Source organism: Homo sapiens, chromosome 6, assembly GCF_000001405.40.
Source record: "Homo sapiens chromosome 6, GRCh38.p14 Primary Assembly".
NCBI classification, from domain to species: Eukaryota; Metazoa; Chordata; class Mammalia; order Primates; family Hominidae; genus Homo; species Homo sapiens.
In genome coordinates this window covers 16,036,298-17,189,730 of record NC_000006.12, presented here as the reverse complement: position 1 = coordinate 17,189,730, position 1,153,433 = coordinate 16,036,298, and the positions used below count along the sequence as shown (strand labels likewise).

The 1,153,433-nt window shown below is 41.8% G+C and overlaps 5 protein-coding genes, 6 long non-coding RNA genes, 1 other non-coding gene and 5 pseudogenes across 39 annotated transcripts, besides 66 other annotated features; 6 read left to right on the top strand and 11 right to left on the bottom strand.

Moving 5' to 3' along the window:
- Nucleotides 9,690–10,889: an enhancer, noted in NCBI's record as "CDK7 strongly-dependent group 2 enhancer chr6:17179073-17180272 (GRCh37/hg19 assembly coordinates)". NCBI's record gives its function as "activates an origin of replication core promoter dependent on BRD2, BRD4, P300/CBP, MED14 and CDK7 cofactors, with strong dependence on CDK7, by STARR-seq in HCT116 cells {active_cell/tissue: HCT116}" and the evidence as "EXISTENCE:reporter gene assay evidence [ECO:0000049][PMID:35650434]".
- On the bottom strand, nt 58,353–87,681 carry STMND1 (stathmin domain containing 1). Its single transcript, NM_001190766.2, has 5 exons — nt 87,393–87,681; nt 74,592–74,769; nt 68,973–69,124; nt 60,488–60,619; nt 58,353–59,137 (listed from the first exon to the last, which is right to left on the bottom strand). Exons 1-5 carry the CDS (start codon nt 87,471–87,473, stop codon nt 58,850–58,852), a joined length of 831 nt encoding a protein of 276 aa, NP_001177695.1. The 5' UTR covers nt 87,474–87,681; the 3' UTR covers nt 58,353–58,849.
- On the top strand, nt 81,585–97,015 carry LOC101928463 (uncharacterized). Its single transcript, XR_241983.4, has 3 exons — nt 81,585–82,187; nt 95,441–95,585; nt 96,567–97,015. It is a non-coding gene; the product is annotated as an uncharacterized LOC101928463 (long non-coding RNA).
- An 18,512-nt stretch (nt 97,016–115,527) lies between these two features.
- LOC124901269 (uncharacterized) lies at nt 115,528–129,444 on the top strand. Its single transcript, XR_007059481.1, has 2 exons — nt 115,528–115,565; nt 128,897–129,444. It is a non-coding gene; the product is annotated as an uncharacterized LOC124901269 (long non-coding RNA).
- A 26,061-nt stretch (nt 129,445–155,505) lies between these two features.
- On the bottom strand, nt 155,506–173,914 carry LOC105374951 (uncharacterized). The gene is made up of 3 exons (XR_926534.3): nt 173,806–173,914; nt 171,454–171,607; nt 155,506–155,892 (listed from the first exon to the last, which is right to left on the bottom strand). It is a non-coding gene; the product is annotated as an uncharacterized LOC105374951 (long non-coding RNA).
- Nucleotides 173,915–231,379: 57,465 nt separating this feature from the next.
- On the top strand, nt 231,380–241,216 carry LOC107986573 (uncharacterized). Its single transcript, XR_001744006.2, has 4 exons — nt 231,380–231,461; nt 232,735–232,883; nt 235,585–237,213; nt 240,139–241,216. It is a non-coding gene; the product is annotated as an uncharacterized LOC107986573 (long non-coding RNA).
- Nucleotides 298,078–298,645: an enhancer, noted in NCBI's record as "OCT4-NANOG hESC enhancer chr6:16891317-16891884 (GRCh37/hg19 assembly coordinates)". NCBI's record gives its function as "activates a minimal SCP1, AML or CMV promoter by ChIP-STARR-seq in naive H9 embryonic stem cells {active_cell/tissue: H9 hESC(naive)}" and the evidence as "EXISTENCE:reporter gene assay evidence [ECO:0000049][PMID:30033119]".
- Nucleotides 299,327–299,527: a silencer, noted in NCBI's record as "peak5695 fragment used in MPRA reporter construct". NCBI's record gives its function as "represses an SCP1 promoter by STARR-seq MPRAs in K562 erythroleukemia cells {active_cell/tissue: K562}" and the evidence as "EXISTENCE:reporter gene assay evidence [ECO:0000049][PMID:32103011]".
- Nucleotides 386,099–386,393: a silencer, noted in NCBI's record as "tiled region #6041; K562 Repressive non-DNase unmatched - State 21:Repr". NCBI's record gives its function as "represses a minimal TATA promoter and a strong SV40 promoter by Sharpr-MPRA in K562 cells {active_cell/tissue: K562}" and the evidence as "EXISTENCE:reporter gene assay evidence [ECO:0000049][PMID:27701403]".
- Nucleotides 386,099–386,433: a biological region, named in NCBI's record as "Sharpr-MPRA regulatory regions 2171 and 6041".
- Nucleotides 386,139–386,433: an enhancer, noted in NCBI's record as "tiled region #2171; K562 Activating non-DNase unmatched - State 21:Repr". NCBI's record gives its function as "activates a minimal TATA promoter and a strong SV40 promoter by Sharpr-MPRA in K562 cells {active_cell/tissue: K562}" and the evidence as "EXISTENCE:reporter gene assay evidence [ECO:0000049][PMID:27701403]".
- Nucleotides 414,743–422,587, bottom strand: LOC124901268 (uncharacterized). The gene is made up of 2 exons (XR_007059480.1): nt 416,237–422,587; nt 414,743–415,134 (listed from the first exon to the last, which is right to left on the bottom strand). It is a non-coding gene; the product is annotated as an uncharacterized LOC124901268 (long non-coding RNA).
- Nucleotides 420,319–420,613: an enhancer, noted in NCBI's record as "tiled region #6173; K562 Activating DNase unmatched - State 8:EnhW". NCBI's record gives its function as "activates a minimal TATA promoter and a strong SV40 promoter by Sharpr-MPRA in K562 cells {active_cell/tissue: K562}" and the evidence as "EXISTENCE:reporter gene assay evidence [ECO:0000049][PMID:27701403]".
- A 260-nt stretch (nt 422,588–422,847) lies between the features above and the next one.
- ATXN1-AS1 (ATXN1 antisense RNA 1) lies at nt 422,848–428,593 on the bottom strand. Its single transcript, NR_136240.1, has 3 exons — nt 428,565–428,593; nt 427,452–427,612; nt 422,848–427,379 (listed from the first exon to the last, which is right to left on the bottom strand). It is a non-coding gene; the product is annotated as an ATXN1 antisense RNA 1 (long non-coding RNA).
- Nucleotides 426,618–427,817: an enhancer, noted in NCBI's record as "BRD4-independent group 4 enhancer chr6:16762145-16763344 (GRCh37/hg19 assembly coordinates)". NCBI's record gives its function as "activates an origin of replication core promoter dependent on BRD2, P300/CBP, MED14 and CDK7 cofactors, and independent of BRD4, by STARR-seq in HCT116 cells {active_cell/tissue: HCT116}" and the evidence as "EXISTENCE:reporter gene assay evidence [ECO:0000049][PMID:35650434]".
- Nucleotides 427,818–428,137: a silencer, noted in NCBI's record as "silent region_16963". NCBI's record gives its function as "represses an Ori minimal core promoter by ATAC-STARR-seq in GM12878 lymphoblastoid cells {active_cell/tissue: GM12878}" and the evidence as "EXISTENCE:reporter gene assay evidence [ECO:0000049][PMID:35858748]".
- Nucleotides 427,818–428,170: a biological region, named in NCBI's record as "ReSE screen-validated silencer GRCh37_chr6:16761792-16762007".
- Nucleotides 427,955–428,170: a silencer, noted in NCBI's record as "fragment chr6:16761792-16762007 (GRCh37/hg19 assembly coordinates)". NCBI's record gives its function as "represses an EF-1alpha promoter that drives an FKBP-Casp9 reporter gene in an ReSE screen in K562 erythroleukemia cells {active_cell/tissue: K562}" and the evidence as "EXISTENCE:reporter gene assay evidence [ECO:0000049][PMID:32094911]".
- Nucleotides 428,178–428,337: a silencer, noted in NCBI's record as "silent region_16962". NCBI's record gives its function as "represses an Ori minimal core promoter by ATAC-STARR-seq in GM12878 lymphoblastoid cells {active_cell/tissue: GM12878}" and the evidence as "EXISTENCE:reporter gene assay evidence [ECO:0000049][PMID:35858748]".
- Nucleotides 428,271–890,619, top strand: ATXN1 (ataxin 1). 7 transcript variants are annotated; one of them, NM_001357857.2, is made up of 9 exons: nt 428,271–428,433; nt 435,640–435,688; nt 436,384–436,498; nt 531,830–531,955; nt 603,824–603,951; nt 667,043–667,104; nt 703,622–703,759; nt 861,261–863,337; nt 882,872–890,619. In NM_001357857.2, exon 8 carries the CDS (start codon nt 861,450–861,452, stop codon nt 862,005–862,007), a length of 558 nt encoding a protein of 185 aa, NP_001344786.1. In that variant the 5' UTR covers nt 428,271–428,433; nt 435,640–435,688; nt 436,384–436,498; nt 531,830–531,955; nt 603,824–603,951; nt 667,043–667,104; nt 703,622–703,759; nt 861,261–861,449; the 3' UTR covers nt 862,008–863,337; nt 882,872–890,619. The 7 variants fall into 6 exon arrangements, 3 of the variants coding, with proteins under 3 accessions (NP_001344786.1, NP_000323.2, NP_001121636.1); NM_001128164.2 differs by lacking the exon at nt 435,640–435,688; NR_152114.3 differs by lacking the exons at nt 428,271–428,433; nt 531,830–531,955; nt 603,824–603,951; ... (2 more) ...; nt 861,261–863,337; nt 882,872–890,619 and adding exons at nt 429,547–429,674; nt 449,813–454,784.
- Nucleotides 428,814–428,943: a silencer, noted in NCBI's record as "silent region_16961". NCBI's record gives its function as "represses an Ori minimal core promoter by ATAC-STARR-seq in GM12878 lymphoblastoid cells {active_cell/tissue: GM12878}" and the evidence as "EXISTENCE:reporter gene assay evidence [ECO:0000049][PMID:35858748]".
- Nucleotides 429,014–429,493: a silencer, noted in NCBI's record as "silent region_16960". NCBI's record gives its function as "represses an Ori minimal core promoter by ATAC-STARR-seq in GM12878 lymphoblastoid cells {active_cell/tissue: GM12878}" and the evidence as "EXISTENCE:reporter gene assay evidence [ECO:0000049][PMID:35858748]".
- Nucleotides 429,504–429,863: a silencer, noted in NCBI's record as "silent region_16959". NCBI's record gives its function as "represses an Ori minimal core promoter by ATAC-STARR-seq in GM12878 lymphoblastoid cells {active_cell/tissue: GM12878}" and the evidence as "EXISTENCE:reporter gene assay evidence [ECO:0000049][PMID:35858748]".
- Nucleotides 442,416–442,560: an enhancer, noted in NCBI's record as "145 bp enhancer 207 fragment used in the MPRA reporter construct; PK_construct_125". NCBI's record gives its function as "activates an SV40 promoter by MPRA in HepG2 cells {active_cell/tissue: HepG2}" and the evidence as "EXISTENCE:reporter gene assay evidence [ECO:0000049][PMID:23512712]".
- Nucleotides 442,481–442,494: a transcriptional cis regulatory region, noted in NCBI's record as "HNF1 motif; enhancer activity is reduced when this motif is scrambled". NCBI's record gives its function as "necessary for full MPRA enhancer 207 activity {active_cell/tissue: HepG2}" and the evidence as "EXISTENCE:site-directed mutagenesis evidence [ECO:0005528][PMID:23512712]".
- Nucleotides 465,376–465,988: an enhancer, noted in NCBI's record as "OCT4-NANOG-H3K27ac hESC enhancer chr6:16723974-16724586 (GRCh37/hg19 assembly coordinates)". NCBI's record gives its function as "activates a minimal SCP1, AML or CMV promoter by ChIP-STARR-seq in naive H9 embryonic stem cells {active_cell/tissue: H9 hESC(naive)}" and the evidence as "EXISTENCE:reporter gene assay evidence [ECO:0000049][PMID:30033119]".
- Nucleotides 516,920–517,421: an enhancer, noted in NCBI's record as "H3K4me1 hESC enhancer chr6:16672541-16673042 (GRCh37/hg19 assembly coordinates)". NCBI's record gives its function as "activates a minimal SCP1, AML or CMV promoter by ChIP-STARR-seq in primed H9 embryonic stem cells {active_cell/tissue: H9 hESC(primed)}" and the evidence as "EXISTENCE:reporter gene assay evidence [ECO:0000049][PMID:30033119]".
- Nucleotides 518,956–519,035: a silencer, noted in NCBI's record as "silent region_16958". NCBI's record gives its function as "represses an Ori minimal core promoter by ATAC-STARR-seq in GM12878 lymphoblastoid cells {active_cell/tissue: GM12878}" and the evidence as "EXISTENCE:reporter gene assay evidence [ECO:0000049][PMID:35858748]".
- Nucleotides 534,645–534,734: an enhancer, noted in NCBI's record as "active region_24113". NCBI's record gives its function as "activates an Ori minimal core promoter by ATAC-STARR-seq in GM12878 lymphoblastoid cells {active_cell/tissue: GM12878}" and the evidence as "EXISTENCE:reporter gene assay evidence [ECO:0000049][PMID:35858748]".
- Nucleotides 553,354–553,523: an enhancer, noted in NCBI's record as "active region_24112". NCBI's record gives its function as "activates an Ori minimal core promoter by ATAC-STARR-seq in GM12878 lymphoblastoid cells {active_cell/tissue: GM12878}" and the evidence as "EXISTENCE:reporter gene assay evidence [ECO:0000049][PMID:35858748]".
- Nucleotides 586,276–586,461: a silencer, noted in NCBI's record as "fragment chr6:16603501-16603686 (GRCh37/hg19 assembly coordinates)". NCBI's record gives its function as "represses an EF-1alpha promoter that drives an FKBP-Casp9 reporter gene in an ReSE screen in HepG2 liver carcinoma cells {active_cell/tissue: HepG2}" and the evidence as "EXISTENCE:reporter gene assay evidence [ECO:0000049][PMID:32094911]".
- Nucleotides 680,998–681,047: an enhancer, noted in NCBI's record as "active region_24111". NCBI's record gives its function as "activates an Ori minimal core promoter by ATAC-STARR-seq in GM12878 lymphoblastoid cells {active_cell/tissue: GM12878}" and the evidence as "EXISTENCE:reporter gene assay evidence [ECO:0000049][PMID:35858748]".
- Nucleotides 695,644–695,703: an enhancer, noted in NCBI's record as "active region_24110". NCBI's record gives its function as "activates an Ori minimal core promoter by ATAC-STARR-seq in GM12878 lymphoblastoid cells {active_cell/tissue: GM12878}" and the evidence as "EXISTENCE:reporter gene assay evidence [ECO:0000049][PMID:35858748]".
- Nucleotides 696,362–696,471: an enhancer, noted in NCBI's record as "active region_24109". NCBI's record gives its function as "activates an Ori minimal core promoter by ATAC-STARR-seq in GM12878 lymphoblastoid cells {active_cell/tissue: GM12878}" and the evidence as "EXISTENCE:reporter gene assay evidence [ECO:0000049][PMID:35858748]".
- Nucleotides 714,566–714,735: an enhancer, noted in NCBI's record as "active region_24108". NCBI's record gives its function as "activates an Ori minimal core promoter by ATAC-STARR-seq in GM12878 lymphoblastoid cells {active_cell/tissue: GM12878}" and the evidence as "EXISTENCE:reporter gene assay evidence [ECO:0000049][PMID:35858748]".
- Nucleotides 714,756–714,805: an enhancer, noted in NCBI's record as "active region_24107". NCBI's record gives its function as "activates an Ori minimal core promoter by ATAC-STARR-seq in GM12878 lymphoblastoid cells {active_cell/tissue: GM12878}" and the evidence as "EXISTENCE:reporter gene assay evidence [ECO:0000049][PMID:35858748]".
- Nucleotides 716,476–716,555: an enhancer, noted in NCBI's record as "active region_24106". NCBI's record gives its function as "activates an Ori minimal core promoter by ATAC-STARR-seq in GM12878 lymphoblastoid cells {active_cell/tissue: GM12878}" and the evidence as "EXISTENCE:reporter gene assay evidence [ECO:0000049][PMID:35858748]".
- Nucleotides 757,102–757,161: an enhancer, noted in NCBI's record as "active region_24105". NCBI's record gives its function as "activates an Ori minimal core promoter by ATAC-STARR-seq in GM12878 lymphoblastoid cells {active_cell/tissue: GM12878}" and the evidence as "EXISTENCE:reporter gene assay evidence [ECO:0000049][PMID:35858748]".
- Nucleotides 768,478–768,527: an enhancer, noted in NCBI's record as "active region_24104". NCBI's record gives its function as "activates an Ori minimal core promoter by ATAC-STARR-seq in GM12878 lymphoblastoid cells {active_cell/tissue: GM12878}" and the evidence as "EXISTENCE:reporter gene assay evidence [ECO:0000049][PMID:35858748]".
- Nucleotides 775,428–775,617: an enhancer, noted in NCBI's record as "active region_24103". NCBI's record gives its function as "activates an Ori minimal core promoter by ATAC-STARR-seq in GM12878 lymphoblastoid cells {active_cell/tissue: GM12878}" and the evidence as "EXISTENCE:reporter gene assay evidence [ECO:0000049][PMID:35858748]".
- Nucleotides 802,415–802,628: a silencer, noted in NCBI's record as "fragment chr6:16387334-16387547 (GRCh37/hg19 assembly coordinates)". NCBI's record gives its function as "represses an EF-1alpha promoter that drives an FKBP-Casp9 reporter gene in an ReSE screen in HepG2 liver carcinoma cells {active_cell/tissue: HepG2}" and the evidence as "EXISTENCE:reporter gene assay evidence [ECO:0000049][PMID:32094911]".
- Nucleotides 857,339–857,633: an enhancer, noted in NCBI's record as "tiled region #3581; HepG2 Activating DNase matched - State 12:CtcfO". NCBI's record gives its function as "activates a minimal TATA promoter and a strong SV40 promoter by Sharpr-MPRA in HepG2 cells {active_cell/tissue: HepG2}" and the evidence as "EXISTENCE:reporter gene assay evidence [ECO:0000049][PMID:27701403]".
- Nucleotides 857,339–857,633: a silencer, noted in NCBI's record as "tiled region #3581; K562 Repressive DNase unmatched - State 4:PromP". NCBI's record gives its function as "represses a minimal TATA promoter and a strong SV40 promoter by Sharpr-MPRA in K562 cells {active_cell/tissue: K562}" and the evidence as "EXISTENCE:reporter gene assay evidence [ECO:0000049][PMID:27701403]".
- LOC127903862 (uncharacterized) lies at nt 861,300–861,389 on the top strand. Its single transcript, NM_001414722.1, has one exon. The coding sequence runs from the start codon at nt 861,300–861,302 to the stop codon at nt 861,387–861,389; it is 90 nt and encodes a 29-aa protein (NP_001401651.1).
- Nucleotides 861,796–862,356: an enhancer, noted in NCBI's record as "H3K27ac-H3K4me1 hESC enhancer chr6:16327606-16328166 (GRCh37/hg19 assembly coordinates)". NCBI's record gives its function as "activates a minimal SCP1, AML or CMV promoter by ChIP-STARR-seq in primed H9 embryonic stem cells {active_cell/tissue: H9 hESC(primed)}" and the evidence as "EXISTENCE:reporter gene assay evidence [ECO:0000049][PMID:30033119]".
- Nucleotides 862,007–862,097: a tandem repeat, named in NCBI's record as "ataxin 1 repeat instability region".
- Nucleotides 862,009–862,095: a repeat instability region, noted in NCBI's record as "repeat instability region; expansion of the (CAG)n trinucleotide repeat (CTG relative to the plus strand of the reference genome) is associated with spinocerebellar ataxia type 1". NCBI's record gives the evidence for it as "EXISTENCE:polymerase chain reaction evidence [ECO:0000082][PMID:8358429]" and "EXISTENCE:Southern hybridization evidence [ECO:0000078][PMID:8358429]".
- Nucleotides 866,991–867,050: an enhancer, noted in NCBI's record as "active region_24102". NCBI's record gives its function as "activates an Ori minimal core promoter by ATAC-STARR-seq in GM12878 lymphoblastoid cells {active_cell/tissue: GM12878}" and the evidence as "EXISTENCE:reporter gene assay evidence [ECO:0000049][PMID:35858748]".
- Nucleotides 868,528–869,361: an enhancer, noted in NCBI's record as "H3K27ac-H3K4me1 hESC enhancer chr6:16320601-16321434 (GRCh37/hg19 assembly coordinates)". NCBI's record gives its function as "activates a minimal SCP1, AML or CMV promoter by ChIP-STARR-seq in primed H9 embryonic stem cells {active_cell/tissue: H9 hESC(primed)}" and the evidence as "EXISTENCE:reporter gene assay evidence [ECO:0000049][PMID:30033119]".
- Nucleotides 868,528–869,393: a biological region, named in NCBI's record as "H3K27ac-H3K4me1 hESC enhancer GRCh37_chr6:16320601-16321434".
- Nucleotides 869,274–869,393: an enhancer, noted in NCBI's record as "active region_24101". NCBI's record gives its function as "activates an Ori minimal core promoter by ATAC-STARR-seq in GM12878 lymphoblastoid cells {active_cell/tissue: GM12878}" and the evidence as "EXISTENCE:reporter gene assay evidence [ECO:0000049][PMID:35858748]".
- Nucleotides 879,603–879,811: a silencer, noted in NCBI's record as "fragment chr6:16310151-16310359 (GRCh37/hg19 assembly coordinates)". NCBI's record gives its function as "represses an EF-1alpha promoter that drives an FKBP-Casp9 reporter gene in an ReSE screen in K562 erythroleukemia cells {active_cell/tissue: K562}" and the evidence as "EXISTENCE:reporter gene assay evidence [ECO:0000049][PMID:32094911]".
- Nucleotides 884,032–884,151: an enhancer, noted in NCBI's record as "active region_24100". NCBI's record gives its function as "activates an Ori minimal core promoter by ATAC-STARR-seq in GM12878 lymphoblastoid cells {active_cell/tissue: GM12878}" and the evidence as "EXISTENCE:reporter gene assay evidence [ECO:0000049][PMID:35858748]".
- Nucleotides 886,060–886,639: an enhancer, noted in NCBI's record as "H3K27ac-H3K4me1 hESC enhancer chr6:16303323-16303902 (GRCh37/hg19 assembly coordinates)". NCBI's record gives its function as "activates a minimal SCP1, AML or CMV promoter by ChIP-STARR-seq in primed H9 embryonic stem cells {active_cell/tissue: H9 hESC(primed)}" and the evidence as "EXISTENCE:reporter gene assay evidence [ECO:0000049][PMID:30033119]".
- Nucleotides 894,182–951,144, bottom strand: GMPR (guanosine monophosphate reductase). Of its 2 annotated transcripts, none has more exons than NM_006877.4 (9): nt 950,951–951,144; nt 942,770–942,889; nt 939,364–939,447; nt 934,996–935,169; nt 915,235–915,316; nt 910,841–910,947; nt 903,896–903,938; nt 899,110–899,269; nt 894,182–894,725 (listed from the first exon to the last, which is right to left on the bottom strand). In NM_006877.4, exons 1-9 carry the CDS (start codon nt 951,035–951,037, stop codon nt 894,545–894,547), a joined length of 1,038 nt encoding a protein of 345 aa, NP_006868.3. In that variant the 5' UTR covers nt 951,038–951,144; the 3' UTR covers nt 894,182–894,544. The 2 variants fall into 2 exon arrangements, with proteins under 2 accessions (NP_006868.3, XP_047274612.1); XM_047418656.1 differs by lacking the exon at nt 894,182–894,725 and adding an exon at nt 900,163–900,305 and having other exon boundaries at nt 899,115–899,269.
- Nucleotides 903,559–903,688: an enhancer, noted in NCBI's record as "active region_24099". NCBI's record gives its function as "activates an Ori minimal core promoter by ATAC-STARR-seq in GM12878 lymphoblastoid cells {active_cell/tissue: GM12878}" and the evidence as "EXISTENCE:reporter gene assay evidence [ECO:0000049][PMID:35858748]".
- Nucleotides 912,119–912,413: an enhancer, noted in NCBI's record as "tiled region #9524; HepG2 Activating non-DNase unmatched - State 12:CtcfO". NCBI's record gives its function as "activates a minimal TATA promoter and a strong SV40 promoter by Sharpr-MPRA in HepG2 cells {active_cell/tissue: HepG2}" and the evidence as "EXISTENCE:reporter gene assay evidence [ECO:0000049][PMID:27701403]".
- Nucleotides 924,702–925,271: an enhancer, noted in NCBI's record as "OCT4-NANOG-H3K27ac hESC enhancer chr6:16264691-16265260 (GRCh37/hg19 assembly coordinates)". NCBI's record gives its function as "activates a minimal SCP1, AML or CMV promoter by ChIP-STARR-seq in naive H9 embryonic stem cells {active_cell/tissue: H9 hESC(naive)}" and the evidence as "EXISTENCE:reporter gene assay evidence [ECO:0000049][PMID:30033119]".
- Nucleotides 925,272–925,842: an enhancer, noted in NCBI's record as "H3K27ac hESC enhancer chr6:16264120-16264690 (GRCh37/hg19 assembly coordinates)". NCBI's record gives its function as "activates a minimal SCP1, AML or CMV promoter by ChIP-STARR-seq in naive H9 embryonic stem cells {active_cell/tissue: H9 hESC(naive)}" and the evidence as "EXISTENCE:reporter gene assay evidence [ECO:0000049][PMID:30033119]".
- Nucleotides 926,882–927,381: an enhancer, noted in NCBI's record as "H3K4me1 hESC enhancer chr6:16262581-16263080 (GRCh37/hg19 assembly coordinates)". NCBI's record gives its function as "activates a minimal SCP1, AML or CMV promoter by ChIP-STARR-seq in primed H9 embryonic stem cells {active_cell/tissue: H9 hESC(primed)}" and the evidence as "EXISTENCE:reporter gene assay evidence [ECO:0000049][PMID:30033119]".
- Nucleotides 930,139–930,693: an enhancer, noted in NCBI's record as "NANOG hESC enhancer chr6:16259269-16259823 (GRCh37/hg19 assembly coordinates)". NCBI's record gives its function as "activates a minimal SCP1, AML or CMV promoter by ChIP-STARR-seq in naive H9 embryonic stem cells {active_cell/tissue: H9 hESC(naive)}" and the evidence as "EXISTENCE:reporter gene assay evidence [ECO:0000049][PMID:30033119]".
- Nucleotides 951,042–951,141: a silencer, noted in NCBI's record as "silent region_16957". NCBI's record gives its function as "represses an Ori minimal core promoter by ATAC-STARR-seq in GM12878 lymphoblastoid cells {active_cell/tissue: GM12878}" and the evidence as "EXISTENCE:reporter gene assay evidence [ECO:0000049][PMID:35858748]".
- Nucleotides 951,262–951,361: a silencer, noted in NCBI's record as "silent region_16956". NCBI's record gives its function as "represses an Ori minimal core promoter by ATAC-STARR-seq in GM12878 lymphoblastoid cells {active_cell/tissue: GM12878}" and the evidence as "EXISTENCE:reporter gene assay evidence [ECO:0000049][PMID:35858748]".
- Nucleotides 964,926–965,294: a transcriptional cis regulatory region, noted in NCBI's record as "candidate enhancer chr6.848 targeted for multiplex CRISPR interference". NCBI's record gives its function as "positively regulates GMPR gene expression with high confidence in K562 cells {active_cell/tissue: K562}" and the evidence as "EXISTENCE:mutant phenotype evidence [ECO:0000015][PMID:30612741]".
- Nucleotides 972,018–972,240: a silencer, noted in NCBI's record as "fragment chr6:16217722-16217944 (GRCh37/hg19 assembly coordinates)". NCBI's record gives its function as "represses an EF-1alpha promoter that drives an FKBP-Casp9 reporter gene in an ReSE screen in phorbol 12-myristate 13-acetate-treated (for megakaryocytic differentiation) K562 erythroleukemia cells {active_cell/tissue: K562(+PMA)}" and the evidence as "EXISTENCE:reporter gene assay evidence [ECO:0000049][PMID:32094911]".
- Nucleotides 973,788–974,474: a transcriptional cis regulatory region, noted in NCBI's record as "candidate enhancer chr6.847 targeted for multiplex CRISPR interference". NCBI's record gives its function as "positively regulates GMPR gene expression with high confidence in K562 cells {active_cell/tissue: K562}" and the evidence as "EXISTENCE:mutant phenotype evidence [ECO:0000015][PMID:30612741]".
- Nucleotides 974,699–974,875: a silencer, noted in NCBI's record as "fragment chr6:16215087-16215263 (GRCh37/hg19 assembly coordinates)". NCBI's record gives its function as "represses an EF-1alpha promoter that drives an FKBP-Casp9 reporter gene in an ReSE screen in K562 erythroleukemia cells {active_cell/tissue: K562}" and the evidence as "EXISTENCE:reporter gene assay evidence [ECO:0000049][PMID:32094911]".
- Nucleotides 983,697–983,906: an enhancer, noted in NCBI's record as "active region_24098". NCBI's record gives its function as "activates an Ori minimal core promoter by ATAC-STARR-seq in GM12878 lymphoblastoid cells {active_cell/tissue: GM12878}" and the evidence as "EXISTENCE:reporter gene assay evidence [ECO:0000049][PMID:35858748]".
- Nucleotides 984,117–984,206: an enhancer, noted in NCBI's record as "active region_24097". NCBI's record gives its function as "activates an Ori minimal core promoter by ATAC-STARR-seq in GM12878 lymphoblastoid cells {active_cell/tissue: GM12878}" and the evidence as "EXISTENCE:reporter gene assay evidence [ECO:0000049][PMID:35858748]".
- Nucleotides 984,611–984,717, bottom strand: RNU6-1114P (RNA, U6 small nuclear 1114, pseudogene; annotated as a pseudogene).
- MRPL42P2 (mitochondrial ribosomal protein L42 pseudogene 2) lies at nt 1,017,572–1,018,264 on the bottom strand (annotated as a pseudogene).
- On the bottom strand, nt 1,025,844–1,060,645 carry MYLIP (myosin regulatory light chain interacting protein). Of its 21 annotated transcripts, none has more exons than XR_007059243.1 (11): nt 1,060,322–1,060,645; nt 1,058,984–1,059,174; nt 1,047,921–1,048,106; nt 1,046,514–1,046,711; nt 1,045,868–1,046,032; nt 1,044,414–1,044,834; nt 1,038,715–1,038,857; nt 1,036,931–1,037,032; nt 1,036,562–1,036,618; nt 1,035,430–1,035,564; nt 1,033,355–1,035,283 (listed from the first exon to the last, which is right to left on the bottom strand). XR_007059243.1 is itself a non-coding variant. In XM_017010789.2 (7 exons), exons 1-7 carry the CDS (start codon nt 1,060,406–1,060,408, stop codon nt 1,038,807–1,038,809), a joined length of 1,299 nt encoding a protein of 432 aa, XP_016866278.1. In that variant the 5' UTR covers nt 1,060,409–1,060,645; the 3' UTR covers nt 1,033,355–1,038,806. The 21 variants fall into 21 exon arrangements, 5 of the variants coding, with proteins under 5 accessions (XP_016866278.1, XP_047274639.1, NP_037394.2 ...); XR_007059246.1 differs by lacking the exon at nt 1,036,562–1,036,618 and having other exon boundaries at nt 1,033,355–1,033,780; nt 1,034,241–1,035,283; XR_007059248.1 differs by lacking the exon at nt 1,036,562–1,036,618 and having other exon boundaries at nt 1,033,355–1,033,780; nt 1,034,241–1,034,347.
- Nucleotides 1,027,064–1,028,797, bottom strand: PERPP3 (PERP pseudogene 3; annotated as a pseudogene).
- LOC124901514 (uncharacterized) lies at nt 1,041,286–1,041,366 on the top strand (annotated as a pseudogene).
- On the bottom strand, nt 1,048,107–1,048,175 carry MIR4639 (microRNA 4639). Its single transcript, NR_039782.2, has one exon. It is a non-coding gene; the product is annotated as a microRNA 4639 (primary transcript).
- Nucleotides 1,056,529–1,056,688: an enhancer, noted in NCBI's record as "active region_24096". NCBI's record gives its function as "activates an Ori minimal core promoter by ATAC-STARR-seq in GM12878 lymphoblastoid cells {active_cell/tissue: GM12878}" and the evidence as "EXISTENCE:reporter gene assay evidence [ECO:0000049][PMID:35858748]".
- Nucleotides 1,059,964–1,060,963: a silencer, noted in NCBI's record as "silent region_16955". NCBI's record gives its function as "represses an Ori minimal core promoter by ATAC-STARR-seq in GM12878 lymphoblastoid cells {active_cell/tissue: GM12878}" and the evidence as "EXISTENCE:reporter gene assay evidence [ECO:0000049][PMID:35858748]".
- MDH1P2 (MDH1 pseudogene 2) lies at nt 1,080,940–1,081,938 on the bottom strand (annotated as a pseudogene).
- Nucleotides 1,117,639–1,117,933: a silencer, noted in NCBI's record as "tiled region #5392; HepG2 Repressive non-DNase unmatched - State 21:Repr, and K562 Repressive DNase matched - State 10:DNaseD". NCBI's record gives its function as "represses a minimal TATA promoter and a strong SV40 promoter by Sharpr-MPRA in HepG2 and K562 cells {active_cell/tissue: HepG2 | K562}" and the evidence as "EXISTENCE:reporter gene assay evidence [ECO:0000049][PMID:27701403]".
- Nucleotides 1,123,707–1,124,447: an enhancer, noted in NCBI's record as "NANOG-H3K4me1 hESC enhancer chr6:16065515-16066255 (GRCh37/hg19 assembly coordinates)". NCBI's record gives its function as "activates a minimal SCP1, AML or CMV promoter by ChIP-STARR-seq in naive H9 embryonic stem cells {active_cell/tissue: H9 hESC(naive)}" and the evidence as "EXISTENCE:reporter gene assay evidence [ECO:0000049][PMID:30033119]".
- Nucleotides 1,124,448–1,125,189: an enhancer, noted in NCBI's record as "OCT4-NANOG-H3K4me1 hESC enhancer chr6:16064773-16065514 (GRCh37/hg19 assembly coordinates)". NCBI's record gives its function as "activates a minimal SCP1, AML or CMV promoter by ChIP-STARR-seq in naive and primed H9 embryonic stem cells {active_cell/tissue: H9 hESC(naive and primed)}" and the evidence as "EXISTENCE:reporter gene assay evidence [ECO:0000049][PMID:30033119]".
- Nucleotides 1,141,995–1,142,185: a transcriptional cis regulatory region, noted in NCBI's record as "candidate enhancer chr6.836 targeted for multiplex CRISPR interference". NCBI's record gives its function as "positively regulates MYLIP gene expression with high confidence in K562 cells {active_cell/tissue: K562}" and the evidence as "EXISTENCE:mutant phenotype evidence [ECO:0000015][PMID:30612741]".
- Nucleotides 1,146,418–1,146,477: a silencer, noted in NCBI's record as "silent region_16954". NCBI's record gives its function as "represses an Ori minimal core promoter by ATAC-STARR-seq in GM12878 lymphoblastoid cells {active_cell/tissue: GM12878}" and the evidence as "EXISTENCE:reporter gene assay evidence [ECO:0000049][PMID:35858748]".

The following is a 1,153,433-nucleotide window of genomic DNA, read 5'->3' as shown; positions in this document are numbered from 1 at the left end:
GCAAGCTCCCCCTCCCGGATTCACGCCATTCTCCTGCCTCAGCCTCACAAGTAGCTGGGACTACAGGCACCCACCACCATGCCTGGACAATTTTTTGTATTTTTAGTAGAGACGGGGTTTCACCGTGTTAGCCAGGATGTTCTTGATCTCCTGACCTCATGATCCACCTACCTCGGCCTCCTAAAGTGCTGGGATTAAAGGTGTGAGCCACTGCACCTGGCCTCCTCTTCTTATTTCTATGTACACATACTTCCTTGGCAATATCATCATTACCATTAATTTAAAAATACCATCTATATGCCAAGAACTCCCAAATTTCTACCTCTAGTCTGGACTTTTCTCCCAATTTCCAGATTCAACTGCCTGGTTGATAGCTCTACCTGGCTTCATGACAGAAACCTCAAACTCAACACATACCAAAAGGAACTTTGGATTTCATCTGCCAAACCATTCTTCTAGCCACACATGTAAAACAAAAATAGAGTTGGTTTTAATTCCTCTTTTATTTCCTCCTCACACCACACATCCAATTCATCAGGAAATTCTGTTGTCTTAGTCTTCAAATATATCCAGATTTTAACCATTACTCACCACTTCCACTGTTTACCTTACCTGAACCACTATTATCTTGCACCTGGATTATTGTAATAGCTTCGTAATTGGTCCTGCTCTTTTCATGTCTGCCTTCCTATAATCTATTCTCAACAAGGCTTTAAGAGCGGTCCCTTTAAGGTGAAAATCATGTCATGCCATACTTCTGCTCAAAACCCTGCAGTACCCCATTTCACAATTCCTTCAGTGGTCTACAAGTCCCCATATGATCTAGCCCTTTAGCTCCTCTGACCACCTCACCTATTGGTCCTCTCATTGCTCACTCCAGACTAGCTACACTGGCCTCTTTGCACATATTCTTGTTATCCACATGGCTAATGCCCTTATCTCTTTTTTCTTTTCCTTTGAGACAGAGTCTCGCTCTGTCGCCCAGGCAGGAGTACAGTGGCACGATCTTCGCTCACTGCAAGCTCCGTCTCCCAGGTTCACGCCATTCTCCTGCCTCAGCCTCCCGAATAGCTGGGACTACAGGCGCCCACCACCACGCCCAGCTAATTTTTTGTATTTTTTAGTAGAGGCAGGGTTTCACCGTGTTAGCCAGGATGGTCTCGATCTCCTGACCTCATGATCCGCCTGCCTCGCCCTCCCAAAGTGCTGGATTACAGGCCTGAGCCACCGCGCCCGGCCGCCCTTATCTCTTTAAAATATTTTCTTAGCTGTTACTTTTCGATAAGACCTTCTCTTACCACATTATTCCACTGTACCTTCCCAAATTATCCCTGGATCTCCCTATCCCCCTTTCTGTTCCATTTAAAAAATTCCATAGTACTTTTCACTTTCTAATACCTGGAATAAGACTTGTGAATTGTATTTAATTATACCTTCTGTCTCTTGTTGACAGAATTTTATCTCCACAATGGCAAGGACTCTGGTTTGTTTTGTTGATGTGGAAATGTGCCTAGCACACTGTATGTGATCAATAAACATTTGTTAAGAGGATGAATGAATGAAATATACAAATCCTTACAAAAATCAAGACCATATATATTTTATAAAGGGCAACACATCATGACCAAGTTAGGTTTGTTCTAGGAATGCAAGATGGTTTAACATCAGAAAAATCAATGGATGTAATCCACCACATTCAATCTTTTTTTTTTTTCTTTGAGACGGAGTCTTGCTCTGTCACCCAGGATGGAGTGCAGTGGCGCAATCTCGGCTCATTGCAACCTCCGCCTCCCGGGTTCAAGCAATTCTCTGCCTCAGCCTCCCGAGTAGCTGGGACTACAAGTGAGTGCCACCACACCCCGCTAATTTTTGTATTTTTAGTAGAGACTGGGTTTTACTATGTTGGCCAGGCTGGTCTTGAACTCCTGACCTCGTGATCCACCCGCCTTGGCCTCCCAAAGTGACATTCAATCTTTACAGAAGGTACACCACATTATTTTCTTGATAGATTAAAACAAACGACATGTTTGATGAAATTCCACATCAATTTATAAGAATTTAGAAAATACTTTCAGCAAGCTAATAATAAATGAAACTTTCTTATGTTTATCAGGACATCTAACAAATCTATAGCAAATGTTATACTTAGCAATGAAAAATAAAAACTTTCCCTTTGGTCAGAATGAGACAAGGACATCTACTATCACCACTTCTGTTGTACCAGAGGTTCAAGCTGGAACATTAGGACAGGAAAAATAAATAAAAAGTATTAAGATTGGTAAGGAAGAAACAAAACTGTAGCTCTTTGTAAATAATATAATAATTTACATAGAAAATGCAAATGACTTATAGAGAAGTTATTAGAATGAATTAAAGAGTTTAGCAATTTTGCCGAATACAAATTTAATGAGCAATATTTACATTTTGTGTGGTAGCTACAAACAATGAGAAAATGAAAGAAAAAGGATATTTTTAACATGAACATTTAAACATACCTAGAAATTAATGGTTTTAAAAATGTGTAGGAGACCTTTATAGAGAAAATAATAAAACTTTATTGAGCATCTAAGAAAATAAAGAAATGAAGAGATATACCATGTTCATGGATTAGAAGATTTAGTATTACTTAAGCATACCAATTTTCTCTAAATTGAACTACACGTTCCTTTCAATCCTGATATAAGTTACAGCAGATTATGTATTGAAATTGATTCACTACTTCTAAAATATATGAAAATACAAATGAAAATGCAAAAACAAACCCACTAAAAACATTAAGTATAGCATTTGCTGTTATACTTCTGAAGAAAAGTATAAGAAAAGTATATGATATAAACTGTGGCATTTACATAGCATGGCATTGATACAGGGAGAGATAAACAGACTGATGGAATGGAGACCCCAGAAATAAATATGCTTATTTAGAAAATTTTTGTGATGAGGGTCACTTTGTATATCAGTGGGGGAAAATGGGCTTTTCGAATGATAGTTCTGGGACTAGTAGACATCCATATGGAAAAAGGTAAAAGTTGAGGCTTACCTCATATCATACATAAAAATCAATTCTAGGAGGCTAAGAGAGCTAAATGTGAAAAGTAAAATTATACGTCCCATAGAAGATAGAAAGACTTCAATGACCCAAGAGCAGGGAAGAATTTCTTAATCATGTAGGAAAAAAGTTGACAAACATAACATTATAATAAAATGAAAAATTTCGTTTATGAAACAGCATCATAAAGAGAGTAAAAAGGCAAAACACAGAGTAGAAGAAAATAGTTGCAACATGTATTACCACAAAAGGCTAGTATCTTGACTATGTTAAAAATTCCTACAAATCAATAAGGCAAGAACTGAGAATCCATAGAAAAAAATGAGAAAACCCCTACATAAATGAGGCACTTCACACAAAAGGAAATAAAAATGTCAATAGACACATGAAAAAGTGCTCAACATAATTGGTGGTGACAACCAAAATGAGCAATTGAGGCATAAGTTTCAAATCATCGAGGGTTATTAAGCCAGCTTGATGGTGTCCCCTGGAAAAACACAAGTCATTGAAGTGTCTGTGGCTGTTTCTTCCAAAAAGATTCTTAAGAGGTTCAATATTTATTCACTTTCCTTAAAAAGGGTGGGGGGGATGGCAGTGAGACAACTGATTGCATACTTGTGAAACTTCGATGAGTGTCCAGAAAATCTACATTTTACATAACATAAGGTGAACATTTGAAGAAAAAGGGAATAGAAGAAGCAGATGGCTCAGGGAGGAGTAAAAGAACGATTAATCTCATCTATCTCAGGGAGAGGTGAAGGAATGATTAATCTAATCTTTGTTCTTTATCTGGGAAAATAAGTTAGTAGTCTTTTGAAAAAGCTGGTTTTTATTTAGCCGTTAGAGAAGAAAACCCATGACTGTTATCAACGGAGGGGATATAATGAAGCACGTTCGATTTCCCATGCCATCATGGCTGTGAATTTAGCCTCCAAAATTTCTCTGGGGGTATCCTTGGCCAAGAGTGGATCCATTCAGTAAGTTGGGGGGCTCAGAATTTTATTTTTGTTTCTCAGTGGTCAAGGGAATGTGCTTAAAAGCCGCAAATAGAATCTATATTCTGAGGACTAAACTCTGATTTTTTTTTTTTTGTCTTGCCCAAATTCCTATCTAAGGTGTCTGGGAAGTCATGCCCTACAAATCATAAATTCTCATCAGATGGGTTTTATTTAACCCTATATATTGACTTACTTTCCAACCTGACTCTGGCATACATTATGAGGCAAGGAAAAAAATCAAAATATTTTACCCCAAAACATGTTTCTTTGCTATATTTTGAAATGGCCCTGCAAAGCTGTTCTTTGTGGGGGAAAAGTTGCATCTGTAAAGAATCTTTATTAATATAGCTAGATCGTTTTCTTCCAGACCCTCCCAATCCTAAAGAGATTAACTAAGATCTGAATAGGCAACATTTGTCATCTATTGCCTCTAAGGGCAGCCATATAAGACTTCAGAAGAACTTTGATTCTCCACAATCTTTATCTTAACCTGAACGTTTCCTTTCTAAGAATCCCAGGTCTTTAGACAAACTCAACCAATTGTCAACCAGAAAATGTTTAAATTCACCTATAGCCTGGAGGTGCCCCACCCCGGCCCCACCCTGCTTTGAGTTGTCCTGCCTTTCTAGACCAAACCAATGTATGTATTTTCTTTTTCTTTCTTTTTTTTTTTGAGATGGAGTTTCACTCTTGTCGCCCAGGTTGCAGTGCAGTGGCACGATCTTGGCTCACTGCAACCTCTACCTCCTGGGTTCAAGTCATTCTTCTGCCTCAGCCTCCCGAGTAGCTGGGATTACAGGCACCTGTCACCATGCCCGGCTAATTTTTTTGTATTTTTAATAGAGACGGGGTTTCATCATGTTGACCAGGCTGGTCTTAAACTGCTGACCTAAGGTGATCCACCTGCCTCGGCCTCACAAAGTGCAGGGATTACAGGCATGAGCCACCATGCCCAGCCAACCAAAGTATTTCTTAATGTGTTTGATTGATGTCTTGTGCCTCTCCAAAATATATTAAACCAAGCTGCCCCCCGACCACCTTGGGCACATGTTCTCAGGACGACCTGAGAGCTGTGTCATAGGCCATGGTCACTTATATTTGGCTCAGAATAAATCTCTTCAAATATTTTACAGAGTTCGACTCTTTTCATTGACAATTCTATTTGATTTATTTTATTTTTATTTTTAATTTTATTTAATTTTATTTTATTTCGAGACAGGGTCTTGCTCTGTCGCCCAGACTGGAGTGTAGCAGTGTGATCTCAGCTCACTGCAACCTTCCCCTCCCAGGCTCAAGCAATCCTCCTGCCTCAGCCTCCCAAGTAGCTGAGACCACAAGTGTGTGCCATCACACCCAGCTAATTTTTTGTATTTTTGGTAGAGATGGGGTTTCACCATGTTCCCCAGGTTGGTCTGGAACTTCTGAACTCAAGTGATCCACTGGCCTATGTCTCCCAAAATGCTAGGATTACAGACATGAGCCATTGTGCCTGGCCAGAATCTACATTCTACATAAGTTCTTTAGGAAAAATTTTTTTCATTTTAAAGTTTAAGAACTATCTTTCAGTCCATGAATTGTTAAAATCTTCGTGGCATAAGTGTTTTTTCCTTCTTTGCCTAATTTACATATAAATGATCAGAAATGAAATTACTGCATCAAAGGTATAGAAACATTTTTAATAAATCTGAGAGGCAGCATTGGCATAGCTGAACATGGGGTGAGATGATAGGGAAATGAGGAGTTAGAGGGTGTAAATGAAGGAAGCGGCAGGATTTTAAGTTGGATGTGAGTGCATCTGATTCTCCTGGAAGGAATATGGTCCTTCTTTAGACAGGTCCTTTACCTCCGTTCTGGCTTGGCCTTCCTCAGACCTCTCAGATCTACACTCTGTACATTCTGGAAGATGTGAAGAATAGTTCACATGACAGAGAACTATTCTAAGAGACTTTAAAAACAATAATTTGATTATACATTCTAGTGGGATATATCTTAAGGACAAATATAATGGGAGGAAATTTAAAATGGTTATAGTATTCATATCATTGGCGAGTGCTGGCATTCCTTCTCTAAGACAGCTGTGCTATTCTAATGTAATTGTCCAGTGGGTTCCTCCTGCCTGCTGCACAGACAAAATCAATCCACCGAGACTGTGGCATCGCAGCAAAGAGTTTAACTGACCTGAGGCCAGCCACGAGGGAGACAGAGTTATTACTCAAATCAATCTCCTTGAAGGCTGGGAGGTTAGAATTTGTCAAGGATAGTTTGGTGGGACAGGGGATGGGTGCTGCTGATTGGTTGGGGATGCCATCTTAGGGCTGTGGAAAATGGTCCTCGTGTGCTGTGTCTGCCTCTAGATGGGGGCCACGGGACCCCACAGCAGAGTCATGAGTCACAAGTCCAGGTGGGGTTAGTTGGTTGCCAGAATGCACATGTCTAAAATACATCTCAAAAGACCAATCTTAGGTTCTTCAATAGTGATGTTATTTATAGGGAGCAAGTAGGGAAGTCATAAATCTTGTGATCTCTGACCACATGACTCCTGAGCCCTGAGCACTAAGGGATTATAGAAATTATGCCTATATTTTAGCAGAATTCAGGCCCCTCCCATGATCCTAATCTTGTGACCTTTCATTAGTCTTACAAAGTAGTTTTTAATCCCTGAGCAAGGTAGGGGTTAGTTTTAGGAAGGGACTATTATCTTCCTTGCTTTCAAACTTAAACTATAAACTACATTTTTCCCCAAATTAACTTGGCCTACCCCCAGGAATGACCAAGGGCAATTTGGAGATTAGAAGCAAGATGGAGTCAACCATGTCAGATTTCTCTTAGTGTCATAGTTTTGCAAAGGTGTTTTCACTAATTGTATTTTTCTCTGTCACTGACAGTCAGTTTTACTGGTATGGGAGAAAGGACATATTTAAGATAGAAAAGTTTAAATAAACCCTTCACTTCTGAATTTGAATTGGAAGTATCAATATGTTCTCATGACATTTTACGTAAAAAAAAAACAGAACAGTTTTCTAGTTCTGTCTGTGGAAATACTGAGAAAATAATGATCAAGCTCATAGCAATAAATATCCCCAGCAACTAAACTGTGATAGTGCAATTTCATTTCCCACTAAAAGGAAACAAAGTTACTTGAAGAAATGACTGATTCCAGGTCTGGGTCAGGAACTGTACTGGAAGAGCCTGAATGTCTTTCTGGATCAGAGAGCAAAGATGAAAGGAAGAGATCAAAGATTACCAAGTCATGTTAAAAGGACCCCAGGAAACAACCTGAAGAAGCTTCCCTTGGCTAAAGTTTAGACAATTTTAACATTATTAAGAGGCTGGGTGCAGTGGCTCACGCCTGTAATCCCAGCACTTTGGGAGGCCCAGGTGGGCGGATCACCTGAGATCAGGAGTTCAAGACCAGCCTGGCCAACATGGCAAAACCCCATCTCTACTAAAAATACAAAAATTAGCCAGGCATGGTGGCATGCACCTGTAGTCCCAGCTACTCAGGAGGCTGAGGCAGGAGAATCGCTTGAACCCGGGAGGCGGAGGTTGCAGTGAGCCGAGATCGCACCACTGCACTCCAGCCTGGGTGACAGAGTGAGACACCATCTCAAAAAAAAAAAAAAAAAAAAAAGAAATTATTAAGGATAGTAACTGCAATGGATTGAAACACATAAAATATCTTAAAATCCACAAGTTCATAATAATACAGAAAAAAGGCAACTTGAACTATTGTCCATTGGTCTCCCTTAGAGAATGCTAGTGAACCAGCTCATTAATGTAAAAACCAATAAACAAAGGAAAATAATCAAGAATTTATCTGATGGTCCTATATGAGCTGTACCACTGGGTAACTAAATGGTAGTTGAGGGGAATTCTATAGACCAAATATTTGTGTTCCCCCAAAATTCTTATGTTGAAATCCTAACCCCCAGTGAAATGGCCCTTGGTAGGGGATTTGGTCTGGAAGGGGGTCATGAGTGGGATTAGCGTCCTTATAAAAGAAGCTCTAGAGAGCTCATTCACCCACCTGTGTCATGTGAGGACTCACTGAGATGAAGGCCATCTATAAGCCAGAAAGTGGGCCCTCATCAGTCATTGAATCGCTGGCACCTTGATCTATGAATTTCCAGCCTCCAGAACTGTAAGAAATAAATTTCTCTTGTTGATAAGCCACCCAATCGGTGGTATTTTTGTTTTAATAGCCCAAGCTAAGACAGACAAATTTCTCTTTATAGAATTACTCCAGCTAATACATGGAAATAATTGATACAATATTATCACTTTGCATCTCTTAATGCATTAAAGGGTCTGTGTATTTATCATCAGTGCCTGCCAACATCACACAAAGAGAAATGACTTGATGTTATATTCTTCTGATGGAAGCACATATCACCACTTACGAAGCACTCTTGAAAAAATTCATCCTCTTTGTGATCAAGCCCCTAGATCCAACCTATCCTTCACAAGAAATTACAAAAAAAAATAAAGAGTAACATGTTAAAACACCATGGAGAGCCAGGCGCGGTGGCTCATGCCTGTAATCCCAGCACTTTGGGGGGCCAAGGAGGGTGGATCGTCTGAGGTCAGGAGTTTGAGACCATCCTGGCCAATATGGTGAAACCCCGTCTCTACTAAAAATACAAAAATTAGCCAGGCGTGGTGGCACATGCCTGTAATTCCAGCTACTTGAGAGGCTGAGGCAGGAGAATCACTTGAACCTGGGAGGCGGAGGTTGCAGTGGGCAGAGATCGCGCCACTGCACTCCAGCCTGGGCGACAAGAGTGAAACTCTGTCTCAAAAACAAACAAACAGAAAACAAAAACAAGCAAACAAACAAAAAACACCATGGGGATATAATGAGAACATCCAAACTGGGAAACTCTATATGGTACATCACCCTGTTTTCTTCATCAACAACAACAGAAATTCAATGAAATAAAATGATGAAAGAGGATCCTATAGATTATAAGAGACTTAGAGACATCATAACCAATTGGCATTGGTGAGCCTTATTTGGAACCTGATTCAAATAAACAATGTGTAAAAATGAAAATGCACACATTAATGCATTATGAAATAATTAGAAGTAGGAACACATACTAGATAGTTGATGATATTGTGGAATTCAGTTTTGAACGATGTTATAATAATGGTTATTTTTAAGAGTATTGTTAAGAGATACATACTAAAAATTTTATGGTTAAAATGTAAAGAGAAAATCATCCTAGAAATAAATAAATCACCACAAATATGAAAGAGGTATCATTTATTTCAGCAAAATTTTGTTCCCTCCTGAAACTGCCTTCGCAAAAATTATAACAGTGAGAAAAATGTAACCTAACTGACTCCATCTTGCATCTAGCCTCACAGTCTGGCTCTCTGCTCATTCCTGGGCATAGGCCAAGTTAACCATGGGAGGAATTTAGTTTATAGTTTAACTTTGAAGCAAGGAGGATAATAGTCCCTCCCTAATACTGACTCCCTCCTTGTTTAGGGACTGAAACTGCCTTTGTAAAACTAATGAAAGGCCATGAGATTAGGATTATGATAGAGGCCTAATTTCTGTTAAGATCTATGCATAGCTGAATGGTAACTAGTCATTGTTTACTGTTCAGCAGTTGTGTAGGGGTGGTCACAAGATTCATAACTTCCCTAATTGACCCTATAGATAACATTGCTCTTGTAGAACCTAAGATTGGTCTTTTCAGATGTTTTTCAGACTTTTGCATTCTGGTGACTGACTGACTACCTGGACTCATGACTCATGAGTCAACTGCTATTCCCGTGGCTTCCACCCAGAGGCTGACTCTGCCCAAGGACTGTTTTTCACACCCTATGATTGCATCCCCAACCAATCAGCGCTCACCATGCCGTAGCCCCCTGCCTACCAAACTATCCTTGTAAAACTCTAGCCTCCAAGATTTCAGGGAGGGTGGTTTGACTAATTACTCCCATCTAAACAAGTAGAAACTTGTTTAGCCTTGCGATAATTAAGCTCTTTCTCTACAGCAATGCCCGTGTCTCAGTGAATTGGTTTTGTCTGTGCAGTGGACAAGATGAACCCACCAGGTGACTATACTCCCCATCCCCACCACCACCCCACCCAGAAGCCAGAGTTTACTCTATTGATTCACAGATGAACAAGCTGAGTCCACTTAGGTGGATGGAGCTTCAACTACAAAAGCTGGGAGGAGGCTGGGTAGGGAATTGTTCCATGTTGTTTTAGTCATCACTTTGTGCTCACATCATGCCCTGTATGAGTCAGCTTGGTCAGCAATAACAAAATACCATAGGCTGCATGACTTAGCCAATAGAAACTAATTTCCACACTATTATGGGGGCTGAGAAGTCCAAGATCAAGGTGCCAGCAGATTCAGTCTCTTTTGAGGGCTCTTTTTGCTGGCTTGCAGATGGCTACCTTCTTGTGGTGCTCTCACATGGCAGAGGAGAGAGAGAGAGATCTTTTTCTTCCTCTTTTTATAAGGCCACAGTACTACCAAATTACAGCCCCACCCTGATGACATCATTTAACCTTAATTATCTCCTAAAAACCCTATCTCCAAATATAGTCACATTGAGGGTTAGGGCTTCAACATATGGATTTTGGACAAATGCAATTCAGTCCACAGCAGCCCCCATGCAGGACACTCCAGCTCAGTGCTGGGTCCAAGCCAGATCTCTGTGTCGATAGCCAAGTACCTGAGAGGTTCCAGCTACATGAATATTTGCTGGGCTTCATGACAGCCCATATGGCTTTGCACTGTCTGCCAGAGCTTGGCTGAATTAATTAGATCAAATCAAAGAAGAGAGCCTGATAGGATATTGCATTTTGCTAGTCCTTTCCATCACAAGACCAAATACTGAGTGCAATTAATCAGTCACATGACAGAAATGGGGAAGGTTGTTTTTGTGTGTGTGTCATTTAGTTTAGTTTAATTTTGTAAAAGCTTTTTCTATGAAGGCAGTGTACAAACATTTAACTCACCTGCTTTTAAAAGTGACAAAAATAAACATGGAAACAAATCTAATGAAAGAGCAGATTCTAGCAGGAATGCTTCAACATTAGGAGTGGTTGAAAGGCAGGGGGAGGAGGAAAGGGGCAAGAAAGACAAAACAAATAAAGAGAAAAGGAACAATAACAAAAGAGGAGGCACAGGGCCAGCCTGGAAGAAAAGGGAGGGAATTGCATGAGGAAGGAGATCCAGCGAGCTCCATGGAGAAAGAGCAGACACAAGATTCAAGAATAGAACCAACAATCCAGGGAGGCAGGCTGGGAGAGAATGGCTCCAGAGCCTCTGAGATGGGTGTTTCTTAAAATAAGCAACTCTTGTTTCTCTCCGAGAGCATAAAAGATAAAATCATCTTTCCTAATTGTTAGATTGGTTAAATATTGTTCCCACTTAGTTCTTCCTTAGCTCCGAATAATCAGGTAGTCTATTTTAAGTAGAAAAGCTACATGTCTTAAGTGAATGAATTAGTTTTGGACTTTTAGAACCATGTCAACCCAAATAGAGAACAAAATCAAATAAAGGACCCAAATGCCTTTATCCCTGCAGAGCGAGTGTTTTGATTTGTGAGGCAGACACGCTGGTTGCCCACCCCCATGCCCACTTCCCAACTATTCTTTCTGCTTGTTTGCTAATGGAGCGGTGGTTTTGATTGAATGACGATGTGCCTCACCAAAGAGGGGATAAATTACTATGGGCTTCACCAGTTTGGGCAATCCTGCTCTCCATTGGCAGTGACTGGACTAGGGGTGGGTAGTGAGTTGTAAGGGGAAACCTGCTCAGAGACTGATGGGAAAGATTTTCTTACTAATAACAGAGTTCGTTCCTGCTCTGGATGCTGTTGTGTGAGAGTGTGCTGCTGCAGCCAGATTGTGACCAGGAGTGGCAGTTCTGGAGAACCCCAGAGGTGCTGTCCTTGTGTCCTGGTGCTGCTGAACCATGGAACACATTCTGAAACTCCCTACCTCAAGACATCTTATAATGGAGGACAATGAAACGTCTTATGGCTCAAATCTCCACTGGCCTGGTATTCTGTTACTTGCAACTAAACATGCTTAACTGAGCACATTAAGTACAAACAGAACTAAAGGATGTTAGTAGGATTAGGTTCAACCATGATGTACAGAAATCCCAAAACAGCAGTGTGTCAAAGGAGATAGAAGTTTGTTTCTCTCTCATATGAGAGTCTGGAAGCAAATCCAGTTGATGTAGTCATCAAATGCTCATTCTAGCTTGTTAATCAGCAGCCCGTGGCCTCTTTCTCCAAGGTCACCTGTAGTCTATGTTGGTTGCTCCAGTTCTAGCCACCATCTTTTTTTTCATTCATCAAGAAGGAACAAAGGGAAGAAGGGGCACAGGCATGTGGCTTACGTCAACATGTCCAAGAAATAAAGGTCTTCAGGGATCAGACCCAGATATCTGGTGTATCTACAGGTTTCTGCATAAGGTATTGAAGGAGGTTCTCCCCACTTCAGAGGCACCCATGGTGTGTCCTTTTGGGAGTACTGACCAGAGGCAGTGTCTGCCTGGCAGGTTGGTACGTGGTGGGAGCCACAGCAAGAAGCTCAGTCCCCTCATTTCTCATGCAAGCAGGGTCAGTAGAGTGTGGATGTGAATAAGTGCTGGTGAAATACCCTAGGGTGGAGGCTTGATGTGGGAAAGGGGAGCAGGAGGCCCCAGAGGGAAGCGACTGCAGAATCACGATCATCAGTGTGGCTTCTTTATGCCTCCAGGTCAGCATGAACTGGGAAATGGAGGCCACGCAACTATGTGGTCTGAGTTATAATTGATAAAGACCAGGCCAGGCATGGTCGCTCATGCCTGTAATCCCAGCACTTTGGGAGGCTGAGGCGGGTGGATCAGTTGAGGTCAGGAGTTCAATACCAGCCTAGCCAAGATGTCAACACCCTTCTCTACTAAAAATACAAAAATTAGCCTGGTAGTGTGCACCTGTAATCCCAGCTACTGGGGAAGTTGAGGCATGAGAATCACTTGAACCCAGGAGGCAGAGGTTTCAGTGAGCTAATATCACACCACTGCACTCCAGCCTGGGCAAGACAGTGAGACCCTGTCTCAAAAAATGAATGATAAAGATGGAGGAATGAGGACAGGAACACAAAGAGGTAGTGAAAGACATGAGCACTGTCAACTTTCCAGCTGCTCTGAGCTCACCCTACTTCCAAAATTAACCCCAATTCTTAGAGGGGTCCTGACAAGGGCGTGGCTGAGGCTGAGATGGTTTCCCTGGTCACTAGAAGATAGCTAAGGAAGCAGAGGCCTAGGGCCAAACTCTCTGGACTGTTACAGTTCAACTCCCTGAGCAGATGAGACATAGCAGACAAAAACAGAGCCCGGTTTGAAGCTGGCCCTTTGGTTCCTTAGTTCTTTGGTCAAGTTACTTAACCTCACTCCACTTCAGAGGAGCACCTCTCTGTGGCAGAACGGGGTTTTCTTTTGCCCTCCCAATTCTTCTCCCCTCTCCTTGACCATCTTCAGTCTAGGTGCTGAATGGGTGCACAAGAAGACAGAGAAAAGACCAAAGCTTTGTTTGGATAACCGATTGAAGTTTTGCTGTGAACGGTGGTTATGTTAGCAAGAGGAGGTTTTTTCCTGTAGATGCTCCATGCTGGGGATGCTTCTTCTTGGACCCAATAAAGGCTTGGCAAGGCCTTCTCAGGACATACAGAACTGACACTCAGAACACTGAGGATCTCACGGTGCCCCTCCTGTCTACAAGGGGCAACCAACTCCCATGGGGGGAGAACATAGGGGAGAAAGGGCCAGAAGGATCCTGAGTGAGGGGGCCAGAGGATGAGACCAGAAAGAGAAGGATCACTCAGATGCATCTTAGCCGACAAGCTGAAAGGTTCTCAATCGGAAAAGAAATGTTTTGCATCATCTTCTTGCCATCTTTTTTCTTTTTTGGTAGTGGACTATTCTTGTACATTCTTGCATATGTTTGTGAATTTAACGAAGGGTTTGCATATCTCAGAGGGAACTGAATGAGCTAATGTATCCAAAGCACTAAGCACAGTGCCTGGCACATGGTGAGCAACCAACAAGTGTCAGTTACTGTATTTCTTTCTTTCTTTCTCTTTTTGAGGCAGATTCTCTCCCTGTCACCCAGGATGGAGTGCAGTAGCACGATCTCGATTCACTGCAGCTTCTGCCTCCTGGGTTCAAGCGATTCTCATGCCTCAGCCTCCTGAGTAGCTGGAATTACAAGCACATGACACCATGCCCAGCTAAGTTACTGTATCTGGAGTGGAAGAGATCATGGTTCTCATCTCAGTCCTGTGAACTACATGGCCTCAATGCTTATCTGGGACTTTGTTTCCTTACCTGTATACTGAGGACTTTGAGTGAGGGGATCTCTAAGGTCTGTTTTAGCTCTCATGGCTTTGTGTGATTGGGATGCAGGGCTAGGAAGATGGTGGGGGAATATATACAGCCAAGATGAGGAAAGCATTTTTGACATGATCTTGCCTGATGGGAATCAGTTGGGTGGGTTGGTGGCAGGAGCTCTCGGGGGAACTGAGTTCTTGCTCTGAAGTCCCTCTAAAGGCACCCAAATCCTAACCTGGAGAATCCCAGGGTGAATGTTTCTTCTTGTTCAGAAGGGAAGCTGTGTCTAGTCCTCAAATATTCCCCCCATATAGGACATTCTACCAACTGAGGATTTGTTTTTAAGGATCCTCTTTAAAAATGGAAATGTTTTGGGGAAATGGTGGTATCATCCTTTTTTTTTTTTTTTTTTTTTTTTGCCTCGGCCACCTGAGTAGGTGGGATTACCGGCATGCGCTACTACGCCCAGGTAATTTTTGTATTTTTAGTAGAGATGAGGTTTCACCATGTTGGCCAGGATGGTCTTGGTCTCCTGACCTCATGATCTGCCCGCCTTGGCCTCCCAAAGTGCTGGAATTACAGGCGTAAGCCACCCCGCTGGCGTTTTTTTTTTTTTTTTTTTTTTTTTTTTTTGAGATGGAGTTTTGCTCTTGTTGCCTAGGCTGGAGTGCAGTGGCAGATATCAGCTCACTGCAGCCTCCGCTTCCTGGGTTCAATCGATTCTCGTGCCTCAGCCTCCCGAGTAGCTGGGATTACAAGCACGTGTCACCACGCCTGGCTAATTTTGTATTTTCAGTAGAGCCGGGATTTCTCCACGTTGGTCAGGCTGGTCTCGGACTCCCGACCTCAGGTGATCCGCCTGCCTCAGCCTCCCAGAGTGCTGGGATTACAGATGTGAGCCACCGCACCCGGTCACTATCATCTTTTCTAATAAGAACTGGTTCAGGCTGGGCGCAGTGGCTCACGCCTGTAATCCCAGCACTTTGGAAGGCTGTGGTGGGTGGATCACCAGGTCAGGAGTTTGAGATCAGCCTGGCTAACATGGCGAAAACTAGTCTCTACTAAAACTACAAAAATTAGCCGGGTGTGGTGGCAGGCTCCTGTGATCCCAGCTGCTCGGGAGGCTGAGGCAGGAGAATCGCTTGAACCCGGGAGGCAGAGATTGTAGTGAGCCGAGATCGCACCATTGCACTCCAGCCTGGGCGACAGAGCGAGACTCTGTCTCAAAAAAACAAAAACAAAAACAGAAACAAAACAGACGTTTATTCTCTCACAGTTCTGGAGGCTAGAACTCCAAAATTAAGGTGTCAGCAGAGCCAAGCTCCCCATGAAGGCTTTAGAGAAGAATCCTTCTTTGCCTCTTCCTAGCTTCTGGTGGCCCCAGCACTCCGCAACTTGTGGCAGCCTCCCTCTGATCTCTGCCTTTCTCTTCGCATGGCTTCCTTCGCTGTCCATGTCTGTCTGTGTCTTCTTCTCTTGTAATAAGCACATCAGTCATTAGATTTACAGCCTACCCTAAATCCAGGATAATTTAATCTCGAGGTTCTAGCAAATGCATCTGCAAAGACCCTATTTCCAAACAAGGGCACTTCTGAGGCTCTGGTTGGACGTGAACGGGGGGTGGGACATGATTCAACCCACTATCAGGAGGACCTGGGAAGTGGTGCTGAATGGGGGATGGAACATGCCATCAAGTTAAAGGTTTTCTCTAGAACTGGTCTTCCTCCTCTTCTCTTGCCAGGTAGGGTGTGGCTCCTCCTTTCAGAATATCAGGCTTCAGGGGGCAGGACTGGCACCCGCAGATGTTGACCTAGGGAGCTAAGGTCACTTTCATTGCGTGGAGCTGGAACCAGCGAGCAGGCTCTCCTCCTGGCCCCCTCCCCTGCCCCTTCCCCTTCTCCCTTGCCTGCTTGCTTCCCCTGCAGAGGCACCTGATTCTAAGGAGCTTGTGAAGGCTTCATAGGAATTGGGCCATAGAATGTTTTGAATGTGACAGCCTGGTGTTTGAAGCTTCTGTCTAGGAAAAAAATTACTGGTGGGATTCACTCATGTAAATGGCATTCTTGAATTGTCTAAAAGTTATTGTGAATCACTGACATGACTTGTATGTGATTGGCTCATATACGACCTCTCTACTGAATACTATCTTGAAGATTCTATCTCGATATTCAAAGGCTCAGGTCTCACGGGCACATTAGTGCATCCCCTTTATGGGTAGCTCAGCAAGCCCAGGGGAAGGGTATGAGATTCTTATTAGCATCTGTCCTCAGCCAGGCAGTGTGCTCCTATGCAGATGTGCTGGGTGCTTTCCTTTTATGTAAATGTCTGATCCACAACAGGGCTATCCTCTGACTGCTTTCATCTCCCTCAGATCTTGCAGAGCCCTTTTAAGGTAGGGATCATTTGGCAGCTCTATCAAAGGATTTGGCCTCCTTATATCAAGAACGAAAAATCCTGACATAGCCCTGAAATTCCTTGAGACAAATAGTTCATATATTTTCAGTTCAATGGTGCATTAATCATGAGTTGCTTTTTTTTTCTTTGAATGTGATAAAAGATCAACTCAAATTAGCTTAAGCATATGAAGGGATTTAATAGGATACTGGATTTTCTTATATAATCAAAGGAGGGGTTGAACAAACAACCAGATACCAAGAAGGGTAAGGATGCGGCTCTATCAAGGAAAGACTTTAATGAGAGATGAACGTCATAAGGAAAAGCTTTGTTTTGCTTTTCTCCACCTGAGGACCCCATTGTCACTACAGACTGGCCCAGTTTTTACATCTTGCTGTTCCCACAGTCGAAACAGGACTGACTCACTCTCCCTCTGGTCCCAAGGTAAAATAAAATGCCAGGAAGGGGTGTGATTGGTTCAACCCAGTCAAGGAATTACACTTCTTGATCCAAACACCCTCACATATCAGGAGAAGTTGTTTCTTTTGAACATTTATCAAATTATGTTGAGATCTTTGAGTCTAAGTTATAACCTCTTTTGTCTAATGCAAATCTTGATGATTTTGCTATGTACATGTCTTTTTTTTTCTTTTTTCTTTCTTTTTCTTTTCTTTTTATTTTTTTTTGAGATGGAGTCTCACTCTGTCACCCAGGCTGGAGTGGAGTGGCACGATCTGGGCTCACTACAACCTCTGCCTCCCGTGTTCAAGTTATTTTCCCATCTCAGCCTCCTGAGTAGCTGGGACTACAGGTGTGCACCACCATGCCTGGCTAATTTTTGTATTTTTTGGTATAGACAGGATTTCACCATATTGGTGAAACTCCTGACCTCAAGTGATCCGCCTACCTCAGCTTCTCAAAATGCTGAGATTACAGGAGTGAATCACTGTGCACAGCCTATGTCTTTTTTGAGAAGATCGATGCTTTGAATGTGATGTTGGCTTCCTTTGATAGAACCATCTCAGCAAAAAAAGTCTTCTATTCCAAGTTTGTTAAAATGGGTCACATATTCTGCTTAAAATTCTGTGATAAGTGCTATTTGTAGAGCGTAGTTGGTGTTAGAGATAATCTATAGATTTAGTAAAAACTATAATATTGTGTCTAGCATGAAGAACTATTCTATTGTAAATATACCTTTTATTTGTTGAGGAGCTACAGCTAAGGTTTTAGGGAGGAAAGTTGATAAAAGTAGCTCTGGGCTATATCCTCATATTGTGAAAAATAAGAGTGAGCTGATAGAGTTTGGATGTTGTCCCCTCTAAATCTCATGTTGAATTGTTGTCCCCAGTATTGGAGGAGGAGCCTGGTGGGAGGTGTTTAGGTCATGGGGGAGGTTCCCTCATGGTTTGGTGCTGCTGTGCGTATGATAGTGAGTGAGTTCATGCCTGCTCCCTCTTCACCTTCCACCATGAGTAAAAGCTCCCTGAGGCCTCTCCAGAAGCTGAGCAGAGGCCATTGCCATGTTTGTATGGCCCAGAAAACCACGAACCAATTAAATCTCTTTCCTTTTCTTTCTTTCTTTCTTTTTTTTTTTTTTTTTGAGACAGAGTCTCGCTCTGTTGTCTAGGCTGGAGTGTGGTGGTGTGATCTTGGCTCACCGCAACCTCTGCCTCCTGGGTTCAAGTGATTCTCCTGCCTCAGCCTCCCAAGTAGCTGGGATTACAGGCACCCACCATCATGCTGGGTAATTTTTGTATTTTTAGTAGAGATGGGGTTTCACCGTGTTCACCAGGCTGGTCTCGAACTCCTGATCTCAGGTGATCCACCCACCTTGGCCTCCCAAAGTGTTGAGATTACAGGCGTGAGCCACCGCGCCCGGCCTAAACCTCTTTTCTTTATAAATTACCCAGTCTCGAGTGTTTCTTTATAGCAGTTCAAGAACGGTGTAACACATGAGCATCGAAGCCTGTGTCCTCCTTCAAGAACACAAATGTTGGTTGCAACAGAAAATCGGATCAAATTCTACCATCAAGTTTAGCTTTGTTGCACTTAATCATTATTTAATAGATCAAAATTATTTCCTTATCCTTCTCATTCTCCATTCCTGGTTCCCTAAGGGAGCTAACACTTCATTCAAGAATATTTATTTGCCTCCTTTGAAGGACAAAGACAAAAGCAGGTAAATTAAGCAGGAAACCTAGATCTCTTGCTGGGCTACAGGGCAGTGTGTGAGGCTTAGAGGCAGACAGGCCTGGATTCAAATGAGACTTGGCTACTTAATGTGAGATGCTGAATACAACACTCAACAATGTAAAATTTTAATTTTTTCATTTGCAAAATTGGGATGATAATATCACATGGAATTGTCTGAGTATTAAAGGAGATCAGCCATGTAAAGTGTTTGGCAGGGCATTACTTGCTGAGGGTCCTATTGAGGTCCAACTATAGTCTGACCTCATTCCCTTTTCTGGGTCATCCAAGTTTCTCTTCTTGGTTCCCTTCACTCCCTCAGCACAGGGAGAGACACCCCACACCCAGGTTAGCTACTAGAAGTAAGGCTAACGCCACTTAACCTGCAGCTTCCCTTCTCTCTGTTGTTCTTAGGGGAATAGGAAGTCCTTTTAGCTTGGCTGACCTCATGCAGGGAGAGCTATGAGACAGGGAGAGTCTACCTGTCTAATGTGCCCAGATTATCCTTCAAGGAGAGGTGTTGGTCTTGAGCATTATATTCTCCTTTAAGAGCTAGGACTTGGTAGGTGTCCATTTCTCCTTTCTCTCACCTTCCATATTTAATTGTGTGTTCATTCCAAGTACCTTATTTTCTTTGGCGAATGTTTCTTAGGAAGAGGAAAGAGTGTTCATGTCAGAGCACCAGCACAGATTGGGGGCACTACTCTTTGGAATGAGGGGCTGGCTAATCCCATCCATGGCTGGCTCAGCCCCTAGAGGGTGGCAGGAAAGAGAATCAGCTGGAATCATGTAAACACTCAGGCGCCAATCGCCTCATCCAAGAAACTGCTATGAATGTCAAGTGCATCATATTTGCTGAGGCAGGATCAGAGACCAGCCAAACTCTAGGCCATGCCAGCGGAAGGATGAAATAATACTGTTGTTTCCCCTGCTCATTAACATCTGGTTTTTCTGAGGTGACATTTGTCTTAGTGATCGAGGGAAATAAATATGTCTTTGGCCTTCTCTGGCGCTTCATATCAAGCTTGGTTTTACAACAGAAGAGCCCAGAGTTATTCTAATAGAGTATCTATATCAACATAGATGCCAGAAACAAAAATTCATGAGTCAGGGCCTGCGGTTATGTGAGCATGAACACTGGGTCCTATTTGGCATCTGGGCCTCCAGCATGGTCAAGAATCCTGCCCTTTCCAGGATAGCTGAAGGAATGGCCGTGACCAGCTGCCTCTTGGAAATTCTGATCTAGCTTCCTGAGAATTTGCACAGCCGCTAGGGCAGCAATTTTACCCTGGGACACGCTTCTGAGCTCAACTGTCTTTTTTTTGAATACAGTATATGATTCTAGCTGAGGACTCAACCACCAGGCCCAGGGCCAGCGATGATCCTATTTCCGTTAGGAAGAGTCAGGAACACTTTGCCTTTAATCCTGTCTCAGATAACATTCAAATGCTTTAACCCATAAAAATAAATTCAATTCTTTGAGGTCTAATGTGTGTCTGTGTGTTTATATATAGACGATTGGAGCTATATTTCATTATTGGCCTTAGTAGAAAAAGCAAGGGCTAAATGTCTGTAAGATGAAGCCTATAAAGCCGTTTTACTCATTTATTTATTTTCACTTTTTTTTTTTTTTTTTTTAGAGACAGGGTCAGTCTTGCTCTGTGACCCAGGCTGGAGTGCAGTAGCGTGATCATAGCTCACTGCAGCCTCAAACTCCTGGACTCAAGCCATTTCCCACTTTAACTTCTCTGTAGCTAGGACTACAGGGGTGCACCACCATGCCTGGCTAATTTTTATTTTTAATTTTAGTAGAGACAGGGCCCCCTTGTGTTGCCCAGGCTGGTCTCAAACTCCCAGACTCAAGCAATCCTCCCGCCTCCACCTCCCAAAGCGCTGGGATTTACAGGCATGAGCCACGGCACCCAGCTTCATTTTAAAACCTATAATTATCTTGATAATTTGGGGGGAAATGCATTAAGATTCAGTAAAATAATGAGATAGATTTTTAAAATTCTAAAGACAGTATTTGGATTTATAATTATAAATACCATTCAAGCAGGCCTAACATTCTCAATTAGCAAAACGTAAGAAAACAATTTCTGATGCTTTTGATCCAGATCTTGAATGAAGAGACTTGTCTTCCACAGAATGGGGCTTGGGTTTGTCAGAAGAGATGTTGTAGGGACATTGACTATGGCAAAGCCCATAATTTACGAATTTGTCCAAAGCACCACGTGGTGAATAGGTAAATACTGCTCCAGTACCCCCAGGGAGAAATAATGCAATGAGTTAAATTTCTTAAGAGAAGTCAAGCGAAAACCCTTTTTATCTCTAGTTTTTAAATGGTTTTTCTAATCTGCATGCATATATATATATATATATATATATATATATATATATATATATTTTGTGCCTTAGTAAATATAGCATAGTGAACATAAGCAACCATTTCTTAGGCAAGCCAGAATCTGAAAGTGTTTTAAGGTCATCCTTTAAAAAAAATCAGCGCCCGTATGTGGAAAATCAACCTTGTAGGTTAGTAGTGGCTGAAAGTTCAGAGATATTCACAAACTCAGCGTTTGTTACCTGTGTGTTTTTAACAAGTCTCTGTTTTTATATAGCTTACCCCTTAATGATAAAAACTGCGTGCACAAAAATTTCCTTAAGTTGATGGTACTGGTTGATCAAGTTATAGTTAATAAAAGTAAATGTATACATATATTTATTTAAATAACTATATTTTACTTTTTATAAATATATGTACTATTTAATTATAAATATATATGTTTATATACTTATTTATTTATGATTACTCCCTTTTATAACATTCAGAGTGTGCTTTGTCATTCAAACCTTTTTCTGTCCCCACCACGGGGGTTGTGAGCTGCCCGAGGGCAGCAGTGAACTTGCACAGGGCTTTGTATCCTGAATGCCTAGTTGGGTGCTCCTTATGACTGTGGATTTAAAGCTGTGGTTCTCAACCTTGGCTGCACCTTGGAATCCTCAATCGAGCTTTCACAAACACTGATGCCAAGAAAGCTGGTTTAATTGGTGTATAGAAAGTTCTGGGTATTGGGAATTTTAAGAGTTCCCCAGATGATTCTAATATGCAATCAATGTCGGGAACCACGGATTTCAGGAATCAAGTATCCAGCCGCAGAAGTGGCAGCATCACCTCTCTGAGACGCCAGAGGGCAGACAGGCAGCCAGAAGAAGGCAGTGGGTAACACAAAGGCACTTCTGGATTGGCCTGAAACCACATGGGACGTGCTCACTCCCAGCAGAGCGGCCTGGTGTGATAATAGTGTCATGGGAATTTTTCTGGCCTGCTAGTCACAGGTAGTTGAGATGTGTGAAAGGAAGTGTTTGAAGGTATTAGAAAGCTTCAGAACTTAACTTCTTCTCTGCCATTGGTTTCCAAACTATCACATAAATAATTCACAAAAAGAGACATAAATGAATAAGGAATATATGGAAAATGTTTAGCTTTAGTAGTAATCATTTCAGTGCAAATCAACATTAAAATTATTTTAATGATATTGAGGGTTCACAGGGATAGAGTGAAATTGGTCTTCAATTGACAGAATCCATTGGGCAGCATGGATCAAGAACTATAAAAATGTTCTTATCCTTTGACTCCATAATTCCTTTCTGAGAGTCTATTATAAGGAAACAATTCACAATATGGGAAAACCTACTTGGAAAAAGATGTTCATCATGGTTATTGCTAACAGTGCAATATCAGAAGCAGTCAAAGTATTAAACAACATGAGAAAAATTAAAAAAAATTATATATATATATATATATATATATATATATACACACACATACATATATACACGTATTTTGAGACAGAGTCTTGCTCTGTCACCCAGGCTGGAAGTGCAGTGGTGCATTCTTGGCTCACTGCAACCTCTGCCTCCCAGACTCAAGCAATCCTCCTGCCTTAGCCTCCCAAGTAACTGGAACTACAGGTGTGTGCCACCATGCCTGGCTAATTTTTGTATCTTTTATGTACAGATGGGGTTTCTCCATGCTGCCCAGGCTGATCTTGAACTCCTGGGCTCCAGTGATCCGCCTGCCTCAGCCTCCCAAAGTGTTGGGATTACAGGCATGAGCCATCACACCCAGCCTAAAAATATACATTATATCCATTGGGTGGAATATTATGCAGCAATTATGACAATAGATAGAAATGAAAATTGTGTTATTCACAGAAATGTTTATGCTCATTATGATACAGTGCTGTTTGTAAACTATTACTTCAATTGGGTTTTTGAAAAGGCCACTTGAGATATCTTCAATCCCAAAGTACTCCTCTCCTGGAAGGAATGCTGTTACGGTGCACCACACATTTGCTTTCTTTTTTTTTTTTTTTTTTTTGAGACGGAGTCTCGCTCTGTCGCCCAGGCTGGAGTGCAGTGGCGGGATCTCGGCTCACTGCAAGCTCCGCCTCCCGGGTTCACGCCATTCTCCTGCCTCAGCCTCCCAAGTAGCTGGGACTACAGGCGCCCGCCACTACGCCCGGCTAATTTTTTGTATTTTTTTAAGTAGAGACGGGGTTTCACCGTTTTAGCCGGGATGGTCTCGATCTCCTGACCTCGTGATCCGCCCGCCTCGGCCTCCCAAAGTGCTGGGATTACAGGCGTGAGCCACCGCGCCCGGCCCACACATTTGCTTTCTATGTTGGCTGGCCTCTCATAGCTTCAGGTCTTTCATCTAAAGCACCTATCCTTGGAAATAGCTGCTGGTCCTTTTCATCAGAGGTTGCCATGGGTACAGACATTTTTTCTTTTTTAACTAACTATCTTGCACGCCTTTAAAGAGCCAGATATCAATGAGAGGGAAAGGCAATTAAATACAGTGAAAATTCTTTCTGTATATTGCACACAGGAGAAATGAGAAGCCCATTCCATTCATCTTTTAGGTGATCTATTCCTGGGGTTTCATCCCCTTAATTTGAGATTTCTGGATGTTCTTAAAGAGCCTTGCTGACTACCTTAACGAGCAAGTTGAGGGTAGAGCTTGTTACCGACAGATCAGAATCTCCAGCTTGAGTAATGCTAAAAATAATCAAACAGGAAATGGGTGTACAGAGGGGGAATTGCTACAAAATGAATAAGAATTATCTTGAAAATTCATCTGTGAGAATTCCAGGACTTGTATGGATACTGGAGCTTTGGGGTTTCTTCCAAACAGTTATGCATGAGAAAGCAAATCTGTTGCTCAATACAGAGGCTGCGGTTCATTTTCCTGCTAGTGAACATAGGCAATGCCTTTGGATTCTACAGCGAGCTGTGCCACAACCAGGTAATTAACACAGAGTGATATAAATACGGATTAAGTTGTGGTATAGTACTTGTCATCTATTAGTAACTTATGATGAAAAGTTATTAAACCATTATTTTTAAATGATGTAGTCCAAGTTATTTTCTACAATGTGGCCTCAGCATATGGTCAAAGTCAGGCTGGATCCAATAGGATTCCTTTCCATCAGAGAGGATGGAAATCACCTTGAACAGATGAGTTGCCACCATCAGAGTGAGGTGACAAAAGTGGCTATTTGAACCTTAAGACTTTCTATTTTATTTATTTACATATTTATTTTTAATTATGGTAAAAAGCATATAACATAAAATTTACCATCTTAGCCATTTTAAGTGTACGGTCGTGTTCAGTATGTTCACATTGCTGTGCAAAGGATCTCCAGAACCCTTTTCATCTTGCAAAATGAAACTTTGTACCATTAAACAACTCCCCATTTCCCCCTCCCCAGCCCCTGGCAATCCTCCTTCTACTTTCTGTCTCTATTAATTTGACTACTCAGGGTACTTTAGATCAGTGGAATCATATGATGTTTGTCTTTTTGTGACTGGCTTGTTTCACTTAGCACAATGTCTTCAAGGTTCATCCAGGTAGTGACATGTGTCAGAATTTCCTTTTTTTTTTTTTTAAGAATAATAGACATAAGACTGTTTCTGACACTTATTTTCTCTCTCCTACAAATATGCTCAATGATTCCGTCTTGTGATTAAAAAAATAACAAAAATAATAATAATCCCCTCTTTTTCTCAGACAAGCAGCTCTCCAACTTCTGTTTTCCTTTTTATTCATCCTGCGTAAGCCCTACCTTTACTCTTTGGGATCTGTTTTTCTTTTTCTTTTATTTCTTTCTTTCTTTTTTTTTTTTTTTGAAATTGAAGCAGAGTCTTGCTCTGTCACCCAGGCTGGAGTGCAGTGGCATGATCTTGGCTCACTGTAGCCTCCATTTCCTGGGCTTAAGCGATTCTCCCACTTCAGCCTCCCAAGTAGCTGGGACCACAGGTGTGCATCACCACGCCCAGCTAATTTTTTGTATTTCTGGTGGAGATGGGGTTTCATCATGTTGGCCAGGCTGGTCTTGTACTCCTGGCCTCATGTGATCTGCCCACCTTGGCCTCCCAAAGTGCTGGGATTACAGGTGTGAACTACCACGCCTAGCCTGGGATCTGGTTTCTGTCTCACCACCCCTCCAAATCTCTTTCCTCCAAGAGTGTTAGACTTTTCTGGAATAAAACAATTATTTTTTGAAATAAAGTGCCCCTGTTGCATGATGCATGCACAGGAAATTATTTCTTGATTATGTTTTCTTCCAGATGTGGTTCTTTGTCTACCTTTTGCATGCTCTCTTCTTTTCACCTTTAATTTTCTTTTCGCTTAGTTTTCTTTTTGGCCTTAGAATCCCTGTAGAGCAGACAGAAATTACTCATAAATAGACAGCTCTGCTCAGATGTCTAATTGCTGTCATGTAGCATAATGCATTCTTCTTGACATATTCCCTACTGTATTTTGAGACTGGTTAGTTTATTGTGTGTTTCCAGTTTTAAGGCTAGGTGTTGCTTTTAGTTTATTTTTATGTGAAGCCAAGCTGGGGCTAATGTCTGAGCCTGGAGGATGTGAGTTCTGAAAGATCTTTGAGGCCAGGCACAGTAGCTCATGCCTATAATCCCAGTACTTTGGAAGGACAAGGCAGAGGAGGACCACTTGAGGCCAGGAATATGAGACCAGCCTGGGCAAATAGTGAGACCCCATCTCTACAAAAAAATACATACATAAATAAGGAAAAGAAAGTTCTTGGAAATTATGTCAAATTCAAAGGGCCCACTTGATTCAGCAAGTTGCGTGAGGTTAGGCTCATTACCCCAGCCCAGCATGGTGTCTTGGAGGGTGGGAAACCTTGGTGTCCTTTCTAGCATTTTTCAAAGTTCCCTAGGGAGAGAAGGGCTTCTAATCTGAGGGGCCTATCTATATTTTTTCACAGGGATGCTGTGTTTGTCCATTTGTGTTGCTGTAAAGGAACACCTGAGACTGGGTAATTTATTAAAAAAGAAAAGAGGTTTATTTGGCTCATGGTTCTACAGGCTGTATAAGCATGGCACTCAAATCTCGGATTCTGGTGAGGCCTCAGGAAGCTTTTAGTTATGGCAGAAGGAAAGGAGAGCCAGTGTGTCACGTGGCAAGAGAAGGGGCAAGAGAGACACCAGGCTCTTTTCTTTCTTTCTTTTTCTTTTGCATTTGTTGAGAGAGTCTCACTGTGTCACCCAGGCTGGAATGTAGTGGCTGTTCTTGGCTCACTGCAACCTCTGCCTCCTGGGTTCAAGCAGAATGGCAAAACATCTCAAACCATATGAGATGCCAATCCTCCCTTGGTCTACTTCTCCGGAAATTGGCAGGTATTATGAGTGAGATGGCTCAAGATTTTATTGACTAACCTTCTTCCATCGTGGTGTTTCTGGGGAGGAGAAAGCAGGCAGAAGCCACACCATATTGTACCACTTCAGAATCTTTCGGTTTTTCCCTTGATGCTTCTCTCTCTTTCTTTTCTTTCTCTCTTTCTCCCTCCCTTCCTTCCTTCCTTCCTCCCTTTCTCTCTCTCGCTTTCTTTCTTTTTTGTCTCACTCTCCCTTGATGCTTCTCTGTTCCTTCCTTCCTCCCTCCCTCCCTCCTTTCTTTTCTTTCTTTCTTTCCTTCCTTCCTTCCTTCCTTTTTTTTTTTTGTCTTGCTCTGTCACCCAGGCTGAGTGCAGTGGTACGATCTCAGCTCACTGCAACCTCCACCTCCTGGGTTCAAGCAATTCTCCTGCCTTAGCCTCCTGTGTAGCTGCGATTACAGACACGTGCCACCACATCCAGCTATTTTTTGTATTTTTAGTAGAGATGGGGTTTCGCCATGTTGGCCAGGATGGTCTCCAGCTCCTGACCTCAGATGATCCACCCACCTTGGCCTCCCAAAGTGCTGGGATTACAGGCATGAGCCACTGCACCTGGCCGATGCTTCTTTTTCAAAATATATAATAAGAAGTTGTTCCTTTTTCCTTGTTAAATTGCAACTGGGAAATTTTTATTGTTTCCTTTTGGCTTTTGTGTTTGTTCACGGTATTTTGTTCGTTGTCTTGGCTAGTGGTGAGAGAGTCTATGAGCTGGCTTTGTTCTGTTGTTTGTGCCTGGAAGTCCAACAGTATCATCCTCATTACTAAATTTAATGACCTTTTCTTGGTACTCTTCCTTCTCCACTTTAAGCATTTTAATACAGTTGACTGTGCCCTTATTTGACCCAAATTACATGATACACTCCTCCTCCTTGCCCCTGGCATCTCTCTTTTTCTGACTTCTTCGTCTCACTAAAATGAAGATGTTGGACTGGTTTGCAGTTCTCAGTGCTAGTTGCATGCTAGAATCACCTAGAGAGCGTTTTAGAAGCACTTCACTCCCAGGAATTCTAATTTCTTCAGTTTGAGGTTGAGCCTGAGCATCAGTATTTTTTTTTTAACTCTCCATGGGATTTAGTGAGTGTCCACAATGAAGAGCCACGGGCCTCTGTGTAGTGACAGCTGCTCCCTGATCTGAGGCTCCCAGGTTGTATCCTTCTATAAAGAAGGCAGGTGGGAGTCACCAGAAATCACCAAAAAGAGCAACGGGGTGAACAACTTTAGCAAGAAGAAAGATTCCATGCACAAAAGCCACAAAGTTCAAAGAAGACATAAGAACAGCTGAGGAAGAGGAGTCCCAAACAGATGTGCTGATACTGCTTAGTAAGCTTCGTAACTTCTTGATGGGACCCAGAAGTTATATTTTTAAACAATCACCTGGATAATTTTGGTACTCAATGAGATTTCAGAACTGATGCTCTAGATATTTTTTGCTTGTCTCCTGCCAAACATGAGCTTTCAGAAAGGTCGCTCTAATCCACCCTGTCCTGACCAAAATCATGTGCCTGGCTCTCCCTGCCCTCTAGGTCTGAGCTATTTGGAACAATCTACAGAGCTTCAATCTGCCTTTAACCCATCTCATCTTTAAGCAGTTACTGGAGTAGTGGTTCTCAAGCTTGAGTGTGCATCAGAATCATCCAGATGCCTTGTTACAAACAGATTTCCAGACCCCATGCCTAGAATTTTAAACTCTGAAGACTGGGGTTGGGGCCAAGAATTTAAATTTCTATCAAGCTCTTTGGTGATGCTGCTGCTGCTGGCCCACAGCCACACTTTCAGAGGAACTGGACTAGAGGGATCATCCCAAAACAGATCAGTGCATTCGTCCATTGCTGAACACCCTTGAATGTTTCAGATTAATTCCCACTCACTGAGCCAGGTACACAGGCGCTTGAGCTCAGGCAGCCACATCTCCTTCACTCCACACCTCTGGTTCAGGCACACAGACATTTCCCTGTCCTATCACCATACCATGTTTGTTCACACCTTCAGTCTTTGCATATACAATTCTCCCCCTGGAGTCTTTTTCTCCTATTTCTATGTTGGGTAGACTCCCACTCATCAGTCAAGATTCTGCTAAAATGTCACTTTCTCCATGAAACCTTCACAGAACCTTTCAGCAATATAGTTTCTTTCTCCTCTCCTCTGTACACTAATTTAGAACACATTTCAATGCATTTTGATGACTTGTTTGCACATTTCTCTCCTTCCCTAATAGATCTGATTCCTTATAAATAAAGCTAAGTTTTACTCATGTTTTCCCTGTATTCTCTGCATCCTTAAGACCTAGCATGGTGTCCAGCACAGAATATGTGCAAAAGAAACATTTATCGCATGCAAGACAGGATGGTCAAGAACCAACTCTATAAGCAAGAGTTGCTTGACTTTTTCCTTAAAGCATAAAATACTTAGAGTGAAAAGGTAGCATAACTCTTTAGATGGGGGTTAAGCCTATTCATTTAGCTGGACCTGGAAACTGATTTCAAAGCTGGACACTATGGAAAAGATGCAGATTTCCAAAAGGAATTTTCCTACACCACTATGCTCTCTACACAGGAATTAATGCCATTTTCCACATTCCCTACAAAACCCCACAAGCAGGGTTTAGCATTTTAAATCCCATTGGTACAAAAAAAGTTTGGCTGTGGTCTCATTATTCTGAACAAATAAACTGCAAATTATTTCACCTGATATATTAGTCCGTTCTCACACTGCTATAACAAATTGCCTGAGACTGGGTAATTATAGACAAAGGAGGTTTAACTGACTCGTAGTTCTGCATGGCTGGAGAGGCCTCAGGAAACTTACAGTCATGGTGGAAGGCCCGTTCTTCACAAGGTGGCAGGAGAGAGAAGAACCTGCAGGAGAGAGCAGGGAAAACTGCCTTGAGAAACCATCAAATCTCGTGAGAACTCACTATCACAGAAACAGCATGGGGGAAAGCCTCCCATGATCCAATCACCTCCCACCAGATCTCTCCCTCGATACCTAGGCCTTACAATTCAAGATGAGATTTGGGTGGGGACACAAGGCATAACCATATCACCTGACAAAAAGCAAAACATGACTTAAACTCTTTACATTTAAAATGTAGGACATGCTGTCATCTGGAGGATGGAGACCCAAGGTCCTTCTTTTTTATTAAGATGAATGCAAGTATTTACATTTAAGTGATCAAAGGAGAAATTTAGCATAGTTCCAAAAAATAAATTACAGTCGTCCATTCTCAAGTATCTAAAACACTGGGTAGGCTGGGGAATACCTACATTTATAGATAATTCTGGAGGTAAGGGTGTTTTTATGTCCTCAGCTGGGTATTTTTATAAAACATGCCATTGTGTTCAGCCTTGTAGAATTTATGCCATTAAGTGTTGTACATTCAGATAAAAGCTGGCCCAAGGAAAGGAAATTGTTGGTAGAACATATTTTGGTAAATGATTTACAAAAGCATGAGAGCCGGTTTGTTCTGAGTTTTAAACTTACCTTTCAATAAAACATTGACCAAGGACTTGGAGCTCTGCCTGTGCTTGTACTTAGGAAGGGCAACACACTGTATGTCAGGAATGAAAGATTATGTTTGTGCACAATAAATATTGTGCAAGTCAACTGCTGATCCAATGCAGAGGAATCACTCATTTATTCATTCACTCGACGAGTCTGTATCGAGGATCAATCATGTACCAGGCACCCTCCTTGGCTCTGAGGACACAGCAGGGAACAAAACAACACAGGTTGCTGCCCACGTAGATCTTATGCTCTAGGTGGGGAAAGATAGGCAATAAACCAATACACATCACTATGGAGAAAAATAAAGCTAGAAGCAGGTTACAGAATGATGGGTGGGGTGAGAATGTGGTTTTAAACAGGTGGTCTAGGAACAGGAATGGTGCCTCACACCTGTAATCCCAGCACTTTGGGAGGCTGAGGTGAAAGGATTCCTTGAGGCCAAGAGTTTGAGACCAGCAGGGGCAACACAGTGAGACTCCATCTCTACAAAAAATAAAAAAATTAGCCAGGCATGATGGCACGCAGCTGTAGTCCCAGATGCTTGGGAGACTGAGGCAGGAGGATCTCTTGAGCTTAGGAGTTCGAGGTTGCAGTGAACTCTGATGATGCCACTGCACTCCAACCTGAGTGAAAGAGGGAGGATCCTGTCTAAAATAAAATAAAATGGCCGGGCGCAATGGCTCATGCCTGTAATCCCAGCACTTTGGGAGGCCAAGGCAGGTGGATCACGAGGTCAGGAGTTCAAGACCAGCCTGGCCAACATGGTGAAACCCCATCCCTACTAAAAATACAAAAAATTAGCCGGGCATGGGGGCACGTGACTGTAATCCCAGCTACTCGGGAGGCTGAGACAGAAGAATTGCTTGAACCTGGGAGGCGGAGGTTGCAGTGAGCCAAGATAGCGCCACTGTACTCCAGCCTGGGCGACAGAGCAAGACTCTGTCTCAGAAAAAAAAAAAAATAAATAAATAATAAATAAAGTAAAGTAAAATGAAATGAAACAATACTTGAATAAGCCAGGTGATCAGAGAAGAGCTCACTGGACTGAAAGAGGAGGAAGAGTGACCCAGGCAGTCATTGGGCAGAGCAAATGAGAGGGACGAAAGCTCTGAGGTGGGACCCATGCCTGCCATATTTGAGGAACAGAGTGGGCTGGTGTGCTGGAGTGAGTGAGTGGGGGGAAGAGTAGTTGAAGATGAAGCCCAGAACCGAAGGCTGTTGTTATGATTCTGGCTTACTTGGTGTGAGGTGGGAGACCTTTGTGATGTTGATTAGACAAGTGATTAGGTCGACATCATTTTATAACAGGACCTCCCTCGCTACTGTCTTCAGAGTAGACAGAAAAGAGACAAGGGCAGAGTTGAAAGATGAACTAGAAGGCTATTTCAATAATCCAGTGAGAGACAGATGTGGTTTGGACAAGATTTTAGTGCTTAGGTAGTGAGAAGTGGTTGGACTCTGATATATTTTGAAAGAAGGGCTGACAGGATCTATTAAGAGACTGGGTAAAACGTATGAAAGAGAGGAGTCAAGGATGGCTTTAAGGTTTCTGGCCTGAACTATGGGGAGGATGCAGTTGGCATTCACGGAGATAGAAAAGGCTCTAAGAGAAGCAGAGAAAGCTCCATCTGGGACATAATGAGTTGGGATGCTGTGGAATACTACTCAGCCATAAAAAAGAGCAAAGTAATGTGTTTTGTAGCAACTTGGATGGAGCTGAAGGGTATTGTTCTAAGTGAAATAACTCAGGAGTAGAAAACCAAATACCACATGTTCTCAGTTTTAAGCAGGAGCTAACCTATGGATACACAAAGCATACAGAATGTTATTGTGGACTCTGAAGACTCAGAAGCAGGAAGACAGGAGGGGGGTGAGGAATGAAAAATGACATATTGGGTACAATGTGCACTGGTGATGGAAGTATGAAAATCTCAGATTTCACCAGTATACAATTCATCTATGTAATGAAAAACCACTTGTACCCCTAAAGCTATTGAAATAAAAAAGTGTGTGTGTGTGTGTGTGTGTGTGTGTGTATAATTGTAAAAAATGAGTTTGGAGGCTGATGATACATCCAAGTGGAGCCTGGACTTAAGGAAGATGTTTTCATTGGATGTAAAATTTGGGGGTTTTCTGCATATGAATGGTGTTTTATCCATCAGACTGAATGTGACCATCGAAGATGAATATGTAGTTAGAAAAGAGATGACGTCCAAAGGAAAATGTTCTATGCTCTCCGATGTGTAGAGATCGGAGCAATGAGGAGGAACTCACGAGGGAAACAGAAGGAGCAGCCAATGAGGCGGGAGGAAGCCCAGGAGACCGTGGCGTTCTGGAGGGCAGGTGAAGGGAGTGTGTGAGGAGGAGGGAACAATCAACCATGTCAAATCCTGTGACAGATCAAGTACAATAAGACTTGAGAGTTGTCCAATAGAGTCAGTGAGCCTTGACCTTAACAAGAACAGTTTGAGTGGAATGGTGGGGGTGATGCTATTACTAAAATGGGTTAAAAGGAGAATAAGCAGGAGAAAAAAAATGAGTATAGACAACTTTTTTCTTCCTTTTACTTGACTGTAAAAGGAAGGAAAGAAATGGGGAGGAGGAGGGGTGGTTCCTGGAGTGGGAAGTGTGGATAAGAAGGAAACCAGGTGTTAAGGGGCCTCCAGGTATTCACAAAGAAAGAAGAACACAATTACATGAAGCTGGGAAAGTTTCTGTAGAGGAGATGTTGATAACATGAGAGATCTGTAGGACTGACATCCTTGAGTAGCTGAGATAGGATGGGCTTTAGCTGGGGGCATGGATAGGTCCTCCACATCCAAGAAGGCAGGTGCGGATTCCTGGCCTCATTAAGAGCCGCTGCCTGGATATTAGTAACCATGAATTTACTGTGAGATCAGTTGCACAGGGTGGCACTTTAGAGATCACTAGAGGAGAAGATGTCAAGGAACTCAGAGAGAAGGACTTGGGAAGCATTACCCACATGGATATTAACATCACCAAAAATTAGGACAAGAGATGTGTTGAAGAATGTAACAGTGATCCAGGAGCTAAAATATTCAGTGGATAGACTAAGCAAAGTTTTGATCATTATGCAATCAAGTAGAAAGACTCAAAGTGCCATAAACCCCCACAAATTTTGAGTCTATTCACCATCAAGATGCTTACTGATTTCTATTCACTATCCTTTGGTGCCACCTGCTGGACACAGACCAAAGCAATACCGTAAGATGGATGAAGCCTCTTAAGGAAAAATCTTTGTCCTGGTTTTAATAAATTTCATGGCAGGTGGGGAAAAATAGTTCCTAGTGAACTGTGATTAATTAGAAAACTCACCGTGAAATTTCATCAGAGGTAATCAATTTTACAAAAAAAAAGAAGCAGAGGGGATGAAAGAAAAGGAAGGAGGAATGAGATGGCAGAATTGTCTATTCTGTCATTTATCTTTTGAGAAATATACTGTCAATTTCGTTATTTTTTCACATGTACATATGTTTTTCCCCTCCCACCTTAAACATTACTTGTGTTCTGCCCACCCTACCACTGTATCTTGTATACAGGGCAAGATGAAGAGTAAATGCGGTGTATTTACCAAAGATTGGAGCAATTAAGAGTAAAGATAGTTTCACAGCAATGTGAATATACTTAACACTACTGAACCGTACACTTACAAATGGTAAAATGGTAAATTTTATGTGTTTTTAAAGCACAATAAAAGATAAAAAATAATTTTAAAAGGGCAACACGAGTGATCCTTGTGGTGATGGAAATGTTCTATCTCTTGACTGAGTCGAGGTCAATATCCTTGTGATTTTTGTTAATACAGTTTTGCAAATGTTGCCACTGGGGAAAGTGGGTAAAGGAAACATGAGATCTCTCGTTTTTATTTCTTATGACTGCAAAATCAAATTTATGGAAAGGAATACGGATATAATAAAATATCACTTGATATTAAAAATAAGCGGATCAAAGACTGGAAGCATGAATAAATAATATTGGTAGAATTGAAAAGACGATCTAAAGCTCATCAGTAAAGCTTTCTCAAATTCAGCAAAGTTGAAAACAAATTATTTGAATCCCCTGTAAATTAAGAGTTGGCAAGAGCAATATCAGGAGACTCTCAGACCCAAATCTAGCAGCTTGGGAGAAGGATGGGCTGCATACTTTTAAGTCTCTGGTAGAAAATTCCTGCGAGATTTTCTTATGAGAAATGATCATCATGAAGAAAACCATATACCAGTGATGCAAAATTCAAAATAAGAAGTTAGCAGTCTGGCGTGGTGGCTCACGCCTGTAATCCCAGGACTTTCAGAGGCCGAGGTGGGTGGATCACCTGAGGTCAGGAGTTCAACAGCAGCCTGGCCAACATGGTGAAACCCCATCTCTACTAAAAATACAAAACTTAGCTGGGCATGGTGGCAGATGCCTGTAATCCCAGCTACTCAGGAGGCTGAGGTAGGAGAATGGCTTGAACCCGGGAGGCGGAGGTTGCAGTGAGCCGAGATGGCGCCATTGCACTCCAGCCTGGGTGACAAGGGTGAAACTCCATCTCAAAAAAAAAAAAAAAAAAAAAAAGCCAGGTGCGGTGGCTCACACCTGTAATCCCAGCACTTTGGGAGGCCGAGGCATGTGGATGTCCTGAGGTCAGGAATTCAAGACCAGTCTGACCAACATGGAAAAACCCCATCTCTACTAAACACACACACACACACACACACACACGTTAGTAAAGTGAATCCAGGATGGTGATTGTGGTTTACATTGGTGCTTGCCTGTTCATCATTCCTTTGCCTTTCTCCCTTCTGAGTGGAAGTCAGTTTGATTCCAGAATCCACCCCTTACCCGCTTGCTTCAGGGAAAGCCTTCCGGTCCCTCACTCCAAAGGGAGATTTGATTGGCCTATGGATAATTTCCACTGCCTAGATAGTGACTGGTTTAGGAATTGGCATGGACACAATCTGGGCATAAGGAATGCAAGGAGCCACTTTCATAGTCCCTTAGGAAATGTCCTTTTTGCTTTGATGGGAAAGCTTCCTGAAATGACCATCTTCTGCTAGAAGTAAGGGAGGAACCATATAGCTCCAGCTGCTACTGAAAGCCATCCTATGACTACAAGGAATTTGCACCTTAGGACAAAGCTGATGTTGAGGTCACAGGAGCCTGTTAAGCCCTGGAACAACCAGTCATGAACCTGCCTTACTTTTTGTGTTCTAGTTAAATACATCGATATATTTCTTTATTGTTTCAATTGATGTGAGTTGGGCTTTTCATTATTTTTAGGTGAAAGCATCCTGACTGATAAAATGACTTGGTTGGGGTTTATTCCAGGAGTGGCAGTATTGTTCTGTATCAGCAAAAATGCTGATACAATTCATTCCATCAATAGGTTGGAGGAAAAAAACCAATACAGTCATTCAGATATGGAAAAATCCAAGATAATTCGTAGGTTACAGTTTTTCTCTTATTAAACGATGAATAGAAGAGTATTTTTAAGTCCTCTCAGAGAAAGCAGAAGCGTTTGGGGGATGTAGCCATCTATCTGAATGTGGCCCTCTCCTCTCCTTTACTCCCACGTCCAATCCATATGGATCTCTTGAGCCAAAAAGCTGCTGAGGTCTATAGAAAGCTGGATGAAAGCAACATCCTAGGTTTAATTGAACCAGCATAGGACTTTCTCTCCCAGGGGTTATATGAGTGCCTGGAGACGAGTTTCAGGGAGCTCAGGACTGACAATGGTGGATATTGGGAAGAAGGTAGTATTCAGAAACAAAAGGAGCCCCTGGGGAAAATCACTACCTGCCCTGACAAATGGGCCTGGTTACTGGGCTTCTAGGAAGGCAAGAAGCAGCTAAATGGGCCAGCTAAGACCTCTCTGCCCAAACATTGAACAGCAACAACAAATCCCACCTAATGACATTCAGCAGTCAAAGGCAGGATGATCAGTTATAACAAACAGAATATATAATCAATAGAATGAAGCTGCTGGAGGAGACAGACAACAATTTAGTGAGGAAAAAAAGATCAAATAAGGAGGGTCACTGGCAGCACAGAACAGAATTTCTGAAGTTAAAAATCATAATTTTCCAATTAAGCAATGTCAAAAATAAGTAGAAGAGAAATGTACTGTCAAGACACAACTTAGTTGCCAGGAAGAGCAAGTCCAAAAAATATCCCAATGACCTGAGGGGAAAAAAAGTATATCAAGAGAGATGATGAAACTTGGAGAATAGGCCTGAAAGTCTAATTCTATAATAAAGCTTCTGAAGGAAAAGAGGCAGTCCTTTAAAAAATAATAAAAGAAAAGTTGAATCGATATTGGTGGCCTGTAGACAGAAACAGTATACTGATTTCCAGGCCACATCGATGAGAAAAGACTCATATCCAGGCAAATCCCAATAGAATTCCTGAATAAAAAAAAATAAAGAGAAAATCATAAAATCTTTAGGCAAAAAGGAAAAATCACTTCTCAAAGAAAAAGATTCTGACTGGCATTGTTACATTCCATCACATGCAAAGACAGAAGCTAGTGGAATTGAATCTGCAGACTTCTGAGAGCTGTAGACTTCTGAGAGATAAGAAATGAAAGCCACAATTCTATACCCAGCCAAGATATCACATCTCATGTGGTAATGAAAGAAATTTGAGAGTATATAAGAATTCAGAGATTATAAACCTAAGTGTTCCCAAATGAGGGATTTTCTTGAGCACATACTCTAACCAAACTACAAGCAAATCCAAGCAGACATTATGATAGTGTAAGAAGATGAGAAGAAATGAGCATGAGCAATGAAACTTGAGATACTTATATTCATCATCTATTCATATCTATCTATCTACCTAAATGACTAAGGGTAGACTGTCAATGAATCTGTAATATAAGTGCAAATATAGACTCTAGAAATAAAACGGCATACTTTATAGGTAATTTAACAATTTGAAAACAAAAATACTAAATTATCTCAGAAAAACTAGGAACTGGAGTGAAGAAGTGGTAACTAAAATCATTCCCAAACTTTGACTTCAGACCATGGGAAGAAGAAGACAAAAATGTATTGAAAATATTCACTGATCTTGTTGAGATGATGTGGGGATAGGGGAAAACAGTTAATTGGCAGCCAACTCTGGAAGGGCTCAAGTTGATTGATTGTTAGATTTCAGAGGGCACCTCAAGGGTCCTGGTGTCCCTCATTGACAGCCCAAGCTTTTCTTCCTCTCCCTACTGTCCTCACCCTTGTCTGAGGGGACAGCGTGTGCTGGCCATGCAGAACCCACAATGCTCCTATATCATACCTGAAATAGCAGGTTTTTATGAGACTGAATGAAATGAAATTACCAACAATTGTGTAATGTAATATTTAACCAAGCCAATAGTCCAAGGCCATCTTCCAACAACGTTACTTTTTTCCTTTGCTGTACATTGTGTTGTGCTAGAGATGTTAGTTTTTCTAGCAGCTGTTTGCAGACCAGCAATTGTTCACCTTGGACTGAGGACGCAAGTCAAAATGAATTTCTCTATATCAGCTGCAACTGGGATTACTTGTTTGTTTCTTTTGTTTGTTTGTTTGTTTGTAAATTTCCAGCATTCAAGCTGCACAGATTTTAGCAAGCTTGGAGGGACAAAGGACTAAACAGACCCTCCTTGGAACATTAAAACAAATGGTTCCAAGTTGTTTGGACTAATTAAGCAGTCGCTGGATGTCACAATATTTCTGTGGAAATGGCAATTCCCTGGCATTTGCCAACTTCCTTGTAATGTTACATACAAGATCCAAAATGGAATTTTTCATTTTATTTAACTTGTGAGATTAAATTTAAGACTAACTTAATAAACCAGCCTATTTATGTGGACAATAGAATTATTTACAATAACTCCTAATACTAATAAATTAAAAATAAATAAACTTCCAACAACAGGGATCAGCTAAATAAATAATAGCAATGTCTTCTAACTTTTTTAGAATTGCAAACCCCTGAAGTGGTTTTAAAAATATCACCAATTTTGAATGGCGACAGGGGACAGGGAGTGCTGGCCATGTAGAACCCACAATGCTCCTATATCATACCTGAAATAGCAGGTTTTATGAGACTGAATGAAATGAAATTACTAACAATTGTGTAATGTAATATTTAACCAAGCCAATAGTCTAAGGCTATCTTCCAAGAACATTACTTTTTCCTTTGCTGTACATTGTGTTGTGCTGGAGATGTTAGTTTTTCTAGCAACTGTTTGCAGACCACCAAACGGTTTTTCTTTTCTTTTTTCAGACAGAGTCTCACTCTGTCTCCCAGGCTGGAGCGCAATGATGCAATCTTGGCTCACTGCAACTCCCGCCTCCTGGGTTCAAGTGATTCTCGTGTCTCAGCCTCCTGAGTAGCTGGGACTATAGGGGCGTGCCACAATGCCCGGCTAATTTTTGTATTATTAGTAGAGATGGGGTTTCGTCATGTTAGCCTAGCTGGGCTCGAACTCCTGACCTCAAGTGATCCACCTGCCTCGGCCTCCCAAAGTGCTGGGATTACGGGTGTGAGCCACAGTGCCCGGCCAAGAACGGATTATTCAATAAAAATATTTTTGGCCAGGTGCAGTGGCTCACGCCTATAATCCCAGCACTTTGGGAGGCTGAGGCAGGTGGATCACGAGGTCAGGAGATCGAGACCATCCTGGCTAACACCGTGAAACCCCATCTCTACTAAAAATACAAAAAATTAGCCAGGCGTGGTGGTGGGTTCCTGTAGTCCCAGCTACTTGGAAGGCTGAGGCAGGAGAATGGCATGAACCCGGGAGGCGGAACTTGCAGTGAGCGGAGATCGCACCACTGCACTCCAGCCTGGGCGGCAGAGCGAGACTCCGTCTCAAAAAAAAAAAAAAGTATATATATATATTTTAAATTTTTATCAATATATTAAAGATTGTGTTATAAAGTTTCCTTAAAATACAATAGCTGCAATTGGGTTTGAGAAGTTATTAGTTAATACAAATAGTTATGAAATAGTAAGCTATATACATGTTGGTCTCTGCTCCCAGTCCTGGGCACACAGCTTCTAAAACCCTTGTAATTTCCTGAGTGATGGGGTGCTAGGAAAATCTTTTGTTCTAATGTTTGGTCTCTGCCCCAGTTTCTGACAGAGTGGTCTTCCATCTGTTGAGATTTCCTGGGTGATAGCAGTGTCTTTTGTCCTAATGAGGTGACTCTTGATGGGCTCCTGGCTGGGGGCTGGTCACCAGATAGACCAAGCCAGGATTAGAAGCTTGGAGCTTTCAGCACCGTCTCTTATTCTCTGGAGAGGGGAGAAGGGCTGGAAATGGAATTAATAATCCGTCATGCCTGTGTGAGGACAGTGCCATAAAAATCCCTCAACTATGAGGTTCAGAGAGCTTCTGGGTTGGCAAACACATCCCTATGCTGTGAGCATGGCCCTCCACCAACTCCACAGGGACAGAAGCTCCTGCCCTTGGGACCTTTCTTTCACACCTTGCCCTATGCATCTCTTCCATCTGGCTATTCATCTGTAGCCTTTGTAATTTCCTTTATAATAAATGGGTAAATGTAAGGAAAGTGTTTCCCTGTATTTTGTGAGCCACTCTAGCAAATTAATTGAACCTGAGAAGGGGGCTGTGGGATCCCTGATTTATAGCCAGAAGGTTGGGAATACTTAACAACCTACTGCTTGTGATTGGCAGCTGAAGTGGGAGGCAGTCTTGTGGGACTGAGCCCTTAGCCTGTGGGATCTGACGCTTTCTCCAGGTAGATTGTGTCCTAATTGAATTGGATTAGAGAACACACAGCTGGTGTCTGCTAGAGACCTGCTTGATTGTTGGTGGAGAGAAAACCTCACCCATTTTGGTGACCAGCGTTGAAGTGTTCTGTGTTGTATTGAGTGCATGAGAGTAGGAAAAGCACTTTGGTTTTTCCTAATAAAAGTTGATTAAGGAGTCTTAAGAAACAATGTATATAAATCTTAAATATTTTAACTTAAAACATTTATATATACTTTCATTTGAAAACACTTTGATGTGACATCAATGTATGATTACAATTCTTGTATAATATAAACCATATCCATAATGTATTACCTATAGTTATAATTTTAGTCACCTTAAATTAGAGGATGAAGTTTGGAAATTTACAGTATGATGTGAGTGTAGAATCATCCTTTGAAGATTTTTTGGCAAATTTGCTATTCCTTTTCTAACTCCATTTTTTTTTTTTGGAGATGGCGTCTGGCTCTGTCGCCCAGGTTGGAGTGCAATGGCGTGAGCTTGGCTCACTGCAACCTCCACCTCCCGGGTTCAAGCGATTCTCCTGCCTCAGCCTCCTGAGTAGCTGGGACTACAGGTGCCCGCCAACACACCCAGCTAATTTTTATATTTTTAATAGAGACGGGGTTTCACCATGTTGGCCAGGATGGTCTCGATCTCTTGACCTCGTGATCTGCCCGCCTCGGCCTCCCTAACTCCCTGGGATTACATGTGTGAGCCACTGCGCCCGGCCCTAACTCCACTGTAAAAGAAGCTATTCAAAATTAAATATAACAGCTGGTAAAAATAGCATTAATAGGCCTTAGAATAGTTGTTAGTGGCTCTTGGTAAGTATTCCACTTGACTCTTGTGGACAGGGTATACTCAGGCGTGCTGGAAAGTTGTCTCCTAGTCTGGAATGTGCATCTTATTGTGGGCATTGCTCAGTGTGTTTACAGACTAAATGGCAAGCATAGAGCAAACTCGAGCGTGCCTCAAAATCACTGGGAGGGGCCGGGTGCAGTGGCTCATGCCTGTAATCCCAGCACTTTGGGAGGCTGAGGCAGGTGGATCGCTTGAGCTCGGGAGTTCAAAACCCCCCTGGGCAACATAGTGAAACCCTGTCTCTACCAAAAATACAAAAAATTTGTCAGGTGTGGTAGCATGCACCTGTGGTCGCAGCTACTTGGGAGGCTAAGGTGGGAGGATTGCTTGAGTCCAGAAGGCAGAGGTGGCAGTGAGCCAAGATTTTGCCACTGCACTCCAGCCTGGGCAAAAGAGTGAGACCCCATCTCAAAAAATGAAAATCACCTGGAGGCCTGGTTAAAATCCAGATCGCTGGGCCCCATGATCTGATACAGATGGCCTGGGGTGGGGCCTGAGAACTTGCATTTATAACAACTTCCCGGGTGATGCTGATGCAGCTGGTTAGGAATCACATTTTGCGATCAACTGGCATAGGCCACATATGCAAAAGATTAAAACTAGACCCCTTCCTTACACTATATACAAAAATTAACTCAACACGGATTAAAGACTTAAATGTAAAAAAACCAAAACTATAAAAACCCTTTAAGACAACCTAGGTAATACCATTCTGGACACAGGCACGGGCAAAGATTTCATGATGAAGATGCCAAAAGCAATTGCTGCTAAATCAAAAATTAACAAATGAGACCTAATTAAACCAAACAGTTTCTGCATGGCAAGATAAACTAGCAACAGAGTAAACAGGCAACCTATAGAATGGAAGAAAATTTTTGCAAACTATACATCTGACAAAGGTCTAATATCCAGCATCTGTAAGGAATGCAAACAACTTTATAAGAAGAACACAAGCAACCCCATTAAAAAGTGGGCAAAATACATGAACAGACAGTTTTCAAAAGAAGACGTACATGCAGCCAACAATCATATGAAAAAAAAGCTCAACATCACTGATCACTAGAGAAATGCAAATCCAAACCAACATGAAATACCATCTCACACCAGTGAGAATGACTATTATTAAAAAGTAAAAACAAACAAACAGCAAAAAACAGATGCTAGTGAAGTTTTGGAGAAAAAGAAACACTTTTACACTGTTGGTGGGAGTATAATTAGTTCCACCATTGTGGAAGATGGTGTGGTGATTCCAAACACCTAGAGACCATTTGACCCAGCAATTCCATTACTGGGTTATACTCAAAGGAATATAAATCATACTATTATAAAGACACACGCACACATATGTTCATTGTATCACTATTCACAATAGCAAAGCCATGGAATCAACCCAAATGCCCATCAATGATAGACTGGATTAAAAAAACGTGGTACATATACACCATTGAATATTATGCAGCCATAAAAAGGAATGAGATACTGTCCTTTGCGGGAACATGGATGGAACTGAAGGCCATTATCCTGAGCAAACTAATGCATGAACAGAAAACCAAATACTGCATGTTCTTACTTATAAGTGGGAGCTAAATGATGAGAACACATGGACACACAGAGGGGAACAACAGACATTGGGGCCTACTGGAGGGCAGAGACTGGGAAAAGGTAGAGGATCCAGAAAAATAACTAATGGGTAATAAGCTTAATACCTGGGTAATGAAATAATCTGTACAACAAACCCCCATGACACAAGCTTACCTATGTAACAAACCTACATGTGTACCTACCCCTGAACTTAAAAATTAAGAAAAAAAAAAGAGATCCACTGGCATAGGCTGATCGAGCAAACTGGTAAGTGGAGGTCAGTTAAGTGATAACCTCTGTACAGTCTTTCTCTCATTTAACAAACGAGCATTGCTGTTTATTTTAAATTAAGCAAGAAAAAGCATAAATTGTTGTCATATACATTTTTCGATGATACGTTGTGTTTGGCTTAGAGATTGAACTGCATTAATATAGAGAGAAAGTTTATATATTAATTACTGGAAGTTACCAGGAAGTGAATTACTGCTTTCATGACCTGGATGTTTAGAATGATTTCATTTTGTGCTTAAAAATAGCCAATCATTTGATTTTCATGACTCACTTATTGTTTATAAATGACAAGAGAAAAAGTTTCAGACCCTTATCTGCAAACACTTCTCTGCCAATAACACTTTGAAAATGTGGCTAGTCTTTATTCCTATCAATGAAAAGCCAACTCGGATATATATAAATAACACTCATTTTTTTTCTCTTTATCACATGGACTTCTAAAAATCAAGCATACTTGAAGTCTCAGTGTGCTGAACTAAAATTGTCATGAGATGAATTCAACTTCCTGAACAGGAGAAGAGTCTGGAGGTGAATTTGCAAAACTGGTTGCATCAAGCTTCAGTGTTCGTTTGCGTTCGTTGTCTTTGAGCTAAGAGCCCTGATCAGGAACAAAAACAATGGAAAGGGGTAATTGGGCAAAGTGAGAATAGCAGCTTCTGCTCCCTTCTGCTTTGATGGGGGAAATGTTCAAATTATTTTACTTTTCACCTATTCTCAAAACAGAAATGGAAACATACGTTTTTGACTATCATTAACTATGGGAACCCTTAGAAACACAATGGGAGAGACTAATCAATATTAAGAGAGACCGTAATAGGAGAGACAAGAACAGACATGAACAGACAGTTCATTAAGAATGATACTGTGGAAGCAGATTTATTTATATGGGGAGATGTTGTATTCTTTAGTGAAAAAAGCAAGATACCAAGCAGCTCATGTAGGATAAGTCTATTTTTGCAAGGAGAAAGTATTGAAGTAGGTATAATACAATGTGGCAAGATCAAGAGAAATGGCAGATGGAGGCAAGACTAACTTGCAGCTCCCACTTGGACAGACAGAGCAGTGTGTGGGGACTCACACTGTGAACTTTTGCTCCAAGAACTACCGTAGGAACATACCAGGAAAGCCAAGAGAATCCACAGATCCTCTGAAGGAAGCGGCCTGCCACTGCAGGCTCCGTAAGACAGCTGAAAAACTGTGAGTGTCCAAAGTGTGAAAGAGGAAATGTCTGCCCCCAAATGTACATCCTCACTGGGGAACCTGAAGGGCCATATCATGGGAGAAGGATTTGACCTTACCTGGAGCTGAGATGAATTTAGAGAGCCAAGTGAAATATAGGGGTAGAGGAAGCAGTGGGAAGAGCCTTGTGGGCACTCTTGGTCCCCAGGGAAGCCATTTCTGACTTTGTCTCACAGGGGTCCTTGGGAAGGGCTGCCAGTGGAACTGGGACCACAGGGAGAAGGAAACTTCCAGCTAAACTTTGTAACTATTTTGACCAAACACAAAGTTTCCTGGACAGAATCGGGGGGGAGGAGGAAATCTGGGAGTGCAGATAGGAGCACAGAAGCCATGGCAGGTGTGGAGGGTTGAAACCTGAAAGCCCTGCTTGCTTTCTCAGTGGGGAGGCTTGTAGCCTGGGGCAAGATCTCAGCCCTGCTCACTGGCTGCCTGGGAATAAACTTGGTGCTGTCGAGGGGACACAGTTGGAGTGAGAATGGCCTTGCTGGCTGCGTGGAAGCTGGGTGAGGCCTGTCACTACCAGCTTTTCCCCACTCCCCGGGAGACCTGCATGATGCAGTAGAGGCAGCCATAACCCCACTGGAAACATAACTCCATCAGCCTGAGAACCACAACCCAACCCCCACAGCAGCCCGAGAAGAGTCTGAGCTCAGACATGCCTAGCCCTGCCCAACATGATGGTCTTTCTCTACCCACCCTGGTAGCCAAAGACAAAGGTCATAATCTCTTGGGAGCTCTGTGGCCCCGCCCACCACCTGAGAAACCTCAATACTTATCCAGGCAACTTTAGGGCAAGCTTTATCCTCCCTACACTACTGCAGCTGATGCTCTCTTAAAAGTGCCACCTCTTGGCTGGAGGTCAACCAACACTAAGGCAACACACTAAACAAAACTACAACCAAGGACTCTCACAGAGTCCACTTCACTCCCCTGCTACCTCCACTGGAGCAGATGCTGATATTCATGGCTGAGAGACCTAAAGACAGACACAGTACTCTTTACGGATGTTCCCCAGTACCAGCCCGGAGCCTGGTAACTCTGCTGGGTAGCTAGACCCAGAAGAGAAACAACAATCAGTGCAGATTGGCTCTCAGGAAGCCCCATCCCTAGAGGAAGGAGGGAGAACACCACATCAAGGGAGCACCCTATGGGACAAAAGAATCTGAACAACAGCTCTTGAGTCCCAGATCTTCCCTCTGACATAGTCTACCTAAATGAGAAGGAACCAGAAAAACAATTCTGGTAATATGACAAAACAAGGTTCTTTAACACCCCCAAAGATCACACTAGCTCACCAGCAATGGATCCAAACCAAGAAGAAATCTCTGAATTGCCAGAAGAAGAATTCAGAAGGTCAATTATTAAGCTATTCAAGGAGGCACCACAGAAAGGTGAATACCGACTTAAAGAAAATTTAAAAAAAGTTAGAGAATATGGATGAAAACATTTCCAGAGAAATACATAGCATAAATAATAAGCAATCACAACTTCTGGAAATGAAGGACACACTTAAAGAAATGCAAAATACACTAGAAAGTCTCAACAACAGAATCAAACAAGCAGAAGACAGAATTTCAGAGCTTGAAGACAAGGTTTTCAAATTAACCCAATCCAACAAAGACAAAGAAAAGAGAACAAAAAAAGAAGAAAGCCTCCAAGAAGGTTGAGATTATGTTAAATGACCAAACCTAAGAATGATTGGTGTTCCTGAGGAAGAGAAATCTAAAAGTTTGGAAAACATGTTTGAAGGAATAATCAATGAAAACTTCCCTGGCCTTGCTAGAAATTTAGACATCCAAATACAAGAAGCTAAAAGGACACCTGGGAAATTCACTGCAAAAAGATCATTGCCTTGGTACATAGTCATCAGGTTATCTAAAGTCAGGACAAAGGAAAGAATCTTAAGAGCTGTGAGGCAAAAGCACCAGGTAACTTATAAAGGAAAACCTATCAGATTAACAGCAGATCTCTCAGCAGAAACCCTACAAGCCAGAACAGATGCGGGTCCAATATTTAGCCTCCTTAAACCAAATATTTATCAGCCAAGAATTTTTTATCCAGTGAAACTAAGCTTCATAAATGAAGGAAAGATACAGTCTTTTTCAGACAAACAAATGCTGAGAGAATTTGCCACTACCTAGCCAACACTACAAGATCTGCTAACAGGAGCTCTAAATCTTGAAACAAATCCTTGAAATACACCAAAATAGAATCTCCTTAAAGCACAAATCTCACAGGACCTATAAAACAATAACACAATGAAAAAAAAAACAAGGTATTCAGGCAACAACTAGTATGATGAATAGAATAATACCTCACATCTCAATACTAATGTTGAATGTAAATGGCCTAAATGCTCTACTTAAAAAATACAATGGCAGAATGGACAAGAATTTTCCAACCAAATATCTGTTGTCTTCAAGAGACTCACCTAACACATAAGGACTCACATAAGGTAAAGGGGTGGAAAAAGATGTTCCATGCAAATGGACACCAAAGAAGGAGCAGGGGTAACTATTTTTATTTCAGATGAAACAGAATTTAGGGCTGGGTGCAGTGGCTCATGCCTGTAATCCTAGAGCTTTGGGAGGCCAAGGCAGGCGGATCACGAGGTCAGGAGTTCGAGACCAGCCTGGCCAACATTGTGAAACCCCGTCTCTACTAAAAATACAAAAAATTAGCCAGACCTTGTGGCGGGCACCTGTAATCCCAGCTACCTGGGAGTCTGACGCAAGAGAATCACTTGAACTCAGGAGGCGGAGGTTGCAGTAAGCCAAGACCGCACCACTGCACTCCAGCCTGGGCAACAGAGCGAGACTCCATCTCAAACAAAACAAAACAAAACAAAACAAAACAAAACAAAAAAACAAACAAAAAAACCCAGACTTTAAAAAAGACAAAGAGGGACACTATATGATAATGCCCCTTATCATTATATGATAAAAGGACTAGTCCAACAGGAATGAAGAAGAATAAAACTGGATCCTCATATCTCACCTTATACAAAAATCAACTCAAGATGGATCAAAGACTTAAATCTAAGATCCGAAACCATAAAAATTCTAGAAGATAATATCAGAAAAACCCTCCTGGACATTGGCTTAGGCAAAGACTTCATGACCAAGAACCTAAAAGCAAATGCAACAAAAACAAAGATAAACAGATGGGACTTGATTAAACTAAAAAACTTCTGCACAGCAAAAGAAATAATCAGCAGAGTAAACAGACAACCCACAGAGTGGGAGAAAATCTTTGCAAACTATGTATCCAATGAAGGACTAATATCCAGAATCTACAAGTAACTGAAACAAATCAGCAGGAAAAAACCAAACAGTCCCATCAAAAAGTGGGCTAAGGAGATGAATAGACAGTTCTCAAAAGAAGATATACAAATGGTCAACCAATGAAAAAATGCTCCACATAACTAATTATCATGGAAATGTAAATCAAAACCACAACGTGATACCACCTTACTCCTCCAAGAATGGCCATAATCAAAAAATGAAAAAAATAGATGTTGGTGTGGATAAGGTGAAAAGGAACACTTTTAGACTGCTGGTGAGACTGTAAACTAGTACAACCACTATGGAAAACAGTGTGGAGATTTCTTAAATAACTAAAAGTAGATCTACCATTTGATCCAGCAATCCCACTCCTGAGTATCTACCCAGAGAAAAGAAGTCATTATACGTAAAAGATACTTGAATTAATAGCAATTCACAATTGCAAAAATATGGAATCAGCCCAAATGCCAATTAATCAATGAATGGATAAGGAAAAATGTGAGAGAGATATATATATACACAGCCATAAAAAGGAATGAAAGAATGTTCACAGCAACCTGGGTCAATTTGGAGACCATTATTCTAAGTGAAGTAACTCAGGAACAGATAACCAAACGTCATATGTTCTCACTCATAAGTCGGAGCTAAGCCATGAGGACACAAAAGTATAAGAATGACAGAATGGACTTTGGGGTCTCAAGGGAAAGGGTGGGAGATGGGTGAGGGATAAAAGAGTACATATTGGGTGCAGTGTACACTGGCTTGGGTGGTGAGTGCACAAAAACCTCAGAAATTGCCACTAAAGAAACCTATCCATGAAATCAAATACCACCTGTTCCCCAAAAACTATTGAAATACAAAAATGTTGCTGCAGTTATTTTAAGGGGAGGGGAAAGTGTTTGATTCTTGGTGTCGTTTGCTTCTGATGGTTTTTTTTTTGTTTTTGGATGGAGTCTCGCTCTGTCACCCAGGCTGGAGTGCCATGGTGCGACCTCGGCTCACTGCAAGCTCCGCCTCCCAGGTTCATGCCATTCTCCTGCCTCAGCCTCCCAAGCAGCTGGGACTACAGGCACCTGCCACCACGCCTGGCTAATTTTTTGTATTTTTAGTAGAGACGGGGTTTCACTGTGTTAGCCAAGATGGTCTCGATCTCCTGACCTTGTGATCCACCCTTCTCGGCCTCCCAAAGTGCTGGGATTACAGGTGTGAGCCACCGAGCCCTGCCACGGTTTCAAATATTTCCTATTACATATTATTCATGTAATTTTTAAAAACCAAAGAGGCAGCTATTATTTTTAAAAAGCAGATACAAGCGACACAAAGAGAATATAACTGTCAGGTCTCACAGTTTATTTTACAATAATGCCCTTTACTGAGCTGTCTGAGATACAGGCTCCACTCTGCCCTACATGAAGGTTTTGTGTATACAGATTATGTGGATGCAAAAGTGATGTATACACTGACACAACTGAGCATTACACATCTTTAGAATATAGTACTTACTGTATAAACACTTCTTCAAATACTAGCTATTTACTGATAATGAAATAACAAACACAGAAATAGGCACAGTCATAGATTTCTGGTAGTCACTATAGCAACACTGTGATAAATCTGATTTTATCCCTGTGATTACAAAATTACTTTTGCAAACCAAGTATCTCACAATGTGAGTTATTTCAAATATATGTGAAATATTTAAAAATACACCTCAAATATTATTTTAAATATATTACCTTAAATATGAGTTATCCATAAGTATTTTTTCCCACCTAAAATTAAAGAATTGCTAAGTATCAAAGTACATTCTGTTAGACACAGCAAGGTCCCCTTACACAAGGAAAACTATACAGGCATTTTTCAGTTGCTACCAATTCAGATGATTATAAAGATTTACCTAATGATGTGTTCCCTGCCTCATAACTACCTGAAGGTTGTGGTTTGATTTTAGTTGAAATACCCTGGCGGCTGTTCAAATATTTAGCTTTTAAGCATTAGAAAACCAACATTATTTTGATACAAAAAATTGACGTTATTCCAGAGGCTCTGTTATAGATATCTCAATCTTTCTTTTAGATTACTCAGCAGTACAAATCATCCTTTAAGAAGAAAGAAAAGAAAGATGATCAGGGAAAAAGCCACATATACATTTGAAGTTTTTAAAAAATATTGGAGTAACGGAATTGATAGCATTTTGAAGGCAGAGTAGTATTCAAATACAAACTCCCTCCCTGGATGATGGTAATGGCTCTGTGAGGGTGGGAAGTTGCTCAGAGTCTCTGATCTCTGTTTCCTCATCTCCAAACCCTGAGATGGTTTTTGTGAGTAGTAATGCACTTGGAACTTTAGAGACGTTTCTGGGATACAGGCATTCTGCAGTCTAATAATCACTCTTCCCATCCTGTGAAAATGATATCACTAAGTAAATATACAAAGTAATACAAAGTAATTTCTATTTTATAAATATATAACAAATGATAATCTGTATATTTTCCTAGTGATATAATTATATAAATGATATCATCATATAAATGATGATATATATCATTTATATATATAAGTCACTAAGAAAATATACAGATTATCAGTTAGGATGGGTTTGTCTTTTGCATATGTAACTCTACATATGTAGAGAGGTTTTCAAGTCAGGATATCAATGATAATGTTCACATTTATACCATATAGATTTTTTTTTTTTTTTTTTGGCAGAGTCTTACTCTATCACCCAGGCTGGAGTGCAGTGGTGCGATCTTGGCTCACTGAAACCTCTGCCTCCTGGGTTCATGCCATTCTCCTGCCTCAGCCTCCCGAGTAGCTGGGACTACAGGTGCCCGCCACCATGCCCGGCTAATTTTTTGTATCTTTAGTAGAGACAGGGTTTCACTGTGTTAGCCAGGATGGTCTCGATCTCCTGACATCATGGTCTGCCTGCCTTGGCCTCCCAAAGTGCTGGGATTACAGGTGTGAGCCACTGCGCCTGGCCTACCATATAGATTTTAATGAAATGAACATGTCATCTGAGCCGCTATAAATAACATAGGCAAGAGCATAAGATTTCAAGAGAAAATATTATTTCAGTATTTGTCAAATTTGGGAATTTAATTTGGAAGTACTATAAATTTGTGTTGAACATATTTTGTGGTCATTTAAATTTTATTATTTGCAGAGATGTGAATGATACCCAAATCTTTTTAAAATTGTCCTTGTACAATTATTTTAGCAACTCTAATATTTTATAAGATTGACACATGCCACCATATGAACCCTTCCATAGAAAAACCTCAGGATGGATGGAAAACATCATGTTGCTTACACAGAATTTTAGATAACTTACATGACATAAAAATAGTGGCATATTCTAGTTTATATGATACTTTTATTATTTATTTATGTTTTAAATCTGACATAGTTTTTTTTAAGTTTTAAATTTTACTTATTTTTTTCAGCTTTTATTTTAGATTTAGGGGGCACATGCACAGGTTTGTTACATGGGTATATTGCATGATGCTGAGGTTTGGGCTATGAGGGATTTCATCACCTAGATACTGAGAACAGTACCCAATAGTTAGTTTTTCAATCCTTGCTTCCTTCCCTTCTTCCCCCATCTAGTGGTCCTTAGTTTCTATTGCCATCTTTATGTACATGAGTACCCAATGTTTAGCTCCCCCTTATAAGTGAGAACATGTGGTATTTGGTGTTCTGTTCCTGTGTTAACTCATTTAGGATAATGGCCTCCAGTTCCCTCCATGTTGCTGCAAAGGATATGATTTCCTTCTTTTTTATGGCTACATAGTATTCCACAGTGTATACATACCATATTGTCTTTATGCAGTCCACCATTGATGGGCACCTAGGTTGACTCCATGTCTTCTCTATTGTGAAGAGTGCTGCAATGAACATACGAGTCCATGTGTCATTTTGGTAGAAAGATTTGTTTCTTTTGGACATACACTCAGTGATGAGATTGCTGGGTCAAATGGTAGTTCTGTTTTCAGTTCTTTGAGAAATCTCCAAACTGCTTTCCATAGTGTCTGAACTAATTTGCATTCCACCAAGTGTATAAACATTCTTCTGCACAAACCTTGCCAGCATCTGTTGTTTTTTGACTTTTTGATCGTAGCTATTCTGCCTGGTGTGAGATGGTATCTCACTGTGGTTAGGATTTGCATTTCTCTGATGATTAGTGATGTGGAGCATTTTTTTTTCGTGTTGACCACTTGTGTGTCCTCATTTGAGAAGTGTCTGTTCATGTGTTTTGCCCATTTTTAATGGAGTTGTTTGTTTTTTGCTTGTTCTATTGTTTAAATTCCTTATAGATTCTGGAGATTAGACTTTTGTCAGATGCATAAATATTTTCTCTCAATTTGTAAGTTGTCTGTTTACTTTGATTATAGTTATTTTGCAGTGTAGAAGTTCTTTAGTTTAATTAGCTCCCACTTGTCAATTTTTGCTTTTGTTGCAGTTGCTTTTGAGGGTTTTGTCTTAAATTGTTTCCCAAGGCTGATGTCCAGCATGGTGTTTCCTAGGTTTTCTTCTAGGATTCTTATAGCTTGAAGTCTTATCTTTAACTCTTTGATCCATCTTGAGTTAATTTTTGTCAATGGTGAAAGGTAGGAGTCCAGTTTCATTCTTCTGCATATGGATAGCGAGCTATCCCAGCACCATTTATTGAATAGGGAGTCCTTTCCCTCATTGGTTATTTTTGTCAACTTTGTCAAAGGTCAGATGGTTGTAAGTGTGCAGCTTTATTTCTGGGTTCTGTATTCTGTTCTATTGGTCTATGTCTCTGTTTTTCTACTAGTCCCATGCTGTTCTGGTTATTGTAGCCTCTAGTATAGTTTGAAGTCAGGTAGTGTGATGCCTTCTGCTTTGTTCTTCTTGCTTGGGATTGCTTTGGCTATTCAGGCTCTTTTTTGGTTCCATATGAATTTTAGAATAGTTTTTTTCTAGTTCTATGGAATTTAGGATACTTTTTCTAGTTGATAGTTGTGATAGGAATAGGGTTGAATCCGTAAATTGCTTTGGGCAGTATTGCTTTTTTAACAATATTGATTCTTCCAATCCATGAGCATGGAATGTTTTTCCTTTTGTTTGTGTCATCTATAATTTCTTTCAGCAGTGTTTTATAGTTCTCCTTGTAGAAATCTTTCACCTCTTTGGTTAGATGTATTCCTAGGTATTTTGTTTTTGTGAATGGTAATTGTAAATGGGATTGTGTTCTTGATGTGGCTCTCAGCATGAACGTTATTGGTGTATAGAAATGCCACTGAAATTTTTTTTTTTTTTTTTTGAGATGCAGTCTCGCTCTGTCACCCAGGCTGGAGTGCAGTGGCACGATCTCGGCTCACTGCAAGCTCTGCCTCCCGGGCTCATGCCATTCTCCTGCCTCAGCCTCTGGAGTAGCTGGGACTACAGGTGCCCACCACAATGCCCAGACAATTTTTTGTATTTTTAGTAGAGACGGGGTTTCACCGTGTTAGCCAGGACAGTCTCGATCTCCTGACCTCGTGATCCACCCACCTTGGCCTCCCAAAGTGCTGGGATTACAGGCATAAGCTACCACGCCCGGCCAAAATGCTACTAATTTTTATACATTGATTTTGCATCCTGAAACCTTACTGAAGTCATTTATTAGTTCCAGTAACTTCTTGGTGGAGTCTTTTTAGGCTTTTCTAGGTGTAGAATCTTAACATCTGTGAAGAGAGATGGTTTGACTTCTTTTCTTTTCTTTTTTTTTTTTCTATTTAGATGCCTTTTATTTCCTTCTCTAGCCTGCTTGCTCTGGCTAGCACTTCCAGTACTATATTGGATAGGAGTGGTGAGAGTGGGCATCCTTGCCTTGTTCCAATTCTCAGGGGGAAATGCTTCCAGTTTTTGCCCATTCAGCATGATGTTCACTGTGGGTTTGTCATAGATGGCTCTTATTAGTTTGAGGTATGTTCCTTTGATGCTTAGTTTCTTGAGGGTTTTTATCATGAAGAGATGTTAGATTTATGAAAAGCTTTCTCCATGCCTGTTGAGATGATCATATGGTTTTTGTTTTTAATCTGTTAATGTGGTGAATAACTGTTATTGATTTGCATATGTTGAAGCAATCTTGCATCCTAGGAATGAAGCCTACTTGATCTTGATGAGTTAACTTTTTGATATGCTGTTGGATTTGGTTTTCTAGTATTTTGTTGAGGATTTTCATGTCTATTTTCATCAGGAATATTGGCCTATAGTTTTCTTTTTTAATTGTTGACTTTGTAGAATGAGTTAGATTTTTGCTGGCTTTGTAGAATGAGTTAGGAAGCAGTCCCTCCTCCTCATTTTTTTTGGAATAGTTTCAGTGGAATTGGTACCAGCTCTTCTTTGTATATCTGGAGAATTCCACTGTGAATCCATCTAGTCTGGGGCTTTATTTGGTTGGTAGGTTTTTAAAATTATTATTATTGATTCAATTTTGGAACTAGATATTGGTCTGTTCAAGGTTTCAATTTCTTCCTGATTCAATTTTGGAAGATCGTGTGTTTCTAGGAATTTATCCATTTCCTCTAAATTTTCTAGTTTTTGGGCACAGCGTTGTTCATAATAGTCTCTGAGGATCTTTTGTATTTCTGTGGGATCAGTTGTAATGTCACCTTTGTTGTTTCTGAGTTTGCTTATTTGGATCTTTTCTTCTTTGTTAATGTAGCTATCCATATATTGATCTTGCTTATTCTTTCTGAAAATTACCTTTTGGTTTCATTGATTCTTTGTATGGATTTTTGGGTCTCAATTTCGTTCAGTTCCATTCTGATTTATTTCTTTTCTTCTGCTAGCTTTGGGGTTAGTTGTTTCTTGTTTCTCTAGTTCTACTAGGTGTGATGTGAGATCATTTTTGAGATATTTCTAACTTTTTGAGGTAGGCATTTAATGCTTTAAATTTACCTCTTAACACTGCTTTTGCTGCAATCCCACACATTTTGGTATGTTGTGTCTCTGTTTTCATTTATTTCAAATAATTTCTGCATTAATTTTGTGTTTACCCAAAAGCAATTCAGGAACAAGTTGTTTAATTTCCATGTAATTGTGTGATTTTGAGAGGTATTCTTGATATCTATTTCTATTTTTATGCCACTGTAGTCCAAGAGTATGGTTGGTATAATTTCAATTTTTTAAAAACGTATTGAGACTTGCTTTATGGTTGATAATGTGGTCAATCGTGGAGTCTGTTCTATGTGCAGATGAGAAGAATGTATATTCTGTGGTTAATGGGTGATGTATTCATTCTGTAGATATCTATTAGGTCCAATTGATTAAGTGTTGAGTGTAAGTCCAGAATTTCTTTGTTAGTGTTTTGCCTCAATAATGTGTCTAATGCTGTCAGTGGGGTGTTGAAATCCCCTGCTATTATTGTGTGGCTGTCTAACTCTTTTCATAGGTCTAGAAGTACTTGCTTTATAAATCTGGGTGCTCCAATATTGGGTGCATATGCATTTAGGATAGTTAAGTCTTCTTATTGAATTAAACCCTATGTCATTATGCAATGTCCTTCTATGTCCTTTTTTACTATTGTTGGTTTAAAGTCTATTTTATCTGATATAAGAATAGTGACCCCTGCTCTTTTTTTTATCTTCTGTTTTTGTGGTAGATCTTTCCCCAACTCTTTACTTTGAGCCTGTGGGTGTCATTACGTGTGAGATGGGTCTTTTGAGACAGCAGATAGATGGGTCTTGTGTCTTGTTATTTTATCCATTTGCTTCTCTGTGCCTTTTAAATGGAAGGTTTAAACCATTTACATTTAAGGTTAATATTGATATGTGAGGTTTTGATTCTATCATGAAGTTGTTAGCTGGTTGCTTTGCAGTTTCTATTGTGTAGTTATAAGGTCTGTGTCAACTTAAGTGCATTTTTTTGGTAGTAGGTATTGTTCTTTTATTTCCATGTTTAGAATTCCAGTACAAATCTCCTGTAAGGCTGGTCTAGTGGTAACAGATTCCCTTAGTGCTTGCTCATCTGGAAAAGATTTTATTTCTCCTATGCATATGAAGCTTAGTTTGGCAGGATATGGAATTCTTATTTGGATTTTCTTTTCTTTCAGAATTGTGAAAATAGGCCCCCAATTTCTCCTGGCTTGTAATATTTCTGCTGAGAAGTCTGCTATTAGCCTCATGGGGTTCCCTTTGTACATGATCTGACATTTTTCTCTAGCTGCCTTTAAGTTTTTTTTTGTTTGTTTGTTTTTTAAATATTGACTTGGACAATCTGGTGACCAAATGCCTTGGTGATCATTTTGTATAGTATCATGCAGGTGTTCTCTGGATTTCTTGTATCTGGATATTTACCTATCTAGCAAGATCAGAGAAAATTTCTTGAATTATTCCCTTACATATGTTTTCCAGGTTTTTTGCTGTTTCCCTTTTTCTCTCAGGAATACCAGTAACTCATAGGTTTTGCCATTTTACATAATCCCATATTTCTCAAATACTTTGTTCATTTTTAAAATTTATTTTTTCTTTATTTTAGTCTGACTGGGTTGATTTGAAAGACCAACCTTTAAAGTCTGAAATTCTTTCTTCTGCTTTGTTCAGTTTATTGATAAAGCTTTCAGTTGTATTTGAAATTCTTTGAGTTTTTCAATTTCAGAAGCTCTGATTGATTTCTTTTAAGATGTTCATCACTTCCTTTATTTTCTGGATTGCTTTAGAAGTTTCTTTGTACCACTTTTCAATCTTGTCCTGTATCTCATTGAGCTTCCTTGCAATCCATGCTTTGAATTCTTTATCTGTATTTCTGAGTTTCCGTTTTATTTAGAAACCATTGCTGGAGAGCTAGTGCAATCCTTTGGTTTGTCACTATATTCAGATTTTTCATGGCACAGAATCTTTGTGCTGGTTCCTTCTCATCTGGAGATACTGGCACTTCTAATTTGTGTTATTATTTTCCTGAAGATAGGGTTTTTTCTTTTTCTTTGTTTTCCTATAATATTGTGTTTTTTTCTTTCCATTTCCTTCCCCCCTTCTCCCTGTACAGTTCCTGTTACTGTAGAGGAACTGTACTGTACCCCAACAGGGTAGGGTCTTTTGGCTTTGCTTCTATATAGCCCTATGCATTTCTTTCAGCAGGTTTTATATTGGGCTGTGCAGTTTGACCTACAAGCCCTTAGATGGCACTTATAGGTAGGAGCCAGCCAATATGGCTGTGTATATACTTGATCTTTGTTTGTTGCAGAAGCTCTCTGTTGCCTTAGGCAATGGGGTGATTTGTGGAATTCACAGTGGTCTGAGCTCCCCTATGCAGCCCTGGAGGGGGCAGGGGCAGGGGCCATGATGGGTGGGGCCAGACCAGGCAGGTTTGCCTGCACATTCCCTAGTGGCAGACACAAGCACAAGCTCTGAGGGATAATCTAGTGGGTGGCCACCAAGCATCCAGAGTTGTGCCTAGGTGTGGAGCTGGGAAACCTCCTCAGTCCCAAGTTTTCTGCACAGGGATGGGAGTTAGCCCAAATTCCTAATGCAGGAGATTAGGTGCCCCAGATGCCTGAAGATCTGCCTGGGAGTAGAGCAGAGAGGGCCCCTCTGCACCAAGATCTCTGCACAGGAAGGGTGGGGTGATTCAGGCTGCTGTTCCAGGTGAGTGGGTGTTCCGAATGCCTGGAGAGCTGTCTGGGCATGGAGTGGACAGGGCACCCCTGAATCAAGATATCTGCATAGAAGGGGTGGGACAACTCAGTCTGCTGAACCAGGCAAGCAGTTACACAGTATCTTTAAACACATTATTTCATCTGATTCAACTCTGTGACAGTGGCTATCCCAAATTAACATGTAAGGTAATTGAGACACAGAGAGCCTGCATGCCTCAGGGTCACATTGTAAGAAGTAGACTGACTCTAAAGGTTTCGGCTTTCCAGTGAGTTTTGAAGAAGCCCCTCAACCCCCTTCTGCCACCACCATCATACCTCACTGGCTGTAGGTGTTTGAAGTCCTATAGGCTATACAAACACATACAACAGAGGTCCCCAACCTTTTTGGCACCAGGGACTGGTTTCGTGGAAGACAATTTTCCCATGAATGTCGGGGAGGGGGTGTGGATAGTTTCAAGATGATTCCAGTGCATTACATTTATTGTGCACTTTATTTCTCTTCTTATTACACTGTTATATATAATGAGATAATTATACAACTCACCATAATGTAGAATCAGTGGGAGCCCTGAGCTTGTTTTCCTGCAACTAGATGGTCCCATCTGAGGTGATGGGAGACAGTGACATCTGAAATGCGTTGCTTATGTCCAGTCTACTCCATAATCTCATTTTGTTTGCTGTCACTGCAGAAAACCCTGCTGCACAAAGATGGGATGCTAGAAATGGAAGCAGGCTTTTCAGTGCTTTTGTGGCGATGTCAGGATATTCCGCCTGGACTTTAATTCAGAACATATGGAGATTTGAAGTTGCCTCAAACATACTTTTAAGGCCACCAGATGCAGCTGTACGATTCAAGAACATCAACTCACTTGCCACTCTAAAGCCTGCCACCAGATACAGCTTCATTGTCACTTGCCACTCACTGATTTTTGATATGTGTTTGCAAGCAAATGAGGTGGGTGGATTGCTTGAGCTCAGAAGTTTGAGACCAGCCTGGGCAACATGACGAAACCCCGTCTCTATAAAAAATTAGCCAGGTGTGGTGATGCATGCCTGTAGTCCTAGCTATTTGAGGATCTGAGGTGGGAGGATCGCTTGAGCCCCAGGAGGTCAAGGCTGCAGTGAGCCAAGATCATGTCACTGTACTCCAGCCTGGGTGACAAAGTGAGACCCTGTCTCCAAAAAAAAAAAAAAGCATCTAGAATCATAAGACCAGATAATTGATTGGATGTGAGTGGTAAGGGAGGGAAGAACCAAGGTATAATTCAATAAGATGAGGACCAGCAGCTTCTCAGCTCAGCATGTCTGCAGGGAAGACAGACACTGGTAGCAGGGCTGACTCCCAGTCTACCCGCACCCTCACAACTTCCTTCCATCCCTAGCCTCAACTGAAGTTCTTCTGTTTTCACAAGAAGAAAACTCTATGTAATTCTGAGAATTAGATATTGCTAACTTAAACTATGTGGATAAAACTGTAATTCAGCCAACTTCAAGACATTGCTTTATTCCTTCACAACACAGAGAAAAAAATTATAAAACCATAGACATACAGCATAAAAAACATATAAGCCATTAAAATACTTAATACAAATCCATGCAATTTGTTTTAAAGGAGCAGCAGAGGATGGACCCCGCCACAAGGCAGGAGTAAACAGGAAGGATTTCATTTGGCACGAACTTATTAATGTAAACTGAAGGCACTTATAAATGAATTAAAGACATCTCCATAATGTTTGAAGCCACACAAAGGAGAGTGCCAAATATCTATGCTGGTCAAGTCTCCCCCTCGCTCTTTTTTTAAAAGCTAGCATAGCTACTTAATTTACTCAACTAACCTTCAGCCTGTGCAGCCCACACAATCATCCTTAAGCCCAAGGCAGAAATCCCAGTGGAATGAGGTCAGTCAGTCAAAGAATATGAGACATACTACAAATGTCACAAATGGGGAGAATGAATGCTTTCTTATGAAATTCACAAAAAATGGCTTAGTAGACTATGTCATCTGCTTGGTTGTAGGACATGTCTGACTCCACGACCCCAAAACTTTCATCACTTTCGTTTCTATCAATCAAGGTTGCATCACATTTACTCTTCTTCCTCTTCAATGGTTTTCCTCCCTGCAGGTCAGATGGTTCAAATCCAGCAGACCTCACCCTTTGAAGTCCTTTGGCAAATGCAACCTCGGCCCCATCTAATTCAGCTGAATCTGAGTGATTGGCTGAAGGCAAAAGTCGGTCACTCCGTAGCCTTTTTCTTATTTCTTCTTCTTTAGTCTGAAATGCAGTATTAAAGAATGAAAAAGAGCGTGAATAACTTTCTCCAAGTTGTGATTAATGTTGCTTGTATTGAACATTCATGGCTTCTCTATGTCATCATTCAGTCAAATAACAGACATTTGTTGAGAAACTCTTGTTGAAGAAGGCAGACACGGGGCCTGCCCTCATGGAGCTTGGAGTCTGGTCCTTGCTCTCTGATAGGCCAATTAGAGAGCTGGGAAATGAAGGCTGTCAGACCCAGCTGTGAAGGCTGGGTCTGGCCAAGGGCGCGTGGAGGGCTGTGGGGGCCCTTGGTGAAAATGCAGCAGGAGTAATGCAGCCTGATGCTCTGCAGCAGCTTCTCTCAGTTTAACGCCGCACCTCAACCCTGCCTTTACTCCTGCCCCCAGCCTCAACTGAAGTTTCTCTTTTTCCATATGAAGAACACTCCGTACTTCATTTAATTCCAAGAACTGGATGTTGCTTACTTAGGCTATATGGATGAAACCGTAGTTTTCACCCAACCTGCTTTATTCCTTTACAACAGAAAGGAAATTTTTAAGAAAAACCACGAAACATATAGCATATAATAAAAAGCATAAAGATCGTTAAAATCCTAGCTACAGGCCAGGCACAGAGGCTGATGTCTGTAATCCCAACACTTTGGGAGACCAAGGCAGGAGAATCATTTGAGGCCAGAAATTTAAGACCAGCCTGGGCTACATAATGAGACCCCATCTCTAAACAATTTTTTTTTTCTTTTTTTTGGAGACGGGGTCTCATTCTGTCACCCAGGCTGGGGTGCAGTGGCACAATCTCGGCTCACGGCAAGCTCTGCCTCCCGGGTTCACGCCATTCTCCTGCCTCAGCCTCCCGAGTAGCTGGGACTACAGGCGCCCGCCACCACGCCCGGCTAATTTTTTGTATTTTTAGTAGAGACGGGGTTTCACCGTGTTAGCCAGGATGGTCTCAATCTCCTGACCTCGTGATCCGCCTGCCTCGGCCTCCCAAAGTGCTGGGATTACAGGCGTGAGCCACCGCGCCTGGCCAACAATTTTTTTTTTTTTTTTAAATCAGCCTCATGTAGTGGTATGGGCCTGTAGTCCTAGCTACTCAGGAGGCGGAGACAGGGGGACCGCTTGAGCCCAAAAGTTCAAGATTGCAGTGAGCTCTGAGCATGCCACTGTACTCCAGCCTGGGCAACATAGTGAGACTTTGTCTTTTAAAAAAATTAGTAAAATAATAAAAAAAATACTGATTATAGATCCATGCAGTTTGTCTTAAAACTGCTGATAGGAAAGCTCTGGGGTGAGATCATTTTAACAGACAGCGAACTCCTCAAGCCTAGAGCATCTGAGAGCTCACTACCTTCCTGCGCTCCTCGGCAGCCTCCATCTTCTCCTCGATGTCCTTCATTGTGAAATCCTTCACTTGCTTTTTGATCTTGAGTTTTTTCAGTCTGGAAGGTGGCTTTCTCAATGGCTTCTCAGTCGTAGTCAACTGGAATAAAACATCTTTTTACATGAAGAAACAATCATATTCACTGGCAGAAGAGAAGGGCAAAAGAGTTAGAATAAACAGTTTAAAATGTAAATTCTAGTCTGGGTGCAGTGGCTCATGCCTGTAATCCCGGCACTTTGGGAGGCCAAGGTGGGAAGACTGCTTGAGCTCCGGAGTTTGAGGCCAGCCTGGGCAACATAGTGAAACCTTGTCTCTACAAAAATACAAAAAATTAGCCAGGCATGGTGGTGTGTGCCCGTAGTCCCAGCTACTTGGGAGGCTGAGGGTGGAGGATCGCTTGAGCCCAGGAGGTGGAGGTTGCAGTGAGCCAAGATCGTTCCACTGCACTCCAGCCTTGGCAACAGAGCGAGACCCTGTCTCTAAATAAATAAATAAATAAATGAATAAAGTAAATTCTAAAAATCTAACTTTCCAGGCGCAGATTAAAAAAACCAACGTGAAAGTTGATAACAACAGAATTATAACGATAAGATCTTTTAGATGCCTTAAAAGCACCAGGCTATTACAAAAAGGCCCTATGAATGCAGGTGTTCTCAGACTGCATAGAAGATGAACCCTTAGAAGGAAAAAATCTTGAGAATGAATATAAGATGAAAAGCAGTGGAGAATGGGGGTGAATTTGTAGTTTAAGGTGAAGAGTTCAACCTGATGATTTTATAATATTCCACAAGCTACAAGTTACTTTCATCTGGGATAGAGATTAGTTCTCATTGCTTCTGGTTTTGTGGTAGAAAGAGATAATTAACGATTACTGAACAACAACTCTGTTCTGGGCTTTGCTGGAGGAACTTGACAAACATTTTCATGACAGCGGGGGAAAAATCCCACTTCATATGATCAACTACCCTTTCAACAGTTCAAAGCAGTAATGATGACTTTCTAATTATAATTTCTAGTTCCAAAATAAGTAAAATTGTCATAAAGTATTTATGAAGAAAGTTTTAAGGTGTTTTGTTTTAAAAATTAGTTTTAAGATAATATAGATTGATTATAAAAAATATAACTGATACATAAATCATCTCCTTATCCTCTATTTAACCACATGGCCCCCAATCCCAGTCCTTAGCATGAACCTTTGTAAAGAGTTCAGTGTGTGTCTTCCCAGATATCTACTCTGCACATATATATGTTAAGGATATCTGTAATGTTAAACAAAACCTAAATGGAGTTATACTATATACACTGCTCTGCAATTAACTTTCTTCAATTAACTTAATATGGACATCTTTCTATATAAATATAGATTTATTACAACTGGGTGGGGGTAGTTAACTCCAAGGCTGCATTACAAAATGAACTGAATATTGTTCCAGATAATTTCTCTAAAGACTTTTTTTAAAGACAAAGGAGCTATTAATATTCATTGTAATTTCTAAAAGACTGTTTCTCCAGACTATAATGCTATAGGTACCAAGAAAATAAATCAAAGAGAGGCAGTTTAGCAGAGTAAAACAAGGCACCAGACGGAGACTTAGTCAGCCCTGGGTTTGAATCCTGGCTGGGCTATGGAATGACGGGTTTTTTTGTTTTTGTTTTTTGTTGAGACCTAGTCTTGCCCTGTCACCCAGGCTGGAGTGCATTGACACGATCTTGGCTCACTGCAACCTCCGCCTCCCGGGTTCAAGCGATTCACCTGCCTCAGCCTCCCAAGTAGCTGGGATTACAGGTGTGTGCCACCACGCCCAGCTAATTTTTGTATTTTTAGTAGAGACGGGGTTTCACCATGTTGGCCAGGCTGGTCTTGAACTCCTGACCTCAGGTGTTCCACCTGCCTCAGCCTCCCAAAGTGCTGGGATTACAGGCGTGAGCCTCCACGCCCAGCGTGTGCATTGACTCTCTATGATTCCTTAAACTCTGCAAGCTATGGTTTCCTCATTTGTAAAATAAGTTTAATAACATATATTTTGGGATTGGTTTTAAAAAAGAAAGAAAAGGATAAAGTAGCCACTCTGCAAATGATAGCTACTTTTCATTCAGTCAAAGCAGTGACTTCTTCCAAAGGCAGAACACAAACTCATAACCAGGACAAAGCGGAAAGGGGCGAAAGCACAGAGGGGAGGAAGGAGAGCCTACAGCCGGGGGGATCATCAGGCAGCAGGCATGAGCTTCAACTCTGGGGCGGCAGGAATGCCCAGCACATAGTGGAGACCCAGGCAGCTCTTCTCTTTGGACTCAATTTTCTCAACTGTGAAGCAGCAAGGGGCAAGAGGCCTGTGAAGCTTCCTTTCAGCTTTAAAATCTATGATTCTCAGGAAGTCTCCTAAAGAAAAAACATTTATTGACATTTTGGCTCCTTTAGAACCATTGGACGGTTTATGGGGTGCAAAGTTTTTCACTGCTTGAAAACCGTGGAATGTTTGTCAAAGGAAGTTCCCTCTCCCATCATCATTTTGTATTATTTTTATGACAATTGGCTCCTAAGTTTCCTGCTGGCAAAGACCACCCGCTGAAAAGAGGGAAATACTTGCTACGGTGGCTCAACTAGAGATACTGTGAAATTAGCAAGAAAATGATTTTTTAGGGATGTTCATGCGTAGAAGGCTAAAAGAAAATTAAGTAGTAATCCAAGATCCACTAAAGAAATGCCAGATTAGGCTATACATAGGAGCCTGAACCTTGACTAAAATTCTGAGATCAGTAGTTCTGAGAGAGCTTGGATTTTTCTGTTTTGGTCACCTCTTCCCGTGGCTTAATCTTAAAATGATCCTCCCCACAGAGGAAGTTAATCCTACCTGTGCAAGCCATGTTCTTTCTTGAGTTCCATATTTTAAGTAAAAAAATAAAAAACCTGTAGAAAGATATCTGTATTCTTTACAACTGAATTTTATGAAGTCAGAATTTATCAAATGTTGGAACTTAAAAACGTTAACAATGAGCTGGGCGCAGTGGCTCACGCTGTAATCCCAGCACTTTGGGAGGCCAAGGCAGGTGGATCACTTGAGTTCAGAAATTCAAGACCAGCCTGGGCAATGTAGTCAGACCCTGTCTCTTTAAAAAAAAAAAAAAAAAAAAAAAAAAAATATATATATATATATATATATATATATATATATATAAAACAATGATCACCTTATGCTTAGAGAGGTGTTACCAGTGGAAACAACAACACATTGACAACAACAAAATCAACCTACAGAAGTTACCAGTTCAATCATTTTCTTAAAGAATACTTTCAGAGGACTGCCAAGTTCAAAATGCTGCAATTAGATTAGAGTCCTGTTTCTAGCTACTAACTTGTATATTTTACTTCTTACATACACTGTGTATTCCTCAGAGCTTTCTTAATTAACTATTGACCTACGGATGAACCTGTCTTCATTTTGTTTCCTTAAAGGAGTCTTGTGGATAGAATAGGCCAATCCTGCAAAACAGCCCTTCATTCTTGTTTTATCACTGTTAGACCTCCTGGGGAAGGTCACTCCGATCATTAGCTGGCGTTATTGAGTCCTAACTCAGTCAACTTCCTCCTCCTTAAAAAATTCTCCAGGAGGTTCAACAAATAATGGTAGAGACTCTTATGCAATGTGAACAAACTCTCCAAGTACACTTCAGGTTCCCAAGTATAGAAGTCACACAGAGAAGGGAATAAACTTTGACCAGACACAGAGGTCAATAGTGAATTCACAGAGCCTCAGGTAGGGAGACCCAGGATGTGCTAAGTGGCGGGGAGAAATGAATTTGGGATAAAAGACGAACTCAATAATACCTATGTGGATAAATGAGAGCCAATCACATCTCTCTAAAGAGGTCTATACCTATCCATATACATATCGACATGTGTACGTAAAACCAATGTTTGTTTACAATATAGTCAGTTAAGTCTAATTAGAATGTTTAAAAATACACTGAAAGATTCCCTCAACAATCTGATACTTACCTTCTTAATCTTATATTTCTTACATATCACTTTAACTCTTAATTTTTTTTTTTTTTTTTTGTAGAAATGGCATCTTACCATGTTGCCCAGGCTGGTCTTGAACACCTGGCCTCAAGGGACGCTCCCAGCTGAGCCTCGTAAAGCCCTAGGATTACAAATGTGAGCCACCATGCCTAGCACATTTAACTTTTTTTTTTTTTAATTGGGTTTTTTGTTTGACAGGGTCTCGCTGTTTCACCCAGGCTGGAGTGCAGTGGTATAATCAAGGCTTATTGCAGCCTCGAACTTCCAGGCTCAAGTGATCCTCCAACCTCAGCCTCCTAAGTAGCTGTAACTACAGGTGCACACCACCATGCCCAGCTAATTTTTTTTTTTTTTGGTAGAGATGGGGTTTTACCATGTTGCCCAGGGTGATCTCAAACTCCTGGGCTCAAGCCATCTGCCTGTCTTGGTCTCCCAAAGTGCTGGGATTACAGGCATAAGCCATCTTGCCCAGCCTGATTTTAACTCTTAAGTAAACATAAAATATTCTCGCATAAACATCTCGAAAGCTGGTTATCCAGAGAGTACTATGGAATTACTGTGGTATTCACCAGCAAGATTATGATGAAAATTAAGAAAAAAGACAAAGGGGCCTCTGTGGTGGACACAGATCCTCCCCTTACCTCTAGGGAGATACTGGCTTATGGGGGATGCCCCCGATTCGGAAGAGGGACCTTCATGAGGGACCTTCATGAAGGTGAACCCTCAATTTTCAACATCCTTTATTCAATTTCACTCTAAATAACTCAATGAAAGATAATGACCTGGCTAAGAAGCAGCCAGATCTAAGTCTGAAATGCCCTTGTATGTAAATATACTATTGGCCCACATAAGAAGTCTTATTTTTAAACTATTCTCTTTGGCTGCTTGGCTAGTTCTGCTGGTAGAGCATGAGACTCAAAGTATTTTCACATTTATTCTATTTTTCCCATAATATTTTATTTAAAAGAATGTTATTCCCTAGAGCAGTGAAGAAATAATATTTACATGTCTGTTAAGATTTACCACATTGTAGTAACTGCTGACATAATAATATCTTTGTTTTGACTATCCCTTTTTTGTTTCCCTTGACTTCTTGTTTTGTTTTTAGCCAGTTTGATCAGTCTGGGTTTGAAAAAACTTATTAAACATTAGATATTCAAAGTATTAATATTATTAATGATTAATATTATCTAATAATATTTCCATTCTTAATATGGTTCCCCTCTCAGTCCTTCAATATTCATTCTCATCTTTTTACATTGGCCTCATAACTCTTCCCAAAATATGCAAGACACCTGGTGTCTGACACACATATGTTCTCAGCTACCTCTGAATTGAAAGAAGTTTTATCCGTGACACAGAAACTGCATCTCTTTTATTTCCTTAGGCTTCCTGAGTATAATCTTAGTTCCTATTCCTGAAATGGTATATTTTCAGGAATATTTCAGAATTCTCTTTCACAATGAATAGGGAATCAAGAATGATTTCAAAAGCTTTAACCCTTCCCAGCTTTGGTAATGGATTTGAGAGCGTTGTGTAGAGTTTTGGTGAAACTTCACGGCAGTAGTTCTCAACCGGGCTGCCCATGGGAATCACCTGGGAGCTTTCAGAAGTGTGAAAGCAGGGCCACACGCCCAGGCTGTGTGGTCGGAAGTGGTACCTAGGCACTGGGATGTTTGAAATATCCCCAGGTGACTCCAATGTACCGGCGGGTTAAGGACCACTGGATTAGGCGATGAAACAAGAGAGCTGTGTGTTGCTGCCTGGTCTGTTGCAAGCCTGGCTTATGTTGGGATATCTTGGCCTAATACCAAAGCCAAAAAAACAAAATTGTGCTATTCCTGAAGGCTGTCACATTTAAATCCTTTTGAGAACGTTCCCAACAACCATTCTATATGCCTACATAGTATGAAAAATAGTCTTCATCTTTGGTTCACTTAATGATGTTATTAAAAGTCCAGCCCACAGTTATTATTTTTTTAAAGGTGCATCTCTTTCACAAGGTAGTTTATATTAATTAACCTTGCAGGCTCCATTGCAAAGTCTAAGTCAGAACTCATTCATCTCTGGCAATTGAATCACGGAGAATGTTTTAATGTGATTCCTACTGGTGTATGTATGTAGACATCGAAGTGTCTATAGCATTTCCCTTAAGAAGACATTGCTTAGCTACTGAATGTTTCCACAATCTATCTGCCTCCTCTCAGACTTGCTTTCCTTTTTCTTTTGACATGCCTTCTTTTTTCCTGACCCCTACAGACTCACCTACAGCTAGAAAAAAATCTTTCCTCTCCCCTTTGATATTAAAAACCCATCCCTTCTTCTAGCACTTTCAAATAAGATAAGGCACTCCAAAATGCCTTGTATCATGCTAGCGTTGTGCAAATGTAAATTGTCATTATGTTGGCATTATCTTTTCCATTATATAATCCATTTTTACCTTCCTTTCCATCCTCCCCCCGCCCCCCGACATCCTCTTATTATTGGCAGCCTGATAATGTTATTCACAAGGTTTGGCAATCTCCTTTCCTTTCCCCCAAATACTTTCTGCAGGATTTATTTTCCTTTTTCAAAAGAAAATGCCACTTTGGCTTTTATTCATGAGTTCTCAACATTCCCCATACACAAAGAAGGAAATTAACTTTATTCAAACATTAAGTGACTCAGTCTAGGTGGCAAATTTGATTTAAATAATGAGTTTTTAATTCCGAATGGACTGTTTTCCCTACAACACAGGGATAGACAACCATTAAGTAGCCTTTGGGGTAATTTCTGGTCTCTATTTCCACCGTTTCCTTTTCTTTCTTTTCTTTTTCATTCATTTATTCTCTGGCTTCTTTTCATTGTTATTTCTTTTTTTTTCGCTTTCTCTCTTCTGCCTGTACTTCAAGGACTACTGGTAGTGCTTGGGAGCATTGGCTTAAAAAAAAACCCAAACAAACAAGAAAACAAAACAAAATAACAGCAACACCTAAGTCTGCTATCTTCTTCACAGGTTTATGCAGAATTTATTTAAAAATTTAGAACTCGGTCAGATGCAGTGGCTCACACCTGTAATCCCAAAACTTTGGGAGGCTGAGGCAGGTGGATTACGAGGTCAGGAGTTCAACACCATCCTGGTCAAGATGGTGAAATCCTGTCTCTACTAAAAATACAAAAATTAGCTGGACTTGATGGTGGGCACCTGTAACCCCAGCTGCCTAGGAGGCTGAGGCAGGAGAATCGCTTGAACCCAGGAGGCAGAGGTTGCAGTGAGCCAGGATCGTGCCACTGCACTCTAGCCTGGGTGACAAAGCAAGACTCCATCTCAAAAAAAAAAAAAAAAATTTAGAACTCTAGACTTTAGCCAAGCTAGTTAAAACCAGAGTAAAAATATTATTCACGCTGAAGAAAAACTATGACAGATTAATCAGGATAAATTAACAAAGAAAAATAATAGTACAGCAATTTCTGAAATTCTATTTAATTCCTCATGTTTGATTTTGGGGTGTGCATATGGATAAATGTATAGCCATATTTGTTTTAGCTTTGGCATTTAGTCCTATTTATTTTCTTTTTTAAAGTTTTACTTTATTTTTAATGGACACATAATTGTATATATTTATAGGGCACAGTATGATGTTTTGATACATGCGTAATGATCAAGTCAGGGTAATTAGCATATCCATCACCTCAAACACTTGTCAGGCCTATTTTCTTACTGAATAAATCAGATTCAGTTTTACATTTCTAATGCCCTGTACAATGCCTATTACATAGGTAGTGCTCAAGAAAAATTGTCAAAAGAATGAAAGTATGTTATTCAGTGGGGCCTATTGTTTCTCAAATTTAGTGAAACCCAATACGTGTTTTACTGGATCAATTAATCATTAATAATTGGAGCAATTTCTGAGTCCACAAAGAAGGGTGGTGTATTAGTCTGTTCTCACATTTCTATAAGGAAATACCTGAGACTGGGTAATTTATAAAGAAAAGAGGTTTAATTGATTCAGAGTTCTACATGGCTGGGAAGGCCTCAGGAAACTTACAATCATGGTGGAAGGCACCTCTTCACAAGGTGGTAGGAGAGAGAATGAGTGCAAGCAGGGAAAATGCCAGACACTTATAAAACCATCAGATTTTGTGAGACTCACTCACTATCATGTGAACAGCATAGGGGAAACCACCTCCATGATTCAATTACCTCCACCTGGTCCCGCCCTTGACACCTGAGGATTACAATTCAAGGTGAGATTTGGGTGGGAGCACAGAACCAAACCATATGAGATGGTGTGCAGAGATGTGGGGGGAATTTAAGGGAGAAAAATCTGACTTAAATAAATGCTGTTATCTGTATTGTAACTTGCATATGCTGGAAATAATGACTCATGATCAATCATATTCTATTGCTAATTTTAACTATAAGCTAATGTTAATTACAAAATTACTTGCCGTGACATCATATGATTCTCCATTTCTAAATACTTTGCTGTGGCTTTGTATAATTCCTTGAACAATTAGTTCCTCCAGGATATCTGATGACTTCTGTCGCTCTCGACTCTCTAGGGATTGGGGTTTATTGATTAATCCATTGGTCACTAGGTCTTCCAAAAAAGAAGAAAAGAAAAAAGAAAGCAAAATTTAAGAATGAAGATTTTTTCAATCAAATGCTAAACGGATGCCTTCTAAACCATGCTACTTAATTAGATCTTAGTTTCAACACTTAATATATTTCTATTATAAGTCTTTGTGATCCTTTGAAGTTCAAATTATTCATTTTCTTACAGAGGATACACATCAACATAATATACTGTTTACTTAGCAGATCACATATTAAGATAACAAAAAGCCTTTCTGTGTGCTGCTGTGGACTGCCTTTTTATTGTAACAACACTTATACACTTGGGTACGACAACGTTGGTTTGCTCGACCAATTATGAAGCTAAACCACAGCTAAGAATCAGATACTCTTGGTGATTCTTTGAGTTGTGGTTTGGTTTCCATGCTTTGTATACAAAGGATAAACAGCGTGATGTTGCCAAGAGACTTCTAGTTCTGCAACCCTAAGTTTATAATTACGCCATCTGCTAAGTCTACATAAGTAAAAGTACGCCTTTTTGAAAAGAGTCTTTGAACCAAATCAGAATTGCAGTTAGAGTGATATCAGCTAAATTTTTATTCATGATTCTAAAAATGAGCACTGAAACAGTTTATGGGGGAGTCTTTATAAGCTGCACTAATGAGAGAGGCTCCCCCATTACAAATCATCCAATTATATAAATACACAAATAAGCAGCCGAGTTTATGCCATCACATTATAAAATAAACGGCGCTGGCCTGTTGGGCCAAAGACAGTTTTGCTTTTCCTGTCAGTAACAGCGCAATGGGAAGTCCTGAGAAATGAGCTATCTTCTATGCTGACATCATCAGGAAGTCCTGATAGTAACCAAGTCCATTCCATTTAATGGATGGCATCTTCCCATAAAAATTTCTTTTCTTTTTTTTTTTTTGAGATGAGGTTTCACTCTTGTCACTCGGGCTGGAGTGCAATGGCGAGATCTCATCTCACTGCAACCTCCTCCTCCCAGGTTCAAGTGATTCTCCTGCCTCAGCCACCCAAGTAGCTGGGATTACAGGTGTGTGCCACCATGCCTAACTTTTATATTTTTAGTAGAGATGGGATTTCACCATGTTGGACAGGCTGGTCTCGAACTCCTGACCTCAGGTGATCTGCCTGTCTCGGCCTCCCGAAGTGCTGGGATTACAGGCATGAGCCACCTTGCCTGGTGAAAATTTCCAATCTCAATGGTTAGCAGTGAGACCTTTCATGAATTTGTGCTGGGAAGATAGAAAACATACACACAGACGCACACACACACACACTAATCAGATGCCTCTCACTTCAGCATATTAACCTCTCCAGTATAGGAGATTTATAGGATTGGCCACTGCAAGTAACTCCAACAGTTTTCCTCCTATCTTAGTATCTGTCCAGTGCTGTTTTTTCTACTCTTGCAAGTGTTTGTAATAGAGCCACTTTTCATTTTAAAGCGCTCTGTACAGATTTTGGCATGGGGTAGTAAAACATGTCATACGGGGAGGTCAACTAGAAACTTGAAACAATGGAGAAGATTTCAATGAAAAGGTCAGAGGTGAATCCCCTTCAAGGAATTGGAGTGATTTTTTGGTTAGAAGGTGGCCTTGTCTGGAAGGGTCAAAATAATAATAATGATCATTTACTAAGCACTTAGGCACCTGCACTATACTGAGTACTTGATACGCTGTATGACGTCAAATGCAAACATCAACTCTGAGAGTGCTGTTATTATCCCTATTTTAGAAATAAACACTGATGTGAGAGAAGCTAATTAACTTACTCAAGGTGACACAGGTAGCATGTGTGTTATCCAGGGCTACATCCAAGTCTGTTTGGCTCCAACACTCATACTCTCAACTGTCCCACTGTTCTCCTCCCAAATAGGTCATGTAAGCAGTTCCACTGTCAGTGGTTCATTTCTCTCCCAGGATGTTTCTAAAAGGAATGTCATGTTTGACATCTGTCGCTAACATAATAAAATTATTGTAACCATTCTGATCCATTCTTTTTGGAGTTCTCTAAAGTGTTTGGCTTGATATTTACAGCAGCTAACTTATACAGAGATTCCTGGAATATGTCAGTCATTTCAACTAATTTTCATGTTTTCTTGGGACATTGGAGAATATTGGGGATTGTTTAAAAACCATGTTGTGCTTCTTTTTGATTATAAAAGTGATAGTTACTGTAGTAAATTTAGAAAATACAGAAACTAGTAAAAGATTAAAAAAACGCCCATGCTTTCACCACCCAGAGATTACCATTGTTAATATACAAAATTTTATTTTTATAAGTTTGACATCATACTGAACATACAGTTTCATTTCCTATCTAGCTAACATTTATGTTAGCATTTTCTGATGTCATTGGAAACTCTTCATAAGCATAAGTGTAAAAAGTGAAATTATACAAGAAAACACGGGTGAATTTATCTTTAACCTTGGTGTAGGGAAAGACTTTCTAACTGTGACTCAAAATCCAAACTGAATTTTAAACATTTATAAATGTTACTAGATTAAAAATAAACTTTTGCATAGCAAAAACCCCATAAACATAATGAGTTGAATATAGATATAATGTACCTCCTAATTTGATGTATTAAGAAAGACACAATATCATTTTTGGTATTCTTGCTAAAATTGTGTAACCCTGGCTCATGCCTATAATCCCAGCACTTTGGGAGGCCAAGGCAGGTGGATCACCTGAGGTCAGGAGTTCAAGACCAGCCTGGCCAACATGGTGAAACTCCGTCTCTACTAAAAAAAAAAAAAAGCCAAGTGTGGTGGCAGGCACCTGTAATCCCAGCTAGTCGAGAGGCTGAGGCAGACAGAATTGCTTGCTTGAATCTGGGAGGCGGAGGTTGCAGTGAGCTGAGACTGCACCACTGCAATCCAGCTTGGGTGACAGAACAAGACTCTGTCTCCAAAAAAAAAAAAAAAAAAAAAAAAAGCGTAACCCAAATCCAATCAGGAGGAAAGCTCAAACAAACCCAAATTGATAAACATTCTGCAAAATAAATGTTTTCTGCTTTCCAAATATAGCAAGGTCATAAAAGACTAAGAAAAGCTGAGGAGTTGTTCAGATTAAAGAAGACTAAAGACCATAGATGACTAAATTAAACATGTGATCCTGGATTAGACAGATCCTGAATCAGAAATTCATTTATAAAGAGCAGTTGTGAGACAATTGACAAAATTTGAATATGATCTATAGATGAGATAATAGTACTACATCAGAGGTAATTTCCTGGCCGGGCATGGTGGCTCACACCTGTAATCCCAGCACTTTGAGAGGCCAAGGCGGGAGGAGCACCTGAAGTCAGGAGTTCGAGGCCAGACTGACCAATATGATGAAACCCCATCTCTGCTAAAAATACAAAAATTAGCCAGGCATGGTGGTGGGCGCCTGTAATCCCAGCTACTCAGGAGGCGGAGGCAGGAGAATTGCTTGAACCCAGGAGGCGGAGGTTGCAGTGAGTCGAGATGGCATCATTGCACTCCAGCCTGGGCAACAAGAGAAAAACTCCGTCTCAAAAAAAACAAACAAAAAAAAGGTAATTTCCCAATTTTGATCCTTGTATAGTGATTATGCAAAGAGTATCCTTGTTTTTAGGAAATACACACTGGAGTATGTGAAAGCGAAGTGGCATTATGTCTGTAACTTATTAACAGAAAAAAATCTGCTTGCATAAGGGGGGATATGATAATGCAATGTGGCAGAAGGTTAACATTTGGGGAATCTGAGTGAAATAATATAGGTGTTCTTTGTTTTTTGCACCTTTTCTTGACTCTGAAATTATACAAAATAAAAAGTTTTTTAAACAAGGAAACACTTGGGGAATGTTAGTGTGAAACTTGATAGTCTTAAGAAATATACTCTGCAGGTGCAGTGACTCATGCCTGTAATCTCAACACTTTGGGAGGCTGAGGCAGGTGGATCACTTGAGGTCAGGAGTTCGAGACCGGCCTGGCCAACATGGTGAAACCCCGTCTCTATTAAAAATACAAAAATTAGCTGGACATGGTGGCGCATGCCTGTAATCCCAGCTACTCAGAGGGCTGAGGCAGGAGTACTGCTTGAACCTGGGAGGCGGAGGTTGCAGTGAGCGGAGATTGCACCATTGCACTCCAGCCTGGGTGACAGAGCAAAACTCTGTCTCAAAAAAAAAAGAGGTATACTCTGCAGATTTGAAGAGCAGAGACACAAAAAGGAGGATGCCAAGGGCTGAGACATAGAGAGAAAACTGGGCAGAGGACAAATAGAAAGTTCAGGGTACTAGGTCCTACTCACTCTGTGGTAAGATGCTTCCTGAGGACTCCTTGACGCTGCATTTTAGGAACATCTGCTTTGGTGGCTGACTTCCTCCCTAGCTGTTCTCTCTCAACACCCTTCTGCTTACCTGTCACCCTCTTCATACCACCTTTAACATTGTACACACAGCTGGCAGCACTGACTGTTCTGGGTCACCAGGTCCCTGTCTGCCTGACGCTCTGCAGTCTGTGACCAACACTGATATTTAGCATTCATGTTGCTGTCTAGAGGGAAGTTGCATCAACAAAATTATTGGAAAGAAAAAAAATGTATTTGTCAACCTAACACATAGAAGGGAGGGAGAGTCCATTCCTGTGCTGCATTCCTCAACCTCCTAGTCATTCTCTGAGGTCACGCTGACTACAGCAAGGGGAGGGCGAATAGAAAATCTGTGATAACCTGAGTGTGCCAGGAAAGTTCAAGAAATAGAATCACATGTATGAACCCATCTGTTTTCCAATCCCAACTTGTACCTAGAGAAGAAATAACAGTGATGGGGAGCAAAAGTCTTCCCCCCTGAAATAAAAAGAGTACTTTTCCTTGAGGGCTGTGAAGTTCAATATGTTTCAAAGGCTGACCGAATATAAATAAGATGACTTAAATGGACACCAGGCGGTAACTCAAGTCAAGGGAAAACACACCATAGGAAAACCCACAAATAGTTTCTAAATAGCACAAGTAAATCATAACTACCTCTTTCACATTTCTGAAAGATTCTTTTGTTGTATATTTGCTGATACTTTGGATGGGAAAAGACAGGGAAAACAGTTTATTGTAGGTTTTATTTATTTTTGTAAATGTAGAACTTATCCTTGGAAAGATGTTATCATCGTGGGAGTTTAAATTCCTTTGAACTGTGCAAGTCCCATTCCTAAAGTCTGGCCTTAATTCCCAATAATGCCTCTTAGTTCTTTTTTTTTTTTTTTTTTTTTTAAAGATGGTCCTAATTACTTCATTGACAAGAAGATTAATGCTTAGCATTATTTACTCACATAATGAAGGCCTAAGGCTAAATTCTAATGTTTCAGAGACAAAAACACTGCCATTTAATGTACTTCATGGCCCAGAAAGCAATGATAAAAGGACCACCAAAGAAACCTTGTAAACGTATTTAGAGAAACAGTATTTTGTGAAGATCTACGTGAATGGGGGCAGAGGGAGGTTACCTGAATTTACTCGTCTGTTTCTTTCACTAGGAGATGGAGAATTTTCTGAAATGGTTCCAGGTAAGCTTCCCATCTGGACTTGTTCCAGGCCTTCTGCAATGTCCACAGTATTCTTGGTCAGAGCAGCTTCCATCCGGGGGCTGCAATTTTCCCCAGTATGAGGCACACTGACATCAGCCTGTGAAAAGGGAACAGTTTTGTTAGAGTCAAGATTTCTTGGTAAATAAAAACAATGTTGCAGGGTCTGCTTTGTGAATATTTAGCCAGCTAGTATCTGTGGTGGGCTGTATAGTAACCAGAAAGCCATAGATCGGGGTCCCCAACCCCCTGGGCCACATACCAGTACTGGTCCGTGGCCTGTTAGGAACTGGGCTGCAGAGCGGGAGGTGAGGAGTGGGCTAGCCAGCGAAGCTTCATCTTTATTTACAGCTGCTCCTCATCACTCACATTACCCCCAGAGCTCCGCCTCCTGTCAGATCAGCAGTGACATTAGATTCTCATAGGAGCACAAAACCTATTGTGCACTGCACATGCGAGGGATCTAGGTTGCGTACTCCTTGTAAGAATCTAATGTGGCCGGGCGCAGTGGCTCACGCCTGTAATCCCAGCACTTTGGGAGGCTGAGGCGGGTGGATCACCTGAGGTCAGGAGTTCAAGACCAGCCTGCCCAACATGGTGAAACCCCATCTCTACTAAAAATACAAAAAATTAGCCAGGCATGGTGGCGGGTGCCTGTAATCTGAGCTACTCGGGAGGCTGAGGCAGGAGAATCGCTTGAACCCAGGGGGCAGAGGTTGCAGTGAGCCGAGATCATGCCACTGCACTTCAGCTTGTGCCACAAGGGTGAAACTCTGTCTCAAAAAAAAAAAAAAAAGAGAATCTAATGCCTGATAATCTGTCACTGTTTTCCATCACCCCTAGATAGGATTGTCTAGTTGCAGGAAGACAAGCTCAAGGCTCCCACTGATTCTACATTATGATGAGTTGTATAATTATTTCATTATATATTACAATGTAATAATAATAGAAATAAAGTACACAATAGATGTAATGCTGTAGAGTCATCCTGAAACCATCCCCACAACCCTAGTCCATGGAAAAACTGTCTTCCACAAAACTGGTCCCTGGTGCCAAAAAGGTTGGTGACTGCTGTTTGAAGCCACTAAATTTGTGTGAATTGGCTATAGCAGCAGTAGAAAACTAATATAGTATCTAATAGGCATCTACCAGGTAAAAGCTACTACGCTGAGCATTCTGGAGGATACCAAGATAGACAAGCTCAGCACTGAGTGTGAGAGTAGAGGTACTATGGTATTAAAACAATTTATAATAACGAAGCTATATTGTTTTTGCTGATTAAAAAAGTAATACAGGCTGGATGTGGTGGCTCATGCCTGTAACCCCAGAACTTTGGGAGGCTGGGGAGGGAGGATCTCTGGAGCCCAGGAGTTCGAGACCAGCCTGGGCAAGGTGGCGAAACCCCATCTCAAAAAAAAAAAAAAAAAGTGATGCAGACTTATTGTAAAAAATAATTACATAATATAAAAGAGAATTGCAATGATCAGTTTTATGTGTCAGCTGGGCTAGGCTATAGTAGCCAGTTATTCTGTCAAACACAAATCTTGGTGTTACTGTAAATGTAGTTTGTAGATGTGGTTAATATAAATAATGAATTGACTTTAAGTAAAGGAGATTACCCTTGATAATCTGGGTAGGTCTCATCCAGTCAATTGAAAGGCTTCAAGAGTAGAACTGAGGTCTTCCTGAGGAAGAGGAGATTTGCCTGTGAACGGCAGCTTCAACTCCAGTCTGTTCTTTTCGACTGCCTGCCCTATCCTATGGATTTTGATTTTCCTAGCCAGCCTTCATGACTGTATCAGCCAATTCCTTACAATTTACCTATCTACCTATCTATCCATCTGTCTATCCTACTGGTTCTTTCCCTCTGGTAGAACGTTGATTGATAGAGAAACACAGTAGAAAATAAGAAATTATATCTTCTAGACAGAAGCACTACTAACATTTTAGTATATCATTGCCCAGATGTGTTTGCTCACATAACCTTTAAAAATAAATTGGAACTGGCCAATAAGCACACAAGAAGATGTTCAATATTATTAATCAGTAGGGGAATGCAAATCAAAACTACAGTGAGATACCACTTCATATACCCTAGGATAACTATAATGAAAACGACACACAATAACAAGTGTTGGTGAGGATGTGGAGAAATTGGAACCCTCATATATTGCTGGGCAAATGTGAAATGGTGCAGCTCTTTAGAAAACACTTTGAAAGCTCTTCAAAAATTAAACATAGAGTTAACCATGTGACCCAGAAATTTCTTTTTCTCTTTTTTTTTTGAGACGGAGTCTCCCTCTGTCGCCCAGGCTGGAGTACAGTGGCGCAATCTCGGCTCACTGCAAGCTCTGCCTCCCGGGTTCACGCCATTCTCCTGCCTCAGCCTCCTGAGTAGCTGGGACTACAGGCACCTGCCACCACGTCTGGCTAATTTTTTGTATTTTTAGTAGAGACGGAGTTTCACCGTGTTAGCCAGGATGGTCTCAATCTGCTGACCTTGTGATCCACCCGCCTCGGCCTCTCAAAGTGCTGGGATTACAGGCGTGAGCCATCATGCCTGGCCCAGAAATTTCACCCCTAAGTATGTACCCAAGCAAAATAAAAACATCTGTTCTTGCAAAAAAACTGCACACAAATATTCACAATTATTATTTATAATACCCCAAAAGTGGAAATAATCCAAGTGTCCATCAGATGATGAATGTATAAATAAAATGTGGTACAGTCATCCAAAGGAATATTATTTGGCAAGAAAAAGAAATTAAACACTGACATACGTTGCAACATAGATGATACTTGGAAATATTATGCTAAGTGAAAAAAGCCAATCACAAAGGCCATTCATATTGAGAATAGGCAAATTTATAGAAACAGAAGATAGATTTATTGATTGCTTAGGGTGGGGGAACGAGGATTGACTATCAATGGGTAGCCATTTCTTTGAAGAGGGCAAAATTGTTCTAAAATTACATTGTGGTAATGGCTGTCAATTGTACATTTTAAATGGATGCTATGATTTGAATGTGTCCCTTTCAAATTCAGGTGTTACCAATGTGATAATATTAACAGGTAGGACCTTTGAGAGTTGATTAGGCCATGCGGGATACTCCCTCATTAATGGGATTAAGGTGTTTATAAACAGAAGCTTCACACAGCTTCAGCTAACTTGCTCTGCTTTTCTGCCATGTGAGGACACAGAAGGGCAGCCCTCACCAGATAATCAAACCTTCCATTGCCTTGATCTTGGACTTCCTATGAGAAAGAAATTTCTGTATTTTAAAATTTACCCCTTCCATGGTATTCTGTTGTAGCAGCACAAACAGACTAAGACAGTAGGTGAATCATGTGAATTATATTTTAATAAAGCTGTTTTAAAAATAATAAAAAGAATTACATACTAAATTATATTATATTTCTGTAACCTGCTTAACAATATATAAGAAACACTTACCTATGTCAACATACATAGGTCTACCTCGCTCTATTTAGTGATAAGGAGTAGCTACTTATCTGATGATGGCATTGGAGCTCATTATGTAACTATGCCACAATGTATTTAACCAAGTCCTACTGAAGGACATGTAGGTGTTTCTAACTTTTCAATATTATAAACTGTGTTGGAATAATATCTGTGAATATACATCACTGTGAACCCGTGAACCCATCCAATCATTCCATGAGAATACATTCCTGGATGTGGATATGCTGGGTCTAAGGATATGCACATTTTATATTAATATGTGTTTCCAGAAGGCCCTCGATAAATACTGCACTAATTTATAATCCCACCTTCTCCTTTCAAGGGAGTCTGTTTCTTCAAACCACAGTTCCATTGCTTGTAAATAGGTCAAAACAAAGCATAAAAATGGCCTCTAGGTGATTTAGTAAACCACTGACGACAAAATGCTGGTCCGTGTTAAATTTTTCACAGTTCCATAGCAAAACAAGAACAATGTAATGAGTTTTTCACAAAGCTGAATTAATTCAATTTAAAGAACTGTCATTTATTTTTAGAGTAAGTAAATTTTAAATGCTAATGTGTTCAGAAAAACTTTTATCGTATCTCCCCTGACTACCATGTCTTCTCTCTCCAGGTGCTGGCCCTCTTTCATTGCAAGTTTCCCACTTCTCATTTCAATGGATGCTATCAAGGTCTTCTCCATCTAAGACACACATACCACAGGAAGTCTCCTCAGTGTCTCCAGAAGAGATAAGAACACAAAGAACACGTGCATCTTCCACTCGGTAATGTCTTCCCAGGATTCTTTTAATGTCTATTTTTTATTTTTTTGAGACAGAGTCTTGCTCTGTCACCCAGGCTTGAGTGCAGTGGTGCGATCTCGGCTCACTGCAACCTCTGCCTCTCGGGTTCAAGTGATTCTCCTGCCTCAGCCTTCTGAGTAGCTGAGGTTACAGGAGCGCACCACCACGCCCGGCTAATTTTTGTATTTTTAGTAGAGACGGGGTTTCACCATGTTGGCCAGGCTGGTCTCGAATTCTTGACCTCGTGATCTGCCCACCTCGGCCTCCCAAAGTGTTGGGATTACAGACGTGCGCCACCGCGACTGGACTCATTTAATGTCTATTGATTTGACTTTTTGGCCCAAGGGGCACTTTTCTTTCCTGCCGAGTCTTTGAAGGGCCTCAGGACTCTGCCCTCCACTTGCCACTCTTTTTTTTAGAGACAGGGTCTCCATATGTTGCCCAGGCTGGGGAGCAGGGGCTATTCACAGGCACAGTCAAAGTGCATGGATTCAAGCAATCCTCCTGCCTTGGTCTCTCCAGTAGCTAGGACTACAGGCACGTGACGCCATGCCTAACCTCCCACTCTCTGCAGCAAAGCCTTGCTGTACTGTGATAAAAGTTTGTATCTTGTTGGAGGGAGCAAAAGGTATGAAAGAAGAAAAAAATGCCTGAATTGGTTCTTGATAAATGAGCTTCCAGTGGACAAGGAGAAAAGGACATTCTAGGCAGGTGGAAAAGCATACACAAGACAGGGAGATGGAATCATATTGTGTGTCCAGGAACATGAATTCTTCCAGTGTAGCAGAAACAGATTGGGGTAGACAGTGGAAGGCACTGAAGTGAAAAAGGGAAGTATTTTGTGACAAGCAAAGGAGATTGATTCTATTTTGAATGCGACAGGAATCCTGTGTAGGATTTTTATCCATGGAAATAAATGAAAATCATCAGGAGGGTTTTCTAGAAAAATCACTTTTGGGTTCCTGCAAGTGACAGGAGTGGACGGAAGGAACAGAACATGGTGATCAGTTGCAATTATTGCAGTTGTCAAGGTGAGAAGTGATTAAACATGAGCAAAGATGGTGGCAGCAAGAATGGGGGAAAGAAGTGGGTCCAGAAATATTAGAAAGTGTACTGTGAGAAGCAACCTCTCAGAGCTTCAGTTTGAAGACAGGAGGTCCTCTGGCTCTAAAATTATGACTCTAGGCAGGAAACATTTTCTTTAAGAAAAATGAATTAAAAATAAGGCCTTGTCATGAAACTCTTGGTACTTTCACAGTAAAAGTCATACAAATTTAAAAAATATATACAAGCATGTGTTAACCACTTTCTGGAATTACTCTAACGTTTGAAGTTCCTCAGAGGCTAAGTAGAGATCACAATGGCTAGGTTATGGTGGTGTCTGTCACGATCAGGTTTTCATAATTCAGTTAGGGATTCTTGCATGCTTGTAGTGGGAGTTACATAGCTCCTTATCACTGTGTTTATGCAAAATGGTAACTCCAGCTAAACCAATATCAGTTCATTGTGTTGAGGGTTAATTAGTTCTGTGTCTCAGGGCTACATGAGAAATAATGAAAAACCAACCAAACAAACAAGAAAGTCATCAAAAACTCAGTGGATATGAAATGGGAATTGGCACAAAGAGAAAGCCTAAAAGCAACGATGTGCTTTTCTCTGTCTCCGTCCATCTGTCCTTCTTCATGGACACAGTTACTGCCCATCTTGTCCCTGTAGAGTAAGCAGAACCAAGAAAGGAGTCTTTACATACAACATATTACATGTAACATATGTGCATATGTTATATATATGTGTGTGTTTTATATGTATATAAAATATATAACAAAAGAAAAGGAAATTGGGAGGCCAAGGCAGGCAGATCACCTGAGGTCAGGAATTCGAGACTAGCCTGGCCAACATGGCAAAACCCCATCTCCAATAAAAATACAAAAATTAGCTGGGTGTGGCTGTAGGCACCTGTAATCCCAGCTACTCAGGAAGCTGAGGCAGGAGAATCACTTGAACTCGAGAGGCGGAGGTTGCAGTGAGCCGAGATTACACCACTGCACTCCAGTCTGGGCCACAGCAAGACTCCATCTCCATCTCAAAAAAAAAAAAAAGAAAAAGAAAAAGAACAGGAAGGAGACCCTATCTGATGCTCACAGTTCATGCTAAAGGTAAAGATGCACATCACGTAAGTCATGTTGAACACTGTTTTCCTTCTTTCCAAATAAACTACTAAAAGCCAATATCTACAGTGACGGTAAGACAAGTATTTTCACAAGTTTATTTTGGTTTGCAGATCCATCATTTTTTGATCCTAGAGAAGCACTGAGTTACAAACAGGGTCCAGTTTCGTCATTTAACATTTCCAAGTGGAGACTCTTGAAAGACTCTTGGGCTTTTTCCAAATGGAAAAATTTAATGATTTAACGATAGTAACAACAACAACAATAGCAAAATGCCCACGGGAATTGAGAGCGAATTTGAATATTTTCAGTCTAAACGATGGCTTTTCACAAAGACTTTCTGTACATTACAACTTGGCATAGATTTAAATACCACAACCTCAGTGACCTCACAATTGAGTTATCAAAGCTACTATAACTACTTGGATTTGGAATCCAGGCCTTAGCAAGGATCTCTACCCATCTGTTCTTACTTAGAGACAGTCTGCCTTTGAGCTCTGCTGGTGACCAAAACCTAAATTGTAGCAGACAAAACACAGTCTTTTATCATGAAACAACATAAACCAGAGCAGAAATTTAAGGTTCTTCTCTTTTGAAAACTCAGAATGTCTTTCAAATATCTTACCCATGTGTAACACATTCTGGAAATTTTAACCCAATTTCATAATGAGTGTAGACTTGAGAACAGACATAGTTTAAAGACCAGACATACTTATAAGTTAATTAGATCTATGCCTCTCAGGGATATAGCAGTGTTCTTATTCTACATATACATGAAGAATTTATATTTTCACACCAGTAGGAAGTATACCTACATTAAGCCTTGGCAACATGGCCAAACTCATCTCTACAAAATATCAAAAATTAGCCGGGCATGATGGCTCATACTTGTATTCCCAGCTACTCAGCAGGCTGAGGTGAAAGGATCTCTTGAGCCAGGGGAGGTTGAGGCTGCAGAAAGCCGTGATTGTACCACTGCACTTCAACTTGGGTGACAGAGTGAGACCCTGTCTCAGAAGAAGAAGAAAGAGGAAAGAAGAAAGAAGGAAGAAGAAGAAAAGAAGTATACCTGCATATTATATAGGTAATGATACTTGGGGAGGGGATGGAATGGTGAGTAGAATGTTCTATTTTTTCCTCGGGGGTACGGATTCAGTGTGTTTCTACATTTTATGAACTTTTTTTATACCTCAGTGTCTTGGGGATAAATTTTTTTATCAATTTTAGGTAGAATTTAAAAGTTGTGAATTATAAGCTAACAGCTATGCACAGAAATCATTAGCATTCCAAATAAGGTATTGCTTTTAAATACGGACAGGTGTTGTTTGTTTGTTGTGTGTTTTTGTTTATTTGTTTTTTGGTATGGATGTACTACATTTGTTCTATAGCTTTTGGGAAACATATTTACCAAACAGCTTGAAGGGAATAATTTGTCAAGGCATCCTTGAGTTAAAACCTTCTTAAGTCAATTTATTAGCAGATATATTTTGTGAATATATTTGTCTATAGACATATAAGAAGAATTTCTTCAAAATTTGATTTTTAAGAAGTAATTTACTCCCCTTTACTGACAATCAACTAGAATTTTCTTATCAGGTATTAGGAAAAAATTGTGCAGGGTCCTTGGAGACCATCTATTCCAATCCAGCCTCTCCTCTTTTATAACAGGCAAGGAATTTTGAGTTATTCTCATAGAAGAAAAACATTTCTCCAACTAAGAAGTTTTCCATGCTTTTCTTATTATTATGCATTATTTTATTACTGTATCTTCTCACCACGATAAACTAAAGTAAAAGTGAAGGGAAAGTCTGTATATAGGTCTCAAGAAATTTGATTTAGAATATTTTAAAGTCATGTTACTAAGAAACATAAATATTTCATGCAAGCAAACACGTTCATTTCATTTTAAAGATCCTGCTGAACTACTGAACCCTAAGCCTTATGCATTTATGAAAGCTGTGAAAGAAATTATTATTATTCCAATAGTTATAGAGTGTTTAATTAATAATAATCATACCTTTCCCAGATCAGATTTCCAAAGTCAAGTGCTTGGGGCTAGGAAAGAAGGTCGACTCTCAGTCTATTTTCAGGTTATTTTAAAATTGAATTTCCTCCTTGCAGACTGTCATTAGTCTAGTTAGGCTACTAGGAGACAAGAAGACATTAAGGAATCTTGGAACCAGGAGGGACATGCATTTGCTCAAGAAAGATTCATTAGTGCCTGATCAGTATCAGGCAGTGTAGTAAGAATTGGAGATACAAAGATTAAAAAACAGTGCCTGTCCTCAAGGAGGTAACCGCACAGGATGAAAGGCAAATATAGAAACAAACACATATAATAAAATGCTTTGAAATATGATAGTAGAAGGTATAAGATCAACCCTGCCAGCATGGTGGCAGAGGTTGGGGATGGGAGGTCATGAAGAGCTTCAGGAGGAGTGACCTCGAGTGTCTTGTAAAATGGGTACACATTTATCATGTGACCCCGGAGAGGGAGAAGGAAAAGTCTGGAAAGAGAGGAAACAGTAGGTGCAAAGGCATGGAGCTAGGGACAGAATGGGCCTGGGGAACAAGTCCTAAGGTTTGTCTACGGTGTGAGTGTGGGGAGAGACAAGACTGGAGGAGTTAGCAGAGGTCAGCTCCAGGATGGGCCAGGACAGCATGCTAAGTAAGGATTTAGGATTTTATTTTTATTTTATTTTTGAGACAGAGTCTGGCTCTTTTGCCCAGGCTGGAGTGCAGTGGCGCCATCTTGGCTCACTGCAAGTTCCGCCTCCCAGGTTCATGCCATTCTCCTGCCTCAGCCTCCGGAGTAGCTGGGACTACAGAAGCCCGCCATCACGCCCGGCTAATTTTTCTATTTTTAGTAGAGACGGGGTTTCCCCGTGTTAGCCAGGATGGTCTCGATCTCCTGACCTTGTGATCTGCCCGCCTCAGCCTCCCAAAGTGCTGGGATTACAGGTATTTTATTTTATTTTTTGAGACAGGGTTTTGTTCTTGTTGCCCAGGCTGGAGTGCAGTGGCATGATCTCAGCTCACCCCGCAATCTCCGCCTCCCAGGTTCAAGCTATTCTCCTGCCTCAGCCCCCCAAATAGGTGGGATTACAGGCATGTGCCATCACGCCCGGCTAATTTTTTATTTTTAGTAGAGACAGGGTTTCTCCATGTTGGTCAGGTTGGTCTCAAACCCCTGACCTCAGGTGATCCGCCCCCTTCAGCCTCCCAAAGTGCTGGGATTACAGGCAGGAGCCACCACACCCGGCCAGGATTTTATCTTATAATAATAATTGAAATAATTTACATCATGCACTTATTCTGCGTCAGGCATTGGTATGAGCACTTGACTTATACTGAGTTTATTTAACCCTCACAACAACTCTACAAAATAAGTACAGTCATCGCCAGCATTAGTGGGGGATTGGTTCCAGGACCTCCCTCGGATACCAAAACCCATGGATGTTCAAGTCCTTTATAGAAAATGGTGTAGTATTTGCATATAATCTATGCACATCCTTCTGTATACTTTAAACATCTGTAGATTATTCATAAATACCTAAAACAATGTTAATGCTATGTAAATAGTTGTTGTACTGTATGTTTAAGGCACAATAACAAAAAAAAGTCTATACATGTTCAGTACAGTTTTTTTTTAAAAAGAATATTTTCCAGCCATGCTTCTTGTATCCCTGAATGTGGAACCCACAGATAGAGAGGCCCCACTATGTGTATTATTACTGCCCTCATTTTACAAATAAGAAAACTGGGGCACAGGGAGGTTAAATAACTTGAAAAAGGTCACACAACAAATAAATAATAAATCTAGAAATCAAACCTAGCTTGTCATACTCTTGACCATGGGTTTATGTGTCCTACCTAATGGGTTGGTGACTTCTTTTCAAAAGAGGACTGAGATAATCAGATTTTATTTGAGAAAGATCCTTCTGGAGGTCATGTGGATGATTAGAGGAGGAGGTCAGGTGTAGCAGGAAGTAGAAAAAGGATCCAGGGAGAGCAATTAGGAGACTTGCACAAAAATCCAAGCGAGAAGTGATAATTATCTTACCCAAGAAATGTAGGTAGAAACCCAGGAACCCTCCTGGGCCTTGGAATGGCTTGGCCCAGAAGACATCTTGTATTTGACGCTTGGAGAGGATTGGTTTTTAGCATCCCCTCCTATGCTGTGCAACGAAATTAGTTTTAGCAGTAACCATGAAATGGAACAAATGATAACGGCGAGAAAAGAAACCCATTTCTTTCTGTTGAAGTCTTATATGTAATCAGGCCAGCAAAATAAATAAAAAATAAAAGAAAGATTTTTGTATGAAAAGGGCGACAAGAACAATGGATTAGCACTTTTAAGTGACATTAATGTATTTTTGAAAAATGGGAGAAAAAAGTATTTCTACGTATTAGTCCAAAGTGATCATGAGTTCACCAGGCCAATAGGAGAGGGTCCCAGGGAGGGCATCTCAGGAAGAGGGAATGGCACAGGTAAAGGCATGGAGGTGTGAGATGCCTGGAAGAACTGAGCCCTGAGAGTCATTTGGTTTAGCAGATCCAAGAGCCCATGAGTGACAGGCACTGGCAGAAGACAAGAGAAGAGGATGACATTAGAGGGACAGGATAGATTATAAACTAAAGGGTTTTGCACACGAAGAGAAATTTTTCCCTTGGCAAGATAGGTGGCAGTGTGGAGGAGAAACTTGTTAGGATCCTGTCAGGAGAGGCAGAAATACCCCATAAAAGGTAATGGGTCCTAGCAGGGTGCGGTGAGTTACACCTGTAATCCCAGCACTTTGGGAGGCTGGGGCGGGTGGATCACGAGGTCAGGAGTTCGAGACCAGCCTGACCAACATGAAGAAACTCTGTCTCTAATAAAAATACAAAAATTAGCTGGGCGTGGTGGCGCACGCCTGTCATCCCAGCTACTCAGGAGGCTGAGGCAGGAGAATTGCTTGAACCCGGGGGATGGAGGTTGCAGTGAGCTGAGATCGTGCCATTGCACTCCAGCCTGGGTGACAGAGCAAGACTCCGTCTCAAAAAAAAAAAAAAAAAAAAAAAGGTAATGGGTCCCTATACAGAGACAGTGGCAGTTTCAGGATGGAAAGCAGAAAATAGTGTTAAGATGGGTGGCCATTTGGGCACAGGCTTCCCCCAGGGCACCAGGTACTAAATGTGGAGTCAGCCTTCACTAGATTCTGGTTTGCTTGTTTCAAAATGTACTCCAAGAGCCCAAGAGATGTGCCCCACATGAAGTAGGTGCTGCAGCTGGCACTTAATAGTGTCTTGCACAGTGCCTGCTGAGACCAAGTGTGTGCTCTTTGAACAGTAGCTCCAAAAATGACCCTTCGGAAAGGTGGCCATAAGTCCCAGTTTGCTGTGCTTCAGCCAGGGTCTTTGGGAAAATGTATTAATAGGGTTTCCTTTCACTCTTAAAAGCATAATTTTGATGATAAATTATATGTTAGCCTTATCTTTCGGTGTAACCCCTCTTAGGTGGACCCTTGAGGGTTGCTAGCGCTGTCTGTGGAATCTGGAGGGTGGTAAGGATGCAAAGAAATCATGGACCTCATTTCTGCTCAGCCAACTCATCCCTCTAGGTCTCGCTCTGGAAAAAATTCCCCATAATGTCTCTAGAAGAATTACAGTGCATGCAACTTTGAGGAATTAGGGAAAAGAGTATTGGAACGAAACTCTTGAAAACTAAATTCTACCTTCGCTGTGCCCCCAAATTAGCTGTGCAGCCTCGGACAAGTCGCCTATCTCTCTGGGCCTCATGATTCTCATCTATGAATCGAGAGGACGCAACCAGATAGGTTCTGAGATCTCTCCCAGCTTTAAGAAACGACCAAAGGGCCTATTTTTCAGAAGCCAATAATATATGGCAGTTCCTACGGACTCTAACCTTCCCTCGAGAATCACGGTCAACACTAGCTCTGTGCAGAACATGCTGCTCATCCGGTTATTCCTTGCCTGTGCCCTGGGGTGTGACCACCTTCGTAATCTCTTTAAACACCAAAGGCTCTCAAAATTGATCTTATAGCCATATATCTGTATCTATACTCTCTATCGATATAGATAGATATATTTTGATATTTATGCATCCGTCTAGTCCCGGTTAAGACAGCAGTTAAACACCGGCAGAATAAAGTTGCTCCCACCTGTTAACTAGCCTCGACCGACCCTGCTCCAGCCAACTCTTGTCGCCCCCAAGCGTGGGAATCGCGAGACCTCCCAGGCAAAAGGCTTTCTGTCTGTTTGTTTGTTTGTTTGTTTGTTTGTTTATTACCTTGAATTCCTCTTTCCAGCCCTTCTTGGGCGCGCGTACACGTCTCCGGTCTTCAGCAGGTTGGGAAGGTCCACAGCCCATGCTGCGCGCGCGCGCTCCTCCTCCGCGGGCTTGGCTGCTGTGCGCCCCCGCGAGCGCTCCCTGCCGCGCTCCGGCGCCGGTGGTCCCGCGCTCCTGCGCCCTGCGCCCTACGCCCCTGCTACTGCGCTCGGGCGCCACCCGCCTCTCCCACTTCCCGCGCTTAAACCCCGGGCAGGACGCACTGAGTTTCTGGGCAGTCGCCAGGAATGGTTGCCACAATAAATTACGTCATGCAGACCTGGGACCTGGGCGGAGATGGGACTCTTGTAACTGAAAACTAGAAGGTTGGAGGTGTCTAAATCACAGCTAGGATGCAAATGGCAGCCCTATCCAGAGCGAGGGGCCGGGGGAAAGCCCGCTGCCTGGCTGCGTTACTTTGAAAAGTACCAGAGTCGCAAGCATCTTGCGGGAACCTCTTATTTTTCCTCTTTGTAAGACACGGTGTGTGTGACACGCCCCTACCCCTGGTGCCTGGACCACATCCTTGTTTTTAGACACTGTCTGTAGTGAAGGTGATCGTGTGGCATGCGAGGCAGGTGTCCAGTCGCAGAGACGGCTGTTGAGGGCCGGAGGACGGTGTGGAGGCGGCCCCGACAGCACCAGAAGGCAGTGGCACAAAAGCGACCTCAGAAAGACGGTCGCACGAACAGAAACCAACACGATGAAGAAAAGCAGATAGTCAGGACCATAAACAGCTCAGCAGCCGCCAAATGGGTCACGCAAATCATTTTAATGGCAGGTGCATTTTACGAGCTGTTAGGCTGTATGGAAAGAGCATGGCTATGCATATTTCTAGCAGAGAATTAAATCAAGGTGTTATCCGTCCAAAAAGGCAGACCAGGAAGACTGCTCCAATGAGGATCAAGTTTGTCTTTCCCGGATATTTTCTTTTAATCTTAATTTTTATTTTTTTTTAAAGAATTAAAACGAACTAAAAGGAATCTTAGAGGTCTCCTATCAACTCTTTTTTTTTAGTTTTGCAGAAGTTGAGTGACTTTCCCAAGGTCAACGGGAAGCTAGTTAATGAAGGTAGGATGAGGAACTAGGTGGCCTGACTCAGTTTCTCTCTGTCTCCACAATACCAGGAAAGTACAACTGAGGATTCTTAGAGGTGTAAAAATCCTGGGTCCTTCCAAGGAAACTAATGCTCAGCTCTGTGATAGGAAGCTGATTACTTACAGCATTTAAACTCATTTCACTGTTATTGGATATTGCTGTCAATTTTCCTTCTACTAAAATTGAGGAAGAGGAAAGATGAGGAAATGAAACTCAACTCAAAGTATTATAATTATGGAGCAAGAAACATTGAAGATTTATTGAATGAAGAGTTGAAACAAAGCTAAAATGGTGTTGGGGGAACAGCTCTGATAGTATTAACTCATGGGTGTCATAAGACACATGTAATGCCCCAACTGGAAACTGGGGGAAATTCTCGATTAGAATATTCCAACACAAAGGACACCAATAAAATGTTCTTGAGCAAGTTGAATGGATGTTTGTATAACTGTAAGGGTAAGATACTGCACACAACTTTTTTTTTTTCTTTTAAGGCTCTCTGTGAACAGAGATTTGCTGAGAACGAGTAGGTGGTACCCAAGTGTGTTGTGCAGGTGTTGTTTGCAGCATCCTAGGACTACAGTGTGTAAACTAAAATAAAATCCTAAGCCCACCATAGACTGAACAGACCCCTTCTGAGCCAAGGGGACCCAAGAACAACTTAAAAACCAAGTTCCTGGTTATGACGGAATGAGAGGTGAGACATGCCTTTTTTTTTTTTTTATACCGCCTTGGTTTAGACACAACAACTGATCAGCATTAATGTTAAAATAGAGACCAGAAGATTGGCAGAACAGGCGGTGGCTCACGCCTGTAATCCCAGCCCTTCGGGAGGCCAAGGCAGGTGGATCACCTTAGGTCAGGAGTTCAAGACCAACCTGGCCAACCTGGCGAATCACCGTCTCTACTAAAATTACAAAAATTAGCGGGTGTGGTGGCGGGTGTCTGTAATCCCAGATACTTGGGAGGCTGAGGCAGGGAGAATTGCTTGAACCCGGAAGGTGGAGAGTGCAGTGAACCGAGATGGCACCATTGCACTCCAGCCTGGGTGACAGAGCGAGACTCCATCTCAAAAAGAAAAAAAAAAAAAGAAGATTGACAGAACTTTCGTGGCAGTAACATACCAAATTATAAATAGGACCTAAGGCAATGGTTAAGTCATACACCTCTACATTTAAAGAAGAAACTATGTTCTAATCTTGCTATGAAGTTTTTCTTTCTCTTTAGCAGCTAAACAAGCACTGGCCAGAAATAAGCAATATTGAAACAATTACAGCTTATCCAGCTCACAGGCTCTAACTGACCTCCTGCGACACCAGCCCTAACTACAGCTTTGATTGGACAAGAGATCAATTTCAGTAACTTTCTCCTGATAAGAAGACCAGCGACCATGGACTGTTTCTGGCCAGTTGACAGAGGTTATGCACTTGCATGCTTCATGTCCTCAAAAGACCTTTTGATATATAGGACTTACTTGTAATACATTCAAATGTTAAATCACCCCAAAGTGAACATGGGGTGATATGTTAACATGCATGTTTGTTTAATACATATGCATCCGAACTACCTTTATGAATATTCATAGCTCCTCCTACAACCTGTTGAATATGTATGTTTAGCCAGCCGGTTCAGGATAAAGCTGTTACCCCAACCCCTACTCCTTTGAAGCCCCTGTCTCTGGTCTTTGCACGAGGCAAGCTTCTCAGCCTGAAGGATGGCCACCTTGCAGGCTGTAACCCTTTATAAGAAATGAAGTTTTCTCTCCTTTCCACATTTCTAGATACTGTGTGTGTTTTTTAAGTTAACATATCCAAAGGTGTGAAAATGCCCTTTTTCTGGGGGTCTGTTAGGGCCAGTTTTTACTGGCTGATGAGAGCTGATTAACAGGAAATTTGGCCCCAGTTGTTAAATACAGCTGTTATTAAAATTAAATTATATAAACTTACAATTCAACTAGCTATGCTAAAAAAACCATAGGTAATAAATACAACCAGACTTTGAGTAGCAAGGGTGTAGAACACCTCTGAATATTAAATCATTACTGCAAGAACAGAAAATAGAAAAGAAAAATGGAAGACAGGAGAAAGAAGTGAGGAGGAAAATGAAGGAGAAGAATCAAGACAAAGTCCATTAGACAATCAAGTATGAAGAAAAGAAACACTGGCCTCATTTTATCAAGGAATTTTCAGTCTAGGAAGATCATTATGCGTAAAATTACAACTAGGAGCCCTGATGTTACACCAGCTGCTTATTTCTCTTCCCTGGTAGAGAAAGGATCTTTGTATTTAGTGGATCAGGGTGAAGGAGAAAAGAAAATCCTCGCCTGCCATCACCCAACCTAGGAGTTGGTTTTCTCTCTGTTCTGGTAGAAACTGAACCCACATGGGACGCAGGATAAACCAGAGAGCAGCCTTGTCTCCCTGCAGCACTCTCAGCAATAGCGTATTAGGGCAAGGTATTAGGGCAGGGTGAGTCATAGGCAGCCCAGAGGCTTCAGATTCCACGGTGGAAGCTTTCTGATATCAGTTCCAACTCCAAGCTTTTCTAAGAAGTAGAAAGTCACATGGAGAAATCAGTTCTAATCCCAATACCACATTTACTGAGTTTACTGGCATCTTTCCATAAATAGAAAAATTATGTACTGATTTTCATTCCCAAACATGTCTCAATGGACTAATTATTACAATAATAGCTAATATTTTGAGTGCTTGTTGAGGATTAGGTAAATGAGGGCAGCTAGTGGCTAATGTTGGCATTTCTACTTTATCAGCCTACTATTAGTCTAAAGCAAAGACTAGAAAACCCACCGACCAAATCTTGCCCACTCTGTCTTTATAGGACATATGAGCTAAGAATGGATTTTGTGTTTTAAGTGGCTGAAAAAAAAATGAAGGAGAGTACGATTTAGTGATTTGTGAAAATTATATGAAATTCAAATGTCAGTGTTTGTAAATAAAGTTTTATTGGAACACAGACATTCCCATTTGTTTACATATTATCACCCAACAGCTGCTTTTCTGGCAGAGTTGAGTAGTTATGGCAGAGATCATATGGTCTGCAAAGCCTAAAATCTTTATTATCCAGCCTCTTATGGAACATGTTTGCTGATCCCAGATTTAAAATGATAAAGTAACTCCCACAAACTTATTAAATCACTACAAGGAACCCGAGCAGCCAGAAAGAGTTTGTGCTACTTTCAGAAGGGCAAAAAACTCCGAGGGTATAAATGCCACACAAGGGAATTTATCTCATTAAATAACAGAATTCCCAGGCCTTTAAAACATGTTAAGTGGCTTCATTCAGCTGATAAGCCCTCCCATGCTTCGCTGAAGCACTCTGTTCAACAGGAGGGCTATAGGGTGGGAACGACACTTCACTGTGTTGCATCTGAGATGTACTGCAGGGAGCACTGTGGCTTCTGGAAAAAGACAAGAGGGCACCAGCTTGTAGGAGACAGGTGGCATTTTGAGTGTCATCTTGAATTCAAGATCAAATTTTATTTTTAAATTAAATTAAAAATTTTTTTTGAGATGGAGTTTTGCTCTTGTTGCCCAGGCTGGAGTGCAGTGGCGCTATCTCGGCTCACTGCAACCTCCGCCTCCTTTGTCCAAGTGATTATCCTGCCTCAGCCTCCCAAGTAGCTGGGATCACAGGCGCCCGCCACCACACCCAGCTAATTTTTGTATTTTAGTAGAGACAGGATTTCACCATGTTGACAAGGCTGGTCTCGAACTCCTGACCTCAGGTGATCCTGCCTTGGCCTCCCAAAGTGCTGGGCTTATAGGCATGAGCCACCGCGCCTGGTGTAAGATCTAATTTTAAAATCCCATGTTGTTCTGGTTCTTCACATCCCTTTGCCAGACATTTCAACCCAAACATTCCATTACTTGAAAACAGTCACCCCTCATCCCTCATATACATTGTGTTGCTCAGTTATAAGGGGTCTCTGAAGTTTCTGGCTTCTGAATCTGCTGGGGCAGGTTGCCTCAGTTACTGTACCAAGCACATTTAGGAAGCTCACAAATCTGTCTGTGAACAGTTGTGTGATAAAGAAAACTGCTATTACTAAAGGAAATTTGAATCAGAATATTGTCATTAAAAACACACACACACGACAACACATTTGCATAATCAAGATTTTTGCAATTCATTTGCCAACACTTGCAGTAACACCAGTAATGAATGAATGGTGTTGCCCCAAAATACAGAGTCCAGGCATATTTTAGGTATCCCTTTAAGAGAGTTGGTTTGACAGATTCTTGCAGAGAACAACCAGAAATAAATAAATAAGCCCACAAACAGGGGAACAATTGTTTGTTGAACCTTGGCATTAAGCCAATAATCTTGATGTTTGCTCATTCAACACAAACTGGGTAAATACAGAGAGTAAAACACCAATCTCAGGGTAATAACTCAGAGAACGGCAGTGTAACAGTAAATTTAGCTATAATAATCTCATAGAATTATAAGACTTCCATTTACATCTATGTTAAGAAGCAGTTCTGAACTGCATTTAGATATTGTATAGGTCTAATACTGTGCTGAGAATTTAATGGGGATGTGTAAAATGAGAAACAATACTTGCTGAATGGCAGTTGGAAAAGGCAAGCTTGCTTTTTAGAAAGCTGTAACAACTCTTAAGGTTACACATGGCAATTTTCACACACTGATATTCTCACAATTAAAGAAAAGTAATATTTAAATGATTTTCACTGCTTCCAATTTTGGCAGTACATGGGCAAAAAGCACTGAGACTTTTCGAATTAGTGGTGTGATTTTTCCGTGCTGGCCTTGAACATATTGTTTGACGCTCCAGGGGAGTTTGGCTGCTTGAAGAACTGAAAAAATGAGGGGAAGAACAAAGCTCTCTCAGAAACTTGATTTTTTTCTCCACTGGAATGTGGTGGAAAGAATGCTGGGCCGGCTGGGTCCCTTCTGATCCCAGCCCTGTTCTGTTACGGAGCAGCCTTGAGGAAGCCATTTAATCTCTGGGGGCTGGACTAGGAGGTACTGGATGTTTAATAGTTCCTGGAGCTCTGGTTCTCAAAGCGAGGCACTACAGCATCTGTTTTAGAATAGCCTCTGCTGCTTGTCATCAATGCATATTCCCAGCAACAAGAACAAGGGTGCTGGATTGGAACCTGCAGGACTGGTGCCTCGGAATCTGTGTTTTCAACAAGTACCTCAGGTTATTCACATGTGCAGGGATGACTGACACATTGCAGAGAGCAGAGCAGAGAAGAGAAGAACTTGGGCTTCCGAGGGAGACTGACCAGGTTTCACCTTTGACCTTGGGACGTTATTTCACCTTCCTAAGTCCTAGTTTACTCTTCTTTAAGAAAGGAGATAGTAGGCCAGGTGCAGTGGCTCATGGCTGTAATTCCAGCACTTTGGGAGGCTGAGGCGGGCAGATCACCTGAGATAAGGAGTTCGAGACCACCCTGGCCAACATGGTGAAACCCCGTCTCTACTCTAAATACAAAAAATCAGCCGGGCATGGTGGCGCGTATCTGTAGTCCCAGCTGCTTGGGAGGCTGAGGCAGGAGAATTGCTTGAACCTGGGAGGCAGAGGCTGCAGTCAGCCAAGATTGCGCCACTGCACTCCAGCCTGGGCAACAGAGTGAGACTCTGTATCAAAAAAAAAAAAAAAAAAAAAAAAAAAAAAGAAGCTAGTAATAATACCTATCTTCTTTCTAGGGTTATTGGGAAAATTAAATTAGAAAAAAAAAGGCCTGAAAAGTGCTTCCTTCACAATATTCCTGCACAATAGTTATGCAATATATGGCAATTGAGATGATCTACAAATTTGTCATTTAGGGTAGATGTATTTTTTATTGTAAAGTAGATAAAATTATAAATTCTAGCTGAAATTCACAAATTTATCAAATTAGCTTTACTGCAAGTGAAGAAAAAGTTTTTTATCAAATAATCTGGTTTTTCTTTTCTTTGTTTTTTGAGACGGAGTCTCGCTCTCACCTAGGCTGGAGTGCAGTGGCGCAATCTCGGCTCACTGCAAGCTCTGCCTCCCGGGTTCACGCCATTCTCCTGCCTCAGCCTCCTGAGTAGCTGGGACTACAGGCGCCCACCACCATGCCCAGCTAATTTTTTGTATTTTTTAGTAGAGACGGGGTTTTACCGTGTTAGCCAGGATGGTCTCGATCTCCTGACCTTATGATCCGCCCGCCTCGGCCTCCCAAAGTGCTGGGATTACAGGAGTGAGCCACCTCGCCTGGCCAAATAATCTGGTTTTAAACAGGACTTTTTTTTTAAACCATGAGTTTGACTACATCTCATTTTTAGACCAACATAATTCAACTGATATATCAAGCCACAAAGCTTTAGGAAAATCAGGGCTGGGTGTGGTGGCTCATGCCTGCCATCACAGCGCTTTGGGAGGCTGAGGCAGATTAACTGAGCCCAGGAGTTCGAGACCAGCCTGGGCAACATGGCGAAACTCTGTCTCTACAAAAAATACAAAAAATTGGCTGGGAGTGGTGGCATATAGTCCCAGCCACCTGGTCAGCTGAGGTGGGAGAATCACCTGACCCTGGGAGGTTGAGGCTGTAGTGAGCTGAGATCGCACCACTGCACTGTAGCCTGTACTCCAGCCTGGGTGACAGAGTAAGACCCTGTCTCAAAATAAAAATAAAAAGTAACAAAAAAAGGAAAATCAGAAAAGTGTGCAAGTACTGTGTGGCATATATCACCAACTAGACTCAAGCATTACCGTCGTCGCAGTGGCTGTCCCCGCTGTTCCTCTAGGGAAGCTCCCTCCTGAGCATGGATGGGGTTTGCATAAGTCCCATGATTCTCGCTTCTTTTGCTCACACCCTCCTTCCCTCTGTCTTCTCTCATTTGGCTCTGCAATTATAGCAGCTACAGAGAGCTGCCTGTTCTCTATTCTTTTTCAGAACAAGCTGCAGTGAGGACCTGATAGTCAAAATTACTTGGAGGAAAATCACAGCTCTTCTCCCCTAGAAAGTCTGCTGAGTCTCACCAGGAGAATCTCACAGGGAGGCTGCCACGAATTCTCTCTGCAAGGACTGTGAAACTCAGGTACAAGCCTAGTAGGGTGGGAGTTGGGTGGGGAAGCAAGGAAGGGGCAGGGGGAGGCGGGGGAGAGAGAGAGAGAGAGAGAGAGAGAGATGGATTGAGAAAGGTTTGGGACACCTTTCCCAAACAGATGATGGATTGAGAAAGGTTTGGGACACCTTTCCCAAACAGATGAGTGTGCTGGGGACCAGCCTCCACTGGTAAAGAGAAATTCCATTCTTCAACCTTCCTCTGCCTGAAGGGGCTTCATCCTCACACCAGGTGGCACCAGCGTCATTGCTTGCAGAAGTGGCTCTGCCACTTTTAATTTCTGAAACGTGTATTATGCACCTATTAAGTGCTCAGCTGGGCCCTCCTGTTGGCCCACCTTTCAGCTGTGAGTCGGCAGATGGAATCCTTGTAATGACAACCATTAAGCCAGTAGAGGAGCCCCGGTGAGACTGATGCACTGCGAATATGAAAATGTCATTTATTCTTAAAAAAAATAAAATAACAAAGTCGGTGCCATCTTGGAAGGGGAATGTGCCAGTGGAAAGCTCTAGCTCAGTTTGTAAATGGTCCTGTGCAGCTACTGTTCAGGCCAGTTTTTAAATGTGGTTACTTACCTTGCCACCACACTTCCAGGTGCTAATATTAAGTAAGAGTGTCGGTCAAAAAAAGGTTATGCTGTTTCACATTCCACAGGGTACACAGTTGGCCCTTGGTATCTGGGTATCTGGGTATCTGGTGTCTGCAGGTTCCGCATCCACAGATTCAGCCACCACAGGTTAAAAATTTATAAAATAAGAATACAACAATAAAAAATAATGCTAATCAAAAACAATACAGTATAACAAGTACTTATATAGCATTTACACTGTATTAGGTATTGTAAATAATCTAGAGAGGATTTAAGGCATATGGGAGGATGTGTGTAGTTTGTATGCAAATGATATGTCAGTTTATATAAGGGACTTGAGCATCCATGGATTTTGGTGTCTGCAGGGTCCTGGAACCTGGGGAGATCGAGGGACAACTGTACATCAGCCTGCTGAGAAATGTTTTGCAGGATTCATGATTGGGATCTTCGTACTAAGCCTTTCTTGAGGGAGTGTCTCAGACTCAACCAGCCTCAATTTTCCCATGAATCCTTCTTCATTGCCTTCCTAGATTGCTACTCCGCATCTCAGCTGACCCCATACAAACAAACTCCAATAGTGTCTCCAATCGCGTGCTGTGTTAAATTTTAACTTTATAACCAACCATCATTTGCTACTTCCATCTAACCAAGCCAGTTTCCTTATGATGCACACACTTGTGTTTAGCTCACAATTTGTTCTACATGCTTGCTTATTTATTCATTCAGCAAGTATTTATTGAGCCCCAACTGTGCACTAGCTGCTGTCTCAGGTGCTGGGGAGACAGGAAGATCAAAATAAAACCCCTGCCTTCAAGTGCCTTATTGTTTAAGGGTCAACAGAATAAACACATAAGTGAATATATATCATGTGAGGTGGTAAAAAGGGCTGGGCAGAAAATAAAGGTTGGAAAAGGATGGAAAGTACTGGAGGGTGGTGTGATTTTAGGCTGGAGCGTCAGGAAAAGCAGAGAAGAAATGACTGTTACAGATGGAAGTGAGTGGAATGCTCCAAGCAGAGGGAACAGCAAGTGAAAGCGCCCTGTGGTAGAAGCATATTTGGCACATGTGAGGGACTGCATAAAGGCCAATGTGGCTGCATGGGGGTTTGGGAGATGTAGGGACAAGGTCAGAGAGGTAGCCAATGTCAGCATCATTGCTGTTAGGACTGGGTGGGACCCCAAAAGAAGTATTAAATAGTACCATCTAGTTTTTGTTCTTGAGGAGGTCACGTGTTAATATACTGATTGTTTGAGGTACAACAGAGTCAAAAAGGGGATAATTTATCGAGGTACAAGCCTAGGATATGGGTTGCTCCTGTTGCCCCTAAGTCTACCACGCCTGCACAGATCCTGCTAGTTCTTTCTTTTTTTTTTTGAGACGGAGTCTCGCTCTGTCGCCCAGGCTGGAGTACAGTGGTGCGATGGCGGCTCACTGCAAGCTCCGCCTTCCGGGTTCACGCCATTCTCCTGCCTCAGCCTCCCAAGTAGCTGGGACTACAGGCGCCCGCCACCACGCCCGGCTAATTTTTTTTGTATTTTTAGTAGAGATGGGGTTTCACCATGTTAGCCAGGATGGTCTCGATCTCCTGACCTCATGATCCACCCGCCTTGGCCTCCCAAAGTGCTGGGATTACAGGCCTGAGCTACTGCGCCCGGCCAGATCCTGCTAGTTCTTATTCCATTTGTAGAATTTCTCTGGCACTCAGCAGAGGATGATACCATATTGCATGACAAAATGCCTTCGTTTTTTCTTTTTTTCCAAATATAGTTTACTTTACAACCAGGTGGTGTTCTTAGTGATGGGGATGTTGCTCAGACATTGATGTAACTTCAGCAAACACTGCAGCAGGGAACATTCTTCTCCCCTGACAGGTTTTATAGCTAACAGCATCATCAGTCCTTTTTAGCGCAGTCTCTGAAAACTTAAAAGGAGTAATTGAAGAATTCTCCACAATGGGAGGGCCTAAAACTTTCCTGCTGAGTTTATTCTTGTTCCCCTTTAGAGTTAATCCCAACTGACTATTAATTAGACTGAATATTTACCAGATAAATGCAGAACGGACAACAGTGATAGATATTTGCAGTGATCTTAGCAAGGATGTTCGCCTAGCAGGGAGAATCTTAATTTCAAAGGATTCTACATAATGTAGTAAGATTGTACTTTCAATGGCTCAGAGCAGATGTGGTATCACCTCAAACCACTAGAGGGAAAAATTCAGCTTGTTATCTTCTTAGACTTTTGGCTTGCTTTGAGTTAAAGTCACCAATAATTTTAGAATTCTTTTATTTCTCATTCTGTTAGGAAAACAAGTTTAAAAATATTTATAAATTCCTGCAAGAGAAAAATAGATGCATCTGACCTGTTCCCTTTTCTCAGTCTATTATGTAAAAAAAAAACCGGGAGTAAAACAGAAAAACTATCTCAATTGTATGATTATCATATATCTAGACAGCTTCTAGAAATTCAATAGAATGATGACTCTCACCTTCTGCCCTTTCTTCTGATGCAACATGGTTCAGATAGACTTCTGCTTCCAGTCAAGATAGAGTAACAAACACTAGATTTACCCTCTCAAGGAAAAAAAATTAATAAAAAATCCAAAATATATAAAACAATGGTTGTCAAGACATTGGACATCAGGCGATGAAGGACAGTGATCCTTGAGAGATGGAAAGCTGAGAGGGTGAGCTCTATGATTAATCCCAGCTAACTACCTTGAAGACGTTTATAGATGGTAGTGCAGGGAGAGGAAACCCCAGCGGAGCCCTGTGGATTGCCTGAATTGAGGAGAAGGAGCTGAGAATCAAGGAAGGAAAAAGTGGCTAGAGTTTGCACGGCAAAGTAGCTGATAGGAGATAGAGGGAGAATTCCGGAGAGCTGCAGAGGATCCCCTTGAATATTCCATAGAGGACTGGTCAATACATGCATATGAGAAAGCTGCCTGAGGTTGGGGAAATAACTACAGAAAGGCCTAGAGGCTATAATAATCAGAGCTCTCACAGTGCTTGTTCTTACCAACCAGACCAGAAAACTCACGAGGGTTTGGCCTTGCTAGTGGGGAAAAATTAGCCCTACACTAAACATTGCTATGGTCCCACCTAACACATTGCAAAAGCAAGGACTGAACTAATGGAACTGCCTCTCAAAACAACGTTCAGGAATATTTATAGGAACACAAAACTATGTGGCACCCATAAGGTAAAACTGATAATGTCGGACATCTAATACAAAACTTAGCAGGCATGCAAAGAAGCAGGAAAATGTGACCCACAATTAGGAGAAAAATAAACTGATCAAAATCGACCCAGAGCTGATGTTCAAATTAGCAGATGAGGGCATTAAAACTTATTATTACTGTATTCCATATGTTCAAAGAGCTACAGGAAATATTAAATACAATGTATTTAAATAAATACACTGAGTAGAATTAATGATCAGTTAGACTTTGCGTAAGAAAAGATTAATGAACTTGAAGGCATAGCAAGAGAAACTATCCGAAATCAAACCTACAGAGAAAAAAGACTAAGAACAAAAATGAACACAGTGAAAGTGAACTGAAGAAAAACGTCACACAACTGAATATACATGTAATTGGAGTCCCCAAAGGAGAGAAGATAAGGTGGGGGCAAGGGCAGGAGGTGGGAACAGAAAAAATTTTGAAAAAATAATGGGCATCAAATTCCAAATTTGATGAAAATGATAAAATCACAAATCCAAGATACCCAAGGAACCCTTGGCACAAGAAACATTAAAAAAAAAAAACTATATCAAGGAACATCTTTATCAAATTTCTCAAAACCAGTGATAAAAAGAAAAATCTTAAAAGCAGACAGAGAAATAAAACATGCTATGTGCCAAGGTACTTTAAAGTACTAAGCATTGTAAAATATTGAAAGAAAAATGTGGCAACCTATACTTTTATACCCTGTGAAGATATCTCTTCAAAACAAAGGCTAAATGAATACGTTTTTAGGCATACAAAAACTGAAAGAACTCATCACCAGCAGACCCATATATAAGAAATGTTAAGTCCTTCAAGTGGAAGGAAAATGATACCAAATGGAACTATGGATTTATACAAAGGAATGAAAAACACTGGAAATGGTAACTACATGTGTAAATATGAGTTTTTCTTATTTCTTAGTTTTCTTTAAAGAGAATTCATTGTTTAAAGATCAATAATAACAATACAGTGTGGAGTTCATGGCATATGTGAATGTACAATATGTGATGACGATGACAGAACAGAGACCAGGAAGGGAGAAATGGAAACATACTGGAAGTATAATGTAAAAACCAGTAACGTGATCTCTGGATGAGCTCCCAACTATTTGGAAACTAAAAATATTCTATAAATAACCCACAAGTCAAAGAAGCAATCAAATACTGGGATAAGAGTCTTGACATCTGGGCTCTTTTCCTAGTTCTTTGTGAAATTAAACACCAGTGAATACCATGTTAATATTTTTCGAGGTATTGGAGTGTATTCGTTTTCTATACCTGCATAACAAATTTCCACAAATTCAGTGGCTTAAAACCACACATATTTATTTTCTCACAGTTTCATGGTCAGGAGTCCAGGCATGACTTCGTTGGGTCTTCTGCTCAGGGCCTCATGAGCTGCAATCAAGATGTTGGCTGGGGTCTCATCTGGGACTTGAGATCCTTTTCCAAGCTCATGTGATTATGGGCAGAATTCATTTCCTTGCAGCTGTGGAACTCACAGCAACTTGCTTCTTCAAGGCCAGCAAGAGAGAGCTCTGCTTCTCCTGTCTCCAACCTCTAGAGCCTCCTTTAAAGGGCTCAGGCCGGGTGCAGTGGCTCACACCTGTAATCTTAGCACTTTGGGAGGCTGAGGCGGGCAGACTGCCTGAGCTCAGGAGTTTGAGACCAGCCTGGGCAAGATGTTGAAACTCTGTCTCTACTAAAATACAAAAAATTAGCTGGGCGTGGTGGTGCGTGCCTGTAGTCCCAGCTACTACAGGAGGCTGGGGAGGCTGAGGCAAGATAATTGTTTGAACCCGGAGAGTGGAGGCTGCAGTGAGCCGAGATCACACCACTGCACTCTAGCTTGGGCAACAGAGCTAGACTCTGTCTCAAAATAAATAAATAAATAAATAAATAAATAAATAAATAAATAAATAAATAAATAAAATAAAAATTAAGGGCTCACCTGATTTGGTCAGGCCCACCCAGGATAATATCTCCTTCAATGAACTCAAAAATCAACTGATGTGAAACCCTAATTATATCTGCAGAATGCCTTCCCCTTTACCATACAGTGTAACCTGTTCATGAGTGTGACATTCCATCATAATCACAGGCTCTACCCACATCCAAAGAAAAGGGATTATTCAGGGTCATATACCAGGGGCCTGGAATTTTAGGGTCCATTTGAGAATTCCACCTGCCACAGAGAGACAGAAAAAGAGGGCAGGGGAAGGATATCATTTGTCAGTTGTTACTCACAATGTCTTCTAAGTAACTAAATATTGTTCTCCAATGCAAACAATGAGCTTTGACTGGCTTTTTGTTATTTTCTTCCTTGAGATCAACCATAAGGTCTTGAATAACTATAAGAATAATTACGGTAATGATGACAGCTACTGCCTCTTGAATGGTTAATACGTGCCTGGCATAAGTTCTTTACAACAAACATATAAGGTAGGTATTATTATACCCATTTTATGGATATAAAGGGAAGATCCCGAGGCTCAGAAATCCTTGAATAACTTGCCTTACACAGCTAGTAACAAAGGGATCAAGAATCAGAGCCAGTTGCTGTCTGATTCTTAATTCAGTGCTAGAGAGAAAAAAATGGGAATGCAGGCAGCAAGGAACCCTGGGTTCCACGCCAAGTTCTGCTTTGTGAACGACCATTTAACTGAATTGCTTTCATTATGGATAAAAGCAACTACCTCTGGCTTTTTGGAAATGCTTCTCTCTGTTGGAAAGAACATATAGCAAAAACTGCTATATATATATATTTTCAACTTGGCCAAAGCATTTTCTATCGATTAGACACAAAATTCCCCATATCCACCTTCTCCTATTTCATCTTAAAGGCTAGAACCAGGCTGTACAATTTTGAGTGGCTGAATTGTGTCTTGTGGGTAAGTTTCTGATTTGAAGAGTGAGTATGCATTTGGAAACATGAAACCGAAGTGCACAGGTGACACTTCCTAAGAGTGCACAGTAATTATCATAGGTAACTTCACCTGGCTGATGACTGGCAGTGCTTCTGTGATTTCATACATTTGAAACTTTTTTGCTGCCTGAAAGCCTAAGGCCATGGAAATGCTGCCTATCAGGTTGAACTACAGGTGTTCTCAAAACTGGGGATCGCCAACTGTTGTTCTTGGAGACCACATGGCTTCATGACTCTAGCTGTTTGCCAGACTGAATGATGCCTAAGAAGAGACAGAAAAGTCTAGGGGAAGGGGAGTAAAGGGTTGGAGTGGGTCACCCTAAAGACAAAGGTGTGGGTGGGGTTGACATAGAGACTTTCATTAAAAAAAATGCTCTCATGCCCTTTTTGTCTCTAGTTTTTGGTTTTTTTCTTATTCTTCTTGAAATAGAGCCTCACTCTGTCACCCAGGTTGGAGTACAGTGGCATGATCTTGGCTCACTGCAATCTCCCCCTCCCGGTTCAAGCGATTCCCTTGCCTCAGGCTCCTAAGTAACCAGGATTACAGGTGTGCGCCCCGGCTAATTGTTGCATTTTGAGTAGAGACAGGGTTTCACCATGTTGGCCAGGTTGGTCTCGAACTCCTGACCTCAAGTGATTCACCCACCTTGGCCTTCCAAAGTGTTGGGATTACAGGCGTGAGCCACCGCGCCCGGATTGTCTCTAGGTTTGTTTGGAGAGAAGCAAGTACCACAATCCTCCGGGAACATCCCGGCTGCTGTTTGAAGAGCAATAGCTCCCAGTCGGTCAGGGCTAAGTAATTAGCATAGCCACCAGGGGGCAATAATACCACAGCGATGATGAAATAGTAATAAGCTTGACTTTATTGTGTCCAAATCACCTACAAGAATAATCTTAGGTGAATGGATTTTGTGCTACTAATAGACTACTATACAATTAAGTACTAATACACTAATTACATTTCCGATTTAAAGTAACAATAATAATCAGTGTACACAGCCTGTACAGTCAGGCAGTCTTCTGTGGGGAAAATTTATCTGCTTCTGCTGTCTGCTCCCTTATAAAGAAATCCTAGCCCCAAAAGGGAGTGTAGTGGGAATTATGGGGCAGGGGATGTAAACAGGAGCAGGGAAAGGGGAAGCTTCCGGATAAGGAAGATGAAGCCCAGGCAGGGGGCAGTGGCTCACTCCTGTAATCCCAGCACTTTAATTGGGAGGCTGAGGCGGGTGGATCACCTGAGGTCAGGAGTTCAAGACTACCCTGGCCAACATGGTGAAACTCCGTCTCTACAAAAACACAAAAATTAGCAGGGTGTGGTGGTGCGTGCCTGTAATCCCAGCTACTTGGGAGGCTGAGGCAGGAGAGTGGCTTGAACCCAGAAGGCAGAGGCTGCAGTGAACTGACATCTCGCCACTGCACTCCAGCCTGGGTGACAAAGCAAGACTCTGTCTCAGAAAAAAAAAAAAAGGAAGATGAAGTCATGAGGAGTGAATTCCCCAGCATCATCTTCCTGGAAACAGGAATGCAGCCCCAAGACTCTGAGTCTCAGCTGCTAGGAACTCTGCGAGATTATGAGTCTTCTCAGTGAAGAGAGGGGCATTGCCTTCTCCATGTGCCCTCGGTGTTTAACAGGGCTTATTGGGTTCCCAACATGAGTAGGCACTGTTCTAGGCCCAGGGTGTATGGGAGAAATAATAATAATAATGCAGACATGGTTCTTGCCCCCAGGAAGTCAGGATCTAGTGGGGATACAGAAAATAAGTTAATTTTCAGACAAACATCTAATCACAAATCATATTAGATGATATAAAGGAAAGTCAAGTTACTACGAGATCATATAACAGAGGGGAGGACACTTAACCTGAAGCTTGAGGGAAGAGAGACACAAACAAACAAAAAAACAAATGGGGAAAGAGTGTTGTAAGTTGACCTTAAGGTATACTGGATTATATATAAAGAGGCTGGTGTCATTTGATGTAAGGTATCCTCTAGCCCACATAAAGGATTTGGGATTTTTATCCTAACTGCAATAATAAGTTTTGAAGGGTTTTATATGGATGATTGACATGGATCCAATTATATTTTTGTGAGATCATTCTGGCTTTCATCTGGGAAAAAAATTGGAGGCAACAAGAGTTAAAGCAGGGGGAATGATTAGGAGTCATTGGGTGATAATGAATGCTTGGTAGTGAGCATAGAGAGAGGTGTACAGATTTCAGATGCCTTTTAGTGAGACTCAGTAAGACTCGCTATTGTGCTGGATGTTGAGGGAGATGTCAAGGAAGACCTCAGCAGATATTTGGTATATGTCAGGGTGGATGTGGGTGACATTTATGGAATTGGGAAAGGCAGATCAAGGGTTCAGTTTTAGGCATAATAATTTTGGATGCCAAGAGACATCCATAAGGGGTTACAAGGCTGGAGCTCAGGAGGAAGGTATAGGCTAGAGATTCAATGTTAAGGATCATCAGCACAAAGCCCTTAGAATGGACGAGATTGCCTGGAAAAACAGCATAGAAAGAGAAGAAGAGAGGGCCAGCTACTCGGGAGACTGAGGCAGGAGAACTGCTTGAACCTGGGAGGTCAAGAAGGGAACAGAGACATGCAAAGGTGAAGGAGCTGCCTGATGTGTAAAAGAAAAACTAGGAGAATGTGGTTTCATGGAAGCCAAGAACAGATCTTTCACAAAGGAGGAGTCGTCGTCTGTGTCAAAAGTTGCTGAGTGATTATCTAAGATAAGGCCTGGAAAGGAGAATTGAATAAAGCAATGTAGAAGCCATTGGTTACCTTCCCAAGAGCACTTTCAGTTATGTGGTGGAAGTGGGAGCCAGATGAGAGGGTTCGAAGAGGAAATAGGCACACAGTACTCAAAAATAAATCACAGGTGGATTCAGGACTTATTTACAAATAAATGGAAGAATGTTTTCATGATTTTAGAGTAAGAAACAACTTCTGAATACATAAGAAAAGGACAAATCATAAAGCTAAGACTGATGAATTTGCCTACTTTTATATTAAGAATTTTGGTTTCTATTCAGTAGCACAATAGGGTGACTATAGTTAACAATAATTTGGCTGGGTGTGGTGACTCATGTGTAATCTCAGCACTTTGGGAGGCCGAGGTGGGCAGATCACTTGAGGTCAGGAGTTCGAGACGAGCCTGGCCCACCTGGGGAAACCTCATCTCTACAAAAACTGCAAAAATTACCTGGGCATGGTGGCATGCACCTGTAGTCCCAGCTACTTGGGAGACTGAGGCAGGAGGATCACTTGAGCCCAGGAGGTGGTGGTTGCAGTGAGCTGAGATCATGCTACTGCACTCCAGCCTGGATGACAGAGTGAGACCCTGTCTCAAAATAATAATAATAATAATAACTTCTCTATATTTAAAAATAACTAAAAGAGTAAAATTGGAATATTCCTAACACAAAGAAATGAAAAATGTTTGAGGAGATAGATACCCCAATTACTTCGATTTGATCCTTACATGTCGTACGCCTGCATCAAAATATCACATGTACCCCATAAATATATACAACTATTATGTACCCATAGTAATTAAAACTTTAAAAATAAAATTTTAAAGAAAGAATTTCTTTTTTATAAAGAAAGTGAAACACACAAGTTGATAATATGTATATTGGTGATCCTGCTATTCTACATCTCAGGATGGAAAGAAAATCTTGCCTGTATTCCTTGGAGACATGTATAAGGACGTTCATAGTAAATTGCTTAGAATGGCAAAAATGTAGAAAGAGTTCAAGTGACCAATCTCGAGAATTGATATGTAAATTGTGGTATAATTATTGAACCAAATGTTACGCAACAACACAACATGTAATTAAAGTAAATGAACCACATGGCTGCCTCTTACACATATAACATTGAACAAAAAATTCAATGTGCAGAAGATTACATGCTGTGTGTTCAGTTCCATAGAGTCCAAGAATATTATTTTAAAATATGACCATAAATATCCAAAGAGAAAGCTAAAAAAATGGAAAGTATTTGCCCTTGGTCAGCAGACTTGGACTTAGAGAGTAAGTAAGGGGACTATATTTTCAATAAATACTTTGTAGTAATATTTGAATTTTAAAAAATATATACATGGATTTTTAAAATACAAATGTGTGTATATATATGTATATATATATGTGTGTATATATATGTATATATATATGTGTGTGTGTGTGTATATATATATTTTGATTGTTTGTTTGAGGCAGGGTCTCACTGTTGCCCAGACTGGAGTGCAGTGGTACCATCACAGCTCACTGCAGACTCAAACTCCTGGGCTCAAGTTATCCTGCCTCAGACTTCCTTGTAGCTGGGATTATTGGTATGTACCACCACACTCGGCTAATTGTTAATGTTTTTGTAGAGATGGGGTCTTACTCTGTTGCCCAGGCTGGTCTTGAACTCAGCCTCAAGTGATCCTCCTCCTCAGCCTCCCGAAGTGTTGGGATTACAGGCGTGAGCCACTGTGCTTGGCCAGAAATAATTTTAAAAGTGAAGGGAGGTGAGGAAATGGAGGCTACATGAGGGACAGCTCTGAACAACTTTTAAAAATTTTAGATGACAATAATGAATTTTAAACATTTTTATTTAGAAACCAAGAATACATATAAAAGGGATTCAACCACAAAGGTCAAATAGATTTTTACAGTAAATCAGAATATTTTCAACGGGGGATGTTCTGATGACAAGATGTGGTTCCAGGATCTCCCCCAAATTCCTGGGCAAGCAACCTGTTTGCTCCTTTTTGCAGAGAGGGATACCCATGTGACAAAGTTTGGGAACTAATGACTTAGGCTATGGTGGGTGTGAGACTCACAAAGAAACCAAGCAGAGAATAGGAACCACATTTTTGGACTCCAAAGCATGTGATTTTTCTACCTTCCCACATAACATCTAACTCTTAAAGATTGCTCATTTCTGTGTTAGAATGTTCTATTAAAGCTACACTGTAAATGGTGTATACAATAATCAGGTATTTATTTTATCTAACAGACAATGGTGAATATGGCTCCGGAATTCTGACTATAAATAGAATCTTATTAAAGCCCGTGGCAATCTCTGCTCACCATTTGGCTGGTGGACTACTCCACTATTTTAGTCCTTTCTTTTGGTAAAATGCAGAGCTGTATAAATTGGACTGAAAATTGTACTAATTCTGGATTCTGTTTAGGGAAATACATTTGCATCTATATCATCCTTTCTGTTTGACAGATGAGTAAAAGGAGTCACAGAGGTGTTGCTTGCTCGAGATCCTAAAACTCACAAGCAGAAGCTGCTAGTTTCCTATTCTGTCAGAGTAAATGGTGCTACTATTTTTGGTTCAGTGTTCTTTTCCATTTCTGGTTATCGTGATCAGAGAGAGACAAATTCTACTTTGTTTCTAAGATACTCTCTGATCTCTTTCAGGCAACTCGCAAGCCACATATTGTCACAGGAACTCCCACATAGTAGGTTCCTTTGGTGGTGGTGACAGGTGGGGGGATTATATGATAAGGCCCCATGTAACAAAATAAATATAAAATATTACTCCAGACTCTGTGTGAGAAAATACAATGAAATCTGTGGACTTAACCCTTCTTTAATAACTTGTCAAAATCTGTTATCTCCTCAATGCTCTGCCCTTTGAAAAGAACCAGAGGGGAACGAATCTCATGGTAATGAGTAACATTCATTGAAAAAGCATTTAAAGGGTGTTTAAAGGGATAAAGATTATCTGAAGCATTTAGAAAAAACTAAAAATTCCATCTATATGCTAAAAAGGGTAATATGAAAATAGAGTCTAATAACAAAGTAGTAATCAGATTAGGGAGGAATTTGCCATTGACAGGAAATAAGAGACTTGGAGCTGGTGCTATTGCCATCCTAGGAAGGGGTTGGGTTTCACGGGTACAAAGGAGGTGCACGAAACCCCTGCAGTGACTCAGAAGACAAAAAGCAATTTGGGAGACAGTTATAGATAGATCCAGAGTTTTACATTGTATTTTTCAACTGAAGGGGAGTATTTTATAATGCAGGGAATATGCGTAGAATGTTACCAATTTACTCTTCTCCGCATCACCTACCACTGATCTGTTACTAACTATCCCTAAGTGCGAATAAAAGAAAATGAGCAATAAACAGGATCTTCAGAATAGGATCTATCTTCACTTTATAAGTGCTTGAATTCAGCATGCTCTTTTATGCATCCCCATCTTCATCCAGCCATCTCCTCTGCCGCCAACATCCATCCTTTATCCTTCTCCAACTGGCCGACTCTTATTTGTCTTGCAAAAGTCAGCCATGACACTTTCTCCCTGAAACTTTCTTGAATAGTCAGGCTTTTCCTGTCAGTGCTTTTTTTTTTTTGGCACCTTTTGTCCTATTTTCAGGGTCACTGTATTGCCATTGATCATGTAAGTGTCTGAGTGTTCCCTAGACTGTGAACCCCTTGAGGGCAGGGGCTGTTCTTCATCTATTTTCCCAGAGCCTCCACCCAAACATGTTTCAATATTAATATCTGCCAGTGGAGTCAACAGTGTCTGGAAGAGGAAGACTCAGGACATGCCTCTGTGAATGTGCCAAGGATTTACAAACACACCCTGGTCAACCTCATCATGAAAATTTAAGTAAGCAAAAGATTTCCCAGCTTGTGCTGGTACCTTACCAATTTTGAGAACACCCTCATTGTGGTTCATTGCATTTCAGCATAGACAAAAGACCTTAGAAACTGGGATAATTTGTTGCCAGGAAATTTTATTTCAATGAAAAGAAATGAGTCCAGAGTCGCTAAGGTACTGCCCTGCATTGCAACCCTTCCTACGCTGTTACCCCACTTTGCATCCATCCTTGCTGCTCCACTTCCTCATCTCTCCTCACACCATTGTTATCCTTTCTTCTGTTGTTCAACTCTCTCCAGCCATGGCCTCCACAGTAGGCTCTGGAATCACTGTTGGGGTCTCTAGATAGTCAAGGTGGCTTCCTTACCCTTGCTGATACTCCAGTGAAATTGTCGTCTGTGGACACCTCCTGCACAGCACCTTTTGCAACATTTCTATCTGGGAGAGACTTTTGCTGTCTCTTCCTTTGATTGGCGATGCCAAGCAGTTGCACAGTATCCCAGTGGTGCACTGGGGGATTGTATTATAGCTTGGAGGTTAAGTGTAAGGTCTCCAGTTAGACTGTCTTTATTTAAATCTACTACTTCCATTCACTAGCTGTGATACCTTGGATAAGCTAATTGTCTTAGATAGAGTTGCTATCTAAGTGGCTTGAACTTAGCTGCTACCTAAGTGGGTGGCTTGAACAATAGATATTTATTTAGCACAGTTCTGGCGTCTGGAAGTCCAATATCAAGGTGCCAGTTGATTTAGTTCCTGGTGCGAGATCTCTTTCTGGCTTGTGGACAGCTGTCCTGTCAATGTATCCTCACATGGCAGAGAGAGATCATCTGTCTTGTGTCTCTTTTTCTTCTTTTTTTTTAAGTTATACTTTAAGTTCTGGGATACATGTGCAGAACATGCAGGTTTGTTACATAGGTATGCATGTGCCATGGTGGTTTGCTGCACCCATCAACCCGTCATCTACATTAGGTATTTCTCCTAATGCTATCCCTCCCCTTGCCCCCCCACCCCTCAACAGGCCCCAGTGTGTGACGTTCCCCTCCCTGTGTCCACATGTTCTTGTTGTTCAACTCCCCCTTATGAGGGAGAACATGCGGTGTTTGGTTTTCTGTTCTTGTGTTAGTTTGCTGAGAATGATGGTTTCCAGCCTCATCCATGTCGCTGCAAAGGACATGAACTCATTATTTTTTATGGCTGCATAGTTTTCCATGGTGTATATGTGCCACATTTTCTTTATCCAGTCTATCACTAATGGGCATTTGGGTTGGTTCCAAGTCTTTGCTATTGTGAATAGTACTGCAATAAACATAACGTGTGCATGTGTCTTTATAGTAGAATGATTTATAATCCTTTGGGTATATACCCAGTACTGGGATTGCTGGGTCAAATGGTATTTCTGGTTCTAGATCCTTGAGGAATCGCCACACTGTCTTCCACAATGGTTGAACTAATTTACACTCCCACCAACAGTGTAAAAGTGTTCCTATTTCTCTACATCCTCTCCAGCATCTGTTGTTTCCTGACTTTTTAATGATCACCATTCTAACTGGCATGAAATGGTATCTCATTGTCGTTCTGATCTGCATTTCTCTAATGACCAGTGACGATGAGCTCTTTTTCGTATGTTTGTTGGTTGCATAAATGTCTTCTTTTGAGAAGTGTCTCTTCATATCCTTCACCCACTTTTTGATGGGGTTGTTTGTTTTTTGCTTGTAAATTTGTTTAAGTTCCTTGTAGATTCAGGATATTAGACTTTTGTCAGATGGATAGATTGCAAAAATTTTCTCCCATTCTGTAGGTTGCCTGTTCACTCTGACGATAGTCTCTTTTGCTGTGCAGAAGCTCTTTAGTTTAATTAGATCCCATTTGTCAATTTTGGCTTTTGCTGCAATTGCTTTTGGTGTTTTAGTCATGAAGTCTTTGGCCATGCCTATTTCCTGAATGGTATTGCCTAGGTTTTCTTCTAGGGTTTTTATGGTTTTAGGTCTTACGTTTAAGTCTTTAATCCATCTTGAGTTAATTTTTGTATAAGGTGTAAGAAAGGGGTCCAGTTTCAATTTTCTGCATATGGCTAGCCAGTTTTCCCAACATCATTTATTAAATAGGGAATCCTTTCCCCATTGCTTGTTTTTGTTAGGTTTGTCAAAGATCAGATGGTTGTAGATGTGTGGTGTTATTTCTGAGGCCTCTGTTCTGTTCCGCTGGTCTATATATCTGTTTTTGTACCAGTACCATGCTGTTTTGGTTACTCTATCCTTGTAATATAGTTTGAAGTCAGGTAGCATGATGCCTCCAGCTTTGTTTCTTTTGCTTAGGATTGTCTCAGCTATATGGGCTCTTTTTTGGTTCCATATGAAATTTAAAGTAGTTTTTTCTAATTCTGTGAAGAAAGTCAATGGTAGCTTGATGGGAATAGCATTGAATCTATAAATTACTTTGGGCAGTATGGCTATTTTCATTATATTGATTCTTCCTATTCATGAGCATGGAATGTTTTTCCATTTGTTTGTGTCTTCTCTTACTTCCTTGAGCAGTGGTTTGTAGTTCTTGAAGAGGTCCGTCACATCCCTTGTAAGTTGTATTCCTAGATATTCTATTCTCTTGGTAGCAATTGTGAATGGGAGTTCACTCATGATTTGGCTGTTTGTCTATTATTGGTGTATAGGAATGCTTGTGATTTTTGCATATTGATTTTGTATCCTGAGAGTTTGCTGAAGTTGCTTATCAGCTTAAGGAGTTTTTGGGCTAAGACAATGGGGTTTTCTAAATATACAATCATGTCTTCTGCAAACAGAGGCAATTTGACTTCCTCTCTTCCTATTTGAATACCCTTTATTTCTTTCTCTTGCCTGATTGCCCTGGCCAGAACTTCCAGTACTACGTGCAATAGGAGTGGTGAGAGAGAACATCCTTGTCTTGTGCCGGTTTTCAAAGGGAATGCTTCCACCTTTTGCCCATTCACTATGATATTGGCTGTGGGTTTGTCATAAATAACTCTTATGATTTTGAGATATGTTCCATCAATACCTAGTTTATTGAGTGCTTTTAGCATGAAGGGGTGTTGAATTTTATTGAAGGCCTTTTCTGCATCTATTGAGATAATCATGTGGTTTTTGTCATTGGTTCTGTTTAAGTGATGGATTACGTTTATTAATTTGCGTATGTTGAACCAGCCTTGCATCCCAGGGATGAAGCCAACTTGATTGTGGTGGATAAGCTTTTTTATGTGCTGCTGGATTTGGTTTGCCAGTATTTTATTGAGGATTTTCACATTAATGTTCATCAGGGATATTGGCCTGAAATTTTCTTTTTTTGTTGTGTCTCTGCCAGGTTTTGGTATCAGGATGATGCTGGCCCCATAAAATGAGTGAGGGAGGAATCCCTCTTTTTGTATTTATTGGAATAGTTTCAGAAGGAATGGTACCAGCTCCTCTTTGTACCTCTGGTAGAATTCGGCTGTGAATCCATCTGGACCTGGCTTTTTTTGATTGGTAAGCTATTAATTACTGCCTCAATTTCAGAACTTGTTACTGGTCTATTCAGGGATTCAACTACTTCCTGGTTCAGTCTTGGGAAAGCATATGTGTCCAGGAATTTATTCATTTCTTCTAAATTTTCTGGTTTATTTGTGTAGAGGTGTTTATAATATTCTCTGATGGTAGTTTGTATTTCTGTGGGATCAGCGGTGATATCCCCTTTATCTTTTTTTATTGTGTCTATTTGGTTCTTCTCTCTTTTCTTTATTAGTCTGGCTAGTGGACTATCTGTTTTGTTAATCTTTTCAAAAAACCAGCTCCTGGATTCACTGATTTTTTTTGAAGGGTTTTTTGCGTCTCTGTCTCCTTCAGTTCTGTTCTGACCTTAGTTACTTCTTGTCTTCTGCTAGCTTTTGAATTTGTTTGCTCTTGCTTCTCTAGTTCTTTTAATTGTAATGTTAAGGTGTCGATTTTAGATATTTCCCACTTTCTCCTGTGGGCATTTAGTGCTATAAATTTCCCTCTAAACACTGCTTTAGCTGTGTCCCAGAGATTCTGGTACATTGTGTCTTTATTCTCATTGGTTTCAAAGAACTTACTTATTTCTACCTTAATTTCGTTATTTACCCATTCAGGAGCAGGTTGTTCGGGTTCCATGTAGTTGTGCAGTTTTGAGTGAGTTTCTCTTTTTTTTCTTTTTTCTTTTCTTTTTTTTTTTTTAGATGGAATCTCACTCTGTCTCCAGGCTGGAGAGCAATGGCATGATCATGACTCACTGCAACCTCAGCCTCCTAGGTTCAAGCAATTCTCCTGCCTCAGCCTCCCAAGTAGCTGTGACTACAGGCATGTGCCACCATGCCAAGCTAATTTTTTTTTTTTTGTATTTTTGGTAGAGACAGGGTTTCACCATACTGGCCAGGATGGTCTTGATCTCTTGACCTCGTGATCCACCTGCCTCAGCCTCCCAAAGTTCTAGGATTCCAGGCGTGAGCTGTCACACCCAGCTTCAGTGAGTTTCTTAATTCTGAGTTCTAATTTAATTGCACTGTGGTCTGAGAGACTGTTATGATTTCCGTTCCTTTACATTTGCTGAGGAGTGTTTTATTTCCAATTATGGTCAATTTTAGAATAAGTGCTATGTGGTGCTGTGAAGAATGTATATTCTGCTGATTTGGGGTGAAGAGTTCTGTAGATGTCTATTAGGTCCACTTGGTCCAGAGCTGAGTTCAAGTCCTGAATATCCTTTTTAATTTCCTGTCTCATTGATCTAATATTGACAGTGGGGTGTTAAAGTCTCCCACTATTATTGCGTGGGAGTCTAGTCTCTTTGTAGGTCTTGAAGAGCTTGCTTTATGAATCTAGCTGCTCCTATATTGGGTGCATGTGTATTTAGGATAGTTAGCTCTTCTTGTTGCATGGATCCCTTTACCATTATGTAATGCCCTTCTTTGTCTTTTTTGATCTTTGTTGATTTAAAGTCTATTTTACCAGAAACTAGGATTTCAACTCCTACTTTTTTTTTGCTTTCCATTTGCTTGATAAATATTCCTCCATCCCTTTATTTTGAGCCTATGTGCATCTTTGCATGTGAGATGGGTCTCCTGAATACAGCACACTGATGGGTCTTGACTCTTTATCCAATTTGCCAGTCTGTGCCTTTTAACTGGGGGCATTTAGCCCATTTACATTTAAGGTTAATATTGTTATGTGTAAATTTGATCCTATCATCATGATGCTAGCTGGTTATTTTGCACATTAGTTGATGTAGTTTCTTTGTAGTGTCATTGGTCTTTATATTTTGGTATGTTTTTGCAGTGGCTGGTAGCAGTTTTTCCTTTCCATATTTAGTACTTCCTTCAGGAGCTCTTGGAAGGCTGGCCTGGTGGTGACAAAATCCCTCAGCATTTGCTTGTCTGTAAAGGATTTTATTTCTCCTTTGCTTATGAAGCTTAGTTTGGCTGGAAATGAAATTCTGGGTTGAAAATTCTTTTCTTTAAGAATGTTGAATATTGGCCCCCACTCTCTTCTGGCTTGTTGGGTTTCTTCAGAGAGATCCGCTGTTAATCTGATGGGCTCCCCTTTCTGGGTAACCCGACCTTTCTCTCTGGCTGCCCTTAACATTTTTTCCTTCATTTCAACTTTGGTGAATCTGACAATTATGTGTCTTGGAGTTGCTCTTCTCGAGGAGTATCTTTGTGGCATTCTCTGTGTTTCCTGAATCTGAATGTTGGCCTGCCTTGCTAGATCGGGGAAGTTCTCCTGGATAATATCCTGAAGTATATTTTCCAACTTGGTTCCATTCTTCCTGTCACTTTCAGGTACACCAATCAATCACAGGTTTGGTCTTTTCACATAGTCCCATATTTCTTGGAGGCTTTGTTCATTCCTTTTCATTCTTTTTTCTCTAATCCTGTCTTCGTGCTTTATTTCATTAAGTTGATCTTCAATCTCTGATATCCTTTCTTCTGCTTGATCGATTTGGCTATTGATACTTGTATATGCTTCACGAAGTTCTCATGCTGTGTTTTTCAGTTCCATCAGGTCATTTATGTTCTTCTCTAAACTGGTTATTCTAGTTAGCAGTTTCTGTAACCTTTTATCAAGGTTCTTAGCTTCCTTGCGTTGACTTAGAACATGCTTCTTTAGCTCAGAGGAGTTTGTTATTACCTACCTTCTGAAGCCTACTTCTGTCAATTTGTCAAACTTATTCTCCATCCAGTTTTGTTCCCTTGCTGGTGAGGAGTTGTGATCCTTTGGAGGAGAAGAGGCATTCTGGCTTTTGGAATTTTCAGCATTTTTGTGCTGATTTTTCCTCATCTTCATGGATTTATCTACCTTTGATCTTTGATGCTGAGGACCTTTGGACTGGGTTTTTGTGTGGACGTCCTTTTTGTTGATGTTGATGTTATTGCTTTCTATTCATTAGTTTTCCTTCTAACAGTCAGGCCCCTCTTTTGCAGGTCTGCTGGAGTTTGCTGGAGGTCCATTCCAGACTCTGTTTGCCTGGGTATCAGCAGCAGAGGCTGCAGAACAGCAAAGATTGCTGCCTGCTCCTTCCTCTGGAAGCTTTGTCCCAGAGGGGCACCTGCCAGATAGATGCCAGCCGGAGCTCTGCTGTATGAGGTATCTGTTGACCCCTGCTGGGGTGTCTCCCAGTCAGGAGGCACAGGGGTCAGGGACCCACTTGAGGAGGCAGTCTGCCCCTTAGCAGAGCTCAAGCACTGTGCTGAAAGATCTGCTGCTCTCTTCAGAGCTGGCAGGCAGGAATGTTTAAGTCTGCTGAAGCTGCACCCACAGTCACCCCTTCTCCCAGGTGCTCTGTCCCAGGGAGTTGGGAGTTTTATCTATAAGCCCCTGACTGGGGCTGCTGCCTTTCTTTCAGAGGAGGAATCTAGAAAGGCAGTCTGGCTACAGTGGCTTTGCTGCGTTGCAGTAGGTTCCACACCCAGTCTGACCTTCCCAGTGGCTTTGTTTACACTGTGAAGGGAAAACCACCTACTCAAGCCTCAGTAATGGCAGATGCCCATCCCACCAAGCTCGAGTGTCCCAAGTCAACTTCAGATTCTGTGCTGGCAGCAAGAATTTCCAGCCAGTAGATCTTAGCTTGCTGGGCTCTGTGGGGGTGGGACCCATTGAGCAAGACCACTTGGCTCCCTGGCTTCAGCCCCCTTTCAGGAGAGTGAACAGTTCTGTCTCGCTGGGGTTCCAGGCACCACTGGAGTCTGGGAAAACAAACAAACAAACCCAAAAACTCCTGCAGCTTGCTCAGTGTCTGCTCAGGTGGCTGCCCAGTTTTGTGCTTGAAACCCAGGGCCCTGGTGGTGTAGGCATCCAAGGGAGTCTCCTGGTCTCAGTTGGAAATGCAGAAATCACCCTTCTTTTGCATTGGTCTCAGTGGGAGCTGTAGACTGAAGCTGTTCCTATTTGGCCATCTCCCAGAATCTCGTGTCTCTTCTTATAAAGGCACTAATCAGATGCATGAGGGCCTCCATCTTCATGACCTAATCATTTCCCAAAGGCCCCACCTCCAAATATCATCACATGTGAGTTTATGGCTTCCAATATCACCCTAATACCAAACCCAGGAAAGGACATAACCAAAAAATAAAACTACAGACCTACAGACCAATATCCCAGATGAATATAGATGCAAAAATCCTTAACAAAATACTAGCTAACCAAATCCAACAACATATCATCAAAAAGATAATCCGCCATTATCAAGTGAATTTCATACCAGGGATGCAGGGAAGGTTTAACTTATGCAAGTCAATAAATGTGATATACCACATAAACGAAATTAAAAAAAATCACATGATCATCTCAATAGGTCCAAATGCATTTGACAAAATCCAGCGTCCCTTTATGATTATAACTCTCAGCAAAATTGGCATAAAAGGGACATACTTCAATGTAATAAAAGCCATCTATGACAAACCCACAGCCAGCATAATATTAAATGGAGAAAAGTTGAAAGCATTCCCTCTGAGAACTGGAACAAGACAAGATGCCCACTCTCCCACTCTCACCACTTCTTTTCAACATAGTACTGGAAGTCCTAGCCAGAGCAATCAGACAAGAGAAAGAAATAAAGGGCATCCAAATTGGTAAAGAGGAAGTCAAACTGTTGCTGTTTGCTGATGATATGATAGTATACATAAAAAACCCCAAAGACTCCTCCAAAAAACTCCTAGAACTGATAAAACAATTCAGCAAAGTTTCCAAATAAAAATTAATGTACACAAATTAGTAGCTCTCCTATACACCAACAGTGACCAGATTGAGAATCAAATCAAGAACTCAACCCCTTTTATAATAGCTGCAAAAATACATAAAATACTTAGGAATATACCTAACCAAAGAGGTGAAAGACCTCTACAAGGAAAAAACTACAAAACACTGCTGAAAGAAATCATAGATGACACAAACAAATGGAAACACATCCCATGCTGATGGATTTGTAGAATCAATATTGTGAAAATGACCATACTGCCAAAAGCAATCTACAAATTTAATGCAATTCTCATCAAAATATCATCATCATTCTCAGAACTAGAAGAAACAATCCTAAAATTCACATGGAACCAAAAAAGAGCCCACATAGCCAAAGCAAGACTAAGCAAAAAGAACAAATCTGGAAGCATCATATTACCTGATTTCAAACTATACTATAAGGCCATAGTCACTGAAACAGCATGGTACTGGTATAAAAATGGGACATAGACCAATGGAACAGAATAGAGAACCCAGAAATAAACCCAAATACTTACAGCCAACTGATCTTTGAAAAAGCAAACAAAAACATAAAATGGGGGAAGGACACCCTATTCAACAAATGGTGTTGGGATCATTGGCAAGCCACATGTAAGAGAATGAAACTGGATCCTCATCTCTCACCTTTTACAAAAATCAACTCAAGATGGATTAAGGACTTAAACCTAAGACCTGAAACTGTAAAAATTCTGAAAGATAACATCGGAAAAACCCTTCTAGACATTGGCTTAGGCAAGGATTTCATGACCAAGAACCCAAAAGCAAATGCAACAATAACAAAGACAAATAGCTGGGACTTAATTAAACTGAAGAGCTTTTGCATGGCAAAAGGAAAAGTCAGCGGAGTAAGCAGACAACCTACAGAGTGGGAGAAAATCTTCACAATCTATACATCTGACAAAGGACTAATATCCAGGATCTACAATGAACTTAGACAAATCCACAAGAAAAAGAGCAAACAATACCATCAAAAAGTGGGCTAAGGACATGAATAGACAATTCTCAAAAGAAGATATACAAATGGCCAACAAACATAAAAAAATGTTCAACATCACTAATGATCAAGGAAATGCAAATCAAAACCACAATGCAATACCACCTTATTCCTGCAAGAATGGCCATAATCAAAAAATCAAAAAATAATAGATGTTGGCATAGATATGGTGAACAGGGAACAGTTCTCTACTGCTGGTGGGAATGTAAACTAGTACAACCGCTGTGGAAAATAGTGTGGAGATTCCTTTAAAAACTAAAAGTATGTCTATCATTTGATCCAGAAATCCCACTCCTGGGTATCTACCCAGAGGAAAATAAGTCATTACACGAAAAAGATACTTGCACACTCAAGTTTATAGCAGCACAATTCACAATTGCAAAAATGTGGAACCAAACCAAATGCCCATCAATCAAGGAGTGGATAAAGAAACTGTGACACATGATGGATATATTAGTCTGTTTTCACACTGCTGATAAAGACATACCTGAGACTGGAAAGAAAAAGAGGTTTAATCGGACTTACAGTTCCACATGGCTGGGGAGGCCTCAGAATCATGGTGGGAGGCAAAAGGCACTTCTTATGTGGTGACAGCAAGAGAAAATGAGGAAGATGCAAAAGCAGAAACCTCTGATAAAACCATCAGATCTCATGAGGCTTATTCACTACCATAAGAACAGTATGGGGGAAACTGCCCCCATGATTCAAATTATCTCCCACTGGGTCCCTCCCACAACACTTGGGAATTACGGGAGTACAGTTCAAGATAACATTTGGGTGGAGATACAGCCAAACCATATCATTCAACCCCTGACCTCCAAATCTCATGTCCTCACATTTCAAAACCAATCATGCCTTCCCAATAGTCCCCCAAAGTCCCAACCAATTTCAGCATTAACCCAAAAGTCCACAGTCCAAAGTCTCATCTGAGACAAGCCAAGTCCTTTCTGACTATGAGCCTGTAAAATCAAAAGCAAGCTAGTTACTTCCTAGATACAACGGGAGTACAGGTATTTGGTAAATACAGCCATTCCAAATGGGAGAAATTTGCCAAAACAAAGGGGTTACAAGGCCCATGCAAGTCCAAAATCCAGTGGGGCAGTCAAATTTTAAAGCTCCAAAATGATCTCCTTTTACTCCAGGTCTCACATCTAGGTCACGCTGATACAAGAGATGGGTTCCCATGGTCTTAGGCAGCTCCACCCCTGTGGCTTTGCAAAGTACAACCTCCCTCCCAGCTGCTTTCACAGGATGACATTGAATGTCTGCAGCTTCTCCAGGTGAATGGTGCAAGCTGTCGGTGGAGATACCATTCTGGGGTCTGGATGATGGTGGCCCTCTTCTCACAGCTCCACTGGCCAGTGCTCCAGCATGAACTCTGTGTGTGGGCTCCAACCCACACTTCCCTTCTGCACTGCCCTAGCAGAGGTTCTCCATGAGTGCCCCACCCCTGTAGCAAACTTCTGCCTGGACATCCAGAGGTTTCCATACATTTTCTGAAATCTATGTGGAGGTTCCCAAACTCCAGTTCTCGACTTCTGTGCACTCACAGGCTCAACATGTGGGAGCTGCCAAGGTTTAGGGCTTGCACCCTCTGAAGCCACGGCCAAAGCTCTGCATCGGCCCCTTTCAGCCAAGGCTGGAGCAATTGGGATGCAAGGCACCAAGTCCTTAGGCTGCACACAGCACAGGGACCCTGGGCCCAGCCCACAAAACCATTTTCTCCTAGGCCTCTGGGCCTGTGACTGAATGGGCTTCTGTGAAGACCTCTGACATGTCCTGGAGATATTTTCCCCCATTGTCTTGGGGATTAACATTTGGCTCCTTGTTACTTATGCAAATTTCTGCAACTGGCTTGAATTTCTCCTAAGAAAATGGGGTTTTCTTTTCAATCACATTGTCAGGCTGCAAAATTTCTGAACTTTTATGCTCTGCTTCTGTTATGACATTGAATACCTTTAACAGTATCCAACTCACCTCTTGAATGCCTTGCTGCTTAGAAATTTCTTCTGCCAGATACTGTAAATCATCTCTCTCAAGTTCAAAGCTCCACAAGTCTCCAGGGCAGGGGAAAAATGCTGCCAGTCTCTTTGCTAAAACATAACAAGAGTCGTCTTTGCTCCAGTTCCCAACAAGTTCCTCATCTCCATCTGAGACCACCTCAGCCTGGACCTTATTGTCCATATCACTATCAGGCTTTTGGCAAAAGCCATTCAACAAGTCTCTAGGAAGTTCCAAACTTCCCCACATTTTCCTGTCTTCTTCTGAGCCCTCCAAACTGTTTCAACCTCTGCCTGTTACCCAGTTCCAAAGTCACTTCCACATTTTCAGGTATCTTTTCAATAGCACCCTGCTCCTGGTATCAATTTACTGTATTAGCCCATTTTCATGCTGCTGATAAAGACATATCTGAGACTGGGAAGAAAAAGAGGTTTAGTTGGACTTACAGTTCCACATGACTGGGGAGGCCTCAGAATCATGGTGGGATGCAAAAGGCACTTCTTACATAGTGGTGGCAAGAAAAAGTGAGAAAGATGCAAAATCAGAAACCCCTGATAAAACCATCAGATCTCATGAGACTTATTCACTATCACAAGAACAGTATGGGAGAAACTGCCCCCGTGATTCAAATGATCTCCCACTGAGTCCCTCCCACAACACATGGGAATTATGGGAGTACAATTCAAGACGAGATTTGGTTGGGGACACAGCCAAAACATATCAATGGAATACTACTCTGCCATAAAAAGGGAAGAATTAATGGCATTTGCAGTAACCTAGATGAGATTGGAGACTGAGAGTTATTTCTAAGTGAAGTAACTCAGGAATGGAAAACCAAACATCGTATGTTCTCATTCATAAGTGGGAGCTAAGCTGTGAGGATGCAAAGGCATAAGAATGACATAATGGACTTTGGGGAATCAGGGGAAAATTGTTGGGAGGGGGTGAGGGATAAAGGACTACAAATTGGGTGCAGTGTATACTGCTTCGGTTATGAGTGCACCAAAAACTCACAAATCCCCACTAAAGAACTTACTCATGTATCCAAACACCACCTGTTCCCCCAAAAACCTAGGGAAATAATTTTTTTTAAAAAAGAGATTAGGGCTTCAGCATATACATTGGGGGCAGGACAGGGGGACAGAAACATTCAGTCCATATCACTGCTTCTTTTTCTTCAGTTTCCTTACCAGTAAAAATTGGTAAAATGATAATAATAGCACTTATTATATAGAATTTTTAAAGAGAGGATTAAGTATATCAATATGTTTCTAAAGCTCTTGAAATAGTCTCTGGCACATAGGAAGCACTATTTAATTTCTTGATCTTGTTGAAGATTTCAAGGTTTGCCAAAGAATAAGAATTATGTGAGAGGGGAGCCATATAAGTTCTGGCCAGGAAAATGCTAGAAAAACATCATACAGTACACATTTGATATTTTGCCATTGGGCAAATCCAGGCTACATTAAAGGAAGCAATTGATTGAGTTTTGATGCCTATTCCCCCACTTTTGCTGCCTTTTCTATTTGGGTGACAAGATAAGTCCTCTTCTTCAGATATCTCTGCATCCCAGCCTCTTCATCTCAAGGATCTTGATCATTATCCCCCATTAGCTAATGTACAGCTGTGAGACACAGTAAGTGGAACCTCCATTATTTTTCAAATGGGAAAACATGAAGCACTAAAATATATAAGACCTGGTACATGCACTTTTGCCTTCACTTGTTTAAATCCTTCTAGGTCCAGTCTTTCTTGTCAAATCTTCATTAATCATGGTAGTCCACATTAATTTCTCCTTTTTCTAAAACCTATAACACATTCATCACTCAATTATGTACTTTATATAATTATATTCTTGATATTCTGGTTCTCTGTTTCATGCATATTAGTTATATTTCAGCAAGGATATTGAACACTTACTAAGGCTTGGAACTATATCTTGCACAGTTATTTCCATTCCTCTTCTAAAACACCTGATGTTGAGCTCTGAGAGACAGGTCTTAGGGATACGGAAGGTAACGAGTGGAAGAAAATTCAGCAGTCTGTGGCACTCTCAAAAGTAGTTGGGAGCCTTTTCCTGGGGTGCAATATCAACTAAGCACATGCAGCTTCAACAGCTCTGGGCCCTGGTAAATTTTAGCATGGGAGTTTATAGTGAGCCCACCACGATAATACTGTTCCTTCCAAACTGAGCAGACCTGTCCTTTGATGAATCTTTGTCCTGATAATCATTGCCAATCTGTGGCCAATAGAAATCTGTTTTCCCTCCCAAGAAATGTTTGGTGTTCCATGCTAAAGAATGCTTTATTGCCCTAGTTCGCTCTGGCTCCATAAAAGTTAGAGCTAAATCTTCCGAAAAGCTTGCACTGTTATATTTGAAACTATAGTATTAGTCTAATGAGCTTCAACGCAGTTGGAATTGGATATGAATGTAAGCAATGATGATTATATTTTATTTTCTAACTCCTGACTGGTCCAGCAGCATGCACCATTACCTACTCATTCACACTAATGATTCATAAATAATTTATTCGTATGGAATGTACTCTATTTGGCCAATTACAGTGATTCGTGGTAGATTGCACTTTGGTTTTACTTCATCTGACGGCATATGCTTGTTTTGCAATGTAGAGCGCAGATTCAGTTCCAAATTTCCTTTCCCACCATGGTCATAATGAACTGAAGCCCACCTTACATTTATGTTTCACATACCTTTTGCGTAACTCATTTTGCCTCGTTGACCTTCACTTCAACTTTCCCTTCCTATATGAAATTAGCATTTTTAGAACAGGTGATCTCTATATTTAATCACCTCTGCTCTTGATGTTGCCCTGAGACCATAGAGTGTAGGGATTAAAAATAAAATTTCAGGTGTTGGACACTGGTTGCAGATCATGGCTCCACTGCTACATGCCTTTGGTCAAGTCATTTATCCCCTTTAAGCTCATTTGCTTCATGTATAAAAAGTAGTAATATGTCCCTCATAGGGTCATTGTGAGGATTAAAGGAATTAAAACATTTCTAGTCCTCAGTGCAGTGCCTGGGACATACCAAATGCTTGGTAAATGTCAGTTATGATTATTCACTTTTCCTCTGGTCATTGGCAGCTCTTTCCTCTGTATCTGACGACTCCACCTGCTCCCTCGCCAAACTAGCATAGTGCTAGAACAAATGGAATGTTCATCCAAGACTCATGATTGATTGTTGGTGATGTTTGTGTCATAAATGATATTAGTCCACATTTGTGTCAAAAGGAGGAATTATAATTGCCTCCACATGCCCTATGCCCACTTTCTTAGGATGCTCTGCCCTTGGTTGGTAACCTTGCTAGGAAATTCCTTGACTTGGCATCAACTTGCCTTTGTAGCCAACCTATGATTCCTGCAATCTCAAGCAATGCTAGTCTTCCTCCTCCTAGAGGCCTCCCAGGGTTGTTCATCAACACAATGTCCCCACCTTTTTAAGGATTTCCAGCATCAGTGTTGTAGCAGAGTCTATTATTTGTCCCCTAACTCCTCCAGGAAGCCTACCAGGATTTATCAGAGGAGGTGCAGTTCCTCAACATTGTTCAGGAACTCATTGTCTTAATCATCAATTATTTAATGAGTGAATGGTAAACACATGAACATTTCCACCAATCCCTAAGCAACCACTAATCTGCTTTCTATCTCTATGGATTTGCCTCTTCTGGACACTTTATATAAATGGAATCATACAAGATATGGCTTTTTGTGTCTGACTTCTTTCACTTAGCATAATACTTTCAAGGTTCATCCATGTGGTAGGATTTACTAGAATTTCATTCCTTTTTATGGACAGATAATATTTCATTACATGCATATGCCACATTTTATTTATCTTCATTAGTTGATGGACATTTGGGTTGTTTCCATTTTTTGGATATTATGAAGAATGCTGCTACGGACATTCATGCAGAAGTTTTTGTGTACACCTTGGGATTTCCTAAGTATATATTTTTAACTTCTTATTATGGGAAATTTCAAGCATATCTGAAAATTGAGGAAATAGTATAACTATGGTGTATCTATCATCTAGCTTCAAGAATAATGATTAATTCATGTCCCACCTTATTTCACTTATAACCTACTCTTTTCTCATTGCTTCCAGATTATTTTATGGCAGATTCCTGACAGCATGTTGCTTTATCCATAAATATTTCAGGAATTATTTCTAAGGGTTTTTTCAAAACCTTTATTGAGATAAAATTAAGGTATCACAAAATCCATTGGTTCAAAGTGCACAATTCAATGGTTTTAATGTATTTTCATATTTCCCTAATGACTAATAATGTTGAGTATTTTTCCTGTGATTGTCAAATTTTTGTCTATCTTCTTTGGAGAAATGTCTACTCAGATTCTTTGCTGCCTATTTTTAAATTGAGTTATTTGTCTTTTTATTATTGAGTTGTAAGTGTTTTGAATATATTCCAGATATGCATCCCATATCAGATAACTGATGTGGAATTATTTTCTCCCATTCTGTGAGTTTTCTCACTTCTTGATGGTGTTTTCTGAGGTACAAAAGTTTTTAATTTTGATGATCTCATTCATCTATTTTTCTCTTGTTGCTTATGCTTTTGGTATTATATCTAAGCTAATGTTCCCTATCCCAAGGTCATGAAGATTTGTTTCTCATTTTCTTTTAAGAATTTTATGGTTTTTAGCTCTTTCACTTAGGTCTGTGGCCCATTTGTAGTTCATTTTTGTGTACAGTATGAGAAAAAGGCCCAACTTGATTTTTTGTATGTGGATATCCAATTGCCCTAGCACCATTTGTTAAAGGGACTATTCTTTGTCCACTGAAAAAGATCTTAGGACCCCTATCTAAAATCAGCTGATTAAGGGTTTGCTTCTGGACTCTCAATTCTATTCTATTGGTCTATACATCTATTATTATGCCAGTACAAGACTCTCTCGATTACTGTAGCTTTGCAATAAGCTACAGTTTTGAAATTGGAAAATGTGAGTCCGTTAACTTTGTTTTTCTTTTTCAAGATTGTTTTTGGCTATTTTCAGTGCCTTGCAATTCCAGAGGAATTTTAGAATCAGCTTGTCAATTTCTGCAAAGAAATCAAGTGGGATTTTGATAGGGATTATCTTGATTCCATAGATTAATTTGAGAAGCATTCCCACCCTAGCAATATTAATTATTCTTATCCATGAATGTAGGTCTTTTTTCTATTTATTTAGGTCTTTAATTTCTTTCAACAATGTTTTTGTAGTTTTCAGCATAAAAGTCTTGCGCTTCTTTTGTTAAATGAATTCTGAAGTATTTTATTCTTTTTGATGCAACTATACATGAAATTATTTTCTTAATTTTATTTTCAAATTGTTCATTGTTATTGTATAGTGATAGAATTGACTTTTATATATTGATCTTGTATCCCAAAACCTTGGTGAATTTGTTCATTAGTTTAGTTTTAATCTTACCACTTTACCTTGAACTCGATTTTGGAATTGATCATCTTGCACAAGTCTCTTCCAAGATCCTGGGAGGGCCCCAGCAATCTGTTCATATGTTATAGTTCTTTTAAAATTGATGCATAATTTATGTAAAATACAATGCACTAATCTTAAATGTACAGCTTGATGAATTTTTACATATATTTACATCAATATAACTACTCCCAGATCAAGATATAAAATATTTTCATCACCCCAGTAAGTTTCCTCATGCATGCTCCTTTCCAGTTAACAAGCCACCCTCCACCAAATAATTCTTCTGACTTTCATCCACTTAAATTAGTTTTTCCTATTCTGAATTCTATATAAACGATATTATGCAATTTGGCTCCTTTGGATCTGTCTTTAATGACCCAACATAATGTTTCTAAGGCTTATGCCTGTTGTTTCATGCACCAGTAGTTTTGCCTTTTTTTTTTTCCTCAGTAGAATATCCAGAATTTGTTTATTCATTCACCTGTACATGAACATTTGGGTTCTTTTCAGATTTGGGCTATATGAATGAAGTGACTATGAACATTCTTGTATAAGACTTTTGATGGTGACTACTCATTTATTTTGGATATGTACATATTGCTAGGTCATGTTAACTTTATTAAAAATTTCTGACCATTTATTCAAATGGGCATGCCATTATACACATCTATCATTAATGTATAACAGTTCCAGTTACTCCATCTCCTGCTAACACTTCATATTGTTAGTCTTTTTTACTTTTAGCCATTCTAATGGGTATTTGGTGGCATGTTGCTTAGTTTTAGCTTGCTTTTTGCTGATGCTTAATGATGTACAACAACTTTTCATGTGTTTATTAGTCATACAGATAACTCCTTTGGTTAGTTCCTCATTGAAGTCTCTTGCCTATTTTTAATTGGGTTGTTTGTCCTTTTATTATTGATTTAAAGGAATTATTTTTATGTTCTGGATTGCAGTCCTTTATCAGATATATGTCTTATCAACATTCATTTTGTAGCTTGCTTTTCATTTTGCTAACTCTGTTTTATAATAAGCAGAAGTTCAAAATACTTCCTGATTTTCCTTTTGATTTCCTCTCTGACCCATGAGTTATTTAGTTATTTAAAAGTGTGTGATTTAGTTTCTAAGTATTTGGGGTTTTTCCAGATATCTTCTTGTTATTTATTTCTAATTTAATTTCATTGCCATAAAATATACTTTGGGTGATTTGAATACTTTTAAATTTATTGTGACTTGTTTTATGACCCAGAATATGGTCCATCTTGGTAAATATTCCATGTGCTCTTTAAAATAGTGTATATTTGGCTATTATGAAGAGGCATGTTCCATAAATGCTAGTTGGGCCAAGTTGGCTGATAGTGTTGTTCAAGTCTTCTCTGTCCTTGATGAGTTTCTGTCTACTTTTTCTGTTAATTACTGACAGTGGTTGATATCTCTGATTGTAATTGTGGATTTTTCTCTTTCTCCTTGTAATTCTATCAAACCTTTGCATCATGTATTTTGAAATTCTGTTGTTATTTGCATAAATGTTATATCTTCTTGATTAATTGACCTCTATCATTATGAAATGACCCTCTTTATCCCCAATAATATTCTTTACTCTGAATTCTCCTTTCACATGATGTTAAGATAGACATGGTGGTCTTGCTTTTCAATACAAACTGAACATTTTTGCCTTTTAAATGGGGTGTTTAGACCATTTATATTTAATATGATTATTATGGATGGACCATATCAAATTTCTAATTGCTTTATTTTTGTCCCAATCTGTTCTGTTCCTCATTTTCTGCCTTCTTTTGGGTTTATTGTATGTTTTAAAAATTATTCTATTTTATCCTTTTATCTCTATTTTCTGTTTTCTTTTGGATTTTTTCAGCCTTCCTTTATTATTTTAGTTTAGCTCCTTTGTTGCTTAATAGGTACAACATTTTGTGTTTGTGTTTTAGTGGTTGTTTTAGGACTTATGTTTTACATTTTAAAATTATCACAGTCTACATTCAAGCAATATTGTATCACTCCATCCATAGCAAAATAACCTTACTGCAGTTACTTTAATTTCTTGCCTCTGGCCTTTGTAGTATTATTGTCATGCATTTCATATAACATTATTATTTTTGCTTAAAAAATGCCTTTTCTTTTTTTGAGACAAAGCCTTTCTCTGTTGTCCAGGCCAGAGCGCAGTGTATAATCTCGGCTCACTGCAACCTCTGCCTTTTGGGTTCAAGTGATTCTCATGTTTCAGCGACCTGAGTAGCTGGGATTACAGGCATGTGCCACAACGTCAAGCTAACTTTTGTATTTTTGATAGAGATGAGGTTTTGCCATGTTGGCCAGGCTGGTCTCAAACTCCTGGTCTCAAGTGATCTGGCCGCCTTAGACTCCCAAAGTGTTGGGATCACAGGTATGAACCCCCAAGCCTGGCCTAAAAATACCTTTTTAAGAGATTAAATATGTTTAAAAACTCTTATATTTATGCATATACTTGCCATTTCTGGTGTTCCACATTCCTTTGTGTAGATCCATATTTCCATCTAGTATTATTTTTCTTCTTCCCTAGGTACTTCCTCTAATATTTCTTATAGTGTAGGTCTGATGATGATACACTCTTTTAGCAACTCACCTCTATAATCTTAGTCTCAGTGGGTTTGGAGATCCTATTATTAGCCAATGGAAGAATGCTTCCACCAGGGAACAAAGTAGTGTTTCCATTAGATTGGGTGCTGAAATTACTTACTGATCATTCAGGTCTTCACATGCCAGAGAACTAACAGCTAGGGGTCACTGTACTTTCTAGAATCACCAGTATTGATTTCCTAAAGGGAAACTGGGTTGCTGCTATGCAGTGTGGGCAAGAAACACTATGTCCGGAACCCAGTAGATATATTGGAGAGCCTTTTAGTACTTCAGTCTTGGTCAATGGAAAATTGGAGCAACCCAGTATAGACAGGACCACCAACGACTCAGATCCTATAGTAATGATGGTTGGGATCACCTCACAATGTAAAGAACTCCAACCAGATGACATGTTGGTAAAGAGTAAGAGAAACATAGAATGTACATGGAGTAAGGAAACTATGAATAACAACTTGGGCCTCGTGACCAGTTATTGAAACAAGGACTGTAGCAGCTACATTTTATGCTAATTACTTTCTCATTTTCTTCTGCTACCTTCTTTGCAGATCACTGCTGTTAAATAACTTTATCATATTATATATCTCACATAACAGAATTGCTGATGGAATTTTGTGCATCTGTCCTGTTGGAGAGAGGAATTTTTCACTGGAGAAAGCTCAAGCATGAAGGCTGAATGGTGGAAGAAGTAGGCTCTGATGGACATTACAGTTTATCCCTCCAGATCCACTTTCCTTCCCCAGGCCACGCTCCATCCTGCTCTGTGCTTCACCAAGTTGGCCTGTATGGGCTATGCTGGTGGCTTCTTTGCATTCTGTCCTTTGGTTGGGCCTAGCCAATGAGAGGCACTGGTAAGGGATGAGAGGGTGGAGAAGAATGAGGTTGCATTATATATTCTCTAAGCTCATTCTCTGGTGGCCTGCCACGAATTGGCCACCTCACTCCACCAAAAGTAGTTCTTTCTGTCAGGTAGCCCTTTCTATGAAACTACTCTCTTTGAGTTCAAGCAACTTCTTCCTCCTCTTACACTTTAGATCAAGGGGTGGTAACAGCTCCTAGCCCTTGCTAGCCTGAGATTGCTGTACAAATTTACTGGTTTTCTTGATGTCTGCCTACACATTATTAAACTCTTCTCATTATCCAAGTTTGTAAATGCCTTCTATTTCTTGCCAGGATCCCAACTGATATGGTTAGCCTGTGGATTGATTTCTTTAAACTCATGTTTTCACCCCTTGTCCCATCAGACATGGTCAGGAGCTGTAAGTTTAAATACCACAAACACAACTGAAGGCCAGCCCATGCATTTCCAGTGAAAACACTTTTATGAATAGAGGGTGTTGGCTTGACGGAGATCCCAAACTTGGCATAACATCCAGGAGACAAGTTTAGACATTATTTTCACTTTATTTTGTAATAGCCCTGAAATTACTCAGTAGTGATGAGGATGTTGTTGGTGCAGTGGCAAGGGTGTTGTAATGAGATATCCCTGGTTATCGTCCTTGGGCTGTGAGATAGTGATAGGTGAGGAGATGGGATTATTGCACTGGGAATCGGATAGATTTTCAACTACTGATGGAGACAGCTTGAAGAGGGAGAGGAAGGGATGGCAAAGAACTGAGGGGACTTCTAACTACACCTTTATTTGCTTCTCAAAGATAGAGGGTGGCCCTAAAAATTAGGTCTTAGAGTGTTGGCAGGGTCGGGGTCGGGGGTTGGTGGGGGGCAGGAGGGGCTACAGGTAGAAGCTGATTAGAACTGTTTTTACAAGAGACCCTGAGAGATGGGTAGATCTGCTTTGTTGCCAGAAAGTCAGAGTATCACCCAGTTGCCAGCCTCCCATTTTTGTGAATAATGTGGCACAGCCCTGGAACAGTCAGTATTTTGAACTGTAATAGTTAAAAGCTATCTATAAAAGTTATCTAAAGACATCAGTGCCCTGGTCATGAAATCTGCATCCCCATCCAGAGGGAACCTGTAGTGGCAGAAATGGCATGCCAGCCCCAGGAGGCAACGTGGACCATGGACATCAGCGAGGAGGGTGGGGCTGGGCACATATGAGGGGTTCTTCGTGGGCAAATGTGTGGTACCTAGGGGACTCCCGGGAGTAAGCGTGGGAGGTGGAGAGCTGGATTAGCCAAATAGTGGAGATAAACTATAAAGTCTGAATTATTTCTAGTACTATGACCTCATTCATAGCCACAGCCTGAGTGTAGGAGCATTAGGATCACACAGCCACGTGCTCCTCTGTCCTCTGGGCAATCTTAGTTCTCTGTCCAAAATTTTTTTCAGACTTCATGTTGTCATTTTGAGACTCTCTTTTCCCATCTCTTCCTTCACGTGGGACCTGGAAATTCCTGCCAATATATTTTCCCAGATTTGGTACCCCTTTATTTTATTTATTTTTACATTTCTCTTTTGTTTTTATTATTAATTTTTGTGGGTACATAGTAGCTGTATATATTTGTGGGTTATTTTGAGATATTATGAGATATTTGAGAGATTAATATATGAGTTATTTTGATACAGGCATGCGATGTATAATAATCACATCAGGGTAAATGGGGTGTCCATCCCTTTAAGCATTTAATCCTTTTTATTTCAAACAATCTGATATACTCTGTTATTTTTAAATGTGCAATTAAATGATTTTTTTACTATAGTCATTCTGTTGTGCTAGCAAATAATAGGTCTTATTCATTCTTTCTAACAACTTTTTTTGTATCTGTTAACCATCCCCACCTCTCTCCCCCACCCCACTACCCTTCCCAACCCCTAGTAACCTTCTTTCTACTCTCTATCTCTATGAGTTCAATTGTTTTAAATTTTAGCTCCCACAAATAAGGGAGAACGTGTGATCTTTTAACACCCTCTTATTAATAGCCAAGTTTTGGTGATTCATTAGTGTGCAAAGGTAGTACCTTTTCAGTTCCTACTATGTCATTTTCAGCACTGTACAATGCATGGGCTAGTGTATAAACATTTTAGGTCAGTTGAATTCTTTCTATTGTCTTTGGGTTTAGTTTTTCTCTCCTTTCAGATATTTACTTCTCCTCTGAAGAACAAGGCATAGAGTAGAAATTATTTCTACAAATATTATTATGCAAATATAAATGCTTGTATGTAATCCACTTCCAGAGGTACCTGGGTATTAGATGAATATGAATTCTCAATATTTCTAAATAGAAGCATCTTATTTGCAAGTGTAATCCCTAACAGTTCCCAAATGCTTTCTAATAAATCCTTTTTATTCCTGAATGTAAACTCATTTTCTCATAAGAAACCACCTGGAAGAGGCAAGAAGAGCCATGTCATCTTTTACACATCTCACAGTGAATCTCTACCTTGTTATTTAATCAAGGTATCAACTCAAATTTTCGTAGCTTCTAGCTTGTGTTTAAAAAGTATTATTGAGGCCGGGTGCAGTGGCTCATGCCTGTAATCCCAGCACTTTGGGAGGCTGAGGTGGGCCTATCACCTGAGGTCAGGAGTTTGAGACCAGCCTGGTCAACATGGCAAAACCCTGTCTCTACTAAAAATACAAAAATTAGCCGGGCATGGTGGTGTGTGCCAGAAATTCCAGCTACTGGGGGTGCTGGGGCAGGAGAATTTCTTGAACCCAGGAGGAGGAGGTTGCAGTGAGCCAAGACTGTGCCACTGTATTCTAGCCTGGGCGACAGAGCAAGACTCCGTCTCAAAAAAATAAAATAAAATAAAATGAAAAGTGTTGTTGATACTTACCACTGGGATATGTACATTAGAATTAACAAACTGAAGGACTGGGGCATGGAGGGGACATGTGGATCTTCTCCATTAGTCATAATTATTCTGCCTGTTCCTACCTATCTGCAAACCTCTTCAACTTCTACAGCTTCCTTTGACTCATCTCCTTCCCAAAAAGCAGATCTTTCACGTGGGAGCACTGAGCCCTGTTAAGTTTGCCAAGTTTTTTGAGCCCAATTAAGTTTATTAAGACTTGTCTATGACTCAGCAAAAAGTAAAAATAGCATCCCACCCTCTTGGGATTGTTATTAGGATTAAATTAGTGAATACACGTAAAGACTTTGAACATTACCTAACCTATCTTAAGTGTTTAGTAAGTGTTAGGTTCTATTATTGTTTTTATGATTATTATCATTTGACTCTGTGTCCTAAAGCAGCTGAGACAAGTACTAGGGAATGAGGAGTTAAATTTGACACTGGGGAAAAACATGATTTCAGAATACTAGTAATGTTTTATCAACCATTATAATTACATGTAAAATCCTATTTTTGAATAACAAATCCAATCTGTGCTCATCATATTTGTAATGATCTTACCTACACAATACCTAGTGTTCTCATATGTGTGTGTGTATATAAAAATAAGTCTATATATTTATATTATAAATTATATATAATATAAAATATATAAATATAATGTTATACACAAATCTATATATTTTTATATATATAGGTTTTATTAAGTTAGTCTATGGAGCAGAGTTCTTTCTGGAGTTCCAAATAACCCACTCTATTTATAATTGCTGGAAAATTATAACTACTCATTACTTTATTAACCAAAACTACTTATAGAGAGCATGAGATTCTTTGCATGAGATTCTTCCCCTCTAAATTCCCCATAGAACTCATTCTTCATTGGAAACGTTTTATTTTTTGGTTGACTTAGAAGAAGAAAAGCATCGGACTAACTGCTCTATTTCCAAGGAAGTTTTTGAAAGTTTGAAAAGAAAGCACTGTGGTGAAAATCTGCTTTCCTTTGTGCACCAGGAAATATAGGAATGTGGGTTTTGCCTAAAAGAAGGCAACACCTTGTTAATATTCATCAGACAAGGGTCTTAGTTTGAATACATCAAAGATTAGGCCACTATGTATTCTGCACTGGGACGGGACAGAGGAAGGTGTTGATTTACTACAGAAACCAGACTTTGAGTGTGTTGCTCTAATTTGAGACTTTGGAATAATCTTCATGGGGTGGGGATGAATGTGTTCTAGGAATTTATAAAAACATTGGGTAGCCAGGCTGGGCGCGGTGGCTCACACCTGTAATCCCAGAACTTTAGGAGGCCGAGGTGGGCAGATCACGAGGTCAGGAGATCGAGACGATCCTGGCTAACACGGAGAAACCCCATCTCTATTAAAAAAAAATACAAAAAATTAGCTGGGCGTGGTGGCGGGTGCCTGTAATCCCAGCTACTCCGGAGGCTGAGGCAGGAGAATGGCGTGAAACTGGGAGGCGGAGCTTACAGTGAGCTGAGATTGCGCCACTGCACTCCAGCCTGGGCAAAAGAGCAAGACTCCGTCTCAAAAAAACAAAAACAAAAACAAACGAACAAAAAACCCAAAAACATTGGGTAGCCAATAGGGAGAACCATGGCAGACAGCAATTGTTGCCTATCCAATATCCGTTGCCTCCTTCATTACTAATATCAGAATTCTAAGTGTTTGAAATGGCAGGTCCAGCTAAAAATATACATTCCCCAGCCTCCCTTGGAGTGACAGGTGGCCATATGAAACAGTTCTGGCAAACGAGTTATAAGTAGAAGTTGCTGGATGTGTTCCAGGCAACTTTCACCTCTTGTGGCCTGGAATGCAAACACTATCAGGTGAGGAGGCAGCCTTCTGTGACCATGAAGCAACAAGAATGAGGCTAAAAGTCACATTTTAGGGATGACCAAGAAGAAAGATAGGGCTGTGAATACCCTGATATCATTGTGGAGCTGCTGTACAAACCTTGAGCTCTTACCTCTGGAGTGTTTGATGTATAAGAACATAATATGATATTTAGTTAAACCACTGGAAATTTGGTTTTCTTTTGATTTTTTAGACCTTTTAGCTGAGATAGAATGTATAGCTGTCTATATGGAATCATTTGAGGAAGTATTAACAGATAACTTTCAGCAAAACAAAATAATCTCTTCTATTTTCTTGAGTATTCCTGAGATACTACAATAAATCTCATTTTTTTTTTTTTTTTGAGACAGGGTCTTGCTCTGTTGCCCAGGGTGGAGTGCAGTGGTGCCATCATGGCTCACTGCAGCCTCCACCTCCTGGGCCCAAGCAGTCCTCCCACCTCAGCCTCCTGAGTAGCTGGGACTACAGGTACACACCTGGCTAATTTTTATATTTTTTGTAGAGACAAGGTTTTGGCAACACATATTTTTCCTAATGGTTTCACGTTCATTTTAAAACTCAAAAACTTTTGAAAACAACTGTGTCAGCTGAAATAACAATTAACTATGCTATTTTATTTCCTGTATTCTTGATGCTCTGACATCCGGGGACTTACTGACCCTGAAGAAATTGCCCTTTCCAGGGTTAGTTAATAGCTAGAGATAGTAAATCACCTGTCTTTGAGTGTGCTTTTGATATACAAACCAACCACTCCAGAGCCCATATTTGCAACCTCCTCCTTTTAGTGGGCTCTTACACTCTGGGCCACTAGCACCCTGCCCTAATCACTCCAGGGCCTGGTAACACATGACTAGGGTCTGCTCTTATGCCTTGGGTTTGCTGAAATTATTCAAACTAGCAAATCCTAAACCTGCTTAGCCTGCTTACCTTGCCTGGATCATTCCTTCCCATGAAAACCACAGCAAAGCCTGCCACCTTCAGTCCCTCCCACTCTCTGACAGCTCATCATGCCTAAGTGTTTACCATGTGGCCCCACATGGCATGCTCTGCCTCGTCTTTCTAGAGGACTGTGACTACAGTTAAGACTTTTTCCTTCATGATGGTCATTTCCATGTCTGCATGTCTTACCATATCCGATTAAAACAAATCCCAGGTACTGGTCGGGCGCAGTGGTTCATACCTGTAATCCCAGCACTTTGGGAGGCTGATGTGGGCAGATCACCAGAGGTCGGGAGTTTGAGACCACCCTGACCAACATGGAGAAACACTTTCTCTACTAAAAATACAAAATAAGCTGGGCGGTTGGCACATGCCTGTAATCCCAGCTACTCGGGAGGCTGAGGCAGGAGAATAGCTTGAACCCAGGAGGCAGAGGTTGCAGTGAGCTGAGATCGCGCCATTGCACTCCAGCCCGGGCAAAAAGAGTGAAACTCCGTCTCAACAACAACAACAAAAACAAAAAAAAAACAAACCAAAAAACAAATCCTAGGTACCGTTGAACAGGAAACCCACTCAAAAGGGCTTAAACATGATGAGATGCATTCTTTCCCATAACAAGAAGTTACTGGATAGGGCCCAGATCCAGGTGTGGTCAGCTCAGTGGCTAAATTATGTCTTAAGCCCAGATTCTTTCTTCCTTTCTGCTGTCTTCCTCACAGGTTGACCCTTGGCTAGCCTCTACCTTGTCCCTGGCTAGCCTCCTCATGGTCAAAAGATGGTTGCTTCTGTTCAAGGTGCTATTTTCAGACACTACAAAATGGAGCAGAAGAAGAGGGATTGCTTCTTCCCACGAAAGGAAAGATTTTCCCAGAAGCCCCCCTCAGTAGATGTCTTCCCATGTCTCATTTAGCCAGAACTGAGCAACATGCACACCTTAACCTGCTACTGTCAAGAGGAATGGGACCACCATGATTGTCTGAGGCTAATCAAGATTTACTCCTGAGTCCCAAAGAGGAAGGCTGAGCACCCAAACAAAAATAAGGGTTTGCTAATAAGGGAGGTTGGACAGAGAGTCCACAGTGTCTGGAAAGTCCCTAACTTTCATAGGGACTTAGGATTTAAAGTAAAGGACATTCTTGTTTGCACAGGGAGAAAAGGTCCAAGAACATAAAACTCAGAATAAGCGGTCACTCTGCTGAGTTGAGATATCAGAGTACATTTTCAGAAACAGAAATGACCCCTCTTCTCCAATTTTGCCTGCAATGAGTCAAGTAATGCCAGGCTCCTCCTGAAGACCTCTCTGGCTCCTAAATGGCCCTCTCAGCACATTCTGCTCCAACTCTCATCTTTCGTCCGCCCTCTCTCCTCTTTCTTATCTCTCTCTTTGCTCTGCTAAAATCATGTGAATTTACTAAGCCATCTCTTTCTTCTTCCCTAAAGCTCTGCTTTCTAAGGGAATGTCATGGCTGCCCCAACTCATCCCTCTTTATTGTATTGGGATGGACAGAAGTAAGGTTTCCATTTACTACAGAAACTGAGCTTTCCATTTTTCCATTTTCTACAGAACTAAGGTTTCCATTTACTACAGAAACTGAGCAAATTATAGCTGTTGCTATAATTTGATGAGACTTTGGGGTCATCCTAATGGAGATGGGATGAATGTGTACTACAGTCATGCTTAACGACAGGGATAAGTTCTGAGAGATGCATCATGAGGTGATTTTGTCATTGCATGAAAATCAGTGTGTACTTACACAAACCTAGATGGCATAGCTACTGCACACATAGGCTAGATGGTACAGCCTATTGCTCTCATGCTACTAACCTGTACGGCATGTTACTGTACTGAATACTGTCGGCAACTGGAACACAATTGTATTTCTGCATATAAACATATCTAAACAGAAAAGGTACAGCAAAAACATGGTATAAAAGATAAAAAATGGGGCCAAGCGCGGTGGCTCATGCCTGTAATCCCACACTTTGGGAGGCCGAGGCTGGTGGATCACTTGAGGTCAAGAGTTCAAGACCGGCTTGGCCAACACGGCAAAAACTCATCTCTACTAAAATACAAAAATTAGCTGGGTGTGGTGATGGGCGCCTGTAATCCAGCTACTTGAGAGGCTGAAGCAGGAGAATCGCTTGAACTCAGGAGGGGGAGGTTGTAGTGAGCCGAGATTGCACCACTGCACTCTAGCTTGGGTGACAGAGTGAGACTTGGTCTAAAAAAAAAAAAAAAAAAAAAAAAAAAGGATAAAAAAATGGTACACTTGTATGGGGCACTTACCATGAATGGAGCTTGCAGGACTGGAAGTTGCTCTGGGTGAGTGAGTGAGTGAGTGGGTGGTGAGTGAATGTAAAGGCCTAGGACATCGCTTTACCACCTTAGACTCCATAAACACTGTACACTTAAGCTGCAGTATATTTATTTAAAATTTTTTCTTCAATAACAAATTAACCTTAGCTTACTGTTAACTTTTTTTAACTTTATAAACATCTAAATTTAAAAAAACCTGTTGACACTTTTGTAATAACACTTAGCTTAAAACACAAACACATTGACCAAGCACAGTGGCTCACACTTGTAATCCCAGAACTTTGGGAGTCCAAGGTGGGAAGATCACTTGAGCCCAGAAGTTCAAGACCAGCCTGGGTAGCATAAGGAGACCCTGTCTCTACAAAAAATTAAAAAATTGGCTGGATATGGTGGTGCACTCCTGTGGCCCCAACTACTTGGGAGACTGAGGTGGGAGGATTACTTGAGCCCAGAAGGTCCAAGAGGCAGTGAGCCATGATCATGCCACTGCACTCTAGCCTGGCCAATGGAGTGAGAGACCTTGTCTCAAAAATAAATAAATAAATAAATACACTGTATAGCTGTACAAAAATATTTTCTTTCTTTATATCCTTAGTCTATAAGCTTTTCTTCTATTTTAAAAATGTTGAATATATTTGTTACTTTTACAACTTTTTTGTTAAAGATGAAGACACACACACATTGCCTAAGCCTATACAGGGTCAGGATCATCAACATCACTGTGATATTGACATCACATTAATATCATGTGGAGACATGTTGTCCCACTGGAAGCTCTTCAGGGGCAAGAATACCTGAAGCTGTCATCTATGATAACAACACCTTCTTCCAGAATACCTATTTTATAGTTAACTTTTATTTTTTTTAGTAAATAGAAGGAGTATACTCTAAAATAATGATAAAAGGTATAATATCGTAAACACGTAAGCCAGTAACATAGTCGTTCATTATCATTTTCAAGCATTATGTGCTGTACATAATTGTATGTGCCTTACTTTTATATGACTGGTAGTGCAGTAAGTAGGTTTGAGTTCACCAGAATCACCACAAACACACTGTGCTAAGACCTTATGATGGCTACAATGTCACCAGGTGATAGGATTTTTTCAGCTCCATTATAATCTTATGGGACCACTGTCATATATGTGGTCCAGCATTGATTAGAAACATGGCTATGTGGTGGTGCATGACTGCATATGAATATATTAAAAGGCTGGTTAGTCAAAGGGGTGGACAATGGCAGACAGTCATCTGAAATCTCTTCTCAACCAAGTATTCCAAGTGTTGGCCTCTTCAATCCTAATCCTGCTAATTTCTTAACAAATGGCAACCACTGTTAGAGACAGAAGAAACCAAAGTATTTTTCCTACTCTTACAGAATCAACACACAGAGTACTTCAGACCTCTGATCACGAGAATGTGTGTGGGGATTTTTCCCTACTCCAAGCAATTTTCCATGAACACCAGCTGATTGTCCCACAATCCAATTCCGACACTGTCTGCCTGGAGATAGGATCAGATCCCACAGGTTAAGGGTTCAGTCCCAGAAGACTGCCCCCACTTCAGATACCAGTAACAAACCCCAGGTTGCAAACTGTGCTTCTGAACAGCCAGCTATAATTTGGGGTTCCCAGAGTTTGATTAGTTTGCTAGAACTCAGAGAAACACTTTATTTGCATTTGTGCATTTATTACAAAAGATATTATAAAGGCTATGGATGACCAGCCAGATGGAACAATTGTGTAGGGTCAGGCATATGGGAAGGGGCACAGAGCTTCCACGCACTTTCCCGGTGCACCACCCTCCAGGAACCTGCATATCTTCAGCAACGCAGAAGCTCTCCAGACTCTGTCCTTTTGGGTTGTTATGGAGGCTTCATTACTAATTACATGTAATGTATGACTAATTACATCGTTGGCCATTGGTGATCAAGTCAAGCTTCAGCCCCTCTCCCCTCCCTCTAGGTTGGGGGATGGGGTTGAAAGTCCCAACCTTATCCTGCCTTGGTCTTTCTGGTGACCAGCCCCCATCTGGAAGCTACCCTAAGAGCCCCCAGCTATCAGTCATCTCAGTAGCCTACAGAAGACACTCTGAGAACCCCAGAGATTTCAAGAGTTTTAGGGGCTGCGTGCCAGAGGCAGAGGAGCCAGGGGCAGAGACCAAACATGTATTTCTTACTATATATCACCCAACTATAAGGGAATTTGCCAACTATATCTCGCATGACAACATTTCCATTCTAATCACTTTATTTAGGAGGTTTGAAAATGTTGATAATCCAAATTAAAGCCAGGGGAGTAGAGAGTTGCAATTACTCCAGATTTATCCCCAGATGAGGGCCTATTAACTGTGGTGTGGGTATGACTGAAATCTACCTAGCTTCATTCAGCCATCTCTAAAGCAGATGAGGACCTCGTGATGCCAGGTGTGTGTTATCATCACATGAGATCAGAGGCGGAATCTTATCCTGGTGAAAGGAGAGGCCCTCAAGCCAGGCTTGCCTGAGTTTGAAGCCTGACATAGCTGTCACTTTAAATTTGGTCCATAATGTGTCTCACTTCAGTTTTCTCTTGTAAGTTGCAGATAACAATGGGGGGTCATTGTAAAGGGCAAACATATGTACAGCCTCTACCTATAACAGTGTCTGGTATGGAGTATGTACATAGTAAGTGGAGGTGCTACTGTTATAACGAAAGAGCGTGCAACGTAAGTCACTATGTCCTGGTCTTGATAAATTGGGTAAAAAAAAAAAAGTCTTCCTTATTTCTAAGCTTCTTCATGCTCCCCTCTGGAGAATGTGACCAGGGGACAGAATTACTGAGACTGCCTCCATCAACACTTTTCCATTTTCAGACTAATATCAGGCCCTTTCATTCAGTCTTGCATTATTTGTGAACATGGAAAAATTCCTAGCCACTTAAATAAAAATAGTAGCATCTATATTTAAAAATTCATCCATCATGGGTTAAAATATTAGAAGTGACAGCTGGAGTTAGAATGAAGTTTTGGTGATATCTTAATGGTGCTCTAAGAAAGCTCCAAAATGCTTGCTTCATCCCTACCCTCAAGCCATTAGTCACTGGAAGGATTTTTATTAATAATATATGGGTCACCATATTGGACAAATAGCAATGGTCAGCTGTCCATAATTGTTTCCTGGACAGAGAAAATATAAAGCAACCAACCAATGAAAACTGTAATCTGGGAGTATTTTATCATGGCAATATAATTTTAAGTGGAAAACTTCTATATGCCAGTTTAATACACTTTTAAAATTTGCCCTTGTTGCATCAAGGCCATTTTTGTGTTAGTCTATACCTAAACCACCTTCGCCAAGTATGGACCTCTTACAAGGAAAAGGTATTTCTATCATTCCTCATAATGTCCAGGCAAAACACTAGTAAATGTCCTAATAATAGGGACCTGGATGGTTATAGTGTGATGTAATTTTTCTCCCATTTAAGTGTGACAGAATCACAAAATGGGAGAGCAAAATGTCTGAGAGATTATAGCCACACAAACACCGTGGGATTGAAACCTTGGAAAACTTACTGTCTAGAGATGAATGCCAGATTATATTCTGTATCACGTGCAGAGAACAAGGTTGCAATCTAGGCCAATGGAATGCTTTCTTCTTATTCTAAAGCTGCTTACTGTGTGTAAAATATTGTCATAATTTTAATGTAGTTAAATATTCTTACACTGCTGCAAATATAAGTATGATAAACAGGTATATCTCTCTGCTAGTTTCTCATGAAATAATTGCAAATCAAAGTGACACAAATGGCTCAGAAAGAAATGTGAAATGAAAGGGTTCATGTATGAGAAAATAGTGGTATATATTGAGTCTGATGTGAACCTACTTTAAAACCTATATTTTTGTGTTATGTTTTCTTCTCCAAGAAAAGGTTTACAAGGTCCATCTCTAAAGGCTGTTTAAACATTATGTATCTGAATTAGAGGCTTACTTGTACCGCAACGTGACTGTTATATTTCTTTTGTTGCTGAAGGAAGCCTCTGTGGCATGTTAATTTCTTTCAATCACTGATATTTACTTTGAGCATGAGCTATGGAAGAGCTGTGATAATGATTCAGAAGATAAGCAAGTGAGAGAACAAAATAGAGCAATGTAGAAAAGTTGCTCATGTTACATGGAAGCCAGGTGTCCAAAAAAATGGAATTAATAGAAGAAGTAATTTTGTACCAGCTTGGGAAAACTTTGGACTTGGAGCCAAATCCAATCTTCCACTTCAATTTAATCCTATGCATGAAACCAACAGCAAGAGACTATATTTTCATTTATGCCTATAGTTACCCAAGCACAATGAAAACATAAAACTGACCATTGGCAACTTCTTTAAAAGCCGCCGAGTGTGGAATGGAGGCTGAGCCCAGCCCATTCTCTCTGCAGCTTTTCATTTACATAATGCAATGTTGTCAGTGTTCTCACATGATTTCCTAAGCTTCTGATTAATGAGGTAGCAGGGCGAGGTAGTCTGATGTGGTGCAAAGCGCACTGGTTTTGGAGGCACAGATCTGGATTCAAAGCCCCCGGGGTCATTTATTAGCTATTTGCTGTCTCTGAGCTTCAGTTAAGGCTCCTCTTTTGCAAAATAGCACTAGAGATATTAACTTTCTTCTAAGGTTCTGGGGATGATTAAATGGGATGATTTATGGAAAGCATTTTTTACACAATAAACAGCAGTTGGTGTTATGCTAACCCAATGCTGTTGATATCATAAGTTTTGTTTTCGAACTCATCCCTTTCAAGATGTCCATGCAATTTCTGGGGTTGGTGCAGGTCCCTCAGGCCTTACCCTCCCACCGCTGTCCTTCTGTTGTCACAGGATACTGCTGCTGACCCCTACAACGCCTGGGAGGACGTTTATCCTTCTGCACCCAGCTCTCTTCTGCTGCTGTCAATACCACTGCTATTGATACCCCTGTGGCCTCCAGGGAGAGGGCATTGCTCTCCCTGTCTACCCTGTCACCAACTTGGAATACATTCTTTCTCTTAATTCCCCACTACAGGGCAGACACCAGCCCATTTCTTGGTGAGAGTTTTCCTGGAGTTCTGAAGTGATGGACAAGAAACATAACTTGGAGAGAAATTTACTGACACAGCCTAATTCCTGTGCCATCCTCCGGGTGCCTTGCTGGGCCCCCAAAAGAAGAGCTCCAAAGTGCTCCAGATATCAGAGCTTGGGCCTGAACAGCTAGCTCCAAGTCTCAGACAGAGGAGGAGATATTCCCTCATAACCAATTTGAGGCCTGCCTCTGAGTCCTCTTTTCCTGTCCCATCATCATCTCTTCCCAGGGTGATTCTTGTAGGAATAAACTCAACCCCCACCAAGAAGAAGGTGCTCTGGTCATAGTAAAATAACAGCCCCAACAATAAATGGGTGAAGATGAGCCTCAGTCTAGGCATGTCATGGAGATACAGGACTTGTTGTGATCTGCCACTCCCTCCTCACCCCCTCACCGTCACCCACCTGCCTACCTGTCCAGCTTCCAGGTTTTCTGGGAAGTCATTTGTTAAGATTTGTTGAGCCCGTTGGGTTGCCAAGCAAATAAGCCTGGCCAGTTGGAACCCATATGTGGGTCCTGAGATTTGACTCTAAGACCCATCACATTGGTAGCAATGAGGCTGTGGCTATTCTACTTTCCTTTCACAACTGGCTCAGGAATTGGGCCAAAATGAAGCTACAGGAGGAAGGCAGAACATTGGTGGATGGCTGCAAGAGAAAGAGAGGGTAGCAACAGAAAAAACAAAGTGGGGCCAGGGAAGTGTGTTTGTCTCCTTTGACTGATTCTCTCTCCCTTTCTCGTGTGCGTGTGTGTGTAACTTATAAATATCAATGAATGGATATACACACATATTAAATATTGTATTCAATGGAATATATATTTGAAGACAGTTTATGTATTGAATAGACACAATTCAATATATGTATCCATTTGAATAGGTATACATATATGTACATATATACCTATATGCGTAAATAAGTGTGTGTATATGTATATATATTCAATTGCTCTCTTTAAACCTTTGGGTTTTACTCCATCCCTCAGAATTTTTTTTTCAACAGTATTTCCTTTCTTCTTTCTACTTGTCGCCAAATCTCCCTTTTAAACACAGCCACAATATGAAACAATAATTTTTAAATTGTTTTCTTCTAATTTGTTTTCCTGTTAACAGTTTTACATATGCAAAGTGGCTGAGACTTATATTTGATATATATATGTTTTTTACTTATGTTGCCTCTGGACATCTTTTTCCCATGATCAGTGAACCTCTACAGAAAAATGTCTCCACCCTTTTTCTAAGTAAACACTGGAATGTCCCTTGTTACAATGCTGCCTGCCCATGAAACGCCAGGCAGCAACCTCTGCCACCCAGCCATGCTGGCAGGGAAAGCAGTCAAGAGGGCTCTGTGCTGGAGCAAAGCAGCAGGTTAGCAAGATGAAGGGCAGAAGTGGTAACACAGGCAAGATCTTGCTGGCATCTATGGGATCAGTTCCTACAGCTCTAATATAACTCGAGTTAATAAAGTACATGTTGTTGCAAAGTCAAGCACTGCTAGAGCTGACTATTAAGACTGGCAATGGGGAACCGAAAGCAAAGTGCTTGGAACAAATGGATGGCTTTTCTCCAAGGCAGGCTGGGAAAACATACCCTGTTTTCATGCACACAGTTCTAATGTGTGCCTAAAACTATGTGGAAGTAACTAAGGAGAATAGAATGCTGAGAATTTTGTCTTTAGAGTTAGAAAGATTCCTGTTCAAATCCCAGCTATGCATCTGCTACTTGAGCTGTCCTTGGCAACGTTACAGAGGAGATTTCAGACACTGGATCACTTTGGTGAGAGATGTAATAAGGCAGATAAAACTTTCAGCACTTCTTAAATCAATTCCAATTTCCAGCTATATCTAAATAGGGCTAGTCCTATGTCAGGTAATGAGGCAACACATTTTACCCATGAAGACTCTACTTAGTTCCAGGTTTCTAAGTGTGCTCCAGGACTAGGGCTGAGTTACAGGGAATTTCTGGCTCCAAAATTCAAGAATCAAAGCCAGCACATCTTTACAGTCTTGCTTCCTACCTAGTGCCATATGGGAGGCGTTAGTGCCTAACAGCCTATGGTGAACATAACTAGCTCCTGACCACTGTTCCTCTCGCCATCAAACAGTGCATTCAGGGTCTTAGAAATCTGAAGCTGCAAATATTCCTTCATCTGTCCTGGGTGGTGGAAGAGAATTCCGAATTTTGATATTTAAATTATAGCTAATGTTAATTGAATATTAATATATAAAAGGCAATGTGAATTTATTTTATTAATCCTCTCCAAATCATATAATTTATTTTATTCAAATCATATAATTTATTTTATTAATATTATTAATAAAATTTATTATGTTGATTTATTATGTATTAATCCTCTCAATATAATTCAGATAACTATTTTGAAGTTATCTGAATTATATTTATTTACTTTATTATCTTGTTTATTTTATTAATCCTCTCAAAGGATGTATTATTTTATTAATCCCCTCAAAATTTTATTGTTTTATTACCCCTCTCAAAATCATATAATTCAAGATAACTATTTTGAAATAAAATAATATTTGAAATTATGTATTGAAAAGTCACACTGCATATCTCAGAATGTCAAAGTAGAATGACCAGCACTAAGACATATTCTAGTAAAATTGCTGTACCTTAAAAAATAGGAAAAATACTTTGGGGGGATCTAACCAAAAAGGATATGCAACTTAGACAGGGGAATAAATTATACTACCATTAGACTTTCAAACAACAACAGATAAAAATATAATGTGTACTATATATTCAAAGAAAAAAAAATGTGAGGCAAGGATTTTATATCCAGCAAAACTGACTTCCAAGCATAACCAGAACAGACTACTAAAGATGCAAAAACTCAGGGAATTTTGTTCACCTGAGGTCCTTCTGAGTAATCTACTCAGAATGATCTCAGACAACCAAAATAACTAGAGATGTAATGACATGAGATGAGCTGGTGAACATTAAGTGTATTGTTACTTTTAGAACTAAGACTTAATGAGGCTCAAAAGAAAGAGAGTACAGTATGTAATGGATATATGTTTTGACAAATAGACACTGGACAACAATTAAAAATGGGGAGAACATGTGAAAATTAAAAAAAAACGCTTTTAGTATGTATACTGGTAGTGGTAGCATTAGCTTGCTTTTCTGTATACTATGTGGTTTGAACAAATAGTGATGGTATATTCTAATTGTATCATCCCCAGTATCCTTTAGAGTCAGGATTCTTGGTGTGGAAGAAAGAAAATACAGTTGTAATATAGAAAAGTGTAAGTGAAACATTTGTAACCCTGTATTTAAATATAAAGTCAATACGAAATTATTTTATCTCACATATAATTTTTCTAGCTCTATCCACTAAAAATGCCTTAAAAACAATGACTAATCCAGTAGCAACAAGCATCCTAGTACCTAGGTGATGGTATTGAAACACTACTAGATTTTCCACTGAAGGATATCAAGGCTTCTTGGAGAAATGGTTGATTCCAGGTCTGGAGTAGGAAATGCACAAAATGAGCCTGGAACATCTTGTCATATCAGAGAGCAGGGAGGTTATCAAAGATGACTGGAGTCACATCAAAAGGATTCAGGAGCCAGCTTGAAGATGCTCCCAGGTCAAATATGGAACAATATGAGCTTTAATAAAGATAATAATTGGAAGGGGGGAAAGAAACAAGCATTTATCCTGACTTGTCCATAAGAACTATTCCACTGAGTAACCAAATAGTAGGTGGAGAAACGTTTCTCTTTTAAAATGTACTCCAATGAATAAGTAAAGAAGAAGTTATGGAAGTTAACATTGTCATTTTGCACCTGCTAATGAATTAATGGATTCTAGAGGTCTAGCATAGTGACTGCAGATTATAGAAAAATAGACAACAAAACATCATTTGCTTCCCAGTGGAAGAACACACAATCACCTATACTCTTGCAAAAGAGATCAAACCTGAGTTTTAATCCATGAAATCTAGAGTATGAGAAATATACTACAACTCAAATGGCCCAGCTTCTTTAACAAATATATTGTAAGGGGGGAAAGGATGGAGGGAAACTTGTAGACTAAAAGAGATCTAATGCACATGTCGAATTTGGTTTAAATGAGAAAGACCAGACTTCTGTTTTCAGTTGGTGAAGGAAGCACACACTCTGTGTCCCACTAATCACAACTAAAAACCCAGGGACAGACTAAACAAAGCAACTGTCTGAGGACTCTGAAAATAAACAATAGCAGGTAGATTGGGAAGAGAATTAAAAAACTGAAAACTGGTGAATGGCATGCAACTTTCCTATTTTTTCTTTCTGTATTTCCCTGATTAGTCTCTGGGTAGCCTGAATCCTGGAACTGCATAACAAGCACGGGCAGAAAAATCTCCAGAAAAATCCCTGTTTTTCTAAGCAGAAGATAAGGAAGGGGTGGGGCACTTCAGGACAAAGAGAGTACGGGAAATCCCCTGTTTTCTCCCTCTCCTGCCCCTCCCATGGGGCAATGCCCAGTCCTGACGATGTATTACTGCAGCCCTGTTGGTGGCAGCAGTGGTGAACAGGCAACTAAATCCCTCAGAGAGAGAAAAATCCTCTCTGAGGAAAGAAACGAGGAAAAGGATCCCTGTTATCTGAAAGGGTGGGGAGAGCCTTTTGCTTCTTTTCTCTTGCCGCTTCACCCTGGAAATGAACCATGCCATGGAAAGTGTATAACAGAATGGGGAGAATAAAATCCTGTATTTCTAACTAAGAGACCAGGAAAAGGGGACTCTGAGAGCTGGAGGACATAGAGAAATCACAGAGGAGGGAGCTTGAGAAAAGAATCCCATAAATCTCTGCATGAAATCTCAAGTCCACTCCCAGATATATCTGATTGGAAACAGAAAACAGAAGAGGGAGCACTTTCCAATTCATTTTAGGAGACCAGCATTACCCTGATACTATAATGAGACAATGTCAGCACAACAAAACAAAACTACAGAACAATATCTCCCATGTAAAGATGCCAACATTCTCAATAGAATATTAGCATATCAAATTCATCAATGTGAAAAAATAATAATATGCCACATCCACATGGATTTTATCTCAGAATGCAAGGGTGGTCCAACATTTGAAAATCAATGAGGTCCACCATATTAAAAGACTAAAGAACAAAAAGCACAGTATCATCTCAATAGAGGCAAAACAAGCATTTGAGAAAATCCAAAACACCTTCATGATACAAACACTCAGCAAACTAGAAATAGTAGGGTTTTTTTTTTGTTGTTGTTTGTTTTTGTTTTGTTTTGTTTTTAGACAGAGTTTTGCTCTTCTTACCCAGGCTGGGGTGCAATGGCACAATCTCAGCTCACTGCAACCTCCGCCCCCCAGGTTCAAGTGATTCTCCTGCCTCAGCCTCCCGAGTAGCTGGGACTACAGGTGCGCGCCACCATGCCCAGCTAATTTTTGTATTTTTAGTAGAAACGTGGTTTCGCCAGGTTGGCCAGGCTGGTCTTGAACTCCTGACCTCAGGTGATCCACCTGCCTCATCCTCCCAAAGTGCTAGGATTATAGGCATGAGCCACAGTGCCTGGCCGGGAAATTCTTTAATCTGATAAAGGACCTCAACTAACAGCCTACAACTAATATCAGACTTAATGGTAAAACACTGAATGTTGCCATTCAGTCTGAAGATCAGGAGCAGGACAAAGATGTAAATTTTCACTGTTTCTATTTCACATCATGCTGGAAGCTGTTGCTCATGCAATTAGGCAAGAAAAATAAGGCTCATACATATTAGAGAGGAAGAAATAATACAGTCTCTATTCAGAGACAACAGGATTACATAGATATATATAGATAGATAGATACTATATAGATATATAGATAGATAGATATTACATATATATATATATATAATAGATAACTATATAGAAAATACTGTTATTTAGAAGTTCCTAGAACCAACAGGTGAAATTAGTAAGGGTGCAGTATGCCAGGTGATCATACAAAAATCAGTCTTACTTCTACATATTAGCAATGAACAATTGGAAACTGTATTTTTTTTTTAAAGCACCATCTACAATAGCTTCAAAAGCTAAATATTTAGGTATAAATATAACAAAAGACATGTAGGATCTATATGCTAAAAAGTACAAAAGGTTGGCCGGGCGTGGTGGCTCACGCCTGTAATCCCAGCACTTTGGGAGGCCGAGGCGGGTGAATCACGAGGTCAGGAGTTCAAGACCAGCCTGGCCAACATGGTGAAATCCTGTCTCTACTAAAAATACAAAAATTAGCCAGGTGTGGTGGTGGGCACCTGCAATCCCAGCTACTCAGGAGGCTGAAGCAGGGTATTGCTTGAACCTGGGAGGCGGAGGTTGCAGTGAGCTGAGATGGCGCCACTGCACTCCAGCCTGGGTGACAGAGAGAGACTCCATTTCAAAAAAAAAAAAAAAAAAAAAAAGTACAAAATGTTGATGCTAGAAGTCAAAGTAGACCCCAAAAATTGAGAAACATGCTTTGTTAATGCATTGGAACACTAAATATAGTTAAGATGCCAATACTTGTCAAATTGATCTATAGATTCAAAATGATTCCAATAAAATAATCCCAGCAGAATTTTGTGGAAATACACAAACTGATTGTAAAATTTAGTGAATATTAAAGGAACTACCATAGCCAAAGCAATTTTGTGAAAGAACAGCCAGAGGACTCCCATTACTGGATTTTATGACTTATTGGTAATCTAGACAGTGATTTTTGCATAAGGATAGACACATAGCTCAATGGAATAGAAAATACAATCCAGAAATAGAGCCACACAAACATGGTCAACTTATTTTTGATAAAGGTGTAAAGACTAAATGGAGACAGGAGAGTTGTTTTAACAAATGGTCTTGGAACAATTGGTCATCTATATACCTTATACCTTATAAAAGATTTTACTTAAAATAAACTTTATACTTAAGCCTAACTTTATTTTTAATTACAAAAATTTTAGAAGAAAACAAGAGAAAATCTTTGTGGTCTTGGATTGGGCAGTTTTTGGGATCGTGTCACCAAAAACGCGATCCATAAAAGAAAAAATGATAAAGTAGACTTAAAAACTAAAAAATTTTGCTCTCTGGAGGACAATGGTAAGAGAATGAAAAAACAAGTGACAGACAGGGATAAAATATTTGCAAATCTCATATGCATCAAAGGACTGTTACCTAGAATGTATAAATAACTCTCAAAACTCAATGAACAATTTAAAAATGGAATCTGGGCTGGGCGTGGTGGCTCATGCCTGTAATCTCAGCACTTTGGGAGGGTGAGGTGGGGGGATCACGAGGTCAGGAGATCGAGACCATCCTAGCTAACACGGTGAAACCCCGTCTCAACTAAAAATACAAAAAATTAGCCAGGCGTGGTGGCGGGTGCCTGTAGTCCCAGCTACTTGGGAGGCTGAGGCAGGAGAATGGCGTGAACCCGGGAGGCGGAGCTTGCAGTGAGCCAAGATCGCGCCACTGCACTCCAGCCTGGGTGACAGAGTGAGACTCCATCTCAAAATAAATAAATAAATAAATAAATAAATAAATAAAATAACAAAATAATAAAAATAAAAATGGAATCTGAATAGACGCTGTCCAAGTAAGATAGAAGGTTGTCAAATAAGTACATGAAAAAATGCTCAACACCATTACTCAGTGGGAAAATGCAAATTAAAAGCACAATGAACTACCACTATGCATCTATTAGAATGGCTAAAACAAAAATAAATATATAAAACTTACAATCCCAAGTGATGGTGAGGAAACAAAGCAACTCGAACTTTCATACACTGCTGGTGGGACTGTGGAATGGTGCAGTCATTCTGGGAAACAGTTTGACAGTTATAAAGTAAAATACACCCTTAACGTATGATCCAGCAATCTAGGTATTTAACCTAGATACATAAAAATTCATGTTCACACAGAAACCTGTACACACATATTTACAGAAGCATTCTTCATAGTCACCCAAACCAGGAAGCAATCCAAATGTCATTCAACGGATGAATGCAGTTACAAAACTATGGTGTATCTACACAGTGGAATATTATTCAGTGATAAAATGATACCAACTATGTGGATGAATCTCAAATGCATTACGCTGACTAAGAGAAGCCAGGATCAGGGCCATGTGCTGCACTGTCTCATTTATATTACATTCTGGAAAAAGACTACCAGTAATTGACGGGGGTAAGGGTGAGGGAAGGTTTGACGACAAAAGGGTAGTATGAGGGAATTTTCAGGGGCGATAGAACTGTTCTGTATCCTGATTGTGGTGGTGATTTCATGAATTTGTGCATGTGTTAAAACTCATTGAACTGTACAACCAAAAGAGCTATTTTTACAGTATATAAATGTTAAAAACAGGCAATACTATACTTAGATTATAAAGAACTTCAAGAAAGTGACTATGGCTGGACGCAGTGGCTCACGCCAATAATTACAGCACTTTGGGAGGCTGAGGCAAGAAGATCCATTTGAGCCCAGGAGTTTGAGACCAGCCTGGGCAACGTACTGAGACTCCCATCTCTACAAAAATTTAAAAAGATAAAAAAATAAAAAAGAGCGTACTATAAAATTCAGGATAGTGGTTGCTTTTGGTGAGGTGAAGAAGTTGTGTTTGGATTGCGGAACGTGGAGGAAACTTTTAGGGTGGCTAGCAAAGTTCTGTTTTTCTTCACCTAATACTTATTCCTTAGGCTGTACATTTCAGTGGCTTTTCTGTATCTATAGTTTATCTAACAATTAAAAGCTATGTAGATATTGAGTAAATAAAGTATCAACAAAAACTTCAGTATGGTTTTACATGTCAAACTAAAGAAGAAAAACGGTAACAATGACTACAACAGCATGGGGGATTGCATTCCCAGATATCAAATATTATCACAAAGTTAAGATGATTAACATGTGGTTTTAGTTTAGGAAGATACATGACCTAATTGAGCAACAGAATAGAAGAGAGAGTTGAGAAGCACACTCATGCATATGTGGCAACTTCAGTAACACAGAGCAGACATTTAAGAGTTGAGGGAAAGGATGGATTATTTAATTACTTGTGCTAGAACAATTGATTATCCAGATTTTAACAATCTCACTGCCTCATACCATACGCAAATATAATTTCCAGTAAGGTTAGCAACTTAAATGTAAAAGATGAAAATTATAAACATTTAATATAACAGAATATCATTATGACTTCCAGGTAGGAAAGCATTTCTTAAGCTTCAAAAAGCACGAAGTCTAAAAGGAAAAATATGTAAATGGAAATTAAGGACATCTGTTTTATCAAACTCTATCATAAAACAACTGAAAAAAGTCCATAAATTAGGAGAAATTATTTTCTCAAATGATGAGTGACACAGGATTAGTATCCAGAAAATCCAAATTAGAATGAAATTGAGATGCCACTGCACACTAAAGCGACTGTCAAAAATCGAAAAGACAATACCAAGTATTGACAATGATATATATACAACATCAGGAACTTTCATCTACTGCTGGTGTGAATGTCAACTGGTACAACCACTTTGGAAAACAATTTGCACTGTCTAGCAATGTAAGAAAAGTGCAGAAATGATTAACATGAAATTTGAAGAGGGACGAAAAAGGAGAATCTGGATGGGGAATTCAGAGAAGTTCTAAGATACTGGTAACACTCTGTCTCTTAAGCTGGATGACGAGTATTGGGGCATTCGTATTATTAGTAGACTTTACACACTAGCATACATTTTGTACACTCCTTTGTGTGTGTGATCTATTTCATAGCGGAAAAACCTTCTAATGGCACATTACCAGCAGCATTTTCAAATACGCTAAACGACTACATATTATTTATTAAATGTAGGTTTTCCTAAACACCTATGTTATGCCAAGTATGTGCAAGATCTTTTGAGTTATATACGAAAAGTACTATTTGAATATTTTACATCAAGAAGGTATTTATGTATTTGTATGAAAAGCTGAATGAAAAGTCAGAAAAATACAAAGCTTGTTTCCTGCATAAAAGATTTAGAATTTTATTCAGGAGATGAGAACACACATGAGGGGGCCTTGGAGACCTTTAGACTGCTCTTCAGGAAGGGGATATGGTATGTCAAAGGTGTGCACTCTGGGGAAGAACTAACGCAGCATCACTGCACCTCAAACAACCTACATCACCCCAGTCACATGTAAGGAAAATTTCATGAGGCTTTTAAGTCCATTTGTTCCAGAATATAAAAACACTGAGCAATATATTTTAAATAGAAGTGCAACAGGCACATTGGCTATGATAAACAGAAATTTGTTTTACAGGCAGTTTCTTAGGGTTGCTCTATTCTAAATGGTGAAATACACCTACTTATGTATTTAGCATAAAGAAGCTAAAGGAAGTAAGACTCCACCTTTTTTTTTCATCCACTCCATTTTATTATAGCTCACCTGCATTTCAACTTTCCACCATAATCTTGGCACCTTGATATCCTCCTACTTCCTGCATTCTTTTTAGAAATGGATCAGTGAAAGCTTCTTAGCTTACTATTGGATTCAGAAGATCCAGTGGATTGCTCTCTGATGATCTTTTGGGGCTCACAAAATGGACTCCCATTGGGATTTCTGCATTCTCTTCTGAGTCTCACAGTTGAAGCTGAGTATAACTATCAGGCCATGGTGGACACAGTGGCTCCTGCCTATAATCCCAGCATTTTGGAAGGCTAGAGCAGGAGGATCACTTGAGACCAGGAGTTTAAGACCAGCCTGGGCAACATAGTGAGAATCTGTCTCTACAAAAATTTAAAAAGTTAGCCCAGCAAGGTGGCATGCACCTGTACTCCCAGCTACTTGGGAGGCTGAGGTGGGAGGATCACTTGAACCCAGGAGTTTGAGGATACAGTGAACTGTGATTGCACCACTGCACTCCAGCCTAGGTGACAGAGCAAGACCCTGTCTCTAAAACAAAACCAAAACCAAAACCTAGGTGGGCATATAATTTAGTATCCAAGATGGGACACTTTTGAAAATGTCATTGGTGATTACTTGAGGTAATTACTTGAGGTATATTACTTAAGTATGTAAATTAGGGCCATCCTGGACAAAGAGGGACACATGTCATCCTAGTCATTACCAAACAAGAATGCATTAAGAAACTCAATCAGGAGGGCGATGGGCACTGAAACTGGATGAGGAGTGGTGACAGGTGCCATGGATGTTTGCCCAGGTAAAGAGACGGAGACAAGGTGCCGTGATCACTTGGTGAACTGCACGCACTGGGTGTGTAGTAGAATGGGACAGCCTCTGTGAGCCTGTGCTTTATGGCTCGTGGACATACAGATTCCTATAGAACAGCACAGCACAATCAAGGTTGTGTGTGTGTTGGAGGTGACAGTGTCTCTGTTTGCAGTGTGACTGTCTGCATGTGAGGGTGTGTGGCAGAAGCGGCTTTTGTCAAAGTCCCCTTCTTTTTGCTCACTTTCTGGATATTGCTCTATTTTTACAGTGATGCTGAGTTTTACAGAGTTGGCCCACTGCCCGCCTTTCTTAAGTAGGCATAAAATCTGCATTCCTTCTACTTTTTCTTCCTGAGTCCTAACAGTTTAAGAAGTTATACCCATAGGTCATGAGTGCATGTGGAGGTGCTGGTTAGATATCTCTGCTTGAGAGAATGGACAAAATCAGAGAAGAACAGAGGGCTTTGCAAGGCACTGAGAAAATAAATGCATAATATACAGCCAAACAGAAGCAGAAAGTTCCCAGGAACAATCTTACCTTAATATACAGCAACTCTGCCCTCAACTCTTCCCCTCCGTACCTTGCTCATTAGTCTCTGCTATGCACACACCAGATGTTCTTTCATTCATTAACTAAACATAGTTACTGAGTCCCTGCTATGTGCCATTCTACATGCTGGAGATAGAGTGTTGAACAAGACAGGCAGGCTGTATGCCTTCATAGCAGTGGAGGCAGACAATAAACACACTAAAGTTGAGATGACGTCACAGAGCGCCGTGTGCCTTGTAACTGTAGAAGCTTAATTAACACTTACTGAGTGCTTACTCTGTCAGATGTTGATTTACATGATCTGTGTCTGTTATTCACATAATCCTCTCAGAAGTTTTATGCTGCAAGTGAAAATATTATCATCTCCATTTTATAGACGAGAAAACCGAGGCACAGAAAGAAGGATTAGGTCACTTTCCAAGGTCACACTGTCAATAAGTGGTAAAACTAAAAGGTAAATACGGATCATCTGATTCTTGAGTCCACATTCTTAATGATTATATCACATGAACTTCTGCACTGCTTGAAGGACAGACAACAGGCCAGCATAAAAGTAGAAAGTGCTGGGTGCTAAGAGGCAGTGTCTGGGTTGAAGAGCTTGCTTTAAATCGGGTGATCAAGGAAGACCTCTCTGAGGAGGGGGCATTTGAGTTGAAACCTAAGTAATGGGAAGTTGTTGAACATGCAAAGATGTGAGGGTAGAATTTTCCAGGCAGTGCAGTCAGCTAGTCCAAGGATGCTAAGGCAGAAAGAACCTGAATCGTTTGAGGGACAGAAAGAGGGCAAATGGGGTGGTCATGATCTTTGTGAAAAAGGGATCCAAATTTAAAAGAGAAAATTCTGGTTTACTATCTTATCAGTTTCTTCATCTATACAAAGGGATGACATGTTTCTCCAGCAACTATTTGGTTACTCAGTGGAATAGTTCTTACAGGCAAGTCAGGATAAATGCTTGATTCTTTCCCCCTTGCAATTATTATCTTTATTAAAGCTCAAATTGTTCCATATTTGACCTTACCCTCTTGTTATAGAATAAAAAGAGATCATGGTAGCCATTATTATAATCACCGTTATTAATAACACATCCATAGTAAATAAAGCCTGGCCAGCTTGCCTTTTTTCATAAGAACATGACCCTGTTCTAGTCAATGCTTAATCAGAAAGGCACTGTGTAGCGAGCACAACAGCCATGTAATTTGAAGTTATCACATCTAACTTGTAAGGTAACTATTCTTGTCATCATATAGATAAGGAAATGAAGGCTCTCAGGGGTTGAATAATATTACCAAAAACAAATATCTAATGTAAGTAATAAGACCGCAATTTTATTTTTTATTTTTTTGAGACAGGGTCTCTCTCTGTCACCCAGGCTGGAGTGCAGTGGCACGATCATGGCTCACTGTAGCCTCAATTTCCCAAGTTCGGACGATTCTCCTGCCTTAGCCTACCGAGTAGCTGGGACTACAGATGCACCACCATGCTCAGCTAATTTTTGTATTTTTTGCAGAGATGGGGGTCTCACTATGTTGCCCAGGCTAAGATTGCCATTTTAACTCAGTTTTGTCTTGCTTCAAAGCACAAAGTGTTTCTTCTATACCATACCTCTTTGCAAACTCATCCGGAGCAGGCAGGGAGCAATGGTTTTATCTATATTGTAGTATCGCCTGCAGATGCAGACACTGTGATAAATCTTTTTTAGATGGAGAATCTGATGAACATGATGATAATACCGGAATGATGATGATAAAGTAGAACAAAGTGAATTGGAGAAATGAATTGCTTCAGCCATGTTCCTGTCCTCAGGTGTTCAGCTGCTTCTGATAAAAGCACAATCTTCCACTGCAGTTAACGCTGTGTAGGCTTGGCCTGAGAGAATCAAGAATAAAGCTGATTGCAAACTTGGTGCATAACAGAGAAAATAAAGACATCATTTACTGACTGATTTGGACTAAGAAAAGATGTATTTACTTGCAGTTTATTATGTTGAATGTGACAGGCATACATTTGTGCTTTTTATTGAATGATGACTTACTACATACAGGAATTGGTGCAATTTGTAATGCAGATTATGTTTTTAAACAAAAAAGGGTGCAAATACACTGATGGCTGTCACATGACTCGCTCTGCACTTCTCAAAAAGTGGCTGGAGCGTGGGCGGAACGACAAATATACCCTAGATGCACAAATGTAATTTCCAAAGAAGAAGATTCTGGGCAGCTTCCAATTCAGTCGGGCAGATTTAGACAGAAGAAATCCATGGCTAAGAAAAGCTAAGTATCCTAAAATAGCAGGAATTGGAGTAGGATCATGTGAATCACTCCCATTAACTGCTGAGATGCCTCCAGACAGAGCAAGAAGAGCCACAGCTAAAATCAGGATGTGGCGTGAAAGCGTCCATGTTGGATCTCTGTAAGATTCCTAAAGTTAAATACCTGGGAATCCCATTTTTCTTCTAATGATGGGAGGTGGGAGCATGGGAAAGACGGAGGAATCTCCATTCTATGTGAAATGCAACGGAATGAGGGCTTGGCTCACAGCTGATTTTCTGAGTAATGAGTTTGGTGACCTCACCAGCTTCTAGGCATTGGGCCAGATCTTGTCTCGTGATGCACATTTGTACAATTCCTCGAGGATGCAGACTTGGGTTTTCCACTTGAAGTGAGTTTGTGAATTTACAAGTGGGCAGGCTTCAGTCTATTTTCCGTGATAATCAACCATCATATTTGTTTCCTTCAAAACATAACTGCAGTTAAAACATCCTAGTTTCTTTGAGATAAAGGCAAATTTTATTAATTGCTTTTCTTCATCTGACTGTTTGGGCTTTACAGCTCACTTCCTCCAGTGATCCAGCCATTAAGGAGTGTTCATTCATGCTAACAGCTTCCATTTAAACTGCTTGTGACTAATATTAGAGGGAATGGATGATTAAAGGGGCAACCCATGCAAATATTTGAAAATAAATAGAAACGTTTTTATTCCGAGGCTTTTATTTGCCTTGAGGGAAGGCAAAGCTGGGCATGACATAATTTTCAAATTATGTTTCATGGCTTTTTCATCACTTCAAATATGAGTCTCTTTTGTTTAACAGAGATGTCGTGGCCTGGGAAAAATGACACGTCAGAATGGTTTCTTCTCTTACGATCTTGGCGCTTCACAATTAGTAATAATTCTGCTATGGAGATTTTGACTCTGACCTCCCCCAGTTGGTAATTTACCATAGACAACTTTCCCTCCTAATAATCTGTAGGGCCTACCCCCTAGCTCACACCTGTTGGAAAGCCCTGGCTCTTGTGCGAGAGCCCCCCAGTGCATTTCAAAGAAAGGCTCAGCTTGCCAGCTCTTGTCAAAAGTTATCACAGACCGCGATTCCATTTAAGGCCCGGGCGCAGCATCAGAGGCCAGAACAACTCTACGTCTATACTGCAAATCCCTGCCCAGCGAATTCATGCTGCAACCAGCGCACAGCAGCGGGCCGGCGCCTGTTTTGCACGGTGGTGAGGCGGCGGGTCTATTTTTAGGCAGCTGATGGTAGATTTGCCTTCCACAGATCTGCTTTCCCCCCTCTGATTACAAAAAGAGGGCCTGCGTCTGTGCAAATGAAAATCAATGGGTGAGCCAAGGAGTGCCAGCGCGCTCTGAAGCCCTCTTTGTTCCTCAAAGGCTCCAAGCCTCTGTGCGGCGATGCCCCGCCTTGCCTCAGAAGCTGCCTTGCCTCAGAGGCTATTTGGATGCAGAGGTGTTTTGACCAAGGGCATTTGGTCTTGTTTTGTTTTGTTTTGTTTCATGTTCCAGGCAGGACATGAAATAGGAAAAAAGGAATGGAAATCGCCATTTCCACCCTCCCCACAACTTCCCTGCCATGACAACTCGCCGGCCTCGCGTGTACCTCCAGAGCCCTCTAGGACAAGCCTGGGGGCTGTGTGGGTGGCAGCAGCAGTAAGGAGAAAGAAGCGGGAAGAGAGGCACCTGCTTGTCCTCAAGTAGAAGCAAACGAGTGGCCTCAGTATCCTTTTCATTCTCCTCCTGAGCCACTGCCAGCTTGAGTGAACTTTCCTAGGACTAGTACTAGTGTCTGTGGGGAAGGGACTGCTGTAATAAAGTGCCACAGATGAGGGCTAAACAGCAGAAATGGATCTCTCACAGTTCTGCAGGCTGCAAGTCTGAGATGAAGTATCATCTGGGCTTGTTCCTTCTGAGGACTGGGAGAAAAAATCTGTCCCAGGCTTCGCCCCTGGCTTCTGGTGGTTTGCCTTCAGTCTTCAGCGTTCCTTGGCTTGCAGAAGCATCACCCCACTATCTGCCTTCATCTCCACTTGGAGGTCTCTGTGTGTGGATGTGTCTGTGTCCAAATTTCCTCTTTTTAAAAGGACACCGGTCATGTTGGATTAGGCCTGTCTTAATGACCTCATTCTAACTTGATAACCTCTATAAAGGTCATCAGAATGTGACCTTTTCCAAACAAAGTCACATTTGGAGGTTCTGGGGGTTAGGACTTCAGCATATCTGTTTTGAGAGGACACAATTCAACCCATAACAGAACCCATGTTGAATTTCTTTTATAAATTCTATCATCTGTGCAAGTGCAACCTCTAGCACATTAGTCATGATGCTCTTCCCCAATTCGGGGCTGCTGCTGTTCTTCATGGGGTGGGATGATGGGTGCTATTGGCATTCTTTGAACCTGGCATGCCAGAGAAGAGTGAGAAGTTTTCCTTGCCTCTGGCTTTATCTTTTCCACGCTTCTCTCTGAAGAGAAAAGACAATTCTGAGGCTACTAACTTGGCATTTGTGTCGAGGGTCAAGGCCCATAAGGGAAGGTAGGTTTATTCAGCCAGTGCTTGCTGTAAAGACCCACAGTAGCTGGCTGGCCCTGAAGGCAGAGCCCTCTGCTCCTACATAGGCAAAAGCAAATTGTACTGGCAGCTTCCCCTTCTCCCCAGATCTGCCACTCACACCTATGCACCCTCCTTCCACCTGCACACCAGAAAGGGTGGGGGAGTCGGCACTGTTGTGGGTGTCCCAGATCAGAACTCACTTCCTGAGTCTCAGGTTTGCAGGTGGTATTGTTTCTTACCTGCTGGACTCTGCATCTGGCCAGCCTGCCCACTGGACCAGCTCTCCAGGCTACGTAGATCAATAGGGACTACCTGATTCTTTATGTACATTTTTTTCTCAGGAATTTGATTCCTTAATTATCATAGTTACAACCAGATCCTACCTGGCAAGCAGCCTCTGGGGCTTGATCCCACCTCTACTGAGCATTTCAGTGTCCCCTCCTAGAACCTTTCTGTTTACCAGAGAGCCAACGGGGCAGTGGATGTGGAAAGAAATGGTTGTCTCGCCTTCTTCACAGGCTCATTGGCTGGAACAAAGGCTTGCTGTGACCTGTGTGATGTTTCACAAACATTAGGTGCTACTATAATCAGATAGACCTGATGACATAATATGCAATATAAACAGAACACTATATATTCTTGTCAACGTGTGGTTCTCAGGCTAGCCCAGTGCATTAGTCAGGGTTCTTCAGAGAAATGGAACCAACAGGATGTATATGTAGTAGATGGATATAAGGGGCGATTTATTATAGTAATTGGCTCATGAGATTATGGAGACTGAGAAGTCCTATAATCTGCTGTCTGTAAACTGTAGAACCAGGAAAACTGGTGGTGTAATTCCATCTGAATCCGAAGGCCTGCGAACTGGGCTAGCCAATGGTGTAACTGCCTGTTGAGTCTGCAGGCCCAAGAACTATAATAGGAGCTCTGATGTTTGAGGGCACGAGGAGATGGATGTCCAGGCTGAAGGAGAGAGTATTTGTCCTTCCTCCACCTTTCCATTCTGTGTGAGCCCTCCGTGGATTGGAGGATGCTGCCCACAGCCATCATCACTTAGTGAGTGATCTTTACTCAGTCTATTGATTCAAGTGCTAATTTCTTCTGGAAGCATCATCACAAACAACCCAGAAATAATGTTTTACCAGCTCTCTGGACATCCCTTAGCCCAGTCAAGGTGACACACAAAATTAATCATCATACCCAGTAAGCTATTGGTCATTTCCATTTACAAATGAAGAGATGTAGATAAGAATTTAAGTGAAGGTGCAGAGTCAGTAAGGGATCCAAAGTTAAGATTTTGGATTCAGAATTAGCATTCTTTCCAACGTTCCAGAAGGGATGGTCACAAAAATGTGCTGCTCAGATCTTCTGCTGTCATGAGTATATATCACCAATGGCCATGACTGCTGTACTCCAAGTCTATCTCTGTGTTCATGCCCAGGCCACATTTCCCCCAAGCTGCTACAGCCAGTGATTTTTCTGGCTCTGCAGGGTCCCAATGCAACCTTTTCCTGAGAAGGGCCAGTCTCCTCTTTCTGACATTAGCTTGAGGACTCCACAGTCACTGGATGGGGACTTTCTTGGAACTCTGCTGCAGTCTGAGATTCTCCCTGCCCCACCCTTCCTCCTCTTTTTTACAAGAGTCTTCCAGCATTGTGTTCTAAATACTGTCCCCACTTCTATGGACTCTCTCCTCTTTTTCCATCACAGACATTTACCCCAATAAATCTCTTGCATGGCTAATTCTGTCTTGTTATCTGCTTCTCAGAGGATCCAAACCAATGCACTAGGCTTCCCCTTTCTCCCTATAAAATGATGACTGCTAATGTCAATTCATTATTTCTGTAATATTTTTATGTACTCAATATTTTTAAGGATTGGATGGGTGGGAGGAAGGATAAAGAGGGCAAAGAAGTAAAGAAGCAAAAGGGAGGAATAGAAAACACTTACATGCTATGGTCTTTGCTTCCAAGACAAGACAATTGCACATGAATGAAACGTAAGGGAGACATAATATAGCTATATGATAAAGTGGCAACTTACGTGTAGAAGACTGTAGGAATAAGTGGAGATAAACAATAAGAAACCTGGAGTTTTTAAGAAAGATAAGTCACCAAGGAGATGGGTGAATGCCAAAAATTGGGCTTTGAAAGATGGGTAGGGCTGGGCACGATGGCACATGCCTATAATCTCAGCACTTTGGGAGGCCGAGGCGGGTGGATCACCTGAGGTCAGGAGTTTGAGACCAGCCTGGTCAACACGGCAAAACCCTGTCTCTACTAAAAATATTAAAAAATTAGCTGGGCGTGGTGGCGGGTTCCTGTAGTCCCAGCTACTCGGGAGGCTGAGGCAGGAGAATTGCTTGAACCTGGGAGTCGGAGGTTGTAGCGAGCAGAGATTGTGCCACTGCACTCCAGCCTGGGTGACCGAGTGGGGCTCAATCTCAAAAAAAAAAAAAAAAAGAAAAGAAAAGAAAGAAAGAAAGATGAGGATCTTTATAACTACCAGGTAGATGGGGTGGCATTTCAGGTGAGGGAAACAACATTGCAGGTAGAATAACTATGTCCCTTTCTGTCTGTCTTAGACCAGTCAGGCTGCTGTATCAGAAAACCATAAACTGGGTGGCTTACAAACAACAGAAATTTATTTTTCACAGTTCTAGGGACTGAGAAGTCCAACGTCAAGGCATTGCAGATTCGGTGACTGGTGAGGGCCCACTTCCTGGTTCATAGACTGCTGCCTTCTCATTGTGTCATCATATAGTGGAAAGGGCGGGGGAGCTCTCCAGAGCTTTTAAAAGGGCACTAATTCCATGTATAAAGACCTAATTACCTACCAAAGGTCCCGCTTCCTAAGACCATCACACTGGGGATTAGGATTTCAATATGTGAATTTTGGAGGGACAAAAACATTCAGTCCCTGGCATACAAAATACCTGGAAAATAGTGAGATGAACTCTAGGACTCTAGACATTCTGAGGTTAATAGACCAATTTGTGCCTCAGGTATCTCACGTGTAACGTGGCGGGTAATAATACTGTTTCACAGAGTTTTTAATGTGGGTTAAAGATTTAAGATTTTTTAAAGCATTTAGAACAGTTCCTGCAGCAGAGGAAGTGCGATTTAAGTGTTTGTTAAATAAATAACTGGAAATAAGTTTAAATCTGGGAGGCAGAGAGAAGGAGTTTGAGGTGAAGAATGGAAAAAGCCAGAAAACAATGCAAGGAAATGCATTCTGGCAGGAAATGTAGCAGGAAATGAGAGTCACTTATTTGCAGAGGAGAAATAGCATGATAGAGATGGCTTTAGAAAAGCTTTCTCTGGTACTGATATGAGGTAGAAATTAGAAATGGGAAACCTAAGACAAAGAAGACCATACCTCAACAAATATTTATTCTATCTTGAGAGTATATGTACATGTATCAAGGGAATGAATAAAAGAAGAGAAGTAAATATGATCCCAAACTTTAAAATGTGGATTATTGAAAGGATGTTAGTGTCATTAATAAAGACAGAAGAGAGAGGAGATGCTTGCTTGTTTGGGGAAAGAAGACAAAATTTTTGGATAGGATTGGATGGGGAAAGAGATCTGAAGTGACAATGTCTACTGAGTAATTGAAGATATGGAATTGAAGACAAAGAAAGATTTCAGGATCCAGAGTTTGGATTCACTGGCATTAGCTACTGAGATAAACCAAGAGGTGAAAAGCTCACGACTTAGCCATGAAACAGCACTGCCATGCTGGCCAGAGCAAAGTCCCCAAAACTAGCTCTAGTTTACTGCCTACTGAAGGCAAAATAGTACAATGACTCACAGACTACCGATCAGTGTGATACCTTTGTTAACATGTAAATAACCCTGAAAGTATTGAAACAACTGAGAGCTCATTTAGTTTTAAAAGTGTTCAATCTTACTAGGAATAGAGGTGAACTTCCTCAATTTGATAAAGACTATCTACAGAAAATCCATAGCCAACACTATTCTTGACGGTGAGAAACGAGAAGCTTTCTCACTAAGATCAAGAATAAGGCAAGGATGTCCCCACTCACCATTCCTTTTCAACATTATACTGGAAGTTCTAGCAATACAATAAGACCAAAAAGGAAATAAAAGGTGTACTGATTGGGAAGAAGAAATAAAACTTTTTCTATAGATGACATGACTGTCTACATAGAAAATGCAAAAGAATCAACAGAAAACTTCTGGAACTAATACACAAATATAGCAAGATTGCAGGATACCAGGTTAGTATACGAAAATCAATCACTTTCTAAGTTAGTCCATTTGCATTGCTATAAAGGAATACCTGAGGCTGGGTAATTTATAAAGAAAGGAGGCTTATATTGGCTCATGGTTCTGCAGGCTGTATGAGAAGCATGGTGCTGGCACCTGCTCCTGGTGAAGCCTCAGAAAGCTTCCAATCATGGTAGATGGCAAAAGGGGGAGCCAGTATGTGTCACATGATGAGAGAGGGTGTGAGGCAGGGGAGGTTTCAGGCTCTTTTAAACAACCAGATTTCCTGTGAATTCACAGAGTGAGAACTCACTCATTACCACAAGGACAGAACCAAGGCATTCATGAGCAATCCACCCCCTAAACCAAACGCTTTTCACTAGGCTCACCTCTAACATTGGAGGTCACATTTCAACATGAGATTTGAAGGGGAAAAAACATGCAAACCATATCATTCAGCACATGGACCCCCAAATCTCATGTTCTTCTCTCATTGTAAATACAATCATCCCTTCCCAATAGTCCCCCAAAGTCCTAACTCATTCAAACTCAGCATCATCTCAATCAAAAGTCCAAAGTCTTGTCTGAGACCCAAGGTAGGTTCCACCTATCTATGAGCCTGTAAGATAAAAAAACAAGCTATCTGCTTCCAAGATGCAGTGCTGGTACAGACAATGGGTAAAAATTCCCAGACCAAAAGGGGATAATCAGCCAAAAAAAAAGGGGCAATGGGCTCCACACAAGTCTGAAACCCAGCATGGCAGTCATTAAACCTTAAAACTCCAAAATAATATCCTTTGACTCCATGTCTTGCATCCTGGGCACACTGATTAAAGGAGTGGGATCTCAAGGCCTTGGGCAGCTGCCTGCCCCTGTGGCTTCGCAGAGTGTAGCCCCCATGGCTTCTCTCAGGTGTTGGAGTTGAGTGTCTGCAGCTTTGCCAGGCTCAATGTCTAAGCTGCTGATAGCTCTACCACTCTGGAGTCTGGAGGGTGGCAGCCCCTTTTCCACAGATCCATGAGGCAGTGTGCTGGTGGGGACTGTATGTGGGGCCTTCAACTCCATATTTCCCCTTGGCACTGCCCTAGTAGAGTCAGCGAGTGTTCCACCCCTGCGGCAGCCTTCTGCTGGGCACCCAGGCTTTCTGATACATCTTCTGAAATCTATGGAGAAGCTGACAAGCCTCCTTCATTATTGCATTCTGTGCACCTGAAGACTTAACAACACATGGAAGCCAGCAAGGCTTATGGCTTGTGCCCCCTGGAGCAGCAGTTTGAGATGCACCTGGTGCCCTTTGAGTTCTGGCTGGAAACTGGGTGGCCTGGATGCAAGAAACATTGTCCCAAGGTGGTGTAGGGCAGCAGGCCCCTGGGTCTGGCCCCCCAAGCCTTTCTTTCCTCTAGGCCTCTGGGCCTATGATGAGAGGGGCAGCCTCAAAGACTTCTGAAATGCCTTTGAGGCATTTTTCTTACTGTCTTGTCTATTAGCATCTGGCTCCCTTTCAGTCATGCAAATCTCACTAACAAATGATTACTCTACAGCCAGCTTGTATTTCTCTCCTAAAAACACTATTTCCTTCTTTACCACATGACCAGGCTGCAAATTTTCCAAACTTTTACTCTCTGCTTCCCTTTCAATTATAAGTTCCAACTTTAAGTCATTTCTTTACTCCTGTATCTGATTATAGGCTGTTAAAAGCAGCCATGCCACATCTTGAATGCTTTGCTGTTTAAAAATTTCTTCTGCCTGATACCCTAGGCCATTACTCTTAAGTTCAAACTTCTACAAATCCCTAGGACATCAACACAGTGCAGCCAAATTCTTTGCTAAGGTGTATCAAGGATGACCTTTGCTCTAGTTCCCAATAAATTCCTCATTTCCATCTGAGACCTTGTCAACTTGGCCTTCACTGTCCAAATTTCCATCAGCATTTTGGCCATAGCCACTTGATACGTCTCCAAGAAGTTCCAAACTTTCCTGTATCTTCCTATCTTTTTCTGATCCCTTCAAACTCTTTCAACCTCTGCCCATTACCCAGTTCCAAAGATGCTTCTACATTTTCAGGTATCTTTACAGCAACACCCCTCTCCTCAGTACCAGTTTTCTGTGTTAGTTCATTTGTATTGCTATAAAGAAATACCTGAGGCTGGGTAATTTATAAAGAAGAGGTTTATTTGGCTCATGGTCCTACAGGCTGTAGGAGAAGCATGTGCTGGCATCTGCTCTTGATGAGGCCTCAGGAAGCTTTCAATCATTGCAGAAGGCAAACAGGGGAGCCAGCATATCATATGTTGAGAGAGGAAGCAAGAAGAGGGAGGTGCCAGGCTCTCTTAAACAACCAGATCTCGTGTGAATTCGTAGAGCGAGAACTCACTCATTACAGCAAGGACAGCACCAAGCTGTTCATGAGGATCCATCCCCATCACTCAAACACCTCCCACTAGGCTCATTTCCAACACTGGAGGTCACATTTCAACAAGAGATTTGGAGGGGACAAAACATCCAACCATATCACTTTCCTATATGCCAACAGTGAACACATGGAATTTGAAATTAAAAATACAATACTATTTACATTAGCATCCCCCAAAATGAAATACTTAGGTATAAGTCAAAATATGTATAAAAGTATGAGAAAATTGATAAAACTTGGATGAAAGAAATTAAAAAAGAACTAAATGAATGGAAAGATATTACATATTCATCAATAGGAAGACTCAATATTGTCAGAATGTCCATTCTTCTCAATTTGATCTATAGATTCAATAGAATTCAATTCAAAATCCCAGCCAATTACTTTGTAGCTATTGACAAATGAATGCTGAAGTTTATACAAAGAGGCAATTGACTCAAATTAACCAACACAATATTGAAGAACAACAAACAAAGTTGGAGGACTGAGGCTACCTGACTTCAACTGTTACAATAAAGCTATAATAATTAAGACAATGTGGTATTGGCAAAATAATGGACAAATAGATCAATGAATAGGATAGAGAGCCTAGAAATAGAGCCATGTAAACATAGTCAATTGATCTTTGACAAAGGAGCAAAGGGAATACAATGGAGAAAAGATATTCTTTTTAATAAATGGTGTTGGAACAACTGGAAAAAAATCTAGGCACAGATCTTACACACTTCACAAGAATTAACTCAAAATGGATCACAGCCCTAAACATAAAACACAAAACTATAAAACTCCTGGAAGATAACGTAGTGGAAAATCTGAATAGTCTTGCGTTTGGTGGTAACTTTTATTTAATATACCAAAGGTACAATTCATGAAAGAAACAATTGATAAGCTGAACTTCATTAAAATTAAAAATTTCTGCTCTGTGAAAGCCACTATTAAGAGAATGAAAAGACAAGGCCACAGGCAGGGAGAAAATATTTGCAAAAGACATATACGGTAAAGGACCATTATCAAAAACATACAAAGAAATCAAACTCAACAATAAGAAAACAGCCTGATTTTAAAAGGGTCCAAAGACCTTAACAGACACGACACCAAAGAAGATACACATAAGGTACATAAGCATATGAAAAGATGCTCCACATCATATGCCTCAGGAATTCAAATTAAAACAACAGTAAAATACCACTACACACCTGTTAGAATAGCCAAAATCCAGAACACTGACAACACCACATGTTGGTGAGGACATGGAACAACAGGAATTCTCACTTACTGTTGGTGGTAATATAAAATGGTGTAGCCACTTTGGAAGACAGTTTGGTGGTTTCTTACAAAACTAATCACACTCATACCATGCAATCCAGCAATCTCACTTCTTCATATTTACCCACAGAAGTTGACAGCTATGTCTACACAAAAACCTCACATGGATATTTATAGCAGCTGTACTCATAATTGCTGAAACTTGGACGAAATCAAGATGTCCTTCAGCAGGTGAATGGGTAAATAAGCTGTGGTACATCCAGACAATGGAATTCATTCAGCACTGAAAAGATACGAGTGATCAAGCTATGAAAAGACATAGCGGAAACTTAAATGCATATTACTAAATGAAAGAAGCCAATCTGAAAAGTCTGCATGCAGTGTGATTCCAACTGTATGACATTCTGGAAAACGCAAAACTATGGAGACTATAAAAATATCAGTTGTTGCCAGGTGTTTGGGAGAGGGAGGGATGAACAGGTAGAGCACAGAGGATGTTTTGAGGGCAGTGAAACTACTCTGTATGATACTATAATGGTGGATGCATGTCACTATGCATTTGACCAAACCCCCAGAAGGTACAACATCAACAGTGAACCCTGGCTGGGCGCGGGTGACTCATGCTTGTAATCCCAGCACTTTGGGAGGCTGAGGCCGGTGGATCGCCTGAAGTCAGGAGTTCGAGATCAGCCTGGCCAAAATGGTGAAACCTTGTCTCTACTAAAAATACAAAAAAATTAGCCAAGCATGGAGGCAGGCGCCTATAATCCCAGCTACTTGGGAGGCTGAGACAGGAGAATCACTTAAACCGGTAGGTGGAGGTTGCAGTGAGCCGAGATTGTACCATTGCACTCCAGCCACTCCAGCTTGAGCAACAAGAGGGAAACTCTGTCTCAAAAAAAAGGAGTGAACCCTAATGTAAACTCTGCACTTTGTGTGATCCTGATGTGTCAATGTAGGTTCATAGCTGTGAGTCTGGTGGGGGGTGTTGATAATAGGGGAGGCTGTGCATGTAGGGGAGTAGAGGGCATATAGGATATCTTTGTATCTTCTTCTCATTTTCGCTGCAAACCTAAAACTGCTCTAGAAAAGATAAAATCTTAAAGTATTCCATCTTTATTCCACAATTCTGTTTCTCAAGCAGGGCTATATGTGGAAAATCTCCATGAGAGAAGCTGTACGCCTTAATTCATTCATATCTAGCCACACCGCAGCCTGGATTGGTTCATTACATTAGCTCACAGTCATCTGGGAAAAGCAGAAAATATTTTAAACATAATGACTAACCTGGCTTTCTGCCCTATATCCATGAGTTTCAAACCAGGAGTTTTCAAGCTTTTTTTGACAGTAACATTAAGAAATAAATTTTACATCACAACATAAGACACGTGTACCTAACGCTGAAATCCTTACGACATGCAATGCACTTTGTTATTTTCTTTTCTAGTCTATTTTATTTATTTTAAAGAGTGCTAACTGCCACCCATGAAACCAATTCCATGATCACTGGACAGGTCATGACCTGTAGTTTGAAAAACAATGGTTTGGGCTACAGGAGCATCCGCTGCAGGCTGAGCCCTACTAATCCGGCAGAAATTCAAACACAGCTGAGTAGTTTGAGGTCAAGGTTGCTGCTTGGCCAACTCTCACCTTAAGTCCTATTCTAGTAATTAAGCTCTTGCTTTGTTTCTTGTACTCCAATTCTAATACAGAATCACTATTTTGGATCCTAGAACAATAGGCTCTTCTGTGCTCTATTTCTCTTACCTTAAAGTCTTGCTTCATGTGGCTGTGTCCCCACTGCACAGTCTCAGACTTTCCCAGCTCTGGCTGCAATTGCCCAGCACCTACCACAGTACCCTGAGCAGGGGAGGCCTTCAATGGCTGCCAAATAACTCCAGGTATTGCCTTGGCTTGTTGCATAGCACTAAATCAGCACGGTGCTACCTTTCTCCTTCTTTGGACTTCCTGCTAAGTGCATGTTAGCCCTGTGGAGTCTCTCAGTTCCATCTGCAACCTACCTGGAGTTAAACCACCCCCAGCTTTGCCACTGTGGAAGGGAGTTCAGGGAGGGGTCTGGAACCCATCATAATGGAGACTCTTAAGTGAGAGGGTGCAAGCAACAGGGTGACAGGAGAGCACAGAGCATCTGAGATGGAAAGTCAGGGCACAGTGAAGGAAGAGGCCGGTGCCCAAGATAATCTTCATAGGATAAATACAGGCAGAGTAATGAGGCCCACGGACCTGGCACTTAGTACTGACTCTTCAACTTCTAGCTCTATGCCTCATTTTATGCACCTGTAAATTTGGAATCTCATTAGCACTTTTTAAGTGGGTCTGTTGTAGGGATAAGGTGAAATAATGCATTTAATGCAACTAGCAGTAATTATTTCACAATTTTGCTTGCAGCAAAGTTTGGTAACAAGAGAGTTCTTTTTTTTTTTTTTTTTTTTTTTTTTTTTTTTTTTTTTTTTTTTGAGACAGAGTCTCACTCTGTCGCCCAGGCTGGAGTGCAGTGGCGCAATCTCGGCTCACTGCAGCACTGCCTCCCGGGTTCACGCCATTCTCCTGCCTCAGCCCCCTAAGTAGCTGGGACTACAGGTGCCTGCCACCACACCTGGCTAATTTTTTGTACTTTTAGTAGAGACAGGGTTTCACCGTGTTATCCAGGATCGTCTCGATCTCCTGACCTCATGATCTGCCCACCTCGGCCCCCCAGAATGCTGGGATTACAGGCGTGAGCCACCGCGCCCGGCCACAATAGAGTTCTTAGACTGTGGCTATGGCCAGTGTTCAGCAGATTCTGGTGTCCTCTGCGTCCTTTTAATATTACCCTCCCTTCTCACCACCTACTGCCCTAAAAAGGATTCTTCAGTGGTTATTCCTGTTATGGTAGTTGGTGAGAACCCCCTTGAAAGCTACCCAGCCTGTGGGTGTTGACATTTTGAGAGAAGATGAAGACTAGAGGTCTTACAGAAATAAATGGCTCCTAATTGAACTTCGGTCATCATGATGAGAGTAAAGGGTGTTATTTTGGCTAGGAGAATCTCAGTGATTTGTGCTCCTCAAAACATTGTAATTGGGGTGGAATTTAGGTTTACAAGTTGGCACCATAACTCAAGGCATCTATTTATACACTTGGCTTTGACCCTAATGATATTAAAGCAGAAGTTAAAACATTTTCAGTTTTGCTCAAAGATCAGATATATCCACAACGTGTTTAAGATTTTTCATATTCTTAGAGAAAATCAATAAAGTCAATAACTACTCCACCATGAAACACCGGTGCATGTTTGTATTATTTCACTTAAATAATTCTAATTATTAATTGGTTTACCTCCCAAGAACTCCATCTCCCCCTCTCCCAAACTAACCCTTGCAACACTTTAATTTTTCAAGTACTATATGGGGAAAGTCTGCGTAAGGCATGTGTAATTCTAAAATGGATTAAGTACTCTTATATCACACTCTTCTGTTTACACCTCTCTCAAGATGGTGTGTATGTGTGTATTTGTGTGAGATGTGTGTGTGTATGTGTGTGTGTGTATATTATATATATGAAATCTGGATATGTTTATAATATTCAGACATATGCTTATAAATATTCATAAGGCAATTCATACATAAATGAATAATTTAAGTTCCCTAACATCACCCGATCTGTTTATAGAATTCCCTTTCTGTCCCAGTTGAGCATCACCTCATAAAGCTCTTTACAGACACCTTTTCCCAGCTAGCACTCTGTTAAGTAGGTGAGTATGTATAATGCCACTGATAAAGTCTACAGAATAGTATTAATTTCCTAGTCTTAAAACAATACAGATTATCTTACAATTCTGGAGATCAGAAGTACTAAAATCCATATGAAAGTTAGGATTTGTGTTCTATTACTGTAAAAATGACACTGGAATTTTAGTAGGGATGACATTGACTCCGTAGATCACTTTGGGTAATGGGGTCATCTTAACAATGCAGTCATGTGTCACTTAAGGACAGGAATATCTTCTGAGAAGTTCATTATTAGGCGACTTCATAATTGTGTGAAATCATAGAGTGTACTTACACAAACCTAGATGGGATAGGCTACTACACACCTAGGCTATGTGGGATAGCCTGTTGCTCCTAGGCTACAAACTGGTACATGTTACTGTACTTAATACTGTAGGTAACCGTAACACCGTGGTAAGTATTTGTGCATCTGAACATATCTAAACATAGAAAAAGTAAAAACACTGTATAAAAGATAAAAAATGGTCCACCTGTATAAGGCACTTACCGTGAATGGCGCTTGCAGGACTCAAGTTGCTCTGAGTGAGTCAGTGAGTGAGTGATGGGTGAATGTGAGGGCTTAGGACATCACTGTACACTACTACAGACTGTATAAACACTGTACACATAGGCTGCGCTAGAGTTGTAAAAAATATTTTTTCTTTAATAAAAAATTAACCTTAGCTTACTGTAACTTTTTTACTTCATCTTTAAAATTTTTTAAAACTTTTTGACTGTTTTGCAATAACACTTAGCTTAAAACACAAACACATTTTAAAGCTATACAAAAATAGCTTCTTTCCTTATATCCTTATTCTGTAACCTTTCTTCTATTTTTAAAATTTTTATATATTTTTTACTTTTTAAACTTTTTTGCTAAAAACTCAGACATAAACACGCATATTTGCCTACCTTTACACAGGTCAGGATCATCAATATTATTGTCTTCCACCTCCACATCTTGTCCCACTGGGAGGTCTTCACGGGCACAAACAGGCATGGAGCTGTCATCTCCTATGATAACAATGCCTTCTTCTGGAATCCCTCCTGAAGGACCTGCCTGAGGCTGTTTTATAGTTAATTTTTTAAAAATAAGTAGAAAGAGTACACTCTAAAATAACAGTAAAACTTATAGTATAGGAAATACATAAACTGGTCACATAGTTGTTTATTATAATCATCAAGTATTGCGCACTGCACATTATTTTATGTGCTATACTTTTTTTTTTGAGACAGAGTCTTGCTCCGTTGCCAGGCTAGAGTGCAGTGGCACAATCTCGGCTCACTACAGCCTCTGTCTCCCAGGTTCAAGCGATTCTCCTGCCTCAGCCTTCCGAGTAGCTGGGACTACTGGTGCGCGCCACCACACCCAGCTAGTTTTTGAATTTTTAGTAGAGACGGGGGTTTCACCGTATTGGGCAGGATGGTCTCGATCTCTTGACCTCGTGATCCACCCGCCTCGGCCTCCCTAAGTGCTGGGATTACAGGCGTGAGCCACTGCACCTGGCCTTTATGTGCTATACTCATATGATTGGCAATGCAGGTTTGTTTACACGAGCATCACCACAAACACGTGAGTAATGTGTTGCACTTTGCTATAACAGTGGCTATGTCACTAGTCAATAGGAATTTTTCAGTTTCATTAGAGTCTTATAGATCACCAGATATGTGGGCCAACACCGAAGTGCTGTTATGTGGTGCATGACTCTATTAATTCTTCCAAACCATGAAAATGAGAAATCTTTCCATTTATTTGTGTCTTCTTCAATTTCTTTCCTCAATGTTTTGTAGTTTTCAGTATACAGAAATTTCATCTTCTTGGTTAAATTTATTCCTATTTTATTCTCTTTGATAATATTACTAATGGGATTTTTTTTTTTTTTTATGCTTTGGGGTTTTCTTTTAGATAGCTCAGTGTTAGTATACAGACACAACACTGATTTTTTTTTTCTTTTTGAGTCAGGGTCTCACTCTGCCACCTAGGTTGGTCTCAAACTCCTGGGCTCAAGCAATCCTACCGCCCTAGCCTCCTGAATACCTTGTACTGCAAGCGTGAGCCATCATGCTCTGCTAGTTTTAAAAAACGTTTTGCAGCACTAGGTCTTGCCATGTTGCCCAGGCTGGTTTCAAACTCCTGGGCTCAAGTAATCCTCCTGCCTCGGCCTCCAAAAGTGCTGGAATTACAAGTGTGAGCCACTGCACCCAGCCTCTACTAAAAACTTAAACATTAGCTGGGTGTGGCGGTCTGTGCTTGTAGTCTTAGCTACTTATGAGACTGAGGCGGGAAGATTGCTTGAAACTAGGAGTTCAAGGTTGCAGTGAGCTATGACCGTGCCACTGCACTCTAGTCTCAGTGACAGAGCAAGACCCTGTCTCTAAAAGAAAAAAAAAAGTAGATGAATGGATAAAGAAAAAAGAGGGGAATCCTATTATTTGCGACAACATAGATAAGCCTGGAAGACATCACATTAAGTGAAATAAGCCAGACACAGAAAGACAAATACTGCATCACCTCACTTATATGAAGAATCTAAAAACAGCTGAAGTTTTAGAAGTAAAATGGTGGTTACCAGGGGCTTGGGGGTGGGGAAAACGAGAAGATGTTGGTAAAGAGTACAAACTCTCAGTTGTAAGATGAAGTTCTGGGCCTGGCGGGGTGGCTCATGCCTGTAATCCCAGCACCTTGGGAGGCCGAAACGGGCAATTCACGAGGTCTGGAGACTGAGAACATCCTGGCTAACACGGTGAAACCCTGTCTCTACTAAAAATACAAGAAATTAGCCAGGCATGGGGGCAGGCGCCTGTAGTCCCAGCTACTCCGGAGGCCGAGGCAAGAAAATGGTCTGAAACCGGGAGGCGGAGCTTGTGAGAGGTAACAGTGTGCGGGCAGCACTCCCTCTCAGCGCCTCCTCTGCTTCGGTGCCCACTCTGGCCGCGCTTGAGGAGCCCGCCGCTGCACCGTGGGAACCACTCTCTGCATTGTCTGAGACCAGACCCGGCTCCCTCTATTTGCAGAGATGTGTGGAGAAACAGGGGCGAGCGGGAACGGAAAAGGCGTGGAGACAGACGCGCAGGCGAGAACCGGCTCGCGGGCCAGCGCAAGTTCCGGGTGGGCGCGGCCTCGACAGGCCCTGCACCGGGAGGGGCGGACAAGTTTCCCACCACTGCCGGCCCGCCCGCGCCGGCCCGTCCCCGGTGTCAGCCACCTCCCGACGGGGCAGGGCTCACAACCCACCCGCCATGCCCGAGGCCTACACCCCCCACCTTGGGCTCCCCGACAGATGCTCCCTGCCCCTCGCCACAGTATAGGAGTGGTGGGCAGCTCCGCCTGCAGCCCTAAAACGATCCACTGGGGGAAGTCAGCTGGGCTCCTGAGATGAGCGGGGACTTGGAGAACTTTTATGTCTAGCTGGAGGATTGTAAATGCACCAATCAGCACTCTGTGTCTAGCTCAAGGTTTGTAAACGCACCAATCAGTACCATGTCAAAGCGGACCAATCAGCTCTCTGTAAAATGGGCCAATGGGCTCGCTGTAAAATGGGCCAATCAGCTCTCTGTAAAATGGACCAATCAGCAGGATGTGGGTGGGGCCGGATAAGGGAATAAAAGCTGGCTGCTGGAGCCAGCAGCGGCAATCTAATTGGATAGTGTTGTTTTGTGAGGAATATGTGTTTTTTTTTTTTTTTCTCCTCCAGTGTGGGCAATATATTTTGCTGTAGGTGATTGGGTGTGTAGTGCACATATGAGCTGTAACTCTCACCTTAAAAATCTGTAGTTTCACTCCTAAGGCCTTTGAAACCACAAACCCACAGGGAGAAATGAGTAACTCCAGACAAGCTGCCTTGAGAGCTGTATCATTTATCACTTAAGTCTGAAGGAAAAAACTAAACCCATCCAAACAACAAACGGAAGAAACTGGACATACTGCTTTTAACACACGTGGGGAGGGTCTGTGGTTTCATTATTGAAGTCAGTGAGACCAAGAGTCCACCAATTCTGGTCAGACCTACAGTGAGTAGAGATCGTGTCTTTGCATTCCCGTTTGGGCTATGGCGCCAGATTGTCCAGAAGGAAAAAAAAGATGTTGTGATGCTTGTAGTTGCAGTGCAGTGGGAGACTATGGCAAGCGGATTGTGAGGTCAGGAGTTTGAGCCCAGCATGGTCAATACGGTGAAACCGTGTGTCAAATGAAAATACAGAAATTAGCTGGGTGGAGTGGTATGTGCCTGTAGTCCCAACTACTTGAGAGGCAGGTGAATTGCTTGAGGTTGGGAGGTGGAGGTTGCAGTGAGCTGAGATTACCATTGCACTCCAGCCTGGGCAACAGAGTGAGACTCCGTCTCAAAAAAAAAAAAAGTGTGAAGTTCTGAGGGTTTGATGTACAGCATGAATGGTGATACATTACTTCATTTGATTGTGGCAATCCTTGCACAATGCATATATGTCAAATAATTATGTTGTACACCTTAAATATGTTCAATTTTTGACAATTTTTTTTAAGCTTTGACATTAAAGAAAAAGTATGAAAAGGTGTCATCAGGGTTGTATTCCTTCTGGAGAATCTGCTTGCTTAACTTTGCTGGCTTATAGCAGCTTCCTGCACTTCACGGCCTTTTTTTTTTTTTTTTTTTTTTTTTTTTTTTGAGATAGGATGTCACACTGTTGCCTGGGTTGGAGTGCGGAGTGGAACCATCTCAGCTCAGTGCAATCTCTGCCTTCCGGGTTCAAGCAATTCTCCCACCTCAGACTCCCAAGTAGCTGAGATTATAGGTGCATTGCACCGCAACCAGCTAAGTTTTTGTATTTTTGGTGGAGACAGTTTCACTATGTTGCTCAGGCTGGTCTCAAACTCTTGAGCTTGAACGATCTGCCTGCCTTGGCCTCCCAAAGCATTTTCTTCCATCTTCTAAGCCACCAACATGACATCTTCAAATCTCTGTTGCCATCCTCGCATTTCCTTTTCTGACTCTGACCCTCCTGCGCCCTCTTAGAGGAACTCTTGTGATTTCATTATGCCCTTGGAGAACCCAAAATCTCAAGATCCTTAATCACATTCACAAAGTACCTTTTGTGATATAAGGTAACATTCACAGGTTCTGGGGACTGGGACATGGACATCTTCGGAGGGTCATCATTGACCTTTCCGTTTGTACCATAAGTACAAAGGGAAACAGTGTCACATAATAATTTCCTGTATGGCCAACTTTTTCTTGCCAATAGAAGGAAAGGAATTTGCTGATGCTGGTGTGAGTTCTTATTCTAACTCGCTAGATGTCATTCCAAATGCCTTTATCATTTTAAATACCAAATATATATGGCATTCCGAATGATGAGTAACAGGAGACTATAAATAGGCCTCAAAGGCTGGAAAGTCTTAACAACAGAGCAGGAAAGTCTAAAATTACTTAAAAATTATTAAAGTGCAGTCCCTTTGCTTAATTTTTTAAAAGTGTTAGGCCTTAGATGCTTAGGATAAAAAGCCATCACCATCTTGATATTCTCTCTACTTAAAGGAAATCCATGTCTTTTAAAATCAATGTCTTTAAAACCACTCATTCTTCATTAAATTGTTGATTTAACCAATCAGTGTCTACTGAGCACTCACAATGTGCTAGGCACTGCAGTGGGCACTGGGCATAATATTGACCAAAATCAATATGATTTCCGCCCTTATAAGCTTACAGTCTCGTGGGAGATAGGAAAAGCAAGGAAATTATTAGCACACTGTGCAATAAGCGTGTGATAGGAATGATTCTCACTGCCGTCCAGTTATACCCCAGTCTTAGTGCTGGGCACTGTCCCTTCCATTCCACCATTTCATTCCTGGGTGTCAGGGTCCCATCACCTTCTGTTGGAGGAAAAACTTAGGAGTATTCCAAGCGCTTGATAAATGGAAGGGAGCAGCAACCCACACATTTCAATGAGAAAGCAACAATTTACGTATTATAATGGAAACTGTCAAGGAGAAGATGCACCCTTTTGGGGTACTGTGTGGTATGCCCTAGAATGGCAATGAATGGTTAGCAGGCATTGGTTGGGCTTTAACATGAATCCTGGTGTTGTTCACTATACAGTTAGCGATTCTGATGCTTGCCCCACTGCTGTGTGTTTGTCCTGCTAGGTTGGCCTCTCATTCCCACTCCCACCTCCTCTAAGGCCATGCACTTCCCTCCCCCATCACGTTCCTGCTCCTCCACCCAATCTCCACTTACACGCAGGGTAGGGAGGGGAGGCTTCATTTTCTTTCATCCTCTTTCTTCTGTTATTTTTACGGTCTAAACTCTGTTCTCTGATTCCCTCAGGACATATCTTCAGATATTCAAAATCCTGTTTAGAAGTTTTTAAAAAAAGAAACACTGAACATTGACTGTTTCCTGCTTTTTAAATTCCTGCTTTAACAATCCTCCTTCTCCTCCAGGCAAAGTAGATGCCTCTGACAACGGAAAAGTCACGCAAGCACAAGGATGCTGGGAAAAGCAAAGCACAAAGGCTTATGTTTGGAGATATTATCAGGCGCTTACTGTTATGACAGGGGAAGTTCAGGATGCAAAGGGGCCAGAGGCACCGTCTCCAATCAGATCCCACAGGGCCTTGTAAGGAATGCTAAGAGAGCTGGTCTTCGCTGCGAGAGCGGTACAGAGCCACCTAATGGTCTTGAGCAGGGAGGTGTCAGGATCAGATTTTCAAGTTAGAATATCAGTTTGGTAGCAGTGTGGAGAACAAGGAGAGAAAAGACTCAGGGTACGGAGAGCAGCAAGAACACAGATGCATACTTGAAGTGAGAAATGAGCGTGGCTTGCACTGGGATAATAGAGCGGGTTTGGAAGGGACTGGATGCTTTTGTGAGACATTTAGGAAGTCCAGTGGGCAAAGCTTAGTGGCTGGTTGAATGTGGGACATGGAGAAAGAAGAGGGGTCAAGGATGATTTCCCGGCGATTCCTTGAGAATGACTGAACTTCTTATTTATGTGAGACAAGGAGCATGGGAAGATGAGCAGGTGGGGTGGAGGAGGGGAGCCAAGAGAGTGAGTCCAGCTTGAGGCGTGTTGAATCTGGACACTCAAGTGGAGAAGTTAAATAGGCAGTTGGATATCAGATCTGGGGCTCAGAAATGAAGTTTGGGCTGAAAATAGAGACTTGGGATTCATCAGGGTAAAGCTGATAATTACAGCTACGAGCAAGATTGAGAATATTTAGGGAAATATTTTGAAAATGAGGGCATATAAGGGGACCAAGTCAGGACCTTGAAGAATATTGGTATTTTAAAGATAGAGAGGGAAACAAGTCTGCCAGGGAACCTAAAATGGAACTGTAGGCAGAGAACCAGGAGAGTGGCACGTTGCAGACTGTAAGGAAAAATGTGTGTGTGTGTGTTTGTGTCGTTTAAATGGGTATGGTAAACAACAACAAAAGCTGTGGAGAAGTCAGGAAGGAAAGAATATTATGTACCAGCAAGGTTATTAAGCAGTTTCAGAACCTTAGTGGGGCAGAAATCAAATCACGGTGGTTTACAAACTGAAGGGGATTTAAGAAAATGAGATCATTGATCATTAGAGAAATGCAAATCAAAACCGCAATAAGATACCATCTCACACCAGTCAGAATGGCTATTACTAAAAAGTAAAAAAATAACAGATGCTGGTGAGGTGTGATGGCTCATGCCTGTAATCCCAGCACTTTGGGAGACTGAGGTGGCCAGATCACTTGAGGTCAGGAGTTGGAGACCAGCCTGGCCAGCATGGTGAAAACTCGTCTCTACTGAAAATACAAAAATTAGCCAGGCATAGTGGCACATGCCTGTAGTCACAGTTACTCGGGAGGCTGAGTCAGGAGAATCGCTTGAATCCGGGAGGCGGGCATTGCAGTGAGCCAAGACTGCCTCACTGCACTCCAGCCTGGGCAACAGAACGAGACTCCATCTCAAAACAAAACAAAAACAAACAAACAAAACAGATGCTGGTGAAGTTGTGGAGAAAAGGGAAGACTTAAACACTTTTGGTGGGAATGTAAATTAGTGCAACAGTTGTGGAAAGCAATGTAAGCAGCATGGCGATTCCTCAAGGAGCTAAAAGCAGAACTAAATTCCACCCAGCAAACCTATTACTGGGTCTATACCCAGAGGAATATAAATCATTCTACCATAAAGACACATGCATGCGAACATTGATTGCAACACTTCACAAGAGCAGAGACATGAAATCAACCTAAATGTCCATCAATGACAAATTGGATAAAGAAAATGTGGTACATATATATACCATGAAATACTATACAGCCATAAAAATGAAGAAGATCATGCTTCTGTGGGAACATGGATGGAGCTGGAGGCCATTATCCTTAGCAAATTAATGCAGGAACAGAAAACCGAATACCTCATGTTCTCACTTATAAGCGGGGGCTAAATGATGAGAACGCATGAACACAAAGAAGGGAACAGCAGACACTGGCGTCTACTTGAGGGTGGAGAGTGGGAGGAGGGAGAGGAGCAGAAAAGATAACTATTAGGTACTAGATTTAGTACCTGGATGATGAAATAAACTGTACAACAAACTCCCATGACATGAGTTCACCTATGTAACAAACCTTTACATGTACCCCCCAACCTAAAAGTTTTTTTAAAAAAGAAAGAAAATGGGATCAGTGAGGGGAGACAGATTTTTCCAGAAGTATGGCTGAAAACAGAAGGCAAGAGTCGGAGGGCAGGGGTGGGGTGTATAATTTAAAGTGGAAGGAACAAATATTTCTAAATGCTATTAGAATTTGAAAAAATCAATGGGCATTTCTAAGCTAAACAAATTTCAGATTATACTTTTCCCAACTATTAAATATCCAAAATAATTTGATTCATGAGTAAATTATGTAGCTAAGTTAAATAAAACCTTTCTTTTGACTGAAATAGCCAGAAAATAAAATGAAGTTAACTATGAGGTGTTTTTTAATTGGTCTAGTAATTTTGAATATATTATGTGTTAAAAGAATGAGACAGTATCATTTCAAAGAATTCTTTCTGTTAAGATGTAATATGAAAATATCTAACATTCTTGATTTTGCTTTCTAATTGTTCTTGTATTGATATATGTATGTATATCATATGTACAACATAACATATATGTATATGTTATGACATTTGTACATACTTATGGGTTACATGTGATATTTTGTTACATACAATGTGTAGTAATCAAGGTAGAGTAATTAGCATATCCATCACCTCAAACATTTATCATTTCTTTGTGTTGGGAATATTTCTTTTTCTTCTTTTTCTTTTTTCTTTCTTTTTTTTTTTTTTTTGAGATGGAGTCTCTCTCTGTCACCCAGGCTGGAGTGCAATGGCATGATCTCAGCTCACTGCAACCTGCGCCTCTCGGGTTCAAGTGATTCTCCTGCCTCAGCCTCCTGAGTAACTGAGATTACAGGCACCCGTCACCATGCCAGGCTAATTTTTGTATTTTTAGTAGAGACGGGGTTTCACCATGTTGGCCAGGCTGGTCTTGAACTCCTGACCTCAGGTGATCCACCCGCTTCAGCATCCCAAAGTGCTGGGATTACAGGCATGAGCCACTGCACCCGGCCTGTTGGGAACATTTCAAATCTTCTTTTCTAGCTATTTTGAAATATACAATAAATTATTAACTATAGTCAACCTACTGTGCTATTGAACACTAGAACTTATTCTTTCTATCTACCTGTATGTTTGTATCTGTTAACCAAACTCTCTTCATCCCCCCAACCTCCACCACTTCCCCACACCCTTTTCAGCCTCTGGTAACTCTTGTTCTATTCTCTACCTCCACGAGATCCACTTTTTTAATTAGCTCTCACATGTGAGTGAGAAGATGTGATATTTGTCTTTCTGTACCTGGTTTATTTCACTTAACATAATGACCTCCAGTTCCATCCATGTTGCTGCAAATACAGGGTTTTATTCTGTTTTTATGGCTGAATGGTATCCCATTGTGTATTATACCATATTTTTGTATCCATTCACCCACTGATGGACACTTAAGTTGATTTCATATCTTGGCTACTTTAAATACTGCTGTAATAAACATGGGGGATGCAGGTATCCTTTTGATATACTGATTTTCTTCCCTTTAAATAAATATCCAGCAGTGGGATTGCTGGAATCTATGGTAGTTCTATTTTCAGTTTTTTTGAGAAACTTTCATTTTGTTTTTCCATAATAACTGTACTAATTTACATTTATAACAACAGTGTATGAGTTCCCTTTTCTCCGTATCCTTGCCATCATTTGTTATTTTTTTGTCATTTTGATAACAGCCATTCTTAATTTGGCTGAGGTGATATCTCATTGTGGCTTTGATGTGCATTTCACTGATGGTTAGTAATGTTAAGCATTTTTCCTATACCTGTTGGCCATTTGTATGTTTTCTCTTGATAAATGTCTGTTCAGATCCTTTACCTACTTCTTAATGGGATTTTTTTTTTCTGTTAAGTTGTCTGAGTTTCTTGTATATTCTGGATACTAGTCATGTGTCAGGTGAATAGTTTGCAAATATTTTTTATCATTCTACAGTTTGTCTCTTTGTTGATTGTTTCCTTTGCTGTGCAAAAGATTTTAGTTTAATATAATCCCATTTATCTATTTTTGGTTGCATTGCCTGTGCTTTGGAAGTTTTAGCCATAAAATCTTTGCCTAGGCCAATGTCTTGAAGTGCTTCTCCTATATTTTTTCTAGTAATATTATAGTTTTGGGTCTTACATTTAAGTTGTTAATCCATTTTGAAATTATTTTTGTATAGGGTGAGATACAGGGGTCTAGCTTCATTCTTCTGCATATAGATATCCAGTTTTTCCAGCACTCTTTATTGAAGAGGATGTACTTTCCCCAGAGTATGTTCTTGGCATTTTTGTCAAAAATCAGTTGGCTGTAAATACTGAATTTGTTTCTGGGTTCTCTATTCTGTTCCATTGGTTGATGTGTATGTTTTTATACCAATACCATGCTGTTTTGATTACTATAACTTTGTGGTATATTTTGAAGTCAGGTTGTGTGATGCCTCCAGCTTTGTTCTTTTTGCTCAGGATTGCTTTGGCTATTTGGGGTCTTTCGTTGTCACTTCTAGAATATTACCGTTCTCTCATCTTCTTTAAAAACATGCTATGGGGTTGATAATAAGCTGCTGTAACACTCTCCGCCCTTCCTTTTCCCTGATGTCAACTGAGTTCTGGGTCACATGCCCATAGTGTTTCATTTCTTCCATTCAGCCTATAGTAATTGATATTCGCTTAGGCTCTGGGTTGCTTATGCTGCTTTCCTTCTTAGTCAACCTCTCCAGGTGACTTATCATAAGATCTGGTTAAACCAGCATTGTTTTTATTTCATAAAGTGTCTCTCAAAGAGCTAGTTTTAGGAGAGGAAGAAGTTGGTTCTTGGTGCTTTATATTCAGTCTTTGGTTTCCTTACAGAAAACCTTTTAAAATACTGGTCAAAATTCAAAGACTTATTTAGTCAAAACTGGTAATATAATCTGTAAATGCTTCATGTGGGCTGAGATAAACTGCCTTTCATCATCATCTTGAGAAAATGAGAGTGGTTTCTGCTCTCAAATCTGCATTCAGGAAGCCCACTTTCTTCTCAGAATATCTTCCTATCTACACGTGACATGTGACTGTCTGATATGTGGCTCAAGCAAAGACATAGTCTCCATCATTTTCCTAACTATTAGTAGTGAATAACGTCTTTATCAAAAATTTTAGATAAATATAAGTACAACTTTATGTTAATAAAACTATAAGAAAAAATGATACACATATTGGGAATAAAGAAGTCAAATGATCTTTACTTGCAGATAACATGATGGTTTATAAAGAAAATGCCTTAAAAATTTTACAAAACAACTATAGATGTTTCTTGACTTATGGTGGGGTTACATCCTGATAAACCCATCATAAATTGAGAATACCGTTAGTCAAAAATGCATTTAATACATCTAACCAACCAAACATTATAGCTTAGCCTAGCCTACCTTAAATGTGCCAAGAATACTTATTAACCTAGAGTTGAGCAAAACCATCTAACGCAAAGCCTATTTATAAGAAAGTGTTGAGTACTTCATGTACTTTATTTAATGCTATACTGAAAATGAAAAATAGAATGGATGTATGGGTACTTGAAATACAATTTCTACTGAATGTATATTGCTTTAGCACTATTGTAAAGTCACAAAATCATAAGTCAAATCATTGTAAATTGGATATAATCTGTACTAGAATAAGTAAATTTAGCAAGGTCACAGTGAGAGTTGAAGCCAGCTGAGCTTCTGGGTCGGGTGGGGACTAGGAGAACTTTTATGTCTAGCTAAAAGATTGCACATGCACCAATCAGCACTCTGTGTCTAGCTAAAGGATTGTAAATGCACCAATCAACACTCTGTAAAAACGGACCAATCAGCACTCTGTAAAATGGACCAATCAGCAGGATGTGGGTGGGGCCAAATAAAAGAATAAAGGCTGGCCACCTGAGCCAGCAGCAGGAACCCAGTCGGGTGCCCTTCCATGTAGTGGAAGCTTTTTTCTTTTGCTCTTCACAATAAATTTTGCTGCTGCTCTGTTTTTGGGTCTGCACTACCTTTATGAGCTGTAACGCTCACCCTGAGTGTCTGCAGCTTCATTCCTCAAGTCAGCAAGACCACGAACCCACTGGGAAGAACAAAGAACCCCGGACATGCCAATTTTTTTTTTTTTTTTTTTTTTGAGGTGGAGTCTCACTCATGTTGCCCAGGCTGGAGTGCAGTGCCACGCTCTTGGCTCAGTGCAAGCTCCACATTCTGGGTTCAGGCCATTCTCCTGTCTCAGCTTCCCGAGTGGCTAGGACTATGGGCACCTGCCACCATGCCTGGCTAATTTTTTCTATTTTTAGTAGAGACGGGGTTCGGACACGTGACTTTTAAGAGCTGTAACACTCACTGCGAAGGTCTGCCACTTCATTCCTGAAGTCAGCGAGACCATGAACCCGTCAGAAGGAAGAAGCGCTGGAACATCTGAACATCTGAAGGAACAAACTCCGGCCATACCATCTTTAAGAACTGTAACACTCACCAGGAGGGTCCACGGCTTCATTCTTGAAGTCAGCGAGACCAAGAACCCACCGGAAGGAACCAATTCCGGACATAACAGGGTCCATGATCAATATGCAGGAATTAACTGCATATACATAAAATATTAGGTTGGTGCAAAAGGAAATGCAATTCTTGCCATTACTTTTAACGGAAAAAAATGCAATTACTTTTCCACCACCCTAATAACAGCAAACACTAGAAGAATGAAAAATGTTTTAAAGTAATTTGAAACAGATTTCTAAAACTGTAAAATATTAAGGGGTAAAGTCAGTGAAAGACAAGATCTCCACCCTGAAAACTACAGAACATTTATAAGAGAAATTAAAGAAATCAAAATATATACCATGTTCATAAATAAGATTCAATAGTCTTAAGATGTCAGTTATCCTCAAGCTTATCTGTGGATTTAATACAGTCTGTCAAAATCCTAAGACATTTTGTAGAAACTGAAATGCTTGACTGGATGCGGTGGCTCACCCTTTAATCCCAGCACTTTGGGAGGCCAAGGCGGGCAGATCACGAGGTCAAGAGATCAAGACCATCCTGGCTAACATGGTGAAATCCCATCTCTACTAAAAATACAAAAAATTAGCTGGGCGTAGTGGCGGGTGCCTGTAGTCCCAGCTACTCAGGAGGCTGAGGGAGGAGAATGGCGTGAACCTGGGAGGTGGAGCTTGCAGTGAGCCGAGATCGCACCACTGCACTCCAGTCTGGGTGACAGTGCGAGATTCTGTCTCAAAAAAAAAGAAGGAAACTGAAGAGCTTATTCTAAAATTTATCTGGGAATGTAAAGGGCCTTGGGTAGTCAAAATTGTCTCAGAGGAAAAAAAAAAAAGAACCAAGCTGGAACCAAGTACATAATTTAAAGGCTCATTATTAAGTTCTATAATCAAGACAGTGTGATATTGGTGTAAGGATGTACAAACAGATCAGTGGAATACAATAGAGTTCACTCATAAACCCATACATTTATGTTGAAATTATTTTCAACAAGTATGTCAGGAGAATTCAATAGGGAAAGTGAAGTTGCTTTTTTTTTTTCCAACAAAATAGTTCTGAAACAATTGAACAAATGCATGGGGTAAAATCAACTTAAACCACACCTTCTACCTCACAAAAGTTAACTTGAGATAGATCGTAGACTATATTTAAAAGCTAAAACCATAAGGATTCTAGAAGAAAACATAGAATAGTATCGTTGTGACCTTGGGACAGGGATATATTTCTTAGAAAGCACAAAGAAACACTAAAACTAACAGAAAAAATAATAATAAATTGGACTTCAGAAAAATGGTTAAAAGTCACTGTTAAGAAAATGAATCAACAAGCCACAGACTAGGAGAAGATATTTCTAGTACATATATCTGACAAATACAGGCATCCAGGATACACAAAGTTAAGACAATGTTGAGTTATCAGACCAACAGGTTCTGTGAGAACATGATAAATTTATCTGCAAATAGGTATGATGACCATCCCATGACACCCTGAGGCCAGCTCAAGGGCCCCAGTGGAGGTTTCTAGCAAGAGTATCCTTTCCCAGATACAGACATCCCAGAAAATGATTGCAACACTTTCCCAGTTCGATTTATTCACCAAAATATAGTTAGTAAAATCTTCCCAGAGAACTTTTGTAAGCCAACTTGTAACAGTGTATTTTCATGCAATATCCAGTTTAGCTAAACTCTCTGATTTTGCAACTGCAGAAAACCCTGGAGGATTTGGGAAACTGCTCCAGAAGGTTTTTGAAAATCCTATGTGTGGGTGGGTAATCAGGGCTGTGGTAATTTAATTCAATAAAGGATAATTATAGAAAGTTATCAGAGTCAAAGAATCTCAGAAGGAAACATTTATACAGTCTCTTTTCTCAGAGAGCTGTGCTTCAGAGAATTGGTTGGTGAGTCTAGTTGGAAGGTTTATATGAGTGAATTTCTGCCTTCAAGTGCACAGTTTTCTGAGGATGAAAGTAGAATGCACTATGGTGAACTAAGAGGATTATTTTAATGCTATAAATGAACATTTTAGCTAATCAAGCATTGTGCACTGGTGAGAAGAGTTTAAATTCTGAGGTCTCAATCAAAGTATTGGAAAGGCTTTCACTCTCAGATTACAGCCAAAAGAATGCCATTTTTCCTGATTATTAAAGCAATATTTGCATATTGTAGAGATTTTGTAAGGCTTTCAAAAATCCTTGCTTTATTTTTAAAGCATGACAAAATCAGAAGGAAAAAATTGCTTACAATTCCACATTCAATTTTTCTTACTCATATTATCGTAGTTTAGACCATTTTGTATGTTGCTTTTTTCTCCTAACATCATATATAAGCATTTCTCTATATTTAAAGTTCTCCACAAATGATTTTTTTCTTTATCTCCCTATTGGTGGATATTCAAGTTGTTTCCACTTTATCTTTCTTTATTCAATAATGAATCATGTTATGATGAACATCCGTGTGCATTAATATTTTATCTATTTCAGAACGTATTTTTAGTCTTCTACTCTGAAGTTGTATTACTGTGTCAATGGAAATGAAAAACTTCCAGGAGCTCAATGTTCCATCAGACTGTTTCCAAAACTGTTGTACCAAGCTTCCATTTTATGAGTGCCCTAAGATTGCCTTTTCCACTATACCTTTGTCAGCACTTGGCATTCTCAGTTTAGAATCTTTGCCAATTTCAAAGGTAAAAAACACTCTCTCTTTGGACCTATTATTTAGAAATTAGTAAATTCAATTAATTTTTGCTTATTTTAGTGGCTCATTTCCCAACTTAGGATATATTTATTCTTAGTTGAAAAAGACATGAAAAGAAAAACTTCCCTCCAATTGTCAATTGCCCCCCACCCCGCGAATCATTTCTGATCATCTTTCCTGCTCTTTCATACTAACATTCCACTTTCCTCCTCCCAATTATGAAGGCTGATTACAATGTCCACCAGATGTTGATGTGGCTGTTGGATAGGATCGTGGGGGAAGGATAGATGCAAGAAGTTGCCTTTAGCTGTTTTCATGTTTGAACCAGAAGACTGGTTCAAAACATCCCTATAACATGGATTGAATACTATCTATTTTCTAAAATTATCAGAATAGCCTGAATCTGACTTCTGAGAGCCTGTGACCTGGGGTTCAGCTTCACATCACTTCTTGTGACATTATCAGTTTACTGATTATTGACTTGGCATGGTTAGAAGACCTGGCATTCCATATCCCCAGAGGCATACTTCTTCTCCACGTTTCTTTTGGCAGACAGCTAGACCATTTTTGAGCATCTAAATCTTGAGGATACAAAAACATCAATTTCTTCCTCCCTTAAAACCTGTATTCGCTCAGGTCTCTGTAGTACAAGAAGAACAACCTAAGAATGGGGTAGGGCACACTGGCTCAGGTGACCCAATTAGTAGCAGTTATTTGGCAATAGAATTTTATTGTTTTAATAAAAGGGCTACACTACGGAGAGTAAGAGGGAAGTGGAGAAGTAGATGGATAGAGACAGAGAGAGAGAGAACCCCAAAGAGATAAACAGAACTAGAGAGAGAGAGAGAGAGAGAGAGAGAGAGAGAGAGAACAGAAAAAGACACACAGAGACAATCAGACACAATGAGAAACAGATTGTGTCTGCCTGTCTCTGAGAAACAGAGAGAAACACTAATGTGTAACAGGGGATTTAACTTTTAAATATGCAGTGCTGCTGTCCTAAAATATACCTTTGCCTGCAAGGCTGCTGCAGGTTCATTTCAGCACTTGGAAAAGCTGGCCTGATTTGCACAGTCTCTCAGAGGTTCCCCACTGGGTCTCTGCCCAGGAGTCTGTCTCCTTGTTGATGACTACCTTCAGGCAGATAACTGCTTCTAGGTGAAAGGACATGAGGCATCCAACTATTGAGCTGATGATTCCATTAGATTATTCTACAATAATTAAGTCGCAGAGTAGAACTCAGGGTGAGGAAGTAAAATCCATAGATAAGAAATGAAAAGACAGTGTTTTCGTTCTTTCTTTTTCCTTTCTCAGCATATTATGTCTCTAATATTTTCATTCTTCAGATAACTAGAAAGCCTTAGGGACTCCTAGGAAATAGTGAATAATTAATAATGAGGAATTCAGATCTTTCAGTCAATGAGTGAGACCAGAAGACTTGAAGGCTGTTCTTTGGTGGAAGGTCTCCCTAAGGTCCTCCACTGAGGTGGTCCTGTTTGCCAGCCTCTGCAGATTTCAAGATGAGACACATGTAATAATTACGTCAGATATTGCTGCTGAGCCTGTGGGTTGCAGCTTTTGGAAGAGCAGGTGGGCAGTGTACTCTGTGAAGTGCTGATGGTCCATTCTCAAGGGAAACACCTGGAAAATGTTGCAATGGAGTAGAGAAGGAAAATGAGCTCCGGGAGGATTTCATCAGAAATTCACAGTTAAATATATTTGTATTGATTTGATATAGGATTGGGGGCTGAAGATCCCAATGTGCAGTAGAAAGAAGATAGGTAAGTGTGGGAATTGCCCTAAATTCCTCCAAATTGCTAATACTCCCCATAGAAATAGACTGTGCAAGACAACAATACAACCTTTGCTTGTTGATGTTAACCTATCTCAGATGAAGGCTGACTTGCTTGGGGCTTTTGTAAAGAAGCTCTTGCAAGACTAAGTGTGTGATCATTTCCTTGTCATCACAGATTTGATCCAATCTTTTTATTGCCCTTGAGATTTGGGGACTTTAGAGTGTGCTGGTCCATGCCTTGTTCAGCAGATGGAGCTCTATAACTATGCAGGAAATGACATATCTAGGCGGGGACCCTTTTTTTAAAAAAAAATTCAAAAGAGATGATCAGACTTTGAGAGAGCTGAACACCATGGACTATGGTGGTAGAATTGTTCTTATGGAATTTTCTCAGAAGGAAGTGATTCTTGATGTGTTGCTTCTGAAAAGTGTGCAAACACAGCAAAAGTTAATGGTAAACATTTCCGTTTTACTATGATGGCTATTCTTTGCCATTATTCGAGGTCAATTAGATTTGATCTAGGGGGTTGGATTTGTTAATGTTATAAGCACATGTGGCACTGGTAATAATTACAACTTGCTAAGTAAGCAATGGGGAATTCATTGTTTAGCTTAGAACCACATCATCATTTCTCTTGATTTGTTCATTAGGTCCCAAGGTTCTAGCTCCATTAAGTTCTCAGAACTTTTATCTGTTCACTCACGTTTGCTTTCTCAAAGCAACTTAAAAAATATTTTGGCCAGGTGCCGTGGCTCACGTCTGTAATCCTAGCACTTTGAGAGACCGAGGTGGGCGGATCACGAGGTCAAGAGATCGAGACTATCCTGGCCAACATGGTGAAACCCCGTCTCTACTAAAAAAAATTTAGCTGGGTATGGTGGCATGTGCCTGTAATGCCAGCTACTTTGGAGGCTGAGGCAGGAGAATCACTTGAACCCGGGAGGCGGAGTTTGCAGTGAGCCGAGATCACGCCACTGCACCCCAGCCTGGGAGACAGAGAAAGACTCTGTCTCAAAAAAAAAAAAAAAATTCTTTCTTAAAAAGGTAACTTTCCTCAAATATGTCATATTTAATATAAACTCAGATAAAAGTGTTTGTGATCAAACAAAAATGCCAATAACAAATGTGTTAAGAAGAAAACAGACATCCATGTCATCTTCTCCACTACTCCTACTGAAATGCTGAAAATTCTATAAGAAATACTTGAAATCCATAAGACTTCAGTGCCCAGACACCATTCTGGCCATAGAGTTTATGCTTAGTTGAAGTTAGTTGATGAATGAATAGTTGTCTAGGTGAGTAGATGGACAGAAGGATGGATGAATGGTTGGACTGATGGACAGATGGATAGATGGATGGATGAATGGATGGATGGATGAACAGATGGATGGATGGACAGATGGATGGATGGATGGATGGATGGGTGGATGGATGGATGGATGAATGGTTGGCTGGCTGGCTGGCTGGCTGGTTGGATGGATGGATGAAGGAAGAAAAGAAGGGAGGGTGAGAAGGGTGGATGGATGGGTGGCTCAAGGTTTCTGTGATCTTTGCTGAAATTTGTCCATGGTGCAGGACTGTTATTGGTGCTTCCAGAAAAGTACACAATGATTACTTTATGGAGCTTGCTAAGAAAACCTAGCCAAAATAAATCTTGTTTTACTTCCCTCCATAGTTTAAAAGGTGCTATATAGCATATTTTGTCTCTAAAGTCTGCAGACTTCTAAATTAATCAGAAATAATAGACAAATAGTGCAGTAACATTTTTATTTTCTTCAGCACAGCAGAAACAAGAAAGTAAATTTTGGAACTGGTATAAACTAGTTTTTATGAATTTGAGACTTGCCTGCAGAATATTTGCCAAGAGTTGAGTAAGACTAGAATGATGAAGTGTGGTATTTGTTCAGTTCAACAAACAGTAATTGAAAACGTACCATGTGCCAGGAAGTATACTAGGCATTGGGAGACTAAAAGTGAATAAATCCATTTCTGACTCTGAGGATGACACAATCTCATGGAGCAAGTGATATAAATAGACGATTTTGGTACACCATGGTAAAGTGATGTGATTACCACTAGTATCAGAAGAGGAGGACTACATTATAATATTCTTGAAAGCAAAGATTACCTTATTAATCTTTATCCCCAAGTGCCTAGCAGAGTGTCTGGAACATGGCAGGGGCTGTATACATATTATTGAATGAATGAATGAAATCTTGGGGTTGAAAAATGTCTTGAAGGAGACAATCCCTAGAACATCAACAACAATAAACATAATGAAGATCATGAACAGTACTCATTGAAAGCTCATTATGTGCAATGCATAAAATACTAATTCATACCATCACAATAAGTCTAAGATAGATGCAATATTTAGATAGAATATCCGCATTGTACTGAGAATAAACAGATACGAATTCCCAGCTACTAAGTGTTAAGGCCAAGATCAAATCCAGCACCCTCCTGAAATATGGAGGGGCATTTAGGCACATGAAACATGAAGCACAAAGACAGAACAGTGAGACGTCAACATCTGCAGCAATGTAGTAAGGAGCTTGGATTTTATGCTGTAGGAGATCAGAAAGCACTGAATCGTTCGATCAAAGAAGTGACGTGGTTAGATATGCGTTTTAGCTAGGTCATTCCAGTTGCTGGTTGGGGGCTGGGTGTAATCCTTCAGAGTAAGATTGGAGGAGTGCTGAAGGATAAAAAGAGTTCACCTTATGAAAGATGGGGGGGCAAGGGAAGGGTTTCAGGCAAGGGGCAGAGGATGTGCAGAGGCTGGGAGATGAGAGTAGACATTCACAGTGAACCTGGAGTATTTAATCTGGCTGTAGCATAAATCCCCAGAGTAAAAAGAGATAAAGGTAATGAGAAATGATGTCAAAGAAGTAAATGGGAACCATATTGAGGAGTTTGGACTTTATCCAAGAAAAAAAGTGAGACCGCTAAAGAGTTTTTAAGCCTAAGGGTGAGATGATTATGTGTATGTTTTAGAAAGAGCCCTCTGTTCGGTGGAAAATAGACCAGAAACTGGAAAGATTGCGAACAGGAAAATGTGTTTGGAAGCCCTCACCATAATCTAAACAGGAGATGATGGCAATCTGAAATAGAGCAGCCGTGTTCAAGAGCTATTTAAAGGATGAAATCGACAGGATTTTGAGTGAGTGATCATCAAGGAAGGAAGTAATACGAGAAAGTAAGAAGCAGAGTCATCGTAGGTCCTTCTACTTAGAAGTGGAAGATATCTCACAGGGTTTTGGCTTGATCAACAGAATGGATGCCAATCACTGAGATAGGAAATGAGGGAGAATGAGCAGGTATCTGGGTGATCCAGAGTGGCGAGGATAAATTCTGGACATATTAAGTGCCTGGGATTAGAGGACAATGGGAGTCTTGAAGCTCACGTGACATGTCTGGGATAGAGATGTAGCTTTAGAAGTCATTCGTGTAAAATTAATAGTATTAGATGCAATGAACACTTTTGAGCAGCTGTTACAGATGAGGAAATGCTCTGGGACATTCTGTCTTTAGGACGAGGGGATTCGTGAACATTTGGAGCAAATCAATTAATCAAATATTTTCAGTGTGCCTACAACTGAGTAGATGAATATTTCGAGTACAGGGCTGGTTAGTGGGAAGCTTCTAAGTAGGACACATAACTGGTTGTAACTGGGGTTGCCACTGGTGCCTGGGGGCATAGGGTCATGTTACTTATAGAAGAATGTTAGACTTGGTTGCCATCATGAAGGAGATTATTGTCTAGTGAGATACAACTAACTGTCCAACTAACTATTGTCTAGTTAGTGAGATACAACTAACACAGAAGAAACAATAAAAATAATGCATTTATTTTTAAAAGGATACATTTATGTATGCTAAGTTGGCAGTACAAACTAAGGGTGTTTTAGAATTTCCAAACACGGAGGGAACACTGTGGGCTGGAATAGTGGCAGACATTTGTTAACTTGGCATTGCATTTTCCTGGAATGTTTTTGGGAACAGGAGTAGATGGGCCTGAATGAGCAGTTCGTTTGCATGGGTTGTATGAGCCCTCACACTGCTATACCCTGTTTTGCCTCATCTCTGGACAACTCAGGTGTATCAGCGTGCATATCGTTTCTCTAGCTAACAAAGTTGAAGAGATCACATGGCAAGCTTCAGAGAGGTGATGGACCTGGGCATTTTGGAATGGGCATCCCAGGCTTGGCAAACACGATGGGCAATGAGCATATGAGTGGGCTGAAAATGAGTCTGGCAAATATGAGAAGCATTGAGGAGACTGTTAAGTACCTGAAGGCTTGTGTTGAGCAACGACAAGGGGCTCTTAGCTGGAGCTCTCTTTCTGCCTCACTTAGCGAGCTCCAGCTCATCTTCAAGACCTCTCCAATTGTCACTACCTCCATAAAACTTTCTGTGATTCTTCTGGGCAGTCAGGCTGTCCTCTCTATGTGCTTCCAAGGCATTTGATTACACCTCTTATTGTAGCATCAATCACACTGCTCTGAACTTGTTCACAAGTCTGTCTCCTCCATAGACTATGAGTTCCTTCGGGGATATAAACTATGTCTCTTTTTTTTTTGCCACCCCAGGCTCCTAGTACAAGGCACTATAGAAGAATGTTGATTAATGTTAGCAGATAAAAGATTTAAATAACAGATATGGTAGGACTTAGCTCTTCTCCAAATAGGTTTACTCACTGAACTCAGAACAATCTTCTGCCCTCTTCACATTGACACTGTTCCTCTCTTAACTCCTCTCTTGAAGTCCTGTGCATTCTTCCAGGTACTGCTCAAAGCCTATAGCTTCTGTGCAGCCTTCCATGACATGGAACACACCCCCTTGTCAGCAATCTTTGGCTCCTCTAAACTCAGAGGCATACTCTCCTAGACCTCAATTCCACTATTTTATAGCTGAGAAAATGGAAACCTGCAAGTGTGGGATTGGAGTCATCCAGAAGTTACGAGAGCACAGCTCAGTGAAGCTGCCTTTCTATTGTCCAGACAAAGATGGACACAGCTGAACGACTGAAGTGATCTTGAGATCTTCACGGGGATCTTTTCTGTGCAACGGCACCCCCTGTCTCCGTAGGGTTTGGTTGTATTTCAATGTGATTGTGCATCAAGTCTTCCAGCCCAGCCTATGCTTTCCGTGTTCTGTTTTGTGATTACAGTGGGTAAACCCATGCCTAAGGGGAATATACTGACATCTTCTTTCCAGATATTGCTGACCTTCTTGCCTGGATTTCTAAGCACAGCCAAACATTAATAACGCCACTTTTTCATTAGCACGTTCTTAGCAGAGCACTACATTAGGTAAACCTGAATAAAAGTGCCAGGACAAAGAGTTCAAATGCTTCGGGGTCTCCATGTAGCTGTTCTACCTGTAGTTAAACAAAAAGGAATGATCATTGCTTTCTTCCTCTGGGGAGCTTTCACCCATTTTAAAGTGGGCCAGTAACTCCTCGAACAAAGAGGAAGCAACCCATATTTAAAGCAGTGTCTGCTTGTTTCTGTTTTAGCCATTTTGGCAAACTCCTTGAAAAATGAAATCTTTGGGCCTAAACTCAGTTAAATCTCAGATGCATTTACCGTGCCAAGATAATTCCAGTTTAGCATCACCTCACATTATTTAAAGCTGTGACTGAGGAAGTATCCATAGCGGACATTGAACAGAAATGGCTTGACATTTTGCATATTATTTGTGTTTTGTTGTTGTTGTTGTTTACTTGCAAAGGTGGGCTTGGATATCAAAATATATGGCAAATGGGGCAGAGGGAGAAAAAGTAATTCATTGGTTTATCCTTTCAACAAATATGTTCCATGCATTTTGTTCCAGATACGGTATCAAGTGCTAGAAATAAAGAGATAAGCATGACCTAATCTCTGCTCTTGATAAGCTCATGGGGATACAAAGATTTATAACCAAGACGAGAAGCCCTAAAAATATAAAGTGCTAAGTGCTATATGCAGAGGCACTGATAATGGACCACCTACACTTCTATGGGAGGAATCATTTCAGCTGGAACTTAAAACGCAAGTGAAGTTTGCTCAGGGAGAAGAGAATTCTGGGCAGAGGAAAGAGTTTGGGTGAAGATAGAGAGACAGGAAAAGGCAGGGAGTATTCTAGAAGCAAGAAGTGATCGTAGGATGTAGGATGTTAGGGAGGCATCAGGCACATAAGTTGAGTCAGACACAAAAAGTCCTGAAAAACCATAATAAGGACTTGAGATTTATCCTGTAAGCACATGGAGGTATCCCTGATATCAAACAGGCAAGAAGGTCAGCAATATCTAGAAAGAAAGTGTCAGTGTACTTCCCCCTAGACAGAGGCCTACCACTGTGATCGCATTCCCTGTTTTTGAAAGAGAACACTGGCTGCAATGTGGACAATCTCTTGAACATGAAGACCAGGAGCAAGTTTGGGAGACTATCACGAATATCAGGGGAGAGATGATGGGAGACTAGATGAATGCAGTTGGCAGTGAGGAAGGAGAGAAGGGACCATTCCAAGAGAGATTTTGATGGTAAAACTGACAGGACTTAGTCTGATTGAATTTAGTTGGAAGGTGGAGGAGGCATCAAGGATGACTCTGAATTCCCACTTGGATGACTGTGGGATGCTGATAATAGGATACAGCAGAAGCCACTTGGGCTGGAGTTGGGGGAATGAAGGGTGAGTGAAAGGAAGGTAATAAGTTTGGTTTTGAACATGTCAAGTTCGATGTGTCTACAGAGCGTGTTGGTCAGTGGGACACAAATGTATCTACCTGGTCTCCCCAGACCTGTGGACTCAGCATGTTTGGTAAACAAGAGAGTTTCAAAATGGCTCCCTAAGTAAATTTAATAAGTTCTTCCCATCTCATCATTTATGTAGGTGGTTTCTAAGGTGCCCTTAGAATAAAATCCTTGTGCTCTACCATGGTCGAAAAATCCCCATGGGACCTGGCCCCTGCTTACCTCCTGACCCACTCCACTTGAGCCCCACTGGTCTTGTTTCTGTTCCTGAAACACCTGAGAGCTCTTCCTTATCTTAGAACCTTTGCATATGTTGTTGCTGCTAACCTTCCAGATCTTTTCATTTATGACTCCTTTGTATCATCATGATCTCAGCTTAAAATGATCTTTTCAGAGAGGCCTTCTCTGTCTACCCCACCTAAACTAAATGACCCTCTTTAGATCATGACGCATAACTCTCTTTATTGCCATTACAGAACTTTTATTATAAAATTATGTTGTTTATAATTTGGGATGCTTTTGAGGGGGCTGTGTTTTATTCCCCAACCTGACCCCTCTCCATGGATTCTCCATGAGAAGAGGGGTCCTGTTATCATAGCTCTAGCACCTAAAACAGTCATCAAAACATAGTAGGTGCTCAATAAATATTTGCTGAAGGATCTAATAAAGGAAGTAAGAAGGAAGGTAGGAAGGAAAGCAAGAGGAAGGCACTATGGGAGCCCAGAGCATTGCATCTGACTCAGACCACGGGAACCAGGGAAGTCTTATGAAAGAAGTGAGGTTGGACCAAGTCATGAAAAATAAGATACCAGCTAGACTGCGAGAATGAACCACTTTAGCTGGAATGGGCAGAGATGAGGCTGAGAGATGTCCAAGGGCCGGTGGTTGGATCCTTCTAGAAAAGACCACACAGCATCCTTTAGTGGCTGAAATGTGATGTCATAGATCTGTATTCTGGCAGATCTATTACTGGTTCCTGCTTCAGCAATCTTCTGCAGATTTGACATGACATGCCTTTATGTCACTTCTTCTCATATATTTCCCATCCTGGTTTCTCCTGTTAAATTTCTGTAAACTCCATGTATGCAATTAGAAGAGGTAATTTGAAGAAAGGAAATAAGAAGGGAAGTTCCAAAAAAAATCCTTTTTTTTTTCTTTTTGTCACTGCCTCCGGGAGCCTTGTCTCTGCTGAGAGAACAGGGCTCTGAGTGCTCGGTAGTGTTGTCTGTTGTTAGAATGAGCCACTGCTGTGTGCTATTTGTGCGAGATGTTGGCAAGAAGAATGCCGAGTGACTGCTGTTTCTCCGGGCCCCTCCAGAAAATGAGATGCCTGTCTCCCCAGGCCACTCAAGAGAGCCAAATTCTAAATAAAATAGAGCTGCATCTTCATGCAGACTGTTGTGTACGCTGCATTCAAAACACTTGTTTCTGCTAGTTTCTTTAACCAGTTTTCAGAGCTTGCATGGTTTTAGAACTTTCCTTACTTGCTTCCTGTGTCCTCATCTCATCCCCCTTTTCTATCTGTTTTCCTTTAACTCCACATCAGAAATAAAAACTGCACAAATTTAAAATCATTTAGTTGTAGACATGAGGATTAAACAGACAGGCATACATTTGAGAAAATAAGAGTGAGCATTGCTCTCAGCTTTTCTCAAAACTTCAGTTATTGACATGTCAATATATTGATATATAACCAGGGTGGCCTTTTCCCTAGGCAAGTGTCAGCACCATTACTATTTTTCCTTGAATAGGCTTACTTTTTAAATTTTTACTCATGTTAAGCATAGAAAGTCATGAATAAGATGCTTTATTTATAATTGTTTAAATGCATATTAAAATAAATAATCAACTATTGAAATGAAAAATATCCATCCTTTACCAACTAAACTCATCTCAAAAAGGTTCCAGAACTGGGGAGATACTGGCCCAAGGCTAAGACCTGAGCAATTTGCATCTGCAAGGGCAGATCTCATTGCTCCTGAGAATTCAGACCCAACCCCAAGATTTCATGGGACTTCTCTAGGCATGTTTGCCCCTTTTTAATTGGGGTCCAGTTCTATAGAATTCTAAAGAGTGCTCTGCAGGTTGATCAATTAGTTAATATTCATAATCATCCTTTGCAATTTATAAGAGTCAAAGGCATGCTAAGTATCATGATTCTGAAAACACTTTCTAAGCAGCAGTCTTCCTTTATGTCTAAAAGAAGAAAGTTCTCTTTTAGACCTGTAGAAATCTGTCCCCTCCATAATGTCACCTCCCCTTCCCTTCTCCTGCTAAATGTTTTGTAGTCTCCTTGGTTTTGTGGCTTTTATCCGTGGTCTTTCTAGTTTTTCCTTTGGGGATCCACAGTGCAGCTCATAGCAGTGGAGTTTGTCATCTTGCATTTGCTCTGAAAGTGTTCTGCATGTTTTGCAACATTTGTACATATCCATATCTAGCTTTGGAAAGGAATGAGGTGTTCCATACCAACGAGTCTTTAGATAATTAAAGCTTATCTTCTGTCAGCTCCCAAATATTTTTAAAAATCCAAACCATTTTGATCAAAATCTTTCTAACTATATTACACACTTGACTGCTTTCTTATACAAACATAATATAACTTCACCCAGGGAGACAACAACATGTGTATGGTAGAAGGCACATTTTACATCAGCCTGCATCTGTTTCTACTGCTGGTTTTCTCTTTGACCCAAGAGTGACACCATTGCGTGTTAATTAGGTCAATTTTATTGTTCTGACTCCCAGTTCCTGTCTTCAAGGAGCTCATAGTTTTATTGGGGAAGAGGATATGTAAATATATCAAAGAGACAATTAGTGATAAACATCTTGAGGCTCTAACACAGAGGATCAAGGACAAGTCATGGCCTTATTTGGTCAGAGAGAATGAATGGCAAAAATAAAAGGATGCCTGAACTGCATCTTAAAAGATGAATAGAAGTCTATCTTAAGGACCAGAAAGGTAAATGTATTTCAGAAGAGGGAGCAGTAAAATCAAAGGCACAGAAGCTTGAAAGGGTGTGATACCCTGGCTGACATGTCAGTGGGTAGTTTTGTGCGGCTAAAAGGAAGGTGAACAGAAGAACCGGTGAAAAGGAGGCTGATAAAAATCTGCAGAGACCAGATCGTAAAGGGCTTTGTTTGCCAAGCCGAGTTTTAATTTTTCCTTCAGGCACTGAGGAGCCCTGAAGATTCATAAAGAGTAATGTGGTATGATCAGGTCTAGGTTTTAGTGATGGGAATATCACTCTGAAGCATTCTTGCATTTAATACCTATTTACTGAGCACCCACTGAGTGCAGAAATTGATCTAGTCATCGAATACAGGCATAAACAAAGTGGATGGACTCCTTGCTCTCATGCAGGTAGAATTGGGGGTGAAATGGGACTTAAGCCAATTAGGAGATAAATAGAATTGTCCAAGATAAAAATTTTAAGAGATTTTTACATGTAGAACTGATAGGAATTGATCCAATGTAGAAGCTGACTCTAAGAAAACTCCTGAGATTCAGACTAGTGTCATGGATTGGTGGTGGTGGGCATTGACTGGGACAAGCCAGCAGCTCTTTGAGGGGAGAGATAATCTCTTCTATCTTTGGGAGCATTCCCTGGCACTCTGACCTAATGTCACTCCTGGCCTGATTCAAATAATCATCTTCTCTTCCATGATACCACTACTTCTAGTTTTGCTTCTACTGTTGAACTTTGACTTCGATATTTGCCTGTCTTTCTCCCCTGCTGGTCTCTGAGATTTTATTTCTCTCTGCAAGCTCAGGACCAAGCACCTACACACTTGGCGCTTCAAGAAACCTTAGCTGAATTATTAGTAAGGAATGGAAGGAACTAAGGAGGAGAACAATAGAGCTGACAGATGAGTTTAACTTTGAACCTGTTGAATTAGGAGGGCCTTTGGGATGTGAATGAAGAAGAAAGACCAGAGCCTTAGGTATATATTTGAGAGTCATCAGGATGTATTTAGGTGTGCATGTGAATGATATTCTTTGGGCAGAGAGTTTCCAATGTTCTTTAAGTTAAAAAAAAAGAATAGAATTTCAAGGAGATGGGGTTGTGGGCAATACCGAATACCACAGAGCTATCAATGAAGATAAGAACTAGGAAATATTTGTTTAATTTGATAACCATGTTGGTGAGGATGGTTTCATTGTAGTGATAGGATAAAAAACTAGATTGAAGCAGGATGGTAGGGAAACCGTCCTGCTGAAAGCAGGATGTTCTTGTAAGAATCTTTAAGAAGCAAAGGAATAGAAGAGAGTGGTTGCCAAAGGCAATTGGAGCTATCATGCCAGGGAGAGGTTTTCTAACATGAGAAGGATTTAATATATTTTATACTGAAGGAAATAAGAAAAGGCTGAGGACATGAAAGAGGAGGTAATTGATAGAGTAGGTCCCTGAGAAGATTAGAAGATACAGAGTACAGGTGGAGAATTTGGCTTTATACATGTTGGGGGCACCTATTACTCCAAGACAGAAGAGGAAGATGTGTAATACTTGCAGTAAAGGCAGCATGTATTAGTCCATTTTCACATTGCTAAGAAAGACATACCTGAGACTGGGCAATTTACAAAAGAAAGAGGTTTAATTGGACTTACAGTTCCACGTGGCTGGGGAAGCCTCACAATCATGGCAGAAGGCAAGGAGGAGCAAGTCACATCTTACATGGATGGCAGCAGGCAAAGAGAGAAGGAGGAAGATGTAAAAGTGGAAACCCCTGATAAAACCATCAGATCTCGTGAGACTTGTTCACTACCATGAGAACAGCATGGGGGAAACTGCTCCCATGATTCAATTATCTCCCACCGGGTGACTCCCACAACACATAGGAATTATGAGAGTACAATTCAAGATGAGATTTGGGTGGGAACACAGAGCCAAACCATATCAGGGCAGGAGGTGGAGGTACTCCCTGGTAGAAGGACTGCATTTTCTCTGTGAAGTGAAACGCAAGGATGTACAAAGCCAAGAAGCAAGAGGGCAGAGGAGAAGGCCGGGGACCTCAAGGAAAGTCATGAAGAGTTGTAACCACATGTTGAGAAATAGAAGAAGGAATTGGTCATGAACATGTAGAAGAACACCTTAGAGGCAATTGCCCCACCCCCACACATCTTCCCAGCTGGAATTCTGTGGCTTATTCTGAGTGTCAGAATACCCTCCTGTACTGGTTCCAGGAATCAGTTGGTCTCTTGGGTCTCTACTCAAAATCTGCTAGGAGGAGCCATTTATTTCCTCCCTGTGCTTTTGGATGGGAAGGAATAGCTTCCAGCAGAGGGCTGCAAAAAACACTGCCCCTTGGAAACAAAAGACACTTTCTTTGCTGTCCCTGCCTGCCATTCCCTTTGCAGTATATCTGGCCAGTGGGGATTAAAACATTCTTTTCTTTTTTTTTTTTTTTGAGACGGAGTCTTGCTGTGTCACCAGGCTGGAGTGCAGTGGCCTGATCTAGGCTCACTGCAAACTCTGCCTTCTGGATTCCAGCGATTCTCCTGCCTCAGCCTCCCGAGTAGCTGGGATTACAGGCGCACACCACCAGGCCCAGCTAATTTTTGTATTTTCAGTAAAGACGGGGTTTCACCATGTTGGCCAGGATGGTCTCGGTCTCTTGACCTCATGATCTGCCCGCGTTGGCCTCCCAAAGTGCTGGGCTTACAGGTGTGAGCCACCACGCCTGGCCTTTAAAACATTATTTTCATGCTCATCAAAATTGTTTGCAGACTCAAAACTTTAAATGTCCACTGACTTTTCCCTTTACCACCAACTGTTTGTAGGGGTTACACTGAGTTGTTTATTCTGTGGCAAAAGGCTCTGGGAAGTGGTGCTTTTTATTGTCCTTGGAAGAGCTTTTCGTAGTTATTCTGACTGTTCCCTCATTCCATTTCCTGGTTATTATCAGAATATCTTCCTGTCATAGCCCATGTATTAGATTCCTAAGACTGTCATAACAAAGTACTAGAAACTGGTTGGCTTAAAACAATAGGCACTTATTCTCTTACAGTTCTGGAAGCTAGCTGTTCAAAATCAAGGTGTCAATCAGCAGGGCCATACCTCCTCTAAAAGCTCTAGGGAAAATCCTTCCTTGCCTCTTTCTAGCCTTTGCTGGTTGCTGGCATTCCTTGGCTTGTAGCTGCATCGTTTCAATTTCTTTCTTTGTTTTTTGAGACAGGGTCTGACCCAGGCTGGAGTGCAGTGGCACCATCATGGCTCAGTGCAACCCCTGCTTTCCAGGCTCAAGTCATCTTCCTATCTCAGCCTCCCGAGTAGCTGGGACTACAAGTGCATGCCACCATGTTTGGCTAATTTCATGTGTTTTTTCTTTTTTTTTTTTTTGATGGAGATGGGGTTTCATTATGTTGCCCAGGCTGATCTTAAACTCCTGAGCTCAAGCAATCTGCCTGCCTTGGCCACCCAAAATGCTGGGATTACAGGTGTGAGCCACTGTGCCGAGCCATCATTTCAATTTCCCCTCTGTCATCACATAGTTGCCTTTCTTCTGGGTGTGGTGGTCCATAACCATGCTTTCATGTGGCCTTCTTTATTTTTCCTTGGAGACAGGGTCTTTCTATGTTGCCCAGGCTGGAGTGCAGTGGCTACTCAGAGACATGATCACGTGGCCTTCTTATAAGGACACCAGTCATTGAATTTATGACCTCATCTTAATTACATCTGCCACAAACTTCTTTCCAAATAAGGTCATGTTCTGAGGTTCTAGATGGACATCCATTTTAGGAAAGGAACACAATTCAACCCAGTACAGTCATCTTCTAATTTCCTGTTATTGACATACTATGAGCTAGGATATCAGTTTAGTCAAGCATAGTCTGTTCTCCCTGAGCCTTCCCCAGAATCTGAGAATCAGCCTGCTGTCCTTAGTCTTCAAGCTGGCTCCAAGCCCTACTCTGTTTTCTGGTACTCTGAGGCACCAGATTTCTCAGTGAAGAAATCACTCTCTCTATTGTGAAAGAAAGATGTGGAAGGTCCAGCCATGTCTACGCTCCTCCAAGTGTAGCTCACACAAAGACGGTGGAGCACACTGGGGATTCCCAACCTGTGGCCACTCCCCACAGAGCCTCTAGACGGGGGTCTTAAGGGTTTGCCTGGAAGTAGTAACTACTAGTACCTAGAACATTTTCTAGAATCTTCATACCAAAAGAAAGCTATCCACCAAACTGAGACCCCAAAACTCTATTAAAATGACATATTAAAACTCAAGTTATTTTGGATGATAGAGTATGAGTGCTTGTTGATAAGTATATTTCATTGCTACAGATCAGAAGTTTCCTTTTACTATGTTTTCCTTTTTGGCCATGCTGAGTTGGAGTCATTTGCTGGTAATTTATCCACGAGGTATAATTTTTGTACCTTCCTGATTTCCATTTTTAATTTGCAGACTTCTACTTGACCTACTTATGAGGAAGTTAAGGCTTAAAGCTGTAGGTCTCTTGTGCCTTCCTCACCCCTGTGCAAAACCACACAGATAGATGTGACTTTTCCATGTTGAACTGCAAGGAGTGTCCCTAAGGGAAGAGGAAGGTAGACAAACTCCCATGTGCCCTCCTCAGTGACTCTGTATTCTCCATAACAAGACCTTGTCTATTGTCTACAGCTCAACTACGAAACCTTTCTCTCAGCTCTTGCTCTGATGCTGAGGGGGCATTATTAACAGGCAGGGTAGGCTGGGCACGGTGGCTCACGCCTGTAATCCCAGCACTTTGGGAGGCCGAGGCAGGCAGATCACGAGGTCAGGAGATCAAGACCATCCTGGCTAATACAGTGAAACCTCCTGTCTACCAAAAATACAAAAAATTAGCCAGGCGTGGTGGTGGGCACTTGTAGTCCCAGCTACTCGGGAGGCTGAGGCAGGAGAATGGCGTGAACCTGGGAGGCGGAGGTTGCAGTGAGCCGAGATCGCGCCACTGCACTCTAGCCTGGGTGATAGAGTGAGACTCTGTCTCAAAAAAAACAAAAACAAAAACAAAAACAAAAAACAAAAAAACAAAAAAACAGGCAGGGTAGCCATTGCTTAAGGCCTTAGTATTTTCTCTGGGGTAGGTTCCCCCCAACCCATCTTCAAATACAACAACTCCCTACCTTCAGTCAAGAACATATGGGAGTAAACATGATGTGAATCAAGAGAGTTGAAGTGGATGCCAGACAGAAAAATACAAATAAGAGTATTTATAGGATGGCAGGAAGGGAACTTGAAGCGAAATGTACAGAGAAGTAAACAGTGGGGTTTGTCCAACAAAAGATTTACCTCTCTACATTTGACTTTCATTCAGTCACTGTATTTTAGCCAATCCTTGATTTCTTCTACTTCCACAAATTCATATTATACAGCACTTCTGTTTCTTTTAGCATTGATTCTCACTTTTAATCCACCTTGGCCTTCTTTCCCCCTGCTGGAATATTTATGACTGGGTAGCTTGTAGTGATTTTGGTCATGCATTAATTTATCTCTGAACACTTTCTATTTCCTCCGTGGCTTTCTCCTCAACAGCTTTATCCTGTTTCATTTCCCTCAGCACTTTCCCCATTCTTCCAAAATTAGCTCCACTAAAATTTAATGTCTTTAGTTTCCCTTCTGCTGTGGCTTCAATCCTCCCTGGTATAAACACAACTATTATTAGCTAATCCCTTTGCTTGTGGGCAAGTTTGTGGCTACACGCCACCCTCCACTCCCCCGACCTATGCCCTTGGTCCTAAATCCAGACAAACACAGCTGAGGTTGCCTTGTGCTGATGGTTGGCATGAAGAGCTGGGCTACGTGATGCACGCACCTATTGTGTAAGTTTTCCCTGCTCTTGGAGTGCCCCAGTTTATCGTAGAGCACAGGGTGTTTGGCTAACTGCTCTTCCCCCTTCTGATACTAACCACTCTGCCTAAGCAGCTATGACAGTGCATCCCACAGTTAAAACGTAAATTCCCTTTGGACTATGAAAAGGGAATGCACTGAAGACATCCACTGACTGATTTTTTTTAATGTGCTGCATTTTCTGACACTGCTGAAACATTCACGTGGAATGTGCACGCTCTCTCTTTCAGCTTTACCACTTTCAAGATGTTCTGTCTGGGCTTGCTCTCTGCTGTGTTTAGGGTATTTTATTCAGCATTAAACTTGAAAGCCTAATTTGATGGACATGACTGAAAGATTGATGCAAAAATTGTTGCTGTTTATGCTTCCAGCCTTCTGGAATAGTGGAAAAATACTCACCTCTCCTGAACATTTGCTCCGCTATGGTTGCCAAATTATCTAACAGCCAGTCAGTATCCAATTTGACAGCATGGTATTCATTTTTTTAAAAAATTATGCATTGCGGTGTCTGTTTCTGTCTATGACAAGTTCCTTTAATTAATAATAATAATAATAATGCTTTGTCTTTACATAGTGCCTTTTAATTCAAGAATCTTCAAGTGCTTTGACTATCATTGCCTCCATGGAATCTCATGGAAAAGGAGACGAGGACAGAGGTTAAGTTATAAGAAGAGCAGAGCTGTGTCGTAGGTTTCCAGCAGCCCTCAGCTGCACACAGGAAGGTCTTTCCTCCCCAGTTCAGTGTTTTGGTGTGGCCCATTTTTTCTTTTCTCTTCTCATTCCCATGCTACCAGCCCCTGCCCGGCCCCCACTTTCTTGATTAGGAGCCACCCCACCCCTTCCAAACTCCTCTCTCTGCATTTCTCCCACTATTCACTAACTCTCTAAGGATGCTGCTGGGAACAAGTGAAGTCCCTTCACTCTGTAGGTGACATGGTGTTGAAATTCGAAGTCCCTTTTTTCTCTTTTGTTGTTTCTTGATCTCACTGGTATGGTGTGGGATAGTAACAGGTTAGCACAAGGACTGGATGAGAGATATTCTTTCTTCTCTAAAGAGAACAAAGACAACAGTTCTCCATGGTCCTTCTTATTCAATACTTCACTTGCATAGCCCTATCTAATATCTGTCACTCCTTCGCTTGTTTATGAATAAATGGAAAACATATAGATTCAGTTTATTCCCACAGATATCCTTTTTGGGGAAGATGCTGTGCTGTAGAGGTTGGGCTATAGGCACAAATATAAGGTTAAGACATGTTGCCTGCCCTTGAGGAGCTTACCGTTAACTAGAAGATGGGATTGAAATAAGTACACACACTTCTAGGAGTAATACAGACCTTGTTAAGAGAAGTAAAAAGTTTGGTACCTATTTAAAGAGGGAGGACCACACACATCCTTGGAGGACCCGAAAAATGTTTGATTAAAGAGGCAAAAGTTGAAATGGGTTATACGAGACTTGAAAGAGTTACAAGACTGAGATTGGGGAAAGAACAGTGTAAAAATACACTGAGAACAGAAACAGTCCACTTTGGCTAAAGGGCAGAGTATAAGTAGGGGGATTTGAGAGGAAAATTGCTAAACAATTGGCTGACATTTTATACCAGCAGGTCTCAGTTGTGGATGAAATGTTTCTATGTCAGGCTAAGGGTAAAGACTGGCCGCTGAACAGAGCAAAGCTGAGATCAGAGGTAATGTTAGGAAAATCAATCTGGCAATGGTGTGTAGAATAAATGAGAATAAAGAGAGTTATGCGTAGAATAAGCGGGAAATAATTTTAGAGATGAAAGAATTGAGACCCAGAAACATTGTATCCTTGGGCTCAATAGACCCGATAACTTATTTCCAAGGCCCTGAAGTCACTTATTTCCTGGTTGTCTATGCAACCAGATCAGGAGCCTCCATTGCTAACTGTGAGAATCTCAACAGCAACATCTCTTAGAGCAATGCAAGTAGCATTTGTGTCATTATGGGGTAGATACAAAGGAGTTCTTGGGGAGGGGTTATTGGAAGGACATTTCCCACATAGCTAAACTAACACTCATGTCCTCTTCCCTTGTATAGACTTAGTTTCATGAAAAAGAAAAGCTATTTTTCCAGTAAAAGATTTCTACCTAAGTTATTAAAGCTTGCATTTTAAAAAGTAAGGACTAAAAAATAGAAGAATGAGAATTGACCTGACATGCATATTTCAAAATTGTATCAAATATACTGCTGTCTGCGTAGAGAAATAAGGCCCTTTGGTTTAAGTGTGTGAATTTCATTGCCCTGTTAACAAGGATCCTGTTCTGGAGATTGCTGGAGCCCTGCTATACTATGGAAGTTGTGAAGCGTGCCCTCTGGTTAGAGTTGCATTGGCAGGGTAGGCAGGGTCACATTGTCTCTTTAAGCCTTTATATGGTAAGCAAGGGGGCTGGAATGGAAGGTTACTGCTAAGAAACCAGACCTTAAGAATGCATTTTCCTTTTGGGTACTCTGTGATTTACTACTTTTTTTGTTTTTTTTTGATCCTATTCACCAGGCTGCGGAATGCAGTGGTGTGATCATGGCTCACTGAAGTCTTGACTTCCTGGGTTCAAGTGATTCTTCTTCCTCAGCCTCCTGAGTAGCTGGGACTACAGGTGCCTGCCACCATACCAGGATAATTAAAAAAAAATTTTTTTTTGTAGGGACGGGGTCTCATTATGTTGCCCAGGTTGGTCTTGAACTCCTGGGCTCATGTGATCCTCTCACCCTGGCCTCCCAAAGTGTTGGGATTATAGGTGTGAGCCACCATGTCTGGCCTAAAATTTCTATTCTTTATTGTAATTTTTGAATTAGTCTTGGAAGTTGAATAGCTAACAAATGCTCCAATTGATGTCTGCATGCCATTTGGATTAGGATAATAGACACTGAGACAAGCAGTCTTACTCATTTTCAATTTGTAAAAAGATGAGTCTCTTATTTGAGTTCAGTGATTGTAACCTTGTGTGTGTGCATAGCATGTGTATGTGTGTGTGTCCTGGAGTTTCACATCTGCTTTCACAGCACTTTGCCAACCAACAGACCAGACTGCTTACCAAATCGACAGCTGCAACCTAAGCAGGATAAGTTGCCAGAAGTGACTGTTTTGGGGGTTAGCTCATCCTGCTGAATGGAACCTTCTCCAGGGTTTGTTAGAAGTTTTTGTTTTAATTGGACCTATGTCAAAAGCCCCCAGATACACGAAGTTGTTGTAACTTAGCCAGCCGCCTTAGAAAATCAAAAGCTGTATAATGCATCTCATTTATTCCAAGCACCATGCAGTCACTGTGCAACAGCCTTTGTGACTATAGAATGAGCCAGAGAGAAAAATATGGCCAAACATATACCATGCAAGCAAATTAAGCTTGAAATTTCATTTTTAAAAAAAACATATATTTTTCAATATCTGATGTGACACAGGTTATCCTGTTGGTTAAGATTAACTAGGAGGCCAGGCGTGGTGGCTCATGCCTGTAATCCCAGCACTTTGGGAGGCCGAGGCGGGCAGATCATGAGGTCAGGAGTTCGAGACCAGCCTGGCTAACATGGTGAAACCCCATCTCTACTAAAAATATAAAAAAATTAGCCAGGAATGGTGGCGGGTGCCTGTGATCTGAGCTACTTGGGAGGCTGAAGCAGGAGAATCACTTGAACCCGGGAGGCAGAGGTTGCAGTGAGCTGAGATTGTGCCACTGCACTCCAGCCTGGGCAACAGAGAAAGACTCCATTTCAAAAAAAAGAAAATTAACTAAGAAATCTTGGTATGTTTAAATAGCCGTTTGGCTGCTAGTAATGGTTAAGCCTGTTACTATCAGTTCAAGAACTGTTTGTAAGCCACCATGCCCAACTAATTTTTGTATTTTTTGTAGAGACGGGGTTTCCCCATGTTGCCCAGGCTGGTCTCAAACTCTTGGGCTCAACCTATCCACCTGGCTTCGCCTCCCAAATGCTGGGATTACAGGTGTGAGCTACCACTCCCAGCCTTATAATACTGTTGACCCTTGGACAGCATGGGTGTGAATTGTGCAGGTCCACTTATACACGGATTTTCTTTTGCTTTTGCCACCCTGAGACAGCAAGATCAATCCCTCCTCTTCCTCCTCCTCCTCCTCCTCAGCCTACTCAATGTATAGACAGTGAGGACGAAGACCTTTATGATGATCCACTTCCACTTAATGAATAGTAAATATAGTTTATCTTCTATATTATTTTCTTAACATTTTCTTTTCTCTAGCTCACTTTATTATAAGTATATATATAACATATATATATGTTATGTATATACCAGTAGAAATAGGTATAACATACAAAATATGTATTAACGGATGTTGTTATCTGTAAGGCTTCCAGTCAACAGTAGGCTATTAGTAATTAAGATTTGGGGAGTCAAAAGTTACACATGAATTTTTGATTGCACACAGCATCAGTGCCCCTAACCCCTGTGTTGTTCAACGGTAAATTTTATTTTGAATTTGCCCCCGAATACACAATTAAAATGAGTTTTTTTCAAAAGTTCTATATGAGCCCCTTTTGTAAATGATCATTAAAAATTCCACAACTACAAGTTTTTTTGTTTGTTAGGTTTTAAAAGTTTATTTTATATTTTTGAATATAGATATAAATCTAAGAAAGAGATGGAGAACTTATCCCTCTCCAATTCCCCAAATGAACATTTGGACCTAGAGTATGGATACAGCCAAAGAATCCTTATTTGAGAGTTACTAAAACTGAAGCACTCATCAATTTGCAAGTAAGTTGACATTTTCCCCTCTCTTAAGTGTGGAATTTTTCCCTTAAATACCATGACTTCTGCCGAGATCATATGGTTCAGTCTTTTCAGTTTCAAAGTTTAGAAGTTATTTAGAGTTAGTGACCATGTTATGTTGACTATTACCTATCTATTAGGACAAGTTGGGAGCTACTATGTCAGTTTCATATAAACAAAAGTTCTTTTGACTGTGTTTCTCCAATCTTCTGTTTTCTCATGTAGAAATGTACCAGTGATCATTTTCTCAGGTGATTGGGCTGGACACCACTTGGCTCATATGCTCACACGTCTCAGACTTGTCCTTCCTCTTCCATAGCTGTTCTTTTTCATCCACCCCACTCCTTCCTTAGCCCTCTTCTTATTCTGTGTACTTTCTCTGGGTGATTCAGTTCACCCTCTCCTTGACTCCAAGCACCCCCATGAGTCTCACACCTTCATGGTCAGCTCAGACCTCTCTCCTAAGCTCCAGATCCATAACTCCAGCCACTTCTTGGACACCTCTCTTTAATTATCTGATGGGCAGCTTTAGCACAACATTTGCAAAACTGAACTTCTATCTTCCTACGCAAGTGCACCAACTAGAAACCTGGGACTCATCCTAGATCAAATCCCATCGGTCATTATGTTCTACCTTTTCTTCTCCCCAGATCTCTCTCTGATCTATCTCTTCTTTCTATTCTCATAGCTACTCTTTGTGACTAGGCCTAGATCATCTCTCTCATGAATTATTGGCAAAGCCGCCAGTCATCCAAACTTAAGAATGGGCTTCTGCTGACCGGGACCTGCTGGAAATCTCTGTGCCTTGATTTCCTGTCTCTCTATCTTAGCCAGAGGCAGAGGCTGCTACTTTATTAGGGAGCACACACAAAGAGAGACATAGGGGCAGACAAGGAGAGAGACACGGAGGGAGGAAGAATCAATACAAGGGTGTGTTACTGCGTTGGCTATTGCTAAGTGTGACCGATTGCTTGAGCCTGGAAAACAATCTTCTGAAAAGCCACAGAAATTCATTCTCAGAACCATCCTTCTACGGTGGGGAGAAAGGGAGAACTTAACCCTGTGATGTAATAAGTTTCTGAACGTACAGATTGAGGAATTGTGAGTGCTGGGGAGGATCCTGTGATGTCCCATGCGTTGATATCAACAGGGAAACCCCATGGTGGGAAGTGAGAGGCACTTGGCCCTGGGGAGAAAAGCAGGCAACCATCAGTATGCACCTTTATTGAGTCTGCTAGAGCCCGTGTAGTGCTATCTGCCATGGCAGCAGCTGCAGCAAGAGACTGGAGACTGAAAAGATCTGAAGTGGTACATGAGAGATGCATGATCTCCCTACAGCAATGATGGACTGCTTCAATAGCCAGCTGCCCAAAGCATAGATGTCATCTTGCCCTCCTCTGCTTTAAATGATTCTTTATCACCTAAAGCAGTGGTTTTCACGCTGTGGTTGACAGAGTCCTAGGGTCTAAGGCAAGGAGAAAGTCAAGGGCAGACTTTTGATCCACCACCCCTGCTTCACTAGGGAACAAGAAATCAGCTGCAAACTACAGCTTCAAAGCCTTCACATAGAAAAGGTGGCATCCACATACCTTAACAGCTCATCCATCTATTGACTACATTGAGGTCGAACTGAGATTTGAAGGGCAAATAGGAGTTAACTAGGGAGGAGGGAAGAAAGAGCATTCAAGTTGGAGGGAGCAGCATGTGCAAAGTCCCTGTGGCAAGCAGGAGCATGGTGAGTAATGCAGACAGAGGAGGGCTGGTGAGGCTGGGGCAGAGGTTGGAGAGAATGTGGGGCCAGATGAGAGTGGGAACAGGGCAAGGGCAACCTGGGCACATTGGCTTCAGTAAGAAGCTTCATCTTAAAAGCAATGGTGAGTCATTGAATCCTCTGGGAGAAGGGATGATGAAAAAAAATCTGAGTTTTAAAAAGATTATTCTGATCATGTATCTGAAGAAAAGCTGAATTGAGTGGCATGGCTCTGCAACCAACATGCTAGGGAGAGTAAGAGGCCAACAGCTCAGGGGCTGACAGCTAAGCCTTAGAGGCTGCTTGGGAGTTCTAGATAAGCTCAGAGATTTGGAAGCCTGGGGATGGGACAAGGAGGTCATAGAGTGTGGGAACTCAATTCTAGAGGCATTTGCCAGAGCCAGAGTTATTAGCACTGGTGACAGCATGGCACCTAAAAGAACGGGTGGGTCAAGCTATTCCTTGCAGATACTGGGAAGACCCAGAGAATGTCCTTACCAATGAAATGGGGAGACATCTTGAAAGCCTGGGCAACTCTCCTAGAGATGTCTTTCAGCTAGAAGGGATGACAAGGTCATGTGTTTTCTGCCATTGGCATAAATGCAGGGTAAAGAGCAAGATGAACTTAGCAATGGAAAGTAAAGTATGTGGTATTTAAATTCAAAGTCAATACATAACCAACTGAGTCAACCCAGTAAGAAGACTCACTTAAGATCCCTTCAAAATTGATTCATCTTATACAGTTTGATATTTTTGTAGACATCAGCTTCCATTAATTAAGGGAGTTACACATTTGGAAACAACTGCTGATCTTGATCATGACTACTCCTCATGGCTCTGAAGAAGGAGAGCTTTGTTCGGATGTCATTTTTTGACTCAGTTAAATACAAGAGAATTGCAATTAGAATATTAAAACAAATATATAAAGTGCAAGTGTATAAATTGACAATAGGAAGTGAAGCTTTGGCTAGCCCAGACATTTGCACTGGCCTGAGAAGTCTCTTCTCTCCCTTTTAAGCAAGTTCTCTGGGAAGCCAGATCATTGCAGGGGGATTGGTAAGCATGGCATCAGAATTGGATTGGAATTTTTAATGGCATAGAGTCTGATAGTTGTATACATTCCCCCTCTTAGATGGGGACATACTTCCTATCACCCAGAGAGCATCTTCTCCCTTAGGCAGTGCTTGGATAGATGTTGCCAAATTTGATCTCTATGACTTTTCTTTCTCTTTGCCCCATAGTCTTTTTCATATCCTGCCATAGATTTCTCACATATTTTCCCACACAGATGAAGAACCACAGGTCACAATTTGCTATTTCTTTATATCAAGAGCTCCCCACCAAGTTTAATATAAGTGAAAATCCTGATGCTTTTTTATGATATAAGAACCAAACTCAACTACCCTCAGCCTTCGTTATAGCAAGTCCTGTTATTTAGAAGTTAACCAGTTGGAAATTCAATGCATAGCAGCCTCTGATGAATGAACACAGCCATTCCATTTATCCGATCACAAATGTGTCCTTCTTCAAAGGTGAGTAATTTCAATTTTCATGCCCCGGCTGCTGAATCTGCAGTACTTGCTCTTGTAATCACACATCATTCTGGATAAACATGGAGGCGAAGCCAAGAGAGGAGAATCAAGGGTATTATTAGCAGTTCTTTTCTTCTTATTCCTTTCCTCTCATCATATTTCCCTTCCCACCACGCCAAACCCAGCTTCCACTCCTCCCGGCCCCAGTACATATGCACAAAATTCCACTGAGATAGAAAAACAAAACTTGGGGTGGTGTGAGACCACACACTGGGCAGATAAGACAGCTTTGATGAGACTTTGTGCATTGCATGTCCATGCTTCACCTACAACCATTTCTCAGTCACTTTTCCAGATCTCCTGCCCCATCTGCTTCCTTTGCTATCCTGTCTCCCCTTTGCCTAACTTTTGGCTTCAACTCTCTCCTCCATTACTTTGCCCTTTCTTCCCCATCTGGCATCAAAGGCATGTAGGGGTGTATGTGTTGAGAGATTAAATTGGATTGGATGGGACTAGAATCCATTGAAAGCCAGGATGAAAGCCATCTACCCACACCCCAGAAACAGTCCCCTAGAAAGGATATAAAGTTGATGAGAACCCCAGGTAGAATCCCACAGCCCTATCATTTTGACTTTTGTTTTCTTTTCCAAACTGGATCTTCCCACCCTACATGACTTCTTCCCTTAAAAAAGGAAGCAGGGATGAGATGACCTCAGTGTGCTCCTGTACATTCTGCTTCCAATTACTTCAGGATCTAAAGAGATAGAGGCTTAGTACTGGCCCCACGGCGTGGCTGCTAAAGCACCATATCATGTCATTTAACCCCAGACCCTTCCTTTCACCCATTTGATGAAACAGCAGATGGTATCCTGGCCTGGGCCCTTCCTGGGCATTAAGCATTATAGAGATGGATATTGGAGAGAAGATTCATTAAGGACCCTTTGACTGACTTTTATTGGTTTCACATAACTCTGGTGACAGAATCATTTCCATTTGAGCAGCTGAGTAGACGGATACTTATCAAATAAAGACAGTCAATCATGATAAGCTAGGCACTTGATAAATAAAGATCATCCACCGTAACCACGTTGTTTTGAGGTATATTTTTGCAGTGCCTCTAGTTATACTGAAGATCCTCAAGTGTTCTTTGTGGCTGTGGACTTTGGCCTGATATGGCTCCCTCCCAGTACATTTTACAGGTACATTATTGTAGCACCTCAGTGCTCAGATATAAATGCTAAAAACAGAACGGAGGAAAAAAATTCTACTTTAAAATAATGACAGGTTGGCAGGTTGAATGGTGGGGTAATAGGAACAAGAGGAATTATCTGCTTCAATGATACTCATTCCACTGTCGCATTCACATTAACACTACAGGCATGACTGAGACAGAGTTCCTATTAACACGCCCATTCCAGTTCGCTCTGTTTCCTCTGTTCTCCTATACTGATCAGTTCCTTTAGAATGTGTCCTCAGGCTGAAATTTTCCCTGTTTGACATCAATTCAAGGTAAATTGACTGCAAAGTTTGAGGCAAATTCTAATTGTGTTCATGTGTGCTTCACAAAGTGTACAAGCCTACTCTTCCACTCAATTTTCATACTCTGGAGCCTTCTCCACAGCCCACATAGAGTCACTGACAATATTTGATAATACACTGTTGCCTGCTGCATCGCCTAGGGCTGAATTGCTTTTAATTTTGTCCATTTAAAAAAGGGAGATTAAATGTCACGACATTATTGTGTCAAGCTACATCATGTAAATATGGTAGAAATATTAGCAAAAATATTAATTGGATCTACATTTACATTACGATAAACAGATTAGAAGATAGATTAGATATAGATAGATAGATTAGAAACAGATTAGAAGATAGATATAGATAGATAGATGAGATAGATTCATGTTGGTTTCTGTTGATTTATATCATCATACCATCAGTGATAAGTTTGACAAAAAGAACAAGAATTGTACCAAAAGGCCTTTATATATTCCTTCTTGCCCCTGCAGATTAAATGGCTCATAGTCTTCTTTGGAAGAACATAGATTCTCCCTTTGGATGGCAGGAATTGCCTGTTGATTTGTGTCCAGTCTTCCTGGATGGAGAATTTTCCAAGCCACATTGGCGGGGCTCTAACCAAGGATGTCCAAAACCTGGTGGGCATGTAACCAGGAAGACGTTTTTGAAGGTTATCCCAGTTCAAAGCCATCTTGCTGCAGGGTGGCAGAATCCCAGTGGGCTGGGACACCAGTGTAGGAAGCTGGAGTGAGGGTGGTAGCAAGGCTGACCGGGATATGGGAACTCGTGAACAAGTCAGGGTGCCTGAGTTTTTGTTATGGAGTTTCCGTGAAGCTTCCCAATCGCTGGGGATGCTTCTTTGCATGATCCCAGTCCAGGATGTTCTCCTTCACTGCACTAACCTTGGATGGGGTAACCATTCCAGCCTTGCCAGGATGAAAATGTTATCATATTGTTATTCTTCATTTCCCTTCCCCAAAGAATAAAAAGGCACTTAACTAGATCTTGTAGGCAGAGAGCCCTTTCTTCCAAGTCAACATGTAAACAAAACGCACAAGAAAGAAACAAAACCACTTAGTCTTGTCACTTACTCCATTCTAGTTTCTTCATTCTATTCTTCATTTTCTCAGATATAGAAAGAGAAAGAACAAAGCCTGGATATTTTAAAAGATGTGTATATCTTCATCTAATTCGATGAATGTTATTATCCCAAACATTGGAAAGGTGTTAAGAAGAAATTGTTTATAGCTTAAACTGCCTAAAAAGCAATACTGCTTCAGTCTTGTTAAATCAATTACTCTCTGGGCTTTCGGGAGTTGGCAAGCTATTTTTGTATGCCCTCAAAAAGAGCTGAAGTTGCAGATTTATTATTTAAAACCTCTATGATTGCCACCCTCAAAAAAATATATATATATAATCCCTTCTGAAATCCAGATTGGACCATTTCAATAGCAAACACATTCATTTATTATTTCTGGCACTTCCTTAGTGTTAAGGACTTCTTTGGCCATTCAGTCAGGCCCAGCTTTCATAATGAAATCTATCCCTTAGATAAAGGAAAATAAACAGACTTGGTACCTTAGGCTAACGTGATTTTCCGACTTTCGAAGGGCAGCAGCTTGTTTATTTTTTTTTTTCAGCCTGATAAGTTTCCAAGGCAAAATGATTTATCTCTGTCCAGTTCTTCTTGGGATATTCACTGGGCAGAAAGTGGATTAAGGAAGAAGTAGAGAATGGACTGAAATAGAAAGAGAAGGAACTCTAACGGCAATACTGAAAAGAGGATGGCTTAACCTGATTACTGTGTATCCTCTAAAGAGAGCAAAAATCAAATTAAATTGGAGAAAAAGAAAGTAAAAAGAGAAGGAAATTGCAATATTTTGGTCTAAGGGAGATTGCATTGTAGAGTTAATGGAATTTAGATGGCAACATCATTTTTAAAACTAGATTGGCTCATGCCTGTAATTCCTGAATGTACTGTTCACAGGCAAGGTTTGTGTGTGTCTTTTCCTGACATGACATGAGAAAAAAAATGTTCATGAATGATAATTGCCTAGTGCCAGCAGTCACACAATTCCCTTTCAAAAGAGAACAGGGAAAAGAACTGTTGCCAAGGTAAGCTTGGAAGTGTGAAGACCCAGAGCTCTCCGTTATCTGAGCCTCCACCCACAGCTTGTCATTTCTTCCGAAAGCATCTGTCTGGCACCTGGGAAGCTCCCTTCCTGAGCCTGACTTGGAGGCACCACCCAGCTGGGATTCACCTCTCCCATTCACCATGACTGTGTGAGCTTGGGATGCTCATAGTTCTTTGGGGGAAGCGTCCAGATGTGTCACTGAAAGTTCTTGTCCTCAAGAGATAAGACATCTAGACACGTGAGTGACGTGGTAAGTCCAAGATCGAATGTAATAAATGCCAAATTAGTGTGCAGACTGGCTATTCTCAACTTCGGTATCACATCCCCATAGGTTGTCATGGTCAATGAGGAGAAAGGAGTGGAGTTAGGGCTATCATTGCTAGAATAGCGCCTGCTCCCACAGCCTGCCTTATAACAAAAAGAGGTGGCATTTGTATGGTGCTGAGAGTGCGCCAGGCATTGGGTAAGGCATTGTACCTGCCTGACAGTAATTCTCTGAGTCCATCAAATGAAAATAGTAAAGAGTACCTACCTCTTAGGTTGTGAAGGGATTAGGAGAGATTATCCATATGATGCACTTAGTGCCTGGTGAAATAGGCGGGAAATTGCATCATCTTGCTCAGTTGACAAATGAGGAAACCAACGTTGAGGGGTGGTAAGGAAATTCTAATAAGTAGTTATTGGTAGGACCTGCATTCTAACTTTGGTCTGACTCCAAAGGCCAGTGTCTTAACTTTTATGTTTTGCTGCTCTGCGGTAAATGGGCAAGTGTGTAGACTAAGGTGAGCTCTATCAATGATGTTGAAATAGACCCCCGCTAAGCGCCACAGGAGAGGATGGAGAATGAAGTTATAAGAGATGACTCCATGGAGGAAGAGAGGTGTGGGAAAATGGTTAGGGTGGGAAAGGTAGAGAGGAAGGCAGTTTAGAAGGTGGAGAGGTCAGCCTGCTTTGGGACTGGAAGACAGTGGGTAGAGCAGTCTGGCTGAAGCTGATGTTGAATCTGAGAAGCAGGACGTTAAGGAAATTAAGCTCACATTGCAATCTTGCTCTCCACCGGCTACCAGGCACGTGCAGCAAAGCCTCCTCCTCAGATACCGATTCCCCTTGTGGTCTTCTTCTCATCCTTTGAGGAAGCAACTTGATAATGCAGCTGTGTGCTTAGTCAATCCCCAAATGCAAGTGCATCATCAGACCTTGGCAGTGATCTGGTTCAACCCAGCAGAGGATCTCCTCTACAGGGGAAACATTTCCAGGGACGGGGAACTCACTGCTTCTCAAAGGAGCCCAGTTCTTTGATGGAGAGCTTTCATGAGTAGAAAGCATTTCCTCATGGCATCTCTGCTTCTTGAGCCCCTCAGGTATTTGAAGACAGTTGTCCTGTGCTGAGTTTCTTCTTGTCCAGGCCGAGTGACCCCAGTGCCCCTACTTTTTTTAAACCCTCTCCCTATACCTTTGCTTTGATGCAACTATATCTAGCTTGCAACTTCATGGAAATCACATGGCTTTGGGGAGCAGGAAATGAGTTCACATTAGCAGCCATCCTCACATATAGATCACCAGTTAAAAGGGCAGAAGGTTAGGAGAGAAAATGGGGAGGCTACCACCTACACATGTGCCGAGTAGCTATAGTGAAACTGAAGTCAGAGGCAACCTTATCCGCAAAGTGTTTCAAGAAGCTCAGCACAGCTGTGAGTTTTAATAACTTCAGAAGTCTATTTGCTAAAATCTTGCAAAACACACCCCTGAAAAATTCAATTATTTAAATTTCTATGATACTTAGTTTTATAAACTTTCAGAAATATATTTTTTATTTTTATCTTTCTTTCTTTCTTTCTTTCTTTCCCTTCCTTCCTTCCTTTCCTTCCTTCCTTCCTTCCTTCCTTCCTTCCTTCCTTCCTTCCTTCCTTCCTTCCTTCCTTCCTTCTTTCCTTCTGTCTTTCTTTCTGTCTTTCTTGTCTTTCTTTGACAGAGTCTCTCTCTGTCTCCCAGGCTGGAGGGCAGTGGTGTGACCTCGGCCCACTGCAACCTCCGCCTCCTGGGTTTCAGGGATTCTCCTGCCTCAGCCTCTTGAGTAGCTGTGATTACAGGTGCCCACCACCACGCATGGCTAATTTTTGTATTTTTAGTAGAGACAGGGTTTCACCATGTTGGCCAGGCTAGTCTTGAATTCCTGACCTCAGGCGATCCACCAGCCTTAGCCTCCCAAAGTGCTGGGATTACAGGTGTGACCCACTGCGCCTAGCCTATATATTTCTTATTATATCACAATATGACAGCTGTATCATCCTATTCCTTTATAGTTTTTGTCATAAGCATTGCTCTTAGAAAGTCTTTTCTTATACCAACACAATATAAATATTTACCTATGTTTTCTTCTGTAGTCGAATTGTAAGGTCCACAGGTGCAGTTGGTGCAGTTAATTATATTCCTCATTTCCTAAGACATTATCGGTAGTTAATCTTCCTAGGTCCCTCTTTACTTTTTAAAATCCCTTTTATCCATATTTCCTATTCCAGTCTCCCCATACAACCAGTCCAATGTGTTAAATATGTATCTTTTTGTATGCATTTGTTTTTGCTAAATATGTATTGTATAATGCTCACACATTTTAAGTGGCATAAGTGATATTGCGTTGTATATCTTATTCTGTGTCTTACATGTTTTGCTCAGGACTACATTTTTAGGGTCCCTCCTTGATGTTAGTGTGCCTCGGGTCCATTGCTACTAACTTCTGCTTGGCCCTCGGTAGTATGCATGCCCCACATTTCACCCAATAGCCCTCCCAGGAATGGACGCACTGCTCACCTCCAGCTTCCACCACTGTAAACAACAAACACTGCATTTGCTTAGGGACCTGTGTGAGAGGAAGCTCACTGCACCAACATGAAGGACTTCGACCAAGATGAACATAGACAAAGTTAGTGGATGACAAAGAGTAAAATGATCTTTGCAGACCCTAAACTAACAAGAGACCGATATCTAGAACATACAAGGAACTTTCTTACATCAACCGGAAAAATACAGAAACTCTAATAAAAATTTGGCAAAAAAATATAAACTGGCATTTTACAAAAATGCAGGGCTGGGCGAAGTGGCTCATGCCTGTAATCCCAATACTTTCAGAGGCCGAGGAGGGTAGATCATTTGAGCCCAAGAGTTCGAGACCAGCCTGGGAAACATGGTGAAACTCTGTCTCTACAAGAAATACAAAAATTAGCCCAGCGTGATGGCTTGCACCTGTAGTTTCAGCTACTGGGGAGGCTGAGGTGGGAGGATGGCTTGAGCCCAGGAGGCAGAGTTTGCAGTCAACCGAGATTATGCCACTGCACTCCAGCCTGAGTGACAGCGTGATACTCTATCTCAAAATAAAATAAAATAAAATAAAATAAAATAAAATAAAAGGAAATAGAAACTTCCCAAAATTAACAAGTGTATAAAGAGATGTTCAAATTCACTTGTAATCAGAGAAATGCATTTTAAAACACTAATGAGCTTATTAGAATGCAGAAACCAGAAACTAGACAATCTCAGATGTTGGTGTGGATTTGGAGGCACAGACCCCTTCTTGCACTTGCAATGGAAGGGTGGCAGCCATTCGGGAGAGCAATCTGGCAGTGCTTGGTGAAATTAAGTGCCTACAATGCTCCTGTCCCAGAAACTCCACTTTTTTACCAACACTTTCATAGTTTGGGTTTTTGTTTATTTTTAACACACAAATATTTCATCCATCTGGGATTTATTTTGTTGTAAAGTGTAAGTATTTAGCAATATTTATTTTCTCCAAATGTTTGGCCAGTTGACCTAACCCTTTTGAATAACACCTCCTTTCCCCCACTGTCCTGTCACTCCTAACTTCTCATAGATTCCTGGGTCTGTGTCCAAGTGTTAGATGTCTAAGTATTGTATCTCGGGGCTGCTAAGCAGTGAGCACTTGGAGAATGTTTAATCCTTCCTGTGTTTTATGCTTTGATGTCAAGAGCCACGAACTAACTACAGATCCAGAGAAAAAACTGTCACAGAAACCAAGGGCTGTTTTCCTTGGTACTTACACATTCTTGCTGGGTAGAACTTTGGTTTTAGACTGTTATTCTTAAACGAGCCCCTTCTCACACTCCTTCCCTCCTTCCTGGTTGCCCAGCCTTCTGATAGCATCTTCTTTGACTCAAGAAGTCAGATGTTTTTCTCTCTTCTCTCTCGGTTTTTCTCTCCCTTTGTCTCTCTCCTCCTCCCTCTTTCTCTCTTCCTGCTCCTCCTACTCTCTCTCTTCCCTCTATTCCATCTACCTTCCCCTCTCTTCCATCTACCCTTCCTTCCTTCCTTCCTTCCTTCCCCTCCCTCCTTCCTTCCCTCCCTCCTTTCTTTCTCCTTCCTTCTTTTTCTTTCTTTCTTTCTTTCCTTCCTTCCTTCCCCTCTCTCTTTTCTTTCCTTTCTTTCTTTCTTTTTCTTTTCTTTCTTTCTCTCTCCCTCCCTTTCTTTTCTTTCTTTTCTTTCTCTCTCTCTCCCTCCCTCTCTTTTCTTTCTCTTTCTTTCTTCCTCTTTCTCTCTTTCTTTCTTTCTCTCTCTCTCCTTCCCTCCCTCTCTTTTCTTTCTTTCTTTCCTTCTTTCTTTTTCTTTCTCTCTCTCCCTCCCCCCTCTCTTTTCTTTCTTTCTTCTTCTTCTTCTTTCTTTCTCTGTTTCTTTTCTTCTTTCTTTCTTTCTTCTCCCCCTTTCTCCCTCCCTCTTCCCTTTATCTCTCTCACTGAGTGCCACACTAATCCTGTTTCAAAAAGAAAGTTTAAAGTCCTGAACAAAGTTTGGAAATCAGAAAACCCCTCTGGAGATTAGTAATTTGGAGATTTCACTCAGCCCAAATTAAAAAAAAAAATCCTTCAGAATTGAAGTACCTCTTTGTTTCATCATAGCAGGCCTGGTGGCACTCAGGCGGGTCTTGCCTCCCTGTACAGGCTCATTCTAACTACCAGCCACAAGGCGTCTGACCACAGAGGGTTAAAAGCCTAAGAAGCAGCAAGGATGCTTGAAAACCACCTTCACATTAGGGAGAGCAAGTCACATCCAAGGCTGCAGAAAAGTGTGTCTGCTTGAAGAATGTCAGTCACTTTTGTTTTAAGAGACACAGACAGCACTTAAAGGCTGTCAATCATTTCTTATGAGAGGAGACAAGAAACTTTTAACATATGAATTGCCAATATTTTCTACAGTAAATTAGAAATATATATATATATATATATATATATATATATATATATATATATATATATTTAGTACATGTGAAAAATTATTATCTGCCAGCTTGGGCCATGTCTTTTCCATGAGACTATTTGGAGTAGCATTTACTACCTGTCAGATTTTTTTTTAAGTTTAAATAGATGTATTAAAACATAAAGAAAAGGATCTGGTCTGACCCCCCTTGACTGTAATGCTCTGTAGTCAACTTGGAAACTGACAATTTGCTAAAGTAAGAAGCTGTCCTGCTGGACAAAGTTGACGTCCAAATAGTGCTGTCTGCTACAGCAGCCACCAGATACATGGGGCCATTTAAATTTAATTAAAATTCAATAAAACGTTCGTTGCAGTCACACCAGCTTCATTTCAAGTGCTCAATAGCCCCATGTGGTTAAGTGGCTACTGTACTGAACAGCACAGATAGAACATATTTCCGTGATCACAAAAAGTTCTCTTGGACAATGATGTTTTGACTCTCGCTACTCAAAGTATGCCTTGAACCAGCAACATCAGCATTGCCTGAGAGCAGCACTGGCTTCCTGGCACATGACCTGAGCAGAGGTGTAGGGCTTTGCGCTCAGGAACTGTTTGAGACTGTTGCCCAGCCTGGTCTTGAACTCTGGGGCTCAAGCGATCTGCCTGTCTTGGCCTCCTAAAGTGCTGGGATTACAGGTGTGAGCTACTTTGCCCAGCTCTGCGTTTTCATAAAATTATAGTTTATACTTTTTGTCCAATTTCTATTGGCGTTTCTGTATTTTTCCTGTTGATTTGAGAAACCACTAAACCACTAACCACTTGCTTTAGTGCTTTGTCATCGCCATCTTGGAATTGTTAATGATTTTTGAACAAGGAGTCCTGTATTTTGCACTGGGCTCCACAAATTATGTAGCCAGTCCTACTTGAGAGCTTGCTCCAAATGCAGAGGCTCAGGCCTCACCACCCACCTACTGAATCAGAATCTACATGTAACAAGGCCACCAGCTGAATCTTCGGGACATTAAACTTTGAAAACACGATCCAGAAGTGTAGTCTTCAAACATTTTAAGTATATGTAACTTTTTCTTCAAATTGATTACGTTTCTTTTAAAATTAAATTTGCACAGAGCCAAATATATAGAATAGATTAAAATAATTATGCCTTTTAGTCAATTTATATAGTCATGGTTTGGCTATGAATAATAACTGGTTGTTTTTGGATTTGGGGGTTTGTGTGGAAGAGCTTGAATGCCACTAATCTAGATGGCACTGGCTGGAGACAGTTTATGATGTTGAGACACCCCCAATTCTATAACCACAGAGAACTGGGAAACCCCAGGTGAGCCAGCTGTCTTGGAATAAACAGACAAATCGCACCTATGATAACCATAGTATTACATAATCTTTGTATGTAACATTAGCCAACACATATTAGTGTATTCGAGAGCTCCCAGTTGGTGCTAAGCTCTTTACTACATTACCTCATTTAATCTTCACAACTCTATAAAAGAGGTTAAGATTGCCTCTTATGCAAGAGTAAGTGGAGGCTTAGACTGGCTAAGTAACTTACCCAGGCAGAGACAGCATTTGAACCCAGGATTAGGGAGGGATGAGTGAGTTACTCAATGTGGGTGTAAAATTGAAGAGAGCAGCAAAACATTTAGTAATCAAGATAAATAATATCTGAATTCAGTATTTGAAAAAATTAAGATGAATGCAAGAATACCCATAATGAGCAAACTTTCATCATTTTAAGTAAAGACGACAGGCTGCTGTCCTTGGCTTGATTTATGACGCTGTATTATTGTGCAATGGGAATCAGCCTGTCTGATGAGTCCACGGCTCCATGGCATCACATGGATATGGAGTACCCAGCCAGGTTGATGAGTGTTGACAATAGTGCATGAACAGATTGGGCAACACAGGCTTTATATATAGTCATTGATTTCTGATTGTAGAGATTTTATTAACTTTTTCCATTTTGTTCAGAATAGGGGTGGATGTTTTGATAAGTGTGTATAGGAGGCCACATTTTCCCTTTTGCCTCAGATTCCAATGTGCATTGCTGCTGCTCAGCTTTTTCAGATTCCAGAGACCGGGTCAAATGCCTACTTCTGCCCACACCATTGATTCACAATCCTGGCTGCCCATGACACTCACTGAGGGAGTCATGAAAACAGCTCCATGCCTGGGGCCCATCCCCAGAGGCCACTTCCCTTTGTCTGGGTGGTTCAGAATGGGGCCTGACATTGGGTTTGTTGCAGAACTCTCCAGTTTATTCCAATGTGTGGCCAAGGTTGACGATGACTTTGCTACATTACACTGCCTTTCTTGAAGGATCACAGGAGGCTAGCACACAAAATGCAACTCTCTCTGAGCATAAGGTAAGGTGAGGTCAGCTGGAAAGCACATGTGCTTCCAGCTCGGAATAAGAATTGTGGCATTTTAGATCTAGATGGTGCCTTAGGAGTCAGAATGTTTGAGCTAAAAGGACCTGGAATTAGATTGCCAATTTCACTGATGAGTAAACAGAAACTCAGAAAAGTTACCCCAACTTGCTAACAAGAGGCAGAGAGACAACAGGAGCAAAAGGCTCCTGACCTCAGCCCGAGCCCTTTTCAAGGAACCCATCAGAGAAAAAACACTTTCGGCTCTCACCAAAAAGAAATGAAAGCAGCCACCAGCATCCATAGCTCTCCTCCAAACATAAGAATCTACTTAATTCAGTGTTTTAAAATTTTCTTTTCCAGAATAAACCTGATTAATCCAAATCCCCATTTATAAAGTGACAATTTGCAGGCCAAATGGTTTTTCTGATCCATACTATGTTTTCAAAAGTTGATCCAGGCCGGGCGCGGTGGCTTATGCCTGTAATTCCAGCACTTTGGGAGGCCGAGGTGGGCAGATCACCTGAGGTCAGGAGTTCAAGACCAGCCTGGCCAACTTGGTGAAACCCCGTTATCTACTAAAAACACAAAAATTAGCCAGATGTGGTGATGGGCGCCTGTAATCCCAGCTACTTGGAAGGCTGAGGCAGGAGAATTGCTTGAACTGGGAGGCGGAGGTTGCAGTGACCCAAGATCTTGCCATTGCACTCCAGCCTGGGCAACAGGAGTGAAACTCTGTCTCAAAAAAAAAAAAAAAAAAAAGTCGATCCAACATTTAAACATGGGGAGATTTTCCATTACATTTTACATAATGTATATGCTTCTACTGAATACCTGGAATACTTGGCAATATCCCTGACGGTAGCACCGGCCAGAGCTGAGTCATTGCTGCCTATTGTAAAGAGGCCCAAGCCCTCCTATTTTTGTTACAGCCTCCACTACTTCCAATCCTAGTCATGACTCTAGGCTGTCTAAATGTCACCGAAAAATTTAAAATTGAAGTCGACATCTCGGAAATGCCAGAATCCCCCACCCAGTCTGTTTTATGCATTCACGTTAACTGTTAGGCCCCGGTGGCATTTGAGCTTGCAACCCTGATTTTGTCATGATAGGTCCACAACGCACCAAACGCTGGGGCAGAAAGAGCAGCCCAGGCTGCGTGGTGAGGCTATTTTTCTGCAGCGGAGACCTGAGGAGGTCTTTTACGAAGGCTTATGAGGGCAGGACCTTCTATTCCTGGTTTCCCTACCACATCGCTTGGTTTTCAGTTGCATCTATAAACCCCAAACTATTCAACATTTTTTTTTTTCATTCAAAATCTTTGTTCTATGTCATCAAGGTTTTTCTTCCTGCCTGATTTGTTTGTGCTCTTCTCCTATCCCAGAATGCCCTCCCTCTTTTTATCTGAAGTCCAATCATCCTTCTAGGCTCAGCTTCCTGGATTACTCTGATCCGTGTGGGTCTCTCCCTTCTAGGAAACTCGTATGACCTCAAGTCGATAGAGAAACCGTATGTTCCTTTTATTTCCCCAGGTCAGAGGATAAGCTCCTTAGATTTGCCTGTGTGTAATTCCTTTGAATCCTCCCTAACACCCAGGACCGGACTGGGTACACAGACCATGGTGTGACCCAGGGTCCCCTCTACTTTCCTCCAGCCGGTCGGAACAGGCGATGCAGCTCCCACTACCAGCCACGAGAGGTCGCTCATCCACACACATCTTGCCCTGCCCAGGTTCCGTGCTGCACGTAGATTACTCGAGCCTCTGGAAGTAGGGCAGGCTAATTTATCTCCTCTCCAACACAGCCTCGGGCCATCAGAGCCTCTGATGTCAGGGTCCCTGCCGTGCAAGCTGCAGAATGAAAACACTGCAAATAAGAAAGGTCACTGCATCCGCTCTGCACATTTACTTCTCACCTGAAATCTCTGCCTCGCTAGCAACATGCCAGCTCAGGCTCGGAAGATTTTCCCAACTCAGTATTCCAGCAGGAGGGAGAAGAAATCTGTGACTACTGCATGTATTATGGGTGTGCTTTTACAGATTATTGCATCAAGTCCATGGTCCAGCAATGTGCCAAGAAAGGGTTCCATGCTCTTTCTTCTGCTCCGATCCCCAGGGAGTTTCTGACCAGAGCACTGATACTCCGACTCTGTTCTGCTTTTGCTACTGCTGTTCTCCACTAATAACAACACTGACCTTTTAAAACAGGCCTTCTCGAATGAGCCAGCCTTAAAGTAGAGGTAGTGGCCAGGTGTTATTTCAGAGATTTGATGAATCCAAAGCAGCAACATGAAGGGAGCACACTAATTCCAAAAATGGGATAGATGCCACAGGAAGGTGGGAGAGCAAAAAATGTAGGTACCTAAGGTAATACCAACCACGCATGCCCAAGTACCCAGCATGGTGTCACGTTGGCATGGCAGACCAGAATGCCGACACTGGTTGAGTCTGAGTGATTGTAAAGGTTTAGCAAGGAAATGTGTCAGTCAGAGAGATTCAAATAGGTGTCCAGAGACTGGGAAGGAAGGTAGCATAGAGCTCTGCCTGGAAGCCCTGGACTCCAAAGCCCCAAGCACAGGCTTTCTGGGCTGGCTAACACGTTTCAAGACGGTCTCTAAGGAGCATTCAGACCTACTGGCAAACCTTAAAGGAAAGTCGAATTTGCCCATCGATTTCACCAGTCACTTGCACCATGATCAAAAAGATGTATTTATTAGTAGAGGCAGCACAGCGTCTGGGGAGCCGGACTCCCAAAGTGAGAATCAGAGTTCTGACATTGACTAGCCATGGCTTAAACTCTCCGAGCCTCAGTTTACACATCTGTTAAAAGGAGACTAATAACAGTACCTAAGCAAGGGTTACTATCAGGATTAAAATGCTTAGAACAGTACCCAATGCACAGCAAACACTTACGTAAATATAAGCTGTTATCACTAATGTTATTATTAATTTTGTTATCCATTCTGCACAAAACACACAGTGAATCCCCTATTTTCCAGGCCTGGCTGTGTCTGAAATAAAGAACACCAAAGAACTTTTTCAGAAATAGTGTCAATTTCATACCTAAGCAACGACAATGTCACTTTCAGTTCAGCAAGGCTCTCTCCTTTCCTATAGAGTGAAGTTGATAATTGTCTTAGAGCTACTTATTTCACTTTATCCTCCCACTCTTTAAAACAAGTCTAAAAAACTTGGGTGAGAACATATTCAACGATTCATTAATTCAACAAATATTTCCTGAGAGCCTGTTATGTGCCAAGCATTGTTTCAGGTGCTGGGATGTAGCAGCGAGGCAAATCCTCTGTCCTGCCCTAATGAGGGTTACATTCTGGTATGTGGGCACAGGCAAAAAAGGAGCAGGGAAGCAGATGAGGTAGTTCAGATAGTGTTGGATGCAATAAAGGAAATTAACAGGGTGACTTGGAGGGCCACACTGTTAATCTTACTTAAGATGGGATGATCAAGCAAAACATGTCTGGAAAATGACGTGTGAGCTAAGATCTGGAAGATGACAAGAACTAGACATGCAGACAGGCAGCCAGTGCACAGGTACAGAAAGTGGAAGGGACCCTGGGGTGAGAATGAACTTGGGCAATTCAAGGACAGAAAGAAGGCCTAGGGACAGAGTATAATGAAAAAGGGGCGTCTTTGTCCTGTAGTATTCTGCTGTAACAGAATTCAACAGACTGGATAATTTATAAAGAACTAAAATTTATTTCTTACAGTTCTGGAAGCTGGAAAGTCCAAGATGAAGGCACCAGCAGGTTTGGTGTCTGGTGAGAGCATGTCTCTGCTTCCAAGATGGTTCCTTAAACATTGAATCCTTCAGGGAGGAGGAACACTGTTCTTCATGTGGCTGACGACCAGAAGAGAGCAAACCCATAAACTCTTTTTTATAATGGCATTAATCCATTTGTGAGGGCCGAATCCTCATGACCTCAACATCTCCCATTAGGTCCCACCTCCTAACCCTGTTGTACTGGGAATTAAGCTTCCAACACATGAATTTGGAGGGGACAAAATATTCCAACCATAGCAAAAGGAGAATGGTATAGCATGAGTTTGGAGAACGAGGCAGTGGCCACATCACGTAGGGCCTTGTTCACTGGGGTAAGGTGTATAGATCTTATCCTGATGAGAAGCTATTGGTCTTGATCTATGCAGAGCAGAGTCGTGATCCAATTTATGTTTTAAAATGTGGGAGAAAGACTGGAAACAGTGAAACCATCTAGGAAATGAGAGATGATAATGGCTTGAACCAAGCTGGACATGGAGGTGATAGAGTGAAGCGGATGGATTTTAGATCAACTTTCAAGTTAAAACACAGAATTGCTGATAGTCTAACAGTGGAGGTTGAAGGAAAGGAAGAAATTAATGGTTATTTTGCAGGTTTTATACATGAGTGGGTGGTGGTGGCATTTACTAAGAAGCAAAGAAAATGAAAGAAGTAGACTGGGCTAGGGAAAGAAGGGTTTGGTTTTGCACATGATACATTTAATATGAATATTAGACATCCAAATGGAAATATCACATAGGCACTTGTCTATACAAATTTGAAGTTCAGAGAGGGGCTGGGTCTGAACATGCAAACCTGAGGGTCATCAGCAAATAGGGATCTAGAGCCAAATGCCCGACTGAGATTATTTCAGCAAGAAGGTGTTCTGGATACATTACGTAGCCATTTACCTGGGATGGGGAGTATGATTGAGCTCGCTGATAAGGAAGTCTCACAAGAGCTTCTACTAGAGTCAATTTCTTACTCCTAGCTCAGATGTGCAGACCCACACTGAAGATGAGGGAGAACCAGAGAAGAGGATTGTCTCTATTTTGTTTTTTATCCCTTCTTTTAAGCTTTTTATTCATCAGGAAAGTTTTTACTCAGTGCCAAATACACACTAATCAAACTGCTTTCCTGATTTCACACTGTGAGTATAACACTGGATAGAAATTATGGGGGGCAGATAAGATAAATAAATATGATTCCTTCCTGTCTGGAATTCAACCACACAGAAAGAAAGGAAATTACTAAGAGTCAAATAATCCAAGTAAGGCATTACATGAGTTCGGTGCAGGAAAGAGAAACCATGCTGTTTAGTTTGGGGAAAGATTGCTTTAGTAAACTAGGTGCAGAAAAAATTGTGGAAGGGCTGAAGAGTCTGCTCTCCACTGACCCTTGGAGACCACCTCCTAGAACATGATAGAACTGACCGCAAGGGAAACTAGTACCTTTGAAGCCACCACCAGATTGGTCAAGTTCAAGAGCTCATTCTGACAGCTGCTATTCAGACATCAGGTAGCTGCCAACACTGTGTGGCCGTGGAAATTGCCTTGGGGCACTCATCAGATTATAGAATGGGCCCTGGAACACCGAGACCACTCATGCCTCACCACCCTCCCACCCCTCGACTCCCCATTCACATACACACAACTCGCCCTTAGCACTCAGGAGAAGGGATGTGGAATATTGCTGCAGAAATATTTTGTATCTCTACAACTCCATTTTTGCCACTTGAGAACAGCCAAGAGTAAAGGAAGATAATCTCCACTTCAGTTTAACCTTAAAAATCCAGCACTACTTCAGCTAATTCTCAGAACCTAGTTCCTGGCCAGGATCAAGGCTGCAACAGGACCTGAGACATATAGTTCTCAGCTTTCTAGCCTCCAAGTTTCAGTGAAGTACCCTAGAAGCGGTTTTGAACTGGGGATGATTTTGCTAACACACCTCGGGTCTGTGCTACTGGCATCTGGCGAGTGGAGGCCAGGAATGCTGCTAAACATCCTACAACACACAAGACAGCCCCCACAATAAAAGATTATCTGGCCCAAAATGTCAATGGCGCTGAGGTTGAGAAATTCTGCTACAGAAAGGGTGAAATAAAGATTAACTAAGCCAATTCACTGTACCTAACAATGGCTAAGGGCTCAGATTCGTTATGTAAATAATATGTGTCTGGAGTAATTTTTTTTTTTTAAGGGAGTCAATCAGGCTGGAGCTGGAGTAGTTAGATAATTTTTAATGAATGACGTGAGACTGGAATTGCCTTTTAAAGAATATGAAGGACCGTACATGCTGAGACAATAAGGAAGATGTCAGGAGTAAGGAAGGGAAAATGGCCCATCCACAGCCTCCCCTGTAATTAACATCCCTACTAGAATGGTACCTATATTACCATCCATGAACCTACATTGGCACATCATTTTCACGCAGCGTTGGCAGTTTACATTAGGGTTCACTCTTGCTATCATACATTCTACAGGTTTGGATGTATAAGTATATAATGACAAGTATCCACCATGATAATATCATACAGAGCACTTTCCCTGCTCTAAAAATCTCTGTGCTCTGCCCATTCATCCTTCCCTCTCTCCTGACCCCTAGCAACCACCGATCTTTTACACTGTCACGATAACTTTGCCTTTTCCGTAACGTCAAGTTGAAATCATACAGCCCACTAGTGGACTTTTAAAATCTGTAATTGTCTTCAATTGTCTTTCTTCCAACACCAAATCTGCAAACATTTTAGGGAAGGGATTGTGATTTCTTTTCTTATGTATCCAAAAAGTATTCAGTAAACACTTATGGAGTGTGTGAATACATTACTAGTAATGACATTTCAATATCCCAACAATCAGAAGTGGACAATTCTTTGGGAGAGAAGAGTCCTCTCTGAAACATTGATTTATAATTGAAATCTAATGGGAAAATAAAGCAGCAGCTAACAGAGTCTGGATCCAGTATTGAGGAGCTGGGTAACCTTTTTGCAATAGTCTTGGACCATCTACAAGTCTATGACACAGTGACACAGTTTTAGAGACAGAGTCACATATAGGAATGGCTTTCTGAGTAGTAACTGCAGTTGCAAATCATGTAATAATTATGGCTTGTAAAATTTTTCCACGATTTTAGGTGATACTGTTTATTCTTCTTAAGTTACCAGGAAGGAGTAGGAACTAGGGAAAGAAGAATCATTTCCTTTACAAGAAAATGAATGATTCTTTCAAAGTACTTCAAGATTTCCCATACCATGATTATAAGATACATGTACCATTCTTTTCCCTGGAAGAATCGCCTGATTTCTGTAACATCCTTTAACAAAATTGTTTTGCCAACTGTATACTCAGTACGAGGATAAATTTGTGTTTTATTTTTAGAGGTGTTTATCAGAATCTTGAAAGAGCTAAATATGTCTTTGCTTAGTCAAAGACATTTTGATTTGGTGATGTAAACACAACAAACTAGAAAAGGCCTTTAATGTTGAAATTATGGGAGATCAAATATTTAATGTTCAACAGTGCAACAGCAGAGTAATTAATTTGCCAGGAATTTTTACAGAGGATAACTAACCTCCAAGCACCATCCTTCATGTCTAAAAAAATGCACCTATTATTTCAAGTGTCGATCAGCTCAGCCAACACTAATTATGGGATTTAGTACATGTGCATGAAGATGGGGGGTGTAAAATTGCCAACCATTTTCTACCCACAGAATTGAAAATTGCAGAAAATCAATTACAATGTTGCACAGAAAATGGAATTAAATTTTTTTTGTTTATACCTGAACAAATGTTTCTGACTTCACCTTAGATGAATTCTGGTGTGTATGTGTTTTGTTTATTTATTTTGGAGAAAGTAAGTAATAGTAATAGGTGGACAGGGCCTGTTTTGTCCTGGTTCATTCTGTGAAAGGAAAGAGGTTTGCTGGCAGTTTTGGAGAGAGGGTGGGAAGAGAGGGAACTGCTTAGCAAATAATTAAAGAATAAAGCCTTTGCCCTTCCTGAAGGCAATAAAAATTTAATAAAACATTGAGTTGAAAAATGATTATTCTCATTTTGTATTTCTCAAGTCCTACCATAAAATCTGTACAGACAGACATTCTGCAGAATTTTTATCTAATGGAGAAATGAGAAAGGAGTGAAGCTTTGAGGAGGCAAGACAAGGGGGAGGGTGTTGCAGGGAATGGTAATTGGGTGGGCAGGAGAGGTTGGCCTTTATCTATCCTCAGGCCTCTCTTCTCTTTATATCCTCTCCCATCCCCTCACCCGGGTCCTCCCTCCCTGCTTCCCTTTCTACCCCACTTCACTCTCTCGCCTCCCCTTTCGCCCATCTCCTTCCCTCTTTTTTATTTCCCCTCTTCTTTCTCTTTCTCCTACCCAACCTCTTTTTCTTATGCACTATCTCATTTCCTTGCATAGCATATACCTGAAGCATGTTTATATTTTTGTATTTATTAATCAATGTTGCGTATTTTTTACTCAGAATTTTAAAGTGAATCAAATATCTTGTATATCTTCCACCCTGGTCTCTTTTCCTATCCTCCCCGTCTTGCCACTGCTCACTCAACACCACCCCTCCCCAAGAAAAAAAACTTGGTTATTGGTTGCTTTTTTGTTTACTTGTAGTTTTCTATGCTAAGTTAGTGATTCTTAACAGGAAAAAAAAAATCCTAGCCCTGCTCAAGAAACACTAATGAAGACAAGGAAAATGTTGGAGCTATTTTAAATGGTATGCCTCTCTTTGCTATTTGATGCATGTGTTTATTCCCTGCCTTATGCTAGAAATGATTAAGAATACCTTACAAAAATATGAATAATTTAGAAAGATAAAATAAATTAATAGGTCAGAAAATGAGTAAAAGACAATATAAAGATAGAAAGTTTGAAAGAATCAGGAACAAATCATATACTAAACTTGCTGGAATCAGCTCCTCTTCTCATTTTGACTGACCAGATCTATTCTAAGAGATTGTTTTAGCAGAATATCTTTTGCAGAGGTAGGTGGGGGAGACGATTTTCTTTGGAGAAAAGCTGGTCTGGATTTCTATCAGGTTTTCTATTGAGTTGTCATATCATGGCAGTTAGCTAAGCACAAGCATCTAATCTCTGCTGGGAGAAGTCTCCTCAAGCACAAAAAAGAAGAATGAGGGTCATGAAGGGATGATGTTGAGGGTCCAAACCAGAGGCAGGTGAGAGCTTGCACCTTCTCATGACTGGAGAGAGCTTGCATGACGTGTTATGTTCTGGAAGACGGTTCAGCAAGTGCATTAATTTATTTTCCTATTTTGTTCATATATCTAAATCAAGATTTCTTAACCTCAACATTGTTGACATTTTGTCATATTGACATTTTGTGTGTGTGTGTGAGGAGATGTCCTGTGCATTGTGGGATACTGAGCAGCACCCTGGCCTCAACCCAGTAGAGGCCAAGCAAAAATGACAAGCAAAAATGCTTTTGGACATTTCCAAATGTACCCTGGGTGGCAAAATCACCCCTGGTTGAGAACTACTGATCTAAATTCATTCATTCAGTCCAGGGGTTCTGGTGATCTGGAGAGAGATGTGTTCTCCCTTCAAGGGGCTTGAAGTCTTTAGCTGGAAAATTAAATGCAAGTATTTGGACAGTAAATGAATGAAGGAAAGAAAGAATGAATGAATCCTCGAGCCTGGAGAACCTCAGTTTTCTCATCTGAAAAATAGAGATCCTCTAAAAAAAGACTTATTGAGTCCTTACTTGGTGATAAGCATCACGTTTGGTACCTGTTTCTTTAGGTTGCTGTGAGGACCAAGTGAGATGATGCATGAAAAATGTTCAGTGCAGTTTCTGATATATTGTAAGTGTTCAGTAAATGTTTAGCATTATGAATGTTTATTATTATTACCATTGTTATTATCAGCATATATTTAAAGCTTTATTGTTTTCAAAGTTATTTTTAAATGCCACCTCTCTTAATAGTCATAATGACTTAGTGAGTCGTTACTGTTTTTCTGCCGTTTCACAGATGAAGAAACTGAGACTCAGGGAAGAGATGTATCCCATCAATGCCGGTAAACGGCAGGCCCAACACTGAATCTCGTTAAATCCAACTGTTTCCACCTCCTCCATATTGTCTTCTAAAAAGAGAAGAACTGGCAGGAGAAATGCCACACGGTGGGAAATCCACGATGGGTATGGTTGGAATCAGCTGTGCACATCTGTTTGTTTTTTCTTTTCCAGACACAACTGCTTCTAGACTATTATGTTATACTACTAGAAAATGGAAATCCCCACCCAACTTGTCATGTTTGTGTTTTTTCTAAAACACTCTGATGCTTATACAAACCCACACATCCTATCCTAACCTCAGTTCAAAGAGCCTTTGTTAGCAGAGGTACTACGCTTTAAAAGCCACTTATACTTCATGTGCACTGTACACGTGGCTGGGTGCAATTCAGAGTGAAGGATTCTCTGTCTTGCTTCATAAGCACTCAGTCTTTTCCAAGAAAACCTTTGGCTCATTACAACTATGTCATGTATCATATCTAAGATCCCCTATTCAAGTATTGTGATGTGTACTTGTGCTAGTTTCTACACAAGAGGGAGGTATTTATTAGGCCATGCTGCCAACAACTCCTTGTAATATATGACTTCACTAAAATGAAGTTGATAATGTGAGATCCTTGTTTGCCAAAACTTAGTCCTCAAGATTGAGAGTTAAAAGGGACATCTGACAAAGACAGTGAAAAATGCCGTTTGAAGGTCAAAGAAGATAAATTACAATGTAAGGAAATCGTTATTTCCCCATGAAAATGTGACATAATTGTTCTGAACGTCAAAGTTGAATTTGGAAAAATACTGACATTTACCACCTGAGTATCAACAGCGTCATTTCACCCCTATACAGTTAGCTGTTCTTCCCGGGCCTTCCCACTTTATTACCACAACTTTGCCTCCCTCCACCTACACATACAGACCAAGAACACATTTACAGCTTGTGAATATTTCAACATTGTGGTTTTAAAAGGTGCATTAAATTTATGCTAGATGTTGTGTTTCTGATGTGGATAATGTTACATGATGGTATAAAGATCTCCTAAGAGCTACTCCTATTAATACATTGGCAGATGAAATATAAGAGTCGGACACCATTCTTCATTCTCAAAGAAGGAATCCTATTACAATGATAGAGCTTCTTCTAGGAGAGTACCGGGACCTCTTCTGCCTAGAAGAAACATGTTTTTCTTTTTTAAATAATTATGAGAAAGAAAAAACTAGAAAGGAAAATTAAAATTAAATGTACATTTTGGGAAGCAAATAAGTTAAAATATCATGTGAAGCCTTTAATTTGGAAAACCTGGGAGGCGTTCCTTGTTAATTTAAAATTCCCTAGATAATAAAACCCTATGCATGAATTACAAATATTGTATCATAATGTATACTATACATTTGCATAGATTATATGTCTAGCAACCATTTAATGGATGCTCCAGAACACAGTCTTAAGCCTATATGTATCCTGTCCAAGAACTTAAAACAAAAACAAAAACAAAAACAAAACATTGTTTCTGGACTCTACGTGGCCAGGAAATCACAAGATTTTCTTATTCTCTATTATCATGCAAAACCTTAAGCATACGCATATATGGAAATAAGTCACTGAAGGTTTCTAGAACAAATACTCTCCACTGGTGACTCTGCCCACATATTATCATCACTCGGGCTTCCTAGAAGAAGCTGCCTTTTTAATTGTTACTCGTGAACATTTAAGATGAATTGTACAGACTTCTTTTTCATAAAGTCAAAACTATAGCTGAACAATTTCAGTCTTAAAAGATCTTCTCAGATGTTTCCAACTGTCCAATTACAGAGGGTAATATTATATATTTCAGGGTCTGGTTGATGTAACTTAAAAAGCTCTATGAAGCAGTTTTGGTCAATTCACCTAACCTATCTGAGCTTCAAATTTCTCACCTATACAATGTCAGTGGTAATACTTGATAATGTTTATTGAATATTTACTATATTCCAGGCACTATGCTGTATGCTTTCATTAACTCACTTAATACTTCTAACAACCCCTTAAAGTAGGTTTTATTATTACTCCATTTCCCAGATACAAAACTAAGGCTTGGCGATTAAGCAAATTATTGAAGAACACACAACCAATGGGTGGTCTGGTAGGAATGCAAAACCAGGTACAGCTCATCTCAGAACATAAACCCTTAACCATTATCTATTAAGTTAAATACCCTTAAAATATTTAGCAGAGTATCTGGCAAGATAGCAATAAAGGGTAGCAATAGATTTTAAAATGAATATCTGCCTGAAGGTATCTTTGTTTATGACAGAGATTCTAAACTTTGGCGTATATTCAAATCAAAAGGATGATCTTAAAAAACAAAACAACAACAACAAAAAACCCCAAACTTTTGTCCTAATACCATCCTGTACAAATTGAATTAGTATCGCTGGGGCTGAGACCTAAATATCTGTTTTGTTTTGAATTTTTAAAGCTTTCAAAGTTCTGATTTCCAGTAAGATGGAAAAACATATTCCACCCACTCAATGAAGTTAAACACTTGAAAAGAATGCATGGAGCAGTTATTTGAGGGCTCTGAAAAGTAAAAAGTATGTGGATTGGGTAAGACCAGAATTCTAAGTACCACTAAACCATCAATGAATTTACCTTTGTTTTGTTGTAATTGTTATTGTTTGGCCTGGTCTCAGGCATCCTGAAACCCAGACGTGGCCATTGGTATAGACAGAAAGTGCTTCAGAAAAATCCTCTAGTTCAAGCACAAGAAGAAAAGGGGTCTCAACATATAGAGACAGTGTTTTTATTTCTTTATTTTCCTATTCTCTTGCTCCCCAGGTCCCAGTGGCCTATATGCATATGAAACTCTGAAAGAATGGACCTTCCTCTCAGATGGATGGAACTAGAATTTCAAGAGGGTGAGGGAGAGCCCCTGCTGTTGTCTCTCTCTATCCTCCCACTGCTTGGTTCTGGATATGGGATATGCAGGAATTACATGGCAGAATGGGCAAATAAAGTCCAGCTTTCTACCAGAAGATTAAAAAAAGGAATCTCAGAGAATTGGAATGTATCACGGAGATAGCAGAGAGGGAAAAGTTCAGGAAAGTAAACTCATAAAAGTATTTCTGAACTCCTAGTCTTATGACCTGTACAAATACAGGTTGACCTCAACCAGCATCCTATAAACTTTGAGAATTGAACTATAGGACAGATTATTGGCCAGGTCTCAGAATGGCCACTGGATGGTGCAAACCTGGGTCTGATCTGAATACCACTACAAAGCTTTGAAAATGGAATAGACATTGAAACTACAGAAGGCTGTTTGAAACTTGTGGCGTCAATCCAAACATGCTGTTCATCCAGTAAAACAAAAACTTCAAAATTCTTCATAGATTTGAATAAGACCCAGCATCTTAAAACATAATCCAAAATGTCCATGATAAAATAAAAAATTACTCAGCAAATGAAGAACCAGTAAAATCTCAAATTGCATGGAAAAGGCAGTTAACAAATGCCAATGCTGAGATGATATAGATGTTGAAATTATCTGACAAAGACTTTACAACAGCTATTATAAACACGCTCCAAGAAGTAAGAGTAAATATTTTTGAAATGAGTGGAAAGATAGAAAGTCTCATAAAAATTGAAATTATAAAGAATGACATAAAAATGTTAGAGCCAAAAAGTAGAATAACAACTCATTAGATGAGCTCAATATAATAGAAATGTCAAAGGCAAGAGTTAGTAGACTGAAGATAGATCAATAGAAATTATCCAACCTGAGCAACTGAGAGAAAAGAATACTGAAAAAAACAAACAAACAAACAAACAAAAAAACATGAATAGAGTCTCAGGGACCTGTGTGATAATCACAAAATGTGTAATATTTATATCAGTGGAGTCTCGGAAAGAGAAGAGAAAATGAAGTGCATTTTCCAAAAAACGTTAGAAAATAAATGGCTGAAAAGTTTAAGTTTTGTGAAAGACATAAACTTGCATATTCCAGAAGCTAAGGAAACTCCAAACAGAAAAAGACAAACAAATAAACAACTCCCCCACCCACAAAAAACCCAAGCCCAGATACATAATAATGAAACTGCTGAAAACTAAAGACAAAGTATTAAAAACAGCCAAAGAAAAAAATAGCACATGACTTATGGGGAGCAATGTTTCAGCTGACTGTAGATCTGTCATAAGAAGCCATGAAGACAGAACAAAGTGGTGTGACGTTTTAAAAGTCACTATAAATTTCTCATGAAAAACTATGAAGCCAGAAAGAAGTGGCATGACATTTTTTAAGTGCTGAAAGCAAAGGAATATTAACCCACAACTCTATATTCAGGAAAATATGCATGACAAATGAAGGAGAAATAAAGATATTCTCAGAAGAAGGAAAACTAAGAGAATTCTTAACCAGCAGACCTCCTTGAGAAGAACTTCTAAACATTTCTTCTAAACAGACAGAAGGTAAGTGATACTAGAAGGAAATTTAGAATATCAGGAATGATGAAATAAGTACAGAAATGTTAGATATGCAGGCAGACATAGTAGACTACTTTTCTCTTTAGTTTTTTAAAATATATTGGATGATTGAAATAAAAAATTATAACATATTGGATTAGGTTTTCAAAATATATACATACAATGCTTTAGATAGCTACAACATTAATGGGAGAGGGTAAAGGATCTTTTTTTTTTTTTTTTTTTTCAAGACAGAGTCTTACTCTGTCACCCAGGGTGGAGAGAAGTGGCATGATCTCAGCTCACTGTAACCTCTGCCTCCCAGGTGCAAGCAATTCTCCTGCCTCAGCCTCCCAAGTGGCTGGGATTACAGGTGTCTGCCACCATGCTCAGCTAATTTTTATATTTTTAGTAGAGACAGGGTTTCACCATGTTAGCCAGGCTGGTCTTGAACTTCTGACCTCAAGTGATCCACTCGCCTCAGCCTCCCAAAGTGCTGGGACTACAGGCATGATCCCACCCTGGCTGGGCTGGCAAAGGATTCTTAATAGTGATAAGATTTCTCCATTCCACCTAAAGTGATAAAATATTGATCTCTAGTCAACTGTAAAAAAATCTATGTATGTTTATTGCATTCTCTAGAACAATCACCAAAAAAACTATACAAAGAGATATAGCCAAACATACAAAAAAAAAATCACAATGGAGTGCTAAAACACGTTTAAATAATCCCGAAGAAGGCAGAGAAGGGGAAGCAGAAGGAGGAAAACAGAGGAATAAAACAGAAAACAAATAATAAAATGTGGACCTAATTCCAAGTACATCAATAGTTATCTTAAATGCAAATGGTCTAAACATGCCAATTAGAAGACAGAGATTGTTAGCTTAAAAAACAAAAACTGTGACCCAACTATATGATGTCTGCAAGAAACTCATTTCAAATATAATAAGAAAATCAACAAGGTGGAGTTGGAGAAAAGGCATCAGAGTAAAACTGGAAATAGAAACAAAAGCTTGGAATATCATAGGGAAATATCACCTACCTTGTAAGTTTTTCCATATATCTGGGTTATAAAAATAAAAGCCCACTAGTACATTCATTAGAGAATTTTTTATATAAAACTGAAGACATCTTTCAAAAATCACTTCTATTTGTTTCCCTAAAACTTGATTGACCTTAGGCAAGTCATTTCTCCTTTCTGAACCTCCTTTCCTTCATCTATAAAGTGAGGGGGAGGGACTGTCCCCATTCACCCTACTCTTCTTCCAACATGATTAGACTTTATCTAAGGTTTCTTCCAGCTCTGTGATTTTTTCCTATGCTTCTATTTTCCAGCTAATTTTTTTTTCTGTTGTTTTCAAATCACTCTGTATTGGAGCCAAATAATCTTTCCATCATTCTATTTAACTTGCAAAGAAAGTATTACAGATAAAACAGGTGGGAACCTGACTCACTGTCACTCAATCAAAAGCTGTGGTCTGGAAATCTCTCAGACACACACATCTTGAAACAAAAGCAGAAACCAATATGGAAAAAAAAAAAGAACAAGTTCCAGCTGAACATCTTGCTTTATTTTCTCCTGCCATGTAGACACAGGCTTAGGCAACATATATAGCCAACTATTATTTACGTGTATTGAAAACATGGATACATTGCATTTAGAAAGTTACTTGTTACAAACAAAACCTAACAAATTGTTTAGACTTTAATAATGTGAGAAGAAACAGAATAAATTAAAAGCTAACCACATTTTTCTCAGCTTCCTGATGGGTGTCATCCGAACAGCTTGAACAATTGCAAAATATTAGTCAGGTAATTTCCAGGCATTCTGTTATTATCATTTTAACTTGAGAAAAGTTTATTGAACATTTACTGCACCATTCTAGCTCTAGACCCTTTGGAAGACATAACGATGTAAAATATATGGTCTCTATTTTCCAGATATTGCGAAAACTTCTTAGTGGACTTACTGTAAATTCCAGGAAGGCAGAAAATGTGGATGTTTTGCTTATCACCATTTAACCAGTGACTGGCATGGGTGCTATGTGGGTGTGGTCCAGATTAGTTACTGGAAGATATGAGAAATTTATTACAGAGCTAATCATATTTAGCTCCTTACTGAGAGGATGGATCTTCATACAAAAATGGAATTATATTTATATATTTTATATATATACACACATATTTATACATATACACATTGTTAGTTTGTTATATGTGTGCATATCAGAAACAACAAGCAGATTTTTTTAGTTTTTTTTTTAACTTATGTAGACCGCAAAACACAATAAGATTGATGAAAATTTTCAGGTTCATAGCTGGTTTTCTGAGAGTCCAGTTGAGTGGCACTTGTAAAACTCAAATTCCTACACCAGTCACCTGGGGCATCTTGCTAAAATGCAGATCCTAATTCAGTAGATCTGGGGCAGGGCCTGAGATTCACATTTCTTACAAACTTCTGTTGATCGTGGTCCATGGACCACATGTTGAGTATGAGGTGCCAGATGTAAGCTGTGTCCAAGTCCAAGTAAAAGGAGCTGCAGTGACTACAATGTACAGACCTGACAGGGTAATAAAAACAGAATTTTAAACTGGGATGACTATAGAGATTATTTTGGAGAATGAAATCCTTAGACATAAGAGATTAAAAGCACATTCTTCAGTCTCTACAAATAGCTGTGGTTTTGTTCCCACTGGGATTGGGCCTTGAGGCTCCTTTTTAAACCCTCCTTTTCCTTCCACAAATTGATTGTCTAATTTGGTTAAAAAATGAAGTTTAAGAGAAGCCACTGGTATATCTATGGATGGGAAGAAGGGCATTCCCAGCAAAGACAAGAAGCATGTTCTAGGCTGTTGCCTCTGTATGAATGAGTCTTGGGTCTTTGTTTAGCAGGGCTGAGTTACCTTTTTTCTTGGAATCTCTTGCCCAGATGGCCTATGTCTGGTTCCTTCAACAGAAGAAGGAAGAAGAGGAATTTGGGAAATGAGAACAAGTGCTCAGAGATTTCCAAAAAATTATTCCTGGAGGCCTGAATCAGGATTTTTTTTTTTTTAACTCATGCCAGCTGTTTGGTGGTTATGAGTGATTTGGGTCAGGCCAGTTTAATTTCCATCATGCCAGGCCCCGAGACTGAATTTCTGGTATCACCTGGACTCTCTGTCTTCCCTAACCTTAACTTGGAAAATGTCTGATTCTAACCATTCTAACAACACTGTGTAGTGTTATGTCCTAAATAACCCCTGAGAGACTATTTTGACCTGGTTCTGTCTTCATGAGACTAGCCCATGTGGATGAGAATGAATGTATTTGAGGAAGAGAGGATGGTCATTGAAAACCTAAATGAACTCATTTTCTAACTTGCCTGGAAGTCACCAGCATTTTTCATTTATTTGGAGATTGTTTTCAAGGGGACATTCTCACGCTAACCAAGTCTAAGGACACCTACAGAATCTGAACTTTCAATCTGCAGCATGTCCATCATCATCAGATGATGAACTGTGTGTGTTGGCACATTGTGGGAGGAGGTACATGGGCAGGAAACATTAATAACAGTTTGTGCTGTGAGCTCAAGAAAATCACTGGTCTGACATCATCGCTAAATATTGGAGGGTCTTAGGAGTCTCTAGATCCCTGGATCCCTCTTGGGAGTGAGGATCACGGACTTCCTCTTCAGTGAATGGAAATCTTACAACAAGTTCGCATCAACATCTTTGAGCCATTTCCTTCAGAGAAATCAACTGCTTTTCAGAGGACTTTCTCTCTGTGAATATTCTCTTTCTTCCCACGTCCCACTGCCTCCAACCCTTCAACTGAAAGAGAAAAAGCAAAGGCAGCAAGACAAGTGTGAATCTTGAAGGTACGTTGGATGGAAAGCACATACACAGGGAGCAAACACATATGCATCTGAGTTGCAGCTGTATCAGTAACCAGCTGTATGACCTTTGGCAAGTTGCTTAATGTCTCTTGTGTTTCCATTTGTGGTTATAAAATAAAAGAGTTGGACAAGAGGATTTCAACCTACTTTTTTCAGCCTTAAATATCTAGGAGTCTACAGCTTAGCTTCCTTCTTGAGCTCATAAACCCATCCATGAGATTCTTACTTATGAAACAAAAACTCATGAATGAGAATAGTGTCCTATGATCATACGACACTGGAATTCACTTTTAAAAAAAATCAAGATTACCTGGGTGACTCGAACGTCTATTAAATCCTCACTAAAGTCAAGAGGAGATCATCGCTCAGTACGATAATTTTAAACTAATCAACTCAGTAGTTTGTGGTTGGTAGTTGATCTCCAAGTCATTTCCATCCTCTAATAAATTATTCTCTTTTCCTTATCCTCATCTTCAGTTGAGATCACTATAGCTGACACTCTGGGGTGAATCTTCAGTCAGTTACCACCACCACCAATCCTGACTCCAGGCCAAGGGATTTTAACATAGAAACACAAAACCCATCCTTGAACAACAAAACATCAATTCTCACAGGAAGTAGCTCTTGCTTTGTTTTAATAAAAAACAGTCTTAGAGCACTTACACACACACACACACACACACGCAAACCACACGTGGAAAAAATGTGTCATTTGTACCTTTGCCTAGAGGAAAATGTTGAAACTGCACCTTGGTTAATAGAAATGGAATCACCATTGAGTCTCTAAGTGATTTTTCTCAGCAAGTGGGAGAGGCACAGAGTGGAGTACTCAGAGAGTCAGAAGAAATCCGATCTGAAGTGACTTGGCATTTTGGTGCACCCAGAACTGAAGTGCTGGGAGTCAGATTTCAGGAAATAGAGGGGAGGAATTTGAACTGCATGGAAGTGATTACAAGAGAGATAATGGACAATTACATCAGAACTAACTCAAACCTGCCAAGAGGCTCAGTCGCTCTTCATTAATAATGGTGATGCTGGCAACAAATGAAATAGATGAGTGAGAGGCCTTGACTGAGCATTGCTTCAGTTTGCATTCTGCCAACAAGTTTGCATGTGGCAAGCTGTAACTTTACTACTCAGAGTCATAAAAGAGCTGGGCACCATTCCCAGAACATTGCTAACTTTTCTTCTTTCTTCTGTGGTCCACATATTATAATTGTATGATTTTTTTCCCCAAAGCCATTTTCAACTCTGGAAATGGAGGGACAATGCAATGCACATGTTACTCAAGTTTAGACCTAGTTCTCTTCTGATGAGTTCTGCACTGACGTTTAGCTCCTGGCGGAATGGTGCTGGTTTAAAAGGTACATAGGATAACCTGCCTCAGTCACAGATGAAACGATACTAGCACTGCAACTGGATTGAAGCCCATTTAAACTTCACAAGGATTTGATTAGCTAAAGATGGCTTCGTAAGTCCTGGACCCCAACCCAGCCCCCTCTTACTCTTGGCGGGTGATCTTAGTAGGATGTTAGATATCAGCCAACTCAGCTTCCTTTCTGTTCACCCCCAAAGCTCTGGGGATTAACCTCATTTTCCCCTCCCTCCCTCCATCTCAGAGAAGAAAGTATCCCTTCTCTCCTCTAAGCCACACCCACCATGTCCTGAATCCCATCTCTTCCTTCTTGAGTCTGCAATGTGATCCATGCATGCACCTGTGTGAATTCACAAACAAAATTATGGGATCTCCTTCCATAGGTTTCTCCATTCCATACTCTCTGGCCCCCAAGTGCCCCTTTACCTAGTTCTTCAGGTCAGAAAGATGGTTATTATCTGAGTTGTAGCAGCCTGCATCTTGGACTCACTTTCCCAGCTCTGTGCTTAAAGCCACCTGCAGGGCAAAGCCATGAAGAAAGAAAGAAAGAAAAAAAGACACCTGGGAAATTCATTCCCTTGCAGGTCACTACTCCATGTTTCAACTTCCCTCCACAATTTGCCTGATTTGACCTAATTTTCAGAGTCCTCTCCCGCATCATTTCCTCTCTGACTGAGGCAGATGGTTATTATTTAACTTCTCCTCTGGGTCTCTGCTCCTGGCCTTCAAGCAAGACCGCCAGCTCTTTCTAAGACATCTTTGTCTCCACCTTGCCTCCTTAGCCACACCGCATCCTGCCCTCTTCTTCCTTTTCCTTTCCAAGCTCCTTGAAAATGTACTTTCTACATGAACTTAGACTTTGTTTCTGGCATAACAGGGCAAGTCCACCACAGTTGACCTCTCCCACTGATTATAACTAAAAACTCTGGGCAAAATACAGAAACCAGCTCCCCAGGGACCCTGAAAATTAAGCCAAAGCAGGCAGGCAGATTGGGGAAGGAGGTTGAAACTTGGAGAGGCGACCTGCAAAAGAATGAATTTCTCAAGTGCGTTTTTATCCTTTTCTCATGTCTTTTCCCTGAGGGCAGCCCCAGACACAGAGCTGGGAAGGATCAGCTGGGCTGAGTGCTGAAACTTAGATGATAGCCTCAACATTCTGGATGAAAGACCTGGGAAAAGGGGCCAGAAGTGTGGAGAGGAGAGAGTTAGTGAAGGGGATCCCATAATCCTGTTTATGAACCCACACAAGTGCATGCATGGATCAGACACAAACCAGCACAGCAGAGGCTGTGAGAGCTGCACTGATATTAAAATGCAGCCCACATCACAGATTAATTTCTAAGTGGCATGTGCATGGGACACACTCAAAGCAGCATACCAAAGGTTTTAAAAGCTAACCTGAGATTAGAACCACCACAGGAAGCAAAACAGAACTTTCAGTCTGAATCTGACCAGGTTGCCTGATATCAAACAAATAAAAAGTCAACATTTTCCATTTGTTTAATACAATAGCACAACACATAATATACAAAATGTCCAAGGTACAATCCAAAATTGCAGAAACATACATTGAACTGAAAAACTGTGACAAATTCTCAAAGGAAAAGAAGCAACATATGACACACTGAGATGTCCCAGGGGTTGAAATTCTGAAGGAGAGATTTGAAAACAGCTATTTTAACTACGATCCATGAGGCTAAGGTGAAAATACTTAAAAAAAAAAAAAAGACATTCTCTGTAGAGAAATAGAAACTATAAAATAAACCAATTGAAAATTGCAAAACTGAAAAATACAATATCTGAAACTTTAAAAGTCATTGGGTAAGTTCGACAACAGAGTAGAAGTGACAGAAAGAAAAGTCTATGAACTTGAAGATAGATCAATAAAAAATTATCCAGTCTAAAGAACAGAGAGGCTGGGCATGGTGGCTCATGCCTGTAATCCCAACACTTTGGGAAGCCGAGTTGGGCAGATCACCTGAGGTCAGGAGTTCGAGACCAGCCTGGCCAACATGGTGAAACTCCGTCTCTACTAAAAATACAAAAATTACCTGGGCGTGGTGGCGCATGCCTGTAATCCCAGCTACTCAGGAGGCTGAGGCAGGAGAATCGCTTGAACCTGGAAGGTAGAGGTTGCAGTGAGCCAGGATCATGCCATTGTACTCCAGCCTAGGCAACAGAGCGAGACTCTGTCTCAAAAAAAAAAAAAAAAAAAAAGGAAAAAAAATAAAGTAAAAATAGAAACTTAACGACCCATGGAACAATATCAAAAGGCCTAACATATATGTCATTGGAATTTCAGAAAGAAAATAAAACAGATTGGCATCAAAAACTTCCACTATTGGAGAAGGACATAAATTTGTAGACTAAAGCGGCTCCATGAATCCCAAAGATGATAAACAATAAACACAAAGAAAACCACACCAGACACACCATAATCAAACTGCTGAAAACCAAAGATTAAAACAAAAACATCTTGAAAGCTGCTAGAAAAAGATGACACATTACATACAGGGGAACAATGATTCTGCTGTGAATGTGTCAGCAGAAGCCTCAGCAGCTAGAAGACAGTGAATCGATGTCTTTAAAGTGATGAAAGACCAAGAATGAGGCAGGACTTTTATATCTGAGAGAAATTAGAGTGCAGGCTGCTTACTAAATGCGGGCTCTGGTCCAGAAAATGGCACAGAAATCTAGAGATTAGAACTGCAGTGAGGCTCAGAAACAAGAAAAGACCTGGTTAACAATCAAGGCTTAACCTGAATGTCAGATCTGAGACACACACACGAGTGCACACAAACACACACACACACACACACTACATGCAGGGTCCAAGTGACCGTCATGAAGCTGGAAGCAGAGGCCAAATGGCCACAGCTGAATGAGAGAGGTCCCCTGGGGCTGTCAGATTTGGCTAGCCATTGACTCTTTTCTGTACATGTCCAAAATGCCTCACCTTTGTCCACACAATTCTCTCTGCCTTCATCTCCAACTGTCTCAACTCAAGCGGACTAATTCCTACTAGTCCTGGATGACCTGGTTCACGTGCAGCCCCATTTAACCTGCAACAAAAACTTACTGGATACTAGCTATGTAGCAGGAGCTGAACTTCTCCATAAAGCCTTCCCAGATCTTCCTACTGAAAGCAATTTCTCTCTCTCTGAGTTTTCAGATTAACTCATTGTACTCGTTTCACGCTTCTTGTTAGAGTTGGCCATACACCTGTATACTCTATATTTTCTGAGGATAGAGGTTGTATGTTACTCATCTTTGTGTTACCAATGGGGTCTATCACTGTAACTTAAACGTACTCATTGCTAAGTATTTTTAATGAACCAAATGAAGGATAGCTTTTTTCCTTCTAATCCAATTAGAACACAACCCATCATTAAGTGTAGTATGAATTGCTTACATATTTTTTTAAAAAAAAAACCTGATAAAACAATTGTCTTTACTATAATTAGCAAATGATACAAAAATTAGAAGACAAAAAGAACATTGATATTTCTTAGAATTATTTTTTTCATAATTCTTTGGCATTTCCTATGCTCATAAGAATCAGAGAATATAGGCAGACATTGTATTCTCTCGACAGGCCTGGAAGAGAACTTAAAAATAAAAGATCAAGCTCTTATTTTACAAAGTAGAAAACTGAGAGGTTAAGAGGGTGCCCCAAATCTTATGCTAATTGAACTGGACTAAAGTCCAGGTCTTCCCAACTCTCCGTCTGAGGCTCAGGCTTCCTTTAATTCAGTACTACAAGGTCTAGATGTAATGAAAGAACAGAAGAACAGAGTCTGGTTGAGTGAGGCTGGATGGTTGGCTAGCATCACTGAAGAGGCTGGTCATCTCCTCCCCCAAGAATAGGGAGCTGCTGTGAAGGTCACCTCTGCGTTCAGCTAGCTCTTCCTGTGTGTCGATGGCTGAATACAACAGCCACTTCTGCGTCACCAGCTGGTTACCCATCACTTGAAGGACCAGAGACTTCAGAAGGAGCCAGTTATGAAACAAGGGGAAGAGCATAGTTGGAAATAAAAGCTATGCATCTGATTTCATTTCTGTCAAAAACCACGTTGAGGACACTGCAAAACCCCTCATTGCTTTCGGTGCCTCAGTGTCCCCATTTGTGAAAATGATGTTGACGATGCCTATGACTCTGGAAACAGAAATGGAATGCATGTCAACTGGCCACCAAGTCAAACAGATTTTCGATGCAAATAGAAACAAAAAGCTGGGGGAAGTATGAAGAGGTTTAAGTATAAAAGAAAAACAAGAATGAAAAAGATAATCCTTTTAAGAAGTTGATTTTTTTTTCTTAGTCATTCCCAAAGTAAGACGGCTAGGGTGATGCTGCCAATGCTTAACTCCAAAATAGATAAAAGGTTAAAAAAAAAAAAAGAAGGCAGCTCTATTGGGGGAAAAAGTCCTGAAATAACCCATCACTGATGTTCAAAAGTCACAAGGTCATCATTCATCTTTATAAAAAGAGACATGGAACAAAGACAAACAAGGCAAAGGGCTTACTTTTTACATAACACCAGGACAGGTAAAAGAAATCGCTATAATTCCTCAGGCCTTGAGCATGACAGAAAAATTTAAAGCTTTAGGAAATATCCTATGAAATGCTATATTTCTGGTTTCAACAAATGCTTGGAGACATCATGAAAGTCCTTTTGATATGGACAGAAAGTTTTGTTCATCATTTCTTTTAAATTCTTTAAAAATATATATATATATTTTCAAAATCCTACAGTCTAGTCTCTGTGTTGACCTAAGATCAGTCAGAGGCAAGCAAACCACAACTTCAGAAGCTTACATCTAATTGTATTATCCTAGACTTTAACATTTATTAACTTCAACCCAGAGCAATACATTACTCTAACAAGAGTTAACATTACCGATTCCACAAGCCCTCTGTTTGGCACTTCAATATAATTGCCTTTGTAGTGTTCTTTTGAATCTGCCTGTGCACACACACAGACACACATTCTTACAAACGTGGAGTGGAAGGAAAAATTTCTGTGTTCATCCAGTGAAAACTTGACACAGACATACCACAAATTGCAGAGATAAATGTATAAGAGATCAGGGTCATAGACCAGTCGATAGCAAGAATAAAATTTCTTCAAAAGCTCCTGTTTATCTAAAAATGTATGTAAATTTCAAGTTATATACCATCATATATATAGGTTTCTTTTAATATTAAAATAATATTTTCCCCCAAATATCCTAATAGGATGGCATCCTCCAGTGTAGAAAACCTAGAAAGAAAATCTACAACACTTCGTCTAGAATTCTGCTATTTTAAGGCAAAATTGTTTTGTTTTCTCTTTTGAATTATTCACATCTCCATGCCAGTTACACACTGCAGTTTGCATAAGTGTAATACTAAGAAATCTTACAATTTTTTATTAAAAGTCCCAGAAAAGTCCACATAAAATAGTTTAAATTATTTTGCCTATGCAACCAAGATTTTCTGGGATAATTCCAATTTCATTCTTTTCAATAAATATGAATTTCTATTTCATTTGTGGGGAATCGTCCAACACATACACTCACATAGTTGATTAAAGTCTATTGTAGAAAGCAGTTCCCTGCAGCATTATGTGTAATGATAAACAGCTGAAAACAAGTTAAATGCCCCTCAGTAGGGGAATAGTTTAAGAACTGTTGATACATTTATATAATGTAACACAAAGCAGAATCAGGTATATCTCTATGTACTGAAAAATATCAAGTTACTGAACAGATGTTTAGTATACTCTCATTTGTGTCACACTTATAAAAATTCTACCATATATTTTGTGTAGGGTTGGAAAGTTTCTGGCAAGATATACCAGAAACAAATAAACAAATTGCCTCTGGGGTTAGAGTGGAGGGCTAAGGAGAGATAGGGACTTTTACTTGACACTCATATTCTAATTCCCAGTGTGTCTGCCTCACCTTGATGAATTAAACTCTTTCCTTAATTCTTGCAATCCTCATTGCTTTCCACCCTGTTTGAGATCCCATATTGTCATAACTCATACAGTCCTGGCCATAAGATATGAGCTTTGATGAGACTGAAATGAGCTGTTTGGGGAAAAAAAAGTAAATGTCACAGAACTTCACTAGCTATGGGGTTGACTGCTGAGGGTTACAGCAGATAGGTCAACAGTAGCGTTAAGATGGATGAAGTATTCCAGCTACCCAAAATATCAAGAAAGTCCTAAAGAGCAGTGCACCTAGGAGCTGCCAGGTGGAATGACACAGGAAGTCAAGCATATGGGAGCATCGTCGTTTCAAGGAGTCCAACATGCTCCTCAGCTAGTTGCAGCATTACCCAATATCTATTTTCCCTTCTTCCCTGTAACAGAATCCAAATTTTGTTTGGGGCTACAAAGTGCCCAGGTAAAAACACTTCCTTAGACTCTCGATTTTAGAGGTGGCCATGTTACCTAGTATTGGTCACCAGGGTAAAAGCAAAGGTTTTTTTGGGTGACACTTTCTAAAAATTATTATTTCTTGATGAAATAAAAAGGGACAGCATTAGCCAGCTTGTGCCCATTGCCCTGTGTATTTTAACCTGCCTGGAAATAGATTTGAGGCCTGGGAGTGGAAAAGTCATCTTGTAACCATAAAGATGAAAATCACACAATGAGATGGCAGAACAAGAAACTAGGAAAAGCCTCGGTTCTTGATGAACTCCTAAGGCATCTTCCGAAGTCATAAACAGATGCTCTCTCTGGAGCTCCTGTTATATGAGAAAAATGGCCTTCTGCTTGGCTAAGCTGGTGTAATCGGGCTTCTATGGACAAAGGTAATCCTAACCAACCCTGTGCGCCAGCCACGGTTTGGGATAGAGGAAATGAGGAGCTGTCAGGATTCCAGAGCGGGTAACAAGGGCTCTAGACAAGAGAGCTATAATTCTGTAGAGTGGAAGAGTTTGGAAAATGACCTAGGAAACTCCTGCAGCTGCCGGGCAATGGCCTGGGTAAACAGAGGGACTGCACATTGGCTGTGCTCAGGTGCCCAGGATTGGTCTGGTTGTAGGGCAGGATCATGCAGGAAGCAAACATCAGGGTGACTTCTGGCTATGATATAAAAATGCAACAGGAAGGACATTCCACAGTCTTCCCAAGATCAGCCACTTTTAGGTCCTCAGCCTGTGGGGCTAATGCTGTTCTCCAAGTGCTCTTCTAGGTCATGTTGAAATCTGTACACCATACTCTTTGCTTTCTCCGCCAGGGCTCTAACCCGAGCTTCAAGCCCCATTTGTATGCAGCTGTCCATGGGTGTCAGTAGTTGTTTGACTTAGCAGAGCCGAGAGCCCCGGGTTGGGAGTGGAGAGAAAAAAGGGAAGAGCTGCATTCCAGTCAACATGCTCCTGGAAGGACCTGACCTCTCCCGCTCACTTTTTAAAAAGGCTCCATAGTCAAGGAAAGGTGAGTGAAAAGGATATATCAGTGTTAACTGAAAGAATTTCCTTTTTATTTTTTTTTAAACGTACTCAGAAGAATGCATTATCTGTTAGTAAGTAGTGTAAGTAATTATCTTTCGCGTGGAACTGGTATATTTTAGGCAATCCCACTGAAATGGCGTAAACAACATTTCCTGTGTCAAAAGCAGAGATCCAAGTCTGTTTTAGAATGGTCCTAATCTCCATCTCTTATAATTTCCACCAATAACTTGTCTTTTTATATATGCTGGCATCTGCGTGAAAGACAGCATCCCACATTGACCAAGTCTCCATCTGGTGACAGACGGGGGAACAGGAACGTAGACTGTCACTTTATGCAGATGGATTTCTATTAATACAAACAAGTGACCCTAAAAGAGAAATTGGCTAGCTCCAGCATAACTTTAAGAAGATTGTTCTGAATTTCCTGAAAACAGGTTATTTCTAAATACATGGTGTTGCGTTTCAAACACAGATCAGGCATTTTGTCCTTCTCAGAGCTGGTTTTTCCTAGTGGGTTTGCTGTTCTGAGCCTGTGTGTTTGGAAGAGCATGGGCAGGAGATGCAAGGAAGTGGTTGCCAGGAGGGCAAGAGGTGTCCTGTGGGAAGAGCCCCAAGTCCTCCTTGTCTCTGTTCCAGGATCCATGTGTTATGAATCCTGGAGACAGCAGAGCATGGGGGCGAGGAGAACAGAGGGGAAAGGAAGTGGTTTAACCCACCATGGCTCCTGGTCTCTTGTCTCTTACATCACTGTGAGAATAGGTAGCTTTTAAATATCCTCGAGTACTTCCGTCAGGTAAATGTACTTTCTGAACTTATGTAAGTGATCCCTTAGAGGATCACTAGAAAAGCTTTAGCTGGCTACTTCCTCATCTTCAGTGACCACCCCTGGCCAGCCATGACCAGGAGGACTCCATCTGGGCTATGGAGAGACTCACCAGAGGGACAATTCTGAACCATGAACAACCCAGTAGCCCATCAGTAGAGATGGAGCAATGGTGTAACCATGAAACAAAATCCTTTGCCGTGATTCAAGAATGCATTTTGTAACAGTGTTTTTCAAACTGTAGTTATTTCAGTACCACTTCAGGGTTTTTGCCCTGCCTGTGTCCAGCTCTACTATCATGTGCTTAATATTTTTATTTAAATGGACTTGGTTTTTAAACTATGGAATCCCACATTATCTTTGTCCTAAGTGATGATATATCTATGCCACCATGAATTTGAGGTGCTAACTATATTTTTTCAATACACATTAACATAAGTAGATAACTATCAAAATTAAACATGTTTAAGTGTTAGTTAAAATCGTCCTGAGTATCCCCAGTGGTACACTTCTCACCTTCTGGAGAAACTGTGCTTTCTCCAGAAACAGTATTTGGTATCCCTGGGGGAAAGGCTATGCTCTCCTCTGAAGAAAAGCCTTGGAATGCAGTTTGATCACAATTTTGTGGAAATGATATCTGTGTGTGTGTGTGTGTGTGTGTGTGTGTGTGTATGAAAAAGTTCTGGATGTGTGTATTGTTAAGGACAGTTAGCGCTACGTAATATGGTATAAGATTGAGTTGCGGTTTGTTGGTTTGTTTTACAAGTAGCACCTTTACTTCAAAGTGACGATTAACTCATTTGTCTTTTTAAATAACAGCTTTTTTGTGATATAATTCACATATCATCACTGCTTGAGGAAAGCAACCTTGTAGCCAATGCTGATATTGGCAATACCTTTTCAGAGTATATTTATAATAATCATCAAACTTGTGTGATGTTAGTAAAACTGTTGTCTATTTGTTTAAGGTACATTGTTTCCATAGCCTATCTAAGCTTGCTTGGGGTTGGCCCACCCCCAAATTATGCCGCATTGACATAAGGATTATTTTGGGCTACAGGCAATTGAGACTCAACAGATACAGAAAAAGTTATCTACTCTGTTTTGGGTTTTATCTGCTTAAAAGTAAGGTATGGGTTGCCCTTTGAGGAAGTAGTCTGCCTTATACCAGTGAGGGAAGGGCTACCGTTGTCCTTGAATATACAGTCAACACCAATATGAGCATGCATAAAGAATTTCATAAAATGGTTCCTATTTTCCATTCACCTATATGTTTCATACTTCCTGAACAATTGAAGCCTGATGAAAATGAACAAAATTACAAAAAATTTAGTATACACATATAATTGCCTTTTTCTAGAATCATTGCAAAGTTAATTTCCTTATAGCAATAACACAGAAGGGAGTTCCTTATGCTCGCCTAGGCACTGCGTTCTGATTGGTTGCTGTGAATCTCCTGTTTTTTGGAAAACTGGCGAATTTTAAAGACAGATTATATGGCACCTCACTCCAGAAACACCATTCTGGTTTGATCATCTCAAACAATGGCCTCCCTTAAGTCCAAGCCCTTTCCCTTATTTTAGAGTACATAAGCCCCTGCATCTGACCTCTTCAATTCTAACCAACTTTTCTTTGACCCCAATGCATGTAAATATTAAAAGTTATGTGCTTTTTCCCTTGTGGAAAAAATGCACATACCAGAAAATTCACCTTTTTAAGGATAAAATTCAGTGTTTTTAGTGTATTTACAGAGTTGCACACCATCAACAATATCTAATTTTCATCAACGCAAAACAAACTCTGTATCCCTTATCAGAAATTCCCCATTCCTTCCTAAACCTAGCCCCCAGCAATCACTAATCTACTTTCCATCTTTATAATTTGCCTATTCTGGCATTTCACATAGATAAAATCATACAACATATGACCTTTTGTGACTGGCTTCTTTCTGGTAGCATAATGTTTTCAAGGTTAATCTACGTTGCAGAATTTCGGTCTTTTCTGTTGTAAAATAACATCTGATTACCTGATATACCACATTTTGTTTGTCTATTCATCAGCTGACAGATATTTCTGCTATTCCACTTTTGGACCATTATAAATAATGCTGCTATGAACATTCATGTACAAGTTTTTACGTGGACATATGCTTTCAATTTTCTTGGGTATACCCAGGAGTGGAATTGCTGAATCATATAATAACTCTATGTTAAGTTTAATGAACTATGTTAAGTTTAAGGAGTTTAAGGAACTGCCTGTGTTCGAAAGTCACTACACTATTTTACAATCCTACCAGTAGTGTATTAGGATTCCAATTTCTCCATATCCTTTCCAACATCTGTTATTGTCATTTTGACTTTAGTCATCCTAGTGGATATGAAGTGGCATCTCATTGTGGTTTTGATTTACATTTCCCTGATAACTAATGAGCTCTTTTTCATATGTTTATTAGCTATTTGTATATCTTCTTAGGACAAATGTCTATTCAGATCCTTTGCCTATTTTTCAATTAGGTAATTTGTCTTTTTATTATAGAGTTGTAAGAGTTCTTTATATATTCTAGATTCACATCTCTTATCAGATATACGATTTGCAAGTACTTTCTTCTATTTTGTGAGTTGTCTCTTCACTTTCTTGATAGTGTCCTTTGACATGCAAACGTTTTTAAGTTTTATTAAGTCCAGTTGTATTTCTTTTGTTGCTTGTGGTTTGAGTGTCATATCTAAGAATCTATTGCCTAACGAAGGTCATGAAGATTTATGACCTATGTTTTCTTCAAGGAGTTTTAGAGTTTTAGCTCTTATAATTAGGTCTGTGATCCATTTTGACTTAATTTTTGCACATTATTTGCATCAGAGGTCCCATTGTATTCTTTTCATGTGGCTCTTTGGTCATCTAAGCCCCATAGTTAAAAAGACTGTTCTTTCTCCATTGAATGGTCTTGGGAGCCTTGTTGAAAATTAGTTGAACATAAATGTAAGGGTTTATAATTCTGTACTCTCAATTCTATTCCATTGATCTATAGGTCCAGCCTTATACCAGCACTTCACTGTCTTGATTATTGTAGCTTTGTAGCAAGTCTTGAAACTAGAAAATGTGAGCTCTTTAACTTCTTTCTTTTTCAAGATGGCTTTGGCTATTCTAGGTCTCTTGAATTTCTAGTTTCTGCCCTCCAAAAGGCAGCTTGTATTCTGTCACAGATTACACTGAATCTGTAAATCAACATGGGGGGTATTACTATTTCCCATGAACAGGGGGTGTCTTTTTAATTTAGTTAGATCTCCATTAATTTATTTCACAATGTTTTGTAGCTTTCAGTACATACATCTTATACTTCTTTTGTTAAATTTATTCCTAAGTATTTTATTCTTTTTGGTGTGATTGTAAATGGATTCGGATTGAATTTTACTTTCTTTTTTATCCTTTTCTACATTTCTAAATTATTTACAATAAAGACATAATGCTCTTATAATCAGAAAAAAATATGACAAATAACCATTTCAGCCTCGTGAAGATTTGAGAATCCTAGATGTGAATTTTCTGAGGATTTGTTTTGTTTTAATGTCTGAATTTGGCTTCTAGTTTAATTCAAGCAATTCATGAAGCCTCTAATGGAGCTTGAGAAGTTGGTCTCACTCTTAACTGCATGTTTAGCATATTGTAAAGATGTAAAGTACAAATTTATTACTTGGGACATCACAGATTTTAGGTATATTGTTTAACAAAAATGAAAGACATTTTGTTGGAAGCAAGATCAATAAATGTTCACTACAAAACCTTGAGTCTGTAAAGAAAGTCAAAATAAACCACTTCATGCTCCTGTGGAGTAGAGGGGAAGGGAATGAGGGTTTCAATGAGAAGGAAAAAAATGCCTATTTGCATGATCCAAATTTTTAATGTAGCTGGCCCTGACAGAGAGATTAGCCGGATCAGCTGCCCATGCCTCTACCTCACTCCAGGCTGTAACTTACCTTTACCTTGAGGTTTATTACATTATAGCTTTTAATCAGGTCTATTAGCTAAAGCACCAGTTTCATCAGAGATCTCCACTGGACACCTTGGCCCAAGACTTCCCCTTTCAGCTTAAACCTGTCCTTTATAGGTTGTTTGTTTGTTTGATTGAGTATTTATTTTAAATCCAACAGAACTTGCTTACACTGTGTTAGTGAATACAGGACTTGTTTGGTTGTTGTGGCAGCCCCAGATAGTCAGGTCTTTCATAACAGATCTAAAAGATCCCCTTGATCATAAAGATAGTCCCCTAGGGAAGGTTAATACTGCTACATCTAAACTCACAGCTCCTGGCAAGAAAAATTATACACCAAAAAAATTCCACAAGGAGAACAAGTGCCCAGCTGCAAAGGTCGCTCAGATGAGCTCTTGGCAAAATATTGCTTTTATAACTTAGGTGTCTCAGCCCTTACCTGAAGAAAATATACACTGAAACTCAAAATGCATATGAGAGTATATATATATATATATATATATATATATATATATATATATATATATATATATGTAGTTTTTTGGCATCATTCATGTTTCCCAGTAAGCCCATGTCATGGATTGAGAAAGAAATACATGAGAATTCCCACTCAGAAAGCACTCATGAATATGAGCATTCCATGGATTTTATTTTAGAAACAAATCTGTGGTCTTCAATCTCAGAGAAACAAGAGAGGGTAGTTCACAAAGCTATTAGAATCCCTTTAACAACTGCCAGCCTTTGAAACAAAAATCCAAGTCAATTGAATCCTTTTTTCCAAAGCCCAGACTTCAAAAGTCTTGTATACTAACTTCCTTACTTGCTTCTTTCACCATGTAAAGCATCGAAAAATTGCCTAGGAATGTGGTCAGCCCCATAGCATCTTGCAGAGTAGACAAGGCTTCTCAGGAATGCCCCTCTTTACAAAAGACATATAACTTCTTTTCACAACCAGAACCTGAACAGAATTCTGCACCCCTCAGGGGACTGCAGAATTCACATCCAAGTAAGGCTAGGCTCACTTCCCAAGAAAACTGAGCCAAGGAGCCAGGTAGGAAAGAGGTTAAAGTCTTCTGTGTGTCTTCTTGAGAAGGAGGAAAAGGCTATCACACAGCTGGAAAGAGAACTGAATAAAAGGGTCAAGGCTTTCACTGAGATTCTGCTCATGAGGTGGAATCTTGTGTGAAAGCATTTTCATCAGAACTCTGCAGCAGATTGCACATCTGCTCATCTCTCCCCAGGAAGCTTAACCCCAACTCTCAGCCAATCTCTTTCTCAGCAGTCACGGAACAGTAGCCTGTTCCTCATCTGATTCACCTGCCTTGCAAGCCTCTTCCTTCTCAGATGGACTGATAGGACCCCAAATCCTCCCCATCACCGCTGTGCTTGGCCCTGATAACATAGACTTGACCAGCTTCAGGTCAGCAACGATAGAGTCGTTTAAGGCCATGTCCTCAAAGAGAAACATTGCTTTTCTTTCTGAAACTGGGAGTGTCTAAGAATGTGTCTTCTGGTGACAACTCATCTTTTCCTTAAATGAGGCAAAGGGAGAGAGCAAATACAAACATTCTGAATGCATGATGTTCTTCTGTACTTTAACATCGCCCATTTACAGAATGCTCAATATTTCAGAAAATTCTTCCTTATCCTAATTTTTGATTCTTCTTTATATTCTTCTCTAGCTTCAGGGTAGAGGAATTCCAGTAGAAGCAAAGGCTCTGGCTGGGTTGATTTTTACTGTCATTAGAGGGTCAGCTTTTGGAATATCAGTGAACAAGATATCTTTCATTCAGATAGCAAGAATGTGCTCCTCCTAATTCTTGCCCAGCTTCCTGATGGGACCAGCCTGGTCCATTGGCGCATATAAATCCTACTACTAAGAGGCGCGCAGATTCCCTTAATGTTTGGAATCACTTTGACAGTTTTCAGCATATATTAGCTTACTGAACACTTGGAGGAACATTGAATGACAGGTTTGGCAATGGTTCTGTTAAGATTTCATCCACAAAAAAATAAGAACAGGAAGATGTATTCCTATCCGTCATTTTACCATGGGTGTCTGCATGAATCAATAAGGACTAAATGAGTATTGGGATGACTTGTCAAAGGTATTTTGAGTGAGTTTATTATAAACTTTGCTTACATCTCTAACCAAGGAGCAATATTACTGACTACTAAGTAATCTTCACTTTTAGTTTTTCTCCATTCTTGAAATGGATTCTTTTTTTTTTTTTTTTTTTTGAGGCAGGATCTTCCTCTGTCACCCAGGTTAGATAGGAGAGCAGTGGCACAATCTCAGCTCACTGCAACCTCCGCCTCCTGGGCTCAGGTGATCCTCCCACCTCAGCCTCCCAAGTAGCTAGGACTACTGGCGCACACCACCATGCCTGGCTAATTTTTGCATTTCTTTTTGCAGAAAGAGGGTTCCACCATGTTGTCCAGGCTGGTCTTGAACTCTTGGGCTCCAGTGAGCCTCCTACTTTGGCCTCCCAAAGGGCTAAAATTACAGGTGTGAGCCACCATGCCCAGACTTAAAATGGATATTTTAAACTGGGTTGAAAGACACTAGTTCCCCCTTAAATCTACCCTCAAGCACTTACTAATAACTTTAAAATGTTAATTGAGTGAATAAAAGATGAATGAATGAATGTGTGAAATAAAAATGGAAAAATATTCATGGTATAATGCTAAGTAAAAATGTAGAATTTAAAATTATAGCTATGAGTTAATCATTCCACAAATGTATACATATATCAGAACATCACAATGTATGCAATAAATATATACAATGAAATAAGAAAATAAAATAAAATTACAGCTATAACATTGCTGACAATGTATAAAAGTTAAATACACATAAGGGCAACCTTAAAACATAACATGGACAAATGAAAACATTGATTTTGTTATGCAATCAGATCAAAAAATGTTTCATGTTATAATTAACATTCTTATTGCAACAAAATGATATTCTAAAAATGAATGAATCTGATCACACATAAAACTACATATGGAGGATTATGAGATAAGAAAGCTAATAATATAACAAGAGATGATCAAAAGATTTAAAGTATGCTTTCAAGATATCAACCTCAATCGACCTAACCGAAAATTGTAAATAAACTGAAATCCATCTTAACTGTCCTCTTTGGATAAGCAGACCATCCTATATTTTATTTTAATAAAAACTTTTAATAAGAAAAAGTAAAAATAAAATATTGGCAAGGTTAAAAAGAAAAAAACACACTTTCATAAAACTGTGTGATACAGACCTCAAGAGTAAGCATAAAGTTTAATTGTCAGGGCCAACAGTAACGGAAGAGGTGAAGATGCGTCTGGTGTGACTTCTGCAACAAGGGTAATAGGAGTGTCAGATTTTCTTTTTTAAAAAAACTTTTAAGTTCAGGGGTACATGTGCAGGTTTGTTACATAGGTAAACTTGTGTCATGGGGTTTTGTTGTACAGATTATTTCATCACCCAGGTATTAAGCCTAGTACCCATTAGTTATTCTTCCTGACCCTCTCCTTCCTCCTATCCTCCTCCCTCCAAAAGGCACCAGTGTGTTGTTCCCCTCTATGTGAACATGTGTTCTCATCATTCAGCTCCCACTTATAAGTGAGAACATGTGGTATTTGGTTTTCTGTTCTTGCATTAGTTTGCTAAGGATAATGGCCTCCAACTCCATACATGTCCCTGCAAAGGACATGATCTTGTTCTTTTTTATGGCTGCATAGTATTCCATGGTGTATAGGTACCACATTTTCTTTATCCAGTCTATCATTGATGGATATTTAGATTGATTCCATGCCTTTGCTATTGTGAATAGTGCTGCAATGAACTGACACATGCATGTGTCCTTATAATAGAATGATTTATCTTCCTTTGAGCATATACACAGTAATGGGATTGCTGGGTCAAATGGGATTTCTGTCTCTAGGACTTTGAGGAATTGACACACTGTCTTCCACAATGGTTAAACCAATTTACACTCCCACAACAGTATATAAGCTTTCCTTTTTCTCCACAACCTTGCCAACATGTGTTATTTTTTAACTTTTTAATAATAGCCATTCTGACCAGTGTGAAATGATATCTCATTGTGTTTTTGATTTGCATTTCTCTAATGATCAGTGATACTGAACTTTTTTTCATATGATTGTTGGCCACATATACGTCTTCTTTTGAAAAGTGATTGTTCATGTCCTTTGCCCACTTTTTAATGGGGTTGTCTTTTTTTCTTGTAAATGTGTTTGCTTCTTATAGATGCTGGATATTAGACCTTTGTCAGCTGCATAGTTTGCAGAAATTTTCTTCCATATATATATAATTATGTATATATAATTGTGACTATATATACACATAATAATTGTGATGGTACTCATCAAAACTGCAGGGTCATCAAATTGCGGACATCAAATTGGGAAAAGTATACAAGAAATCTCTATATTTTGTCTATATTTTTATATATAATATATTTATTTATTTATCTGTTTTTTGCTTTTATTGGAATTTTATTGAGATGATTGTAGATTCTCATGCAGTTGTAAGAAATAGTATAGAGATTCCTTGTATACTTTGTCCAGTTTCCCCCAATGGTAACACTGGCAAAACTGATAGCAAAACTGATATGATCTACTGATCTTATTCTGATTTCCCTAGTTGTATGTGTGTGTGTGTTTATTAAGTTCTATATCATTTTATTAATGGCTTCCAATTTTTGCCAAATTATTTGCCCTAATTTTCTCCTCAGATGTAGTTCAAATTGCAATCCACCCCACATTTAAACTGGAACATTATGCATCTGCCCCAAATTAAATATTCATTGGTTTACTATTCTTCCTTGTAATGGTCTACATCAGCTTTCTTCTTAACATTATGAAAGACAAAGTTTCTTGGACTTAAATGAGTATGAGTCATTGCTGGATTAATCTGTTCCATCTGGGTGTAGATTCCAGATTTTTCATGGTTTATTTTTTCATTCAAAAATATTTACAGTTGGTTACTGAGTCTTTTAAGTAGTATCCTAGGAGCTTAGTGTACAGTGGGAAGCAACAAACATGATTGCTGCTCTTGGGAGACTTACAGTCTCCTAGACATACAAGATTGTGCAAACATCAACAGAACTGCTGCAATCATGTAGGTGACTGTAGCCTTCTGACAGATTTGCAGAAAGGGTGGTTATGTTTTTATAGAAGTTCAATGCAATTTCTTCATTTGCCTTACCAAATAAACCTTCACTTTGCCTCCATAAGAAATAGTATAATATATTATAAAAGAACTTAAAAAAGTAATACTGAACTAATATTCAGCTTCTGACACTCAAAGGGATTATGCAGCCAAGTATAAACCAAGCAATCCAAGCTATTATCTTGAGAGAAGAGTCTCCTAATGTTTTCTTTCCCTTTAGCCTATCAATGGCCAAGCTTGAAAGACCTAGTTCACAGAGATTTTCAAACTAGAGAGAAAATCCTGTTTCTTCTACCTTTTCCAACCAGGCCAAAATTAATGCGAGGAGGTGTGGGGAAAAATCAGAAAACAAAATAAAACAAAAAGAATGGAGTTTATACCACACATCCAACTATAGCGTGAGTGAAATTTGCTATCTAGCTAATGTGCGTTAATTGAACAAAAACTATATTCACCATAGATGGTCTCCAAAATTAAAACAGAAAAATTCTAGCCTCAAGTTGACATATTCAGAATCTCAGAATATAGGCCGGGCACAGTGGCTCATGCCTGTAATCCCAGCCCTCTGGGAGGCTGAGGAGAGCGGATCACTTGAGGTCAGGAGTTTGAGATCAGCCTGGGTAATATAGTGAAAACTGTCTCTACTAAAAACACAAAAATTAGCTGGGCGTGGTGGTACATGCCTGTAGTTTCAGCTACTTGGGAGGCTGAGGCAGGAGGATTGCTTGAACCCACGAGGTAGAGGTTGTAGTGAGCCGAGATTGCACCACCGCACTCCAGCCTGGGTGACAGAGCAAGACTCCATCTAAAAAAAAAAAAGAATATATTTTGCAGCTTATTCATGTGCGTCCACCTTTCTAAGAATCCTTTTTCTACCCAGGCTCTGTTTAGATTATTTTATGGTTGAAACAGCCAAATTGTTTCACCTGTGCTTTTCTAGTCCAGAACTCTCATTCACCCTTTGGGCAAGGTTTTCCACCAAATTCTTCTTCAACTGCTTGAATTAATTCAAAGCTCTTTTTTTTCAGTAAAATTTGGCTTTGCACAGATACCCTGCTATGTCTGTTTCTCTCTGTTCTTGAAATGGATATTTTAAACTGGATTGAAAGACATTAGTTCCCCCTTAAACCTACCCTGCCGTGCACAAATAGGATAGCCCCCATCTGGGCTAGTATACAAGTCAGGATACTAAATTTGCACAACAGAATGTAGGCTTTGCCACCTGCACACCTGTTATTGAAAGCATATGGCTCTCTCTTTAATCAACAACACAAAACATAGACTCTTCAGGCACTCCTCAGAGATTTCAGGCCTGCCTCTGATCCAGCCTTTGGCAAAAGCTTACTAAAAACATCTGATATCTGAAGGAGAAACTACAAGACATGCTAACTACACATTACTTTAGCGACCTAGGTTAAAATCTTTCCCTCTGTGTATAAATATTTCAAACACAACATATCTGGACACTGTCTATGATCCCCCACAGAAGGTCTTGTACTAACACGTATTATAATGGTGGTAAATGCATATTTATTTGTAGTTTATTTTGGCATCATTTGCAATTCTGTGTCTGATGATCACATCTGAAAATCGGAGATAGAGGTGCAGAAAGCTGGAAAGAGCCTATGACCTTCACAGATGTATGGAACCACCCTACAGCCCTCAATTGCCTCTCTCTGAACTTCTTTCTTGTGAGAAATAAACTTCTAAATTATTCAAACGACTGTTATTTTGAGATTTATTCATTGTATGCAGTGAGATTTGAGCCCTGGTCAATAGTAATCTTAATAATCATTAAAATACATTACTGGATGGATGATCAGATAAAGAAAATGTGATATATACATGTGATACACACACACACACACACACACACATATATATATATACACACACACACCATGGGATACTACTCAACCATGAAAAAGAGTAAAGTCATGCCTTTTGCAGCAACATGGATGGACCTGGAGGCCATTACCCTAAGTGAAACAACTCAGAAACAAAAAATCAAATACTGTATATTCTCACTTGTAAGTGAGAACTGAAAAATAGCTACACCTGGACATACGGAGTGGAATAACAGACATTGGAAACTCAAAAAAGTTGGAAGGTGGGAGAACACTGAGTGTTGAAAAATAACCTATTGGATACAATGCTCACTATTTCAGTGATGGGTACACTAAAAGCTTAGCTTTCAACACTACACAATATATCCATGTAACAAAACCACTTGTACCCCCTAAGTCTAAAGAAATTAAAATTCAAAAAGAATATGTTATTACAGCATGTTTCTTTCTGCATTGGGCCATAAGAGGCCAAGTGGAGACACCCAGCAATAAAAGGCAAATGTAAACTAACTTTCTTTCTTTCTTTCTTTTTCCTTTCTTTCTTTCTTTTCTTTCTTTCTTTCTCTCTTTCTCTCTCTTTCTCTTTCTTTCTTTCTTTCTCTCTTTCTTCTTCCTTTCTTTCTTTCCAAATAGATATTTAACAGCTTACATGAAGAAAAGAATCCAGGCAAGGGAAATGCACCCTGTTTTGGGAATGGCAAGAGCTTTTTAAAAAATTGAAAAATAGAATATGAATACAGTAAGCGTATTTATGTGCCATTCATAACTGTAGAGTGTAATGACCAATTTTAAAGGGAACACTAATCAAACTATCAACCAGGTCAAGAAAAAGAACATTGTCAGCTGGGGGCGGTGGCTCACGCCTGTAATCCCAGCACTTTGGGAGGCCGAGGCAGGCGGATCACAAGGTCAGGAGATCAAGAACATCCTGGTTAACACGGTGAAACCCCGTCTCTACTGAAAATACAAAAAATTAGCCAGGCGTGGTGGCAGACCCCTGTAGTCCCAGCTACTCGGGAGGCTGAGACAGGAGAATGGCGTGAACCCGGGAGATGGAGCTTGTGGTGAGCCGAGATTGTGCCACTGCACTCCAGCCTGGGTGACAGAGCAAGACTCCATCTCAAAAAAAAAAAAAAAAAAGAAAAGAAAAAGAAAAAGAACATTGTCATAACCCAGAAGGCCACCACATGCCTCTTTGTGGTCATATTCCCTCTCTCACCCCAGAAGTAGCAATTATCCTAATTTTAAGGCATCAGTTGCTGGCTTTTCTTTGCAATTTTATCCTCTGTCTGTGCATCTCTAAATAATATGATTTACTTTTGTTTATTTTAGAACTTTTAAAATGGAATAATAGTATCTAATTCCTTTGTGTTTTATTTCTGTCATTCAACATTGTGATTTTAAGGTTGACACATAATCCTCTGTGTAGCCTCAATTTGTTCCTTTTCATTTGTATATAGGATTTTGTTTGCTTGTTTGTTTGTTTGTTTGTGGCAGAGTCTCACTGTGTCTCCAATGCCGGAGTGCAGTGGTGCGATCTCAGCTCACCGCAACCTCCGCCTCCCAGGTTCAAGCAATTCTCCCGCCTCAGCCTCCTGAGTAGCTGGAACTACAGGCGCCCACCATCACGCCACACTAATTTTTTTGTATTTTTAGTAGAGACAAGTTTTCGCCATGTTGGCCAGGCTGGTCTCAAACTCCTGACCTCAGGTGATCCACCTGCCTCGGCCTCCTACCCTCTCCCCCAGATTAACTTTCTGAGTATCTGCGACATAAGTTGAAATATAGATGGCCAGCTTTAGCTCTAACTCACCCGAAAGTGTAAGCACTGAAATGAGACAAACTAAATATTGTTGAATCCTAATTCCTCATTTCAGGGACAGAGTATCTGATTGTCTTAGCTTGGGCTAGTGTCTAAACTTGTCGTATTCAACTGTGACCAGGAGTAGAAGGAGCAAGACAGGGTGCCCATTACCACTCAGTGGAGTCTACATCATCAGACTTTATCAGAAAGAGGAGAGAGGAGTGGATAGTTCTCTGAGGAAGTGTGGTGATGGTAAGAAAACAACTAGTATTTCCAATACAGATCTTCTACATCTTAGGAGGAGGAACATCTGGGCTTCCTACTCAAATGAGAGAGAACAACACTAACATCAAAACTTGTCCACACCAAAGGGATGAAGTCTGAAGATACCTTATATTCTTTGTTTCAGATTTAATTCCTGCCTCTTGTCTCATGCTAAGTCACAAAAGAATTCTATTTGGGATTATATTCCCGGTACCCATATTTCCTGGGGCTGAGTCAGCTAGCTACTCAAAGAAGCATTTGTGTTCTTCTTCTGTTTTCATTTTATTTATTTATTTTTTTGAGACGGAATTTCACTCTTGTTGCCCAAGCTGGAATGTAATGGTGTGATCTCGGCTCACTGCAACTTCTGCCTCCTGCATTGCGTGTTTGTGGTGATGCTGGTGTAAAAAACCTACTGTGTTGCCCACTGTATAAAAGTATAACACATGATTATCAAGTATGTAATACTTGATAATAACAATCACTAGTTTATGTATTTACTATATTTTTAATAATTATTTTAGACTGTAATCCTCCTACTTATATTTTTTAAAAAGTTGGGTAAAATAGCCTCAGGCAGGTCCTTCAGGAGGGATTCCAGAAGAAGGCATTGTTATCATAGGAGATGACAGCTCCATGCCTGTTTGTGCCCCTGAAGACCTTCCAGTGCAACAAGATGTGAAGGTGGAAGACAGTGATATTGATGATCCTGAACCTGTGTAAGCCCAGGGTAATACGTGTGTTTGTGTCTTAGTTTTTAACAAAAGTTTAAAAAGTAAAAAACAGATTAAAAATCTTTTTTATCTTTTTTATTTTTTTAAATTATACTTTACGTTCTGGGATAAACGTGCGGAACATGCAGGTTTGTTACATAGGAATACATGTGCCATGGTGGTTTCCTACACCCATCAACCTGTCATCTACATTAGGTATTTCTCCTAATGCTATCCCTCCCCTTGCCCCCACCCCCCAACAGGCCCGGTGTGTGATGTTCCCCTCCCTGTGGCCATATGTTCTCATTGTGCAACTCCCACTTATAAGTGAGAACATGCGGTGTTTGGTTTTCTGTTCCTGTGTTAGTTTGCTGAGAATGATGGTTTCCAGCTTCATCCATGTCCCTGCAAAGGACATGAACTCATTCTTTTTAATGGCTGCATAGTATTCCATGATGTATATGTGCCACATTTTCTTTATCCAAAGTCTAACATTGATGGGCATTTGAGTTGGTTCCAAGTCTTTGCTATTGTGAATAGTGCTGCAATAAACATACCCCATCAAAAAGTGGGTGAAGGATATGAACAGACACTTTTCAAAAGAAGATATTTATGCAGCCAACAAACACACGGAAAAAAGCTCATTATCACCGGTCATCAGAGAAATGCAAATCAAAACCACAAAGAGATACCATCTCATGCCAGTTAGAATGGCGATCATTAAAAAGTCAGGAAACAACAGATGCTGGAGAGGATGTGGAGAAACAGGAACACTTTTACACTGTTGGTGGGAGTGTCAATTAGTTCAACCATTGTGGAAGACAGTGTGGTGATTCCTCAAGGATCTAGAACTAGAAATACCATTTGACCCAGCAATCCCATTACTGGGTGTATACCCAAAGGATTATAAATCATTCTACTACAAAGACACATGCACACGTATGTTTAAAAATTTTTTAATAGAAAAAAACTTATAGAATAAGGACATAAAGAAAACATTTTTGTACAGCTATATAACATGTGTGTTTTAAGCTAAGTGTTATTACAAGAGAGTCAAAAAGTTAAAAACATTAAAAAGTGTATAACGTAAAAATGTTATAGTAAGCTATGGCTAATTTATTACTGAAAAAAGAAAATTTTTTCTAAATTTAGTGTAGCCAAAGTGTACAGCATTTATAAAGTCTACTGTAGTGTACAGTGACATCCCAGGCCTTCCCATTCACTCACCACTCACTCACTGACTCACCCAGAGCAACTTCCAGTCTTGCAAGCTCCATTCATAGTAAGTGCCCTTTACAGGTGTACCATTGTTTAATCTTTTATACTGTATTTTAGTGTACTGTTTCTCTGTTTAGGTATGTTTAGATACTCAAATACTTACTATTGTGTTCCAATTGCCTACAGTATTCAGTTCAGTAATATGCTGTCTAAGTTTGTAGCATGAGAGTGATGGGCTCTACCATCTAGCTTATGTATGTAGTAGGCTCTACCATCTAGGTCTGTGTACCATCTAGGTCTATGATGTTTGCACAATGACAAAATCATCTAACAACACATTTCTCGGAGTGCATCCCTGTCGTTAAGTGATGCGTGACTGTCAAACCAAATCTTTACATATCAGTTTCATTCTCCAGCACCTCCAGATTGGGGAATTCTGTTATAGTAAATGAACTATCCAAATTATTTATTTTCTAGGCAACATCAAACCTTCACTCAAATGAGGGAGATGGGGCCTTGTTGAACAAACCTAGAGATGCGGGTGGGAGTGTCTGGAGGCCAGCAGTTTTGGAAGTGGGCCTTAATGTGCCTCTGAGCTCAGGGTGTCTGAATTCCTGTACCCTCCTAACTGGCATCATGAATTTTCATTGATGTTCATGAGCAACTGTATGAGTCTCCCAGCAGAAAACAGATGGTAAATTCAACTGTGATTTTGAGAAACTTTTTTGAAGGACTATTTACAATGATGAGAATGCAGCCAGAGAACAAACAAGGAATGCTGAGGCACCCAGAGGCTGAAAGCAGTGGGAAGCTATATCTATCTATCTGTCTGTCTATCTATCTATCTGTCTGTCTGTCAGTCTGTCTGTGTATCTATCTACCTACCTACCTCTTCATCTATAGAATGAGATTTATCATAAGGAATTGGTTAACATGAGTATGGAGATTGAGAAATCCCAAAATCTGTAGTTAGCAAGCTGGAGACCCAGGAGAATGAAGATGTAAGTTCCAGTTCAAGTCTGAGTCCAGAGGCAGAAGATTGGTGTCCCAGTGCAAGCACCCAGATGGGAGGAATTCCTTCTTACTCAATCTTTTTGTCTATTGTGACATCAATTGACTGGATGAAGCCCACCCACATTGAGGAGGGCAATCTGCTTTACTTAGTCTACCAATTCAAATGTTAATCTCATCCAGAAACATCTTCACAGACACATCCAGAAAAATGTTTGACCAATTATCTAGGCACTAGGTGGCCCAGTTGAGTTGACACATAGCATTAACCATCACGAGGGGCAAGGGATGAATGATGCTACCATAGCCTCCAGTGAGCTGAGCGGTGGGTCTCCAGACGGGACCTATAGCTGAGAGATATGCAGCTGCTCTCAGAACAGCTCCAAGGCAGGGAGGAAGAGGGGTGAAAACTCCATTCTTTCTCTCTACACTCCCCTCTCCCATCTCCTGCCACTGCCTCCCATTGGCCCAACCCAACCAGAAGCCCATGGATCATGGAACGTGAGCGGTGTAAGAGTGCAGCCAGCAGAGGTCAATGTCCTGGTGCTCAGAGCTGGCAGATAGAAGAGGAGAATATACTCAAGAAACGACAAATGAAAATAAACCACCACAGCAACCCCCAGAACTTTTCTAGAAATACTTAGCAAAGTGAACTCTGAAAAAAAAACCTGTTACTCATAGCCAGGGATGGCCTAGAGTCATTTTAGTCTCAACATTAAACAATATTAAGCATTAAGCAAAAGGGGATTTGTACCCCATATATAATATTTGGAGCATACCAATTGCATGTGAATAAATTTATTAATTAGAGATCTGTAATTCTGAGACTGTGCTTGTGTGTATATCTCTTATCTCCTCTTTGAGGATGTAAGCTATTGTAGGGCAAAGATGGTCTCAGAATTCTACAGTGCATTGAACATGGTAGATATTCCGTAAATATTTGCCGAAAAACTATTTCCACCTCTTTTCCTTAAACCTAATAGGAACTGATGAAATGCAATATAAAAAACAACAAAGGTTTTGTAAGTGTCATATGTAATCAGCCAAGGAGAGTTTTAGCACAGCAGGTAGTAAGAGTGGAACTAAATTGCTTAGTCTGACTTCTTAGAGCTAACTCATTTAACAAATGTTTATGGAGCACCTGTGCTGTGCCAAACACTGTGTTAAGCTTTTAAGATACAAAAATAATGTTTTGAAGGAAGAAATCCATTAAACATACAAACCACTCATGAACCACTCAATTTTTATGGCGTGCAACCAGCTAATTGCCACATAGCTGTTTGGATCAGTTTTACAGAGGTCTGATTCAGTTAAATCAATGAAATGAGTTGCCTAATCCACTTATTTTAGACATGCAGAAGCATGCTTCATTTTGCTGTCCACAGCCCTAGTGCAGGTTTATCCCTTGACAAAACTTGGGTTAGCTATGACGCGGACGCAATGTTATAGATTGTGACCACAAAAACTCAACAAAGCTATGTGCTGTACCACTTTCTCAAAGCTACTCCCAAGACTGGGGCCCAGTGATGAGAGGTCCTTGAAATGGAAGGATTCCAGTTAAGAACAGTAGTCACAGAACAGTTAAGCTTTCTTTAGCAATGTCAAATGCCAGCATATCCCGCAGAGGAGCATCTTTCATATCTGCAGACAAAACATTGTCCCCATCCACCCAACAATTTCAGTTAGCATTTCCTTCTAGACCCTGAGGCACAAAAAGCCACTATTTACTTGAGTGGGTTTTCTCACAGCAAAACAGCTTTGTCTTTCAACTTCCTTTTCTAGAACCAACCCTGTCTTGCTTCCATAATACTGAGAAAAGTGGATCAGAGTCTCCCGCTGTTTGTGTCAAATAGCAATTCTTTTATGTTGCTCTATTATAAATGCTGCTCAGACATTTTGAGTCAAAACTGTGAAATATCCCTTCTTGCGTCCCCATTATCCATTCTATTACGAGATTTAAGACTTGTGAATAATCCCATATGTGACCTTGGTTAGATGACTCTTTTTTTAACCAGGACAAAAACCAATTGAGTGATTTCTTCATGTAGAGTGTGCCAGTAGTTGAATATCCTACACTTGTTTAAGAGCACTATTATTTGATCTCAAAATATTCTGTAATGGGATGGGATGTATTTTCTCCAGAATTTAACCTTATGCTAATTATGTCTAGCATGGGCTCTGAGACATACATTAGAATTACTGAACTATAATGTCAATCAAAGTTTTATCTTCAGTAGTGTCAATCTGAATAGAAAATTCATCTGCTTTCTTAATATAATCACTAGTAATTTGGTGTGTGTGTGTGTGTGTGTGTGTGTGTGTGTGTGTGTGTGTGTGTGTGTGTTTTGACAGGGTCTCGATTTGTTGCCCAGGCTGGAGTGCAGTGGCATGATCATGGCTCACTATAGCCTCCACCTCCTGGGCTCAAGCGATCTTCCCACCTCAGCCTTCTGAATAGCTAGGACCACAGGCATGTATCACCACACCAGTCTAATTTTTTATTTTTATTTTTTGTAGAAAATGGGGTCTCCCTATGTTGCCAAGGCTGCCCTCAAACTCCCGGGCTCAAGGGATCCTCCTGCCTCCTGCTCCCAAAGTGCTGGGATTACAGGCGTGAACCACTGTGCCCACTAGTAATATTTTTTTTTAATTAACTTGCTAATATTCTCACTAGTTGCACTTCTGGTTGAGAAATGAGAATAATAGTTACAACAGTTCTTCCTTCTTTACTTTCAGATTTGTTAACTCAAATTACCATAGCTTTTATTTTATAGGTATTTGCTTATAAATTTGCAGATTATAAGTTTTTTGAATTGAGGGACTTTTTATACTTGTTTTTCTCCCCACAACCAGCCTTAAATATAGTAACTTCAATATAATAAATACTCCACAAATGTTTGTGGGCATTGAATCAATAAGATTTTTTTGAAAATAATAACATGCAAGGTAAATTTGAGGAAATCTCTCAGAAAGTACAATAAAAGCACAAAAATATGAAAAACATGAAAGAAAAGAAAATTAGGGGGCCTAAATGGATTAATAAAATTCTAGTAAAATAGAAAAATAGAAAAATTAAAGGGGTGATATTATCACATAAGTTATACAAGAAAAATGTCGAAAACTGAAGATCATTCATTTGCAGATTGAAAGGTTCCATTGATGGCTAAAATGAATGAAGAAAAAACTAACATTAAATAAAATATAATTGTAAAATTTCAGAACCTAAAATAAGAAATAAACCATAAAGGCTGCTGGAGAAAAGAGAAGATCAAACACCAATAATCAGTAATCATATGGAGCTGTTTTTTTGAATAGCGAAATTGGAAGCTATAAAACAACACAATGATACCTTGAAAATTATCAGGAAAAATTAGTCCAACCTAGAATTCTACATAATAAAGGTATTATTAATCAAGTATCAAAAGAAAAGACATTAGAAAACACACAAGTTCTCAAAAATCAACTTTTCACATATTCTTTCTCATGAAGCTATAGGAGGATGCATTCCATTTAAGCAAGAGAATAAAGCAATAAAGAGAAGGAGAATAAATCCAGGCAACAGGATCAGAGATTTTCCAGTGTTATGATGAAGAGAAGGCTCAGGATGAAAGCTACATTCAGATTCGGATTAAATCAGGAGGTTATGGATTCTAGGAGAGATACTGATGAGAAAAATACAGAGTAGATTCAGTTCCCTGTGTTTTGCTCATGAGAAAGTGATTTATTTTACATCTTTACAGAAGTGCTTAGGGGAAGAAAACATGGTATATAAAAAAAGTGCATGAAAACAACAGGACAACTGTAAATTCTAGAAAAAACAAAAAGTCGTTCAAAAAGAGTAAATATACTTATATCACCTTTTGTGCCTTAGCTTGAACAATTTTAACATAATTATAATCATAATTATAATAATATTGGGAAGTTGAAGAAATTGGAAGTATTATGTGTATGTGTATATAAGGGACAGGGTGTAAGAGGGTTAAATTTTTATCTCCATAAAAGAAAAAAATAATTAGTAGTTAAATTTTAAATTATGAATAGTAATATCAACTGATATGGTTTGGCTGTGTCCCCAGCCAAATCTCATCTTGAACTGTAACTCCCACGATTCCCGCGTGTCATGGGAGGAACCCGGTGGGAGGTAATTGAATCATGGAAGCAAATCCTTCCTGTGCTGTTCTCTTGATAGCAAGTCTCACGAGATCTGATGGTTTTAAAAAACGGGAGTTTCGCTGCAGAAGTTCTCTCTTTGCCTGCTGTAAGACTTCACTTGCTCCTCCTTGCCTTGTGTCATGATTGTGAGGCTTCCCCAGCCACGTGGAACTATAAGTCCATCAAACCTCTTTCTTTTGTAAAATACCCAGTCTCGGGTATGTCTTTATCAGCAGCGTGAAAACAGACAAACACATAAACCACTTATTTTTAAATGTTATTGTAAATATAAAAAAGAATGTTAAAAGGATTGAATGTGATTATCTCCTCAGGTGACTAGAACTCAGAGGTGGAGAGCAGTGGAGCTGAGGATAAAATAAAAATTAAATTAAAAATTATATAATGATTCCCCCAAATTCATGTAACTATATTTATATAATACTTATTTTGCTTGAATGAGTCATAAAATTACATCTCTTAATAAGAGAAATATTTGAAACTACCTTAATTTTATTAACCAATCTACCCCCAAATTTATTATTTTTCTTATTTTCAAAAATGATTAAGAAAGTTTAAATGTTAAAAATACATAAAACATTACTTAAACATGCATAAGGCAATTAAAAGCCATTCTGAAATACAAAGTGGCTAAGTAAGACACAGAAGCTAAGTCAGTGCTATGACTGAGCATTAAATTGTGCCCCTAGCTACCTACAGAGAGTGAGAATTATTTACTTTTTAACCTGAGGGGAGAAAAACACACAAATTAGAATGGAAAGAAATTTTTCCTGGCATTAAAGTTTTGGAAGTATTTGAGATATAGATGATTATAGAAGGAACATTTGTCTTGCATCTTTCACAGGAACTCAGGAACTAAAACCAGTCCTTCATTAGTTTTTCTTAAATATTTCCTTGTCATTGCATCCACATTGTCACTACTTTTGTTCAAGGTCTTATAATCTTTCACTTAGACTAATTTGATTGTCTCCTAATGGAATGTTAGTTATTCATTCAGAAAAGATTTAAACACCTAAAAACAGAATGAGAAAATTTCAGACCAAATACAGAAGGCAAAACCCCAGAAATATAGAAAATAAGTGTAATACTCAAAGATACTTTAGCTTTGAAGGCAGTTGCTGAGCTGGAAGAAATGGCCATGAACTTTATTTTGTGAAAGTTTCACCCACACATATAAATATATAATTAATACACACAGCAACAATAGCGTATATGTTGGGGATAAACAAATGAAACTGAAGTGTTCTAAGATTCTTGTACTTTTTAGAAAGAAGTGAAATCTACTAATTTAACATTTGATTTTGGAATATTGTGGTCCTTACTGTAATTTCTAGGGAAATATTAAAATAACAGAAAGTGATAGTTGGGAGGAAAATGAAATAATGCAGAAAATAAAATTAATCAAGTAAATAAGAAAAAAGAAAATAAAACAGGTGACACAAGTAGAAAGAACATAATAAAATGGTGAATTAAACTCAAACCAAAGTACATGAGTAATTACATTAAATGTAAATGGGGTCGGACACGGTGGCTCATGCCTGTAATCCTAACACTTTGGAAGGCCGAGGCAGGCAGATCACTCGAGGCCAGGAGGTCAAAACTAGCCTGAACAACATGGTGAAAATTTGTCTCTACTAAAAATACACAAAAATTAGCTGAGCACTGTGGCGGACACCTGTAATCCCAGCTACTTGGGAGGCTAAGGCAGGAGAATCGCTTGAACCTGGGAAGTGGAGGTTGCAGTGAGCCGAACTCTCACCACTGCCCTCCAGCCAGGGTGACAGAGAAAGACTCTGTCTCAAAAAAAAAAAAAAAAAAAAAAAAAAAAAGTAAATGGACTAAATGCTTCAATTAAGAGATTAAGAAATTGTCAGACAGGAAAAAAGTCAAAGTCAAGGATATAATCATTATAAGAGAAATATAAAACATAAAGATATAAAAAAGTAGTATGTTAAAGTATGGAAGAGGCATTAAGCAAGCAAAGGTGACCACTGTTACCAAGGCTATTCAGTGTTGTACTGGAGGTCCTGCCAATCAGTAAGGAAAAGCAAATGCTATAAGGATAGGAATGGGATAAGCAAATTATTATTTTTCACAGATGATATAATTAATTTTATATTAATGTGTATGAATATTCAAAAGAATCTTTAGATGAATTATTGGAATCAATAAGTGAGCTTAGAAATACTGGAGGATATAAAATCAAAATTGAAAAAGCAACTGTATTTCTCTATAAAAGCAACAAACAGGTAATAAAATTAATGAATATATAACGTTTATATCATCATCAGGGATATCTGTTACTTAGGAATATATTTAACAAAACAACTCTGCAGAGAAAATTTTAAAACATTTTAAAAATAAGAGTTAAATTGAAATATTTACAATGATGTACATGGGTAAGAAAACTATATATTATAAAAATGTCATTTTTCTTCATATTGATCTATAAAGCTATACAATTCCAATTAAACTCTAAAGACCACTTGCTCCCCATGTGTTTTTCTGTGTGATATTGGACAAAAAAGTAAAATAACTTTTATGGGAACATAACAAAGGCCAAGAATAACAAAACTCTCCTGGAGAAGAAAAAGATGAGAGTCTTTCTTTTCTCTACAAAATATCTAAACTTAAGAAGCTGTGTTAATTAAATGGTATCGATGCAAGACTAGTGGAACAAAAAAGAGAGCCGGGAGACAGATTGCACACATATAGACACTTGGCTGATGTCAGAAATGACACTGGAGAATAGTGAGAAAGGAGAGTCTTGACTCCCTTTACAAATATTGCCCTTTACAAATAATGCTAATTGCACAGAATTGGACCCATATCTCACATTCTTACACAAAAATCAACACAAAAAGAATTATAGATCTAAAAATAAGCAAAAGTATAATCTTCTTTTTTTTTTTTTTTGACACAGAGTCTTGCTCTATTGCCCAGGCTGGAGTGCAGTGGTGTGATCTCGGCTCACCGCAGCATCTGCCTCTCAGGTTCAAGCGATTCTCCTGTCTCAGCCTCCGGAGTAGCTATAACTACAGGCATGCGCCACCAGGCCCCGCTAATTTTTTGTATTTTAGTAGAGATGGGGTTTCACCATATTGGTCAGGCTGATCTCAAACTCCTGACCTCAAATGATCCACCCACCTAGGCCTCCCAAAGTGCTGGGATTACAGGCGTGAGCCACCGCACCTGGCCAAAAGTATAATCTTTTAAGATGGCAGTATAGATTGGAAAATATACACAGGATAGGCTAGGATAATATTTTAGAATATATAGAAAAAAATGTTGCCCAGGCATGGTGGCATGTCAGTGTAGTACCAGCCACTCAGGAGGCTGAGGCAGGAGGGTCACTTGAGTCCCAGAGTTTGAGACCAGCCTAGGCAACACAGCAATACCTTGACTCTTTTTTATAAAAATTGAATAGAATAAAATAAAAAGAAAAATATTTTAAACCAGATACATGAAGTAGAATAAAGGAAAAAACTGATAAACTTATCCATATTTAAATGAAGAACTGTTCATTAAAAAACTCTATAAAGAAAGGGAACAGAGGCCAGACGCAGTGGCTCACGCCTGTAATCCCAGCACTTTGGGAGGCCGAGGTGGGTGGATCACGAGGTCAGGAGATGGAGACCATCCTGGCTAACATGCTGAAACTCTGTCTCTACTAAAATGGAAAAATTTTGCTGGGTGTGGTGGTGGGCGCCTGTAGTTCCAGCTACTCCGGAGGCTGAGGCAGGAGAATGGCATGAACCTGGGAGGCAGAAGTTGCAGTGAGCCGAGATTGTGCCACTGTGCTCTAGCCTGGGCGACAGAGTGAGACTCTGTCTCAAAAAAAAAAAAAAAGGAAGAAAGGGAAGAGAAAAGCCAGAGAATAAGAGGTATTTGCAATACTGGATAAATAACTTGTTTCTAGGATATTTCATCAAATCAGTAAGAAAGACACAAACTCCAGTTGAAAGAGAGACATTGAAAAGGTACACTACAAAGCCCCAAAAGAAAGAGAGCTCTTGAAAAGGCACTCTACAAAAGAGGAAACATACATGCTGAAAAACAATGAAAAGGTGCTCAACCTCATTAGAAAATAATGGAATGCAAATTCAGCCCACAGGCTTCTACACATCCACCGGATTGGCAAAACTTAACAAGTCTGACAAGACTAAGTACTAGTGATGTTATGGAGTTACTAGTACAGTAAATCTCCTGAAATATTGATGGGAAATAGTTTGCCAGTATCCAGTAAACCACTTTGGTAGAACCACTTTGGAAAGCAGTTTGGCAGTATCTAGTAAAATTAAAGATACTTTCTGTGGCCAAGCAAGTCACTTCTAGATTTAACACCCTTGAAAAATTCGTGAAACCTGTGCTTTAGGATATATGTGCAATACCATTCATAACCCCAGGGTTCGCAGTGTCCCAAACTGAAAGCAACTCATCTGTCTATCAAAAGTAGAACGGAAGAACTACAGTGTATTTGTACAATAAAATCCTATATACAGGCTGGGCACAGCCTATAATCCAAGCACTTTGGGAGGGGTGGGGACTAAGGGGCCATAAAGAAACTGAGAGACACTCCTGACATTACAGCTCCTAGTTCTGTTTCTCAGGGGGAGTCACAGTTTCATGAAGTACCTTTGTGTCTTTCCAAAAAAGACAAAGTGTCTTTTTTTGTGTTGGCACGAGTTGGCTGAGTTAGTTGTTTGTAGCCAACTAAAATTAATTAACTAAAATTAATTTCTATTTGGTTGCAGAGGACTACCTCCTTGAGGACAATGATGACGATAATGGAGTCTAACTGTAAAGTCAAGCCCACTCACTGCATTTATTACTAAGTAACTGAAATAATACCCTTCTTTATATTTAAATGAATTTCTTATCTATATACTGTATTTGTGTCTCACTTTCTCATCTAGTCTGACAATCTCTGCCTTTTAATTGGAATGTTTAGGTCATTTAAGTTTAATGTAATTTTTTATTTTATTGGGTTTAAAGCTACATTTTGCTGCTTATTTTCTCTTTGTCTCATATATTTTGGTTACTTTTTTCTTTTTCCTGCCTTCTTTTGATGTGAGTATTTTTCAGGATTCCACTCAATCTCCACTATTGCTATTCTCCTTTATTTTTTAGTGCTTACTCCAAGATTTATAAGATAACATTTTTAACTTACCATAGTCTATCTTCAAATAATATACCACTTTAAGTATAATTTAAGAGCCTCGCACTAGTACTCACAATGGTACACTTTCATTTCTACCCTCCTGTCCTTTATACTACAGTTATCATGCATTTGATTTCCATATGTTATGCCCCAATATGTATTTTTTATTAATTTTGCTTTAAGCAATTATCTTTTAGAGAGACTTTAAAATAATAAAACATTGACTTTTGTACTTACCCACATATTTTTCATTTCCGGCACTTTTCATTCCTTTGTTTTTGTATATGGATCCAAATTTACATCTAATATTATTTTTCTTCTGCCTAAATAACTTTCTTTAAAATTCTATAGTGTAGCTTTTTTGGCAATGAGGTCTCTTAGCTGTTGTTTTTGTGAAAAAGCCTTTATTTTGTCTTCATTTTTGAAAGATATTTTGCACAGTGCAGAATTCTAGGCCAACAGATTTTTCTTTCCATACTTTCAAGATATTGCCTCACTATCATTTACCTTGCATTATTTTCAACAAGAAGGCTGATGTCATCCTTATCTTGCTGCTTCTGCACATAATGTGTTTTTATTCCTCTTGTTGCCTTTATTATTTTCTTTTCATAACTGGTTTTAAACAATTTGTTTATAATGTGCCCTGGTGTGGTCTTATATTTCTTGTTGGGTTCACTGAGCTTCTAGGATCTATGAGTTTATGTCTGTCATCAAGTTTTAAAAGATTTACCCAACATTCCTTAAATATTCTGCTTTTCCTTCTTTCTTCTCCTCTGGGACTCCAATTACATGTATGTCAAAATTCTTGATATTTTCCTACAGGTTACTAGTACTCTGTGCTATGGTTTGAATGTGTTCCTGAAAAGCTTATGTGTTGAAAACTTAATTGTCAATGTAACACTATTACAAAGTGGAGCCTTTAAGAGGTGATTGAGTCATGAGAGCAAACCCGTTCCTTATGAATGGATCAGTGTGGTTACTGAAAGGGTGGCTTGGCCAGCGCGGTGGCTCACACCTATAATCCCAGCACTTTAGGAGGCTGAGGTGGGTGGATCCCTTGAGGTTGGGAGTTCAAGACCAGCCTGGCCAACATGGTGAAAACCCATCACTACTAAAAATACAAAAAATTAGCTGGGCATCATGGCAGGTGCCTGTAATCCCACCTACTCAGGAGGCTGGGGCAGGAGAATTGCTTGAACCCGGGAGGCGGAGGTTGCAATGAGCCAAGATCAGGCCACCGTACTCCAGTCTGGGCAACAGAGTGAGACTCCGTCTCAAAACAAAAAAGGGTGAGTTAGTTCTAAGAGAACAGGTTTTTGTAAAAGCAAGCTCAGATTGCTCTAGTGAGCTCTTGTGCATGTGCTTGCTTGCCCTTCTGCTCTTCCATCATGTTATGTCATAGTGCGAAGCCCTCACCAGAAGCTGCCTACATGCCCTTGAATTTCTCAGCCTCCAGAACTGTGAGCCAACTAAACTTCTTTTTGTTATAAATTACCCAGTCACAGGTATTCTATTATAGCAACAAAAATGAGCCAAGACACTCTATTTTTTTCAGGCTTTAAAAATAATTTGTTTTATTTTGAGGCATTTATATTGCTACGTTTTCCAGTTCATTGCAATGTCCAATCTGCTGTTGATCCTGTTTGCTGTAGTTTTCATTTCAGGTATAGTGTTTTCCATGTTTAGAGGTTCAATTTAGTTTTTTATTTTTTAAATCTTTCATTTCTTTTCTCATTATGTTGATATCCTTGACCATAGTTTGTTGTTGTTGTTGTTGTTGTTGTTTGTTTTGGGGTTTTCTCTTTGAGACAGAGTCTCACTTTGTCACCCAGGCTGGATTGTAGTGGCACAATCATGGCTCACTGTAGCCTCAACTTCCTGGGCTCAAGCAGTCCTCTCACCTCAGCTTCCTGAGTAGCCGGGACTACAGGCACATGCCACCACGCCCAGCTAATTGTTGTATTTTTTGTAGAGACAGGGTTTTGTCACATTGCTCAGGCTGGTCTTGAACTCCTTGGCTCAAGCGATCCACCCACCTCGGCCTCCCAAAGTGCTGAGATTACAGGCATGAGCCACTGCGCCTGGCTACCATTGACCATATTTATAATAGCTGCTTTAAGGTCTTTGTCTGCTAGTTTCAGCATCTCTGTTATTTCTGAAATGTTTTCTTTCTATTGATTGTTTCTTTTGTTACAAGTTCTATATTTTCCTGCCACTTTTCATACCTGTTAATATTTTTATTGAATACTAGACATTGTGAACTTCACATTATCGGATGCTGGATTATACTGTATTCATTTAGCATGGGACTTTGTTCTGGAATGCAGTTATGTAACTTCAAATCAGTTTGATCCTATCAAAGCTTTGCTTTTAACCTTTGCTAGGACAAGGCCAGAAAAACAGTTTGTCTATGACTAATTTAGCCCCACTACTAGGGAGAGCCCTTTCTGAATTTTATACCCAATACCCATTTATTACAAACTCTCTCCTCTTTGACTGGTGGCGATGTGATCTATTTCCAGTCTCACGTGAGCTTGGGAATTTTTTCAGCCTCCATTCTGGAAGTTCTTTTCCAAAATTTTTTTTCTGCCAAAAAATCAAGGGTATCTTTCTGCACACCTATCTCTCTTTCTCTCCTCTCTTTCTCTTTCTCTCTCTCCTTCTCCATCAGTATTTGTACCATTTATTTTGGCTGCCTTATGCTTCCTGAATGTCAGTCTCTGTCTTTCTTAACTCAACACGACTGCTGGCTTATGTTTGGGTTTCCCCTCCCTGTGCTATGGCCAGGAAACTGCCTCCAGGTGAGAAACTGCAGGAATCATAGGACATGCTCATTTATTTTTCTGCTCTAGAGATCACAGTCCTGCACCCTCTGTTGTCTAATGTCTGAAAACAGTTGCTTAATTCTAGAGCAGTTATTCCTTCATAAGCAGAAGCAGAAGTTCTACTATATTTTGTGTTGTGCTGTTTATTTAGTTTTTTTATTGTGGTGATGGTTTTTCTTTTGCATGATATATCTCATTACATTCAGATGTGTAATAAAATTGGTCTGTAATTGCTCTGATCTCACAGTGCTGAAGAGCTGTGGAAGAGAGGGAGGATCAGGGAATAAATTTTATCCCAATTTGGATGAATCATTCCAATGCATCAGTTTAAATTGTCTCTGTAAGTAGCACAATTTCTGCTTAGATGAGAAAATAACATCAAGTATTTCAAAGTTCTGCCATCCTCCTAGGGTGACCAATTTATACTGGTTTTCCTAAAAGTTTTCCAGTTTTCACATTACAAGTCCTGCACACCGGAAAACCACTAAGTCCCAGACAAACTTGGACAGTTAGTCACTAAGTTCCTCCAACTTGTCTCCAAGATGATATCTGATTTGGGGGGCAATGGTGTGTGTGTCTTCCTCATCCCTGTGGTTGCAGAGGAATGATTAAGTATGAACCAAGTGACCTATGTATTCTTACTGGCCACCAGCCAGAACTAGTGAACAGAGACTCAATAGTCCCATTCCTGGCTATTTTCCTAGAGCTGAAGCAATGTGGTCTATGGAGCAATGGCTATCTCTTCTTGATGACCAGGCTTTATCTCAGTGGTCATTGGCCCAGGGAAACCCTGTGTTCTGGCTAAGACTCACTCATTCTTCCTCCAGATTGACCCATCTTCCCCACAACCTTCACGTATAGGGCCACTGCACAAAAACCCATACAGGCAAGCTCTTCAGACAACACTCTTAGCTACCTTTGACATCTCTCTGCAAGGCACACTAGAAATTCTTTATTCTGTCCACAACTTGAGCAACCCTGTGGGACTAAACCAAGATCCTTTATCTGCCTAACCATATGACGTCACTGAATTTAGTTTCATGTGTCACCTTCAGCTTGTGGGAACAGTGAATGGTCACCTTTTGCCATCGTGAAAGGGAAGTGGGTCAAGGTGATCTGCAATCAGCATTTTCCTTAACCTGCCTAACATCCCTTCTCAAACTGAAAGCTGAGCCTGGGGATCAGGAAATATATCTGACTGCCCATTTCTCCTACTCTGGCTCCCTTATTTTCTCACTATTCTGGGGGAGCTGAAAGAGACGGGATTTGGGTTTTTCACCTCTTCTTTGTCATGTGCTTCTTCTATAGGCCCAAAGCATAAAGAAAACTGATCCACCAGGTCCACCTCTTATTATGTAGAAGAGGGATTTTAAAAAAATTGTAATCATTTTTCCTCTATAGCCTGGCTTTCTAGATTCACATCTCAGAAATTGAATATTAACTCTTTTTTTTTTTTTTTAAAGATGGGAGTCCCCCTCTGTCATCCAGGCTGGAGTACAGTGGCATGATCTTGCTCACTGCAGCCTCCACCTCCGGGATCAAGCCATCCTCCCACCTCTGCCTCCCAAATAGCTGGGGCCACAGGTGTACGCCATCATGCCCTGCTAATTTTTTGTATTTTTGGTAGAGACAGGGTTTCACTATGTTGTCCAGGCTGGTCTTGAACACCTAAGCTCAAGCAATCCACCCACCTTGGCCTCCCAAAGTGCTGGGATTACAGGCATGAGCCACTGTGCCCAGCCAACTCTTTCTTCTTGCATTTCAGTCATAATATTTTCATCCTCCCCTTGCCCTCTCTATGCCCAGCCAGGAGGCAAATTCAAAGGAAAAGTACATTTGTATATTTCAAAGTAAGACTTCCTTACATGTGATTTCCAAACTTTTACTTTTAACCTTCTTTAGTTTTAAATGTACTTATAGAAGACAATAATTCTTCTGGATTTTCTTTTTTTTATTTTTAGAATCTTTGTATTTCTGTGAGGGAGTTTTGTCCTTTATATATTGGCAAAATTGATATCCTCACCTTACATCTGTTACTAATATTAAGCTTTCTGTTCCTGTAGGGCTCCTTGCTATTACTACCTTAAAATCTTTTTATTATAAATTTTTCATCAGTTGTGATTTGTAAAGTATGTATCATAGTCTCAAATCTGTTCATATGTTATTTCCCAAAGTTTCATGGGGGTATTAAGAGCTGTTACTCACAGCAAAGAAATTGTGCCATTAAATATGTTTGGGAAATTCAGGATGAATTAAACAGCCTTCTCACTGTAGTTCTTATAATTTTTAATATGTTAATGAATTTTAGGCTACAACAGCAGAAAATACACAACAGGCCAAATTTATTTGAACACAGAATCCCTTTCCCAACAAACCTTTAGTGAAACAATTGTCTTATAGAAAACTATTGGAAAAATGTGGTGCTGATATTTACATTTTTGCACCTTTTATGTAAATATTAGTAAATAAAAGTACTACTGTCATCTGCCCTAAATATTCTCTGGTTCCTCCTGAGGTTTATTTTCCAGCTTTCTCCACTCTGCTTGATGGCTCAGAGACTTTCTTCTATGGGCTTCAGCTGGGTTTCCTCTTCCTCTGGGTCTCAGTTGGGTTCAGCCCATGAGGCTCTGGCAGGAGATGGAAGTGTGGGAGGAAAGAGCCCACTCTATCTACTTCCCTGGTGCCCTTCCTGTAGGGCCATGGATTGGCACAGCTGTGTGCTTCTCTTGAAGGCTGCAGCTCCTGGCAGGAAGCGCTTCTATAATTATCTATTTTTCTTTTCCTTACCTCTGCAGACCTAGGAGTTGGTAACAGCTACCTGCTCATACTATCCCCAAGTGTTTCGCCATCTCTTGCTGGTCCCGCATAACCTCCTACAAGGGTTATGATAAACCTTCATTTAACTCTCCTCAGTTATACCTTGGGCATGAATGATCAGTTTCATGTCAGTTTTCTGATTCACATAGTGCCCACTGTGTAAAATATCAAAATTAACACACTTATGCTTTCTCATCCCTTTTCCCCTGCAACCCCAATTTTTGTTAGTTAATATGGAATTTTTTTTTTTTTTTGAGACAAGAGTTTTGTTCTGTCGCTCAGGCTGGAGTGTAGTGGCACGATCTCAGCTCACTGCAACCTCCGCCCCCTGGGTTCAACTGATTCTCCTGCCTCAGCCTCCTGAGTAGCTGAGATTACAGGCATGTGGCACCACACCTGGCTGATTTTGTATTTTTAGTAGAGATGGGGTTTCACCATGTTGGTCAGGCCCATCTTGAACTCCTGATCTCAGATGATACGCCTGCTTCGGCCTCCCAAAGTGCTGGGATTGCAGGCATGAGCCACTGCACTCGGCCGTTAATATGGAATTTTATATGTAATTTCATAGTTTAAATTATTATTAATATGATCATCATTTTATGTTGAACATTTTGTCTATTAGGAAATGTTAAAATAAATGATATTTTGCATTCTATCTCTTCAATCATACAATAAATATTATTTAGAATAACTGGTTTAAATAGTTTTAAGACTCACTTTTAGTACTTTTGTACCAGAGTTTCTGTGTTCTTGAACGTTACTTTGGTTAATCACTTGGTTAGCTAGAATAGTTGTCAAAAAGAATACATAAATTTTACATTTTCACAGTCATTGCTTAGTTTACAATATTTTTCTTTGTCTTTCTCAGAACAATCACTGGGCTTGTTGTGAAATTCATGAATCGACATCCTCTCAAAACTTTTTAGACGTTGTTTCCATTATCTACTGTATTTGAAGATTATCGAGAAATTGTGTGGGGCCAACTCAATTTTTCTTTGAGGCTCATTACGTCCATCTTAGTTTCCATCACTGCCAACCAACATTTCAGGGAAAAATATCTGCATTTCAAAAACCTTCCCCTTCTTTCCTTCCTTCCTTCCTCTCCTCCTCCTTTTCTTTCTTTCTTTATTCTTTCTTTCTTTCTCTTTCTTTCCTTCCTTCTTTTTCTTTTCCTCTCTCTCCATCTCTCTCTCTGTGTCTCTCTCTCTCACACACATACACACTTTAATATGTGTAAATATCCTGCTCTTCTAAATCTCCTATGTGATTTAGCATTTAACCACATTTCTCGCCTATTTCAGTCTTTACCATGATGCTTGCAAGATGATGATTTTACAGTTTTTACCAGTTGGTCTCTAGCACTCAACTGTAAACAAGAGCCCTCTCTTCTCCCTGAATTATTTATTTATCTATTTGTTATCAGCATGGATGCATGATTTCCTACTTTTTTTTTTTCCAATGGTTTAAAAGTCATTACTGTACTTAATTATTTTAGTTCAGAATTTCCCAGATCTGGCCAGTGGGAGTCTCTCCAATCTGAGACACTCTCTTTAGACATTTAATTGCTCATTTACATCAAGATTAAGATGCAGGGAATCAGATGCTTATGCTCAAGTCACCAGCCTGTTCTAGAACTGACATCATTTTCTCATTGTACATTTGCCCATAGCCAGAATAGGCATTAGACATCAATGCACTCAGTTCTTTCTACATTGCTCAACCCCTCCCTGATGACATTATTTTGTATACTGATTGCTACAAGCTTCTGTATATATGCACATACAGAGAAATCTGTAGAAAAAAACTTTTTTAAATCAGGTCACTGTAAAGCAAGGTCTGACATATTGTACATAAATTCAAATGTGCTTATGCAAAAATCTATCTAAAAATATAAACCTCATGTCTGCAAAATCTAATGATGTGTGTGTGTGCATGCGCGCACACGCGTCTGTGTGTGTGTGTGTGTGTGTGTGTGTGTGTGTGTGTCCACTATGGCTGGGAAACATCCAGGGAAACAAGCTATCTCTTATTAAAACCACAGTGAAGGTGGCATTGGGTGCAGCTGGTTATCAAAACCAGGCTTTCCCACGGCTTGCAAATGGTTGGTTCTGAGAATAGTGGAGTCCAGTAGAACACAGAAGAGGGAAGGAAGCTGGTATGAATTAGAGCTGAAGCCAAGCCCAAGGCAGAGACTTGATGTCAGATACCGAGCAGAAGACTCTGGCCTCAGCTCAGGTGAACCGGAGGTAGAGGCAGCCTAGTACTCTGGATAGCTCCTGAGCACAAAAGGTTTGCTAGGCTTGTAATCTTCCAAACACCATTTTGATTCTCTGCTGTGTCTGGAATTCTCTGTCTCAAAAGAAAAAAAAAGAAAAAAAAATCTTCTATGCCTCTCATGTTCCTGCTGCCCCTCTATCCAACCATGTAACCATTTCCATCCTCCTAAGAGCTTTTGCAATCTTCGCATTGGGTGGGAGGGGTTCTCATAGAGTAGTCATATCTTTAGAGGGGTCTACACAGCCCAGAGTAAGGACTCTGGGACAAAATACCAAAAAAAAAAAAAAAAAAAAAAAAAAAACACAGACAAAAATCCTGGCATTCCCCTCTCTTACCTCTGTGTGGGTGAGTGTTGCTGCTGAGAGTGGCCTCTCAGGATACCTCCTTGCATGTGTGCATGGCACGTGAATGTCTCAGAGGACTACATGCAACAATTCACAAACTCAGTTTTTAACCCCCCTTTTGCCATTCAGCTTGTGACACGTGGCCATCAGAGACAGCACCCAGAGTTACACAGCACTCCCTTCCCAATGAGGCTGCCACATGTCACCAAGAGCTGCAGTTCTCTCTCGCACATTTTGCATAATCAGTTTCTATTCTGTCGTGTTCTCTCACACATGGTGCTCTGAGACTATTCTGGAAAATAGAGAATTTTTTCAGTTTAGATGAGTAGCATGATTTTACGTTGTGCTCAGCCTGTTTGGTAAATGAAATCAATTACTCATCTATCTGTCAGATGAAGAGAAAGACACATGCCTGCGTTTAACCTGTTTTTAGATCCAGAGACCATCGCTTTGCTTCCATCACACTGAGAATAACAACAATCCGCATCATGGCCCTGAGAGCTGATGTTTGCATTCAGATTTCTAACTTAAAAAATTCCACACCATGGGTTTCTGCAATAGCTTCTAAATGTTTCCCCTCCTTTGAATACATTCTACATTCTGTAAGCCATTCCCTGATCAAAGCTTTGAAAGCACTACTTACTACTTGGCTTACAGATTGAGTTTTATCATTGACTGGCTACCCAATCTAGTAAAATCACACCTTCTCCAAGCCGCAACTTCCTGAAAAGTAACATTGGGATCAAAATACTACTTCTTCCTTAAAGGATGGTTAGGAGAACTCACCGAAAAATTGTAGGCGAAGAGTTTTGTAAATTATAAATTCTTAGAAGGTGTTCATTATTTCTATAATCTTTCTATGGCTTCTCACTACTGAAATTTCAAACTCTACTCCGGCATTTAAACAACTCTTGGACCAAAATCCACCCAAACACGTTTTTGTCATTTTTGTATGACTCCCTGGTGTGAAAATTCTTTCCCAACTGAACGTGTATACCTGCATTTTCACTGGGTGTGGCCAAAGTTGAATAATAAAGTCCAGAGAAGTGCAAGACAATGGAGAAAAAGGCAAGAGTACCAGATAAGCTGGCAAAACTTAGATTTCAGTAAATATTTTAGACTTGGTTTTTCACCCAACTCACAATGCTCAAGTGCAACCACTCAGCACCTTTATGTTGGAAAGATGATTAGGGTTTGAATTACACCAATGACATTTTCCAAGTATGTGACCTTAGGACACTCACTTATAATTTCCTTTCTTTCTCTGCTGAAAAGTTTGAACCTTACCAGACAGTTGCAAAGAGTTGATGTGGCAAAGTATGTATATATATACACATACACATACATATATATATATATATACATGTACATATTTTTTAAGTGTTAAAATATTAAAGGACTGCACAAATGTTAGTTTGCCATTGTTGGGTCATTGCAAGGGCTGGTGAATTCATAGTGCTTAAAAGAAACCTGCAGAGCAATTCTTTTGATCCATAAATCCTTGTCTAATCTCTATGGCAGATGACTCCATTAGTCTCTCAATAGGTCTGTCCTCAAATTTCATAAGCAGCGCCATTGTAAGGGCAGAGGAGAAGTAAACAGTCTAAAAATAGTTTCCTCACTAATTTCCCCTAAATTTGGAGAAACAGACAGTGTCTGTGAAAGCAGTAGCCTCGTGCTAGAGCATTCATGGATGAGTCAAACCCCTCTCCATCCGCTGCCAGATTTTTATTCATTCAGGGGCTGTCGACTCAGTTTGGGGCTCTGTTTTCCTTCCTCTTCCTGCCCACTGCCTCCTTCTCAATCTCCGTTACCCATTAGCACACCTCCCCATGGGAGGACCAGGAAAGAAGATTGATTAAGTCAAATAAGTCGATATGAGTACTTTTTAACAATTTACACCGGTGAAAGAGCAGGTTAAATAAGCTGTGGTTTGTAAGCACTCTGTGAACTTCATTCATCTATGACCGCTCTTTCCCCTTCAACAGAACCACAGATAACTAGAGGTGGACTCTCTCGGAGCCCCTCTAGTAAAAACTCAGCTTCTTTGGCAAACAGCCATAAAGGAATTTTGATGTGTAGGGTTTTGTTTTTTTCTTTTTCCTTTTACAAATAATGAAATGCCACTCACCTACTTAGAACCGCTCTATGGACCTTGAGGACACCCAGGCCAGGAAATGGCAGCCCCCAAGAGTGTGGCTACCCTGGAGCAATTGTCTTCATAACAGAAGCGGGCAGGACATAAGGCGAAGGGGGAATATCCTTCAGCCAAATCCCAATAGAGATAGTGCATTCTTCACCTGAATTGCATTCCGCAAGCATACTTCCAAGATGTATTCACTCCCCTGAAAACAAGCTGCCCAAACATCTGTGGGGAGACAAAGGAAAACATGGGGAAGGAACCCAGAAATGATATTTCAGCATAAACGTGGGAAGAAGTACACTGCAACTTGCAAACAGCCTTCTGTACCGCATGCCATAAATTAACACAATATAAATTTATACATATTTACACCACATAGTCTCTAACTATATAAATCCTCAATACTCAGACTTGTGGAGTAGGTGTAAGAGAACAGTCCATATGTTTATTCATGTTCTGTGGAACTCTAGGGAACTTGGTGATTACACACACACACACACACACACACACACTCTCTCTCTCTCTCTCTCTCCCTCTCTCTCTCTCTGTATGTGTGTGTGTATAATTAAAGGTGATTCTAAATGTTTAAATCAAATTAATGCCTAAAGGCAAAACACTATTTTTAGAAAATGGTGCCATTTTTCAGATAATCACAGCCCAAAAGAATTTTAATTATATTTAACTAAGCTTTTCCTAGTTGGTTTATGTATTCCAAAACTTTGGTAAATAGTGACTGATCTATACATAAAGATTTTGTAGAGTAAACTTTTTACAGATGGAAAAGACAATTTAAAGGACTATTCCCTAGGATCTGTTACCCATATGAAAGAAAGTAAGATTAAAATACAAGATTTCACAATTTATACTTGGAAACTTCTTAGCTAATGAGAGACTTTGTGATATCTTGAGGGTTGGGGGTTGGGAGGAAATATCAGAATAGTGGGAATCTCCTCCTGGCTCTGCCATTTACTTCTTATTCTTGGAAAAGTCCCTTCACCTCTCAGAGGATAAGGGAGATAGTAATATCTGCCTTGAATAACTCAAAAAAAAAAATGTAAGAGTCAATGACACAGAGCTGCTGTGAAAGTACTTGGCAATTGTAATGTCTTTATATGTACTATCAAGTCATTGTTATGGTTTCTTTTATAATTCACTAAGCAAACAAAATGCATTCAATTTCTTTTATAGCTTTCTTGGAAGAAATCTACAGCTGGGTTGCTGTTGACACTCTTTGTATCAGAAGAAAGCCATCCACGATGGTCAGAGAAGCACATCACAGCACCGATTGCCAAATTGCTTTGGCACATGCATGTGTGTGGGCGGGGACTGTGGCTGTGTCTTGGACACTGCCCAGCACTCAGTGGGCACTTATTAAATATGGAATAACAAGAAGTATTTTAGAGGGAAATGGCTGTCTGACACAAACAAGACAGCAATTTTTTCACATGTCACCCATTTAAAGGTGTAGCAGCTGTGGAGTAGAGCCTTTATTGTATATGTAGGCACCAAAGAAACGTACTAAAATAGAGTTGCACTTATCATAGCCAAAGTCATAACTGTTACACAATGAAGAGTAGATGCTTAATCTCTGCTTTGCTTTACACTGACAGCGAATAGAATCGATTTCAAATGATACCTTGTCTCTATTTCAGTCTGCCTTTTTTCTCCTCCTTGAAACTATGAGAGGATGCTAGTTATGCATCATTTGAGGACTGGAGAAGAGAAGTCTTTCTTCTGCTTTCTTCTGCCCACATCCTTATAAGTGTGGAAAAAGTCTACACATCACAGAGATGCCCTTAGACTCCATATAATGGCCAGGACATAAACCCAGACTCATGTGCAATGATAGAGGGATGCTAGGTTCATGCTGACACCCCTGTCCACTCCACCACCATCACCAATGCCACCATGCCTAGCACAGCAGTGATGGCTGCAGCGGAGTTACCCGGCCTCATGCTCAGTGAAGTCACTGGTAACTACGACTCCACATGAGGAATAGATTTTTGCATGTATAAAAATTAAGAGCAGTACCTCAAGGACATGCGGGAACACCAGGTTAGAGCTAAGCCCTGTGCAGCCTCATTTTTAGGAGTGAAGGAAGGACCAGTAATGAAGGAATAAAAATATTTGAAACATTCACTTTCTCACACTTTTATGCCACTCACAGTCTGCTGGGGACAAAGATGTGAAGTTAGGAATGTCCAATCAAGACTAACATTTTCGATTTTAAGATCACAGATCACTTTGCCAGTCTGATGAAATCTATGGACTCCTTTCCAGAAAAATGCATGTGACACAAAATTGTAAATATAATTTTAGAAGGTTGATTGCCACCCAAACCCTGTTTAAGAACTCTGCTCTGAAGAATTAAGGGAAAGACAGCAAGGGAGGACTACTTATTAGGCTTGTATAGAAACTGTAGGGCTAAAATGGAGTAGAGTATATTAGTTTCCTATTGCTGTCGTAATAAATCACCCCCATTCAGTGCCTTAAAACAACACAAATTAATCTTCTTACAGTTGTGGAGGTCAGAGGCCTAAAAATGGTTCAGTAGAGCTGCGTTCCTTCTGGAGGCTCTAGGGGAGAATCTGTTTCCCTACCTATCCCAGCAGCTGATTTCTTGATTCACAGCCCCACATCACTCCAACCTCTGCTTTCATTATTATATCTTGTTCTCTGACTCTGACTCTCACCTGCCTTTTATAAGGACCTCTGGGATTGCATTGGACCCACCTGGATTATGCAAAATAATCACCTCATCTCAAGATTCTTAACTGAATCACCTATGCAGAGTTTCTTTTCCCATGTAAGTTAACATATTCACAGTTTCTGGGATTTAGGATGTGGACATCTTTGGGGCCATGATTCAGCCTACCACAGGTTGCTTCAAGGTTTTCACTTTGCACAGCACTGTTTGAGAGAACAGATTGGCATTCACGCTAGAAGAGTTAGCCAGAAATTGAAGGTGCGTATTTGATTGACATCCAAGCTTCTATATCTTCAGGAAAGTTACCGAATGGGGCCAAATCTAAGCAATGGGAAGGAATTAGACCTCCATGCTTGAGAAAAGCCTAATACTTTTTGAACCCATGACTCCAGGGGAAAGTTGCCTGACTCACTATATCTTGAGTATCTTGAATGGAACTCTGCAAACTGGCTCATTGAGAACCTCAAATGGTAACAGCTCTGAAAGACAAAGAAGAATGAAGAATACGCTCAAATAAGTTGAGCATGTGTGCTAGTCAAAATGATTTGTATCATTCTCCTCTCAATTTTCCTGATACTTGAAAGCCACTTTTTTCTAAAATTTCTAAATTATTGTATTAGTCTGTTCACATGCTGATATTAAGAAATACCCAAGACTGGGTAATTTATAAAGAAAAGAGGTTTAATTGACTCACAGTTCCGCATGGCTGGGGAGGCCTCATGGCAGAAGGCACCTCTTCATAGGGTGGCAGGAGAGAGAATGAGTGCAAGCAGGGAAAATGCCAGATGCTTATAAAGGCATCGGATCTCGTGAGACTCACTCATTAACACAATAACAGCATGGGGGAAGCCACCCCCATGATCTAATTACCTCCACCTGGTCCTGCCCTTGCCATGTGGGAATTATTACAATTCAAGGTGAGATTTGGGTGGGGACACAGAGCCAAACCATATCAATTATATAGATAATCTCCTCAATTGTCCTTTTCATTTTGTCTAGATGGATAGGATAATGTCCTAGGTAGGATCTGAACTTGTTGAAAAAATAATGAACATAGGTCATACTATATTAGGACTTTGCAATTACCTGGAGAAACTCTTGCAGATTTCATACACCACTAAGAGGTGCTATTCTTAGCAAGATTCACACTTGGTATGCTCAATTTCAATATGAACTCAATATTTGAGGAGAAGGAAATTAAATCAGCACTTGGGTTGTTGTTTTCTTTTTTGATCCACAGCAGACTGGTCTGTCTGGATCCTGCGATCAAGATAGAATGTCATTATCCTGGTTTTTGTCTGTGACCTGTCAGAGCGGACGACTGGGTTTGAACTGAAAGGCAGCACATATGCTTCTGAAATGCTTAATTGTAGCAACACAGAAACATTGAATAAGCTTCATGTTGAAAATGTTGTCATTTCTCTTCCTAAGCCCTTCAGTGTTAAAACTGGGCAAAAAATAGATGGTCGAGCAAAGGCTGTTGTTTCCCTGATGTTCTCAGAAGCCAGCTCCCAGTCCTTGGCTTAGCCTTGCTGCCGAGTTTGAACTGAAGCTGGTGAGCAGATGAATGCTATATATCTCCCACAATGAAAATCAATTGTAGGCTTATATCTTTCTAGAGCATTGCACCAGAGTACTGTTGATCCGCTTTTTTGCTTTAAATGGAAAACCCTCCGGGGAAGTTTTGTGTACTCTAAACAAGATCTCTGTAGGATCAGATAATAGGGTCTGTGTGAATGTAATACAAAATAGAGAGAGAGAGGTGGGTGGGGGGGCAAGCATGCTAATGCAGATTAGAGATTATTCAGCTGAGACTTTCATTTACTGAGGCGCATAATATAAAAATGCCACTATCTCAACTGCCATTTTCTTGTGATTTCTCCAAAGATTTTGGGACGATTATTTTTAAAACAAATGCTTTAACTCTCAAGAAGTCAGTTCTGGAAACTTAATATGTGTTTCATCTATGCTATTTGTATTTTTAAAATTGCACACAATTTGAAGGTAATACTTAAAGAATAGTGGATCTGATTATCATTGATTTCATTTGGATAATCAAGGAATACTTGTTTTGAAAGGGGGTACTTTTAAAAAAGGAAATAGAAAATGTTTACATACCTCAACTTAAGGATCCAAAGGAGAAATGTCTGATGCACAGGATACAATGCATATGATAAGGACACTACTTTTAGTACTATGATTACCAAATAGGACCATGTCATGAAATTCCATTTGTCAATTCTTGATATGTTCCTTCTTGTATTAATCAGGGTTGTCCAGAGAAACAGAAACAATAGGATAGATATATACATATATATAAAAAGAAATTATATATACATATACATACGTACATACACACATATCTATCTATCTATCTATGAAGAAATGCATTATAGGGAATTGGCTTATGCAATTATGGAGGCTAATAAATCCCAAGATCAGCAGTCAGACAGCTGGAGACCAAGGAGAGGCAATGGTGCGGTTTTAGTCTGAAGGCTGGCGGGCTTAACACCTAGGAAAACCCAATGTTTCAGCTCAAGTCCAAACATGGAAAAAAAAATGATGTCCTGATTTCAAGGTAGTTGGACAGGAAGAGCTCCCTCTTACTCTCAGAAGGGTCAGCCTTTTTGTTCTATTCAGGTCTTCAACTGATTGGATGAGGCCCACCCACATTAAGGAGGGTGATTTGCTGTACTCTGTCGACTGATTCAAATTTTAATCTCATCCAGGAACACCCTCACAGACACACCCAGAATGTTTGACCAAAGGTCTGAGAACCCCGTGGCACAGACTAGTTGATACATAAAATCAACCATCCCTGATAACCATCACTCATCTACCCATCCATCCGGTCACTTATTCATTTGCTTGATCTACATTATGAGCACCAACTGTGTGCCAAATTTTGGGGCTAGGAGCTGGGAACACCGAAACAAATAAGGTGGATTTGACTTCTAGCAGGATGGCATGAGGAGCTTCACAAACCTGCTAGCCAGTGAAACTGGTTTAAAAATATATATTTTTTTCTTTTAGAGATGGGATCACCCAAGCTAGAGTTCGGTGGCACAATCATAGCTCACTGTAGCCTCAAACTCCTGGGCTCAAGTGATCCTTCTGCCTCAGCCCCAAGAATATGGCATGCACCAGCACACCTGGCTAATTTTTTATTTTTTATTTTTTTGTAGAGATGGTGTCGTGCTATGTTTCCCAAGGTAATCTTGAACTCTGGCCTCAAACAATCCTCCCTCCGTGGCCTCTCAAATTGTTGGGATTATAGGCGTGAGCCACCATGACCAGCAAAATTATTTTTAAAAACAAAACAAAAATAACCATTTAAAGTCTCTAGAAACTGTTCTAAGGGAATACAGCAAATAAAGAAGCATTTAGGAGAACCTACTAAAACTGAGTAAGAACAGTGAGAATCTGTGGTATTTGAACCAATATCACTCCCTCCTTCTCCTCTCCAAGCTTAGTGAAATGGAAACTACACTCCAGACAGCTAAGAGCACACGGCTCCTTCTCCAGACAGCTCCCAGTCAGAGGATGTCAGCACTTCTCATCTTGTCCTCAGCTACCTGTTGCTGAGGCTAAAATCTGGGTGAGTGTAGCCAAGAGATAGAGGATCCCTTCCTCCATTCAGCCTGCGCTTGTGGGATGGTTTTGTATTGGGTGCAGTGCTGCTGATTATACAAAGGCCCTGATTGCTGTTGTATCATCTCTCAAGGTGATGGGTCTATGCCAGGGGAAGTAAGCTGAAAAGACCTGAGGCTACTAGCCCCTCTCCTTTCCATCAAACATTCAGTTCCAAAAGTGAGGTGTCACTCAGAGAGAAACACACCATTGTCCCCACTTCCAGCCCCAGATCTACAGTCCAGAAATTTTGCCCAAGTAGAGAGGCAGACTATAAAGCAGAGAGCCCCAAGTCTCTTCCTAAAAGAACTTACTTCATTCACAAGAAAGTGTGCAGAAGTTCAAACCTAAGTGCACTCTCGAAAACAATGGACTTGTGGTTAAAAAACAACAAAAAAAAAATTAAAAAAAAAAAAAAAACCAAACAGCTGAGAAGACATTGACAGGTTCATTGGAGATATATGCTAAACTGTAGGTCAGCTATTTTGCTGGAGAAAACACCCAGGGAAAGAGATAACCAGCAGGAGCCCTAGAAATCTGCTGGGCATTCATGGAGCTCAACATCTGGGTGCAGTCAGTGAAAGAGATAGCTAAAGAGAGCTGTGCCACTCTGCCAAAACCACTGTCATCCCAGAGTGACTGCAAGCCTACCCAATGCTGTACCCTCTGAAGAACATCAGAGACTTAACACAGAGGAGTGAGGAGAACAGAATTCACTAAAATTATGCAGTGGCAACCAAACAAATAAGCAATAAAAAGCCTGGGCGGTGGAAGGACTGTATTCAGAGCTGCTATAATGTATTATCTAAAATGCCCAGTTTCCAACAAAAAATTATGAAACATACAAAGAGAAAGTATGAACCATGCACTGGAAAAATAAGCAGGTAACATAAACTGCCTATAAAAACAACAAAATATTGGTATATCAATGACTTCAAAGTAGCCATTACAAATTTGTCAAACAACAAAAGGGAACCATAATTAAAGAAGTAATGGAAGGCATAATGATAATGCCATATAAAATATACAATATTAATAAAGAGATTGGAATTACAAATAAAATGTAAATCATGGAGTTGACAAGTACCATACAGTTGACCCTTGAACAATGCAGGTTTGGGGCACCAACACCCCACACATCAAAAATATTACATGTAACATTTATTGAAAGTTGAATTGTTTAATATGTACCATAGATTGAGATCTGCAGCTGTGGTTGCTTGCCATTTCAAGATATTTTTTAAAAAAGCAAATTCATGAAATTTACATTAAATTTGCATATAACTTTTGATCCCCCAAAAGAGTCCTGATCATAAACCCAACTGCATTTGCACAAAAGAGTAGAGTTAGCCCATCCCTTCCTGCCTTAAATCCTGATGCTCACTTCTCTTTCTTACTAATAAATGCCATTGGGGGCATTTTCTTTTTTCTAGAATAGGGCACTTTCATCTGCATTAAAAACCTTTTTAGCAGATATCTTTTCTTATCAACGATTTTCTTAGTGGCATCTGGGAACTCACTGCTGTCTCTGGGTTGGCAGAAAATGCTTCTCCTGTTATCTTGACATTTTCAAAGACAAACTTTTCTCTAAAATTATCAAACCATCCTTTGCTGGCATTAAATTCTCCAGCATTAGATCCTTCAACATCTTTTTGCTTTCGGTTGTCATATAATGACTTTGCTTTTTCTCACATCATATGAGAGGTTATAAGTATGCCTTTCCTTTAGCAATTCTACACCCGCATAAAAGCTGCATTTTCTATATGATGTAAAAAGGTATTTTGCAAAAAGTGCAAGGTCTTCACACTTGCTGGTATAGCTGCAATGATGGCTTCATGAATTTTCTTTTCTTTTCTTTTTTTTTTTTGAGACAAACTCTCACTCTGTCACCAAGCCTGGAGTGCAGTGGTGCAATCTCGGCTCACTGCAACCTCTGCCTCCCAGTTCAAGCAATTCTCCTGCCTCAGCCTCCCAAGTAGCTGGGATTATAGGTGCGTGCCACCACACCAGGCCAATTTTTGTATTTTTAGTAGAGATGGGGTTTCACCATGTTGGCCAGGATAGTCTCGAACTCTTGACCTCAGGTGATCCACCTGCCTTGACCTCTCAAAGTTCTAGGATTACAAGCATGAGCCACCTAGCCCGGCCTTCCTTTTCTTTTTCTACAATGTTCATGCTAGATTTATTTATCTTGAAATGGCAGGCAATCACAGTTGCAGACCTCAATCTATGGTATATGTTAAACAATTCAATTTTTTCTAGGAATGTCATGACTTTTCTTTGCTTCTTGGGAACATTTCTGGCATGACTTTGCATGGGTCCCATGGTGTTATTCAAGGTTTACAATATTACACTAAGCATAGTGAAAAATACATAAGAATCTTGAGAGATCATTTTTTACTGCAATATGCAATTTATTAGAGAGAAGAACTGCTCACAGGAAGATGATTAGTATCACATGTTGTTTTCAGCATATTCTCACAACACTTGAGCTCATGTAATAGAAACAGGAGGTGGCTATGGAATTATTACAGTAGTAAAGTACATACCACAGTAAATTTTATGCAGTTGGGATTTAATACTGCCCCCTTTACATTTGTTTACATTTCTCTTGACTGTGAATGGCATCGTGTAGAGTCTGTAAGTGTTTGTGTGTGTAAGTTTTGATAAATTTTAACTTTTTATAACAGATTTGTGTATATTTTATGGTACTAAATGATAAAATAGAATGACATCTATATATATTTTATGCATTCATGACATACCTAATTTAAAATATTTTGTTTTATATTTCTAGGCTATATGATTCATTTGTGAGTTTTTTGAAATTGTCATAAATTTCCAAAAAAATTTCCAAAATATTTATTTTTAAAAGTTCACATATGTCATTCAAGTGTCAACTATACTGAGATGAAAAATTCACTAGGGGGGCTCAATAGTAGATTTGAACTCTCAAAAGGAGGAAGTCGCAAACTTGAAGATAGAGTGATAGCACGGAGAGGGAAAAATTGAAGAAAAATGAACAGAACCTTCAGGAAAGGTGGGATACCATGAAGTACACCAGCATACATATAATAAGACTATGGTTGGGGGAAGAAAGAGAAGAAAAAATCTGAAGAAATAATGGCCTTAAATACCCCCAATTTATTGAAAAATATTAATTTATACACCCAGGAAGCTTGATGATCTAAATAGAATAAATTCAAATGGAACTACAAAGAGACACATTATAGTAAAACTTCTAAAAGCCAAAGACAAGGAGAAAATCTTGAAAGCAGCAAGAGAAAAATGACTTGTCATTCACAAGAGAACTCCAATAAGATTAATAGCTGATTTCTTTTCAGAAACAATGGAGACCAGAAGGTAGGGACATAATATATTCAAAGTGCCCAAAGAAAAATATAATCAACCAAGTATCCTATATCCAGCAAAGCTCTCTTTCAAAAATGAACGTGGAATAAATTCCCAGATAAACAAATGCTGAGACTACTAAAGGAATTATAGTATTTATTTAATACCAAAGGAAAAAACACTAAAGAAATTTCTTCAGGCTGAAAGCAAGTGACCCCAGATAGTAATATGAATCCACACAAAAAAAACAAAGAACACTGGTAAAGGTAATTATGTAACTATAAAAAGACTATAAATGCAAATTTCTTCTCCTTTCTTCTCTCTACTGATTTTAAAAGCAATTGTGTAACACAATGTGCATATAATGTATTGTTGGTCTCAAAACATATAGAAATGTAATATCTTTGCCAATAACAGCAACAAGAATGTGGGTGGGAGCAAAGCTGTACTGGGCTAAGGAAATGACTCCAGATGGTAGCTTGACTCCACAAGAACAAATGAAGAGAATCAGAAATGATAAATAAGAGGGCTAATATTAAAAAAGCTATAACTATATAATTGCTGTCTTTTATTAGCTTAGTTTCTTTAAAAGACATAAAACTATATAAAGTAATCATTATAACAATGTATTGCTTGGCTTATAACATTTATAGATGTAATATGTTTAATAATAATACCATAAAAAGTGGGGAAAGGGAATAGAGCTATGTAAGAGTGATATTTCTATATCTCACTGGAATTAAGTTAGTATAAATCTGAAGCTGATTCTGATAAGTTAAGATGTATATGTAAGCCCTAGAGCAACCCCAAGGAAATAACTCAAAAAGTATAGTGAAAACAATCATTAGAGAATTAAAATGTTACATTAGAAAATACTCAATACAAAAGAAAGCAGTAAAAGAGGAATAGAGAAACAAAAAAGATATGCAAAATATAGAAAATAAAAAGTAAAAGGAAAGATAATATCTAATGGGAATGAAGTAAACAATTCAATTCAAAGGCAGAGATTATTAAACTGAATAAAAATTACCAGATTTGCTACATGCAATTTATGGGAAATACACTTTAAATCCAAAGATACAAACAGATTGAAAGTAGGGGCTATAAAAAGATATTCTACGTAAATAATAACCAAAAGAGAGCTGAGCTGGCTATACTAATGTCAGACAAAATAGACTTTAAGTCAGATATGTTGCAGGAGACAAAAGAATATTATACATTGGTAAACGGGTCAATCCATCATGAAGATGTCATAATTATAAACATATTTGTACCTCATACCAGAGCTCCAATATATATCAAGCTAATAGAGAATTAAAGGGAGAAATATACGATTCTACAGTAATAGGTAGAAACATCAATACTCCACTTTCAATAATGAATAAAACTACGGAGAAGATCAATAAGGAGATAAAACACTTGAACAACACCATAACCAACTAGACCTAACAGACTTAGTCAGAGTCCTCCACACAAGAACAGCAGAATACACATTTATCTCAAGTGCATATAGAACATTCCACAGTATAGACCATATCTTAGGTTACAAAACAAGTGCCAACAAAAAGAATCAAACATTGTAAGATATTTGAAGAGATTTATTCTGAGCCAAATATGAGTAACCAATGAGCTATGACACAGCCCCACAAGGTCCTGAGAGCATGTGCCCAAGGTGGTCAGCTACGGGTTGGATTTATACATTTTGAGGAGAAATAAGGCATCAATCAATATGTGTAAGATGTACATTGATTCAGTCCAGAAAGACAGGACAACTAAAAGTGAGGCTTCCAGGTCGTAGGTAGATTCAAAAGATTTTCAGATTGGCAATTGGTTGAAAGAGTTTCTCTAAAGACCTGGAATCAACAGAAGGGGGTGTCTGGGTTAAGATAAGGGGTTGTGGAGACTTTCATGTGCGTCCGTGTGAAGAGACCACCAAACAGGCTTTGTGTGAGCAACATGGCTGTTTATTTCACCTGGGTGCAGGCGGGCTGAGTCCGAAAAGAGAGTCAGCGAAGGGAGATAGGGGTGGGGCCGTTTTATAGGATTTGGGTAGGTAAAGGAAAAAGGGGGGTTGTTCTGTGGTGGGCAGGAGTGGGGGTCACAAGGTACTCAGTGGGGGAGCTTTTGAGCCAGGATGAGCCAGGAGAAGGAATTTCACAAGACAGTGTCATCAGTTACGGCAGGAACAGGCCATTTTCACTTCTTTTGTGGTGGAATGTTATCAGTTAAGGCAGGAACCGGCCATCTGGATGTGTACGTGCAGGTCACAGGGGATATGATGGCTTAGCTTGGGCCCAGAGGCCTGACATTCCTGTCTTCTTGTATTAATAAGAAAAACAAAATGAAATAGTGGTAAAGTGTTGGGACGGTGAAAATTTTGGGGGATGGTATGGGGAGATAAATGGGCGATGTTTCTCAGGGCTGCTTCGAGCGGGATTGGGGGTGGTTTGGGAACTTAGAGTGGGAGAGATTAAGCTGAAGGAAGATTTTGTGGTAAGGGGTGATATTGTGAGGTTGTTAGAAGGAACATTTGTAATTTAGAATTATTGGTGATGGCCTGGATACAGTTTTGTATGAATTGAAAAACTAAATGGAATAAGAGAAGGAGAAAAACAGGTTTAAAAGGTCTAAGAATTGGGACGACTCAGGACATCTGATTAGAGAGTGCCTAAGGAGATTCAGCATAGTCCTGCCAGCAAAGATTATTTATTTACTTCAAGAGTTAAGAGTGGCAGTTTGGGGATAGCACCAGGAGATATCAGCTGTGATGGCTTGGAGAAACAGTGTAAACCGGCAGTGTAAACAAGAGCAGGGCATGTATGAGTAGTTGAGAACGGTGAATAGGAGTATGACTAGACAGAAGATAGTAGGGATGACAAGTTTTTCTGGGGGCACAGTCTAAGTTGGTCTGGTGTCTGGAATGAGACTGGGGCCTAATAAAAAGGAGCGTCTATACAGGAGCTCAAATGGGCTGTACCTTGTAGCATTCCAAGGACAGGCCTGAATTCTGAGAAGCGAAAGTGGTAAAAGTATTGTCCAGTCCTTTTTAAGTTGGTGGCTGAGCTTGGTGAGGTGTGTTTTTAAAAGACCTTTAGTCCGTTCTACTTTTCCTGAAGACTGAGGACCGTAAGGGATATAAAGGTTTCACTAAATACTAAGAGCCTGAAAAGCTGCTTGGCTGATTTGACTAATAAAGGCTGGTCCGTTATCAGACTGTATAGAGGTGGGAAGGCTAAACTGAGGAATTATGTCTGACAGCAGGGACGAAATGACTGCGGTGGCCTTCTCAGACCCTGTAGGAAAGGCCTCTCCCTATCCAGTGAAAGTGTCTACCTAGACTAAGAGGTATTTTAGTTACCTGACTCGGGGCATGTTGAGTAAAGCTAATTTGCCAGTCCTGGGTGGGGGCAAATCCTCGAGCTTGATGTGTGGGGAAGGGAGGGGGCCTGAATAATCCCTGAGGGGTAGTAGAATAGCAGATGGAACACTGAGAAGTTATTTCCTTGAGGATAGATTTCCACGATGGAAAGGAAATGAGAGGTTCTAAGAGGCGGGCTAGTGGCTTGTACTATAGCATAGCCTGCCTTTGCTGGTGTGTGGCGATTAGGCCTGGTGGAACTGCCATCAATAAATCAAGCGTGATCATGGTGAGGAACAGGAAAGAAGGAAATACGGGGAAATGGGGTGAATGTCAGGTGGATCAGAGAGATACAGTCATGGGGGTCAGGTGTGGTATCAGGAATAATGTGGCAGGCCGGATTGAAGTCCGGGCCAGGAGCAATGGTTATTGTGGGACTTAACAAAGAGGGAGTGCAGCTGAAGGAGCCGGGGAGCAGAAAGTATATGCATCAGGTATGAGGAAGAAAATAGATTTTGGAAGTTATGAGAAATGTAGAGAGTAAGTTGAGCATAGTTTGTGATTTTGAGGGCCTCTAAAAGTATTAGGGCAGCAGCAGCCACTGCACAGAGACATGATGGCTAGGCTAAAACAGTAAGGTCAAGTTGTTTGCACAGAAAGGCTACAGGGTGCGGTCCTGGCTCTTGTGTAAGAATTCTGACCACACTAACCACGCCTAGGAAGGAAAGGAGTTGTTGTTTTGTAAGGGATTGAAGTTTGGGAGATTAATCGGACACAATCAACAGGGAAAGCATGTGTGTTTTTATGAGAATTATGCCAAGATAGGTAACAGATGAGGATGAAATTTGGGCTTGACTGAAGTAATGGGGGCTGTCTGTGAAGGCTTGCGGCAGTACAGCCCAGGTAATTTGCTGAGCCTAATGGGTGTCAGAGTCAGTCCAAGTGAAAGCGAAGAGAGGCTAGGATGACGGGTGCAAAGATAGTAAAGAAAGCATGTTTGAGATCCAGAACAGAATAATGGATTGTGGAAGGAGGTATTGAGGATAGGAGAGTATATGGGTTTGGCACCATGGGGGGGATAGGCAAAACAATTTGGTTGATAAGGCATAGATCCTGAACTAACTTGTAAGGCTTGTCTGGTTTTAAGACAGGTAAAATGGGAGAATGATAAGGAGAGTTTATAGGCTTTAAAAGGCCATGCTGTAGCAGGTGAGTGATAACAGGCTTTAATCCTTTCAAAATATGTTGTGGGATGGGATATTGGCATTGAGCAGGGTAAGGGTGATTAGGTTTTAATGAGATGGTAAGAGGTGTATGATTGGTCACCAAGGAGGGAGTAGAGGTATCTTATACTTGTGGGTTAAGGTGGGGGATACAAGAGGAGGACGCAAAGGAGGCTTTGGATTGGGAAGAAGGGCAGCAATGAGATGCAGCTGTAATCCAGGAATAGTCAGGGAAGCAGATAATTTAGTTAAAGTGTCTCGGCCTAATAAGGGAACTGGGCAGGTGGGGGTAACTAAAAGGAGTGGTTAAAAGAGTATTGTCTAAGTTGGCACTAGAGTTGGGGAGTTTTAAGAGGTTTAGAAGCCTGGCCGTCAATACCCACAACAGTTATGGAGGCAAGGGAAACAGGCCCTTGAAAAGAAGGTAATGTGGAGTGGGTAGCCTCCGTATTGATTAAGAAGGGGACAGACTTACCCTCCACTGTGAGAGTTACCCGAAGCTCAGCGTCTCTGATGGTCTAGGGGGCTTCTGAGGCAATCGGGCAGCATCAGTCTTCAGCCGCTAAGCCAAGAAGGTCTGGGAAGGAGTCAGCCTTGGGCAAGAGTTCCAGGGGCTCTGGGAGTGGCTGCCAGGTGAGTTGAACAGTCCGATTTCCAGTGGGGTCCCGCACAGATGGGACTTGGCTTAGGAGGAATCCTGGGCTGCAGGCATTCCTTGGCCTGGTGGCCAGATTTCTGGCACTTGTAGCAAGCTCCTGGAGGAGGAGGTTCTGGAGGAACACCTGGCCACTGCGGTTCAGGCGTTTGGAAGTTCTTGTGTGCTGGAGATGTGGCTGGGGTTTGTCTCACAGTGGAGGCAAGGAATTACAACTTTTTTCTATTATTGCACACCTTGAAGGCGAGGTTAATTAAATCCTGTTGTGGGGTTTGAGGGCTGGAATTTAATTTTTGGAGTTTTAGTTAATGTTGAGAGCAGATTGGGTAATAAAATGTATTTTGAGAATAAGACGGCTTTTGACCTTTTAGGGTCTAGGGCTGTAAAGTGTCTCAGGGTTGCTGCCAAACGAGTCATGAACTGGGCTGGATTTTTATATTTGATGAAAAAGAGCCTAAACGCTATCCGATTTGGGATAAAGAAAAAGGAGCATTAACCTTGACTATGCCTTTAGCTCCAGCCACCTTTTTAAGAGTAAATTGCTGGGCAGGTGGCGGAGGGCTAGTCACGGAATGAAACTGTAAGCTGGACCGGGTGTGAGGATGGGAGGTGATAAAAGGATTATAGGGTGGAGGAGCGGAGGCTGAGGAAGAATTGGGACCTAGCTCGGCCTGGCGAGGAGCAGCCTGGGGAGGAGGGGAGAGGTCAGATGGGTCTGTAGAAAAGGAAGATTAGAAAGACTCAGCAACGCTTGGGGTTGAGACTGAGGGGACAGGTGGGAGGGAAAGAAGGAAGATTTGGGATGAGTTGCATTGGGAACAGAGACTAGAGAGGGACCAATGTGTAAAAGAATGCCTGGACGTCAGGCAGCTCAGACCATTTGCCCATTTTACGTCAAGAATTATTTAGATCTTGTAGGATGGAAAAATTGAAAGTGCCGTTTTCCGGCTATTTGGAACTACTGTCGAGTTTGTATTGGGGTGAAGCAGCATTGCAGAAGAAAATAAGATGCTTAGATTTTAGGTCAGGTGAGAGTTGAAGAGGTTTTAAGTTCTTAAGAACACAGGCTAAGGGAGAAGAAGGAGGAATGGAAGGTGGAAGCTTGCCCATAGTGAAGGAGGCAAGCCCAGAGAAAAGAGTAGAGACACGGAGAAGGGGTGGGGGGTTCTTGCCCTCCAGAAAAGCAGAGAAGGGGTTGGGGCGCGGAAATAAGGGATCGGGGCACAGAGATATAAGCGGTTGGGGCACGGAAATAAGGGATTGGGGCGCAGAGATATAAGAGGTCTGGGCATGGAAATAAGGGATCGGGGCACAGAGATACGAGGTTGGGGTACTTGCCCCTCCTCTAGAAAAGTGGGACTTGCCGCTCAGGGTGAAGGAGAAGGGGTTGGGGGTTTCTTGTCCCCCAGAAAGGTGGAGAAGGGGTAGAGACATGGAGAGAAGGGGTTGGGGTACTTGCCCCTTTCCCAGAAAAGCGAGACTTGCCGCTAAGGGTGAAGGACCAAGGCAGGCATCCCTGCATGGTCTGACACCTCTGAAACCTGGGTGAATAATCAGAGAGGTGTCCCTGCAATGATTAAACACCAAGGGAAGGCTGCCTTCCCTAGTCTGTGACCGGCGCCAGAGTTTTCGGTCCATGGATAAAATGTGTCTCCTTTGTCTCTACCAGAAAATAAAAGGAATTGAAATTAAGAGAAGGGAGAGATTGAAGAGTGGAAAGGAGAAAGTGATTGAGGGACAGTGAGAGAGGTTGGAGAAGAGAGTAAGAAGAGGCCGCTTACCTGATTTAAAATTGGCGAGATGTTCGTTCCTTGGGCTGGTTGGTCTGAGGACCTGAGGTCGTAGGTGGATCTTTCTCATGGAGCAAAGAACAGGAGGACAGGGGATTGATCTCCCAAGGGAGGTCCCCCGATCCGAGTCACGGCACCAAATTTCATGCGCGTCCTTGTGAAGAGACCACCAAACAGGCTTTGTGTGAGCAACATGGCTGCTTATTTCACTTGGGTGCAGGCGGGCTGAGTCCGAAAAGAGTCAGTGAAGGGAGATGGGGGTGGGGCCGTTTTATAGGATTTGGGTAGGTAAAGGAAAAAGGGGAGTTGTTCTGTGGTGGGCAGGAGTGGGGGTCACAAGGTACTCAGTGGGGGAGCTTTTGAGCCAGGATGAGCCAGGAGAAGGAATTTCACAAGACAGTGTCATCAGTTAAGGCAGAAACAGGCCATTTTCACTTCTTTTGTGGTGGAATGTCATCAGTTAAGGCAGGAACTGGCCGTCTGGATGTGTACGTGCAGGTCACAGGGGATATGATGGCTTAGCTTGGGCTCAGAGGCCTGACAGAGACCAAGGTTCTTATTATGCAAATGAGGCCTCCAGGAAGCAGGATTCAGAGAGAAAAGACTGTAAATGTTTCTTACCAGACTTAAGAAGATGCCAGACTCTTAGTTAGTTAATTCTCTCTTGGATCAGGAAAAAGACCCGGAAAGGGAGGGAGATTCTCTATAGGATGTAGATTTTCCCCACAAGAGACAGCTTTGCAAGGCCACTTCAAAATATGTCTCAGAAACATATTTTGGGGTAAAATACTTTGATTTCTTTTAGGGCCTGCTATCTGTCATGTTGGTATCTCATTGCTATAGAGAGTTTGTTTTGTCAGTCTGTTTTAACGTTAATGCTGGTCAGCTGTGCCTGCATTCCAACAAGCAGAGGACATAACAAGTCATGTTTGACTCCTTCTTTCCATCATGACCTAAACTAGTTTTTCAGGTTAACTTTGGAATGCCCTTGCCCTGGAAGAGGGGTCCATTTAGTTGTATGGGGGTTAGAATTTTAGTTTTGATTTACATAAGTCTCAACAATTTAAAAATCTTGAAATATACAAAGTATCTACTTCAACTGCAATGGAATGAAACTAGAATTCAATAACCGAAGGCAAACTGAACATTCCCAAATATATGGAAAATCAAAAACACATTCCTAAATGACCTAAAGGTGAAAGAAGAAATCAAAAGGTAAATTAGAGAATCCCTATAGGAGATGTGTTTTCTTGCATCATATATAGAGTCCTAGCCCAACGGCAATGCTACATCCTGGAGTGACACATAGCTGTTTAATTGAACTGCTCTCTTCTCAGGGCTAAGAGACTGACTAAAGAAGATACAGGATGATATATTTTAACGTCTTCTTTTCTGTCTATCCCAATTTGTCTTTCCACTTCTTTGTCTGTCTCTATCTAATAACCTCTAAGCCAAATCTCTCCAAAGCTAACAGGCTGGCTTTTAATATATGAAACTTTTTTCAAGTTTCAAAGTGAGGACTGAAGGAAATCAAAATATTTTACCTCAAAATATATTTTTTGACATATTTTTAAATAGTTGCCACAGGGCCAGCCAATTGAAATAGCCCAGCAAAGCTGGCTTTTGAGGAGAAACTTGCTTCTGTAGAGAATCTCCATTAATGCATCCAGGTCTTCCTTTTCCAGGCCTTTCCAGAATCTAGGAGAGATTGAGAGTCTGACACCTTTAAAAGTCTGAAAAGAAACATTTGCCATCTATTATCTCTAAGGGCTACTGCCTCTGAGGCTTCATCTACATAACAAGACCCCCTATGCTAGCCAAGCCTCTTCCTTTGTCCCTCTTATAACTTGTCTTGCCAATAAAACCAGATTTACCAACATAATCTGTTTTTGCCCATGCTCTGAGACTGTGTCATTTCTATAACCTCAAGGTGGTATATAAGCTTCTGTACCTCGTTAGGGGTTTGGTCCTTACTCTGAAGGCTGCCTTGTGTACATTTTAAATAAATGTGTAGGCCTTTTCTCCTATGAAAAAGAAAAGAAAGAAAATACCTTTAGACAAATGAAAATGAAGACACAACATACCAAAACTTAGGCATATACCATTTTAATGTAGACATATATCACTTTAATATAGGCATGTACCACTGCCAGCATTGCAGTGCTAAAGCAATGCTGGCAGTGGTACATGCCTATATTAAAAATAAAGAAATATCTCAAGTGAGTAACCTAACCTTCCACCTTAAGACAGTAGAAAAAGAAGAAAAGAACAAACAAAACCTAAAGCAAGCAGAAGGGAGAAGATAAGAGCAAATAGAGCAGAAACTGATGAAACAGGAACATAAAAACTATAGAGAAAATCAATGAAGCAAAATCTGGATATTTGACAGCACAAACAGAATTGACAAGTATGTAGTTAGACTGACCAAAAAAGAATGAGAGAAGACAGAATCTGAATTGAAAGAGTGGGCATTACCACCAACATTATGAAAAATAAAAAAAAAGATGAGAAAGGATTACTATAAACAAATTGTACCATAATACATTTTATAATTTAGATAAAATGGACAAATTCCTAGAAATACACTATCAAAACTGACTCAAGAAGAAATAGATAATCTGAATAGACTTAAAACAGGGAAAGTGATCTGAATTTGTAATCAAAACAATATCCACAAAGAAAAGTCCAGACCCAGATGTCTTCACTGGTGCATTCTATGAATATTTAAAGAAGAATTAATACCAATTTTTTATTAACACCTCCAAAAAGTAAGAGGAAGGAACACTTCCCAACTCATTCTATGAGGGCAATATTACCCTGATACTGAAGCCAGACAAAGACATCACAATGAAAAAAGAAAAAAAACTACAGACCAGAATTTCTTATGACTATGGACTAAAAAATCCTCAACCAAACACTAGCAAAACAAACACAGTAACATATAAAAAGAGTTATACACAACCACAAAGAAGAATTTATCCCAGGAGTGAAAGGTTTGTTTTCATATCCAAAAAATCAATTAATGTAATGTACCATACTAAAAGAATAACAAACCCAAACTACATGATTATCTCAACCATTTCAGAAAAAAATTTGACAAAATCCAACACTTTTTGACCATAAAAAACACTCATCAGGACTTCTGATTTCTGGCCCAGCATGAAAGGAGCTTTAAAGTCATCACTCTGTTATAAACAAGTAAAAAGCTGAACAAACTGAAAAAAATCAACAACTCTTCTTAGATCTGTCAGAGCAGTGAGGTCCCAGGGAAAACTACTGTCCTCAAAACAGGAGAGAAAGACAAGTGGATGCAGGGAATCCAAACTTACTGGAGCAGAAGCTCACAATCAGAAACCTCCACAGAAGCCAGTAATGGGGTAGGAAAACCCAAACAATTGCTAGAGGCTCTGTGTGGACAAGTCTGATAGTTAAAAAACAAAAAAGTCTGGGCACGGTGGCTCACACCTATAATCCCAGCACTTTGGGAGGCCAAGGCAAGCAGATCACCTGAGGTTGGCAGTTCAAGACCAGCCTGACCAACACGGGGAAGCCCCATCTCTACTAAAAATATGAAATTAACTGGTTGTGGTGGCGCATGCCTGTAATCCCAGCTACTCGGGAGGCTGAGGCAGGAGAATCGCTTGAACTTGGGAGGTGGAGGTTGCAGTGAGCTGAGATTGCACCATTGCACTCTGGCATGGGCAACAAGAGTGAAACTCTGTCTCAAAACAAACAAACAAAAAATCACAACTCCTCTGGGGAGCCTTGTCATAAGGTGGCCCTGACACTTTTGTGAGTTTTACCCTCAGGAGCTCTCCCAGGTTCTCACAGTGAATATTGGAGAAAAATCCCCTTATAGGGGGAGGATAAAACCATCATTTTGAAATACATCAGAGAATTCTGTTCTTAACAAGACCTGCCATCAAGAGAAACTATTTTACCAGAGTCTAATCTGCTAGGATTTTGTTAGAACCCAAAAGACCTGGGGGAAGGGGAAACTGAACTCCAGCCCTCTCAAACTATCCATGTGGGGGAAAGGAAATACCCACTGTTGACCTCCTGTCCCATCTCAGAAGAAGGAGGGGTGGAGGAAACTGAAAAGCACTTGTGAAATTCACAGCCCACCAGCATAGGTTCATCAAAGGTCTGAGACTAAATCACAGGACTCTAGAACACTTCCTATTCCCTCAGCCCCTACAACTTACCACCACATCATTGAAGACCTATTTACGAAGGTTCCTTTTAGCTCATACATCATGTTCAACTTGGAACAAAAATTACAAGGCATACTAAAAGGCAAAAAACTTGGTTTATGAGACAGAGCAAGCATTAGAACCAGAGTCAGATATGGAAGGGATGTTGGAATTATCAGACTGGGAATTAATAACAACTATGATTAATATTGCTAAAGCCTCTTATGGAAAAAGTAGACAACATGTAAGAACTGATGAGTACTATAAGTAGAGAGATGGAAATTCTAAGAAAGAATTTTTTTTTTAATGCTAGAGGTCAAAAATACTGAAACAGAAATGAAAGTAGACGTTTTATTAGATTTGGAACACCTGAAGAAAGACTCTCTGATCTTGAGGATATGTCGGTAAAAACTTCCAAAACTGAAAAGCAAAAACGAAAAAGACTGATTAAAGAAAAGAACAGAATATTCAAGAACTGTGATACAACTACCAAAGGTGTAACATAATGGAACTATCAGAAGGAAAACAAAGAGAAAAAGGAACAGAAGAAATAATTGAAGTAATCATGACTGATAATTTTCCCCAAGTTAATGTCAGATGCCAAACTGCAGATCCATAATGCTCAGGACAAATGCCCAAAATACTGCGTCTAGGCATGTTGTTTTTAAACTTCAGAGAATCAAAGAGAAAAAAAGAATCTTGAAAGATGCCCAGGGGAGGGTAGGGACACCCTACCTACAGTATAGCAAATATGAGAATTAAATCTTATGGAGCCTCAGAAATTACGCAAGCAAGAAGAGAGTGGAGTGAAATATTTAAAGTATCGAGAGAAAAAAAAATCCACAAACCTAGAAATATGTATCCTGCAAAATGATCCTTCACAAGTAAAGGAGAAAAAAAGACTCTCAGACAAACAAATTTGAGGGAATGTGTTGCCAGTAGAACTGCCTTGAAAGAAATGTTAAAAAAAAAAAAGTCCTTCAGAGAGAAGGAAAATGGTATAAGTTAGAGACTTGAATCTACATAAAGAAAAGAAGAGCGCTGGAAAAGAAATAAGTGAAGATAAAATAGAAGCTTTTATTTTGCTTATTTTTAATTGATCTAACAGATGAAAGTTTGTGCAAAATAATATTAGCAGCAATGTATTTGATGGTTATAGCTTATGTATGAGTGAAATGAATGACAGAAATGACACAAGAAATGGGAGGGAGGAATTGGGAATGTTTTCTTATTATGAGGTATGCTCTACGTGTGAATCAGCATAATGTTACTCAAAAGTGGAATTTGATTAGTTGTAAATGTATATTGGAAAATCTTGGATACTCACTTTAAAAAGTAAAAAAAGAAGTATAATATATATACTAAGAAATGAGAAAAAGTAGAATTATATAAAATGCTCAACTACAAAGGCAGAAAAAGAGTGAAGATGAAACTAGGAAAAGGAAAAAGGGGAACAAATAGAAAACTGTAACAAATATGGCAGATATTAATCTAACTATTTCAATAATCACTTTAAACATCAATGGTCTAAATGCACCCTTTAGAAAACAGAAGTTGTCAGATTAGAGCAAAAAACAAGACCCAACTATATGTTGCCTGCAAGAAATCCACCTTAAATACAAAGACACATACAGATGAAAAGTAAAAGGATAGAGAAAATTATACTAACATTAATTATAAGAAAGCTAAAGTAGAATATACTAATTTCAGACAGATCAAAGTAAGGAAAATTATGAGGAACACAGAGGAGCATTATGTAATAAAAAAGCGGCCAATTTCTCCAGAACACATAACAATTTTTTTTTTTTTTTTTTTTTTTTTTTTTTTTTTTTTTTTTTTTGAGACAGAGTCTTGCTCTGTCCTCTGTCATCCAGGCTGGAATGCAGTGGTGTGATCTTGGCTCACTGCAAGCTCCGCCTCCCGGGTTCACGCCATTCTCCTGCCTCAGCCTCCCGAGTAGCTGGGACTACAGGCGCCTGCCACCACATCCGGCTAACTTTTCATATTCTTAGTAAAGACAGGGTTTCACCATGTTAGCCAGGATGGTCTCGATCTCCTGACCTCATGATCTGCCTGCCTTGGCCTCCCAAAGTGCTGGGATTACAGACGTGAGCCACCATGCCCAGCCAACATAAAAATTCTTAATGTGTATGCACCTAGCAACAGAGAGGCAAAACACATGGAACAAAAACTGATAGAATTGCAAGGAGAAGTATTTGAATCCACCAGCAGAGTTGGAGACTTCAAAACCCATCTATCAGAAATGGACAGATCCATCAGGCAGAAAATTAGTAAGGACATAGTTGAACACATCACCACAGTGAATTAATTGAATATAATTGACATCTATAGACCACTTCCTCCAACAAGAACACAATACACATTCTTCTCAAGTTCACATAGAACATTCTCCAAGATAGACCACATTCAGGGCCATAAAACATATCTTAACAAATTTAAAATAATAGAAATCATCCAATGTATGTTCTCATACCATAGTGGAATTAAACTAAAAATGATAGCTTGAAAAACACAAATATAAATGGAGGGAAACTTTCTTAACCTGATAGAGGGCACTTATGAAAAACCCATAGCTGACATTATATTTAATGGTGAAAGACTGGATGCTTTCCCCCTAAAATCAGAACCAAATTAAGAATGTTCAGTCTTGCCACTTCCAATCAACATTGTACTAGAAGTTCTAGCTAGGTCAATTAAGCAAGAAAAAGAAATAAAATTCATCCAAATTGGAAAGGAAAAATTAAAATTATCTCTATTCACAGATGACATGATCTTGACATAGAATATGTTCTGTAATACACTGAAACACTATAAGAACTAATAAATTCAGCTAGTTTTCTGGATAAAAAAAATATACAAAAATCAATTGTATTTCTACACACTTGCAATGAGCAACCTGAAAATAAAATTAAGAAAATGATTCCATTTATAATGGTATAAAAATAAACTACTTAAGAAATTTTTAACAAAAGAAGCACAAAACTTATATGCTAAAAATTATGAAACATTGTTGAAAGAAATTAAAGAAGATCTAAATAAATAAAAAATACCACGTGTTCATGGATAGGAAGATGTAATATTTTTAAGATGGCAATGCTCCCAAAATTGAGCTACATATTTAATGCAATCTCTATCAGAATCCCAGCTGGCTTCTTTGTAAAAATTGACAAGCTGATTCTAAAATACATATGGAATTGCAAGTGACCAGGAATAGCCAAAACAATCTTGAAAAAGAAGAACAAAATTGGAAAACTCACAGTCCCTGATTTCAAAACTTACTACAAAGCAACAGTAATCAAGACAAAGTGGTACTGGCAAAAGAATAAACATATGGATTGTATGTCTATCACATGAATCATAGAATTGAGAGCATAGAATTAAACTCTCATGCTTTTGGTCAATTGATTTTCAACAGGAGTACCAAGAAACTTCAATAAGGAAAAAAATCATTTTTTGACAATTGCTAGTGGGACAACAGAATATCCATATAGAAAAGAATGAAGTCAGATCCCTACCTCACACTATATACAAAATTTAGTTCAAAATAGATATAAAACCTAATTTTAAGAACTAATATAGTAAAACTCTTAGAAGAAAACACAGTAGTACATCTTCATGACTTTGAATTCTTAGATTGGAATCGTGGATTCTTATATATGACACCAATGGTACAAGCAACAAAAGAAAAGTACCCCATATCCTTGGCCCAAAGGCTCCTTCAGCTGGTAGACAACTTCAGCAAAGTTTCAGGATACCAAATCAGTGTACAAAAATCACTAGATTTCCTATACACCAACAATAGCCAAGTCAAGAGCCAAATTAGGAAGGCAGTCTCATTCATAATTGCCACAAAAAGAATAAAATACCTAGGAATACATCTAACCAGGGAGGTGAAAGATCTTTACAGTGAGAATTACAAAACACTGTGGAAAGAAATCAGAGAAGACACAAATAAATGGAAAACATCCCATGATCATGGACAGGAAGACTCAGTATCATCAAAAGGGCTATATATTGCCCAAAGCAATTCACAGATTCAATGCTATTCCTATCAAACTACCAATGACATTCTTCACAGAACTAGAAAAGACTATTGTAAAATTCATGTGGAGCCAAAAAAAGAGCAAAAATAGCCAAGGCAATCCTAAGCAAAAAGCTGGAGGCATCACGTTACCCAACGTCAAGCTATACTACAGGGCTACAGTAACCAAAACGGCATAGTACTGGTACAAAAACAAGCAAATAGACCAATGAAACAGAATAGAGAGCCCAGAAATAAGGCTTCACACCTACGACTGTCTGATCTTCGACAAAGCTAACAAAAAAAAAGCAATGGGGAAAGGACTCCCTTTTCAATAAATGGTGCTGGGACAACAAGCTAGCCATATGCAGAAGATTGGAGCTGGACTCCTTATTTACACCATATACAAAAATCAACTTGAGATGGATTAAAGACTTAAATGTAAAACCAAAAACTATAAAAACCCAGAAGACAACTTAGTCAATACCATCCTGGACACAGGAATGGGCAAAGATTTCATGAAAAAGACACCAAAAACAATCTGAACAAAAGCAAAAATTGACAAATGGAATCTAATTAAACTTAAGAGCTTCTGCACAGCAAAGGAGACTATCAACAGAGTAAACAGACAACCTATAGAATGGGAGGAAAAAATTGTAAACTATGTATCTGACAAAAGTTTATCTAGCATCTACAAGAAACTTGAAAAAAATTACAAGAGAAAAACAAACAACCCTATTAAAAAGTCGGCAAAGGACATGAACCAATACTTTTCAAAAGAAGACATACATGCAGCCAACAAGCATATGAAAAAGTTCAATATCACTGATCATTAAAGAAGTGAAAATCAAAACTACAATGAGATACCATCTCGCACCAGTCAGAATAACTATTACTAAAAAGTCAAACAATAACAGATGCTGGCAGATTTGCAGAGAAAAGGAACATTTATACACTGTTGGTGGGGGTGTAAATTAGTTCAACTATTGTGGAAAGCAATATGGCAATTTCTCAAAGAGCTAAAAGCAGAACTACCATTCGACCCAGCAATCCCATTACTGAGTATATGCTCAGAAGAATGTAAATCATTCTATCATAAAGATACATGCACATAAATGTTAACTGTAGCACTATTCACAATAGCAAAGACATGGAATCAACCTAAATGCCCATCAATGACAGATTGGATAAAGAAAATGTGGTGCATATACATCGTGGAATACTATGCAGCCATAAAAAAGAATGAAATCATGTCTTTTGCAGGAACATAGGTGGAGCTGGAGGCCATTATCCTAAGCAAACTAACGCAGGAACAGAAAACCAAATACCACATGCTCTCACTTATAAGTGGGAGCTAAATGATAAGAACACATGAACACAAAGAAGGGAACAACAGACATGGGTCTACTAGATGGTGAAACATGGGAGGAGGGAGAAGAGCAGAAAGGATAACTATTAGGTACTCGGCTTAATACTTGGGTGATGAGATAATCTGTACAACAAAGCCCCCATGACATGCGTTCACCTATGTAACAAACCTTCACATATACCCCCAAACCTAAAATAAAGGTTAAAAAAGAAAAATACAAAGATAAATATTATTTCATAAAAATGCATTTTTTTGTGTTTAATGGGACACCATCAAGAAAAAGGAAAAAGACAACACGCAGAATGAGAGAAAATATTTATAAATCATATATCTCATGAGAGATATATAGAATTTTTTAAAGAACTCTCACAACTCAATAATGAAAAGACAACTCAATTTAAAAATGTTCAAAGTATCTGGATAAACATTTCTCCAGAGAAGGTGTACAAATGGCCAATAAGCTCATGAAAAATGCTCAACATCATTAGTCATCAGAAAAAGGCAAATCAAAGCCACAATGAGATACCCTTCACACTCGTTAAGATGTCTAGAATCATTAGTCAGATAGTAAAAAGGAGTAAAAAGGCTGTGGAGAAACTGAACTCTCATACACTACTGACGGTCCAGGCACTTTCGAAAACAGGGTAATTGTTCTTCAAATGGTCAAACATAGAGTTACTATATGGACCAGAAACTCCTCTTTGATATATCCAAGAGAACTGAAAACATGTAAGCACAAAAACTTGCACATAAATATGCATGGCAGCATTATACATAATAGCCAAAAAGTAAAAACTTTGAATGGATAAACAAACTGGTATATCCATACAATTAGATATTATTCAGCAATAAAAAGGAATGAAATTTTAATAGATGCTACAACACAGATGAACCTTGAAAACATTATGTTAAGTGAAAGAAGCCATTCATAATATTACATGATTTCATTTACATGGAACGTGCAGCAAACCTCTAGAGATAGGAGGTAGATTAGTAATTCTACTAATTACTAATTAGTTAGCGGGAAGGAGTGGGAGTACAAGGGGAATGATGGCTAAATGTAGGGGTTTCTTTCCGAGGCGATAAAAATGGTCTGAAAGTGACTATGGTGATGGTTGCATATATTCATAAATATACTAAACCCATTGAATTGTACTTGGACACTTGCTGTGCTAGAAATAAGCACAGGATGCTCTGGGAGCTGATGAGGGGGTTAGAAAAAGCTTTGTGGAGGAGGTGATGCTTGAGCTGGATCCTAAAATATAGGTAGAAATTGGCCTCTTGGAAAGAAAGAGAGAGAGAATAGGAAATGTAAAAGGACAAAAGAAGGAGGGTGTTAATGCCAGAGAAGACAACATGAGCAAAGATGTGAGGGAAAGTAGTAGCAATGGAAATTAAGATTTCAGAGACAGGCATGGTCTGAGCATGACTGTTGTGAGACTCAAACATTCGGGAACAATTGGAATAAGGTCCTGATGTGATGCACATGAGCTTCACACTACAGGTTAGTGGCATACGAATACACCACAAACATTGCCACATGTTTGATCTTTATTTATCACTAAAGTGTGCTTTAACCAAAAAATATGCCATTGTAGCAATGCATATGGGAGAAATATTGAGCTGAGCAGTTCATGCAACATAGCATAGAGACTTGCAGAAATGGCTGCAATTTTTAAAAATTGCGTGTTTACTGAATTACACAAAACATTTCCCATACATCTATATGACAACCTGAACAGATAGAAGATAGCCCTTTTCAAACAAGAGCTATGGTGAAGGGCATTCAAAGGAAAGTCCAATGATTATGGATGCTTTTGTAAATGCTATATGGCATAATTCTGCTGCTGCTGTAGCTGTGTAGTAATTATTGATACTGGTTTTAAGCTTTTAAAGTCCTTTAAATGTGCTTCCAAAAAACAGTATTTTAAAATAAGCTATGAAAGACATAAGGTCTGGGAATGCTGCTTTGAGCTATGAGGTTTGTTCAAATAATTAAAGCTAACTGCAGCAACAGACAAATACCCATATATCAGAGACTGAATATAATAAAGGTTTATTTCTTGCTTATGTAAAATCTGATGTAATTTCCTCTTGATGCTACAACATCTGGAGTATGTGTCCTCCAGTGAAAGAGAGGAATAAAAGAGACATCAGGCTCCTAGTGGCCTTATTCCAGAAGTTTCACCTGCCATTTCTGTTCCCAGGCCATTTGCTGGGGTCTCAATGTTTATTTCCTCTCAAAATTCACATGTGGCAACTTAGTCCCCAGTGTGATAATATTAAAGGTAGGGTCTTTGGGAGCTGATTATGTCATGAGGGCTCCACCTTCATAAGTGGGAATAGTGCTCTTATACAGAGACCCATGGGATCTTGTGTGTCTTTCAACCATGTGGGCACACATAGAAGGTGCCATTCACAGCTGGACAAGGTGGCTCATGCCTGTAATCCCAGCACTCTGGGAGGCTGAGGCGGGCGGATCACGATGTCAGGAGATCAAGACCATCCTGGCTAACACAGTGAAACCCCATCTCTACTAAAAATACAAAAAAAAAAAATTATCTGGGCATGGTGGTGGGTGCCTGTAGTCCCAGCTACTCGGGAGGCTGAGGCAGGAGAATGGCATGAACCCAGGAGGCAGAGCTTGCAGTGAGCCGAGATTGTGCCACTGCACTCCAGCCTGGGTGACAAAGGGAGACTCCATCTCAAAAAAAAAAAAAAAAGAAGGTGCCATTCCCAAAGAATGAGTTCTCACCAGACAATTAATCTCCTGATAACTTGATCTTGAACTTCCCAGCTTCTGAAACTGTGAACAATACATTTCTATTGCTTATAAATCATCCACTCTGAGGTATTTTGTTACAGCATTCCGAAGAGACTAAGACACTATTGGTCAGAACTAGTCGTGTGGCCCCAATCTACTCCAAAGGGGCCTGGGAATATGTGGGAGCTCCTGGATTACTTAGTGAGCACCAGCTGTCCTTGCTAAACGTGTGGAATGAAGGGCCTGAGGTTACAGGCTGAGAGACCTCAGCCTTGGATTGGCACTAAGCCAATAACATTGGAATCATGGGGCATAGACAAGATGGGTGAATGGGGGATGATAAAAGGAAGAGGGTACACAAGAAATGCCAAGACAGCTGGCTGACAATTTTAGCTCTAAATATCCAACTCAGGAATTATCTAGACCACTGAATTTCTCCCTTCTCCCTCTAGCCATCCCTGTGAGCCCACTGGAAAATGGATTGGGTAAGGTCAAGAGGTAAAAGTGTGAAAGGATAGAGATATTTTTGTTTGTCAAAGGTCCAGTACAGGAGACAGGAATTTCTAAAAAATATGAAGGCAGAGTTCACTCACCCATCCTCCTCCTGTTTCTCACTCTTGCAAATAACTGAATAGATAAATGCACTAGATTCAGATATGTGTGTTCTTCTTGCCCCATAGTTCACTGTGATTGTCCAGCTGCATTTTCCTTCAAGGAGAGAATATAAAGTCAGAAGAGAGGGGCATTTATATAGACTAACAGTACAAAAGAAATGTTGGATGCCCAGGGTGACACTGAATAAGGAATATAAGATGACTTTATTGAGGAAAGCAGACGTTCTCATCCTGCTACAGACCTGAGCTTCTCCCTCTCCCCTTTAGAAAGCATAATATGTCAAAACTGTCCCTGATAACAGCATTGGAAAATGAGGCTGGGAAAAGGAAAAAATAGAGTGCCGCCACTGCCCATTTTAGCTCCTTTCAGAGCATAGGCTGCCTCTAAAAATTCAGCAGGACAAGAAACGGTCCTTAGGTCATCATCTCCCCCCAGCCAGGGGTTAATGCTTACTGATAGCCAACAGCTTGTTTCCTGTGGCTCCAATAAAACCCAAGTGAACTGCGGGGTTTATCTTCCCGATCATAAACCAACAGATGTAACATTTGGTAGTAATGCCCTTTTCCTTGAACTAACTGAAATTTTAGTTTCCTTTGAAAGCTTTAAAACAACACTCTGGCAATGTGAATGGAGTCATTAGCTAGAATTTGTAACAGCTCTTTTTCTACCCAAGGGATTAGAGGAGAGACTGACAGCAGTGACAGGTGACAACATGGTCCACTGGATCCTTTCTACAACTGGGACATACTCCCTAAATGTTGATTAGAAGGAAATCGATCCCTACTCCTGGCCCTGCAATTACCTGTCTCTGCCATAAGGCTGTGTGTGTCTCAAGAATAAGGACTTGGTCTTATGCAACTTTGCATCTCCATTATTTGTCACTGTTGGAAACACTGTGGATGACAGAATGTATTATATCTCTGGTCCGGGGCTGTGAGATGCACAGTACATTTTGTTAAATTAATGGATGATGTCAGATCAGAAGTCTAAGACATAGTCCCTGTATCCCAGGACATAAAAACATCATCAGTGATGGTCAGACACAATGGCTCACGCCTGTAATCCCAGCATTTTGAGAGGCCAAGGTGGGAGGATTGTTTGCAGCCAGTAGTTTGAGACCAACCTGGGTAACATACTGAGACTCCTTGTCTACAAAAAATTTTTAAAATTAGCCAGGTGTGGTGGTGTGCCTGTAGTCCCAGCTACTGAGGAGGCTCAGGTGGGAGGATCACTTGAGCCCAGGAGTTCAGGGCTGCAGTGAGCCATGATCACACCCAACCTGAGCAACAGGGGAAGACTCTCTCTCTAAAATATATATATAGTGGCAGTGAGACAAGACTACCACACATGTAATTAAACTATAACATAGGAGAGACTTACTAGATACTTTATAGCTAATTAAATACTAAATAAAAGAAATTCAGAGAAAGGAGAGATAACTGCAGGCTGCAGTGATTAAAGAAAATATAAAGTTTAACTAGAACACAAGTAACACCTTGGGGAAAAGAAGGATGGTATACCAGGTGAGAGAATAGCACCAGGGGAGTAACGGAGAAAAGGCGATGGAAATTCACATGGGGAATATAGGAAGATGGAAGAACAGTTAGAAATCGTGTTGGAGGAATACAGTTGGATGAAACCATGGAAGGCCTTTGGAGCATATTGCAGAAAAAAGAAACCTCTTGAGGCTCATGAACAATGAAAATTATAAAAATTATAAAACTAATGTTCAGTATTAAAAGTCTTTGAAGAATGGAAAAGCAAAAGATATTTTCCTCCCTAGATCTCTGGCACTATCTGCAGCTGTTCCTTGACTCATATATTATTATCCAGTGCTGGTAATTCTCTGCACACATTGTGCTATTTCCTACCTCCATGTCATTGCTAAAACTGTCCCCTCTGCCTGGAAGACCCTTCTACACACACACACACACACACACACACACTCAGAAGCATTTCTCCCACTTTCTTCTCTTATTTATTTATTTATTTTTGAGACAGAGTCTTCCTGTGTCACAAAGCTGGAGTGCAGTGGCGCGATCTCAGTTCACTGCAATCTCCGCATCCCGAGTTCAAGCAATTCTCCTGCCTCAGCCTCCTGAGTAGCTGGGACTACAGGCATGCACCACCACACCCGGCTAATGTTTGTATTTTTAGTAGAGGTGGGGTTTCACCATGTTGGCCGGAATGGTCTCAATCTCTTGACCTCGTGATCTGCCCACATTGTCCTCCCAAAGTCTTGCTGATCTTTAAGATTTTGCTCATTCATCCATTTGCTAATTCAGTAGACAATTTTTTGCTGACTGTGCTGGGCATCAAATACTCTGCTAAGAGAAGGGATACAGTATGAACTAAGCAGGCGAGATCCCTGTCTGCACAGAACTGACTGTGGTGGAGGGAGCCAACCTAACAATAGTGTACATCAGTAAACAAGGTGATGGCAGGTGTGTAATAAGTGCCGTAAAGACAGTAAGTGGAGGATGTTGTGTGGATTAATGGGCTGTATGAGGGAATTCACACAATGCACAAATGTCTCCTTGCCCTTTTCCTCAGCACATTGCTAGACTACATTTCCTAGCCTCTTTTTGCATCTTCATCCCAATGGAATGTTGGCAGAAGTGATATACACCATTTCTAGATCAAACTTTTATATACATGGGCATGTGAGATGTCGGCAACAAGAAAGCCCAAGGAGAAGGCAGGACCACAGGAGGGAGCCTTGAATCCTTGCATCAAGAGAGTCACTTGCCAACCAGGAACACCCACCATGGCTATTCTGAGTGACAAATGAACCTCATTGTCCTTAAGGCATTGTGCACCATAGCTTAACCTACCCTAATTAACATAGGGTGCTTTAGCTAGGGTGGTTGGGAGAGGCCTCTCCCAGAAAACAGCACTGAATGCAAATAAAGAATGAGGGAGGCAGCCAAGCCACGAACAGGAGTACTCCTGGCAGAGGGGACAGTAGCAGTAAAGGCTCTACACCAGGAAAGGATATGGCATGTGAGAAGAACAAAAGAAGCAGTCTGTGCAGCCACAGCATAGTGGAGAGTGGAATTAGGTAAGGCTGAAGAAGTAGACAGGGGCCAGATCATTCCTAGCCACCATCTCAAGCTTTCATGATCCCTGACAGTTCAGCATGGTGACCACTATCGGAGCTCTCATAATAACCTGAGGCTACTTCTATTATTACCTTTTCATCATTTTATAATTATCTATTTTTTTATTTTTATTTATGAGATGGAGTCTCACTCTGCCACCCAAGTTGGAGTGTAGTGGTTCAACCTCGGCTCACTGCAACCTTCACCTCCTGTGTTCAAGTGATTTTCATGCCTCAGCCTCCTGAGTAGCTAGGATTACAGATGTGTGCCACCGTGCCCAGCTAATTTTTGTATTTTTAGTAGAGATGGGGTTTCACCATGTTGGCCAGGCTGGTCTTGAACTCCTGACCTCAGGTGATCTGCCTGCCTTGGCCTCCGAAAGTGCTGGGACTACAGGTGTGAGCCACCGCGCCTGGCTATAATCACCTATTTATGGATGATGAGCTTTCTGAAAAATCAAGCCATCCATCTTTGAATCTCTAGCATGCATGTCAACATATACAAGTGGTTAATAAATGTTTCTGGTATAAATGGATGAAATAAATGGTGGCGTTGCAGGTCCCCAGGTGACAATGGCTGGCTCTAGCATGATGATACTTGTGATAGGGAGCAAAGAAGGATGCTAAGAGACAGCTCATCTCCACAAACACTGCGATTTTGATTTTTTCCAGTGTGATTTGACCTCCTTTCAGGAGGTCCTTCGCTCCTCCCACCCACCCCTCCTTCAGATTCCTTCTAAGGATGACCCATTTTTAACTAAGATTTCTTCCAGATAACAGGTGGTTGAGAGCCTTCATTAAAGAGGAAGGTTTCCCCTTCAATGAAAATGACTGGAAACTGTGAAAAGACATAGTTTGAAGCTGAAGGCCCCCTGCCAATACAATGACCCAGTTAGGAACCAAAACAAAGAATAGATAAGTCAGGGGAATAAAAGTCTCCCTATCACTCCCCCAACCCCATCTTCAACTCACTGCAGTGGTTTCTAGGAAGTTTTAAACTTGAGGAGCTAATTTCATTCCCTAGAATTGGAAAATGCCATCCCCTACCTCTGAAGTTTTTCCCAGAGAAGTGAAGATGTAATTTTATTCACTCGAATGATGTGAGTTTTTATTCTCAGCTCTCAGAGGCAGACTTCCCTCCCTTATCTCATTTCCCTCTCCCCCATTCATCCTGGAAAAGACACCAAGCCTGCTGGTCCCCAAAGTTAAAACAACTCAGCAATGACTCACCACCTATTAATTTTGGGGTAGGGTGGATGCTGGAAGGTACAACAGAGCGCTGGTATAGTGGGGAAAAGCAAATTATGTTCTTAAGGAAGCAGTGTTTACATATTTCTTCTGAATTATTCCCTAGTGGCAAAGGAGAGTGAAGGAATACCTCTTAAGTTCTGAGGTCAGAGCTTGAAGCAGGCAGAGGCAGGCATATAATTTTTAGAAGTTCCTTGTTTTATCTTTAAAATCGTTGCAGCTATTTTTTATCACACACACACACACACACACACACACTCCATGTTTGCATTAAAATAAAAAATAATTCTCTCTACCAAATCTTTGAGTAAAATCAACAAGACAAGCACCATCAAGTTTATTCCATGGCTTCAGGTACTAATATCTCCCAAAGACCATCGTTAGCCCCCAAGAGCATGAGTACGCCTATGCTCTCAAGCTTTAGAGGCTTGTTCCCAGGGCATCCATTCCTGCAGATTCCAGATAGTCACATGTAGGGGCTGAGGTTATCTACCATGAGTTTGGATGAGACAGTATGAGAGTGGATTTCCAATCATCCATCTTTCAACCCAATCTTGACTGAGCATTTTTAGAAGGCTGTCGGGAAAGACAAGGAGATGGAGGAGGACAGAATTTAACATTATGCCACTGTTTATGGCCGTTGGTGGTTAAGCAACAATTTATAAAGGTGTTGTGGTTTATTTCCTTATGATCAATGAGTAGGTAAGAGATGAAGGCAGTGCATCTGAAAAGGTTGACAGAGGTTGTTCACAGTGGCTCTTAGCTCTCTTTGCTCCAGTTTCTTGCGGGTCTCATTCATTTCCTTCATCCTACTCCCATGTTTATTTTCTCCTTCTTGCCTTCAGCACTGCCGATTGGGAGATGACTAGTTGCTCTTACCTCTATTGACATTTCTGGCTGTGACAGACCACAAGATAATTTTGGCTTTGGATATTTTTTTTTCCAGCTAAAACATGATTTTGTTTTTCTGTTGCTCTAGCAAATTGCCATTTTCATTGCAAAAAAAATTATTCAATCAATATTTTTGCTGTATTGTCAATCCATTAAGGAAACAAAATCCCTATGGCTAGTAGTAGGACTGTATACCATAAAAATAATTTGAGGTAGGGAAAATGGGGCTGAAAATTTTTTTTCCTCTGTCTTGGCCCTATAGAGGCACCATCATTTTTTTTTTCTTCTTCTTTTTAAGAGATAGAGTCTCGCCCAGGCTGGAGTGCAGTGGTACAATCATGGCTCACTGCAGTCTCAACCTCCTTGGCTCAAGCAATCCTCCTACCTCAGCGTCCTGGAGCTGGGACTACAGGCTTAAGCCACCACGCCCAGCTACTTTTTGTATTTCTTGTACAGACGGGGTTTCACCACGTTGCCCAGGCTGGGCTCAAACTCCTGGGCTCAAGCGATCTGCCTGCTTCCACCTCCCAAAGTGGTGGGATTACAGGTGTGAGCCACTGCTCCCAGACCATCATTCATTTTTGATGAAAGAAAGAGGAGGAGAAAGAGGAAGAGGATTAAAAGAGCAAAGAAGAGGAAACACATTAAGAAAAAAGAAATGGAAAGAGCTGTAGTCAGGGCACATAGGCATTGGGAGGAAATAATATTCTAATTGGTTGGTGTCCATGCTATACTGATAATTAAATATTTAATAGATAATAGGGGGAGAACAGTTTTCCTCCATGTGGAAAGAGTGAAACCAACTCTCAATCCTCTAAAGGCTTTTCTCATTTCCTGTCAATCTCTTTTCCTAACCGTAAAGTCAGGAGTCTCACATATGAATAGTATGGATAATTCCTGCCCATTGTTGGGGGTTTTGCATCTAATTGAGTGCCAACATTCAAATTTTTTTTTTTTTTTTTTTTTTTTTTTTTTTGAGATGGAGTCTCGCTCTGTCACCCAGGCTGGAGTGCAGTGGCAGGATCTCGGATTACTGCAACCTCTGCCTCCCGGGTTCAAGCGATTCTCCTGCCTCAGCCTCCAAAGTAGCTGAGACTACAGGCACCCACCACCACACCCAGCTAATTTTTTGTATTTTCAGTAGAGATGGGGTTTCGCCATGTTAGCCAGGATGGTCTCGATCTCCTGACCTCGTGATCCGCCTACCTCGGCCTCCCAAAGTGCTAGGATTACAGGCGTGAGCCACCGTGCCCGGCCCTCACAATATTCTTAATCTACTAGAAAGATGTCTTCCCACTGATAAATTTAGTATTTTCTTTTTTCTTTTGATTATTAAATCAAAAGATTAAATCCCTCCTGTATTTTTACCTTAAGGTCTGCCAACCTGTCAACTCTCAACCCCAAGTGTAAGAATTTTTCTTTGCTGGGAAACACTATGGGTTTCCTCTATGCCCCATGCAGCCACAAGTGCTGAGGATAATGTTCTTTTATATCATTAAATAACAGCAAAAGTGCTTTTTATTTCTCAATAAAATCAATTTTATCCTGAGATCCACTACTCAACAATTCTCTATTTTGTTCCCACTTTCAATGTGGAAAGACAGAAGTTCCTACAGGTTGTAGACTTCTGGTGAGCTAAATAACATAATTATCAGTCCAATATCAAGCTGCCAAAGTGCTTGACCAAATCTCAGTGTTCCGAGAAAGCCTGCTTTATTTTTAAACAAATTGCTTTGAAACTCCATAACAATAGTATTCATTTCTGATTTATCTTTATGTCTTTGTAGCAGAAAGTGAAGATTCTAACACACTGTAGTTATGTAATATATTTCTGATGAATGCAAGAGTAAAAATCAGTACAAGAAAACATCAGCTTTGTCATATTGTCACAAAATAATAGTCAATGCTATTTCCGATTGAATTAAAGGGATTGTGAAAAAAGAGTGCTCTACACTTTCGACCTCAAAGCTTGAGGATGTGCCTCAAAAACATTCTGTAGGAAGCTGTAGGTTCTCTTAGAAACCTATTATGGTTTTGTCTTTAATGAATCCAACTAAATCTTTAACACTCATATTTTATCCTGTATCTTTCCTTTGTGAAAGAAGCTGTTGCCATCATTTTAGGCAAAAGAAAGAAAGAAAAGGGTTCTTTAATACTCTAGGATAAGAAGGAAAAAAAGAAGAAAAGGGCAGAGGATGAAGAAAGCAATGGAAAACTACAAGATGATACCCAGGTTCACTTTTCAAATGCAGCTTTCAGGAAGCTTTAATGGGTTCTCCAGAAGACCTATGTCTTAAAAGAGGTGGGTGACATGAGCTTAGCTTCAAGAGCGCTCACTGGGGGCCGGGCGCGGTGGCTCACGCCTGTAATCCCAGCACTTTGGGAGACCGAGGCCGGTGGATCATGAGGTCAGGAGATTGAGACCATCCTGGCTAACACGGTGAAACCCTGTTTCTACTAAAAATACAAAAAAATTAACCAGGCGTGGTGGCGGGTGCCTGTAGTCCCAGCTACTCGGGAGGCTGAGGTGGGAGAATGGCGTGAACCCGGGAGACGAAGCTTGCAGTGAGCCGAGATAGCACGACTGCACTCCAGCCTGGGCGACAGAGCGAGACTCCGTCTCAAAAAAAAAAAAAAAAAAAAAAAAAAAAGAGTGCTCACTGGGGACCTTGCTGTGAGCAAGATAGTGGTCAGTGACACAGATGCCACAATATTACAAGGCCCCACATCGGCACTCTACAAGGTCAGCGATTTCCAGCTGACCAGGTGGTGAGGGATTCTGTGAAGGAAGAAGTGAAGAAGCATTTCTTAACCATTTTCTTAATACCAGGCACTTTCTGGATATTTTGCATATGCTGTCAGGTTAGTGCTCACAACAGTATGAGGCATTATCCCCAATTTGCAGGTGTGGAAATTGAGGCTCAGAGTGCAGATAACTTGCCCAAGGTCACATAATGTGTAACAAATTCAAACTCAAATCTATTTAATCCCCAAGTTTGTGTTTTTTCCTATCACATTTGGCTTTGTCCCACAGCAACCTTTGATGCAGAGAAAAAACTGTAAGGAACTCAAGAGAAAAATCACAGGGGGCTCTCCAACTGGAAGCTGGCCCTGCATAGCACCCTGGTGAGAACTATCACTCATAGGAGACACAAACTGTGGAAAGTCCTTCATGTTGGTCACTGCTGTGGGCAAAGATCGGGAGCACCCACAGACCCTGGGAGCCCCTCTAGAAGCAGGTTAAGGATGCTTTGCTGCTCAGAGACCTCCCTACACTCTGAAGCCTTTAAAAATGTGGGAAGGAAGGTCAGTAACCACAGTTTTCTTGCTATCTTCTTCAGAGAAGGTGCAAAGCAGAGAGGTCAAGAATTTCCCCTCAGGAAACTCATAAGCAAAGAGTCAGAAGCTGTAATTTTAAGCTGGGGCTAATTACAAAGCCCTCACAAAAGTACTCTACCCCTCAAATTCTCGAATAGAGGAAAATGCGAAAACTCTTTGCTGTTTGTCCTAAACTTTCCTATTTTGAGCTTCAAGAATGGTTCTTAGGGAAAGAAAGATAAACAATGGTCCATGTTTACTTTCTCCACATAAACCATATTTCTCCTTGACTTCATCTGTTCAGACCAAAAAATCCTGATCATTTTAGTCAAGTCTCATAGAGAAGCATGAAGACCACCCTTCTTGCTTAGTCCCCATTTCTTTAACCTATCAGTTAGTTTAGTTGCACTGGACATGGTAGAATTATTGAAGATGTTAAGCTCCATAACATCAGGAACCATGACTCCATGTTCTATTTCTAATGCCTATAATCATGCCTGACACATAAGTTCTTTCTCCAGGACTGTTGAATTTGATTGAGTTGTTTATTGAAATTATAGAGCTGAAGAAAATTATAGAGCTGTATGGATGATATAACTCAATCCTCAAGAAAGCAAGGTGGACTTTCCATGGATAGGCAAGTCGTGAGTGGCAGAACCAGGGCAGGAAGCCAAGTCTGGCCTATTGCTTTATGCCACAGAGCCTAAAGATTGAAGCAGGCTCAATATTATTAAATTGACTCTCTCTTAATAAGTTGATTCTAGCTTTTAGAATTGTCTATGATCAGATGTGATTTGTAGACTAGCTTGCTAATGATGCAATGGCCCCTAAGTGTTAAACTTGGCAATAGTTAAGGTGTTATATCAGATAAGATGCTTTTGGCTGCAAGTGAGAGAAAATCCAAATCAACTGATTTAGACAATAAAGAATTGTATTGCCTTGCATAAATAAAGGTCTAGAGGTAGGTCAGTTATTACATATGACTTCTCCTTATTATCCCATGGCCCTGCCCTCTTCCTTGTTCTTTATTCTCAAGCTGCCAGAGAAATGCCACAATATGTTACTACAAGGCCACACATCAGCACCCTATGAGGCCCACATGAAAGGAAGAGCATCTCTCCTTGTGCCTCTCCGTTGAGGGCAAGGAAACATACCTGAAACCCTTAAAAAACTTCCCTTGTATCTTTTGGCTGAATTGCATCATGAAACTATTCCTGACAAATGGCCCTGTCCAAGTGAATGCTGTGCATTGACTGGCTTAACTCTGGGTTCCTGTGTCAATCACTGGTCAGCAGCATGGGGTTACCATGATCAGCTTAGACCAATTAGGGTTCATCCCTGGAGGTGGAGATCAATATGTTGAACAATGGCAAAGGGATGGTGTGAATGTTGATGGGACAATCTCAGAAGCCACTACAGTTACATAAGAAGAATATTTGCTTTATTAGCAAATCATTTAGGAAGATCCATCTACGAAGAGAGGCTTCATTATACCCGAGGAAGCCTAGATTATGAACAGTGTCCTTTGCCTGATTCCACACCTCTGAATTCCTCTTCTTCCCACAGCCCTACTTCCCATCTTGACCACCCCCAAACCCAAACTCTGCCCTGTCTTCACTTCCCAAGAACAGTCCTTGCTTGTGTGGCAAGACTTAAGTCTCCTGGTAAACAGTCTGGTGTTTAGCATCGCATGACCTTTGCTTCCACTCTCATCTTGCATTTGTTGCTGTTTTTATAACTGGTTTCTCCACTGTTCCTAGCTCCTAATTTCCTGTTGTGGGAAACTGCCTAGTACTATACTTGCCCCAGGACTGTAGCTCTTTGCTTCTTCCTTACCCAGGAACAATAGCCATGGCCATGAACCCCCTCTTGGGGGCTGCAAGCCTATTTCCATCTGATGCCCTTCATCCATGTCAGCTGCTTGTCTGCTCTGCCCTGTTTGTCTGCATCTCTTGCTCTGAATTCTTCACACTGCGCTCGTCACTCATTAGGATGCTTTGCCATCCTGGACTCCCTGCCCCAATCACTCCCCTTGATGGTGAGCCACAATTTCCACAATTTCCAGCCCTCCTCTCTGCCTTCCCTTGGAGACCCAAGGCTAGCTCTTCTCCTATTAAACTCCTACCAGTTCTATCATATAGTTTGTAAAGTGTCATGCCCCATTCCTAACAGGATCATCTATTCATTAGCAGATTATTTCTGAAGACATCTCCTCATCAGAAAAAGTAAAATCGTCTTCCTAGTCAGGACAAGGTTTCTGTAGAATCACAAAGCTCAGAGAGACCTTACAAAATGGCTTAGTTCAAATTTCTAAACTTCCATAATACTTGGTTTTACCATTCTATGTTTTTTAGTGTCTGTCCTCTCTCCTTATCGTCCATGACTGTGCATTCCAAGAGAACAAGGGCTTTATCATATATATTCTCTATTTGGAATGGTGTCTTGAACATACCTCTAAATGTTGGTGGACTGAATGAACTAGATAATCAGACTCAAGTCCAGGGTCAATTAGTATCTTCAGTTGACCTTGGACTTGAGTACTACTCAGTGGTAAAGTGGGGACTGGAACTCAGGTTTTCCTATTTCTTGGGTTTTCTGTATTGCAAAAGAAAATATATAGGGAATAATTGGCTTTGCAATAGTAATATGTATTTTATTATAATACCTTCCCTCAAAGCACAATAAAGGATTTTGCAGATGATTTCTCTTTTACCATTCACATTCCAGTAGGGGAGAAATTGTTAAAGAAAAAAAGGTTTATTTATTTTTGTTTTTTTTTTTTTTTTTTTTTTAATGGTTGTCATTTTACTTTCTTGTTGTTATCATTTGTTTTTTTTTTTTTTTTTTTGACTTCTCCATTCTTTTTTTTTTTTTTTTCTTTTTTAATTATTATTATTATTATACTTTAAGTTTTAGGGTACATGTGCACATTGTGCAGGTTAGTTACATATGTATACATGTGCCATGCTGGTGCGCTGCACCCACTAACGTGTCATCTAGCATTAGGTATATCTCCCAATGCTATCCCTCCCCGCTCCCCCGACCCCACCACAGTCCCCAGAGTGTGATATTCCCCTTCCTGTGTCCATGTGATCTCATTGTTCAATTCCCACCTATGAGTGAGAATATGCGGTGTTTGGTTTTTTGTTCTTGCGATAGTTTACTGAGAATGATGGTTTCCAATTTCATCCATGTCCCTACAAAGGACATGAACTCATCATTTTTTATGGCTGCATAGTATTCCATGGTGTATATGTGCCACATTTTCTTAATCCAGTCTATCATTGTTGGACATTTGGGTTGGTTCCAAGTCTTTGCTATTGTGAATAGTGCTGCCATAAACATACGTGTGCATGTGTCTTTATAGCAGCATGATTTATAGTCCTTTGGGTATATACCCAGTAATGGGATGGCTGGGTCAAATGGTATTTCTAGTTCTAGATCCCTGAGGAATCGCCACACTGAATTCCACAATGGTTGAACTAGTTTACAGTCCCACCAACAGTGTAAAAGTGTTCCTATTTCTCCACATCCTCTCCAGCACCTGTTGTTTCCTGACTTTTTAATGATTGCCATTCTAACTGGTGTGAGATGATATCTCATAGTGGTTTTGATTTGCATTTCTCTGACGGCCAGTGATGATGAGCATTTCTTCATGTGTTTTTTGGCTGCATAAATGTCTTCTTTTGAGAAGTGTCTGTTCATGTCCTTCGCCCACTTTTTGATGGGGTTGTTTGTTTTTTTCTTGTAAATTTGTTTGAGTTCATTGTAGATTCTGGATATTAGCCCTTTGTCAGATGAGTAGGTTGCGAAAATTTTCTCCCATGTTGTAGGTTGCCTGTTCACTCTGATGGTAGTTTCTTTTGCTGTGCAGAAGCTCTTTAGTTTAATTAGATCCCATTTGTCAATTTTGGCTTTTGTTGCCATTGCTTTTGGTGTTTTGGACATGAAGTCCTTGCCCACGCCTATGTCCTGAATGGTAATGCCTAGGTTTTCTTCTAGGGTTTTTATGGTTTTAGGTCTAACGTTTAAATCTTTAATCCATCTTGAATTGATTTTTGTATAAGGTGTAAGGAAGGGATCCAGTTTCAGCTTTCTACATATGGCTAGCCAGTTTTCCCAGCACCATTTATTAAATAGGGAATCCTTTCCCCATTGCTTGTTTTTCTCAGGTTTGTCAAAGATCAGATAGTTGTAGATATGCGGCATTATTTCTGAGGGCTCTGTTCTGTTCCATTGATCTATATCTCTGTTTTGGTACCAGTACCATGCTGTTTTGGTTACTGTAGCCTTGTAGTATAGTTTGAAGTCAGGTAGTGTGATGCCTCCAGCTTTGTTCTTTTGGCTTAGGATTGACTTGGCGATGCGGGCTCTTTTTTGGTTCCACTCCTTAAGCTGATAAGCAACTTCAGCAAAGTCTCAGGATACAAAATCAATGTACAAAAATCACAAGCATTCTTATACACCAACAACAGACAAACAGAGAGCCAAATCATGAGTGAACTCCCATTCACAATTGCTTCAAAGAGAATAAAATACCTAGGAATCCAACTTACAAGGGATGTGAAGGACCTCTTCAAGGAGAACTACAAACCACTGCTCAAGGAAATAAAAGAGGACACAAACAAATGGAAGAACATTCCATGCTCATGGGTAGGAAGAATCAATATCGTGAAAATGGCCATACTGCCCAAGGTAATTTACAGATTCAATGCCATCCCCATCAAGCTACCAATGACTTTCTTCACAGAATTAGGTTTATTTATTTTTGAAGGCTTACTGAGGTAAAGAATAGTGAAGTCACCTCATCACATGGCTACGTTCAGTTTCACATTCTCATTTGCTTTTCAGACCAATAGTTAAATTTCCTGATTCCCACTCCAAGGCAAAGAAAGTGCTGCTAGCTTTGTCAACAACAAATAAAACATGGTTAACTACTTTGCAGGCGGTTCACATGTTCATCTTTCAGCGTCTATTATGAATCTATTATGAATCAAGCTATACTTGGCATATCTGTGAAAGAGTGTGTGAAGCTTTCTTGCAGAACAAAAAAACAATAACACCCATATTCATGAATTGTGATATTCTGGGATAACCATATGCGACTAGTGTGTCTTCAAAATATTTTATTCTGTTGATACATAAAAGGTTTGAAAATGTTGTTTTCTCGGCCTCTGATGTTCAAGGAGTCTAAAGAGCTGGCAGCCCTGAATTTTTTTCTTATTCACATGCAAAAGTTATATCTGAAACACCCTTCCAATAGAACATGTTGATCATGTCTTCAAGAGCAAAAATGTGTACCCTGCTTTTTAGGGCCACAAAAGGCATTGGTCCTTAACAGAAAGTAGTTGCTAAGCTATTATAAACGCACAGGGCCTTACTAGTGCCCAGTGAGTGAACTTTCTTAATAGTAACCATGGGATTGAAGGGGATTATTTTGCCTCTGACCTGGGCCTGGCATGGCAACATGAGGACATCTTGTGTCTTAGAGAGAAGATGTAGAGCTGATATTTTATTTATGAATGAATACCCTATCTAGTTACAGAAAGGATTGAAAGCAACTTATATAGAGACTTGTAATACAAGAAGAGGAAAAAGAAAACAGGTAAAATAAGTGAGAAAAATGAAGCCAAAAGAAAATGAAGGCGGTACATAAAGTTTATATAGAACTCAATATGTAAAGGCTTAAGCCAGTGCTGGAATTACTCCCCTAAGGAACACTCATGGGCATGTATTACTTTTGGAGAACCAAGTGTATACAAATCCAAACTTTTAAGCCAAAGACCATACAAGGCTAATATTTACATTTCAAAAATATTTTTCAAACACTTTATCACTATATTTTGTAAAATGGTGAGGTTTTTTTCTGTTAAAATGGATTCATGTTATTATAGACAAAACTTTTGATTCTCTATGTATGGCACTTTATTCTGCTGTAGGATAGGCTAAATAATTTCCATTGCATACGATGTGAGCGCACAGCAACCATTGCAAGGTATAGCACCAAGAACTATTTGGAGATACTTAATAGTATCCAAAAACTTGGATCAATGGAGAACAGCTCCTCTCCAATTAGGCCAGGATTCTATGCACTTGTTTAACTTCAGAGGTATAGGCTGGCTCTCAAGGAAGGGAATCACACATCTGTTCAGTTCTAATCCTAGCTTTTTCCTGATCTTCATCCTATTAAAAACTCCTCTTATGACGCTTACTTGTCACCTCTTTGATAAGAGACCTGTTTCACCTGATAGTACCTAGCTCAGCACCTTGAATACAGTAGGTATCTAAAATATTTCCCGAATTTTGCTTGGAGAAAGAAATGAAATTCATGACCTCTGAATCCACAGTTCTTATAAGTTAGAGTGAGATTCAGAATTTTCCTCATATTTTAGCCCAGTAATAAGGTCACTTCAGATCCCCGCCCGATGCTGTTAGGACTCAGGCCCCAGGCAGCTCAGCAGTGACTTTAAAGGACAAGAGTTAGGTTGACAGGACAGGGGGATGGGGCAAGAGAGAGAGACAGTTCCTGGGTGAGAATGAGGTGACACAGCTGGTCCTGAGATAAAAAAGATATGAGAGTCAGATACGCACAATAAACTCTAGTCACTGCCGTGGCCAAGGATGGTGTCATGGCAAGTAGGAGGACTGCCCTTTGACCTTCCCATAATTATCTCTCAAGCAGCGATGCTCTGGTGTTGGTTTCCTTCCTTCCTTCCTTCCTTCCTTCCTTCCTTCCTTCCTTCCTTCCTTCCTCCCTCCCTCCCTCCCTCCCTCTCTTTTTCTTTCTTTTCCTTTCTTTCTTTCTTTCCTTCTCTTTCCCTCTCTCTTCTTTCTTTTTCTCTTTCTTCCTTTCTTTCCTCTCTTTCTTTTTTTTGCCTTTCAAGACTGCCTTTGACATTCATCTAATCATAAATGTTAGAGTTGTTGTCAAAAAGTGATTAAACAATCCCTCACTGAGAAGTTCCCAGGATAGTTCTGAATACTGAAACCTAAGGGCACCCCTGTTCTTCTTTACTGTTTTCATCATATTATTTGCCAGTTTTTTCTTTGACCCTATGAGTGTGTGAGTGTGTGTGTGTATGTGTGTGTATGTGTGGTGAAAAGCAACCTATTTCAACTAAAATAAATCTTCTGTTTTGCATTTGTACAAAATCAAAATAGATTCTAAATTTGAGAGTCATGCCTTTAAAACTGCTCTGGGCTATTCTTCAAAGGTAGTTCTTACAACATATTGAAAATAATGTGGTCAAGTTAAAGGAAAACACTACAATTTTGCTTTTAAAATAACCAGCATGGTGTCGATCCACTTTTTGGTTTTCACATAAAACTCTTAGATTATTAAATGCCCCCACAAAAAAAAAATCTGTGCCTTTAAATTTTTTCTTGTTTAAAGTTTGTTTTTTTGTAATTTATTTTTGCATTTATTGTTGGATAATGATGTACTACAGAAACTATAAAACACAAGCTGTCTCTTATTTTGTTTGGTGATAAATTGCTCAATTAAAAACAGGTTATGTTGCATGCCCTTGGCAACCTGAGCTGAGACTGTATTGTTCAGAATAGTACATGTCACTCTAAATAATTTCATATGCATCTGTTTTATTAGTAGGTGCTAATTAAACATGCATTTTGTGGAGTGACTTTACATAAGATCATTTTGCAGTTTCCTGTATTATTTATGTAACACCTAGGGATCCGTGGGTCATGAATCCTACTATAAAATTTTCCTCTTAAAATCATTAATGGAAAGTGAAGCCCCTTTCTAATAGTGTTTTTCTAGACATGGTTGGAAAATATTCTAGTGCAAATTTAAAAGCAACAAAAAGGTATTACTAATATGCAGCATGTTATGTATTTCTCAGATTTATAAGCTAATGCAAATGCTCATTATAAAAATTAATGCCATCTTTTAATTGGTCTCCACACATTCCTCTGGAAATCCATCCAGTCTGTGCAAATGATAGTCAGATGAAGATGGCTGATGGTGAGTTTCTCTGGTGGCTAGGGGCTGTGGCCTTACCCAAGTGCTCTGTAGGGCCAATAGGTCACACATATGTATGATCTAGTCTGGTTGATGTAAAGCTACTTCCTGCCATTCCCTTGCCTCCTTGTCCAATGCAACTCAAAACCTCAAATCTGTAGCATTAATTGTTTCAGAAATGGTCGCCATTCTTTCCTTTGTCTATTTTTCACACAGTGTTGTACCACCATGGTGATCCCTCACTCAAGTAAATCATTTTAGAGCTCCTTGTGCATAGGTAGCTTGTAACTTTAGGCAAAGCCCTTAACCACTCTGGGTCTTGCTTTCATTCTGAAGAGAAAATATTTTGGCATTTCTCAGAATACTATATCCATGAAAGTTTTTAAAAGTCTTAGCGAAATAAGTTGATGGCCCTCTTTATTCCTAATGCATACTAGCATATTAAAATTTCTAAGAACCACAAGGGAACTTGTTTGGCTTTGCTTAACACAGTGTCCACAAATTATTTTATCTGGGAAACTTTCTCCTGGTAATACGTTGCCATCTCTCAGAATTAGTGGAAAAACATACTTACTCACCAAATTACTTTAGACTGCTACACTTGACAATCTTTAAAAGACTGTTCTAACTCTCCTGGACACTATGGTTCACGTCTGTTATTCTCCTCTTCTCCCAAATGATTTGAATGCCTAGATTAAGCTAAATGACTCCATGTAGTCAATAGTTGCCTTGAAAAATTGCTTGAATCTGGGCAATTTATCTGCCCACCAGTCACATAGTTCATGGCATTTAACACACTCACACACCAGAGTACAGTAAGCTAAAGGTTTTAAAGACTGACTAATACTCCACCGTGATAGGACAGACGTTTGGAGTTTCAGCCAAATCTTGTAAATTTAGCAATGAATATCAGAGCAACTCCTTCTGTTACCCTAAATGTCAGGGACTCTTACATTTTCATGAAGAACACACAGGTCTTGGTTTTTAAAGGTCTTACATGAGCACTTTCATTGAAAATCATAAGGTTTGTCTACATTGAAAAGATGAGTGCTACCATTAGAGGCACGTGAAAAATTAACCTGGAAGTTCAAGGAGTGTTTTGATGTTCCTAGGTGTGGATTAGATCAAACTTCAGCACTCTAAGAGAGCTCCAATTAGCATATTTCAGGACCAGTATGACCACTTTCCCCCACAACCAATGTTTCAACATAATCAATTATATATTTTCATGCTCTATTATCTGAAATTGAGCTAAGTAAACTATGTTTACTTAGTAATTGAGCTAAGTAAACTATTTGATACCCCAAAAAGAATTTTGAGTGTAAAGATTAGTCTGTGTTTTGCCCCATATATTTTACTATACCACAACCTAATTACTTCCTCTTCTAGGTGGTTAACTTACTCCCTATTACAGAGCCTTACCCATCCAGTTCTTCCCTTGATTCTATTCTAGCATAAAGTCCATAAGACAATCTGTGGAAGGTACCTTCAGTTTTGAAATATCCATATGCCCATGTCTATGTGAGTGCTGATACTTTGAGCCAGTTCCAGTTTATTTGCTGAGTTTTATCCTCTTGCCCTTGTCTTGATTTCTGACTTTGCAGTGCTCCTGACAGCTCAACTGTTTTCAGATAAACTGCTTCCACGTTAACCTTGCCTTGCCTCACCTATATCTGGCGTCCAATCTTGAATCCAACTACAATTATAGCACAACACTATAAAAACAAGTCCATTTAAGTGTGCTTGGGCACAGAGAAATAACAAAGAATGTTGAGTAGCCACAAATAAACTATGCATGTGGCAGTTGGGTTGAGTCATTTTGCAACTAAACAGCCACATTTGAATAAGACTTATATGGAAGCCACTCAGGTATAGTTTCATAAGAACTATGGGCACCAGGGATTGTTCATCTCACTTCTCACATTTGAGAAACCTTCCCTGATTGCCTGAATCCAAAGGGACTTGCTTTCTGAAGTTATGTAGCTCCTATTGTGTGTACTAAGTGCCAGGCATTTACCATTGTCTGGCATTGCACTGTCTGATTGTCTCATTGGCTCTATTTTTACACAGGGATAGTCTTCCTAAATAGATGAGAACTGTGCCTAACTAATTTTTATATCTCCCACAATCTGTAGTTTATAGTAACAAGAAGATATTCTCAGAGATTTGAGCAGCTAGACAGTGTGATACGGGGTCATCAGAGGCATCTATTTGAGTGAATTGGAAAATGACCTGGAACCTAACTGTCGAGTGAGGATTGATGGGAGGGAAAGAAGAGATTGTGAGACAGAATGAAGAAGACAAACAAAGGAAGTTCAACTTGCTGCTCTGGTTTAGACTAAACACTACCATTTTCTTTGTTCCACGAGGTTTTCAGAATTCCCTTCTTTACTACATGATTACCAATGTTATTTCATAGGTGGCAGATTAGACAAGAGCCTCCTGAGCATTCCTAATGCCACCATAAAATAATTGCAGCAAAAGTCCCAGGAATTCAGATTTAGATTTATCCTTATAAGGTTATTTACCCCTCCGACAGCTCATAATAATACTCAACTAAAGTGAGAAGGAAGCTCTGTCCAGAAAAATTCCTTCCTCATTCTCCTAACTCAACATGAGCCTCAAAGGTCTTTGGGAAACTCAAAACTCATAAAGAGCACGGCATCCTACTTATAAGCGTTTTCAAGTCAAAGACACTCTTCTCATTATCACAACTAGCAACTATGATTCTTTGAAATGACTTATGCCTGGGAGTGATTAGTTTGTCCTCTTTACATATTCATGCCTTTATATTAATCTATTGTATGTGGCTATGCATTGACCAGCTCAAAAAATCATTTAAAAAAATATAAGTAGTGTTTTTTTAAATAATAATATTTGGTTAAACCCAATAAATGATTCAGCAAATTCTTTTTTTTTTTTTTTTTTTGAGATGGAACTTCACTCTTGTTGCCTAGGCTGGAGTGCAATGGCGTGATCTTGGCTCACTGCAACCTCCGCCTCCCGGGTTCAAGTGATTCTCCTGCCTCAACCTCCCAAATAGCTGGGATTACAGGCATCTGCCCCCACACCCGGCTAATTTTGTATTTTTAGTAGAGACGAGGTTTCCCCATGTTGGTCAGGCTGGTCTCAAACTCCCGACTTCAGGTGATCCTCCTGCCTCGGTCTTTCAAAGTGCTGGGATTACAGGCATGAGCCACCATGCCCAGCCAAAACTGTTTTCTTTTAAAGACATAAATATAGTAAAGGGATGTTTTCCTCCCAAAATAATTACAATAATGCCCAGGTATCTTGGTAAGCTAAAATAGTCCTAACCACTTGGGCCCACCCTCCACTTTGGGATCTGACTCCAGACTAATGAAGAACTCACCATCTTACTTTAGACTGACAGTTATAAATTGTCTGAGTGGCTGCAAACGTCCAACTCCTTAGAGGCTTGAATAATATCTTTTAGTCTGTAATTATAAGCAGGAGCAAATGAACGTCTATACACTATGATTTTGAGACAGATTCAAATAAAAAGAATTGGTAGCATTATGAACTCTACCTCAAAAATATATCAGATAGGTACAAGTAGATCAATGGGGAGACCCAGAAGATGTTGCAGTTTTCTGCAGTCAAACAAATTATAGAAATCAGGGCAGGAGGAAAAGAATACAGAGCATGCCAGGGTGGCAAGATCCATTTGTCTGTGTTAACGTATCTATCTGCTCCCTATGTTCTCATATTGACCTTGGTGCGATGAAGCCTGCAGTGAGGCAGAAGACCTACGCTGTTGTACGTATGGCTCTGCCTTATGTTTGCTGTGTGGCTTGGAAAATTTTACACCAACTCTCTGGGTTCCAGGTTCTTCTTCTGAAAAATGGAGACACAAGTGCTTTTCCTATTCACCCAGAGGGGTAGTTATGAGGATAAAATGTGATAATTTTGGAACTGGCTCAGTGTCTTAAAGAGCTCTCTGCCTGCTGTTGACAAGGGAAGTCTAGTGTAGACTTTCAGAAGGCTGCCTCCCTCTCTCCAAAGGTTGCAGTAGACAGTGGCCACTCCTCCATCCCATGAGCAGTAGCATCACTCAGCATTAGCGACTAACATTGTTTCTGGCGAGGTCCTTGCTGTTCCTCTATCTCCGTTTCCAATAAGATCTTTTTCAGATTACTTTGGAACTTCCCAAGACGGCCTTCATCCAAAATGCAATGTTCAGTTCCTTTTTTGATCCGTATCCAGGAGCCCTAGACTAGACCAGTTCTCCTAAAACTCATTGAGCTTCAGATAGAGCCTCAGGTTTCAGCTTGCCTGGAAAAGATTTAAGACAAGGAGTTACGTGAAGATTTTGTAAACTATGAAATTCTACTCTGTTGTAAAGTAGCCCTTTGTGATTTTACAGTAATGGAGCACTCACTGAACCTTCAGAGGCAACTCATTCCATCTTTGGATAGCTCTGATGGTTGAGCTGGAATCCAGGTCCCTGTCACTTTTTGCCATTGTGGTCCAAGTGCTACTCACAGTTCCATACGGAAGTCCAATCACCCAGGACACTTTTTCTTTTCTGTCCCCCCTAAAAAGTCTCTTTTTCCCTGTTGTTTCTCATGGATATAGTATCTAATTCCTTATTGCCCTGTTTTCTTCTCCCTGAACACCTCCAGTTTTTCTGGCTTGAGGGTAATAACTAATAATAATGGTTATTACTAATATTCCACTAATAATCTGCCAGTTCCTCCACAAGAATATTATGATTTTGTGAGATTCTTAATGAAGCTTCAAATATAGACGGAAAACAAAGGTCAAAAATCTAGCTTATTTCCTTATCTATAAGCCTGGTTATATTGTCGATGAAAGAAATGAGTTGTGTTTGACATGATTTGTTCTTAGTGAACCAGTGCTAGCTCCTAGTGATCATTGCTGCTTCTCTTAAATAATCCATTCTAGCATCTTGGCCAGAATTCACTTTCACTTCCTTTCTGGAAATCAGAATGACACCCCAGTTTTTGAACCTTCCTTGTTCTCTGTAACTCTTTACAGATTCATAACAATGACTCAGCAATCTCTTTAACAACATTTCTCATTTTCGTCTTTTGATAAGAGATGAACCATTTGGATCCCAGAAATGAATGCAAGCTAACTTTGTGTGTCTGATGTGGATACTTCTTTCTGTGTAAACCTGAAAGAAGGTTATTTCTGAGGACTGAGAATTCTGTTTAGAGAGAGGGTGGGCTGAGACAACAGACTTCACTATCTTGAAACACCAACATCCACAACCCTCTTTATGCATAGTCCAAAAGAACATGAATTGTTTCCTAGCAGACAAGGTTCAGAGCGTGTACAGAAGAGAAAAAATCATTAGTAGGATCAGGCGGGACAGGCAGATAAATGAGGAATGAAAAGGATGACAATCGGAACCTGTGTTTTAATCCTTCCCAGGGTGCATCACTCCTAGAAAAGAGAGAGGACTTTATTAGTCTACATCTTTCTCCACTTAGGTTTGGCATGACCAGCAGCATCTCTCCTAGGAGGGAAACTACAAGTGTCTGCTGGTCTGGATTAAGATACAATAACAGGGGAAGCATATGGTCATTCACATGGTGCTTGTTCCCACACTGCGCCAAGGTTAACAAATTAATGAAAAGGAAGCACGCGACATAAATGTTGAGCCTTATTAAACATGAGATCATCACTCCCAGCTATCTTTATCTTACAAGAATCTAAATTAAAGCAATGCAACCCCTCTTCCATGCATACACAGTGAAAATCATTCTTACAATAGCAAATCATATTTTTGAGGACAAACAACAGCAGTTTTAAACTCTAAAATTGTAAGGAAAGAGTCTGTTCTAAAAGAGTTTTATTGAGATGATATGGGAAGAAGCAGTGTTATTTATTTAAGTACAGCATTGCATTTTCCTTTGTCCTTTCAACAGGTTAGTAATTACAGGAGTAGTGATTAGCCTTGACAGAGGGTACACAAAACGATAAATGGATACTGTGTGCATGGGGGGGCTCTCTGGTGCCAAGCTTATTATTTTCAGTCAGAGCTAATTATCCTTATTATACTGCATGACTCTTTTCTCGTGAATTATGAGTGGAAAAGTGCTGAATAGAGTTTTTTTCCAAAGTGCCCTGAACTGTGGAGGGAAATGAAAATTACAAACAATGAAAAGCTTGTTAGACAATGAGAGCGATCATCTATAAAGGGATTCTGAAGGAACTTCCCTTTTCCTGCGCTATAGAAATGTAAAGTGCTTATCAGAAAATGATCAGGGTTTTGTTTTTGTTTTGTTTTTGCGTTTAGTTTTTTTTTTTTTTTTTTTTTGCCACACGGATGATGGGAGGAAAAGAGTTAGACTCAGCTCAGCCTGGGGCAGTAGCAAAGCAGCAGGAAGAAAGATGGAAAGTCTTACTTAAATCTTTGTACAGGATCAGTAAATTATGGAGGGTGGGGGGCAGATGGAGGGTGGAGGGCAGGGGGAAATTGTGTTTAGACACAGGGGCAGAAGGAATTTGTGGTTGCTGATTCATGCAATTAGATCCCCACGGCCAGACCCTTCAGTGTAAGGAAAGATAGGATCCTGCCTGGCCCAAATGCCACCTGAGAACCGACCTGAGAAGAGACACTTCAGTTTGAAATCCAGTTACCACTCAATCCTTTATCTGTCTCTTTTTTCCCTTCTCTATTGCCCCCCTCCCATTATAGTGATGCATATGAACAAAATTCCACAGATGGTGCATGCTTTTATGAGCTCAGTCCTGAAATTTGGTTCGAAATTTCCCCAGTGTCCTCTGTGCTTCTCTCTTTGCAACAGATGCACTTAAATGTTAGCAATTTATTTGCGGCCTGTGCTCCAGCCAGAGCTGGAGAGACAGGGCTGTTGTACAAAGAGTAGCACAGCCACTAACACAGCACGAGGTTCCCTGACCGCAACTGCTGGGGCTGCGGGAGGAGGCCTCTGTTTCTGTGGGCACAGCCAGTCAGTCACAGGAAAACCAAACTTTATCTTCCCCTCCTTCCAGCTCAAGTCTGGTCCCTGAATAAGACGTTAAATCCAGCGATTGCCGAAGAAGGGCTTTCCTTTCTTTAGCCTATCATGCCTAGTATTCTCCACACGCCAGCATCTCATTCTCAATTTTTACCAGTTAGCCGGCTTCTGGGATTCGGAAGGCTGGAATATAGAATTTCATGAGAGTTCAGGAACAGGCAGATTCTTTTTAAGGACACCAGGGCTCTGTAAGGTGACACCCTCTAAGAATACAGCCTTGGTTCCAGGGTAACGAGTGAGTCAACCCTTTTATTTAGTATGTCAACAGTGAAATGCTCATTTAGTTGGACTAAAATATTCTTGAACAGAAAGTTATGGGCTCCCTGTGTGGGTTTGGAAATGTCAGCCCAGATAAGCAGGCAATTAATGAGAGTGCAATTGTTATCTTCCTCTAACGCAAGCATCACCGATGAGATTAAGAGGTGACATGTGATTGCCCAAATAGGGGCGTGCACTAGTAAAACATAATTAAGGAAGGAAGTACATCCTGGAGAAGCAACTTGAGTTGCTTAGTGAGGATGACATCTTCTTTATGCTTGTAATATCGTTACATAGGTGAGATCACCACAGGCCAAATTGCCCAGATCCTATCCACAATCCAATGGTATTAGGAAACTTGTTATTTTAACCTGTGATTCACACTTTTTCATCCTCAATACAGGCTAATCTTGTCACTCTTCTTAATAGTTTTTGTTCCTTTTCCACAAGATTCTTTTCATTAAGATGAAGAGATTCCAATGTCCCTAAGTCTGAGTGTTTTTATTATCGTTATTTCTTGCTAATTAGTTAAATTTGAAGTTCCTTAAACCATTGCACCAGAGTATGACAAACAGCCTTTCAGCAAGGGACTAAGCTGGTACCCAGTTTCTACACACATACCAACGGGGTCATGATGTCCACCCAGCATATTTGGATCAATCATTCTGGTGAAAATTACTTCCCAGCTAATTTCATGGACTATTTTTGATGTGATCATTCACCTTTTTCTTTTGGAGGGGGTGGAGAGGAGGGAGCGGAACTGTAGTCTAGAGAGTGGGGAGCAGCGTAGTCTCTGCTGTCTGACCACCAGCGCTGCAATTTTGATCCATGTTTCCCATATGACCTAAGCAAGTTACTTACAGCTTCTTATCTACTATTCCCTTATCTACAAAGTGGGCAGTAACATGATTTATTTCAAAGGGGTTAGATTTGAAAATTTATAAGAAGCTTAGCACAGTTCCTGGCATTCAGTAAACACTCAACAAATTTTATTGTGGTTATTTTTATTATTTTATCGGCATCATGGTCATTTAAAATAAGGTGGCATGCATTTATATAATAATGCTAATGTTATACTCCCATATTGTAAAAAAGACAATAATGCACTCAGGTATAGTCATCATCATTTGCAAAATGTTAGGTAGAGAGGATCCTGATGAAATAAGCTTCAAACAAAGAATGATTTTTTTAAAAAACCCAGATCTGATTCTGATCATATCACTGATCTGCTTAAACCCTTCAATGGGTTAAGCACTGCTCATAGGATAAAGCCCAAATTTCAAAACACGACTTTGCAAGGCCCTTTGTGACCATGTCTTGCTCACCTTTCTTACCTCAAAACAGATCGCTAAGCATGGGCTTTCATCTGCCTAGAGTATTCCTCCCTCCTCTCTACCCATAACTAATGTCTACACATCCTTCAGGATCTGACTTCCATGCAACTTCTCCCTTGAAATCTTCCCAGTTTCTGCACACCTGAGTTGGCTGTCCCTCTGGCCTGATACTATAGCATCGTGTGTTAGTTTTGTTGTTATTGTTGTTGTTGTTTTTCTGTCAAAGAATGCTTTGGAATTGCCATTGTTCTTGTCCCTCGCTAGCCCAAGAGACCCTTGAGGATAGGGATGGTGAGTGCCGAGTTCACCACAGTTGCACAGTGCTTGTACGTATGGGTGATTCATTTACATAACAAATTTTAGTGAGTCTCTACATATGCATTGCTCAATCCTCCATCCTTCCTCAAGTGAGCTGCACAGCTCAAATGGATTCACAATTTAAAATTAGACTTAGCCTCATGCAAATACATAGCTCAGTACTCATTCCGGCTTGTTCTATTACTGTATGTGAGTGGGAAATTCTAGGTGGAGGTCGAGGTTCAGGACATTTGCCAATAACTTCACCAAGTCAGCCTTTACTTTCACCACAAAATGTCTTTGTAGCGGGGAGCTAATGAAAGGCAACCTGCTGAAGGTGGGTAGGAGACTTCCATGCTGCACTGGCATAGCAAGCACGCTGCTTATTCATTCATTTGGGATGGTTTGGAAGGAGAACAAAGCCCCTCCCACCAAGCTACCATGATGCTTCCCATCAGGCAATGCTGCCGCCAACGCCCTTCTCATTTCCCAATTAAATGTGGAAAGCCAGCTTCCTGGAAATTCCAAAACACAGGGACAAAGAAACTAGATGTCTGTCCATATTTTGCAAGGCAATCCTGGCAGATGGAGCAGCTCCTCGATAAACTTTTACACCTGAAATTCAGATTTTCTGATGAAGGGTATAAGGCTTTGTGTTATTTGTTGACAGTTATGAGCCACAATCATATTTAAATCTCCCTGCAAACTGTATCTGTTATGCCAAAATAGCTCTGGTTAGGTTTACAGCCTGGGTAGAAGAGTAGCTCCTGACGTTATTAGATGTGTAAACCACTGAAATGTAGTGCTTAGGGACTTATGTGCATGGAAATACACAGGTTTTGTTAAGTATATTCCTCAGCTCTAAAAAGGAGAGGGACCAATTTTGTTTGTGCTGTTAGCATATTGTTTGCTTGGCTAAAGTCAGGTTGCCATCAACTGAGGGGATAAGGCATGAGTCAATGGCTAAGAAAACTTAAAAAGGCTTAGATATGGCTGCTTTTAGCTTTCTGAATGGCTGGTGCCCAGCTAAAATAACAGATGCATTAATACTTCCCCAGTGTTACACAAATGCTAAAGGCAGTGGAAAGCTGACCTTCTCATGCTTCTTAACAGTTTTAGTCCAATTATGACCCTACGATGCAAATGCTAAGGCCTGCTAGTGGCTTCTTACTATAATTATTTTGCTATTGTCGTCAAAGCTGTCACAAAATCAGTGAATGAAAGCAGGTGCTCTTTTTCTAAGAATGTGAGCAATCTGCTTATTTCTCCAATAGGCCAGATTAATTATATTAGCTTGATGCAAACATAATTGTAGTTTTTGCCACTACTCTTAATTGCAACAACTGCAATAACTTTTGCACCAACCTAATATTAGTGTGTCAACACAATCATGCTAAGGACATGAATAAAATGCATGCATATGGAGAAAATGTATTTATCTACAGAACTGTAGACTTCTGCCCTAGGGAAAAAATGGTCCGATGTCCATGTTTTAAATTTTTTTATCTCCAATCTGTCAACGGCAATGATTACATCATTACAGTGAAAATGCTGTTCACTTTCAGACTTAGGCAAGACAGGGAGCCATACACATCCCAAAATACCTCCATCAGGGAGCACCCTTCAGAAAACACCCCTTGTTTTGCTCTGTTTTAATTGAGCAATAGCCTTTTACATGAAGTTCTAGATTTTTTTTTTTTCAGATTTTGCATTAAATAAAATAAATCGACCTGAGATTTTCAGTTTTATCTTGGCATTTTTTCCCCAGTGATTTTTTTTTTTTTTGGAGATGGAGTCTGGCTCTGTTGCCCAGGTTGGAGTGCAGTGGTGTGATTTCGGCTCACTGCAAGCTCTGCCTCCCAGGTTCACACCAGTCTCCTGCCTCAGCCTCCCTAGTATCTGGAACTACAGGCACCTGCCACCACGCCCAGCTAATTTTTTGTATTTTTAGTAGAGACGGGGTTTCGCCATGTTAGCCAGAATGGTCTCAATCTCCTGACCTCGTGATCCGCCCACCTGGATGACAGCCTCAGTTATTTATGGCTGTTGACCTAGGTATGTGTGATGTGGGGATGGAAGATTGTTTGGCTTCTCTGTATGTATTGCACTAAAACCATAATGAATAAACTATAAGTTAAATTAGAAACATTTTAAACTCTAATTAATTAAAAAATTAATTCACAAAAATCAAATTACCTTCCCAAAGTGTATTTTTTAAGAGAATGGGTAAAATGCTGACTATTACAAGATAATAGTAATGGAAAAAACTGATTAAGTAACTGAGATACTGCCGGTCTTATAATAATATTAACATATGCATATCATAAGCACTAAGTAAAATAATCTTATAGTCTCTCCTCACCACAGAAAATCAGCTGAGTCCCTGAGGGAAAGGTTATTATAACTTCCTCCCCCACCTGGTACATCCTTGGACATTAGCCTGGAAGGCATCTCTAAAGGTACTTAGCACTAATTAGCACTTTCTATAAAGATCTTCATTTGTGGAATTACTTATAGGGGAGTCAGGCATCTCTTAAAACGGGTGCTGAATATTCTTTAGTGGCTCATAGAGAAATTTTGGCTGCCTTTTTCAAGTGAGTTTCATAAAAAACAAATTTTTAAAAAAAAGTAGAGACATTTACAAAACTTTTTAGAAATACATGCACATTCTAGAAAATTCATTGTGTACACTTATTAATAGCACCGTGGCGAAGGAACTGGACTGAGATCCAAGAGACCGATGCTCTGGTCCTTATTCAACAGGGGGCCAATCGTAGGACCTGGGCCCAATCTCAATTCTTTAAGCCTCACTTTCTTTACCTGGAAAATGGGGATGACATCTTCCTTCTCTCACTGAGTCCTTGTAAGGATAAAATGAGACAACTGACAGGAAACACTTTGAAAAGCTGAAATCGCTAAGTAAATGAAATATCTTATTATAGAAATTATCCAAATTCTAAAATGTCTAAGCTCATTGAAAAATAGATATTTGATTATTTGTAAAAATACTATGCCTGGAAATATCAGGCAATAAGTTCCTTGGTTGTACCCATTCTCTTTTTAAAATATAGTTTCTCTATTTGCCCATTTTTTGATGGTTGGGCATTTTTCCAGTTCCTCCATGACCTCTGGAAGAAAATTGTTTAGTGCTTCTGGGGTTAACTTTAATCAATTTCTTAACTTTGTGGGATATAATCAGATAGGTCTAAAAATTTAAATACAATCTTTTTCTGGAAATTCAACTTAATGGGACACTTTCTAATCCTAGAATGATTTTCTAGTCTTAACTTTTCTTTCTTTTTAGTTTTATTTTTCTTTCAAAATACCTAAGCAATTCATGATTATTTTAGAAAATTTGAAAAACAGAGAAAACAGAGGAAAAAAAATTTCCATAATCTCATTGTTTTTTAGAAGTTACCTAAATCAAGAAGTAAAAGACCCCTCTTCATGCATCGGTCCCAATCCCCAGAGACAATCACTGTTTTTCCCAGGAGAGTACGTATCCTTTTTCACTTACGCAAACCTGCCATCAACAGAACACCCATATATGACAATAATTAAATCCCACTGCTTGATAGTCTTCCAACTTTCCATCATATAAAAACCATAGCTTTACACGTTTTTTCAATTTTGTCCATCTGAAGCTATATTTCAGTTCACAGCTTATTAACTTGATTTACAATTTTTATATATTTCGACAGATGGTAAGTGGCCTCAATTTGTACTCTGGCCCCAGGCTCCACAAATGTTCCAGGCAGAGCCGCAGCAGTGAGCCTGCTCCAGCGGGTGCTCCCTGGGTCCCAGCCTCTGTTGGGCCCCACAGAACCCCTGAGTCATCTTGGCCCTAGCCCCCAGGCTCTTTCTGGAAATATGGATGTAGGGGATGGGAAAGGACAGGGTGTAGCAGACTCAAAGGAAGAAGAGGAACAGAGATCCAGTACTACATGACACTGTACTCTAAAGGCTTTTTAACTTTCTGTTCCTGCACTAGACTATAAGCTTTGGAGGGCATTGGCTGAATCATGTTTCAGGCACAGAACTGGCTTTCAATACATAGCTGTAGAAAGGACTGAATGAGGCCGGGCACGGTGGCTCATGCCTGTAATCCTAGCACTTTGGGAGGCTGAGGCAGGCGGATCACCTGAGGTCAGGAGTTCGAGACCAGCCTGACCAACATGGAGAAACCCCGTCTCCATTAAAAATACAAAATTAGCCAGGCGTGGTGGCGCATGCCTGTAATCCCAGCTACTCGGAAGGCTGAGGCAGGAGAATCACTTGAACCCGGGAGGTGGAGGTTGCGGTGAGCCAAGATCACGCCATTGCACTCCAGCCTGGGCAACAAAAAGCAAAACTCTGTCTCAAAAAAAATGAGACAGAGAGAGAGAAAGAAAGGACTGAATGATTGAATGAACAAACAAATGAGGAAAAAAGAGAGTCCCATCACTTATATATTTCCATATATATGGAAACATATAATTACTTACGGATCTCATACACTAACTTATGGATCTCATGCACTAACAATTCTGAAAGCAGAACATTAAAACACTGAGTAAGGTGCCTTTGGCCACTTCCTTTTAAATACGTACCTCTCAGTATATTTATGAAAATAGCAGTGCCCTTAGCTGATAGTCAAATGACATTTTCACCCTAAATATGACTGCTAACATGGAATGCTCTAGCTGAAGTTGTGACCTACTTTTTAAAAGTAATACACCTTGCATGTAGCGGAGATAAACATTTTTTCCCTACATTGTGGATGTATTATCAAACTCATTGTTTGCTCTTGAGTTTAATCATGTATCAGCCCAGAATTGTAATTCTGACCCTGTGAAGTAAAAATGCAACAAGGACTCAAAAGACAGAACATTCTGGGTAAGTAAGGCTCTGTTTGTGCATTTTAGTGGCAGATAAATCTAGTTGTGTTGGCCACATTTAGAGTACAAGTGCCAGTGTTGACAAAATGGCAGCCAACAGTAGGTAGACTCTGCTGCCAGACCCAGGATGACCAACATTTTTATGTCTAAGATCACACTATATTGTTTACACAATATAAAGGAACCATAAAACAAAAACACAAGCATTGCTGAAATATATGGGTCAGTTTCTCATCATGCCTGTTTTGCAATCTCAATATTAGCCATGCTGCCAGGCTTGGATTTCCATGCCTATAATATAGCAATTTCATTTCTAGAAATTTATCCTAAGGAAATAATCAGCGAGATGCACAAATATTTATATACAAAGATTCTCATCACAGCGTTGTTTATATTAGTGAAGCACTGAAAACTGTCTTAATGTCCTACTCTAGGAGACTGGATAAATAAAGCGCGGTGTAGCCAAAGGACATAACATTATAAAACCATTAAAAACCATCATGGTGTAGCAGGACAGCAAATTGTGTGGGAAAATAATCATGGTATATCTCACAGCATATTGTTAAATGAAAAGAACAGTTTGTAAAATAACAGACAATGTGATTCTACTAAGAATTCCACCTAAGAATGCAAAGAAAAATGACTAGAATGCTATAGAGCAGCATTTTAACAGTGATTCTCGTTGGGTGACAGTAGGAGTGATTTTACTTTCATTTTTGTGCCTTTATTTTATAAATTTCCTACAATTAATATGTAATAAAAAATTTGGGAGTATGTAATTCTTAAACATGACTACCTGATATCAGCATTCTGGTTTGTAACATTGATGATTGTCACATTTTATGCTCAACTCCCAGTCTGCAGAGCCCCACACCCAAAGTCCTCTTAACCCCTGTGTTTGGGTATCTGTATGTATTTGGGTAGCTGGCTTGTATGCTCCTTCGATGGCTGGGCCTGTGTCTTCTTCATTTTTGTATCCCCAACATGAAATAAAAGTCATGAAGCAATCCTAGGTTTTCTCAAAGATCCAGGAAAAATTAATCCAAAGAAATACTTCTGAATTCCATGCCATAACTGAATGCATTCCTCCAGCCTCCCAACTGGTTCATGGCACAAAGTAGCCACCCAGGTTAAAACCTTGTAGTCAATTCAACGTGATGGGCTCCAACTGTATCTGTCGAATTTGCATGCCCTTTAGTAAGCATTTTACTATTCACCGTATAGGACTATCACCCAGATTTAATTAAATAGTTGATTAAACATGATAATGGTGGTCATTTCAATAAAGCACTGAATTTCAATTCCTTGTTCAGAACATAATCCTTATGACTACATTATCTCTAGGGGAAAATCAAATCTTTTTTTTTATCTTTTTCCAGGAAAGTTTTCCACTTAGTAGGTGAGAGAATTGCTCTCACAAGGGCGATTCCTGTATTCTGCACCTGGAGGCTGGAGTGAAAGGGTGAGAGGGAATGCTCACCCTTGTACCTGAGCCCTTGATTGGCCCTAGATGTAAAGATGTCATGGACGCTCACCTTAGGATATTTATGACGTCTAATGGAGTCAGCGAGCAAGGGCATTCCCTAGAATATCTGCTGCAGCTTTAGATGCCAGTACACGTAACTCTCTGGCAGGTAATTAGGGACGAGGCAATCTAGTCTAGACTTTGGGATTTTTCTGGTTGGTTCCTGCATGCCCAACCAATCAATATGCATTAATCATTGAACGCTTATTGTTAACATGATTCAGCCTCAATGATTCATCTGCATTACACACAGGGAAGTCTGTTGTGACTGGAGATGGGCAAAAGAGTTAAAGGAATGAAGAGACGTGTTTTGCCTAAAGGTGCAAAATATTTCTGTGATAAGTGATGAGAGCACCATGGTGGGGTGGAGAGCAAATGCAAATTCATCAGGAATTTCCAGAAATGTGCGGACGGCGCCTTCCTAGCATTGTCTGCATGGCAAATTCAGCACTTGGCGTATGCTACTTCGAATTGTAATTATTTTTCATTTATAGATACCTTATCCTTCCAGCTTTGTTATACACTCCAGAAGGGTAGGGGCCACATTGCTTACGTCTGGGTCTCCAGCACCCAACACCCAGCCTCAGAGAGGTAGCCCCTCAGTACTAATGATGGGAGATAGCTGCCTCCTTGGTGATTGTGATGATGCTGCCGGCAAAATCTGCCATGCTGACCAAATAAAGGTAAAACTTTTGGAGGTGCTGTCAAGCTTGATTGCCCAGTGAAGCTTCTTTGGCCTGCTAATCACTGAAAAACAGGCTCTCTCACTCATATGAGATCTCCCCTCCTTCCTGTTCTCAGCTAGAAATACCATGAGAACAGACTGTCTCACAGTGTTTTCAGATTTCCACTTCTAGTCCCTGCCAAAAGCAGGAAGTGCAGAAGTGGGCGATAATTCTTTTTTTCTTTTTAGAACACTTTATTAAAGAGTTTTGGTTGTTACTTGTTTTTCCCCCTGAACCTCATTAGAATTAATTTGAGCAATACTTTGAATTCACATGATGATTTTCTTACAAGGCACACAAAAAGCCTTATTTATCAATGCCATTTCCCCATAAGGTAAGGTAGAAGGAGCTACCGAGGGTAATGAACATTAAAGATGGAAGGCACCTTGGGGATTTTCTACTCTGGCATATTTTTTAACTGATGAGAAAATTGAGACCCAGAGTCATCGAGTGGGGGTATTTCCTGCTCTGTGTCAGCACATGCCTCCCTGCCGTGATACAACACAGTCATTCTCTTGTCCTGCACTGCCACCACCCCTACCCTATCACCACTTTCCCTCCCCACCCCCACATCTATTCTACCCCTCTGCTCTCCTGCTCCTTTCCCCAAAGTCAGCCCTTTCATTTTGGGAGAATCAATAGCAGATAACCATCATTAAAAGGACCAAGAATAATCACCGTGTCTGACTGTACTTTTGGAAATGAAGGAAGAAAGGAGGAAAAGGAAAACAAGAAGGAAAGAAGAAAACAGAGGAGTAAACATAACATAAAAGGGGGGAGGGAAGAAAGCAAATGTTTATCAGAGACCAAGGAAATGCCTGCTACCTCCTTTCAACATAATGCAGCAACTCAACATCCGGTTGGATAAGCTGATCTATTGCATGGCACCATTTTGGTTCTACCTCCTGGGGGTCATTTTTCTACCCCACCTGTTCTAATACTCTCCCCATATCTTAGATCGATGCCCAAGGGGGCAAGTGAGTCCTCAAATGAGAGCCAGAGGCAAAGCAGAAGTAGGCCTTACAGGTTCTATGGACTAAATTGTGTCTCCCCCAGCTGCATATGTTGAAATTTTAACTCCCAATATGACTGTTTGAAAATAGTTCTTGCTAAAGGAGGAAATTAATGTTAAATGAGGTCATAAGGATGGGGTCCTAATCCAATAGGACTGGTGGTCTTATAAAAAGAGGAAGAAAGAGTGATCTCTCTCTGCACACACAGAAGAAAGGCCATGTGAGAACACAGTGAGAAGGGTGCCATCTTCAAGTCAGGAAGAGAGCCTTCACCAGATACTGAATGGGTCTTTTGATCTTGGACTTTCCAGACTCAAGAACTATGAGAAATAAATATCTGTTCTTTAAGCCACTCAGTCTGTGGTTTTTTGTTATGGCAGCCCCCTAGCAGAGTAATACATGTTAGTTTTTTTTTTTGTTTTTTTTTTTTTTGAGATGGAGTCTCACTCTGTCTGTTGCCAGGCTGGAGTGCAGTGGCGCGATCTCGGCTCACTGCAATCTTTGCCTCCCGGGTTCAAGCCATTCTCCTGCCTCAGCCTCCTGAGTAACTGGGATTACAGGCATGTGCCACCACACCCAGCTAATTTTTGTATTTTTAGTAGAGACAGGGTTTCACGTTGTTGGCCTCGATCATCTGACCTCATGATATGCCCACCTCGGCCTCCCAAAGTGCTGGGATTACAGGCGTGAGCCACCGATCCCGGCCTACATGTTAGTTTTTAATTGTTAATTAAGTTAATTGTCATTGATAAAAGCCAGAGTCTGAATTTTTCCGATGACACTCTAAAGTCTCATGGCTGTTCGTTTCATACCTCAGGACATACCTTGTATAATGGTTTCTCATCATTAGCCTACATCTCAAGTAGCCGATCTAAAGTCAATCATCATAGGACCAAACTGGGTGACAGCACAGTACAAGATCACAGAAAAGGCATATCCTCATTCATCAGCTGACTACTCAGGACCACATTCACTTCTTCAGAGAGAGGTAGGTTTCCTCTGAAGCTCACAGAGCTGTAGCGTCAGGGTACCACACTTGCATGGGCCCCTTCCTAAGCCCAGTACTTAATTTTGTTTTCAATTTTTTAAAGATTTTAAAGGTAGAGGCCCCCCTGCACCAATATATGTGCCTGATACTCCCACATTTTGCCCTGCATTCGACACGTATGTATTATGCCAGGCCTTATGCCAGACACTAAAAATATAGTAGGGAACAAGATAAGGCCATCACAGTACAAGTAAATGAGTATCAGAATAAATAGATGATCTGTATAATTTAGGCAGAAACCATCCAAATGCGTAATAGTGGAGGTGGGAGAGAAAGAGGAGTTTACATTCACTTCACAACAACTCAGCAGATACAGCCCAAATCCAGTTTGCCCCCTTCATGTCCCCAAAGGCTCTGATGATGCACATTTTTCAACTGGAGGGAAAGATGATTGACTGAAAGCCTGCTGTGTTTTGAGTAAAGAACTCAGTATTTTGCATATGTTATTAAATTCTTACAACATCCGTGTGGCATGAGCACGATTATCCCTGTGTGGTGAGGACAATAAAGCGCAAAGAGGTTAAATAATGTGCCTCATGGTGGAGCTCCCTTTACATACACCCAGGCCTACCTGACTCCAAAGCCCACGAAGCTTCCAGGCTGCCAAAGCTTCTGCCATGAGCCCCACGGCTGAGGCCAGGCTGAGAGCAGGCAGGAGATAATGGAGAAAGGGTGGGGACAGGGAGACTCAGCCTCTCAAATTATGACTGCAGCAGTTTTCCAAATGGCATTCTTTTCACATTGCTGCTACGTAGGGCCCAATTCCATAGTACAGTAGAGTGCGTGGTGGCAGCAAATGAGCACAGGGCTGCAGGCATCTCCGTGCCTCTGAGTGCTGTGCTCCGTCGCTTTTCCACTCTTTAAAGGGCTTCGAGCTCTGTAAAATTTAGTTTTAAATCCATGAACCACCTGGCTGTCGAATCATGCTTACACATCTAAATTCTATGAGAAAAATAAGCCATTCAAATTTTGAAAATTTTCAAACTGAATAAATCATGCTTGGCTACAAAATCTTCACCCTGCATAGCCCTTATGTAAGCGCCTTTGTGGAGGTTTCCTTGTTCAGCCAAAAAAAAAAAAAGTGTCAAATGATCACAAACCACCCTCTCCTTTGGCTATGAGTATAACAGGAAGCACTAAGATGATAAGTCATTTTTCTCCTTTTATCTTTTTAAAAGACCAACCAGAAATCTAATGTGAACAAAGCTAATGTGATACTAAGTTTGCAAATTTAAACTAAGAGTTCTGCAGTCAAGACATGCAAAGTTTCCATAGCAACATTAGCTCTCATCTTTAGGATTTTCAGTTCTATTAAAGCCATTAAAATCATACTTTTGTATATACAAATGTATACACAATGTGAATCGAATTTAAGATTGAGGCTTATTTTCCACATTTTAATTGTAAATGATTCCTGTTATGAGTTCGTATGCGTGTTTTGTGAGTACACCTTTTGTAAATGAATAGTATTAAGCAGTAGGTTGATTTATTTCGTTCTTCCCCCAATTTTTGCCTCTTTTATGTTCCATTTCCTCAATACCCTGGATGCTGAAAGGGTGAAGGATAAGGATGTCAGACTGCTCTAAACCACACAAGGAACCCACCTTGCTATAGTCATGGTGCCACCTCCAAGTATAACTCAAAACCAATTTCATTAGGGAGGGAAAGGTCTCAGCAAACGTTCTCCCAGATCAGATGGATGGACTCACAGAGGCTACCCTCCAATGGGTTTCCCTATCCCTTTTGGAGCTGGAAAGGAAACTGGCTTTACTAGTGGCCACAAACACAGCCGGCTACAGGAAAAAAGAAAGTGTCTCCTCAAGCTAAGCCTGAGTAGAGAACCTAGTAAAACCCTACATCAGTTGGAAAGTGTAGTCACTGCAACATATTTCATGAGCTACCCATAGAAAACCTCACGGGCAATGAACATTTCCTTGGGGAAAAAAAAAAACCAAAACCAAAATAATTGTAGATTCTTGCTAGCAGTGTGGATGGTGTTTATTTTTCCAAAAATGAGTGAAGCAGATGGGGATGGCAAGGATGCCGGAAGATTCCCGTGATGTCCCCTCATATGAGACAGTGTCGGACAGTTGCAGACACTGGACTGAACATGGAGGAGGGAAAGGAAACATTTCTTCAACGCACTTTCAGTCTGAAATAGTATCACGGTGTCACAGACATGCAGAAACCCTCAATGAAACAGACAAATGGATGTGGCAGAAGGCTTAAAGTGAAACCAGCCTGCAATGATCAGGGCTATTTTTAGTTTTCTAATGAAGAAAGCAGCTGTATTCAGAAAGGCTGTCACTCGCTGCTTGTGAGACCAATTTGTTCTTTTCCGGGGTTCCAGTATTCATCACCAGTAAACCTCCTCTGGGATCCTCAGAAAGAGGCCCCAGACAGCAATTACTGTGGGTTTGGCTTTTTTGTGTTGTTTTTCTAAAGAGGTTTAGGAGAAGGTTCTTAAGAATCTTGGTTAATAGACCTATTAGAACCAGGGAAGAATAAGCTAAATAATAAGCTGTCCCTAGCCTTTCTGGTACAAACCTGATCCCATACAAATCAGTTTCAAAGCCTTAAAGAGCAAAGGACAAAATTCCAGCTTACTCTTTCTATGACCTAAGTGGCTAGTCTCTCTCTCTCTTTTATTCTCTTTGACTTGAACTGCTAAGCAAGAACATAGAAGACAGTAGACATTCCCCGGAAACTGAAAGGCAAGCGCTGGAGAGTGACCCACTTTTAGAAACAAGAGTGAGCAAAAGAGAGGGATTTATTGTCTTATAAAAGAGGCACTGAAGGATAGGTACAGTAAGGGAGAAAGTTGCTATCCCAGCTCCTGACAAGTCGGGTTTCAGCATAGGTCCTGTCACCCTCCATGGGGGTGCAACATTCTGTGGATGCTGTACTCAGATCTCACAATATGGTGACGTTTATGTGTCAACTGTACACGGAATCTTGTCAAACACAGCGAACCCCAACTATGACCTTTATTAAAACAGCTCTGGGCCGGGCGCGGTGGCTCACACCTGTAATCCCAGCACTTTGGGAGGCCGAGGAGGGTGGATCCCGAGGTCAGGAGATAGAGACCATCCTGGCTAACACGGCGAAACCCCGTCTCTACTAAAAATACAAAAAAAAATTAGCCGCACGTGGTGGCGGGCCCCTGTAGTCCCAGCTACTCGGGAGGCTGAGGCAGGAGAATGGCGTGAATCCGGGAGGCGGAGCCTGCAGTGAGCTGAGATCGCGCCACTGCACTCCAGCCTGGGCGACAGAGCGAGACTCTGCCTCAAAACAAACAAACAAACAAACAAACAAAACAATTGCTCTGACCTGGCAGTAAGGCATGTTTTCTGATTTTTAAATATTTAACTTTCTGGCAGAAATTGCCCATTATGTTAGCAAGAACTCGTGAAGGCGCAATAGCCCTGCAAATGTGGGGCGTGAATCATAGCCTCAGGACTGAGCCCTTCTCTGGAGAGGAAGAATCAACAGAGAACCTCCCCGAAACCTCACCCTCAGCCTGTGCACCCAGTGGCACCTCACAATTTAAAGGTACCTGGCTGGGGTGTTGGGAAACAATGGCACATCCCTCTAAATTCACCCTAGACTGAAAAAGAGTTTGAAAACCTCTTCCAGGTTAAAAAAAAAGAAAAGGAGGCTGGATGCGGTGGCTAACTCCTGTAATCCTAGCACTTTGGGAGGCCAAGGCGAGTGGATCACTTGAGGTCAGGAGTTCAAAACCAGCCTGGCCAACACGGTGAAACCCCGTTTCTACTAAAAATATTTTTAAAAAATTAGCTGGGCGTGGTGGCAGACGCCTATAATCCCAGCTACTCAGGAGGCTGAGGCAGGAGAGTCGGTTGAACCCAGGAGGCAGAGGTTGCGGTGAGCCGAGATGGCGCCATTGCACTCCAGCCTGGGCAACAAGAGCAAAACTCCGTCTAAATAAATAAATACATAAATAAATAAAAGGAGGGGGGAGGAGGAATTGAGGAAGTAAACAGACAAGCAAACAAAAGCATCAATAAGCCCCAAACACTAAAACCCAATGCTGACCTTCCATCATCTGCAAAATGAGGCTTGGACTCCATGATATTTCAGTCTCCTCTCAGTTCTGAAACTTCGACACAAGAGATGAGGAAACCATCCTAAAGCGTTCACTTCAGTGTGTAAACGCTCTCACTTTGTGGAAATTCTTCCTCTAGCCCAGTGGCTCTCAGCCCTGGCTGTACCTTAGAATCACCTGGGGACCTTTTAAGAAATACTCAGGTCCAGGCCCAAGGTCAGACTGTTTAAATCAGACTCTCTTAAGGCCTCCATATTTTTCCTAACCACCTTCACCAGCCTAACTGAAATTCCTTCTCGTTTCCACCTCATGAACACTCAGAACAGCCACTTAGGACAGCTAAGCAGGAGGCTCATTCCAGGGCTGGATCTGTACTGCCCATCACCATAGCCACCAGGCCCATGTGATACTGAGCCTCGAACATGGGCTTGTCCAGATGGAAATGCAAATCAAGTAGGAAATACACACTCAGTTTCCAAGATTTAGCATGAAACAAAAGAATGTAAAATATCTCATTTAAATCATTTTAATTGATTACATATTGATTGAAATAATAATTTTCCAAGACGTTGGGTTAAAGAAAATATATTATTAAAACTAATTTTAATGGTTTCTTTTTATTTTGTTTAAGGTGCCCCGTAGAGAATTTAACCTTACACATGCAGTTCCCATTCTTTTTTTTTTTTTTGAGATGGAGTTTTGCTCTTGTCACCCAGGCTGGAGTGCAATAGTGCAATCTCAGCTCACTGCAACCTCTGCCTCCCAGGTTCAAGCAATTCTCCTGGCTCAGCCTCCTGCGTAGCTGGGATTACAGGTGCGCACTACCACGCCCAGCTAATTTTTGTATTTTTAGTAGAGACAGGGTTTCACCATGTTGGCCAGGCTGGTCTTCAACTCCTGACCTCAGGTGATCCACCTGCCTCGGCCTCCCAAAGTGCTGGGATTACAGGTGAGAGCCACTGTGCCCGGTCTTACGTTCTATTTTTATTAGACCCCCATTGTGCTAGACATAACTTTAAGGTATTATTAATTTTTCTTCTCTAGCATTCTCTTCTCCACTCTGGAGAGTCTCATTTCTTTTAATTTTTCTCGAAATTATTTTCCAGTACTAAGGGCTATTGTTGCTCTCCTCTGAGCCTCTTTCATGATGGAGCTTTGAGTAGATATAATTCATTTGGATTTGGAATTTTTCAACTCATGTCCAGCTCCCAGTAGGAGCTACTGGCTGGAGTGTTTGGGAGTATTAGAAAACCTCCTAAGCCAAAAATACCTCCTCTAACTATCTTCCACAAGACCATTATAAATATTCCTTTGGATTAAGGCACTAGTTCAAAAGCCTTTACCAAATGTTCCCATAAATGCTTAATCCATTAATACTCTTACCACGTTTGCAAAGAGTAGCATGCTTAGAGAATGGGATATAGAACAGGTAACTTACTTTTTTTTTTTTTTTATAAGACTTACATAGATCAGGAAAGGCCTCTCTGGGGTGAGGAGAGGTTGGAGGGGAGGGATAAAACTGGTTAAAGAACCCACCAATAGGTGCTCTGGGCAACCAGGCAGCTCATCAGAAGCTAGAGGTTTCTCAGCAAGCTATAGAAAGCTGAACATATTCAAAAAAGATCTTGTCCCCTGAACAATTTTGCTGAAGGATTGATCCCACTTCTTAATAATAAAAAAACTCATGAAAAAAATTCAATCCTTGTAAATAAAGATTAGCTATCTTTTGCCTTTCTTTAACCAGTAACTTGTCTAGGCATATTTTAAAAAGAATTCTGTTTACAAAAATCCTACTTAATCACACCCACGGCATAGAATGAAGCACCTATATCCCAGAAAGGGTCAGTCAATCATTGGAAGTAATGAGAGGATTGCTTTGTGAGTCATTTTCAACCCCCTGCATTCGTCTGCATGCATCTCAGGATTTCGCTTAATCTTTCAACTACACGTACGCTCTGTGGTCTGGACACCACCTCTCCAGAGTGTTTGAGTGGCCAGTTCTTCTCTTGGTCCTGGGCACTTGGCATTTCCTCCCAGGGTGATCCTTCAAGAGCTGGGTTTTGTTTGTTTCTGGCATCTTTGTTCAACTGACCGAAGCACCTTGAAATGCTGATGTCCTCTGCGGAGTTGCTGGTGGTCACCCACCCTGCAGGTCATCTTCCCAGGTTGGGACCAACCTCAGGGTTCTTAGCTACTCCCTCTATTTTCTCAATCCAAGTGACCTCGGAAAATGGGCAACAGCCAAGCAGTGCCTAGGAGGAAGCCCCATGGTGGGGACAGGACCTCAGCAGTTAGGGTGGTTCCAGCTCACCACTTCTAAGCTCTTCCCTTTCAGCAGTGAGCACTTCCTCTCCTGTTGGCTCTCTGCTCTCCCACTTCCAACCCTGCTCCTTGAGTGTGTCACTTAACCCCTCACTCATTTCACACTCCGCCTCTGAAATCCCCGTTCTTACTCAGCATCGTATATCCCATGTGAAACCCCTTCCAATGTGCAAACTTCCTACTGCCCTGAACAGCATGCTGCTGTGAAAGAGTAATTCTCTGCCCTCTTGTGTTGGTTAACAACCCAGTGTATATAAATCAATGTTGTATTGCCAAACAGTAATGATTAGGAAATCTGCAAGCCCAAGTTCCAGTTAAATGGAGGGCTGGACAAGCTCAGCCTGGGGCTCAGAATTTAATCACACTCTCCTGCCTTGATACATATCACCATACCTGGCACGCGATTCTATTTTTGCATCTGTCACACTGAACTGGGATTTGTATTAAAGCCTGTCTCCCCTGCTACTCCTTGTGGGAAGGGAATAACTTTTGTTTTTCTCCTTACCTTTAAACCTACGATAGTGCTAGTTACATATTGGGTACTCAATAAATGTTTGACGAATTAATGAAGTAAGTTAATCAGCTCTGCTCAGCAAATAGATTGGAAAAAGAGATCTCTCTCAGAGCAACATGAGAAATCTAGTTAGTGAGCCATGAGAAATGTGGATATTTGAAGCAGAAATGATCAGTTTCTAAGGCTGGTCCTTATAGGGAAGTAGACAGGAGGCAAAAAGGCCTAGCAGCCTGGCAAGTGAGCATTTTCAACAAACAGTACAGGGCAAGAAGGAGCAAAGAGGCCAGGCGTGGTGGCTCAAGTTTGTAATCCCAGCACTTTGAGAGGCTGAGGCTGGCGGATCACAAGGTCAGGAGATTGAGACCATCCTGGCTAACATAGTGAAACCCCTTCTCTACTAAATATACAAAAAATTAGCCGGGCATGGTGGCGGGTGCCTGTAGTCCCAGCTACTTGGGAGGCTGAGGCAGGAGAATGGTGTGAACCTGGGAGGCGGAGTTTGCAGTGAGCCAAGATCGTGCCCCTGCACTCCAGCCTCGGCAACAGAGCGAGACTCTGTCTAAAAAAAAAAAAAAAAAAAAGGAGCAAAGGGACAGGGCAGAGAGATTGACATGCCCTCTGCATCTTGGGCACCAAGCCATGGGGACCTGAAGACAGGCAGGCATCGGCTAAACTTGGCAGGACAGCACACAGCCTGGGGAAGATTCAAAATGACAGAGAACCCTGTGAGTGCAGCACACTTCCTGTCTGCAAACTTGTTGCGGAATATGAGGCTCTTCACATGGGCTAGGGTTCCTGGACCACTGACTGGGGACTGGACGGAACACTTTGAAGTGGGCCAGAAAATCACCAACTCGCCACCAAGCGGGTCTCCCTTTGCTGACTTGCCCCTCCATAAAGGTGTTTCCCACCCTTGTAGGTCTCACAGTGCAGTGCCTGCACACACAGCATCAGCATCAGCATCGCCTGGAACTTGTTGTACCTGCAGATTCTCTGGTCTCACCCAGGCCTGCTGAATCAGAAACTCTGGGGAGGCCCAGCCATCTGTTCTTGAGGAGCCCTCCAGGTGCTTCTGGTGTGTATTAGACTCAGAAACAACATCCTAAGATTCTTACACGATTACTCTGGAAGCGTAGTCCCCAGGCGATGCTAATTCACAGCCGAGGTTGAGGACACTGGCTCACGACTTCTAGGAGTTTGTGTGACTTGAAGCAAGTTTCTTTGTTCTTTCTTTCTTTCTGCCTGGACTTGTTACCTCTTCTGTAAAATGAGGATTAAACCATCTTATTTGCTGCAATGCAAAGCGCTGAATTAGACGATTTCTTGAGGTCCCTTTCAGCTCTAGAGAAAATGGTCCCTTGATTGCTTGGGGGAAAAAAAAAAAAGGGAAGGACAAAAAAGGAAAATAGAAGACAGAAAAAGAAAGCACCAAGAGAGGTTGGTATGATAGAGAGGCAGCCAGCCAATGCTCCAAAGACAAAGTGTGGCTTCTAAAGGTGGCTGTGGAATATTTTTAGCAGAACCAAATGTGGGCATACCTCATGTTGTTGCACTTGCCTTACTGCCCTTTTTGGATATTGTGTATTTCACAAATTGAAGGTTTGCGGCAACGCTGTGTCCAGCAAGTCAATTGGTGACATTTTTGCAACAGCATGTGCTCACTTCATGTCTCTGAGTCACATTTTGGAAATTCTTGGAATATTTTACACATTTTTATTATTATTATAATATCTGGTTATCTGTGATCAGTGATCTTTGACTTAGTTGTTTTGGGGTGCCGCCAGCCGTGCCCATAGAAGATAGCAAACTTAAATGATAAATGTGGTGTGTGTTCTGACTACTCTACCAGCTGTTCCCCCATCTCTATCCCTCTCCTTGAACCTCCCTATTCACTAAGACACAACAATATTGAGATTAGGCCAACTGTTAATGCTGCAGTGGCCTCTAAGTGTGCAAGTGAAAGGAAGAGTCACATGTCTCTCACTTGAAATCAAAAGCTAATAATGATTAAGCTTAGAGAGGAAGGTATGTTGAAAACTGAGATAGGTCAAAAGCTAGGCCTCTTGCAACAAACAGCTAAGGTGTGACTGGAAAGGAAAGGTTTTTGAAGAACATTAAGCGTGCTACTCCAGTGAACTCATGAATTATAAGAAAGAAAGAGACTTATTGCTGATATGGAGAAAGTTTGAGTGGTCTGGATAGAAGATTAAACCAGCCACAATATTCTCTTGAGCCAAAGCCTAATCCAGATCTAGGCCCTAACTTTCCTTAGTTCTTTAAAGTCTAAGAGAGGTGAGGAAGGTACAGAAGAAAAGTGTGAAGCTAGCAGAGGTTGGTTCATGAGGTTTAAGGAAAGAAGCTCTCTCCATAACATGAAAGTGCAAGGTGAAGCAGCAAGTGCTGACAGAGAAGCTGCACCAAGTTACCCAGAAGATCTAGTTAATATCACTGATAAAGATGGCTACACCAAACAACAGTGGAGATGCAACAGCCTCCTATTGGAAGTACATGCCATCTAGGATTTGCATAGCTAGAGTGAAGTCAAAGTTTGGCTTCAAAGCTTCAAAGAACAGGCTGACTCTCTTGTTAGGGGTTAATGCAGCTGGTGACTTTAAGTTGAAGCCAATGTTCATTTACCATTCTGAAAATCCTGAGGCCTTTAAGAATTAGGCTAAATCTACTCTGCCTGTGCTGTGTAATTGGAAAAACAAAGCGTGGATGACAGCACATCGGTTTACAGCAGGGCTTACTGAATATTTTAAGCCCACTGTTGAAACTTACTATACAGAAGAAAGGATTTATTTCAAAATATCACTGCTCATTGACAGTGCACATGGTCACCCAGGAGCTCTGATGGAGATGTACAAGTAGATTCATGTTGTTTTCATGCCTGCTAACATGGCATCCATTCTGCAACCCATGGATTTAAGAGTAATTTCAACTTTCAAGTCTTATTATTTGAGAAATAGGGCCAGACACCGTGGCTCATGCCTGTAATCTCAACTCTTTGGGAGGTCAAGGCAGGAGGATCACTTGAGGCCGGGAGTTCAAGACCAGCCTGTGCAACACAGCAAGACCCTGTCTCTACAAATAATAATAACAATAATTATCTGGGTGTGATGGTGCACACCTGTAGTCCCAGGTCCTTGGGAGGCTACGGTGGCAAGATCACTTGAGCCCAGGAGTTCTAGGCTGCAGTGAGCTATGCTCATGCCACTGCACCCTAGCCTGGGCAATAGAGTGAGAACTGGCATCTAAAAAAAAACAAAAATCTAGCCTTCCAGTGAGCAAAGTATATTGAAAACCTTCTGGAAAGGATTCACCATTCTAGATGCAATTAAGGATATTTGTGAGTCATGGGAGGTCAAAATATCAACATTAACCAGAATTTAGAAGAAGTAGATTCCAACCCTTATGGATGACTTTGAGAGGTTCAAGATGTCAATGGAGGAAGGAACTGCAGATGTGGTAAAAATAGAAAGGGAAAATTAGAAGGGGAGCCTGAAAGTGTGACAATTGCTGCAATCTCATTATCATACTTGAATGAATGACGGTTGCTTCCTATGAATGAACAAGGAAAGTGGTTTCTTGAGATGGAACCTACTCCTGGTGAAGATGCTATGAACATTGTTAAAATGACAACAAAGTATTTAGAATATTATATAAGCTGAATTGATAACACAGTGGCAGATTTGAGAGGGGTTGACTAATTTTGAAAGAAGTTCTACTGTGGATAAATGCCACCAAACAGTGTCACATGCTACAGAGAAATCTTTCATGAAAGGAAGAGTCAACAGATGCAGCAAACTTTATTGTTGTCTTATTTTAAGAAATTGCAACAGCCTACCCAACCTTCAGCAACCACCACCCTGGTCGGTCAGCAGCCATCCACCTTGAGGCAAGACCTTCCACCAGGAAAAAGATAATGACTCACTGAAGGTTCAGATGATCATTAGCATTTCTTATCAATAAGGTATTTTTAAATTAAGGTATATACATTGTTTTTAGACATAATGCTTTGCACACTTAATAGACTACAGTATAGTGTAAATTAAGTTTTATGTGTACCGGGAAACCAAAATATTCATGTGACTCTCTTTATTGTGATATTTGCTTTATTGCGGTGGTTTGGAACTGAGCCCACAATATCTTTGAGGTACACCTATAATGAGACAAGTGGCACTTGTTGTCTCTTCCTTGGAAACTGAAACAAGCTTTCTTAAGATCTTCTCAGAGGAAGATGTAAATGGAGTTAATGAAAGGACCATTTCAAATCACATTAAGCTCAAAATAAAGATTCTGTAGCAGTCTGCAGATTCTATGATAAAAAATATGATAAGGGTCAGAACCACTACTTGACAAGGTGAACTAAAATGGGACAGGTTTGGGTCTTCTGGAAGATAACTTTGGTATTCCTTTCTTCTTTCCTCTTCCCTCTTCCTCTACCTTCTAAATGAGGGAGAATTACAGGAATTCCCTTCTTGCTTCCAGATATACCTGGGACAAAATGGTTCTAGGCAAACAGGAAAACCTGGGGTCTGGGCGTAAGGGAAGAACTGGAAACAAAAACATGAGCACCCGTAATGGTGACCCAAGAAGCAGGTGCACCAGGAAGTCACTAGGGATTGCTAGGAGCAAAGCAGAAATCCAAATCTCTATCTTCAGAATGGGGTAGACCTACTAGAAGAGTGGATTGTGTGGCCAGACCCTCAGGAAGCCAACTGCAATAGACTAGGATGCAAAGTGGCTACAAATGGGCCTGATTGGAGGACTGAGTACAGACCACAGCTAGGGAGGGAAAAGAGGGAGCCAAGCATGGTCAGTGCCACAGAAGAAGTGTCGGTGGTCAGGTCTATACACACAGTTTATGTAAGGAATGATTCTCCTGAGAGCTGTGCAGTGCTCAACCGAACAACTGTGCATGGCAGTCCTCTGTGATAGCTACAATATCCAGGGATATCACTGGAGGTAGCCAATCTATTTTCTTTAAAATAATGCCTTTCTTTTGGGGGACTGATGTAAAATGCCTGCTATATTAAACACACCACATAAAGGGCATGAATTTAATCAATCTCCTAATTCTCTTTTCCTCATCTTCTTTTCTCTTACTTTTCTAGTCACTAGTACTTTAACTTCTCAAAGTCTGACAGGGTAGCTGGAATCAGAAACAGTGCCGAACATTAGCAAGAGTCATTTGAGATTTAATTAGGTAACCCTTTCAAAAATATGTTAACTCTGAATCAATTTGGCATATTTTTTTTTTTTTTTGACAGAGTCTCACTCTGTCGTCAGGCTGGAGTGCAGTGGCAGAATCTCGGCTTACTGCAACCTCCACCACTCGGGTTCAAGCAATTGTTCTGCCTCAGCCTCCCGAGTAGCTGGAACTACAGGCATGCGCCACCATGCCCAGCTAATTTTTCGTATTTTTAGTAGAGATGGGGTTTCACCATGTTGGCCAGGATGGTCTCGAGCTCCTGACGTTGTGATCCGTCTGCTTTGGCCTCCAAAAGTGCTGGGATTACAGGTGTGAGCCATCACGCCCGGCCAATTTGGCACAAATTTAAACTAGGAAGCTTGAATCTTTTCTACCTGTTAATTTGACAATTTTAAGCTAAATAAAAAGAGAAACAGATAACAAGATCATTCCGTGTCACAAATTTCTTTTCAAAGGAGTTATGCATGAGCCCCAAAGTGTATCTCACATAAAATCTTGGGGGGAAATGAAATCTGTATCATTTTAGCATTAACGTTACTAGTGAACTCTGAGAGAATAAAGTCATTTCATGAAAGAGAGAAACATGAGCAAAAGGGTGGCTTGGAATGTGTCTTGGCATGAGATGGCCAAGATACGAAGAAAAAGAAAAAATATACCTGGCATCTTGGCCACATTCCCTCCTTAGAACAGAATCTTCATTTTATGGGAGACATAATTATCTCCCAGCTTCTCCAATGCTGGCTGTCTAGCTAATTCTATAGAGACAGGCTATTTAAATGTTCTACGAATGCCGTGCTGGTAGCGCTTGCATATGAAATGCAAGGCCTCCCAAGGATTTTACAGAACAGCAGGAACTGCGGTGCAAAAATTTTATGGAGTGAATAGCTTGTCAGACCTAAAAGCAGGTGCCTTTTGCTTTTTCGTAATCCCATGCCTATTTTAGAGACCATATATACATTTGCTTGTTATACTTATGGTTTTATCAAGGTTATATCAGGAGCTCAGGCTGATGTCTGAAACAAGGAATAACTATTAGAAAATTCATTAGGTGAGCATCCCACTGTATGTACCTGTAGCACAGCGCTTTGAGTGCAAGAAGCAATGGGTCCATGTTCAGAGAAGGCACGATGAAGCTTTGGCAGTGTAAGTTCCCATGCCAGGGGAAAGCCTACGTGGGTGGTTCTGATTTTCTATATCAATCAGCACCACATCTCCTTTTCCAATTACCCCAGTGCATGAGAGACAGAAAAGATCCTCTAAACATTTCTATGACAAGCTACATTTCTACAAGTTCCTGTGAAGAAGACCAGTGATTCTACATGGGCACCCACTTCCCACTAAGGAGAAGTCGGCATAAGCAAAACTTCCCACTAAGGAGAAGTCAGCTAACCTTGCCAACTAATGTCATGTTCATAAGAAAATGTGGGTAACCTTGGGGTATGCCTCTGTGATGATTGGGGAAGTATATAAGGAACGTAGCCTTCTCTACTCTGTTATGATTGCTTCCTGAACTCAGGAAACTACCCTCCCCTACTAAGATATGGGAGTTACCCTGCTATGAGTTTTGTGGTCCTGGTATTCATGTATCGAGAACCCCAAGAGGGGCCTCCAGTCTTAGAAAGATATTCATTGGGGGAGGGATGAGAATATTCTGAAGTTGGGGAGGAGGAATTCAGGGGATGTCAGAAGAAAAGGAGGAGTATACCAGTTAGGGTCTTGGGAATCCCCAAGAGAGTGATACAGGAATCAGCTGTCAAGAGGGTCCTTCTTTGCCATTTCCTCTTTCTGACGAAATAAACCAATGCTTCTCCTTTTTTTTTTCCTCACTAAGTTTCAAAGCATCTTCCACCGATCAGCATTAGCAGACATTAGACACATCCACGTCTGAGAAGCACTTTAATTACAGGGAAGCTCAGAGCGAGGTGCAGCGATTGCATCCCCCTCTAATCAGAGTGTGTCTGAGTATAAAATTAAGAGAGAGAGAGACTCATCCTCCAGGATTTTCTTGGGGCTAAAAATAGGCCCCATAGTCACTAGACCAGCACTGTCCAGCCACTTCCAGTGTGGACTTTCCTCCTGTTCTCTTACCTGCTTGGGTACAACCCACACTCTGCTGCCTCTTCCAATTTAACTTAGTGGAGAAGAGCACATGCCAGCTTGGCAGAGCATAAATCCCAGTGCTGCTACTTCTAGCTGTGCCCTCTGTTCAGGTTGTTTAACCAGTCCTCATCGTAAAATGGGCGTAATCATAATGCTTACCACGTAGAGTTATTGTGAGAACTAATTAAGTTAATGCACATGCAGTGCTTAGAACACTGCCCGGCAAGTAGCAAAGACTCGGTGAATGTTGATGGTTACTTTATTATTATAATGAAAGAATCCTAACGGTTGATCAGTTTGGGAATAAATATGTGTTCTATCCAAAAGAAAAATGTCCAAACTTGAAAAATAAATCTCATCCTAGGCCAGGGGTTGGTAAACATTTTCTGTTAAGGGCAAGAGAGTAAATATTTTAGACTTTGCAGGCCATATGATCCCTGTTGCAACTACTCAACTCTGCTGCTCTAGGCAATTTGTAGATGGATGAGTGTAGCTATGTTCCAATAAAACTTTATTTACAAAAACAGGCAGCAGGCCAGAATTGGCCCATGGCTGTTATTTGCCAACCCTGTCCTAGACTATGAGCTCTATGAGAGAAAAGCCAAGCCCATTATGTTCACCTCTATCCTACTGCTCAGCACAGTGCCTGGCACAATGTTGGTGATCACATTATTAATATAATTATTTCTGAGTCAATGAAAACAAACTCAAAAGGGTAGGTCCTTTTATTTCTTCAAACCTTGGACTTTGGCACTCCTATTCAGACTGTGAAATGTGCAATTCTAAGTTCTGCCAACAGAAATGACAAAAGAGCTCCTGGGAATGATACACCATGTCCATTCAAGGGCTTCACGCTTTCTGGGCAAAAAAAGCGTTATGTCCAAAAAAAAAGAACAATTGAAAACAGTGACAGATTCCAATTCCAATAATCCACAGACCTGACTTTTGCACAGCTTTGTCTGATTGTCCATTATGAACTTAGAGGTGTCAAAAATAGCAGGGCACCTCCTATGCCTGTCTAAAAAGTGTGAAATACCTGAAACATGCTTCATTGCTCCCAAGCTCTCGGGAGGGGCAGTTCAGTGCACTGGTCATCAGTCACCTGTAAGTCAGACAGGCACATGGGCCATGTGGGCTTCAGCAAGTGACTTCCCCTCTTTATGCTTTGGGTTCCTCATCTACAAAATGGAAAGAGTAATATGACTGACCTCTGTGGTTGATGTGAGGATGAAATGGGATAGCACTCAGCACGTTGCCTATTTAACAAGCACTCAAAAAATTGGCTTTATTATTTCTGGGCCAGTATATAGCTCCCGTTGAAGTAGTTGCTAAGGGCAGCCTTGCCCTGTTTCTGAACTGAAAGTCGAGTGGGATGTGTAAGGGACAGTGCCCGCTAGCAGGTTGTGGGAACCCAAAAGACAATGCCTCCTGCTTCTCTCCCTCCTTTATTTCACCTATTTCCTTCTCTCCCCCGTCTCCTACCTGCTGGTTTGCATGACTGCAGGAGGTGGCAGTGTTCTGAATGCTTTGGGAACTAGGACATCTTCGGGAAGCTAGAGAATAGGACCCCGCATCTTCAAACAAAAGAGAAGAGGCAGTCTCTGAAGCATACTTGAGCAGGCAATTGAGACTGGGAGAAGTTGTTGCTATTCACAATGAGCTGGACCATGAGAGTTCTATTCCTAGCTTATAGCAAGTAGCTTCTGAGACATGAAGCCAATCAGAGGTCCTCACTGTGCCTCAGTCTCCTCATTTGAGAGAAGGAAATAATCATTCTAGGGCTGTGGATGGTATATTTCAAATGAGGGCTAAAGCACTTGACAAAAATAAAACATGATCTATGTAGGGTGGCAACATTTAATAGGAATGATTATACAGATCGCAGGATAAAGATATAAGCCACCACAGGTCTAAAATAGTTTTAGGAACAGCTCTGCCTGGAGGCTAAATGACCTCAAAGCACCTTCTAACTCTCTGATTTTCTGTGACTACAGTACAACTCATCAATTTCAGTATAATGGGGCAAGAGAACCCATCTGAATTAGTGAAGAGCCGGACTTTATTGCAATCAGTCCATCAAATCCAGCCCTTTTAGATATAAAGATAAGTGGATCTAAAATAACCAAATCTTCCTAAGAAATGTTTGCTTAGAAACAGATAAAAATGATCTATAGTTGCATGAACCTGATAGGTGTTTATAGAGCATTCCAGGTTACTTGAAAACTGTGTGTTCTCTTAATTAATGTAAGATTAATTCTTCTTACTGTGTATTCTGCATTACAGAGTATGAAGAGAACTGTGTATCCTCTTAATAAATGTAAGCATTTATCAGCTGTCTCTTACCCCCAGTCTTGGGGATATTGTTGTTTCGCTTTATTTTTAACTAAGTATACAAAGAAGATAGGATTTTTAGAACTCTGCTAAGCAAACCCTATCTTCATAGATACTGCAAATGAAAACATCAGTCCTAGCTACATCGCCACAATCTTTATTTCAATTTTTGCGTAACTAAGGGCTGCAGGGATCCAAACTCCAAAGTCCACGGGACTGCTAGGGCACTTGGCCTGTGGCCATTGGAGCGGCCAGTGTTGGTGACCACACAGGGACCTGTCACATATCACTCTTTGATCTTGAGCACTGTTCAGCTGGCAGCTGGGCTACATGTGCAAATACCTGCAATCTCTGACTGGCCAGGAGAAAAAACAAAGTTGAATGACCTACTACCTTGTCTATGGATCCAGGCCCTGAGAACTTTAGATGAGGTCTGGACCTTTCGTTCCTGAGTTGACAGCCAGTAGGCCATGAGGGAGCACACATAGCTTGTAGGGTTGATTGGGGTTGCCCCTAGTTGATCCCTGTGTCATCTATGGAGCAAGGGCAAGTTCAGGGCAAAGGTGCAAATTCCACTAACCCACTGTCCCAGGGATGTGTGCTGAAGAAGAAGGGGCTCAGAGCTGGATGATCCAGGCTTCAATGAAAATTTGCCCACCATCATCATTCTGTGTCCCTACCTCCAAGCCCACGGCCTGTCACATAGGATACCCTTGATAAAATGAATGAAAAAATGAATGAATATGTATTTCTTTGTTGAATGAATAGAAGGTACCAGGCCACACAAGTTTGTGTGTTGAAAAGTCTGAAGCAAAGGACATTTACCAAGGTAGCAGCAAAGGAGTTAGGAAGTATGTGTCCTATCTGGTAGTACTTGCTTAGGAGGCCAGGTTCCAAACATCCAGTCTCCAACCTGTGCTCAAAGGAAAGCATGTTGCCTCTTTTGAGGCACAAACTTGTGATGTTTAGTAGGCTCACTTATCTTGCAAATGGAAATTTTATTTTCTTTTCTAAGAGACAGGGTCTCTCTGTCACCCAGGCTTGAGTGCAGTGGTTCACTGCAGCCTCAACCTCCTAGGCTCCAGCAATCTTTGTGCCTCAGCCTCCTGAGTCGCTGGGACCACAGGTGTGTGCCACCATGGCCAGCTAATTTTTTATTTTATTTTTATTTTTTTGTATAGATGGCGTTGCCATCTCCTCAAAATAGGGTTGCCATCTCTATAAGATGGGGTTGATGAAAATGCCAAAAGCAATTGCAACAAAAGCTAAAATTGATAAATGGGATCTAATTAAACTAAAGAGCTTCTGCACAGCAAAAGAAACTATCAGCAGAGTGAACAGGCAACCTGCAGAATGGGAGAACATTTTTGCAATCTACCCATCTAACAAAGGTCTGATAACCAGAATCTACAGGGAACTTAAACAAATTTACAAGAAAATAACAAACAACCCCATCAAAAAGTGGGCAAAGGATATGAACAGATACTTCTCAAAAGAAGACATCTATGTGGTCAACAGATTATTAAAAAGTCAGGAAACAACAGATGCTGGTGAGGGTGTGGAGAAATAGGAATGCTTTTACACTGTTGGTGGGAATGTAAATTAGTTCAACCATTGTGGAAGACAGAGTGGTGATTCCTCAAGAATCTAGAACCAGAAATACCACTTGACCCAGCAATCCCATTACTGGGTGTATACCCAGAGGAACATAAATCATTCTACTATAAAGATACATGAACACGTATGTTTACTGCAGCACTATTTACAATAGCAAAGACATGGAACCAACCAAAATGCCCATCACTGATAGACTGGATAAAGAAAATGTGGTACATACAGACCATGGAATACTATGCAGCCATAAAAAGGGACATGGAAGAAGCTGGAAGCCATTATCCTCAGCAAACTAACACAGGAACAGAAAACCAAACACAACATGTTCTCACTCATAAGTGGGAGTTGAACAATGAGAACACATGGACACAGAGAGGAGAACAACACACACTGGGGCGTATTGGGGGATGAGGAGGGGAGGGAGAGCATCAGGACAAATAGCTAATGCATGTGGGGCTTAAAACCTAGATGACGGGTTGATAGGTGCAGCAAACCATGGCACGCGTATACCTATGTAACAAACCTTTATGTTCTGCACATGTATCCTGGAACTTAAAGTAAAATAAAAATTAAAAAAAATTTTTTTTGGAGAGATGGGGGTGCCCAGGCTGGTCTCAAATTCCTGGGCTCAAGAGATCCTCCTGCGTCAGCCTCCCAAAGTGCTGGGATTACAGTTGAGAATCCCAGCCAAAGTGCACCTGGCCAAAATGATCATTTTTTAAGTTGATGATAAACTGGAGGCGGCTCAGGCTTGCTGAAAGCTCTCTGCTTTTTAGGATCAGCCAAATATTAGCTTGCATCCAGTAGGTGGCACTTTGACAACAGAGGCTCCTAAGCCCTTTGTGCAGCTTGATAATGGTTTATCAATTTATCTAAACTTTTAAAATGAGAAGATTCAAACCACCACAAGCAGGTGCGCAGTTATAGATGATTGGTATTTGGCTATAAATAACATCATAACTCTCCAAAGGCCCCTAATTTCACCCTGAGAATTGGAAACTTTTCCTGTGAAAATCTAAGACCAAAAAAAAGAGTTAATGTCTTGAGGAATCCTGAAAGAAATAAAGTTACAGGGCCATCCCTAGCGCTACGATGCTTGTGTTTAGTGATTTCTTTTTCTCCTATTAAACATGCCATCTGGAAGCAAGCTTACCATCTGGAAGGACATTAAGTGGGTTCCAGATGGATCTCCCTTTGATCCAATCGATATGGACAGGAGAACACCCAGAACAAACTCTATGCCATATTCTGAGTTGGCTGCTAGAACATCGATATTTCAGAACACAGGCTAAAAACAAACATTGCACGAATAGGTGAGGAGCAGGCTCTTCAGTAGAAAGGGGCAAACCACGGGAAAGAGCAAAACCTGCAGAGAAGGGCCAGGTGAGATAATACAGAATTTGAGGGCACTCAAGGTGCCTACAACATTACAGGTTACTACCTTGGAGAACTGTGTCATCCTTTCAGCTTTCACTTTGTTTTAATGAAAAGGTCACAGTCTATTTTCATTGTCTGGCACATCTGAGAAGAGTGGTAGAAAAAAGTTAAAGATTAGCTCAACTTTTTCACCCCATGTCTGTGCCAACCTGCTACCCACTCAGTGCTACAGAGACAGAGGAGACAAAGTCAGGTGTGAAGGTGCCTGATGTTTCTTTCTTCCCACCAAACTCAGCAGCCCCAAAGCCAAGATTTGAGGACTGGGATTACTAGGGGTTAGGAAGGCAAAGAAAAACGTGGAAAATATGAGTCGAAGCTCTATCCTTACTTGTATATATCAATACATGTGTATATCAATACTTAACAAGCTCTATCCTTACATGTATATATCAATACATGTGTATATCAATACTTACTTCACCGGGGTAACTACTTAAAAACATTTTTTGTTTTTGTTTTTGAGACTGTGTCTTGCTCTGTCACCCAGGCTGGAGTGCAGTGGCACAATCTCACTGCAGCCTCCGCCTCCTGGTTTCAAGTAATTCTCCTGCCTCAGCCCCCTGAGTAGCTGGAATTAAAGGCACACGCCACCATGCCCAGCTAATTGTTGTATTTTTAGTAGAGATGGGGTTTCACCATTTTGGCCAGGCTGGTCTTGAACTCCTGACATAGTGATCCGCCCGCCTCAGCCTCCCAAAGTGCTGGGATTACAGGCATGAGCCACCGCACCCAGCTCTATTTTTAAGTAGTTTATCATCAACTTAAAAAATGATCATTTTGGCCAGGTGCATTTTGGCTGGGATTCTCACCTGTAATCCCAGCACTTTGGGAGGCTGAGGCGGGAGGTGTTGTGAAGAGCAAAAATGCATGCAAAGAATCTGATACAATGCCTGGCGCTTGTAGATGCTCAAGAAACTGCAGTTGTTTGCTTGCTTGCTTTTTAAGTTAAATAATGCCTTCTTGTCATGGTAGACAAAACAACTTTATAGCATTCATTCATTCAAGTGTCACAATAACTTTGTGAAATAGGAGGGGGTTATATCTCGACTGTTTTATATTAATGTCTTAATATTAATATTAAGATTTTAATACTAATATTAAGATCTTAACACTTTTTGCTCAAGACAAAAAATGGTGCTTGGAGATTTTTAATGAAACTCTAAAGTTGTAGGTCCAATAAATGGAGATCTTGGACTTGAAACTGACTTAATTGGATTCTAGCTTCAAGGGGTCTTTCCATGGTGCCAATTGCATCATCCTTTTCACAACTTCAGTGCTTTTGCTTTTTCCTTAAGTTTACTGTAGTTCTGCATCGGTGCGCCTAGAAAGGTGGCAAAAATACTTACTGAGACTTTGGAATCTTCTTTCAAGGGAACCCCATTTCCAGTTGTTTTCCCTCTCTCTCTTGCTCATGCTCTTGCGTTCATTCTCACTGTCTCTCTCCATAAATATATATCTTACATAGAGTAAACCATTTTGATTCTTTGGAGATGAGGTTATCTGTGTATGAATGGAATGTTTCTACCCTGGGCTAAAACAGTAAAGGCAGCAGAAAGCACTAGCCCTGGTATTATTCAGAAAGAGAATCACTGCTGTAATTCTATGCTACACATAAAATTTAGTGTACTATACATTTGGTAAATTATATATAAAATAAAAATAATTGTAGCTTTTAGTATAGGTAGATAGGTAATGGTAATATATAATCCAAACTAGAAAATGATAAAAGACAATTCCCTAAAGAACAGTCATCCTTTTCCTGGTATATGATTATCCAGTGTTAGGTTATATGGTTCTAATTCGTACTTGTAATTTCACTAAAGCCTTCTGGAAATTCTCCTCATAAAGCTCTATTTATGGAGACCTAAAAAAATTTAAAAGTGAACCTTTTCAAGGGAGAATTTTCTATGTGGTTGGTTGTAGTCTAATTCTTGTCCAAAAGACAGCTTTTTTTTTCCTGTCCAGTTTAGTTGTTGGAACAAACCTGGATGCATCAGCCACAGATATTATTGTCTAATAAAAGCATTGTGGAATTTACATAGCATATTTCAATGCCCAGGAGGTTTTCTTATATTTATTCATTCATTCATTCATTCATTCATTCATTTGCTCTGTTTTTGGAAAACATTCTAAAAAACGGAAGATAACACCACAGAAGCACATGTGGAAACGATTTTGTCTGTGGTCTTTAGCATGTGTGCCCAGAAACAAGCCTCCTCAGTCTTGGCATGTGACACACCACGGGCTCTTTTGCAAAGTTGAGAGTCTCAGAGATCTGTGTTTGTTGGGGGGAAAAACAGTATTTGGTGCCTACAGCTTTCCCTTCCCTGGGAGTAGAGGTTTAATTAATTAATTAATTAATTATTTCCAAGAGTCTTGCTCTGTCACCCAGGCTGGAGTGCAGTGGCACGATCTCAGCTCACTGCAACCTCCACCTCCCGGGTTCAAGTGATTCTCCTGTCTCAGCCTCCCGAGTAACTGGGATTACAGGCGCACGCCATCATGCCTGGCTAATTTTTGTATTTTTAGTACGGATGGGGTTTCACCATGCCTGCCTCAGCCTCCCAAAGTGCTGGGATTACAGGCGTGAGCCACCACGCCCGGCGAGGTTTAATTCATGATGTTGGAAAACTAAGCCCAACACAGATACACTGCAATAAGAGGTAGCAGCATAAAGGCCTAACCTAGGGTTTCCAAACTCAAACCAACAGGAATTCTGGAGAAAAATGCTGCCATCTGCCCTGCCATTTTGGGCATTGCTGTGGCCAGACAACTAACTGTGGGATGTAGTGCTTCCCCTTCTCTTGTAAGTTAAAATTGGTGACCAGTGCTTCTCAACGCTTTTTCCTATTATAACACATTACAAACGATATTTGTGTAAGGACAGTGGGGAGCAGGGATGCAGACCGTAAGTGACTAGTTCAAAGAGCTCAGTCCTCCTGCTCCCCATTCTCAGTGACTAGAGAGAGCAATTTTCTTGGGACTCCTGAAACCCATTCCCAGTACTCTGAGAAGCAGCTTCAAATTTGGGTCCTGTGGAAGAAGAAAGAGAGAGTAGCAGAATATATACATTTCTAATTAAAATACAACTTGGTTTGGGAACAAATTCCCTTTATCATAATTTTTAATGATTCCTTTTAACCTAAAATATAGTTCAAGCTTAACTATATTTTAGGTTAATTATAATATAGGTAAAATATATAGGTAAATATAGGTAATATATAGGTAAATATAGGTAACATATAGGTGAAATATAGGTAAACTATATTTTAGGTTAACTATATTTTAGGTTATTATATTTTAGGTTAGTTAAGCTTAAACTATATTTTAGGTTAAAAGGAATCATTAAAAAACAGTTACAGGCCGGGCGCGGTGGCTCACGCCTGTAATCCCAAAACTTTGGGAGGCTGAGGCGAGCGGATCACGAGGTCAGGAGATCAAGACCATCCTGGTTAACACGGTGAAACACCGTCTCTACTAAAAGTACAAAAAATTAGCTGGGCGTGGTGGCGGGTGCCTGTAGTCCCAGCTACTCGGGAGGCTGAGGCAGGAGAATGGTGTGAACCCGGGAGGTGGAACTTGCCAAGATCGTGCCACTGCACTCCAGCCTGGGCGACAGAGCAAGACTCCTTCTCAAAAAAAAAAAAAACCCAAAAAAAAACAGTTTCAAATATAGTTTAACCCCAGGCATGGTGGCTCACGCCTTTAATCCCAGCACTTTGGGAGGCCAAGGCAAGAGGATCACTTGAGGTCAGGAATTCAAGACCAGCCTGGCCAACATGATGAAACCCCATCTCTACTAAAAATATAAGAATTAGCCAGGTGTGGTGGTGTGCATCTGTAATTGCAGTTACTCAGAAGGCTGAGGCACAAGAATCGCTTGAACACGGGAGGTGGAGGCTGCAGTGAGCCGTGATTGTACCACTGCACTCCAGTCTAGGTGACAGAGTGAGACTTCGTCTCTAGGTAAATAAATAAATAAAATATAGTTATATTTTAAGTCAAAAGGAATCATTAAACTAATACACTAATCCAGGTTGAAGTTAAAGAAAGGAGACACAAAACTGACCACGAACTACCCAATCCTATGGTAACCAGAAAATTCCAAAGTCTGGTCTTCAACTTTGCAGATGTAGACATTTGTTTTTTCAGTGCACCCAGATTCAGGAGGTCTGGTTCATATTAATCAACCTAATAAGAGACTGATACATAAACTATAATGTCAAGTTAAAAGTTTGTAATAGAAGCTATTTCTTTCTTGTGGCCGAAAATTTAAAGCGTATCATCTAGATCATCCTCTTTCCAATGTCAGAAAAGCCAATGTGGAACCAAAGGTGGTTTTGGGGTACACAGAATCAGAACAAAAAGGGATGGCTGGACTGCCTTTAGAGATCTTTTATGTAGGCCATAGGCAAGTCCCATGAACAGTAGGGCTTCGTGGTTCCTGCCTGTAATCCCAACATTTTGGGAAGCTGAGGCAGGAGGATCACTTGAAGCCAGGAGTTTGAGACCAGCCTGGGCAACATAGTGAGACCCCATCTTTACAAAACAAATATAGCCGGGTGTGTGGTCCATACTTGTAGTCACAGCTACTAAGAAGCCTGAGGTGGGAGAATCGCTTGAGCTCAGGAGTTTGAAGTTGGAGTGAGCTACAATCACATCACCGCACTCCAGCCTGGGTGACAGAGCAAGAACTCATCTCAAAAAAAAAAAAAAAAAAAAAAGCTGAGTGCAATGGCACAGCCCTATAGTTCCAGCTACTCAGAAGGCTGAGGCCGGAAAATTGCTTGAGCCCAGGAATGAGCTGTGATCGTGCCACTGCACAATCACTGCCCTGTGAATGAACCACCCTTACCTTATCGTAGAGTACACCTCTCTAGTGATTATGAGGCTCATTAACCTCAGATCTAGTGTCCTAGCCCTTGGATAATACCAGATAAACAAAAATTCTTCCCCTGTAATTTCCTCTTTTAAAGACTCTTAGCAAGCAAGAGTTAAAGACTCTTAGTAAGATTAGAAAAATCGCATTCTAATCACATGTCCGTGAAATTATAGCCAAGTTACTTCAAATGGTCTTGATGGCTTTCCAGATATTCTTTCTTAGGTGACTCTTACAGTTGGCCTCATCAAATTTTTTTATGGATGCTTATGTTGTTGGGCTGATGTTTCCAAGTTCAGGGGCACCTTCCTTCACCTTAATGTATTACCAGAATTCTTTGATGATAGGTGGTGAGAAAAGATAATAAGATCCATTTTCACCTTAACATTTGTAGGTCTGTGTATTCTAATAAAAGTTGCAGAAGTTAACAACAATAAAAAATTGTTGTAATAAACAATAAATAATAAACAAAAATAAAATAATAAACAACAAACAACAATAAAAATTGTAAACAGCTAGAGCTCCTTAATTCTGCCTAACTGGGAAAAAGGGTAATTTAAATTAGCAAAAGTCTTAATCATAGCTTTTGTTTCTTAAAGCTCTAATTTAATGAAAAGTGCTCTTGCTTGAAATGACATCTCTTTTCTATTTCTGTCCTCCATTCACTTTGGCCAAGAGCATTAACCTGTCTAGGTCTCAGTTTCCTCATCTATGAAATGAAAGCACTAAGCCAACCTACCTCTAGGAATCCTTCCAGCTCAGTACTTACGTTATTTTACATGTATATCTGTATCTCTCAGCAAAAGAATTGACATTTGCAGGCAAGGAAATGGACCTTGCAGTAACTCGATAGCCCTGCCCCAATGAAGCATATTTCCAATCACTGGAGCCCGCAGAAGTATAATATAACAACAACAAACAATGAGAACAGCAAACATTCAATTCCAAAATTAGTTATGTGACTACCTGCAAGAATATACAGCATCTCAAACTAGGCTTGAATGAATGCCAATTATTCAAAAGGCACTTATTGAGTACATACTATTTACTCGGGTTTGGGGAGTGAAGGGAAATTACATTAGTCCCTGCATTTAGAGCTCAGACCCAAAAGGGGATACAGATGTTACTGAAACACCAGGAGTTCAGTCTCGGTCCTGCTGCTCACTGCACAGAAAGCCAATCACTGAGACAATAAGTATGAAGAAGGAGAAGAAGGCTTTAATCAGGTGCTGCAGCCAAGGAGATGAGAGATCTGTCTCAAATCCATCTACCTGACCAACTAAAATCAGAGGTTTATATAGCAGGGAAGAAGTGTAACTATATGCAGGAAAACAGGAATTAGGGAGGGGTAAGGAAGAGGAGTTAGTCAACAGGAAGTAGGTGGCTAGTTAGGCAATCATGATGGGTGAGGGGTCTGGAATCTCATTGTCCAGATGCTGTGATCTTCTGAGTTTCAGTTCCTCGATACTCTCTGGGGGGCCTGATGGTTGGTTTCCTGAGAAAGGAACTCAGATAGGACAATTGTAACTTTCTCAAGTTTTAAGACAGGGAAGGTTAATTTCTAGGTTTATTCAGAAAAAACCCTTAACATTGGTTCTATGGGGCAATTTGGCTCTTTCACAGATACAAGCACAGCTGCTCTGTAATGTGGTTCTAAGCCGGTTATCCTACGTGACACTAAGAAAGCACAAAAGATGGTGCAGTTAATTCTGCCTAGAGAGGAAAAGTGGAAGAAGGCTTCCAAAAAAAGTTAATATCTGAGCCTTCGAAGGCCTTGAAGGATGAAGTAGAAAGACATGGTGGGGCTGGAGTATGAGGCAGGGTAGCCTGGGAAGCAAGGGATGGGGAGGAGAAAGTTTGGGAAGGGGAAGAATTGCCACAAGATGTGGCTGGAAAAATGTGACTAGGAATATAAGTGGGCCTTGAATGATATTCAAAAGCATTTGGGTTTCATCTTTAACCAGGAGAGTTCCATGATCTGATTAGTATTTTGGGAAAGCCAAAACATGGAGAAATGTTTTGAAGAGGAAAGGCTGGAAATCAGAAGAACAGCTTGGAGACTATTACAGTAGGCCACAGGATAAGCAATCAGGGCCTGTGCTAGAATGGTACCAGGTGGGATGGATTTGGAAGACATTCCAGAGGCAGAAGAATGCACAGGAACTTGGCAGCTAATTGTATGTGGGAGGTGACAAGGAGGGAAACACGAAGAAAAGACTCAGAGGTTTTTGGTTGGAACTGGTGGATCCAATGGACAGTGGTCTCCTTTATGCTTATAAAGACTGATAATCTGCACTATACCAAAAAACAGCACTTAGGAAACATAAGTGAACTCAGCCTGGCCCCACAGGACACTCACAAGGACCCAATGAATAAAATCCACAAATGAAAGGATTCTTAGAATACACAGAATTTACATAAGTGAAAAATTAATGACATACAAAAAGTAAAATGGCTTAAGAAACCATGAGATTTTGAGGGCAAAAAAATGGCTTTAAGAGTTTGAAGTTGTTGTTTGTTTAGGGTTTTGGTTTTTGTGTGTCTTTTTGTTTCAGGTTTTTAATTTTTTTTAGTTTAGGTTTTTTTTTCACACATCTGTTTGTTTGTATATGACATTGTTGTTAAACTTAGAATGGAAAATGATGCAATAATAACCCAACAGAGTTTGAGTTTAATGTCTGGTTTAGCATTTCAACTATAAAAGCACCAACGTTTCTCCACTGTTTCTCCATTCATGTTTCTGGGTGTAAGGCATGAACCTTCAGGCCTCTGACATCCTTTGCTTTGTAAGTCATCAGGACTGAGTTTTTCCACAGGTAGAAGACAGAACATGTAGTATTGCTGTTATCCTTATTTCATAAAATGAGAAGGAGAAACAACCAAAGCTGGCAAGCCAGATTTGTACACTAATACTGTCCTCCTGGTCCCCAGGAAAATTACTGCTGAGTAAGTGCATTGTAGCATGCATTAAAATATTTTGCATTTTTACACCCAAAACAAGATGCAAAATAGCATTATTTTAAAAATAATTTTGCTAGTGAAATGCAATAAATGCTCGAATAAGTGCTTGCTCTATGTGTCTTCTTAATTTTTGTTATCCTACTTAATCCTCAAAACAATGAAGCAATAGGTGATCTTGATGTTCCTATTTAACAGGGGAGAAAACTGAGGCATGGAGAGGTTGAATGACTTGCCCATGTTCATGTAGCTAGTAAGTGGGTGAAGTAGCATTTGAGCCAGGCAGTCTAATTCCAGAGTTTATGACCTTAACTTCTCTGCTATTACTCCAATTAAATAAGCAAAATAATGATATGCTCATTTGACCAAATATTTTGCAATATTTGCAATTAATAAGCAATTAAGTATAAGCACTTCTGTCAAAATAGGCAAATATATGACAATGTTTTGTGAGTAAATAAAGTTATAAAACTATGCACAACATAGCATAATCCTATTAAAATGATTTTACATATATCACATAAACATACACATTATAGGCATAGAAAGCACATACACCCACCATCTCTGGGTAGTAAAATTATTGGTGATTTTTATTTTATAGTTAATAATTTTCTGTATTTTTCAGATTTTATAAAATAAACTTTAAAAGTTGTATCTGAACTTCCAAATTTCAGCCTGACCTGTAACAGATTGAAAAGTTATCACTCTTGTTCTAACAACAAGGAAAAAGTTGAACGTATTGAAAATAAAACCACAGACCCTGTTCAAGGAGTTGCTAAGAAAACTGAAAGATAACAGGAGAAATGAAAATGAGAACACTAGAAGAAACTGTAGCCTCTGACACCACAACCAGACAGAGCCAGATAACTCTCAGCCAGATAAACATAAAGCCTCACATTAGAGGCCTAACTACCTCAGTTCTTTTTACCCAATACATCATGTCCAGCTTTCAACAAAAAATGACAAGGTATGGTAAAAGGCAAAAAAAAAAATGGTCTCAAAAGATGGAGAAAGCATCAGAACCAGACTCAGATATGACAGTCTTGAGAATTATCAGACCAGGCATTTTAAAATAATTCTGCTTAATATGCTAAAAGCTCTAATGGAAAAAATACACAACATGAAAGAGCTTATTGGTAATGTAAACAGAGAGATGACAACTCAGAAAAAAATCAAAGGGAAATGCTAGAAATCAAAACACATCATAACATGCAAGGAGACAAAAAAAGAAAGAAAAAGATCAAACAGATTATCCAAGAACTGTGGAACAATTACAAGAGGCATAACATATGTATAATGAGAGTGCCATAAGGAAAAGAAAATGAGAAACAAACAGAAAAAAACTATTTAAAGTAGTAATGGCTGAGAAGTTTCCAAAGTTGATAAATAACAGACACCAAACCACGGATCCAGGAAGCTCAAAAGACACCAAGCAGGATAAATACCCAAAAATCTATACCTCTGCATATTACATTCAAAGTGCAGAACAACCAAAGACAAAGAAAAATCCTGAAAGAAGCCAGAAGGGAAAAACACCTAACTTGCCAAGGAATAAGGACAATAATTACATTGGACTTCTGTCTTCAGAAATTATGCAAACAAGAAGAGAGTAGATTGAAATATTTAAAATATCCGAGGATAAATCCACCAACATAGAATTCTGTATCCAGTGAAATTATCCTTCCAAAGTGAAGGAGAAGCAAAGACTTCCTCAGACAAACAAAAATTGAGGAAATTTGTCACAAATGGACCTGCCTTACAAGAAATATTCAAAGAAAATTTTCAGAAAAAAGAAAAATGATATAGGTCAGAAAGTCAGATCCAAAGAAAGAAAGAAAGAGCATTAGAAAAGGAATAAATGAAAACAGGAATCCAAAGTCACCTACCATTGTCATTACCACAGCCAAAATCAGAGCTCCATCAGGAGCTGTGCTGCTGCAGTTTCCTGAGTGGGAACCCAGAAGCTTCTGGAAACTCCATCAAAAGCAGAAAACAAAGATGGCTCCTCTTTTCTTCAGGCAGTCTCCCACCAGTCTCCCCCAAATAACCAGAAGAATCTGCTTTTGGTTCCTCAGTACCTTCCTACTTAAACTTAAACTCTACTTAAACTTCCATATTGCAAGGATGGCAACACCATGTATAACAACAACAGCAAGCAACTATTCCAACTAAGAGGAAAAAGAGAAAGGTGCAATATCCTATCCATTACCATGTCTATGCCTAGGAGATATTAATTCTGCTTCTAGTTCAGCCACAACTCCACCCAGACAGTCTATAACCTAAAGGCTAGATTATAAATTTAATAACTACCAACAAAATTGACACACCTGTAACTGGACTAAGAAAACAAGAAGAAAGAACCACCACCAACATGCCTTATAGAAAACAGGAGAAAGGGGAAAGAAGAAAATAATTGGTTTTATATTCATAGGCAGTGTTGTGGGTTGAATCACACTCCCTAAAAGATACATTCAAGCCCTAACCCCTAGTACCTGTGAATGTGACTTTCTTGGGTAATAGGGTCTTTGCAGATGTAATCAAGTGAAGTTGAGGTCCTACTGGATTGGGGCAGGCCATGAATTCAGTGGCTGGTCTCCGTAGGAGAAGAGAGATTTGGAGACACATAGACCACACACAGAGAAGGAAGAAGGCCATGTGACAACAAAGGTAGAAACTGGAGTGCTGCAGCACCAGCCACGGAATGACAAGGTTGCCAGCAACTACCGGAAGGTGGTAGAGATGAGCAAAGATTCTTCCCTGGAGGCTTCAGAGGGAGCATGGTCCCATCAACACCTTCATTTTGGATTTCTAGCCATGGAACTGTGAAAGAATAAATTTCTGTTGTTTTAATCCCCCCAAAATAGTTTTATTTGTTTAAGATTCTTTGTGGGGGTTGGGGGGGATGAAAAAAGTGACTTTGGTCTCATTTGGCTCCTACTGTGAAGATGCTCACATGGAGGAAGCCAGCGGCTGCTTCCCAGGGGGCCATCTGAGCTGGAGTAGTAGGCAGTGTCCTTGCAGGGATGAGGGGCTGTGTTTTTGTATGCAGGGAGACAGAAGATGCTGCTAGAATACAGAAGACATTATCCACAGTTTGCCGTTTCTTCTCTTTTCTTCCGCAGTGTTTCTTCTTGGTGAGTGGTGGGGGTTTAGGTAAATGGGCACGCCCCTCCCCCCGCCCCACCATCACCATCTAGCCAAGCAGTAGGAGCTGGATGCACTTGGGACTTAGAGCCTGTTTCACAAGAATTGAATTGGGCCTTTCATCTCCTAATACAATGTAATCTGACTTGGGATCAGTTCACTCTTCAAATATGCGTGTAATTTTCAGGTAAATGCCTAGCACTGTGTATTTAGATGACAATGTTAAAATGGTTTTTAAGAGGATTCACCTTTGTGAACCACTACGCCTCTGCCTGAACCACTCATGTTTTTTCTTTTTTCTTTTTAGCCCGTCTAACTCTTCTCTGTATCAGTCAAGGTCCAGCAGGAAATAAATGGCACATGAAAATTAAGATAATTTGAGGGGGTTGTGGAGGAAGAACAAAGGGTAGTGCAGAATCCTGGGCCCAGTTACAGCAGAGCCATTACAACCCCCGGGACCAAAGGGATAGATGACATTTAAATGGAAGAAGAGGGGACACGGTGGCTCACGCCTATAATCCCAGCATTTTTGGGAGGCCAAGGCGGGCGGATCACCTGAAGTCAGGAGTTCAAGACCAGCCTGGCCAACATGGTGAAACCCTGTCTCTACAAAAATACAAAAAAAAAAAAAAAAATTAACCAGGCATGATGGTGGGTGCATGTATTCCCAGCTACGCGGGAGGCTGAGGTGGGAGAATCGCTGAAACCCGGGAGGTGGAGGTTGCAGTGAGCCGAGATGGCGCCATTGCACTCCAGTCCAGGTGATAGGGCAAGACTCTGTCTCAAAATAAATAAATAAATAAATAAATAAAAAATAAATGAAAGAATATATCTTAAAACAAGTATTTGGAGTCTACCATGTGGTAGAATATCAGATGCTAGATGCAGGGACTAGTGTAACCAACACGTTCTCCTCCCTCCTCATGAGACTTTGCAACCTAATGGAAGACAGAGACACTCAACAAATGACTACACAAATAAAGATCACATACAGTGGTTAGGTTCCAGAAATGAAAAGTAGAGGAGGCTGTGAGAAATTCTAGCAGAGAGGCAGGACCTGGTCCCACCCATCAGGGAAGAATTTCCTGGGAAAGGGATGTTTGGGCAGTCATCTACTGCAGGTAGGAGTTTCCAGTGGCAGCAAGAGTAGGCAAGGAGGAACTCTTGTGGGGTGGTGGGAACAGTGCCTGTGGAAACCCTCACCTTAGAAAGGACTGGGAGCATTCAAAGCTCTGGAGAAGCCCAGTGTGGCTGAAGCTCAACCCATCAAGGGAGAGAGGAGGAACGGGAGCTGGAGGGCCAAATCCTGACGGCTCTCACCATGGGGGCTTGGGATGTGAAGAGGAAAAAGTCATAGAAAGATTTTAAATTTAGGGGATCCGTCTGCATTTTTAAAAAGATTCTTAAAGACAAGGGATACAAGGGCTGTGTTTGGCTTATTTTCCAGCCCTGCATGGTAGCTTACACATAAGTGGGGCTTTTCCTATTTGTTGTTCTGGATGTCAGTACTGTGAGAAAGGTATTTTAGAAATTGTGTTTAGTAGTAGAAACTAAAAGACAGCTTGTGGAATTAAGTTTGGGATGAGCAATGGTGACTTTCCCTCAGGAAATCTGTTTTCTCTGATTACCATATGTCAGGGTCTCATAAAATGAAAAAGATGCAATTGCTTAAAACAACATAACATCAGCATCAGGAAAACGTTATTTTTTATGTATACCATCAGCTATGAAATCAGAATTTAAATCACGGTTTACTACTTCCTAGCTGTGTGTCCTTGGGCAGGTTGATTAGCCCCTCTGTGCCTCAGTTTTTTTTCTCTGTAAAAGAAGAATATGATAATAGTAGTATCTATTTCATCTCTTTATTGTGAAGAATAAGTGAAAAGCATGTTGAAGACTGCCTGGCACAAAGTTAAGTGCCCAGTAGATGGCATCTATTATTTAATTGCATACAAATTTCACGGTGCATATAAAAAGTTTTCCCCCAATGTTAAAATAATTTACTCTTAAGTGTTCCTGTTCCTTGATTCTTAACAGTGGCTATTTATGTGCTCATAATAATTACATAATGGCAAAATGACTTTTACAGTTATGTTTAATGCATCAGCTTTCAGTTGGGCTTATTACATAAAGTAATAAGAACATGTCTCCCTAATATTAAGTTGTTTTCTGATACACTCTGGATAATTCACTTTAGGAAATGTTGAAAGCTAACAACACATAAACCCATGGTATGTAATTTTCCCTGATTTCCGGATCATGAGAGGTGTTATGAAATGTATGTGGGGTTTATATACAGGCATCGTCTTTTTTCTTCCTCCTCTTGCCCATCTCTCACAACTTGCAGAAAGCTGTGTATTTTAATATTTTAATTCCCCACTCTTTCTCATGTATTCATAAGTGAAAATATGCACATTAGCACGATTTTATTTTTCAAGCTCATAAAGGTTAAAAGGCATCCCTTAGCTCAGTAGGCAAGACATTCATTCTCTTTCTCTTTGCTGCAAAACAAGGCTCCTGGTCTGCTAGTTTCATAAATCATTCTCCAACTAGCCCATGACAGACAAAAATCAAAGAACAAGTTAGCACTCAGCTAGTTACAGATTAGAAATCAGGTGACAGCAGGCCCCATTGTTTCTTCTATAATGTATCCCCCCAACGGGTATGCTGCTGTGCCTGGGTGAACACTCCCATACTTGTTGACAGAATTATTTTTAGAAAGTAATGCTTTCCCATTTATAAAATCCAGAGAGAGGCAGCATGATGTGTAGGCGGTAGCTCTCAGCTGTGGCTGCAGATCAAAATTACCTGTGGAGCTTTTAAAAATCTGCAGATGCCATGACCTAACTCCAGACCAATGGTTTTCAGCCTGGGCTGCATATGTGAATTGCCTGGGGAGTTTTTGAAGACTAGGATGCCTGCCAGGCAGCCCCACCCCACACCGACTGCATCAGAATCTCTCTGGGGGTAGGGCCTAGAGAGAGTCATTGCTTAATCAGCGGTCCAGGTGATTTTAACTTATGGACAGGCCTGAGAGCTACTGCTCTAGATAGATGGAATGACTTAGCCATTTAGCAAGTACCTGCTGACTGCTACTATATAGAAGGCATTGCTGGGAACGTTGCCGTTAATATAATACATACTTCCTGCTCTCCTGGGCTTAGAAATGCAAATAAAAATGTTCAGGGGTGGGCCCTAGGAATCTGAAGCTGATTATTTTTAAAGCTGATCAGCCAAGCTTGAGGATCAGAGGGTAGGAGAAAAAGCTGAGAGTCAGACAGCCGTGTTTGAATCTTGGTTCCTCTCCTTACTGGCTGTTTGGTTTGGGGTAAGTTACGTAACTGTTCTAAGCCTCTGTTTCCTGATCTTTAAAATGGTGGAAAGCAAATCTTCCACACTAGGGCCATTATGAGTTTTAAATGAAAAAGAAATCCGTAGTAATCTTGGTGCAGTAGCTAGTTTCTACTAGGCATTCGATAAATGTTAGTTTTCTCCCTTCCTCCTCCCCTTCATTTCTCCGTTGTCCTTAAAGCAATAGGTTGGTGCTAAATATGTGGGATGTACAATTGAAGTATGAGACACTGCCCCTGCTTTCTAGGAGTTATGGTGCAATAAACAATTAGAGAGCAACCGCATGGTATGAAAGCTATACCTAGGTGTGTGGTATTGGCTACTTTTATTGCTGCAGGGGTTCTGGCTGGAGAGAAATAATCACTGAGAATCAGGAGACAGAGAATGTTTCCTAAAGAGGAAGGATTTAAAAGGAGTTTTGAAAGGTGGGTAGGTTTTGCCAGAAGAGGAAAGGGAGGGTATTACAGGATGAAGGAAATAGCACAGCAAAGGTAACTTCTTAATGATACCTGAAGGTAGGTCATGTTTAAAGACAATGTATATTTTGCAAGCACTCATTTGACATGTGTCTATGCATGTCACGGATCAAGAAAGTGGGGTTTCCTTTTTGATCAGTGTGAGAGTGAATGACACTGTGTGAGTTTTATGTGTTTCATGTACGAGGTATATATTTCTAATGATACATGCATTTGTTTTGTATGTATTTTCCCTGCTACATTAGTTAGGAAAATTTTGCATACATCCATGTATTTTTACTTGCCTTCTCCTCAGGGGGTAGCAGCATGCCTTCTTAGAAAAACCCCACGTGCTTCATAAATAACAATGAATTTTCTGAACACGTAGAACAAAGAGCTGAATAAAGATGACATCATCCTCCTTAGAGTGAATTTTCATTCAGGTTATCATTTAAGTCCTGCTAGAGGTTTGCCTGGAACAGTTAGTCCCTGACCGATTGTGAACAGCAAAGGGAGTGGATCTGCTTAAGCCTCTGTCGCTGTTTGAGAAAGGCGAGCGAGCATCTCAGTAGCCGCCTCCTGCCCCAGCGGCCCCAGCCTTATGTTCCCCACCCTCCAGTGCAAGGTCTGGGCCTCCTCCCAGGCTCTGATGACAGTTGCTCACAGCTTCTCCCTCCTCTGCTGAGATGACTTTGAATGACCTACTTTGAAAATGGTATGAACTCAGCGGAGTGCCCAGGCGTTGGGGTGCAAACGGGCCTGCCCAGAAGGGCTTCCTGCAGAGGAGAGCGGGCTCTCCGGGGTCCCTCCAGAGGCTGCGTGCACGGTTTTGTTTTGGTGGTGGTTGCTCTTTTTTTCTCCCCCAGGGCCTTGGCTGTTACAATTCATCTTTATGCTCTTGGAGTACAGGCTAGTGATTTGCTGGGCCGCTGTTAAGTCAGAGGACGACAGCCAATCAGAGCAGGATTCTGCCCTGTCTCCCTGCTGCAAACTGCTGAAGTAGTAATGAACCTGAACGCGAGGTTTCAGGCTGAGCTCTCAGCAGCAGCCCAAGAGCGCTCTTTCCAGGGCAAAGCGGGGAGGAGCAGGAATTCTCGGAGCTGAATGACAGATCAGCGGCCTCCTGAGGCCTGTACCTTGGCTGCCACGTGGAGTCTTGGCTAAGCCTACCTTCCACCCAGCTAATTTTTTTCTCTGAGTTATGTGGCTTTTAAAACCAACATGGATGTCTATAGGGTGTGGGGAAGGGAGACAAGAAGGCAGCCAGGCAGAAGTGTTGGGAATTACTTTACCGCAACCACTTTCAGTAAAGTCTCCAGATCATCCCCTTTTCCCCTACTTCAATGACTGCCCACTAAAAAAGGAAGCCAGCTTTGAAATGATTTGAACTTGTAAACTAGCTTAAAAATGACTTTTTTGCAAAGCAGTGATTCTGAGTTCAGAATAGATACATTTCCACTATTTATCATCTGATAAAACTCTCCCTAAAGTGAAAAGAACAGGAGCTGATTTATCAACTTTTCCTTCAGGATATTTACAACATGTTAATTTGTCTGTGTTGGATCAGCTTGGGCCATTATCAATATGAAGGAAGAGAAAATTTTACTTTAACTCCTGTACGTGAATCTAAAATGGAACATTCAGTATTTATCTGAAGTTCCATTTAAAACTATCTGCATAGAACATCTGACCTGCTATTCAGAGTGCTTCTCTTGTTTATTTGGATTTTTTGAGTCTGTAAAGATATTTTCCCATGATTTTCTATGAAACCCACCACTTTCAGTTTCACCCAGCATTCTAGTCTTCTTCAGACCTTGGTTTGTGGAGTACAATCCATTGAGGGCCATGAAAACTTCCCTGAAAGAGACCTAGCAAAATGTTACATATGGGATTATCACCTTGAAATGCTATGCATGATTCTTTGCACAAATTCACAGTTGGTAGCACATTGGTAAATGTTGGCAAAAATGTGCTATAAGGGTTTTAAAATAGGGAACGATGAGCACATATTTTACCCATTCTGAAGTGCGTGGAATCTCTTCCATGCAATATAGGCTCAGTGTTGCTGGCTCCTGACTTTCCCTAACTTGTTGGGTGGACAAGTTGTATGGGGGAAATGAGAAGGAAGACAGGAAAGATGGTAGAATTAGAACACGTGTTCAACACTCAACAGTTGCTGGCTGTATGCACAATATGAGCCAGTCTGGGTCCTTACATCATCTTTGGCAAACCATCGTCCCTTTCTTCATCCAGCTCCTTGTGGCTTTCTGGCTGACAGATGTAAAAATAGAGGCTACAATAGAGCCAGCAATTTTGTATCAGCAGGATCACTCACACATGCCTCACACTGGCAGCAGGTTTTAATTTTAAAATCAGAATGAAGGTTTCTGTGCTCAAGACTTTAGGGCCACTAGGCCAAAAAAAATAAAAAAGAGAGAGAGAGAGAGAGAGGCCCAAACTCCTTTGGTGGGACGATAGGTGAAGGGAGGACCTAGCCCTGAGCTGAGAAAGGATGTAGGAATAAAGCCAGGTACTGAGAAACCAAGTAGCTTATTACAGACAGAAGAATCCACTGTAAAAGACAGTTAGGAGACTGTGTGTCTCTTAGTCTCCTAACCTGGAAAGCTGTCAGAATGACTGGGACAGGGTTTTGCAGGCAGCTTTCAAGATGGGATGGAGAAAGCTACTGTGGTTGGGTGAAAGCATCCATATTTTTCCCCAAAAGGGTTCAAAATGGCTTCTGTTTTCATTTGCAGGCCAAGTAAAATGTTGCAGGCTTCATGAAGTCATTTTTCATTGTTAACTAATATTCATTAACTTATTAAACATGTGGATGCATATGATACTGTCACAAGAAGAGCTAGGCAGCCCTCAGGGAATATATAAAAGCAAACAGAGGGGAAGCCTCTTCATGCAGCTCATGGTGATGCCAGATCTTCCTCCTTTCCCCAATGAAGGCTTCCAAATGCATCTATTTAGAACAGCTATTTTAGCTTTTACTGGATTAGCCACAAGAATAGTGAATACAAAGAGGAGAGGAAGAAGGGGAAGGAAGGGAGGACCTTTGGACCCCCAGACAAGTCATGGGACACCGGAGGGTGTCACACTGGACACCCATTCTCTCCCTGCTAAAGGGACCACCCACCTGCTGCTGGAAATTGCTCAGCTTCTGTTTTTCTTCTGTCCTGAAGTTTTTCAAAATTTTGAGAAAAGACGACAAGGCTGGAGGTTTGCACATAGCCTGCTGGAGCCCCTTCTGGTGGCCTGGTAGTGTGGCCTGCTCTGTGACTACACCTCTCCACTCCTCTCCTCCCTCCCAGTCCTACACATAACCTATTTAAAGAACCACATTAAGTGGTAGTAAAAGGAATATGATAAGACAGAAATGGAAGAAAAAATGTGTCATCAGACACCGTAGTGATTGTGCAAGAGCAGGACTCAGAAAGGAACATCACACCAACTTTAGGGGAAGGTTTCAATTCAGATAAAACTCTGTGGTCAGGGAGAAAATGACTCTAGTTTAATTTCTGGGATATAGATTTCATGAAGACTTCCAAAGAAATAGGACAACACCTGAAGCATGTTCGAGGAAAAGATTGTGATTCGATTTTCGTCTTCTCTGCGAGGAAGCTCATTATGGGCAGATGATACAGTGTTGTCCAATTTTCACTGAGGTGTACAAAAATAATATCTCACATCTAACTCCCAGGAATATGCATAAGGTAAGGTCGGAAGCTATATCCAATGCATACAAATAGGAAAAACATGTCAACTTTGTGAGGTCTCCTTCTCAAAGAGAAGTAGGTAATGGAGTACAAATATCAATTAATGCTCAGTAGAGTCTGCACATTTGCTGGTAACGCAGCTATGTTTTAGCAAATAATTGTCTCTCTTTTGTTTCTTGATTGTTAGCAGGGGGAACTGGGGAGATAAACGTGTTGCAAAGGTCTGTGCTGCATCATTGTGGGAAGGATGTTCAGTTCATCTAAGAGAAAGTAAAAAATTAGCCAAACCCTGCTCACCAGATATCAGAGCTGCAGGAACATGATTTCCTTCTTTAGATTCTGTGCTGAGTTCTGCTGGCACCCTGCATTAATATGAAATTAACAACACACTACTCACACGGAACTTTACATCTAAAAAAAGCTCACATTATGCTTTAAGCCTTTTATTATAAAATAGTGGAAGTCATGAGGTTAAATTTGTTCATACAGTTTTCTCTGGATCAGCTGTACAATTAATTTTATATAGGGGATGAAAGTATATTCCATGTGGATCTTTGTCAGTTGAGAAAGCAGTAAAATAACTAGTGGTGAAGCCTGCCTTCCCCATCCCACCCCAAGCACATATATATGATTTCCTACTTGCAAGCACTCCAGATATTATTTTTTTGCAAATATGAAATACCCCTGGTGTTCACATTCATTGTCATTGTTAATATTTGCTATGTGTCAACAGTGTGACTCATCCCAACTAAAAGCCTCTAGGAGAATAGAGGACGATGGCTGAGAAAGAAATTCCATTCAATAAATTACCATTGAGCATTTACTATCATTGGCACTGTAAGGCCAGAGTCCCTAAAGAGTGCACGATCTAGTATACTGTGTAAGGCAGATGTACAGATAACTATAAATCAGGGCAGAATAGGGTAAATGTCTTACAAGAAATTATTAAAATGTGGTGCCGTGGGTGGATCACCATTTGGAAAGGCTCAGCAAAGGTTTTGTAGAGAAGATGATAAAGGGGAAAAGGATATGTAAACCAGATGTGGGCTGGGCTCTCCCTGCCGTTAAGACCTAGGTAACACTGGCCTGAATCCCCACTCCAGGTCCTCTGGAAAATCCAGCGCCTTCCTCACCAGGCTCTGTCCCTGCTTCTTTCCCCATTCATTTATTCCCTTTACTGAAACCCTGCCTCTTTTCTTAGTTTCCACCAAAAATCACTTGCACAAAGGCTTTCTGAGATGCAGTGATTACTGCAGGTGCTGGGGATATAAACGTACAGCCTAGTAATGTGCACATCTAAAAATGGCACATTAGGCATAGCTGCTTTGAAAAATCCTTTGGCTGCCCCATCTCATTGCTCACTCATCCTACCTTTGCTGCCTCTCTTCGTCTTCTCTTTTGGGGGGAGAGGGCAGCAAACAAAAAAAGAAAAAGAAAAGGAAAAAACAGAAAAGAAAGGAAAATAAATCCAATCTCATTCGTTTAATTAAACACATAAATTCATCATATTTTTTATTCTGCATTCTTCCTTTAGACTGGATTGGGGCCTACTTTTTTCAACCAAATGACTCATGGATGTCATTAATAACATTTATTAAATAAAGATTTTTTTGCCCCCTCTAAGATGAATCCTGGTTGATATTCTTTTATTTTAATTTGCTACAATGAAAACTTGGCAAAGCAGTGCTGGAGGATAAGGACATTTCATAGAGCCATAAATGACAAGATCTAGAAAAAATGTTAGAGATTTTTCAAATACTAGTCTTTCATTTTACAAATTAAAAAATGAGGCTCAGGCCGGGCGCGGTGGCTCACACTTGTAATCCCAGCACTTTGGGAGGCTGAGGTGGGCAGATCACGAGGTCAGGAGCTCGAGACCAGCCTGGCCAGCATGGTGAAACCCCGTCTCTACTGAAAATACAAAAAGTTAGCCAGGCATGGTGACACGCACCTGTAATCCCAGCTACTGGGGAGGCTGAGGCAGGAGAATTGCTTGAACCCGGGAGGCAGAGGTTGCAGTGAGCTGAGATCACACCACTGCACTCCAGCCTAGGCGACAGAGTGAGACTCCGTCTCAAAAAAAAAAAAAAAAAAAAAAAAAGAGGCTCAGACCTGCCAGTGCACATGTAATTGAGACAGTGGAAGAACTCTGCCAGTAGAGTGCTTTCTTCCCTGATGATGGGAATGTCACAAGGAAGGTAGTGACATTAAAAAAGAAGACATTGATGGTAGCAGATGTTGTTAGAAGTGGCATAGGGGAGCAAAGGTGTGCAAGCAAAGGAAGCATCTTCACCCCCTTGGAAGTGGCCTCATAAGCACCTGTCCCACCCCACTGGGCAATAGGAACAACCTAGACTTTTCAGATAACAATATCTCAGTCTCTTTCAATTAAGTTGCTTGCAGTTTAAACATTGCAAATTACAATTTTAATTCCCTATCAGTGTGGACTGACAGTCTCTACAGGTAAACACTCTGTCATGTGGAAGGCATACCATATTTTCATGACAGAAGAGAGAAGGGCCCTCTGCACCATTGATTGAGCTCTTTTGGAGCATGGGAGAACTGGGCTTCTCTGCACACTGATGACCACGAAGATGCAGCTTGTTCAGTCTGGCCTTTGAGGGATGACGTGCTGCTACCCACTCTTGGAGCATGTGACCTTGGCCATTTGTCCTGGGTCTTGAAATCTCTAGTCATCATGCCCCTTTGTCCCAAACCTAGGCCACTGAGGCTTTAGGGACATCCAGATAATGTGGAGAACACAAAAGTCCTGGAGACCAGGAGCCTATCTCCTTGGGGTAGAGTGCCATGGTGACTGCAGGTCTTTAAGAGAACTCCAGCCATGCACTCAGTGGCCCACCACTTTAGAAAGCAGTGATAGCTTGCAGAGGGTGAGAGAAGGTGGCAGAAGTGCTGCTGGCTCCACCCCAAGTCTTGCCATCCTCCTGGCGATTCAGTGTTTGTTGGGGTGATTGATCTAGCACCTAACCCCTTTTTCAAAAAGTTAAACTTTTAATTTTGAGACAATTACAGATTCACATGCAGTTGTAAGAAATAATACAGACAGATCCCATGTACTCTTTACTCAGTTCTCTCAATGATAACGTCTTATGAAATAATAGTATGCTAACTACCAACCAGGATATTAACATTGACATAATCATGACACAGAATATTTCCATCACCACAAAAATTCTTCATGTTGGCTTTTTCAAAGTCACACCAGCTTCTCTCCAGCCTCAGCCCCCTCCCTGTCCCTACAACCACTAATCAGTTCTCATTTCTATGATTTTGTCATTTTTGAATATGGTTTATAAATGGAATCATTGTATGTAACCCTTTGGGATTGGCTTTTTAAATTCAGCATAATTCTTTGGACACTCATCCAGGATGTTGCCTATGTCAATAGTTTGTCCTTTTTACTGTTGAATAGTATTCCATGGTATGGATATACCAGTTTGTTTAATCATTCACCTGCTGAAGGACATGCAGATTTGTTTGCAGTTTGGGGCTATTGCAAATAAAGTTACTATTATAAACATTTGTGTGCAAGTTTTTGTCTGAACATAAATCTACATTTCTCCAGGATGAATGCTCGAGAATGTAACATCTGGGTCATAAAGTAGTTGCATATTTAGTTTTTTAAGCAACTGCAAACTTTTCTAGAGTGGCTGTACCATTTGGGGTTATATTCTCACCAGCAATGTACAAGTGATCCAATTTGTCTACATCCTCCCTAGCATTTGGTGTTGTCGTTGTTTTTATTTGAGTCATTCTAATAGGTGTAAAGAGTTATCTTGTGATTTTATAATTCGCATTTTCCTAATGGCAAATGATGTTGAACATGTGTTCATGTGGTTATTTGCCATCTATATATCCTGGTTGGTGAAATGCCTCTTCATGCCTTTTGTCCATTTTCTTTTCTTTTTTTTTTTTTTTTTTGAGACGCTGTCTCACCGTGTCGCCCAGACTGGAGTGTAATGGCGCCATCTCAGCTCACTGCAACCTCCACCTTCTGGGTTCAAATGATTCTCCTGTCTCAGCCTCTTGAGTAGCTGGGATTACAGGCACCCACCACCACATCCAGCTAATTTTTGTATTTTTAGTAGAGACAGTGTTTCACTCCAACTCTTGACCTTGTGACCCGCCCACCTCGGCCTCCCAAAGTGCTGGGATTACAGGCGTGAGCCTCCACGCCCGGCCTGTTCATTTTCTAATTGGATTGTTGCCTTTGTTGTATATGTGGTTTGCAAATATTTTCTTGCAGTTTGTAGCTTGTCTTTTCATTCTTTTCATCCCGTGTCTCTCACAGAGAAAAAATTTTTAATTTTGATGAAGTCTAGTTCACCAATTTTTCCTTTTATGAATTGTACTTTCAGTGTCAAGTCTAGGAGTTGTTTACCTGGCCCTAGATTCCAGAGAGAGGCTCCTATTTTTTTTCCTATAAGGTGTTTAGCTTTTTGTTTTATATTTAATTCTGTGACACATTGTAAGTTCATTATTGTATAAGGTTGAGGTTCAATATTTTTGTTGATAAATGTCCAGTTCCCTAGCACTAATTGTGGAAAAAGCTATCTTCTCTCCATTGAATCACTTTTGCACCATTGTAAAAACTAACCGAGCATATTTGTGTGGGTCTGTTTCTGGGTTCTATGCCTGTTAATATGATGGATTATAATGATAGATTTTCAAATATTGAACCCCTTGCATCCTTGGCCTAAACCCCACTTAGTCATGGTGTATACTTCTTTGTATATTTGCTGAATTCTGTTTGTAATATTTTGTTAAAGATTTTTGCACCCTATATTTATGAGACTCTTGATCTGAAGTTTTTTTATTTGATACTGCCTTTGTATGCATTGGTATAAGGATAATACTAGCTTCATAAAATGAATTGAGAAGTGATTTCTCCTCTTTTATTTTCTGTAAGAGATTGCAAAATTGGTACTTATTGTCCAAACGTTTGGTAGAATTTTCCGGTAAAATCATTTAAGCCAGGAGACTTCTTTGGGGGGAATTATTAACTTACAAATTCAATTTTCTTAATGATGATAGGGCCATTCCAATTATTTATTTTGTATTGGGTCAGGCGTGGCAGCTTCTTATTTTTGAAGAATCGATCTATTTTATCTGCACTGTCAGCTGTACATGCTTAAGGTTTTGTATAGTGTTCCCTTATTATCTTTTAGTGTCTTTAGGGTCTGTAGTGTTATCTTCTTTCATTCCTGGTATTGGTCATTTGTATCTTCTCTCCTTTTTCTTTGTCAAGATTATTAGAAGAACGTATTGATGTTTTTGAAGGCAGCTCTTTGTATTATTGATTTTCCCTCTTGTTTTCCTGTTTTCTATTTCATTGATTTGTCTTTTTATTTTCATTATTTCCTTCCTTCTGTTTGCTTTGAATTTGCTTTGCTCTTCCTTTTCTACATGCTTGAGGTGAAATGTTAGATCGTTGATGTTGTTCTTCTCCCTTTTTCTAATGTGCATTTGGTGCTATAAATGTCCCTGTCAGCATTGCTTTAGCATCATCCTACAATTTTGCTATGTTTTATCTTCATTCAGTTCAATGCGTCAATTTCTTTTGAGATTTTGTTTGACCATTGAGTTATTTAGAACTGCAGTGTTTAGTTTCTGAGTGTTTGGAGATTTTTCGATTTTCTTTCTGTTTACTGGTTTTTAGTTTGATCCCATTGTAGTTCAAGAACTCTGTATGATTTCGACTCTTTAAAATTGTTGAGGTTCATTTCATGGCCCGGGATATGTTGCTGTTGGCACATGTTCTAAGGACACTTAAATAATGTATTCTGCTCTTGTATAAATACCAATTTGATTTTATGGATTGATGGGTTTGTTGGATTCTTCTATATCCTTGCTGATTTTCTGCCTAATTATTCTATCAATTGTTGAGAAAGGAGTTTAAAGTCACTAAATATAATCATGTATATGTCTATTTATCCTTTCATTTATTCTTATTATTGTTTTTTGAGACGGAGTCTTGGTCTGTTGCCCAGGCTGGAGTGCAGTGGTGTGATCTCAGCTCACTGCAACCTCTGCCTCCCAGGTTCAAGCCATTCTCCTGCTTCAACCTTCCAAGTAGCCGGGATTATAGGCGTGCACCACCACACCTGGCTAATTTTTGTATTTTTAGTAGAGATGGGGCTTCACCATGTTGGTCAGGCTGATCTGGAACTCCTGACCTCAAGTGACCCACTTGCCTTGGCCTCCCAAAGTGCTGGGATTACAGGAGTGAGCCACCGTGCCTGGCCTATCCTTTCATTGAAATCAATTTTTGCTACACATATTTTGCAGATCTGTTGTTCGGTATGTAGATATTTACGATTGCCATATAACATCCTTCTCTGTCTTGGGTAATTTTCTTTATTCTGAAGTCCATATTGTCTGATGTTAATATAGCCATTTCTCATTTCTTTTGATTAATGTTCCTATGATATATCTTTTTCCATCCTTTTAGTTTCAACCTGCCTGTATAGTTATATTTGAAGTGAGTTTTTTATAGACAGCATATAGTTGGATCATGTTTTTTAATCCAGCCTCTCAACGTCTATTTTGACCATTTACATTTAATGTATTATTAATATTTTAGGGCTTAAGTCTTTTTTTGTCTACGTGTTCTCTCTGCATTATGTCCTGTTTTCTTCCTTCCTGTCGGTTACTTAACATTGTTTCAGAATTCTGAAAAATAAACTATTTATTTATAGTGTTTTTGAGACTATCTCTTTGTATAGCCTTTTTAGTGGTTGTTCTAAGTATTACACTATGTTTACATAACTTATCACAGTCTACTGATGCAATTGTTTTACCAGTTTAAGTGAACTGTAAATCTCCCTTTATGTCTCTTTACCCAGCTCTTTAAAAAATTATCTTTAGTTATTTCCTGTACATATATTTAGAACCATATCAGACAATGTTATCATTTTTGCTTCTATGGTAAAACATAATTTAGAAAACTCAAGAGGAGAAAGAAAGTCTATTATATTTACCCATATTTTTGCTTACCAGGTTGTTTCTTCCTTCTGATGTTTAAAAGGCTTCCTTTAGCCATTCTTTTTGGTAGGTCTGCTGGTAACAGATTCTCTTAGTCTTCTTTCATCTGAGAATGTCTCGATTTTGCTTTTATGCCTGAAGGATATTTCTCCTAGTTATAGAATTCTAAGTTGATAATTTTTTTTTTCTTTCAGCACTTAAAAAATGTTGTGCTACATAGTTTCTGATGAGAAATCCACTGTAATTGAAATTGGTTTTTCCCTAAAGGTAAGGTGTCATTTCTCTTTGCTGCTTTCAAGACTTTTTTCTTTGTCTTCAGTTTTCAGAAACTTGCCTGTCATGTGCTTTGCAGAGGGGTTTTATGCTTGGGATTTTCTCACCTTTCTGAATCTATAGGTTTGTGTCTTTCCCCAAATTTGGGAACTTTTCAGCCATTATTTCTGAGTACTTTTTTCAGCCCTGTCTCCTTTCTCCTCTCTTCTCCCTACCAAAACATTCTGATGATATGAATGTTAGACCTTTTGTTATTGTCCCACAGGTGCCTAAGGCTCTGTTCATTATTTTCAGTGTATTTTCTTTCTGTTGTTTAGATCGGTAATTTCTAGTCATCTTCCATTTACTGATTCTTTCCTCCTGTACTTTCTACTTTCCTGTTCAGCTCATCCACTGAGCTTTTTATTTCAATTGTTGTATCCTCCTGTTCTGGAAATTTTATTTGATTCTTCCTATATATTCTTTTTCTTTGCTGAGATTTTCTATTTTTTCATTTTTAAGTGTTTTTATAATTGCTCATTGGAGCATTTTTACAATGCTTTAAAATCTTTGTCAAATAATTCTAACATATCTGTCTTATACCTGTTGCCATCTCTTGATTGTCTTATTTCATTAACTTTGAGGTTTATATTCACCTGGAACCTTAAAATGTGACCTTATTTGGAAATAGGGTCTTTGCAGGTATAATTAGTTACATTTATATTAGTAGGCTCTCTAAATCCAATGACTAATGTCCTTATAAGAAGAAGACACACAGATACACACGGGGGAAGAAAGGCATGTAATGATGGAAGCAGAGATTGGAGTGATGCAGCTACAGGCCAAGGAATGCCAAGGATCAAAAAGCCACCAGAAGCTAGGAAAAGACATGGAAGGATTCTTCCCTAGAGACTTCACAGGGAGCATGGCTCTGCTGACACCTTTATTTCTGACTCCTTATTTATTACTTTAACTTTGTTTCTTAAATGTATTTTAAAGTTTTTCCCAGCTTTATTGAGATATAATTGATAAAGAAAAATTGTACATACAGCCATGTGCTATATATACAATGTTTTTGTCAATGATGGACTGCATATTCAACAGTGGTCCCATAAGATTATAATGGAGCTGAAAAATTCCTATCACCTAGTAATGTTGTAGCTGTCATAACATTGTAGCACAAAGCATTACTCACATGTTGGTGGCAATGCTGGTGCACACAAACCTATTGTGATGCCAGTTGTATAAAAGTATATCACATATAATACAGTGATATTTTGCTACAAATACTTAAATATAAGGTTGACTATAGTTAACAATAAGTGTGTTATATAGTCAACCTTCTGTTTTAGCTGGCTTCCTATGACACTGCTTCTACAGAACATGGGGTTTGGAGTGCTGCCTCATGACTGCCAGGGGAGGGTTGAAGTTCAAGTTCTCCACTTGGCCTCCTTTGACAATCCAGTGGGGATACTCTTAAGTACTCCTAGACTTCCTCTCACACCATCCCAATGGGGAGAGGGAGGGAGGCCTTGTCACTGCAGCCACGAAATCTCAGTCCATACTCCCTATGTAGTCTCAACCCATATCCTGGGGGATGGAGAGCACAGGAGGACTAGTTACCACCCACAAGGGCGAAAGTCCCAGGACTCAACTGTCTTCTCTGACACTACCCTAGCAAAAAGGTGGAATGCTTCATTATAGCCTGGTAAGTGTGGAAATACAGGCTCTCCACATGGCCTTTGCTGGTCATGGTGGACCACAGTTATTTTGTGGTGTTTGGCTGTAGTCAACTGGTTATGGTGTAAAAGTCTTCTGTCTTGCTAAACTGTCTCTTTCCTGGTCCTTTGGCTAAAGAGAGCAGATTTTATGGGTGCTTTTGTTTTGTTTTGTTTTGTTTTTTGTCTATGCCCATTACTGTTTTGACTGGCTTCTTCCACTCCAAGTCTGCCATATGTGAGACAAAAAGAAAATCCAGGGAATTCACTACCATTTCATTTCTCCAGTCTCAAGATGCCTATCTGGTCAGCTTTCTGTTTTCTCATTTCAGTCTTTAATATATAGATATAGATATAGATATAGATAGATAGATATAGATATGATGTATATATAGATATATATGGTGTATATATATGTATGATATATATATGGTTTTTTAGTTGTACTTTGGAAGAGGACTAGGGAAAATTATGTCTACTCCATCTTACTGGAAGTAGAAACACTCTGAGCACCTAACTTAAATTATTTGACCTCCTCAACTATACTTTCAACTTTACTTTCACTCCATTTTAGCCACCCATGATCAAAGCCCACCCAGAACTGTAGTACCTTAAAAATCTTAAATTCAAACATCACTCAATTATTCATCTTTTTGCTTCTAGCTCTCTGCCTGTTTTATACTCAATATACTTGTTTTTCTGCCTTATGAAGATGTCCAGTGTCTTGACTTTACTGCTTTATTATCTGTGAGCCTTTGCCCATATTCACTTCCATCCCTATCTAATTAGACCTCATGGACTTTCATTTGGACAACTCTCTTTGCCACAGTCTTCAACTTTTTTCACCTTGTTCTTCTTTCTCAATCATAGCAAAATTCAAACTTTGTAACAATCTAATTATCTGCCTTCTTTTCATATTCACTTGAGTAGGAAAGAGAAAATTGTACAGACAAGGGAATCGAAGCATTGAAATTCCTTGGGGTACAAATTCAACTTGCTTCCACACTGATGGCCATTTCTACTGTGTTTATGGTCAGCTCTCTCTCTCTCCCACACCTCATAGCAGTTACTCAAGCCACCTCCTTCCATCCCCTATTCTAACATCTCCCTACCTACCTCACTCTTGCCTGCTATCTCATGGAGAAAATGGAATCCATTGGGTAGAATTATCTCCACACCTACATACATCTGCACCAATCTGATATGCTTTGAATATGTGTCCTCACCCAAATCTCATGTTCAATTGTAATCCCCAACATTGGAAGTGGGGCCTGGTGGGAGGTGATTGGGTCATAGGTGTGGTTTCTCATGAATGGTTTAGCTCTGCCCTCTTGGTGCTATATTCATGATGGTGAGTGAGTTCCTATGAGATCTGGTTGTTTAAAGTGGGTGGCACCTCCCTCCCTGCCTTGCTCCTTCCCTGGCCATGTGAAGTGCTGCTCCCCCTTTGTCTTCTGCCATGATTGTAAGTTTCCTGAGGCCTTCCCAGCAGCCAAGCAGATGCCGGCATCATGCTTTCTGTACATCCTGCAGATCCATGAGCCAATTAAACCTCTTTTCTTTATAAATTACCAAGTCTTGGGTATTTCTTTGTAGCAATGCAAGAATGGGCTCATATAGAAAATTAATACTGAGGAGTGAGGCATTGCTATAAAGATACCTGAAAATGTGAAAGCAGCTTTGGAATTGGCTAACAGACAGAGGTTGGAAGAGTGTGGAGGGCTCAGAAGAAGACAGGAAGATGAGGGAAAATTTGGAACTTCCTAGAGACTGGTTGAATGGTTGTGACCAAAATGCTGATAGTGATATGGACAGTGAAGGCCAGGCTGATGAGGTCTCAAATGGAAATGAGGAATTTATTGGCAACTGGTCACTTTTGTTAGGACTTAGCAAAGAACTTGGCTGAATTGTGTCCCTGCCCTAGGGATCTGTGGATCTTTGAACTTGAGAGTGATGAGTTAGCGTATCTGGCAGAAAGAAATTCTAAAGCAGCAAAGCCTTCAACATGTGACCTGGCCACTTCTAACAACCTACTTATGTGTGTGAGCAAAGAAATGACATAAAGTTGGAACTTATATTTAAAAGGGAAGCAGAAAGTGAAAGTTTGGAAAAATTTGCAACTTCCCATGTGGTAGAAAAGAAAAGCCCGTTTTCAGGGGAGGAATTCAAGCAGGCTGCAGAAATTTGCATAAGTAAAAAGGAGCCATGTGCTAATAACCAAAACAATGGGGAAAAGGCCTTGAAGGGATTTCAGAGACCTTTGTGGCAGCCCCTCCCATCACAGGCCCTGAGGCCTAGGAGGGAAGAATGGTTTCATGGGCCAAGCCCAGGGCCCTGATTCCCTGCACAGCCTTAGGACACTGGTCCCTGCATCCCAGCCACTCCAGCTTCAGCCTTGGCTCAAAGGGTCCCAGGTACAGTTTAGGTTGCTGCTTCAGAGAGTACAAGCTGTAAGACTTGGTGGCTTCTACATGGTGTTAGGCCTTCCAGTGCACAGAATGCAAGAGTTGAGGCTTGAGAGCTTCCACCTAAGATTCAGAGGATGTATGGAAAAGCCTGGATTTCCAGGCAGAAGCCTGCTGTGGGAGCAGAGCCCTCATGGAGAACCTCTACTAGGACAGCATGGAGGGGAAATGCAAGGTTGGAGCCCCCACACAGAGTTCTCACTGGGGCACTGCTTAGTGGAGCAGTGAGAAGAGAACCACCATTCTAGACCCCAGAATGGTAGATCTACCATTCACAGCTTGCACCCTTCACCTGGAAAAGTCACAGGCACTCAATGATTCAGCCCCAGAGGCTGAATTCTACAAAGCCACAGAGGTGGACCTGCCCAAGGCCTTGGAAGCCCACCCCTCACACCATGTGTGAGGACATAAACTCAAATAAGATTTTTTTGGAGCTTTAAGATTTAATGACTGTCCTGCTGGGTTTTGGACTTGCATCAGGCCTGTAGCCACTTTTTTGGATCAATTTCTCTCTTTTGGAATGAGAATATTTACCAAATATTTACCCCCATTGTATTTTGGAAGTAAATAACTTAGTTTTAATTTTACAGGCTCATCTGTGGAAGAGACTTCCCTTGTCTCAGATCAGACTTTCAACTTGGACTTTTGAGTTAATGCTGGAATGAGTTAAGACTTTGGAGGACTATTGGGAAGTCATGATTGTATTTTGCAATATGAGAAGATCATGAGATTTGGGAGGGGCCAGGATGGAATGATATGGTTTTGATCTGTGTCCCCACCCAAATCTCATGTTTAATTTTAATCCCCAATATGGAAAGTGGGGCCTGGTGGGAAGTGATTGGATCATTGGGATTTTTCTCATGAATGGTTTAGCACCATCCCTTCAGTGCTGTTCTCATGATAATGAGTGAATTCTCACAAGATCTGGTTGTTTAAAAATGTGTGGCACATCCTTACTGTCTCTCTTTTGCTCCTTCTCTGTCCATGTGAAGTGCTGCTCCCCCTTTGCCTTCTACCATGATTGTAAGTTTCCTGAGGCCTCCCCAGAAGCTGAGAAGATACCAGCATTCATGCTTCCTGTACAGCCTGTGGAACTGTGAGCCAATTAAAACTCTTTTCTTTATAAATTACCCAGTTTGAGGGGTTTCTTTATAAAAACATGAGAATAGACCAATACAGCATCCTTACTTTCCTCTCATGATGAAGGATGAAGCCCCTCCTTCTAAAGGCAGTCAGTGCACCTGAGCTATGTAGCCCATCACAGCCTGTACACTTAGGAACCTGACTTCTCAATTGTCTCTCTTCTAATTCTTCTTCAACACCATTCCTCCCAAAAATCTTGTCTCCCATCATAGCTCCCCACAAAAAATCCCACTTGCCTCCCTTCTCATCACCTCTCCACCTTTTCCTTACTTTACAGCCAGGATTCTCAAATGTGCCTTCTATACTTGCTGTCTGTACTTCATGACATCTCGTTCCCTTTTTAACAACTGCAGTTTCCTTTCTGCCCTCACAACATTTAAACTATTCTTGCCAGGATCTCCAGAGACATTTATCACCAAAGCCAGCAGATACCTTTCAACTTGATCTCACTTGACATCTGTATAGAATTTGCACAAATTGAACATTATCTTCTTTTTGAAAACATTCCCACCCACTAGCCTTTTCTGCTTTCCCTAAACCTCTCTGGCTGCTTTCTTTGGTCTCTATCAGGTCCCCCTTCTTTAACAGTGTTCCTTATTTTAGGTCTACTTTTCTTTTTGCACACTAAACCTCAACACTCATCCAACCCTTGACTCCTCACTCATCTATTTCCTGTATTGAATAAATTATCATATCTTTCATTCCACTTCCATTGTGTCTCAATCAGCTTGGGCTGCCACAACAAAATACCACAGACTGGGTGGCTTAAACAACAGACATTTATTTTCTCATCATTGTGGTGGCTGGGAGTCCAAGAGGAAGGTGCAAGCCAATTTACTTCCTGGGGAGGGCTCTCTTCCTGGCTTGTAGAGGGCCACCTTCTTGCTGTGTTCTCACATGGCAGGAGGGGAAACAGAATGAGAAAGAGAAAGAGAGCACTCTGGTGTCTCTTCTTAAGAGGGCACTAATTCCATCATGAATGTCTAACACTCACGACCTCATTAAAATCTAATTATCTCCAAAGGCCCCATTCCAAATACACTGGGGCTTAGGCCTTCAACATATGAATTTGGGGGTGGGGAAACAATTCAATCTATAATGCATTGCTGTAAAATTATTCTGCCTTTTCCATCTCTTCTTCCATTTTTTCTTACCTGGATTACTTTAATACTTTCCCTACTGGGCTTCTTGCCTATATTATACCTCTCAAAGCCATTTTCCATACTGCAACTAGACTGATACACCTAAGATACTAGGCCTTATCATTCCCTTGTAAAAGATGCTTCAGTAGTTTCTCATTGACTTTAAGTCAATTGAATAATATATATTCTGACTGACTGGATTAAGTCTACATGCCTTAATATAGCATGGAAATCCCTTCATGTTTGGGCTCCTGCTTGTCTGTAGCTCAATCTCTTTTCCCTCCCCCTTGCACTCAGTGATGCTTCCATAGAACAGTACTTAGGGTTTGCTGAACACATACTTCCTAAATTTTCCTCACTTTCAGGACTCAACTTTGCTGTCATCTCCCTTAACAAGCCCTCCATGAGCTTTTACAGATGGATCAGGTGCCTTTTCTAAGTCTCTCCACAGCTCACTGTGTTTATCTTTTTCTTTTCTTTTCTTTTCTTTTTTTTTTGTGAGACAAGGTCTTGCTCTGTTGCCCAAGCTGGAGCGCAGTGGTGAGATCTCGGCTCACTGCTACTTCCACTTCCCGGATTCAAGCGGTTTCTCCTGCCTCAGCCACCCAAGTAGCTATGACTAAAGGCATGCACCACTATGCCCAACTAATTTTTAAATTTTTTTAGAGACAAGGGCTTGCTATGTAGCCCAGGCAGGTCTCAAACTCCTGGCCTGAAGCCATCTTCCCACCTTGGCCTCCCAAAGTGCTGAGGTTACAGGCATAAGCCACCGCACCTGTCCTTCTTCATCTTTCTAAATGTGCTCTCACACTTCTCCAGAGTTGGAGTACCAGGAGGAAGATGAGGAAAGGGAAGTAGGACAGTTCTTACCTGCCTGGTACTCGTCTATAGCATCAGAGTTCTCTTACTTTGACAGGTATTCAAGTTGTCTCTCTTGTTGGTGTTGTATGAGTTCTTTGGAGACACCTCAGGGTAGAACCTCTTTCATTTGCATTTTTTTCATTAAAATTAGAATTTCAGTGTAGAGTCACCTGCTTTTTCCGACGGAGGGATGAATACATGTGAACGTGGCTGATCATTTACTCTTTCCTCAGCCTCCAGGAATCTGGTACCACCTCTAGCTTCTCCCTGTTGAGTTCTGTTCACCATATTCAGGTGGTCCATGTCTGATCCAAGGGAATCACTCTCCCTCTCTTTGCCCCTACTAGACTAAGGAAGGTGAGTGGGGGAAAATACCCAGCACACAGACTACTTCTGTCCAGAACAATCATCTCCTCTAATCTCTAGTTCCCATTTATTAATGTACTTTTTATTTACAAATAAATCCACCATGTAACATAAAGCCATGTAATCAGTTTTTGACAACCTCCTTGGCAAATTTTGCAGAGTCAGATTCTCATACCTCACTTTAAAATGTGATCTCTGTGCCTTTGTGCTTTACCTGAAACTTTCATTCTTTTGTAGTTTTACCTGCTTTGTGATGCTAGAATGACCAATTTATTTTTTTTAATGGGCCAAGCACTGTTTTATTTTATTATTTTTTAACTTTTATTTTAGGTTTGGGGGTACATGTGAAGGTTTGTTACATAGGTAAACACGTGCCTTGGGGGTTTGCTGTATAGATTATTTCATCCCCCAGGTATTGAGCCCAGTGCTCAATAGTTATCTTTTCTGCTCCTCTCCCTTCTCCCACCCTCCACCCTCAAGTAGGTCCCAGAGTCTGTTGTTTCCTTCTTTGTGTTCATTAGTTTTAATCATTTAGCTCCCACTTATAAGTGAGAATATGCTGTATTTGGTTTTCTGTTCCTGCATTAGTTTGCTAAGGATGATAACCTCCAGTTCCATCCATGTTCCCGCAAAAGACATGATCTTGTTCTTTTTTATGGCTGCGTAGTATTCCATGGTGTATATGTACCACATTTTCTTTGTCCAATCTGTCATTGATGGGCATTTAGGTTGACTCCATATCTTTACTATTGTGAACAGTGCTGCAATAAACATTTGTGTGCATGTGTCTTTATGGTAGAATGATTTCTATTCCTCTGGGAATATACCCAGTAATGGAATCGCTGGGTCAAATGGTAGTTCTGCTTTTAGCTCTTTGAGGAATTGCCATACTGCTTTCCACAATGGTTGAATTAATTTACACTCCCACCAACAGTGTGTAAGTATTCCCTTTTCTCTGCAATCTTGTCAGCATCCGTTATTTTCTGACTTGTTAACAACAGCCATTCTGACTGGTGTGAGATGGTATCTCATTGCAGTTTTGATTCGCATTTCTCTAATGACTAATGATGTTGACCAATTTCTAATCATACCTTTGGTACACACTTACCTCCTCATTGTGACGAGTAGCCTTTGCCTTCCCTACTTTCATCATTTACAGAAAAGCTAGTATTAAGTCTTTGTATAATTGACTTACTTATTTCACAATATGGAGATTGAGAGTTGTATTGGTTTCCTAGGGCTGCCATAGCACAACATCACAGATAGGGTGGCTTAGGACACAGAAATTTATTCTCTCAAGCTCTGGAGGCTGGAAGTCAAAAATCAAGGTTTTGGCAGGGCCACACTCCCTTTGAAGGCTGTGAGGTAGAATCTATTCCAAGCTGTCTTTGCCAGGCAGGGATGCTATAACAGAATCCATAGACTGGGTGCCTTGAACAGTGAATATTTACTTCTCACAGTTTCTGGAGGCTGGGAAGTCCAAGATCAAAGTGCTGGCAGATCTGGTGTCTGGTGAGGGCCCTTTTCCTAGTTCGCAGATGGCTGTCTTCTCCTTGCTCCTCAGATGGCCAAGAAAAAAATGCCTCTGTCTTTATGTGCCCGTCTTCTCCCTATGTGTATCTGTGTCTCCACATGGCCTTCTTGTAAGGACATCAGCTACTGGATTTAGGACTCACCTTAATTTGGTATGACATCATTTTAACTTGATTACATCTGCAAAGAGCTTATTTCCAAATAGGGTCATATTCACAAATTCTAGGTGGGCAAGAATTTTTGGCAAAGGAATGTGGGTGCATGCTATTCAGTCTAGTACAGATATGGTAATATTTTCTTTAGAAATGTTCACTCTCATTGCAAATGTGATGTTGCATGTCTTTTTAAAAATAATGTTTTAAAAGATAGATGGATTATATTAATTTTAGAAAGGCCTGTGGAAATGGGTAACTCTGGGTTTCACCAGAGTGCACTGCATAGCAATAGCATATCCATGGAAAAATATGACAAAGGAAGCATACAAACAGCTTAATAAGCATGAGTATGTATCGTATGAGAAAATCAAAGCAAGCTAATAATAGCTACCCTAAAGATGAGCAAGTGGATGCTTTTTCCACAGCTGAATCCTCAGAGGGATGATGTAGTATTTGTTGATTTTACCACGTGACTTGTGAAAACAAAAGAGACACAAAGAAGACAAATGACATCGTAATCGTGAGTGGTTTGACTGTAACTACACACACTAATGTTGTAATAGCACTAGTAGTGATGTGATGTTCTATATAATTATCAGGTTTTAAGCTTCTGCAACATTTTTGCAATTTTTCCTGAGAGCATTTCCCCCGTATTGGGCTTCCCTTTTTCCCAAAGTTTGAATGGTTGGATAAATGGAAGGAAGCTTGTTCAAATTATGCCATAAAAGCAGACATAAAACTGAAAGCAACTAAAGGAGTACTTTCATGATATCCCTCAAAATTGGTGTTTTTACTCAAACTTCTAATACAGTTTCTTCATGATTTATCAATTAAAGTCCATTCTGAGTAAATTTGGTCCTTAAGAAAAGCGCAATGAAACTGAGCCATGAATGACTAACGAAAATTTATATTTCCTATCTTCCTAGAACCTTTGACTTTGCTCAGCCAAGAGTGCCTTTTGGAAAATGTGTATGTGTGTGTGTGTGTTTGTGTGTGTATATATCTGTGTATCTCTATATATATATCTCCATATCTGCTAATTCAATGAGATTGTCATGCAACTTTAGAAGTTGAAGTGACTTCCTTAAATAATGTGTATTTCTCATTCAAATGATATTAGATATACTTTTATTACTATCTTTTACCTCTATTTTGCATATTACTTGGCAAACACCACCCTGTGCATACCTTTGTATGGGGAAATTCAGTTAATGGATACTTATCCATTCTTTTTAGGCAAATGATTTATGCTAGATTGAAATTTTCCTTTGAGTAATTGTTTTCTTTATACCTTACTGTGTTGCTGAGTCTTGTTGCAATGTGTGTTGTATTTTCTTTTGTAAGACATTTGGATTCTTGTGAAAAGCGTTATGTATGTAAATAATGGAAACAACTCCCACACCATTACTTAGCTACTGCGGGTGCTGCCACACTTCCTTTCTTTCTGTTTTCTTTCTTCTTCTCCCCTCACCCCTTTATTTGTAATCACCATGAGAATAGTTTTCAGGAATAAAAATGATGCAACCATTTTAAAGAAATCATGCCCTATTGTTCATTAATGGAGAGTAATGTTCGTTTAAAAATCGGCCTCCATCACTGACAGCCAACCTGATTGTTTTGAACTTCATGCCATTTCATGCTGGCTTAAAACACAGTAGCAGATGTGATATACTTCGTATAATGTACCACCATAAATCGAGCATGGCAGGAGGTACAACACCAGCAGTCAAAGTAAAGTGGTTGTGTGATAACCAGAGAAATTATTGAGCTTCTGTATAGATTGGCCTTGTGTTTATAAAGTAAGTCAGGGAACAAAGAAGTTTTTCTCCACCTTGGAAAAAGGGCCAAAAAGACAAGCTATGCAAAACCATTGAGCCTGTTTACACCAAGTCATCTAGGACTTTTAGAATATCTTTTACCTAAAGAGCTACAAGAGTAGTCTTTGGAATTTCAAGGCCCACACAGAAACAGGCCCATGGAGTCATGGATGTTAATAGAGAGAAGGGACTGTGGCCTCCTCCTGTTTTGTAGGAGACATTTAGGTACAGAACAGGCTAGGACCACATCAACATGGGCCAGTGGGAAGGGGGAAGCAGCCAAGACCCAGCGGGACAGAAGCTAGCCAATCCCCAAAGGACAGCCAGGGAGGCTGTGTGCGGCTGTCAAAGGGTGTGACTAGCTCAGAGGCCCAGGCTGTGCGGATATCAGAGTCAGTCTTATCTGCCAGCAGAGCACAGTTCTGGAAGAAATCCAGGTGACAATACTCAAAATCCAGCACGGTTCCAGGTGGTCAGTCTAGTCACAGTGGGCTCCAAGCCAGAAGATGCCACCAGAGTAGGAAATCACATCCTGCTTCCCAAAGGAAGGTGGGGAGCCAGAGTCTGGCAGAGAATCAGGACCCAGGCGTAGGTGGCTGGGATTCAGTACAAGGATCCAACCTCTGCGAGAACTGAAACACTCAGCAGAGAAACCGAGGCAGATTGGGAGTCACAGGGCTTTGGCCAAAGTGGTAAGAGAACATTGAGACTTGGAGTCTGAACGGAGCAACCAGATTTCCAGGTCTCTAGGCAACCAAACCAGTTTCATCTATTAATAGGTCTAAGGCTGATGACACTGATCAGGACTGGCTCAGACTGGTTGGGAGCAACTAAGGGCTTCTCAAGCTGTAATGTGCATAGGAAGTAGTTGGGGATCTTGTTAAAATGCAGAATCTGATTGAGTAGGTCTGAGTTGGGGACTGAGATTCTGAATTTCTCACCAGATCCCAGGTGATGCTGCTGCAGCTGGTTTTCTTGAGTGGCACAACCCAGAGAATCAAAGCTTGCTGTGGGTCCTTCCCTTGGCCCCACCCCATTGCTCTCCACCCCTTTCTCCTGTCCGCATTGTCAATGTCTGACCATCTTCTTCTACTTTCCTTTTCTTTCTCCTCCTCCAACCCCTCTGTCCTACTGCATTTCTTCTGCCAAGATCACCACAAGAAAAAGAGCTTATGTTCAGAGAAGAGAGGGGGCCAGACAACAAAAACCAAAACTATTTTCCCCATTGTCAGCACATGGTGAAATCTTTTTATGTTTGATAGATGCAGTTAGTCCAGATTCATGTCTTTTAACTACTGTTGCATAAAGAATGTGATGAACATGTGACTTCTTACCTTTCTCTCTGGATATACTCCAACAGGGAAGAAATATCTACTGAAGATCAAAAAGTCAGAAAGGTGTCACATTATTTATTTAACGTCCCTTGTCCCTGAAAATATATCCGTATGCAGTACACACTCTATTTGTTTCCCTTTCAGCACCTAAGGGGTCACTAGTCCCTGGCTTGTACTAAAAACTGATCATGTGATGTGGGCCTAGGTACTTACCCTTTTTCAGACAATTTTCTAATCTGCAAAATGGTAATATTAACATCATCCCAGTTTACCTCAGAGGCTTTGTTGTTGAAATTGTATAATTCATGAAACTGTTTAATATCAAACACTATACAAATGCAAAGTGCTATTACCAGTAGGTATTTGAAACTGAACAGTTGTAGATTTTAAAATGTTGTGCCATCCTGTGTTAGCATATTTCTTCAGATTGGACAACCTGAAGCCATTTGTGCTCTACAGATGAAGGGACTGGGGAAGCATAATTTAAATCCCTCCCTGGCTAGGTGCAGTGGCTCATGCCTGTAATCCCAGCACTTTGGGGTGCCAAGGCAGGAGGACTGCTTGAGGCCAGGAGTTTGAGACCAGCCTGGGCAACAGAGCAAGGCCCACTTTAAAAACTTGGCCAGGTGGCCGGGCGCAGTGGCTCATGCCTACAATCCCAGCACTTTGGGAGGCTGAGGCAGGCGGATCACTTGAGGTCAGGAGTTCGAAACCAGCCTGGCCAACATGGTGAAACCCCGTCTCTACTAAAAATACAAAACAATTAGCCAGGTGTGGTGGCTCACGCCTGTCATCCCAGCTACTTGGGAGGCTGAGGCAAGAGAACTGCTTGAACAGGCGAGGTGGAGGTTGCAGTGAGCCAAAATCGCGCCACTGCACTCCAGCCTAGGTGATAGAGAAAGACTCTGTCAGAAAAAAGAAAGAAAGAAAGAAAGAAAATTAGCCAGGTATGGTGGTGTGCACCTATAGTTTTAGCTATAGCTGAGGCAGGAGGATCACTAGTTGCAGGCTGTAGTGAGTTTTGATCATACCACTGCACTCCAGCTTGAGCAAGAGAGCTAGATCCTGTCTCTAAAACAAACAAACAAATAAATAAATAAATACAAAATAAATCCTTCCCCCACCCCAGGTCCCATCTCACTTCACGCATCACCCTGATTTTCATGCATCCAAGGAATATATTATCAAGGGCCAATATATCCTGGTGCTTGGAATTACTACAGTGAAACAGACTGACCTTGTGTTCATGGAGTTTACAGATTAGTGGAGTATTCGTAGACAAGAAAATAGTAACTTCGGCATAGGCTGATGAATGCTGTGGCGGGGTAAATACAGGGTGCCATGGGGCTCTCGTGTGGTCCCCTTCAGGTTTGGATGCTCATTGATGGGTTCTTTGACTGTGAATGGCTACGATGATGACACAGTGAAGAACAGGGAGGATGGTTGGAGATTGGACAAGGGAAAGGGGAGGGGGTTCTAGGCAGAGGGAAGCACACTGGTTCCATCCCAGGGGCAAGAAAAAGCAATGAAACTACTTTTTTTTATTTTGAATCCCTAGATCACTTCGAAAATCTGCTTCCTGTCATTGCCTGGGACAGGCTAGGCATGAGCTCAGCATGGCAGACATTGCAATCAGTTCTAAGATGATCTCCTTCCCTGCCTCAAGCTCCCTGTCCCCTCCTCTGCGCTGGCCTTTCCCCCTCATTTCCTGGCCTGTTCTGTTGCAGAGCTGGCACTCTGAAGAGATGGAAAGAGGCTTTCCTCTTTTGAAGCAGCAACATTATTAACAGAGAAGGAAAAGTCTCCCATGAGCTATGGCAAAATCCTGTAGATTGGTTTATGAATCAATGTAGCTTAGGCTAAAGCAACCTAATTTCCTGAAAGCCACTCTATGGCTTTAGGCTTCCAGAGGGGCATAAAGCTTGTATGATATTTACTTTTAGTTAAAATTAAGTGGAAATGGAGAAAATCTAAAGAGGAATTCTTTTGAGAGGGCATATCATTAATTAAAAAAAAATTAAAGGCTACAAAGCAATATGGCCAGATTATATTGCATTAAAGAAGTTCTGGGAGTATATATACATCAAGGTGTTCAATTTATAACTATCTCCAAATAATTGGGTTTCATGTGATTTTTAACACCCTTTTTACTGTGAAATATAACATACATTCGGGAAAGTGCATGATATAGAAAAGTACAACTCAATACCATTTTATAAAGTAAACATTCACATAACCATGACTCAAGTCAAGAAATAGAACAGAGCTGGGCATGATGGCGCATGCCTGTAATCGCAACACTTTGGGAGGTCAAAGCAGGAGAATTGCTTGAGCCCAGGAGTTGGAGACCAGCCTGAGCAACATAGCAAGACCTCTGCTTCTACGAAAAATTTAAAAATTAGCTGGACATGGTGGCATGCGCCTATATAGTCCCAGCTACTTGGGAGGTAGAGGCAGGAGGATCACTTGAGCATAGGAAGTTGAGGCTGCAGTGAGCCGTGATCACACCATTGCACTCCAGCCTGGGCGACAGAGCAAGACCTTGCTTTTATTGTTTCAACACCTAAGTGTATAGGGCTGAATACTATATATTTTTTCTACTCTTTGAACTTTAAGTACGTATATGGAAGCATATGATTTTTTGCCTCTCACCATTTTTTGTTTTTTGTTCTTTTTTTGAGATAGAGTTTTGCTCTTGTCATCCAGGCTGGAGTTCAAAGGCGCGATCTCGATTCACTGCAACTTCCGCCTCCCAGGTTCAAGTGATTCTCCTGCCTCAGCCTCCAGAGTAGCTGGGATTACGGGCACCCACCACCACGCTCGGCTAATTTTTGTATTTTTGGCAGAGATGGGGTTTCAACATGTTGGCCAGGCTGGCCTCGAACTCCTGACCTCAGGAGATCCTCCTGCCTCAGTTTCCTAAAGTGCAGGGATTACAGGCATGAGCCACCATGTCTGGCCCATTTAATTTTTAAGTTGCATCCATGTTGTGAGAGTACTGTGGTTCATTTGTTTTCAGTGCTGTATAGTATTCCAAGTTTGGATATATGACATTTTATTTATCTTCTCTACTGTTGATATTTTGACTTGTTTTCAGTTTAGGGTTGTTATGAATAGAGTTGCTGTTCTTCTGGTTCTCATGTGTACATATTTCTCTTGGATATTACCCAGGGGTGGAAATCCAGATCACTGAATATGCGTGTCTTCAACTTCAGTAGATAATGCCAAACAGTTAACCAAGAAGAATAATTGCAATGAGCATTCCCTGGATCCAGGCATGAGAGTTTCCACTGCCCTACCATGGGGTTTGGTGTCATTTTTTTTTCCTGAACTTGTCTTAATTTTCGGTTTTTCTCAATATCTATTAGTTTAGTTATGCAAAAGTGCTGTATATTTTTTTGAGAAAGTCTTGCTCTGTCACCCAGGCTGGAGTACAGTGGTGCAATCTCTGCTCACCGCAACCTCCACTTCCCAGGTTCAAGCGATTCTCCTGCCTCAGCCTCCCAAGAAGCTGGATGACAGGCACCCGCCACCATGCCCCGCTAATTTTTGTATTTTTAATAGAGACAGGGTTTCACCATGTTGGCCAGGCTGGTCTCAAACTCCTGATCTCGAGTGATCTGTCCGTCTCAGCCTCCCAAAGTACTGGGATTATAGGCATGAGCCACCGCGCCCAGCCCTATTCTAATGTTTTAGAATAGCATTATTCTAAATGCATTGTCACAAAGTGAACACACCTCTGTGACCACCACCCAGGTTAAGATAGAACTTTCTAGCACCCTAGAAGCCATCATCATGTCCCATTCTAATCCTAATCCTCTCTCTTCATCAAAGGTAAACAAGTATAATTAGTGTAACATGATTGATTAGTTTTTCATATTTTTAAATTTTGTACAAATGGAACAGTATAGCAAGCCTTCTTTTATGTCTTGCCTCTTTTGTATTTTCCAACATTGTGAGATTACTTTGCATTGTTGTACGGAGAGGAATTTTTTCATTTGTTTCTTTTCTCACCACAAGGAGGAAATTTTGGCCTCAGGGTGCTGACCTGCTCAACACTTCTTCAATTCATGGATGTTACTAACCAGTGCTATACAAGGATGAGAACACTGTAGAGCCATTTGTACTACAGTGGTTTTCTGCTGTGTGAGTACTATGTGCTGGGGTTGGACAGGCTGCAGGAAGAGTGGGTGCAATACCTCCAAGCCACCCCTTGGCTTTCATAATGGCAACTCCATTTGAAATGGTCTCTCAGTGATATGGGATGCTTTCTTTCTTTTCTTATCCACCTAAAATGCAAAACTGCATTACATCCTCAGGCCGCATGCTTTTATGTAAAGCAGAGCTGTCAGTGGATTTTACTGAAAAGTTGATTTATTTCTGAAGCTCATGGGAGTCTAAGGATAAGACTGGCATCTGGCCACAGGGAGGGAGCCTTTGACCTAGAAGCTGAGACAGCTTCAAAGCTGTGCTGGCACGTCAGGGAACACGGCACTTGTAGTAAAAATCCTGGCCTCAAAACTTTCTAGGGGAAAAATCCTAAAGCTGTCTTCCAAAAGGAAAGGTAAAATCAATAGCTTATGTTTTTTACTCTTTCAAATAAACAATGTTTAACTGTTCTACACAAAACAATTGTTTAAATCTAGCGTTTGTTTTTATGTCAACAGAGTTTGAACTCTCAAAATGGAATCTTGATATCAATCTATTTTTTAAATCAGCCCTCATTTGGCAACTCTCTGAAAAGCTGTGTGAATGTGTAGTAAACGTAATTTTTTTTTCCTGAGGCCTTGAGCTGTAATTATTAAAGCTTCAAATGCCCCCAGTGATCTTAGCTAGATAATCAAATTTGGATCATAGGAATGAAATAACCTAAAGTGTGCCTTCATTACTGCTCTACTGAAAATAATTCACTTAAGATAATTCTTACCCTCCTCCACCCCCATTCCATTACTAGATCATGGAGATAGACAGTGAATTTCTTTTTAAAAATTTTTTGTATTATACTTTAAGTTTTAGGGTACATGTGCAGGTTTGTTACATATGTATACATGTGCCATGTTGGTGTGCTGCACCCATTACCTCATCATTTAACATTAGGTATATCTCCTAATGCTATCCCTCCCCGCTCCCCCTACCCCACAACAGGCCCCGGTGTGTGATGTTCCCCTTCCTGTGTCCATGTGTTCTCATTGTTCAATTCCCACCTATGAGTGAGAACATGGGGTGTTTGGTTTTTTGTTCTTGCGATAGTTTGCTGAGAATGATGGTTTCCAGCTTCATCCATGTCCCTACGAAGGACATGAACTCATCAGTTTTTATGGCTGCATAGTATCCCATGGTGTATATGTGCCACATTTTGATGCAAAAATCCTCAATAAAATACTGGCAAACCAAATCCAGCAGCACATCAAAAAGCTTATCCACCATGATCAAGTAGACAGTGAATTCCTAAGAATATTCAAAATGATCAAATTAATTCTCAAAACAAAGAATTCCATGTGTATATCTAACAAGTATAATTTTTTACCGCCACAAAAATAGGATAAGGCGAGGTGTAATGGTTCAGGCCTGTAATCCCAACACTTAGGGAAGCCAAGGCAGGGGGACTGCTTGAGCCCAGGAGTTTGAGACCTACCTGGGCAACAATAGTGAGACCCCCATCTCTGCAAAAAAGAAAAAAAATTAGCGGGGTGTGATGGTGCACGCCTGTAGTCCCAGCTACTTGAGAGGCTGAGGCAGGAAGTTTGCTTGAGTCCAGGAGGTTGAGGCTGTAGTGAGCCATGCTCATGCCCCTGCACTCCAGCCTGGGGGACAGAGTGAGACACTGTCTCAAAAAGAACAACAACAAAAAAAATAGCATAAAATGTTGCTGAAATTATGTGCAAAACAACAAAGCAAAATGCTGACTAAAATTGCAAAATTTAAGACCTTACTGCCAAACCAGCTATTGAGGAGCTTACCGATTAACTTTCTAGAAAACAGGAAAGAACACTTTTTAAAATAGCTGATTGAGAAGAGTTTTTATTAATGAACTACATATGTATCCACTGGAAAAGTTATCTATGAATATATATGTTATTTTGAACAAGAATATATTTAGTCTGGTAGAAACTTAAACTATGTGAAATCAAGATTTCATCAAATTGAGCAGTGCTAAAGTGTTTTTGTTATCCTTTCTTTTACTAAAAAGATAAAAATCCCCTTTCCTCCCACTTACCTCTCTCTCCAAAAGAGGCTGGAAGAAGTTCCTAGACCAGGAAGGCACTGGGTAGGAAGTAATTGTGTAAGTCTCCCTGTCTCCTCTGCCAGTGCTTTTTAATCCTTATCTACCAATCTTCCCTGCTATTTCATGAAAAGAGGATCCCAGCTGTGCCAAATAGTGTGGTAGCTATATAATCTAGAAACAATCCACAGGGGGTTAGGACAGAAATTAACAAATCTATTTTAGCTTGAAATCTTACTTGTAAAGAATATCAACCAGTTTCCCAAACATCTACAGACCAGACAGAAATGCCATCATCTCACTTTATAAGAACCCAAGTGTGCGGGCTGCCATGATCAAAATCTTCTAGAATTGGATTTTGCTCATCACAGCAGTGTCCACCTTCTATGAGGACTAGAGGAGAACAAACACAGGACTGGGAGGGAGATGTCTTAGGTTCCAGTACTGAATTTGCCACAGACTAGTTGTATGATCTTTGCCAATTTCCTGCAACTCTTTGGCCCAGATTCCTGTCTATAAAATGAAAAAAAAATAATTGAACTAGATTCTGTAAGGATCTTTCCAGTTCTAATAAAATGGCATTATATAGCTATATTTTCACACTATAATTAATAGGCCACCCTCTCCTCATTATCCTGCATCCAGTTAGATTAATTGACACTTGTGGTTTTTTTTTGCAGATGCACTGAGAGATGGTGTTGGGGTTGGGAACCTAACTCATTCCTGGTACCAATCACTGGTCACTTCTCAGATGTGGAGTCAACTGAATGTGCTTTTGTGTCCTACCTCTTTAGGTTCTTGTAGAGCAACCTCATACCAAAAGTATGAGGAAGACTAGGTGAAGAGATCTGGGCTGCCATGTGTGTTTGTGATGTTCCCTGGAGGACTCAGGATTCATAAATCAATGGACCTCACTCTCTTTAATCTTTGGGAGTTATATGCATAGTGTCAACATTTAATAATTATAACTAGGGCTCGGGGGGCAATTTGAGATAGTATGTTGCAAAACATCACCAATGAGACCTGACATGTGAGAGAATTTTCCTGCACTAAGAATGACAGCAGATGCCACATTGAGGAGCTGCAAACTGGGAGCAAATCCACTCCATCCTACTATGAGCCCTTCCTGTTTTGTCAGCTAGCATGGTTTCCTAAATCTCAAATTGCAGCAGAACTGTTCTGCAATTCCATGGCTAGCTATTTCGGGAGCCTAACACAGCAGGACAAATGTGCACAAGTCCACACAGTATGACAGAAGAATTAAAAATGTATTTACCATCTGTTGGTAGTTTCCTTGCGGGTCTCTTTTCTTTTCCTCTCCTGCAGCCACAAATAGGGTCTTCTCACTTCCTTCCAACTTCAGAGAGCTGGGTTCTCTTCACATCTCTGCAAATGCAGGGCTTGGTTTTTTTTTTTTTTTTTTTTCTCTTCCTTTTTTCTTCTTCAAATTTCCCAGACTGTTGAACTCTGGTCTATTTCAGCTTCTAGAATCATTTCCCTCAAATACAAAGTGGAGTGAGGCTGTGAAGAGGTTACAGTGTTTTGCACATCTTGTGTGGCCAGGCTACTTTCAGACACTATGCTTCGATTCTGGTCACAGAGGACTCTGGGAAGCTTGCGGGTAGAACAGGAGAAGTTCAGCCCAGAGTAACTGAAGGAAATTAAGTCATTAAATTAGCCTTGAGAATTCATGTTGGCCCTTTACGATCTCCTTCGTCCTTACTGTAATGGGATACTTTAGACAGGACTTTAATAGGAAAGGGTTCTAGGGATTCAAGCATGAACCTCAAGTGAGAATCATTTCCAGCCCATGTAGCAGCATGAGTAAAAATTATAAGCTGGAATAGAGTTCTGTTAGTTGGGAAACCACTTAGGTTGATCTGAAGCCAATTCGCTTATGGAGAAATACTCAGTTCTCAATGAGCATCACTAGCTTTAATTTCTGGGATACAGGTGTTATTCACAATTCATGTATAATCCAAAAACTAGAGATTGGATTAAAAATGGTCCCTTAGCCAAAACATTGCAATGCAGTGTTATGACTGTAACTGTCCTATTTCATTCAGGTAATGACTTGTTAACAATTCTCAAGCTGCATAGGTGGATAACTTCACTTTGAAACCAGTGCTGGGTGACCCTGAACTTTGGGCAGGTCCTTTAAACTCCAAGCCTCAGTTTAATCACCTAATAAGTGAGAATCATGATCTCTATCTCACAGTATCATCATGGGGATGAAATGAAATGACATCTGCAAAGCCTGAGTGTGAGACTCAGTTCATTCCAACTCAGCTTTAATAGTCATGTCAGACACTAAGGCAAAGGTCAAGTAAAGAGAACATATATTATACCATAGTGTGGACCAGATGGATTAGTTTTGGATTAGCTCCTAATGAGATAATCATTGTGTTGGGGGCTGACAGAACTTTGCACATAGTAGGTTCTGGAAAACATTACTGATTAATTCATTTAATAGTCAATGCCTATTTAGTGGGTGTCTATCATGTGCCAAGAACTATTCTAGATGAATGAGCCAGACAAAAAAAAAAAAAAATCTCTGCCCTCCTGACAATAAACAAACAAACAAAGTAGATGACATAGAATGTTATAAAGCAACACATTTATGGGATAAATGAGCAGGGCAAGGTGGATCGGGAAAGTGAGGGAGTAGAATTTTTAGTAGGGTGTTCACAGCAGGCCTCACTAGGAGGTTGATTCTTAGAAAAAATAACCTGAAGAAGATGAAGGAGTGGGCCATGCGAACACAAGAGGGAAAAGCATTCCAAGCCGAGGGAACAGCTAATACAAAGGCCCTGAGGCAAGAGAGCAGCTGGCTTATTTGAGGACCAGCAAAGAGGACAGTGAGGCTGGCAGTGTGGGAGCAAGGACAGGGATAGATGAGATCAGAAAAGTTGAGGACCTGATCGAGGCCAGCCTTGTAGGCCATGAAGGGCTTTTACTTGACCTTGGGGGAGCCCTTGGTCTCTGAGCAGAGCTGTGGCATCAACCTAATGCAGGCAGTAGACTGGTGTGGGCCGGTAACTGGAGAAGTAAGGGCCAATTTAGGAGGCTGTCGCAGTAACCCTGACGAAGGACGGTGGTGGTTTAACTCCAGTGGTAGCAGTCCCAGGGCTGAAAAATGGTCAGATTCTGGATATGTTTTGAAGGTAGATTTAACTGGATTTTTGGCAAATTGGATGTGGGGTCTGACGAGAGAGTCAAGACACTGCCAGCGGTTCTGGGCTTGAACAGGTGGAAAGATGGAGTTGCCATTTTCTGAGATTTGCATGTAAGAACTGCTTTATCCATCTCAAGAGGACTTCCTTTGTATTCTGGCTTCAGTGTGAGGCCTCCCCTTCCACTCGCTCAGGGAAACTTCCTGAAACAAATGAGCTTCTCGGTTTTTTTTGGTTTTTTGAAAAAGGAGAATCAGAAAGACCAAGGTCTTCATAAGCACTTTGATAACACTCAAATAGACAGTAAAAGAAAGCCAAACAATTAGCATTGTATTTCCTCAATATCAAATTAATTTAGTTTTTGCGGTCTCTTCTTCACCCCAACCCCACCCACATGCTGGAAGACTACTTCTGAAGAGGGAAGCTGCTGGTGCATCGGGCGCCCAGCAGAGGGAGCTGAGGAGGGCCGAGGAGGACGCCGACACCAGCTGACGCCCCGTGCAGGAGTGTAATGTACTTGTGCTCTCTGAGGCCTGGAGCCAGAAGCCAGATGTTTTTCTGGGATGACGAGGAGGCGGTTCTAGAACTCTGTAAGTTTTCTATTCCATTAGACCTTTTCTTTGTTTATTGGTATTGTCATAGGTGCAAGACCAAAAGTACATCCAGAACAGATTACCTAGGAGTATCTGCAGCAGGAAGAGGTAGGGCCATATACGTAAATAAAGAGAAGAAAGGAGAATCCAACAGACCTGGAATCATGGATCTCATAAGGAGGGTGCATTCGTCTCCTAGGATGGCTATAACAAAGTACCACAAACTGGGTGGCTTAAAACAACAGGTATCTATTCCCTCCCAGTTCTGGAAGTTAGAAGTCTGAAATCAAGGTGTCAACAGGGCCATCCTTTCTCTAAATGCTCTAGGAGAGGAGGCTTCCTTGCCTCTTCTAGCTTCTGGTGGTTGCTAGCAATCCCTGGCATTCCCTGGCTTGTGGCAGCATATCTCCAGTCTCTGCCTTGTCTTCACATGGTCATCTACCCTGTGTCTCCTCTGTTTCTGTGTCTTCTCTTCTTATGAGGACAACAGTTGCATTGGATTTAGGGTCCACCCTAAAACAGTAAAACCTCATCCTAACTAATTACATCTGCAAAAATGCTACTCCCAAATAAGGCTACACTCATAGTTACTGGGGTTAGGACTTCGATGTATCTTTTGGGGTCACAATTCAACTCATAACAGAGGGCAGTGGAAAGTTACATGAAAAACTGATCAGTGGAGGGGAGTCACATAATTGGAGCATAAACAAAGGAAGCGCAGTTGCACGCTGAAACTGTAAGGGAGGTCAAATGGGTTTGGGAGTAGCAGGAAGTATTCAAGTAAGAGAGCTCCCACTTAGGATACTCTCTCCATCTGTGCTTATGGCCCTGTTTTTTTCGGTTAGAGGTTTAAAAAAATATTGTATAAATAAAAAGAATAAGAAAATAGCACTTCTCTGACTCACACATTGGGCAGAGCCGCAGACTCCTGTGATAATCAAGAAAGACTTCACAGAAGTGTTGATGCTTGAGCCGGATCTCAAAAGCATGAGGATAAAATCTCCATGCAAAAAAAAAAAAAAAAAAAGGAGGGAGGAGAAGAAAGGGCTTTCCATATAGAAGGTATATGCACACGCATAATGTTATTTAAATGATATCTCCTTCACCTCTTTAGGTGGGGAGTAAAGTCTTTAAAAGGCAAGGCTCTTGTTGTCTATTTAACCTGTATTACTCAGACACAGTATTTAAACAATGAAGGGGCAAAAATGTTTCTGGTTTTAATAAATGCACAAATAAGCACATGATAACCTGGAAGAACACTAGGGGCATATATCAGGAGGAGTTAATTATTGGACACATTTGCCAAAGCACAAATATGGAAACCCCACCCTCAGCCAGATCTGGAGAAATCAAAGAGTTGAATGTGGTATAAATTCCTTTGCCCTGATTGCATAAGGAGATCTGCCAACATTTTTCCCTTTGATATATTCCTTTCTGTACAAAGGGTCGAACTGGGTTCTTAAAAACCCAATCATGAACTAAGATATGCAATTCTGAATCACCATTGCGATCTAGGAAAATTAACTCCTCGCTGATCTTCCCAGATAAGCACCCAAGCTTGTTGCCTCCAAGATCTGCATCAGGGTCTGGCTAGTTTCTGTCTTAGAGCAACTCCCCTTTTTTGGCATAAGAATGTACAGGATGCCAGCGAAGTTCACACTGGGTCGTCTAAGTCTCTTTAAAGGCCTGATGATTCATTGCTGGGGGTTGGGGTGAGAAGGTAGTGAGGGGAAAGGAAGTGCTAAGCCAAGGGGCGGAGCAATATAATTATGAAATTGACAGCAGGAAAAGCTAGCCCTGGGAGTGAAGGGTTCACGTGTTCTTACTCCTGGTACTCAAGCTACAACTTTTAAACTGGAATAGGTGTGGGGAGTTAGGAAACATATCCTGTAATTTGATTGGCTCTCAGAGGAAATGCATCCAGTGCCTCATATATTTGTAATAACTATGATGTATCGATTTTCTTAACCCATTTATGGTTGCAATTTTTTGAATTTTTGCAATCAGACCTTGGCGATGACCTCGAGCAGTAGGATATAAATAACTCCCACATGCTTAGCGTTCCGATAATGGAACACTAGGCATAAATATTAACATCTGACAAAGAAGAAAAGCTCTCTCATGACAGTGCAGTTAGCAGAATAAAAATTTGGCTGTAGTGGTATGAGTGAATAATTTGTCTTCTTCTACTTGATTTACTTGTATTCTAGCTGACAGGGTCTTCCATTCTGTGCATTCATTTTGTACTTAAAAAGGGATTGTTTGTAATGTACAGTTTAAGTCTGAGTGCTATTATTCTGCTCTGTCAGAAAGCATCTGTGGCAGTAGCCATCGTTTTATGCCTGTGTCTCAGACACAAAGCAAATCAGTATCTTCAGTCGCCAGTCTTGAGAGCTTCCCAGATCTCCTAGCAGTTAAACTTTGGAGAGGCCTGACAGAGAGGGGTTCTGCAAATATCAAACTGCCTGACAACCCTCACTGAAACCCTGACACAGGCCGTTCCCTTGGTGAATTCTAGTTATTTATGTCAAAAAGCAAAGTTTGCCAATGCATTTTTCTCTAACTCTCCCTCTTCGGGGGTAAACTTGGTAAATTCCTCATAAAATAATTTTCTTAACCTCTGACCCTCATTCAGATCAGCTTCTCCTGGCCAATATTGACTCAAGAAAAATAAAGTAACTAAGAGAGCTTATAGCCACATATTTTAATGTCATCAAGTTAGAACAACAAAGAACACTGCTTCACTCCTTCCATAAAAATTTGATGTTTATTTTTGCAGCCTGTTGTTGCCCATGATCTTATTCCGAAGGCACCCTCAGCTTAACAGGCACAAACCATCAGCTGCCACTACCTTCAGTTCAAAAAATGGTGGTTCTGGCTTTGATTTAAATTTGGAAAATGTATTTCTTTTGAGGAAACAAAATGCCAAGTTGTTAATGAAATGCTTTTAATAAATTTCCAAATGCTCCTGGCCAATACCAAACAAAGTTCAACTCATTCATTCTAAGCCTCAAAATGTTGTCTGTTTTCTTTCCATGTAAGAAGAGCTATGTTCTTTAGATGACTAAGACCATAAATTATGATACTTGCCTTATATTCAATCTTGGTCAGAGCTGCATTGATGAAAATTTATCTAGGTCTTGCTTGCAAAATAAACAATGATGGTTAAAAATAATCATTTCTTTTCAGAGTATCCTATGGTACTAAATATATTAGAAAGTTTTTTTTTAAACAGATTTCCTTTTGATGGCCTTGATGTTTTTTAGTTAAGCAACAAATTATATAATTTTCATTATCAATGTCCAAAGCCATCTGTCACTAGAAAGTATCGGCCCCAAACCATTTAGCCACAAGCAGCAAAACCAGCTGTAACTCTAGGATGCTTGTGCTTGTGCTTTCGAAAACAGAGCATAGGTTTTCCATCAGCCTCCCAGGGTGACAAGGTACCAGAGCTTGAGAAGACTGAGTCACAGATAAGCCTAACAAATTTTTGTTTTGCAGGCCTGTAACAGATCTACCAGTGAGATCACGCATTCACCGACAGTCTACTCTCAGTGATCATTATAACAGAGTAGGATAAGTTCTGTGTTACACAGTGTAAGGGGGGAACATGGGGAAGGCAGAAAAATAAGTTATTTACCACACCACTGCAGGGAGCCATGCTGGGAGTCTAAGATCTTAAACTGGGTTCTTAGAACCAATTCCTGTGCCTCCTCAGCCCCAATATCTGTATCAGTGTTGTTCATTAGAAATGAAATATATAACCCTTCCACACATGTGATATGAAACTTTATAGTAGCCACATTAAGAAAAGTAAAAAGAGGCTGGGCGTGGTGGTTCACATCTATAATCCCAGCACTTAGGGAGGCCAAGGCCCAGGAGTTCAATAGCAGCCTGGGTAACATGGTGAAACTCCGTCTCTGCAAAAGACACAAAAATTAGCTGGGTGTAGTGGCGCATGCCTGTGGTCCCAGCTACTCAGGGGCTGAGGTAGGAGGATCACTTGAGCCCAGGAGGTGGAGGTTGCAGTGAGCAGAGACTGCACTACTGCACTGCACTGCAGCCTGGGTGACAGACCTAGACCCTGTCTCAAAAAAAAAAGTAAAAAGAAACAGGTAAAATGAAGTTTAATAATATATTTTATTTAACCCAATGTACACTATTAAAAAATAACCCAATATTTTCAACATTTAATCAATGTAAAAATGGAGATATTACATGTGTGTATATATAATACATAAAATTAATAATATAGGAATAATGAATAATATATATTATATGTAAAATATGTATTTTTTATACCAAGTTTTTAAAATCTGAGGAATATTTCACACTTACAGCACATGTTAATTTGGACTAATCACACATTTCAAGTGCTCAGTAGACATAGTGGATAGTGAAGACCTAAAGTACCTTTTTTTCTTTGTTTTTAATTGTAGACAGAGTCTTATTTCAGAGGTGGGTACTATGAAATCACAGACTGTTGGCAGATGTTTGAGTACAATGACTTTAATTTCACTCTTGACTAATGCTAATGTCATTTTCATTCCCAGGAAGCCTGTCTTGCTACAGTTTGGTGGAGGGTCAAGAAAGATGATTCAGAAGTATGTCTTTTAAGAGTCTTGGTGACACGCACAGAGCCCAGTGACTTTAGTCTGGGTGTGGTGAGCTGACCTCAGAGTCTATTGTGTGAGTGTTTTTCACTTTTGAGTTTGTTTTACTTTTGTGGTCTCCCCAGCCTTATTTGTGAGTGCAATCTAAGGAAAGTATATTTGTTTTGCAAGCACACTATGGTTTGCTCAGATTTTTAAATGACATATGTAGGATTACACCCTCTTTATTCTGTCAGTGTTTCCATTAAAAATTCAAACTTTCTGGGATTTATTACACAGCCATAACAAATTGCTCCAGGCAGAAACTTGGCAAACCCTCTTTAGTGTGGGAGAAAAATTCTTTTCAGCATTTTAGAAAAGATAAAAATAAATAAATGTTTACCAACTCAACTTACTCATGTGATTTTGTGATAGGGAAGACATTCAAATAAAATACACATTATATCTTCACATTTGTTTGTCGTACAAATTTGAAATATTAATATTAGCTTATAAGTCAACTTTTGCTCAAGAGTTGTACAACTGTCCCCCCCGCCTCTCAAATTTTTAATGATTCTAATGTTTGATTCTCATATTTGGAAGTCTGATTGCTATGATTCTGGCAGGTGCTGGATCGCATCAACTATGAATCTTTGTGTTTCAACGTGGTAAAAATTAACAGTTTTCCAAAGGTAAGATCTGTTCTGCTCTGATCTCCTTGCACACTAAGATGTCTTACTCAATTTTATATTCTCAAGTCTTAGTTATTGTAGATGCAGAGTAAGTGACTGCTTGTAAATAAATAATAAATATATAAACATATTATCTAAGAATAACTTTGAAAAACCTTTAAAACTGTAAAAAATGCTCTGGATCTTTAGTCTGTATAATTTCCCTCATTTATGAATACCTCAAAGCACTACTGAAACAATTAAATGACTCAATGTTATGAAAGCACGATGTGGTTCCATAACTTTTTGGATACTTGGCTTTTACCAAGTATGTTATCTGCTTCAAGGGAGTTTTTGAGGATGCAATATGGAAGAGTAGTGAAAAGTATGAAATACTACGTAGGTATAACTGAAACCTAAATCCTCACCACTGCAAGCATTAAGGAGAAACCCCTAAAATTATTCTGAGTGTAAACACAGCAAAAGGCGCATGGACCTTAACCAACATGTATGACACCAAATGAAATTAAGTTACCTGATGTAGGGTCCAGTGAACTGACTCTGTTTTTAGATAAACAGGAGCTACTATTAGGGTTGCCTGATTCTGTGTTATCTTTGTTTTTGAGTAAAGCTAAGGCATCTTAGGGTTGCCTGATTCTGTGTTGTGTTATCTTTGTTTTTGAGCAAAGCTAAGGCATCTTTTTCACTTTTGAGGTCCACTTTCTTTTAAGAATTCAAGCCTAAAACTCTAAAGAAGTTTATCTTTATTTTATTCAACTTTCAATCTGTTCAGTTACATAGTTGTTATGACCTGGTAAGCCTATCTGTGTTTGCTCAGTTGATTTGCTTCATTTTGAACTACATAACAGGCTACTTCCAATGAAAACATATACTACAATGTAAAATCTGTCATGATTTGGAGAGACCTGTGCACTGGTTTTATTAAGCACTCTTGTGCTCCCTCTGCTGCCATGAAGAAAATGTTCATGTTCAAGACCCCAGTACATTCCTCAGCAGAGCATTCTTTTTTGGCAATAATGATGCAGATGTGTGCACTTACAGTGCAGTAGTATTTATCCAAAGCATATAACATAATAATTTTTCATTGAAAAGCACAAATTAATAAGGGCTGTACTTACTAAAAAGGAGCAAAAAAGAAATAAATAGAGGAATTAACTTCTGCACTTGTGCCCAAATTTATTTAGGTTGATCCCTGTGGTATAGACCAGTGTTCTTCACATGATAATGTGTTTAGAAATCACCCAGGGGCCTGGTTCAAAGGCAGATTCTGATTTGGTATGTCTGGGGTAGAACCCTTGACTCTGAATGTCTAAAAAGCTCCCAAGTGCTGCTGTGGCGACTTTGAAAACTACACTTTAAGTAAGGGTGTAATATGTAATTATATAATATATACTTGCTGGCCCATTTAACACCTTCAAGAGTAGATACCACCAAAACAGTAAAATAGATATGTGATTACAATTATTTTTCATGGTATTTAAGCAATCTATGACACAGGATACGAGTCAAGCTCATCAGGCCTTATTTATCGATTTCCTGTAATTTCAAAGGTTGACTTATGCTTTTACAAACATAACACCAGCCTTATGAGTAGGACTATAGTACTATATATTTGTCTACTAGCTTCTTGGAAGCTCTGCCCTTTTTCATTGAGTTTTTATTTGCACGAGAAAGTCTTGTTTCTAAAGAATCAGTGCCTGTTATTTGTGATTGTACACTTAATATTTTGCCATCTGAAAACAAAATATTTCAGTACTAAAGGTAATGAGACAGTTTCATGAGTATGGTGTTTATGTTGGATCTTGCAGGAAGAAATAGTTACAGATTTTGGTGGCAGTTTATGGCTTTAAACTTAATGGCTAAGAAAGTAAATGACACATTTCTTATTAATTGTTTTTACCATTTGGGTAATATACATATTTAGCTTCCTTGAGAGAACATTTAAATTAATTGACTAACTGTAATCTGAATTATGTGTTTTAATTTAAGGTTGTTAAAATCACGTAAATTAACTGCTTGTGCCAACGTAAAATTACAATATTAGCTTTTTTTTAACTGAAAATTATCTAAATGTAAGATGTCTAAAAATAGAGTGGAGGTGGATTGGACAGTTTGCAGATTATGAGTTGGAATAAAAACATCGCAGTTAAGCCAAAAACATGGCAACCAATATTTTCTGTTATAAAAATATTTGAGATGAATTTAGTTTTTATGAAAGCTGTCTGAAACTGAAATGAATAGCAGAAGCTTTCTGTTTATTCACAGTCCAGTAATAATAATACCTGCAGCACAAAGCATACGTCTTTTCTATATAAAGCCAACAAGCTTCTGCTCCTTTCTGAAGTCGTCTTTGCCAAGCAGGGTGTTGGGGGCGGGGGTGAGGATAGGGGTGAGGGGACATTTTACCCGGTTATGCTCTTACGTACTAACCTTCACCTTGACAAAGCTTGTCAACGAAAACAAAACCAGTCAGAGCCTTTTCAGGAAACTGATGTTAACTGTCCACTAGAGGCTGTAATGAGACCAACAATGTCACTTTAGACCAACCCGAGGTTTAAACCGTAACAATAATCGATTTTTAAATGGAAAAAAAAAAGTTGTAGAAATGAGTAAGAGTGAACACTAGTAGTTATACTTAAATAGCCACATATATGTGCATGGTATTTCAAAAATGTGAGAAAAAAATATTTCCGGGGCTCTGCACCTTCCTCGCTCGTATGTTTATTTTTATTTATGAAGCACGTAGGCTCTTGCAGGCCAGAGTTGTGTAAAAACTGACACTTTTTTTTTGGTCATCCTGTGCCCTGCCTCAGTTGGTGACTAACCGTTAGGTCATAAGTAAACTCAGCCAAAAGATCTCTCAAATACAGCTTACAGTCAAGATTGGTGGCTTTCAGAAAGAAACTTACGCGAAAGGATCATGTTTCCAGACACTTAGTTCTAAGCACCTGAAGAAGGTCAAATGTCGCCCGACACCTACCGGCCTTCCAGAATCATCTGCAACAAGAACGCCGCACTGAGCGCCCTTAGTCTGGAGGCGCCTCCTAGTCCTCCAGGTGCCACACCTGTTGGCAAGGTGCACCCATCCGAAGAAGATTCCTTCGCGTGGAGGTCACACCTGGCGGCGAGACAGGCGGAGGGGCGGGGTGGTGGGAGTCGGAGACCGCACTGAAACCCTGAGTCCAGATTTAAGTTCCTCGTCGATTCTCGAGAACTGCCATTTGATGCTCCGGTTGCTTTCTCTGTCTCCTACACTGGTTACCTCATTTCCGATTAAATTAATGATCCGAAATTAGCTGCGAGAGGAGTGCGCGGGTCTCCTTTCCAGGCTAGAGCGGAGTAGTTCCATATCAAAGCCGATTTCCGGACCTGCGTGCGAAGAGAGAAAGAGGGCAGGGTCGGGCGGTCGCCAGCGTTCGCCGGCAGGAAAGGTGAGGGTACCTGTGCAGTCGGGGGACCCCTTGAAACTTTCCGGAGTTGCACGCAGAGGCAATCCCCGCGGCCCCCAGGCCTGGGTTCCGGAACGCCGAAGCGACGCCGGTTTGTGGCTTAACGTGCAGCTGATGATCAGAGTGAGCCCTCTCAGATGCTGCTCCGAGCGCCTGGGACCAAGGACACGTCGGGATTAGAATGGGCCGACCTCCCCTCCCCGCTGGGGTGTTGCATCGGCTCCCAGCTGAAGCCTGACAGCCCTTGGGGGAGTCCCCCAGGTTGCCTGAGTAGCGCCCCGTTGTCGTTCAGTCCCCTCCAACTAGGTGCAGGGACCCAGGGAGGCGCGCGAGGACCGACCCGTCACCGCTCAAATTACCTCATCGCCCAGCTCCCCGCCCCCTTCCCAAACCTGGAAGGAACCTTGCCCTCCGGTCCGCGTCTCCCCTCCCCCGCACCCCATCCCGAGCCACTCTTTGGGAAAGGTGCCCGCCTCCCCGGGCGGCGCGCAGCGAAGGGTTAAGGGCGCGGGCCGGCCGCCGCGCGGTGCGCTCGCCGTGCTCTGTGCGGCTCGCCGGGCCGCCCGCCAGAGGGTGCCCCCCACCCCCATGAAGTCGGATCCTTGAGCTGCGGCGGCGGCAGCCAACTGCTCCATATTTGGCTTCTATTACACATTTACATACTGGAGCGAGCGAGCGAGCGAGCGCGAGAGAGCGCGAGGGAGGGAGGGAGGGCGGGCGGGCGGAGGGAGGAGGGAGGGGAGGGGAGCGGGAGGAGGGGGAGGAGGAGGAGGAGGAGGAGGAGGAGAGAGCAGAGTATACCGCAGACATCATTTCTACTACAGTGGCGGAGCCGTACAGGACCTGTTTCACTGCAGGGGGATCCAAAACAAGCCCCGTGGAGCAGCAGCCAGAGCAACAGCAGCCGCAAGACATTGTTTCTCTCCCTCTGCCCCCCCTTCCCCACGCAACCCCAGATCCATTTACACTTTACAGTAAGTGACTATTTTTTTTTCCTCCTCCGATTCTTTCCCCCCTCCCCCATTCCCTTCTCCCCTTATTTAGATTAAAATCCCTCCTCCCCCGATCTCCCGAGAGGGGCAAAAGCAACAACCAGCAAACAAACCCAAAACCCCAATCGGCTGCACGGAAAACAGCTGGAAGAGGAGCGAAGGAAATCGACGCGTCGTGTTCTGTGTGTGTGCGTGTGTGTGTGTGTGTGTGTGTATGTGTGTACATACAACCGTCCCCGGCTCCAGGCTCCCGGGCCGACACCCCCACTCTGGGCGCAGGGGCGGCCGGCGGGGGGGCTGTCAGGGGCTGGGTGGGCGCCCGCCGGGCTAGGGGGCGCGCCCGGGCGGGGGGCGCGGGCGGGGAGAGCGGCGGCGGCGCCCCGCTCCCCCGGCTGCTGGTCCGGTCGCAAGTGCGGAGAGCCATGTCCTCCTCCCTCCGGGTGGCGCAGGGGGGAGGCGGCGGCTGGGGTTGGGGGGTGGTCCCTTTCCCGGCCGCCCTCTTCCCATTCCTCCTCCCCGGAGAGGGCGGTGAGAGAGAGGGGGTCTCACGGAGGGCTGGACTTCTCCGCGGGTGGTCGCCCGGCCTCGGCGCCCTGGGGCGGGGGTCTCCCCTCGGAGGGCCGGCCTCGCCGGGTGTGCGGCTGCGGGCGGGGAAGGGACTGCTCCTGCAGCCGGGACGGGACTTTGCGCGCGGCCGGGTGCCGGGCGGGGGGCGCAGAGGGGTGGCCTCGGGGACCGCGCGGGGGTAGCGGGTGTGCGGGTGCCTGGAGCGCGGCTGGAGTGGCGGTGACGGCCCTGGCCGCCGCCGCCACCGCCGCCCTGTTGGTGCGGCCGCTTCCTGATCATGTGCAGCGGCAGCCGCCGCCCGGAGCCGGGAGCCCGCGAGCGCCCCAGTCCGGGCCGGCGCCCCCGCCAGCACCCGCGGCAGGAGACGAGGAGCCGCGGCAGGCGCTGCCCTGAGCCGGGAGTGAACGGCTGCGCGGCTGCTGGGAGGGTGAATGAAGCCAGGAGGAGGGGAAGGAGGAGGAGGCGGCGGCCGCCGCGGAGGAGGCGCTGCGGGGATTGGGATGCGCCCTGGAGCCCCACTGCTCGTTCACTCTGGGCCGGGCCGGAGACTCTGCCACTCCCGGGGGCGCCGCCGCCTCCTCCTACGTGGTTCCAGTGCTGCGCGCAGGCCGGTCCCGCAGGGGGCAGGGAAGGGGGCCGGACGGGCGGAGCGAGAGGTGAGGCGGTGTCGGAGCGCGGCGTGAGTGTGAGTGAGTGTGTGAGTGACTGTGTGTGTGTATTTGTGCGCGCGCGCGCCGGGCGGGGGGCGAGGGCCGTCGCGACGCGGAGGGGGCCCTTCCTTGGCTACTTGGCTGACTCTGCAGCGCCCCGACCCCTCTTCAGCCCCCCGCCTTCAGGCTGCCTTCTTAAACTCCGTGGCTTGTGCTTTCATTTTGTTTCAGACCACGTAGGGGGCTGACTGAAAGGGATGAAACAATTCAGGTTTTCTAGGGAGATTGAGCAAGAACCTTAGTGGGGGTGGAAGTAGGGTGGTGATCGAGACTCTGCCAGAAAACAAAACAAAACAAAAAAAAATCCGTTTCTAAGGACGGCGGGGATTCGGTTCGAGCCCGTGGCTGCTCTGTTTTGTTTTGCTTTCTTGGTATATAATCCTACAGATAAAAGGGTAATATAAATATTTGAGAAGAGGGAAATTGCTGAAGAGTAGTAAGGGCAAAAAAAAAAAAAAAAAAAAAAAAAAAACAGTCGGAAGAAGCTGGTTATATAATGCGCGATGTGGCTAACAAGAAAGGCAAGCTATTTTTATTTTGTTTACCGTATGCTGTGCAGTAGGGACTCCTCCAAACTGGTTCTGTCCCCGAAGAGATTCTTAGCTTCCCTGCGAGATCCACAGGATACAATTAGCAAAATTAGAAGACCCTATTACACCCACAGAATAAAAACTAATGCCTTACAGTGGCTTTCTCCCTGCACATCCTGTCGTGCATGCACGGGAATGTGTGTATGCAAATAAGTTCTCCTTTGGCAATCTAGTAGTCACATCTCAATGACATTTGTGTTTTATAATGCAGGCTGTTTTTAATATTTAAACATCATTGTTATATATTGCACACAGCAGTGGGTAGTTACTTGGTTATTTTTAGGCACAGCTAGTTACTTTTTCAACAGTGTTAGCTGAGACATTTCTGTTTGGGTTTTTTAGGAGGCTGCAGTTCCTAGAAGCCCCCCTTAAGCCCACCCTTCGGTTTATTTGATGGGTAAAGGTAGTTTGATACTTGAGCTTTTTTTGGAGTGAAGCTTATGTCTGAGGAAACCACCAGAGAGAAGAGAAAATCCTGCACAGGAACTCTTGGAAAGGGATTGCACCATAACGGCTAGCGCTGTGGCATTTAATCTCCTCTGATTGCCCTCTCACTGTGCATGCATCAGTCAATATTTTAGCAGCTCCGCAAATAAATGGACTTGAATGCCATCTTCTACATAAAGCAGAGGTTGAAGGGCTCCCCTGAACCTCCTGGCTGCCTGTCAGTGGTGTAGGTTTTCGGTGCACTTACTCCAGTCCTGATCACTCATGTAATTAGATCAGGCTGCCATGGCAACAGACAGTGTTCCTCGTCCATTCAGGTGGGTTTGTCTTGTGCCTGAACTACTCCAAGTGTTTTATGCACAGCATTTATGCTGCCCAAGCCAGACGAGAGACTCCACTATTTCAATTGCATCTTCTTTCAGTCATTTGGATGGGAGACACTGAATGAGGCTTCTAGCTACTCAACTTTTATAAAGGAGACCAACAAGCTGTTCTTCCTAGGTGCAGTATGTAAATGCATCTCCCCAGACAGTGAAAGGAGCCTGACAATCCTGCTGGTGTTTATTGTGAACAGATCAACAAGTATTTGGTACTTGTTAGAAACCTTTCAGAGCTCACTAAAGCAACATTTCTTTTGCAGTCTGGTGCCTTTGGCCTTGCAGTCAGTCACTTAACCCTTTCAAGTGTGAAGAGCGTTCATCATTTGGAACCTCCATTGCCCATAGCGATGGCTGGATTTCTAAAGGGTTTACTCAGGGGAATAACTTATTCGGAAAATATATTCCCATTGTCACATTTTAAAACTTGACAGCCATCATAACAAAAACTGGTACTGACAGTAGGCAGACATTCTGAATGTATTCATTCTTAATTTGGATCTATTGGCTGTGATTTGAATGATCTTTGGTAGTAAGTTAAAAGGATTTTTTTTTCCTTAGCTAAGCGAGAAACGATAGAGGCCTATAGCTAGAGGACTGATAGTGCATGGTGCTTTTGGACAATAAACATGTACTTTATTTTAGGATGTAATTTAGTGAGCAGTTAGAAAGCAGTATTCTAGTCTTTGCATTAGGGCACCACTGATAAAGCTGGCTAAGCAAAGAGAAATAATATTATGGCAAAAAGGAAAAAAGGAAAAGTTGCTTTAGTTGCTGAAGCTCTGTGCTGCTCAGGCAATCCAACTAAGTGGGGCAGGGGGCGGGCGGGGGGGAGTATTTTCATAACCCTGGTATTTGAAAGAAAAGATAATTGAGAATTATGTCTTGATTTAGTTGTGACTGCCAGTCAGTTTACAATTTTATGGCCAACAAAGCTAAACTGGTAAATTTTTTCCCCCAGGGCTAGGATTGAGAGAGCTACTCAACTCTATTCCCAGGGGGTTTATGAGTTTTTACCGTTTTGTGAGTTTATGTGGTTGGTAAATTCATTGTGGCCTGGTCAGATGAAGCACTGCTGTAGTTAAAATGAGCTATTATTTCTTCTAGCTACTCAACTTTTATAAGGTGGTAAATAGATGGGAAGCAAGGATGTCAATATTACACAATGCCTTGGAGGTCCTGGATTCTATTTTGCAACATATAGAAAAATGCTTTACTTGCAGTAAAATGTGAACATATATTTTTCAGTGCACAAATAAATTCATGTGAAAATAAGTATAAAAAAATGTACCTGGTGGGAACCGCCAAAGGCAATATTTTTCCTTGCGGATTTCGTTTTAAGAGGGTTTGGTAAACAGAAGTGACACTTTGTCAAAAATGTTACGACTAGACTTCAGGACTTCTGAATTGTCTTTTACACTTAGAGGAAGATTAAACAGAAACTCTTTAGCCACAAGATTACATGTCAAATGCCTGTAAGTTTCAACATACCTAAGTCAGTTGCCTAGGAGTCCTGGGAAAGGCCAGTGCTGAGATTATTGAAATATTAGTAAACATTACTATGACTCCTGTTTTTGTTGTCATTATGGAGTCCAAGGACGCACATTTCTTTGAATAATGTTGTGCCTTTATTGTTTTTCATTCTGAAATGTCAAGTGGATTTTACTTTTTTGCACATACCTTGAGTGACAGTTTCTGATGACTAACACTAACACTCATTTTGTTTCCTATTAAAAGTTAAGCAATAAACATATTTTACTAAAATTCTGAAACTCACGTAAGTAGGTAAATGTGGGAGTGAATGTTAATTCTTTAAACTGTAGTTATCTGAAAATAACACATAGATTAGGATCTGAACAGCTTAAATACTTGCATCGGTAAAGTGACAATAGTGAAGTAAGACAGGCTATTATTTTTAGGGGAGAGATAGATTATTTGACTTTCCTTGCTCTGTATTTTCAGAGTAATTCAATAGTTCGAATGATTAGTTTCTGTGAGAGATTTAGATCTGTGCAGCTTAATTGCTTCAAATAACAGATTTAGTTCTGGTCATACTTCCAAGGTTATCAGAAGCAGGCCCTCCTTATTTTGATAAAAGCATTGAAAGCAATACATTGTAGAAATGGTAATAGAAATAATAATTTCTGTTTTAGGACCTTACATATAGAACTTCCTTTTCTAAGATAAGAATTTTAAGTCATCAATTATGTTCACATTTTATTTTCATGTAATTTAGTTTAATAAAATAAATGTACTCATTCAAAATTTTTTTAAGAAGTGATATACAGTGTCAGTTTTACAGAATTTTTTAAATGTTGGCTGAAAGAACGGTAATTACATTGAGATTTTTAAAAATATATAAATGCTTAAAATTACAGAAGTAATAAAAAGAATGGTTTTAGACAAATCTTATGGAAAGTTTTTTATTTTATTCTTTTATAATTATATTTATGGATATTTGTCTTTATTAGTGTAGTAATATATTTTATAACGCTCATAATTTGAACTTTCAGGCTAATGTACTATAAATATTTGTATTACGCATTACTACCATCCCAAATGTACCAAAACACGTTTAGAGAGAACAATTATGGACAAAAAAGCAACAAGCATTATATTTTGTTTGACATATTTCATGTTAGCAGAAATGTTTCATTGATTTTTCTGTAACTTTTAATGCATCCCATTTGTGGAGTAATGAAAATGTAATGATAATTGCCACAATGTAAGCAAAAATTGTATCCTACCTGAAAATTACTTTCCAGAAAATTCATGGTAGTGTACTCAGAATTTGAGACTCAAGAGGGCAGAGGTTTCCCCGATTGTGATGTTTTGATTTGGGCTAAGAGGAACTCTTTTTTTTTTTTTTTACACTTAGGTGCCCTTTAACATGACAAGTTTTGAATGAGTTAGGTAGCAGAAGTTTTTCGTGACAGTTATTGTAGCTACTAACCTATAGCATCTATCCTTCTAACGTTCAAAGAAAATATATTTTTCTGTCACTGTGTATGGCAAACTTTATTTTCTTGTGCCCTTAATTTTGTTCCCCTTTCTCACATTATCTCCTGGTACTTACTGACCATTACCTCAGTTTTGTTTAGGCCGTCTTTCTTGTTAATCTTCCAATATTAATAGTATTGTATTATGTTGCTCTGCTGGGTTTTAAAAATATTGAGTATTCCATTTTTGGTGTATATTATTGTATAAAATGTCCTATAAATTATTTTCTGGTATATTATTTTGTAAGTTTTTGCAGTGAATACGTGCTGCCTTGCTTGTATTCTTGCCTTCTTCCCTCTGATGGAATACAAGTTATGTAAACTCTCTGTATTATCCTAACTAGTGCAGCAACACAAATACTTTTGAAATAAGAAAGCATACTCATGCAAGAGTAAAGTAATCTTCTATGGCATTTACATCATGTTTGACCCTCCTCTGCACTTCAGCAAACTAGGAGGAGGTTGTAACTTGGACTCTATAAAACCTTATCTGCCAGGTGATATGTAAACAGGATTGTGTGCACACACATTGTCATATAGGCAAACACTCTCCCAACTGGTGAGCTCATAAAAAGCACTGTCTGTAAATTTATGGTACCTGCACCTCATTTGAGAATCAAGTATTTTGATGCTTAATTTGAGATGACATCATGATCCTCCCTCCCTGCTTCCTCATCCTTAAAGAAGTACTAAGATTAAATAGAATTTTGTCAACTTCTACTTAACTTGGCCATTATTTATATTTGTAACTCAACAGGCTTCTTGGTGGAGGGACTGTGCCTTCTAAAGATCTGAAAGACCTTATAGTGTATAACAGCTTACCTTCCTTCTCTGTACGCACAGATCACATGTGGGGAAACCAAGGACTACAAGAATTCCTTCTTTTGCATATCAGTCCTCGGCAGGCAATCAATGCTTAAATAAATGCTTGGTGAATGGATTAGTTAGAAGTAAGAACATTTTGGCTACTGTTCATTACTTTGAAAAGTGCTGGAAAGAAGTGGAAGTTATTTTCCTTTCCAGCTGGGCTGTGCTCTTAAAAATAGTGAGTGTGTATGGATGAAAATAATCATGAGTACCGAGATGTGTTGCCATGTACCCAAGGATAATTGGCTCACTTACCTGTTTACGGATTATTCACATTGGAGATCATATTCATAGCTCCAGAATAGTTTCTTTCTGACATCCAATATAAACCTGGGCCTCCTTCTTCCTACTGTTACCTGGCGTGAGCTTAGGAAACCCAAACTAAGTTTAAAATCAGCCTAAGCAAATGTGCAGATCAGCTCCAGTAATCAAAGACTGAAAATCAGTCCAGCATTCACTAGTTTGGGGATGATTTTATAGTAACCCTGCTACTGATTTTAAAAAAATTTTTTTTTCTGTTTAATGTGGATAATTGGTAATTACCGGTATTTAAGAATATAATTTTAATGGATAGGGCTAAAAAAATACGTTAGCAGATCGAGTCCTCAACTTCTTCCGTTTCTATGCATAGGTTTTACCTCACAAAAACTACTACAAGCACCAAGCTCCCTGATGGAAAGGTATATGGAAGATTCATTCATTCTTTCTTTCATTCATCCATTCACACATTCACTCATTCATCATACAATGGAAAATTTTTACTTAACCATGTGCAAGGAATTGTGGCAAAATGAAAATGAGATGTACATTCAGTATTTAAATAAAGTTTAGTGGAAAGTTTAGTGAATATAAATGCACACTTTACACTTTTTTTCTGCATTTTTTCCTTTCTTCTATTCCATTGGACTGGTATGCTAATAGCTGTGCACTTTCATCATTGTGTTTCAAGTTGCATGTTGATAGATAATATATGCCACATTAAAATTAGGCTTTGGCTCAATTACTATTCAATCCATGCCCATTTTCACCTGATACTCCTTGTAGTTACCAGCATGTGTTTATCAGATGATTGGCTAGAATCATTGGAGAAAAGAATGACAGCGGCTGGCTCAAATGGGGAGACCATCCTCTTAATTTGATGGAAGGGATGACCTTTTTGTATGTTGGCCTCCCTCTGAGCCTTGTTGAGTAAAACCAGACCTGCCTTTTGAGCTGGCTGGGATCTGTGTAATTCTCATACAACAGAATGCCGAATGTGATGTTCTTAAAATTTGTATTTCGGTGCATAGACACTTAAGGTGGACTTATTTTTTAAAGCAGTCTATTCTGTTTTTCATTTTGGATTTCCTCTCCTGCACTCCCTCGACCATTGCAGGAGCATCGTGCATCAAGTCACCAGGGTGGTCCATTCAAGCTGCAGATTTGTTTGTCATCCTTGTACAGCAATCTCCTCCTCCACTGCCACTACAGGGAAGTGCATCACATGTCAGGTGAGAGTTTTGCGATGCTCTCTGTTTTCCATCTGAGGATAAAGTCCTGACCTGGAAAATTGCCTCCTAGCCATGCTCCCTTACTTTGTTGGCTGTTGAATATCATTTTCTTTGCAAACTCTGTTTGGGCATAGTGTGGGAAGTTGAGAAATTGCCAAGATTGTTTTTTAAAACTTCGATTAAAGTATCTATCTATTTGGTTTAATCTATATGTTCATGAAGACTTTCATTTGACTTTGCGATGATTGATAATTGCCAATTGGGGCTTGAACCTCATCATTTTAATTGTCAGTTTTCCTTAATACAATTAAGAATGCTATGCTACCAGATATCTTAAGTCACAGTTTTTGCATTTTAGATTACTGTTGTAGTATAATATGTGCGTAGCAAAACAGAGACCTATTTGTTTAGGGGAACCAGTATTTGTTGAATCTTGAATTTCTTTGTGTCTGTTTGGATTTTACAACTTCCTGATTTTCCCACGTACAGTAAGTTTTTCTGGCCTGGAGAGTCATGCAGACATAGGGTGTATGCAATGGTGATGACTCATGGTTCTCTATTGAAGAAAGGGCCAGAGGATATTGCCTCAAATTAAATCAGGAAGGAAAAAGAGGTTTGCTAGAACTTGGGGCAGTAAGGGCTTGGGAACACAAGGGTTTGAGTGTATGTAACCAAGGGAGATTGTGAAATAGAAAATAGGGGATCAATTTCTATTTGCCTTGGAAATGGACCTGCTTGAAACTGTGAAGACAGACTAGATTAGAGGTTCCCAAGCCTGGCTAGGCAACAGAATCACCTGGAGAGCTTAAAAAAATAGAATTTGGAGCTCCACCCTAGACTTGATGAATCAGAATGTTTCCTGCTGGAATCATTGATCTGTCTAGGCACTGATGCTCCACAGGTTTGGGAACCCCTGGGTCGGCCGGTCTTCCAGCAACTCTTCCTAAGTTATGTTCTGTAGACTTAGTTGGTGAGAAGCTCATTCTACTTTTAGCAAATCTCCCATTTGAAAATTTGAATTTTCAAAACTCATTTTTCAAGAGGTAGATGGATATTTGCTTTATAACAGGTTCATTTAAACAATAATTGACCAGATTTCTTTGAAGAAAGAGCTGCCTCTTTACCGTAAGAGCCAATTTTTAAGTTACATATAAATTCTCTGGCATCTTAGATAAGAGCATGGAGCTCCGTAATCAACCCATCTGGACTTAAGATCTGGAGCTGCCACTATGACCTTGAGTAGTCCTATGTCCTTTCAATGCCTCAGTTTATTCATGTATAAGATGGAGGTAATATTAGAACTTTCTTATAGGGCTGCTGTGAGGATGGACTGGAGTAAAATAGTAGATATACTGTGGGTAGAATAGTACCTGGTGTATGGTTTGTATCTTTTAACAGATGCTATCAAGTAACTTATCCCTCAACAGGTTGATTGTTATGGTCATGTTTTATGATGGTTGCTCCTGAACCATACATGACTAGAAATATGTAAATATACCTGGACCTTGGTCTTTGGACCCACCCTGTAGACATCTACGGCTCTGCAAAGCCAAGGAGCCTTTTATTTGTTTTTGCTGAATTTTAAATTCTGAATTTATCACAACTCTCTGACTGATGGGATGCATGTGTGGTTTTTTTTTTTTTAGATTGTTGTAAAATGAACTGATGAATTGCATGCATAAATGTGGTTATTTGTGGTCTGAGTAAAAATAAACAAAAACCTGAGTGACTGAAGTATTATGCCTCAGGAAAAACAGCCAAAAAAGTCCCAGTGGGGGACAAGGTGGAGGAGGGAAGAGTCATCACAGACACGATACTCTTGTAAAATATGGAACTGGATTCCTTACATTTTATTGGCTGTGGATTAGAGAGGTGTTCTTTAAGTGGAAATGTAACCTAAAGTTACATGCAAAGGTAAGCCTCTTAAGATCTACAAGTGTCAGCTGAATGAAAAAGGTAGGGTGGGCCAGGCACAGTGGCTCATGCCTTTAATCCCAGCACTTTGGGAGGCTGAGGTGGGTGAATCACTTGAGGTCAGGAGTTTGAGACCAGCCTGGCCAACATGATGAAATCCTGTCTCTACTAAAAATATAAAAATTAGCCAGGCATTGTGGCAGGTTCCTGTAATCCCAGCTACTTGGGACACTGAGGCAGGAGAATCGCTTGAATCCTGGAGGCAGAGGTTGCAGTGAGCCCAGGTCTCGCCACTGCACTCCAGCCTGGGCGACAGAGTGAGACTCCATCTCAAAAAAAAAAAAAAAAAAGAGAGGAAAGAAAAGAAAAAGGTAGAGTGTCTTACTGCTACTTTATCTCTTAGGGATGATACTCATTTTAACGGTTATGTGCTAGGCTGAAAATCCTCACATTTAGATCTTTGGGGAAATAGTTTAATTGCAAATGGGTTGAGTACACGTGCATTTTTTTTAACCTGTGGTGTTGAAAGGGAGTCATTTGTGATAACAGAAATATCTCAAGAATTTTATTGTGAAAAAACAGGCAGCAAAAAGTCATATCTCTTGGTCAATATGGGCAGCTTATTGAGAAGAGACCTAGGTTTTTATAATATGTTAGGCAAGTTTAAGTGTCTTATGAATACTAAAATACTGACGAAGTAGCGCAAAGTCACCTTGAATTTTAAGCGCTGACATTTTCTATGATTGCATTTAAAGAAAGCTTATAAGCATTATCTAAACATTTTGCATCAATAATGGCCTCATTACAGTCCTCACGATTGACGGCTCAACGTAGGCAGAAAAATAGTATCATTCATGTTGTACTCTTTTATATTCATTCAGTTTTTTTCTTAAACCTACATTATAGTTCTTTCTGGTTCTAGTTATTTTATAAATATGATACAGCTATAGCAAGTTATGACCTAACTTGTTCACAGTCACTATTTATGTAAAGAAATGATTCATTCATTTATTCATTGTGAATTTTTTTAAAACTACTGCATGGTGCTGTGGGAATGGAAGTGAATAAGAGCTACCGGAAGGCAGTTATTTTCTTCCTGGTCAGGCAGGGGAAAGAAGAAACTCTCTGAAATAATGAATACGAATAGAATGGGGTTCTAACAGTGTTCTAACAGTGAAGGAATTCAGAAGAGTGACGCTGAGTAGGAGTGATCAGGAAAGACTTTGAGGAGGAGGGATCACTTGAGTTGAGCTCTGCTGACTAGATTGCATTTCTGTGGGAAGAGATGGATGGAGCATGAGGAAGGCCATGTGTGTGTCTGGGACATAACAAGCCAATGCACGGTATGTAACTGACCAGGACATTTTGACTGAAGCCTAGGTGCTGGTGGACATCTGAATTTCTGGATTCGAGCAGACAGTAGAGAGTATGGGAATAAAACTGCCGAGAGGTCAAGTCTGAAGATAAATTTGGAGGAGTCCTTGGCATAAAAGTGATCTTTGAAATTGGGTTCTTGGGCCTGGCAAAAAGTTTGACACCCAGGAGGGGGATGACTGAATTCAGGGATGACGTCAGCTGGTGTAGAATGTGTAGAGAGAAGGTAAGAGGCAGCGGAGAGTAGCTTCAACATTGATGTGGCATGGCCTTCGTCTGCCTTCTTTTCATGATCTGGGGTGAAGGAGGCTGGGTGGCTGGAGGAGTTGGGTGATGTATGCGTGGGCCATAAGGACTCTTCTGCAGCTCAGGCACCTTGGAAACTCAGTGCTGAACTACAGTTCAATGAAATCTTGTCAAAACCTCTCTTCCTTTAAGACCTTTAAAAAAATAGGAACTTGAGCTAATTTTAGCTAAATCTAATGTGTGTGTGTATAAAAATGAATGCTGCGTTTGAAATTCAGCGTATGCGGTATCTCGTTAAACAAATGATCCTTCTATTTTCCTCTAAACAGTTTTATTAAGATTTTCAGTGAAGCCCTGTACGTTTTAACAACAATTCCAGCATTTCTTTGATCTTTTCTACCGTTGATTTATTCATCTCACATGATATGCGTAAATCACAATGTGCCATCTACTTGACTCTGTAGCAATTGTTCATTTGTGGCAATTCATTTACTGTACTTTGATAAACCACATTAATTTGGGTGTGTTTTGTAACTTTAGAGGATTCCCTGGAGGCTTTCTGCAGACTCTTTAAAATGTGAGATGTGTGTGTTTTTGTGCGTGCGTGTATACTGTATATACCTAGCTACTAGACACAGCTCTTTGAACAATTTGGCTTCCCATTTATACTTTATAGAAAATAAAGAGATATAGAATTGGTGAATCTTGGGTCTGGGGAGAAAGTTAGTCTAAGACTTCCTGATGTAAAGTGAAAGAGAAGGCTGGAGATGATGTTACGATGATGTTAGTGAGCAGTCTGATTTAATGTAATGAGAGAAAATTTGAGGATTAAGTTGTGGTTTTTTTTTTTGGTGCTGAGTTAGTTAGGATGGGCTCTCTGTGTAGCCCAAAAGGGCTCAGAATAAAAGCAGTGACTTATTTAACTTTCATCAAAGACAAGAAGGTTAAGACAGGAACAAGAGGGATGGAGCAAACAACTCCAGGGGCAGATCGTTCTTGTCTGCAATTATTTAATGAGCATCTAATGTATGAGACGCATTATGCCAACAAGGCCCTCTAGGGAATATGGAGATGATCAATAGTTCACATTTACTATTCTGCATATTAACTTATTGAATCCTCATTACAGTCCTTTGAGGTAGGCATCATTATTTTCTCCATTGCACAGGCGAGGAAACTGTGGCACAGAGAGGGTGAATAATTTCCCCAAGGTTTCCCAGCTGTTAAGTGATAGAATCGTGCTTGGATCCCAGTCTACACTCTCAGCCCTGTTCCTTAAGCCCTGTCCTTAAGAAGCTTACAGTCGAGTGCATAAGGCAAGGCATGGCTTGGAGTAATATTTAAAGAGCCATGACACAGGTAACACAGTCTAGGAAGTCAGGATCAAGGAAGGGTCCTTCCTTGGAGCCTTCTCTTTTGATGCCTGCCTGTCTGTTCAGTCACATATGAGCTTTCTGACACAGGCTGTCCCATGCAGGCTTTGTGGTGTTTTCTCCCTTTCTTTCACTCTTACTCATATCTCCTTGAGATTCCTATGCACTTTCAATAATTATTAATTGAAGAAAATGATGACAGTGGCAATTTGCTTATCCGTTTCAGGGGATTGGCTTAAGTTGGATCCAAATGTTATTCAGCATCAAGAGTCTCAGCGAGATGATGAACTTTTGACTCTTAAAAGAACTTCACTGGGTCATTGCTCAGCTTGCAAGATTTGGCAGATATGAACTATTTGTCTCTCCAGTGTGATAGGTGGTGGTGTGGCGCTGAACGCAAGCTCTAAGAATAAAACGTGCAGCAAAAGGAGGTCACGCTTTAGTCAGGGTGGCCATAAGGAAGCTTAGAACTCACATCCCCTCTGCCCCTGCCTCGCCCAGTCTCATTTTCTCTCCTTCACTAGAACAGTGAATGAATCTGAGCTCATTCATGTCAAGATGATAGAGAAGAAAGATCACTTTCTCTTAGCTGGCTTAGGGAAGGCCAGATTGTCTTTCTTACACTGAGTGAAAAATTACTGAGGACTTTTGTTTTTTTTTTTTTTGGTCTTCAAGGCAACATCTCTTGCTTTTACAGACCCACGGAAATCGAGAAGAGGATGCAAGATTTACTATTCGTGCCCTAGCCTGGCAGCTTCAGCCTACATCACAGCTGTAATCATATGTGATGCATTTTTATTTACAGATTAGTAGGCTCTGACTCTGACATATGACTAACCGGGAAGCTCCTCCCTGTAACAGTTGTATGTCGTCTGCTTCAGAGAACTAATTGCTTGGCAATTCCCCTTTGGTAATTCCCTCTTTATTTTCTGATGAGTTACTTAACAGCGATGGGCTTGTTGAGCAGAGCGTGGAGTTTAATGTGTGCTCCAGAAACTCCACTGTAGGCCTGGGGGATATGTTTTTCGAGTTCTGTTTAGCTTTACTGAAGGAACAGTGAAACCATTATATGGCCTGTTAATATTTCACTCAATACCAGATTAAACACCGAGCAGCGTGCAGTTTTCCAAAAGAAATCAAAACCAGGCTTCTTTTTAAAATGTGCCCCTGTGCATTAGAAAATTATTAAAAAGGAATTTAATATGTATAGAATGTTTAATGATCTTTTGAAAATATGGTTTCAAATGGAGTAGTCTTCCAGGACCCTACAGAGTGAGTATGGTGTGCTGTTGGACTGGTAGTTTGGAGGCTCAGTTTCTGTTGCCTGCCCTGCAACAGGATGACTTGTGCTACTCACTGTACCTTGCTGGGTCTCAGTTTTCCTGTCTCCAAAACACAAGGAGGTTGAAAGAAATGATCTCTCGGGACTCTTCTATCTCTGACATTGTACAGTTCCATGAATAGATTTTATTGTAATTCTTGCTCCCGGCTCCCCCAAGACCTTTGCTTCTGTCAAACATCATTTGCTGTTGTTTGACTTTGTTAGATTTTGTATTTAATTAGAATTTATATTTTAGCTATTATTATGTCATTATTTATAGAGTAAGTCATAAGCGGTGCCTAAATTCATTTATCACCCCATCTATATTAGTTTCATACCTGAATACTTCCTCCGCTCCTTTTTACTGTTCTTGCTACCATGTCCCAAACAACATCCATTTCTGGAGGTGGAATGCAGTATAACTGGAAAGAATCTTTCAGCTGATTGTGGGATTATTTTTTGCAAGAGGAGTGCAGAAGCTCTGCTTTTCTAAGCAGTAATATCAAGGGCCATATTCTGCTTTTAATTTGCAAGTAGAAATCGTTTTGATGTCATTTGGTTTTACCTGCAGGTGCAGGTTTTAGTCTCTAGGTAATTCCTTTTCTCTTCTGCGTCAACTTTCCCAATTAGTGTGTGCAGCATTGCCTTGTCTTTTTGGTTAATTCATAAGCAGTTCATACAGATGCCTCTTGATTCATTGCAATTATTAATAGTTTCTTTAGGCAGCTAGTGCAAATAGAAAAGGTGACATTTGAGAGGGTTTGTTGTTTTAATTTATTTGTTTCATAGACAGAGAGGGAGGGTGAAAATGAAGGCTTTAAAGTCAGGGAGATTGAGGCTTGAATCCTTCTGGCTCTGGCTCCTGGCTTTGTGGTCCAGGTCACATTCCTTAAATCTGTGATCCTCAATTTCCTCATCTGTTGAATGGGGATGATAATATCACCTAACTCACAGAATCACTGGAAAGATTAAATGTGCACTCACTCTCTAGATGTTGCTTATGGTAGTATCTCAATAACTAATAAAAACAGACACACACACACACACACACACACACACACACACACACACGGAAGGCATAGCATTTAAGAGCTGAATAAAAAAAGCAAGAACAAAGGAAAGTGCTGCATTTGAGGTATAGTCAGGGTAGGAGGAGCTTCTCAGAGCAGCCAGTTTTAGTAGGCAGAGTTTGAATCTCAAAAGGACCTTTGAAATTTGGGAAGGACTAAGCACCCTCCACTAACCTGTCAGTGACGTTTTCTGCAGGTAGCTCTTGGGAAGGACTAAGCACCCTCCACTAACCTGGCAGTGACGTTTTCCGCAGGTAGCTCTGCTCTACAGAAAAGAGTGTTTACTACACATGACTGATAAAAATACCATGTTTTTAAACATGTATTGCCCAAACCTTACAATAATAAAGGAAAGCCAATAAAAGCAAAAGTTCCCTTTGATTCCACCATTCCAGTCCATAAATCAAGTTCATTTTTATGTGTTGTTTTTTAGTTCTTGATGATGTAACTTATATCTTTTTTTCAGTTTTGTGTTTCCCATTTAGCATAAACATTCTTAGTAACTTCAGCTATACAGTTCTCATTTGCAAGGATCACATAACATTCTATCAGGTTGTTTTATCTTAATTTTTAAGTTTCCTATCATTTTTGGACATTCGAGTTGTTTCTAATTGTTTACTGTTGTAAAGCCGCAGCGAATGTCTTTGCACACAAGTATTTACCGAGGACACACTCACATCAGAAGGCTCAATACTAAGTTAGAGGGAGCTTGCTCTGAATTGCTTTCTAAAAGGCTGTACCAATTTACATTGTTACTAATGATATAAGAATGTCTCTAGCTTCAATCTTAATAATTGTGGGACTTACTATTTTTTGGCTAATTTAATAGGCTCTTTGGTTTTAAAGTTTTCATTCCTTTGATCCCTCTCAGAGATGGAACATTTCCATCTGTGTTTATTTACTAATTGTTCTTTTTACAATTAGCAAATGGAAGTCTTGATGTTTTCTAATCTATGTATATGAGCTCTTTATATGTTCTAGATATTAATCCATTTAAAAAGTCCTATTTGCTACAGCTACTTCCCTAGTCCAGTGTCCTTTCATTTCAGTGATGATGCTTTTTGTTGTACAACGGTTCAAGTTTTTATATGATCAGCCTCTCTTTTCTTCTACTTGTACCCAGGGCCAACCTGGCAGGAATAAATGAGATTACCGCAGCTCAAATTCTGCACCAGGCTGGCGAGTGGTCCACTGGATGGCTTTGCTGGGAATAGCTCTTTCTTTCTTCTGCTCACTTTTCCCCTTGGGAACTGTTTCCTGTTGAAGTCCCAGTCTTTCTATTTCCAAGGGCCCCTTTCCCCTTCTCCCACCTGCCCCTCACTCCTTGATTCTCACCCACCCTGTGCCGGTTTCCTGGCTGTGGCATCCTCTCTGCCCAGTTCTCAACCCTCCGTTGCTGACCTGTGTGTTTCTCAGGGAGCCCTGTCCTGGGAGCAGTGGGTAGAAACATGTCTGGCAGCCTCCCTGACTAGGGCCTAGAGAGATCAGTCAGGAATCTCAGGCCTGGCCAAAGTCTAACCATTATCCAAGTCTCTGGGGTCGGGGTCTTTACAACTTCTGTCTTACATTTCTGCTACGTAGCAGGCTGCCCTGCTAAGGAATGGGCTCCTTGGCGCTGGTTTTCATCCATGTAGGAACCAGAGAGGCACGATGCTACCCTGATTCCTTTCCTGTTGTAGCTCTTCTCCGGGGATAGCTCTTCCAGTGGAAGGTTGGGAACAACTTCCTAGGGATTGAATTTTTTGAGGAAGGCTGGTCTCAAAGTGTGAGTTTTAGCTGAGTGGCTCTGCTGAGCTGGGGTGGTTTGGCATATGATATACCTCCTAAATGGCCTGTCTAGATGTATTGTTGTTCTGGTCCAACATGTTTTTCCTCTTTGAAGCCAAAATGAACATTTGTTAGTATTTGAAATCTGCTGACATCTCTGTTTTTCTTAACTCCCTCCCTGGGTTCTCATGGTCCTCAGGATAAAGTCTAGAATCCTTAGCCTGGCTCCATAGGTTTTGAGGACCTTCCTTATCTCTCCAGCCTCATCACTCACATGTTGCCCTGTATTCGTCCCACGTCGGTCCCATCGCACTTCCTCCTTCAAGTGCCATACTCTGTTTTTTGCTCCAGCCTTTAGACATGTTGTTCTTCCTCCTTAGAACCCAGCTCCTCTCTCTGCACTGTCTGGCTACCTTTCCCTCATTCTTGAAATCTCAGCTTAGAGTCTCTTCCTCACGAAGCCCTTGGACTAGGGACTATGTTATTTGCTACCTTTTCTGGGTTCCCATAGCACCCCATTCTTCCCCTTGTATAATACTTCACAACCCCTTTCCTGGCCCAGCGATAGGAGGGACTGCCCTCTTTCCAGTATGTGGCATCTAGTGAATGGGCAATACATACGGGCATTCCCCCTGTGATGCTTATGTTACAAATTGGATGTGATTCCATCTATTAATATGGACTGTGATGTATATAATTGTGGTGTGTATAATTGTGGTCAGGAACCAGCATGGGGTCCTGTGAACCACAGTGGTGGAAAAAGCTATGGCACCTGTTTGTTCCACTGGCTTTGTGCTTTGTCCATCACACAGTGAGTGAAAAGGTGACAAAAATGTGTAAGAAGCCTGTGCTAAGGAGAAAGAAAGGTCCAATGATGAATTTTCTGGAAAGAAAGCTGTACGTAATAGAGTGCTGAATTCGCTCAATCATATTTAAGTTTTATAGTACTGCACTTATAACCACACAAAACACTATTATTATTGAAATTCAATACAGGAAAAATGCTTTTGTTTTTGAACGTCTAAGACTGTCTTCCTCCTCATTGAAAAAATTCCTACTGAATTTCGATTATATGAAGATTTTTAGAAATGCAGCTATTGCATCGAATGAATAAATGAATTTGAGGTTCACGTTCTTAACATCTGTTTTCTGACTTTGATCAGTCTCCTTTAAGTGCTCTCGTGGTCATACTCTGCAACTCAGGTGAAAGTTTCTAGTGAGATAGTTATCCCAAGGAGATACTTTTATCTGGAAGAGAGTAGTTCTGAAGTTCTAAGTGAGGTTGGTTGGTTAGATTTAGGTTAAGGTACCACATGGAAAGGAGAACTGCTTAAAGGGGTAGGGTGACCATGAAACCTTCTTCTGCAAACCCTGCTCGTCAAGTATGAAACCGGTGGGGTAGGAGGTCCATCTAATCTTATCTGTGCCCTTTTGAGTTGGCCGGCCGGGTGACCATCCATCTCCTCTGGGTTGTAAATGACTTCATCTCGAAGTTGCACTGTTGGTGGTAGGTGAGGACGCCTTCTCCAGGTGGAGGGAGTGCATTTGTGGTTGATGGTGTGAGCGACCATATGTTGGACCATATGTCAGAACCTGTTAAGAGATTCTGACAGGTATGGAAATGCCTCCCATTGGAAACTGAAGCCCTGGGTCCTTTGACCGCTGCAGCACCCCCAGAGGAGAGTACCCTAAGGCCCTTTTAACCTTGCCCTGCCCTGGCAGGTTCCAAGGGGAGGCAGAAATGACTCTGGATGAATTTTGTTTTGATTATTCTTCCCCTTTTCCAGGCTCTGTGTCCAGTTCACCTCTGGAGCTGCCTGGGTCACTGCAACCCAGACTAGAGAGAAGTATGACCCCAAGTTGTGGCTTTTATTGGGAGACAGCCTTCATCTAAGGAAGTGGGAAAGAATGTGTTCCCCAGCTGCTGCCTTTCTGGTGTCTGATCTGATACTTTTCAAAAGATAGCAGTTTTGTTTGGTTTGATTTGGATTTTTTTTTTCTTTTGTAAGTGGTCATAGACCCATAAGACAAGTTTATTATTGTATTGACAGAAGAAAAAAATGCCATGGTTATTTATTTAAAAATCTCTTTCCATACAACTTTGCTTTCTATTGAGTTTGAAGGAAATATGGTGATGGCATCTAAGCCCAAATTTCGGTGTTTTATTTTGGCTTTCCTGTTCTGTTTAAGCCTCTGTAACCCCTTGAACCTTTCTCTACTCTTCAGAAGGAACAAGTTATATTTTTTTTCCATCTCAACATCGTCCAAATGAACCGTACTATTTTAACAATCTGTGTAAACAGATATAAAAGGAGGAAGACTACTTTCTTTAATTTTCCTCCCAGCGAGCTGCAAAGCTGTTTCAGTCATCCTAGTGATTAGCAGAATGTGAGTAATAAACAACATTAAAATGAAGAAACGTCTTTCTGAGTAGGACCTTGAAATGTGGGTCTCACCAGTAGTATATGAGCCTTCCTCAGACTAAACTCCATGACACAGTTCATATCATCTTTAAGTCCTGGAGGGAGGGTTTTTTAATATGTGTAAATGACCAAACACAGCTGTTGGCTGTCCTGCTGTACAGAGAACATTCGGTGACCTGAAATCGCAAAGTTTCTGTCTCTGAAGGGTGCACTTAATTTAACTTTTTGCCCTGAAGTCTCAAGAAATGAGACTTCCTTTAAAAAAAGTGTTCTTAAAACTTTCTCATTTTAAATGTCCAGGGTCTTCAAAGAGTATACTGGGAGGAAAGTCCTGTGTTTCCTGTTTCTCTTGTAGGACTAGTCAAAAGTACCCTTTCTCTTGATGGTATTCTGCAGTCTGAGCCTCTGATTTAGTAACTACAGCCTTTAAAACCACAGTTATCCAGACCATGTGCAGTGGTTAATGTGTCATGAGTCTGCCTCAGCTGATAATAGCACATCACAGAATTCAGAGTGCCTTAGATAAATTGTTTCAGTGGATAGTCATAATGACTGCTTGAGTAGAAAAGTACCCTCATTTTCTAGGGGAGAAAACAGAACCTACGAGGTTGACTGATTTACTAGATTCCAGTGGTTAGAAATACATGTAGCCTGTGCTGTAAACCTGATTTTCTGACTTGTAGTTCAGCTCTCTTCTCCATCTCCTTGTACAGCCAAGATACCCCAGAAATTATTTGCGTTTCCGAAGTTGTAGGATGAAAAGACATGTCTTTGCTTAACTGAGTTAGCCCCCTAGAACAATATTGAGATGGAGCTGGAATGGTGAAGAAATGCAAGAGTCCAATCCCTTGGGTATGTGCAATTCCCAGTTACCCCTTGAAACAGTGCTTCATTATAAATTTAGATGTTAGAGGCTGGGCATGGTGGCTCATGCCTCGAATCCCAGTGCTTTGGGAGGCCAAGGCGGTGGGATCGCCTGAGGCTAGGAGTTCAAGACCAGCCTGGGCCACAGAGTGAGACCCTGTCTCTAAAAAAAATAAATAAATAAATAAAAAATTATATGTTAGATGTTTTTATAGTGCCGGAGCCTAAACTTGATGGATAAACAGAGAATGATTTTCATTTTGCAGCCACTGCACCTTTAAAGTTGAGCTTTTTGAGGTGTATTTCCTTTAATGCACCCATGACAGCAAGGTTGAAAACATCAGGAAATCAAATTGATCTCATATATGGAATCTTGAAATTTAATGTCATCTGCTCTGAGAAGTCCTTGTGGATGGGAAGATTGTACAATCAGATCATTTCTCTGTGTAGGTATCTGCTGTCTTTCTACTAGATGTTACAGAAGAGATTAGAAGAAGCTCTTCCAGCCACCTGTGAATCAGCTTTATTCTGCTAGGCAAGAAGGAGCTGGTGCTGGACATTTGTATCTGCAAAAACCATGAGTTACTTCCCCAATAATTAAGTATCTACTGTTACAACATCTAGTGGCTAATCTTTTAGTAAAATACACTGTCCATCTCTTGGTGCCAGAAGCAATAACTATTATGAAGCCTTTTCTTTCTTTGCAGAAGTAGTTTGCTGGTGACCATATTGTTAGTTGCAGAAATACTCAGAATCTGATTCACATTTAGACTTGACAGAAGCCAGATTTTATATCTGGAAACCTCATTAGTGAAACTGCAAACAAGACAAAGGCCATCTATCTCTCTCTTAGGTGCCCTCCTCAATCTCTTTACAGCTTTTCCCCCAGGAGTCAAGGAGATACAGCCTGGCAGGGACTTTTGCTTGGTGATGGAGTAGCTAAGAATGTTTCTCTCTAACAGGTCACAGAACAGAAAGTGCTGGTGGACATCTCTTCTTGCCCCAAGATCTTCGTTGGAAGTCCCCGGGACTTGGTGTCTTTGCCGTTCAAAGTGTTTATGAACTCGCCAGGAGGCATAATGTGTCACCATTTTATTCTGGGCCACCCTAAAGGATGACACCCAGCTTCAGAGACCTCCTCTTGGACGACATCCCTGAGAATCAATGTTTTAGCTGTCCCATAGTCTGACGTCTGTTTCCGACCGCTTTTGAGCTGGCGCAGGCTTAGTCATTAATGGCCAGGACGATGTTAAATGTTCTGCCTGATTGGCTTGCAGCTACACACCTTTTGTCATTTGCAGAGCAGCAACTCCCTCTTGAGCTCTTGGGGAGTCTTTACACAAATACACTAGAAAAAAGGCACCCATCCATTTTTTTTCCATCTTGGCATTAGCTCACAGGCATAGTCCTGGGATGACCTGGAGTAGAGGCAGTGGAGGATAAATTCATCTTGCACAGACTTGTTTGTGCTAGTTCTAGCCTGTCTCTCGCCACAGATCTAGCTTTTAAATACTCAAGTGATTGGTTTTGTGTAGGAATGTGTGGATTGTTGGATTGGAAGAATTTTCTCCCTGGATTTCTAGTGTTTACATAAGCAGATACAAAAAAAATTTGATCACTGATTTAAATAGCAGGGCTTATTTTAAAAAGTTATGGGTGCTTCAAGGTGGTACAGAATAAAAATGTCAGGGTTTTTTTTTTTTTTTTTTTTAACAAGTCGTAACACAACCAAAATGTATATATTAATGTTTTGTCAGGAAAGGGTCAAAATGGAAAATTTGCAACAAAGACAAACTACAATAGAACAAGTGCAAACAGAAGCTGACAAATATATGCCCCTCGTTGGGAGTTCAGCCCATGGAATGTTATGTAGGACAAAAGGAATGGAAGAGATATTTCAGTAACATTTTGTTCTCTGTCAAAAACCTTCTGAAATATAAATCTGCTGTGTATTGGAGAATGGATACAGCAATTGATTCAAGTTGAATAGCTTTCATTTAACTAGAATATCCCACAGAAAGCAGTTCTTGTTCTGACAACCATATTTTTGCTTTCTTTCACTTAAAGAAAATTGAATTCATGTTTACATATCTTATAGGGTTGTTTTATGGACAAAGACACGGGTCAAACCCCATCACAGTGGCTAGTGTTACAACAAATAGAAACATTTCTAAATGAAATAACATTTCTAAGCCAGGGCCAGTGCCTGCAGTAATAATACTAGGTTGGTATTATGAAGCCATTTGCAACTATAAATAATTCAGTCATAGATGTGCTTTTTTTAAAATCCTGGTTTTTTAAAATTCTAGTCTTTTGCCAATACACACACCCATACACATACTTCACCTATTTGCATAATAGAGGAGGAATATGAATATGTATATAATAAAGTCACTTTATTTTGGACTTTCTGAAACAGATTACCTTTTTTCTTCTCCTCATGATGGCTCCCTGAGTTGCTTCCAATTGTTGAAATTCCATAATTACCCACAAATATGGATGTGCCCTTCTAAGGGTCTTGCCATGTCAACCAGCCCAGCTGAAAGCTAATAGCCAGTGTTAGCGGTTTAAGGAACTGAGCTTCAGAATTGAGAGCCCCCAGCAAAGGAAGTTCTGTTTTTATTCTCCATTTCTACTCTCCTCAAGGAGAAATTAGGTGTTTATTGTTTTGTTTTGTTTTTTAAATTCCCAGATCATTCTGGCATTGGTCCTGGATTCGCTGCAAATGTAATTTTTAGCAACATCTATTACTCCTGAAATATTTTGGCTCTTCGTGGCCTGTATGATTCAGTAGACTCTGAGGTTTTCCAAGTACATTAAGGACTTAAATACAGAATGTCTTAAAATTTTAGGGCTATTGATCAAGAGAAAGCTTCTCGAGGAATAAAGTTCTGTTAGGTTTTAGCCCTATTCTGCTTTCAAAATTCTTAACTGGATGCCGTCTATTTTGTTTTCTTTCTGTGTTTATAACTAATTTGCTACTTGGGTTTATTGTTTTCTTACTTAGAAACTACTTTTTTTTTTGTTTTGTAAATGCACAGCACTTAAAAATATAAAACAGTTCCAAACAGTTCCAACCTGTTCATTGTTTATACCTTGACCATCTTTTCTGTCTTATTGCTGAACCATCGCTTCTCTTTCTACTTCTCTTCTGGGATTTCATCTTGCTCAGCTAAAATTCTAGTGTGTTATTCTGAATATTATGGCTGGAGTTTCCTGACCAACTTCTTGCATCTGAGTCCATTTCCTGTGCTTAAGGCTGCTGGCATTCCATTCACTGCTCCTAGTCAAAACTGAAACTTCTCCTGCTAATGAGATTAGGCCTTACAACACTATTAATTTCTTCCTCTCTATTTCTTGCTCCATTGTTATTTCTCAGAGATGAAAATCTATTTGTCATTATGAGATTCATTTTGGCATCACTTACTAAAGTTCCCTTGGATTTTTCTGTTCTTCATACACCCTACAGCTTCAAACTGCAACAGTCATCAACTGGTCTTTGACAAATTAGTTGTCTCTACACATGGTTTACAATATTACACTAGCTGTTTAAAAATAATTAAGCTTCTTTCTGTGTTCTTTGCTGTGGGTCAGGAACTTTACTTCCTTTGCCATGCAACACAGAAGTTAATCACAAATGGGTCCTCTGAACCAAATAATTAAAAATAGAGCAAAGTTTCTGAACCAGGCGGTTGGCAGAAACGTCTGTACTTCCATCTGTGCATGGTTAGGAAAATATTTCACGATATTTAAATAGCATCAGCTTTGCTCTCTTTTGTGTGAGAGTGTGTCTGTGTGTCTATGCGTAATTCATTGCTTTGAAGGTTTGTTTGACTGTTAGATAATCATATAAAAAAAGTTACTGGCAAGGAAACAGGAAAGCAAATCCAGGTGTTTTGTGCATACATTCTTTATTTACCAGTCTCTGTGAAGGAGCAATGATCTTGCTTTTGCTTTTCTCTCTGACTGAAAGTTTTTGCCTTGTTATGTGCTGCAGAAAACTAAATAACATTGCATTTTGACTTTGAAATCTTTATGTCTCTTGATTTTCCACTTACAAATAACCTTTGCTAATGGCTTTGGGGAGCTGTTCGTATGTACCCGAAATGCTGATGAATCTATTTCAGTTTGAAGTGTGGCAGATTAGGAATTTCTGCTCTCTGGAAAGGGGATTTATACCTGGAATATGCATCAAATTCACAAACACTTTGCGATATACGTGCAGACACATGAGTGACTGGTTTTGACAGGAATTTAATCCTTCAATTGGATTTCCCTTTGTTCTTGTGAGTAATCAGTATCTCATAAAATATATTCAGTTTTGGCTAATTGTACAGCTATGATACAACTTTAAGTTTCTAAGATGTAAATTACTATGTGATATAAAGATAATTCCCCTCTAGCATTTTTCTTTTGTAACAGCCTCTTTTTACTCCTGAAAAGCTCTTTATTTTAAGGTTGATTTCATTCTACTAGGAGAACTGTTGTGTTAGATAACAACTAATGCCCAATAAATACACTGAAGGGAGATTAGGAACTGTTAAAGAAAGAACACAAAGCAAATGCCTTAATTTCGTTCTTTCAGAACGTATATATTTCCCAAAGTTGTCAGTTCCTTTATGTTTCTAAAAACTTACCAGGTAGGCATATTCTTAATACTTTGATAATAAAATTAAACACTGAAATCAAAGCTGTAGATTGAACATGCTCACATTAAGTGAAATTAAGGAGAGAGGAATACATTTCATTATTAATGTATCAGTGAATTCTGGAGTTTAGCCATGAATATCAGCTATAATCAATAACAGTTTGAGTATTTAGGCAGTTTGTAATTCATGAAATTTAAATCAGAAGGGTCTTTAAACATCTTTTTGTCTAATCTCATTTTGCATTCAATTTAATTCTATTTTTTCTCAGCCTACTATATGCAGAGTACTATGCTAGCAGGGAAAAATAATGCGGAATAAGTTGTGGCCCATGGTTTCAAACAGATTAATCTTTGATTACTCTTTGATGCTTTTTTTGTATTATTTGAGGGACAGTTTTTTTTTCTTTTTTGAGATGGAGTCTCGCACTGTTGCCTGGGCTGGAGTGCAATGGCACGATCTCAGCTCACTGCAACCTTTTAAAAAGAGTTAAGTGGATCTTCCTAATGATTATTCTTTGTCAATGTAAGATATTAGGACTTAATGTATTTTGTGAACTCTGAGTACACCTACAGGTGAGTGGTAGATATCTTCATACTTTAAATTACTGCTGGATTTTGTCTGTACCCCGAGACAGAATTTTGGTCTTCTCTTATATATAGCAGTTAATATTAATGAGGCTTCCCTGAAAGGGTTCCTGGATATTCAGATTCTTCACACTTTTCTTATAAACCATTAGATTTGTTTCCTCCATTCATTTGGGCATCTTCTAGTGACACACGGAGTGGCTCTTAAAAAAGTGGAACTTGATTGCTGATAGTTTTATTCAATAAATCATTGTTAATAAATATTTATTTGCGATCAGAAACACAAGGAGGGAGTGTACACACTCAGAAAAGCCCACAATGCAGGGAGCCTGTTCTTCTAACAATAATAATGGCTGGCTGGCATATTGAGGATTTAGGATGTGTCAGTCACTGTACTAATCACTTAATCCTCACAGTAAACCTACATAGGTCATTATTATCTCCACCTTACAGATGAGGTAACCGGGTTAGTAGCTTGCCCAAGGTCACAGAGCTAGTAAGTGGTGGGACTGGGCTTCATGCATGCCATTTTAACCTTAGACCCTGTGCTTTTAACTAATTATACTCTATTGCCTACCACCTGTGTCATTGTAGAACTTGCAAAATTATGTTCAAAAATTGTTTTTACTAAATATAAAATAAAATACAGTAAAATAGAAATACAAAAGTATATTCACAAAATAAATGTAAATTATAAAAAATAAGGGTTCAGTGAACACTCCTTTAACTCTACACCCATATTTTAAAATTACCATCAACTGGATGTCCTCTATGTGGACCTCCCCAATCTTGTCACATTCTTCCCACCTCAGAAGGAACCACTATAGAAACATGACGTTTTAAAATATTTTTAAGACTAGGCACGGTGGCTCACGTCTGTAATCCCAGCACTTTGAGAGGCCAAGGCAGGTGGATTATTTGAGGTCCATAGTTCGAGACCAGCCTGACCAACATGGTAAAATCCTGTCTTTACTAAAATACAAAAATTAGCACACGCCTGTGGTCCCCGCTACTCAGGAGGCTGAGGCAGGAGAATTGCTTGAACCTGGGAGGTCGAGGCTGCAGTGAGCTGAGATTGCACCACTACACTCCAGCCTGAGCGACAGAGTGAGACTCCATCTCAAAAAAGTATACATATATTTTTCACGAAAGTACACAAAAATGCACACCAGCCAGATCACTGTTTGTTTTCTCTCCTTTTTCTCTTCTTTTTTCCCTACTTTTTCATCTCTCATCCTTCTTCCTTCTTTTCTCGCACCATCATGGAGAACAAAGAAGAACTGGGTCAGAACAAACCTTTAAAAAGTGAAGGCGAGCGTTCCTTGCGGGGATGCCCAGTGTCATGACTAGTGTTGGGAATTCTTGGTGAGATGACAATATTTTTGCCTCACTCAAATGAGGCATGCCCTTCCAAGTAAAGCATGCTATGTTTTGTAGCAAACAGAACACCTGAGAAGGATGATTTCATATGACTGTGCCAACAGATCTCTCACAAGCTTGTCAGGTTATAATTCACAAATCTTAACTCTATAGTCTATAGACATTTTTTTTTTATATGGGGTCTCACTCTGTCGGTTGCCTAGGCTGGAGTGCAGTGGTGAGATCTTGGCTCACTGCAATCTCCGCCTCTTGGGTTCAAGCGATTCTCCTGCGTCAGCCTCCGGAGTGGCTGGGGTTTCACCATGTTGGCCAGGCTGGTTTTGAACTCCTGACCACAAGAAATCCACCTACCTTGGCCTCCCAAAGTGCTGAGATTACAGGCATGAGCCACTCCACCCAGCCAGTGGTTCTTTTTCATTTGAGATGGAGTTTTGCTCTTGTTGCCCAGGCTGGAGTGCAATGGCACGATCTTGGCTCACTGTAACCTCTCCCTCCCGGATTCAAGTGATTCTCCTGCCTCAGCCTCCCAAGTAGCTGGGATTACAGGCATATGCCACCACACCCAGCTAATTTTGTATTTTTAGTCAAGATGGGGTTTCTCCATGTTGGTCAAGCTGGTCTTGAACTCCCGACCTCGGCCTCCCAAAGTACCGGGATTATAGGTGTGAACCACCATGCCTGGCCTGTTTCTTTTTTTTTTCCAAGAGGTCAGTTCTCAGTCTGTTGTCCGAACTGGAGTGCAGTGGCATGATCACAGCTTTACTGCAGCCTTGAACCCTTGGGCTCAAGTGATCCTCCTACCTCAGCCTCCCGATTAGCTGGGACTGCCGCTGTGCACCACCACACCCAACTAATTTTTAAAATTTTTTTGTAGAGACAGGGTCTTGCTATGTTGCCAAAGCTTGTCTCGAACTCTTGGCCTCAAGCCATCCTCCCGCCTCGGCCTCCCAAAGTGTTGGGATTACAGACATGAGCTGCCGTGCCTGGCTGACTTGTGGTTCTTAATAGTGTGGCTCTTAAAATAGCAAACATTTTTGGGAACCAATGTGAGGGCACTTCATAACACAATCAAAAACCATTAAGTGGAATATGTTAAGATAATGTAACCTTGTTGTTGTCCCTTAATGCTTTAATGCAGGCTTTCAGCAAGTAGTAATACCTGGTATGGTGGGTGTAAAACTCAGAATGGGTCCCGGCATGGCAGGAATAAGAGAATTCTTTCATCGGTTGGAAAATATGTTTGAATAATTCACTACATTTAAAAAATAGGTAAAGAGGCTTTTGGTTTTGGTTGCAAATTGCACTCATCCATGGAAGTTTTTCAAGGGCCATACAATTCTGTAGATGGAGGTGGCAATTTAATGCAGTCTTAGCTGTTTAGGATTTAGAACTATGTTACTTTTAATTTACTTCCATGAAATTACAAAAACATGTAATGAAGCTAAAAAGATTTCAAAAGAAGCACATCTAGTCAAACATAAAAGTACTTAATAAGGGCATACATGTAGAAGTATATTAGTCTTTGCACATATTTACATATGTATGTTTTGGTTGCTTAATATTTTTCAAGTGCTGCATGCATTTGTATGTGTAAATACAGTGTGCACCCTTTATAGAACTAGTGTTGGGGGACTCTTTTATCAGCTATTATGATTTGGAGCTTTATCAAATGGAGTGATTTTTTTTTGTGTGTGTGTGAGATGGAGTCTCACTCTGTTACCCAGACTTGAGTGGAGTGGTGCCATCTCGGCTTATTGCAACCTCTGCCTCCTGAGTTCAAGCAATTCTCCTGCCTCAGCCTCCAAAGTAGCTGGAATTACAGGCACCCATTAGCACGCCTGGTTAATTTTTGTATTTTCAGTAGAGACGGGGTTTCACCATGTTGGCCAGGCTGGTCTCAAACTCCTGACCTCAAGTGATCCACCTGCCTCGGCCTCCTAAAGTGCTGGGATTACAGGCGTGAGCCACCACACCCGGCCGGAGTGATATTTTCCAATGGTCATGATTCTGGCCTGTAACACCAAGCAGTATAACGATGAGATTGAAGTGTGACCATGTGCGTCTGCCTATTTTTATGTTCTATCTCATCTTTTTGCTTGGAGAAAAATTATGTTGAAAGACTACAGTGTGCCTATAAAGCTTCAAATATGAAAAAAGAGCTACATATGACACTTTGTTGCAGTTAGTCCATTGTCTCAAAAACATGCTATAAAAATATGACAACTAGAAAAGTCTTGGCAAATGTAGCATGAGTGTTGCCGGTTTAAAAGCCGTGTTTGAGTACTCTAAAGTACTTTTCTGTGACAGCTATTACTATAGGAATTGGCACCAGCTAAGAAAATTTACAGTTTAATACTTTAGAGCAAATAATTGCTTAGGGTGCTTTAAATAGCACAGGAAATGTGTAGAGTGTTTACTTGACATTTGCTATATTGAACACTAATACTGAAACAGATTCTTTGACCACAGAGAATGCCAGTGTAGGAGGGGTGGGGGTAGGTGGGAGAAAGAGGCGGAGAAGGAAACGGCAATACAATTAGATAAAAATTAAATGACAAATGTACTTTTTCATGATACAGAGATATCATGGGGAAAAATGCCCATTTGTTTGATCAAGTAATCTTCTAGTGTGGTAGCAGAAAGCAAAGTACAGACAACTTCCTGGGATTAGGTTCCTCCTGCTAAAGGCTGTCTTCACCAGAAGGTCAAAGCCTTGCAGCCCTTGGTCGCTCTGGTTTATTTTTCAAGCTCCTGAAAGCAAGAGGAATGACCTCCGTTTTTATTAAAAAAAAAAAAAAAAAAAAAAAAAAAAAGAAAAGAAAAAAAAAGCCTCTCTCGTTATCTGTCTAATCTGCACATGCTTGTGATTTTTTTTTATGACGACTCTGATGCCCTCATTTCTCATTGCAGCTCAGTGCTTGTGATGTTTTTTTCCCCTGAATGCATCTTGCACTCCCAGAATCTTCTTTTCATTCTTCCCTGGCTCTGTTAATACGGGTCTTATCTTAGAACGGGGTCTAGTGCAGTTTAGTGTAGCTCTTACATGCAGAGCATTTTTTTTTTGCACAAACTGCTTCTCGTGGATTGTGATTCAGTTGCACTTAAAGGGAAAAATAGAGTATATTTTAGGCTACTAAACCTCCTTCCATTTGTAGGCATTTGAGCCAGTTATACAGTGTCTTTCAGGGAGTTTTACATGCATATGTTAATAACCAGTGGCACCTGTGATAGGTCCAGGAATGTGAAATTGTGCAACGTTAATGACATTTGTCCAAGCTTCTTCCTTCTATCTTGTCAATATGAGCTACTTTTAAATACACAAAGGAATTTTGAAAACACCAATCAAAAGTCAAAATTTCACCCTGCAGCATGGCCCGGCACCCAGAACACTCAGCAAGAGGAAGGTCTGTATTTATGGCTTTTCCACTGACTTGAAATTTGACCTGGAATAAATCATGTTTAACTTCTTTATGCTTCAATTAGCTTTTGAAAGATATGTGTGGTTGTGTTTAGCCAGTGGAAAGGCAATAACTGAAGTTCACAACGAAAGGAGAACTTGAAGGGAAATTTTGTTAGGAAAGAACAGTGGGCAAGAATACAATCTTCAGGCAGGGTGCTATTCCTAAAAAGTCTTGGTACACATGGTTCCTAAGGAAGGTGGGACATTTTCTTATAATATTCTTTCTGTATTTTGTAGAATTAAGAAATATATTATTGTACATAAATATTTTATATTACATTATATATGTATAAATACATTTATATATATATATATATATACATACTGTTTTACCCTTTAACTCCAGAAAGCTTTGCGTTCACACATCTTTTTCCCTAACTTCTACCTATAAAGGGATTTTTAGTGATAATCTTGAATTTAAATTGTAATCAAGCAGTAACAAACTTCATTTAATATGCAGACATCTAATTTTATAAAGGAAATTCCAAGTTATTGTTCATTTCCATTTATTAATTTATTTATTTTGGGACGGAGCCTCACTCACTCTGTTGCCCAGGCTGGGGTGCAATGGCACAATCTCACGTCACTGTAATGTCCATCTCCCGGGTTCAGGTGATTCTCCTGCCCCAGCCTCCTGAGTAGCTGTACAGGCGTGCACCACCATGCCCGACTAATTTTTGTATTTTTAGTAGAGATTGGGTTTCACCGTGTTGGTCAGGCTGGTCTTGAACTCCTGACCTCAAGTGATCTGCCTGCCTCAGCCTCCCAAATTGCTGGGATTACAGGCGTGCGCCATCGCGCTTGGCCAATTTTTGAAGTTTCTTTTTTTAATCTGTTGCCATCTCTGAGATGAGAGGTTTTTCATTCATTTGGGGAAAAAGGAAGAAAGGTAATCAACATTTATTGAGCACCTACTGTGTGCCAAACAGACTGCTAAGCACTTAGTCCTTAAGTACCCTACGTGACTGATGTTCAGAGGGCCATTTTCTCTGTGTCAGGAATCAGGTGGGAGGGCCAGAATCCATAGAACAAAAATATAACCGTTGCAATAGATAATTAAAAAGAGGGACCTTTTAGTTAGTGGCACCCAAAGCATCATAGTGTGGGCTGTGAGATCTCAGTAAACCAGTTGTTGGTAGGTTCCCCCAACTCAGAGACCTCCATGAGGGTTGGATGGCTGGATTGCAACATGGTGCTAAACCACATCTCCCTGGTTAAGCCATTTCAGTTATTGCCTCATTTAAGTTGCATTGCTGTAAAAGACATAGGTATGACAAGTTGCAATGCCTAAAATTCGAACGAAAGAATACAGGCTTTGAATGTTATTCAGAGCTTGACTCCGGAGTCCCAGATGCAGTTTCAGGGTGAGTAAATACAAAGCCAGCAGCTCCCAAGTTTAGATGAGAAAACATTTCAAAGAAAGCCAGCGAACGCTTATATATTTAACACAATATCCATGACTCATTTTCTCTTTGCTCTCTCAGTCCAGCCGTTATTCATTTACCGCTCACCCCACAGGAAAGCTCCTTTTGAAGTCTGCCTTTGGCTACTTTGCAAAACATATAAATATACACCTTGGGAGAATAAGGGTGAGAGAGAAAAAAGGCAGAGGTCATAATTTTTAATCCTGGTTCTGCCAATAACAAACTTTGTGACCAGATACTTTGTACAGTAAAGGAGGATGTTTTTAAAACCCATTCTCAGTTGCCAGAGAGGCAGGCAGTCATCATTCTGTAGGAAGACTTGTTTCAGGATTTCTCAGATGTCTGCTGTGTTTGGATTGCTGAGGTCCCTAAAGAACCTTCCCTTTGAGTCAGCTCGACTAGGCTTTTGGAAGTAGCCCTGGAGGTGTGATAGCACCTTAAAAATTCTTAGTAACTAGGAATAAATAGAAGGAGAATGGGAAGGAATAGAAGCTGGGTGACGGGGAAGGGAATGCCAAGCTGTCCTGCAGCTGGGATCCACACTTGGTGAAGGTTGTGCCTGCGTCCCTCATCTGTGGTTGGGTATACCAGAATTTTGATATCTCTCTAGTTCGAATACCAGCCTTGACATTTACCACCTTGGCCAAGTCCCTGAACCTATCTGTGCCTCAGTTTCTTCATCTGAAGAGTGGGGATTATAGTCAATGTAAGGACTAAGAAAATCAATATACGTAATACCCCTAGTATTCACACTTCACCTGCTATGATGATATTACCATTCTCCTTTGGAGTTTTCTAACTTATTTGTGTAGCATTTAGGGCAAAATACCAGGCATATGGGTGATGGCGTGTAGTGGAGTTGGTGAGAGGGAGACCTTGAGTTGTAGAAAGGGTGGGCAGAACCTGGTTTCTGTCCTACATCCCAGATGTTGCCCATACATATCCTGTTTGTTTCTGACCACCCTGCTTTGCTGTGAGGGTTCCCAGCCCCTCTGCCTTTACCTGTCCTCATTCTGCCCCACTGTCCATGCCCAGCATGAATCTCCACTTCTCCGGGACGGAAAGTTTTCCCCAGCTGCTTCAGCCCAAACCAACTTCCCTCCCCACTGCCCTGTGCGCACAGCTTATTTGATCATGTCATTTATTGCTTCATTTTGTGGCTTAGATGTCTTGCGTCCCAGTCAGACTCCATGTGACTGGAGGCCTTTGCCTCCTTTCAGCTCCAGGGTAGTGTGGCAGAAAGAGCAAGGAGCAGGGAGGGAAGGGACCTGCTCTCTTCTCCAGCCCTTTCTCTGTGATAAACTCAGCATGCTCCAGGCGTTTAATCTCTGTAATCCTCACAGCCTCCTCATGCAAAATGAGGGTCTAGACCAAGTGACCTCTACAGCTGCCCTTGCAGCTTCCCCATTTTAGAGTAGTAGATGGTGAATAAGTATGGCCCGAATGAATGAACAAATGTGCAGTCTCAAGTTGGTCAGTTGTGGCTTAAATTATTTTTGTGCCCACTGGCATCTCGGCTTGGTAAATGGAGGAAACGGTCTCTGACGAATTTTCACTTTCAGTAGACAGAAATTTTGTTAATTTTGATCATTTTATAGTCCGAATTTGTGGACACATTGAATTAATATTTATATTAGTAATATGTCTAAGAAGAAAAGATTTTTTATGCTAACAAATAATATAAATAATGTCACAGACTAATAACAGCTAAGAGTCAGTAATAAAGGAAATTTGTTTTTAAGCACTTTGGAAGTTCCTGTTTGCATGCATTATATGATTATATATACATAATTTGTATTACATTATTATATAAGCTCTCTTAGTCTATTCATTAAGTAATTTGATGATCATTTTGAAATTTTTTTATAAGTACTTAAGAGAGTTAAAACTATATTTCTTCTTGAAACATTGTAATTTGGACTTGTTTTCTTATTCATATTAGATGTCTTCTCTGAGCCCAGTTACTGAGTATGTAGTAACTTTTTTGTGTGTTACAATAATTGACAGAGACGGTGGTTCAAATTTTCAGCATCAAACCTCACTTTGGAATTATTTATTTCCATTTTTTCTCTTACCTACTAGTATATATGGATCCAAAATTAATTGCTTTTTTATTATATTTAATACATCTATTTGCTTTGTGGTTTTACTGATACTTGAAAATTGTAAACAATTATGAAAGATTTTGAACTTTAATCATCTTAATTTGCTTAATTAACATAATTTACTAGAGGAGAGAAAGAGAAAACAGACTTGGTTACTTATTTATGTTTGTAACCACCTTTGTATATGTAGTAACACCAGAGCAGGCACTTCATAATTGAAAAGGCTTTAGGGTAATAAGTCACTGTCTGTTTCAAACTGTGATGACTTTCTGGAAAAAATAGCTTTTGTAATATTTGTCATACTGGCCCAGATCCAGAAAGTAGTATGTTCAGTGTCTAATTGTACTCCATATGGCCTGAACTCTTGAGCAATCCATCTGAAGTAGGACCCTGTTAAGAAATTATTCTTTGTTTTTTTTTGAGATGAAGTTTCGCTCTTGTCGCCCAGGCTGGAGTGCAATGGCATGATCTTGGCTCACTGCAACCTCCACCTCCCGGCTTCAAGCGATTCTTCTGCCTCAGCCTCCTGAGTAGAGTAGCTGGGATTACAGGCACCCAGCTGTTTTTTGTCTTTTTAGTAGAGATGGAGTTTCACCGTGTTGGCCAGGCTAGTCTTGAACTCCTGACCTCAAGTGATCCACCCGCCTCGGCCTCCCAAAGTGCTGGGACTATAGGTGTGAGCTACCGGGCCCGGCCAAGAAATTATTCTATGTCATACATAATTGGGTGCAAGAGGTCTTAGTAATTTGCATTTTAAAATGATAATTGGTATCATCTACGAAGAGAAGTTCTACCTTAGTGTTTTAGTTTAGCAGTGACACTAAGATATTATACATATGAAAATCTCTTAATGTTAGTGGGCAGAACTGGGAACCCTTCCCTTTTTTTTTTTTTTTTTGAGACAGAGTCTTGCTCTGCCACCCAGACTGGAGTGCAGTGATGCAATCTTGACTCACTGCAGCCTCTGCTCCCCCGGGTTCCAGCGATTCTCTTGCCTCAGCCACCTGTGTAGCTGGGATTACAGGCACACGCCACCACGCCCAGCTAATTTTTGTATTTTAGTAGAGATGGGGTTTTGCCATGTTGGCCAGGCTGGTCTTGAACTCCTGACCTCAGGTGATCCGCCTGCCTTGGCCTCCCAAAGTGCTGGGATTACAGGCATGAGCCACTGTGCCCGGCTGGAACCCCTCCCTCTTACAGTTCACAGGGTATAAGAAGCTACTTTCTAGGGCTTCATCTTAATATGGTGATTGAGTTCTATATTATGGCCAAAAGGAAAATTATGTGGGTATTGTGGGGAGGAGGAGTCAGAGGGCTAGGGGCAAAGCGGGCAGAGAAATATCAGCTGCCTTTATTTAGCAAATATTTACCAGTCGTTCCTGCCCATATGCACTTGTTCCTTGTGTACTTGGATCTGAATTGATTAAAAAGGTCTGTATGTATTGAGTCTTTTCCCTTAGGAGCGCTTAAGCTTTCTTTTGATGCTTTTTTTCTCTTCCTTTAAAATGGTGCAGGAAAATGTTGGAATAAACATAGTCAGCTTGTGAAAGGATGATTCTCTCCCTTATCTGGGCATAAATATTGTTGAATGTGAGAATGTGGGAGTAGCTACTGGGCCAAATATGCACAATGAGTGCAAGTGATTATTGACCTTACTGATGAGAGGAAGGAAGAGAAATACTTTAAAACTATTTTCACAGGGCATTTCAACCAAGATGTTTTTCTAAATTCGGTTTCTGATTCAAAAACTGGATTTAGCTCTTTTTCTTGTTTGTTTCATCTGAACAAATTTACCCTGAATTGAATGGGAGAGTGTTTCTTAATCCCCCATGTCTTTAGCAGTGAGTCATTTCCATGTTGTTGAGACATTTTCTAGCCTTTATTGCTGTGTGTAGTTCATGCTTTTCTCTGGATGTTTTGACTCCTTAAGGAACTCGCAATAACAAATTAACAATCACACTCCTCTGGAATGAAAACACGCAGTATCGGAGTAATAAATAGCAGTTCTCGAAACCTAAATAAACACAGAAAACTCAGCTCTCGTACTTAAGAAGGCTCTAGAGGAGTCCAGTGTCCAACATTACAAGCAAGACACACCATTTAAAGCCATAGGAAGTTAACATACTTTCATTTTAATTTTCCAAGGGATCATGTTATAAAACCATATAGCCACTTCCATTCTTCAAAACTTAATAAACGGTTAGTTTTAGTCATCTGACCTGCCTTCTCTCAAATGGATCATAATTTAGTTTAACAGGTTTGACATTAAAATAAGTTGTGTTTCTCTGGGAAACTCATGTTAGCCTGGACTTCTCCACTTCCTGTCTTTCTCTGGTGAAGCTGGTAATAGTGACTGAGCTCAGGCCATGGCGGGATCCTCACAGCCCTAAGACTAGGTGCCACCTGTGTGCTGCAACCCAGTACCAAAATAACAGGAAAAATCTAAAGTTATCCAGATAAAATATGTCAAATTATAAAGCCTCTGAGTCATGACAGTAATCAAACCTGATTCTATATCAGCAATCAAACCTGACTCTATATCAGCTTTACCAAACACTATTAATATATCCTATAATAAAAATTAAGGCGTCATTCCTCAGGTTCTTTAGCAAGTAAGTCAGTGCATCTATCTAATTTGCTAAGGCTGAAACCTATTGTACATAGAACTCGGGTCTGAATGGTTGTCCCGTAGAAAGTTTTAGAGCAGAGCAAGGTTGTAAATAGCCAGCTCCAGTGGCTGTTTTTCACCCTGTTCATGGGTTGCTTGCCCTGGTTGTATATTTAGTTGCCTGTGATGGATGGAGTGAAGTGCACAGGTCGTCTCTCAGGGGTGAACACTGGGTTTGATTAGAGGCCATTGTCATGAAAGATACTCCAGCTCTTCCATGACCATACATGCTTAGAAGAAAACTTTGATGCACAAAGAACTGAAAGCCCTAGGCACTGGAATTCCTGCTCATCAAAAAGACACCTAAAAAATTCTTTTGGAGACTTCATGAATTTTCTCTCGATTCATACTGAAGGACTGGTGCCAGTAATATTTTTCCTCTTTGCCTGTTTCAGTTTCTCATGAAGTTTTTCCATATTTAGACACACTGCCCAGTTAAAGGGAATGCCAGTCACTCGGGGTTTAAGACAATGAAGTATGTACTTCCCTCACCAATCAGTTGGGAGAGCTGATTGGGCTGAACTTCCAGTCTGAGGCATGTGAGTCACACACAGGCAGAGATTTAAATGTTATTAACATGAGAAAGATCTTTTGAACGTGAAGTCATCATGCTTGAGGTTACTTTGAACTTTCCTCATAGTCTCTTTTATGATTTGTGTAAGAATCAACATGCTTTAGTCTTATGTTAAAAAAACACAGTCGAGTGAAAATGGACATGAATTTAAAATTGCATGATAGCCAGAAACTTTTCATACTGTGGAAATGTTACACTGTGATAAACATTTAGTGAAGCTGCTTGGCTCATGGGCTATTTTTTTAATGGCTTTTGGGTTCAGAAATTTCAAAATGTCAGATTCTTTGTAATTTAAATTTCCTTCTAAGTAAGGAAGTGCACTATGTTATTAATTTTAAAAATATATATACTTAGAAGTTGAAATTGTGTAATTATCTTAATGCTCCAGAGTCTCTTTTCTGACTAAACATTGGAACTTATTCTGTTGAATGCAGGGAATTTGTCCAGAAAAGCTTAAGGAAATTTAGCCTACGAGGGGAAATGCGCTAGATTCATAAATAAAAGGTTTATCCAAAGGGGTGATATAGAACATGATTTTATCTATAAAAGATTGTACTTGAGTTTTGTCTCTTCCTCCTCCTTTTAGGATTAAGTAATGATTGTAGCTTAGTTTTTATAGTTGATTTATAGTAATAAGTTATGTGTAAGCTGACTGTGGGTAGTTGAACTCATTTCAACTGCAGAAGGATAGATTGTTGTTTAAAGGATCATACAAAAATTATTATTTTTTAATAAAATGAAAATGTCCCCAGAGATGTTACACCTGGAAACTTAAAAGTAGGAAAAATGATAATATAGTATGTTACTCTATCTCTGGAAGGAATGATCTCTCCCACTGAAAAGTAAATAGTCCAAAGTTTACAATGTTTAGTTGAAATAGCTTATAAATCACGGCAGTGACTTTTAATCCTTAGTAGAATTCTCCTTTATTTCTGAGAAGTCTGTATAAATGTTTATGGAAACACAGTCTGAAATATTTTAAATGTAGCATACCAATAGTACTTAAAGAGAACTTTACGCATGATCACACACATTCAGAGTTGTTGGGTAAAAACACCTTGTACCTTCTTTGGTAGAAAATACTTCTGTATTTGCGTGTGTGTGAGAGAGAGTGTGTGTGTGTTTTAAATTCTTAAACATAACAGATCTTTTGAAGCAGAGCAGAAAACTCGCATGTTACTGACACTGCATTCTCAGCCATGGGGAAAGCAACAGTGTGTTTCAGCTTTAGCAAATTACATGTGTTGACTCACTAAAGAACCTGAGTAACTACACCTCAGTTTTTATTACAGGAAATATTAATAGTGTTTTGTAAAGCCAATAGAGACTCAGGTTTGATTACTATCATGACTCAGAGACTTTATAATTTGACATATTTTCTCTGGATAATTGTAGATGTTTCCTGTTATTTTGGATTTTTTATTATCGTTATTTACTGTGAGTTTTGCGCTCATATACATGTAGCCCAGAAAAGCGATAGTGAGATGGTTCAGTGTATGGAATCAGTTTTATTGAACAAACAGTGGGGCAGGTGGGGGGAGATACTTTTTTGTAATTAGACTATTATTAGTGAGCACTTCCTTTGGCTTTTGTTCATTTAAATGTATCTTTTCTTTATAACTTCACAGGACGTGGAACATGTAAATGCATTTTGAGTTGAAAGCAGAAAATCACATTTCAGTAAAATTAAAAGCTCAAGATTTCATTTTCTTGTAAAATTTCTAATCATCCCCATTTGCTGAACTTTGGGCCCTTTCTTGGCATTGGGAGGTCATGGCTAATGAATGCATCTCCTGTTGCCTGGCTTACAGCCGCCCCCTGCTGCAGTGCCATTTGGGAGAAGTGTGTAATGTGCGTGCTTGGACTCGTTATCTCCTTTCATTTCCTCAACATCAGTTAATGCTGCATAGTTTGCAACATGATATTGCTTTGAGTTGGTGCCTAATTGTGTAGGCTGGCTAGAAGAACGAATCTTTGCAGTGGTCAGGTGAGGCCACTGAGTGTGCCCCTTTGCGGCCACTGCAATAAGGTGGTTGGGAATTCTTCATTTCTGATCACTGAACTTTTCCAGAACGTCCCAAGGCTCCCCCAGGAACTGTATTACAGCATGACATTCTGTGTATGTGGGTTTTTCTGGGAGAGGATTGTAGCTTTCAATCAGATCCTCCAAGAATTCTGTTTCTCAAAAGGTTCATAGGAACCATTTATTTAGAATTGAAAGATAGGCACATCTTCTGAGGAAAACAAATGAAAGGCTTAACAAAATGTTAAGGCTGAGTTACAGAAAACAAGCCATAAGCTACCTATTTTATTCAATTAAAAATAACCATGACATGGCCATTTTGTAAATTATTACATTAAATCTGCATTGCAGACATACCTGGTACGTATTTATTTATTTATTTTTTAAGAGGCAGGGTCTCCCTCTATCACCCTGGCTGGAGTGCAGTGGCATGATCATAGCTCACTGCAGCCTCAAATACCCGGGCTCAAGCAGTCCTCTTGTTCCAGCCTCCCGAATATCTAGAACTACAAGGACGTGCCACCATAGCTGGCTCATTTTCAAATTTTTTGTAGAGACGAGGTCTCACTATGTTGCCCAGGCTGGTCTCGAACTCCCTGGCCTCAAGCAGTCCTCCCACCTCAGCCTCCCAAAGTGCTGGGATTATAGGCATGAACAACCACCCCCAGCCACTTGGTACATATTTCAAATGTGGTTTGTTTCTTTTGAAATAATGAAAAGGAATAATGTTTCAGGGTTTGTGGCATCCACATTTTGGGATGGCTACATGCCGTAACCTTGTTCGTAGTAGCTCCTGATTTTTATCTGTATTAGAAATTGCTCGGCATGAGACAAATGAGGAACATTTGGGGAAATGTGTGAGTAATTGAGTAAAAACTAATAGCTGTCTTAAGGGAACCATCTTCTGGTTTGCATTTGTATTAATAGGTATGCAGAGCAGGAATAATTTGGAACGGGGGAGCTGGTTATCCTCTGGGTGTGTCAAGCACAAATCTCAGATTCCATTACATCTGCACAAGTCTTGACAGTTTGCAAAATGTGCCTAGAGGTATGCTTGATAAGGACAGACATTTCTTGCCTGGGTTCTAACTGTGTCACTGCTAGCACAGTATCTGGCCTGAACAGCATCTAAAGAAATATTTTGCTGGATGGGTTACCTCAATGGGTTCTCATAGCAGCCCTGTGGATATAGACACAGCATGTTTTATCATTCTTTTCTACAGGCTCAAAGAGGGTAATTACTTACTCAGGCTCACATAGCTGGTAGGAAAAGGATTTAGGCCTCTCCTTTATACCATGCTTTAGCTCGACCCAAATAATAAAAGCAAAAAAGCCATGTTTGGATCAACTGAGTTTTAATAGAAGAGCATTGGAGAGAGGTTGTAAACCCTCAGATATTTTCAAAAATAATAGTAAGCATTCTTGACTTGCAATGCAGAGAATGTCTTAAGCTCATATGTCTTGATGGTGCTAATCAAGTCAGGCTTTTATAATTGAGTGAAAGCACAGAAAAATAATTTATTCATTCTTATACAACCAAGTATTTATTGAATGTCTTTTCTGCACCAGACATGGTTGTATGCACTGAGGACGTAACAGAGAACAAACAAGGTTGTCTAAGTCCCTGCCCTCAGAGAGCTTATGTTCTCATAGTGGAGACAACCACAAGTAAATTGCATAAGTAGACTCTATTTGCAGACCCCCCAAAATAGAGTAGGATATGTTAGGAGAAAGAGTGATGGCAGGGGCGAAGGGGATTCTTTTGTTTGGTGGAGTCAGGGAAAGTCTTAGGGGATGGGCTTTTGTACAGAGACTGCAGTAAGGTATAGGAGCCAGCCCTGGAAGATGGGAGTGGTGAAGGGTGAGATGAGAATCTGAGGATGAGCACTGTAAAGGAAGAGAATGGCCAGGTGAAGGCTCTGAGGCCAGAAGGAGCCTTTGAATTGATCTAGAGGCTGCAGGAGCTTGGATTTTACGCTAAATGTGATGGGAAACTCTGTTAGTTTTCCAGGGCTGCTCTAATAAATTACCAGAAACTTGGTGGGTTAAAACAACAGGAATTTGTTCTCTCAAAGTTCTGGAGGGCAGACGTCTGAAATCAGGTGTCAGCCGGGCCACACTCCCTCCCGAAGCTCTGTTGGGAGAACCTTTCCTTGCCGCTGTCATCCTCTGGTGGTTCCAGGCGTTCCTTGGCTTGTGGCAGCGTCACTCCAGTCTCTGCCTCTGTTTTCACATGGCCTTCTCCTCTGTGTCTGTACCAGGTCCTCTCCTGTCTCTTAGAAGAACAGTGGTCATTGGATTTAGGACCCACCCGGGAAATCCATGACATTTATGTCAGGGGCTGGAAAAGGAAGGACAGGTGGGATGTGACCATCCGGAGAGCCTATCTCAGCTGTCATGGGTTGTCACAAAGGCCATTGTGTGGTTAATTTTTATCTTCTTATTCTTGTTTCCTCTTTAATCTTTCATTCTAAGCCCTATAGCCCTGACTGGCAGATTCGCTGTCGGGTTTTTCTAGTTGTAGATGACATGCTTTTTCTTAAAGCCATCTTCATTTATTAATCTACATTCGTTTTTAATTTTAATGCACCAATCAATAATTATTTCACTTGACAGTTTTTGACAGCATGCTGCTTGCGACATTTAGCTGTTTAGCATGAATTCAAAAGGTGATCTATCAATTTGCACAAATGAAATAAAGTTGCTCTTTCTTCCTGTGCTTTGGGGGAATGTATAAAAAAATGTATGTTTATCCTTCCCTGGAGAATTTTTGATGTAGAAATACTGAATAGTTTTCTATATAAGAAGACAGAGGACTAAAGAGCTTTAAAATTTGTTGTGCTTATTTTGCTTGTATCATAAATTCACGTGAAAGGCCAGATTTCTCTTAATTGCGTTGATATTGTGGAGATGAATCATTCAACAAATGTTTATTAAGTGCTCATTGTGTGCATGGCACTCTGCAAATGTTATGGGAAATAAAGACAGAGTCCCCGGGAAATAAAGACAGAGTCCCCAGGAAGTCTAGTAGTCAGAGAAACAAAGCCACTTCCCAAATTATGGTGGGTAGAAAAACTTAGGAAATGACAGTTTTATCATGCTACATACCTTCACTTAATGAATCCTATGTGAAAATTCCCAGTAAAAACCTATGAACAAAAGTGTGTGGTTGTCTTCATGTATACATTGTGTGCACACATCTGTGCGTACAATGCACAGCTTTGTATGAAGCTAGCTGAAAACTAAACAGCTAGGCTGAACTTAGCTGAAAACTAAACAGCAGGGGAAATGTTCTTTCTCACTAAAATCACAGTGTTAAAACTCTTGGCAGTTCAGATGGTCTCCACTGTAGCTGTTGGTTTACATTTTGATAATTTACCAAAGAGCATAATATATTTAATTCCTAGTTGGATGGTGTAACTCAACACAGCATTTCCAGCGAAACGCTTTGCAAATGGGAAGTAAGCATTTTCTTTGGAAACCAGCAGCTTCCTTACTCCCTTGGTTCTTCTGTGGGTATAAGCATGACCTATAGGTTAGAAGTTCTGGAACAGAAGGAGAAAAATGAATTATGTCACAGTTAACAGGAAAGGAGGTGCTTTGCATTCTTGCTCCGTTGCAGTTAGTTTTGTTTTCCTTCCTTGGTTTGGGGGCATTTGGCCTTGCATATCCTGGCAAGATTTAGGCAAAACAGGCACTGACCTTCTTTCTGGAATGCTCTTTCATTTTGCCCCATGCATATTATTAAGAGGCATAATTCACTGTCATATTTTTGTGGCTAAAAGTTTTCTAACTTCTATACACTGAGCCTTTGTTTTCTGCTTAATAGGGCAAAAGAGCTGGCATTTTCTGGGCATCATTGACCCTTCACTATGATTTAGATTTTTTAAAGAAACACATAAACTGTTCATTGCACCTTGTTGTGTGGCAACTCTGCCAGTCACTAATTGGTACTGTGGATATTTGGCTGTTGCTCTTATTTACTTTCCTCTGGTTTTTACATCACTTAATTAAATCTTGTGCCAGTTTCCATTCTATACATGTATAGGGAAGCAAACAGAAACTTTGTCCTGAAGCACCAGGTTCTTTGGCTTCATCATCCTAAACAGCTCTGTGAAAATCAGTTGAAAGTGAGTAGAGCCAGAAGTGGCGTGTAAGCCATGCTGTCAGCGAGGGCTGGCTGGATCTGCATACGATCGCCGCCTTCTGCCCCTGCTTTTGGAGACTAGAGATGGCTTCTGGTCTGTGTCCAGGGCTTGCCATGCTGATTCAGAGAGCTATGCCACAGATGAGCCTGAGTTGAGACCATGATGCCAGCATATCCTCAGACCCACGAGATCGTTATGCCAGAATGTTAATCCGCAGTGGAAACCATTACTAACATACTCTCAAGGCCCACATGATGAGCACATTCTCTCTCTGTGTTAAGCTGCATGGGAATGTAAATCCTAACTGGAAGCTACTTTATTGATGTGCCTTGAGAAATTGCTGCTCTCTGGCTGCAGGTATCAGCAGCAGTCACAGTGCACATGCTCTCTAAGGAAGATCCATATGGAGTCAGGTGTTTGCTTGGTGAGCAGGGAATCGGAACAAGGGAGTGGGATGAGTTGACTGTTAAGTGGCACCAAGCAAACATAGCCTGCCTCTCTGTTCATCTCAGGAGAAGGGTGGCTTTTCTAGTGGGACCAGGAACATGTCAGTCATTGCCTGCTACTCCCTACAGTCATCTCACTAGGGTGGCCTTGCCTGTGAAGACACTGTATTCTCCCCAACAACCTTGGCATTGCCTACATAGACTTTAGTGACTCTGTACTTTCCTGGCTAAGCCAGCCCTGGCGCCCTTTTGAGGACACAGTCTTTTCTTAAATTCATGACTATATTTCATCAGGTGCTGGCTGGGGCAGGGGTAGTGGTGATGGTAGTAATTATCTTTCTTCAGTTGGCTTTGTATGTCCATGTTCTCATCCACTAAATTTTGTTCTTACTATAAACCGCTAACTAGGCAATCTCTTCCCCGTTGTCAAGTTCTTGGTTGGGGAATGGTAATCTTTATTGTCCTTCTTATAAGTCCCTTTGGAATGGATAGAGGCTTTGGGATGGACATCTCGTGAACTGTATCTTCATATCAAGCTCTGTGAACTGAATGGCAACAAGGAGGCATTCATCCAGACCAGGAGTAGGCAAACTATGGTCCATGGGCCAAATCCAGCCTGTTCTTGTAAATAAAGTTTTATTAGCACATAGCTACATCCAATAATTTGTCTAATGTCTATAGCAGTTTTTGCACTACACTGGCAGAATTTGATTTGAGTCATGGTGAAAGAGACCATAGTCCAAGAAAGCCTGAAATATCTACTATCTGATCCTCATCAGAAAATGTTTGCCAACTGTAGTCTATACCTTTGCACGTCAGAGAATTGCATCAGGGAAGAACTAGAAGCCCTCCTTTTGCACCCCCACAACCCTGCCACAATTCAGTGAACAAACAGAAGATCAGAGAGGGAATGTGACTTGACCAAAGTCACACAGCTGGTTCATAGGAAAGCCAGGACCTGAGCTCAGATCTTCCAGTTCCTAGTGTATTTGTCTTCTACTTTTGGAGGACGTTGTGAGTTTTCTGGTTTACAGATGATTAACCATTACAACATACTGAAAGAAAGCTTCTTTAGTGGTCAGAGCTATTTTCCAAACTGACTTCCCCAGGCAAAATCACTAGCCAGCTTGGCATTGATACTCATTTATTAATCTTACAAACAGTACCTACCATATTTCAGGGATGGGGCTGGGGCTAAGACACTGATGAAGAAGCACAATCCCTGCCCTTGGGAAGTTTGGATGAGAAGAGTGGTCAGATAGCTAGATACAGAGATGCATGTCATTTTATCTGTAGTGTGTTACTTATCATCATAGGACTGTGATCATATGGACGAAGGATGCGTTAATTTAGCCTTGAGTGGGTGGGGGTGTTGTCAGGAATGGCTCCATAGGGTTGGAGATGTTTGAGCTCTGTCTCAAAGGAGATTGAGTTCTTCAGGTAGAGAATTGCAGCAGAAATGGCTGTGGTCCTCTAGGCTTGAGTGTGCATGGTATCCAGTAATTTGGGAATGCTTGTCTAACACAACTAGAGGTAGGGCTTAGGGGACGTGGTATGGGGTTACAGGAAATCTAGTTGGAAAAGTAAGTTGGAGCCAAACTGGGAAACTTACGGCATTTCAAATGCTAAGGAGTATGGACTTTGGCTTATATTCTAGGGGTTTTCTAATCTGTAGATTCCAAAACATATGGGAGACCACATTTCTTGTAAAAGAGGACCTGCACATTCATACCAACACAAAGCATGGTCTGTAGATTTGGTCATCAGAATCACTAACAGAAATAGGAGCTTTCTTCCAAATATATGTAGCTGGCTGATATTGTAAGTCATTAGCCAGAATTCATTCACAGCGTTACTAAGTTCATAGTATCTTTTTGACCATTGTACATCTTCTTGATCAACAGATATTAAGAGTTAAACATCTAGTGCCTGAAGTCTGCAACATTTTTGATTGAAGAAAATGTTGGGAACCACTGCCGTTGATGGCAGTAGTCATGAAATTTTTTGAATTAACACATGTTATAGGTTCCAGAGTCAGCTGCCCTAAATTTTACTAGCTTTGTGACTTTGAGCAAGTTATTTAACATACCTCAGCTGTAAGAGTCTTTATCTCTAACGTTAAAATAATAGCCTCTGTCTCTTAAGATTGTTATAAAGATATGATAATGTCTGAACGCATGTAGCATGGGGCCAGGCTGATGGGATATACTCATGTTTAAATAGAAGCTATTGTAATGATTTTTAGCGGATGTGGCATATGCAGATGTATTTTAGATTTGACCCAGTGTGGACGATGAGTTCAAAAGGGAGAGTTGTACGACCTTCCTGTTATCCAAGTGAGAAATAATGGGGCCAGGGTGGGCAGGGGATAGGTTAGGGAAGGAGAGGGGAGAGGGAGTATGGGAAGGTGTATGTCCACTTTAGGTAATGAAGTGAGAAATGAAAGAAGCCACATTCTGTTTCATGCCCAAAGCAACAGACAAGGCACAAATTAGAGTGTAGGGAAGCCAGTTTCTGTGACTTGATGGCATAGAATGGTGTGGCTTATCTGGCAAATTCCACGCCCCGTAACTCCTGGAATTGATCTGGATAAGAATTCACCTTGAGTAAATTTTAAAAATTAATTTAATAAATTAATAGCCCCCCCTTTGAAACACAGAAAAATTAGAATTACAGCATGAGTATCTTTTTTTGCTCTAAAACAGTACAGCCCAGCAGTTCAGCCTACACCCATCACAGAGCTTTCAAAGGAATGTATACAAGAAAATACATATACAATTACAAATTTTAAAAATTAAGTAACATGTATATACTGTTAAATATTTATATATTGATGCTTAGAAAAAGATGGGACAAATGTTAAGTGTCAGCTGGGAGGTTTTTACTTTCTTCTTTGCCATTTCTGTATTTTTCAAAATGAATATGTATATAATTTTAAAATGTGTTAACACTATTTCAAAAGGAAAACAATCACAAAAAGGAATAGATTGGAAAAGCTTCAGGGGACTTGCTATCCTTGTCTTTTTGGGTAGCTGTTCTACAAAGGCGGGTGGTGGTGGGTGCCTCCCAGCTGTGTCTCATTTCAGTCAGCGGATGCTCTGCTAAATCTAGTGATGGGCGGCCTACCTCCGAAAGGTGGGTGGGAGTGAGGGATGAGTGTAGCAGTAGTACATGCAAATGGGGCCAGGTTTTGGTGTGTGTGTGTGTGTGTGTGTGTGTGTGTGTGTGTGTGTGTGTGGTGTGTGGTTTTTTTTTTCTTTCTTTTTTTCTACAGTCTTACTCTGTCGCCCAGGCTGGCATGGAGTGGTGTGATCTTGGCTCACTGCAACCTCCGCCTCCTGGGTTCAAGTGATTCTCTGCCTCAACCTCCCAAGTAGCTGGGACTAGAGGTGCACACCACCACGCCTGGCTAATTTTTGTATTTTTATAAAGACGAGATTTCACATGTTGGCCAGGCTGGTCTCAAACTTCTGGCCTCATGTGATCCACCCGCTTTGGCCTCCCAAAGTACTGGGATTATAGGCATGAGTTACTACGCGCGGCCAGGGACCAGTTAAGATTTGACGATTACATTTTATTGAATGTTTGCATCAGAGGCACCTGGAAGGCTTGTTTAGACCACAGATTTCTGGGCGCCAGGCCCAGGGGTTCTGATTTAATAGTTCTAGGGTGGAGCCTGAGAATATGTATTTCTGACAAATCCCTCCGTGAAACTGATGCTGCTGGCCCCAGGACCACACTTTAAGTGAGGGGTAGTAAGCGGGTGGAGAACTGCATGGAGGATGAAAAGCATCCAGTTGGATTTTATATTTGCTCCCCCTTCTTCATATACACACACTGAAATCACTCCACTCTATGTTTTCTCAGATTCTTTCCCTGTCTGGAATATTTGGTTCTCTCTTCATGTTCAGTCAGTAGAAACAAGAAGTAACTCTTGGATTGAGCAGTTTTCACACAAGTAGCCCAAATGATATTGACACATCATTTCTACACAGCATCAGCTTGTTCACACACATACGCCCCCAGAGGCCAATGGCGTCCTTTGGCTTTGTTCTCCTTTTTAAAAATTCAGTGAGTAAGCTAATTTTATAGGAATGTCTCAGAAAGCTATTCCTGTAAACCCAGCGTTTGTAAATTGAAATAGAGGAAGCGGTGCTGATTACCGCAATTGTATTGAAACTTATTCATGGAGCGGTCCCTCTAGATTCAGATAGTTTGGACAGAAACCCTCCAACTCTTCCCTTACCACTCCATTGTTTGGTAAAGTTTAATGTGCTCACATGGCATCTACTTTTTCAGCCAGGGTTAATACTCCTAGCGATTCTTTCACTGGAAGGGATGACTCAGAGAGGAAGAGTTGGCATTAATTGCTTCATCAACTATGCTTATTATGAGTCATCTCTTGCTTGTCTTAGTAATTCAGCTGGAAAAAGGAGAAATGTTATCTCTGGTTCCTGAGGCCAGCTTGGGCTTCAGTGAACTAGGATACTCCCTCGTAGCCATTTGTGAGTTTCATTCAGTTACTAAGGGAATGAACAGATTGTGAATCTCATTATCCTAGCAGGTACATATAAATCTATAAATGGCGAATGGCAGTTACTTCCTGATGTTTATCAGTGATGAGATGCCACAGGCAGGACGTTAGCCCTAGAAAGGCACTGTTTTGAAGGTGGCTGATTAAGGGGCAAAAGAAAAAAAAAAAAAGCAAAAACGGAGGGATATGTTCAGGTCCCTGCCTTTACTCAGTTCCCTCCCCTAGCTTCCAATTTGATTAACAGAGGTGTCGAGGGAGGAAGAGAACAATTTCCAAATAAAACTGCCTTTGGTTCTTTTTTTGAGTGTAATGTGGTAACTGGATTATTTGGAAACACGAATTTAGGTCTCTTACTTTCTACTTCTTGCGTTCAGTTCACTCGTGTCTTCCTGTTTGGTGTATACCTTCCCCTTCTGACTCAGTCTTCTCTATTTCTCTTCTCACTGTAGCAGACCACCGTTCTTCCCCTGCCTTAGGCGTTTCTCACTTGCTGTCTGCCTTGCGTGGCTGTTTTCACTCAAGCATGTTCACTGTTCCTTTGTACGGAATAGGGGTTATCCCCACAGACCCTCCAGGTAGAAAGTACATCTTTCTTTTCACTAATAAATTAGTTTATTATTAATAGTGAAAAGAAAGTACATCTTTCTTTTCACTAATAAATTAGTTTCTATTTAGGGAGAACATACAGTGAAATCAACACATCTTAAGCGTACAGCGCAATGAGTTTTGATGAATGCATACATCCACATAATCAGCATCCTAATCAAGATATGGGACATTTCCATCACCCCAGAGCCCCTCTGCCCCCTTCCTGTCAACTTTCCACCTCCCCGTCATCAACCACTGCTTTGATTTCTGTCACTGTAATTGAATTTTGTTTGTTCTTGAGCTTCATACAAATGGAATCAGTCAGTACTTTTTCGTATCTGCTTTCTTTTGTTCAGCATATCATTTTTGAGATCATCTGTATTGTTGCAGGTAGCAACAGTTAATTTAAAAAATGCTAGCCAGAGGCCAAGGCAGGCATATTGCTTGAGTCTAGAAGTTCGAGATCAGCCTGGGCAACATGGTGAAACCCTGTCTCTATTAAAAATACAAAAACTAGGCGGCAGCAGTGGCACGCACCTGTAATCCCAGATACTCAGGAGGCTGAGGTGGGAGGATCACTTGAGCCTGGGAGGGGTCAAGCCTGCAGTGAGTCATGATGGTGCCACTGCACTTCCAGCCTGGGCAACAGAATGATGTGTCGCAAAACAAACAATCTATATCTATATAGATATAGATGGTTTTTTTTTTTATTTTGTGAACTTACATATATGTGTGTATATATATATGTGTATATATATGTGTATATATATGAGTTCTTTATATAGTCTGGATTTAAGTCATTTATCAGAAATATGAATTTTTTCTCAGTGTTTGGCTTACCTTTTTCATTTTTTAAACTGTGTTTGATGAGCCCCTTTAAATTTTAATGAAGTCTAATTTATCATTTTTTAAGATATATGCTTTTTGTGTCTTTATAACATTTTTGCTTACCCTGTGGTTGCTAAGATGTTATCCTCCTGTTTTCTCCTGGAAGATTTCTAGTTTAGCCTTAACATTTAAGTATATGAGCCATTTCAAATTAAGATATGAGGTGTAGGGGTCAAGATTCAGTTTTTATTAAAATGTATGAAACAACAATTATTGAAGTGATTTTTTTTCCTTATGAAATTGCCATCACACCTTTGTCAAAAATCATTTGGTTTTATATGTGTTTTAAGACTCTCTGTTCCACTGATCTGCAGTCTGTACTTAGGTCAATACTATATTGTCTTGATTAAAATACTGTCATGGGCTGGGCTCTATGGCTCTTGCCTGTAATCCCAGCACCTTGGGAGGCTGAGGTGGGAGGATCGCTTGGGCCCAGGAGTTTGAGGCTACAGTGACTGCAGCATTGCATTCCATCCTGGGCAGCAGAGTGAGACCGTGTCTCTATTAAAAATAATAATAATAGGCTGGGTGTGGTGGCTCATGCCTGTAATCCCAGTACTTTGGGAGGCCGAGGCAGAAAGATTGCTTGAGCTCAGGAGTTTGAGACCAGCCTGGGCAGCATAGCAAAACCCCATCTCTACTAAAAATACAAAAATCAGCTGGGTGAGGTGGCATGTGCCTGTAGTCCCATCTACTGGTGAGGCTGAGGTGGGAGGATCGCTTGAGCCCAGGAGGTTGAGGCTACAGTGAGCTGTGATCATGCCACTGCACTCCGGCCTGGGTGACTGAGCTGGACCCTGTCTCAAAAATAATAACAATAAAATTCAAAAATAATGAATAAATGTTAAAATTAAAAACTAAATAGCTTTATGGTAAATCTTGAAAACAGATAGCGTGAGTCCTCTCTGTCTTGTTTTTTCCCTCAAGATTATTTTGGTGGTGTTCTATCTCCTTCAGAGTTCCATATAAATCCCCCTACCCCCCAAAAAAGCCTGTTAGAAGTTAGTTCAGATTGCACTGAATCATAAGAGAGAAATTTAAGGAAAATTCACCTTAACAATATTGAAACTTCAATTCAAAAACACGGTATATCTTTCTCTGCCTTTTTAATGAATTTCTGCCAGGAATGTTTCCCTGTTTTTCCTGCAGAGACATTGCATATCTTTGGTAAAATTTAATTGTACTTTATGCTTTTCGATATAATACATGTAATTTTTAAATCATCCTTTTCAAATTATTTATATAACCAGGACTTTTTTTCTGATCGTACAGGGAAAGTATTAACTATTTCACCACTATTTCATCATGATGTTAGCTGTAGGTTTTTCATTTGCCTTTTATTGGATTGACGAAGTTTCCTTCTATTCTCTTTTTTCTAAGAATTTGTGTTTGTTTGTTTTTATCGGGAATGTGTGTTGAATTTTGTGCAGTTCATTTTTGCCTCTGTTGAGATGTCATATGGTTTTCCGCTTTATGTGGTGAATTATATTGATTGGTTTTAAGTGTTAAACCAAACTTGAGTTCCTGGGATAAGAACCAGTTATAATTATGTGTTATTTTGACCTATTGCTGGATATTTTGGCTAACATTTTATTAAGTATTTTTGCGACTATGTTTATTAAGAACATTGGTCTGTAATTTTGTTTCTTTATATAATATTTACTAGGGTTTAGTGTTAGTGTTAGTAATACTGATTATATAAAATGTATTCGTGGAGTCCTCCTGTTTTTTACTATTTTCTGAAAGAATTTATGTAAGATTTTCTTTCCTCTTAAAATTGATGAAATTCCACAGTGAAATCTTTGGGCTTGGAGTTCTCTTTGTGTGAAGGTTCTAAGTTTTTAAAATTTAATTTAAAAACATTATAAAGTAAAATATTCCCTTTTTTGATGTACAATTCTATGCATTTTAACATGTGTAGAGTTGCATAACTACCACCACAATCAGGATACAGAACAGTTGTATCATCATTGTGCCAAGGATTTTGATACTGAATTCAATTTCTTAACATATAGCCAACTCTTCAGATTTTCTGTTTATTCTTGCTATTGGTAAGTTATGCTTTCTATTTTTCAAGAAGTTTTTTATTTCATCCAAGTTGTGAGATTTATTGACATAAAGTTTTTAGTAATACTTTCTTCTTATCTATTTAGTGTCTGTAGGATTTATAGTGATATCCCCTTTTCCATTTTTAATGATGTTTTCATTTACTTATTTTTGTGATTAGTTTTGCTAGATGTTAATTAATTTTATTAAGCTCTTCAAAGAATGAACTACTGTTTGCTTTCTGTTCTTCTCATTATTTCCTTCTTTTTCCCTACTTTGGATTTAATTTTCCTTCCTCCTTCCTTTCTCTTTTTCTTTTCTTTTCTTTTTTTTTTTTTGAGACAGAGTTTCGCTCTTTCACCCAGGCTGGAGTTCAGTGGCACAATCTTGGCTCACTGCAAACTCTGTTCCCTGGGTTCAAGTGATTCTCCTGCCTCAGCCTCCCAAGTAGCTGGGATTACAGGCATGCACCACCGTGCCCAGCTAATTTTTGTATTTTTAGTAGAGACAGGGTTTCGCCACGTTGGCCAGGCTGGTCTTGAACTCCTGACCTCAGGTGTTCCACCTGCCTTGGCCTCCCAAAGTGCTAGGATTATAGGCATGAGACACCGTGCCTGGCTTGCTTTCCTTTCTCTATATCACTGATTTGAACGTCTTCTTTTTTTTTCTGTTCCTAGGTACACACACTTTTAAGATTGATGTATCTTCCTAATAAGTACACCCTTTAATTATTATGAAATGACCCTTTAACTCTGGCAATTCTCCTTGTCTAGAAATCTACTGATCTGAATATGGCTACAAGAGCTGCAGGCTGTTCAGACTTCAGCCGAGGTCTTGCAATGAGCCCTTATGTTTTAATTGCATTGTACAAATTTTGATATATACTTTTATTGTCACTTAACTCAGTATTTTGTATTTCCATTTTATTTCCTCTGGGAATTGTCTAGTAGTAAACATTTTAATTCACAGACGTGGGGAATTTTTAAGCTTCCCTTTTTTCCTTAATTGCTAATTACATTTTTATTTATTTATTTCTCTTCATAGTTGTTGCTTTAAATATCTCTGTGCCATTTTGTTAGATGCATGTATGTTGACGATTATAAAATCATCTTTATTGGTTGTTCCTTTTGCCAGCCTAGGATGTCCCTCACCATCATTTATAATGCTTTTAACCTTACATTCCATTTTGTCTGATATTCAGAGTGCTATCCTGGTTTTTGTTTTTAGTTTTGCTTATATTTTCTTTTTTAAAAATCTTTTAGTTTTAATGTCATTGTATATGTTCATTTTACACGCATCATTCTTCCCCCCCACCACATATTGTGCATAGCTCTGTACTTGTCTCTGTTATTTGATTAGTGACTTTATACCCAGTTATCCTTACTGTAATCATTTTTATTAAGATTTTTAGCTTCATTTAATGTTTTCTACTTGGCTTTACTTTTTGTTTTGTTTTGTTTTGCTTTCTTCCTTTGGATAGATCGGATTTTTTTTCCCGAACACATTTTATTTTATTCTTGTAGCATTTATACCTTTATTTAAACATAAACTTAGGTATAAACATAGTTTCCTTTATGTCTAAAAATTATCAGTAATTTTTAAGTTCCCCAAATGACTCCCCCACTCATAACCATTGGACCTCTTCTCTCTCAGTCTGCTATTTTCCCCAGTGTTCCCTCTACTGAGACTTAACCACCTTCTTTCCTGCAAGAATTCCCCATCACATGGAAAATAACTCTCAGCTGCATCAACCTCTAGCCTGTGCAACTTCCCCACCTTGCTTGGAACCGGAAATGACTTCTACTTTTAGAAAGTTCATTCTCTGGGCAGAGTAGAAGATAGAATTCATTGGGGTGTTATTGAGACAGAGAGACCATCTAGGTACTCTTGAAGAAGTCCAGGAGACTTTAGGAGGGTCCAGGTTAGAGTAGTGGCAGTAGAGTGGGAGGACTGGTGGAACAACCGGGAGGATTTGGTGTTGTATTTGAGGAGTTTGAGAAAAAGAGAAGTTGATGGTGCCAAGTATGAGTGGCAAATATCAGATTTCTTTTATTTTTTCCTACCCTATTCTCTTCCCTCCCAAATTCCATTTGCATGACTTCTTACCAAGGTTTGGTTCTGCCATTTTAAATGAAATAAGACATGTAAAACACATGGTATATGTCCTAGTATAGAAATAGTAATTAAAAAAAATAGATGCTAGCTTCCACATTTCTGTCTCAAGTGCTGACTGTATGAATGGGGAGGAGGAGCCTACAGATTCCTGAGGAGGAACAACTTCTTTTTCTTGGTGGCAGGGTGGTTAGAAATGTAATTATTTCATTTCTTCATCTTTTGAATTTGAGCTGCCAATGAGACATTTAGGTGACAGAAAATTGTATATCTAAGTCTAGGATTGAAAAGAGATGATAGAGATTCAATAGCTGTTAGGAAAACTGTAGAAGCTCGTCTAGCGGGAGGTGATAAAGTGAAGAGAAGAGAAATTTGAAAAGCATTTATGGGATGGATTGGAAGAAGGAGGATCCATCAGAGAAAGTTAGGAGGCCTGAATTCTTGTCCCAGTCTGGTTTATTTAGCCCTGAATAAAGCACTTAACCCTCTCAGGGTCCTCTTTCTTTCTTCCTTTTTTTTTTTTTTTTTGAGATGGAGTCTTGCTCTGTCGCCCAGGCTGGAGCGCAATGGTGCAATCTCGGCTCCCTGCAACTTCCGCCTCTGGGTTCAAGCAATTCTCCTGCCTCAGTCTCCTGAGTAGCTAGGATTACAAGTGTGCACTACCACGCACGGACCATTTTTTTGTGTTTTTAGTAGAGACAGGGTTTCACCTTGTTGGTCAGGATGGTCTTGAACTCCTGACCTCGTGATCCACTTGCCTCGGCCTCCCAAAGTGCTGGGATTACAGGCATAAGCCACTGTGCCCGGCCCTCTCTTCCTTTAAGATCTCTTTCTTTCTCTCTGCCTCTCGTTCTCTTTCTCCATTCTTCATTAATTCAACAAAGATTTCTTGCATACGTATTGGGCGCCAAATTCTGCTCTAGGTATTGAGGCTAAAGCATAAGATAGGATGTGGTCTTTGACCTCTAGTACTGGGAGCAGGCAACAGATTAATCATTGCTCTCTGTTAAGCATTATGGTAGGGTATGTTTCATACCTGAGTCAGGTTGACTGGAGGAAAGGGTGCTGAGAAGGCCTGCAGAGCACGTCCTTCAGTCCAAGCTTTTCAGAATGAGGAGTTGTTCAGACAAGCTTGGGCAAAGAAAGACAAAAGAAGTGCAAAATAGTATTATATGGATGGGCTGAAGGAGCAATAAGCAGTTTGGTAGGTCCATAGTGAGGCAGGCCTGACACCGCTAGAGGGGCTCAGGGTCTCGATCAGGAAGGGCCCTTGTGAGCCAAGCAGAGATCTTGGATTTTATCTTGGATGCAATGTAGACCCATTCAAGGACTGTAGGGATGTGAAAAGTCAGGTGTGTGTTTCAGTGATTTCATTCTGTTAGTGCTATGCATTTGGCATGATAAGGGACCAGGTGGTGGGCAAGGAGACCAGAGAGGAAGCAGTTGTAGAAATCCAGGTGACAGAGGAATGTTGAAAATTCCAGAACCACAGAGCACCTGCTTCATGCTAATCACAGGTCTGTGTGCTGCGGCTTCTGCAGGGACCAGGACAGACAGGCCCCTTGTTCTCATGGAGTTTGGAGTGGCAATGGAAGTGACAGAATGGAAAGAATGAGCAGATTGGAGAGATGTTAATAAGCAAGGATTTAGAGGACTTGATGAGCAATTAGATATTGGAAGTGAATGAGAGGGGGGTAGTGTCTGGTTTGAGGAAGTGAATGGGCAAATGACACCACTCACTGTGATTGGGGAACCAAGAGAATAACTGAGTGGGACCTTCAGGGAAAGGTGCCCAGCCTGCACTTGTATAAATAGGTCTGGATCTCAGGAACGGCCTCCGTGACTTACTGGATCAGGGAAAGAATTGGACTATGTGGATGTTTACGTTACTTGATTTTATTCTGCTCCATCATTCAGTTTGGGTCTGTGACTGTTGAGTCACCTCACAGAGGACGAGGTATCCTTATATCTCTTTCCCTAAAACCTAGTGTGGGGTGAGCAAAACAGTAGGGCTATTGTTTGAAGTAGGTCTGGAATTCTGTATCATTAATTTCTTTGCTCACCCTCTGATCCCTGCCTTCACTTTAGCCCTCCCCCAAGTCCCAGCATAGGCTCACTACCTGGATTTTGGCTTCTGTGTGAACTGCTGTGGGCAATCGTGTCATATTCCTGTCACAGAGACTCTAGGATGCTCCAGCGGGTAGGGATTTTAGGATCACTGGGTCCAATCTCTGCAATTACAGATGAGAGAGGTGAGGCCTGAGGAGGCAAGGGGGCCTGCAGAGCACTGGTGTAGGGCTACAGTGTGGTCGCTTGATTCACTGGTCTGTTTTGCACTGTGCCCCCTCCCCCTCGCTGAGTGCTTAGAGAGCAGGGCAGGAAAAGTTCTGCACATTGGTGCAGACGTTTGGAAATGACTAAGCCTGTGTGTGTAACTTTGAGACTTCTCGTGAAGGTTGTCAAGAAGCATTTGATCACTTCAGCTCTGAGGTAGGGAGACAGTCTCCTTGGGCATCACACTTGCATTCCAGCAGCCCCCTTGTTTGGGGTGCTCTCCAAAGGCTCCCCGTAAGGAATTGTTTCACCCCGGGTGTAGAATCACATTGCACTGCGGCTTCAAAGGAAAAGTAAAAAAGTGCAGAAATTACCGACCGGAGTGTGGGAAGTACTTCTTGTTGGTAAGATTTTCAAGTGCTGGGGAAGAGATGTGTTGAAAGGACATTTACTTTCATCAGCTTAGAGCATCTGTTTTTTATACTTTAAAAAGAAGCAACACCTCAAATTATGGCAGTCCCTGGGCAAGTAAGCACTTGAGATTTTGATCTGTACAGATTCTTAGAGGGAGCGCCTCGCAGGAGCTGTTAGTAGTGATTTGTAGCACTTAACTGATTCTGTAGACCGACAGTCAATCTTGGGGGGAAAGGGGGTTCAGAGGCAATGATAGTTAAGGAACTGCTCCGTAAAACAGCAAATAAGCCATTGCTCTTGCACCCGAGTAGAAATGGAAACTGTACTTAGCAGGCTCTGGAGACCAAATTAGATAGGAAATGAAAATAAATTCCATGTTTTTTATTTTTAACTCAGTGCGCACCTCCAAAACATTCGTACAGTGTGGGCTCCATGACGTGTTTTGCCTGCTCTCTTATACAGATTTAAGTTTTTAAATGGTAGTTAGAGACACTCAACATAAAAGCTGCTGCTTTAACCGTTGTTGTTATTGCTTTGTTTTTTTGAGATGGAATCTCGCTCTTGTTGCCTGCACTGGAGTGCAGTGGTGTGATCTCAGCTCACTGCAACCTCCACCCCCCAGGTTCAAGCAATTCTCCTGGCTCAGGCTCCCGGGTAGCTGGGATTACAGGCGTGCGCCATCACACCCAGCTAGTTTTGTATTTTTAGTAGAGACGGGGTTTCACTATGTTGGCCAGATTGGTCTCGAACTCCTGACCTCAGGTGATCCACCCGCCTCGGCCTCCCAAAGTGCCGGGATTACAGTCGTGAGCCACTGTGCCCAACCCACTTTAACCATTTTTAAATATGCATTTCAGTGGCATTAAGTACATTCACCATAGATGTACTATTTATTATAGGCACAGTTTCCTAAACTGAGTAAAGAAAGGAAACATTTACCCCCACAGCCCAGTATAGTCATTGTTAAAATTAAGATGTTAGTCTCCAAGTCTTTTGTTTACATGATTTTGTTCAAACCTAGTTGCAATACTTTTCATAGAGGTTATAAAGAGAAATATAGAGTTATAAAGGAATTTTTTTAAAATTATACTTTAAGTTTTAGGGTAGATGTGCACAACTTGCAGGTTTGTTACATATGTATACATGTGCCATGTTGTTGTACTGCACCCATTAAATCGTCATTTACATTAGGTATATCTCCTAATGCTATCCCTCCCCCTTCCCCCCACCCCACAACAGGCCCTGGGGTGTGGTGTTCCCCTTCCTGTGCCCAAGTGTTCTCATTGTTCAATTCCCACCTATGAGTGAGAACATGCGGTGTTTGGTTTTTTGTCCTTGCGATAGTTTGCTGAGAATGATGGTTTCCAGCTTCATCCATGTCCCTACAAAGGACATGAACTCATCATTTTTTATGGCTGCATAGTATTCCCTGGTGTGTATGTGCCACATTTTCTTAATGCAGTTTATCATTGTTGGACATTTGGGTTGGTTCCAAGTCTTTGCTATTGTGAATAGTGCCGCAATAAACATACGTGTGCATGTGTCTTTATAGCAGCATGATTTATACTCCTTTTGGTATATACCCAGTAATGGGATGGCTGGGTCAAATGGTATTTCTAGTTCTAGATCCCTGAGGAATCGCCACACTGACTTCCACAATGGTTGAACTAGTTTACAGTCCCACAAACAGTGTAAAAATGTTCCTATGTCTCCACATCCTCTCCAGCACCTGTTGTTTCCTGACTTTTTAATGATTGCCATTCTAACTGGTGTGAGATGGTATGTCATTGTGGTTTTGATTTGCATTTCTCTGATGGCCAGTGATGATGAGCATTTTTTGTCTTTTGGCTGCATAAATGTCTTCTTTTGAGAAGTGTCTATTCATATCCTTCGCCCACTTTTTGATGGGGTTGTTTGTTTTTTTCTTGTAAATTTGTTTGAGTTCTTTGTAGATTCTGGATATTAGCCCTTTGTCCGATGAGTAGATTGCAAAAATTTTCTCCCATTCTGTAGGTTGCCTGTTCACTCCGATGGTAGTTTCTTTGGCTGTGCAGAAGCTCTTTAGTTTAATTAGATCCCATTTGACAATTTTGGCTTTTGTTGCCATTGCTTTTGGTGTTTTAGACATGAAGTCGTTGCCCATGCCTATGTCCTGAATGGTATTGCCTAGGTTTTCTTCTAGGGTTTTTATGGTTTTAGGTCTAACATTTAAGTCTTTAATCCATCTTGAATTAATTTTTGTATAAGGTGTAAGGAAGGGGTTCAGTTTCGGCTTTCTACATATGGCTAGCCAGTTTTCCCAGCACCATTTATTAAATAGGGAATCCTTTCCCCATTTCTTGTTTTTGTCAGGTTTGTCAAAGATCGGATAGTTGTAGATGTGTGGCATTATTTCTGAGGGCTCTGTTCTGTTCCATTGGTCTATATCTCTGTTTTGGTACCAGTACCATGCTGTTTTGATTACTGTAGCCTTGTAGTATAGTTTGAAGTCAGGTAGTGTGATGCCTCCAGCTTTGTTCTTTTGGCTTAGGATTGACTTGGCAATGTGGGCTCTTTTTTGGTTCCATATGAACTTTAAAGTAGTTTTTTCCAATTCTGTGAAGAAAGTCATTGGTAGCTTGATGGGGATGGCATTGAATCTATAAATTACCTTGGGCAGTATGGCCATTTTGACGATATTGCTTCTTCCTTTCCATGAGCATGGAATGTTCTTCCATTTGTTTGTATCCTCTTTTATTTCGTTGAGCAGTGGTTTGTAGTTCTCCTTGAAGGGGTTCTTCACATCCCTTGTAAGTTGGATTCCTAGGTATTTTATTCTCTTTGAAGCAGTTGTGAATAGGAGGTCACTCATGATTTGGCTCTCTGTTTGTCTGTTAGTGGTGTATAAGAATGCTTGTGATTTTTGCACATTGATTTTGTATCCTCAGACTTTGCTGACGTTGCTTATCAGCTTAAGGAGATTTGGGCTGAGACAATGGGGTTTTCTAGATATATGATCATGTCATCTGCAAACAGGGACAATTTGACTTCCTCTTTTCCTAATTGAATACTCTTTATTTCCTTCTCCTGCCTGATTGCCCTGGCCAGAACTTCCAACACTATGTTGAATAGGAGTGGTGAGAGAGGGCATCCCTGTCTTGTGTGTAAAGGAATTTAAAGACAGCCTACTCCTTCTCCCCTTCTCTGCCCCGTTTATAGATGAAGAAGTGAATGGCCAAAAGGGTTAATGGCTTGCTTAGCTGGACAGTGGCCATGCTTGTCCCAGAGCATAGGTGCTCCATCGCCTGAGCGCCATTCCCTGGGCTAGTCTGTTGTTAGTTTCAACATGTGTCATAAAAAATTCATTGGTGGTTTATTTTTAGGGTAATCTTCTTTTTTCCTCTGTCTCTTTCTTTGTGTAGTTTCTGTATCTAAACTTTTTTAATGGCATCTTCAAATAGGAACTTGTTTTAAACCAGAACGTCACAACACGTATGCCATTCCTAGGGTTTATCACCCTGATGCCAACATCCCCTCCCAAACCTCGCTTCTGTTCAGATATTACCATACCCAGGAGGTCGCTGCTTTTTGTTTTTTTTTTTTCCATTTGTTTTGCTGGTTCACGGTTCATTCCAGAGTTTAAAGGTGCTAAAACCAAAGTTTAAAGGTGATAGTAATTGTCCCATGTTGGGTTTTTAGCTGGTTTCTTTTTCTTCTTAAGATCTGTTTTCCACTTAGAAATGAGGTGAAAACTCACAGAAGCAAAGCCTAGCAGCTAAAAGCAGCACGTCTGCTTACCACGTTACACCCTCCGGGCTGATCTGCAGCCCAGATCCCCTTTCCATCCTCTACCTAGCTCCTCAATTCCCATCGGTGAGCAGTTTTCACCTCCTCCTGCCCACGTTTGGAGGTCTGTGGGTGGCGGTTAGGAAGCCAAAGGAGGCTGAAGCTGGGGTATATTGTTTGGGTCGGCCATGGCAACCGCGGCAGGAAAAGGAACAGGACTAGTTTTGTGCTGCTCTGTAAATGGCCAGGATTCAGCAGCTATCTCAGGACTTCTGCTTGGCCCCAGACAATCTGATCTCCTGGTAAGGTTATTAAACTTGGCTCTCCTCTTCCACCCTCCTTTGATCATGTTGTCAGGCAGCGAGTAGGAATGGCCGTAAGGGGTCGGCTGGTGGGGGTTGCAGAGCACAGCAAGATATGCACCAGCAGAAACATAAGAACAGGGGCAGAGGCAAATCAGGGACTGTGTTCTTATCTTTTCTGCACCCCAGATGCAGAGAAGTACATCCCCAAGTCCTTGCCAATACTATTCTTCAAGAGTTGAGCACCTTGCTCCAAAGAGCCTGTCCAGATCGCCAGTTTGACCAGCATGGAGGAGAACAAGGAAGGGCCGGTCCTGGAAGACCCCAGGATTTTTTTAATTGGGAAAGCATTATTTGAGTTTTCTCTGCTGCAAAGCACAAACTGCCTACCACATGTGTTTCATAAAAATGTCACTGAAAAGGAGAGTGAGAATACAGAGTAAGCTTCCATGGCTTAATAATAGTTTATTTTGTGACTTGGAATAGCTTTTCTTTTCATTCAGCGGATCATTTTAGGTGTCATTCAGTTTATTTTAAGTAGTGTGTTTCATCCTGAGCGGATTAAGAATTTTATTTTTTAAAACTCTGTACTGTGTTGCTTCCTACTGGGAAATTTACATTAAAAAAATGTTCGTGAGCAAAATCTATTTGGTCAAAAAGAATGGCCCACGATTATCACTGAATTTGGGATGTTTTTCTTCTAAGGGACACAGTTGATTCTTACTCAGAATCATGCGAGTCTGACATTTCATTTGGGGAAGTCTGAGGAAGTTGGTGAGGTCTTACGTTAATAAAAACAAGTGCTTCTTTTTCTTCTTATCACCTTTCAGTGTCTGCTCTGCTGGCTCATGCAGTGTAGGTTGGCTTACCTCTCCCTGGAAGTCACATTGTCCTTCAGAACTCTTTTTACTATGACCCACAAACAGTTTTCAGACCTCACTCTGATGAGTCAAAGGTAAAGCTGTGAATAAACAGATGGTGAAACAACATTTGCAGTTCTCTGACTTCAGTCCTCCCTGAAACCCACTTGGAATCTAGCTCTGAATTCAGCCGGACATGTTTGTTCTTCCCTTTTCCCATCCTCACCTACTCCTAACCTTCAGTGTTCTCTTTACCTTTTATTTTTATTTTTGTCATTTTAGTAGTAAATGACAGGGACATAGTTACTCAATTTGTAAAACATTGAATGGTGAGGTCAAAGATTCTATGACGAGCTTGAGATTTCTAACAGGTTCAGATGGATGACAGCAACATTTTGCTGGCTTAATTTTGGAGCTGTTTTTGTAGGTTTTGAAATGCAGTTTAATAGTGAGTAATAGAGAAGTTTCTTTCTGCCGTGGAGCTACTGAACCCTTGAAAGTAACATGCTGGCACATACAGATGAACTGTAGCCCCACATTTATTCCTTGCTTAGTGGTAAGCTGTACACTGAACAATAGAAAACAAAAGGCTATTTTTCTTTGGAAGAGCAGATACTGATTTCTGGACAAAGTTTATGTTGTACAAGTTAAACATTTTTTATTCTTTTCTGGTTAGATTTTCTGCCTTTTAAAAAATTAGCTTAGTTGAAAAAGCAGGTATTATTAAATACAGTTTATTTTATTGAATTGGACGGACAATCGTAGAATTTTAAAGCTTAAATGGCTTTAATTGAACCTAATGTTCTAATTTTACAGAGGAAACATTTGAGGCTTAGTGCGGTTAAATGACCACTCCTACAACACACAGCCTGTTTGTTTGATGGCTGAGGCTGAAAACCAGACTCCAGACTCCTAATTTAATGCTTTTCCTTCATTGGTCATGTCTTTTTAGCTTCAGTGAAGATCTTTTTTTTTTTTTTTTTTTTAATTTTTGAGGTTATTTAAAAAATACTTTGCCTTGAAAATTTAACATTTCCACTTAATCATTCTCATACTTCAAGAACAGTTTCTCTGTTAACTTTCTGTTTAACTTCTTAAACCATACACTGTGGAAATTATCTGTCTATATGCTGAACAGTCTTTAATGACTGCATGTGTGCCGTAGCTGTTGAGATGTTTTAATCCACTTTAGCAAAAGGTTTATTTGTTTAAGAAAAGTGCAGTGTTGTATTAAGTCTAAGCTTAGAACAATGAAGCATCATCTCCCAGCTACTGGGAGTGAGAATGGGAGGGGCAGGGAGTGGTTGGTACTATGAGCTGCTCTAAAGAAAATTCATTTCAGCTTCCTCACATGTTAATACAATCATATTTCAGTGAAGCCCTTCTTCAGCAACAGTCACTAATGATAGAGTGATGTGTTTAGACTTGAAGGTTCTTTAGGTGCTGTTTAAATGAATAATGAGTGTAGTTAATTCACAATACAGGTGAAAAGTTAACCACAGAGTAGTGGCACTGCTCTTTCTTTCCCCGTCACCTCTGTGCATGATCTCTTGCTGCGCCATTAGAAGGGATGATTAGAATGGGCAAATATTCCCTCCCGGTGCTCCTGGCAATAGGAAAGCACTGTGGGTGAGATATGTCTGCAGAGCAGTGGTATAGTTTCAGGAAGGGACCTCATTCTGCTCTCTGGGGCAAAGCTTCCGGGTGCCTGAGTGGGCCTCTTCCTAGTCGATGGGGCAGCTTGATGGGGTGGCTATTTATTGGTGAAAACAGTATCCATGTCCCATTGGTTATTGGGACTTGATTCCTAATTTGAACTTAGGTGCTGTGAAGAGACTTATGTAACGCTGTTTAATCCATGTTTGGCTTTGTTAGAAGAGTTTAAAATACTCAGAAGGAAGAAATGTTTGGTTCCTTTGAAAAGGCAGACTGTTCATTTAGCTAGGGAGAGCCTCACCAAATGAGTCAATTAAAAACATTTGGGGATTAAGCCCAGTGAGAGTGCTGTTTTTATATGAGACATGAAGAGGGTGGGGGAGGGGCGGGTGGAACTATGGGGAAACAGCATAGGAAAAAAAAGATCTTTAGAAAAGGAAAAAGTTAGCCTTAGCTCTTCAGAGAGCACTGGGTGGGAAAAAGGATTTAAGTGGAAAGAAGAAAAGCCCTAGAGATTTTTGTACCAAAAAAAAAAGAGTGCTGTTAAAAAGATGAATCAACAGCTATATTCTAAATGGCGTCTCCTTAACTGGGATTTGAAGGGAAGAGAAGGCCTGAGTAGAGTCTTAGACAAGTCCAAGGGTAAAAAAGCAAACAGATAGTTGAAGAAGTGGAAATTATAAGTTTGGTGGCAAAAACTTACTTGTAATTAGAATTTTTGTGTCCTTAATACTTGTTGTTATGCTGATATGATAATATGCTAATAATATGCTAAGGAATTTTCCCAATTCATAATCTAAAGCAAAATTAACTAATATATGTTCTGTTATGGAAATTCACCTAAATTGCACCAGCAGGTGTATTCATCCCGCTAATACTAACACTCTGTTACTAGCTCCACTGTGGCGTTTCCACTGTAACGTGGTGGTGTTGGTGCTACTCATTGTGACAGTGTGGTGTCCCAAAGAGTGAGCAAGCCTCGCCAACGCTTCCTTAAAACTCTTACTGATGGAACTACCATGTTTATATAGCAAGAATATTAGAGAAAGAAGAGTCGAGAAAGGATTCCACAACACACATCTAGTCTTTTCCTCTCTTAGCTTTTAGGGTCAACACTACCTTTCTCTTGGAAATGAGAAGGGGAGAAAACCTTTTCCACTATTCTGAAAAGAGGGTTTTAAAAATTCTCTCAGGTCGCCTAAGCTGGAGGGGCTTTATGACAGCACTAACCAGTAGGTCAAAAAGGAAATTTATTTTTTCCCATCATAGGTTCCTCTCTACACAGAGAATGCAAAACCGTAATTCTTAAGAGTTCCTCAATGATTATTCACTTTTGTTCTTACTTCCATATTTCTCTAGTAAAGATTTAAATATTTAATTTTGTAGACTCCTGAAATAACTGCTTCCAGATAGTATATTTACTCAGAATATTATTTAAATGCATTAATGCTGACATTGTTAGAAAGGGGAGAAAACTCAACATTTTCCGGCAGAAATCATTGTAAAATGTATTATAAAATTTCCTCCCTTCCTAAGTAGAGTGCTACTATATAGTGAATATAATTTAACTTTTTTTCTTGGAGACTTATTGTCATTTCTGTGAAGTTATTACCTCGACATAGTAGCGTCCTGATGCCTCAAAAGCTCATAATTCTTCTCGATGCCACAGCCTCTGTCCTATCTACTTGTCTTGGTTGTCATGTCTTCAATCTCCTTTCATATTTGCCTATATCTGTAAACTTAAGAGAAACCAGATAATCAATCTGATAAAATCACTAAGCTGAATCATATACATTAATTCTCATTCCTAGCTCTCTCCACCTAGCCAGTGTGGCCTGAGGCATTCATAGCCATGTTCTGAGTGGTGAAGGCTAAGAGAGCCCAGGAGAGCTGTCCAGGGTTAAATAAGACATTAATATATAAAGTAAGGACTGTCGGTATACGTGATATTTATATGTTATCATATTACATTTTATTTATTTATTTATTCATTTATTTATTTGTATATATAGAGAGAGAAACAGAGTCTCACTCTGTTGCCCAGGCCAGAGGGTAGTGGTGCCATCATAGCTCACTGTAGTGTCGAACTCCTGGGCTCCAGTGATCCTCCCGCCTCAGCCTGCTGAGTAGCTAGGACTACAGACTTGTGCGACCACACTTATTTTTTGTTTTTAATTTATTTTTTGTAAAGACAGGGTCTCATTCCATTGCCCAGGCTGCATTTTTAAGTTTAGTAACTGCCCAAATGGACATTGGGTAAAATAAAAATAAATACAGTCACTTCTCTTCTTAAATCATTCACCTCTCAAGATGAAGGTACTAATAGGACATTTTCTAGAACTTCAGTGTTAACCACAGCAAGGAGGAAAGACAGGCCTGTTAGATGTAGACTAAGAACTTCAGAAGCTGTCTCCGTCCTAGGCTGGGCCCAGGGCTCTAGAATTGTCCCACACACCTGGTGGGCTTGCTTGGGTACTTGGGTGGTACCTGGGAGATGATGACCTGTTCATCTTCAGCTTCTGTTATTCCAGGAAACAGAGGTAGTCATCTGGATACTACAGGTTTGCCAGCTCTGCTACTTCTGCTTCTACTGCAGGAGGAGGAGCTATGGAATTTTTATGCATGCATCAAAACACTGACTTGGCTCATAAGACTGCTTAAAAGACAGAGTGATAAATTACGCCTTGTTTCTCATGAAACAGATTTTTCCCAAAAGTAGAAATACTAATTTATAATGTATCCTTTTCAGAAAGATTGTAAGTCTAAGTTTCTCAGAGAAACAGTGTATGTGATGGCAGGACCCCAGTAAAGTCCAAAATATCCCATAATGGCCTTAGGACCATGCCCATCATAGTCTCCATAGAGCCATGGTCCCCAAGAGCCATGGTGCCCAAGAGCCACCACTTCAGTGGGTGGTAGGTGGTTGTGAAGAATGGTCACTGTGGTTCACAGAATAACAGTGACAATTGTGAATAGAAGCCAGTCATTACCTAACTGATAAAATGAGTGAGGCTAGCAAAGGGCCTGACAGGAAGTGAAATCACTTACTGAAGTGGTGGTAGAGTACGCAACCAAGAACTAAGAACAGGAGGGAAGTTAACCCTAGGGAGAGTTCGACTCCACTTGAGGAGGAACATTCTGGCAATCAGGACTGTCTAAAAATGGAACAAGCTGATTGATTTAGCAGTGAAACCTCTGTCACTGGAGATGTTCAAACAGAGGTAGTAGGACCCTCTTATCAGGAATTCTCCAGAGAGGAGATGTGAGTTGGATAGAAGGTTATTGTAGACGACCACTTGTTTCTCTCTCAGCTCTGAAATGTAGTCCTTAAGGCTGACGTGTGTTTCCCAGTTTCTAATCGGAAAAGATAACATAATCTACAGTGTTGAAATAATTTAAACAAAGTAAATAACTGTGCTTTTACAACCATAATACGGTTTAGCCTTTCATTATTTTGTTACGTTCCTCATTAACATAGACATAATTTCTTTTAAAGAAGGGACAATTGTGACGAGCCTGGGCAACATGGTGAAACCCCACCTCCACTAAAATACAAAAAATTAGCTGGGCGTGGTGGCACACACCTGTAATCCCAGCTACTTGGGAGGCTGAGGCAGGAGAGTTGCTAGAACCAGGAGGCGGCGGAGCTTGCAGTGAGCCAAGATCACACCACTGCACTCCAGCCTGGCGACAGAGCGAGACTCCGTCTCTTAAAAAAAAAAAAAAAAGAAAAAAAAAAAAGAAGTGACAAAACTTACCCAGTAAACTAAATGTTAATTTCCTCTTCTCAGGAGCATAATACTAACTTACTCCTCTGTTTTTATATTTTTGAGTACTGATAATCGGATAGTGATATATTTGTGTTATTTTTTGTTCAAACAATTGAATTCATTCTTAGCAAGAACAAAAGTCTATTTGAAACATGTAGGCATCTTAGGTAGATTAAATTTTTCATTGTTTCAAGTTTTGACTTTTGTATTTCTGCACATTAGTGATCCTTGAAGATTAGGCAAGGCCAAGTTCTTTTGACTTTTATAATTAGTGTGTCGGAATCCCAGTTTTTCCTACCCTAGGGTGGACTGTATTTTTTACAATTAACTCTGTGAAGGGTGACTGGGGGTGGACTGGTGAGGAGAGGCTTCCAGTTACCAGAGAGCCTGTGACTTACTCTCTGTGCTTTTCCTAGGTCACCAATTTTCAAAGAATTTGAGTATAATTAAATACACTTCATAATAAACTAGGCTGAACATAATTTAATCTTTCCCTGAAGGTACTTCAGAGTCTTGGAGTGCTTTAGGGCCATGATGAGCATCAATTATGTTCTCACGGTGGGTGTGCAGAAGGAGGTAGTTAATAGAGTTCTGTTTGATCAAGTCCTGGGTGACTGGACATGTGTTCTGTTATGATTAGCAGTTCAGTGTCCAGGTTTTGGAACTGATGCTTAGTATTAAATTCTCAGGCAGGAGAGAATGGAATAGAGATTGACCTCTTTGGCTTTGAGAGGCTGAAAGTTGATGACGATAATTCACATGTACATGGTATATATAGCACTTTTTAGCTTCCAAAGCCCTTTCACATACCTTGTCTTCCATTGCTTGTTTCTTGTGATGTTCTGGAAAGGAAGCAAGGCCGCTGGTATCCCATTTTTACAGATGAGGACAGTGGAGCTCAGGAAGCTTGAGGGACTTGCCTAAGCTCATACAGTAGATCAATGGCGGAGACCACTGGACTTCAAATTCAGTGCTCTTTTTAGTATTTCAAAGGATACTAAACATTTGCTCACATCTCTGATGTTCTTTGTGCTGTATGTGTAGTAACTCATTTAATCCTCACAGTGGCCCTGTTAGTAGGTAGATATCAGTTCTTCTGGTACTATTACGATTCTCATCTTCAGAGCTGAGGCCACTGAGAGGCACAGAGAAGTTAGGGCATGCACTAGTGAGTGGCGGAGCTGAAATCTGAACTTAGAGCTTTGGCTCCAGAGCCCATGCACTCCACCATTATGCTACATGGCTACTCAGTGTACAGATACACTGAGCTTAAGTAGAGGAGAAAGCTTATCTATCCATATCTTCCCATCTGCAAAGACCTCTGCCTGTATGGGAGGTCTGGGCTCGTTCTGACTAAGGTTTTGAACCCAGATCTGCCAATTTGAGATCTTGGGCCCATTACTTAGCCTGAGCTTCAGTTTCCACATCTCTAAAGTGAAAATATAGAACATGGAATGTACCTGTAAGAACACAATGGAATACAGGTAAAGTGCCCAGCACACTGCTTATTCCTTAGCCTTCATGTTTTAGAAAGTGGTTGCTATTGTTTTTGTTGTTGGTGGTGGCGGTAGTGGTCTTCTTCTTATTATTATTTATATATTTACAATGGCCAAAATTATATGAAATGTTTTCCAAAAATTAGGTATTTGTACCCTTCATATGAATGTGTGTGTTAATTGGGTATAATTGTCTTTCTTGAGTCTTTAAAATAGACAAATCTTTTGATTACATTTGTTAATATTATTGTACCTACCTATATCTGACTTGACTTACAATTTTACTTCATTAAATACATAGCAAGTCATCTGAGAACCCAAAGTAATCATACAGATTACTTGCCATATAGTTAATTTGTGACTGTGATATGGCTGCTAAGGTAGAGGTTTGAATTTAAAAGCACAAAGAAAAATGTTTACTTCAATGGTTACAAATAGATTAATCATATAAAGTACATATTTGCAGAGTCTCGCTCAGTCGCCCAGGCTGGAGTGCAGTGGCATGATCTCGGCTCACTGCAACCTCCGCCTCCCAGGTTCAAGCAATTCTACTGTCTCAGCCTCCTGAGTAGCTGGGACTACAGGTGCGTGCCACCACGCCCGGTGTATTTTTAGTAGAGATGAGGTTTCACCATATTGGCCAGGCTGGTCTCGAACTCCTGATGTCAGGTGATCTGCCCGCCTCGGCCTCCCAAAGTGCTGGGATTACAGGCTTGAGCCACCACACCCGGCCTATTCTAAGGCTTGTTCTAAGGCTCACAGATGGCACCTTCTCTGTGTATCCTCACATGGTGGAAGAGGCAAAGCAGTTCCTGGGGGAGTTCTTTGATAAAGGTGCTAATTCCATTCAAGAGGGCACCTCCCAAGGGCTCCACTCCCTAATACTATCACGTGGGGAGTTAGGATTCGACATGTGAATTTTGGAGGCACACAGACATTCAGGCCAAGGCATAAACAGTGACCACTTTTGTTCTGTCTGTCCACACACTGCCTAGAGCTTCCATTTATTTCAACTACATTTGCTTTTTTCTTATTTATCTGTTCAGAGTATCTTCTCAGTGGCTATTTATTTACCACCCTTTAACATGTTTTCTTGACATTGTACTTCAGCCTGTATATGCTTTGCAACTCAGGAACTATGCTGGCTTAACTAATAGTACCTACTTAACAGGTGAAACTGACAGTAACAGCTTAATAGGTGCTTTCCATTTTTAACATACCTCAGCTTTTTATAAATACAAAAAACTCTCAATCTTTTAATGTGGTTTTAAATTTTAAACAGGTCTTCTTTCATTTTCCTTTACAGAAAACTGTAATACTGCATATGCATTTTCAAACTATGCATATTTCTTCTTCATTCCATGTGGAAGTTTTTATTCAGCCTTTCAGTAAATTTTACTTAGCTTGTCCCATGGATGCCGTAGGTGTAAGGAATATGATAGTGAACAAGACAGACAGAGCTCCTCCCCTCAGGGAGCTTTGCCATGATACACGATGATGACAATGATAAAAGGAGCAAATAATGATTTGGGACCTGATTCCAAAGGGATATTTCTGCGACACTTACAATGAAATTCCAACCTGGCACCATCTTTTTCACTGCAGAATGCATGAAGGTGGTTGCATCATGTCATTTCGACATGCATTTAAATGTAATGAAAGGCACAAGTAGTGATTGCAAACACTACAATAAGTTGCTTGTTGACTCTCTTACTGTCTTCCTTCTTATCTCCCTTTCTTCCTTTGTCTCATTCTCAGTTTTCAGAGCTTAGTCATTATTTCGTAATCCTCTCCTAAAATGAAATCTGGGGCTCTAAGGACAGGAGGCACAGGTTGTGTTTGAACAGCATCATCGTGCTTTATGAAGGGGATTGGAGGGGAGATTCTGCCCCACAGTATGGTCAGGTCTCGCTCCAGGCAGCACTGACTACATTGGTGCTGGTTGGGTAACTGTGGCTCGGCAGGTCACTCTCCCTCTTTCCACCTCCGTTTTCTCATTATTAGTAGAAGTCGAAATAGCATGGTTTTCTAAGGCCTCTGCCAATCTACAATTCTGTGATTCATATGTTCCTAAACACTTGAGTTACTTTTTCTCAATAAATGGAAATATATTTTCCAATGAGGCTGGAAATACATTTTCCAATTATCCTCTCCCCTGGTTTATAACATATCATCAATGTGTTGGGACTTCTAACACTGCTTCTGCTGTAAGCCCATCAAGAGGTTAATTACCTTTGAAGAATGAGGAACTGCTGGAAAAGAACTGTAAAACCTTCAAGAGAACTTTGGAGTTAATCCCTCTGGTAATAGGAATCAATGTCACTCACACATCTAGTTGCCAGTGGAGGAGGAATAACAGCACTGGGCCAAGTAGACTTGAAGGAAGGCAGGTTGCTGATAGAGTGGAGAGCTGAAGATTCTGAATCAAGCTCATCATGACTCTCTTCCTCCTCTTTGAGGCTACCCAATCAGAGCAAAAACAGTATTTTAAAAAACCTCAACTGGATGAGCCTGATGCAGTGGTGTGCTCATGCAGTCCCAGCCAAAGGGTCACTTGAGCAGAGGAGTTCAAGGCCAACTTGGGCAACATAGTGAGACCCCGTCTCTAAGACAAATAATAAACATCAAAATTAAAATTAAAAAAAACCCAACCCAGTGTTCCCTTCAGAATCCTGAGTGGTTTGTTTCATCTTCCTCTATTCTGGCTTGTGTCATCTTCCTCTCTTGTAATGGATAAAAACTCCAAATGAAGACAAAAATGAGGAATTTGTCAAAAAAATTGAATTGCCAACAAAAGCCATCTTTGGTTGATCAAACGGTACAGACGTTTCAGTTAGACAAGAGGGCTAAGTTTCTGAGACCCATTGTACAGGATTATTAATATTATTCATTTTTAGCCCTCATAATAAGGTATTATAAATGTCAAGATTGCTAAAAGAATACGTTTTTAAATGTCTTCATTATAAAAAATAAGTATGTGAGGTGATGGACATATTAATCAGCTTAATATAATCATTTTATAGTATATGTAGCTATATCAAAACATCACATTATAACCCATAACTACATGCAATTATTATTTGTCAATTAAAAATACAAATCTAGGCCAAGGTGGGAGGATCCCTTGAGCCCAGGAGTTTGACAGCAGCTTGGGCAACATAGGGAGACTCCATCTCTACAAAAAAAAAAAAAAGAAAAAAAAAAGAAAAAAAAAGGAAGGAAAAAAAAGAAAAAATTGACTGGGTGTGGTGGCTCTTGCCTGTAGTCTCAGCTGCTCGGGAGCTGAGGTGGGAGGATCCCATGGGCCCAGGAGTTTGTGGCTGTAGTGAGCTATGATCATGCCACTGCGCTCTAGCCTGAGCAAGAGAGTGATACCCTGTCTCAAAAGTAAAAACTTACAACAATATAAAAAATAAAAATTTAAATTATAAAAAGCCATCTTCTTTCCCACTCCTTCCCATTTTGATACAACAGTCCCAGACCCCAGACTTGCTTTCCTCATGAGTCATGCAGACTCAAGTATTGCAGTTCCAAAACACTGCCTGACTCACCAGCTCCATCCAAAAGAGTATGTATTGTCTTCATATGCCAGATAGGAAATTCCTGCTGCATATAGGAAAAGCAGTGTGTTTAAATACATGGACACACACACACATACACACACACAGAGTACACATATACACATCTGCATATACACGTACACATATGCGCACATATTCATACTATATATGTACATACACATGCAATACACATGTATACACACCACACACACACATACACACACATGCATCTCCAAGTCTATTTCCATGCTTTTTTTCAGTAAAGCACCTAGACAAAGGAGAGAGATGTCTAATCAGGTTTTGGTGGTTGTCAGGGATATCATAAATGAGAATCTCAAGTTACTAAACTTGATTTCACAAAATAGTTTATTGGTAGTTTTAGAATGGCATTGCATTTTAGGCAGCCCCAATTGTAAATAAGTGAGCCGGGTAAAAGCAGATTGGATGTCACCCAGAATATTTTCTGGAAAGGGGACATACACAAAATTCTCTCTTTGCACAATTACCCTGTTTTGGGTTTGCAATATTATGTTGAGCAAGGCTGGCTATTTTCCACCAACAGGATGTTACAGCTTGTCAAAAGTTATTCAACCTATAGTGTTAAGCAGGTACTTCATCATTACTGAATTTGGTTGATGCTCTATGGAGAAAGCCAAAGTTAGGAGTTTTGTCTGTCATTGAGGTAGAGACCCTCAACTAGGGAAGCTTTGAACTGTTCATCCAGCTGGTATTCTGTACCACCTTGCCTCTGGAGTTGAGCTTAGAACCCTACTTCCATTTTTTCTGTCACTTCAGGGCTGTTTCAACTATTGTTTCTTCATTTACTTATATCAAGTGTGTTTTCTCAATTCATAAGCATGGGAGACCCCAAGAGACAGATATCGCATTAGTCCTTTTTTGTTTGTTTAGCAGGAAGGTTTTTAAGTAAAGCTCCTAAATGATATGTCTCATTCTCATGGAAATTCATCAATATTGTTTTACTGTCTCCTATCTGGTTACTTTTTATTTTAGGTAACCACTGTGATACAATATACACAAGTCCCTGGATCATGAAAATAAATTGAAGAGCTAATGTTAATAGTAAGTTCTCAACCAGGGGTTATGCTGGAACCCAGGATACATAACCCACAGGAGGGCCCTCCGTGAACTCAGTTTTCATGGAATTGTCCCATACCTTCACAGGTAGAAGCATGGCTATGTTAAAAGTGGCCAATGAAAGTATAGTTTCTTTATGCCTTATACTTTGTTTGGTGAGGATTTCTGCCAGAGGTGTTTGTTTCCTTTAGTTTTCTGGTTGCTATGATTTTATACAGCTTTGGTGACCTCTATGAGTACCAGATAAAGTTAGGTATGATAAAGGCACAAAAAGACCGTAGAAGCCATTTGTATTCTAAATATAAATATACAGACTAAATTTGTATGCATTTGTGTCTTCATTCTTCACGGTGCTGTATCCTCCGTGTGTGTGTGTGTGTGTGTGTGTGTGTGTGTGTGTGTATTTCTTCTTTGATTCCAGGCTGCTTATACGAAAATGCTGATTCATAGTGTCACTGTCTTTTCTTTTTCCTGCGAAATTCTAAATCCGTTTCTAAACTTTTTCTACAACTCTGAGTTTAATCTCTCTAAAGTTTTTTTTTTTCCCTCTTGCGGACACAAGGCACTTTGCTTTGTTTATGCTAATAAATGTCAGACTAGCCCCCAAAAATTAGAAGAAATGCCAGTAATTTCAAAGGGCTCTTGAGCATGATTTTTTTTCCTGTTTCTTAATACATTGTACTTTTCAGAGTTTAAGTTTAGGTGCATGTAGGTGGTATTAGAAGATTCTTAGATTTTATTGGTAGCATCCAGACAATCTTGTCATCACCCGATATATATCACCTCTATGTGGTAGACCCTTGTGGAAATTTTCTCATCACGAAAGTCGAAAGTTTAATTTTGGAGAGGAAGAGGTTTTTCAGATACATTAAATAGGTTTTGCTACAATAAGGTGAGATGGTACTTTCAATTGAGCATTTCTCATATACTAGCAAGCAGACAGCTTGGCCTCCTGGTTGTAATTACATGCCAATGGCTTGGTGCTTTTTATTTTAGAAGTTGAGTTCATCCTGAATTCTCTGAGCATATGGAGTAGTGCACTCTGATTGTTCCCATTAAGATTGTAATTCCATCCAAGGCTTATAGTGTCATTGTAAACACTAGATGGAATTACAGCCCCATGCACATTTTGGAAGACTGCATTATTCATTGAAATACTTTATAAAGTTAAATAATTTTGTAAATATGCTCCAAGTTCATGGGACTTAGATAGAAACATAATCCTGGCCACAAAGGAGGTTCTCAGTAAATATTTCTTGTTTATTTGATGGACTTTCCTTATATCTTTAAATAAACTGTATTTTTAAAAAGTGTAGAGAGGTTATACTTAAATATTTGTAGGACTTTAAAAGATCTTGCCTTGAAATGCTCTTACGGTTTCTTGCTTTTCATTGATGGAAAAATTGACTTCCCATATGAATATGTTATTTAATCTTTTCTGTTTCTAGCCTAGAGAGAAATACTGAGTAGCTCGAGTGGTCAAGAATCTTTATTTTAGGGACATCCGCATGTCCTAAGTAATTCCCTTCTATATAAATATCTCTTTTCGGCATAATGTGTTGCATGCCTTCAAGGTGGACCACTATGAGGTGAATAATTACACAACGGGAAGCCTGGCTGTCTCGTGGAATATTGGATGGATGGCTTTCTTATTGGTCTTAATTAGGACAGTGTTGTTAAGATAATTCACTAATTCACAGTGCGTTATCAGATTTGAAATGACCTCTTTTTTTTATACTACTTCGGAAGTGTATGTATACCTTTTAGGAAAGACCTGGAAGGATAAGTTGTATATTTTAGTATCTGATATGGTTTTAAAATTTAAGACTCTGTGTTATGTATGTTTTGGGATGACTATAAATAATCTGTGTAACAAGGTATTACCAAAAACCTTATTGCCTTTGCCACCATGCACTGCAAAATATAGTATCAGGAAGCGAAAAGACAATGCATTTTGAGTAATTTTTAGAATTTGCATTTTTGTGAATTGACATGTATGTATGGAGGACTTTTCAAAAAAAACAGAACTTTTCATTAAGAATATTCGGTATTAAGATATTGTTTTAAATGTCAGATATTTTTAAAATATATGAAACCATATTAATCACGTATTACTTATACTTTTTGTCCCTGGAAATATTCCATTTTTAAGAACAGAGATAACAAATAAATATACCAGTAAAGCTAAAGTCAGTGCTTTCTGCTCTTAAAATAATTTATTGAACGATAAAATGAATGTCTTTGCTTTGTGAAATTATATTTTTGTTTAGGACTTGATAATGCTTAGAGAACATTTTAGTTTTTACAGTTTAAAGAATGAATAATGACTGGTTCCTCTGCTCCCTGATTTGTTTCCATGTAGATAGTACTTCATTTTTATTACCTGTAAACATGTGTTAGCTTTATCAATTAGGCTCAATTGAATGAAGCATAACCCCCTGAAAGGCCTTGCCAGTAAAATAATAATAGTAATAATAATATTCTTTTCTTCAGATTCTAGCAGGGAGTACTGCTGGCTTTTATGTAAGAAGTCAACTTTAAAAGTGTTTTTGTGTGCGTGTGGTGTGGGTGCAGCAGCAATATTGTGTATTCCTTTCAAATCAAGATGCCTCATAGTCTGTGGGCGGGGGAACTCCCTAAGATGCCCTCACTAGTTACTCATTCATTTGTTCCTCCCCAGAAAGGGAAAACCCAATGCTCCACACTCCACTTATTCTGAATAATGGGGGCGGGGAGGTGGTGGCGTGAGGATGTCAGTGTCATTGGGCAAAAGCCTTCATTTTTAAAGTTTAGCAAAATGCAGTTTTATTGCTTTATGATCAGTGTGTATTACAAGCTAATATACAAATGGCATTAGTGATCAAAGTGGGATACTGATGTGGCAAAAATTTACAATACACTTAACAGATTGACCTGACATAACAGTGAAAGCATTTGAATTCCTTCCCACATAGTAAGTAACAAGTAATTTCTGGAGCCAGAAGTGGGAGGGTGTGTGTGTATGTGTGTGTGCATGTACGTATGTGTGTGTGTGTGTGTTGTCTGTAGAAGTTAACAAATATGTTAGTTCATTGACCATTTCTTTCGTTGTCCTAAAGAAAATTTCACTCACTTGTGCTTCTGATTTGTTTCCCGTGAAGTCTCTTATCACTCTTAGAACATGAAGGCGAATTAATGAAGAATCCTTAATTCTTCAAAAAAAAAAAACCAGCCCTAATTTAAGAAAGGAGACATTTAACTTGCTAATAAGATCCTAAAATTTTATAGGTTATATAATACATTCAAGGAAATTGAATTATATATTCATTAAGAATACATTATCTCTATTAGCAGAGAGTAAATGATTGAGGTTTTACTGAACGCTAAATGCTCAGAAAGTAAATGCAAAGACCATCACTGGTTGAGCACGCTGGGAACTGGGTGGAAGTCTTAGGCCTGTCATTAACTGTTGTGCGGCCTTTGGCAAATAACCGAAGTTCTCTGAGCCTTAGGAAAATGAGGAAGTTGGGTTATATAAGTGGTTTTCAAATGTGGCTTCAGAAAACCCTGGAGAGCCACTGCACTCCAGCCTGGGCGACAGAGTGAGACAGGCCTCTGTGGAATTAGCCAAGGGTTTGGGTAAGGGGTGGGGCTGAGACCTGAGAATCTTTATGTTACAACAGCTATTAGGCAATGTCAGTTCACAGGACCACTAAATCAAACAATCCTTCAGACCACTTCCGACTCTCAAGTTTCAATAAGTCCCTAGAAAACATCATCCTTGGTCCACAGGAAGCAATCCAATAAGGAACTTGGTCTCCCATAAAGAATCCAATAAAGAAAACTTTAAAATGAGAGGAGGGTTATGGATTTGATCATCTCCAAGGACCCCTGTCAAGCAAGTCTAAGATCTTTCCAAAGGAGATCTGAGAAATATGTCTGTATCCCAAGAAGGTTTGACAATAGTCCCTGAAGTTTGGGGGATGACTTCTAGATATCCCTGTGCCTTCAAGCGTGATCATGGGCTGGATTTGTTGGCCCCATGGTCTGCCTCTGAGTCACAGACAAATGATGAAAAAAAGAACAATTTTCTGTCAGCATGCCAGACCAAGGGAGGGGCCAGGAGAAGAACCGTGAACCATGAACTGTGCCACTGCTGGAGGCACTGACAGCTCCTTGGCACCAGATGTGTGACCTCAACCCCTGCAGCTTGGGCACAGATAATATCTCAGGGCAGGGGATGAGGAATAGAGGAAGAAGGGAAAGTTGCAGGGATCCTGGAGTGTTAATACCCATGGTGGCGGCAGAGCAATTTGCCAGGAAGAAAACTCTCTGGTTAACCCTCCGGCACTAGTTGCCAAGCATGTTTGTACTAGAATGGAGTTCAAAGTTACAAACAGAGCACTGTCTGTTTTTAAGGACTCATATGAAAGGTTTGCTTGTCCTAAGCCTGAATCCAAGAGTCTGTCTGTCATAAACACTTTCAGGTAGCCCAAAAATCCCTTCAATGTGATCTCCAGAATAGGGGAAGACAAAGGACTCAGGTCTTCAGCTGTCTGATGAGGAGTGAGAAATTTTTCTAATGAACATCTCTGGCTTATGGATATTAAGGAGAGTTCAGTGTCAAAAGTTTCTGCAGCGTAGTTAACAGAGGTGGAAAGTTGAAATAACCTTAAAGGCACTGAAGCTGAGAAACTGCCCTCTTTATCCTAACAGCCACAGTTAGTTTTGGAACACTGTCCATGGAGAAGCTCAGGGCTGTCAATTTAGAAAGCAGCTGTGTGCTGGCCCATTGGGCACCATCTTTCTCTCATAGGTTGTTCTAGTCCAAGGTGAAGAAAGCTACATTTTGCTCTAAGCTAGACTGACATATGGACTTCTAGATTTGAACCCTAAACACAGGAGGAAGTGATTGATTGTATTACAAAAAGAATCTTCTTTGGTAAATAACTATTTTTTTTTTTAATGGCCAGATGGGAGAAAGCAAAAGATGCCTTTTCGTGGTGTTTTGGAAACCTAGATCTCATCAACTCCCTGGTTGGTTTTGGCGGTCAAGGCTTTTTATGCCAGAGCAACTGTGAGCCAGGTTTCTGAGGTTCTTCCTGACCCATGTTGGTAGCCTCTTAAAAATAACTGTCATTCCAAGTTCAGCTAAAATATATAACTCAACAAATAAATACATATAAAGCATATGAATAGAAGCGGGAAAGTGAGGATTAACAGACTGGAGAGTAAGAGTCTTGCCATGTAAAATACTATAAAACACTCTTAGGAAGTCTCTTGCTTATGTTATTACTTGTACAGTAAATGTGGAGACCTGGATCTCTTCCTCATGGTCCCTTATTTCTTGTTTTCCTGCTGGGAGGTTTCAAGTAGCTGATCCCTTGCACATGTACTTTAAAACTTCAATTATATTTGTCACTGGCTTATCATGGGCAATGTATGTGAATGTGACTAAGGGTCCTGATAAATTAAATGCCACTTTTACATGTTCCTTTCTTTTTCTTCTATTAGTGTTCTTTAGGACTTTGAATGGGAAATCCTCAAACATGTAAGTCTATGTGGCTTCAGAAAACCCCAGAGAGGCCAGGCGCGGTGGCTCACACCTGTAATCCCAGCACTTTGGGAGGCCGAGGCGGACAGATCACCTGAGGTCAGGAGTTCGAGACAAGCCTGGCCATCATGGTGAAACTGCATCTTTACTAAAAATACAAAAATTAGCTGGGTGTGGTGGTGCACACCTGTAATCCCAGCTACTTGGGAGGCTGAGGCACGAGAATCACTTGAACCTGGGAGGTGGAGGTTGCAGTGAGCTGAGATTGCATCACTGCACTCCAGCCTGGGTGACAGAGTGAGACTCCATCTCAAAAAAAAAAAGTTCTCCCCAGTGGCCTCTACTGAATTATCCAAGTGCTTGGGTAGGGGGTGATGCTGAGGCCTGGGAATCTTTAATAAGAAAGAAGAAGGGAAATTCCTTATGTTGGACCCAACATTGAGTGTGTTCAGATACAGATGTTGGCAGGTATGGGGGCATTCGGAAGGAGAACAGCGGCTAACCAAGCTAACTGAGACTGAGTTCAAGATTCGCTTCTGGTTCAGGGGGACTTTCGTTTTCAGGCTCTAATACATTCAGAAGAGCAAATATTGGTACTTTAATCATGCATCTTTTCCCCCTCAAGTTCTGTATCTGCCACGTGTATATTTTATTTGGCATTTAAATGCACAGTTCTTATAATTGCTGATAAATAGTCTCCATTGCACATTTTGCTGGCACTGTGGCCTCACTGTAAATGCTCTCTGTATGTTCTTGGGAAGTTGCATAATGGCAGTTACTCTAGTTTACTGTGCAATATGCTCAGTGACTAATGGCCTAATCATGACTTGAAAAATATATAAACAGTTCAACAGAAGCAGTTGATTCACTGAGCTCTTTCATCCAGACAAGGGTGAGCTAATGGGAATAAAAAAGACGGAGGTGTGCAGCAGCGTCTTTGATGTATTGAAGTTAGAGCATTCCCACAAATCCCATGCATTATTGCTCATTGATGGCGGATCCTTTTTCATATGCATGAGGCAGGAGTGCCAAATTATCGTCCTAATTGGCTCTGACTTGGTATTCCTTAATGTTCGTGTTACACTTGTTACAACTTTTTTCCTTTCCTCTAAATACTACTGACAGTAACAGCTTTGGAGAGGCAGGCTGTCACGTGGCCCCATGGCGTCACCCTACACTGCAGGCTTAAGTGTGGCTCTGGTCCTGTGCTCTGGTTTCTTGGGATAGAATTACAGCTGAGACTGTGCAGTGCGGACCTGCCTGGTTTACTTCAGGGGCATTGTTGATTGACACAGATTCTTGTTCCCTTGTCCTCAGTGGCACCTTTTCTTCCAAGAGGAACAGAGATAGAGTCTTACAACAGCCATTAAATAGAAGATCCTGGGGTCTACTGGAGCACTGTCCCATTGGTGGGGAGAAATAACAATCATCATCATCATGTCTCCCTTCCTTTGGAATTGATTAGGTAGCTCCTATATTCCACATTCCTCTCACCTGTTGACCACACACAATTTTTGGTCTTGTAGCTTGGCCACTCATTTTAGCTCAATCACTGGTTTAATTTTTTTAATGAAATCACTCAATCGATAGAGGCTAACCTCTCGTAGATGTAATAATTCCAACCATTCTCAAAGAAATAATGAAGGGTGGAATATTATGCTTTCTAAAATAATGGAATTTATTTTTTCTTTATGCCCACAGCTGTTTAGTCCTAAAGAGGGGGAAGAAAGAATCTTTCGATCTTTTGGCATGTTCCATGTCCCGTATTGATGGTCATACTTCAGCTTTTTTCTGGTTGTTTAAGAATTATGTGGCCAATAGGCTGCCTTGTATATAACAGTGAAAAACACCCATTACTTGTATTTGTTTCATTTTAAGGTTTAGGCAGTTGGAGCATAGGACAGTAACTGGTTTCCCTTGTTTTCTGGAACCTGCCCCTTGCTCTCTCTTGGGTGATGCCTCACCCCTGCCCCAGTGTCAGAGCTGCCCTGGGTCCTTCTTCCCTTGAAGGGTCTGATGAATGAACCACACAGCTTGTTAGTATCTCAGTTTGTTAATCCTCCCGGAGGAATGTATGTTTCAAAAAAGAAGCTGAAAAGTATAATGGATGAGAATTTGCTTTGGAACTCAGCACACTGTAGATTAGAGAAGGAAAAGAAAGAAAAGGAAGGAACAGAAGGACATGTTTGGGGGGTAGGGGGCCTTTCTGGGGCTTCTGAAAGCAAATGTTGTGATAATTAGTTACAGTGTCCCAAAGATGCCTGGGTCTACCCCTGACCCTCTACACAGGCCAATTCTGCTCCCACCAGAAAAAAACAAGAGTACAGAGCAAAGAGGCAGGGCAGCAGCCTCTGATACCTATTTGAACTTTACACATTCTGATAGAATTTATTATCTGTATTGAATATGGGAGACTGTGGGTAAAAGACTTCAAGACAGTGAAAAACTAGGAAAGAAAAATAAAGGTGTATTGGGCCTTGGCAAATTTTTGACACTTACTTGACTATGTGCTTTAACTTTTTGAAAAGGCAGATAATATAGCAATCACATTAAATATTTATCTTTAAAAGAAATTATTTTAAAAATTACTCTTAATATTACCACATTATGAACTCAATAGGAGATCCTACAGTTCCTTTAACTTTAACAACAGTACATTTGTTAATATTCATTAAAGTTAAAGAAGCTTACTATTACAACAGAATGAAGTAATACTTGCTGGAAAACACCAATATTTTACTTATCTTTATCTAATCCCCCCGTTTAACTGTAGTGATACAATACTTAATTTTAAAAGAGGAATGGTTTGAATGTACAGACTTTTACATGTGTTCTTCCATTGAGTTCTTTCTTGTAGTCTAACCCAATAGTTATCACACTTCAGTGTACATGAAAAGTGCAGTAAAGGATTGTGCAGTATACATAAAATCCTGTGTGGAGTGTCTTGTGGGAAAGCCAAAGGATTTTCAAAGTTAATTTTGACTATATATGACTTTTGCTTAACTTTTGAACTTAACCGCCCACATAAAAACTCACTCCACTATATTTCCCTTCTCTTTGCCTCCCTACTTCTGTCCCCCCTTTCTCCCTTTTTTCCTTCCTCCCTTGTATTCTTCCATCCATCCATCCATCCATCCATCCATCCATCCATCCACCCACCCACCTATCCATCTATCTATCCTCCCATCCACCTATCCACCCACCCATATATCCATCCATCCATCCATCCATCCATCCATCCATCCATCCACCCACTAACTCATCCATCCATCCATCCACCCACCCATCCATCCATCTATTCATCCTTCCACCCATCCGTCCACCCACCCACCCATCCATTCATCTATCCTTCCATCCATCTATTCATCCATCCACCCATCCATTCATCCATCTATCTATTTGTCCATCCATCCACCCTCCCACCTATCCATCCATCTATTCATCCATCCATCCATCTTTTCTTCCATCACTCCTTTCTTTTTTTTTTTTTGAGATGGAGTTTCACTCTTGTTGCCCAGGCTGGGGTGCAGTGGCGTGATCTCGGCTTACCGCAACCTCTGTCTCTCGAGTTCAAGCGATTCTACTGCCTCAGCCTCCCAAGTAGCTGGGATTATAGGCATGCTCCACCACAGCCAGCTAATTTTGTATGTTTTTGTAGAGATGGGGTTTCACCATGTTGGTCAGGCTGGTCTCGAACTCCTGACCTCAGGTGATCCACCCGCCTCGGCCTCCCAAAGTGCTGGGATTACAGGCGTGAGCCACCGCACCCAGCCCCTTCACTCCTTTCTTTTTCTCTTTCCCTGCCTTCCTTTTGATAAATTAACTTAAACATTTTTTTTGGTGAAATTAATATGGTGATGTCTACTTATATTTAAATCAGAAAATTATTAGTATGCTGAATATTCCAATCTCTTAGGAATGATAAAAATATTCTATAAAGGTCAATCTTAATTCCACATCCTATGTTCCTACTCAGCTTTCTGTCTCTGATTTCTCATTTTTAGCTGGGAACATCCCAGCCAAAAGACAGCCAGGTTCTCTGTGAGCATAGCATATCAAACTAACTGTAAGAAAATAACATTTTGGCTTAAAAGCCATCTTCTAATATAAGATAGAATAAAAATGATAATGATTGGTATACTATGTGGCATTGTTAGTAAGAATTTGAAGTAAGATTTACCTAAATCGCTGAAAATATTGAATAGTTGGCTGAGACTTTAGAATTGGTACAAACATGTACATTTTCTCAAAATCAAAAGAATTAAAATAGATATCCAAGAAGTCAGATTATGAAAAAATAAGATAGTCAACGGAAATCCTAAAAGTAACTTAAACATTGGCATTGGACATATTTCATTTGTATTTCTGCCATAGAAGAGTTAAGTTAATGTGCATTTTTGCCATGCAATGGCAAAATGAAGAGACTTTTTTTTCCCTTCTTTTTGCTCTTGGTAAAATTAAGTGGCAAAGAAAAGATAGCTCTGAGGTTATTGCTAGAATTTTGTGCTAAAAACATTTTGGCTAGAGCAGCAAGTTTTTAGGCAAACAGCCCCTGATAAAAGTTGCAAGAAAAAAATCTCATTCGAGTGCACCAAACACTTTTCAGATGACCATTTAATTTTTTTAAGTTGCATAAACAATTTCAAGTGCACTGTAAATATAGAAAATAGGGTATGATAGTTGACAGAAACAGAATGAATTAAGAGCAGTAATAGAAAATTGTAAACAATTATATCTGAATTTCATCAGTTGTCTTGCTTACATTCACAATTAGTCATCCCGTGAAAGACATAGGTGAACATTTAGCTGCTTAAAAAGGAATTAGCTGCTTGAAAGGACAAATGTTCATGTTAAATTTCATGAAGACTAACCTTCAGCAGACAACGGCACAAATGTGTCAGCTTTTTCTGGTGTGAATGAAGCAAGATACAGGCAAAACAGATGAGATAAATAGGACTTGGAAAAAAAATTCTACTATACAAGTTTTGTATCCCCATCTTTTTGCTCTTTGTGGAGCACCTACTGGAAACCACTCCTGACCTAATGATGAGGACACAGAGAGAAAATTCAATAAGCAATGGCCTGAAAAATAATTTTTATCTAAGTATTAGATAAACGCAGTAGCATATTTGACTTGTAAAAATAACATGGCTAGGCTTTGTATGCCTCCCTGTCCTCTTACCTACGTGGGATTTTCAAATAGCACTGATTCTGGGGAGGGGAATCAAAAAATAGAAGACTCCCCTCTCCCAGAGCACACGTAATTAATGCCTGTGTTGCAGCTGGGAGCTCTCTGCCAGCAGAGTTCTTTGCTCGTCATCTCTCAGCGCTCACCCACATTCCCCTTGATTCACACCGTATTGTTTGTTTACATGTTTGTCTCCCTGACTCAGGTTGGAAATCTTTAAGGACAAGGACAACCTCTTGTTCCTTTTTACATTTCCCATGGTGCTTTGCTCGCAGTGGCCACTACAGACATGATTCATTCATTGTTTTAAAAAAAGTGTTAACTAGTTAAGTGAAAATAAAATGAAACAGCAAAATGAGACAAACGCCTAGATCTGAAAGGCTACAAAATACAGCAGAGGGTTCAGTGGACATAAGAGGAAAGGAACACAATGATATCCCCAATCTTGTGATGGAATAGAAAAAAAAAAAGTGATTGGTGTTGATGTAACACTTTTCTTGGCCAGTTGAACATTCCAGAGTAGAGGTCAGTTTTGTAGTTAAATCTGGTAGGAAGATGTTTCCAACCAGAAGGAATCATACTAAAATTATTTTATCACAACAAGCAGTCCATAACCGAAACTTTAATTTGTGAGTTGGGAATCAGGATAGGAAACCCAATTTTATATTCTTTTTATAGGAAGAAGAATCCATTCCACCACTCAGACTGCTTTCCTCTTTCATAATCGTGGCATACTCTGCCATTGTTTGTTTATTTTCCCCACAACTAGATGGAGAGTGCAAGGACCATATTTTACTCATGTGTATCCTCAGGGCCTAGCACAAAGTAGGCACTCAGTAATGAAGAAGTAAGATGTTTCAATGTCCCTAACATTTAAAAGGATGTATGAAACTAGTGCTAATACCAGAAAGAGTTGGTTTTCATAGGCTGTTAATTGTGGGTTTTGAAATAATGTACTACTTTGTACATTGATTTTATACAACTGTGTTATATACTTCAGTAACTTTCAAGGTAAAAAGTTAGAGGTTATTAAATCTGGCAGGGTCTTAAAACCTGAGTCTCAGTCCATGTAAGAGCATTCTTTTGCTCTTCTTGACTAGCCATGTAAAAGGGTGAATGTAAGTTAGTGAATTATCTTTTAGAAATCTTCAGTTGTATATATATTTTTTTCATCGAATTGCAAACTCACTCACACTTACCAATGTAATACTACCCTGTTGATGAGCATTAGTAGCCTTATTTGGGTAGCCAGATTAGAGACACAGGCTTCATGGTGTTACCTGCCTTGATGTTTTCATTCATAATGCAGCATTTGGGAATGCAGCATTTTTCTATATTGGAGACATGTATGATGATGTGTATGTTCCTTCCCCATAACCCTGTCCGCTTCTCCTTTGGCAGTGTCTTGCATCACAATTTTATTTTATTTTTATTTATTTATTTATTTTTTGAGAAAGAGTCTCACTCCGTCACCCAGGCTGGAGTGCAGTGGTGCAATCTTGGCTCACTGCAGCCTCCACCTCCCAGGTTCAAGTGATTCTCCTGCCTCAGCCTCCCGAGTCGCTGGGACTACAGGTATGCACCACAATGCCTGGCTAATTTTTTTTATATATTTTTTTTAGTAGAGATGGGGCTTCACCATGTCAGTCAGACTGGTCTTGAACTCCTGACCTCAAATGATCCGCCAGCCTCAGCCTCCCAAAGTGCTGGGATTACAGGCGTGAGCCACCGCACCTGGCCTCCAATTTTAAATATATGTAGGCTCCATCTCCACCTCTCCCTGAAAAAACTTTCCCTGCTCCTTTCGCCTTCATGTGTGCCATAAGTTGACTGCCATCAGGCCAATATCATTACATATAAATTCCCTCCACCCTTCGTTTTAATTTTAAAATATCTGAAAGGGGGAAAGGGAGAAGATTCCCTAATGAGTATGTTGTGTGATTCAGGACCTTGGCTCTTAGATCCTCAGTCATGTGATATTTTCAGATTTTATGGGACTATGGTGCAATTGAAGAAAGGCTTTTGACAGAAAATGTGAAATGATGAAGTCTTAGCACGGACTCATACGGCAGTATTTGATTGCGGGTTAATCTCCAAACGTTGAAATAAAGTGGATCTGTTAAAAAGCCATTGGTTACTTTCAGTTGCCAGGGGTGTGTATGCTCACATTCCTGGAAGCACATTCTATAAAGTCACCAATCTACAACACAGACACCCACCTCCCCCTAGACTTCAGAGAGCTCTGCTGGGCTGCAGCTTTCTACCAAAAGAGTTGTGTGCCTCTGAATTTCACATCCAACCTTGGAAGCTGCAGTCTGTTTAAGATTTCAGAAAGAATGGGGGCTATGTTTCCAGTTTACTGCTTTGTTATTTTGAAATTGAAAGTCTGAGCAGAATTCAGAACTACACAAAACAGGATCTTTTCACATGTTTGTTTAAGTCATGTTCTTGGCAAAAACTTGCTGAGGAAATGATCTGTTTCTCTAGGAGCATTGATTTCTTACTCCAGTACAGTGGCCATTTCCCAGGATCTCATTCCAAACCATCTGTTTTGCCATCAGAGCCAGCCTTTCAGTGAATGATCTCTTTGGTCTACACTGTGCTAAACCTTCTGATTGAAAGGATTTTTATTAATGAAATCTAGGTAATAAAGTTGCAGTGAACTTTAGGAAGTTCTCTGTAGGCAGGGCGTGGTGGCTCAAGCCTATAATCCCAGCATTTTCGGAGGCCAAGGTGGGCAGATCATGAGGTGAGGAGTTTGAGACCAGCCTAGCTAATACAGTGAAACCCCGTCTCTACTAAAAATACAAAAAAAAAAAAAATTAGCTGGGCGTGGTGGTGGGCGCCTGTAATCCCAGCTACTTGGGAGGCTGAGGCAGGAGAATCGCTTGAACCCATGAGGCGGAGCTTGCAGTGTTGCAGTGAGCCGAGATCACACCACTGCACTCCAGCCTGGCAACAGAGCGAGACTCCGTCTCAAAAAAAAAAAAAAAAAAAAAAAAGAAAGTTCTCTGTAACAGTCAAATAGCAAGTGCTGACCTCTGTCGCCTCTGTAGCAGCAGTATGGATGAATTGTGAGCTTGTTGGCTAGGTTGGGCTGCGGGTCATTGTGGAAAAGCCATGTTTCCCTTGCCTGTGGCTGGGAATAAGTATAGTGGGGCCATTTTAAAAAAAAGTCCTGTGGTTGAATTCTGAGTTTGAGCTGTTTTAAAATGTCAAACAGACTGAATCCTTGGGAGACTCATTTGAATGAGACCAGCAGCAATGTAAGAATATATATATATATAAAACACGTTAGAGCATTTCCATGTATGGGAGGGAACTGATGGAGAGAACACAGACCACCACATTAACTGCCACATGCTGTCAACCAGTGGATCTCAACTGGGGACCATTTTGCCCTCTCAGGACATTTGGCAATGTTTGGAGACACTTTTTGATCGTCCCAAATGGGAAAACAAGGTAGCAATACTGGCATCTAGTGAGTAGAGGCCAGAAATGCTGCTGAACATCCTGCAATGGGGCTGGGGGCATTGGCTCACACCTGTAATCCCAGCACTTTAGGAGGTCGAGGCAGGAGGATCGCCTGAGCTCAGGAGTTTGAGGCTGCAGTGAGCTGTGATGGCGTCACTACACTCCAGCCTGGGCAGCAGAGTCAGGGGTCTCTTGAATGAATGAATGAATGAATGATTTTTAAAAATCAATCAATCAATCAATATCATATCCTACAATGCACCAAACAGTCCTCTGCCTCAACCAAGGATCATCTGGCCCAAAATGTTAATAGTGCTGGAGTTGAGAAACCCTGCCTTAGACCCTTTCCTTCTCATAGTTTCCAAGCTGATAAATCAGCCTGCCTTGACAAAGGTGAGGAGGTAAGCTGCAGGCGTGAGTGGGAAGAGCAGGATAAGGAAGGAAACGGAGAAAAGAGGTAGCAGCATTGCATGAAAATAAACTACCCGGGCCATATCCCATTTGTGCCAAATTAATATTTGGGATTCTGTCTTTATGTGTTTGGTAAAGCCGGAAAGTATGTGGGTGGCTGGCTGGGCCATGGCCTTTGTGTTAGAGGTGACCTGAGTTTCTTCAAAGCACCTGTGTTAGTTTTTCATTGCTGCTGTAACAACTTATCAGGAACTTTGTGGCTTAAAGCAACTGTTTTTATCTGACAGTTCTGCAGGTCAGAAATCCAATACAGGTCTCACCAGGCTGAAATCAAAGTGTCAGCCAGGCTCATTCTCTGTAGGGACTCTAGAGAATAATTCATATCCTTGCCTTTTCCGTTTTCTTTCTTTTCTTTTCTTTTTTTTTTTTTTTTGGCGGGGGGGAACGGAGTCTCATTCTGTCGCCCAGGCTGGAGTGCAGTGGCACATATTGGCTCAGTGCCACCTCCGTCTCCAAGGTTCAAGCAATTCTCCTGCCTCAGCCTCCCAAGTAGCTGGGAGTAGCCCAGCACCATACCCAACTAAATTTTATATTTTTACTAGAGTGGGGTTTCTCCATGTTGGCCAGGCTGGTCTCGAACTCTCGACCTCAGGCGATCCACCCGCCTCGGCCTCCCAGAGTGCTGGGATCACAGGCATGAACCATCGTGCCTGGCCCACCTTTTTCCATTGTCTAGATGCCATTGTATTTCTTGGCTCCTGGCCCCTTCCCCTATCTTCAAAGCCATCAATGTTGCATCTCTCTGTGCTGTGTTTCCATAGTTGAATCTTCCTCTGACACTTCTTCCTCCTTCTCAGACTTTTAAACTTCCTTGCGATTACATTGGACCCACCTGTATCATCTCCCCATCTCCAGATCCTTAATGTCATCACATCTGTGAAATCGCTTTTACCACGAATTCACAGACTGATTCTGGGGATTAGGACGTGGGTATGTTTGAAGGTCCCTTGTTGTGCCTACCACAGACTCCAAGGCATTTACTAGAGCCACATTTTGCTGACTTGAGCTAGATGTAGCAAAAGAAGTGTTATAAAAATGGGTTTTTAAAAAAGCCTTTTTTTTTCCTGTGGTATAATTTTAGTGTTTAGAAGTAATTTTTCTTTTAATGCAGTATGACACAGAAAACATTTGGAGGATGTTGAAAAGTAATTGTTTAAATTGGCAAAGACACATTTCAGTAAGGGAGTAAACAAGAGGGAAACGTGTTGGGGGGAAAGGTGTGGGGAGGAAACTCTAGACCAGAGGCCCTAGGACTTGAATATACAACTTAGTCCTGTTGAAAATTCAGATTCCTGGGCCTTAAAGTATGTTAAATAGGTCAGGGGTGGGGCCCAGGAGTTGTACTTTTAACGAGCACCCTCCTGTGATTCATTTAACATAAAAGGTCCTTGGCTCACACTTGGAGAAACACTGCTGTAGAAACTCAAATACCTATTTTAAAACAAAGGTACATTTTAATCATTTAGTTTAAAATGAAATCATTGCATAATACTGATGTTAGAGGTTAGAATAAACATGTACTTAAGTTCTTGATATTCTTGTCATTTCAGTTACATGTCAGGGAATGTGATTTGTGTTTTGACGTATTCAAATCCTTGTCATATTCAACCATATTCGTATTCAAAATATATAATGATTTTGACCCTTGATTGTTCGAATTAAGACTGTCATCTTTTCTGTGTGATTAACTCTTGTGTTGATATAAATATGCCTTTGGCTTACTAATGTTCAGTAAGAACTAATGACTCTTGGGAATGTTAATAGACTCTGTGAGTCCCTTTTTAATCATTTGTAACCAGGCTGTCATTCCATGTTTGTTTGGAAGCTTAGAGATAACATTTATGAACTTTGTGACACATAGTAGTTGCTCAATAAATGTTAACTGTAGAAACACATTGATTAGTTTCACTTCAGAAATAGACACTTAGAGTTCAAAATTCCCATCTGCCTAGCTCCTGAGGCCCACTTTCTTACCAGAATCTTTCCTGATACCCTCTCCTGCATAAAATGGTTCCTCTTTTGAGACTTTGTAGCTCTTTTGTACTTCTCTTATTCTGTTACGTTACTGCAAAAAAAAAAAAAAAGAAAGAAAAGAAAAGTGCCAATTGTGTACATGCTTTCCTCCCTGCTGGAATGTAAACTTTGTAAAGGCATGATCCATAGCAGATACTTCTTATTACAAACTACCTGGCAGAATTTCTTTCTAAAGAACCTACTCAGTAAGCCTGTTGGTGAACTGAGCAACATTTGGACAATTATGGCATCATCTTACAATTTTTCAGCTATTGGTTTTCACTTGTTTAGAAATGTAAAACTTTGCAAGGACTTTTATAAAAGCAAATTTCAGAATAGTTATTCACTAAGCTTTTTTATGCTAATGATGTCATGCTATCAAAAATTAGCTAGAGTAAATGGACTGTAATGAGGATGGTTTGTAATCTAGATTATATGTTCCACATGTAACATCGAAATGAAATATAAAATTGAGTTGTTGGCATGTGGTTGTGGTGAGCAGAAGCAGTTATTATACATTACTTGGTAAAATTCATATTCATATCTTGTCAGTTTACAGTGAGCCAGAGATTAAAAATAACATTTGTTTCTGTTTTAGTAACTGCTTAAAAATATCCAAAATCATTTTATTTTCTTTAGCCTGACTTCTAGTAGTGTTTTGAATATGTGGCCTTTCAAGCAGTAATGAAATGCATCAATGCGACTTGGCAGTGCCTCACAGGACATGCTTCTAGGATCATTTTTAATGATTAAAAGTCAAATTGAGTTCTAAAAAACTGACCCAAAATATAGATGAGCCAAGTAAAAACGGAAGGAAATCTGAATAAAATCTTGGTTCTTGGTCCTCTGCATGTATCCTCCACATCTGTTTTCTCCAGATCTCTTTTTTCTTGCTTGTTGATAGCACAGAGGAAGATCGCAGAGAGTAATGTACTGTATATGTTTCACATCCCCCTTCCTCTTTAGTGATAGTTTGGAGAGTATACTGCAGTCACCATGGTTTTCAGTTTGGAGAGTACAAGGATCAGATCTGTATTTTCTAGAGCCAGCTTTTGTGGCATTCTGGAGAGGTGATTGGAGAACCATGAGAGCAGGCAGACATCTGGGTGAGAGGGCACGAGGGGTGAGTGACGGCAGAGCCAGACTTGCTGGAGAGGCAGAAAGGGAAGGATTCAAGTAGCATAACCAGGAAATAGAATTGATAGGATTTGGTCCCTGCTGACCTGTGGAATAAGGGGGAAGGCAGAGGAGTTGATTCTAGTATTTCTAAGTTGGGCCACTTAGTGATATTGGGGTACCAGGAACAGGCTTAGTGGACCCACAGAAGTGACCAGACCCAGGAGTCTCTCTGAGCGCCCACCCTGGCTTCTCTGTGTTGGCTTACCCTTTCTTGGTTGGGGGTCATGGGGTGGTCAGCTTCAGTGGTGTGGTCTGAGGTGACAGGTGCTCAGGAGTGAGGACAGGGAGTAGACATCACCAATGTGAATGTGGAGGTAGGCAACAAGAGTTATTCTAGAACTGACAAATTTAATATATTTTGCTGACTGCTGAGTTCCATTTGGACAAATACCTAATGCATTTGGGGCTTAAAACCTAGATGACGGGTTGAAGGGTACAACAAACCACCGTGATACATGTATACTTATGTAACAAACCTGCACGTTCTGCACATTTGTCCCAGAACTTAAAGTAAAAAAAAAAAAAAAAAAAAAAGATTGTTCAGTTCAGTTCAGAGAGCAATAGGAGCAGTTTGCTATTCACCAAATAGGGACATCAATTCTTTACTGATTAATAGCAGTGATTCAGAAAACTGCCTTTTGTAGTAGAGCACACCAAGGGGGTCTGCCGGATGGAAAAAGAGAACAGTGCTTTGTGAACTATAATTGTTGCCATAAGTAAATACTTAAAATACACTAAAATGGCAACATCAGGAAACATGACTAAGGAGTCAGTGTACGCCACGCCCTTTCCCCCACCTTTGTGGTTGTTGAAAATTTCCACCAAGAGTGATGTATACAAAAAAGGGTAAGATCAGGGTGTTAGGTTTCAGAGGAAGGCAAAAACTTGTGTGATTCTATAAATGGAGCTTACAAATGGAAATGCACCATTCAAGGCAGAAAGTCTATCACAGTCATTAGGAATAAGCATTAGAGTGATTCTCCTTTCTTAACTTCTGCACAGAAGTTTGATGTGGTAAAGAAACAGTCTGCTCTTAGCCATGTTCCTTGAAAATACATGTCTTCAATTACTTGGTTTGTCTGAGAGAAAGGAGGGTTTGGAGGAGAAGGAAATGCCTCGTGAGTTTGACATACTATGGGAGGATTGTTGTTATTATTGCTTGATTTACATGCTCTCATTTTATACAAAGTGTACAGCACAATTTCTCAAAGAGTAATTATGATGCCAAGAAAATGGGGTGGATTCTGGGCTTCCTGCAGTCTGTCATCCAAATAATAATATTCATTACAAAGATCCTTACCCAGGAGGCCAAGGTGGGAGGATTGCTTGAGGCCAGGAGTTCAAGACCAGACTGGGCAACATAGACCCCTATCTCAAAATAAAATAAAGTAAATAAAATAAAATAAAATAAAAAATAAAATAAAATAATAAAAGCTCCATACCAGTTTGTGGCATTCCTACTGAAAACAGAGGTATACGAAATGCTTGAACAGGGCATGGAACTGGAGGTATGGATGTCATTAAGAATGGCTGAGAATTTTTTGCCAAGAGTTAGTATACTATCCTACTTTATTCTATTTCAGTTTGCAGTAGGACAGACCTAATTCTCTTCCCTGAGAAAGTCACAAATAAACTAGCATGGAGCTTCTCAGTGGGCACCCTTGGCTGAACTCTATAGACTCCTGTTCTCTTTAATAATATCTAAAGCTTCTGGTTCAATTACATGGCTAATATCTTGACTCTCAAGACCAAAAGGCAAGATGTTTAAAAATAAAATCAACGTTAAAAACATGCCTGTGTTCCATGGACACAGGAAGGGGAACATCACACACTGGGGCCTGTTGTGGGGTTGGGGGAGGGGGGAGGGATAGCATTAGGAGATATACCTAATGCTAAATGACGAGTTAATGGTTGCAGCACACCAACATGGCACATGTGTACATATGTAACAAACCTGCACATTGTGCACATGTACCCTAAAACTTTAGTAATAAAAACAAAAAAATAAGAAAACAAAAACAAAAAAAACATGCCAGTGTTCTTTAGTCCTCACTCAATTAGAGAAAAATGAGAGCAAGCATGATATTTTGTATCTGGCACTATGTGCACTGCCTTGAGAGATTTCTCTAGAAGGTTTTAAGAACATCTGTCATCTATTAATAGTTACGAAAGCCGAGACTCACACAAATGAGGCAACATTACAGGGGGTCAGAGAGCACATAGGTAAGCCCACCTTGATGGGAGTCCTGGCCCGAGGCACTTTGGGGAAAGAGTGAGCTGCAGTGGTTATAGAAAGACAAATGTCTTGAGCCGGGCATTGAAAAATGACTAAGAATAATCTAGAAAGTGTTCAGTATGTTTTTAACGATTGTGGGTTAGCAGAAGGAAAGCCATCTGAGGTGAGAGAAATAATAAGCAAAGGGGACAGAGGTGGATGGTGAATCAACTGACCCAAGGGAGTTAAGCGTTTAGAAAGCACTTCAAAAGGATAACACTACATAGCTCCTTGCCTTACTGTGGTGCCTTAGAGATGACTGGCATTTTTGCAGAGCTTGTTTCATAAATGTGCTTTCAGAGGAATAAACAGGGGATTCGGGCTGGGCTGAGGATACCTTGAATTTTGTTTACAGACCATCATTTTGTTTACAGAACATCAGTGCTCTATCCTCATGTCCTTCTAAGAATCAAAAGTTTTAACCTCACAGAATCCAGCGTGTGGCTTGTGAGTGAGACTCCTTTTTCCATGTGATAACCGGTCTGCTTTGGGGAGGCAAAAGAATCTTACCGACACGTACATATTTTAGGATGGGCTCTGAGCCAATTCATCAAGCCAACTCCTCACTTTGAAACAAGAAAGTGAAGAGGATGTTTCATGATTGTGGAATACCTGCCAGAGGAAGAATCTACCGAAGTTCAGTCAACTATTAATTGGAAAGGAGGCAGCAGACTGAGGAGATAGAGAATCTTTGCTCTCAGGTGGATGGAGGTTGGAGTCCTCAATCTGTCACTTGTGGGTACATTATGTAGCTCCTTCACCTCCATTTCTTTATTTATTAGAAGGCGGGTAATAAAAGTGTCCACTGCCTAGGATGGTTCTAGGGCTTAGAGGAGATAATGAAACTCAAGGGCTTAACATGTGAATGTTAGCTATTATCATTGCATGTGTCCATTAACACCCAAAGATAACCAGTGTTGTTTAGTAGTTCTTTGCGTATTTTCTTTCTAAATAGATAATGATTTATAATTTACCTAGTTACTTCATGAATTGATTTCATGAAAAAGGTCTTTCTGAATCTCTTTCCATGTACTTTAAAAGTTTATTCCTTTAGTTAAAAGAAATTTTAACTAGATTCTTAAAGCCTAGATTGGAAGAAAGTGTTTGCTAAAAAAAAAGTCATGGCTGGGTGCAGTGGCTCACACCTGTAATGCCAGCACTTTGGGAGACCGAGGCGAACGGATCACAAAGTCAGGAGAGCAAGACCATCCTGGCCAACATGGTGAAACTCCGTCTCTACTATAAATGCAAAAAGTAACTGAGTGTGGTGGCATGTGCCAGTAATCCCAGCTACTCGGGAGGCTGAGGCAGGAGAATCACTGGAACCAGGGAGTCAGAGGTTGCAGTGAGCTGAGATCACAGTACTACACTCCAGCCTGGTGACACAGCTAGACTCCAAAAAAAAAGAAAGAAAGAAAAGAAAAGTCATGTATATATCCAGAAGAAAGGAAATCAGTATATTGAAGAGATACCTGCACTCCCATGTTTGTTGCAGCTATTCATTATAGCCAAGATATGGAATCAATCTAAGTCTCCATCAATGAAGGAATGGATAAAGAAAATAAGGTACATATACACAGTGGAATATTATTCAGCCATACAAAAGAATGAAATTCTGTCATTTGTAACAACATGGCTGGAACTGGAAGACGTTATGTTAAGTAAAATAAGCCAGGCACAGAAAGACAAATATCACATATTCTCACTCATATGAGGGAGCTAAGAAACATGACGTCATGGAGACAGAGAGTAGAATGATGGTTAGCAGAGGATGGAAAGGGTAGTGAGGAGGGAGGAATAAAGAGAGGTTGGTTAGTGGCTATAAAAATATAGTTAGATAGTAGGAATAAGAGCTAGTGTTCAGTAGCACAATAGGGCAACAATAGTTAACAATAACTTATTGTATATTTCAAAATAACTAGAGGAATGAATTTGGAATGTCCCTAACAAAAAGAAATGAAGTGATGGGTATCCCAAATACCTTGATTTGACCATTACACATTGTGTGCTTGTATCAAAAAATCACATGTACCCAATAAATATGCACAACGATCATGTACCCATAAAAATAAAACAAAATTAAAAATGCACACTTCTCACAGTTTCTTGCCTAGTAGAATCCAAGTAAATACAGTTTTCCGCCCACAGATAACTCTTCCCTCTGGTGCCCTCATGGTTTATCTCATGTTCTTGACCACATGGGTTAATGGTCTTTGTTAGGTTGTACTCAGTGATCCCCAAGAGGACAAATGGTGGGAATTATGGAAATTGAGGCCAGAAGGAAACCTAGAGTTCTGTGCTTTTACTTCCAGTAGGGATCTGTGGGGTTTAGAATGTCTGCCTGGTCAGCAGTTCTCACTTTGGGAACCCCCCCACCCCCACCCAAGACCTTTTCTGGAGGGACATCTGTAAGATCAAGATTATTTTTATGGTAATACTAAGACATTATTTACCTATTCCATTCCCATTCTCTTCCATGTGTACAGCGGAGTTTTTCAGAGGCTATATGATGTGTGATGATATTGTGTAATGAAATGTGTCAACTTTTGGAAGATTTGCATAATTCACTGAACTAATATAATTTTCCAAATGACCAGGGTATGATGTTACAAAATCATGCATAGCTAAAGATCCATCCAAAGTTCAAGATAGACTAATGAATTTTAATATAAAAGAATACTTAGAGTTTATTTCTATGCTTCAGATTCCATGGTGCTGCTCCCCTTTAAGAAACTACCACTTATTGAGTTTTGGTATGATATAAAAAAAGAATATCCACAATTGCTGAAACTATTGGCCACATCTTCTCCACATACTTCAACCAAACAACATATCACAGAAAACTGAATTCAGAGGCACAGAAGAGAATTTAACCATTTTCCATTAAGCCAGGCATTAAAGAGAGCTGCAAAAATCTAAATGGATCTCACTCTTGTCACTAACTTTTTTGTTCTGAAAAATATAATTATTTTTTCATAAAGATGTTATTTCATGTAGTATGCAATGGGTATATTAGTATTTCTATTAAATGAACTAATGAATATTTTACATTTTTCTCAATTTTGCTTCTAATATGGTATAATAGTTGTTAAATATGATCTACCTAATGAAAAGTTCCTTGGGGTCCTCAATAAATTTTAGGAGTATAGAGGAAACTTTATACTCTTAAAATTTATTGAGGACCCAAGGAGCTTTTAAGTGTGAGGACCAAAAGTGTGAGGACCACTGGCCTAGTCTGGTCAGTGTCTACACCCTGTGTCCACTGGTTTCACCTTTCTTCTGGAAAAAGTGTTCTGTGGTAAAATATATTTTGGGCCTAGATGAGTGCTTTCTCCCCTCATAGATTTACAATACACATGAACATATGAGACCCTCCAAAGTCTTTCCCAAATTTATCCCAACCTTTAAAAACAAATTATCCCAACCTTTTTTTATCCTCCTTTTAATTTTGGCACAACATAATGTTCCACAATGGAATATAACATCCTATGGAACGTACCGGCTGGTATATGATATGGGCTGCCCTCTTTCCGTTAACAAAAAAATTAAAAGCAAGACATTTTCCTTCAAATCCATACTTTATTTAGAGAGAGGCCTATAAAATTCACTTGCGAATCTGATTGACTTTCTTAAAAAAACATACTCTTCATTCATTGTATTATGCCATTTTGCTTATACTCTTTGAAGCTGTTTCTACTTCTGTTTCCAAATGCATATGTTTTTTTAAAGCTCTGTTTTAGACATTTTTGTGTGTTAATTAGTAGCATCTGCTCCATGTGTCATAAGACAAAGTAATTTCATCCCCACAAAATTGTCCAAATTGCAGGTTAAGTGGTAGCAGCCTAGCTGTTGAGCTGTTACTACTGTTTGGTATTTTTAAATGGCAAAAAATACCTTCGGTGATGCATCACATGCCTTTAATAAAACACAGTCACTTTGGGTAACAGAAAGATTTAGAAATGGCAGTGGGTTTTGTTGTATTTCTTTTTATGATTCTTTCTTTCCAGTGCTTTAGTTTCCATTGGTTGTGGGTACAATCCTAAGAGTCAGACCAAAATAAAGAATATTCCATCAGTATGGATCAAAAACATGTTCCTGGCCGGACATGATGGGTCACACCTGTAATCCCAGCTACTTGGGAGGCTGAGCTGGGAGGACTGCTTGAGTTGAGGAGTTCGAGGTTGCCGTGAGCTATGATCACACCACTACACTCCAGCCTAAGTGACAGAGCAAGACCCTGTCTCTAAATAAATAAATAAATAAATAAATAAATAAATAAAAAATTAAAAAACATGCTCCTGGCTGCTGCGTGATGAGCATCATCTTCCTAAGACATGAGACTGATACTTGCACCACCCAGCACCAGTTTCTTCCCGGCACAGTGCCATTCTAAATTTGTATTGAGGCAGGAGTGCAGCGAGAATTTCTTTCTCCTTCTGTATTTCACATGTCTATGCCACAGAAAGAATAGAAACATCTTAATTTGTTATAATAATTATAGGGACAATAGTCACTGTATTTTATATAATTCAAAAGTTCTTTTTAAAAAATTTTTTGGTCTTGCCGGTTCCTACTGAAACACTTCGTACAGTTTGAATCCTTAGTGACTTTCTATTGCCAACTGAAAATTGATTTTTTCCTATATTAAAAAAAAATCCAGCCGGGCACGGTGGCTCCTGCCTGTAATCCTAGCACTTCGGGAGGCCGAGGTGGGTGGATCACCTGAGGTCAGGAGTTAGAGACCAGCCTGACCAACATGGTGAAACCCCGTCTCTACTAAAGATTAATTAGCCAGGCATGGTGGTGGACGCCTGTAATCCCAGCTGCTTGGGAGGCTGAGGCAGGAGAATCGCTTGAACCCGGGAGGCAGAGGTTGCAGCGAGCCGACATTGCACCATTGCACTACAGCCTGGGCAACAAGAGCAAAACTCCATTTCAAAAAAAAAAAAAAAAAAAATCCAAACAGAAAATACTGTGGCTATCTTATTCAGTATCTTGTTCTTTTCCTTACCACTGAGTAGTTTCAGGGAAAACCCTTTACAATTGCAAAAAGACATTCAGTTTATAGGACTATTTATTACAGCGTTGGCAAATGGTGCTGGAAATTCTCTAATAGTTAAATGACGCAAATTAACCAGACTGAAATGGAAGAACCATACTGAGGTTGCTCTTCAAACAGCAAGAGGCTACCTTTCTGTTTTCTTTGACAACTGAATATAGCTTATGATATAGTTAAGGTATCAAAGATGCAAGAATTGTAGAGCTATGTGGCAGGTTAAGAAGCCTGATGAATGGCCGGGTGCAGTGGCCCACGCCTGTAATCCCAGCACTTTGGGAGGCCGAGACCAGCAGATCACCTGAGGTCAAGAGTTCAAGACCAGCCTGGCCAACATGGTGAAATCCTGTCTCTACTAAAAATACAAAAAATTAGCTGGGCGTGGTGGCGTGTGCCTGTAATCCCAGCTACTTGGGAGGCTGAGGCAGGAGAATTGCTTGAACCTGAGAGGCAGAGGTTGCAGTGAGCTGAGACCACACCATTGTACTCCAGCCTGGGCAACAAGAGCAAAACTCTATTTCAAAAAAAAAAAAAAGAAGTTTGATGAAGATGCAGATGCTTCATTGCTTGTGCAAATTGTGTGATTTTAGCATATTCTACAGTGGAAAGTCAAATTTCAGGCATGCACACCTAAAGTAGGAAAAATGGTTCTTAAAGGGGTAGTGTGATGCAGGGATTAAGAACCTGGTTTCTGGAGTCAGATGGCCTGAGTTTGAGTCCCACCTCTACCATGTATGTGTGCTGTTGAACAGGTGATTTAACTTCTTTGGGGCTCAGTTTCTCCCACTGTAAAAAGTCATGTAAAGTTCCCAGAAGAGTGTTTCATACATTGTAACTGTAGTAGTTATCTACTGCTGTGTAAGTAATTACTCCAAATCTTAGTGGCTTAAAACAACAAGTGTTTATTATCTCTCAGTTTTTCTAAGTGTGAATCACTGCATATCATAGCTGGGTGTCTCTAGCTCCAAGTCTTTCATGAGGTTGTAGTCAAGTTGTTAACCTGGGCTGACGTTTCATCTGAAGGATAGGGTGGGGGCGGTAGGGATCTGCTTCCAAATCCACTCACATAGATGCTAGCAGGCCTCAGTGATATGCCATGTGGGCCCTTCCACAGGACTGCATCACAGCCTGGCAGTCAGCCTCCCCCAGGTGAGTAACCCAGAAGAGGATGCAAGATCCCAAGATGGAAGCCACCATCTTCATGTAACCCAGTCTTGGAAATGATCTCCCATTACCTTTGCCACAGTCTGTTTGCTAGAATTGAGTCACTAAATCCAGTCCACACTCAAGAAGGCTTTACAAGGGCATGAATTCCAAGAGGTGGGATCACTGGAAGCCATCCTGCAGGCTGCTTATAACAGTAACTTGTGCTTTAATTTATATCCCCTTATGGTCTATTCCTGACAATCAGACCAAATGAGCCCTTAAAATGTAAGGCAGATCATGATACTACTGCATTAAAAATTATCTCTGGTCTTCCCATTTTACTTAAAAGTCGGTATCTTTACAATGGCCTACAAGGCCTTTCATGCTTATAAAATTATTTTTCTATATTTTGTAAAATAATATATATGTATAATAAATGCTATATATGTATATTTGTATAAACACATGTTTATATGTTTAGTTATATATCTAGAATTTATTTTCCATATGGTGTAAGATAGCAATCTCTTTCGAAACGAAGAGCCAGGTTTCCCAGCACTATTTATTGATTACAATACCCTTTTCCTGGGCCAGGTGCGGTGGCTCACATCTGTAATCCCAGCACTTTGGGAGGTCAAAGCGGGTGAATCACGAGGTCAGGAGTTCAAGACCAGCCTGGCCAACATGGTGAAATCCCGTCTCCACTAAAAATACAAAAATTAGCTGGGTGTGGTGGTGGGCACCTATGATCCTAGCTACTTGGGAGCCTGAGGCAGGAGAATTGCTTGAAACCAGAAGGCAGAGGTTGCAGTGAGCTGAGATCACTCCACTGCACTCCAGCCTGGGTGAAAGAGCAAAACTCTGTCTCAAAAAAAAAAAAAAAAAAAAAAAACCAAAACAAAATAAACCTCTTTTTTCCCTGAGTTGATATTCTACTGAGAACCTGTTTGTCTCTTATTATGCAATCTGTGTCTAATTGTTGCATTTTTGAATAAAGATATACTTAGTGGGTCTAGTAAATCATATAAGATAGTTGTGTTTGTTATGATTTTATTTGATTTGAAACATTCAAATACATGTAAAAACAAATTATAATTGAGAATTAATTATGGCAAACATTTAATAAGTTCCTTTATTTGATAGATTAGGAACTAATTTTATTTAAAAGGCCGTGACTTACATTTAAAAGTCCAATTAGCTACAACATTAAGACTAAAAAGTATATTTCATGACTCCCAGGTCACTGTTTATAGGTTGTTGATATCCCATACTTTGCTGCTGCTGCTGTTGCTTATAACTGTTCAGAAAATTTTCACCAAAATGTCTATCAAATTGGAAAACCCTCTGGAGTGAGATCCTTTTTAAAATATAGCCAACTTTCACATATGCAGGCATATCTGTGAATGCCCTAGGCCCCTGTGCTTTCTCTTCTGCTTTTTGGGCTTTTGGCCTTATCTTTGCTTATGATAACTTCAAATGGTAAACAAGAAGGGATAGGTGACAGAGATTAAACCCAAGCCAGTTTGTTTTGTTGATTATTATTAACGGTATTGATAAAGAGTTTGCTGAAAGAGGGAAGCATATTGAAATTATTGCTTAAAAAGAAGTGTGTAGAATTTTCAGTTGTTTTCTTTTGATAAGAGTTGCCTCATAGCTGTTGTAGTATGTGCAAATGAAGGTCAGCGATAAATCACAGAATGAATCACTTCCAACTCCTTCACATCTACAGATATAAGTAAGAATGGAAAATATTGTCACTTAGATGAGTCCTTATTTTTTTTTTCTGTATGAATAGTATAAACCTTACTTTTCTGGACACCTAGCTTTGGCAGCTGGTGAAGGTTGTTAAAGTAACAAATGGGACCATTCTGCCTCTCCCAGATCGATTTTGCTGCAAGATAGTTGAAAATAATATAATCCAGAAATGAATTTATTTTCTTATGGCAAAAACAAAACAGAAAGAGAGTACTATGAGGAAGTATCATGCTACTGGTAAATTTTTCAAACTAAAACCGCATTACATTTCATTAAATGAGTTTATGTCCATTAAGCGTCAATGAGCATGAGTGGTTGAACCCAGAATCCAGTCAAAGTACATATTAACTTTCTGTATGACTTTAAAAAGAGGTATGTCAACCTCCCTGGGTCAGCAGGTTCCTTTGCAGAAGACATTGGAATGAAACGTCAAGGACCTCTTCCAATTATAGAATACCTCGAGATATGAAGTTGGTAACAAATAAGAGAAATGCAGCAAGATATTTTTAGTTAAAAAAGAAAAGATTGATACAAGCCAGTAACTTGCAGTGAACTTGTTTAAATCCTCCTCCTCTCTCCAAATTCTGTTTTTACCAAGCCGGTAAAGTAAAGACAGTTTGTCATGCTTTGAACTTCCTGGCTTATGTTGATTTCTATCAGTATGTTGCCTTACACATTTGAGTGGGAGCTGAGTTACATAAAACTAATAAAATCCTTACAACCCCATTTTCTGTGGGTACTGATAGCATCCAAAAAATAAAAAAGGCTTTTGCCATTTTCAGGCAGTTGTTCCTCCGGCTAGATGGAAAATTGAATGGCATTATCTCAACTCACATGTTTAAACATTAACGGAGAGACACTTTCTCCTCCTCAAAAGTTTTTAGTGTTCCCAGGAATTTAACCACAGATAGACACAACTCCTCAAACGTCCCGAAAAAAAGGTTGACTATTCCATAAAGTAATAGTTACAGAAGGCTTTCAAGGAATTAGTTATTCACACAGTAAGCTTCTGAGGCATACGAGCATATCCTCTTTCTTACAACTTGGTCACTTGATCCAATCTTTGATGATCACCGTGGGACCTTTGGAGATTTATGGAGTTTAGGGTTACAAGTATGATGTGGCCACCATACTCAGGGAACTGGATGACAGTCAGCCGATGGGTTTTCAACATAGATGAGGATGAGCTCATAAAAGGCTAAAAAAGGAGGCAGACACCTTTGGAAGACTGTTTCTAGGCTCTCAAATGGCCATTGTCAAAAAACAAACAGTGGGGTGGATTTGACTAAGCATCAGAAGATGCTTTAACAACAGCCTGTGACAAGTGAGCGTTAAAAGCTCACAAGGCAGAAAGGAACTTTTCAGAGTGACCTTGTCAGACGAGGTTCTAATGTGTAGGCTTTATCAGCTGCTCTGAGTGGGGGTAAAGAGGCATGCATATTTTAAACATTCATTTCATATTCAGTGTGTAAAGTAACTACTGCTTTTCAGCTTGGGTGGAGAAAGTATTTATCAAGAATCACACAAGGGAAACCCATGCATTACCTACTTATAGGGCAAAATGGAAAATGTTCTCTCTCTTATGCTTTATCTTTTTTGTTCCATCTTAATAGCTCTTTATTTAAAAAGTATTCACATCAGTTGATTAGTCTGAGTCTTTCATTTGAAGCAAACTTTCTTCACTTTCTGCCCTTGATACTGCACATCAGTCTTTAATCACTTAGACGTACTGAATTTTTCTTTATTCACATCTTTCAATCGGTAAACTTGAAATTTTGCAAGTGCATTCCCACTGGTGTACATTCTGATTTTCAAGACCTGCTACCTCCCCCAGTGTCATGCTTGTTTTTTTTTTCTTTCTTTCTTCCTTCCCACACCCCACCTCCAGTATTTTAGGGCACCTTATGTAGATAAGCAGTGAGATGGCTTCATCCTGATAATTAACATGCTTGTTTGAGGTTATGAAATATACATTTGAGAAAGGCCAGGGATTTCCCCCTGAATATCCACTAACTGCTTGAAGTGGCATTTTCATTCTGACTTGGTATTTTGTTTTGTTTGACTGCAGCATACTGGAGCATAGTGAAAGAGTCTATTTTGAAGCTTCAAACTTAGTGCTGCTGCAGACCAGGAACAAGAGAGAAAGAGTGGATTTCAGCCTGCACGGATGGTCTTGAAACACAAATGGTTTTTGGTAAGTCATCCAAAAGACTTGACATCTTTTAGCTTTAAATGTCATCGGGCATCACTTCACTGGTGTACCAGAACTTCTTCTTCAAGCGTATTGCTATTTCTCTACATCCTAAATAACAGGACATTTGAAAAAATGTTGTCCTAGTGACAGAGCACTGAGAGAGCAACCGCATTTACTTTATGTGTTTGTTTCTGAAACTTGCAGAATAGTATGATCTGAATAGAATGTATTTGTGGTTAGAAAAAAGAACAAAAGCAAAAACAAAGCAAACCCAAACAACTAAACACACAAACAGCAAATAAACTACATCTACCAGATACTCCATTTTAGCTGAAAACATAAGGGATTAATCGCACGAGAGGAAGTAGATTCAATTTAATGGCAAGTTTTTTGCGTCTTGTGATCAAATACAGTCATGTGCCACATAATGAAGTTTCAGTCAACGACAGATCACACGTATTACAGTGGTCCCATAAGATTATAATACTGGGCTGGGTGTGGTGGCTCACGCCTGTAATCCCAGCACTTTGGGAGGCCGAGGCGCGCGGATCACGAGGTCAGGAGATTGAGATCATCCTGGCTAACGCGGTGAAACCCTGTCTCTACTAAGAATACAAAAAAAAAATTAGCCGGGTGTAGTGGCGGGCGCTTGTAGTCCCAGCTACTTGGGAGGCTGAGGCAGCAGAATGGCGTGAACCTGGGAGGCAGAGCTTGCAGTGAGCCGAGATTGCACCACTGCACTCCAGCCTGGGCGACAGAGCGAGACTCCATCTCAAAAAAAAAAAAAAAAAAAAGATTATAATACTGTATTTTGGTTGTACCTTTTCTATGTTTAGATGTGTTTAGAGGCACAAATGCCTACCATTGTGTTACAGTTGCCTACAGTATTCACTACAGTAGCATGCCGTCCAGGTTTGTAGCCTAGGAGCAATAAGCTATACCGTATAGCGCAGGCGTGTAGTAGGGTGTACCATCCAGGCCTGTGAAAGTACTCTGTGATGTTGCACAGTGACAAAGTCACCTAACAATGCATTTCTCAGAGCATATCCCTGTCATTAAATGATGCATGACTATTGTGATGGGCAAGGTGAAAGATGATGGGGGTTTCCAAGTCCTGTTCAGCAAACATTTACTGAGTAACTTTTAAGTATACATGGGCCCTTGAATGACAGTCTTAGTCTGGGGGTTGGAATTCAAACACTCTAAACTATAAATAAATGATAAAACCATTCCAGAGCATACACCAACATAATGTGGACTTCCAGGAATTTTTTTTTTATCAACCCCGTTCATGATATTACCTGGAAGCAGAGTCCTCAAATTGAAGCCTAGGTCTGCCCCACCTATCTTGGTCACCTTGGAGAACTTGCTCATCATCTTGGAACGACTTGCCTTTAAAGATGTATGTGCCTAACTGATCTCCAAGGTCTCCTGCAAATTTATAATTCAGTTCCCTCTAGTGCAATGAATTAAATAATTATCCACTTCAGTTCTTGCCCAACAGAATTTCTGTGTAGGCTTGGTGGTCATTTGCAGAGGGGCTCATTGTATCAACCAGTGTGGAGGAAAGGAGCCAGGTCCTCGGGGGGTCCCTCCTGGCCCCATTTGCCCATTTGACAGCCAGCCCTTTGGTCAAACAGGACTGTCAGCATCTGCAGTAAATAATTTTTTTGTTTTTTTTTTTTTTGAGATGGAGTCTTGCTCTGTCACCAGGCTGGAGTGCAGTGGCACAGTCTCAGTTCACTGCAACCTCCACCTCCCAGGTTCAAGCGATTCTCCTGCCTCAACCTCCCGAGTAGCTGGGACTACAGATGCGTGCCACCATGCCCAGCTAATTTTTGTATTTTTAGTAGAGCTGGGGTTTCACCATGTTAGCCAGGATGGTCTCGATCTCCTCACCTCAGGTGATCCGCCTGCCTCAGCCTCCCAAAGTGCTGGGATTACAGATGTGAACCACTGCACCCGGCCCGCAGTAAATAATTTATTCCCTTGCAACATTAAAAAAAAATGTGGCACAGTGCTTTATGAATATTATATTCATTTTTATGTATTTAATTTTAATTTATTTATTTATTTATTTATTTGAGACGGGGTTTCTTTCTCTTTGTTGCCCAGGCTGGACTGCAGTGGTGCAATCGTAGCTTGTGCTGGGACCATATGAGACTGGGACTATCCTGGCTGTCATTCATAAAGTCTTCACTGAATTTTTAGGACTTCGCTGACTGGTCTCTCTTTATGAACTTCTGTCACATTTAGGGCCTGCATCATATAAAATGCACTGCTATGTGTTGTTCTGTTAGTGTTTGTCATCACGCCATCAGGGGTACACACAGCTTCAGGGCAGGAATCATCATCACAGACCAGTAGCCGAGACTACAGGCACGCGCCACCATGCCTGGCTAATTTTTCCATTTTTTTGTAGATACGAGGTCTCGCTATGTTGTCCAGACTGGTCTGGAACTCCTGGGCTCCAGCAATCATCCTGCCTTGGCCTCTCAAAGTGCTGGGATTACAGGCATGCACCACTGTGCCTGGCCTGAATATTATATCCAAATAAGTGAGATAGGCTTCTTTTGAAATACTGTCCTTTGTTTTTCTTTAGGGGATCTGACTTTTTCCTTCTCTGTGCTTGCCGTCATTGTGTTACTGGTTACCGGCCAGCCTGTTAACCCTGTGGATCCCCACACTTTGTTTTACGTTGAATAGCATTTATTATTGTTCTTTCTTACTAAACATCCCCTTTCTGAAGCAGAGCTTCAGAAATGATGCTCAGATGTCACTCTTGTTAGCAGCTGGCTTTCTGCCTTCAAGTGATGCATTATTGGGGTTTCATAACAGCATTTTTTTTTCTCTTACAAATATTAAATTATGAAGTGCAGGAAACCACATGAATGTGGTAGAAAGCAAATGCAAACACAGTGTTATCTGGAAGTGCTAGTTTTGTGATTCTCCTGGTGACAGTATCCTTCCTGTAATCAACATAGGAACCCTCTTTACCTGTTTGCTGGTGGTTTTCTATCCTGTATCTTCCTCTCCATTTATGCTGTATGCCATGGCCACTTTGTCATGCTGAATCGGGAGGTTTGATTAAGACAGTTGCTTGGGGACTATCTCTATCAAAGTTCTGCCTCACCACAAATCCTGGCTGTCACTTACAAAGTCTTCCCTGAATCCTCAGGACTTCACTGACTGGTCTCTCTCTCTCTCTCTTTTTTTTTTTTTTTTTTTTTTTTTAAGGCAGAGTCTTGGGTCTGTTGCTAGGCTGGAGTGCAGTGGCAATCTTGGCTCACTGCAACCTTCGCCTCCCAGGTTCAAGCAATTCTCTTGCCTCAGCCTCCTGAGTAGCTGGGATTACAGGCATGCGCCACCGTGCCCAGCTAATTTTTCTATTTTTAGTAGAAATGGGGTTTCACCATGTTGGCCAGGATGGTCTTGATCTCTTGATCTCATGATCCATCTGCCTTGGCCTTCCAAAGTGCTGAGATTACAGGTGTAAGCCACTGCGCCCGGCCCTGAGCAGTCTCTCTTTATGAACTTCTATCACATTTAGGGCCTGCTTCTTACAGAATGTACTGCTGTGCATTACTCTGTGAGTGTTTGCCATCAGCACAATTGCACATGGGTTGCACATGGCTTCAAGGCAGGAATCAAATCACAGACCAGTGTTTCCCAAGGGTGGTCTAATCCCAGTACCTCCTGCTTCCGAATCTCTTGGATATGTTTATTAAAGTTGCAGATTCAGCAACACCAGGCTTATGAATCAGAAGTTCTGGGGATGTAGAACCCAGGAAACTCACCTTAGTTAACTTTTGCACACTGAGGTTTGAGAATAACTATCTGAAAATAATTGTGCATCCTCCTCTTTGCCTCCTCTCCCACAGCAAAGGGTCCAGGTCTGAGCCTATGGTAGGTGTCCAGGAAATATTTGCTTGTTGACCTAAGCAACATCAAGCCATGAGGGTTGCATTCCCTCTTCAGTTGCCAAGCTTTTTCAGGATGTGAGGTCAGCATATTCTCTGAACCTTTAGAAACCCACTTTCTTCCAAATACGTAAAGTGTTCCCCTAGGGCAGAGGCTCTTTTGGAAATCTTTTTTTGTCTCTTTATCTTTTGTAATCACTAACTCTGTTGGTGGTAATGACAGGAGCCCCTGACTAAGATTGGGATAGTGGGGACATCAGCTATGAGGAGCTGGGCTGGAGCAGCAGGCTAGGAGAAAGATCTGAGGATAGGAACCGGACTGTGCTAAACTAGAAGCTTTATCCTTGGCTCCCAAAGCCACACCTGCTACCCTTGGCAGTTTATTCTGAGTGGTATTTCTTTCAGCTGTTAGGCCTCGCAGGTTGTCAGTTTTGGTGGCAGAAGAGCGGTCCCGCTGCTGAAAAGGATCAAGTTTAGCTCTAGTGGACGCACATCAAAGCACCTACAGTGCACAGTGGTGGATTCAGGATTTGAATCCAATGTTAGCAGACTGCAGTGGTGACACTTGGCCCTCTCCTTCCGTCCGCCTCTTGTTCCAGCAAGGGCATGCCTGGTCTTGGATGATCCAGGAGAGATTTGCAGGGCGTTGCTGCTTCTGGTGCACCTCCTGAATGCCCTTGCTGGTGGCTCCAGCCCTGGTAGATGGAATCCAAACAGAAGAACTCACAGAAGCTTAGCTAGCCTAGAAAGGAACCAGCGTGGCCATCAGGACATTTATTAGCTGTTAATCTAACCACTACCAAATGCATTAACACATTTTTTTTGACAACTTTTTCTCTTTTATTTGGCTGTTGCTTAGTTCAGTTTTGCTTGGAGAAGTTGTGGCAATCCTGAATTCAGTTTGTGTGAAAAAGCAAGCACCTTCAAGCCCAGTGTTGGAGAAGTATCTTCTCCCAGGTCTCTATTCAGTTTTGACTAAAGGAGGTTTGGCGAGCAGAAAGGTATTACCGAGTGGATTCTTCTCAAATTCTCATCTAAGTGAAGGAAAAAAGCCCAGTTTGCTGAAGCCATGTTAAGGGCACATTAGGCTTTTAATATGTGCTTCATGGAGACCTTACTAGATTTTCCTCTGCGTAGTTCTTTCCATCTGATGGGAGCGAGGGCTGTTTTTGGGTTGCAGAAGGCAAGAGCCAGGTTGTCAGCTACAGAAGAGAAAGGTGCCATTGTCTGCATAATTGACTTTGAGCCTTTGTCTAAAAGGATGTCAGGTGGAGGAGTAATGAGGGGCGAGATTTTTAAAAAATTATAGAGTACAGGATTTTAGCAAAATGCCAGATGTTGGCATTTCTGTTTTGGAGGTCTTTAGTGGTCCATGTAAACTATTTCCTTGCAAGTAACCATCCATGGTAGGAAAACAGAAAAAAATGATTCTAAAAGAGCATTTGTCTAGTTAGAAACTGTGTCACTTGTATCGTTTACCGTGAGGCATCCTTGAGAGGTACATGATTTCCAAACAGCCACCTAAATCATAGGTACTGCTTTTGGAACAGATGTAAATAGGAAAAGCGCCAGTCCAGTACCCCCACTAAAGACCATCGTTAGAAAGCTCTCGCAGTGCTTTCCAGCTTAGAGGAGTGTAGTTCCCTTCAGGTACTTAAGCCAGTGTTCGGTAAAGCAGCACCCAAAATGCCTTTTGTTAAATGTGTTCTAACTCGTTCCTCTTGCTGATGCTATCACAGGCTAATGATTGTCTAAGTCCTTCAGAGAAGCTGTGTGGTTTTGTATAGCTGTGAGTAAAACCACACCCATTCAGGAAATGCAATGTACTTTCTTCTAACAGGCATCATCAAAACAGATGCTGATTTACATGGTAGGTCCCCTTCTTTAGTGACAATTTGAGAGCTTTGAAGGGAGGCATTTGCCGTGCATCAGAAGAAATCAGAATTAAACTGGCACACGTGCACATTGTTGGAGTAAAAAGGAAAAGCAGTGACCTAGAGTTTGTTACCGCACATGCTTTCCCTGAAGGCATCTGCACCATCATGATGTCCTCATCAACTCTGCACACACAACTAGTATTTCTGTCTCTTTCTCTTCAGAGTTTAAGCTCAATGATTTCCAACTTCCTCCCACATGACTCCAGCTGGATATCACATAGGTGTCTTCAATTTGAATCTAAACCTGACTTTGTCATTGTCCTACGTTTATGGGCTCCAGGGTCACTAGCTCACCATTTGTTGATGCTGGACACCTCCTCTTCCTCTGCTTCATCCCTAGCTCATATGCTGGAGTTCTGCCTTTTTTTTTTTTTTGAGACAGAGTCTCTCTCTGTCACCCACGCTGGAGTGCAGTGGCACCATCTCAGCTTACTGCAACCTCTGCTTCCCAGGTTCAAGGGATTCTCCTGCCTCAGCCTCCTGAGTAGCTTGGATTACAGGTGCGCACCACCACACCTGGCTAATTTTTTGTATTTTTGGTAGAGATGGGGTTTCACCATGTTGGTCAGGTTGGTCTCAAACTCCTGACCTCATGATCCGCCTGCCTAAGCCTCCCAAAGTGTTGGGATTACAGGCGTGAGCCACTGCCCCCAGTCTGAGTTTGGCCTCTTTAATATGATAGTTTACCCACTCTTCTCCACTCTCGGGCCCCTGTTCTGTTGCAGACCTTCAGCATCACTTGCCTGGACTGCTGCAGTGGCTTCCAAGAAGCCCCTTGCTTAAAGTCTTTTCTTTCTGTGTTCCATTTATTCTACTCTTTTGAGAATTCTCATATGAAAGAAAGGGTCTGATTGAATTACTCCTACACTTGAAAATCCTTGGTAGTATGTGGAAATATGGAAAAGTACTCATAATCTAATGTGTTAAAAGAAAAACTTTAGACAAATTAAATTTAACAGAGTTTAATTCAGCAAAGAACTATTTGCAAATCAGGCAGCTCCTCTCTACTCCTTTCCTCCCGAACTAGAATAGATTCAGGGCATTTCTGACATGCTGTTGTGTGGTTGGAGAGGATTTATAGACAGAAAAAGGAAAACGACGGACAGAAAACAGAAGTGAGGTACAGAAACAGCCAGATTGGTTTCAGCTCAGCGTTCGCCTTATTTGAACAGGGTTTGAACGATAGGCTGCCTGTGATTCGCCGAAACCCAGAGATTGGTACAAGAATAGGTTACAGCCTGTTTACACATCCAGGTAGGTTACGGTTCACTGCATGCGGAGAAACCTTTAGGCCAAACTTAAAATATGGAAGAAGGCAGCTTTCGGCTAAACCCAACAAATGTTAAGTATAAAATTCATATTTCAAAATTGTGCAAACACATTGATTACAAAGCAGTGACAAAAATCTATGCCTATCCACAAAGGCTAGAAGTAAAGAAAACAAGAATGAAGGTATTTTTAATATTAGGGCAATTCATGTGTGTGTGTGTTTTTTAATACTCCTTTGGTAGCAAATGAATATGGTGAAGTAAAATGAATAATTGAAAGGATTTTGTTAGCTTTCTGCTCCTGATAAGGTAAAATGTGAATTTCACTGCATGGCCTCTAAGGCCCCTAGGAATTCCTTATCAACTTACCATTTAAATCTCATCTCCCGTGACTCCCATCCCTTCCATCTCTCCATATAATATTTGTTTTCTTCTTAAACATACTATGTATATAATAACCATGCACCTGTCCCTGTTGTTTCTTCTCGCATGAGACTCTTGTTCTCTGCCTGGTAAACTCCCACTCATTCGTTGAGGCCTAATTGAAATTCCTGGCCAAGCATGGTGTCTCACATCTGTAATGTCAGCATTTTGAGAGGCTGAGGGAAGAGGATTTCTTGAGCCCAGAAAGTTTAGACTGCACCATTCCACTCCAGCCTGGGCAACAGATAGAGAGCTCGTCTCAAGGAAAAAAAAAAACAAAACAGAAATTATCCTCTTGCTGTGTTACCGCTATTATATTGCAATTTTCTGCTCATATAGCTATCTTGGTAAATGATTCATGAAGACAGAAATTGACTTATCTTAAACCTTGTATTCCAAGTGTTAAGCCCATTCCTGCATATAATACAGTTTAATAAATATTTACAAAGGTAAGAAGAAAGGAAAGAGCCCATTTAGAAATACAGAAATAATCCTTCAGGTAAGATATTAAAAATGTTTTTGGATAAGCTTAGTACTAATTACTATTTCATAAAAATTACAAAAATAGATGTTTTTGGTTAAACAGTTTTTACAGTAATAGTTGGATTCAGCCTCACATCATTTAAACTAAACTACTGGCGTATATCTTTGGCATTAGAAAATTCTAACATCAGATAGAATTGCTTCAGCTTCACTGTAAGCCATATTTATGAAGTTACTAAAAACCATTTTTTTAAACTGTTTTATGTCATGCATAACCATGTCGGCCAAATCAGAAATCCAAATAAATGACACATCCAGTTCTGGCCACATTTTGTGAATATCTGGTATTTTTTTCTTAAGGGAATTTAAAAAGACTGGGTAACATTAAAGGGTTGATGTAACATTTTCAATTCTGAAAGGCTACTCTGCTCTAGGAATATACTTGTTACTATTTTTTTTTTCATTTCTAAGAATTCTGTTTGGCTAAAATACCAAAAGAGAAAAAAATAACTTGGCTTAAATAAAATGAAAAGTCATCTCCAAAATTAATTCGGCTCCTCAAAAGTTCTTTCCAAAGGAAGGAATAGGATGCTATTTAATATTACATGTCAAAAACACCACTAAAAAGAAAATCATCATTTGTACGTGTGACAAGGAATTCAGAATGGAATTTTATGAAGGCTAGTGTGTGAGGCACGCTGCTCACATCTTTTAAAATAATATTTTGATATCGGGGAAGATTATTTAATACTATATATTATTTTATATTATATATGTATGCATATGTGTATATACATATATAAAATAGAGTTTTTTCCTATTAATGCTTTAGAGTCAATAAGTTGTAATGGGGAATTTCAGTTTGAGATTTGTCATTTTTTTTGCATGATAGCCTTGCCCAGCCTTCAGTTTTCTTGTTTATAAAGTCATGCCAAAAGGTGAACTGTCACTGGATTAACTAATTAAGAAATTAGTCAGTCACTAACATTTATTGATTGACCACTGATTGGAAACATTAAATACCCACATCATTTTTTAGCATTTCATGTAAGTTGATCCTTGTCTGTTTTGCAGAGTAAAGAACCTTAGCTGAATTTCATTTTTGTCTGTCCTGATCTTTGCATTCATTTAAAAACCTGACCCTTCAGCTGTTTACAAGATCCATCATGAAATATACCATGGCTAAGGTGAATGTGCAGACTCCCAGTTTCCCTTTAGCTATTCTGTTGCACTAGCCATGGGGTTGCAAACTTTTTTGGTGACTGTTACAGTTCATTCATCAGGAGGTACTGACTATATTTTGTTGCACTTTCATGAGAGCCAGGGCTCAGAAGCATCCTAAGTACCTAGTGACAAAAACTCAGGAAGGCAATTAGACTATGACGCTTTTCATTACAACCTAAGGTGCCTCTCAATATAGTAGGTGCTTATGTTGAACTGCCCTCTGCAGACTGTATGTGTGGGTCCATGTGGTGATATTGTGGCTGTACCCTCTCCAAGGTTGCCTAGTGTTGGCTGTAGCAGGAAAGGAAGTGTCTGTAAGCAATAGTAGCTTCAATGAGGAAGGATATAAAAGAGAAGTGAACTAGTCCTGAAATCTTAAGGATCTACATACAGACCAGAGTACCTTGATGGATCCCAAAGTTTTATTTTATTTTATTTTGTTTTTGAGATGGAGTTTCGTTCTTGTTGCCCAGGCTGGAGTGCAATAGCGCAATTTCGGCTCACTGCAGCCTCCGCCTCCTGGGTTCAAGAGATCTTCTGCCTCAGCCTCCCAAGTAGCTGGGATTACAGGCACCTGCCACTACACCCAGATAATTTTTGTATTTTTAGTAGAGAGGGGGTCTCACCGTATTGGCCAGGATGGCCTCAAACTCCTGACCTCAGATGATCCACCCGTCTCAGCCTCCCAAAGTGCTGGGATTACAGGCGTGAGCCACTGCGCCCGGCCTTATTTTATTTTTCCAGCATTATTGAGTTATGATTGACAAAATTTGTGTACAACACGATGCTTTGATATACATATATATTGTGAAATGTTTATTATCATCAAGTTAGTTAACACTTTCATCACCTCACATAGTTATTTTTTCTTGCATGGTGAGAACATTTAAGATTTACTGTCTCAGCAAATTTCAAGTGTACAAATATCATTATTAACCATAGTCACTGTGCTGTATATTCAATCCCCAGATCTCAAAGATTTAAAATCTAGCCCTGAGACAACTGATTACAGCCACCATATGTTTTCTTAGGTAGTTCACAATAAATAGTTATAATGCTGCTGAGAAACAGTATGATGTGTTGAAAAGTGTAGGTTCTTGAGGCAAACTTCCTGGGTTTGAATACCGAACTTCCACTTAATGGCTGTGTAATGTTGAGCAAGTGACTTAATCTCTTTGGGTCTCAGTTTATCAATCCATGAAATAAGAAAAATAAAACAGGCCAGGCACGGTGGCTCACGCCTGTAATCCCAGCACTTTGGGAGGCCATGGTGGGTGGATCACAAGGTCAGGGGTTAAGACCACCCTGGCCAATATGGTGAAACCCCATCTCTACTAAAAATATAAAAATTAGCCGGGCGTGGTGGCAGGTGCCTGTAGTCCCAGCTACTTGGGCGTCTGAGACAGGAGAATTGCTTGAACCTGGGAGGTGGAGGTTGCAGTGAGCCGAGATGGTGCCACTGCATTCCAGCCTGGGTGACAGAGCGAGACTTCTTCTCAAAAAAAACAAAACAAACAAACAAACAAACAAAAAAACCTAAATGAGTCTTGATGCACGTAAAGCTTTCAAAAAATGGTAGCTGTTATTATCATACCACTTTCATGGAATTTCGTTAGTTACTCAGTTTGTGGTAAAATTTTTCCAGTGTTTATTCTTCATGCCTTCCTACAAACTTGGTTTAGGAATTTACACTGTTAGGGGAAACATGTAGGTGAACCCAGCTAGGGAAGGCGAAGCAATGCTGTGGGAACACAAAGGAGTGGGATATTTAGTCTGATTTGGGAGTGGTGAGGACTTGGAGGAAGCATCAGAGCTGACTTGGAAGAATGGCTAGGATTCCACCTGACAGAGCTGGGAGCAAGGCATTCCACACGGGAGGGCGTGTGCCCAAAGGTGTGGAGAAGGGAGAGTGCAGAGCAGAGCATATTTGAGGAAAGCTGTGGACCAGTTTGAGCCCAGGGTTAAGGTGTGTGAGGTGGAACAGTGGGAGACTGGGAGGAAGATAGTCTGATTTAATGATAATGATGATAACGGTGAGTGTGAACTATTCACTGAGTGGTGCCATATATCAGATTCTGTGGTTGGGGCTTTACATAAATTAGCTCTGATTACAACTCCCTTCAACATAGCTATCCACATTTTACAGATGAGAAAATGGGATTAATTCCATTTTTTCTTAAGTGGCGGAGAGCCACTGAAGGTTGTTGAATAGGAGAGGGTCATGATCACTCTTAGCAGGAATTTACTTATCTGCTTTTTCACTTCCCTGGAGTGGTAGACACGTCTTTTGTTTTGTTTAAGAGACAGAGTCTTGCTCTGTCACCCAGGCTGAGTACAGTGGTATCATCATAGCTCACTGCATCCTTGACCTCCTGAGCCCAGGTGATCCTCCCACCCCAACTTCCCAGAGCTCTGGAATTAGAGGCATGTGCCACCACACCTGGCTCATTTTTAATTTTTTTTTTGTAGAGATGGATTCTTGCTATGTTACCCAGGCTGTTCTGGAGCCCTGTGTTCCAGCAATTCTCCTGCTTTGGCCTCTCAGAGTGCTGGGATTATGGGCATGTGCCACCACACATAGCCTTGGAGATACATCTTGCACCATCCTGGGCTCCCCAGAGGAGTGGTATTAGACTGTCAGTATGGTGAATACTCCATAAATACTGGTGGAGTCTGTTTTCAAAGCTTCCTTAACAAAACTCTGGAAACATGTTTTGTACAATTTCCTTTTTAAAGAAGAAATAAACTGGTTAAGTTACTGAGCAACTCCTTTTTGCCTGTGCATGTTTCATCTCATTTGATCCCCATAGGAAATCTTAAAGGTAGAGAGTGTAATTTTTGCATTTCAATTATATGTTATTAATATTATAATGGATGAGGTCACTGGGACTGAAGAAAGTAATGCTGCTTGGAGATGGTAAAGCTGGGATTCAATCTGTGGCTCCCTCACCCTTGGTCTGTAGTCGGCCACCACCCCTCCCTCTATTGAACCTCTCTTTTATTGCTGTTTTCCAGTCTCCACTAAGTATTTCTTCCACTGGTTTAAGTCCACGTTGCTAAGCAAGTACACAGTTGCTTTTAAGGAAACGAAAGCCCCACAAGGACCCAGTCTACTTTGCAGAGGTTAAATGGAAATAGATTATTTTCAATAATCTGTCCTCAGGACCAGAATTCTTCTAAATGATGCTGCTGGCAGCTGGCCATCTCTGGGAGCCCATCAGACAAACCACTTGTAGGAGCCCAGCATCCTGCATTGGGTCAGAATGCAAAGTCAACTAACTCTTCACAGTAGATGCAGTTTGGGCGTGAGTACCTAGCAGGAACCCTAGATATTTGGGGCAAGCACTTTGCTTCTTCCATCTGGTGGAACCCACGTTTATTATCTAAAAGACACATGGCAACAGGCAATGCAGTGTTTGCTTCCAAAGACAGCCTGGAATTTGGAATGACATTTAGTGAAAGGGGAAAGTTCAATTTCAGCTATCAAAGGTCATGGCCAGTGAACCTACAAGCACATATTATGTAAATTTGGCCCAAATCTGTATTTATTAGCTTGAACAGTTTTGGAGTGGTTATCTGCTCTACAAAAATGATCTACCGTTAAGAGTCTCAAAAATATCAAGTCTGCTTGATGCATTTAAATCAGGAAGCGTAAATATTTGGCATCCATGCTAGTGCTGATTTTCAGAGGCTTTGCTCACCTGCAGCTGTGCTCACTTTGCGAAAATGGACATGGTGACCTCTACTTTCCTGGTGAGTGGCCACGTCAGTATCATCCCTTCCCGTTCCTGGCACCACTCTCACCCACTTTGGAGAGCCAGCATAGAGCAGCACGCTGTGTCTCAGGGACCAGGCTATCCATCAGATACCCTACTCTGAAAGTGTCCTTAATTTGATTTTTAAAATATATATAAATATATAGTGTGTGTGTATACACACACACACACACACACACACCATAAAATTTACCATAAATTTACCATTTTAACCTTTTTTTTTTTTTTTTTGAAACGGAGTCTTGCTCTGTCGCCAGGCTGGAGTGCAGTGGCATGATCTCAGCTCACTGCAGCCTCCGCCTCCTGGGTTCAAGCAATTCTCCTGCCTCGGCCTCCCGAGTAGCTGGGACTACAGGCGCATGCCGCCACGCCCAGGGAATTTTTGTATTTTTAGTAGAGATGGGGTTTCACCATGTTGGCCAGGATGGTCTCGATCTCTTGACCTCGTGATCTGCCCGCCTCAGCCTCCCAAAGTGCTGGGGCGTGAGCCACCACACCTGGCCCAGTTTAACCATTTTTAAGTGTACAATTCAGTGGCATTATGTACATTTCCAGTGTAGTGCAATCATCTCCACTATCCATTTCCAGAACTTTTTCATCATCCCGAACAGAAGCTCTGCATTCATTAGACAATAACACTCCATTCTCTCCTCCCAGCCCCTGGTAACCTCTATTGTACACTGTGTCTCTATGAAGTTTCTTATTTTAGGGACCACATGGAATCATACAATATTTGTCCTTTTATGTCTGGCCCATAATTTAATTTTTAATAACAGTGTTTCAAATATACTGTTCTTTTCCAAAGTATTTGTTATCAATACTTTATTATGTCAGTAATTATCAATAAGTTCTCATTCTAATTTCAGAAACTGGGTTGTATTGGAATATGGGCATAGAGAAGATACAGATTTTTTTTTCTTCTTAATAACTGAAGAGAATAACATTTATCAAACAAACGATCGAACTCTTTCTGAGACATAGTTTCATGTGCCTCTTTGGAGTTGATTTCCCCTCACTTTATTTTAACTCCTATTTGGCCCGAATTCTTCTCAGAATTTCTGCAAGCAGGCTCATAGTCCTGCGTTCTTCTCTTCTCTTTTTTTTTTTTTTTTTTTTTGGCAGGGTCTCACTCTTGTCTCCCAGGCTGGAGTGCAGTGGTGCAATCTCAGCTCACTGCAGCCTCGACCTCCGGGCCTCAAGTGATCTTCCTGCCTCAGCCTCCCAAGTAGCTGAGATTACATGTGTGCACGACAACACCTGGCTAATTTTTGTATTTTTTGTAGAGACGAGGTTTCATCATGTTGCCCAGGCTTGTCTTAAACTCCTGGGCTCAAGCAGTCTACCCGTCTTGGCCTCTCAAAGTGCTGGAATTACAGGCGTGAGCCACCGCAGCTGGCCAGGCTTACATTTCTGTAGTGCCTGTTAGGAAGAGTTCAGAATTTTTTAGACACAGGCATAGCTCAGAGATATTGTGTCTTTTTTTTTTTTTTTTGAGTTGGGAGTCTTGCTTTGTTGCCAGGCTGGAGTGCAGTGGCACGATCTCTGCTCACTGCAAGCTCCGCCTCCTGGGTTCAAGCCTCCCAAGTAGCTGGGACTATAGGTGCCTGCCACCATGCCCAGCTAATTTTTGTATTTTTAGTAGAGATGGGGTTTCACCATATTGGTGAGGCTGGTCTCGAACTCCTGACCCCAGGTGATCCACCCACCTCAGCCTCCCAAAGTGCTGGGATTACAGGCATGAGCCACTGTGCCTGGACACTCAGAGATATTTTGGGTTCACTTATAGACCACAGCAGTAAAGCAAGTATTGCAATACAGCAAATCACACAAATTTTTTGGTTTTCCAGTGCATATAAGTTATGTTTACACCATACTATAGTCTATTAATTATCCAATAACATTTTGTCTAAACAAAAGTACATACCTTAATTTTAAAATGCTTTATTGCTAAAAACTGTTAACGATCATCTTCATTGAACCATAATCGTTTTGTTGGTAAAGGGTCTTTACGTTGATGGCTGCTGACTGATTTAGGGAGGTGGTTGCTGAAAGCTGGGGTGGCGGTGGCAATTTCTTAAAATTAGACAACAATGACGTTTGCCACATTTATTGACTCTTCCTTTCATGAAAGATTTCTCTGTAGTATGCACCATTGTTTGAGAGCATTTTACCCATAGTAGAACTTTCAAAGTTAGAGTCAGTCCTCTCAAACCTGTCACTGCATCAATTAAGTTTATGTAATATTTCAAATCCTTTGTTGTCATTTTAACAGTGTTCACAGTATCTTCATCAGGAGTAGATTACATCTCATGAAACCACTGGTTTTTTTGTTTGTTTGTTTGTTTGTTTTGAGACGGAGTCTCGTTCTGTCACCCAGGCTGGAGTGCAGTGGCGCGATCTCGGCTCACTGCAACCTCCACCTCCCAGGTTCAAACAATTCTCCTGCCTCAGCCTCCTGAGTAGCTGGGACTACAGGTGCGCACCACCACGCTGGGCTAATTTTTTGTATTTTTAGTAGAGATGGGTTTCACAATGTTAGCTGTGTTAGCCAGGATGGCCTCTATCTCCGGACCTTGTGATTCCCCTGCCTCGGCCTCCCAAAGTGCTGAGATTACAAGCGTGAGCCACTGTGCCCGGCCATGAAACCACTTTCTTTGCTCCTCCATAGAGGCAACTCCTCATCTGCTGAAGTTTGATCATGAGATTGCAGCAATCAATTCAGTCACATTTTCAGGCTCCATTTCTAATTCTGGTTCTCTTGCTGTTTCCACCTCATCTGCAGTTCCTTCCTCCACCGAAGTCTTGAAACCCTCAAGTCATCCATGGGGGTTGGAATCAACTTCTTCCAAACTGATGTTCATGTTGATATTTTGACCTCTTCCCATGAATCAAATGTTCTTAATGACATCTACAATGGTGAATCCTTTCCAGGAGGTTTTCAATTTACTTTTCCCAGATCCATCAGAGGAATTACTTTCTGTGGCAATGATAGCCTTACAGAATGTATTTCTTAAATAAGAAGACTTGAAAATAAAAATTACTCCTTGATCCATGGGTTGCAGAATGGGTGTTGTGTTAGCAGGCGTGAAAACGACATGAATCTCCTTGTATATTTCCATCAGAGCTCTTAGATGAGTGACGAAGTGCATTGTCAATAAGCAGTAATATTTTGAAAGGAATCTTTTTCTGAGCAATTAAGTCTCAACAGTGGGCTTAAAGTATTTAGTAACCCAATGTGCTTTCATCCAGGCTTTGTTGTTCCATTTCTATAGCACTGGCAGAGTAGATTCAGCATAATTATTAGGGCTCTAGGATTTTTGGAATGGTAAATGAGCATTGGCTTCAACTAAAGTCACTAGCTGCATTTGCCCGTAACAAGAGAGTCAGCCTCTCCTTTGAAGCTTTGTAGTCAAGCATTGACTTCTCCTCTCTAGCTATGAAAGTCTTAAATGGCATTTTCTTCCAATAGAAGGCTGCTTTGCCTACGTTGAAAAATCTGTAGTCACCTTCATCAATGATCTTAGTTAAATTTTCTGGATAACCTGCTGCAGCTTCTACATCAGCATTTGGAGAAGATTTCTTTCCTTAAATCTCACGAACCAACTTCTGCTAGCTTCAAACTTTTCTTCTCCAAGTTCCTCACCTCTCTCAGCCTTCATAGAAGTGAAGAGAGTTAGGGCCTTGATCTGGATTAGGCTTTGGCTTAAGGGAATGTATGGCTGGTTTGCTTTTCTATTCAGACCACTCTAACTTTGTCCATATCAGCAACAAGGCTGTTTCACTTTCTTACCATTGATGAGTTCACTGGAGTAGCACTTTTAATTTTCTTCAAGAACTTTTCCTTAGCATTCACAGCTTGGCTAACCCTTCAGTCACAAGAAGCCTGGCTTTTGACATATGTCAGCTTTCAACATGCCTTCCTCGCTAAGCTTAATCATTTCTAGTTTTCTTATTTAAATTGAGAGGTATGTGACTCACTCTTCCTTTCACTTGAATGCTTAGCGGCTATTTTAGGGTTATTAATTGGCCTAATTTCAATATTCTTTTTTTTTTTTCTTTTTTGAGACAGAGTCTCGCTCTGTCACCCAGGCTTGAGTGCAGTGGCACGATCTCTGCTTACTGCAAGCTCCGCCTCCCGGGTTCACGCCATTCTCCTGCCTCAGCCTCCCGAATAGCTGAGACTACAGGCACCCGCCACTACGTCCGGCTAACTTTTTGTATTTTTAGTAGAGATTGAGTTTCACCATGTTAGCCAGGATGGTCTTGATCTCCTGAACTCGTGATCTGCCCACCTTGGCCTCCCAAAGTGCTGGGATTACAGGCGTGAGCCCCCGTGCCTGGCCAACTTCAATATTCTTGTGTCTGAGGAAACAAGGAGGCCCGAGAGGAGGGAGAGAGAACAGCCAGTCTTTGTAGCAGTCAGAACACACATGACATTTACTGATTAAGTTCATTACCTTATATGGGGTGTGTGGTTCATGGTGAACAAAACAATTATAATAGTAACGTCAAAGAGCACTGATCTCAGATCACCATAACAGATATAACAGCGCAAAAGTTTGAAATACTGTATTACCGAAATGTGGCAGAGGCTCAACATGAGCACATGCTGTTGGAGAGGTGATGCTGGTGGAGTTGCTTGACACGGGGTTGCCACAGAACTTCAATTTGAAAAAAAAATGCAGTATCTGCAAAGGACAACAAAGTGAAATGCAATAAAATGAGATGCGCCTGTTGCATCTTTCAACTGATGTGTCCTTTCTTTTCATTAAAAAAAAATAACGTTCTGTCCATCTGCCTCTGTCCAACAACAGGCAGTCACATGTGATGCCTACTGTTGGAGAATTGGTGAATCATAGGCCTCCACTTCTGGTGCTATTACTCAGAGAAGAAGTATTTCTTTCTGCATAGAAGGAAACATTGTAATTTTACTGCAGCAATGAAATTGTAGTAGAGGTGAACATAATTCTTCTATTTACATCTTTAATGAGCCACAATTAAAAGTAGTGAGTTGGCATGTCAGAGTGAATGTGTTATTTTCAGATTTCTGTTAGAACAATGGCTGCTGCTGGTTGAAGCTGCACTTCCCTGGCCCCTTGGAGCTCCAAAAGCCTTAAGAAAGAAACCCAGGGGCCGGGCGCAATGGCTCAGGCCTGTAATCCCAGCACCTTGGGAAGCTGAGGCAGGCGAATCACCTGAGGTTGGGAGTTCAAGAACCAGCCTGACCAACATGGAGAAACCCCATCTCTACTAAAAATACAAAATTAGCCGGGTGTGGTGGGGCATGCCTGTAATCCCAGCTACTTAGGCGGCTGAGGCAGGAGAATCGCTTGAACCTAGGAGGTGGAGGTTGCGGTGAGCCTGTGTCTGGAGTTGGTTCCTTCCGATAGGTTTGTGGTCTTGCTGACTTCAAGAATGGAGCCACGGACCTTCACAGTGAGTGTTACAGCTCTTAAAGATGGTAGGGACCCAAAGAGCGAGCAGTAGCAAGATTTATTGTGAGGAGCGAAAGAACAAACCTTCCACAGCGTGGAAGGGGACCCGAGCGGGTTGTCTCTGCTGGCTGGCGTGGCCAGCTTTTATTCCCTTATTTGTCCCTGCCCATGTCCTGCTGATTGGTCCATTCTACAGAGCACTGATTGGTCCATTTTACAGAGTGCTGATTGGTCCATTTTACAAACCTCAAGCTAGCTACAGAGCGCTGATTGGTGTGTTTTTACAGAGCACTCATTGGTGCATTTTACAATCCCCTTGTAAGACAGAAAAGTTCTCCAAGTCCCCACTCGACCCAAGAAGTCCAGCTGGCTTCACCTCTCAATACCACTTCTGCATTTAATTATAGCCACCGACTAGCTGCACTATGATATTAATCTGGGCTACTTGCTTAGGAACCTGCAGATGGGTTTCCATAAGCTAGACATTGCTGCCTGATAAATGACTGTGGGATACAGGTTTTCCTGATGAGGTAGTAAAGCCACATATTGGAATTCATTTAACAGCTCGACAACATAATTTGTAAACATTTCTATTTAGTCACGTGTACTCAGCAAAAATGTATACTAAAGTGTTTACCATATACTTGGCATTGAAGGGAATTATAATGAAATATGTTGATCTTGGTCATTTATAGGTGTTCCCACCACTGTGATGTGTGCATGCATTGTGGGCCAGGAGGTTTTATCTGGAAGCTAGTGACACTTCAGCGTCAAGGCGTCTCGCTCCTGCAGGCCCTTTGTAAGACCCTGTACCTAATTTTATGTTGATAATTTTGTGCAGTTTTTTTTTTTTTTTTTTTTTTTGAGGCAGCGTCTAGCTCTGTCATCCAGGCTGGATTGCAGTGTTGTGATCTTGGCTCACTGCAGCCTCAACCTCCCAGGCTCAAGTGATCCTCCCACCTGAGCCTTCTGAGTAGCTGTGAGCAGATACATATGCCACCATGCTCAGCTAATTTTTGTATTTTTTTGTAGAGATGGGGGTCTCACTATGTTGCCCAGTTTTGTCTTGAACTCCTGGGCTCAAGCGATCCTCCACTTCAGCCTCCCAAAGTTCTGGGATTACAGGCGTGAGTGACCATGGCTGGCCTTTGAGATCTTTTCTTAAAGACCCTAACACCCCATACACACTCCTCTACCCCTTGACTAGTTTTATAAACTGCAGACCTCACAGACTGGATCCACCCCTGATTATGAATATGTTTAAACTGTGCATATGTATGCATTAATTAAAACATATTTATTTCTCTTTCATACTAGTATGTGAAATTCCAAAAAATCTGCTAGCCCACAAATTAGGAAAATTAAAGGGCTATGCCTACCTCTGCCAGCTGTTTCCAAGGAAATTTATATCTTGGACATTTGGCAGATAATAATATCATGTTTGACTGATAGTGATCATGTCCTAAATTTCCCAAACTGATGAGTCACAATCGTGATTCACATATTTCTGGGAATCGCCCCCCAACAACTTGCGATTTGCCTGGCGTAGCTGTAGTATATCAGAGTTTTTTAGGTGTTTAGCAGAACTGAACTATATAGCTTCTTGTCCCATGCCAATTCAAGAAAATTAATTTAATAGCTATTTTATGAAACATTTTTTCCTAACTCGACATGGATATTTTAAGGTGATTTTCCCTGCTAAGAATTCACTTGTTATAGGTGACTCTAATTGGAGAAACAGCTGTTGACTTCTAGTGTGCTCAATTAGTTTCTTTCTTCCTTTTTCTTTTTTTATTTTATTTTATTTATTTTTTATTATACTTTAAGTTCTAGGGTACATGTGCACAATGTGCAGGTTTGTTACATATGTATACATGTATCATGTTGGTGTGCTGCACCCATTAACTCATCATTTACATTAGGTATATCTCCTAAAGCTTTCCCTCCCCCCTCCCCCCACTCCATGACAGGCCCCGGTGTGCGATGTTCCCCTTCCTGTGACCAAGTGTTCTCATTGTTCAATTCCCACCTATGAGTGAGAACATGCGGTGTTTGGTTTTTTGTCCTTGCGATAATTTGCTGAGAATGATGGTTTCCAGCTTCATCCATGTCCCAACAAAGGACATGAACTCATCCTTTTTTATGGCTACATAGTATTCCATGGTGTATATGTGCCACATTTTCTTAATCCAGTCTATCATTGATGGACATTTGGGTTGGTTCCAAGTCTTTGCTATTGTGAATAGTGCCGCAATAAACATACGTGCGCATGTGCCTTTATAGCAGCATGATTTATAATCCTTTGGGTATATCCCCAGTAATGGGATGGCTGGGTCAAATGGTATTTCTAGTTCTAGATCCTTGAGGAATCGCCACACTGTCTTCCACAATGGTTGAACTAGTTTGCAGGCCCACCAACAGTGTAAAAGTGTTCCTATTTCTCCACTTTCTTCCTTTTTCAAAGAGTTCCTTTATTATTCCCAGGCCGTCGTTAGGTGTAAAAGCTAATTTAGTTTAGATTATTTTTTAAAGTGCACCTGGCATTCAAGCTATGACATTTCCTGTTGAAACAGCACTGCTATGACCTGGGAAGAAAAGATCCCAAGAAAATATAACTGAGGAATCAAATATTTGTCTGTATAAAAGGTTTCATATTAATTCATGATACCATTTATTAGTCACTTACCTTTTATGTTAGTAGCCATAAGGAGGTGTGATGGCATAGACTATTCAGGGCGAATGACAGTTGTCATGGGCAGAAGGTGCCCATGCATCAGGCAGAGCAGGGTGACCACAAAGTGGGGAGTGGCCAAATATACTTTGTCCTACTCAAGACATGAGGGCCTGTCCCAGTGGCTTGCTTGAGAACAAAGCTCATCCTGATGACTCAGCAGCCACAGTGAAGGGCTGCCTGGGGGCTGGGGGAGAAACAAGTAGGCAGATGAGGTCCAGTTGGAAACTAAATTGCTTTGGGAGGAGGAGAGTGGTCACACAATGTAGGTTTCAGTTCCGGCTGCACTGCTAATTTTGTAACCTTGGGAAAGTTACCAACCTCTCTGGAATCTCAGTTTCCTCCCCTATGAAGAAGAAAGCAGTAGCCCAGATCATCCTTGGAGGTTCCTTCCCTTCAGCTGTGACATTTTGCATTTGAAAGAGTAAGAGAAGTCACAGGACCATGGGAAAGGAAAACAGAAATGATGTAAGGGAGGCAGGTCATGGGGAGGGTGGTCAGGAACACAGGTTGGAAGTGCCCGTGGTGTCAATTCAGGTGTTCGGTGATCTCCACGGGCGAGTGACTTTTATTGGGAGAACTGTGCACTGCCTGAGGTTAGGGTTGTGCTCTGGGGAAACCGGAACCTTGAAAACACCTTGTAGGGAGCCGCGTTTCCCTTGCACGGACTGTGCTGCCTGTGCTTCCCCAGCACAGTGGGCGTCGTCGCTTTGTGTTTGTGCTGGCTGCTGTGCGGGGTTGCCTGCCTCCCCAGCCCACACCTGCTCAGCCTTCCTCCACTCATGTTTTCAGGATGCTTTTGGATGCTTCTGGCTACAGTGGATTTTCCTTCTCCTTCTGAAGCCCTTTTGAAATTATTTCTCTGCAGATTCAGACATATTTATTTATCTGGTCAATGTCCTGCCTAAAGAATCAGATAACGACTGTGTTTTTGCCTGAACTCACACATATGAATGAGCTTTTGTAAGCGGCAGCAGCAGTGTAGGTTTAGTTGGAGCTGTCTGAGCCCTTGTCAGGTTGCTACTTAGTTGTTTAGTTAGCTCTCGTTGAACTTCTGTCACATCCTCAGTTTCTGGGCAGTGTGTAAGAAGAGCTCCTTCTCTCTAGACCAGTGGTCCCTAACCTTTTTGGCACCAGGGACTGGTTTCATGGAAGACAGTTTTTCCACAGACTAGGGTGGAGCGGGGGATGGTTTTGGGATGATTCAAATGCATTTATATTCATTGTGCACTTTATTTATATTATTATGTTGTAATATATAATGAAATAATTATGCAACTCACCATAATGTAGAATCAGTGAGATCCTTGAGCTTGTTTTCCTGCAACAAAACGGTCCCATCTAGGGGTGATGGGAGACAGTGACAGATCATCAGGCATTAGATTCTCATAAAGAGGGTGCAACCTACATCCCTCACATGTGCAGTTCACAATAGGGTTCACGCTCCTATGAGAATCTCATGCCGTTGCTGACCTGACAGGAGGCAGAGCTCAGGTGGTAATTTGAACAATGGGGAGTGGCTGTAAATACAGATGAAGCTTTGCTCATTCGCCTACTGCTCACCTCCTGTTGTGCAGGAGGTCTGTAGCCCAGGGGTTGGGAACCCCTGCTCTAGAGCTTAATAATCAACTGGTGGAGACCAGTGCAATTGTAAACAAAAGTGACAAAACGATAGTAATAATGCCAATGGTAATGAAAGCTACAGACATTTTCAGAGTGCTGTGTCTCCAAGTACTGAGCTGAGCACTCTGCACTCATGAAATATGTATCCTCCTCACACACACACACGCAAAATAAATGTTTAATGGAATATTGATCAGGAAAAAAACAACCAGTAAGCAAAGTATTAATACATGCTACAACATAGATGAACCTCAAAACATCATGTGAATTGAGAGACCACATACTTCAATTTCATTTATATGAAAGGTCCAGAATAGACAAATCCATAGAGACAGAAGTTAGTTTGGGGGTTGCAGAGGCCGGAGGTGGGAGAGGAATGCAGAGTGACTGCTAATGTACACAGGGTTTCTTTTTTGGAGAAGAAAATCTAAAATTAGATTGTGATGTTGGTTTTACAAAACAGTGACTATACTAAAAAACATTTGAGTTATACACTTGAGTTATATGTAAATTAAATCTTAATAAAGCTGTTTTTTTAAAAATAAATGTTTAATTCTCAGAAACAACCCTATGAGGTAGGGAGTATTATCCTCCTACAGATGAGAAAACCGAGGCCCAGAAAAGAGGAGAACCTGCTCAAGATTACATATAAGGCATATGTAGGATTAACTTTTTCATTACAGAGAAATCCATGGTAGTGCTTGCTAAGTAAATGCTAAATCTATTGATTGCATGGATGCCAGAACTAGATGGGGTTAGTTTAGATGGATTAAGGGAGGAAGTGGTTTAAACTGTGTTTTCTAAGAAGAAAGAGTAGTGATTGTATAAAGAAGACAAAAGGGCATTTCAAGCTGGAGATAATTGCTTGTGAGAGTTAAACATCAAGAAACCAGACATCTAATAGGTTTGTTCAACTGGAGTGAAGAATAGCCTTTCATATGACAGGTAGGTAATCAGAAGCAAGTGAATTTAGAGTTATATTGTTAGCTGTAGTGCGGGCTTGCTGTAATTAGTAGCAGGCCGACACCTTGTAACATCTCTCTGGAGTGTAAAGACATATTTCTAACAGAAATGTGTTAGTCTGCAAAGCAAATAAGGTGCAAGCGTAAATGTCCTTTTTCCTTGGACTGTCTTTACCGAATGACATGAGCTTCACACCCTTGCCTTGAGCTGTCACTATCATTGCTTCACTTTCTATTAATTAGCTCGGAGCCTTGGTTCTATAGTCAACTTGAAACTGCTCTGGACATATTTGCTCTAATCCTCCTGGACAACCTGTGAGATGTGCCTTTTCCTACACTTCTGCCTTGCCCTGGCAGCCACATGACACACTCTCGCAAGGCAGGAACCTCAGGGAGGGGAGGTGGCGGTGTCTGTTGGCAAGTACTCAGCTCCCTTTGAGGCTGCAGATAGTAGGCATTGGTTAAGAGTTTAAACTTGGGCAAGAACTGGAAGCAAATTGGGAGGACCTGGAATTGTGGGTGCTTGGGGAAAAACATTACAATGAGGACTCATATGGGTCGTGTGGTCATGTTTGTTTCAAGGGCTTTCCCTTCCAAAACTGGAAAAGAAAACTGATAAAACAAACATTGGGTGGCATTTTTTTCTAGGCTTGTCAATGGGTGACTTGTTTGCCGAATTAATTAAATAATTAATTAATTACCTTGTTTATAATCTTCCTTGTTTTGAAAAGATTTATGGCAGTGCCTTAAATCTGTAAATCTACCCAACAAGAGAATCTTATGAAGTAAACAAGTTAACAGGTGAAACATGCCTCCTTTTAAATGTTTCTTTATAACAAAATGACCATATATCAATAACAGACTGTAACAATGCGTAGCAAATGTATTTATGTTTCTCATCTATTTTCCACTTTCAAAAATGTGCTTTTCCCTTAAACTCCAAATTGTCTTAACAATTTCACATTTTCATTTCTTTCTTTTCTTTTTTTTTTTTTTGAGGCGGAGTTTTGCTCTTGTTGCCCAGGCTAGAGAGCAATGACGTGATCTTGGCTCACTGCAACCTCCACCTCCCAGGTTCAAGCGATTCTCCTGTCTCAGCCTCCCAAGTAGCTGGGATTACAGGCGCATGCCACCACACCCGGCTAATTTTTTTGTGTTATTAGTAGCGACGAGGTCTCGAACTCCAGACCTCAGGTGATCCATTCACCTCTGCCTCCTAAAGTGCTGGGACTACAGATGTGAGCCTGGCCCAATTTCACATTTTCTAGGTTCTGTAGAGGTTCATGTTTGTGGCATGGTAATTCTTGTTTTTTGCATTTTTTTTTTCTTAACCCCCCTCCTGGCTTTTGGAGCACTATAAACTTAGCACTGGTGGGGCCACATCTTGACAGCGAGACCCTTACAGCCCCCAACCCCGCATCCCAGTGGGGCTTCATGATCTGGCCCTGCTGTGCTGGTGGCATGGCCCCCTCGGGGCTTAAGTGATTCTGGGTCATTGACAAGAATCTTGCCTGTGTGAATTCAAATCAAAACTTTGGAGAGCAAAGATTCAGTGTTTTCCTTCTGCCTAACAATCTCATGGAAAGCACAGTGGTACCTAGCATTTAGCTCATGTGTTCATTTAGCAGGCTCTAAGTCATCTTGTCACATGTCATCCTCATGTCAGCTCTGTGTGGTGTTGTCGACCCACGAGCAAACGTTGCAAGGTCCCCTTTAGGGTGACAAGGCTGATTCAGGATGTGTCTCACTGCCCCAGGAAGGATGCCTCTAACATGCGGAACATGGTGCCAGTGGCTGAGGGGATTAGTTGGGGAAGAAGAGTGAATAGGGAAAGGAGGTTGTTACATGATCCACCCCTCACTGGCCAGAGAGGAAAAGGAAGGCATCTCATTAAGAGCATTAGCTGTAGCCTCTCATTTAAACCTCCTCACTACCCCATGAAGTAAGCATTATTGCTTTTGTTTTACAGGTGGTGTGAGACAAAAGTGAAGGAATGAGACTAATTAATAATAAGAATCCATGCCCCACCATAGCTACGATGCAGTGGAGCATGGATTCTAAACCAGCTCTAACATCACATGCCCTATTTTCGAGCACTAGTGGCTTATTTCTGAGCTCTTCTCTTCCTCTTTCCTGTTGATGCTTGAGTTTTAGTTATATCATGGCAAATTGAAAAATTCTTCAAAAAACATACAGAGGAAATAAAGTGGTGGGATCTGAAACAAAACTCTTATTGATTAGCCATTCTAATGAAGATTTGTGGCTGAGATGGGAGTTTTGCAATCACCTTGGGATTTCAGAACCCTGCTTTTAATAATTAGAACTAAAGAAGGGAGAGTCCTATAGAAGTGTGGGTCATAAAACCAAGGATGTGAATGAGGAGTGGCAAGACAGGTATCCTGGAGACTTTATTTCAGTGAGACTTCTGGGGCAGAGTTGGGACTGATGGGGGACAAGTCAGCTTTGGAATGATACAGAATTTTTGGCTGTGACACCTGTGTGATTTTAGTGCTTTGCACCATATCAAGAGCTGAGCAGAGTGTGGCACCAATATTCAAGGGACTCAAGGGGCAAATATAGGTGTCAGTGAGTGAAAGCAGATAGCGAGATTTGCAATGCAGTGTCCAGGAGTGTCCATCTTTCTAGACCCATTTCTACTTATAAGATCACTGCATACCCTGTGAAACATTATATTCATGAAGCCACAGAGTTTGAGCCACTGTGTTTACGCTGCAAGTGGAAGGAGAGTGGGCATGGAGTCAGAAAGACTCAAGTTCAAATCCAGCCTCCATAATTTATCGTCTTTAAGACCCTGGGAAAGTTGACCTAAGCCTCTGTTTTCTCAGCTTTAAAACATGAATAATAATCCTGCCTCACAGGACTGCTGCACATACGGCAGTCAGCGCAGTGCCAGGCACACACGAGTGTCTTATTAGTTATTATTATTATCAACAAAGAGCATAGGTGATCCTTCTTATCATGATTATAAAAACTGTGGCTTACCAATGAAAGGGTCCTTCATAAGCCAACAAAGAGACATCCCTGAAATTTTCACTATAGCAGAAATGCAAATTATTACTGGGTACATTTCTGGCAGACACATGAGCCATTTACATAATGAAACCTCTCTAATATTATTTCTATTAATAGCAATACTTCTGAGTATCAATCTGACCATTTTGTATTTAGAATCATTCTCTCTGTGAACAGATTCCTTTTATTGCCATGTCGTCTTAATATCTTCTGACAAGTATCATTATCTCTTTGCTGCATATTCTAATGTTTATGATTGCATGAGTTTTAAAGTGTTCATTTACTACCTGAGAACCTCCATTTTAATAATGCATTGCTTTAATGTTGGTGTTTGGGAGGTAAGGTTGTTGCTTATTTTCTCAGATGCCGATTCACAGTTGAGCAGATGATGACTTGCAGGAGGCTCTCTTGACCTGTCATGCTCTGATATCATCAATGCATTGGAGTGGTCACTTCTGTTAGCTTTTCCTCCATGAATCCCCTGTTGATCAGCCCACTAAGTGACTCAGCATATGTCTGTGCACACCTTTGGACCACATTATCATCCACTCACTTAGGCCCTTGAATTTTTTTATGGGTATGTGGGCTATATTGCTAAGTGATAAGGCTGGTTCTGTAAATGGACCTCGCAACTTCAGCATAACAACGGTATGGCTAGTGTCCTCCTCTAGGAGGGACTCCCCTTGAGGGCAGATACAGGTTTTTCCTGTTTGCCTCAAGAGAGTCATACAATGCAGAAGTGCCCAAGTGAATGTTGGGTGAATCAGTGAGTGTAAGAGGGCACCCAAGGGAATGCCCACAGTTGGAAGGAAGTTGCCTGAGAGGAGGAGTCCTCAGACCCATTCTAGCTTTGTGATTCTGCCCGTACAGACATGATTTATATGACAGGAAAAACATGGCAGGCCCTTGGGAAGCATTTTCATCTTAACCTTTATAATATCTAATAAATGGGCAAGATGTTAAAAAAAATTGCCCTTTCCAGAAGAAGGTTATACAGACTCTAAGAAGGCAACATTAAGAAATTTTTGAATTTTTTTTTTTTTGAGATGGAGTTTTGCTTTTGTTGCCCAGGCTGGAGTGCAGTGGTGTGATCTCGGCTCACTGCAACCTCTGCCTCCTGGGTTCAAGCGATTCTCCTGCCTCAGCCTCCCAAGTAGCTGGGATTACAGGCGCACACCACCACGTCCAGCTAGTTTTTTGTATTTTTAGTAGAGACAGGGTTTCATCATGTTGGCCAGGATGGTCTCGAACTCCTGACCTCAGGGGATCCACCCACTTCAGCCTCCCAAAGTGCAGGGATTACAGGCATGAGCCACCTTGCCTGGCCGAAATATATATATTTTTAAAAAGGTTATTTTCATCCCAGCACTTTGAAAGGCCAAGGTGGGCAGATCACAAAGTCAGGAGTTAGAGACCAGCCTTGCAAACATGGTGAAACCCCATCTCTACTAAAAAATACAAAAACAATTAGCTGGGCTGGTGGCGAGTGCCTGTAATCCCAGCTACGCGGGAGGCTGAGGCAGGAGAATTGCTTGAACCTGGGAGGCGAAGGTTGCAGTGAGCCGAGATTGCACCACTATGCTCCAGCCTGGGTGACAGAGCATGACTCTGCCTCAGGGGGAGGCGGGGAGAAGGTTACTTTCAACCCCATGAAAAAGTGAGCAAAGGACATGAACAGACACTTTTCAAAAGAAGACATATGGCCAATAAGAATATGAAAAGCAGCTCAATATCGCTGGTCATTAGAGCAACGCAAATCAAAAGCACAATGAGATACTATCTCATACCAGTCAGAATGGCTGTTGTTAAAAAGTCAAAAAATAACCAGTTGGATGCTGATGAGGTTGCGGAGAAAGGGAACACTTATACACTGTTGGTGAGTGTACAAATTAGTTCAGCCATTGTGGAAGGCAGTGTGGCAATTCTGCAAAGAGCTAAAAGCAGAACTACCATTCGACCCAGCAATCCCATTACTGGGTATCTACCCAGAGGAATATAAATCATTCTACCATAAATTTAGACACATGCACGCAAATGTTCATTGCAGCACTATTCACAGTAGCAAAGACACAGAATCAACCTAAATGCCCATCAATGACAGATTGGACAAAAAAAATGTGGTACATATTACCATGGAATACTATGCAGCCATAAAAAAGGAATGAGATCATGTCTTTTGCAGGAGTATGGAAGGAGCTGGAGGCCATTATCCTTAGCAAACTATCACAGGAACAAAAAACTAAATACTGCATGTTCTCACTTACAAGTGGGAGCTAAATGATGAGAACTCATGGACACAAAGAAGGGAACAGCAGACACTGGGTCCTACTTGAGGGTAGAGGGTGGAGGAGGAAGAGGAGCAGAAAAAACAATTATTGGGTACTAGGCTTAGTATCTGGGTGACGAAACCATCTGTACAACAAACCCCCATGGCATGAGTTTATCTATTTAATAAACCTGCACATGTACCCCTGAACCTAAAATAAAAGCTTAAGAAATAGGTTATTTTAAAGACTATCCTAATGCATTTGTTTGTGTGTGAAATATGGTTTTGCTAATTAGTATTCTTTATTGCCAGTAAAAGTAACTCACTAGAGGGAGCTTCTAAGAAACGGGGATTTTGATGAGGGCACGTGGATATCCCATGGATTTTAGGGACGGGCACGGCTGGGCCTTGGGGAAACAAAACAAAACAAACAAATAAACCAAAAATCAAAACCAAAAATTCACATTGAATTTGGAGTTTGGGTCATATTGTATGAACAGGACTGCTTCCACCTGCATTAATAGGCAAATTCCAGAATACTGGGTGCTGAATGAACAGTCCAGTATGGATCTGTACGGAGGCTGTACCAAGGATTGGTGTCTGTTTATTTTTATTTGTGCTGCTATTGAAGATTTTCTAATCATTAGTGCTAATATTGCAGGAGAAAATAATTAATGAAGGTGTCTACTGTTCTATTGTAGTAATTTCTGTTTGCAGGGCTCATTAACATCTTTGATCAGAATGAGCAGCTCTTTTCTGGTTGGAATAGATGAAAATTATACAATGTATGGAGCCATTCTTCACCTTGTCCTTGTTTCTTCTTCATGTTGCTTCGACTTATTGCTCACAAGTTGACCTCCCCCTTAGAGCTGGGGTGGTCCAGCAGGGCTGCGTTGTGATGTGTATTCCTTTTGTGATAGGAGACTTGCTGAGAGAGGATCCTGTTTTTTTGTTTGTTTGTTTGCTTTGAGATGGAGTCTTGCTCTGCCACCCAGGCTGGAGTGCAGTGGCATGATCTCAGCTCACTGCAGCCTCTGCCTCCCAGGTTCAAGCGATTCTCCTGCCTCAGCCTCCCGAGTAGCTAGTATGACAGGCGTGAGCCACCACACCCGGCTAATGTTTGTATTTTTAGTAGAGATGGGATTTCACCATGTTGGCCAGGCAGGTCTCAAACTCCTGACCTCGTGACCCGCCCACCTCGGCCTCCCAAAGTGCTGGGATTACAAGTGTGAGCCACCGCGCCTGGCCGAGGACCCTGTCTTTAATGGGATGTTGGGTGATATGTATGAAATGGTTCAAGAAGCAGATGGGAAGTGTTTGGGAGGCCTACTGCCAGTGGCTCAGTGTAGCCAGGGAAAAACAGACACACCTCTGTGCCATCTCTCACATCTTAGAAGGTAACATTGAGTTTGCTGCATAGAACCATACAGTTCTAGGTCACCTGAAACTCAGAGCTCATGTGATCTAAACTTCTATATTTAAAGGAGGAAAGAGACTCAGAGAAGTAAAAATGGCTTGACCAAGAAGTCAGACTGGAACCAGAAGTGGACATATGGACTCCTCATTCCTGTTCCAGTACCGTTGCTGCCAGTTCACATTGTCTTTCTAAAATAGCCATTTATAGGGCCACAGCTCCATCTCAAACAAGGGCTTAGTATCTGTCAGTTTGCGAGGTCTACCATAACAAAGTAACCCAGACTGAGTGGCTTAAACAGCACAAACTTATTTTCTTATGATTCTAGAGACAGTAAGTTTGAAATGAAAGTGTCAGGAAAGTTGGTTCCTTCTGAAGTCCTTCTCCTTGGCTTGCAGATGGCCATCTTCCCCCTGTGTCCTCTCGTGGGCTTCCCTCCAAGTCTGTGTCCCAGTCTCCTGTTACAAGGACACCAGTCATAGTGGAATAGGGCCCTTTCATATGACCTTATTTTGTTTTAATTACCTCTCAAAAGGTCCAATTTCCAAATACAGTTATATTCTGAGAAACTGGAAGTTAGGGCTTCAACACATGAATTTTGAGTGGTTGTGGGGGGAAAAAATTCAGCCAGTAACAGTATCCATAAGTTAACTTGATTCATTAGTTGATTAAGTATGATTAAACCAGCTGGGCGCAGTGGCTCATGCCTGTAATCTCAGTACTTTGGGAGGCCGAGGTGGGTGGGCACATCATCTGAGGTCAGGAGTTCGTGAACAGCCTGGCCAACATGGTGAAACCCCGTCTCTACTAAAAAAACAAAAATTAGCTGGGCATGGTGGTGCGTGCCTGTAATCCCAGCTGCTTGGGAGGCTGAGGCAGGAGAATCACTTGAACCTGGGAGGCAGAGAGGTTGCAGTGAGCTAAGATCACATGCACCACTGCACTCCAGCCTGGGCAACAGAGGAAGACCCTGACTCAAAAACAAGAAATAAAGTAAATAAATAAATATTATTAAACTAGATTATATTGGTTACCAAGTCTTTACATGACCATTTTAATAGCCTTTTCAGATGTTAACTTTGCAATAATATGCAGCCAGCTAATTGAAAATTCTAGTGCCATAAATGTTTTTAATTGCTTACTATGTGTCAGGCGTTGTACTAGGCACTGGGGAAAACTGTAAATAAAAGAGACCCAGTTCCTTCCTTTTTTTCAGGTTGCAGTCTATCAGGAAAGGCAGACATTTAAAAAGGGTCTTGTGAGGACTGTTATGAAACAGGAAGTACGAGTGCCATTTCTATACCTTAGTACAATCACTCGTTTTAATTCACATCTTCCATGGTGGCAAGTTTGCCTCAGTGTCAGCCGGTCAATTGCCACTCAAGGGGATCAGAACATTTATGTATCTGGAATGCTTGGTACCTAGAGTTCTGAAGATCACTATTCTCATTCCAAATATGTTTTTTCATTGCCAGAATGCTCACTCAGTGACTGGATTAGTTATGTGTACTCTGCATTTTTCGAAGAGGGGAAAGCTGCTATTTTTATCATCTAGTAGCATTCTGATGACTCCTTGATAACATGGTTACTATACGGAACCCCATCTGTTTCTCTGCTGGGACCACATCTTAGTCATATTTTTGTCCCTAATGTCTGGCATCGTGCCTGGCATTTAGTAGGTCTTCAGTAAATATTTGCTGAATAAATGTATGCTGATTGAAAAATTGCCTGCTATTATCAGCTCTCTGTGCATGATAAATGCCTTGCCTCTCCAAAGCGATTGTAAGCTTCTGAGCAGGAACACCATGGTCACACATGGTCTGTCTAACTCAGCGCCTTGTAAATAATAGGAATGCCATCCCTAAATCCCTAGCCCCCTCCAGGATGGCCTGTCTTCCTTGCATCTGGGACTGTTGAAGATTCTTAATGATGGAAAAATCATATACAGGTTATTGCATAGACATACATTAAAAAATGTAGTTCGTTCAGTGTATCCCTAGTGGGCCTATGGCCATAAATTAACTTGCTCCCAGGGTAGGTAGTACTCTCTTCTTCACTTCTGCTGTAATCACAGCTGCCTTCATTATAGAATCATAGAGAAGTGAATTAAGGTGAACTTTGAAAGAAGGAAGAGATGCAGCTCACTTGATCGATGTGGGAGTGGGAGTGGGAAGATTTTTCTAGGCATAAGGATGGCATCAAAGAGGCTTGGCTGTTTTTCCATTCCCAGTAATCGTTGACAGTTTTTTATTTAACATTTAAAAAAGTGTCCTCCGAACCTTAGGCTGTTCAAAAACAAGTATTTCATGGTAGAGATTACGTCAAATGATAAGCGATGCATTCTGCGATCAGTGGCAGAAACAAAGGTTGAAGCTGCAGTTTGATGAGAATTTAAACATACAGAAGTCAAAAAATTCAGGAGTTGAAGTTAAACTGCAAGTGTGACTCAGTCCCCTCGGGCATATGGTAGTAGCATTTTCTGAATTGTGGCATATTCAGTTAAATTTAAGCCCTTGTTTTTGCAGAGTCGTTGTGTCAAGGTTGCAATGTGAGCAGTAACTTTAGACTTTCACAATTTTTTATATTCTCACCCACAGTATGTGCTGTTATAGCATTTGTGCACTGAAATTTGGTATAGCTTATAAAAATAAAAAAATGGTGCAATGCTCAATCTATGGTGCAGAATGTATATGATTATGAAGGAATAACCCTTCTGTTTGCTTGAACCCGACCTAATACTGAAACAAAACACCGCCACTTTTGCTTTTAAGTAAATAAATAAACCATACATTGTGGCAAAAGGCATACACTATAAAATTGACCGTCTTCACCATCAAGTGTACATTCAGTGGTATTAACTGAATTCACATTGTTGTACAACTGTCACCACCATCCATCTCCAGAACTCTTTTTTTTTTTTTTTTTTCTTGAGACAAAGTCTCGCTCTCATCCCCCAGGCTGGAGTGTGATGGTGTGATCTCAGTTCACTGCAACCTCTGCTTCCTGGGTTCAAGTGATCCTCCTGCCCCAGCCTCCCAAGTAGCTGGGATTACAGGAACCTGCCACGACGCCTGGCTAATTTCTGTATTTTTAGTAGAGACAGGGTTTCACCATGTTGGCCAGGTTGGTCTCAAACTCCTGACCTCAGGTGATCTGCCCACCTCGGCCTCCCAAAGTGCTGGGATTACAGGTGCGAGCCACCACGCCCAACCCAGAACTCTTTTTATTTTGCAAAATTGAAATTCTACCCATTAAATAGCAACTCTTCTTTTCCCTTCTCCCCCAAGCCCTTGGCAACTGCTTTTCCATTTCTATGACAATGTCTACTCTAGATACCTCATAGAGGGTGAATCATACAGTATTTGTCCTTTTATGACTGGCTTATTTCACTTAGCTGCTATATTATTAATACCAGCTTTCTGGGGATATAATTCACAAACTGCAGAATTGAATGGTTTTTAGTCTATTCACATCGGATATGTTTTTGAAGAGACAGTAAAACCAATCCTTTTTTCCTTAGTTCTCAGACACACACATGCTTCTTATCTGGCAAGTCCCGTTATAAAAATGCCATGAACTAAATGGGAACAGAAGATTGGGGGAAATATCTAGATTATTCTTAGTTTGGTTCAGATTAATTGAGATAGCCAGAATATTTTTGTAAGCATGTTTGCTTTAATTTAAATGTCTTCATTTTGCTTCCTGGAGCCAGCAATATGTGATTACTTATTGTTGTTCTTATGGGGTATTGTTTGCTTGCGTAGTTGATTGTGATGAGTTGGCTAGAAATTTAACAGAATGGAAATTTCTTCAAGTCTGGATTTGTTCAAAGAACAGTTTGAAATTGACCAAAGCGATAGATGGAACTGACACTTGACTTATTTGAGATCTGGAGTTCCCAGTAATGAATATTTTGGTCCAAGTTTGAAAAATGGCATTTCATGTTTATGTACTGCTGATAGGAATATTCATTGGTACAACCATTTAGAAAGACAGTTAGGTATTATCCAGTTAACAAAAACAAATGTGTATACCCTGTGACTCAGCAATTTTCCTTCTAGGTGTTTCCTAGAGACTTCTGTACTGTATACCACGAGACATGGAGGCTCTCCAGCACAGCTTTATTTGTGTTAATAATGGTTTAAAAAAATAAACCCAAACTACTTGAATGTTTATTAAAGTGAAATAAACAAATTATGATATGATCAAATGACAGAACACAATACAACAATGAAAGTGAATGATCTAAAACTATATAGGAGCAATATAGATACATTTCAGTAACCTGATATGAAGCCAAAAAAGTTACGTTGCAGAAAAATTCAAAATATGAATGATTATTTTTGTAAAATTTCAAAAGTATGCATCATTAAACAAGTAAAGTGGAATTTCACCCTGAGACAGTTAAAAAAAAAAGGCTAGAAGCTTAGAAAGACATGGATTAGAACTCGTTTTTCTCTGTTCTGAGAGTACATGTGGAAATGAAAGCTACCAGCTATTTCTGCCATTTTAAATGCTCATATGAAATTTCTAAGTACCCTGCATAGTAAGTCTTTAAAATATCACATACACACTACTGGCAGGCTAAAAACCAACAGAAAGATGGCTGGGTAAAAAGAAATCATGCATGCAGAACACTCTTACTTTTAAAAATTTACATTCCTGAAATAGAATTTTTGGAGAGAAGCTTTTCTTGAATGATGTTAGATTGAAGGATATAACTAAAAATAGAACTGCAGTCTTTAATAAATGAAAATTAGTCAAGATTCTAATTAGTACTTCCTGTGTTCGATACTAATTTTGTCAGTTCATTTCTTTACTTAATGTGGGCTGTACCTATTCGCACATCCCTTGTACTCTTTGCTTGTTTGGTTATCGTTATGAGACCACCACCAACCACCACCACCACCACCATGGTCATCATCATCATCACCATCTCCTAGAGCACATGGTTTTATGAGCCCTGAGCTAAGCTCCTTACCGTTTAATGCAAACATGTTCCTCCCTCAGGGTCTTTGCATTACTCTAAAATAACACCCTCATCAGTTTTTATCCCCTTCACCGGTTTAATTTTTCCTTATTGCACTTACACATACTTGTTTGTCTTTCTCATTTCACTAAAATTTGAGAGTGATGTTAAGTCTGTGGAAGCAGAGCCCATGCTTACATCTGTCACTTGTGTATTTCCAGTGTTTAAAACTGGGCCTGTCACACCTAGAAGCTCACTGATCATAATCAGTGATCATCAAGTGAATGAATGCCTGAATTAGCCCAACAACTCTTTGAGGTAGTTATTGCTGTTACTATTCTACAGATTTTTAAAAATGGTGGCACTCAGATAGATTAAACTACTCGCCCACATTTACCCAGCTTGTGGGTGGTGGAGGCTAGAATTCAAAGCCAGTGTGCCTGACACCAAAGCCTGTTGTCTTAACTACTCCACTTTTCTGCCTATCATCTGCTGCTAGTTCTCAGTGACTTTTTATTTATTTATTTTTGCATAGAGCATCTTTTCTTCTTTTCGGGCTATCAACTCATCATTTGTTTAATTCTTTGTTTTTTGTTTTTGAGATGGAATCTCGCTCTGTCTCCCAGGCTGGAGTGCAGTGGCACGATCTTGGCTCACTGCAACCTCCATTGCCTCCCGGGTTCAAGCCTCAGCCTCCCTAGTAGCTGGGATTACAGGTGTGCACCACCACACCCAGCTAATTTTTGTATTTTTAGTAGAGACGGCATTCTCCATGTTGGCCAGGGTGGTCTTGAACTCCTGACCTCAGGTGATCCACCTGCCTTGGCCTCCCAAAGTGTTGGGATTACAGGCATGAGCCGCCGGGCCTGGCCTTGTTTAATTCTCTGTATGCACCTTTTTGATAAATAGTTGTGTCTCCTTTTAGGGCTATTTCTGTTTTGCATATACAAAGACTTTACTCATATTTCAGGTTCAGCCAATTTCAGCCTCTTGCAGCTAACGCCCTTGCCGTGTTTAGTGCTATTGTCTGGGCTCTGAGACTGAAGCAGGTCTGTGAGAGCAGCCGACAAGGTGTCAAGAAGGAAGGATGCAATAACCCACTGAGCTGCGTTATCTCCTAAATGCATGTGTCTTTATGCCATTGCTAATGGCATCTAATGACCTTGGGCTCCGAACAGGTGCTGCCTTGTAATCTGCGCTCATTTGTCTCTTTCTACACTGCTAGATTTACTGAAATAACATGAACAGGGAAAGCAAATGCTTTCATGGATGCCAGGAATGCTTTATTTATCTTTTAATTTTCTTTCATTTGTTTCGGGATGTAGAAGCCCACTTTGGAGTTGAAATAAAACAACTAATGTTCAGAGCTGAGGTTGTCACCCTTTTTAGTAGGACCTCAGATCTAGAAAGGGCCCCAGAGAGTTCTCCTTTGCTTATAGAGGAGAGTGTAGTCCTGTGGGACCACATGTGGTGCTGGCCAGCGGAGTAGGTGGGGGTCCTAGAACTTATGCAGCCTGACTCCCTTTCTGGGGCTCCTTCTGAAACCCAGTGGCATCCTCCTTGGCACTTTGCACACCCAGCTGTAAATACACCTGTGCCATGGAGGGCTAAAGCCTTTTGGGGGGGCATATATGGGCCAACTGATGATCAACAACCTCTGTTTTCTTAGATCATCTAGCTTCTTTATATAACGTACCTCTTCGACTTGGGTTGACCAAACTCAGATGATCTCCTTAAAGATGCATATTAAAGATTGCCCCAATTTCTTAGGATCCTAGGATATGAGAATCTTCATCTCTCTCTCTCTGTCTGTGTGTGTATGTGTGTGTGAGAGAGAGAGAGACAGAGAAATTTGTCCTAAGGAAACAACCAGAGATGTTGAAAAAAGATATATATGTTCAAGAAGTCCAGCACAGCATCACTAAACGATAGCACAATATCTGGAGAATTGAATGCTAGATAAATAGATTATGGTTGGAAATTATAGTTATGTTAAATATTCACATATTCTGTGTGTGTGTGTGTGTGTGTGTGTGTGTGTGTGTGTGTTTGAGAGACAGAGAGAGAGAGAGAGAATATGTATGTGAATATTTAACATTTTGTGTTTACAGCCTTTGAAGACTACTGCTTTTCCTCTAGCATAGAAATAAGATCAAGGTTTCTCCTACTGTAAAAGTTTGGTTGAGGGGGGTTATTGTTTTAAAATCAAAATAATACTAATATATAATGAGCTCTTATTATGGTCCAGATGCTGTACTAAGTGCTTTACATACATGTAAAATTCAATTGCCACAGCAGCCCAACAGCATAGTGTTATTAGCCCCATTTGACAGAACAGGAAGTTGAGGCTCAGAGAGGATAAGCAACTTGCCCAAGGTGGCAGATCTTAAAGTGATAGAGCTATGTTTTTTTTTTTTCTTTTTTTTTTTCCCTTAGAGACGGAGTCTCATTATGTTGCTCAGGCTGGCCTCCAACTCCTGGGCTCAAGCGATCCTTGCCCCTCAGCCTCCTGTGTAGCTGGGACTATAGTGCATGTTGCCACGCATGGCTATAGAGCTATGATTTGAATCCAAGCAGTCTGACTCCAGGGCATGCCCCAGAAATTGTTTATTGTTTCCCTGATCACAGAAGGGATGTATATATTCATTTAGAAAAACTGGAAATACAGAAAAGAATGCAGAGCAGATCACGCATACGATAAATATGAACATTTTTAGTGTCTCTAGTCATATAGATTTTTTAACTGGGATCATGCTGATTTACTGTTTGTGAGCTAGCTGCCTGATATTTACCAGGGGTCTGTATATTGTAAACATGCTGCTGTGTGATTTTCAAGCCCACACAGTGTGATCTTAGGGCCTATCGTAAGTTTTACATCACTCATAGATACTGTAATTTCCATCCATAATCTATTTATCTAGCATTTAATTTTCCAGATATTGTGCTATCGTTTAGTGATGCTGTGCTGGACTTCTTGAACATATATATCTTTTTTCAACATCTCTGGTTGTTTCCTTAGGATAAATTTCCAGAACTAGAGCTGGTGGCTCAAATAGTAAGGCCCTTTATAAGGCTTTTGATATGTGTTATTAAATTACTCTTCTTGAGCACTTGCCAACCATGACAAAGAACGTTCATGTGTCTGCACTCTGGACAACACTAAGTACTGTAATTAAAAAAAAAAGAAACAAACAAAAACTCTGCCAATTTGATAAGTTAAAAATTATATCTTGTTTTAATTTGCTTTTTTTAGTGTAGTTTCAAGTGAGGGTGGATATTTTCCTTATGTTTCTCTGTTTTTTACATTTCTTTTTTAAATTGGCCATTCGTGTTCATTGCTTATTTTTGTCTTAGAAAGTTTTTCCTTTTACTCACAATTACATGTATTTATTTTGTATTAAGGATATTAACTCTTTGTTTAATGGTATTGGAAATATTTTTCCCACTTTGATATTTTCCTTTGAATTTTACTTACGTTGATTTTTATTTACAAAATCAAAATATCTGTGTAGTCAAGCATATTAATAATTTTCAAAAAGTGTTTTGCTTTTTTTTTTTCCCACAGTTGAATCCTTTTTTTTTTTTTTTTTGAGACGGAGTCTCGCTCTGCCACCCAGGCTGCAGTGCAGTGGCACGATCTTGGCTCACTGCAACCTCCGCCTCCCGGGTTCAAGCGATTCTCCTGCTTCAGCCTCCAGACTACAGGTGTGTACCACCACGTCCAGCTAATTTCTTGTATTTTTAGTAGAGATGGGGTTTCGCCATGTTGGCCAGGCTGGTCACGAACTCGTGACCTCAGGTGATCCATCTGCCTCGGCCTCCCAAAGTGCTGGGATTACAGGCATGAGCCACCACACCCTGCCTGAATTCTTTTGTTTTGTTTGTTTTACTTTAAGTTCTGGGATACACGTGCAGAACTTGCAGGTTTGTTACATAGGTATACATGTGCCATAGTGGTTTGCTGTACCTATCAACCTGTCATCTAGGTTTTAAGCCCTGCATGCATTCGGTATTTGTCTTAACACTCTTCCTCCCCTTGTCCCTCCCTCCGACAGGCCCCGGTGTGTGATGTTCCCCTCTCTGTGTCCATGTGTTCTCAATGTTAAACTCCCACTTATGAGTGAGAACATGCGGTGTTTGGTTTTCTGTTCCTGGGTTAGTTTGCTGAGAATGATGGTTTCCAGCTTCATCCATGTCCCTGTAAAGGACATGATCTCATTCTTTTTTATGGCTGCAATTTTTTTTTAATTTTTTTTTTTGCTTTTATACCTAGAAAAGCCTTCCATTCACTAGGGTCAGATAACTATTTACCCACAATTTATTGTAGTTCTTTATTATCTCATAGTTTATATTTATCGTTTATTTTGATGTGCGATCTTAGACATGAGGATTCAATGAACTTTTGTCAAATATTAGATCAGTTGTTCTCACATTATGTATTTATTAGTCTTTTGCCCCACTGAGAGGAGACATCATCTTTATTAAGTACTAATAAAAACTAAATGTTTTTAGAAACATGAGTATATTTCTTTTTTTTTTTTTTTTGAGACAGAGTTTCTCTCTATTGCCCAGGCAGGAGTGCAGCGGCGTGATCTCGGCTCACTGCAAGCTCCGCCTCACGGGTTCAGGCCATTCTCCTGCCTCAGCCTCCCGAGTAGCTGGGACTGCAGGCGCCCGCCACCACGCCCGGCTAATTTTTGTGTGTGTTTTTAGTAGAGACGGGGTTTCACTGTGTTAGCCAGGATGGTCTCGATCTCCTGACCTCGTGATCCGCATTTCTAAGCCTTATATTCTGTTATCTTGATATTTGTTTTTTTTCTATTTTGCTTTTGATTCTATGAGTTTAGAAGATTTTAATATAATTAGATTCTTTCATATATTTTTTTTCAGCATTTATTAGCTATTTTTAGTCTATTTATTCTTTCATGTGTACATAGACTAATTTAGTCAGATTTTAAAACATCTTTTCAAAATAAAATTTAATTTAATAGATTAGATATCAATTCAGAGAGAATGGAAGTCTTTACTGAACTCTTGTAATTTTTGATCCATGCACAATGTTTTTCCTTTAGTTTTTTAGTAATGCATTTTCTGTTTTTATAGAATCTGAGCAGTTCTTGTTTTCTTTAGAGATTTTACAGTGTTGGTTATAATTGTGCACTTAATCTTTATTTTCCTTATACAGTAGTCCCCCCGATCAACTGGGGGCATGTTCCATACCCCTGGTGGATTCCTGAAACTGCCAGTTAGTACCAAACCCTATATAGATTGTGTTTTTTCCTGTACGTACACACCATGATAAAATTCAATGTATAAATTAGAGATTAACAACAATAACTAATAATCAAATAAAATACTTATATAAAAATATACTATAATAAAAGTTATGTGGATGTGATCTCTCTCAGTCTCCAAATATCTTCTTGTACTGTACTCGCCTATTTTCAGACAGCAAATTGACCAATAAATAAAACCATGGAAAGCAAAACCGTGGCTATGGGGAGACTACTGTATAAGGGAAATTTTCACCTGATTATCATTGCGTTTTAGGAAAACTATTAGTATGTCTATGTAAGTGTGTGTGGAGGGGTATATGTATATCTTCTAGTAACTGACCATTATATATAATTATTAATATATAATATATATAATTTTATATTATACATTATATAATATATTTTATATAAATATATAAAATATTTTATATATAGTATATAATATATTATAAAATATATTATATACTATATATAAAATATATTATATATATTTTTTGAGACACAGTCTCCTTCTGTCACCCAGGCTGGAGTGCAGTGGCATGATCTCAGCTCCCTGCAGCCTCTGCCTCCCAGGTTCAAGTGATTCTTCTGTCTCAGCCTCCCAAGTATCTGGGATTACAGGTGTGTACCACCACACCTGGCTAATTTTTGTATTTTTAGTAGAGACAGGGTTTCACCATGTTAGCCAGGCTGGTCTCAAACCCCTGACCTCAGGTGAGCCACCCACCTTGGCCTCCCAAAATGCTGGGATTACAGATATGAGCCACTGTGCCTGGTCAACTGACCATAATATTGATCTCAGTTCTAGAGTCTTTCAGCTAATTCCCTTAGATATTCTAAGTAGACAATAACATTTCCAATAATGATAATTTTGTCTCCTGTATTTTAATATTTTTAACTTTTATTTCTTCTACAGCATCCTGATGGTATGCCAAATAATAATGGAAGAGCAGATACAAATACACTTGACTTTATTCCTGAATTTAATTTTTTTTTTTCTTGAGACAGAGTCTTGCTCTGTCACCCAGGCTGGAGTGCAGTGGCGCACGATCTTGGCTCATTGCAACCTCTGCCTCCCAGGCTCAAGTGATTCTCCGGCCACAGACTCCCAAATATCTGGGATTACAGGCATGCAACACCATGCCTGGCTAATTTTTGTATTTTTAGTAGAGACGGAGTTTCACCATGTTCACCAGGCTGGTCTCAAACTCCTGACCTCAAGTGATCCACCCGCTCAGCCTCCCAAAGTGCTGGGGTTACAGGCATGAGCCACCGCATGCAGCCTGAATTTAATCATTGACTCTTGTTTTTAACTTTTAATATAATATTGGCTACTGGTTTGTGGTAGGTATCTTTTACTGTGGCAAATACATAGTATTCTATTCTAATTTTCAACCCTCTTTCCCACAGAATATTTAAGAGAAAACCTTTTTGGCCGCTTTGATAATGATAATTTTTGTCTATTGAATGGTGATGCTGTGATTTTCAGGATGTATGTATCATGGAAACTGGTAGAGAAAGAAAGAACTGAGATCATGCTGAAGTATACTGGGGCCCACCAAGAGGTAGAGCTGAGTGCACCAATTGTCACCAAAATGGCAACCCGTAAAAGAGAACCATTCTTAAGAAAGAGTCATGTACCATCAAGCGGGGATTTCCAGAAGCCTCTGATAGTAACAGTTCTCCCTTCCATTCCTTTCCTCTCTACTTTCAAGATGCGATGATGACAAAAAGACTGACTTGTCAAAAAAACCATGAAATTCCATACAAATGGGCAAGCTGACATATAGCAGCTTCGGAAATTTCCACAATCGCTCCTCTGAGTTGCCTCAAGGAGAAGAAAAGTGAGAGAAAGGAAGGGTACCTTTGCCCCCATTAAGGCACATGTAGCATCCTGGAAGCTTTGAAATTACCTGTCCCCAAAGTTATTAGAATTATGTCATTTTTTGGTTGTTATATTATGAAAGCCTCCCCACCCCTAAAAGTTTGTCTATAATAATTTTTTTGATCAGGATTTTTACTTCTTAAATTAATATTAAAGCATTTTAATGTTTCTAGAAAATTTGTCATTTGTATTTATATTATTTTATTTTATTTCATTTTATTTTATCAAGACAGGGTCTTGCTCTGTTGCCCAGGCTGGAGTGCAGTGGCACACGATCTTGGCTCATTGCAACCTCTGCCTCCCAGGCTCAAGTGATTCTCCGGCCTCAGACTCCCAAGTATCTGGGATTACAGGCATGCAACACCACGCCTGGCTAATTTTTGTATTTTTAGTAGAGACGGAGTTTCACCATGTTCGCCAGGCTGGTCTCAAACTCCTGACCTCAAGTGATCCACCCGCTTCAGCCTCCCAAAGTGCTGGGGTTACAGGCATGAGCCACCGCATGTGGCCTGAATTTAATCATTGACTCTTGTTTTTAACTTTTAATATAATATTGGCTACTGGTTTGTGGTAGATATCTTTTACTGTGGCAAATACATAGTATTCTATTCTAATTTTCAACCCTCTTTCCCACAGAATATTTAAGAGAAAACCTTTTTGGCCGCTTTGATAATGATAATTTTTGTCTATTGAATGGTGATGCTGTGATTTTCAGGATGTATGTATCATGGAAACTGGTAGAGAAAGAAAGAACTGAGATCATGCTGAAGTACACTGGGGCCCACCAAGAGGTAGAGCTGAGTGCACCAATTGTCACCAAAATGGCAACCCATAAAAGAGAACCATTCTTAAGAAAGAGTCATGTACCATCAAGCGGGGATTTCCAGAAGCCTCTGATAGTAACAGTTCTCCCTTCCATTCCCTTCCTCTCTACTCTCAAGATGCGATGATGACAAAAAGACTGACTTGTCAAAAAAACCATGAAATTCCATACAAATGGGCAAGCTGACATATAGCAGCTTCGGAAATTTCCACAATCGCTCCTCTGAGTTGCCTCAAGGAGAAGAAAAGTGAGAGAAAGGAAGGGTACCTTTGCCCCCATTAAGGCACATGTAGCATCCTGGAAGCTTTGAAATTACCTGTCCCCAAAGTTATTAGAATTATGTCATTTTTTGGTTGTTATATTATGAAAGCCTCCCCACCCCTAAAAGTTTGTCTATAATAATTTTTTTGATCAGGATTTTTACTTCTTAAATTAATATTAAAGCATTTTAATGTTTCTAGAAAATTTGTCATTTCTATTTATATTATTTTATTTTATCAAGACAGGGTCTTGCTCTGTTGCCCAGGCTGGAGTGCAGTGGTGCAGTCATAGCTCACTGCAACCTTGAACCCCTGGGCTCAAGCAATCCTCCCGCCTCAGCCTCCCAAGTAGCTGGGACTGCAGGTGCATGCCACTATGCCTGGCTCTTTTTCTTTTTTAACTTTTTTGTAGAGATGGGGTCTCACTATATTGCTCAGGCTGGTCTCAAACTCCTGCCTTGAGCAATCCTGCCTCAGCCTCCCAAAGCATGGGGATTACAGGTGTGAGCCACCGGACCTGACCATTTCTATATTCAAAATTTTGTTAACACAGTCAAATATTACATATTTTAAAAATTTAAAACATTCTCAATATTTGTGAATTTATTCCACTTCTTATTTTTAATTTGGTTTGTTCTCTGAAACTTAAGATTAGCTAGCAGTAAGTCAATCTTATTTTTGTATATATTTTAAAACATTTTGTATATATTTTAAAATATATGCAAAAATAAGATAGACTTACTGCTAGCTAATTAATAGCCTTTTAAAATAATTTTTTTTTTTTTTTTTTTTTTTTGAGACGGAGTCTCGCTCTGTCGCCCAGGCCGGACTGCGGACTGCAGTGGCACAATCTCGGCTCACTGCAAGCTCCGCTTCCCGGGTTCACGCCATTCTCCTGCCTCAGCCTCCCGAGTGGCTGGGACTACAGGCGCCCGCCACCGCGCCCGGCTAATTTTTTGTATTTTTAGTAGAGACGGGGTTTCACCTTGTTAGCCAGGATGGTCTCGATCTCCTGACCTCATGATCCACCCGCCTCGGCCTCCCAAAGTGCTGGGATTACAGGCGTGAGCCACCGCGCCCGGCCAAAATAATTTTTATCTCACATTTGGATAGTTTTATGTGCTTTTCCTTTATATTGCTTTTCTTAGGTTTATTTCCCTTTCTTTTTTTTTTTTTTTAAGACAGAGTCTCTCTCTGTCACCAGGCTGGAGTGCAGTGGTGCACTCTCGGCTCACTGCAACCTCCACCTTACGGGTTCAAGTGATTCTCCTGCCTCAGCCTCCCAAGTAGCTGGGACTACAGGTGCGTGCCACCATGCCCAGCTAATTTTTGTATTTTTAGTACAGATGGAGTTTTGCCATGTTGGCCAGGATGGTCTCAATCTCTTGACCTCGTGATCTGCCTGCCCGACCTCCCAAAGTGCTGGGATTACAAAGGTGTGAGCCACCGTGTCCCACCCCCTTTTCTAATTTATTGAGTTGATCTTTTATTTTTAATTTTTCTTAATGATAAAAATACTAAAGATATTTGCCTCTGACTGTAAGCTGCCTACACTTTGATACATAATTTTCTCATTATCTTTATTGTCTCAGTCTGTGATTCCATAATTTATTATCTTTTATACTCTACACCTATTTAGAAGAATTCTTTTTGAATGTACAAGTTAATTTGAATTGTTTACACTTCTGTCTATTAATGAGTTTTGTTGCATTGTGGTCACAGAATATTGAAAGGTAGTAAAATTTATTTTATGTTCCAATACAGGATTCATTTTTGTTAATGTTCCATGAGCCCCTGTATAGAAGATGCATGCTCTAATTAAATCTAATCAGGCTTATCTTGTCATCAGATCTGCCATATTTATGATTTTATCCTACTTCTCTATATCTTTATTAAATTTTCATCTGCTGGCCGGGCGCGGTGGCTCACACCTGTAATCCCAGCACTTTGGGAGGCTGAGGCAGGCGCATCATGAGGTCAGGAGATCGAGACCGTCCTGACTAACATGGTGAAACCCCGTCTCTACTAAAAATACAAAAAATTAGCCGGGTGTGGTGGCGGGCACCTGTAGTCCCAGCTACTCGAAAGGCTGAGGCAGGAGAATGGCATGAACCCAGGAGGCGGAGCTTGCAGTGAGCCGAGATGGAGCCACTGCACTCCAGAATGGGCAACAGAGTGAGACTCTGTCTCAAAAAAAAAAAAAAAAAAAAAAAAAAAATTTCATCTGCTTATTTTTCCAAGGACTGAATGCAGTGGGGTAGACTTTAACATTATTGCATGTCTCTCAATCTCTGTTTTATTTTCTTTATATATTTCCATGCTCTACTATCTTGACACATACAATTTTGACTTAATTCTTTGGAATGTATCTCTTGTCAGTAAAAATTTCACCCCTGTTGAATGCTTTAGATATGTAATACTGATTTTGTATTAACAGTTGTAAAACTGTCACTTCTAAATGTGCAGTTTCCTGGTATTCCTTTGCCCCAATCTTCTTGTAACTTTTATGGGTTTCTTGCAGATAGTCTAAGGGCATTCTTAATTTATGACACCATCTGAGATTCTTTTGCTTTTCAAAACGAATTAATACCTGTCTTCAATGTTGATACGCTTATTCTAATTTTTGTCATCTTTTTATTCTTTTGGTTTTATGATTCCTTGATATTTCCCTCATTTTCCATTTTGTGTGATATGATTTACTGTCTGTAATACTCATACCTTATATTTAATCTTCTAGTTGTCTTCTTAAATTTGACTAAATATGACCTATATTTCTGTATGAGCAAAGTGAGGAAGCTGGCTGACCATACCTCCTCCCTGTATAAGATAAGATTAACACATTTTATTCTCCTTTGGAATTCTCCTTTTCTTTTTTAAAGTTAGATATAGACATATAGATGTTTTGATCCAGTTTATGATTACTTTTAAATATTATGTAACTTTTCTTAATAAGGATTATCTATATCTGTGTTCCTTTTTATAACGATATTCAGTTGTTTGTTATATGCTCTCCTTATATGTGTATATATTTTTCTCTAGAGACAGGGTCTTGCTCTGTGGTGCAGCCTGGAGTGCACTGGTGGGATCATAACTCGCTGCAGCCTTGACCTCCTGGCTCTAAAGGATCCCCCACCTCAGCCTCCTAAGTAGCTGGGACTACAGGCACACAGCCCCACGCCTGGCTAACTTTATTTTTTTTTTTTTTTTTTATAGATGACGTCTCGATGTGTTGTCCCGGGTGGTTTTAAACTCTTGGCCTCAAGCAATCCTCCCACCTCGGCCTCCCAAAGTTCTGGGATTACAGGGATGAGCCCCTGTGCTGGGCCTGAATCCATATTGTGAACTGTTTTAAAGCACAACTACCCCTTTTCTTTATTGTTTAAAATTAAATTTTTGATTGATTAGGGAGCTTCTTCAAATATATTCTATGAAATACATTGTGTTTTTGTTGCTCCTTGGGATCCAAGAATGCCTTTTTTATTTTTTAACTCTCATACCTTAGTAGGAAAGTTGGTTAGTTTGGAATTTTTGTATCAGAACCCTTTGCCATTAGAGCTGTGTAGTTGTTTTATTTCTTCTATTGTCAGAAATCTGATTTTTTTTCCACCTTGGTGACCTGGTTACCTGTATTTCTTTTCCTCCTCACTGAATGCTTATGAGTTGTTTTGACCTCAAAAGTTGCACCAGAAGGTAAATAAATAGATGGAAGTTTTCTTTAATTTATTAATTTATATTAATATTTATATCAGTTTTCATTTTTTTCTTCTTGTATAGAGTGAGTTTTTGGTTGGTTGGTTGGTTGGTTGGTTGGTTTACTCTGTATTTCTTCAGTTTAGAAAAATTTTCTTTCATTATTTCTTTAATAATTGCTTCTGTGGTATTTACTTTGACTATGCATCAATCATGCTATCTCTATGTTGGCTTCCTACTTTGTCTCCTGTATCCATTAGCATCTATCTGATTTGTTTATACTTTTCATCTTTTTTCCAGTGCCTTTTGGGAGACTTTTTCAGGTTTGTTCTTCACTTGCTGGTTTGATGCTCCAAAGGCTGTTTTTCCTTTTCATTGCATCGAATGTAGTTTTAAATAATACTTTGGAAAATCAGTCATTGAAAAAAAATCCTAATTTTTTTTTGTAAGTTGGTGTTTCTTTTTGTTTTCATTTACTTGTCATTCACGCCTAAGTCTGGGTCTCCTCCCCTTCTTTTTCCTCCTCCTTCTTCAAAGGTGCAAATCACATCTTGTCTGAAACTTGTTTCTATTTCCAGTAGTAAATATTTTTTGAAATCGTCTTCTTCCTTTATTTCTTGGATGTTTCTTGTTTTGTTAACCAAGTCCTTATAAGCCCAATGTTGCCAGTTTTGGGTCTGCTCATCATTGAATGATGGGAGGGCTAGCCCGCCCTGGAAATTGTTCTCAAATAATCTCTGTACCATTAGGGAAAGGTTGGACTCCTTTCCTCGGTCTTAAGCTGAAGGCTTTGTTCTTAAAAATGTACTAGACCAGGTGTGTTTTTCAGCAGCTGCACAAATTTGTAGGGAGCTGGAGCCACAGGGCAATCTCTATTGGGGTTCTTCCTTGCATGGTTGCTGCTTGGCAATGGGTGAAGCCATCGTGCAAGAGACAGTGGTTCTCATTCTGAACTTCTCCCTGACCCTAGCTTCACTCCAAGCCCCCTTTGTAGCAGAGGATGCATTTTTCTGGCATCAGAGTCCTGCTATGTAGAGAGACATCTCACATCCCACCAGATGGCCATGGGCATGGAGGACTTATGCTTGGTTCTCTTCTTAGTGCCTTCCGAATGTGAATGCCCTGGACACCAGACACTATCTGGTTTGCTAGCCTGCTCTCACCTCCAGCGTTCAGTCCATTTTAGGAAGATTTCTAACCAGTGCTCTGTCAGAATCTCTTCTTGTTTCTTCTCACAGTGCTGTGCCACCTTTTCAAGAAAGAGAATCCCAACACACATTTCTGATTCAGCCTTTTATGTGATGCTTTCTCTGGTCTATCTAACAAAATGTCTTAATGTTAAAAATGCTGGGTGCCCTCCTTTTTTTTCAGCACTGGTGTAGACTTCCCCCCATCTTTATATTTGTGGGAAATGGATGTTCAGATTGATGACGTGCTCTAAAGACAGAGAGGGGAAATTTACAAAACACAAATGGAGAGGAATGTGAATTTTACAAAAGTATTTATGGAGTTCTCTAAATAATGAACTCCCTCAGGACACTTAGCACACCAAGTAATGTAAAAAGTTAGGCTTACACGTAGATTGTCAGACACACAGCTTTTGTATATTGTAAGCTACACCTGTATCCCTGTAATGGTCCCCAGGAGTATCACGCTGCATGGTCCAATTAGGTACAGAAGAACTCTCAAGTAGCAGCCAGTCACTTTGCCTGTAATAATGTTTATGATTCAGAGTGGTGCCCAATTCACCCTTTGCACTTTTCCCAGTGGCATTTGGCAGCTGGGGCCTGGTTATTCAGCAGATTATTGCTTCTCCCCAGAAGCTTTTGTGATCCTTGCAGGCGCTCTCCTACTAGGGAGAGAAGAATGCCAACATATTTTAAGGAAACAAAGAATAATAGTGTCACACGTCTTTGAATAAGAGTGAAAAAATAGTTCTCCCCACATCCAAACACAGTGTAGTCAAAATTAAGAAGATAGAAATCAAGTGTGCATGGGCAGAGGGTAGGTCATAGGCTTAATGAACCCAGAAGAGCTTTATTTATTGACTTCTATTTTATCCCTTCTCACTGGTCCAGCTGCAATGATTGTCAACAAAGGTGACTTAGAAAAAGAGAGACCTTGGAGAGAGACAGAAAGAGAGAGAGCTGGATAGGCAGACAGATGTAGAGCAGGTTTGTTTGCTTGGCAGAACATCCAAGTCGCAGATGGTTCTAGAACAGAGGTAATATTGCCAGGGTTGCGTGGAACAGATCTGGACTAAAGCTGAGGCTTGCAGGTAAAGCCAGTGGCTCCCACTCCAATGTCATTCAGCACATAGCAATTTCAGCTGGAGATCTGTTTATAGCATAAAACAGACACTGCAGACTTTTTTCTCCATGAGACTTTAATGTTTCATTTACTAACAAGATTATATATGGGAAGTGGATGTCATAAGAAGACTGTAGAATCCTATTGTCTCACCACCGATTGAGGGGCCTTTGTCTATAGACCAAGCACGTCTTTTTCCTCGGATGCCTTGGGCATTTCAGACCATGCCCAAAAAGATATGTTGTGACCTGCAGACCTGTGGTTGACCATATTAGGATCTGTGATCAATTTCTTAGAGATTTTGGGCATAAAAAATGAGCAAAGAGCCATCTTTAGGAATTTGGGGATATGCTTGACCCAAGGTATTTTTGTTTTCTACTAACACATTTTGATGTAAAGCAAGAAGTGGTTTTCAACAGTTGACCATGGTTGCCTAGAGAGATGGGTACATATTCATGTATTTTGACCTATCAGATGGAAACAGGCTTCACTCTTAGAACTTCCCTTTGGATTTCCCACCCACCCCAGACACTGACATTCCATTTTGAAGTTACACATGAATATAACACTGACACATTGGGACATGCTTTCCAAGCTCAATTACCATGCAGCGCAATATCAATTAAGTGGATCATGAAACATGTGTCTGATTGTCTCACTTGCATAATTTACATTTTTTGACAACACTTAATTCTCCCTTATATGTCCAGGTTTCCTATTTTGTGATGCACATAATTGCAGAACTTGGGAGCTAGAATGGACCTTGGAGAGGTCCCTTACGCCAACCCTTTCACTTCACAGATGTAGAAACTGAGGCTTAGAGAGGGTATAACTTTCCCAAGGCCACAAAGGACTAGTTTACAGCAGAGCTGGGCTTATATAACAGGGCTGCCTGGCCGGACGCGGTGGCTCATGCCTGTAATCCCAACACTTTGGGAGGCCAAGGCGGGTGGATCACCTGAGGTCAGGAGTTTTAAACTGGTGAAACCCCATCTCTACTAAAAATACAAAACATTAGCTGGGCATGTTGGCGCATGCCTGTAATCCCAGCTACTTGGGAGGCTGAGGCAGGAGAATCGCTTGAACCCGGGAGGCAGAGGTTGCAGTGAGCCAAGATCGCACCATTGTACTCCAGCCTGCGCAATAAGAGCAAAAGTCCGTCTCAAAAACAAACAAACAACACACACACACACACACACAACTCATGGAACTGTATACTTTCCCCCAAAATTCAATTTAGGGCCGGGCGTGATGGCTCATGCTTGTAATCCCAGCACTTCGGGAGGCTGAGGCGGGCGGATCACGAGGTCAGGAGATCAAGACCGTCCTGGCTAACACGGCGAAACCCCATCTCTACTAAAAATACAAAAAATTAGCCAGGTTTGGTGGCAGGCGCCTGTAGTCCCAGCTACTTGGGAGGCTGAGGCAGGAGAATCACTTGAACCCAGGAGTCGGAGGTCACAGTGAGCCGAGATCGCACCACCGGACTCCAGCCTGGGCGACAGAGCAAGACTGTGTCTCAAAAAATAAAAATAAAAAAAAAAACCCACAAACAAAAAAACCACAAACAAACGAACAAACAAACAAAACAGGGCTGCCCATTATCCCCTGCATGGCTCCAGAGCTATTCTTAAGATCCTCTGCACTTTGGATCTTAAGATAACATTAGATTTCATAGTATCCATGAAATAACTTAGACCTGGTCTTGGAAATACGTTTCACCATCCAGGTACCCATCACATGTGTTCGCAGGTGAGGCTTTCTTAGCAGCACTATGTAAGGAGACATAGTAAAGAAATATTTATTGAATACTGAATATTGATTGAGCCTATGTCCTGTGCTAGGTGTTCTAAATATAGAACCTTATCTCATCCCATAACTCTTTGAGTTAATTGTCATTCTTTTTGTTTGTTTGTTTTTGAGACAGGGTCTCGCTCTGTCTCCAGAGTGACACACTGTACTCCAGGCTGGAGTGCAGTGGCGTGATTGTACCTCACAGCAGCCTTGAACTCCTGGGTTCAAGCGATCCCCCCACCTCATCCTCCTGAGTATCTGGACTATATGTACGTGCCACCACACCTGGCTAATTTTTTAAACATTATTTGTAAAGTTAGGGTCTCACATGTTTCCCAGGCTGGTCTTGAACTCCTGGGCTCAAGTGATCCTCCCATCTCAGCCTCCCAAAGTGCTGGGATTATAGGCATGAGACACTACACCTGGTCAGTATCGTTATCTTGGCCATTTTACGGTTAAGGGAATATAGACCCGGCAAGTTTCTATAGCTTGTTCCAGACCACATAGCTAGTAAGCTTTGAGGCTCATCCTAGGGTCACTGCTTGAATAACCTGCATTTTTCTACTGTACCATATGTATTCTCCTGCTAATCTTCTTACTGAGAGAGATGGTAGTTCTTCTAAGTATCATATGATCCAAAAGTTGCTTAACCAAGAGCTCCAGCATCTGAATCCCTGAGCATACCTCTTCCCCCATGCATCATACCTGTTTCCCATTCTCTTTGAATAATTTTGAATTGTGAGCAAATGTTCTTACAAAATAAAGAAGAGAGTGTGTCCCTGCAGCATTGTCTAAGTGCAGAGGATCTTAAGAATAGCTCTGGAGCCTTGCAGGGCTCATGGGCAGCCCTGTTATATAAGCCCAGCTCTGCTGTAAACTAGTCCTCTTGTGGCCTTGGGAAAGTCATACCCTCTTTAAGCCTCGGTGTCTACATCTGTGAAGTGAAAGCGTTGGCGTAAGGGATCTCCTCAAGGTCCATTCTAGCTCCCAAGTTCTGCAATTACACGCATCACAAAATAGGGAGCCTGAACATATAAAGGAGAATTTAGTGTTGTCATAAAATGTAACTTATACAAGTGAGTCAATCGGATACGTAGTTCATGATCCACTAAATTGATACTGTGCTGCATAGTAATTGGGCATTAGTGGAAGCAGTTCACGTAAAAGACTATAATTTGTATTACTTTTACACCATTGCAACACTTTTTATTGTTCCTCAGTCCTTGATTTGTTTTCTAATGTCTCTAGTGTGTTTAACACTTTCTCTTGTTATGATATGCACCATACATGTGCATGTAATATAATTCACATATATAACATGAAAACATCTGATTCCCACATCTAACAGTCAGACTTCCGTTTTCCTCTTTTCCAAAATCCAGGTGGTCAGCTGGGTGCAGTGGCTTGAGTGTGTATTTCCAGCACTTTGTGAAGCCAAAGTGGGAGGATTGCTTAGGGCAGGAGTTTGAGACTAGCCTGGGCAACATAGTGAGGCCTCATCTCTACATTTTTTTTTTTTAATCAGCCAGGCATGGTGATGTGTGCCTGTGGTCCCGGCTACTCAGAAGGCTGAAGTGGGAGGATCACCTGGTTCCAGGAGGCTGAGGCTGCAGTGAGCTCTGATTGTACCACTGCACTCTAGCCTGGGCAACAAAGCAAGCCTGTCTAAAAAAAAAAAAAAAAAAGAAGAGAAACAAAATCCAGTTGTCTGAAGAGGAACAACTTCTTCCTGAGACATTTTCTTTATTTCTTTTAATTTTGTTTTCTTTTTTTTAGATACAGGGTCTCTCTCCATCACCCAGGCTGGAGAGCAGTGATACAATTGTGGTTCATTGCAGCCTCGAACTCCTGGGCTCAAGCAATGGTCCTACCACCTCAGTCAGTTGAGTAGCTGGAACTATAGATGTGCACCACGTGCCACGATAATTTTTGTTTTTTTTTTTTTTTTTGAGACAGAGTTTTGCTGTGTTGCCCAGGCTGGTCTTGAATTCCTGGGCTCAAGTGGTCTTCCCTCCTTGGCCTTCCAAAGTGCTGAGGTTACAGGTGTGTGCCATGTGCCTGGCCTGTTCCTCTTTATCTCTTTGTATTGAGAGGTTCTTGAGAAGCATTTCCATCTGCTTTCCATCGTTTTCTCCCATGTGCAGACTTGGTTAAAAGACCTTGAGGAATCCCCCCTTTACGAAGCCTTATCCATGAGAGGACAAGATAAGGAGACCCTTGGTTTGTGGATTCAGCTTCCATGGTCATTCCCATCAGTTCCCACCACTTCTAGGAGAGATAGTATCACTCGATGCTGACCTGGAAAATCCTGGTAGAGACCCAGGAACTCATAGGACTCGGTCCCCACACCCTCATGCCAGTACCTGTGTGACGGAGAGGCGCCCCTTTGCATGGGGTGCTGCACAATGCCTTCGTCAATCTTCTGCCACTGTCCTCATCCCCACCCCAGCCTGCTCACCTCTTCCCCTGTACCCCACAGCCACCAGGCCAGTTTCACCTGGTGGAACACTTCCCCCACTTCACCTGCTGTGCCTCACCTACTTCCTCCTGCCTGTTCTGGTGAAGCCTCCCGCGTCTTTTCTTGTGGTAATGCTCTTTTCTGCCTCTCTAAACTTCTGCCAGTGTTTTTGTATTTGATTTTTGAAATTCAACTCAGACCTCCAAATGAGGCCTAAGTCAAGCCTAGCTTTTGGCGAGCTCACCCCATTTATGGTGGGGGCCTGCCTGGTCACCTGCTCGTCTTAAAACCTGCCTTTCCTTATGGAACTGTGTTTTCAATGAGGTTCTGGCCGCTAAGCACTCAAGGCTGTGTACACTCAACTGTTGGGCTGTTGGAGGTCTCCCCATGAGAACTTTATTACAGAATGGAGTATGGAGCCTGGAAAGGGAAGGTGGCCCAGTGAGGAATGGTACTGCATTCTCAGTCTCTGGGTGAGTTGAGGCAGGGGACCAGAAGGAGAGGAGGGAGGAGTGGGAAAGGCTTAAAGCCTCTTGGAAGGAGAAAAGCCAGGGGAAAGGAGAATGGTAACTGGGAAATGGGCTAACCTCAGACCTGCCTTTAGCGGACGCCTGGCTCGAGGGCCCAAGACCTCAAGCTCTCAGAAACTGGTAAGAATCATGCTGTCCCAGGTCCCAGTGAGGTGACTCTAGGTAGGAGGCCCTTAGCAGAGGTGGCTGGGTCAATCCCAGTCGGCTGCTTTTATCTTTTATTTTATCGGCACTTAGAAAGAAAGTATGGTGCTCCTTCTGAGAGGGCTCTTTAACATTGCAATGGGCCAATCACTTTATATCATTATCTCATAATTATTATATTACATTACATTATATTATGATAATTCCTGTTTTGTAAATGAGTAGCCGAAGCTCAGTTACATAGCCTGTCCATGGTCACAGTGGAACATGAACCCAGTTTGTGATGTCAAAGCATTTCTATCTTTATGGCAAGCCTTCATAGGAAGCAAAAGAAGCTTGCAAAAGTAGGAGACGTTACCTTATCCTCTTTCCCCGTTCAGAATTTGGGCTGCGGCCAGGCTCAGTGGCTCACGCCTGTAATCTCAGCACTTTGGGAGGCCGAAGCGGGTGGTTCATGAGGTCAAGAGATCAAGACCATTCTGGCCAACACGGTGAAACCCCATCTGTACTAAAAATACAAAAATTAGCAGGGCATGGTGGCCTGCGCCTGTAGTCCCAGCTACTTGGGAGGCTGAGGCAAGAGACTTGCTTGAACCCAGGAGGCGAAGGTTGCAGTGAGCCAAGATCATGCCACTGCACTCCAGCCTGGGTCACAGAGCGAGACTCCATCTAAAAAAAAAAAAAAAGAATTTTGGCTGCTCACTGATGTTAGAATTTAAAAGAAAGTAAAGTGATGCTTCAATTAAAAAAATTAAAAGCTTAAAAAAATTAAAAGCTTTAAAGTATGGATTTTTTTTGGTGGGCGGAGCAAAAACAGTGACTGAAGTGTATTCATATTGAAACACTGTGGTGTTTCACTGGTGTTCAAGTTGACAGGGCAGGGGTGGGAAAGAATTACGGAGTAGAAACCCCTGGGGCCCAATGGGGAGGCACCTAGAGGGCCTAAGGGGAAGGATCCTACAGATGAACTTGACCTTCTTTATGATTTTGCGGAAGACAACTCTGCTTATCTTTCCTCTGGGACCAGTAAAATAGCTGTTGGGGGCAGATGCTTTGCTGATGCTTAGTATACAAAAGACAGCTTATATGGGGGCAATATTAATTTTCTTAAGTCCCTTGGCATGGATTCTGAAAACTTTAAGATTTATGATTTGAGAACCCTGACTCTAAAATACGTGAGAATTTTCTGCTTGCAAAATAGATTACGCTTGCACAAAATACGCTTGCACAAAATCTTCTACTTGTATTTCTACTCTGGATTGTTGAAACAAATTGATTTTTTCTTTTTTGAGACAAAGTCTCACTCTGTCATCCAGGCTGGAATGCAGTGGTGCAATCTTGGCTCACTGCAAGCTCCGCCTCCTGGGTTCACGCCATTTTCCTGCCTCAGCCTCCCGAGTAGCTGGGACTACAGGTGCCCGCCACCACACCCAACTAATATTTTTTGTATTTTTTAGTAGAGATGGGGTTTCACCGTGTTAGCCAGGATGGTCTCGATCTCCTGACCTCATGGTCCGCCCGCCTCGGCCTCACTAAGTGCTGGGATTACAGGCGTGAGCCACTGCGCACAGCTGAAATAAATAGATTTTAAGTGGCTGGCTGGCTCTCAGATTGCATCCTGTTAGAAAGTCAGAATAGAAAATAGATGCATTTTAGCAGTGTTGGAAGAATAAACTCAAAGTCCCCTGGAAATCCTGGACCCCACCCACCTCTTACCAAGTATCCAGCAGGAACCTTCTTCCTTACTATTGTTATAATACATTCTAGCCCCAGTAATTTGTTCCACGTATCTCATTAGAGTGAAGATAGCAACATACTTAAATAAGAATTTCATTTTTCAGTTTTAGCTTTTGATGTAGGCTAAATGCTCTGTGTCACATAACTTAGACTACCTACATGCCTCATACACTGATACCCTATTTTGAAATTACACATGAATTTAACACTGCCACGTTGGGACGTGCTTTCTAAAGTTACCTATGAAATAACTTAGATCCGGTCTTGGAAACACCTTTTACCAGCTAGGTACCCATCACATAGCTTAGTAGGTGATGGTGGGGTCCTTCGTTTTTTTGACTACCCGTATAATTTCAGGAGCAAGCCTAATTGTTATGCCTCCTTTGTTATTACCTCCCCTAGCCTAGATAACATGCCTTCCAAATTGTATTGAGAGTACACAGGAAGACAACTGCAGCAGGCAACCAGCTCTAACAACTGCGTCATTTTCTAAGAATCAAAGGAATTACTTGAGTTTCTAGTTCTGGCTTTGGCTTGCCAGACATATACCTTACCCCAGCGAGGTAAATGATTCAATCATTTGGGAATGATTGAAGTTGCTGCCTAATTCATAACTTATAGGTGATTAAACTTGTAAAGTATTTTGAGGCTGTTTCTTTCATTCATTTATTCCAAACAAACATTTGTTGTTGAATGGGTAGTGACTTTGATTTTAAAACACTATACAGACATAAAATAGTGGCAGCTTGTAGATAGCAATTTTTTAATTTGCTGTCCTTAAGGAATTTCGTTACCAAATCCTCACGAATCTTGAACCTTAGAAGAATAATCCTTTCCTTTGTTGGAGTTTTAAATTTAGAATAATCAGACAATAGTGAAGCATTCTGTTCAAAGCATTCCTTTTAGGCTACCCATTTATTATACGCTGCTCTTAAGAGGAGATGAATTTGATTAGCATTGAACATTCAGTCAGTGTTTTTGCATAGCTAATATCACGGAGAAATTTTCAAAAAAAGTTATGCCTGCTATTTAACATTATTATACAGTCAACTTTTAATTATCTGTATTAATGGAATGTAATCAGTGATGTGTTGCTCCAAAATCATTTCCTTTGGCTTTGAGAAGCACCGGATGATGCTTTTATTGGTTTGTGGTTTTGCTTAGATAGTATTAAAATTGTGCCACATGTGTGCACATAGCTCATCTTAGGGAGGAAGTAGCCCAAAAGTATACTGGGGGCTAGGGAAAGGTCAACTGGAATTTTTAAACCTACCACAGATACATATACAATGGATGACCCCAAGATTATTCATCTTAATTATTAAATAAAAAACAATGGCCAAGAATTATATAATGGCAGCTGTGTAAGAAAAAAGACGCAATGAACCACATGTGAGATTTCCATGTAGGACACACATTGTTTCCCACCTTTCCCTTTTGAAATTTCCTGAAAGTGAAACACTCTCATAACACTACAGCAGTGAACACTGTTAGATTTAGTGATCCTCCAAATGCATTTTGCTGGTGCTCCAAATAGGCCTCTTGGGGGAACAGAAGGAACAGAAGGGCTGATGTCTTGACATGTTAATGTTTCTAGATAATGTCACCTTTAGGTGTGATAGCTGTTACTGTTTATTATTTTTTAAATAACCCTCTTGTTCCCATTCATTCAAGTTAAGCTTTTTTTTTTTTTTTGAGACGGAGTTTCACTCTGTCACCAGGCTGGAGTGCAGTGGCGCGATCTCTGCTCACTGCAACCTCTGACTCCCTGGTTCAAGCTGTTCTCCTGTCTCACCCTCCTGAGTAGCTGGGATTACAGGCACGTGCCACCATACCCAGCTAATTTTTGTATTTTTAGTAGAGACAAGGTTTCAGCATGTTGGCCAGGATGGTTTCGATCTTCTGACCTCATGATCCGCTCGCCTCAGCCTCCCAAAATGCTGGGATTACAGGTGTGAGCCACCATGCCCGGCCTAAGCTTGTTTTTTTTTTAATGAATAACAATGATAGAAGGAAATCTTTGGAGGGTTTATCTTCTTAGTAGCGGCCTTTCAAATTTCAAAAGTCTTCTCAGTGCACAAATCTGTTTTTGCATGAGGCTGCTATAGGGCCAGCACTTTTAGTCCTCTGTGGCCTGTTCACCTGAGTGAGTGGTGACATTTCTTGGTTCATACCTTGGAAGGCAATGATGGCTGGCCCTTTAGAGTGAGGTGAAGGAAGACTGATCCCTGGGTGTGGAGGTACTGATGCATAGGAAAAGAAAACATCTTTGGTGACACCATTGGGTGTCAGATCAGTTTTTGGCAAGTTGGCAGGAAAGTCTCCAAATCAGTGGGGTCTGGCTGGGCACCAGCAAGTTGGAAGCTGCATTAGTTCCTTCTGCTGGCATGTCCCCCTGTCATCTGGCCATAGCCTCATCTGCTCCTACTACCTTGCAGGTGCCCTTGGGGTAAAGCTGTCCAGATGCACATGAACCCCTCCTCTTTTCAGCTGGACACCAAGCCAGGAAAAGGAGAGGTGTGACTTTTTGACGGAGGCCAGTTTCTATGTCAGCAGCCTTGCCAGTGAACACTGCAAAATGGTGTCAGCCTGCAGCCTTTTTGTGCACTGGAGCAGAGCTCCCCTCACCACATTTGTGAAACAGGTTCTGTCATGGGGCCCAGGTGTCCTTTTCTCCTGCCACCCCCACTCCAGCTTGCTGGCCGCCTTATCATTCCACACCAGGAAGCCAGCATCCTTGAGTTGTCCTTACTTCTTATGACCTGCTGTGTAGAAAGAGAGGGGAAAACCAGTGTCCGAGTGGCTGCTGTGGGTGTGGTCTGGGCCGCGTAGTTTTATATACGTAACAACCTTCTGAGACAAGCGTTAGTGACTCCTTTTACAGCGGATGAACTTGAGGGTCAAGCCAGTAAATAATTTCCTCAAAGTGACAGAGCTGGAAAGTGGTAAAGTTAGGATCAATACTCGGCTTTGATTTTAAAATATGCATATGCATATATTTTGGAGATCTGGATATACCACTTCCAAAGTAGCATATTATACTGAAATTTCAAAAGAGAAAACATCTTTAAACAAAAGGAAATAACTCTTAATTATGGAGTTTCAGGTATCAATGTGTTGCTGGAGGGCTGTGATCTTAAAAGCATGTCACATTGGCAACCCGTTCCGGCAGGTTGTGACAAGCTATGTAGCATGCATGAAAGCATCATTCATTTTTTAAAAAATGTCTTCACCATTTATTTCTTTAATTTTTTGTTTTAACTTTTTATATTTATAGGCAATAATTATGTATATTTATGGGGTACAGTGTGATGTTTTTATAATGCATACATTATAACAAGATTCAATCAAGCTAGTTAATATATTCATCACCTCACCAGTTTATCATTTTGTGTGTGTGTAAGAACATTAAAAATCTGTGTTAGCAATTTACTTCATTCTTAATGGCAGACTCAGCTTCTTTTTTTTTTTAAATCCTAGACTGTTGGCTTCTCCTTCCAGCAGTGTTGTAGGACTCAGCTGCCTTTCTTTGCTGTCCCTGGCCAGAGATGTGTGCACTCCTGGTCTCCTAATAAAACTTTAGCCTATGCTGGGAGCCATGGATTTGGCAGCACTGCCTTTAGCATTTAGGAATATGTTTCTCCTTACATCAAGAATAGTTTTAGGCCAGGCATGGTGGCTCACGCCTGCAAATCCCAGCACCTTGGGAGGCCGAGGCGGGTGGATCACCTGAGGTCGGGAGTTTGAGATCAGCCTAACCAACATGGTGAAACCCCGTCTCGACTGAAAATACAAAAAAATAGCCAAGTGTGGTGGCATGTGCCTGGAAGCCCAGCTACTGGGGAGGCAGAGGCAGGAGAATCGCTAGAATCTGAGAGGTAGAGGCTGCAGTGAGCCAAGATTGCGCCACTGCACTCCAGCCTGGGTGACAGAGCAAGACTCTGTCTCAAAAAAAAAAAAAAAATAGATTTATGCTGCTTGTTGAGGACCAGCAGTATTCTCAACCATGTGAGGCATTCTTCGAACATGTGAAGCAGCATTTTCCTGGATGGGCATTTCTGCCATAATTGTGGGCAGAAAAAGGTGTGGTCCACATATGCCCAACAGGGCCAAGGGGCAAGGGTGAGCATGTACCTATGTCTTATACCCCGGAGATTCTTGCGGCTGACGAGGTTCCCTTACAAAGCCCAAAGGAATTCTCCTCCTTCCACCGGAGGTGTTTATAACCTCTAATTTGCTCACCATGCTTCTAGTGGAAGGAGTAGGAGCTCAATCCCCTGGGAGGCTGCGGCAGAGCCAGAGCAGGCTGGTGACCCAGAGCAGTGGCACTCCCCTCTGAGTGCATGATGCAGATGGAGCAGGAGGGGGATGCAGGTGGGACACCCTGCGCCCTGCAGGTGAGTGCACAGCCAGCGAGACACCCAATCAGGGAGCAGGAAGGCTGTCCCTGTGGCAGCAGGTAAAAGAGAGAGTCGCTGAGATGAAATTCGTGGGTGTGTGCTTCAGCTTGTTTGAACAGCTCCTGTGCAAGATCTTATAGTAAATGCTGAGCTTCTTTGTGCTCTGTGCCTGTCGGTGGAAGGCATAGCCCTTGATGAAGATTTCTCCTTCTACCCATCTTGCCTTTGGAAAGGGCTCCCCTTTGACAAATGCTGCTGTAGTATTTGATGCAGCCTCCATGAGGTGCTTTGGGTGGGAAGTGGATTCTGACCTCATTTCCCAGAGGAATTTGAAGTGGAGGGGAAGGACTAATTGGTCCCTCATTAAGGACTTACAATGAAGTACAGTATTTCTCCTGAAAGGATAATCTAAGTCACTGGATAAAATGCCCAACACACTTTTAACGTGACATAGGAATCCAAAGTCATTTTTAAATCAAAGATTTTTGTAGTTGTGGAGAATGGCTGTGTTTTAATGGGATCTTTACATATCAGCATTACAAAGGGCTCCTTCAAATGTGATGATTTTAATGTTTTTGCTGGGGTTTCACCTGAGGTTCCAAATACATATTTCCCTATCATATTTGCAGGCATCCAGCACCCGATTTTAGATATGCAAATCAGCTCACTTTGTTTACCAGGCTTTGGATAGGGGAGAAAAGGAGGTCTGAGGCTGGGCACGGTGGCCACACCTGTTATCCAGCACTTTGGGAGGCCAAGATGAGAGGATTGCTTGAGGCCAGGAGTTCAAGATCAGCTTTGGCAAGATAGAGACCTCGTCTTTACAAAAAATAAGTAAAAATTAGCCAAGCATGGAGGCGTGCATCTGTAGTCCCAGCTCCTCTGGAGGCTGAGGCAGGAGGATTGCTTGAGCCCAGGAGTTAGAGGCTGCAGTGAGCTATGATCGTGCCATTGCACAGCCTGGGTGACAGAGCTAGATTCAGTCTCTGAAAAATAAAAAAACAAAATAACGGGGCTGCAAAAGCTTCCTTGACGAAGAAGGAAAGTCTCTCGCTCCTGTTTAACACTGCCTGGCTGGGTTCCAGCTCACTAGCTTAAAACGAGAAGGCACCACCACTGTGATTAAAATAAGGCCCTACTTAATTAAAACAGTGTGAGAATTTAATAAGAGGCATAAGACTTCACTGATAGTCACCAAAAAATCTCAAAAAGGTGACTTAACAGGCATTAATAGCATATGTTGCTTGTTTACTCTCTGTCAACATTCCGTTTTCCAGAGACATCCTTCGTACAGGTGAAAGTCTCTCATTCCTCCCTCTCCCCTCACTGCCTGCCTTTCAGCCATTTCCTTGCTTTTTGTAGTTAACCAGTAAGAAAGAGACCATAATGGAGAAAGAACACACTGACTGTGTTTCACAGACTGTTGCCCTCATCTCCACTTGTGTTAAAGAAGGTAAATTAGTTCCCCTCCAGATTAACTTCAGCGTCAGCTGTGGTGCTTTCCTGACACTTCTTAACATTTGAACAGTACCACATTCTGTCCGTTTTATCGTTGTCTCTTCTCATACCCTGTATTTGCCAATTCTGTACTCATGCCCAGACAGATCTATAGGTATATGTAGGAGGATGATGAAGAACGGGCCGATTCGTAGCTCACCCTTTGAGCCAGGACCAAAGGTTTGGGAGTCTTAGGCTCTGACCTTATTCTTTTGGAGAGGAAAGAATCATTTTCCTTTAAGCCTAAGTCTGGCAAAATCTAATTACAAAGTTTTTCGATTTTGCTATTTTAAAATAAAAGCTAAGCCTTCCCCCCATCTAATCAGCCCTCTCTTCCTCTGCTTCTAATAGTGAAGGAAATAAAGAAGTCTCTCAATTTCACAAGCTTGAGGTACTTATATTTGTACATGATTTCCTGTTCTAAGTGGGTGGTTTTGGCCCCTGGCACTTCATGTACGCTAGGGCATTTTTGGACACTTTTGGTATCCACCTTGCTTAAGAATTGAATGACTAGGAAAGAAGGTCATGGGGAGTCTTCAAATTATTAACCCTCAGTCCAATCTAAGTCATTAGTTAATGCCATGTTTGAAGGTGGTAAAGTAACCGTCATCTTACGAAGTAACTCTCGTTTGTTATGCTTAGTGCTGAACAAAGTATAAACTCACCAATGTGAGAGACAGGGACAGGATGCTTATTTCTTTATGGATATTTAGAATTTGAGCCTGTAGGCTGGGCACGGTGGCTCACGCCTGTAATCCCAGCACTTTGGGAGGCCGAGGCAGGCGGATCACGAGGTCAAGAGATCCAGACCGTCCTGGCCAACATAGTGAAACCTCGTCTCTTCTAAAAATACAAAAATTAGGTGGGGGTGGTGGTGCGCACCTGTAGTCCCAGATACTCGGGAGGCTGAGGCAGGAGAATCACTTGAACCCAGGAGGTGGAGGCTGTAGTGAGCCGAGATCGTGCCACTGCACTCCAGCCTGGCGACAGAATGAGACTCCGTCTCAAAAAATAAATAAATAAAAAAAAAAAAAGGAAAAAAAGGAATTTGAGCCTGTAACACCAACTTCAGCACAAATAGATCTCTTTCTTGATTCTGAAATGATTTATCAGTTTTAAAAAATGGTGGGGTGCACTGCTGGTGGGAGTGTAGGTTGATATAGTCATTTGGGAAAGCAATTTGGCACTATTGTTTAACAGTGAATATTCATAGACCCATTCCTAGGCAATAACCCAGGGAAACTTATGCTGATGGGTATTGTTCCTAATGGACACAGCATTGTTTCTAATAGAAAAAAAAACGAAGCTGAAAAAATTTTAAAGGTCGTCAACAGACATATATATATATATTAGTCTAATATATGACAATTAGACTAATATATATATTAATTAGACTAATATATATTAGCTTCTATCCCTGTAGACTAATATATATTAGTCTAATATATAATAATTGAACTAATATGTATAATTTGACTAATATGTATATTAGCTTCTATCTCTATAGACATATATTAGTCTAATATATAATAATTAGACTAATATGTATAATAATTGGACTAATATATGTATTAGCTTCTATCTCTCCAGACTAATATATATATATATTAGTCTATTGAGAACCTTTATATATATATATATATATATATGCACACACACATATACACGTACATACATACATATATATAATTTTTTGCTTCACAGAATGGAATATTATACAGCAGTGAATATGAAGGAACTATAGTAGCTACCTGTAACAACATGGCTAAATCTTAGAAACAATATTGTGTGAAAAAAACTAGTCACAAAAGACTATATACAGTATGATAGTATTATAAAGTTTAAAATCAAGCACAATTAAACTATGTATTTTAGAGAGTGATAGATAGAAAATTTAAGATAGTGGTTACCCCTGGAGAGAAGGCAGGAGGATGGCTTAGGGAAATAGCAAATAGGTAGATGGATCAAAATACCCCTAAATGTCTAGTTCTCAAATAGGGTGGTCGGTGTATGCCTGTTCATTTTATTCTTATGCTTCACAGGTTACGTACATGTTAGTGCATTCTTTTGTGGGTTACAAACATTGCATGATAGAAATATTTTTAAAGTGATAGCATGTCAGAATTATGGCTTGTTTTTTCCATCTCTATTTCCTAACATTCTCTTTCCATAGTCCCCAGGGAGGGGGCTTGAGATCACACAGGAGTAATTAGAAGGTCTGCTTCTGACAGTGTCGCTCCTTGAGTGGTGGAGGTTTTAGGGGGAGGCTGACAGTAACTACTGAGTGGAATTGAGAGGTGAAGCCAGCTGGACTTCCTGGGTCGAGTGGGGACTTGGAGAACTTTTCTGTCTTCCAAGGGTATTATAAAATGCAGCAGTCAGTGCTCTGTAGCTAGCAAGAGGTTTGTAAAATGCACCAATCAGTGCTCTGTAAAAATGCACCAGTCAGTGCTCTGTAGCTAGCAAGAGATTTGTAAAATGCACCAATCAGTACTTTGTAAAATGGACCAATCAGCAGGGTTCTAAAAGTAACCAATCATGGGGAGGATTGAGAAAAGGGCGTTCTGATAGGACAGAAACAGGACATGGACGGGAAAAATAATGGAATAAAAGCTGCCCCCCCCAACCCCCCACCCCCACCCGCACCAGCCACCAGTGCAACCTGCTCAGATTCTTTTCCAGCTGTGGAAGCTTTGTTCTTTCACTCTTTATGATAAATCTTGCTGCTGTTCAGTCTTTTGGGTCTGTGCCATCTTTAAGAGCTGTAACAGTCACCGCAAAGGTTAGCGGCTCCATTCTTGAAGTCAGCGAGACCACGAACCCACCAGAAGGAACCAACTCCAGACACAGAATCAGCTAGGAGACGTGGGTGCTTTCTGTATAGTGCTTCCTACCAAAAGCCTAGAAAATCTTGGGGCGTGGAGAAAAGAAAATCCATCAAGTAAAGGCTTGATCACCTCTTGGAAAACCCATATTCATTGTCCCAACAGTGACTAATACGTCTAACTGTGGGCCTGGGTAGGATATTATGAGAAACCTGTTCTTTTGGTGCCCACCTTTCTTTTCTGAGCAACACGTGGTCTTCTGAGTGAGGCAGGAGTCCGGCATATGCGTGATGATGTAATATGTTAGGCAGCCAGGCCCTCACCTTTTCAAAGGTTCGATCTTGAAAAATCAAAGGTGGATATGTGAGAAATAAGCCCATATAGGAATAAGAATGACAATGGAAGTGGAAAATGTAAGTTGGGACTGATGTTCTGCTGCTTTGAGTACTGAAATTCTCTGCTGCTCGGATTCATCATCACTGAAGTGCTGGCCAGTACTGGGAGGGGGGCAGAGCTCTCCCGGGAGTCGTCGCTTATTCTGAAACAGCTGAGCAGAATAATGAGTGACAGGCTGGTGGTGGGGAGGTTGAGTCTTACTCCGGATTTCCATTAAATGAGTGCATGGAATCAATAGCTAACTGAACATTTGTCTTTAGAACACCCAGGGGCCCCTGGGGAATTTGGTATTTTCAGTCTAATTCTCAGACAGGAAAATGCGCAGCATGACTATTTTTTAAAATAGTTTCAACATCTTTTATGTAATGCTGATGCATCTGGAAGTGAAAACGCTAAGAGTTTCATTTCACTAAAAAATGGATTTTTTTTGGCTTTAACCTTTAAGTTGAAATCACAATTAGTGGCCTTTTCACCATAGTCATAAGAGTATCAAAGTGTGTGTATTCACCCACACATCAAACCAGTGTTTACTGAGAGTATATTCTGTGCAAAGAATTGTGCAGTTTGTTATGAAAAATACAGAGACCTCGCTGGGGCCCCTAAGGAGCTCATAGTCTAGAAAGGGAGACAGATCATTACACGGCAGGGAAAATACAATATGTATGGGAGCATGTCACAAAGGAAGTGACATCGAGCTGAATCTTAAAGGAAGAGCAATGCTTGAATGAATGAGGACATCCCTGATTGAAGGACCAGCATAATGAACAAAGAATTTTGCCTTATATTACTAAGATTCCATCAGATGTTATGACGCAAACATAAGCATCATGGTAATGAAATTAATAGTAAATTTAAATAAAAATGATCAAATTAAGACTTTTTTGGTTTTGTCTATTCTACCTTCTCATTTTAATTATGTTGCAAAGAACCATATACTTAGGGTAAACTGGTCAATAGCTGTGGCCATGGAATAGAATTATAATTCAATTTAAAAGGAGTTTAATAGTCTCATGGTAAATGAATAGGTTACAGCTGGGCACTGTGGCTCACACCTGTAGTCCCAGTTCTTTGGGAGGCCTAGGTGGGAAGATTGCTGGAGACCAGTAGTTTGAGTCCAGCCTGGGCGACATAGCAAGACCCTGTCTCTACTAAAAAATTAAAAAAATAGTTGGGCGCAGTGGCTCACGCCTGTAATCACAGCACTTTGGGAGACCACATGCTGGTCGAGACCATCCTGGCCAACATGGAGAAACCCCATCTCTACTAAAAATACAAAATTAGCTGGACGTGGTGGTGCATGCCTGTAATCCCAGCTACTCAGGAGGCTGAGGCAGGATAATTGCTTGAACCTGGAAGGCGGAGGTTATGGTGAGTGGAGATTGCGCCATTGCACTCCAGCCTGGGCAACAGGAGTGAAACTATGTTTCAAAAAAAAAAAAAAATTAAAAAATTAGCCAGGCATGGTGGCGTGTGCCTGTAGTCCCAGCTACCCAGGAGGCTGAGGTGAGAGGACCACCTGAGCCCGAGAGGTTGAGGCTGAAGTGAGCTGTCATCACACCACTGCACTCCAACCTGGGAAACAGAGTGAGAACTTGTCTCAAAGAAAAAAAAAAAAGAATGTTATGAATTTAGTATTTTTATACTTCCCCTACAACTCTAGTATCTCTGAGGAAAAGCCTCAATCAGAAAAATGATTTGCTTTGGGGTTTTATCTTTTATCAGTGATAAATGTGAATTGAGAATAGAAATCTCAAAATGCAATAATGATAGTACTTTATATTTCAGTAGGACTTAATATATAAAACTCTAATATGCATTATTTAAATTTGGCCAATATGCAAGAGAAAAGCAACATAGGGCAGAATTATGAGTTTGCTTCGTAAAATAACTATTACCAGTTCATTCTGTTCAACTATGTACTGGTAGCATTTGTAAACAATTCATTCTTATTTTTTTTCCAAAGTGCATTGCAAAATAGTCTTGCCTGTATTTTCCTGTTTGCAGTCTATTTCATTAAATTTCTGCAATTCTAAATTAGAATAGCATCTAATAGACCACATATGAAATGTGCTTGCTATTAATTCAGACATTTTATGGCATATTCATTAGTCAAATCCTTAGTATTTATTTATGAAGTCACATTACTCTGTCCAGTAATTAACAGAAGTGGATGAATATGCATCTCTAATTTTTTTTTTAGCAAAAGAAATAGCTTACAGTAAGTATTTATAATTACGTCAGCTCAATGTTTACAGCACTTGAATGGCGATATGTGTAGTTTCTGTCATTTAGACTTCATAGATAATTTTTGTACAGAAATGCTTTGTTGTTGATGCTTTGCTTCCTTCACACATATATCACAGATTACCGAAACAATCATTAGTCCTTCAGTTGCAACGGATAAGACTCTTCTTTATCCTTAATTTTCTGAGCTCCTTTCTAGGCATTTTATGTTCTTACACAGATGCTAATGCTAATTAATGCTTTAATATGAAAGATACTGGCAAATAAAACTGTTACATTTTACCCATAAGTTGTAAATTCAGCTTAGTTGCCCTAACAATACTGATAGTGATAATGGCTGTACAATTAATATTTATGGAGTGCTTCCAGTATACTGAGCTCTGTGCTAAACATTTTACTTATGTAGCTTAGTTAACTCTCGTAACAACCCTGTGAGGTAGGTGTTATTAGCCCGTTTCACAGATGAATTTGTAATCATTATGCCTTACCACATTTAATAATAACATTCTCTATTAATCGTATATTTCAGATGCCCAGCTCTGGAACTTTGCAGTATGAAACGTGTGTGTATGTGTGTGATGTATATATAATATATAAGTATGTATATATAATATATAAATGTAGATTATATAATATATATGTGTGCGTGTATATACACACATTTCTTTTTTTTGTTGTTGTTAATTTATGTGCCACGCTGCTGTACGAAACTCTGGGGTACTATGATGAGGGGATACCTCTTTCTTGCCTTTAAGGGACTTAGGTTGTGGTGGGAGAGATGGACTTGGTTAAGGAACAAGTACAGGAAAATATGATAATTGCTTTAATAGGGATAGGTACAGGGGTTGTAGAAAAATGAGAGAAAAGGGCCCCCACTTCCCAGAAGGTGTCAGGGAGTTTTTCACAGAGAAGCGTCCCCAGCCCTGAGACTTGAAGACTGAGTGAGTTTGAAAAGATGATGTGTGGGGGGAACAGAAGAGAGAAGGGTGTGGAGATGAGGGAAACAAGATGGGGTCAGGGAGCTACAGGGAGGGACTTGGAGGTGCTGAGGGTCAAGTGCAGCAGGAGGAGAGACCCGGCTGGCTGGGGTCAGAGCTCAAGGAGCCTTGCATGTTACCCAAAGGAATGTAGATGTCATACTCTGTGTGCTGGAAAACGATTTACAGATGAATCCAATCAACACTAATTAAATCAGTATGATTAAGGGATGACCTTCCTTTCTTCCTACCTTCCTCCCTCCCTTCCTCCTTCCCTCCTTCTTTGGCTCATTTATTCACTCAGAAGATTTTATTGAGTGCCCATAATGTGCAAAGCTTTCCATTGAATCCCAAAGATGAAAGGAGGGGTGAGAGTGGACACAGTTCTCCCTTTCTGGAGTTTATTGATTCGTGGGGGAAAACAAGCATTAATCAATGAATCAACCAAAAAATGTAAAAGTTACAAAATGACTACTATAACCAGGGAGGGTCATTCTATACAAGTGTGTCCTAGGAGGTGGTGACCTGGCTGAGGAAGTCTCCCTTGAGAAGAGGACTGAGCTGAGAGCTGAAGGAGAAAAGAATACAAGGTCATTTGATAGAAGGGGTGGGTGATTTGAGGAGAAGTCTTAGCAAGGAGGAAGTCATGTGCAAAGGCTTTAAGGCCTGGGAAAGCAAGGTCCTTTTAAGGAATTGAAAGTAAGCCAGCCATGCTGTAGTGCAAGTTGGAAGAGAATGCAGGTTTTGGGGGCCATGTTTAGAAATGGAAAGCCACTGCAATGCCTTAGGCAGGAGCCAAGGAAGGTAGTAGGGTGGCAGGGTGGACGCGGGGAGACGTGTTAGGGGGCCAGGGAAAGAGTCCAGATGAGCCAGGGTGGTGCCGGAGAGGAGCGGAGGGAGTTGAGGAGTATGGCTGCATGGTTGAATATGGGGCATAATTTGGGAGAGGAAGACGTCAGAGTGATGTTGATGCCATCACTGAGCTAGGAAACGTAGGTGAGGCAGAATCTATTCTGCTTAGATTTCCAGAAAACATTAGGGGATAGATGAGGATGACATCACAATGGAATTTAAGCTATTTAAGCTCAAGGTTGGCCTTGAAAAATGAGTAGGAATTTTCTTTTTTTTTTTTTTTAGACAGAGTTCCGCTGTTGATGCCCAGGCTGTAGTGCAATGGCACGATCTCAGCTTACTGCAACCTCTGCCTCCCAGGTTCAAGCGATTCTCCTGCCTCAGCCTCCCGGGTCACTGGGATTACAGGCGCCCACCACCATGCCTGGCTAGTTTTTTTTTTTAGTATAGATGGGGTTTCACCATGTTGGCCAGGCTGGTCTCGAACTCCTGACCTCAGGTGATCCTCCCGCCTTGGCCCCCCAAAGTGCTGGATTTACAGGCATGAGCCACTGTGTCCAGCTGAAAAATGAGTAGGAATTTTCTAAATGGCAAGGAGAGGCAAAGCATGTTAATCAAAGGGAGTGTCATATGCAAAGGCAGAGGCATAACAAAAATAGTGCAAATAAATGCCTACACATATACAAAAGGAGAGTTATTGTGGGACCCATACATAATTTTGTTGATTTCTTGATATGCTCATATCCATTTTGTGTTGCAGTGATTCTAAGATCTGTATTAGTATGTAGACTTTGTGAACAGGTAAACATGTTTAAGAATTTTTTAAGACATGGCTGTATTAGATATCGAAATTCCTCTCTTCATTTTCATATCTTTACTTTGGAATTCATATATGCCTTTTGATGTTATCATCTGACTTGTTTCTAATGAAATTTAGCCGCTTAGGCAGGACGTGGATTTTAGGTTTCTGCTTAGTGTTTTGGCATCTGGATTTGGGATTACTTAGCATTTTTAATTTACTAAAATAACCACCAACTTACACTCAGTTGAAATATGAACATGTCGGTTTCACTTGAGCTTGGGAATTAAAATCAAAGTACAGTCAAATCCAAAACAAATAATAGTAATTTTAAGACTAGGTGACATAACCCTCTGGGAAAAATGAGGTGATAGTGATTTGATACTTTTTTTTTTTTTGAGACAGAGTCTTGCTTTGTCACCAGGCTGGAGTGCAGTGGCATGATCTCAGCTCACTGCAAACTCTGCCTTCCGGTTCAAGTGATTCTCCTGCCTCAGCTTCCTGAGTAGCTGGGATTACGGGCACGCACCACCATGCGTGGCTAATTTTTGTATTTTTAGTAGAGATGGGGTTACACCATGTTGGCCAGGATGGTCTCGATCTCCTGACCTCATGATCCGCCCACCTCAGCCTCCCAAAGTGCTGGGATTACAGGCATGAGCCACCATGCCCCAGCCCCGATATGTTTTAATACTAACTACAGAAGTGTTGGTAGAAAGATCAGCCTTGAAGAGATGGTATAGTACTAGAATCCTAAGCATGACCTCTGTGAACTGTTGGCTTAAGTACTGGCTTTAACATCCGTTGGCTGTATTTACTGTCAGTTTTCTTGTCAATAATGCAGAGGTAAACATGATTCCTGGCCACCTCACAGACTGCAGTGGAGTGGGGCAATGTGTGTAAAGCCCTTAGCACATGGCCCAGAACATAGTAAATGTTTAATCAATGTTCGTGATGACCTTGGCCATCACTGACATCATGTCTTAACTGAGTTATTAACAAAGAGGCATGTGTAGTTTCAAAAGTGAAAGTGAGGCCGGAATGGTAAATACATGCACTGAATTTGCATAATTTTGTGGCTAGAAGGAGTCTTAGAGAAAGAGAGCATCAAATTCAGCAATGTTTCTGACATTTTCTATGAAGAACTGACTGCTTGTTATTTCTTAGAAATCTTAGAATCATTGAGCAGGGAAGGAGGGGCAGGAACGGGATTATTTTGATAGTGGTGTCCTCAAGGGGAGGAGATGGGGTGGGAAGCAACCCCTGGCCAGAACCCACTCATCCCTGGGGATAGGGACCTGCTGTGTCTCTGCCTGCTGAGTTTTTGACATTCTGATTTAAAAACCTTGTGTGTGTGTGTGTGTGTGTGTGCGCATGCTTGCGTGTGTGCATGTGTGTGTGAGAGATTATGCAATATGATGTTTCCCGTTTCTGTGACTTCAGCGAATGTGAATGAAGACCACAGAAGCAGCCTAACTCAGTGAGAATATTGTTTTTATAATTACAGGTCTAGGCGTTTTACACTGAGATTCTCCACTGCCACCCTTTCTACTCAAGCAAAATCTTCGTGAAAAGATCTGCTGCAAGGAACTGATAGCTTATGGTTCTCCATTGTGATGAAAGCACATGGTACAGGTAAACATCTCCAAAAGCTTTAAAGGAAAATAATTATCATTGAGTTGTAAAGTCCCCAAGATAGTGGTGGGGGTGTATACATATCTGGTCACACAAACATACACACACAACATACACATGTCTATTCATGTAGACTCCATTTTTTCCTACTGTCTCTTTTATAAAAATGGAACCCTTGCTTTTTTATGGGAAAGGAAATAACTTCTACTTATTTTGAGGTCACTAGTTAGGATAGATGACAAGGCATTGCTGATAATTCTGAAGGCATTTATAAATTTATAGATTTATAAATTCACTTAGAGAGACAAACATCAAATGGTAGTAGAGATTGTAGAAGTAGTAGAGATTATTAAGAGTATTGTTCCTCTTAACAATATAATTCTGAACATCTTTCATAGCAACAGATATTTTTCTACCGTATAGTTATTAATGATTAGTATACCATTGAGTAAACATTCTAAAATTTATTTAATTTATATCCCTTCTAACTGGACAGTTAGCCGTTTCTAATTTTTTTGCCTTTTTATTTTCTTGAGATAGGGTCTCACTCTGTCACCCAGGCTGGAGTGCAGTGGCATGATTTTGGCTCATTGCAGCTTCCACCTCCAAGGCTCAAGTGATCCTCCCACCTCAGCCTCCCAAGTATTAATAGCTGGGACTACAGGTGCACATCACCATGCCTGGCTAACTTTTGTATTTTTTTTTTTTATATAGTGATGAGGTTTTGCCATGTTGCCCAGGCTGGTCTCAAACTCGTGACCTCAAGCAGTCTTCCCACCTCAGCCTCCCAAAGTGTTGGGATTACAGGCGTGATCCACCACACCCAGACATTTTATTGCTTTCATGATGCCAAAAATATTCTTATAGCTCTGTATTAGTTCCCATTACAAATTATTTCCTTAGGCTAATTTCTTAGCAGCATACTGGTAAATGTAAGAGTTTTCAAGTTTTACGGCTTTTGGTAACTTGTTGCCAAATTACTTTCAGTAAAGTCATACCAGTTTGTATTTCCAGAGGCAGTTTATGAGAGCGTCTACTTAATACAGTTTTCCAATGCTGAGAATTTTGAAAACAAAAAGAGTTTTTTGCTGACTGATTATGCAAAATGGTGTTTCCATGTATTTTGGGTTTTGGGGGTGGGGGGGGTCATTTGTAAGTCAAGTAAATTGTACTGTTTTGTAGAACCTTCCTCCATTAGACAGCAGCATCCTTGAAACTTACCAGATTTCGACATTTCAGAAATAATATTAAATCCAGAAGGAGTAGAAGGGTCCTAGGGAATTTTAAGTTCTTCCTTTCTGGCCAAGTATTTTTAGACAACTATGAAATCACTAGATACAATCATTTTTCAGTGGAAAGCATAATTTTTCATTTCTTAAAAAGAGCAAAAAGGTATTTAATAAAAAAATTTTATTAGATATGTATCTGAAGTTATACTGCTCATTAGTTTAAAAATATGTATGTGCCTATATATGTATGTGTGTGTGTATATATATATATGTGTATATGTGTGTGTGTGTGTGTGTGTGTGTGTGTATATATATATATATATATATGTCCAATATCGGGAACATGATTAAATATAACTATGTTAGTGCCATATGATGGAAAAGCTGTAGATAAGATTGCAAGCTTCAGGCTGCCTGGGCTCAAATTCCAGCTCTGCTGTTTTCTTGAAGTGTGACATTGGGCAAGTTACTTTGCATGTAAAATTCGGATAATAATAGTACCCTTCTCCCTTGGGTGTTGCTGCAAATAATATATATGAAATGTTTAAAATCGTTAAAACTCCTATTTCAGGAGTATTTAATCATTTGAGAAAATGATCAATATAGAAGTAAACAAATGTAGGGTATTGGCATGAACCATAGTATAATCCTAATCTTCCAAAATTACTTTGCCTCTCTTTCCTCCCTCTTTTCATCCTCCTCTAGTATCTACAAAAAGGGTTTAGCATACTTCTGAATGGATTTAATTTGTATTAGTGGAGTAATCCCAGTCCTGGAGAGACTTCCTGATTCAAGTTTTCAAGTCAGAGACCCATTTTTCACAGAGCTTTGAAACCATGGCTGTCTGGATCACCTGGCTGGGGGCACCCTTGGAGCAGCCGTTGGGTGAGAGCAGAGCTTCCTTCCCAGCCAGGGCTGCCTAGCTCCTGTGGTACAGCAAGTGCCTTGGGCACAGAGTCCCTCACCGTCTGGCACCATATGTGAGCTGCCCTAGTTGGCTCATCTCTTCCCGTCATTACTAAATAAGCTTCATTTCACTAAATAAATGAAAGAGAAGGTAGATGAAGAGACCCCCCCGCCACACCCAGCTCTTAGGAAACGCATGCTTTATCCTACAGATGCATGAAGGGGAAGGCTGTAGGTTTGTGAATCTCTTGACCCTTTGGCTCCATCGTAACGTTGAAAAGTGAAAGGAAAAGTGGTCAAAGAATCATTTGGCATGAAGGAGACAAACACAGAACGACGTGTACGGCTTCAGCCTCTGCCTTTCACTGGTTACCCTGCTATGAGCTTGTGTATGTAGACGCTGCATTCGTTTTGGCCCTAATTTCTGGTCTAATTTGAACAGCTCTGTATTTCTCAGCAGAAGAGGAATATCTGAATTCCTAATTAAGACATGTTAGCTTAAGAATACCTCCTTAATGTGTCATAAATCATTCCCCTGTGACTATGAGGATGAATAAGAAAACAAAACTTGGATTTATACACACATGTATATTATTTCAACAAAATTAATAAGTTCATAGAGGGAGAGAGGACAACAAATGTGTTAGCAAATATAGGTCAGGAAAAGAGTTCATAATGTTCTGCCAGATTCTGATGAGGCACCTCATGAGTGTAGGTAGAAGGCCTCAAGTAACGGTAGTGGGAATGGTAATAACACTACCATATGGAACATTTGGTATTTGAATAGCACTTAGCTTCCTCCCAAACTACAAAATCAATAAAGACTCAGAGAGGAAGAAAGGATTCTCTTGCTGTGGATCACTGGCTGGTGTGCAGAAATGCAGACGTGTTGGTTGTCAAGGGCTTACCAGAATAAATTTCTCTAGGGAGACAGGAGAGTGGGAAATACTTAACCATATTAATTGTGCTGTGACCTCAGATCTGTGGTCAGCAGTTTTTGGTTGTTTCCATATACTGCACATGGTTGCCCACACCATTTTTGCATTCATGTACAAGACCTATCTGCAAGACCAGGCAGAATCATTGTTGAAATCTTAGTTCGCAAAGTCCCATGGGGACTTTGGGGTGTCTTAGGATTTTGCCAGCACAAAGTTAAAGCACAACTTTTGAATTGTGAGAAACTGAGACAAGGTCTTTAATTTTAATCCCATTCAGTCATTCCTCACTCATTTATTAATTTAGCAAAGGCCTTTTTAGGGGCAGCTATGTCCCAGTATAGGGCTGGGCATTGAAGATAATGGAGGAAAACAAGATTGACAAAAGACTGGCCCTAATGGAGTTTACAGTTCTCAGGGAGATACAGTCAACACCATCATAACTGGTTTGGGGGAACAGGGGAGATGAACTGGACCATTCTAAAAGGAGGCAAGAGGTGCATCTGAAATTGGAAACTGGAGAAACCAGGGGAGACAGACCTGTTGATCTGGAAGGCATAGAACAGAAAGAACCAGAGAATAGTCAGGGACTGACAATGAGGTTGTGATTGTTGACAGCCGGACCAGGCCAGGAAATGAAGAAGGTAAGGAGAGAAGCGTACTGTCTAACACCCCTCGAATGCACAGTTGCTAGGGCCAGTAAAGATCATCGGGCTACTCATCTCTCAATTTAGGTAATGTAAATGATGCATCTTATTGACAATCCATATCCTTAAGAAATTGTGAAATGAGTCTTTTACTTTTTATAACTCTACAAACATGTTAGAAAGATGGATGTCACCGTGTCTTTATCACAGTATGGTGATTTTTCTTAACCACCCAAAGGAAGAATCGAGGTGCACCAGAACACGTGTACCTTGTTCTCTTATTAACCATATCCTTTTTCTTACTTTACCCACTATAATTCACCTCAGAGAGTGAGATTAATTATATAATTAATCCTACCTTTTGTGCACATGCATAATTAACTTTATTTAGTTCACTTTAAACAGATTTTAGGTTCCAGATCTAAATAATAGCCCCTCCATTTGTCACATCTTGACCTCTTTACTATTTGGTACCCTTCCACTCAGCATTGTTTGTGGGATTGTGGTTCTTCTTACCTTCCTCCCTCCATTCCTGGGTGCTTTTAGTGGTCTCTTAAATAACAGGCTCTGCTCAGAGATTTCTTTTATCTCCTTAGGCCTTGACCTGCATTTGGTAAAGGCTGCATTTTTAGCTTCGGATTTACTGTCTTTGACGAACCTTTTTCTCTATTGTATCCCTCCCTGGTCAGCTGCTCTCTTCGGGCCCTCAAACATCCACCACGTACTCTACCCAGATGTTTTCTTCTTTCTTTAACATGTCCAGTTGAGTTGCCCATATCATCCCCTACTCCCCATCCACACACCCACCCAGCACACACACACACACACACACGCGCGCACACACACACACACACACACACACACACAGTGCATTCTCGAACATGGGGTCTTTTCCCCTTCAGGCACCGTATGTAACCCACCCCGCCCCTCAGCTCTTAGGAAATGTTTCCTTTATCCTACAGAAACACAAAAAGAAAAACTGTAGGGTTGTGAGTCCCTCTCAACCCTTCGACTACATCTATATCATAAGGTTGAAAATGAAATGAAAAAGGTTGAAATGTACATTTCTAAGGTTAAGAAAATCCTACTGATATTAAGTATTTAAAACACAGACTTCCCCAAAATTTATCTTTCAGCATAAATATGCCCTTCCCTTTTCTCCCACCCTTCCTTCAATCTGTAGATAGCCTCCATAATTCATAGCCAGTTTGGGTAAAGGCATTATTTTGAGACATTTAATGATTTTTTTAGGAAAAGCGAAAAAATGTAGGGTCAAAGATTCAAGAGTATATTGTGTTTTATATGTAGGCGTAGCTTTTAAACTATTTTGGATACTTTAAAGTTTTAAAATAACTTACCAGGCTTCTTTATGAAGCATTTTATTCTTTGAAAGTTTTATAAATAATATGATTTCTGGTGTCAGTATGGAAACATTCACATAGTTGTAATAACTCTCATGAAATAAGGTAGACTATTCCATCATCTGTGTTTACTCTTAAAACACATTAGAAAATGGTTGATATCAAAGCTTACAATTTTGTCTTTCTTATTGCTACCCTAAAGCAGACTGCTGCACAGACCTTCCCCTGCTACACTAATGCTGCTTTCAATGTTGGCAAACCATACTACTCAAAGTGCGGGCAAAACTCGAGGTAGAAATCCAACTTTCATACAGCTTTATCAAAATGACAGTATTCTATGGTACTTTTCAAATCACTATTTTTTTCTCTTAGAGGTTATCAAATGAAATGAAGCATTTAAATATGTTTTCTAAATTCAGGAATGTGAGATAGGAGAGCTTTTGACATTATAGGATTCAGCGGTGGAAGAGAAAATGAACATCCAGTTCCCTTTCTCCCTAACTCAAGATCTGTGCTCCCTGAATATCATTAGTGCTTCTCATTTCATCAGTGTTCAAATAGTGAATCATTCATTCACTGATTGTTGAAACAACTGTTATAAGATTTGGAAATAATATACAGAACATCTTGGAAGTACTTTTTTTTTATTAGCAAGAAGCAGCTATATGCCAAAAGTATTAAGAAGGATCATCTCTTCAGAATAAGTGAGAAGTATATCACTGGTAATTTTTTAGATTTTTGCTGAATGTTTTAGTAAAATTTGGGAAGGTAGTTTTTTTTTGAGTTGGCAATTATATGCTGTCCCTCTTGTTTTCTCTTCCAAAATAATCATTCTTCTCTCTCTCTCTCTCTCTAAAATGGGAGCCACAGAGCCACTGTCAGAATTGTATACATATAAACCTGAGAACATTGCCTGGCCTGGCACATAGTCAATGCTCAATAAACATTTCTTGCTACTGTATCTACTGTGTTCTGTTCCCCCTCTGTTCAACACCCTGTATTTTTTCCTGGTGGAGATTTTCCTGAGTACCTAAACAAATAAACATAGCCAAACAAAACAAGAATTCAGTGCTGATGCCGTGTGCTTTAGAAGCTGGGTCTGTGCTTGACTTGACTGACGGAGATGTGATACTCTGAGTGTGTCTGCAGATAAAGCCAAATTCAAAATTCAAGTGAAACGCCCTTGGACTTGGGAATGAATCGGCGGGTGGGGGGGGGGGGCTTTGACCAAGGTACTCAGTGACCCTGTGCTTCCAAGTTCTCCATCTGTAACATGAGTGGTTTGCTCTCAGAGGTTTCTTCCACCTCTAAAAATTACCATCATTTTGCAACCTTGATGCTTTAAGACTTTGAAGTCCCTGTGGAAAAGAACCTATGAAAAGCGGTCACTGTTTCTGTTTTCCCCGTGCATTTTAGTGGCTGCATAGAGTGTTTTTTGGTGTGTGTCTTCCATCTTGCTCAGGTGGAGCTAATGACCTCCTTCTCCAGGATAGACAATAAAACAAACCAAAACAAAAACACTCTGTTCATGCACAAAGGCAACCCTCTTCCAGATGCTTAACCCCTTAAATGAGTATTTCGATGACACAGAGGGATCATCACTTCACTTGCCACTGAAATACAGCCATCTCTGGAGTGAAATTTGGCAGCTGGGAAGTAGTCAAGCTGCAGTACTTATATGACAGTTTGGGGAAAAGGAGTGAGACAGAAATAGCAGATTCCAAAATAATCCCATTAAAACAGCAGGGAAAGTGGAATTGGGCAATAAGATGGGAGGATGGTTTGCCCCAAAGTCTGACTGTCCTGTTTAGACAATGCGGACTTCAGCCCCAGAAGCTCTAACTTGTGTCACTGCTGGAATATAGTGACCACAGTCAAGAATCCCCTACACACACCCCAAAAAGGGGGGCTTATCTAATGTCCCATTGATCTATCGTCTTGTGATTTTTTTTTTTTTCTCTTTTTCCTGCTACTCTAGTTATCAGGCTGTGCTGGCACATAAATGGATCTGTCTTTTTAAAGCTACCTCTTCCTTTTGCCCCCTGCATAAGATAGTGTTGTAGGTAAGCATGTTATAACATCAGAAAGTACTCAGCTGAGAAGGAGTGATGTTAAAGCACCCTTTGGGCTGGCTCTGGAAGGATGAACTGACTGACCAGAAAGGAAAACTCTTCTGTTTAATTCCAGGATCTTGGGAATAACAGTGACAGAGAAAGAAGATTCGAGAAGTAGATGTGGTTGAGTACAAATGTAGAACTCTTCAGATTTTCTGGAATGGGGTAGCCATTGTGATAAATATTAGGATATGAGCGTGGAAGTCGTAGTGGATAAATTTGAAAGCTACTCAGCAATATGTGCAGCAACAGTTTTTAAAAAGCAAAAGGAAGATTTGTCAACATAGTTAGAAATCCTCAGATCCTCAGATAATGGAACATCATATCTCTCAAAAGGAAGATTCCAGGGAATAAAGAAAGCAGATGATAAGGGAACCTGGGCATTTTAGTTTAACCAGAAAATAGAACGTTACCAAAAAATTTAGAGATTAAAGAGTCAGTTTCATTTAGAAGCACATAAAATGTTTATGTAATGAGCAGAATTTATAGAGTCTACTATTATAAAATAGAACCAAAAATGAATTCAAGAAAAATGTAATAAAATTAATGTAGTGGGAGAAAATGAAATACAATATCAGAAATTCTAGTTTTGAATCTCAGTTCTGCAACTTATCAGCTTTGTGACCTTAGGGAAATCACTCAAAATCTGAGGGTTTTTTCCGCATCTCTATAAAATAGAAATAATTATAATATCTGTCTCACAGGGGTATTGTGATGATCAAATGAGATAATGCATTGAAAATGTTTTGTAAATTGTAGAGCCCTCTACATATGCTATTTCTATAACTCTGCAATTTCTTATGGCATGGAGTGAGCTCTCAGAGACAGTAATCACATGTGGAAATAGCTTAGAGAAGCAGTCATATCAGAGGCAAAATCTATTGTATAAAAATTTAAAAATTCATATGAATTATTTTTTCTGCTTCTCATTTTTCTGGCTCAGAAATTCTTCTATGTTTACAGAATTTTTCCAAAAATATTCTGGTAAGCCCTGTAACAGAATTGTCCACTCTCTGTTAAGCGGTAAACCACATGATTTTTTTTCCTTTTTTTTTTTTTTTTTTGAGACAGAGTCTTGCTCTGTTGCCCAAGCTGGAGTGCAATGGCACGATCTCGGCTCACTGCAACCTCTGCCTCCCAGGTTCAAGCAATCCTTTTGCCTCAGCTTCCCAAGTAGCTGGGACTACAGGTGTGCGCCACTGCACCTGGCTAATTTTTGTATTTTTAGTAGAGATGGGGTTTCACTATGTTGGCTAGGCTGGTCTCGAACTCCTGGCCTCAGGTGATCCACCCTCCTCGGCCTCCCAAAGGGCTGGGATTGCAGGCATGAGCCACCGTGCCCGGCCAAACCACAAGATTTTATAGTAAATATTGCCTGTGAGTAAACCTTGAATAACAACATTAAAGCAGAAGACTGCTATCTTGTGTCATTTGATAATCCTAATTTAGGGAGGTCTGGGCAGAGAAAAGCGGGGTGTGTCTGTGGTCTGGGGACAAGAGTAATGTAAGTAGCATGCCACATGATGAAGACTGAAACGGAGACAGTGAAGCACGGTAAATCTTTACTGAGTGTGGGCTGGTGTGCTGAAGTTCCCTTTATGCATCAGCCCATCTGTCTCATTAGCTTCTCTCTTAATCACAGGCTCCATGAAGTGTCTACTTGTCTTTTTTTAGCTTTTTATGTCAATCTCCTATAAAAGCAAAAGGAAGTCAACTGGCCTTTATGCTGTTTGTGTATACTCCATGCATGCTCGGGGTGGGGCCAGCTGTATTTATAAATGCATGCTAACATGGGGGTTACTCTGTGTGCATAAGAGCTTATTTGTATGTGCATTCATGAATATGTGTACATTTGGGCAGATACACAAAGACACAACACATATGTGCCTCTGCTGTATGCTCTCTTACATGGAAAAGACACATTGACATTAATTAGAAAAGGTGATATGAAACAGTGAAAGTAAAATTCCTTTCGGCAGTATTTACTATTGTAATTAAAGTGCATGATGTAACATTATATGTGCAGGAGAATTTGCTTATTCATCCTTTAGAACAATAGTAGGAGTTACATATTAACAGGTTTAAGTGTCAATAAGTGTCTGAATACAGATTCTCTATTGTGTGCAGTTCTTGTAATAAGGCAGTGTATTTTCCTTGTGTCTTTGCTTGCTTGGAATTGAAAATGCTTTGGATGAAGAATGTTGCAGAGTGTAATTTGTGGCAGAAAATATGCCCCCACTGTTTGTTTATTATTCCTGAGGACATTTGCTGGGCTGAACTATCATATGTAGAAAAGAACAGCTTTGTTTGGAAAATACTGTAAGAGCAGTACAAGAAAATTGAATTAAGTAAAGAGACTTAGGGAGTCCATCTTTCTCTGATGATATTCCTTATTTGCTCTTCATTATTCCCTGTGAAGGAATAAAAACGATGAAATTGGATTTGAAGACTGGATTAAGACAAATGACTTTTCAGATTTTTTTTTTTTTACCTTAGCTGTTTCCAATTTTCCTAGAAAAGCACATAGTCACTATATAAAGAGTCTGAGTTTATTGCATTAAATCTTCCTAAATAGTGTGCCCTTGAGGTTTGATGTGGGGAATTAGTTTAGAAGATTCAGGGGCTTGGAGTACCTGCTAACTGTGTGATGGCGTGTGTCTCTAGAAATTTTATATGCCCATTGATTTTTATAGAGCAAGCAGTACAATAGAAGGGAAGCAGGATGCTGCTTGGTCTTAAGGAAGTCTTTCCTGCCTACCAATTGCCACACCCCTTTTTCTCCAGGTAGAGTTGACTATGTTTTCTTCTGGGCCATTGCTGTACTTGCCTAATACTTTTAATAAGGACTTGCAAATGTGCCTGTAGGTCTCTTCTAACTAGGCTGTAAACCACTCGGACAGAGGAATTGTTTTATTTCTTGTAACTCTAACACCTAACACAAGGCCCTCAAGATAACCTGTCAAATGAATGAACAGATGAGCTGAATACCCGCTGTGTGCCTGTTCTTGTCTTAAGACATGAGGGACAACCTGTAACACAGGACACAATGTGGCTGTGTCTGCTCTGAAATGGTAGAATATCTAGCTACAGCTTAGAATAACTGGGTAAGGAAATAAATGCTGGATTATAACCCAAAGAATAAAATATCCAACGAGTCCAATGAATAAATAAATAAGGGAAAAGGAATGACTCTTCCCTGCAGCAGAATTTCAGTTAATAAACAAACGAGGAAGGAAGCAGTATGAAAACATCATTAGAACTCATAGTAAGAATTGCCACGAGAAAGTCCCACCGATGGATGCATTAGATGGGCAGATGTGGATTAGATGGATTAGAATGAGCGGGCAAAAGTATATGCAGAAACAGGAAATTCGTAGAATTTTAAAATATCCCTACCCCAAACATTTAGTAATTACAAGGAGAAAAATAAAAGTTTACGGTGAAGAATCCTGGCAGACATCACCTTAACTGAGTGATCAAGGTTAATGTCACCAGTGATACATATTGACATCGTGTGTCCCACTGAGAAGGGCGTGTCATCTCTGATATCCTCCCTGAAAAGGCATAATCTCACTCTAATCAAGAAAAAAATAGCAAACTCAAATGGAAGGACATTCGAAAAAATAACTGACCCCTCCCCTTAAAATTGTCAAGGTCTTTAAGGATAAGGAAGGATTCAGGAACTGTCACAGATTAGCAGAAACTAAGAAATATGACCACATAAAATTCTAAGTATGATCCTGAAACAGGAAAAAAAAAAAAAAAGCCTGTTTGGTGCAAAAACTGGTGAAATCCTAATACACCCTACGGTTTGTTGAGTAGTCGTGACCCAGGTTAACTTTCTAGTTTTGATCGTGGTTCTATGGCTTTGTAAGCTGTTAATATAGGGGGAAACTGGGTGGAAGGTACAAGGGAGCTCTGTACTATTTTTGCCGCTTTCTGTAAATCTAAAATTATCTTCAAAAAAACCTAGTTGACACTTAGGTAGGCCGAGGTGGGCAGATCACTTGAGGTCAGGAGATCGAGACCAGACTGGCCAACATGGTGAAACCCCATCTCTACTGAAAATACAAAAATTAGGCCGGGTGCGGTGGCTCATGCCTGTAATCCCAACACTTTGGGAGGCCGAGGCGGGCGGATCACCTGAGGTCGGGAGTTCGAGACCACCCTGAGCAACATGGAGAAACCCCGTTTCTACTAAAAATACAAATAAAATTAGCTGGGCATGGTGGCGCATGCCTGTAATCCCAGCTACTCAAGAGGCTGAGGCAGGAGAAGCACTTGAACCCCGGAGGCAGAGGTTGCAGTGAGCCGAGATCGCGCCACTGCATGCCAGCCTGGGCGACAGAGCGAGACTCCGTCTCAAATAAATAAATAAATAAATAATACAAAAATTAGCTAGGCATGGTGGTGTGTACCTGTAATCCCAGCTACTTGGGAGGCTGAGGCAAGAGAATTGCTTGAACCTGGAAGGCAGAGGTTGCAGTGAGCTGAGATCCGGCCACTGCACTCCAGCCTGGGTGACAGAGTGAGACTCCATCAAAAAACAAAACAAAACAAAAAATCTAGTTCAGGGCACAATACCAATCCACAGGAAGCAATTATAGAGCAATCCATGACAACAGACAACTGAGAATTTGTAATGGGGTGCCAGTGTCAGGTTCAGAAGAGGAATGAGAAATGGCTGGGGATTGGAGTCTTCAGGAAGAGCTTCCTATGAGAAGCAAAGCCTGACAGGGACCTTAACAGGATGTGTAGTGATGATGGGTGGAGGAAACTGAGGGGTCATTGTAGGCACAGTGGCAGCAGGGACAAAAGCATGAGGAAGGGACACAGATGGCCTGCATGGGATATGTTGGAGGGGCCAGCGGAGTTATATGTGCATTGCTGGAGATTGGTATGAAAGAGAATTTGACAGCTGTGGGGATAACAGAGCTAAAGGATCACTAAGACCTGGCGGAGGAATGTGAAGTTAATGCAGGAGGTGACACAGAGTTCCCAGTTCTTGTTTATGGAAGGGGCTCAGTGAGTTTGTGTGTATATATCTGAAACCGGTGACAATGTATGTAGGGTGGCCAGAGTTGGGAGAAACAGGGGACAGGCGAGTCAGGAATTAAAGATAGGTAATGGGAGCCTATTCGTTTGAGGGTGTTGGGAGGATGGCAGGAAAGGAAAAGGGGGCAACATATTCAAAGGTATTTGAAGGGATAAAATAATATAACTTAGTAATTGTTGGATTTGGAGAATGGAGAGGAAGGAGTCAAAGATGATTTCTGGGTCATATTTACTGGACAGGTACTATTGGTGTCCATAACTGAAATAATCCATTCAGCAGATATTTGCATGCCTACATCGAGGAATAATGTATTCTAGGTGAGGAAGGAGGATTAAAAAGAATGTCAACACAGCATCTGCTTACGCTGGAATGTGGGCCAGAAAGCCTGTGGCTTAGGCTAGACTGAATGAATGGCCAGGTCAGCCTACTTAAGGAGTCCCTGCCCTCCACATAAAAAGAAGGGAAAGATTGCCCTACTCTGTTCCTAGCAGTAGCCATGAACAGTGTTAGAAGATCTTTCAAACTGACACTTCTGTCCTCTTGATAAAAATGTCAGGTCTACTGTTGGACCATACTCATAAAAACTCTGTTAAATCACCATTCTACTTAGGAAAAGGCCATTCATGCCCCACTTAACTCTGCCAAGATAGAGGATGCTGTGTTCCCAAGGTACCAAAACTGAAAGTTAAAATGCCATAAAAGTATACTGAACTTTATAGAAGAAAAAACAGAAAAAGTGTATGCATGCTTAAACCTCAAACTCTTGATCTTCAGGTACCATGTCTTTTCAACGTAGATAATATCACCTAGTGAGCACACCCTGAAGTCATGCTCTGGCTGGCTTTGCTGTGTTCTTTTTGTTTTCTCTTGGGCTTGTGTCTCACTCTGTGTTGGGTAGGAAAGGGTTTCTGTAGCCTTTATACCCTTGTTTTCATCACTTATTTCACGAATTTCCACTTATTACTCAAGAATAACCATATTTTTTTATCTCTATGACAAGCTGAAAACCTCCCTGTCAGCAATTATAGCCTGTTAGCCCTCACAGAGTCAGTCTTGGGGAGGTATGGCCTTGCGGTTCAGGGGCAGAACCGTAGGTGTATTCACCTGTGGAAGACTTAGACATACACATTTGATTATGGGTGGCAGTAATCAGATTTATGTTTTGAAGGTCTTCGAAGATCTCCGTCCCTTTCTCAGTCAACATTATACATCATTGTTTCTTAACAGTTGAGTCCTTATACCTTTTTTGGTATCAGTCGGTCATTAGGCCAAGTAAACATTTTATTGACAATAGGCAACTGAGGAGAAAATTAACCCTTTTTATAGTTAATTGTAAGTGGAAGTTGCTTGATATTCTTAAAAATATGAAATTGTGGAAGTTCTGGTTCTAGTCTGAGAATTGAGCATTGAGCATCACCTTTACAACATGTAGACTTAAACTTCAAATACCTTTATGATGCTGAGAACTCCCCATGGAATAGGAACCGGCCATGGCATATCTAAAACATGACTTACATAGCATTGCACGATATAATATGAATGCATGTTTTTTTGTAGAATTTAGAAAGAGGCTGAACGTGATGGCTCACCCCTGCAATCCCAGCACTTTGGGGGGCTGAGGTGGAAGGATCACTTGAAGCCACGAGTTTGAGACCAGCCTGGACAGCGTAGTGAGACCCTATCTCTACAAAAAAAATTTAAAACTTAGCTGAGCATGGTGGCATGAGCCTGTAGTCCTAGCTACTTGGGAGGCTTATGTAGGAGGATCACTTGAGTCTAGGAGTTTGAGGCTGCAGTGAGCTGTGATCGCACCACTACACTCCAGCCTGGGTGACAGAACAAGTCTTTGTCTCTTTAAGTTTTTTTTTTTTAATTAGCTGAGTGTAATGTTGTGAGTCTGTAGTCCTAGCTGCTCAGGAGGCTGAGGTGGGAGGATTGCTTGAGCCCAGGAGTTCAAGGTTACAGTGAGCTATGATTGCACCACTGCACACCAGTCTGGGTGGCAAAGTGAGACCCTGTCTCTAGAAAAATAAAATAAAAGAAAATAATGTATAAAAGAATGACATCTTTTGTAGAGCGGACATTGGAAATGGCAGAATACTCCATGAAGTAGCCTCTAGATTCCCTTTATGGGCTTGCTGTGGAAGCACATATGTTCACATTGGCAGAATAAAGACTCTTTTTATGTCCTTTTAAACTAATGTATTGACTTCAGTATTTTTTTTATAGGGAACATATTTCAAAATTGTAATGGTAGTCAATGGTTCTATGTAAAAATACTTTGTCTTTCCACAGACCCATATATACCAGCCAGGTCACCTTCATTCTCAGAGTGCCTGATGAGTAGAGTGCATTCAATACAATAGCTGTCTTGTTTTTTTAGCAGCAGAAGTGGGAGTCACATGCTGAACTCGGGAACCATTTTGAATTTATTCTCATAGCAATTGCAAGGTAAAGGCAGGCAGAATCCTTGCTGTGTAACCCTCAACAGAGCTCCATAAGGATTGGGAAATCAGGCCATGCTTTGTCAAAGAGAGGGTGCACACAGGCATCAAACAGGTCACTTCTCTTAATTCTTAGGCCACCACACAGGAAGCACATAATTATTTAATCCCTGGATCTTTCTAGAGATGCAACAAAGTGATGAGGGTGGACAGCTCCAGAAAATCGCTGTGCAAGGAGCAAGGGTAGAAAGCTAGGGTTTTGGATTAGACAGACTCCATTTCAAATTACATCTTAACTTAGTTTTTATTGTACCCTCTAACAACTTATGAATAAAATAAGGGGAATATATAGAGAGTTAGGCGTGGGGAATGGTTACAACTTATTTCTCTTCTTCACTTTCATCTGTCTTTCTTCAGTCTCTTCTCCCCTCTTCCATTAAAGGTAAACTGAATAAATGAATAGTGAATGAATGAAGTGAGCAAGCTGTTTTCAACAAAGTTCACTTGGTGCCACTTCCATGGATTTAGTTATAAAAGTGATATGATCCTAGTTATCTTAGGCAGAATACATATTTCTGTGACCCTAATCTACGTGGGTCCTACTTGAAACCTGGAAATGATAGGAAAAACCTTCTTGGGAAGGAGAAAAATGACCAATAAAAAAATTCTGAATTATACTTATAGATGAAGCCCTGGTGAACCCAGAGCCCTGTTGACTCACAAGGACACTCAAAGTAAGATTAGTGATTCAACACATTCACTTCTTCAGTTTCCCAAATAGATTAGAAGGAATAAGAGGGCTTTCTTGGGTTAAACTTACTAACCACAGTGAAGGAAGGAGAAAACCTATAAAAACTTGAAGTATTATAAAATCTCAGCGGTGTGAGGCCATTTCGTTTGAGGACAAACAAACCTAGTGGATTGTCCAGGGCAGGTGAATGTAAAGGACATTTCCTGAGATGCAACAAAGAGATGATGGTACAATGGGCAAGGATGTTGCAATAACAAGCAACCCCAACTCTTCAGGGTGGAACACAGTAGAAGTTCCTTTTTGATGGTGTTACGGATAACTTGGGGTGTTCTGCAGTTGGAGAGGGCGTCTGTATGGTGGTGATTCCCTGACCCAGGGTCCTTGTATCGCAAGGCTCAGACATTCCCTCAGTGTTGGGAGACCCTAAGGATCTTCTGCACCTGGCAGAAGAGAGAAGTGGGGAAGCGAGAGAGTGAGCAGTCTCCTGGGAGGTTTGTTGGTGAAATTGGCATATACCACTTCCTTCCATGTTCCCTTGACCAGAATTTAGTCATGTGGACATAGTCAACTGCAGGTAAAGTGGAGAATTGTCAGCCTGTATGTCAAGGAGTACAGGGAAACTGTTTTTTCAACAACTAACCAGTTTCTGCCACAACTGGATACCTTCCTGACGTCATCTTTACTCCCATCCCAGCCCCACCCGAGATTTGGCCATGAGTACCCTGTAATTTGCAGGGCATTATATCTCTGTCTCAGGAACAGCAGGAGACCACTGAGTCAATCGGAACTGTTTTTTTTTTTTTTTTTTCTGAGACGGAGTCTCACTCTGTCGCCCAGGCTGGAGTGCAGTGGTGTGAGCTTGGCTCACTACAGCCTCCACCTCCTGGGTTCAAGCGATTCTCCTGTCTTAGCCTCCCCAGTAGCTAGGATTACAAGGCTCACACCACCATGCCCAGCTAAATTTTTTATTTTTTATTTTTAGCAGAGACGAGGTTTCACCATGTTGGTCAGGCTGGTCTCGAACTCCTGACCTCAGGTGATCCGCCCACCTTGGCCTCCCAAAGTGCTGGGATTACAGGCGTGAGCCACCACCACGCCAGGCCAGGACTCTTCATCTTTTAAACCACCCGGGTCTGAACTGACAGTCCCTTATGTTATCTTCATGGGAAGAAGAGCAGGCAGTCATGTGTGGCTCCCCATGAAAAGGCAAGGAACCTTCTAGATACTGCCGCTAGAAACCAGGTGTGGGATAGAAGCCCTGCCTTTGATCTATACCTGTTGGTCAGGAACCTGCTTCTACTTTACTTCATTCATCTGCACTTCTTAGGAGCTGGGTCCTGTTCTTGTTTACCATTACTAAATTACGGGGAAATTCCTGAAATTATCCAGTCCTCCCAGATGGTTCATTCTTTGTGTGTATACCCAGAGCTTGGTCATGTCCCCATTCCTCTCTCTCAAGATTAGATCTGCTGTCAAAACCTAGAAACAAGTCTTTACTGAACTGAACTCTTTATTAGCCTTTGATTGCCAGATAACTGGACTTGGGAAGGGGAGTTTGGGAAAAAGGGTTAACTATATTAAATTTTTTTGGTGCTCTCTTATATGGGCTGGGATGAAGCATTTAGACAGTGGGAGAAGTATAGGAGAGGCAGACAGATGCCAGAAAAAAAAAACTTTGGTTGTTTCCAGGTACCGAAAAAGAAAGTTCATTTGTAAGTCACCCACCTCCTCATGATTTCTTCACCTCCTGTCCCCTGCTCATGGTACTAGAGTTTGTCTATATTATAAGCTCTATAGCTCTTTTTGCCTTCCTGCAAAACTAAGCACTATTTATAACACTGTTTCTCTGAGAAAATGTGTTTGGAGTTTCAAATAAATGACTTACAAATGAACTTTCTGTATACAACTCATTCATACATTGAGAACTGCCTGTACCGGGCATGTAACCTGGAGATAACTTTTATCTCTGCTTTATCAATATGGGCTTGTCAGGTTGACTTATGTGTACTTCTCTCTGCCTTCGTTTTGATGATAGCCTCTCTCTTAAAATTTAATACTCTCTTTATGTTTGGAGAAACATTCCCTTTGGCAGCGTTTCAAATATTCTTGCGAATTGGAATAGTGATTTTATTTTATCTCCCAATGTATCTTTAATAGGATTCATGGCTATGAAAATCTTTTGCACAGTCCGCCTATAAATTGTAGAAAAATTGAGAACTATTTAAAAGAAGGGGGCGCAGAAATAATCCTTTTCTAGTATTACTCTGGGTTGTCAGATATCTTTGCAATATAATTACTGTGTTGGTTTTTAAAGGTTAAAAGAGCTCTGACGTTTATAATTCTCTTTTGTGTGTGTGTTCTACACATATAAGGGGAAAATCTAACACATGGAAGGAAAATACTTTAGTTAACATAAAGGTCCTGAGCATTTTATGGTTTTTCAATACAGAGACATAATTCATGGATTTTATATTTGCTTTTACAGATATCTGGTGAATCAGTTATTTGCTCTGTGGAACCAATTTGCAGTTTACACACCTTGTTTATTTCTAAGCTGTGTGCATGGGTAATGTGTGCACAAAAATACTCTTGCTGACATTAGATTGTAAAGTAAAAAGGCGGAACACTGGTCCTGGAGATATGCCTTCTCAGGGAACTTACTATCCATATACAAGTAAAAATTTCTCATTGTTAGCAGAGCAGCTGACAGAATATGATCACAAATGTTGCTGATGCTGTTCTGTTAGGAGGTAGAAATAGAATGCCTAGGACTATGCAAGCTTGTCAGAGTTAGATTGTCAGGGTGATGTGCTTCCATATTAAAAAGAATACTTTGTTCCCCCCTCACACATGCACCCTTGCAGTGGAAAGAAACATTTATTTCAGAATAAGCGCAAGTTATTCTGACTTGCACTCACAGGCTCAGACTTTGATGCCAGTGTAGTTAAAATTTAGTGAATACCAGTCATGTTTAATGGTCTTTCCCTTCTGTTTAAAACAGTACTGCAGCCCATGCAAGAAACATTTCCCTTTAATTTTATGCATTTTGTGGTATCTTTTGATGGTTTTTCTCTACTGTCAAAACTGTGAGAATAATTTCAATGGCATGTTTTTTCTGCCATCTTCAGTTGGCAGTCATATCCCCCCAGATTGTCCTCATAGATTCCAGATCACCTTTATGTTTAATCTTCATTAATTGACAAGTACCTTTGAAAGGGTTTTGCAAAAATTGAACTGCAAAGCTGTGATTTAATACAAGGAAGGCTACATCAGTGTGAAAGAAAGCACTTTATGAACTGTAGAGTACTATTTAAAGGTGAGGCATTATAATTAAATATGCTCAGGTTGTTACTGAGCATTGAATGCCAAAGCATATGAAAGACAACTTACGATGCCAGGAGTTTGAGACTAGCCTAGGCAACACAGTGAGGACCCACCTCTACAAAATGTTTTTGTTGTTGTTGTTGTTGTTGTTGTTTTTGAGACGGAGTCTCACTCTGTTGCCCAGGCTGGAGTGCAGTGGTGTGATCTCGGCTCACTGCAACCTTTGCCTCCCAGATTCAAGCGATTCTCCTGCCTCAGCCTCCCGAGTAGCTGAGATTACAGGAACCCACCACCATGCCCGGCTAATTTTTTTTTGTATTTTTAGTAGAGACGGGGTTTCACAGTGTTCGCCAGGATGGTCTTGATCTCCTGACCTCGTGATCCGCCCGCCGTGGCCTCCCAAAGTGCTGGGATTACAGTCGTGAGCCACCGCGCCCAGCCTGTTTGTTTGTTTGTTTGTTTGTTTTTTAATTGGCCAGGCATGGTGAGATGTGCTTATAGTCCAGCTACTCTGGAGGCTGAGGCGGGAGGATCGCTTGAGCCCAGGAGTTTGAGATTACAGCAATGTTATGAGAGTAGCTAGAAGTTACACCAATGCTGCAGGAGTTTGGGGGAATCCAGAGTTGTAAAATGCCAACAAAAATTATTAATTAAGGGGATCTCTTAGCCGTCTCTTTGACCCTACAAAAAACATGGTGGTACTGAGTTTTTTAGCCTCACCCAAGCAAAAACAGAATAGGGCATTGTATTTCTTATATCTGGATGCAAAAACATGAAATGTTAATTGTAGATTATAAGTCATTAAGTGTCACGGATTTATGTTTTATGACAAGTTGGAGTTTACAGATTTCTAGGCTATTTTTTTCACATAGAGATACATGAAAGCTTTATTCTTGTTATTCAACGTAAATCTTTTATAATCTGCTCTCAATTTCCAGTATCCTGAAAAATCCTTTTTCTCTCTTTTTTGAGACCCTTCCCTCCCCCTACCATCCAGAGTCATGCAGTTAACAGTTCTGATAGTGCTTGGATTCATTTGTAGATTGTACATACCAAATGGAGCTGGCACCTCTTCATGGAAATTGGACCCAGTGGGCTATTTTACACTTGCCGGATGTGCTTTCCTCAGTAGAAGTTTATATTTTATAGCTGATACTCCATTGACCATAGTAACCTGTTATAAAACATGATGTTTTATCATTTGTTCTGTGTCTTCAGGGCTGAACATTTTATGGAGAGACTTTATTAACATTTAAAGAGACTTTATTAACCCTAGATATTAACATGGTTTACCTGGAAATTTTTTGAGCAATGTTTTCATTTGATTCCTGGAATGTTCAAATAGCAAAGGCAGTTTCTGTTGGTGTGCATGTGTGTGTTTGTGGTTAAAAGCCAGCATTACCCAGAGACCTTCTGGTTCATGTGGAAATTATTATTATTACTATGATTATTGTTATTTTTGCAAATGAATAAATTGTCATTCTGATTTTTTTAACCTCAACGTTCCTTTAAAAACACTGTTGATTTTTATGGAGAAGGTTGATTTCCTGGAAGTAATAATATGATGTTAGAGATTACTTTTTAGGCAATATTTTGGCATGTTTATCAGATAAATCAAACATCAAATAAATAGATTATGGGGAATGATTTTTCAGTAATCTCTTTTTGCAGTTTCTTCCCTAAACAAAATGATGTGGCCTATTAGGTGGATTGGTTTGGAGGACAATTGCTTACAGGGACCCTGTCCTTATGGTGTGGAGAAGCAGAAAAAACTCACAGTACTCCAGAGTAGCCCCCTTATTCTTTTTCATAAACTTCAAACTAGGTATGAAAGACCTGTCCACTTTAAAGCTTTCGCCTGTGAAGATAAAGCAGAGATTGATTTTTAACCACTATGCTCATATGGGGAAACAGAATGCAGGAGCTAAGATTTAAAGAAGCAGATGGGAAGAAGAGAAATAACCTCCTCTGGCATCCACCTGGAAATGTCTCCTGAGAAAGAGGATGGACATCTTCTGATATTCATAAGTCAAGGAACTGCTTGAATTCTGTATTCCGTGTACAGTATTCTACCTATCAAGACCCTCACCCAGGGAAGAAAGTCTTGTTTATTCAGGAGATGGGGAGCAGGAGGCATTGAGGACTGCATAGCTTATTTAAATTAAAAAAAAAAGTGCAATGAATTGCTTTTTAGTGTATTTACAGAGCTGTGCAGCTATCACCACAATAAATTTTAGAACATTTTCATCACCCCTAAAGGAAATCCCATACCCATCAGCAATCACTTCCCATTTTCCCCCAATCCTCTACCCTCAGCTCCTGGCAACCACGAAGCTGTTTCTCTATATATAGATTTGCTTGTTCTAGACATTCCATATAAATAGAATCATGCAATATGCGGACTTCTGTGACTGACTTCTTTCACTTAGCATAATGCTTTCAAGGATCATCCACATTTCAGCATACATCAGTCATTCATTTCTTGTTATGATGGAATAATGTAACATTGTATGGCTATACCTTATTTTGTTTATTCATTTATCAGTTGATGGACATTTGGGTTGTCTCCACTCTTTCACTATTATGAACAGTGCTGCTATGAACATTCCTTTCCAAGTTTTTGTGTAGACATAGTTTCATTTCTCTGTGCAGCCTACTTTTAGGTAGTTACAAATTAAGATTGTAAGTGATTTTTTTTTCATTTTACACATTTGTTCGCTTCACGATGGCCTCCTCTCTCTTCTTACCTATCTCACTCTCCCAAAAATGATTTTTCTTGAGAACATAGTTGTAGAAGGGTAAGAATATCAACCAACTTTTGCTAAGTATGAATGCCCAGGCGCTCTGCTAAGCATCATGTATGTGTTACAATGTTTCTCACTTTATAGACGGGGGCTGAGGTTTAGAGAGGCTGCTAAGCCTGGAGGTCATTCAGCTGAAAAGGTAGAAGAGCTGGGATTTGGACCCACATCCTGTTTACTCAGCAAGGTCCATGCTGTCTGTTGACTCCCTCATGATATGATCCCAGATCATACACCTGTTGAAATCTTAGAGAATTCTCTTTCTATTCGTGAGCTTCTCCCAATTGTATCCTAAAAAGTAAGGAATATAAATCAGATGCTCCGTCCTAAGCCCTTGGACCTGGAGCGGGCATTTGTGTTCCCCGTTGACAAAAAGATGATGAAATACTTCCTCTGTGTCTGAGTGCAGCGGCGTCATGGACCGGTGTTAAGTTTAACCTGACCCTTCTCTCTGCCCTGCAGTTGCTTCATCTCCTCACCTTAAGACTTCACCTTTCCTTCATTTCAGCTTCCCAGAGATACTGCCACACCCCGGACCTGTGTATCAACTTGAACCCTCACACCCCCCAACTTGGACCTTTCTAAATCTTAAAATCTCAGACTCTGTAGTTCTCTCTGGGCATAGCCTCCTGACCCCCTTGCTTTCCCTCTCTTCCTCAGAACTCAGTTGTCTCCTTATTGTGAGCCCTGACTCATCCCCCACTCTTGGTCACTATAGCCACTTTCTTCAGGCTCCGTATTCCTGCCCCCTAACCAGCCTAGACCTCATGGCTTGAAAGTTTAACTGTGCATGCCCAATAGCTTAGTGCCATGCATTCCTTTCCAGGCACCAATCCTGCATGATCCCCATCACCTGCACAGCTGCTTAGAGGCCCCCAAACCCAACTGATGGGTCCTGATGTAAATTCTTACTGTTAATCTGAGGAGAGTCATCATTGCTTTTCTAGTGGGCTCATAGTCACATTTCTTATGGGATCTATTCCAAACTTTTCCAGTCTCTTCAAAACTTACCCTCACCCTCACTTTGGTAGAGGACCATTTATTCATCTTGCTTTTTTAAAATCTTGAAGAATCCAGGCATGAATCCTTCTACTCTCTTTTTCCCTTTAATTCTGTCCGTTGCTCCTGTCTCACAGTTGCAGACAAGTGTTGCATGCTGTGCTCACGCATCCCAGAGGAGCAAGAAGACCTCCCACTCCGCAAGGCTCCAAGACCCCTCGTTTTCTGGATCCCTCTCTACCCTGACTTCTCTGAGGCTTTGTCACCTAGGTTATCTCCCTCTCCTGCTTGATCTTTCATTATCTTCATCTTAACCAAAACCTTCTCTTCAGTCTATGAATGTGCCTAGTGGTGTGGCCTGTCTTTTAAAAACTAAAGGAGCCCTTATTTTGACCTTGTTCTCCTCAGGCAATTTCCATTTCTCTATTCTTTCTTTAACCTCAACATGTTTTGAAAACATAGTCTGTGTTCTATTCATCCAGATTATTACCACCCACTGAAGTCTTAGTCACCAGTTCTTCTCTGTCATCCAAGCACTGGAAACTTCTCGGCCCAATGTCTTCACTGGCCTAAGATGGACTCAAACTAGTAAGCTTTTATTCAGTGGTTACTCCTAGACCTCTGGGCTGTATTTCCTACGGTGGCTGCTGCCAGCCATTTCATTTCTTTTCTTTTCTTTTTCTTTTGTTTCTTTTCTTTTCTTTTTCCTTTCCTTTCCTTTCCTTTCCTCTCCTCTCCTCTCCTCTCCTCTCCTCTCCTTTTCTTTCTTTTCTTTTCTTCTCCTTCCCCTTCCCCATTCCCCTTCTTTCTTCTTTCTTCTTCTTCTTTTTTTTTTTTTTTGAGACAAGATCTAGCTCTGTTGCCCAGGCTGGAGTACAGTGGGGTGATCTTGGCTCACTGCAACCTCTGCCTCCCGGGCTCAAGTGATCTTCCCATCTCAGCCTCCCAAATAGCTGGGACTACAGGTGCAGGCCACCACACCTGGCTAATTTTTGTATTTTTTGTAGAGGCAGGGTTTTGCTGTGTTGCCCAGGCTGGTCTCCAACTCTGAGCTCAAGCAATCCGCCTGCCTCGGCCTCCCAAAGTGCTGGGATTACAGGTGTGAGCCACTGCATCAGCCTATTTGTTTCTGAAAACACTCTTTATCTGCCTTTATTTTCTCTTACCCTCTACTGCTCTGATCATTTCTTCTTTATGTCTTCCTTCTTTTGTCCCTTTTCGTACTTATTCTTAAAAGTAGATTCTGCCTAAGTGTGTATAACCACTTTTCTTCCTTGTTTACATCTTCCAGGTCCTGAGGGAGTGTTGTGACTTGGTTACAGCCTACCTTCCTAACCTTACTCATTGCAGCCCAGGCTTCCCCATAATTATATACATGTTCCTCTCACACCTCAAGCTCCCTTGGTTTTCTGCTTCTGTTGCATCTCTGGTTTCTTTCACCTAGGATCATCCTCCTGCCTCCCCTCTCTGCATTTCTATATATTCTTTTCCAGGACCACATCAAATTCTGTGTTCTCCTTATGACATAATCTCAAATGACCCCAGGAAGTTATCTTTTTTTTGGTCCACATTTTTAATGGGACCTTTCTTACTTTTACTTGGTTTTCAAATTATTTGTTGAAACACATTTCTTTTAAACTATGTACTCATGAGACAGTATATTGAGAATTTAACCCCTGTCCTTAAACACAGTAAATATTGTGTCAATGTTTGCTAAATGAAAGGAGTGAAAAGTATGGCTCTATGGGAACTTGTTGGTGAATGTCCCATTTTTATTTACCAATGAAGAAAAGCAAAACTTAGCAAAATGTATCTGTGGAGAGGTGGGTGGGAGAGGGTTGTTGTATAGTCTGAACCAAAATAATTAACTCCTGTAATTGCAAAAATATTATCATTGCTCAGTGCACCATTTTGCAGTTAATCAGATAGTTTTAGGGAAATATTAAATGATTCTCAAGCTTGGAAAATAGCAATGAGTGTTATGGCATCACTATACAGCCCAGAATGAACTCATGGATCCTCCAATCTCTTGTATCAGATATACTGCATACTGGATACCCAAGGCATCAGGGATTCAGAGAAATTTTTCCGAAGGTCATCTGGGTAGGAAGCCTGACTTTTATAGAATATTTCATAAAATTCTTTTTATTTTATTTTTCAATAGTTTCTCTACATTGTATACAAAGCACACTAATTACTCACTCCCATTGTCTCCACTAATTACATCACTCCCATTTTGTTCTCCTATGAACAAAGAAGAAAGGAACAAGAGGTTGTTTTTTCATTTTGAAGAGGCAAGGTTGATATGTTTGACTAAAATAAAGTTGGGATTACCTGTGAATTTCAGCCAGCTTTGCCCTCCGGTCCATCAGGTGGACAGTGGAAAATTGACTGTGATGCTAAAAATGGTCATAATTGGGGGAAAGTAAGCTTTACCACCTCTTTTGTGATGCTGAATGTGTCTTCAAGGGAATCAAAAAAGTTGTGCTTGACAGGCAAGGTGAAAAACCCAGGGATTTGCTACAAGAATCTCTGCAGGAGTGGTAGAATGAGAAGCTTCATTGGAGTCTGGGACATTTTAGTGTTGCTGGCCCATTACCCTGAACACTCTTCTAACCTCCTCCAAGACGGGTGTCTGAGAGGAGCTGGGCCCTGCAGACCAATTCTAGTCTTCTCTCTCCACCCCTGCCCCCTTTAGAACAAGCATATTAAAGGAATGTCTGATGAGCTCACTATAGTCTTTGTCAGGACATTTTATTTTTTATTTTTTTATTTTTATTTTTGAGGTGGAGTTTCGCTCTTGCTATCCAAACTGGAGTGCAATGGTGTGATCTCGGTGCACTGCAACCTCCGCCTCCCCGTTTAAACGATTCTCCTGCCTCAGCCTCCCGAGTAGCTGGGATTACAAGCACCTGCCACCATGCCCAGCAAATTTTTGTATTTTTAGTAGAGACGGGGTTTCACCATGTTGGCCAGGCTGGTCTCCAGCTCCTGTCAGGACATTTTTACAGCTGTTTTCGTTCTAACCCTAACTGATGACCATTGGAAGACCTAAAAATTCAGCTACGCAGAATAAGTAAAATTGGTCTTTTTCTTTGCATCCTGAGGATAAATCTAAACAAACCCCTCTCGTTGGCATATCTCCAGCTACAACAGAGGGCAAATTTGAATGGATTATGAAGATTGAATTATCCACTTGGTCTTGGAGGTGGTCCCGTCTCCTGTGATGGTGGGGTGGGGAGGCGGTGCAGACATGTGTACAGGAAGCTTAGCCAAATGCCTCTATTTGGGAAAAGTTGAAATCAGTTTCCTGGGCAGTCAATTTTGAGGGTTTAAAAAACTTTATTTTTTTTTTATTAAACATACTAAAAATAACAAAGCTATCCAAAATTAGACCACGTACTTTGCTCCTTTTATATTTCAGTGTCCTTGGTATGCTTGGTTTCTTTTCTTTCTTTTTGAAGCATTAATATTGTTTTGAATTGCTAGATATACAGAAGGTACGATAGATGTACAAGGAAAAATAAGCATCTCTCTTATTTCTGTGTCTAAGTCACTTGAATTCTCACCTAGAAGCAAGTACCATTATCATTTTCTTGTGAGTCCTTTTAAGGATATTTTATGATTATATAAGCAAAAATATAGGTTTTTTAAAACAATGTTTACACCCCATACACTATTCTGCCCTTTACCTCTTTTCACCTAACAGTGTGTCCTGGAAAACCTTTCTTATCGGAACATAGAACAGCCTTATTCTTTTTTAGTATCTAAATAGTATTCGATTGTATGATTTTGCCATAAAGTATTCAGTCCCACATTGATGGACTTTTTTTTTTTTTTTGGTTGTTTCCAGTCACTTGCTACTATGAACAATGCTTCAGTGAACAACTCTCTATAAATAGCATGTTGTATGTCAGCAAGGATCTCTGGAGGAGAAATTACTAAAGGGGAATTGTTGGATCAAAAGGAATATGCAGTTTTAATTTTGGTAAACCTTGCCAAATTGCCCTCCAATTTGGCATTCGTCCTATTGTATGTTCCTGCTAGCACTGTTTGAGTGTGCTTTTCTCCACAGACGATGTTTTTAAACTTCACGATCTTTGCCAATCTGAGAGGTGAAAACTACTATATTCTAGTAGCTTTAATATGGGTTTCTGTTATTATAGTGGTGGTTGAATATACTTTCATATGTTTAAAAGCCGTTCCTATTTTCTTTTCTGGGAAATGTATATTCATCCTCGTTGCCCATTTTTCTACTACGTTTTTGGTTTATCCTGTGAATTGACTTTTTTTTTTAGGAGCATGTAACAGCTAAAAAGATTAGTCCTTTTGTCTTATGCTATTTTAGTTTAAATTTTTCCGTTTGTCTTTTGACTTTATGTTTTCTTCATGCAGGGTTTTAAAAAATTAAAGTCATCTTATTTATCAGATTTTTATTTTTTGGCTTTTAATTTTTTTACATACTTAGGTCTCTTCTACGCAGTAATTATAATTTTTAAATTGTCTCGTATTTTTTATTAGTATTTTAAAAATAATAGTTTTGGCCAGGCACAATGGTTCATGCCTGTAATCCCAGCACTTTGGGAGGCCAAGGCGAGAGCATCACTTGAGGCCAGGAGTTAGAGACCAGTCTGGACAACACAGGGAGACCCTGTTTTTACATAATAATAATAATAAATAGCCAAACATGGTGGCGCACGCCTGTTTGTACTCGGGAGGCTGAGGTGGAAGGATTGTTTGAGCCCAGGAGTTTGAGACTGCAGTGAGTTATGGTCGTGCTACTACACTCCAGCCTGGGTGACAGAGTGAGACCCTGTCTCTAAAAGAAAATAAAAATTAAAAAGGTTTTATTGAGATATGATTCATATATCGTAAAACTTACCTTTTTTTTTTCTTTTTTTTTTTTTTTTTTGACACAGGATCTCGCTCTGTCACCCAGGCTGGAGTGCAGTGGTGCAGTCACAGCTTACTGCAACCTGGAACTCCTGGGCTCAAGCAGCCTCCTGCCTTAGCCTTCTAAAGTGCTAGGATTACAGGTGTGAGCCACTGTGCCCAGCCACAATGCAGTCTTTTAATAAATGGGTTTTTAATCTATTCATAGAATTATACAATCATCATCAAAACCTAATTTTACATTTTCATTACTCCAAAAAGAAAACCTTTACCCATTAAGCACCCACTCCCCCATTTCCTCTACCTTCTGGCCCCTGGTATCCACTTAATCTATGTTTTATCTCTATGGATTTGCCTGTCCTAGACATCTCATATAAATGGAACCATATAATGTGTGGCCTTACACAACTGACTTTTCCACTTAGCGTAATGTTTTCAAGGTTCTTTCTCATATTTTTATGCTTTCATTTTTTACGTTCAAATCTTTGGTCACCTTGGGATTTATTTTAGTGCAGGATGTGAATTAGGGATCTATATTTTTTTAGGTGGCCGTCCAATTATTGGAAGTCCTTCCTCCCACTAAAGTGCAGTGACACCCATATCATTCACTGAAGTCCAGTATTCATTTGGATCGACCTCTTTTCTGTTGACCTTGCTAAGTATTCCTGTGCCCATGCACACTGTTTTACTTTCTAAGGCTTTATAATATTTTTAATATCGGTATGGTATTCTTTTCTTATTTCTTTTTATATCATTGTTATGGCCATTCTTTCCTGTTTATTTTTCCATAGGAACTTCAGAATTAGCTTTCTAATTTGTATTTTTGACATCATATAAGTTTATAGATAAATATAGAAAGAATTATTCTCTTGATATTGACTTTCTATTCAAGAAGAAGATAGACCTTTGCAGTTGTTCCTATCTCCTCCTCTGTCCCTCAGTAGTATTTAACATTCTTCTTTATGTAGATTTGTTTTTTTTTTTTTTTTTTTTGAAATGGGGTTTCACTCTGTTTCCCAGGCTAAAGTGCAGTGGCACAATCTTGGCTCACTGAAACCTCTGGCTCCCAGGTTCAAGCGATTCTTGTGCCTTAGCCTCCCCAGTAACTGGGACTACAGGTGTCTGCCACCACACCTGGCTAATTTTTTTGTATTTTTAGTAGAGACGGCGTTTTACCATGTTTGGTTAGGCTGGTCTCGAACTCCTGACCTCAAGTGATCTGCCCACCTCGCCCTCCCAAAGTGCTGGAATAATAGGCCTGAGCCACTGCACCCAGCCCTCTTTATGTAGATCTTGCATATAGTCCTCCTTCAGTTTATCCCTAGGCATTTTATATTTTTGTTGTTATTTAAATATGGGATACCTTTTTACTGGTTGTCCTTTAGAAAGGTTATTGATTTTTGTATATTCTTTTGTTTCAGTTACCCTACAGAATTCTCTAATTAATAAGTTGTTCAATTGACTTGCTCAGATCATAGCATTTATAAATAATAATTTTTCTGCCTGTTATAATTTTTATATCCCTTATTTATTTCTCTTATGCAGTTAAATTGGCTAAGTTTAACAGATCAGTGTTAAATAACAGAGATGATGGTAGACATCCTCATGTTGTTCCTATTTTTAATGGGATGCTTCTCATGTTCCCCCATTAACAGTGAGCCTGCCTTTGGGGTGGAGCCTGTTTATTGTCCATTTGGCGTTTGTAGGGCTTTTATAATGAGTAGAAAACGTTTTGGAAATGCTGAATCTGACGGAATTATTTGCAGAAAGGTAAAGTATGCTGTGTTAGTTCTCCCGCAGTGATAAAATAGTAGTCTGATTTTTCTTACCAGCATTGACAGGAGTTTATGAGTGGGAAGTCTGTGCTATAAAGGAAGAAGGCAGCAATTGTATTTTAATCTCATGCTATTTTTCTTTTGCCAACGAAGTAAAAAGACTAAGAAGCTATAGGAATATGTAGTAAAGGCTTTTGCTAAGAGAGAAAAGGAAGAAAGGTGGAAGAATGGGATGGAAGAAACGAGATAAAAGTATACCTCATTTTCCTCAGCGTCCCCCCAGATCAAGTCACCTGATAAACCAAATATTACTAGGGTAGTTTTTTTCCCCAAAATATTATTACCAAAAAATGACACAAAACACTAATTGTCAACCAAAATGATAAAGAGTCTCCGAAAAGGCTTGCAAGAAAATAGTGAAATATTTTATCATTTGTAAGCAAAAGATAATAATACAGAGTTCCAAATACTGAGAAACCACAAGAGGAAAAAGAATGCCTATTGAAACATGTTTATATGTTGATTCTTTTTGATGGTGCCATTAAAGAAAAAAGAATGTTTTGATCTCTTGCAAAGAAAGCCAAACTAGAGAGGTATTTTATGAGCTAACCCCAAACCTGACATTACTCTAGTAATAAATACCAGGACAGGCTGTCCCTTGCATTAGCAGAACTGGAAAACAAAACAAAAGACAGTAACAATTGAGGCTTTGATGCTTGTTGGAAACATCTAACATACAGAGTTAGTGTGTTGTGGTCATAAACAAAAGGAGTTTAGGCTGACTCCATAAATTAGGGAAACTGATGCGTCCTGTTGCTTGGGACACACTACACAATTATCTGCATGACAGGCAGGAAAGAAAGCACTGGAAGGCAAACAGACTGCAGAACAATGTGGCCACCCAGTTGGTTTTAGACACACACACCCCTGGCCTGCAGAGGTGTCTATTTGACAGCCGGTCTCATGTCAAAACTTTCTTTTATGTGATTTTCCGATTGTAGGAACCACTGGGCTCTGGGTGGGTGTCTTAGGCGAGTCTGCCTTAGTGTTGAGTTTGACATATGGTAGCATTGTTAGGTGGTGTGTTTAGGAGAAGCCAACCAGGGCCTCAGAGCCAAAAGCATGGAGCTCACTGGCTGTGTGAACTTGACCAAGCTACTGAACTTTTCTGAGCCTAGTTTGTCATCTGCAAGTAATGCCTACAGTTCACGGCTTTTGTATGTACTTATGAGATGTTGTACATCTAGCACCTCACATGGGGCTTGTAGAGAGCAGTTGCTCAGGCAGTGTTTGTAAGTGGAGCACAGGAAGCAAGGGATGGAAAGAGTATCACATCAGGACCAAGGATGAAGGAGTGTTTGTAGGAAAGACCTCCGAGATGATGGTTGAGATGGATTATGTACAATAAACAGGAAGCATGTTCTTGGGAAGTGCTTCTAAGCATAGAAGGGCAGCATTTTCAAAGGCATGGGTGTGGAGGAATCTTTGAAACCCAGGGAACTGTAGTAGAGCATGGCTCAGTCCCAGGGTATGAGATGGGGAGTTTCACTCATTGAGACAGGACAGATGAGCCAGCGTGGGATTGAGTGGGGACTCGTGTATCCTGTTCAGACTATAGTCACGATGATGGAGAGTCGTTAAAGGCTGTAGACATGGCCAGGCATAGTGGCTCATGCTTGTAATCTCAGCACTTTGGGAGGCTGAGGCGGGTGCATCACCTGAGGTCAGGAGTTCGAGACCAGCCTAGCCAACATGGTGAAACCCTATCTCTACTAAAAATACAAAAAAATTAGCCGGGCGTGGTGGCATGTGCCTGTAATCCCAGCACTTTGGGACGCTGAGGTGGGTGCATCACCTGAGGTCAGGAGTTCGAGACTAGCCTGGCCAACATGGTGAAACCCCATCTCTACTAAAAATACAAAAAAATTAGCCGGGCGTGGTGGCGGGCGCCTGTAATCTCAGCTACTCAGGAGGCTGAGGCAGGAGAATTGCTTGAATCTGGGAGCTGGAGGTTGCAGTGAGCCAAGACCGCACCATTGCACTCCAGCCTGGGCGACAAGAACCAAACTCCATCTCAAAAAATAAAAAAGCTGTAGACATGAGGGACAGCATTTCATTTGCATTTTGGAAATGTGACAGTAATGTCTCTCGGGTGGGTTTAGAGATTGGGGAGGAAATGAGCTCTGGCCCAGGGTAATGATTTCTTCCATATTTTCCACAAATCTTAGCACAGGGCTAAACGCATAGTAGATTTTTAGGGAAAACCTCTTGATGGCCTTGAACAAAAGTTATTGTTTTGCCAGGATCATCTTTTCCATGAATCACTTGTTATACCATTAGTAGATTATTCTTGTGTGGAGTTGATCATTTTAGCCCCCAAATTATTTTTGTCCCTCGATTACATCATCTTAAACGATTGTGTGTTGTGGCATAGACATATCCTAATCTACTTACAATTTATGGTGCAAGTATCTGTGTCATAAAAGATATCTTCTTCTTTAAAATATGCTAGCCTAGCACTCCATGAAAATGGAGACTCACAGTGCTGCCCTGTCCTTCAAAGATGTTTATGTACAAAGGGATAACTGTTCCCACCCCTAAATGCTTTAGGCTTTGCCTATACTGCCTTTCAAAGCTTTCCCTATTTTAAGATTTTTTGAGGCCCCTTGGATCTCTGGAAGGAGAAAGCTATAATAGCTTTTGGTTTCTGATTGTCTTTAAGCAGAGAAAACTCACAGTCTCATTTAGGGGCGTGACACATTCCTAGTAGGGATGGTCAGTCCCAGGCAATAGCTGTGGCCATGGGCTGTTGAGGGCCATGGTGAGGGCCCATGCGGTAACAGACAGTGGTATGCATGCTGGACTGGGGTGAGTAAATAGCCATTATTCAGAACCACGGATTCTATTTTCAATCAGTCTGTCAACTGATATTTTTGAGAGTCTGCCATGTACCAAGCAGAGTGCTAAGTTCTGAAGATACTAAGGTAGACAAGATAAAAATGGCCCCTACCCACATGGCACTACATTATAGTTATTATAGGAGAGTGGATAGAACATATCTAGTCAATTACCGTGCACTGAGAAAGGTACTGTGAGACGGAAATACAAAGTATGGTGGAAGCATCCTGGAGTGACAACTGACCCTCACTTGGAAGGCCATGCAGGACTTCCATGAGGGTCAAGAGTTTCCTGAACCCGGACAGGAGCAAGATCTACCTTAGAGAGGTTTGGGGTGAAATAACGCCATGAAAGGGATAGTCTTTAATCTAGAAGGAAAAATGGAGTATTACACATTTGTAATAAGTGTTCGAGATAGCCTTTGAGTCATACAGTATTTGGAATGTATGCTTGGCTGTCAGTGATCTTATAAGACCCAAACCACAGTTTTCTTTATGCTGTGTCCTGGCGCTGCCAATGGCCAGCTGGAAGGGCCATGGCAGGGTAGCCACGTAGAGAGGCCACCTCCTAGAGGCGCATAGCCTGAACGAAAGCGGAATTTGAACAACACCTCCGAAAAGATTGGAAAGTCATGGTATCTGTGCGATTGCCCACAAGGAGGTCTCCTGAAGTCGAAGCCCTTTGGTTCTCTGGCGTTTTAATGATTTGCTATTCTGTCATCGGAAATACGTGGAGCAGCCACATCCTTAGACAGAAGAGGCCCAGCCACGTTGCTCTGGAGTAGAATTTAGTATGAGTGTGAGTGGAAGTTAAACAGATGTGGAAGCGCAGAGTGCAGCTGAACATCATTGACATGGACCAGCAGGTAAACAGACTTCAAGGTGATACACCCCCGTAAGGCAATGTTCTGGCCAGCTCCGCCAGTCAAGGCTGTACAGCGGATAGTAATTATTTCTGTCACAGCGAAGATAGATGCTGGATGTGGGCAGATGGGGGTAGACTTGTGAAAAGTGTGAGTATCTTTGAGTATCTTTTATAAATTTAGTGAGTGGAGTGGCAACCCACCTACACTTCTAATTTTTGCTGTTGGAAGCTATGTCCAGAAAAGAGAAGAGAAATTTCTCTACCTGATAAATTACACCTTATTCAAAACACACTGTGTGAATGAAGGTGCTGCTTCGTCTTCTCTCTGCTAACGTAACGTTGTGCACAATATTTTTTCTTTTGAAGCAGCAGAAGGACATTTTAATAGAAAAATACCTTTACTCCTGTTAAAGGAGTATCTTGGAGTTCTTCACCTGTCTTTATGGGGGACACTCCCCACTACATGGCTTCATAAGGATTTAGGGATGACTTGCTCATTAGACATAGAGTGAGCTGGTTAGAAAGACAAGTGTGAGTTGGGGTACAGTGGCATAGAATGTTTAAAATATTGAGCAATTTAGGATCCTTATTCTGGACTTTAATTGTTTCTAGAGCCAGCCTCTCCACGTGTGAGTAGCATCTTTGAGTGGCAAGAAAACCATTCTGGGTTGTCATTGAGAGCATGTGTCCTTGGAGAGTGCCTTAGCAGTACCTCCTGTGTCCTCCCACGACACATATCCACCTATGCACACGTCCACCATCCTATACGCACACAGGTGCATCTTGCAGTTTCACAGCCCGAGCACAGCCAGAGAGAAATGACTAACATAGACTTGATTTTTCGATTTAAAGACGCTCCTCTTTTTGCTCTTCCTCTTGAATATGACTTTTCTTTTCCTTATTTTCAGTGTTTTCAAGGGAAATGTCAAATTTTCAGACCCGTAACTTCTGCTAGAATCACAGACCATTAGGGACTGTAGAGATCTAACATGCCCAGCTGGAAGCGCCACAGCAGGATAGCTGTGTAGAGACGTGCAGCAGGCATTCAGAAAAACAGATCTGCATCTTGGAAAGAGAGGTCAGGGCTCGACTTGTGGATTTCAGAGTCACTCACTTAGAAGCAGTAGACATAGTACACATCTAATGAAAGCATTCCCCTGCTCGGAAATCTTCAGAAGTCCCTCAGATTTTACAGAATCAACTCAAATTACTCAGCAAGACCTTTGACACCCTCCACCATGTAACCTCTTCTTTCCTCCTCTCCCACTTCTGTCTCCCCACACACATACACCTCCAACCGCAATGGTCTCTTGAACATATTAGCACACGTTTCTTCCCACTTTTTCTCAAGCTGTTTTATTTCTTTAGCATTAGCTCAGATTCCACTTCCTTCTGGAATCTTTCTTTCATGAATTCAGATCGTGAAAGACCAAAGGGAATGTTGGGGCCTGTCATGAATTAGAAAATATATTCTCTGTTTTCACCAATCACAAGTCTTGTATGACTTGCCTAGAATAGCTTCCTTTATGTGTTCTAAGGGATATGGGAGCCCGTCTAGACTGGCCTCCTTCACAGCGCTGGGATCCGTTCTGCAAACCCATCACAGAAATACATGTGGCTTCTTCCTGCAGTAAAATATGTAGGAACTTATCCAAGATTTTTCTTTTTATTCTTCATTTATGTTATTTTATCTCCAGTGTTATGTCTCCAAGGATGTTAGGTTGAATTATCCCCTCTGAAAAGCCATACTAGTTTTTGAATTAGGATGCAGTGATTCTAACTTCAGGTCCACTGTCAACTCATTAGTTTATTTAGGCAAGTTGCATAACCTCTGCCTTAATTTATCATCTGTAAAATGGGGCTAGGAGTAACTCATGATTTTTATAAGGAAAAATAAGACCTGAAGTTAAAACATTTTGGAAAATGTTTTCAAATATGGAATACAAACATGAGGTGATATTATTGCTACCATATTGCTTATAGTCAAGAAAAAAACTTAATCCTTTTTGATAATCTAATACAGACTGTGTCATACTATATGTTGCAAAAAATGTATAGAACTTGACATTCGAAGAGATGAGTATTTTGGCTCTGTGGTTTATTAGCTGTGTGTCCATGGCTGACTTACCTAACCTTTTTGAGCTTCAGTTTCTTTTCTATAAATTGGGAATAATTATGTTACTATTTATTAGGGTTGTTAAGTAATTATATTCTGCAACTATTATGCATGAAAGGCACTTTTAAAACTACAGAAGAGCATAGTCAACAGTAACCATCATGGTCTCACTTATGGCCTAATAATTATGCCTACTGTAGAAATAGATCAAAATGTATTTGGATTCCCTTTTCTAGGATACCCTCTCAGATTGTCCCAAATATACAAGGGATGAAAGAAGAAGGAACAAGTGTGGGCTGAATATGCAGAAGAGGATGGAAAGTTGACAGGAGCATGTGGTTGGAAGAGGCCATGTTGACATGCAGATTGTGTGATAGCCACATTGCCAGAGCTGAGAGGGTGCAGGAGGGAAGGCAAGAGGGAAGCCTTGGTATCCATGTAAAACCAGTGACCACTTGCTAGGGTGTGTCCATAAGCATTGCATGCCTATTCTTTTTTTTTTTTTTTTTTTGTATTTTATTTATTTATTTTACTTTAAGTTCTGGGGTACATATGTAGAACATGCAGGTCTGTTGCATAGGTATACATGTGTTCTGGTGGTTTGCTGCACCTATTAACCTGTCATCTAGGTTCCCTCCCCTCCCCACCCCAGTCCCCAACAGACCCCGGTGTGTGTTGTTCCCCTTCCTGTGTCCATGTGTTCTCATTTTTCAACTCCCACTTATGAGTGAGAATGGCATGCCTATTCCTTTTTTTTTTTTTTTTTTTTTGAGACAGAGTTTCGCTCTTGTTGCCCAGGCTGGAGTGCAATGGTGCGATCTCGGCTCACCACAATCTTTGCTCCTGAGTTCAAGTTATTCTACTGCCTGAGCCTCCTGAGTAGCTGGGATTACGGGCATGCACCTCCATGCCCTGCTAATTTTGCATTTTTAGTAGAGACGGGGTTTCACCATGTTGGTCAGGCTGGTCTCGAACTCCCAGCCTCAGGTGATCCGCCCATCTCTGCCTCCCAAAGTGCTGGGATTACAGGCGTAAGCCGCTGCACCTGGCCAGCATGCCTATTCTTGAATGTGCCCTTTAAGCAGTAGTGGACAACCTGGGGCATCGGTGGTATCCTCTGTGGGACAACAGACACCTATATGGGAGCTGGTTCCGCTTCCCTCACTTATGGCTTTTTACAGCCATGTGCCGCATAACGACATTTGGGTCAACAGTGGGTCACATATATCATGATAGTCCCATAAGATTATAATGAAGCTGAAGAATTTTTATCGCCTAGTAATGTTGTAGCCATTGTAATGTCCTAGTGCAACTCATTACTCATATGTTTGCTGTGATGCTGCAACCCTACTGTGCTGCCAGTCATGTAAGAGTAGAGCACATGCAATTCGGTACAGCACATAATGCTTGATAATGGTAATAAACAACTGTTATTGGTTTATGCACTTACTATACTATACTTTTGATCATTGTTTTAGACTGTATTTCTTCTACTTATTTAAAAAAAAAAAAGTTAACTGCAAACCAACTTCAGGCAGGTCCTTCCATAGATGTGTAAGAAGAAGGCACTGTTGTCATAGGAGATGACAGGTCCATGTGTGTTATTGCCCTGAAGACCTCTCAGTGGGACAAGATGTGGAGGTAGAGGTGATATGAATGATCCTGACCCTGTATAGGCCTAGACTAATGCGTGTTTGTTTCTTAGTATTTTATTTTGTTTGCTATTTATGTATTTATTTATTTATTGAGACAGCCTTACTTTGTCGCCCAGGCTGGAGTGCAGTGGTGCAATCTCTGCTCACTGCAACCTCTGCCTCCTGGGTTCAAGCCATTCTCCTGCCTCAGCCTCCTGAGTAGCTGGGATTACAGGCATGCACCACCACGCCGGCTAATTTTTGTATTTTTAGCAGAGACGGAGTTTTACTCTGTTGGTCAGGCTGGTCTCAAACTCCTGGCCTCAAGCAATCCACCCGCCTCGGCCTCCCAAAGTGCTGGGATTACAGGTGTGCACCACTGCTCCTGCCTTAGTATTGTTTTAAAAAAAAAAGTTTAAAATTTTTTAAAAATGAAAATAGAAAAATGTTTATTGAATAAAGATATAAAAGAAGAAAATATTTTCGTACAACTTTAAAGTGGATGATGTTTTAAGCTAAGTATTATTACAAGAGTCGAAAAGTTTTAAATAATGTGTTTATAAAGTAAAAAAGTTACAGTAAGCTAAGTTTAATTTATTATTGAAGAAAGAAATTTCAAAAATAAATTTGGTGCAGCCTAAGTGTATACAGTGTTTATAAAGTCTGCAGTAGTGTACAGTAATGTCCTAGGCCTTCACATTCGCTCACCACCCACTCACTGACTCACCCAGAGCAACTTCCAATCCTGCAAGCTCCATTCATGGGAAGTGCCCTATACAGGTGTACCATATTTTATCTTTTCTGCTTCATTTTGACTGTATCTTTTCTATATTTAGGTATGTTTGAATGCACAAATACTTACCATTGTAATACATTTGCCTGCAGTATTCAGTACAGTATCATGCAGTGTAGGTTTGTAGCCGGGAAGCAATACATTGTACCATGTAGCCTAGATGTGTAGTAGGCTGTCCCATCTAGGTTTGTGTGAGTAGACTCTACGATGTTCACACAACAGAATCACGTGAAGATGCATTTCTCAGAGCATAGCCCACCGCTACCCAACACATGCCTGTAGGTGAGGATGAGGAGGTATCTGTGTTAAACTGTGTCCCCCACCAAAATGTTGACAGGCTAAACCTCCCAGTGTCCATGAACAATGGCTTTATTTGGAAGGAGATTTTGCATATGACCAAGTTCAGATGAGGTTATTAGAGTGGGCTCTAATCTGATATGACTCATCTCCTTGTAAAAAGGGGAAACTTGGGCTCAGAGATAGCCTCCCTCTGAGGCTATTACCGTGTAAAGACTGGAGTTATGCTGCCCAAAGCCAAGAAACACCAAAGATATCCGGAAAGCCACCAGAAGCTGGGAGAGGGGCATGGAACAGATTCTCCTTTGCACCTCCTGGAAGGAACCAGCCCTGCAGACACCTTGATCTCGGATTTCTAGCCTCCAGGACTGTAAGACAATGCATTTCTATTGTTGAAGCCCCCCAGTCTGTGGTACTGTGTTATTGCAACCCCAGGAAACTAACACAGGCAGGTAGACCATCCACACACACCACCGCTTCTCTCTGACGCCTGGTGCACAGCTTGGGTCTTGTGGTGAGACTCCACATGGTAGGCATTTGCTGGCGGTGGATGTTAAAAATGACAAGATTTCCTCTGGTTTGACTTTTGAAAGCAGGTGCATTGAAAGCCAAATCTCAGGGTTTGGGGTTGGTTTAGAATGGGATTTCTGAAACATTCTAATTGTCTCATTGCCATCACCTCCCCAAATACTGTATCTTTATGTGCATTTGGAAGGAAAAGGAGTGCAATTGAACAGTATATTTCCGTCTGTTAGGCAAAACCTTTTATTTGCTTCTTATTTTTCCAGGCTTGGACACTTTCGTGAGAATATTTGCAGTTCTGTTGTAAGTCCACTTCGGTCAGGGATTTGGCAAGTCCACAACAAAGAGAGGGAATGTTTCTTTTCCCTTTTCCCACTTTCCTTGGGCTTGCCTGTTCTTTCTCTGAAAGATGCTAGAACTTCCCCAAGGGGAGGGCCTGCCTTTTTCCTCCTTGGGAAATGTTGATTTATATTATATGAAACATTTGTTTTTCATAGAAACTTCCATTTCAGCATGTTGAAATAGTTGGTTCTAATTTTTATGTGAAAAATAAATAAACTTGTCGTGGCAATACTCTCAGGGTACAGTTACATAATAACTATGTATGCCTCCCCACCACTCATTAACATAGGAGATCTCACCTCACGGAAGTCATCTCATAGTCTAAGCTTTATGGCTTCTAACAGCTTTTACGAAACTCCATGAAAATACCTTAAACATAACTGTTACAAGTTGAAAGTCAACCCTTTTTATAAGTATGTCAGAAGTAATTATATCTTGTAGTAGCAATTTCATATCTCTACTTATAGTTGGGACAATTAAGGCTCAGAAAAATGGCAAAGCTGAGATTAAAATTCAGGATTTTCTGATTTCTAGCCAATGTCATGCTCATTTTCTGTGTTAATTTTATGGCTCAGGGTCCAGTTAAAAACGTCTGAAGGGAGTGGTAAGTACAAGAGAGATGGGAGTTGGGGGTGGGGCTTGAAGGAGAGCACACCTGGCCCCAGGTGACAAGACTGGGCTCCAGCCCTGCCTCATCACAGTTGGACATGATGGCCCTGGGTCATTTGACTTTTGAGGACCTCAGGAAAATGAGGGAGCTTAAAAAATTCTATGGTTCCTAATGAAATACTTAGGGATGAAATTACAGTTCTGGGATTTGCTTGAAGACACAATCAGCCATGGTTTGTCACTGTTGATGCTGAGTAATGGATATTTGGTGTTCTATTGTGAGTCTTTGGTACATGTTTGGAATTTTCCATGAAAAAACCTTCTGCTTCTAAAATGCACACCTTGATTCTTCCCATCGCCCTCCTACTGGCTGGTCCTGTGCAGCTCACTCATTTCTCAGGAACAGCAGCAGACTCACTACTCTGAAGGAAAGAAAGCCCTTTGCTTTGGTCTGTTCCTAATGTACATATTATTAGAGACTTTTCCGACACCCTCCCCATTTTTTATTTCTTAACAGCTAATACGATAGCTGTGCTTTCATAATAAATTCAAAAGCTGCTCTCTATTTCTCACCAGTTTGAATTGTAGAAAAGAGTACAAAAGATTAGAGTACTTTAAAATAAATCTCAGCTAATTATACATACAACTGCATTCACTAAATGTGAATATTTTCAGGCTTTCTTTGCTACCAAGTGCCACCTGCTCATGATTTAAATGGGCACAAATTTAGTTCCATTAAACAAAATGCAGCAACTCTTCTCCTATAGCGCAAACTCCTTTAGGTCCTATTTTGAAACTGAGAAGCTAATTCCAGTGTTCTCTTGTTAGCTCTCGGTCCATGTCAACCACCCCACAAGGTTGTTTACTTGAATAGTTTGCAGCCTTGCTTTAAAAGTTCTAGTAGGCAAATAGGTTTGTTGATGATGAAGTGGTTTGTGTTTTATAAGAGTCCTTATGGTCTAGATGGCATTTGAACTTGTGGTTCCAGTGATTACCAGGACCCTGAATTGAAGAATACATGCTGTGGCCTTTTCAGCTCAGGAAACTTTTTACTTTCTATTGCCAAAAAAAAAAAAGACAAGAAATCCTTCCTCAAAATGTTATGTGTTCTTAGCCCATACAACTGTCTCCCCAGAAGTCACTGGACTCAAACCTCCACTTTGCTACTTGAACATATTAAGGTCATTTAAGGAGAATTCATTCATCTCCTATTAATCTGGAACATTCATGATCGCTGTAAGACCAAAGAGGACATTTTGGGGGGTAATAAGAAAGTTAAAGCTGCCTTCAAATCAAACGTGAATTATGAAACTCTTTTCCAAGAAGCTTCTATTAGTGGCCTCATCAGCTATGTTTCAAGAAAGGAAGTTGAAAAAAAATCCCACAACATGGAATGCGTATTTGCCATGCTCTTAGAAAAATGGTTTCCTTGCGAAGACTCCTTTGTCTCTACATACCTGGACCTGAAGACCTTGGTGTTGTTTTATAACCCTGGAAGCCTGGCTGTGATCATCTATTAAGGAAGGAGAAGGAAGCTGCTTATCTGTCCTGAAAGTCTTATTTCTACTCATCTTCTCGCCTCCTTCCACACCACCTCCCCACCTACACACACCCTTGCCCTAAATTCCTTTCCATTTTGTCCTTTCGAAAACTCCTCCCTCCCTTAGAAAAGCTAAAAATAATGGTAATACTTTCCAGTGATCCTCCCTTATTAGGATCTCAGATGCAAGCTGCAGGCAAGGAGGAAAGCCTGCATGGTCGCTGCTGCTCACATCTGCATGGTTACAAATCGTGGCTCACTCCAGCTCTCATCTTAGATGTTCATCCTCACTTGAATCCCAGTGCCATAACACGCCAACGCGCCTGGAAAACACCTGCTGTCTATAGGTTGCAAGCACCCCACAGCATCCCAGATGTAGGGTCATAGACTCAGAGAATTGAATACACACCCAAATCCTCTAGCTGTCATTAGGGGGAGTTTCACATGATTGTAGCTACACCCAGGATTTTAAGCCCCCAAAAGTTATTTAGGAAGGATTGCAGGCTCATTCTTGTGTTCTTAGGAGGGTCCCGACCTGCGGATAAAGACCTAGAGGAAGGGGGAGGCCTTGAGGCGGAGTCCCCCAAGCAGAGCCCCAACTTGTGTGTGATCCTGCGCCACAACTTGGCCAGCCGGCCTGGACAGCTGGCTCTGGTTACTGTGGGAACAATGCAAGGAAGGCCGTTGTCACATTCCTCTGAGGTCAAAGGCACAACCTTCGTCACACACTCAGTCCCTGCTGGCAAAGAGAAAGACGAGGAGCGTGGAATCGGAGACCTGGAGCATGCGAGGGACTTGAGAAATTCACCAACTCCCTTGTTTTACTGATTAGGAAACTGAGGTGCAGAGGAGAGCTATGACTTGCTCAGGATGGCACACCCAGGACTGGAATTTTCTCTTCATGGTCCAATACCCTGATGTTCCTCTCATCATCTCCAGTACTTCAGACTTGATAGTAAAAAAGGATTCTTGATAACATTATTATATTTTGTTATGTTTTCCCATGCTGCAATCGAGTCTTTAGGTTCGAAGTGACAACCCTGTTACTTTTGTTGCGAGACCCTTGAGTACTCCCAGGACAAATCTAGCCAACAAATAGCATCTTTAGTGACCCTATGGGAAGTCATTGGCTTCTAGCCCTAAACCCAGAGGTTAGAGTTAATTTTTAAGTGCTCGCCTTTAACTCAAGCATGAAGCTCTAAAAGCATCAAGTAGTAATGCTTGAAAACATCTAAATTCCTCTGAGCCCTAGGCATGCTTAAACTCTCTCTCTCTCTTTTTTTTTTTTTTTTTTTTTAGGAAAATAGCTGAAATGGTAGTGGTTAGAACACATGCAAACAGAATTACTGAATAAAATTGGTCACGTATCCCCTGGTTTAAGGCATATTTAGGAGTTCAATTCACATGTAATTGATCATTCTTTTTTCTCTTGGCATACTTTCCTGTAAGAGTCTTATGTGCCCTGCCTTTAGCATATGTGCAAGCCGATAAAGGATGTTCATTTAAAATTTTTACTATTTTAAAAATACACACAGAGGGGGAAAAGACTTGTCTTATCCCCAAATGAAAAGAATTAGAAATAATACTTTTGCCTGTAAACTTCTATCAGTTTTCCTGTCATGGGAAAGGGAACCATAAATTACTTTTTATAAGGAAAGTGGTGGTGCTAGGGCCACATGTCCCCTCCCGCACAGAATGAGAGGTGGTGGTGGCTGCGGGACGGTGGGAAGGAATGAGCGGGACCCAGGCCAGAGCTCAGCTCCCTGGGCTTTGCTTGTCTCGCATTTTGTAAACTCAAATGTCCCATCATTCCCAAAGGCCATTTGTGGACATGCTGTGATTTTATGCATCACCTTCTGGAAAGAATGTGTTCCGTTCCCTGTGAACTTATCCAGGTTGATACAGTAGTTCCCCCCACCCCCCATCTTCGGTGTCATTTTCTGCTGTTTCAATTACCCACAGTCAAGCGTGGTACAAAAACAGGTGAGTGCCATGCAATAAGATATTTTGAGAGAGAGAGAGAGACACCACATTCACATAACTTTTAGTACAGTATAATGTTATGATTGTTCTATTTTATTATTAGTTTTTGTTGTTAATCTCTTACTGTGACTTATTTATAAATTAAACTCTATCATGGGTGTATATGTATAGGAAAAAACATAGTAGATATACATAAAGGTACTATTCATGGTTTTAGGCGTCCACTGGGGTCTTGGAACAGATCCTCCATGGATGGGAGGACAACTGTCTTTTGAATGTGTCAGACACAATTGTGGCATTTCTTAGTGTCTTTTTCCTACTCGTTAGTTGTATTTGGCTGCTGCAAACACCTTGGGCTCCCAAGTAGTTGGGAATGTGGAAAGCTACATACTTTCCCTCTAGAGAGAGCCCCAGTGTGAAAAACTAAGATAGCCGTGTGTTTGCTGATCCTTGGGACGAGCCAGGGAAGGGCTCCGGGAGCACTGTGTGAATTAAGGCTGTCAAGACCAAAGTAACATAGGAGGGAGAAGATGAAAATGCAGCAGCACGTCTCTTAATGTGATCGTTTCTCTTTCCCCTTACTGAAGCATAGTGCTCTCTGCTATTTGAAGAGCGCAATTTAGATTTATATTAAGGAATGAATAAATAGGATGCGGTGATGAAATCTCATCTGGAGTGAATGCAGATTGTGGATGCTAATGACCGTGTGGCTGTGCAGAGAACCCATTGGAAGCCTGGGCGCTTCTCCCTCCTCTGTTCACCCACTAGGCACTCAAGAGCAACTCAGGCAGTGGGGAAAAGGTTATCTTTTTTTAATGTCTCTCAGTGTTGCATCTTGCCTTATAGCGCCTTAAAGCACTTGACAAGCCTTCAAGTAATTCTTGGTGGTGGCGTTTTCCCCCAGAAGGCCTTAAGAGATGGTTTTAATAGATACACCTATCAATTTATTCCCAACTTGAGCATTTTGCTGTCTTGCATCATTTGACATCACCAGAAAGTCCTTTGGTTACTTCTGTAGTTCACATTGTACTTTCTGTCCTTTGAGTTTTGGGTGCTCAGGGGCAAGATGTCAGAAATCCTGAGTTTTAGTTGTGCCACTGCGTAGCTTTGACCAAGTCACTTTACGTTAGCAGGATACAATTTCCGTGTTCATTAAATGAGGAGACTGGACTGAAAGCTCTTAGAGGCCTCCTCTAGCTCAGACGTTCTGTAACACTCAGGGCTTTCTGCCTCCTCTGATTTGGCGGTGTCAGGATACAGGTCCAAGTGCGGCACTGTGCCTTGCAAAATTGCTCTCTCTCCCTGGCCAGCTTTTCCACCACTGTGGAATGAAGTCTGCCGCCTGGAAGAATCCCAGATTTCTCAAAGGCGTCCAGTTCTAGGGAGCAGCGTGCAAAGCCCTTGAGCACACTTTGACTTCTTCTGCCCTGGCTGGTGATGAAAAACCAGGTCACCAGAGGTTGCCCTGTTTCCAGTGATCAGCCCTCGGGACTGAAAAAGGAACAAATACAGAAGAGCTCCAAAGAAAGAAACAGAAAGAGACGCTCAAGCTGGGAAGCTAAGAACAGGTCCCTCTGCTGGGGTGGAAGGAGAAAGAATCTTAATCCTCTGCCTTCCCCCATGGGTCAGAGTCGTAAATGGGTGAGACTTGAAGGTGTGGTTGGTCACCCTCTCTCAAAGTTTCAGGGCTGGGTCAGGTGTCCTAGTAGTGTTGCGTGGTGCAGTAGTGAGTCCCCAGCCTGCATTCTGCAAAGCCCCAGAGGCTCCCCATAAACTTTGAGGCTGTGGGCTGCCCTCAGCCTCTATTGACCGGGGCAGCGGGGCAGCTTCTCCTTCAGCTCTGTGATATTCTGAGGCTATGTAAAATAGTTTTCTTAGAAAGGTCCTGTGGTTAAAAAAAATTTTTTTTAAACCACTGGTTTAGTTACGATGAGCTCATATTCAAAGCAATATGACCTTAGACAAGTCATTTGATTTTCCCAAACCTCATTTTCCTTATTTCAAAACAAGTTTAGTCATATATTCTCAGCCTGTCTCCCACAGCAATTTAAGGATTAATTAGAGTCAGTTATTCATACCTTCACTCTATGAACACGGTATTGAACACCTTTCAGTAGAAGGCTCTGTTGGGAGAGGAACTCATAAGTAAATACATGAGACAGCCATTCCAAGCAGAGGGAAAAAGCATGTGCAAATATTTTGTAAACTGTAAAACACAACACAAACCTAACATTATGTAATATTGCTGTTCTTAACCAGGCAGTTTAATATAGTGACTCTAGAGCCTAACTCCTTGGCTTTGAATCCCAACTGCAGCCATTTATCAGTGTGACTTCAGGCACTTTACCTACCCTCTTGTGCCTCAGTACTCCAATCTGTACAATGGGAATAATAATAGAACTCATCTCACTGGGCTGTTGGGAGAGCTGAATCAGTTCCGGGCGCAGTGGCTCATGCCTGTAATCCCAGCACTCTGGGAGGCTGAGGTGGGTGGATCACCTGAGGTCAGGAGTTCGAGACCATCCTGGCCAACATGGTGAAACCCGTCTCTACTAAAAATATAAAAAATTAGCCAGGCGTGGTGGCACGCGCCTGTAGTCCCAGCTACTTGGGAGGCTGAGGCAGGGGAATCACTTGAACCCAGGAGGCGGAGGTTGCATTGAGCCGAGATCATGCTACTGCACTCCAGCCTGGTGACAGAACAAGATTCCGTCTCCAAAAATAATTATAATAATAATTAAGAGACTGACACAGAGTAAGCACTCTATAATGTTTATTATTGGTGATTTCACCAATGCACTGTGAAATTCTGTTTCTTGATTCTCAGCATTGCAGTCCCCTGTCATTGCACTTCCAGTTTTCTCTTCCCCAGAAGATGCATCCCGTGTTCGAGCGGAAAGGCAAGGGAAACATCATGTCAAGAAAAGAGTTCCGAACAGTACTCTGTTTCTGTGGCATGGATCCTCTTTCCTCTCCTTTTCTCCTTTTTTTGAGGTTGGATTGGCACTCCTCTCAGACTTAAACAAAGGCTTTGCTTTGCAGAGAGGATCTTTCTGCCTTCGGTGTGTCATCTGCCTCTAAGGGTGTAATTTGTTTCTGATGCATGCAGGGTGCCCCCTTGAGAAGGCTTTGTTGATGTTGTGCAGAGGTGTCCTGTATTGATCGGTGATAGAACTGTTCTATAGTGGGTGAATGAGGTAATTGTCATCAGGTTACTCTAGTCGGTGACCTTGAGGCTGATCCGATGACTAAGCCACAGAGGTGGATCCCTGGTTATAGAATGTCCTTGTTTAAAGGTAAATCGGTGTGAGAGTGACTAATAGTTTTAAAGAAATGATGGCAAGCAAATGGCATGCCCTTTGGTGAGAGACACAGTCTATATCAATAAGCTCTGAGGCCACCCATATCTGGGTGAGATATTGGGGCTGATTTTCAAGGGTTCCTTTATCTCTCTGCTCCTCTCTTATCTCTTTTCATTAGATTCCAATTCTCCATAACTTCCATGACCGTGTATAATACAGTCACTGCCATGACTGTGTATAATATCGTCAGTGTGAAGTTCAGAGCAAAATACATAGGCCTCTGAGCTAGTTGGCTGGGTTTCTTTTTTCTTTTTTAAAAAATTCAGCAGTGGGGTGGGACAGAGCTGAAGATGAAAAGATGCTTGATACAAGAGAAGAGAGAAAGCAAGCGTCATGATAAAATCTGCATGCAAAAAAACCCTTGTTATAAAATGAAAAGTGGAATGAATCATTAGCTATACATTTAAGCTGGATCAACACATTAGCCCTGTGATTAAGAGTTTCTAAAACCTACCTGCCAGCATCCCTGCTGTTGCTGAACTGGTCCTTTCTGCATGGGAATGGGTAGAAGTCTAAATGAACAGACTTAGAGTGGGTTGGCAGGTGAAGGATAGTGGGGGTAAGTAGTGAGGAGAGGATAGGTTAGAATAGTTATTTTGGGCTGGGCGCAGTGACTCATGCCTGTAATCCCAGCACTTTGGGAGGCCGAGGCAGGTGGATCACCTGAGGTCAGGAGTTCGAGACCATCCTGGACAACATGGTGAAACCCTGTCTCTACTGAAAAAACAAGAATTAGCCAGGTGTGGTGGCTCATGCCTGTAGTCCCAGCTACTTGGGAGGCTGAGGCGAGAGGATTGCTTGAACCTGGGAGGCGTAGGTTGCAGTGAGCCGAGATAGTGCCATTGCACTCCATCCTGGGTGACAGAGCGAGACTATCTCAATCGCAAGGACAAAAAACCAAACACCCCATGTTCTCACTCATAGGTGGGAATTGAACAATGAGAACACATGGACACAGGAAGGGGAACATCACACACCGGGGCCTGTTGTGGGGTGGGGGGAGGGGGGAAGGATAGCATTAGGAGATATACCTAATGTTAAATGACAAGTTAATGGGTGCAGCACGCCAACCTGGCACATCTATACATATGTAACAAACCTGCATGTTGTGCACATGTACCCTAAAACTTAAAGTATAATTAAAAACAAAAAAAAGATTAAAAAAATAAAAAGAACAATTATTTTGGAATCATTGAATAACAGTCAGCTCTTTGTATGTTGGTCAATAAAAGCAAACACCTATAATACTGCTCTAAGTGCTTTGTGCTATATTAACCCTTTAATCCTCACAACTTTTGTTATGTAAATTTTATATCTGAAAACAGTGAGGTTAAGTGATTTGCCCAAGGTCATTTAAACCCAGATATTGGCTCTGCCCCGGTGCCCTTAACACTTATAGCCTCTCACTGTCCTGGGTGGTGAAGGTCTTGAGGGCAAAGAGAGAAAGGAAATTCCTATTTTCAGTGGACATATTTCTTGTGCCGGTGGAAGGAATTTAATTATTACAAGGGGTTTCATCAAGTGCACTAATCTGGGAAGTTGCCAGCAAGCTGACCTGGGTTTAAGTGATTCTCCTGCTTTGACCTCCCAAGTAGCTGAGATTACAGGCATCTGCCACCATGCCTGGCTAATTTTTGTATTTTTAGTAGAGATGGGGTATCACCATGATGGCCAGGCTGGTCTCAAACTCCTGACCTCAGGTGATCCGCCCACCTTGGCCTCCCAAAGTGCTGGTATTACAGGTGTGAGCCACCGCACCTGGCCAAGACACCTTTTTTAGCTTCCAAATCGAAGTCTGTTTTTGCCTGTATCATGGTTGTATTTCAGTTAGAACATCATTTCTTTTTTTTTTTCTTTTTTTCTTTTTTTCTTTTTTTTGAGACAGAGTTTCACTCTTGTTGCCCAGACTGGAGTGCAGTGGTGCAGTCTCGGCTCACTGCAACCTCTACCTCCTGGGTTCAAGCGATTCTCCTGCCCCAGCCTGCCGACTAGCAGGGATTACAGGCACCTGCCACCACGTCCAGCTAATTTTGCGTCTTTTTAGTAGTGACAGTGTTTCACTGTGCTGACCAAGCCCATCTTGAACTCTTGACCTCAGGTGATCCATCTGCCCCAGCCTCCCAAAGTGCTGGGATTACATGCGTGAGCCACCGCGCCCGGCCAGAACATCCCAATACATAGGCAGCCACTTATGCACTAGAGTCCTTCTCGGAGGGTGAGCAGAGTTGGCTCTCCCTGTCGGTGGCATCACGTTGGCAGAATACACACACTTTTATCCTGTGGCGGTTGGCGAGGCCATTGATTTGCTGCGTAGAATAGCAAGGAAATACTCTAGACAGGTTTAACATTTGTTATTGCTAATGAATTTGTCAAGCATCGGAATTCAGGGACGGTTGATGCACACTTAAAATGCTCTGAAATAGATTTTACCTTTTATAAAAGATAATAATAATCTCATGTTTGAATCACAAGAGGTACGTTTTCCTTAAATCTTTTAATTAACTCCTATTTCAAGAAAAACCTCTTATCAAAAAAAAAAAAAAGATTTTACATTTCCTAAGGCCAAGTAAGAGTTGAAGGTAGAATGAGTAAATAACCAAGTTTATGGAAATTGTAAAATAAATACATGTGTTATAAATGTGCTATTTAATGAAAATGTGTATTGACTAGAGCAATAATGATGTATCTTTGACCATGATAAGTACCAGTGCTGAAATCCATCCAAGCCACAAAAATGATTGGAGGGTCCATGTGGAATATAAAGCTCTGCAGAGTCTAGAGCTCATATCCTATATGGCTTTTTGCTAATTAATAAACATTGGCCTTTTGTCTATTATTTAATAGCCTAATTGCATTGCACATTGCAGTAGCACATTGCAATAGCACATTGGCAAAAGTGCTGCCTTTCACTGCTAAGGGGGGCAGTTTTCTGTAAAAGAGGTTAAAAGGAGAAATCAGAAGCCTAATTTTTGTTAAATGAGATGTCCCCCAAAAGTCAGATACATGCATATTTGGGCTAAATAAATCTTTCCTGGGAAACTCTTCTATGACTGGGCAGAGTTGTTCACGAGAGACTTTCCCCCCAACATTTTATTAGGAAAAATTGCAAACATACAAGTAAATTGTAAGAATTGTACAGTGAACACCCATAAACTTGCCACCTAGATTTTGCAAATAATATTTTGCTATATTTGCTTTGTCAGGTATCAAGCCATCTGTCCATCCTGCAGTCCATCATGTTTTAGTTGATGCCCTTCAAGACTAGTTATTGTGTATCATTACTCAATCAAAATAAAATATTGGCTTTAGTTCTTGCTTTTAGGTAAATTTTATTTTATTTTATTATTACTATTATTATTATTATTGTTGAGACAGGGTCTCACTCTGTCGCCCAGGTTGGAGTGCAGTGGTACGATCTCAGCTCACTGCAGACTGGACCTTCGGGGCTTAAGCAATCCTCCCATCTTAGCCCCCTGAGTAGCTGGGACTACAGGCATAGGCTACCACATCCAGCTAATTTGGTTTTTGGTTTTTGGTTTTTTTTTGGTAGAGTCAGGGTTTTGCCAGGCTGGTGTCAAACTTCTGGGCTCAAGTGATCCACCCTCTTTGGCCCCACAAAGTGCTGGGATTACAGGCGTGAGCCAACCATGCCTGGCCAGAAAAACCCAAATTGAGGGACAGTCCACAAAATGATTAGTCTGTACTCCTTAAAATTGGCAGATTGTCACTTTTATCACATCATATGTGACCTATCATGGGCTGTTGATCTTGATGACCTCAGCCGAGGTTGTGTCAGGGTTTGTCAACTTTAAAGTTACTCTTTGTACACAGACACACTCACACACACCCTTTTCCATACTGTACTACTCGTTGGAAGGAAGTCACTGTGCACAGCCCACACTTAAGGGGTGGGCAGTTACGCTCTACCTTTACAAGGGCAGAACATCTGCATGAATTATTTAGAACTCCTTTGCTCAAGAGATGCGTGTTTTCTTCCTCTTTTAAAATTTATTTATATCAATATGAACTCATGGGTGTTTATTTTATTCTTTAGGTTCTAATCCAGTACTATGTTGTTTATTTTGTTGCTCTGGTTGTTTTAGTTCTGGCCATTGGCAGCTCTTTGAGAAATATTAGGAATATTGTCTCTTGTCCCCCTTTTATATGCCCCCATCACTGTGGGGTATTGATTTATCTATTTAGCATTTTCCCACTTTCTGATACTACAAGATGCTCCATGCTCATCTTGGATATTCCCTGTCACAGTACTAGAATCAGCCATTTCTCCAAAGACCCCTGGTTTGTTTTATTGGAGAATGGTGTTAGGAACTAAGTTCTGGGTGCTGGGGCTTGCAGAAATTTTATGCCCAACACATATTAGCTCCCCCTCTTCCTTTTGTGGGAGTTTGGTGTGTGCAGTAGTGAGTGCCCTGTGAAATCTTCATGCTACAGATTGACTTTAGTCCCTCACTGATCCTAGTTCACTTCAGGAGGAGCCTAGCTCACTGTGGCAGACTAGACAGAAGGCAGCCCAGCCAGTCAACTCAACAGATTTCATTTATTCAGCTCAATCCAAGTCAGACTTGGTGCTGTGCTTATTCCTGTGGGCAGATGCCCTGCCCTCACAGACCCCTGCCCTCTAGAATCAAATGACAGGACAGTAACAGAGAAGTGCTGTAGAAAATCAGAATACAGAAGGGCTGGTGCGACCTAGCCTAAGAGCATTCAAAGAAAGCTGTTTATACAAGAGCAGACTTAGGAAGGTTTATTCCAGATGAGGAGGCTAGAAGCAAAGACATGGAAGTGGGAACAGATAGTCTCTTAAATATCTATGGATAAGAAGAAAGCCGAAAATAATGAAGGACTTTGCTTCTTGGGTTTATTTTAGGTAGGAAGTAGGGTTTACTGATCTTGGTGGGATGAGGAAATGGACCAGTGGTGTAGTGGAGCCAGCTTGCACTTTTATGAGCCAAGTGTTAAATGTTCAGAAATTTGGGGAGCATGTTGACATCATGTTATTACCTTGAAATTGGCCATGGTGGGAGTGTTTACACTACAGAAGTCTGCAAATGCTACACATCAGGGGTCCTCTCTCCCCTCCCACTTTTATTAAACATTTCTGCACACACCACTGGCTTCAGCTGTCTAAATATCTAGTATGTACCCTTACCCTGAATTTATTTTTTTTTCCTCTAGTAGTCTTTTTCAGGTACACATTTTTATTTGGTGCTTTGAATTCTCTAACAAAACTGTCAAAAAATGGTTACAGTAGAGATGTGTGCCCCTGATTGAAAACTGCATTTTACTGCATATTGGTTAAAACTCTTAACGGTCAGAAAATTTTTTGGTTAACTGGGTTATTTGGGACCCTCTAATGGCCATTCTCAATAACTGAGTTGGAAAAGTGCATGATTCAAATGTACTAAACCATTACCCAGCCTTCTACTTTATTTTGGCAGCATGGGGAAACCTGTTGTCACCTGAAGGTAGTCATCAGTGTCATATATATGTGGTCATAGGATTTATGGTTGGGCTGGCTTGGAGGTATCTTCTGATTCTTACCAAGAATATAGGAAAAAACGATATCATTTTCTTTCAGCTGAGAAACCATGACTCAACGTTATTCTGCTTGTAGTAGGCAATGCAACCCTGTATCAGTTTGACTTTTGCAAGGATGATACCTGAGTAATCCAGGGAATAGTGCTATGCAAATAGGGACAGTTTCCATGAAGTCACCTCTTGTGCATGGTATATGGTGTTAAGTGTTATGCCGAATTAGACTCAGAGCAGCTTACATTTCAAACGAGTCACCTAAAAGCAGTTATATGCGTGACGAAGGAGAATGGTTAGGGAAAGAAGAAGACTTCTCTTACTCATAACTGGAGATTGTGAGTTTTCACTGTGATCCTGAAAGATAGGTTGGCTTTGCCTTAATTACAGGGATTTCTTTTACCTCTTTGCCCTTTCCTATGTCCCTCCATCAGGTATGGTAAATTTTCCTAGCTTTTGTTCCTATTAGTGACTTTACTCCTGATCCACTGCCAAATTGGGTCTCTGAGGTTGTAAAACTCAGAAAAGGATATTGCAAGCATTCTGGCCATATTACAAATCTCATGTGAGAGCTCACTCTGAATCAAAGGAGCTCTCACATTCTTTTTTAGTCCAAGTGATTCCTAGATGTGGAAGCCGATTTCCTGGAACACTCAAACGAGGTCACAGTTCATCAGCTGCCTCCCATAAACCAACCCTCTCAAGTTTCAACTCTCATTTGAAACTTCTTGGGATATCTTGATCCAAACAGATCACCTGAAAAGCTCCCTTATAAGGTCAAGTGATCACAGGGGTCTTCTTCTTCTTCTTCTTTTTATTGTGATAAAATTCATCATTTTTCCCATTTTTAAGTGTACAGTTCAGTGGCATTAAGTACATTCACATTATATTGCAGTCATCACCACGATCCATCTTCAGAACGTTTTCATCTTCCCAAAGCAAAACTGCATATCCATGTTGTAGCATGTGTCAGAATCTCCTTCCTCTTTAGGGCTGAATAATATTGCACATATGTATCACATTTTGTATCTATTCATCCATTGATGGACACTTAGGTTGCTTCCACTTTAGGTTATTGTGAATTATGTGGCTATGAACACTGGTATACAAATATCTGTTCAAGTGCCTCCTTTCAGTTTTTTTGGGTATATACCTAGAAGTGGAATTGGTGAATCATGTAGTATTTTTTAAATTTTTTGAGGAACCATCATGGTATTTTTCACAGCAGCTGTACCATTTTGCATTTCTATCAGTAATGTACACAGAGTTCCAATTTGTCCACATCCTTGCCAACATTTGTTATTTTCTTGTTTTGGGGGTTGTTTTTTTTGTTGTTAATCAGAGCCATCTTAATGTGAGTGAAATGGTATGTCATTGTGGTTTTGATTTGCATTTTCCTAATGATTAGTGATGTTGAGTGTCTTTTCGTGTGCTTAATGGTCATTTGCATATTTTCTTTGAAGAAATGTCAATTCAAGTCCTTTGCCCATTTTTTAATCAAGGTATTTGTTTTTTGTTGTTGCTCAAGAGTCTTCTTGCATGCCTAGATAGTACACTACTTCAAGAGGCTATTTAGCATTTATCTGGGGTTCCATGGGGCAGCCTGTTCCCTTTGCACATATGTAATGCAGAGATGAATATGTAGAGACTTACCACTGGAAAACTGCACCTGGAATTCTCAGATTTGCCCATATCTGCTTATCATGGACGAGGTTCAGTGGTGGATGCTGCAGAATATACCACCGACTGCTTTTGGCTACTGTGTGACATTGTCATCTAACTTTTCACTAAGAAAAATAATCTCTTTAGAGGAAAGGAAGGAAGTTGAGAGTCCATCTTATAATTTTTCAGTGTAATAATATTCTAGACCAGGTATTGACAAACTGGACCATGGGCCAAATATCACCCCAGCCTGTTTCTGTAAATTAAGTTTTATTGGAACACCGACATGCCTGTTTGTATGAGTATCTTCAATTGCTGCTTTTGCACGACAATGACAGATTGAGTAGTTGCAATGGAGATGTCTGGCCCACACAGCCTAAAGCATTTGCTCCCTGGTCCTTTATAGAAAAAGTTTGCCAACCTTTGGCTGTTCTAGGTGTTTAAGAAATACTATTTTTAGAACCGTATATATAATGTAGTGATGTTGACTGCAAGCTATTCACTTTGAAAACAATAAAGCTTATGTAGTAGATATTACTGTTTTAAGTATTTACTGAATAAGATAGACCCCTGTTACATTACTGCTTTTAAGTATTTACTGAATTCCAATTTTGTGTCCAGAGCTGTGTTCTTTGCCTTTGTTTTTTGATTGGGGCAATGGCTTTCATGTCCTTAGCACCACTGGGGCTGTTACCAGATGTGACCAAAAGGTTTCTAACATGGGTAGCACTTTTTTTTTTTTTTTTTTTGAGACACAGTTTCGCTCTTGTTTCCCAGGCTGGAGTGCAATGGCATGATCTCGGCTCACTGCAACCTCCACATCCCAGGTTCAAGCAATTCTCCTGCCTCAGCCTCCTGAGTAGCTGAGATTACAGGTGTCTGCCACCACGCCCAGCTCATTTTTGTATATTTAGTAGAGACAGGGTTTCGCCATGTTGGCCAGGCTGGTCTTGAACTTCTGACCTCAGGTGATCCACTGGCCTCGGCCTCCCAAAGTGTTAGGATTACAGGTGTGAGCCACTGCGTCCTGCCTGGGTTGCACTTTTTAAAGTCACAGAATCTGAATTCTGCCTTTCCTCTGTGATATTTCCTATTCGTACTAAACTTTGGTGAAGTAGCTCTGATCTTTAGCTGTGGTGAGAGGAGTTATGGAAGAGGGACCTGCCCCGAAACGTAGACCACAGGCAACTTGCTGCCTGGCACCCTAAAGATGGTTTCCTGCTTCTCTTCCCCTCTATCTCCAGGTCAGAGATGCAGCTTTGCTAAGGCAGTGATTGCCAATTTGGGAATTTTGAGATACTGTGGATGTGCTGATTGTTTTGTACAAATTCTCTTCAATACCTTGACCATGTATACAGTAAACTTATGCTAGCTGTTAGAGGACTTATTAAGGTGTATGGACACTGTCTTTGAAGAGTTTATATGGTATGTTTTGGCAGTTGAAGAGTATTAAGCATTGACTTAAAAAATTATGTATAATAAGCATTGAGATAATGGGAAAGAAATGCTACACATACACACACACGCATACCCACCCGTGAACACAGACACCCAGGAAATCATAAAACCTGATTGACTTCTATGTGTGGATGTTTTCTTTTTTTATTCATTTAACTTATATTTTAAGTTCAGATGTACGTGTGCAGGTTCGTTATATAGGTAAACTTGTGTCATGGGGGTTTGTTTTACAGATTATTTTGTCACCAGGTACTAAGCCTAGTAACCATTAGTTATTTTTCCCGATCTTCTTTGTCCTCCCACCTCCACCCTCCAGTAGATTCCAGTGTAGATGTTCTCTTAAGTAAAACGATGGGGTAGTCGTTTTGTACAGTCCAAATAAGATTCCGACAATGGATGAATCTGCTAAGAGGTTACCTTTTGCTCCAGATACAATATTTATCTAAAAGGAAAATGAACCCTTAACCCTTCCATGGAATCGTACTGCTTCACTAACTTTTTGAGTGAAGTGATGGGCATTGATACAGTATTGAAAACTTTCAGGCCCTTTTCTTTACTTTTTGACAATTTGACCTTTTTTCACCCCTGAAATATAGCAATCAGTATTTCTCTTCTGGATCTGGTTCTACAACCTACGTTGATTTTAATTACTTTCCTTGAAAACCATTCTCAAAATACTCTCTGCCCCTTACATTTTAAGCTTTAATGTTGAAAATAGAGCTTTGGTAAGAGTCTCCTTGAAAATGATTTTCTTCAGCCAATATCAGAGGAGTATTTCCTTATTTTTATATTTATATGTTTTAATTCCTTAAGAACAGATATCTACCAAATTTCATGGTATAGATTTATAATCATCTTTTCAATTTTAGACAAATTTTGGAATTCAGATGTTGCTCTTTGAAATGCTGGTGACTTCTCCAACTTGGGGACATTCACGGACTCAATAAGCATGCCTTTTATTTATGATTCTCTGAGGATTCATTCATTTCTGCATATTTTGAATGTCTGCTACACAGAGATAAATGATGTAAAATCCAGGCTATCAGAGCTGGGTCACAATTTAGTGGAGAAGATGAGTACGACAAAAATTTACCATGGAGTGTGAAAAGTGCTCCTCATAGAGACATGTACATCATGCCATAGTAAGTTTAGGGAATTTGGAAACTCACTTAAGTCCTAACTCAATTTAAATTGTGTTAGACTGTGGATAAATTTATCCGACGAGAAACACATAATAATATGTATCTACTCTGAGGTAATAAATGAAAAAAGTTGGATAAAATAAAATACATCTGTTATAACCAATGGCCCCCAGCAAGGCCAGTGCTCTTGAGCCATTATTATTCCTGCACATTCTTTGTGTTTGGGTTATTAACATTGCGCTTAGGTCAGATGAGCGGGTGTTCAATCTGCCACACTTTGATAACTAAAGTAAAATGCTGATGGAGATCATTTAAGACTGTCTCTATGCTGTTGATTGCATGCTTGTGGCTCATAATCAGAATGATGCAAAGTAATTGTTAGACTGACTTGCCAAGGCTACATTTTGTGTCGTTGCCACTGTCAGCACTTTGGTCCCGCTGTGCTGCCTGAAGAACGCTTGCCTGGCACCTGTTGGGCACTAATACACAACTTTCCACTGAATGTCATGGGTAACTTTTGTTCTCATATCCTCGCTTGCTATCTTCACAAAAAAAAAAAAAAAACAAAAAACCCTGACAAAGATTTTTTTTTTTTTGACAGAGTCTTGATGTGTTGTCCAGGCTGGAGTGCAGTGGCACAGTCTCAGCTTACTGCAACCTCCACCTCCCAGGTTTAAGCAATTCTCCTGCCTCAGCCTCCCAAGTAGCTGGGATTACAGGCACACACCGCCATGCCCAGCTAATTTCTGTATTTTTAGTAGAGATGGGGTTTCACCATGTTGCCCAGGCTGGTCTCGAACTCCTGACCTCAGGTGATCCACCTCCCTCGGCTTCCCAAAGTGCTGAGATTACAGGTGTGAGCCACTGTGCCCGGCTGCAAGTGCTTATTTTTTGTTTGTCAGAATGCTTATGTATTGAGACTTTAATCTCTCGTGCATGTTGCCAGGGAGCTCATCTTTTCTCTTTGACCGTGAAACCCAGACAAACCTAGCTTTGTCACTTACTGGTGACCTTGGTTAGGTTACTTTTCTTGAGCCTTATTTTCCTCATCTGTACAATGAGGCCAATAAAACCTATTTTACAGAGATTTTGTCAGGATTAAAGATAATAGATAAAAATGTGTCCATACAAATTAGCCACTCAGCAAATGGTTGTGGCAAATATTAAGGAATTTAATACTTACTCAGGATGATACAATACAACGACAAGACAACATTTCCAAAAGTTAGTCCGAAAATATAATGATAACGTAACTGTGGAACATGTAGTATCAGCACGGTTTTACTGGGCAAGTCATGTTTACCAGAGACACACAATTGGATTTGGATGTTAAAATCTAAACCGCATGGTTTTATGGCTAGATCTGGAATACATGATATGTTATGGGCCCTCCCATGTATACCTTCAGAGGATATGGAGCTACCTTTGGAAGCAATGTATGATTTAGTGTTTTTCTTTTTTTTTTTTTTTTTGAGAGGGAGTCTCACTCTGTTGCCCAGGTTGGAGTGCAGTGGTGCGATCTCAGCTATCTGCAACCTCCACCTCCCGGGTTAAAGAGATTCTGCTGCCTCAGCCTCCCGAGTAGCTGGGATTACAGGCGTGCACCAGGACACCTGGCTAATTTTTGTATTTTTAGTAGAGACGGGGTTTTGCCATGTTGCCCAGGCTTGTCTTGAACTCCTGACCTCAAGTGATCTTCCTGCCTTGGCCTCCGAAAGTGCTGGGATTACAGGCATGAGCCACAGCACCCAGCAGATTTAGTCTTGATGGTGTAAAAAAGCCATTGTATAGCACACAACACAGCCTGACCATCTAATGCTCACTCATGTAAAAGCGGTGACCACGAGAGAGTTGGGCAAAGCAAAAACTCTGTCCCTATAAGAAGTGCATTGTTAGATCTGGAAACATCTCACCAGGTCCTGAATTGTACTATGAAAAGAGATTTGTTAAAAGTAGCTCAGTTCATATTCCATGATATTGCAAATGCCTAGAGTGAATTGTCAAAGAAATGCTCTCTCTGACTCCATCCACTGCTGACATTTAAGGTCTGTGTTCTTAGTTCCCAACATTGATTCTATTTCACATGGTCAAAATGTAATAGACATGTTTTTTCTAAGAGCATGACCCCCACCACAAATTACCACTCCCCTTAAAAATTGCATCGGCTGGACCAGGGATGAAGCATTTAGGGAGCATTTGTTGTAAGGGACTGTCACCTGCCATTGGTTATGGACCTTGGTTTCACAGATCAGACTCTGTGTTGCTCTACTTTGCATCTCCGCCTTTGATCTCGCTGGGATTTTGCAGCCAGTATCTATCTCCTTTGGCATTTCTTTGCTGCTGCTATGTGTTCTTTCTCCCTCTGCTGCTCTCTGCCAGCCCCATCTCCTGCCTGATTCATGGAGCAGTGTTGGATACTTAGAAAAGGTTAACTGCATTCGTGTCTCCATGGCTGGAGACACGATTTCCACACACTCTGCCCATTGCGGGGATATGCTCACTTCCCCAGCCTCCCCTCAAAAGTGAGATTTTCCTGGAATGTCACTAGTCGCGGGGGGAGGTATGGCACCCTTAATTGAGGGCAAGGATGTGTCATGTGACTTCAGCAAATCCTATCACATATATTTTTACCAAACCAACCATTCTCTTTGAGAAGGAACTTAGATTAGAAATATTAACACTGAATGAATATTTTAATTTTTGATACCTTCTAAAGAAATATGGTAAGTCCTGATTTTTTTTTTTTTTTTTTAGGTTTTCACCTTCAAATAGTGATTTAATTTCTAGGATCACTCAAGATCATACAGTTTTTTCAGTTAACTTTCCTCTGTATCATTAAGTAACTCTACCATGATTGGGCTGAAACAAGGACATTTGCTTGACTTCAGACTTAGCGATTTAATACTTGATCTAGCCATCCCTATTCACCCATTATCCCGAGTCTTTAAAATTGAGTCCTTTTTCGATATGTTGAACACCCACTGAATATTCTTTTTTTTTTTTTTTTGAGATGAAGTTTTGCTCTTGTTGCCCAGGCTGGAGTGCAGTGGTGCATTCTCGACTCACTGCAGCTTCCACCTCCCGGGTTCAAGTGATCCTCCTGCCTCAGCCTCCCGAGTAGCTGGGATTACAGGCACCTGCCACCAAGCCCAGCTAATTTTTGTATTTTTAGTAGAGACAGGGTTTCACCATTTTGGCCAGGCTGGTCTTGACCTCCTGACCTCAGGTAATCCACCCGCCTTGGCCTCCCAAAGTGCTGGGATTACAGGCGTGAGCCACCGCGTCCGGCCACCTACTGAATATTCTAATGTGTGATTCTATTCCCTGTGGTATATGTGTTAGTTTGTGTTCTTCTATGCTACACCCACTCAAACCAAAACAACTTTTTGCTGTTAAGGCTTTTTATATTTATTCAGCCTGCCTTTCTCAATCTTGAAAAATGTAGAAGAAAAAGAACCACATGCTACCACAATATGTAGTCACTTCTTATAAACTTGGGACACTTTGGTAGACTCTGTAAATTCAACAAATAAATATGTATTGGTTCATTCCTTCAATGTAATACTCTTTCAGTCCTCAAATGTTATGATGTTGATACATCTATTGATGTTAAAGGAGGTTTTCAATATAATTAATAAGTAAAAAAAATGAGACAGCAAAATACTATGAATACTATCATAGTACATTATAAATAGATTGTATGTATGTATATATATATATATATATATATAGATTTATTTCTATATGTATGTGTACAATATACTCTGTATACTTGGGCATAGGAGAGAGTCTGGGGTCATATAACCAGACTGTTAATAGTGATTATTAGTGGGACTTCTGTGGATTTGTATTACTTGGGTTTTTCTATTTATCTAATTATTATACAGTGAACAGTTTTATTTTGTTCTCATTTGTCTCATCCACTTTTTTTGACTGCATAGTCCTGTAATTTTTTTTTAATTTTTAATTTTTTTGTGGGTACATAGGTGTGTATATGTATGGGGTACATGAGATGTTTTGATACAGACATGTAAAATAAACACATCATGAAGAATGGGGTATCCATCCACTCAAGCATTTATCCATTACAACAAACACTCCAGTTATACTCTTTATTTTAAAATGTACAGTTATTATTGACTATAGTCACTCTGTTGTGCTATCAAATAGTAGATCTTATTTATTCTAACTACTTTTTTTGTACCCATTAACCATCCCCACCTCCCCTCCAGCCCCCTACTACCCTTCCCAGCCTTTGGTAGCCATCCTCCTACTCTCTGTGTCCATGAGTTCAGTAGGTTTGATTTTTGAATCCCACAGATAAGTGAGAACATGCTAAGTTTGTCTTTCTGTGCCTGGCTTTTTTCACTTAACATAATGATCTCTCGTTCCATCCATGTTGTTGCAAATGACTGGATCTCATTCTTTTTTATGGCTGAATAATATTCCATTGTGTGTATATACTATACTTTCTTTATCCATTCATCTGTTGGTAGACATTTAGATTGCTTCCAAATCTTAGCTATTGTAAACAGTGCTGTAACAAACAGAGGAAGTGCAGATTTTTCCTCAATATACTGATTTCCTTTCTTTTGAGTATATACCCAGTCGTGGGATTTCTGGATCATATGGCAACTTGTCTCATTTACTTGTGAGGGGTGAGGAAAAAGGGAATACAGTACAGGTACTCACATTCTGGTAATTTTTGTTGTTGTTGTTGTTGTTTTTGTTTTGCTCTTGTTGCCCAGGCTGGAGTACAGTGGCATGATCTTGGCTCACTGCAACTTCTGCCTCCCGAGTTCAAGCAATTTTCCTGCCTCAGCTTCCCAAATAGCTGGGATTACAGGTGCATGCCACCATGCCCGGCTAATTTTGTATTTTTAGTAGAGATGGGGTTTTACCATGGTGGCCAGGCTGGTCTTGAACTCCTGACTTCAGGTGATCCACCTGGCTTGGCCTCCCAAAGTGCTGGGATTATAGGAGTGAGCCACCACGCCCAGTCACATTCTGGCAAATTATTAAGTCACCAAAGTCTCTCCTGTGTCTTTCCTCCATTGTTACAGATATATGAACATGTTGTGTGCCAAATGGTGATAATGCCTTTTTGTTTTATTCAGTCTCTTCTGTGTACCAAGCGCCACACTAAAAACTAGAAACATTCTATGAAGTCGATATTGTTATTGCCATTATACAAATGAGGAAAGGGTTCAGAGAGTTTAAGTAACTGGAACCACACAGCTCCTCTGTGACTCAGCTGAGGCTCAGACTGAGGTCTGACTTTGAAATCAGTTTTCGTGGTCTCAAGAATTCGTACTGTAGACGTCTCGTCTGTTGTTAGGATGAAAAGGTCAATGCGTGTGAGTGGATTATAAAGTGTTGCTTTAAAACGAAGAAGATACTCAGAGATTTTGCCAGTATCTACCATTTTTCAATGTTTGCATGGCTTTCTGGCAGTTTTTTTCAATTGGAGCATAACCTTTGTCTTTGCAGCCCCACCTAGCCTAGGATAGTCTGACTGCATAGTAAGTGTCATGTTAAACACTTGTGGGCTGCTCTGTGGGACTTGGAGGAGTGCCCTTCAGATTCTGAGGAACTGAGTCTGGGAATCTTCCTGCAGGCTGGTGGGCCATCCTGAAAAAGCTCTATCCTGCCCTGGTGGCCGGCCACATGCCGTCCACGTCCTCTGATGAAAAGGGCGGGAAAGCTGTGGCCTTCCACAGCTCATAGAATGAATCCCAAAGATGCTGGAATCCTGGGAAACTTGCCCACAGAACATCAGGAGCTGGAATAGCTTTGCCTCACAGCCTCTCTTAAACCTGCAAAGGCGTCTTTAAAATAGTCTCTGGAGATTATTGTTGAGTTGGATCTTGAACTTAGTTCCTTGTGTGGTGTAGATTAAATAGTCTGTTGCCGTCGCTCCCTTATCTCCCTTTCTTTCAGGCTTCCTCTGTCCAACATTCACATCATCTCTGTTCTTTCCCACACTTTGTTTGGCCCGTCAGTATCTCAGACACTGTGGCTTCCTCACGGGATTACTCAGTCAGCCTGATATGTGGCCTCCAGCGCCCCTCTGCCAAGTCCACATTCCCATATGAGCCTAATTACATACAGATCACTGCAGGGAGTGAAGCTGTGGGTATACCATTTTGGGAAAGAGCAAAGTGCAGGAATGGGGTACTTTGGTTATTTATTAAGACTTCTTCACAGCCTGGCAATGTAGCAAAACTCCATCTCCGCAAATAAAGAAAAAACACAACATTTTAATCCAGGTGTGGTGGCACATGCCTGTAGTCCCAGCTACTTGGCGGCTAAGGCAGGAGTTTGAGTCTAGGAGTTGGAGGCTGCAGTGAGCTATGATGGCATCCCCATCCACGGTCACTGAATTCCCCCATGAGAGGGACTTTGGAGGGAGGATCCCAGGGTCTGAGCTCAGCTCTGCCACTCACAGCCATGTGCACGTGAGCAAGTGGCTCAGTCCCCTGGGCCTCAGGGTTTCCAGCTATAAAATGGGCACGGATCTATGACAAACCCGGGTAACAAAGCAAGACCCTATCTCAAAAAAATAAAACACGGCTGGGTACGATGGCTCAAACCTGTAATCCCAACACTTTGGGAGGCTGAGGTGGAAGGAGCGCTTGAGGCCAGGAGTTCAAGACCAGCCTGGGCAACATAGTGAGACCCCATCTCTACAGAAACATTACTTCAAAAAAATACAAAAAAAGACTTCTTCAATAAGCATCATGGTGGGCATGGAGGACATGACATTTTAAGAAAGGCACCTAAAAAATTGATTTCTTGGGCACCACAATATGGACTCCTTGTCACAAGGACCATACATCTCATGATAAATGAATCATGCCTGTGATTGTTCTCTACATATTGATTGTTCAAAGCTCTGCTTTTAAAATTCATATAGTCAGCCAAATAATCACGCATCTATTGTTCTTCAGACATTTATTGTGCACCTAATAAAGGCCAAAGTGCTAGGGGCTGGAATTTCTTATCACCTCTAGGCCTGCTCATTTGGACTGATTTAGAGAATGGAGTTATTAATTTTTTTAAAAAATCTTTTTTTCTATTCCAGTTTTCCAAAGAAATTAGACCATTTTCTTCGTGAGAAAGAAATCGACGTGCTGTTTTCATAGGGTGAGTGATCCTTTGAATCTTTCATGTATTTTTACCCACATCAAAATATTATCCAATTACTATGATGCACCAAGAAAAAGTGTGTGACAGCATGCACTCTCTAGTTTTCTCCTGCTTGGAACCAAGGTATTTTTCCTATTCTTTGACTCTCCTCATCACTGGGTCCTTTGGAGAGGATGGTTTCCCTTGTAGATTTTTCTGCGATTTCTTTTTTGCCGTTCACATGCTTTGCCTCGTGCGAGGTCATCATTGTTGCTATTACCTTGTCCAGCTCACAGAAAGGAAGTTTCTTTCCCTCAGCAACTGGTGCACAGAGATACAGCTGTAGGCAAGGGGGAACCATCCAGTTTCAAGTGACTGTGATGTCTTTTGAATTCCATGACCAAGAATAACAGGATATGAGCACCAGATGAGACCTGAGAGCTTGTCTGGCAAAGGCCCTATGTACAGATGGGGCATCTGAGGCCCAGAGGCTCACATCACCTTTATGGGGCTTCATGGAGAGTAGCAGAGCTAGGATTTTGATACTGGTGTGTTTGGCTCCTAGCTGCATGATGTTTGCCCTGCACAAGTCTGGTTTTGGAATCTGCAGATTCTTTTTGAGGCTGTAGAGTTATAGGTAGTTTAACTTAATGTGGTCTTGGTAATCTAATAATGATCACCCCTAAGGCAAGGGTCAAGACTGATACTGATAGACTATTTGACTTTCTCATAATCCTAGTTGGCTACTAAGTAAAGGGGTTGGCAGAGTGAGTGCACCCAGAACACTTCTGTTATGGATGTCATCTGAGAAAGCTTATTTTCTTCTGCGCCCTTTCCAAACCACTGCATCTGCAATGCCACGTTGTCATGTGCTGAGACTTGGTGGTACATCTGCTTTGCAGCTAGAAGTCATGGTACACCTGCAGGTGTGTGCAGTCCAGCTGCAGACCCACACACCCGACTCGCGGTTGTCTGCACCTGCAGAAGAATGGCTAACAGGGTTCCTATATTGAAGTACAAATCTGACCTTCATAGAGACTTTTGAGAAACATTTATTCTTTTATTTTATTTGTTTATTTATTTACTTTGAGACGGATCTCCCTCTGTCGCCCAGGCTGGAGTGCAGTGGCACGATCTCGGCTCACTGCAAGCTCCGCCTCCCGGGTTCACGCCATTCTCCTGCCTCAGCCTCCTGAGTAGCTGGGACTACAGGTGCCTGCCACCATGCCTGGCTAATTTTTTGTATTTTTAGTAGAGATGGGTTTCACTGTGTTACCAAGGATGGTCTCCATCTCCTGACCTCGTGATCCGCCTCGGCCTCCCAAAGTGCTGGGATTACAGGCGTGAGCCACCGCGCCCGGCCCCATTTATTCGTTTTTTTTAAAGTTATGTTGGTTTTTACATAAGAGTGCAGTTGTGCAATAAGATGGAGAGAAGTTAAGAATATGATTCTCAGTTAGAATCCCAGAAGGTAAACTTGACTGTGTGTGTGGTTTGTTTGTTTGTTTGTTTGTTTTTTTAGACATCCTAGGTTAAATCTGGCTTCAAATTGTGTTCATTTAGGTTGGTGAACTAAGTGCACTTATTTCCAAAACATTTCATCTCACCTAGGGAGTGGTCAAAGGGTAGTATTAAGAGCTTGTGTTTATTATTTTATCCAACTTGTCAGCTTAATCACTTTGTCTTCTTCCCTAACTAGAGTCATTATTGCGGAACTTGATCATCTCCTTATGTACATACAGACGTAATTGGTGTCTACCAACATACTGAATGGAATGTAGAACATAGATTGCTGATTTGTGAGGGATCATCTGCTGAGTTACCCTAACATTGATCGCTCCTGTCCACAGAGCTGGGTCTACACGAGTTAGCATTCATTAGAACTGTGAAGGTTTCCATTTTCCTGTCTTATCTGAGAAAAGCCCAAAAAGTTTATTCTCAGAGCACACCACAGTACAATGTGGGTCACTGACACCTGTTGCTCTCTGGGGACTGTAAAGGTCTCTTTAGAGTCAAGAGATTAATTAGACTAAAAGAAGGGGGCAATTAAGGGCCTTGAGAAAGTGAAGAAATGTCCATTTCCATGCTTACATCATAGGATTCTTTGGGTAAAGAATAAACTGGTAGAGAAGGGTCTGAGGCAAGAAATGGTGAAGGAATGAAAGAAGGACTGCCTGAACCCATGTAGACCACTTGTGGCTACTTTGGTTTCCTTCTGGGGTCATGAGCACTTTGATGTTGACATTCAAGAGGGCATCAAATTATTATCCAAAATATTACAAGCCGTAATTTTTTTATTTTACCAAATGAGAAAAAACTAAACACAGATAGAAGCCATGAGTATTTTTCTCCCTAAAAAGAAGCTCAGAAGCTGGCCCCCACATGCATATATACCTTGTAAAACGTGAGTCCCTGGGCTCAGTTTCATGGTATGCAATGGGGCTGGGTCTTGGGAACAATGCTGCTGTTGTTTCTAAGCTCAAACAGCACTCACCATCAATGGTATCTCTTTAAGGGAAATCCAGGGAAATGCTCTTGCCAGCGCTGTGATTTTATTTGCTAGAGGCCAGGTGGCAATGACATGCATTGGTTCCATAGCAACGTGACTGTGCTGCCAGAAAACATATAATGACTGTGACAGCCAGTGTATCCTGGGCAGGATGAGGGCAGCCCTGATACCCTCTTTTATTTCCCACCTTATCCTCTCTTGCCTTTCCCCTCCTGGGGCCTGTGATATGCGGAGAATGTGGTTTTCGTAATGGTTACTATCTACTCTTGCTATTAACACTTGCCTCCTGTCTCGGTCCATCTTGGAACTTGATGAGAGACAAGGCAATGCCTGTAGGAGTGTTCTGCAGGCCTCTGAATGGGTCAGCAGGGTTGGCAGCACCTGCCTGTCTTAGCAATTGAAAGGAGGTGGAGAGTCTGTGCTTTTCATCCTCCCTGTGTGTGGCACAGCGGCTCTGTCAGAATGACCTGGTGGGGAGGGTACTTCCTGGGCATCGTGGTCAGCTGCTCCTGGCTGAAATGTGTGGGTAGTGACATGGAGCAATGTGAAATCCAGGGAAACAGAGTGCTCATTTAATATGCTGCAGATTGAGGAGACACCTACCAGTGGAGCCTGCAATGCCAGGCCCAGTAGGACTGCACAGAGAAATGCAATACCCATTTCTCATCTTCTGGGAGCTCTTACCAGAGAGGCAGTTTCTAATTGCAGTTTCTCTACTGATGTGTGGTTGGGGCTTTCACATTTCTCTAATGTTTCCTCATCTATATAATCCTTGATGAAAGAATTGTAAGAACTCTTAGTTCCAACGGATACTTTTTTTCCCCTCTGAACTCCTGAAGCATTTTTAAAAATCTTTACCATCCATTTGACATTGCTCTTGTATTTCCTTTTTTCATATATATTGCTTTGGGGGCCTGAGTGTTTTCTAGGTCGAGGCTAAGCCCTTCAAGGATACGAAACATGTATCTTCTTCTTCCTCTTAAAAAAATTTCTCTAATGCTCACAACTGAGTTCTGCAGATAGTAACCATGACATTAATATTTGTTCACGACAACGTTATATTCTCACTCCATCTCCCAAGGAAATTGTGAGGCAAGTGTGTAAATATATTGAAAATGTTGTTCAGTTCTTCAAAGAAAAGATAAACTCAAGAAATTATTTTCCTAATGTGGTTTTTTTAATGCAGATATAAAGTCACAAGGTAAGAATATCTAAAGGCTTCATATTTCCTCATCTTCCTCTTTCTGGCTACTGACCATAGCATATACCCCTGGGTTTTATACTGGCACCAAAATCATCCTTTTTCCCACCTCACTCCCAATATTCACTGTATTGAATTTGTCTTTGGGATCAGACTTCTCAGTCTAGCGTTTTGGACTATTAAGTAAGAGATTTGAGGGATTTTTCCATTAAGATGACAGATAGATTAGGTTTGATAGATTAGGATAGTGATTCCTAATTTGGTTTTGAGGTCTGTTTAGGGGAGGGAAGGTTTTTATCTTATGGAAACTTTTATCTTACAAGAGTTCTCTTCCCGTCCCAAGTTCTGAGCCCACTGAGAAATAAGACAAGAGTATTGAGGCAGACGGGGGCCAGAATGCAACTATGTGACTGAGGGCAATGAGCTAACTTGACACCTGCCTGTTCCCCAGTCTAGCCTGGTCGCAGGCCACCTGCAGGAAAGTTTTGAGTCTACAGGCACCTGTCTGTGTGAAGAGGGAAGGAGAAAGAGGCCCAAATCCCTGCTAACCCTGCTCAAAATTATATAGATTCACCCTATCCAAGGAGGGGGCATAGGCCACGTTGGCTTTAGCCCCAGCCGGGTTACTCATTCCACACCCTTGGGGAAGAAAAGGTTGGAGCAAGAGGTCAGAGGGCATAAGGGAAATCCTCCCCCATAGAAAGCTGGGGTGGGGCGTGGCGTTTCCTTCCTGCTCTGGCCATATTTCTGCTCCCTGCACCCCATCAGGCCTACCCGCCCCCAGCTCACTCAAGCCTTCTTACCTGTTGTTTTCTTCGTGGCGCTTGGGCTTCTGCATCCGACTGCTGGTTTATTGTTAGTCTCCTCTATTAGAATTAGCTCAGTGGAAGCAAAAGCCTTGTCGGTCTCATGGACTGCATGTATCCCAGTATTTAAAACTGTGCCAAGCACATAGGAGGCATTTGATCAATATTTGTTGAATGAATAAACACATAGATGTTGTTTGATGCCTCTGCTCACACTCTTTAATTACCTGGACATCCCTGGTGCCCTGTCTTGTCTGGCAAGTCTGTAGGAGCTAGTTCAGCAATCGTGGTCTCTTCTTGCTCTGTATGTAGCTCATCAGTTGGCAGTAGTTGGCATGTGTGCATGTGTGTGCTCTCATGTAGGTGAGTGTGCATGTGTGTATCTTTGTATGCATGTGTGTGCACCTACATACCTGTATCCTTTTGTGCATATGTATTTGTATGTACTTGTGTTCTCTCTCTCTCTGGCTCTGTAATACTTCACTTATTTGTTTACATATCTTTTACCCTTACTAGATTGCAAATGCTTGAAGAACTGGGGAACCTGTTAATCATTCTTGTTCCTCTAATATCTGCCATGTAGTAGGTGCTCAGTATATGATAATATTAGCATTCTAAGCACTTACAACATGCCCAGTACTGCTTTATTTTAAAATTTAAAATAACTTTTATGTATCTTGCATATATTAACTTGTGTAATTCTCACAACAACCTTACAAGATACATTTTAAACTCGTTTTGTGGGAAAGGAAACTGGGGACATGAAGAGGTCAAGTGGCTGGCCCACAGTCTCACAGCTAGCCTGACTCCATAGCTTTTTTTCTCTGCTACCTCTCAGAAACTGACTACTGTATTTGTGTGAATGAACAAATGACTGAATGAGAATTTTAGAAGCCCAGACCAAAATCATTAAATAGACCTAAAGACATTAGGGTCAACACAAATAAGTAAAAATGATGAGCCATGGTTGACACAGAATCAAGGCCATGGCTAAGATAAATTCACAGATGAATAGCTAATGCCTTCTTGTAGCCATTGCACTTAATTCCTGATGATCCATGCCTGCATGGTGGTATTGGTTAATGCAAATGAATAATTGTTATTACGTATTGGGAATTATTTCCTAGTGGGAAAATATCAAGTCATCAGTTATGAGTTAAGCAGCTACTGCTTGCGAGGCTCACAACTAAATTTTGGGGAAAATGATGAGAGGAAGGAAAATGTGAGTTGGAGGGTGAAAAGGTAAGCCCTGAAAGTACAAGCCAAGGTCACTGTCTTCAAGAGGCTCTTGTCTCATTAAGTGGCAAGGAGTGAGTAAAAGTGACATTAAGGCAATTAAAAGATACTGAGGGCAGTAAATATAAAGCCTAGCACAAGGCATTGTTAGACATGATTCATTACCAAATGGTAATAATAGAGAAAATAAAAGCTATTGTATTAGTCAGGATAGGATAAGCTTTTGTTGCAGAAAGGTCAACCCTAAACTTTCAGTAGCTTAGCAAAATAAAAGTTTATTTCTCATTCATACAGTGACCGCTGTGGATGCAGTATCTCTCCAGGACAACTGTCCTCCATGCATAACTCCATGATGCAGTCTGCTTTGATCTTTTTATCCAGCCATCTAGGGGCCTCTTTCATGATCACTGGAAGAGAGAAAAATTGGAAAATTGCACCAGCAATTCAATGCTTCAAAGCTTTGGCCTAGAAGGGACACTTGTCACCTGCTATGTCCTAAGCATGGCTTTTAGCTTTTTGTATAACTCCCAACGTCCCAGTCCTCTCACACAGCACACAGTAGGTGCTCGATAACGTGTAGGGTAAAAGAATGAATGAACTTAAGAATGCATTGTGACTTGCTCCTGATGGTGTTGTAGCAGTAATATACCTGGCAGCCCCCAAAGCCCAGGCTTGGAACAGTCAGATCTGGCTCAAAAATATTTACTAAAATTAAAAGAGCATTAATAAAAATAACAACATAGTTAACATTAATTAGCTATGGTGATGGGACAATCATAAGGACACGGGCAAATTAAACTCAATTTAGCAGGTGGCTAAACTTACGCTAAAGCCCCGGCCTGCCAGACATTGGCCTTGTCTTAGACACATCACTGTCTAACAGTCCAGAGCTCAACTCACAGTTCACAAGTCATCTGGTCCCATCTTGTCTTTCTGACCTTGTTCCTCCTGAATGAGATGGAGATCATTAGGCTTGTTAAAAATTAAGAAGCTTTATTAAGGCAAAGTTAACCTGTCTGGGATGCTTCCATGATTCCATCCCAGGTGTATGGACCACCCTATACCATCCCCCTCCTGCATCCGCTTCTCTCATGCTTTCATCTTTCATCTGGGGTCCTGGTGAACAGACCACAATTCAGCTCCAGATCAACGAAGAGGGGCTTCCAGACAGGGGCCACGCATATGCTGAGGAAAACACAGCAATCTAACATGTAAAGTAAGTGGGAAGCTCCGTGTAGGACTCAACACGGAGAATGGACAGCTCATAGAGAGAAAGGGGGAGACTGCCTTGGACAGGGAGATAGGGGTCACACCACATGTGTCAGACCAAAGAATGGGGACCCCTCAACCACATTCGCTACGTGTGTATTATGTGGTGAAGAGAAACCTGCCTGCGAGGAGGACTGAGTCCCAGCCACTGACAGATTCCCAGGACACGGTGCTTCTTGTTGGTTTGTGGTTTGGGGGTGGTAGTGGTAGGGAGGGAGGAGTGGTCACTGTGTAAATGGGCAGTGCTGTGGGGAGGGGTCCTGAACTGGGGGTTGGCAGTCACTGGAGATTTTTCAACAAGTTGGGGATGTGAAGAACCATGTTTTAGTGAGATGAGCTTTACAGCTGTGTCCATATCCCGTGAGATGGTGGAGAAAAAAGAGACTGGGGTCCCAGAGGGAAGGCAGTTGCAGGCGTAAGGAGATAAGGTTTTGAGAACTACTGTGGGCGTGTTACAAAGGGACCGATGTGGAGGACACTACAAAGAAAGAGTTGAACAAACTGAGCAACTGGGTATTAGAAACAATGAAAGGAATGGAGTCAGAGATAACCCAATTTTTGAGCCTAGGTGGCTACCGAAGGTGTCCTGTGTTGTACTTTATGGATATTATTATTATTAATTATTATTATTATTATTATTTTGAGACAGAGCCTCGCTCTGTCGCCAGGCTGGAGTGCAGTGGCGTGATCTCGGCTCACTGCAACCTCTGCCTCCCGGGTTCAAGTGATTCACCTGCCTCAGCCTCCCAAGTAGCTGGGATTACAGCCTCCCACCACCACGCCTGGCTAATTTTTTGTATTTTTAGTAGAGATGGGGTTTCACCATGTTGGCCAGGCTGGTCTCGATCTCTTGACCTCGTGATCTGCCCACCTTGGCCTCCCAAAGTGCCGTGGATATTATTTTAATAACAGTGTCATCCCATGAGATAGAGAGCCTGTGGCAGAACCCAGGGATTGCCTGGGACCCAGATATGCCCACGTGAGTATCTGAGTTGCCTTAACCCCACCTCCCTTCCTTCGAGCCCTCCCTCCCCAAGGTTTAGGATCAAATCTTAAATCAGCAGCAAAACTGCCAGGCTGAAATTTCATCTCCATCCTGGCCCTCTAGTGGAGATAAAATGGTTTGAATGTGGGCGAGAAAGTAAAACGGAATGTGTGGTTGCTGAGTCTAGCTGTTGATAAGAGAGGGTTCACCATCCACCCATGAGAACTGTCTCTCTCCTGCTGGTGTGCCTCGCTCTCAGACGCAGCCTCCCTATGGCTCTGGGACATGAGGGGTAATGTCTTGCCGGTTGGTAAAATTCTTGCAAGCTGACAGTCTTTTTTTGTTTTTCTTTTTTTTAAGCTCCACAAGGCTACTGCACATTGCGTTCTTGCTCTTTGTGATCCAACAAGAGGGAGTCAGTTTTGATTTGGGAGAAAGGAGGAAGAAAGCTGTTTGATGGGCGAGAGGAGGCATGTATTGATTGCATTCCCGTTTTGCTTTCTGGGGCTGGCTGGTCATGTCACTCTTCATAGCTGCCTGGCTCTAGTGGTAGAAGAGAGTCTAATGAGAGACGCTACGGCTGTGTGCAGCTTGCACACAGCAACTCTTCAGCTCCAAGGAATCAGAGTGAGCTCCTGAGCTCCCTGGGATTCAGAGGTGCCTCAGCCCCAAATCTTTTTCCCCTGCATTTAGGCTAGAACAGGAAAGATGCTACTGGGAGAGAAGAGAATTCCTGACATCTTGCCTTTCTTGTCTGCTTTCTGCTTGGGTCTGTGGAGCAGCCACCTCTGGGCAGAGGTGCAGGAAGTGTGACAGAACAGGAAAGCTTTAAAGTCACTGTCTCCCTCCCTCCCATGCCCTAGGCTACCCTTGCTGGTCAGAACCTCCTGCTTACTCTGGTGGACAGACACCTGAGTTGCTGCTCTTGATGAAGTTTCTCCCACTTCTTCAAACCAGCAAGGCATAGGACCCCACTTGGCTTGGAAGACACGTGACGCTCTTGATCATTTCAGTCCCTTTTACATCCCCATAATATCACCGTGGCCTGTTAGATTGATTTGTGAGTAAGATTCCTTGCAAATAGCAAGATGATCGGAAGCCTCTATCTTTTCCGGGGGAGGTGCATATTTAAACAGACAGCCTAAGCTATTTATAGATTGTAATGTATTGTGTTACAGGGAAAAGGTGGAAGTCAACAGTAATGTTCTGTTCCCCATTTCCTATAGTTTCAAGCATATTTTCTTGCTAGTCCTAGAGACTTTAAACATTTAGAATCTCCAGTGATATCTATATTCTTTTGATGTACTTTGTGTAGAAACTCAAGCACGAGCAGGCTTCAGAGTCAGCTAACCAAAGAATCTTGGGGCTTTTGATCACTTTCCATTAGCACAAACAGTGATCTCTGCCCTGTTGTATATTGTTTGAAAGGACATTTGCTGTTTAATGAAGATAAACATGTTGCTGGGTTTTTAATATGTCTTCTCAACTCAGGAGCTGAAAAATGCATACATGAGATTAGTTCTGTTGGCGTAGAAGGGATTCTGCGTGCCCCAAACATTTTCCTAGCCGTTGGCTGAACTTTTGAAATGTGCTTTGCACTGCAAGAACAGATACTGAACAGATATTTTACTTAGAAAGCCTTCTGTTTCAATGGTGATTCCCAGGGGCCACTCAACCACATCTTACTAAATAATATTTGGTCAAAAGAGAAACGTGAGTGCAAGAAGGACACATGATCACAGCCACTAACAAATTCCTAGAAAGTGCTGCTTGTTGTCATTTCTGGTTAGGAGGTGATGGTGATGGCAGGTAGAGGGTCTAAGCCATTCTCCTGTCTCTCTTTTAAAGTACATTCTTCTGTTGCTGTAGCTCCTGGCATTGGCTGTCACCCTCACTTGCAGGAGGGAGGGAATGACTGTTTGTTGCTGTTGGTGTCTGAAAATCTGTGGGCAGAACTTTTAGAAAAAGCAGACCACAGAGCCTGCTATATATTTTGTTCAGCCCATTCTATTTCTCTTCACTTTTTAACCGATTGCGACAAAAAAAGGGGCCTGCCTTCTAAACTTGTCTTTATCTTTAAAAGAGAATACCTTTTATAAATGCTTAGAACTTGGAGATGCTGTTGTTTTTATTTAGTATTTGAAAAGCTAAGTATGCTGACACTGTCCTGGGAGTGCAGGCCCCTCATTGAGAGAGAACAGTAAACACAGCAATGACTTTGCTTTTAATTTGAAATGCGTTACTCTTCTTAGAGCTGAGGGGTGATTTGAGATGTTCCTGTTTTCACATTCAGCTATTTCCTGGTTCTGTGATCATAATAAATTCCATAGCTCCAAAACATTAGAGCAAATTGTGTCTTCTGTAGGAGTTATTTACGGATACTCAAACAAATGGTGCTTTCTGAGGAAGAAGAACTGTGTATGAAAACTATGTGGTAAAGCCTTTCATATCTGCCGTGGTGGCAGAACTTCTGAGGAGCTGGCTTTGAGGGTAATGATATCTTTATCACCCTGACGCTGAATGGAGGCGGGGAGGCCTTTGTGTGTTCTGTTGCCAACTAACACCTGGCTGCCTCAGGGCATCCTGCCTGGTAATTGAACCCATGAGTATGTACAAAGATTAGAGGGACCGTTTGAGGAGAAAGATGGGGGCTGGAGAGGCAAGGTTAGTCTTGCCATTATAAGCTTAGGTGCAGAAGGAAGCCAAGCTACCTGGAAGGCCACCTCGTGGCAAAGACACCCACTAAGGCAGGGCGGTGGCCTGGGACTGACCATCAATCACTTCCCGCTCATTCTCCTCAGAACTGAGGACTGTTGTCTTCAGTCTTCCCCAGCCTCGCTTATCTTCCTCCTGCTTCCTGAAGGAAATATCCTTTTGCAATGGGTGGACTATCAACTTGAATTTTTAGCAAGCAGGCTGGAGAAGTTTTTGGAAGTTTTGGAGACATGGCTGGTCTTGAATTCCTGGGCTCAAGCAATCCTCTCACTTTGGCTTCCCAAAGTGCTAGGATTACAGGTATGAGAAGTTTTTGGAGGTTTCGGACTTGTTGCTAGGTTGATTCTGAGGGAGAAAAGACCTCTGTTATTCAGAAGGTTGTGGACTTCTGAAGAATGGAAATCGGGCACCCTGAAGGAAACATATGTCAATCCTAGTCCTGGAGCTAGCATGGCTCAAGTTTATTCCCTTAAATGTCTATTGTGTTAAAACATAAAAAGAGTTTAGATATACTTCCACATCTTTGCAGTTGTTAGCTCTCTGGACATTTATAAAGGGAAAGGAAGAGTGAAGCAGAGCCCCATTAATTCCCATGCATGGTGTCTGCTGTTTGAATCCTGGAAATCAGGATGATTTTATTCACATGTTAATGCCCTCTAGTGGCTAGTGAGGTGCCCTCTAAGCAGGACTTTCCCCAGCTTCCACCCCTTCCTCTCCCTAACTAAATTAAGCACCCACTTTACAGTAGTTGAGTATGTGTCATATCAAGTCTGTATTTTCTTACTAAGATTCATCTACCACGTGGGAAAAAAAAAATCAAAAGCTTTGTTACAGTTCAAAGAACGTAGTGCTGTTGCTACATCAAGTGAGGATAAATCTTCCATCTGTAGCAATCTGTATTATAAGTCTACTGGATGTGACAGAAAACTCTTTAAAACTTTGATGCACATATTTTCACAGCCAACCGATTTCATTAAAGTGGGAGAAGTGTACTATTGGCAAGCAGTTTTTCTGCTGACTTCCCACCCTTAAATAGACAAGCTTTATAAAAAGACAAAATCTTCCCAGATCTATTTGGTTGGCCAAGGTGACATTTGTCTTCCTCCCTCAGAAGGTTGGTAAAATTAACCTTCTGCTTTCTGTATACCTTTACTGTATTTTTATTTCTATTTATTTATTTATTTATGAGACAGGGCCTCACTCTGTCACCCAGGCTGGAGTGCAGTGGTGCACTCACAGCTCATTGCAGCCTCAACCTCCTGGGGTTCAAGCAGTCCTCCCACCTTAGCCTCCCAAGTAGCTTGGGACTACAGGTGTGTGCCACCATGCCCAGCTAATTTTTGTATTTTTGGTAGAGATGGGGTTTCACTGTGCTCCTCTGGTTGGTCTTGAACTCCTGGACTCAAGTGATTCTCCCACCTCTGCCTCCCACAGTGCTAGGTATAAGCCACTGTGCCTGGCCCTAGTTTTATATAGGTAAAGCATTAGTCACTCACAATGATCTTTGAATGAGTTATGTAAGTTATGTTTGGTTTCTCCTACTTTGTTTTCCTAGTCAGTTCAACCAGTCAAGTATGAGATGAGTGGCTGCTGTGAGCTTGATCAAGTGGGTCGGAATCCCCTGGGAATATTGTTAAAATGCAGGTTCTGATCCTGTCGGTCTGAGATAGGGCCTGAGATGCTGCTGGTCCCAGGAAGACACTTTGAGGAACAAGTTGCTAGGTGATGCAGAAGACAGAAGCCATATTTGATTTTCAAAAATCCTATGATCTGAAAAGGAACTAGGAGAAGTATACAAATAAGTATGGCATAAGACAGAAGGTGATAAACTGTATATAAAAGTAAAAACACGCTTCAGAGGGTTAAAGATAGAAGTGATCACTTCTGATTGGGAAGATCAGGCCAATTTCCACAGAGAAGGTGATTTGGGAATGGGATTTTAGTTTGCAACAGGGATTGCGGGGAGGCGTGCGAGGGCCATTGAGACCAGAGACGCAGATTCTGGAAAGTGAAGAGTACGTTCTGGAACAAGGGGCCACCCGTATGCCTGTGATGGGGAAAAGTGGGAGATAACAGTTGGGAAGGTAAGTGGAAGCCATATTGTAGACTGTCAGACAGTCTGGGATGGAAACTCTGGACTTAATTCAGGAAGCGAAGAGGAACCAGCAACAAGAGATTTTGAAACGAGAAAGAAGATTGAAACTGCAGTTTAGAAAGATTCATCTGGCATGTATATGTAGGATAGACGGGAGTGGGGAGTGACAGCCCATTCCAAGAGAAGGAGTAGTAGATAGGACAGATAGCATGATTACTCTTAGCAATGGGGAAAATAGAGACTAGATGCGATACAGAGAGAGAAGGATCAGAAGGTGTCCAGGGGCTGTCAGAGTTTCAGTCCTGAATGGCTACAGAATTACCATAAATAGGACAGTCAGAATGAGCTATCGAATGCTTTTGAATGGAAAAATGACCTGAATGAGTGCACAAATGTCACCTCCAAGAGGCCTTCCTTGTCCATCCTATCTAACATAGTATGCCGGTCTTCTTACCCTGCTTTGCTATTTTCATGACACTTTTTACTGTGACATTAAAAGGATGGCAAGAAAAACAGGGAGGCCAGGTAAGAAACCTGTAGTTGACAGGATAGAAAATGACAGTGGCTTGGGCTTGAATGGTGGCAGTGGCATCAGAGAGAGGTAGCTGGGTTCAAGATACAGCCTGATAGTATCCAGTATATTCTCGTTGTGCATCCAGTCTCAGCTGTTTGTGTCTTGCAAAACTCTGTACCCATTAGACAATAAATTCCCCCTTCCCCCTTCCCCCTCCCTCCTGGTAATCACCATTCTACTTTCTGCCTCTATGAATTTGACTGCTCTAGGGACCTCCTATGAGTAGAATCACACAGGGTTTGTCCTTTTGTGACTTTTTGTTTAGCATAATGTCCTCAAGGTCATCCATGTTGTAACATGTGTCAGAATTTCTTTTTTTAAGGCTGATGAATATTCCACTCTTGTATATATCACATTTTGTTTATTCATTCATCTGTCCATAAACACTTGGGTTGTTTCCACCTTTTGGTTACTGTGAATAATGCTGCTATGAATGTGGGTGTACAAATTTGAGGTTCTCCTTTCAGTTCTTTTGGGTATATACCTGGAAATGGAATTGCTGGATCACGTGGCAATTCTATTTTTAAATTTTTTATGAACTGCTGTATCGTTTTCCACAGTGGCTGCACCACTTTGCATTTCTACCAACAGTGCACAAGGGTTCCAGTTTCTCTATGTCCTCACCAACAGTTGTTATTTTCTGGTTAAAAAAATGTATTTGATAGTAGCCATCCTAATAGGTTGGAGGTTTGAGACCTTTTTTTAGGGGATATTTCAGATAGACAGTTGAGTCTTCAGGCCTGCAGCTCAAGAAGTCTGGGCCTGCATTATACCATAGAAGTTCATATTTATGCCATCCTTTATCCTTTCAATGAATTTTTTGGCCAGTTTGTCTATAAGCATTTAAGGATTTAGAGATTTCTATTAAACCATCAGATTTGTGCTTAAATTATTTAATCTCAAAGACATTTTAAATAATATATACATTAATTTAGACATACTGCTTTCTTCCACTTTCATATTATATGAAATAATTTTACTTACAACTTTTATCTACTATATCAGTATCTTCCTCACGTTTTGAACTACATGGCAGGTCATGTAGTATCGTTTTCCAAAGCACATCATCTTGACGTTCATCTACTCTGTGTTTGATGCTATTACCAGAAATTTCATCCTAAGCCGCAAGTGCCCATTCCTATATTCGTTGGTTACATTTGTTGAGACCCCATTGGCCAAAAAAAGACATATAGCCAAGCCCACAGTTAATGTGAGCATGGCTATAGGGAGGCATCCTACATTGGGGACCATTATTGTCACAATATCCTAAACCATATTATTAAGAGATGTTTTTCTTCATTCTTCCTGTGAGTGTATTTTGATGAACTCTGCAACTTAACCACTTACTGTGTTGCTTTTAAAAGTAATCTTTAAAATGCTTTTTTATTTATAGTGACATCCAGTGCTTGCAACTAGGAAAGTCATACTTCCAAGAATAATTACTAGTCAAATTTGTTTTCTTCCATTAAAAAACAAAAGGAAAAACAGTTCTGTTAGGTGGCTGTTATATAAACATGCCAAACTAGCATTTATCAAGGTAGTTTTAAGGTAATATGTCTTCCATAAAGACTACTTTATTTAAGAGACCAATAGATACAATAAACTTTGTAAGAACTCAAAAATTAAGGGTACTTAGGCTTTTCTGAGGGCTTTCTTTGGAGAAAAATTACCTTATATTATATTACCTTTTATTCAGGCATACATAATAATTGTAAATTTGGCTTTGGAGACTTCAGTCAAAGAAAGAGCTTCTATACAGGAAAAGCCCTTAAACACTAATATAGTGATTGAGCCCATTGCTCATAAATGTTTGCTAAGAAAAATACTTGTCTGGCGTATTCAAAGGTCAGTCTTTCCTAGAGGCATGAGGAACGTTTCAGAGTTCCTTCGGACATTGCAGTGCTGTGGCTGGATGATGCCACTTACCCATCTATTTATCCATTTATTTATTCATTAACTTCAAACACCTTCTATAGTGCAGAGAATTTCTAAATACCATATATTAGAAAATCTTTATTTTATGAGTTTGGCTGACAAGGGTAGGAATAACAACAGATATTAAACCAAAAAGTTTTGCATTACTGAAAAAATTGGACAAATTCATATTAAAAGTTCCTAACCAAAAATCTCACAGATATGATGCAGTAATTGAAATCCATCATATTCTAAGGCTTAAAGCATGATGATCTGCTTCTACAGTGATAATTTGGGTAAGAAGGACAGTGTTCTAAAAAAGCAGCCTTAATATATAACACGGAGGAGTATATGTATTTTGGTCACCGGCCATTTGTCTGTCCATCCATCCATCTGTCCATTCATCCATCCAGCTGTACATACATCCCTACATCCTTTGGTTTATTTCAGTGGTGTCAACTCATTACATGGCGTTGAATGATGTTATCAATAATCATTGGCATGCCCTTTACTCCCTTAGGGTAGAAGAGAATTAGGTAAAAGGTAGTACTGAAAAAATGTTTTCCCCTCTTGCTGCAAAGTTATAAGCTTTTGTTTCCTAATCAGGCCCACTAGACCACATTTTGCCAGTGAGCCTCCACTGAAACAAATAATGATAATGTTCATTTCACATCTTTGACCTGGGAATTGCAGAGTGATTTACCAACATTAACTCATCAATTCTCCTAACACTTCTGAACAAGACATTATAATATATCATTGAATTCATCATGTAAATGGATTCTGTGTTTTCCAGAGAATTTCAATATCCTGGCCACCAATTACATAGGGAGTGAGGAGAAAAATTAAAACAAAAATTACCCTTTTCTGAACTACTGTCTTGTGGCCTGATCTCCATCAGAATGTCTTATTTTCTGGAAATTTTAAAAGGGGGAGGTCAGAGGAGACATCAGCTTTGCTTATGTAAAACTATTAAATAAAATCATACTAGAGAAAAATCATTAGAAAATGACCATTTCCCTTAAACCACTTTCTTCATTTGACTCATTGCTTAATAAAATGATGAACTTGAAACGATGCTGCCTGCTCCATGTCACCCAAATGATGAGTCACATCATGTGAACAAATGGAAATAAATCACCAGCGAAAAGGCCAAACTTCTGTGCTACCCTAGAAATATTTTCTATTTTTCCAGGGCTTCCAATGATCTTCCATTCCTGTTTAACTCAGCTTATAGTAAGCCCTGATGCCAAGATTTTCTGAGTTCCCTGCCAAAACCATGATGCTCTCAGCCTGGGCCTCTCTTCTAGGAGGGAAGACACTGCCCTCCAGATGAAGTGAAAAGGAGAATCACAAAAAGAGGATTATTCCTTATGGGAGGAAATGGGACACGTGCTGCTTATTGTAACATCATTCGCCATTCGTTGGGTATATGGAGGCTTTTATGAGAAAGCAGAGGTTTTTATAACTCATTTACTCTGGCAAGTGAAGCAACACTAAAATTACTTAAGTGTTTAAAAGATAGACGCATAGTAGTTTATGTTCTCAGTCATCTTATTACTGAGACCCTAATTTGCTTTCGTTAAACTGTCGGTTCTCCCTGAGAGTGCTATTGTTATCGGAGCCTCATAACCGTGTACACGGGTCAGTGATGGTACAATATTTCCGGAAATTTAAGTCCTCCATAAGTAGTCAATTGCAGGTTGTTTTAAGGAACAAAGACTGCTTTTCCAGCAAGCCTGGCTTGTGTTCCTATTAAGGCCCCTTCTTTTTTATTGCAAGGGGAAATTTCAAAATCTCATTGCTGTATTTAACTTTCTATTTTAGTAGGCTGCCAGTGCACTTAACCTTCCATATAAAGCTTATATGCGTTTATGCGTTCTTTCCCTTATTAACTTTTTAAGGTTTGGGATGTCAGCCTGACCTAATGATAGAATATGCAAAAATAGTCCTGATACCAGCACCCTGAGCCCACCTAATAAGGGACCTTTTTCATACTGTTTACTTATTTCTGAGTAACAGAAAGTCTGATGGTTTGGTGCTGGCTGGTTAAATTCAACACATGGTAAGCTTGCCTGTTAGTGAAGAAGGTTGAGATTTGGGCTGCCGGTATGTTTTCTTCTTTCAGGCAAGGACTGAGTGGCTTCCCCATGTGTGCCTAGGTGTCCAGCTGACCACAGCTGAGAGGGATAAGCAGGGATTGTGTCCAGCTGAGTTTGGGCCCCTCACTCAGTGGCCTACGTTCCTCGGAGGGTGTGTGTAATTAGCTGCTGAGTAGTAGAAGGCAGTAGCCATGATCCCAGTTGGAAAATAGAAGTAGAGCTAAAGCTAAAAAAAAAAAAAAAAAGGAAACAGGAGAGCTGATTGCAGGAGGAGGAGGAGGTGGGCTCTTGCTATTTTCTAGAGCCTGAACCAACCATGCAAAGTAGAATAGCAGGTGTTGCAGCTCTTTCCCCCAGGAGGACTCCTGAGCCTCGTAAGAAGGTCAGAGAGCTGGTTGAATGTTGGTGCAGGAAGCACGTCAGGAACAGCTTAACACTGGTTTAATTTTCATTTCCCCTGTGTTATTTTACACATGAGGGGAGTCTGAGGCTGAGCGCCGTGGAGAGGTCTTTGTGGGGAGCAGTTCACGTCAGATCCAGGCCTGGTCACCTCCTGGCCTCATCCCATTCACCTGAGTGACTTGTCACCCTTTTCAAGTCCTTTTCCTTCTTTGCTTTTTGCTTCTCCAAGTGTGAGATTGGCAATGTGATCATTATATGAAAAACATTTAAAATTAAAAACGATTCTGTGCAAATATGAAATAGATACCAGTTTTCTTTGATTTCTGTAGTGTCACTGATGATAATATGCACTGTAGATTAAATGATTAGTTTCTGGGGGTGGGGGTGCTACCACTCTTTTATGTACCAATCATATATAAAATAAGTCCTGAGTTCAGAAATGTTAAAATGACAAAAATCACATGGTTGTCATATATAAGCTATGTGTGTTGTATACAGGCTGTTTGACACACAGGCCCTGTTCTTTACAAGGCATGCTTTCTGGAAGCCCAAACCAGTCCCAGGAGTGAAAGCTGGCTCCTAGCAATACATGCGAGTAGGAGTCAGTGAGGGCTTAGGAAAATTATCCAGGAAATTCATTTTGAGCAGCCCAAACTGCTAGCTAGTAGCTAAGCTAGTAGGCAGGAGTTTCATTGACCACATGTCTCAACCACATTTACCACATTTCTTGCTAAAGATGCCCTAAGTGGGGCTGAAAGGCACAAGATATATAGCAGGTGGGGGCAAGGGGGAAGTGAAGAACCTGGGTACCCCACACCCTAGATCATTCAATTACATTTTTAAGAATTTTTTAAATGTACGTATGTTAAAAAGTTTCAGTTTTGCAAAATGAAGAGTTTGGGGGGTGGATGGTGGTAATGGTTGTGCATCATTGTGAACGTACTTAATGCCACTGACTGTATAGTTAAAAATGTTTAAGATGGTACATTTTATATTTGTGTAGTTTACCACAATTTTTAGAAGTATATATGTAATATATATGTATATTTACATAAATATTTTTCCCTAGTTTGATGAAAGTATATTGTCATGTCATCCACTCACCCATCCATCTTTATTCATTCATTCAACAAATATTTATGAAGCCACTGTTAGGTCAACATCTGTGTTCCAAGCTGGAATATAACTATGAATACATTTTCTGTGCTTGTGTTACTCTGAGGTTAGTTTAAGTGAAAGCCATATGAACAATAATTACCAGCCAGCGTGGTGAGCCAAAAATGAATGTGTATGTGGAGTTAAGACTGTGTCCAGCTGTGCAGAGTTGTGGGGTGTCTTGGCATCTGTCAAAGAGAAGATGGACATAAAGAGATCACCTGCCAAGGGACAGCATGGACAAAGCACAGGGAACAAACAGCATGGTGCAGTGTGTGCAGGGAACAGTCAGTACTCCATTGGTGGTAACTTGTCATGAGGCCAGGAGCAAACCATAGAGGGTCTCATAGGCCATGTTAAGGAGTACAGACTCCTCAGCTCGGTGGAGGTCAGACCACATTCTCCAGTAGCCTGAGGATTTCTCAGTCTCCCAACCTCTGCCCTGTGAACCTCTGTGGGGCTGCCTTCAGAAGTACTTGGTGGTGATGGATGAGGAGTAGGAGGAACCGATAAAACTAGATAGTGTAAGTAGCCTCAATTTTATTTATCTTGTGTATTAGATTTCTATATAAGATTTTGTTTGAAGGCAGAGTTCTGGCTTTTAAAAAACACATTTGAAAATCATTGCTGTTGGCAATGAGGAATCATAAAAAATTATTATAGTTGGTGACGATTAGCTTAGTGTTTTAAAAATCAATATTCTGCATTCAAAGCAATAAACCTTCTTTCTCCATTTCTGAACCTCACCTCACAGTACTTTGCACATACTAAGCATTCAATGAAATGTTCAGTGGGAATTGTTTTAGGGCTATGACTTAGGGATATTTTCATTATACTACTGTCATAAGGGTCCACTTAAATAGAATGTTGCCCAGTAACTCAAAAGGAATTTGTAGAAATATAAACTATATAACTTGCCTTTTATTCTCACTTTTCTTTGTGTGCGATTGGACTGTAATAATTATTTTTTCTGAGTTTTCTTGTCTATTTCTGAGACATCAGGTTTTATAATTTGATGCTTTGGACCTGGTTGACAATTCCGATTCTGTATGTAGGATTGAACTTTGTGGGAAATAGCAGTTAATTGTATTTTTTAATGCTTAAAATGATATTCTGGGCAAGTTTTGTTTCTTTACGGTCTATAGCCAGAATCCTACTGTTTTTCAATTTGTTTAAATGCAACAGCTTATACAGCATATGTACATGTTCAGTTGAAGATAAAGGATATCATTATTTTTAGCCTATTACAAAGAAAACCACATTTTCTCTTAAATGTCTTGATATAAAGTAATTTGAACACAATTTCTGCACAAATCATTTTCAAGAGATTGGCTGTCAAGTGTATTTTTTTAAGTAGCACTTTCATAAGAACCAATGAAACTTTGCAAATTTAGATAGATTCTAAGCCTGAAATGTGGTTGAAGATGTCAGTTTTTAAACAGCACTTTGAGAAGTAGTTAACTTAAAAGTATAGCAATTCAGAGCATACTGAGAATGATTTTGAAGAGTAAAGTCTTGATACACTGAAAAGAAAGTTGACAGATTCACTACAATTAGGAGACAAGGAGGTACAACTCCCACTTGTGAAAACTTTTCTCATCTAACCAACTTCTAATACTTGCCTAAGAAAATCTTCAGCAAATCCTTACTCCTTTGCAGCTCCTAAATCTATTGTATAGAATTCTTCCAGTTTCCTAATAGATGCTGGCGAGGCTGTGGAGAAATAGGAATGCTTTTATGCTGTTGGGGGACTGTAAATTAGTTCAACCATTGTGGAAGACAGTGTGGCGATTCCTCAAGGATCTAGAACCAGAAATACCATTTGACCCAGCAATCCCGTTACTGGTTATATACCCAAAGGATTATAAATCATTCTGTTATAAAGACACATGCACACATATGTTTACTGCAGCAGTATTTACAATAGTAAAGACTGGAAACCAACCCAAATGCCCATCAATGATAGACTGGATAAAGAAAATGTGGTAAATATACACCATGGAATACTATGCAGCCATAAAAAAGAATGAGCTCATGTCCTTTACAGGGACATGGATGAAGCTGGAAGCCTCATTCTCAGCAAACTAACACAGGAACAGAAAACCAAACACCGCATGTTCTCACTCATAGTAGGAGTTGAATAATGAGAACACATGGACACAGGGAGGGGAACATCACACACCAGGGCCTATCGGTGAGTGGGGGGCAAGGGGAGGGAGAGAATTAGGACAAATACCTAATGCATGAGGGGCTTAAAACCTAGATGATGGGTTGATAGGTGCAGCAAACCACCATGGCACATGTATACCTATGTAACAAACCTGCATGTTCTGCACATGTATCCCAGAACTTAAAGTAAAATTTAAAAATATTTTAAAAATAAAGAATTCTTCCAGTTTCCTTATGGCATAATAATGGAAACAGAATAATAACATGACAACCCTCCTTTCCTTGTTTTAAGGAAAAGTAAGTTGTTAGGCCTGTGAACAATGGCAGAACTGAAATGGAGTCTTCACTCAAGCCTTGTGTGTGATTGTGTGTATGCATGTGTGCATGCGTGCATATGTGCACACTCACGCACATGCACAAACCTACACATTTGAGTGCACCAGTTTAAAATAAGAGAAAAAAGTGACATGAAACTCACTTCCCAATTTCTACCATCATTAATAATACATTTTACCAATTCTGATTTGTTCTACTATTGTGTCAAGGCTAGTTAATGTGCCCCATGCATTGGCAGACAAGATGATATTATGTGGAAATTGTGTCTTGTCTATTATAAGAACCTGAATATTTAAGTATGGGAGATTTTTGCCTGATATTCTTCAGTCTTGTCACTCACTACTGATTAAGCTTTGTAATCTATATATGGGCATTAGATGAATCCATAAATGAATGAATTGGTAGTTTCCTCAATGTTTTTTTTTTTTTTTTTTTTTTATCATAATGAAGATATTTCATGACCTTTTACCAGTCTTATCACATCTTGGAAAGAATTACTACATCTCTGAAAACCCTACCCAGGTACCTTCTTGTAGTTGGGCCATATGTTTCTCAATTCAGATATACCCTTGAGGTCCACTTTCCTTAGGTGGACATACACTTATGTACACTCACACACCCACATGCATACAATATAGAGAAAGAAAGGTAAATAGTAACCGACAGAGGTAGTGCCTGCTATTCTCTTCAGCGAGTTGTTATCCCCTCGTCCCATTCCACAAGATGGGTGCCACATTGAAGATGCAACCAAATTACATGCCCACACTCACAGTGGTTGGCCCTTTTGAAATTACTGGGAGATTATAATGATACAGACTGTGGGGTTGAAACAATTGTATTAAAATCAATTTTCTGCCACTTCCAAGTTCTGTGATCTAGGGCTGTCGCTTAATTAATCTCTCAGAGTTTGTTTCCTCGTGTGTCATATGGGAACAATAAACTTACTTTCACACGGTTGTTGAGAAGAGTGAATGATAACTGATACAAGAAATTCAAGTTTTGTTAGTTTTAATCGGACATCATAAGACTTTTAAAATCATGTAAATGTACATCCCTAATTGCTTGCAAGTGGTGCAAGGTGACAAGAGGAGCCACCTTTGTGGGAGGAGTAGGTGGCAACCTCTGATGACTTCAGGACAGTGACTCTCCACCTTGGCTGCATAGTAGAATCACTTGGGGAGCTTTCCAAAATTCTATTGCCTGAGCCATACCCCAGACCAGTTAAGTAAGGATCTCTGTGGGTGGAACCCAGACATTAGTACTTTCTAAATCTCTCTGGGTGGTCACAATGTGTAGCCAAGTTGGAGAACTGATGCTTTAGGGGGATTTAAAAGTCTTCACTCCTTGCATTGGCTGAATTGATGATAGCCAGAATTCTACAACCTACACTGTATTCTTTTTGCTTAAGATAAACAGAGTCTTAGGTATCATGCCAAAAGTCTATTATTTCTCTTGGTTATACACGATTTGGCATGAATTAGTTTATTAAGTTTTCTCCAAAGAGCCAATCTTAATGGGTGGGTGTCGGGCTTGGAAAGAGAACAGAGGTCTGTGGATATCTGAAGACAGGGGCTGTTCACTAGAGGGGCACAAACACAGAGGCAAATGCAACCCAAAGTCAGCAATTTCAAGCTACTGTTGCTTTTGAAAATTAGTTCTTGCAAAAGCACCACCTCAAGAGGTGGTTGGCTTCCCTGAAAGCTCAGCATCATGGCTCTGGTGGGTCATCATTCATGAAAACTTGCTGCATCTTTAAAATGTGGGATGAGGAAAAACATTTAAATAGTGGCTGAATACAGTCATAGTGTAACCAAAAGCCAGAAAATTAATTTTTAAAATAATGTATATTTTTAAAGTTTTGTTTTTTCAAGAGAAAAGACTAAAATCACTTCATACTCAAAATCTCTCTTACCTCTTTTCAACAATTGGTGCTGAGACAATGGAAAAAGTCACCTGGGACACATGCCAGAGAAAGAAGTTGAACCCTTACCTCACACCATATACAAAAATGAACTAAAAATGGATCAATACCCTAAATGTAGGAACTGAAACTATAAAACTTTTAAATGAAAACAGGAGTAAATCTTCATGACCATGGATTTGGCAATAGATTCTTAGATGTGACACCAAAAGCACAAACAACAAAAGAAAAAAATAGATGCATTGGACTTCATCAGTATCAAAGCCTTTGTGAACCAAAGGGCACTGTCAAGAAAGTCAAAAGACAGCCCACAGAATGGGAGAAAATATTTGCAAGTCAGTATCTCATAAGGGTCTAGTTTCTGGAATATATAAAGAACTCTTACAATTCAAAGAGAAAAAGACTAACAACCCAGTTTAAAGATGGACAAAGGCATTGGATAGAGATTTCTCCAAAGAAGATATATAAATAGCCAATAAGCTTATGAAAAGATGTCCAACATCATTAGTGTTTAGGGGAATGCAAATCAAAACCACAATGAGATACCACTTTATTATGGTCACCCATTATGATGGCCATAATTTTTTTAAAAAAGGAAAATAACAAGTGTTGGCAAGCTTGTGGAAAAAATGGTAATCTTCCTACCTGGCTGGTGGGAATGTAGTATGGTGCAATCACTATAGAAAACAATTTGGCAAGTCCTCAAATAGCTAAATACAGAATTAACATATGACTCAGTAGTTCTGCTCTTAGGTATACACTGAAGAGATTTGCAAACAGGTATTCAAACAAAAACATGTACATGAATGTTCATAGCAGCATGATTCATAGTAGCCCAAATATGGAATCATCCCAAATGTCCATCAACTGACGAATAAATAACAAAATGTGGTATAGCCTACAATAGAGTATTATTGAACCAAAACAAGAATGAAGTACTGGTACATGTTACAATATGAATGAGCCTTGAAAACATTATGCCAAGAGAAAGCAGCCAGACACAAAAGGCCACATATTGTATGATTCAGTTTATACACAACATCCAGAATAGACAACTCCTTAGAGTCAGAAAGTAGATTAGTCTTTGCCAGGGGCTGAGAGGAGTGGGGGACAGGGAGTGACTGTTTCATGGATAAGGGGGATGATGACAATCTTCTGGAATTAGATAGTGATGATGGTTGTTCAACATGTGGATGGAGTAAAAGCCACTGACTTACACACTTTAAAAACAGTTAAAATGCTGAATTTTGTTTTATGTGAATTTTATCTTCATTAAAAAATACCCCTTTGACCCCATCTCTTCTCTAATCCTGCACATATAGCCTTAAACCAGTCATTTTACCCTTTGTGATTCCATTTTCATCTTATTCTGTTTTTTCCTCTAATGTTCAACTTCTGCAAAGAGACATCTACACTGGTCTTCATTTCCTTTCCAGCCCTTCCATTCATCACTCCAGATTCTACACCTGACCTGGAAAGGTCTGTGTTAACTCAAACAGAAGCTTGGGCACCTCTTCCTTACTAGAAGGGCATTCCAGTGATTGACATTAGAAATCAAGTTCCCAGCATGGCCCTGCCACCAGGCTGGACTCGTCCATTGCACTGTCACCAAGGAATGTTAAGTCTTGGAAACAGATGGAGGAACTTGCACGGCGTTTCCCAGCAGGCACAGGCGATTCCTGCAAACTTAGGAGAGTGAAAGTCACACGAACAAGAATGTAAATTTGTGTGAGAAGACGTGATGCTGTTACTAGCAGAGTTAAAGTGCTTTTAACTTTGGATAATGGATAGTCTGCTCTGATTGCCTCGAAGGTGGATCTCCAAGCCCACAGAACGGTCTAAAAGTGGAAGGAAGCTGTATTAATCATTTATTTAATTTTCTTTCTTTCTCTCTTTTTCTGCTGGGGTCAGCAGGAATGGGAATCTTTTTTTTTTTTCTTTTTACATCAGTCTTATTATGATTATGATTATACTGAAAGACCTGGATGGGAGGAATGCTGCAATCTGAATTAAAAATAGCATTTTCTGTCCTCCCACACACAACACTTGAGTGCTCTGAATGCCTTTTATAAATGCAGACTTTCTGCCTGGCTAGATAAAAGAAGCTGTCACTTCATTTCCATAACGAAGTCATTCCCGGGAGAATTCCATTGTTTTAGCAATAGAATTTTTGTAAAAGGCCTCTTATTTTGCCTGAAAAAGGTAACAAAAATGAACTTTTGAGAGCTTATTCGACAAAACAATTAAGCAGTGAAGAGAGATTTTCTCCTTTTTTGATATATTAGGAGTTGTAAGTGTGAGAATCCCCTGAGCCATGATACTAGGATAAACCCCTAAATCTGCAAGATGAAGGAGGAGGGGAGAAATCCTGTTATTCTTTCTCCTAATAGAAATGGGGATATGCTCTTCCCCGAGAATATGTGTCCTAGAGCCAAGTGACACATAGATGATGCTAATTCTAAAGAGTTTTAAATATTTAGTCTTAAAGAGAGGTAGGAAACTTGTAGAATGCTCATGGTGTAAAGAAATTCCTTGGGGTTTTTAATGAAACGCGATCATCAGGTATTTTAACTGAGTTTCAGGACTCTTAAGACAAACCACGGCTGCATCTTGCCAGCGTCCTTTACTCATAAAATAGTAGTTGATATTTTTCTTTATTTGCATTGAAATTGCAGCAAGTGGAGTACAGGGTCCTTCATGATGCAGTGTGACCTGTAGCGAGCTCAGACAGGCCTGTGGACATGTGGTCACACTCAGCACCCCTCTCCTGTGTTTCCCCATCCCTCCACACGATGGATCTGTGCTCCAAATATGGTATCAAATCTTCAGCGCCACATTCATAGAAAGAAAGAATAATTGTATTTCTTGTTACTTACCCGGCCCTGCGTAACCCACATCAAAGTATACCTGTCTTTGGTGTTTCAACAGGTAATCCCTAGATATAATGCCAAGTGGCATTTCTGCTACATGGTATTCACAGTTAAGACCATTGAAATCCCAGTTTTAAGCTAGAATGCTTTTATGAAGCCTCCTCCAAAAAAAGAGAAGTTTTCAATAGCACCTTTGTCTTGCAATACTTTGTTCTGATTGAGTCAGAAAATTGTAATATTTAAACAAGGAGGCAGTTACTCGGAATAGTATTAAAAAAGGAGTTTAAAGTATGGAGTTGTTGTATCTGTTGGCTTTTAATTTAGTAAAACAAGTAGACCAAAAAGAAAATGAGTGCTGTTGACGTAATATTATTATGGAAAGTTCTGTGGGGGCAAACATTATGCAAAAGTAGTTAAATCTGGCACTGATTTTGAATTTCAGAAAATAATTCTGTTGTTTTTGAGCTTTGAATGGCTTTTACTAATATACCAATAATAACTTTTTTTTTTTTTTTGAGAGAGAGAGAGAGAGTCTCACTCTGTCACCCAGGCTAGAGTGCAGTGGCATGATCTCGGCTCACTGCAACCTCCGCTTCCTGGGTTCAAGTGATTCTCCTGCCTCAGCCTCGTGAGTAGCTGGGACTACAGGCGCCTGCCACCATACCTGGCTCATTTTTGTATTTTTAGTAGAGACAGGGTTTCACCATGTTGGCCAGGCTGGTCTTGAACTCCTGACCTCAAATGATCCACCTGCCTTGGCCTCCCAAAGTACAGGGATTATAGGCGTAAGCCACCACGCCTAGCCCCAATACTAATTTTTTAAAGCATGATTTGATGTCCCAGCTGTAGCCATGCAATTTTGCATGGTAGTAGTTCATAAAAAGAAAAGGAAGTTGTGGCTTTGATAGGATGCTTCCAAGGTCGTGTTTTTAATACTTTTGGTAAATTCTGTTACTTGTGTCTGTTCAAAAGGACAGAGGTTGGGAGATGCATATGTGGATTCTGTCTCTTCATTTTATCTTCACTCCCCGTTTGGTACTTTGTGAAGTCAGGCCAAATAAAATAGTTGAAGATACTATCATATAACTCTCAATATTATGGCAAAAAGAGAATGAGAGGAAAATATTTAGCTATTTCTTTTTTAGGATTTTTACTAATTGTGTTATTAAAAAGGAGCAAATAGAGCAGGAACTGAAACAGACTTAAAGTCAGAGGACTGGACTGCACACATTAGCATCTTGCAGACCTTAGCTGCTCATGATTTATAAATGCTTCAGAAATTATCAAAGCATGAGGCACAGGCTGTGTTTCAGCCTTCCCCATTTTCACCAAGCACTTCTGCAACACCTAAACACTGACCTTTTCAAGCAGGCATGAATAAAACTCTCCTCTGGGCAGAAGGTGCGTGATGACTCATGGCAACCAGAAAGGGGATGTGTAACTCGGGATGTGGAGTCTCTGGGCTTCTAGACCCAGACCTCCCTGTCTTCTGGCCCACTGTTCTTTCTGTTGTGCTACAGCAATACCTGAAGGACCTGCGTGTTGAACAAATAAGGCCAGGAATAAGTTGTCAATAGGAGCACATGACATCTTGTCTTTAAAATACTAATTTCCTGAGACGTCGTTCTACAGCTGCTCAGCACAGATTGGGTATTTATCATCTATATGTTCAACTTACATTTTATTTTCATTTTATTCTTGATATGCAGACATACTTTTCTCCAATGTATAATTATATTTCATAGCAAACTTTGCACTACGTCCATAAGGAGATGTAACCTGCATACAAATACACACAGCAGCAGTCTCTGTATGAATAAATCCTTACCTTTATGTGATAAGCCATGCTAATGATAAGAAGCAGTGACATGGATCAACATGAAATATAATTTTTTTAAAAAACCTTTGAGGATAGACATTTTTCCAGCATATTTATCTCTGATAATGTGTTCTTTAGGCCGGTACTAATTTTGGATTTTATTCCTTGAACACAAACCAGTTAATATACACAGAGAATATTCTGAGTGCATGCTAGGTATCCAAGGACTGCCAGTTTGTAAGAAATTTTACAATGGATAACTCCCATAAATGATCAAATGTTGACTGAACAGGGAACGCATGATATTGTGAATAAATCATATTCTTCAGAATACCTTGAGTTTTGGCCTACCTCCCACGCTGACCTCCCTCCAACTCTTCTTGAGGTCTAACTGGACTCTCAGTCCAGCCCTGCACTGGAGATGCCTCTCAGTCCAGCCCTGCACTGGAGATGCCTCTCAGTCCAGCCCTGCACTGGAGATGCCTCTCCATGGGAAAGGGGTGTTTTTGGCCCAGTTTGCCTGCCACTTAAGCTCCTTGGTGGGCAGGGTGGAGACAGGGCTCTGCACCCTGCTGGGCTGAGTGTGCTCATTCAGAGGAAGCATTTCTGAACTCTGCAATTGCCAGCAGCCCTGGCAGCTTCTCTTTATTCCTCAGAAAGGAAATACAAAGAGTTACCTTTAGTTCTGAGTTGGAAAAAGAGGCTGTTGTGGAACATTTCATTGAGGGACTGCACAGTTTCCTTAGAGACTTATGTGATGATTTTTCTCCAAGTCACCCAAAAGGGTGTTCTTCCATTTGAACACCTGTCCTCTTCCATGGAGGACAGAGACTCAAAGACATATAACGTCTTCAAGTATAATGTAATATAATACCATGTTATCAATCAGTTAATCAACAAATATTGATCAAAGAGTTATCATTTGCGAAAGCCCCGTGAAGCTTACAAAAAGAAGACAGACATAAACCCTACCTTTACGGAAGTTACCACATTCCACTTGGGGAGATGACACCTATTGTAGGATAAGGAATAAAATGGTTAGTAACATAAGGAAAATGAATTTTAAAACCATAGGCATTCACATGCAAAAACAAAACAACCAAAAAAAAAAAAAAAAAAACTTCTGATTGAGAAAGTTGTAGAATAAGAGGATAAAAGAGTTGTAGAAAAAGTGGGATTTGAGCTGGTCTTGGGAGGTCTGGCTTACATTTTGACACGTGGAGTAGAAATGCGGGCTCTCAGAGAGGAAGTGAGAAGCTCACTGTGGCTGCTTCAGTGTGCATGAGGGGAGAAGTAGAAATGAAGTTGGAAAAGCATGCTGGGGCCAGATTGTGAAGATCTTCAGCATCAAATAAAGAATTTCGAAGATGTTCAGTAAGCTGTAGGAACCAATGAAGGTATGGATGGCACGGGGAAGTTGTGTTATATCTACTTTAGGAAGTTCGATCCAACAGGGATGACTCAAATGGTTTAGAGAGAGAAAGCATTGACAAGAAGACCAATGAGCAGGCTGCTGTGAGAGGAATTCAGTCTGAGCTAGCATGGGGCGGTGAAGATAGAAAGGGTGCAGAATTGGTAGGACTTGGAAACCGATGGAATGTGGGAGAAAGAGTAGAAGATGATGATGCTGTCAGCTTCCATCAGAAATTAAAGAGGAGGAGCTGGGTTTGGAGCAAGGGACTGGGAAAGTTTGAAATAAACATAATTTGTTTCCACTGCATATATCCAGGAGTTTGTAGGGGGAGATACCAGGGACCAGGATACAGATTTAAGAACGATAAACAGTAGAAGGAAATCATTATAGAAAGTGAATAGAACTGAGCAGATAGCCTTAGGAAATCTGTCCCCTAGAGTTAGAAAGAACAGAGAGAGCAAAAAACTGCAGAGGGGCCATAAGGAGTAATATAAGGAACCCAAGAAAGTACCATCTCAGAGAAATTAAGAATATTTGTTTATTTTGGTTACAATAGACAAATTAAACTCAAAGTGATTCAAGCAAAAAAAAAAAGAAATGTATTGTATTATATGTGGATTGGTTTTCTATTGCTGTATGACAAACTACAAATATAGTGACTTAAACAACACCTATTTATTTTTTTTTGTGTGTGCATCTTTTCTTTTTTTATTTTTTATGTTATTATTATTATACTTTAGGTTTTAGGGTACATGTGCACAATGTGCAGGTTAGTTACATATGTATACATGTGCCATGCTGGTGTGCTGCACCCATTAACTCGTCATCTAGCATTAGGTATATCTCCTAATGCTATCCCTCCCCGCTCCCCCCACCCCACTACAGTCCCCAGAGTGTGATGTTCCCCTTCCTGTGTCCATGTGTTCTCATTGTTCAATTCCCACCTATAACAATACCTATTTATTATCTCACAGTTTCTGGAGGTGCGAAGTCCAGGCATGGCTTAGTTGAATTATCTGTTGGAGGTCCGAAGTCCAGGCATGGCTTAGCTGAATTATCTGTTCAGGGTTTCATAAGACTGAAATTGAGGTGTCAACAGGGCTGCCTTATTATCTGGAGCTCATGGTCCTTTTTCAAGCTCACATGGTTTTTTGTATTTAGTTTCTTGTGGTCGTAGGACCAAGGTCCCGTTCCATTGCTGGCTGTGAGCTGGGGGCCACTCTCAGGTCCTGGCATTCACCTTCAGTTCCTTGCCATATGACTTGCCTCCTCCATCAACATGTCCTCTCTCACTTTGAATCTCATTCCTGGTAAAGCCCCATCCCTTTTAGGGTTCTCTTAATTAGATCAGGCTCACCAAGATAATCTCTCTATTTTAAGGTTGGTTGACTTTGGACCTCACTTATATTTGCAAAATCCCTTCACAACAGCAGAACCTTGATTACTGTCCCACTGACTAACTGGGAAGAGGTGTGTGTCTGGCAGGGGACATGGCAATCTTGTGGGCTACGTTAGAATTTGGTCTATCATAATATAACTAAAAATTCCAGGGATCAGGCCGGGCGCCATGGCTCACACCTGTAATCCCGGCACTTTGGGAGGCTGAGGCAGGTGGATCACTTGAGGCCAGGAGTTCAAGACCAGCCTGTCTTGAACATGGCCAACATGGTGAAACCCTGTCTCTACTAAAAATACCAAAAATTAGCCGGGCGTAGTGGCTGGTGCCTGCAGTCCCAGCTACTCAGGAGGCTGAGACAGGAGAATTGCTTGAACCTGGGAGGCAGAGGTTGCAGTGAGCTGAGATTGCGCCATTGCACTCCAGCCTGGGCAACAAGAGCGAAACCTTGTATCAAAAAAAAAAAAAAAAAAAAAAAATAATAATAATAATAATAATTAGCCAGGTGTGGTGGCATATGCCTATAATCCCAGCTACTCGGGAGGCTGAGTCAGGAGTATTGCTTGAACTCGGAGTCAGAGGTTGCAGTGAGTGAGACCGTGCCACTGCTCTGTCTGGGTGATGGAGCAAGACTTCGTCTCAAAAAAAAAAAAAAAAAAAAAAAAATCCAGGGATCCGTCTAACTTCTGGCATGGCTAAATCCAAGGGACTTTACTGTCATCAGGACTCAGATTTTCTGTCTTTCAGCTTTTCTCTGTACTGGGAAGCTTCCTTCTCCAGTGGGCTTTCTGTAAGAGGTGGCTAAAGAAACCAGCTGTTAGTAGCATCATGCTCCCGTGGTCTCACTAGGAAAGAGTGTGTTGCTCCTCTTAGTTCCAGGTAGTCTGAGAGAGGCCTTTGATTGGCTTGCCTTGGGTACATGCCTACCCCTAGGCCAGTCACTGTGGCTGGAGGGTTGTTGTATTACGATTGCCCAGACCTGGGTCATATGTCCATCTTCCAGGCCAATGTGTGAAGTCATCCCAGCCCAGATAACAGCCAAGGGGAGAGATCATTCCAGAAAAGATGCTGTTCAGGCAAAAATGCTAGTCTACTAAATAAAAGGAAAAGAAAATGGAAGGAACTATTACTAGTGAACTGTATCAGACATTGTTAGAGAAGTTAAGAGGAGGACTCAGCAAAGGTCACTGCATTTAGAAGGCAGGAAACCATTCTTGACCTTTGGAGGAGAAGGAAGGTTACTAACACAGAGAAAAGTGGTGGAAATCAAGCTCCAGAGTTTTAAGATGTAGGCGGTGAAATACTGGCATTGAATGTATAGTACAACTGTTTGTTGGTAAACAGAAGAGAGAGGACAGCCATTTGGGACTGTATTAGGGTATGGATAAATTCTTTTAGGAATAGCAGTGACTGAGTATGCTTGGAGTGTGAGAAATTTCCAGTAGAGAGGAAAAAGACTGAAGGGAAGTTGGGAGCAGAGTTGACCCCAGCAGGATCTGGAACCAGTAGGAGGAGAATGGATTCAGACTCCAAGTAGAGAGGCCACACACAGTGTAATAACCTGGGTAATATAGTGTGTGAAGTTTTTTGTTGTTTGGTTTTTGGTTTTTTTTTTTTTTTTTGGTCATTTGTCGCTTCTTTGAAATAGACAGGTATCATTGCTTTCAATGTAGCTATCAAATGGTGATTAAATGTACTCAAAAGATCCTCAGCATCTCTCTGGCCCTGTAATTGACAGAAACATTTAACCTTAGAGAAGTGGTTCTCAAAGTCTGGTCCCTGGACCAGCAGTATCAGCATCACCTGGGAACTTGTCAGAAATACAAATTATCTGACCCCACCCCAAGCCTACTGAATCAGAAATTCTACAGATGGGTCTTAGCATTCTCTGATTTAACAAGACCCTCTAGCCATTTCTATTCGTTTCTTTCCTTTTTTTGAGTCGGAGTCTTGTTCTTTCGCCCAGGCTGGGGTACAGTGGCGTGATCATAGTGCATTGCAGCCTTGAACTCCTGAGCTCAAGCCACCTTCCTGCCTCAGCCTCCCAAAGTGCTGGGATTACAGGTGTGAGCCACTGCACCTGGCCTTCTCCAGCCATTTCTGATGCTGCTTCAAGTTTGAATATCACTGCCTCAGAGGTCTGCATCTCCCCTCCACATGCCATGAAGGTTTCCTTAATAGTGGCTTTGAGAAGCTATGAGAGCTAGTGATGTAAGCTGCTGGTGATGAGGAAATGGGGGAGTTTGTAAATCTTGAAAGGAGATGACAACTGTTCAAATTCCACTAATGACTTAAGATGTAATGGATTGGAAGAACAGAATAGAAAGGCTAAGTTGTAATTTAATTTTTTTTGAGTTTGTGGAGGGCTGACACATGATGATGATAGGCATCATCAGACTTTCAAGTCCCTGGAAGACAGAGAAAGGTGAAATGGGCTTAAAGCATAGCTGTAGACTGGTGATTCTTTTGGAGTAAGGGTTAAGTCCTAGAACAGGTTTTGGATATGGATCATTTAAGTTAAATCCAGGCTCTTCCACTAGATGCTGTTAGGAGGTTGCAAAAGAAGGGCATGGCAAGGTTTCTTTCATCAGAGAGCTTAGAAACTTTTTGAGCCTTCAAGACTTAAATAAATCCAGTGGAGTATAAAAAGACAGTATAACAAAGTGCTGAACTGAAAAGGACCTTGGGTCAGAATGTGTGGTAGAGACTGTAAGTGCTGTGGGCAGTCAGGGGAAGGAGAAATTGGCATTGTGTCATTTTCTCCTCTAGGCAGAGGATGAAACTGACAGCCTGGCGTAATTTCCCAGGTCCGATGGCAAGATATTGGACACCTTGGCTTCAGGAAGTGCTTTTTCTTGTTCTCTCTCTCCTTTCTGAGTGTGTCAAAGTTGCCAGGTCAAAGTGAAGGTTTATACTCTGAGACTTTGAATGTGGAATATTGTTAATATTTTTGTTTGTATAAGAAGCTTGTAGGATAAATTACATTTTATCTTGGACATTTTAAATGGAAAGAGACTCAAATAGAAGTTTGGCATATTTGTTTCAGACAGGCTTTCAGACTTACTCCATTCATGGGGAGAACATGAATGAGCCTGTTGGATGATGCTTTAATGTTGTAGGATGAAGAAAGCAAACTACTGATTTTCCTTAGTGGAAGAATTAAGTTGAGCCAGATGTGGGATGATAGGGAAGAAGAAAACACTTCAGATGAACATGACATTTCCACTGCTTTTAATTTCTTTGCACCTTGCTTGCGGCTCATGTGGGTAAGTAAACAGACCACTGAACCAAGAACCAAGAGAGAAGGTTGACGGAACACTGTTAACGGTGGGCATAAAAGCTGTTTAAGTCCAAGAGAGAAATAGTAAAAATACCGTAATCATCAAGGGGAAGCCAGAAATCTGGTACCTGATCCAAGGTCCTAAAGATGTTTTTCAGAAGTCTACAAGTAATGTGATCTGTTTTCAGTCCTTTTTGGGGGAGGGTTTTCTTAACTTCAGCTGTGGCATGCAGGTGTCAACAAGAGAGCTTCCTTTTACTTCACTGTGATAACGGAGTGACTTGGGGTGCATTAGAGAGCAGGGTCATTATTTGCTGTCACATCAAGAATAATACCTGCATCAGGGGTGTTCCTCTCACCGAAATTAATCACAGAGAAGGTGTGTGTTGCTCTGATGGCCTAGCAGTCAGAAAGATGAATCATCTCTTATTTCAAGGTATGGAGAACAGTTGTGTCACTCATTTCTTTTTCAAGGAGACTCAGTTGAAATGGCAAAATAAAAAAGAGAGAAATAACAGAACACAGTTGTACATCACTAGATCAGTTCGTATAATACAGACTGTTTCCTCTACCTGGAAACCTGATGCCTGGCTAACTTCTGCTCATTTTTGACTTTCCTGTTCGAATGTTAGTTTTGTAAGAGAAGCCTTCCTGAGACCCTCCTTCTAAGTGAGGTACCCCCATCATGACTACAAATCACAATGTTCATTTTTCCTTCATATTGCCTATCCAGTTTTCAAATTTTATGCATCTCCTAAAACTCATATAATTATTTAATTCTGTCCCTCTTGAGGCAGTGAGCTCCTTGGGTGCAGGGTCCTGGGCTATTTTGTTTACCATGTATTCCCCAGTTGAACACAGAGCCTGGTGGATTTAGCAAGTACCAAGTAAAATTGTATCAAGCGAATGATTTAATTAATGAGAAAGCACTTGGTAAACTGTATTCATTATGAAAGTGATGGTTAATTATGTGAGTAGCAGACACCTCCTTTCTCTCTTCTGTCCCAATTTTGTCTCTCCATTTTTTATTAGTTCTTTATTTTGAGATATACTTGTCAGTGTGTTACCAATTCCAAATCTAAGATTTGTTATTATTCATTCTTGCCTTTTTTTAGAGATAAAGGACCACTCTTTTTTGTTTTTTTTCCTCAGAAATGCTATTAATGACACCCACAATGCTAATACTACAACTGTTTTTTCTGTGCATGCTCATGATTTGAAAGGAAAAACATGACTGGCCTTTGTCGATGATGTATTTGGGAAGCAACAAGATTCTAGTGTAGCACTTAAATTCTGTTTCTTGTCATCCTCAAAGCTGCTAATACAAGTTCCTTTGCCTCAAGTGTGCTTCTCAAAAGTATACAAGGCGAAATAAGTTGATAGTATCGTTCCAGGAGAAGCTGTTCCTGGGTCAGCCTTGAAAGGGGGAAAAAAATCAAGAAATCCAGGTGTGGAAAATATTAATGATCAGGATATGAATAAGTCTTTTCATTAAAAGCAACAGCAAATAAACAAAAAGTTATCCAATCCTTTTCCAGCAGGGCCTCGCTGTGCCACTCTGGTGGGTGTAAGTGTTGTCTTCGGTGGGCGGAAATGGCAGACAGCCAAGTGGAAAATTTCACAGTGTCGCAAACATTCAGTGCACGAAACGCTGCAAACCAGCAATCTGAGGGAGCCGTGTACCAAATAACCACGCTCCTGCATGTGCCCTACTGCCCACCTTACACTCTTTCTCCTAGCTTCCTGCGTGATGCCTTCACTTTCTTTTTCCCGGAGATTCCAGATTCTTCGTTTCTGTTCCTATTCTTTCCTGAAACTCAGCACAGTAGGGCATGCAGACGTTTGGATGCTCCCGGGATAGTTGATGATTGGTGCCTTACCAGTGCTGGCTTTTGTATTCTGGCTCCAGAGCTCAGGAACAGGCTTATGACCACCAACAACGCTTTGCATTAACATAGTGGATTTCTTCTCGGGAACTGTGTGTGCTTTGCAAGAATGATCTTCTTGATCTTCTCCATGACCCAGTAAGATATGACAGTGGCAGAAGGTGCTAGTCCTTGCCTCCTTTTGCAGAAGAGTAAAGCCAAGTGGCCTGTTTTGAGGCTTTTGCAAGTTTGCATCTCAGCTAAGATTGTGTCTGAAGTCTCCCAGAAATGGCTTCAACTTTGGGGTGAGGAGAGGCTGGCTGTACCATGTTGTGTTCTTTTTGGGAAAAGAGCAAGAACATTGAACTTCTTTTTTAAGAAAATGGTCTTTGGTGAACTATCAATTCGTCTAATTGGTCGTGAGACTGTATTTGTTCAGATAACAAGTGATTTGATGATGTGTTTACCTTTTTCTTTTTCTTCTGTTCTATTTCCATGCTAGGTATTTCTCACTTCTCTGTGAAAGGAAGAAAGAACACGCCTGAGCCCAAGAGCCCTCAGGAGCCCTCCAGAGCCTGTGGGAAGTCTCCATGGTGAAGTATAGGCTGAGGCTACCTGTGAACAGTACGCAGTGAATGTTGTAAGTTAACAACCAAGAACAATATGTGTAGTGGCTTGCCTTGTAGGATTCATGAATCACTTGATGTAACCGAGCCAGGTGTTGAAGGGGTATTAGCATGAGCTCTAGGTGATCGTCCAATTAATTTCTTTTTTTAATTGGAAGGGAATTTAATTTTTTAAGGGAAGAGGTCCTGTTTGTATTTGCTGGAACTTGCCTTTCTCTCGGCTTCTATGGCATGCTGCAAACTATCTACTTCAGGAATAAAAGGATGGAATACAGTGATTCTTTCATTGTAGGAACACCTTTTCTACTGGTACAGTCAAATAGTATCAGATTTAGAGCAGCCCCTTTAAACTGGGCTGTTGCAGTTCTTTTAGGTTGGTGAGTAGGGGGTAAAATTCTCCAGGCTAAGGATTAGCAATCAGAGTTTCCATCCAGCAATTATTCTTCTGTATGTGCAGTTGATGAAAATGACATTTTTCTCTCTGGCTTGTAAAATCTTGAGGTATGCAAGTTACAAGCAGTTATGTTTGGTGCTTCCCTTACTTAAAATGAGCTGATTTACTGGTTTTGATCAGTTACTGGCTTGGGATTTTGAGATTAGTAAAGTTTGTTCCCACATGTCACCTGATGGCCGCCTTGCATGAGAAGTTTTAGTGTCAGGTAATGGAAGAGATGACATAGTGTGACTTCAGGGAGCCCTTCCACTAGGAAATAATGCAAAGGTGCTCAGCCCTCCTACTTTCTAGAGAATTTACCTTGTTGCTGGACTGTGTCACAAAACACAGTTAGGAGATTTTGACCAGGAAAGAAAATAGCTACATGAAACCCAGGATGGCCTATGAATACCTCTGAGGACGAGAAGATATTATCTTCAAATTTTAGGAAATGACAAGCCAATTTCTTCTAGGTTTTTGTTGTTGTTTTTGTGTATATATAAATACATATATTTCTGTAATATATATGTATACTCTTGTTTATGTATGTGTGTGCGTGTACACACACACACACACACACACACACACACACACACACACACACATATATATTTAGGTTTCCAGCTTCTTAACTCAGCCAGAAAACTTTTTTGAACATGTATTACCTATTTTTTTTGCAGTTGCCTACAAGATTTGTAAAGAGCAAAGTGTAGCATATATCAGGGAGAAAAGTATTGACAAGGAAAAAAAATGTTCCTAATTTTTTTGGTTTCATAGATTTCTAAACATTTGTATTAAAATATGCATATGTATCCATATCATCTCCTCAGGGTTAAATAATCAGTAATATTAATATGAGCTTATTAAATTCAAATTTTCCCAGTGCTTCATTGAAAGCAGACAGTGGGAGACACTGAAGCTTCATTGTGTTTCCATTCTGTACACGTTGGGTCTAGTGGAAATCAGTCAGCCTGGAATCAGCTGACCTGAATCCTATTCCTACTGTTGAGATCAAGTACACTGGCAACCTTGGGCAAGTCGCGAGCCCCCATAAAACAATATTTTGCAAGTCTGTGTATTGCTTCATACTACCTTATTTTCATTTTTTTCTTTTTAATTGAGGTGGTGCCTTACTCTGTCACCCAGGCTGGAGTGCAATGGCAAGATCTCGATTCACTGCAACCTCTGCCTCCCAAGCTCAAGTGACCCTCCCACCTCAGCCTTCAGAGTAGCTGGGACCACAGGTGCACACCACCATGCCTGGCTAATTTTTTGTATTTTTGGTAGAGACAGAGTTTCACCATGTTGCTCAGGCTGGTCTTGAACTACTGAGCTCAAGTGATCCTCCCGCCTCTGCTTCCCAAAATGTTTTGATTACAGGCATGAGCCACCATCCCCAGCCCATACTACCTTTTTATTAAGCAATCAGCATCTTGGTTTAGGGTCCTCATAAGGGGAAGAGCATTGTGAAAGCACTATTTTACTTATTTTTTTAAAAAAAACCTTATTGTAAAAGTTTCTGTCACTATCAAGGAATAATTGTGGGCCATGTTAGATTTGGGTACTCCAGTTACAGTGTGTTTTACTAGAAATCATTTTCCCAATCAGGTAACTGTTAGAATGCACTTCTGGTGGTATTTTTTAAAGCATTTTTATCCTAGGAAACAAGTGTCTTATGTAAAACTGCTTTAGGTTTCAGGCTCTATTTAAATAACTCATGCAGTTACCATAATCAAGATAGCTTTTGTTTCAAATCTAGTGGGGGTTTTTTGTTGTTGTTTTAACCGTTGCTTTGAACTGTTCATGTGACACCCTGTCAGACCTCAAAGATTGAGTGAGGTTTTCAAAGGACTTCTGAAGTGTACACTTTAAGATGCCACATGGCAGACTTGAAGTAATTTTAAAATCCTTCTGTAAATGGAGTGTGTTGAGAGAGCAAGGAAATACCAAATTCTAGTGAACTCTTTGTGCATGCTAAGTACTTTCTTTTCAAAACCGCATTTGCTTGGTAGGGGCAGTGGGGGGTTCCTAGTTTTCTTAGTAAACTGTGATGTTGGTAACCTTTCATTATCTGGGCACATGTTTACAACACTGGTTTTCTGTCTTCCTGGGTTTAGTGTCCTGCATGCCCCAAAGCCTGTGCCATGGAGAACTGTTGCAGTAGAGAAGGCAGGCAATTTTCAAAGAATGCATGTTTGCACATAAACAGGGTCTAGGAGTGGGTGTATAAATGTGTGAGTGATAATCACAGCAGCCATTGGAAGTAGTGGTTCCCATGCTCAGCAGTCCTTGCAGATGTTACTCCTGGCATTCATTCCTGTGCATGTCCCATTAACTGCCTCTCAAATCTGCCACCACTTGCCAGCAGATGGCCTTTGCCCCTGAAGATGTTTCAGACTGGCTGTAAGGGCTGGGGGGAGGGGGGATCTTGTACAAGAAGAGAATGATGCTGACACTGAACTCAGAGTTAGCAGACCTGGATTTTATGCACAATGCTGTTGTTAGCCATATAACCTTGGGTCCTCTCTACCATGGGGACTCATTTTATGATGGACAACTTGAGAAAATTGAGTTAAATCACCTCCAGTGGTGGTTTTTACCCTAAGTGTCTCAAGTTGCATAAAGTATCAGCCTTAGATGAGGCCAATTGAACGTTTATTTTACCTTCTTGGGTTCCTAAAAATCAATGATTTGGCACTACCTCATTTACAACTGTTTTTAAAACATTGAGCACAGTCTTAGGGTTAAAAGAAAAAAAGAGTTATTACATCTTTCACTACCATGAAACCCTTTCCACAAGACCCTCCTGGGCACCATATGACAATTCAAAGGTATTTATTTGAGACTGTCCTTAGACTATAGCTTTAGCTGTTTAAATTTAGGGTCCACACTCATTGGTCCTTTTGAAAATAAACAGGAACGATTTTTGAACTTGAGTTTTCTAAAACCACCTCTGTGCTCAAATATTGGTTAGAGTCTAAGCAAGGAGAAAGTGATCCATATTTCATTCCTAAGCTTCTCTGCTTCCTTAAGTAGGAATTCTTGAGTTACCTTATCAAAGCAGCCTTCCCTGATCTACATAAAATAGCATCCACCCCATCCCTCTCAGTCCTCTAGCCTTCTGTGTTTTTCTTTTAAGCACCTTACATATTATATATTTATTTGTTAATCATCAGTCTCCTCAACTAGTCTGCAAGCTCTGCAAAAGGAGGGATGGTATTCTTATCCTTATTCTCATTCTTATTCTTCCCTGGTGAATGAATAGTACCTAAAATACTGCTTGTTCCCATAATGGGCAGTCAGTAAATATTCATTGAGTGAATGCCTAAATGACATTCACTAAGTGAATGCCTCTCATGTGTGGGCCTGAGCCATTAGGAAAAGGAACATACATGCTGTTCTGATGAGAATGCTTGAATCTGATAGCAGTTTAAGGGTGTGGGGAAGGGATGGAGAGTCTAGACTATTTTCCTTAGAAGTGGATACTTGATGTGTATAAAGAAATGTGAGGAGGGAACAATTTGTGTAAAAAAAAAAAAATTCTAGACCTATCAGTAGAGTTTGGGGATTTTCTAATACTTTTTTTAAAAGTCTGCACTGTCTGTATTTCCTCTCCTTTTCCATTTGAGTGGTTTGCTTTGTCACTTGTTTGTGAGCATCCTGCCCTGGCTTTCTGTGAACGGCGGTGGTTTTGTCTCTTATCATCACATCATTTCATCACTGCTTACGTTCATATTTCTTTTCAAAGTAGGGATGGGCCTGAAGTGCTGTATCTCCCTAGAAAGGGGCTGACTGAATAACACTTCATTCTAGTGCACACCTTAGAATGAAAAAATGGTGTGCTGGTACAAATGAAACCCATTTAATGTCTCTGTGGTGTGTGATGGGAAGTTCACAAAAGCTTTCTTAGGGAGGCATTGTGCTAGTTAGCTTTTGAGGACAGCAATAATAAAGGTTTCTGGAATTTTGTGTGTCTATGGACTCCCTTTTCAGAATAACTGCTCTGAGTGCAGGCATTACTTTATTCCTAGGAAGAAATGGAGAGACTAAAATAAATACCTCTGTACCTGTGTAAACAGCATTATGCTGTCTGTGTAAGTCTTAAAAAATGGGAGCTGAATTTCTCTTACTCTGAATCTCCAGACTAAGAGAATTGCACACACACGCACACTCTAATAAGAGCAATCTGGGAATTTCCCTCTGTGTCTGTCAGTTTGTACCTTTTAGATTTGCCATCTGTGATACCAAATTCTCCAGCGTTACAAAAAAAAAATCTGAAGTAGATAAGAGGGTCAGGAGAGAAGGGGAGATTCCACCACTTTTGGACAAGTGAGGGAGAACAATCTCCTTTTTCTTAAATCCTTGCTTGTAATGCTCCTGCAGATTGACCTACAGATTGTAAAGGCAGAGAGGTTATGACTGAGCTCATTCCATCCAAGTGCACTGGGGATAGCTTCAAGTCTTCTAGAGTTTTCTCTTTCACCCATTTCTCTCTCTTCCTCAGACTTCCTTGAATGGCTTCTGATTGACAGCTTCACTAGTTCCTGGCCATTGCCCCTGGTGTGTTATTTGGGATGGGCACCTTTGGCAGGGTCTTTGCAGGAGTCACTGCTTCTAAGAAGTGGTGTCAGAGCTACCTCCTGAGGCAACTGACAAAGCGTAGCCCATCCCAGGCACACCCTTTCCCCTCAGCACCTTCTTCCTCAAGTACTCAGCTCCTCCTCTCAGCATCTTGGAGAGGAGGAGGAAAATGCAAAGAACACCCAGACGTTGTGGAAGGAAAAAAGTTCATGGATCTTTTACAACATTTGTGTTCTATGGGGTGAAACAACATCAACAGCCTGGTCAGGCTGCTTTGTAACTGAATAGTGCCAAGGTAAAATGCTTTTGTGTCCTCTTTAAGTTTAGAGTTCACTCAATTACATGATATTTATTAAAAGAGTGTTGTGTGCCAGGATGTTCTTGAGTCTATCAGGGATCCAGGGCTGAGTAATCTGTACTTACTGCCCTTTGAGACTCTAGGAAGGTGCTATGGGAAGGATGTACTTGGTGGCGGAGTCAGGTGTACCGAAAGGGACGATGGGTAAGAGTTGTCAGCGCTGGAATTTCAGGGAAGACATCTAAATTGAGCCTTCAAGCAGAGGTGGAATTTCAACCCAATATATATGTGTATTTAGAGAAGACAAAGGATGCTTTGAGAAGAGACTAGGAATAGTATTTTATGTACTACTTCTGTGTCTGGGCATGTGAGAGCTCAGAGCCAGAGCTTTCCTTCCATCAGAAATTGTTTGGTTTGAACACTGACAAAAACATAGCATGAGGATTTGTAGCACATGGCCACCAGGCCACCATTTTCTTCAGGATCATTTTAGATATTTTTTTTTTTTTTTTTTTTTTTGCAGATGAAGTCTCTTGCTGTGTTGCCCAGGCTGGAGGGCAGTGGCACGATCTTAACTCACTGCAACCTCCACCTTCTGGGTTCAAGCGATTCTCCTGCCTCAGCCTCCCAAGTAGCTGGGATTACAGGTGTGCCTCACAATGCCCGGCTAATTTTTGTATTTTTTGTAGAGACAAGGTTTCACCATGTTGGCCAGGCTGATCTCAAACTCTTGAGCTCAAGTGATCTGCCCACCTCGGCTTCCCAAAATGCTGGGATTATAGGCATCAGCCACTACGCCTGGCACATTTTGGATCTTTATATGTAAAAGTTGAAGCAAGAACTTGGGATGCCTAAAGAATGATGCCTCCCAGCATTAGTAAGGGCAGTGTTTCCAACTGAACTTTGTACAGAAAAACCCAAACAAAACTAAAGATGTATTTTTTAGGTGGTATAAATTCGAAGTGCTCAATGTTCAAGAATCCACAATAAAGAAGGGCAGGGATGACTGAATAGTGATAAGAACTAGTTGACATTGTTTAGTCATAGAACCCAAACAAAATCTATTGGTTCTTAACAACACATAAATTACTCCTTAGGACTAATGTAAACAGACAAATAGAAAGGTAACTTCATTTTTTAATTATCTAAATTTTTCACTTTTGTAAAAGAATCATATTATACCATAAAAATATTAACCATGTCTCCAACTTAAATTCATGTTAAATTTCCAGTGGTAGCTATGTAATAAATTATTGCTAAGTAGAATTGTAGACTGAAAGAATTAATCCATCTTCTATAAATCCTGAAGATTATGTTAACCTTTTCCAGACACCTAAACAAGTATGTTACATGATTCAGAAAAAGTCATTTTTGACAAGTATAAAATGATTTTGAGGTGTGATAGCAAATTAGCTGTTTCAAACCTATGTTAGAGAAATTAAGTTTTCAGAGCAATTTTTTTTTGTATTTGTGCTTATATTCCTGAAACAACTTGCTTAAGGAGAGTCTCCTTAAATGGAAACATAAATGGTATACAAATGGCTATCCTCTATCATAATCTTTTATTTCCAAAACTCAGACAGGTTTTTATCATCATGCTCTTTGGACTCTTAACCATCTTCTTCTACTTTTAAATTCTACTTCTTTCTCAATACATTTTTAAACAGCATCTTGTGATCATTTCCCAGTCTTGAGTGCCTGGCACTGGGAGGTGACCTGCCCACATTGCTGTCAGAATTCGCTGCTGGACCCCTGCACAGGTCCCAGGCTGTTGGTTACGTGTTTCAATCTGCACATCAGCCATCCTCACCAGCCTTCCTTTGTGCATCTGGAAATAAAAATGCTCTTGATAAAATGGTTTTCTAAAGTTTCCATTAGGTTGCTCTTCATTTCATTTTTCCTTTCTTCTTCCCAAGCCTTTGTGGCTTGCATAGAATTGAAAAAAAAAATGTAATTTCTCCAGGGCTAAAATCCAAGACTTTGATAGGCAGTCTTAATGCATGGGGCTCCTACGAGTTGCTACCCGTTATAAGCATTGTAAAACTCACCCTGCAGAACAAAGAGAACTGGGCACAAAGATTATTCTCTTCTTCAACCATGGCAAGCCCTAGTTTTCCGGTTTCCTTTGCCTTTTCCTTCTTTGATCTCTAAAAGAAGGTAGAAGAGTAGAACGCTATTGTTCAGAAAGGAGAAAGCTATTGCTTGTCCAAACAGATTGTTTTTTCCTTCTGTTTGGCAACCTCAATGGCTCTACCTGTTTCTGGCTGTCATACTTCGGCTTGTGAACAGCCTTCCTCCCTAATTTTCAGGAAACTAACAAATTAAAGGTGCAAATGTCAGGTGGTTACTACATATCTACTGGCTCACATAATTCAAAACAGAGTCATGCAGCTCCTATCTAAAGCTAGTTCCTTGCCCCTTCTCAGTCACTACCACATCAAGCACAAATGTAGATGAAAGGGTAGTGTGTCAAGGTGAGAGCTGCCCACTGGGTAGTGTTACTCGGTCACTTGCTATAGGGGACAGATTAGCTGCCAATCAGTATCTCATCACTGTCATTGGCGTTTATAATCCAGGTTCCTAGCCCCACTGGTGATCTATTTCTGTGCCTCCGCAGTGACGCCAGTTGTCCTAGCAACGTGCTGGCTGGCACTTCGTTAAAGGCAAGTAAGGGAGTGGTGGTGGAAGAGGGTGGCCTCGAGAGGGTCAGAAGGGAGTTGGCAGTCACCTTGCTCAAAGAGGATTTTCCATTTCCCTCATCTGGGCAGGCCTCCAGGAGGAAAACGTCACTTACTAAGTGTATCATGGGAGTGTCACTTACTAAGGATCATGGACCACATGGTCTTTCTGGTACAGATAGAATCCCACGGAGAATAACAAATGAATTAATGGGTAGTCCAGGCAGAATGTGGGGACTGCCGGGCCAAGATGTTAGGCGATCTCAAAGCATCTGATGGTATCAGTTTTTCTTGTGAATTAGGTTAATGTTTTGCTTGTTTATCAGCACTGGCATGCAGAGTTGGAGACATGAGTAGATGTTTGGGAGGAATCAGAGGTCAAGGGAGGCAGAAGGAAGGGAAACACCATGACAGTCCCTCTTGGCCCCTTTTCCTGTTGACAGGTCTGGCCTGAAAGCCATCCAGTGTAACGAGAGCCTTCTTACTGAGCTCTGGTAATTTATCCATGCACCCAGCCTTGAAGAGGAATATGGCTCACTTTGTAATCTTCTTAATTGCTCTCCTCTCATTATGCCACATTGAATTGGCACTAAATGACTTTTTCTGCCATTTTCCGATTTGGATCCAAAGAACATAGAAATACTGTGGATTGTATCTTAAAGTCCCTGTCCAAAGTGGCCTTGCCTAGATGAAATCTAAAATGGACAGTCAAGTGACATTGGCAGAGCTGGGGGCTTCCCTCCATGGCCACTTCTCTGTGGAAGCCCCTAGGCAATGGGTTTGGGTGACATTTTCTCCTGAGAGTGCTTCGTCTGTGTGGCCCTGGAGATGCCAAGACATTTTTCACGAAGAAAGAGACTCAAGGTGGGTCTTTGCAAGGAAATGGGGAACAAGGGAGACTGATGAAAGGGTGTCCCCAGAGCATTGAAGACCCACAGATGACAGGAAGTATGACGTATGCATTGTTGCCTTTCCCTTCACGACTAAAAGAGTTTTTGTAGTCTCAATGACCGTTGTCATTTGTTCCACTGAATGACCACACTCAAGTCGAGATAATTGCATGAAACTGTGTGCTTATGATGGGAAAGACATTTAGGGTGTAACTGACCATTTCTAGCACGTTTTGTATACTCAACAGAAGGTATATTCACTCCTTCTACCATAGCTGAAATAAGGGCTGGTAGTGAAGATCTGGGACTGGAATTGAAAGAAATAATTTTTGGAAAAAGAAAAACTCCAAGGGTAGCTGTTGGCACTTTCAGAGCATCCCATATTTTCAGGATGTTTTGTATGAGATAAAGTAAATCAGTTTTGTTTGACAGGGTGTAGTGTGCCCAGCCAGGTCATTATTTTAAATTGACAAAATGATTTAAATGATAGAAGACATTGTATATTCCTGAAACAATAAATACCTATTAAGTACATTTTGATACAGTGGAGAAGTACAGTTTTTGTTTTTTGTTTTTTTTTTTGGATTATTATATAACTGTTAATTCAACACTTAGTGTTTAAATACTCATCATTCTTTATAGTGCACAGGTCATAAAGATAGTTCTCTCATATGAATAAGAAATACAACTAATGTGAATGGCATTAAAGTTAGAAGCTTCAAATTCTTCTCTGGGTTTGATGGTTGCTTTTTTAGAAGAAATTTGGTAAAGTAGATGATAGACCAGTTAGGTTTCATGAACTTCGTGCTTCATATTCTTTTCTTTTCACAACCTAGCTAGATACACAGTAAATAACTGGAAGCATACTAGAGTAGAAAGAACCCTTCTTCCTGAATAAGTTGTCGTTGATCACAGGGGTAGGCGTTAATCAAAATATTAATGACTAGGCCAGGCACAGTAATTCCAGCACTTTGGGAAGCCAAGGCGGGTGGATCACCTGAGGTCAGGAGTTCAAGACCAGCCTGGCCAACATGGTGAAACCTTATCTCTACTAAAAATATATATAAAATTAGCTGGGCATGGTGGTGCATGCCTGTAGTCCCAGCTACTCGGGAGGCTGAGGCAGGAGAATCACTTGGACCCGGGAGGTGGAGGTTGCAGTGAGCCAAGATCATGCCACTGCACTCCAGTCTGGGTAACAGAGTGAGACTCCATCTCAAAAAAAAAAAAAAAAGTAATGACTAAGGAGAAGATAGGGACACCTTGGGCTCTGTCCAGTAGCAGGAACCTCAGGCTAAGAAGGGACACCTGGGTTCTCTTCCCATCCCTGCCCTTTTAGACCAGTGGCAAGCTACTCTCTATCTGGGTGCCTCTATTTCCTTATCTTCCAAAGGAAGATCATTATCACTGCCACTTAACAGCATCAGATTTAAAGTATTAGTTCATATAAGAGACTCTTTGAATCACATTTGGGTTCAGATTTCAGACCTGCCACCCAGTAGCTGTGTGTCCTTTGGGAAATTGCCCAACTTCTCTGAGCCTTATTTACTTCATCTATAAAGAAGGTCTGACCACACCTACCCTGATGACCTGTTAAGAGAGTTAAATGCGATAAAGTCTGTTAAGTTTTTAGCCCAGTGATTGCTCCCTAATAACTGTGGCAGCCATGATGCTGTTATGATAAATTTCACACAACAAAATCTATCATGATGCGTTGCTGAAGTGAACAGGTGAGCAGTTGCAACTTGCTCATCTCTTTGTTGTAGAGACATTTCTGCTATAATAGGAGTTGTCATTAACTGTCATTGTCATTACACTGACAGTGAATTCGGTTATGTATTGTTAAGACCTTCTGCTTCCTTGACATGTATATAGTAGAATAATTATGACAGTGAAGGTGACACATTTGTCAGAATTATCCATGTGCATATGCTGAGGGCCCTTGGAATTTTAGGTGAATTTTATAGTATTAGTCAAACTGAAAGGCACAGTGAGTTTGGAAACTATAATAGTCTCATCTATAAAAGGAGTAGGGAGATTCCCAAAGGCTGTTGATATGAGTAGAACTCTGAAAAAGTAAAACATTAAAATACATTTTGATGTGGTTACCGTGTCTAGGTGGTGATAGGTAAAAACAGTCTAGTCTAATTCTTTGAAATTTAGGATAGAAGAAAGCCTGAAGATGGATATCTACATTCTTGTATCTTCTTTCAGCAAATATTTACAGAAAGAGAGAGAGAGTGTGTGTGTGTGTGTGTGTGTGTGTGTGTATGCACACACATATGCTACAGGCTAGGCACCTACAGTAGTTAAAGGAGCTTTCAGTCACTGGGGAAAGAAATGAGAAAACAGGCAATTCCTTTACACCATGACCAGCTCTCTCCTAATGGTACCCACAGGTTGCCATGGATGCAGACCAGCATGGCATCTTCTGGGATCAGGGAAGCTTTCATCCTCAGACTTGAATGAGGAGTAGATGTTAACCAGAAAACAAAGTGGATGTATCAGTTAGCATATACTGTGTAACAAGCCATCCCAACAGTTAAGGGCCAAGACCACAATCTTATGATTGTGGGTCACCTGGACTATTTTAGTCTGGGCCAGCTTGGCTGGGACTGGTTAATCCAGCATGGTCTCACTCACATAGCTACTAGAAGGCTGGTTTGCCTGAGAGATGGGTGATCTTCAGCTGGGACAGCTTGTCTCTGCTTCAGGTGGCCTCTCATCCTCCAGTAGACTAGTCTGAGCTTCTTCACTTTGCAGGCTAAGGGTTCCCAAAAGCAGCAAGAAAGGGCAAGCCCCAGTGCATGAGTGCTTTTCAAGCTCTGCTTCAAGATGCTTGCTAATTTCCCTTTAACCAAAGCAAATTACTTAATTTGTTCAGTTCAAAGGATGGGGAAACTCCAGCTCTAGTCACATGAGGACAACATGAGCAAAGCTCAAAGGTAAGAGAGAACATGGCATGTTGGAAGACAGCAAGTAGTTTGGAGTGGCTGGAGTCAGGCATATGTGAAGTCTCATGAAGAAAAAGCCAGATCATAAAGTGTCTTTTCAGTAAGTTCTGCTGAGGAGTTTAGAGTTTATCTTGAAGACAGGGGAGTGGTCATTGAAAGAGTTTAAGCAGGATGTTGACATGATCAATGAGATGTGTAGAGACATGGTTAGGTGGTAGAAGCCTAAAAACACTCGTTAGCCTAGACAATTCAGGAAGTTTCCAAAGAGATGACCCAGGGATAGCATAGGAGAAGATGGAAGGACTTGACTGAGAGGTGGCTCAAAGCTGACGTGTACTTTCAGAACAATGTGACCAGAAAAGAGGTTGGAGGCCCTTCAAGGTAGAGCAGAAAAGACAGAGGCTCAGGTCATCAGCAATATCCGTATGAATCTGGTGGGAGAACTCCACCAGTGTTCCTCACCTCGCTCCTTTGTGGGATCCTGCCAGACTCCAATGTCCTTGGGTTCTAAATAAACACCTACCAAGGGGCTGAGTCAAAGAGATTCCAGTCTCTGGAAGTGTCTTCTTGTCATTGTCATCACCCAGCCAAAGACTCTTTTCCTTCCAACATGTTTTTCCCTTTGACCTCAAAATAAACAATGTGTTCTAAAGGCTCTGGGGCACTCTCAAAATGCTTCTCTGACCTCGGATAGGACCATGCTTACCCATTAATTTCCAGATCTGACCTTTTCACTACACCTTTAAGCATAACTCTTTCAAAAGGCAAAAATAGAAATGACTGTTTCATTTCACCAAATTCAAGTCGCCAAGAGTGAGAACGTGTGGTTTTCACCGGTACGTTTGGGGACCAGTTTGTTGTCACTGAAACTGCCTGATATCGGGTCGGAGTGGCTGGGTATTTTTCAGTCCTTGGGGTTATAACTCAAATGTTGGAAGTGGTATCTTTTATAGGTAAAATTGAGGGAGGGGAGCATCAAAATGTGTGCGATGCAGATAATAATTTGCCAAGTTTTCTAATTTTTTTCATTAAAAAAGAACATACAGAAGAGTCTACAAGTAGGGCAGGCAGCCTTCATTCCTATGCTCTTTTCCTTGAGGGACACCTTCCCTAACCAAATAATTGAAAATAAATGGGAATTGTGGGAACAGAGGAAGACAAGAAGGAAAACTAAAAACCCAGGACCTAATCTTCCAGGGGCAGGCAGGCCACTTTTGTAGCTCAGATTCTGACCTTTTCTCCAATCAAAGAGTTCGAACAGACTGACTGATTGGAGTGCTCTGTCAGCATTAAACTCAATGCAGGGTTCTGCTCTGGCACCTTTAGGGGTGGTGGTTTAGACCCTCTGCGTGCCATGTCTTATCACCAGCACTGCTAACTGAATGGGATGCATTTTCAAAGACAGGAGAGGGTTTGAAAAACCCCAGGGCATGCTCGGAGCCTGCAGGCATTTGTTTGCTGCTGAGAACCATGGCAAGCATTTTTGACATTTTTATCAGAGTCTTAGTTAAACAATTATGTGGAGGACTGATAAAGAAGTGTGTGATAGGAGACTTCATAATTTAAAGTGCCCAAATTTGGTGAGCTTTATACTCATGTGAAATGGAAATGAAAACATGGCATGTTTTGGAATTCCTGATTCTGCTTATTTGCTTTAATAGCAGATCATTGCATAAACACTGACTCATTGCATTCTATACTGAAAGGAAGATATGGTTTGCTGTGTTCAATCTGGTCTGGCTTCCAGAACACAGTATAGAACAAGTGCCAGAAGAAGGGATGAGCTCAGCTTTATAGGTGACTGGAGAGATACCCAATTCCATGTTTTGTGCTGTACAAACACATGACCTTACATGAAGTTTTGCATAAAATATTGAAACAATACATTTCTCTTTATAAATATGTATGTAATCTGTTCTAGAGTGTATGGAGTAGACAGTAAAAAAAAATAGAATCTTCTTATTTTTGGAAGTGGGGTGAAGACGCAGGTGTGCATATGCTGCCACCTGCGTGTTATTTCACTGAGTTTTGTCAGGTTCTTTTCTTACTCATCTGCACTTTGTATGTTACCTTAAGCGCTGTAACCATTCTAAGCTGCCAGGGACATGGGTATGCAATCAAAGTCAACACTGTGATTAAAACCACCTCCTGTTGTTTACCTTTTTAGAAATTTTAATAATACAGTCAAGTCTGAAAGAGCAGAACTTTTCTCAAAGCTACACACTTGGTTGCCTCTTCTTGATTAATGCATGGGGGTGGTCACTGTAACCTAAGGTCTGACAGATGGTGCGGAGATTGATGAAGTTAAGGCCTGTTAGGTATTCCGAGTGTCTTATAAAGAAAAATAGGCTACCTTAATTCAAATTGTTGTTGCTCTTCCAACCTTCTCTTATGTAAACTCCCTGTATATTACAATGACAGACTCTCTCTCTTTCTGTCTCACACACACACACACACACACACGCATGCATGCACACATACGCACACTCCTGACATGCTCTACTGAAAGCTGCCCAGCTACAGAGAGGTGCGAATCTAATCCAGGGCACATGGCTGCTTTGCATTTCACTGGCTGTCTAGTGTCACTCTATGATATAGGCATAAGGTCATGACTGTGAGCTATCATTGTCACTTATCTTAATATTAAAACCCCTCTGATCCAATCTGTCTGCCTTATCTATTACATCATTCACATATCTAGATTCTTCAAACTTAACTACTCATTGCAGCAAACTCAGGAATGCCGAGCTCTAAGGCATCTCCATTTACTTCGTTCATCTCAATCTCAAATTACTAACCATAGTTCAGTTTCAGGATGACACTGAAAATTCAAAATTACTTCCTGTGATTAACTTACATTGTGATGGTTGGGAATTATTTCGCAGAAGACCTGTTCATCTTCTGATGAAGCCCTTTTCAAGTTTTGAATTGTGTGTGTGTGTGTGTGTGTGTGTGTGTGTTTTAATTGCCAGAAGTCTTTCAGATAGCAGGGAGATTATTGGAATGAGAAAGCAAAGCTTGTATGAAAACTTGTGGCAAAAGGTCATCTGTGCTGTGGGGGAAATTTCAAAGTAGGCGCAGTTTGTTTCCAGTGGTTCCTGCCTGTCCTTTCAGTGGCTGGTCACTCTCTGTTCCCTTTCCAGACGAATCTTTCCCCTCTTCCAAATGCCTCACATCAGTCTAGGTACCTTGGTTGGCCTGTGGAGAAAAACAGTCTTGTTGAGACACTCACATTAAGCTGATAGAGACCTTGGCTAGGATAATTGCATTTTTCAAAGGCTAAGGGTTGGAAGGATTTAATTTTTCTCTTAATTATTTTTTATAGAGATGAAGTCTCACTATGTTGCCCAGGCTGGACTCACACTCCCTGGCCTCAAGTGATCCTCCTGTCTTGACCTCCCAAAGTGCTGAAATTACAAGCATGGCCTGAATTTTTTTAATGGTGATTTCAGCTGATCCCAGGGGAGATCTTTTGGGTGTCATTTTTCAAACAGATTAGGAAGCAAGCAGCTGTCTACCTAATCAGTCTAAACTACCCATTCTGACTTCTGTCCAATAACTTTCCATATAAAATAGCTAACATAATAATAATCAGATAACTTTGCATGTAAGTTTCAAAGCTATGGTATAGTTCACCAACATAATTTTCCAGTTTTTTTTATTATAGTAAAGTACACATAACATAAAATTTACTGTCTTAGCCATTTTTAAGTGTATAGTTGTACATTCATATTGATGTGAAGCCATCTCCATTGTCTTGTCTTCACACCTCTTTTTTTCTGGCAAAACTGAATCTAGACCCATAAAATACTAATGCTCTACCCTCCACCCTAGCCCCCGGCAGCCACCATTCTACTTGCTGTCTATTATTTTGACTACTGTAAGTGGCTCATATAAGTGGAATCATGTAGTATTTGTCCTTTTGTGCCTGGCTCATTTCACTGAGCATAATGTCCTTCAGGTCTGTCTGTGCTATAGCATGTCAGAATTTCCTTCCTTTTTAGACTGAATAATATTCTGTTGTATGTGTAGACCACATTTAGCTTATCCTTCATCTATCAGTGGGCACTTGGGTTGCTTCCACCTTTAGTTTATTGTTAATAATGCTGCTATGGATATGAGTGTGCAAATATCTCTTTGAAACTCTTTGAAACCATTCATCAACTCTCTCTTTTTCTTTTTTTTTTTTTTGAGACAGAGTTTTGCTCTTGTTGCCCAGGCTGGAGTGCAGTGGTGTGATCTCGGCTCAAAACCTCTGCCTCCCAGGTTCAAGCAATTCTGTTGCCTCAGCCTCCCAAGTAGCTGGGATTACAGGTGCCCGCCACCACACCAGGCTAATTTTGTATTTTTAGTAGGGTCAGGGTTTTGCCATGTTGGTCAGGCTGGTCTCAAATTCCTGACCTCAGGTGATCTGCCTGCCTCGGCCTCCCAAAGCACTGGGATTACAGGCATGAGCCACCGCACCCAGTCTTCACCAACTCTCTTTCACGTCTTTATTAGATACAAGTGTTTGAAGAAGCCTTGCATCTACCCACTTTGAACCTTTTTTCATGATAGAACTGTAGGTAGACTTTCTGCCTAGTAGTGTTATTTGAAGCATCCTTTCTGCTGACCTCTTTCCTGAGGCCTGAAATGCTACTAATAGTAGTTCAGTCCTCAAGTATCAAGCAAAGCCATCAGCTAGTTTTCTATTAAAATGCAAATGATCCTGGGGCAGAGGCCACAGATAAGATATTAGCACCTTGGTGTGAATTTGTTTAATTAGATCCTATCTTAGAAGCTTTCTTTAACCCCTTGCCTAGTTCTTCACTAATTGCTCCCTGATAAGGTCTTGCATTATTACTGCAAGTATCACACTGTATTAAACTTATTTATATTTTTGCTTCTCCTGATAGAATAGAAGCTTCTTAAGGGCAAGACTCTTGTATAATTGCTGTTGGTTTTTCAGGCCCTAATAGAATGTCACAGACAACTTTCAATAAGCTACTCACTCATTCTTTCATGCATTCATTCATTCATTTCACTCATTTATTCATCAAGCATTTATTGGGTGCCCACGGTGTAAGTGCATTTTAAAACTCTGCCTTTCTAGAAGGTTTGGACAGCCAAGGGCCAGCTCTGTTGCACAGTTTTGGCAGATTTTAGAAACCTTAAAATCTAACTTCCTGTATTTTTAGGTGCAGGGACTTGGTCCAGATGAGTGGATCAACCTCTGAAATAGTTTTCTATCACAGTCCTACCTTTTTTTTTTTTCTGCTTCTATTCAGAAGAAGCATCGATCTAAGTAAGTTTGTGTTCTGTTCAAAAGTAAGGTGATGTTTCAATGTATATTCTCAAGCATCTGAAAACTTCTCTAGTTGCTCTAAATCTCAATATTTCCAATATCAGCCATGTACAGTTTTTAAATGCTTGCATTCTCTTAGGACATTGTTAACAATCTGCTTAGAAAGGGGAGTGACTTTTGCCTCTTTTGGCTAATTTGCTTTGCATTGATTTGTAACTGTGTACTTCAGTATATACCAGCAACTCCTAGCCCAGGGATAGCATATACTCGCTTACTGGTTCCAGTGACTGTTCATTCATCCCACAGTGGCTTCCCTGGAAACAAGTTACTCTGATAACAATTTGATGGTACTTCCCTTTATAAGGTAATAACCAGTCCGGGCCAGGCATGGTGGCTCACGCCTGTAATCCCAGCACTTTAGGAGGCCGAGGCGGGCAGATCACGATGTCAGGAAATCAAGACCATCCTGACTAACACAGTGAAACCCCGTCTCTACTAAAAATACAAAAACCAAATTAGCCACGCGTGGTGGCATGCGCCTGTAGTCCCAGCTACTCAGGAGGCTGAGGCGGGAGAATGGCGTGAACCTGGGAAGTGGAGCTTGCAGTGAGCCAAGATCGTGCCACTGCACTCCAGCCTGGGCGACAGAGTGAGACTCCGTCTCAAAATAAAATAAAATAAAAATAAAAATAATAATAAAAACCAGTCCTAAACCAAATTCTTACTTTAGTCTCTAGCCTCAGAGTTTATTAGTTCTTAGTAATGTTACTATGAAGGCAAATAGGAGACAAATTATTATTCTGGTTTTTATTGTTACTGCCACTGCAATTCCTATGATTATTGCTATAATTCCCTATTTAATAGGTAAACAAGTTACAACATATTCGATGGTCACTAGATAGAAATAGAAATGGAATGTCTTTACCAAGAGAATATCCGTGTTTTACAGAGAACAGGAAACAAGTACTAAATGGAATCTTCAGACAATCTTTTGGTCTTCTTGTAGGCAGTGGTTCAGCTTTTTTACCTACTAAAATTTTGGACAGGGTTGTTAACAGGCAATACAGTTTAAAATGAACTGTTTTAAGTTTTCCTTTCTGACTTTTTCATACTCCTACATTAATGCAATAGGATTGAAGGCTACAACAATGATAATTGCAATATGCTGAAATAATGAACTACAGTAAATAGCTATAGTGAATGTATGCCCATAGAAAAGAATGGAAAACAAATGGCTTTTGATTAAAGGTACTTATTGTAACAGATTTCAAGGTGAAATTGTTAGTTCAGAAAAGATGGTAGATAGAGTCTTTAAAAATACTGTCACTGGGATGCGTGTTCTTCTATAATGCTCCCTCCATCCCCCACCCGAAGAAACACACACTCCTCCCTCCTCTGCATGTAAAGCAGTAGTTTTGACAAATAAAACCAAACAGTAAAACCTGACACTGGTGATTGGACCGTGCGTCCCTCTGGTTTGTGGATGAGGAGCATATCTCCGTGATAGAATAACCACGCTTCATGCTAACTCCCGGCCACATCGCTGCATCCTCTTCATACATAATTTGCATCATGGGGTGTTTCTGCATATGTTGTGCATTTTGATGTTATTTTTAGCTACAATTTTTAAAACAATAACATTTTTTTAAATAGACTAATCAAGAAAGCGCCTCCAGAGTCAAGAAAACAAGTGCTGGGGATGTGTGGGTGGGGGTCTGTCTCCCCGCCCAGGGCATTTCCCTTTGCTGCTGTTGTTACTACTCCTTCCATTACTTTTTGTGACTTTAGCTTTTTGAAATTTCCATTCCTTTGTTTTCCCTTGTGCATCAGGATGTGGCTGTTGAAGTCATTTATGTTATGCGAGGCTGCACCACAGTCATTTAATGCAAACACTGGCTTTTGTGTAAGGCACTGACTATTCTACCCTCAGCGAGGAAGACGTTATTGGAAACTTGAGTTATGAGATGGAAAGAACATTAATCCTTTCATTGAAAACATTAGTCTTTTACATGGATTCTCTGTAATAGCTTGAAGAGAAATTAAGGAAATACAAACTAGTAATATTAAAAATCTGCCATGTCATTATTATCTACCTGCCCATAGATGTTCACCACCGTTAGCATTTGAGTGTGTTTTCTTCCAGAAGATTTTCTATGGATATATATATATACAAATAAATACATGTAGCTTTACAGAAATAGAATCGTGCTTGATCTACTTTTCCGAAATTTCTTCTCTCACATTGCAAAAGTTGTGAATGTCTTTCCATCTGAATTATTACAGATTTTCAAAATATTTTTCTGGCTACTGACTTTTCCAGTATATGAATGTAAGAGTGAAAGTTCTTCGATTTCACCAGTTGGATATGCCCCCTTTTCTCTTTTCTGCCAATATCAATTGTACTGCCCTCTTGCGCTATCCTAAATATGATCAGATGAGAATTCTGAAAGAGAAGAAATCTAGGAACCCTACTTGATAGAGAGTTATCCTCTTGGGTTCCCTCCTGACATTTAGGCCTTTTTTTTTTTTTTTTTTTTTTTTTTTTTTTTTGAGATGGGGTCTGACTCTGTCACCCAGACTGGAGTGCAGTGGCGCAATCTCGGCTCACTGCAATCTCTGCCCCCGCCTGGGTACAAGCGATTCTCCTGCCTCAGCCTCCCTAGTAGCTGGGATTACAGGCACCTGCCACTGCGCCCAGCTAATTTTTGTATTTTTAGTAGAGATGGGGTTTCACTGTGTTAGCCAGGATGTTCTCGATCTCCTGACCTTGTGGTCCACCCGCCTTGGCCTCCCAAAGTGCTGGGATTACAGGCATGAGCCACCGCGCCTGGCCACATTTAGTACTTTTAAGAAGTTATTCCTCTTCCATCTCAGCTTCCTGGACACAGTTCGCTATGACTTTTCTTGGAAATTATGCATTCCCTTAGAATCCTTGTATTTTCTGTTTACTTTCCCTCAAAGCAAGGACTCATGACCTCACCTGTAGTGGGCCTCCCCATCTCTCATGTCTTTATGTGGCCCGGACTTAGCAGAGACACCTCTTGGTACATCATTTTGATTGCATCATGAGCTTTCCCAGAGTCTGGAGTGACTCTGTCTTTCAGATTTCATTTTAACCTCCTAATCACAGGCTATCTTTGATGCACCTATCTTTACCTCCAGTTCTTCTGCTAAAGAACTGGAGGCTTGTGGCTCTTGTCTTCCGGTCAAACATGATGCTCTGCTGACTACTCTTCCCCATGCATTCATCCCACCCCAGACCCTGCCCTTGCCCTCATCCCCATCTGAATCATTGCATCCTCCTAGTTCTTGGCCAAAAAACTGGCTCTCCTCTAGCCCTTCAAACCTTGCCTGGGAGTCATCTTTATGGCACCTTCCCTGATTTTTTGTTTTGTTTTGTTTTGTTTTTGGAAATGGAATTTCACTCTTGTCACCCAGGCTGGAGTGCAGTGGCACGATCTTGGCTCACGGCAACCTCCGTCTCCTGGGTTCAAGCAATTCTCCTGCCTCAGCCTCCCAAGTAGCTGGGACTACAGACACCTGCCACCATGCCCAGCTAATTTTTCTATTTTTAGTAGAGACGGGGTTTCACCATGTTGGCCAGGCTGGTCTCCTGCCCTTTGGTGATCAACCTGCCTTGGCCTCCCAAAGTGCTGGGATTACAGGCATCAGCTACCACACCCAGCCGTTGCACCTTGCCTGATTAATTCCACTTGGCTCTAGCTAGTATCTGGAAGGACACCTGGGAGGAACACTTCAAACAGCTGTCAGTGCAGTGTTGTTGTTGTTTTTGTTTTTTAATTAATAGGCTTTTTTATAGAACAGTTTTAGGTTTACAGAAAAATTGATTTGAAAGTACAAAGAGTTCCTATATTCCTAGCCTCCCCGACCCCTGACAAACAGTGTCCCTACTGCTAACATCTTGCATCTTACATTTGTTGAAATTGAACTAATATGGATACATTATTATTAACTAAAGTCTATAGTTCATGTTAGAGTTCATTCTTCCTGTTGTACATTCTGTGTTTGACAAATAGATGACATGTGTCCTAACAACTCTTTGTGCTCTGCTTATTTGTTCCTCCCAATCCCCAAAACCCCTGATTTTTTTTTTTTTTTTTACTATCCCTGTAGCTTTGCCTTTTCCAAAATGTCATAAAGTTGGAATCATACAGTATGTACCCTTTTCACATTGGCTTCTTTCATGTGGCAATATGCGTGTAAGTTTCCTCTATGTCTTTTTGTGTCTGGAGTTGGTTCCTACCGGTGGGTTTATGGTCTCGCTGACTTCAAGAATGGAGCTGCGGACCTTCATGGTGAGTGTTACAGCTCTTAAAGATGGCATGGACCCAAAGAGTGAGCAGTAGCAAGGTTTATTGTGAAGAGCAAAAGGACAAAGCTTCCACAGCGTGGAAGGGGACCCAAGTGGGTTGCTGCTGCTGGCTGTGGTGGCCAGCTTTTATTCCCTTATTTGTCCCTGCCCATGTTCCATTTCTGTTCTGTCAGAGTGCCCTTTTTTTCAATCCTCCCTGCGATTGGCTACCTTTAGAATCCTGCTGATTGATGCATTTTACAGAGCACTAATTGGTGCGTTTTACAGAGCACTTATTGGTGCATTTTACAAAGTGCTGATTGGTGCATTTTACGAACCTCTTGTAAGACAGGAAAGTTCCTGATTGGTGCATTTTACATCCTCTTGTAAGACAGGAAAGTTCCTCAAGTCCCTACTTGACCCAGGAAGTCCAGCTGGCCTCACCTCTCAATCCCCCCTCTAAACAGGACACCCCAGCTGCTGTTGGGAACTGGGTGATGACTGCTCTAGCTACTTCCTGCTGGATAGGGGTGAAGAAGGGGCCCTGCAGTTGTAGTGCCCTCCAGAGGGGAACACTCTAGGCCAAAGGGCTGGTGGGTCAGTCCAGGGGTCCTTGGTAGAAGTTGTGAGTTGAGCTCATTTGGGGTTCCATTTGTAAGACCATCTGTAGCTTGATGGTATCGATCCTGGAGGAAACAAATTTGACAAAGAGGTTAAAAACACAGGGCCCGAAGGTGAGTAATAGCAAGATGGCTGTCATGGGACGTAGAAAGGGGAGAAACCATGTTGCCCAACTCTAGAGGTTGGTATAAGAGTTTGAAAGGCATTGTCTGATTTCAGAAGCCTTTTCCTGTAACTGCTGGGCAGCATCTTGTACTATCCCTGAGTGGTTAGTGTAAAAACAACAGTCTTCTCCTAAGAAGGTGCAGAGTCTTCCTTTCTCAGCAGTGAGGAGGTCTAGGCCTTGGCGGTTTTGGATATTCACTACTGCCAAAGAGTCTATTTGGGATTGCAGAGTAAGGATAGATTTTGTTATTTCTTGCAAACTGTCTTGAGAAATCCTTTGAGAGTGTGTGGTAGTAGGATAATGAAGTAGATAAACTGGCTATTCTGGTTCCTGTAGCAGTGGCTATTCTTAACCGTATAAGTAGGGGTATTAGTTGTATGGCCCTGTACTGACGGACCTGAGCTTTGAGGGGCACTGATAGGGTCTGATTTCCTGCGGTAATGTTAATGTTGGGACTTAGGAAGACTAAGGTACAGGTGCCTGTCCAGTTAGTGGGGAGGCAGATGTAAGTTGAAGTTCCACATAAGAATATGCCTTGGCTGGGTAGACAGAACTGGTTGTGTATGTTAAAAAGGTGTGTGAGTTTGTTGTTTTCATTTTCCCATACTCCTAGAGTACTTGCCAAGGTAGTCTGGTGAGTGGCTGGAAAGGGGTGTTGGGAGCAAACTGAGTGACTCCCTGTGCTCTATTTTCCCATTGGAGAAAAAACTGTTTTGTATCTACTAGGAACCATTCAAGAGAGTGATTGAAAGAGAGGATGAGAAGGTATTCCTTAGTGGTGGGGGTGCTGCTGCAGGGGGTCCAGGGGTGAATAGTCATACAGGGAGTATGTTTGCCATTACAAAACCTGGACTGTTTGTTAAGCAGGGAGGAGGTGATGATTTTTGGGGGCCCTGAGAAGCGGACAAGCCATCTGAATAGAGCGGTTTGGGTGCCTTGGAAGTTACTATGATCATTTGGGGCTTGAAGTTGGAGAGTGTAATTACACTGATGGGATAGTAGGTGCCCCAGGGGCAGGCCTGATAACAGGTTGCGTTGGATGCATAACGGGGCTTGGAAAGTTAAGATGGTATTCACGGTTACAGGGCTTTTCATTGCTCATGTAATAGGTGAGGTTGGAAATGTAAGAGCGTAAAAGCTGGATTGCATGTAAAAAAGGTTGATGTGATTAGGATTTTTGTCCCGGCAGGAGCTACAGTATATAGTCCTGCTGCAAAGAGAATGGTTAGTATACTGCTTAATAATGTGATGAAACTGTAAAAGGATTCCATTAAAGGGGCAAGGAGTGGTGTTAAAGATTATGTAGGTTTTCACTTATCCTTTTTAAATAGGAAAGAGTTTTTCCTTAGGATCAGCTATAGGGGCCTTTTTAGTCTGGGATGTTTCCTTCTGAAATAGGAGACACAAATCTTCCAATGGTTCACAGGTTTATCGAGGCTGGTCTGGCTGATCTTGGGACTCCTGAGCTGATGGTCCTACAGGTTCTTCAGGGGGTGTCCAAAGTTTAACTCGCATGTAGTGAATCCAAGATTCCACTCCTGCCACCTTAACTGCAGTGGGGGTAGAGAGGATTACTGAGTATGGTCCTTCCCACAAGGAATCCATAGATGAGGAGGAAGAGGGGAGGGACTTGACCAACAGTAAATCTCCTGGTTGGAACAACTCTGTTCCCTTGTCTCTGTGACATCCTTTGGGTAGGTTTTTAACGTTTTGTTGGTATTTTGCCAAAGAAGTTATATCTTTGACCAACTTGGCCGTTTCCTGATCAAGTAGGAGGTCATTTGTGAGAAAAGGTCATCCATACAGCACTTCATATGGACTGAGCCCCATTTTGTGAGGAGAATTTTGGATTCTCAACAAGGCCATGGGCAAGAGAGTAGGCCATGGGAGATGAGTTTCTTGTGTTCGTTTCCTTAAGTGCCTCTTGAGTGTTTCGTTTGCCTTCTCAGCCTTCCCTGAGGATTGTGGCCTCCAGGCACAGTGAAAGTGATATTGTATCCCTAGTGCCCTGGAAATTCCCTGAGTTACCGTGGCTTTAAGAGCCGGACCATTGTCGTTTTGTAAGCTTTGGGGAAGCCCAAATCTGGGAATTATTTCATGAGTTAGTACTTTAACCACTTCCTGAGCCTTCTCCGTCTTGCAGGGGAAGGCTTCTATCCAATTTGGTTGGTCAACACAGACCAACAAGTATTGAAATCCCCTTGACTTAGGCATATGGGTGAAGTCTAACTGCCAGTCCTCTCCAGGATAGTGACCTATTCTTTGTTCCCCAAAAGGGGCCTTACGATGGACCAAGAGATTTTTCCTTTGGCACACCTCACAGGCTTTGACTACTTGTTGGATGGTCTGGAGGAGATATGGCCCCATAAATAGGGATTTGGCCATTTGATGAGTGTTCTCAAACCCATGTGAAAAGTTTGGCAGGGGGTCTTAAGTATTTTCCACTGGCTGGCTTCGGATATGAGTACCTTTCCCTCTTCTGCCGTTAACCACCCCAAGGGGAGAAAACTATGCCCCCGTGAAAGTCCCCATTCTGTTTCGATCAGGGAGTACTGGGGCTTAATCTCTTGGAGGGGGTTGTTCCATACCATGGGTCCTTCCATAGGTATTTCTAATGGGAGGTTCTGCCTGGCAGCAATTTTGGCCTCAGCATCTGCCCAGTGGTTTCCTTCTGCCTTTTCTCCTTCACCTTTTTGATGGCTTCAGCAGTGTAACACTGCCACCTCCTTGGGTTTTTGCACTGTGTGCAATAACTCCATAATTTCCTTGTGGTATTTAATGGGGGTTCCCCCAGAGGTTAGGAACTCCCTTTCTTTCCATATTGCAGCATGGGCATGTAGGATTAGATAAGCATACTTGCTATCTGTATACACATTTATTCTTTTTTCCTTTCCCGGTTCTAAGGCTTGGGTAAGTTCTGCTAACTAGGCGCTGGTCCGTGGGGGGAAGAGACTTACTTTCAAGTACTGTTACATCACTAACTATGGCATAACCTGCCCTTCATATCCCATTCTCCACAAATGAACTTCCATCGGTATATAGGTTAAGGTCAGGATTAGCTAAGGGTACTTCTAAGAGATCCTGTTGGGAAGCATAAGTCTGGGCTACAATTTGTTGGCAGTCATACTCGATTGGTTCTCCATCCTCTGGGAGAAAAGTAGCAGGGTTGAGGGCTGCACACGTGTGTATTTCAAGCACCAGTCCCTGAATGAGTAGCGCCTGGTACCTGAGTAGGTGGTTTTCTGATAGCCATAAATTTCCTTTGGCACCTGGTATGCCATTTACATCATGAGTAGTCTAGATGGTGAGATCCTTTCCTTGTATTATTTTGATAGCCTCTGACACTAAGATAGCCACTGCCACAACTACCCGTAAACAGTGAGGCCAGCCTTTTGCTACTACATCAATTTCCTTACTTAGGTTGTGGGGTTCCTTCCTTACTGGTTGTGGGGTTGTCCTACAAGTCTGAGTAAGGACTCCAAGAGCTATTCCCGCTCTCTCTGTGAGGTATAAAGAGAAGTTTTGTCCTGGGGAAGGCTTAAGTCTTGAGTTTGTACTAGGGCCTGCTTTAAGGTTTTGAAGGCTGTTTCTGCCTCTGGTTCCCATTCTACTAGATGAATATTTGCCCTCTCGGTCTCCTTGATTAGAGTATAGAGTGGCCTGGCCATCTCGCTGTATCCGGGGATCCATAGTCGGTAAAAGCCAGTGATCCCAAGGAACCCCCACAACTGTTTTAATGTGTTAGGGCAAGGACAAGCCAGTATAGGCTGTATTTGTTCTTTGCTGAGGGCCCTGGTTCCTCTGGCTAGGATTAGGCTTAGATATTTGACTTGTTGTAGGCAGAGCTGGGCCTTCGATTTAGATGCCTTGTACCCTTGATTAGCTAGAAAGTTCAAGAGATCTAGAGTAGCCTGCTGGCATGAAGCTTCCGAACTGGTAGCCAAAAGTAAATCATCCACATACTGAAGGACCAGCATGCCTGGACTTGAGAAGTGGCCTAGATCTTGGGACAGTGCCTGACCAAACAGATGAGGGCTATCCCTAAACCCTTGAGGCAAGACCGTCCATGTAAGTTGGGTTTTGTGGTCTGTGGGATCCTCAAAGGCAAAGAGAAACTGGGAGTCCAAGTGCAGAGGAACGCAGAAGGCAGCATCCTTGAGGTCCAGAACAGTGAAACCATTCTGCTTCCTTTGGTATTTGAGAGAGCAGGGTATAGGGGTTGGGTACAACCGGATATAGAGGAATTACTTCCTCACTGATGAGTCTAGGATCTTGCACTAGTCTCCACTGACGATTCAGTTTTTGTACTCCTAGAATTGGGGTGTTGCAGGGGCTACTGCATTTTCTTACTAAGCCTCGAACTTTTAAATGTATAACAATATCCTGTAATCCTTTATGAGCTTCAGGCCTTAAGAGATATTGCCTTTGATAAGGAAAAGTGGTGGGGTCTTATAGCCTGATTTGGACTGGGTGGGCATTTTTTGCCTTTCCGAATTGTCCTTCCAATGCCCAGACTTCAGGGTTGATTCCCTCCTCAAGTAGGGGACAACAAATGGGTAACTTGTTCCCCATATTCATATAGTTAATGGCTCCAGCTTTGGCTAATATGTCCCTCCCTAATAAGGGTGTGGGGCTTTCAGGCATAAGAAAAGCATGTGAAAAGAGCAAAGTCTCCCAATTACAACTGAGGAGGTGGGAGAAATACCTGGTTACAGGCTGTCCCAGGATTCCTTGGATGGTAATGGATCTTGAGGACAGCTGTCTGGGGCAGGAGATTAACACTGAGAAGGCCATGCCAGTGTCCAGGAGGAAGTCAATTTCCTGGCCCTCAATGGCTAAACTTGCCCAGGGCTCAGTGAGGGTGATGACATGAGCTGGTGCTTGCACCAGGCACCCTCAGTCCTGTTGTTGGATCATCTGGTTGGGGGCTTCTGGCCCGGAGAACCTTTGTCCTCTGGGGCAGTACCCCGTCTAGTGATTGCCTTGGCATAGTGGACATGGGTGAGGGAGTAGCTTGTTTCTTGTTGGACAGTCTTTTTTAAGGTGTCCTTGCAAACCACACTGATAACAAGCCCTACTGGGTGATTGGCCTGCTCCATTTTCTGTCCTCTCTGAACCACCAAGGTTTGTTTGTCTGAGGGCCATGACTGAGGCTGCGGCCTTTCTCTTATCTCGCTTTTCCTTTTCTGCCTGTTCCTCTTGGTTCCTATTAGAGAACACCGCGGTTGCCAGGTTTAATAATGCCTCCAGATTTTGTTCAGGGCCAAGGGCTCGCTTTTGGAGCTTTCTCCTGATATCTCAGCTGATTGGGTAATAAACATCTTTTAGGATCAATTGACCCTCGAGGGAGTTGGGTGACAGGGGAGTATATTTTCTTAAGGCCTCCCATAGCTGCTTGAGGAAGGCAGTAGGATTTTCTTCCTTTCCCTGAGTTATGGTGGACATCATTGAATAATTCATGGGCTTTTTCCTAATTCTCCTTAGTCCTTCTGGAATACAGGTCAACAGATGTTTGCGACTCCAGTTCCCATGATCTGAGTCTAGGTCCCAGTGGGGATCCATAATGGGGATGGCTTGCTGCCCATTAGGGAATTTGTCCCTTTCTTCGGCTGTCATTTTGTCATTTACTTGACTAAGATACCAGGTATCTCCAAATTCTCGGGCTGCAGCTAAAGCTGCATTCTTTTCATTAAAGGCCAGGGTTTGATCTAACAATAGCATGACATCTCTCCAAGTGAGGTCGAAGGTTTGCCCTGGACCCTGTAGGACATCTATATACCTACCAGGATCATCTGAAAACTTTCCCAGGTCTACCTTGATCTGCTTTAATTCAGAGAGAGAGAAGGTCCCATGTTGGGCCAAATTCCCCTCCCCCTACAGCTTAAAGGAGACATAACTGATAGCCTGAGGGGTTTGGTGGTCCTTTGGAAATTTCTTTGCTTGTTTCCTTCTGGATGGAGGAGATTAGAGGAGGCTCATCATTAATAGGAAGGGGAGCTGTAGGGAGGCTAGGATATGGAGGTAATCTGAGAGGTCCTCCTGTGGAATGTAAATCGCCAGCTTTGCATAGTTGTGGATTATCCTTCAGTAAAAAGAAAGCTTGGACATAAGGTATTTCACTCCATTTCCCTTCCCTCTTACAGAAAAGGTCAACCTGCAGAATAGTGTTGTAATTTATACTTCCCTCAGGTGACCATTTTTCCCTATTAGAGAGATAATATTAAGGCCAGACCGTAGTGCAGAAAAAATAAGCCGCTTCTTTTTCAGGGTTTGCGGGACAAATTGGTCCCAATGGCTTAGGATGCGTTTCAAGGGTGAGCTTGTTGATGCCTGGGTGTTTCCCATCTGAAAGAAAAAACCGCCTGCAGTTTTTTTTTTTTTTCTCTTCTCCCTGCCCAAGAACCCACAACAGTCCCTGGATCCTGCTGTTCGGAATAGCTGTGCTCACCAAAGCAGCAGCGGAAACACTAGTTTTCCTCCTAGACCACAAAAAGGACTGAGGAAGGTCAGATTTAGTGGCCCTTACCAATGGATTCTCAAAAACCTGCACCCTTGCCTTTCGTCTTTAGACCACAAAGAGGACTGAGAAAAGTCAGATTTAGTGGCCCTTACCAATGCATTCTTGAAAACCTGTTAGAGTCCTAAGTGTTTTCTCCTGTTGTTATTAGGACCTTACCCTTGTACTATAAAGATAATATGCCTCAAAATGGAGTGGAGGGCCATACCCTGAGGGAAGGAAGGGATCTCCAGGGTTGGAAGAGTGATGCGTTTTGTCCTCACTTATCATATGAATAGGAAGGATATAATTTCTGAGTCTCCTCCTATCCTAGCTTTGGGAATAGCCTTTGTTAGGTCTGCTAGTCTGAGGAGGGATCCTAAAATTCCAGATAGTCCCCCACAACAGGGCTTTGGACAAAAATTATGTCTTTCTGATTGGTGAGCCTGGGTGCCTAAAGAAGGGAGCAGAGTCCTGAAATTTATATTAGAAATCATCCTTATAGGAGAAACTGGAAGAGCACCAGGGACAGGGAGTGGTTTTTAGAAGCAAGACTAACCTTGGAGAAGAGAGGCGGGAGAAAGTTTGTCTGACAGGTGTTAGGACCCAGGAGGCAAGGGTCAGGATAGATAGGATAGATGGGTGAGTCTTGTTTGGGCTATGTAACTTTGAGAGTTCTGCTCATGGCTGCAGGGCCAACCAACTTTTTGTTGAGACCCCGGAGCTGAATGGCTTTCCTCTCTGTCGACCCTAGGCTTAGCCCGGAAGTGCAGGAAAAGCAGAAGCTGGTTCCAGGCAAACCAATGCTCCTGACTCCAAACAGTCGGGGGTTGTTAGTGAGCCCTTTCCCAGAGAGCCTGACATCCATGTCCTTAGTCCTGTGGCCATGCTAGTTGCTTTTAACTGGCTGACAGGTGCCTAGTTTTAGCCCCTGAATTCTAAGGAAAAATAGGACAGAATAGCAAGCAAAAGGGGTCTGATGGTACTCACCACGTTGCAATATCTGGGAGGATCCCCCAAGATGTGTCCAGAGTTGGTTCCAGCCGGTGGATTCATGGTCTCGCTGACTTCAAGAATGGAGGCACGGACCTTCACGGTGAGTGTTACAGCTCTTAAAGATGGCACAGACCCAAAGAGTGAGCAGTAGCAAGGTTAACTGTGAAGAGCGACAGGACAAAGCTTCCCCAGCGTGGAAGGGGACCCAAATGGGTTGCCACTGCTGGCTGGGGTGGCCCGCTTTTATTCCCTTATTTGTCCCCTCCCATATTCTGTTTCTGTCCTATCAGAGTGCCATTTTTTTCAATCCTCCCTGCGATTGGCTACTTTTATACTCCTGCTGATTGGTGCATTTTACAGAGCGTTGATTGGTGCATTTTACAGAGCGTTGATTGGTGCATTTTACCAAGTGCTGATTGGTGCGCTTTACAAACCTCTTATAAGACAGGAAAGTTCCTGATTGGTGTGTTTTACAATCCTTTTGTAGGACGGGAAATTTCCCCAAGTCCCCACTCAACCCAGGAAGTCCAGCTGGCTTCACCTCTCATTTTTATGGCCTGAAAGCTTATTTGTTTTTAGTGCTGAATAATATTCTATTGTATGGATGTACCACAGTTCATGTACCCATTCACGATTATGAATGAAGCTGCTATAAACATTTGAGTGCAGGTTTTTGTGTGGACTTAAGTTTTTAGTTTATTTGTGTAGATACCAAGGAGCATGCTTGCCACATTGCATGTTAAGAGTATGTTTAGCTTTGTAGGAAACTGCCAAACTGTTTTCCCAAGTAGCTTACTATTTGCATTCCCACCCGCAATGACTTGAGAGTTCCTATGGCTCTGCATCCTTGCCAGCATCTGCTGTTGGCAGTGTGTTGGATTTTGGCCATTTTCATAGGTGGTATCTTGTGTTTGTTTTAATTCACAGTTCCCTAGTGATTCATAATGTGGAGCATCTTTTTATGTGCTTACTTGCCATCTCTATGTCTAATTTGGTAAGGTGTCTGGTCAGGTCTTTTGTCCATTTTAAAAACTGGGTTGTTTGTTTTCTAATAGTGAAGTTTTCTACAGCTCTGTTGTGTGGTTACTTCTTTTTTACATCAAGATGAGTCTTACTACCTGGTTAGATTGGGTGTTACTTGTAGAGATGCTCTCCTTCCTTCCTTCTGTCTCCTAGAGCATTTGCCACACTTCAGATCCTCAGTAAATACAGTCTTCCCAACCCAATGCCTGCCACATGTTTCCTGACCTCAAGTTCATATATCCTCTCGCATTCCCTTTACTCCTTTCCATACATAACAGTGGTGGTCACTGCTGAGTCCCCCTGAAGGTGAGCTTATCTACCTCTTTTTATATCCAAGCTGCTTAATTGCTATAATATCCAAGCTCCCAGATCACAGCTTTTAGTTCTTTTTCTGAATCTGAACTGGTGATAAGATTAAGAAATCTCTTGGTTCTTTTGCATTAATTTCTTGGTTTTGCTGTCTACTATAATAATTTAATAGCATATTTTAAAAATGTTTCTGATGGCTGTTTAGTTTTGTCTGCTGACTACAAAGGTTGTTTTGACCTCATCTTGCTGACCTGCCAAAAGCACTAAGTCTATGGCAGTAAGAGAGTGGAAAGTCTGTTCCAGTCTCTGTATAATACAATTACATGTACTGTGTAGCAATAATAATTAACATGGGAGGAAATCAGTACAAATTAGGGATATTCCTGAATCATTGGCTACACTGTAGATAATGCAGCTTCTCAAGCCAGTTTGTTACAAATGGGCTACAGGTATATCCAAGTATGGATTGCCTCAGCCCTCAGGCAGCCTTGACCCCTGAGGCTACAGAGCCCCTAGCAGGGGGGGTTAACCATTTATGCAATTATGCTGCTGCCCAGATGTTATTTTCTATACAAGTAGTTCCTTTAGAGAGAGCAAGTGCAAGCCCCAAGCACTGGCACAATATGGAGTGGGGAAAACAATGATTTTGAATTCAGAAGAATTCAGTTCCTGGTCAGCTCTCTGATGGCAGGGATTTTGTCTGCTCAGCTCACTGCTCTATCCCTGTACCTAAATCAGTACTTGGCACACTGTAAGCACTCAGTAAATATTTATCGATCTAATTCTTCTGTTTTTTTTTTTTTTTTTTTTTTTTTTTTTGAGACAGAGTCTCGCTCTTATTGCCCAGGCTGGAGTCCAGCCATCTCAGCTCACTGCAACCTCCACTTCCTGGGTTCAAGCGATTGTCTGAGTAGCTGGAATTACAGGCACGTGCCACCATGCCTGGCTAACCTTTTTTGTAGTTTTAGTAGAGACGGGGTTTTGCCATGTTGGCCAGGCTGGTCTTGAACTCCTGACCTCAAGTGATCCGCCTGACTCAGCCTCCCAAAGTGCTGGGATTACAAGTGTGAGCCATCTCGCCCAGCTTCGATTTAATTATTGAAGCATACTTGAATTCAAGCATGTTACTTAATCCTCTCTGCACCTCATTTTCCAGAATTAGAAATATAGTTTATTCCTATACAGCAGATATAAATTTATGTGTAGACAGTTGGGCTGTTGTTGTAACCTAAAAGTGACATATGCACAACCTGTAGCACAATGCCAGGTACAGAGTAGGGGATCCAGTGGGTTCTTTCTTACCCTCTTTCATTTGAAGTTTTTAAAGTATCAGGTGAAGATGATGATGATGATGATAATGATAATGAAAGTGATATTTTTTGCATACATTTCAGTAAAGTTCATTACCTTACACTGATGTAATCCTCAGAGCAATTCTTAGACAATTATGGTTTTTTACCCCCTCTTTATTTTATTTTATTTTTGAGACGGAGTCTCACTCTGTCGCCCAGGCTGGAGTGCAGTGGCGCAATCTTGGCTCACTTCAACCTCTGCCTCCCGGGTTCAAGCGATTCTCCTGCCTCAGCCTCCTGAGTAGCTGGGACTACAGGCACCTGCCACTACGCCCAGCTAATTTTTTTGTATTTTTAGTAGAGACGGGGTTTCACCGTGTTAGCCAGGATGGTCTCGATCTCCTGACCTTGTGATCCACCCGCCTCGGCATCCCAAAGTGCTGAGAGTGTACCCCCTCTATCAATGATGAGACTGATGCTGAGAAAAGTAACATGATTATGTAAGATTACACAAGTGAAACACACCAAAAACAGACCTTGAACCCAGTTTTTTTATTTTCTCACGTCAACTTTTCCTCCACACCAAATCTAATAAAATTTTATAAAGAATTACTTTAAAGACTAAATCACTTTCGACTAGCATGTTGTCTGGATGCAAATGATGGTGATAAAGTAAGTTTAATAATGCTTAAAGGAGGTAAACAATTCCTAAACCTTTTAAAAAATCTAGTCAGCTAAAGTAGGTTTACGCTAAACTTTCATCAGAATCCTTAAATTCTAAATCTTGAACTTTTAAATCAGTAATAGAGTTTTAATGTGAATTAATTGTCTGTAACATTTTCAAAAGATAAAAGTGATAAATGCACAAACCTACCTGCTATTATAAAACTTGTTGTGGTGGAATGAGACAAGAATAGATGTACTATAAGAACAAGAGGGATATGAAGAGGCAGGTTTATGTCGATACTTAAAATACATTTGACGCCATCCTTTTGACAGGAAGGAATGTCTTTAAAATCTCACACCAGTGAGAGTGGGAAAAAAATCAGCCATATTTCTGCTTTTTTTACCCTTTCATTGGAATGCTCAGTCACTTGGTCTACTCTGGTTTTGATTCACAAATGAGTTTTCAGAAATGACTGTCCCACTGGCTTTTTAAAAGAAAAATTCAGTTTTTCCTCTGAAGACTGACACACAATCACTCAGAGATGGATAATCCTAAATGTTTTCCTTTTCCAGCTGAATTTAATCTTATGCTATCAACAAAATCTGGAAAGGTTTACTTTCTCATATCATTCATTACTAGTTATGAATTCTGAACCGTATTTGTAACCTGTTCATCACATATTCATCCCTGCATGTATTCATTCCCTAAATATTTATTGAATGCCAGCAATACACCCTGAACTCGGAGAAAACATAATCTTTACCCTCAAAAAGCTCACAGTCTGGTGCTCAGTTGACCAAACATCGTGTTTCTTTTCTACCGAGTTGCAGGTCTTCTCTCTGTGGATGTCATTGAATGTCGTTTGCAGAATTCTACTTGCTATAGTAGGCATCTGTCTTGTTCATGAGCCACATTACAACCTCGTGTGTTATAGGCAAAAAGGCAATCTAAGAACGGCCTGACATTCGGACGCCTAAGGGGACTTCCCTAGTGAGGGCACAAGACAGACAAATCCCAGAATATTTTCTATATGCAGAGGAAACTTCTCTGGCATCTTAGAAAGACAAAGACAGCAAGACTGAAGATAGAAACAGGAGGATAGCAACCTTTTAAACAACTTGTTTTTGTGAAATTTGTTTCTGTTTGCTTTGAGAATGGGGGAAAAGAGAACTCTAATTACAAACTCCACGTTTCTTTCAACTATACTATTTTCTTTCTTTTTTTTTTTTTGAGACGGAGTTTTGCTCTTGTTGCCCACGCTGGAGAGCAATGGCACGATCTTGGCTCACTGCAACCTCCGCCTCCTGGGTTCAAGTGGTTCTCCTGCCTCAGCCTTCTGAGTAGCTGGGATTACAGGCATGTGCCACCACGCCCGGCTAATTTTACATTTTTAGCAGAGATGAGGTTCCTCCATGTTGGTCGGGCTGGTCTCCAACTCCCGACCTCAGGTGATCTGCCGGCCTTGGCCTCCCAAAGTGCTGGGATTACAGGCATGAGGCACTGCACCTGGCCTTTTTTTTTGAGACGGAGTCTCGCTCTGTCGCCCAGGCTGGAGTGCAGTGGTGTGATCTTGGCTCACTGCAAACTCTGGCCCTCGGGTTCAAGTGATTCTTCTGCCTCAGCCTCCTGAGTAGCTAACTAATTTTTGTATTTTCAGTAGAGACTAATTTTTGTATTTTTAGTAGAGACAGTGTTTCACTGTGTTGGCCAGGCTTGTCTCGAATTCCTGACCTTTGGTGATCCACCCACCTGGGCATCCCAAAGTTCTGGGATTACAGGCGTGAGCAACTGTGCCCAACCAGTTATACTATTTTCAATCCTATATAATTTGTACAGCTGAAGTGGCAACTGCTTGCTTTTAAATGGGAAGAGAAGATGTCCCCATTTAATGCTTAGAAAAGATTGACTTCGGTTTAAGCCAAAGGAGCATCCTGGAGAACCGAATGATTCATGATTAGTAATTCTCAAGGAATGGCCATGTGGCTCTTCATAGCGTTGGCCCTTGGGGGGGTCTACTTTAATCTTTGTTCTAACCCCCGCCGCCCCTGTTGTCCTTTTAATCCTCATGGATCAGGTGCGTTCACAGATAACCACTAAAGTGAGGCTGAAAGAGGTTAGGATGGGGATGGACACCTGTATTTCTGAGAGGACCTCTCCATGATGTTTAGGAATGGGGTTGACATCCTTCACCTAGAAGGTCCTTTCCCAAGATTGGACATTGATTTTGGTCGCTGGAGCAGCCTCATCAGCATTTCTACAAGGTCCCCAGAAGGGAGGAAGCTATTCATTGAATACTTCATATGGAGGTGGTTTTATGTTATTTTTATGAGATATTAAGGAATCTTCAGAAACTCATAGCATCTCCATGTTGCAGATAAAAGAGGCTCGATGGAATGGGAGTGAGTCAGTTCAGAGTTACTCTGCTAATAATAAACGTGCTGGCTTTGAACCTACGTCTCTCTGAGTAATAAGCCCCTGCCCTCTCTTCCAAAGCACATTCCTTCCCTTGAATCAGAGAGCACTAGATGGGAAGGGTGATGGGAGCTACATTATCACTGGCAGATGGAACTATTCAGCTCCTGTCCTTCCATTCTCTAAGAACCATGCATGTGTGTAAACACATGTTGCATCAGTGATTGTTCCAGGCTTTGCCTACTTGCTCCCAAACATGTGAAAAAGAAGAGGAAGATTAAGTAAGTCATTCATATATTACTTATATCTGAGTGTTTGCAATCATATAGGGGAGCATAGTTCCCACAAGGACCGGTTTTTGTAAACTTTTGCTTCTCTTTCCTGTATTTAGGCATTATATAGCTATGGCAGTGATCACCCACAGGTACAAATTCTGTATCATTCATTGCCTTTACTTGGAGGTTTACAAATATTTTTAGTCTCTACTTCTTTTTCAAACACAATCTTGAAACCTCAACATATGAAACGAATAAAGGAAAATTTTGTTAGCATAATGTATGTTAGATTTCAGCGTGTAATGCTGACTTATAAAATCAAGAAGAAAGAACAATGAAGCTTTGTGATGAACACAGAAATTTGAAAGCAGTGTTAGAGATGACAGCTGCAATCTTCTTTAACTTCAGTTTCCAATTTATTGCCTTTTGTTGTTAGGTATATTTTTTATGTTGTTGTGCAGTATTGAGAAAACCCTGATTCCCTAAAATAAGGAGTTGCAAATAATAATGAGTTGTTTTATTTTTTTAAACAGTTACCTTGCAAGCTCAGGATATGTTTTCCTTTAAACTTATCCACTTAAAACGTGTTCACTTAAAACAAAAGGAAGAAAAGAAATGGCTTCTTTCAAAGCTGATATCGCTAACAATGTGAAACCATTTACATTTTTTAATTGGTAAGCCTGCGATTTGGAGGACCAATGATAGCTTCCTCTAGCCTAAATCTTCCATTAGAGGGAGAAAACACTTTTTAAATTATAACATTAATGAGATGCTCATTGATGTACTTAAAAAACAAGAAGAAGAAGAAACTCATAAGCCTGAGGGAGGGCTCATCTCTTTCAATTTTAGAAGGAAGAAATTGTCTTTGCTTTGCATGGTGGGTCCAATCTTGAACTTTAGATTTAATCTCTGACATTGGCTACCATAAGCATGGTATGTCTGACAGTTTAATGCCAATAATTTAATTTTATTACACCATTTTATACTACATGTTTATTTATTACATACCAAAATTCACTGAGGACAAGAACTCAGGGTGTTTTGTCTGGTCTTGGCCGTTAATTGTCCATGATACACTCATGCTGTACTAGGGTGCTCACTTGTGAAATTTCATGCAAGTGGACGTAGGGAGAACTTAAGTTTATATGTTTAAAAAAAGCAATGGTAGCGCTACAACCTTTCTACCTGAGAAACAGGATGTCACTGAGATGACGGGATACCTTTATTTTGAGATCTACACAAGCCTGGCAGTATGGTCTGGCCCATTAGTAGTTGTGGCAATGCCAGGATGGAAGTTACATTTGATTAACGGGGTAACTAAGAATCTAACTTCAGAAGAACTCTTGCTATCCCCTTTAACCCTCACAACAACAGCAACAAATAAATCAGTTGGCAAATCTTGAAGATGTAGAGCCTTACTAACAAAATGGAGTTAAGAAAACCCTTCATGCAAGCAAAAAAGCTTGATCTCTGCTAGGGACATCAAAGGTGCAGTGGTGTGGACGTCCAGACACAGATCTGATGTAGGCTTTCCTCTTGGGCCTTAGCCTAGCTCAGTGGTTTTCAAATTCCACTGTATGTGAGCATTGTTGCACAGGGTGGTATAAACAAAAACTGTATATAGTGTCCTTGTTGGGCAATGTAAGACACTTTTATTTATTGAGCCAATACTTACAGAGTGCCTTCTCTGTGCTAAGACTCATAGGTGCTGCAGTTTGAGCAAGGATGAAGAGAAGTCAGTTAATGGGTGATACAAAAATACAGTTAAATAGAAGGAGTAAGTTTTAGGATTCAATAGTACATATCACTTGTACCCCCAAAATATGTACACCTGTGATATATCAGTAATGAATAAATAAGGAGCATCATTCTAGCGCAGGAAACAAACCAACAAGGACTTTGTGGTGTAACATCAGCTGTGATGAATGAAGAGAAGAATCAGAGGGGCGAGGGAAGAGGGGGCCTGCTCTTTTAGACAAGGCGACCAGGGAGGGACACATCACAGCAGAGACCTGAATGAAGAGAACTCATTTGCCAGAGGAGCATTCTAGGTAGGACCAGGATTGTGCCTGGATGTGGAAGGGAGTGTGGAGGCCACTATGCTGGAGCAGAACATAGGGAGGAGATGGGCAGGAAAAAAGAGGAGGAGGGTTTCACATAGTTGGGGTCAGATCATGTAGGGCCTTCTAAGTCTTGACATGGACCAGGACTGTGGTTTTTACCATAAATGTAATAGGAAGCATTGAAAGGTTTGAGTGGAATGGTATTAGGATCTGATTTGCACCTTACAATTTCAAGGATACTTTTGAACCCACACACTCTGCATTGGGTGGGAACTTTAGACCCTAGCCCCTGAATTAAGTGTTATTCTACTATATGGCACATGGAGAGCTTTTCTGAAACTACAGTTACTTAATAATGAGAAATTCAATTTAAAAATAAAACGCAGATGCTCTGAAGCCCGTTGGTAGAATCTTTGGGGCTTTTAAATAAGTTTAAAAGCTACAAGCTTCAATAAAGATTAAATTAGAAATCCTATATAAAGCTTCTAAGAGTGTAACTAGCATTTTAGTAATGCTTACTAAGTGCTGGTTCTGTCCCTTTCTGCTCTCCTATTTTTTTTATCAGCGCCTTTGCTATTAGGCCAGGCGCAGTAGCTCACACCTGTAATCCCAGCACTTTGGGAGGCCGAGGTGGGAGGATCACTTGACGCCAGAAGTTCAAAACCAGCCTGGGCAACATAGTGCGATTCTGCCTTGATAAAAAATAAAAATAGGCAGGGTGTGGTGGCTAACACTTCTAATCCTAGCACTTTGGGAGGCTGAGGCAGGTGGATCACTTGAGGCCAGGAGTTTGAGACAAACCTGGCCAACATGGTGAAACCCCATCCCTACTAAAAATACAAAAATTAGCTGGGTGGGTGGTGGGCACCTGTAATACCAGCTACTCAGGAGGCTGAGGCAGGAGAATAGTTTGAACCCAAGAGGCCAAGGTTGCAGTATGCTGAGATCATGCCACTGCACTCTAACGTGGGTGACAGAACGAGACCCTGTCTCAAAAAAATTAATTAATTAAAAATTTTTAAAAAATACAATTAAAAAATACCTTTGCTATTGATGTCTGTTTCTGATTGTCTGTCATCCCGGTACACTATATTTACTTTCCAGGGAAACTGAGTCATTCAACAAGCCTCTGGCTTCTAGTGATAAGCACTATCATTAGAAAGAATTATGTTCTGTGTGTTAAGGATAAGGGACACATTCTTTTTGGAAAATAGTGCTTGTGAGTCTAGGAATAGTTGTATAATCTGGGAATATATGCTAATGCTATAGCTGAGTTCAAATCACTTTTTTAAAAATGCAAACTTATCTTCTCTGTCACCAAGCATGTCTTCCATACAAAAGGCACATTTCTGTAGCTTCATCCATGTTACTCTAGGCTATTTCCTCTAGTTTATTAACCACACGCTCAGCAAACTGTAGAGAGTATGGTCTGATCCCTTTCTCCCATAATAAAAATTTTAAGACTATGTACTTGTTGATAGATGACACCAACAGGATATATTTTACAGAAATGAAACAACAACATGTGAAGAATATTTTAGGTCACTGTAAAGTTCCTTTAATAGAAAAAAAACTTTAGATTTAACTGTTAAACCCTTTGAAAAAGAAATAATTTATTTCATGCAAATGACTAAAGCAAAATGGAGTGTGCAGAAGACCTACCTGCATACTGTATGTAAAATACAGTTTTCTGGGCTTCACTCCCAGGAATTCTGATTCACAAATCTGGGGTTGGGCAGCTTTCAATTTTGAGAAGTGCCCCGAGTAAGCTGATGTCAGGAATGTGAATTTTAACAGGCACCCCAAAGGAAGGCTGTGGGAAACCACATTTGAGAAACACTGCCAAATTACCAAAGGAACTTTAACTTTGTGTTATAGAAATATCAAACACATTTAACAGACACTTCTCAAAAGAAGACATTTATGCAGCCAAAAGACACGTGAAAAAATGCTCATCATCACTGGCCATCAGAGAAATGCAAATCAAAACCACAATGAGATACCATCTCACACCAGTTAGAATGGCAATCATTAAAAAGTCAGGAAACAACAGGTGCTGGAGAGGATGTGGAGAAATAGGAACACTTTTACACTGTTGGTGGGACTGTAAACTAGTTCAACCATTGTGGAAGTCAGTGTGGCGATTCCTCAGGGATCTAGAACTAGAAATACCATTTGACCCAGCCATCCCATTACTGGGTATATACCCAAAGGACTATAAATCATGCTGCAATAAAGACACATGCACATGTATGTTTATGGCGGCACTATTCACAATAGCAAAGACTTGGAACCAACCCAAATGTCCAACAATGATAGACTGGATTAAGAAAATGTGGCACATATACACCATGGAATACTATGCAGCCATAAAAAATGATGAGTTCACGTCCTTTGTAGGGACATGGATGAAATTGGAAATCATCATTCTCAGTAAACTATCACAAGGACAAAAAACCAAACACCGCATGTTCTCACTCATAGATGGGAATTGAACAATGAGAACACATGGACACAGGAAGGGGAACATCACACTCTGGGGACTGTTGTGGGGTGGGGGGAGGGGGGAGGGATAGCATTAGGAGATACACCTAATGCTAGATGACGAGGTAATGGGTGCAGCACACCAGCATGGCACATGTATACATATGTAACTAACCTGCACATTGTGCACATGTACCCTAAAACTTAAAGTATAATAATAATATAAAAACTTAAAAAAAAAAGAAATATCAAACACATTTGAAAGCAGAGAGGTGGTAAATGAACGCTTTTGCCCCACCACCCCATTCAGCAGCAGAGCCAACATCGTTTTCTCTACTCCACCTCTGCACCTGGATTATTTTGAAGCAAATTCCAAATAACAGTATTCCCTGGACCTTGCATCTTCATAACAGATTGCTGTTGACTCAAAATATCTATAAAATATTTTACTATTTCTATAAATGATTAGGATTCTTCTTCTCATACACAACTACAACATCATCATCACACCAAAAAATGCATTAACAGTCATTTCTCAATATCATCAAATATCCCGTCAGTATTCATATTTTCCTAATTGACTTATTAATAAGTTTTATTTTATGTTGTAGGATTTTTTAATAGTTTATTTGAACCAAGATCCAAATAAAGGTCATTTCGGTCTCCTAAACCTCTTTTACACTACTCGGTATCACCTATGTCTTTTTTTTATTTTGCAGTTTTTTCTGTTGAGAAACCAGACCATTTGTCTGGTAGAATTTCCCACCCGTCTGGGTTTGGATGATTGCCTCCATGTGGTGTTGCTAAGCATGTCCCTCTGTCTCCTGAATTTCTTGGGAATTGCTAGGAAGTTCTAGAGGCATTGTTTTGTTTGCTTTGCTTTGCCTGACTGCTTCATAGTTGGTGTTGTGTTGTGTATTTCCTTCAGGAGGTAATGGTTGGTGGCATCTCTTTTTGCAGTGAGACTGTCATCTGAATTCATAAATTTATCAGGGATTGCAAATAGTGGTAGTCTAATTCTATTATTATTTGTTCATTTGTTAGCAGGAATTATTGTTCATGAAGAGAAACTCCTTGCATCTGTAATTTATCTACCCGGTGCTTCAGGTTTTGTAGGAAAAGCAGGATAATATACTAGATTCTGTCTATTTACCAATTTGCACGATACAGCTAGTTCACAGTGTCAAACCAAGTCACTGTGTTTTGAAAGCATGACTGTAAATTCATAGATTGCAGCATATCTGTTGTGTTTCAGTCCATGACAGTGATTACCCTTTTTCATGTTCAGATGGTCCCCTGTCTGAGCATTGGGATCCTATTCAGTTTGGCTACTGAGTCCTTTTAATCCAATACTGGCTGTCTTTGATAGTTTTCTTGCTTTCTAGTATAACACTATGTTCCAGGCTCATCTTGTACATTTCTTGCCTTAGCTCTGGGATCAGCTTTTTTCCAAGGAGACCTGGTTTCTTTCAGTGAGAAATGATATTTGGAGACCAAAGACTGGGCCCCAGGGGAACTGTTCTCACTGGGTTGAATATTGTTTTTCCTTTCCAGTGGACACAGCCAGTGATAGGAAATCTGTGTCTCTCTAGATATAGATATAGATCGATTGTGTGTACTTTTTTTTTTTTTTTTTGAGACGGAGCCTCGCTCTGTCGCCCAGGCTGGAATGCAGTGGCGCAATCTCGGCTCACTGCAAGCTCCACCTCCCAGGTTCACGCCATTCTCCTGCCTCAGCCTCCCGAGTAGCTGGGACTACAGGCGCCCGCCACCACGCCTGGCTAATCTTTTCTGTTTTTAGTAGAGACGGGGTTTCACTGTGTTAGCCAGGATGGTCTCGATCTCCTGACCTTGTGATCGGCCCTCCTTGGCCTCCCAAAGTGCTGGGATTACAGGCATGAGCCATCGTGCCTGGCCGTGTGTACGTATTTTTTAAGGTAAAATACCTCATGAGTTTATACTGATGTGCCACAAGGCTTTTACTTAACTTCATTCATTTTACATCAGTATTTTCTTTCTCTCAAACTGAAAATAGCAGTTCTCACTCACACCAACACAATTTACTCATTTACTTTCTCCCACACTACACTTGCAATAATTTCCGAACAAAAATGCCAGTGACATTGCAACAATATGCTTACTGAAAATGTTTAAGGTTTTTTTTATTTTGATTGTTTAGTTTTGTATTGGTTTTTAGTCCACTGGGCTAGAGATGGACAATTACATTACAATATGTTAGGGTCATTTGGAATAGTTACAGTCTGTGTGTTTATGCCAATAACTGGATATACATTTGAGTTCACTTACTTTAATTTGAGACTTCCTAAGAGGCTTTTGAAAAGTGATTCTTGTTCAATAATTATATAAAAATATTTAAATTTTCCTGAAACAAAACCCACAAAACAAGGTGAAGTCGTTGAAGTCTGTCTTTCATGCCTGTCTGCTTTATTTTCTCCTTTTTACCATTTTTAGGCATATCTTTCATTTTTATTATAAGCAATCATACTATTTAGGTAGGTTTTTTTTTTTTTTTTTTTTTTTTTGCTCCAATAGATTTATTTATTTATTTAGAGACAGGGTCTCACTTTGTCACCCAGGCTGGAGTACAGTGGTACAGTCTTGGCTCACTGCAGCCTTGAACTCTTAGGCTTAAGCAATCCTTCTGCCTCAGCCCCCCAAGTAGCTGGGACTACAGGTGTGCCCCACCATGCCCGCTATTTTTTTTGTTTGTTTGTTTTTCCAGACCAAGCCTTGCTCTGTCACCCGGGCTGGAGAGCAGTGGCACCATCTTGGCTCACTGCAGCCTCACCCTCCTGGGTTTAAGCAATTCTCGTGCCTCAGCCTCCTGAGTAGATGGGATTACAGGTGTGCGCCACCACGACCAGGTAATTTTTGGATTTTTGGTAGAGACGGGGTTTTGCCATGTTGGCCAGGCTAGTCTCAAGTTCCTGGCCTCAAGTGATCCACCCGCCTTGGCCTCCCAAAGTGTTGGGATTACAGGTGTGAGCCACCATGCCCAGCCTTCCAGTAAAAATGTTTAGAATAATTCCTTAATATGGTACCCTTCTTATCCCCCAAACTTTTCTTAGCTGTTGTTTATTGGTTTCCAACTCTGAGTGATTTTGAAATTCTTAGTACCCTTTCTTTCTTATTTTCTTCTCTGGCTATAATTTGATTTAAGGTAATATCCTTTTACTCCCACTTAACATCTATGTTAGTGAGATTATTTTCGTTCCTTTCATATTCTTCCCGCGTGTTTTTTTTTAATCATTATACTATCTATATTGTCAGGGCACATAGTCATTATATCGTTCTGGCTATATGTAATATTGTTTCCTTGTAATCATCTTTCAGTAACAGACCTACAGCTGATTATGTGTTAAATGCTCACCCAGTCTTTGTATCAGTGCCTTTCCAGCCAGACTGGTTGCCTGACTCTTCTCCCTTGCAGATTACTAAGGGTTTCTGCGAACAATATTCCTTGGGTCCTTGCATATTCATAACAGATTGTTGTTGGCTGGAAGATCATTTTGGCTGGGTATAAGATCCTTGGCTTAGTTGTCTTTCCTGAGTGTCACGCTACTGACTTTTAGCATGAAGCCTGGCTCTTGAAAAATCGGGTGACACTCTAATTTTCTGTCCCTTATAGGTAACTCAGTCATTTTACCTGAGTGTCCAAAGAATTTTTTTTTGTTTTCTTTCCTAGGTCAGTTTTTCCAGGTGCATGGAGTATTCTGTCAATATATAGTTTCAAATCTTTTTCTACTTCTAGAATTTGTGCTTCAGTCACGATTTTAAGCATTTGCTGTTTTTATTGCTTTTCTTCTTCAAAGGCTCTTATTACAGTGTTATGTTGGGTTTTCTTTGCTCATGTTCCTTTTCTGAGTCTTTCTCTTGAATTCTATTTCTTTCCTCATTTCTTTTTGATGTTTAACACTTTCTCCTTTCTATTTTTTAGCACTCCTCAAAGATTATCTGTTGTATGTATTCCCTCTTGTGTTCCTTCTTATTTGGTCTTCATCTAGAAAATGGATTTTCTTTTTTCGTTTTCTTCAAATTCTTTCCCACGTTCTTTTGCCTCTCTCTATCCAACTATTTCTTTTCTCCAATCACTTCATTTCTGAATGTTTTTATTGGGATTAGTGTTCCTTTATCTCTTCTTACTGCCTCATTTTCTTTTAGCTCTTTTGAAATATTAAAGTTTTCATCTGTTTTGGGGGCATGTCTCTGTGGTAAGAATGCTACTCTGATTTTTCTTCTTATAATAACTGTGCACTGTATTTGACCACAATCCTATTTTGTTACTCATTTTTAAGTGGAATGAGTTTTCTTGTATTTTTAGGGATAAGGGATGGGCCAGAAAATATTTTCTAGTGTCTAGGCCATAGAACTCCGTCTTCTGTTGTTTCCATGGAATAAAATAAGGCCTATATTTTCTTAGCTTCGTCTTCTCTGCCTCCCTTCACTTGGATCTGCCCCCTCCCTTCACTTTGGCTAAATTATTACTGCCATGTTCGATTTAGATTCTGCTCTCAAAAGTTTCTTCTCAAGGTGATTTGGTCGTGGAAGGAAGCTTAGATTTGTTGGTCTCAAGAGTGCCCTGGCTCCGTAACACCTAAGCACCTCAGACCTTCCCAGGGTTCCTTGCCCTCACCCCATGAATTGGATTCTGCAGGACCCCTTGCCAATGATGCTGCTGTGCTCAAAATAGCTCACCACCCTGCTGACCGTGCCGTAAGGACCTTTGGAAGCTTGGGAGCCCGTTGTGCCAAAACCTTCAGATGCCCACTGCCTCTCCTCCAACTTTCTCTTGCACAGATATTGCTTCTGCCTGGCTCTGTCACTATAAATGGTTCGGCCACACCCATTCCTGTCTTCAGGTTTATGGACTACACAGTAACCTCATTTTGTCTTGATGTGGTCCATGGGTTTTTGGCTGTGTAATTCCAATTTCTCTGTTTTTGTTGTTATCATTGCTATTGTTACTGGCAGGGAGGAGGAGGGCAGGGATTCTGAAAAATTTTTTTAAACTGTGCTACCTTTGACACTGGTGCCATCATCTTCCCTGAATTCCCGCTTTAATTTTTTCTTTTCTTTTCTTTTTTTTTTTTAAGACAGGGTCTCACTCTGTTTCCCAGGTTGGAGTGCAGTGGTGCTATTTTGGCTCACTGCAACCTCTGGCTCCTGGGTTCAAGCAATCATCCCACCTTAGCCTCCCAAGTAGCTGGGACTAAAGGTGTATGTATGTATTCCCTCTTGTGTTCCTTCTTATTTGGTCTTCATCTAGAAAATGGTTTTTTTTTTTTCTTTTACTTCAAATTCTTTCCCACGTTCTTTTGCCTCTCTCTATCCAACTATTTGTTTTCTCCAATCACTTCATTTCTGAATGTTTTTATTGGGATTAGTGTTCCTTTATCTCTTCTTACTTCCTCATTTTCTTTTAGCTCTTTTGAAATATCAAAGTTTTCATCTGTTTTGGGGGCATGTCTCTGTGGTAAGAATGTGCCACCACGCCTGGCTAATTTTTTGTATTTTTGGTAGAGATGGGGTTTTGCCATGTTGCCCAGGCTGGAGACTCCTGGGTTCAAGCGATCCACCCATTTAGACCTCCCAAAGTGCTGGGATTACAGGCATGAGCCACCGCACCTGGCCCCACTTCAATTTTTTTTTTTTTTTGAGACGAAGTCTTGCTCTTGTCCCCCAGGCTGGAGTGCAATGGCACCGTCTCAGCTCACTGCAACCTCCGCCTCCCGGGTTCAAGTGATTCTCCTGCCTCAGCCTCCCGAGTAGCTGGGATTACAGGTGCCTACCATCACACCCACCTAATTTTTGTATTTTTGGTAAAGATGGGGTTTCACCATGTTGCCCAGGCTGGTCTCGAACTTCCGACCTCAGATGATCTGCCCACTTCAGCCTCCCAAAAGTGCTGGGATTACAGGCGTGAGCCACTGTGCCTGGCCCCACTTTAATTTTTTAATAGTGCTTGAGAAGATGTTTCTGCTAAATACTATGCCTCTGGATTAAACCTCAAATACTTCAAAATGAAAAGTTTGATTTCGGTCACAGATTTTTAGTAAATACTTTTTAGGGACAAGAAAACTACAAAGTGCTTTGAAAAACAAAACAAGCTCAATTTTTTATTTGTTTAACATATGTAGAAAATAAAATTAATACACGTATCTTTTCCAAATTAACACAGTATGAAACCAACCACTACTAATTCATCAAAAGACACAATTTAGATCAAGTTTAGGCTTGGTTAGGACGCTGGACGCTGAGTAAATGGTAGCTCTGAGGCTGAAAAAAAACCCCTGAGTCACTCTGGTACACATTCTGATGTCAGCATCCCCACCCCACCCCAACCCTTATTCCCGCCCCGCCCCCGGCCCCGCCCCCCCCCCCCCCCCCCCCCCGCGAAAAGAAGTCTCTAGCTCTGAAAATTGGCTTGTTATAACTTTACAAATGTAGTTGCCAAATTGCCATTGACATCACATTTTTCTTTTTGGCTTTTAGTAGCTAGATAGTAATACTATAAAGGAACTCTCTGCTTTTTCTATTTTGTCCTTTTTAAATTCTTGGAGGCCCTTCATAACATGGAACACAGGATGGGCAAACGTGCTTCTTATAGTGTAGGTTAGATTTAGCACCTTTTGACAAAGGGCCTTGTTTCCTGTGCAGTTTAAATTTAGATCCACTGAGAATCTGAGAAATTCAGTAATGAAAGGGTAACTTTGGAGTTTCCTCTTTTGGAAGCTTTCCTTATTAAATTCTATTAATGACTCTGTTAGACTTGATTCCCATCTTACACAAGAGATTCCAGAATAGCAACTTGAATTGCTTCTTAGTCCCTCTTACGAAGTCACTCCTTCATTTGGCATTGATCGAGTACCTCCCGTGTACTGGCTGACGGGGCTTATATACAGAGCCACTACCTTATTTTTCATTCTGTTATTTTAAGAGTTTCTTGATAGTCCATCTACTTAAGAAGTGTTGCTATTAAATTTCAGTCTATCTCATAAATATTATTCTGAGATCCTCCTGGCTGGATTTATAGGTATAAATCATTCTTGGATAAAATATACAATATAAACAGTAAGTGGACCAGTTATCTGATTATACGTGCTCTGAGTCTACAGAAAGACAATATCTTGGTATGTTTCAGGAGACTTGTAGAGATGAGGTGTAGGACTTCTCATTTCTAATTAAAACTAATTAAAATTTACTGTCTACAAGGGAGATGGATTGAACATCACCTTTACCTTTCTCTTGACAGCAATGAAACCTGACTCAAAGCTGGCACTAAATGTATTATTTCAGTATCTGTGTCCTATTATGTGTTGTAATATTTTGGATTAAAAAATGGAGAAAAAATAAACAAGAAATTTTTATTTCTGCTAAAAAGTCAACAGAGTCCATTGTTATCTTTCTTTGCTTTTCAGATGGCAGAAATTGGGTGTCAGGTCCTATAACACAGGGGTTCCCAACCCCTGGGCCATGGACCATTATGGGTCTGTGGCCTGTTAGGAACTGGGTGGCACACCAGTAGGTGAGAGGCAGGCGAGCCGGCATTAGCCAGCTCAGCCAGCCTAAGCTCCACCTCCTGTCAGATCAGTGGCAGCATTAGATTCTTTCTCATAGGAAAGTGAACCGTACTGTGAACTGCACATGTGAGGGATCTAGGTTGTACCTTCCTTATGAGAATCTAATGCCTGATCCCCCTACCCCTAGCCTCATGGACCAGTGCCAAAAAGTTTGGGGACCACTGCCATAAGAAGTCCCGACCAGAAGTGTCACATCTTTCTATTGCATGATGCTGCTTCTTGAACACCCATAGTAGCCAAGGCCAGAATTAGTGTGGCACCCTCTTCCCCAGACAAGGTCCATGGACAGTGCATTTCAAAATACAGGAAGCTCTCCTTACACTCTCTGCTACCTAGCTTCCATGGTTATCAAGTAATTATACTTTATGCTGAGCCAACTTATGCATTTAGGAAGAGATGAAGAGAAATTATATCCTCAAATGGGCTGGAACAAAAGGGAATACCAATAATTTGTAAGTTAATCAAATTATAATTAAAGCAGGAAGAGACACAAGGAGCTTGGATTATCTATGTTTTCTGTTAGAAAATAATACAACAAAAGTATCCAGGGAGTCTTATCAGTTCTGTAGGAATTTGGCAGAACAGTAAGGTTATAAGTTGTCCTTTTAATTCCCAGCCACCTCTGGCCTCTGCTTACCATGGCCCTGCCTTCTGACTTGCTGTTTGCTCAGCTCCTTAGTGCATGGGAAGAGCAGAAACATCAGGGGAAGAGCGCTGAGATCTGCTGTGCACCTGTGCCGCACAGCCCTTCCCATGTAGACATGTGTAGCTTTTGGGTTTGCCAGTGGATGGAACTTATCCGCATCAAGTAGCCTTCCACGGGGGTGGTGCTGATACGCACTCCCACCCACAGCCGATACAGCCTAATCACAAGTGGAACAATCAGAGTGGAAAGTAGCGGAAAGTAGCAGCCTCTGGTTTCCAAATGTGAGAGAGCCTCAGGGCTCAGTCCTCAAACCTGGTCTGTTTTTTGTTGATGCCTTCAAACCATCTCAAAACTGACACCTTCTCCAGCCTGGGCCTTTTCTTTGAACCTCAGGCTTGCATATCCCACTGTCTCTTAACTGCCTTCAGTGGGATGAACTCTTGATATTCTACCCCAACCTGCTTCTCCCACTGCCTTCCCATCTCCTTCCAGTTACTCAGGCCACAGTTGTTGACGTTGTCCTTGATGCCTCTTTTTCTCCTACACAATTCTGCTGGTCCACGGTGCCACCATCTCTTGGCTGGAGTTCATCAGTAACCTCCTGAGTAGTCTCTCTGCTTCTTCTCAGAATATCTCCTCCATGCAACAGCCAGCATGAACTGGTGAAAATGTAGTCCAGACCCTGTACCTCCTCTGATCAAAACCCTCCAGTGCCTCTCAGCTCACTCAGAGTAAGGACCTCAGACTTTATTGTGGCTCAAAGAACTTGTCACCCCCACCCTCTGACTTCATTTCCTGCTCCCCACCCCCTTTACTCAGTGCCAGGAACACCACCTCGATGGTGTTCCTCCAACACACCACACAGGAGCCCACCCCAGGACCTTGGTACCTTCTGTTCTTTCTGTCAGGAAGGCTCTTCCCCCAGTCACCACATTGCTTTCTATTTCCCTTTCTTCAGGCTTTTCCCCAAAAGTTACTGTCTCTGTGAGGTCTTTTTTGACTGACAAGCTTGAAAAAATGGTCACCAGACCACCACCCTAGCCCCCTTTTCTGCTTAACTTTTTAGCATCTATCACCATTTAATGGAAAATACTTCATTATAAATCTTTTATTTCCATGAGGATAGGTAATTATTTGTTGTTGGGGGTGTCTTTGTCAGCATCTAGTACAGTGCCTGGCAGATGGATGCTCAATAAATATTGATTTAATGGGTTATGAGGGTGTTAATATAAAATTAGCATTTATTCAGCAACTACTATGAGTCAGCCACTGGGCTAAGTGGCTTACATGTTAAGAACCTCACAGAAGGCCAGGTGTGGTGGCTCACGCCTGTAATCCCAGCACTTTGGGAGGCTGAAGCAGGCAGATCACCTGAGGTCAGGAGTTTGAGTCCAGGCTGGCCAACGTGGTGAAACCCCATCTCTACTAAAAATACAAAAATTAGCCAGTTGTGGTGGCAGGCGCCTGTAGTCCCAGCCACTCAGGAGGCTAAGGCAGGAGAATAGCTGGAACCCGGGAGGTGGAGATTGCAGTGAGCCAAGATTGCACCACTGCACTCCAGCCTGGGTGACAGAGTGAGACTCTGTCTCCAAAAAAAAAAGAAAAAGAAAAAGAACCTCACAGCAACCTAGTAGGTGAGCACTGTTACTCTTGTTTTACAGGTGAGAAAATTGAGCCCTAGAGAAATAAAGTAACTTGCTTCAGGTCTCATGGTTAAGGGGAACCTGGGCCCTAACAGTCCACTTCCTGTACCTTCAACCACGGCTCTACCGCCTCCGCTAGGAGATGGCCCGAGGACATTCCTTAGCTGGCTTCAGCTTGCTCTTTTTCCCCTGCGGTCCACCCCTGTCTCCTGCTTGGTCATCAGTGATTTCCATGCCATCCCATGTCATTGGACCAGTTGTGTGTTTTTAATAGGAGTTCTCATCTCACTTTCTCCACAGCTTTGCCAATTCTGCTCTCCCCCTCCTGTCTAAATACCTTCCTCCCTTGGCTTCCTGAACACCACTGTCTTCGGGTGCCATCATCCCTTTCTGGCCCCTCCTTCCTAAGTCTTCAGGTGTTCCCTTTCTACCTGCTTTCTACGCCTCTAAGTGTTGGAGTTCCTCATGGCTTAGTCTCTAGACCACTTTGCTTCTCCACTTAAGTGTTCTGCTAGATGATCTCATCCAAACTCACAGTGCCTTGATGGATCCATGACTCCTGCATCCATGTTTCTAGGCCAGACCTCTCATCATCTTCGGGCCTGTGTCTCCAGCTACCTACTCTGCACCTCCTTTGGGGTATCACAATGTCACCTGAACTCAGCACGTTCAAAGTCAAAGTTATAACAATCACCATCCCACCAAACCTCATCTACCCAAGAATTCCCCATCTCAGCCATTGGCATCATCTAGTTACCCAAGACAGATGCCTAAAAGTCCTCCTTGAAGCATTTCTGTCCCTCTTCCTCTGCATCTAATGTGTCACCAAGTCCTACTGATGCAATCTCCTCAGTGTCTTTCGAATGCACTCTCTCTCTTCCGGCCCACTATCACCATTCTAGTCCTAAAACCTACCTTCTTTCTAGGAGCCACAGCTTCTCTGGAGTTTTTACACCTCTTCCAACTGTTCCCATCACCCCGTTCTTTTCTTTGACAACATTTTTTACATATAAAAATAGGTATTTATGTGATTATATCATGAATGTCTTTTCTCCCCAACTAAGAAGCACTATGAGAGCAGGGAGCTTCCTGTTTCTCCCCGTTCAATCCTCAGCTCCTAGCAGCACAGTGCCTGGTGTATAGCAGATTCTCCATCAGTATTTGATTTGTTGAGTGAAAAACTTAGATGTATTAAATGACAAACTGAGATCAAGGGAGAATGAAGAATCAATCAGAAGCAGATAGAAAATTATGCTGTGTGGTATGGCAACATCATGAATGGACTGTTACCGATAATACACACTGAGTCATCAAAGAAACATTAACATGTATTCTCTATTTTAAAAGGGAGGTACATAAATATAGAACCAAATAAACAGATCTCAGGAACATTTCCATTCAGTAAGCAAAGTTTTAGAAGGGAAAGAGAAATTAAGTTCACATCATTTCCCAATAACACAGATGAATGTTTTCCATCCAATTCTGAGGACAAAGATAGCACCTCCTCGCCCATCCATGCCAACGGAGGCTGAGGTAGCACAGATAATTGAAATTACAGTGAAGAAGGAAAGGGGTTGATTGATTTGCATGCCATCTCTTTTCTTTAATAGTGGAGGAATTGCCAAAAAAGGCTAAAAATGGGCAACAGGAAAAGGGAGAAACAGTAAGAATCTTGGATAATCTTCCACTAGATAATTAAGACTTAACTGGGTCTGTTTTGATGTGTGCACATGTTTCTGTACATGGAGAAGGATGAACCCACAAATATTATAAATGCCAATTTCCGAAGGCTTTTGGAAAATGTAACCCATAGCATATGGTGTCAAATTAATTTGGGGTTTTACTTGTTTCAGTCTGATTTGGGCACATTGAATTATGAGATAATAGTTTGGCATCCATGTTTGCTGAGTGCTTGTTGTAAGTTTCTCAATTTCACAAAAATTCTCTGAGGTTAGAGGACGCGTCGTGACCCTCGTTTGGCAGGTGAGGAGGTAGCGGCACAGAGCCGATCCGTGGCTCGCCTGAGCTCCGGCAGGAACTCCTGGGCGGAGCTGCTGAGACCCAGGTCTGCAGACTGTCACTCTGGCTTCACTATTTCTGGCCTTCCTTTGAGCACTTTTCTTACTTTTGTTCTGTTTCATGCACTTAATGCACCTGTTTCATCATGCTGCCTGTCACAGTTAAAGGAATTTAAAACAGAATGGATCGTATTTGACAGTAAGGAGCTGTACAGCTGAATTCCATCAAGACAATGTGCTTGTAGCCCCAACGGCATTAAAACTTTCAAATGATGCTTTATCACAACTTCCTCTGGGCTGCACGTGACAAAGGGGTGCTTAACCAGGAGGGACATCTCTCTTTGCTTGTAGGGGCAGGTTGCTGTTTTTTGCCCACCTCTAAAATCTCCTTGGAGCACTCAGTTCTTCTTATCCTCCTTAAAGCCAACAACTATAAAATTTAATTTAATGTTGAACAGCTGTTTCTGTTGCGGTCCAGGTGAAATTTGAGGTATCAGCTAATTGTGCTAAAGTTCCCAAAAAGAAGTATTCAGAAGGTGTGGATCACCAATTACCTCTTGGCAGAGCTGTGAACTAATAACTAGTAGCAGTAGATAATGTACTCAGATGCCACATGAAATGCAAAAGATTCTATGCTTTATTCCATAAAGCATGGCTATAGGACATTGTCTACTATGTAACTAATATTTAAATATTTATAGATTTTTAAAAGATTTCTTCAACCTTCTTTTCTCACCCTGTTTCTAGATCTGATGCACAAAGGAAAATAATAATACAAAACCCATAACCTATTCATTGTATTGTTGCGGTAGATCGAGCTACATGCTGCACAGCAAAAGACCTTCTTTGCACTTCTTTCAAGCAGAATTATTGCTGTATATTCACTCTGAACTGAGAGGTGAGGATTGAACTGTGTAGTGCCTCAGAAAATATCAAGAGTTTTAAAACATTAGTTTTGAGAGATTGAAATACATAGAAACTTGGAATGTTTGAATGTCAGCCCAGACATTGGCAGGCTTCCATGCAGATTTCATTGTGAGTAAAATGTGTACTCAGTGGCTGGGTTCAAGCCCTTCATAGTTTATAAGCAAATGTCTCTGCTTCTTCTAGATCATTGCAAAAAAAAAAAAGAAGAAGAAGAAGAGAAGAAAAGAAAAAAGAAATAGGTTAAGCAAATTTTGTGGTGGTGCTTATGTGTGCACAGACATGCATGAGGCCTCCGCATCTTCCAAACTTGGAAAGCATATTTTAACAGCACAAATATATCTACATGTTTGATCTACATCAGAGCCTCTTTTTTTCCCTCTTCCTTGCATGCTTTTAAATTATATAGTTTAAATGTTTTAACTATTAAATCTGTTTGGTCTTCAAGCTGTAAACATCACACACAGCTAATAAGCTTTAGGAAAGAAAAGGAAATTGACATTTAGTATAGAGGTTCTACAAAACCAATGAAAACCATGCAAATGAGCTATGGAACAGAGAGATTTGCATATCCTCGTTGATTTCATGATGATATTCTCAGCATGAGCCTGGCAGCCTTGCCTTTTTACCTCTTGGGATGATGCATGTACTGGTGGTAGAGCCCTGCAGGGTCAATTTAACGAGTGTAACATTGTGATTTTCCATGCGGTTTCTCAGAACCACTGAGCAAAATGCAGCAATAACCAGTGACAGAGGAAATCGATTTTTGAAGTAAATACTTTTGGAGGAGGGGAAGAAGGTACATTCCCTTCATATTTAATGTTGCCAAAGTAGGTTGAACAAGTTTTTATATTAGTACCATTTGGTATTTCAAAATAAATAGATTATCCACCATTTCCATCACTCTCTGGATACCCTCACATGTTTACCACCAAAACTCCTGCGCAGAGACTGGTCCTCTTTTGCAAACTGCCTTTGGCTCCCCCGCGATCTCTCATCAGAAAAGCAGGCTAAGGAATCTGCTTTTGCCCCCATCCTGTTAGAATGATAAATAGTAGCCTGATGGCCAAGTTGTATATTTATTTAATACATCGTCTGTATTGATAGTTTATGATGTCCTGGATATGAATACACGAAAGCACAGTTGCATAGTGGCGAAGAAGGATTTTGATATCGTGGAGATCTGGATTTGAACTCAACTCTGGCAGTTCTCCCTGCCTTAGTTTCTTGCCCGTAAATGGGGGTGATGAGGTAGTTGTGAGAATTAAATGAGAGACTATGCAAATTGTTATAATACTCCCTGGAAAATAGTTAAATACCCAATAGATAGCATCACTATTTTGAAATGCTTTCAAAATTATACTCGAGTTTTACTTCTGCAAAATCAAGGCAGCTTTCTTCAGAAAAGAGAGAAATGAACTTCACCCCTAAAATGTACTTGGAGAATTTTAGAGGGTCTTTTCCAAGTTGTTATAAAGCACTTCTGAAGTGAATTTGCCCATTTCTGCCCACACCAATCTTATAACATTCCAGGAATAAAATCTGCACTCGAGTTTAAAAATAAAACGGGTGGAACAAACTGAATTAGAAGTCCTTGGCAGACATCCCCCCCAGCAGAATGTTCTCTCAATTGGTGGTATTGCAATAAAAGAGATGTATATTTTTTAGTCTGCTCTTCCTCCCTGATAATTTCAGCCAGTTGTATTTCTCTATTCTAAAAACCTGGTATGCTTGGATTTAATCTCACCACTCCTATCTACGCTCCTGCTCCTACCCCCACACCCATTTCCCCCAAAAAAACCCCACATCTGCACAGACCCTCCTTCCCAAGAAAACATGGAGGCGGGCTGCTCTCTGATACCGTACATGTGCATTCCGGACTGTGCTGAGGAAGGTCATAGAAACATGAGAGGGCTCTGCTGTTGTCAGTTGTAAAGACTGCCAAGAAAGAACAACAAAAAAATCTCAAATGCATTCACATTTCTCCCGCCTCTTTTTTCTTCTGTAAATATTCAACCCTTTTTAGAGAGGCTTTTGATAATGTGTTATCTCAGCAAACACCACGAACCTTGGATGTACGCAGTACTCCCTAATCCCATAGGAATGACTCAGTCAAGAGAGTTAGATGAAATATGGTTGGCAAGATTGGGTGGGGAATCTTGTTACTACACACACATACACACACACACACACGCGCACACACACACACACACCAGCAGCACCAGCCACTGCACCCCTATCATCGCCATAGACATTATGTAAAAACTAGACATTCTCCTCTCCCTTACACAGTCAGTTGCATCTTTCCCAAAAATGGAAGGGGAAAAAGCTTTCTTTGGCTGAGCCATATGCAAAAAATCATGGAACATCTGTGTAAGTAACAACATACAACAAGACAAATTATTGGTGGTAAAAGGCAAAGCCCTTGTTTCAAAAACATGTCTGGAAATAGTGTGTATACAGAACCTTCCTTTGTGCTAATTACTCATAATAACTGTCAGCTTTGTGTACCACAGGCTGGGCTGTTAATAACTAGTGGTCGCAGTACGGTGTTCTTTTTCTTTCCCTTTCTTTTTTTTTTTTTCCTATCCTTCCTTCCCTCTTTCCTGCCTTCTTTTCATTGTTGTTGCACAAATCATATAGCCTTATTCCAATAGTTGCTGGAAGACCAAATCAGAGATGTGGGGGATTCAGGGACTCGCGACATCTTGGAGTATACTAGTGGATAAATGCCACTTCACCCCTGATGTGGCCGTTTCCCTCCAACACTTGTCTAAGGAGTGCAGGGACTTTGGGGTCCAAGCAATGTATCAGTAAACTTCAGAATTTTTTTCCTAACATTTAACTCTATTCTCAGTCTCAACACCCGCCACAAAAATAATGTCACTCCAGGCAAATTTAGTCGCTTACGGATTCTGAGTCTTATTGTGATTTTGCCTGAGTGGCAAGCTTTTCAGGCACGTGTACTTAAAAATGTGATGTGGTAGAATTTGCCTCCAGCTAGGAATCCACAGACTTGGGTTTGAGCTCCACGTCCCACAGTCACCACGTGATCTTCAGAAAAGAATCACTGAACTGCCTGTGCCTCCATGCCCCCGTTTGTCAAGAGGGAGGTGGTAATACCTGCTGCGGTTTTTATGTGGATCGAATGGGCCTAAAACTCATAGAAACACAGAATGCTTCTATGATAAGAGAAAACTCCAGCCAGGCTCAGTGGCTCACACCTGTAATCTCAGCATTTTGGGAGGCCGAGATGGGTGGATCACCTGAGGCCAGGAGTTTGAGACCAGCCTGGCCAACATGGCAAAACCCTATCTCTACTAAAAATACAAAAATTAGCCAGGCGTGGTGGTGGGCACCTGTAATCCCAGCTACTTGGGAGGCTAAGGCATGAGAATCACTTGAACCTGGGAGGCGGAGGTTGCAGTCAGCTGAGATCGTACCACTGCACTCCAGCCTGGAGGAGACTCTTTCTCAAAAAAAAAAAAAAAAAACGAACAAAAAATACTCTGATGCTATTGCTACTGGTTGTTTTTTTTTTTAATGCTAAAAGGACTCCAAACATCCTGTTATCACCCACTGTCAAATTTCTGCATATATTTTGCAGTGCCAGTGAGAAACTTGGGGTCTCTACAGTCAGTAAGGAAAAAGGAGTTTGAAAGAACTAAGGGATCTCTGTCTATGGGGAAGAAATAGTAGGGCAGAGAATTTAAATTTAGGGTTCTTAGGAAATGATGCACCAGGGCCACCGCACAGCCCTCATGTCTCCTCTCTTCAGTGTCCTCTCTGCCTCCATCACCTAGTGAGGAGGGAACAGGTGCAGGAACAGGTCGCCAGGGTGTCCAGCAGGTGACCTCCCACCCCCCTACCCTCGCCGCCCCCACTGCTCCACTGGCAGCCTATGTCCCAACCAAACCTTACTTCACATTGTAATTCTAATGTTCTGTGCGTGTTCATCGCCATATTTCCCTCCATCTGACCCAGCCCGTCAAAATCCTTCCTCTACTTCAGGGCCCAGCTCCCATCCCCTCTTCCGCAAAGCCTTCTAACCGCAAACCCATTAACCTCTCCCCACTTGGGGCTTCTGAGTCCCTTTATTATTTATGGTTAGGAGAAAGCATCACGTCGGTCTGGTGATGTGTAGTGAGTTGTGTGAATGTGTTAGCAGAGCAGGGTGGCCCTGCATGTGATGGTTGGGTGTTAGCTGGAGTGAGCCAGCCTGGGTTCAAATCTCCCTCTGGCATCAGCTTGTGCTGTAATTGGGGTAAGTGCTGAAACTCTCCCTGTCTCCTTTCCTCATTTGCAAACTTGGCTTAATAATGATAGCTACCTCAAAAAGTTGTTGTGATAATTAAATGAATGTCAAGCTCTTGGAACAGTGCAAGCGCTTAAGAAATATTATGTTGGTGCAAAAGTAATTGTGATTTTGCCATTACTTTCAATGGCAAAAACCACAATTACTTTTGCACCAACCCAGTATTTGCTATTACTAGTCCTGGTCAGCTGAGCATGGTGGCTCATGTCTATAATCTCAACACTTTGGGAGGCCGAGGCAGGTGGATCGCCTGAGGTCAGGAGTTTGAGACCAGCCTGGCCAACATGGTGAAACCCCGTCGCAACTAAAAACACAAAAATGTGCTGGGCATGGTGGTGAGCGCCTGTAATCCCTACTACTCCAGAGGCTGAGGCAGGAGAATCACTTGAACCTGGGAGCCAGAGGTTGCAGTGAGCCGAGATTGCCCCATTGCACTCCAGCCTGGGTGACAAGAGCAAAACTACATCTCAGAAAAAAAAAAAAAAAGGCCTGGTCTACCAGAGACAAGAGGCCATGTCTTGTCCATGAAAGCCTTGCAACCATATTTTACAGATAGAAAAGACCCAGTCCATGAACATTAAAGTCAGTATCAGGTACATTTATCAACATAAAATCTGTTCCTTTGAATCAGCTCAATAATAAAAGAGTGCAGCTGAGCACCCCCTCCCACAGCCCCATGCCTCTAGTCACTGAAAATCTGTGAGGAATTTTTATAGAGTGTTTCAGAACAGAGCATTTCAAGACAACCCTAGAGCCCTATGGAATACATTTTCAATCATCTTTCTGCGTCTGCTTTCTTTTTTGGGTGCACACAGCAGACACTGGTGATGAGGCATGTGCCTGTGTGCACTGTTGTTTTATAGAAGCTGAATGAAAGCCTGGGAGTTGTATCTGCCTGAAAACTTCCATCCTGGCTTCTAGAGCTCAACACCTGAAACGCTGGAGGCAGTTGAGGTCACTTTGAAAACGGAACCCTTGATGTTCTGCTCAAACTTTAGAGGCATTTACAACAAATCAGGCAAATGAAAGTGTGGAAAAATCAGAAACGAGGACCACTCTGTCTTAGGGATTTTGTCATTGTATCGTGTGTGTGTTTATGAATGTGAGTGTGTGTCACATGTGAGTGCATTTAACCTTCATGCAATAAGAGAGTAGTTTTCCACTTAGAACCAGCCAACTCTCTATAAAATTTACCTCCGTGATTCTAATTTTGCTCCCTCCGCCGTGGGCAAGTTGGCAATGTCTGAATGTCTGAAGTCATTTTTGCTTGTCACGACTGGGGAGGAGCTACCAGCATCTAGTGAGTAGAAGTGAGGAATGCTGCTAAACATCCTGCAACACACAGGACAGCCCCCACCACAAAGAATCATCCAGCACAAGATGTCAACAGTGCCAAGGCTGAGAAACCCTGGTTTACCTTAACCTTAAAAGAACAATTCGAATGCTTGGGAAGGGATGTCTGCCACATCTGTACTGGAGAGAAGCATGGCCCCCAGTCAAGGACATGGAGAGTTCCATGTCTGGATCTAGACCGTGTCCATCCACAAAGATGCCTCCTGCTCTTCTCCGACATACAATCTGGTCCATGAGAATAGACTTTATTGGTGAGGGGGCGGGGCTTTAGGTGAGCGGCATTGAAGGGCTTGTTCTGAGCTTGGCCTCTGCTGGCAGATTATTTTCTGGCCACTTTAATCTCGATCCTGCCTCTACTTGGTCTTTTTTTTTTTTTCTTTCCCCCAGTTTTTGGATCTTATAGTTCCACAGGACAAGATACATCTAAGAGATGGGGGAAAAGGTTAAAGCAGCAAGGGGATGCTGGATAGAGGGGGAGGGAAACAAGAAAGGAAAAAACAAGACAGAGAGACAGAGATAGACAGAGATGTACAAATGGGGGCTGCTTGGTTAAAGTGTCCTGGAGTTTTCAGCAAGAGATTTTGCTGCCAGTGTCTCTCCATCCTTCTCTCTGCCTCTCTCTCTCTCTCTCACACACACACACATACAGACACACACACACACACACTCGGCCCCACCACCACACACAGGCCAGGTGGCTCTGCTTACATACATGGCTTGGCGCTTTTACTCCTTGGCTAAGACCATTTCACACATGAACAACACAGCCTCCTCCTAGAGATTTGTCATCCATCTGCTTGCAGAAGAGCTGTCTGTTTCCCTCTGAAAATTGGTCCAATCAACATTTTCCTTTGGCCAGGGTAGCTTACCAGCAGCTCCTCCATAAGGTCCATAATTGCAATTTCTCATTCTCATTTGCCTGGCTGGCTTCACCCTTCTGTCCTCTCTGCACCTTCCCACAAGTGCCCCACCCTCCCCACCAGCCCTCTCCTCCTTTTGTGTTAATAAGCCCTGTCAAAATGAATGACAGAATCAACTTCCTTCTCCCAAAATGGCTCATTACTCATAAATTTCAAGCAATATTGCCTTCTGTCCTCAAAAGGTTTGCAGATTTTTTTCCCCCAACTGATCCCCTTTCCAGAGTGAAATAGCGGATGAATGCCTTGCCTAGCACCCTCTCTAAGCTCTGCCTCTGTGGCAGTATTGTGGGCCAATATGCCAACGAGTCTTTCCTTGTGATCTGCTCCAGCCTGTCTTGTGCCATATGCTTGTGGCAGACAGTGGTTAATATCAGTCTGTGAGCATCTTGAGGCTAGCTTTGAAGTCTAATTCTAATGTCATCATGCTTATAGGGTGCACACTTTGTTTGTTCTGGAACAGAGGGTCATCTGCTACGGGATGTGGAACACTGACCCTGATATTGCAGCCGTGTTTGTGGTTGAGTGAGGGAGCAGGTGATGGGCATAGGAGGGAACCAAGCCCTGAGCCGTGTTTCAGGGATGCTCGGTCCCATCCCCTTTCTCCCAGATGACTTCTTATTCTTAAATTTTGAATAGTGAGTAACACAAGCAGGAGGTGGGATAGCATGAGAACTTAGGAAATCTTCCCATCTCTTTGTTACTTACAAGATAAATGTCTATACTGAAGCTTTAGGGACCCAGATTACAACTGAATTGTTTTATAAATGCGTCTGAAATCTGCTGTTTTGAAGGACAAAGTAATACCTGAAGAATGATTAAGAAGGCTTAGAGAATCCGCAGGCTCCAAGGTGTGTGAATAATACCTTTCCATGGTTCACTACCAGGTGATCTGGACCTACAGCCAGTCTTCTGTGTTTCAGTATATTATGTTGGGAGCATTCCCAGACAGTTAATGCGTAAAATGCTATTCAAATTCTCCTTTACCGAAAGGCATTTTAAAGTAATACACGTGGGTGAGGAATACAAGTGCCTGGTGGGATACTTTTGGTAAACAACGTGGCACAGTGGGATGGAGTAGGGTCTACTTTTTCCCAAATGTGAAGTTAGTAGCTACAGAGGGGTCCTGAGACAGAAAGCATTTGTAAATATTAATTTGTGCTCTGTTTCACAGAATCTGAAATCAGGCATCTGTGCACTTTAAAATATGAAAGAACTAAGAGATCTAGTGTTTGGTAGCATTTTAGAGGGAAAAAAGGCCATAGCTCAAATATTGCTCTGATTTCAGTTGGCTGAATTTATGTGTAAAGGGCATGTTAGGGAATAGTCTGCAAAGGTACCAGAAACTGCCATTCATGGAAGGCCCTGAGTGCAAAATGCAGCAGTCAGTAGTTCTGACCCATGCCATTAGATGGTTCTGGAAGGTCCTCAGAGGAGACGCAACACCAACAGTGACACTGCTTCCAGCTCAGGCAGGCTGGAGCTGTTCTGAGTCTTCCTGAAGGTTCTGAATGGTCCAGCCCTTGGACTCCCTTCAGAGAGTCATGGAGCACCCACATTTCCTTTGCACCTGAAACACTTCTTTGTTTCTGTCTTCACCCTGACTCCTCATCTATTCAGAGATCCCAGCTGATCCTCTCTTTCAAAGCCAGGCCAGTGAGCTCTTACAGAAGCTTACTTCAGCATTCCTTCCACCGTCTTCTGAGTAGCAGGGCAGACAGAGACAGCAATGGAGAATTCCAGTTGATTCCCCATAAAATGGCCACTTTGTTGTGGGGCATGAGCTGGTCTGTACTTGTTTGTGCCTGGCAGTGCACACACTAGAACCCTGGGCAACCCTGGATGTAAATCAACTAGATACTATTATTAAATAGCCGAAGGTTTGCCAGTGCAGCCTGGAGCAAAGAGAGAGGGGTAAAATCAGGCTCCCAACAGACTTCCCCATAGGAAACCTCTCCTCTGCTGTGATTTTCCAGATGAGCTGCGTAAATGGCTCCAAATCACCGAATGTTTGTGCACGCAGGCTCCATTCATGCGCATGCACACACCCGGCTTGTGTCCTTCTTCCCTCTCGTCCCTTGAACCCGTAGCTCTTGATTCTGCCTGTAGGAGCAATGATGTTGTAGCAACCATGACAAAAGAAACAAAATCAGAAGGCAGATCCAGGCCGCTCCCTGCCACCTGCCCTCTGTCTACCTTAGACAGATCACTTAGGCCCACTGGGTCTTGATAAGACATGGTCTTTTCACACCTGTTCTTCCAGTCTTATAGGATTACCTGGAGGATCATGTGATGCGAAGGATGTAAAAGTGCTCCAAGGGGTTAAAAGGACTTTATATAATAAATTCCTACAAACTGCTATAGGCACAGCCATAGCTCTGAAACTAGCATTCTCGTAAGGCTAGTCCAATCCATAAGTTTCGTTTGCTTCAAGCAGCTCAGATAGACACTCTCTGAAGATAAATGATGCATAAAAACACCATTGTTTGTGATCAGAATAATCAGGTACCACTAAATAGTCCTGCATGTGTATGCATGATACCAGCAGCCTCCAACTTGCTTCTCCAGGAGCACTGTACTTAACTTGGAAACCCCTTTATTTAATTTCTGTCCACTCACAAAGCTTCACCTTGTCTTCTCTCCTCTCTGTCCTCCCGAGGTTAATCCTTGAGAGCCTGTAATCAAGGCTAGGCCCTGCCCACCTTAAGTCACCCTCCCCTCTCTCTAGGCCTCCACCTCACTGGGGAGCGTCATTGCAGCCAGTGGCAAGAAGCTGCAAAATTCTCTCATCTGTGAAGAGAGCCCCTAAAACCCCAAATCCCGGACCAGTAGAGGAAACCATTGCTGCCCTAATATCACATGTTACAAGTCTTCGAGCCCATGGTATCTGAGATGTTAGGAGCTAGCATTCCTTGTAATTAAACCCCTGGAACATCACAAGGACCCAGTTCAGGGGGCTTGGTTGGTTGACTGATTGATGACAGCATCTCAATTATGTAGGAGATTTCTGTAAAGAGGAGTGACTGGAAGGAAAAGAAGATAACCTTCATTTATATCATGAGACCTTGCGTAGTAGAAGGCCGTGAGGATGGGAACAAAGTGAAATCATGAAAAACAGCCTGATGCAAAATGACAAAGAAGAATTTCAGGGTCGTTGAGATCACACTTGAACAATAACTGAACAGAGCCAGCACTACAGTTTTCAGACCTGATGGCTAACAAGTGAAATGTATTCAGAGAGAGGTGTGTGATTATAAAGACTCCCCCTACCCCTGGTGCTCTATTCCACTGACTGTCCCTTTATGAAAAATGAATTCTAGAGTTCCCTTTCTGAAATTTCTTACCTGAATCAGATCAGATATGACAATTCTATTTTTTAAAGCACCTTACTGAAAATAAAGTGCTTTTCAGTAGTAAACCTTTAAGATTCCTGGTTTCCCTCTGACTTGTGAAAATATGAAAGAACTGAAATTAGACCACATTGGCCCAGGTTGGGAAAACAGATGGCAGAGATAAGGCAGATCAAAGAAACATCTCTCTGTGGGTGAAGGAGTTCCTGGTTGTCATGTATCCATTTTTTGTAGCGTTTTCCCTACTTGAGGAGGCTGTTGTGAAGGGCAGGATTCTTCACTGAATCTTTATTGTAAAAGGCATAGGTGTGTCTTGGGTGGATTCCAGTTCTCAGGTTGATTTGCTTGACAACTCTTAGGAAGGAACAATTAATACTGCTGCCCCTCAACTAGCTAGGGAGATTTCACTGTGGAGGTAGAAGTCGGATTCACTGAGGCAGAATTGCCAGGGCTTGAGACCCTTCATGCCTCTCTTTTCCAAGTCTCTCTCTCCAAGAAAGGGTGAACTTTTCAAGTCAAAGAGCAGGGACGTAAATAAATGCAGTTATGGCTGTCTTAGGAGGATCCATTCACTTAAGGCAAAGGTCTTAGAAGTTACAGAAGAGGAGAGAGAATGGGAACTACTGTGGCACCAGGATGTCTGGAGAAGAGAAAGTGCGCTTACTGTGCACAGCTTCCTCTCCCTCACCTGCGCCACGGTGAACCCACCTATATCTTTCTGCTGGCAAAAACATTTGCTCAGTGTGTCGCCGGAGTACTTGAGTGTCTGATATTTCTCAAGGCAGAATCTACCTCACTGTCTCTGAAACCTCAAAATATGTGGCCCTCTCGAAGGATAACAGTTGGCAGCAACCTAAGGCTGTTCTGCTCCAACTTGGAATGAAGAGGAATATGATTTGGCCATTCTTCTTAGCACAGAGGCAAATAAAAAAAAAAACCCTTATATACTTCAAAAGATGAAGATCTTACTTCTTACTGGCTATCTTTGCACCAGGTCCTGGGATTGGCATATAATAAAAAATGCATATGCAGTGGCCATGAAATGGGCTTAAAGGTCAATCTTGGCTGCCAGTCGTGGCTAAACTGCATTGTATTCCATGTTTTTTTCCATATTGCCCCTGCAGTGTACATATACATGCACAGTCATGGCCCCTGCACACTGTGTACACACTCACGCCTGCACACATGTATGCATATCAACGCCTGCACATGTACTTGTATGCACACTCACCCACACATGTGCATTTGTGTGCACTCACTTCTGCACACCTATTTGCATGCACGCTCATCTCCCACAAATATGTATGCATGCACACTCACGCCCCCCCCACCCTCCCGTGTGAAACTCTGCACCTGCTTGTCTTTACCCTCACCCTTGAACCTGTGTATAACCTCATAAAGTAGGAAGAAGCCCAGTGTTGAACTCTACAGCCTTTTACATTCAAAATGGTTTTGAAAAATGCCCATTCAGAGGAACAGGAAAGCACCAAACCTAAAAGGTCTGAGGACCTTTCCATGCTTTCTGTCTCCTAATCTCAGAGCTGTACCAATCTGTTATTTAAAAATTAGTCATTATTTATCCAAGGCAGGAGGGGACAAATGTAACTGTTAGTTCAGTAAATGATTTCATTCTTTTTTTTTTCCTGTGTCCTTTCTACTGTTAAAGTGACGAAAATGACACCACGGTTTGATATGTGGGGTTGGTTTCAGTTTGAATAATCTCATCCTTAGCTGCATGTGAACTCATGTCTTCTCACACTCTATTAGATAAAAGCCTAAAACAGGAAGGCCAGAAACAACTGTTTTTAAAAAGCTCATGCTACCCTGGCAACTTAAGTTGGAAGAACCTAATAAATAAATACAAAGCTGCCCCTCTGTCCTAATGTACTTCTTCTGAATTCCAGCTGGGCACCTCATGGTTTCATGCCTGAATCACAAAGGCGAGTGCCAGTACCCAGCCAGAGCAGTTTTCCTACCATAAACCAGTAAATGTGTGTGTATCACATGTAAGTCAGGGTCAGATGGGGAAAATCAACTACAAAACCGCAGAGACATTATGCAAAATTGGATTACGTACATGTTTTCAGTTTTGTCTCTTAGCAGTTTAAGTCTTTAATTAAAATACACACGAGAGAGAGAGACAGAGAGAGAGAGAGAGAATCTGTAACTGTTAGATTTTATAGGCCCCGGTTATGAGATAATAGCCTTCCAAGTAATTTTTATGGGTCATTCTATCTAGTGGCAACTTAGACTATAAAGCCATCTCCCAGCTTCCCAAAAGTAATGTCTGTTTTCTCACTTTCTAATAATTACTTCAGATTTGAAAGTAAGGAGTTGTCACAGTGAATACAAATTAGAGTCAGCTTCAGGGTATTACTAAATGTGGATTGTTTTGTTCCGAGTTTTATCCATTTTAGGCAGAGTAACATGATCATTTATATACATCTGCCTCTATGCAGGCTGTGTAGACATACTCAGAACACCAGCTTCACCTCTTCAGTCTTCTAAGACAGTCTTTCTAATACTCTATATTGTCTAATAGCTAAGCTATTGTTAAATAAAAACACGCAAATGTTTGCAGTTAGGCTCCCCCCTCCATTCTCAACCTCTTAAGTGATACAGACAGTAAATGCATTTTGATGTTTATTTAGAAAGTTGGCATCCTGGGACTGTTCACAAGATAGCTAATTTGTCTGAAGGTCCCCAGAGACAGTGAAAGTCATCCCACCATCTCTCTAGCTGCCCTCATACCGGGGAAGTAAAATGCAGCATAGAACACTGCAGCTCACGTTATGGAGAACAGTGGTGCTATGGTGATTTCCTTTCTATTCAAATCATTTAGTGAGGATTTACATAATTTGCATTAACGTGTGACTTTCGATCACTTATGCTGCAGCAGAGTATTCGTTGCCTATGTTCTCTAAGGCACCAGTGTGGTGGTTCATGTGTCCTTGTATAAAAGATTACTGTCCTCCCCATCCCCAGTCTTTGTATCTGTGCACCAGAACAAAATGCCCTCGGATCATGGCCACCCAGGCCAGAGAATGAGGACCCACACTTTAAAAACCCTGTAGATGATAGGATGAGCGGTCCTCATCCGTCCCCTCCCTGAGAGTGAGGTTGGGTTGGAGTAGAAGGATGGACTCTGCCAAATGATGACAGCAGCCCTGAGAGTCCTTCTCACAGGTGGCCAGCTCTGTCCCCTCCAGCCTCACCACACATTCCCCTAGTACACAAAGGCAGACCCGGGCAGCCACTCAGCATGCACATGTAGCAGTGTCCCCTGTACACTGGTACCCTCAAGGCCTCCCTGGCACCTTTGCTTGTTACGTTGGCTGATTTCTTCAAAGGGAAATATGGGATGTGGTGCAGCCTGGCCCTCACACACTCTGAAAATAGCACTGCCCAGGGCCAGGCCTTTTCCTTTGCACACTGCCATACCCACCCTGGAAAGTACTCCATGGTTGTATCACAAGAAAACAGCCATTTGGGCATTTTAAATTACTCAAAATATTATAAAAATATTTATAAAATATATTAATGTATATATTTATAAAATACAAAGAGTATATGATTACCAGGCAAATGAGTAGACAGTGATAGAACTATCATAAGAATAGGATTGGCTATTAATTATAATAATGATTGGAATAGATAACATTTATTGAACATGTATTATGTGCCAAGCACTGTGCTAAAATATTTACATGCAGCAGTTCATCAAAAGCTCATGGGAAGCCATGTGCAGTGTCATGCACCTGTACTCCCAGCTACTTGGGTGGCTGAGGCAGGAGGATCACTTGAGCCCCAGAGTTTGAGCCTAGCCTAGGCAACATAGCAAGAACCCATCTCAAAGAAGAAAACAATACAAAAAGCTCATGACAGTTGTAAGACATATGTACCATCATTACCCTTATTCAACAGAAAAGGAAATTGGGGCTTAGGGTGGGTGGTTACCTTACTTGTACAAAGTCACACAGCTAGTAAGTGGAGGAGTTGGTTCAATGAAGGATAACCAGGGAAGCATCTGTGGGCATATCGAGGCCTGAAAATAGGAACACCTTGGCCAAATTTCAGACCATGACATCAAGCGAATGCTTGAAAGCTAAGGAACAAATAGAAATATGTTGTATCATTTATAACAAATTGTTACCATTAACACCTACAATTATTAGCGTTAGGAGTATTGCGGTGGGAATTGAACAATGAGAACACATGGACACAGGAAGGGGAACATCACACTCTGGGGACTGTTGTGGGGTGGGGGGAGGGGGGAGGGGGGAGGGACAGCATTAGGAGATATACCTAATGCTAAATGACGAGTTAATGGGTGCAGCACACCAGCATGGCACATGTATACATATGCAACTAACCTGCACATTGTGCACATGTAACCTAAAACTTAAAGTATAATAATAATAAAATAAAATAAAAAAAAGGAGTATTGCATGGTCAGACTGTTCAGATCTCATGAATGCTCCCTGCTTCTCTATTCCTTCTTTGATTTGACATGTGCCAGGCCATGTATTCCAGTGGATTTCTGTACTTTCTACTTTATTCCAAAGGCTAAGCATTCCTGAAAGCCACAGAGGGAGTTGATGTGCTTAAGGAAAGAAGTATCGCTTAATGTGGCCAAAAACCGATTCCATTTCTGTACAAATGCAAGGAGTTTTTGCCAGGAGCCAGGGATTAATAGTCTAGAGGAAGGGACTAATTGTACACAGGAACAATATTTACTTTTATAATGGGAATAGTTTGAGACAGTGCATCTTCTAGACACAAACATTCAGTAGGAAGGGTTATGCATTAATTCTTTCATTTAATGAGCATTTTAAGCACCTATTATGTGCCAAATATCTTTTCGTAGCTCTACAACAGTGTTCACTTCTCAATCTTTTGCTACACCAGAGCGTTGGGACCATGCTCCCATTAATCACCCTGTCTCAAACAACATGCTTTACCTTCATTCGTTGATTTACTCATCCATTCCTTCTCATAGTTTTTAACCTCAAGAGCTCTGAGGTTCAGGGTGGAATAATATGGAGGGCCTTTGAGAGGCTAACTTTTGAACCAAATCTTCGAGGATGAACTAGGGTAGTGGCAGGTAGAAAACTGCCTTTATATTTAGCCTTCTTTGGTACCTGGTCATGGATTTCTTCTTCAAGCATGAATGGCATCAGTTGTCTGGGAGTGAGATACAGTGTTCGTATGCTGAGAAACAGATTAGGCCATTAAAAAAAAAGTTGTGGCCACGTGTGGTGGCTCACGCCTATAGTCCCAGCACTTTGGGAGGCCGAGGCAGGGGGATCACGAGGTCAGGAGATCGAGACCATCCTGGCTAATATGGCGAAACCCCGTCTCTAGTAAATATACAAAAAATTAGCCAGGTATGGTGGTGGGCGCCTGTAGTCCTAGCTACTCGGGAGGCTGAGGCAGGACAATCGCTTGAACCTGGGAGGCGGAGCTTGCAGTGAGCCGAGATCGTGCCACTGCTCTCCAGCCTGGGTGACAGAGCAAGACTCCGTCTCAAGAAAAAAAAAAAATAAGAAACTTGTAACTCCCTCTCTCTACTTGATGAAGTAGACATCAGGAAAGACTTTCTTATTCTGCTTTCCATTAAAAGCCATAACTTGGAAATTATTATTGATTGGGCTTGGTGTGGTGGCTTGCGCCTGTAATCCCAGTGACTTGGGAGGCTGAGGCAGGAGGATTGCCTAAGGTCAGAAGTTAAAGACCAGCCTGGGCAACATAGTGAGACCCTGTCTCAAAAGAAAATTTTTTTTTAAGTAGCCTAGCATGGTGATGCATACCTGTAGTCCCAGGTACTGGGGAAGCTGAGGTGGGAGAATCACTTGAGCCCAGCAGTTCAAGGCTGCAGTGATCTATGATTACACCACTGCCCTCCAGCCTCGGCAACAGAGCAAAACCTCATCTCTAAAAAATAAATAAAATAATATCTTAGGGGAAGTTGACAAAACATTAGAAATATTGTAGGGTTAGGTGCCTGTTGAGCCCCAGGATTTATTCCATTATTCACTCATATCTTCATGTATCCATTCAATAAATACTTATTAAAAGCCTACACCATGCAAGATAAAAGCCACATTCTACTGAGTATGCAATGATACACGGTATGGGGTTTCTGCTTTATGGAAACTAAAGGCCTACTAGAGGAATTCAGGAATTCCAGTGTGTACCAGCTCGGCTGTAACACAGTGAGGAAGAGATAGGAACCATGAACTAAGCGGTGAAAATGTGATGGGATTCAGAGGGGTCAGAGGTATTGGATACAGTGAGATTATTTTAAACGTTTAGGGTGTACGAGCAAGATGAGTAGGAGATTTCTTTAGGAAACATCTCCCTATGAAATAAAAGTTTATATAAAAGGAATAATAATTACAGTTGATATTTATGAATACTTAATCTGGGCCAGGGACTATACTTAGTACTTTTCATGCATTGTCTGATTAGGTCCTCACAACAGCCCTGTAAGGCAGGTATTGTACTTTCTTATATTTTATAGTTTGCACTATTGTGTGCTCCATGGTTATAGCAAAAGCTTTGTCTGTAAAAGGCCACAGGGATAGAAGGCAGAGAGGAAAGTAGATGTGTGATGCAGTATTAATTATTGAGCCAATAAAATCTCTCTAATTTAGATTTTTTAGGAGGAAGTCATTTTACATTTTACATTAATTTAATCTATATTGAGAGATCCTTCTAAGAAAATAAGTTGCATTACTTCAAGTATACATAGCCATATAAATTATTGACCAATTTTTTTTTTCCAATTCATAGACATTACTTTCCAGAAACTAGATAATGACCATTTGTTATCAGCACACTGACTGCAAAATGGATGATGAAGAAAGCCTGGGTTTTTTTTTTTTTTTTTTGAAAGCTTGGTAGTTCTTCTTGTGAATAAATTAAACACTTTCCTGACGATCCTGTTTGCATTATTGACTTATATGTACTGGCTCATATGTAGCTGCCCATGTATAATTCTCCCCACTCATTCTGAAGGGAGGGAAAAAAACGATTAAAAATTTCCCCTCCTTCTTTTTCCTGTTTTGAGATTATTTTTGCTCCCAGCAGAGGCGCGGAGGAGGGAGCTCTCAGAGCCCCATTCTGTTCCCTACCTACAGCATGAAGGATCCAGATAACCGCAGAATGAATGAGGTTTGAGCATTTGTTTTTGCTATAAGTAAGATGGTTTCCCATTAATAAAAGTGGCACTCAGTTTACTTTGTCTTCGCCAGACAGGCAAAGGGTAAATTAAGGTGGTTACCTGTGGTGTCCCAGCTCTTTCCCAAGGCTGGACTAGTGTGAGCCGAGAACCAGGCAGGACTCACTCACAGGTCCCTTTCTCTGCTACTTCTGCTCTGGTTTTATGCGAAGCCCTATTTCCCAGCTGCTTCGGGTAAACAAGGACTTCTGTGTTGAAATAATAACCACTTGGGCTGGGCGCGGTGGCTCACGCCTGTAATCCCAGCACTTTGGGAGGCCAAGGAGGGTGGAGCATCTGAGGTCAGGAGTTCGAGACCATCCTGGCCAACATGGCCAAACCCCATCTCTCCTAAAAATACAAAAAATTAGCCGGGCATGGTGGCAGGTGCCGTAGTTCCAGCTACTCGGGAGGCTGAGGCAGGAGAATCTCTTGAACCCAGGAGGCAGAGGTTGCAGTGAGCCGAGATCGCACCATTTCACTCCAGTCTGGGCGACAGAGTGAGACCCTGTCTCAAAAAAACCAAAAACAAACAAACAAAAAAACCACTTATTGTTTCACTGCCTAATATTAATTAATTGGCCAAATTTCTATTTTATTATATTCCATATATTTTAAAATAATTTCTTCTTCTGTTGTACAAACCAAGATAGAAGATAATTTGCCCAAGAACACAATTGGTAGGTATCCTAGCTAGGAAAGTGGGTGCTTCTGAAAATTATAAAAATGAAATGAGGTAATTTTCTGGGCCCTTGGTACAATGCCTGAGATGTCATATATACTCAGCTAATTATAAGTGACATTTTGTTCTAGAATCCAGTAGCTCAACTTTTAGTCCATTGTGCTGAACACAAATCTATAGATCCTTAAATTGTATACTTTTATTAATTTAATTTTAAAGAGCCAGAAAAATTGACTACATTGGAAACATTCCAGTCCACCAACATATTGAGTAGAAAGAAGGACAAAGGCCATATTCTCTTTCAGATGCTACAAATTGTGTATATTTTCAGTAAGCTGTGTCTGCTTAAGGAGGCATTACTGCATTCGGATAGATAAACTCAAATAAAAAGGCCTGAGTGAAGAGGCTCTACTGGGTTTAGCGTTTTTTTGTTGTTGTTGTTCAGTTTTGCATGTGTGTTTTTAAATCAGTTTATGGTTCATAAGCTGATGAAGCAGTGAGTACAAGTTTGAACTATGAGAAGCAGGTTTGAATAAGTCTAGACATTTGGTTATCTTCTGTCTAGCATTCATTTGTGTCGTGGGCGTCACACTCTGGGGATTAGTGTTTCATTATGCAGAAGCTGTTTTATCTTTAGCTTTCTTATAATAGCTTAAAGTGAATTCTGAGTGGAGAGAGAATGAAGGCCAGGCCTTAGTAACTGCAAGAATCATACCAAAATGGGTTGGATGGGTTTTAACAGTGACCGATAAGCATTACGACCTCACTCTCTGATAGTTCAGTTGGCTCGATGCTGTCTCATCACCTCATTTAGGGTACAATATGCTGAGGAACTGACCAAAGGTCCCTGAACAGTGAGAGATAGGGAAGAGCAGAAATCCGTTCCTGTACCAAGTGTCTAACACTTAATATAGGTGAGAGCTGGCGTGAGATTATCTGTGCTGTGGAAAAATGAGGACCTATCGATACCTCTAAGTATATAATCACTGCCGTGTCACATTTTAATTAGCTCCTTGAGGCTATAGAAAGAAGTTCGCTTCTTATCCTCCAAATTAAGCATCACTTTTACAAACAATCAATGTTCCATTTTCAAAACCCCAAGTAGAGCAATGTTTGATTTTCCTTACTTTCCAGCTTTGAGAATGTTTCATTTTTAGAAATATGTTATAGGAATGTAAAGTAACTCTTGTTTCCCCAAATAACCACCTCCTTATTATCTGTTCCCCTAAGCTGAATCCTTTCAAAGGAAATTTTGTCTTCAGGCTAAGTTTAGTGGCTGATGGAAATCAAAATTATATCAGGTGGGCCATTGCGTCAGTAAAAAAGCCCAGACCACCACCACACAGGATTTTTCTCCAGACACCCAAACATCATGTCACAAAGCTCAAAAAAGTAGTGATTAACATGCAGTGCTTTCAGGAGGCCCACATTGCCGATTCAGTCCCAGTATGGGCTCGTCAGTTTCACTTTCATTCATTCATTTATTTATTTATTCCCCCACCCATTGATTCACATTCACTCATCCATTCATTAAACATTTGCTGCACACAATATCACTGTTAGACAGACTTTCAGAAATGATTGGGTTCCTGTATTACAGACATGAGCCCACGGCACAAAGGTCAAACTAAGAGTAAGATGGATGTTTATAGCACAAGCCTATAACAAAAAGAATGGGTCCCGAGCCGCATCTTCTTCCAAATGCACAAACTATATTTGTACCTTAAAAAAAAAACAAAAACAGTGTTTCCTTTTGAGAGGCAGCATGGTATATGGGAAGAACACGGATTTAAGAACTAGACAGGCCTGGGTTTGAATTCTGCATCCATAATGTGCTAACTGTATCATTTCGAGGAAGTTCTTTTGAGTTTCAGTTTGTCTTTAAATAGAGTCATCATTTCTACTTTGTAGGGTTGTGTGAGGATTAAATATAAAATATGCAGCATAATGACTGGCACATTTAAACGAAGTGCTCAGCAAGTGCTATTTCCCTTCCCCTTTCTTCATTTCTAACATAGTTTGGGAATGGTTTAGGATGACTCTTTTTCTTCTTGTGAATAGATAGAGACCTCATCACCCTAACACTAGAAAACTATAGGACAGAGACCATACTTCTTGCTGTGGCCAGCCCTCATCCACTTTGATGATGCTTGCAGCTCCCAAGAGAGACAACAGCCCCCACGGCATGGCCAAGAGAGGAGCAAACTCTCTCCCCAAGGCAGTCACTCTGGGGATGCCATTGTTCCATTGCCAAACTCATGACCTTTGGGGAATTTGGAAATCTACTACTTTGTGGGGAGAAAAGGACAAAGAAAGTCAAGATTAAGCTTTATATGTAAAGGCCTTTTATTTTAATGGTGTTGAATTGAGTTTGGATTTTGCGTACCCTTCAAATTTCTTAGGGTGTGGGTGAGGGCATCCTAGGAGATTTAATTAGCTCCTTGAGCGGCACTGAAGTTTGCGACATTGAGGCACATTTTCTTCTATTGTCCATTGAAGTGGGGGAGCCTGGCAATGAAATTTCTGAGAAACTGACGCTGTTGCCGTGGATAGAATTGTATGGATATTTGAATTTAGTTTAGTCACTTGGTGGAGTTTTATTTTGTTGTTTGGTTTCTTTTGGAAAGAGAAAATTAGTATAGTATGAATCTGAGCAGTCTGGTTACATGCTTTAATGGGCCTCTGAGATAAAGCAGAAAAGGATGTAGTCTAGTAGTAACCCTTTAGATGATAAGGGACACGCAGGAGGCTGTCCAAGACAGTCTGTTAATCTTAATAGTCTCTCACTTGTTAAGACCTGATTTATTTCAAACTAAATTTCTTGTTTTGAGTTTCCGGGTGAAAGTTCTGGACTGAATCCCTAAAAACATGCACAACAAAGAAGAAGGCTTTTAGAAAGGTTTCTCCTATTGACAGGGTTCATATTCTATAGTTCACAATTCAGTGAATCAACATTTATATTAATTTCATCCGTTACAACCTCAGAATTTGCCTACAAGATCCAATGGCATTTTTACTGCCCTTATTTAGCAAGCCTATACAGTACTTCATGCACTTGGTCATGTCTTCAACTAATATTTATTGGGTGTCTTCCCTAAGCAAGATAGTGCGAGAGAGAGAGCTGAGTTAAAACATTCAAGATAACCTCAAGAAGCTGACAATCTACTAAGGGAGATAAGACATACATATTAATAAGAACAACTTAAACACAAAGGACAAGATGATATGTGGCATATCTTATCAATTAAATAATGTTGGACTTCAGAGGGTGAAGGAATTAGGCATGAAGGTATATCTCAACAGGGCTGTGAATGACTGGAAACAAGGTCTTCTCTCTTCACACTGTGAGCCAGCCACATCCATACTACGGTGACATTCATTTCTCCCCCAGGCCAGCTATGGGCAGAAGTTTAATTATCCTTGAACGTCTTCAATGATCCTCATCTTTGCCCTTGTTCCCTCTTTATCCTTTCTTTCTCCCCAATGTCTTAAATCCTGATGCAGCCAGGGAGATTTTTTTTTTTTAACCTTCAAGAAGGTAAAAAACTATGCCAGGGCAAAATGCCAGATCAATGTTGCTATTAATATAATCAGATATAAACTTTTTCCAGTTGGCACCAACAACCCTGGGCCTTCTCTGAGTACCACCTATAAACAGGGCTTCAATTTCCCATTTTTGCATACTTACTAATGTACTACAGATCTTGCACTGACTTTAATTCAATATCAATATTAAAGTCATATGAGGTAGTAGTAAATAGAGATAGCCATACCTTAGAGTCAATAAGACATAAAATTAGTTATGTTATTATTATTATTAATTATGCATAATATGTCATTTTCCTGAAGAGAACAGACTAATAGCTGATTTCAGCAAGCATCTTTAGGCTTTTGTTTTCAAATTATTTTACATCTTTTTCTTTTCTTTTCTTTTCTTTTTTTTTTTTTTTTTTTTGACACAGAGGTCTCACTCTGTCACCCAGGCTGGAGTGCCGTGGTGTGATCTCAGCTCACTGCAACCTCCGCCTCCCAGGTTCAAGCAATTCTCCTGCCTCAGCCTCCCAAGTAGCTGAAACTACAGGCATGTGCTACTACACACGGCTAATTTTTGTATTTTTGGTAGAGACGTGGTTTCAGCATGTTGGCCAGGATGGTCTCAAACTCCTGGCCTCAAGTGATCCGCCTGCATTGGCCTCCCAAAGAGCTGGGATTACAGGCGTGAGCCACTGTGCCTGGCCACCCACCTATTTTCCATCTTTAGCACTGGCCGTTCTCATTCAAAATACGTACTGCTACACTAAGAGGAGACTTAACTTCAAATTCACTTTGCTCCACGGATGTTGTATATGACCTGAATAGATGTAATTCTGACAAGCTTGTAGTTCATTGGAGGCTCACAATTTGAAAGAAATGCATGATTAAGACTTTAGAACATAAAGAAGATTCTAGTAAAACAAATGATTGCACCCTTTTGGATTTTTTGCATATTATCTTTATGTAGGGAAGGGAATGATATGTTAGAAAGAATCCTCAAACAGGTTTAGACAAATCACTGGTTGAACCATAATCTCCAAAATATCGCTACATCAGAAAAAGCCCAACATAGCCTCTGAGGTATTCGTCAGAAATCCCAGTGCAAGCATTAGGAAAGAAATGTACTCCCTGCTCCTCACCTTTGTAAGTCAGATTTAGTCTTCACTGTTCATTTCAGGTTCTCTGCCTCCATAGGGGTCCCTTCAGCACTTGTTTGGTTCTCTAATTGGCTTATGATAGTGGGTCTTACATCATCAACTGGATTGTAAATTCCTTCAGAAAGAGATGTCAATTAAGTACACAGCAGAGTCACAGTATTTCAAAATTGGAAGTCATAGTAAGGGGGAAGGAGGGCCGCTAGATGCTGTGATTCACACGGCGTCATAGTAAGCAAGAGGCCGAGGCAGTGCCAGCACCCAGGTAGGGCTCCGGTGCCACCCTCTGCTTCATCCTCTGCCAAGCCTATCACGACGGTCGTTCAGCTCATGCTCTCCATGCACGTCTGGTGATTTGATGCTCATCTTTGCCAGCTTCAGAGCATCACTGGACACATGCCCAGTCTTGAAGGGTTAATTTTCAAGTACCAAGCATGCTTTGGACAAACTCAAATCTGTTCCTTGTTTTCGCTCAACCCGCAACCAGCATCATCAGCCCAGACGCAGCTTCCCCAGAAGGCCAGCAGGTGGAGCACAGTTTTGTGGAACTTCTCTAGAACTCGCTGTTTAAAAGCCGCAAACCAAGACATGTGAGGCTGTGGGGTGGGGGGCAAAGAAGAGCCCCAGATTCTGCACGTCTGGAAGCTTTTAAAATTGTCTTACAACAATTTTAGACCTACAAAAGCCAGCTTTTGAAATTGCATAAACGGCAAGTCGAGTTCTTTTTTTTTTTTTTTTTTGAGACCTAGTCTTACTCTATTGCCCAGGCTGGAATGCAGTGGCACGATCTTAGCTCACTGTAGCCTCCACCTCCCAGGTTCAAGCTATTCCCCTGCCTCAGCCTCCCGAGTAGCTGAGACTACAGGCGTGAGCCACCACGCCAGGTTAATTTTTGTATTTTTAGTAGAGACAGTGTTTCACTATGTTGGCCAGGCTGGTCTTGAACTCCTGACCTTAAGTGATCCACCTGCCTCTGCCTCCCAAAGTGCTTTGATTAGAGGCATGAGCCACGGTGCCTGGCCAGCAAGTCAAATTTTTAATTAGACTTAAAATGTTGGTGCTCATAACAACTACAGTTACTGTGGTTTTTTTTTTTTAGTTTCATAAAGAGGACAGACGCTAAGGCAATTGTGTGGAACAGAGCAGCTTCTCGGGGTAACCATCTCCTGCTGATGTATAAATATCGGGGCAAAACTGAGTAAGTTTTAGAAAATAAATGTCAAAGCAAGTCCGAGTCATTTATTCCTTAGCAGGAAATATCGATCCTGTGACATTATTTGATTATAATGACTGTTTCTATTAGGTTAAATGACTGAGGTATACTTAACCAGTTTAGGTGAAGAATGAGGCTCATTGCACCATTTGATTGACTAAACCTTAGAACCCATGTATTCTTTTTATTTGTTCAGTCACCAATTTTTATGAAGCACCTACTGTGTGCCAAACACCCTCTTGGGTGCCAAGGTAAGAATTAAATTTTGGAATTAAGCAAAGCATGATGGCTCATCCATGTAGTCCCAGCTACTCAGCAGACTGAGACAGGAGGATCGCTTGAACCCAGGAGATTGAGGCTGCAGTGAGCTAAGAACATGCCACTACCCTCCAGCCTGGATGACAGAGACCTCAACTCTAAAAAACAGGTTTTTTAAAATTGGAATTAAACACACTTGGGTTCAAGTTCTACTTCAGCTACTTATTAGTTGTGAGAAAATAAATGTCAAATGTTTTTCAATTTGCATAAGTTATTTAACCACATTATCCTTACTTTCCTTATCATTAAAACCCTGAAAAGGTTGTAAGTGACAAAATACGTGATACACACTTAGTGCCTGTCAGATGATAGGCCTGAGTTACTGTTAACTTTTTTTTTTTTTTTTACCATCCTCATCATGTTCCTCATTCTCATCTTCTTCCAGGGTTCTCACTTGATGAAGGAAAGTATTTAAGACAATACTTCTTTAACATACTTAATAATGGAATGGATATAGAAATGGGAGAAATCAGTGTGAAAGCAGGCTTTGGTGAGGCCACTATTTAAAATAACTATAGTTTATTTAAAGGAGACACGAAGTAACTGAGATTTCACAAGGCCCCAGACCCCCTTCTCGAATGTTATTATCAACTCCCGTTTCTGCCCTGTGATGTCATGAGGGTTGATGATCGGTTCTTCTTTTATTTTGTTGCCAAGTACAGCAGGGATATGTGTCCTCTCTATTCCTGAGTGGTGAAAGTTCTCTTCTGAGACCACAAAACATGGTGGCCTCAGGTTCTTTATGGCCCCACGGTCTCTTCCTGCACCCCTCCCCAAGGGGCTGGGTTGGTAGATATTCCTAATGTTATATCCCCTGTTGTTGACACCCCCATGCCCCCAATCCCGCATGCCTAGCAGATGCACCTTAACCCAACCACTCTGGGTCAGTTCCTTCCTCACACAGCAAGCTGCTAAGAAGGTTGAAGAATTACTGGACTTCAGATACCACATGGCACCATTATCCCTGGCAGGTTTCCTGTCACTGCCTGTTTCTTTTTCTTCCAGGAGGCTCATCAAACAGGCCTCCACACAAACAGAACATCCATCCACTTCACAGGCCACCCAGACGTATCCAGAGATGCCCAGATGAGACCTGATTTGCCTGGGTTAACCGTGTGTCTGCAGCTCAGACCCTCCAATGGGGCTTCTAGCTACATAGTCTAATGATGAAAAGCTACTGGCCTGGGATTTAAGAGCACAGCTTTCTAGCCTAACTCCACAACTGTGCCCCTGGGAATTTTAGTCTCCTCTCTGCATTTCAACTTCACCAACTAAATAAGTACCTTTTAATATCTAATTGAATTGATATGCTATATAAGCAAACCAGATGTTGTGAGTAAAACCAGCTTCAGCATCCAAAAGTTGATACAGATACTTTTGAGGAGCATGTTTCAACATATTCCTTAGGACAGCCTTACTATGAGAAGGTCATCTCTCAGTGATTTCAATGTGCCATTGGAAGAAGAGCTTCTGCCATTTAAATGTCCAGTTAGGCACTGGTGGACACAGCAGTATCCTTCCCATTCATTCCGACCATATTATTTTGAATCATAAAGGCATATCCTTAGAGGAGAACATTTAAAAAATTTAATAATGTATTTGTTTCATTAACATGAAGTTAAGACTTTAAGATAAGGGTAGTGCCCACAACACAATCTTTTAAAATGAAGCCAAGTTAACAGTCATTACTCTGTGATCTCAGGCATGCCCATTATCTCTCTGAGCTATAACTTCCTCATGGATGATCACTAGTCTCCTGCCGCTGTGAACTTTTACAAATCTGATTCCATAGTACACATCTTAAGTGTTAGAAATGCTTGTTCTTTGGTGCTGTAAAGAAATAGACCTTGAACATAAATTTAATTTCCTCAGCAAGACCATTTTTACTTTCTGCAGAAAGGGTACACTTGCCAGCAGTTTTGCCACAAGAGTACACGGAACAAAGGAGACAGGGTCATTATAACCTGACGCGTCCACCCTACTGCTATGTCCAGTTTCCATTGGCTGGAATGGGACCTCACATTCTGTATTTGTCCCGAATGGCTAGCAGCTTAGAACTTTTTAAAAGCAGCAAAAGCAGAAGAGAACAAAGGAAGGAGGAAGTAACTTGTGAAATGCTGAGAAAGGTAAAAAACCTTCAAATAAGGAAGAGGAACAGGCTATGACCTAATGCTTGCTTGGACCAGTATAAGCATGCTAGGGTAAATATTTAGGCTAAATTGTGGGAGCTAAGAACATAAAGTACATTGATTTCTTTATTACAGCTAGCAGATATTTAAGAATGTTAGCACAGGTCTTTGAATAAATTTTGCTTCTAAGAGAAAGTACTATTAATTCCTAATTAGATGGGGAGGAAAATCTTTGAAGAGGAACCTCTACTTTACTTTTTACATTAAGGAAATAGGGTGTCTAGTAATGCCCTCAAAAGTTATGAATGCCCGGTATCCGTTAGGTTTGAACTAACTGATCTTCACATTACTTTAAAAATAGAGATGACTCAATTATTGGTTGGCTGTGAGTAAAACCAAATAAAGCTTTATTTAAAGTTTTATTTAGATTCTTGAAAAAATTATTTAACTTGGGTTCTCCTTGGTATGATTAATTTAGAGAGAAAGGAATCTGAGAATGCTGTTGACCTCATCATTCCTTCACATGTTCCACTTTTTTAGTCTCTCATTTTAACTTAATGAAGGAAAGTCATAGGGAGAAAAAAGAGAGAGAAAAGAAGATAAGGCTGTGAAGAGAGAGGGTTGTTTTAAGACCTCACGTTGAACAATCAGCTAAATCTGCATTGAAAGCAAGAGAAATAGCTCAAACACAGGTTTATAGTATTTTCTTTCTGAGAGTGAACATTGTGCAGTAAAAGGTCCTTCACATGCTATGGTTCATACACTGGCATTTCATGAAGCAGTAGGGAGCAGAGTTAACCCCACCAAGAGCACTGCAGTGCGGCCTTCCTTCCCAGCCCCCGTTCCAGCACCTCTTTCCATTTCCCGACTTTTCTTTCACCGCCAGTAAATTTAATGTCTTCAGCTGAGCACTGATTTCATGAGCGTAAAGGACATTAGCAGTACTTCGCACATGGTATGCACAAATATTAGGCAAGTCCAAGGACAGGATGAGCTGCAAGCAGTCTATGATAAGAGTCAAAGGCAGGAGTTGGGGTTGTAGACTCCTCCAGCCAACCACAGCAACCAGGAATTTGGATGCTTCGGCCGCCAGAGTGCTTGCAAGAGTTCATCTCTGAAATCGCTTCCATTCCAGCGCTAACATTTTATGAAACCTGTGCTTTTCAAACAGATTGTTTTATTGCTTCCTGCATCACCAATGTGTTTTCTCTTTGCTCCCAGCTCCCTGAGAGCATTTTGAATTATAGCACAGATCATTGCCATCCACAAGGTGCATGACATCACAGTGGACTTGGGGGAAGCAATGTCAAATGAGACTGAGTGGAATGGGAAGGAGATAGGCTGGAAAATTTAAATAAAGGTCTTTAGGATAAAATACAGAATCCAGAATAGTTCCTAACTCTCACTACGTAGTCGTTTGTAGCAAACTGCTAGGACTCTTGGCTTTTATTGGTGTGATATAGATGCGCTGCTCCTTAATGGTAGAGACTGTGTCTTTAATCAAAAGTTGGCTACAGAGTTGTTTGTGCCTGTGATATACTTATTAGTCCAGAGCAGATATATTTTCTGTCGTGTGTGCTGAGGAGCACTGATGTAAATCCACTTAATGTTCATATCAAACTCTATTCTCCAGGAAAAGGTGAGGGACTGAAATGTACATACTTGTTGGCTGGTCACATTTGATATTCAGAGACCCAAATGAGAAAGTCTTGCTTCTGAGAAAGTACCCAAACACCAGGACATCTTCCAAGCCCCACACAGTAGCATTAATGTTTTAGGTGTGCAATAAATAGTGCTGAATGAAGGAAGAAAGTTTCCCAGGCTAGAAACAGGTGAGTGGAGACGTGATTATTATTAATACAAAATCTGGTGTGAGGTGGGGGTGGGACCCTCTCCCCAGGCTGTACCGACAGCCCCTTGCTCTCAGTCGGACTCCCAGGCTGAGATCCGGCCACTAAAGAGGGAACAGTGACATTTCACAGGAAATGACCCAGAAAACTAACAACGTGGAGTGTGTGTGCGTGTGTGCGCGCGCGCGAGTGCGCGTGCATGTGCGTATGGTGCACATGTGGTGGGGGCTGGGGACAGCTTGAATACAACCCAGGGACCTTAACTGGAGGAAAGACTTTACCAGGCAGACTCTGGTAAAAGTCGAGCAGGAAGCTGAGCGTGACAGGAACCCCAAGGGTGTCAAAATGCCCCCTCACTCAGCATCTCTTGAGTCCCATCAGGACAGAACTTGTGCTTAGTCAGGTTCTGGACCTGACAGATGTGAACCAGACGCCCTCTCATTGCTGGGGGCTCTGGGAGGGAAAGGTGGGATGAAGAGGGCACATTCCTCCCAAAGGACAAAGCACCTTTTAGTGGAAAATGTGAAAACAAAACATGCTCAGTTCAAACAAGGCTCACTTTGGTCCAGTACTTCCTTTGTTATGTTCCTGCCTCTTAAATCTTTCTGCTTTAAAGAACTCTCCAAGAAAATATTTTCAGAGTATACTTTTCAGAGGCCCTGTGGAAGCCAAGAATAAATGGCCTCCTTTTTTGGGTAAAGAGTCATATGTTTAAGATAGTTTTATTTGCTCCCCCCACCTCCTGCCCCGCATGCACACACGTTGATATGGTTAACTATCTTCTGCTCTGAATCAGTATTAAGAATGGGCACAGAGATGACTAAAAGCCAGAATTTACCATATTATCCCACAAAGCAGTAACTTTTCAATTTTAGGATACATAATTTCAGCATTTTTCCTATCACTAGATGTTTAGAGCTCCCTCCAGTGTCTCTATATTGTCATATTTACTTTGAGATTTTTTTTTTTCCCAAAGATCCTAAGAATTCTTTTAACCATAGCAGGGAGAGTATGTTATTGTCTTTAAGCTTACTTCAAGAACAGAACGTGAAAGCCAGAAATATCACATGCAGCCCCACAACCTATAGATTGTCCATTCCTGCTGTCTGTGCTTTTTTTCAGGATGAGGAGAGTTTTGGAGGTAGAAGAAGATGAAGTGGTCAGAGGATGGGACTCAGGAGGGGACAGGGTAATAAATATGGTATGAAAGTTGCTGCATTTAAAGAGCTTAGGGCCGGGCGCCATGGCTCACGCCTGTAATCCTAGCACTTTTGGAGGCCAAGGTGTGAGGATCACTTGAGCTCAAGAGTTCGAGACCAGCCTGGCCAATGTGGCGAAACCCCATCTCTACTAAAAATACAAAAATTAGTCAGGTGTATTGGCATGCATCTGTAGTCCCAACTACTTAAGGGGCTGAAGCAGGAGAATTGCTTGAACCCAGAAGGTCAAGGCTGAAGTGAGCTGAGATTACACCACTGCACTCCAACCTGAGTGACAAAGTGAGACCCTGTCTTAAAAAATTTTTTTTTAAAGAGCTTGAATAACTTCCTCTTCTTAGAAAACGCATAAACTCTGATGTGTCAGCTGAGAAGCCGAGGACCTGGGATTTCAACCTCTTGCCCGTGTGTTTGTGATTCTGGCGTGAAGGTGATGATGCATTTCCAAAGTTGAACTTGGTCTGCTAGGTTTGGGATGTGGCAGAATTCTGGTTCCTGCCAGAGTCCCAGTCTTTCTGAGTGTATGTGTGTGTACATGTGTGTGCATGTGTGACGTATGTATTTATATCCATACATACATACACGTGCACATCTACATGTGTATGTATATATAATCAAGATGTTCAAAATTCAAAGCGCTGTTTTAAGAGAGTTAAAAAAAATTCACTATCTACAGATTTGAATTCAGACTGGGTTAAAACCACCTTCCTCCTCTGGTTGTCAAGAGGAAGGTTTTGGAGTTCGTGAATTTTTTCTGTGGAGTTAAGATAACGTTTGATGTAGGAGAGCAAAGCTGCTTCCCATGCCTAATTCCATAAAAAGCCCAGAACCTCTGAGGCCCATCTTCAGCCAAGCAGCCTTGCCCTCTGGCCTTTTCTGCAACAGTGAGACAACAGCCCTGGGCACAGCGGGAGTTGGTTCTGACACCAGATGTTCTCTGCTCCTGGTTAATGTCAGTGAGGGCTGGAAGTTGAATAAATGAGAACAGGAGTGGTCTGGGCCCATGTAAATGATCCTCCCTTGAAAGGAGGAACAGCTTTCATCATTTGTTCCAGCTAAGCCTTGCATGCATTATAGATCTGGTGCTAAGCAGTGGGAAAGATCTCATAAGTAATGTTTTATGTTCTTTCTGTCTCTCCTCTTCTGTTGTTCTTGGCTTGTGGGTTGTGTTCGTGTTGTTAACTGGAAAATTGCTATAAGCCAGTTGTCTCGTAAGTTTTAAAAACGAATTAGAAAAACCATAAAATCCTCTGGCCTATGCACATTGTCCCTGTTTTGTGAAAACATTAAAGGGTAAATAAAAAGGAAGGAGAACAGTCAATAATGTGCATCAAATATATTCTGAGTTCTAGAGAAATTAATGACCAAGCATTAGAACTAGAAGCAAAAAAAAAAAAAAAAAAAAAAAAAAAAAAAAAAAAAACTGTCAGTGGTTGGCGAGAAGTCTTGTTTTTTCCAGCCATATAGATCAACTGATGATATGGTTTGGCTGTGTCCCTGCCCAGATTTCATCTTGACCTCCCATGTGTGTGGGAGGGACCTGGTGGGAGGTATTGAATCATGGGGGGCAGGTCTTTCCCATGCTGTTCTCGTGGTAATGGATAAGTCTCACGAGATCTGATGGTTTTAAAAAGAGGCATTCCCCTGCATAAGCTCTCTCTCATTTTTTGCCTGCCACCATCCATGTAAGATGTGACTTGCTCCTCCTTGCCTTCCACCATGATTGAGAGGCTTCCTCAGCCATGTGGAACTGTAAGTCCAATTAAACCTCTTTCTTTTGTAAATTGCTCAGTCTCGGGTATGTCTTTATCAACAGCATAAAAATGGACTAATACGACTGGTGGTTGAGAAAATGTAGCAGCCTGAGATTTAAGAAACAAGTGATCCCTGAGACAGAGCCCTTGACCCTAAAGGGGAAAAATATTCAGTTACACTCATGAGATATAAACATAGTACTTTTGTTGTAACTGCTGAGAACTGAAGAGCTAAAAGTCAACATTATTTTCCTTTTTGAGACTCAAAGTGTGTCCACCAGGAGCACTCTTCCCAATGGAGGCAAAATCTGCCAAAGTTGTTTTTGTTGCTGTCTAACCTTAGACCATTTCATCTGCCCCAACTAAAAGTCCTAGCCACAGCTCTCTCAAGCGATTCTCCACCCTCAGCCTCTGAGTAGCTGGGACTGCAGGCACATGTACCACACCCAGCTATTTTTTTTAAATTTTTAAATTATGTTTTTTAGAGTCAAGGGTCTCACCTTGTTTCTCCGGCTGATCTTGACCTCCTGGTGTCAAGTGATCCTCCTGCCTCAGCTTCCCAAAACACCAGGATTACAGGTGTGAGCCTGGTCCCCCAGGCTTGACTTGGCACATTGAATCTTTTATGAAGAACAATTAATGACTTCCCATGTTGTGTAAAGAGACGGGCAAATGTGGCTTCAAAGCAAGTCTTGCCAACCCTCGCTACAACCAGACTGTCCCTGGCCTAAGCAAGCCCCTCCCATGTAGACCTGGAAAGCCACTTCCAGGTTTCAAGGATGAGTTTTAGAAAATTAATGGGGTACTAGCATATGTGGGTCAACTCTTTATTTTAATGTAAGGACACTGGACACTTTAAAATAAGTTTTCTAATCTTTTTAAAAAGGAAGGGATATTTTAACATCCCCAAAGTGAAAATAATATAATATCAGAGTAAGTCCTAGAAATTTAATATTATGGTACATTTACTATGTTGTCTTTATTTTTCTTCATTTCCACGGATTGGCCCTGGTTCTCAGACCAGCATGTGGGAACTACTGGGTTGGAGTGTTAGCCAATAAAAATGGCCAAAAAGTAGACCATGACCTTCTTTGAGCTTTTCTCTGGCTTGTAATTCCCGAAGCTCCTTCTAGTGCCAAAATACTTCTCCCTCCCTCCCTCTTTTAGACTGTAAGCTCATTGAGAACAAGGACAATATGGTAATCTTAATATCTTTAGCACACAGTCAGATATGAAAGAGACACATCATAAATATTGGATTAACAAATGAATGTTCTGAAGGGGAATGTGGTTGTTGCCACTGTAGAAAAGGTTCAGGAACCAGGAATTCTTGTGTAAGATGTCATCCACATAGTCACTGGAGAATTCCACAGTTGGGTTGAGGGCAAATAGGAATGCCATGATCCAGGTACCTAGAACTGGCTTGAAAACTTGTACCTTGCAACAATAAATGGAAGCCAATGGCCATGTGGTCTGGCCATGGCCACGTGGTCAGAAGAGAAGGAATTTTCGAATGAGGATAGAGGAAGTAGCCACGGAGCCCTGAACAGGGGCTTGGGAGGTTGAGCTCTCTCCACCTCAGAGGGCTGTAGGAGAAACAGGGCTGTCTGCAGGGAGCCAAGGTTACAGTCTGGGTTGGAGAGAATGTTCTGAGGAAAGGCTGAAGCAAGAAGAGAGCTACTTTTTACTAGATTACTGTGTATTCAGAGGGCAGAGTGGAAATAATTAATACTGAGTGAATAGAAGGACAGACAGACCTAAGGATAGGTGAGAGAGGTCTGTCTGGTGCTTCTGAAAGTTTCAAGTGTCTAGGAAGCCCCCAGCGTTCTAGTGGAAATGCACATTCTGGTTCTGTCAGTCTGGGTGGGACCTGAGATTCTGCATTTCCCACATGCTCCCTAGTGATGCTGATGCTGCTGGGCTGTGGGCCATGGTGAGGCTAGCGTTTAGGTCAAGGAAACAAGCATCTTCAGAGGATGTCCTCCAGGAGCCCAGGCAACAGTTAGAAGGTCAATGGAAAATTCTCTGGCTGCAGCTGATCTTTTCTGCTTCCCTTTAGAGCAGGGAATCTCAACAGCACTGTTGACATTTGGGGCCCAGATCATCCTATTTGGGGAAGCAGGGAGATGGAGGGGGTGGAGGTGTCCCGTGCATTGGGAGAAATTTAGCAGCATTCCTGGCCTCTATGCGCTGGATGCTGGTAGCACCCGGCAGTTGTGACAATCAAAAATGTCCTCAGACACTTCCAGGTGTCCCTTGCAGAGCAAAATTGCTTCCGGTTGAGAGCCAGAGGGTTAGAAGGAGAATTATGTGTCTTCCCTCCCCGCTTGCTGCCACCTCCACCTCTTGTCTTCTAGAACCATGAGGCAGAAATGACTTAAGTCTGATATGCTTGGAACGCAACACTCTTTTCGCTATTTCTGTCTTTAGAAATGTTGAGAAAGTGTTTGCCTTTATTTGACGGCCTGATTACTTTAAGGTGTCCTCGGCATAGACCAGTGAGCGCCTTGGCCCTATTTGCTGACAGTTTTAATAGAACAGCAGGGAAAGTCCTTTCCAAGAAAGTGTTGGCTACGTAGCCTAACGTCATTTTAAGTCATCACCATACACCCACCAAACCTCTGAGATAAAATGGAAACTCCATCATCTCTTGCCAGGGTAATGGTGTTAGTAATTCACTAGTGACCTCTAAGAATTTCTCTGTGCATTCACTGCCACATTTAACTTTTGTTACACGGCCTCCAAAATGTTTTCCAGCCACAAGGTCAGTCCATTGACAATCTCAAAAATCCTGACAAGGGGACAGATGGGTTTAGTTTTTGCCTTTGTGATGGTTAGTTCTGCTTAATGTGTTGAGAAAACATCTGAAGGTTTTAACCCTGGCTGGAGTCGTGAGACGGAGGCATGTTTAATGGAATAGCACACGATCGTCCTCTCATGGTGAGTCCACGTTGGAGGGCCCAAAGACCCATGTTGTACAATCGGTTCAACTTTTTCTGAAAGCCAAAGAAAACCTACCTCCAAACAGGATTTAGTCTCAAGCTAGAGCAAAAATGTACATCATGTTGAAAAGTCTTCTCCAAGTGCTACAATTCATAAGCAGTGTTGTGTTTTTACTGGAAAAGCTTGCCATCTAGCCAAGCATTCTTCACATTTTTCCCAGGATTTAGTCATAAAATCATTTTAGACATATTGCAAGGATAAAATGTGTACATATCTGATAAAAGGCAGGGATTTTTTTCTTCTTTTTTGCTGTATAACTCCTGGAGGAGGCGAAAAACAAACTAGACACACACATACACACTCACAAAACACACGTATTTGTGCATATGTATGTGTATATAGAGAGTGCACACATGTTCATATATATACGTGTATATGTGTATGTATATAGTTTGTTTTCCCCCTCATGAAATGTGTGTGTGTGTAAAATAAACTCTATACACATATACATATATATTATTTTCACCATTAAGTGCAAGAACTTGGATTCTTTATTCACGATTACTTCTATTTGAATTTAAATTAGATGCCTTAGGCTTCTCTTTGGGTTTGAATAACTTAGACACAAAGTATAAAACACTTCCTAATGATGCCCACCTGCCTAGGACATCTTTAGGAATTCAGGTGGAAGTGTGTTTGCATTTGATTTATCTAAGACGTTGCAGCAGTGGGGATGTAATTTCTGCCTTTGGGCAGGAAGGGAGCTTAGATGGTGGAGTTCGTATTTGTAAACGTAGATGTGGGTGCCTCAAAGTTGGCTGCGTTGCTAACTAAAGGAAGGAGAGAAGTGAGCCCAGATGTTGACCTTTTGAAAAAAAAGTCCCATTTTCATGACAGATTGGCATAAAAGCAATAACCTGTGGTAAAGTCTAAAGAATACAAGATTTGGATTTCTGGATTTGAGTCCTGTCTATGCAACTTACTAGATATGTGGCCTTGGACAGATCACCTAATCTCACCTGTCAAACAGGGACAATGAAACTCAACATAGCAATGGTTGCGAGGAGTTAATGAGGTAATCCGTCAAATTCTGTGGCCGTGGTGAAGGATGATACAAATATCCAGTGGCGTTTTTGTTCTTGAAGATAGTATTCTTGTGTGAGTTCTTGCCAACACACATACAATTACATTTCTGAGTCAGACTGATTTCAGTAGCAGATAAACAGAGGGAGTAAATCAGCAATAGATTAGTTGGAAACTCTGGACAGCAATGATTTGGTGGCATATGGCTTGGTGGTATGTACCTGCACATGTAATCATGGAAAGTTGACTATTCCTACTGTTCTCCCCTAGTTCTATTTCACTTAAGAAAAAGTTGGAATGGATACCAGCAGTGTGCTGATAAAAGTTTAGCTACTACTGGCGGCCGGGCACAGTGGCACTTTGAGAGGCTGAGGCAGGCAGATCACCTGAGGTCAGGAGTTTGAGACCAGCCTGGCCAACATAGTGAAACCCCATCTCTACTAAAAATATAAATACTAGCCGGGCATGGTGGTGGGCACCTGTAATTCCAGCTACTCGGGAGGCTGAAGCAGGAGAATCACTTGGAGGTGGAGGTTGCAGTGAGCCAAGATCGTGCCATTGCACTCCAGCCTGGATGACAGAACGAGACTTCATCTCAAAAAAACAAAAAACAAAAAAACAAAAAACAAAACAAAAAGTTTAGCTACTGGCTCGGGAATAACAGGACGTTTGATTTGTAGCATTTACTGATTTCTGTAATATAAATACTCTCACTGTGACTAATTTCAAACTACCAATGTGACATTACCAACCATGAGATTGTAAAGAGATGCACAGTAGCACACCACCATATAGGACAGTCGTGCATCACTTAATAATGGGAATGCATTCTGAGAAATGCATCCTTACATCGTCCTTCTGCAAATATCATAAAGTGTGTTCACCCAAGCCTAGATGGTACAGCCTGCTACACATCTAAGCTATATAATGCAGCCTGTTGCTCCTAGGATACAAACTTGGACATAGGGTTACGATTGCCTACAGCACTCAGCACCTTACTGTACTGAATACTGTAGGCACTTGTAACACAATGTTCCTAAACATAGTTTTTGTGCATCTAGACATAGAATAGGTACAGTAAAAATGAAGTAGAAAAGATTTTAAAAGGGCACACCTATATAGGGCACTTACCATGAATGGAGCTTGCAGGACTGGAAGTTGCTCTGGGTGAGTCAGTGAGTGGGTGGTGAGTGAATGTGAAGGCCTAGGACATCACTGTATCACTGTACCCCACTGTAGACTTTATAAGGACTGTACACTTAGGCTACACTAAGTTTGTTTTTTAAATTGTTCTTTCTTTGATAATAAATTAACCACGCTCAGCTTACTTTTTTACTTTATAAACTTTTTAATTTTTAAAAACTTTTTGATAACTTTCATAATAGCACTCAGTTTAAAATACAAACACATTTTACAGCTGTACAAGAATATTTTCTTTCTTTATATCTTTATTCTATAAGCTTGTTTTTGTAGAAACTAAGTCTCACTATGTTGCCCAGGCTGGTTTCGCGCACCCGGGCTCAAGCCATCCTCCTGCCTCAGCCTCCCAAAATGCTGGGATTACAGGTGTACACCACCACATCCAGTTTATAAGCTTTTTCTTATTAAAAAAAGTTTTTTTTTTTTAAGTTTTCTGTTAAAAACTAAGACACAAACACATACATTAGCCTAGCCCCACACAGGGTCATGATGGTCAGTATCACTGTCTTCTACCTCCTTATCTTTTCCATCTGTAAGGTCTTCAGAGGCAATACCATGAATGGAGCCATCATCTGCGATGATAACAATGCCTTCTTCTTGAACACCTCCAGAGGGACCTGCCTGAGGCTGTTTACAGTTAATTGGCTTTTTTTTTTTTTTTTTTTTTTTTTTGAGACGGAGTCTCGCTCTGTCACCAGGCTGGAGTGCAGTGGCACAATCTCAGCTCACTGCAACCTCCGACTCCCTGGTTCAAGTGATTCTTCTGCCTCAGCCACCCGAAGAGCTGAGATTACAGGCACGTGCCACTATGCCCAGCTAATTTTTGTATTTTTAGTAGAGATGGGTTTCACCATGTTGGCCAGGATGGTCTCGATCTCCTGACCTCGTGATCTGCCCACCTTGGCCTCCCAAAGTGCTGGGATTACAGGCATGAGCCACTGCGCCCGGCCTACAGTTAATTTCTTATAGGTAGAAAGAGTCCACTCTCAAATAACAATAAAAAGTATAGTATCGTAAATACACAAACCAGTAACATAGTCATTTATTTTCACTATCAACTATTATGTACTGTGCGTAATTGCATGTGCTATACTTTTATAGGACTGGCACTGCAGGACGTTTATATATACCAGCATCACCACAAACATATGAGTAATGTATTACACTATTACATTGGACAGCTACAGCATCAGTAGGCAGTAGAAAATTTTCAGCTCCATTATAATCTTATGTGACCGCTGTCACATATGCAATCCGCGGCTGACCCAAATGTTGTTATGTGGTGCATGACTTTATATCCACTATACAAGTAGATGTAATTAACCTCAGTCATACAGATAATAGTAAAATAGAGTAAAATGAGGGATGATGATGAGTTTTTGTTTTTGTTCTTGTTTTTTTTTTTTTTTTTTTTTGAGACGGAGTTTCGCTCTTGTTGGCCAGGCTGGAATGCAATGGCGCAATCTTGGCTCACCGCAACCTCCACCTCCCGGGTTCAAGTGATTCTCCTGCCTCAGCCTCCTGAGTAGTGTGATTACAGGCATGAGCCACCATGCCCAGCTAATTTTGTATTTTTAGTAGAGACGGGATTTCTCCATGTTGGTCCGACTGGTCTCGAACTCCCCGATCTCGGGTGATCCGCCTCGCCTCAGGAGTTTTTAATATAATTTATTAAACCATAAGTTTATATAAGTTAATTTTTAACATTGGCTATGTTGAACGCTTGGCTGTCAAGCTTAACTGTTAGCTCTCACAGACCTGGCTCCAACATGCTACTGTTTCTCCTTGGCTGTGTTACAGTACAAAGTTATACCATGAATTAGCAAGTTCAGGACCATCCTGGAAAGCCAGCGTGGAAAATGCAGTCATAAATGGATTTTTATTTCTGTGGACTTTGGACTGGCTGTCTACTCTTGGTCTCACATTCTCTACTGCATATCTCTTTGGCTAAGAAAATTAGTATTGAAAAATGGTTTATGGATCTAGTTATTGGAGCTAGTATTCAACTTTTTAGTTACTTAAAAGATAGGACTTAAACAGAGCTGAATTTTATAGGGTCTTTTATTTTCTTCTTTGGTCCTTAAGAGAAGACTGCAGAAAACTAGACAAGAGGAATTTGAATGTTCTCATAACAAAGAACTGATAAAGGTTTGAAGTGAAAAATATGCTAATTACCGTGAATTGATCATTACACAATATATACATGTATTGAAACATCATACTCTAGCCCATAAATATAAGAAATTATCAGATGTCAATTAACAATGGAATAAAATGAAATTAAATTTTAAAATGAAAACATTCTAGAAAATATTCCCAAGAAGAGATTTATTTATTTATTTTTCTGGCTATCTATCCTTAAGGGTTCGGGAAAAAATGGCCGGTGGAGAACAAAAGATTGAAATTTTAGCTCATTCATGATGCACGTGACCGGGAAGGAGTGTTAAGATGTCCTGTACTTCCTTCCATAATCACAGGTTGAGGTGAGGGTTGCCTAAAGTCTGATCAGCCACATTTTGACAGTGGAGACTCAGAGGCCTAGTTAGGAACACAGAAGGAAAAATGTTAAAGGCAGACCTTTATAACCAAAACAATCAACAGGTCTAAAAGCCAAAGAAACCAGTATTTCAGAATTGTTAACTTACTCCTAGATGTGTGTTAGGCATCGGGCTTATCTTAAAGAAGTGTCTTAGACCACAGAAACATAGACCCATGATATTTGGACCAAGCATAGGTTAAAACTAGGGGAGGGAGGCACGAATTACAAAAAAAAAAAAAAAAAGGTGATTCCATGTTAGAATCCCATGTTGAAAAGGTATTACACTTTATTGTAATACAGACAAGATTTCACTGTGTTGGCCAGACTGGTCTTGAACTCCTGACCTCGTGATCCTCCCACCTTGGCCTCCCAAAGTGCTGGGATTACAGGTGTGAGCCACTGCGTCTGGCCTAAAAAGCATATTTTAAAATTAGTCACATATGGAAGCTAAGTAGTGCATTTTGTGTTTCCGAACAGGACTTAAAACGTCAGTGCCATAAACACTGGTATGTATTCAGACACACTGGTCATATGTCATGAATTTGGTAGACATATTTGTAGGCAAATAATGTAGAGATAGAGTCACATATTTTAAACTAAACAACTCACTATGAACCATCATGATGGTTCACACCTACAATTCCAACACTTTGGAAGGCCAAGGTAGGAAGATCACTTGAGGTCAGGAATTCAAGACCGGCCTGGGCAAAAAAGCAAAACTCCTCTCTACAAAAAAATTTAAAAATTAGCCGGGTATGGTTGTACATCTCTGTAGTCTTAGCTACTCAGGAGGCTGATGTGGGAGGATTGCTTGAGCCCAGGAGTTTGAGGCTGCAGTGAGCTATGGATGTAACCCAGAAAGACCCTGTCTCTAAAAAAAATAAATATATACAATAAAATAAAAATAAATTAAAAATTTAAAAAGCCACTGTGATTCTTCTCTGTGATCATTCGTAAGTCATACACTATTTTGTGTGGGTGAAACATGTGATCTGTTAGTGGGTCTGAGAAAATCATATTTATTAAGCAAAAAAGTCAATATGTGCTTGTGTTTTGCTTATGAATTTACTCGAATAAAATGTCTGAAGGTCTTGAAACTTCTTAAAAGAAAATGGTTCTTACTTCATTTTGGTGTGTTTACATTAAGGGGAGCCATGTGACCTCTTATGAGAGTTACTGTCAAATTTCAAGTGCATGGGCATTGCCTGGAGGACTTGTTCAAACACAGATTGCTGGAAAGCCCAAGAATTTGCATTTGTAACAAGTTTACAGGTGATCATGATGCCGCTTTCCCTGGGTGACTCACTTTGAGAACCACTGTCTTGTGAGTTTAGAGATAAAGAATGGTTGAGGTCGTGTGCGATGGCTCATGCCTCTAGTCCTAGCACTTTGGGAGGCCAAAGCGGGTGGATCACCTGAGGTCAGGAGTTCGAGACCAGCCTGCCTAACATGATGAAACCCTGTCTCTACTAAAAATACAAAAATTAGCCAGGTGTGGTGGCGGGCGCCTGTAATCCCAGCTACTCAGGAGGCTGAGGCAGGAGAATCGCTTGAACCTAGAAGGCGGAGGTTGCAGGGAGCCAAGATTACACCGCTTCACTCCAACCTGGGCTATAGAGCAAAACTCCATCTCAAAAAAAAAAAAGAATGGGTTGGAAAAAATGTCTGCACATCAGTAAGCACAAAATAACCATTGATAAATAGCATTACAAGCATCCAGGATCCTAACAGGAGGGGAGAAAATCAGGCCACTTTAGAAACACTTTTATGACTGGCAGTTATCCAGTTTGCTACTAAGGTCAGGTCTAAAAGATTGTTAAGACTAGCCTGTTTCTGTATCCATGGGTATCAGCTGGGGAAGCCAAGTTCTGTCTTTGTGCTTGGCAGCCCTCCCCAATGCCATGTCTCTGCTGATGACATTGGAATTTCCTCCAAATTAAACAGCCTGACAGCAGCCATCTGTAAAGAAGGCAGCAAGGTTACGAGTGATCACTGGCTAGTGCCATTTCTGCTGCCAACCAGGCAGGCAAAGCTTCTGGCATGTTCTTGACCACCTCTGAGAAGAGTTGATGTTTCCTTTGGGGTATCATAGAGTTTCTGCCACCCAGCTCTGTTTCTCTGCCTCCTGGTGCCTGCCCCTAATTATTGCATAGTTGTCACTGATCCTGGTAACCTGACTGCTGGATTTTTGCTCCAGAAACCTACAGTAAAGGAGACCGTAGGCCACCAGAAGCCAGGAGGAAACATCAGGCTGCAGTCAAGGGCACTGCCTTCTCCCCTCCAGGCTGCTGGGCTTTGAGGGCAGAGAAATAAAAAGACTGAAAGGGATTAGAGGCCTGGAGTCCACAACAAAGCCCTGTAGTCATCCACCACCTTGCACAGCCTCTTCCTGCCATGCTTACAGGTGAAAAGTCTAGTTCATAGGACACATTGCTTTTCCAGAACCTTCCGCTGCCTTCCAGAGCCAGCATTCTTCCTGAAAACTCTCTCTTGCCAGTTGTTTGCCTTCAGAGTTACAGTTTAAAAACCAACACTTAAACTGATATCCTCTGAAGAAAAAAACAGATAACAAATTCATGAATCATAGTTATACTTAAATTTCCTCCGTCACAGAGAAACATGTTATTTTTAGAAAGTGGATCCCAAACCTAACTGATCAGAATCCCTTGGGGGAAATGTTTTTAAAAAATACCATTACCTGTGCACTGGCCCAGAAAATCCAGGGCCATTAGAGACTGCAAATGTCTGAGAATCTGTGTTTCCTAAAAGGCACAATGGTGATTCTGATGGGCAGCCATGTTTGAGAACCTCTGATTGAATTGTGCACAATTTTGATGGTGCTGCTGTTGCATTATAGGTAATTCAAAGAAGAGCTTCTTTTTTTTAAAAAAAAATAGTAATCTATAAATATAATAGTTTTCATCTGAATAGTGTTTTCTTGTTTTCAGAAGACCTTCATAACTTTTTTTTTTTTTTTTTTTTTTTGAGATGGAGTCTTGCTGTGTCACCCAGGCTGGAGTGCAGTGACGCAATCTCGGCTCACTGCAACCTCCGCCTCCCAGGTTCATGTGATTCTCCTGCCTCAGCCTCCTGATTAGCTGGGATTACAGACGTGTGCTCCTACGCCCAGCTAATTTTTTATATTTTTAGTAGAGATGGGGTTTATCCATGTTGTCCAGGCTGATCTCAAACTCCCAACCTCAGATGGTTCACCTGCCTCGGCCTCCCAAAGTGGTGGGATTACAGGCGTGAGCCACCACGCCTGGCCATAACTATTATCTTTGACAATTTTCCTGGGAGGTGGATGACAGGACCTGTTACTGACGCCAGTTTACATCTGAGATGCTGCAGTGGAGAGGAATTGGAACTAGAACCGACACTTACGGCTTCTTGTCTGGTGTACTCTCTGCTGTTCCATCTTCATTGCTTGTGTGCATGCGTGTGTGTGTGTGTGTGTGTGTGTGTGATGTGTTTATTTGACTCCTTGAATCTATGTTGTCTTGTTTTTCGTAAATGGATTAACGCCACTACCACGGATCATCAGGGAGATATGACGCTAGAGATAGATAAGCCAAATGGAGGTAGAAAATCCAAACTGAAAACAGGGAGAGAAGCTAAGATAGACCCAAGGAGTCTAACAACCCAAGTTCTAAACTAGAGAGAAGGCCACTGTTCATCTATTTCAGGGATGGGCAGTTATGGAAATAGTATGAACTCAGGCATCCCAAAGGCAGTGCAGTGTATGAGAGAAAGATGCTTGCATGCATACTCCCAGCAAAGCTCTCAGTGGGGCCCAAGATGCAGGGCATGGAGGGTAATAAAGATTAGCCAGGAAGGTGATAGGACAACAGATACTGAAAACATGGCAATGAAAAAACATCAGCATTCAGAGGTGAGAATTACCATTGCCAGAAGTTCTTGGGAAGTAAAACAAGTACAGAGCTATGGGTCAAGGATCTCACAGTTAGAGTACTAGTAGCAGTAGGGTGGACTTGAGTCTGTAGTTTGGGACCAGCTGCTAACTTAAAGCCTGGGAAGCTCGTGTTAGCCAGACATTACAGATACTTTTTATGTCACCTTGAACAAGCTTCACTATCCTTATATTTAAAATAAGGAGTAGGCCTATTAATAATCTGTATGTATTTCTTGCAGTAAGGAAATCTAATTTTGGGAAATGAATAGCAAGAACATAGCTTGGTGCAGTGAGTCAGTGAGAGGATTTACAAAAGGTGAACGTACACAGGACTCTTAATACTGATCCTGGGCTAGTCATGTCATTGCACATGACACCTGCTGTTGGAAGGAACAGGTTAAGCATTTAGTTGTGTGCAATGAACCTGTGAGCCCTGTGGGCTGGTCCCACTTATTTGAAATAGAACGATTGCAGTGCCTATGTGAGTCAGGGTACACCTGAATGTTTAGTTAGTGCTTTCCATTAACCCTTTTCAATTTTGCTTCTATGTTTTCTTTTCCTCCAGAAGGAAAATGAGCAGAAGGTGTGTCACATGCTCGCTTTTTATCTGCTGCGTAGTTCTTGTAGTGAAAGGATTGTCGATAAGTTCAGAAACCAAGACTACTGCTGCCTCCCCTTCATTCATTCAGTAGTCTTACAGCCTAAAGAAGACAAGAAAATTAAGGACTCTCAAGGCAAAAGGAAGTCAAATGAAATTGGGAAGTGGGTCTACAGTAAATGCAATATCTGTCGCTTTCTTTTAGAACTGCATAAACCACATGGAAATTTTCCGTGTATATTTGCTACCAAGGGATGCTATCATCTTTTTCTTTCCTTTTTTTTTTTTCTTTTTTTTTGGAGATGGAGTCTCGCTCTGTCACTCAGGCTGGAGTGCAGTGGCGCCATCTCCACTCACTACAACCTCCGCCTCCCGGGTTCAAGCGATTCTCCTGCCTCAGCCTCCCGAGTAGCTGAGATGACAGGCGCGTGCCACCACGCCCGGCTAATTTTTGTACTTTTAGTACAGACGAGGTTTCACCATGTTGGTCAGGCTGGTCTCTCGAACTCCTCACCTCGTGATCTGCCCGCCTTGGCCTCCCAAAGTGCTGGGATTACAGGCGTGAGCCACCACGCCGGGCCACTATCATCTTTTTAATTTAGGCACATAGTGCTCAGGAAAAGACAAGGATGATGGATGGTAATTAAGTAAATGAAGACAGCATTGGTCAGGAGGGCAGTATAAACAAAGTAAAATAGAAAGTCTCTTGTTCTATTTTTTTTAAATAATGATAATTATATATTTCTTACAGTCATATCCAGAGCTTACTTGAATCTAAAGCAGTATTTATCTTTGCAGCAAGCCTATGAATTAGCTTTACAGACTGTAGGATGCAGAGACCCTTGGATTAGAAAAGTTCAGTAACCCATGAGCAGAGGCATGAGAATGTTAAAACAAGTCACTAAAGGTCACATAGCATTCCACTAGCTGGGCTGTGGTTAGCACTCATGACCTCCTGGGGTCTCATCTTTTCTGAATCTTATTGAATCATGCCAGCTTTCTGATATGGTCCATAAAATGCTGATAGAAATCACATGTGAAGTTCCCAACTGTGAGGACAGCAGACTTCCTTTAGAAGATAAATACTAGACCTAATCTAATACACTTTATTTGACGTAGCAGAATTTCTCCTGCATCCTTATTTCAAAAGCATACCTGCCTGTGGTCTTCCCGGGTCTTAGGAGAGTCCATATGTCTGATGGAAGCAGACAATCTAGTGCTACTCAGAGAAACCACCACTTGATCCTCAGTTTTTTTGAGGAATTTCATGTGTTTTTATGTGAAGAATCACTCTCAGGAAAGTTCTGTATTTTGGTAGCAGAGATCCTGTCAAGAAGGCAGTGAGATAGATACACATAATAAGCTGTTCATCATTACTGCTGATGGAACTCTTCCCAGGCCTGCAGCTGACAGCATTGCATGGGACCTGCAGCCCCTTTCACCGTGACTGCAGATTCTTTGGTTAAGAGACTGTCAGTGGTCAAGGCTCTGCCCCGGCTTCTCGGGATCTTCACACTCCCCTGTGCATAGTAGGCTTTGGGTTATTGGCCATCATGAAAACCAAGATTGTCGTTTAATGATCACATCTATGGACTTGGGGTCGGAGGAACCTGGATTCACATCTTGGCTCCTCCACTGACTGGTAAGTTGCTTAGATTAGTTGCTTTTTTCCTCTCTGGCTGAATTTATGCAATTGGGAGTTTTAAAAAGTATCCACTAAATTCATTGTTGTTGTTGTTAAGATTTAGTTGTGTATTGTACACTACCTGGCATGTAGTGGATGTTTGGTCAATGGTAACTATTAAAATTATTGCAGATATCCTCAGGTATTATATTTTTGACAGGAGATATCTGATAGCCTGATTCGATATTTTATGTGGAAGGAAGAATTAAATACAGAAGAACCCTAAGACAATGCTATCTGTTCTAGAGAGTGTTTCGTTAAAGTTGCAGTGTTTCATAACGAAGCAGGCAGGACGGCCCTCTGCTATGCAGAGCTCTCCCGCTCATGACAACACAACAAGCACTCCCGGTTCATCCCTACCTACTCATCCCAACAATGTTTCCAAGTTGTTTTAAGGATTCAGAATGGCCCCACTCCTTTTCAGATGTCCCTGGGAGGGTAACCCCTGCCTTGTTTGAGAATCACGAGCAAGCATAGTCTGAGTTTGACTTCTGTACCCAAGTAGCAGGGCACCACCTCCCTCTCAGTGGCTGATGGAGAGGTCTTCCACAGTGAACTTTCAGTGAAGAAGTTCATGTCTCTCTACATTATCTGTTTTACTCAGCATTCAGAGATATGTGGTGCCTCCACAGGGGCCATATCCAGGCTTTCTGATGACCCTATAGGGAGCAATGGCAATTTAATGAGGAGGGGAAAAGATCAGCTTAACCTAGCTTCTACTTCATCCGGGTTCTCATGGTTAGTTGAGAGTGCTGATCCGTGACCACCATTGAGTCATTGATCTCCCGCTCTTCCTAGTCAATCTGTCATTCAGAGATTTGCTTGATCCCTTGTGCCAGATGCATGTATTTAACAAGCTAACATGCACTAAGCATCTGCTATGTGTCAGGTACTATTAGACGCATCATACTACAATGACTAAGACACAGTCCTTGTCCTCAAAGAAATAGTAGCCCTGGGAGTAAAAATGATATAGGGGAGGCTGGGCACGGTAGTTCACGCCTGTAATCCTAGCACTTTGGGAGGCTGAGGCAGGCAGATTGCTTGAGCCCAGGAGTTTGAGACCAGCCTGGGCAACATAGTGAAACCCCGTCTCCTTTAAAAATAATCAAAATATTTTTAAAAAGTGATTTGAAGGAGTAACATCCTGTTCATGTTCAGAGGCATTCAGCCTATGAGCCCAAGGAGTTACGCTCATTTCTCTCTATGTACATCTTTTAGTCCTAATATGCGTTTCTTCATTTCTTTTATTTTTGTTACCATTATACTCTTTACACAAGGTCCTTCACCAGAGACCTGTTATCAGTGTCAGAGACCCAGCCCTGGTGGCCTTGTGCAGCAGATCAGAATAACTCAAGGAGCTCCCACATTTGCTCTCCTGACTTTCTAGAGGCACACGATATCCACATATGTTAATGTATTGGTTTTATCATAGGTTTCTCCTTGCATTTCTTTCATGTAAAAGTGTTAAGAGTTCAGTCTGATCTGAAAGCAAAAGTTTAAGTTCTCAGCATAACTATTCTTACAATCTTGTGCCTTTGCAAATATGTTAAAATGTTCTCAGCCCCCTCCAGTCCTGAACTCCCCATTTTTTTATGGTTAACGCGCTGTCACCACTACCCAGCAGACTACAAAGCAGCAGCAAGTGCAATGCAGAGAACGCGATGTAGATCTTGTTCAAAGCAGCTGACATGTTGTCATCTCAGGAAGGGCAGAATGGCAAGGAGGAGTGATTGATGGAAACTTGATGGAGCAACCTTCACTTAATTATTTTTGCATAGATTCCTGAATTGTGGCTTCTTTGCTGGAAAAAATAATAATGATCCTGTAATGCAGACTGCTTTAGAGGCTGGAATGTGTCATCGTATGTGAGGATTACCACTTGCTCTTTTAGAACCCCAAGCATCTATCTCTACCTAGAAATTTTTTATCGTGAAGACTAATAGCCTTAAGGGTGAAGGAGAGGACAGAGACCCTAACCCAGAGTAAGATAGGAATGATTAGGAATGATTGTTGGTGATAATCAGATGAACACACTGTAGCCCTGTATCAGGAGAGAAAATGTGTTTGAGATTAGCACGTTATCAGAAAAATGTTTGCACTTATCTTATTCTTTGAATAAGTTGCAAGCTATTTCTCTTCTTTCACAAAGGCAAAGTAGTAAGCCAAACCTGTAATCAGAAAAATATTGATATGTTAGATAGAGAAAGTTATTTTTGTGTGTTTGTTTCAGTTGTTGAATCAACTGGTATGTATCGAGTACCTACTGCATGTAGGGGGATTGTAGAGAACTTTCAGCGTCAAGTTAGAGATTTTAAACTTTATCCTAGAAGTAAAACGAGAAATTAAGGCACTGAGTTAGAAAGGAGCTAGACCATGATTTCTCCCATATCTCTTGTGCAAATGGCACTAGCCAAGCCAGAAGCCCCTATGCTGTTCCTCCATGTGCCCCTGCCCAGCCATTCAGCAGCCTTGGTGCTGAGTCTGCCTGGGACATCTCCCCTGTCCGCCTCCTCTTCTCCATGCTTACTGCCCCTGCAGCAGGCCAAACCTGATGACAGCTCAGTGGCATTGCAGCAAGTTCCTCCCGACTGTTTGCCTTGCCTGTAGAACCTGGTCCCTTCTCATCCATCTTCTACTCTATGACCAGAGTGACATTTTTAATCAAAAAATGTTCCTGCCTAACCCTTCTGAGATTCTCCATACCTTCAAGAGATATCTTGGGGAGAGAAGGGCACTCGTTACCTCCTTCCTCCCCTCCTGGCATGCCATACTTGTGCTTCCCTGAATGTGGCATGTCCCCTTATGTGACTCTGCATGAGCTCCCTCCTCTGTCTAGACAATGTTCCCTCTCACATCACATGCAGTCACACATTCCTGTGTACTCTTCAAAACTCAACCCTGCCATCAGCTCCAAGGAGCCCACCCTAACTTTTCCCTCCTGGTCTCACTGAGCCACTCTGTGCTTCCCACCCATGAAACTCATATGTAAGATTTTTAGTGTCTGTTCTCTTGACCATCTCTGCACACTGGATACAGATGTATTAGTCTCTTCTCACATTGCTATGAGAACTACCTGAGACTGGATAATGTGTAAAGAAAAGAGGTTTAATTGGCTCATGTTTCCACAGGCTGTACAGGAAACATGGCTGGGGAGGCCTCAGGAAACTTACAATCATGGCAGAAGGAGAAGGGGAAGCCAGCACGTCCTACGTGGCTGGAGCAGGAGGAAGGGAAAGGGGAGGTGCTACACACTTTTAAACAACCAGATCTCATGAGAACTCACTATCATGAGAACAGAGAGGGAGAAATCTAAGCCCGTGATCCAGTCATCTCCCACCAGGCCCTTCCTCCAAACACTGGGGATTACAATTTGACATGAGATTTGGGTGGGGACACAAATGCCAACCATATCAATGGAGCTCCTTGAGAACAGGAACTGTGTCTTTTAGATCTTCTGTTTTATATGTCTGATGCATAGTAGGCAGTTGGTGATCACTCATTTGGTGAATGAAGTGTTAGGCTGAACTGAAGTGGGAATGAATATGAAGAGATACCACACACCTGCATTCCTTGCTATCTGTGCCATTTGTTCCATCTCATATCTCATGGTCACACCAGTCTGAGCAAGGTCAGATACTCTTTTTAGAGAACCTTCTGTGGCCTTATTCCATGTTCAGTTGTTTAATCACGATTACCTTTATTTTTGTATTGGTCCATGTCCTGAGTATTTTTTAAAGCATTGACTGTTGTGGATCCATGGAGAAGTCAGAGAAAACAGATGAAGCTCTCTGATAGGAAAAAGGATTGAATAATCTTGCCATCCAAACTGTGGTATCAAAATATGACTATATATGTTGCAATCAGGTGCATGCGTTTCTTGGCTTTCCTGGATGTGCAAAATAGAATTCAAGACAGGGTACAGAGAGAACACATTCTACATACCCCACATAACCTTGGCATGACTGTTTGGACCTTGCTGGTAAGAAGTGGCATTGGCTAGTCTTTTGTTCACAGGCTGGCAAGGTTGCTCCTGATTTTCTCTTTACACGGATAATTCCTTTACTGACCAAATCTCATGAGAGCAAAGTGAAGTATCCTGTAGCTGGCACTACATTCATGACCTTTTCTATGACAGGTTAATCATTTCTTTGTGTGTTCACTCACTGACCTTTACTTCATTGGCCAAAGGAGTGCCCCATGTCAAAGTAATGTCCTCGTTCCTCCATTCCATCATCCCTTTGGGGCAGAAAAGATGCTGTCTTACCCGTTTTTGTCCCCAGACTAGCTGGGTGCCTGGTGTGTAGATGTTAAATGAATAAATTGTTTAGGCAAAGCCGTTAGTAGCATGATCTAATGACCACAAACAGAAAAGTGTGTGTGGTGGGGAAGGGCAACTTATATTTTAAGAATTGTGTTTTAATAAGTGGTGAATTATTTCAGTATAAATCCAGTATTATCATTAATAATAGATAAATATATTGAGCATTTACCATAAGCACCATATTCTATCGCCTCTCCCATTACGTGAAAGACTAAGTTTTATAGTTTGAAAAGAAGGAAAATAGGAAATATATAACTACATTTAATATTATAGCATAAAGGGCTCAAGTGGAATGATGCTGGTATGACAGAGTATTCCCAACAGTCCTCCCAGTTCTTTTTACATTAATATAAAATGTTCCATGAATTAAAGAAAAATATAGCAAGTCATAAACATTTACAATTCTCTTTCCTCACCATCTAAGGAGGACAAGTTCTGTGCTTATTTAGCTTGCTATTCCTTGTGAGGTCAGAAAGGTCAATGATTAAACTTAGATTAGGCCAAATTCCTCCTTAAGAGAAGATATGGTGCGGGGTAGGGAGTGGGGAACATAAGAACAGCCATTATAGGGACCTGTAAGAGAGGAGGGCGAGATGGGAGGAAGAGCAATCGTCCTGGGAAAAGGGAACTTGGGACAGAGAGGAGTAACAAGGCTTTCAGGGAGTCTTTCTGAGCATGGTGCCATGCTCCCTACTCCCCACTTCCACCCTCCCCACTCCCCCCCTCCCATTCACCTCTGCCATCCAGGCCTTCCCAGGAACACTTGGCCAAGACTTGCAAGTTTATTTATTTTTTTTTTAGCTCATCAGCTGTCATTAGTGATAGTGTCTTTTATGTGCAGCCCAAGACAATTTTTCTCCTTCCAGTGTGGCCCAGGGAAGCCAAAAGATTGGACACCCCTGCTCTAGATGTGAGTCTTGGATGACCACCCTTCACTCTACCTAGGCTACAGTAACAGACGTTGAAAGTCAGCATCTTCATTGTTATGGAGGAATGGAAATGGGATAAACTATTTTAAAACAATTTTGGATTTAAAAAAATAGTTTAAATATTCCTGTTCTCTCACCCCACCCACCCCTAACTTCTTTGCATTATTAATTTTCTTAGCTAATCTTATTTCTAAAAAAGCAAAACCTTCCAAGGGAATTCTTTTTCTTTTCTTTAGGGAGAGAGTCTCACTCTTGTCACCCAGGCTGGAGAGCACTGGCACGATCATAGCTCACTGCATCCTCAAACTTCTGGGCCCAAGTGATGCTTCCACCTCAGCCTCCCAAGTTGCTGGGACTATAAGTGCACACCACCGTACCTGGGTATTTTTTTTTTTTTTTGAGATGGAATCTCGCTCTGTTGCCCAGGCTGGAGTGCAGTAGTGTGATCCCAGCTCACTGCAAGCTCCGCCTCCCAGGTTCACACCATTCTCCTGCCTGGCTATTTTTTTAAGCTTCTTGTATAGATGGGGTCTTGCTATGTTGCCCAGGCTGGTCTTAAACTCCTGGCCTCAAGGGATCCTCCTGCCTTGGCCTCCCAAAGTGCTGAGATTAGAGCCATAAGCCACCAGGCCTGGCCCAAATGAATTATTAATTTGTTTTGGGTAGAATTACTAATAGCCAATTACTAGTTAGTGGAACTTCAATTTGGGATGTTTTTATCTATTTGAATAAACTTTCATTCTGTATAACTCCATGTCTAAATCTATAAATGTAGACATACATCAGTATAGAAACGTCAGTGGCTCTTAGATTGGGTACTTTAATAATAACTCTCCATGACTGACCACTGGGGACTTCTCAAGGAGCAGGAGAAGTATCTACCAAACGTAGATACCTGAGAAATAGTGGAGTCTGCTGTAATGTTCACTGTGGATAACCTGACTGGCAGAGTTGTCCCTTCTGGAAGAGAGGCAGCTCAGGTCACTGTGTAAGGCACCTGTCTTAACTTGCAATGGGAATTTTGCAGTCAGGTGAGGGGCACAATATATGTGAAGAGGAAGTGAATGTTGTTGATAGCATCACATCATAATTAAATTCCAGCCACTGGATGATGAAGTCATTCCTTCACACACAAACGGCATTATATGCCTGTAATATTTTTCCAGGGCTGCCATTACAAAGTGCCAGAAACTGGGTGACTTAACAGACATTGAGTGTCTCACAGCTGGGGGGCCTGGAAGTCAGAGATCAAGGTGTGGGCAGGGCCATGCTCCCTGTGAAGATGCTCGGGAAGGATCTGTTCCAGGTCACTCCCTAGCTTCTGGTGGCTCCTTAGCATGTGGCTCTGTCACTCCAGTCCTCACAGAGCACTCTGCCTGTGTGCCTGAGTCCACATTTCCCCCTTTTTTTTTCATGATGGAGTCTTGCTCTGTCACCCAGGCTGGGGTGCAGTGGTGCGATCTCACTTACTGCAACCTCTGCCTCCCAGGTTCAAGAGATTCTCCTCCCTCATTCTCCCGAGTAGCTGGAATTATAGGCGCCCGCCACCACGCCAGGCTAATTTTTGTAATAGTAGAGACAGGGTTTCACCATGTTGGCTAGACTGGTCTCGAACTCCTGACCTCATGATCCGCCTGCCTCGACCTCCCAAAGTGCTGGGATTACAGGCGTGAGCCACCGCGCCCAGCCCACATTTCCCCTTTTCACAAGGACACCAGTTCTGTCAGATTAGGAACCCCTCTCCTCCAGGATGACCTCATCTTAACTAATTATATCTGCAACAACCCTATTTCCAAGTAAGTTCACATTCAGAGGTATTAGGGGTCAGGATGTCAATATATAAATTTGGAGGGACAGAATTCAGCCCATAACAATGCCTGCCAGTGGTAGTTTTTTGGGGGTCAGGGTGAGTCTAGTATCTGCATTTTCAACAGCATGCCTTTTTGGGGAGATGAGTGTCAAGCATTCACTGATTTGAGGTAACGGGGCCCTCTTGAGTCTGTGATGTAATCTCACACTCCCCTAAGAGCTATTTATGGCCTACAAGCCTGTGCACATTTGAATGCGCGTGTGCAGAAAAGACAATGAGCCAGACAGGCTTCTACACCCACTTAAGAGCACTCACATGGATCAGTCACCCACCCTGAATGCCACGTTAGTTTTGACATCTGAAATGTGTCTGGCATTTTCAGGCAGAGAAGGCTTTTAAAAAAAAAAAAAAGTCACATGGATGCCAGTTCCTTACTATCTCCCTAAAAGAGCCTAAACACAGAAATCCAGACACAGGAACTCACAAGAATATTAGATAATAAATAGCCAAGCTTCTGAAGAGGCCTGGAACCAGAGAATGATATTTAAGGGTTATTAAGCTTAATTTTTTGCACTGTGGTCTGCCTGGCATATAGTAGACACTCACTGAAAGTTTGTGAACAGATGACTAGGAGAGTCTCTGTTCCGTGGGTATGAATCTTAAAGATGCATGTATTCAGCCCCTTCTCCTGGCTTCTGTTCTAAGCAGAGGGAATCTGATGCCTTGTTTCTGCGCATCTGTGATCTGGGCAGATTACAGATGTCACAAGCCAGTGATGTACACCTGGATTGCATCCTGACCAAAATCAGGGAAGTACCCGCTGGCATGTTGAGGACCTCCTTTGAAGAAAATCCTGTGGCTAAACCAATTCATTGCCCTTGGGAGAGAAACATTCTATAGCCTGCTGGGTGGATGTGTACAGTCCATGTGGACCCACCTAAGTTTCCTATTTTGTTCCTTCTTTCTTGTTTTCCTTTCCTTCCTCTTTTCTTACTTTTTAAGCCACTTATTGAGTTTATCCTTTCAAAACTCATCTTGAGGATATGTTCAAAAATGACCCATCTAGAGCTTCCTGTACACTTCTTTGCAGAGTGAGTTGCTGCTGACTTATTTCTCCTTCCAGCGTCTTGCTGATGCCTCTGTAGAGTCATTTATTACCTGCGTAAGAGTGACCTCTACACGTGCCTGGTTCCCAACAAGACATGGAGTCTCAACTGAATTTTACTCATCTCTGTTTCCCTAATACCTAGTGCAGTACCTGGTTAGCACTTCCTGGATGTTCAGTGTATGGTTATTGAATGAATGAATGAATAAGCTGTTACTTTCTGCTTGCATAGCACTGTTCTAGAGTGTCATGGAGGACACAAAGGAATAGAATTGATAGTAGGTCATTCTTCAGTTGCGTTGCATCACAAGGGTAAAACGTGTACTTATTCAAAATAAGTGGCATAATAATAACTTCTTAAAATTTTTATTTTATTTTTCCGTAAGTTATTGGGATACAGGTGGTATTTGGTTACATAAGTTCTTTAGTGGCGATTTGTGAGATTTTGGTGCACCCATCACCTGAGCAGTATACACTGCACCATATTTGCAGTCTTTTATCCCTCTCCCCACTCCCACTCTTCCCCCTAAGTGCCCAAAGTCCGCTGTATCATTCTTATGCCTTTGCATCCTCATAGCTTAGCTCTCACATATCAGTGAGAACATATGATGTTTGGTTTTCCATTCTTGAGTTACTTCACTTAGAATAATAGTCTCCAATCTCATCCAGGTCACTGCAAATGCTGTTAATTCATTCCTTTTTATGGCTGAGTAGTATTCCATCATATATATGTACCACAGTTCCTTTATCCACTCAATTGATGGGCATTTGGGTTGGTTCCATGATTTTGCAATTGTGAATTGTGCTGCTATAAACATGCGTGTGCAAGTATCTTTTTCGAATAATGACTTATTTTCCTCTGGGTAGATACCCAGTAGTGGGCTTGCTGAATCGGCATCATAATAACTTAATAAGTCAAGAGGAGGTCTGGGCACTGTGCTCATGCCTATACTCCCAGCATTTTGGGAAGCTGAGGTGGGAGGACTGCTTGAACCCAGGAGTTTGAGACCAGCCTGGGAAATATAGTGAGACTTTGTCTTTACAAAAAAGTTAAAAAATTAGCCAGGGGTGGTGGTGTGCACCTGTAGTCCCAGCTACTCAGGAGGCTGAGGTGGGAGGATATTTCAGCCAGGGCAGTCAAGGCTGCGGTGAGCCGTGATTGCACCACTGCACTCCAGCCTCGGTGACAGAGTGAGACCCTGTCTCTAAATAAATAAATAAATAAATAAATAAATAAATAAATAAAGTCAAGAGAGGGGCCCAGTGGTGTAATGGAAGAGCACTGTTCATAGAATCTGTAGATTTGTTTTCTAGTCCTGGCTCCACAAGTTACATATTCTGTGCTCCTGGGAACTTCCCTTAACCTACATGAGCCTGAGTTTACTGATCTAAAAAGTGGGCCTAACGCCTATCTGAAAGAATTACTGGGGATATTAAGGGTATAATGTATATTATAAAGTGCTTGGTAAGTCATAGCATGGTATCTAAATCTAAGGTATGTTGCTTTTATGACACAAGGCAGTATCTGAGTTAGGACAGACCAGGGGAGTGGTACAATCAGTTAATGTTCTGAGTTGCTGGGTAGGAGTTAGCAAGTAAGGCACGTGCAAGAATTAGAACTTGGCCAGAGCTTTGAAGAATAAGGCCACCTGGCATAGACAAAGGGAAGCAGTGTGGCCTGAGTACCTGCACACAGGTTGTGGTGGGCCAGGAGGATATGAACGAGCCCCATGGCTGCCATAGAGGGCTGGTGGTGCCCGAGATGGCCCTCCTTGCCATGAAGTAGGCAGAAGGCGCTTAGAGCTCTAGTTTCCCAAATGGAGCTCAATTGCTTGTCATATTACATACACGTGCTGTTATGTGTGATGATGCTCTGTTCTAACCCTGAAAGACCTGGTGGAGCCTTAGCAAATCACTGGCCATTCTCCCAAACACTGCGTGTGCTTATGCTATGCCGCCATAGTTTTACAAGCATTTTTCAGCGTTTATGCAAATGCTGCCCTTCTGTCTTTGGTAACTGCTTTGCTCATCTTTCAGGATTCAGCTTACATCTTGTCTTCTCTGTGCCACATTCCTGTCAGCAGCCACCTCACACCACCCGCTCCTGTGCACACAGGCGTACAGAGATAGTCTTGTTCCTCTCTGCTCTTAGAGCACCATTCAGCTACCCCCAGTGGAGCACTAATCCCAGTGAGCTGTGATGGTTTCTTGGTGTCTGTCTCCCCGCGAGACCATGGGCTCTTGGTGAACAGCGGCTGTAGCCTGTTCAGCTCTGACCCTCCGGACCCTCATATAACCTGTATGACCCATGAAGGTGCACAGCAATGGGAAGGATGAGGGAAGAAGAAGGATCTTTTCAAACTCTGTACATTCTTCACACAGAAAAGCAGGCTCATATCAGCTGACTTGTTCTCCCAGGCAGAGAACAAGAGTGTGCCACATTCACTCCAGTTGAATGGTTTCAAACTTTTCTTCCTTTGAGGTGGATGTATTTTTGGCTTTTGGCAGTGTCTTAGTCCATTTGGACTGCTAAGCAAAATACCGTAAACTTATAAACAACAGAAATACATTTCTCACAGTGCTGGTGGCTGGGAAGTCCAAGATCAAGGTGCCAGCAGCTTCAGGATTTGGTGAGGTTTGATTTTTTTGGTTCATAGATGACACCTTCTTGGTGTGTCCTCACATGGTGGAAGGAGCAAGGTCGCTCTCTGGGGTCCCTTATAGATGGGCACTAATCCCATATATGAGGGATACTGAAAGTAAATTGATGGAAGTGCTCGTGTGAATGAATGAATGAATGAAACCATTTTGAAGCTAGATTGCTAGGTTCCTGCAGGTTATATCTTTGTATACTCCTTACCTTTCAAGAATGTCTGCAGCTCTCTGCATACAATAACTTCCTTGAGTATATATAACTACAGTATGACAAGGCTTTTAAATTGAACAATTCTAAAGACTGTTTTTTTGAGTCCAAAAAGTAGAATTTGGTATCAACATTAGGTTTAAAAGAAGTGATTTCAGAGTTTGTCAACTATTCAAGTGTCAGAAAAAAATAATGTAAATGATGTGCTTAAGACATTTATTTTTGTATTCTCGATTCTCCTGAAATAAAGGGAAATTGTCTTGAAAAGCTGTAGATTTTAAATGAAAAGGAAAGCGGGAAGGTGACATAATTTGCCTCTGCCTTTGCAGAAATTCAAGTGTATATGGCCTCTCTCCAATCCACCATTTTCCCACCTCCACAGGCCCCATGTCAGCTGTTTCCTTCATATCATTGCAATGCTTTGAGGGTGATTGTTGGTTTAAGCTACAGTCCCTTCAAATTTGTGAAAGACTAAACAGATTGATAACAACTCCACCTAGATTAAATGAAATTCTGTGGGTAGACAGGCTAGTCAAAATACAATCCCCACACACCCCAAGTGAGCATTGCTTCTCCTTTCAGATATGCTGTGGGTACAAAGAAAGGATTTAGTCCAAAGTGCCTTGGGGTTTTGTTCAGTCCAGAGTGTAATTTTTTTCTCTCTTTTGCCTATAGCCATTTCTGTAACATTACTGAAAGGGCTTTTTTCCTAATGAAGCATGAAAATTGATCGTATCTTGCCAGGAGAGTTCTTCCTAAGTCTTAAGATATTAAAGATTTCATGAGAACCGCATGAAGAATATCTTCTTGAATCATTTACATTTTTCCCTTTTGTAGGCTTATGTAACCATGCAGAAAATCTAATAATAAGTGTGCTATTAGTGTACCATGTGCCATCCCGCAGGCAGCTGTGCCATGGGGCACCAGTGCCCAGGGCTTGTGGATAGCATTAACCTGTACAACTTTCTAAAGTAAAGCCCAGTGGGAAATCTGTAGGTAATTGAACAGATAGTCCATTTTTATCAGACTTCCCCCTGCCCCTTCCCTGTTCTGTCTTTTCTCTTTTCTTGTGCCAGAAGGAAACACCTTGGCCATAGGCCTTTCATTCACAATGGAGTATATTTTCCAAAGCAAATAGCTTGGACTATTTCAATTCCCAGAGCAATCTAGGTGGGCACACAGAGCTAAATTTGGGTTTGAAAGAACTCTTAAATTAGTATCATAGGAAGGCAATGAGCAGGAAAAAAAAAAATAAAGATACAAGCATTGTGGTCTGATGGAAATTATCCAGCACTCACTTACAAATGACAAGTGGGTACCACCCAGCCTTTCTCATGTTCCAAAATTTAATAAAGGGTTCCATCTAGGTCCCCCAGAAACTACTGTGATTATCAGGGTGAGAGAAGGGGGAATGATGAATTTTTGTAATGCCCCAATCTTTGTAACCAGGCATAGAAGGACATTCGCTGGGCTCAGGATGGGTGTTAGCATGTAGTGGATAAAGGAATTGCAGAGTTGTTGACAGCTGTTTCCTCAGAGACACTTGTCCTGATGATATTTGCTTTGGATTCTAAGTAACAGAGCTGTAGTTCTTAAAGTTTAAATTGAAAAAAAGGAGTTTTCTGTCAAGTGGCTTAGTCATGGAAATCAGTGAAGTTAAGCTTGGGCAATAATATATCCTTTTCAAATCCAGGTGCCTTCCTGATCATGCCAGAGCTTTTGTGACTCCTTTCTCCTTGGTGTTCTTCTTTTGATGCGGCGATAGGGTCTGAACACGTCCAGGCTGTCTTTGCTGGGAGAGGGCAGAATGCCTCGGCTTTCTTCAGCCTTGCCTTTCTTCATTGTCTTCACCCTGCAGCACTTCTGCAAAGCTGCTGGGGTAGGTGGGTGAGTGGGCGTCTTTTCTTTGCTAGCCCAAGCTGAGTTCTGAAGGGAAGTTAGCAGGGCTCAGCTGCTGCCGCAAAGTCAGTCAGACCAATTCTCATTTGCATGCCTACAGAATTAGACATATTCAGGGGCTCGGGTTAATGCCATACCCTCCTCTTGTCCTTGGAAAACTGTAAGAATGCGTGCAGGTAACTCTGCAGCAATTCTGTGTTGCTCAGATGTATTTCTCTTCTTTCAGAATTCCTCCTTCTATAGCATTCCCCTAATATTTATGTGCTGGGGCTTTCTTCTTTCATCCCAGGCCCCAGCTTCGCTCTATATCAGACAGAGGTGGGAGCTGCTGATCAAGGGGGCACACTTGCCATCCAAACCTCACGATGCTCACAGGTGTCCTTTCAACCCTGCTAACCCAGATGATACATCACCATTTATACCTTTGGAGGCATTTTCTCTTTAATTGATGCTCACTTAGACCTAAGATTGTTCATTAAAGTCCAGAGGTGCTCATTAAAATGAACATTGGATAGTGTGGTAGATGCAGGTTATCATTATGAATCCAAGAAAGGGCTCTGTGGAACTTGTTATATACGGCATTTATAGGTTGTTAAATTAAAGGATTAGTGTTGTGCTAAACCATTTTCAGGTTAATCAGTTGTGGGAAACCAGATCTAATGTTAAAGCAGGCTTAAACTATGGTTTTTATAGTAGGGAAGTTTTTAAGCTACTGTTATTTCTAATAAACCCTCTAGCTTGCTAATCGAGCATACTTTTCAATTTTTGCACTTAACTGAATATGGTCTTGTTCCCTAATTTTTTTATGTGTGGGCTTTATTTCTTCAAGCTGGATTGTAAGTTCCTTTTTAGCAGGGTCTATGTCTTTTTTTTTTTTTTTTTTGCTCATATCCTAAAAGCTTCTGGTATAATTCGAGGTATATAGCAGATGCTAAGGATTTTATTGAGTGATTACTACATTTTTAGAGTGTCATTACAATGTATTATCACCTGGTTTATGCCGTGGTGCTTTATGTAACATGTGCCTATTTACAGAACATTGATATAACATGTTGGTCTGCAACCAGGTTGTTATCAGCAATAGGAAAAGCATTACAGAGTTCATATGGAAGTAGAGGAGAAACAGGTCTAATTTGGGTGTGATGCCCTGTATTAGTCTGTTTTCATGCTGCTAATAAAGACATACCCAAGCCTAGGTAATTTATAAAGAAAAAGAGGTTTAATGGACTCACAGTTCCACGTGGCTGGGGAGGCTTCACAATCATGGTGGAAGGCAAAAGGCATGTCTTACATGGCAGCAGGCAAGAGAAAATGAGAGGCAATCAAAAGGGGAAACCTCTTATAAAACAATCAGATCTCGTGAGACTTATTCACTACCACGAGAACAGTATGGGGGAAACTGCCCCCATTATTCAGTTGTCTCCCAGCAGGTCCCTCCTACAATATGTGGGAATTGTGGGAGCTACGATTCAGGATGACACTTGGGTGGGGACACAGCCAAACTATATCATGCCCTAACCTGATCAGATATGGCTTCCAGACTGGCCCCTGGAGTGGCCTGAATACCTTCACCAAGACACGTGTGTGGGACAGATCAAAAGTTTCCATCTGCCATTTGTCTTTCACTTGGTAACTGCTAATGATTGCTTGTTAACCATACACATTAATATGCCCGTGAAGCAGATAGAAAATAAAATAAGTAAAAAATTGTATAAGTGGAAAAACTAAGACCCAAACAAGAAATTATGGATCATTTCTAAATGGTGGCCAGGACGTTTATACGGAGAAACCATACCATTGAACCATAATCAATGTAAGAATACAACTGATGGTTTCAGACTTTCAGGAATAGAATGAGTCTCAGGCAGACATGTTCTCAGGCAACATGGCCTGGGACATCCCCAGAAACCTCCTCCATGGAGTTAACAGGACACCTACATGGCCCTATGTGTCCCTCCACTTGGGCCTCTTGTTCAACCTCGTATCACATGTCCCCTTCCTACCACATAAACTTCTGTCTCTACATTCTCTACTCTACCACAGGTTCATTTATTTGTTTGTTTGTTTGTTTGTTTGTTTGTTTGTTTATTTATTTATTTATTTATTTTGATACAGTGTCTCACTTTGCTGTCCAGCTGGAGTGCAGTGTGCAATCACAGCTCCCTATAGCCTCTGTCTCCCAGGCTCAAGTGATCCTCCTGCCTCAGCCTCCCTAGTAGCAAGGACTATAGACATGTGCCACCACGCCCAGCTAATTTTTACCTTTTTTTTGTAGAGATGAGTTCTCACTGGGTTGCCCAGGCTGGTCTCAAACTCCTGGGCTCAAGTGATCCTTCTGCCTCAGACTCCCAAAGAGCTTGGATTACAGACATGAGCCACTGTGCCCAGCCCACAGTCATGTTTTAAAGTGTCTGAGCTATAAATACTACTATAAAGGTGTCAACTGGTTGTATATGTGGGCCCTTGGCATTTCAGAAATGACAGTTATTGCCAACCATTACCAAATGGAATCCATTTTATCCAAATGGGCATGGTTGGGGCTGAGCATGGGATGGAGTAATGCAGTCTTATTGCATTTCAGTGTTAGAGGGCTTTCACTCGGTTTGCAGTTTCTCCACAGCTCACCCACCAATTCTACCTGTGTACTTCTTTTCTGTTCCCTCTCAACTTCTTTTCCATTCTCTCCTTCCTCTTGTTTCTGTCCATATCTCTGGCTTCTTTTAATTTCCCTTTTCCCTTCTTTCTTATTGGTCTGGCCCTGGGTCTGGTGAGACCAAGGGCACAGAAGGATACTGGCTCCATGCCAACCTTTCCTCCAAGGCACAATCTCCTTCTTGGCATTTACTGAGATGTTCAACTTCCTGTGTTTCTAATATTCCTTCCTGTTTTATAAAAGAAAAATAGATTGGATTTGCAAAGTGCCTTAATTTGTTGATTTTCTAAAAAGCAATTTTAAAAATGTGTATCAACAATATCACATACATGTAACTGATTTATTGACTCTGGCTTGCCCTGGGTTTAATCACACATAAAGAAATTTTACAATAACACATGATCCAGTAGAGAAAGAAGTCAAAGAAATATGTAAAGTCCTGTGACCTCTGTAGACATTTGGGATTAAACCAAATTAAAACACCTGTATGGGCTGGGCATGGTGGCTCATGCCTGTAATTCCAGCACTTTGGGAGGCTAAGGCAGGAGGATCACTTGAGCCCAGGATTTTGAGACCAGCCTAGGTACCATAGCAAGACCCAATCTCTACTGAAAAAAATAAAAATAAAAATAAAAATAAAAATAAAAATAAATAACCAGGCATAGTGGCATGCCTGTAGTCCCAGCTACTCAGGAAGCTGAGATGGGAGGATCACTTGAGCCAGCAGTTTGAGACTGCAGTGAGCTATGATTGCACCACTGCACTCTAGATGCAACAGAGCAAGACCCTGTCTCGGCTCAAAAAAAAGAAAACACTTGTATCAATTCAGGTCAAATATTGGTTTCTTTTTTTTAAGAGCAGATTAACATCTTGCATATCTTTTGCTATCACATTTCTTCTTATCTGACCAGCTGAAATGGAACTAGTGTTAAATACAAATAATAAAACCTGTAAAGATCCTAAGTTTTTGCATGGTACAATAAATCCTCACTCATTCACATGCTTGGAGAAAGTCCAGTCTGATTCAATTAATGAAAAGCAAAAAAAAAAAAAAATTGTAACTACATAATTTTTATCTCATGTATTAGCTCCTATTTAGTTCACATAAGTGTTCAAATAGGTACTCATTTTTAATTAACAAAATATTTGTGTGTAGTGAGTATTTTTAAACCAATTAAAACAGTTCCTTCTTGTAAGTAAATTAAGTGCTATTCTTAGACGATGGTATGCATCATTCATTTGCTTTGCAAACCATTCTTTCACACCATTCTAGTTGGTGTGAAAGCAAATTGAGCCCATCTCTACTGGAATTTATTGCATTCTCTTAATTTCTGACACTCTATGCTCCCAATAGTAGGGACTCCATCTTAGCCACCACGACATCCCAGGCATGGCTCCTAGAATAATTTCAGCTCTTTAAGACTCAATTAATATTTGCTCACTGATTAATATTTAGCTCCATTAATTTATGTGTCCAAATTCCTTACCATTTGCCAAGTGCTTTTGGATTTTACAGTTAGTTACAAACTGTAGTTTAAGGTTTTTCTGGCTTTACTTCATTCTTCCTTTAACTAGCTTTAAAAAACTAGTTTATAATTCTAGTTACAATACAATGTTAAGTGAAAGAACTGATTCAAAATTATATATTCAGAATTATTCTAACTTTGTAAACATGCATAGATATATGTGAGCTTTAAAAAAGAAAATTATATATATATGCCAAAATACAATCAAAATGTAAATAGTGGATATATCATGTTGGAGATATTAGGAGCAGTTTTATATTTTTTAAGTTTTCTGTGTTTCCACATATGATCACACTTTATTTTTATATCAGAAAAAAGCTATCTTAGTTGTGCATTGTACATTAGAAATATTAGTTTTGAAGATAACCTAAACACAAGTTTTTATTTCTTCTGTCACAGTTGCCTCTTTTCTTAAAATCGTGTTTGCCAGTTTCTTTCACGACACTGCAAACAATTTTAGTAGCTTCAGTTCTTTGATAAATCTGTAGCTTTTAGATCTTTGATTACTATTAGCAAAGAAAAGATAGACCCAAATGAAAAACAGTTGCATTTTTGAAATATGTCCGGCGGGGGTTGATGTGGAAAGAACAATTCCTCTCAACTCCAGGGTCAAAGCAGCAGCCCTGCCAGGCTCTGTCGGGGTCGCCTGGAGAACATCACTTAACTTTCTACATCAGTTCCTGCTTCTGGACATTATAACATTCATGATATCCACCTCATGCAGGATTCCTGGGAGGAGCAGATCAGATCATAATGTGTGTGAAGGGGCTTTGAACGACAGTCACCACATTATTACCACCATAAGCATTATTTCCATTTCAAAAATGGTAGAGGAGGGAAGATGCAGATGTTCTCTTTATGTTGGCTCGGCACCAGGCACGTCCAGGTTGTGCTGCTTTACCCTCCAGCATGAAGAGTTAGAAGGTAAATATCGATATTGCTTTTCATAACTAATAGCTTCATAGTTCATGTCAGGTGATTTCTTGGCTTCCGTTAGCATTTCAGAGACCATTATACACAGCAGCCATCCTCTGCAGAGCTGGAGAAAACTCATTTTTCAAGGCAAATAGTCCCAAGTCAGGGTTCAGTCCTGGTGGAATGAAATAAAGAAGGAGAGTTTATCTTTAAGGTAAGCTAGCATTTAAGTAGATGTTGGATATTATCAGAGATGCTTATGAGGGGCAGAGAGCATTGAAGACTTATACCCTTTGCACATCTTTAAATGCCTGTAAGTGCTTACCAGGAGCCAAGAGCGAACGGGTGGCTGCGTGCAAATGCTAGAGGTTAACCCCTGTCCATGGGCATTTACCGCATGAGTAAAAATTTATTGCAGAGTTCAGGACTGTGATTCTGCTGCTCATTTCTGTAGCGTATTTCTTTATCTGAAAGGATGCCCATTGTCCTTTCTAGCTTTTTGGGCCATAACCGTGAGGGAAGGCCCAAAGGAAGAACCTCTGTTGGAGATCAGGTTTATTCATCCATGTGGGTGGAGGTACGAAGGAGGGAAGAACCTCTGTTGGATATCGGGTTTCTTTGTCTGTGTGGGTTGGAGACTAGTAGAATAGGGGAAACCACATACTGCCCATTCCTCCAGGATCATTTTCCATTTGGATATTTAGAAAGCAACAAGAGAGGAGTTTTAGAAGACAAGGTAGATGATTTCAAGTTACTTTAACATAGAGGAAGAAAGTTTCCTTCTATTTTTAATGGCTAGTGCATGATTTGTGGGAGTGAAGATTGGGAGGGGGCACGGACGAACACCAGGAAGAGGCGGTTAATTTATTGGTCCCCATTAATTGAATTTAATAAGTGAGTTTTGTCAGTTTAGCAATATCCATTAGTTTCAGAGAGTGTTTCAGTATTATTCTGTAAAAGCATCCAGGGATATATTTTACAGCTACAGCATAGATTATCTTGCACACATATTGAAGTAAAGATACCTTTCAACATTCCAGATACTGACTTTTCACCCAAATTTGAAAATCTCCATTTAGCACTTTCTAAAATACCAGTGAAAATTAATATAGTTTTGTAGATTTATGTACTAAGATGCAGATTAAGACATGTGGAATCTAATGAACATAGCAGGAAAAGAAAATTTTCTCAAGTCTGTTCATTACTATTCCTCATCACATTTTTTATTATTTAATAGCTTATTCCTTGAATATGTGTGACTTGGGATTAGATGTGCCAGTTGGAAGACCTCAGAGGTTCAGAAATTCACAGACATGTGAAATATAAAACCGTATTCATTTAGCAGATACTGATAGGCATATAAAATAGAACCTTCATCATCTATCTTTAGAAAAAGAAGATTAAACAGAAGTGTAATTAATTTGCCAACTCTGCTTCCCGATTGAGACATTTATCAAAGTTGATCTTTAATCATTAGTTTCCTAATCTGTAAAATGAAGTCTATTATGACCTCTAAGGTCTATTTGTAACAGTTAGGATTAGGTTCAGTTCCATATCACCAAAAAAAAAAAAAAAAAAAAAAAAGAAGAAGAAGTCAAGCCAAAGAAATAGACATTTATTTTTCTCTCACATAAAAGTGGTTTTGAGAGGTAAGCAGTCCAGGGTGATTATGGTCACTGCACAGGCTCAGAAACATTGTCACCTTTCTATTCTGCCATGCTGTAGTATATTTCTTTTCTTTTCTTTCTTTTTTTTTTTGAGACAGATTCTTGCTCTGTCTCCCAGGCTGGAGTGCAGTGGCATGATTTCAGCTCACTGCAACCTCTTCCTCTTGGGTTCGAGCAATTGTCCTGCCTCAGGCTCCCGAGTAACTGGGACTACAGGTGCGCACCAACATGTCTGGCTAATTTTTATGTATTTTTTAGTAGAGACAGGGTTTCACATGTTGGCCAAGCTGGTCTCGAACTCCTGACCTCAAGTGATGCACCCGCCTCAGCCTATGTCTCACATACAAGATGGCTGCATAGCTCTAGCCTTTAACATTACCATTCCAGAAAGCAGAAAGGAGGAAGAGACGAAGGACCTACCCCCTTTCCAAAGACACTTGCCAGAGGAACCATACCACATTTTTGTTTACTTCATGTCAACAAGAATTTAGTCTAGGCATACCTAGCTGCAAGGCTAGGCATACCTTCTTGCAAGTCTAGGCATACCTTCTTGCAAGGCAAGAAGAAGATCAGGTCATTCAGTTGGGCAGCAATGTGTCTACCTCAAAACCAAGGTTTCTACTTCTAAGGAAAAGAAGGAAAGTGGGATATTGGGGTAAGCAACAATTATCCACAGGTTTTGAGCTCAAAAAGCCGTGATCGCATGTTTCTGGGAAAATTTGACCTATACAATCGAGTCTGAATGTGTGCTGGGTGTGTACAAATCAGACAACTTCAACTGTGAGCCTTCATTAGCTCTCCCCTTTATCTAGACTTAGGATTGTATTTCCAGGCATAGGTCAGAATCTTTACACTGATTGTGTGTGTGTCTGTATGTGTGTGTGTGTGTGTGTGTGTGAGAGAGAGAGAGAGAGAGAGAGAGAGAGAAACAGAATCTTGGCTGCAAGATGTGCTGAATATAAACACAATAACTTAGCAATTTATAACTGCCCCTTTCCCATCTCTGCCCCCTCCCCAGTATCAGCATACGCAGTGTTACCCCCACACTATCAATATGTCAATGATTAATAGCAACTGGCAAATGTGTGCTTTCCATGAGACTTGTATGCAAGGTTACTCGGGTTCACAGAGGCTGCTAATAACAGCAGCACTATTGAATTATGCTATGTGTCTGTGTCTGTTAAGACAGGTCGGAGGACAGGGGAGGAAACTTCCCCCAGGGTAATTGAGAGACAAAGTCACTAAAAGCTACAGATCTCCAGTTTGGGCTCTATGCATGAGATTGTTCTTAAAAGTCAAAGAAATATAAAAGGAAATTGCACATTTGTAATTTTTTTAAGTTCCCCATTTCATAGCTCATTAAAACCAGGACTTTAATATTCTGGGTCAGAACCCCCATTGGATATTTTTGTGAACATGTAACATGTGGGTTGATTAGAGGTTTGGGCCTGTTTTTTTCTTTTTCTTTTTTTTTTTTTTTCAGACAGAGTCTCACTCTGTCACCCAGGCTGGAGTGTAGTGGTGTAGTCTCGGCTCACTGCAACCTCCACCTCCCGGGTTCAAGTGATTCTCCTGTCTCAGCCTCCCGAGTAGCTGGGATTACAGGTGCCCGCCATCATGCCCGGCTAATTTTTGTATTTTTAATAGAGAAGGGGTTTCAATATGTTGGCTAGTCTGGTCTCCAACACCTGACCTCAAGTGATCCACCTGCCTCGGCCTCCCAAAGTGCTGGGATTACAGGCATGAGCCACCGTGCCCAGCCTGGCCTATTTTATTTCATGCATATATAGTTTAAGTGTCTCTGAGATTCTTGATCAACTAACAAAATCCAAGAGGCCCTTTTGTTATATTCTAAATTCATTCCTGCTTCTGATTGTTGCAAAGGGGTCAGCGGATAGGGTGCCAGAGCCAGAAGTTAGCTAGGTGGCAGGTTCTGAATTAATGTGGTATTCTGGGTAATATAATGTCATTTCCTAGGGAACTGCCAGCATCTAGCTGACCTCCAAGAGGACAAGTGGTCAGGAAGGTGGAGATAGTATTAGAACTGTTATTATTGTTGTTGTTTTTAACAAGCAGACCTGTCATGAAACTTGCCATAGAGGTCCCCTTTTCCATATATCACCAAAGCCTCATAGGTAAGAAAAGGTAAACATCCAAGATTGTTTCTTTAAAGATTGCTGTTGGGCAGACCAAGATTTAGCCACAAAAATAAACATAATCTCTGATGCTGAGAAGAGATCAGAATGAGTTGAAACACAGGGGAAAAAAGAAGTAAGCAGAAAAAAATTTTACAATAGTAGATATGGGGATTAGATAGATAGACGGCTATATAGATATATAGGACTCTGAATAGACCCATTACAGGCAGGCATGTAAGTGGAAATGATTAATATATAGATGTAGACACAGGTAATTCTATATAAATGTGGAAGAGCAGCAGGAAGTTTCTACAGCTGGGAAGGAAAAGGTAATTTTTTAAAAATGAGGTCATTACAGGTTGTTTGGGTCCAGGCAGATTCCCATTGTCCTCCCTAAACACTGCTTGTAAACAGTTTTGGGACTGAATGCACCCTTTGACTGTAGTCTATGCTTTACATTGACTAGAACTGACAAACAGATGAAAAGTAAAATAATGTTTCTAGAGATTTTCTATTTGGTTATGTCATTTTTTTCCATGGACACATCTGGCTAAAGCCAAGGGGTGTTAAGCCCCCAAATGTCATTTGAATGTTCTTACAGTATGAAGAAGAGGAAGAAGAAACACTTTGAAAACCAATAATTCGGCCAGGCGCAGTGGCTCAATGCCTGTAATCCCAGCACTTTGGGAGGCCAATGTGGGTGGATCACCTGAGGTCAGGAGTTCGAGACCAGCCTGGCCAACATGGTGAAACCCCATCTCTACTAAAAATACAAAAAGTTAGGCAGGCGTGGTGATGCGTGCCTGCAGTCCCAGCTACTCAGGAGGCTGAGGCAGAAGAATCACTTGAACTTGGGAGGCAGAGGTTGCAGTAAGCCAAGGTTGCACCACTGCACTCCAGCCTGGGCAACAGAGTGAGACTTTGTCTCAATAAGAAAAAAAAGAAAACCGGTAATTCTGTTTTGGAACTCCTTGCTCTGCTATGGCACATGTATACATATGTAACAAACGTGCACATTGTGCATATGTACCCTAGAACTTAAAGTGTAATAAAATATATATATATATGAAAAAAGAAAAAGAAAACAACAGTGCTGATTGAGGTGTCACACTTTTGCTGGTTGTCTCTCCTGGGTATACCTCTAGCTTATCACCGCCATTCTGGGAAGACAGGAGCAACTGCCTTTTAGCTGTAGTCACCACTCATTTCCCTGTTAGCCCCTTGTGGACTGGAAGCTCCTTGAAGGAGACAAGGCACCAAGTCACATTTTACTTCATATCCCACCACCATGATGTGCCTGGCACGTAAATGTTGAATAATCTGAACGAGTGGATCCCTGAACAGTTTAATAAAATGGGGTTTAAGGAGACTGTGACATTCATGAATAGCATCACATCCAGGCTTATTTCTATGGCTTTCTATTGGGCTCAATGCCTGGGTCCCTGGCACATGAGAAACAAGTATCCTTGAGCAGTAGGGGAACCATACCTTATTCTTACCACCTCAAAATATCTAGAACTGGCTGGGTGCGGTGGCTCATGCCTGTAATCCCAGCACATTGGGAGGCTGAGGCGGGCAGATCACGAGGTCAGGAGATCGAGACCATCCTGGCTAACACAGTGAAACCCTATCTCTACTAAAAATACAAAAAATTAGCCAGGCGTGGTGGCGGGTGCCTGTAGTCCCAGATACTCGGGAGGCTGAGGCAGGAGAATGGTGTGAACGTGGAGGCGGAGCTTGCAGTGAGCTGAGATCGCGCCACTGCACTCCAGCCTGGCGACAGAACGAGCCTCCATCTCCAAAAAAAAAAAATCTAGAACCTCAGCATGAAGCCATTTTTAAAATGGTGCCCTATACTTAGTCAAATTCAGGCAATTCAGTTTGGGGAATTATTTTCTGTAAATGAGGTGCTCTGAATCAGAGTTCTGACTCCAGCTTTACTGGCTGCCTAAGTGCCATGGTTTAGTGTAATGAAAATACAGTGGGGGGTCCTTAAGGCATCATTCAGGGTCTACCTTTAAGCGACTCCAGCTCTTGAACTTAATGAACTGGACACTTTCAAGTTCTGAACATGGTAAATAAAAGCCAGCACCTGCTGCCAAAATACCTTGTCTCATAATCAAAATCATTTCTAGAGCCAGCGGAACATGGATTCCCTGAGAAATTCCCACTGACTCAGCAATTTTAGGTTGGGATTTTATTTTAGAGTCACTTAACGAAAAGATTTCACCTAGTGGCATGGCCCCAATATTTATCAGGTAACTCTGGCCCCATCTCAGCAGACTGACTGATTCAATCATCTTACCCTTTACTGGGGATGAAACGAAATGCTTACTAACTCACTCCTGACCCCACCTGCCACTCCAAGTCATTCCAGCAAACAAATCCGTAATAGATTGCTGAGAGGGGGAAGATAGGTGAAATTGGAGAATACACTAAAAATCAACTAGTTTTAAACGGTACGGGTGGGAGCCATGCCCCCTCTGTACTGGTCCACTTTATAAATCCCAGAGGGAACTCATTCTATGCTTGAAGGAAAACTTTGCCTTGTTCTTTGGTTAGATTGTGCTGAACAGATCAATTCATGTCAAAGAGCATCAACTTTTCTTATTTATGCCATGGCTTCCATACCACATCACACTTTATTTACTCTTAGTGGAACCTTGAATCAATGATCAATTTTGTTTTGTCCTTCAGTGGAGTATCAGACACCAGGACAACCTGGTCAGCAAATATTCTGAAGTCCTCAGCAGTTATTACTAGACAGGATATTAGCATATGGCACATCATGGAATTAATTTATGTAACACATACTTAGCATGCACCTATCAAATATGTATCAGGCACAGTGCCACGGCCTTAGGATGGAGAAGAAAAAACATAGTTCTTGCTCTCAGAGAGCTTAGATCTAGAAGTTGATAGATGCTGTTTTCCAAGTTTCTCCACTTGTATTTCTGAAACTGTGAACAGCCAACTGACATGTAGTAAGCAATCATTTTTCCAGAAAAAGTCTGTTGGGGTGAAATAACATGATAAGGGATCTGAGAAAAGTAGGCAGGGTAGGGATGGCAATGGGGAAGATTCCGTTATAAAGGAACAGCATACATATAGATTATATCGCTGTATATTTGTGTCTGTGAAGCACCTCATTTAATTAGATGGTATCATGGCAACTAGAAGAGTGCTTACTTAAATGAGCGGCTCCATGCAAAGCCCTAGCAGACTGAAAGTGCTTTGTAGGTATTAGCTGTTATTATTCCTACTGCTCATCACTAATATGTAGTAGGCACTCCATAAAGGTTTGCGACATGAGTGGGTGGGAGATTTAGTGCTGAAATGTAAACCTATACATAAACTGAATATCACATCTATATGAATAGAGAACCTTTTACAGTACAAGCAAGAGCAAGATGTTCACATTATATTCTGCAAAGAATGATCTGAACACTTAAACTTACAGGCTCCGAAAGTGTCTCTCTGCCCAACATCCCTATCCATTTAAATAGAAATGGCAGTAGCAGCTTCCTGGTGCTGCTGGTGGGAAGAGCCGTGGTAAGGTGTCTCCTTTCTTTCACTCCGGAGCGGGGGTGATGACAGGAGAGGGACCGGGCGGGAGCGAAGTGATGATGGTGATAATGGGGGTAACTGCTGAGAGCGGGAGGGTGGGGGCCAGGAACAGGAGGAGTGTGAGCGTGAGAAGACAGTGCTCAGAAGCCGACACCCAGGTGACTTCTCTGGAATCTCCCTGCTCTGAAATGGGTAACGTGGCTCCTTTCTCTGAAGCTCCAACACTTAAAGGAGCTTCTTGTTTTAAGCTTCTTGTGTTAAGCTCCAGATTTTTACAAGCATCTCTTCAGAGCCTGGTCTCCAAAGCCATCCGTCCAGTCAGATCAAGAGCTACTTGCCCTGTTTCTCCATAGTCACGAACTGGTTAATGTGAGGGGAAGGCAAGAATGGTCTCCATCGTCACGGGTTTCTGCCTTGGTTTGAAGCAAGCTCCAGCAGTTACATGAACACCAGTTACGGAATGTCTACAGTTATGACAAGACACAGCAGGGCTGACCCGGCTCACCCAGCAAGGGAACAAAGGCCATCCACACGTCAGACCCAGCAATTCAGGTGAAGGAACACACAGAACCTCCTAGTTCGCTGGATGAGGAGTCCCCCAATTTCACCAGATAATCACACAACATGTTTTCATATGGCCACATGCCCACAGCCTCAAGAAGGTGAAGCATTTTCAGAGAATGATTCCTGACACTACAGAAACATTGACCATTTAGAATCAGAAGACCCTCAGTCAAGGCTGGCCTCACAGGAAAATCAAATGTAATGATTCCCATAATGAGTTCAAGCCAGACAACTGAATTATGCATCTGACATTAAAACAACTGGGGGATTGTAGGAGGAGGAGAAGTTTGGGAAGAGAGAGGACAGTGTAATCTTCTGGGAGTAAAATTTATTACTGAACATTAAAAAAAGATCTGCAAGTTAAGTTGAGAGTCATTTTGTTTATACTCGAAATGCTACAATGTCCTTTGATTTGTTTATGCAAGTTTTAGGGGACAAGTTACGTTTTTTTAGCATATAATCTACATTTATTCCCAAAACACTGCTCCTGAGACAATCCATCAGATATTTCCTCAAGGCTGTGGAAAAGGGGATAAAAGGCATATTTTTAAAGGTGGGCGTGTATGTGCAAAACATGTTTGTTTTAAAGAGATCTGAATGCTGTAGAAATAATTAGCCATGTGCGTGAACGAAAATAATGAATACCAAATGGTACAATGTCCTGCTTGAATCCTGTTTCAGAAACAGAATGTGAAGGAAACATTACGTTCTCTCATCCCTCTCTTTTCTCTTTCACCCTTGTTACCCCTGAATTTTGTAATAATCACTATTACCCTTTTGGCTATGAATTTAATGTCTCTATATATAGAGCCACACCCCTAACACAGATTCTTCTTGCCTCTCAGAGACAGTTAAATGTCTTTGGGTATTGCACTACTTATTCTCCATAGGGGCTCAGACATATTCACTATTGAGCATTTTCATTAGCTAAAATAAATTAAATGTATGTCGTAAATGTGCAGCAACACTGAAGAAGCTGCGAGCTACATCTTGTCCTTGGGAGTCATTTACTTAGAATAAGTAAAGACTTTCTCACTTGCTAGTTTCAGGCGTCTTACCTTGTGTTATTCCTTACAAATGGACAGGGCTGTTCTAGAACCCACTTCCTGAATACAGGGAAAGACCCCAGTGGTGTATTGGGATAATGGAGACAGACAGGTCTGAATGTGAGGTGTGGACGTGGGCTTGTGTGTGTGTTTTCTCCACTGGATTTCTTCAAACCTAAAGTTGCTGGATCACATTTCTAACAACAATTTGCCTGACCTTATAGGATCTCCTTTCTCACTGAATATGTTACGATTAGAGGAACTAAGATTGGCTAAAGGACTTTTGGAATGAGCCCTGGACTTAAAAACCCGTTGAAGAGGGAGCAAACAAGAGGAACAGTGTTTTCCAAGAGGCTTACTTCTCTTAAATTGAAATATAGTCATGTTCCCTGGCTCTGAGGGCACTTTCTCAGAGCCCATATGTTTATTCAAGCATTTGCTTCGTGATGTGGGAGGCTCAGCCAGTGTAATCCCAGGCATGAGATGTTCAAATGCTGAATATGTTATTCAAGCACATTATTTCCCATTGACATATGTAAATTTAAAAATAAAATAATAATGCAAATTTACATATTGAATCTTGGGAATGGAAAACACATTTCCGATGTCACTGGGTATATCTGTTCCCCTACTTTAAAATAGGACTATAGAGCTGTTCTCTTTGAAGTCATCTCTGACCATACAGTTTAATCCAGTGGGCATTAATTCAGATTCTGGGTTAGTGTCTTGTAGAAGCTCTCCGGTGCTTCTAATATTCAGCAGATATTGAGAACCCATGGTCTAATCCAATGGCCATTCTTAGTCTTTCTGTTTCTCTGCTGCATTTAATATAATTGATGTCTTAATTTTCTTCTGTCTTTTTTATTTTTATTTTTTACGTCCATAGGTTTTGGGGGAACAGGTGGTGTTTGGTTACATGAATAAGTTCTTCGGTGGTGATTTCTGAGATTTTCGGTGCAGCCATCACCCGAGCACTATACACTGTACCCATTTTGTAGTCATTTATCCCTCACCCCCCTCCCACCCTTTCTCCCAAGTCCCCAAAGTCCACTGTATCATTGTGAGGCCTTTGCATCCTCATGGCTTGGCTCCCACTTATGCGTGAGAACATACTGTTATAGGATCTCTGGGGTGTCAATTTTTCTGATGGGAAACTTCTGTGGCCGCAACGCCTTTTAAGCCCAAGTTTTTGTCCTGCGTCCAGAAAGAATGAGGTACACAGACATGTGAAGGGTGAAAAAGAAGAGTTTTATTTAGTGTTAGAACAACTCGGAGGAGTGGGGAGCTCCTCTCTATAAGCAGATCGTCCCATTGAGTGTTCAGCTCTCAGCAGAGAGGAGGCCCTGGAAAGGGTGGCTCCTCTCTGCAGGCAAGTCATTCTGCAGGTCTCTGAAGCACTCCTCTTAGCAGAGAGGGTAGCTCCTCTCTGCCAGCAGGTCATCTCTGCAGCTGGTTGTCCCATCGTCTCCAGCTATCAGCAGAGAGGGTACTCCTCTCTGCAACTGGTCATCCAGTCCCATTCTCTCTCTGCCCCCTTTGTCCCTGGCCATCCTCCTGCCTGCTGTGGCTAAGCCCAGGGCTTTTATGGACCTCAGAGGGGAGGAAGTATGTGCCAATTGGTCCATGGGTGGCCATGGGTGGACGGAAGAGGCACCACGAGTCCCCACTCTGGTCGGCAGGACTGGCAGCCCGGCCCCCAGCCTTCAGGCCCTCCCTCGCCTGAAGGTGGGGCCTAATTGGGGACTCCCCTCTTTTCTGCCCCGGACCCTGTCTTCCTCCTGCTGCCATTCATGGCCCCGGGGCTTGGCCCCAACCCAGCTCTGAGATCTGAGTGGGTGCCTGGAACGGAGAGAGGCCAGGCAGTGGGCGCAGACACATCTGAGCATGCAGAGATGGGGAGGGTCCTTCCTGGGGCGCCCAAGGGTGCAGGCTGCAGAGACGCCCAGGTCCTGTGCCTGGGAGGGTTGGCCACAGCTGCACCCGGGAGCTCCCGCCCTGACAACTCGGAAGGGGCAGGGCTCCCGCTTGTTCCTGGCTCCTGCCTGCTTCCTGGAATGGGAGGCCCAGGTCTGCAGCCGTGGGTGCGGCAGCTGCAGCTGCACCTGGGAAGGCAGATCCTGCCTGTTCCAGGCTCCCCCAAGAGCACAGGGAGACTCGGATCTACAGCTGCAGTTTGGGTGGCTGTGGCCCCAAGAGGGCGGGGCTCCTGCTTGCTCTGTGGAGCAGGAGGCCTGGGTCTGCAGCTGCAGTTCAGGTGGCTGCAGTGGCACGCGGAGCTCCCATCCCAACTCGGAATGAACAGGGCTGCCACCAGCTCCATGGAGTATGCAGCACCAGCCGCGCAGCCAGCTTGATGGCAGCAGCCACTGCCATCATTACGGTGTTCAGTTTTCCATTCCTGAGTTACTTCACTTAGAATAATGGTATCCAGTTCCAAACAGGTTGCTGTGAATGCTATTATTTTGTTCCTTTTTATGGCTGAGTAGTATTCTGTGATATATACATACAATAATTTATCCACTCATTGATTGATGGGCATTTGGGCTGGTTCCATATTTCTGCAATTGCGAATTGTGCTGCTGTAAACATGCATGTGCAAGTATCTTTTTCATAAGACGTCTCCTCTGGGTAGATACCCAGTAGTGGGATTGTTGGATCAAATGGTAGTTCTACTTTAAGTTCTTTAAGGAATCTCCACACTGTTTTCCATAGTGGTTGTATTAGTCTACATTCCCACCAGCAATGTAAAAGTGTTCCCGTTTCACCACATCCCCATCAATATCTATCATTTTTTTTATTATGGCCATTTTTGCATCTTCGCCCTTCTTGACTACTTTTCCTCTCTCTAACCAAAATTATGGTAGGTGTTTGCTCTTCTTGCCTTTTGATTGCCTTTCTTGGATATTTCTCCCAGTGTCAGCTTCCCTCCCGGGTACTGGTGCTGCTTCTGTCACCCCGTTCCCTTACCTACTCTTGGTCCTTTCAGGAGAGTTCCTGTATGTTTATCTTAGAGCCACGTAAAGCTAAATGGGTCTTACTATCTTTATTAACGAGCTTTATTATCTGCCCCTCCTCTAGCTTAGCACTCTGTCCATTCTGTGTATCTTATTGCAGTTGTACCTTTCCTATTCCCACCTGAGAGCTCCCACTCCTTTGGTTCAACCCAGCTTCCATCAATCATTCCTCGAGCCTTGCCAATTTTTTGTCTCTCTTCCATGTTTATTGTCGCTACCTGAGTCTAGACCCTCTGGGAACTGAGCTGATTGGATTGCAGTCTTCTGCACGGGGAGCCATGGTGTAGAGTGGAAAGTGTAATGGATGTGGAGTTAGAAAGATCAAATTCTGGACTCGGTTAAGCATTTAATTAAAATGTCTTGGCCAGGCATGGTGGCTCACACCTGTAATCCCAGCACTTTGGGAGGCCGATGTGGGTGGATCATTTGAGGTCAGGAGTTTGAGACCAGCCTGACCAACATGGTGAAATCTCGCCTCTACCAAAAATACAAAAATTAGCCGGGCATGGTGGCGGGCACCTGTAGTCCCAGCTACTCAGGAGGCTGAGGCAGAAGAACCGCTTGAACCCGGGAGGCAGAGGTTGCAGTGAGCCGGGGTCACGCCACTGCACTCCAGCCTGGGTGACAGAGTGAGACTGCGTCTCAAAAAGCAAAAAAAAATAAAATAAAATAAATAAAATAAAATAAAATAAAATAAAAAATAATAAAATAAAAATAAAAATGTCTCAAACCCATAGGACCTTAGTAGTGCATATTTGTCTCTAGGCCTGTTTCGCCACCTATAAAATAAGCTGCATTTTATAAATGGAATAACTATAAATGAATATAAATCGATGTGGAATTTGCATAAATTCCATATAGATTTGGGTTTCTTGGCCTTATGCTGAAACCAGCATTTGAGACTGTTGGTGAAAAGAATATAAAGAGGTGGTGTGGTGTACATATTACTGTCCGTATTATGGTCTGATTGTCACCACAGTCCTCCATATTAGCTTTTTATATGACCCCTGCTTTCCCAATCTAGATCTCCAGAATTTTTTTGGTGTTTTTTGAATATAATCAAAAGTTTGTTTTGCTCAAGATTCATCTTCCTAAAAATGTTTGACAAATGCCTAATTTGAAAATTAGTTTGCTGTCTTCAAGCTTCTCTTAGGAAAGAAACGTGGTCCAAAAGAAGTTTGTCTAGTATGCAGGGATTTTTAAAAACTGGATAACCCAGGGTGGTCTGCATAAGTTATATGCTTTTCCCCCAAAGAATTTCAAACGGCTTTCCTGGTATCATTTGTCCTTATGTTTCTTTAGTTCCAGGACAGTTCATACTGTTCTTGGCAGCTTACAAAATGAGAAACTGAGGTATTGTAATTCAGTCTACTTCCCTTCCAAGGAAAATTGAAAAACACTGTGGGGAAAATACTAACAATTATGTGAGCCTCAACTTTAGATTCTGAAAAATTTATTCATGGAAAGCAAAAATTCATTACTATTCCCATAACATTGCCAACAGCAAAGAGATTATATTCAGAATTAAATACAGCCCTGTTCCATTTCTTCTTTGCTTTGAAACTCAGTGTGAGACAGCAGTGGAACCTTTTCTGACTTAAGGCCAAATTAGGTCAAAAACCTTTGCTTTGAACCTTCTGAGTCATAGAATAAGCAGGGAGGAGGAAGAAAATCCGTGACCTGTGCCACGATTTTTTACTGAGGTTTTGTGCAAAGAGTGCCGTGGGCAGGAAATGTAGGAAGAAGAGAGGACATCACTTCTTCAGTGTTTCCCTGTATGTCCAGAGATAGGAAATTCAGACATTTGCTTTATTTGCTAAACTTCACAGATGTGAGCAAGAGGAATATTAGAGGCAATGTGTCTAAATTACTTACTTCGATGTAATGACTTCAGAGCTCTCAGGAGGAGAATGGTCGCGGGGAAGGAACGAGCCCAACCAATGGCATGCCCAGAGTCAGCCCTTCATCTGCAGTTTTAAGAAGTGGTGGTTGGAGCAAGACGTGTTTGCAGTTACAGGAATAAGCAGGAGAGGGCAGCTCAAGTTGCCCATCAAAAGGGTGGGTGAGGGGCTGGGCGTGGTGCCTCACGCCTGTAATCCCAGCACTTTGGGAGGCCAAGGCGGGTGGATCACCTGAGGTCAGGAATTCAAGACCAGCCTTGCCAATACGGTGAAACCCCGTCTCTACTAAAAATAGAAAAAAATTAGCCGGGCGTGGTGGCGCATGCCTATAATCCCAGCTACTCAGGAGGCTGAGGCAGGAGAATTGTTTGAACCTGGGAGGCAGAGGTTGCAGTGAGCCGAGATCGTGCCACTTCACACCGGCCTGGGCGACAGAGCGAGACTCCGTCTCAAAAAAGAAAAAAAAAAAAGGGTGGGTGAGTATTCCTGCAGGAAGGGGAAGATTGAGCAGAGAAAAATGTCATCCCTTTCTTATCCATGGGGCTTCTCCTCCCCCACCAAGCTCATCCATCAGGGTCGACACTGCTCTTGTTTGTGTCTTCGCTTAGAAGAGCCTGCTAGAAGAGTGGCAGATGAGTCACCTGTCACTAAAAGTAGGTGTTCTTAGTGCTGGGGAAAATGGAAGGTGGCAGCAAATTCCTGCTGCAGTTTTCCGTAAAATTGGATTACCACTACTGGTTTTAGGTGCCCCTGGTTTTAGGTGCTCTGTATGTAAGTTTGTGCAAAAGTACAGCGGCATCTGTGGGCATCCAAGCTGGGTTCTGCTCTCAGCAAACTGAAGCAAGCCCAGGCCAGTCCAAGGGAAGATGGCTGTGGACCTTCCTTCTGTTTTATGCAGCCTAGTTTGAGGCAGTTCAACTGCCCCAGAGTTAAACAGTTCACCATACATAATAGAGGACTTCGTAATTAAAATAAATACCTCTCCACCAAGAGAGGAGAAAAAGAAAGATGTGCACAGTGTGATGCAGAAATGCAAGGTGCCCTAAAGTCAAATATGTTACAGGACACAGTGTGCAGCTGTCAGGGCCTCTGGCCAGTCTCCAGCTATGCTGGAGGTATTTTCTGTGCTCTGACCATAGGCTACAAGACCACATGGCTGCTGCTCCACTCTGTAGAGTTTCTTGCATATCAGAAAATCTGAGACCTGACATTTGTGATGAATATTTCTTGTACCCATCACAAATCAGAAGAACAACCCAGAGAGGATGTCAGGCACCTGTTGGTCTTTCCTCTTGATCTACTTGTTGCCTCCAAGCAACTAAGGTTCTTTTTAGAGCTCTCACCCCTCAAAGTGTAGATAATTATATTATCCTCTAAATATCTAAAAACTTTGTTTAAAAGGACTCGATTTTGTTTTCTGGGAAAAGCTTGGTTTAATACAAACAAATTCCATGTGTAACCCAGCTTTATAAAATAGAAGGGTCCGAGTGCGGTGGCTGTAATCCCCACACTTTGGGAGGCTGAGGCAGGTAGATCAGGAGGTCAGGAGATTGAGACCATCCTGGCTAACACAGTGAAATCCCGTCTCTACTAAAAATACAAAAAATTAGCCAGGCATGGTGGCGCACACCTGTAGTCCCAGCTACTAGAGAGGCTGAGGCAGGAGAATCGCTTGAACCCAGGAGGCAGAGGTTGCAGTGAGCCGAGATTGCACCACTGCACTCCAGCCTGGGCGACAGAGCGAGACTCCATCTCAAAAAAAAAAATAAGTGAAATAAGATAGAAGGAAGGGGGTCTGGCTTTATTGTGGAGGGCACTGTTTTAGGGAGGTACATACATGAATATGTTCCTCCGTCAGGGAACTGAGGGTCCACTGCACTGATTCTCAACCATGGCTGCACATTGAAATCACTGATACCCACTCCGACCCTATAGGTTCTGAGTTCAGTGGCCTGGAGTGTGGTGTGACCGGCAAGACTTTTCAAAATCTTTCCAGGTGATTCTCCTGTGCTGCCAAGGTTAAGAAGCACAGGTCTAGTGTAGTAGTTCCCCAACCTAGCTGCCAATCAGAATCACCAAAAGAGATTTTTAAAATACAGATTCCTAGGTCCCAGCCCAGACCTACACAATCTTGGGAAACTACAGAGGATGTGTATTTTTACAGCATCACATGTATTTCTGATTATCGACTCAGGGGACCCTCACTGTAATGTCCTCATGCACGATTGTGATCTTAAAGCATAATGCCTGTAGCAGTTTTTATTTATTTATTCTCGTAGACGAAGCTGTTTTTCACTGCTTCAAGTTTAATGGCCAAGTGTGTTTGTAATTGTGGTTTTTTGTTTTTTGCTTTTTTTGAGACAAGGTCTTGCTCTGTCGTCCAGGCTGGAGTGCAGTGGTGCAATCTCAGCTCATTGCAACCTCCGCCTCCCAGGTTCAAGTGATTCTCATGCCTCAGCCTCCTGAGTAGCAGGGATTACAGGCACAAGCCACCATGCCTGGCTAATTTTTGTAGTTTTAGTAGAGACGGGGGTTTTGGCATGTTGGCCAGGCTGGTCTCGAACTCCTGACCCCAAGATCCGCCCACCTCAGCCTCCCAAAGTGCTGGGACTACAGGTGTGAGCCACCATGCCGGGCCTCCTGTAATTGCTTGTTAAGAGAATCAGACACCTTTCTGAAGCCACTAACCAACCAGCAGCATTCCCCATTCTATGAGCGCTTTTCCTTTCTGCTTTCTTGGCACATTTCTGTCATAGACCTCGTTCTCAGCCTTGTTGAGACACCTCCTTTAGTTTAGTGTGGAGTATTTTCCTAGAACACCGCAGCCAGACGTCCCCCGTTATCCGCAGGTTGATTTCTGAGGCCAACTGCAGACTGAAAGTATGAAATGGAAAATTCCAGAAATAAACAGTTCCTAAGTTTTAAGTTGCGTGCTGTTCTCAGTAGCATGATAAAATCTCACGCCTTACCCCATCCTAACGCAGACGTGAATCGTCCCTTTCTCCAGCTTGTCCGCTGCGCAGCGCTCCCCGCCGGTGAGTCACCTAGCGGCCATCTTGGTGCTTAGATCCACTGTGGTGGGATGGAAGTGCTTGTGTTCAAGTCACCTTTATTTTACTTAATGATGGTCCCAAAGCACTTAGTGATGCTGGCATACTGTTACAATCGTTCTATTTTATTATTAGCTATTATCATTAATCTCATACTGTGCCTAATGTATAAATCAAACTTTATCGTAGGTATGTATATATAGGAAAAAAACATAGCGTACATAGGGTTTGGTACTATCCAGTGGGTTTCAGGAACCCACTGGGGGTCTTGGAACCTATTCCTCATGGATAAGGCGGGGACTATTGTACTGAAATCTGACAATAACTCTGCCATGATGCTTCTTTTGAGCCACAAAGGGAGCCCTCGATGTGCCTTGCTGTGGTCATTTCCTTTAAATTCCCTTGCTGTGATCATTTCCTTCCATCCAGCCCAGCCTGAGATGTGGAGACTACCAGACAGAGCCTCGTGTGATGCTCTGTCGGCTTGAGTGTGAGGAAGCTTGTAAATCCATGCGTTTTGTTAAAACATTATCTTCTACAGTGTCATTGAGGGAAGTTTCAAATCAGCTGTGAAAGAAAACAAAACCCACCCATCTAAGGCATTACTCATGCCTGGCTGTTCCTGGCTTGCATTAGACTCCCTGGCTGGTCCCTTCAGGCTCTCCGTTGAGAGCTTTCTGTGAAGTTCTTTGTATATTTTCCCAAATATGTTTATTATGGGTTCATTTTATCTTCTACGTTGGAAACGTTATAGATTGAGACTCAGTCACTGCCTTATTGCTGCTTTTCATCATCCCACCCACCATCCCTTGGGTTAACCAGAGCAAAATAGAAGCAAACTATATTATTCGCGAAACTATAGCAGGGAAAAAGATCCAAGTTTCTGGAACGTGTCCTGATGAAAAAATAAGAGTGCATCAGATGTGGAGATAAAATGTCTCAATGTTGAAGGGATGCATTTATCTACTTAACACTCAGATGTTTTTCTGATGGAAGCCTCTGCTTATTTATATTTTAGCAAAGGCCAAACTAACCTGTTCTAAGAAATAATCTCATACTGAAAGAGAGACCTCACTTCCCATTTCCCAATCCAAAGTAAATGCTGTGAAAGACCAGGAATGTAGTACCGTCAGCACACATCTGGGACTGTTTGTAGCCTACGTTCTGAAATCAGGGGATGCTGACAGGCTCAAGCTGCGATACTGAAAGGAGGCCTGGTTTCCCTTCTGTTGGAATTACATTACAAGGAGAAATATTGATCCAGCATACTCAAGAATGGGCTGGGTGTGGTAGCTCATGCCTGTTATCCCAACACTTTGGGAGGCTGAGACAGGCAGATCTCTTGAGCCCAAGAGTTCAAGACAAGCCTGGACAACATGGTGAAACCCCGTCTCTACAAAAACTACAAAAATTAGCTGGGCGTGGTGGCATGCGCCTGTAGTCCCAGCAACTCAAGAGGCAGAGGTGGGTGGATGGCTTGAGCCTGGGAGGTCGAAGCTACAGTGAGCCAAGATTGGGCCACTGCACTCCAGCCTGTATGACAGAGTGAGACCTTGTTTCAAAAAAAAAAAAAAACCCTGAAATTAAAAAAACATTCACTGGGGGAAAAATTGGTTTCTTAGTAGAAGAATACCAGCAAAACTCAAAATGAAAATGGAAATGCTCTGCTGCCAATCAGGAAAAGACTGAAAATCTTGGCAGAATTCTGCTGGAATCCTCTGCCCATTTCCTTCATGTTCTCATAATTATAAAAGAAAAAGAAATGAACATTGATAAAGTTCCTGCTGAATAAGAGAAGTTTTTTCTACCTCACATTTGTTGAATGCATCTCATTTAGTCATCACCCTAACCCTGTAGGGTACGTGTTATTATCTCCATTTTCTTTATTTTTTGAGACAGGGTCTTGTTCTGTCTCCCAGGTTGGAGTGCAGTGCCGCGATCTCAGCTCAATGCAGCTTTGATCTCCCAGGCTAGGCTCAAGCAATCCTCCCACCTCAGCCTCCCAAGTTGCTGGGACTGCAAGCATGCACCACCACACCTGCCTAAATTTTTTTATTATTTTGTAGAGACAGGCCTCACTTTGTTACCCAGGCTGGTCTCGAATTCCTGGCCTCACATAGTCCTCCTGCCTCGGCCTCCTGAAGTGCTGGGATTACAGGTGTGAGCCACCACACCCAGCCAATTCCCATTTTAAAATGAGGAAACCAAGGCTTGGGTTCGGTGATTTGCTGTGACTGAAAATCCTTCCCTCCCCACAAATAGGGACACCACTATCAGATATCACATAGATCATTTCCCAGGAGCCAAGGGCAAAGGGCAGACCCGTCTTTGGCCAAAGCCAAATTCTTTCCTACACAGTAAATATGGGAAAAAGAGAGACTTCAAGCTTCACCCCAAGAGTTGAGACATTTTGAAGAAAGACTGACACAATTAGGGGAGTCGCTGGATATAGGAGTGAAGTGCGAGAGAGGTATCAAATATCAGGCTCTGGCCTATGCTTGGAGAAATGGTGCAAAACCGTTAGCAGAAATATGGAACCGGAGTGCATGCTGATTTGAGAGGGGTGGTAAGCATCCAAGTGGAAATTCCTCACAGACTCTTGAGCTGAGACTGAAGTTCAGGAAGAAGAACACACCTGGATTTTTTTTCTTATGCTAGGCATTATAGTTGCTTTTATTTCATCTCAACAATCTTTTGAAAACGTATTATCATCATTCACATATTCCAGATGAGGAAACTGAGGCTTACAGAGGTTAACTGCATCTTCCACGTCCACAGTGCTAGTATAGAAAATGAGCTTTGTTGTAAACAGGAGACTGCCTTACTTTTTTTGCATTTCCGCTTGTCCATTAAATATTTTATTGCCTGTTTAGATTACAGTCATTGGTGCCTACAGCAGCATTATTTATCTTTCATTGGGAATTAGGGCCTTAAATTAAATCGTTAGTCATATTTTATGTTTTTATAATGTTGTAGAGATTCTAGTTAGGGCATGGTATTCTAAAAAGGAAAAGCATTGATTTAATTTATAATGAATAATTGTATCTAAACAGTGTACTATGTGTTCTGCGTTCAAATAAGCCAGAAAGCTTCTATTTATACCAAAGGAATAAACAGCAAACAACAGACATACTTAAATTGAAAACATGAGCACATTTGAATTTTATTTTTGAATGTAGATGTAATTGACCATTTGTTCTGCAAACAAGGCTTTGGTCCAGTTTAGGGGGAAAAAAAAATCAGTGCACTAGTGTGGAGTATTTTCTAAAAGAAGACAATTTTAGAGACTTAGTAAACTTTCTGAACCGGTAAGACTTGAAATGCCTCATGAAGGGAAGTGAGGCAGGGAAACTTTTAATGAGAGATTATTCCATTCACCATCTTTGCTGGAGCTGACTGGTGTCTATGATGCAGGAAGTAACCTGAGAAAGAATTCTAGGGAGGAAAATGTGTTTTTTTTTTTTCTTTCTTTCTTTTTTGAGACACAGTCTCGCTCTGTCACCAGGCTGGAGTGCAGTGGCATGATCTCAGCTCACTGCAACCTCTGCCTCCCGGGTTCAAGTGATTCTTCTGCCTCAGCCTCCCGAGTAGCTGGAACTACAGGCACGTGCCACCATGCCCAGCTAATTTTTGTATTTTTAGTAGAAACAAGATGTCACCATGTTGGCCAGGATGGTCTCGATCTCTTCATCTCGTGATCCACCAGCCTCAGCCTCCCAAAGTGCTGGGATTACAGGCGTGAGCCACCATGCCCAGCCTGAAAATGTGATTTTTTTATGCAGATGAAAATAGGACCACAGTGAAGGAGGTAGAGAAGAGGGCCTTTCTTAGAAAATAATCGGAACAACCACAGCCAGTAATTGTAGGTCTTGAGTACGCCAGGCCCTCATCTAAATTCTTCTTATGTGTGAACTCACAGCAAGCCTGTGGGGTAGGAACTAGTATTATTCCCACTTTGGAGATGAGCAAACTGAGGCACAGAGAAATGAATTAGTTAGGCCTGGTTAGTACTTAGATCAGAGAAATTAATTAACTTGCATCAGATATACACAGCTGAGGAGTAAGGCCACCAGGATTCCAAATCAGGTGGCCTAGATCCCAGGCCTGTGCTGTTTGCTGCAGCAGTCATAGGAGGTAGTTTGAACTGGAAAGCAGTTCATCATGAGAGGTAGCATTTTTTGAGGCACTACTGCCTGCTTGCATGCTAGGCACTGAATTGTCCCATGCAATTCTCATAACAACTTCATGAAATAAGGCGTATTACTATCTTCATTTTTTTTTTTCTAAGGCAGAGTTTCACTCCTGTCGCCCAGGCTAGAGTGCAATGGTACAATCTTGGTTCGCTGCAACCTCCACCTCGCGGGTTCAAGTGATTCTTCTGCCTCAGCCTCCCTGGAATTACAGGCACTCACCACCAAGCCCGGCTAATTTTTTTTGTATTTTTAGTAGAGACGGGGCTTTGCCACATTGACCAGGCTGGTCTCGAACTCTGGATCTCACATGATCTGCCCCCCCTCGGCCTCTGAAAGTGCTGGGATTATATGTGTGAGCCACCGTGCCTCGCCATACTATCTTCATTTTCTTAAAGAGGAAATCAAAGCTTAGAAAGTTGAATGGGCCCGGTGCTGTGGCTCATATCTGTAATTCTAACACTATGGAAAGCCAAAATGGGAGGATCGCTTAAGCCCAGGAGTTTGAGACCAGCCTGCACAGCGTGATGAAACCCTATCTGAATAAAAAAGTTTAAAATGTAGCTAGATGTGGCGGCACAAGTCTGTAATCCCAGCTACTAAGGAAGCTGAGGATCACTTGAGCACAGGGAGGTCGAGGCTACAGTAAACTATGGTTGTGCTACTGTGTCCAGAATTAGGTGCGTTCTTGGTCTCACTGACTTCAAGAATTAAGCCGTGGACCCTTGCGGTGAGTGTTACAGTTCTTAAAGCGGCATGTCTGGAGTTGTTCATTCCTCCCTGTGGGTTCATGGTCTCACTGGCTTCAGGAATGAAGCTGCAGACCTTTCCGGTGAGTGTTATAGCTCATACAGGCAGTATAGATCCAAAGAGTGAACAGCAGCAGCAAGATTTATTGCAAAGACAAAAAGAACAAAGCTTCCACAGTGTGGAAAGGGATCGGAGAAGGTTACCACTGCTGGCTCGGGCAGCCTGCTTTTATTCTCTTATCTGGCCCTACCCATGTTCTGCTGATTGGTCCATTTTACAGAGAGCCCAGTGGTCTGTTTTGACAGGGTACTGATTGGTGCATTTACAATCCCTGAGCTAGACACAAAGGTTCTCCAGGGCCCCACTAGATTAGCTAAATAAAGAGTGTCGACACAAAGGTTCTCCAAGTCCCCACCAGAGTAGCTAGATACAGAGTGTGGATTGGTGCATTCACAAACCCTGAGCTAGACACAGGGTGCTGATTGGTGTGTTTACAAACCTTGAGCTAGATACAGAGTGCCGATTGGTGTATTTACAATCCCTTAGCTAGACATAAAGGTTCTCCAAGTCCCCACCAGAGTAGCTAGTTACAGAGTGTGGATTGGTGCATTCACAAACCCTGAGCTAGACACAGGGTGCTGATTGGTGTGTTTACAAACCTTGAGCTAGATATAGAGTGCTGATTGGTGTATTTAAAATCCCTTAGCTAGACATAAAGGTTCTCCAAGGCCCCACCAGACTCAGGAGCCCAGCTGGCTTCACCTAGTGGATCTTCACAGAGGCAGTAGGTGGAGCTGCCTGCCAGTGCCGTGCGCCCGCACTCCTCAGTCCTTGGGTGGTCGATGGGACTGGGCGCTGTGGAGCAGGGGGCGGCGCTCGTCGGGGAGGCTCTGGCTGCACAGGAGCCCACGGAGGGGCAGGGGGAGGTTCAGGCATGGCGGGCTGCAGGTCCCGAGCCCTGCCCGCCAGAAGGCAGCTAAGGCCTGGCGAGAAATTGAGCACAGCGGCTGCTGGCCCAACTGCTAAGCCCCTCACTGCCCTAGGGCCGGCGGGGTCCGCCGCTGCTCCGAGTGCGGGGCCCACGGAGCCCACAGCCACCTGGAACGCGCGCTGGCCCACAAGCAACGCGCGCAGCCCGGGTTCCCACCCACGCCTCTCCTTCCACACCTCCGCGCAAGCTGAGGGAGCCGGCTCTGGCCTTGGCCAGCCCAGAAAGAGGTCCCACAGTGCAGCGGCGGGGTGAAGGGCTCCTCAAGAGCCGCCAAAGTGGGAGCCCAGGCAGAGGAGGCGCAGAGAGCAAGTGAGGGCTGTGAGGGCTGCCAGTATGCTGTCACCTCTCACTACACTCCAGCCTGGGTGACAGAGTGAGACCCGGCGACAAAAAAGAGGGAGAGAAAATTGAAAGACTTTCCTAAAGTCACGAGTTATCAAATGCCAGTTAGCCCGGTCTAACATGACACTGAATCAACTATGTGCTTCCTGCTCAGGAGTCAGAACGATATTATCAAGTGTTAATGCTTCTAAATGCAAAGAGGGAGCAAGGTGTTTCTTCTCTTTAGTCTGTGACCAGCAGCTGCTCACTATAACCTCTCTTCCACTGCATGTCCAAGGATTACTGCATAGAGGAGGATTCCCATCTTCCCAGCCCCTAAATTTAAAAATAAATTAAATAGGCTGAGCGTGGTGGCTCAGGGCTGTAATCCCAAGCGGTGGCTCACTCCCACTTTGGGAGGCCGAGATGGGCGGATCACCTGAGGTCAGGAGTTTGAGACCAGCCTGGCCAACATGATATAACCCTGTCTGAAAAAAGTACAAAAACTAGCCAGGCATGGTGGCAGGCGCCTGTAATCCCAGCTACTCAGGAGGCTGAGGCATGAGAATCGCTTGAACCCAGGAGGCGGAGGTTGCAGTGAGCTGGGATCACGTGACTGCGCTCCAGCTCTGGCTACTGTCTCAAAATAAATAAATAAATAAATAATTAAAAGAATATAGAACCGCCCTCACACTTCCTGCCGGATGCAGTCAATTTGACAGTGTGCCTCATTCAGAGGGTGTTGCCTACATCCAGGGAGTGTCAATTTTTTTTTATTGAATGAATACCTGATTAAGTTAATGACGCTGAGCTGGGGGAGGAGGAGCAGTTTGGCAGCCCAATGCTGAAGGGCTTCTGGCAGCTCATTCAGTGTCCTTAATGTTCCATTGGCTTTGTGCTGGGCCGCATGTGAGCCCCAGGAGAGGCTGCTGTAATTACTCAGCTTTTTTATTGAAAACAGCTGCAGGTAGCGAGTCATCCCATTGTCCATCTTGCTAGTGACTGGAAACAACTCGGGGCCATCTTGGGCTCCACTACACTGCAGCCTCATTCTGAAGTCAGTGGAGGTAGAAAGTAGGCTTCCCACTTGCTGGGCTTTTCAAAATGAGCCATTCATCTTTTGAGGGTCAGAAGTCAGCCACCCATTCACCGAGTGTGAGTCATACCCCTAATTTTAAAACAAACATTTATTGCAGAGAGAATTCTTATCTTGGCCGATGTGTACAGCTGATCTCCTTGTCCTTCCTACGATTGATTTAGGCTGGTTTCAACAAAATTGTTGTCTTTGTAAATACACACCTCTTCCAGTAAATCCAGAGACTACCGAGGTGTTTCCTTGAGATTGAGCCTAAGACAATCTTTAATTAGTTTTGGATAATTGGATATGAATGTTTAGAGGCCTTCCCATATAGCAAGTGTCTTTAACATCTCACACAATATATTATACTTGTACTTCCTGACCCGAGAAGTAACAGGAGTTAATAATCTCACGTGAGAAAGTATGTTTGAAATGGAATCTCAAGGGGCAGATTCTTTGCAGATACCACAACATTATTTTATGTCCCTCCGTAATGAGTTCAGTTTTTTATCATCACATCCAAAATCTAGAAAATGATCCAGAAATCCTTTGCCTTTTAATAACCAGCTTGTAAGGAAGACAAACTGCAAGAGATGGACACAAGATAAGAACAGTAACCAACCAAGGACGGACAGCACCCTAGAAACCCAAGGGGTTGTGAACTTCAGTCTCTAAGCAGCATCGGAGTTTACGGTCTAATGACGAAAACACGTGAAAACAAGGATTGCAGCAGCCGGAAGTGGCTTTGCTGAGAGTTTAGGAATGATTGCCTAAGGAAGTAGCAGTTAGGGGACCCACTGTATTAGTCAGGGTTCTCTAGACAGACAGGACTAATAGGATAGATGTATATATGAAGGGGAGTTTATTAAGGAATATTGACTCACATGATCAAAAGGTCAAGTCCTACAATAGGCCACCTGCAAGCTGAGGAGCAAGGAAGCCAGTGGTTGACCAGTCTGAGTCCCAAGACCTCAAAAGTAGGGAAGCCGACAGTGCAGCCTTCAGCCTGTGGCCAAAGGCCCAAGAGCCCTGGCCAACCATTAGTGTAGGTCCAAGAGTCCAAAAGCTGAAGAACTTCAAGTCGGGTGTTCGAGGGCAGGAAGCATCCAGCACGAGAAAAAGATGAAGGCCAGAAGACTCAGCCAGTCTAGTCCTTCTACGTTCTTCTGCCTGCTTTCATTCTAGCCTCACTGGCAGCTGATTAGATTGTGCCCACCCAGATTGAGGGTGGGTCTTCCTCTCCAAGCCCATGACCCAAATGTTTATCTCCTTTGGCAACACCCTCACAGACACAACCAAGAATAATACTTTGCATCCTTCAATCCAATCAAGTTGACACTCAGTATTAACCATCATGCCCACCATGGTGAAGGCATGCGGGGGTGGCTGGTGTTAGACTAATTGGAGCCTTGGAGGATAGTCGAGGAAACGGTTCCTGAACGGTGTGTGGATGAGAATGTTGGAGCAGGGTGCTAAGGAGGCACAGAGGAGAGGCAGAGGGTATGGGGTTGGAGTGGGGAGAGCCTTAAGGAGGTGACATGGAAGGAGAGACCTGAAAGATGGGTGAGGCCAGTGCTTCTGGAAGTGTGGTTCCTGGACCAGCAGCATCAGCAGCATCTGGGAACTCCGGGTGAATGTGATGCGCACGCTCGAGTATAAGAACCACTGCATTAGAAAACAGGTGACAGTGCCTTGCGGAGGAGCGGTGGCTGGTGTGGAAAGTACTCTAACAGAGCAGAGGGAACACATACCCAGAGGCCTGCAGCAGGCATATTTGAGGCTTGATCAGGACACAGCCACCCACACCCACTGGTTACAAATTATCTGTGGTTGCTTTCAGCCTGCAGAGGTAGAGCTGAGTAATGGCCACAGAGGTGTATGGCCCGCAAAGCCACACGATTTACTAGGTGGCCGCGCATCGTCAAGGTTTTCCAGTCCCTGATTCAGAGGGTGGAACTGACATAACCTGATGACAGAATCAGGGGAGAAGAGGCATACAGGGATATCGGCCAGCTTTCAGTCTTCAGTGAGCAATGACATGATAGAGCAGTGACACTAAGATACTGCTGCCTCACTTTTTACAGCTCACAGTCCCCTTTGCGGATGTGAGAAAGGGCATACAGCTTTAAGGGCTTAAAGGATGCCCTGACGTCCAGTCCTGGAATACAGGCTAATGCCAGCAGGTATCTCAGAGATCCTTGTAGCTCCAAGCAGATGAGGGAGCGGGGCGCTGTGTGGTTTCAAAACAGAAATGCAGTTTGTTCACAAACTTTTAAGATCATGACATATTTATTTATTTATTTATTTGAGACAGAGTCTCGCTCTGTCACCCAGGCTGGAGTGCAGTGGTGCGATCTCAGCTCACTGCAAGCCTGCCTCCCAGGTTCACGCCATTCTCCTGTCTCAGCCTCTCGAGTAGCTGGGACTACACGTGCCCACCACCACGCCCGGCTAATTTTTTCTATTTTTTAGTAGAGACAGGGTTTCACCGTGTTAGCCAGGATGGTCTTGATCTCCTGACCTTGTGATCTGCGCGCCTCAGCCTCCCAAAGTGCTGGGATTACAGGCGTGAGCCAACGCGCCCAGCCATGACATACTTATTTTTAAAAATTTTTGACTGGTGACAAAATATGCATAATATGAAATTTACCATCTTAATCATTTTTACGTGCACGGTTAAGTGGCACATTCTTGTTCAACCATCACCACCATCTGTCTCCAGAATGTTTCCATCATACCAAACTGAAATTCTGGAACCGTTAAACAACTCCCATTGCCCCGTCCTCCCAGCTCCTGCTAACGCCTGTTCTACGCTCTCTCCAAATTTGACTATTCTAGATTCCTCATAGAAGGGGAATCATATGATATTGTTCTTTTGTGTCTGGCTTCTTTCACTTAGCATAATGTTTGAAGATTTATCAATGTCATAGCATGTAACAGAATGTCATTCCTTTGTAAGGAGAGGGGGATGAATAATAGCTCGTCATAAGGATATACCACATTTTTAAAGTTTATTCATCTGTTGATGATCATTGGGTTGTTGACACCTTTTGGCTCGTGTGCACAATGCTGCTATGAACACGGGTGTGGAATATCTGAGTCCCTGCTTTCAGTGCTTTGTGGTAGATATCCAGACGTGGAATTGCTGAGTCATGTGGTAATTCTGTATTTCACATTTTGAGGAACTGCCAAAATGTTTTCCATGCAGCTGCATCATTTTACGTTCCCACCAACGATGCACATAGGTTCTCGTTTCCCCATCTCCACCAACACTTGCTATTTTCCATTTTTGTTTTGTTTTTTTTTTTAAAAAAAAGAATATAATGTCCATCTTAATGAGTGTGAAGTGGTGTCTCATTGTGGACATAGCATATAATTTTAAGTATGATTAAAGGAGGTTAGAACACGACTTTTGTGTTGGCAAAGTGGGGAAAAGGATTGGCTGCTGTAATTAAAATCACTGAGACAGGCCGGGCTCAGTGGCTCACGCCTGTAATCCCAGCACGTTGGGAGGCCAAGGTAGGTGGATCGCTCAGGTCAGGAGTTTGAGACCAGCCTGGCCAACATGGTAAAACCCCGTCTCTACCAAAAATAAAAATAAAAATAACATAGCCAGGTGTGGTGGCAGGCACCTGTAATCCCAACTACTTGGGAGGCTGAGGCAGGAGAATCACTTGAACCTGGGAGGTGCAGTGAGCCGAGACTGCACCCATTGCACACCAGCCTGGGTGACAGAGCGAGACTCCGTCTCAAAAAAAAAAAAAAAAAAAAAATCACTGAGACATACTGCCAAGGACAGATGGAGTTAGGGGGCTTAAAGATCCTCTATACCAGCCGGGTGCGGTGGCTCACGCCTATAATCCCAGTACTTTGGGAGGCCGAGGCAGGCAGATCAAGAGGTCAGGAGATCAAGACCATCCTGGCTAACACGGTGAAACCCCATCTCTACTAAAAATACAAAAAAATTAGCCAGGCGTGGTGGTGGGTGCCTGTAGTCCCAGCCACTCGGGAGGCTGAGGCAGGAGAATGGTGTGAACCCGGGAGGTGGAGCTTGCAGTGAGCCGAGATCACGCCACTGCATTCCAGCCTGGGGGACAGAGCGAGACTCTGTCTCAAAAAAAAAAAAAAAAAAAAAATCCTCTATACCAGAGGTTCTCACCTCTGGCTGCAAATTAGAATCCCCTGGTGCATTTCCTAAAATGCCAGTGGTGGTCCCAACATCTAGGGATTCTTATTCAGTTGGTCTGGGGTAGATCTGGACATTATGTTTTTAAAAGCTCCCTGGGTGAGTCTGATGTGCCGTCAGCATTGATTTCTTATTCTGCAGGTGAGAGAGTATGGCCCTAGTACTAAGGCTGCAAGGGTTCTGGTCTCTCAGCCAGAGCTGCTGCCACTGATACACCATTATTCAGCATGACCACAAACACAGTGAAACCAGTAGTGTCCCAGGTACATGTGCATCCTCCTTTGTATTGTGGAGGAAATATGTCCCCAAAATCTGCAGAGCCAAGTGCGGGAGCCAACTCCTCCATTTGGTCTGTTGGGATGTTCAGTATTCTATGGTAGATTTCTAGTAAGTCAATTTCACTCAGTGGGCTGAGGATATTAAGACACCGGAAGTTAGCTGATGTGTTCCCCCATTGCTCCAACACTTTGAACTCTGTACCCCAAAAATTGATCCACTCAGTGCTTCTTACATGTATGTGCCATTGGGGAGATTTCCACAGGGAGGCTTTCTCTGAGCCTTTGGCCCTGGTGACATTACACTGAGTAATATATATCCCTGTTCCTTTCTGTACCACCCATCTGCCTGTTCCCTGGCCACAGTTTGGGGTATACCAATTTAGATTAACCTAATTATTGTTTCACAAGGCATTCTTATCACTGAACGCTGATGGATGTTACTTCAACGTTGTTATATTTTATTACTTGGCCTATTTAAGTGTATAACCATCACTAGCTATAAGAAGGTGACCAACTACAACGTTAGAGAGAGCAGTGCCTGCACCACGAATTGCAAGTTCAGGGGGTTTCCCAGACCACCCTCCGTTTTGATAATTCAGTAAAAGGACTCACAGAACTCACTGAAAGCTGTTCTACTCATACTTATTACAGGGAAAGGATACAAGTTAAACTTAGCCAGGGTAAGAGGCATATAGGAGAGGTCTAGAGGGGTCCAGACATGGGGCTTCTGTTGCCCTCTGCCCATGAAGTGATGAACAGCATTACCTCCTCCCAGCCATGATGTGAAGAATCACCAACCAGGGAAGCTCACGCGAACCTCAGCATCTAGAGTTTTTATTGGAGCTCAATTGCTACTGTCCTCATGACTGACCTCTAGTCCCTAGGCCCTCCTGGAGATCAGGCAAATATCTTTCATTATTAGTTCCTCTGAGGTTGGAACGTATACCTCATGGCCCAAAGCCCCCATCATAAATCACATTGTTACTCCATCCAGTGGCCAATAAACATACTTCTGTGAGGCAGGACATTCCAGAGGCCGAGAGATCACCTCCCCACAGGTGGGGGCAAAGGCCAGACCTGAGTTTGGGTGAGGTTAAATTCTTCATGGTCAGGCGCGGTGGCTCATACCTGTAATCCCAGCACTTTGGGAGGCCGAGGTGGGCAGACCGCGAAGTCAAGAGATCGAGACCATCCTGGCCAACATGGTGAAACCCTGTCTCTACTAAAAATACAAAAATTAGCTGGGCATGGTGGCATGCGCCTGTAGTCCCAGCTTCTTGGAAGGCTGAGGCAGGAGAATCGCTTGAACCCAGGAGGCAGAGGTTGCAGTGAGCCGAGATCACGCCACTGCACTACAGCATGGTGACAGAGTGAGACTCCGTCTCAAAAAAGAAAAAAAATTCTTCACTACACACTAATGACCCACTACACAACCCAAGAACTAGATCCCAAGTTTTCATATTAGGATTTTTTGTGTGTTGTTTCTGCCCTTTTTTAGCCATGTAATCTTAGGCAAGTGACTTACACTCTGAGCTTCAATGTCCTTGTCTTTGAAATGGGGTGATCATATGCTAGTTGTTATTTATATGTAAAGCATTGCTGTAGCCTGCACAAATTAAGCATCGTGACTTGTCCTGCCTGCTGTGCCTTAGAGAGCCTGGGTCCCGGGAGGTCTTGGGGTCTTTGCAGTTGAGAGCATTGAATTGTGCAGTGTCTCAGTGACTGAAACCACCATAGAAGGTAAGCCAGTGTGTGACACCTGGAGGAACAGCTGGTTAGTTTATGAATTATCTGGAGGCATTGGCTTTGCTTTCATTCAGCCACACCAAGGACAGTGAATAGTTTTAAGACTCTCCCAGAGTACCTCAGTTCCCACGAGACCTTTTTCCTGACTTGATGGAGAGTTTTATGTTCTCTGTTGTAGACTGGGGCTGTCTAATGTCCTGGAAACCCAGCCCCCTGGTGGCTGGCAGGATCCAGCCTAGGCCTCCTGGAGCAGTTGCTGGCGCTTTGCATCGTGTTGTGTGGTGAAGCTCGTGAGTGTGTGTGCGGGTAGACAGCTGGCAGCCTTCCCTGCGGGATGTGGAAGGAGGATTCTGCATTTCCCCACCATGCGTCTTGGGAATTACTCATCCAAAAAGTATTGTGGAAAAGCAGGCAGAGTGAAACACGGAGGCATTGCACTTAACCCTTCCCTGGAAATGCCATCCTTGAGTTTAGCGTCTGAGCTTTCTGTTTATTCTGCTTGTGTGCTGAATTGCCTTCCTTCTTGTTGGTGTGCATAGGGGTCTGCACATTGGGCACTTATAAATATTATCCCACCTATCAAGTGAAGAAAAAAATGAACTCTCAAACACCCATCACTTCCTCTTTTTCTATCACAGATGTGAGGAAAAAACAGATGTTTGAAAGAATTGATAGTTTGAAGGTGTTGTATTGATTACATCATGGCCAGGAGAGATGAGCAACAGATAAGTGTGGGTGATCACTGAGAATTCATGAGGAAATGTTTATTGAATTATAACTACGATGGCGACCATGTACTGAGTGTGTGTTATACTAGGCACTGTGCATGTTAATTCTTCCCCATTTTAAAGGCAGAGATTACAACTTTACACATTGTTGAAATGAAATTTTTGCCTCATTAAACTTGGGCACATGTATAATCGCAAGTAAAATTAAAATTATTATTTTGAGATGGAGTCTCGCTCTGTCGCCCAGGCTGGAGTGCAGTGGTGTGATCTCGGCTCACTGCAACCTCCGCCTCCTGGGTTCAAGCGATTCTCCTGCCTTAGCCTCCCTCGTAGCTGGGACTACAGGCGCCTGCCACCACGCCTGGCTCATTTTTTGTATTTTTAGTAGAGACAGGATTTCACTGTGTTATCCAGGATGGTCTCAATCTCCTGACCTCGCAATCCGCCCGCCTCAGCCTCCTAAAGTGCTGGGTTTGCAGGCATGAGCCACCACGCCCGGCCAAAATTATATTTTTAAAAATGGATAACATAGGTGGTTTGGGGTAAAGCCAAGGTTTGAACCTGTTCTCTACCTTACGGCGTAGCCCACTCTAACTACAATTCTGTGTGTCCTTAGTAGTAATAGCAGTGGAATATTATTGATCTATTATCATCATTGTTAGTAATAATAATATTAATATTTATCTTGATATTCTAAATAGGACAGTGGATGTGAATGCTTCATGCATCGGGTAGTGAGATCTATCACAGTGGTGGTAAGAAACATTCAAGTGAGAGTCAAAGTGACAGGTTCTCATCCTCCTGACCCCAGTTCTTACTGTGTTACCTTGGCCAATACTTTTCATCTTCTTGCATCAGTCCTTGAAATAAGATAATGAAGAGGGCTCACTTCCTCTCACTTTGAAACAAGTTAGTCTGGACTGGGATGAGAACCACTAACTCCAGGCAGCGTGGAAAGCATCTGTGTAACTGTTCCCAGCCTTCAACCAGAGTGGTGGATAAACAGAAACGTGGGTGCCCCCGGGTAGCTAACCTGGAATGCACTACGCTTTAAAGCAAAAAAGTATTTGCTTCTGTATTGAATCAGGAAAGGTCTTGACAGAAAGGCATTTCCAGCTTTTCTTAAAAACTCCAACTCAACCTCTGTCAGACAATTCATTTGGGACCAGCTTGGATCCAGATGGTTATTTTTCCATCTTGAGCCTTTCCAGGAATTCCGGCATGGGCAGGCCGCCAGAGACACTGGCTACACAGCCACTGCAGCGCGTTTTCCATGTGAGCCGGCTTCTAGGGATGGCCCAGCCAAGCTGTGGCCCCGCCCCTCCTCCTTCCTCATCCAGGCTGATCCTCCAGCTCTCACGGACATGTGCCATGAGCCACGCAGGGGGACCCCAGCCACATGGCCGATGTCCTGATGTTTCCAGGGGTGGCAGAGCTCACTAACTGCACCCCCAGAACTGTCATCTGCTCACTACGAATAGCAATGGCAGAAGCCAGGAATCTAAGAATTGATGAAGCCTGGCCCTCCATTATGTGGACAGGTAGTAGCAAATCACTCAGCCCCACTTAGGGATAAGGGAGACAGCAACTTAACCACGTGCCAAGCAGACAAGTTCAGCAGAATGGCAGCCAGTGCAGCTGTGTGTCTTGAGGAATTCTTTCCAGCCTCCCCTTCAAGGCCCTTAATCAAAGAACAACTCCCCACTGGACGCAGAGCTACCCAAGCCAGCGACCACCCGAATGAGACTATTATTTTGGGTGGATTTAAATTTTTTAATCATTGCTTCAAGTATAGTCGTATCCATTGCCCAAAAAGTCTATAGATGCATGGGGTCAAAAAACACTACTATTCGTGGTGCTGATAATATAAGTAGTGGGGCTGCTTTTCTCCTGCCTTTGCTTGACCCACTGCAGTCCCAGCTGGCAGTGGTAGTGGCAGATTCCCCTGACCCAACCACCCCCAGGAAGGTCTTGCCTCAAAGAAAAGGAAAATGTGGTGTGTGCTGCTGGCTGCCACGGACTCAGGGGAGCCTGTGCCAGGTTGCAGGCTTGAACTTGCTTCTTGTGACACTAGAGGGAGAGAGCTTGTTTCAAAAGCATGTTAGTGCTCTCAGTTCCTCACGTCCGACCTGTGCCAGAGGCTCCTTCTGCAGTCTCACCACTCCTATGGCCTGGATCACAATTGGGTGGGTGGTCTTGAACTTGGCTGCTGAGCCTGAGGTCCCCTGCTTGCTTGCCTGGGAAATACAAACATCCTGACCTCTCTTCCTTGGTCACTGATCAGTCTCTTCCTTACTGAACGTCTCACCAGCTGCAGTTCTTGATTAGTCAACATGGTGCAGAGGTCCCCTAGACATCTTTTCCCCTACTTATCCCTGTGCATTCTGTCCCTTTTCTACATGAAAAATAAATAGGCATATTTGCTATGAGGCTGCCATCGCCATAGCCAGGAGGTGAGTGTAACCCGCATCATGGTTGGGTAGACTAAGAAAGTGATTTCCAGTGCTAGTTCTACCTCTGACTGTATGGCCTTGGGAAAACCTCAGTGTCCTTATCTGGAAAATGGAGATAATAATACAAACCTCACAAATTTGTTATGAAGAGTAAATGAGATATTTAAGTAAGGTTCTTGGCATGTATAATAAGTAATCAATAAATGGAAGATATTTGGATTGGTTTCTTAGGGCTGCCATAATAAATTACCAAAACATATCGTGGCTTAAAACAACAGAAAAGTATTCTCTAACACTCCTGGAGGCTTGAAGTCTAAAATTAAGGTGCTGGTGGAGCCATGTTCCCTTCATAGGCTCTAGGGGATAATCTTTCCTTGCTTCTTGCTGCTTCTAGTAGCTTCGGGTGATCCTTGGCTTGGGACTGCGTCATTCCAGTCTCTCTGCCTCTGCCTCCACAGGGCCTTTGCCTCTGTACATCTCACATCTTTCTCTGCCTTTCTCTTATAAGGACATTTGTCTTTGAATTGAGGGCCCACCTGGATCATCCAGCATGATCTCATTTCCAAATCCATAATTACATCTGCAAAGACCCTTTTTCCAAATAAAGCCATTCCCAGGTTCTGAGTGGGCATAACTTTTAGGGATCTACCATTCAACCCACTGTCCTTCCTTATTCATGATAAAAATTAAGATACATAAAATTATTTATTTTTTATGTCCTTAGGCCCTCGTGTGGACTCCTTCTAGCTTGGATTACGAGCTTTCATTTCTTGCTTTTTCTCTTCTCACTCACTACACTTCCGTGAAGAGCAAGATCCCATGTCCCAGGGGTGCAGAGCCGAGAAGGGAAACCCGAGCGCGTTGGGGCGAGGCTCTCAGACAGCATCTTCTACAAAGTTGTGCCAGGTCCCAGCTCGCCTCTCTGGTGGTTTCTGGCCTGGATGTCTCTAGACAGGGCCTTCAGTCCCCTTCAGGAGCCTCCTCATTTTGGGCCAAGAGGCCTGCCCCATGAAGCTCCACGCTTAGATAGACATGGAAGAGAAGGTCAATAGTCAGTTTCCACTGAGGACACAGCAAGAAGAAATTGTGACAGTAGACTGGGATGACAAGCCAGCCACCTTGACACAGAGTGGAATCACAGTCTCAGAATGTTCCTAATGGCAAAAAAATGTAGAGTAAGTAGTTCGAACACCCAACCAGGGCAGGGACCCCTACCCCATATCCCTGAGTTTCTATCCTGACCCTTGGGGTGACCCAGAGATCCCTGACTCATGAGGCAGCCCAGTCCATTTTTAACCATTCTCATTGCTTCCTAATGCTGCAGCTTTTTCTGTTCTTCCCCAGGGCACTCATTCCCAGTTGTCTCAGCTGTTACTCATCTGCTTGCCTCCAGACCTCTTGCGCAACTGATCACTCCCCCTAGACATGCCCCATCCTTCCCACGTGCCTTTGCAGCAGGATTTCAACTGTGGCTTTACCCGTGCCATCTATGGTTGCAGTATTTATTCCCTTATTCTGAACATTGTTTTCTTTCTCTTTTCTTGAGACAGGGTCTTGCTTTATCACCTAGGCTGGAGTGCAGTGGAGCAATCATGGCTCACTGCAGCCTCAACCTCCTGGGCTCAAGCAATCCTCCTGCCTTAGCCTCCTGGGTAGCTAGGACCACAGATGCAAACCACCATGCCTAGCTAATTTTTTTTATTTTTTGTAGAGACAGGATCTCGATATGTTGTCCAGGCTGGCCTTGAGCTCCTGGGCTCCCAAAGTGCTGGGATTACAGGTGTGAGCCACTGAACCCAGCCTGAACATTATATTTTTTTTAATGAAGGTTATAATTACTATACTTTTTAAGAACCCTACCAAATGGTTGTTCATATTGAGTGTATAGTCAAACAAAAACTTTCTGGGCTCTTTCATTGAAACCATTATTAAACCAGATCTCTTCAACCCTGCTAGTAGGCTAATTGAGCTGTTGAAACCAAGGGCAGGCATTTACATTTATTCTCATTGATCTTAATTTTCCTGGTTTGGTACCATCACTTCCGGCTTCTTAAGATATATTTGAATCTTATTCGCAACATATATCCCTTCTAGCCTTCTGTTACTTCGAAATATGATAACCAAAACACTGTATTAGTATTGAATAGAACAGAACTAAAAATAGAGTTCTGGCATACCATTTGCTTCACACTGACATTGAACAATTGAGGTCCCCGTCATACATACTAGAAACGGAATGAGTGTTTGATGAATGAATGTGTGATCCACTTTGGGGGCATGCCTGTTCAGTCAACCATAAAGGCATCTAATTATAGCTATCATCCAATCCACCTTTCTCCATTCTAGATACTCCAAGCATGTCGGGTTTGGACCTGTTTTTAATGCTTGGCCAAAATGAAGTGCTTTCTGCCAGTGCACCACACAGGCCTTCCAGTTTAGTGATGTAATAAAGCTGGAAGGAGATTGGTGAGTCAGCACTTTGAGAATCCTTGACATGCCCAAGTAACCTCTGTCCTCACACCCAGGTATTCTGCCCTCTTCAGTGTTTGCATACGTAGTTTTTCCAGTCCTGGCACAAGCTCATCAGCCTGCTCTTCCTCTTCTTTAAAGCTGAAACCGTGCCCTGTTTGTCCATAGATATACAGGCCAGGCAGCCATGGGTTCATTCAAACTGAGAAGCACAGGATTGGGGGTGTAGGAAAAGCAACCCATTTTCTTGCCCTAGGTTTAAGATGTATTTTTAGGAGTTTATATATCAAATTCTAAGAGCATCTTCCATTCTGAGCAGTTGGCTGCTATTTACTGGACTTGCAGTCAGTGGGCATATATTCCCCACATCCCTAGCACAGAAGCATCTCATTTTCCTATCACTTCCCAAGCAGTCTGAATCCATGGTAATAGCAAAAAATTTCTCGAAATGAAATTATAGCAAAGAAAGAAGTGTGGAGCTTCCTTTGTTAAATTTCATTTTTCTTCCTGGGAATGATTGAGTTGTGTATAAAATTTATGATAATAGCCTTTTTAAAGTATATTTCTCTGCAGTTGTGTAAAGAACCAGAAGAAAAGCAGCATTTGTTATTTGCAGCCGTATTAGGTTTAGATGACCCCAGAGGAAGCAGTGGAGCATCACCTAAATATTAGATGTTTATCTCCGAGGCTCCATCAACTCTGTGTTTACGTACAACACCTAGTTTGGTTTCCCAGTGCCTGCTCCATTAGGAAGAGGCTAGAGATGTTTAATTTGCTTAAGAGTTTAGCAGTAGAAAATTTAATCGGATAGCTGCTAGGGTTTCTCAAACCTTACTGTGCATAGAATCATCTGGATATCTTGTTAAAATGCAGGACTGGGTGGGGCCTGAGAGTCTGCATTTCCAGCAAACTTGCAGAGGATGCTGATGTCACGGGTCGGAGGACCACACTTCGACTAGCAAAGCCTTATACCACTGGGCTAAATTTAGAAATTATGATAGAGAGATAGTTAATGTAGCTCTAAAGCGGCTTAAGATGAATGTATTCAGAACAGTGATTATCAGGCAAACCATGGGTAGCAAACTCTAAATACATTTGTCTTGATTCATCTATTAACTCTCCCTCCAATTTCCCTTTTCCAATAGGAATGTTTAAACAGTGCGATCTGCATATGTGGCTCTCTGGTAATTTGGCATTGATATAATTGTGCATGGCCCCATGTTTGGAAGAAATCTTTTTGTTGTGGCAGGTGCTTCCAGAGATAAACTCCTCGGGGGTCCCCTGGGAGGGCAATTCAGGACACAGAGGCCAGTTGTCTGCAACTAGAGACTCTAAGAGCAGAAATCCCACTCTCCTTTTTTCTTTTTTCTTCTTTCGTTTCTTTTTCTCTCTTCCTTATTTTCCAAATCTACTTTTCCACCTTCATAAGTTACTTCTTTGTTGTTTAGTCCCATGATCACCCGATAGACCAGGAATGTGGTGCCATCCTGGGGCGCCCTCTGGTGGTTCATTGAAAATACAGCAAGACCCAATCTCTACCCGTGGGTTTCCCCTTATCAGTACTGAAAGCTTACGGGGCCCAGAGAAGGGACACATACCTCAGCGTTAGAGAGCCCTGTCTGCTCCGTGCTGCACTGGTAAATAGCCCTAAATGTAGGAGGAGGATGGGTGGAAACTTTTATCGGTTTGGCCCCAGCTCGCTGCAACTGCTGTCTTAATCATTGTGTCCTTGATTTCTCATTGGCAATCTCTGGAAAAGATGCTGTTTATCAATGGATAAGTTTTCAGAAGAATAAATTTGGATTTGTGTGTTAAGGCCAATATGTCTTAGCAATCATTTCGCAGAAGACCAGTCCAGTGAGTCTTCAGGGCTGACTAAGCCGATGTCTCTCAAATAAACAGTATAATTAAACCTGAGCACTACTGAGAACCAAGTCAGCATTCTTTTTCAAATTTACGAAAGCTGGCTTCCTAAAGAAGTACCTTCAGAGGAGTTTTCTAGTTTTGTGTATTGTGCATTCAATTGTACAGGCAATGTTACATTTGCATTGCTAATAGACCCTTCCTGAATGTGTTTGACATTTTACTTGGCTTTGAAAGGACTTTTATGCCGCTGCTTTTTCTTCCCTAGTGCTGCCTTGGGCTAATTAACCTATTCCCTTACTGGCTGGGCCTACTATATGCAAATGTTCTCATTTTGCATTCTGACACATCACTCTTGCATAAATATCCCTCATGAAACCCTGTGGGGTTTTATTGGATCAGTGCTGCAGGAGGGCCAGCAGGGGGCGCATGGACTGGTTCTCTCTGAGTAGGTCTCACGCATGAGTTTTCCTTGCTCGTTGGTATGGAAATGTGGGAGCGTTTGGCATTCCCTTTCTTAAGAGTGAGTCTTGAAATTTAAAGATAAAAGTTCATTATTAGAACTTCTTTTTACAAGGGAAGGCTGTACAGAACACAGTTATTTGTCACTTACAAAAACCCTAGGTGGGCAGGGCGCAGTGGCTCACGCCTGTAATCCCAGCACTTTGGGAGGTAGAGGCTGGTGGATCATTTGAGGTCAGGAGTTCGAGACCAGCCTGGCCAACATGGTGAAACTCCGCCTCTACTAAAAATACAAAAATTAGCCAGGCATGGCGGCAGCCGCCTATAATCCCAGCTACTCAGGAGGCTGAGGCAGGAGAATCGCTTGAACCCGGGAGGCGGAGGTTGCAGTGAGCCGAGATTGGCACATTGCCCTCCAGCCTGGGCGACAGAGTGAGACTCCATCTCAAAAAAAAAACACCTGGGTTGCGAGAGTAAATAAGTGACATTACTCCTTCAACACTTCATTTCTTCAGCATAAGTGTTTTAGGGTTTTTTTAACCTTATTTTTCATTTCCGTCCCAGTCTTTAAGCGCCTCTCTTGTCATATGAGAAATTCTATTCTTACTGAAATGTCCTTTGATATCGAGACACCAAATTTCTAAACCTGCACCTTCCTAGATATCTGATCAAAATCATTAAGGATTGAGAACTTTCTGTTGTATCATTTGTCATTTCATTATGATGTTCATTGATGATGTTGGAGCAAAACCAATAAGGGCCATTAAATCATTGCCCCTTCCAAGCTGGCTGCAGTGGCTCATGCCTGTAATCCCAGCACCGGGAGGCCAAGTGGGTGGATCACTGAGGCCTGTTCAAGACCAGCCTGGCCAACATGGCAAAACCCCACCTCTACAAAAAGTACAAAAATTAGCCGGGTGTGGTGGCGTGCACCTGTAGTCCCAGCTACCTGGGAGGCTGAGGTGGGAGGATCACTTGAGCCCAGGAGGCACAGGTTGCAGCAAGCCGAGATCACGCCACTGCACTTCAGTCTGAGCAACGAAGCAAGACCTTTTCAAAAAAAAAAAAAAAAAAAGGAAGGAAGGAAGGAAAAAAATCATTGCCCCCTCTAAAAAATAGTTACAAAGTAGGGGGCAGAGTAGAGAAAGGGGGTTATGTTTCAGTAGGGATTTCAGTGTTGCTCCAACATGGACAAGGATTGAATGCTGAAGGCCGCTACTTTATTGTGTTTGTTTTAAAATCGGATCATTGGCTACACACAGTGGCTCATGCCTGGAATCCTAGCACTTTGGGAGGCCAAGGAAGGAGGATTTCTTGAGGCCAGGATTTCAAGACCAGCCTGGTTAACATAGCAAGACCCCATCTCTCCAAAGAAAGAAAGAAAGAAAGAAAGAAAATCAGATCATTGAAAAGAGGGTCTGGATGTGAGATACCAAAACCCAAGGGTGTGGAATTCCCAAAGCCCAATCCCACAGCTCTCAGAATCACAGCATGTTGCACTGTGCATACCTACAGCTGCTACCTGTGGAAGCAATCACATCCGCTGCTTGCTAGCCTGGGTCATGTCAGTTCCACTGATATTTGGCCTCTTGTCTGTTGGGCATTGGTTTGCCCACACAGCAGCAGTAACTCAGACTTCAGTGGTTAGTAAGAGACTGAGATACTTGACCATAAGAACTGGCTCCAGGGTCACCATTTGTATGTCCAGGTTTGAACACACTGATCTGATTTGTCTGAAAGAGCTGTCGTCTCTAGTGTTAATGGCGAGTTGTTACTTTCCAATGAGAAAGGGGACGGTGTGAAGGGGAACTTCAATGACAACTTGAAAAGGAAGAGAGAGATGGACAAACCAAGCATGTAACCCACTGAGAAAACATTCAGTGCACTAGCCCTATTTTTGTATGGTATTTGGGTTTTTTAACCATAATCAAATTCGGTTTTTAACAGTCTCACTCCGTCATCATATGAGTGGCTGTACTGGGAATTCTTTTGAAACTTGCAGAGAACAGGATTATTTCTGGCGGCCTCTGCTGAGTTGGCGTGTGTGTGTGTGTTTGTGTGTGTGTGTATTAGGGAGAGGAAATCGTAGGTCCAGTGTGGACCCAGAGCTAAGGGGAATCTTGGAGAGTAGTGGCTCTGGCAGATGAGGATTCAGAAATCGAGTGCAAGGACTGTTCTGGACTTTCACTGCTAACCTGCTTTTTCTCAGTGCCTGGCTCTGAGGGCAGGGTCCAGCTGGTGTCATGCTCTCCAAGGGCTTCATTTTATGTTCCAGCCAGGCAAAGGAGAGGTGAGAAATGGAACCAACATTTCTGAAAAGGAAATTTAAGAACTGCATCATCTGCCCTTGAAGAAGAAAAGGAGAAAAAAAAACAGGAGAGAGGGTATTGAGAACATCTTAGGGGAGTTGTTAACTCCATTAAAAAATATATGTGTTACAGTGTTCACTTGCCCAGTGTCTTCATAATCTTCCTTTATAATGTGCAGCTGCCACGGCTAGTGTTTTTGTTTTTGTTGTTGTTGTTTTGTTTCGTTTTTGGAGACAGAGTGTCGCTCTGTTGCCCAGGCTGGAGTACAATGGTGCAATCTCGGCTCACTGCAACCTCTGCCTCCTGGGTTCAAGCAATTCTCCTGCCTCAGCCTCTCAAGTAGCTGGGACTACAGCCGTGTGCCAGCTAATGTTACACCAGGCTAAATTTGTTTTTTATTTTTTATTTTTGGTAGAGACGGGGTTTCACCATGTTAGCCAGGATGGTCTTAATCTCCTGACCTCGTGATCTGCCTGCCTCGGCCTCCCAAAGTGTTGGCTAGTGTTTTCTCTGCTTCAGTGCTTGGGGTATGATTGGGTTATGGGAGTTCACACCGAGTCCAGGGCCTAGTCTTAATCTTGCCAAAGATGTTCTTTCCCCGGTGCTCATGTTCTGATGTCCTTTCCCTCCTTCCCTTTCTCCTCCCTTTCCTTTTCCCTTTGTCACTGCCCTCTTCCCTTTCCCAGCATCCAGAGCTGCTGTTGGCGGATTGTACCCACGGGGAGATGATTCCTCATGAAGAGCCTGGATCCCCTACAGAAATCAAATGTGACTTTCCGTTTATCAGACTAAAATCAGAGCCATCCAGACAGTGAAACAGTCACCGTGGAGGGGGGACGGCGAAAAATGAAATCCAACCAAGAGCGGAGCAACGAATGCCTGCCTCCCAAGAAGCGCGAGATCCCCGCCACCAGCCGGTCCTCCGAGGAGAAGGCCCCTACCCTGCCCAGCGACAACCACCGGGTGGAGGGCACAGCATGGCTCCCGGGCAACCCTGGTGGCCGGGGCCACGGGGGCGGGAGGCATGGGCCGGCAGGGACCTCGGTGGAGCTTGGTTTACAACAGGGAATAGGTTTACACAAAGCATTGTCCACAGGGCTGGACTACTCCCCGCCCAGCGCTCCCAGGTCTGTCCCCGTGGCCACCACGCTGCCTGCCGCGTACGCCACCCCGCAGCCAGGGACCCCGGTGTCCCCCGTGCAGTACGCTCACCTGCCGCACACCTTCCAGTTCATTGGGTCCTCCCAATACAGTGGAACCTATGCCAGCTTCATCCCATCACAGCTGATCCCCCCAACCGCCAACCCCGTCACCAGTGCAGTGGCCTCGGCCGCAGGGGCCACCACTCCATCCCAGCGCTCCCAGCTGGAGGCCTATTCCACTCTGCTGGCCAACATGGGCAGTCTGAGCCAGACGCCGGGACACAAGGCTGAGCAGCAGCAGCAGCAGCAGCAGCAGCAGCAGCAGCAGCATCAGCATCAGCAGCAGCAGCAGCAGCAGCAGCAGCAGCAGCAGCAGCAGCACCTCAGCAGGGCTCCGGGGCTCATCACCCCGGGGTCCCCCCCACCAGCCCAGCAGAACCAGTACGTCCACATTTCCAGTTCTCCGCAGAACACCGGCCGCACCGCCTCTCCTCCGGCCATCCCCGTCCACCTCCACCCCCACCAGACGATGATCCCACACACGCTCACCCTGGGGCCCCCCTCCCAGGTCGTCATGCAATACGCCGACTCCGGCAGCCACTTTGTCCCTCGGGAGGCCACCAAGAAAGCTGAGAGCAGCCGGCTGCAGCAGGCCATCCAGGCCAAGGAGGTCCTGAACGGTGAGATGGAGAAGAGCCGGCGGTACGGGGCCCCGTCCTCAGCCGACCTGGGCCTGGGCAAGGCAGGCGGCAAGTCGGTTCCTCACCCGTACGAGTCCAGGCACGTGGTGGTCCACCCGAGCCCCTCAGACTACAGCAGTCGTGATCCTTCGGGGGTCCGGGCCTCTGTGATGGTCCTGCCCAACAGCAACACGCCCGCAGCTGACCTGGAGGTGCAACAGGCCACTCATCGTGAAGCCTCCCCTTCTACCCTCAACGACAAAAGTGGCCTGCATTTAGGGAAGCCTGGCCACCGGTCCTACGCGCTCTCACCCCACACGGTCATTCAGACCACACACAGTGCTTCAGAGCCACTCCCGGTGGGACTGCCAGCCACGGCCTTCTACGCAGGGACTCAACCCCCTGTCATCGGCTACCTGAGCGGCCAGCAGCAAGCAATCACCTACGCCGGCAGCCTGCCCCAGCACCTGGTGATCCCCGGCACACAGCCCCTGCTCATCCCGGTCGGCAGCACTGACATGGAAGCGTCGGGGGCAGCCCCGGCCATAGTCACGTCATCCCCCCAGTTTGCTGCAGTGCCTCACACGTTCGTCACCACCGCCCTTCCCAAGAGCGAGAACTTCAACCCTGAGGCCCTGGTCACCCAGGCCGCCTACCCAGCCATGGTGCAGGCCCAGATCCACCTGCCTGTGGTGCAGTCCGTGGCCTCCCCGGCGGCGGCTCCCCCTACGCTGCCTCCCTACTTCATGAAAGGCTCCATCATCCAGTTGGCCAACGGGGAGCTAAAGAAGGTGGAAGACTTAAAAACAGAAGATTTCATCCAGAGTGCAGAGATAAGCAACGACCTGAAGATCGACTCCAGCACCGTAGAGAGGATTGAAGACAGCCATAGCCCGGGCGTGGCCGTGATACAGTTCGCCGTCGGGGAGCACCGAGCCCAGGTAACGTTAGCCAGGGTGGCACAGGGATGGGACACCACACCGTGATGCCATCATCATCTCCTGGCAAGACGAATTGCTTCTATGAGGCAGGATTAAGGGTTCTCGGGTACACCTAGACCTTAGACTCGGCCTTTCCCAACTGCGTTCTCTAGAAAAAATAAGCCCCATTTCCCCGTGATCTCTGCTGTGTGTAATGAATTAACCTCCATGCATGGAGAGTGGGGCTAGTTATGGAGTCCTTGAGACAATCCAGAAACTCACCACTCTAGTTATTTTTTGAATTCTGTGATTAAGATGAGGAACCCTGATTAGGAAACGCTGCTGGACTTCAGGTCCTTCTAGTGGTCATTCGGCACTTTTTCTTACCAGGAAAAGACAGAGGATGCCGTTGGAGTGAGGGGATTAGATGCTAAAGCAATCATATCCCATTGCAACATCCATGTTTTAAAATATGTCTTATTAGCTGGGTACAGTGGTATATGCCTTCGGTCCCAGCTACTCCAGAGACTGAGGCAGGAGGATCACTTGAGCCCAGGAGTTCGAGGCTGTAGTGAGCTATGGCTGAACCTGTGACTATCACTGCACTCAAGCCTGGGCAACATAGCAAGGCCCGGTCTCCAACATATATATAATGTCTTATTATTTAGGTATGATAAGGCCAACAGATAGATCAGCAGACAACTCTCTTTGACGAGATAATTTTTATACTCTCTGATCCCAAGAGGAAAGGGCACTCTACACCAAGAGGTGTAGAACACCGTAAAGTGGGGGGCACCTGGGGAAGCCCCAGGTGGGTCAGGAGGTGGAGGGAGTGAGGGGAAATGTGGCAAACAACAGCCTTTATTGTGGTTTCATGGGAGGCAGGGTAAACGGGTTTAGGATTGGTTAGAGTGGATAATTCCAGTGTGCTCTGGGGTGTAGGGGCTGTCCTTAGTTGTCTGGCTGCTGGTGCTGGGGTGATCAATACAGGTGGAAGGGCTGGGCACAGTGGCTCACACCTGTAATCCCAGCACTTTGGGAGGCTGAGGCGGGTGGATCACCAGAGGTCAGGAGTTCGAGACCGGCCTGGCCAACATGGTGAAACCCTGTCTCTACTAAAAATACAAAAATTAGCCGGGCATGGTGGTGTGTGCCTGTAATCCCAGCTACTCCAGAGGCTGAGGTAGGAGAATTGCATGAACCCGGGAGGTGGGGATTGCAGTGAGCCGAGATCAGGCCACTGCACTCCAGCCTTGGACACACAGCAAGACTCTGTCTCAGACAAAAAAAAAAAAACAGATGGAAGGCAGCCCTAAGTGTGATGGACCAATATAGGAGGCTGCTGGGGAGTGGGCTCTGGACTGGTTAGTTTGCATATGAAAGTCAGGCTCCTAGGAATTAGCTCTGGACTGGTTGGTTTGCATATAAAAGTCAGGCCTCTAGGAATTAGCTAATCCTAGGAGAGACTATACCTCTGGGATCCACAAGACACTAAAATATCAAAGCATCAGAAAATAAAAGCGTGGTTAATACAATCTGAGAAGTCAGGGCTGTCCCAGGTGACCTGCTGGGCTTGGGGTAAAGTCAGCTGTAGCCAAGATGAGTCACTGGAAGTATGGTTAACGCTCTTAATTTCCACAGGCTCCTTCAATCTACCCTTTTCCAGGTTCTTAGATCGATTACATGCATTTATTCCACAGCCCATTTCTTTCACTGCCCAAGTTGCTGGGAGTCCAGCAGGTTCAGCCTGCAGCTGAGAGCTTTCCTGGCTATCGAGCGTACTTTCTACAAGTGTTTCCATCTAGGATTTGAAAACATTCAAATGGGACAGAGCCTCCTTCCAGCTTGAGTTGAAAATAGTCATGAAATAGCTGCTATTTGGGACATTCAGATAAAATAAAACAAGAAAAAAAAGATAAACTAATTAATGGTTTGAATTGTTTTGGGCATTTTTTTTTTTCATTTTTGAGACAGTGTTTCTTGTCTCCTAGGCTGGAATGCAGTGGTGCAATCATAGCTCACTGTGGCCTTGACCTCCTAGGCTCCAGCGATCCTCCCACCCCAACCTCCCTAGTAGCTAGGACCACAGGTGCATACCACCATGCCCAGCTAATTTAAAAATAAAAAACATTTTAGTAGAGATGGGGTCTTGCTGTGTTGCCTAGGCTGGTCTCAAACTCCTGGGCTCCAAGCAGTCCTTCCACCTCGGCCTCCCAAAGCCCTGAGATTACAGACACGAGTCCCTATGTCTGGCTTTTTTGAGCATTTCTTAAATGCCCAAGTGAGGAAAGGACCAAATCAGTTTTCCAGAACCACTCGTGAATGACTGGATATGGGGGCTTGCACAAAGCCGGGGCCCTGCATTGCCGAGAGCTTTTAGCCCTGAATACTTTTCTTTGTATTATGAGATGTCACTGTAGGTTTACAGTCTTTGGAAGGGCCCAAGAAAGATTTCCCCAAAGATCTTATTTAAAAAAAAAAGAAAATCAGGATTTTTAAAATAAATGGCATAATAATACAGCTCACTACCCCTCTGTAGTGGCTGTTCACTTCCTGCATGAATTAGGGGTGGGTACTAGGAGAAAGAAAATGAACTACCTTGAGCAAAGTTGACTCTTCACAGACCCCAGGTGACACATGGAAAATAAACATGAGTGAAGAGTCATTGCTTTTCATGGTACTTAGAATCCTTAACACATTTTTGTGAACAGAGGCAGGTGTGAAAAGAGGTTTTGTTTAGAAATGCGACTGGTTCCTTGCCGGCCAGCATCAACTTCAGCTTGAGAATGAAGGCAGCCACTTCAGCTGTGGGCCACACTTCCCAGGCCTGGCAGCCTCTGCAGAAACCAGACTCTTCTATTTTTTTTTTTTTTTTTTTTTTTTTTTTTTGGAGACAGAGTCTTGCTCTGTCACCCAGGCTGGAGTGCAGAGTGCAGTGGGGTGATCTTGGCTCACTGCAACATCTGCCTCTTGGTTCAAGTGATTCTTCTGCCTCAGCCTCCCAAGTAGCCGAGACTACAGGCACACGCCATCACCCCCTGCTAATTTTTGTATTTTTAGTAGAGACAGGGTTTCACCATGTTGGCCAGGCTGGTCTCGAACTCCTGACCTCAGGTGATTCACCCGCCTCAGCCTCCTAAAGCTGGGATTGTAGGCGTGAGCCACTGCGCCCAGCCCCTTACAGCCCTCTTCTGTTCTTGGGGAGGAAGATCTAGGTGTGTTTTTCCCTACTCCAAACTTTGCAAAATTAATGATTAAATGAAAGAGAAATTGGCTTCCCTGTGAAGTCAGAGCCCTGTTCTCATGTTTTTTCCCATAGTGAGATCACTAAATCTCTCTACTGACAGCCAGGGTGCAGACGAGCAGGTAGAAGTGTTGTCAGGGCCTGTTGGCAGGTCTGTGAGGTTGGCCCCCGCGTGGCTATGCTGCATGCCGGGAAGGGCTTCCTCAAAGAAAGGCAAGTGTGCTGAGACCTGCTGAAAAGGCAGCTAGGGCTTCACGCTGTAGAAACAAAAGTGCAAGGCCTGACGCAACCAATGATTTGTCACTTTACCGAGGAGCCTATCAGAAATCGGCTGACATCATCACAGCTAAAATACTCCACCAGCTGTGTTTGCCACAAGTGACAGGTTCAGAGTCAGTGGAGACTCAGACAGAGAGCATGAGAGGGGGAGATGGGAGGGAGAGAGAGAACTCATATCTGGACTTAATTGAGGTTCCAAAGGCTACATCCTTCTCCCCTCTGCAGTGCCTTCCTGAGGGGTTTTCTCCCCTAGCCTGAAGAATCTTCCTGGTCTTCTCAACTGGTTAGGCACTGCTGACACTGCACCCACAGAGAAATTCAGAAATGTGCAAATTGTTGAGCTTAATAAGCAAAATCACAAATTTGATTGGGGAAGTTGTGGAAGAAGAGATGGTTTTCTCCAAAACAGATGGCATTGTGACTCTAGGCAGAAATCCTGCATGAACAGACTCTTGAGGATGCCTGAACTCATAAGACCCCCCCAACATCACACCCCCAGGGAAAGCAGTGTGATATAGTATGGTGGTGACAGACCCAGGGGTGCGGATTTGGGTCTCTGGCAGGACAAGTTACTTCACCTCTCTGAGCTGCAGCACTCTCCTCTCTAAACCAGGCAAATGAGTTTTGTTTTTCTGTGGGTTTTTGTGTTCGTTTGTTTGCTTGTTTTGAGACAGGGTCTTGCCCTGTCACCCAGGCTGAAGTGCAGTGATGGGATCATTGGCTCACTGCAGCCTCAACCTCCTGGACTCAATTGATCCTCCCACCTCAGCCTCCCCAGTAGCTGGGACTATGGGTGTGTACCACTACACCCAGCTAATTTTCTGTGTTTTTTTGTAGAGACAGGGTTTTGCTATCTTGCCCGTGCTGGTCTGGAACTCCTGGGCTCAAGCGATCCACCCACCTCGGTCTCCCAAAATGCTGGGATTATAGGCGTGAGCCACGGCGCCCGGCCACGTATGATTCTTCATAGGAGATAATCTCTTGAGAGGGTTCCGTTTTTTAATGCTTCACTTTTATACTTTCCAGAACAGCACAGCCCTTGTAAAAATTTATTAGCGTCGGTTAACAAAAAACCAAGAAGAGCATTAAGATGAACATGTACTGACCTCATGCTAAGCGGCACACAGACCTCATGGGAACTAAAGCCATGGCATATAAAACTGAGGGGTGTTTAGTTTGGGGATGATTTTTAAGGGGCTGAATTCCTCATTAAGACTGTGGAAAGATGCCCCCAGCATTGTCCCAGCTGACGCTCCAGACGAGGCAATGTAGGAGAAAAATGCTTTTCCGTGTTTGTCACTATCCCTGTGGCATTGCCCTGCCCAGTACAGCTTTTCTCCACTCGAGCAAAGCGTCTATGCATCCCCCAGGCCCCCACCTAGGTGCTGTGGGAGGAAAGGGGAATGCCAGGTGTTGTCCATTGTTACTGCGTGCACCAAAGGAAGCCTCCTTCCTCTTCAGTGGAGGGTGATAGCACGTTCCCCACCCTGGAAGAGAGTTGCTGCTTTGCCATGCCTTGATTCTGGTTGAGAGTCCCAAAGGATGACAGAATCACTTCCCTTGGGCCTCACTGCCAAATATAATCCACTTAATATCCTCCAAGTTTGAGGCCATAAGTCTGTGGCGCATCCAGATGCGACCCCCGAGGCGATAGCATCAACGTGGGAGCCAATGCAACTCAAAAGAAGGATGGGGCTTCGCACCTCCTCCTTGGGTAGGAAGTAGGTTAGCTGCTTGGAAAATGCAGGAACTGGCACTGAAGAGATCTGAGTCTGAACATATCCCTCACCCGTCAGTAGCACTGGGACCTTGTGCAATGTTAGTTTTCCCTTCCCTGCTTCAACTTAGATGGCTCGGGCCCTGAGAAAGTGATTCACAGCTGAAAAATAAATCAAAGGCCTCGTGTTCTAAAAAGAGTTTATGGAAGGAGAGGCAGCTGATGAAAGTCTAGAAAGAAGGCTGAACTTTTCCAATGAGCACAATAAGCCATTTTTACCCTGCCTGTAATCCTCGGGGTGGAATCCCGCGAGTGGCCGAGGCGAGCACCCTTCCCGCCGTTCCTGTTTCTAAGGCTAAATGATGTCATGCCAGCCTGCGTGAGCATATCAATCTGTATTTCTGAGTATGAACTGGATTTGAGGGGTGCATTGGTGCTCCAGCCCTCCAGATCAGTAAGACAACCAATGCAGAAACAAGGGCTCCCAGGCTCCTCTTCTGCAAGAGGCTGTTAGTGACGTGCCCGCTGGGACAGCCCTGCCCAGGATGGCCCCAGCTGGGGAGCCTTTGGCTTCCATCTGGCGGCGTTCTATATTATCCCATCCTTCTGTCTCACCCTTCCTAGGTTCAGCTTCTCTGAAGAGTACACAGCATTTGCTCAGTGGAGTTGTAAAATGTATTGGTAAAGTGCTCTGGGTTGACACGTTCCTTTGCTTCTTTCCTAAATGCCAGGCTCTGTGTTATTAGGGCCGTCTGTCGCTTCCCAGCGCCTCCCGAGGTGACTGCTTCCCTGACTCGGTGGCTGCTTAATATTCAGTGCCATTTCCTCCTCCCGACTGTCCTGGCGTGGGTGTGAGTGTGCCTGTGTGTGTGCTCGTACAGCAGTTGTTATCATGATGTACTTACTGGCTGTCTACCGATGGCTTTCCTTTCATTCTACTATTTTTTGGTTGACTTCTGTGAGCTGTGAGTCATCGGTGGTAACATTATGCATTGAATGGATTAGCTGGTACCTAAAAATAGCCGAGGCCCTCATGCAGGCGGCACATGAGCCTGTAGAGTCAGTCCCTTTGCAGCCAAGGCAGACCCACTTGCCAACATTGAACATGCCGAGCTTGGTGGCGATGAATCCTAATGTATCAAAAAATAGATAGTTGGTGACTGCCCTGTGTGCAGAGCCCAGCCCTGGATTTGTGCCGCAGTTGTTGGTAATACACACTTCCTGTCTGTTCTGGTGCTGGAAAGGCTCCAACAGAGAAACTATGTCAAACCACATTTTTGTTTGTGGGTCTTTGTACCTCTCTAAAAAAAAAAAAAAAGGAGAAAAATGCTCTCCTTTAAACTGTATGTGCTATATGTGCCCCCAACTGGGTCATCTTATATGTTTTGATTCTCTCAGACTGTTGTTGTTTATAGCATTTAGAAAAAAATTAAAGACTATTGTTTAAAGCAGTTTTAGGTGTACAGCAAGTAGAGAGAGGTCTCACACACCTAACAGTTTTCCCTGTTATTAAAATCTTGCATTGGTGTGATAGATTGGTTACAACTGATGAGCCAGTACCGATACCTTATTTTTAACTAAAGTCCATAGTTTATACTACAGTTCACTCTGTGTTGTACATGCTGTTTTTGATGAATTTATGATGTCATGTATCCAGCATTACATTATTATACAGAACAGCTGTACCACCCTAAAAATCCCTTATGCATCAACTATTTGTCCCCCACACCCCACCTGAAACTCCTGGCACCCACTGATCATTTTACTCTCTCCATAGTTTTGCCTGTTCCAGAATGCCATGCAGTTGGAATCATCCGGTATGTCGCCTTTTCACATTGGCGTCTCTCACTTAGCGATATGCATTTCAGGTTCTTCCATGTCTTCTTGTTGCTCTGATAGCTCATTTCTTTTTAGCACTGAATATTATGTTGTTCTTTAAGGCACATTTTTTTTTTTTGAGATAGGGTCTTGCTCTGTTGCCCAGGCTGGAGTGCAGTGACACCATAATAGCTCACTGCAGCTTTGACCTCCTAGGCTCAAGCAATCCTCCCACTTCAGCCTCCCTAGGAACAGGGACCACAAGTACACACCACCACGCCCAGCTAATTTTTCTATTTTTTTGTAGAGACGGGGTCTTGCCATGTTGCCCAGGCTGCTCTTGAACTCCTGAGCTCATGTGATCCTCCCGCCTCAGGCCCCCAAAGTGCTGGGATTACAGGGATGAGCCACCCTTCCCTGCCTAAGGCACACATTTTAAGGCCCCAGAAAAGGAAGGCAAGTGAGCTAGAACCTGTGTGCCTAAGGGCTTCCGTGTCACAGCTGCTGTGGTCACTCACTGGGCAGTGTCCTTCCTGGCCATCCCTGAGCCTCCCCACAGGGCCTTCCCACAAGGGAGCTCTGTGAGCCACGCTACCATGTGTAAGAAAAACCCAGCTTTTAATGTGGGATTTGTGTTAGGAGGCGTCCCGGTGCTAGGGTGTGGGTTTACTGAACAACCCTGAAACACTTCCACCAAGGACTGAGTCAGGCTTTGCGTGAACATGATTCAGTGTTTTAAATAGAACACTCACAGAGATTCTTACACTCAGCCAAAGCGTTTTGACTGTTTTTATTAATGATTTTTAAACATTGCAGTAAATGGGTCTCTCGCTTACCCCCTTCATCTTTGAGACGGGGTTTTCTGATTTTTTTCATGCTGAGAACGTAACCATGCAGACTTAGCCTTCCAGGAAAGCAGACCGGCCTTTCTCTACAGGTAAAACAAGACTGAGAATTTCACTTGCAGACAAAGTTAAGAATGCCCAATTTAATAATTTCGCCAAAAAACAAGACATACTTACTGAAACCTAGCTTATGAGAGAATTCATTGCTCCCAGCAACAGGCGAAATTTGTATGTCTGGGATAGTGTCATGAAAAAATGTTTTGTAAAACAGATGCCCTTCGCAATTTGTGAAAACAGGGACTCTTGTGAAGGAAATGGGAGACATATTTAAACAACAGACGTTTTGTTTTCTTTCTATCTTGTTTTTGGTGATATGTACATATGTGTGTATATAGACATAGCACCAATCTAAGATTGAAATATACAATCAAACAGCATAAATATGCGTGTATGTGCATAGTGTTTAGATATAGTAGTTATTGACTAAGTGGTGAAAGGAATTTTATTGAATTTTCATACAGAGGAGCTAAAATTTTTCTTAAAAGCCAGTCATTAGTCAGATTAGGAAGGTGACATTTAAAAAATAATTATGAGCCCAGAAGTGAGTCGGTGTTGTCTCCCTGTCTAGGTTCGTCCATCCAAAATGGGAGTTGGAGGTGACAGTTCTAGAGGAGTCGATTTAGGGGGATGGATGGAGGAAGGGGTAGGCAGATCTCTTATAACCACACTGATGAGCACATGGGCTTGCTGGCAGCAGTGGGAGGAGGGAGGGAAAGAGTGGAGGAGGGTGGGAGGCGGTCCACCCCCAAAAGCAAGAGGTGCTGGCGACAGGGCATCCAGAGATGAAAGACAGAGGGCCCTCAAGCTTACAAAAGTATAAAGGCCATCCCTGGGCGCGGTGGCTCACACCTGTAATCCCAGCACTTTGGGAGGCCGAGGTGGGTGGATCATCTGAGGTCAAGAGTTCAAGACCAGCCTGACTAACATGGTGAAAACCCGTCTCTACTAAATACAAAAAAATTAGCCTGGTGTGGTGGCAGGCGCCTATAATCCCAGCTACTTGGGAGGCTGAGGCAGGAGAATTGCTTGAACCTGGGAGGCAGAGGTTACCGTGAATCAAGATGGCACCACTACACTCTAGCCTTGGCGACAGAGTGAGACTCTGTCTCAAAAAAAAAGAAAGAAAGAAAGAAAGAAAAGTTATAAAGGCTATTCTACTTACTGCTTAGGGTGTTTGAAACAGGATATATTTACTGGATGAAAAAATGGGCTATATTGAGCTGTCTGGCGTTATGTAACGTGCTTTGGTTATCTGTGGTACTGCTCCCATGAGTTTATTTTCATTGGGATTTAATCAGAAACCATTCTGGAAAATGTGTGGAACCCCAGCAAGATCATAAAATGACTTAATGATTACTAACACAGCTGCAAGAACGAGAGTGGAGAGAAAATAACTGAAGTGTGATTCAATAAAATCATGACGACCTCAGCATCTGACAAGGTGAGGTGGCTATGGCTCCGCTGAGAAAGCTGCCTGTTAGGCGGTAAAGCCACACCCTGGAGAAAGCACTGCTCCTCTCCCTGGGGGAGGTCACAGCCCACTTTAGTTCTGGCTGGTTAAAAAAAAAAAAAAAAAAAAAAAAAAAGACAGGCAGTCTCTCTATTGCCCCCTGTTGTCCACTTGTACCATTGCAATGTTTTTCCATACAGAAGGCAAACAGAACTATTCTTTCAGTTTTTTTTTTGTTTTGTTTTTGTTTTTTTTAAGACGGAGTCTTGCACTGTCACCTGGGCTGGGGTGCAATGGCGTGATCTTGGCTCACTGCAACCTCCGCCTCCCAGGTTCAAGCAATTCTCCTGCTTCAGCCTTCAGAGTAGCTGAGATTACAGGCACCTGCTCCCACGCCTGGCTAATTTTTTTGTATTTTTAGTAGAGACAGGGTTTCACCATGTTGGTCAGGCTGGTCTTGAACTCCTGACCTCATGATCAGCCCGCCTCTGCCTCCCAAAGTGGTGGGATTACAGGTGTGAGCCACCATGCCCGGCCTCTTCTTTCAGATTTTAACTGAGCACCTATTACTTGCTAGGAAGTCTTTTAGACTCTGGAGATAGAACACTGAGTTTGGGGAAAGAGGCAAAACAGACAAATATACAAGTAAATAAAAAAGAATGCATAAGAAGATAACCAGTCCCTTTTGGCACCAGGGACTGGTTTCATGGAAGAAGATTTTTTGGCAGGATGGGAAGAGGGAGGGGGATGGTTTTGGGATGAAACTGTTCCACCTCAGATCATCAGGCATTAGTTAGATTCTCATAAGGAGTGCACAACCTGGATTCCTTGCATGCGCAGTTTACAATAGGGTTCACGCTCCTATGAGAATCTAATGCTTGCGACTGATCTGACAGGAGGCGGAGCTCAGTCTGGAATGGTTGCTCACCTCCAGCTGTGCAGCCCAGTACCTAACAGGCCATGGACTGCTACTGGTCTGTTGCCTGGGGGTTGGGGATCCCTGGTATAAAGAGGAGAAGGGGCCAGGCTAGGTGGCTCATGCTTGTAATCTCAGCACTTTGGGAGGCTGAGGCAAGAGGGCACTTGAGGCCAGGAGTTTTGAAACCAGCCAGGCCAACATAGCAAGGCTCCATCTCTACATAATGATCATCATTATCTTCACCAACAAAACATTAGCTGGACATGGTGGTGCATGCATGTGGTCCCAACTACTCAGGCGGCTGAGGCAGGAAGATATCTTGAGCCCACGAGGTCAAGGCTGCAGTGAGCCATGATCATGCTACTGTACTCCAGCCTGGGCAACAGAACAAGACCCTATCTCAAAATAAAAAAAGGAAGCTATGGAAACTAGAGGGTTGTTATTTTAAATAGAACTGTCAGGGGAGTTCTCTCTGAAAAGGACAGTGGGTGGCAACAGTACGTGAGGCAAAAAAGATTCCAAATGAATGGAGAGAGTAGCAGGTGCCCAGACGGAAGGCGCAAGAGGGGTTAAAGAACCAGCAAGGAGACCACTGTTGCTACAGTGTAGGGAGTAAGGGGCACATGCAGACCACATCAGGCTTGCATGTGGTGACCGAGCGAGTGAGATGCAGCTTGGCCAGGACAAAGGTGGTGGAGGTAGTAAAAAAATAGTATCATTCTAGGTGTATTTGGAAAAGGAACCCATACAGTTTGCTTATAATTGGGATGTTTGTGATGTAAGAGAAAGAGCGGAAGAAAGTATGATTCCAAGGTGCTTGATTGAACAGCCGGAAGAATGGGATACCATTTATGGAGATGGGGAAGAACATGGGATGGCCACCGGGCAGGGGCACATCGGGAGGTCTGGTGTGTTTTAGGTCACTTTAAGTTTGAGTTGCCCATTCGACATCTGAGTGGACGTCATCGGATAGTGTGGTCACTGGTGTCCAAATGTACCCGTTTTGCGTGTATGTTCTGTCTCCTGGTGGGAGGCAAGAAACTAGGTCTTAACCAATAGATACTCTTCTAAGGTTCCTAACACTTAGCAGGTGCTCGGTGTATACTTGTTGAACTTTTATTAAAACTGGAAAGCCTGAAATGTATCATTAGGAACCCTCAATAATATTTTGAGGCCGGGCACGGTGGCTCACACCTGTAATCCCAGCACTTTAGGAGGCCAAGGCAGGCAGATCACTTGAGGTCAGGAGTTCAAGACCAGCCTGGCCAACATGGTAAAACCCCGTCTCTACTAAACATACAAAAATTAGCCAGGTGTGGTGGCTTATGCCTCCCAGCTACTCGGGAGGCTGAGGCAGGAGAATCGCTTGAACCCAGGAGGTGGAGTTTGCAGTGAGCCGAGATAGTGCCACTACATTCCAGCCTGGGCAACAGAGCAAGACTCCATCTCAAAAAAAAAAATAATAATAATAACAATATTTTGAAGCTATCAGCATCATAGAGAATACCCATATGGGTTTTAAATTCAAGGAATTCACAGACTTATTGTTCCAGTTGAAGATGACATCATCCTACAAAATCACACCGTCTCTGTTTCACATCCAAACCAGTCCCCGCTGGCATTGACAGCATGTTTTGAGATGGAGAAGGCTCCTCTCCAAGGGAATTTCAAGCAACAGATTTGATGATATATATTCTCACTGAGAAACCCCTCAGTGAGATTTCTTCATTAACGGTTAATGATCAGTTAACCTTTAAGAATGTTTATATCCTTATGACAAACCTAATTATAAAATAAAGATAGATTTGCTATGAATGCTTGAGTGTACCTATTTGAGATGTGTGCAACAAGATTTTAACTTTCACCAAAGAAGGGAAAAAAACCTTATTTTACTTCTCATACATTCAGACCCCAAGGGGGAAAAAGTACATTGTCTAGGTAGTTCACACTAATTAGTGAGGAGAAAACTAGCATTGGGCTGGCAAGCTATCCGATCTGTGCCTACAATGATCAGATTATCTGAATAATCTTCCGCTCCCACCTCAGCTTTCATGGACCCAGCTGATATCTGGTCGTGGCATCTTTTCGCAGGGTGACACAGCTCCTTTGGTAGGAAGCAAAGGCAGAATTTAGGCAAAAAGAAACAAAGAGAAGCCTTTGAAGTGATTAAAGAAGAATCTCCCAAGCCTATCTAGGTTAACATAAATTTCATTAACAGGCCAGGTGGGCGCGGTGACTCACTTCTGTAATCCTAGCATTTTGGGAGGCTGTGGCGGGCAGATCGCCTGAGATCAGGAGTTCAAGACTAGCTTGGCCAACATGGTGAATGAAACCCCGTGTCTACTAAAAATATAAAAAATTAGCCAGGGGTGGTGGTGGGCACCTGTAATCCCTGCTACTTGGGAGGCTGAGGCAGGAGAATCGCTCGAATCCAGGAGGCAGAGATTGCAGTGAGCTGAGATGGTGCCACTGCACTCCAACCTGGGTGACAGAGCGAGACTCTGTCTCAAAAAAAAAAAAAAAATTCCATTAACGTCATCTTGTTTTAGTACGCATCTCAAATATTCTCTCTCTCCATCACTTTTCTCTCGTGAATTTTTCGGCAGGCTGTTCTAGCTATGGTTCACACCACAGCATTTAATTCTAAGGCCTGTCTTTGGAGATTTGGAGTTTGGTTTGGTTTGGTTTGGTTTTTAGAGACAGAGTCTTGCTCTGGCACACAGGCTGGAGTGGTGCAGTAGCTCGAGTGACCCTCGCACCTCTGTAACTGAACTTAGGTTTGGCTGCTCACCACTCAAAAGCCAAATACGAGAGATGAGGTTGGTGAGAGGAAAAGCAGGTTTATTGGGAAAGCCAGAGAAATTGAGAAGATGATGAGCTAGCCTTCTAAAGTACCATCTCCAGGCCAGGCATGGTAGCTCACATCTGTAATCCCAGCACTTTGGGATGCCAAGGCAGGCGGATCACCTAAGGTCAGGAGTTTGAGACCAGCCTGACCCACAATGGCCAAACACCATCTCTACTAAAAAATACAAAAATTAGCCAGGTGTGGTGGCACATGCCTGTAGTCCCAGCTACTCAGGAGGCTGAGACAGGAGAATAGCTTGAACCTAGGAAGCAGAGGTTGCAGTGAGCCGAGATTGTACCACTGCACTCCAGCCTGGGCAACAGAGAATCCATCTCAAGAAATAATAATTTTGTAAAAATTAAGTAAAATCTCCAATTTTTTAGGCTGGTTGGAGGGTTTTTATGGGAGGGGGGTATGGGGGGAGACGAAGGGGTTAGTATCGAGGAGACTGAGGACCATAGACATTTGGGCACCAGTGAGGGTTCAAGAAGGTTGAGAACTTCTTTGTCCTTGGTCAGGTCATAATGCTCCTTCAGTCTTTAGTATTTTTAATAGAGGGTTTCACCATATTGGCCAGACTGGTCTCTAACTCCTGACCTCAGGTGATCCGCCCGCCTCGGCCTCCCAAAGTGCTGGGATTACAGGCGTGAGCCACCGTGCCCAGCCACTCCTATCAGTCTTTAACAATATATAGTTAGTTGTTTATATACTTCCCCTTTAATCCCAGAGTTAGTTTCTAAAAGTACATGATTGTTGTTTGTGTATATTATCTCGGTGCCATAAAATTATCCTAGCCTACGTGCAGGAAAGGGTAAAACCCTTTAAACAAAAATGGAGTTAGTTATGTTCGTTCTTTTGCTATTTCACAATTGTACCTCAGCCTCCCAAAGTGCTGGGATTACAAGAGTGGTGTCTTTGGAGTTTTGAGATGCGGAAATAATGAAAGGCTTTCAAAATGTCCAATAACATTATGAAGTCTTTAGAGGGAAACACGTGTATCTGTATCCTGACTTTTGCACTAATCAATTATAGTACCTGTTATAAAGGGCTTGTAGACATTTCTTAATGAGTCTACAGATACTTGGTAACGTGGAAATCCTCAGATAAGTTTACCTATGAGAACACAGTAGATGTTATTTTCAGAAAATTAAATATTGCCTGCCCTGTGAAGTGTGTATAATGTGGCTCACACACCAAGGGCCTCTCCATGGGTAGGTGTCCGGCCATCTGCCAGCAAGGAGACAGGGAGTTATCCGGGAACACGCAGAACCAGAAAAGAGGCTGACATGTTTGGAACTAAGGCTTCTGGTCTTCTGAATGTCACATTACCTCTGCCTGGTGTTGGGCAAGAATAAGCAAACCGCAACTCTGGTAGAGAGTCTTACGAGACAGATGTTAACACCTGAGAGTTTTATTTTTATGACTTGGATTTGCAGCAAAACAATCTCCACTTGATGTGGGATTGGTTTCCTTCTGTTCAGTTTATGTTGTTAATGACTCTAAGAGGTTTGCAAGAGGATCTATGGAGCCAGTTCCAGATTGGTCCTCCTACTTAGAATACAGTGGGTATCCCCATCTGATACAGTCACTTGTAAGTATATTTGTCTATGTATATATGCACATATATGTTTCTGTGTGTGATGTAAATGTAGTTTTGAAACCAAATAGTGTCACACACTTGTACAGGGTAACTAGAATTGTATGAGTGGCTATAAGGCAAACACTGCATCACAATTATCTGTACCATGGAACAAGCCCATGAGCTCATGCCTTTGGATCCTACTTATTTCAGTCAATATTCACCACTGTTGGGGGGTAGCAGGAATGCTTAGTTCATCTCTTTTGGTGGCATTGTAATGTCTTTGCTCACAAGGGTAGAGGTCAGGAGGCACAGAAAAAAGAAAATGGGTTTGGGGGCCAATGACTGGGATAAAATCCTAAACCCATTAGCTAATAGCTATGACATTAGGCAAGTGACTTAATCTCTCTGTGACTATTCGTAAAATTTACAAAATTGGAAGAGCAATACTATTCCATACTAATACTATTATGAACATTAAACAAAATACTTTTTGTAAAGTTTGTACCTGAGAGCTTGACAGAGAGTAGGCACTCAAAAACTTTTAGCTTGCTTCACATTATAAAAATAGCCCAGAACAATGAAACTTTCCCCCAGTAATACACACAGGAGAAGGGGTTCATGCTTACAAGCTGCCATATGAATGTACTCAAGTTGTCTCTTCTAAAAATATGCCTTGTATGGATCCAGTAAAGTCTGTCATTCTAGAAATGTATCAGAACTAGATCAATCAGAGTTAACAAAGGAAACAAAGAAGATGAAGTAGAAAAGCAACAATCTGTGGAAATCTACTACTTTTAAAGTTTTTTTGGTACTTCAATTATGCATGTGTGTTTTTGTGTGTCTGAATGTGTATAAAATCCAATGGAGGCCTGACACGGTGGCTCACGCCTGTAATCCCAGCACTTTGGGAGACTGAGGCGGGTGGATCATGAGGTCAGGATATCGAGACCATCCTGGCCAACATGGTGAAGCCCCCACTCTACTAAAAATACAAAAAGTAGCTGGGCGTGGTGGTGGTGGTGCATACCTGTAGTCCCAGCTACTTGGGAGTCTGAGGCAGGAGACTCGCTTGAACCCGGGAGGCGGAGATTGCAGTGAGCCGAGATCGCGCCACTGCACTCCAGCCTGGGCGACAGAGCAAGACTCCCTCTCACAAAAAGAAAAAAAGAATCCAACAATATTTTAAATATTGTTACATATAGCCAATATTCATTCAGATTCACCATGTATCTACCATTTTCATTCCTCTTCATTCCTCCCTGTACAAACTTCAATCTAGATTTGTTTTTTCTCTACCTAAAGAATACCTTTTAGTATTTTCTATAATGCAGATCTGTTGATGGTGAATTCTTTTAATTACTGTTTGTCTGAACATGTCTCTATTTTGCCTTCATTCTGGAAGGATCTTTTTGCTCCATATAGAATTCGCCATTGACAATTCTTTTTCTTTAGCACTGTAAAGATATTCCATTGTCTCCATTGTCTACTGGCTTCCATTATTTTTGTTGAGATGTAAACTGTGAGTTCCATTGTTGCTTATTTGGAGATAATATGTATTTTGTTCTAGAGGCTTTTTTTTTTTAATGGAGTTTCTCTATTGTCGCCCAGTCTAGAGTGTGATGGAATGATCTTGGCTCACTGCAACGATCTTGGCTCACTGCAACGATCTTGGCTCACTGCAACCTCCGCCTCCCGGGTTCAAGTGATTCTCCTGCCTCAGCCCCCCGAGTAGCTGGGATTACAGGTTCCTGCCACCATGCCCAGCTAATTTTTGCATTTTTAGTAGAGATGGGGTTTCACCATGTTGGCCAGACTGGTCTCAAACTCCTGACCTCAGGTAATCCACCCACCTCGGCCTCCCAAAGTGCTGGGATTACAGGCAGGAGCCACCACACCCAGCCTGTTCTAGAGGCTTTTAACGATATTTTTTCCTGTTTAGTTTACAAGATGTCTTTGATTTATAGCAGTTTAATTCTCATCTGCCTCAGTGAGGATTTCTTTTTGTTTATTTTTCCTGTTTGGGGCTAGGCCTTCTTGAAACTGTCTTATTATCCTTCTTCAGTTTGGGAAAATTCTTAGCCATTACCTCCTCAAGTATTAACTTCTGCCCTATTATCTCCCTCTCTTCCTCCTCCTAGGATTCAAATTATGTGTCTGTTAGCCCCTCTCAATGTATCCTATGTGTCTCTTACCCTCTCCTCCATATTGACCATCTTTTTGTCTCTATGTTCACTCTGTGGAGTCTCTTCTAAAGCTCTAATTAGAGAATCCAGTTCCTGAATTCTTTCTTAATCCATGTCTATTCAACTGGAAAGCTCATTGCATTCTTGATTTCAGTGGTGTATATTTTAATTCTACAATTCTCATAGACCTTTTTTAATTAATTAATTATTATTATTATTATTATTTATTTTTTTTTTTTTTAGAGACAGAGTCTCACTCTGTTGTCCAGGCTGGAGTGCAGTCTTGTGATCATAGCTCACTGCAACCTCTAACTCCTGGGCTCAAGATCCTCCTGCCTCAGCCTCCTGAGTAGTTGGGACTACAGGCACGCATCACCACACTAGGCTATTTTTTTTTAAATTTCTGTAGAAACGGGGTCTCATTTTGTTGCCCAGACTGGTCTGAAACTCCTGGCCTCAAGTGATCCTCCCTGTCTCAGCCTCCCAAAGTACTGAGATTACAGGCATGAGCCACCATGCCTGGCTTCATGGATCTTTTAAAAACAGATTCTAGTTTCCTATCAAAATTCTCAAGCTGTCTTTAATCTTCTTAATTATTGTAAGCATAGTCTTTGTAAAGTCTATATGTATGACTCTATATGAGAAGCCCTGGTGCATCCTTTTTTAAGATCTGATATTTTGCTAGTGCTTATACAAGCTATCTGGTCTCCTCATGACCACCACCCCCCTTTTTTAAATTGAATGCTTTTATTTGCAAAATTGTGAAAGTAATTCAAGACCTTAATCCAGTTTTAGGGACTCAGATGAGTCAATCTGAGCTTCAGACCTTGAAAGGCCTGTTGGCTTGTGGTTCACTGTCTCCTCTAAGGGACAGTGCTTTGGGGTCACAACTCAAAAGAATGGGGCTCACCAGAGAACACCCTCCCTTGGTGTATCCTGAACTCCATTACCTGTTCCCTATGCTCTTAACACTATCAAAAGCCCACTTGGTTTCCCAACTGCTCCACTTTGGAATGTTCAAGTGCCTTCAGGAGAAAACAGGCCCCCAACACCAGCTTCACCTCTCTGGGCCATCATCTTTTCCTGATCCAACCCAGGAAGTGTGTGTGTGTGTGTGTGTGTGTGTGTGTGTGTGTGTGTGTGTGTGACGGAGTTTCACTCTGTCGCCCAGGCTGGAGTGAAGTGGCATGATCTCGGTTCACTGCAGCCTCCGCCTCCCGGGTTCAAGCGATTCTCTTGCCTCAGCCTCCTGAGTAGCTGGGATTATAGGCGCCTGCCACCACACCTGGCTAATTTTTGTATTTTTAGTAGGGACAGGGTTTCACCATGCTGGCCAGGCTGGTCTCAGAGTAAAGTGGCACGATCTTGGCTCACTGCAACCTTCGTCCCCCGGACTCAAACGATTCTCCTGCCTCAGCCTCCTGAGTAGCTGGGATTATAGGGGCCCACCACCACACCTGGCTAAGTTTTGTATTTTTAGTAGAGATGGGGTTTTGCCATGGTAGCCAGGCTGGTCTCAAACTCCTGACCTCAGGTGATCCACGCGCCTTGGCCTCCCAAAGTGCTGGGATTACAGGCATGAGCCACCGCGCCTGGCCTTTTTACTATCTTATTTGCTGTCCAGTACTATAAGAAAAAAAGTTTAAACATTTTGTCCAGAGTTTTTAAATTTATTTGTTTGCTTATATTTTTGTTCAGAGTTTTTAGTTGTCCTCAGAAGGAGGGTTGGTCCAAATTACCTAGTCTACTACATCTAGAAAGGACATTGGAAATTGACTTTTTTTTTTTTTTTTTGAGACGGAGTCTCACTCTGTGGCCCAGGCTGGATCGCCCAGTGGCACGATCTCGGCTCGCTGCAACATCTGCCTCCTGGGTTCAAGTGATTCTAGTGTTTCAGCCTCCCAAGTAGCTGGGATTACAGGTGCCCGCCACCACGCATGGCTAATTTTTTTTTTTTATTTTTAGTGGAGACGGGGTTTCCCCATGTTGGCCAGGCTGGTCTTGAACTCCTGACCTCAAATGATCCACCCACCTTGGTGTCCCAAAGTGCTGGGATTACAGGCATGAGCCACTGTGCCCAGCCACCAAGCATCCTTTTAGGGGCTGGGGACTCAGTGATAAACACACTGTGCCTGCTTCTTGGAACTCACAGTCTCACTCTGATCCATGTTTAGTCCTGTCCTGTATGATAATAGCAGTTGTCCATTGAGCTCATAAAATCTAAGACCGCGCTGGGCTTGTGAGCCACCTGCAGAGCCTAGCTTGGTGCTGAAAGCTAAGTGGGTGCTCTGTCATTACTGGGGTTCGATTGACTGGTTCTAACAGAGACCAGCTATAGAGCTAACACTTGATGGAATATTTTGAATATTGATGACCTTTTCACTGGCTTCTGCCTATGGCAAGTAGAGGTACAACCCAAAGAGAAGAGCCTCATTTATAGTGTGTGGCTGGGGGAGAGGGAGGTTTGCAAACTGAGTCATTTTCCCCCATTCAGCCTGTGTGTGTCTGTGTGAGTTCATACCTGTGTGTGTGCATAAAATCAAACAAGAATAAAATGTTTTCATTTGTTCCCTTCCTTCTTCCTCTCTCTGTCTCTCCCTGTTTCCACAGGTCAGCGTTGAAGTTTTGGTAGAGTATCCTTTTTTTGTGTTTGGACAGGGCTGGTCATCCTGCTGTCCGGAGAGAACCAGCCAGCTCTTTGATTTGCCGTGTTCCAAACTCTCAGTTGGGGATGTCTGCATCTCGCTTACCCTCAAGAACCTGAAGAACGGCTCTGTTAAAAAGGGCCAGCCCGTGGATCCCGCCAGCGTCCTGCTGAAGCACTCAAAGGCCGACGGCCTGGCGGGCAGCAGACACAGGTATGCCGAGCAGGAAAACGGAATCAACCAGGGGAGTGCCCAGATGCTCTCTGAGAATGGCGAACTGAAGTTTCCAGAGAAAATGGGATTGCCTGCAGCGCCCTTCCTCACCAAAATAGAACCCAGCAAGCCCGCGGCAACGAGGAAGAGGAGGTGGTCGGCGCCAGAGAGCCGCAAACTGGAGAAGTCAGAAGACGAACCACCTTTGACTCTTCCTAAGCCTTCTCTAATTCCTCAGGAGGTTAAGATTTGCATTGAAGGCCGGTCTAATGTAGGCAAGTAGAGGCAGCGTGGGGGAAAGGAAACGTGGCTCTCCCTTATCATTTGTATCCAGATTACTGTACTGTAGGCTAAAATAACACAGTATTTACATGTTATCTTCTTAATTTTAGGTTTCTGTTCTAACCTTGTCATTAGAGTTACAGCAGGTGTGTCGCAGGAGACTGGTGCATATGCTTTTTCCACGAGTGTCTGTCAGTGAGCGGGCGGGAGGAAGGGCACAGCAGGAGCGGTCAGGGCTCCAGGCATCCCCGGGGAAGAAAGGAACGGGGCTTCACAGTGCCTGCCTTCTCTAGCGGCACAGAAGCAGCCGGGGGCGCTGACTCCCGCTAGTGTCAGGAGAAAAGTCCCGTGGGAAGGGTCCTGCAGGGGTGCAGGGTTGCACGCATGTGGGGGTGCACAGGCGCTGTGGCGGCGAGTGAGGGTCTCTTTTTCTCTGCCTCCCTCTGCCTCACTCTCTTGCTATCGGCATGGGCCGGGGGGGTTCAGAGCAGTGTCCTCCTGGGGTTCCCACGTGCAAAATCAACATCAGGAACCCAGCTTCAGGGCATCGCGGAGACGCGTCAGATGGCAGATTTGGAAAGTTAACCATTTAAAAGAACATTTTTCTCTCCAACATATTTTACAATAAAAGCAACTTTTAATTGTATAGATATATATTTCCCCCTATGGGGCCTGACTGCACTGATATATATTTTTTTTAAAGAGCAACTGCCACATGCGGGATTTCATTTCTGCTTTTTACTAGTGCAGCGATGTCACCAGGGTGTTGTGGTGGACAGGGAAGCCCCTGCTGTCATGGCCCCACATGGGGTAAGGGGGGTTGGGGGTGGGGGAGAGGGAGAGAGCGAACACCCACGCTGGTTTCTGTGCAGTGTTAGGAAAACCAATCAGGTTATTGCATTGACTTCACTCCCAAGAGGTAGATGCAAACTGCCCTTCAGTGAGAGCAACAGAAGCTCTTCACGTTGAGTTTGCGAAATCTTTTTGTCTTTGAACTCTAGTACTGTTTATAGTTCATGACTATGGACAACTCGGGTGCCACTTTTTTTTTTTTTCAGATTCCAGTGTGACATGAGGAATTAGATTTTGAAGATGAGCATATATTACTATCTTTAAGCATTTAAAAATACTGTTCACACTTTATTACCAAGCATCTTGGTCTCTCATTCAACAAGTACTGTATCTCACTTTAAACTCTTTGGGGAAAAAACAAAAACAAAAAAAACTAAGTTGCTTTCTTTTTTTCAACACTGTAACTACATTTCAGCTCTGCAGAATTGCTGAAGAGCAAGATATTGAAAGTTTCAATGTGGTTTAAAGGGATGAATGTGAATTATGAACTAGTATGTGACAATAAATGACCACCAAGTACTACCTGACGGGAGGCACTTTTCACTTTGATGTCTGAGAATCAGTTCAAGGCATATGCAGAGTTGGCAGAGAAACTGAGAGAAAAGGGATGGAGAAGAGAATACTCATTTTTGTCCAGTGTTTTTCTTTTTAAGATGAACTTTTAAAGAACCTTGCGATTTGCACATATTGAGTTTATAACTTGTGTGATATTCCTGCAGTTTTTATCCAATAACATTGTGGGAAAGGTTTGGGGGACTGAACGAGCATAAATAAATGTAGCAAAATTTCTTTCTAACCTGCCTAAACTCTAGGCCATTTTATAAGGTTATGTTCCTTTGAAAATTCATTTTGGTCTTTTTACCACATCTGTCACAAAAAGCCAGGTCTTAGCGGGCTCTTAGAAACTCTGAGAATTTTCTTCAGATTCATTGAGAGAGTTTTCCATAAAGACATTTATATATGTGAGCAAGATTTTTTTTAAACAATTACTTTATTATTGTTGTTATTAATGTTATTTTCAGAATGGCTTTTTTTTTTCTATTCAAAATCAAATCGAGATTTAATGTTTGGTACAAACCCAGAAAGGGTATTTCATAGTTTTTAAACCTTTCATTCCCAGAGATCCGAAATATCATTTGTGGGTTTTGAATGCATCTTTAAAGTGCTTTAAAAAAAAGTTTTATAAGTAGGGAGAAATTTTTAAATATTCTTACTTGGATGGCTGCAACTAAACTGAACAAATACCTGACTTTTCTTTTACCCCATTGAAAATAGTACTTTCTTCGTTTCACAAATTAAAAAAAAAATCTGGTATCAACCCACATTTTGGCTGTCTAGTATTCATTTACATTTAGGGTTCACCAGGACTAATGATTTTTATAAACCGTTTTCTGGGGTGTACCAAAAACATTTGAATAGGTTTAGAATAGCTAGAATAGTTCCTTGACTTTCCTCGAATTTCATTACCCTCTCAGCATGCTTGCAGAGAGCTGGGTGGGCTCATTCTTGCAGTCATACTGCTTATTTAGTGCTGTATTTTTTAAACGTTTCTGTTCAGAGAACTTGCTTAATCTTCCATATATTCTGCTCAGGGCACTTGCAATTATTAGGTTTTGTTTTTCTTTTTGTTTTTTAGCCTTTGATGGTAAGAGGAATACGGGCTGCCACATAGACTTTGTTCTCATTAATATCACTATTTACAACTCATGTGGACTCAGAAAAACACACACCACCTTTTGGCTTACTTCGAGTATTGAATTGACTGGATCCACTAAACCAACACTAAGATGGGAAAACACACATGGTTTGGAGCAATAGGAACATCATCATAATTTTTGTGGTTCTATTTCAGGTATAGGAATTATAAAATAATTGGTTCTTTCTAAACACTTGTCCCATTTCATTCTCTTGCTTTTTTAGCATGTGCAATACTTTCTGTGCCAATAGAGTCTGACCAGTGTGCTATATAGTTAAAGCTCATTCCCTTTTGGCTTTTTCCTTGTTTGGTTGATCTTCCCCATTCTGGCCAGAGCAGGGCTGGAGGGAAGGAGCCAGGAGGGAGAGAGCCTCCCACCTTTCCCCTGCTGCGGATGCTGAGTGCTGGGGCGGGGAGCCTTCAGGAGCCCCGTGCGTCTGCCGCCACGTTGCAGAAAGAGCCAGCCAAGGAGACCCGGGGGAGGAACCGCAGTGTCCCCTGTCACCACACGGAATAGTGAATGTGGAGTGTGGAGAGGAAGGAGGCAGATTCATTTCTAAGACGCACTCTGGAGCCATGTAGCCTGGAGTCAACCCATTTTCCACGGTCTTTTCTGCAAGTGGGCAGGCCCCTCCTCGGGGTCTGTGTCCTTGAGACTTGGAGCCCTGCCTCTGAGCCTGGACGGGAAGTGTGGCCTGTTGTGTGTGTGCGTTCTGAGCGTGTTGGCCAGTGGCTGTGGAGGGGACCACCTGCCACCCACGGTCACCACTCCCTTGTGGCAGCTTTCTCTTCAAATAGGAAGAACGCACAGAGGGCAGGAGCCTCCTGTTTGCAGACGTTGGCGGGCCCCGAGGCTCCCAGAGCAGCCTCTGTCACCGCTTCTGTGTAGCAAACATTAACGATGACAGGGGTAGAAATTCTTCGGTGCCGTTCAGCTTACAAGGATCAGCCATGTGCCTCTGTACTATGTCCACTTTGCAATATTTACCGACAGCCGTCTTTTGTTCTTTCTTTCCTGTTTTCCATTTTTAAACTAGTAACAGCAGGCCTTTTGCGTTTACAATGGAACACAATCACCAAGAAATTAGTCAGGGCGAAAAGAAAAAAATAATACTATTAATAAGAAACCAACAAACAAGAACCTCTCTTTCTAGGGATTTCTAAATATATAAAATGACTGTTCCTTAGAATGTTTAACTTAAGAATTATTTCAGTTTGTCTGGGCCACACTGGGGCAGAGGGGGGAGGGAGGGATACAGAGATGGATGCCACTTACCTCAGATCTTTTAAAGTGGAAATCCAAATTGAATTTTCATTTGGACTTTCAGGATAATTTTCTATGTTGGTCAACTTTTCGTTTTCCCTAACTCACCCAGTTTAGTTTGGGATGATTTGATTTCTGTTGTTGTTGATCCCATTTCTAACTTGGAATTGTGAGCCTCTATGTTTTCTGTTAGGTGAGTGTGTTGGGTTTTTTCCCCCCACCAGGAAGTGGCAGCATCCCTCCTTCTCCCCTAAAGGGACTCTGCGGAACCTTTCACACCTCTTTCTCAGGGACGGGGCAGGTGTGTGTGTGGTACACTGACGTGTCCAGAAGCAGCACTTTGACTGCTCTGGAGTAGGGTTGTACAATTTCAAGGAATGTTTGGATTTCCTGCATCTTGTGGATTACTCCTTAGATACCGCATAGATTGCAATATAATGCTGCATGTTCAAGATGAACAGTAGCTCCTAGTAATCATAAAATCCACTCTTTGCACAGTTTGATCTTTACTGAAATATGTTGCCAAAATTTATTTTTGTTGTTGTAGCTCTGGATTTTGTTTTGTTTTGTTTTTTAAGGAAACGATTGACAATACCCTTTAACATCTGTGACTACTAAGGAAACCTATTTCTTTCATAGAGAGAAAAATCTCCAATGCTTTTGAAGACACTAATACCGTGCTATTTCAGATATGGGTGAGGAAGCAGAGCTCTCGGTACCGAAGGCCGGGCTTCTTGAGCTGTGTTGGTTGTCATGGCTACTGTTTCATGAACCACAAGCAGCTCAACAGACTGGTCTGTTGCCTTCTGAAACCCTTTGCACTTCAATTTGCACCAGGTGAAAACAGGGCCAGCAGACTCCATGGCCCAATTCGGTTTCTTCGGTGGTGATGTGAAAGGAGAGAATTACACTTTTTTTTTTTTTAAGTGGCGTGGAGGCCTTTGCTTCCACATTTGTTTTTAACCCAGAATTTCTGAAATAGAGAATTTAAGAACACATCAAGTAATAAATATACAGAGAATATACTTTTTTATAAAGCACATGCATCTGCTATTGTGTTGGGTTGGTTTCCTCTCTTTTCCACGGACAGTGTTGTGTTTCTGGCATAGGGAAACTCCAAACAACTTGCACACCTCTACTCCGGAGCTGAGATTTCTTTTACATAGATGACCTCGCTTCAAATACGTTACCTTACTGATGATAGGATCTTTTCTTGTAGCACTATACCTTGTGGGAATTTTTTTTTAAATGTACACCTGATTTGAGAAGCTGAAGAAAACAAAATTTTGAAGCACTCACTTTGAGGAGTACAGGTAATGTTTTAAAAAATTGCACAAAAGAAAAATGAATGTCGAAATGATTCATTCAGTGTTTGAAAGATATGGCTCTGTTGAAACAATGAGTTTCATACTTTGTTTGTAAAAAAAAAAAAGCAGAGAAGGGTTGAAAGTTACATGTTTTTTTGTATATAGAAATTTGTCATGTCTAAATGATCAGATTTGTATGGTTATGGCCTGGAAGAATTACTACGTAAAAGGCTCTTAAACTATACCTATGCTTATTGTTATTTTTGTTACATATAGCCCTCGTCTGAGGGAGGGGAACTCGGTATTCTGCGATTTGAGAATACTGTTCATTCCTATGCTGAAAGTACTTCTCTGAGCTCCCTTCTTAGTCTAAACTCTTAAGCCATTGCAACTTCTTTTTCTTCAGAGATGATGTTTGACATTTTCAGCACTTCCTGTTCCTATAAACCCAAAGAATATAATCTTGAACACGAAGTGTTTGTAACAAGGGATCCAGGCTACCAATCAAACAGGACTCATTATGGGGACAAAAAAAAAAATTATTTCACCTTCTTTCCCCCCACACCTCATTTAAATGGGGGGAGTAAAAACATGATTTCAATGTAAATGCCTCATTTTATTTTAGTTTTATTTTGATTTTTATTTAATATAAAGAGGCCAGAATAAATACGGAGCATCTTCTCAGAATAGTATTCCTGTCCAAAAATCAAGCCGGACAGTGGAAACTGGACAGCTGTGGGGATATTAAGCACCCCCACTTACAATTCTTAAATTCAGAATCTCGTCCCCTCCCTTCTCGTTGAAGGCAACTGTTCTGGTAGCTAACTTTCTCCTGTGTAATGGCGGGAGGGAACACCGGCTTCAGTTTTTCATGTCCCCATGACTTGCATACAAATGGTTCAACTGTATTAAAATTAAGTGCATTTGGCCAATAGGTAGTATCTATACAATAACAACAATCTCTAAGAATTTCCATAACTTTTCTTATCTGAAAGGACTCAAGTCTTCCACTGCAGATACATTGGAGGCTTCACCCACGTTTTCTTTCCCTTTAGTTTGTTTGCTGTCTGGATGGCCAATGAGCCTGTCTCCTTTTCTGTGGCCAATCTGAAGGCCTTCGTTGGAAGTGTTGTTTACAGTAATCCTTACCAAGATAACATACTGTCCTCCAGAATACCAAGTATTAGGTGACACTAGCTCAAGCTGTTGTCTTCAGAGCAGTTACCAAGAAGCTCGGTGCACAGGTTTTCTCTGGTTCTTACAGGAACCACCTACTCTTTCAGTTTTCTGGCCCAGGAGTGGGGTAAATCCTTTAGTTAGTGCATTTGAACTTGATACCTGTGCATTCAGTTCTGTGAATACTGCCCTTTTTGGCGGGGTTTCCTCATCTCCCCAGCCTGAACTGCTCAACTCTAAACCCAAATTAGTGTCAGCCGAAAGGAGGTTTCAAGATAGTCCTGTCAGTATTTGTGGTGACCTTCAGATTAGACAGTCTTCATTTCCAGCCAGTGGAGTCCTGGCTCCAGAGCCATCTCTGAGACTCGTACTACTGGATGTTTTAATATCAGATCATTACCCACCATATGCCTCCCACAGGCCAAGGGAAAACAGACACCAGAACTTGGGTTGAGGGCACTACCAGACTGACATGGCCAGTACAGAGGAGAACTAGGGAAGGAATGATGTTTTGCACCTTATTGAAAAGAAAATTTTAAGTGCATACATAATAGTTAAGAGCTTTTATTGTGACAGGAGAACTTTTTTCCATATGCGTGCATACTCTCTGTAATTCCAGTGTAAAATATTGTACTTGCACTAGCTTTTTTAAACAAATATTAAAAAATGGAAGAATTCATATTCTATTTTCTAATCGTGGTGTGTCTATTTGTAGGATACACTCGAGTCTGTTTATTGAATTTTATGGTCCCTTTCTTTGATGGTGCTTGCAGGTTTTCTAGGTAGAAATTATTTCATTATTATAATAAAACAATGTTTGATTCAAAATTTGAACAAAATTGTTTTAAATAAATTGTCTGTATACCAGTACAAGTTTATTGTTTCAGTATACTCGTACTAATAAAATAACAGTGCCAATTGCAGATGTGTGTCTTTGCCTTCTGTTGGGTCCTCAAGGAAGAGGCCAGGAAAAGAGTGCTAATTCCTCCTCCTTATTGACCCCCGCTCACGAGTTCTCCCTGGGTAGGTCGGAGGTAGGGAGGTGTGACATGAGGCATTGCCTTCGCTGCTAATGTTTTGGGGGGAAGAGTACGTGTGAGATGAGGTTCTAAGATAAAAGGCACACAGCCACACCTGATGTCTTGGTTTCTTCAGTTCATGTTTATGCCTCCTAGCTGAACACTGCTGTTCACAAGAGGTATACTTGTCTTTAAACATGTGGTAGCTTCATGCGCTCGTGTGGCATAATCTATACACTCCTTACAGATTTGCTCTAAACTGGTTAGTGGTCTGTAAGTGGAAAATTTATTTTTACTTCCTGTAATTCAAGCTCATTAGAAATTCAGCGAGCAGACCGGGCACAGTGGCTCACGCCCATAATCCCAACAGTTGGGGAGGCCGAGGCACAAGGCCTGCTTGAGCCCAGGAGTTCGAGACCAGCCTAGTCAACATAGTAAGACCTCATCTCTACAAAAAATGAAATTAGCCGGGTGTGGTGGCACATACCTATGGTCCCAGCTACTTAGGGGACTGAGGTGGGAGGATCGCCTGGGGCCAGGAGGTCGAGGCTGCAGTGAGCCATAATCATACCGCTGCACTCCAGCCTGGGCGACAGAGCAAAACTCTGCCTCAAAAACAAAAAAAAAACCCAACTCCTCGAGCAGGTCTCTCAGCATGTGGAGGAACTCCCCGTTTACCTCAAGAGTACCACATTACAGCTTTGCACTGGGCCCAGTCTTGGAAAGATATGGCTTAGCAGTTGTGCCAGAAAAAGTAATTCCTCAAGAACCCATAGCTTCCAGGTGGAATCCCCTGCACCCACCTCAACCCACCTCAACCCACCTCAAGACCTTCCAGCCTCAAGGTTACACAGAGGTGGGAGAACGCTTGGGGTTAAATTCATTTTCACTTAGCCAAGGAGGAACTATCTTCTTGGGAAGGTGTTTTGGACTCTCCTCTGATTATTTAGTTGAGGTCCTGACACATTATATAATAAATATGTGAAAGGACACACAGCAAACCAGAGCTGTGTAGGTGCAACTCAGGCTACAAGGGCTGCCCCAGGTCCTGTGGAGTAGCCCGGGCAAATGTGCCTGTGTGCTGTGGGCAAACTCGGCAAAGCAGTCTGCATCTCTGCCTTCCCTTTTTGTTTGTGTGAGATACTGATTGTTCTGACAAGTTTGGGGTCCAGTGGCTGTGTTACTTACCTCAGCTGGTGAAATCAATTAGGGGGAACCATACCTTCAGGTGCTGCAGCGGGGCAGGACTTGAAACCATCAAAAGCACTGCCAGAGCCCTCAGATGGAACGGCCAGAGTGGCCCAAGGCAAATGGCGTCGAGTTCACTGGCTGTCCTCCTCCTCCCCCAGCTCTGGCACAGGAAGCCCAGTGGGTCAGCAGCAAAGCTGCATGCTTCATCTCCAGGTCCTGTGGGACACCCGGTCCAAGGGACACTCTGGTGTGGGCTCCCCCAGCCCCACTCCTATCAGAGGCAGAGATGAACCTGCTAAGGCAAACGGTGACGGAGCCTTACAAGTTCTCTTTATGGGCCAGGCGCGGTGGCTCACACCTGTAATCCCAGCACTTTGGGAGGCTGAGGTGGGTGGATCACCCGAGCCCAGGAGTTTGAGACCAGCCTGGGTAACATGGCAAAAACCCATCTCTACTAAAAACATAAACATTAGCCAGACGTGGCGGGCACCTGTAATCCCGGCTACTCTGAAGGCTGAGGCACGAGAATCACTTGAACCTGGGAGGCGGAGGTTGCAGTGAGCCGAGATTGTGCCACTGCACTCTGCCTGGGTGACAGAGCAAGACTTGGTCTCAGGAAAAAAAAAAAAAAAAAAGACATTCTCTTTCTGAAGGCTCTGCTTCAAAATGGTCCTAACGAGTTTTTGATTTTGTAACTACTCAGTTACAAGCAGCTGGAAGACCACAGAGAGCAAGGCGGGGAGCCTGCAGCCAAGCCCCATGTCTTGCTCCACGTTAAATCGCCTCTTGGCCCTCCCGTCTCCAAAGTGCAGCCCTTGTGTTTCTACAGGTGCAAGAGTTATTCTTAATGGGCCGGGCACAGTGGCTCACACCTGTAATCCTAGCACTTTGGGGAGGTTGACGCAGGTGGATGGCTTGAGCCCTGGAGTTTGAGACCAGTCTGGGCAACATGGTGAGACCCTGTCTCTATAAAAAATACAAAAATTAGCTGGGCGTGGTAGCAGGTGTCTGTAGTCCCAGCTACTTGGGAGACTGAGGTCAGAGGATCACCTGAGCCCGGGAGGTCAAGGCTGTGGTGAGCTGTGATCCTGCCACTGCACTCCAGCCTGGGCAACAGAGACCCTGTCTCAAATTAAAAAAAAAAAAAAAAAAAAAAAAAAAAAACTCTTAATGGATTTAGTAGGGGAAAGTATTACAATGGAGACAATGCTGCTGGCTGGATCTCTAAACATAATCTTAAAGGACCAACAGTGGGCCTGTATTATCCCAGAGTGTGACAGCTCTGGTTGGACCCTTCTCATGCCATCGGTCACTGTGGACAATCAGGCCATTCATTCACCCTGGCACAGCAGCACCCTGTGGATCTTCTCTACTCCAGGGTCATTGCTTGCCTTTCCAAAGAAAACTGACTTGTGTATCTGCTCTTCAGCCTTATTAAAAAGCAAAGTAAAACAACCTGATCTGCATACGCTTTCCAGGCCTGGAACTCAATACTTCAAAGTTTAGCGGCCGGTCATCACTTCTTCTGCGTTCACTGTTTAAACAAGCATCCTGGTGGACTGCTGCAGGTCAGCTGCAGAGGCCAATTCTCCAAGACAATGTCATTGTTCCCAACCCGTTAACTGACCCTTATACAGTAGTGCCATGTGGTCCTTCCGAGAAAGGATTCACTGGCACACTGAGGGAATGGCTCTAACTCATGTCTCAAACCAATGCCTTTTAGGATGCCACTGATCAAAGCTTTGGCTCTTTTTCAGTGTGACTCCACCTGCTAATTTCTTGGGAGACAACCTTCCCATAAAACATCCTGTGGAATTTCAAATTAAGACAAGTTGGGACTGAGAAGGGGGAAAAAAAAGATGGAGGAAAACAAAACGAAATGAGAAGCCAGGACAGGGACAGCTTCCTAGAGGCAACAGCAAACTGGTAGCGACAGATGACTTGTCCCTGAAAAGCACATGTAATGAAACTCGGGGAAAACACATTGGCTCAACTTTGTGAGTATCAGCTGGGAAAACAATTCATGTTCATCTGTCCAGTTAATTGCTTTTGTTCTTTTGCAGCAACCAAAAGCTAGAGGTGAGGGATGCCAGTTACTTTGACTCCGGCCTGTCCACCCTTGGCCCCCGCACTGTCCTCCTCTCCTTGCCCCTCCTAAGGTGACTTGTCTGCTAATCGCCGGGAGAGGCTTGCCATCAGCCTGTCTAGGAAGGTAGCAAAACAAATCCCAAACCATTCAACTTGACTCCTGGAAATACAAACTCCAGCAACTCCATTAAGTCTTAAGATAATAGCATTATATTAAAGTGAAACCATCTTCTTTTAAAAAAGAAAGAAAAACAAAGAAAGGGAGAGAGAAAGAGAAAAAGAGAAAGGTGCAAGTGTTGGTTTGAACAATGAGGTTATGAGTTCTGGGCAGCAGGGCTCTGATGTTGGCCCAATCGGTGCCTTGCGTCTGGGCCCCGAGAAGGCAGGCGGGAGAGCCCCGAAGCCTCCAGGCAGCAGGAGACAGAAGAGAGGACACAGCATTCCACCATTCAGGAGCAGCCAGAAGCTCTGACGGAACAGACTTGGGGGGAGATGGGAAAAGCAGGTTTGGACGCTTCCACTCGAGCCAGACGCTGCTTTGTCCCCAGGGTTAGCTGAACACGGTGTTGTGCTGCTGGGTCACCCGGATGAATGTTGCCCTCCTGCTGAGCTCCTTGAGTTTGGCGGCCCCCACGTAGGTGCACGTGGACCTCAGTCCCCCGAGAATATCCAGGATAGTGTTTTCCACATCTCCTTTGTAAGGAACTTCCACAGTCTTACCCTCAGAGGCTCTGGAAGACGATAGAAGTTTTCTTTTTATCTAGTTTCCCGCCCCACCTTAAGAGCCCAATTAGAATTACTCCCAGCTCCAGCACTTTCTGTAGCCCCCAAGGCACTCAGAAAACCAGACCCCACCCTCTGACCCCATCCCCACATTTCTACCAAGTGCCAAGATGATCACCAGCATCTCAGATGAACACATTCCTCCCGCCCAAAGGGCACGGGCTCATTGCTGGCTGCCCTGCATGTTGCGGAGAGGAAAGTCCTGGTGAGCAGCGCTTGAAGGAGTCAGGGACCCATAACACCCTGCTTGGTGCCATTCTCTCCAGCAACGTGCTCCCCTCTGCTGCTAACAGAAACCACCTTTACCTTTCTATTCTACCTCAACATGCACACCAACTTCCCAACAACCAGGAGCCCAAAATGCCCCCAGAATGGCCCTGGCCGATTCCCCCCTGGAAACAGCCTCCTGTCCTCCTACGTCAACAACAGGAAAAGTCCAGAGCTTCACCTCCCGCCTGTCTGGTCTAAGATCAGAAATCAAGTGTCTTCAAGGGGGACGACCAGGACGAGGAGGACATAAAATGGATAGCGCAGGTCCTACCAGCTTACGTGGAAATCACCAGCAAGGTGATTTCATTGAAGTGGCTCTGTTTTGATAGCCTGCCTGTCTTTCTGCTTTGCTGGGTACACTGGCCACCCCCAGTTCGACTCCCTGTTCTCTTACAGGTCACTACACCTATCACCCTGCACATGTGTGGGTCCAAGCAAGGTGGAATCAGAGGAGAACCAAGACCTGTCTTAGCACCAGAGGCTTCCAGGCTTTGGATAGCAACGTTCACATTTTCAGAGGAGTATTTAGAAACTCAAGTCTGGCCTATGGCATGAACACTAAGCAACATTTCACTGTCCCCACTGAGCCCATGTCCCTCTCTTCACAAAGCCACCAGGTAACACTGCTTGATTGTTACTTGGGTAACACAGGTCATGTCCCCTCACTGCAAAATGGGGATGTGGTCCAGACACATGTATATATTACCAGAATATGTGTATATTACACATGTGTATATTACCAGATGTGTGTATTACCAGAAGGAAATCTGAAATCTAGGCAAAACTCTAGCTCTCATCTAAGGGCCATGCAAGTTCTAACAAGTACCCAAATTCTGGAACTTTCTGTAGCTGTTCTTTTCAGCTGGAAAAAGAGCATCTTTTTTTGAGATGGAGTTTTGCCTTTGTCACCCAGACTGGAGTGCAATGGTGCAATCTCAGCTCACTGCAACCTCTGCCTCCTGGGTTCAAGCAATTCTCCTGCCTCAGCCTCCTGAGTAGCTGGGATTACAGGTGCCTGCCACCACTCCCAGCTAATTTTAGTATTTTTAGTAGAGATGGGGTTTCACCATGTTGGCCAGGCTGGTCTCGAACTCCTGGCCTTAGGTGATCCACCTGCCTTGAAGAGCATCTCTTGACCAGACATTCATTATCTAGAATTTCAAAAGGGGCTTAACTCTTGGTTGCTGAACAGGCAGGACTACCCTTGGGTAAAATCCAGCTACTTAAACCATCAGCCGGTTTAGAGCCCCAAGCTCAGGAAGCCAGTCATTGGCCATACCCAGGATGGTTCAGGGCTCAGCACTCCGTGACCCCAGACAGGCGTCTGTACACTTGTGCCTGCAATTACTGACATTTCATTTTCGTAAGATATTTCCATGGCCTTCCTGGGGCTTCTTGGAAATTTCTAGATTCTCACTGTTGCTTCTCTGCTAAGTGGTGGTGTCGCCTTTTACAAATTCCTTTTTTGCTGATGCTTAAGTCTGCTCATCCGTAAAATGAAGGTACTTTGCCTCCCGGGCACAGCGTGAGAATGAAATAATGATTGGGAAAGAACCAGCAATGTGTACATAACTGTGCCATAAGTAATTTGTCAAAGTCGGGAAGCATTCTCATGACAAGATCATGGTCACGGGCTGAAAACTAAGAGAGAGAGAGAGAGAGAGAGACTCAGACAGAGGTAAGACAGGTGCAGCCGCAAGGCTCAGGCTGAAGCCTTTGGATTAAGGTTCTAATTTCCTCAGCAATTTCCTTCCCTGTTAAAGATTTGAATCCACTTTCAGAACTGAGTCTTGCTACTGCTGAATCTTTTTTTTTCTATTATACCTAAACCCTGCTGAAATTACAGAAGACGTTTTTTCTTTCAGCTCTTTGGTTTCTGTTTGTGCCATAGCCTGCTCTGGTCTTCTTGATTCTATAATTTTTTAAAGAACCCAAAACAGATGCAGCCACGAGGGTGAAAAAGGTACTCCAGGCAAAGCACCTAGCTGCTGCTCACCCATGAAAGCTCCACTTACATTCTGGCACAGAGGACACATGTGCAGGCCCTTGGATGATGACAACAGTTGCTGGTAAAGCACGAAGCTTCTTGAACATAGGTCCAGCTTAGTGCCTCCTCCTTACCCAACCATGCAACCTCCTCCTCTATCAGGGACCGCTTGGGGGAAAGAGGGCCTCGGGGGCTACCTGGAAGGAGTGAATCCCTCATTTCTGATTGGTGCAGTCCCCATCGATCTTTCCCATCCTGCTTTTCCCATACTATAATATCTTTATTGGGGTTCACCACCAAGAGAAAGAGACTTGAGGAGAATGAGAACTGAAGTAAGTCCGCTAGAACCCCACGGATGAATAGAACTCTGGTAGAATACACCCCACTCCCCCCAATCCCCCCACCTACAAATCTCAGTGGAGTTCTGAGATTTTGCTGCTAGCTTGGTATGAACCTTATATAATACATCTGAATCCCAGGTCCTCAAAATGACCCTCTGGGTGTGGAATGAGTGGTAGGAAATAAAGGGTGTCAGTCAGGGAGGGCTTAGGTTTCCACTCCAGCACCGGATAGAGTCTGAAAATTGGAGGGAGAAGCCTGAACTTTCCTGGAAAAAGGCAACCAGCCGATTCACAGGCAACTTCCCTCTGCAGATGGAGAACCTTTGCTCCTGTACCCATTTTGTATAGCTTGTCATCGGCGCTAACCCTGATGAGAGTAACAGTAGGCTCTATGGAGCAGGGTGAGGCAGCGAGTATACTGTCATCAGGTTCTTTTTTTTTTTTTTTGGCAGGGTATCACTCTGTTGCCCAGGCTGGAGCACAGTGGCACGATCATAGCTCACTGCAGCCTCCAACTCCTGGGCTTAAGCCATCTTCCTGCCTCAGCCTCCTGAGCTGCTGGGAGTACAGTCATGTGACACCACACCCAGCTAATTTTTAATTTTTTTGTAGAGACAGGGTCTTGCTATGTTGCCTAGGCTCATCTGGAACTCCCGGTCTCAAGCAGTCCTCCAACCTTGGCTGCTGGAAGCACTGGGATTACAAGCATGAGCCACTGTGCCTGGCCCCATCATCAGGTTCTTAAAACACACATGCAGACAGTTAAAATGGAAGGGAATCAGGAAAAGACCCAGGTGTCTTTGGAGACCATGGATTAAAAACATGCATCAGGAGCCAGGTGCGGTGGCTCATGCCTATAATCCCAGCACTTTGGGAGGTCGAGGTGGGTGGATCACTGGAAGTCAGGAGTTCGAGACCAGCCTGGCCAACATGACGAAACCCCATCTTTACTAAAAATACAAAAAATAGCTGGACATGATGGGGGGTACCTGTAATCCCAGTTATTCGGGAGGCTGAGGCAGGATAATCACTTGAACCCGGGAGGCAGAGGTTACAGTGAGCTGACATCACACCACTGCACTCCAGCCTGGGCGACAGAGCACGACTCCACCACAAAAAAATAAAAATAAAAAATAAAAAATAAACACACATCAGCAGAAGTAAGCCCCACTTCTACAGTGGATGACACAACTGAATGGCTGAAAATGCTGCTGTGTCGGCTCTCGGAGCCTGGAGGAAGGTGAGAAGCGGTATGAGCTGTATGCAGCATTCTTCAGGAAAGGCCTGGCCACCGTGCAGTGGTCTAGACCACACCTATGGCTTTCTGTGCAAGAGGAGAGCCATTCTTCAACTCAATCCTTTCAGCCTGAACTCTTCTCAAGCCAGAGATCTAAGCTTACAGGGATAGCTCAGCACAGGCTCTACTGGAAGGACAAGACAATAATTCCACCTACCCCCAGAGGTCTGAAGTATTCCCTTCAGGACTGGCACCCACTCACATATAACCCTGGTCACACTTCCAACCCATCACCAAACACTGCTGCTCTGTACTTGCTTTTGGGAACCCCAAACACTGCAAATGCTAACTGGATACAAATTAGGGGTCTTTAAAAAGAACCCCTTCCCACGGTACTTTAATATACACAGAGCTGCTATTCAGACCTGCTTCCATCCCATCTCCGTAAGAAAAGCAAGGCCAGGCCTCGAGGGTGCGCCCCGGGGTCACCTCCTCACCTGTACTCAGCAACTCCTCCTGCGTGCTTGTTCATGGCGGTGTCAGAGCTCATCCCGTAGAAGAGCTTGAGCTTCCGTCCGTTCCTCTCAAACACTTCTCCAGCACACTCCGTATGACCCGAAAACATTCCTCCCAGCATGACAAAATCTGCTCCAGCTCCTAAATGCCAACGGTGGGGATGAAAGCGAGTAGCAGAGAAAACAGCTCAGGGGAAAAGGCTCTCAAAAAATCCCAGTGCTTGCCCAGTTCACCTCCCTCCCCGCCCAGCTATAGTCAAGAGAAAGGCTGGACCTCTCTCGCCTGTCTCCTCCTGGAAAAAGGGAGAAGGCTTCCATGCAGGGAGAAAGGGCCATGGGACACTGCGAGAAACAAATGCAGCCTACTGAAGGCTAGTGTCCCATATACTGGACCATGCTGAATGGCTTTTAATGGCTAACTACGACCACCTTCCTCAGATCTAACTCTCTTAGAATCACAGAAACATTAAGATTGGGGAGTATTCTGCCAGGCACAGTGGCTCAGCCCTGTAATCCTAGCACTTTGGGAGGCTGAGGCAGGTGAATCACTTGAGATCAGGAGTTCAAGACCAGCCTGGCCAACATGATAAAACCCCATTTCTACTAAAAATACAAAAATTAGCCGGAAATCGCTTGAACCCCGGAGGTGGAGGTTGCAGTGAGCCGAGATCATGCCACTGCACTCCAACCTGGGCAACAGAGGGAGACTCCGTCTCACAAAAAAAAAAAAAAAAAAAAAAAAAAAAAAAAAAAAATTGGGCAGTATCTTAGAAAGCAAGTTACCTAATCTTGTACTTAATGCTATGACTCCTCTATGATACCCCCTCAGGTGTCTGGTCTGTACTTGAAGCTCTCCACACTCTGACACTCCCTGTGCTTATACATCAGGAAAAAGCCTCAGAACAGACTGAAGCTCCTACACTAGACAGCTTCAAGGAAAGAAGTCCCCGTGTTATGGAAGTCGTCTAAAACTCCACCCGCACCATGCTGCTGCACATTAGATTTCCAGAGTACATATTCTGCCAGACTAATCACCGAATGACAGCACATTTCCAGGACAGGCACAGGAGACAGAGGTACTGAAGCTGCCTGTCTTTGTGGGCTATGCTGGAACAGGCCCAGGGCTGGTTCTATGTTGATCCAAAGTGCACAGCACATGATAGACGCTGAATGATTAGCTGTCAAAAAAGTAAAAACGTGGGAAAAAAAGTTATCATTCCCCATTTTGTTCATGGATCACTGTGCAGTGGGATTCTTCATTGCCTATTAACTAAGGAACTGCTACTGTGTTCGGAACTGGTGGGTTCTTGGTCTCACTGACTTCAAGAATGAAGCCATAGACTCTCACTGTGAGTGTAACAGCTCTATAAGGTGGCGCGGCTGAGGCTTTTTCCTTCTGGTGGGGTTGGGGTCTGCGCTAGCTCAAAAATGAAGCTATAGACCTTCCCGGCAAATAGCACAGCTCATAAAAGCAGTGTGGGCCTAAAGACCGAGCAGCAACAGAATCTATTGCAAAGAGCGAAACAACAAATCACCCTCCCAAAGAAAAGGAGCCAGAAGGGTTTGCCACTGCTGGCTCCGGCAGCCTGCTTTTATTCTCTTATCTGGCCCCACCCATATCCTGCTGATTGGTAGAGTGAGTGGTCTGTTTTGTCAGGGCGCTGATTGGTGTGTTTACAATCCCTGAGCTAGACACAAAGGTTCTCCACGTCCCCACCAGATTAGCTAGATACAGAGTGTGGATTGGTGCATTCACAAAACCTGAGCTAGACACAGGATGCTGGTTGGTGTGTTTACAAACCTTGAGCTAGATACAGAGTGCCCATTGGTGTATTTACAATCCCTGAGTTAGACATAAAGGTTCTCCACGTCCCCACCAGACTGAGGAGCCCAGCTGGCTTCATCCAGTGGATCCGCACTGGGGCTGCAGATGGAGCTGCCCACCAGTCCCACGCCCTGCGCCTGCACTCCTCAGCCCTTGCATGGTTGACGGGACTGGGGGCCTTGGAGCAGGGGGCGGCGCTCATTAGGGAGGCTCCCGCCGCACAGGAGCCCGTGGAGGGGGCGGGGAAGCTCAGCCATGGCGGGCGGCAGGTCCCGAGCCCTGCCCCGCAGGGAGGCAGCTAAGGCCCAGCCAGAAATCCAGCGCAGCGCCAGTGGGCTGGCACTGCTGGAGGACCCAGCACACCCTCCGCAGCTGCTGGCCCGGGTGCTAAGCCTCTCATTGCCTGAGGCCGGCAGGGCCAGCCGGCCGCTCCGAGTGCAGGGCCTGCCAAGCCCACACCCACCCGGAACTCCAGCTGGCCCGCAAGCGCCTCGCGCATCCTCGGTTGCCACTCGCGCCTCTCCCTCCACACCTCCCTTCAAGCTGAGGGAGCCGGCTCCGGCCTTGGCCAGCTCAGAAAGGGGCTCCCAGAGTGCAGAGACGGGCTGAAGGGCTCCTCAAGTGCTGCCAAAGTGGGAGCCCAGGCAGAGGAGGCGTGGACAGCAAGCGAGGGCTGTGAGGGCTGTCACCTCTCACTACAGCCTCCCCTGAGTAAGCCCTACTGAGGGTTTACCTTTAGAACAGAACAAGACAGTAGCAGGGCGCAGATGTATTAAGTAATAGGATGAAGGAGGAGGGGAGCCTGGCAAATCCTAATCAGGAGGAGGAAACATAGGAACCCCTGAAAGTGGCCCTGATGCCTTCAATTTGGTCATTTAAACATTGGCAGAGCACTCTGAGGTTTTCATTGGCGTTACAGTTCAGCATGACAGAAAGGCGAGCTTTTCTAGCACTCAGGGAAGCAAAGCACAACGCAACCTTCCTAAGTGGCAGCAACCTCTTAAGACCCTCCCCTTTCAGGGTTCCTAACACGAATGCTGACTCCCTGGTCCTCCTGCCATGATTTTAAGGAGGCAGAGGATAACTGGTGTCCAGCCAGGATTCTTGACAATTCAGGAGCACAGCACCTCTGCGGCAGCTGCAAAGGAGCAGATGTCAACAGCAGGAACGCAGAGCACAGACCCACTAAAGAATGCTTTGAGGGGGTTCCCAACCATTTTCATTTCGGGACACCCTTGCATCCTTCCCTGACAAGGTCCCTCTCGCTCCACTGAGTCTCGGCACAGGTACGGCCGCACTGACTGAGAGACAGTGGAGGAGGGAATGGCACCCAAAGGAGACTGAGCTGAGTGTGGTCCAAAGGCCAGGAACTGTGATCTACAAGGCACTTCTCAACGACCAGTCACTTTAAAGTGTGTTTGGCTCTCCCTCTGTACAGAGAGCATGTGTGAGGCAACACAAAAGAGTCCAAGATGGACCACCACCTGTATTAAGTAGATTCAGCTCAAAAACCAATCATAAAAATGCCCTTGGCCAATGATCCTTACAATAAAGGGTAAGTGACAGCACTAGTTAGCAGAGGCTCTGTATTCTCCCTGTTCTGCCCCTGATTGTAGGGCTGTGACCTTGTCATTCCCTCCTACAGCCTCAGTCCCCTCAACTATAAAATAGGAAGCTGGAATCAGTGGAGGGTCTGTAGATTCCTCTCCACAGATAGGATCTATGATTAGGAGGAGGTTAAATACCATTTTTCATGACATCTTTGGGTTGCTATGAAACCTTGTTGCTAAGAACACTGCCCTGTGTTTTCCTTTGTCACTATCAGGGTTGTTGTCTGACCATTTATTTTTTAATTTTTATTTTTTATATTTTTTTGAGACAGGGTCACTCTGTCACCCAGGCTGGAGTGCAGTGGCGTGATCTTGGCTCACTGCAACTTCTGGCTCCCGGGTTCAAGCGATTCTCCCACCTTGGCCTCCTGAGTAGCTGGGATTACAGGCGTGCACCACCACACCCCGGTATTTTTTTTTGTATTTTTAGTAGAGATGGGGTATTGTCCAGGCTGGTCTCAAACTGCTGGTTTCAAGTGATCTGCCCACCTCGGCCTCCCAAAGTGCTGGGATTACAGGTGTGAGCCACCGCACCCAGCCTGAAAATTAAAAACAAAAACCAAAAAACAAAAAAACAGAATTCCTATGACATAAAGTTTCCTGCCACCATTTTTTTTTTTTCTGGCATCAGCAAAGGGCGGAGGCATGGGAGCTTCGTTTCTGCCTCCCGCCGGCACCCACAACGCCCATTTCACATTCTGGAGCCCACAGCCACGCGGCCAGCTCTGACTTCCAAATGCCATTTGCAGTTCTATGGCCAACACATGGCTCGGCAGCCGTACTTTACTGCTTGTGGTGTTGAGAGGCTGGAGCGTCTAGTGCTTTCCAGAGAAAAGCTCAGGACCTGCTGCCCTCCCACCACCGCTCCCCATCCCCAATCCCACGGGCTCACAGCAGGCACTGCTGCCCCCTAGCGGGAGGCAGGCTCCAGCCTCCAGGGAGAAACCGCTGCGGGATTCCTCCTGTCCCTTCCACGGGACTTCTCCAAGCTGGGTCCAAAAAACCCCCTCTGTAGTTGTTACACATCACACCTGGCACCATCCCCTTGGACAGGTCCCTTGAGCTTTCTCTTCCCTGGGATGAAAAGGCCGTGACTTCACCCACTCCTGGCTTGCAGGACGTCACCCCTAGATATCTCCTGGGGCATCTGTGACCTGCTCTGCCACGGTCCAGGATTTGGGCCAATTGGGGCTGAAACCCAGGGAGAGGAACCTCCAGGAGACCCAGAACTTCCCCACCAGGTCCCCCTCCTCATTCAGGTTGCCAGCTGGAGAGGTGTAGGGAGCTCCCTCCTTCCTTCCTTCCCTCCCTCTGCACCAGGGCCCGGCCTTACCAAAGGCTTTGGCGACATCCCCTGGACACGTACAGCCTCCATCCTTCACAGAGGAAAAAGCAAGGACAGGACATCATCAGCGGGAGCTCAGCCAGGCTGTCCCCTCCCCCCAGATGACCTAGTGACTGGGGGTTCAGACCCACCACAGCCCCCAGCAAGCCCACGGGCCCAAGTTCCCCTACCACGGCTGTTGTTGTCTGATCGAGTGTACTCCCCTCAATATTGCACCTTTCACTCCCCAGGCCCATCCAGGCTTCCTCTGTGGGTCAGAAGCTGGCACCACCCACTGCCCACCTGCCTGCCTGGGCTCAGACACTTCTGTTGCAGAGCAGGAGGCAGCAGGGGCTGTGAGCGGCAGAGGGGCTCAGCCCTCATCCCATGCCAGCCCCCTACATAACACACCCAGCCATTCCACTGTCCACACTCATTCTCACTCAGGAGTCACCTTTCCCTCTCTGCCTGGTGTGAGGTGAGATTTATTTAGTACAAGGGTTGAATTCTTGTAAGAGCCAAGAAAAGGACATTGAGTTAATCCTTTTATCTTTCCAGGTACCTCCATGTTTCCTATTCCTCATGTATGGTACAAAGTTACCTTAAAATCAAACATCTGTTTTTCCACCCACACTGCCCATGCAGACCACACTTGGGCTGGTTTAATGTGTAGCAGGGCCAGTCTGTTATCTTGGGCTGCCCAGCAAGGTTCAGCTGTTGGGGGTAATGTTTAAACTCCAGCTACACAGTACAAGTCTTCTAGGATGCAGAGCTAGCTGAATTTTCTTTTCTTTTCTGTTTTTTTTTTTTTGTTTTTTTTTTTTTTTGAGACAGTCTCACTCTTGTCGCCCAGGCTGGAGTGTAATGGCGTGATCTCGGCTCACTGCAACCTCTGCCTCCTGGGTTCAAGCAATTCTCCTGCCTCAGCCTCCTGAGTAGCTGGATTACAAGTGCCCACCACCAAGCCCAGCTAATTTTTGTACTTTTAGTAGAGACGGGATTTCGCCACGTTGGCCTGGCTGGTCTTGAGCTCCTGACCTCAGGTGATCCGCCCACCTCGGCCTCCCAAAGTGCTGGGATTACAGGCGTGCACCACCGCGCCCAGCCACTAGCTGCATTTTCTTACAAACACAAGACACCAAATGCCCAGGCTGCTACCTGCTATTCCTAATGTAGCCTGGGCGCAATTCAAGGGGCAAAAGGACAGCAACAGTACGCTGGAGCAGCAGCCAGACACACGGGGACAGTCACGAAAGCCATGGTGCAAGGGGAGACAGCAACAGTGTCAGGGCTCACGTGACAGTGACACAGCCCAAAGCTAAGTGTGGGTCTAGGAGAAACAGCAGGACCTCAGAGGGAAGCACCTGTCCGCAGAAGGTGGGACCCACTTTGGGAAGGAATAGAGAAAAGACAGGGTGCCCAGGCTACCCCGTGTTACAACCTGCAGGAAAGTGCACACACCTCTGGAGTTGGAGAGCAGGGAAATGGGATGACCCACCTTGTGAAGAACATCTCAAACTGAGAACATAGGGTCTCTGTGACTCAGTTCCCTTTCTCTATCTACCAGTGAGGCCTGTCACTCCAGGAGCTAGAACTCCAATACTATTTCACTACTTCTTTGCAGCTCTGATCAAAAGGTTAAGTGTGAAGGCTGGACCTTTTCTTTACAAACATTTACTGACCACAGTTATTTCCTCAATCAAATGTGTTATTCATACATGGCTTCTCTGACCCCCAGAGGGCCACAGAGCACTGAGGAATATTATTTCAGAGGTGGTCTTGCCGTATGTTATCTGGCCCAAACCCACTGTGTGAAGACAGGGACAGGGCTTGTGGCTCTATACCCCTTGTTAATGCTTCAAAATCCTGGCATATTTATTTATTTTACCTTTCAAAGGTACAACCTCAAAATGCCCTTCGCTTGCCCTGCCAATTAATTTTAAAGTGCTTTATCTCTTTATCAAAACCAGCTCTACACAGTGTTTCACACTTCTGGCCTCAAACACATTAAATAAACTCATGCTCCCATTAAAATAAGTCCTACACATGTATGACTTTTAAAAAAATCACTCTTTTGTTCACTCATTTGTGTCTCCTGTGGTGTCCTGAAAATTTCTTATTACTGTGGTCTGTGATGAGGCCTGAATCAGGAGCCCTGTGCCACTGGGACCCCAAGAAAATCAGCCTTTCTCTTCCCAGGATGGGCCAAGAGATCCACAGTTAATACAACTGTATGGCGTATTGCAAAGAGGAAATCATATTTATGGCGTCATCCGCTCACAGGGTGCTTTTGTATGTGCACTTGTGAAATGGTCAGCGTAGACCAAACAACTGTATATGGTTAATGGTTGTACATTTAACCAAGAGCAATCCAACTTCACATGATGCCTTAGGACAGACATGGCAGTCTACTTCCTGCTACTGTTTATATTTCCAAAAGTGTTCAAAGTGTCCTTTCATGTTCTCGGGAAGCAGTGTAGCTCCAGCAATCAAGACATACATGCATCTTCACACATAAACATTCATAGCTGCTGAAAGGTTGTTAAAAACAACAACATTTGGGCTTGTAATTTGTTTGTTCTGTGCAAGTATTCAAAGCAGTAATGTACAAGGAGTCCTTTTTTTGTTTTTCCAAAAGAGTTAACATTATATTTAAGTACAAATGGCATCACAGGACATGAAGGATAACTTGTGAACTGTCAGCCTGCCTCTTTTGCTTAAAAATACTTGCTCAGGCTACAGGCACAGTGGCTCACACCTGTAATCCCAGCACTTTGGGAGGCTGAGGCAGGCAGATCACCTAGGGTCAGGAGTTCAAGACCAGCCTGGCGAACATGGTGAAACCCTGTCTCTACTAAAACTACAGAAATTAGTTGGGTGTGGTGGCGTATGCCTATAATCCCAGCTACTCGGGAGGCTGAGGCAGGACTATCACTTAAACCTGGGAGACAGAGGTTGCAGTGAGCCGAGATCATGCCACTGCACTCCAGCATGGGTGACAAAGCAAGACTCTGTCTCAAAAAAAAAAAAGAAAAAAAAAATACTTGCTCACATTATGTTGAATACTGACAATGAAAAAACAAAAAGGAAAAAAGAAAAATACTTGCTTATTCCTAAAACAAAGGAAGGATGGTATGGCAAACATGGAGTAGGCAGAGAAAGGAGTTCAAATCAGTCACCTACTAAGAACCAGCAACTCTTTTGAACTTAAAAGTCATTTTTCCATTCAAACTCATGAACCTGAAGGAGATATTGCGTAGACGGCGGGGACGGTGGAAAGAGGCTCAGAAAGGTTAAGCAACTCTCCTAAGGTCACACAGCTATAAAAATGGAAAAACAAGTTTAGAACCAGTGGTTATCTTAAGATGATAGCATTACTGCTAATACTTATTTTCCTTTTTATGTTTATTTGCATTTCTAACTTTTCCTAGGTTAAACACATTTTGCTGGGAAAATTTTCCAGACTCAAAAAAAAAGATTAATTATTTGAATGAATTTGTTTAGGTATTTCTAAATAATGGTGTGATAACAAAAAATTAACTGGTCCCACCTTAATCTTCACCTATGCAGGAAGTATCCTGAATTTTTCCTCCCTCTGCCTCTCTGAAGCCCATGTGGGCCACAACAGAAACACGACTGAAGCCCAGCCTCTTGGGTATCAGTACATGCTCAACAGACACCATGTTGTGGCTTCCTTTGAACTTCAATGGCACCAGTGTGCTAATTCAGCAAATAAAGGGTAAAATGGGACAGCTGGAAGGAAATTGGACCAAGTGGCAGGATCCAAAACACCTGGTGGGTTTCTAGCAGGTTCAGGGCTACTGGCAAGTGACAGAAACGTGCCCGTGCCCTGTTAGACAAAGGGAGTGTGGGGGCAATGGCTGCTCTGAACCTCAAGACACTCAGCTGCTTACAAGGACTGAGCTGAGGGCAAAGGTCCAAATTCTACTAAGTCCATTCATTTGCTTTTCCAGCTAAATGGAACTCCTAACCCCATCTAGGAGACCTCTCAGCATTGACGTAAAAGGAAACTCGGAGGCCGGGCACGGTGGCTTACGCCTGTAATCCCAGCACTTTGGGAGGCTGAGGCGGGCGGATCATGAGGTCAGGAGTTCGAGACCAGCCTGGCCAGCATGGTGAAACCCTGCCTCTACTAAAAATACAAAAAAAAAATGGGCTGAGCGTGGTGGCGCGTGCCTGTAATCCCAGCTACTCGGGAGGCTGAGGCAGGAGAATCGCTTGAACCCGGGAGGCATTCTAGCAGGGAGCTGAGATCATGCCACTGCACTCCAGCCTGGGCGATACAGCAAGACTCCATCTCAAAAAAATAAAAAATAAATAAAATAAAAAAGTAAAAACTAAAAAGAAAAAAAAGAACCTCAGAGAACACAAGCAAGATCAGAAGTGCTACCTTCCTATTGCACCAGTGCCCCAGGCTTGGGATGTCATTGTCCCTAACTGTTAAATTCAGAGAAGTTGCTGCCTTGGGCACCAGCAGATGAGACCTGGTTCAGGAACACTCACCCCGCCAGCGTATGCTGAGCCTCTACTCTATAAGCCAGTGGGTCTCACACTTGAGAGGACATCAGAACTACCTGGAGGGCTCGTGTTTAAACAGGTTCCTGGGCCTCACCTGCAGAGTTCTGATTCTGTAGGTCACGTCGATGGTGGGGCCCAAGAATTTGTAACAAGTTCTCAGTTGATACTGCTGCTGCTGGTCTGGGCACCACGCTTAAGAGAACTGCTGAGATACACTATAAATTAGGTGGTGCTGTGTAAAGAGATGCTAAGTTGATTTCCAATCAGATTCACCTCTGGGGCACACAGAGCCTCCACCCCACCCTGCCTACCACCAATCTTTGGCCAAACAGCCCTGTAAACTAAGCAAGTTTGAAGTTTCTAGAAAGACATAAGGATCTCAGAATATGTTCAGAGTAAAACTTTATTAATCAGAACTCCACTACTTTGGAAATAGTGGTCATTCAACACTTACGATATAGGGTCCAAGTTTTGACTTGATGGAGATGCTCAATGGTTAACATTATTAGGTAATGGAGACAGGACTAATTACATATGGGGATTTTGGGGACTAACCTCTGAAAGAGCCAGTTCACTAGGATGGGGTCCCGGAATGTTGATTTGTAAAAGCCTCTCTGGTGATCCTCACGCAGCCAGACTCAGACAAGGCTGCACTCAGGATTTGAGAACCACTGACATACTGCGGAATGGTACTACTGCCTGGCCGCTCCCGTGAGTTGAATAACCTCTTAGCAAATGTAGACCGACAGTTCTATGTCAGCCTTTTACACACTAGTTGCTCAATAAATGGATATTAATTTGTTCACTGGGGCAAAGGGTATTGAGTGGAGAGTCTTAGAACTCTGTCATTAACCAATAAACCTTTGACCATTTATTTCAGATACTATCACAGTAGATGCTTAATAGAGACTTGCTGGATGAATGGATGGGTGGGTGAAAAATTTGGATGAGGCATTAGAAGGGGCCCAGGCAATCTGCACTGGACAGCGAGTGAAAGACCTTGATCCTAGCTTCAGTTGTTACCTGAGCACCATTCCCAAGACTTTCATCATCTATGGGCTAAAAGCTGCCAGGTCTCCAACTATGAACACAATGCCTCATGTGCAATTTCCCTTCTGATGCCCCTCAAGCACCTCAGAATCAACAGACACGTGCCATAGTGATCACCACACCAGCCCCGAACCTCTTCCTTTGCAGCCATCTTCCAGGTGAGCCAGCACATGAGCCAGCCACAGCCTTGCTCCTCCTTCTCCTTCTCCAGTGCCCCCCAAGCACCTACTCCATTGCCGACACTTGTTTAATTCTGCCTCCCAAATGTCAGTCAATTCTGGAGATGGCTCTCAAGCCTGCTGCAGAGCACAGTCACCTCCCCCTCCTGAATTACTAACGCGTCCCAGCTGGGCTCTCTTTTTTATTTTGCCCCTTTCAATCTGACCCAAGGCAGTGAGTTGGGCACTCTCCTACTCAGACCTCTGCAATAGCTCCCTAGTGCTCTTGGAGAAGTCCCATCCTTAAAGGTGGATCCCACAGCTCTTGTCCATACTTGCCCTCAAGCTTATCTCCTGCTGCCCCTCACGCCTGCCCCTCTCAGGTCACTCGCCCCAGATGCAGTGACTGAGATTTGGTTCCCCAGTGCTTTTCTGTTCCCTTCTTTCTTCTCATCTGAAAACTTCCTTTTCAACCATCAGCTCTCTCTATTACACTCCAGGAAACCTTCCCTGACCCTGAATATGGGATACGTGGCCTGTTATGGGTTGAACTGGGTCCCCCCAAAAACTCGCATGTTGCCATCCTAACCCCTAGCATCTCAGAATGTGACCTTATTTGGAAACAGGAACAATGGACACGTCATCAGTTAAGATGCGGACATCCTGGAGGAGGGTGGCCCCTGATCTGAAAGGACTAGTATCCTCAGGAAAAGGGGATGTTTGCACACAGAGACACACACACAGAGGACGCCACAAGCTAAGGAACCAGCAGAAGGTCACAGAGAGGCCTGCAACAGATCCTTCCCTGGGGCCCTGAGAGGGAGCATGCCCCCCCCAACACCCTGATGTTGGGCTTCTCGTCTCCAGAATGGTGAGACACTGAAATTGAAGCCCCCAGTCTGTGGGGCTTTATTACAACTGTTCTAGCAAGCTGTGGCCTGGCCTACCCTGTGCTCTGAAAGCTGCCTGCACATCCCTCATCAGATGGACCACCCACCTGCTTGTATGGCTTCTGCCTACTGGGCCTGCCACCCTCACTGTGGAATCCGTGGGCAGCAGGGCCTCTGTTTCTGCTGAATGTCAGCGCTGTGACCGCAGTGCCCAGCTCCCTCCCATGCCCACAGGATGCCCAGCCAGTGAAAGAAGAGCAGCGAGGGAGCAGGGGCCTCCCAAGACACCCCAGCCTCAGCCCCGGGTGGAGACTCACAGAGATGATGTGGCCCTTCAGGCCATGGGCAGAGTCGGCACACTCAATGACGGCACTCAGCTGGGGGTACCCCACTCCCGTCTTGGTGCGGGTGGTGCACACAGAACCTGCACAGAGAAAGAAGTTGTCCCCAAATAGATGGTTATACATGAGAAGACTGTGACATGAAATGCGTCCCCCTTACCTTTGCAGCCCTGCTTTAGGGACCAGGGTGAACCTCTGTGGCAGAGGAGATGTGGGGAACAGGCTGCCCCATCTGCACGATGGAGGTCACTGTAAACCACACCACCTGGTCATGCACCCCCTCCGGTCCTCATCACTGTCACTGGCTGATGTCCCAGACATCGCCTTCCCCTCTACCATGCACCTGTCACTGCCACTCCTCCCTGTGGCACTGGCTCCCATGCAATAGCCAGGCACTGACCTTTCCACACTTAAACACCCACTCCTTTCCACCTTTCTACAAATCTACACTCTGCTTTAAAGGACCTCTCAGAATCCTCCCACTGGCTCGTAGCTTCTTTACCTTCAACCTTTGTCAAATGACTCACCTCTCTTAAGCCTCACTGCCCGGCCTGTAAAATCCAAAGAGAAACACAACCTCCTGGGGTTGTGGCAGAGAACAAATGGCACAGGGAGGGATACCGCTTGGCCCAGGGCCTGGCCTGCAGCACGACACCCTCCATACCCTCACCTGCTCTCACTCAGCTCTGTGCTCCACAGGGCCCAGCTGTTTGTCCATCTCCCTCCTGGCTGCCCCACCTCAAGTCCCTTGCAGCCTAGCCCGAGGTTCACTTCCAGGCCAGGGCTCACACCAGCACCCTCCTGCCTGCCTGTCCCACGGTCAGCCCCAGTCCTGGTTGTTCTCCCAGTTAGGTCCAGGCCAAGTCGCACTCTGACCTCTTTATCATACCTCCCCTTATTCAAGCTTCCCGGTGCCGCCACAGCACCCCACTTTACCCAGATCAGCAGAATCAAGCTCCACCTGCTCCCCTCCCTCCCCACTGCTTCTCCAATGGGGCAAGTTTCTTCCCACCTTAGGGACTCTGTACACAATGTTCTCTCTCTTGGACACTCCCCTCTGTACCAGCCCGCCTAGCCAAACCCTTCTCATCTTTCCAGCTTCTTCTTAAATGTCACTGCCCCAGGGGAGTTGTTCATCACAGTTTCAAAAAGAGGCATTTCAATCAGGATCTGTGTGAGAATGTTAAGGGTCTGTCTTCTGTACTGGGTGGTCGGCTCCGTGGACATTCGCTGTTGTTATCAGGTGCTGAGAACAGAGCCTCATATACAATAAGGCACTATAAATAGTCACTGAAAGAATGTGTGGACTCAAGAATGAATGAGTCACCCACATCCCTGTCTCCACTGCCACTCACTCAGCCCCTCCCGGAGGTCTTGTGGTGTGCACGAGAGGGCGCTCTGGGGACAGGGTAAAGGTGGAAGTGAACTCCTCCCTCCCACCAGACCCGGGGGTGGGATGCTTTGAGGCGCAGCCTAATCTCCGGCTCCTGGCCGGCACCACCTTGTAGGATGCTAATTTCTGCCAGGGGTCTTTAGGGACAAGATCAGACAGAGAAGTATGTCTGTGTCCCCAGGCCTGGATTTAGCAGAGAAACCAGGAGAGACAGGGCAAGCCCCTCTCCTGCATCAGCTGTGGGGCAGAGTCCACAGAAGTCCTGTAGCTCCCTGTGTCCTGCTATGTGTCACTCACAGTCCTGGAGCCAAGAAGTCTCATTCCCACGAAGGCGCCTTCCCCCCGCCCTGCAACCAGACGTTGTGCACGGCAGAATAAAAGGTTTAACCCCCGGTTCAGCCTCAGCTTTTCTCCTCCTCTCCCATTGAATTGCTAGATCCGGGGGTGGGGGCCTCAGCTGCAGTAGGCCTGGGGTTCTGATAGTAGTGAGGGCTCTATAAAGGGTAGACCAATTGCCTTTCTTGGAAACAGCCAAGGAAGAAGCTTCAAATAACACACAGGCGGTTCTGATTAACACCTAGGTGAAAGAAGAAGTTGGTGCATACTTTCTCTTGACTAGAGGGGCAGGGAATCCGTTTCTGATGCTTTTTCCCAGTTCCCAGGAGTTGCTCAATAATGAATGAAATCTATCAATCAATAGACATCCAATAATGCTATCATTTAGATATGTAATATGCAATGTTTTTACCATAAAGAATGTGTGAGACTTAAATATGGTCTCCAAACAATTTAAAGAAGTAGCTCCCATGCATTGGGCTCAGAGAAAGCCCCTTATTCTCTTTAGTCACATCTGTCCTACACAGACAGCCAGAGGGGTGGGGAGATACAGTGAGAGCAGAAGGACAATACAGCTTCTGGGGAAATAGAATGCAGACACAGAGATGTGCAAGAAGAAAACAAGTGTAGTAAATGTTCGAGACCACATCTAGAAAAGCTTTGAGAGGGCCGGGTGTGGTGGCTCACACCTGGAATCCCAGCACGTTGGGAGGCCAAGGCGGGTGGATCACCTGAGGCCAGGAGTTCGAGACCAGCCTGGCCAACATGGTGAAACCCCGTCTCCACTAAAAGTACAAAAAATTAGCTGGGCATGGTGGTGCATGCCTGTAATCCCAGTTACTCAGGAGGCTGAGGCAGAAGAATCACTTGAACCTCTGAGGCGAAGGTTGCAGTGAGCTGAGATCACACCACTGCACTCCAGCCTGGGCAACAGAGCAAGACTGTCTCAAAAAAAATAAAGCTTTGAGAGCCAAGAAGCTTCTCACACACCTTCACATCCTGTACAGCACCCGCCCAACACAATGGTAGCCAGTGAACATTCAATACATATTTCCTTTTTTTTTTCTTGAGACAGGGTCTTGCTCTATCACCAAGACTGGAGTGCAGTAGTGCGATCTCAGCTTACTGCAACCTTCACCTCCCAGGATCAGCTGATCGTTCCACCCTAGCCTCCCAAGTAGCTGAGACTACAGGTGCATACCACTGTGCCTGACTACTTTTTAATTTTTATCTCCTATTTTTAGTAGAGACAGAGTTTCACCATGTTGCCCAGGCTGGTCTCAAACTCCTGGGCTCAAGCGATCCACCCACCTTGGCCTCCCAAAGTGCTGGGAGACCAGGCGTGAGCCACCACATCAGGCCCATATTTCTGATTAAACAGGTGACTAGTGAGTGTCCCTGCCTTTGGGACTAAAAAGAGTCTTCCTAATCTATTAGCCTATTTTGTTCTATTATCAGTCTGTCTATTACAGCCTGCCCTAAGAGGAGGCAGCCTGGAAAGGAAGAACGAGGCCTTATCCTTTCTTGCCTTTTCAATAATGGTAGATACTCAGTAAAGACCTCTTCCCATTTGCTCAGAATACATTATTAACTGGCTTAAATGAGTGGCAATATGAAAAACTTAACCTTGAAAATCTCCCTGTATGTTAAAAGCTTGGGTATTTTTACGAATCTACAGGGTTCTTCTTCCTAATATTCTCTTCATACACATCCAATTCCCTCAGGCTGATCACGGAGCCAAGTCACAGCTCAACAGCGTCTCCTGCGCCTCCCAGCTGTGCGTTTTCCCACAGATTCCTCTCATATTGGTTTAGGTTTGCTTCCTTTTTTGGTAGTGTCATTTGGGTATGAGATTCTTTTGAAAAATCTTTGCTGTTTTTCAGTCCCAAGTGAAAATGTGTATATTCTTTCTTGCTCCTCAATTTTAGTGTCTGGTTAATACTGGATGTGCACGGATGAATTTAAAACATGGCAGCTCATCTTCAAGCAGGGCAAAGAAGGAAAGCGAACAGTAACCCTGCCCCATGAGAAAATGGCGCCACCCATGACAAGGACAGAAGGCTCTACCTCGTTCTTCTGCTTAAGATGCCAATGGGTGGTCCTAAGAAAGCATGCCTGGGAGAAGAACATGGGCAAAATCTACATCTAATACGTATCAGGTGAGTAACCAAAGGTGATCATTACCTAGGCCATGGGTCAAGTTTGAATGTGGCCTCATCACTGCAAGCTTATTTGCAATGTTTGGGGTCCCTCAAACATTCACATAAACTGGAGTCATTCATGTTTATTAACTGTCTCTATGGATTCTTCACCTATCGCCTTCCTCTGCAAGGTGTATGGGGTCATTAGTGAAATCTACATTCTTCCACATTGGTTCTGAAACCAAGCCCTCATATTCTGACCACATCCATATATTCTAACCATAATTTAGAAAATCCCTGGGGGCATCAAAAAGCAGCTCAACAATACTTTTCATCAGGGGCTTCCCCGAGAAGCTCAATTATGCTTCCAGAAAAAGCATGCTTTAAATATCTGTGAATGAGTCATTCATGCATCCCCTCCAGTGATCTGCAGTCCCCGCAAGCCCCAGATCCCATTCTTCCCCACACACGTCCTCTGCTGTGCTCCTAACAAGTCTTACCTGGTCCAACTCCCACTTTGATGATATCTGCTCCGGAAAGAATAAGCTCTTCTACCATTTCTCCTGTCACCACGTTCCCTGCCTGAGACAGAAAGAATACAGCTGATGATCATGAACTACTATTGCTGGTATAAAGGTGAGGAACCCCACACCTGAACACGAGGATGTGCATGTCCTAAAGCCACCAGGCAGCTGGGGGACAAAAAAGGAACACAGAATTTCATACCTGGAGACCACTTTTGGGAAAGGCCCCTTGGGTGAGCTGTTGGCATGAGAAGATACAGCATTATATGATTTAAGAACTAGAAGAGATCTTAGAGAGTCCAGGTCAGGGCTTTTCAGACATCTCAGCAATCAACAACAACAACAAAAATCTTAGAGGAGGCTGGGCTTGGTGGCTCACGCCTGTAATCTCAGTACTTTGGGAGCCCGAAGCAGGCAGATCATGAGGTCAAGAGATTGAGACCATCCTGGCCAACATGGTGAAACCCTGTCTCTACTAAAAATACAAAAACTAGCTGGGCCTGGTGGCGCATGCCTGTAGTCCTAGTTACTCAGGAGGCTGAGGCAGGACAATCACTTGAACCCGGGAGGCAGAGGCTGCAGTGAGCCAAGATGGCACCACTGTACTCCAGCCTGGACGACAGAGCAAGACTCTGTCTCAAAAAAAAAAAAAAAAAAAAAATCTTAGAGGGACCCCCAAATACAAAAAGTCAGCAATGAAACACTCTTGGTAATTAATATCTTTAGTGTTGGGCAAAAAAATGTTTCACAGTTTGCAAAGCCCCTGAAGAATCTTTATGGAACCCCAGAGAGTCAGAATTAGAAAACGCAGTTAAGAAAATAGCAGTGTGCCCCACTCTCTAGGGCTGGGATTCCCATCTAGACAGGAAAGGGCAGATGAGCCCTCATGGACCACATAGCATCAGCACGTGCTCAGTTTACAGAACATGAAGCTTTGGCCTAAGAACACACAAGCCTCCAGGAAGTGGCAGAATCTATCAACCAGAAGGATGTGTCTGGTTTGGAAACAGTACAAGCTCTTTCACTGCAGGAGTGTAGGAGTGCAAAAATAGCCCTTTTTATTACAACTCACTGCCCTGTGGATTCTTCAGCCAGTATATAGGATACTTGGCAAGATGCCCTGGCTGAGTTTTCACAACTGTGCAAAGTCATATTTTGCAAAATGAATCCTTACTCATTCCACTCATGTCTTTTGCACTGAAGTCCAAGTGTCTTCTCTCTGAATTGCTTCCCAGAGGGAATTTTTCTTTTTTAACGTAGACAAAGTGACTTTTAACTTCATATAAAAGGATGTGGGGAAAAGGTGATGAGGAGGGCTTAAAGCTTTAATCCAAACAGTAGCTGACAATGGAAAAATCACAGATGGCCCAGAAAGAGGACTAGAGGTAGATTAAAGAATTAAAATTAAAGTTATACTCCCCAAATTCAGAAGGAAACCTTGAATACTTTCAATAAGCATAAAAGTGAAAAAACATAATGACAGAGCTGTCTACATAAAAACTAAAAACTTGGCCAAGTGCAGTGGCTCACGCCTATAACCACAGCACTTGGGAGGCTGAGGTAAGTGGATTGCTCGAGCCCAGGAGTTTGAGACGAGCTTGGGCAACATGGCAAAATCCCATCTCTATGTAAAAAAAAGAAAAAAGAAAAAAAACTGACATACACATAAACACAGATATTCATACAATCAACAAATACCCAGGTAGAGAAAAATATCTACAATTTTGACAAAGTGTTATTATCCTTAACATAATAAGAGCTCTTACAAACCTATAAGAAAAACGCTAATACCTCACAGAGTAAGTGCCAAAGGACAGGAACACACTATTGAAAGAAATAAAAGTGGCTGAGAAAAACGGAAAGTGTTCAACCTCCTGAATAACCAAATGTAAACTAAGGTACCAATGAGGTACTACTTTTCACTTAACAAATTATCAATAGTTGTAAACAGTAAATACTGTAGAGAAAACATCAGATGGAATCTCTATTTCTTTTGGGAAAATTTATTGTAGTATGAGTTTTCCCAGAAAGCCGTTTGTCCATATAAAAGAAATATGCACTTCCTTGTATTCAATAATTCTTCTAAGATTCTCTGCCAAGGAAATAATCATAAGTGTGGACAAACATTTAACTACAAAGATGTATTATCTGTAACAGTGCAGAACTGTAAATATATTCCCCAAAATGGAATGATCCAACAACTTATGACCTATCCATGTGATGTTTTTAAGAGTGTTTTTTTTGTTTTTTGTTTTGTTTTGCTTTTGAGATGGAGTCTTGCTCTGTCACCCAGACTGGAGTGCAGTGGCATGATCTCACTGCAACCTCTGCCTCCAGGGTTCAAGTGATTCTCCTGCCTCAGCCTCCCTAGTAGCTGGTATTACAGGCACACGCCCCCACTGCCTGGCTAATTTTTGTATTTTTAGTAGAGATGGGGTTTCACCAAGTTGGCCAGGCTGGTCTCAAACTCCTGACCTCAGGTGATCTGCCCACTTTGGCCTCCCAAAGTGCTGCAATTACAGGTGTGAGGCACCGCACCCAGCCTAAGAGTGGTTTGACAGCATGGGAAAAATGCTTAAATGCTTTCAGTATAATGTTGGGAGAAATAGAAAGATCTCAATTTTGTTATTAAAAAAAGTGTATGTGTGTATGAAAAAATACACCAAAATGCTAACAGATGATGTCTAGGTGAAGAGATGATCAAACTTTTTTTTGTTTCTTCTTTAATCTTTTCTAGATTTTATACTAGAAAGTGTGTTACTTTTATAATTATAATGGGGGCAGGAGTGTGTAGTTTTGTTTTTTATAGTGCGAGGAACAGCATGAGCTCTGTCCCTGACAGAGAACCTAACAGGAGCCTAAGAAGCAGGGCGCGAGCTCCAGTTCTTCCCAAGTGGCTGACTTGCTAAACAACCAAACAAAACCACAAAAACTTTAGAGAAGCTACTCTAAGCCCACCACACATTTTGTTTTCTTTTTTCTTTTTGAGACAGGGTCTCACTCTTGTCTCCCAGACGGGAGTGCAATGGCACAAACATGGCTCGCCGCAGCCTGAACTTCCCAGGCTCAAGCGATTCTCCTGCCTCAGCCTCCCAAGCAGCTGGGATTACAGGTATGTGCCACCACGCCTAGCTAATTTTTGTATTTTCTGTAGAGACAGAGTTTCGCCTTGTTGCCTAGGCTGGTCTCAAGCTCCTGAGCTCAAGCAATCTGCCTGCCTCAGCCTCCCAAAGTGCTGGGATTACAGGCATGAGCCACTGCGCCCGGCCACAATTTCATTTTCAATGTGGATTTCTTTTCCCCAATCTGGCGCCACCTGCGAACCATTTTATTTTTAAGGGGCTACTTTAGATAAAATAGATTAATTCAAGTCAGCTCACCATAGACGTACCAGGTACAACCCGGTAGAGTCAAAGTAAGTTCTAGTTACTTATTTAATTATTTTTAAAGCAGAGATAGGGCCTTGCTATGTTGCCCAGGCTGGTCTCTAACTCCTGGCCTCAAGTAATCCCCCCACCTCTGCCTCCCAAAGTGCTGGGATTACAGGTATGAGCCACCTCAACTGGCCAAAGTCAGCTTAAAAACATCAAGAAGGCTGACGCCGCTTTAGTAACCCAGAAGCTTGTGCAAATGTCTCTCCATCCCATCAGCTACCTGTGTGGCTGCTGAATCTGTCCATGGTCCAAATGTGGTCACTGCTACTGTCTGGAAAAACCCAAAGTGATTATGAAATGCCTCAACCATGAGGGACAGCACAGCAAGAATGCTTCCAGGAGGACGGGGGAGTTTCCATTGGCAGGAACAAAAAGCTGTCAATTCAAGTTTGAAATCAAGAAGGGCAAAATAAGGGAAAAGAGGAAAAGACCAAATCAGAAATGAGAATATGACAGGAGTGTGGTCAGGCTTTAGTGAAGTCCCCGGTGTGCCCTCGAGCAGCCTCTGGGAATGGGGTGTGATAACAGGGGCCAGGAAGCAGCTGGTCAGGGTGATTAAGTGAGGAGTCTACTTTATCTTGTCATGAAGCACCTTGGGTGTGGAGCGGATACAGGACTGTCAGAATGGGACTGTGCGTAGCAGCACAGCAGGCTCAGTCACCCAGGCAGTTCATGCAGGTTCATTTCTTGGGCAGCCATGACAACATGGAAGCAATGAACCCTTGTCCAGAGCACTGAGGCAGGCAGATGGAGGTTTCTGATAGGCAACCCCTCTTCCTAGGGAAGCCAAGCATGTTTTGGGCTCCCCCATGCTCTGGAAGGCAACAATTCTGTGTCAAGGAGAGGTTGAAGGTCATGGAAAAGACATAAAAAGTGGCCAAGCCAAGACTTCAAGTACTTTTGTACCATTTTTTAAAAAGTTGGTATGGTCTGAATGTTTACGTCCCTCCAAAATTAAAGTGTTGAAATCTTTATTCCCAAGGTGGTGATATTAGCAGGTGGGGATTTGGGGAGGTGAATTAGGTAGGTCATGGGGGCAGAGCCCCCAACAATGGGATTAGTGGCCGTCTAAGAGAGGACTGAGAGAGATCCACATGAGGTGACAATGAAAAGATGGCCATCTATCTATGAGCCAGGAAGCCGGCCCTCACCAGATACCGAATCTGCCTTGATACTGGACTTCCCAGCCTTCAGAACTGTGAAAATAAACTTCTGATTTGTATTATTTATTTATTTATTTTTGAGACAGGGTCTCACTTTGTCACCCAGGCTGGAGTGCAATGGCGCAATCACAGCTCATTGTAACCTCAACTTCCCAGGCTCAGGTGATCCTCCCACCTCAGCCTCCCGAGTAGCTGGGACTACAGGCATGTGACACCACGCCCAGCTAATTTTTTGTATTTTTAGTAGAGATGGGGTTTCTCCATGTTGGCCAGGCTGGTCTCAAACTCCTGGGCTCACGCAATCTGCCTGTCTTGGCCTCCCAAAGTGGTAGGATTACAGGTATGAGCCACCACACCAGGCCAACTTCTGATTTTTATAATATAAGCTATTCAGTTTATGGTATCTTGTTATTGCAGCCTGAACAGAACTGATGACAAAAGGTCTCTGGGCAAAAATAAAAACAAAAACTGCTTTGCCCCAATTTTTCCAGCTTTCCTTTAGGCCTCAACATCTATGGCAAAATAAGTTCGGAAAGATCTGGGGTCGAATGCTAGACCTCCCTCATTACTGGGTACTTTTGAGCAAATCACTTCAACCAGAGTCTCCATTTATCCTGCTATAAAATGGGGGTGGATGTACCCACTTTTAGTCCTTAAAAGGTTTACAAAGAAAGTTCTCTCAAATTCTTAGCACAGGGCCCAGCTCTTGGTGGTGCTTTATAAATGTTAGTCCCTCCATTTAAAAGTACTTTCTGTATATTGCTCCTTTACCCATTCTTTTTAGTTTTTTTGTAATTGTGGTCAAATACACATAAAATTTACTAGGTGTAAATTTTACACATAGAAAACAGAAATAAAATTTTTGTTTTTTAAATAATTTTTATTTTTTTCGTGAAGGGACTTAGTGCCACTGAACTGTACACCTAAAAATAAATAAAAAATTTAAATTTATTTAAAATTTTTAATTTAAAATAATTCATATTTATTTTAAATTTATGTAATATAAAATTTGTTAGTAAATAAGTTTTTAGGTGTACAGTTCAGTGGCATTGAGTACATTCACACTGTTGTACAACCATCACCATTATCCATCTCTGGAACTTTTTAATCATCTCAAACTGAAATTCTGTACCCATTAAACAGTAACCACTTTTTACTGGTTTTTCTGGGGTCCTCTTGCAAGAAAAATCCTTTCCATAGGATGATAAAAGGCAAGGGTTGGCAAACAGGCAGCAGGCGGCTAGATTTGGCCCACAGGCTGTGATGTGCCAACCCCTAACATAAAAAGAGAAATATCGGCAGGCGCGGTGGCTCACGCCTGTAATCCCAACACTTTGGGAGGCTGAGACAGGTGTTATCACCTGAGGTCAGGAGTTCGAGACCAGCCTGGCCAATATGGCAAAACCTCGTCTCTACTAAAGATACAAAAATTAACCAGGTGTGCTACTCAGGAGAATCACTTGAACCTGGGAGGCGGAGACTGCAGTTAGCCAAGATCGTGCCACCACACTCCAGCCTGGGCAACAGAGTGAGAGTCCATCTCAACAACAACAAAAAAGAGGAGTATCAACCCCAGTGACTGTTCCCAAGCACGTGGAAAATGTCCCACTACCTGCCCATGGAAAAATAGTTGCTATCCAGGCAACAGCCATGTTAAACTGAGTTTATTATGTGACTCTTCAGAGAGAACATCACCTTTGTAGCTTTCAGCCATGGTTCCAGAAAGTGGGTGAATACAGAAAATCCAGGGAACACGGCCTGAGAGGTGCTCTCAGCCATACACACCCCTTGTACCTCAGGGGAGGGACACTTGAATGGTGAGGCCCCAGACCTGCCCCAAGCTTTCAAGGAACATTCAATGTGTCCGCCTCTCTGTGAAGAGGCGTACAGCGGAAACATCTGTGTGGCTCAGAACCTTGAGAAAGAATGTGGGCAGGCCAATGAGCCATCAGTCATGCATGGAAATGTCAGGGTCCCGCCCTGGAGATCCAGCCCATGGCTCCCGGAGATCTGCCCGCAGCAGCTGACACGGCATTGCCCCAGGGGAGTAGAGCTTGGCCTCTATCTAATCTGAACACATTAGATCTCAGGCACCTATTTCCTCCAGACCAGATCAGAAAGAGCCACCAGCACAAAAGCATCTCCCAGAGCCAACACAGGGACCTCCAAGTCCCAGTATGTCTGGAATTGGTTCCTTCCGGTGGGTTCTTGGTCTCGCTGGAGCCACAGACCTTCGGCTGCGGTGAGTGTTACAATTCTTAAAAGATGGCGTGTCCGGAGTTTGTTCCGTCAGATGTTCAGATGTGTCCGGAGTTTCTTCCTTCTGGTGGGTTCATGGTCTTGCTGACTTCAGGAGTGAAGCCGCAGACCTTTGCAGTGAGTGTTACAGCTCTTAAAAGTGGCACCGTCCGGAGTTGTTCATTCCTCCCGGACGGTTCGTGGTCTCGCTGACTTCAGGAGTGAAGCCACAGACCTTCACAGTGAGTGTTACAGCTCTTTGTTTTTTGAGACGGAGTCTCCCTCTCACCCAGGCCGGAGTGCAGTGGCGCGATCTCGGCTCACTGCAAGCTCCACCTCCCAGGTTCATGCAATTCTCCTGCCTCAGCCTCCCGAGTAGCTGGGACTACAGGCGCCCGCCACTGCACCCGACTAATTTTTTCTTTTTTTTGTACTTTTAGTAGAGATAGGGTTTCACCGTGTTAGCCAGGATGGTCATGATCTCCTGACCTGGTGATCCGCCCACCTCGGCCTCCCAAAGTGCCGGGATTACAGGCGTGAGCCACAGCGCCCGGCCATGTTACAGCTCTTAAAGGTGGCACGTCCGACGTGCCACCTTTTTCGCAGGGAGTGTTACAGCTCTTAAAGGTGGCGCACCCAGAGTTGTTCGTTCCTCCTCGTGGGTTCATGGTCTACGCCGACTTCAGGAGTGAAGCCGCAGACCTTTGCAGTGAGTGTTACAGCTCTTAAAGGTGGCACGTCCGGAGTTGTTCGTTCCTCCCGGACGGTTCGTGGTCTCGCTGACTTCAGGAGTGAAGCCACGACCTTCACAGTGAGTGTTACAGCTCTTTTTTTGTTTGTTTGTTTTTTGAGACGGAGTCTCGCTCTCACCTAGGCCGGAGTGCCGTCAAGCTCCCCCTCCCAGGTTCATGCAATTCTCCTGCCTCAGCCTCCCGAGTAGCTGGGACTACAGGCGCCCGCCACTGCGCCCGGCTAATTTTTTCTTTTTTTTGTACTTTTAGTAGAGATGGGGTTTCACCGTGTTAGCCAGGATGGTTATGATCTCCTGACCTGGTGATCCACCCATCTCGGCCTCCCAAAGTGCCAGGATTACAGGCGTGAGCCACCGCGCCCAGCCGTGTTACAGCTCTTAAAGGTGGCACGTCGGACGTGCCACCTTTTCCACAGGAAGTGTTACAGCTCTTAAAGGTGGCACGTCCGACGTGCCACCTTTTTCACAGTGAGTGTTACAGCTCTTAAAGGTGGCACGTCCGACGTGCCACCTTTTTCACAGTGAGTGTTACAGCTCTTAAAGGTGGCGCACCCAGAGTTGTTCGTTCCTCCTCGTGGGTTCATGGTCTACACTGACTTCAGGAATGAAGCCTCAGACCTTCGCAGTGAGTGTTACAGCTCTTAAAGGTGGTGCGCGCGGCGTTCTTCATTCTTCGCAGCGAGTGTTACAGCTCTTAAAGATGGCAAGTGTTACAGCTCTTAAAGATGGCAAGTGTTACAGCTCTTAAAGATGGCAAGTGTTACAGCTCTTAAAGATGGCAAGTGTTACAGCTCTTAAAGGTAGCCCGTCGGGAGTTGTTCATTCCTCCCACTGGGTTCGTGGTCTCACTGACTTCAGCAGTGAAGCCACAGACCTTCACGGTGAGTGTTACAGCTCTTAAAGGTTGCACATCCACAATTGTTCCTTTCTCCCGGCGGGTGGCTTCGTGGTCTCACTGACTTCAGGAGTGAAACTGCACATCTTTGCAGTAAGTGTTACAGCTCATAAACGTCGCGTGGACCCAAAGAGCGAGCAGCAGCAAGCGAACGAAGAAAACCTCCATGGCGTGGAAGGGTTCCGGAGTGGGTTATCCGGGCTGGCTCCAGCAGCCAGCTTTTATTCCCTTATTTGGCCCCGCCCACATCCTGCTGATTGGTCCATTTAACAGAGTGCGGAGTGGTGTGTTTTTACAGAGTGCTGATTGGTGCGTTTAGCTAGACACAGCGCTGCTTTAGCTAGACACAGTGCTGCTTTAGCTAGACACAGCGCTGCTTGGTGCTATTTTTACAGAGTGCTGATTGGAGCATTTACAATCCTTTAGCTAGACACAGAGCACTGACTGATGCATTTACAATCCTCTAGGCTAGACAGAAAAGTTCTCCAAGTCCCCACTGGACCCAGAAAGTCAAGCTGGCTTCACCTCTCACCAGCAAGCCTGAACTGGTGGCATGTGGGGGACAACAGCAAAAATTTGCAGGCTCAGGCAAGCCACCTAGCCCTAAATGCCAGGTCCAGCTCTCACTAGTGGTGTAACCCTCAGAAGGCTCCCTGAGCTCTCTAGGACTAAGTTTTACATCAACAAAAGTAGGTGCTATTACCTCTACTCAAAGATTTGTTATTAGAAAAGAAATTCTGGCCAGGTATGGTGATTCATGCCTGTAATTTCAGCACTTTAGGAGGCAGAGGTAGGAGGACTACTTGAAGTCAGGAGTTTGAGATCACCCTGGTCAACACTGCAATATTCTGTTTCTACAAACTTTTTTTTAACAAAGAAGTGCCTAGTCTGTGCTAGTGCCTTTTTACACAGTACTGAGAATGTACCCGAGAACACATTATTCTCTTTCCTCCCTGAAAGCCACCAGGCAAATGGCCACAGGACTTGGTATACTCTTCAATCAGCCAGCCCCTCAATAGGACCTTTTCTGACAAAGGTGTTCTCTAAAAATCCCTGTTCTCCTACCCCTATGTGGCAAGGCCCATCTTAGGTGAAAGGTGTCAGGCCTCTGAGCCCAAGCTAAGCCATCATATCCCCTGTGACCTGCATGTACACATCCAGATGGCCGGTTCCTGCCTTAACTGATGACATTCCACCACAAAAGAAGTGAAAATGGCCTGTTCCTGCCTTAACTGATGACATTGTCTTGTGAAATTCCTTCTCCTGGCTCATCCTGGCTCAAAAGCTCCCCTACTGAGCACCTTGTGACCCCCACTCTGCCCACCAGAGAACAACCCCCCCTTTGACTGTAATTTTCCTTTACCTACCCAAATCCTATAAAACGGCCCCACCCCTATCTCCCTTCGCTGACTCTCTTTTCGGACTCAGCCCGCCTGCACCCAGGTGAAATAAACAGCCATGTTGCTCACACAAAGCCTGTTTGGTGGTCTCTTCACACGGACGCACATGAAATTTGGTGCCGTGACTCAGATCGGGGGACCTCCCTTGGGAGATCAATCCCCTGTCCTCCTGCTCTTTGCGAAAGATCCACCTACGACCTCAGGTCCTCGGACCGACCAGCCCAAGAAACATCTCACCAATTTCAAATCCGGTAAGCGGCCTCTTTTTACTCTCTTCTCCAACCTCCCTCACTATCCCTCAGCCTCTCTCCTTTCAATCTTGGCGCCACACTTCAATCTCTCCCTTCTTTTAATTTCAATTCCTTTCATTTTCTGGTAGAGATAAAGGAGACACGTTTTATCCACGGACTCAAAACTCCGGCGCCGGTCACAGACTAGGGAAGGCAGCCTTCCCTTGGTGTTTAATCATTGCAGGGACACCTCTGATTATTCTACCGGGTTTCAGAGGTGTCAGACCACGCAGGGATGCCTGCCTTGGTCCTTCACCCTTAGCGGCAAGTCCTGCTTTTCTGGGGAAGGGGCAAGTACCCTAATCCCTTCTCTCCGTGTCTCTATCCCTTCTCCGCCTTTCTGGGGGGCAAGAAACCCCCAACCCCTTCTCCTTCACACTTAGCGGCAAGTCCCACTTTTCTAGAGGAGGGGCATGTACCCCAACCTCTTATATCTCTGTGCCCCAATCCCTTATTTCTGTGCCCCGACCTCTTATCTCTGCACCCCAATCCCTTATTTCTGTGCCCTGACCTATCTCTGCACCCCAATCCCTTATTTCTGTGCCCTGACCTCTTATCTCTGCACCCCAATCCCTTATTTCTGTGCCCTGACCTCTTATCTCTGCACCCCAATCCCTTATTTCTGTGCCCTGACCTCTTATCTCTGCACCCCATCCCTTATTTCCGTGCCCCGACCTCTTATCTCTGCAACCCGACCTCTTATCTCTGCATCCCAACCCCTTATTTCCACGCCCCAACCCCTTTCCCGCTTTTCTGGAAGGTAAGAACCCCTGAACCCCTTCCCTCCGTGTCTCTACTCTCTTTTCTCTAGGCTTGCTTCCTTCACTATGGGCAACCTTCCACCCTCCATTCCTCCTTCTTCTCCCTTAGCCTGTGTCCTCAAAAAACTTAAAACCTCTTCAATTCTCACCTGACCTAAAATCTAAGCATCTTATTTTCTTCTGCAGTGCTGCTTGACCCCAATACAAACTCGACAGTAGTTCCAAATAGCCGGAAAATGGCACTTTCAATTTTTCCATCCTACAAGATCTAAATAATTCTTGTCGTACAATGGGCAAATGGTCTGAGGTGCCTGACATCCAGGCATTCTTTTACACATCGGTCCCTCTCTAGTCTCTGTTCCCAATGCAACTCGTCCCAAATCTTCCTCCTTTCCCTCCCGCCTGTCCCCTCAGTCCCAACCCCAAGCGTCGCTGAGTCTTTCTAATCTTCCTTTTCTACAGACTCATCTGACCTCTCCCCTCCTCCCCAGGCTGCTCCTCGCCAGGCCGAGCTAGGTCCCAATTCTTTCTCAGCCTCCGCTCCTCCACCCTATAATCCTTTTATCACCTCCCCTCCTCACACACAGTCTGGCTTACAGTTTCGTTCCGTGACTAGCCCTCCCCACCTGCCCAGCAATTTACTCTTAAAAAGGTGGCTGGAGCTAAAGGCATAGTCAAGGTTAATGCTCCTTTTTCTTTATCCCAAATCGGATAGCGTTTAGGCTCTTTTTCATCAAATATAAAAATCCAGCCCAGTTCATGGCTCGTTTGGCAGCAACCCTGAGACGCTTTACAGCCCTAGACCCTAAAAGTTCAAAAGGCCGTCTTATTCTCAAAATACACTTTATTACCCAATCTGCTCCCGACATTAAAGAAAACTCCAAAAATTAAATTCCAGCCCTCAAACCCCACAACAGGATTTAATTAACCTCGCCTTCAAGGTGTACAATAATAGAGAAAAGTTGCAATTCCTTGCCTCCACTGTGAGACAAACCCCAGCCACATCTCCAGCACACAAGAACTTCCAAACGCCTGAACCGCAGCAGCCAGGCGTTCCTCCAGAACCTCCTCCCCCAGGAGCTTGCTACAAGTGCCAGAAATCTGGCCACCAGGCCAAGGAATGCCTGCAGCCCAGGATTCCTCCTAAGCTGAGTCCCATCTGTGCGGGACCCCACTGGAAATCGGACTGTCTAACTCACCTGGCAGCCACTCCCAGCGCCCCTGGAATTCTGGCCCAAGGCTCTCTGACTGCTTCCCACATCTTCTTGGCTTAGCGGCTGAAGACTGATGCTGCCCGATCGCCTCGGAAGCCCCCTACAAGACCATCACGGATGCCGAGCTTCGCGTAACTCTCACAGTGGAGGGTAAGTCTGTCCCCTTCTTAATCAATACGGAGGCTACCCACTCCACATTGCCTTCTTTTCAAGGGCCTGTTTCCCTTGCCTCCATAACTGTTATAGGTATTGACGGCCAGGCTTCTAAGCCTCTTAAAATCCCCCAACTCTAGTGCCCACTTAGACGTTACTCTTTTAACCACTCCTTTTTAGTTATCCCCACCTGCCCAGTTCCCTTATTAGGCCGAGACACTTTAACTAAATTATCTGCTTCCCTGACTATTCCTGGATTACAGCTACATCTCATTGCCGCCCTTCTTCCCAATCCAAAGCCTCCTTTGTGTCCTCCTCTTGTATCCCCCAACCTTAACCCACAAATATAAGATACCTCTACTCCCTCCTTGGTGACCGATCATGCACCCCTTACCATCTCATTAAAACCTAATAACCCTTACCCTGCTCAATGCCAAGATCCCATCCCACAGCATGCTTTGAAAGGATTAAAGCCTGTTATCACTCGCCTGCTACAGCATGGCCTTTTAAAGCCTATAAACTCTCCTTATAATTCCCCCATTTTACCTGTCCTAAAACCAGACAAGCCTTACAAGTTAGTTCAGGATCTGCGCCTTATCAACCAAATTGTTTTGCCTATCCACCCCATGGTGCCAAACCCATATACTCTCCTATCCTCAATACCTCTCTCCACAGTCCATTATTCTGTTCTGGATCTCAAACATGCTTTCTTTACTATTCCTTTGCACCTGTCCTCCTAGCCTCTCTTCGCTTTCACTTGGACTGACCCTGACACCCGTCAGGCTCAGCAAATTACCTGGGCTGTACTGTTGCAAAGCTTCACAGACAGCCCCCATTACTTCAGTCAAGCCCAAATTTTCTCCTTATCTGTTACCTATCTAAGCATAATTCTTATAAAAACACACGTGCTTTCCCTGCTGATAGTGTCCAATTAATCTCCCAAACCTCAATTCCTTACAAAACAGCAACTCCTTTCCTTCCTAGGCATGGTTAGTGCAGTCAGAATTCTTACACAAGAGCCAGGACCGCACCCTGTAGCCTTTCTGTGCAAACAACTTGACCTTACTGTTTTAGCCTAGCCATCATGTCTCCGTGCAGCGGCTGCCGCCGTCCTAATACTTTTAGAGGCCCTCAAAATCACAAACTATGCTCAACTTACTCTCTACATTTCTCATAACTTCCAAAATCTATTTTCTTCCTCATACCTGACGCATATACTTTCTGCTCCCCGGCTCCTTCAGCTGTACTCACTCTTTGTTAAGTCCCACAATTACCATTGTTCCTGGCCCGGACTTCAATCCACCCTCCCACGTTATTCCTGATACCACACCTGACCCCCATGACTGTATCTCTCTGATCCACCTGACATTCACTCCATTTCCCCATATTTCCTTCTTTGCCGTTCCTCACCCTGATCACGCTTGATTTATTGATGGCAGTTCCACCAGGCCTAATCGCCACACACCAGCAAAGGCAGGCTATGCTATAGTACAAGCCACTAGCCCGCCTCTTAGAACCTCTCATTTTCTTTCCATCGTAGAAATCTATCCTCAAGGAAATAACTTCTCAGTGTTCCATCTGCTATTCTACTACTCCTCAAGGATTATTCAGGCCCCTTCCCTTCCCCACACATCAAGCTCGAGGATTTGCCCCCACCCAGGACTGGCAAATTAGCTTTACTCGACATGCCCCGAGTCAGATAACTAAAATACCTCTTAGTCTAGGTAGACACTTTCACTGGATAAGTACAGGCCTTTCCTACAGGGTCTGAGAAGGCCACCACAGTCATTTCCTCCCTTCTGTCAGAAATAATTCTTCAGTTTAGCCTTCCCACCTCTATACAGTCTGATAACAGACCAGCCTTTATTAGTCAAATCAGCCAAGCAGTTTTTCAGGCTCTTAGTATTCAGTGAAACCTTTATATCCCTTACGGTCCTCAGTCTTCAGGAAAAGTAGAACGGACTAAAGGTCTTTTAAAAACACACTTCACCAAGCTCAGCCACCAACTTAAAAAGGACTGGACAATACTTTTACCACTTTCCCTTCTCAGAAGTCAGACCTGTCCTCAGAATGCTACAAAGTACAGCCTATTTGAGCTCCTGTATAGACGCTCCTTTTTATTAGGCCCCAGTCTCATTCCAGACACCAGACCAACTTAGACTGTGCCCCAAAAAAACTTGTCATCCCTACTATCTTCTGTCTAGTCATACTCCTATTCACCATTCTCAACTACTCATACATGCCCTGCTCTTGTTTACACTGCCGGTTTACACTGTTTCTCCAAGCCATCACAGCTGATATCTCCTGGTGCTATCCCCAAACTGCCACTCTTAACTCTTGAAGTAAATAAATAATCTTTGCTGACAGGACTATGCTGAATTTCCTTAGGCACTCTAATTAGATGTCCTAGGTCCTCCCAATTCTTAGACCTTTAATACCTGTTTTTCTCCTTCTCTTATTCCGTTTAGTTTTTCAATTCATACAAAAACCGTATCCAGGCCATCACCAATAATTCTAAATGACAAATGTTTCTTCTAACAGTCCCACAATATCAACCCTTACCACAAAATCTTCCTTCGGCTTAATCTCTCCCACTCTAGGTTACCACGCCGCCCCTAATCCCACTCGAAGCAGCCCTGAGAAACATCGCCCATTATCTCCCCATACCATCCCCAAAAATTTTCACCGTCCCAACACTTTACCACTATTTTGTTTTATTTTTCTTATTAACATAAGAAGACAGGAATGTCAGGCCTCTGAGCCCAAGCTAAGCCATCATATCCCCTGTGACCTGCAGGTACACATCCAGATGGCCGGTTCCTGCCTTAACTGATGACATTCTACCACAAAAGAAGTGAAAATGGCCTGTTCCTGCCTTAACTGATGACATTGCCTTGTGAAATTCCTTCTCCTAGCTCATCCTGGCTCAAAAGCTCCCCTACTGAGCACCTTGTGACCCCTACTCTGCCCGCCAGAGAACAAACCAACCCCTCTTTGACTGTAATTTTCCTTTACCTACCCAAATCCTATAAAACGGCCCCACCCCTATCTCCCTTCGCTGACTCTCTTTTCGGACTCAGCCCGCCTGCACCCAGGTGAAATAAACAGCCATGTTGCTCAAACAAAGCCTGTTTGGTGGTCTCTTCACACGGACGCACATGAAAAAAGGCAAGGAAAAAAAACCAGGAGAAACTGGGCACAGGGAGCGACAAGCCCTCACTCCTGGTGCAGAGGCCAGGAACTGCCAGCTTCTTCCTGGAACGTTTGTGAGCATCCTTTCTGTTCACTGTATTGTAACAATCGTAATAACACTCCATTCCATAACACTCAGCCCTCATATTACATCATTCATTCCAAAACACTGGAAAAATGTGAATGCGTCTTCACAATGCCTCCAAAAGCCATAAGAAATTATGTTTCAAAAACACCAAAAACCAAGGACATAAAAGTACTGGAGGTTTCCAAAAGAATCACAGATTTCAAGGGTCAATGCAGGCACAGAACAGCTTAAGAATAAACACCTACCTTGCCAAAGTCTCCTGTTCATTGCTGGGGAAACCAACAAGAGCAATGAAAACATACCCCTGGGCCAGCCAGCCAGCGGGTGCTGGAGAGGGCCTCGCTGTTGGTGGCTTCCCAGACAGCTGTGGGAACTCTGAACCGATCTCCTCCCTCCCAGTAAACTCCCCCATAGCAACTCCTAAGTTCTGCACTGGCAACAACACCCTTTCCCTCGTCTTACCCAGCCCCCTCCTTCCTGCACTTCCCTCCTTCCTGGTCTTTGTCCTTCAGAGGTGACATGCAGGCTCTCTAGGCTGTCCAACAGGCAGCTCACAGTTCTCAGCAGGCCCAGCTGTGAACTACACCCCACAGCAGCTCCAGTTTGGAGAATGTAATGGACAGCTTGGGAGCACTAATGCATTTCTGCTATCACTTGTCATTTTAAAGAGTGACACACATTTTCTCTCTCTTCTTAAACCCCACATTACCCTCCATCTTTCTTCTCCATCTCTGACTCAGTTCTCAGAGCATGTGCCCTTGATGACACTCACCAGAGACGAGCAAATGCTAGTGAAGGTGGCACTGTTACAAAACAGCATCCCATCTGAGCCCGAGTCATTCTCCAGCCACGAGGATCCTCAACCTCCTTTTCACAGGTGAGGAAAGTGAGATTCAGAAAGAATGCGATTTCCCCAGTGTGACTCAGCTCATGTGCCCACACTGACTTCTGGGGTGCTATGGGCTGAATGTTTGTGTCCCCCACAGATTCCTATGCTGAAACTGAATCTTCAATCCAATGGCATTAGGAGGCAGGGCCTTTGGGAGGTGATTAGGTCATAAGGGTGCAGCCTTCATGAATGCGATTAGTGCCCTCACAAGAGAGGTTCCAAGGAGCCTGTATGCCTCTTCCACCATATGAAGATGCAGCAAGAAAGCACCACCTATGAGGAACGGTGAAACTAGACACTAAATCAGCCAACACCTTGATTTTGGAATTCCAGCCTCCAGAACTGTGAGCAATTTTCTGTTGTTTATACACCAGTCAGTTTATGGTATTTTATGCTAGCAGACTAAACAGACTCAGACAAAGAGCATTAAGGAGTGAGTTTAACAGCGATACAACCAGCTGGAAAGTAAAGAGAAGGAAAAAGAGCAAGTGAGGTATCTAGGAAATGATATTAAAGATTAGCTTCAGGAACCAAGGAATATATATATACAGCTGACATAAAGCAATGTGGTGAATCTCAAATATACTATCAAGAAAAAGAAGATAAAAGACATAAAGGATGACCACTTATGGAATGTTTACCAGTTTATCGTATTAATAAGGGCTATGATGAAGGATACAGATGAACAGCCTGATGAAGCGAGACATAGGGTGAGGTCTGGAAGAGTCCAGAGTGCTGGACCCACAGAGCTGGGGTCTGCCACCCTCCAGGCATGTAGACGTGTTACCCGCCAGGAAGCTTTCAAAACCCCATACTTTGGGGGTTTCTGTGAAGGCCTCGTCAAGGAGGCATAATGGATTATTAACTCTACTTCCAGCCCTCTCCCCTCTCTGGAAAATGGAGGATGGAGCCAGAAGCTCCAAGCTTCTAATCATGGCTTGTTCTATCTGATGACCAACCCCCACACAGGAGCCCATTAAGAGTCGCCTTGTTAGGACAAGAGCAGCTGTGCTGCTATCACCCAGGAAATCCCAAGGGATTTAAGAGCCATGTGTCAGGAACCAGGGTCAAAGATTAAATATTAGAACAAAAGCTACTCCTACCACCCAGGAAATCTCAAGGGATTCAGAAGCTCTGTGCCAGGTGCTGTCATCACTCTGGAAATTACAAAGGTTCTAGAAGCTCTGTGTCAGCAATCAGGATCAATGACCAAATATTAGAACAAAAGATTCTCTTAGCACCCTTATCTACAAGGGTTTTAGGAGTTCTGTCTCAAGAACCAAGGGCTGAGACCAATAAACACATATACATTTCTTATTATTTAACAGTATTCAACAAACATCATTATCAAAAGCAATGAAGTTGGCTGTTCTATTACAGAGAACAAAGTGAATTTTTCTATTTCCCAACCCACTTCTAACACTGGTACAGCTGGTTGACCTTGGAACAACTCTTTTTTTTTTTTTTTTTTTTTTTGAGACAGAGTCTCACTCTGTCTCCCAGGCTAGAGTGCAATGGTGAGATCTCGGCTCACAGCCACCTTTGCCTCCCGGGTTCGAGCAATTCTCTGCCTCAGCCTCCCAAGTAGCTGGGATTACAGTCATCTGCCACCATGCCTGGCTAATTTTTCTATTTTTTTTTTTTTTTTTTTTTAGTAGATGCAGGGTTTCACCATCTTGGCCAGGCTGGTCTTGAACTCTTGACCTCATGATCCACCCACCTCGGCCTCCCAAAGTGCTGGGATTACAGGCATTAGCCACTGCACCCGGCCAATTCTTTTTTTTTTTTTGAGACGGAGTCTCCCTCTGTTGCCCAGGCTGGAGTGCAGTGGTGTGATCTCGGCTCACTGCAAGCTTCACCTCCTGGGTTCAAGAGATTCTCCTGCCTCAGCCTCCTAAGTAGCTGGGATTACAGGCACCCGCCATCACGGCTGGCTAATTTTTGTATTTTTAGTAGAGACACGGTTTCGCCATGTTGGCCAGGCTGGTCTCAAATTCCTGACCTCAGGTGATCCACCTGCCTCGGCCTCCCAAAGTGCTGGGATTACAGTCGTGAGCCACTGCGCCCAGCTGGAACAATTCTTGATCCTTTCTTCCTATGTGTTTGAAAAACATAAAAATCCTTAACAATCCTTGAAAGTCCTTTAGAAGAAGACTTTACTCCATAACAATTCCTTCCTCCCAACTTTCTTACAATGATAACATATATGAGAAGAAACGAAGTTCAAAATTCAAAAAAGGAAGGGGTAGGTAAATTATCTAGTGGTCAATCAGTATGTGCCATCATAATTAGAATTAGCAAAGACTTGCATAATTACAATACAGGTTTTTGCAAAAGCCCAAGTTGTACTCTAGAGCTGCTAAGTCCCTTTTTCTGCCAATCCATCTTTCCCAAAAGTCACAAATCTACATTCTAACTAGGTAAGGTGCAGATAATTAGGAAAATACAGGAAAAGTCAAGAAACAAAGCTCCTAGATAAAACACACCACTGACCGATTCACCATCGATAGTAGACTGTCGTGAAATGTTCATAACGTAGACTCCCAATTCCTACAGCAGAGTTTCCTGCTGGCAGTAGGGGTGGGACATGGAGGACCTACATATGTGACACTCAAACCCAGTCACGTTTTCAATCTTAAAATACACTCTCTGTTAAGAAGTAATACAAACCCCTTTTAAAGGTATCATATGGGGCTGAGTGTGGTGGCTCACACCTGTAATCTCAGCACTTTGGGAGATCAAGGTGGGTGGATCACCTGAGGTCAGGAGTTCGAGACCAGCCTGGCCAACATGGTGCAACCCCGTCTCTACTAAAAATACAAAAAATTAGCCAGGCATGGTGATGGGCGCCTGTAATCCCAGCTACTTGTGAGGCTGAGGTACAAGAATCTTTTGAACCTGGAAGGCATAGGTTGCAGTGAGCCGAGATCACCCCACTGTACTCCAGCCTGGGTGGACAGAGTGAGACTCCTTCTCAAAAAAAAAAAAAGAAAAAGTATCAGATAGTAAGAAACATGTGATGATACTTAGGAAAAATTGCAGCCAACATCCTATGAAGTTGATGGGGATTTTATTTTTTATAGAGGGAAGCTAGTTTTCAGATCTTCCGCAGCGGCTACCTATCCTTTCCCAAATGATCCTCAATTAATCTTTGACTAAAGAGGCACCAAAAGCTCTGAAGAGGATACAGCTCCCCCGACACATTGAACAACTCCCTCGTGGCTTCCCCATCTTGAGAATGTTCTACCGTAATGTTCTACCGTACTTACCATAATGGTGTGTTCAGGAAATTTGGCACGGACAAGTTTCACGAATTCCACAAAATGTTCTGAATACCCATTGGCCACATCCAGGCAAATAAACTTAACCTGTGGCACAGCTTCCAGGATGCTGGTCATCTTTTCCAGATCATTCTGCCCACTGCCTGAACTCACGGCTACATTCTGCACCAAAATAAACCAAGAAGACAGGCATAAACAGTAGCATTCAGACATCAGACCCTGCCCCCATTTATGCACCTATTCTGGGACAGTACAACAACCCTTTTCGGTCTACCCTAATCAAATGCACAGTGCACCTGCTCAAGACACATGCAACAGCAGAGGTAAAGGGGATTCATTCATTAAATTATCTAAACTTTGGCCAGGCACGGTGGCTCATGCTGTAATCCTAGCACTTTGGGAAGCCAAGGCGGGCAGATCACCTGAGGTCAGGAGTTTGAGACCAGCCTGGCCAACATGGTGAAACCCCATCTCTACTAAGAATACAAAAATTAGCCAAGTGTGGTGGCTCATGCCTGTAATCCCAGCACTTTGAGAGGCCGAGGCAGGTGGATTACCTGAGGTCAGGAGTTCGAGACAAGCCTGGCCAACATGGTGAAACTCTGTCTCTATTAAAAATATAAAAATTAGCCAGGCGTGGTGGCAGGTGCCTGTAATCCCAGCTCCTTGGGAGGCTGAGGCAGGAGAATAGCTTGAACCTGGGGGGCGGAGGTTGCAGTGAGCCGAGATTGTGCCATTGCACTCCAGTCTGGGCAACAGAGCAAGGTTCCGTCCGCCAAACCCCACCCCGCCACTAAAAAAAAAAATAATGACTACCGGCATGATTGTGTCATATCAGGGAAACTCAAGGGAGGACAATAAGCAAGAACCAAAAGTTTCCAGGAAGAAGGAGAAATGGCCAATCAACTCGGGCTTCCCCACATGAAAGCTGTGGCCTTCACCCTGAGCACCTTGCTTGGGGAGCAAGAGAGGGGATGATATCTGAAATGCCTCTGAAAAACTCTTACCTATTTTTATTTTCACTCCCAATAAAATAATAGTGCAGCATGTGACATAGTTTGGATATTGTCCTCACCCAAATCTCATGTTGAAATATGACCCCCCCCCAGTGGAGGTGGGGCCTGGTGGGAGGTGTATGGGTCATGGGGGTGGATCCCTTATCAATGGCTTGGGCCATCCCCTTGGTGATCTCTCGGTCTGAGTTCACAGGAGATCTGGTCATTAAAAGTGTGTGACCTCCCACCCTCTCTTTCTCTCTCCCACTTCGCCTTCCACCATGATTGGAAGCTTCCCAAGGCCTTCCCAAAAGCAAATGGGTGGCACTATGCTTCCTGTACAGCCTGCAGAACCATTAGCCAATTAGATCTCTTTTCTTTATAAATTACCCAGTTTCAGGTATTTCTCTAAAGCAATGCAAGAACAACCTAATACAGCATGCAAATCTCAACCTGTACACAGAATTGCAAATCTGTTTTCCTATTAAAGGGATAAAATTTCCCAAGGTGTGAAAACAAACAAGCCTGACATGATCTTTCACAACTACACTTGTACATGTTTAAATCTGAAGCCACCACATTCTCCCCTGTAACACCCTTGTCCCTTAACTTCCACCAGTGCCCCTGAACCTCACACCTCTCCCTTCTCTGAACATCTGCCCCTTGGGCAAGGACTTGCTTTCACTAATTTATGCCTTAGTGAAACTAAGACATGGATTGTTTATATTTTAACTCTTATCTCTAAACCCTGGGCCACATATGAGTGGCCTATCTTAATATCCTTTATGTTATTCCCCCAAATGATAACAATGTGGCTGCAGTGCAGAGACTGAGAGTGAGCTGATGGTTAACATGACACATATTTACTCCAGCCTTCTCTGTGCATTCACGCCTGGGCCTCGTGGTTCACAGCTCTGCCCTGTGCCAGCCCAATCCACACAAGCCCACTCTCCCTCCCACCAGAGCTCTGCTTTTTTTATCTTACTTCATTTCTGTCTAAGTATACTATATGGAACTTGAGATTGGTTGCCTTCTCTCACTGCTACTAAGTTTTTAACATTATCCCTTTTGAATTCGCCTTTTATTTGGTGGCGGGCTGTGTAGTAAGTCGATGTATCACACTTGGTAATGAAAGCCACAGTTCCAGTTAACAATACATTGCCAAAAACTCCCTTAAAGAAGGTGGAGGGAGGCCGGGCATGGTGGCTCATGCCTATAATCCCAGCACTTTAGGAGGCCGAGGTGGGTGGATCATTTCAGGTCAACATGGTGAAACCTTGTCTCTACTAAAAATACAAAAATTTAGCCAGGCTAGGTGTTGCGCACCTGTAATCCCAGCTACTCAGGAGGCTGAGGCAGGAAAATCAATTGAACCCGGGAGGTGGAGGCTGCAGTGAGCAGAGATCACGCCATTGCACTCCAGTCTGGGTGACAAGAGCAAAACTCTGCCTCAAACAAAAAAAATAAAAGAAGTTAGAGGGAGGTCTGAGAAAAAGACAAAAAGAAAATCATTATTCCCAAACTTATTATAGGGAAAAACAGAAGAAAGTGAAAACAAACACAATTCACTTGAACACAATATGGCAAAAATGAAGGACTTACTATTGAGTCAGAATTATTTTATATCCAAAACCACTTTTTCACTAATCAAAATCCACACATAATTAAAGCACAGTAACGACAACCCCAAAAAGCCAGTGAGACCTTGAAAACAGTACGACCTGAAGTCATTTTCCAATCATAAATGATCTGACCAGCAGGGAACACCTCTAACCCAGGGAGACCTGTCTGTGGCTTCAGCTCAGAACCACCTGAATGTGGCAGGAGCAAGTGCAGGCATGTTGCAGCAAGGCTTTCTGTTGTTTTTTTTTAATGGCTTCTTGAAATATAATGACATACCATACAGTTCACCCATTCAACATGCACAATTCAATGATTTTTAGTATATTTAGAGTTCTGTAACCATCATGATAGATTTTAGAATATTTTCATAACCCTCCCAAAGAAAGTCTCATACCCCTTAACCACACTCCCTCTCAAACTTCCTCAGCCCCTCAGGCCACTAATCTATTTTATGACTTAGATTTGCCTATTCTGGACATTTCCTAGAAATAGGATCATAGATGCTCTGGCCTTTGCGTGTGGCCTTTTCTTTTCTGAGACAGAGTTTCGCTCTCGTTGCCCAGGCTGGAGTGCAATGGCACAATCGTGGCTAACTGCAACCTCTGCCTCCGGGGTTAAAGCAATGTTCCTGCCTCAGCTTCCTGAGTAGCTGGGATTACAGGCATGCGCCACCACGCCCGGCTAATTTTGTATTTCTAGTAAAGACAGGGTTTCTCCATGTTGGGCAGGTTGGACTCGAACTCCCGACCTCAGGTGATCCACCCGACTCGGCCTCCCAAAGTTCTGGGATTACAGGCGTGAGCCACCGCGCCGGGCTGCGTCTGGCTTTTTCACTTAGTGAAATGTCCTCAAGGTTCATCCATGCTGTAGCCTGTATCAGACCTTGACTCCTTCTTACGGTTGAACAATATTCCACTGTATGGATATACCTTATTTTGTATGTCCTTTCACCCACTGATAGACATTTGGGTTGTGTCTACTTTTGGGCTATTATGAATAACGCTGCCATGAACATTCATGTACAAGTTTTTCTGTGGAAATGTGTTAATTTCTGTTGAGTCTATACCTAGAAATGGAATTGCTGGGTCACATGGCAACTCTTATGGTTAACGTTCCAGGAACTGACAACTGTTTTCCAAAGCAGCTGCACCATTTTCCATTCCCAGCAGTGAATAAGGGTTCCAGTTCCTCCACATCCTCAACAACATTTATTGTCTTTTTTTTTTTTAAAAAGAGACCCCTCACTATGTTGACCAGGCTGGCCTTGAACTCCTGGGTTCAAGCAATCCTCCCACCTCAGCCTCCCAAAGTGCTGGGATTACAGGCATGACCCACGGTGCCTGGCTATTATCTGTCTTTTTGATGACAGCCATCCTGGTGGGAATAATGTTTACTCAACTCTAAAGCACCTTGTTATACTCAGAAGTTTTTTCTACAGCCAAAAGACTGGATCTACCTTGAATTACCTGGCAGGAAACACAGGTCTTCCCCAAGCTCTTGGGATATAACACACTTCATCTTTCAGGGGAAAACAGACATTTCTTACAGATAAATCCTAGTATTTTAATAATACAATATGGAAACAAGTTTTCTCAGCAAATCCCTGGCAATGGCACAGGGCTAGAGAAACACCGAACTCTCAATGTCTCTCTGCTACTGACTGAAATCCTCTTGACAGCTCTGAAGATTTTGTTCCCCCCTGCAGCACTGGTAATTGATAACCAGGCTGTAGTCGTACCTGCAGGCATTCTGGGTGATTTGTGGCAAAGAGCTTCCAGTCATCCAGGGAGTAATGCTTATGAATTGCTGTAAACATGGAGTGCTAGAAAACAAAACAGCACCATTAGGATGGGAAGCCAAGTGAGAGCCCCCCTCCCTCCTCCATCTGGAGGTGGTGATCCAACAAGACAAAGGCATCAGTGTTCCTGCCATCCATGCTTAATTTGCTTTGAATGTGCTCCTAGCAGCCAAAACCAAACAAAGGTACAACCATTGAAATCATAAAACCCTGTTTCCCATTCTAATCTGGTTAGACAATACCGCATTCAGGACTAGGGAGGCTCTGCCAGGAGGCAGGAGAGGGATAAAAGAGAATTCTCAGAGCCCTACCCAGCCCACCCAGGCTCCCACCCACACCTGTATTAGGCCAAAAGCAGCACTGATGGTCCAAAGAGAAAACCAGGCAGCAGGTCCCCTGCCCAGAAGGACCATCCTAACACAAACTTCTGCTTAGCCGACCCTGAAGAACCCCACCTTATCCCTGAAAGCTTTCTCTTGTGCTCACAACCGGAACACTTCTTGCTAAAAGGTAAATCCATTAAATCTTGCCGGTGGGAATTATATAAAGTATAACCCTAAACCTATGACTACTGCCCCAGCATTTATGACCCGCTTTGTGTCAGTCGTTTCATTTAATTTTTGGAACAACTTTGAACAGCATTATTAGCTTCGTGGGCATAAATGGAGCTTAAGCAGTTTAAGTTGCCCAGGCATGGTGGCTTACGCCTGTAATCCCAGCACTTTAGGAGGCCGAGGCAGGAGGATCACTTAAGCCCAGGAGTTTGAGACCAGCCTAGCAACATGGCAAGACCCCATGTCTATTTAAAAAACATAAAACAAATCAAACTTTTAAAATTTGCTAAGCGTGGTGGCACATTCCTGTAATCCCAGCATTTGGGGAGGCTGAGGTGGGTGGATCACCTGAGGTCAGGAGTTCAAAACCAGCCTGACTAACATAGTGAAACCCCATCTCTACTAAATACAAAAAATTAGCCGGGCATGGTAGAGCACCTGTAATCCCAGCTACTCAGGAGGCTGAGGCAGGAGAATCACTTGAACCTGGGAGATGGAGGTTGCGGTGAGCCAAGATGGTGCCATTGCACTCCAGCCTGGGCAACAAGAGTGAAACTCCATCTCAAAAAAAAAAAAAAAAAAAAAAATTACAAAATGTAACAACTGCATGGCGGGGAAGAGGAAAAGGCCAGAGTCAAACTTGGATCTGACTACGGAGATTGGACACCTTGCCCTTTAACAGAAGCCTCCCACCTAACTTCTCTGGGGCTACCTATGTCCCCATCTACAACTTCTCATTCTAAACTTCTATGACTTTAGTAACTTGTGCTAGTTCTATGGATCCTAGAAACGGAAAATTCACAGTAGCCACCCATGGTTAGCTACACCAGTCTATGCTATTCTGTTAGCAGGGAGACTTCCTAGGAAAATGGGAAGAGCACAGCGAGTCCTAGGTTTTTCCTGGACTATAATCTATTATGTGAATTAATCAGACTTGACTGCTCCCTGGTTCCCCTCACTTTTATACTAACACATAATTCATTAGTAGCAATGGCTGATGACAGAGCAGAGCAGGGAAAGGGTGAGGAGAAAAAAATACCAGTTCCTTAGCAATTAATTTATTAGCCTCTGGCCCAACGCTCAGTAGGGGCTGAGGTCTGACAGACAATGCAAGTGATCACGGAATCCGACAGACCACCCCTACTCCATTTTGGGAGCTCATAATTTATTTGAGAATATTTTCCGTCGAATCACTGGCTAATAATGAATCTCAGTGTCTCCTGTGGTCAGACTTGCTGCCCACAGTGAGAAGCTCTCTCAACTAATTGGATTTATCTTTTCACTTGGCAGGCATTATCCACAGGAAAGACAGAACCCCTGAGTGCAGCAGACATTCCACATCTAGGATGCAGAAGACGCTCTGCACCTCACCCATAAATGTCCTGCCCACAAATGGGTTTTCCTTTATTTTTCCCAAAGCGAGGACACCATTTTTAATTTTTTTTTAATTTTATTTTAACAAACAGTACTTCTCAGATTGATCTATACAATGAATTTTTTTTTTTTTTTTTTTTTTTTTTTGAGACAGGGTCTTCTTGCTCTGTCACCCAGGCTGGAGTGCAGTGGCGCAATCTTGGCTCACTGCAACCTCCGCCTCCCAGCTCAAGTGATCTTCCCACCTCAGCCTCCCGAGTAGCTGGGACTACAGGCTCACACCACCACACCTGGCCAATTTTCATATTTTTTTGTAGAAATGATGCTTCGCCATGTTGCCCAGTCTGGTCTTGAACTCCTGAGCTCAAGCAATCCGCCTGCCTCCACCTCCCCAAATCCTGGGATTACAGGTGTGAGCCACTATGCCCAGCCAAAGCAAGGATATTAGCTACCCTCTTTACAGAAAATTAGGCTGGTGTACTTGGCTAAAAGAGACTTTGAGCTTTCAATGTGATCATCCATTTAAGTTAAGGGGTAAATTCCTTAGATTCTAGAGTCAGTTTCAGCTGGAATCCTGATTCTCTCTCTGTATACATCTGGCTGAGGGCCTAGGGCAAGTGACCTACCCCTCCCCTCTCTGCCTCAGTTTCCTCATCTGTAAAAGGAACCTATCTTGTTGAGTTGCGTCAAGAATTAAGAGATACAGGCCGGGCATGGTAACTCATGCCTGTAATCCCAGCACTTGGGTAGGCCAAGGCAGGCGGATCACCTGAGGTCAGGAGTTCAAGGCCAGCTTGGCCAACACGGTGAAACCCCATCTTCACTAAAAATACAAAAATTAGCTGGGCATGGTGGCATGTGCCTGTAGTCCTAGCTACTTGGGAGGCTGAGGCAGGAGAATTGTTTGAACCAGGGAGGCGAATGTTGCAGTGAGCCAAGATCACGTCACTGTACTCCAGCCTGGGCGACACAGTGAGACTCTGTCTTAAAAAAAAAAAAAAAGAAATACATTATCTGCAGTGTTTCGTACATAAGCGCTCGATACATGTATTCAACATAATTATACAGTAAATGCTGCAGCACGGACTGCATACAAAGCAGCTCTGTCTTAATTTTAAAGGGGTTGTCACTTTTCTGCAATATGGCACTCTTCATGTTGTCTAGCTTCTTTTTGTATCTCTAATTTCCAAAACCATCACAGTCATTTTCACAGAAGCAATGGATGCAGATCTAGACCTTCTCATTGAACCCAAAGTCCAGACACCGTCCACTTTCTGATTGAAGGGAAAGACAGAGAATGACCCAAAGCAGCTCACATTTCTACTCTTCCTTGTGTCTGAATAAAGCCAGGGTCGGCTCCTGATAACCTGTCCACAGTGTGAGCAGCAAAGGGAAAAAACAAAAGCCTACCGCCTCACCTGTGACATCACGGCTGCCATCTCAAACGTGCCCACAGTGTCCATGTTGGCCACGATGATGGGAATCCCTGAGTAGGTCTGCTTTGAATTTCGAAACGTGAAGGTGCGTTCAAGATCCACCTGTTGGCCAAAAAAAAAGAAAGAAAAAGGGAAAGAAATGAGTGCTTTGCTCTTATGTGAAATGTGCAGAATTTCTGGAGTTTGGAGCGAGTAGGAACAAGACAAAGGTCCCTGGATTCTCTTAGGGGTCAAAGACAGGTATTCCAAAGACACCAGAGCGGAAATTCCGCCGTCAAGACAAGCCTCGGAATCGGAAGCTCTCTCCTACTTTCCCAGCCTCTCCAACCCCACTGCCTCCTTCTATCCACTTCCCTAAAGACCCACATACATGTTATCTTCGCCCCACCCGCAAGCCCTATAGAAACCATTCCCCTCCTGGGAGGATCTGCTCCACTCTTCCTTGCCAACCATGGCCCTCCTCCTGGAACAATCCCTTCACTTCTTACCTTTCACCTAGAGCCACACTCCAAATTCACCCTGCAGTGAGCGCCACACAATTAATCCCTTCGCCTTTTACCCTCCACGGCTGCTTTAATTATGAGGATCTTTCAAAAAGCTGGTGGAAAGTACATTGCAACCATATGTTCCTGCATATCAACACTTGTTCCTTTGACTTGCAAGCAGCTGGGTGGGGAGGTCAGGGGGCTCCAATTCTCCTGCAACTTCAAGATCGGGGCATGTAGGACTAACCTTGCTATCGGCAATCCAGAACAACACAGTCACAAGGGTGGGCTTGACAGAAGCCACGTGCTAGATAGAGCCAGGAACTCACCAAGAGCTAGAAGAGTCCGAATTACTTCTCTGACCCACGGCAGATGCCAGCCTGTCTGCCCACCCACCATCCTCAGCCTGCTCTTATCCCAGGAAGGCTAACTGCTACAGGCTCCATTTCTCAAGTTCATTTCTGGCTGGGATGGGCCAATGGAGGACACTGGGTGGGAAACTGGAGGACAGTGGCAGGCAGAGGTTGGCGGAAGTCAGGGTAGTTCTCCCAGAACCCCTCTGCCTTAGACAGCTTCTCCAGAACAGCTGGGTTGCCTCCGGGCCTGGATCCTCCGACCAGAGAGGCCTGCGTATTCCTTGTTCCAGCTTTCCCTAAGCAAGCCCAGTCCCTTCCTGGGCTCCAGAGCACTGTCTTCTCCCTCCGACCCTCACCCTAAGGAAGGGGTGGCTTCTCGCTGTTGCTGATCTCTGGGGTGCCTTAATATCCTCAGTTGTGTCAGAATGCCCCGCATTCAATTCCATGTTTTAAACAGTCAGCATCGTTTGTTTCTCTGGCTGGACTCCGATAGACACAAACTACATTAGAAGTGGGTGCTTCCCCAAGGGGAACTGGCCAGAGGAGCACAGGTATGAATCTTATGCTTCTGCAGTAACTTAGACCTACATTAACCCTGGCTTCATGAATTACACCAGCAAGAGTCATTTTCTGCCAGTGTTTACCTAGATGCTCCTCTCATTTTTTTCACTTGAGGCAACTTTCACTTTGCGATCAGCATTAAGTCAGAAAACACCATGGGACCGCTCTGGCCCTTTAGCCTTTACATTTCTCTTGCTTCTCAACACCGGGTTTTGTGTCCAGAAGGCGTCCTGGGTGAATGATGTCATAAACATGACTGCACAGGCCTCACACAGCCATCAGTGAGGAGAAATGAGATGCTGGAAGTGCACGAACCTACGCAGTGGCACGTCCCTTTCTCCACCTCCTTCCTGATGACTCTGGGTTCTACTTCAGTGGAGCACGTTTATAGTGACATTCTGAAAGAGAACTGAAGGGACCTACCCATAGCAACCCTGTGTGTGGCTAATGGCTCTGTAACATTTGGCTTGGCAGGCTTGAAACAATCAATTCCTTGGTCTCAAATTACTCTTCTATCCTCCAACAGGCATGGGGCTAGCTGCTACACTCTGCACCCGGCTGAGATCACAATGGGTTTTTCTTGGCACTCCAAAACCTATCAGCAGGACACAAAACACAGAGCTCTTCATGGAAAAGGGCAGCCTTAACAGTAAACGCTTCCCCTCATTTCCAGTCCTTTTTATGAGCTAGCTCTTTGCCATCGTTAATTCTAAGAATGAAAAATAAAATGATCTTCCCCAACTTTATCCACCCAGACACACACACATAACCCAGGCCAGTTGTTCACTAGCAGAGATAAATATTTTAAATATTTCAGCCTCCCAGGAACAACACTTGGCACTTAGTCTGGCACAGCCGGCCAATACGCCAAATATAGATTAGATTCCCTGTCTAAGCCTGACCTGAAAGGGAACATAAAGTAACAAAGTCCCCTCCCCCACCCACAAACACACATCTCTGCTGCTCTCTAACAGGCCTTCATTAAAGCCAGTCCTGCCACCCAACATGTCAGGGGCTCAAAAGTGCAAATGGGCTGGCGTGGTAGCTCACACCTGTAATCCCAGTACCGTGGGAGGCTGAGGCAGGCAGATTGCTTGAGCTCAGTTCAAGACCAGCCTGGGCAACACGGTGAAACCCCATCTCTACACAAAATAGAAAAAACTAGCCAGGCTTGGGTGGTGCGAGCCTGTAGTCCCAGCTACTCAGGAGGCTGAGGTGGGAGGATTGATTGAACACCGGAGGCTGAGGCTGCAGTGAGCCATGATCATGCTACTGCATGCCAGCCTGAGTGACAAGAGTGAGACCTTGTCTCAAAAAAAAAAAAAAAAAAAGTACAAATAGAGGACAACCTACCACATTCCTAAATAATTCAATGTGGTAAGTCCAACGAACAAACTGCTACATAAAATAGGTTCTAACCTCCTACCCTGAAAAAAAAAAAAAGCAATTTCATTCACAACCAGAAAGGCACCAGAACATGGTAGCGGGGAGCCGGCCCTGGCCCCCAGTCCACCCCTCTTCCCTTCTCACCCAAATCCTTATGTGTGCACAGAGGAAAAGGCCCCCACCTTCAGTCAGCACACAAAGCTGTGTGCATACCCACGTACTTTTCCATGAACAACTGCCACTTAGCCACTCTGGGTTGGAGGTGAGCACACCAGCATCATGGGTGGCCCTTGGAAACACACCAGGGCAAGAGGCCCATGCAGGCCTTAGAATCAGCTCAAAGTTACTTGGGGAAGGAGATCCAGGATCCTGAGTACTTGGAGCGTGGCCTAAGGAACAGCATAGCCCACAGGCCCTGCCCAGTGAGGAGGGATGCAATTTGGGGGGCAGACGTGGGACCCAGGACAGAGGCTCCTTTTCCTAGATCTACAGATGGTACCGAGTAAAGCAATTCTTTTACATATTGTATTTTATTACATAATCTATTATATAGATCGCTCATTAGCTGTAACACCTGTCTGAGTACAGGGACGTCTTCCAACTTTGTAGTCCTAGTGGCTCAAAAAGCATGGGGTAAACTAATGGCTGGCTAAAAGGTAAGAATACTGTGTTCTGGCCCCCAGCCTTTTGCAGTGTTTGGTGGCCCCAGCCCAGACCTCTGAATGTGGATCCAAGCCCTGAAAGCCTCACCATCAGTTATCAGGCTCGTGAGAAGCTCATGCCCAGCTGCAGTGCTACCAGAGAGCCGCAGGGTTCCACAAATGGAAAGGGCTTCAGAGGCTGGTCCAGCACACCCGGGTACACATCAGAATCCTCTTAGAACTGGTTCCAAAATACTCGTGCTCCAGCTGCCTCAAACTTCATGAATCACCACCTTTGTGCTGGACATATTATGTGTATTTTGGAGTGTTTCCCCAGGCGATTCTAACGCATTCATGACTCAGAACAGCGCCAAACTCTTTAATTTTCCAAACCAAAATTTACAAAGGCTGTCTGTTATGGGTTGAATTATGTCTCCCCCCCGCCCCCAAAATGTTGAAGTCCTAACCTCCAGTACCTGTAAATGTGACCTTACTTAGTTAACAGAGTCATTGCAGATGATCAAGCTAAGGTGAGATCAAGAGGGTGAGCCCTAGTCCAATATGACTGATGTTCTTATAAAAAGGATAAATTTCAGGGCACATAATCCCAGCACTTTAAGAGGCCAAGGCAGGCGAATCACCTGAGGTCGAGAGTTCAAGACCAGCCTGACCAACATGGAGAAACCCTGTCTCTACTAAAAATACAAAATTAGTTGGACGTGGTGGTGCATGCCTATAATCCCAGTTACTCGGGAGGCTGAGGCAGGAGAATTGCTTGAACCTGGGAGGCGGAGGTTGCGGTGAGACAAGATCACGCCATTGTACTCCAGCCTGGGCAACAAGAGCGAAACTCCTTCTCAAAAAAAATAAATAAAAAATAAAATAAAAAGGAGAAATTTGGACACAGATGCACACATAGGGAGAACCTCATGTGGAGATGAAGGCAGAGATTGGGGACAACTGTCAGCAAACCAGCAGAAGCTGGGAGAAGGGCAAGAAACAGAATCTCCCTCCCAGCCCTCAGAAGGAATCAACCCTGCCAACATCTTGGACTGGGACTGCTACCTTCCAGAACTGTAAGATAATAAATTCTTGTTACTTAAGCCACCAAGTATGTGGTCCTCAGTTACAGCAGCCCCAGGAAACCAGCATACAGGCAAAGGTTAAAAAAAAAAAAAAAAAGTAATTAGTGACAGAGCTTGGACTAAAACACAGGTATCCTTCCTCCCAGCCACTCTGCCATGTTCTCATCCCCCTCAGGCCAACCAGTAGCAGACGGTGAAAGCTAGACCAGAACTCTTCTCACGGGACTGCTGGGGAAAAAACTGCTATGAAGTTTTAAGCAGACTGAACATCTGTTGTGTCTTCTCTGTCCTTAAACAAAATGAGTAATTTGCTGCGATTCTCTTCAATGCCTGATAATTTATTAATAAGTTTTTTAGGGGTTTATTTTTTGTTTTTGTTTTAATTCTTATCAGCTGGGTGCAGTGGCTCACACCTGTAATCCCGGCACTTTGGGAGTCTGAGGCAGGCAGATCACCTGAAGTCAAGAGTTCAAGACCAGCCTGGCCAACACGGTGAAACCCCATCTCTACTAAAAATACAAAAATTAGCAGAGCGTGGTAGGTGCCTGTAATCCCAGCTTCTCGGGAGCCTGAGGAAGGAGAATCGCTTGAACCCAGGAGGCGGAGGTTGCAGCGAGCCAAGATCACACCACTGCACTCCAGCCTGGGTGACAGAGTGAGACTCCGTCTCTAAATAAATAAATAAATAAGTACATTCTTACTAGCTTAAGGACTAGAGTAGAATGTTAGAGCCAGAAATGGGTACTAAGGAAGAAAACACTCAGGGAGAATGCAGGCTCCCCAGCGTAACAGATGAAAACAAAGGTCTTGTCTCAATCCACAAACTCATCACTTCTCAGAAAAAGATTATCCAAATGTCCCCACATGACCCTGTGGCGCTTTATTCTTCCATGCCAGGGGCTGGACATTTGAGAGATGAATGCCTCCCTGGAGAATCCAGGCGAAGGCCACCTGGGCCACTGCTACCTGTATTCTTTGCCTCTCAGAGGTGACCTCAGATTCATCTCATTCATGTTCATTTATGGAAGGCTGGTGGAAATGTCCTTGCAGGAGTCCTGAAGCTTCTGAGGGGGAGATCACTCTTACTGTCCGTTTCCTGCTATAGCCTGATGATCCATTGCTGGGCCTGGCTCTTAGCAAAACTGTCACGAGGATAAGCCCATCATCAGCTGTCAAAACCCTCCTCCCTCAGCCAGACTCTACTCCCAGGGTGTACGTTCTCTTTCCTGGCTCTGTACAAATCTGCTGTTAGGCTCAATGTCGGTCATCTACCCTTCAGTTTCCAATTTGCCTCCAGATATTACTTCTGCCAGGATGCACATATTTTAAGCTTCTGATTGTGCAAGGAAAAGTTTTTATCTGCCTGTGAAAAATTTCAGGCATCAACAAGCAAACTGAGAAAACATTGAGAGGGGATTAGGGAGGCCTAACTAGATCCCTCAACGCCACCGAGGCAAGTAAAGTCAGATCATGGGGGTGGCCAGCCAGGCAGCAGCCTCACGCATCAGGGAGCTAAACCATCACGGCAACCGATTAGAAAGGCAATGCTGGTTAACCTGAGTCTCCAGGCCCGTGGCTGGCAAACTCCCACGAACATAAAAATACAAAAGAGACTCCTCAAGGGCACTGAGTTCTCACTGCAATGTGTACATGAAGATTGCAAAGATGCTATCCCAAACTGGAACATTAGTTACAATCTGCCCAAATTATGAAGCCAAGTGTTGCATGACATTGTCGCATGATGTGATAGTATTCCCCGAGAAGGAGTAATTCATTCTATTACATAAATTTCATTTTAGCTTTAGAGACAGGGTTGTCCAGGCTGAAGTGCAGTGGCACCATCATAGCTCACTGTAACCTCCAGCTCCTGGGCTCAAGCCATCCTCCCGCCTCAGCCTTCCAAGTAGCTGGGACTACAGGTGAGCACCACTGCCCTAATTTTTTAAATTTTTGTTGTAATCTCCAGCTCGTGGGCTCAAGCCATCCTCCCGCCTCAGCCTTCCAAATAGCTGGGACTAGAGGTGTGCACAACTGCCCTGGCTGATTTTTTAAATTTTTGTAGAGCTGAGGTCTTGCTTTGTTGCCTAGGCTGGCCTCGAACTCCTGGCCTCAAGCAATCCTTCCACCTCAGGTTCCTAAAGTGCTGGGATTACAGGTGTGAGCTACTGTGCCTGGCCCTATTACATTAATGTTCAATATTTTACCTTCTCAACATGTTTTCTGGTTCAGAAAATAGGTATATCTTTGTTTTGAACATCCAATTTTCTGAAAAATGAGTTTCTCTCTTCTAAATACATTTTGAATATTTAAAGAATATTGAGGCCACCAAATTATTAGCACATCCAGAATCCCCCTATTTCATCTTGGTCTTGCCTTAGGAATTGGCTACAGCTCATGCTTCCAGAGGCCCAGGCCTGCCCTCCAAACTGTTTTTGTTCCAAGAGAGGCCCCCTCTTTAGCACCTGAAAGGTCATGAGGGACAGGCACAGGGTCACCCAATCTGGGGCGATAAGTTTTAATCATTCCTCCCCTACGTCCTCCAGTCCTGCCGGGCTCCAAACCAGCCAATGCTGCTGCTTACAGAAGGCCACTTGGTTTAGTCATTGGCTAACGCGGAGGCTTCCCCAATCCAAGCAAGCCCTCGGCTGGCAGCCCCAGGCACTGCAGTTAGGCCTGGCACCGGAGTGGGCAGCGGACTTCTTTGCTGAGGGGATTTATTTATGGTCTTGTTTGTGGAGCTGAGTGGACGGAGCTGTGCAGGTTGGCCCAGCCTCCTCGTGTTTACTCCTTCAGCCCCAGCCTTCAACCGTGTCCGGTTTCCTCACCTTCCTCTCCAGCTCTCAGCAAAGCCAGTCACCAGCGCACACCACCCCGGGGCACTCTGCCTTTCAGGCAACTAGTTTATCCTTCAGGGACTGGCCTCCCTTCCCCCAGCCTCAGGCTATTTCCAGTCCGGTCTCCACCTGTTCCTTAGGATTTGAGGACATCCAGGCAGAACCAGGGAAATGCCCGAGGCTTCCAATTCGCCCCCACCTCTCTCACCCCAAAGCTTTCGAAACTCTTCTCCAGGGCTAGGCTGGGACCGCGGGCTGTCCAGTACCGCTGAGTCCCCAAGCCCCACTGCCAGCAAGGCCGCCAAACTCAGAAAGGAAACCCTGAACTTGTGCCCTGGGTTCTGGTTTTTCAGACGCGTTCACGAAGTTCCACCGCTGGACCCGAAGCGAAAGCAGCAGCAATTATCAGCACTAGGAGACGCAGCCAAAAATCACCGGGATCTGCAGTTGTTTTTCTCGTCCTCTCTCCCCTAGCTCCAGTTTCCTTTTCTTGCTATAAGCGCCCTCGTACCCCTATTCCTTCTAAACCAACTGGCCACTGGATCTCGCTCATCTGTGGTCGAGTTTCACTGTGAACTTCCCCTAGGCCACCCAACGGGACCGACGTGTAGAGAATTTCATGGGCCCCCGTATCACCGCCCTTAAAGACACCTCACGTCCTGGCAGGTGCTGGGGCGCGGGAACGGGGGCGCAGCGCCCCAGTCTCAAACACCAAAGCAGGCAGGGTAACCCGGTGCCACCCCCTTCCACCCACTTGCCCCGCGCCACCCGGAAAAAAAAATCCCACCCCACTGCGACTTCCGAACGTCCCCCACCTCGGCTCGGCTCTTGAGGCTGCTCCGCTTAGGTCGGAGCAGGACATCCTTGAAGTCGAGCTTGAGGTCCGCATCTATGCGGGGCATGGTGCAGCGGCTCCTGGCTGCGGCGGCGGCGACGGCGGGGCGGGGGCGCCTGCGCGGGGCGGCGCGGGGAGCGCCGGGGCTGCTGTGCCGCGGCCGGGAGCTGGCGTGGGCCGGGTGCGCACGCCGCGGTCTTAAACACGCCCCGCCGACCCGCGGTCACGCTTGGCCCGCCCCGGGCACCGCCTCCGCCTCAGGCAGGGGTTGAGAGGCAGACTGGTTAGGGACAGATTGGCGGCGAAGCCCTTCCTCCTCGCGCCGCCGCCCCCGTCCTTCCCCCTCAGGTGTACAGCCCGTGGCAGTGACCGAATGGGGACGGGGGAGGGAAATGCGCACCGTTCTGTTTGTCCCCAGGGTCCCCGATGGAGAGGGGACTTAGCGTGTGGCTGCCTTATCCAAGGGAAAAGTCGCTCCCTGAGAGCTTTTACTTTTTTTTTTTTTTTTTTGAGACAGTCTCACTGTCGCTCAGGCTGGAGTGAGTGGCGCTATCGCCGCTCATCGCAGCCTCGACTTCCTGGGCTCAAACGATTCTCATGCCTCAGCCTCCTCGAGTACAGGCGCACGCCGCCACACCCAGCTTATTTTAAAAATTATTTCCTAGAGGCGGGGTTTCACCATATTGCCCAAGCTGGTCTCGAGCCCCTGACCTCAAGTGATCCGCCTGCCTCGGCCTCCCAAAGTGCTGGGATTACAGGCGTGAGCCACCGTGCCCGGCGGATTCTCCTTTTTTAAAATTCAAGCCCGGTGTGCTCACCCAGTGTTGAGGAGCACGTCTCTCACTTGCCAAAGAACCAGAAACCCCAGGGAGGTTGTATAGAATTAAGGAAAAGAACGTGGGCAGTTAACTGTTTAGCTGTACTGGGATTGTGGAGGCCATGATTCCCTTTGGACTTGTTGTTAAGAGACAAGGTCTCACTGTGTTGCCCAGGCTGGTCTTGAACTACTGGGTTCAAGCAATCCTCCCGCCTCAGCTTCCCAGTGTTGGGACTACTGGCGTGAGCCACTGCGCCCAGCCTGGATTTCAGGATTTTTGTTTAAGAAAAACAGTGAGGTCTGTAGTCGACGCAGATCCTGAGATTTGAGGAGCCTGAGTCCCCTCTGAGGGTTACCAGTGATGTGAGTTCGAGGGGTTACCAGTGATGTGAGTTCATTGATTCACTTATTGACCTTACCGACCTTTTATTATACATTTGAAATGTGCTGCCGGGCTTCATGCATCATCTCATTCACTCTCAGAACAACCCAATGAAGAAAGAGCCATTTCACAGATAAGGAAAAACGAGGCTTCTATAAATGAAATAACTTGCCTAAGGCCGCAGAAAAATTCAATATAAATTTCTCAGTCCTTAAAACTTGCTACAACTATTCACTGAAGCTGCTTTTGTCCTGGAACATCTCTGCCTGAGTTTGAAACCTGGTTCCACCACTGTCTAGCTAGGTGACCTTAGGGGAGTCAATTTCTCTAAGTCTCAGTTTTCTCATAAAAGGGGTGGGGGCAGGAGGGGGGGTTAACCCTATCTCCTCCCTGGTTTTTGTGAGAATTAAAGTGTGTGTGTTTATGTAAGCACAATGTCTGTCCCATAGTAGTTGCTCAATGCATGGTAGTTACAGATTTGTAGTCACATGTTACATTATGTGCATTGTGTTTGTATTTTCAAACTAGAATGCTAACTGCACAAAGGCAAGAATCATCTTTCATTCTCTTCCATTTTTCTGCAGCCTCGAACTGAGCTAGCAACTGTTCTCCTTGAGCTAGCATGTGATAAGGCTGACCATAAAAGATACATCACAATATTCAATTTAACACAAATGTCTGAAGATGATAAAGGTCTCAGCCCATCCCACATGGTTTCATTAGCTATACCCCAAAGGAAGTTCATGAAGTTTCAGGGAAGGAAATGAAACTTATCAGAGAGAATGAAAGTAGCCACAATTAGTCCAGCCCATGCAATGTTTATAACCCTTGACGAATTCTTGGGAGCTGGCCAGATGTGCTGCTTATTTGTGAAGTACGGAAAGGAAACCTAATTCTGATCTTTTAAAGATTAAATAGAGGTAAAATATAATTACTAGATGGTATGATTATTTTTAAATTATTATCCTTAAAGGGAAGAGAAACTGACCTTGTTAAGCATCTGCCAGCGTGGATGAGGGCTTTATTCATTGTTTCATACATGGTCTTAAAGGAGAAGCTTCTGTAGGTTGTCCTTGCTCTTTCCCTCTGGTTCTCTTTCTTTCTGGCTAGCCCTCCTTTTATTAGAATAGACAGAGAAGTTCATTTTACACATTCCATTCCCTCTCCCTCTGGAACATTCCTCTATAACTGCCCTCTTCTCTGACACAAAATCATACTCCTGTTAGAGTCAGCCTGAGTCCCTGATTCTTCTAAAACCGGCTTTGCAAAAATTATGACAGTGAGAAAAATCTGACATAGGAAAATGACAACAGTGAAAGAAATCTGACCTAACTGACTCCATCTTGCTTTTAACCGCCAAGGTGTCCTTGTTCATTCCTGGGTGTAGGTTGAACTAACTATGGGAGGAATTGAGTTTATAGTTTAACTTTGAAACAAAGATGAGAACAGCACGTTCCCAAAACAAACCCCCTCCTGGCTTGGGGACCAGCGCACCTTTGTAAAACTAACAAAGTAGCTACAGATTACAAATCATGGCTCAGGCATCATGTAGCCAGAGGCCATAAGATTCCCAACCTCCCCAGTTGCTCCTATGAATAACATCACTATTGAAAACCTAAGATTGGTGTTAGAGATATGTTTCAGTCAGTCCCCCCATTCTGATGGACCAGCTGGCACCACCCTGACCAGTAAACTGGCTCAGCTAGTTCTGTGATCCCACTCGGAAACGGAAGACAGCAAGGAAAACCCACTTCAACAGCCTATTATTTCATCCCTTACCTGACCAATCAGCATTCCCCACTCCCTAGTTCCTGCCCACCAAATTATCCTTAAAAAAGCCTGGTCTCTGAATTTTTGGGGAGACTGATTTGAGCAATAAAACTCCAGTCTCCTGTTAGCTGGCTCTGCATTTATTAAACTCTTTCTGTATTGCAGTAATGCTGTCTCAGTAAATTGGCTCTATCTATGCAGCAGGCAAGAAGAACACATAGGGCAGTTCCACTCCCACACCAACTGAGACTCCTTTCAACATCCTCTGCTTCTCATTACTCTAATACAACAATAATAGTTTCCCATCAGTACAATGACTTTATGTTAAAGTTTTCACTGTCTAGACAAAGCCATAAGTGATATCCAGAGTTCAATTTATTAACATTTTATTATGGGAGGGGAGGGTTATCCCCAAAATTACATGGGAAGATAACCTCCAAAATTATGTGGGATAAATTCCACTTGGTCACAGTGCATAATCCTTTTTTGTATTGATGGATCCTATTTGCTAATATTTTGTTAAGGATTTGTGCATCTGAGCTTATAAGGGACATTACTCTGTAGTTTTCTTTTCTTTTGATGCCTTTATCAGGGTAATAGTGGCCTCATAGAATTAGTTGGGAAATGTTCCACGCTCTGTTTTCTGAAAGAGCTTGTGTAGGCTTGGGATTAGTTCTTTAAATATTTAATAGAATTAACCAGTGAACTAAAATTATGTGAAGTGATAAAATGGTTTATTTTTAGTAAATAAGTATCTCTCAAAACCCAGAAATAAAGTTAAGTATTAAAGGCTTTTTGATAATTCAGAATTATAGTATTTAATATTAAGGGATAAGAGCAAATCTGGAGGCATCACACTACCTGATTTCAAACTATACTATAAGGCCATAGTCACCAAAACAGCATGGTGCTGGTACTGGTATAAAAATGGGCACATAGACCAGCGGAAAACAATAAAGAACCCAGAAATAAACCTACATACCTACAGCCAATTGATCTTCAACAAAGCAAACTAAAACATGAAGTGGAAAAAGGACACCCTTTTCAACAAATGGTGCTGGGATAATTGGCTAGTCACATGTAGGAGAATGAAACTGGATCCTCATCTCTCACCTTATACAAAAATCAACTCAACATGGATTAAGGGGCCGGGTGAGGTGGCTCATGCCTGTAATCCCAACACTTAGGGAGGCTGAGGCAGGCAGATCATCTGAGGTCAGGAGTTTGAGACTAGCCTGGCCAACATGGTGCAACCCTGTCCCCACTAAAAATACAAAAATTAGCTGGGCATGGTGACACCGGTCTGTAGTCCCAGGTACTCGGGAAGCTGAGGTGGGAGAATTGCTTGAACCCGGGAGATGGAGTTTGCAGTGAGCCGAGATTGGGCCACTGCACTCCAGCCTGGGCGACAGTGTGAGACTCCATCTCAAAAAAAGAAGAAGAAGGTGGATTAAGAACTTAAACCTAAGACCTGAAACTATAAAAATTATAGAAGATAACATTGGAAAAACCCTTCTAGACATTGGCAAGGATTTCGTGACCAAGAACCCAAAGCAAATGCAATAAAAAAAAAAGATAAATAGCTGGGACCTAATTAAACTAAAGAGCATGGCAAAGGGAACAGTGAGCAGAGTAAACCGACAACCCACAGAGTGGGAGAAAATTCACAATCTATACATCTGACAATGGACTAACATCCAGAATCTACAACAAACTCAAACAAATCAGTAAGAAAAAGACAATCCCATCAAAAAGTGGGCTAAGGGCATGAATAGACAATTCTCAAAAGAAGATATACAAATGGACAACGAACACACAAAAAAATGCTTAACATCACTAATGATGGGGGAAATGCAAATCAAAACCACAATGCGGTACCACCTTATTCCTGCAAGAATGGCCATACTCAAAAAATCAAAAAACATTAGGTGTTGGTGGCTGGGCACGGTGGCTTGCACCTGTAATCCCAGCACTTTGGAAGGCCAAGGCAGGTGGATCCAGACCATCCTGGCTAACACAGTGAAACCCCATCTCTACTAAAAATACAAAAATTAGCCGGGCGTGGTGGCACGTGCCTGTAGTCTCAGCTACTCGGGAGGCTGAGGCAGAAGAATTGCTTGAACCCGGAAGGCAGAGGTTACAGTGAGCAGAGATCACGTCACTGCACTTCAGCCTGGGTGACAGAGTCAGACTCCATCCTAAAAAGAAAAATGAAAAAAAAAAAAAAAACAATAGATGTTGGTGTGGATGCGGTGAACATGAAACACTTCTACACTGCTGGTGGGAATATAAACTAGTACAACCACTATGGAAAACAGTGTGGAGATTCCTTAAATAATTAAAAGCAGAACTACTATTTGATCCAGCAATCCCACTACTAGATATCTACCCAGAGGAAAATAAATTATTCGAAAAAGATATTTGCACACACGTTTATAGCAGCACAATTCACAATTGCAAAAAGTGGGCTAAGGGCATGAATAGACAACCTACACTACAACCTCCACCTCTCGGGCTCAAATGATTTTCCTGCCTCAGCCTCTGGAGTAGCTGGAACTACAGGTGTGCTCCACCATGCCCGGCTAATTTTTGTATTTTTAGTAGAGACGGGGTTTCACCATGTTGGCCAGGATGGTCTTGATCTCTTGACCTCGTGATCCGCCTGCCTCGGCCTCCCAAAGTGCTGGGATTACAGGTGTGAGCCTCCGCACCTGGCCAGCCAGCTTACTTTTAAAAACTGGGAGGCCTAGCAGGGTGTTCATCCCCTCAGAGGTCTGCCATCTGCTAGAGTGAATCAATGTTGTCTCTTTAGATGGGGTGGATGGGTGATCTCTAATGCATAAACCTGACTCGACCCTCCTGGCACATAAACAGTTGTTTAAATTTGCCATCCCTGATGGACAATACACACTGAGAATAATGCCTCGCTTTTCCAGCTCAATTTTTGCAGAGAAAGTAGATATAAATTCAATTTGCTTGTCTCTTGGGGCAGGAAAATGTGTGTGTGTCTATGTATATGTTTGTTTCACTTATTGAAATAGACAAGTCAGTATCATCATAATGGAATTTAGACTACTAAATCCAACACCAAAAGGAGGGGGTTTGCCTTCAGGATATGATTCTATTTTTAAAATAACATTAGAGATTAAAACCTGTGATGGTATTATTATTAAGGTTGTTATTATGAGTCAAAATTAGTCTGGCATAATCATCTCATTACCATCCCGGTGATCTTTCTTTTAATTAAAATCTTCTGTGTCAGAAATAAGGCAGAAGGGAAGAAAATAATCTCCACATTAAAATTCCCGTAGAGTCTTCCCTTAATCCAGTTAATCTGGTGTTGGGTAGTTTATTAAAAATGCTGTTTTCCACATTTTTCACTGAGATGGAGCCTCCACTTCTTAATTCAATTGTGTTTCCAGCCCAGACATTGAGTTTTAACTGACAGAAGAATGTAGCATGGCTTTTCCTTGCAGTGGTGTTTACAACTAATTTATCACGGCCAGTTACAGATTTCTTTGTTCCTTCTCCAGTACCGCTCCTTCACTTAACCAGCCTTAAAAAAAAAAAAAAAAAAAGCTTTTTCTTGATTTTCTCATAATCCCTCCTGTGAAAAGCACTTTTTTTGTTTGTTTGTTTTCATTTTTTTTGTTTTGTTTTCAGACGGAGTCTTGCTCTGTCACCCAGGCTGGAGTGCAGTGGCGTGATCTAGGCTCACTGCAACCTCTGCCTCCTGGGTTCAAGCGATTCTTCGCCTCAGCCTCCCGAGTAGCTGGAACTACAGGCGTGCACCACCACGCCCGGCTAATTTTTGTATTTTTAATAGAGACAGGGTTTCACCACGTTGACCAGACTGGTCTTGAACTCTAGATCTCAGATGATCCACCCGCCTTGGCCTCCCAAAGTGCTGTGATTATAGGCAAGTGCCACTGTGCCTGGCCTTGTTTTTGTTTGAGACAGTGTTGTGGGAAACTGAGGACCGGAGAGACTGATATGGAGAACAGGAGGATTGTTTATTTTAGGTACACACTGGCTCAGTGGACTTATATCCAAAAAGCTGAGCCAGTGCGTACCTAAAATAAACAATCCTCCTGTTTTCCATATCAGTCTCTCCGGTCCTCAGTTTCCTGCAACATTTTTGGCGACCACGAAGGGACGGGAGATGGCAGGCTTACTGTCTCCTTTGCCTCTAGGGGTTGGAGCCCTGGGCCTCGGAAAACCTGTGACCTCAGGCGCTGCCAGGAGAACTTCAGCCCGGAGGGAAGATTAGCTCTCTCGTGACCCAGTGCCCCTACACAGCAGCACAACGAAACCTAAAGAAGGGCTACAGGACGATTTCAGAAATAGCATGCGTCAGAAACTGCAGTAAGGTTTTAGGGCCCAAGGCAGGACCTGTCCCAATGGGATGGAAGGGGAGCCTGATCACCTCCCGGGGTGGGCTGAATAGTCCAACTCAGAGGGGCTGGGGGCACCTGGAGTGGCTCGTCAATTTGGATGAAACTCACACCCTAGCTGACACAGGACACAGGAGTGGCTCGCTAAGTCTGCTAGGAAACTGGAGGTGGTGAGAGTGGCCTGCCACCCCAACTAGGAAACTGGAGGTGGCGAGAGTGGCTCGCCAAGTCAGCTAGGAAACTGGAAGTGGCCAGAGTGGCTCGCTAAGTCAGCTAGGAAACTGGAGGTGGCGAGAGTGGCTCACCACCCCAACTGGGAAACTAGAGGGGGCAAGAGAGGCACGCCACCCCAGTTATGAACACGGGAACTGGGAGTGGGAAAGTGTGTGAAAATGTGTGAATGGAGGAGCCTAATTAGACTAATCAGCCACGAAGCTGGGAGTCACAGATCTCTTAGCATGGACTATATGCTCTGAGAAAGTGTAGGGTCAACTAAGACTAGTGGCGATCTGCATATGGCTAATAGGAGCTGCCCTACAGCTCAGAGTTGTAGTAGAAATAAAGAACTCTCCAAAGCCAAGCAGCATCTGAAAACTCCCATAATAAGAGACAGTATAGTCGGCCGAAACGAGAGGAAGAGTGAGTGTGCGAGAATGATTGTGCGGCGTCGTAAAGGGAGGATAGGAGGAAAGTCATCAAAACTTACTCCATTGGAGTGCACGTTACAAAACTTTAAGAAAGGTTTTGCAAGGGATTATGGAGTTAAGCTAACCCCCTAAAGGTTGGGAACTCTCTGTGAATTAAAATGGCCTTTTAGTGTGGGATGGCTGACCAAAAGAACTATAGATAGGAATAACTGGCCATGCATTTAAGGTGGTAACAGGGGTTGGAGGACAGCCAGGGTGCCCAAATTTCCTTAAATTGATTTATGGTTAAATATAGCACAGACAAGACCGGCCTGGATCCAGCCCTATTTAGCAGCTTCACTGGCAGACACAGAGTTAAAGGGAAGTCCCAGAGAAAGCGAGAGAAGCCAGTTTTGCAGGAGCTACCAGAAGGAACAGAGATTCTTTCTCCATATGTCCCAGGCTACCCCCCTTTACCGAGGCTAACAGCCCTCCAGGAACCAGATTCAGGAGCTAGCACGCCCCAAGTTTCACCCCAAAGGGGAGAATCGGAGCCTCGAGAGATCAGGGAAGGAAGTCAAGATAGTCAAGCAGGTCATCTCAGATCTCGCCATGCTTGAGCTATGCAAATGCCTCTCAGGGAGACACGAGAACCCATTTATTATGATGACCAAAGCCAGGTCCAGGGGGCCGACAGACTTTGGTCTACCAGCCTTTTCAACCACTGATCTTTTAAACTGGAAACACCATACTCCCTCCTACATGGAGAAGCCCCAAGCTCTTATAGATCTGAGGCAATCCATCTTTCTGACACACAATCCAACCTGGCCAGACTGCAGGCAGCTCCTCCTCACATTATTTAACACTGAGGAGTGCAGGAGAGTAACACAGGCAGCTCGCCTCTGGCTGGAAGCCCAGGCACCAGAAGACACAGTGAATGCTCAGGCATACGCTCAGGGTCAGCTCCCAGACCAAGACCCCAGGGGGGACCCGGAGGATGCAACTCAGCTTCAGCGTTTGCAGAGGTACCAAAAGGTCGCTTTTGCAGGGGATAAGAGCTAATAAAAAGAAAGCAATTAATATAAGGAAGATTTCAGAAGTGCTTCAGGGAGCTGACAAGAGCCTAAGTCACTTTTATCAGAGACTTTGTGAAGCATCCTGGTTTTACACCCCATTTGACCCTGAGGCTGCTGAAAATCAGCACATGGTAAACACAGCATTTGTAGGGCAAGCCCAGGGTGACATCAAGCGGAAACTTCAGGCATGAATGCCACCCAGCTTATAAAAGTGGCCACCAAGGTGTATGTTAACCGTGACCAGGGAACAAATGGGAAAGAGCGAAAGCAACAAGCACGGCACCAGGCAGCCAGGCACGCTAAGGGTTAAGTCCCTTTCCCCAGCCCAGCTCTATCTGGAAAAAGAGGGAGGCAGGGACCCGCATGGGAGCAGAGCAAAGGCGAAGGAAGGGAGAAAGTAAGAGTAAGTGTGAAAAAGGAAAGAAGAAAGTAAAAAGGAAAATTGGAAAGAAACAGAAAAGACCGATGGCAGTGCGTGCGTGGGGGCAGAGCCCGTGTGCCTGGCCCTGCCAGCCGTAGGAGCAGAACTCAGGAAGGAAAAAGAAAGCAGAGCAAAGACTTAAGAAAAATGCGGATCTGTTGGCAGCAGTCTTTATAGAAAAAGAGATTAGCAATGTGAGAGGACGTGGACAAGGATGTGGACATGGAAGGGGTCAAGTTAGGCAGGGATTTGAGAGCCCGACAAGGCTAGAAAGAGATCAATGTGTGAGACGGAAAAAGAAAGGACCCTGGAAGGATAAATGTCCAGAAGGTAATAAAGAGAGTGGTAAAGCTGTGGTATAAAGAAGTCATCGGCCAAGGGCTGCCACACCTTAGAAAGACCAGATGCTCATCTGCTCGGGCTGGCAGGAGCTGAAGGATGTGAGGACTAGGACAAACCGGGCTCCTTTTCATCAGGTCTCCAGGAGCCCATGGTCACATTAGAAGTTGAAGGCAGCAGGATTCTGTGTATCTGGATTCCAAGTTTCTCACTGATGGCTACGCCACTATATAAAGTTACAAAGGTGGGGAGAACAAGAATCCCTTCTCTGGGAAACTGAACAGGAGAAGGAGCCATGCCTTCATTCCTTGTGAGACTTGCTTATAAACTTTACCGAAATGCCTCACGCCAGAGGCTATTGGTATATGCTAGTGTTTATTTGCACCTTTTTCAGGATGGATTGAGGCCTCCCCCACTAGGACAGAAAAAGCACGAGAAGTGACTAAAGTACTGTTAAGAGACATTACCCTCAGGTTTGGACTGCCTCTAACTTTAAAGTCAGACAATGGGTCGGCATTTGTAGCTGAAATAGTGCAAGATTTAACAAAACTGTTGAAAATAAAATGGAAGCTACACACAGCCTTCGGCCGCAAAATTCAGGAAAAGTGGAACGCATGAACTGGACACTCAAGCAGCTACTGAAGAAATATTGCCAGGAACCTCATCTGAGATAGGATCAGGTTTTGCCTGTGGTCCTCCTCTGAGTCAGGTGCACCCCCACCAAACAAACTGGGTATTTGCCCTATAAGATTTTGTTCAGTTGGCCACCCCAAAACCATAGGTCAAATTAAAGGTGATCTCCAGGAACTAGGGGATTAACTTTAAGAAAACAAATGCAGGCTTTAGAAATAGCCATGCGAAGTGTTCATAATTAGGTACATGAAAAAATGCCTATAAACCTGACACCCATTTAAACCTAGAGATTCTGTTGTTTAAGTTAAAAAGTAGAACCCAACTTCCTAAGACCCATGTGGGATGGGCCCCATACGGTAATCTTGTTCACTCCTACTGCTGTTAAAGTTGCAGGTGTTATGCCTTGGATCCACCACAGTTGGCTGAAACTGGCAGCTCAGGTACAAGTAAACCAGTCAGCAGAACCCAGACCATTTGACCCGGCTGATCCTGCGACAAGACCGAGTTGCTGCTGAGGACGACAGCCCTGCTCTGCTCACTCCGGAGGCTGACCAGTCTATGCATGGCTGAAGCTTGAGGAAACAACAATCCTTGCTCTAGTCACACACCAGAAGCTGACTAGTCTATGCAGGACTGAAGCTTGATTCGTCAAGCAAGTAAATGTAGCTAGAAATCTTAGGACTAGAAGCTTTCCTGTAATACTGTTTTACTATTGTTTTGTTGCTGTGCTCAACCTCCTTCCCCAGGTAAGAACCTCTTTTGTCCTTGCTGGATATGAATATGCTGTGCATTGTTTTGTTGTTGTTACCCCCCTTAACCATGCTAGAAGTGAGAGGTGACAGCATGCTGGCAGCTGTGGTACTAGCAGCCCTCACAGCCTTCGCTCACTCTCGGCGCTTCCTCTGCCTGGGCTCCCACTTTGGCGGCACTTGAGGAACCCTTCAGCCCGCCGCTGCACTGTGGGAGCCCCTTCCTGGGCTAGCAGAGGCCGGAGCCGGCTCCCTCAGCTTGCAGGGAGGTGTGGAGAAAGAGACGCGGGCGGAACCCGGGCTGCGCGCGGTGCTTGCGGGCCAGCACGAGTTCCGGGTGGCTGTGGGCATGGCGGGCCCCGCACTCGGAGCGCCTGGCCGGCTGCCAGCCCGGGGCAATGAGGGGCTTAGCACCTGGGCCAGCAGGTGCGGAGAGTGGGCTGGGTCCCCCAGCAGTGCCGGCCCACCGGCGCTGCGCTCGATTTCTCGCCGGGCCTTTACTGCCTCCCCGCAGGGCGGGGCGGGGCGGGGCGGGGCTGGGCTGGGCTGGGGACCTGCAGCCCACCATGCCTGAGCCTCCCCACCCCCTTCCGTGGGCTCCTGTGCTGTCCAAGCCTCCCCGAAGAGTGCCGCCCCCTGCTACACGGCGCCCAGTTCCATTGACCACCCAAAGGCTTAGGAGTGTCGGCGCGCATGGCATGGGACTGGCAGGCAGCTCCACCTGCAGCCCCAGTGCGGGATGCTCTGGGTAAAGCCAGCTGGGCTCCTGATTAGTGGGGACTTGGAGAACCTTTATGTCTAGCTAAGGGATTGTAAATACACCAATCAGCACTCTGTATCTAGCTCAAGGTTTGTAAACACACCAATCAGCACCCTGTGTCTGGCTCAGGGTTTGTGAATGCACCAATTGACACTCTGTATCTAGCTTATCTAGTGGGGACATGGAGAACCTTTATGTCTAGCTCAGGGATTGTAAACGCACCAATCAGCACCCTGTCAAAACAGACCACTTGGCTCTCTGTAAAATGGACCAATCAGCAGGAAGTGGGTGGGGCCAGATAAGAGAATAAAAGCAGGCTGCCCGAGCCAGCAATAGCAACCTGCTGCGCTTGCCTTTGTTCTTTTGTTTTTTGCAGTAAGTCTTGTTGCTGCTCGCTCTTTGGGTGTACACTGCCTGTATGAGCTGTGACCCTCATTTGTGAAGGTCTGCAGTTTCATTCCTGAAACCAGCAAGACCATGAATTCTCTGGGAGGAGTGAATAGCTCCAGATGCCCTGCCTTAAGAGCCGTAACATTCACCGCGAAGGTTTGCAGCTTACCTCCTGAGCCAGCGAGACCACGAACCCCACCAGAAGGAAGAAACTGAACACATCCAAGTGTCAGAAGGAACAAACTCCAGATATGCATCCTTTAAGAACTCTAACCCTCACTACAAGGGTCAGCGGCTTTGTTCTTGAAGTCAGTGAGACCATAAAACCCACCAATTGTAGACACAAGCACCCACAGAAGGGTGTCCTCACTGTACACATACTACTTCGTCTGGGAACAGTATAACCAGAACGCTGTTGTACCATAATTATTGGTGTACAGGGACTTGCTTAGGAACTTGTGTTTATAATCAGACCACGTACTCAATTTGTGACCCAGGAAATAACCAACCTTATGATCTTAAAGTTTTCTTTTTATTATAAGTTCTAGAGTACATGTGCACAATGTGCAGGTTTGTCACACAGGTATATATATATATGTGCCATGTTGGTGTGCTGTACCCATTAACTCGTCATTGACATTAGGTATTTCCCTTAATACTATCCCTCCCCCCTGCCCCCCACCCCACGACAGGCCCTGGTCAGTGATGTTCCCTGCTCTGTCCCAAGTTTTCCCATTGAATTCCCACCTATGAGTGAGAACATGCAGTGTTTATCTGTCCTTGAAATAGTTTGCTCAGAATGATGGTTTCCAGCTTCATCCATGTTGTTAGAAAGGAGATGGACTCATCCTTTTTCATGGCTGCATAGTATTCCATGGTGTATATATGCCACATTTTGTTAATCCAGTGTATCATTGATGGACATTTGGGTTGGTTCCAAGTCTTTGCTATTACGAGTAGTGCAGCAATAAACATATGTGTGCATGTGTCTTTATGTAGCATGATTTATAATCCTTTGGGTATATACCCAGTAATGGGATTGCTGGGTCAAATGGTATTTCTAGTTCTAGATCCTTGAGGAATCGCCACACTATCTTCCACAGTGGTTGAACTAGTTTAGACTCCCACCAACAGTGTAAAAGTGTTCCTATTTCTCCACATCCTGTCCAGCACCTGTTGTTTCCTGACTTTTTAATGATTGCCATTCTAACTGGTGTGAGATGGTATCTCATTGTGGTTTTGATTTGCATTTTCTGGTGACCAGTGATGATGAGCATTTTTTCATGTGTCTGTTGGCTGCATAAATGACTGACCCCAAGTTTTCAATTGGTGAATGGTTTGAAATTCGTGCAGGGTCAAAAGAAGGTCCCCTCTTAAACCAAACCAGGGTGCCTCCCTTTTACTGAGGGCCTATTTCTCTGTATTTTGATGCTTGTCAGGTAGCATACCAAGACTCACCCGTCTGTGGAAACTTACCTTTGGAAAGATACTATAGAAATAACTACAAATAAGTATGCATGCCAAGAGTAACTCCACTTTGTTCCCCTGGGACCCCAGAGAAAGACTGTCGGTATTGCATATCATAGCACCCTAGCACACAACAAAGGTCAATTATACTTACCAAAATGCCGATGAAACCAGATTGTGAAGCAAAAACCTGTAATCCTGTAAATTTCACTATTTTAAAGCCAGACTTACCCACGTGGAGTGCAGGTTACCCCATACATGTCTACGTACACACATACCCAGCAACCTTCGTATACGTTATCAAAAAGAGAACCCGGACCCATCTGGCCCAGCAAGCCACAAAAATGAGGAACACTATCTATCAGAACAGATTAGCTTTAGACTACCTCCTAGCCCGGGAAGGAGGAGCATGTGGAAAGTTCAATCTAACATATTGCTGCCTGGAAATCGATGACAATGGAAAGGCAATTATGGAAATAACTGCAAGAATGAGAAGATTAGCCCATGTTCCAGTTCAAACTTGGAAAGGGTGGGCTCTAGATTCTTTGGAGGCTGGTTTTCATTTTTTTGGAGGGTTCAAGACTTTAATAGGAGTGGTTCTGGTCATACTAGGAGTTGCTTAATACTCCTTTGTCTCTTACCTCTCCTTGGTAGAAGCACTCAATCAACTATAGAGGCAATAATAGCTAGGCAAACTACCAGTCAGCTAATGGCTATGCATAAATATCAACCTTTGTCTAAAGAAGAAAACTTGTCTCTACAGGCAGAGCTAAGTAATAGTAATGCCTTCTATTAAACTTATTTTATAAAAGGCATCAAAGGGGGTAAACTGAGGCAGACATTTACAAATAAATATGCATTCATTCACTCTAAGAAAAGTAACAGGAAAGGCAAGGGTTAAAAAGAAAAGAACAAGTGTTCCTCTGCCTAGCAGGGGAAAGCGCAGCAAGCTCACTTCAAGGACAATTATAAAATAACACTGTTTAAGAAGCCAAGGCCAAAGGAATGGGCTCCAGACGCCCCCTCTCCAGAGCAAGCTTGAAGGGAAAAAAAAGGAGAAAGACAAATTCTTTTACTGTTACTCCTTTCCCAGGCTTCTTAAGCATGATTCTGTTTTACAAATGTCTCTATTTAGCCAGTTCATGTTTTTCTTTCAATGCAGCTACAAGGCCACTGGCTATGCAAGGCCACAAGTTATGCTGTGCTATAGATTATGTGACCTATCTATGATTAACTGCTTTTGTTTTATTTATTGTAAGTCCGCTTATAAAAACCCCGCTCTGTCTTTGTTTAATGCTCAGCTTTTTGGATATGAATCTACTGGGCTGATGCGTACTTAAAAATAAACAATCCTCTTGTTTCTCTCATATTGGCCTCTCCTTTCCTCAGTTTACCTCAACAACAGGCTCTTGCTCTACCACCAAGGCTGGCGGAGTGCAGCGGTGCTCACTGCAGCCTCAAACTCCTGGGCTCAAGCAATCTTCCTGCTTCAGCCTTCCAAAGCATTGGGATTTCAGGTGTGAGTCACCGTGCCTGGCCTTGAAGGCCGCTTTTAAGAAAAGTTAAGCACCTTGAAATATTTAATAATGCTTAGGCCAAAATAATTCAATTTCCAGGTAACTATACCCACCTGCTATGGGTAATAATTTCTCTTTCCTTCCCATCCCCATTTAGCAAGTCTTCGTCCTTTCCTTTTGCTGTGTGGTCCTTACAACTCTCAGCTCACAAACTCCATATGCAGGAAAGCTGTCCTTCTTTACTTTCTTTCAGATATCTTGTACTTGGTTTCTGGCCCCTCATCTTGCTGAGATGGGGGCCCAGGATTCATTTTCAGTCATTGCTGGGGCTTTCCCCACACCAAATGTGCCAGGTCTTACAGTGACAAAGGACGAGTGGCTGCCTCAGTTTTAATCATCTGCCACACCAGAAGTCTCCACTGTCCTGGCCCACAAGGTCCCTTCAAGTCCTGTGGCTCTGATGCTTCTTTGTCACTTGTGGGTGAGGGAATCTTGACTGGGACTGGGAGCCCTGTGTCTGGAGTCCTTTCCGTTGTCTCTGGGGCATATCCTCCTGGTGCTGATTTGAAGGCGGGTGAAGGACAGGTTTGCAGAAAACACTTTCTCCCCTTCAGGATTGAGAAGAATATTTCCCCTTCCTCACCCCACTGTGTTCTCTCTAAGGTGCTGCTCCTCTCTCCTGTTCCTGACACCCAACATCATCTCCTCATGGGTTTAGACTTTTACAAAAGGCAGTGAGAGCTGTGGACTTCTGCTCTTTGCTTAAAATGGGAGAATTTAAATACACAGAGAATAATTTTGTAGCTTGAGAAAGGTACCTTTGGCCGGGCGAGGTGGCTTATACCTGTAATCCCAGTATTTTGGTAGGCCAAGGCAGGTGGATCAACTGAGGTCAGGAGTTCAAGATCAGCCTGACCAACATGGAGAAACCCCCATCTCTACCAAAAATACAAGATTAGCTGGGCGTGGTGGCACATGCCTGTAGTCCCAGCTACTCAGGAGGCTGAGGCAAGAGAATCACTTGAACATTTGTGGCAGAGGTTGCAGTGAGCCGAGATCGTGCCATTGCACTCTAGTCTGGGCAACAAGAGCAAAACTCCCTCTCAAAAAAAAAAAAAAAAAAAAAAAAAGAGAGAAAGCTACCTTGCTGTAAGGTATCTGATTACCAAATAAAGCAAATAGAGGTCACATTGAAGTATGTATTCCCTGAAAGAAAAAAGCAAATAAGAAAAGACACAAAGCTGGGTGTGGTGGCTCACACCTGTAATCCTAGTATTTTGGGAGGCTGAGGTGGGAGGATCACCTGAATCAGGAGTTCGAGACCAGCCTGGCCAATGTGGTGAAACCCTGTCTCTACTAAAAATAAAAAGAATTATCTGGGCATGGTGGTGGGCACCTGTAATCCCAGCTACTTGGGAGGATGAGGCAGGAGAATCGCTTGAACCAGGGAGGCGGAGGTTGCAGTAAGCCGAGATTGCACCACTGCATTCCAGCCTGGGCAACAAGAGTGAAATTACATCTCAAAAAAAAAAAAAAAAGAAAAAGAAAAAGAAAAAGACACAAAGAAGGAGAGATAGAAAGCTGTGGGACTTCAGCACTGAGTTTGGGGCCATTTTAAACAGTGAAATTTCCAATAAAAAGCACAACTATGTGAAAACCAAGACACTAGATCAACTGTAAAAAAGAAACTGAGCCATGTTCACACCTGTAATCCCAGCACTTTGGGAAGCTGAGGCAAGAGGGTCCCTTGAACCCAGCAGTTCGTGACCAGCTGGGGCAACATACTGGAGACCTCATCTCTACAAATTAAAAAAATTAGCCAGGCGTGGTGGTAAACGCCTGTAGTCCTAGCTACTTGGGAGGCTGAGGTGGGAGGATTTCGTGAACCCTGATCTCACCACTGTACTCCAGCCTGGGGAACACAGCAAGACCTTGTCTCAAAAAAAAAAAAAAAAAAGACACTTATTTACAGTATGAGAGCTGAAACAAGAAGGTAAAGCATTGCTTTGTTCCACTTGAACTGAATGTGCATCTCACGTGACTTAAGGAAGACTTCAGGAAGCTCTTTGACCAATATTGGGTCTGTTGCCTGTTTTATTTACCCTATTTGAACAAATCAAAGCAAATCAGCACATAGGGTTTTCTTTAGAAGAATTATTATTTATAAAGTTCTTCAAACATGAACAGCTGTTGTACACGTGCAGATCATCATATTATTGAATGCAAAAGTCAATGACAGCTATACAGATATATAATAGTATTAGTTAGCATTTGTTGAACAATTACTGTATTATATTCTAGGCACCCTATTAAGTGCTTGGAACACATGATCTCAATCCTCAAACAAATTTGTGCATTAAATACTATTACTGTACTCAGATTACAAATGTGGAAATTGAGGCAGATAAATTAGTTATGTAACTTGCCTAAAGCTGAACAGCAGGGCTGAGCACGGTGGCTCACACCTGTAATCCCAGCACTTTGGGAGGCCAAGGTGGGTGGATCACCTGGGGTCAGGAGTTTGAGACCAGCCTGACCAACATGGTGAAACTCTGTCTCTACTAAAAATACAAAATTAGCCAGGCGTGGTCCTGTAGTCCTGTAGTCTGTAGTCCCAGCTACTCGGGAGGCTGAGGCAGGAGAATTGTTTGAACTTGGGAAGTGGAGGTTGCAGTGAGCTGAGATCACGCCATTGCACTCCAGCCTAGGCAACAAGAGCGAAACTCTGTCTAAAAACAAAGCAAAGCAAAAAAGCTGAACAGCAAAGATCTTTCTGCTCCGGAAGCCAACTCTTAACCGCTGTGCCATACTGCCTCTTGGCTGCAGAGGTGTCTTATTAAAATGAGATTGAGGTGAAAGGAAAAGTAGAGGGACAGTAGTACTTTCAGGTTATCAGGATTTACTGAGAGCCCACTGTGGGCTCGTGCCCATGCTTTTACCCAGAATGTTAAAGTAGACAAATTTTTTTTTTTTTTTTTTTTTTTTTAAGAGACAAAGTCTCACTCTATCTCCCAGGCTGGAATGCAGTGGCACGATCTTGGCTTACTGCAACCTCTGCCTCCCAGGTTCAAGCGATTCTCCTGCCTCAGCCTGCCAAGTAGATGGGATTACAGGCACATGTCAACACGCCCGGCTAATTTTTGTATTTTTAATAGAGACGGGGTTTCACCATGTTGGCCAAGCTGGTCGCAAACTGACTTCAGGTGATCCGCCTGCCTCGGCCTCCCGAAGTGCTGGGATTACAGGCGTAAGCCACCTCGCCCGGCCCCCACTCTAGTTCCTAATGTCTGCTATCAGTTACATACTAGGGCTGCATTCTTGCCTTTATTGACAAGGTGACCTGGGACACCAGTAGGACAACTTAAGCTGTTCATACAGCTATTGCAATGAATTTGCTTTTTGTTCCTTTGCATTTACAAACATCTGGAGGAAACAAAGAGAAAGTAAGCAAGCGGGAAGATTTCAACACTCTGCTCTCATCTCCCCCTTTTCACTTTTATTTTTATTTTTTTTTGAGATGTAAGTCTCGCTCTGTCGCCCAGGCTGGAGTGCAGTGGCTAGATCTCAGTTCACTGCAAGCTCCGCCTCCCAGGTTCACGTCATTCTCCTGCCTCAGCCTCCCGAGTAGCTGGGACTACAGGCGCCCGCCACCACGCCCGGCTAATTTTTTGTATTTTTAGTAGAGATGGGGTTTCACTATGTTAGCCAGGATGGTCTCGATATCCTGACCTCGTGATCCGCCTGCCTTGGCCTCCCAAAGTGCTGGGATTACAGGCGTGAGCCACCGTGCCCGGCCTTATTATAATTTTTAAAGAGGGTGCCTCTTTGAAAAGCAGGGCACAGTAGAAACCAAATGAGTATTCCGAACTCCGCAAGCAGATTTTCCCCCCAGTACCGGAAGGCACAAACCCAGATCAAATCTGGTCTCCTGGCTCTTTGCGTATCTCTCTGAGTACCTGAATTATTCGTTTCTCCAGACTTTCAAAACCAAGGGTTTAGTTTCTTTTCTGTGTTGTCCTTCTTGCCCCTGCTGGGCTGTGGTTGTTAAATAAGGCTGCAAGAAAAATAGCCCCTAACTTGGACAGCTAAACAGCCACATAGCATCTGGCTTTTGCAAACACTTTATGAGCCTATGTTCCCTGGTCCTGTGTTACTGAATGAAGACCTCACTACTCAGTTCATGCTGGTTTACCTGCAGAATATGCAAAGGAGGAGGTTGCTACTTTTTTTCTCCTCGACCCACTGATCCTTTGCCTTATTTCCTTAGTAAGCTGCCTTTAATCAAGTAGTTAGCATAGAAATAAAAATAAAGTGTGTCTAGAAATAGTGGGTTCTTAGTCTCACTAACTTCAAGAAGGAAGCTGTGGACCCTCGCAATGAGTGTTACAGTTCTAAAAGTGGCGTGTCTGGAGTTTGTTTTATTTGGATGTGTTCAGTTTTCCTTCCGGTGAGCTTGTCATCTCGTTGGCCCAGAAATAAAGGTGCAGACTTTCACAGTGAGTAACACACCTCTTAAAATAGTGCCTCTGGAGTTGTTCGCTTTTCTCAGCGGGTTCGTGATCTACACTGCTCTCAGAGAAATTGCAAATCTTCACCAAAGAGCATTACAGCTTATAAACACAGCATAAACCCAGAGAACAGCAACCAAATTTGTTGCAAACAAGAAAACAACTAAAGCCTCCACATTATCGAATACAATCCAACCAGATTGCCGCTGTTAGTTCGGGCAGCCTGCTTTTATTCTATCTGGCCCCACCCACATCCTGCTGATTGGTCCATTTTTCAGAGAGCCAAGTGGTCTGTTTTGACAGGGTGCTGATTGGTGCGTTTACAATCCCTGAGCTAGACATAAAGGTTCTGAGAGGTGACAGCGTGCCGGCAGTCGTCATAGCCCTCACTCGCTCTGGGCGCCTCCTCTGGCTGGGCTCCCACTTTGGTTGCACCTGAGGAGCTCTTCAGCCCACCGCGGCACTGTGGGAGCCCTTTTCTGAGCTGGCCAAGGCTGGAGCTGGCTCCCTTAAGTTTGCAGGGAGGTGTGGAGAGAGAGGTGCGAGCGAGAACCCGGGCTGCGCGCGGCACTTGTGGGCCAGCTGCAGTTCCGGGTGGGCGTGGGCTTGGCTGGCCCGGCTAGCCCCAGGCAATGAGGGACTTAGCACATGATGCAGGACTGGCAGGCAGCTCCATTTACAGCCCCGGTGTGCAGGCACACGGTGCGGGACTGGCAGGCAGCTCCACCAGCAACCCCGGTGTGCGATCCACTGGGTGAAGCTAGCTGGGCTCCTGAGTCTGGTAGGGACATGGAGAACCTTTTTATGTCTAGCTCAGGGATTGTAAATACACCAGTCGGCACTCTATCTAGCTCAAGGTTTGTAAACACACCAATCAGCGCCCTGTGTCTAGCTCAGGGTTTGTGAATGCACCAATCGACACTCTAGCTACTCTGGTGGGGCCTTGGAGAACGTTTGGACACTATAGCTAATCTAGTGGGGACGTGGAGAACCTTTGTGTCTAGCTCAGGGATTGTAAACGCACCAATCAGTGCCCTATCAAAACAGACCACTGGGCTCTACCAATCAGCAGGATGTGGGTGGGGCCAGATAAGAGAATAAAAGCAGGCTGCGCAAGGTGGCTGTGAAAGTTTTTCTTTGGTTTCTTAGGTTCAACTTTGTTTTATATGGATCTGTAATATTCACTAGTAAAGGTCTGCGACTTCACTCTTGAAGCCGGTAAGACCAGAAGCCCACAGGAGGAAGGAACACCTCCAGTACGTGCTGTCTTAAGATCTGTAACACCGCGAAGGTCTCCAGATTCAGTTCTGAGCTTGCGAGATCAGAAACCCACTGAAAGAAACTCTGGACGGGATATTGTAACAGCTGAAACACACAGGGCGAGTGTCTGCGGCTTCATTCTTATAAGCCATAGAGGCCACCAGTTTCGGACACAGTTCTGCACGTCCCCACTAGAATAGCTAGATACAGTGTGGATTGTTGCATTCACAAGTCCTTAGCTAGACACAGGGTGCTGATTGGTGTGTTTACAAATCTTGGGCTAGATAACGGAATGCTAATTGGTGTAGTTACAATCCCCTAGCTAGACGTAAAGGTTCGCTAATTCCCCACCAGGGTCAGAGGCCCAGTTGACTTCGCCCAGTGGGTCCTGCACTGGGGCTGCAGGTGGAAGCTGTCTGCTAGTCACTCACTGTGTCCCCGCACTCCTCAGTCATTTGGGTGGTCAATGGGACTCAGCACCGTGGGGCAGGGGGCTGTGCTTGTCGGGGGAGGCTCGGGCCACACCTAAGCCCACATAGTGGGGTGGGGAGGCTAGGCATGGTGGGCTGCAGGTCCTGAGCCCTGCCCCGCGGGGAGGCAGCTAAGGCCTGGCGAGAAATCGATTGAGCGCAGCGCCAGTGGGCCGGCGCTGCTGGGGGACCCAGCACACCTTCCGCAGCCGCTGGCCCGGGTGCTAAGCCCCTCTGCCCGGGGCCGCCAGGGCCGACAGGCCGTTCCGAGTGAGGGGCCTGCCGAGCCCACACCGAACCGGAACTCGCGCTGGCCGGCAAGCACCCCGCGCAGCCCCGGTTTCCGCCCGCGCCTTTCCCGCCACACTTTCCCGCAAGCTGAGGAAGCCGACTCCGGCCTTGGCCAGCCCAGGAAGGGGGTCCCTTAGTGCAGCGGGGGGCTGAAGGGCTCAAGTGCCGCCAAAGTGGGAGCCCAGCCAGAGAAGGCGCCGAGAGCGCGTGAGGGCTGCCAGCAAGCTGTCACCTCTCAAATGGATACTAGAGTCTGGGAAGGGTAGGAGTTTTTCCTTGCCTGCTGCCCAGATGGAGCAGATTTATCAAGACGGGAACTGCCAGAGAAAAAGTTTAATTCACGCAGAGCTGGCTGACTGGGAGACGAGTTTTATTACTGAAATCAGTCTCCCTGAAATTTCAGAGTCTAGGGTTTTCCAAGAATAGTTTGGCAGGCAGGGGAATGGGTGCTGGTGATTGGGTGGGGATGCAGTCACAGAGGTGTGGAAAACGGTCCTTGTGCGCTGAGCCCGCTTTTAGGTGGGGGCCACAGGACAGCTGAGTCGAGTTGGAGGCCCCCCTGGGAGGAGTCATTAGGTCCTCAGAAGTGTGAAAGCCTGAAAAGACAATCTGAAAAGTGTAGCTGCTGTAGAAAACGGGATGGAGGTTCCTCAGAAAATTAAAAGCAGAATTACCATATGATCCAGCAATTCCACTTCTGCGTATATACTCAAAAGAATTAAAAACAAGGTATCTGGAGGTCGGGCGCAGTGTCTCACGCCTGTAGTCCCAACACTTTGGGAAGCTGAGGCAGGTGGATCACCTGAGGTCAGGAGTTCGAGACCAGCCTGGCCAACGTGGTGAAACCCCGTCTCTACTAAAAATACAAAAATTAGCCAGACGCGGTGTTGCGCGCCTGTAATCCCAGCTACTTGGGAGGCTGAGGCAGGAGAATCACTTGAACCCGGGAGGTGGAGGTTGCAGTGGGCCGAGGTTGCACCACTGTACTCCAGCTTAGGCAGCAGAGTGAGACTCCGTCTCAAAAAAAAAAAAAAAAAAAAAAAAAAAAAGTAGGTAGACAAGAAACAGCCCTGAGTAGTGCTAAACTCAAGTTTCCCATTCTTCGGGAGAACTGAATTCCATTTCAGTTTATACCAGAGGTCACACGCTTCCATGCTTATCAGGGGCAGGCAGGAAACATGCATGAGTCAGCTGACTTATACCAGTTGGTTTTGGTATAAGTCATCCTTTCCTGGCCACTTCTGTTAAGCTTGGAGGAAAATAGACAATAGGGTTGAGGGTATTTCAGAGTCACTGTCAGTGTTTTCTGGACAATTTATGACTTTGAAGACAGTCGTGGCCAGTAGACAAGAAAAGCATTTTTGGCATAGATTTTTACTCACAGGTCTGTGTTTTTCAACTCTTTATTGCTCCTCCAGGGAACATTTAGTAATGTCTAGAGACATTTGCGGTTGTCACGACTGGACGGGATGGGGGGCGATAGTGGCTTCTGGTTGATAGAAGCCACGGATGCTGCTGAACAGTTCACAGTGCACAGCACCGCCCCACAACAAAGAATTACATAACCCAATCGTCAGTGGTGCCAAGGCTGAGGAACCCTGCCTTAGGTAGATGAGACTGTCATCTTCAAATTTTTGGTTCAAGTATTCCTTCAAAATTTTATAAAACTATTTATTCTTCTACATACTTTTAATCGACATCAAAAATTTTTAATCATAAGTTTGTCAATTTTAAAAGATGTAATTTCAGCCGGGCACAGTGGCTCACGCCTGTACTCCCAGCACTTTGGGAGGCCAAGTTGGGTGGATCACCAGGCCACGAGATCAAGACCATCCTGGCCAACATGGTGAAACCCTGTCTCTACTTAAAAAAAAAAAAAAAATTAGCTGGGCGTTGTGGCGGGCGCCTATAGTCCCAGCTACTTGGGAGGCTGAGGCAGGAGAATTGCTTAAACGCGGGAGGTGGAAGTTGCAGTGAGCCAAGATCATGCCACTGCACTCCAGCCTAGCGACAGAGCAAGACTCCATCTCAAAACAAAACAAAACAAAACAAAACAAACCCGTGTGATTTCTAGCTGATTTCAAGCCAAATTGTTTTGAAAACTAATACCATGACTCCTTGGGGTCCACCCCCATTTGCTTAAAAAACACGTGAAAAAATTCTACTTTTAGAGTTGAAATGTTGTATTGTTCATTTTTGTCCTTGACCTTCTATTTTCACATCCTGAAACCAGCTTTGCAAAAATTATAACAGACAATTATGACAGTGAAAGAGATCTGACCTAACCGACTCCATGTTGCTTCTAACCTCCAAGCTGTCCTTGTTCATTCCTGGGCAGAGGATCAACTAACTTTGGGAGGAGCTCAGTTTATAGTTTAACTTTGAAACAAAGATGATAACAGGCTGGGCACGGTGGCTCAGGCTTGTAATCTCAGCAGTGTGTGAAGCCGAGGTGGATGGAGCACTTGAGGTCATGAGTTCAAGACTAGCCTGGCCAATATGGTGAAACACTGTCTTTACTAAAAATACAAAAATTAGCCAGGCGTGGTGGCGGGTGACTGTAATCCCAGCTACTCAGGAGACTAAGGGAGGAGAATCACTGGAACCTGGGAGGTGGAGGTTGCAGTAAGCTGAGATCCTGCCACTGCACTCCAGCCTGGGTGACAGAGTGACTCTGTCTCAAAAAAACAAAAATAAAAACAAAAACAAAAAACAAAGATAATGACAGCCATTTCCAGAAACAAACCGCCTTCCCACCCAGATCAATAAACTGCCTTATAATAATAAAACTCCAGTAATATTAAAACTCCAATCTCCCATTCAGCTGCTCTGCATGAATTGGACTCTTTATTGCAATTCCTCTGCCTTGATAGATCAGCTGTATCTGGGCAGCAGGCAAAATGAACCCATCGGGTGGTTACAATCCCCCTCAGGAATTTATCCTGGGGTGGTTCATTTCCAGCTTTATGAAATAAATTGCACTGGGATAAGAGGCTTTTCCTGATCATCCTATCACACTTCTCTGCCATAAAAATCCTATAAATTGGCCAGGCGCCATGGCTCATGCCTTCAATCCCAGCACTTTGGGAGACTGAGGCAGTTGGATCACCTGAGGTCAGGAGTTTGAGAACAGCCTGACCAATATGGTAAAACCCCGTCTCTACTAAAAATACACAAATTAGCTGGGCATGGTGGTGGGAGCCTGTAATCCCAGCTACTTGGGAGGCTGAGGCAGGAGAATTGCCTGAACCCAGGAGGTGGAGGTTGCAGGGAGCCAAGATTGCGCCACTGCACTCCAGCCTGGGCAACAGAGAGAGACTCCATCTCAAAAAAAAAAAAAAAAAAAAAGAATCCTATAAATTGAAATTAATGTTTCATTATTTCCTGTGACTATAATGATTTAATTGTTAAAAACTTTTTTTGGGGGTTGCTAATAGTTACAACTTTTATTAGAGACAACTGATCAAAACGACTTAAGTAAATTACGGATATACATAATTATTAAACATCAGAAGTAAAATTTCTTTAAGAGGCACCTTTTATTGGGTGCATCTTGGGCTGGATTATACTCGGGTGCTTGATGCAGAACAAGCGCATTTCTTGCTCACACTATTGGTCCACCCAACAAGATGCTTTGCTCATCAGGGTTACTCTGGGACCCGGGCTTCTGCAGGCTTCCTCTCAATGTCTGCACCCATGATCACTGAGGCAGGAGAAATGGAATGTGGCTGCCTGGAAATGATACATGTCACCTCCATGTATACCTCATTAGCCCATGCCAGTCCCAGGGCCAAATCTAACTTCAAACACAGTTGGGGAAGTGCAAACCTTCCATATGGTCAAAAGGGAAGAACTGGAATTCAGGTGACGCCCTGCATAGATAAATGGGGCTTCCCTCCCACTTCCCTTCTAATTCATGTATTCATGAATGAATGTTTATACTTTTTGAGGCAGGGCCTCACTCTGCTGTTCTGGATGGAGTGCAGTGACACAATCACAGTGCACTGCAGCCTTAACTGAGCCCCCGGCTCAAGTCATCCTCCCACCTCAGCCCCTTGAGTAGCTGGGACTACAGGCGCTCGCCACCATGCCTGGGTAATTTTTGTATATTTTTCGTAGAGATGGTGTTTCGCCATGTTGCCCAGGCTTGTTTCAAACTCCTGGGCTCAAGTGATCTGCCTGCCTCAGCCTCCCAAAGTTCTGGGATTACAGGTGTGAGCCACTGCACCCCGCCTGAATGAGTATTATTTATTGCTAGGATGAGAGAGTTCAGAAGTGATTTTATTCCTATTATTGTGTTTGTCTTTATAGATAGAAGTTATGAGAAACTTCGGTCACAAAGAGAAATGTCACTCAAGGGCCAGGCATGATGGCTCATGAGTAATCCCAGAACTTTGGAAGACCAAGTGCTGGAAGATCGCTGGAGCCCAGGAGTTTGCTTGGGCAACATAACAAGAACCCATATCTACAAAAAATTTTAAAAATTAGCCAGGTGTGGTTGTGTGTAATTGTAGCCCCAGCTACCCAGGAGGCTGAGGCTGAAGGATCTATCCCTTGAATCCAAAAGTCCAAGGCTGCAGTGAACTATGATTGTGCCACTACGCTCTAGCCTGGTCAACAAAGTGAGACCGTGTCTCTAAACAAACAAACAAACCCCAGAGAAATATTCCTTAATTCTTTGAACTCTTTCTGAATTATATGTTAAAAGTCTAATGGCGATCTGTCTATAACAAGCATTAACTTACAACGATCTACCAGCTAACACCTTGGTCATGTCCTTCTTTTTCATTGAAAGCAAAAATTTAGAAATCCAAGTTGCTAAATGATTTGTACCCAATGGTAAAATGCATCTCTTTTCCCGATACTCACATGAATATTTCAAAGAGCATCCAGAGATTCTATATGCCAGAGCAATGCAACACCATGAAGATAGGTTGGGCACGAGGGATACCTTTCTTTTGGGAAGCTGAGAACCTTATCTGTGCACTGATAAGAGGGCATGGATGAAAAAAAAATTGACTTTCCATCACTGGTATTCTCAGGTCAGTTTCAAAAAAGAGAGTGGATGCAAGTTGAACATATTGATGGAAATGGATTCCCTTTTATTATTTATTTATTTATTGAGATGGAGTCTTGCTGTCACCCAGGCTGGAATGCAGTGGCGTGATCTCAGCTCACTGCCAACCTCTGCCGCTGGGTTCAAGCAAATCTCGTGCCTCAGCCTCCAGAGTATCTGGGATTACAGGCGCACAACACCATGCCTGGCTATTTTTTTTGTATTTTTAGTAGAGACAGAGGTTTCTCCATGTTGTCCAGGCTGGCCTCAAACTCCTGACCTCAGGTGATCTGCCTGCCTTGGCCTCCCAAAGTGCTGGGATTACAGGCGTGAGCCACTGCGCCCAGCCACCCAGGGGTGCATACACCCCATTGTGAAGCCTGCAGTATTAAAATTTAATACCTGAGCCCATGAGAGGACAGATTTCAGAAATTTCTCTCTCATAGTTCTGGAGAGTAGGAAGTCTGAGATCATGGGTCCAGCTGATTTGATTTTTGGAGAGGGTTCTCTTCCTGGATTCCAGACAGATGCCTTCTTGCTGTGTCCCCACAGAGTAGGGAGAAAGAGAGGAAGAGAGAGTCAGAGAAACAGAGAGAGAGATAAAGAGATAGATAGAGAGAGGGAGATAGAGAGAGGAGACAGAGAAAGAGAGCTCATGCTAGCTCTCTGGTGTCTCTTAAAAGGGCTAGGCTGGGCATGGTGGCTCACACATGTGATCCCAGCACTTTGAGAGGCCAAGGAGGGCCGATCACTTGAGGTTAGGAGTTCGAGACCAGCCTGGCCAACATGGTGAAACCCCATCTCTACTAAAAATACAAAAATTAGCTGGGCGTGGTGGCACGTGTCTGTAATCCTAGCTATTCGCAAGGCTGAGGCAGGAGAATCACTTGAACCTGTGAGGCGGAGGTTGCAGTGAGCTGAGATCAGGCCACTGCACTCCACTCCAGCCTGGGCAACAGAGCAAGACTCCATCTCAAAAAAAAAAAAAAAAAACAAGAAGATTAAACAAGATAATGGATGTATATCAGGGGTCCCCAATCCCTGGGCTGTGGACTGGTACCTGTCCATGGCCTGTCAGGAACTGGGCCACATAGCAGGAAGTAAGTGGACGAAGGAGCATTACCACCTGAACTCAGCCTTCTGTCAGGTCAGTGGCAGCATTAGATTCTCAGGAGCACAAACCCTATTGTGAACTAGGTTTTGTGCTCCTTATGAGAATCTAATGCCTGATGATCTGTCACTGTCTCCCATCACCCCTAAATGGGACCCTCTAATTGCAGGAAAACAAGCTCAGGGATCCCACTGATTCTACATTATGATCAGTTGTATAGTTATTTCATTATATATTACAATATAATAATAACAGAAATAAAGTGCACAATAAATGTAATGCTCTTGAATCATCCCCAAACCATCCCCCATTCCTGTCAGTGGAAAAGTCGTCTTCCGTGAAACTGGTCCCTGGTGCCAGAAAGGTTGGGGACTGCTAATGTCATAGTCTTTATGACTATGCCCAGCACATAGCATTTAATAAATGGAAGCTGTAATATAATAATATATCATTATTATTTTATATGAAAATAAACTCAGATGTATGAACGAGTATTGTGAAAATGCGCATATGTGTTAAAGATAAAACACGGACTTCATTCAGATTCCACGGTCCCCATCTTGGGCTTCTTCCACCGAGACCCCTGGAAGAAGCAGCGTTTGCCATCCTTGGGGAAGCTCTAGTATAAGCCTTTTCCTTATGTTAAAATGCCAAAACCTCTGTGAAAAGTAAGGATATTTATTTAGTGTGTCTCTGATCTTTACCTGAGCTGAAATTTTGTCGGACACAGAAGAGAGAAAGCAAGCATGAAGGTTCTGTGAGCTGGGGCAGGGACTGGGGAACCCACGGGTAGAGAAGGCAATTTGCAGCATGAAATAGAGAAACTCCAAGACTTACACCCCACTTTTCCCATTTCTCGGTGTGACCCAGGGTCTTGTCTCTACCTCTGTGTTTTCTCACCTCTTTTGTTGCATTAGTCAAATGCTGTGTCCTTTAAATCCACGGCATGTCTCCCTCCCTTGTTGCCCTGGAAATGGCTTCTGTTATCCAGCCAGAGAGTTTTATTGATTTCTCTGCCTTCTTTCAACCCCACCTTAAAAACAAGCACAATGCCATAAAATGAAATTCTTGTGTTTTAAGAAGTCTTCCTTGAGAAACTTGAACACTTACAAATAAGCTTATTTACTCGCTTTCCCTTTAGTAATAAAACAACTCTTTCTTTGTTGCACATTGCTTCCTCTATCTATAATCAAATTTAAGACTGCTTTTACTTTTTTTGTAGCATCTAGTACTATATTTGATTGAATGTATTTGTTTAATACATTTATGTTAATGTTAAAACACATTCTGGCATCTGTCCTGCCTCTGGTGGATAGTTTAATACAGAGATTTTTTTTTTTTTTTTTTTTTGAGACAAGGTCTTGCTCTGTGGTCCAGGCTGGAGTGCAGTAGTGCAATCACAGCTCGCTGCAGCCTTGGACTCCTGGGCTTAAGGGATCCTCCCAAGTTAGCCTCTTGAGTACCTGGAACTACAGGTGCATGCCACCATGCCCAGGTAATTTGTTAATTTTTGGGGGGTTGGAGGGAAAGGATCTCACTCCATTGCCCAGGCTGGAGTGCAGTGCACAATTACAGCTCACTGCAACCTCAAACTTCCAGACTGAAACGATCCTCCTGCCTCAGCCTCCCTAGTAGCTGGGACTACAGGCATACTGCCTGGCAATTTTTTGTACTTTTTGTAGAGACAAGGTTTTGCCATGTAGCAGCCCAGGCTGGTCTTGAACTCCTGGGCTCAAGCAATCCTCCCACTTCAGCACCTCCCAAAGTGCTGGGATTACAGGCATGAGCCAGCACGGGTGGCCTGAGAGATGTAATGCAAAACCCTGACTACACACAGTGCTGCCATATCAAAGAAGGAATTCCATGTTTTAGGTGGCGAGTTACTCATTTAAAGTAATGTTTCACATAATAGAATTCTGGTACAGTGAAGCCTAACATTAGACCCAACATACAATAACCTGAGCTTTGAAATGTCTTAGAATAACTATATTTCACATTTGGAAGAATTCTCAGAGATCACTGAAGCCTTCAGTTCTTAGGGATAATTAATTTAATCAAGAGAGGAAACAATTTCAACAACCAAAAGCTACTTCCTATCTTAAAAAGGAAATAGCAAATTATGCTAACACCTGATTGATTGATAAAAACAGATGTGCACATATCTCTATTCCTAATATTAGTATTATTAAGTCCACCTGCACACTAAAGTTCCAGGATCTGTGTGTACCAGTGGCAGTGCCCTGCCCTCCCTGTCGTGGAGATGCTCCCAACTTGTTCTCTTTAGTGCTTCTGTAATCAGTGGAAAGGAGCTAAAATAAATGCTTCTTCATGTCCCCACTCCTCCAGGAGGCGTGCACATCCTCCCCTCTATTCAGGAGAGATACTTGTCCCCAGGGCTGGGCTGGAGCGGTGAGCTGGTGTGTGGACACACATGGAAGCTTGTCCTTTTGAGGATCTTCCTTCCCACTTCTCTCTGAGACCTCCTACCTCTACCTATCCAGGCCCTTTTTCTCATTTGAGTAATTCACCTCTCTAACTCCTCTTTCTCCTTTCCCCAGCCCTGGTATTTCCTAGATTCATGGACAGCAAAAGCATGTTCCATGGGCTGATTCTCATCTTTCTCACCCTTAGTTCGACTAGTTCTTTGACTATTTTTTTTTTTAAACAGTCTCGCTCTGTTGCCCAGGCTGGAGTGCATCCAGTGGCACGATCTCAGCTCACTGCAACCTCCGCCTCCTGGGTTCAAGCGATTCTCGTGCCTCAGCCTCCCAACAGGGGTGCGTCACCACGTCCAGCTATTTTTGTGTGTGTTTTTAGTAGAGATGGGGTTTGACATATTGGCCAGGCTAATCTTGAACTCCTGGCCCAAGCAACCCACCAGCCTCAGCCTCTCAAAGTGCTGGGATTGAGCCACTGCGCCCGTCCTGAATCTTGGTTTTTATTTAGTAGTGGGCTAAGGGAGGGTACCCTGGGGTTAATGAAGGAAATACACACAAATCCCCAAAAGATATTATTTCAAAATATAACTCTCCTAAAAGAGTTTTTATAAGTTAGATAATTTTATTATTTATTTATTTATTTATGTGAGATGAAGTCTCGCTCTGTTGCCAGGCTGGAGTGCAGTGGTGCAATCTTGGCTCACTGCAACCTCCGCCTCCCGGGTTCAAGCGATTCTCCTGCCTCAGCCTCCCGAGTAGCTGGGACTACAGGTGCACGCCACCACACCTGGCTAATTTTTGTATTTTTAGTAGAGATGGGGTTTCACTAAGTTGGCCAGGCTGGTCTCAAAGTCCTGACCTCAGGTGATCCACCCACGTTGGCCTCCCAAAGTGCTGGGATTAGAGGCATGAGCCACCGCGCCTGGCCAAATTAGATCATTTTAGAGCTGAAAAAGCTTAGAAATTATTAGTCCAATTCTTTCATTTGTTAACGGGAAAACGGAGGTCAGAGATGTTGAAGGACTTGCCCGAAGTCACCTAGTTAGTGGCAGAGGCTGTGTCACGGAGTCCATATCTCCAAGCTTTCAGGCCAGCATTATTTCCTGAGCATTGCACTGTCTCTTATGTCAGGACTCAATTATTACATTAAAAGTTCCCAATCAACTGTAATTTATACGGGCTTTTAGAATACTTATAAAAACTGTATAGTCTTAGTACGTATGTCAAAAGAACTTGAATATTCTAAATTAAGCCCCACATTTTTCAAGGAATTCGGAAGGGAATATTTCTTGCTCATTCCAGATAGTTGGTTACTTGCCACCAAATTGAAGAAGTGGCTTAGCAGAGATGGTTGCTCTCAGTGAAAGTGGATCCGTACTCATTATTTCTTCCTGGCCTTAGATGTCAGCAGCCTATTTTAATTCACTTAAACCTTCATGTGTCACATCCTGTCTGGACCTCAGGGTTTCTGGAAGAAACAGAAAATAGGATTCAAATAGCCAGGCTTCCGGTCTGGAATAAGGATGCTGTGGTGTAGTGTGCTGTGTTTACCACTAGAGGGCACCTTTTCCCTTGCTTTGGAATCGAGTTTTTCAGAAACTGGAGTTTGCAATCCTCTGTATCTGTCCCTGTGTCCACACGTTAGTAAATTTTTGGTGGCTCAAATGAAATGCTCTTCCCGTACAACAATGGCACTCTGCAATCCTTAACAGATGTGATTGCTGATGGGGATAGTTACAATTCATTCTAGTCAATTAAGAGGAAATTGATGAGGGTGATACTGCCCAGGGGTGAGCAGAAAGAAGTCTAAATGTTTGGATTGGAAAAGGACTAAGAAGAGCTAATACCCTATGCTTTGGTTGTCTGCTTTAGAAGGAAAGCGTTCAGAATAATAATATGATTTAACAAGACAAATAGGGCAGACATATAGGATAAGCCTCATCCTACACAGGTGTGTAGCTAGCAGCCACCTGGTACATTCAAATTCTACTGAGGAAGAAAGGCAGACAAATACTGGGTTTAAAATATCTATCTGGCCAGATTCAGTAACTCAGACCTGTAATTCCAACACTTTGGGACACCAAGGTGGGTGGACCACTTGAGCCCAGGAGTTCAAGACCAGCCTCGATAACATGGCGAGACTTCATCTCTACAAAAAGTACAAAAATTAGCCAGGTGTAGTGGCACACACTTGTAGTTTCCACTCTTTGGGAGGCCAAAGCAGGAGGATTGCTGGAGGGTGGGAGGTGGAGGCTGCAGTGAGATGTGTCACATCACTGCACTCCTGAGGCACTGGGCGGGGCTCAGCAGCTTGTTACAATGTTTATTTTAATTAGATTCTAGCAATTGCAGCCTGTGCAGTGTAGATGTCCTAGGGCTGCCATTGTCTGCCATTCAGGGAACTTGGAATTAGAGCTCTTTGCAGAGATCTTGTGGGCATTAGGGAGAGGAGAAGAGGGGATGGAGTTATGTTTGAAAGTATGAGGAGCCAGTGGAAAAGCTAGGTTCTTGACTATGCCTGATTGGCCAATGACATGGCCACAGTTTGGTAACTGGCTGTGCAGATCCAGATTCTGGGTAGCAACAGCCCTGTACATCTGGCAACACTATGGCGTGTCTCTGTGGCAGCTTATTTTGAGCGTCACGGCTATTACCCAGAGTCAGGAGTAATGTCTTTCATTCTGAGACATCTAAACCCCCAACCACAGGCATGTTTTCTTCCAGGGCAGAGGGCAAATGCAATTACATCTGTGACCAATTTGCACAGCTGGGAGCTCAGCCTCCTGACAGAAACATTTATTTGAGATTCAAGTCTCTAGGGAGCTGGGTCACCAGACAGGAAGTAAGGTCCAGCAAGCATGTGTTGTCTACTATGTGAATGCTTGTTAGGCTGGGCCAGGAGAACAAAACAAAACAACACAAAATGTCAACTTAAGCTTTTAGAAGCAAAAAATCAGCCTTTTCTGTCTACAAACCAGGTTTCTCAGGGCATAGAGGAAAATAAGAATATCCAAATAAGACGGTTGCCATTGACCCCAGTACAAACATAGCATGCACATGGGACATGGAACTCGTGGAAGGGGCAGCTGCCTGGGAGTCAAAGTCCTGGTTTCCAGTTGTGGTTCTACCACTGTGAACTGTGGCATCCTGGGCAAGTCACTTTGCTCAGGCTTTTTATTTTGCAGGATTTTTGTGTCATTCTTGCTCAGAGGCCATGGTAGTCTTCTCCGTATCATTCCAATTTTTAGTATATGTGCTGCTGAAACGAGCACTTTTTTCTTTCTTGCTTGCTTGCTTTTTTTTTTTTTTTTTTTTTTTTTTTTTTGAGACTGGGTCTCACTCTGTCACCCAGGCTGGAGTGCAGTGGTGCGATCACAGCTCACTGCAGCTTTGACCTCCCAGGCTCATGCAATCCTTCCATCAGCCTCCCCAGTAGCTGGAACTACAGGCCTTTTCTGGAGCTGGAAGATAAAGAAAACCAACATGAAAGCATTGAATAGACAAATCCAGAGACCAGCCTAATGATTCTATTTAGTATTTACCCACAGGACAATGTCTCTGGATTGTATTTATTTATATTGTCTCCCAATGGCTTTATTGAGACATAATTCACAGATCATACAATTCACCAATTTAGAATGTACAAGTCAGTGGCTTTTCATATATTCATAGAGTTGTGCAGCCATCATCACACCAATTTTAAAACATTTTTATAACCCAAAAAAGAAACCTGCCACACTCCTTATTTATCAGCCATCACTCCTCAGGGCCTTCCCTGATTCCTTCCAGCCTTAGGCAACCAATGATCTACTCTCTGTTTCTACAGATTTGCCTATTCTGGACATTTCTTATAAATGGAATAATACAATATGTTGTCTTTAGTGACTGGCTTCCTTCACTTAGTGACTGATTTCCTTCACTTAGCATAATCTTTTCAAAGTTCATCCATACCGTAGCATGTATCAGTACTTCGTTTCTTTTTACTTCCAAAAAGTATACAATTATATGGAAATACCATACTGTGTTTATTCATTTGTCCATTGATGGACATTTGGGCCGTTTCTACCTTTTAGCTCTTATGAACAATATTCTGTGAACACTGGTGGACAAGTTTATGTGTGAACATATGTTTTCATTTCTTTTGGGTATATACCTAAGAATAGAGTTGCTGGCTCATACAGTAACTTTGTGTTTAACCTTTCATGTAACTGCCAGACTGCTTTCGAAGGCAGCTGCACCACTTTATTTTATTTTAAAAAATATGTTTATTTTAGATTCAGGGAGTACATGTACAGGTTTGTTACATGTATATATTGCATGATGCTGATTTGGGTTTCTGCTGAACCCATCACCTAAATACTGAACATAGTACCTAACAGGTAGTTTTTCAACCCTTGCCTCCCATCCTCATTCACCACTTTGGAGTTCCCAGTGCCTATTGTTCCCATCTTTATGTCCATGTGTACCCAATGTTTAGCTCTGACTTATAAGTGAGAACATGTAGTATTTGGTTTTTTGTTTCTGTGTTTAATTCACTTAGAATAATAGCCTCCAGCTGCATCCATGTTGCTGCAAAGGACATGATCTCATTCTTTTTTATGGTTATATAGTATTCCATGGAGGTGCACAATTAATTATATATTCCAATGAGCAGTGTATGAGAGTTCTAATTTTGCCACTTCCTTGTCAATACTTGTTATTTCTGTTTCATAAAAATTTTAGCCATCTTAATGGGTGTGAGATGACATTTAATTATGGTTTTGATTTGCATTCCCTGATGGCTAATGATGTTGAGCATCTTTTCATGCACTTATTGGCCATGCATTTATCTTCCTTAGAGAAATGTCTATTTAGATTTTTGCCCATTTTTTAGTTATTTGGTGTTTTGGTGTTGAGCTGTGATACGTGTAATATTATCTGCACATTTTTTCTCTTATTCATTGTAGGCTTGTCTCTTCATTTTCTTGATGGTGTCTTTGGAAGGACAAAAGTTTTTTAGCTGAATTGTGTGCAATTAATCTATTTTTTTCTTTAATTGCTCATGCTTTTGGTGTCATATCCAAGAAACCATTGTCAAGTCCAAGGTCACGAAAATTTACACCCCTGTTTTCTTCTAAGAGTTTTATTGGATTAACTCTTACGTTTTGGTCTTTTCTCTATTCTGAATTTGTACACATTGTGAGACAGGTCCAGCTTCATTTTTTTTTTTTGACATGTGTATATCCAGTTGTCCCAGGATCATTTGTTGAAAAGACTATTCTTTCTCCACTGAATGGTCTTGACACCCTTGTTGAAAGTCAATTAACTGTAAATGTGAAAGTTTATTTCTGGACTCTCAATTCTACTACACTGATCTATATACATCTACCCTATGCCAGGACCACACTATTTTGATTACTATGGCTTTGTACACATGTTGAAGTTGGGAAGTGTGACTCCTCCAATTTTGTTCTTTGTTGAAGATTATTTTGTTTTTTCTGGGTTTCTTGAATTTTGATATAAATTTTACAATTAACTTGTCAATTTCTGCAAAGAAATCAGCTGGGATTTTGATAAGAATTGCATTGAATCTATTGAATAACTTGAGGGTGTATTGCCATTTTAACAACAATAAGTCTTTTTTTTTTTTTGATTCAGAGTCTTGCTGTGTCATCCAGGCTGGAGTGCAGTGGCACAATCTTGGCTCACAGCAACCTCGGCCTCCTGGGTTCAAGCGATTCTCCTGCCTCAGCCTCCTGAGTAGCTGGGATTACAGGCACCCGCCACCACACCCAGCTAATTTTTTGTATTTTTAGTAGAGACGGCGTTTCACCATATTGGCCAGCGTGGTCTCGAACTCCTGACCTCAGGTGATCCACCCGCCTCAGCCTCACAAAGTCCTGGGATTACAGGCATGAGCACTAAGCCTGTGTATTGATCTTTTATCCTAAAACCTTGCTTAAAAATTTATTCATTTGAGCAGTTTTTAAATGAATTCCTTAGGTTTTATTTTTTCTTGTTAATTTTTTCTTTTTAAAATGAGATGAGGTCTTCTTATGTTGCCCAGGCTGGTCTTGAACTCCTGAGCTCAAGCGATCCATCCACCTTGGTGCTGGGATTATAGGAGTGACACACCTCGCCCGGCCCCCTTAGGGTTTTTTAATATCCAAGATTATGTCATCTGAAAGTAGAGATAGTTTAACTTCTTCCTTTCCAATATAGATTCCTTTTTATTTCATTCTTGCCTAATTGCCCTGGGGAAGGCCTAGATTTGTATCTCAGCTGTCTATGGAACTGAATATCTGTTATCAGCCCTCACTGAAGTTTGAATTAGGTGCTTCAGCTCCTTTAACCAGGCAGTTAATGTTTAACATTCAGCCCCCAATGTACATGGAGGGAAATGTACTACCCAGTGTGTATTTCCATAGAGCAATACAGCTCTTAGGCACTGGGGATGAATCAGGAGTGTGCTTGGGTAGGTCACAGCACTGTTTCCAGATGGAGCGTTAGGATGGCAGGAAAGGATGAGAAGCAGCAGAGCTTTAGACAAGGAATCTTTTCTGCCAGTTAATGCCTTTCAGGGCCTCTGCCACAGATAAGGATGAAAGAGGTCAACAAGGAATATGGAGAATCACATACAGACAGAACTGCAGCTGTGACCTGGACAAACCACCCAGCTCCCTCCACCCTCCACACTGCCCACTGCAGAGTGAGATGGAAAAGAAGAGAAAGTCGGGACCGAGTGCCGTGGCTCATGCCTGTAATCCCAGCACTTTGGGAGGCCGAGGCAGGTGGATCACGAGGTCAGGAGTTCGAGACCAGCCTGACTAATATGGTGAAACCCCGTTTCTACTACAAATACAAAAAGTTAGCTGGGCATGGTGGCGCGTGCCTGTAATCCCAGCTACTTGGGAGGCTGAGGCAGGATAATTGCTTGAACCCGGAGGTGGGGGTTGCAGTGAGGCGAGATGGCGCCACTGCACTCCAGCCTGGGCTACAGAGCAAGACTCTGTCTCACAAAAAAAAAAAAAAAAAAAAAAAAGAGAAGAGAAAGTCGGCCAGTTTTTCAGTCTACCAATGAAGTAAGCTGTTTTCTTTTCAGACTTGGAGTGAGCAAATTCTGTAAGCACCCTAATTAATGAGGAAAGCTCCAAGTCAGGCATGTTTTCTTGAAAGCACTCTGTGCCTGTAGCCCTTCTCTGACCAGCCTGGATAGGCAAGACATCCAACGTGATTTCTGAGTTTGTACATATTTGTAGTGGCTATTTGCTGTGAGGTGGAAACAGATCCTGCTCCCGCTTTGGGAGCAATGTCAAGACACCCATGACTTCAGAAACAAGATGAAACAAATATCTTGGTTCATGGGCAAACTGCGCAGAGCAGGCTTTGTGTGGGAGCCCCCAAAGGTGGAAGAGCTATTCAAAGGTTGCCAGAGCCTGAGAATAAACTGGCCCTGACGAGACTTATGGACACGATCCAGTTCCGAGCAAAATCCGTGCCCAACCTCCCTGAAGTGCACCATTGAGAAAACGGCTTGAGAATAGATTGAATGACATGAGGAGCAACATCGGCGGAATGGCTTTAATGAGCCAAAAAATGTGGTTTCAAATGCCCCTGTCTCCGAGTGCCACTGCCTGCCTTTGCCAGCAGATACAAAATCTGTTCACTGAAGCAAACTTAGAGACATGAAGCGGAGCTTATGCAAATTCCAGGTCAGCATGTCGCATTCACATTCAAGTCCAGAAAATTCGCTCCACGTGAGGAAAGATATGTCCGAGCTGAAGGGGAATTGTTTGTGGTCTTGAATGCAGGGCAGGATTGGGGGCGTTGCCGGCAGAAGGAAAACTCTTGCATCTCCAGCAGGGAGAGTTTATGGCTGGGCGTGCTGTTGACTCCCGGGGAGGGGGGTGTTGTTTACTGTACAGTCTGGTCCTAATTATTCAGGGGCCGATTATCCAATTCATGGATTCACTGGCCTAGTGCCTCTCCTCTTTTTAAAGATTTCCAGACTTTTGGTGATGTTACTGCTCAGCTGATGCCAAATGGTTGAAAGAAAGAATGAAAAGAGGATAAAAATAATCTTGCTCCATGTTAGCAATTCCTGTAAACTAGCTGATCAGGGAAAAGGAGCAAACTGCTTGGTTAAAATAGAATCTAGGAATTGTTGGGGATAAGGGGTTTCTTTCTTGGTACCCTATACACGGTGTCCTGGGCCCCTATTGCCACAGGGACGTCCGTGGCAGATTTGCTGGTGACGGCTCCATAAGGCAATGCTCACTAAGTGCAGACAGTGCAGCAGAGCAGCCAGCTGGGCTCACAGTGAGGCTGCTGACTGCACAGTCAAGCACAGAAGCAGACCCCGAAGAAACCTCTGGGCTCTGAGTAGGCTTGGCCTATAGCTGCTTGTGTGTTGTGCAAAAGGATACAAGCTCCATCCAGCTCCTAGACCACCAAAAATCATCACACACTTTTCAGTGATGATTTGAGGGGGTCAGTAATAAATGCCCAGAGGAAAGAAGCCAAAATACAGAGCTGTGAGAGCATTTGGTGAAGCCAGACCTCAAGGAGCCATGGAAATGGGAAATGAACATATTACGGCACGAAAAGGTGTATTAAGCTTTGGGGAGGAAAGTGGGGTGACCTCTTAGAAAGTTAGTGGCAGGAGGATCTTGTGACTTAAAAAAATGTTCCTTTAATGAACATTCTTCCAAATGAATTAATTCTTTTGTATTAATATATTGAAGGCTTAGGACTGATTAATATCATTACTTTGAAGTATAATCTCTTCATTAACTTCTCTCACTTTCCATTATTAGTGAACATTTATATTTTTAACTATACAATGCACATAATAAAATGATTGTGCAGTAATACTTTAAATTTGAAATTAGGATTTTTAACTAGCTTGAACTGAGCTTTCCAAAGATAAGCCCTCCCTACCCCATTGTACTTGTTCTTTCCTCTAAACCCACCACTTAATTCAAAATCAAGGAGTTTCTTATTGCAATTGAAACAGAACAGGAATGTATTTCAGTCTTAAGTCTTCAACCTTGCTCTTGGTATTTTTTCCTTGCTATTAAATTTACAAAAGTTCAAGGCTTTTGGTTTAAATATCCAGATGAGTTTGACAGAAACACTCGACAAAGACAAGGCATGATCTAAATTAGAACTGGTCCTAAAAGCCTTCTCCACCCCACACTTTGAGGATGCTGCAGAAAAACAAATGAACAAACACATATACATCTAGTTTGACCACAATAATTGTTTTTAAATTTATTTGGTCCCAAATGACTTGAAGAATCTAACAAAATGTATGAAACTTCTTCCCAGAAAAATGTATACAAACACAACAGCACAGATTCCCTAAAGCCATCCTACCCTGATTATTGTCTCTTAAAGCAAAAACTGATCTGGCCTGGTGCAGTGGCTCGTGCTTATAATCCCGGCACTTTGGGAGGCTGAGGAAGGTGGATCGCTTGAGCTCAGGAGTTCAAGACCAGCTTGGGCAACATGGCAGAACCCCGTCTTTATAAAACATGCAAAAATTAGCCCGGTGTGGTGGCATGCACTTGCAGTCCCAGCTACTTGGAAGGCTGAGGTGGGAGGACGGCTTGACCCCAGGAGGCAGAGGTTGTAGTGAGCTGAGATGGTACTGAGAAGTGACAGAAAGCTGGCAGCCCTCACAGCCCTCGCTCGCTCTTGGCGCCTCCTCGGCCTCGACGCCCACTCTGGCCGCGCTTGAGGAGCCCTTCAGCCCACCGCTGCGCTGTGGGAACCCTTTCCTGGGATAGCCGAGGCCAGAGCCGGCTCCCTCAGCCTGTGGGGAGGTGTGGGGAGACAGGCAAGGGTGGGAACCGGGGCTGCGCAGGGCGCTTGCAGGCCAGCTAGATTTCCGGGTGGGCGTGGGCTTGGCGGGCCCGCACTGGGAGCAGCCGGCCCGCCCCACCAGCCCCGGGCAGTGCACCTGAGCCAACAGCTGCGGGGAGTGCGCTGGGTTCCCTAGAAATGCTGGCCCGCTGGCGCTGCACTCGATTTCTCGCCGAGCCTTAGCTGCCTCCCCGCGGGGCAGGGCTCGGGACCTACACCCCGCCATGCCTGAGTCTCCGACCCCCGCCTTGGGCTCCTGTGCGGCCTGAACCTCCCCGACGAGCGCCGCCTCCTGCTCCACGGCGCCCGGTCCCATCGACCGCCCAAGGGGTGAGAAGTATGGGCCTAGGGCGCGGGACCGGCAGAGCAGCTCCACCGGGGGCCCCGGTGCGAGATCCACTGGGTGAAGCCAGCTGGGCTCTTTAGTCCGGTGGGGATTTGGAGAACCTTTATGTCTAGCTAAGGGCTCATAAATACACCAATCAGCACTCTGTATCTAGCTCAAGGTTTGTAAACACACCAATCAGCACCCTGTGTCCACCTCAGGGTGTGTGGATACACCAATTGGCACTCTGTATCTAGCTAATCTGGTGGGGACTTGGAGAATCTTTATGTCTAGCTAAGGGATTGTGAATACACCAATCAGCACTCTGTATCTAGCTCAAAGTTTGTAAACACACCAGTCAGCACCCTGTGTCTAGCTCAGGGTTTGTGGATGCACCAATTGGCACTCTGTATCTAGTTAATCTGGTAGGGACTTGGAGAATCTTTATGTCTAGCTAAGGGATTGTGAATACACCAATCAGCACTCTGTATCTAGCTAATCTAGTGGGGATGTGGAGAACTTTTGTGTCTAGCTCAGGGATTGTAAACTCACCAATCAGCACCCTGTCAAAACGGACCTATCAGCTCTCTGTAAAACAGACCAATCGACTGTCTGTAAAGTGGACCAATCAGCTAGAGTTCCGGGTGGGCGTGCCCCCCCCCCGCCCCACTGCGCCCCCCCCACCGCCCCGCACTGGGAGCAGCCAGCCTGCTCTGCCACCCCGGGCAGTGAGGGGCTTAGCGCCCTCTCTTATGTGGGTGGGGCCACATAAGAGAATAAAAGCAGGCTGCCAGAAACAGCAGTGGCAACGTGTTTGGGTTCCTTTCCCCACAGTGGGAGCTTTGTTCTTTCATTCTTTGCAATAAATCTTGCTACTGCTCACTGTTTGGGTCTACGTTGCATTTATGAGCCCTAACACTCACCATGAAGGTCTGCAGCTTCTTTGTTGAAGCTAATAATATCACGAACTCACGGGTAGAAACAAACAACTCCAGCTGCGCCACCTTAGGAGCTCTAACACTCACCGTGAAGGTCTGCAGGTTCACTCCTGAGCCAGCGAGACCTAGAACCTCCCCACCCCCGTAAACTGCACACGTCTGAACATGAAAAGGAACATACTCCAGACACACCACCTTTAAGAATTTTAGCACCCACCACGGAGATCTGCGGCTTTTTCCTTGAAGTCAGTGAGACAACCCATCAATTCCGGACACATCAGAACTCAATTCTGAACTGCTGGGATGGGCGATTCTGATTTCCCTTTGGCTAGGGGTGGTCTAAATGCTTTCTCTGTGGAGCGGCCTCGGCTTGGTTCAGCCCGCTTTTGTTTTCTACTGTGACAGGGCAGCACTGAGTTCAAAGCAAAGTGTAACAATCGCTGTGCTCTCCCTCTTCCTGAGCACATAGATTCTCTCCATGGGCTACACAACTACTATGGTATGAGGGAGAGGCGTCAGCAATTCAAGACTCTCTTCAGTAGCTCTTTCATAAGTTAAAACCACATACTGGGGGTGCTTTTCTGATTTTTGGTTATTATGAAGGTGTTTTTTTGTGTAGTTATTAAGTTTGATGTTCTTGGGAGACAACTGGTGAAAATTTTTTTTGAGATGGAGTTTCTGTTGCCCAGGCTGGAGTGCAATGACGCAATCTCGGCTCACCACAACCTCCACCTCCGGGGTTCAAGCTATTCTGCCTCAGCTTACCAAGTAGCTGGGATTACAGGCATGCACCACCACGCCTGGCTAATTTTGTATTTTTAGTAGAGATGGGGTTTCTCCATGTTGGTCAGGCTGGTCTCGAACTCCCAACCTCAGGTGATCTGGCTGCCTCAGCCTCCCAAAGTGTTGGGATTACAGATGTGAGCCAGTGCACCTGGCCCAGAACCTTCTATTCAGCCGTTTTGCTGCCTACTTTAGCATTTTCTAATCTAATCTCAGAATCTGTTATATGAAGGAAATCTATTAATGGGAACCAGTCTATTATTTGGAACTAATGTTGCAAAGAATGTATTTTAAGAAACATTGCATTATATCATACAGCCACAAATAAACTTGCATTTCTGGATGTGTGAACCATATTAAAACATTTTTTATATGGAATATTTCAAATATATGTGAAAGTGGAGAGAATAATATAATGAACTCCACATACTTATCATCCAGCTCAGTAATGGTTATTAGTTATTTTTTTCTTTATATCCCCATGCATTTCCCCAGTCACTCCCAATTATTTTTATTTTTATTTTTTTTTTAGAGGCATGGTTTCACTAAGTTGCCTAGGCTGTACTTAAACTCCTGGGCTCAAGCAGTCTCCCCTGCTTCAGCCTCCTGAGTAGTTGAAACTTCAAGCTTGGGTCACTGTACCTGGCTTCTCCCAATTATTTTGAAGCAACCCTTAGACACCATATAATTTTATTTGAAATATTTTAGTATGTATCTCTGAAGACTCTATTTTAAATGTAATTACATCATCATCTTATCCCCCAAATTGTAATTCTAATTCTTTAATATCCATGTTCCTATTTTCCTGATTATCTATAAATGTTCTGGTTCTAATTTGCTTTGTTGTTTTTTGTTTTAAAGTGCATTTGAAATAGGATCCACAAAGCTCTATATATTACTGTTGGCTAATAATAAGTTCTTAAGTTTCTCTCTCTTTTTAAAATATTTAAATAGGGTCACGCTATGTTCCCCAGGCTGGTCTTCAACTCCTGGGCTCAAGAGATCCTCCCACCTCAGCCTCCCAAAGTGTTAGGATTACAGGTGTGAGTCATCATGCCCAATCCTCAAGTCTCTTTTAATGTAAATATTCTCCCTCCTTACATTTGTCTTTCATTCTTGTGATTGTTGTTGTATAGAAGAAATAGACCCTTTGTCCTGAGTTTCTCATAGTGTGGATTTTTCTGATTTCATCCCCACAGTGTTGCTTAACATGCTCCTCTGTCCTCTGTATTTTCTGTTAGATACAGGTGCTTGAACAGATTTTTTTTTTTTTTGCAAGACTATTATATAGGTAGTGTGGAATACTTCCATCAAGAATCATAAAATGTCACTTTCTAAATGTTACCAGCCATTGTTGATCATTGCTGAGAAACATTAATTCCTTAATGATTCAAATAGTGATATTTTAATTATTTCTTCTTCATTTGTTGGGTAGATTACTTATGTAAAAAGAAACTTGCCCTTGTTAAATATTTGGTTACACTGAGATACAGTTCATATAAAAAATGAAAGAAAAAAATGCTTGATTCTTTCTCCCTATTGATCAGTTTTCAAAATAGTGCATCGGTTCCCTAGAGCCTCTAAAGAATACCAAATGTGTTTCTGTTTCAGTGTTATTATAAACCAATGGATTTAAATACAGTCCATGTGTTTCAACAAATATTTTCTATTTGTTTACATCCATTTTAATTCTTCTCTTTATTGATGCTCAAATTTGTTCCTCTTTGCTCAATAAGAGCTCTTCAGCCTTAAAAAACGATCCCAGTCATTTTCCTGCCATGTGGTATGACAAGATGTTCTATGCTCATCTTGTACATTTCCAGCTCCAGATATCAAATCAGCCATTTCTCCAAAGTGCCCTGGTTTCTTTTAGTGGGAAATGGTATTTAGAAACCACAATCTAAATATGACATTTCTGAGTTTAATATAGACAAAATCTCCTCAGGCTTCACTTATTTCATATGACAAAAAGCAAAAACCAAAACACCTTATTTGAACTTGGTCAATTTATTTTCTTACTTTCAATTTTCTCATTTGTAAAATGCAGATGATAATAATCCTTGCTTATAGGTTTTGGTGCAGATTAAACAAGTCAATACATGTAAAGCATTTAGAATAGCACCTGTGCAAGCGAGCGCTTAATAAATGTTAATGATGATGGTGATTGAACACAGCATTAGCTTTATAATCAGATCTCGATATATGGTGATTGATTTTAAGATCAAAATATTCTTCTTTGACAACTAACAACTCTCCTTGATTATCCATCCAGACATCCCAAATTCACTTGACCTGCTTTCAGCATTCACATTATTGCAGCGGGGTTCAATGGAAGAAGTCAAGGAGAAAGAGCAACCAACTTCAAAGTTATTTTTTGCTTCTTGGAAGACCATCTGCTGTCATGACCCATTTCACGACATGCAAATTCATCAGCTGAGCTCAATTTCCCTTGAATCAGTGGCCCAGTAAATATAATTACTCTGCTAATTTTAAATTCCAAATGGTCAGCTCAGGTTAAAGAATGCTCATTCAGCAGTTGAAATTCTATAACGAATTGAGAAAACAGAGGGTCTACATGCCAGGATTTTGACAGAGAAGCAGGGAACAATTTTGTTTCTTGTCACCTCCTAGGCCACGGGCACACAACAAATAGGAACATTTCCAAATATTTTCCTCTGAATTTTTTTTGTGTGTATGTGTTTGAAATAGGAACTTGACACTTCAGAGAATGGGTAAGGAAATGTGTCTTCACAAACCTGGACTTTTCAAGACTAGGCTGATCTCTTTAAGAGGAATGGGGTGGTTGGTTCTAGAATAAACTATTCAAAGCCCACATTAAAAATAAAGTAATTTGTGACAATGAAACGTTTTCGAAATAATGCATTTGTTCCCTAGAGCCTCTAAGGAACATCAGTGTGTTATTGGACTGGATAATGTACCAAAAACTGCTTTAAAGGATATTATTAGGACAATTATTAGGACATCAGTGTGTTATTGGACTGGATAATGTACCAAAAACTGCTTTAAAGGATATTATTAGGACAATTGGTAAATTTGGCATAAGATTATAGATTAAGGTATTATGTCAATATTAAGTTATCTGAATTTTATTACTTTCTTGTTCTTAGAAAATATACACTGAAAAAATATACGCTGAGGAGTAAAGGGTCATGAAGTCTGCAAAGTACTTTTAAATGACCCAGAAAAACTTAATGTGTGTGTCTGTGCAGACAGAGAGAGTGAGGAGAGAGTGCATGCACACACAAGAGCTCAAGTGTGTCAAAATGTTAAAAATGGATATGGTGAATTTGGGTAAAGGGAATAGGGGAGTTCTCTATAGAATCCTTGACAGTCTGTTATAAATTTAAAATTATTTCTAAATAAAATGTTTGTTTTTGCTTGTTTTTTTTGAGACAGAGTCTCGTTCTGTCACCCAGGCTGGAGTGCAGTGGCGCGATCTCGGCTCACTGCAAGCTCTGCCTCCCGGGTTCACACCATTTTCCTGCCTCAGCCTCCCGAGTACCTGGGACGACAGGCACCTACCACCATGCCCGGCTAATTTTTTTGTATTTTTAGTAGAGACAGGGTTTCACCGTGTTAGCCAGGATAGTCTCAATCTCCTGACCTCGTGATCCGCCCACCTCGGCCTCCCAAAGTGCTGGGATTACAGATGTGGGCCACTGCACCTGGCTAATTTTTTGTATTTTTAGTAGAGATGGGGTTTCACCTTGTTAGCCAGGATGGTCTCGCTCTCCTGACCTCGTGATTCGCCTGCCTCAGCCTCCCAAAGTGCTGAGATTACAGGCATGAACCACCGCGCCCAGCCAGAAAGGATTTTTAAACCTAGTGTTATCCCAGCAGCTGAGTGCACTGGCTCATGCTCGTAATCCCAGCTACTCAGGAGGCTGGGGAGGGAGGATCACTTGAGCCCAAGTGTTCAAGATCAGCCTGGGCAACATAGTGGGATCTTCTCTCTTCAAAAAATAAATAAAATGAAATATATTATTACCCCATTAAAACACACTTTCTCCAGCTGGGTGTGGTAGCTTATCCCTATAATCCTAGCACTTTGGGAAGCCGAGGTGGGCGGATTGCCTGAGCTCAGCAGTTCAAGACCAGCCTGGGCAACATAGTGAGATCGCCCGTCTCTATTAAAAATACAAAAAATTAGCCAGGCATGGTGGTGCACGCCTGTGGTCCTAGCTACCTGTGAGGCTGAGACAGGAGAATTGCTTGAACTCAGGAGGCGGAGGTTGCAGTGAGCTGAGATTGCACCACTGCACCCCTGCCTGGGTGACAGAGTGAGACCCTGTCTCCAAAAAAACAAAACAAAACAAAAAAACACACTTTCTCCAAGATTGTTCCTGTGTGTGTCCCTGATGAGACTGCCTTGCCTGCTTACAGGTCAGAGGTGTGTAGGACAGGATTCCTCCACTGAGTTAGAGATGGTCTTGGATAAGAGGTAGCAAAACCAGGCTATGCCCAATAATCAATTTAGAAACCTTAAAATTAAGATTCCCAGTGTCCTGCCTTTAAGCTTTTGTAAAGAAGGCCCAGAGAGGGCCCCAGGAATCTGTATTTGGAAATCACTAACCAAATAATTCTCATGTAGCCTGTGTACAGACCAACACATGAGGAATACCAGACTAGACAACCTCTAGAATCCCTTTGAGTTTTAAAGCATCAGATTTTATCAGCTGCTAGGTTAGTGTTGTTTAACACAAAATGTGATAAGTTCAGACAAAAAAAGGACTGTACACAGGAAGGGGAACATCACACACCGGGGACTGTTGTGGGGTGGGGGGAGGGGGGAGGGATAGCATTGGGAGATATATCTAATGCTAAATGACGAGTTAATGGGTGCAGCACACCAACATGGCACATGTATACATATGTAACAAACCTGCACGTTGTGCACATGTATCCTAAAACTTAAAGTATAATAATAATAAATAAATAAATAAATAAATAAAAGGACTGTAAACAGCCCATCCACAGTTCCACAACCCTCTGACTATACCTCCCTAAAAAATACGAGGAATATATTTTTCTCCTACAAATTAATGTGTCCTAACTATAATCCTCATACAAATAAAACTACCTGTGAAATTGTGAGTTACAGGTTAATAATTTGTAGACAAAGTATCTTTGGAATTCTGCAAAGGTAGGGGATAGTCATGATTTCACACATGAATTCTATAAGGAGACAAATAAATACCCTGTTGAAAATGAACCATCGTTAAAGAGAACAAGCTTTGCAGTCACAGGTTTGGTTCCACTCTTCACTTCCATCTCCTTATCTGTAAAGTGGGAACAAAAATACAATATCTACTTTAAGGAGATTTCCCCCAGGGATATGTGGATAATGGGATAATAGAACACCACATAAAATGACCAGCATAGCACTTGGTACATAGGAATACTTAATAACTATTAACTCCCTTTCATATTTTCCCTTACGGAGTCAGCACAAGCCACTCTATTTTTAATACAGCTAGTTCTCTTTTTCTACAATTCAATAAGTCAGAAAATAGATTTGATCTTGATATGGCTGCATTAAAGTATTACAAGCATTTCAAAATATTTGGCTCCTTCTTTGATAATTAATGAAAGTACATAGTGTTTTAACTCTAGACGTTCATCAGACGTTTCAAGGATATTTAAAGGAAGGTATTTATATTCAAGGAAGAGAAATATTTGGTCTTAACAAGAACATTTCCAAATGTTATAAAAGGAAGGCTATTTTCAGAGTGTCCTCATCTGTTCCAAAATGACTGGATAAATTAACCCATTCTTCATCCTTCGGCTAGTTACTCTGGCTTTCAGCTATTTCTTTTGGTCTGCCATTCAGTTAGTCTTAAGTTTAATTGTATTACTAATTCCCTCTGCTAATCTAAGAAACTGAAACCACAGCCTGGCCAAGTTTCTATTAAAATTATAGGAATTTGTACCTTGGTCACTGAGTCTCAGGTTGTTGTAAGGGGCAGCTTCCTCTTAGCATAACAGGTAACACCTGGAACTATTTCCCTTGGAGCAGCTGAGCAAATAGGTAAGTCAGACTTAATTTTAACCAGGTCCCTGAATACAAGAGATTTGTCTTAATTGTTTTTGTAAAATAAGTTCATGGTCCATAGTATAATAGGTTCTCAGATAAATGAAAGAATGAATGCATGAGATCTAGGAGCTAAGAATTGGAAACCAGGAATACTGAGGTGAAAAAGCTAAAAAGATTAATACTCGGTACAGTCTGGCTCTAGGAATGTGGAAAACCAGAGAGTCCCTAAATGGGCTTCTTATATTATGGTTCAATACAATGGCAGATTGTCAGGCAAAGAAGGGAGCAAATATGTTCCAGAATTCTTGAGCAGATATTGTCTGGGTCTGGAAGAAATACTTTAATAAGCCATTTGAAGCAGTAGATGTAAACCCCAAGGGACCTGGTATGGCATGGGCATAGTTGCCTGTATAAGGCAGGGAGAAGAGACTTATTTAGAACTCTGGAATAATGAGGGGAGGGGAAGAGTGAGTGGTAGAGGCGCCTGAACCTATCTGAACACTCCTGTGCTACCACAGGGATCAAGTCTACAAAACAATCAGAGATGCTTGCTGTGGTTGAACTTCTGCTAAAACAAGAGAAGAGGCAGCTTGGCATGTGTTTTTTGTTGTTGTTGTTGTTATTTGTTTGTTTGTTTTTGGAGACAGGGTCTCACTCTGTCATCCAGGCTGGAGTGCAGCAGTGGAGTAATCTTGGCTCACTGCAACCTCCACCTCCTAGGCTCAAAACATCCTCCCACCTTAGCCTCCTGAGTAGCTGGGACCACAGGCACGCACCACCATGCCTGGGTAATTTTTTTGTTGGTTTGTTTGGAGAGGTGGGATTTCACCATGTTTCCCAGCCTGGTCTCAAATTCCTAGGCTCAAGGGATCCGCCTGCCTTGACCTCTCAAAGTGCTGGAATTCCACCACTTTGGGAGCCACCATGCCTGGCCAGCAAGCTGTTTAAGGCGATGCAACACAGTGGCAGCTGGGAGCTGAGAGTGCTGAGGCTGAGACAGGCAGGAGGAAACAAGGTGTGTGCAAGAGTTTTACATAAATCATGGGAAAGGCATCAGCTTATCCTAGCCAGACAATTAGAGTTTAGGCCAAGTTGATCAAATCTCTGAGGGCAGGAAGACCCTGCTGACATCTTGATTACATGAGTAGGTGACCAAAAAGTTCTTAGAGGAAAGGTGAATGAGCCCTTCTATAGGGCATTTTTCTGTGCCAAGTGTTGGCACTTAGTTTACTGAACTAATGTCCATTGACATCCATTGTGTTCCTGAGACTGTAGCAGGCCAGGGAGATTAGAATCACTATAATATTACTACTACTAAATGTAATATATACACTAAATTACATACATCATATGATAAATATGTATATATACACATATACCATATACATCATATGATATATGTGTATATATACATATATATCATATGCATCATATGACATGTGTATATATACATGTATACCATATACATCATATGACATGTGTATATACATATATACCGTATACATCATATGATGTATCTGTATATATACATACATACCATATACATCATATGATGTATCTGTATATATACATACATACCATATATATAACGTTTGTGTGTATATACTGTGTGTGTATGTATCTAGTGTGTATATGTATGCATGTGTATTAGTATTACAAATACTAGTCCTTTTTTCTCCAGAAGCTTATAATCCCTCTAGTAGGATGGATAAGACAAGCTTACTAATAATATTGTTGCAAAGAATTATCTAAGTACCCTGAGATACAAAGGCACTATAGAGGCTCAAAAGAAGGAGAAATTACTTCAGACTGAAAAGGGCTCATGAAGGAGGTACCTTCTGAGTTCAGCTGGACGAGGAAGCACAAGCCGGGTTTCAACAGGTGGGGGTTTTATATGAGGGCATTTCAAGAGTTTGGGATAGCAAGAGTGAAGAAATCAAGATGAGAAGAGGCACATTGTTGCTGGAGGAAACAGTGCAAATGTGTTTGGTTGAGCCGAGGGAACATGGCTTCCTTCTCCTGGTTCTTGGCCCCAGGAGTCTGGTCATTAAACTATCTCTGTTTCTCAGAAGAGCTCAACCATGTTGCCAAACTTTGACCAACATTTAATAGTGGCTGGGCTCTTTATTCACTTTGTAGCTGATCTAGACCTGGCACTCCTACTTTTGGCTCATTTCACTGTTGTCCTGGGATAAGACAAGTTCAGCTAAGATTTGTTATCTACGATGCTTAAAGAAGAGAAAGGACCAAAACATGCCCTGAAAGACCCATTGAGAGCTTATGATGTTGACTGATTTCTCTCAAATAAAGTCTGAGTATTCATTCATTCATCACATATCTACTGAGTTTGTTCGTTGGGTCTGAATGTTCCTAGTTTGTACAGAGGGCAGTGTATTAACTGCCGTTCACTGTCTCTATAAAGAGCCGAAGTGATTTCCAGACCCTAGGATTCAATGCCTAAGAACTTTAGGGCTTAATTTGTCTCTATCCTTGAGTTTCCAGACATTCTAAGATTATACAGGGACACTTCTCCCACTTTTCCATATTAAGTAAATAACTCAGACCCACAGAAACTGACATTACTCAAACCAAGCAAAAGGGAAGGTGTTTTGTCTCAAATGCCGCAGAAATTCTGCTGGAGAAAATCAGTGGAGCATCAAAGCAGATCTCCCATCCCATCTTTCTTTCTGCCATCTGTACCAAGTGAGCAGTTGTTCCTTTGGGCTTCTTGATGGTGCCAGGATTCAGTACATCTTGCCAAAGGCCCCTAATCAAGCTGATGGGTTGAGGGCAGAAGGACAGCTAATTCCTCTTTGGGAAGGTGTACAAAATACTTCTGGCTAGGCTACCCCAGTTTCCCACCCAGACTTATCTGAGCACCAGTGGCCTGTCCCTGGAAAGCTTTGAGTTGGACATAGAGCCTTGTTTGTTTCCTTTCAAGTTTATGTTCTGGTCTGAGTAGTGAAATCTGCTCAAAGTCCATACTGTTGGAACTGGAGCTTTTGTTTTATGAACTTAGCCGATCTGTGTTCCTGGAAATAATTCCAGCCCAAACCAAAATGAACAGCCTACTCTGCAACACATGCTTTGATTCCAAAATCTTCATTATGTTTAAGCATGTCCCTAAGATCCCTCCGATGTGTCCCTTTTTTGAAATCTTTTAGTTGCACAGAAATGTAAGCCTCCGTAAGTAAAACCTAAAAAATTTCAAGTTGCCATATTTTAGGTGTAATTTTTTCATTGCTTCTAATATACTTCCTCCTCTATTGCTATGATAAGGTTGACCTTGTCGTATTTATTTGGCAAGTATGGGCTCTATATTTTTTAGATTTCCTAATGCTTTTCTCCATCCCCACTGTGCCCTTGGGAATCTTTTCTGAAAGACATTTGTTTGACCATGAGCTTCATGATGGCAGGATTTTCTTGCATGAATAAATGAGTAAACATTTGTTACCCAAGCACGAATCAGCCATCATTCAAGACATTTCAATTTAGTGCAATTCAACTCAATTCAATTCAATTTTTAATTGTTATTAGCTAGCAAATGCATGGGGAGCTGGCAGAGTAGTCGCACTTTTTTTTTGAGGTGCAGTCTCGCTCTTTTGCCAGACCGCAGTGCAGCGGCACGATCTCGCTGACTGCAACCTCCACCTCCTGGGTTCAAGCGATTCTCCTGCCTCAGCCTCCCGAGTAGCTGGGACTACAGGTGCGCTCCACCACGCCCAGGTAATTTTTGTATTTTTAGTAGAGACGGGGTGTCAGCATGTTGGCCAGGATGGTCTCGATCTCTTGACCTCGTGGTCACCTGCCTAGGCCTCCCAAAGTGCTGGGATTACAGGCATGTGCCACTGCACCAGGCCCACACTTTTCTTTGACTTCACAGGTTTTAGTACCTGTTGGGAAAATTCTACCACAACAGTGGCTAGTGGGTCACCTTTGCTGGCCAAGAGTATACACTTTGGGCTACAGGGAAGATAGGACAGCCTTCAAGCTGAGAACTTTAATTCTAAAACAAGGACTTGTTCTTTAATATCAACTTTTTAAACTTAAAGAGTTTATAACTCTTTGCAGTTTCTGTGGTGGGAAGGTGAAAGGTGATCTTTTAGAAAGGACAGTTAAATGCTATGAATGGAAGAACTGTTAGGGAATCTAGTCTTTTCAACGATAGAGGAACATGTAGATACAGATTGTGCTTCCCTCTACCCAGTGATGTCACTGCCTCCTACAAGCTCAAGACCAGGCCATTTCACTAATGTAAGGGTAGTGGAGGCCCAAGCAAGCATGATTAAAATTGCACAGGAAAGCTAGGTGCCATTAACAGGCAACTGCAGGAAGGGGCAGGGTGGGGAGAGATCTTTATTCAGTGGTGACTATAACAGGACAAGAGTCAGGAGACAATGTCCCTGGTCAAACGACACCCTGGATGCCCCGAGATCTCTCATTTAACAATGGATGTTTTGGTTTCCGCACATATAAATAGTATTTTTGACTGCATATTTTTAAGGAGTGTCTGTGATAGCATAAGATGAAAAAACCAAATTCTTTAGAAAAGGGTATACCACAAAACCCATGAATCCAGTGCTTTATGAAGTGCTTAACATTCCCTACAAATGGTTGTAATTAGTTATAATAATCTTGACCACACCAATCACCATCATCATAGAAGACTAAACACTCCATTTGAAACTCTAGAGAAATACCAGGTCTTCATATCACAAAATCTAAAATACGTTTAAAGAGTTTTTATTTCTGCTTCTTCCTATCCTAAAATCTAAACAAATAAACAAACAAAAGTCACATTTCTCAGCCATTTCTGATGGAAACCACTTTACTAGATCTAAGCCTCTCAAATTCACATTTTAGTCCTGGGGCCTCACTTTTGCATTGTAATTTAAATAGATTGTGAGTTGCAGTTTTCTTAATGGAAAACATACAGTCTAGATGGCCCTTTTTAGTAGGAGGATGCATCTTGAAATTGGTACCGGGGCAGTAGATTCTTGGGGGCCCAGCTCTCTCCTCCTTTTCCCCTTCTGACTTCCCCTAGGGGTTGCAAAGTTTGGTCAGACAACCCGCTCTTGGTTTAACTCGTGACTTTCAGTGCTCTTCTTGGCTTATCCATGGTTTAGGAGACATCTCTGAGTATGAGTCTTTGCATAGCACTCTTTTGATTATGGTCCCTATCTAGGTGTAGAACCACCAAGTGGAACTCCAGAGACTCTCACCTTAGCACGATTCCAACTCAGTCCGTGCAATCCTCATCCAATGGAGATCCCAGTGACACTGTCTTTTCCCCCGTTATCGTGGGTGTTACTGAAAGAGGCTTTATGGCAAATATATAATATAACACGTCCACAACTCTTCCATTGCTTTTTTCTTGCCATTCTCATTTCAATTAATTTAAAAGAGATGCCTCAAGCCCACTCATCTGTTGCTTTGGGCTTTTGTTTCTAAAGCACACCAATTCTTTCCATGGAGAACTCTCATTGCTTTCATCCAAGGAGGTCTAAAAGGCCTCCCTTAAATGAAAGAAGGTTGCTGAACCCTGATCTAAATACCCTGGGCCCCAAGGCAGTTAATTATTGGCAGAATGTCTCAGTAAACTTTATTGTCGTTGAGTTTCAAATAAGTAAGTTGGGTGTGGGGCAATTTTCTTGAGCAGAAAGCTGAAATGATCCGAGATCTCTGGAGCCAACTATGCTCCTGGCATTGCTATAAAAGGAGAGAGCTTCTAGCCACAGAAGACTATTCGATACCCTACCACAGTCCCAGACACAAAAGTGGGCAAACCTGGTAAACATGCACACTTTCCCATTGCATGCAGTGAAAGCCACCTGTAGCAAGTTCATTTTGAAATCATTCAATTGGGAAGAAGGCTAGTTCTTGACATCTACTTGTTAATTTTGCTCACAAGCCTCAAATGACACTGGCTGTAGAGCAGTCATTTCATGACTTCACACACAGGGCCCTCCCCTTCCTCATTCTCGGCAGTGGCCCATGGGCACACCATTGTACTCACAGTGGCCTGTTACCTCTCAAGAGGCTGGACCACGAGGTGGCACTGTAATGATTTAGCCCTGTGAGGATCGTTTATTAAGTAGCTGTGGATTTGTGAGATTCCCTACAGACTAGATAACAGTTGGCTGCATTGGCCATGGGCTCTAAAACCCAAGGCAGAAAGAGATCAATTCCAAAACCAGAAAGTCCATTTGATTGTGGGAGGGCTCTTGGTATCCAATGGCTCATAACTAACCTTTTTTCTCCAAGTGTCATGGAATAGAAGGCCACAGAAATCCAGTGTAGACCCAAGGTGGTTTCAGAGTCACTAGCAACCCTAGTCAAAACGGACAACTTTGCAGACACAAAACAGACTGAGATTCTTACTCAGAGGCAAAGTCTAAATATAATTCTCTAAAATAACACATGGAAGAAAAAGAGATCTTTTGTTCATTTTTTTCCTTTTTATTTTTCTCTCAGTCTCCGATGGAAAGTTTTTGATATGTTTTCTAAGTTTTTTTTTCCATAGGGAATGAAATCATGGGAGACATTAACTTTGCATCTTCTGACTCACTCTGGTCTTACCTAAATATATCAAGAATGAGCCAGGATTCTAGGTTCAAGATAAAAAGAATGGTGCGCCAAAATTCTACAGGCATTGAAAGGTTGGATCGCGGCATATTCACTTCTGTTTGTCTCCCAAACCTTTCTCCCCTAGAAAGCAAGATGGCGGCATTGATGGCTGCCTCTCTGGAGCAGGTGTTGAATGTGCATCTTCGAAATCTAGTTGCTGGTACAGGAAGTGGCAGTTTTAGCTCAAGGAAGGGATATTCTTGAAACAACCTGTTTTCCCAGCTGTTCTTTCCCATTCCTTGACTTACTCTATGTTTGGGAGTTTAAAAAGTGCCTCTTTTATGAAGATCATTTACTTCTCCCAAGGATCCAGTATTATGTAAGTTTGGTGTGGTAATGGAAAAATCATAAAATGCCTGAGAATTTACAGCGCCACTTTAGTAACATTTTTTCTTGTTTTTGCAGTACAGTTTAATGACCTCTAGGTGGTGGTAAAGGTTTCAATCAGTTTTCATGAATGGCATGAACAGCTAGTCCTCAAATTGCTCTGTAGGATTTTAAAGAGTTAATTAACAAGACGAACAAGGTTGACTAATTTTCTTGTGGCTTCAGTATTACCTTTTGTTCCTGATGCTCAGTATATGGCTTGTATATAACAAGGAGCTCTAAAAGCCAAGCATGAGATTGAAAGCATGGCTTAGGAAATGCTTATTTTAGTTTAGATCGCTCTTGAAGTTTAGCTGGGTGCCTGTAATCCCAGCACTTTGGGAAGCCGAAGCGTGGGGATCACTTGAAGTCAGGAGTTAGAGACCAGCCTGGCCAACATGGTGAAACCCCGTCTCTACTAAAAAATGCAAAAATTAGCCTGGTGTGGTGGCGCATGCCTGTAATCCCAGCTACTAGGTAGGCTGAGGCAGGAGAATTGTTTGAGCCCCAGGAGGCAGAGGTTGCACTGAGCCGAGATGGCGCCATTGCACTCTAGCCTAGGGGACAAGAGCAAGACTTCGTCTCAAAAAAAAGAAAAAAAAAAAGAAGAAAAAGCTTAAGGGCAGCACACTTCAAAGGAGATTCAAACATCTCTGGAGTTTTAATTTGTTTACGGTGAACAAAAAATAATTTCCTGTTTTAATGGAAAAGTATTTGGTCATGAACTCCCATTAACCAGGCATCAGTTTGATGACTAAAGGAAACAAACATATGGATTAGATTTCCTACAGAACAGTTTTTTTTTTTTTTTTTTTTTTTTTTTTAATTTAAGAGGAAAAACATGCCTGGGAAGAATCTCTTGGGCTCAAAAAATAAGTTTTGCAAAAAGACGGGTGACAGTAGTGGTTCACAATCACTTGTGTTCCAATTTGTTCATAAGCTTTGACTTAGAAAAGGAGTGGACATAAGAAATCTTGTCTTTTTGGAGGTCAGCCTCTTCTACAACGTCAATTCCCAGATCCAAGCCCTAGAGACATTGTGAAGATCTACAGATTATTTTTCACATTCACCTCCCTTCTTCGGTGGGTTGAGTAACAAGACTCTGAATAACACTTCAGTAAGTCCCAGACTATCTGCTGCAGGGGGCCTGCCCCAGGAATGCCCCACATTTTGACTGACAGGTTTAGCCTGCTATTTTGTTTGGTTGACTTACTTAGGCCACAGCAGTATGTACAGTAATGTGCCACAAAACAGTGACTCAGTGAATGATGGACCATGTTTGTAGCAGTAGTCCCATTGTTAGTGAACAGATTCGTTCTGCCTGCATGCTAGGAGCCAATGTGGCCATGGTGAGAGGTGAAGCCAGCTGGACTTCCTGGGTCCAGTGGAAACTTGGAGAACTTTTCTGTCTTGCAAGAGGATTGTAAAACGCACCAATCAACACCCTGTACCTAGGATTGTAAAAAGAACCAATCAGCACTCTGTAACTAGCAAGGGCATTGTAAAATGCACCAATCAGTGCTGTGTAAAAAGCACCAATCAACGCTCTGTAAAACGCACCAATCAGCAAGAGTCTAAAAGTAGCCAATCGCGGGGAGGATTAAAAAAGGGCACTCTGATAGGACATAAGTGGAACATGGGAGGGGACAAATAAGGTAATTAAAGCTGGCCACCCCCCAGCCAACAGGGATAACTTGCTCAGCTCCCTTTCTGCAGCTGCGGTAGCTTTGTTTTTTCACTCTTCACAATAAATCTTGCTCCTGCTCACTCTTTGGGTCTCTGCCACCTTTTCATAGAGCTGTAACACTTACTGTGAAGGTCCGCGGCTTTTTGAAGTTAGAGAAAGCACGAACCCGCCGGCAGTTACACAACCGGTTTTTGCTAAAGAAAAAAGATGTTATTCATGAGACTGCTGTGCGGAGATGGAAAAACAAAATTAAACTCTACTAACCTAAAATGGGCTTGAGAGTGCTTATGGGGAGAGTAAGTAGTCTGAAATGTGGGGAAAGGTGATGCAATCAGGATTTCTACCCAAGCGAAGTCAGGGTGCATGGTTTATCATAGAAACTGAAAGGTGACAGCATGCTCGCAGTCCTGAGCCCTCGCTTGCTCTTGGCGCCTCCTCGGCCTGGGCGCCCACTTTGGCCGCGCTTGAGCCCTTAAGCCCACCACTGCACTGTGGGTGTCCCTTACCCTGGGATGGCTGAGGCTGGAGCCGGCTCCCTCAGCCTGCAGGGAAGTGTGGCGGGAACCGGGGCTTCCGCGGCGTTTGCGGGCCAGCTAAAGCTCCCGGTGTGCGTGGGCTTGGGCCCCACAGGGAGCCGCCGGCCGGCCCTGCCCACTGGCTCTGCCGTCCCTAGGCAGTGAGGGGCTTAGCACCTGAGCCAGCAGCTGCGGAGGGTGCTTTGGGTCCCACAGCAGTACCGACCCAAAGGCGCTGCGCTCGATTTCTCCAGGCGCCTTAGCTGCTACCCCAGGGACTAGGGCTCGGGACCCGCACCCCGCCATGCCTGCGTCCCAGCCCACCCCTTGCCGTGGGCTCCTGTGCGGCCGGAGCCTCCCGAACGAGCGCCGCCCCCTGCTCTCCGGTGCCCGGTCTCATCGACCGCCCAAGGGCTAAAGAGTGCGGGCGTAGCAGGCAGCTCCACCTGTGGCCCCGTGTAGGAGCCACTTTATATCTAGCTAAGGGATTGTGAATACACCAATCAGCACTCTGTATCTAGCTCAAGCTTTGTAAATGCACCAATCAGTACTCTGTGTCTAGCTCAAGGTTTGTAAATATATTGATCAGCACTCTATATCTAGCTAATCTACTGGGGACGTGGAGAACTTTTGTGTCTAGCTCAGGGATTGTAAATGCACCAATCAATACCCTGTCAAAAATGGACCAATCAGCTCTCTGTAAAACAGACTAATCGGTTGTCTGTAAAATGGACCCATCAGCAGGATGTGGGTGGGGCCGGATAAGAGAATAAAAGCAGGCTGCGGGCGGGGGTGGGGTGGTGGGCTAGCAGTGCCAACTTGTTCGTGTTCTCTTCCGTTCTGTGGTAGCTTTGTGGTAGCTTTGTTCTTTTTGCTTTTTGTAATAAATACTGTTGCTGCTCGCTCTTTGGGTCCACACTGTCTTTACGAGCTTTTAACGCTCACCACGAAAGTCTGCAGCTTCCTTCCTGAGCCAGCGAGACCACGAACCAACCAGAAGGAAGAAGCAGTGAACACATCCAAACATCAGAAACAACAAACTGTAGCCACGTTGCTTTTAAGAATTGTAACACTCACGCGAGGGTTTGTGGCTTAATTCCTGAAGTCAGTGAGACCGAGAACCAACCAATGCCAGATACAGAGCCATGTGCAGAATAAGATGGCATTATCATGATCTAAGGGTGGAAGTTTTGGCTCTCTGATGTCACAGATTACCCACCGGCAGGGATCCAGTTCGTCTCTGTAGACTTGAATTGGACAAGAGCTGTTTCTTTAAGCGAATGTTACTATAGTGAGCTATGGTCAAGGCTGTGTTATCTGCAAAGAAGCCACTGGGGATTTTAAGGTCAATTAGAAGTAAGCAACTAAAAGCATGCAAGCAGGTTCAATTTGGTGAGCTTAATCAGGTTAGCTCTCAGTTTAACCATAAGATGATAGTACAGTATTGTGGCAGTACTTCTTGTGTGTTTAGTTTTGTGAGTTGTGGTCTGGCTCTGTCACCCAGGCTGGAGTGCAGTGGCGCGACCACGGCTCACTGCAGCCTCAACCTCCCAGGCGCAACCAATCCTCCCACCTCAGCCTCCTAAGTAGGGGGGACCATAGGCATGTGTCACCAGGCCTGTCTAATTTTTACTTTTTGTAGAGATGGGGCCTTATACTATGTTGGTAGGGCTGGTCTCAAATTCCTTGCTTCAAGCAATCCTCCCACCTCTGCCTCCCAAAATGCTGGGATTACAGGCATGAGTGACCAGGCCTGGCCGCACTTTCTATGTTTAGATATGTTTCAGTACACAAATACCAATGTGTTACAATTGTTTACAGTATTCAGTACAGCAGCAGGCTATACAGGTTTGTACCCTGGGAGCGGTAGGCTGTACCATGTAGCCTAGGTGTGTAGTAGACTGTACCATCTAAGTTTGTGTAGTACACTCCACAGTGTTCACACAAATTGCCTAATGACACATTTCTCAGAACATCTCTGTTGTTAACTGACACATGACTGTATTCATTTTAGCCAACTTTATTATTAAAAAACAACTGTATCCAAATTAATTGTAGGCATGGCAAGCTATAATAACTACTAGAATGGCCAACTTGAATAAGTCATTCTACAGATATTTGTTAAGCACCTATTATGTGCAAGGCACTCTGCTGACATATGTTAGCCAGGCTGCTGTTTTCTGCAAATAGAACAACTCTTTCAAATTTTATCTCTTCCTCCCAAACACTCTTCTGCCTCCATAATTTCAGTTTTCTAACTACATCTGCTCACTATTTGGTAAGGGGCAGCTGTAATATTTTCAACTCCTTTAGCATCAACATTACTTTCCCATTTAGCCTTTAATCTGATCTTGTGTGCTATTTATTGTTTGTGTATTTATGTTTGTGACTGTGTGTGTGTTACACTCAGAAACTGCCTTGCCTTTCTTCAACTCTGTACCCTTGCAGGGGAGGCCCTTAGAACCCCCTTGCTCTTTACGTTGCGGTGGGGCCAGTTTTGAAGATGGAAATGGAAGACTTAGGGACGTAGTGCCTACTAAGTACTTTCTCTTTCCCATATGTTGTTTCATTTGTTGTCACAGCGAAGCAGATAACTTCAATGAAAAGATCACGAACTTTGGAATCAGCAGACTAGAGCTGGAATCCTGATTATGCTACCTTACTAACCTATTGACCTTGGGCAAGTTACTTATGGACGTAAGATTCCTCGGCTGAAAATGGGTTCCTCATAACAGCCCAATTTCAGGTTGCTCTATGAAGGGTCCAGTGAGGCACCATTCATCAGTGCTTAGGAGGCACTTCATTTTGTTCTTACTCCCTTTTTCTGATGAGGAAAAGTGGAGAACATGAAATAGCGCAATATGTATGTTTTATAAAACTAATCTACGGCTCTAATGAGACTATATAAACTAAATGGGTATATTTCAACCATTTCGAATCAACTTTATTGCTCCTGGAAATAAATTTAGGTTAATTCTGGTTTTCTGTAGTTCCCTGAGGGAGTGCAACTTCATATATCCACAGTGTAAAATGACTTACTCTCAAAAGATGTTTGGCTGTGTCCTTCGAACAGATGAACGAACGTATGTTTTCTCCAGAGAAAACCAGATATAGATATTCCAATTCAACCTATAAGATTTAGATGTTGCCATTTACTATATAAAATATGCATTGGCCTAGGAAAACTAACTGAAAGCTTATTAAATTGTCTTAAAAATGCCAATAATATTTCCACCAGAGTATTTTTTCTTTCTCATGCATCTGTACTTTTGAAAGTCTCCAAGGAGGTAGACATGAGTATGAAATCACACTCCTAGCATGGGATGTGGCGTGGGGAATCGGGAGATGTTCATCAAAGAGTACAAAGATCCAGTTACAAAGGAGGAATATGTTTTTGGGATCTATTGTACAGCATGGTGACTACAGTTATGATAATGATTGTATATTTCAAAATTGCTAAAAATGTATTTGAAATGTTCTTACTACAAAAAAATGACAAGTATGTGAAGAATGGTAATTGGCTTGATATCATCATTCTACAGTGTATACGTATATCAAAGCTTCATCTTGTACCCCATAAATATATACAATTATTATTTGTCAAAAATAAAATAAAAATTTTAAGAAGGAATTGGCAAATGCGGCAAAAATGGCAACACAGAGGACATTTACCTTTGGGGTGCTCCCGTCTTACCTTCTATACCTTTCTCTTTGCTCTTACATTTTCCAGTCCCATCTTGTCATCCGTTAGTTCTCTGATCCCCTATTCTAAAAATCCCTGTAGACCCAGGGATTGCCCAACCTGCAGGGCTATGTCATTAGCCTTTTCCCCGACAAAACCTATTACTTATTTCATTTTGACTCTGCCACAGTTGGGAAAGCAACGGCAGACTAATTCATCTTATTGACTCATAAACAATTTACTTTATTATTCTTTGGGAGTGGGAGAAGAAAGGAAAGGTTGGGATATAACATTCTTTTTTTAAAATTTAATTTAATTTACTTTAAGTTCTGAGATACATGTACAGAATATGCAGGTTTGTTTCATAGGTATACGTGTGCCATGGTGGCTTGCTGCACCTATCAACCCATCATCTAGGTTTTAAGCCTTGCATGCATTAGGTGTTTGTCCTAATGTTCTCCCTCCTCTTGCCCCCCACTGCCTGACATGTCCTGGTGTGTGATGTTCCCTTCCCTGTGTCCATGTGTTCTCATTGTTCAACTCCCACTTATGAGTGAGAACATGTGGTGTTTGGTTTTCTGTTCCTGTGTTAGTTTGCTGAGAATGATGGCTTTCAGATTCATCCATGTCCCTGCGAAGGACATGAACTCATTCTTTTTTGTGGCTGCATAGTATTCCATGGTGTATATGTCACATTTTCTTTATCCAGTCTATCACTGATGGACATTTAGGTTGGTTCCAAGTCTTTGCTATTGTAAATAGTGCTGCAGTAAACATATGTGTGCATGTGTCTTTATAGTAGAATGATTTATAATCCTTTGTGTATATACCCAGTTATGGGATTGCTGGCTCAAATGGTATTTCTGGTTCTGGGATCTAACAGTCTTAATGTAGGCTGGTTGTGCTACCTTATTTTATCCTGACAACTGTATTAGCCCATTCTCACACTGCTATGAAGTACTACCTGAGACTGGGTAATTTATAAAGAAAAGAGGTTTAATTGGCTCATTGTTCTGCAGGCTGTACAGGAAGCATGGCTGGAGAGGCTTCAGGAAACTTACAATCATGGCAGAAGGCGAAGAGGGAGGAGGAACGTCTTACATGGCCGAAGCAGGAGAAAGAGAGCAAAGGTGGGAGGTGCTATGCACCTTTAAACAACCAGATCTCATGGAACTCACTGTCACAAGAACAGCAAGGGAGATGTCTACCATCATGTGGGTAGACTCCCAGTCACCTCCCAACAGGCCCCTTCTCCAACATTGGGGATTACAATTCAACATGAGATTTGGACAGGGACACAAATCCAAACCATATCAACAACCATATGCGTTATATATTTTAATTCCCTTATTACAGATGAGAAACCTGATACTTTAAGAAATAAACTTTCCTAAATAAGAAACTCATAAATGGCAGAAGTGAAATTTGATTTCAGGTTTTTAAGACCCCAGAGCATGTAGGCTGTCTACAGGTGTACTAACGGAGGGGTTTACATTCACCTGAAGACACAGCCTGGGCCACAGAGGTCGTGGAATCCCCACTGCAATGGCGGGCCATGGCTGGGATCTTACTCCTTATAGAGCCAACTCCAGATATTAGTAGAAACCCTTTTATTCCAGTCCCCCACACCCCATTTTAATTCAAGATATGTCCTTTGTTTAGAAATAACACAATGGGGGCAGGTTCCTTGACCTGCTATTGCTTTTCCTTGACTAACCAAGAATCTTTAACACATGGGCAACCCAGTGGGAGCACCCAAGACAGAGTAGAGACACAGGGTGTTGAGAATGCTGCTGAGGAAAGAGCAAAGTCTCCTGCAGTACAATACAGAAGCCTCAGCCTGCTTTGCAGTGGGCATCACAAAAGGCTCTGAGGTGCTCTCAGAGAAGCTGCTCTTTCAGTTGCTGCTTAAGGGTCTCAATGGCCAGACCTAGCTTAAGAAGAAAGAAAACAATAACTCTAGGCCAGTGCAGTGCCTCAAGCCTGTAATCTCAGTACTTTGGGAGGCCAAGGAGGGTGGATTGCTTGAGGTCAGGAGTTTGTGACCAGCCTGGCCAACATGACGAGACCCTGTCTCTACCAAAAATACAAAAATTAGCCAGGCATGTTGGCCACACTTATAATCCTAGCTGAGGATTATAAGTGTGGCCAACATGCCTGGCTAATTTGGAGGCTGGGACATAAGAATTCATTTGAACCCGGGAGGCAGAAGTTGCAGTGAGCTGAGATCGCCCCACTGCACTCCAGCTTGGGTGACAGAGCGAGACTGTCTCAAAACAAACAAAAAAATAAACAAACACTCTAGCGTTTTAGAAAAATGAACTGATTATAGATTCATAATGGGATAGGGAAAATGAGGGTGTTTGGAAAACAGTACAAATTTTTTGAGGTCGATGTTGGAGGTCACTGTCAGAGTGTAGACATGTAGACCATGAATCTGAACCAAATCCCAGAGTGAGAAGCCCCCGGCCTATCCTTCTCCACAATGCTCGCCTTAAATGACTTTTTAGTTAAACCATCTGGGGGTTGGGGGGTGAGTGGGATAAGAAGGGAAAAGAAAAGACGGGGGTGGGGTTGTGAAGTAGCCTGCTGTGCCATTTTAGTGTCAACATCTCAACTCCGCAGGTTGTTCGTGTTAAGATTCTGTGAAGCTACTCAAACAGATTCACACGGCAATAAATTAAATATTTCAACTTTCTTTCTCTTTGGTTTTTTTCTTGTGGCTGAACTGATGGCAAGCTGGGGTGGGGTGTGTGACTGAGTAAAAATAGGCTGCTAGAAAAGCCCAGGTATCTGTTGTAAGCCAGAGTACACTTTGTATCAACAAATGCTGATTTCTGGGGAGGCAAGGCCTGGGTGTTAATGTTTAACACTCCGGGAATTAAATAGGCAGTTTGGTTGTGACCTGGAATTTACTGCTGTCCTTTCAACCCTCAAGCAAATTAAGGAGAAACCTGCTGGACTTGCATCCTCAGTGGGAAAAAAGTAAAACACTGTCCAATGCCAGAGGGAGTCACCTTTTCAAAAGAAAGGGAAAATATCCCATCTACTGGTTGGTTGGTTGTCCTCTTCGAGTTCCATTTTTAAATGTTTACTTCACTTTATTCATGTTAAAAAAGAAACAAACAAAAGCCTCAAAAAAGGGGAGGGGGGAGGGAGGATGTGGTATAGGAAGATAAAGGGGAAACTTTATAAAGAGATACATCAACCAATTGCAATATGTAAGTCTTATTTTAGTCTACATTGAAATGACATATAAAAATAAATGAGGAAATAATACAAAGAAAAACTGTTTTTGAGGCAATGGGCAAATTTGGACACTGACGATATTTGAACATATCAAGGAATTAATGTTGGGTTGTTTGTTGTAATAACAGATAATAGTTATGTTTTCAGAAAGAGTCCAAATCTTTTAGAGATGCATAGAAAATAGTTTTAGATGAAATTATATAACATCCTGGATTTGCTTCAGGGTAACCCAGGGAAGAAGGGTGGTCAGGGAATGGCTGGAAATACACATCCAATGAGATTGGCCATAAGGGGATAATTGTTCAAGCTGGGGGTTCATTATACTATTCTTTCTCCTTTTGTATGAGAAATATTTTGAAATATTCCATAGTTTGAAATATTCCATATTAAAAAGTTAAAGGGAAAGCCCCGTGAGATCAGGCTGTGATCTCAAACAGCACAGCTGCCTTGACTAGAAGCATGCCATCTCTGGAGAAGTATCCCCAAAAGCCTGAGAAAACTTCCTCCTTTTAAAATTGCTTTTGTGTTATTCCCATGAACTCACTGTCTTGGACCAGAAGCAAACCATGAACAGTCCTTTTTTCAATCAATTCAAAGAAAATATGGTAGGAAGGAACTGAGCAGAAGATGAATGTAAATGAAAGGGAACTAAAGCATGACAAAGGCAATCTATAGCTAAGATGAAGATATTAAGTGCATTAGACTGCACAGCCAGCCATGTGCAGCCTGCTATGCCCAAGACCCCAGCAGCTGTCTCAACAAGAGCCACTATTCATGATATCTAGGCCAGGCCTTTGTGATGTTTGTGTCTTTGGACTGGTGTACCTTGGTACGTCATAAAAATCCAGATGTTTTTGCTTCCTGATTGAAATAATTCTTTTGCAACGGATTTTGTGGCAAGTTTTCTGAACAAGTACTATATATTTAAGTGGTTTACTGGAAAACAGCAAATGTGTCCTTCATGTCTTTGAAATACATAGGAAGCATTGGGTCAGGCCCCTTTTTATAGAATGACATCTTGAGGAAGATTCAGTTACATCTTTGGGCGATGACTCCAGGCTGCTTACAAAGGAGTGAGAGGGTTTTATCTCTATGTCAGGTAAGCAGAATAACAAGACAATAAAAGCTCAGGAAAGCCAAGGCTCCTGGGAGATACTGAACTTAAAGACCAGATTTGAAGAGCTAATGCTAAACAGAAACCGAGGAGCGTGTCACAACCCGGAGCACCGAGGACCGCTGCTAAAGAAGTTTCGAAGTAGTATTGTTTCTGTCTTAATTTGCAGGCTTGATCTCCTCAAAATAAAAAAGAAAGATGGAGAGACAGAAGAGAAAAGGAAAGACGGCTGTCAACTCGTGAATGCCTATGAGAGGAAGGCAGTGTGTCCCATCAAAGGCTTTGATGCTGCATCTTGACTTTTCTCCAAATCACTTCTCCAGTTCACTCCATCTACCACTTTCCTTCACCAAAATAAGCCTAAATATACTTCTTCTTCTACTATTTTTTTTTTTTTGACACAGAGTCTCACTCTGTTACCCAGGCTGGAGTGCAATGGCGTGATCTCGGCTCACTGCAACCTCTGCCTCCCAAGTTCAAGTGATTCTGCTGCCCCAGTTTCCTGAGTAGCTGGGATTACAGGCACCCGCTATCATGCCCGGCTAATTTTTGTATTTTTGTAGAGTTGGGGTTTCACCATGTTGGCCAGGGTGGTCTCAAATTCTTGACCTCAGGTGATCCACCCACCTTGGCCTCCCAAACTGGTAGGATTACAGGTGTGAGCCACCATGCCCAGCCTCCAAATATACTTCTAAATGAAAAAAGCAAACTGCTCCTTGAGCTGGCACTAGTGGGTAGTTTGAAAAAAACGGATGGGGAATTCAAGAATATAATTCTACTTCTCTTGGCATCTGGAGAAAAGATGTACCTGTATTATTTTTTAAGGTTCTTTAATTTTAAAAATAAACTTTTAATCTTACAGTTGTTTTGGATTTACAGAAAAATTATGATAGTGCAGACAGTCCTCATATGTCCCACACCTACTTCCCCCTACTATTTTTTTAATATGAAAAGACATTCATTATTCTGACTTTACTATATAACATGTTAGTGAACACCCCGGATTGCATTTTCTCAAATGGCAAATGAAGAACATTTCTCTTTGATTCCCCCGAGTACCTCAGTCATCTGCCTTTTAGAAGATCTAGTTTCTTGCAACATCTTTAATACTGTCCATGAGAATACCAACAGCGTGTAATACTAAAGAACATTTTGCTAAGTTGTTCTATCATGGGTCTTTGCTCAAGGTGTTCACCTTTTTCTTCCAATCTGGTTTTCAGCACTTGATCTTGTATTTCTTCATTATTGTGCCCAGGATGTGGTTGAAGGATGGGTTTTGTGTATTCATAGGGAATGTCCACAGGAGAGTGGTAGCAGGCTCACTTCCTGCCATTGGAAGTCACAGCAAGCTCTGTTTTGCAATTATAGTCATCAGGTAGAGAAGAATACATAGATTTATAACACACACAGTATAAAGCTCCATTTTGCATTGGAAATAAATGTTTCAAGACAATTTGCTTTACTGTCCTCTATTTTACTGCTGCTACAGCCATGGGGTATGGAGATGCTTATCAGGTAGTATAAACATCTTCGAAAAAGATGTTTTGAAGAGAGAATGCTTTGAAAATCTGCCTCTAGGCACACCAGTTTTCATCACTTGGCAGCTCCTTACCTCAAGTCCCCCCACTTGTTGCCCCCAATATTAACATCTTGCATTTGTGCGGTGCATTTGTTACAATTAATGAACCAATATTGTTACTATTCACTAAAGCCCATAATGGATTCATACTTTCTCCGTTTTTACCCAACGTATTTTTTCTGTTCCAGTAACCCATCTAGGATCTTACACTACATTTAGTTGTCATTTGTTCTTAGGTGCCCCTTGGCTATGACAGTGTCTCTGACTTTCCTTGTTTTTGATGACCTTGATGGTTTTGAGGAGTCCTGGTCAGGAATTTTGTGGAACTTCCCTTAATTAGAATTCAACGGATGTTTCTCTCACGATTAGGCTAGGGTTATGGGTTTTTGGGAAGAAGCCCTTTAACTCTTTCATCTTAGTGTCTGAACATCAGATGTTTCTTCCTTTGAATCTCTTCAAAGCCAAATGGCTTTGGGCAGCACAAAATACTCTGGGCACGTGTTGCTCTGTCTCCCTGCACATTTATTTGCCTTCTAGCACCTTTTGCTGTTTACTCTGCTAAAGAATAGAAACATATTTAAAAACTGGGAATGTACTTGGCAATAGCATCTGAAAGGTGTATATGAAACTCAAGTCTAATTATAGTTGTTATACAGGGAGATTTAAAAAATTAAACATCAGTAGTTGATTATTTTAGTCACACACATGTATGGTACATAAATTCTCTTTCCCTATCAAATAGGAGATCTAGATTTCTTTTTCTGAGATAATTTGTAGCCTTTTCCATTTATAATTCTAGTTGCTACAAGAATCAGCATCATCTTTAACAAGAGGGATTCATTATTAGAAAATTTAATAACATAATCCTTCATATTAAGACAAAGAGAAAAAGGTCATATAATCATCTTCACAGAGGTAGATAACGCACCTGATAAACTTAACACTTAAAAATATACATTGATGACTATTTTGTTTTTTAAATACGTATGATTATATATAATTACATATATCATTATATATGGTTATATATGGTACAACATTTACTGAAATATATAAATAATGTATACTTTATATTCATATGTGATTTTTAATATGTTATACATGTGATTATATGTCTGTGTGTGTGTATACTTTAGCTCAAAAGCTGGCATCTTATTTAACGTGATTACACTGGAGACTTTCCATTAAAGTGAGGAACAAGACAAAGGATAGCCATGATCTCCACTGCTATTTAATACTGGGCTGGAGGTCCTAGTCTATGCAATTAGATAAGAACAAGCAATTAGAAGAATAAAAATTGGAAAGAAAGAGGTATAACTGTCTCTGTCAAATCAATGTCAATATGTAGATGAGGGGTGTCCAATCTTTTGGTTTCCCTGGGTCACACTGGAAGAAGAAGAATTATCTTGGGCCATACATAAAATACACTAACACTAACAATAGCTGATGAGCTAAGAGGAAAAAAATTGCAAAAAAACTCATACTGTTTTAAAAAAGTTTACAAATTTGTGTTGGGCTGCATTCAAAGCTGTCCAGGGCCCTGTGTGGCCTGCAGGCTGCAGGTTGGCTTTAAGCTTGGTGTAGACCTTATCTGAATCCTGATTCAAACACAAAAATTGAAAAAAAATTATTTTTACAATGAAAAAATTTGAACATTGACTGGATTTTGGCTAATAGCAGACACTAGTGAATTATCGCTACATTTAAGTATGATAATGGCATTGCAGTTATTTTTTTTAACGTTCTTCTCTTTAAGAGATACATGACGAAATGTGTATAGATAAATAACATATGGGAGAATGTAGAATCTATATTATCTATAACTACCCCACAGATAAAACAAGATTGTCCATGAGTGGACAATTGTTGAAGCTGGGTGATGGGTCCATGGAGCTCATTATACTATTCTTCCTACTCTTGTATGTGTCTGAAATTTTCCACAATAAAAATTTAGAACAAGGTTAAAACAAATAAGGCAAAATAGTATCATGCATGTAATCTCAATGGTGGGTATATAGTCATTGTATTATTTTCTATTCTTTTTTATCTTTGAATTGCTCATAATTAAAATCAAAACAATTTACAAATATACAAATTATTTTGATTTTAATTATGAGCAATTCAAAGATAAAAAAGAATAGAAAGAATAGCTGTGCAGATACTTAAATTGAGGGAGGATTTTTTTTTAACTCTATAAAATCTTATTTCTTAAAAAAAAAAAAAAGAAAGAAAAAAAAAGGCCTAAAGTAAGTAAGTGTATTAGTTCGGCTTCACACTACTATAAGTGCCCCAGACTGGATAATTTATAAAGAAAAGAGGTTTAATTGACTCACAGCTGCAAATGGCTGGGGAGACATCAGGAAACTTATACAATAATGGCAGAAGGGAAAGCAAAACCATCCTTCTTCACAAGGTGGCAGGAGAGAGAAGCACAGAGCAAAGGGGGAACAGACCCTTATAAAACCATCAGATATTGTTGAGAACTCACTATCACAAGAGAACAGCATGGGAGAACCGCCCCCATGATCCAATCACCTCCCAAGAGTTCCCTCTTCCAGCACCTGGGGATTACAGTTCGGATTACAACTCAAGATGAGATTTGGGTGGGAACACACAGCCAGACCATATCAATAAGCAAAATGTTCAAGTCTGTTTACTCCTGGTAGTGGGCACATAGAGTCTGTTTATTATTCTGTCTTTTGTTTGCTTAAATTGTTCCTTAATTTAAATAGCATCCTTTATTTTTTAAAAATGCCTGTGTGTAATGCTGAGGTCATATCTGCCTTCTATGGAAGCTGCTTGCAGCGGGGCACAGAGGTCACCAAGAAATTTTGCACCTGGAGATTTTGTATCAGCAAGAAGTGGGTAGAAAAGTAGAGGGTCGCTGGAAGGAAGGTAACACTCCCAAATCCCAGTCCACTACACACTTTCCCACACTCTGAGGGGCTCTCCAGAAAAACTAAAAAATCAGGAGGAAGATACCTCCAGGGTTAGATCTTTCTTCTACTTCCTCAGTGGTGCCTAAGGCATCACCCTCCACCCATGGCCCCATTGTGGTCAGCACCTCCCGACCTTGATCTAGAAACTGCACGCTCAGAGTTACCCTCTCTCTGGGGTCAGGCAATTCCAGCACTGCACTTTCAGCGTTGGCTGAAAGTCTTGAACAGTTTACTTAGACCTTCTCCATTTGTTTGGCTAACCCCAGAGAACACCTCAAAGTAAGATCTGGTAAACTGTGCAGTGTTTAAACATTTTTTCTTCAAGTGGTAAGACCAAGTACACATCCCATTTCGACAAGAAGAATTTGAGATAAGCCTCTGTGATTGCTGAGGGCTATCGAGGAGAGTAATTTACCCTGAGGGCTGCCAAAACAAGTCCAGTCACTAGGGAAAGATTCTGCATGGAGACTAGAGTGTGGACCCCATAGCCATGAAAACTATGGCCTTTTTTTCTGAATTTGAGGCAGTTTTAGAAAAGCAAAAACCAAAAACTTCAGCAGATACTTTTCTCCCAAGTGGCTTTGTTCCCTCGCCTCTGGAGAGCCATAAACCATGAAATTTATTTGGGAAGGGGGTGCAGCATTAACAAAGACATAGTGTCAGTTGCTTTCTATTAATTACTCTTCAATATTAGTATACTTTTGAAATATGCTTCAGAAAATGATGACTAAATGGCTGAATTTCTAAAAGGAAAAAAATTGTTTTAGGATCAGATCAAGCACATTTATTAAGCATTCACTCATTCATTCATTCATCTACTAACTATTTATAAAGCACCTACTATGTTCCTGATATTGTTGCCAGGTTCTCAAGTTACCCAGAAGACACAGTGGCCACTTACAAGGAGAGGCATTGGGTAAGGATGTGCTAAGTTTTGTCTCCATCAAATTAAATTGAAAATCAGTTATTATCTAAACATTTACATAATTACAGGCAGTCATTATCCAGGTTGTTTTCCAAAGGCCAAATTTGACTCAGTGTGTCTTTGATTACTGAGACAAGGCACCAGTCGCATGAAACATCTCTTCAGAACAAAGCATTCCAAAGAAATTATTACACAGGAGGTTTAGCTCAAGAAAAAAGGAACAGAGAAATAGCTTGGGGTACAAAGCTCTTTATCTTGCTTTCTAAAGTGCAGTGGTTTAACGTTTAAAAGGTTACTTTCTGGAACATTTTTCCCTTGAAAGTTTCTTTCACACATTTGCAGACAGAAATTACAATAGAGCCATGAACAGCTTCCACTCTCTGGAGGGGATTTTCTTGCTTTTACTTATGTATTAGATAAAAATAGCATTTTACTTGTCTTCAAGCCTAAAGACAGGATTACATTTAAATCAGGTTCTTTCATTTTAAAATGTGAATTGTTAACTAGGGAGTAATGAGACCCGACCCTTAACCAGGCAGCCCTGGATTTATCCTTATGTCCATAAAGTTCCCAAGTTAAAATGAGCTTCAAAGGTCTGTAAATGTGAGGAATGTTACCTCCTTCCCCCTGGCACTTGTGAACATTTTAGTGGTTGTTTTCTCTGGTCAGATCCTACTGCCTCCAGAGATTTTTTTTTTTAACTTATTTCTCTGCTGTGTTTCCTGAACTTTTTCTAATAAGCAAGATCAGAACTCCTTTAGATACCTCCTTGATTTCGTTTATTGACAATCTAAACCCTACTGAGATATGTCCCTCAGTTATTCTGGACCTCATCAACAAGTCTGAATCATGGTCTCCAATTCACAGAAATGCTAAGATTGCAGCAACTTCTCTATAATAAATTTATAAAATGAGGTAATCTGATAGACAAACTCATTTAAGAAGAGTATTGACCACTTAGATTTCTGATATTTAAAAAAACACGTTAACTGCTGGAAAAGTCAAATAAAAAAAGCTAGAGGATTTCTTATATGTGTTCCATAAAATCACAGTGTTAATATTTCAGAGCTACAGAGAGCCTTGTTGATTATCTAATTTCCTTATTTTGTTATAATGGAAAGTGAGGCTGTCATATTGTGAAATATATACAGTACTTGGTTATCCTCCAGTTTCCTGGCATACAACTCCTAAAATCCTTGGACTCTTCAAAGTAATAAGTGGCTTTGTATGTGCTATTGAATTGACTAATAGGGGCGGTTCCTAGGTAGCTTCAGGATGGGGTTGGTCACCAGAAAGACCAAGGCAAGATTAGAGGGTTGGGACTTTTAGCCCCACCCCGAAACCTTGAGAAGGGGAGAAGGGCTGAAGATTATGTTGGTCACCAATGACCAATGACTTAATCAATCATGCCTCCCTAATGAAGCTTAAAAATCAAAAAGGACTATGTTCTGGAATCTTCCAGGTAGCTGAACCTCCAGACAGTGGAGGTTCCTGGAAGGTGGTGTGCCCAGGGAGGGCACGAAAGCTCTGTGTCCCTTCCTGCATGCCTTGCCCTACACATCTCTTCATCTGTATCCTTTGTAACATCCCTTATAATAAACAGGAAAACTTAAGTGTTTCCCTGAGGTCTGTGAGCTGCCCTAACAAATTAAGGGAACCCGGCGGGGTTGTGGGAACCCTAGTGTATAGCCAGTTGGTCAGAAGCACAGATAATACAACCTGGGGCTTGCGATCTGCATGGGAAGGTGTGTGTGTTGGGGGTAGGGCAGTCTTATGGGTCTGAGCCCTCAATCTCTGGGATCTGACACTCTCTCCAGGTAGATAGCATCAGAATCGAATTGAATTGGAGGACACCCAGCTGGTGTCCACTGAGGAATTGTTTGCTTGCTTGGTGGATGGGAAAAACACCTCCTCAATTGGGTCACAGGAGTCTTCTGTGTTGATTGTTTAAGTGAGAGAATAGAGGGAACGCTTTGGGTGTGTTTTTCCCCCTCATTTGGCAGGGGGGAGTTAAGGTTCCATATAGAATTAAGGTTGCTAATCAATGGACCCTAAAAAAAGGAGAGGATCCTGGGGCGGTGGAGGGCAGTTTTGTGGGACTGAGCCCTCAACCTGTGGGATCTGATGCTGTCTCCAGGTAGATAGCATCAGAATTGAATTGAATAAGAGGACACCCAGCTAGTGTCCTCTGCTGGATTGATTGATTGGCTGCTGGTTGGGAGAAATCTCCACAAACTTCTTCGTGCCCAGAGGTCACAGAAGTCTTCTGTGTTGATTGTTGTTGAGTAAGAGCATAGGAAAAGCACTTTGTTTTTTATTCTTTCATTCACAGAAGTCCACACAGGGGCCCAGAGAAGCAAAAGACAGGACTTTCCTAATATCGCATCAATTGACTTCAGTCTTTCTATTCCTTGCTGCAAGATACTTCTACTAGAGAACAGAAAAAGTCAATATCTAAAGAATGTCCAAAAATAAAAAGTCTTCTTTTAAAATGAGGTCTCGGTACCTCTTCAGGGAATCTGTCCCTTCACAGTTCACAGTTCACAGTCAGGCCTTATTGATCTAAAAAGAACTAAGTTCTTCCTGAGTTTATGGATTTATTATATTCCCATGTTGCCTGCACTAGAATGTAAACTCCAAGAGGGCAGGGCTTTGTCTGTTCTGTTCACTGGTGCACCCTGAGTACCCACCACAGTGCTTGGCCCCCAGATGATGGTCAGAATGAATAAATGAATGAATGAATGAAATGAAATCTGGCTGTCACCATAGGCAAACACTCAGGACTAACAATAGAAGGAACAAAAATAAGATCTGAAAAGGCCGTATGTTTATTACGATAAAAAATAATGTATTAAATGGGCATTTTGAGAAACTTCATTTTGTTTCTTTATGTCCTGGTAATGAGGCCTAAGAAGATCCCAGATATTACCATCTCCCTGGCGTCCCGAAACCTTTACTTATTAGGGTCAAACATCTGCCATTTAACTCATTCATTAATCCATACCTACTAGATATTTTATAATGATATTTTCAATATTAGAATCAAAGGTGCTTAGCCGGGTGTGGTGGGCATGCCTCTAGTCCCAGCTATTTGGTCAGCTGAGGTGGGAGGATCACTTGAGTTCATGAGCGAGGCTGCAGTGAGCTATGATTATGCCACTGTACTCCAGCCTGGGTGACCCCGTCTCTAAAAAAAGAAAAAGAAGAAAAAGGATGAAATGTGCCAGAGGTGTCAGTCAGTAGAAAGTGAAGCAATGGACTAGTATGAGATAATCCACATCATAAATAGTAAATTTTGACTGTCGTGTGTAGGCTGGGTCTAGCCACTGGGATCTTGAGATGCTACTAGTATTGATGTTCTTTTCCATGTGCTCCAAAACAGTGAAAATTCATACATGTTGCCTGTTCTCCCTCCAGTAGTGACTGTAAGACTTTAATTTGATTTAATTCAAAACAATTTAAGTTATTGAGCATGTACTCAACAAATTATTCTGCTAGGCATTTTAGGAAGAGATATATGACAAGGGCTGAGTTCTGATCAATGTCGGCTGTTTGATGCATTGCCTGTCTGGCACATTGCCTGCAAGATGCCTGTAGCAGGAAATTTTTTATCTTACAGTCATGGGGCTGGAAGGATAGGGGAGGAGCTTTTTCTGTTGGATTAAAAAGGAGATACTCAAAGTTGAGTTAATAGAGGACAAAGATGTCAAACCTGAAAAAGAGTTTAATGGGAATGAAGAGACTTCCAATGACCTGAATGGTAAGCAGTTTCAATCCAGAGAAAAATATATTTGAAAAAAACAACAAAGTTATGAATACAGTGGTTTTTAACAAGGTACAAGGGACTTCATGATAGTTTTGTTAACAATGCTTCTTAAACATAACTTTCAATGGACAATGTTGATTTTATGTAAGATCAAGACAAGAGGAAAAGGAAGATTATAGAATTTCCAGATGAAGATAAATGTCAAAGGAAGATGAGGCTTCAGACAGATAAAGACAACAAACAAGTCATGGGAAGGCCCCAGTGAGAGCTGACTCAGTGAGGGAGACTACACACATGAGGAAGTGATAATTGAGTGTTTCGCATCCAGCAGGAAAGAACCTAGAAAAAGAGGAGAGAAAAGGAAATGTATTATAAAATCTCAACAAGTTGTCTAACCCAAGAACCCAAGACAAATTTTGACAGCTTTGTTGGCTTCAGTTTCTAGCATTATTTTTATTGGTTGAATTAGGTACAAGTAGCTCTATGGGTAGCAAAAGCCCACAGGTGATAGAGACAATTTCTGCAAAACAAACACATTGTATCTTGTGGATGGTATAACAGACACCTGCCATGTGTCTGTTGTTGGATACAACCCTACAGGAGGCATGATTCATTTCCAGCAGCACGAGACCAGTGTATTAATCACAATGCTTTTGGCTGCAGGTAATAGGAAAATCAAATAAAGCAGCTTCAACAATAAGGAAAAAGTGTATTACCTCCCATGGCAGTAGGACAGGAGATGGTAAGGGCTGGGTGGGGTGGCCTGAGGCTCTGGGATCAGTGAGTTCAGCTGCTTAATGTTGTCAGGATGACCTAGATCTTTCCACCTATCAGGTCTGCCATCCTCATCATATGCGCTAGCACCCCTCATCTTCACAAGCTTGCATTAGCAGCTCCATGCATTACATCCTCACACAATGCCAAAAGCCGGAAAAGCAGAGGGCGTGTCATCTTTCTGAATCCCTGCCCTCTAGCTCTTTTTAAAAATTAGAATACCTGGTTACTGGGGAAAAATCATAATGAAAACTGCAATTGCTTATTTCACAACTTACAAAATAATGATTCAATATATAAAATGAATTTCTTTTTTTTTTTTTTTTTTTTAGAGTTGAGGTCACACTGTGTTACCCAGGCTGGTCTAGAACTCCTGGACTCAAGCAATCCTCCCACCTCGGCCCTCCAAAGTGCCGGGATTATAGGCATGAGCCACCATGCCCGGCAGTAAAATGAATTTCATTATATAAGTACAAACAATATAAAAATCCTCTGGATATATCATATATATGCCATTGAGAGAAACTCACATTCCTTAAATCTGCTGCTGCATGTTTTACATTAGACATTTTGGATCTATTTACCAAGGAAGACCACATTTTTAACTATATGTTGGTTTTTGCTTACAGTTGCAATCTATCAGAAGCTGTATTTATATAATTAGAGCCTAGTTAAACCTGAGATGAAAACAAAAGTCAAGCCATTTCTTACTCCTAGGCTGTTGGAATGGTGTTTTTTGTGATAGGAATGGCCCTTCTAATGCTTCACTACACAATCTAATCAAATCTATCATCATGATGAATTAGACCCAGTCCATCTTTCAGTCTGGTCTGCTCTGAGCCTGAACATATAGACATAAAACAGTACGAATTTATTAATATAGCATTTTCCCACATCCTCACCCCATAAACCACTTCAAAAGAGGAAATTTCATTTTCACATTTTACTTCTTAAGGAGGCCTCACTACCACACAGGCCTTGGCCATGAAAGAATACGTTCCTAGGTGATGCCTCAAGTTAATGTGAAGCTTAGCAAAAAATCAATTATTCAGGATAGTAATTACAAATTCTCACAAATATTATGCCTGTAGGAAACTATTTTGCTTCTTTAAATATCTGAAGGCTTGCAAAAATGTTTATCTTCTTGCATTTTTTTGGAATGTTTGGTAACTGACAATTTTTACCAATATCTCCCTTTTCTTAGCCCTTAATAGACAGTCCATTCCATCTAGTAAAAACAAAAATTTGATCAGATTATTAAATCTTGAAAGCCTTCTCATTTTTACTATATAAAGGGGTAAGTTTCATATTCATATTCTTTTACAAATGTGGTATAAATTGTACGGATAATATAAGGAAATATTGTCAAATATAGGTAATGAGTGGTGTTTAACTTCACAAAACGTAAATCAAAAATGAACATGAAACTCTAACAGTATTTAAGAAATATTTTCTCCCAAATTGTGCTAGCATTTTCGACTAGTTTAGTAATATCGACTGCCAAAAAATAGGTTCAAAGCAGCCTGAAGAAAACAGCCTGAGGATTAAAAACGGCTTGATATTTTCATCTCAAGTTTAACTGGGCTCTAATCGTATAGCATGGCTTCTGATGGATTGCAACTAGTTCCTTCCTCCAAATCCATCTTCCCACCAGCAATTTTCCTCCTCTCTCATTCCCCACTTGAGGTGATGTATGTAAGTACTTGGTCTGAGGTTGTCCGGGAGGTCATCTTCGCAGTTTGGGAGGCAGCAGCAGGAGAAGGCACAGCCGATCAGGATAATTGTGGGCACCCATCTGAAGCTGTAGGTCCAGTAATAGATGTGACAGCAGGCTTGGCATGAAGGCTGAAGGTCTGGGTGTATTTCACGGGTGTATTACCAGAAGGATGATTCGGAACACAGCAACCAGAGCGAGAGGCTCTAGTCACTCCTACGAAGACAAGCGCTTGGGATCCATAGAGGGCAAAGAAGCAGAGGATGGAATAGATCTTGAGGGTGATAGAGCCACAGAGGAGCATAGCAGCCGCTCTTCACCATGTCTCCCCCCATGAGACCCTGGTGGCCACACTTGTGGGAGCGTCTCCACTCCGGCGAGGATGTGTGGATGTGGTCACTCGCCTGCAACCAGCCCCTGCCAGCCGGTGTGATGATGATGTCAAAGGCCATGGCGCAGAGCAGGAGCCCCACCAGGCCCTGGTGCATAATCGGCTCGGGTGACAGCAGAGAACCAGGTGAAGCCCCTTTGTAAAGAGAACCTGAGCAGAAGCTTCCAGACCCTCACATCTTATTTAAAAAATGTTTTAAGTTAATTTTTTTTTCTAAGTTTCGCTCTGTTGCCCAGACTGGAGTGCAGTGGCATGATCTCGGTTCAAGGCAACCTCCGCCTCCTGGGTTCAAGCAATTCTCCCACCTCAGCCTCCTGAGTAACTGAGATTTCAGGCACCCGCTACCATGCCTGACTAATTTTTGTATTTTTTGTAGAGACGGGGTTTCACCATGTTGGCCAGGCTGGTCTCAAACTCCTGGCCTCAAGAGATCTGCCTGCCTCAGCCTCCCAAAGTGCTGGGATTACAGGCGTGAGCCATCGCACCCGGCCCAGACCTTCACACCTTAGATTGGCAAGAATCCTATCAAATGCCATTTCCAAACCAATACGTGACAGGAGGAATCGAATTCCCGATTGGTTTAGATTAATCAAGATGTATCCCTATGAGGCTGGGAAGGTTCAGCCTCCCCTAAAGGAGGCTGAATAAAATAAAATCAGGATTTTGTGAGAACAGAAGCAGAGTCAGGGAGAAGAGCTGTTGTGCAGGCAATCAACAGTGTCTGCCATAACCCCCCTCTCTTAATTTGCGCACAGTAATATTCACTCTTTGTGGTATATATGGCTCTAGGGTTTTGACAAATTCATAGAGTTGTGTGACCACCACCACTACAATGAAGACAGAGAAATGTACAGGATGGAAGAGAGTGGATAGGTTTATGCTCAACCAGCATGGATTTACTATTGTGGTAGAAACAAGTAAGAGGGAGGGCAGAGTCATTGTTCTTACACGTTTGTATGAACAAACTTCCAGGAGGGTGAGCAGGCAATGCCTAAATCTAATATAGGGAGCTAGGGACAGCATATTGTCAGGGTTTGAAGAAGGGAGAGGTTCCCACTCTGGAGCTGTGGCCTGCTGTGTCCTTATGACTATTTGTATCTCCCGGGGCCCCTTGCTCAGGTGACCATTCCAGACGCCCATCTCTGGTTGCTGCGTGGTGGTAGCCCCGATGGTTTCTTTCGATCCCCTGGGCTCACATTCCTTGCTTTATTCTGCCCATCCTTCTTGCTGACCCTCAGCTAGTCAGCCTGGGGGTATTCAGGTCTTCTGTCCACATTCAGGACATGTCCCTATTCCAAAGAGGAAGGCTGAGTTTGCAGACAGCCTTATTCCAGGCAGGACTGGCTGGATTCAGGATGGTGTGCTGGGAGCTTGGGTGGCCTTTTGATCATTATTATGGCAGGTGGACGGTGCTGATGAACAGATACTGTCACTGTGTTTGAACACAACAGACTGCTTGGACATAACAAAGAATCTAGTAAAATAAGATAATAATTATAAGAAGGACAGCAAACACAGTTAGCTAACTTTTCCAAACCAAAAAGACCGTCCAGCGAGAGCAGCTTTTGAGCCCTGTTCCACAATACTTACAGTGTTTAGAGTCCCATGAAAGGGCCCAACTGTGGCTAAAACAACAGTCATCTAACTCGAGTTGCTTTCTTCCAGGGAGCTGGCGCCAATGCTTGTCTTTACTGCCCAGGGCCAGGGCTTGTTTGTAGAGTGCCTTTGTGCAAAGTGGAGAAAGTCTCCCCACTCCTCACGATGCTTTATTTCCATCTCTTGGGAAATTGTTATAATATGCTGTAAAATTGTAATAGTCAATATCTAGATCCTTGAGGCATAAACTTTGAATGATGCTTCTTAGGGTTGTACAGGGTGCAACCAGCACAGCTGTAAACATAGCCTCAGGACCCAGTTGTTTTGAGGATGAGAATAAGCCCCATTGTCTCAGAAATGTAGCCAGTCTGGGTCAGTGGTTGGAGGATGCCTGGCAGCCTATTAATGTATTCAGTCAACATTGACGGAGTGGTTACTATATTCTGGGCACAGTGTTAAGTGCTTTACGGCATTATCTCATTTAATCTTCAAAAAATGACCATGAACAGGTATTATCTTTGTTTTGTTTTGTTTTGTTTTGTTTTGAGACGGAGTCTTGCTCTGCCGCCCAGGCTGGAGTGCAGTGGCGCGATCTCGGCTCACTGCAAGCTCCGCCTCCCGGGTTCACGCCACTCTCCTGCCTCAGCCTCCCGAGTAGCTGGGACTACAGGTGCCCGCCACCACGCGCGGCTAATTTTTTGTATTTTTTAGTAGAGACGGGGTTGAACATGTATTATCTTTATTCCTATTTTACAGTTGAGGAAGTCAAAGTTTAGAGAGCTTATTCGACTTGTCCCAATTCACAAGGTTTGTGAAAGAGCTGACCTAGAATCCTGATGGAGATGATGCTGAAGTGACCACTCTGCTTCCTGAATATATGCCTTGAATATACTGTATAGATGTATATATAGTTTTTCACATATATCAATCCTGTTGGTATCGATGGTAATTCTTAGGGATGTTCATATTATCGTATCTCTTTGTTTTCATATATATCTGATGGGTTCCTCAGGAAAAAAATAAAGCAGCAGCTCTGTGATACTTAAGGTGCTGCAGAAGATGATGATGCAAACACATTAAAGTCGCAAATACTGAGAAAAATATCTGTCTTTTCGGACCAAACGACTGAAGACCACACAAGTAACTGCTTCAGCAGTAGAGGTGAATTGCACGGTGCCTCTGCGTCGCTTGCTTCAGTGGCGGGGACGGTGTGCTTTTGCTCAATTAAGAGGATCAGCCCTTCACATTGCAAGCCTGTTGGCAACGATTCAAACCTGACAGCCTGAGCTTTCACAGCGATAATCCGTAGGCTCTTTGGAAAGGTGACACAGCAGCTTCCTCCAGAGCACATGTCAAAGAGGATCCTAGTGGCCAAAGACCATGTTGTTCTTTCTTTTTGGGGTTCTGTAGTCATGGGAGCATGACTTTTGGCCCAATAAAACACTCCTGCTGAAATCCTGCTATCTTGCCTTCTTCTTCAAGGAAGCTGATTAAAGCGAATGAAGAATGAAAAATTTTGCCCAACAGCTTTTTGTTTGGTTTTCTTACATGAAGGATTCTTAATTTAACTGATTTCCTTCCTAATTAGATTTAGCAATTAGGGCTGCCCGTTAACCTGGGAGTTTCCTGTACGAGTCTCAGCCCCCATCACATCTGCCTGGCTTGCAGCCCCACAGCTGTGTAACTGGCAGTTAAATCCATATCTTCTGTTCAAAGCAGAGGAGATGTACATAGCCAAACCCAGGTGGCCGGCTCTTCAATCCAGTCAGATCCAAGAAGCATGTGCAAAGCACTTTGCCAGCCACTCTGGGGTGATGGAGAGATGAGCAAGACAGTCTGGGATCTCTAGGCTCCTATGAGTCATTCATCTATTGAGCCTTTACTATCTGCTAGGCAATGTTCTAGGCATTGGGGATGCAGTAATAAACAAAACATACAAAATTTTTATACTTTCTGGAAGAGGAGACAGACAATAAAAAATACATAAGTAAATGTATAGTAAGCCAGATAGTGATAAATGCTATGAAGGAACTATTGTAATCTAGGCATATGCATGAAACACACATACACACCTCTGATGGTATGTGTTGGTTCAAAGTGCCATGGTATTACAATGGAGGAAGAAATTGATTTTGCATGGAATAATTTGGCAAGTAGTGAGATTTAAGCTGGCCCCTGAAGAATGTTTAGGTCAGGTGAATATTGCTGCTGTGAAGGGAAGCAAGGGAAAAGCGCTCCCTAAGCATCTGAAACATTTCAGCAATGGTCCAGGAGTGAGGAGAGAGGGGGATGCAAAGCACATTCAGGGAGCTGAGTAGCTGATGCCAGCCTCAACAGTGGGTGGGATGGCAGGTGGGACAGGGACCTGAGATGGAAAGTCATGTGGATGTTAAGTGAAGAAAGATTTTTACTGCCAGGCTGAGGAGTATGGGTTGAACTCTGCATGCAGTGGGGAGTTACTGAGTGTTTTGCACAGGGAGTGCCCTGAGCAGATGTGTTTGCAGATGCAAGACTGGCAGAAGAAAGGCTTGTCCATACGCAGGAAGACACCTGGAATGATACTGGCCCTTGTAGCTGGCACCTAGGGCATTGAGGTAAGGACAGTCTTTGGTTTTCATTAGGTAACAGGTGGCATTGTCATATTACTCAGATTATTCAAGATAACAAGCTATATCTGCTTTCCCTAGACATTTGCATTCAAATGTGATCATTCCTTTATTCCCAAGCCACGGATATTCAAGTTCTAGTACAGTAAACTGAGGCTCTGCCAGATAGACTTATCCTCCTTTTATAGCTGTAGTTGAGCAACTTGGGTGCCCCAAAGCTTTATGGATAACTTGTAATTGATTTCCTCCATAAAGCCTCAGTAAGGCCTGCAGTAAGAGGTGCAGCTTGTGTCTTCCTTCTCTTGGCAAATTGCATAGAGATGGTCAGAGAAATTTTGGAAAGAAGTCCACCACCTTCACTCTCCTGCCATTGAAATTTACCTTCATGGTTCATAAATAATGCAGAGCCATAAAGAGAAGAGAAGCAGCAAATATGTTCACATGTTTATTTTACCGTTGATAGGGACAGGAGGGTGAGAAATTCTGGGCAGAAGAGGTCGGGTCCCTGGTGAGGGCTCCACCCTCAAGCCAAAAAGCCCAATCCTGTGGCTCAAAGTGAGAGTTTACATCTCTGTTTTCTGTCTGGAATGCTGACTTTTCCAAAACCACCCATGGCCCACCCTGCCTCCAGTCTTGTGCCCATAAAAACCCCAGGCTCAGCTGTCAGAGGGAGGAGAAGCAGCTGGATGTTGGAGAGAAGCAGCTTGACATCAGAGGGATAGGCTTGACTTCAGAGGGACGGCTTGAAAGCATAGCTTCCCACTCCATCCCCTTTTCAGGTTCCCTTCATCACTTTCGTCAGCAATAAAATCCTCCACATTCACCACTCTTCAATTTGTTCGTGCTACCTGATTTTTCCTGGACACCAAACAAGAGCTCAGTGCCACAGGTGCAGAAAAGAAAGGCTGTCACACTGACCTTCTACCCTTGCTGGTGGAAAGCAACTATCTCACGCAAAAAGGCAGAGGGCCCACTGAGCTGTTTAATACTTAAGCTGTCCATGGACAGCATCACAGGTTCTCCCCACTAGATGCTGCCACGGGGCCCACACAAAGTTTTGCTCCTGCTGGTGCCTGAAAGCACTCACCCCAGTTCCTGCATCCACTCACCTGTGCATTCCCTCCCATGAGGAGCTGAGAGCAATGGGTTCGAGTGAGTGGAGTTCGCCCCTGCCAGTGCCGAAGCAGCCGGCTAACTCCAGTGCCTGCACTCCAGTTCCCACTTGCAAAGGGGTCAGGGAAATTTCCCGCTTCACTGTCATCTCCCCATAGAATTCCCCTTTGCTAACTCAGCCAGAGAAGATACTTGGTTCACCTACATTCACAGAAAAGTATTTTTCATTCCCTTGTTCTTTCTCTTCTTCCACTTTGTCCTTCCTTTAGTCATTCATTCCCTTGCCCCTCCCTTTGTTGCTGTTTATTGTGTCTGGAAGGGAGAAACAGAGATGCTTAAGTAGGGGGTTTTGGATATTTTTTGCCACATGTCCTGTATAATGAGAATCTTTCCTCAAAGCCTTGAGTGAAATATCCATTTCTCAGAAATGCTTTGTGGAGTTGGCTCTGGTCTTTTGGCCAGATTCCCGGTGGGTGTGGGCCTGGAACAGGAGCTGCCCTTGGGGGTCCGCTGCACAGCTGAAGGATGTGCATGAATTCTCTGCCTCCCCACTAAGGCCTGACTAGCCCACAGCTCTTGTTCTTTCCCTAGAGCTTAGTGGTGGAAATTCAAAGCTGGGAGGAGAAGGGCCAGCAAGGAGATGAGTAATAACATGGAAACTCTGAAACTGTGAAGGCTTGCCAGGAGTGAAGGCCTCCAGTTGATTTCCACAGTCCTTTCAGTGAGTCAAATAGAGCACTGGAGATCCCAGAATTGTTATCCTATTTGATTTTACCTGTCTGCCTTCTCACTGTTTATTTAAGGTGTTTTCCCCATAAAAATGCGTGGTAATTAATATATACACATATATTGCTGTAAAATGGCTTCCTGGGCTGGGATGGGGCTGTGCAAAGGGGGAAGCCTAAGAGCCCTCATTAATGAGGACTGACTGGTGCAATCAAAGGTTGTACCCTCAAACTCCAGGGCACTAGTGGAGAGGGTTTGGGCTGTTAGTCACACTCCTTAAAAGCAAAGCAAAACAAAAACAAAGAGAACAAGTGTACTGGCCATTTTGTCCCTTCGGATGGTCTGTGGTAAGGTCAACCTTTTGGAGCATCCCGGGCCATGTGTAAGGCTGCCCCTCAGAAGCAGTGCTGTGGGTGGGTTGGGGGGAACACTTGGAGCCCTGCGTGTGACTCCTGGCTCTCCTCTTTCCAGCTCTGTGACCTTGAGCAAGTCACTCCAGCTCTCTGTGCCTGAGGTCCTCATCTGTAAAATGAGGCCAAGGAGAATCTCTGCTTCACGGGCATGTTGTGAGAATGAAATGAACCAATTCCCATCAAGCCTTTAGAACCACCCGCTCAGGGACTCCACCAAAGATCCTTAGGTACAGCATGTAAATTTAGGTTAAATACCAGAGGGGAGAGGGGAGGCATGGCTTCTTCTTAAAAGGAGAAAGATGGCATGTTCCTGTAGTCGCAACTATTCGAGACGCTGAGGTCTGGGAGTTTGAGGCCAGCTTGGACAACATAGCAAGACTCCTCCATCTCCTTAAAAAAAAGAAAAATTAATTTTTTTAAAAGGAGAAAGAGCTTTCAAACATAGAGGTGATATGAAGAGGGAAAAGCTCTTTAGCATCTATTACTGAAGTAGAGGTGGGGTTCATGGCTCCCACAGACAAAAGCATAGGGGTATGGCTTACCCTTTGTCCTGCAGCAAGGGAGGAGAAGAGAGGGTGCTGGGAGGGATTTATAAGCTGCTTTAATAGTTTCCTTTTCCAGTATAATTGTTCATTTGTGTAAGTTACACTTGCATTTAGAAGAGCCTATATAATATCTAAAGACCAGGAAAGTCATGGCTATACATTTGTAGGGACTTCAGCTTGAACAGGTAACCCGAGTCCCATTTCAAAACGTGCTGCCTGAGTCTAGGGGTGTCACACCTCATATGTAGGGATGACCTTTTGAGAAGTTTAGACACAGCAGCTTTGCCTGGCTCTCGCGCTCTCTCCCCTAACTCTGGCACACACACTCTCCTGGCCCGCATCAGCAGCAGCCTCCAGTGTTGAACACAAAGGACTTTTGTTGTGTGTAATTATTTATAAAGCTGGCCCATGTCTATTATGAATAATCATGATAGTGGGGATGAAGGAGAAAGGTAACTCCACATTTGAAACTACTACAAGGCTATGATTCATTTTTCCTCTCTTTATTAAGAAGCCTATCTCAGATAATTTGCAGCAAAGTTTTACCCTGGAGCAAGTTTCCTCAGTCATGTTAAATTCATGGGGAAAATCCTCCTAGGATTTAGAACTGAAAAATAGCTTTAATAACGGAAACGCTGATGTAAAGAGCAGGGAAAGGCAGCATGTTCTAACCATTTAGGGAAAAAATGGGTAAGATGTTACTAATAAGCTGTGCTATATTTTTATCCTACCGTTTTCTTCATCTGAAGGAATGTGGAGACGAGCTTTTAAATTCTAAATGATTACCTGACAGCTCCCATCTCTAGGGCACATTACTAGCAATGGTTTTATTTTGCTATTACCTTTACTAAAAACTCAGAGGACACATGCTTGGCAGAGCCCAGGCTAGGAAGTAAGATCTATGGACAAGAGAAAAGAGTGCAGTGAACAGAACTGAGGAACCCAGCACTTCTTGATTCCCTTTTATGATCTTTGTGGACACTGACCTTATCAGTAGGGCTGGGAGTAGGGGTTACCAGGGCCTCTAGCACCTTCCTGGATAAGATTCCAACCTAACTCCCCAACCCCATCTCCCATTATTTCATCCCAACCCATCCAACCACATACCCTGTATTTCAGTCATGCCAAACTGCCCACTGGTCCCCAAATATGCTACATTTTTGAACTGGCTCCTTCCACCCACCTTCCCTACCTGGCAAGCTCTGGCTCACCTTCCAAGACTCCTCTCCAATGCAACCTTCCTCCAGAAAACCTTCCAACCTGAAGCAAAGTGAGTGGCAAATCTTCTGCTCTTCCACAGCACCTGATACCTGCTTTGATTGTAGAACTTAGTAGAGTGGAATTATTAGTTTACAGCTTCCACTGCCCTTGGAATCCCAGAGCAGGCAAGAACTACATCTCAGATATCTGTACCATGCAGCCCAGGGTTTCTCAACAGCAGCAATACTGATGTTTTGGGCCAGAAATGTCAATATTCTTTGCTGTAGGGGGTGTTATACTGTACATTTTAGGAGGTTTGGCAGCATTTGGGCCCTCTACCCACTAAATGCCAGTAGTCACCTACCCGCATTGTGACCCTTGAAGAACATCTCCAGACATTGCTCAGTGCTTCCTGGGGGCCAATATTGCCCCTGAACCAGAACCACTGCCCTAGCCCTAACGGAGAGCCTGATATATTCTAGGTATGTAATGTGCACTTGCTGAATTAATAAATCAATGCCCAAGTTAAGGAATAAAAGGCCAAATGAATCAAACGTATAAACTCCTTACTGTAGCTTTCACATACGTATCAAAGCAAAGCTGAAATTTTTATTCCAGCAGTCATGTCTCTTCATGAACTGGCTCTACTTCTGTCCTCTCTTGTACCCTTTGCTCCTCGTCTGTGGGCTCTTTTGCATTCTCATGCTTTCCCTTTCCATCAATCCAAATCCTGTACTTACTTCAAGACAAAGAACAACTTACCCACTTTAAGAAGTCCTCCTCCATTCACTGGCATCCATTCATACAAGAATACATATGTAATATACATATATCTACATATTCATTATGTGTGGTTTTAGAACTGCTTATCTTTTTGTTTCATATAGATACCTTCTTCTCAACTAGAAGAATCACTCCTTGATAGAAAAAAGAGCTTCCCCCTTTAAGTTTTTCTTGCCCTTAGCACTATGGCAAGCTTTATGAACAACAGATGTTTAGCTTTTGCTTAAAGTGTATTTTTTCTCTAAGCAACCGGCAGGTCTGTTCAATCTGTATCATTTGTGTGGTCCTGACATAGTTTTGTTTTTAAGAGGCATAGGGCTAACTCTTTAATATCCTGCAGTTTTTGAATAAATGAATTTCAAGAAGACTCTACAGATATGAATATAAGTAATCTGCAATGTTTTGGAATTTCTATGAGAAGACACTAAATGTGAAAAGCAGTGAAAAAGACAAGAATGATTGTGTTTTTGTCTGAAATTCAGATGGTGCTTAAACTCCACTTAGGTACTTTTCCCCATTGCTTGGTCAGATGGTATTAAAAACTTCAACCTTCCTAATTTATTTTAGGCTCTCCAAACACACAAATATCCCTTGGACCCCTCCTTCAGGCGCACATGCAAACGTGGTGACGTGTGCATGCACTTTTTCTTTTTCTTTTTTCTTTTTTTTTTTGAGATGGAGTCTCACTCTGTCGCCCAGTCCAAAGTGCAGTGGCGCGATCTCGGCTCACTGCAAGCTCTGCCTCCTGGGTTCACACCATTCTCCTGCCTCAGCCTCCTGAGTAGCTGGGACTGCAGGCACCCGCTACCGTGCCTGGCTGATTTTTTGTATTTTTTTTTTTTTAGCAGAGATGGGGTTTCACTGTGTTAGCCAGGATGGTCTTGATCTCCCGACCTCGTGATCCACCCGCCTCGGCCTCCCAAAGTGCTGGGGTTACAGGCGTGAGCCACCGCTGCACTTTTTCTAATGCATGTGTTTGGAAATTTCCCCACACCTGTTCTACGGGGCATACCTTTTTTCTCATATTGTTCTTGGAAGAGCTCATGCTTTTACCCATGCGTGCTCTCCTGTGGGGCGTCTGATCCTTGGTGTTCAATGGCAGAGTTAAGGGGACACTTCCCCCCAGAACTTCCCAGCGTTGCATTCGAGCTCATCCTGTGACAAGATAAATATACAATAAACATACTGGAATGGGGTAGGATGGGAATAACTCCCTTTTTCACTGATTTTTGAAACCCTTAATAAAAAGACCAAAGAATGATTTTGTTCAAGTCTTGTAAATTTTATCTTTGGCAGATCCGCCTGTTGAGTCTTCAGTTTCTCCAGTGTTCCAAAGATCCAGGCTCTCCATTTATTCCTCTTTTGGCCCCTTAGCTGAATCTTCGTTCACCCTCTCTTCTTGAACTCCTGGTCTTAAGCAATCCTCTCGCCTCCCGGCCTCCGAGTAGCTGGAACTACAAGCATGCACCACTGTAGTGCATAGGAGAGGCCCTCCTCTCCTCTATGCCTACACAGGGCCTCCTATTTAAAACCCAAAGTCAAAACACTTCTCGTGGCCCTGCCTTCTCCTATGGTGCCATCTCCTTGACTGACCACTTCCGCATCCTCACCTCACATTTGTACTCAGCTCACTACAATCTGGTAACCTCTTAGTATCCCCTCACTTCTGAAAATGCACCCACTCTTTCTTAAGCCCTGACACTTCCTCATACTGCCACATGTTATGGCTTTCTTGATACTCCCCTCCTTGACCCTGCAGCAGTCCTAACACAGCTGACCGCCTCTTTGCAGCTGTCTCCTGGCTTAGCTTTCTGCCCCTCGTTATCCCTATCCTGTTGTCGGTTCTTTCTCAAATACCTTCATAGTCTCGCTGTTCACTTTAGATGTGGGTCCTTTCAGGGACGCATGCTCAGCTTCATTCTTTCCCTCCTTTCACACTCCTATGGATGACTTCTAAGTTGTCATGTCTTCAAATATCAGTGAAATGTAATGGCCACCAAATGTTTCTCTTTATCTTCATCATCCTCTGGAAGTTCCAACCCACGCTTTCAACTACCTCCAGGTTTGCCCATCACCAAGCATCTCAAATGTGTGGCCAAACCCTGTTGTAATTTCCTTTCTACTTTCAGGACTTGCTCCCTTTTTTGTCCCTCCATTAAAGGCTATCTATTCCAAGTCAGAAACAGGATTTTCATACGACTTGTCTCTCTCAGTAATGCTGACCATATTTCTAAAGTATTTTGACTCTGTCTCATTCTTTTCATGTTGACAGATGGTCAAAATTGAGTTCTCTGCCACTGTTCTCTTTCTGCTCTTGGACTTCTTCTCTGTGCAAGAACCAGATCTGATTGCTACCCCGTCCCAAAAGTTCCTTGTTCTGAAGGCAGTGGAGAACCATGTCCATGTTAAACCTGGAATTCAAGATTCCCCACCACTGTGACTCTACATCACATGTTCCTTCAGAGCCCAATTTCTTACCAGTTCACTGACATGCAGCGGGTGGGCCAGCCCCAGCAGACTGTGCTCCAGCCCTGGCATGGGCTATGCACTTTCTTTTTCCAACTAGAATGTCAAGGATCTGCTCAGATCTTTTATGAAGCACCTTTATCCTTGGCTCCTAAGCACAATGAATCCCTGCCTCCTGTGCCTCCACTGTTCTTCCCTTCTAATTCTATGATGCCACCATGTAATATAGTGGTTTTCATGTTAGTCACTGAGCTTAAGGCGTCCATATGGTCTAGTGGGGTGAATAATATGTAATCTTATCTGTCAGCCTGTCATCCATCCATCCCTCCATCAACTTGGTTAGCATTTTGATACTGGTATGCCCAAGACTCCCTCTGATGCTAGTATTCGTGGATTCTGCATATTATCTAACTTCCGCGCAGAGACAAAAGTACACGTTACAGGCTAAGTACATGATACAGGCATCCAGAATCATTTATGTCTTGATGACTGCTAAATTTCCAGGGCTCAATAACTTAGTAGGTTTCAATAAATGTGTTGAATGAACAAATTAGTTAATTCCTAGAAATTGATGGAAGATTGACTTAGGTTATAGGTACAGTAAAAACAAATACCCCTGCCTCTAATTAAAAAAAATAAATTTACTTCTTCCAATTGCTACAGATAATTATCACTTATATATATTATGTACAATATTCTCTATTCCAAAATGTATTTCTGGAGAAACACAGATGAGCACACACTGGCAAGCATAGAGCAGTTAGGACCTAGCAGGAGTAGACCAGCAGTCCTGCAGGAATACAGCCCGAGCTTCTGTAGCCCGAGGCCCTTACTGCTATGACCCAGGCCACTCCCCTGTCTTGAGCAGGCCACACACCAGCAGCACCAGCTGGGTTGTTAATTGTTAACTTCCAGCTTTGCCACTTCCTTCCTTCTCCAATAGCTTCCAGTACTTGTCCTGATTTTTTCTTTTCATCTGCTTATGTTCATGACCCCATTTTCCCCTACATACCAATCTAACCACCCAAAGACATAAATAAGAGAATAACCTGGTGAAGTGATCTCCATTAGAACCAATACCACAAATATTTTCAAGTTTTCTTGAAAAAAAAAAAAAAAGACTATACTCTCAAGGATCATTTCTATAGTTTGTTACTAAAGAAGTTTCTCTGAATTTGTAGAGCACCGAAATTATTAAAAAAAAAAAATTAAATTCCCGGTAGGAGGAAAGTAGATACTAACTGTGATGTTACCCCTTGCTTATTTCTTTGAAATGAAATAAAACTGGCTTAAATGACAATACACACATCCATGTTTGCTTTAAAGTCTTTATTATCCCGAATATAAAAGACAGAGTCCTCTAGGATATAACAGAGTTCTTTACGTGGAAACATTATTTTTTTACAAGTGAAAAAATAAATACCTCTTGGAATAAAGGCTTATATGCTAATATGTGCCATAAAAAAGTAGAGTTTTAATATTTGACAAAATGTCTGTGCAAAGAAACAAATGCATAAACACATTACTGCTACATTAAGGCAATATGAAAAGTATACTCAGAAATCTCAGTAAAGTGACAGTGTAGGTTTCTAGCTTTACCTTAGCTAGTATTGCACCCGATAAGGTCATCTAGGTCTCCCGACATCCCAGAAAACCTGCTAGCTGACCAGCTTCCAAAATGCCCAAGTGGGAGTGGAAAACATGTTTAAGAAAACAGAAGCAAAAAGAACCAAAACCCCTTCGAAACATACAGAGGGGACAACCCAAAGTTAATACTTAAGCACTTACTTTAAAAAAACACAACAAAACTCCCCCCCCAAAAACAGAAAAGGACACCATATCTAAATACTTATGGTAAGGCTATAAAAGGCTTGAACAGTTCAAGCAAAGCAACACCAGTGGGTGAAGCTGGGATCGAGTGCTTGGGAGAAGTGATGAGTTAACTACCCTCAGTTGTACACCATGAGGCTCCATCTCTCACTCAGCAAGCTCCGCTTTCCCTTCCCAAGGAGAGTGCTCTCTGTTTTCAGTCTGAAATAAAATATTCCACCAGCTCAGAAGGCCCGGGGAGTACTTGACTACTCCACAGTAATCTTATAACAAGATTGGTAGTATTTTATAATCGAAAGGCTTGTGGGGTAGGGATAGGGGGAGCGTAAAGGAATAGGGAGCCACCCACATTGAGTGAGCTGCTTTTTACTAGCCACACTGGTTTAAATCTGACAACATTGTCAACTTTTTAAAAGTCACAGAATTGATTTGTAAACCTGTTTGCCTTCCAATCATTCTTGATCAAGTTATAAAGACAGAAATGACATTAAAACGACAACAATTTACAAAAGACTTTCCTATTAAAAATGGTTGGAGCTCCATGACCATACAAAAAGAATGAAATTCTTAAAAGTAATTCTTACAAAATCTGCTGCCAGTAGGAAACTTACCTCAGGATACATTAAGGAGACTTACAACATCATTTCCTAAAAGGTACCCAACTTTTTGGCTATGTTGCCACTTCACTGACATCAAAGACTTTACCTATTCCTTTACTAGATCATAAAAAAAATCAACATCCAAGGAATGTGTCTGCGTCCCAGAGCTCCTCCTGGTCCCATGACTGGAGTTGTTGATTCTACGCATGGATATGTTTTTGCAGTGAGGAGTAGCTGTGTTATTTTTCTTCCTTTTTTTTTTTTTTAACATCGCATGGCAGATGGGTGTTGGAATAATTACTTTCTCCACAATCTATCATTTTAATAGTTTATAATAGTGCAGTTCATGGAAACATGCCAAGTCCAACAAAAGCACAACAGATTAGATTACAGTCAGATTGAGAAGACTGGTGTGCGTTGGCAGATAGACGTGCTGGACATGCTCCACACGCGACCTGCAGACGGGACATGACTGGGAAAGAAAAGCCAACAGTCTCTGTTAGCATGCAAGCCTCGGTGGGGGGCCTGTGTCTCTGTGCACACCCCTGGTCTCTAGTGCATTTAATTTTCTAAATCAATTGTGATCACAGTGATTTCTAGCTTTCAATTGGTAGAGATCTTTGCCGTCTCACAGGTTGAAAGTTTATACTTTACAAGGGCTTAAAAATAAATACTATGACATAGTATAAACTGAAGGAAATTAATTACATTTTTAGTGAAACGCTAAAGAAGGTACATTGAATAAAGCAATTACTGAAGACGTCTTTCTGTGCAGAATGTGGTCTCTACATGAGTAGACTATAACACTTCAGGCAGCAATGCAGGAGACCCTTCTTGAAATTGTGTGTCCTTAGCTCAGCTGACTGACTCAGGCCAACATTTCTGGGCTGATGCCCACATGGCCAGGGAGGGTGGCTCTGCTTCTAGCCGTAGGTGGCAGCTCCACATTCCTGGCTGACTTCTCAGAAAGCCCGTGCCCATCATCAGCCCTCAGGAGAGACTTAGGGATGAGAGTCAGAATAGGTGGGCAGAAAAAGACAAGCCTATGACTGCTTCTGGGGAAAGGACACAGGGGTCATTTGGTCTTATTAGCTCTGAAATTAGCAGCTTCTGAAGGACTAAGTATTATCTAGAACCAGTTTTACATAAAACCACAGTGACATTTGGCAAACACATCTGAGAAATAAAAACAAATTGAAAAAACTTGTAAGAGGAAATTTAAAATTCTTCTTCATGCAAGAAAGGAAGAAAACTATATGTGAGTTCTCTTTTTCGTGTTAATATTAAAATTAGTTTGACTTGCTAATAAATAACAGCCAACCCATATGCCCTTGAGGCATTTGCAATCATAAAAGGAAATTAATCACCAATATCACAGAGTCAACAACCCATCCATGGATAATTGAGAAGTATTCTTTCCCAAATATCTTAAGTAATAAAGACCATCCTCCTAAGTGTCAGAAAAAGGGAGGCAACTTGAAATAGAGGAAGCAGCCCTGGGCCAGGCCTCAGGAGGCCTGGATTCTTGTCCTCAGGTAAGCCGCTAACTAGATATGTTACCCAGGAATCTCAGCCTCATTTTCAGAACTTGAAAACACTGCATAATTTGGAGTAATTATGTTGTTGAAAATAGTATGCTAATCTAAAATGTTTCTAAAGGGCAATGCCTTTTAGGTCACCAAATACAAAGACCCTTTCCGGGTGAAGATGGGCATTCCCCGTCTGTGCATTAGCGAGCCAGTACCTGGCTCCTACTCCCCGTTAAGAGGAGGGATAGGTGAGGCTGCAGGCAAAAGTGGGCAGCTGACTCCCCTACCTGTAGCTGGGCGGCGCAGCTCTCACAGCACACAGTGTGGCCACAGGGACAGAAGGTGGAGTTGATCTCCTCCTCGCAGCACACCATGCACAGCATGGCTTCCTTCAGCTTGCGTAGCTTCTCCTGCAGCACCCGGGTCTGCTGGCAGCTGAGGCCCTCGCAGCTGCTGCAGTTCATGCTGCTTTCTGAGGACTTCAGAGGCGAGTGTGAAGGGCTCTGGTTGTTTCTTGAAACGAGGTCCACAACGCCAGCATTGTACAGAGCCCTCCTGGCATGGTCATACACCTCCTTTGATGTTCTTTTAATATCAAAGACATATTTCTTGCCAAGGTTAATGTTTTCATTCAGAAACAGAGATGCCAAGTGGCCCTTCAAGTCACGGCTATACTGCATCATCACGGCGCTGGTCACTGTGTCACACCTGCAAGGCAAGATTGAACATCTACTTTAACACCAAAGAGCCTGGCAGCACCCTTATTCGCTGTTGTCAATAAGAACAGAAATGTCAGCAGATGTTTCATAGTCTCGTCTGCATGTATGAAAGTAAGTCCTTCCAGTTTTACGTCTGGTAAATATTCTCAGTGATTACACCTCTGTTTCTCTAACATCTCCTGACATTATGGCTTCCGTAAAGCAGTAAATACAGAGGGCAGTGAGCACGTACCTCCTCCCCAGGACAGACGCTACTGAGTGAAGTTGCTTATGGAAGAAAAAGGGCATCTGCCTGAAGTCTTGGCTTTTAGGTTAGAAATGTCTAAAAATTTCCCATCCTGTTTCACAATTTGTGTATCTATTTTAAAATAAAAAAGTTTAAAGTTGTCTACGACTTAAATTTCTTAGCTTTAATTGTCCAAATACGTGAGTCCAATCACAACTTGGCTTTAAAGTACCCTCTGAAATGAGGGAATCAATATTGCTATTAAAAAATCCTTCCATACACAGTGACGACTCAGGATAGCAGCTCTGCCAGAAAGAAAAGATGATCTGTGCTATCCTTCTCCTGAGCAGTGGAGCAGGCCCAGTCCCTCAGGGTTACCTTTAGGGTAATCAAACTTGGCTTTGAAGCTGAGTCCTAGACTAAGTAAATAATTATCCTCCCAGTTCCCTCATCTTTAACATTAGGGTAATAATAACCCCTTAGGGTTGTTGTATTGATTAAATAGGCATAGAAATCTCCTAACACACTTTGTGTCTAGATTAATGGCATAAGAGAATACGGTAGGAGGTAAGCAGAGAATGTGTTTGTGCAGCTCACACACATGCACCTTCTGTGGGTAAAACAAGACTACATTAATAAGGACTCCACTGCTACTACGGAAACAAAATGTTCAGAATTTCTTAAATTCTGTACTAGACTCATTGACACAACAATCCAAGGAACCGTAGAAACCTGGTTGTCACCTAAAAACCTGAGAGCTGTGGTGCTGAGGTGACCAAGCACACGAGATACGTGCCTGTAGAATGCGTGCGTCTCTGTTATCGCTCGGTAGAGCCCGCTGGCCGCCCTGGTGCTGATCATTTTAAACAAGAGCACGATGCTGTTCCCAGATTCCTTGGTGACCGTCAAATATACATTCTTTCCTGACTGGGTGGCCATCTGCACCACAGGATAAGCTATCCTAAGAGACAGGAAGAGAAAAGAAAGCAGATCTAGAAGGAGTGATTCTTCACCATGTGTGTGCCTTTGTGGGATCCCCATTTGCTCATGACCTAGCAGAAAAATCAGACGCTTCCTCTGGGGTTATCACATCACCATAATGCTGCCTTATTGTAAAGATACAGTGAAAAGCAGTTGGGCATATGTGGAGGGAAGTATGGGAGCAAGTGCTGGGTGTGCGCACATGCATGTCTAGAGCTGAAAACAAGTTTTTTATGGCAGTGAATGGGTTATTTGGAAAACGTTAACTCTGCCACATTGTATACCTTGAATAACATTTAAAATGGTTATTTAGGCCTGAATAAAATTAATGTACATACCAAAATGAAATCTTTCATTCCTAAGAGCTGACTGTCGAGTAAATCCCTTCCTATTTTCTATTACATTGACAGCTACAGATGTATACACATGCTTAGGTCAAAAAAAGTTAAGTCTTGGCTTACCTATTAATTGGGCTAAAGTCATCTTTACAAATTGAGATTCCTTCAGGTCCAACCCCAATGAGCAGTTTCTGCCCTTCGCTATCCCGCACAGAATGCCATTCTATGCCATAGTTTTCCATTGCCGACACAATCTGCAAAACTTGGTATTCAGCTGAAGCCTGGCTGGTCCCCTCCAACTCCTTATGTTTTGCAACAATGCTGGAGGACACCAAGAGGACAGAGAATTAAGTATACAGATATTAGCTTTAGAGATAAACCTATGTAGTCTTCACGAGTGAAATATACTAACACTGATGAATCACAACAACTTAAAACTTATGTATTACTGATGTTTCATGTATTTAGCGAACTTACTATAAAAAACGTCTAAGACACTGGGATCTCAACTATTAAATACTTGGTAAAAACACTTTGGGGATGCTGGATGGGTGATGAATTGGAAGAATTATGGAAAGTCTCTAAAAATATACATAAGTCAAATTTACATATTGGAAAGTCTCATGCATTTGTCCACATATAGTTTATAAGTATAAAGTTGACCCCTGAGGCCCCTGTGGCCAGGGAAGGAGGTAGGCCAACAAACCACAGGAGTCAACCTGGCATGGAGGCCACCCTCAGTCGAGCCTTCAGATGAGACAGAGTTCTACCTGCAGCTTGACTACAGTCTCATGAGCCAGAGGACCCAGCCAAGACATGGCCAGATTCCTGACCTACAGAACTGTGAGACAATTTTTGTTGTTTTATGTCACTAAGTTTTGGGGTAACTTGTTATGCAGGAATAGATAACTAAAATGCCTATGTTAGATCTCCTGGTTTAATTCTTGCTGGGATGAAGAAAACACCAATATACATAATAGATTTTTTATTTTAGGAGATTTGTACTTAAAGGCACAGATTTAAAAAATTCCCATTTTATATAGCATTTCATATTGTGTTTACATATTTTTCAAATAAAAGGCTAACAAATTTTTTGAAAATATTTGGTTAAATTGGGCAATGGCCCAGTCTTAACTTCACAAATTATGTGTATGTACCACAGATTCATCTTCTTTTGGAAATGCTTATACATTTGATAGCTCTATGAATATATGCAGTAGCCCTGATGCTGCCATGTTCATGCTCTGGTGTCTCTGGTCTTGCTGCTCCCTCTGTCCTGATGGCCATTCTTTCTGTCCCCTTGCTTGGATACCCTTTGGTCTGTATCACATGCAAATCCTCTATTCCTCTGGTACAGTATTTGACATAACATGTATATTATGTATGACTTCTTAAGTGCCTCGAACATCAGAGAGCTCAAAAATGTACATAAAACTGCATATTATGTGTGATTAGTTTACCTTCCAACCTTAGTTTCATCCTGTTTAAGCCTATTCTAGTTGTAAACAATACTATATTCAACAGCCTCACCTGTTCAAGGTGGCAGAGGAGAGCTCCTTGGCACAGAGCTCCTCATAGTTATACTTGGCAGTGTTCTGGTTGTAGTCTCCAAACTTGGTCTGGGCCAGGAGGGCACTGAGTTCCACTGCCTGCTCTGGGGAACACAAGAGGTGGCCTGCCAAGAGGGCCTCCTTGATGTGCAAGAAAAAGATATGCCTGCAAAGCAAGGTGAGAGTGAGGTTATGCTTGGGGATAACCTGACATCAATCTCAGCCTACTTAGCAATTTCACAGTCACTTTTAAGGAAAGCAATTTTAAAAGTCACACTGAAAATGCTTAACATTAAAGAACTTCAAAAAAAAATCATCAGTATTAAGGCAAAATCAAAATAAGAACTGCGTTTCTCTGGAATAAAAGTTGTGACCCAAACAAGATAAACTTATTTAACACAAGTTCGGTAACATTAAGGTTACAAAACATAAAATAATTACACATAAGTTTCTGCATTATAGTGTTTTAAAAGAAATTATTTTAATCAGAAAAATTGTATCTTGACATGGATTCTGATAGAATCTTAAGGAACTCTATACATAAAGACAAAATTCTCACCTTTATTCAAATGATACCCCAATCTCTAGTCTCAGTGCCAGCTTCTGTCCTAAGAATCACATGAAAAATGTCCAATCTCCTATAGGCTTCACCACCTGGATGTTCTTCGGTACCTCAATTTTGGCTCATTCAAAACCAAACTCCATATATTCTTTCCCAAGCCCTTTTTCTCCGAATGGAGACCACGGACTGACTTTGGACTCTTTGTCCTATTTCACTTGACTTTCTTCTCTCTGAAAACTATTTAAATCCAGTTCTATCCTCCCATTTGTACCTCCTCAATACTACTTGCAGGAAGAATTTACACTATTCTCTGCGCTGCTCTCCTCCTCCAGACTCCATGCAGGCAGCCTACCTTCCATGCTGCTTGTTTCTAGTATAAACTTGTCATTTCTCTGCTCAAAATCCTTCAAAGGATCTGTACGGCTTGCCAAGGGAGCACGTTGTTAACGTGGAGCTGAGGAGTCTCCGCCATCTGGCCCCAGCTTTCCAGCCACGTCTCCTGTCATTCCCTGCAGCTGCTATGCCCCAGGATAGGGAACGATTCCTCTCCCTGGGAAATCTAGGAAGCATGTTCATGCTCTGGTGTCTCTGGTCTTGCTGCTCCCTCTGTCCTGAGGGCCATTCTTTCTGTCGCCTTGCTTGGATACCCTTTGGTCTGTATCACATGCAAATCCTCTATTCCTCTGGTACAGTATTTGACATAACATGTATATTATGTATGACTTCTTAAGTGCCTCGAACATCAGAGAGCTCCAAAAATGTACATAAAACTGCATATTATGTGTGATTAGTTTACCTTCCAACCTTAGTTTCATCCTGTTTAAGCCCATCCTAGTTGTATACAATACTATATTCTACATTTACTAAAAGGTTATGTCACACTTAAAAACTCCTGTAAAATTCAGATACTGGTCACACTGCCCAAAACTCTGAAGAGCACCTAAACTGCTGTAGACAGATTGGCCTCAGTTATAACAAGTGTCCCTGGCAAATGTGAAGTTTTAACCTTCCTTCGATGACTTGTCATAACCTCTCAAACAAGGCTAATTGCCACATTATTCGTCCCATTAACAAATGAATTGTAACTTTGGCCAGGTGCGATGTCCTCAGCACTGTTTCTGTTTAATAATATATCTGTGTCTGACATTCCAGGTAGAGGAACATGAGCAAGGTAAGAATCGACTAAGGAGGAGGCAGTGAGGCTACAAATCTAAGGAGGTGCTATACTGAGAGTCTACAATGTCTGGCTGACAAGAGCCATTAATCTTATTTTCACTAAGAAGTATTTAAATTCAATGTTTTGTGCATTCTATAATGATAAAGAAATATTTAAAATGATGAAACTCTGCCAAATACTGCAGTTTTTTCTTTTTTTCAAAGCCCGTGTAAAGAAATCATAGTAAGAATGTGTAATAGCCTCAAAGAAGATAAAGATGGTTTTTATTAACCCAAACATCTGCTAATCTTTAAAGTATTTCTGACATACTGCTAAACTGAGAAAGGAGCCCCCACTGGGGCAAAGGAATCACCATGAAAATAATTTGCTGTAAAATAGCTATCTGAGGACTGAGATCCAGCATTCTCAGCAAGCCGTGGTTTACTACACTGTTGCAGGCCTCAAAAGGCTTCTTAGATGACCATTTGATAAACTTCATCTTGGTGAATGTACCCATCTCTGTATTCGACTGGGGTGGAGGTGTGCTGTTAGGAAACTAAAATCTGCATCTATGCTTTCGTTAAAGAAGAAATTACGCTCTGAAAGACTTGAAGAATATTGCCACAAACGAAGTCTTCTTAGTTTAATTACTGCTTATGTAAAAGTGGCCTTTTTTTTTTTTTTTGAGATGGAGTCTTGCTCTGTCGCCCAGGCTGGAGTGCTATGGCACGATCTGGGCTCACTGCAAGCTCCGCCTCCTGGGTTCAAGCGATTCTCCTGCCTCGGCCTCCCGATAGCTACATTAGACCATGCCTGTCTAATTTTTGTATTTTTATTAGAGACGGGGTTTCACCGTGTTAGCCAGGATGGTCTCAATCTCCTGACCTCATGATCTGCCTGCCTCGGCCTCCCAAAGTGCTGGGATTACAGGCAAAAGTGGCTTTTAACTTATTTTTCAGGTGTAAAGTTAGAGACTAGTTCCTGCTTTATTAGATAGTAAGAAGAGTTTTGAATCAATTCCGTGTCTTTTTGCAACCTATCCATGCCTACACTTCCGGAGAGACAGTGGCCAAAATCAAAGGCAAAGAAGCAGTAACAGAATGTAAACAGGTGGCAGGCAGCCTGAGAGCACCACTGATCCTTCTCAGCATATGGGCCAGAATTTAAGAAAAGATCTAGCAAGGGCGATGATTGACCTTTTCGACATACTCCACATTCTAGCCTGGAGTGCAGAGGATGCCTGGTAAGCATGAAAAATCCTTCTCCTTACTGTCAACATCAGCTTTCTGATAGTCCCTTCCTGCATTTTGCAGTTTCATGGCTATAAAGCAACCTTTTCATTTCAAGCCAATAAATATTTGTCTTGCACCGCCTCTGTGCCCAGCCCTAAGCTGGGGTTTTAGGGTAAACATGTCTGAGAGTTCCTTTTTAGATGGACTTACAGCCTTTTACAATAAAGGGACATATCCCATCAAAATAACTCCAGCCACAATCTAGCTTTTGGGTGACAAGTTTATGCTCTCCAGGAGAACAGTACAACAGAGTACTAGTAGCAAAGATCAGCACTCTAATAGGCTCTTTCCAAGACAGAGGATAGCAGAGCTCAGAGACATGTTTCCAACAAGAACTTCAGTGATGGCTCAATATTTATGGGTGGTTTTGAATCAAGTATTTTCTCTTAGTATTTTCCCCTCAAACCATCTGGATTGTAACTATCTGGCTCCTGGGTTTTGCCCCCTCCTTTTTTTTTTTGTAAAGTAGGCAAAATGTTACCAATAATATCAAAACAAGCAGATGTGGTCAAATAAGTTATGCCTGCAGTGAATGCTTTTGCACTAAAGATCAAAAGTAGATGACATATTCAATTCAATAGAGGCTACATCCTAGAATCACAAACAGAAAGAAAGCCTTTGGAAAAAAACTGTTTTCTCTGTCTTAAGGAAATGTCCATGAATACATCCTATGAGCATAAATAAGCTCAAACTGCACCTTTTAAACATTCTTCGGGTTATACCTTCTAATTCATGACTCTTCTTTAAGTTTTACCCAGTTACTAAGAAAACTGATATTTTCAATATATGGATCACATTTTGGGGCCCAAGGCGTAACATTCTGGCTAAACTCATGTCCTGGCATCGTGGGCACAGATGAATTAACATTTACTGAGCATTATAGATTTTTTTTTTAATGGAGTGAATATAAGGATATGCCAAATTTTAATTTTAAAAATGAATCACATATTCTTACTATATTTTTCTTTCAAAGTACTTCAAATTTTCTCTCTTTTAAAAATTAATTCCTTCTTACAATGTTAAGGAATGAAGTTAGATCATTTATCTTTTAAGAGTTGTAATCAGAGAACTTTCCTCTAAACACAGGCTTGTCTCATAAAGCAATTATCTAGGAATCAAAGCAGAACTTCCTGCAAACCAATTGGAAGTTGTTCATCTGCTCATCATAGAGGGTTCCTCTCAGTTACTGCCCTCCAGTTACCTCACCAGTTACACCATTTTTAAGAGCTTTTAATGACAAATGTAAAATAACTATATCCAGATTCATTATTGAACTCAAAATTTAAGAACTAACCTACATCTTTAAAACAGCTAAGCAGCTATTTTTTTCAAATTCTCAATTACCAATAATTGAATTGTATTTCTCCTGGAGAGCCATGACTGACTCTAGCCATAGTGAGTAATGGCTGGTTCTGCTCTCACCTTGTCAGAACCCACGGTGATCATCAGCCAGCCTGCCTCAGTCCAATGAGTCACTTAACCACAGTTTATTTTAAAACAAACTTTGACTGCCAAGTTATATTTAAAAGCTATCAAATCACAACAGAATTGCTATGAGAGTTTTCTGTTTTGTATCTTTAATTTCAGTAAAACACAAATCAGTTCAAGATGGATCACGGGTCTAAATGTAAAAGCTAAAACCGTAACGCTTTAGAAACAAAACTTAAGAGTATCTTCATGACTTCCAGGTAGCAAAGGTTTCTCAGGACATAGCAAAAACCACAAAAGAAGAAAGTGGATAAATTAGGCTTCACCAAAATTAAAAACTTCTACTCATAAAAGGCATCAGAAAAACAGGTAAGCCACAGGAGGAAATACATTTACAAAACATGTATCTGACAAAGGACTGGTATCTAGGGTACATGAAGAATTTGTACAACTCAAAAATAAAAGCAAACAACAAAAATGAGTAAATGACTTGGACACTTTGAAAAAGATACATGAAAGGCCAATAAACACATGAACAAGTGTTTAATATGAATTGTCAGAGAAATGCAAATTAAAACCACAACACTCTACCACTACACACCCACCAGAAAGCTGGCAGGGATGTGGAGGAACTAGACTCTTACATTCTTGCTGGGAGTACAGAATAGCACAGTTGCCAAATAGCTTTGGGAAAAGGTCCGGCAGTTAGTTATAAAATGAAATGATTACTTACTCCATGACCCAGCTATTCCACTCTTAGGTATTTATTTATTCAAGAGAAATGAAAATATGTGTCTACAAAAAAAAGGTACATACTAGAATGTTTATGGCAGCTTTATTCATAATAGCTGGAAAACAGGTGTTCATTATTAGGAGTACGGATAAACAAACACTAGATTCATTCAATGGAATACTATCCAGCAATATAAAAGAACCAACCACTGATATATAGGACAATATGGATGGATCTCAAAAAATCTGTGATGAACAAAAGAAGCCAGATATCAAAGAGTGCATACCACAAGATTCCATATAGATAAGGCCGCACAGGCATAGCTCATCTCTGGTAGAAGAACACATGACAGAGGTGTGGTGTGCGGTGGGTGGGGGTGGGAAAGAAGGGGAGGGGTTGACTGCAGAAGGGCTTCAGGGAACTTTCTGGAGTGATGATAATGTTCTAAATTTTGATAGCAGTTTTATTTAAACAAGCACAGCTGTTTGTCAAAAATCATTAAATGGTATAATTAGGATTTATGTAAATTTTACATCAAAAGAAAAAACTGCAAACATTGAGTTCTAGTTAATGTTATGCATGCTGAAGTATTTACGGGGAAACATACTTATATACAACTTATTTTGAAATGCATCTAAAAATAAGACAGATTGATGGGTGGATAGAGGACTGATAAATGGATGAATATGTAATAAAGCATGTAGAGTAAACTATTAATATTAGAATTTAGTATATATAGTATATACTTAGTATACATACTATAGAGTAGAATATATAGTGTACATGTACACTATATAGAATATATACTGTATATATACACTATATAGAATATATAGCATACATATATATATATATATATATATAGATATATGTATACACACACATATAATGTGTGTATATATACATAGGTGTTCCCTGTAAAAAATCTCCAATTTTCCTGTCTGTTTGAAAATTTTCATAAGTTAAGGAAGTAATACTAGTAAAAATCCCTTAGGGTCAAGGATTCAAGTAACTAGCCATATCTAACGTGAACCACCACATCTATCTACTTCATGGAGGGCTTGCCACTGAGAAACTTGTCACAGCCAAATAATTACCAAGTTAGGTCTCTATGTAGGCTTAAGGAGATCCTTTTCAAAGCCCAAAGTACAAAATGAGAATCACTGATGAAAGTGTTCCTGCTCTAAAGCAGTTAAAAGATGTGGAGGGCAGCAGCTGGGAAAATTTCCAACTTCAAAAGTGATCACAACCCACACCAGAAGAACACTTCTAATTGAAAGCAGAAAATCTGCACTTCTAAAAAAATGTGCTTATTCACTCACAGTAGATCCCCATCCTAGGCAAACACCAATCTAGGCAGCCCTGAAATCTGAAAATGTTAACTACAATCTCTTTCCCAACAATATAGATCAGCCAAGGAGTGCTTTTTGGTACATTCATTCCATGAGGCCAGGAAGGTTCAGGAATTTTCAGACCTCATCATCTTTTTAACTGCCTTCACATTCTGAGTTACTTGCTAGGTCCTGCTGCTGGTACAGAAGAGGGCTGGGAACAGGCCACAGTGGGACACCATTCAGAGGAAACACACCTAGTGTCCCTACAGCTGCTCAACACTGGTCACCTTGAGTCTGACCCTAGGTGCCTTCTAAATGCTCAGATTTAATTTTACATGTCGTTTTAAAAACCTTCCTTGAATATTTCATACAAATATATAAGTACCAGAAATTCAAAAAGGGCCTAAAGATACCCAGACAGGCGTTCCTTGGCTGAAATAAACACATATAATAACACAAACATCCTATAGCCTTAACAAAAGAAAAAATTATATCAGAAATTTAAAATTTGATTAAATACTTTCTTTGGAAATAACCACATGCCTGCTTTTACTGTTTTTACTTTCCAGGGCCTATTTTGTGTTTGGGCATGCAATCTTTCCCAGATTTCCACATGTCTAAAAGTGATTTTTGTTGGAAGACAGGGAAATACTTAGTTAATATGTACTTAGGACTATAAATGGGTTGCAGTTAAAGTGATGCTATAACTTGAAAACTATCTGACTTTCATAGACGGCCCAGATAAGTGGTAGTTTCTTTTAGGAAAGAACTAATAGCCACAATAAACACATGGTCTAGGATGGTGTAGAGGGGGTGAAAGAAAGGAAGCAAAAGAATGTGAGGAAGCTCTAAGTTAAGTTCAAACAGAAAATAATCACTACAAAACATTTTTGAAATGGTGAGATTTCTTTTAGATACTCTCAACTTTTCAGTTTATAAAAGCAAAGTGAAAAACATCTCAAAATCTATTAGGAAAGCTTATATTAGTAGTTATCAGTTAACCCCATTTTTGTTTACTTCCAAGTTCTTAATTCTATGATTCAACAAATATGCAACAGACACTTATTAGACTCTGGGGATACAATGTTGATAAGCTCCCTGTTTAATGGAGTTTAGGTTATTAGAGTGACTGATAATAAACAAATTACCACGTAAGTATATGTAGTATTATAAGCTCATTAAATGCTATAAAGGAAAGATACATGATGTCTTGGGGGAGTTTAGTCTCCCAAGCAAGGCTAGGGAAACTTTTCTGAGGGCTGAGGATGGGGCTGAGGTCAGAAAGGTAGGACAGATTTAACAAGGGACGAGTCAGAGTCAAACTCATCACTGCCAGCATCACTGAAATCTGGATGAAATTTAACATCCAGGATTAGAGCATTTCTGTGAACATTTAGTCTGGGACTCACGGAGCTCTTGGAATGGGGTTGTTTTCTGGAAAAGAGAATCCATGTGTTGGTGAGCCTTACCTAAGCAAAACGTCTCCTAGCAAAGACTTCAGAGCTCTGCTAAAACGTGGCTAAGTCGGGAGCAAAATATAGATTTTATTGGCAGTGGATGGTATAATTACCATTGTGAAGATGAAGCATATACTTCTCTAATCTCTGGTTTTGGAAATGTTGACAAAATCCAGTCAGAATTGCAGTAAACTCAAAGCCTTTGAAAGGCAAGAATTTCCAAGATGATTATTATTTCAGATCTACTTCCAGAATACATTAATTTGTTTCACTATTCATTTTATTCCATGGCATCACAAACATCTGCTGAAAATAACCTGCTGTCTCCATCTCTGAAATATGCCAGCTGAAAAGTAAAAGACTCTCCTTTTACATTTGAGGCTCATATTCAAGAGCAAAGCATAATCTAGATAGAAGAATCAAATCTAAAATTAGGCCAAATCAGAACTCTACCTACCAATCTAAGCAAACACTTGATGTGCTTTTTCTGTTTTCAGAGACACATATTTAGGAAAACATTAAGGAAAATAATATAAAGAGGACACAAAAGCAATGAAAAAAGTTATTGCTAAGAGAAATTTAGAAACCATCTCTTCAGAGGCCTTCAAGTAGGATGTAGAGCTGGGCCCATAGCAGTCTGGATGGCTGGTAGTTGGTGGCAGAGCTGAAACTACAATACAGGGCTTCTGCCTGGTTCCCTGGTGCTGTCCTATGACAAACAGGCCTTCCTGCCCATCATTCTCACAAGGGCCTCCCTAATCTGATATGAACTAATAAGTTAACTGCCCTTCCCAACTTGGCTACCTTAATTGTCCCCAGAGGACAACTCTGCCAGGATATTTCAGCATCATTTAATAAACTGTCTAGATACTTTCAGTATACTACACTACATGCACCCTCATGATTTAGAAAAGAATAAAAAAATCACCTTTCATAACTGGATTGTCAAAGCTAAATTTACTCACTACATAAACAGACCTATTTTATATTCATGGCATTTTATATAAGTATTTTACAACAAATAATTAAACATCAAAGAAGTTTACGAACCAGCTTCATTTGCTAGCATTTGTAAACATACATATTTTTGTTCTATAGTTTCATGCATGTAAAAACAATGCTAATTGTAAACTGGACCCAGTACAGCTTCTGATGTCCTAATTAAGAGGTACAAATGCTAATTACAAATCACTTTATCTAGTTATTAAAACTTAAGTGTCAGTTATGTATTTCAGCCAACCCCATGAAACCAAGTAAAATTCACCAACATATTAAAAGCAAGTTAAAAGTTAAGGTCACACTTAACTTTTCCATACAATTTCAAAAAGAATTAAAATCAATTAAAATTACCTAGTTGAACTAGGTATGTACATTCTTTGAGTACTATTATGAATCTCAAGAGTCCAAGTCAATTGAATCAATAAAGGAGAGACCAAGACAGGAAATTTGATTCAAGTTCTAATTCATAAAATGTCTCTATTTCTTACATGAATAAAATTGATTTGATAATAGTTACTAACCCAATTACAGGAAAGCACAGGTAGAGACCATCTACTAGTCAATTATAAAGTCTGAATACATTCATAAAACAAATGTATTATGCTATTATCACTGCAGCCATTGTTTAAATGCAGTTATTTGGTACTCCAAGCTTCTGAAGATTTAAAAAATAATTTTGTGCCATCAAAACTGGGTTGCATCTAGAGATCTTGAAATAATTACAAAATCATAATAGGACTACACAATGAAAATTCCAATATGTTGTGTTATATCTTGTATTCGACTGCAAGTTATGACAGTGAAGCGCAAAGCTTTCACAAATCGGCTTTAAATAATAATTTTAAAAAGTCTATTCTGATTAATACAGACAGCTAAAACATCCTTAAGCATGCAATCACTTGAATATTTTGCAAGATATTTTCAGGAGTACCAAGAACTCAATATACCATCTTCATTCAGAAACAAAATTAAACGTCTGCCTCAACCTTTAAAGCTCGATTACAAGGCAAAGTGGAAATTTCAAATTCAAATGATAAGTATTTCAAAATGAGTCTTTATCAGTCCTTTGGTAAAACAAACAAGCAAATGTCATGTAAAAAACTCTTAAAGGATAATGCTCATTCATCATTACTTAAAATTTTTAGAATCACATTTTTCATATGCATGGCAAATTTCTCAGCCAAAGAATTATGAAAAACATTAGAACTTAGATCCAAAGCTTGCTATGTCTTCAAAGTAGCTGTTTTCCTTTTTAATTTTTTGATATGCCACTGTAAGATTGAAGTCTCCTGCCTTTCAATAAATATTAAATATCAATTTCCTAGTTTGGCTCATTCTTGAGAATCAAGTATTAGAGTCAGTCCAGGGGAGAACATATTTTGTTTGAAAAATGAGACCACATGCTTCAGTTGTCTACCACTGTTGGTGGTGTTTTACAACGTAGAGAGATAAATTCAATCTATACTCACCAATCGTGTGTAACATATCTGTGGGTTGGAATTCAGTTACAGTAGCCTTAGAAGAGTTCATGAAATTACATTTTCAAGAAACTTAAAAACTTTAAAAATTCTGCATGAAGTCAAACAGAGCTCTTGGCTGCACACTGTAATCTGACACTAGGCTGAAGAAACTGACCAAGTTTAAGTAACCCAAGAGGAACTGTTTCCTGCTTTCTGTTAGAACAGTCTGCAATGACCTATAGTAACACTGCTGAGGCAGAGGTTACTATCGGGCATTAGATGCTGCTATCAGGAAGTCAGTCACTCGGGTAGGGTGGTTTCTTTTTTTTTTTTTTTTTTTCCTGGGGTAGCACTTATCTCAAGTGTTTGTAAGAATTCAACCCTGCTCACCCATCAAGTTTATAAAGACAAGAAAAACTAAAAGAAGGATTGGAAAATGCACTCAGACCAAGTAGGTAGCTCCCCCTCCACCTCAACAAAAGGACCTGCATGGAAAACCTAAGTTAAGATGGAACTCCGCATCAAAACAAACTTGCCTGTGAGTATCTCTGGGAAGGTGCAGCGGCCCTTCTAAAGGGAACCAAAGGTCAATTTGACATTGGTTTATTTTAGCTCACTTTACCTAGTCTGCTCCTGTAAGATGAGATGAGGCTCCACGAAGAACTTGACTCTAAGTTTAAGCCTGTAAGGGGCTAGCCCATCCATCTGCTGGGAGATCCGGTTTCTCAGGTTTAGCCATAAACTTTCACCTTTGCTACCCGTAAACTGCAGTCCAAAATAGTCAACTTCTATGATTCCCAGTCGCCTGCACACCTAAAACAAAAAGGAATGCAGCCTGGATGAGCAAATGGTACGTATCAAAGCAAACCCAACGGCTCCCTGAGGCTAAGATTGCTGGTGCTTTTTACAAAGTTCAATGGTGTTACAATTCCTGATCTAAACTGGAAAAACAAAGTTCCACGGCTCCAATGATACCAAACCACGAGCTCTAGTATGGAGGCTCATAATTCCTTTTAACGTCTAGGGCATGACCAATTGCAATAGAGAAAAAAGGAGTCCTCAAAAGTAGCCTTCCAAAAGATGAGGAGGGGAAACTACAGGGTATTTTCCTTCGTATTCCAATCACCGGAATTCCCTCCACCAGCATACTCTGCACAGCTGATTTTTGGCGACTTATTATCTGGGCAATTTTAACCATTTGGACTCCAAAAATCAAACACATTGAGGGAACACGCCACAAGTGTCAGCTAAGCTTCACAAGCGGTTTTCCAAACATCTCAGAGCTAGAGGGGTTGAGGGCACAGCGTTTTCCTGGGATCACATGTGCTGTCTGCCATACCACCTCTGCACTATTTGGCACCGATCTCCCTCACTGTTAAGGAAACACATGCTTAAAAACAACCGAGCAGTAGATGACCCAAACCTATTCCTCCCGTCCCCCGCAAACCCGGAGATGCAGGTGAACGGTGCATTTGAGAGCAGCAGCCTGAGAAGCAGCGTGAGACAAGGGCCCGGCTTGTCTGCCAAGAACCCCTGGGGCCCGAGACTGCTTCGAGCCACTCCATCCCATCCTGGCACGCGGGTGGCACTGCCAGGCGCCGCGGGGACCCGACAGGCGGCATCACGCACATACCTGCGGCAGGTGTGCGGAGCCGCCTTCTTCCGGGAAAGTGCTGGGTTGGGGGGATGATGGGGCGCTGGGGGGTGGATCCCGGCTGCGGGCTGCGCCCGGCCCTCAGCGCTGGGGACCCCCGCTGCGCGCTTTCTCCGCGCACCCCACGCGCGCCAGGAGGAGACCGCGCGCCCCACGCCCGTGGAGAGGAGGGGACGCGCTCCCCCCGGCTGCCGCCGCAGTGCCTCCCGGCCCCTAGTAGGGGGCGCGCCAGAGTGCCAGGCGTCGCTGCGAGGCCCCTCGGCCTCGCGGGACCCGCCGGGGCCCCTTCTTGCCCCTCGCCCTCACCTGGTTGAGGCAGTCCTCGCCGTTGGCTTTCGCCTCCACCTCCACCTCCATCAGCACCGCGTCCGGCCTCGTCACATAACACAGCATGGCTGGGGCTGCCGCTGCCGCCACAGCCGCCTTCTCTTTGGTGTGCGCGGGGCTGCCGCCTTGTCACTGGTGGGACCCAGCCCCGGACTCGGAGAGGGCTGGCCCTCGAAGGCTGCAGCTCTGCGGACCCTTGTCCGGGGCCCCGCGGCCGCCACTCGCGTCCCCGCCACCCCCTCACCCGCTGCCCGCCAGCTGCCCCTGTCCTCCGCGGTGGCGCCGCACTCCAGCAGCCCAACTGCCTGCGCTGCGACAGGGACTCTGCTGATATAGCGGCCCCGCCCCCTTCAGCTCGGGTCCCCGCCAATCACGGCCTCCCTGCCCCTCCTCCCCCGCCCGATCAGCCAATAGCGGCGCCCCTCGACCGCGGCCCCCGCCTCCCAGAGCCGGCTGAGTTTCCCTGGCCGCCCCGGGAGGTGGCAGCTTGCGGGCGCCGAGTGCTGCGGGAAGGGAGGGAGACCCCGGAACACACCAGCCGCCTCTGTCCGCTGGGCGACGCTGCTCAGAGTGAGCGATCGCCCGGGGCTCCAGGCGGGGACGCCTTTCTGCCGTCTCGAATTTACGGTGATTAAACACCTCCAAGCTGCCACTGTTCTTCAAATATCTTGGATCACTCTGAGCACGCATTTCGGTTGTGAAAGCAAAAAGGAAAAGGAGCAACCCAAAGCCTAAAGAAAACTGTTCTCGTCCGGGCATGGTGGCTCACGCCTGTAATCCCAGCACTTTGGGAGGCCGAGATGGGTGGATCACCTGAGGTCAGATTCGAGACCAGCCTGGCAAACATGGTGAAACCCCCGTCTCTACTAAAAATACAAAAAAAAAAACAAAATAGCCAGGCGTGGTGGCGGGCACCTGTAATCCCAGCTACCTGGGAGGCTGAGGCAGGAGAATCGCTTGAACCCAGGAGGCGGAGGTTGCAGTGAGCTGAGATTGTGTCACTGCACTGTAGCTTGGGCAAGAAGAGCAAAAAACCCTGTCTCAAAAAAAAAAAAAAAAAAAAAAAAAAAAAGAAAAGAAAAAGAAAAAAGAAAAAAAAAAGAGAAAAAGAAAACTCTTTTCCACCAGGATTAGCCACAGTGGGTTGCTTGGAGGCAGAATTGTTGTTCCTTATTAAGACCTCATCATTGAGAAAAACAAAATCTGAGTATGAAAGTTTTTGCAGCTGACCAGTGAGCCAGGTGTCTTGGTCTAGTGCTGGTGTGTTACACTCCGGAAGGGCTTCTCCTTACTCGTTCTGCTGAATCAAAACGCCTTACAGGGTACCAGGCCCTCTCTCAGGTTGCTCATTCTACCTCCTGTCTTATCTCACTCATTCATTAAACATTTGTGCAGCACCTGATACCCTGCCTGTCCCTTCTCACAGGCAACCAGATGTTGTCCTCGTCTTAAGGTAAGGTGCTCATCTCCTGACCTAACAGGTGGCATTACTGCAATATTAGCTATTAAAGGTCTACAACCCTTCACTCATTTACCGCTTGTTCCTCTTTGCCAATATATTACATAGCCTACCTTTTTGATTTCTTTATAGGAGCCAGATGATGTGGGTTTCAGCCGTGGAAACTTAGCAAACTTACTTCAGGCCAGCTCGATGGCTCACACCTGTAATCCCAGCACTTTTGGAGGCCGAGGCAGGAGGATCGCCTGAGCCCAGCAGTTTGAGACCAGCCCGGTTTCGCAACACAGCGAAACCCCATCTCTACACAAAATACAAAAAATTAGCCAGGCGTGGTGGCGCCTGCCTGTAGTCTCAGCTACATGGGAGGCTGAGGTGGGAGGATCACTTGAGCCTGGGAGTTCGAGGCTGCAGTGTGCTGTGATCCCCCTACTGCACTCCAGCCTAGGCGACAGAGCAAAAGACCCTGTCTCTAAACAACAACAACAACAAAAAGAAAACAACGAAAGAAAAAAAAAGAGAAAACTTACTTCATCTGTCTGAAGCTTGGTGTTGTCAACAGTAAAATGGAGATGGCAATATCTGCTCTGTCTCCACCCAGCATTGTTGGGAAGCGCAGCAAAGATAATAACGTTCACAAAAGCATTTGAATGTCCCCGTGTATGTAAGGGGAGCTATAAGTTCAGTGCCTTCACTGCTTAATGATGACTTTTCCTGTCCCTACCCCCCTTCACGAGTCCCAAGGATCTGTTAGTGGCCTTTATTTCCGAACAACCAGGTACGATATCAGAGCCCAAGGCTAAAAAAAAAGGAGGGATCCTCCCACACACAGTTCTTTGCTAAAGCTGACCGAGTAAAACTGTAAACTGTCCAAGTCCTAACCCCCACTGTTGCAGAGGAACAGGTGCACTCTCACATCTTTCTGTCTTATAAATACACCTCATGCTATTGTGGGCTGAAACAGTCCCTTCTTGTATTAACTGCAGTGCCTATTCCCTGAATTCCAGTTTACTAATAATCTGGGGAATTTATCTGGAAGATAGCGTTTGGTTCATTCCTTGTCTACTTTATGCTTAATTGCTAGAAGTTTCAGAAGAGGAAGAAGAGGCGAGGGGCAATAGGGAGACCAGTTATATTGGTTAGTATTTTTGTTTATGAACAATAGAAACTAAAGCTGGCTAACTGGAAACTCATAGAATCAATGGGACCAGGTGTGGAAATGAGTAGAACGGGAAAATATTGGTTGGCCAAGAAAAAAAAAATAAACAAAAATAAAACAAGCAAACACCCAAACCAAATACCCACTTTGTGGACTACTTTAAAAATAACTTATATTTTTGGTTTTAGCAGGGATTTTTCTTTTGCAAGTATGATTTCATTGTTTTTTTAAAAAATCTAAGCTTGTAAAATAGTTTGTAGAAGCATAGGTAAAATCTGACATGTTTATTTTATTTAAAACTTTTTGGCCAGGCGTGGTGGCTCATGCCTGTCATCCCAGAGCCCTGGGAGGCCGAGGCAGGCAGATCCCTTGAGCCCAGGAGTTTGAGATCAGCCTGAGCAAAATGGCAAAACCCCATCTCTACTAAAAATATAAAAAATTAGCCAGGCATGATGGCATGTGTCTGTAGTCCCAGATACTCAGCGTGCTGAGGTGGGAGGATGGCTTGAGTCCAGAAAGTCCAGGCTTCAGTCAATCATGATCTCACCACTGCACTCCAGCTTGGCCGAAGGGAGTGAGACCCTTTCTCAAACAAAACAAAAAACAAACAAAACCCCACATTTTTCATAGTTTTGTTGTTGTTGTTGTTGTTGTTTAGACAGAGTTTTGTTCTTGTTGCCCAGGCTGGAGTGCAATGGCATGATCTTGGCTCACTGTAGCCTCCGACTCCCTGGTTCAAGCAATTCTCCTACCTTAGCCTCCCGAGTAGCTGGGATTATAGGCACGCGCCCCCACACCCGGCTAATTTTTTGCTTTTTTAGTAGAGACAGGGTTTTGCTATGTTGGTCAGGCTGGTCTCGAACTCCTGACCTCAAGTGATCTGCCCGCCTTGGCCTCCCAAAGTGCTGGGATTACAAGTGTGAGCCACCGCCCCGACCTATTTTTAACAATTGTCATTTGCACAATAGTTGGAAGTAGAAGATTTACAAGAATTTTTTTTTTTTAATTTTTTTTCAGAGACAGAGTCTTGCTCTGTTGCCAGACTAGAGGGCAGGCAGTGATGTGAAAATAGCTCACTGCGGCCTTGAACTCCTGGGCTCAAGCAGTCTTCCCGCATCAGCCTCCAGCGTAGCTGGGACCACAAGCAGGTGCCACGACACCCAGTTAATTTTTGTATTTTTTTGTAGAGATGGGTGTCTCGCTATGTTGCTCAGGTTGGTCTCAAACTCCCGGGCTCAAGCGACCCTCCTGCCTCTGCCTCCCAAAGAGTTGGGATTACAGGTGTGAGCCACTGTGCTCGTGACAGGGATATTTCTAATCCAAACCCAGATAGTGCTTCTGCTATAGGATGGTTGGTGAAGATTTCAATTGTTTTGAAATTAAGAATCCCCAGATAAGACTGAAGAGAAGGATTTCTTAAAACAAAAACAAAGCTAAAAATAGGAAAATGGCACTTGGGGGTGGGAGGGGCGGGCAGTAAGAAATCCTTATGACTGGGAAGCAAAAAAAAAAAAAAAAAAAAATACTGGCTTCCCACTAGCATGTATGGAATATACTGGACCATGACCCCTCTCTCTCCTCGCTTTCTCTCTCTGTCTTTTCTCTCCATCTCTGTTTTGTAATTTATTCCTTGAGTAGAGCTAAGGAGAGACTGGTTAGTTACAGAATGAGGAGGCTGAGTGAGCTGGTGAGAAAGCACATTATGCTCAAAAGACCTGGTTAGGGAATAGAAAACCCGCAGTAGAATTACTTCCTCGAGGATTCCACCATCTGCTAATGCTGCTGAATGTCTGGAGCCAGTTTCAAGCCCCAGCTGGGTCTAACTCCAAATAAGAGACTCTGAACACCCAGGGTGGGAACTATATTAGATTGAGCAGTGATTGAAGCCAGAGAGATGCCCAAGTTATCTGTGTCTGCTCTCTTTTTCTCTCAATTAGCTCTCATCTTTTAAAGATAGCATTAAAATTAACCAGCATAGTGGAAAAAAAAAGGTCAGCTGTATGAATATAGAATTTAAAAATAGAAACCATAACTAGGCGGTAGAGTTGGCTAACCCAGTGGAGTTCTAGCTGTTCAGACACACCCAAGCACCACAGATTTTCTCTGTCTCACATACTAGGGCTCAAGACTGAGCACTAGATGGTATTTGTGTGGATGTGATGATCATTTGGCTGCAAAATCTTCCTTCTAATTGAGCACTGGGTCTGATCTGGATGGCTGGGTACCTATCTCTGTGCATTGCATTCTCAACACTGCGTGCACTGCTGCAGAAACCCTATGCTGGGTCTCCAGAGAAGGACAGCCTTCATCACCTGCCACACCCTTCTCTCTGCCTCTCAACGTTCATTTGTAGAAGCACTGAGGGAAGAACAATTAGTGACTGCCTAAGAAAACCGTCATTTTGCTTTCACACATTATTCAAGCTAATGGTTCACATAAGTAACACTTCATCAAGCACAAGTATGTTAGAATATGTCAAATGAGCTGAAATCTCTCATTTGAAATATTAGGCTTGTGAAATTCAGGAGTAGTTTAATTTGATCCTGGCCTACCATCAAACCAGAACATCTCATTTCTGAAACTGGCTGTTTGAAGAGAAAAAGAAGGAATGAAGCAGGAATAGGCAGCACTCATGTTAAAAACTCTGGGAGATCTGAAACGGCATTGTTTTAATTAGCAGGCAGTTAAAAAAATTCTAGTTATGAGAGTTACTGTTCATTGCAGAATACTTGGAAAAGACAGAAAAGTATAAGGCAAAAAATGAAGTACCTATAATTTTATCAGACATTTCTATTTAGTATTGATGTTTCACTGTTATATTTTGCATATGATGGGCTCTAAATATTGACCATGTTATAATCAAATACTGCATGTTAATTTCCAGAAATATATTAAGAGAGCAAGAGAGACTTGGATGCAGAGTTCCAAATCTACACCTGGTATTATGACTATTAGGAAAGTTATAACCAGAAAGAACAACAACCACACAAAAATAATTCCAACTGTTACTGTTTCTCAGTTCTCTTCTTTTCTTCTCTGGACTACTAACCTTTCTTACGTTTGTCTTCTTTCTCACTACTAAGATGCCCCGAAAGGTCACATTTTGTGATATACTTACTTGTTCAGCATACGTCACTTCATTGAGAGATGCTCAGAGCTGGGAGAAAATTTCCAACTTGGTACATTTTGTTTAACAACAATGTTTTTGATGCCTATCTTTTACTTATGGAAATGATCAATAGGCATGTGTTTTTGAGTTACTTATCAAGGGTAGTGATACATAGGTGCTGATCCACACACAGCAGAGTTCACCATCATTCTAGTTTTGAATGAGGTTGGGGACTCACTGATGCTAGGGATGCAGTTGGAAGCCACAGAATAGAGAATAGACAACCAACCTGCCTGAGGCTCCAACTCAAGCCTGAACCTCAGTTGATGAGTTAACAGGTTTTTCCAAGGTTAACATTAATAGATATGCATTTGAACTTGTCCACGATATAGAAAATGCATTGAGATGTGAAACGTGTGAGAGTACACAAAAATTTCTGTCTTCCTGAATGAAATTAAAAACCAGATCTTCCAAGGTGGGAGATAAGAGGTAAACATTCCATGTAGTTTGGGCAGCTGGACATTTCACCTTTCTCTAGAATTACTCTCTTGGAATTACTATTTAATACTATTGCCTCTGCACTGGCCTTGTGGGGTGGGTGGGGAGGGTAGTTTCTACTTTCTTTAAAACTCAGACCCAAGTGAGATACCTGAGGTCTTTCCCACCTTACTCTGTCAAGAGCTAAGACTAAGGAATTACCAAGGGCAACTACACAAAAACTAGGTAGGTCAATGAGAGATTTGGTTTGTTCTCTGGGCTTCAAGGTACCTATCTGCCTCAACTCCTAGTGGGCACCGACTTTACACCAACCACTGAGGAGCACATGCTTGGACTCCTGTTCTCCAGCAAATCTGAACCCAAGAAAGAGCAGAATCTCTTGCTTTTGGCAACCTGAGAAATATCCACAGCCTGTACCTAATCTTTGCTGTGTTCCTGAGCTCTGAGAACAGAAATGTCTGTTTTAGAGGGAAGCATAGTACTGAGGTCTGGACATCAGTGTAGGTAGGGAGGAACCAGTCTGCTTCTCCTTACCCTGGAATGCCTATGGCTTCCCATGCAATCTTGTCCATGAATTCTGAACCAGGTGAGAGAAGAGGGGAGGAGTGGAGAAACAGAGGAAAACATTTGATAGAGGGTGCTAGATATGAATAGCCATTGAGAGATTGCCAGGAAGATAGGAGACCTTCATTTTCAAATCATTTTTAAATAATCAGAATTTCAGAGAACACAGCAAGGACACAACATTGAATAACTGAAGGAGGGTGAGGTTTGCATACCAAGTGCTATAAACTATGCCAATGTCAGTAGCAGTAAAAAAGCTGGGCAGAGACAATGTAACTGAACTTTAATGAGAAGATGCCTCATCCTAAAACACTCATAGTTTTTATCTTGTTTTCTATCTTGATCAAAAGCTTGTCACTTTCACAACATACATCACTGGTTGATTTAGCATACCCTTGGTATATCTATAACATTTCTAACAGTTGTTGCTTTTTCTCTGGAAAGTTGGGGCTACCAATGGCAGATGTAAGGAAGACAAACACCAAATCTCTTGATCTTGGGGTCTAATTTAGATGGAAAGACTTGTAACACAAAGTTTTAATTCACTTTTTCGTAATAAATTATGTCAAATACATACTCATGAAATCAAGATTCCACCCGGGTGTATATCACTGTTCTTGTCATGATAAAGATATTTTGATTTATCATAGATGTCCAAGGAAGGTCTTAGATACAGGATTGTGATAGATTAAAAATAAGCATCACTTACATTTCTAGGCATTTGGAGAAAAACCAAATCCTCCTCTCCCTTTTTAAGCTCCACTTTAGTCAATAAGAGGTCTTTCTCAGATTGTAGTTGTTTTTAACCAGCTTCAAATATATATTTTAAAAATCTCATCTAGCTGTGAAAATGTTTTCTTGAAAAATGGCAAGCCAAAAATGGTATATATATGCAAAGTATAAAAAGAGATAACGAGGCAAAAATACTTAGAAAAGTGATATTCAAATGTACAGTGGAAGAAAAGTGATATTCAAATGTACAGTGGAAAAATGATATGATTCCTTTAAATTGCTTGCCTATGTTACCTTTGTCATCCATTTGACATCCTGCTGTGTAAATCAATTTTCTTAGGAGACAATTCTTGCTAGCAGATGACTGATGGGATGTGCTGCTCCCTCATGCACTCTTGCTGTTTTCTAGGCAAGATCTAAATTCATGGTCATATAAGAGGCTTTTAGATCTGGAATCCTATTTGAAGATCATAAGGACAAGAGGTTAGAGACTTATGCTTTGATTTGTTGCGCCACGCTTTCCCCCCATCAAATTCCAATTACACGGGTTGCAAGTCAACTTTGTTAAGAGTCGGCCATTTTGCCTTGGCCTAATCTTCACGTTGCAGGTTTCTCAGAGCTATGCAAGCCTTCAGTGGATGCTGTCCCCAAAAGAAGTAAACTACAAAAGGAGCTCACTAGTCACTATTCCATCCCTCATCCACTGGGACTATTTGATTCCTCTGGCTTAAATAACCTTTCTATCTTCTTTAATAATGAGACTGTGGTCAGTTGAGGACATTGCCTGGCTGCCTCTCAGCTCTCCCGTTTGTGTTTCTGTTTGCAGCTCTCCTGCCCGACTACTGTGGCAATGAAGTGTCACATTGACTCAATGGCAGGAAAAATATGTAAGCAGCACGTAAGCGAGTCCTGTGTAGATGTTTTCAAATACTCCAGCCCTAAGGGAATAGGCACCTACTTCAAAGCACTGTCAGCCTTTGTCCCCATGTTTTACCCAAGAGCAAGCAGGCCTCTGAGGAAACAGCAGCTGGGGGCTCAACAACCCCCTCACTCATCAAAAATCATCTAAGAAAAGAACGGATTGCAGACAGAACCTGCCCGAGGTGCTGATGGAGCTGGCAGAGACTTTAGGGTCATGTCTTATCTCCTCCTCTCCCTCACTGCTTCACTGCTGAATAAAGTTTTAACAACCAGCAGAATATTATTACAAGAATATTAAATGCACACCAAATCTATACAGAAAAATAACGCAGAAGGACATACACTCATGTTGGCCGTGATTGTTTTGGCTGGTAGGTATTTACAAAAAGAAATTTTAAAGAAAAGAACTATCTGGGCCAGGTGCGGTGGCTCATGTCTGTAATCCCAGCACTTTGGGAGGCCAAGGTGGGCGGATCACGAGGTCAGGAGTTCGAGACTGGCCTGGCCAACATGGTGAAACCCCATCTTTACTAAAAACACAAAAAACTAGCCGGGGATGGTGGCACACGCCTGTAGTCCCAGCTACTCGGGAGGCTGAGGCAGGAGAATCGCTTGAACCTGGGAGGTGGAGGTTGCAGTGAGTCAAGATCACATCACTGTATTTCAGCCTGGGCAACAGAGCAAGACCCTGTCTCAAAAAAAAAAAAAAAAAAAACTATCTGACTTTACTTAATTTTAGAACTTTATTTTAATGAGTGGCCATGGCTTTTGTTATCTAAAAATAATACCTAAAAATATTCAAGTGTGGCAGTTTTTTAGAATTAGTTAAAATATTAATGAGATATTTTAAACTAACCAAGAAAATTAAACTTTGATATGAACCTCCAATATGAATAGACCGAGACTCCATTAGTCGCACTTCAAAGGATAAATATTAATATTATTCTGCCTACTTTGTCAATTCAAGATACTAATTAACTATTCAGGTTATTTCCCCAAATGATGTTTAGCAGGTATTTTTATTTGGACAAGTAGGTTACTGGAAAGATATTAGGAAGTTCTGCCTCTCTTTAAATTCTACTAAATCCTTTCTTCTTATTTTTTTTATTTTTATTTGTATTTTTGAGGCGGAGTCTCGCTCTGTTGCCCAGGCTGGAGTGCAGTGGCGCGATCTTGGCTCACTGCAAGCTCCGCCTCCCGGGTTCACGCCATTCTCCTGCCTCAGCCTCCCGAGCAGCTGGGACTACAGGCGCCCGCCACCGAGCCCGGCTAATTTTTTTTGTATTTTTAGTAGAGACGCGGTTTCACCATGTTAGCCAGGATGGTCTCTATCTCCTGACCTCGTGATTGGCCAGCCTCGGCCTCCCAAAGTGCTGGGATTACAGGCGTGAGCCACCGCTCCCGGCCGCTTCTTATTTTTTAAAACACTATATGCTCTAATTACCTGAAATCCTTTGAATCTTGCTAATTATAATAATACCATCTCAACGTCCCAGGACAAATATTAAGGCAGAACCCTCTTCAAGGTTCTTGTAAAGTAACACGTAATTTCAGATACACAGGAAGGAAAGTGTTTAACTTGAGTAACAAGCTGTATCATGCCACAGAGATTTTCATACAGAAGGATGCGTATATACTGTATTTTAAATAAACCAAGTATATGTTTTAATATGACAGTGTTTCAGATATTTTGAGAGAGAAGTGAAACAATGCTTTCTCTGAAAGCTTATGAACCAAATTAATCAGTAGTTCATTTGTTTTCAGCCTCCAAGATTTCGCATTCCATTGCAAGATCATCCTACAAGTTCTTGTTCAAAGTTCTTTATGCAACGTCCACACAGGCAAAATGCAAATGTGATTGCTGAATGTTGCCAACCTTCGGCTTCATAGGCCAGAGAAGTGCACTTGTGTGGATTTTAATGCTGACCTTGCAAGTCATATGAAGGCCAAGTCACAACCAGAGACTCAATTTTCTGAGCTGTAAAATGGAGTAATACCTGTTCTCTGATTTAAGTGAGACGGGTCACATAAAAGCATCAGCAAAATATTGGGAGAAATACTTAAATTTCTGTTTCTTAAAGTTCAGAAGATCAACATACCTAACATAATGAAAGTAAAATAATGTCAAGTGTGAAAATAATGCGCTGTGCAGTGCAATGATAGAATCAACACATGTTCTAAGACAGGGATCCTCAACACCAACCCCCCACTGCACAGCAGTAGATGAGCAGCAGGCTAGCAAGTGCGAAGCTTCATCTGTATTTACAGCCTCTCCTCATCGCTGGCATTACTGCTTGAGCTCTGCCTCCTGTGAGATCAGCAGTGGCATTAGATTCTTATAGGAGCATGAACCCTATTGTGGACTGTGCATTCGAGGGATCTAGGTTGTGTGCTCTTTATGAGAATCTAATGCCTGATGACCTGTCACTGTCTCTCATCACCCCCAGATGGGACTGTCTAGTTGCAGGAAAAAAGCTTAGGGCTCCTAGTGATTCTACATTATGGCAAGTTGTATAATTACTTCATTATATATTACAATGTAACAAGAATAGACATAAAATACACAATAAATGTAATGCACTTGAATCATCCCTAAACCATCCTTACCCGCACCCTGCAGCCAGAGAAAAACTGTCTTCCATGAAACTGGTCTCTGGCACCAGAAAAGCTGGGGACCACTGTTGTAAGAGTCATACGGAAAATGGGGTGCTTTCTGCCCACTCCACGTGACTGCTGTGGAAATGTCATTGGCTATTAAAGGAAGCTTTGCCGCCTCCTTTGCTGGGCTGGGCAAAGGAAAAGAGAAAAGATTACAGACACTGCACTAGGCATAGAAATCATTAAAAATGAAAATCTAAAGCAAATACAAACAGTCCTACTGTTCTTTTCTGTGTTGCTGGATTTGATCTAATACTACATAAGACACATTTGCATCTATGTTCATGAATGATATTTGTGTAGAGTTCTTTTCTTGTAATGGCTTTGTCTGGTTTTGGTATCGGGATACTAGTGATGGCCTCACTGAATGAGCTGGGAAGTGTTCTCGCTTACATTTTCTGGAAGAATTTGTATAGCATTGGCGTTGATTGTTCCCTAAGTGTTTGGTAGATGTCGCCAATGAAAACCGAATTTCCTTCCTGACTGATGCCAAATTCCCAAGTTTTCCTACCATTTCCTGACAGCCAGGCCTGCTCAGAGAGAGAGGTGACCACAGAGCCCCAATTTTCTATTCCAGAATGGGGCGACTCCAGAGCAGAGCAGGTCTCTAGATGCTTCTCCCCTTCCTGATGCTGAGCAGCTCAACTGCAATTCCTCCATCTTACTTCCCCCCTTCCCTCCCTTGAACTCTAAATTGGAGTTTGGAGAGAACTAAATATTGAATTAATAATATTTTAGATATTAAAATGATTTCAGTTAAATTGAAGAAAACTTAAGACTTTGTAACAAAGCTGTTATGTAGTTTTCCAGAAAATTAGCCATGCTCCTTGGTCCTGTAGTTAAAGGAATGAGTCCTGCCTCTGCCATTTTATGATTTTGTGTAAGTTACTCCCCTGGCTTAACCTTGGTTTCCTAATTTTTGAGGAATTTGCTTGCTTGTTTGATTTTGGTGAGGATTAAATGAAATTATGCAGTCCTTGACACCCAGAAAGCCTACAATAAATACTGGTTATTATTACAACTCGTTAGGCCTCAGTTTCCTCAAAAAGGGGAGACTAATTTAAAAACATGAAAAGAGGCCGGGCACAGTGGCTCATGCCTGTAATCCCAGCACTTTGGGAGGCCGAGGCCGGCAGATCACCTGAGGTCAAGAGTTTGACACCAGCCTGGCCAAGATGGAAAAACCCCGTCTCTACTAAAAATACAAAAAATTTAGCCAGGCATGGTGGTGGGCACTTGTAATCTTAGCTACTCGGGAGGCTGAGGCAGGAGAATCGCTTGAACCCAGGAGGAGGAGGTTGCAGTGAGCCGAGATCACGCTACTGCACTCCAGCTTGGGGTGACAGAGCCCAGCCAGGAGGCTGTTAGATTATGTTATATACAAAATCATTTTCACAATTTCTTTCTGCTACCTAAGAAAGAATTTGCCCCTAGTATATTCATCTTTAGTGAAGCATACTTGATGATTGGTCAAAGTCATTTGTGGCTAGTGTATGTATTCTGAAACTTCATTATCAAAACTGGAATTACTCTATTTCATTTGGAGTTTAATTCTATTGGTTTCAAATTTATATTTTTCCCTTTATTTTTTGTTGAATATATGAGAAAATATTTAACCTGGGCCATGTTTTCATCATCGTTGTTGGACCTGATTTATTTTTGTAGTGAATTGGGTACAACTGTCCTAAATAACCCTCTATCTTGGTCTCTCACAGGGTAAGCCTGTCTCACAAGGTAGCCACATATTTAGCAGAGTCCTGGCTACCAATATAATCCAAGTAGGTAATATAGTAGCTGAACAGCAGAAGAAAATTTCTAGATTATGAATGGAACATGTAACTCAATGTAGATAGCTGTAGATGATCAAGTATAGACTACAGGTCTAAATAGGAGGTTATTTCTACATGATATTTAATTTTACTGTCTAACCACTAAAAAGTCACTAAACATACTTTGGCAATTTCATTATTGGTGGGCTTAGTTAGACTTTTACCTTAAAAACAACAACAAAAGTATTCTCAGGTATTAGCAAAATTGGCTTATGGTAAATGATTTCTTTGAGCTAAAAATATTGGCTTTCTTTTTTTTTTCTCTTGAGACAGAATCTCGCTCTGTCACTCAGCCTGGAATACAGTGGTGTGATCTCGGCTCACTGCAACCTCCACCTCCTGGATTCAAGCAATCCTCCTGCCTCAGCCTCCCAAGTAGCTGGGATTACAGGCGCCTGCCACCATGCTTGGCTAATTTTTGTATTTTTAGTAGAGACGGGGTTTCACCATATTGGTCAGGCTGGTCTCGAACTCCTGACCTCAGGTGATCTACCCACCTTGGCCTCCCAAAGTGCTGCGATTACAGGCATGAGCCACTGCAGCCGACCCCCAAAAATACTGATCTTAAGATTAAGCACAGAGTTTTAAAATTATGTACTTCTAATTATGCCAGTCCTGGAATTTTCTTCTCCTATTTTATCACTTTATTTCAGTAAAAGAATGTCTTTCCTTTTTCAGTCTCCGCCTTCCTGATTGTGACTTAAATTGTACATTATATAGCTTTTCTAAATACAATTTAAAGTTATACAGATGAGAGGAAGTAAAGGATTTTATCTTTGTGATTGTTATATGTGGCCCTAAATAGTGTAGCCTTTTTTCCTCAATCAGAGGTTATTTTCCAGGTCATCAGTCCAACTTCTTAATAGTTAATATTCTTCAAAACTCCATGTTTGAATGGAATCGTCACTGATTGTTATTTTATGGCTGTAGTTTCATTATCTGGTTTCCTCCACTTCCAACAAAAGCTTTCAAAAATTTTCTCCCCTCTGGTCTTGAAAGTAGAAAATGGGATACCATCTGGGCTGATAATAAGCTGAGTGCTTCTGTTTAATAATGTATTCAGTGGGCTAACTTAGTCCTTTCTGAACTGACACATAGCAGAGAGGCACTTTAAATATTTTTGAGTGAATAAGTGTTCAACTTTCAAAGCAAGTTAGATTTTAGCAATCTTATGGATAAATTTATATTAATAGAATCTGTTAAAGTAAATTTTTTATTTTAGAAGAATTTGTAAATTTAGTATAGTACAGAGTTTTCATATACCCTTCACCCAGTTTCCTCTAAATTTAACATCTTATAACTGCCATACATTTATCAAAACTAAGAAACTGACATTGTATATTACTATTAAGGAAGCTATAGACATCTTTTGGATTTCACTAGTTTCACCGCTAATGTTTTTTTTCTCTTCCAGGATTCCCTCCAAGATACTATGTTACTTGTCAGTTATCCTTAGTCGCTCCAGAACTGTGACAGTTTCTCAGACTTTCCCCCTTTTTCATGTCCTCGACAGTTTTGAAGAGTTCTGGTCAGGTATTTTTGTAGACTCTCCCTCAGTTTGAATTTGTCTGATGTTTTCTCATGAAACATTCAATAATAAGTATAAGTTTTGGGTAAGATTCCCACAGAGCCGAAGTGACATTCTCATTGAGTCGTATAAAGGGATACAAGATGGAAACATGACACTGACAACCTTAATTGCTTGGTTAAGGTAGTTTCTCCCAGGTTAATGTAATCATTTCTAAAAATAAAACTATCAATGCAGCCTCCAGATGCAGCAAAGTTAGAGATTTACAAACATGAAAGACACATAGAAAGTATTAAATTTCAATGACAACTGCACAAAACTTATTCAAATAATGACTCTAGTGATATTTCCTTCCTGATTTTAAATGAATTGTTAAATGTATCACTTCTCTTAAAATATCTATGCAGTGACTGCATGGAAATGTATATTAAAATCATTTCTGCATTTCCTTTGCCATGTTAAAATAAAAGATATTCTAAAAAGCTACATAAAATACTAAATCATCTTTATAATAATTTTGAAAAATACATCAACATTTCTAAACTATGGCAAGTCACCTTCAGCTGTAATCATTTGGTAGGTATAACTATCTTCTACTTTTCCAATTACAATATTTAAAAATATTTTTGATATTGCACCAGAGCCTATATAACATATACTCTGAAATAGCATCTATGTATAGCAGTAGAATACTGAGAATTTGGTCTAGCATACTTATTTAGTTTTCTGATTCAGCTTATTTAAATTTTTCATCTTAGTGAATATACATCCCCAAACTTTGAAACATTTTTTTCTCTAGCACTTTATTTTTTCCCTAGTGGTGAATATCTTCAATTTTGTAGACAATCAAGTAAGATATTCAAAGGGGGTGAATGCAACCCAGATGCCCATCTACAGGTGAATGGATAAAGAAAGTGTAGTCTACAATGGAATATTATTCAGCCTTAAAAATGAAGGAAATCTCATCACATGCTACAACATGGATGAATCCTGAGGACTTTTGTTAAATGAAATAAGCCAGTCACAAAAAGAAAGATACTGTACAATTCCACTTACATGATGTATCTAGAGTACTCAAATGTACAGAAACAAAAAGTAGAATGATGGTTGCCAGGGGCTGGGGGAGGGGAATAGGGAGTTGTCGTTTAATGGGTACAGAGTTTTAGTTTTGCAAGATGAAAAAGTTCTGGAGCTCTGTTTCACAACAATGTGAAATATGCTTAACCTTACTGAGCTGTACACCAAAAAATGGTTAAGATGGTAATGTTTGTTCCTACCAGAATAAAAAATAATTGCCTCTATACGTTTTAAACATTTATTTATTTTGAAATAATTCAGACATGCAGAAAGTTGCAAGAATAATACAAAGAGTTCTTTGTACAGCGGTTGTTCTCTATTCCCTTCATCCAGATTCCACAACGGTTAACATTTTGCCACATTTGCTTTATTCTTCTGTGTGCATGTGATACTTTTATATAATATTTGAGAGTAGATTGAAGACATGATTCCCTCTTATTCCTAAATACTTCAGTATGTATTTCCTAAGAACAACGACATTCTCTTAAAATAACCACAGTATAATTTATTAAAACAGGAAATGAACACTAATAAAATATTATTTTCTGATCTACAGACTTTATTCAAATTTTGTTAATTGTCCCAATAATGTCCTGTATAGTGAAAATAAGATAAAATAGACAAAGAAAAAAATCCAGTCCAGAGTCCACTCCAGGATCACACATGGCCAAATCTCTTTAGTCGCCTTTAATCTGGAATGGTTCCTCAGTGGGTCCTTGATAACCTTGATATTTTTGACAAATACAGGCCAGTTATTTTGTAGAATGCCTCTCAATTGGGTGTTCTTAATGTTTCCTCAGATTAGATTGAGGTAATACATTTTTGGCAGGAATACCACAAAAGAGATGTTGTATTCTCAGTGCATGATATCAGGAGGCAGGATGTAAATTTATTCCATTATGGGTGATGTTAACTTTGATCACTAAGTTAAGATGCTGTCTACCCAGTTTCCCTGCAGTAAGGGTATTATTCCCCTCTGCATTTCCCCTCACCCCTTGTAACTGATAAGTACTTTGTGGGGAGATACTTTGAGATTATGTAGTATAGATTATATTCCATTCCTCACCAAAACTCTCACCCAGTAGTTTTTAACATCCGTTGATAATTCTTGTCCAAGTCAACCATGACGATGAGGTTTGTCGAGTGGTGACTATCACTTCATTTCTTCTAGATTTTTTGCTGGTGTTCTACTACAGTGAAGAGCTTTTCCTTCTCATTGATTTATTCGTTTATTTATTCATTTATTTACTTATCACTGTATAGACTCATGGATTCTTATGTTATTCAGTGAGCTATAATTTGTTACTGTCATTATTTTGACACTCAAATTGCACAAGATTTGGCCAGTGAGAACCCTTCAAGCTATTTCCTGTGTTCTTTTGACATGGCCCCATCCTTCTTTGAACACTTCTTTACTTTCTGGTTCAAGATGTTTCAGGATCATTTTTTATTTTCTCTTTTCCAACTCTGGAATCAGCCATTTCTCCAAGAACCCCTTGTTCCTTTTAGCGGAGAATAATTGTTGTTTTGTTTTGTTTTTGAGACAGGGTCTCTCACCCTGTTGCCCAGGCTGGACTGCAGCCATGTGAACTCGGCCCACTGCAGCCTCAACCTCCCAGGCTCAAGTGGTTCTACCACCTCAGCCCTCTGAGTGGCCGTGACAACAGGTATGTGCCACCATACCCTGCTAATTGGGAATAATGTTTAGAAACTAATATTTGAGCACTAGGAGTACTCATTGCTACAGGAGTGTCATTGCTTCTAGGCCCTTTCAGCAGAGAGCTAGGATGTGAGTGTGTGTGTGTGTGTGTGTGTGTGCACTCACACATGCAGTTTACAGGAAGGGTTCCCTGAGAACTGAATGCAGACAGAAATAAGTGAGCAGAACGTTTGTTAGGGAGCGCTCTAGGGATGAACTACTATGGAATGCAAGGGAAGGAAGCAGGATTGGGCACAGGGAGAAGATAGGCTGTGATGCGGTCTCCACAAAGACCTCAGTTGACCCCATGGGAGCTCTGATGCTGGATGTTCCTTTAGAGTTCTGAGTTGGGATGAGGGATTCAGGCCTTCATACCCCTGAGTCAATCAGTCATTGAATATGAGCCTCCCCAGGAAGGGTTCATGAAGTCGGGCAAGGTGGCTCTCTTTAGCTAAGGCAATTCCAAAAAGGGCTGGCAGCTGAGACTTGTTAGTCAACAATGTTTCCAGCATTTTTGATAATAAATCCTTCAGTCATGAAAAGACTGGGCAGCAGGGATTACTCATGACTCATCCACACACATGCTTATCTCTATCAATATCTGCCTGCCATCCATCGATCCATCCACCCATCCATCCATGAACCTATCTATCTGTCTTAAAAACCAGGAGTTTGGCCAGGCACGGTGGCTCACACCTGTAATCCCAGCACTTTGGGAGGCTGACGCAGGCGGATCACCTGAGGTCGAGAGTTCGAGACCAGCCTGACCAACATGGAGAAATCCCATCTCTACTAAAAATACAAATATTAGCTGGGCATGGTGGTGCATGCCTGTCATCCCAGCTACTTGGGAGGCTGAGGCAGGAGAATCGCTTGAACCCAGGAGGCGGAGGTTGCAGTGAGACGAGACCATGCCATTGCACTCCAGCGTGGGCAACAAGGAGTGAACCTCCGTCTCAAAATAATAATAATAATAATAATAATAATAATAATAATTACAAATAAGTATTTGTTATTTATTATATTGTGTTAATCTTATTTGAATAACATTTACATATTTGTTATTAATGTATATCTATTATTGCATCATGGGAAGTCATTTTAGCTTAGAAGATTGCAAGTCCAGTGTAGTGGAGGGCTTGAGAGAATACATGCTGGAACCAGACTGAGGATGTGAAACCTTCTCAGATGTGTGGCCCTGAGCAAATCATTTAACCTCTCTGTGCCTCAGTTTCCTCATCTACAAAATAGAAATATCAACTGTACGGTTTTACTAGACTGTTAAGCATCTCAAAGTTAACACATCTAAAATCCAAATTTCCATGCTGGGAGCAGTGGCTCATGCCTGTAATCCTAGCACTTTGGAAGGCTGAGGCGGGAAGATTGCTGGAGCCCAGTAGTTCGAGACCAGCCTGGGCAACATAAGGAGACCTTGTCTCTACAAAAAATACAAAAATTAGCCAGGTGTGGTGGTGCGTGCATGTAGTCCCAGATACTTGGGAGGCTCAGGTGGGAGGATTGCTTGAGTCCAAGTGGTGTTCGAGGCTGCAATAAACCAACATTATGCCACAGCACTCCTCCAGCAGGGTGACAGCATGAGACTCCATCTCTTAAAAAAAAAAATGAAAATCCAAAATCCAATTTCTGTCTTCCCCTTCCCCTTCAAGACTGCTGCTTCCTCAGTTTCCCCAAAGTAAACTGCAACTTCATCAAGTGCTCAGGCTCAAAGCCCTGGAATCATTATCGACTCCCCTCTTTTTCCCCCATCACATATCTAATTCACCCATGAGTCCCAGGTTATTACAATAATCCCCTGACTGTCCTTCCTATTTCTGCTTTTGCCACCCTAGAATGTATTCTCCACCAATAGCCACAGTGATACTTTTAAAAACAAATCTTTTAATGTCACTTCTCTGCTCACAGCCCTCTAATGACTTCCTGCCTCGCTCAGAATAAAAGCCAGAAAGCTGGCAATGGCCCACCTGATCCAGCCCTCTGTACTCTTGAGTCTCATATTCTATCCCTCTGGCCTGTGGCTCCCTGCCCTGCAGCCACACTGGCCTCCTTGCTGTCCCTGAACTGAACATGCTTGCAGCTCAGGGCCTGTAGCACCAGCTGTTCCCTTTGCTTAGAAAGCCTTGTTCCCAGATATTCCTACCCCTTCTCCTACTGATCTTAACTCAAAGCCTTCTATGACTCCCCTGTTTAAAGTGGCAGGCCTCAAATCCAGCATTGCCTACCTCCTTTCCGGCTTTATTTTCCTCCACAGCACTTCTCATCGTCAGGCACATTACACAATTTACTTGTCTATTTCATATGGGCTGTCTCCTTCCTCTCCTCCTCCACCCTCTCACCCCCCAGGCATGTAAAATCCATGGGGCAGGGACTTTTGTTTTGCTCACTGCTATATCCTCAGCTCCTAGAAAAGTGCTCGGTGCATAGGACACCTCAATAATTAATATGTGTCCAGGGCTCCCAAGACCACCTCCAGGTTCAGGGATTTACCAGGGGGACTCACAGGACTCAACATAGAGTCATACCCATGACTAAGATTTATTACAGCAGGAGGATGCCAGGCACAAACAGCAAAGGGAAAAGACGCATGGGGCGAAGTCCAGGGAAGTCAGACACAAGCTTCTAAGGAGGCTTTCCCACCAGAATCACACAGGACACACTTAATTCCTCCAGCAATAAGTTGTGACCTCAGGTCTGAAGTGTTGTTTACTAGGGAAGCTCAATAGAGGATTAGGACTTATGGTTTTTATTTGGGGCTGGTCACTAGGCACCGCTGCCCAGCACATACCCAAATTCCAGACGCCCAGAAGGAAAGAGATTGTTTGGCAGAAACCATATTGTTTGTACAGTTTAGGCACAGTGAGTCCTTCTTATCAGTTCTGGGAATGGTGGGAACCCTCCCCAAGTCCAAATTCCTGGACACCAGCCAAGGGCCAACCTCACAAGCAGGCCTTTCTAAAGATAGCAATCTCAGGCCTGCCATGTTAACTCTGCACAGCGTGTTAAAAAAATTTGTTACTTTTCAGTTGACAAAAATAAAGCATTTTAGAAAACAAGAGCAAGATAAGGTCAATGAAAGAAAATCTTTCATTTTTTTGCACATTGGAATCATGGTGATAAATTTTGATCTTACTTATGCACACACAAACACTGTGCATATTTTTAAAGTAGCTTGGCCTGGTAAGAAGATGTGGATGGAACCTCACACATTTCTTGGATTCTATACATTTTAGGATCTATTTCTGAAGGGAATGAGAAGAAGCAAAATCTAGATGGAACGAGTGTCTATCAGAGAGAGTGGAACCTGTGACTGCCTTTATTGTTTTTTATTTGAATATATATTTTTATTTAGAATGCAGGATTAACGGCATGATAATAAACTGTCACTCACAAGTCTGTACTGAGAAGCAAATAATCTTCAAAACATGTTGTTTTTCACGAGTAATTTACACATAGCAGTATTATTATTTAGTACTAGTGTCAAAGACGACATTTAGATTCTTCAGCTTTAGGGCATTTAGCAACATCAAAATGATTTATAGTCAGACAGAGGAAAGCAATTCTAAAGCAGTTTCTTTTTCTTCCCTGCCAGTTCCTTTGCAGTAAGATCCATCTTCTTACATGAGGAATCATTAATGGAGAGAGCTTCAACAAATTTCCAGGTCTTATTCTTGAATACGACAGAGAATGAGTAGAACGATGACTGGGAATACCATAGGAGTCACTATTAGAGATAACCCCACTGGACACAGACTCTCCCTATGGGGTTCCAAGCCAGATGTCTCTGAGGTGGTTGGAGATGGCTCTTGTAGTGGACATTGTCCTGGATGGTTTTTGAGCCTCGATGACAGCAGCACCATGTTGCTGCACAGCCATGAATTCTCCCTGGGGCCAGCTGTCATGTTTCAGAGCTTCATAAACAACTTCCTTTGCTTGCAATTTCGTCTTGGCTTGGTTGACATCTGGATACTGAGTGAAGGAATGGTTTCCCCAGATATGTAATATTCTTTACATTGTCAGCAGTCACACCAAGTTTAAGAGTAATTTGAACTTGAGTTTGGTTGTGATCCAAACAAGTCAAGCAACTGAAGTTCTCATTGAAGATGGATGGAACCAACTTGGAGGCAGTCAGGCAGTTGATATTGGCTGGGTTTCCCATAACAATAACCTTAACGAACTTCTTGTCATATTTCTCCAAGGCTGCACCCTGCCATTTGATGATTTTTACATTTTCAGTAAATCTTTCCTCTCTTGGCACAGAGCCCAAGAGAATGGCCACATCCAGGTCTTTGAAGGCAACTTCTTTGTTTGTTTGGATGACATCTGTCAGGAGGGGAAGGGCACAGTCTTGCTGTTCCATTAGGACACTGTTCAGGACAACAAGCATGGGGGTGATATCCAATGGCACAAGAATGATAGGCTAGTCTTCACCAAAGACAGATGCATTTCTAATACTGTAGAGCAGTGAATATATGATTTGACCAGCTGCCCTAGTCACAAGGATTGGTATTGATTCAGACATAACGGGGAACTGTGTGACAATTTTAGCACTTGCAAAGTGAGCCTCAGGGAGTCAGGTTACCTCTACTGCACAACTGACTTGTGACAACCTTTAGCACAATATATTTATATTTGGTTTTGGTTTTGCTTTTTGGATACCCAGTGCTCAGAAAAGTAGCTGGCACATACAAAAAGCTGCAAAAATATTTGTACAGCAGGTAAATGATACACTATAAATGCTAAAAATGATTCCATTTCATAGACACATGAGTAAATTCAAGCTATATCAAAAACAAATGTGACTTGTGGCAGATGCTGAATATAACTTGAAGATTGGTATTAGAGCTACTGTGAGAAAACAGGTTAAAATATTTTTATTGTACCATACTTAGGTATGTTGGAATGGTAAGTAAATAGTTGGCATTGCTGCTTTTGTTTGGTTAAGCTAAAACAAGAGAGGGAAAACACGCACGCACGCACGCACGCACACACGCACACACACCCCTGAAAAACATCTGGTGTTGTGTGGAATTGGGGAAGGAGAATCCCTAGTTCTCTGAATCAAGACTTGCTTAGAGCAGTCTTCTTCAATGCGAGACTGTCATCATGATATTGAGACTGTAGGGAAACTTCTCAGGACAGAAGCTCCCAGAAAACTTAAGCCAAAATCATTTTTCAAGCTATAAGACCAGTAAAAGAAAAGCTGGCTTACGGCTGGGCGTGGTGGCTCACACCTGTAATCCCAGCACTTTGGGAGGCCGAGGCAGGTGGATCACCTGAGGTAGGGAGTTCGAGACCAATCTGGCTAACATGGAGAAACCCCATGTCTACTAAAAAAAAAAATACAAAATTTTCCGCGCTTGGTGGTGCATGCCTGTAATCCCAGCTACTCAGGAGTCTGAGGCAGGAGAATTGCCTGAACCCGGGAGGTGGAGGTTGCAGTGAGCCGAGATCGTGCCATTGCACTCCATCCAGACTGGGCAACAAGAGCAAAACTCTGTCTCAAAACAAAACAAAAAAAAAAAAAAAAAAAGGAGCTGGTTTACTGAAGTCTGAAATGAGATAGGTAGAAGAGATTTAAGAAAAGTATGTAGTCTTGAATATATCTTGTGGTTTTAGAACTGTTTCCCATTAAAGCTTTTTTAAAATAAATATGTTTTGCCTTATATTTTTAAAGCATTATTGAGGTGGAATACGGTACTTTAACTTGTGATGATAATTAGCATGGCCTTTGTATATACATATATATTTGCATATGTGCATAAACATACACACGTACACTTTTACTCCCATTACTGATTAAAAATGGTTACTTTCTACTAGCTTAGGTAAAATACAAAATTTATTTGTAAATTGTGGAGAGATTAAAACAACCCACTTTAGAGGGGTGACATTAACCCATTCTCATGCAGGCAAACTCCACTCTGCTTCATACTTGTGGCCTCGTGGCTGACACAATCTTTAACAACATTTTAATGTTCAAGAGTAAAAGTAAGAAGAAGAAACAGTCTTGTGAAAGACAACAGTAATGTGATGAAACACTTAAGAGTTCTACATTTCCGCGTTAAGTCACTATCCCTCTAAAATATTACTGTGGAACTTCTCCTAGGCAAATATTGACTCAACACATAAAGGGGCCTCAAGCATGTTTCTAGATATAGGATTTGAAAATGAATGCTAAACGATTTTTCTGGGCTATAGTACAATGAGATATTCCTAGAGTTTTAGAGATGAGTCAGTTCTTAAGAGACCCAGATGTAATTTTTCACTGTACAGACTGAGAAAGTAGGCCCAGAGATTTTAAGACATTTGCCTAAGATCATATGACAAGTTCTGGGCCAGTGGAAGAACCCATATCTGCTACTCCTGGAATTCTCTCCAGGTTATCCTACCGCTTCCTTCAGTCTCCAGAGAAGGGATTCAGGCATTAAGCACCCACTATATATATATAGATATATTATATATATAGATATATATATATATAAAATTCATATAATTTATCTATATATATAAATATATAAAAATACAGCAGGCATGTCCAGCCTTTTTGCTTCCCTGGTCCACACTGGAAGAAGAATTGTCTTGGGCCACACATAAAACAGCAACACTAACAATAGCTGATGAGCTAAAAAAAAGAATTGCAAAAAACATCCATAATGTTTTAAGAAGGTTTACGAATTTGTGTTTGGCCACATTCAAAACCATCCTTAGCAGCATGTGGCCTGTGGGTCGTGGGTTGGACAAGCTTGATATTCAATAATCTAGAAGCTTCTGAATTAATACAGGTTTGATCAGGAAGTGATTTTATGCCTCTCAGGCTGAAGTGGGCGAGGCTTGGCTGTATGATGCCATTTTTAGGTTGTACTCAAGAATGAACAGCTGGGGAAAGTATACCCTCATTTGGTTTTGCCATGAAACCCAGGAATCTTGGAATGTCCATCGAAACTCTGGAAACTTTGGATATTAACTCTATGAGAATCCTAGCACTTTGGGGGTCTGTCTTTTTTCTCAAATAATGCTGCTTTGTAACAAGCCTGCCTTCCTTTGGTTTGCAGACTACCCTGAGCCAGCTGGTGAGCCTAAAATATCACGCTGGCCCATCCAACTCGAATTTAGGGCAGCAGTTTGAATTTAGTTGCAAGTAATACATTAAAACCTGAAGAATGTTTTTGGTGTGTAGCTATATATTTTGAAAAAACTAGGGGATTGCTCGTGCTTGGGGATTCTCAATGACACGTGACTCCAAAAATAGAACATGGTGGCCATCTCTCCAGGGCTGACTGAGGTGACAACATAGTCGCCCAGCTGGAGTTGCTGCTGAGAGGTACCCGCCCAGATTTGTGGTAGTGCAGCTTGTCCCCTAGATCTGCCTGCAGGCTTTGTGGATATGCCCCCAACCTCTCGCATGCTCAGTACTCCCCCGGGAGCAGTGAAACACAGAACCTCTAGTCATTTTTTGCTAGCAATCTAATGGAAAGTGGCATTTAAGTTTACTGTGTTTCACTCGTACCTCATGATTACAAGCCCACTCTGAGCATAACCTTAGCAGCATAGCAGAAGGTATACCTACTCCTGGCTCTACCCCCAAAATGAGAAAATCTGTCTTTAATTAGACAGGTACAGTCTAAGTGGTTCATAAATAAACCTCTGGCATCATATTGGGATCAACACCCTGTTCCTGCCCTCACTCCTCCTACCTCCACCAAATCAGGCTGGTACTTTTCCAACAAATGATTGCCATCACACAATACTTCATTAACCCGATGTTCTTAACCTGAGGAAGCAGTAAGACAGAAATTAGCATGAAGGGTCTTGTTTCTTTAGGGAGCATGATACCTAATCAGTTTTCAGGACACAATAAGAGTGTGTTCTTACTGGGTTTTCTTACCAGGACTCAAAGAAGTCAACAAAATTCTATCATTGTTGCTGCCCCCCCACCCCACCATCCCCCCTTGCCACCCTGCATAACTAAATATTCTAATTAATTTAAGGAAATTAATGTCTACAGACGCTAGAATTAACAGTGGCCAGAATGAAGGGGAAAATCTCTTGTTAGCTCCTATTGTGTCAATCACTGTTTTTAATTTAGCAGTAATAAAACTCAGCCCCAGTTGGAGAACCGTGACCCTCACCATCTGGTATGGTAATTCACAAAACCTCTAGCTGGGACACTCCCAGCATCCAGGGGTTGAAATAGGATCGTGCTGGGATCAGATCCCTTGGCCCACGCTCCAGAGACCCAGGGCCAAAAGCAAAGGAAAACACCGAACATCAGAATGATGCCATCCCCGGGGTAGCAAGTAGTTTATCATGCGCTTTCCCAGACATCTGGCAGAGCATCTGTGGGGTGGAGGTCAGCGGAATCATGGACCATCAAGTCTGTAATTTTCCATTTACAAAACAGAAAAGAAAAATGGAAATGACCATGCAGTATGCTTCTGTGATCTGGATACTTTTACCACAAGTACTATTTGGCATTTTATGGCTGCCAAAGAAAGATAATCTGCCACCCATTCAGTCCCACAGTGGAAAGCATTCTCTTGGTGAATAAAATAAATGGAAAGAATTCATCCTTATATATCACATGTTAGGTTGAAGTCAATGATGAATTAACATAGCTAAAACTCACCTTAGAAGGCTTCCCCCTCATTAGCTACCACTTAACTATCTATCTATATGTATTTGTTACAACAAATATATATGTTTTGGTAAACTTCTCAGTGCCTAGGTTTTATTTATTTATTTATTTAGAGATGGAGTCTTGCTCTGTCACCCAGGCTGAAGTGCAGTGGCACCATCTCGGCTCACTGCAACCTCCACCTCCCGGGTTCAAGTGATTCTCCTGCCTCAGCCTCCTGTGTAGCTGAGATTACAGGCACACACCACCACGCCCTGCTAATTTTTGTATTTTTAGTAGAGACGGGGTTTCTCCACGTTGGCCAGGCTGGTCTCGAACCCCTGACCTCAAGTGATCCACCTGACTTGGCCTCCCAAAGTGCTGAGATTATAGGCGTGAGCCACCATGCGTGGTTGTGCCTAGATTTTAAATGTTTATTTAAAGATCTTTATACTTTCTCTACATGCTAAATTTTAGTCAATTCCACCTTAGGATAAAGCTGTAAATTTCAGATATATCAGACCAAACAAGGAAACAACTCAGTTTAAAGACAACAGTTCCAGTCTTTTACTTTCAAATAATACTTTTTAAAGGGGAAATATTTTGTGCTTCTAGATGTTTTATTATTTGTTCTTATAAAAATCATAGTTTCATTTTCTTATAAGTTTTATCATACAAAAACAATAACAGCAACAATAGACTAGCTTTCTGTATAACTAAAATAACATGGATTTCGTATTCTTCCTTTGGGCATTTCATATTGGCATAAAAATAGAATATATCTAACAATCTAAAGTAAGTTATAATTGCTATATTTTTCACTGATATAATTTCTTTTTGCTTGGAATCCATGTTGGTACCTGCCTTTTAAGATAATAGCCTTATTACTATTATCTTAAACATCTCTGAGTGGTAGAGAAAACTAAGTAAGACACTTCTTTGAATAAGCTAAGTACAGCAACATCCAAACTCAACTTTTAACTCTTATTGTTGTAGTTAACAAGTCTCAACAAAACCTTTGGCTCTCTTGTTCCCCCATGCTATATCTAGGGCAAGCAAGACCTTTAACCTACCAGACTTTACACACCTGTTGGTCTTTTGTTGGTCTTTGAGTCTGACCTTTGAAGCGAGCTTGACCTGCAGCTGTGCTGCCTGGCAGCTTAAATCCTCTGCAGGCTGACTTCATTCTTGTGCTTTACATCAGATGTTGTCTAACTGGGTTCAACGATTAGAGAAAGTGCATTGTTTATGTCTTCATTTGGTCCGAATGTTTTTGTGTGAATGTGGCCCCTCTTGAGGGCTCTGAACAATTTAAAAGAGCCCAGTAAGATACGAATGGGAAATATAAGTGCATTGCTGTTTCCAGAAAAACCTGTGCTTTATCACCTTTTATTCTCACCTCATAATTACAAAGAAAGGCTGAATAAACCAGTAATAGTTCAACAAGTCACTAATGCAGACACCATGGCCTACTTCCCTTTGATTATCTGTAAGAAAACATCATGTTAACAACAATGCAAATGGGTATCTAAGATGAATTTGGGAAGGTGAGCCCCTTATTTTCATATCTTTTAAGACAACTTGTCAGGGAGGATAATTGCCACAGGCTTTGGGGTCATTGCTGATTTGGACAAAATTTAAACAGCTGCTGCAGGCACCTGTTCTCTATCCCAGGCCCTCACAATTGCTTGCAATGTGCTCACAATTCAGAATCAAAAAACTTTACTAAAGCAATTTGATTACTTTTAAATGATGTTTTATTCATGCATGCAAATAATTTTATGTTTCATGTCATGTATGTCTTTCTTTCCACATAGGTGAGTCTAACGACCTAAAAGAAAATATAGGAATTGAATTGTGGCAATGTGTGCTAACCTTGGAGTGTTGATGACCACCACCAACTCTTACCCATTCTGATCTCAAGCCAGATTATTAATGCGGATAGTTAGACAGGTTTCAAGAAAGATCACGTATTATTGAGTTCTAGAACTTCCTGCTAGCTGCATGAGGCAGTGTTGGAAGTAGAGAGTATATTTCTTGGAGAAAAATTTCTACGTCCCTGCCACTATCCCTCAGTGCAGGAGGTGAGACGGAGCACAAAGGGAAGAAGATATGGAGACAGCCGTGGACAACACTAGGTTCCTCTCTGAAACTTGTCAAGGGAAAAAGAGGGAAATGAGCTTTCATCCAAGATGCTTCCAGGCACTGCTCTGATTTCAACGGGGAAGTGGCCCAAGTGATGCTTAGTGCAGGTTAACTGACCTTAGATTCTCTCTGGGAAATGCTTTCTTGTCCCTGCTACACCTTTGCCAAGGCAATGGGTGAAAGGGATTCCAGGGCACTGTGGAAGTCAAACACCACAAAGAGAAAGAATGGCTGCTTCTTTGCTGTCCTTTGTGTTATGGTTTGAATGATGGTCCCCAAAGATATGTTGAAGTACTAACTCCCAGACCCATGAGTGTGACCTTATTTGGAAAGTCTTTGCAGATGTAATCAGGTTAAGATGAATTCATGTATTAGTCCATTCTCACGCTGCTAACAAAGGCATACCTGAGACTGGGTAATTTATAAAGGAAAGAGGTTTAATTGACTCACAGTTCTGCATGGCTGGGGAAGCCTTAGGAAACTTACAATCACTGCAGAAGGGGAAACAAACATGTCCCTCTTCACATGACAGCAGCAAGGAGAAGTGCAGAGCGAAGTAGGGGAAAGCCCCAAATACAACCATTAGATCTCATGAGAACTCACACACTATCATGAATACAGCATGGAGGTAACTGCCCCCATGATTCAATCACCTCCCACTGGGCCTCTGCCACAACATATGGGGATTATGGGAACTACAGCTCAACATGAGATTTGGGTGGGGACACAGCCAAACCATATCAATTCACAACAGATTAGAATGTGAGATTGAATTCAATGACAGATGTTCTTAAAAGAAGAGAAAGCAGACACAGTCATGCACAAGGAAGAAGACCATGTGAAGACAGCTGCAGAGATTGGGGTGATGCAGCCACATACCTACCAAGGAATGCCATGGACTGCCAGCAACCCCCAGAAGGTGGGTGAGAAGGAAGCAGATTCTCCCTCACAATCTCTAATATGAACCAACCCTGCCAACAGCTTCATTTCCGACTTCTTGCCCCCAGGACTGTGAGAGACTGTTTCTGTTGTTTTAAGCCACCCAGTTTGTAGTGCTTTGCTATTGCATCCCCAGCAAATGGATTCACCCTGCCATGCAGCAAGGCAGTAACCATGCTCTGCTTCCTCCCTGTCATTCCCAGAATAGAGGCTGGGAGACAGTGGACAATGGTAGATCCCTGTGATGCTTACTGATTGAAGAGTGGAGTTTGGCCTCTAAAGTCTCTCTCTGATGGGCACAAACCACCACCACAATAGTAGACCCACCATTCATTGAGTGTGTGCTACATGCCTGGCTCTGGTGTCACATGTGACTGAAGATAACAACCCTGTGGGGTTGCCCAAATCTCACAGAAGAGGAAGCCCAGGCTCAGATTCAGTCACTTGCCCAGGTCACAGAGCTCGAAGATGGAGAAGCTCAGCTAGGGATTCCAACTCCACACCGCCACAACAGACTACTGTCTTCTTCTTCTTCTTCTTCTTCTTCTTCTTCTTCTTCTTCTTCTTCTTCCTCTTCCTCTTCCTCCTCTTCCTCCTCTTCCTCTTCCTCCTCTTCCTCCTCTTCCTCCTCTTCCTCCTCTTCCTCCTCTTCCTCTTCCTCTTCTTCTTCTTCTTTTCTTCTTCTTCTTCTTCTTCTTCTTCCTCCTCTTCTTCCTCTTCTTCCTCTTCTTTTCTTCTTCCTCTTCTTCCTCTTCTTCTTCTTCTTCTTCTTCTTCTTCCTCCTTCTTCTTCTTCTTCTTCTCTTCTTCTTCTTCTTCCTTCTTCTTCTCTTCTTCTTCTTCTTCTTCTTCTTCTTCTTCTTCTTCTTCTTCTTCTTCTTCTTCTTCTTCTTCTTCCTTCTTCTTCTTCTTCTTCTTCTTCTTTTTTTGAGACAGGGTCTGGCTCTCTCACCCAGGCTGGAGTGCAGTGGCACAATCTTGGTTCACTGCAACCTCTGCCTCCCGGGCTTAAGCCATCCTCCCACATTAGCCTCCTGAGTTGCTGGGATTTCAGGCATGCACCACCATGCCTGGCTAATTGTTTTGTTTTTTTTTGTAGAGATGGGGTTTCACTTTTTTGCCGAGGCTGGTCTCGAACTCCTGAGCTCAAGTGATGCACCCACCTCGGCCTCCCAAAATGCTGGGATTACAGGCATGAACCACTGTGCCAGGCCCAAGACTACTGTCTTCTTAGCAATTGTATTAAAATATTTGATGCCTTGTCACATAGTGGCACAAGGAGGTGTTTTCTGAAGAGGGTGGCAACCTTTTCCTTAAGTGTATGGAATTTAACCCAATGATCCTTAAAAATGTTTGCCTCAATTCCATTTTTTAGGGAAATGCAGAGAAAGTGGAAAGGTAGTAAACTAGTAGTTGAATTGGGGAAAGCAATAAAGAGGACTCAGAGAGTGGTGGTGATATTTTTACATTTCTTTATTTGGGTGACATTTTAAATCATACTCATTACATTTTCTGTGAAATGTGAATGATTTAGCTGTAGTACTTAAAACTAATGAACCAAGAGGCTATTTAGTCAGTGAATAAGTGGGGAACAAATAAGTCTAAATCCACATTGAACGTTTTAGAGGCTCAGCCTTTGCTGTAAATGATCTTGTTTCTCTCTCCAAGCCCCTAGTCTGTCTTGTAAAAACAATCAACTTGACCTACCCCAAAAGGTATGCTTTTGACTCGCAAGACTGCCAAATGAAGCCAAGATAAAAGCCGTATGTAGAGATATGAAGATTGTAAATATTTGGGCTTAAAGGGCATCTATTCCTGCACAGTGTGAACCAGTCATTCACAATATGCCAGCCTCAAGCATATATTTTGAAATCAAAGGTAATAAACAACCTCTGAGTGTCCATGCATATGCATGTGGCACCCCTTGCATATTTAATTAACCGTGCACATATGCCTTGCGCAGAAGCCATAGATGTGCCTCCGCTGGTATCTGAACTGTCCCTAATCCAAACAAAGCTGTGAGATAGGTTGAAGCTCAGGACTGTGGGGAAGCCTTGAGCTCCTCTGAGGAGTCTGTCTTTGGCTTCACCACACCCCAAGCTGAGCATATTTTCTGGAAGGCATTATGTGGTTTGTTAGCAGCATCATTATGAGTATCATCTAGAATATTCACGTGTCAGAGTCTGTGGACTGTCTCCCAACCTCCCAGTTCACTTCCTCTTCGTCCTGGGTATAATACTGGACTACCTTTCCCAGTCTCCTTTGCAATTAGGTGTGGCCATGCAACTGAGTTCTAACCCACGGAGTGTGAGTGGAAGTGGTATGAGCCATTCTGGGCCACAGTTTTTAAGAAGTGGATGTTTCTCCTCCATGTTGTTTTCTTTCTTGGCAGATGGATCTAGTCCGAGAGAAGGCCCTAGAGGATGGTGGACCAGAATGTGCAAGGAGCCTGGGTCTCTGAGTCACCATGTGGAGGAGAACCACTTATCAACCAGGTGCAGACAGTTAAGTGAACAGTGAGCGAGGAACAGACTTCCCTTGTGTTAAGCCATTGAGATTTGGGGACGATTTTAAGTGGATTTTTTAATCACAATCTAGCTACTCAAAGTGTAGTTCATGAATTGGTGCTGATTCATGAACAATTTATTACTAGTCCACAACAAGAGAAGCATAGTAATTTGAGAGTAAGCATTAAGAAGCTTTTATAATAATTTGATACTACCATTATACCTAAGTATCATGAGTGGATTCATCTTGTTGAGCAGGGTATAACCGGGTTGGGTACTGATGAACTCCTGTAGTGAGTTGCATATGGCACAAGTGACATACACATGGGCAGTGACTGTGATCAGAAATTGAAAGTAAAAGCTCCCTACAACTGTGAGAGAAGCACTAGTCTGGCCTACTATAATGAATATAAGCCAGCAACTGAGACTGCTACAGGTACCCCAACTTTCTGCCTTTACCTATGTTACCATCCATTTGCTGCTAGAAACCGCTGATGCTACCCCCAAATATTTACTGAATACATATTCTCCCCATCCCCACTGCCCCAGCCTTAGCTTGGGCCCCACCCTCTCTCACAGGGATTATTGCTGATTAACTCTCTGCTGCTTCTCCTTCTCATCCAACCCCAAGATTGTCACCAGACTGATCCCTCTAAATGAAAATCTGACCGGAGCACACCCTACTTGAAACCCTTCCACAGCTTCCATTGCTTCAAAAATAACTTTGACTTCCATCTGGATATTATCTGAAATTCTAGCCTCATCTATTACTGCTTTCTGCCTTGCAAACTGTGCTCCAGTGACAGTTGAAATTTCATAAATGTGCCGTGCTGAATCATGTCTCTGTGCACTTGGGCTTGCTCTTGTCTCTGCCTAGAATCATCCTTCCTTCCCTCTAAAACCCAATGAAAAACATCTTCATTCTTTAATACCAGCTGAAGTTCCCAGAGATCTCCTTTGAGTAACTTCTCCCAAGTAGAATTAAGCCATCTTTTCTCTGTACTTCTCTTACATCTCCTTCCGTTATTTTGCTTGTCATATAGTACTTATTTTAATTTTTCCTTATCTCACCCCACAAAGCTTTATTTATATGGCACTGGGCATGGGGTCTGGCCCAACAAAACGTAATCTTTCAGTGTTGAATAAATGAATGATTGAATGAGTAAATGCAGGCAATAATGAACAACTTAACTCATCAACTGGCTTTGCTCTTGCCCTTACTCTTGCCATTTAAGCAAGCAAGGGTCTGTCTCATATTAACTTTCTTCTAATTTGTAATGTAAATGGAACAACACAGGTATCTTGTTAACATAAGAGACTTGAAAAAAGAACGGTAGCTGGAATCAGCAGCTCTTCATAAAACTTTTGTTCATACTTCCATGCTTTGGATTTATGAAGGCGTTAAGTAAGATTTTTAAATCTTCTGAAGATCTATGTTAGCACACACTCCTGCTATTAGCAAATTTCTTTCTAATATGGCTTTTGCCATTCCCTAAAAAAAAAAAAAAATCTACAATCAGGAAGAAATGAGTTGGACATCCACCAGCCTGGTGACAGCTCCCTCTGAATTCGTAACATACCATTTTTCACAAGTGTTCTATTTTGAGTACAACCTAAGCCCGCCTCCTCACCACCTTTCTAGAAATTGTTTTGCAGTCTACAAAGAAAAGAATCCTTGGACTCAAAAGTTAATAAACATACAATACAAACTCTAGTACACATTTTGAGACCAGATTCAAACATACTTTTTTTTTTTTTTTTTTGAGATGGAGTCTTGCTCTATCGTCCAAGCTGGAATGCAGTTGTGTCATCTTGGCTCACTGTAACCTCCGCCTCCTGAGTTCAAGAGATTCTTGTGCCTCAGCCTCCCAAGTAGCTGGGACTACAGGTGTGCACCCCCATGCCTGTCTAATTTTTGTATTTTTAGTAGAGATGGAGTTTCACCATGTTGGCCAGGCTGGTCTCGAACTCCTGACCTCAAGTGATCCACCCACCTCAGTTCCCAAAGTGCTGGGATTACAGGTGTGAGCCACTGCGCCGGTCTCAAATGTACATTTTGAAATCAAAGGTAATAAACAAAATGAGGTGCGTGTCTGAAAAGAGATTCAGATATACATTTTAGAAGAAAGACAGTCATGGTATTTGTTGAATAAAGGGCCTATGCCCTTGAGGGAGTAAAATATCAGAAATATTTTTGTTAACTGTTTTAAATATTTATAATATATGATATGTGTTATCAAGTTATTTTGATTACAGAGGGGCTGGTTTCCCTCATCATCGCCCTGACCCTCGGATATACAAATGCACATACTTAGTGTAGTCATCAGGCATGATTATACCTTGCCAAGGATTTTCATTATTTACCATCAATTTAAGAGACACCTAAGCGGGGTGGACAAGGAGAGAAGAGGGGAAGGAGGGCCTTCCTCATAGGAAGCAGCAAACTACAGCTGTAAGCAAAGGAAAGACTATCGAACACTGCAATGGGAACCAGTCTGGTGGTTTTCAAGTTCCTGCCAATACTCCTGATGCTGTCCGCCCAGTTCTTCCATACTTTGTTGTGGTCTTGATTCAGTCACTTGTGCATGCCACTTGCTCTCTTAGGCTGACGCTGCCAGCAGGCTTTGGAAACTATGGTTCACTCCAGACTTTCTGAGGTCTTAAACGGTATCCAAAATTTGCAGAAGAGTCAGCCCCTTCTTGTTTTTGTTTTTAAGGGTACAATGAAAAAACGTTTTAATAGTTATTTTTCACTCATTCCAACGTCAATATCTGAAGTGCAGAACATTATAAATCCAGTTGATATTGACCTCACAGATGAAAGCAAAACGTTCTAAGTACATACACTATATTTTTAGTAGTTTGTCAACCTTTTAATGGAAGCATATGTGTCAGTTTATCTTCCCGACTTGAGAGTAAAAGCCTGTTTATACCAAGGGCTGGATTATTTGGGTTTCTTTTTTTGAACATTTTAGAATACCAGCCTCATTATATTTTGATGGCAGCTTTGATGTGCTGTGGCTTGGTATCTGAAGGTCTTTGGAAGTAGTACAGGGCCAAATTACACTGAGACGCATCTTTCTCTGAGGATGGTCAAGAGAGTTTCATAGGGCACAGTCCACTGGGACCAAGGTGGTTTTTCTGGAGAATCCATGCAGCCACTCACTTGGCTGATACAGATATGTTTATGAAAGTCCAGTTTTGGTCTGGCAGCCCACACTTTTGCCAAGAAGGGACTTGGAATAGAAGTGATTGATGATGACAGCAACCTCTGCTCTAGGTGATGGAAGAAGACAGCTGGAAAGAGTTGAAACCTCCTTGAATTTTTTTCAAATTTTGGAATATTTGTATGATATATAATTAGATATCTTGGGGTTGGGACCCAAATCTAAACACAAAATTTATTTATGTTTCATACACACCTCATACACATAGCCTGAAGGTAGTTTTATATAACATCATTCATGATTTTGCATATGAAAGAAGCTTGTGTTTTGACTGCAACCTGTCCCAGGAGGTCAGGTGTGGAATTTCCCACTTGTGGTGTCATGTCATTGCTCACAAATCTTCAGATTTTGGAGCATTTTGGATTTCAGATTTTTGGATTAGGGATGTTCAACCTATAATGGCCTGTTTTTCTTACAATCGACTAATAGAGATTTAGGTGGGACGATGCCTGGAGTCTCTTCTGTGACTCCAAGGTGGGTGTTTAACATATTAACAGTTGTTTTATCAATGGCTCCTTAAATTCAAGAGAGGAATGGTCACCTGCCCTATCACCAAGATTCAAGTTGAACACACGACCTGGTCTTCTGTCTACCACCAGGAGCCTGCAGCTCCTGCTCAAGTTGGTAAGTCCCTGAGACATATACCTCTCATCTTCTAACTCTACACTTTTGAACTTGATGGGATTCTAAGAAATGTCATTTTAAAGATCTTTTGGGGCTGGGCGCGGTGGCTCACACCTGTAATCCCAGCACTTTGGGAGGCTGAGGCAGGTGGATCGCCTTAGGTCAGGAGTTCGAGACCAGCCTGGCCAACGTGGTGAAACTGTCTCTACTAAAAATACAAAAAAAAAAAAAACTTAGCTGGGTGTGGTAATGGACACCTGTAATCCCAGCTACTCGGGAAGCTAAGGCAGGAGAATTGCTTGAACCTGGGAATTGGAGGTTGCAGTGAGCCAAGATCATGCCACTGCACTCCAGCCTGGGCAACAAGAGCAAAACTTCATCTCAAAAAAAATAAATAAATAACTTTGGGGGGTAATTCAAGAATTTTTCTTAAAGTAAACCATATCTCTGTCTTTTAACTCTCTCTCTTTTTTTTTTTTTTTTTTTGAGACAGAGTCTTGCTCTGTCACCCAGGCTGGAGTGCAATGGCGTGGTCTCGGCTCACTGCAACCTCCGCCTCCTGGGTTCAAGCAATTCTCCTGCCTCAGCCTCCTGAGTAGCTGGGATTACAGGCATGCACCACCATGCCTGGCTAACTTTTGTTTTTTTAGTAGAGATGGGGTTTCACCATGTTGGTCAGGCTGGTCTCAAACTTCTGACCTCAGGTGATCCACCCACCTCGGCCTCCCAGAGTGCTGGGATTACAGGTGTGAGCCACTGCACCTGGCCCTTAACTCTCTATCTTTTTATATTCAGAGCTCCACATCTTTCAGTAATATACAATACTGCTCATTCCGCATCAGGGCTCACTTCCCTTCCTTCTCCTTCGAGGTTTTAGGGTTATCTTTGAGTCATCTGTGGTCAGCTGAGAAGAAATGAACAATTTATTCTATTTTGAAAGAGCAACATACGTTGAAATTCTGAACCCCACAACTGACATTTTGCAGCTTGTTCTCCCAATCCTAAGCTCAGAAACAGCTTCCCATCGAGCTCATACAGACCTTTTCTCCTACTGTAAGAGGGCAGGAGTAGGGGTGGGGGTGTTGGTAAATAGTGACTCTTCTCACCGAGGTGCCAGGCACTATCATTTATTAATAGCTATGTGGTGAAAAAGCATGACTTAAAAGCTAGGTGAACAAGAACAAAAATTTCTCTGCTCAATCAAAGAGTGTGTTACTGTACAGCCACTGTAGCTGCAAATAGTCCCTAATTCATAAAATGATTGTGTTTTAGAAAACTCAACATATATACATGTGTCAGTACATTGGTGTGTCTGGGGCTAACAGTGGCTTTCTCTCATGAAAAAGGATGAAAGGGAACATATGGAAGCTTACTGAATCCATAATAATATTAGCTAGCAATAGTTAACCCTTATTAATCTCTTACTCCCTGCAAGGTACAACAACTATTATTATTAGCTATTATTATCACTCCTATATTGCAGAGATAAAACCAGGGTTCAAGGGGTTAGGCAAGTCAAGGTCACAGAGCCAGTAAGTGGTAGAGACTTAAATCTGGTAGGCCCTTTGCCATTCTTCTCTACTTACTGCTGGCATAAAATGGTGAACAGGACAAGGAACACTGGCCTGAAACTGGCCTCAAACCTTGGTTTCCTGCAGGAGGGAGACTGACCGCTTTGGAAAAACAAAGCAAGAGAGGAAGTGATTTTTATTTCCTGCCGTTATGTGTACAGTAGGCATTCAGCAAGTATCTGAAGAAGTCAACTCCAGTTTTGTGCCTCTTCCTCTCTCCCAGGCAATCTCTAGCGTCAGCAAACCTAGATGACTTCTAGTCCCTGCCACAAGCAGCTCAACCACCCCAATCACCAGGCTGCCTGCCTCACCATCAAGTCCCGCTCCTAATCCTATGGAAATAACCAGGCCATTAATTCACTCAGTTCATATTTACTATACTACACGTCTACTATGTGCGTTGTTAATTCCTGGGAATGCAGCAGTAAACAAGAGACCTTGTTTCTACCCTCACTAAGCAAGAAAACAAAGATATACATAGGAATTACCATCTGTATTTTGTTCAAGAAGAGAAAGCAAACCTGGATGTTCAATAAAAAGATTAAAATTTAAGATCAGCTAAACGATGAGAGATTCATATTACAGAATATAATGCACCCATTGAAATGATTATATGGGTTGTACAGAAAAACTTACTGCCATGGAAATACATCCACATTCTATGAACTGAAAACAGTTAATACAAATAATGTATTTGGGGTAAAAATATAACAAGACATAGATAAGCACTAACAACAACAACAACAACAACAAAATAAACTAAAAGGGGTCTCACCATGCTGCCCAGGCTGGTCTTGAACTCCTGGCTTCAAGCAATCCTCTTGCTTTGGTCTCCCAAAGTGCTGGGATTACAGGCATGAACCACCATGCCCGGCTGAATTTTTTCCTTACATGGCTTTGCCTTACTTGAGATGAAAACTTTATGGGGTCATTCTACCGATAAGTCCCTTGAGTTAGCAGCACCATTTCACTGATAGGTTTACACTTACCAATTTTTCTTTCTTTCATTAGTATAACAAGCAGGTCAATAATTTCAATGTAATTAAATAACAATATTCAACAGGAATATTAGTTTGAGTGACATGTGATAACAACATTCAACAGGAATATTAGTTTGAGTGACGTGTAATGTTTTAGGTCACCAACAGTTATTAATGACAATTTCTTTTTCTTCTTTTTCTTTTAGGCTTTAGGATTCAAATAAGAAAGTCTACCTTTGCCAGAAAGCAGGGACGATGCATCCTTCTTCAAGGCCAGCCCCAAGCAGACTCTTTAGACCTGAGGTCAAACTGTAAAATGAACAATTATCTTTCCTGCTAGACAGGCTCCCCCTGAAGTCCTGCCCTACCCTAATCTCTGAGCATCTCACCTGCCCTGGACACACTGCTTTGGTAGAAGGAGCACCTCATTGTTATCAACACCCACCAGACAGCACTGCAATCTAGTTTTCCATTCATTTCAGCCTACTCTCCATATCTGTCCCATTGAGGTAGACTTATTTCTGTTCTAATGAAATTGATTCAGAAATGAATTTTTAAAATCCTGGGGGGATTAATAACTTATTTCTCTTGAACAAAGTTTTAATCTCAGTTTTTATTTATCTGTGTAAAACAAATAATTGCAATACAGATCTGTAGAACTGCTTCTGTGTGCTCCAAATATCTGGCCAGAGTTTGTCTAGTCCCTGTTAAGTTGCCAAGGAGGGAAGTCTTCCCAAGCAGGTAGGCATAGAAGCCAGCTGAAATGGCTGAGGAATGCTCTACTAAATCCATGCAGGGCCCTTTGTGCCAGGCCCTTTGTCACTCATCTGGTGTCCATCTCAGCCTCACACCTGCCTGTGGCATCTCCAAAGTCTCTGATGGGACTTTGGGTGCCTCCTTGCCGGGTCAGTCAGAGTGATCATGTTGCCTGCTCATGACATTGCCTCCAGGTTCTCAAACAACCTAGGATCCCAGTTAGTGAGCCAGCACATCCAGGATTGGCCTCTCCCAATTCCCAACATCCCAGGATCCAATATAGTTAGATAGTTATTACACCTTTATGATGTTATTTTCACTTGAGTTATCTTGAACATTGGCTTGCTCATGAGTTATTTCGCAAATGCAGAATGAACCTCAGTGTACATATCAATGTGCATGATAGGAAAGCAATACAGTATAGTTCAGAAACAACCACCATACAAAGATACTAGCATCAAGCTGTCTTCTTCTCTGATTATATAGTGATTGAATAGCTCCTAAGATCAATAGACCCAATTTGTCTCATAAAAATTACACACACACACACACACACACACACACACACACACACACACATCCTATCTGGTTTTACTTGTTTGTCTAGTTTGGGGAAGAATTTTTAATAAAGGAAAACTTTATTCTAACAGTCCACATTTGCCCATATAAGTTTCTATTTCTTATTTGGGAAAAATTGCCATTTCCAAAAATAAGTACAAAGGAGACTGATATAGATTTCCAAATACCTCCATGAATATCTTATATTCCATGTAAGGTAATTTTGAGCTCTTCCCCAGCAACAAGTTATTATGTATAAGAAGAAGACACACTGTTTATAATGTATTTTCCACCAAAGAGCTGAAAGCAGTTTACAGACATGACCTCATTTGGCTTTATAACAGTCTAAAAGACTGAAACAGACTGTATTTTTTTGATATGTTTGGGTAACAGATATTGAAGTCATCAAATTGACACCCCCACACCAAATCACTATATTACATACTATATTGGAAACAAGAATCTCTGTATGACTCCAAACTTCTGAGTTTATGTTAGCTAGCCAAGATTGCAAGTGGCTGAACATCAAACTATAGCAACAGCCAACTTAAATTACAACACACCAGTGTAAATAAAGAGGCCATGAGTAATATGCTTTGTACAGTAGCAGACACTTATACTCAGTTCGAGAGTATCACTACATTCTGCTGCATTCAAGGATAGTGATCTCATTTGGATGTCCCCTCAAAATCTCATGTTGAATTGTAATCCCCAGTGTTGGAGGTGGGGCCTGGTGGGAGGTGTTTGGGTCATCAGGGTGGATCTTCATGGCTTGGTGCTGTTCTCTTGATAGTGAGTGAATCCTTACGAGATCTGGTTGTTGTAGAGTGTGGCACCTCCTACCACTGGCTCTCTTCTCCTTGCTCTTGCTTTAGCCACGTGAAGTCCCTGCTCCCCTTTACCTTCCACCATGATTTTAAGCTTCCTGAGGCCTCTGTAGAAGCGGATGCTGGCGCCACGCTTCTGGTACACCCTGCAGACTTGTGAGCCAATCAAACCTCTTTTTTTTTTCTCTTGAAACGGAGTTTCGCTCTTGTTGCCCAGGCTGGAGTGCAATGGCGTGATCCCTGCTCACCGCAACCTCCACCTCCTGGGTTCAAACGATTCTCCTGCCTCAGCCTCCCAAGTAGCTGGGATTACAGGCATGTGCCACTACTTAGTAGAGATGGGGTTTCTCCATTTTGGTCAGGCTGGTCTTGAACTGCAGACCTCAGGTGATCTGCCCGTCTCAGCCTCCCAAAGTGCTGGGATTACAGGTGTGAGCCACCGCACCTGGCCTAAACGTCTTTCTTATAAGTTACCCAGCTCAGGTATTTCTTTATAGCAATGCAAGAACAGCCCAACATAGATATATAGAAAAACAACATTGACATTATAAAGTAATTCCTTATCTCATAAAAGGGAAGCCTACTGATTACAACCACAGAGGTGAAGTTATTAATATCTGCTTTTCTTGTTTAATGATCCTTCATATTTTGTAAGTACTTACTGAGTATCCACAACTATATCTCCTCCTGTGCCTGAATACAGAGCTGACATTACGCTGGATGGCAGTATAGCAAAAATGTGAACTCCCTTCGGGTGTTACAGATTGACTAGATGATACAGAGTCCTGGTAGTATTCAAAGGGTTTCCCCACTAGCATATGCAAACCTTATCTGCATGTGGATTACATTCAAATGTGTCCAATGCACCATCTTCATTGTATCCTGTGACTGTAGATCATGGTGGTCATGGGCACTGATTCTAATGACAGACTGCCTGGGTTCAAATTCCAGCTCTACGGTTTACCAGATGTGGGGTTTGAGCAAGTTACTTAATCTCAACTTTTTCGTCTGCAAAGTGGGGTTTTGCAGATGCAAAAACTACCTACCTACCTACCTTTTTTTTTTTCTTAACCTACCTCAGAAGGTAAATATGAGTTATTAAGTGTGAAGTGCTTACAATATAATACCTCGCACACAGTAAGTGCTACGTGAGTGTTGGCCATATTGTTCTACTCCCCCAGAGGGAGCAATGCAAGAACAGGGTGGAGTCAAGAGGCTGTTGAGAGATGCATAGCGAGACTGCAGAGAAGACAATAAATGCATGTGACAAAAAATGTGGTAAAAAAAATGAAGAAGTTTTTATCATTTTTTAAGACAATGAAAATTAGGAATGAGTTCTTCAAAGCAATGAAAATCTCAACTGAAGCTGATGAGCTTTTCCCCATAACCTAAGTAGAAAAGAGAGTCTGAACCTGGTGTGAAAATGTACATATACATAGATAGATAATAGTGTTTTGTACTGAAAGACATTTTAATAGCTTAATTACCTTACACAGGTCATTTAAAAAATTTATGTTTATTTTTCCTCATCAGCTCAACAGAAGGTTTCTTCATATTTGAAGCTGAGGAGAGAGCTTAGAGATCTTTCACACAAGAAATAACCAATATAAATTTGATGCATGCATGAATGCATAGATTCAACTATACTCTTATTTAAAAGAAACAACCTTCTGGTATGTACTACATTCATTTTATTTCATTTCAACATGCACTTATGAAACAGCTGTACATCCCCAGGTGTCGGGTAAGATGGCGGGAAGACAAAGATGAGCTTGTCAAACTCTGTGACCTTACGGAATTCACAGTCCAAAGGAAAAGGTAAGACCTGCAGTACATTAATCCTTGTGCACTAACCAGGACAAAGTACAGGATTGCTAGAGATAGGGCTTTTGTTAAAAGACACAGCCCAAACTGAATCAAAATTCAGTAGTTTAATTTTCCTCATGGTAGAGTGCAGAGGGCTGGGACAAGGGCCAGAGGAACAGGATGCAGAGAAGCCCCACTAGGTGGGCACTCCCTGAGCTTGAAGCAGGTTAAATGAATTCTCTCAGCAGGCCCCCTACGCCCACTCAGTGACCACTGTACTTACCACTGTCTGCAGTTCACAGTGGAGAAATTGGCAGCTCAGAAAGGGAAAAATCTCTTGGCCCCGGCCAAGTAGCTAGTGACAGGCAGATCCAGTTTCCACTTGTTTCTAGCTTACCCCAGAGCCCTTGACATCATCCCACAGTGTCACATCCATGCAGGGCAAAATCCTTTCCAGCCACACCAGGTCATCTGGACAGCCAGGCTCCAATGGGTTTGAGCTAAGTCTTAAAGCTGTCACCTGACCAATCATTCAGCGAGAAATATTCAGGGGGAGGAATGGAAGATGATCAAAGGCTGGAAACCGACAACTGTGTCCCAATAAATGCTTATTTGTATTCAACTCTTCTTTATTTTTATTTCTATTTTTTTAGAGACAGGGTTTCTCTCTGTTGCCCAAGATGGAGTGCAGTGGCATGAGAGTAGCTCACTATGGCCTTGAACTCCTGGGCTCAAGCAATCCTCCCATGTCAGCCTCCCAAACAGCTAGGACTATAGGCATGCTCCACCATGCCTGGCTAATTTTTTAAAAAAGCTTTTTTAAGAGATGGGGTGTTCCTTTATTGCCCAGGCTGGTCTCAAACTCCTAGGCTCAAGTAATCCTCCTGTCTCAGGCTCCCAATGTGTTGGGTTTATAGGCGTGAACCACCATGCCTGGCCCTCAGTGGTTTTCGTAAACACATGTGAGCAAAGAGGTAAAACCCAGCCACCCAATTTCAATAATACACAATTCTTGGTTAAAAAGTAGATAGGATGTTTGAGTTGTGCAAATGTCAACTCAAAAAAATACTAAGGCGATGTCTTAGTATTTTTGTCTTGATACTTACAAGTTAGGCTTAAGTGAAATATTCACTATTTTTTTTTAACAGGAAGTGAAGAAATCAATGAGTTAGTGGCAGTTTTTCCTGCCAAAACATAGTCATTCTGAATAGAAGGAGAGAATTCCTGTTTTCTGGGTTGAACACACGCTCAGTGCCAGGAGGGTGAAATCTAACCTTCCTTTCAATCTCTTGCCCTACTGTTTTTCCTAAGTTATATTTATTTATTTATTGTTTTCAGTGCATACCAAAGTAATTCAGAAAGCCAACCATCTTAATAAAGAGACGAAATACAACCTAATACAACCATCCTAAATAGTTTTAATAAAGAAATGTTTATCAGAGTAATAACTTATTTATAATAATAAAAATCATAAGCATACAAAGTGGAGCTATGATGGAGGTACAGAGAATAATGAAAATACCTAGGCAAAATTGAAGTGTGTGTCTTCGTAACACTAAATCACATAGACATTTATACTGCTAATGTGATAATAATCGCTATTCATTTGATTCATCTATTAGAACGTGAAGGTGGTAAAAAATTTCTTTCCAGAGTTAGAATAACTTTGGTTGGCTATCTTCATCAATTTAATCACCTGGTTAATTGATCAGATCTTCATTTCACACAGGGCTGTTGATCAGATCTTCATTTCACATAGGGCTGGTGGAAGGTGAAGGAAGAACAAAGGCATGTCTTACATGGCAGCAGGCAAGAGAGCTTGTGCAGGGGAACTGCCCTTTATAAAACCATCAGATCTTGTGAGACTTATTCACTATCATGAGAACGGCACAAGAAAAACCGGCCCCCATAATTCAATTACGTCCCACGGGGTCCCTCGCATGGCACATGGAGATTATGGGAGCTATAATTCAAGATGAGATTTGGGCAGGGACACAGCCAAACCATATCAGAGCTTTTTATCCAATGAAGCCAGGTTAGTGGGAGTTGGAAAGAGGCACTTCTGTCCACAACACAGCATTGCTAGAGCTGTCTGATACCTAAAGGAGTGAGACAAGGCCAATGTTGACTTAGATTTCTTTAACATCCTTCTTCCTAGGACCTTAGGAGTGCAAACCAACTCATATAAATTAAATTAGATTCTCCCAGTATTTAAGCTTTGCTTTAAGAATACTACAAGGCACATTCAGACTTTTAAGGTACCCCAGTGACCAGAACAGTGGCAAACACACAGCTGGCATTGAGTAAATAGTGGCCGAATACACAGATGAATGAATGAATGAATTTATAAGCATTTAAAACCACAGCATTAAATATTTATTAGAAATACAAAAGCACTTAGCATACTTTTTCTGAAGTTTTTGTTAAACAGAGAAACTGAATTCATTAGATCCATTATGTTTAAAAAATCCTAGTGTAATATAAAGAAATAAATAGATTCATTCTTTTCATTTTTCAAACTTCCCACAGTGACTGGCCAGAGTAATTCCAGAGTAAACAGAAACAGAACTGAGACTCCTGCCCATGAGGACAGATTTCACAGTCTACTTCTGCATGGTTCATTAATTTATAATTTGTGAAATTAGCAAGAGAAGAGCCTAAAGAAAATACAAAAAGAAAATGAATGATTTATTTGATCTACCTTTTGGGTTCCCAACTCTCTCTCTATTATTGATTCTTGATTATCTAAGTTAAAATGAGCAAGGAATAAACAAATCCCAGGTAATATTATATTCATTTTAGTCAACTAATTAAACTACTCATCAACCATTTGTCAGAGCTGCAATGCAAGGAAAAGCTACTCATCAACCTTTTATTAATTTAATTGTTAAATTGACTCTTTGAGTTTCATCTCTCTACTCTTAGAACAATGTGGCCCAGAAAGGCCAGAGAATAACAAAATAGAAAAGCAAAATGTCCAAATAGTCTACACACTGGATAATTGTCCTGTTAATAATTAAAGTTTAGGGGAGCTCTAGAGTTGGTATAAGAACACCTCTGCGGTAGGATGAAAAGTGGCCTCCAAAAAATATCTACATCCTAATCCTTGGAACCTGTGAATGTTACCTGATGTGGTAAGAAAAAGGGGGCTTTGCAGATGTGATTAAGGATCTTGAGATCACGAGATGGTCCCGGGCTATGCAGGTGGCTCTAAGTGCAATAACCTGTATCCTCATAAGAGGGAAGCAGAAAGAAATCTGACACAAGAAAAGAAGGAAATGTGAAGATGGAGCAGAGAGAGACTCGATAATGCTGATCTGGATGATGGGAGAGATGCAGCCACAAGCCAAGGAATACCAGAGCCACCAAAAGCTGAAAGATGCCAGGAATGGATCCTGCCTTAGAGCCTCTGGATGGAGCGTAGCCCTGCAAACACCCTGATTTTGGCCCAGTGATACTGATTTTGGACTTCTGGAGTCCAAAATTGTGAGAAAATAAATTTCTGTTGTTTTAAGCCACTAAGTTTGCAGTAATGTTACAACAAATTTATTTCTATCCATAGGAAACTAATACAATGTCTATTTAGAATTATAGTTGATGTGTGTGTGTGTGTGTGTGTGTGTGTGTGTGTGTATTCTAGTTGGTGTGTGCTTTCGTAGAGAAGAAGGGGATCTTATAGACTGGCTTTAAATCATAATGATAATGAAGACTTATCCAACTTATTGTTCCTCCTGACTCTCAACTACAGCAACCTTTGGAAATGTGGTTTCAAGGGACCATAGTCTTCTACATCTGATACCTTTTCTATTGGGTAAATTACCCTATGAAGGTCACACAGCAAATTAGAACATTTTGCAGTGATAATAAGCGCCACTTTCTCCATCACCTAAAGCTAAAAGGGAAATAACATCCAAAATGAGAAACTCTTCTGTGACTTTGAGATCCTTATTTATTTATTGATGTGTGCTCTAAGGAGTGTGTGTGTGTACATCTGTGTGTGTGTTGAGACATGGTTGGAAATGCCATATTCACAAGGAGCCATAGACTGCTTTCCACATAGAGTCAGCCCTGGGTAGCATGCTTGGAAGGCTCGGAGAACATTCATTTCTTGTCACTCAACGAAAATTCATCAGTGTTTTCTCCAATCATACAATTTGCCTGAGTGCCACAGGGGATGAAAAGATGTAAAGCATATTTATTGGCCTCAAGGTATATATGATACAGTTGGGTTGAAAATTCATCCAAATAAAAGGGGAAGTAACAGCAAAATACAGCCATATGAGAAAAGCTATAAGTCATGTGGCTAATTTCTTTCCTGAGATACTGTTACCTCGAGCTTTCTTTCCTGTATTTCCACTCTTCCAACCGTTTCAAACAAACAGCTGGGCTGTTCCTATTCCTTGCACTGCAGAGCTGACAGCATTCCTGCAGTTTACAAAAACCTAAGCTCATTGCACATATTATTGTTTGGACTGAGTGTTTGTGTCTCCCTGAAATTCTTGTGTTGAATCTGTAACCCCATATGAAGATATTTAGAAGGGGAGCCTTTGGCAGATAAGTAGGTTTAGATGTGGTCCTGAGAATGGGATCCTTATGATGGTATTAGTGCCCTGAGAAGAAGAGGAAGAGAGCTCTGTTTGCCACCCAGGTCAGGCCAGGTGAGCACAGAGCGAGAAGGTGGTTGTCTCCAAGCCAGGACGAAGGCCCTTGCAAAGAACTGAATAAGCCAGCACCTTGATCTTGGACTTTCTAGCTTCCAAAACTGTGAGAAAGAGATGTCTATTCTTGAAGCCACCCAGTCTATGGGACTCTGTTATAGCAGCCTAGATGGACTTTTACAACCATAGCAATCCCTGAGGTGGGAAGAAGATAAAAGCATTGTCTTAGAAATTAGAAGAGGGGAGAGGCGGTGATTTTCCCCAAGTGGAGAAGAGATAGAAGTCCTGGGAGTGGCTGCCTCTTGGGTAAAGTCCCAGGCAGTCCCAGGCTGCATGTTGGGTCTAGAGAGGCTGAACTGCAGCCTGGGATGCCAGCCAAGGCAAAGATGCCTTTTCCTCACTCTCCATCTGAAAGGAGCAAGTGTTCATGTGATCTCCCAGGCTTTGGCTCTGAAGACCTCAGTGCTGACTGTGGTGGATTGGAGCATAGAGGCTTCTGCCCCTTTTTTCTGTGGTCCCTACAAGCACTCTATACTCCCAGGGACAGAGAGTATGGCTCTCTGTAAGCCGTCATGGCAGAGATGGGACTTCCACCTGCTTGGTGACATAGAAGCTCAGAGTCTAGGTTAAGTTGATTCAAGCAGAGTAAAGAATGGTGATACTTGGCACACTTTGGTTTAGGGATGCAGGTCTCTACCTGCATCAACAGTCCATCCCACTAGACGCTCCATGATCCAGCTTCCTTCCTTTCCCCAGTGTTCTGCAATCCCACCCCAGATCCAGCAGCTTGGATCTAACCACAGATCAAACTTCTTCCCCAGATCGAATACACCTTTCAAGACTCAGCTAGAATCCCCTCTCCTTAAGAAGGCTTCCTAGATGCTCTCAGTCACAATGAATCTCTTCTTTCTGTACACTCAACATTTTATATTTCTATTTTGCATTTACCACTACTTGCCTCATATGGTATAAATGTCCGACGTTTGCCCTTCAGTAGATTATGAATTCTGGGGCCTGGAGAGGTTCTCCGTTGGATTTGTCCTTTGGCCCTCTCTTCACATTTGATCCCATGAACTTCTCACTCCTCACAGCCTACCCCAGCACCCAGGATGGTGTCTTAACCTTAGAGCGTTTTCAGTACAAATGTTCCTCTACTTAACTATGTCCTGATAAACCCATCTGAAGCTGAAATCATTGTAGGTCGAAAATGCATTTAGTACACCTAACCAACTGAACATCATAGCTTAGCCCAGCCTCCCTGAAATGTGCTCAGGACACTTACATTAGCCTAAAGCTGGGCAAAATCATGGGCAACACAGCCTGCTGTAGAGTATCAGGTGTTTACCCTCATGATTGAGTGACTGATTGGGAGCTGCCACCGCCTAGCTATATGAGACAGTGTCGTACCGCCTGGGAAAAGATCAAAATTCAAAATTCAAAGTACAGCTTCTACTGAATGCATATTGTTTTTGCACCATCATAAAGTTGAAAAGTTGTTAAGTCAATACTGTCTGTGTTTGTTAAATTTCATCCAATTGCGGGGTGTAGTCAATCAGAGGAGGCAGAGAAAGAACTGAAATGAAGTAATCACAGCACACTTCTTGGGGAAGGTAGACCTTAATTTGGATCCCCAAAAAGAGGTTTGTTTTTCTAAACCATGGGTAATACTTTGCAAACAGGGTAGCGCTCTAAAGGCCTGAGAAAGATAGGGGAATTACCAATAACCTTCCTTACTGAAAAGGAATGATTCATCATAGAAAAATATCTGACTGAACAAGTTTTTTTCATACATAAAAGTCATTAACTTGGGCTTCATTAATCCAGAGTTTAAAGTATTACTAATAATAATATCCAACATTTGAATAGTGCTTCTCTGTCAACAGAGCAGTAAGCAAAATACTCATATACATTAATCCTATTTCATCCTAACACCATCTTTTGAGGTATCTTGCAATCCCAATCTGAGGAAGAAATAAAATCAGGGAGGGTAAATAATTTGATTTCTACTCAGGTCTTCTTTTCATTTTTTCCCACCACTAAACCACATTGATTGAAAAAAATCATCAAATTAGAGTTAAAAATGATTTAGTTACAGACCCATTGTCTTCCTCTAAACCTTGACTATAAAGTGGTAAATCAACCTTTGAAATCAACCTTTGCTGGGCAAATTAAAAGTGTAAAAAAGATTAAACGGAAAATTTTACAATCACTGAAATGAACAAACTGGAGAGTTTTGCTATAGAAGCAGGATTGTTATGGAATAAAAATAAATCAGGATTGTTGGTGAGCTGATAATAAACCAGTGGCATTAGTGTAATAATAACAAACCCGTGTAATGGAGAATGTTAATTAGTCAGTGAACTGTGATCATTACACTTCTTCCTTGTTTATTTGCTAAAGAAAATCCTCAAAAGACCTTTATCTGACACTGCTTGATTGGCCTAATTTGAATTTTCTATATACTTGAAAGCAATAAAATTGTATTTCTTTAAAGTGGAGTCCAAAACTCAAACTTTTTATTGCTTTACTCTGGTCTCATCCCCAGTTAGTTAAACAAAATAGTGACACTTGATTATATTCCTTTGTTTGACTTTGCTCTGAGACAGCAGTATACAGGCACCTGACTTTATCAGGAAAAGTCTAAATCCTTGACTTTCATAGAAAAATAAAGACTCTCTGCCCCATGCAACAGAATTGAACTATGTAATCACTTTTTTTTTTCTAAAGAAATTTCAAGGGCCAAGAACATCACATGCCATGAATTATAAAAGAGCCAAATCTTGGTTTTATAAGATTTCAGGACAAAGCACAGAAGGGCAAAGAGTATTGTAAAAGCTGAAATAAAAGCCGAAATAAAAGCCTTGATTATGTGAAAGGGCTTTTTATGGAGGGGGATATTTTGGCTTTTAGAAATCTGTCTTTTCTGAGCGTTTTTGTGAAGCATAAAAATGAAATACAATTCCTTGTGTGAACTTAGAGAAGGTAATTGAGCAGAAATGCTGACTCTCTTTAGCATTTGGTCCTCTGGTATATGCTGGGTCCCTCCCTGACATCAGATGGCTATGCCAGCCTTAAAGAGCAGTTATTAAAATCCAATTTTCTTGGAAGGCTTGATTTCTATGATTATTATTATCATCCCTTTGCATGCTTTGCACACTGTGGACTTCTTGGGATAACTTTTCTTGAAAAGAGATTTAAGTGTATTCATCTTGCCTCGGGAAATGGTGAAGCTAGGTCATAACTGCTACCACTTCTGTAGGAGGAAATATTCTTTTTTTAAAAAAAAATTTGGATTCAGAGGGTACATGTGCAAGTTTGTTACATGAGCTTATTGTGTAATGCTGAAGTTTGGGGTGTGACTGACCCTGTCACTCAAGTAAGGAGCATAGTACCTAATAGGTAGTTTTGCAATCCCTGCTCCCCTCCCCACCTCCCTTCCTTTGGAGTCCCCAGTGTATACTGTTTCCATCTTTATGCCCATGTGTACCCAATGTTTAGCTCCCTTATAAGTGAGAGCATGTGTTATTTGGTTTTCTGTTTCTGTGTTTAATTCACTTAGGATAGAGACCTCCAGTTGCATCCACATTGCTGCAAAGGACATGATTTCATTCTTTTGTATGGCTGAGTAGTATTCCATGCTGTATATGTACCGCAATTTCTTTATCCAGTCCACTGTTGATAGGCACCTAGGTTGATCCCATGACTTTGCCATTGTGACTAGTGCTGTGAGGAACATGCATGTGCATGTGTGTTTTGGTAGAATGATTTATTTTCCTTTGGGTATATACCCATTAATGAGATTGATTGCTGGGTCGAATGGTAATTCTATGTTTAGTTCTATGAGAAATCTGCAAACTTCTTTCCATAGGGCCTGAACTAATTTACAATCTGCAGGAGGAAATACTCTTGCCTCTCCTTTTATATAAGGGAGAAAAGAGAAAATATAAAAATCTCCTTACCTGTTGCCTGGAGAGTTTGACCTGCAGTTTGCAAAGATTTTTGCAATCATGGTAACAGACTTTGCATGAGCAAAGGTGAAGACCAAGATATAGCTGAATAATTGCCTTGCCAACCTTGCATCAACAAAAATATGTCCAGAGTCTCTCCCGTGGAGTGTTTTATCAGTCTGGGCAGCACTGAAATTCCCAGAACACAGAGGCAGAAGCTAGTGTAGGAGACCTTAGTCTGTGCTGTATGACTGTCTAGTGCCCATCATTGACTCCCCAGAAAGCATCCTGCCACCCCTGAATCCTCAAGTCCATCCATTCAGCGTCCTTGCAGTATACCCTGTCCTTTGGGTCTCCCACTTCCTGATCTCCAGTAGAAGATAAAATGCCCCAGACAGTATGCCATCTCTTCTAGACCCTTCTAGATACATACTTCCCACACTTTAATGTGCTTTCAGATCCTCTAGGTAATACTAAACTAAAATACTTACTAAACTATAATACTTACTAAAATCCAGATTCTAATGGACCAGGTCTGGGCTGGGGCCTGAAATTCTGCATTTCTAACAAGGTCTCAGGTGTGATGCTGGTGCCGTTGGTCCCTGGAGCTCACTTTGAGGAGCGAGTTTCTAGACAAGCTGACCCTTGTTGTTCACTTCCTCCCTTTGCAATTATTAAACAAATTATTCTAAATTTAGATAGTTTGGTTTCCTTTTTCAGAGCTTAGTGTCCCATGAGCACATGCAGTGGAATTGATGAAATCTGGTTAGTCTTGAATCTCAGTCTCTTCATCTGTAAAATGGGCAGTAGTTGTCACTGTGCACAGAATAAGGGAGAAGAAAAACTCAGAAAGTGCTTGTGAATATAAACTGTCAAGTGCTTTGTAGATATCAGTTAATTGGTAATATCTCCTAGAGGGGAACGTCTAATACCAGGACTTCGTTTGTGTCCCCCACAAGGGAGGAGAAGTTGGTAATATTATTGTGTGTATTTGGGCTTCATTGGGCTGTATTTTACTAATGGGTGAGATTAGTGTGACTCAAAGACAGATGCACAAACGCTATCTTCTTACTCTGTGTTTCTTGTCTTAGACCCAGGCAAGAACTGACTCCTGGGGGGCAACCCAGCCCTGTCCATTCATTCCATTTATGTTGTCTGTCCTCCTTGCAAGTAGCAGTGAGTAATTTTCTCTGCAGAACTGGCTTGTTCTGTTGAGCTTTCTCTCTGTACTTCTCATCTGAGTATGCTTTGCCCAGAATTTAAAATCTAGAGGGACTTAGAAGAGCCGTTGAAGCACAGATACCCATTTTCTCGGAGTCTTGTCTTAGGCTCAAGCTCTTCTGAATCGATTAATAAAGGAACACTTAGTTTCTGGGTCCCCAGCCATAATAACAATAGTAACAAAACGATAGCCATAATTTAAACCCCAGACTTGCTCATCTGTTTTGTGGCATTGAAGAGCACTCTAGGTATCCATAGCATAGACCTTTGATGGAGACTTTTTTTCTTTTTTTTTTTGAGATGGAGTCTCGCTTTTGTCGCCCAGCCCAGGCTGGAGTACGGTGGCACGATCTTGGCTCACTGCAACCTCCTCCTCCTGGGTTCAAGCAATTCTCTTGCCTCAGCCTCCTGAGTAGCTGGGATTACAGGTGCCCGCCTTCACGCCTGGCAAATTTTTGTATTTTTAGTAGAGACAGGGTTTCACCATGTTGGCCAGGCTGGTCTTGAACCCCCGAACTCAGGTGATCTGCCCACCTTGGCCTCTCAAAGTGCTGGGATTACAGGCGTGAGCCACCGCGCCTGGCTGGAGATATTTTTCATATTTGTAAAGAGACACTACTAATTCCAGCACTGATTGGAAAAATGTGACAACCATCACTTTATTTGGATGTGAACAATCTATCTAAATCTCTAGTGGCACCTCTTCCTCTAGGTGGACATTGCAGTTGATTCCCCAACTCCATCCCCTTTCTCAACCATTGCAGAAGAGCAATAAGTTGTGCAAAAGAGATCTGTTTCAGAGTAGATGCTGATCAGGTTAAATCAGTCATGTTAATCCTGTACCCCCGATGTGTGGCTGCATCAGGGACCCAGACCTGAGTGGTCAGATAATGATTAAGAAAGGGGCAGGTGACCTGATTCGGCTCAATTTGGCTGAAAGGAAGAACTCCTGGCAGCTTCTTTCTCTCCAAACACAGATAGGGAATCCTGTAGCTTCATTTCCTCGAAGAAGTCACCCTGAAATCTAGAAGATAATCAGGATGAAGTCAACATTCTGGAGGGCAGAGTGAGAAATGAAGAAACACCAGGCCTTGATGGTATCATGGGATTTCTCTGTTGACCAGCTCTGAAGTTACTTTGAGTTTTCTGTTACCTGCAGCTGAAAACACACTAAGGGACAGATTTCCTGCATCGGTAGATTTCCAGTCTTTCGATTCTATGAAAATCTATTTATTCTTTTATTTAACAAAGACTTTTAGATCATCTGTTGTGTACATGGTTCCATACTAAGTATTAAGGATACAACAAAGCAGACACAATTCTTGAGCAGATATTCTATAATAGGCAGAAGCATGTCAGCTATGATTGAATTGTTGTGATTAAGCAGATAGGCCTTAAATTGAGGGATGCTGGGTGTACAGCTGACCCTTGAACAACATGGGAGTTAGGGGCGCCCCCAGATGGAATTTCACTCACAGTTGGCATCCATGTATAACTTTTATTCCCCCAAAACTTAACTACTAATAACCTACTATTGACCAGAAGCCTTGCCTATTATATATGTGTCAATCAACATATATTTTGTATGTTATATGTATTATATACTTTATTCTTACAACAAAGTAAGCTGGAGAAAAAAATGTTATTAAAAAAATTATAAGGAAGGGAAGCTATATTTACTATTCATTAGGTGGAAGTGGATTATCATAAGGGTCTTCATTCTCATGGTCTTCACCTTGAGGAGGCTGAAGAGGAGGAGGGGTTGGTCTTGTTGTCTCAGAGTAGCAGAGGCAGAAGGGGTGGAGGAGGTGGAACGGGAAGCAGGAGGGACAGGTACATGGTGTAACTTTGATTGAAAAAATTTCACATATAAGTGGGCCACTGCAATTCAAGCCCATGTTGCTCAAGGGTCAACTGTGTTTGGCTCTAGAAATATAAGATTGAGAGTAATTTATTTTCCTCCCAATGGTGTTTAGGAAAGTTTTACCCACCATAGCATCAGTCAGTCCCCATTTCTTTCCAGCTTTTGCAGTAGAGGGAAAAGGCAGAGGCTGGTGGAAAATCCATTGAAGTTCCAGCCTATGTAGGCAGTCCCCCAACCCCTGTTGTCCCATCATCCTGTGTCCCCTGAGTCATATTTTGGTCCTAAATTCAGCAATAGGATTTAAATAGAATTAATCAATGGCCATTAGGCCTTTGTCACATGAACACATTGATTTTCATTTCACATGGGTGTTCTTTAATTCCTAACAAGAAAATGTCTTAAGCAGGGAATGTATAGTTTTAAGGGGTCATTTGAAGATAGAAGAGACATGCTTTGAACGTCTACGTCTAACAAGCTTCATAAACATAAAGGATGTTTCTTTTCACTAGCACTTGTTAATAATTCTTTATCATGCCATATGTGGGAGACATTTGAAATCATAACCACTGAAAAGACATAGATTCAGGCACACAGCTACATATACTGCAATTACAATGTGAATATTAAATACTAAATATTCACATTAAACACAAAAATATGCAGTGTAGTAAGGAAAGGCTTATGACTAACTTATTTTTCTGATGTCATGAAACATAGAAAATAATCTCTCTCTAGTAACAATGAGGTGAGCCCTTCCTGAACCCAGAGGGCTACACTGACTTTGTTAACTGTCAGTATCTGAGTCCCTGAGCCAATAAGAGCTTTATTATCTCACTCGACTTTCCTTAACTTTCCACAGCTTTTGGGCAAGAAATGAGGCCAACAAAGCTTCCTGCAACACATATCTTCAGTTCTAAAAATTCTGATTCTAGAATTACTGTTTTAGTGACTTAAATTTTTGCTTCTAAGAGATTTCATAAAGAGATAAATTTTATCTGTTTCAAAACATTTTCATATCGTATCTTTCCTTATACTTGGGATCTGTGGAACATGAAAAACATACACATACACACACACACACACACACACACACACACACACACACACACACTCTTTTGTCAGCCATACGGTATCGTTCAGCGTAGGATATTTGCCTTGTGTAGACACAGCTGGAATTACTCAACATCATTCCTTGCCACAAGTAAACAAAAATATATATAAGATTATGAATTATAAAAATATCTTTGACTCACAGCTGAATTCACATCACTGTTGACTAGAGCCTGGCAATCCTATATGACTGTAAAAGAAATAAGACGTTGTAATGCCAAGTAGTTATTCTTAATGTGAGCACAGGCCTTCCTCTCTCCTCTAATCTTGAGTTAATACACCTACATTTCTATGTCCCAGTTTTTTACATATAATATAGCATCAGGAATATTTATGACCAGAATGAAGGTTTTGACAGAGATTTTGATTTTCAGCATCAAGATTTTGGTTTTCGGGCCATGATGAACTCATTAATCTTTTAAAAATATACCATTTTTTTTAAGTTCACTTGCTTACATGGCTAGAAGATTCTGGGGAGAATGTCCTTTGTTCTCATACATGAATGAATAGTGTGAGGCAAAAAGAATGAGAATGAGTGACAAGAAAGGAACAGAGAATATGTTCTCTTCTGTGACTGGTGAACTCAGTTTCTTCTCCGTCCTCAGCCTTCTAAAGCACCCTAAGCTACATGTGGAGGGTTGATGTAGAGTTTAAAGGTACCAGATGTTAGCTCAGAAAATAGGGCATGGTGACAAGGAAGGTGACGAGGAGGCTGGTGTGACACCCCTGGGGGTGGCAGTGACAAGAGTGAGCTCCCTGCTCCTGTATCTTCACCTACTGATCAAGCATCCTTGGCTAAGTCACACACATTCTGTGTTTCCGTACCAATTGCTTTGCTTTTAAATTTAAAAGCACCTTGATGTTGTAAGACAACACTTATAAAAGGGGATGTGAACAGGGAGAAAAGAGTTTCCATGCTTTCCATCCCCAGTGAGATAGAGAGCCCTGTCTCTGATCCAGGGAGGAAGATGAGAGTTGGAAACATCAAGAAAACTTAGACATGGGTCTTCTCGTCCTGCCAGGGCAAATCTGAGAGGGAAAGCAAAGGTCCTAGCAGCCTCCTCAGTGTGAAGTTTGGAGGATGTGAGAGAAGTCTCCTCTCCCACAGGCCCATTGAGACATCCTAGAGTCGCTTGTCCTAAGGATGGTGAAGACCAGGGTGAGTGATCACTGGCTGCCCTAGGACTCCTGTATCTCCCAAATGAGAGAGTGGTGACTGCTGCAAGTCTCAAAGTTCCCAAGGTCCTCAATGGGAGGAAGAAGTCAGCAGAGTGTGAGAGAGAGACAACAGCAGTGAGGGGCCCCTGGGCCTGCAGGGGTCTTAGAGTGGCAGCTGTCATCTGAGCAGATCCCCAGAACCAGGGAGCCCAGGGGAAGCAGTGTCAGCATCGGTAGATTTCCTAGGCCATCTTCTACAGCAGACGTTCTCCATCATGGGAGCTTCGGCAATTCTCAGTGCTGAGCCATGCTCTGGTCTCATCATTCAGAATCTCTGACCATGCTATGCAGGCATTACGGTTGACCCATGAACAACCTAAATTTGAACTGCATGGTTCCACTTATACACGGATTTTTTTCAACCAAGTAGATGGAAAATACAGTATTCCCGGGACGGAAAACTCGAGAATAGGAAGTTTTCATATATGCAGGTTCCTCAGGGCTGACTATGGAACCTGAGCATGCATGGATTTTGGTTATGTGGTGGTGGAGGGGCATTCTGGAACTGACCCCCCGCATATACCAAGGCATGACTGTACTATATTTTAAAGCTCCTTACCATGGACTCCCCAGATTTATATGTTGAAACCCTAATCCTGATGTGATGGTGTTTAGCCTTTGGGAGGTGATTAGACTATGAGAGTGGAGCCCTCAAGATGGGACTGGTGCCCTAATAAGAAAAGACCAGAGAAGCCAGGCGCAGTGGCTCACACCTGTAATCCCAGCACTTTGGGAGTTCAAGGCAGGCAGATCACTTGAGGTCAGGAGTTCAAGACCAGCCTGGCCAACATAGTGAAACCCTGTCTCTACTAAAAACACAAAAAGTTAGCTGGGTGTGGTGGCACACACCTGTAACCCTAGCTACTCAGGCAGCTGATGCAGGAGAATCGCTTGGACCGAGGAGGCGAGGCTGCTGTGAGCCATTATCACACCACTGCACTCCAGCCTGGGCGACAGAGTGAGAACCTAGAGACCCTGTCTCAAAAAAAAAAAAAAAAAAAAAAAAAAGGAAAGAAAGACCAAGAGCTAGCCAGCTCTCTTTCTGCCATGTGAAGATACGAGGAGAAGTCTGCAATGGAAGAGGGCCCTCACCAGAACCCCACCATGTGGGTGCCCCAATCTCGGACTTCCAGCCTCCAAAACTGTGGGAAATAAATTTCTGTTGTTTATAAGCCACTCAGTCTACAGTACTTTGTTATGGCACCCCGAGGGAAGACACCCCCATGTAATTGCAATGTGGAGTCAAGGTTGGGAACCACGGATCCAGTTTGTTCTGTGCACCCTTGCTACTTACCTAAAGTGTGGTGCTCAAAGACTGGCAGCATCAGCATCAGCATCACCTGGGCATGTGTTAGAAATGCAGAATTGCAGGTCCTACCCCAGAGCTTCTGTCTCAGAATTTACAGTTTAAAAAGATCGGAAGGAGCTCATGTGCGTGTTAAAGTTGAGAAGGCTGCTGCTCACCGGCTGGGCAAGAACCAGACGAGGTCAGGTGGACCTGTGGTAGTGAGCCCATCTCATGCTTAGATCAGGGATTTTCAGCCTTGCAGAATGTTCCACCCCAGACCTTTGAGATCAAAATATCTACACGGGGAGACTGGTCTTTGGTATTTTTCAAAAGCATCTTGGCTGATTTTAATAGGCAGCCAGGGTTGAAAACTACTGACTTAGGTACAAAGCTGACAACTCCACACTTTGTGGGGACAAAGGCTGGGGAACAAGCAAGAGGGAAATTTCAACCTGAAAGTGACTGAGTTGCAAGTCTGAATTGACCCAGAATTCACTCACTCAAATGGACTGAGTTCCCATGGACGCAACTGAATTAAGTATCTCCAGCAGACAGAATACAGCTTGGAGACAGAACATTGCCTCGAGTTTTTCAAAGATAAAGACACATTTTTGCATGCCTGAGTCTGACTACGAAGTCACTCCATATATAAAATACTGTGATAATGCCTGGCACATAGTACTCTATCAATAAATGGTTATTATATTTAAGCAGAGAATGACATGACTCTAATATATATGTCCACTATATTTTGTTTGGATTTTAAAATCTGAAGATTGATATCTTGCAACAATTTTGGAACCTCTATCTCTTTAAACATCTCCTCTCTCTCTCATTCTCTCTATTCTATTAATAAACTGCAGCTGGGTGTATACGAGCTCTGTTCTTTCTAGTCTCTGAGACCCTTATTAATTGTTTACATTTTTTCATTTCTTTGTCACTCCATGTTGCATTTTGAGTAATTTCTTCAAATCAGTTTTCCAGTTCACTAATTTCTTTTCTTTCTTCTTTTTTTTTTGTGCTGGGGAGAGGGGATGGAGTCTCGCTCTGTTGCCCAGGCTGGAGTGCAGTGGCGCAATCTTGGCTCACTGCAACCTCCACTGCCCAGGTTCAAGAGATTCTCCTGCCTCAGCCTCCCAAGTAGCTGGGACCACAGGCGTCTGCCACCATGCTGGCTAATTTTTGTATTTTTAGTACAGACGGGGTTTCACCATGTTGGCCAGGCTGGTCTTGAACTCCTGACCTCAGGTGATCCGCCTGCCTTGGCCTCCCAAAGTGCTGGGATTACAGGCATGAGCCACCACACTAATTTCTTTTTTGAACTGGGTCTAATCCACCATTAGTGAGTCCTTCAGGCTTTACATGTTAATTTATATTTCATAAATAAACATATATTTATATTTATATTATTTATAAATATATATTTAATTATATATTTATAAATATATTTATACTTATTTATATATAAATATTTATTTATAAATATATTTATAATTTATATATAAATATTTATTTATAAATATATTTATATTTTATAAATAAATAGATATGGGGCATATAAATATATCGTTATATTTTATAAATAACATGAATATTTCCTTCCTTTCCCTAGCTCTATTTGTTTTACTGTCTCTTATTCATGCTTTGATCACTTTTCTATTTTCAAATAGTTAAATCATGCTTAATTTTTAGTCTATGCCCGTATCTAAATCTAAAATTATCCAAAATCTAAAATTATCCTGAGTTTGATTTTGCTATGTGTTGTTTCTGCTGGCTCTTGCATGTGGTGGCTTATTTCTTTGTTGGGTGTGTGTGTGTATGTTTGTGTGTGTGTGACTATAAGTTCATGTTTTATTAGTAATTTTTTTTTGAGGATTGATAGATAATTCCTTCTGGTTCATTCAGCAAGTATTTGTGTTGGCTTCTTCTAGGCTACTGGGGGGTATTACCAACCCATGATGCTTTAAAATAATTAGCTTGAAGTTTGTAGGACAATTCATGTAGGGTGAATTTGGGCAGCAAATCTGCAAGAGTTAGCTTTCGATTTTAATTGGAGCAGAATTTTCCTCCCTTTCACCCAAACCCGTGCTGGAAGCAGCATTTTTCCTCGCGGTTTCCATCTGTAAGGCAGGTTTATTTCTGAAAGGCCCTTACAATGAGAATAGTCCTGTGGCATCCCGGCTTTATTAGGGTCTCTTATAAGTATGCCACCTTGGGTGGGCAGGTGTCTTTGCTTTTCTGTCCCTGTATCCCCATGCCTCTGTCAAAACCGAACCTTCAAGTTGCTGGGGCTTGGCCCTGCTGCCAGGGTGAGAGCCAGCTTGGCTGCTTGCTGACATCTCTGCATTCCTTTTTTCACTTTATGTTTGGCTTCTCTGGATTTCTTACTTTATTGCCAGCTCAGTGATGCACTTTCAGTGATTTTTCAAAAGCTTATCCAGCATTTCGAGTTATTTCAGAAGGCAGGTTGTCCAGAGTAGCTTATCCACAATGTTTCCAGAAATGGAAGACCTCAGTAGTTTCTATTCTAGTGAGAGGTGACAGCGTGCTGGCAGTCCTCACAGCCCTCGCTCGCTCTCGGCGCCTCCTCTGCCTGGGCTCCCACTTTGGTAGCACCTGAGAAGCTCTTCAGCCCACCACCGCACTGTGGGAGCCCCTTTCTGGGCAGGCCAAGGCCGGAGCCGGCTCCCTCAGCTTGCAGGGAGGTGTGAAGGGAAAGGCGCGAGCGGGAACGGGGGCTGCGCGCGGCGATTGCGGGCCCGCTGGAGTTCCGGGTGGGCGTGGGCTTGGCGGGCCCCGCACTCTGAGGAGCCAGCCGGCAACCCGGGCCAGCGGCTGCGGAGGGTGTACTGGGTCCCCCAGCAGTGCCGGCCCACCGGCGCTGCGCTCGGTTTCTCACCGCTTAGATTTCTCACCGGGCCTTAGCTGCCCTCCGGCGGGGCAGGGCTCGGGACCTGCAGGTCGCCATGCCTGAGCCTCCCACCCGCTCCGTGGGCTCCTGTGCGGCCCGAGCCTCCCCCACGAGCGCCATCCCCTACTCCACAGCGCCCAGTCCAATCGACCACCCAAGGGCTGAGGAGTGTAAGTGCATGGCGCGGGAGTGGCAGGCAGCTCCACCTGCAGCCCCTGTGCGGCATCTACTGGGTGAAACCAGCTGGGCTCCTGAGTCTGGTGGGAACGTGGAGAACCTTTATGTTTAGCTCAGGGATTGTAAATACACCAATAGGCACTCTGTATCTAGCTCAAGGTTTGTAAACACACCAATCAGCACCCTGTGTCTAGCTCAGGGTTTGTGAATGCACCAATCGACACTCTGTATCTAGCTACTCTGGTGGGGACTTGGAGAACCTTTGTGTCCACACTCTGTATCTAGCTAATCTGGTGGGGACGTGGAGAACCTCTGTGTCTAGCTCAGGGATTGTAAACGCACCAATCAGCGCCCTGTCAAAACAGACCACTGGGCTCTACCAATCAGCAGGATGTGGGTGGGGCCCGATAAGAGAATAAAAGCAGGCTGCCTGAGCCAGCAGTGGCAACGCAGTTCGGTCTCCTTGTGCAGTGTGGAGGTGGCAACACACTTGGGTCCCTCTGTGCACTGTGGGGGTTGCAATGCACTTGGGTCACTCTGTGCATTGTGGGGGTTTTATTCTTTTGCTGTTTGTAGTGAATTCTGCTGCTGTTAACTGTTTGGGTTCACACTGTCTTTATAAACTGTGTAACATTCATTGCAAAGGTCTGCGGCTTCACTCCTGAAGCAAGTAAGACCACGAACCCACCGGGAAGAACAAACAACTCCAGACGCTCCGTCTTAAGAACCGTAACCCTCACTGCGAGGGTCTGCAACTTCGTTCTTGAAGTCAGTGAAATCAAGAACCCACCAATTCTAGACACTAGGAAATTCTTTGTGGGCTTTCAAGGCTCAGGAAGGGAATTTGCACAATGAAAATAACTTAAGAACTGTGAAACTTAACCAGTTTTTTAAACTTATACCCTGTTACCATTATTTATTTGAAGTGTTGTTTTAAAGAAAACAAAAAATTTGTGAAGTTCTTTGCTTTCTAGGGAATGTTGGTCAAATTTCTGCAAAAACAGCAGAAATGTCTCTGAGCTAGAGGACCAACTGAAAGCAGAAGCGATAATCCTGTCTTCATGCTGATTTAGATGTTGACAGAAAGCTGAGTGTGAAATTCTGCAGCACATCACGAAGATGAAAAATCATTTAAGTTTGCTGAACCCTAATAATGAAAACTTGGAAAACCACCCAATAGAGGACAGTGATACTACTCACCAAAAATAATTGCTCCAATTTTATCAAGCTGCTGTCATGCCAATTTATATATTTTTAATTCCCTTAGTTTCTTAGGCCCAAACATGACAATTTAAAGACTTTCCATCTCAATTGTACAGACAACCATAGAGAGGTCTGTGATTGTATATGAAATGGTTCATGATTTTACATCACGAGATTAGAACTATATGTTCTTCAAATAGGATGAAACGTGTTCTAGACCTATTATGTAACATGCTACAGTTATATGCATAAAATAAATGAATCATTCTACTTCAAAGCTTTCTCTTTCTGACTAATGTTACTATGGAAGTTTTTCAACGACAGAAGTTTTGACAAGAGTTGTTACTGCAGGTTTAATTTTCTTTCATAGTTTTAAAAATCATTATTTATAGAAAATAAAGAGATAAATTTACCTTATTTAACCTGATTTGACAAACACTAACTGGACTGGCCTTTGTAAAATGGACAATAGGGCCAGAGGTGGTGGCTGACACCTGTAATCCCAGCAATTTGGGAGGCCGAGGTGGGAGGATTCCTTAAGTTCAGGAGTTTGATACCACCCTGGGCAACATGGTGAAACCTCATCTCCACAAACAATGCAAAAAATTAGCCAGACATAGTGGCATATGCCTGCAGTCCCAGCACTTGGAAGGCTGAGGTGGGAGGATGGCTTGAGCTTAGGAGGCAGAGATTGCAGTAAGCTAAGATGGCACCACTGCACTCCAGCCTGGGTGACACAGTGAGACTCTGTCTCAAAAAATAAAATAAATAAAATAAAATAAAATATAAAAATAAAATGGACAAGAGGCAGCCACAAAGAAGGCAGGGCATAACTAGTTAAAAATAACAAGCCCAGCCCCAAGGTGCTCACCTAACAAGGCTGAACTTAGCCCAGATACACCTTGACCCTGGCACAGCCCTGTTCTCTTTGCCTTCTCTTGGTATCAGTGGTGGCATGTTCTGTGTTGGCTCATCCTCTGCTTTGTGCCTCTGGCAGTGGTTCCCCATCATGAAGCCTTGACACCTAGCATCCAAGGTGTTCCTTCCCTGCACCCACCTTTCTCAGGGAAACAGTTGACATGGACTATGAAAATAGAAGGAAAACATTCTATCTAGCTGACCTGTAAAATTGTCTAATTTCCTTTAATGTTCTGGATTTCTAAACATTCTTATCTGATTTTATGATAAGATTCAATCCACCAAATACTCTGTGAAAGATTTTTCAACCGGTAAGAATGAAGGGCAAGTTCCATTTTGACTTTGTAAGGAATAGGCAAAAGCAATTTCTAATGTAAGTTTCCCTTTTGCGAAAGAAATGAGTCTTACTGAAGTCCTGTGCCCTGTTGCTCATATTTCTTCTTCATGTTTTGTGTGTGTATGTGTGTGTGTGTGTGTGTGTGTGTGTGTGTGTGTGGTAAAATACACATATCATAAAATGTGCCATTTTAACCATTTTCAAGTGTACAGTTCACTGGCATTATTTCAAAATTGTTCTGCAAGGCCGGGCACGGTGGCTCACACCTGTAATCCCAGCACTTTGGGAGGCTGAGGTGGGTGGATCACCTGAGGTCAGGAGTTCGAGACCAGCCTGGCCAATATGACGAAACCCCATCTCCACTAAAAATACAAAGAATTAGCCAGGCATGGTGGCAGGTGCCTGTAATCCCAGCTACTCAGGATGCTGAGGCAGGAGAATCGCTTGCACCTGGGAGGCGGAGGGTGCAGTGAGCTGAGATTGCACCACTGCACTCCAGCCTGGCTGACAGAGCAAGACTCAAAAAAAAAAAAAAAATTGTTCTGAAAGCATCACCACAATCCACCTCTAAATTACTCTTCATTATCTCAAACTCTGTACCTTTTAAACAAGGACTCCCATTTCCCCCCACCAACACCTCCTGGAAACCACTACTTTCTGTCCCTATGAATTTGATTATTCTAGGTATCTCATATGAGCAGAATCATACAGTATTTGCCCTTTTGTGACTGGCTTATTTCACAGAGCATAATGTCCTCAAGGTACATACTTGTTGTAGCATGCATCACACTTCCATTCCTTTTTGTAGCTGAATATATTATTCCATTGTGTGGATGTACCGTATTTTTGTTTATCTAGTCATCAGTTGAACACAGTTCATTGTTTCTATCTTTTGGCTTTGGTGTGTAATGGTGCTATGACCATGAGTATACAACTATCTATTGGGATGCTGCCTTCAATGCTTTTGAGTTTATACCTAGAAGTGGAATTTAATTTTTGAGGAACTGCCATCCTCTTTTCCACAGTGGCTGCTCCATTTTTCATTCCTACCAGCAATGAAAAAGGGCTCCAATTTCAGCCAGGCGCGGTGGTTCATGCCTGTAATCCCAGCACTTTGGGAGGCTGAGGTGGGTGGATCACGAGGTCAGGAGATCGAGACCAACCTGGCTAACCCGGTGAAGCCCCATCTCTACTAAAAATACAAAAAATTAGCCAGGTGTGGTGGCAGGCGCCTGTAGTCCCAGCTACTGGGGAGGCTGAGGCAGAAGAATGGTGTGAACCCGGGAGACGGAGCTTGCAGTCAGCCGAGATCGCACCACTGCACTCCAACCTGGGTGACAGAGCAAGACTCTGTCTCAAAAAAAAAAAAAAAAAAAAAAAAAAGGCTCCAGTTTCTCTACATCCTCACCAATTATTATCATCTTTTTTTTTATAGTCATCATCCTATGGGTATGAAATGGTATCTCACTGTGGTTTTCATTTGCAGTTCTCTGATGATTAGTGATATTGTCGCTCTCTATGTTTTCGGACTTGATGTGTTCTTATGTGTGTGTTTGTTATGGGAGAGACTATCTTGCTAGGGATGCCTTTGACTTGGGGAACAGGTAAAGCTCAACACTCTCCCATTTCTTTTCAGAAGGATTTAATGCACCTCAATTATCCTTGAACAGATTCGAGGAAGTGGCTAAGCTTGTGGCTACATCATCCACTTCCTTTCATTCCCAAAGAAAATGAAGTGCCAGCCATTTCCTTCCCTTTGTTCTTTCCCTTTGAGCACTGCCCTTAGGGTAGTCGTCCCCTAGGTTCAGCCAGCATGAAAGACGTTTGAGAAGGGCTGAGGACAGGTGGGCAATTAACCCCAGTGCTCAGCTCAAACAAACCCTGTGGCTGAGCATGGTGAATGAGGGTATTACTGCAGAGGGAAGGCACCTAATGTGTCACAGACAGTATCACGCAGGAGACCAAATGGCACAGCGGATTTATGACAAGAACAACTGCCTGCATGTGGACTGTGCTTAGGAAAGCAGATGAGTACGGCACAACGCTGGAGCTGGAGAAATCATTTGTTAGTGAAAAATGTGCAAACTGGTTAAAAATAGTTTCCATGACCAGGGAACTAGAATTCAGGTGGGAGCCTGACAGCTGCCACATGTCAGCCTTTTAGAGGCTGTTTTCAAAGACGTGTTGGAAAACAGAGACTCCATTCTCACGGCAAGTTAGCTTGAGAAGAAATTACTAGACAGAATCATTGTTTGTATTAACTTGAGGATGACTCTCACTAAGCAATCTGATGCTCTTTCCTATGGGCCTTAGCCAGACCTAGAATCTGCCTAAAAGGATACAAAGTTCACTAATTTAAAATAAAGAAGTGTGATCTAAATTACTCAATACCGTATTTAAAATAAGTGAAGTTTTAGCCAGTAATATACGCCGACGCAATTTTCCAATTTTTACCGTAATTAATACATTAAATGTGAGTGGCGCTGCTAAGGAGTGTTTTGCTTTCTTGGTAAGTTAAATAACCCATCTAAATCCTTATTCATATTTAATTTGCTAAGCAATCTGTTTCCTCATAGATGGTACAAAGGTAAAGTTTAGCTCAGTTCTTGTGTGCATTAGTGGGATTTAAACTATTAAGATTTTACTGCAGAGACGGAACCACTATGCCAGGTTGAAATTTCTATTGTGAACATCTAATTATCCCATACATCAGTTGCAGGAATATTGTCTTTGGAATGTCAAATTATACTCACTTCATGGTTTCTTTTACTTTTGTTCAGTAAAAGATTTAAAATTGACTCCATCATATTTAGGTTTTGGACTTATATTTTAAACACTCTATAAGTCGACAATTTGTCTGTGGCTCATCTTCTTTACATCAAAGTAGGAGGTTTCCCTAACAGCACACACAAGCCTCAAATGGTATGAATAGGAATTCAACATTTTTATGTGGCTTTTTTCCTCCCTCTCTTCCTCTTCCTTCCCTCCCTCCCTTCCTCTCCTCCCCTCCCTCCCTCCTTCCTTCTTTCCTTCCTTCCTTCCTTTCTTCCTTCCTTCCTTCTTTCATTCCCCTCCTCCTCCTCCTCCTCCTAGCCCTCCTTGCCTTCCTCCTCCTCTTCTGGTTGACTTGGTAATTTGGCACTCTCTCATAACAGCAGATCTTGTTTAGGATCTATTCTATAAAGGAGGTTGCTTCGTTATTCTTTTCAGCCCAGATACCAGTATTATGGTGGTAATTGCCAATTGGTCATCTACTTAATTATACCTTAAGCAGAGCAGATCCCATATTCCGGAATGACATATTAATAGAATATTCTAAACTGTTTACTATGCAAAACCTACCATCAATAGCACACAGGATGGATACAGAGTGGCTCTGGTGCTTTCTAACAATTCCTCCCCATGACAAAGCTGTGCCAGGTGTGGCTGAGAGGAGCACCATGGTCCTGGCTTGGTCTTGGTCTTCTCTCTTTGTTAATGCCTACTTGGCCTTTGATCTTTCATGATCCATGCTGGCCCAGTTGTTCACATCCTGGACTTGTCAGTTCAGAAGAAAGTGTTCTCTTGGTTATTTTAAATACTTGTGTGAATGGTGGCTCATGCCTGTAATCCCAGCACTTTGGGGGGCTGAGGCGGGTGGATTATGAGGTCAGGAGTTCAAGACTAGCCTGGTCAACACGGTGAAACCCCATCTCTACTAAAAATACAGAAATTAGCTGGGCTTGGTGGTGGGTGCCTGTAATCCCAGCTACTTGGGAGGCTGAGGCAAGAGAATCGCTTGAAACTGGAAGGTGAAGGTTGCAGTGAGCCGAGATCGCCCCACTGCACTCCAGCCTGGGTGAAAGGGCGAAACTCCGTCTCAAAAAAAATAAAAAATAAAAATAACGAATGTTCTGTGTCTGTTTTTATTCCTCAAAACTACACGTTAATAAAATGAACTATTTCCCTAATTGGGTGTTATAAATGTATGCAAATGCTGAGTTGCAACCTCCAACTCTATAAAATGGTTTAGCAATGACTAATTACAATGTATTTCCTCTGTGCTGTGGAGAGGGATTGCTGGTGGATGGACTTATCTGGCCTTTACTTTTAGTGGAGGCATTGCCCTCCATTACTGAGGAAACTTCTTCTAGAATACTTTTCTCCTAGATGAGTTCTCTGACCTCCTTTAAGTCTTTTCACTGAAGCTCCTCATTTGATGCTGCAAACTGTCCTCCCCAATTCCCTTACCCTGTTTATCCTGCCTTGTTTTTTCTTTACCCATAGCATTTACCTCTTACTCACCTCCAATTACATTTATTTATATTCATTGGGCTTATTGTGAAGGTCCTCTCCCAGGCCTGCAAAACATAAACTCTGTAAGGGTGGAAATCTTGGTCTATTTTATTCACAGACTTATCCCAAGTGTCTAGGACAGTGCCTGGCATACAGCAGGTGCTCAATAAATATTTTGCTGAATAAATTTAATATACAAAATATAGCAAATCATAATTGCTGTTATTTATTGTGTACCTCCTATGTTTCAGGTGCTGTACTCACTATTTTTTTAAACACATTATCATGTTTGATTCTTCCAACAACCTTGTGATGTTGGTACAATTATCATTATCATTACTTTACATGTGGTAAAACTGAGGTTTAGAGAGGTGAAATCATTTGTGAAAATTGCTCAGCTATTAGAAATTAGACCAGAGATTTGGGCTAGACATGCCGACTCCATGCCTGACTTCTTAGTCACTCTCCTATAATGGCCTATAATAGCAGCTACATAATGTGTGGGCCAAATGACAAAGGAAAACGCAGGTTTCCTTGTCAAAAAACTCTTCAAGTTTCAAGATGGTGGCAACAGAGCATTAAACAAAGTGCAGGGCCCTGTGTAACTGCACAGGATGTATTCATGAAGCCAGTACTGAGCTAGTCAATGTACATCCCCAGCCATAGCAATTGAGGGGCAGATGCTGCAATTTCTTTCATCCTCATTTCAGGATGGCTGGCATCCACTCTAGTTTTGAGTTAGAAAGAAAAGCTGAGATTAGTTCACTGGACTCATTTGACAGAGAAACAAGTCTTAGTGAGGTGCTACTTATAAAGGGAAACATTTTCTTTATGCTACCGTAAAGCTTAAGCATATCCAAGAGGCAGTCCCCTTGGTATTGAAAGGGACCATAACAACTAGAAGTAGACATTTTTTACTATAATCAACAGAACAGGAGTCATCAGTGGTACTTAAAATACAGATACTTCACTTTGGGAGCCCAAGGTGGGCGGATCACGAGGTCAAGACATCGAGACCATCCTGGCCAACATGGTGAAACCCTGTCTCTACTAAAAATACAAAAATTAGCTGGGCGTGGTGGTGCACACCTGTAGTCCCAGCTACTCGGGAGACTGAAGCAGGAGAATCGCTTGAACCCGGGAGGTGGAGGTTGCAGTGAGCCAAGATCGTGCCACTGCACTCCAGCCTGGGTGACAGAGCGAGACTCGGTCTGAAAAAAAAAAAAAAAATACAGATACCTGTCAGGGTCTTAAAGCAAAGAGAATTCCAGGTTTTCCTCGTGATGTTACCTTCATTTGCCTTCATATGCACTTTCTTAAAAATGGGTGATGTGCATCACACTTAAATATATCATTTATCTAGTGTGTTTGGTAGAAAAAAACTTGAGCCCACAGCTTCAGATAATTGTCTCAGGTTGAAATATCCTTCCCTACATTCCTCCCTACCTACATTTCTCTTAGATTTCAGGGTCTGATTGAAATTATGGCTCCTCTGTCTGACCTGTTTGAATTTAACCTAAATCAACACACATTTGTTAAGTAACACTTTGTTCACTGTATAATAGAAAGGTGTAAAACACATCTTCTCATATAGATGACACCCTGCACCACCCCTCGCATTTGACAACTGCTCAGGAAACATTCTTGATTAATTCATTGCTTACCCAATGTCACCTCCTTTTTTACAAAGAGAAGGTAAATTCATTCACGATGATGATGAACTCAGTTAGAAATGCTTACTCCCTTGGACCCTCTTATGGGTAGGAGTAGCCATGTGACCCGGATTGGTGACAAAATTGAAGTCTATAGGGAGGGGCTTCTGGGACTCTATTGTTTATGTCATGAAAAGAGACAGGCTCAGCTACACACTCCCTTTTCTTCTTCTCTTCCCCCTTCTTCCTACACCATTTCTGTACCTGTGTTGCAGGACTTTTCCTCAGCTCAGCTAAAGATGGGATCCTTGTCTGTCCCACGGCCATGAAAATTTAGGTTCACAGACAGTTTGAAGGGTGAGTAAAACAGGGTTTTATTGGATAAAAAGGAAGAAAAGAGGGAAACAGGGACTCTCCACAAGGCCAGAGTCTCCTGCTAGATGTCGTTTGAATCCCAGGTTCCACACAGGAAGAGGAGGGGCCAGGCTCCTCCCTGCTGCAAATGTTGTGAACTTCCTGTGGCTCCACCTCAGTGGGCAGGCTGGTTGGAGTTTCTCCAAGGACCCCCTCCCACCTGGCTGTCTCACCTGCAGTACCCAGCCTGCAACCACGAAGACAAAAACCACAGTCAGGACAGCAGAGCAGGAAACTAGAAGGACCCTGGTTGAAGGACACTCCATGGCTTCCTCAAGTCTCTGCCCTGCTCTGCGAACATGTGGACTTTTTATTCAGCTAGAAAAACTAAAGCCCCATTTGGTGAAGCCTCTGCAGTTGGCTTTTTGTTACATGTAGCCCAAAGTGATCCTAACTGGTACATCGTGGACACCATAGAAAGCCCTATCAGAGGGGAATCTAGAGCCAACGGAACCTAAGGAGAGAAAAGGAGGCGGAGAAGACGAGAAATTGGCTGTGTCACAGAGGCAACTGCACGGCAAAACATCTCTGTACATAAATCGCTGGGCAGAGCCGCCTCTCCTGTCCCTTCTCATTTTTTGTTTACTTACGAGCAGCTGAGCAGCCCAAGCTTTCCCCTACACCGACAGGCACGTCCAAGCCTCTTCCCCCTTCCCTCGGGGGCCTGGAGCACCTGCTTGAAGAGTCAGCCTCCCTTTGAGAATAGTTTAACATATGAATTTGAAACTAGTTGAAGAAGAAACTCAATCCCTGAATCATTAGCCTAAGTATCTGGCATGACAGAATGGGTCTGTTCTAGCAGTGAGAAATGACCTTGACTGTCCTTGGATGGTAAGGGCAGAAAATTGAAAATAAAACTCTTTTGATTTTTAAAAATATAATAAAGTCCTCAAAATAGCTATATCCTTTAAGTCTCTTGATTTATTGAATAATAAAATAAATAGGAAGTACAAGGACTTTACTTTCATAAAAAAAATCTATTCTTCTAAGTATGTAGACCCATATAGCAAACTGGAGCTTGCTTTACTCATTAATTCTATGGTGTGTATGAGTGTTTCCAGGTATTTGCTTTCTTCTCAGGTCATTTAAGATTATTGATTCTTCCTTCTCTAGTGTAGAGCTCAATTCTCCAAAGACTGGTTAGCAAAACATTTTCCAGCTCACGTTGCCATTTAAAAATGATTATGCTCAGTGTCTTCAGCTTAAAGTTTCCCTTCTTGGCTTCCATATGCTAACAGTTTGTACACTTCTCTTTTTTGCTTTCTTTTTTAGGGCGGATTCTACAGTCTTCAGCCCTTTTGCTAACATTCCCTGACTGCTTTCTCCTGGTGGCTCAAACAGCAACAGAGACAACGGCTAAACCAGATAAGCTACAGAGATTTGTTTTTTTCCGTAACCAAAAGTTTCTGGGGACATAAGATCATTGCAAGTAGTCATGTGTAGTCTTTTGGCTCAAATGTAAAATGCTAAGTTACGCATTAGTTGTTGCATAAATTTGCATATTGATATATACAATCCCAACGACTTTAATAGCATCACAGATTAGCAGAGACAGATGCACACAGACACACACAGCCTGACATTCAGAGACTCCCAGGCAGAGACAAACAGCCCAAGGAAAAAGTGGGGATGGCTCACCAGGAGCAAGGACGATTGGAAGGAACACAGGTTTTTAAGGGAAAGATGGAGGGCCTGGGTGGGCAGAGGGTTCTCCCCAGCTCTTGCTTTATGTAACCTTCTGGTCCTAGGCCCCCACTCCCATGCCCTGTCCTTGGAACTTTCCACTTGATCCTGAGCAGAGGGCAGGAGGGATGATTTACGTCGGTCTGGCATGAATCAGAAGATCCTGAAGTACTAGAGTCCCAGAGGAGCATTTAGGCTTGTTTTAAGAAAAGGAGAGGAAGATTCTTAAAGGATGATATTTCTGCTTGTTTGTTTTTTGTTTTGGTCTTTCACTCTTCTATGGCATCCAAATATAGAACTAAGGTCTTGGCTGTCTGCACACCTAGAAGCCTTTGGCACTCTGCCAGCAAGGATCAGGCCCTGAAAGAAGATTCCACACTGGTCTGATTTGCAAACCAAAGCCCCAATTGATTAATTTACTGAGGAAAATAAGCACTTCAGGGTGCCACCACCAGAGAGTCTACGCCCTTCTAGGAACACAGGTGCCTGGGAAAAGTCATTCATAATCAGGACAAACAGCAAGGGATTCTTTAAGGAATATCTTCTATCTGCTTTGAGAGGCTACGTGACACTACCGCCACAATAATTATATATTATACATGCCAAGTAGGCGCAGCTCAGTGCTGGAAACATATTCTTGAATTCTTAGTCTTGGCCTCTCGTGTCTTAAGACTTTATTCCCACCATCTTTTGTTTTTGTGTTTACATTGGATATTGAAACATCAACATTTTTAATATCAAAGAACATCTTTCACTCAATAAACACGTATTGAGTTCTCAATCTAGGCTGAATTCTACAACAGCACTTAGGGACTGCAGTGGAGACAAAGATGGATAAGACACAGGGCCAGGACCTAGAAAACTCACAATGGTGAGGGGAAGATTACACAAATACACGTGGCTGTACCACAGAGGGAAAATTACTTTATATAAATATCCAGAATGTGCTGTAGGGATTCAAAGGATGAGAAATGGAATCTGTTTGACGAGATGGAAGGAGGCTGATTCATAGAGGCAGCATTTAAGCTCAGACATAAAGAATAGCTATAATTGTAGTGAGCAGAAATGTTCAGGTGAGTCAGTAGCAAGGAAGTGAAGGAGAGGGAAGAGAGGAGGAGGGAGAGGGAGGTAGCCCGTGTGGAAGAAGGGGATGGTGTGTAGGCACACCCGATGTTCTGTTCAAATGCATGCCTCATGCTTGGGCTGGAGGTACAGAGGATGTTCAGGAGAATCGTGGGAGTCAGAACCTGTTGGGCCTACGGTGGACAGCCTTGATGCCAGGAGCTTCATTCTAGGGACACTGGGCACTCACAGGGTTTTGCCCAAGAGAAGGCTGTGATCTGAACTCCAGTTCTAGAATATTAATTTAGTCTCAGTATACAGAACGGACTGGAGAGAGGAAAAATAGAGAGTGAGGAGGCCACTGTGGAAGGTGCTATAGGAATTCAAATCAGAAATAATGAGTATCTGCCTGAACCAGGACAGCACAGTAGGAATTAAAAAAAAAAACAGTGGGCCGGGCGCAGTGGCTCATGCCTGTAATCCCAGCACTTTGGGAGCCCGAGGTGGGCGGATCACCTGAGGTTGGAGTTCGAGACCAGCCTGACCAACATGGAGAAACCCCATCTCTACTAAAAACACAAAATTAGCCGGGCGTGGTGGCGCATGTGTGTAATCCCAGCTACTTGGGAGGCTGAGGCAGGAGAATCATTTGAACCTGGGAGGTGGAGGTTGCGGCGAGCCGAGATTGCGCCATTGCACTGCAGCCTGGGCAACAAGAGCGAAACTCCATGTCAAAACAAAAACAAAAACAAAAAACAACAGTGGAGGTGATATAAGAGATAGAGATAGAATCAGTAAGTCTTGGCAATGAGCTGGATGCAGGAGGTACAAGAATGAGTCAAAGACGACTAATAGAAGCTAAGATTTACTGAGGCTGTGCTAAGCACTCTTGAATTAATGCATGTAATATTCTTGAATTAAGCGCTTACATGCATTAATTCATTTGATTCTTCTAATGACTCCATGAAGTAGATACTATTTGTGTCCCCATTTTATAGATGAGCAAACTGAGGCACAGAGATTACATAATTTTTCGGGTTGGCATAGCTAACAGGAGTCAGAATTTCAACCCAGGTCTTTCTCGAGTCATCTGTCATACTGAGTTCCCCACGACTGTGTTCATTCCTACTCCAAGCCTTGCATCATGAAGTTCCTTGGCTGGAATGGATCTTGTCTCTGAATTTATGCTTTCTGGTCTTGACTCACAGAAGCAAAGTGAAAGTAACCATGGTCCTGAAGACAAATCTAAGCACTCAATCGATGTGGGTAGTGTTTTGGAACAAATAGCAGAAAACTCTACCATTTTATTCATAAGGGCAATTTTTAAAAAATTCTATAATGGCAGTTGGTATCATGATTAAGGTTTTCATTTTATTTATTACTTTGTTATGGTAAAACAAAACAAAACAAATCCTGCCTGAATCATCTTCCATGTGTCAGTAGAAAGGCTTTTTCCTATCAGTACCCTCGGTGCTTTGTAAATCTTTTCATAATCAACCTTGTCTTAACTCAATGGCATTGTTCCCTTGGGCTCTGGACTGGGTCTGAGCTGATCTAGGATGATCCAGGATGATTAGAGACCATCTTCATTCCTCCAGCACTGGCCCACGGACTCTCACCAGCTCTAGCCAGTTCTCAGGGTTAGACTCTTGATTTGCCTTTTGTCTTTCTGCTTTCTTTTTCATATGGAAACTACAGCACTAAACATTCTTTGTTAGAATTCAGGTGTTATGAGGAAAATCATAGTGTCGCTTTCTTAAACACATGGTATGCCAGCAGCTTTCAGAGCGACAAAATGCAGCTTTATTGAGTAATTACAGTCTGTCCTCTGCAAGTAAGGAACTCATCTCACCAAAAAACAAAATGCTGGCATTTTCTTTAAACTAAGGAGCTTTTTATGGCTTGCTGGCAACCTATTTCACTGCCCTAATAATTGGAATAGTCACTGCAGTAACAGTCAACTGCTCCCATATTATGAACAAGAGCAGAACAAGCAGGATCAGCTGAAAGAAATCATATGAGTGAATGCCTGTGCGTGCATGTGTGTATGCCTGTGAATATGTCCCAGAAACTGTGTGTGCATGTGTGCATATTGCGTATGTGTGTGTGTGTGCATGTATGCTTGTTTTTAAATTTAAGCCCCAAATAATTCAGTAGTGAAAAATGCCCCACACTGACTGGGCTCACACCTGTAATCCCGGCACTTTGGGAGGCCGAGGCAGGCGGATCACCTGAGGTCAGGAGTTCGAGACCAGCCTGGCCAACATGGAGAAACCCTGTCTGTAATAAAAATACAAACATTAGCTGGACGTGTTGGCATGCGCCTGTAATCCCAGCTACCCGGGAGGCTGAGACAGGAGAGTCTCTTGAACCCAGGAGGTGGTGGTTTCAGTGAGCTGTGATCATGCCACTGCACTCCAGCCTGGGCGACAGAGCAAGGCTCTGTCTCAAAAATAAAAATAAAAAAAGAAAAAAGAAAAATGGCCCACACTACAGAGTAGTAAATTATGAGGTGGCTTTCTTGCTGTGGAACAATGGGCCTCATGATTTTACACCAGACCAATTTTTTTTTTTTTTTGGCAAGAGGAAGTCTTTGTTTAATAAATAACTGTGTATGTAGGGGGTACTACCATCCAGAACACCCTGAAAGGCCACCAGCTTACCTGCACAGAATGTCTCAGAACAGGAAAGGAATGGGGACATCTTGGCCACCTACCACCTCTGACAGGGCACCATTGTCCCATTCTACTTGGTCCCTCATGTTCCCGATGGTCCCTAAAAATGGGTCAGGCTGTGTATCTTTCTTTCTCTTGGAAGCTGAATTATACCAGATTAACATTGAAAAGACCTCTGTTCTTCTAAGTTGGTTTTCTTTTCCTTTTCCCTCATACGACTTTAAATTAGAGTTTCTATGAGTTACCACTTCAAATTGCTTTTCATAAGAAACCAGTCCGAAAGCACGAATTCTTCAAGCACAATAAGAGTTGCATTGGAAGTTTGCTTTCATCCTAATCATCTTGCTTCTTTTTTGTCTAGAGGGTAGGATCAACCTTGGATAGCTCTTACTATCGTTTTCATTCATTTAGCATAGAAATAAAATGTTGATAAGTACCTTTTGAGAGGGAGACATCTTGGAATTAGTTACTTAGTACCATTACGAAGCAGTCTATATGGCTTCTTAATAGATTGATCTTGTCTTTTAGGTCCTGGTATATTTCTCTTCTAGAGCCAGCGGTTTTTAAACTTCATCTTGCATCAGAATCACCTGGGAAACTTTACAAAAACTTGTAATGTCCAGTGATTCAAATTAAATGGGGTAAGGTGGAGCCAGTATTTCTGTACTGTTTAAAAGCTCCTAGGATGATTCCGATGAATCAGAGGAAGACTACAAATCACCATTCCAGACCCTAAACCATTGGCTTTAAAATCACTTTAGATCACCTGCAGCACTTTTTAAAAGTACTATGCTGAGGCCCTACTTAAGACCAAATATATCAGAATATCTGGGAGCAAAGCCAACACATTGAATATTTATTGGAAGTTCTTCAGGTGATTGTAACATACAGCCAAAGCCAAAAATCACTGATCAGTCTAGATTTATGAGTTTATGCCAAACTGCACAACATGGATTTTACTGAAACATCAGTGGCACAAAAGTGGTATAAAAGGTTCCATTACACACCACACAGCAAAGCTTCTTAAATATTCCTTTTTTAACATCTCTGCTTTTTCCAAAGTTCCTTTTACTAAAGATTTATATCTATTCTGTCTCTTTCCCAGAACTCCTTTTTATTTCAGTGTCATCTCAAGCCACGTTTCCCCATAGTGGGGCCCTTTTCCCCATACTGCTTCTCAAATCAAACTCAGCAAAATATTGTTCATTCCTCACTCATACATCAAGAGCCTCAAGGTATCCTTTCAAAATTAGGGATAAATTATTGACGCATTAAGTTTTGGAGATATATAAGACTAGAAGGAAGATGGAATCTCTAGACCAAAACAGAGATAACTTTCAGACAGAGCTAAGAATACCTTGTGACGGAAGAGAATCTCTCATCTATGAAAATTGACAGATTACACAAGGGTGGATTGGCTGTCTAAAAGATGCTCCTTGCATCTGCTTTGTCCTCTCTATTTCCACGATAATCCCCACATCAGACCCTCTTAATCCTTCCATGGACAACTCTTAACAGCTTTCTAGCTAGATTCCCATTACCATACATTTTGGGGTCCTACTCCTATCATTGTGTTAGGCAAGTACAAATCCAAGAGGTTTTTCAGGTTTTATTAAACTTTAATAGAAGTTCCCAAACTTTTTGTGGTCATGGGTCCATTTGAGGGTTTGATAAGAAGTACAGATCCTTTTTTTTATTTTTTATTTTTCTGAGACAGCATCTCACTCCCATCACCCAGGCTGGAGTGCAGAGGCAGGATCAGGGCTCACTGCAGACTCAACTTTCCTGGCTCAGGTGATCCTCCTGTTTCATCCTCCCATCTCAGCCTCCTGAGTAGCTGGGACTACAGGTGTGTGTCACCACACCCAGCTAATTTTTTTTTTTTTTTTTTTTTGAGACAGAGTCTCACTCTGTCACCCAGACTGGAGTGCAGTGGCGCAATCTCTGCTCACTGCAAACTCTGCCTCCCAGGTTCATGCCATTCTCCTGCCTCAGCCTCCCGAATAGCTGGGATTACAGGCGCCCGCCACCATGCCTGGCTAATTTTTTATATTTTTAGTAGAGAAGGGGTTTCACCATGTTAGCCAGGATGGTCTCGATCTCCTGACTTCGTGATCCACTCACCTCGGCCTCCCAAAGTGCTGGGATTACAGGCGTGAGCCACTACACCCGGCCCACACCCAGCTAATTTTTTTACTATTTGTAGAGACAAGGTCTTGCTATGTTTCCCAGGCTGGTCTCAAACTCCTGGACTCAAGTTGTCTGCCCACCTTGGCCTCCCAAATTCCTGGGATTATAGATGTGAGCAACTGCACCCAGCCTCAGATCCTTTTTTTGAACACAGATTCATAAAATTTTGCATAAAATTACAGAGGCTTCTTGGAGCCTACTAACGTACATTGACAACCCTGTGGTCCATGGACTCCACACTGAGAGCCCCTGCAATAAAGCTTGGTTAGAGCAATTGATGTGTAATAAATTTTGACTGTGTTTAAATACGTGGATTAAAAAAAAATTCACAGAAAAGGAAGGTTAGGCAATATCATCACATTGAGAAACACCAATTGCCTGTACCTTTGACTTAATTTGTAAATGTCTACAAAGCTTGAATAAAATCAAGGTAGTTAAACAGTTGAGTTACTTGGGTTACCTTTTATTTGGATTGTAGAATTTTCCACTTACTTCTTGACAGTCATGTGAAGAATGATGATAGTGACATAAAATGATGATAGTGATATAAAATTTGATGTCAGTTTACAAAGCACGTTCACACACACATATATATTTTATGTTTCATTTAATTTACACAAGAAAAATGAGCATTAAAGAAATTAAATGACTTACTCAAGTTGACACAGTAAGGAAATGTTTGAGAGGGGCTAGAACCCTGGAATTCTGGCTCCTAGGCCAGGGCTAATTTTTCCCATCCAGTTGTTTATTCTCTTCTCACTTCCCAGTGTCTCAAGTTTGTAAACTCCCGATCCAGCCAGACTTTCACTGTTATAATTCAGGTATTCATTCATTCGTTCATTTATTCATTCCATTACCATTACCATTCATTCATTGAATCATTCAATAACCTTTAATGTGTCACTTGGGCAAGGCAGGCAGTGTGAATCAATTTAAGGAACTAGGTAATATGTAATAATAAATTGCCACAGGGTTTTAAGGCAGGCCTGCCTACATCCAGCAAAAAGGCTCAGGGAAATCTTTATGGAGGAGGTGACATTCTATCTTACATGCAAATAAGTGGAAAGATGTTAATAGATAAACCTAGGAAAGAAGGTAGCAGTGCAGACAATGAGGAAAATGTGAGAAAAGGCACAGCGGTGAGTATCACAGGGGAATGGGTCATGTCCTTTTTGACGGGTGTGGTCTTTAGGGAGTCCTGGGCAACAGGCCGGAGTGGAGGTAAGGCTGGCAGGCCACATGGGGGCCTGTGCTCTCACTTTGAGGGGTAATGGGGTCACAGAGGGCTAGAAACGGGGAGAAATGCCCCTGTGCTAAGCTTTGAGATATTTTGATGGTAGTGTAAAATATGAGTTAGGTAGGGAAGATCCTTTTTGGCAGTCTTAACCTTGTTCTGTATTCATTCAACATCTTGTCTGAGTTTACTTCTTAAGGCTAGACATTAAAAGTAAATATTTATCCAGAGTTTTAAAAACTGAGGTCTACGGTTCTTTGCAAAGTCCATTTACAGGGTTGAAGAGGTCAATAGCTCTCCTAAAATTATAATACTATGTTGTGTATGGATTTCTGTCTTTTTCTCAAATTGAGGAGAAGGGCCATAGCTTCCATCAGCTTCTCTAAAGGGTCTGTGATCCACAAAAGAATTGCTGCTTAAAGCTTAATGGAAGTAGGAGAACAATTTTGAAATTGCCCTATGTAAGGATGGCGCTATGGGTTAAGATGTGTGTAACAGTCATTGGAATAGGCTGTATTACTAATCCTACTAAATTTTTTTCTTTTTTTTTTTTGTCAGAGATCATGGAGTATTAAGATGAATGGATCTAGAAATATTGCTTCTCTAACAGAAGTTGAAACCAGGAATTCTATTACATAGTGTGCTGTTCAAGATCACCTGGATGGTTCTGGAACTAAGGAAAATCCTTACAGAAATACACAGACCATATCTTGTCTTGTATTGCCATCATTAAAAAAAACCCACAAAATTCACAGTTAAAAATTACTGATAGAGAACAGTAATAGTTGGTAATTAGTGTTATCGAGTTACTATTAGTTATATTGTTGGATTTTTTTAAAGCATCAAGCTATTAGTTTCTGTATCTGATTATAAAAACATAAGTTTCCAAAGTTTTTAAATCTCTTTAAAATTATTTCCATAACTCACATCAATAATTTTTTTTTCTGTAATTAGTTTGCTGTTAAAATAACCATTGGGTCATCAGCCTTTTCTATCTCTACTCATAACTACATTATTGTTGAATGACATTTAAAACTTTTTTTTCTTTAAAAATAAACATATCATGGCTGGGCACAGTGGCTTATGTCTGTAATCCCAGCACTTTGGGAGGCCGAGGCAGGAGGATCACTTGAGCCTCAGGAGTCAAGACCAGCCTGGGAAATATAATGAGACCTTGTCTCTATTAAAAAAAAAAATTAGCTAGGCATGTGCACCCGTAGCCCCAGCTACTCAGTGGGCTGAGGCCACAGGATCTCTTGAGTCCAGTAGTTTAAGGTTATAATGAGCTATAATTGCACCACTGCACTCCAGCCTGGGCAACAGAGTGAGAACCTGACTCATAAATAAATAAGTGAAAAATAAACATGCCCATCTAATCTCGTTCCAGCTGAAGCAAGGGCTGGGTTCTGCCATTGACCCACTCACTTAGGATGCATGTAAAGTTTCAGATTCTGAATTAAAAAATTGAAAACTTCAAAGCTACCATCAATAGAAATTGGAAGATGCTAACTGTGGCCAAGGATAAACAGAGTCTGTTTCCTTGTCTAAGAAGAGATTTCACAAGGAAGCAACCTAATCTTACCAAGGAGCTCCTGGGGAAACAGGCAGGGCCAGTGAATATTGTCATATAATCCATTAACTCAAACTCAATGAAAGATAGATTCTGGTTCCAAGTTTCTGGATATTTTGAGGTTAATAAGAAAAGGTGCTACAGCCTGGCCAACATGGTGAAGCTCCATCTCTACCAAAAAATACAAAAAAAATTAGCTGGGTGTGGTGGCATGCACCTGTAATCCCAGCTACTCAGGAGGCTGAGGCATGAGAATCTTTTGAACCCAGGAGGCGGAGGTTGCAGTGAGCCAAGATTGCGCCATTGCATTCCAGCCTGTATGTGAGTGAGACTTTGTCTCAAAAAAGAAAAAGAAAAAAGAAAAAAGAAAAGGTGCTCTCTCCCCCATACCCTTTTCCTTTCTTTCTCCAAACTGCCACCCCAAAACTGGCCTTTCTAGTAATAAACCTGCCCTGGCAAGACACCTAGCTGGAGGGAGGAGGTGTGCTGAGATCTGGCAACAACACAAAGCTAACTAACTCTCAGGAGGACTGAACCAGAGACACTGGCCTCACTAGCAATTTACTGTAATGACTCTGCTCAACTATTCTCACAGGAGGAAAAGATCAAAAAATATCATGGTGGTCAGATTGTGACTAATATCAAAGCAATTTCAAAAGACCCAACTTATGCCACAGGGAAAAAAAAATGTGAAAGGGCTGGTAACAGAATGTTTTTCTTGAAGGAGAAACATCTCTATATTTAAAAATCCATTGGTGGTTCATTCTAGTTGGTGAGGTTGATCTCTAGACATAGTTGGGATGTGCTTAGAGTGACATATAGGAAGAGTTCAACTGCTCTGCATAAGCAATGCCCAGGAAGTTGGGGGTTCTCAGTGAGTAAGTGTGGAGCAGAAGAAGAAAGCTAAGTAGAGGAGCCAGGGTCAGATGAAGGGAGGCTGGGCTTGAATAGACGAGGAGGTGAGGAGGGGATCATGATTGGAGGACTTTTGAGTCTGCTTAACATTCAGCTTTAAGCCATCAGTTCCATAGCAACCCGGCATACTGCTCTTACTTCCTATCCCCTAATTAGTCTTGAAGCTTCCATCAACGTTGACTACCAGATAACCTTTTTATGAATAATGTTTTGGAAAAATTATATGGACATGGAAATATTAATATGTTTATTCCTATATTTTCTCCTTTTCTTCATGGAAACTGGTAGCAGTCATTGCAATGACTGAACTCGGAGATTTGGGAAGTACTGAATGTTATGCGGTCAGTGGCTCTTCCTATCTTTGGGTGACATTCAGCCATTAGAAATAAGTAAGGGAGGGAAAGAGAAAGCAGAGGCCAGCAAAGGCGGAAAATAGGTAGGAGCTCACCATTATTGAGGACCTGGATTCAGCCTTATGGCAGAGTCTGAAGAGATGGCAGGACCACAATGGACATGTAGGAAAAGACAGTGGATTTGGGGGTGGGTGGATAAGAGCATGATGAATTTAAAGTGACAGGATTTCTCCAAATGTATCGAGCAGTTGAGATTTTAGGCCTCGAGCCCAGGAGAAAGATCTGGACTGGAGACTCACTTTGAGAATCATTACCATATTGTTCAGTGTTTCTCAAAGACCATCTGTGTACATTGCACCCACCCCCAAAACCCTGGCAGCCAACTCCTCTGGGAATGGGCCCCAGATCGTCATTTTAATCCTACTTTTCAGATGACTCTTAAGCACACTGGAGTCTGATCACTAAAACTAGATGCTAATTGATGCAATGGGAGAGGGTGATAGAGTTCTGAGAAAATATATAGTGAGAAGACGGCCAAAGGAAAAGACAAAGGAGAGATTACATAGGAAAATGAATGAAATTATTCATTGGATTGGCATTGAGGTTGATCATTGAAGATCTCAAGAAGGACATATTCAATAAGGTGAACACTGGAATGTGAAGTTTATGTGGTTTACATAGGTTTACATGTGTGTGTGTGTGTTTGTGTGTGAATTAGCCAGGCCATCTTACTAAGTTGAAACACCTGGCCTTCAGTCCTAGAGTTTCACTAGTTGGCCATGTGACCCTCATCCACAAGACATTCCATATCTGCCCCATCCTGACTCCGTACACCAACCTGGAGTAGTTGTGCAAGCCATCACTGGAGTCTCAGAAAAGCAGGCACTGGCTCTTAGATTTAGTCTCTGCCTTCTGGCCCTTCAAGGACAACGTGGTTTGTACCTTTGCCTTTTCTCTCTCACAGTCCTGTGGGACATGATTTTCTTCTCTACCTTTGACTTTGTGTCTTGCAATGATGATAAGAGTCACCTGGCCCTGGACTGCTGAGAGGTAGCATGGGGCCTCCTCTTATCTGACCCTGGATTAGAGGAGAGGAAGATCAGCCCCTTCCATCTGGGGATCTGTTCATCTGGAAAGTCATGGGTTGGACTAGGTCAGTGGATTCCAAATAGGTTACTATAGAGTTCAAGCATACTGCTGGAGGGTTTGGTTTCAAATGAAGCAGTTTTACTTGTTTGAGTTCATCTACATTTTCTTGTAAAAGTAACAGGGGTTTCTATTATTAAAATCAAGTATGAAAAGCCAGTGAACTTGTTGATGTCTAGAGCTTGGTTTTACTTCCAGAATTTTTTATCAAACTCACATTGAGGATTTTGGGAATACAATTTTTTTCTTCTAACCCTGAGTCTAGCTCTTATGATGTTTCCTTCTGCATACTGTATTAGATACACATTTTAGAGATTTTGAATGATGATAACACTAGTATTTTTAGACCTTAATTAGAACACATTTGATATGGCTTGGCTCTGTGTCCTCACCTGAATCTCATCTCAGATTGTAATCCCCATGTGCCTAGGGAGGGACCTTATGGGAGGTGATTGGATTATGGGGGTGGTTTCCCCCGTGATGTTCTTGTCATAGTGAGGGAGTGCTCATGAGATCTGATGGTTTAAAAGTGGCAGTTTCCCTTGTGCTTTCTCTCTCACCTGCTGCCCTGGAAGACGTGCCTTGCTTTCCCTTCATCTTCCACCATGATTGTAAGTTTTCTGAGGCCTCCCCAGCCATGTGGAACTGTGAGTCAATTGAACCTCCTTTCTTTATAAATTACCCAGTCTCAGGTAGCATCTTTATAGCAGCATGAGAATGGACTAATGCAACATTCATTAACTATTACATTTTCTTTTGTATAATATTTTATTAAAATAATGCTAACCTTTAACATGCAAGTAATTGCAAAAGTTTTGAAAAACAAGAGAAAGAAAAAACCTATATTGTTTATGGTCCTACAGCTTTTAACAGTTTGAAATGCTTCCTTACATTATATGTGTGTGTACACATGCACACAAGTTGAAAATAATGTACGTATATTAGTTCATTTTCATGCTGCCGATAAAGACATACCCGAAACTTGGTAATTTATAAAGGAAAAGAGGTTTAATGGACTCACAGTTCCACGTGGCTCTGGAGACCTCATGATCATGGCTGAAGGCAAAAGGCACATCTTACATGGTGACAGGCAAAGAGAGAATAAGAATCAAGTGAAGGGGTTTCCTCTTATAAAATCATCAGATTTCGTGAGACTTATTCACTACCACAAGGACAGTATGGGGGAAACTGCCCCCATGATTCAATTATCTCCCACCAGGTCCCTCCCACAACATGTGGGAATTGTCGGAGCTATAATTCAAGATGATATTTGGGTGGGGACATGACCAAACCAAATCATTCTGCCTCTGACCCCTCCTAAATGTTATGTTCTCACATTTCAAAGCCAATCATGCCTTCCCAATAGTCCCCCAAAGTCTTAATTCATTTCAGCATTAACTCAAAAGTCCATAGTCCAAAGTCTCATCTGAGACAAGGGAAGTCCTTCTGCCTATGAGTCTGTAACATCAAAAGCAAGTTAGTTACTTCCTAGATACAATGGGGGTACAGGTATTGAGTAAATACAGTTATTCCAAATTGGAGAAAGTGGCCAAAACATAGCGGCTCCAGGTCACACGCAAGTGGAATATATAGACTAGGCTCTTTAGCTCCTAACTTTGCCATTCTCTGCCAAACACCATTCTATTTGAAAGCTCTCTCTCTCTCGCTCTCTTTGCCATAATTTTCCATATCTTTTCTATAAATAATCAAGGTTTGAGAAATTCTAAAATATATGCAGACAGAAGACCCTATAAAAGAGGGGAAGAGGTAGTGACTCTATTCATCACCACTTGGTTGGTCTTTCTCTTATCCTTAGTATTTATATCTATTGACTGGAAGTAATAGTAAAAATATCTATAGAGTTATTGTGAAATTAAATGAGGTGGCATCAATTAAGTGAGCACAGAGTCTGTGGGGAGATAGTATTTGGGGCCCTAATTCTTTATTTCTTCAAGTGTTCATGTTCTTTATTCTGTAACTGTGTGGTGCCCTCCCTCTCTGCTTCTGGGCTCAGCCATGCAACTTACTTTGCCCAGTGGGCTGTTAGCAAACATGATGCAAATAGAGGCTTGTAAAGGACCTGCATATTGAGACTTGCTCTTGCTCTTGCCTTCTGACACTGCCACGAACGCCTGCCTGGGCTAGCCTGCTGGAAGATGAGAATCATGTGACCCAGCTAACAGCTGACAACTAACTCATCTCCAGATGTGTGAGCGGGCCAAGCCGAGATGAGAAAAATCCTGCAACTGAACCCAATCTAAATCACTAATCTACAGAGTGTTGAGAGCTAAATACATGTTTATTGTTTTAAGCCACTGAGTTTTGGGGTAGTTGGATTCTCAGCATCATTGTGTCAGTAAATAACTTATACAAAATGACATGTAAGAAGTGCTTAAAAATTGTTTATATGGCAGCCCTTTGGTGATTCAACTTTATTTTTTATTTAAATAACAGAGACAGTTCCCTGTTTATCCACTCTTCCCTTCCTTTGTAGCTTACTCTTTAAAGTGTCCAATCGAGGCACACTGTTACATTTAATATGCTTATTTGTCAGTATAACATATCTCAAATTGCTTCTCTCCTGTTTCTTGTCTCTTTAATGGCAAAAAAATTTTAGTCACATTTAGTCTATTGGCTGTTAGCATTTTATTTGGATCTCAGAGGGGATATAAGAGAAATAGGAGACAGAACCTTCCTTTAATAACACAAATCCAAAGGATAACAGCTAATTTCAGTGCTATGTGGTATATGTAGAAGTGTTAAGAGGCAACCAGGGAATTCAATGAGTTAAAGTCAAGTAGGTTCAGTTGGTGATATTTTAAACACAGTATTAAGACTTTCCTATGGAAAAAATAGAATGACAGAATAAATGACCAACCTATGTCATTATGTCTGGGCTGTGAAATGGGAATGTGACAAATGAATGCTCCATCTTGACACTGTTTTTCAATTCCTACTTTGGCAAATAGTTCCATAGCCACTGGATGCCACTCATGATGCAGACAGTGGTGTTAGAGATGAGTTCACTATGACATATTTAGTGTCTTGAGAGGATGGCATGGAGGCCAAAGCAACTCCATCTTAGATTTCTAATCTGGCATGTTGGCTTCTCATTAACTCCAGTTCTGGGAAAGCCTCTAAAATTTCCAGTTTATCTACTGTTCCTTCTGAGAGCAGGTACTTACCATAAATCTTGCCCTTAGGTCCAACAACGTTGCTGTTATCATACTTCAATTGTCCTACACATCCCTTCTGAATCACTCCTCCCCTATGGTGCATAAGCCCTTGGTCTGTGGGATAATGGCACAGGACCCACCATCTTGTTTTCCCACCACCCGAGACACAGACATGGCTTCTGTTCCTAAGTCCCTACTAAATGTTTCTTTCTGAGAAACTGGATATGTCAGCCTCTTTCTTTGGCCTCTTGGCTCCCTGGGAGGCCAAATTATTAAATTATACACAATTTACTGGGCTGAATGGTGCTGCCCCTGAAGCACTGAATTTCAATGGCTCTGAAAGTGAAGATAAGGCCTTGGCCCTCTCCCATTCAGCTGTTGATTAAGAGCTGGTTCTAGTTTCTGGTGTGACCTTTAACAGTAAGTCATGAATTACAATTCCCTAGTGAATGTATTCTCAAGGCATCCTGCCAACTATTATTTCTGAACAGAGCATGTTCACAGACAACAAGCAAAATCATTACGCCAAGACTAATGCCAACTGGCTCAGTGGTCATTTGAAGAAAGGGCAGATCAAGAATTCCTTGTTTCCCCAGCAGCCCTCTTTGCCTCTTGTGTTGTGACACATGCACTTTGTTTCTTCTCATTCATCTCCATTACAGCCTCAACAGCCCAAATTTACATTCTGAAAAAAAATACAGAAGGTCTATGCTTCTGGCCCGATGTATGAGGAAGACAGGCAGCTTCCTAGCTGGAGTAAACTTAAGGGTTGACTGCCTCCCCTAATCAGCACTTGGGTTTTAGAGATGCAAGAAGTATTGGTTCTAGAAGAAGCCTTAAAATAATCTCTTCTGAATATTTTCAGATGACTGTTGCTCAGAATCAGACAAAATCATAGGTGGATATGAAAATGAATAAAACAGAGAGAACCAGAGCAGCTCTGGCTGAAAAGCAGGGTGGTGGGTGGTAGGTGCTTGTGGAGAAGAGTTCCTTGTGTCTGCAGGGAGCAGAGTTAGAAAATCAGTCATCTTACCAAGGTCCATTTTTAGAGATTCAGAGAAGTGAAAGTACTGATCTGCAAACAGACAGGTCAACAGAAACTCGAACTCACACATCCCGACTTTCAGTGTAGTGCTCTTTCCAGATTTTCAAATAACTGGTGGGAAATACGGGTAAATGTGCATTATCAATGGAGGCATTTGAAGAGACAGACAAACTCTTTTAGAATGCAGTAGCACTATAATGGAATCTGAGTAATTTGCATACTATTTTATAAGAAAATGTTAAAACTTCTCTTTTTTTAGTATGTTAATAATGAAAGTTTTTTTAATGCAAGTTAGAAATTAAAATAAAAATTTTAAATATTTCCTTGTTCCAATCCCAAGCTCCTCCCTAGAGGTCACTGCCAGTAGTTTGAGTCACCCATTTATCTACGAACACATACCCACACCTACATCTAGATATACGATTATGTTGTTTGTTGCTAATTACAAAAGTGTATAATGTATATATTGTCCTGGAACTGTAAAAAATAAAGAAAGTGACATCCTTGCATAGGAGTACACTCTTTACTCATTTTTTAGCTGCTTGCATGTGCGGTGTGAATGTATTTTATTTCATTTTTTATTATTATTATTTTTTGAGATGGAGTCTCACTCTGTCACCCAGGCTGGAGTGCAGTGGTGCGGTCTCAGCTCACTGCAACCTCTGCCTCCCAGGTTCATGCAATCCTCCCACCTCAGCCTCCCAAGTAGCTGGGATTACAGGTGTGTGCTACCATGTCCAGCTAAATTTTGTATTTTTAGTAGAGACGGAGGTCTCACCACGTTGGCCAGGCTGGTCTCAAACTCCTGACCTTGAGTGATCTGCCCACAACGGCCTCCCAAAATGCTGAGATTACAGGCACGAACCACCGCGCCTCGCCTGTGAATGTATTTTAATGTGTTTATCCACTCCTCTGTTGGCCAATGTTGAAATGGTTCTCAATGACTTCATTATTACAAGGCTACAATCAAGATTTTTGAACACGCATATTCATCCACTTTTGCAAATATTTATCCCATAAAGATCCTTGGAAGATTTGCTGAGTAAAAAAGACATTTATTTATATTTTTGACAAATGTTGCTGTGTTGCTCTACAGAGAAGTGAGACCAGTTAATGCTCCCACTCAGCACTGTTTGCCAACATTAACACTAAATATTAATCTTTTCCAGCCTCGTCAGTCTGATAAGCAGAGACCTCGCACATCTTTAATTCATCAGATTAAGCTTCTTTTCAAGCATTTTTTTGTATCTATGTATCTATGTAAATACTTTCTTCCATTCCCAAATAGGATATTAAAATTTACATGTTATTTTAAAGACAACTAATATACAGCTAAACTAACTGAAATAATATATACAAGAAGTTTATGGGGTCTAACCTACAGATGGGAAAACCTTAAATAAGTTTTTAACTTCCTTTACCCTATTAGGAACATCAGGACTTCTAGAATTGATACTGGCCCTGTGTATCAAGTACATTTTTCCCCTCATAAAACTTGTTTACTTTTCCAGAGAGCATATCATGCTATTGTGTCTAGGAAATCAGTGAGTAACTAGGTTATCCATCTTACCATTACTTCAAAATATTACTTCAAAATGCTGGATGCAGATGGTGATTAGATGGTTGAGGAAAAAAAAGAAGATTTTTTAAGCTTAAGTAAGAAAGCCAGGGGATTCCAGAGGATTGAAGTTGCTGCTGGATAGATGAGGTTTCACTGTGCTGCTGACAGAAAAGCTGTAGAAGATCTGAAGTAAACAAGATGACTTCAAGACAATGAAGACTAATGAAGTAGAATGTCAGAAACCCACTGTGAAGGAAACTGAAATTAACACAGCCCTTCCCACACATTTCTTTGAGAAAAGAGAAGAAAAACTTCCTTACAAATCATTTTGAGGATTTATGAAAAATTTACAAATAGAGGTTCAAGAAATGGACTTCCTTCAGTCGTCTGAAGGTTTGAATCTTGTGCGCTTTTTAATCATTTGTGGTTTTCTCTTAGTCTTTATTTTTGTCTTCATATAAATTAGGTTGCCTGCCTTTTGCTTATTGAGTGCGAGGAACTTCTCACAGGGTCTTAATGCTTAATAACCCTTTGATTATGTATGTTGCAAGTATTTTCTCCAGGTCTGCTGTTTGTCATGTAATTTTGTTTATGGAATCTTTTCTCGTACAGAGGTTTTAAATTATGAAGTCAAGTGTGCCAATCTTTTCCTTCATAGGGATGCTCATATTTCTAATATTCTTTCACTATCAATCTTGAATCCCTATCAGCTAGACTAACTGCAACAGCGACACTTTTCATTAAAAATAAATCATTGTAAATTTAAAATGCAAATTTACACTCATTGCTGATGCCTTTGACAAAAATATCAATCATTATGGAGGAAAATAAAATTCTTCTCTTAAACTGTATACAGATCAGGGAAGACTTTGGAAGGCCCAGATAAATAACGGGTATTTCAGTGGTGGCAATGAGAGGTGACAACGTGCTAGCAGCCCTCGCTCCCTCTCGGAACCTCTTCAGGCCACGGCATCCACTCTGGCCACGCTTGAGGAGCCCTTCAGCCCACCGCTGCACTGTGGGAGCCCCTCTCTGGGTTGGCCCAGGTGGGAGCTGACTCCCTCTGCTTGCGGGGGAGGTGTGGAGGGAGAGACGCAGGTGGGAACCAGGGCTGCGCGTGGGCTTGCGGGCCAGCGCGAGCTCTGGGTGGGCGTGGGCTTGGCAGGACCCGCACTCAGAGCAGGCAGCCGCAGTGAGGGGCTTACCACCCAGGCCAGCAGCTGCAGAGGGGGCACCAGGTCCCCCAGCACTGCCGGCCCACCTGTGCTATGCTGGAATTCTCGCTGGACCTCAGCTGCGCCCCCATGGGCTCTTGCGAGGCCAGAGCCTCCCCAACGGGTGCTGCCCCCTGCTCCGCGGCACCCGGTCCCATCGACTGCCCAAGGGCTAAGGACTGTGGGCGCATGGTGCAGGACTGGCGGGCAGCTCCCACCATGGCCCCCGCACGGGATCCACTAGGCAAAGCCAGCTGGGCTCCTCAGTCAGGTGGAGACTTGGAGAACTTTTATATCTAGCTGGAATATTGTATATGCACCAATCAGCACTCTGTGTCTAGCTCAGGGATTGTAAATGCACCAATCAGCACTCTGTGTCTAGCTCAAGGTTTGTAAATGCACCAATCAGTGCTCTGTGTCTAGCTAATCTAGTGGGGACTTGGAGAACTTTTTTGTCTAGCTAAAGGATTGTAAACGCACAAATCAGCATTCTGTGTCTAACTCAGGGATTATAAATACACCAATCAGCACCCTGTCAAAATGGACCAATCAGCTCTCTGTAAAATGGACCAATTAGCAGGATGTGGGTGGGGCCAGATAAGGGAATGAAAGCAGGCTGCCCAGCCAGCAGCGGTAACCTGCTGGGGTCCCCCTCCACATTGTGGAAGCTTTGTTCTTTCGCTCTTTGCAATAAATCTTGCTGCTGCTCACTTTTTGGGTCCCCACTGCTTTTATGAGCTGTAACACTCACTGTGAAGGTCTGTAGCTTCACTCCTGAGGCCAGCGAGACCACGAACCCACTGGGAGGAATGAACAACTCTGGACAGGAGGGACAAACAACTCCAGAGGCACCACCTTAAGAGGTGTAACACTCACCACGAAGGTCTGCAGCTTCACTCCTGAAGCCAGCGAGACCACGAACCTACCAGAAGGAAGAAACTCCAAACACATCCGAACATCAGAAGGAACAAACTCCGGACACACCATCTTTAAGAACTGTAACACTCACTGCGAGGGTCCACGGCTTCATTCTTGAAGTCAGTGAGACCAAGAACCCAGCAATTCTGATCACAGCATGATGGGAAACCTCATGTTAAAAAGCCCAAGCAGAAAAAATTTTACAAATTTTAGCGTCTTAACAATATGTTTATGTCTATTAATATGTCTTGTCTTTTCAGTTCTTGCTCAAAGTCTTACCCCTAGGGGTCAAGGTATACAGACTGTTGTTAACATATAAATGACTGTCAAATCTTTATTAGTAACTGACATCTTTGGATGAGTCTATTCGTTGTTTTAAGGAAATAGAACACAGTAAGATTAAGTTTTGATGTGTGAGATAAGGCTGACATAGGTCAGAAACTTTGCTGTTAGGGAAAAATTTAGGTCTTCATAAGAAGTCACAGTGGGTGGCCCAGAAAAGCCAGCAGTGAGGGGCATCATATGGTGTGGGAGTGTAGGTGGTAGGGGGAAAGGGAAGAAAAAAGGAACTGAAATATTGAGAAAAAATTTTTGAGAACTTCTTTTGCACTTATCATTTTATATATGTATAACATAATTATTGTCTCATTTCTCTGTTACATCGTGAAGGTCAATATCCCATCCATATCTACATCCCTATTGAATGACACATAGTAGGCATTTTGAGACCACTTGCTGTATACTTTCACATAAATTGTGTTTACATCCACCCTGCATTACCCTGTGACTGAAATAATGAGACCTACTGAGTATCACTGAGAGTATTATTAAGGCTAATTTCAGGTTTGCATATTACTATGCTGTGGTACTATACAATTGTTTGATCCAAAAACAGATTAGAAGGAAGATTTGTTGTTTGTGCTTGGAACCCTGTGCTCTTTTTAAAACCTAATTCAGAGGTTTGAGAAACCAGCAAGGGCTTTCTGTCCCAGTGGAGCTTAACAGTTATGACAGGGATCGGCGGGGAGTCTCTTTCTCCATCTCATCGCTTCAGACAGGTAGAAATGAAGACTGTATCAGGACTAAAAATAGTACCCCAAATCAGGGGTCACAAATAGGCAAACAAATGAGCAGCACCCGTTACCATTCCTTTGCAATGCACTCTAGAAGGATACAAGGAGATACAGACATAGATATATATATGCTGAGACCAGCTCGGTCGGGGAGACCCTCACCCAGCGGCACTAGAGGAATTAAAGACACACACACAGAAATACAGAGGTGTGAAGTGGGAAATCAGGGGTTTCACAGCCTTCAGAGCTGAGATCCCCAAACAGAGATTTACCTATGTATTTATTAACAGCAAAGCAGTCATTAGCATTGTTTCTATAGATGCTAAATTAACTAAAAGTATCCCTTATGGGAAACGAAGGGATGGGCCGAATTAAAGGAATAGGTTGGGCTAGTTAACTGCAGCAGGAGCATGTCCTTAAGGCACAGATTGCTCTTGCTATTGTTTGAGGCTTAAGAATGCCTTTAGGCCGGGTGCAGTGGCTCACGCCTGTAATCCCAGCACTTTGGGAGGCCAAGGTGGGCGGATCACAAGGTCAGGAGATCGAGACCATCCTGGCTAACACGGTGAAACCCCGTCTCTACTAAAAATACAAAAAATTAGCCGGGCGTGGTGGCGGGCGCCTGTAGTCCCAACTACTGGGGAGGCTGAGGCAGGAGAATGGCATCAACCCGGGAGGCAGAGCTTGCAGTGAGCGGAGATCCTGCCACTGCACTCCAGCCTGGGCGACAGAGCAAGACTCTGTCTCAAAAAAAAAAAAAAGAAAAGAAAAAAAGAATGCCTTTAAGCGGTTTTCTGCCCTGGGTGGGCCAGGTGTTCCTTGCCCTCATTCCCGTAAACCCACAACCTTCCAGCTTGTGCGTTAGGGCCATTATGAACATGTTACAGTGCTGCAGAGATTTTGTTTCTGGCCAGTTTTGGAGCCAGTTTATGGCCAGATTTTGGGGGGGCTTGCTCCCAACATATATATATATACAGAAAATCAGCAAGCCTAGGGTCCTTATGTAAAAAGGACCCAGAAAGCTGAAAAAGGATTCAATAGGAAATAATAGCTCAGTGCTAAGCTGAAATGGAGATGGCAGCTCTTCACTGGATGTGGCCAGTAAAGTTAAACATTTTAGGGCATTGACTCTGGAACGTGACCTGCTAGGTTAAAATTCGAATGTTGCCACTTGCTAGCTGTGACTGTGCAAGTAGTTTAACCTCTGAGACCCTAAGCTTCCTTGTTTGTAATAAGGAGATATAAATAACATCTGCCCGCAGTGATATTCCGTGGGCTAAGGGAGGTAATCCATGTTACACAGCACAGTCCCAGACTTGTAGGCCCTCCATAATTACTTATTTACTTTGAAAAGCTCAAGCCATGCAGGATTTGGGTTTGCACTTGAGTGCCCTGTTCCTGGATTTCTGAAAAGAGTTGGCCTTATTGTAAGATATGTGCTTTAGAGCCCAAGGCGTCTTGGCTGTCAAAGAATCCACACTCCCCAGTAAGGTTCCCAGGGAAGAAACATTTCTGGGTTCTTTAACCTGAAGCCCTGAAATAAACACAACTTCATTCATATGTTGAAAGATGCAGGAAGAAGAGAGGAGTCAATGATTCATGCCTGCCTGGCAGGGGCACCTTACTGCCTTCTACACCTCACAGCTCTGGGCATGAATGTTCAGGTGGCCTTCTACCTGTGCCTCTCCTGCAGAGGGAACTGGTGGAATATAATGGAGCCCCATGTGGTTATAGCTAAATAAAAAAAAAAAAATTCCTTGATTTGCAGTCATGCCACTCTGTCATCATGGCTAAATAAGCCCGGGAACAATGGACAAAGAAGCAACAACCACAACCAAAAATGCAGTATCTTTTATCTTACTCAGTGGACACAATTTTCAGAATAATTCAGATCCTAAAACAGTTTAAAATGCAGAGAAACATATGGGATGTTTTTTCATACTGCAAAAATGTCCATTGTAGAATTCTTTTAAATATCAAGTGATTCTAGCCTATCAAAATATGATTGGCTTACTCAAATTTATTATTTATAGCTTTCCTTAGCATTTCTGGGTTTATGTGAAAAAATTCTTTTTTTAAAAATTACTATCAAATAACTCAAATTCCAGATCTTTTAACCTACAATAAAATATGGCAAAGTTCATCTATGTTATGTATCTACAAAGTTTTATACCCTCCTTTTTAAGCCTGTGGACTAATTTCCAGACAAATGATGTGACATCAAGGTGAGATTTCTAGCTACCTCTTTGACCCAAACCGCTTGTGCTCTCTGCTTGACTGGT

Bases quoted from the DNA above. Each gene is read 5' to 3' on its own strand.
- STMND1 (NM_001190766.2), bottom strand. From the start codon at position 87,473: ATGGGCTGTGGACCTTCCCAACCTGCTGAAGACCGGAGACGTGTACGC. The intron at 74,770-87,392 runs GTAATAAACAAA...CCCTTTTCACAG, and splicing joins GCTGGAAAGAGGAATTCAAG to GCTGATGTCAGTGTGCCTCA. The intron at 69,125-74,591 runs GTAACCTCCCTC...CTTTTTTGGAAG, and splicing joins AAACAGACGAGTAAATTCAG to ACCTAGTGACCAATGGATTA.
- LOC127903862 (NM_001414722.1), top strand. From the start codon at position 861,300: ATGATTCCTCATGAAGAGCCTGGATCCCCTACAGAAATCAAATGTGAC.
- ATXN1 (NM_001128164.2), top strand. From the start codon at position 861,421: ATGAAATCCAACCAAGAGCGGAGCAACGAATGCCTGCCTCCCAAGAAG. The intron at 863,338-882,871 runs GTAACGTTAGCC...CTGTTTCCACAG, and splicing joins TCGGGGAGCACCGAGCCCAG to GTCAGCGTTGAAGTTTTGGT.
- GMPR (NM_006877.4), bottom strand. From the start codon at position 951,037: ATGCCCCGCATAGATGCGGACCTCAAGCTCGACTTCAAGGATGTCCTG. The intron at 942,890-950,950 runs GTGGGGGACGTT...TTTGGCCAACAG, and splicing joins GCCTCAAGAGCCGAGCCGAG to GTGGATCTTGAACGCACCTT. The intron at 915,317-934,995 runs GTAAGTACGGTA...TTTCTGTCTCAG, and splicing joins TTCCTGAACACACCATTATG to GCAGGGAACGTGGTGACAGG.
- MYLIP (NM_013262.4), bottom strand. From the start codon at position 1,060,408: ATGCTGTGTTATGTGACGAGGCCGGACGCGGTGCTGATGGAGGTGGAG. The intron at 1,046,033-1,046,513 runs GTAAGCCAAGAC...CCTGTCTCTTAG, and splicing joins GACTTTAGCCCAATTAATAG to GATAGCTTATCCTGTGGTGC. The intron at 1,044,835-1,045,867 runs GCACGTATCTCG...CTTGCCTTGCAG, and splicing joins GAGACGCACGCATTCTACAG to GTGTGACACAGTGACCAGCG.